The sequence below is a fragment of the Apis cerana genome, linkage group LG5 (genome assembly GCF_029169275.1).
Source record: "Apis cerana isolate GH-2021 linkage group LG5, AcerK_1.0, whole genome shotgun sequence".
NCBI classification, from domain to species: Eukaryota; Metazoa; Arthropoda; class Insecta; order Hymenoptera; family Apidae; genus Apis; species Apis cerana.
In genome coordinates, this window is record NC_083856.1 from 1,943,744 (window position 1) to 3,097,176 (window position 1,153,433).

Here is a 1,153,433-nt window from a genome sequence, read left to right on the forward strand (position 1 = left end):
TCAATATATAAGTATTAATTCAAATGTTATTTTTTATTTGAAAAGTAGTAATCTGTAAATACATTTATTTTGTATAAGTTCAATTTCATTTTATTTTTACTAATAAGTAAACACAGAAAAGATGGGAGACAACAATCAAAAGTAGAGAAGGTTCGTTGTGGATCCGGCTATGCCTGACGATGAGGTAATGTTTGCTACACGAGTCAAAGCTATCTAGTCAGCCAAAGAACGAACACACACGAAGTCATCGGAGCCCCGTAGATAAAACCAGTTAGTGTGTGGCGTCGTACATTCCTAAGCTACATATATATGTGTGTATGCTAGCTTGCGCGAATACATTGAAACGATGAAACTATAAGATTGAATATTCAAATCCATTTTTGAATTCAAATGCTCCAGAATACTCGGTGCAGCTTTACATATTTAGTAACGAAAAATATTCAAAAGCGTTGCTTCTTTAGAGGTTAGATCATTAATTCAGTTATACCAACATAATAATATATAATCGTTTTAATAATAATTTCATGAAAGCATAAAATAATAAAATATATCTTCATATATGTATATTAAAAGTGAATGCAAAAACAAAAAATAGATAAAAGAGAAGAGAGAGATAATATAAAAAAATCAATATATAAAAAATAAATTTCTAATATTCGTTTTATATTTTATTTTATAGTATTAACTGAAAAAACAATCGATGCAATATTAAACGATGCATCATAAAGTTTATGAAATTTTAATTTATCTCGAATTCAAAACTGTATAGCAGATAAATGTAATCAATTCATGTTGGTGCAAATTTTCTGCGCTGTTCAGGCACTAGAAGAACGACATCGAGTCAATGTTGGTGCCGGCGGTCGGCAGTCATGACAACATGACGTCAACCGGCCGTGTGTTATTTTCGAAAGGGGACTCGATCGGTGCGGCGCCTGCCGGCGAGATCGCCAACTACGAAAAACAGCTCGACAACGACGTCGCGCACCACGCTATCGGGCCAAGAAATAACAACGCGCACAATATAGCCTGCCGTGTTATGATTATCGAGCGTAATTCCGTCGGGAATATTTAAATAAATGAGAAACCAACAAGTATTCCCTTATATAAAAAATTTTCGTTCTTTGTACAAAATTAATCTTAAATATTTAATATTTCTTTAACAGATAATATGTTTATTCGATATCTAATTTTTATCCGTTCATTTATCAATGACGTGCTATATTATTTATAGGTATGATGTTCTGGATAATTTTCCACTACTACAGCCAAATAAATTAAAATAATTCAAATTAAATTAAAAATTATACAATATTATTTCAATATTATATTACTCATTTAGGAAATTATTTTTATTTTAAACATTGAAAATTACTAAATAACAATAGTAATAAAAAGAAAAAAAAATAATCAATATCTTTTCTTTGAAATTAATCAATTCTATATAAATAATGAATAATTTCAAATATCCAATCTAATTAGATCTAATTAGATCGCATCGAGAAATTTTTTTAAATCGTCAATTTATCTTATAGCATAAATTATGCAATCGATGAATTTCGTTTCGCGATGTGACGCAAGATCGTTACCAAGCGGTGACATTTCTTTGAATTCGACTTCGAGTTTCGCGCGTACGATCCTGGAAGCTGTTTGAATGCTAGCTTTAACAGTGTAAAGTCCGTGACAGATTAGTGGTACGCTATCTCGTCGAATGGATAAGATTGTCGGGGAGCAAGCCAGTTAGACTTAGATTTCAAGGACTTGCAAATCGCGCTCATCATAGTGAACTTCGAAAAACTTAATGTCAATAGATCTTTACTATTTTTTAAATTAAAAAGTTTTTATTTTCAATAAATTATTTATTTTAGATAAAATTATATTATATTGTTAATATAAAAGATGGAAAATCATGACAAAATGGAAATTTTTTGTTCTTTTTTTTCAAATTTTTTAGTATACAATAAATATTTAAGAAATCTTTACACAACTGTAAAAATAATTTAAAATTCTAATACTTTATATATTCAAAGTTAACTTTTATGTATTGTATATGCTACATATATGTGAATATATGTATATGTGTATACATGCTAATTTTATTTTTATGTTCTTGCCTCTGTACTTTAAACAGAATAGTACATTCAAACTTGTAGTAGAGAAATGTTTTTAGCAAATCCAATATATAATATAAGATTAAAGAAATAAATTTACTTATAACTTATAATTAAAGTAATAATTTTTTTATATATAGAAATAATATTAAATTTATAAAATTATATTTTAATTATTAAAGTAATTATTGAACTTTTTTTACATAATGAGATAAAAAAATATATAAAATGAAAAAATTACTTGAAATAAAAATGAGTAAATTATACAAACAACTTCGAAAAAATATTATATTATATATTATATTGTTATATTATTATATTATTAATTATAATTATATATATTAATATTAATATTGTGTATACATATAATTTATATAATATATATAATTTTATATTAGTTTAAGTATTAAAATTAAAAAACTAAATTTTAAACTAATGACATATTTAATAAAGACGATTGAAAATTAAACAATTATTGAAATTATATAATCATTTATATTGAGAATTGAAAAATTGAAAATCAGTATCACGTCTAAAGTGAGAACAAACTATGCAAGGAATTAGTTTACGATATTTAAACGAAAAAAGAAATACAAAAGCAGCAATCTACAGAACTTTATTGTAGACCACCAAAAAAGAATGATGAATAAGCATTATCCTTCGTGATCATGATCGTGCAGGATAACATTTTATATTTTAGCCACGTGCTCAATTAATCAATAATAGGGAGAGGAGAGGAGAGAGCAGAAAGTTTTATAAAAGAATAAGGGGTGAAAACTACCTTTGATGTATGTTTGCATTAATGGATAATAATCTAAGTCATTCATGTGATCATCTATTATCCTCTAAATGTAAATAATAATATAATTGAATATTATACTTAAAATATAATTTATTATGCATAATTTTAAGAAAATATAAATCTGAATTGAAAAGAAAATATAAAAATTTTATATATTTAATTTTATATATAAATATAAAAATCTAATTGAAATAAAAATCTAATTTTATTTTATAAAATTAAATCATACATCAATTTAATCTTTCCGTTAACTAATTTTCAATGATTATTTTTCCAAAAAAAAAGAAAAAATAACGAATAAAGTAGAGAATTATAAAAATTTCCAAAATAAAATAATTTCACAATAATTCTTTCAAAAGAATAATAAATAACACAAGTTAAATATTACTAGCTCCCTCATTTCCTATTAAAACTACTCCAAGTTCTAATTTAAATTTCATTCGATCATATTTTTTTTTCAAAAACTTCTCGCAAGAAATAAACCCAGCATCACAACTACGCGAAAAACGTCGTCCCCGAAGAATAGCCCCACGATTGTTGACCCAGTTCCACGGCACGCGATGCAACATTTGCAACCGCGAAAATACGAGCGGCCGTACGCCCATAGGTGTTTATATGCCACGCACAAGCGTGCAATAAATGCATCCGTGCACTTAAACGTACCGCAACATACACACATAAACCGAGGAATCCTGCGAATCGTATACTCTGCATATCCTTTATACAAAACATATATATTATTACATATATATATATATATATATATGTATCGCCCATGTACAAGTTTCACGATAAATACACTAGCCTATATACTATCGTTGTGCAGGGGAGAAGGTACGCTGGTCGGTCCTACATTAGGGGATGAATAAAGGAAGGTCTCCGAAAAGGGAGGGTTGTTTCCCCTTGCAAGCGGTTCTCATTGGCTGATTTTACGTAATACGATGGAAACACACTTATAGAGGAATCAGGATATATTTATACCTTAGGGAGATAGATAATGAATGGTTGGATAAGATCGAGGTTGAGAACCATTGGCACGTAATCTAGTAGGGCACGCGGCATCTGCGGTACCCTAAACGAAAGGTCCAGCATCCTGAGCACTCAGAATCGTCGGGAGGAAAAAGGGAGAATGAACCGATGTGGGGTGGAAAATTAGAAGAAAGGAGGGAGAAAGGAACGAATGGAGAAGTGGAAAATGTAGTTGGCTTCTTAGCGTCACCCCCTCTGACGTTAAAAATAAAGAGATCGAAAACGAAGATGTTACTATTTCAATCTCTTGCTGATTCTTGAATCTAGCTTAATTGATTCGGAAGAGAATGAAGTAATTTAAATTGAGAAGAATAGATTATGATTTTCTTGTTTCTTGAGATTCTTAACTCGCAAGATAAATACATTTGTCTGTCGAATAAACAAATAAAGAGTTTTAATTAGACAATTATAACGTCTCGTTTTAAATGACTTTTTCTATATGGAACATATCATATACTTGAATTGTATACTTCAGTAAACAAAGAAAATCATTCATTTTCGATTTCACACGAAACAAGTTTCGATAAATCTGTGGAAACCAAGCTCAACTCGATAAACTTCATTTAAATCGGTAAAACTATTCCATTGCATACCTATCCTCCTCTCCGTTGCCCCGCGGAAACCGCACAATCCGTCGACTGGCAAAAATAGAAATCGAAGCATTGAACCCGGTGTCTAAAAGCAGAAATTGCAATTTTCAACGAAATCCTCCGATTGAAATTACTAAAAAAAAAAAAAAAAAAGAAAAAAAGGAAAAAACTAAATTATTTCATTCTTTTCATCAATGGCATATATATCGAGAGAATATTATTTATATTCCTAAATGAAAATCCACAATGAAAACGTATAAAAATTTCCACCTGATACGAAACTGGTTGCTCATTTTTGTTATAAGTTATAACAAAAAAGATTGTTCACTTTCAAGGAAGCCAGCACGGAACCCATGTACAGCTGTAAACACACACGTGCACGCACACGTGAGTGGTTACCTTTGTCATGTGGGAAGAAAGCCGTACAGAGGTGGGTAAAAAAAGAGGGGCCATATGGCAGACAACGGACAGCACCCTTATGTGTGGGAGAACTCTCCCTTTCTCATGCATTTTTTTCCACCCCTTCGAGCTTTTTACGCGCAGCATCTTCCTGCTTACACGTACACACAATGGGACGTAACATTCGGCGTATTTTCATTGCATTTTCGCGTATGAATAGTTCTCATTGTTAATCGAAAAATCGAATCGAAAAAAATAAAATGGTAATATTCCTTTCGTGGACGAATGTTTTTATTCATAAAATTATTTTTATCAATTTCGATTTGGTGTTTTTGACCGATTACCAATTATAGTCCATTGTTATCAATTTTTCAAATGAAAACGGATATGTTATGCTTATGCTATTTCGGTTATACGATGTGCATGTTCATATTTATTGATCACATATATGTTCGTATTTTTTTCTATGGAGAATTCGATCTCTGAATCTCTATTACGAATTGAAAGGGAAAAAATATGACTTTTATTTCATTTTTGAATGACTCTCGAAACAATTAAAAGACCATTTATTCTAAACGTCTGTTTCTGACGCTTTAAAATATAAAGCGATTAAAGAAAATTGCCACATTACAAGTTTTTCTTTTATCCTTATTACTGATTGCATTCCTCAGATTCGTGATTTCATAACTATAAAAACTATAGATTAAAAATAGAAATCTGAACTGACATATATATATTTTTAATATCCATTAATCTATTTTCATCTAATAATGAATATATAATATTAAATGCATAATCGTACAAACAAATAAAATTCAAGAAAAAAATTTGTTTTTCCATTCTACTCTATGGATTAAAGAGTCTTATAAGAAATAAATATTTAACAATAATTATTAATAACAATTAATATTATTTTTTTATAAATATAATAAATAAAAATATATTATAATCAAGAGTATTTTGTATATTTTAAAACTTTAATATCTTTAAATTCATTTCATTTTTTTTCAATATTTTAAATCTTCAAAAATTTCATTTCAAATTTTTCTATTGGCTCATCAATAATTTCGTTTCCTCTTGGGAAAATTAATGATCAAACATTTTAAAAATATCGAACAACTTCAATTGTTCAATTGAAATTAAATCTTATATAAAAGTACGCGATGATAATTGATGATAATTAAACAAGGTAAAAGAAGGGTCAGGTATGTAAGTGTCGTGAAAGAGGAAGCGCAAAGGCACGGGTGGAACCTGTTCACAGTGACGAGTGGGCGCGTTGGTTGAACTTTACGAGGTAGTCATTGCAGGACAGCCAAAGGAGAGAATAAGATAGTTGTAGCGTCGCAGGTGCCTTCACCGACCATGCTAAATAATACACATACGACTCTTGTGTCGTACATTCGTAAGCACAGTACGCTGACGAGTGGAACAGTCACAAGATGTATTCGACTCGAGTGACAAACAGGTAGGTTTTGCGTGACGAATCTTGCATATAGAGATATGTATACATAATTTCACCGTGGACAGAAGAAGGATGTAAATCATGAGTATATTAAGATTAAAGGGTGGAAAGAACTCGTTGAAGAAATGAAAGATGCCCTTTGGAAATTGTTTGAATCTATCAAGATAACATTTTCTTAAACTTTATAAATTCTTTCATACGACGATTTCTAATTATTTATTCTTGCGCTTATATGAGCAGTAGTGAAAGATTAATCAAAATTGTATAATAATAATTTTATTATATTTTTTTGCAATAATAAAATCCTTTTTGCAATAATAAAAAATGTTATTAATTTGTATGTAAACATAGTGTTTTATAGTGCAAATTATTTTATTATTCTAATCTTTGAACAAAAATCGCAAAAAGTTGATGTTTATATTGTAAGAAAATGGCTAATAGATTAGTACACAGAAGGCTCGGTTATTTTTCATTGCTCACCGACATATGATGTTATATCTTATTTGTAAACGTGATATTTTCGATCAATATGCATGTCTATTTTTTACGCATTTTATGTCTGCCACAATACGTCTCAAAGATATACAATTATTTGTTGAATCAAATTTTTGAAAACTTTTTAATTTTGATATCATTGACATTGAAAATAATTGCAACATTTGATCAAACAATTAATTTTCAAACTAAAAAATTAAATATAGATAGTGTATTTTTAAATCAAATATATAAATCAAATCTATCTTTCGGCAAATAAGTTCATCAAAAGTTTAAAAAAAAAAAAAGATGACAGCAAACACACTCATTAGCATTTTACCAAACTAGGTTATCAGCAAGAATTGAAAGCAGGTATCGGTGTGCACCGTCAATGTTTCACGCTAGGAAACACCGTATAGACCGAGGAGAATTCCATTTACGACGATCAAGGAGCACCTGATCCCTCGATCGATTCACCTTGCTTTGCCAAGCGGCGAGAACACATCGATGATCGCGTTGCAACGCCATTGTTCCGATCTTCCGACCATCGCGAGCACGCGACTAACCCCCTTCGTCCCCTTTCCAAGCACGAAAGAGAGAGAAAGCGCGATTCGTACATGCAAAAGGCAAGTGACGAAAGTCAACGAATATCCGTCCAGCTGATAAGATACGCTTCTTAATTCATTTTGAGTCATATCACTTATCTATTCGAAATCGTATATCTCGGTTACCTAAACTAAGATCGATAAAGACGCGTTATACAACACTACGCTAAACGAGAAATCCCGGTATATAAGTTTAACGAGGTCTCCCTGGCCTAACGATTGGACCTGTTGCTGACCACCGACGTTTAATATTAATGGAGTGCATCGCCAACACCATATCGTCCCCTTCTTTGTCAACTTCTTAATCTCGAAAACTTTATAACAAAAATTCATTCACCGCGTTACAATTTACGATTTTACTATTGATTTTAGAAAACTTCTTAAATTGCTCCCTATTCACCTTATATTGCGATTCATTCAAAAATCTTGAGAATAACTATGCCATAACCATTGCCAAAGGAATTTACTCTGTTTGCGAGAGAGCCTTTCGGATACCTGGGCCCAGGTAGAGAAACGTCCAATCGTCTTTCTGCAACAGGGCTATGCGTTGTTCCTTGACGAGGGTCGGACATTAGGCCACATCGAACGAATCTTCTTTCTCTTTCTCTTTTTTAAAGGTAGACCCTTTGATCTGGACGAGGACAGTGACTCTCAAAGTAAACACGATAGCCTATCTATTGGAATATAGAGGAGTAAATGATCAATAATTTGAGAACATAGTTTTGTTTCCTTTTCGATTCTCGTCGACAATCTAACCAGATTGATCGGAGTTCTTTAACCTTTCGTATGAAACGAGGAAGAGAATTTTTTTTTTTTTTTTTCAAAACTAGGTGCAAATAATGATTGAAGGAAAAGTAATTAAATTCAAATATTGATAAATATTAATATTACTGTGGATTCTTTTTGTCTTATATGAATAATCGAGGCGGAATTTTTGAAAGAATAACTTACTAATTGCTATGGTTTACAAGATCATTATTCTGGATAAGGTCAATTTTGCGGAAGGAAGTGGTGCAAGATGTGATACGATATAAAAATAATTCTGACAACAAATGAATTTTAGTGATATCACATTGTAGATTTGTTTCGTTTGTGTTAGTATTTATTATCGAATTATTATAGAATTGTTACAGAAAGTATAGCGAAGGAGTAAGAATAGCGAACAATCGTTGGGACTCTAAGAATCGGGGACCATGACCAGTCACGTATTCGTCATGCGGTAACGAAGAATTGAACTGGACGCGTCATCGGGATCCAAACAATGACTTTATCTTCGCGGAATCTGACGAAAGTGAAACTTCTCTAACATCAACAATTCACTTCCAATTTTTTAGACATTCTCTCGAAATATTCATATCTATAACAACACTTCTTCTTTCAAAAAACAGAAAAAAATAGAAAACTTCTCTGTAAATATGGAAAATTAAAAAAAAATTTCCATTCATTGATCTTATCTCTTTGAAAAAGTTATTGTTTGAATTTGAAGAAGAAGAATAAGAAAAAGGAAACATTGATAGCGATAGTTATAATTTCGGCAATAAAATAAAAGCTCCATCGTGTTGGAGCTTCGGGGCCCCAATCCTACTTCGAAAAGTCCCGCAGACAAGCTTTTGGACCCTATTGTTGGATTCGGGGTAGGACAACCCGTATATATACCCTCGCAGGCAGGCAAACGAGGGTTGCAACCTTTTATACGGCGAAGGGTCGCCAGTCGGCTATCGGCCCCCGGTTCTTTTTGTCTGGTTCGTCGAAGCGACAACGGAGAAATCCCCCTTGTCAGGCAGCCGGGCGACTGTACCATGCCTGCCTGTTTGCCTGTCGTTCTATGACTGACGACAGCAGGCCAACGCGTATTTCTTTGCCTCGACGAACGGAAACGAACTTTTACCAATCTTGCTACTAGGAAATGACTGGTGATAGAGGAGAATGGAACGACTTGAATAGAAATACTGTAACCGTGACAATTTGGGGAATTTCTGATTTAAAGAATCATGGGGGGTAGAGAGGTTGATTAAAAATTTTGAGATCAATCTTTCTCGATGGCTGAATTATGAAAAGAAAATTGTATAATAGGGATAAAAAAACAATGATAAATAATAATTAATAAATAACAAATTTCTTATAAATATTTTAAAAAGTAAATATTTGATATACAGCATATGCGTAGAAATTGTATTGAGTTGACCTCTTTCCTATGATTATCATCTTTAATCAAGAAATGCAAATGATCATGAAAAAACTACAATTAAGAGTTTATGTTTATGCTCTTACGATACCATCATTTCACATCACTATTTGCATCTATTTATTTAAATTTCGATTTGACGATGAACATTTTGTTTTTATAAATAATTTATCATATTTAATAATATAGATAAATTATTTAAAAAATAAATATTGATTATTTATAAAAATATAAACATTGCGCTTATTATTTTTACATAAAACAATTAATATATCACAGAAATTAAATCAATTTGGAAGAGATTTAAAGGAAGTTCGATAATCAGACATTTCTTCCATCATATTTTCATTTTTATCACAACAGCGATTCTACAACCAAACGAAAAAGTTTTTCGATAATGAAAGGGAATCGATTCCCTTTAGGGACAGACCTTTAGAATACAATTTTCTCTACTTCGTTGCTAGCTGGCGATCTTCGACTTTACTAATGACAGTGACTTACACATCTCTTCTCATATATCTAACCCTATTCAAATCAAACTTTGCTAGAATTTTTAAAAATTTTAATAAAAATATATATATATATACAAACTTTCAAGATTTACACATCATAATGCAACTTCTCAACTCAGCATCTCGCGATTACGTAAGCATCGCAAGAGCGCGAAGAACAGCATGCCGCGTGACGGCTTTGAAACAGGAAAAGATCCTAGAAAATGGCGGAATATAGCGAGGCGCGAACCGCGCCTGCGGCTCATCAACGCCACTGCGTTCTCGTCGCGTCTCTCACCGATGCTGGAGGAGCCAAGTGGAAGAGTTTACTGTTAGCCGGAGTACACGTAGTATACACAACTAGTGTGTCTAAGCGCAAAAGCTACGGGATGTATATCGGGGAGCTAGCTGGTCGTACGACCAACCGACCAGCCAACCAAGCATCACACAGCAGCAGCCATTGCGTTCACCAGACTAGAGAGCCAGCTAGGCCAACGACAGCCGGTTGGGTGTTGGTGAAAGGTGTGGCTGCGTTGGCTACACAAGAAAACGAGAATGCAATATTCCGGCTGCTTACACGATATTCACCGTCAAATACGTAGTCAGTAGAGAAGCATGGAGAGAATCGACTGACTCTGGGCATAATCCTCAGGTTCTCATCCTGCTGCTTGATTACTTCTTATTCTTGCGATGTCGATGAATATCCATCGAACGAAAGAAAAAAGAAAAAGAATACGGAAATAACAAAAGAAAGAAATAGAGAAAGATATCGATCGAAAAGAACTTTGATGACTTTCAGGATCGAGAGTGATCCAAAAAGCACCGCTTAATGCGATTCAACGATCTCTTATGCCTATGTTTTCGAACGCCAAGTATTATTCTGTTGATCCTTACGGAGGATACTTGGCCTACCTTTTTCAGATATTCACTGATTCATTGTCGGATGCTACACTGTTCTCTATATTTACATATACGGAACCGGAAGATTGTTGCGTCGTACCTGATACCTATAAACTTCCGGTTTTGTTGTGAAATGAAAAATAATGGAACAAGTTTTTTTAAAGCCAACAAATTTTTTGGGAGAAAAAGTTTTTGTTGTATGAATTACATAATCGATAATATATTGTTGCCTTAAGTATACATACACTCTTATCCTTTAAGTATATTTAATGACGTATTTATAATTTATTTAAATAATTTATTTAATAATACATTTTTATGTCAACACTTCTTTGTTAGATTATTTTGGTAAAGATAGATTTTTCGCGCGATAAATTCCCGCGAAAGAAGAAAGAATGGCAATGGAAGATATTCGCCTGTAGCGGTACTGTCCTTGCACGATCGCCTCGAGCAATACCGGCCCGGGTCGTAACTGTTCCCGTATCCTGCCTCGGCTATTCCTAGCTCGGTGTCGAGCAAAGTGCAACTACATTAAGGAGATTATGAGATATTGAAAATGATGATGAATACGCGGGATACAATCCTCGTTTCGCCATCCAATATTATTTTATTACACTAATATAGTTAAAATTACCAAAATGCATATAAATTTATAATTATAGGCTTTCTTAATATCCACAGATATACTACTATGAAATATTTATAATACCATTTTTTGAATTTTTAAATTGTAATATTTAATTTCATAAAAACTATAAATGAAGATGATAGATTTTCATAAGCATTTTCATAACTAGTTACCCTCATGTATATTAAGATTGATTATCACAGACCAATCATAGTTGAAGATTGATTTGCGTCAATGTAAAGTCTGTTTCTTTTGTTTATATATGTATATATATATATATATATATGTATATATATATATATATATATATACACACAACATCTCAGATATTGCACGAAGACCGTCTAGAATCATGGAGAATAGATAACACATACATGTTAATAATGCGAAGTTTGATGAAGTTATATCAAATTCGAAACGAAATATCTTGGTCATATTTCTATTTATATATTAGTACGTTATATTTTTTAATTCTCAAAAATTCTACATTACAAATATTGATATATAGCAACAAAATTGAAGACAGAATGTTGCAGTTTTTTTCCTATACATTTTGCCGCGAATAATAACCGACGTTGCAAAATTGACTGATATAATGAAGCTCCAGCGAAAATCGCTTGCATAAGGCAGCCGCTCGACACGAGCGGGCTGAAGAACACGATACCGAGTGTACGTTGTCAGCACGTCTACGATAGCTGGTGGATGTAAAAAGAAAAAAAAAATAAATCGATTATGTGAGAATTAAAGAATGATTGTGTAGTGTGAAACTCCAAATTACATGATCAACGTAACACATTAATTGATCAATAATTGTATGAAAATAAATTTCAAAAATTTCGTTTTTAATTCTTTTAAATTGAATCCTCCTTTTTTACATATAAAAATATTATAAATAGATAATTTCATAATAAAATATAATAGTAGTAATGTAATAGTATAATAGTAAATTATTAATCAATTTATAAAATGTATGTTGCATAGTATTAAAAAATATGTAAAAAATTTAATTAATTTCATAAAATAAAAAATTAATTCGTAATAATAATTATTCTTTTCCTTTAAAAGACGAATTTCGATATTGTCTTTTAAAAAATTTATTCGAAATAAAAGATACTTTTTTTTTTTAATATTATCTATATGATAATATCCTATCTTTCTACATAAATTTTTATAATATTATTTTTCGTAATTAATGATTTGTATTTATGTGAAATGAAATGTATAAAATTTAGTTACGTAATATTACATAAGTATAATTTCAATTTAATATGCGATAAATATAATATTATGAATTTAAAGGGGTTAAAGAGCGTTTCTATCTGATATTACCCTCCCGATTGCTTTCACCGAAGTAATGACGTCGAATGCATTCGAGAAACCGATTTTGCTAATTTTACAAAATGATTCGTGCACCGTTCGCCACTCATATTGGTATCGTTTCACAGGAGAAGTAAGTCGAACCCATCATCGAAAAATCATTGAAACGTTCAAGAACGTTAAAGGAGATCGTACGAGTCGAATTTACGAGCGTGTCAGCCACGCGCGCTGGTGAAACCAGAGGCAAGCAAAACAACGAGACGACGACGACGATACGAAAATAAAATCCGTCCCGTCGTTGCACGATGTTCGCGGCCCGTTCCGACGACGCAGCCAAGGTTACGTGCGACGACGAACCAACGAGTCTCCTCGTGAAAGTCAAATTTGTAAAGAGCGTACATGAGAGAGCGCATACATGAAAGAACGTGTGAGAGCATTCGCGCGCGCGCGTCTTTTCTCGAAGCGAGCGCGCGTTCAAGCGAATGCAACGCCAACTGGCGGCATACAAGCGCGATGTCGTTTTTTCGACGCCGCGACGAAGCAACGCGTCGCCACTGCTGTTCTTTCAAGGCTGCGCCGTTACGGCTGACGTCTCTTGCTACTGCTTACCGATTGCTCGATCCCGTCGTTGGTTGGTAATTAGCGATGGGAAGTTTGTACGAGTAACACCGGCAATGTAAATCTTCCAATTCCTGCGTAGAAAAATCATCACGTCGAAATTTTGTTGGTTATTAAGATTATTGCAGAAATGTCTAATTATTTTTTGCGATCAACTAATAGTTCTAGACATTTGTTGATAGATGATCAATACTTAGATGCAACTGATAATGATAAACGTGCGTTAAAAATGTGGGATGAAACTATTTTCAATAACGGACTCCAATGGTAAGATCGATCTATTACAGCATTTATGTGATAGATTCCTTTATGGTACAATGTTCCAGTTAAACGAAACTATTTAATTCTGCATTTTTTTCTAATTTTTTTAATAAAGATTCAGATTATATGTGTTATATATATATATATATATATATACACAATTTTCATTTGCAGAAGTAGTTTTATAGATGGCAGATGCAAGGATAAAGTTAAATACGATAAATGCGACGAATACTGGTCTTCTCTTTATCGTTCTCGTCTCGATAATATACAATATAGATATGGTAAGAACATCACGCGATATGGTATTAGCAAGATATGAATGTATCAACGCAAATCTAGTATGATTGCAATGATTCTTACTAGGAAATAATATAGTAAAAAAATCATTTTAATTGTAAAAATAGCACAAATATAATTGCATTTTCTTTAGTTTTTAATAATAGTATCTATGTTCAAGGTTATATCGAAACAGTTCTACGCCATTGTCAATATCGTTGATGTAGCTTACTACTAGATGATACGAGTAATGCTAGAACAGTAACGAGAAAGAGCTAGCAGTAAACGCAGACGACGTAGACGCTGAGAACTGGCTCTGTCCCGCTGCTGCTGTTACTGTTATTTTTAACTCGACGCCGACGCGTCGAGTCCGTAGTCTAAAACCGTCTACCCTCCTTCCTCCCTGTACTCCACCAGATCGAGCTTCTCTTCTCTACTTCTTCGTTTTCTTCTATATGACCCGAACGATAGGAAAGACGATTAGTGAAGTAATCACTTTGAATGGTATTTCCAAAATGAGGAATTTTCTACTTTTAAAAATGAAGAGCGATAAGTTAAATTTTAATGGAAAAATCCATTATTGAAATCTATGATAATTAGTTCTCGTAACTATGCAATTAGGAATTTTTAAAACTTTTATCAATAATTATTATAAATTCGACTTCAATTAAAAATTTTTTCTTCATTTTGTGTATTTTTTTTATAATTACATATTAAACAATGATAAAATTATAAAGATTTTATTTTATACAATAATTTTCTAAAAATTATTCGTTACTGATTTTACTTAATTTTTTAATTTCCTAAGAATAAAATGTAAATGTAATAACAGGAATTACCATATAAAATTGCCGCGAGAAAGGTATTTATTAAAAAAGTTTTAGCAATGTCCATCACAAAAGAGTGCCGTGAGCGAAGGAAAATTTGTTTCGAAACCCAGTTTTCCCGCCAGTCGAATTGGCAACGCTGCGTAACCAGAGAAAATCAAGAAAGAACGAGACAATGCAATACTGGCAACGTGGAAAAAAGAGAGGGGACGAAAAAGAGAGACCTCGAAACGTGGCAACGCAGCGCCAATGCGTTGTAGACTCGGTTCCGTACTGATACCCACGCTCTGAGGTCTCGCACGATGTCGCTCTTGCGCCGAACAAAATATCTCTACACGAACTTTCTACTCGCAAGAATGGGGTTGTCGGCGCAATAATCATACAACATTTGAGGGTGGAATTTTCTTATTTAACATAAAATTCTTTATCTATTTTTTAATTTAGTATCTATAATATAATAAGATTAAAGAAAGAAATGTTCCATACTTAATATAATATTAAAAATATTTGAATTGTAAAATTAAGTTCTTTATTTCTAACATGATAAATATAATCAAAAATATTATATTTTTCTTTTTTCATACTTGACATAAATATTTTAACTGATATATTATTAAAATTTTCTGAAAAATGATTATAAATTTTTATTTATTTTTTTTTTAAGTTTTTTTATATACTTCAAATAAAGATATATATTTTTATTTATTATAAAATGAAATATTTTTCTTTTTGAAAAAGAATTGAAATTTGAAAGGCTCTAGCCCATCATGTACCGCTGTTTCTTCAACGTTGGCTGAGGCAACTTTCTAGTTTAGCGTATACGTGTACGTAGCACGTACGCGTGTGCTCTGGCTCATATATAGCAACGTATGCGTTAATTGTGTGCGTACAGAAAGTATGTATGCGTGTCCGTCATATTAGTATATGTTTCTTTTTCTATCCTTCGCGCACGCGCGCGCGCGCGCTCACGCTCTCTCGAGCGTGTGGAGGAAAACTGGTTCCAGGAGAATAGAGCAACTGCGCCTTACCAGCAACAGCAGAAGGAACGAAAACCTCGACACCCTCGCGCGTGAATTTAATCTCGTACCCGTATATATTATGATCCTTTCCACTCGTGAATATTTGGAACGTCTGCAAGGACGTACCGCAAGGTGCCTTTCAACAACAAATCATAACTGAACTTCTTAACAGCAACTACTATTAGATTTTTCTCTTTAAGTTCTCCATCTCATAGAAGCATGTTATATAATTGTTTATTGTATGTAGTAAATATTCTAGACTCTAAAACGATAAATTTAAAACAAAATATTTAAGTTTCATTTCCGGTATTGTTGATTCAAATGATTAACAATAGTAACTAAATTACAAATACAATATGATTTTTTTTCTTTATATTTTGCAATTGAATATTAATTTTTGTTTTTTTTAAATTTAGATTCATAAAGATTTTTAAATTTAAATTAAAAATTAATATATATTTTATGACATTTTATACATCTATAAATTAAATACACGCCTTAGCAACGAAAATTTTAATAGACATGTCTGTTTTACCGACAGAGTTTTCTATTAAGAATTTAATAGCAAAGCATTCCTTTTTTACATACTATCATTTTATAGCTCTTCTATTTCTTTATATCTTTCCTCGTTGCATGTGTAGATATGTATACACATACATGTTGCTATATATATTTTATATATATATATATATATATATATATATATAGCGTCGCACAGCGATGGTGCTCTCTCTGTAATATACGTATCCTCGTTTGACTTTGGGGTAGTTTTACCCTCGCGGGCGGGCAACGGGTTGATTGCACTGACGGCCCCGCATTTGGCAGCTTTCTCACTCGCTCTTTTTTTCTGTCCCTATCTTCGTGCTCTGTCTTTCTCTAACCATCACCCTCTCACTTCCCCACCTTATTCCTTCCTGTTTTACTCTCGTGTTCCAGCACCGTTTTCTCTCTCCCTCTTTACGTCGCACTCCTAGTTATTCTTTCCTTGTCTCTCTTTTTTCAATCTCTCTCTCTCTCTCTCTCTCTCTCTCTCTCTCTCTCTCTCTCTCTCTCTCTCTCTCTCTCTCTCTCTCGATCGTCCTTTCACTCCCTCTATTTCTGTCGTTTCTTCTCTCTTGCTAACTCTCTCCTACTGGGTTGTCTTTCACCTCCCTTTTTCACTCTATCCTCTCGTTTCCACCAACGATGTGGTAAGGGGGTGGAACGAGCTAAGGTTTCCATGGCAACGCCCCATGCGCGCGAATAACGTGTCTCTCTTTATCCCACACGTTCCACCTTCCCCTCCAAAACCATACTTTTCTTTCTTTCTCACACTCTCTTTGCGTTACTCATGGTCTCTCTTTCTAGCTTCTTTCCTTCTTGTTTCACTCGTTTTCTTTCTTCTATGCGCACGCACGCGTACAGCATATATGCACACCCATACATACTGTTTCACTATCTCTGTTGCTCCAATAGTGTTCAACGTACAGGCTCGTCCAATATGACCGGCGAGTCCGTACGATATCGAGGCTTCTCGAGGAGGACGAATAACGGGCGCTCTCGAAACGAGGATTCCGCGATGGGCGAAATCGTCATTGGTGCCGTATGCAAAATTGCAGAAAATGATGGAACCACATAATAGATTCAACAACGAATTTAAACGCAATAATAAAATCGGAAAAGATTTTTGTTCCTATTTTCTTTTTCATTGATATAATGGGCGTGGCAATATATAATATATATAATTTTAAAATAATTTAATTAAAATTGATTATCCTTAAGTTTCCAATTTTAATCCTAGATTTATTTATTATTTCTTATTCCGGCTTTTATTAAATAATCACAACAAATATTTAAATTTTTTCTTATTAATATTATTATATTAAAAAAATTTTCTTGTATTACAATTTCATAAACTATGTAATTGAAAAAATGGAAAACTTTTTGAATTTACAATACAGCGTTGTGTTCTCTCTTCAATGTATTAATTTTTCGTTATAGCTGAAGCTATAGTTAGATTTTCAGACAGCTTCAAGTTAAAAAAAGGGAAAAGAGCCTTGAAAAATGTATTTTTCTGAGATTATCAAAACGCATCATGATAGAAAATGAGAGACGATTGATAACAAGCATCATGAAGGAGAATGAGTATGGCGCGGTCGGTGCTCGTCATGTAACGCGTTGCGTAGGTGTGTTTCGCAAAAGTTTGCTTTACCCGTAGGGTAAAAGCAGAATGAACCTCGTTAAAGAACTCTTTCCGGAAAGTTGCTAATTCCAGCTTTAATTTATTTTATAATATAACGTTAATAGCCATGCGTCCTTTCATCGGTCTGAATATGTATAAAGGGCAAGTGGCAAATCCGCGCCGCTTTTAAACTTCTCTCCGCGTAATAAACTAGGAGAAACTCGTATTTCATTTTCGCGAACTGTGTTTTTGAGTAATCTTTTCCCTCCAGTATTCACGTTGTTTCAGTTCGAAAACGATTTTAGATCAAAAGAAACAACATTGATGTTCGAATGAATGACACCATACGATATCTTCAGGGTAATTATTATTGGTGAGTGTAGGAATCATGTCGGCAATTAGAAGATCGCCTCTAGTCACGGTGAATCCAACAGCAAGCACCATTAAGCAAATAACCGCGAGGCTACTACTACTACCCGTTATTTGCTGAATTCGGCTGTCAAGAGCCCTTCTCTTCCTAGGAAACTTCATTGGCTCTTTCTTATACTAACTGTGTATGTCTTAAATTATTGTTCAATAGTTACCTGGTATATAAAATTTGTGCGTATTTAAAAAATTTTTAAATAATATTTTCTAATAATATTATAATCAATTTTTATTATGCTTGATTAATTAAAAATGATAAAACATTTTGTTACAGTATTGATTTGCTTCATATATATATTATATATTCTTCATCAACACAATACTGAATTATTGAATATATTAAATTCGAAAAGATCAGAAAGTGATTTCGTCCCTCTCGTTCGAGGTGACCAAGTCAATTCCACGATAATTTGCGCCAGTCGGGACTTCAAAAATGGCCTTAGAATATAAGAGAGTTGCGACGTATCCTTGCGTGGTAAGGGAAGTAAGAAAGGGATAGGGCTCAAAAGAGAAAGAGGTTAATGGATGAGAAAACGAGAGAGACAGAGAGTAAAGCGAGAGATCGTCCAATCCACAAGGAAGACGAAAGTATCAGTTACGTCCGTGTGAAACTGGTTTGGAAGGATGTGACGCGCGTGCACGCATGGACGCACGTATGCATACTTGTGGACGATTGGTACACCTTGAAAATTCCTTTGATGCGAAGAATATCCACCAAAGATCTTATTATAGAGGGGATTCATTTTCAGAAGAAGAAATTTATCCTCGATCTCGTGAAATTTAACGAGTATTTTCGATAATGTTGAAGATCAAAAGTCGTATATGAAAGTAACCAAAAAATTCTTTAATATTATTCTTGAAATATACATATTCTAGACACATAATCAAAGTGCCGACGGCGAATAAAAATTTTGTTAGATGTTACTGCCAGATTTTTTACTCAAATACATTGTTATCTTGCATTAAATACGTGACATATTGTATATATCGTTCGAAGAATTCGAATCGTAAAACGCACATGATACCGACCGCAACCAGGTCGCGAAAGATATACGTGCAAACGAGTTACCGACTTCAGTCTAGGACCGACCTAGAGACGAGGCGAACTAATGATGAAAATTAAAGAACGTCAAATTAAATGTTTACCGAAGGAAAACACAGTGACAAGATAAATCGCGCACATTGTCCAATGATAATTCAAAAGAGAGCTCCCGTTGTTCTCCAACTGGTCGAAAAATTCGAAAACACAATACGATACCCGAATAACGGAGTGAGACATATCAGCATCTACCGGCGACCTTCCTATCAGATTATCCTGTCGTCTGAAAAGAGACTGAAATTCGTTGAAGCGTCGGTAATGGCATAAACTGTATACTTCATGTTCAGCGACTTCTCTCGCGCGATATATCTAGCTCATTCTGAAATACAGCTGTACGACCGCACGTATTCACCCACACACAGAGAACCATCTAGTCTACTCTTATACATGTACATATATGCATGGTATATAGAGCGCACACGAGAATCTGTCGTACATGCAGTGCAATATACTTATGTATATATATATATACATAATATATATATATATATATACATATTATATATATAGACGCTATGTATGTATATATGTAGAGACACCTATATATACGTAGCACGTAGCCATAGTTCGGTACGGTATAAGGGTAGGGGTGTGGTGGTATGAGAAACGAAATGATGGGGATAGCGGAGGCAAGAGGGTGGATTTCGAGGGAGGGAAGGGTATAGAGGGTTGTGACGGATAAGGGAGAAGTAGGGGAGAGGTATAGAAAGGGTGGATGAGGTTGGGTGGACGGGCGGATTGGGGATGGCGCCCGTTCGATAGTGAACGCACGTGGCCGTGCTTCTCGCAGCCGCCGTCGTGGCGCCAACGTCCTATTAACCCTCCACCCATCCGCCCACGCGCCCTTTTGTCGCCTTCCATCCCCACCACTGCGGCATCCAACTACCACCACCACTTTCCACCCTCACCACTGCCAGCCGAGGATTTCCATCGTCGATTCGCGCAGGCGTCTAACTTACTTAAAGGACACTGACTCTCTTTCTGGGGTGACCGGTGGTGGGGGATCGTTTTTTGGGGGGAGATCAGCGAAAATAACGTTGAACAATTTCGGGAGGTACTACGGGAAAGTTTCAGCCACCAGGGGAGAGAGAATGTCTGGTCATTTTCAAGGTGGATGAACATATTTTGATGATTTTATGTTTTGCGAAGAGCCGGAGAGCAATTTTTCGAGCGGAATCAGTGGTATATGCGGCATGCGTATATTGTATGAGTGATCGAAGAGAGCATATTAATAATTGGCAATTGATAATATTGATAATTTTTCGAGAAAAGGAAGTAAAATTGAGAGCCACGTGATTCGAACGAGTGAAATAAATCGTTGGCAGTAAAAGGAAGCAGCATCGATTTGCGACTGCAGACATTATGTAATTTTACTACGTTTTCCTACATGACGTACCATGTAAGAAAAAACAGCTAAAGATTACATAAAATTGTACGTCTAAGTTTTACAGAATTTTTTATGATTTAAATAATTAGATATAAAAATAAAACTAACTATCTACATACTAACTATCAAAGCAACTTTTTGCATAAATAAAATATTTTGAAAAATAAAAATAAAAACAGGTATTTTTAAAATATATATTATTAAAAAGAAATTAATTTTTGGAAAAATTATTCAATTCATCCGTAGAATTATTTATCATTAACTATATTCTTTGTATATTCTTTATATCAAAAATCTTGAAACACTTGTACATCGGACGGCATTACGTAATCTCAATTTCCCCGTATCCCTCTCCTCTCCTACTATGCCACGTAACTGCTCACGCTACTTGAACTTCGAAAAAAGACTGTTCTGCGTGGTAGCAGGTTTTGCTCGAGGATCGATGTCGACTATTCGCTAAGCGTTATCGAACGAGTGACCTGCGACAGCGTCGAGCGCCCTTTCGAAAACGACATTGACGGAGACGACTACGTTGACGTCGACGTACAGTCGGCAACGTCAACGCTGAAGTGGAAAGCATGATTGCGTAACCTAGAGCACACAGCTGAAAGCATGTTGCTCGTGATAGTCTCCCACCAGAGCACCTCGGCGCAAACTACGTTGGATGTAGCCTCGTTACGCGATAAGGCGTTCTTCGTGTGGGTGAAACGACGAGCAATATACGCGATTACATTTTGTGTCTCGGCAGAAGCCGCACGAGGTTAGATTCGCGATATATCCAATGGAATGTTCCACAGTTCATTTTTGAGTTTCGTTGTTTTGGAAAATTTTCTACATACATGATAACGTTTATTTTAATTAATGCTTTATTAATATTGATTGAAGATAAATATAAATTAATTTGATAGTTATTGATTCACAAAATTTTATTTCGATAATGATGAATATTTTACGATAATCAAAAATCAAATTGTATATTATACGATAGATTTTTGATATTTTTTTTCTTTACAAAAGCATAGAATAATAAAAAAAAATTATAGATAAGCATGTATACGGGAGACAAAAAGAGAGTATGAGCGCATGAGTTGTGCGTCGAGAAGAATTCTTGCGCAAGTATCCGGGTATTTACGCGTGAGACAAGAGTTCGTAATGCTGCATTGGTAGTCGACTTCGTAATTGTATATGTGTTCGCGTGTGTGAGTGACGAAGCGCCGTACTGTGCTGCCACCTACAAGAGAGTGCGTGAACTAACGAATATAGCTAGCTTTTGTACGCGATAGCGATCCAGTTGCATGTACTTATTACAACACGAAAGAAGTTTATTTCGAATTCTGCTAATATTTTAAAATCTTTGGATACGGAATTTAGAAGTAATAAAATTACACATCGCAAAAAATTAATATATATAATTAACATATATTACTGTTAAATGTTAAGAAATATAATTTTCATAGGAATAAAGTACCAAGAAAAATTAGCAATAATATTATTTATATTGTTATAATTATTACTATAATAATTCTGATTCTGATATTTATCGATAAAAATTTCTAATTCTTTCTTTATATCATAAAATTAAATATTTTCATACAAATTATTTTATCAAACAAATTTTTTATTTTAAAGTAATTTCATTCAAAAAAATCTAATTTTGAGCCAGACATTGACAAAGTAAATAATTTATTAAAGAGAAAAACAATAAAAATAAATCACGTAAAGACTCGGAGCCACGCGGAGACTCGTTGCTGCCGGCACAACGGTCCCCGTTGGAATGCATTTATTGCTGAATGGAGAGTTCCTATCTTCTCCGTTCATACAGTCTCTTTTTACCATCTTCGTCTCACCCACACAGTTACCTCAAATTTACATATGATAAACAGACAGAATCACTATCTCTTTCTCTCTCGGCCACGTTTATCCCCCCTACAACGTCGCCTAGCGTACAGAGAGACACGTATCCATACCTCCAAAGGGAGTACTCGTTCCAGTTCGTATATGCACTTGGCAAGAGGGCGGTGCCACCTGTGTGTAGGCGCGTGAATTTACAGTTGGCTAGAATGTTGAGGGGGGAAGCTGGGGTGGTGAGAGATGCGCAGGGGGAAACGAGGGATAACCTGAACCACGTGGCGATCTATTTGTCACGCGAAAGCGGCTACCGTCGAATCAAGTTAGCTTCCTGATGCGTCTTCGTTAGCTCATCAAGCTAATGGCATTTTTTACAGTGAAACTTAAAATGATATTATCTATCATCGAATATTTTCAAACAACTATAAATCGAGAACAATAAAATTTAACACATACATACATATACATATTTAGTAAAAAATTTTTATATTTTATATACGCAATTTTACAAAATCTAGTTTTGTTCGATTCGTTTTGAGGAAGCGTAATAACAAGTCCGTCGGTGCGGCGTCACGGGAGGCGACTGACTGTCTAAGATCGTTTACCATTCGATTGAACCGAATCGCGGAATCAAACGCGACGGGGGGAACACCGGGGAGGAGAGGGCACGTTGAAAAGTGAGACAGAGATACGAGCAGATAGAGAGATATATAGAGAGAGAATCGTGGAGGCACGTGCTACCGAAAGGAGTGGTGGGAATGTAAGTTATGCGCAGCACGTGATCTTCGGAGATCCGTCCGAGCATTTCTTCGTTGGGGGGACGTTCGCACATCCCCTGCACGTTTCTCTACGTGCGCGCGCGTACGTATGTGTAAGCTTCGCGAAAGAGACAAAGAGAAACGCACACTAGCAAATACGATTAAACGAATCGTAAATCGCGTGAGTGTATTGGTACCAGACGAAAATGTGTACGTATTTGTAAATCTATCGCACTCGTCCCACGTATATCAGTATATACATGTTTTACGAGATGTTTTTGTACCAATGATACGTGCCATTCTACGCGATCAGAAGAACATACGCAAACTTTGCGTCTACGTGAGAAAGCGTGATATATTTTGATTATTCTTTACAATTTTAAGAATTATTTTGAAAAGCTGTTTATAACTTTGTTTACATATTATATTTTCATTCTATGTTAATATTGAAAATTCATGTTGATTGAAAAGTTTTATTTTTGATATGGATTGATTTGAAGTATTTCCTTAGAGAATATAATCTTCCTTATACAAGTATAATTCTTAGAGACTTAAATATGTTTATATCTATAGTTTCAAGAGTTTCCAATCATGAAGATTATCTTAGATATTAGTATCTATTTCTTTTCTTTCAATTAGATTTTCAAAACAATTAATTGTTATATCCAAAATTCTAAATGAATATATTGAAAAAAGTAAACGCTTCTCTTGTAAAAATTTCGCAATAAACATTGTGTAACGAATGAATGAAATAATTATAAATATATACATAAGCACACGTAAACATTCATTAATCAGAACAATGTAATTTCTTCTAGTATATGCATATACATACATATTCGTTTATAAATCAAAGGAATTAAACATATATGATACATTTAGGCAATCAATGGAGTTAATAACTACGAGAAACAACTACCAATAAGCAAATCAGTCGTGTGTACATGATGTCATTTATTTTTTATGGTAGTACAATGATCGAAAGTCGATCACACACGATGTGCATATACAAATTCATTGAAAGCTCACATATGACTGCTCGTCGTTCTTTAAAATACGACACGCCACGTGGTTCCTCCTGTCTCTCTGTTTCCCTCTCATGTTCCGTCCCTCTTTTAACCGTTCCCTCACCCCCGCGGATTTCCACGTCCGGCTTTTTGCCGATAGGGAAGGTAAACAACCGTGGAGAGTGTCACCTGTTATTGCTCGTACGCAAATAGGCTTCATTCACGGTCAACCTCCATACATCGTCGCGTGCTTGTTGTATACCGAGTTCAAGCAATACTACCTCTGTACTTACACACTTTCAAAGTTTCTCTCTACGACATTGAGAGTCTTCCATGTGGTCGAGAGAAGTATTAACGAGTTCAACGTATATATGTAACAAGTTTTCTTCTCTATATTCTGAATCGCCAAGAAATCGTTGAGTAATCGTTATTTCGATGGCATTAAGTGCATCGATTTTAGAAATCGTTTTCACAAAAATTCATTTCTCTTAAAATATAAAAAATATTATTTTATAAAGGGAGTAGTCGATTTCATTTAAAGTTTAATGAATAATTAAATTTTATTACTCTATTTACAAAAGTAATCTATTATATGATCAGAAACTTAATATTTATATTTAGATTTTCATATCTAACTCTATTAAAAGTATTTCAAAATATTAATTCGTTCTTTAACGTAAGTATATATTATTTAATCATTTAAAAAAGTTAAAGCGTCAAGAAAAGAATTTTCAAAGGATTCAAAGTCCATCAAGAATTCAAAAGTTAAAAATCGAAACGATTTAGAAAAAAACAGACATTTCTTCCATCATCAACGATTGATCAAAATCAATTGAGAAGTACATGAAATGGTAACAACTAGTCGACGAGGACAAAGCGTATTGCTACTTGCAGGACAAGAAAGATGCTTAGGTTCGAAAGACATGGAACGAAATGCACAATCGTGTCTATGTAGTCGAAAGGTATGGAAAGGTATAGAAAAGTATGGTAGGAAAAAGAGGAGGTATTACACAACGTATGTAACTCGATGTATAGAGGGAGATACGACGGCTAGTAGAAGAGAGCATCACAATGCATCGACGCACACTCCGACGATTCCTATATGTCGCTACGCTGCTCGCTATCTCGCTCTTCTTCCATCTCTCTCACTTTACCCTTTCTCTCGTTCATCCACGTGTGTTTACATCGTACTTTACGCTATATACGAACCGGTGTGCCCCCTGTAACGCGAGAACCTCTCACGCATACACGTGGATCATCCTCCTCCTCCCACTCTCCCACGTAGAAAGTACATAAAGTGTCCTCGTTCACGTCGATATCGTCAGCTGTTGCTTCCTCTGTTGCGTCCTGTAGATTCTCCTACGCGCGTGTATTTGTATCACGTCGGTTTCAGGTATATCATCATGCCGACTTTTATCGAGTTGAGAAAACTGTCCAAGAGAGACTTTCATTATGATTTTATATAGTAAAACAATATCGCTTATGTAGATGTGATATTAAGATGTTGGTATTTCCATAGATACGATAATTCGAAGATTTAATTTATACTTTGGGTGAGATTATATGTACTAAAGTGTAATATCGATATTAGAAATATTGCTGGCTGTGTCAATAAGACATAATTATTGGTTATGTGAATGAAATAAACCTTTGAAAAACTTGCGTTCCTTGGGTAAAAAAAAGCGATCTATAACCATTCATTGATCCGTTGGATTCAAATTTATTCAAGTAATCAACCTCATTATCGACAATAAATCAACTGATTCAAAAATATGAAGGTTAATAAGACGTTTGTATAAATTAACAGTGTGCAAGTTTCAGGTATAAGTTTTTAATGATTTAATGAAATATGAAGTTATCAAATCGCTAAGTCCTTTTAAAAATACCATCTAAAGTTGACATATATTATACTACTAAAAATACAAATTTCACAGTTACAAGATTACTCGTGATCTATATTGGATGTACTTAACGTACAGTTCACTATTTTCGACGCAAGAACACGTTCGTGGTTCCTGTCCTCGTGTAAATGCCCCCCATGTCCTCATTGTCTCGCGTAGTACACAAGCCATTTCACGTGAGAACGTACACGCTTGGTCGCGGCTCGCGATTGTCAATGTCACGGGGACGCGCGCGACTGCTTCTATTAAACGCGTGTGTACCAGAGCACACACGCCGTCACACTACTTGTTTCGACCACTTGGCGGGAAGAAAGAGGGCCGAGAGCGTATTGCATATGCGGAGACACGTGTTCGCGAGACGCTCTTTTGCGGTCTGCACTACTACTACCGGTAATTGTACATGCTCATTCGATTCGTGTTGTACTGGCCATAGTATATTCTCGGCAAGGATGGGTGAATGTTTGGAGAAAGAAAGAGAGAGAGAGAGAGAGAGAGATTGTTTTTAAAAAAAGGAAAAAAGAATGCTTGGAGAAAATTGGAGAAAATCAGAGAATTTTGGTTTTATTATTTTTAAATATATTATCAATGGACAAAATTAAAAATAAGAAATAACATTATAAGTAGAAAGAATGTGTATGTTGAACAATTTTGTTTTCATATAAACATTTATTAAATTAAATTAAATATTATTTAGTAAAATTGAACTATTCATCGTTATTGGAAACTGTTCTCCAAAACGAATTTATTGTTCGAGATACATCAGAAGCTCAAAGGAGCTATATAAAGTAAATTTAAATGAAGATATATAGCGTGTAATAATTGAACTATTAGCTCGAAAGAGCTTTTATTGCCCGTTGGAGTATCTGATATTTTGAAAACTCGATACGTGAGATTTTACTGCTAAATAAAAAACAAGAATATAATAAATGCCGTTTGTAATAATTTTTAATTTTATTTGTTAAATTTTTTTCATTTTCCCCAACGTAAAATAATAATATTAAATAATACCAAACAAAAGATTATATCATTGTTAAAAAGTCTATAAATAAATTAATAATCTACTAAAAATATTTTAACAAAAAGAAAAAAGGAAAAGAAATATTGAATCAAAAACGAGGAAAAAGGAAATCAATATCAAACATTTGCAATCGTAAAAAATACAATTGCTGCAAACGGGTTTCATTCATCTAGAAAACAATAAAGGAGGCACGAGCCACTGATATAATTTCGAACGGCGAGTGAACAATGCTAGTACCAGTAAAGACTAATAAAAGTACAATATAAGGGTCCTGGTAAAGTGAAAAGGAGCATATAGAGAAAGAGAGGAAAAGAAAAGAGAAACATAGTGGAGGGTTATGCTACTAAGGATTAAAGGTTCAAGGTCGAATAACAGCGGGGTAGAGGAAGAGAAAGAGGGAAAGATCATTCGCCATAACAACATTCTAAACATAAAAGAGTCAGAGCTATTGGTAAAACAAGGATCGAAGAATGACAAGGTGGCACGAAACACCTGTTTTCATGATAAAAGAAGATTCTATGAGAAAACCGCAATGAGTAGACTATTGGTAGACAGGTGCCATTATTCCTGTTTCATTATATCAGTGTAGGAATCTAAATACATAGAAAAAGGGACTGGCATGAAAAAGGCATTTTTCACTGGTCGTTAACCTTCTTTGGGTGGGTTATTCACTTTAACTCTTGACTGAGAGCGATCGCATTTTTTTTACCTTTCGGTGTTTTGCTAAAAATTTATAATTCTATCATGATAAATTAATAATTGTACGTAATTCTCCTTTATTTCTTGATTTAAATTTCATTGAAAAAATTTTACATAAATTACATGGAAAATTCAGAGTTTGCATACATATAAATTTAATTCTTGTGTCATTTACAACAATTTCTGAAACAAAATAATGATAAATATGACAGAAACACATGTTATGAATGATCCATACAACTGAGAAAAGAACTTAAATTTTTAAATAATAATTTTTAGAAGTTTTAATTTCTTAATAATTCTTCTAATCATTAGTTTTTTAAGAATCTAAATTTAATTAACTTAAATACACGAAGAAATTTGGATTGTTTAATTGGAAAAAAGATTTCCCAAATACATTTGTTTTTCAACCACTATTTCTATAAAGTCAGAATGATCGATTGACGCAATGATGGAATATCAGACGATTGATTAGAAATAAAAATCTTCACGCAAAAACTGCTTTTCTTCCTGCTTTTCTCTCGGTATTCCCTTTGTAATTACCATCCATGAAACCATCAATGTGATGGGTGTGATAGTTGCGTACAAAAGCTTCATCATCGTCGAAAGACCAAAAAGGACGAGAGAAAAGTGCAGATTGAGAGACAAAGAGATCGAAAGAAAGGCATTCTCGTGTTAACCTTAACCTACCCCAAGGCTGTCTCACCCTGACATGCACTCTAATAGAACGATACACATATAGACACATATAGACATTTTTATCGATAGATTTTCGTAAAGAACCGATTCGCCAAGAAGATTACCAAATACGTGTCATCCTTCTGTAACAGTTATTTTTCGTGAATATATAGTGGTGTATGATATATATGTGGCTGTTTTTAACTATTCAATACTAGTTAATAGCACGTGATTGGAATCCATGAAAGTTAAACACCCATTGGGAACCTCCATTTTTTTCCGATTTTTTCCATTTATGTTGATGTCGGGATGTTATATAGCCACAGAGAAATTGAGATTTATTTCGATAATTCGCAATCAAATTAAACACATGAGTTATAGCCCCATTTCTTCGGTTAATCATAATTTTGTCTCTCGTGATTTCGATAGCTTTTGTTTTATTTGTGAGAGAATATAAAGAGAAAATGGTATAAATAGTAATAAAATGGAGAATAAATGAGGAATATATATGTATATTTAGAAAACAAACTATAAGTTATTTTTAAACATATTAGAATCTCTTCTCTAATTGAGGATCATTAATAATTTCTTTTTTAAGCCTCATCATTACGATTGAATTATTTTGAAGTAATAAACGAAACAAAAAAGATCATTTTTATCATCTTCACGGCAGAAAATATATTTTAAATAATAGAATTCAATTTTTTAATTTTCGTATTCTTACTTGTACTTGAAGACATTTGTCGTCTATATTCTAACTAAAAATAAATTTAAAAGTTGCACATTACCTGAATTAGAGTATCAACATAAATAATAAATATGTAAAACCGAAAAGAGAGCTTTTTAACTGTCAACGAAACCGTAAAAAAATTTCCAATGCTTCCTCAAAAAAATTTCTGCAAAAAAGATTCTTCTAAAACTATTATTTTAGTGATACATCATCAATTCATCAAATTCATTTTAATTTTTATTCGTAAAAAAAGATAGAGAAAGAGAAGAAGAATAAAAAGAAAATAAAACCGCATAAACTTTCGTTTTCATTTATAACCGCGCAAAGCATGACGTTGGACGCTCCGAGTTCGTCACGTCGATGCGTGAATTACGACACACAAGTGCGCGCGGGCGCACACGGGTGGCTGCGAATTTTTCAATCGGCCGGAGGCATGCCGGTAAAACGTAAACAAAACGGGACACACAGAGAATGCAACACGAGCTTGTCGTCTCTCTGCGCGTGTACACACACGATCGACGACACGCAACCACGTGCTACGGTTGTCTTTGCATCGAAAGGGGGACAGTGGGAGATGCCAGACGCAACGTAACATTCGTAATTCGTGATTCACCGATGTTATCAGGGGCCGCCAAACAGTGGCGTAGGTCGTAGCTTTTACCTCGCGATTTTTTTTCTGCAAAGTTACTATTGTACGAAAATTCGTTCCAATCTCGAATTGCCATTTTAACGTTTTTAAATATTCACAAAGCTTTCTTTAAGGATATCGAAATTGGTCATAGCGATGATGATCAATTAATTGTTTTTTAAAAGATTTGCATAAAATGTTCATAGTGATCCGAAGATGACATTTATGTTTGAATTATATGAATAATTTACAATACAACTTTAATGATTTTTGTTTAAAATTTTGTGGTTATAATAAATATTACAAATTTAGATCAATGAATAAATAAAATATCTTTATCGTAATATTCAATAATCATTCGAGTAACTCATTAAGTACTTTCATCATATACTTATAATTCGAAACATTATCCTATTGATCATGTAAAAAGTATTTCGTATCAGATAAAGATCAATTAATAAAATATAACTTAAAATAACATGAATCTAGTCCTCATATTTATTAGCCTATATATATAGTCTTTAGTCTATATATAGTTATTAGCATGTTTTATCTGCCCACTTTGTAACTTTAATCTAAAAATTCATTAAACTTGAATTAATTCGATATTTTATAGTTCACATCAAACGATTGTCCACTTCCCACGAATCTTTATTTAAAACTTATTTCTTTCTACGAATTATCTATTATAAACTTAGTATCAAACTTAAATGTCGAAATAAATATATATAACTAAACTTTATTTATTCGATTCATAATTATTAATTTACATAATAATATGATATAATAAAGTTTAATGATATAATACAGTTTATAAAAATATATTTCTTACTATTGATAATTTTTCGCTTAAATAATAGAAATATTCGTTAATGTAATTGGATTCAATGTTCAGTTAAATAGATATGAATTAAAATTTTGTATTAATGGAATCATATTGTACTAATTTTGACCACTAACAAATATCTCTAAGAAATATTTAACCTCAAAATCTATTCCTCGAGTATCGCGCCCTCATTTCTAATATTATACAGTATTATATATGCACATTATATATATGCGTATAAATATATATTATATTCTCATATACAATGGTATTCGATTAATTCAAAGGTCTGCAATCTTATCGCGAACACTATTCGGAACGGATAATAGAAGGATAGAATTTCAGGAATTAATGATTGTTTTCTTTTTTTCAGATTGCTCGGCTCTGATTGGATTGAAGTGAAAATATTGAGAATAAGTGAGACGACCGATGTGAGATTACGATGAATGATTGGTAGTCAAGTGTCCCATCACAGATCAAGAGTATTATATTATGTTTATTTATCTTACTGCGTAACGCGGAATCTCATACCAGACCAATACTAAGAACCGATAAGATGCATTCGTTAGTCGAGGTGGAAATGCAAATGTTCAACAGATGTTATTTATGATTGAAAATAAGTTTTTATTTCAGTTGTTCTATTATTTTAACTCAAATAATTATTATATTCGTACTTCATCTGATATTATATTATATTCATTTTGCTTCACTAAGTAAATGTAAAGTTCTTCAAAATCATTTTTTTAAAGTCTATATATAAATATATTTCCTTTTAAATTTATTAATTTTTACGCTCTTGATAAGATGAAATGTGTTTTATATACAAAAAAAATTATTTTATTATTGAAATATTTGAAATAATAATTAACAAATAAATTATTCTAAAATAATATAGGTATGTAATTTGCTGATATTATAATCTCCGAATAATTAAAAGAAAAAATCATCACAGTTAAAAAATTAGTATATCATACAGAGATGAGAAATTAGCGGAAAAAATATAAATCTAATTAATTACAATATAGTAAATCCAGAATCATTAAATTGAATATGCGAAATTTTATTATTGACAGAAATTATCATAATTTAAATCGATTATACAGCTTGACCTAAGGAAGAAAACAAACATGTATTAAGACAGAGAGGGATATGAAATTCAAAACATTGCATGGACTTTGAATCATATTCAGAGTTGTTACGACTTCATAATATAGAAATTGTGACAACACTACTGTCTATATCTATTCATCTAATATTTAATAATAAAAATTTTGAAAAAATATCAAAGATAAAGATAAAGCAAGCAGGATATAAAATTAGAATATAAAATTAATTAATTTGATTATATTTGAAATGAAGTTTGAACACATAATATTGAATTTATAAATGTATAGAAACATAATACTTAGAACCTGACATTCTCATATGTTTGTTTATGTCATATATAAGTTGTTATGAAAGACTTCGAAGAAACAGCAAAAATGACATCAACTTGTTGAAAAAACAAAATTTTAGCCAATTAAAATCATTTTTTAATTTTTATATAATACAGCAATGCTCACTTAGCATTTGTAATTCTGAATTTTCTCACATATATACATATTAAAAAGATAAAATTCTAAGAATCACTGAATCCATATTAAAAATTAAAATGAAAAAAAAATCAACTGCAAATATATATTAAAAGTTTATTCAATAAGTAATATGATACGATATCCTATTATTAAGAGAGTAATTCTATAAGAATTCTAAGAATTAATAGACATAAAATGCAAGAACTAAAATTATATAAAAATATAATAGAAATAATATGTATATTATATAAATGTCATAGTAACAGAATAAACATCCTTTTTATTAATTTCCTGATTATCATATTTTTATATAATCTGATTGATTGTATGACATTTTTCATCTAATATACGTGCTTATTTTTAAGGATTATGTCATATCTTGAATTGAAAATAACCCATTATATCGATTTCTTCCACGTGTCTTCATTTCTCAAGTAAAACAACAATACCAAAGGACAAACCGCATTATATCTATTAAAAGATATTTACTTCGCACTCACACCGAAAAAGCGCGAGCAACTGGGTTCTCCGGAGGTATTCGACTCCTACGTTGCATGTACACAAACCCATACGAAGGAACTAACAGATCGCATGAGATGAAATGAGAGAAACAGAGATGAGAAGGTGGCACACACCGGCACTTGTACAGAATGAGAGAGAAGGACGTGCACACGCACGGTTGCTCTGCATGCATTTAAAACGGGGACGCGGCCCGTAAATCACGTAGTAGAGCCTCGGCTCGGCTCGTTGCGGTGCAACTCCACGGAGAGGACGTTGCGCGCTACCGCTGCCACGTGGTTTTCGCGGCAAAACTATGCAGCCGCCACACGCCGGGCGAATTTATGAATGGGAGAAGCCTATTGACAGATCGCGCGTCGATAACTCTCTCGTTAATGGCCCGTGATGGTGGGTGAGCGGCTCGATGCGCCGCAGGAGGACGACGAGACGGAGGAGGAGGAACTGCTGGAGGCCAGACCGACCAAGGAGGGTTACACCGCCACTGTTCGCGGCACACGCCGTTCTTCAACTTACAACCACCATCAGTTTTTGTCCTTTATCCGATGAAAAATGTTACACGAAGATATGGATCTGCCTGCCTCTCAGAATTGCTTACATCTGGATGAACTTTTCTTGAATGCTGAGAAGTTTCCTAACAAATATTGTCTGCAGGTATTCTGACGAATAGTATCTTTCAAAATAGATTCTAATAGATATGCAGAAGAGAATTTGATATACCTATAACTATGGATGAAGGAAGAAGTGATTGTTAATCATTATATGTTGATCATTTAAGAATGTATATTCATTTGATTTGATAAAGATCATTGAAAATATTTCACAGAATATAAAAATTTTAGTTAATAGTTAATCTCAATATTCAATATGTGCATATTGCAGGTTTGTTTAAGGAAAATAAACAATTTTCTTTTTTTGGACTTTGTAAAGTGATCTTGAAAATCATTACTTTTATCTTGAATTGGTTTGTAGAAATATAATCAAAATCTTTGTTCAAAATCTCTAAAAAAAATAAACATAAATAATAGCGTAAAATGATTTAAAATTTTGAAATCTTTTTTAAAATTATTACGATTGATCTAATTATAATACAAAAAGTTTTTTTTGCAAAAAAACATAAAAATAGATTGAATAAATTTCATTTCCATATTAAAAATAGATAAATAACAAAAAGCATTTTACTATAAATAAATAATTAATTTTTTGATCACGTCTATCAATAAGATTATGCGGATCGATCGATCAACCGTATCGGAAGAAAATATCCTACTTATATAAATAATAGTACCAAGCACTATCTGTCACTTGCAGAACATCTACTATTCTATTGAAAACCGACTTTCTTTTCTACTATTAAAAATTCGTTGTGAATATTTATGAAAATACAAAAAAAATTGATATGTAAAATCATCATTTCAATTCAATTGGTTAGCAATGCTGCCGCTTAATACTATCCGTCGGATACGTTCGAACTATTCTTAATTCAGTATGTTGTAAATTATACTTATCACCAGTGAATAATATGAAAAATAAATAAATTATAGTATATTACGAGATATTCTTATATTTTCTCATAGTAAGTTCATTATCGAAACTTGATAGAGAAATATCTTAAGTATAAGATAAAGAAATTATTCTTTAGATATGAAAAAAATAAATTTGCCAAGATGTCTAATCGTATACTAGATTCAAAACGTAGAAAGTCTTGCAACACATTTTCTTTCATATAAGGATATTTTGTAAAACGATAAATGTATTGGAAATATTCGAGTCACAGATTCGATTGGTTCTGTCACCGTCGGATACAATCATCACGCGAATGCTGCTATTTCTCGAAATATGCCTATCATATATTTCACTGATATAAAACATTTTGAGCATATTCATATAATCTGAAGAATAAACGAATTTATCACTGGGATATATATTGTATAACTATATATATATATTGCTATATTTTTAATTTATACTGACGAAAAGATTAAACTATAAGTTTTACACAATTACGATTATATTATATTCTTTAAATTTCTGTTTCATTAAACATAGATGTATATAGTCACAAAACACAGTTGCAACTGGTTGATCTAATAAAATGGGGCCATCATTCGGCGAATGGAAAATAGAAAAAAAGTCGTTCCTATCGCCTCCACGCGATCGGCGAGAAAAAAAAAAGAGCAAAGGCAAATATATGCTTTTAAAAACATCCCTTAGAACAGAATCGGGTTGTTGTCGTCGTGGTAACCATGACGACGTTGCCCCCTTGATGGTTGGTCATAACTATGCCCCCTCCCCGTCACTTAGTGAACATCGTACCCTTCTCCTCATGGCGCACAGGCGATGCTAGGTTTCCTCTACAGCGTTGGCCAAGTAAAGAAGAAGCAGCCTCGGAGCCTCCGGTCACCTTTCTCTATCTCGTTCTCTCTTTATCGAGAATTCTTTCCTCGTCTTTCATATCGTACATATATTCTCATCTCTCTCTTTCGTGTTCTTATTCCTTCTCTATCGCTTCTTCTTCCTCTATCTCGTTCCTTCTCTCTCGCTCGTTATGCTCCCCTCCCTCTCCAACCAGCGACCCACGACCCACCTTCGTTACCACAGCCACCTCGACCATCTCCTCGCCACTCCACAACGCCACCCAGCCGCGGCCGCCGTCCTACCTCCTCCTCCACCTCTGCTGCTGCTGCCGCCTCTACCCTCTCCCTCCCTCCACCCCTCGTCCCCAAGCCCAAGGAAACGCGGGATCGCTTCGAATTCAAACTACTGAACACGAGGTTACCACGCGTCAAATCTGACACTTCGGCACGACGTTGATACGACGCTATATCATTTTCTACGCGGTATTGAAAATATCGTCGATGATGTAAAAATTCGCCAACTTTCACGTATAGATCGTGGTTATCGTTTCCTAAAAATTCGCTTATCGAAAGAGACGATGGAACATGATACGAAAAATCCATGACACTCTTTTGCCCTAAGTTTCAAGATCGATAGATGAAAAAGAATAAACGAGCTTTTGTTTATGATTCTTTTTTAGCACTTTTGAATAAACTTGAACAAATACTCATAAGATTCAGCGATTCTTAACCGACGGATGTGTTTAAAATTCTGAGATACGAGTTTAGTTAATCCATGCAATATTCGAATTATATCATACGATCACCAATTCGATGGCATAAGAAGATCATAAAAATGTCTCCACGAGATTCATTGCCTTTTCTATCGTTCATGCGAGCCAGCCTTTCAAGGCGTTATAAGAGGTTAATTTTCAAGCAAATTGCGTTTGTTGCTTCAAAATAGAACAATCTCTTCGGTACTTCGAAGTGATACATATAATCGTACATTCCAGGTATCCATTGACGATAAAAAAATCCACACACTGAAACACTTGTACTAGCACGATCGAGACACAAGATTATTCGATGGCTGAAAAACGTCGCAAAAAACGAGGAAAGTCCTTTCGCGTATGAACACCGAACTCAAGAACCGAAACAAAGTTTGAAATTTTCACAGCGAATGACACACAACCACCTCGTACCGTGGTGTCGTGATCACATAACGCTCTCTTGGCTGGCCATACAAGAACGTTAGAGATAGGCAAACACAGACTGGACACAGTTTTCGAAAAGAAAAAAAAATTGTAGAGAAAAAGAAACTGACGTAGCACTTTTCACTCACCTGACTAACGTCGCACCACATTATTATTTCGCTGGCACTGACGACAGCATCTTGGATCGCTCGTGTACCATACACAGTGTAGCGCTATGGTTTTTTGTTTTCAGTGAAAAAACAGTACGTGAAATCGAAGCTCCACCGTCGGTGTGCGCTCCGTGAAACGCTCTGTTCGTTTTCTTTCTCACAGTCTCACGAAATGCACTCACGTTTGTAGCTGTATTTGTCGCTGTTTGCTTGTACGTCGTGTTTTAGAATACCGCCTGACTATCTCGTCAAGTAACACCACACGATCACTTCGAGTAAACGACACGACTCTCACCAACAAGCCCACTACTGACTGGCTGGTCATGCAAAGCATTACTGAATACTCTGACAACAGTACTCGTCGAGTGCCGCCGCTCGGTTTTCCCCCGAGCGTTCGCTCGGCTGTTTCCGTTGGACGTCGGCCCACCTGCACTCTAGCACGACGGCACGGCACCCAGTGCTGTAGCTTTGCTGTACTGGACCTATTCCTCATATTTATGTCTATTTTCAAATAGCATTATAATCTTTCATAAAATTTTTATTTTTTATTAGAAAATTAATATACAATTTTTTTTTATAAATTTTATTAAAATAAAAAAAACTAAAGGTGTAAAATATGATTACAGTTACTAATATTTACTGTTACTATATCTCTTGAGAAAGAATTAAAAATTTTTTTATTCATATCGATCGTTATATAATGTATACATATACTACGTATATAAATTTACGTTATTTATTCGAATTATTTGTAAATAAATATTTCCTAAGGAAACAAAAGAAAAATACTTCCTTAATGAACTTAAATTAAAAGATTCTCTATTTTCCAGCTTGTAAAGTTGCAATAACGTGAGTGTCGTGGATACTTTAATGTTCATGAAGAAAGTTTCAGAATTTATTTTTACACGCTACCGGTTGTCCGCGCGTAGCCGAACTATGTAACATGCGCATTGTGTGTATTTTGTTCATACAAAATCATGCAGAATGAATTTCATGAATATCGGTATGCGATCATGCCGATGATTTAAATGTTCGATCGAATTAATTTTTTTATCCAAAGATAGTACCTTCGACAATACGAATCCATTAGAGCGTTAGCAAAATTGTTTCGATATATCTATCAAAATACGCGCGAGAAAATTAAAATAGTTCTGCGCGTTTCAATAATTTACTACGTCGACCGATTGGATTTCGAATTCAATAAATTATTTTTAAAAGCCATTGTACACCGAAAAGCGAACAGCATATTGTCGACATTCGACCGGTGGTAGATTTCGTACGGGCGGAAGGGTGCGTTCTATTCACGCCACGTAAATTAATTATATAATTGATATTGAATATCCTCGGATTGTTTATGCCATTCAGGTTGCTCATAGAAAGGAAATTCATTGTTTGAATGTATGATTTTGAAATGTAATCAATGCTTTTATATAATCTGATTTATATCCTGATTTATGATACGTGTAATTTTAAATAACCACAAAACAAAAAAAAATAGTTAGTAAAGATAGAACTTACTTGTTCAAGTTACAAAGGACAAGGAAAATGGAAAGAGTACGTGTCCTTAAAGCACGTCAAGAAAAAAACAAATCAAAGATTAAAATATTTAACATTTTCACTAGTAACTTTATTTTAAATAAATATTATATAAATAAAATTTTTCATAAATATAATATATCCAATATATATCTAATATATTTAATATTATATATTATATATATATTTATTTATTTATAGAATATATATATATATATATAAAATATGTTTAATAAATATATATTTATAAATTTAAAATAATATATATTTATAAATTTGCTTTCTTTTTTTTAAATTTTTTATTTTATTATAAGGTTGGTTTATAATATGAAATATTATTGTTTCAACATTTTTCATAGAAATATTTGCACTAACATCGATGAGAAAAATTGTTCTGCGCGAGAAAGTGTAGCCTGTTCTCGCTCGATGAAAGTTACGGGAGAATGGATTGAACTACGATGAAAAATTTGATCCAACATAAAAACTCAAAATGACTTAAACCATTCAATAGGTTCACCAAGAATTATTTCGCGAACTTCGCATTTCTCTCGTACCATTTATCAGCAAGTTTCTTATATCGTGCGCCCGAATTATATTATCGAATGATATAAAATCATAACTGAAACTATTATATAGATATCGCACATAATTATATATTATAATATTTTATAATAAAATTTTTCAATTTTTCAAAATTTCAAATTTATCAATATTGATAAAAATCTTTTTCTTCATTTTATTTAATTTGTTTAATTTTTAAAATATAATCAGAAATATAAATAGAAATATAAAAATTATATATAAAAAAATATTTTATAAAATACAAATTAAATAAAAATAATTATAAAAAAAAATTTTTAATATCTTCAACGTAATATAATAATAATTTAAACGTTCGACGTATGATTTTGAGGCTATAAAACGGGGAACTCGTAGACATCGGGGCCCCCGAGTTCGAGGGAGTTTGCCCAACGCCGTTAGCTTCGAAACCCGCCACTGACTGTCAGCCTTTATACGGCAAGCAGCATAAGAGTGCTCGAAGGCCTCGGCTCTTGCGAGCCAGCAACGAACGGCAGACAACGTCGTACGGATACCGCGCGCCACCTTCCATACGGCATGCAGCCTAAGAAAATTCACTGCGAACATTTTTATTCGGTATCGGGTAAACGAGCTGCATCATCGGAACGCTTCGATCGCGAAACAAGAGCGTGCAAATTGACGCATCGATCGTTGATCGTCAGTACTCAACAGGCCGGTTAATTTCGCGAATTTTGCGTGACATTCCGTAGGCAGCCCGAGGGGAGAGCGTGCTTGAGGCTCTGAGAAGCGTATCGCGCGACGGCCACAGCCGTCGGCGAGGCAGTTCTAAGCGAAGTCGTTTTCTCCGTGAAGGCGCGGTGAAAATGTCTTCCTCTTCTTCGCGATGAGGAACAAACTTCTTTCTCCCTTTATTATTGCTTGGTATCTACTTATATACATGTATCTTAGTGTTTGTAACGCTTTTAACATAAAAAGAAAGAATTTCAACTTCTCGTTACGTTCATATGTGAAAGTTTCTATCTCTATAACTTAAATTTCGATCGATTTTCTCGTTGTACGATGAGGATCAAGATAACGCGGAATTTTTGAAGCAAAAATTTAAAAGAAATATTTCAAGATATTCGTTCCCGTTGTTTGTGCTGCGCAAATGATGACGATGTGACTAGTCGGTCAGGCAGAGATCGTTGTTTTCAAAGAGATCGAACTGCAGACCGTGACGAGTCAAAATGTATTTTATTTGATGCATTGGGATTCATGATTATTGATAATTAAATGTTTTCGTTAAACTGGTGCATATCTCAACTTTGTTATTATTATTCATATTGTTATTGGCCGCAAATTTTGATGCCGTAAAACGAACAGCGCCGAAAAAAAGAGAAGAGAAGAATGAGACAGTGGGAGTTTTAACTGGCGGTTTATTGCCGGCGCGAGAATGTGCCAATGATTCTGACCGCGGAAACGAGCGCGTACTAAGCGTTTAAATCTGCTCGCGAGTACAACCGTATGCAGTGAATATATAAGCATATAATACCTGTGCCGTGACAACGAAACCAGTGTACGCGAGGACAGACGAACGCGTGGCTTCGCGACGGAAGTAAAGCGCTAGTCAAGTTTACGATTGGTTAAGCATTGCGCGACAGATGAATTGTGGCCAATGAATGTCCTTGCTCTCTGGACGAGGCCGCGACGACGTAAGCAAGACTTATTCGAACATTATGAATTGCTTACGTTTCTACGACATCGCGTTGCCTGATTGTATATATAATTGCTTTTGAGAAATATTTGTAATACTAACTATTTTTATTTTAGAATATTCTAACAGATTTATTTCAATTTAAAATTGGATGAAAATTATATATCTTATCATTATTTTATTATAATCAATTTCTTAAATAATTATAATTATAATTATAAATATTGAAATTAAAAATATTGATTTTTATTTTTTTATTATTATCTATAAAATTATGTGAAAATGATTTGGATTTTTCTTTAATATAATTATTAACTTTCTCATCTAGTAACGGAATAAGAAATAAGTAGATATCAAAGGTACTCGCAGTGGGGATCGAGGAACTCGCGAGGCGTTTTACGATCGTCTTCGAAAGCTGCGACTCCTGTGCACTTCCGGCCTGAATTCTACATAGAAGCATCTCCAGGCGGTTTTCTTTTCGCGGAAGGGAAAAGATAATTTAGTAATCATCTGAAAATATCCCTATATATTTGTTAAATATATGTATAATCCATTCTGCATTGATTTTTTTATTGATAGAAATTAAAAATAATTTTTATTTAATTATTATTTATTATTTCTATTATTTTTTTATATAATTTTATTTATTACCAATTATTACTATAATGGAATTTTCATAATCTATACATAATTATAAAAAATAAATTAATTTGTTTAAAATCATATATCTAATAATTATGTCAATATTGTATTTTTGAAATATCATATATAAATATCAATCCCTCAGATTATGTATATTTTTACATTTTATTGCATAATATTAACTAAAATTCAAATTTAAGATGTTTACCTTATAAATCCAAATATAGATTCGAAAAACTATTTGGGAAAATCGTGTTTCATTAGTTGTTATATTGGTGCAGCAACTGAAGATACTTGGAAAGTCGAGTCAGTTTTTCTGCTATTCCTCTGCAACCGGAAGTTACTCTTCGGCTGCATTTTCCTCATCCTTAAATCTCTTTTTCTCTGTTTCTTGATTTTTCTCTCAATGATTTTTATCATTTATTTTCCAAACGTTATTTGTACACATTGACAAAATAAAATACGAGATATTCATTTACAAATATTTTTTATAATAATATTTTTTTTTCAATTATATCTTTTCTATGGAAAATTATTATGATATTAATTTATTATGATATAAATTTATATATATTAACAGATTTAGATTTTATATATTATTGAATATTTCTTAAATTTTATTTTGCATATTTTTTTAATTTTTTATTTCTTGTATATATAAATTTATTATCTATTAATTATTACACGAATCAAATATTATTTTTAGAAAATGTTTATATATATCTATAGACTGCATATTTATATTTGAAATAAGTTCAAATAGTGATATAAATAATATAAATAATATTCACAACACAGATACAAGAATTCTTAATAAATCAGGAAGTAAGGTTTCTAGTAAATAAATTTAGTAAATAATTTAACGTTAAAATTATTCAATCATATAAATATACATAAAAATATAATTATAATTGATTTTTATTTATTATTACTTATTAATTATGTATTATTATATTATTTTTATTAATTATATTTATTTTTACTTTCTAAATTACTGTATTATTAACTAAATTATTAACTAAATAAATATAAATATATAAAATATAATTTATAATACATAATTTTTTATTATATATTTTATTTTATTTTCAAGTTATTAAAATATCCTATTAAAATAATAGTTTATTAAAAGTAGATTTCAAATTAAATTCTTATAATTTTACATAAAATTATATACATTTAATTATATTTACATAATATCATACTAATATATTAATCTACGTTCCTAATCCATTAATATAAGTATATCAACGCTATCTATTGGAAAAGCGACAAAATTATTTTAAGAAATATAACATTAACAAATTATATTTATAATTATTTCGTAATGAAAATGTATTTGTATTATTTTTATTATTATTTCTTTTTTCGTATTTTTATATTTTGTATTTTTATACGTATATCATTTATATATAATCTACGTATAATATATTATTTAATATCTTATATTACCTGTTAAATCAAATTTATATGTAACAGAAATTTTTCTTGATAGCTGCATACCGAAGAATTATACATAGATATATATTAATTTGTATGTTCCTTTTGTAAATCTTATTCTTCCTTGTTTGATCAACTGAGACTGTCAGTCACTATTTATCGATAATCCTTCAAATTCACGTTGTTATAGCAGGCCCCAGCAGCTGGAAGTGCTTTGCACGACCGAATTAAAAGCACCTGTTAACACACGTTCGGTTCTACAGTGACATCCGGACGACATCGACAGGTGCTCTAAGTTAATCAACTAATTTGACAACTCGTGCGTGCACGTGACTTTCATGTATCTCGCACCCGCGCTAATTATTGATGGTTTCAAGTATATCTTGAGAGATGAAAGCCTCGAGATGATACGATTGAATAATCTTAAGCTTACTACTGATAAATATGATATTTCTCGAATAAAGATCCACAGGAATCTTTTCCCAAAATCCTAACATTTTTAAAAAAATAAAATACATAAAATATTTATTACAAATTTTTTTATTTGTTTAATTAATAAAAAGTAATATTTTTCATTATTATAATAAAATAAAATGTAAAAAATTTTTAAGAGTTCAATTGAATTGGACAAACTTGTAGTTACAATAGTTAAATATATCAGTAAAATTTCAAAATTTTTTTTATTTTTCAAATCAAGATTCCCAACGAATTAAATTCTTAATAGTTTACAATACGTCGATCGAGAAATCAAAAATTTTATGCAATATCATGCTCAAGAGGATTAAAACGAAAGGATGAACCGGAAATAAAAAAAAAACAAAATGTACCGCGGTAGCCGTTCAAAGGGCGGTCACGCTAATAGCGACGATCGGTTCCTCATTATGGATTCCGATCGTGGGCATCGATAAAGATCGGCAATAAGATCCCGGTTCCACTCCAAGGGGATCCCTTCCGTTTTACAGGCAAGTGCCACGAATTAATTCGGATCGAATCGTTTCGGATTAGCTTGGTAAGAAGCCTGCCAATTTCAATTCGGTTACTGACCGACTGAACACCGTGTTTACATAATAGGCCTGATCCTGGCTCTTGTGTTTTCGTTTAATGAATGATATACAATTACTAGATTAGTAATTAGATATTATATTAGAGTTTATTTATTAGAGTGAATTTTTAGATAATGATAGAATTAATTATAGATTAATTCGTAAATTAAATATTTTTTTATGTTAATAATGAGCTTATATGTTCCCTAATAATGAACTGATTATATTTTCATGTTTAAAAATGAGCTTCTATTATTTAAATTCTTTGAGATCCACATTTTTTTAAGTCGTGATAAAAGTTTTATGATGATTAATTATCGATAAATCGATAAATTTTTCTTTTCCTTTAAGTATTTCAACTTTAAATATTTAAAAAGATCTGATCAGAATGGCTACTAATAGAGCGAATCCCTATTAAATTGTCAATGAATTTGTTTTTTTTAATGTCTCAAATCTAAATATTTTAAAAGTTTTGTAATCCTATATTGGCTCCGTTATATTGAACTTATTAATAAATAATAGAGCTCTTTTTAAAGTGATAAAGTGAACAATTATTACAATATATTTATATATAATATCGATAACTTAAAAAAAATTACATAAGTTATATATAGTAATTATTTTACGACAATAGAAAATTAAAATAAATATCCTTGTAATAAAATCCTTTACGTGCCATTACAGTATTAATATCTATCTGAATTATTCCACGCGTATCCCTATTTATCCTCCAATGTATTCATATAAACAAACATCTATTATTATTCTCGGAATCATTCTCGCAATTGTATTAGATTTATGCAAATCAATAAACAGTTTCTCACGTGTGTAGTCATTACTCATTAGTGCGCGATTATGTGACAAATGAAAAATAAAAAGGAGATAAAATAACGGAAACGATACACACCCGTCCGTGTCATTGATCGCAAACGAGCCGACATCGTGTACATAATTATAAGAGACATTTATTAATTCTTTACGATCGACGTAACACGAATTCAAAGCGATCGCATGACGGAACCGAAGGTCTGCATCCGCGAGACGAGCGCGCGTATGCACGCTCGGCCATTCATTCATGCGTTTCGCGAAGTAACATGTATCGATAAAAGCGATGAAACTTATTATTCATTAATTGCTCATTGTCACGGACGACCGCGTAATACCGCGGTGATCCCGCTTCTGTAACCTTGTCAACGACCCCGCGGTTTCGCGATTAATTAATTCTTAACAGTTCATGAGAGACTGCGACCACGAATGGGATAAAAGAAGCATTGGTATGCGTAGTTGATGTAGAAAATGATGTAGAGAAATCGTATTAAGTAATTGCAGATAATTCTTAATCCCGGATTCTTAATCCTTTCGATGGCATATTGGAATCATATTATTGACCAGATCAGAGCATTTTCAGGAATTTTTAAATTATATTATTTTAATCTTACTCTTTAAATACGAAGATTCGTGAACATTTTTGAAAAAATTAGGTGTCTTTTTTGTTTTATATATTTGTAATAATAATAAACACGTAAATAAATTATTGCTTAAATTTTTTATTCTAAACTAAATTTAAAATGTTTAAAGATGTTATATGAATTTTTTCAGAATTTCGTCGAACCTTTTATCTATCGAAAAACGTTTTGGATATAAACGATGTCCGTTTATGGTTTGAAATAATCATAAAAACATTCACGAAATAAGAATTAAAATTATTTTTTAAAAAATAATTCTTTGAAAAATAATCTATTTTTGAAGTAACATAAATATTTCATGAAGTACACGAATGAATTTACAATTAAATAATTTATTCATATAATAAATTATTTGCTGTTTGCTATTATCATTTGATATTTAATTTTAATAATTTGATATCTTAATACATACTGTCAAATTTTTATATTATTATTATGATATAATAATGTAAGTATAAAAATTTACATTTTTTTATTTTTTTTTGTTAGAAATTTACAGAAATTTGAGAATTTAGAGCTCAAAAAACTTCTGAGAATCAGAACTGTATAAGATATGACGATAGTCTTGGACGTACAGAGTAAGAAAGGTGAATATTGCATATGACCTTGGTGCTGTTGCATCAATCGGTGCCGCTATTTAACGCTTTAATTCAAGACTTCGTTATATCTTTGCTGACTATACCGAGCAAGAACTAGCACGATCATTTCTTATCATCGCAACAAGGATGATAAGGAAATCTTTATCGGAGATAAGATTATTCACAAGCCTTTGAGTTGAAAATTATCTTCCAATATGCGAACTTATATCGTATCAAATGATTACCGATATGAAGTATATTGAAAAGATCGATAAAAGTCCGCATAAAATTCTGTAAGAAGAGAAATTTATATAGAAATGTATCAAATTATATTACTATTAAAATAACGAATTTATAATAATTATTCGAAATAATACTATAAGATTAATATTACTTAATATTACTTAGATACTAGTATATGAATATAAATATATTAGCTTGTGTAACTATAGAGATTAAAATTATCATGAATATTGTTTTGTATCTATGATGCAGCGAAATATTTTTTTATTTTGTGTAAAAATTATACATAGGAAATTTCAGCGTGTATATTATAAGTACACATAATAATTGACAAGCTTAAAATAACTAAACATAGTAGCTTGTATTTATCAATTCATCTAAAGATTTTTATAATCGATCATTTACGATTATTTAACGATTACCTTTTCAAATATTATTCAATCATAAACGGAAACACAACAAAAGTGATGCAAGTGATAATTTTAAAATTTTTAATTTGAGAAATTGTGAGTAATATTAAACTTTATCTAATAGAAAAATCTATACAATTGTTATAAATTCTTCCGCAGACTTGAAAACAAAATTTTATCAATTATATGCATTTATTTTCATACTTACTTCGCTTTTTGAAAAAAGATTTTTTTTTTCTTTATTGATCTTTGAATTTAATTATAATTTTAAACTACACGACATTTTAAACTAATCTATGAAAGAAGAATTTTTGAATATATTTATATTATCCGTTTTCGTTTGATATATAGAATTCTCAGCTAAAATTTTAATCAATTTTTCTGAATAATCTATCTAGATATATAATACATATTAGACGAGGCAGCTATAGCATAAAACAATTTTAGCATAACTTCTTTTTAAATGGTTAACGATCTATGAGCGTTATACATGTATATCTACATTATCTTTATTTTCAGTGACGTTCAACAAGCTCTTTCAAGTACTTTCTGCATCAAATCAGTCTAAATATTTTTTTCATTTAAGATGTGTTAAATCAATTGAATTGCAATTAAAATTATTTCATATGAAAATACATATTTATAACATTTATTTTTTACATTTTTTATCTATATTGTGAACAAGTAATATACGCCATCACAAATTTGAAGTACGTGTGTGAAGAAATGACACCAATGACAATTTTTTTGAATTACTTGTTGTCATGTTACAACATTTCAAACTAACAACCGTTCATTTTCGTTAGAGTCTTGCTACACAATTAATGTCTTTTATTAGTGCTGTAGTGAACAATTTATGCACGTTTTTATCCAACAATGATTAACGATAATTTATTTTACGATTTACAAAAAAATGAAAAGAATAAAATATTTCATAAGAGATGTAGTTTCGGTTATCAATCACAATTTACAATACATTGGAGAGTGAAGAAATGTCAAAAAATAAATTAATAGAAGAAGAAATAAAATATATATAATAATATAAAAATATATCGTTAAAATATAATATGATTGGAATATAGAGTATTTTATAACTCTGTAATAATGATAACAATTGTAAAAGTAACTAAAATTGCAATAAATAATGAAAATTCACAATTTATTTTAAAATAATATAACTCATTACTATCATCTTTTCTTGCAAGAATTTAAAAAAAATAAAATTTTTATTAAGACCTACAATATTTTAATTTATGCGATATATTTTATATGAAAATCCCTTTATTTCTTCTTTTTTAAATTTTGAAATTCTGAAATTTTATGCATTTTATTTCGTTATCATATTTCACTGTATTTAAATCACAAATTTCTACAATTGCATAAATTCATAAGTCCAAGATTTTTCCTCAACTTCGAAAGGATAACAAGCAGGAAAGTGAAAATTCACGAGGTGAGGGAATGCAGCTGGAGCGAGAGATGGATCAGGTTCACCTAAATGCCGCTACCAATTAATTCTCAGCCGGCAAAAGGGTCGACGTACCGCGGAAGGAGAGAATCGTAGCCCCATAAAACAGAGTCTCGGTTCGCCTCTTCCTACTCCACCTACTCCTCCTCGTTCCTCTTTCCGCCTCTTTAACCCTGACCTCCCGTAAAATACACGGAGAAAAAGACTTTTCCAACGTATACGCACGAGCGAGCTACCGAGCTGGCCGAACTCATGAATGGACCCGCGGCTCTATTTACGAGCGCGCGACCTGCTGCTTTTATCGTCGTCTCGAGCCACTCTTTTGCCGGCTTTGCCGCATTTGGACCCTGCCACAGATGCGCCACGGGCCGACGCTTTTATCCCACCGAATGTGACATTGGAGGACGATGTCTTCGGCCGGTGATTCACCCTTCTTCCGGGAGGGACAATTTTGGATTGGATTTCGTTTAAGCGTTTGGAAAGATACAGTTTGAAATGCTTTTCATTTCATTTTTTTCTTTTTTTTTTTTTTTAGTATCGGGATAACTATGATATACGTATTGTACGTATTAAGAATGTTTATTCAAATTTATATATTTATGGACAGATAAAATCTAAATAGAGATTTGTTTCGTCCATTAAATGTTACCAATATTTTACTTTGAATCTTTTATGTGTATATTGTAGAATTTTGCATTTTTAAATATAGTAAGTAAATAAAAACATAAAAATTATACTTTTAAATTTTTTATAACGTATAAACATATAGACAAATATTTTTACTATAGTGATATTTTTATAACTAATTTGAAATTTATCTTGATATTGTACAAAATACAATTTTATATTTTTATTGGATCTTTTATAAACAGGATATTAAAAATACAAAAATCGATATGCAAAAATATCAATTGGACCTTATTAAGTTATAAATAATTTTAAGTTTGCGTTAAATAAAGTGGGATATTAAGATTTTATTAAATAAATGCAGACATATTATTATCAAAATGTAATAGAAACATTTTATAGATGAGAAGGAATATAAAAATTTATATTTTGAAAAATAAAAATTTGAATAAATATTTACTTGCTATCCGTGAAACACATCTTGAAGTTCCAAGCTTTTAAAAAAAATCACGTAGCATTGAAAAGAAATTCGCATCAAATATCGAAATTTCGTATAGAATTATCATATTTTGCACAGATTTCATCATTATCTCATAAATATTTTAAAAGACGCGTCAAATATCATTTACCTTCTTACTATAAGAGTTACTATAGGACACAGAGACTTATCCAACAAACTTGCAAGTTTCCCGCCGTGTTGTACTTTCTACTCGAACGGTCCTCTAATGTACGTACAAACCAGAAACCGCATCCACCTCAACAATATATATTCCGGCCACATGGTACATTGTCACGAAAGTGGGCTAAAGGAAGCGACGTTAACGGTGCAAGATATCGTTTCCCATGAACTTCGATTTCCATAATGTCGTCTCGTCACTTTCCAACCAGACAAAATATCTGTAAACACACGTAAGCACGTGGTACAGCCCTTCCATAGTAACAAAACTCTCCATCCGCGTTTCTCATCATCTCTTTCCGTTTCTGCAATGTTGGCGCGAAATTTAAATTCTTTTCCCCCTCATACTTCATTCCACTCTCTTGCACACGTTCCGCGCCTGTTGGCGGGAAATTTAAATTGCAGAAAAGAGAAATAATAAGAAGAAAAAAAAATAGGAAAAGAAACAGTTTCCACACTTTCCGACCTCTATCCATTCTTCCTTGGCGCGAAGTTTAAATTCCAACAGAAAGAGAAATGAAAACAAAAGGGAAGAGAAAAGAAAAAAAGGAGAGATCGCGTGGTGGGCAGCAAGAAGCCGAGTTGTTGCGTTCCAAGTAGTATTCCGAGTCCTGCGAAATACCGTCACGTGCAGGTTATAATTCAATCCGGGAGGGAAGAGCGTGTTTTTCAACCGCGTCACCGCGCAAGGATCAGCCATGACCTACGTCAAATTTCACGGCTCTCACGCGGCGAGACCAAAGTTCATTCACGCACCACTATCACTCGGAATCGTCATGCCGGGAGGGAACAATGGGTTGACGGGCGCATACAGGACCGGTCGATCCGCTAGAAAACTCCAATGGCACAAGTTGGCCCCGATTATGCGAGCCGCGTCGTTACCATCGGATTCTTCGGATTCTTTTCACGGCCGGTGTGTGAATGCGCGCGCACCTCTCCCATGGCGTCTCCCATGGAACTCTCTCGCGTGTAACGCGTGAATTTTAATTGCTTCCCATAAAATTCGGCGTAAATCTTGAGCCGCGATTAGAATTCAAATGTTTAAGAATTGCTGGAAGAATTTTTTTCCTGTTTTGATTATAGAAGTAGAAATAAGTTGTGGGAGAAGGGAAAAGCTATGATGTTTAAGGAAAAATGTTGCGTGCAATTAAGCGTGGCTATTTTCGCGGGGAATCCCGAGTTTCTCATTGTATGATAATGTTGTCTGAAAGTAAAAGAAGGGGAAAATATCTTATTTATAGATATACGTGGTTAAAAAGTTGAGATGTTAATAATAAGGAAAGATTATAAAGATTAATTGTAAAGATACAAAGCTATATTTCAAAATTATTGGTAAATTTATATAGTTAACTATAATATTTTTTAATTCATGTCTAATTCCGCAAATATCGTTCGTATATAGTAGTTATTTAATATAATTATAGACATATTTGAACATATCGTACGCGCTCATCATGATCACTTTCAGTATGCAACAAGTTTTTAATGTTGTACGAGTATAATCATTTGTAGTGTACAGCAAATATTGGCACAATAAAGTGTTAGTGTTAAGCAACTATAAGTCACCTTTTATGTAAGTACAATAACCTCTCAACATTGAATGATTATAGATAAATTCTCAACATTGAATGACTATGATAATAATAATAATCTTTTGCATAATAAACTTTCTACGATTAAATTATAATTATCTTTAATATATGGACATAACGAATATTTAATATCAAGTTATTATAATTATAATTTATTGTATACAATAAACGCTAATATTAGATATCTATATTAATCTTTGCTATACAAGTTTTCAATGTTAAATAACTCTACTTTTTTCGTAGCGAACTTTTCTCGACTTGCTTCGTGAGGAGGTGTTGTAATCTACGATGACGTAACTTGCATGTATTATTTGCACGCACAGTTTGAACACGCGTGGTCCTATTACATCATCGTAAAATAAAACTACGCATAATTCTGTTAACTTTTGAAATATAATCCCAAAAGGTATTAATTAGTATGTACCCAAATTATAGCTTTTAGAGTAGATGAAAAAATTAATTGCGATATCTATTTTTTATTTCTCCGGTTACAAATACACAATCTTTTTTTCCGGATTAAATATACAACTTAATATAAATTGTTATTTAAATTTAAATTTATTTGTCAAGAATTTATGCAAATATATCAATATAATTTTATAATTTATTCTTAGATCTCATCAAATCTCATTTTACTCGGCACGATACTTTATTTTATTTTAAGAATATAATACTTACATGTTCTTTTTTTCAGGAATAACTGCACGTCTTCTTTAAATCTATTACATAACATAGCTTGTTATTTTCTAACAACTTATTTAACAGACATAATTTTCATTTGCTTAAACAAGAATAATCGTGAAATGAAATTTATCGATAAACGATGATGCGTTCATTCGAGATTGTTTATCTTATCGGAATCAAAAACCATATATAACTTTCCTATCGATGCAATGATACACAAATATTTTCAGAATCCGAATATTATTCCCACTATTTAATATCATGATGCATACATGATGCGCATGTACCAGAAATCGTTTAAATCGGTTAACAACAAAAAGATTAGCTCATTCGCAAAACTCGTGGTACTCCAATTTTACAACGATCCGAGTATCGAAAAAGAAATTCCAGGCACGCGCGGAATTCGAAGCGGTTTGAAACAACGGTGTCAGAATCCGTGCACTGACCTACGCCAGTAAATTCGACAACATTCGAGGCGCCTCTTTACCCGTAGTACGCCTATCAGTCTGGATCATTTAATATATTCTGACGAACAATGATTCACGTCGCGTGCCCACGCAACAGTACGTACAACCGGCTGGTGGGGACACAGTCCGGTAACAGGAACCGAAGTGTCGTAAAACTAATCTACCAGATACAAATTACATAATCCTCGTCTGGTCGTTCCTCTTTCCCTCTCACTCTCTTTCCCCAATAAATATCTCTCTGCGGACGTATGAATGGGCGTTCGTGCGCGACGTCCGACACATCATCGTTGATTCGTTTTCTTTTCACTTTCCTCTCCTCCTCCTCCCCTCGTCGAGCGGTGTCGAACGCTTGCCAACACGGATATTCGAAAACACGAGCTTTCTTTTTCTTTTTTCCTTTCCGACTAAAAGAATTTCAGCCGAAATCGTACGTCTTTGTACACGTTGCGAATTAACTTCGATGTTTTAATTTATCCGTAAATGGTCAAAAAAAAAAAGAAAAAAAAGAGAATTTGGTATTGAAAATAATAGTAATTCCTCTTAAAAGTACGTTTTTTCCTTGAAAAGTTAAATTTTCGATCAAACTCGAACCTAAATGTGCGTATCAACACATTTAACTTGGCCTCTAATTGAGATTACCAGTTTATCCACGACTGGAACACAATGCAGAATGGTATAAGCAATTAATCGAAATGCATTAGCACCTTCCTAAAACGGCGATTACCAAATCGGCCGTACAATGGCCCATCCCTTATTTATTACCTGCTCGATCGATTCACGGTCAACGTTATACACAAAACGTTTAGAAACACGCACGATATAGGAAAACGAGCAATGAGAGCGATCTTAAAAAAGCAAAATCTCCAAGATGTTGTACACGTCGTGTTCGATACAAATCGCCTAATCTCTATCTCGCCATTTCTCATTCCCTATTCACCTCGTCCCTTCGCCAACCCATTCTTTCGGCATCTTCGTTCCCCAAACGGTTTCCACGCGTTTTCTCCGTCTCTATCTTCGTATATCGTTTCTCCTCCTCACCTTGCAAGCTTCCGTGGCGGCACGTTTGTGCACGACCTGCCCCAATGTCTCTCCGGTTCGCCTTTCCCCAGTGATCCCAACGAAACCCGCCAGCCGACCATTCGATCCTCCGTTCATCGGGTATTTCTCTCTTTCTAACCGATGTCGCACGCGTCCATGCATTATAAATATCTCCAAATATCTCGTGTGTGTTCCTTATTCAATCGGCGACGACGGAGACCGGAGGATGTAGACACGAGGTCGCGGGTGCGACAGAGAGACAAAGAGTCGAGGACTGTTATTCGGTCGATGCCTTCCACGCGTATACGATTTCACATGTGTGCGTGCACACGCGGTCGTTGCAGTGACAGAATGTTATCGATGCACCACGTGGCCGCACCATCCCACGAATGGATCTTGGAATGATCCTGAAAGATGAGGTACTATTACAAGCAATTGTTCGACACGTGTTTTACTTATTTTTCAATTCTCTTATTAGATTAATTTGGAATTATTGTTATATTGGAATATTAATAATAGTTTTCATTCATTTCGATCATTCGAATGAAAAACTGTTCGATTTCATGTTTATAAAATTTTTTAAATAGAAGTGGTATTTGGATTTTTGTGGAATAAATATAAAATGATTTGTTTGTTATATTAAAATATTCTTGTTTTATAGTAAGATGAAAATAAATATGAATGATATTCTTATTTTGTGTGTGAATTTTTTAATAATTTGAAAGATAATAGGTAATCAATGAAAATGGACAGAATGGAATTTATAAAAGATGTAGATTTCGATTGTTATCATCTTTTTTTTTTTAAAAATAATATTCTTTCATAGAATATATGCAAAAAATCGAAAAGTTCTTTTGAAATAAAAAAATCATCCGAAACTGAGAGAGATGATATTGATCAAAGAGAATTTATTTTAAAAACATTCGTTTGATATATTTGATATCAATGATGTTTGATTAATGTCATTTTTTCAAATATTATTTTATTTAACACATGTGAAGTGCGAAAGATTAAAAGTTTATTTGAAACGAGCAGGGAATAATCGTGATCGAAGAGAATTTGTTTTGGAAACTTTCGTCTATATAATATATTTTTGATATTAATGGTATTTGATTTTATTTAACCTTTTTAAATGTCATAAAATATTTAAATAGATATTATATATTATGTGAAAAATCGGGAAATTTACTTAAAATATAAAAATATTTATATTATATATATTTCATTTACATCTATATGATTAAATAAAATTAAAAAACTACTTTCTATTTTTTAATATATAGTTTAAAGTCAGATTAAATTAATTCGTAAAATTTTTAAAGTTATATAATTTTTCGTCAATTTAAAAATATTAAAGATTAAAAAAAAAAAATTAAAATCCAATATATCATAGTAACTCTATATCCTATTATCCTATATTCTATTATTCTCTTTTTCATTTGAATATATAAAATTTAAAAACTCTAATTGAAATCTAGTTCCAATAGTTTTATATTATTCCATAATAAAAATGTCGCGCTTTTCGTAAAAATACATCTTAGGAGAGAAACTAATTAAAATAATTAAAACAAAAATATTTTTATCGTATAATAAACAATAATTTGTACATTTTATATTTGCGTTCATCATTTGCATCACTAATGTAACAGCTCGAACGTTAAAATACTTGCTCGCGAATAACACGCCGCGCACAGTCACGGATCAAAGGACGCGATAGATTTTTCTGGCCGCGTGATCAATCGACAAGAGTCGTCGAGATCAATTTATATTTGCATCGAATTAGCGCAACACGATGCAACTGCAGTCACGTGTGCGCGTCTGACCACACACCGAACCGTTACTACTGTCGACATTACCTACTTGTTTACCCGTTTATCAGGGTCGAAGTGATCGTATCGAGAGCCTCCTTTGGGTTGTTTAGCAGAACCATTAACACGCGCATGGGATTGCCACGAACACCCCTATGAACGTTAATTGCACAATCATTTTCAGCTTGGGGAAGAAGCTCATTAATCTAGAAGATATATAATGTTTTAATAGCGCGATTAGTTTTTATTAGAGTTTCAACTGTTTTTCTTTTTGCTTTTTCACGTGATTGACGGATAAATGAAAGAAACTGAGTAATAAAATAATTATTACATTTATTATGAATATGTAAGTTGATAAGAAAAGAATTTTTATCGTTATATATAATTTTCTAACATTAATGATAATTAAAATAATTAAAATAAATTGAAAGATTTTAAAAAATCGTAATTGTCTAATTAATTTGTAATTCACTATCTATTGAAAATTATTTTACATTTATACGATCTTTTTATTTTAAATAATTTATTCTTGATAAGGAATTACATTATTAAAATATCGACTACAACGGTTTTCCTTTTATATGACCACGAAAAATGTTATTTTTCAGAAGATAAAGAAAATCGATTTTATTTGAACAAATAATAAATGTATAAAATGTATAACAAAAAATAAACATATAATATGAAATAAATATTGGACAAGTGTTTGATAATATTGAAAATGATACAATTGACAATTCAAAAATGATTCTTAATCAATCATAACTTTAATTCTTCATTAATTCTTCTATACTATAAATAAATAACATTATATAATATTATTTATGCTTTAATAAATATTTTACAAAAATTGATTTTATTTATTATTAAAATATTTATTATTATTATTAAAATATCGTGAATTAACATTTCTATTTATATCAATATAATATTATAATAAATTATTGCTGAAATATTATAATTAAAATTTTATTACATTACTAATAATATATTAACATATATTATAAAATATTATTAATTATAATAGCATGTATAAATAAGACATTTTCTTATAATACTTTATAATACCTTATAATATCTAATTGATAAATTAAAAGGATTAAATATTCCTAATTTAAAATCCGATTAAAAAATTGTAATTGCAAATTTCAATTGCAAAATTATAAAATTAACCAAAGATTTAATTAGATATCTTTATTATAAAATAATATTTTTCGAGACTTAAAACCAAAATTGTGAAAAATGCATGTATGTTTTATTTATGAATTGTGGAATATTTTATCATCTTTAAAATAGATTCTTTAAAAAATATATGGAGTTGACATTTTCTTCAATATCACATAACATATTACACAACCGTGCTTTGTTGATAATTTGTTTTTATTTAAAGAAATATACAGATTAAATTCTTCAAAACGATATCGATTCCCTCTCTTTTTCTTTTCGACAAAGATAATGATGGCACGCTTCAAGATACACTGATTAGGTTAATTTTTATATTTATTGCTTGGATTTTATATATTTGTCACTCGATACACCACGTGGTAAAAATTATAATCAATATCCGGTGAACTGAATAAAAATAAAATAAGTTAACGATTAATATCATTTCAATTTTTGTGTAAGAAATTGTTTGATTACATAATTTTGTTTGAAAATTATGGGAAAATATCATAGAATAACGGATAAAAAAATATAAATAAAATAAAAAATAATATAGAAAACGTATAAGGAAATATATATAGAATAATTAAACATGAAAATATAAAAAAAAAAAAATAAAAAATTTAAAATAGAATAATAAAATTAATGGATGCAAACGATAAAATAATATTTATAGAAAATAATATAAAAGATATATGGAATTTAAAAAGTAGAAAATATAATATAATATAACCATGTAAAGGATATGTATAAAAAAAATAGAGAATGGTTTCATCTCGATACAAACACTAGCATGTAAAATATCATTACACAAACACGAGTATGCGAAATATCATTTTCCCCGTTTTTCCTGTGTGTTACAACAAGCACGTAGGATTTTTGCAAATCCTGCTGGGACAGCTGATGCCAGCAAACCACAAAAATAAACGGAATGGACTTAATACTATTAAATTCATGCATCGCCTAGAATATAATTCCACTGTACACATCTAGTCTCAGGAGAGAAGACTATATTTTCGAATCTACATGAAGGTTTCACATGCAGAATACCAGCAAGAAAATAGTAAGTTTGTCCACTAGACTTGGAAACACGTAATTATTTTGTATGTCTATTACGCTTATTCAAGACACCAGACTTTTCTAATGTTGAGCGAATATGACACTATTGCAATTTTAATTGTTAACATTTGTTGAATTACAGTTAATTGAAATCATCATATAAAATTCGAGTTGCGTGTATTTTGTCTTAATTTTATTTCTTCCAATTTGTAACTAATGTTAAATTAAATTTATAATGATAATATTAATTCTTTGATTGTCAATTTATGATATTTTATTTATTTATTTGTTTCTTATCTTGTTTTGATATTTTATTTTAAATATGTAAAAAGATTGCAATTATTTAAAGCTTCGATTTGAATAAAATTATTGTAGAAAAAGAAACCTACCTATTGGATTTATAAATTTTGAAGATGAAACTAACGATAAAATGATTTTTCAAAAGAAACTGTATAATTATATTTGAGCAAGTTTGATAAAGAAAGAAATATTAAACATTAAGAAAAACATTAATTTCGAAATTATTTTTGGATAACACTGTTTCTATTGATTTGTTTTATTATCTAAATACAGTGTTATGTCAGAAATGACAAATGAGTTTTAAAGGAAAAAAAAGTATAGTCACGCGAGCAAAAATCTCATGATGCAAAAGATTAAAAAACTTCTGACTTGAAAAAAGGAAGGAAAAGAAGAAAGTTAAATATAAGTAAAAAAAAAAAAAAAATGAAAGAATATAATGATTTCTTAAAAAGAAGTTTTATATGCAAAGATCATGGAATATTTTCAATAACGCTTAATTATTATTTAACGTTCTATGAATGAGGAAATTCATATTTAAAACCGATGAAAACGATATGAATACTAAAAGCCCAGTGTTTAATCATTTTTGAGCTGATTTACTTCCTCGATTCATTTAAAACTTTGTTACACGTGTATATGTAGTATATGAATGAAAGAGAATTCGGAACATTAAATATAATTGATAGAAATTATAAATATTTATTCAACTTGAAATTATTAATATTTATCCAACTTTTAACGTATAAAATTTTAATATTTTCCAATCGAAAGTTCGTTCCAATCCTTTATATATATACATATATATGTATATACACACATACGAATTAACATAATTTTACATCATCTAATTTATTATCCAAATATATTTCATTGTCAAAGAAATATCCCCGAAAATTACACAATATGATTAAATGATATTATTAATTAACGAACAGTATCGAAAAATTAAATAACACCAAGTATAATGTATTTGCATACATTTATCCATTTTGGAAGACGTGTCACTCGTAGCTTATTCTAGAACCGGAAGTCGCCGGCCGAACAACGAAACGCGCGCGCTTTTTTTTTCTGGCCGGCCGCGTGATTGACGGATGAGGAGGAGGACTTCAAAACGATCGACCGACAGAGTATCGATCGAACTTAAGAGCCCTCGATTGGCGTACCTGCCGACAGAGGGCATGTCGCGAAAATACAACCGCGTTATTCGCGGTCGTTGCGTTTTCACCTGACAAGTGAATCGATCAAATTCGCCTCCCCCTGCCCCTTCCCATTTCCCCTACTCCGCAATCTCTTTCCGTCGCCGCTACGAAGAGAGAGGAGACTTCGATCGCGCCGCGACGGCGACATCAGCGCTTCGCGTGTTTCGAGCGAATAAAAAGAAATTTCTTTCTTTTTATTTTTTTTTTTTCTTCCTTCCCTTCCCCCCCCTCCCTTTTTTTTCTTCTTCTTTTTGCAATAAATAACATTTATTATAACGTACACGTACACGTTTTCGTCACGCTACGATGTTTTTTCGAGATTGAATCCGCGGACATGAGAATAAATAATCGAGTTACGAATTTACGAGCAACGTTATCTTCTGAGGCTTTCGTATTGTTTTGTGAAGATGAAATGGAAATTATGATACGAAAGAAAAAAGCAAATGTATGAAAACAATGTTGCGTACAACGAGATGTTTTAATTGAAGAATTTATTTTGCAACTTCGTTGGTCGTTGCATGTTATTTTGAGTAGTTTTGGTAACAATTGTTTCGGTAATGAAGTTGAATCGAATTAATATCATTTTAAATTAAATGTAATACGATGATTTTAATTATCCCATATATTTCATCTATCGAGATATACTCGTGATATGGATTAAAAATTAATTAAAATGAAAATAGATTGTAATAGCATCAAACTTTGATTTTAGTATCGACTATAATTCTAAATTTTGAAATGACGAATTTCTGATTTATTTTAAATTTCTATGAAATTTTACATGTATAATTTTATATATCAGTTATTTGTGATTATTGTATATTGCTCGAAGATCTAATAAAAGCAATAAAAATTCAAATTTCAACCGAAGAATTTTCGGATAAATTTTTGTAGATGTCAAAAAAAATAAAATCTTTCAAATAAACTTTCAATAAAATAAAAAAAATTTATTTCGATTGAAAAGGAAACTCATTCGTTTTAAATATTCATATTAAGTACAATATTTTCATATCATCTTTAAATTTATTACATAATTACTATAACTAAGTTGAACATTTTTCCAGTTAATAAATTCCAGCAAAATTAACGAAGACAATGCAAAATTTGTTAACAAATTTATTAACAAAAGAAAATAATGATTGAGTCGAAAATAAAATTCATAGTAGAAAAATATTAAAAAAATGATCTTAGAAATATCTCTATCACGCAACTTAAACGTTGATCCTTCAAAGAGAAATGTTTCCCTCAGTGTGCATGCATGACCGCAATTTCTTAAGGGACCGCGTTTCGAGTACGTGTGAACCCGGCTTGAGGCACACGGGAGGTTGACTCGCACTACTGGGCAGCTCAAGGCTGCCCGCTCGGTCGCATTCCAACTTTTCCATCGGCGTCACTTCTCTTCTATGCACCGTGCACGCCGTTCCTATACGTCTGCGTATACACACGATGCAACAAAGTTCAGCTACGCCTCCTTGTTGCATTATGTCGTCGCGTATAATCGGCGCATGCACCATCAGTTGCGTTGTCCTTCCACGTGTGCAACCGTGTGCAACCACGGCAACGCAAGTAAACCTATGTTGCTACGTTCTTTCAGGTTTTCACTTGTTTTTGAAGCGTGTCGTGAGAGGGCGCCGTTTATCGGCCCAGTCAAGGTGATTCAGGTTGTTTCGATGATACTTTTTATTTTTTAAGTCGAGACGAAGGAAAATAAAAATGTGATACTTGAATATTAACGAATTGTTTCTTTTTTTTTTTTAAATTTCTTCCCTCGACTTTAATTTTTTTTTTTTGTATGTGTTATTATACGTATCACGAAATATGCTCAGGCACGCTCGGAATTAATTTAATTTGAAGATAACAGAAGATAAGAAATTTCATTGTTTCTATTTTAAAAGTAACATAAAAAAGATAATTTTATAATTTTAATATCAACTTAATTTTAAAATAACTGTTTAGACAATTCAATAAATTTCGTCTACACTTAATATGTAACAAGTGTGGGTTCACCTTTAAGGTTCCCTTAATACTGAAACATGTCGATTCACGTATCGATTCAAGTGATGGGTTTAAACCAATAACTCATGCGATACTGGAAATGATATAGTAATGATAGCATTGCGTGAATTTGACTTAAACTCATCACTTGAATCGATGCATTCATCGCAACATATTTCAAGCGGTGTGTAGAGATCTGTGAGAATCGAATCAAGAAAATAAAATACATTATTGTCTACAAAAATATCGATTAAAAAATATATTATTGAAATCGATCTATTATTTATCGATTCTTTGGTCGATAACCAAATATAGATAAGTAAATTTTGCAGTAATTCTTACAATAGTAGGTTAGAAAGTATCGTATGTTATCGTGTATTCTGAGAATGCCAACATTCGTAGAATTAAGATGATCAGAGAAGTAATTAACACTTTTCAAATTTGATACCATCGATATGGTGAACTCTTATCGCTGTTACACGTGTCTTCATGAAACAAGATTAAAAAGGTGGCGACACATGGAATTGAATATATGGCTATATGCATGCATGAGCGAGTAATCAATATAAGCGGAATAAAGATTTAATGAAACGTAATATCTTTAATCTGGAAAAAAATTACATGGAAAAATAAAGTTTTCGTCATTATCAGCTTCGATTCCATTTATTCAAATAAGTAATTTAGTTTAGATAAAAGACACCTTATTTCTATTATAGAAGGAATTTATGTCTTCGCCGAGATGTATTCCCTATCTCGATATGGATACGCAGTATGATGATATGACATATTATATATCGTTGCGCTATATCGCGACTCTCTGGATGATATTCAACAATGATATGACACGAAGATACGTAACAAACCTATTTTAACACTTTCATGCTCGATATTGCGTGTAAGTAATATAATACTTATTCAATAAATGACTAAATAATAAATACTCCCTACCGTTCCAAAAATTTGGAAACTGAAAAATTTTAAATAAAACCATCGCGTATCAAACTTATTTATCAAAACTTGCATCACGATCAATCTTTACCTCTGAACAAATTTTTTCCAAGAATTCTACAAATTAATTAATTTTCTTACTCGTGAAAAAACTTAGATCTCGAAAGGGTTAGCACTCTTCGACGAATAGTCCAATTTAACTAACAATAAGAATGTGATCCAAGTTCGTCCTGCTCGGTCTAGTCGAATAACACATCTACATACACATATGTACATATATCCTTATACACACACCTGTGCACGATTATATTCATCCTAGGTATATTATATCGCTCGCGTATATCCTGTGACGCGTGTCTAGGTGGATTAAACGCGATCGCGCGCGCATGCTGTCTCACGTTCACCCCCCCAATAATCGTGGATATACGGCATACGTGAATGTGAACCCCTGCACACGTGGTATCCAGGCTATGTTATATTATGTACGTGTGTATCCATGGCGTATGCCCGGATGGATTACCGATGGACATGTGTGCGGGTGGAATATAGTCGTAAGTGGGAACAGAACACGCGTGGTTGTGTGTACACCCGTGCATATTCATGCCCTCTGTATCGGATCATGTCATGAGTAATGTGTTTCTTGCGGATTCTCGAAGAAGTTAATGCGAGGTGTCTGTGGATATGATCCTCTGCCGCTGCTTATTTTCCACTTTCAATTCCTATTGTCATCTTCACCGTAGCCGTTTCTTTGATGCATGATAATTATCGCTTTGTTTTGCCTAATGAAGAATCGATGGATTTACATTTTTCCGGATCTAAGATTGGTGCGTTTTAAATTAAATCGACTGAGGATGGTATATGAATTGTTATACCATGATACATGAAGTTTATATCGTAAGTATATTAAGAATGTGAAGGCATCGTATTTAAAGATATTATAATGTTTCTGAATACTTTAGCAGAAACAAAACAGAACCAATTACTAATTCTCACAAATTATCATGTAATTTATGGATCCACTAATGATTGCACTATATTCACACACGTATATGCAAGGCAAATAACCCTCAATAACTAATCTAAACCTATATCTTTACCCTATATCATCGTACACGTTTCATTACTCCCGATTCAAGCTCCTCAATTCTTTTCACCACCCACACCTCCATTCACCCGAACCTCCCACAATCTCGACACAATTCGCCCGCCTAACGGTCAAAAATCAAACAATAAACCGACACAGATACACCTTCTAATCGCCTCCTAATTCCAATACACGCTCGCGCATGCGAATGCACACGCATACGTACGCCGTGTCACCGTCGCACACCCACGCGCTTGCAGTCCACTAGATTATATTACGAACGCCAAGGTGGGAGGATGTGAGAGCGTACACAACACACGCATACATACCTACGTAAACAAACGCGGGCACACACGTATGCACAGAAACTCACGTACACGCGAAATGAGGAGATAAAAGTCTGGCCACTCTCGGCCGCTCTCATCAGCAGCTGTCGCCTCTACTTGTTGAATCTGCTTTTCCTCGCCCTCATCCCATCCCTCCACGGGGTACAACCGCGAGCCAACCCCCGCTCCTCGCCTCATCCACCGTCGCGACATTCAACTGTCCGTTGTTTTGCTTTTCGTACGCCCACGCGCTTTGTTTCTTTTTCCTCGCGCGATCGACGCGCCCGAGGTATCGCCCGCTCTGCCCGTCCAACAGGATCGGAAACTGGATCCAACGGCCAAGTGACAGAGGATCGATCCGAGTGTATTTCTCCGTTCCTCTTCATCGACTCGAGCCCCGCGCGAGTCTCGACCGTGGAGTTTCCGAGCCGAGAAGAAAGGGGCATGTGCGCCTATCCGGATAATTGTTGCACGGATTCCGGGACGCCTGTGGCTTTTGGTAACATTGGACGTAAGCCGCTTCCGGAACTGGGCCAACGGAAGATGAGGATTAGAAGAGATTATTCGGCCGCCGTGCGTATTTCTTCGAGTTCATTGGATGATGGAGATACACACAAGGATCTAACACAGGGATTATTTTTTCCTTTTCTTTTTTTCGATCGTTTATTTATTTAAATGATCAGTTTTTTTGAACTGTGACTAAAGAAACGGAGATTTCGTTCTGTTCGTTTCCTCAAATGTAATAATAACACGTTGTAGTTTGAATATATTTTTTTTTTTGCACATCGTATCGTTTTTGTACATTTTGTGTATATTCAAATTTTGCTTAAATATTTGTAGCTTTATGCAGCATGCAGCATTATACGGTATTTACGTGGTGGTTGATTTTATAAATTTATTATAAATACTGAAGCAATATAGTGACTATTTTTATGCAGATGATATTACAATATATATTTTTTAAGTAATTATTTATCTGTTTAATTGTATGATTAAAACTATTTATTAATAATATACACACTAATTTCGAGAGTTTAAAAAAATATCAAGATTTAATAAGAATTTTCAAGTTTTTTGATATTTTAATAATTTTTCCAAGTTGATTCTCTCTCTTGATAATGCAATATATTTTCAACTTATTTGATTTCGCAATAATGGTCAGAATGTAGTTTAGATACATCATGTTCTCGAATTCGAGTTTGGAAACTCCAGATGTGCGCCGTTTCTTAAGCACATTTTCTGAAGTTTAAGTTACTCTTTCCAAAGTACATTATTCAAGTGACCTTAGTACGCTAAAATAGTTTTGCGGTATAAAATATCTTTCTCGCTAATTTAATCTTAAATTTCTTTGATTGTTATATGCAATAATTTTTATATTTCTAATAAGTAATAATTGCATAAAATTAATAAGAAATAGAAGAAGTCAAATTACTTATTCTTCGTTCCAACTTTTACGATATTTTATAAGAAAACAATAGAAATGCATTATCAAAATAATGAAATTTAATTTTATTTTATTTTTTAAAAATTATAACTTTATTTAATTACTTTTGTTTGTTCAAATTAATTCAAGAAATACTACTTAATCAAAACGTTCTATTGTTCAGTGTGAACCTCGTTTAACAACCAACCACAGAACGTTAACGCTTCTATTGTATGCCTGTATAACCTAGAATAAAATTGTGGGATGGTCACTTTCTCACAATTTTATGGAGGACATTGTGACTTAGAATAAAAGAGGTGATTTATAAGGAAACTTTGAAAATTCAAAAAATTTTAAATCCTAAAAATTTATGTCACATTAAAACTATTATAGATTGCATTTTAAAAACTTTTCACAATATATATATATATATATTAAAAAACAGAAATCAAATTTGCAGTATCTTAGCAACGACAGATCCCTCACAATTTGTTTATAATCACATGGACATGATCGAACGATACGTGCAAAGAAGATAGTATCCCTATCATTATTCAACCACGATTCCTGGCTTGTCTCGAAGTAGGGCATCCCGTAGAAGCGAAGCATATCCGACATGTTCGTCGTCGCGCCACGTTAGACCGAGCTAAAGTGGCTCATGTTATTTGGAAGATCTTGGCGCAAGCGTGCCTCGTCTCTTCTCGAACCGCTTTCGACGCATGTGCATCGATTATGCACGCGTGAAAAATTGCTCGCGCGGAGTTGGTGCCCCGCGGCCTTCTTTTGATGCCCACGCGCCGGATGGAGCGAGTGATTTTTAATAAATACCTGGGTAACTTGATGATGATGCTCCTGCCAGAGGTTCGTGCTCGTGACAAATTGTTTCTGTCGGCGAGTAACGTTTATTCTCATATAGGAGGAGTTATATTATTATTTTTATTATCGGGACGTCTTTATTATGCGGTTCCTTTTTTTCCTTTCTTTCTTTCTTTTTTTTTTTTTTTGGAGATATTTTGGTTTTAATTTCGATCGAATTTATTGGCGCAATAAGAGGATGAGGTGTAATTCGTTTCTTGCAAATTATGATAATATTTGTATTATATGATTCGTATTATTATGTAGAAAAGAATTATATAAAGAAAATGGAGAATGGATTTTATTCTAATCTTAAATTTGTTTCGAATAAAATCAAATTCGTACGTAGCGATAAATAAGTCGTAAATTTTTTAATGAAAGTTTTAACTATAAAATTGGATAGACGAATAATTGATCGGTCAAATAAACATCAGTTATAAAATTATAAATAAAATAAAAATATATAAAAGTACTTTCGTATAATATTTATATAATATTTAATAATATAAAGAAATAGTAACTACTGTAAAAATCCATGATCTATTTTTATGGTGATCTGCTAAAGTAGTAATAAATAAGGAGATTGTACTTTTTAAAATGTTTTTCGAATATTTTATGATATAGCTATAAATCAAAATACTTGAAATTTAATTGCTTATCTTGTTTCACTGAATAGAATAATTAATAATAATTATTTATAAAATGAGGAAAAATACACATTTTCTTCTGAAAAAAATCCAGATTATATTATTTAGCGAAGATCAATCAATTACAGGAATTCGAATTATTTTGAGTCATATTCTTTATTTTATCCTCTGTAAACTTTTATTTTTTCGAATCTTTAAATCCCCTGAAATTTTTCAAACAGATTTTTTCGATTCGAACGAACAATCATTAACCATTGTATATAATGTAATAATTATTATTAAGTTTCCGATAAAATGTCAAAGTTCTCTGAATAGTCTGTTTATTTTTCAACGAATCATCAAAAATTAATTCAGAGTTTCTAAAAATAAGATATGTTTTAAGATACAATTAAGTTATATCGAAAAATATACAATTGTACATAAAGTTATTGATATAAAAAAGTCAAATAGAAGAGATAAGACATATTATGCGGATTTTTACACAATGTTAAAAGTAGTGAGACAAAGGATTAATGATAGTAGATGTAAAGCGTTTTGTTTTTAAATAAGAGGATCTTAAATAATGTTGAAACAAAGTTATATGTATAAAATGTTCTGATATTTTCCAGCTAAAGCTCATCAATATGCTTTATGGACATAAAAAAACAAGAATAAATATAGATCTTAAAGAGATTTATAAAAAAAGTAAGGAAAAGGGGAAAAATGAAAGGAAGCAACAAAGAACTTGTAATTACTATAATATAAGACAAAAATAGATTGACAACTATTAATATTTCAAAGAATATTTCATCGCTATTAACTTCATTTATTGCTTACATATGTATTATTTTCCTTTATATTAAATCCTATTACGTCATAATATTCGTTATGATTTTGTTATCTTAACTCTTTGAGTATTTAGTCTATCGACGAGTAATCCGAGGCTTGAAATAAACAGTTTAAACAGATATTACGGTAATATAAACAGTTTATAAGAGGTTCAGATATTAGAACGATATATGACCCTTTCAAAACTTTAACTTGATCAGCTTTACTTTTTTTTAATTATCTTAATCTTATTTGCATATACAATATCTATAGTTCAGCTTAGATGATCTGAATTTCTTGCACTACTTCAAAACAAATCTTTGAGTTTTTAGAAAAAGTTATTGGATCCGAGCAATTTAGATTTTTTTTTAATTTAGATTTAATTTAGATATTTTTATTCAAGATATAACTGAATATCATAAATAATTAGATAGATTTAAATATTTATAATAACGAGGAATTACAATTTAGAACGTGTTGTGTAATTCACAGATGGTGTACAAGTTTTTTCAGATTTAAAAAAAAATATATATTACCCACGAAGAAACATGCATGAAACACGGAAAACTCGCGAAAACTTACGCTCTCAAAGATGGATTAGTCGAGGTTTAAAAATAAACGAAATAAACAAAGGAAAAATCTACGTAATCCGAATACAAGAATTTATATTTCCCAAGAGACGCAATTTTCATACATCCCATCCTCCCAACTAGAATTAATCTCACCCAATCATTCATCGCTCCCATAAAAATATACTCTTCGCGCCTTCCAAAAGAAGAAAAAAAAAAAAAATAACATTTACCAAAAAAAACGAGGAAGAAAAAGTTAATTCGTTGACGAGTAGCAAGAAATTAGCGAGAAAATCCAATTAGAGGCATCGACCTCAACCTTGCGAGAGTCGTCGCGTAATTCCTTAATATCCGGCGTCCATTAAAAAGAGCACGAACCGTGCTCGCCCGTTCAAACACAGGGGAATTCCCTCTGTGCTGAAGCATACAGAGGCTCTCGGTCGGCGGGATGGGGGGGTGGGAGAGAGAGAGCCGAAAACAAAGAGCGGCACGGCGGGATAAGGGAGGCGGAAAAAGGACGAAAGAGGGCCGATGCCGGAGGTGGCCGCGCGACGTAGCGCACGAGGAAGTACACACTGGAAGTGGAAAGTTGATTTACGTACTCGGCCGATCTTGACCCAGAGCTCGCTTTTTGCGTGTACGTGGCAGAACGGCGGTGTCGGTGCACGCGGTTGCCGCGCGTGTGTGCGACACCGGGGGATTCCAACAACGCGCCATCTATCAAGCGGCCCACCTGCTGCCGGTGGCATTGAATCGGCAAACAGACAAAGGAGATCTCGCGGTGGAAAAAAGAAGGAAGAGAGGAAAGGAGGAAGCGCGCCAGAAGAAAAATAGGAGAATATGCCCGGCGGTGAGGGAGGGGGCGGAAGAAAGTTTGCGACAGGTTAGTAGTCGGATCTAGGGAAAGGGGAAGCGAGAGGAAAATTAGCGGGAAAATCGAGGAATTTTGTTCGATCCGCAATTGGTGTTAATGATTTTACCGATAAGATTTTTATGATTCGTTATTACATACGTATTGTATGGAATTTATTTCTATTGTAAATTTGTAATGTAAAAGTTTTTCGTGTAAATTTTATAAATTTTTATTTGCATTATCTTGTAGATTAATCCGTATTAAAAAGTGAATTTATTTTATTTAATTTAAAACTCAATGTTAGTGATTGCATTATTATAATAAGTCTAATGCAAATAAAACGAATTTTCTAAAGGGAATTGAAATAATTTTATGTACGATGCAAATTAAATTACTTGATATATAAAAATATATAGATCTCGAGTTCAAAATCGATACGCATAAATTCTCAAAGATTATCAACGGATGATTTTACAACTTTTATGATTATTTCAGATTATTTTTTACATTTATTAATCAAACAATAACGTGAAATCACTCCGTTTGGTCGTTATTATTTAAAAAGAAGATACACAAAGTACAAAGTAATAATATAAAAATAAATCAACATTCGAAAGAATATTTATATTCTTCCTTCGAAATCGATATTATATCTTTTCAAAACTATCAATCCATCCTCCAGAGACCTCCTATCTTCCGTACACTTCGTATTCTCATTCCAAGACCATTCCAAACTTCCCTCCGCATTTATCAATCAAACAACGACCCGAAACACCGAGTCACCCGTCTCAACTTCTCCGATCAAATTCCATTCTAACGGTATTCACACCCCTCCCCATCTATTTCCATCCGCATCCGATACAAATAGACCTCCGGACGATGATCAGCGCGTCGATCCTCGTGGAGAAAATTCAAGGAGCGGCGACGGCCGAAAGAAACCTGGTTGAAAACTGGCCGACTCACTGGAGCAGTACGCGAAATTGAAAAAAAAGAAAAAAATGAAGAAAAAAGAAAAAAGAAAAAGAGGAGAGGAGAGGAGAGGCAAAGATAGAGCGTGTTTTACGATGGGAGTGCCTTATGGCCGCGCGCTGTTGCTCTCTCGGCGAAGTATGTCGACCGCCTCTCTCGTTCCTTTCTGGCCCGCCGATTCAACACTCTGTGTGTGACTCACAGTGGCCGGCTAAGTGTGCCAGCCGTCGTTCTCCACCTCTGTCCCTCGTGCCAACTCTGTGGCGGTCCTTTTCTTTATCCTCGTTTTTCGAGCCGGCCAATCGCGGCCCCCATTGGGAGACCGGCGCGATATTTTGAAAGAAAAAAAGAAAAAAGACGAAACGGAAAGGAAGAGAGAAAAAAGAAGAGGGAAAAGAAGGAGGGAAAAGATAGGAAGAGAGAGAGAAAGAGAGTGAGAAGGGGAAAAAAGGTGGCAGCGACACGGTTCGCTAAGCCGCGAACGAACAGAGAGAGATCGGAGGTGTGGCTGTGCATCGGTAGGCAGATATGTATCGACGATTAATATCTTGCTTCGTGAGTTTCTGTCAATTCACAGTTTCTGGTCCGATGTTTTCAATAAAATTAGGATTGAGATCAGTATTGTTATTGGTGACTCTTTTCTTTGGACCCAAAAGATTACAGCTAGTGGATTTATTTGTAATTGTATTCTTTTGATACGATTAAAAACAATAAAAAATAATAATTGCTATTGATTTTTTCCCTTTTATGTACGTTGTATATATAATAATTTAAAAAATGTGAAAAGTGGATCTACATGTTTCTTGCTACAACATTCTCAATTTTTTCCATTCATCTTGTTAGGAATTTCATATGAGACTAGAATTTTTGGAATTTCGTATAAATTTTGTGATTGATCGTATTCGAAATTCTTAAAACATGAATTTATATGAAATAAATAGGTGAAATTGATTTTTACAATGTACGAGTATTTTGGCTATAATTGAAAATATTATTTATATTAAATATCTCAATTGGATGAATAGATATTGTCAAAATAAATTATCAATGGAAATATTTGATATTTCAAAATAAATGCAAGATTCAAATAACATAGAAACGTTTTATAAATGTTATAATAATAAATATTTTTTAAATGGTTTATAAGAATTGAATAATAAATTATTGAATTTGAATATGAATTTTTTTTGGATTCTTTATTCTTGTAAATTGTAGATTATATTTTATTATTTTATATCGATTATTAGACTTTAATGATTTCAGAGTTTTATAGTATAGAGAAGATTATTTTTGCAAAAAAAAATTATATACTTACATTTATAAGAGCTTCTCGAAGTGCTGTCCATTGCCAATGCAATTGCAGTTATTGCATTTCTGAAGATCGTTAATAAACTTCTTTTTATTTCCGGATTAACAGTAACGCACACTGTAATAAATCTTTTTTTTAATATTATTTTTGTAAATATTATTTGTTCATTACACGAATATAATTATACATTTATATATCAATAGAAAAAGAATTTAAAAGAAAACATATACGAAAAGAGTTTTAAAATATTGAAATTTAATTACAACAAATTATAAATATAGAATCAGCAACTATATTAAAAAATTGATAAAAGTATCTTAAGTCATCAGAAATATATATTAGAGAATTTTTCAAAAAGCAAAAGTGATATAGCATAAAATATAATTAAAACAAATAATTTTTCCTTAAAAATTTTTATTATCCCAGTAGGATATTCATTTTTCTTACCATATAAAATATGTTATATAATTTTCTTTTAAATATAATCAATTAATTTTTTCAAAATCTTTATTCTTTGTATTTATATTTATATGTTATAATTTGAACTTTTTTCATAGCTCTATTACCATCAATTTTTATAAATTATGTTGAATTTCAAATTCACATTAAAAAAAATTCGCAATTTCTATATTAAAATATAGTTTTATAACAATTTCCATTTTTAAAATAAAATAAATTATAAAATACACCATTCAAATCATATTTAACGAGCTTTAACTTTTAAATCGATAAATGCAAACATTATTAACAAATATTATTTACAATGATACCGCTTAATCCCAAATAATTTTACACATTTCCAATATCGAATATTTCACGTGCAACAATCTAATGATAAATATTTAGAATGTGAAAAAAAATCGAAAGTTTCATTGATTATGAGATTTAAATTCCTTTACGCAACGCGCACGAGGCGTTTAATCGTTTAAAATCACGAAAGCGTAATCTTCGTCTTGATCCAAGCGCGTTACGAGTTACTTCGGTTGAAGGGATGGGAAAATCGCGGGAAATTCGAGCGTGGCACCTCCGGAATTCGATCGCAGACAGGGCTAGGGCGATCGTGGAATCGACGTGACATACCTAGGATCCCAGAAACACCGAGCCACTGCCGACAACTTTGCCCGACCTTGACTCTTGAAGAACTTAGCCTGGTCAGAGCGAGGTCGGGGGTCGCACCGAGCCACGATTGCAATTTTGAGATTCGTTCATCGGAATCGGCCTATCCGCGATATAAAATCGTATCTCGGAAATACAGATTTCCTGCATACTTGCAACGATCACGGCGATTCTTCACGTTCGAATGTCTCTATCGAAGCGCGTCCTACATGTTTCGCGCGAGATAAATTTTTTAAGTAGTGGTAGAATTTAGAAATTTGTTAATATCGTGGCCTGATTTGATTTTTAATTCGAGGAAATTGAACGATTACTTTTTAACAATTTGATTTGCAAAATATAATTTTGGTTGGAATACATATATAATACTTTCAAAATTTTTTTTCAATTATTATGAGAACATTTTTTTCGAAATTTTTGTAGAAAAATATATAGGATGTTAGTATATTCGTGGGTTATAGAGGATCGATTCTAGAGACGAAAATAAATACAAAAGTTGGTATAAAAATATAGGTTAAGTTATTAAATTATAAATTGATAATTGAAATTTGCGTTGGACGATCCGAGATGGAAATAAAATCGCTCTCTTTTCTTTATATCATCTTATCATTTATTTCCACCAAATGGCTTCATCCAATTTAAATTGTTTATAATTTAATAAATAATTCTTAACTGACATTTTTGTAACTTTTGTGTTTTAATCTTTAGAATCAATTCTCTAAAAGAAGATGTCCTGAACGAATACGTTAAAAGAAATTGAATATGAAAATGTTAAAATATAATGAAATATATGTACATATCATACAATATATTTATATAATATATCTATAGATGTTAAAAATATAAAGAGTTATTTAAATATGTAAAAAAAGATATGAATATGAAATAAAATAATATGGCAAAAAAAAAATCAGACGTTTTACAAATTCAAATTACAAAGTAAATTAGAATAACAGGTTCTTGAAAACAAATTTTCTTATTAATACAATCATTTATTATGCGAAAAATCTATTATTGAAATAGTATCTTCACTTTTTCATAGTATAAATAGATATTATCATATGAAAAAATTAACACGTACGGAAAAATTAAAAAAATAAAAAAAATATTACAGTTTCCACAATTTTATACTTTGTATTTTAATAATTGCATTATGATCAGCCAACATTGTTTCATGTATATTAACAATAGAGATATGAATATATAACGTACGTGTAGGTATTTTTTTTTTTTCGACGAGAAATGCGGAAGAGCTCAATGAAATTCTGCGCGAATATTTTAACCTTGGCTAGAGGCTCTCCCTTTCTCTCTTAGCCTCTTTCTACACAGTGACCTATTTAGGCATGGGCAAGGTCGTTTAGTCTCCCAACGCATTCACCGCGAACGGAACTTACCTGCTGAATTATCATTCGAAGTTGCATAACTACGGTGCTGGTAAACAAAGCCGTTTCAAAATTATATGTTACGGATATAATTTCTGTTAAAGGTGCTTTTACTAATACCACGTTCACTTGAACCAATCAATTTTCGTGATAATAAAAAGCAATCGTTCGTGCTTGAAGTAAGATGTTGTATTCTATTGTAAAATTGAAATCGCTTGAGATACGTTGAGAAGAAGGAGACTGGTTTCTTTATAGATAAAAATTTGTATAATTTAACAAATAACGAGATTATTTCTAGCAATATTCAAAAAGAAATAATAGATATAATATAATATAATTATATTGCGATTTTTTATAATTAAAAAAGAATACTTTTATATGTAATTAATTACCATTTTCTCAATTTATATTTTTAAAATTCAAAATAATTTTTAAAATAAAAATGAAAATATATTTCTAAATAATTAAGAAATAAACATGAAAAATTCTAATGATTCAGTTTTATTTCCATAAACAAGTTAGTTATAATATATCTAAAAAGATTAAAATATTCATTTAATTAGCATTAATTAGCATAATTAGTACATATAATTTTTTATAGCTAGGTTTCATATAATAAAATATTGATAATTTCTTTTTTTCTTGTTTTTCTAAATTTTTTACAAAACGATTAATTTTAATTTTTATATTTCATTTATCCTACTATATACTGTATCAATATTGTTTTATTTCTAGTCTTTTTACTAAATATTTGTAAATGTTTTTGAAAAACCGCTTATCGAAACAAATTTGATTCCCTATTACTTCGGATAACCTATTATATTTTCTATCAAAATTGTAGCAGCTGTTCCTAAATAAATGTTATATTTGTTTTATTGCATTGATAATATAGTTGTTATTGATTATTTGATTAAATTCTATAATTTTAGAGTTAAATTACTATATACGATATCTTTTAGACAAATTTTATTTATCTCGTTTGATTATTATTTAGGTTATTCTAAATAAAATTCCTAAATTAAAAGAAAAAATAAAATACAACGAAATATAACAAATTATACAATATTACTACAACTAAAAATCAAAATGTTTACAATTAAATGAATTTACAAAAAAAAATAAAAAATTTTAAATTTCTATTAAGTTTACAATATTGAGAAAATCGTTCCATCATTTTTCCATGCCTAATATTTTAATCGATCGAAACAATTTGAATAAATTTCCAATAAAATTTATAATATCGCTTATTTTATCGTCATCAAAATACACAACGTATATTTACACGAAAAAGCCAACCAATTTCGTTCCATTCATTCCATAAAGATCGATTTTTAAAAGATCAAAATGGATATGACCGAAATTTACGTCGTTTCCCGCGCGTTTCACCGCCCCGAACGCAGGACAAAGGGATCCCGATGATTCATCCCCGTTCTCCCTTTCCACAGCCACGAGTTTCACCCATTGATCTTCGTCGCCGTCTCCGATCCAACGTCGGGGTCGAAATTTTTTCGCTGAACGATCGCGACCGCGATCCTCCTTGCGTATTCGCACGGCATTCTCGCGTGTCAGGAGGTTTCAGAGGCTCTTAGCATTGGCGTCATGTAATCCTGCAACCTTCGTCGGCCTCAAGGACCGTCACGAGTCCCGACGTCGTGCACGACGAAGCCAAGGACGGCTGGCGCGCCCGAAATCTCGAGACCATGCCACCAGTACTTGTCCAACTCGACTGTTCTCGCCACGACTGTATCTTCCAAAGAACATTGGTTAAATGGGATCTTTGGAGAAGTGGAAAGTAGGATTTTGAAAGAAATTAGTGAAGGAGGATGAACGTATTTTGGTTATTGGGTGATGAGCGATGATTATGAATAAATTTTAATAAAGAATTCGTGTGAATTCAGGTAGCTAAAGTAATTAATGATATTGCATACAAATTTATGAAAATGTTTGAAAAATAAAATAATAACATTAGAGGTAAAAAATAATACAATGGAAGTGAATATAAAAGAATATAAAAAAATTACTGGTTTATATTGAATGGATAAGTGAATATATATAGATAGATAGAGAGATAGATATTAAGACTGTTGTAATTGTAGAAAATGAATAGGATGATGAGGAAAAAGTGTATACAATTTAATTTGACTTTTTACAATAAAGAAATTCTATATTGCTAAATCTTTTGTAGTGATACACTTGAAAAGTATGAATTGTTGAAAAAGTTCAATCAAAAAATATCTATGAATAATAAAGATATTTTAAATATATTTTTTCTATTAAGAAAAATCTTTAATGGAATAATATTGATTTTGTAATATTAATATCTCAATTGAAAAATTTTAACGATTGTTCAGCTATGATAAGATAATCTTAACATTTTTTATTATATAGCTAACAGTTATTGAATACTATGGCTTCTTATATACATTCCATAAGTTGAATTGATATTTTAATTATGATAAATCAATTGCTCGTGGAAAAATTATTGAAATGAAAATATGATGAAAATGAATGTTATCAATAATTTTATTTTCGAAGGAGAGAATCAATTTGACAAAGAATAATATTTGTAATAATATATACAAAAGTTTTAATAATTCAACGATTAAGAATTATGATTTTAAAAACAACATATAATAAACATTATTGTCTTGAAAATAATTATTATTCAAAAAATAATGAAATTAAAGTTCTCTGTATCATATCATATATTTTATCATATTTCAAATCGCACAATTTATAAGTGTGCGATTTCCGTATTTATTTGTATTATTTCAGTATTCTGAATCGAATATAAAAGTATAATATCAATTTACTTTTTTTCTATCGTTAAACGTAAAAATATCAATAATAGGAACAATAAGAAATACAACTGTCACAACTAAATTATAATGCAACAATGTAAAAATAAAATTAAAACTTTTAATAATATAAAACTCTAAATGTTACATTATTAAAAACTTCAATTTATTTCCAAACAATCATCAATTTACAAAAAACTGCATAAAATAATAAATACAAAAATTTAAAAAGAAATAACAATTTGGAACATTTTAACATTTAAAATTATTTAACAGAAATCATTCTAGTTCCATAAAAACAGTTGGTATAAACTACATGCACAAATCTATAACTGTCATGTTGTTGCAAGAGTCGTCTCTCTTTTTGTTTTCGTATCCTTTTTTTCCTTTCTTTTTTTTTTAATCCAACTGGACACGTAAACTGAAACACTCATATATCACAAGAAAAAGGGAATAGTCGAGCTGTGAATCTATGTAGACGTTCGATTAGCTAGAAACGTACATACTAACTCGAGGCAGGGCTGACCACCGGCGGAATCGTTCTACTGACCGCGCTACAGCTCCCACTAATCAAACGAGTTCCAAGCCGTGGAAGCTTTGCGCGGGAAACTCGTGGAAATTCTGCGATTCATCGTTGGTCGGCTTGCGCGCGGATACTAATACTCTATGAAATGGAACAGCTTTTACGGAGCGTAAAAGTAACGTTTTCGATTTTCTTCTAAGATATTCCGTTATTTTACTTTGAAACGCGATGTTTTCGAAATTTAATTGATGCAAAATTACATCGTCTTTTCACGAACTATAACTAATTGTAATAAAATTATATTCTTTGATAAAGATAATATAGAAAAACCCGAGGAAAAAAGTATGACAATAACTTAAATGAATTTTAAAAATTTTACTTGTTATATTATTATTTTTTTTTTTTTCTCTCTTCTTTTTTTCAAATTTAAAACAGCGAGTTCCCTATAAATGATGTTTTAAATTTTATAATTCATATAGTTCTGTTGATAAGAAAAGTTTGCGGTAACTAGGATCGGCCTTATTTCTTTCCGAGCGGTTTTTAATTTTGTAAGAGTGTAGAAATTATCAAGTAGAAAGTTAGGAGATTTTTAAATAAATAAGAAATAGGATAAAGTTAGTAGAAAGTATTAATAATTTAATAAATTAATAATTTTATTTTTATTTTGATTAAATAAGTTTGAATCACGATTAATTTCTGAATAAATTTTACAGAATTTTTCAGATTTATTTCTTGTATTTTTTTTTATTCGTAGATATTCGTGAATTGATAGGTCGAGAGGTTAGAAATTTTGCAAATTTGTTTTACCTACAGATATCGGGTGATCGAGCATCAATGAGATATCACAATGGATCTGTATTGTCTTTCTCGCAATCTGTTCGGCCTATCGATACTACGCGGTCTGATAATTAAATAACGGGGCTGACGCTATGCCAAGCAAATTAATGTCCCTAGTCAGCACGGCGAGCATTGTACTGTTGATTTTGGACCCCTTCCTGACGCAAATATCGCTTTAATCTCTTCAATCATTGTGTACAAGTGATTTATCTTATGTTCTTTTTTAATATCAATGCATCGAACAATTGAATATTTATAAAGTGTACGTAGAAAAATATGCTAAATGATAGTTTGTTTTGAAATATTTTATTTTATTGTTAATCAAAGTCAAATTTAAAGTTTTTAAATTTCTTTCATGAAATTTATTACCAAAATGATAACATATAATATATATAAGAAATAACATATAATATATATAATTCATCGAAAGTTTGAACTTTTTATCCATATTAAGATAAGTAAAAATTAAAAAAAGAAAAAAAAACACGTAAAAATCATCAAGTTAAAATTAATAACTATTTATATTTTGAATAATTACTTATTGTAACATATCATTAATTATTTTTGTATTACTATTGATTACTATAATTTAGCTTGATTTTTCTGGATTTTTAAATTATTAAAAAAATATAAGTTATTTTTTGTCATGAAGAAAAAAACAGCAACTTTTCCATTCATGATATTTACAAAAAAATAAAATAATCGTATGCAATCTATAATTCTTGGAACAAAGTCCAATAATCGACATTGATAAGCATTTTGTCGGAAAGAGAAGCATAATTATACGCGCGAAACCAGCTTCAGAAGCCACTTCAGGACAAAAATGTTGCTTTCAGCCAGCCACAACGCACCGGTTAAGGGGTTAACGTGCCAGTAATTGATAAGTAGTCAAGTATATTCGATCGCGTGATGCAAAGAAGCGAGGTAGGTATCTTTCACAGTATTAACAAGTCCCTTTGCCTTCCACTTGAGAGGATCTCGATAAATTACGAGACGTCTTGTTGATTGGCCGCGATTATATCAGAGAAAAGTCTGCAAGAAACATCATGATCGAGGACAATTATCCGGAATGATCGGTAAAATGGTCGCGTGGATACCTTCAACTATGTACACACTCTGTTGCCAACCAATGAAACACAATTATTTCTACGGCGCGAACGTTCCGCGTGCATAAACACAGATCATGTTTTATATTATCGTGGAAAAGTTATAATTTATATTAATTAATAAAGAATTAATATTTTTTAATAGAATATATTTTCTTATAATCTTTTGTTCTATATAAATAATAAGGAATATTTATAGAAAAGGAAAAATGTTGTATAAATTTTCAAATCTTATTGATTCTGTGAATTTTTAAATTTATTTTTTTTTAATATAAATATTGTGTCTTAAAACATAATTTTTATTAACAAATATATGATACATAATATATATATAAATATATGATATATAATTTTGATAGACGAATATTCAATTTGACTCAATTGTTTCAATCTTGCGTTTATAAGTCATTAAAAATTATAGAATCTACTTATTCCTTTATTTCATGAAAGAATATTTAATAAAAATCAATATAATATAATTTCAATGATTCAATAATAAATATTAACATCTAAAACATAAATAAATCTTAAAGTATATAACACACTAAAATACATGAAAAACACCAACATAACTATTCAAATGCACAAAACTGCTATATAACCATATTTAACATCCACCTGCGCCATATCGCGAATCTTGCACGGGCTGTTATCCACGCGAGCGCACCCGCACAGCGAACAAGCCACGTGATCGCAACGTCGCATTGAAAGAGCAAAAGAAAATGAAGATAAGAACAAAGATTAAAAAAATAGAAAAATAAATAAAAAATTAAAGAATCTAAAATAAAGAAAAAGAAAAGGAAAAACGCAGCCGCCAGGAGAACGTTGGAACACAGGGTACTATTAATCCGTTCTCCCTTGGCTCGGTCGCGTCGCATGTTTTCAGGTATAAACTCGTCGGGCGCCGCTCCGCGGAAGAGCGTGTGCACCGCGAGAATGCATCGACGAGAAACGTGCACCGGCACGCTGCAACTGCAGTGCGGGACTGCGGCGTTGCATCTGGCGACGGTGGCGTCGGAGGCTTTGGCAGCCGCAGAGGCCTGAAAGCTGTGTGCGAGCGGGAGGTGCTTTTCACAGCGACAGAGAGACAGAGGAACGCGTATCACGAGGACCGAGGAAACTATGGGGAGAGACGAAGAGGGAGAGAAAAGTCCAGAGGAAGAAGACAGACATAGAGAGGGAACAAAGAAAGAGAAAGGAGAGCCACGTGGTTGCCGGTTCACGTCAACGTCGTCACGCAGAGGAAAGAGAAACACTCCTCCATTCGTCTCCCTTTACCTCTTTTCTTCCCCTTTTTATCCTTGTTCGGTCTTCCTCTTGTTTCCATCTCCCTCACACTCGTACAATCTCTCGCCCGACTGTCTTTCTCTAGCGACTATGTAGGAGCGCACACGCCCTCTCTGTCTCGCTTCCAACAATTTCTTTCCTCGTCTCATAGTCGTTTTTCTTCCTTTCGCTGATGTAATTGTCCGGTTACTCGTCTCTGTCCCACCGTCCACCGGTTTCTGCCATCGCTTTTTTCATCATACTTCTCTTTCTTTCTCAATCTTTATTCATCTCATTTCAACTTTCATAAATTTCTCATTTCTCTTTCTCTCGATATTCTGCTTTTTTATCTCTCTCTCTCTCTCTTTTTCTCTCCCTTTCTCTCTTCCTTTCTCTGTCCTTTTTTTCAACGTGTCGTCATTTCTCTCGCGTAACGCGCGATCTGGCCCGAAACAAAACTTTTTGACGTTTTTCGCGCACCCACCCTAGGAATATGGACATACGTCAACTACGTGTGTGGGGAATGCGCCAAGTCCGTAACGGGAGCACGGGATTGGTGGAACGTCTAGCCAATCCCATTCCTAGCCGGCGCCGAAGCGGGGAACATAGTCAGAGGGATGCTGCGTGGAAAGCGGTGGTTTGGAGGGGAGGAAATCCAGCGGGATGAGGGAAAAGCAGGGAGAGAGCGATGAAGCGCAGGGCCGTAAGATATTGGGGGGGTTTTGCGATCGAAGAAAAAACGGCTGGCCTCGGATGGATCCGGAAGTTGATTAGGAGACCGTCGATACTGGAGGATATATTTTTATCTCGAGTGAAACGTAAATGGCGTGAAAGTTATTGAGCGCCGAATGAAATTGTCGTTTCTCGATGGGCAGCTTCGTTAACAATTATTATCAACCATTCGAGAATTCTCGATAGAATTTTGTCATTCGTATTCATTGTGATAACGATTATTTTCACACGATAAAATTCATTCTCACTGATTGGCAATAAATGTATTATCACAGTAAAAAAAAATTATTACTTTTAAAATATACATGACTTTATGGTAAATTAGTTTTAGGGAAAATTGTTTCATGTGAAAAAGAATTTAGTTCGGTCGTAACGAAGCTTGACGTACGGCACTGGCTAGAAGGAAACGCGTTGGACGCGGGGTCCCGGGGGACCATGAACAAGCGAACAAAGGATGCTTTGAAGGGAGAAGAGGAAGACTCGAGGAGAGAGCTTCGCCTCATTCCCTTTCCCTGATGGCTGGCAGAGAGGGATCTCCGCTCATCTGTTCTTGCCCTGCGGTAGGTAGGTTAGGTGGATACATTTGGCTCTCTTTTCGTCTCTCTCTTTCTCACCATCAATGCTCCCCTGCCGGTCCATTCCTCGTGGTGGTGCACTCGGTGCTTCTAACGTATCCTACGAAAACCGACCCCCACAGGAACCACGAAACAGAAGTATCCACGCGTTTTCGTTAGCTCTCTCATACACGATATTCCCCTCGATTCTCATAAACGTTCGTGTTTTCAATCGGTTCGATACGAGAAATCTTTTTCATCAAAAAATCATTAATTTCCTGATTTTTTTTTTAACAGTGTGCATTATATTTAACAAAGATATCTTTTTGATAATTTATCATAAACGTTATTTTTGCGGTATAATATACGATGTTTTAAATAATCGTTTTAAAACGAAGGAAAATCATTCCGTGTATATGTTGTATTTGATATTATGTTATGATTATTTTCATCGCGTGTGTATCTCGTGCTATAAAGTTCTACGTAATAACTATTTCGACGTTTCTTTAGTACGTTTTCAAACTTTAAAGAAAAATTAAAGAAACGCGATTATTGCGTATGAGGTGTCCGTTACATCATAGGAAAAAAAACCCTAGAAAGGCACTAGACGCGCTAGCGACGATGTAACGTGGCACGAAAAAAAGTTTTATAGTTGGCATATGTATACGTAATACAATAATCCACAAGCACGATGGTAGAGCATCGTTTTCGAGAAGTCCAGACAGCATCGCCATCGCCGTCTCTATAATATTCTCGGAGAGATATTTCAGAGAGAGGGACTTCGGTGAAGTCTGTCTAACGATGCTGGAAGATCAGAGAAAGAGAGAAATATAGGTGCGCGGGCGCACACACGACCAAGCTGCGCGTTGTTCACATCGAATATGCAACAAGAAAGAGAAGGAAGCAAAGAAGAAGAAGAAGAGAACGATCTCGATCCTCGTCCAACCAGTTCTTTCATTTCCTATCTCTATCTATCTCGTTTTATTCAGCCTTTCTCTATCTCTGTTATATTACCTCTCACTCGTTTATTTATTTTCCTTGTCTCTCTTCATTTTACCTCTGTCATTTCTCTTTGTTCTCTCTCGCTCAACCGGTTTTCTCGATGTCTCCATCTTTGTTCATCACTAACCACGTTGCCGTTTCCTCTCTATCTTCATTGCTCGTCCCGTCTCTCTTACACCGCCATTCGTGCTTCGAATACCTCCTCTCTCCCTAACTCTATCCTTATCCTACTCACGTATCGAACATCGTTCTTTCTCCGTTCCCAGCCCCATTCCCTCGACTCTGGCACTAACACACTCGCTCGATCCGTCCATTACTCGCTCATCTCGCTCTCTGTCCTTCCCCCTCTGCGTCTCCTGTCCCGGCTGGCCGTAATACTTCTCATCCCTCTCGCTTACTCTGTTATTTCTCTCCGACCTCCGTGCATGGCAGATACGCGCGCGCGCGGCAATAGCTGGTTTCAGGAGACAGAAAAACGGCGGACAGAGAGGGAGGAGGATCGAGGGAGGGAGGGAGGGAGGGAGGGAGGAGAAGAGTGACAGGAGAGAAGCAGAGAGAGCGGGAGAGAGAACCGGGAGTACGATATTCTCGAGTCTAAGATAGGAGGAACGAACGAACAAGCGAGGAGAAAAAGAGACAGAAAGAAAAGAGAGTGCAAGACGCAAAATCGTGTCCAAGCATTAACGCTACTCTCTCCCTTCCACTTACTACTAGCTTCGTCCGTTTCTCACCGATTCCTCCGTTCTTCTACGTCGCACCGCTCCGTGCGGCTGCTGCGGCGGCAGAGAAGGATTTTAATTTTACCGGATAAGTATTTATCTCGAAACGCGCGGAGGTTCCGTAATGGACAAGGTGTATTTTCGGCGCGATGTAAATCAACGGACTTACGGGGAACTATACGTGCGCGCGCACATATATTCCCATAAATCTATTTAAATATATGGCCGTGCGTGGCGCTCGCGTGCTTCGGGAAGCTGTACAGCGTAGTAGAGCATTCTATATCGTATACAGCTATACGAACACAGCTGGTAAACGTGAATCTGTAGATACACGTGGGAGCCTCTTCTCGCTTTGACATCGGGGGAAGCGTGTCTAAATTGGGAGTTAAAGGTGGGGCAAGCTCCGGAGAGAGAAGATACACGATGCGGCAGAGGGAAGTTCGACGAGGAAAAAGAGGCGGGGAATTATACCTTCCATTTCGTTCTTCTCTTCTCATCGGCGTCCTTATAGAAAGCGCTTCTAAACGCGCGACTACACCCACGCTTGAAATCTTGTCCCTCGTGTGCGTCGAGGACGAACGAAGGACAAAGGGAAGGAATACTGTTAGGATCCATAGAAAGAAACGCAGGAACGATGAAAAAATAGACGAGAGGAGGGAATATTTTGGTGGAGTAGAACAACGATGAGAGGGAACGTATAAAGGGACGCGCGAAATATGGAGGATGGGAAGAGCAGAATGATAGGGGCCTACGATGTCGAAAGGCCGTGGCGGAAAAAGACACGAGAATCAAAGAGAAGCGGCTAGAAAAACTGTACGGCAGAAAACTGACGCGTGAGAGCAAGCGAGAGAAATCGATGGAGGAAAGATTAAAGCGAGAACGAGAATGGAGAACCGGAAGGACGAACGGAGCGCCGGGCAAAAAGTTTGTCCGAAGGAGAGTAGGTAAAGGGAGAGAAAAAAGAAGCGCGTCCGAGAGGGAACATGTAAAATTCAGCAAAGTGGCGGAGCATCGGGATAAACGGAAGGTCGGAAGACGAGGAAAGAGAGGGAGAACGAGGTGGACGGGATTAGGGGAACAATGGAATCCGATGAAAAGGGGGGAAAAAAAAGATCAAGAAGAATCTTGCAAAGAGAATACAATACGGAGCACCGTACGTACACGATAGAAAGGAATGATGAAAAATTCGCGGCGACGGAACGAGCGAGTCGCGATGAAAGAACTAGAGTAAAGAGGAAAAGAGGGAAGGAAAAGAGGAGGGGATAGCTGTGGCGAGGCCTTCGGCTGTTACGATTCACCATGGGACGACGAACGATCGGAATAAGATCGAGAGGATTGATGATTCCAATGGACGTGTTCGAAAGACCTTGCGTAGGTCGTGCTGGCTTCGTCCTTTAGCACCTACCATGCGACTGAGCACCAACTATCGATCGAACCAACGATATATACGTGACACGCTCGAACCACCGTGCATACATGTACATATACATACGCACACGCACATGCCACGTTTCTGACCCGTAGACGTCGTGTGTAGTCGCGTATATATATGCACGTATACGTCGGGTTATATATACATGTATATATATAGATCGATCGATTGCTGGCCATGGATCGATACGTGCGCGCGCAACCCACCCTCGTTTGCTCGCTCGCTCGCTCGAGGCTGTACGGTAAGGGTTGCTGCTGCCTAAGGTGTTCTAAGGGATGGAAGGGGGTGGTGGTGCCTATTGGATTTCTACGGACTTTTTTATCCTTCTCTCCTGTTTTTCTACTCTTTTTTCTCGATATTTCTTCTTTTTGAAAAACTGTAGTCTCGACCCCAGATAAGGTCTCTCTCTGGAATGATTCTATGTACACGACAAACTCGCGTGGTATCAATTATTATTTTTAGAAAGAAATTGCATCCCATGGAAATAACGATTAGAAATACAGCGAGATATTATTTGATTGAGATTAAAGGATTGTGAAGATAAAATTTTTAAAAATACAATACTCGACGAGATCGGAGATTCTACATTAAATTCTACGAATAATTGCATTATTTTTGGAAAGCATTTATTTCAAAGTTCAACGCGATATTCTTTGAATTATATTGAATTGTTGAATCCCCCTGTTCAATCGAATTTTTATTTTTGATCAGAGCTGCGCCATTGATAAAATCGTACGCGTTTATTTATCTAAGAAAAAAAAAAAAAGAAGAAAGCGAACGATAAAGTGTTCGTAAACGCATCATCTTAAAATACTTATCGATCCGCGCTTCCAAAACGCGGCATCGCATTTTTTTGAAAATTCTATGTGCGTGAAAGTTTTTCATAATCAGCCCATTGACGAAGCGCGTAAAGTGTCGACGATCTACGCTGGCCGACATAATTAAAACTTCCAGAAAACATAATAACTACACAATTAAAGCGCGTCCCTCCGACTACTCTCTCTTGTCAGGGACATCGTGGAACAGGGGTGGGAGGGTGAGAAGGACGGAGAAAAGGGGTCTGAAAAGCGACGGAGACGCGGCGATTGTCGGGAGAGAAAAACAGAGAAAGATAGTGGGGTGTGTGCGCAAGGGTGGAAACCGAGAAAAAGAGACAGAGATCGAAATAGAAAGAGAGGGAGGGAGTGAAACGAAGTGAAACGAAAGAGAGATGGACGAAAAGAGAAGATTCCGAGCCGAGGGGGTGGCTGGTGGTCTATGGTTAGGAAGGGAGGAGAGGGGGAGGATAAAATGATGTAAAAATAACAAATTGAAACTGCTGGCCAGGAGGGTTGGATAACGCGGGGAGCGACGAGGACGACGTTCCCCGATATTCCCCGAGCTAGACGAGAACGACCGATCTATATAGTTACCGGTGAACAGGGACAGGAATAGCAGGATGAACGAGACAGCGAGCAGCAGCAGAGAAGGGTGGGCCAAAGGGGTGGCACAAGTACATTTCAAGCTGGTGGGGATGCTCGCAGAGCTCCCCTCTTCGGGGGAAAATAGGGGAGGGTTGTCGTACGTGTTAACTTGGCTACTATATATATATATATATATATATATATATAATACATATATAATGTATATACACATACCACCTATATATACATACAATATACGTATATACATTATATACGTGCTCGAATTATACATATACACGTAGAACCAGTACAAGTCCGCAAACCGACACACCCATACGTAACCCCTATATACGCGCACCCCTTTTCCTCCGCCTTCACCCTCTCCAAACGTCCTCTCTCTCTCTCTGTCCTCGTCCCGCTCCCTGTTTCACGGCGCGAGTGTATGTGACGCGAGGGGCAATGCTCCATCGTGCAACGTGGAAATTTAGTTCCCTTCGTGTACACACACGTACGTACGTGGAAGGGGCGCGTGTGCGCGGATCGGTGCCCGCGGGTGTGTGGGGTGCTTTACGACTCGATCGTAGCGTTAATGGCACCGCTCGTCCCGCGCGCGCGCGCGCGCGTGTGTGTGTAGGTGGTGGTGCACACCGGGGAACGTGTTGGTGGCCGTCAGAGAACGCTTTCGACGTATACCATCCACCAGGTACTAGGCCAGCCGACTATATTTCGCGCGACCGAGCAGATTTCACTAATACGGGCCGCGTGGAAATACGTACGCGCGCCCAACGGAGGGCCGCCCTTGCGATCCACACACGTGGTGGATCGCGAGGAGGGGGTTGCGCCGGACCCCCTTTTCCTCCCTCCCCCCGCCCCCTCCCGCGATCCACAACGTTCGGACAGTTTCTTTTTATCGTCTCTCCGTTACGTTCGTTTAATTCACGCTTTTCCTGGTGGTCAAGCCTGGTGATTGCCGTTGAATCGAGCGTGAACCAGGGAACCGCGTGTAAACGCCTCGATCGGGGAGAGAGATATTGTGATGGGATCTGGATTGATTTCGCGAAAAGATTCACTGGAACAACTTTGGTGGAAAGGGGATGATACCGATTTCGTTTGGATATCGATCGAGGTTTCAACATTTTGAAAAATTACTGTACTGCGAGGATGCGTGTAATTAGGGTGAATTTAATGCGATCGTTAAAACGAGTTTTTAGCAAGATGTAACAGAGAGACTGAAAATAATTCGTTCTTTTTTTTATATAACAATCAGAACGTAAAAAATTTATTGTTCTTCATCGATTGTGAAATAACTCTTAAACGATGAGATATAATTATAATTCTTTGTATATCGTTTAATGAATATTAAAACATATAAAATCACAACATTTTTCAAGAATTACAGAATTTTCGTAAGAATAATAATATAAATGCAACATCGGAGTACCACTGAAGTTCTCACTACCTTCTCTTCAAAACTGATTTTATTCTTAATCACAACACGGGAACGATCTTACCCTCTCTTCCTCCCCCCAAAGCTTCATCATCGAACAATATTACCTTCCGTAATTCCGTATCGCGGGAAAGATTCTCCCGTCAATCTCTGCATTACCGCAAATCGACGAATATGTAAATTTCTACGCAACGTTTGATTCCATTTCATCCCTCCGTTTCCAAAGGTTGAAATCCCGCGAGTCGATGAAAGGGATCCGTTATCACAGATGGAAGAAGAAAGAAGAATACGATTCGTGGTATATATATATATATATTCATCATCGAAACAGGGCGCTGTCGAAAGCGAGAGGAGCGAGATCTGAAATGCTGGAAGGGGAAAGAAAAAAAAATGAATTTACGTTCGTCTTTCGGGTTTCATCGAGCGTCGACAGACACGATCTCTCATTAATTACCCTTTCTCCATAATTCTCCATGCGTTACGTTACCCGTAAACGCATATTTATTCGCGGACTGTGGCGCGACCGTTTATAACGCGTCGAATGGAAAGCTCGAGCATCTTGTCTGATATTTCGCGGCAGGGAGGGCTCGGTTTTCGATTCATCACCAGGCCACTCGGCCTCGAGTGCTCGCGCGGGAGTATCGTTGTTAATTCTTCCGCGTATATGGGTATATACGTATAGCGTTGATAATCGCTTTCGCGATTCCGCCAACGGGACCGGGATCTGCTCCAGTTTCGCCTTTGTTCCGTCCCGACCCGAGATCGAGCGTTGTTCTAAGCGCGTATCTTCTCGTGTTGGCGTTTTTTTGTGGATAGGTTAGCGTGAATGGATTGAGAGACACAAAGCTGTGGGGGTGGTTGTTTCGAAACTGAAGTGCGGGGTTGAGCGATGAGGGATGTGACTCGTCGATATTGAAAGCGACGCTTTTGGATTGGGAGTTTGATCGTGAAAGTGGGTTTCCGTTTTTTTTTTTTTTTTTAACTCTTCGCACGTCTTCGATCGTGCGAGATTTACAGTATCGATATTTTTTTTTTCTTTTTATTTCGTTTCTATTATCTTTATTGGAAGAAGAGTCTTCGTTGCTTTTAATGTTAAATGGATTATTATGACTTTTGTTGAAATATTTTTTCGTTTTATATTTAATATAATTATAATTATGTTATGTAATGTTTACAAATATGTAATTTTTATATAATACTATGATTGCTGCTTATTATCAAAATTCTTATCGATTTAAATATTTCAATTAATAAAATAACTCTCAAAATTGAATTTAAAAATGAAGAAATAGTAGATTGAAAACAGTTTTTCTAATTAACGGAAAGCAATTGAAAATCTTAATTTTCTTTTTTTTAATCAGTCCAACAGGCACGCAATTTTGATTTCAAATTCATTACCTTTCATATTTCACGAATGGCGGATTCTATTTCTACGGTCGAAAAAATAACATAAGATAAAGAAAGAAAGAAAAAAAATATCAAAAATTTGAAGATATTTATTCGAGAAATTCCTATTACCCATTTCGACCAGAGAAACACGAGGAAATATTCAAAAACGGAAATCAGACCGGAAGATAGTGCGACAGCAGCGCCACAGTATACGACCTAATATCCATTTTCACAGGAGGAGCATTATTTAAATAGCCAGACGTCGGAGGCGACGGAGATATTTTTTTAAATAAAAACTCATTTACTAGACATCGAGATCGTAGCCATTTTTTGCGAAACCGGAAAATTCATTATGCCGAAAGTAGCAAAGCTCTTTGTACAATTAAGCGAGAATTTTCGCGAATCAACCCCGAATTAGTATTAATTAACTCGCAATTCCAACGGAATTCCGGTATAATGAACGAAACAATTTGGTATAATAAAGCTCGCCTAAAATTACGAACAATTTCAATCACAATTTTCTATTCCTTTTTTTTCAATTATAGATTTTTCTTCTGGTATCTTATCATCGTCATCGTAAAAAGAGACGCAATTCTTTTTCTATTGTGATACATATTATTCCATTTCCATTAATCATCCATATAACAGATGGCGAGGTTGACCACTTTTATTTTCTTTTCGCAATTTAAACGTTAAGTCACTTATATCAATTTCGCGGATTCAAATCAATGATTTCATCTTCAACTTCATTTTTGTTTCGTAAAAAGAATCGTGAAATTTGGAATTAACGGACCTTGAAAAAAGAAAAAAAAATTCTTTTAAGTGAAATTTATTTACAACATAGAAATAATATGAGAAATAATTTTATGAATTTTATTAACTCGCTTTATTCACCGATTTTTGCTTAAATTACAGCTATTGAAACTTTAAAAATAATCTTAAATAACGGTGTAATCAGGAAAATAGTAGATCACGATATTTCCTTTTTTCTTCTTTCGTCTATGATGTTTTGTATTCGTTGTATTGAGAAATAGGAAATTTTACCTTCCTTCGGTTTGGATATATTTGATTTTTCGTTTAATTCGCTTCAAGGAAAGGTGCCTCGACCGTTTTCACTCACCAGTTTTCTTTTTTTCCCCATTGAATTTCAACTTTTGAAAAATCCGCCTCCGATGTTTTGTACTTTTGCTCGAAGGAAAAATAAATGAAAAGAAGAAAAAAAAATTTATCGTATCCGTTGCAATCAAAGAGTTGAATTATAACGAGAGACTCGTTTACATCTCGTTAAAAATAATTAACACTTATTACATGTAATGAGATTGAAGGGAATATTATTAGCAATTCTTCCTGGAAATACTGAAACCTTCACTTCCGCTCTGTGCTCCGTTCTATGAGCATTAAGTGACGTGTGATAAATAGAAAGAATAATAAATCCTCGTTTGAATTAGAAATTATTATTTCCATCCATATGAAATTAAATTACAATAGTAATAATAATTTCAATTCTTCTTCAAAAGCCTTAGAATATCTCAATCTCGATCCATAGGTTCTCCAAACAAGATAATTTGTGTTTTTCGTAAATCGAATATCTTACTTTATTTTTTACGAAATTCCTCCATCTATGTAGAGAAAATAAATTGAGAGAATAAATCTTTTTTCGCTAAATAAATTGTTTTAATATTGGAAAATATTTAATAAAATTGTTCGTTATTGATCTTAATATTTTATATTCTAAATATATTGGATTCAAACAAAATGCTAAATTATATTAATAATAAGAAAATTCTAGTGAGGGATCCTAACGTAACTCCGTTTGATCTTTACGTAGTTACGTTAAGATGTTCAAAGTTTGGGATTGAAGAGTTAAACAAAAAGTTTAAAATACGTTATAAATTATAAACTTTAAATTGCATGAAACAATTAATGAAATTAAATACATTAAATTATCTTAATAATAATAAATCAAATTAAAAATAATATTTCTTTTAATAATTACTTAACGATTCTAATATCGTATTCAATGTAATAATTATCTTAAAATTTATGAATAAAAGTGCATAAACATTGAATTTGATTATTCTTTCTCTTTTCTGATTATTGATCTGTATCACACAGTCGGTGTTGTCAATTACAATATAATATAATCAATATTATTACTATCGTTGTTACGTGTGGTTGTTATTAGTAAATACAAGGGGTCCAAGTAGCCACAAAAATGCTCGACGATACTCGAATGCCTGGATTGGACCATTTTGCGAATTGAATCGATCATTTTAATCGAGAATGGGCAAACAGTTAGCAAATACATATTCAGAAATCATTTGTGCTTGTTAATTATAACATACACGTTCATTAAGTATTCAAGTGATAACGATGTATCGATTTTTAATACAGATAATAGAAGCATTGTCGATCAAGGTAAAATAGGCACTGTTATTATTATCAGTACCAATTATAACAGACACAAGAAATAAACGTGTACTCGTGTAACCGCATCGAGATTATTCAAACACTTCTGATGCGTTTGGCGGAATTATAATTGATAGAAATGAAATAATTATTGCTATCATTATTACTAGTATCTATCTATACTATCGTTAGTTGAGAAATATAAAAAAATTAATACATGAAAACGAATGTGAAAAATGTTTAAATTGTAAAAAAAAATATATATATATTTAAATTCAAGAATAATAAATAAAGATGACATTTTTTTTATTAAAAATAGAAAATATATCTTAAGGACTTTGATATATATTTATGGATATTGACTATACTATATTATATATTTCGAAATTTTTAAGAAAATACACATATCAATATTATTATCTGTCAATTTATGAATATTATTTTTAATTAAATAAAATTTAAAAATGAGAAAATAATGATCCTTTTATGATTTTAATGAATCTATTTCTTAATGAAAATATAATATTTGCTGAAATTTGTGTAATAATCTGTTGAATTAATTCGACATTTAATCATTAATCAAAGAAAAATTAAATCTATTGATAATTAATTTCATTTTAATAAATTTACATTAAAAATAGTAAGTAGAATTATGATTATTATAAATAAAATAAATAATTTTTATTATATAATTATGTATTAATATTAAATTAATTGAGATAATGATATTATTGAATATATAAAAAATATACATCTATTCAAAATAAGTTTTAACTATTATATTAATATTCGAATAACAAAAAAATCGTTCGTATGTGTGTATATTAATTAATAAAAAAAAATGGTATTCTCGTTTCTCTTGGTAAATTAAAAAATTCGATATCGCCAAAATGAGTATTAAAATTCTTTCCCTTCTTATTTTTTAAATCAAATTAAATTTCATAGATATGATATAAATCGATCATTCAACACGTTTATTAATACTTCTGATTTTTATGGGACACATACGTCTCTGTGAATATTTATGATACTTAATCTAACTCGTACGTATAGTATTTTATACTTCTACAATCTATTATTATGCATATATTACTGTCATTGATTGGCAATGATAACATTCATCATTTACATTGGATAATCATACATTTTTATCTAGACAAACATGATGTAATTTCAGATTAATAGAAATCTTAACAGAAATCTCAAGAAAATTTTCTATCCCGTAATCGAAAGATTTTTTTATCTTAATCTTTCAGTTTCTAATATAATATATTATTAATTTAAATTAATCTTATTTTTTTATTATACTTCTGTGTTCAAATTATACTTCTGTGTTCAAATTATATATATGTCTTGTTCAAAAAAAAAAATTATTGAGATACACATACACATTCTAGTTTTAAAATTTTTAATCGACAAATTTTACATTCGATATACATCTCAGTATTATCAATTTCTAAAATAAAATAAAATGATAAGGAAATAAAGATGAAACGAAAAAACGTCGAAAGAGTTAAGAGTCAATAGTGTATCGATTTCTGACGCAATGAATCTTAGAAAAAAAAAAGAGAAAGAAAGAAAGAAAGAAAGAAAGAAACAAGACAAGCGGAAGAGTTGCGTGCATATACGAAAGTATGGGATCGAGAAGTGCACGCCTTCACTCGCTTTACTTTCACCACGCACGGGAAGGAGAGAAGAAAAAAAAAAGAGCATACCGCGGAGGAAGTCGGTTCCCACGGCGTCTCCGAGCTGGCGCGTACGCGCCTTCAAGAACCGGAAGTCGCGACCGCGACCGCGACCTCGGTACCCTCCTCGAGCGTCGTCCCTACTCTTGTTAGCTCAACGTCCAGTCCAGACCCTCGGTGATAATAGTCGTTACAGAAGTCACCGGTTTCCCTGTGCCATTAAACCGAAACATTTATAGAAACAGTCTTTTTTTTCTTCAAAGACGAGTTGAAATTCTCAAAAATCCTCGTTTTCTTCTCGAAATACTTACTTTATCAAGAATTTAAAATGAATTTTTTGGATTGAAATTTGTATAATAATTGATCAATAGTAAAATGATAATGATTCTTTTGATTTATATAAGATTAAATATATTTATCTTTTATTTTTTAAATGCATTGATGGAATCTTATCGTATTAAAGTTCAAACACGTTGGTTTATTTTTAGTTAAATTGAAAATTATTTGCACAAGTTACAATTCTTTAATTAATTGTATATTTCAAATTCTAAAAATCGAGATCTCGAATCTTTTTGAATTTTAACGAGTCTCTACGTTTCGAAATTTCTAGTGAACTATCTTTAATTTTTTTTACAATTATAAAAGTGAATATATTTGAGGGAAAAAATCAGATTTTAACGTAGATTTATGTGGCACGTATAATAATAATAATCATTTTAATATTGCAAATGATTATCATCCATACTTTTCAATAGGAATTAAAAAAAAGAATTAACTAAAAATTAATAAAGTTTATTTGATTTAAAGATTAGTTAATTTTTATTAAGTTTCTTTTTTTAATAACGAAGAACATGGCGAGTAAATTTTAAATTATGAAGAAAATTAATTTCACGCTTTATTACTTTAAATTTTCACAGGTCGAGCCAAATCGAGATTATAAAGTCTATAGACAGAATGTGTAATTACGTTTATCTTAGGTATAGAGGCCATCAACATGCAAGAGTTTATAGTATACTAAAGGTTATCATTAAGAGGTTAACAACGATGTTGAATTAACCTGGATAAGTTTATAAAAAATTTGATATATATCTTACATAGAATATATATGGTATAGAATTGCCATGTGTAATGAACAGTATTATTTATTTATAGTATGCTATATACTAATCAATTAATTACTATTAATGTATTCCTAATTGAATCCAAGATTATCAGTTTGTCAGATATTAAAGTTCAGCAATTAAAATTCCTTCGTATTCATTTCATGTATAAAAGGAAAAATAATGCAACAATTCAATATGTTATAAAATTATTTATCTAATCATATAAATTGAATTAACCATTTCGTTCTAAATGCAACGATACAAAAATAATTAGTAATTATTCCCGATTAACTATTAAAATTATATTGTTATTGAACATAATGTATTATATTCATTTTTTCTTTTATACGCAATGTTTGATTTTAATTTATTAATACAAATATTTATGCAAAAAATTGCTTTGAGGAAATCACTATTTTTCAACTTCTTTTTCAATCAAACACCCGATCGAATAACTCCATTTAATTTCCACTTTCTCTAACAATTTCAAAAATATCTACAATACAATGTAAATTTGTACCAATTATAATACTTCTTCTCTAATATTATAAACGAAATGATATAATTAATAAGATGATATTTTTCAATATTCTTTAAGCCTAGATGCTAAGATAATTTTATTCCTTTCGATATAATCATCCTCATCCACTGCTTCAAGCATTTGCACTTCAAATTTCTGTTTAAATAGATGCGCTTACATATTAAACTCTTAAACTTATTTAAAGACGGACGTGAAGACAGAGACAGACACGAATAGCCCGCAAAGAGTTAATCGAATCGATCCACGCCGGGGATTATTCCATTCCCGATCGTCGTATAATTCTCGATACCGCGTCGAGATAAAAAATGATACGTCGACCGGTCGGCTCGATGACTCGGAAGCGGTTGTCGGGGTGAAAAGAGGGGGCGAGGCATTCCCAACGTCGAAACGTCAAGAGTCACGAGCGCGACTTAACCCCTCGCGCCCCCTTCCATCCCCCATCCTTTTTGCTTTGACAGCACTTGCTCGTTTTCTCCCTCCTTCTTCTCGCCAGGCACCTCCATTCCGCCTGGCGACTTCCACCTCCAGAGCGTCACCTCCATCGAGGCTACGTCGACGGCCACCTCCTCCTAGACCGGCGCACCACCACCTCTTCCACAGGCTGCCTCACACCACCCACACCGTAAAATTATAATCTGTCATATTCATCAGTACACTGTCCTCTCCATCCCTCCATCTCTTTCTTCCTTCACCACTTTCCATCCTCCCTTTCCCTCCTCCATTTCACCTGCCTCCCCTCCGTTTTTCTCTCCGATTTTTCTCTCGTTCCCAAAGGCTTGGATACCACTCGCCCGTTCCAACCCTCTCTCTCTCTCTCTTCTTTTCTTCCTTTCGCGTGTCCTACGTTCACCCTTCGATTCCTTTTATCTATTCCTCTCCCTGTTCGCTTCTGTATTCTCGTTTCGCTTTTTCGAACCAACATGGGGGCGCTCGTTCGTTTTGCAGATGCCTCTTTTTCTGGCGTTGTCCTTTATTGCACACTTTGTTTGCTCCTCTTTCTATGCTAGTCCATTGCCCGCCGCTTTTCTCCATACTTTCGTCGCGGATGTGGCATCGGTTTTGCTAATATCCGCGCTTATTTCGGCCTTAGGCCGCGTTCACGCAAAAATATCCGATGAATGATTTGTCGCAATGGATGGCAGGGCGCAATGGATGGTTTATTAACGCGAGAGATGTGAGGAATAATTTTATCTTTGTTCCAGTTTTCTTCATTAAATGTTATTTTGTTGGAAGAGTATGTTTAAATTCTTAAAATTTATTGTTATATTTACAAGTACAATCTGGTACACTAGTTTTTAATAGAATTAATATTTTCATATTTATTTGTACATTTTTGATAATGAAAATGATATTTATCTATTATCGAGGTAACATAAATTAAAAAGCATTCTTTAAGCGAAAATTGTATATTAATACATGTAACGTAGATCGTAGATTAGTAGATACATTAAAAATTGTAATTTCCCCCCTTTCTTTTATTTGAATTTATACAAAGTAGAGAACTCAAAGATAATAAAGTTATTAAATAAAATTTGTTATACTGTATCTCTGATAAAATTTTCAATTAATTTGACTATATAAACGCTATTTTATATTCTGTAACATTCTGTTTTGCAGTTTATTAAACTTAATTAATTTACTTTATAATTCTTTTTAAAATTTGCGAGAATGATGTTTTAAAAATCTAAAATAATAAATGTAATTATATTAGTATTATTGGCAATAATTACATTATCTTTACGATAATTTTAAATTCGTATAATTGTACAAGTAAAAATGTCTTCTCTTATATTCAAATAATAATATTATAGAAGCTTCACTCGTAAGTAAAATAAATTTCTTTTTTCTGCCACGTGTCGTCTGTTGTTTTGCAAGTGAGTTGGGAAAACACGAAAGTCATATTAGATCTCTTGATCTCTTCCGAACTCTGTTTTTCCGATAACTATATGTTGAAGGGGATAAAACTGCCAAAGTAAGGTAAAAATAAGATCAAAGTGTTAAGAATTTAGCACGAGTGCTATTCATTTCTAATTAAATATTCTAATCAAACTTTAAATCAATCGAATTTTGTATCGTACAAACTTGATGCACAAGCTTTGATATATTTTCTTTGAAGCAAAGATAAAAAACAAAAATAAATAATTTGATATAAAATTATTTAAGAAATTATTTCAGGAAACATTTATTCATTTAATATTTAACATTTGTTAAATGGCAAATAAAAATTTTAAAAATTAATATTCACATTATGAAATAATCAATATCAATATTATTAAAAAATACTATTTACTTTTTATAAAGATAAAATATTTATTTCTCATTTAATTGAAACACGATATAATCTTCAAACATGATTAACGTTCTATTTTTCTCTTCTTATTCTTTAAACATTGAAAACGTATTTTTTTACACGTATATATATATACAATTTTAATATATCATATTATTATAATTTTAACATTCTAAATTGCCTATTTATAAAATACTATTTCTTGTATTTCGATTAAATATTCATTTCAAACTATCTAAGAGAAACAAATTTATCCATTGTCTAAGAAATTTTTCCCCAGCTTCTCCTGTTTTCAAACGAGGCCATAAGTGTCCATCAGAAAATGCTTAATCACTTGAGAGATATCCCGTTTTATGCAAACCATCGGCCAAGTTCTTTCCACCAGCGTGCACGGGGCTTTATTTTCTTTGCTCCTCCCCGTCCGATACTCACCCCTTCTTTATTACTCGTTCGTTTATTTCTCTCTCGCTCCTCCATACCGGTCTCTTCGTCGGGCCCTCTTCTTGTCTGCGACTCTTCGCCGATCGCACCCTCCCCCTCTCCTCCCCTCTCGTTCTACTTCCCTCCTCCCTCCCCCTTGATCGCGCCCCTCTACCCCTGTCCCATAGATAGAGGGCAACCTCGTTGAACTGGCTGACGGAGCAGGTAGAAACGAAGGTAAGGTGCCTTCATTTATATTATAATCCCCTCTTTCCCTGTCTCGTTCTTATGCATCGAATCCAAGCGACGTGGCCTGCCGCTCACAGATCCTCTCGCATCTTCCCGTAGCCGCAACTCCTCTCTTTGACGTTCCATTTCTGACGTTTATTGGTCCTGCTTTTGTTTCCCCGTTCCCCCGTTCGTATATCTCCCTCTCCACCAGTTCTCCTCCCTTCCTCTTCCCTCCAATTGCTCAACTTCCGCCTATACTCTCCCTCTTAATAAGATGGTACAAAGCTATCCCGCGGACCAGCTATTCTTTTTGCATATCTTTTTTCGTCACGGATTGGAATTGGAATTTGCTTTGCTAGTTTAGTAATTGGGCAACGATGGTTGACGGTGTGATGGATTGAAATTGTCAAACATGATGATTAATGATCTGGATGAAAATATGGATATTTTGGGAAAATATGGACGGAGTGGTTAGAGATAATTTCAAAAATTTGATTTTATGGATTATGAAAGTTTGGATAATTTTATTCCGTAATTATAGATTGTTAAAATTAATCTTTTCGTATTTTGATATATGTATGTGCAATTCGATATTTTAGTTTTTAAATAATGTATTAAACATTAATTTATTTGACCTTGAAAAAAGTTGAATAGCTAAATGGTTTAATTAAGTCCAATCAAAATATTATCGCACATAAAAATTAAAGAGTTTATTTTAATTAAGAAATTATTGCATTTTACAATTTTCATTTTGAGAATAATGTCCTGCTTATTGTCTTTAATTATTGTTCCATTTTCATTCGCGATATTGTGCTTTGTATTCAAAATGAAAATTCATTCATAAGAAGAGTTTTGCAAGTGTATTGCATTTACCTGTGATTTATTTAAACCACATATATGTGCATTACATATAAAAGGAAAAATAAATCGAATTAATTTCGTTCCATCTCTCACTCGTTCTAAACACATTCTCATTCACAATCTCAACCATAACTTCACAAACATTAACATTTCTACAAACAAATATTTCTTTCAAATTTTTCCCGCGCAAATTGAAAAACCCGATATTTCCACTTCGCGGCAATCGACAGTTGATCGAGCAACGTTCAAAGCCCATTATCTCGCCGAGAAAAATCTATCAATTAAAAACGTTCCATCTTCCTCCCTCCCTTGATAAGTAATTCTTTTATCAAATACTTACGCACTCGTTCGTCCATGCGCGGAGAACGTGAATCCCTGGAATAATTATAATTCGCTCGGAAATCCGCATCGGTCCAGACGCAAACAGTTTCGAACGCAAGTTTCCACGATTTTTCGCTCCTCCCCTCCCTCCTCTGCCCGTCTCCCTCCGCAGATCGCCATAACGCCGCAACGTCATCACGATAATATGTACGCGGTAAACACTGACAATCGCAGACATCGGGGACGGAGACGGAACGAGAGAGGGACGGGGCGGGGAGGGTTGTCGCGAGGGGTAAACGCGTGTGAGGGAGAGGAGGATGCGCCGCGGAGGGATGGCCGGAAAGAGGGTGAATGGAGAATGGAACGAGAGAGGTGGAAAGGGGTTGCGAGGTGCACGCGATAGAACGCGTAAATGGAAGCCAGTGGTGGAAAGCAGGTATTCTCGTTGACGAACCAATTCATTATTATCCGGGATAAATAATGCGCTGTGTGCCTTGCGGTAACGGGAATTGTTCAATTTCCACATCGATGTGGTGCTCGCATAAACTGTGCACGGACATCGTTGCTCGGCTATCCCTCCGATATCGGGCGCGCCCCAACCTTTAAATAGATCCCGGCGCGTAATTATTGCCGCGCCGCGCACTTCCAAAAATGTAAAACGCTGCCGGATACATGGGTCGAGGGGGAGGAGGGGCAGTGGATGCACGACCGAGTGACGAGCATTGTCGATGAAAACGAGATTAATTAGCGACGCGCCGCATTTTCTAGCCCCGGATCTAATTTCTGGAGGGGGCCGGACATTTTTGCCGGCCGATGTTGCTCGATTTCGTTCCGATTTCGAGACAGGAAGCGTGACTTGGAAGAAGAAAGATCGGAAGGAATGATAAAGAAAAGAATAGATGTTGAGAAGAAAGTGATGTATAATAATATGCGTGAAGAATATTTTGATTATAATCATATAAAATTGAACTTTTCAATGGGCCAATATGTTCTTTTTAATTTATTTATTATTATTTACAGACTGACTATTCAAACACTTTTAATATCACTTTTGTCTTAAAATAATCTTAATTCTGTATAATTAAAATTAAAAATAAAATATTCGCTTTTATAATTAGGAAATATATTTATGAAAACGTAATAAAAATTTATAACTCCGCATTATTAATATACAAGTTTCGACTTGTCCCATTTAAATGGGGAGAATAACGGGTAAAAGTGAAAAAAAAAAAGAAAAAAAGAAGGAAAAAAAAAAGAAAATCCAGCCACGTTAATGATAATACGGTTAGAATCGATCGAAACACAATACGAGAACGACTAATTGCCCGCAGACCCGTTCTTTTTTATTTTAATTCAACCTATTACGCGCACCAAGTTAAAAGAATCACCTCGTTAATTATAACTCGTTACGGTAACCGACTTTGTTGCTCGAGCTCCACGCGTTTATCCCAGCGGCGTACTGTCGCATTAATTCTTCAAAAATAATCCACGTTTTTGACATGAGACCAATTATGTGCACAACCGGGTTCGCGTAATTGGCGAAATCTCGCATTATCGGAAAAATGGAAGCATGTACACCTACACACAGACGGAACTATACGCGTAGGTATACATATGTTTTGTGTACATTACGTTCCATGTTGTATCTCGTTTAACAGGACTCGCTTTCGGTTCCATTTCAGAGTTTTGCTAGCTCTGTGCCGTTAAATCTGTAAAGGATCAAACGAAAATTCGTATTATGTGGAGTTTTTAATGAAAAATCGGAATTTTTTGGGGACGTAATTAGAGACCTTGAAAATTGCAAATATTTGTTTTTCACTTTTTGTAATTGTTTGGTTTCTTTTTAAATAGATTTATCGATTAATTGTTTGTAAAAGAAGTGTCAATTTTTATCTTTTTAGGAAAGTGAAAAAAATATTCTTTCATAAAACAATATTATACAATTAAAAATTAGTAAGAAAAGTATGTGATAAATCATCTAGAATATATTTACTTTTAGAAGCAGACGTAATATATTCTTAGAATTAAGAAAATTACCAAAAAATGTAACCGTGTAAAATAAAAATATAAATTTGAACAAAAATCTACCTATTAAAAATTTTATTTTATATCGGAGAAAATATAAGAAAGTAAAAATTTTTGCTCGAATTTTGTATTAGGGGAATATAATTGGACAGGAGATGGCACGTGAAAATTTTCCAGAAATTCCAATCGACTTTGTATCAGGAGAATATAATTGGACAAGAGGTTATTACACGAAATCCTTTTACTATTTCTGAAAACAAAAATTTTTATGTATTTATCTCTCTCTTATTTCTATACATATCTGTTGCATTCTATATTCTAATTTCTAATTTTAATTCTAAAGAAAACGATAATTTAAAATAAATTAAAATTATTCATTCCTCATATATTCGTTTATATTCGTATTGAAATATCGATAAATTCACAACATAAAAAATAAAGAGATAAACATTATCATTAATTTTACACAAACTATCTATTATTAAATCTAAAAGACTAAACAAACATTCTTCCATCCTATTAAAAAATAATCACGCGAATTTTTTCGTTCCACAATGAACGCATTCACGCACCGTACAACAACAATTACTATTTCTAATCGTTACAAAAAAAATCATCAGAAAAAAATGTCGCGACGAATATTCTCGAAAATGAAATATCATCCTCCACATCCAAAAACCAAGCGCAACACGCACGCGATATCATTGCCACACGTTCCAAGTGTTAACGATACGCGTGTCCACGCCAGGTAGACACAGAAGGGACACCTCATTCGAAACGGCCCTCGTCCGTCTCTGTTCCTCGTCGATCTCACTGTACAATGCCCTCCCGTCATTTTCTCGTGGTACACGTCCATGTCTCGCCGGGGGACGTCCGTTCGATCAACGATTCCGCCGATGTCCCTCGTGGTCCTGTCAAAACGAATGTAATCCATAAACGGAAAAAATTTGCGACGCATCCGCGCGGAACCGTCCGATTTCGATGGGGGCGGGCATGACCCAGGGGCGCTTCGATAAAAATCTGCCGCGGGATAAAAGGGAGCGCGATACTATCGCTTTCGTTCAATGTCGTTCACCGTATTTAATCAGTCGACGACGGGAATTTTTTTCTTTCTCTCTTTCTTTCCTTTCCCCTCCCCCCCCTTTTTTTTCTTTCGTTTCGAATCGAAACGCGCGCGTTTGAAGTTGAATAATTAACCGGGTAATGGAGATGGTGATTTCAATTCTGGAGTTAGATGGATTTTTGTTTGAAACGGAGATTCTTTTCTTTTTTTATGCGTGCGAAGGGTGTTGGTGAGATAAGTCGATATTTTCGGAGAAAATTTAGTGGTATTTCAATTTGTTTTACACGTAATAGTATACATAGATATTAAATGTAATAATATTTTTTAAATATTAGCTTTGAGTTCAAATTCTTTGTAGCATTCTTAGCCCGTTTTAAATTTTCTCAATATTTTTTCTCTTTTAAAAATTCGGAAAAATTTCGAGGCTAAACTAAGGGATTTTAACTAATTAAAAGATTCTTTTCAACGAATATCGTTAATATACATAAATTTATTATTATTTTGTGTTATATAAATGTGTTTTATAATTTTAGAGTGATATTTAATGGCATTTTATTTTAATAAATATTGGTCTCGTTCACAAAAACTTTCAGTAAGTAACGAGTAACTAGTTGGAAAATTGACATTAATGTGTTAACGACAAAGTATTTTCTCATTATCGGAAAAGTACGAAACATTAAAATATAATATTACATAATTATATTTAACAGATATTGCTGTCGACATATAAACATGTTAAGGAACAAATTTAATTGTATGCTGTTATCTTGAATCTGACTGACTAACTGTACATGTCTTCAAATTTATAACATATTACAAAGTATGTTATTAGTTATAATTAAAACTCATGTCTTGCACTTCAATTAAAATATCTATGATTGATAAGTTATGATACTTATCTATTTGGAACTTCATTTACTCTTTCCTCACTTTACTAATATTATAGTTACAAATATTTAATTTCATATTTACTAATAATTATTAATATTATTTAATTATTGTAAATAATATCATTTACAATATTTTAAACTATTTTTATAATTAATAATGAAGTTTATACCAAAAATAATAATTATTAAATGTATATTATAAAAATATATTAATATTTTAAAATTTAAAAGATTTTTTTATATTTTATTTTCCTTTTATATTTTCTTACAAAAGCATTCTTTTTTAGGAATTTTCTAGAAAATAAAAAAATTTTATTTAATTAATGAAAAATATATGTTGATAGAAGTAAAAATTGACGGATATATCTTTAATATATGACAGTTTTAATATATCATTAATAATTAATTAGGAAAAATTTAAACCACTATAACTCCAAACATAGTGATTTCCGGTTAATGAACGAACGATCATTAAAAATGTGGAATCTTATCCTTCAAAACGTTTTCTCATTTATTCTGATACGACTTCCGGTGTAAAGAAAAAGGTAATTTTTAATCAATTATTTCCATCTTATCCCTTATTCGGATTTCTCATTCGCAACTCATCTCACTGAATTATTCCAAACTCCAAACGCGATTCCTAGAAAAACATAGTATACGATTCCCAGAAAAAAATTTAATACGAGTTTCCAGGAAAAATATAAGTCGCGGGTCCGTTCATATTTCTCCAATGTCTTAAACAGCATGAATACTCGTATTTTAGCAACGGATTGAGATATCGAGATGAAACAAAAAGAGATTTTAATGACATGGTTTCTTCTAATTCCCGAATGAATTTTACTGAGAAAATTTTTAATTTTTTCCCCCTATTTTTTACAATTACAAAACCAAAGCAATTCAATAATCTGTTTCTATAATATAAAAGATACAATTTAACGGATACGTTTTATGATATATTTTTTTATCTATCTAATCTATGAATATTTGAACACTTTTTAATTAAATAAATTTACTTACGTAAAATAAGTTGAAGAGTTTACATTCATAATTCTTTATAGTTTCAATTTTCATTCATTAAAGATCGAATGGTCAACCGCGAATTAATCCCATAAAGACTAGAAGAGAGCAGACACGAGATTCCCTGTTATGGCTATCGTAATTTTTCGCCCGGAAGTCGCGCGAAACTTTGATCCACGTGGATTGCCGGGTCATGTTTTCAGGATCCAGTTTACTGGGGTAGAATGAATTACGCGACGGTGACACGTGTTTATTTAGCGTGGGTCACATGGGCGGGTAAGATGAATGGTTGCATTTGGGTGTAATTGTCTACGATGCACTTGTACTATGAAACGGAGCCGATTGTGTAAAATCACCGGGAATGACCTCGTATATAACAATCGATACGCTTTCCTTGAACTTGAATCTTGAACTTCGTATTTGAGGTACATAAATTTGTTTTGAAAGGGGAACTACTTCTTTTTTTTTTTTTAAAGAAATATTTCATCAATAGGTAAAGAAAATAAAATGTCAAATTGAATTTTGAATGTTTGCGACCTAAGTTTTTTTTAAGGAAGTTATACGATGCAATTTTGGATTTTTAAAAATGAAACGTGCGATTTTCTTTTAAATGAAATTCAATTTGCAATTTCAAGTGTTGCAATACATTAAACTAAATTATAAAAGATGAAAGAAAAATTATCAATAAATTAACGTTGCTAATTCAATTTGTAACTTGAAAAATTATTCTATGAAACGACGAAAGAATTTTTCAATTATGAAAAATTTCAATATATATATATTCACTTGCTTAAATCTACTTGCTTTTGTACTCATGATTATTTTCTCTCTTAAAAACTACTCAAAAATTTTAATTCATTTCTTGCGAGAAATATGTTCGTCTTGATACTTTTTACTTGACTATTTATCAATAAGTATACCAGCTATATGTTTAGAAATGCCAGTTGCCAGTCAGAGAAAGATTTAGAGAGAAAGAGAGAGAAGATAGATAGGATTGGGTGGGAATGCAATAGTTGTTTTCGAACATAGCTGGACAACATAGCTGGACCAGTCACGAACATAATGAATCTGTTCCAACACGGGACGATGCGGAGGATTGCTGGCAACCCATTGCTGGTACCGTTGCTGGCGCTCGTGTCCTCGAAAATCGCCTCCCCATCGAACCACGTTGTTTCACGATGTACAATGTTCTCGACAAAACGTGGAAGCTTGGTGACTAAATTATTGTTCAATGTATTATATCGGCTTTCAGCGAAGATGATCCATTGCTTGTATTCATATCCTAAAGATCGTTCTTTGAAAAAAATCTATTGTTAAAATAAGATATATTGCAAATTTTTCATAATTTTTACGAATTTTCCATTCATCGCAAGTGTGTTTACTTATTAACCATTAATAATGTGTTAAATTATTAACAAAAAAAATTTAAACTTTAATTTATAAACTTATTAATTAATAAACTTTAATTTTCGTTATATATATATATATTTATATATATATATATATTTATATACTATACTTAATAATAATTTAACTATTTCTTTTCTAAATATATTTGGTTTTATGTAATTCTTGATTTTACTTTTCATTTTCCTTTTTTATTAAATTTTACTTTACTTTAAATTTGTGAAAATTTATAAACAACTTATATAAAATTCTAAAAAATGTTTCTTCCGCTAGATTGATAAAATATTACACCATCCATAAATATAATTTATAACGTATAAGAAGGTTTATTCAATCAAATATAATTCTCCACAAGGCAAATAAGCAAGATCAAAATTTGAAGGAAAAAAGGAAGACGGAGAAAGAGGGAATAAAAAGAAGAATTGATCGAGTTCGAATCGCGCCTCATCGATAACTAAATTACGGCCATGATCTCCCCCGCTCCGTCGAAGCTCCGATAAAATTCCGCGACGCGACCGAGCGCAAGAAGGAAGCTGCCAACCGGAAGAGAAATGGGGCGTCGCGGTGGTGAAAAAATTCAGGCCATCGAACGGATAGGCCGGCGGCGACAGCTGAGAGAAAGAGAAGCCGAAAGAGAGCTTTACTTTCGTTCTCGTCCACCCGTGTAATTCGTCAAACACGCGTGCCACCAACCACCTCCGGCTTCGATGTCGTCGCTTTAAAACTAACTGCCATTTACCCCTCCCCCTCCGCCTCTCCACGGGCATAATGGCCGTGCCGCGGACAATGTAACCATGCTCACCGGTAGGATTTATTCAGATGCACCTCCGACCGACCCTCCCTCTCTCCCCCTCCCTCTCTGCAACGTAACCGTGGCCCTCTTCTGTTCTTCGAGCGGAGAGCCAAGGTGAGAAAGGGTGCTTTCACTTTTTACGATTTCGGTCTTGTTTTTAGGGGTGGTTGCGGTGCCGTGATTAAAGTGAAAAAGAAAATGGGTTCTTCGCTTTCTTTTTTTTTTTTTTTCAATTGGTTCACGATTGAGAGAAAGTTTTTATATTTTTATTTAGTATATTTTTTTGTTACGAGTTAATTATTAATTGCATTCGGATGATTGAAATTATTTTGAGAAAATTTAAACACGAAAGTAATGTAATTTTATTTTTTGATTGTTTAATTAGGATTTTACCCGTTAATATTTATATTATTATTAAGTATGTCCAAGTTTTTGTCCAATATTTTGTTTATTTTGTTTGTAATAGATTGTAAAAGATATTCAAGAGATTGAGAATAATGAACGTATCTTCATAAATATAATAGTAAAATGCTTTAAAATATATCTTTAAAAATATTTCACATTTTTAATAAAAATTATGTAATAAGTGAATTGATATTTAATATATTTTTTAGATACATTATTGAATATTATTATACATATATTAAAAATAAAATTCTATATTATAAAATTGAATGTTATATGTGTTACGACACTCGTAAAGATTAATTTCATTTATTATATCGTGTTATATCATTATTTATCTTATTCACGAAAAGCGAAAAATATAAAAAATTTCTACAGTATCACTCTCCCAATTATCAAAAATAAAATTTTACATAGAAAATTAAATGTAATATTATATACATTATAACGTTCATAAAGATTCCATTTATCCAGGAAAAATGCACAAATAAAACATTTTTAAAGTCCATAAAATATTTCTTTTATTAAATTATCAAATCCATTATATACCATTCATTTTTTTCTGTTAATATATCATTCAAATTTAACAATGTATCTCGTGATCGGTTCGTATCAGTCATCGAAAATGAGATTGAGCTCAACTCTTTGCATCTTCCAGCTGCATTTTGAGTGGTCACAAAGTCGAAAGATGCGTATTAAGTGAGGCATTGAAATTTCGAATGAGAGTGAAATCAAGATGTTAATTTATGTAGCAATCTCGATGAATCTAGAATTAAAAAAAAAAAAAGAAAGAAAGAGAGAGATTGGTCTTTTTCAGACAATTGTCAATTAAATTTTAGCGTTTTTTTGCATAGATTTTAAGAGTATTCTCATTTTTAAAATACCATTGAGTACTGAACAATTTCTTTTTTTTTTTTTGAAGAAATTCTTTCATTTTTCAGTGGTTATCAGACTGATAAATGTTTGCTAATTTTTTTCTCTCTTTTCTCGAAACTCTTGCAAAAATATAGTAGATTTTTAAAAAGTTCTTATATCTGACAAGTGACGGAAAGTCCGTGAATTCTTTTCTTTTTTCTAGCTGTCTCGTGAGCGATGCATCCTTTAGAATTGTTACGAAATAAAGTTTCTTATCTTCCTTTAGTTTTTATTAAGAGAAACATAAATTTTTCGAACGTTTATTTCCTTCATGATTTTTCATATTTTTTTGATTTATCGATTTTAATTTATTAGTCAAATTATCTTATCAATAAAATTATTATAATAAAAATAAATTTTTTTTGCATACCAGTAAATTGCAGCCTAATCAAAAATAAAAATGAGAAAAATGATCTCAATTTGTGTTATTATAAAAATATTGCAAATATAATTTTTACACATTTCTAAAAGAATTAGAAAAAATAATTTATTTCGTTATAATTTTATAATAGAAATAGAAATCATATGATAATAAATATTAAAGAAATCATATAATAATAATTATAAAAGTGAATATAATATTTTGATTTTTATATGTAATAATAAATTTCAAAGTTTAATAAATGAATCACAATCACATTCAATCAAGGATTAAAATCAAAATACATGAGATCTCCATTTTTTTCGTTTCTGTTAACTGTAGTTTCTTTATGGTTCTTTCCATACAATCCTATCCCTTCCCTCCCTTTAATCCTTTGTTAAAACAACGAAACCCAAGCCCTAAAAAAAAAAAAAGAATCTTTCTAATTCTTTATTTGCCTACTCCTATTTACAATGATTCATCAGTTAAGAATTTCAAAATCCTCAAAAATCTTTACTTTCAACGTTATATTTTTTCCTTTTTCTTCTTCTTTCTTTCTTTTTTTTTTCGTAGGAACAAATTTTCGATTATTCATTTTTTCTTTTCTCTTTTTTCACTCACGATCGCGCGAAATCTGTGCGAGACGACAATGCTCGCGCAACCACCCCCGGGGGTGGTAATTTCATAATTCAGCCGTCGCGGCCGAAATTATTCCGCGGACCATGGATAAATTACGTCGCGAGGAATCACGTCGGCGCACGCGCCACGTTACGCAAACATTTGCTATCGGCTTAATATCGCATCGAAAATGTCTGATGAATGGACCGAGCAGCGGGTCGAGCCGGACGCGCTCGTGAAAATCCGCCTTTTCTTCTTGCCTCGAATTTCGTATCGTCGAATGGCCGGTTTTTTCCACGAATATTCCTAGTTTCGCCAAACTGAATTGTATCATTCGATTTTGGAATTGTTTCGCAAAAGAACTTTGGCAAACTACCGCGAATATTTGTTTGAAATTTTCCAAATCTGTAGATAAATCGTCCGTAGAGTGATATAGGAATAATTTTTCGTGTTCATTCGAGCGAGAAAGAACTTCCGTCAAAATATTAAAATGCAACTCTTGAACATTACGATACTTTTATTTATTATTTCATTCTTATAACTTTTAATGCTCTAAAATCTACTTCAATTTGTAATTAATCTTGTTTTGTCTTTAATTTCATTTCTTTCGATTTTGATTTAAGTATATAAATTTTATTTAAGCGTTACATCAGAAATGATTATGGACTAAAGAATATTTAGACATGAAAAGTAAAATTGGAAGAAAAATCATATAGTCATTTTTAATTTTGATATCATTATTAAAAATGTTCGTAAAAAATAATAATAAATAATAAATAAATAATAAATATATATATTTCAAAGAAATATATCTTTATAAGAACATCGCAAAAGAAGTCTGTTTTTATTATAAATTTTATTAAAAAAACATTTTTTCCTCCTATCCTTGAAAAATTTGATTCTGAAAGTATTTAAAAAATTAAAAAGAAAAAAAACGAAGAACCTAGAGAGAACGATAGAATTCGCACAAGAATATATTTCTGTCTGAATAACAAACGAAAAAAAAAAAGAAAAAAGTAAAAATTTTTCTCTCTACTAAAAAAATTCGATCAAAATGAAGAAATTTAAAAAAGAGTAGAAACAGCGAAATGATACTAAAGAAGGAAAGGAAACTTAGCCAGTTACTATTATTGAACGTTATCGATTAATCGGTCGGGATGCACCGGCGTCCGCCGAAAATTAATATTCCAGGTGATAAATAATGCGGGTGGAAACCGCGTGAGCGCAACGCAAACGTCGCGCATTAATAACGCATCGAGAACGTTTCGCGTCGTCCAGATAACAGAAGCTTTATTTCAATTACCGCCGCGATTACCGACCGACTTTCCACCCCTGTTAATCTTCCCCTGATTTTTCAACGTTCTGCGAGTTTTAATTTTTCTTACCGCGCCATCATTTTTCCGGCGTTTTTAACCTTTTCAGAAGATACGTATCGTTATGTCACGTGTTGAATTTACCATCGCTGTTTATAAAAGATTATACCGTGTGAAACATTCAAAATTAAAAATTTCAATAAAAATTGCAGAATTTCGAGTGGGATATTTACTTATCTAATTTAATGTCCATAGATGTTTTTTCATGTAAACACCCAGATTAGTTTCCTCTTTATATGAATTAGAGAGATATTTTTATTATCTGTACACCTTTGGTAATATCAAAGGTTAAATTTTTAATGGTTAAATCATTTAAATTTTTTTAATTCGGTAAGAAAGGATGATCATAGAAAGTATGTAATTATTTTTCAATGGAGAAAAATAATGCATGTATTTTTGTTTCTTTTATGCTTGCATTAAAGGAAATTTAAATATATTTATATATTTATGTGTGCCAATATTTTTTAAAAGGTTAATAAATTTTTTTTTATATATATAAATATCTCTTTAAATAATACAAATATTGTACAAATGAATAATAATTTCAAAAAGTGATAGTGTACACCATACAACTGTACCTACAGAAAATCAATAATATTTGCAGAATATTTTTATTACCAAAGTATTCTTTGAAATTGATCAACTATTAACAAACTATTAGCAATGAAAAAACTTTTAACAAAATTTTTCTTCTCTTCCGGATAACAAGAACTCTCATTTCACTTTTTTTACGACGTTAATCATTTCCCTAACACTAATCTCATTTCATCCTTTTATTTCTCTTTTCAGAGCATATATCTACGGTCAATGTCCTGAAAACACGAAACTCCCGTGACGATCGATGGGCGAAAGTAAACGCCTCGAGAGGGTCATGGTCGACCTTGATGGTGTTTCGTGGCACCTGTCACTTCGACGTGTCTCTTTTCAGGGGAAAATTCGGGACAGCCACGCGATCCGCTCGTTTTTTCGCCCGATAGTCGCCACGCGTCCACTTTTTATCCTTGCAAATCCGTTTTGCACCACGTCGAGGATGATCGATGAACAACGTCGTTTATTAGACCGTTCGATGGATTCGGTTCACGCTCTTTCTCGATCGGTTCGCGCAAGTGTAACATCGTTGTCACGTTCCAGCGTGTATGGTACTTTATTGAATATTTTTCTTTTTTCTTTTTTTTTTTTTTTTCCAATGAATTTTGCGACGAAATCTACCGTATCTTGTTTGATATTATCTTTTGCGTGGAAATTATGTGATTTAAAATTGCGATGTTTGAAAAAGATAAATCTATTAATTATAATTGATACAGTGAAATTTGAGATTATAATCATTTTTTTTACCCACTATATTTAAATGTAAAATTCTAATTTTAGTATTGAAATTAATTTACATTAATAGCAATATGAATTATTTTTCGATAGATTTTCGATGAAAGAGCATTTCGAAATAATGAAATTGTAGTTTAATATTTTTTAAATTCTTGGATTTTATGGAACTCGTTAATGAGATTAAATTTTTGATCGGCAATATAAATGAATAAGGGTTGACAGTAATATTGTGAGAAAAGGACACTTTTATTATTAGTGTTTAATTGATAAAATATAAAAGAAGGAAGAGGGAGAAATTCCTTTTTTAATTTAAAAAATCATCTATTTTAAAAGAATTATAATACAATATACTTTATTGAGGATTAATAAATTTATCAATTGATGGACCTCCAGAAAAATTTCTTTTCTATTATCATTTACTATTATTAAAATAAATAGATATATTTTTTTTTTGTAAAATAATGAATTTTAAGAATATTTTTACTGGAGATACAAATAGATTCGATCTATTATTTCCTTTAACAAAATTGTTAAGAGTTGAATAGAATTATCGCTACCACTAGAAAAGAGAAAACACGATCATTATATGGCGTTAAATCGAAGCTCTAATTAAATACATTCATCAAAAATTCAACTAACGATAAATTGAATCACGAAATAGTTCATAAAACACGAATTTTGTCTGAACACGAGCTCAAGTAAAATGACCATCGTAAAACAAGCATTCAGAATGAAATTAAACGCTTATATTTAACCTTCGTGTAATTTAGAATAATACATAATAGAGTTCAACCATCATGATATTTAATTAGTCATACAATTTCCAGAAATTTAAAGCGTGGTTAATAAATCAGCCTATTCGGAACATTTGTGTCATATTATATAATTAAGAGAATCGTTACGGAGGAAACGGTTTTTCACGGATGGTAGAGCCGGGTAAAAATTTTAAGCTTCCCTCTTTTTTATCTTTAAATGACCTGCCACACTTTTTTCCAACCCCTGACGCGATAACCGTCGAGACGCGTACAATAAACCGCAATAAATGCTGATTTGAGATTAGTGGAAATTGTAAATGGACCTATAGTGTTATCGTCGAAGCCTGAATTGCAACGAGAGGAACGATTCGAAAGTAAAAATGAATCGAATTTGTATAAGTAACTAGGGTACGTATATTTAAGTGAATATTTCTATGTATTTTTATTATAAAGTTTCATGAGAGATTTGAATTTAATAAAAAGTATATTATCCATTGATTGTAATAAAAATATTAAAATTACTTTATTAATTTTGACGATTAATCGTATAAAATATTCTTATAGCTTTTTCACGTTGAGCATTCATTTCTTAGATATTTTTGTCATTATTTTCTAAATATATTTCCCAATAATTATTTTTTGATATTAAAGTTTATAGTTTGGAATATTTTATCGCTTGTGGTCTTCTGGTCATAGATTTTGCACAAAATAGAGACATAATATAATATCGTTCGTGGCCTGCAAACATTTATTATTAATTTCAAAAGTTAAAAATTTTTCTTGTATAAATATATTTTTATAATAGACTTTTTTTTAAATATTTAGATTTATTGATATTATATCTATCAATATTGAAAATTTCAAATATTAATATTATACATTCAACAATTTCTGAAAGATCTGCGTTAATAACATTTACAATTTCATTTATTTTATCAATTATTAATTATAAATTACAATTATTAATAAAAATTATAAATATCGATTTTATAAAAATCACGATTTTGGAAAATAGAACATTTTTTTTCAAAAAGCTTTTTCTAATTTCTAATTTTGCAAATAATTATCCAGCTCCAACAAAGAATAACGAGAATTCAATAGGAAATTTTATCTTCTGAACTTTTTTCAAAATATTTCTCATAATTAAACACATGGATATTCGCGTATAAAGCATAATTCCAACAATAATCCATCCATTTCTACATTTTAACTATTATGCAGCTTTAATTATACATTTCTCTTCTCACGAAATTTTCTTGATTAAACAACATTTCCATATTTTGCGCATACACAATATAATATACAACGAATAACCTTAACGCTCGTTAGAAAGATCAGAAGAACTAAGATTAATACGCAAGAACCAATAATCAACCCCCTATCTCTGCATCCTTTCCTCAATCCACGGTACAATCGTGTTACACCTGGCATATATCTAGACTATATTATACAGGTTTATTATACATATAGACGCGTTCTATGTACACGTCTAGCTATGTGCCCGATGGCCTCGGGTTTATTGCGACGAGCGTTATCGCGGCCAGACGGAACGAACATCTCGCAGCAAGTGGGCAGTAACGTTTGACGAGCGGTCTAACCCTTTAATTGAGTGCAGTTTTACGATTTCAGACGTCGTTTCGGACAAAGGAGTCAAGAATTCTGGTACTTTATGCGCCACGCCGGAATAATTTCGGCCGGCTACCAGGAATAAATTTAATCCACCGCCTCGTTTTCGTCCATCGATCGCCAGTAATGGACTCTCTTATGTTGTTTCTTGTTAATTTAGCCGAGAGGCTAGTGCCGCGATCATCGATCCATTCCAGGGATTAGAACTGTGCCACTTCTCCAATTTTCTAATTTGACGCTGTAATTCAAGCCTTGTTATTAGCGAGTTCTTATTTCGCGTTGATTGTAAATTGATTCCGGATAATATAAATTAATTTGGAAACAACGAAGAATTAATTATTACCAATATCATATTTTTTTATCAATTGCTTGATTTATAGAAGACAGAGCATGTTTGGAATTATTTTCTATTACACGAGATCTTTCTGATGAAATGATTTTTCGCCATTTTTGTTTCTTTTTATACCTACACGTTATCCACGAGAAAAATCTGTAGATAATTAATTGGCTCATGAAAAAAATTTGCATTAATTACTGATCAACCTTGGTTGTATATCATCGTTCCATTAATGTTGAAGAACTACCATTTCCTAATTGATATAACGAATAATTAATAAATCCAATCACATGTTACAAAAACCTGTTCTGTAAAAATCATTACCCGTATTTTTAAATCTCCATATGAATATATTCATAGAAAAATTGAAGAACAAGGTTTTTATCCTTATTAAAAAATTTCTTATTTTTCCTCCAACAAATTTAATCAAGTTATCGTTATTTAATTCGATTTAAGCTGGTAGTTTTTTTCAAAAATTTGCAACGTTAATACATAAGATACACATATAATCTTCGAGCACCGGAGTACAAAGCGTCCAAAGATCATCGACGTTCCTCGAATAATTTTCGTCCACACGCGTGACCGCTCGAGAGGATAGGAAATCTCTAAAAAGAAAGCCGAGAGGAAGGAGAAAACGGAGAAAGGGGAAGATCTTCGACCCGTACGCACGCATACACCCAACCAACCCCCATCTCATTCCCGATGCTCTCCTTTCCTCGCCCGTGCCATCATCTCTACCCCGAAACTTCGTTCTCCATATTCTCCCTCTCGTTCCCTCTCACCCTCATCTCCTTTCCTTCGATTCTCTCCCGAATGAAGGGTGCTTCGTCACTGTCGAGTATGTATCGCGTCTCTCTTTCGAGCACGTGTACCTCGCCTTCTTTTCCCGCGTTTGCCACACCGCCTCCTTCTTCGCCGTGTCCTTCCTTCCTCCTCTCTTTTCCCTCCGTTTTATTCCCACCATTTTCGATGTGGCCGTCTCGTCGTATCCACTCGCGAGACACCCCCTTCCTTTTTTTCCTCTTCCTTTCCCTTTTCCCACCATTCCTCTCCCTTTCTCCCTCTTCCTCTTCCGTTTCACTTTATCCCCTTCTCTGCCGGGCGCACATACACAGACATACAGCACGACGTCCCGTTTTACTTCATTAGGGGATATGAGTTTTTCCACCCTCGTCGCACGACGAGCTAGGGTGTCTCCCTCGCACCAACCGCCCCCTCGTCACGGGGCGAATCTCAAGATAGAACGACGGGGTTGGCTTCGTCTTTGTCGACGAAGGACAAGGCGCGACGGATGGCTGATGGACAGAGTATCTTTTTTTATTTCGTTTCTTCTCTTTTTTTTTTTTTTGAAAATCTCTTTTATCGTTAATTGAGGATTGCTTTTCCTGTAAATCGATCTTTGCGAGCGAGTGTGGCGATCGTGGGATTCTAGTGGGTGGTATTTTAATTGGTATTATGGAAAATTGAAGAGGGAACTCTTGTCATATTCGATATATAATGTAATACTTTTAATTTATTAATTAATTAATGTAAGTAAACGCATTATATTTTCTTCGGTAAAATATTTATGCAAATTTTGGTATGTCGCGTCTTTTTTTTTATGTAAATTTTTATTAAAAATGTTTTTCCATTGTTATTAATTGGTAGAAAATAATTTTTTTCACGGTCTCTAGAAAAATGGGTTACGAAGGGATTAACGTTGATACGACCGTGATTTTATTGGAATTTTTAACACGAAATTTTTAAAGTTTTATTACAATATTATTTATTTTACATCGTTCTAAAAAATCATTAATTAATTTATATTATTGTAAAGAATAAGGGGATTAAAAATGATTAATAAAACATAAATTTTTTAAAAGACATCATCGAAATTTGTAAGATTATTCCATTTCTAATCAAATCTTCCTTTCTTTTTTTTTTCCTTCTTTTGATAAAGATTTATTAAACAGATACTTGAACAACAACGTTTGATAGATGATTATAATTAAAGCAATATTATAATAAAAATAATTAAAACCCACGAATAACAACTTCGATGATTCTAATAATTATCTGTTAATAATATTCAATCGATAAATTGATTATTAATATTACTCTCGTTAAATCGTTCGATTTTTCTCGAATAAATTCTCAACAATTCTTTTTGAGATGTCATTTGAAAAATCATTCCATTTTTCAAATTATATTTAATTTCGATAAAGCGTACGAATAGCTACATCTTCGATATTATATTTCTGAAAAGGGCGATACTTTATGGACGCGCGTAATTGCGTAAAATGCGAATGGTAAACGGCGAGAATTAATGCAGAATGCGGTTAAAATGCGCGCCAGTGATATATAAGCTTTTTAAATCTTACCGTTCGGAATATTTAAACGCGCGATATTTAAAAGCGACGCGGGTCGTGCATCACCTGAATCCTGGAGGATACGAGCGCGCTTAACGCTGCCCCGGTTGATAATGGTAATCGGTCCCGTATACCCCGAACGAAAACGAAAATTTAAATAAACAACCTCGTTTTTTATCAAACGTTGAAATTACATCGCGTGAAATGCGCCGCATTTAAAAACCTACGAGTTGCGCGGATTATTATTATTTAAATTTTGATCAATGTAGGCGGGATTAATCCTCGAGGTAAAAAAAAAAAAAAAAAAAATTACAGAAAAATTTCAGACAACGAAATTTTTCATTTTCGACGTGAAAGTGAATTTTGCCTTTTAGAATGGAAAAATTTTTTAGGTTAAGGCTAAATATTTTGCGATAACGCATCGAGGAAAAGTGATTTCCTTTTCAATTATAGAGAATTGAAATAGAACAAAGATGAAAATATAAAATTCTTTAAATTTCTTATAAAAAATTGATATGAAACTAAAAATATATAATTAATTTATCAAAATAAATGGAAAAATAAGAAAGAAATTATTTAAATTATAAATTTTATATTATATATCGCCGTAAATTAATAGGTATATGTAAAATCACGTGGTTCAACTTGATTTGTAGGTGTCACCTTGAGGAGATCTCCTTGAAATCCAGCTAGTTACCTTAAATGTATTATAATGTATTTTTCAGTCTATATGGTGACAAGGAGAATTCAAGCTTTCAAGGAGAGTTCGATGATCCATGGTAAAGAGTTATTCAAGGTTATGTATGTAAAGTAAAATGATTTCGAAAGTATAGCTGTTCGACGAGGTGAAGGTTGAAAGTTTGAGAACCTATTATAAGGAATGATAATAGGTAATGATTCTTTGAGATTATACTATTGGATCTTATGATCACCTGTAGTCAGGTTCTTGAACTCGTTTCGAGAACCGGTTAATGCATGAGAGACTAAAAAACGCAGGATGTTTTATTTAAAGGAAGAAGGTTGATTTTTATATGTTTCAAGAAATTTTTCATTTTGTAAAAATTATCTTGTATAGCTAAGGATATAATCTAGAACGTTATATGCTTGTTGATAAAATTTTAATAAAATTTGATAAAATTTAAATTGTTTATCTGAATTTACATATATATGTGTGCATACCTTTATATGGAAAGAGGAATTAATTGTAAAAATAAAAGAAACATTTTATATTTTATCTCAAGCAAAATAATGTTGAATAATATTAGAATTAATGATTGATTGAAAAATTTGGTTATATCTATTATTGTAGTATTGTATGTATGATTTGAAATTATATAAATCTTGAGTTATAAAATATAATACTAGATATAATATTTAATATTAAAATATAAATTTTGTAAATCACATATTACATTATATTTGTTTTTTATCTCAATCTCATTTTTAATTTAAAACAATTTATATTTTTTTCAAATGTTTTACACTTTCCAATCATATCAATTTTATAATAATTATAATTTCTATTAAATTTAACAATCTTTATAATATTTCTATATCATCATCGTAGATCATCAGCAGAGAAGAGATCAACGAATCATATTAACCAATTCAAAATCAATTAATTCGATTCATTCTCAAAAGCTAACTGTTTCATTAGATGAAAAAAAAAAAAAAGAAAGGAAATAATCGATCGAGCTGCTGGTCACGAATTTATTTAAAAACGCAGACTAGTATTTATCTTCGGGATTTCAATATTCCTTTCGTTTTCATTCCCCTCTTATTCTCTCTCTTTTTTTTTCAAATACACGAATGCACTCTTGCTCAAATATTGTTTTACTACATTCACAAAGTCGAAGTCAAATATTCTATTACGGTTCGAGCTCGATTATCCGGATATCGAACATCCAATTATCCGTATACTTTTTGATCGATATATTTTGGTTATTGAAGTAGTCAGTTATAGTCGATATAACTGAGAATTTATAATATAATACATAAAAATATAAACAATATTTTTGTACATTTTTTTAATATTTATCAATTAATGAAAATATAGAAAATATAGATGAATTAAGAAGATCGATAATAAAATTTCGATAATAAAAATCCTCAGTTTGTAAAAAAATTACGTGTAAATGTTTAAAAAAATAGAAGAAGTTGTATATTTGTTATCTTCTTTCAACGAAATCAAATTATATTTGATCCATGTTTTTGATTTATATGTGATATTTAATATCTACGATTCAATACATGAGCCAATAGTGATGGCCGCTTTTTGATTTGAAGCTTAAAGTGCGAATACGTTTGAGAATAAATGTTTCAAAGATTTGTTTTTTATTGGTTTTTACTCATTTTAAAAATGAACTTTCGAAAGCAGTTCTCAAAAGTATTATATTTTCATTCTTATATCAATTTCGAATAAGATCGATCTTATTAATTTCGTAATAAATTTGATTTGTCAATTTTTACGAAATCTTCAAATCCGTTGCCACGTTTACTTTCCTCTTGTCACAACGAGAGCGAAAGGGAAACAAAAGTGACGAAAGAGGGTGGAGAAGAGACGAGAGGAAGAAAAAAATACCAGTTGTGTTGTCCTGGGTTTTGCAGGGTGCAGTTTCACTTTGGTCAAATATTTTTCGGTTTTTCGTTCGCGGTGCACGATGCGCAGGGTTGAAGGGCCACGGTCAAGGGGTGGTCGAAGGGGTGGATTACCGCTGAGTAGTACACGATGTTTCGAGCTGCGCAATTTGACCGAATAGAGACGCGTTACGTGATTTTTTTTTTTTATAAAAAAGAGAAAGTTCTAACTGTTTCATTGCTCCAAGTAACATTTAAATGGACACTTATTTTCTTTTTTAAATTCCTCACGTGGAATCTGGTAAATAGCCGTTTTATGTTATTTTTCTGAGAGTATGCTTTTTTAAACTTGTTTTGATCTCTTCTTTTTTCATCGATCTTTTTCTCCTTTCCTTTTTAATTTAAAATGGAATGGTAGTATCTTTTGATGTTTTGTCGAGAAAGAGAAAGAGGGATGAAAGTAATCGTTTGGGAATATTTTTTTTTATTACAATAATACTTTCTAACAGTAATATTCGATTTTAATTCTTTTCCTCTTTTTTTTTCAGTTTAAACTTCGAATTTAAAAAATTTATAATTTTTCGTCTTGTAACATTTAATGTGATTAATGTAACTCAACAATGTATGAATAAAATAAGAAAAATAAATCATCATTAAATACATGATGATACAAATATTTAAATATTCCAAAACAATTTTATATTGAAAACAATTTAAAAAAAAAATAAATTTTTTAAAATAATAATATTTTTTCAAGAAAAATATTGAAAGAAAATTCACGTGCTTTTAAAAATTATTTCTCTGTATAAAAATAGCGCTTTTTTCGTTGGAATTAGGCTTTTTATAAAAGATAATTGGCATAGTAAAACTTTCAATGAATATAGGTGTATTCTATTATAGATATATATAAAATAGTATAAAACACATATATTGAACACAATAAATGTATTCATAAATTTGAGAGTAAAATGGTTCTGTATTCTAAATACATAAACTCACACACGAGAGAGGGTACATGACCCGCACGTACAATTTTGCAGTTAGAATATATTGAAGAGAATAATTCATTCACCAATAGCAGCGCTTTCGAAATAGCGGTTTGCTGAGCTTTGTCCATTGTATTTTCTGTCATCGATTTTTGTATCTATTCGAATTTATCTTGATAAAAAGTTATGATTACGAGGTCTTAAAATTTTTCGTTCTTAAAACTTTGAATTAATAACGCTTGTGAATTAATAACATTTTAAAAATAATGGCAAATAAGTACTTTTTTATATAATGCAAAAAGACAATGAATAAAATATGGGATTGTTACAAAAAAAAAATGTAAAATATATCAGAAATCTCAGATATTTTAAAAATTAATTCTAGTTATTCTGGAAAATATATTAAAAGAGGTAAAATTTAAATCTAATTACTTTAAAAATAAATCGCAATTATTTTAAAAAAATAACTTTAAAAAACGTACGAGAATCAATATTAAAAATTAAACATTATGAATACAAAAATCATAATAATATAATAAAATTACATTATTCGAAAAGAATAAATTTCACAATTTTAAATAATAAATATTATTTATTTAATTAATATTGCATTAGGAATGTTAAAAATTCAAAGATTATAAAATAAATAATTTTCCATAATTAAAAATTCAAATTTAATTCTTTTTTTTTTTAAGGAAAATGAAATTTACATTCAAAACTTTTATTGAAAATTTATTTCTGTTTTTAAAATTTTTTTTCCTTCGATAATTCGTTTAATGTTTGTAAAAGAAAAAAAAAAGCAAGAGTAACTATATCGAGAATATATTTTCCTCTCTGATCTTTACATACATATATAAAATTATAATAATCATATTAAACGTATGTTTATATAATAAATTTTCATGCAATTAAAAAACAACGAAGAATTAAAAAATTCCATCCCTCTAAAAATATAGCTTCTACATTTCTCTTGCTATTAAGCGTACATGTATGGTTACTTTTCTCCTCTACATTGATTATCACACCACTGTATAACACGCATATAAATTAAAGATACGCACATATATCTGCAATGGCATAATTGCATTTACATGCAACACTCCGAAATGGATCCGCGAATACACACGCATATCATACATGCACAGACACGATTCAGACGGAATGATGAGTGTATGTAGATGCACTCTATCTGTAGATTGATAGGTATGTATATACCGGTAGATATGTACATTTACGTAATCGGATCCACATTGTACATGTGATTCGAAGCAAACGTGTGTACACAACACGACATTGCGGTGATGTACGATCGTTTCTTATATAGTTTTCAAGGATTTCTCATGACATATATTATTATAATAGCTCATCGTTAATATTTTCTTACGAGGATAAAGGGTAAAAGACGTGATAATTAATTCAGATTAACAAGTGAACATTTACTGAGAATTTCGTATGAATGCGAATGAATATCTATTATATAAAGATCACAGGAGATAAATTATATTTCGTACAGAAGAATATTTTTAAAATTTAATACGTTGTAAACTAAATGTGTCGAAATTGTTTTTTTTTCATTCAGTTTTGGAATTAAACGTGTATTTTTTCCATTCTTTTAGATATGATACATAAAGAGTGAAATGTTACACAGTGTTAATCTTTTTGCAATGAATCCCGTTAAATAAATTTTATATTTTAAATTATATAATTGTTAAATTTTATTAACTATGAAAAATTGAAAATATAATATTTTTTGTGTCTGTTAAAACTTTTAAAAATTTCAACGATGAAAGAATATCTAATTACTTTTTAAGCGAATCTTCTTGTAATTTTATAAACTTTATAAATTTTTATCAACTTTAACATTTCTAATTCATTTAAAATTAATCAATATTTTGATTCTTATTTGTAAGAATGTTTAATTCATACCATAATATTATAACTTTTTCAGATTTCTAAATTCAGATTTTTTAAATCATTTAAATAAAATTCCATTCATATAAAAAAATAAATTTATATCAAAACAATATTTACAAAATAAATTTCAAAATTCCAAAATAAATCTAATAAATAGAATAAATTCTTATATTGTTGTATCAAGATGCAAAAAATATATAATATATAATATATAATCCATTACAAAATTCTAGATTGTTATATTTGAAAAAATTAACTTGCTTCAAGAAAAGAATATAGTGCTATAATATTTTCATAATTATATAATTTTTCAAAATCTTTGAAATCTTTAAGTAGGATTTACAATTAGATGGAATCGTTACGTATACATATATTAAACAAATACTTACAACTTTATATTTCTCTTTTAACAAAACAAATTATCACGAAGCTAATTGAAATTCTTCCGTATTATCACAGATATCAAAAACGGATAATCACACTGGGATCTATAGCGAAAGCTCTTTTCATGTGGAAACACAAACCATCGATTTAAAGAACAAAGAACGATCGAACGCTTCGCGCGCAATTCTATTCCTATTACGTGCAACTGCAATCGCATAATGGAACCGCGACAGACGCGAATTCGGAAAATTCGAATTTTCGAAAATACATCAATTGAACGGGTAGAGGTTTCCAATTCGTTGCACACCGAAATAGAACTATTTTCTATGGCCCTCTAGCAAACGCCGAATACCTGCACCATCTGTGTATGTAATTACGGTATTTGACTTCGATACAGTTGAAATTCCATTTATTTGGATCTGTGGTTTATATGATAGAAGTTCATTGATTTTCCCCGCTGTCTGTGATTTTTATCTGTGTTTAATATGATCATGCAGCAGGTGGAAGAGTCACAGGTAAATTTTTGTGGATGTTGAATGGATAGATACGTAACATGATATAATACATATGTATAATATATTTTTACATTATTTTTGTTACGAATATTTATAGGAAATTTCCATTCAACTATTAAAAACTTCGATGAAAATTAATAATTTTTGTTTGTTCACTGATAAAATTTAAAATAAAGTTATAATAGATTGGATATTTTTTAACTTTTCCGATGAAATTAAATGTTATGAACTAATTTTAGTGACTAATTAACGATGTATAATACTCGTGAACAGATAAAGAAAGAAGATTGTATAAATCAATTTTATGTTGCAACATTTTCACTTATCTTTAATTATTTTGAGATTGACGTGATTAAAAAATAAATCAGGATTTCCTCGCATAATTAAAGATATATTATCAACGAAATTTTACAAGTAAAAAACTAAAAATAACTAAAGTTATAAATAATAAAACGAACGAAGTTTTATAAGTAAATTTTAAAATTTATAATAAACAATAATAATGTAAAAATAATAAAATTGTAATCTATCAAATTATTTGTATTATTAATTGATAGATTATTGTACAAGAGGTTCAAGAATTATTTTTGGAATAAAGATTCAACTCTTTATTTATTAAGAAAACAAAATGATAGAAATATTATACTCAATATATAAGTGTATAATATTTCTAATTAATAATTTTTTATTAAATTTTACAGTTTCATTCACATGCTGTTCCCATAAATTTGCCCACAAAGTGTTCAACATACTTATGAGCAGTGGTGTAAATGGAGTATTGAGCTTTCAAGAGGATTGGACAATCTCTAAAACATGGAAGGATGAAAGTAGCTCGGAGATAAAATTATTCATGATAAATCTTCAGAATTTTCCAAGTTCGAATTGTCGTGAGTATAATCTGTTAGGGACAAGGAAGAAGGGGCTGATCACCCTTCAGATTAAACTGATACCGGATAGATCGATGATACTTTTTGTTTCGATAAAGTCGAAAGTTTTGGAAAGATTATTATTAACTTTTGCATTTGTAATAATTCTAATGAAATATATTTTGATTTTATAACGATTTATAATAGATAATCTAATTTCTTAAAAGAAAAAAATATCTCATCTCAAAGTCGATATGATTTCAATGATTATAGATTGTTAAAAGTGTATTTTTTTAATTGAAAAAAAGTTCCAAGTATATTTTCCATTTTATGTAATAATAAAAGATTTGGATATTTTTAAAAACAAAGGATAAAAATTTCTATTTTTTATAGATATAGTTTTCATATTGAACGGAGAATAATTTTCAAATTTTTAAATTATTATAGAGAGATACTTTTTATGTGCTGTTCACATATATACATATATATGTATACATATATGTATTTAGTAAAAGTGATTGTACGATTCGAAAGCTGACGAGTGAAAGTATCTTATTTTTAAGATTCTTAGGAAAATATTATATGTACTACGTATATTATTAATCAGTTAATCTAACAAAATATACATTTTACATAATAAATTTTATAGTATTAATAAATTTTCATAATATCAAATAATTCGTCACAACAATAGTTTCAAATTACGTATAGAAAAAAAAATATATATATATATACGCACGTATATGCAAATATACATATATAATATTTAAAATTCAAAGGTTTAATAGTAAAAAAAAAAAATATATATATAATAGAACTTCATGTATTTTGACAAAATTTTAAATAACGTTCAATTAATTGAATTCCTGCTGATTGAATTTATTTATCTGAACTCTTTCATTACTTGAATGGAAAATTTAATAGTAAGAATAATAAGAAAAAATGGTTAATAAAAATAGATAGTAAAAAAGAATCGAGCTTCTTTTACGTGAATTAAATATGAGTTTTATTCTTGGAATAAAAGTTTTATTCTAATGGAATTTTTTTTTCTTTCTACTTTCTGAAAAAAAAAGAGACAAGCGAATAAAGAAGAGGTGGAAATTTTGGAACCTCTTTCCCACTTCCGGTCTCACCAGCCCTCGCTATCCCGTATTCGTACGTGTACCAAGGGACTTCACCGATCAATTGCAATCAATTTGTGAGCGGCGAGAGTGTCCCAGCCGGAGAACACGATTCAACTTCTACACCAATCCCGAACCGACCAATTTTTTTTTATTTTTCATTTTTATCTTTTTTCCACTGGCCTAGCGTCGTTTTGTTTGCTTTCATTTCCATCGTATTTAACAACATGCAATATTTGATAACGCTCGATGATCGTTCGAGAGTAGCATCCGTGTTCTCGACGATAAAAAATTAAACATCGTGTCGTGGGATAATTTCGAAATATCTGTCTGTGAAAAAAATATAGAAGTTAGATAGTACAAATACACTTTTCAAATGTAAATCTTGATAGATTGAGAATTCAGTTAATCGTATTTTTTCTTTTTTTTTTTTGTTACTATTACAAGCTTCCCCAATAAAAATAAATTGCTTTCTTTTTCTCTTTATGCATACCTGGAAGTACAATTTCGAAATAATATTTTCTTAGTTTCTTCTTTTTTCTTGCATATCAACGTATTCAAATTTGCAAATACTTTTTCTCAGATTTTCCTTTGAATTTCCTATCTTGTCTTTTTTTTTTCTCTTCTTCTCTTCACGTATCGAATTCGATCGTTATCAATCCTTCAAACAATACGCAACAATACGGAAGAAGAATATTCAAGATCCCGCCGATTTCCATGAAAAGCAAAATTCATCGCGGTGTACAGTGTTTACCGAACGGTCGGCCGTCATAATGCGAGTGACCGTTGAAATTTTCCAAACCGAAGCGCAAACAGCCCCCGAGTTTGACTTCATTTTGCCAGGCGTTCGGTAGAAGGGAGGCGAATAATAAGGTCGTCGGTGCATGCATCCTGCTGCACTTCCTGGGGGTGCACTGCAACCGTGTGGCGCGCATGCGCGCTCAAAATTTGCAATTTTCGACGACGGAACGCTTTCCCAACGAATTCCATTTTTCAAAGCTTTGGTCTTTCAAATTGCTGCAAATTATCCCGTATTTATTCGATATGAATAAGACATATAGAGCGGAAGTCGAAAGTCTCCTTTCACGTGTGTTTGATCTCATTATAAACGTTGTTTCGTGTCTTTCGTGGTCGAGGATCGATTTCACACAGATTGTTTTTTTGATGGATTAATCTATCTTAACACTATCAATAGTATATTCAGTCATAAAAATCATCATATATTTTAAGTTATAATTATATTATATGTAATAATTATTAATTAAATGTAATTATATATATATACATTTTATATTTTGAGGGGATAAAATTAATTCTGAAAATTATTTAAAAAAAAATAAATAAATAAAAAAAAGAATATAAAAATTTTATCACTTAAATAACACGCATAATCGACAAATTTAATTAAAATTTGATTTTCTCTAATTTTCTTTGATATTAAAAATGGAAAAAATTTAATCCATATACCATTTCGAGAATATTTTAAATTATTATAGTCTACTGAATTTTATTGATTAATCAATAGTTATCGATGAAAGCCAGTAATTTAAAGCCAATATTCAGGCGATCCAATTGATTTCCGGAATGGAGAATTCGGTTTTGGGAAATCTTCCAAAAGAGGGTTATCTTTTTTTGATTTTTCAGCGGTTTCCCTTCCGTTCACTCGATTCGTTCGTTTAACTGTCTGCACGGCAAATGTGTTAGGTAATTGGATTATCAAGTGGCAGAAGGTAATTAGCCTGGCTTTCAAGAGATATGGTTTTTCCTAGACTTTCGGAAATAAGTTTCCAAAGAAACGGTTCGAGTAATTTTTTTTACCTAGAATTCAATTTCTCCGTGGAAATTAGTTGATTCGTCTAGACGTACTATGTGCTTGATTGTACATATTACTTTCTGCTCTTTGTACATACAATAATATTATTGTTATAACCCGTATAATAAAAGATTTTAAAACGTGAAGAGTAATCGTCAATTTTTTCATTTAAAAAGTCTCTTTGTCGTATAATAAATTTATTTATTGAAAATTATAAAGCAAATTTAAAAGTTCTGTTAGAGTAGAGCGTTAAATTTTTTATCTTTTAATTAATAAAGTTATATACATATATATATATATTTTTTTTTATTGAGCATTTGAAACTTCAATTGAATTTTATATTTTAACTAAACGTAGATATATCAAACACGTAAATACGTAAAAATATTTATGTCTTCGTTTTATACAATTCTTTTTTATTAAATATGTAAAAATAAGAAGAAATTATTTTACGTTATGTCTAAAAATGTTTTCATGAGATATTTCTTTTTTAATATAAAAATATTTACAATAAAAAAAACATAAAATTAACCACAAATTCCATAATGCATCAAGAGAAAATTTTTTAAAAAATAAGAGAATAAAACAAAAGAATAAATAGAACATCGATTATTCGAGTTAATTGAGACATAAATCCGATCGGATAAGGGGTTCTTTGAATCGACAAAAAAAAACTTTATCATAAAATAATTGAAAATTAAACGATTTTCAAACATGGATATTTATTATAAAAATAAGATAAATAATAAGAGAAATAATATATAGGAATTAATATTTAAAAATAAGAATAATTTTCGAATTATAATTAATTAATACGTTAAAATAATATATATCAGATAGTTTAAAACAACATAAAATTATAGCTTATACTTCCATTTTCTATCTTATATCGAATTTACATCATCATTCTCATCTTTTCGTATATACATACCTAATAATATAGAAATAATAGAAATAATATTTTTAGCATCTAACCAGAGAAATGCGCTATAAAAAAAAAATAAATTAATTATTTTCAAATAGCCTTAACAACATAGATCTTGTTGCACTGATTCGAATATCATTATTATTATTATTATTATAAATTTTCCTATTCATTCATTATTTTTATTAAACCAAAGCAAAATTTTCTTTGCGATAATTTCACCCTCCGACATGTTCCTCCGACGCAACAATTTCACCGATCGATTTTTCGCGCCAGTCTCGATTCCATGCCCGTTGATGGACAATTATGAACGATATAGTGGCCGAAGCAATGGAGCAGGGAATATCGAAACAGAGGTCAAACCGTCGGTGTCATGTTCGAAGCGTAATTAGAATCGCATTACACTTGACCCCGCGGAACGCTAATAATTGTCGATCCACCGCTAATAAACGGCTTACTCAATGAGGGAACCAGCCCTCGGCCGAATATTTCGAGACGCGTGTGCACCACGGGACATTTCGTTTATGATCGTGTTAATTAGCTTTGTCCGCGAGTTGCTTCTGTTCCACGATGATTAATAACGTGCCCTCGACCCGTCCACGACGACGACGACGGCGACGACGATGATGATGATGACGAGTGATTCCCGACCACGATGATCATTAGTTCGTCTGGTTACGACCGTGTCTCTTGGTTACGCGGTTTCACGAGCCCTCTTTCAATCGTGAAATTGCGGTATAATTGCGTTCACTTTCTTTCGTTTCTGTGTCTTTGGCCAATAACGGTGAAATAATTTTTTTTTTTTTAGAAAATTTATGTGGAGAGAGAAATTTTTTTGGAAATTAGTGTTGAAATAAGAACCTATTTCAATCGTTTTGTATTTTGTATTTTTTTTTAAATTCTATTTTAATTTTCGTTGCGTGATTTTTTAAAATTTTATTTTGATTATTATATTGCGATTTTGCAAATTTTATTGTATAATTCCTATTATACGATTTTTCGAATTTTTAAATTTTTCAATTTTTATTTTTCATTCCCATCATGTAATATTTTATTTTAATTATTCTGTTTATTTTAAAAAATTTATTTTCACACGCTTTTTAAAATTTCTCGCATTTTACTTTGGTCCTTTTGTTTGTAATTTTTTTAGTTTTTATTTTTGATCATTTCCGAATTCCTTTTTGAATGATCGAATCGCGTGTTTTGTACAACGGTTTAATATTTAATCTATGGAAATTTTATAGTTATTTTTTACTGTCAATATTTATGGAAAATCGCATGACTTTGATTTATTGCATTATTTTTATAAAATGTTTTTATAATATACATTCGCTATTGAACTTTGTAACGCTCCATAATTAATTTGTTATACGTATCCTAAATAAACTTCAATACGAAATAAATAAATGTAACATATATATCCAAAAGTGAACTTTATTTTAAATCAGTTATTTATTCTACGTCTAAAATCTAATTCGTAACTATTTCTCAATATTAAATGAAAAACTGGTCTGCAGTTTTCTCGCATACAAAAGTTATTTTTCATCGAATGAATTTTTTAAGTGCTGCAAGATATTAAAATTCGTTTAAAAAATATGCTCGAAATTTATAGTTTGAATATTTGTTTGAATATGCATATCTGTATCTTGTAAATATAAAAAATAAAAAGCTGATTTCTTCAATAAAAATTTTTTGTCATTCTTTAGAACGAATTAATCTTTTCCAGTTATACTTACTTAGATATAATATATTTATTAAAAATTTCTGATATTTTCTTATTTTTGAAATATATTTTGAATTAAGTTTTTAATTTTAAAAAGCATTTTTCTCGTTACTTGGCATGATTCTTTAAAAAATATCTAAATAAATAAGCTATCAAGATGAGCATATTTTTTTACATAATTCGTATTATTCTCTATAAAAAATATCAAATCACACAAATAAAAGGATTACAATTTTAGAATATTAGATTAAATTAATAATATTTTTATTATAAAAGGGGATGACATTTAGGAAAATCTATTGTTTAAAAAAATAACTTGACCTTATATATGATCTCTATGAAAAAAATAATTATATTATATATTGTATACCACCCTTTCGAAATCATTCATTTCTTATCTACGGATAGTACGTTTTTCGCTACGGATAATAATAGTGACGTAAATCAAGATGATAATATCAGGTGAGACATATATTTCATATAGCCTTACACCATCGGTATATACGCGCATATATAAATGTACATACACATAAATATATAAATATACGTGAAATAGAGATATTTATTATTTAATATAGATAAGGCTACGTGATATTACTAATTCTATTTTTACATTTCCTTAATATCGACCTACACTCTTCTATGTCCCTATATTTCTTAACATCAATAATCATTCCGATATTACCAATTTCTCCATACCTTTATTAATTTCCCTCAATATTAACCATTATCCCAATCATTGTAACATAATTTCATTCCAATCTTATTTCGACAACACATATATTTATATATTCCTCTACGAAATACGCACAATCCTTGATCTAATTGACGAACAGACCAAACAACAGATAATCGTAACCACGAGGTCGCCTCGCCATTTCCTCCTCTTAAAGGTTTCCTTTCATTTTCATTAGGTACATTGCTCCTTCGAATTCCCAACTAAGGATTCGGATTTACGTAGTACACGCCGTGGTAGAACCGTTGCGCACCAAACGGATCGATCCCCCTCGAGCAAAAAGGGGGTTGCGACTGAGTCGCCCTCTTCGTCGACCGGGAACCCCAACATTTTCACCCCCGAAAACTACGCCAGGAACCCCTGCGGGCCGTACGTTCGAGCCAGTACCCGAGGGGAATGTACTTTCATTGTGGAGACAATCTACACCCGGATTTAGCCCCTTTCTCGTCACATAAACCGCGTAAAAATATCGCGAAACTGGCAAGTTATTGGGTCATCGAACGATTCGTCCGATATTATTCAAGATCCGTATTTCGAGATCGATTTTATCCGGGAAGAGTTGGTTTCGGGGGTCGTGGGATTTTTCTTTTCTTCCTTCTCTTTCTAACGCGATGTATTTTTTTTCCTATGCTAGGATCGTAGAGGCGAATATTGTGTGATATTTAGATTTATGTTTAGATTTTTTTTCTAGAAATTTATTTTCCTTCCTTCGAAGGAATTATATGATTCTTTAGGTAATGGGAACTTTCTTGTGAATGAGAATTAAGTTTCGAAGAATGAAAGGAGATGAGATAGAAATTTTATAGAAAAGAATTTTCCTTTTTTTTTTTAAGGAACGAATAATTCGTTGTACTATTAAATTAGCTTGGAAAGAATTTTTTTAATAATAACGGTTAAATTTAATAAAACAATAGAGAAGATTTTGTAAAAGTAACGTTAAAAATTTAATAAATTTTTATAAAAATAATGGAAAATATATTATTAATTAATTACTAGATTGAAAATATTTATATATTTAAAAATGCATAAGAATGTATAGTATATATTACAATATAGAAAGAAAGGCATTTTCATTCAAGTTTTCACTATTTTAATAGAAATAAGTCAACGTGTACACGAAGTACATTAATCATTTGAAGAGTGGATATCTTTTTGCAGATATAAGAGTGGAGATATTTTTGTCTCCAGATTAATTTATCGATGTCCTTTCCATCCTTTCATTTAATTTTGTCTGCCTTGAAATTGCATTATGTATAAGAAAGTTCCATTTGGAAAATGATAATGACAAAGAAGTAATAGTAATTCTTTTTTCATAAAAATCTTTCATCTTTTATTACAAATATAAGTGTATTTTAATCTCACTGACCTCTAATACTCTTGACAATATATTTGGAGATAAATTTAAACTGATTGTAGCAAGTTAAATTTATCGTTGTATCCAAAAATTGTCAAAGTTGCCTTTGACCAGATTTAAACGTATTTTTCTTATCGTGAAAGTTATTACTGGGAAGACTGATTGCCAAAAGTTTCGTTTTTGAGAATATATACGGAATCATTTAGTGAAGTTAGTTTAGAAATGGCAGTAACGTTTAGTTGCTAAGTGAATAAACAAAACTACATATGAATTCAAATATTCAAGAAACTAAATGTATCGTTGAATAATTCATGACAAAATAGTTACTAAAGAGAAATTATCAACAGAATACTAGTTGAAGCACGATTAAGCAACTATTGGTATGTTTATTAACGTCTCTGAAGTAGTAATGATTACCACATAACATTCTTTGCAAAATATTTTAACCTTTGTCTTAAGTTTCTCCTAGTGTAATTCCATAAATTTCATACAATTCTAAATTTTAATTTCGACGCTTTAAAATTATAATCTTATAAAATTGTAGCGATTATTTTTAATACAAATTTATCAGTTTTTTGTACATTATGTATGTCATCTTTGATGTACAATCGTAATCTTATCGTAGATATGTCTCATTAAACGTGACGAAACTAAATCTTATGTGAATTTTCAGATACATATGCCTTTTTATTTTATATCAGTGCTCATTTTAATTATGTTTAAGATCTTATGATACATCAAACAATAATGATTTACATAGAAATAAGTGAACAATATATATATATATGTATGATACAATAAATAAACAACATAATAAAAGATATAATAAATATATAAATTAGATGAATTTGTTGATCACAATTATTAATTAATAACAATTCACCTTTCATTTCTCCCAATTATAATTTCTTGCTTAATTTATACTGATATGAGAAGATTTCATAAAATATTTTCTCTGATATCTAATATTATAAAATTTAATTAAATATAAATTAAATATTATTTTTGTTAAAGTACAATAATTAATCTAACGCTTTGGATTAGTTATTTATTTATTATATATCAGAGATATCTAATTATATTATATTGTATAAAGAAATATTATATAAGAACAGATAGCGTTATATTAATATAACAGTAATAGGCTCTAGATCAAACTTCTGTTCATATAAATGGAATTCCACTGTAATACGTATCAAGTAACGTAAATACATCACTTTTCACATACGAGTTCTAAGTAAAGCAATAATTTAACAGTAAATCATACATAAAATGCTATTTTTTGTATTACGAGTTAATCCAAGATAATTTTATGATATTTTTAAATGAAAGAAATTGTAGAAGAAATAAAATTTACATTCCTTAGATTATAAACTACTATCTTCTATTTGAAAAAAAAGAAAATTTCAATTAATTTTACAATTATTGTCAACAATATTTTTAAACTCAAAAAATTATATTCTAAAATTTCAAATTCCAAGAATAAAATTTGTCTTCGAATCAACAAAAAAAAAATAATATGAAATCGCAAAAATTCTTTCAGATTTCAATATCTGATACGATCATGGTAGGAAGCTCGTCTTCATCAACGTGCAGCAATCTCGTTCACCTTCGAAAAAACGTTTCCAGTTCCTTCTAAACGAGTAACTTGCACGACGACCACGTTGTTCCTTCTTCTGCTGGTGATGCTCGCGATTTATCGCAATAAATCCTCTCTGTTCATGAATGAAACAGATCGTGAATTAATCCGTGATCAAGGAACTCGTCAAAGAGGAACCGATTCTTCCGTTGTTGCCCGTACACAGGAAATTCGAGTCGCGATTATTTACAAATTCCCTGGTTGGCGATACGCTCGCGGTATTTACGATATTTGGCGGATCTCCAACGCCGCTATTTCCGGACGAACGATGCCTTAATTCTCTTGGTTCGTCAGCGCACCTTTGTATTTTTAGATCTCTTCGATACCGAGAATAAACGTTCGAGGATCGAACGCATCGTTCAATTTTCTTCGTTCGAATATTTAACGCGGTGGCTCCAGCCCCGTTTCATAATTCCTGGCCCATCTCCAATCTGCTGTTGCGTTATACAATTAGCGTTTCGCACCTCTCGCTGTGTTTATTCCGTCTAAACATAGGATAAAGTATAATATACTTGGTATATTATAAGCAGATTCGAATTTAACTGGTCTAGTTTCGAATATTTCATGTGGATTCTTCGAATAAAGAAAGTAAAGCCTTTCCAGATATATGGAAATTCCGTCATATAATAGGAGTCCACTTTATTGTTCACGTAATAAGATTTCACTCTCGCGTAAAGGGATTTCATGGAATTGTATATGTTTATGTGGGTAGATCGATTAACGATACTAATGTAATAAGAACTCGGATAAAATTCAGATAATCAGACATCAGAAAAATTTCGATCATACAAGTGGAACTTATGTAAATGAAATTTTACTGTATTTTGAGAAACGTAAAACGCATTAGCGTTATTAAGTATACTCGAATTCTGGTGATGTAGATTCGAATTTTCTATATATAGTAATATAATAATTTTTCTTACATCTTAGAAATATGAACAAATTAAAGAAGATACGATTTTTTAAAAAATTTGTCATTATCCTTATTTTATAAATATTTATTTTAAAGTTTGAAATTATATGGAATGATTATTTTGTAAGTATAATCATTGATTGCACACTCTTTTTGAATTCTTGAAACTGACACAAATTTGTTGAATTACATGTAGATTTCAACGTGCGTAAAATTTTTACAATTTATAAGAGAATTTTATTGGATATTGAAATACTTCAATCATTTTAAGTGTATAAAGAAATAAATCTCTTAATGTATTCTATAGCGATTGACGTGGAATTCCTTTTGCATACGCATTCAGTAGAAGTGTTGTCATCAATATGCGTAGCCATTTTGGATCTCGTTGCATTTTTTGCCGTTTTATAATTTTTGCTTTTTCTATTTATCGAAAATCAATATTGGATATCCTTTTCAATTTTTAGTGCCGCATTAAATGTGTTAAAGTATTATAACATGCATAATAAAACTAACTAGGAAAAATTACATACACGAACATGATGTGAAATATGTGAGTATATGAAGCAGATAGGTCCGCATACAACATTATTATAAAGCTTTCTATATTGCTACTCATAATATGGATATCATATGTATAGTGTGCGAATTTACTCTTTAAATTATAATAATGTTTTGGACAATTGTTATAAGTGGATCGATATAAAAATTTTACAATATTTATTTTATTTTTTCATTTTAAAGGATAAATTATTTTATATCTCTATTTTATATTTTATTCAGACGCTTGATAAAAAAAATTTATTATTTCTTTTCAATTACAAAAATTATATAAATTAAAAGAATCATCTTCTGTTTAAAAAAAATTAAAACATAAAAAAAATTTTTAATTAATTTTATAATCAAGAATATTTTTAAACTGATCTCCAAATATTAAACTTTACCTATTTTCAAATCTCAAAAGATCATAAGAAAAAACTTAACATGTCTATTTTTTATTTTTTTCTTTTTTATTCTAACTAATAATTATAAAGGTGGATTTTAACACTTATAATTAAAAAGATCGATTTGTCTTAAGACACAATTATTGCGGTCATAAATTTACAAAGGAAAAAAAAATCGATAAGTTTTAAAATTATTTTATTGTAAAAATTAAAAAGCATGATTTATTAAATTCATTCTCTATGATCTTCAATTGTAAACGATAAAAGATACGAAAAAATGACTTTACATGGTATAAAAATTTTTAAAAACTCATAAAATTGTGCGAAAAAGTTTTGAAAAAAGCAAAAATTAAATTTCTATTTAATAATAAAATAAAAAAATAATAGCATAATAATAATATAAGTAAATAATAAATATGACTGCAAAATATATAAATATAAATATACATATATATAGATAATTATAGATGTTAATGACCTTTATAATTTTGTATTTTTTAAGATTTATGGATTGAAGTTTATGATAGAAATTTCCATTAAAAATTACAAAGTACTATTATCTTTTTTTGATGAAGCTATTGATTTTTCTTACGTAAATTGAATTGCGTGAAGATAGTGGTTCGAGTAACAATTAGAAAGTCAATGCTATTGTTAGAACTGAGTTCAAACTCAATATGAGTTTAGTTATATACGTAGCTGGACAAAATACAAAAGCAGTAGTAATATTGATACTAAAGTTATTGTTATCATTACATACTTCGTTTTTTGCATAGAATATCTATTATTAAATTTAATTATTCAATTCTCTAAAAAATGATAAAACACTTTTTCTTGGAAAACAAGAATTATCGTTAATTAAATTATCTCTTTTATATATATTCTTCAAAGAAAGAAGAATTCTCATAAAATATTACCACAACTTTGCCACTTTATTTTTATGAAATAATATTATGAATTAATATATACATAGTTATTTTTAAACTGTTAATTTTTAAAACTTCACTTAAAAATTAATTTAATATTTTCGAAGATAAATTTATTAATTTCAAACAAGAATATTTATTTTTTTTGTACTTTTATCTCAAGTACGCGTATCTTTAAATATTAAATAAGATAAATAACTTAGGAAAGTAATCTAATAGTAGAAATGCAGTACAGGATATTAATATTCATGGGATACTTTCGGAGATTAGATTTTAGAGGCCAAAAGTAAATACAAAAGTTGATACATAAAAATGTTGAAGTTTATCTATTAACTAATGCCAGCTTCAATCATTTATAATTCAAGTTTCGAACGATATTTTTATACTAACTCTTGCATTTTTTTTTAACTTCTAGAATTAATTTTTCAAATATATTTCCATTTTTATAATTTCTCTTTTTGTAGACCAAATAAAAATTAATTATTACATTTTTTAATCTCAATAATTAATCCCTTAATAAATATCTCTTTACTCTTGCCATTACTAATTTTTTACCAGTAACGCGATAGCACAACAATTCAAGGAAAAAGTATATTACACACAGAAATTTTTAACCGGCAAGTTCGACTAATATTTACAGAAACAAAATTAACCAATATTTACAATCCTTAAAAAATATATCCTCCATATACGATTACAAATTGCTCTCCGCTGTAAGCTCCAAAATACATAACCTCAAATTGCCGAAACGCCAACGAGGATTCAGCCTCGGAAGACACATCGTTTACCCGTGGCGGAAACACGAAAACAACTCTCCCACTTCCCGTCTTCGATTGCAAAACGCACTTTGGCTCGTGCATCAGAGACACGCGTTAATTGTCCATTTAAACATTCACGGTGGCGTTTCGCGATATTTGGCTGATTTCCAATACCGAGTAGTTTTCCGGAAGAGCAACGTGACCGAAAAAGTGCGCTCCTCCGTGCGCTTTGGACCCCATTCCCCTTTTCTCTCTCTCCTCGCGTTGGGGGTAGACCGATGGAAATGCCCTCTTTGTCGAGGGGGCGAACTTACCCCTGCCAACTACCCCGATATTCGAGTAAAAAGAACGCCTCTTCTTTTTCCTCTTTCTCTCCCTATGCAACCACCCCTTCCTAAATTACGAATACGCAAGCAACGGTGGTCCCAAAGCAAACAGGAACGCGCTGTGCACGGCTAAACGACACGTATTTGATTCGATATCGTGAAACGATAACACCCATTATTTTTTAGCGGGCCGTATTTTCGTCGAAGATTGCGAGGCACGGGGTTCAATTGCTGATTGGCTCAGGCTTCGAAATGAGTTCGAATCGAGCGTTTGCTTGGGCGAAGAGGATATATGTTTGCGGATCGAATTATGCTTTGGCGTATGATTATTGAGGGAATTTTGTTTTTTAAATGTTTTTTGAAAATCACAGACACATCCTTGGTAATATTTTATCAGTATTTTAATAATATAATATAATGTTTTTTGGAAGACATTGTTCAGATTTTATGGTTTTTAGCAAATGTTCCTCACCTGTGGATTTCTAGCCACGAGCCGAGATTTCTGCTGTCGTTATTAAATTTTTGGTACATATTTATTTTAATAGAATTACATTGTTATATATTCTATAAAAATATCAGAAGGATTCTTTCGTTAATTAATTTAAAGAAAACGTTGATAGTTGTTTCATGTCTATAAAATTGTGTTAATTTTTTAATATTTGTTATATTTGTAATATTCATTTGGAGAAAGTAGTATATTATTTGAAAAGGAAATTACATCTCAAAGAAGATTAATTGGAAATGAAAACGTGTCACTCATATTTTCGAAGGAAATTATATTATATTATATTAATATTAAATATTTCATAAACAATTAATTATCTATTCTGAAAACCAGGTATAAAAAAAACTTAGTTTGTGAAAATCGATACAAGTTCATAAAAAAGTTAGCATCACACTTCGAGCATTTATCTTCTTGATGTATCAAAGAAAGTTTTTAAGAGACTGAACTGGTATGATTATTTATTTAAAGAATTTCATTTTTAACTATTAATCAAAAATAAAGTTGTGATAAAATATCTTATTATAAATAAAAATAAAAAATTGAATTATTTCTTAAATTTATATTTGTCCATTTAATTTTTTTAGCAACGTAATACATTAATTAAAGAAATGCATATTATTCGTTACAATGTTATCTATTTTTACATTTTTATAATATCTTTGATTCTTATTCTTTGATTTTTCTTTAATTTATATCCTTCTGTACATGTACAGAAAATGAAGTTTTCCTGGATGTATTTATATACTCCATTTTTATAATTAAAGGTATATGAGAATCCACAGCACAAGTTTCATTCATAAAACTCCGCGAATTCTAGGAAATAAAAACTCCAGTATGAGTTTTCTCATTTTTTAGATGATAAAAATATGTATCATGTTCTTTGTCTAATTGCTTTAATTTACAGTGTTTAAAATCTTTAAAATTGTTGTACCACTTATTAAATTAATGCTAAACAATTAAGAACACATTGAATATTCACACATGAATTTTTTTTTCATAAAATTTAACATAATTTCTGCCAAAGGGAAAAAGCAAGTATATACATATATTTTAAAATATGTAATGTCAAATGTTAATTGATAAAATATTTAGAAAGTATATACCTATATACCTAACGAGAAATGTTTGATTCTTCATCACTTTTATATTTAGAAAGGCCAGATTAAAAATTAGAAAAAAGAAAAACTAACTATTATTAACATCACAATATTTATATCAATTTCAAAGCAGTAGAAGAAATTATCTTAAAAAAAAATATAATGATTTTTTATTTGTCTATTGCATACTCCTAAAACAATTTACTTTAATTACTTAATTTTCCATTATATATTCAAAATTTGCAATTACAACGATGCTTTTTGAGTTATTTAACAATTTACAATGAGAATAAGAAATATATGTATGTATATACGTATATATAAGTTTTTTATCAATAAACAATTTAAAAAAAAATAATTTAAAAAATATCAAATCCTCTCTCCTCAACTTTCTTAAAAATTCAACATTCAAAACATTTGTCTGTAGCAATTTCTGTCTAAAAAATATACAACGATTCATAATAAACAAAAAGAAAAAGAAATCTCATTCATAAAATTTCCTCACCGAGGAAAACTAACGTCAAAACAAATACACCTCTCGCGGTTCGCAAAAGTCATTCCGTAACATAAATTTCGAAGACTCCGTGATTCATCGTTTATCTGTTTCACGGCGTTAAACGCGTCTCCAGTTGAAAGCATCTTTCTTTCTCGCGAGGGGGAGCAGGGGAGGGGATACGAGTGAGACAGATAGGCCGGAAGCGACCGGCTGAAAAAGACGTCCGGCACTTCTTTCATTGACTCGTTGCCGAGATCTTAAATGTGAAAACTCCGTCGTCTTACTCTTTCCCCCTTTTTTCTTCCTTTCTTTCCTTATTTTCAGAATTGCGTGAATGAAAGGGATGAAGCTGGCGGAATGGAAATGAAAACACGACACGTCTCGTTCTCTTGTAATTCGTGATTAATTCGCGACGATGAAGCTTTGTTTTAAATAAAATGGAGATTCGGCTGCGTTTGAATGAGGGCAGCATTAATGACGAGGGGGTGAAAAGGTGGTGAAGGAAGTTCAATTCGTGGCAAGGAAGAAGGCAAGATGCTTGAATAATATTTTTTTTCTTTTCTGTTTAGTTATTTTCGCTTTGTAAATATTTTGTTCGCCTCTTTCTTTTTTTTTTTGTTTAGTTGAGCGCCAAAAAAAAAAAAAAATAAAAAAAAATAAAAAAATAAAAAATAAAATATATTAGACAGAATGAAATGCTAAAAGTATATTTTACATTGTATAGAAAAAGTGTGATACATTTGATACATAAGAGATCGCCATTTTTTCAATTAAGATATTACTTTGAATTTCTCTCTACCGGTTTTTAAATAATATTTTTCGCTTTTGTCCGTGATAAATTGCTATTCCCAGGATAATTAAAAAATTAATTAATTTGAAACGTTAAATTACTACATTAAAATATCCCGAGTTAGATTTATTTTTGTTAAATGGATGGAGTAGTGGTAAAAAAAAAAAAACTCTCGCGATAATTAAAAATTAATTAACATCAAACGATAAATTACTATATTAAAATATCCTCAATTACATGTATTTTTATCGAGACATTGTCTCAAATTTTAAAATCAATGAAAAAATCGATGAATTAATGACATCGAATGATCAAATATAATTTAAAATAACTAGCACGAGTAAATATAATGTTAAGTACAATTCTGTTAATGAAAGAGACTTGTTACGTCAAATAATCAATATTCTGAATAATTGAAACGAGTTATTTCATCGAGAAAGAATTAAAAAAAACGATTGACTTAGGAGGAACGAGAAATGAATACAGATATCAAACAGGTAAGTATCTATCGGGAGTGGTGCCATTCAGTCCTCCCACCCAGCATCTTATTCAAGAATCATCGAATTGCGGTGTAATAAACTGACTAAACCTGGATTGCCCTCCTCGATTTTTTATAATTTTATTTATTTATTTATGATCCATAGTTGTTTAATTTTTATATTTTACTCAATACGTCATTCTATAAATTCTATAAATTTATACGGTAAAAAATATTATAATTTAACTCTTTAAATGATTATATCGCATATATATACATATATACATATATGGATCATAAGCGAAGTCACATATCATTACACAAGGGAGAATGTTTGATATGATTTGCATATGAATTGTTACTATATAGGTATTACAGTATATACTGTGTCTACAACATAATATAGTTTATATAGAGTGTATAAACTAATTTGTGAAATATTGAATCTAAAAGAAAAGTAAGGAGAATATTCTGAAAAAGTCAGAATGATAATAACATGTATATTATAATAAATATAATAATATAACGAGATAATAATAATAAAAATTTTTCATAAAAAATAACAAATTTTATAAAAGAAAAAATATTTCAACATTTTTTTTTAAAAGAATCATGAGAAAATTTTCTATTCATAATATAACCGAGTAAATAATTCGGAAATATTTGATTCCTTAAATAATTCATCAAACTCGATATGTCTAGTTTGTCATCTTGCTTCAAATATCATTTCAAATCTATCCCACTTTTAAAAATACTAACTTTCCATCATAAATGTACGTCTGAAACCGATAGTACCTGGCAAGATCGCACATCAATCGTTCTTAAAACAAGAAGAAAGAAGCTCGAATCTTTTCTCGCGTGCTCTCTTCCTTCGTACCATCGAACGATCGCTAAAATAATCCGACGAAATGGTTCAAAAAGAACTCTTTACACTCTAATTCCTTTGAAAATTGATAACTTTCATAAAATGTAACTAAACATTGAAAATTAAAAAAAGATTAAGACGAAAAGAAAAAAAAATCGAATTCAAAGTATAAGAAAGTATAATATATTTCTAATTTAATATCTAATATTATCATAATATATTATTTCAAAAAGAATAGTGAAAACTATTAGATATCAAGTAAGAAAAGAAAGAAGCAAAGGAAAATCTTGGATCATTATTATCTCATCAATTCAATTTACCGAAGAAACAAAACATTTTCTTAATACTAATTTTCTTAATTTAACATTTTCTTAATTCCAATCCTTCCAAAATACGTATTTTAATCATCATAGAAGATTTAACTCCATTGTCTTTGAACTTTCCATAATTGGATTTTTCTTTACTATTAAAACCGAAAATTATTATTTATTACAATTTCATTCCAATAAAAAGAATGAGATCTTTGTCAGAAATAAATTACTTGACATAGATCGTGGATATTTATGCATTTATGAGAAATTATAAAAATGTACGAGAGGTAGAAAAATTTTGTATGCAAAAACATATAAAATGTTCAAACTACTAGTTATAATATTTAATGGATAAAATAATGGATAAAATAAATCTCAGTTTACATTCCATTTCGTAATTCCATTCATAAAAATATACATCTATAGGATATATCCACCTTCTATTAATAATAATCCGCTTTTTAAAATAATAAAGCTGACCAACCAGTTCCGTGCAAAATAATAAACTAACAAATATATCTAGCTTCCAGAATCGCACGCAAAATTATACGAAATTAGCCTCTCTCTCCTGCCCCGAGAAAACGAGAAATCAAACAAAGCTTCGAAGAAAACTCCTTTTTTTTTTCCAACAAACATAGGAAAAATCAGAGGAAAATAAAAAACAGAATAAAGCCACGGAAAATGTTCGACCTGCACGTCCTACATTCCTACAAGAAGAAGCGAATCGCGTGATCGATTCACGGATCGACGGGAGGAAAATTCCCAGTAGCGAGGCATCGATGCTACGTCATCGACGACGACTCGCCTCGTCGTCGTCGTCGTCGTCGTCGTCGTCATGGGTGCACGCCGGACTCGCCACGGACTCCGATGTTCCCTCGCGATCGATACGGCCGACCCGAGCGCCCCCTCTCCGCCGTAGCTGAGCCGATTTTTTTCCGTTCGAGCGCGGCGCATGCGCGCCACCCGGGCTTCCCCTTTTCCGACCACGAGGCCAGGAGAGCCGTGGAGTGGCGACGAGGGGAGGACTACGCCGCTGCTGGTGCCGCTCTCGTTATATCTATACGGTGCGGGCTATACCGTGGCCCAGGCCCTCGAACCGGAGACTACGCGGGGGTCGCCGCCACCAATTTCGAAACGTTGAAACGTTTCGGGGACGAGGTGCCCGCGAACACCACGCTGATCTAGCTTTTGGCAGGCAACCGGGGACGCTGAATCGATCTCGAGGAACGACCAAGACCGAGGGGGGTATCGAGGGGACAATGACGTCGTGTGACGTTTGCAGAGAGATCGGTCGTTGTTTTTTTGATCGCTTGATGCTTTTCTTTTTTATTATTTCTGTTTGGGGTAGCTTTGGTTCGATGCAAAATTTTTAATTCGATGTTCTCGTAATTGAAATTATCAGGTTTAGGAATCGTTGCAGTGTGGAATTTGTTCAAGGCGAGGTTTGATAAAAAGAATTTTTGTCTTACGGTTTATCGTTTTTATTATATTTCGGATGCGGATGAGTCGATTGATTTTTGTATTATTTTTTAGTATATTCTCTATTGGAGTATTAACTCTTTTGTAATTTTTGTGCGATATTATTATATTTTAGTTTATTATATTACTATAATAAATTGATAGTAAAAATATTTAAGAATTTTTTATCGATTTTTAAATAATTCTAAAGGTTAATTTTGCATTTATTGTATGGTTATAATAATAAGTAAGATCTATAATAAATTTTTGATGAAGCTCCGTTATTATGATATCGATTATTTATTAAATATTTATTAAAGGAGAACGGCATTTTCTCGAGTTTTGTAGATGATTCACAATACTTTTAGGATAAATTACTTTTATATAACATTTATTTCGTGAATAAAAGTTTAAAATATTTCAAAGTTAAGTATCTTATCTATTTCAATTTAATTCAAAATTTGATGTTCATTTATGAGAAATAAAAGGGATGAAGGAATTTTTATGGACAAGAAGAATAAAATTTTGAAACTCGATGATGTGTTACAATAATGGTAATTTAAAATGGTACCATGAAATAAAATATATATATTTTTTTCAATAATAAAGAAGAATTTAGAATTATTATGATGAATTAACGATTTTGTTGTTTTTTTTCATAAATAAGTTTATTGAGTATTCTGCCTGATATTGATTTGACGAATTCTTAAAGAATAACTTAAAATTTTTAAGTTGTCAAAATTTCATTTTAAGATTCGCAATAATTTGTCTATTGATATTTTGCAGATTTAATATATTTCTTATTAAAATAATTGAGCAATAGATTAATAAAAAATTTCTTAAAAATAACAAGTTAGTTTTCCAATAATTTTATTTTAATATAATCAAGATGATCGATGTTAAAATTCTTATAAAGGGTTGAAATTTGATCCATTTCGAAATGAAGAGATCCTTTGACATTTATAAGATTTTTAAGCAGTTTTATGTATCGTTGATAGTAGAGAAAAGATTGATCGCTATTATATTGGTTGGTATGCATTGCTCACACGTAACAAGGTATCAGCCCGAGGTTCTATATGATGGTAATGGAAACAGTAGGGGAGCTCCCTAAGCTCGGGAGCTTTGCTTGGACTAGATTTAATACATGTATCTACGATGAATAGTGCGAGGCACAGAATGACGAGTACATGCTTGAGAGTATTATATGTCCCATATGGGTTTGGAATAATAAAGATATCCCTTAATGATTCAAAATTCAAACGAATAATTTTTCATTAAAAAATCATTGATGATAAAAGAATTTTTATTAGATTTTATTAGAGCTTATATTAGATCAAAATTATCGGATATCTTCAGGTATTATACCGAAGAATATTAAAATATATCAAATGTATATGTCGTATTTTAGAATTCACGGAAATAATTTCAATATATTTTCCAGAATTTTTTATATTCTGACAAGAATAACTTTAATAAAAATTCATCAAGTAGAAAAAAATCTTTTATTGGTGTATTGAAATTCGATCCAAATTTCATTTCATCTGAAATTTTATTTCAAATATACTCATTTAAAATGAGCATGAAACACTTTGTATATAAATGATTAAAAAAAAAAAATAGATAGTGGAAATCTTTAATAATTAATTCAAAAAATTACGAGCAAGATTAAAATATCACATTTCCAAATATAAAAATTCATTAATACAAAATATTAAAATTTTAGAAATTTCTACAAGAATAGATCTTATACATATCTTATATACATTTATTTTGTAAAAAATATAATAATATTTTTTTCTCGTATAATAATCAAAGTTTTCAAAGATAATTTAAAATCATCAATCAATATTTTCAAATTAATTCTAAAGGAAGTAAATCAAAAAAACGATAGTGGTATTAAAAGTTCTCAAACACGATTCTGACTAAGAGCTACGAGCGAGAAGAAACCTTTCGTTCCAGGATTATTTTCCGGACGAGACTCGATTTCGTCGCGACGTCACTGCCGACTCTTTGATTATTCATCGAGTGGCCGATTTTTTGCCCATTGTATGAATATTCATTGATCTTTATCACGACGATACCTCTAGGCGACGACGTCCCAGAATACAGACGAATGGACGGGACATTGCGTAAGGTTTCGTGAGGAGTCGTATCGTAAGGGTGATTGGTTTCGATGTAACCGGAAGTCCATCGAGCACGTGGATCATAAAATGTGTAAATGATAAATAATAAATCAGACTAACCATTTGATGTTAATCTCGCATAATTTCATTTTTTTTGCCATTTATGGAAAATAGTTTACTATATAGTTAGAAAAAAAAAATTGAATTCAAAATTATCTATACCGTTTCCGTATAATAAGAACTGTGATATACGATTATCGCATAGCATTATATTAACATAATTTCTATAGCGAAATCATAAACTTCACAAATCATAAGCTTCAATAAAGATTTTTCAAGAATATAAAATATATTTGAATATTAATAATGTTATTAATGTAAAGATATTAATAATACAAATATTTAATATGCAATAATATACACTGATACAATTATATACTTTACAATAATTTTTATAATTTAGTTTTAAAGAAACAGAAATTTTGGTATGTATATATATGGTATGTATGTATATATATATATATATACAGTGAAAATTTTTCTTTTAAATGAATACCTAAAGAAAAAAATTTGTGTAATTTTTAAGAATATTCCTCTTGGTAGCTAAAAAATTTTTAAAAGAAAAATTTTCGTTTTACGATTATGTGAAGTTCACTTAAAACTTTTAGTGCTACCTAGAGTTTTCTTCCCCCTTGATTTTTTTATTAGCATTAAATATATTATATATACTTCACTTTACTTTACTTTTTTCTTTCTTCGCTATAGTGAAATTGTAATCACTAACATTGGAAAAGGATATTTAAAGAGTAGCAAAGAACATACGGTGTTTTAATTGAATCTTACAATCTTGCTACGCGCGGTTAATGTACGCCTGTGTTAAATATGAAGCAATTAGGTTTTAAACGAGGCTTTGTTGAAGATTATCCTGGATTAAGACACTTTACATGACGCCTGGATTTCGGTGGGTTAAACTTTGAATTCCTGTACGATGTGGCTTTTGTTGTGATGAAATTTAGTTTTTAATTAAATTTAATTTAATGATTTAAACAATTGAGCATGTGAAATTAGATGACATTATGCGAGTTTTCTTACTAATTTTTTTTTTTTTTTTTTAGCATTAAAGAAACGATTGTTGAGGAATAATCGACATTAACGATTGTATTAAAATAATAACTCGTCGAGACGTTGCTAATAGGATTAGTTTTTAGTTTTATCAAGAATATCTAATAAGTAATAATTTCGAATTATAAATGTTACTTTTAACAAGAAATAAAAAAAAATTAAAAATATTAGACATTTATATCGATAAATGGTTGTCATCGACATTTACAGTAGCCACTATTTTTCATATGCGGAGCCACGTTTCAAACTTCCAATATTACTTCATCGGCAAAAATTCCATTAACGGAACACCCAAATACGATTTAAAAAATAAAAGATCGATAAACGTCCAACTTACGTATCGCGAAAACTCGACGAAGGCAATTTTCAACAAAAACAAGAGAGAGAGAGAGAGAGAGAGAAAGGAAAAAGAAAAAAGATCCCAACTCTTCGGATTAAAAAAAAAAAAAATTAAAAAACCAAAAAAAAAAGGAAAAGAAAAAAATACAAAAGGCAAAAAACAAAAAGAAAATATCTAAACTTTTTCTCCATGGCAATCCATTTGAAAGCAATTATCCGGCATTCCAATGAAACAAACAAACCCTCTCCAAAAACCAATCATCCGTCAATGGATTTACTCGCGTGTCACGGATTGATTACCAACCTTTCTTTCACCGATTTCTTCTCAAAACGCACTCATTTAACCTCCCCTTATCGTGCCCACTCTCGATGCAGGATGCAAGGATCGGGAATAAAAAGCGACGACCGGTAAAAAAAAAAGGGAAGGTTTCTCAATTCTCCCCCCGTCGATGATGTCGTGGATCCACGGATCGACCTAATGATTTGAGTAAGAGTATATACAGAGTCATTAACAAGTAATGAAGGTACAATTGCCAGTATACGGTTAGCCACGTGTATTCACTCATCCGCGCCACTTACACGCGCGAGTCGGCAAACAGACTCGCGGAACCGAGAGATAGAATGAACCTTCCTCCAAAGCTCTGTTTCTCCGTTGCTTCGAGCGTGTCCTGTTTCATTGACCCCCCGACCCCTGCCCGTGTTACGTGTATAACACGCACGCATACCAATAACGCTATCGGATAACGGTGCCACGCGAATTTCGAAACTGGACGCGATCGAACATGTGCCGAATCACTGATGTATTTTCGGTATCCATCGTTTCCATGGATTTTCGATCACGCGCCATTGTTTCGTTCACGATTTATTTTCTCGATTTCTGGCGATCTTGAAAGGCTGGCTCTTGATCGGCTTGATATTAACCTTAAACACGAGGAAGATTGAATCTTTTTGTTGATGTTATATTATTGCTATATGTGTACAAATAATGTAATTAGATTTGTGGATTCTTTGTCGTCAAAACGACAAATTATTTTATGCGAGTTACAGCGAATGTTCGAAGGTGTTGAAGAGGTGTTGAAAGTTTGGCAACCGTGGATGTAATATTTAAGATGTAATTCATATGTAAGATATTGACCCTTTCATATGAATGAGATTCGTATACGTGTCAGTGAATATTTCTGATCCTCTGTAAGAGAATGTATAATTCATGTAGGATGTGTATATTATGTTATATTATGTATATTATGATTGATTGTGATTAAAAGCTGATTATTGATATTTAGTTAGGCAAATGTACGTACATGGTTGTATATTGTATGATACAATATTAAAAATCTTGTTTTTTTTTCATTTTTGTTGGCAAACACGCCCCAAAAATCTCCTACTGAGATACATATGTTCCAATTCTCAAAATTGGCAAACAAGTTTCAAATTTGATCTATACACATTCCTAGTTTAAAAGAAAACAAGAATAGAAATTAAAAATAGTCATGAAAAGTATTAAAAAGAATAATTTATTAACAAATTTTTCTTTTGAATTTAAATGATCCATTTGAATTTCTAATTGTTTGGAGATTAATTAGAAAATATTGTGAAAAATTAATTTTCTTTAATCTTCAAATAATCTCCAAGTGATGAAGATTATAAATATTTCTTCCAATTTAAGTCAAATATTTTTTACTATATGATAATTTGGTATAAAATAATTACTGTAAAAAAACATGTATCGTTTTTGTTTTATTCTTATCCATCAATCTTTGAATTGCATAAAGAAAATCTACACAAACTGTTACAAAAACAGAATTATTTTCTTTCTATTGAATATTCATTTTCAGTTTTTATTTAATAATTATAAACTATGTATTCATATATTTTAATAAATCTTCGCTTGACATAATTTGATAGTATGTTTTAATATAATCGTTAAAAAAAATAAAATAAAAACTAACAAATATTCCTTTAATTAGATAAAATAATTATTTTGTGTTTGGAAAATTTCTTCAATGTAATAAATTTACAAAAAATACAACAAATAACACATAATAATATTAAAATAATTACATGAAATATAATTCCTACATTTATACATACCAACGTTATATCGACGTTATTATATATTTCAAAGTTAATATAATTTCAAATAAAAAGGAACATATAAACAAGTATATTTTAAATTTCTAATCTATTTTCGAAAATCTATTGATCCCCTACATTAAACTCTAAATATTAACAATATTACGAATGATACTCTGATTTTATCCAAAATTATAAATAAAAATAACAACAACTATATAAAAGTTTTCTCTCCATTACATAAATTATATTACACTCTTGACCCATACTAAAACATACAATTATCACCGTAACTGAAATTTCTAAAAATAGACGGTCAAATCTCTTTATCTAATCTACCCAAAAATACTCTATTTCTCTTTTGTCGGAATTATTGCGAGAAGAGCTGGTGCGAACGGTTAATACAATGTATCATACTGATGTTTCTCCATAAATAGATAGGAGGGTAGGCGTCAGGATATCACAAGGATATCGGGCACGAGAGAACGCTGAGAGGTGTGTACTCGGGCAGAGATACGGGCTGCCGGACAATTAAACAAATCCGTGTAGGCGCGCCACGCGAGTGTATCTTTACTAATTACAGGAGGCGCAGAAAGTTACAGGTTCACAGTGGCTTCGTAATTGTTGCTAATGAACGACGTACGACCGTGTCCATGCGAATGGCTCCCCTTGAACGCAAACGCTCGACAAACACCGATGTTTCCGCGCCTCCGAATTGAATCTCCGATTTTTATTCGCTCCATATAAATTATGTTTCTTGCGACTGTGACTTGAATCAGGAAAGGACTAAATCAGTTATTTTGTCTTACATATATAATTTCGAACGAGCGAAAATATTGGTATTGATTTGAATCGATAAATCTTTTATAATTGATTCTTTTTTCTTTTTTTTTTTTTTTAGTAGCTTACTCTTCCAATTTTTTTTATATTTTATTTTATTATGGATAAATAATTTATTCTATTATATAAAACGATAATTTTAAATGAAAGGATAAAGGATAAAGATTAAAATTTGAATGCAGAAGAGTTATGACATAATTGGGTCGTACAGATTCGTACAGAATACGGCAGAAGGGTTAAAATGAAACGAAAAATGAAAATCCTTGTAGTCTGTATGAAATTTATTTAACAAAATATAATATTTGTACGTTTAATAATAGAAAATAATTATAGAATTTTAAAATCTTTTTATCATATTATTTTTACAAATAAATATATATAATAAATTATACAATTGTATCATTAAATATGAATTTTGATTTAGAATAAAATAATATTTTTATATAAAGCGACGCGTGCTGCGTTCTATTCAGTTTTGATTTTGTCTAAATTTGTTTACCATTGTTCCTAAAATAATATATTCAAGTTGAAACTCGAGGGCGGGTAAACGCTCGATATTCCTATGAGATGCTAACACCTGTTCTTACGTGCACGTGCAATATTACTTTTGAGCATGTACTGCTCTCTTATCCGATGAATTCAATTTCACTTCGATTAATTTATTGATGAAATTGAATAACGTTCCGTAAAAGACAAATTATTAAATATAATAGGCATAACGTTATAGCATTGATTACAAAATATAATAAAAAATGTAGCTAAATTTAAGCTAGTTGTTTGCAATATTTATTGAAATTTCATTTCTTCTATAAAAAATATTTTTGTGAAATAATGATAGAAAAAAAATAATTAATATGCAACTGGAAATTATTTCATCTTAAATAAAACTAAATAAATAATTACAAAATATTATTGTAATTCACTTATAGATGTAAGGTGTTTCTAATATTTTATGAATTATAATTGCATTTTTTTTCTATATAAAACTAAAAAACTCTTTGTATAAATTCCTCATAAATCAAAGATATTATGCAAATAAAATTCGATACTTTTTCATATTTCATTTTTCTAAATTATAAATATTAATAAATATTCATCCTACTATTACAAAAATTTAATAAAACAGTATTATATAATATACTATATTTGTTATAAATAATTGCATGATATACCAATTGATAAATGTCAAGTATTAAAAATATTGAGTGTCATATTTAAATATTAAAATAATCTACTTTCCGAATTTTTTACTACATTTCATAATAATCTTCGTTACATCGCGTTATTTATAATATAAAGCACAACATATTACACATATCATATTTCACAATTTACAAAAGGATATAATATAATAGCTCTCACTTTTGTTCAAATCATTTTACATTGTACGCACTAAAGCATCGAAGTGCACTAGATATTGGTTTCACAAATGTGTGGTGAAGATAGGCGTTCGAACGCTAGCTTCGTTACTTCGATTATCGATCATTATTCCACGTATGACGAGCACGAGCTTTCCTCAAACACGACCTAGTCACGTTCTCCGTGTGATTTTCGCCACGATAACGCAAAGGGGCTTTAACGCGTAATCCTCTGAGTTCGAACTCCCGAAATGTAAACCAATCGCTGGTTGCAAACCAGTAAGTTACCGTGAGTGCGTACCTACCATTATTGATCTCTAATTATTTCATCTTTTGCATAATAGGTAAAGGGGAAAGTGAAATATTGTGATCATTGGATATTTATGCATAAAAATGCAAAAATGTTTAGAAATATGTTGCATAAAATATACGAAGTAAAATATCGGTTATAATTTAATAGATAAAATAAATATTAATTTCTTCAGCTATATTCACTGAGTTGAATTGTAATTAGATATTTATTATTGGAACAATTGATGAATACCAGTTATATGATATAATATATATATATATATATATGTTTTATATTTTATTACATTTTATGATATAATATAATAGATTATAATTTATGATGTAATATACTGTGATGTTATATTATAAATTACATAATTCAATAATTATTATGACTAAAAATATAATATTCGCAATATTTTATATATATAATATTTAAAAGTTTACATATTTATATCAGTATTTATAATTAATTATTGTAATTATTATAATTCTACTGTTATATTATATAGAAGAAAAATTTTATTTAAATATTTAAATATTAAAAATATTAGATATTAAAAATATATAAAATAATGTCTCCTCAAGAAAAGACATCTTTCCTATTATAATTGCTTATAATAATGTCAATTTGAATATATAAAATTCAATTGAAAGTGAAAATATCAATCCAAATTACTTGAGGCATATTTATCATTAATTTCTTAATCAATCTAAAATTATTTTTGGATAATTTTAAAAATAATTTCTTTGAATGATTCAAAAGTTAGAATAATATTATAAATAACTATAATTTTCATTTTCAGAAAACGCTTATTTCTAAAAGCGCAGTAACATATTTCTCGATCAAAGGATTCAACTGCAACTGACATATATACACATATGTATATGGTTGAATGGACTTTTGTTAGTCATCAGTCACGAAAGTGTTCAACTGATAACTTCTCTGTGGCAGTTGTTTTCCAAAGCATCATTCATCAATGCGCTCACTTTCTATTTCATGGTTCAGTAATAAATTCCTATAAAGAGTTATGGTCATTTCTGCTGTATTGGAAACTTTTAATACGTATCTCAAAGAACAGATTTGTTTTCAGACAATTTTATATGCATAATAATTTATAAAAAAATCAGTTTTAAAGTTTAAAAATATCAAAATTTGACATTTTTAAATTTATAAATCTTCAAAGATTCAAGATTTTAATTTTTAAAATTGAAATATTTAAAATCTTAAAATTTTAATTTTTTAAATCTGTTTTGTTTAAATAATAAATCTCTTCACTGAAATTATCAATCTTTTAATTTCTAATATCTTTATGTTCAAATTGTTTAAAGCTTATAATATCCTATAGCTTATAATAAATAATAATTAATACTTGTCTATAAAAATTAGAACAGCCAATACAAAATACTAAAGTATTGATGAATATATCTTTCCAAAGAGAAAAATACCTCCTCTCAAAAAAAGAAAAAAAAATATTAGAGTTCTATTAGAATTCTTAATGAAGAATTATCTTTTCAATAAAAACAAAAGATTAAACAGCATTATCAAGATTCAAGTATCTCAACTCGTTTCCAATCTTTGCCCCTATTACAACTTTCTTTCTCTCAACCCCTCTTTTTATTTTTTCCACCGTTCCGCTCGATCTTTCTCTCCAAGCTTATACCTTTTGACACTTGCCACTTGGTCGCTGAATAAAACCGAGATCACGAAAGGTTAAAAGATAGGGTAAATCGAGGGGGGTTGGTTCGCAAGAAGCAACAGAGGAAGGCGATGGATGCGTCAACGTGACCGAGCAAGTGTCCCGTGAGCCTTGAAACCGCCGATCGGACCGCTTTATCGGTGGTATTTGCATCGCTTAACAGAAACCAAATTCAGGGAACGGTTCGTGGTCGAGATTTCGGCGACGTTAACCGGCTTTCCTACTACGGTATGTATTAAACCACGTGCAAAATAATGCATCGCCGCGGTGATGTCTGCTGCAGCTGCAGCTGCTTCTCCCTTTCCTCTTTTCATCTAACGTCCTGTGCTTCCCTCCCTCCATTACTCTTTCATTGCATGTTCCTCTTCTTTTTCTGTTTCCCATACCGAGGTTTTGTTTCTACTTACGAAAGAGTTTTGCTTCTTTTCTTTCTTTATTTCATTTATTTCGTTTTGTATAGTAGGTATAACTTCTATTTATTTCCACTATTGATCATTGAATTTTCTTCCTTTTCTCTTTTTTTTATTTTTCCTTCCTTTTCGACAATCTTTCTCTGCTTCGTTTTATTGTAGATTCCTTTTCTAAATTTTTTATTATTGTTTGTTTTCGTTTCTTTGCCTTACGATATCCTTTTTCATCCTTTTTACATACAATCATTATGGTCTTTTACATCTTTTTACTCTACTTTTTATTGTAGAGTTTGAATATTCTTTTTTCTGTTTCTCTTTTCTTTTCAGTTTTTCAATTACGTTCTATTTTATTCTTTTTTTCTACCTCACTTTTTCCTTTCTCTCTTTCTATGTTTTTTTTTCCTCTTTTTTTTTTAACACCAGCCCTTTAACCTTTTTTTCTTCCCTTTTCTTTTTCTACATTTTTCTTTAATGCTTTCATTTCTGCGTTTCATTCTCTTTGTATCTTTACATTCTCCTTTTATTCTATTTAATATATTCTACTTTTTAACACCTCTTCCCTACTTCTTTTCGTTTTTGACTCTCCCTTTTCTTCCTTATTAAACGTTTCTTCTATTTTTATTAATTACATCTTCCACATCTTTTAATTATTATTCTTTCTTCTCCCTTTCTTATCTTCTTCTTCTTCTAGATATTTGTCATTTCTTTTGCTATTTTATCATCTCATTTATTTCAATTACTCTTACTCTTTATCTTCACTCCTATTTATTTTTTTATTTTCCATTTCTGTTCTCATAATTTCTTCATTTCCCTTACTCATCTTTTCCACATCTCTCTCTCTCTCTCTCTACTTCTTCTATCATCGCCTCAATTTTCCACATTCTTTCCTTTTTTCCATTCCCTCCCCTATCTTTCTTCGCATATCTCAACCTCTCCTCATATTTACCCAACCCTCTTCCTTCTCTCCCTCTCTTTCTCCCCGTAACTCAGTACCAACCGCCTGTTATATTTAGGTGAACTCTGGCATTATCCGTCGAAGTGACGGACGTGCCAGCGGATGGACGTATGTACGAACGGATGTAGGAACGGACCCGGTCCCACAGACTAGAACCAGAGGGCTTTTACTATCCTGTCCGTTACGTCTGACGGGCCGCTAGCCTGCGGGTTCGACCTCGATGAATCGATATACGTCCATCCGGTCGCGCGCCAAATTCACGGGCCTATTTCGACGGCGCGCTAAAAAATTTCGAAAATGCCTCCTAGGACGGCTTAATTTTCAAAAACTTTGCCACTTTTCTACGCCCCCAAGCATAAAAGCTACCGCGAATAATTCGTTCCGGTTCCAAGTAGATTGCGCCTCTTCGATAATTTTGGAATTATTTGAAATTTTAGTTTGATTTGAAAAATTAAAAAAGATTGGAGGATTGTAAGTTTATTGCAAAAAAATTAAAGGTTTCATGATAGATGTATGTGTAATCTATTTTATAATATGATATTTTAAGATAGTAAATAAATAAATGATAAATATTAGATGGAAATAAATCCTGAATAGATCAAGTATTTTTATCGCGAGTGGACTAAAATTAATTCGATCGATCCAATCGATCCTGACAATCTTTTCAATCCTACATGTATTTAAAGTTGAATTAATATTAAAAAAGCTCTCAAGTATACATATTCCTTAAAAGTTAAAATAATATTTTAACCCCATTTTTTTTTTAATAAAACTATGAATCTTTTCTCTTCTCTTTTTCTTCCACAAATATAGATTTTATTATAAACTTTTGTTAATTTCTTTGAATTGAATCTCTTTCATTACATTCTTCAATAATTTCCATCGATATTGATTTTAATGTAAGTTAAAAATAGAGTTTAGAATTTCCATCGATATTGATTTTAATGTAAGTTAAAAATAGAGTTTAGAATTAAATAAAGAATTAAGAATTAATAGCCTCGAAAAACAAGTCCGGCGAGCTTTCGTGTTGTCTGTTTTATACTTCAAACTTGCTGACTCTGTATACTTCGCTGATATAGCGTGCGATCGTGACAGAGAGAAAAGTTTTGTGAGTTGTGCTTGAATTTTTTGCTTCGTACGATGTTCCCGGCATGGTGAGTGCGTTTAAGGTAGGATCGAGTGAGTTTTCGGGCACGGAGCGGAGCTTGTGAAAATGCGTAGGTACACCTACGAGACTAGCTGACGTCTCTTACAGTTTGGGGGGTACGCAATGACGAGAGCCCTTAAGAATGGATGGCACTTGGAGAAAAAGTTCAAAGTTTTGGGAAATGATTTAACATACGTTTATCATTGGAATTTTATCTAGAATGTTGTTACTTTGACTAATTTTCATTTAATTCCCTGGTAAATTAATTATTTTTTGTTCCAAAAATAAAAGATATATCACTTACATTATCAAAGGCTGTAATAATTAATTTATTTTTTTTAATTATATCCCTCTTTGCTACATTTCATTCCAAAATTACGAAATCAAGAGATAGATATTCTAGTGTAATCTGATATAATTGCATCACAAGATAAAATTTATTACTATTTTGACATACAAATTAGACTTCTTATATATTTAGTTTCCCTTAATTTTTATTTTATTTTACTTAATTATCATTATTAATTTCAATCTTTATTAGAAAATATTCCATCATTAATATGAAATAATTTATCGGTAAAATAGCTTATATAATAATAATTTATCAATGAAAATGTTTTAAAGCAACTTTCTGCATACATCATATTAAAATCTATCTATTTATTTCGTAAAATTCTATATATATATATATATCAATTTTTCTACAAAATCATCCCCTATTTCATTCAATCCAACCTCTTTCGAGGACCAGACGGCCGACGACGATTTAATAGCAACAAAAATACTCGCCGCGGGGCAAACAGTTTACTCAGTAATTTTATACATTATTTCACCGGTACTCGGACAGCGGCGGCAACCGTGTGGACCGGGGATTATTTTGGATGGATCGATGGAAACGCAACTGTACCAATCTCCGATTCTCCGATTTATTCTGGTTTTATCGTGGTTTTCGATTGCCTTTTTCATGATGAATTTCTAATTATTCGATATTTCTTTTTTTCACATTATAAACATATTAATAATATATTAATATTATCATGCAGAAATATTCATATACAATATGCCATTCATGATTATTTGTATTAATATATATTTAATATATCTCTCTTTTTATACAAAAATATATTTTCCAACGTACGTGAAAAAAATGAAAAAAAACGACTTTTCATCTTGCCAAATCTCACCTACGACAACTTTGTGATTAAATAAAATATAATTCTGCGATATATCTAATTATAAATAATATCCACAGAAATTGTGTAACACGCATATGCATATTTTGTTATATAATAATTTGGATCTTAAATTAAACAAAAATCGAATCGTTCTTTTTACAAAGAATCCCTGTGCACACGTATAATGAACTTACAATTAAATTCAATTCCTCTTTTCGTTTCATACCATCTACCCACATTTCCAAAAAGAATCTCCAAAAAAAGAAATCAAAACGAAACACCAAACACAACCCACGACAACCATCAAATAATCCATCTTTCCATTTTTAAACACCCATCAAAATTCTTAACACCATCGCCGGCAAATATTATTTGCGCCAAAAAGAGAAATGTATCTTGTCTCGCAACAGCCAAAGCAGAGGCTTCCCACGCCAACCCACGAAACAAGAGTCATGATTAACCACTAAATCCGACTAATTTTTCCATTTCGACAAGTGGATGGATTTAACACCGCCGCGTATCGTAGACGCGAGTTGGTCGCAAGTTGGATGTATTATTTGTTGTCGGCTGCGTATGATGGTCAACGAGAGACCCGCGGTGTCAGCGTCGGGTCCATCTCGATGGATCGATACGTCCATCCGGTCACCGCGGAATTTCACCGAGTTGGAAATTTTCCATCGCTCCCGTGCTATTCCGCGACTTGATTGCTTTGTTATAAATGTATATGCGCCGCGTATTACTGTTTCATGTTGTTTTGCGCCGTGTTATTTTGTTATTCGCCGCGACGTCTGCGCGCCTACTTAAATTTTCTTCCGGTTACCTCCTCCTCCGCGTTTCGCTTCCCTTTCGGTTTTTCGCGTTAATGTGACAGACGAGAGATCAGTGAGCTCTCAGGTTATAAAGGGGATTCTGGTATTTGCTCCTATTTATTTTTTACGAATATTTATGAAATTTATGTAAATAGAAGTGACTTTGTATTTAGTTATTAAAAAAAATGCAATTGAAAGATTCTTACCTTAATACTTTGATTTAAACATTTTTATGTAAATTTATAAATTTATAAATATACTTTCTCTTCCATTAAATCAAAACCAGAAAATAAATTCATCCTCTATATTCTTTAAATATTATTTTCAAATAACACGAAATTTCACTTTTCCTCAATTGACAATCAACTCTCAATTAATTTGAATTTCACCGAAAATAAATCCTTTTCAATCACTTTTAAAATTTGAAGATACACGAAGACATGCATCTACGATTTATTTACACAAATTTTCGTATAAAAGCGAGAGATTGTCAAATTGGAGAGAAAAAAAAGAATAAGAGAATATGTTAAAACGCTCCTCCAAGATTGGCGTGCATTGTCATCAATCGATGCACCAAAAATACAACACCCAATCTTCGAATAATGTCACATCGAAAATAGAGCCTTCGTTCGATCCATCGATCTACGAAGCGCCACGAATCCAACCCCTTCACTGTCCCCCCTCCTCTCCCCACTTTATCTCCCCACGAAACGCGGGCCGGATCGATGCAAATCATATTTTTAGCCAACAATCAACAGTCGGACGAATTTCTAATCGGCGACCAATCGATTCCTCCCCAGGCGATTGCCGTTAGCCGCGGATTCATTATTTTCCCCTCGATTTTTTCGAGTTTAAAGGGCATCCATCCCCCTTTCTTCCCCTCTATCGCTCCGTGTCGAGCAAAGGGGAAATATTTCATGGAATTTCTCGTTGCCGGTACATTGTGAGCGCGAGTAACAACGCTTTAAACCCGGCGAGAGAGAGGGAGAGTTGTTCTTTGTGCGAGCCGCCCGCGGCGGACGACTCTGGTGTGTATATAAAAAAAAAAGAAAGAAAAAAAATTCATTATTCTTGCTTTTTTTCTTTCCCCTTTTCGCCCTAATCACCCACCCTCGTCAAAAGACCGATTATCGTTTCCCATTGGAGAAGGAAATCGCGGTCGTATAAGGATCACGCCCTTCGAGATGGGCCAACCTAATTCTTTCGTCCAACTGGGAAATGCGCTTTTCTTTTTTTTCTTTTTCTGGTATATTAACCCTTTGTTGAAATTAACATGGGAGAAGATCGTAGGAAAATATGGAGGTTTTTTTTTTTCCCCCTCCTTTGTTTTTAACACTTTGCTACGAGAAGAATAGCTCCTGCTTTGTTTTCATGGGTACGTTTTAGGGTACGTTTGTAGGATCAGTGGATTGGGGTGAGAAAAGTTGACTTTTGAATGAATGAATGAGTAAAAACGTGGGGGATAAGATTTATTACGTTTGAATTGTATAATTATAGTGGATTCTTTTCTTGAAAATATTATGGTTTATATATTTATATAGGTATTTTTAATACAATTTATCACCTTTTTCTTTTATTATTCTTTAAAAAAATATACAAATACAAATATTTTATATTTTAAACGGTGAATTGTTTGTCGCATTAATACAAGGAATTATACTTCAAAATTGATCAAGTACGAATTGCTTTACAGGGTATTTATGACTCATCATTTGTTAGATTCAATACATTATACGACGATGAAGGTTTTTAACGGATTAATCCTTACAATATCCAGATACTTGAATACTTTCTCCTATATTTATTATTCAATTATAATTTTTCATTTCTAGCACAAAAATATAATTTGATTAAAAATGATCAAAAAAAAAAACGCATCACAATAATATGGAGCATCGAACAATTGCTTTTATGAATGAATTTACACACAAACAATAAAACAATAAATAAAAAAAATTCTATATAAACACATAAACTCTATTTGACCTTGTTTTCGTTTAATTGCAATGAATTTTATAACGAAAATAATATCATCGAAACAGTGTCCAAACACTTTTGTTTAAAAAATTAAACAAAGCTTCCAATAAAAAATACAATACCTGATCCAAAAATAAGGTCCAAAAATAAAACGATCGACGAAAATCATTTTGGACAAACCTCTGCGAGGATAATGAAGCGCCGCCTGTCGAACAAGCGATTCATTAATAAACTCGAAAGCAAAATCAAATACTTGCGCGCGTTTCCTTTTTCCTTCTTCTTCTTCTTTTTTAATCATTTTCACGTAGCAGATACAGACTTCTATCCACCAGATGCAACAGGACACTCTGTATAATCAAACTACGCGCGCCACGCGTACGAGGGGAAAAAAAAAAAGAAAAAAGAAGAAAGAAAAAAACCGCGGCTGTCCGAATCCTCTATACGCGCGCGCGCGCGCAAATATTTTAATCGTCCCCTTCCAACCATATCGCTCCGCTCTTCCTCCCCCCTCCCTCCCCTTGCGCCGTGTCCAAAAACACGGACACGTATGTCGCGCCGGTGAAACGGAGCCCGAATTCACGCACCGGCGGATACTTTCGAAAATGCGTAGCCGCTCAATCAAATCTCGCGAAATTCCTCGGCCGTGCCATAAAGGGATTGCCTCCATTCGCTCCATACCACGATGTGTCCCCGGCAGCCGGCGTTTTGCGAATCGTTCGACCATCCCTCGCGCGCGTCTGCTCGCTTTTCGCTTGTTCGGCGAAGAATCGTAGCCGGTTTCTGTCATCAACCATCGTCGCGCGACGGAAACAGAGATGAAAAGGGGATTGACGAATGTGGGGAGGGGGAAAGAGGGAGAAGGAAGAAAGGAAGAAAGAAAGGAAATGGATGGGAAGAGTAAGAGCGGTATACGGGGATGGTGATAGTCATTACGATTGATCAGGGACCAATTACGTGTATTGAAAGTATTCAATCCTTGGTTTCGCGTTTTTCATCCTTTCTGTTTCGATCGGTTTTCTTCCTCCTTTTTTTTGTTTTATTACATTTTTCTTTCTTCTTTCTTTCTTTTTGTTTTATTTTTTCTCTTTCTTTTTTTTTTTCTTTTTGTATGTTTTGTTTATTTCCGATCGATCGAGTTTGTTGGCTTTATTCGAGGGTGAGTGACACGCGATTCTGGCGAGACTTTTTGGAAGTGATTTTTTTAAAAAGTCGTTATTCGGCGGATTCGAAGGGATGGTTTGTACGATCGTGAATATTTTTGCTCGTCTTTCGCGTCCGCTTTTATGCTTAACGGTTGAACAGACTGGTTGTAGGAAGTATGTGTAACGAGATAAATGCGTGGAATGGATGTGAAAATATATGTATATTGAATTTTGATTAACTATTATCGGATATATAGCTGTTCGTTTTGTTCGTCGTTCATTTAATTTATATCTTCGTTAAGATAAACTTCATTAAAATGATTTATTGTGTATTAAATATCTATGCACTGTATATTGAAGGTTTTATCTATTAATTAGTTATCTATTAATCTGTATTTATTATTTCTTATTATATATTTTTCTATTTAATGATACAAAAGTATGCGTTTTGTCGAAAGATTCGTACAATTGAAAGAAATAAGCAATGTTAATAATTTTATTGATATATATTGTGGAAAATAATACACAAATCGAATCGCAAAAAATTATAAAGTAGAAACTTTCAAATAAAAAAATCTCTCAAAGATTTAACGTATTAATTAGAAACAAAAAATATTCTCTAATGGAAACAAGTAATATTTTCACTTTTTTTACTTTCACTATTTTTAATTGGTATAAGTTTGCATTACGTTAAAAATAATAAGTCTTAATGGACAAATGTGTAAACATAAAGATATCTAAATAAATTTTAAATCATCGTTATTCGTATTATATGTTTAACGTTTAAAAATCTAAATCAGACACGTTTTAAACGATATAATTCATTTTGTTTTATCCAATTTCTGTAATAAATTCTTTAATAAATTTAAAAATAAAGGGTAAAAATTGATTTTCTCAGTGAAGTAGTTTTGTGACGAATCCTTCGAGTAATAATTATATAACATAATTGAAACGTTTAACGTAATCAGCACTTTATCTTAGCGTAATATATTACTTTTTGCATCGAGATGGAAACTGTATAAATCAGAAGAGTCGAGCTTTCAAAAGATAACGCTGTCGCTTAAGAATAGATCTCTGTTTAACAAGACGATTAATGAACTTCCTTTCACTCAATGATCTAGCTTCAAATATTTACTTATTCTACGTTAACAGAAAACCATTAGGTTTCATTGCCGGAAAGATAGCAATTTTCTTTTCTTCATTTATGCGATAAATCGAAGAAAAAAAAAAAAAAAAAGAGAGAGATAGTATTTTCTCAATATTTCGAGTGAAAATTGAAATGCTATGATTTAGAATCGTGGAATGTCCTGTACATCCCCATTTATAGATCGTTTCCAGGAAATTCTGGTCGAATACACGATTTTTCTATTTTTGTTCGATTCAACATATTTCCCGAAACATATCCTTTTACGGATTAAAATAGAATTGCTTCTAAATTGATTGTATTTCTATTTTTTTCATCTCTTTCTTTTCATCTCTCTCTCTCTCTCTCTCTCTCTCTCTCTCTTCCTCTCTCTTATTAAACAGAATATTGTCTATTTTCGATTTATTTTTTGGTATTTATCTCAACTTATTATATTCTATTGTAAATTTTTATCTCAAATATAATAATTCAAATACATATCAATATCATCAAAAACTCAAACAAATAAGTTTACGAATTTTTTACAGTTTGTTTTTTTTTTTTGTACAAATACATAACTTTATTTCATATTTTTTATTCCTTTTTTTCGTATTAATATTAATTTTGAAAAAAAATATAAAAAAAGTAACATAAAAATAAATAAAACTTTTTCTAAGTATACAATAAAATATAATAAACATAAAATAAAGATATAATATTATAATTTTGATTTTTCCTAAAAATTATACAAAAATAATAACTTGGAAAATCTCGTTAAAATCAAGGAATCACGAAGTTAAATCATGAATGAGTAGCTTTAGTTCCATATATGAATTTTTAATTCTTCGATAAATTATGGACAAATACGTTAAAAGGACCAAAAAATTTCAAGAGAAAAATATTTAATTTCCTCAATTTGATACAGTGTTTCTAAATTTTTTTAAGTTAATATTTATTAATTAACATAATTATTAATTAACATTTTAATACCAATCAAAAGTTTTTACAATTTTTTTAATTTTAACTTTTCACTATAACTTTTGGATGAATTTAAAAAATATATTCCATTTAATATAAAAATATCCGTAATATTGATTAAAAATCAACATTTCGATCCTAATCCATACATTCTAATAGAGACATTCTAATTTTTTTCAAATTTTCAATGCAATTAATTAACTTGTTTATGAACGTCATATCTGAGATGATACATCACACAAAATTTAGAGAATACTAATTAATATTGTCATTGTTCAGTTCAATTGTGTAATTAATCCTCATGTTAGAATATCTCAATATCTCTTCTTTGGATTACGCTCAACGTCACGAAGATTTTGATAACGAATTAATATCATTTCCCGTTTCAATAAAAACATCTTTTTAATTCCGCCATCATATTCAAATAGCTGCCCCGCGTGGAATGTGCCTCATGCTGGGAACATTAACGTTAAATCCACCATATTTTGTACATCCACATATCCCATATCATTGTATTCAAATTACGATTAGCGAAGCATTCAAGCGCCTGAAATCACAAAGTAGAATCGTCGATTTTCAATCGCCTCCGATTTCGCGTTCAATCACTTTTATTTACGACCCATCATCCATGCGGTGGAAGCAACGTACACTTTGCACGCGTTCTCGGTATAGGACGCGCAATACATAATTATGAAACTAATCAGACTTAATGCGACTGATCGCGTGACGCAAGTCAAGTTATGCGATGCTTCGACGAATCGACGATTTCCATCGCATCATGCGACAGCGAAATATCGTTTTCCATGGTGTTTTATAATTGATTAATGAATTATCATAATTGTGACGATATTCCATTAAAAAATTAAAGGTTTCTCTTATCTTTTCTTCTTTAATAAAAAAAAAAAAAAATTGATAAATTTCTCCATCACAAATGTTGTCGATCATAAATTACAAAATTGATTGTTTATTCTTGCGACGTTTAATAAATTATTGCGACTGATTAATGAATTTTCATTCGGTTATATAATATTCCACTGATAGATTAAAAGAGTTCTCCGTTTTTTTTTCATCTGATTAAAAAGAATTTGTCATCGATCTTAAATTTTGAAATTGATTATTATATATTTCCAGCGATTGTTATTAATTAAAATGAAACATGATGAATTCATATGATTCCAGTTGTAAGATATTCTATTTAAAAATTAATGTTTTCTTTTTTCTTTCTCTTTTTTCCTCCAATTAAAGATATTGGCAAATTATCGATTCTAAATCTTAAAATTGATCGTTCATTTCTTCAGTCTTAAATATTGATTGAATTCTTATAATTCTAAGATATTTGTCTTTTTTTTTTGGAAATTAATATTTTTACTTTCTTAAAAAAAAAATTGATAAATTTTCATGCCATCGATCTTAAATCGCGAAATTGATCGTGTAATTAATTAGATGCAATTTAAATTTTACAATTAGTATTATTGATTTGTTTACTAGATTTTCTCCAAAGTTAATTTTATATCACGAATCGATTTGGTTAATGAAATTTACATTAATTATATTCGTTTTAGAGTATACTGAATTACATATTATAGTACAGAGAAACGAAGAATAGGAAAACGAGAGAACGAATATATGCATAGTTCTAGACAATTGGAATGATCAAATTTATTTTAAATCGAACACGAAGATCGTTAACTGAATGGTTTTCATTGATATTACGTATCGATTTTGGCAATGAATAGATATAATTAAATTGCATGTAATACCGTTCCATTTTATTTTTCAATTTTGCGTCATGATTTTGGTCCAGACATTTATCTGAAAAAGAAACGGTTTATTTTTTGTTTCGTTTATCGTAAGAATTTGATACGGCAAATATTTTCTTTTTGTTTTTTTACACACACAATTTTATAAGATACTTTTGTTTTTCAATTTAAAATTAACTTTTTTAAATATAAGTTAATTTTTAAAATATATTTTTTATTTTATGATCCGTTAATTTGAACGAAAAATTTTATCAAAAAAAATTATATGTGAATAATTTTTCTTTCTTTTTATATTTACCTGAATTTTTGAAGAAATAAGAATAATAAAATTATATGATTTCAAAATCAATATCTGGAATAATAACTTAATTTAATAGTTGGAACTTTTGAGAGAAAACTACGAATTTTAAATTCCACGAAAAAGATTAAAATGAAAAATTGGAAAATCTTATTCTGAATAAAATGAAAAGAATAGAATTAATGCTTGAAAGGATCAAGAAAGATTTCCTTTCAACAGATAGTTCAATAAACAACAAAATTCCAAAACGTGAACAGCAAACGATATCGTTTACTTGATTGCAAGTTTTATTTTCTTTCTCTAATTGCATAATATAAAAATAAAATAAATAAATAAAAATAAATAAAAATAGAGATATATTGTGACATAATATTGTTAAAAATTAGTGACTTTATATTTTCAACGAATTTTTTTTTTTAAAGTGAATTATTTATCAATAAAACGTCTCGATAATATTTCAAATTATTTCGAATATTTGTTCGATTAATAAAGATATTAGAAGGGATGATCTTTTAATCATATTGTCTAAATAACGCGTTGTATATTTTACAACAGAAACATCCGTGAAAGTATTGCGAAATATGTGACAGTTTGTAAATGGTATGCAATTAAAAAGTATGACCTTTGTATGCGTATTGCATGGATTACTATGTGCATTGCATAGACGTAATAAACGTTGGCAGATATTAATAAAAATATGATCTTTGTACATAGACTATATCCACCATTCTGCTGTATATCGCAGGTATTTGCAAGTATGTATTCAAAAATATCATCATGAACGCGATATATCATATCATTTTTTTTTTCTGAATAATCTACTGTTTATCTATTTTATTATGATGTTACGTAATTATCTCATTATAAAAAAAAAACATCATAGAAGAAAATTTCAGAAAGAAAGATTTTTATAAATTAAAAGAAATAGATTGTAAGGATTGAAAGAAAGTTATAAAATTAAGAAAAATTTCAAACGTTATACACCGTATACTATTTCATCGTATTTTGAATTGTTTTTACATCCTTTATCAAAAAAAACAAAAGAAGAAGAAGAAAGTAATAAATAAATAATTGCTAAGTAATAAGAAAAAAAAAGAAGAAAGAAAAATAAATTTTTGACACACCCTATCTCAACGTTCGAATCAGATGATCCTCTAAATATTTTCATTCTTTCGGACATACATTTCCAAACAGTATCAAGATGAATGTCTCTCATAGCCTTTGCTCGATGACAGTCTCCTGTCATCAAAAGATAAGAGCGCAGGGACGAAGAATAAATAATATCAAGCCGCGGTTGGCGTTAATGAAACGCTTTCAATAGAACTTCCGCGTGCAGGCCGGGTTCCTTACACATATTTCTTCAACCAATACTTCATCAACGACTATTTATTCCGTTCTAAACAAACCTGGACGTGTCTTAAGACCAGAATCATTATGTACGGGCCGACAGACAATGTGCACACTGTGTTGTTAATACCGTGAAGAACCATAGTTCTTATCTATTATTAAGCGTGATTATATAATGTTACATTAAAAAAAAAAAATATTATACCATATATATTTCGTTTCTAAATATTATTTAAAAGGAATAAACACCTAGTGAGTTTTTAATTGAATTGTATGAATCATTCAAGTTAATTAAGTTAATTTCTTTTTGAAAACTTTACATTCAAAGTGCAAGCTATAATGATTATGAATTTCTCAAAAATAATTTCCACGTGACTCACGCCACTATGATTCTCTCCATATATTGCAAAAAAAAAGGAACGCAATCTTTCTTTCTTTTTTCTTCATTCTTTTATAAAAAAAATGTGCAATGAAAAGATAATCATAAAATTACAGATGCGATCGATCGAAAATTTCCAAATATACGTGATATCTGGCAATGACAACGTACAATGATAATAGACTTCTATTTTTCATGAGTTTTCATGCAGTAAGTATTAATAATTTAATAATGGGAAACAAAATTTCAAAATTGTCGAGTCCAAGTAATCCAAAATCCCTGAAGATTTTTACATTCGAATTCTCGCAGTGCATATAGATGCACGCAGGATTCCACGTTAACAAACGATCGCGAAAAATCGCAGGGCAAACATATACATACAGACGTAGAGCAAATATTACGAAAATTTATTTTTGACGTAAACACCTTTCACGCAAACATTTCAGGAATTTGTTTTCGATACCGGCCCACGACCCCTTTTCCGAGAGTTCCATATATACGGGGAATTCATTTGCCCGCGATAAACTGAATAACTCGATATTTTATTGGGTTCCGTGTAAATTTGTCGAGTGGATCGAGCTGAATGAGACCTTGCCACTCGTTTTGGAAAACGATGATAAATCCCATTTTTCGTGGAAATATTAGACGATTGAATTAAATGTTTCTTTGATCGTAACGATACAATCACTTTTTAACTCTATTACATTCTTTCAGCCATTGTATACAACATCGTGCAGTTACAAAATGTTAAGCTTGATAAAATTATTTTAAGAGGGTGTTGATCTCTCTCTCTTTCTCTCTCTCTTACGCGAATATTTTTAGTTCAGAAGCGGAAATGAGGAGATAAGGAATCTTTTAACTATGGACAGTTAGACTGGCATAAAAGATCAAATAATAATAGTGAAAAAATGATTACTCCAATTTTTCAGATTAGATAAGAATAAAAAAATAGAGTAATTTTTTTGAAAGTCAATTTTTTAAACACATCGAACATATTTTTGACTTTTTAATTCTTACTTTTATCGTAATTATAATTTTTTCTTTGACTTATTGATATTTTAAAATGAACATATAAAATGACATGTACAATATTAAAATTAAAGTTAAGAATATTTGTGATTTTTCTTTAATCTATTCCTAATTTAATTCGAATATTACATATTTTACACATTAGTAAGAAACATTATTTGCTAGGAGCAAATATTAAATTAGAAAAAATTTATAAAATAAATGAGAATAATGATTTTTTACCATTGGATTTCTTAAGAAATTTTTCGATCATGAATTCAGATTATTAGCAGATTAAACATCAAGTTTTATTCACTATTAAAAATCATGAATAGCAAAAAAGAATTTTGCTTCGATATTTCGTTCAATTTTAGAATCTTAGAATCTCGAAATTGAATCTCGACCTTTCATTCTTTCCTCTACTCCTACGGTAGGAAAGTGAAAATAAAAATTGATATGATTCCCTTGGTAATTCTATTTGATTTATTTTCTGGAAAAGCAGTGACGGCTAGTTCTAGAAAACTTTCTATCGGCTAAACTATTAATTATAATGAAAAAGAGAATTAAAGGATATATATATATAATAGGTGAAATCCGGCTTAGTTAACGCGGTTGATTGAACTTGTTTTAAGAACTTTAAACAATGAATATTTCTGATCACGAATGTGCTGACGTCATTCATGATCTTGTCTCTTAACAAATAATGTTACATTAAACGTTGTGCTGCAACCTTGCTATAAAATATTATATTTTCTATGCATTTATCGATCGCATTAACATCGACGATTTTGCAACAAGTATACTCTACGTCGCAAAATATTTTGATATTATTTAGCTTACAATAAATACTTCTCTTATAGACGTCATCATTGACATCTAGATCATTCCCTCTTAGATCATAATTGATCTTCGACCTGATGATTCGAGTCAAAAAGAAACACTGCTAATTTTTTTTTCAATAGGTATAACATAAATATCCTAAGATATATAAAGGAACATTCACAATTATTAACACGTTTTTTTTCTTTTTTTTTTTTTGTGTGTGAGAAAAAATCTCTTTACACGAGCATAACACGATGATTTTTAAGAATCAAAGAAGAAAAATATATATGTTTTTGCGTTATATCATTTTTCTAGAATTAAAACACCTTGTATAATACAGATCTCTCATTATTACGTTTACTAGCGATGCGTTTAAAATCGCGAAAACTTTCTCATACTATAAATACGCTTCGTAAGAGAAACGGAAGAATCGAAACTGCGAGGTAAATATCGATTAATATACACAATCTGCAAGGGTTTCTGCGCGGAAAGCAAATTTATCATTCAGTTGTTACTTACATGGGATTATCAATAGTTTTATCGTTGTACATGCTTGCACATGAAACTGTATGATATTTTCGAAACGATATTAATCCAGGAACATCGTCTGGGTCAATTCTTATCCACACGAATACACTCGTTTCGTTTAATCTCGTTGCTTTATCTCTATACATTTAAACATTCGATGCTCCGATTAAAAATGACCTAACCATCATTAAAGTCAATTATTATAAGTCACGGGATTTATTTCGATAGTCAATATTATTATCTTTGTATTTTATGTTATAAAACCGAAAAATCTACAACGTTAGAAATTTATTTATCAATACGTATATGATAGGTATATTATAATATATATGATTTATTAATATTTGATAGACGATAGCTCGTCGTTTGTCGAATTGACCAAGCCATGCGATAGAACGCGATCATGAAAAATTTTTCTGTTAAACGATGACCTGATGTCGAGCTCCAACGGCGGCCATTTTATTAAAAGACCGCGATATGACGTCACGTGGCCTACATGATAACCTTCACTTTTACATTCGAACGATATGCTTGTTTCTTCAAGCTCTGATGATGGTTTTTTATTACACAGTGAGTATAATTATTTGGAAAATATTTCGTATGTATATATATATATAATCGATCGTATATAATCGATAAAAATAAAAAAAAAGTTTCTTTCGCAATATTAATATGACAATGATACTATTGGCGGGAAATTTGAAAGTAAATCCTCAAAGTTTCTTCGTGATTTTAAAAAGCTTCGATGAATTTGGATAAATATCGTTTTTTAATTAATAGTTATTGAATTATAATGCAATGGAAATTGTTAATTAAATAAATAAGAGAATGTCGAAGCTATTTTTATATCGTCCTTTCTCGAACGAACAGGAACTAGATGGCGAGAAAAGGAAAATCGATTCTGTAGCGTTATAAGTGACTATACATACAATCATTAGTATTCTAAGATAACTGGTAAAACTAGTCTAGATATCATGAATTTATATAAATATTTTTTTAAATATTATAAACATTTGTAATTAAATAAATTCTTTTATAGATAAATTATTATTAAAAAAATAACTTATAAAAATGCGTAAAGTGTTTGGAAAGACCAATAAAAAGATAATATCGCGATCCTCAACAGACTTTGAAGCGTGCAAAACGAAGCAAATAGAAGCGAAATAGAAAAACCAATAAGCTTGTAACTCGAACTAACTATTATTGACGATTCGCCTGGGAAACTACTCGAAAACTATCCAATTTCGTTTCACCAATTTCCGTCGTTTCTGATCAAATATTAAAATGCGCTAAAATCCTGGGAGTGCGCACTATGAGATGTGATTCTGCGAATAAGAAATTATCTAAGGAAAATAGATAAAAGATCGATTGATCCACATTAATAATTATCCGAAAAATTCTAATTAATTTAAGTATACAAAAATTTAATTTTATCTAATTTTTTATTGGTCATTGTTATTTGCGAATTAATTTTTATAAAATTCTCCAACCTAATTTTATTTTTGACAATTTGTTTCTGTTCTTATATAAAGGTTAGATCATAAAAATGTTTCAAGAGTGGTATTCTGATTTTTAAGAAAAGAAAGTAATCACTGAATCATTAATCATTTAAAAAATTTTATTCGATACTTGTACATATTTTAATTTTAATATAATATACTGTTTTATGATACAAAAATTCCTATGTTGTTATACTATAATTCATCAATAAAAACAACTCTTCAATCTCTCTTTTTCATACATTCCGTCAAAATGAAAGAAAATCTTTATTTTTAACTTTTAATCAATATCTTCTTAATTATCAATATATCTTAATATTTATTGAATTTGATATCTGCAATTAAAATATCATAAAAAATTGAAACTTCATTTATATAAATTTCATTATTAATCTACATTACACATAATTATCTAATTATATGAAATTTGAATTATCATTAAATTTCGCTCAATTTATACGAATTCCTTTAAAATATAATATATTTGAAAATATATTTCGTATAATTTCTTATATGTATCGGTATTTTAATAAAAAACCTTTAATACGAATATATATTTCTATATTTAAATAAACAATTTCTTCAAAACATTTCGAATCAAAATCTAACCGAAAAACACGAATTTATCGTTACTCAAATCTAATTATAAACACTTCCTTCGTCTTAACCATTAATGCATGCGTGGCCGTAAAGTCTTCTTACGATTTTTTGCAAAACGTTCCTTCCGGGAAGTCGGCGAGAAGAACTATGAAAATCGATGAGCGGCCCGTAGATAACTTCGAGTGACTATTCGCGGAATCATCGTTCGCTCTAGGAGGAAGGAAGACGGGTGCAGGGAGCAGCCGAAGAATCGAGACCGCTGCGCAGAAACCGCGGTGGCGGCATCGTCGTGGTCTCATCGACCTAACCTACTTTAAGCCGAGAGACGCCTGCACGAGGACGACGGTGGCGCCGTCGCCCGAGGACGTCCGACGGCGACGCCACCAACTATATCTAACTGCCGTTCTCCAACGTCCTCGTACCAAGCTCCACCTCTTCCTCCCCTTTCTCTCCTCTCCTCCGCGGCGTGTCTCCTTCTCCTTTTTCTTTTCTCTTTTATTCTCTTTCTCTCTTCTTGCTCTCCCTCTCCCTCCTTCCCTCTTGCTCTTCCTTTCTACTTTTCCATGGCATTCTATATCGCGATATCCTCTCGCCGCTTTTTCACCCTAATCGCGACAATCGAAAGCAAAAGAAGAACACTTTTCCAACGGTTCATGGAAAGTGGTAACGATTTTCGAAAGACCGAAGAAACGAAAAGTTGGGCCGACCGACGATCGACCGACCTCGATGTATATTTCATCCAGTTGGCGGCCACCGCGAAAACAGTTCGATCGTGGCCATGGAACATCTCCTCCAGAGCGAAGGTTTTCATATTATTAATGTATCGCCTTTATGGATATGCATTTCGCGATATGCAATATGCGAGGTTGAGAGAATTTACTCTGGTGGATTTGAGAGATTGTGTTAAGCAAAATGTGGTACGAAAGTAATATTTATACTCAATGGGGTTAGAAAGATATCGTTAGGTCTTTGACTATAAAATATTCGAGAGGTGGACGCTTACTCGTACGTATCACGCGAGCTAGTATGAAGGAGCACGTAATAGTCGTTCTTACATTGTGTATAATTCCAGAAATACTGACTAAATACGTGATATTTTTGTTGATTTAAAAAAAATTCGAAGTGTAATTTTATTTTTATTATTGAACACATTTTTAATTCATTTATAATAAGGAAAATAAGATGAATCTATGTGATATATTATTATTAGATAATAATTACAATTATTATACAAAATTCTCATTAATCAATCATTTCAAAAAATACAGATTAAATCATCACATGTAAAGGTACTAGTATTCATGGATAAAGATCGACAGTATCATATTATGAGTATAAATTTTTTTCTTCCTTTTTTATGTAGTACAAAAATAGAATCTTACTTTTCAATCTTTTCCTCTATATCAATCTTTTTTCAAATACAAAATTAAATTACATATAATTTGAAAACCAATTTTTGTACTTATTTCTAACTTTAAAATTATTATCCTTTAAAATTTCAATTTATTCAAACACTCTTTACAAAAATCTTAATCTATTTTTAATATCTAAAAAATAAAAAATAAGAAATAATCATCTTCCATACTTATTATATTTCAATTATTAAAAGAAAATTCATCTTTATATTTATCTTTAAATGATGAAATAATAAATAATAGTTAACCATGATTTAATATTAAATATAGAACGCAATAGATAATTTATTTATAGAAATGGTAGATTAAACTTTATTTCAAATGTAATCTTATTCTTAATAAAGCTTCATATCTTATTAATATCTTATTGACAATAAAATTAGAAATTCTAATATTTCAAAAGATTAAATAATATTTGCTCATAAAAATATTCAATTTTCCCAATATTTTTTCAATTTCATTCCAAATTTTCCTTTTATCGTACAATTCCTTCCAGCTTCCAATTTTTTTCTCGAGACTAGAATCGTATAAGTAGAATGGCGTCGCTTCGGTCTCCAATGATCCGTATTACGCAACACCGTCTGTTCGGGTGAAAAATCTTTGCCAAGAACAAAGGGGAACATCGACTTGTTCCCGTTTTCTTTCGTTGCTCTTGCGCCAATCTGTATCGAGCAGATTCTCATTCGGTTATTTAGACGTCGAATAGCTATACAAGTTCGCGGAAGTTTTGCTCCATGACGCGAAGAATATCGCGACTGACCAACCCGCGGCGTTCGTACTTTTGCCGCGCATGATTCTCCGCTTCCAGGACATTAAATACGACGAAACGAACCGCTGAGTCAGAGTGAATCACCGATTCTGAGCCTGGTGGTCGCGAGGGGGATGATACGAAGGCATTCCACGCGCGGAATTAACAGATTTGTATAGCCGATAAATGCGATAAGATGGAACGAATCTCGCGAAATAAGATACGACACGTCGATAAGATTTGTTTCCTGTATGCTCGCCTTGATGATTCCCCGATGCCTTGACATGGGAACTAAAATGGATAATTTATGGAGATTAAGAAATTCATATTGTTTGAGCATTAGCAGTAAGTGAATTTTGATTGGATTACTCTGGGAAGATCGTGTATTGAAATTTTAATTATATTGAAATTTTAATAGTTCCTATAAACGTAATAATGTATTTAATATTGAAATAACAAGTGGACTCTTTTTAAGGCACAACTTAAATAATTTTAATTTTTAAAGATTCATTTCAAATAAAAATATTCGATTTGAATAATTTTTTTCGTAGATATATTGTGTCTTTTTTCCCATATATTTTAAATGTATTGATCATTTCACGTGTGTGTGTGTGTTTTTTTTATAAGAAAAAGATCATGTATTTTCAACAGAAGACTTAATTTAAGATTTAAATTTTAAATTAAATTTCGTAAAATATTGATAAATGCTTTTTGTTCACTTGTCCAATATATTTACTATATTTCATTATAACGACATCTTAATTATTTAAAAAGAAAGTAGAACGCATAATGAAAAACCATTCATTAGATTCTAGAAGTATGATAATATTCCGGATAGTTCTAACTGTACATTGTACTACAAAATAATCTCTTCACAAAGGCTTGAATCGATCTCGCTAAGAAAGGAAGAAAATAATAAAATAATAAAATAAAAAAATAAATAAATAAATAAAAAGTCATAACACATAACTTACTTCCCAATAACATAACTTTTCTCCGCAAATCGTCAAGAAAACCATCCTAATTACCCAACTTATCTCTATGCTATGTACCAATAACAAATACTCGAACAGGTAACTGCACCGAGAAATCGAGATTCCAGAACACCGATCTCGGTCAGCCCCTTCCGATCTTTCGCATTTAAGTTGCGTTCGAAGTGGCCAGTTAGAAAACGCGCGGTTCAGGCGCGCCTTCTCCTGCAGGCTTGACTCATATCGTGAATCACATGCTCTTCAATCTACATACATACGTGGTGTACCATACGATTCCAACTATTTCTCGTCGAGTTTAATTTCAATCGTCGTATTGCGTCGAGAATATTTCATAGAGAGTTAACTCTTTCAAATAACAACGATGTTCGACTTTGCTTTGGAGTGAACGTTACTACTATCGGTCCCGTTACCGCCATCTTTTTTTAGGGCGGTTTCGAGGAAGCGTTCGGTCACGATCGAAAGTTGAGGAACGTTCAGAGAAACGAATTTCTACGTTTCAAGTCGAGTTGAAAGTTTTATTTTATCGAATTTATTGAAATGTTTTGATAAGATTTCATGGATTGAAATGATAAAGATAGTTTGTAATATATAATGAAATTATCGTTATTTATTCGTTGAATCTATGATTAAAGTAAAATTGAAATTTTTAATTAATAATTGATAATTTATTCATTTTCTACGCTTTTTATTTAAATTTTTGTACCAGTAATTTAATAATTATTTTTCTATTTTTCACTTTGTATTTACATATTAAGATTATATTTTGATATAAATATCAAACGAGACAAAAAATATTGAAATATTATATAAACGTATAGGATCGTGTCTTTTGAAATCATGTTTTAATTAAAAAAAGAATGTTTTCAGGAAAGAAATCTATTGGAAAATTGAAATCGTTCTCTATAAAATTTCGTTATGTATATGGCTCTTGTCGACTATCAGAATTTCGACAATATTTTTCATTTTTTATCTAACAAGTCGTTAAGTGCAATTAAACGCAAACATAAATCGTTGTTAGTCGTCTGGATTTAACAGTGAAACATCGTTTACAACGCGTAAAAGCGGGAAATTGATGAACTGTTTTTGTACGCGGCTCGATTAACGTTATTGGCCGATACGGTATCGAGAATGATGACCGTGTGTACCCCTAGATGTTACGTGATTTCGTCCAGAAATTCGGCTCGTGAAAGCAACACCGCCTAAATTTAGAAAGTAGCCAGACCAGGCTCTAGCCGGCTGGTTAGCTAGAGCAACTTTCATCCTAGAGTCAGAGTCACCAACTGTGTTAGAATGAATTTTGTCTTGCAAAAATTATAAAGATTTTAAATAAACATTAAAATAGATATTTTTGATAGATGTTTTGTTGAAAAAAAGGATATATATATTTTTTTAATGCATTAATCTTTAGTTTTCATGATTGAAGAAAGAAGAAATGAAAGTTATCAATTTATATTATTTAATAAAACATGAAATTTGTGGATAATAATATAATTAGTAGATATAAAAATAATATAAAAAGTAAAGAATAATGTAAGTAATAAAATTCACTTATTTTTGTAATTATTATTAAATATGTTAGATTGTTTAAGAAAATTTGAAAGTATTTAATTATTTTTAAAATGTTAGTATATAGAATGTTCAATAATTGATGGTATAATTAGAAATAAGATGAATGAATTTTGAAGGAATAAGTGAAAGACATAAAATATAAATTGGAAAATATAACGACATCTTAAAAACGAAATGAAAGATAATGAAAAATCATTAGCCAAATATATATGTTTAATTGTAATTTAAATTATACGGTTCAATAGCATGAAATTTGTAGTATGAAATGAAAGTAATAATATGATAGGGAAGAATAATAAGCAGAATCATAAATTGCTTTTATAATTATTATGAAGTATTAATGTTAGATAGTTTAGGTAAATCTAATTTTAATTTTTAAAATAATATATTTCACTTATATTATCATAAAAATCTATTTTTCATTTTAAAATAGACATCGTATTAATAGTTTATCTCTTTGTATATATTAAAAATAAAAACGCTTCATATTATTATTTGCATTTAACATGGTTACTAGAAACAAGCAACCTCAAATTGTTATGCAATACGTTTGTTAAAGATGCAATAAGATTGACATCAGAAATACCTATAAAAAATTTATACTTCTTTCTATCTTTCTTTCTCGAACTTCATAAAATAATAAAAATAAAAAAATTCACTATACTTTAAACGATTATGTTTGAAAATTTCAAACGATATAACAGTTGTATATTCTAGCAATTTCACTTGGTAAGAATAAAAAATCGACAATAAATCATCTCTACTTTTCTGGCATTGTATTCGATCTTCAATATATATTTTCAAATTTATTTATATTTATTATAAAAATCTATCGTTAAAATTTATTATAAATATATTTAAAATAATACACAATATATATTATTAATATAATCGTGTCATAAGTTCTACCTTCCAAAATAATTCTGTTCAATAACTCAAAAAGTAGTTAAAAGGATTGAAAAACACTAGCTCAAAACTTTAAAAAAAATTTTTTAAAATGATCAAAATGGATTCAATAGTATATAGAACTGACTCGTTCCAATATATTTTTAAATAATATTTCAAAACAAAATTCTTTTAAAATTAAATATGTAAAGTCAGTGGTGCACTAAACGACCTACTGGTGGACAAATAATAAATTATTAATCATGCGGTGACGCAAGAGAATCGTGTCGCTTTGTTTCTGACAGATTGGCAATATTAAAATCCTCCTCAAGTGTCTTTTTCATCATATTAAATTTCCATCAATGCTTCGTGCTTGAAAACCTGCTCGCGCGACACGCTCATTTATTATATTCGAATAGAGTTTGCTAAAGGAAGAGAAACAAAGCTCGTTTCATTCATTATGCAGAGAATCGGGGAAGGGATGTTTATTGTCTGATATTATCAATCTTTATATATTGATACGTTATCAGAATCATGTAGTGAAAATAAATTTAACAAAGGTGCTGATTTTATATTGAAAATGTAATGAGATCTAACTTTTGTCAATCTAGGAGTGAATTAATTTATTGTTCCAACGATTTTGCTTGTATCTTTTTGTAATCATTTTTTTTTTTTTACGTTTTTTGAAAGTTACGATTTTATTTATATATTTTGTACGATCGCTTGTTCTTATTTCATATTGAATTTTATAAAAAGTTTTATTTATTTATAATATATGAATTGATGAAATCAAAAAACGAAAGAATGAAAAAAAATAGTATTTAAAGTTTTATAAAATTTAGTATTGATTATTATTTATATTAGAATCACGTGTATAAAAGAAAAGAAGTTATTTGTTTCAAGGAATATAACATAAAATTCACATTATTAAATCTCAATAAATTAATAAATATAAATTATGAAAGAGAAATATTTTAAAATTAATTCAGAATCGAGTTACGGATAAAATGAGAAAAATCATCAGATATTTATTCTTTTAATTTTCAGATGAAAAAAGGTGAACAAGGCTACGTATTTATATATTATTCACTTATATGCTTCATAATAAAGAATAATATATAATATATTTAACTAAATAAATAAATATATCTTGAATATGACTCATGGATATTCATTATTTATATCGTTTACACGTTCGATTCATTATAAGAATCGTAATTTCCCATAATTAGTTCATTTATTTCCACGATCTATAACAGATACGTAAATAAAACGAATATATAATCTAAAAAATAATAAGAATAAGAAAATAAGAAAAATACATATAATATTAAGTAGCAAGTATAAATATATTAACAATGTATTTTCTTGTGAACTAAATAAATATTAAATAAAGGATATAAATTAAAATAAAGATCTTTCAACCAATAATTGAATTTTTAAATCAATCTTTTATGAACTGCTTTCAATAATAATGTCATTTCTTTATTTTCAGATTTATAATCTAATTGTATAAAATTCTTTATTTCCATCAAATATAATTTCTAATTTTTTTGTAATAACATGTAAATAATTTAATTCCAGCAGAAAATATTCTATTAAAATTCTTTATCCACTAATATACCTTTTACCCTTACTTTTCATTAAATACAATACCCATGCTTGGATCCATATTATCCATTAATATTTTTTAATTTCTACTAGATACAATATCCATGCTTGGATTTATATTTCCTTAATTTTTATTCTCCTTATTATCTACTAACATTTTTTATTTTTCATTAGTGTAACAAAAATGATTCAATTGATATTTAAAAGTTTCCATTTTTATTCGAATAATTTATTTTATACCTTAAGTCTTAATTAATATTATGTTAAAATCTTTTATCTACTAACATTCTTTAACTTTCATTATAATTCTTAATTATTTTATTCTCGTATTATTTAATGCGATAAACATAATCAAATTAATATTTAATGAGATTTTTATTATTAAAATAAAAGAAGACAGAAAATAAGAAAAAACGTAAAATAAATAGCTGATGTACACATCTATAGTGTTGTTCTCGTCATGTGAGGAAGCTAAATAGACTATCAGTACAGCACATCATTCGCGAATAGAGATGCTACATGATAACGTAACCAACAGTGGCACTAACGGTAATGGTAATTTATCGATAACGTTGCCACCCCATTGTTATTCGACACGTAGATGCGTGTGTATGTGTATAGTACGCGCGAGGACACATATATGTCGATTCACATGTACGAACATCTACCAACGCATACATAGTCATCAATATTAATACTGTTTGTTAACGTGTTTTCTATCTTATCAATTACAGGAGTTACAAACAATTTTCATTCTCTGTCTGCTCGTTCTTTACTCACTGTTACGGTCTTTACAAGTCTTGATAAACTTTAATAATTAGAAATTCTTTAATAATTACAATAGATTGAAATTGTTTAAAATTAAAATAGAAATTGAAAATATTTAATAGTAGGTGAAGAAAAGTATTATATTTGAATATTTATATTTTTTTTATAAATATATTTTAAAATATTTTAATAATTTATTTCTGATTATTAAAGAATTAAATATTATAATTTATTTATTATATAATAAATAATTTTATTAATTGCTAGTGGATAATACAACATTAAAATATAATATTAAAATATTATAATTTGTATAATAGTTTAAACTTAAAAAAAATCGTGCTATATTTGAGACTTCAATGTGCCATTCCAAAATTAATTTTTAAAATGTTTCTGAAAATGATATCTTCTCTTATATTTTATAATATCCTATATTGAGAAAAAGTTGTTCTAAAATATGCTATTAGAAATAATTAACCAATATTCAATTGTAATGACAAACAGTATATTATGATTATAAAAACAAATTCGAATTCAAAAACTAATAAACTAAATAAATTATTTACCTAAAAATATTCTTAGATTTATCATAGTTGACAAAGATTTTGAATTTTGAATTGTTTGATTTATTAATTATCATCTTTGTTATATCTATTGTAATTAAAATATTTTTTCAGTTTTATATTACAAATTTAGTGATATTATAAAATGAATATGTAAAATAAGGTTCGCAATATACATATGCAAATTAGGTTTCTGAAATAATATTTTTTTTTAACCTATTTCGTACCTAATCCGAAATTTTTTACCCAAAATTATTTTTACAAAAAGTATTGTCTACTAAAATCAAAAACTAAAACTAAATAAAAATTTATAATACATGTTGGACATACATATTAAAATATTTATTAATCAAAATTTTAAATAGTTCGAATGTTAGAAAATAACTTTTATCCACTATTGCCAATCATAAATAAAAAAGAATTTTGTTCCTATATTTCATTTCATCCTAATCCACGATCTATATCACAATGATAAGACTCAGCAAATGCGCATATTCATATATTTGCTTTAAAGGATTAATCTCTTCGACAAATTCCTATCAACGTCTTTCGTCCTAGCTCACGTGTAAGCAGTTAGTCCAACGGTTCGTTTACCAGTAGCGTGCTTTCCATCATCAATTCCGCTCATTTGCGCGGATTCAAAGTGGCTACCGAAGTCTACCATCCAACTGCCACGAGCGGGATCACGAAGAAAACGAGTGGACTCGTTCCTTTTTACGGGGGCACTTCGTACCGCCGTGTATCGATTCGAACCCTCGAGGATCGTTTCTCTCTGTTAGCCGATAGAGGCTCGTAATGATCGTGGTATGCCAGCCTGAGGACTTCTTGATGCGGTTTGCAAGGTCGGGACCTTGCACGACGAAGAAGAAAATGATGAGAGAAGCTCGTGGCGGCTATGCCTCGTGGCAGCTCGAGGAATAGCTAGAGGAATCGATCGTCCGTGAAAAGGATCCCCTTTCGAGAAGGGGAGTGCTCGGCAAACGAACCGGCACGGTGAGTTTCCCATGGCACTTTCTCGACGCGAAGATGGCGCTGCTCTTTTATTAAAAATAAATTATCAAGACGAAGATCGAGGGGAATGGGAAGGAAGAGGGACGAAGCTGTTAGTTGAGCATCGTGCGTGCGGAGAGAACGATGAAGCAAAGGACAACGACGAAGAAGAAGAAGAAGAAGAAGAAGAGGATTGAGAAGGAAAAAGGAGAATCGCGAGGATAGAGGGCAATGATGAAGAAAAGGTGGTGGAGGAAGAAGCAGAAGGAGAAGAACGAGTGAGCACAGCAACTGCGAAGGACGAAAGAGCATCCTTTGGAACCGGTCCTTCTTCTTCGATGCTCACCAACGTTCTCTCTGTTACGACACACACAAGAAATGTTCGATGAGAGATGTTCGAAGTCCACGAAGTCCGAAGATATTTGAAAAGTTTGACAGGAGAGAAGAGAAAGAGAATGCACGATTTTCGTAATAGTCAACTGTTTAAGAGAAAATTCAATTCGTGAAACGATTTAGTAATTAGACAAGTTAGTAATTAGACAAGTAACTAAATCAAAATAATTGGATTGAAAAAGACTGGAAAAGAATGAAAAAGATTTCACAGAATTCTGGAGCAATATCTAGTGTTTCTTATATTTGCTTGTTAACTTATGCAAAAATATAATAAAGATATAATAAAATCTTTTTCTTCCACAATTGCAAGATCCAAGTTGCATTCCTATCCAACACGATTATATTCATAAATCGTTAAACCATTTACCTCTTGGAATAACCCCCCCCCCCATTTTCATTCTGTACACTGATCAAGCTGCACCTTCTTCTGGAATTTAACGAACCTGGCTACGCCCTGCAGTGGTGTTCGAATAATAATCTCGGTCCCATGTGAAATAACAATATATAACGCTCGTCAGACAGAGAATTGTCGTTTCGAGAAACGGAGACGCTATTTCCAGCGCTCATATTCTCGAGGGCTCCCTATCGGCGGAGAATTTCAGAATCTTCCCAGTATGCGGCGTTACGATCGTCCTTCGCGCGGAGAACCAACGTTGGCGCGTTGCGCCGTAGTCTCGCCGCCTCTCTCGATGGCCTTTTTCCCGTCTTTGTCATGCAAACGCTTGCCGAGGCAAGCTGGAGGGACCCGATAAAAGCCGCGCGCGAACCGACGCGAACGGACGAGCGGACAAAATCGAGAAGAAGAGAAAGAACCGGCGAGGAGAAACAGCCAAGCCAACCAGCCAAGCATCTTTGGTTCTTTTGCTTTTTCTCATCGTACAGCGAAGGTTCTCCTTCTCTTTCTCGTTACCTCTATATGCGTCGTCTCTTTTCCATCTCTCTTCTCATATCTATATGCACGCGCGCGCCTTCTCTTCCCTAGTGTGCTCACGGAATCACAGTGCAAGAGAGTGTCTCTCGCGTACATTTCTCACGTCTCACTTGCTCCCACGAAGCAATGAGAGGGGAGCGGGAAGAGGTGAGTAGTATGCCTGGGAGCCTTCTTTCTCATGGCCTGATGCCAGTGTCGGTCGTCTCCGTCCCACCAAACAACCGATGACCTCCCAACCTTGTCTCGTTATAGAGTCCGTGTCTCTTCTCTCTCCCTTCACCACGCCGACTTTTTCCTCCCCCGCCACACCAACTCCTTCCTTCTGTTACCACCACCGTTGTGCTGCGCCTCAACCCCGCTCTCTTCCACGGCGATGATTGCGCGTTTCTCTCGTCTTCGTCGTTTTTTCCCTTCCTCCTTTTCTTTCCTCGCTGTCCTTCCCCCACTATTGGCCATAGTGATCACGCGTCGCAGCTTTTCTTTCTCTTCTCCCGCGCCGTCACGTTCCATCCGCTCGGACGGCGTGCTCTCCCACCTCTCCTTCTCGCTCCAAAGACCAGCCAGTGTGTTTTTAAAGTGGCTAACTGTAAACTTCGCTTCGTGGCGCGCGTGCACACGCAGCCACCAGGCCGAGGATCACGTAGAGCCGCTTAGTTATGCCTTTGCCCCTGACCAATGCACCGGCGACCTTAACGAGTACAAAGTGCGAGAGGGAATAACGCGGTACCACAGCGACTGATCCGCTCTTCGATGGCTATTGCGCCGCTACATGGCCGCGATGCAGTTCCATGGAACTTTCTGACCTTGTTTATGGTACCACTAGCGCCACTTGTTTCCTAGTTATGCTTCATTCCAATGAATAGTTTTAAACTACTCGATGAATAAATAATACAAAGTTTAGATTTGAGAAATTTTATTAAATCTAAATCAAACTTCAATTAATCTGATTGAAATTTAATTTGAAAAATTTAACTTAAAAGTCTAATATTTATTATTTAATTTATTATTTCAAGAATTTCCGCGAATTTTCTTTAGAGTGCTTAAAAATCATGGAGAAAATTATTCCAATAAACAAAGCAAAGAACAAACAATAAATAAAAGAAAGAAAAAAGATTTTCTACAATCACGATTTCTTATAAATAAAAGAAAAGAGTTAAACAAGTTCTCATATAAGTTTAGATTATACAATTTTCGAACAAATTTAAAACGAAATTAATGATAGGACTATCTACAAATCGTGAATTAATTCGTATTTAAACTAAAGGCGCGATCGAAGGATAAGCTTTGCCCGAGTAATTGTTTCGTTCCTTTCAATTAACCCGTTCCGCAGAATAAAAACGTTAGTCAAACTGCGATACCGTTCTTTCTCTATGGGAGAAAAAAATGTGCGATCGTTTTGTGAAATCGTATGATAGATTGACATTCAGACATATGATAAAAGCTTAAAAAAAACCTATAAAAAAAAGGAAAAGAAAGGGATCGATGAGAAAAGAATTAAACGGCATTCGAAGGAGACGCGAAAGAAGTAGACAGAGGGTGGGGAAAGCAACAAGCCGCATGCGCAGTTGCGCAGATAACGTTCTTTCGTTCAGGATATAAGCGTACAACGCGCAGCCTACGGATATAACAAGGTTAACCTCAAAAAATAATAAAGATGACAAGATCATGCAGATGAAGAATCTATAGAATTCTCTTTTTTTTAATTTTAAAATAATTAATTTCATAAAATAAACATGTTGAATAATAAAATTATAGACAGATTTGCTTTTATTTATTCATTTATTTATTCGTATTATCCATATCATTAAGATATGAATAAGATGAATAAGATGTGAATAGAAATGAAGTAATCATTTATCGCGTAATAAATTATTTAAACATATACAAAACATATACAAAACACGTTTATATGATTTTCTTCTATCTTGTTTCTTTATATTCTATATATTGGTATATAAAATATACCAATTAATAGCGATACATATAAACCTTGACATAATTATATCTTCCAAGTATTTCACTGTTAGATCAATTTTATCTATATTTTTAAAAGAGTATATAACGATTTAAAATTATTTGATTTATGGTTAATTTTTCACGAAAATGAAGAAAAATTTCTAGAAAAATTTTGAAAAAGATTTATCCATTATAAAGCAAAAAGAAGGAAAAAGAAAATCCTAAGAGTACGCTAAAAGTTTCTCCTTTTTCTTCTATCTTTTTCTATCGAGCTCTTCATGTTTTCCTCGTCAGTCGCGTGGCATACCATCATCTCTCTCCAATAGCGGGTAAATTGCCTTCCATCTCAATGAGTCTGTCCTTCGGTACCACGCTTCTGTCGATTCTCTTTCTTTCTCCTTCAGCTGCCTCATTGCCTACCGCTACACGGAGAACACGCTCGTCCCCCGTTCGCGTGCGTCTCAACCGTTGCCTCGCCGATTTGCTCGGCGTGCACACGGCCTCCGGAGTATACACGAGCTCTCCGTATTTACGCACGCATGCATGCATTCCCGTGTGTAGCTACTCGAGCAATTCGAACCATTCGAGCAGGAAAATGGCAAGATTCGAAAACAATAAGCAATCTCGTTCATCTCGACATCTATAGGGAAATGAATTATCTATACGAACATCATAAGCAGTCGATCTCGATGATTTTCTTCTTCATATTGATAAAAAAAAAATTCACTGTGTACATATCATCACAGTTCAACGAAGTTGCGAATAAATATTCGATTCGAAAATTCTTGTATGCGTGTGTCGAGTAATCAACGATATTGATTCTGGGAATGGAGCAATGAGAAGATTCTGGCACCAGAAAAATCGGCGATGCAACCGGAACCGTTTATACCATGCCTATTCATTTGCACTCCTAAATATAATAACTTAATGCCGTATTGCATCCTGTTATAATTCACATGAGTTATTGTAGTTATTGTATCAGCGCATCGTAGTCACGCCGAAACTTTTCACACGAACAAAACGTGGAACGCTTATCACCGATTAGTGTTGGAACCTCTCTTTCACACGACGATTCGTAAATCGCGATTTATGCATGATGGATATCAATTGTATATATTATCAGTGAGATTTAGATTTCAATTTCAATTTTGTGTATTTTTGGATATTTATTTTCATTAGTAACTTTCTTCAAATCGAAGCAACTGACGAAATATAGAAATAAATGATAACGATAGTTACAAAAATCGATGTCTGAACGCTTCTATAGGCGTACATTGATTTATAAATCATAGTGTGAAAAAGAAATAATAACTATTTTGAATAAATACAATTTTTTTAATTTTATTTATATTTTTTAGCAAATATTATTGTTAAATAATATTTTCTTGGATATTACAGTTGTGTATTTTGTTGATTTATTATAAAGATATTTATTATAAAATTATTAAAATTCTGCAATTTGTATCAAATTTTTGTTGTGAATTAAAATTCAATTGAAATTTAGAATTCAAGTATTATAAAATTATATATTTTATAATATTTCATATATTTCAAATGGTGATACATGTCTAATTTGACTATTAACAAAGAGGAAATCTGAATCATATAAACGTGTATTCAATATTTTTTGAATTTATATTATAATTTATATTATTCAATTTTTAAAAATATTTTTCTTTATTTCTTTTTTTAGATAACAATTTTTTAGATTCTGCACAAATGATTAATGACAATATAATAAAAAATTCAAATATTATAGTTTTTATAAAATATATGTAATAAATATAAAATATTGTAACAAAATATTTTTTTAATGAAAAAAATTAAAATTATTTTCCACATTATTATATCATATATATTTTTCCATTAACTATTGTAAGCAACATTGAGATAATTTCAATGATATAATAAATAATTTAATTCCTTTTCTTATTAAACGATAAATAATTTTATAATTTTTTTTTTATTCACGAGATATTTGAAATTCATTTTGATTCTGTGAGCATTTGGCTTCATGTTAATTATTGGATTTGTTTATTCGATCGTGGGATTGCTATGTTATATTATATTTGGATAAATCGGTGATTGACGTTTTGGTTGTATTATAATATCAGGCTTAATCGAAATTTTCGATGGTTGATGGACAACTGCGAAGTTTCAATGTAATTAACAAAATATAAATTTTATCATTAGAAAGCAAATATAAATTATATTTTTTTTTAAGTATAAAATATTAAAAATTTCAAAATATTATAGAATAATTGATAACAATTACATTTATAATTAATTATATTATAATATGTTGTAATATAATTATAAACAATAAATTATTATCAATAAAAAATAAAAATTAAAATCATTTTTAGAATTTAAATAGGTTTCAAATCATAGTTGAATAATCGTATATAGAGTTAAAATTAATTTGTACACATACAGTACGTCGCGCAGTATATTAAAACATTTCATTTAATCCAATTTTTGTTACTACTAAGTTGAAAGCTTTTGTTTGAGAAATGTATATCATGCAAATTTTGTGCGCCGCCTTTTGCAATTTGTTTCAGGGATTACCGCATGTACTCTTTTCACTTTAATATATAAAAGTGGTAGGGCACAGACGCTGCTTTGTAAAATTTTACATTTTTATTATAGAATTACATATCACAGGACAACTGACTTAACTAGCTAAAATATTTCTCCTCTTTTGTTACTGAAATATCATGCAATGCAGTTTTTATTTATCATTCAGTTATATTCGAAACAAAGTGCTTCACACTTTGTATTTTTGGAAAACTTATAGAAATACGTTTTTTTTTCGTACACACATATATAAACACATATTTTTCTAGAGTATTTTTCGCTTTATTCAATGAAATTTTTCGTTCAATGATAAAGACATCATGCGAAATGTTTGTTTCTGAGAGAAATTATTTTTAAAATACTTAATTATATAAATAAATACTTAATTGTATAAATAAAAAATATATCTACTAATATTTTTATTCTTTATCTTGTTTTTATTTTTATAAAGAAATTGATTATAGAATTTTTTAATTATAATTTCAAAATGATTATACAATTTTTTTATGATATAGTTACAATGATTAATTTCTGCATAGAAACCAAAAAATTATTTTACACAATTGAAAATATTGTCGACATCTCTCGTTCAATGCTCTAATCTTTTCCTATATCTATTATATAATATTAAAAAATTGCATCAAATAAATAAGTAAATAACAGAGCAATGCGCAACAAGGGACACGCCAGCAACCTGTTAGAAGCAACCTGATGACGCTCGGCAACGACGTCCATCGACATTTCCTATCTCGCACGAAAATTCTAACGGGCCGATAGGACTAAAAGTTTCGTGTAACGGCGCGGCTGGAAACAGTAAAATCGTGGACGAGAGTGTGGATCTCCTCTCGGCAGCGCGGCGCCAACAGATAAATTTACCCTCTCCTCCCTCCTCCCTCCACCGCGGCCCGACGTACACGCATATACACAGATCAACCACCCCGTTCACCCCCTTCCACCTCTTTTCTAGCTGCTCCTCTCGACTCGTTTTGTTCCCTCTTCCACGACCCGAAAGCGACTCTATCCTCGTCCACGTCTCCTCGAGGTTCTCGCTCCGTTCGGTCGCGCGACCGCCTCTCCTTATCTCCCTCTTTCGAAACGTTCTTTCCTTCTCGCGCGTGCTAGAAGGAAATATCTGCCGACTCTCCTTTCACATACCACCGCCAGCAGTCGAAGGCCTCCACAAGCGTTTATATGCTCTTTGTGGGACTGAAACGCCGCCTCGTCGCCGCGGCGGGAAAAGCGCGACGCGGTTGCTACTTTGAATCTTCGTGCCGGATGGTACGGTGATTGGCGCGAAATTTGAATATTGGTTTTATCGTTTTTGGATGTTATGGGTTATTTATAAAAAGGAAAATGACGAAGTCAATTCATTTTATGAGAGATTTTCATAAATTGAATTTTTTAAAACGGAAAGGTAGATATAATTGGTGTAATTTTTTTTGAAACTAAATAATTTATATTAGAAAAGATTTAGGTTTTGTTAGTTTGTACAGTGGGTATTAAGAAAATTTTGGGATTAATCGAAAATATATGAGAATTTTATTGAAAAAAGGCTTGTTAATTATTTTGATTCGATATTTGGTGAAAATGAACATAAATCGAGTTAAATCAAGATAAGTTGGAATAAATTGTATTAAATCTTGATAATTTTCAACTTTCTGACAATTTCTATTTACAAAAGTGATAAAAACATTTCTTTTTTCTTTGAAAAATATATAAGTATCTTTTACATAAATTTTGAATTTTTAAGTCCATTTATTTTTAATTCTATTTTTCTTAAAATTTATGAATGGATTTTAATAAACAATAAATAAGTAGAAATATTAATAGGTATTTATATTGCATTTTGATAATTATCACCAGACATTTTTCTCATTTTCATGTTTGTAAGTTATATTCTAAGGTATAACCATAAAAATTGATCATATAAATCACATGAATATATAATAATAAATAAATTATAAATAGAATTTATTTGTTATAAATTTTCATATGAAGATTACAAAAATTTAGATAAACATTCAGATAAATGAAATTATTTTTAATAAGTTTAAAAACAAGTTGTGAGAAAATTGCACTTCATTACACAGAAAGATGAATATGTACAAGGAATAAAAGTTGTAATCAAATAACGCTCTCAAGTAACGGTATGTAGTTAGTATATGTAGTTAGGGAATGGTTTCGTTTTGTTGTCTGAAGCAAAGCATTCACGCGAATAATATAGAGAATTAATTATTGTATTCACGAAACATAATCCTCAACATTGGTAGCATGCGGAAGTAACGTCTTGATGGAACAATAGTTGAGATCAAAGTGCTGATTCTAATCAAGTCCTATTCTAAATTCATTCAACCTTTCAATAGAAATCGAGCTAGCGAACATTGATCAAATTTCATTTGATTCGTCATCTCCTTACTATGATATTAATTACACATGTCAATAAACTTTGGTACATTTACATTCTTTGATAAGAAATATATAAGATAATTTAATGAAAAAATTGAAAATTATAAGATTAGAAGCACAATATAAAACGATTGAAGAGCTCTCATTGAAAATATTCAATAAAAAAAAAATATATGTATATATATTTCTTTGAAACAAGAATAAAAAAGAAATTTACTAAACTTACAGATGCAATAATATATTTTACATATAGCTAAACACATTCTTGATGAAAATTTATTATAATTTATTATAATTCTATAATTTTCTCATATTAAATATTTTATCACCATGCTTCTTCTGAATACAGTTACAGTTCAGATATATCTGTTTAAGATAAAATATTCAATATCATAATTATAAATATTCAATACATCATTGATTTTAATTACAAAAAACAAATATTATTTTACTGCTCGCATTATTAATATTTATCATATATTAATATATCTTGTTAACATCTATGATTTGATAACTTGATCCCTGAAACGGTTCGCGCAGGATCGTGGAAAAAGCAGTCAGTAGTAACTTATATTCCCTATCGAATGTCAACTAATTAATACCGTCGTTTACGCGGATAAAACGCGTGTTTTATTTGATCACGTTGACACAACAAATCGATGCTGTCCGTATACTTTATGTAATTTATCGAGAATCAGCTTCGAACCTTTGTTTGGATTTATTATATCGTGAACGTGGTCAAATAGTAGATGATAATTTCTACATCGAACAATTTATCGCTTCTGTATATATCAATTTTCGATCCAATTTTTATTTCATGCTATTTATTTAATTAAAATATAAAAAATGTAAAAGAGAAAAAAAATTTAATATTTGAATAAATTTCTACAATTTATTAGATAAGAATTTGTACAAAAATTTCTTCTTTTTATTTAGTGAAAATTCTTTAATAATTTATTCAATATTTCAACAAAAAATAAATTTGTTAATTTTTTATAAAAAAAATTTCAAATAATTAAAGAAATTCAAAGAAGATAATATAATTTCTTAATTTAGGAGATTAAAAATAATTAATATTTCAATTCAATATAAGATAAAAATCTGATTTATAAAAAAAAAGAATTAATTTTATCTAATTCTAATTTAAAAAAATCTAAACAAATAAATAAAATCCGAAAAAAATAATAAAATTTCCTAATTTAACAGCTAATATTTTATTTTCTTAAATAATACTTAAATTATAAAAAAGGAAATTAATTTCTTCTGATCCTAATCTAAAAATATTCGAAGAAATCGACGAAATACGAATAAAATGCAAAGATTTTAGGATGTTTAAAAATTGCACTTGCGTGAAACTATGCCAGCTAGAGAGAAAAGTGAAAAAGACCGACGTTTTCTCATTCCCACGAGGCAGACTCGGGTTGAATCGAAAAGAAATCGAGCAGAACTGGACCGCGCAGGGAGAAGACAATATTTAATTGCATCGCGGCACAATGTATCATACACCTCGCGATATCTTTCGTCCTTATCAGATTAGATGTTCCCATCGCGTATTTAAATAATCAAATCTCGATCCACATCTCTTACGCAATCTTGCCGATTTTTTGATAACTTCTCTGAATTTCTAACACGGAAATTAATCAAATTAATTTTTTAAATAAATTTTGCTTAATAGATGTTACATATTCAATTATAGATATCTTTTTGTTTCTCATATTCCATAATAATTCTATTTCCATTACATTGAATAATTCTTATTTATAATAGTTTTGGTAAAATCAAACCATAATGTACTCAATAAACTGAAAGTCGCGCTAATTTTCCCTACAAATGAAAGTGGAACGGTCGCAACTGGCACTATTTTCAGAGGGCTCACTTTCTGGCTCGTTCGACCTCAAATGGTACTGATTTTTATACGATCATAAATGATATCAACTTTTCTGCGACCGCAAATAGAAGAACCACAAGTGGAGCAATGCATCTCTCCGTATACAGCTCACAGTTATATACCTCCGATGAGGATATTCTAAACTTTGCTTTTCAAAAACTGCGATGAACATAAAGAGAGACTGATTGATTCGATTACTTTAATTTTCAACATTTTGCTCAAACATTTTGAAAAAATTAGGAAATAAGAATGAAACTCGAAATGAATAATTGAAGAGACGAAAAACATACTTTAATATTTAATTTTGTTTTTATATGATTTTAAATTCTCTTTGTAAATTCTTCATTTTGTTTTGTGAAATTTAGAGAAAGAAGATTCATAAAGAAGTTTGTATTCATCCAAAATATATGCAATTGAAGAAAGAAATTTTGTAAGTAGAATTTATTATTTTCAAAATATTAATTTCAGTTTCTTAAATATAATAAAAAAAAAAAGAAGAAATAATATGTTAATAATTATAATAATATGCTGGATATATTATACATATAATAATTGATTAAAAATGTTTTAGAAATTTAAGAATTTTATAAGTTTATTAAAAAAGTTTATTAAAATTTCACAATTTTAATAATTTAAATAAATAATTTTGTTATTATTTAAATGTTATTTAACATATATGTATATAAAAAAATTTATACATGACATTATAGATATTTATCAATATTTATCATTTTAATTAAATAATTCAATTATTAATTAACTCTATCTTTCAAAAAAGAATATATTATAAATAAAGATAGAAACCTATGATAGTTTATTAATTTAAAATCTTTCCTATAATAAATCTTTAATTTGTCATTATTCAAAAAAAAATAATAAAGAATAAGAACTTTCAAAAAATACATTTAATACACAAAGTGTATTATTGTTGATCAATTTTTGGCACAAAAATGGCGAAAAGAAAGTGGGAAGAATTATTACTGAGTAACTAGAGAAAGAAAAGATTTATTGAAAAAGTTTAATGGGTTAATGAAGACCGTGTTTCTAGATTAAACTTCTTTATTAAATTTAACGATGTATGCGCGTAACTTATACATACATACCGTTGATTTAAGATGAATAATTTAAGAGAAATTTATCTCTGCCTTCAGTATCACTTCTATAATAGGATGGAATGAAAAAATCAAAATCGCATGATTACTTTATAAAATTAAAAAAAGTTTGCCTCTAATTTTCTATATATAATATACACAAAAGATATTTTTTGTAAGATTAAGTTAAGGTAATATAAAAGCTTTGAAGTTTACATTCTTTTTTTTGTTTCTTTTTTAAGCAGTTATTTTTAAAAATATTTCTTTTTTAACTTTTATTTTCGTTATATGATAAATTATAATATTATAAATTTATTAATATTTTAAAAATGATATTTTACGAATACTATAAAACGATAATTTTTTTTAATTTATATCAAATCTAATTTGAATTTCTTTATTCTTATCTTATTTTATAGTAAAAGCAATTATTTGCTAAAAATAAAAAAAATTAAATTACATTATTATAAATTACTGAATAAAAATTCATAAAATAAATATAAATAATAAATTTTCAAATGATTTAAAAAATTTCAACAATTTTTATTTGCTAAGAATCATGAATAAAAAAAAGAATTTTATTTTTATTTTATTTTTCATTTGGACTTTATATTTTATTAATCATTTTCCAATTATTATTCGATAAAATATATATCGATTATGGATATTATATCCATATTTCAAATCATTTATTTAATATTGTGGAAACAAACGTGATAAATTATAAATCTGTATAATAATCAGAAACATTTTCTATCATGAATTTCTTTAAAAAATAATTTCTCAGAAACTCAACTCTGCCTACAAATATATATAATAATAAATAACGGCACAGTCATACAATTGATTGGTATATTTACACACTGCTCAGTTATTTTACAATCGAATTAATTAATTATTATATCGCAAGAATAATTCGCATAATGATAATTCCTGCACGAAACAAAACAAGTCGATGCTTAAACCCTTTTGATTTCAACATTTATCGTAACCAGTCATCGATGTATCATTAAATCAAATGATAAAATCCCACTCTAAATCTGGCTAATTCAGAAATTGTTCATTCTCTTTCGTTCCATTTATGCCGCCAAAAGTTTCAGCGGTATTTATTATATTTATTCGATAATTGAGAGAAATTAGATGATCAAAAACAAATTATCAAAATGTTATTTATTGACAAAATATATTAAAATTTATTTTTCCAATTTATCATATTTCCAAATTTTTATTTCGAATAATTAATTAATTTAAAATATATTCGGTAATTTAAAATATCATTATTTAACAAAATATTTTAATATTTGGTTTTTTATTATTATTTCATCGAATTGTATATTTTTCAACATTGTTTATAAATATCAATAAGAACTGAATGTTTTTATATTTTATAAAAATAAGGAATTTTTGCGATATACGATTACACGTCCTGATACATAATTAAAATATATCAGTATTATACATCAATCCTACAGATACTTAAAAATTTAAATAATCACATTAAATATTATTTCAATTAATACAAAGAAAAATTATTATTTCACGTTGATTTAACACATTTAAAAAAAATACTATAATATAACAATATCGTATTCTACCATTTTAGAAAGTCAATTACGTTGAATATTAAAGAAGAATGAAGTCAACACATCAAAAAGAACTAAAATTTAAAGCATTAACTTTTTTATTCTATTCCACAATAATATAAATAGAAAGGAGAAAGTAATAATATTTAAATTGAGAAGTGGTCATAACAAAATCATGCATACATTTAGTGTACAAAGAGATTAGTGTATGAAGACAGAAATTGAATATTTATATTCCAAATACTCCATTTCACAAGATCATAAAAAAAAGAAAAAAAATAGTTAACTAACTATTTAAAAAAAATATAATTATTTCGCATTTTATAATCTCATTACTTTTAGTTTCATTATTTTGTTTCACATTATTTCAAATAAACTATTTTACACATTTTACATATTTCATATTTCTCATCATTTCATTTTACTTAGATCTGCCTTCAGTCAAGTATACCTAACCTAACCTATCTTTGTCTTCTTCTTCCATTCTCTCCATCCTTCTTTCCCTATTCCGGTGAACGGTGAAATCAGAAATATTTTTACGCGCTTCTAGATAAATAAAGAACGAAAAAAAAAAAAAAAGATGAAAAAAGCGAATATCCATGCAGAAATGAATCCACGCTCTAGCAAAGGTTATCTACCATGAAGGCGTAGTAACAGAATTTCTACCCGCGTGGGTGTCGAATCTGCGTCACAGGTCTCGAATCAGCGTTGCAATGTTACCTCGTTACATCGAAAGACGGATAAACGGGACCGTTATATCCAATCAGAATCACGACGACGAGAGCAGGCGAGCGTGCAAAGGATCGACCAACTCGAAAACGTAGCTACGAGAACCGGAAACCGAACGATTCCTCCGGGGAGAGGTGGAGGAAAGTCGTCATGTTAAAATATAATGGAACGAATATAATAGAACGCATATCGAAGCGTGAGAATCTGATGGAGGAAAGAAGTTTACACTTAGAATCGAGAGAATGAAGAAGAAGAAGTATACACGTTAAATCGATTTCTCCATCTCGATTAATCCATCGAGTTCTGTAGCCATTTTATAAAGATCTCTTCGCAAATATGTTTATTATATCTTAAATTTTGTAATAGGAGCTTCTTTTATTAATTATATTTTGAGTTGAATAATAGAGAAATATGTAGATGATTGCAAAAATATTCGATATCACGTTAGGATGTATGAAAGAAAAATCTGTTTTCGGAAATATTTATTAATTTATTCCATATTCTAATAATTTTATTTTGAAGAGTAGTGATAAATATGCGAAGAAAAGAAAATTTAGAAATCGCATACTTTTGTGATATTTTATACCATTGATTTTAAATTATCCAATTAATTCATGAATCCAATGTTAATGTATTAAAATATTTTTTATAGACTGAGAAATATTTCTTGAACTATTACATCGTTATATATCATATTCTTTATAAAAATATTAGATACTTTTAATAGTTGGTTAAAAAATAAACGATTCTTTATAGTTATTCTACTTTTATGTCGTAACTGACTTGTTATATAAATTATACGACGTTAGTACATATTATTTAATGGTTTAATAAAATGACTGACGCTTGTTATCGGAGGAAAATTATTTGTTCAACGGGAATTATACATTAAACGCTGAAAGGAATAATTCTACAAAGCGGATGGTATCGTGTGAATAATTGTAAATAACGAAAGTGTTGTGAATTTAATTTAATCTCTCAATACCCAATTCTATTGTATTTTATTGAACTTCTACGTTTTTCCCAATGTTTTCGTATGCTCACATTTCGAGTGAAAAATAATCCAATATATAAACAATTACTAGAACAATTAAATTGATACTCGAATAATTAAATATTTGCTCGTTTATTCTCGTTATTCAAATAAATATATATTGCTCCTTTTTTTAGAATAAAAGAAGATATTAAGTTCTCAAAAAAATTATATTATAGATATAATTTCTTTTTTATCTTAAAGTATACAAAATTTTAATAACAAATATGAAATTTTGAAATATAACTCCATTGTATTTTTTATAAAGACTATAATTCTAAAAAGATTCCATATTGCTTATCAACATTTTTATCCAAATATCCAATAATTTATTAATTTATAAATTTCTTCAATATAAGTTTGTTCAATAACAATCAATGTATTAAAAATTGAAATTTTACTCATATATATATAATAAATTCGATTATTTATATTAAATACAAACAAATGTTTATCCATGTGTCAAACTTGTGTCAATTGTTAACGAACTCCTGTGAATTTTTTCCAAAATTCACTTAAAAAACTAGCCTTGTTCGGAACAATAGGTGAAACCGAATTGAAAAAATAAAAAAATGAAAAAGAAAAAAAAAAGAAATGATAAATTCAGATACACGAAGCAATGTTTCGTGCGATTGAAAAGTGGAAGGACAAATAAAAAAAAAAAAAGAAAGAACGGACGGATCGTTAAAATTTTCGATGCGAATCCTGTTATTTTACACATTGTGCGTTAATTTTCTATTAGCTCGACGTTCTGATAAAGATAATTATAATCTAATTCGTGAGGAATTTCGTTACAGTTAAATAATTATTTGCTTTACGAGAAACGACATGTTCTACTCGATATTGTTGCAGAAACGTGTTATCGTGTTATAATGGGAGGAGGAAAAAAAAAAAAAAAAAACAATGTGTATAAAATAATATTTCGAACGTTTTTACACAAGTTCACACTCCGCTGGATATTATATTCTACTCAAAAAACTTGGCGATACACATTACGATTTTTTGACCATGTGCATCCGACGTGATATCGATGCGTGCTGCGTGTTGTTTCATACAAATATAGCATACCTTAAAACAGATATAAAACAGATAGCATCTATATATACTACAGTTCAAAAGTTTGAAAACAATCATATTGCATGAAACCAAAAATCTTTTTTAAACGATGTAAAAATAATCGCTCATAATAAATGTTTATTGATATTGAAATCTATTTTTTTTATCAAAAAAAGATTAATGGATTTGTTTAGAGATAATTAAAAAAAAATTTGCTTAATTTATTTTATTATTTAATAAAAAATATAAAATATTTCGATTATAATAAATTAATGTTTCAAAATTCATTTTTAATTTGAAATTTTTTTGTTTTCAAACTTGTGAACGATAGTGTACGTGGATAAAAAGAAAGAGGATTTCGCATGAGAGAATAAATATTGTAAAATAAGTTGAATAAAATAAAAGAGAAAGCAAAAAAGTGTTGTTAAAATGAGAAAAAAAAGAAGTTGATTTTGCATGAAAAAAAAATTGTATTTGAAATTTATAAAATAAATTAAAATAAAGGGGAAAAAAATTATTTTGATAAATATATTTGAATAACAAATAGGAATATCTAACAAAAATTCTGCTTGCAATTTTAAAAATATGATTTTAGATTTTTTATTTTATTATAAGGAGAAATTATATTATATTTAATTAAAACATTGAAATAATTTTTTATATCAATTGTATATAAATAACTTTTGATACTTTTACTAAGAAAATAATATTTTTCGAAACAAATCACTATTTTTCTACCTCTACAGCGATGTTCAGTGAACCGAATTTAATAGAATATGCGTGCACCCTACGCACTTTGAAAATCAATTTTACTCGAAACAAAGCCCCATGAAAAAAAAACTTTTTTTTTCATACTTTTAAATTTTTTACCAGAGAAGATAGAAAATAGAATGCATTGATTTCGTATAAGAAATGAACTTATGAAAAATCCTATATAAATATCATTAAATATACAATTAAATCACGTAACAAATATTAAAATTCTTTCAAATTTTATTTTCATAATTTGGATAAATTTTTCCCTATCGACATCCAATCTATTTTAATAAAAGAGAATTAAAAGTTATAGCAAACACAGGAATTTTTATCTTACATGTAATTTTTATCTTTGTTAATTTTATGCTCCAATCACAAAGAATTGATAAACTGATTAAAAAAAGAAATAAAATGTATATTCATTTTTTTTATTATACGAATTCTTTTAGATGATGTGAGTCATCAATTATCATTAATTATATTCGACAGGTATAATATGTAAATAGCGTTTTATTAAATAGAAAGAATATATCATTCATATTATACAATACAATATGATATTTATGAAGAATAAGACAAATCTCCGTTTAAATTCTATTTCTTTGATCACATTTATAAAAATTTTATAAATATCCATAATTTGCATGTAACTACAATCTAATATGCTGATATTATAATATTAATTATTGAAAAATCACTCGTTAGCATTGTTCTCGAGGCATCGTGTGCATGTGCTTGCGCTGGTCAGCAGGATTGTCTGCGATGCCAGGTGAACGGTGCAATGATCGTCGAGAAAGTAACTGGTGATTCTGGCCCTTGCGTAACAAGTTTCATGGAGTGCAAACTCGAGCTTTTTCAAAAAGCTTGCGTAACGCCATGCCGAACAGCGCCTCTAAGAAAACGTTACCCAATCGTCGAGAATTCCTATCTTCAGTTACTCACGATTGAAATACAGCTTGAAATCGATTTTCTCGGAACGATTTTGCCAATCGAATGTATTAGGACCAACCGATGCACTTTATTTGATAAGTAATTTATTTTATAAATCACATAACGCTCAAAGATAATTTGTGAATCAATTTGGTAAATATGTTTTGTATTTTATTTTTGAAAAATGATTTATTTTATAAAAGAAAAGATAAATGTTCCGTTTTATGTAGTTATTTTATGTAATCTATGTAAGTTGAAATTGATTAAATATTATAATTAAATTGAGAAAAGATTGCTTCAAATAATTATTTTATAAATATACTTTCATGAGATTGTTATTTTTTATTTCAGATCTTTGCAGCCATGAAAGTTTAACTTTCTTTTATTATCATATATATAATATTCATTATTATTTATTCATATGAAATTTTAATTCTATATCTATATTAAATAATTGTATAATACGATCCAATTCTTATTTAATCAATTGTTCAATCTTCTCCAGATAAGTAAAGATATATTTAATTAAATCAACTATGAATGATTATTACATAAAAATCGAATTAAACTTTAAGTATCTATTTGTACATAAATATTTTGAAAATCATAAAAAAATTTTTTAAATAAGAATTTTATAACAGTTCATATAAATCCCTGTGCAATCTTTTTCTCGATCTATCGTAAATTGTTATATAAATATATATAAATTTATAATTATTTTCATGTTAAATAATTATACGATTTCACGTCGTATGTCAAAATCGTAATAAAACCAAAAGGAATTTGAGGTAAGACAAATTCGATACATGTATCGAGCCAGATGTAAAGCACGGTTCATTCGATCTGACCAATGAAGCGTATTGTCGTCGCGTTTCGCTTTCTCGCCAAGAATCCGACGATCTTGTCGAGCCACACGAGTACACGTATCTCGTGCACCTGTATCGCGTTATATACTGTATAGTTCATCAACTACTTCAGCATATTACTATGTAACGTTGTTACGTAGTTGGTCCTAAATAAAGAAAGCTAATTGTTCTCTCTCTAACAAGAGTTACATTTATTATAGATATAAAAAGGGTATCTAAAATATAAGATAAATAATCTTTTTAACAAATATTTAGGAACTTGAAAGATTTTGAATTAATTTAAATATATTTTTTAATATATGAACAGTTGATTATTAACTATTTTTGAACATTCATTATTTCTTTTTTCTTTGTTAAATTATGATAGAGATATTAATCAAAAAAATAAAAAGAAACACTGTTTCATGCGTTTTCAAACTTTATTTATAAAAAAGGAAATTTTAATTGTTGTTATCGTAATATTTTTTTGTAATAATTAATTTATTTATTTATTTATTATTTATCAATTAATTTATAATAGGGATAAAACAATTATAAAATTAAAACTTTAATAAAGAATACTTTATAGTTAATACTTAATACTTGATACTTTAATAAAGAATATTTTAATTTTATGAATAATAGAACTTGGAATAAAATATTAAGTAGAACTTTTCATCAGATAATCTGATCGACTATCATTAGAATAAAACCATCAAATTAATACTTTTATTCCCATCATATTATCGTGTGACATTGACATTGATATCCTTTTAAATTATATTTTTACTGATAACTTAGCTATTCACGCAAATTCATATTTTTATGAACACAAATAAAGGAATAGAAATTAAACAGAAATTCCATTATTGATCCATTATTGATCCATTAAATATCATAAAGAATATTTTATTTTATATAAATATAGTATATTTTTTTTTTATATTACGTATATTTTCTATATTTTTACATTTTTAAATTATATCATGATTTTTTTAATCATACTACTATAGCTACTACAAATATTTGTAATTTTTATGAATAATTTATTATGAATAATATAATTGATTATCAATTATTTTAACCAAATAATATATCAAACTATTATTGATCATCTTAAAACATTGCAACACGAGATTGAAATTATGAATATGAATATTATTCGATAAAAATTTTGCAATTTATCTAAACTAAATTCAAAAAAAAAATATATTCAATGTAATGATATAATATCATGTAATTAATATTATCAACTTATCCAAGATTCATCCCCAAGAAGGAATAAAAAGCAACAAGGTGCATAAAGGGATGGATCATTCATGTTTTTCAGTTGAACAAAACACACAAGATTCTCGAAAGAATTATTCTCAATATAATAAACACAAATAACTGCATACATACATATGCAGCGATAACAAATGTATACTCACGTAATGTATTAATTATGTATTAATTTATACAATTATATTAATGTATAATGTATTGAATGTATTAATCTCCATGCCGTGACACTGAAACCGTGTTATCGAAACCGAAGGTAAAGCACGACTGATACGTGTCCTAGAGCAGGACGTTTGCTTCAATTTTACTGTCGGAGTTCGAGGACGGTAAACACATGGCACGTATTGTTTGATTTCGTTTCAACCGCTGCCGGAGGCAACTCAGGTGTTTACATTCGCCATTGAGAACTTATACTTTACTTTGGAAAATTTTCATTCTCTATTATGTATGAATTATTTTGAGTTATCTTTTATCTAGAAAAGTAAAAGCGTTAAAGGATCGAAAGTATTTTACAATCATTTATTAATGTGGAAATTACAAAAAACTCTCAGAAATTTTCATTTATCGCGAAAATATGTTTCAAAGCATTGAAAGTATATTAGAAGATTTTTCAGAAAGTGTTAATAATATATAAAATATTATAAAAGGATTAATTTAAAGTATTTATAAATTTATTTAATAATATTACATTAATGTTAAAAATAATTTGATTATATGTTTAACATTATTTTTAAAAAAAACATATTTAAAAATTCGAATTTATAAATAATTGTTGAAAAGAAATAGCCAAGTGATATAATATTTGTTTGTACGTATATACTTAAATTTGAAATGAAACTTTTTAATGAGATTTAACGTTATCATGAAAAAAAATCACGTTAAAACAACATTGGTTCGAGATGGGTGATTTTTATAAGTTAAAAAAAAATTCGAATCTTTAATTGAATAAATGTATAATATCTAAGATATGTATTATACATTTCACAAAATTTATAGGAAAACATAAAAATAATTCACTGTTCACTGCATCAATTAAGAAACCAGCTAGTGTAACGCTCTTCTTTCATTATGAAAGAAAAATTTCTTGAAAAATACGTTACACCAATTGCTTCTTTAATTGCTAATGAGGAGTGAATTATTTTTCCTGTAAATTTTTATGGAAATGTAACATCATACACCCTTCTTCCAGATATCCATTCCATCCTTTATAAATCACACACAATATTTATTATTTTACTCTTTATAATCTAACTCGTATATTTTATTAACACATTACTATTAACCAACGTTGGATCACTTACAAATTTCTATTAAAATTAAATGAAATTCTTCATAGATAATACACAAATACTTTCACTGTATAAATCCCAAAAATGAAAAAAAAAACTGCAATAAATCATTTTTCCTTCTCATAGCCAAACATTCCTCCGAGGGAGTAAATTCGAACAAGCCTCTCCATCATCCCCTCGACTTGAATCCATAAAACGACCAACACGCTTTCACGATACACACCCCCATGGACCAAAGTGAAAGCGAGCGTGCACGATGTAACGGGCATTGGGTCGCATAAATCCCAACAGACAGCATGTAGAAAACAATCGGCGGTACCGAACAAACCGCAGTGTGGGGGTCCAACTGGGAACCCACTGAAATCTGTTTCCAAAAAATGATTGCAGCCCTGACCACGGACAACAATGTGTCGTTCATCTCCCCCCGTAACGTGACGGATCTACGCACGCGACCCTTTCATTTCAACCGCGTTATCGCCTGTGGTTATGTTTTCTGATCGTTCCAGTCTTGCCCCATCTCGATTGAAAAAAGATGGTGCAAATAAAAAAAAAGGGAGGGGAGGGGAGAGAAAGAAAGAAAAGAAACGAATAATCGCGATGATGAACGATAGATCTTTGATGGAAGGACAGAAGAGATTTCTAACTACAGATTGTGGCAATTGGATATAGGCTATTGGGCATGCACCTGTGTCTATAGCTATATTTGTGTTCATGCATTGTAACACCGTTCTACCGTAATAATCTGATTCCATACGTAAGCTTTGGTATATAGTGTTGGTTACGCAACAGTGTAAATATGAGAATAACGCAACAGAACAAAGCTATTCTCTTTAAAATTCATCCTTGCATGTGATATATACAGGATGCTCTTCTTATTTGCAGAGGTGTGTGGATGATAAATTCGATGTTTAACCTGTTTATTCCATTGTTGTTTATATACATATGTACATATATGTGTTATTTAGTAGAAGATATGTAGAAACAAATAACAATGTATATTATATTATATTATATTATAGGGATGTCTTTAAAATATGAAAGTATACTATAAGATATATATTATCTCTTATATATCTTTTTAATTATAATAATTACTTAAAAAAAATTGTAAAATTATTTGTGAATTCCACAAAATTTTATGTATTTATTTTATTTATTAACTGTATTAGAAAATATTTAATCAATAATAGTAAAAAATAATTAAGTTTTCTTTTTTTTAATATATATATATCCAATGTAAATTATTATAATTGTTTTAACTAGCTTTTATCGAGACTGTTTAATCTTTTTAAGTTCTATCTACTAATATTTTTCTAATTTTTATATCTTATTAAATAATATCATAAATAAGTAATTTAAATAATATCATAATTCAATATAGATACATTATATCTAGAAACTTTTAATTATTCAAGAGGTTTAAGAGTTACATTCTATTTTCATAATATCATATTAGATGTTATCATATATCGATAAGAATTCAGTAACAAATATTATTTTATAATAATGGTTTACATTACATCTTAAATTACATTATATCTTTCATTAAAAGCTACAAATGTACTTAAGGATGAGAAATATATTGTCTTATTGATAATTTTAATTTAATAGTCAGAGTGATTATAAATTTTAATATGATTAATTATATAATTGATTATGAAGATAGGATTTAAACGATAGAAAACAATATTTTTTAAATGTTTAAATTCATAAAAGTGCTTATGATAAAACAGTATTCAAAGAATAGAAGATAATATTATTTTAATATCTGAGAGAACCAAAAGAATTAGCTAATTGTAAGAAAATGGTATTCAAAGCGTGAAAAATTATATTATTTAAATGGATATTTAAGAGAAATAAAGGAAAAAAATGATAAAAAGAAACAATATAATTTTCGAAGTGAGAGATAAATATAATAAGTTACGAAGAAGTTATATTCAAACGGTAAAAGATAATATTATTTAAATGAGAAAAACTCGGTTTATGAAACTTTTTTGAATGAAAGAATATACGTTTTAATTTCTAGTTTCATTTTTATGAAATATACGTAAGAGTATTGTTACGCATCATAGTAATAATATCAAATAAAAAAATTTAAAAACTGCAACTAAATGCTCTCTCTTTGCATGTAATTATTTTTCTTACAGGAGAATCATGCATTACATGCATTATCCATTCTTATCATTAAATAATAGCATTAAGATAATTAATAACTGCAATTAATTTTTATCGTAATAATAATAATAAAATGTTGCAATGAAAATATAATTCTTATTAATAACAACATAAATTTGTAATGACAATAATAACAATAATAAAAAATAAAAAAAAATAATAAAAATAAGAAGAAAATAATAATTGAACATATTATAATTTAATGTTTATTTAAAATAGTAAACTTATCTCAAAAATATTTTAGATTTCAGATTAGTTCATAAGTTAATTTACAAGACAGAATTAGACGTACCAATATATCTATTTTATCAATTTCTGTAATAATATCAGATATGAGATTAAATTTATGACATATTATATCAGTGCATATATTAAAAGCAATTATTTAATATTACAATCGTTATTTATCGTTGTTTAAATGTTTGAAATTGGTCGTTTGTAAAATAATTTCTGAAGCATAAAGATAATCCATATTGTTTCTGTACAGGATGATTGACATTATTCGTAACAATTCACGAATATCTATATACATATATATTAAAAATAAAAAAATAACTGAAAATATAACTATTATTTACATGTTCAAAATCGGATTTGATTTCATGGAAATGCGTGTAATATAAAATAGTCTAATTTGAGAGATATAGGTATTGAGAATTATAAATTGCCTTTTAATCGATAAGTTTCACGAAACATTTTGGATGAAATATGGATTGCCATTTAATTTATATCATTTTAATGAGTTATAAAGCTTTATGTATTTGCTTTGGTTGATTTAAAAATAATAATAAAATAAAACTCGGAAATGAATGGCTCCATCTGCTTTATTCTGTAGTTAAATAAAATTATTGACAATAACGAATAAACTTCGTAATATATATGTTTTTTTTTTAAATATATTTTATTTTTATCGAAAAATATTTAAAATTTATGACAGAAAAAGTTTAACGCTTTGAATTTTAAATGAAGCTTAAATAAAAATGACATAAACATTTTTCATTGTTAAAATATTAATAAGTTTCTTATCTAATTTCAAATAAATACAAATTAATTTCAAATATTTGAATAATATTTAAGATTTACACTTTGAGATAATTATATACTTACTATAATCTTTTCAAAAGTACTAATTTTACCATTATATAAATATTTCTAAATAAAATCGGATCTGTAAATAATCCTATTATAAGAACAAGTTATCAATTAATTGAATAATTTTATTTTTATATTTTCATCAATATTATTTTTTGCAAAAATGTAAAAAAATATAAATAATAAGATAAAATTAAATACTTCATTATATAATCAATTTCAAAACCATACAAATTTTATTACTTGTTGATTAGCTTCTTTTGTATACTTCATATTTTCCAGTTTCATAGATTCTTATTTCAGCAGACTTTACAGAAATTTCAAATTTCTCTATCCAGTATCCAGGAAATTTAGTAACGTAATTTAAAACACATTTTCATTTTCTACAACTGCTTGAACAATACTATAATCCTTAACAATACTACAATTCTCTCTTCTTCTTATCATTATCACTACAGATTACAATACTTTAAATTAAATAAAACAAAAAAATACAATAGAAATACATACAGCTGTATAAATTCACACACATAAACATACACCCAAACACTTCTCACAAATTCTTTCACAAACTTCTACTCGTACTTAATACTTAGACAATTTAAAACGCATTTTCATTTTCAATGATTGGACGAACATCGCTATGACTCACATCGCTCTCTATATACTATTGCTACCGATTACAACTCTTCAAACCAGAGCAAACAGAAAGCCAACAATAAAACCATCCAGTTGAACTCGTTTAACCAGAGACCCTTATACCACAGACCAACACTTCCCACAAATTCCAAGCTACTTACTTGGTACCCTTCCATTCAGACACTCCGCGAAACATTTACTTTCTCCCCTGGTGCACACATTGGCTTCTGTACACAAAGCATCGTGTACTCTTACACACGGTGCACACGTAAAACTACGGTATGTATTCATGTAAGCGGGCAAGGTCGCGAGTAGAGTATGCCACAAGTGCTAGACACGTGGTTTATCGTACACCTTAATCAATGAACGCGAAAGGGAAGAGAAGTGAATGAACCGAATCGTGGCTAAAGTATATGCACGATGTTCGACAATAACGATGCTTGTGAACGAGGATGGAAGATAGGTGAACGTTGCTTGCTCGCTTGCTGGCATTTATCGGATCAGGGAATCTGGACAAATCGAACATGGAACGAGGGAGGCGGATAACTCGATGACGCTCGGATTGTGAATTACGATGAAGAAAAAAAGCTCGTCGGTGTGCTTCTGCTAAATTGAATTGGTTTGTGGATGAATATGGGAGTTGTGGATTGTTTTTGTGAGGTGAATAAAATAAATTTTTTACCGTTTGATAAATTTTTGATGCGTTGGAAGATTGATTAAAGCAGGATTTGCAGTTTTCGATATGTGGGATCGATAAATATTTTTCTAGATGATAGTTATTTTTTTCTTTTAATGATAATTTTATTTATTTTATTCTATTGGTAATTATGATAATTACGTTATATGTATTCTAGAAATATTAAATTTATTAGTAATAGTAATAAAACTGTGTTAATTTTTTCGTCTTCGTTATAAAATTTATTTCTTTAAATTGAAAATTATTTTAATTAACTCGAAATATTATATTGTCCTTTTCTTTATTATTTTAAAATAAATTAATTTAATTATACACTTATTTGTAGATTAAGAAAAAATTTTCATTTTAAATTTTAAGTGTTTAAGTGATTTTGCATGTAAAACAAATTCTATATATTTGTTAGATTTGAAATAATTTTTGCCTGACACTAACCTCACGTAATATTATCCCCATTGATCCATTGACATTATCTGCATACGATTTGATAAGATAAAAATTAATGAGTCATCATTTTAATCAATAAAATGAGAAATTCTTGCTATCTTTGTTTTATTACAATGTAGACATTGCTACTTGATTTGTGAGATCATTCTAAAAATGAATGCAAATATGATATGATTTTAGATAAATATCTATCTATTTTTAGAATTATGTTTCATAAAAATGATAATAATGTAAATATTTCATATTTACTTGAATTAAAAAAGAAATTCCACTTAATTTCTTGATAATAACAAATGCAATATAAAAATCTGATAAAACAAAAAATGTTTGAAAAATCAGAACATATGCAAATATTTTTTGTGACCATTGTTCATGTATTTTTTTCTTTAATTCGTATGTTTGATATTTTATAATTTTGCTCAAAAATGAAATAAGCTTATACGTACATAGAAATTATGATTTTTAAAAATTTTAAAAATTATTTTCCACATTTAATATTTCAATTAAACAACAAAAAGAAACTTATTCTTTCCAGATTTCAATTAATTCATCTCCTAACAATTAAAATACATAAAACTAATGAATGAAACTTCCGCATATACCCTCTTTCGATTTCACTGAACCCGGATTACGAAAAAAAGAGGATTACAAAAAGCTTCGAAATAAAAAAAAACTTAAAAAAAAATAAAAATACAAGGTCAAGCGTAACGATATACATCAATCCATCTATATCTATATCTATATATATATATACATCCATCCACGTGAATCAGGGAAAAAACACAACCTCGACACGAAAATAAAAGTTGAACCGTATCCATGGAAGCTTCCTATCGCTCGAGAAATCAATCAAACGAGTGCAATCGAACGATTTCTCTCTTTCTCTCTCTCTCTCTCTCTCTCTCTCTCTCTCTTTTTCTTTCTCGCTCTACTTCGCTGTTTTTCCTTTAAAAAAAAAAAGGACTGGTACGTCTCTATTTGTTTCACGTTGATTGATCGAGGGATCGACAGCTCGATTCTCGGACGAGGTCGTCGAGACGAGGCGGCACGTGGCGCGTTAAATATGGTAAACGAGCGACGTGACAGTTGCCGCGAGGTCCAGTTTCCTTCTTTCTTTTTCACCTTTTTTTTTCCCCTTCCATTTTACACGAGAAATGTCGCCGCAAAACGCATACACCAACTCGCGGATATACACAGTGTTAACATATTCCTGGAACACCTTTGAAAGATTTCTGGATAAGCCAAAACAAACGTAAAAGTTGTTATGTATAAAAATATCGAGGTATACGAGGCTTATTTGTTGAATTACTTAAGCAATTTAAGTTCACTTTAGATGAAGTGAGATAAAAATAAAGATGTTAATCTCGTCTAACGAAGGGTCTCAAACGACTGCTTATACTTTGATACTTCTTTAAATGAATATTAAAACGAAATTTAAAAAAATATATATATATAATTCTACTTTAGACAAATGATTGAAGTGAATTTAACGTACTCCTGATTTAATCCAAACTTCGATTGCAACTTAATAAATAAGACTCGATAACTGATTTTTTATATATACAACTTTAGTGTTTGCTTTGGTTTTTAGAATCGATTCAATTTTAAACGTGTTCCATAAATATATCAACACCCTATACATATATACATATTCCATCTCTGTGTGACTACGCTTCTTACCATCGCGCGACTCTTTCAAGGGCAATCATCGATCCATCGATCGAATCGCCCCGTGCATCGATCAGGCGGATCAATCAAGTCACGTGTCGTCACAAACGTGATTGACCGAGTCTCGATGGAATTGCACCGATGTAACTTTCCGTTTCATTCTCGAATCGCTTATCCGTGTCTCCCACGAGTGTTCGATAAACAACGATCGTTCGTTTTACGTTATGTAATATTGTGTTTGTTTCCAACTTTTATCTTTATTAAACGTATCCAGGATTACCGTGTAATCATCTATAGTTTAGTAAACATAAAATCGATCACACGGATACCATCTTACAAAGAAATTTAGCTAATTCGATTAATGATTCTAATTTTAATGAAAGTTTATTATAAGATATTTTTTCTTTTTTTTTAGTAATGAGATACTTATGAATTAATCCCAAAAATTTCAGCATTTTTTCGTGTTTTTACTTTTATTTGCTCTATCTCGTACCATTAGAAAGTTAAATTTAGAAAGCGAAAGAAAAAAAAATTTTTATTTTTAAAACGAAAACTTTTTGAATATGAAGAGAATAGTGCATTGTATTTGAAACGATCTTCTTTCAACGAATATCATTTGAATTTGAATGAGCTAAATTAAATGCTCTGACTTTCAGTTTTTTCATTTGTAAAATATAACTTTATAATGGTCAAAGATAGAACAGAATTTAAATATCTTTTAATTTTTAATTTTAATTCCATCATCTTTTTGTAAAAAATATTCCTAGACAAAATTGCATTCAAAAAAATTCTGAAACTTTTGGGGGTTGATTAGTAACATTAATAAATAATATAATTCCTATATCATTGATTTTCATTGAATAAAAGTTTTTAACAAAAAAATTCATATAATATTTCTAAATCGTTTAAACTGAGATTCAAGAATGAAAGATTTTAAAAATAAATTATTACATTGTTACATTATTATTGTAAAGACTCTAATTCGTGAAATAAGTTATTAATATTCATTCATAAAATGTAATAATTAATTCGTGAAAAATCATTAATGTATTAAATTAAGAATGCGTTTATTTTTAAGAGAAATCGAAAACAGATAACCCGACATTGTTTCGATTAATTTATGACAGGGGATGAATAGACTTTTCATGAATAACATGTTTTCTATCAGATAAACTCCAGACAATCTCTGATTCAAAATAGTATAGGCATTAGATGTTAAATGTTAGTTGTATGTGATACAAGCATATAACATACTATTTAGAAAGTTTAGAATCTTTAAATATGGCAGACGTACCATTTGCTTAAAGAATAGAAATATTATTTTTAAAGGCTACAAAATGAGAAAGTATTTTCTGATAAGAAGACTTTTCAACATTTACTTCAAAACTGTCAAGGGATAGATAGATTAGCGAAAATTCAAAATTTCTAATGTATGTGTTTCCTTAAATAATTTTATTTTAAAAATTAAATATTAATTTTTATTTACATTTCCTATTTTTCAAAAGGCAAAGCTAATAAAATATCAGAAGATTGAAATATTCCTATAAATTAATACTATTTAAAAATTTTATTTTAATATGTTTCACGAGCAAATATATTTATTATTATTATTTTAATTTGACTCGAATAAAATTTTTATTTTTGTTTGTAACACAGTATTAAACATAACTACGTTCCATTCCCGTTTGAATCATATTATTTATTACATTACTACAGCCATTATTTGCAACAGAAATTTATTTATAGCATTTCATATCGGATTAAGAAAATGAAAATGATTTATTTGTAATTATCTATTTCAAAAATCTATCTTCCCCAACTCCTCGACAGAATTCCCCGTAGAATAGAAAAGGAAAAGAAAAAGACTCGCAGAGGTTACCAACACATTTGTATTGGGTCGAGCTATTCAGTCGTTGTTCCTTTTACCCGTTGGAAGTCCTTCCGCGTGATTACGGAATCTCACCTGTTGCCGGCTATTACTTCTGCCGTGGATTACGCAACAATTATTACGACAATCGATTACCATTTTATCGAGGTCATGGATTGATTCTGAAATCGATATACTAGATAGCAGTAGAATACCACACGTGGATTAACCTTCCAGTCTTCCATCGATTGTTTCTATGCCCGTGTTTAGCAATGATGAATTATGTAAGTTTCACGGTAAATTAATATCATGATTATGGAATATTATTAAATCATTTTTATATATGGTAGATTCTCTATTTTAGACACTTCATAATGGATATAATTGTTTCGATAGTTTTCAGAATGATTAAAAAATTATAAAAAGAAATTAGAGTTATTTACATTAATATGCTTAATTTGTTGATCGATAATTATTTAAAACGATTGTTTAAATTTTTCTCCAATAAAAATATAGAGATAATGAAAAGTGAAATGCTCCTGCTTAAATGGAGCCAAGAGATAGTATGAAGCCTCAAAATAGATGTATTTTAAATAATCTGTTCAAAAAATCCTGTGTAATAATTAAATATTTAAAATTACAAAAGACTTTTATCAAAAGATAATTATATGAGTTTTTTGTTTCATTTGCAATTAAGTCGTATACATTTTTAAATAAAGAAATATATATTCGTACAATTCACATAATTTTTAGAGATAGTTATATATAAAGGATACGTAAGACCTATTTTATAAGTTTCTTTTATTTTTTAAATTAATTTCTTTTTATTTGTATATCTAATAAAGTATTTTAATATTTGACTTACAATCAATGTTTTCATTAAAGATTAACTTTATTAAAGCTTTTTCAAATTTTAAGTCACTTGTGTTACTTTTTCACTGAACTTCAAGTTATATTTATTAAATTGAATAATTATGTGTATGAAATCATATTTATAAAATTAATTAATATTTATTTAATATTAAAATTTCCACTACCATTCATCAACAAAAATTACCTTCGATATTATTTATTCTACAAATTTATTACCTATTTACATGTATATTGTTATATACTGTCGATATCATTTATTCTATAAATTTATTACGTGTATATCGTTTAACAAATAATAACTTCCTCGATTGATTACTTTTAATCGATCTTCATATTATACAAGCATTATACAACAGCCATATCGACGAAAATTATTGATACGGAAAATTCTCAAGTATTTGTTTATTTGTGAAAATCAATGCATTATAAATAGAGGTGAGAAAAATACATTTTTAGAATAGATAAATACTAGAAATAAATATTTTTATTTATTCGAATGAAATATTGCAAATAAACTTTCCTAAAAAAATAGTAATTATATGAAGAAATAATTGTTTAAATATTTACATGTATATATATATAAATCTATAAAAATACTATTTTGAATATTTTAATAAGATATAACAAATAAATGAGAATTTTTAATTTTTTTGGAATATATATTTTATGATATTTAAAAATTAATTTATTTTTTACTTCTCTTATTAAATAATATTTTTATGTAATATTTGAAAATTGTTTAACTGTTTTTATAATAAATTTGCTTCTTTCTGATTGAAATAACTTTATAGGAGTTTATGGTAAACTTGTTCGCCATTTAATTTGAATGTTCTATCGTAGTATATTAATTATGTATTTTTACATATGAAAAAGAGAATATAATCATTTATTGTATTTCAAATAAAAAATATGTATAAATAAATATTTTATCATACATCAAATTCGAGTATAAATATTTTATTTGAATGAAAATACAATCTCAATTTTCTGATACATATATTATTTCAAACTATTTTAAATTTATCTCTATCTATTATCTTTGTGTATTATCTTTATCTTTATCTATTATCAGATAAACGCACGGCTAATGCATCGAAATGTAATTATTGATACAGAAAAAGTACTATGAATAATATTATACGATACACATATGTCGGGAATCTGAATGAAAAGATATTCATAAAAATGTTTCGATTACATATTATGATTCCATCGACCGCGAGATTTCTCACTACGATAAGCATAATGACTACTATCCATCATTCTGTAAGATGCAGCTATCATCGGATATTCTATCGATAAACATGTCATTAATCTGATTCGATTGATCGATACAGTGAAGAGGCAACAACACGTGCTACGATGAATACACATATTTAGAATAAGAAAGATCACCATAATTTATTTACTTGCATAATTTCAAAGAGAATTAAATATTATATAATTAAATAATTCAATGAATAAATTTTTGTAATTATATAATATTATAATTATATAAATTATGTATATTACATGTATAATTTTATTTGGTAATTTTATGCAAATATGATGCTATACGTTAGGATTTAATATACGTTTAAAATTGATAATTTTAAGTAGGATAAATATATTTGTGTATTTTGATATTTTATTATTTTAAGATTAAAACGTTAATAAAGAATATATTAGTTTATTAATAACAATAATATAGTAATTTTTGAATAATAGATATAAGATAATTTTTATAAATTTATTTTTATATGTTTATTTAATTTAAAATTTGCAAATTTTTTGGTCCCATATTAAAGAATTTTTTTTCTTATAAAATATCCTATTAAATAATAACAGAAAATTATACTTGATACACATCATCCTTTCACCAATTCATTCCATATAAATACATATAAATAATTTTTGATACAATTTCATATTATCTAAATAAATTAATCTAAATAAATCATCTAAATTATCTAAAATTCTAAAAAAAAATTTTTTAAATAAAAATTCCAACCCATTCCATTGGAATAATTCAATCAAAAAAAAAAAAAAAGTATAAATCCATATATTTTAATCTTCTTAATCTATGTCTACTTTATTTAAGCATCGTCTATCTATAATAAAAAAAAATGTCGTCCATCTGTTCTGATGAAAGTTTCACTCCCGCCAGATATCATAAATCATTAACGAGCCATGGCAACGAAAATCAAAGAGTACCGCCTCTCGATTATCTTAAATTAATCCAACACCACAATGTCGAGTCATCCATAGTTTAAGATTCGAAATAACTATCTATTTCTGCCAACAATTAACATTATTCCCATACCAAGAGCGCTTAATCGTCAATTAAGTATCCCGTTGAACCAAGATCAAACTTGCTCGATTGTTTCTCCATGTCCCCCCTCGATACGTACGCTATTAATCCGGTTTACGATCGATCGATCCGGATCGAGATAGTCGGTAGGAGCGGCACGTGCCACGGTAAATATGGCAAATGACTCAATTGGAGCTACAGGTCGCGATGTTTGCCACGCTTTTTTATCATTGCCCAGCATGCCGTATATATCGTGCAATGGGTGAGTCACAGCAGACGTCGGTTTATACCTGGAATATTTCGTATCTACTATTTTCAGGTGTTTCGCAATACGAGAAACGTGAGATTTTACATTTTTATATCCATGTTTTTTTAATAATTGTTTTTTTTATATTCGTTTGAAAATAATTTCAGTTTTATATTTTTATTAATTGCGTCTTTTTTTTTTTTGTTTGACAAGTTACAGCTATGAAAATGTGTATAAATATCTCTATTGTAAGTTACTTTTTACGGAATATTTTTTTTTTATTTTACTTTTTTACACACATTGCTGCAAATACAAATATAATATTTGAGAATGAAGTACTACTGGGAATTATTCTTGAAAGTATTGTTTATAAATGGATATTATTGAGAATGATTATCTGATTGTAACTCTCAAAATTATATTCACAATAGAAATAGATCTCGATAATAATTCTCGATAGTTTTGTTCTCAAATGTATCCATATCCTAATATATTTTTAAATTTTTATTTGATGCAATAATTTATTTTATGTTTCAATAGTTGAAAGGATTAAACGATTAAGTGTTATAATAATACGTATTCATTTGAAACAATTTCATAAATTTTAAATATTTTGAAATGATAGTTTTAATAAATTTAAATAAAAATCAATGAAAATAATTATTTCAAAACATAGAAAGAATTTGCAATAAAAATGAAAATCTTTACTTCAACGTTCTACATTTGATAGATTTGAAGTATATTGAAGATTCCATGACGTAGCTGTTTCGCAGACAAAATTTCGATTTATTAATCATTCCATCTAAAACATCTTCTGTTTACTACACCTTCTACTTTCTGAATAATGAATATATATAAAAAAAAAACTGTTAATTACACTTTCCACTTTCTAAAGAATGAATATGTATATATCAAAACATTATTGAACTACATGTTATTTAACTTCAGAACTATCAAATTTCGTCAAAAATAAATTAATATAAATTAGGGGAAAAAATATCATAGCAATGATTATATACACAATAATATACAATAAATATTTTGTTAAACAAATTCATCCAAAAATTAAGAATATTGTTCTATTTTTCATAAAAAAGATAAAGAACGATAGGGGTTGCTTTCCTTCCAAATCGTTCGATTCGTCAATCCTTAAAAATTTATTTTAATCCCTAAAAAAATACACTGAAAGAAAAACATCTTCGAAGAAAATTCAACAACAAAGTGAAATTTCACCAGCTATTTAAAGATCACGATTCATCGAATATCTCACCCTAATTCCCATCCCCTCACTGCGAATCAAAGATTATCCTCACATATTCTCCTTTTTTGTCATTTCGCGACAATTCCATTCCCAGATTAAAGTGTGTTACCCTCTATAAACGGCACCGTCCAGCACGTGCGTCTCGCATTCCCGAACTGGACTGGATTCTATAAGGTTACGCCCTTTTTGCGACGATTTGCTCGGCTTGTTGGCACGTGAACACACTTCTTGTCGCAGGCTTAGACGAGCTACCCGGTGTTGCAAGGCGCCGGATTAAACGGCTCGTTCTTTCCACCCGAGATGAAAACGTTTCACCGAACTCGATCGTAAGACTTGACGTTGAAACGTGCTCTAGGAATGCTTTCAACGCGAACCAACTAGTTGAAAATTTAATGATGGAGGAATGAATGACCGAAAGGAAACTTTTATTTCTTCATTGTTTTTTTTTTAGACAAATTTGTTTATATGTAATTACAAATAGATGTAATGCAAAAATATGAAATAGAGATAATTTCTTTATATATATATATATAATATGTAGAGTAATTTATTGAAGCAGGATTTTTAGAATTGAATCTAAATTTTATTCAATTTAAAGTCTGTTTTAAAGTCTAAAATTATAATTTTATTATTAGAGAATTTATTATTGAAATCAAAAGTTGATGATGTCAATTTGTAAAGATATAATGTAATTAATGATAGTTGAGGATATTTTTAGTTTATTTGTTTTTTATGATATATACTATATCTATAAAATATTACAATTATTTCATTAATTATTGTGAAAAAAAATATTGCAAAGAATAAACATGATTTAATTATCTTGTGATCAAACTCGTTGAACGAGTTCCAAAATAAAAATTTTATTTCATTCGAATTTCACATTTTCCAAACATACATTTGAATTCTATTCTACTTTCTTGCAAAACGAATAAATCTATCAGCCAATAATTTACAAAATTCAGATAATTCTCCCAATTTTTCATTTTACCATTAGAAAAATAATAGAACAAATACACATCACATTCGCATCAATTCAAAAATTGATCTCGAGCACGCTTGAAACATGATCCAAACCTTGCGAAACGAGCCGAAACAGTGGCCAACGATTACTAAGCACCGTTACAACCAAAGAGTAACCATCTAGGGAATCCGCGAATCCGAGACAGAGCTAATTAGAGCACCCTCAACAGGCAGCCTGCACGCCCTCTACGATATATGGGCGTAACGTGAAACTGATACAGCGCGTATTCGTGATAAATTGCGCGTAATTACAGCCGTTTATGTAAACAGACGGTAAATCGCGTGAAATCGGCACGCATTAAGGCCTGAAAGCGTGGAAAGTTGGAACGGCGAGTAGAGGAGGAAAGGAAGAAAAAAATAGGGGGGATGGGGTGGGCGCGGACACGCGGTCTGATGCTTCTTCCCCTTTAATTGATGCCGGAGGCTGGAACAGGAGCGAGGGCGGGGGAGGAGTGAGAAAGAGGGAATGGCCGGCTTGAAATTGAAACGCTGAACGCTGAGCCAGCTATAATTCACGGCTACGGCTATAATAATGTTTGCACCGTTCTTTGCCCCAAAGCGTGTCCCTATGTGTATGCGCGGCTTTTTCCCGTGCACTCGGCCTCGGACCTCGCGTTTACACGTACACACGAGGAAAAAGCCGGCCAAGCTTCGTTATCCATTCATAAATCCCATTAAAACCATTCAGAACACCGCGCCCGACCTTTCTCTTCCCACCTACGCAACCCTCAACAACGGGGGGGTTCAACACGCCTCTCCCCTCCCCCCTTGTCGTACCGACACGCTTAACACCTCGCGATCCGCGCCAGGACATAATTAAGTCATTACACGTCCGTTTTACGCTTTTATGCCCCATTTCTCTTCCGAAAGACGGGCGAAATCGCCGATTTTATTCACGAGATACGGTACATTTCTTTTTTTTTTTTCCAGGTGTTTGACGTTTCTCGCTCTTTTTTCTTTCGTGTACAGTTCGTTTTATAATTTCGTGTACAGTACTTTTATAATTATGGGATTAAATTTTAATTAAAAAGGATTTTTAACGTGAATGTTAAGCGATTTTTCAGATTTTTCTCCCGGCATTTCTGGTTTAAGAACAAGTTTAGTCGTAGCGAAAGATCGACACAATCGAAAATAGATACTGCGTGTATGAAAATTAGATAAAAATCTATGTTTACATCGATCATAAATATTTTGTACGTACGTGCAGAATAATCTTATATTAAACATTATTTGTTTTCTGAATATAGAAATAATAATCGCGTGTCAAAACGATCGTGAACGAGTGAAAAAGAAAGGGGTGTAGAAACTCGTGAATCAAACTAATATATATATATATATATATATATAGAAGCATTGCACGTGTCTTGCGGAAGTAGCAACAATAATGGGTCGAATAATCGGTGGTCGTCATAGTATTCGGTCAAATGCGCTTGAGCCTGGTTAAACATAGTATCAATTCGCATGGCACGCGGGCACAATTATGTCATTATCCAATGTCGATGTTTAATCTTGCCAGTTAATCGAATCGATCCGTAATCGAGTCTTTCCTCGCCCGCTGCACGACACCTCGTTTCCGGTTCGAGTCAAACATTCTGCGAGAAGTTCCTGTGAGTTCCATCGATGAATCTCTCGCCTAATTAAAGCCATCATTGACGGGTATTAAAAGAGGAATCGAAGAAGAGGGAAGTGGGTCGGATTACGAAAGGACAAAAAGAGGTAATTTTGATACGAAAGAATTTTTTCACTACTTCTGGATTTGTTATTTGATTATCATCGAGAAAATGACCATTCGAAATTCCTTTCTTATATAGATGAGAGAACAGTGTCATTTTTTTTTTGACTAGAATTAACGAAGAAATCAAATGAATAATATAATCATGATACAATCGAATGAAACTTAAAATATTTGTTGTTGCTTTTTTTACAAAAAGATTATACAAGAACGTTATTATTATAAAACGTTGATTAAAATTAAGCCAAAAGAATCATCGTCTTCTATCAAAAATCCACCGTGTAATAAAACTAATCGATATGATACAAAATTTTATCCTAACCTTAAATATACCGTCTGAAATGTTGTGAGTGTGACGTGCCTTCCACCAATCACGCGACAATCAAATTTATATCGTGAACACGAAAGAACTAAAAATAGGTGAGCTGATTTCGCCATTCGATTCGTTATAAAACATTCACTCGGAAATTCCCACATTACGGAGGCGCCGGTGATTCATCGGGACGAGTCAATAACACATGCGCCACGCCAAATATTTATGTTGATTCGTTACGCAATGGAACGCGATCGAACCCACGTGGTTTTCATACGATCGTGGAAAGGAGCGAGGAATAATAACGAGAGGAATAAAACGGAGGAGGAAAGGGGGGAGGAGAGGAGGGAGAGGGCCAAACGACGGGACGGTTATTAATCACGCGGGCCAGCAATCAAATGTATGTAAATATAATCAAACAATGTAATGGCTGTTTCGCTCATGAAATATTTATTACGTTCGACGCGCAACACCTGTGGCAAACGGCGTGTAATTAAGTTGTCGAACGTTCGCCAAGCGTCACCGGCTTTTTCATTTCCGCCCGAGAAACTGATCCCCTTCCTCTCCGCGATATCTCGCGGCTCGGCGATTTTGCGGCCAAGAATCCTCTGTGTGTGCTAATGATCGGTATCGTTGTCACGGTGCCGATGAAATTTTATTAATCGTCCAAGTAATTAAACATTGGAAAGATTGATGCCGAAGAATATTAAAATCTTTCCACTTGGAATGTTAATTGTATGTAAATGTATCGGCGTTGTGGCACGTTTCTGTAGATCGATGAAATACTTTACGTTGTATATAAATCTGGGATAATTATGGAAATAATTCTTGCTATTTTTGTTATATGGATGAGATTATTTGTCTATTAATATACATACGACGAAACAACGAAATATTCAATTTGATATAATCGATCATTACAAGCGTGTTGTTATTTTTCTACTATAAGAAAATTAGTCTCACGAATGTCAAGGTCGCTCGGCCGAATTTATAAGAGATAAACTAGAATGAACTAGAATCAATTGGAGTCGCCACGCATTACAATAAATCTCAATAATCAATTAATAAACGTCAACATCATCTCGTAAACACGACGCCCATTCATCCTAATCTTGAATGTACTATATAAATATCTCGAGATATATGTACTTTAAATACAAACTAGAATTCTAATTAAAACTTTGAGAAACTCATTTAACAATGTTCCACCCTAAATAATTCATAAACCACTTACGTATACAAGAGTTTCGGAATACCAATAGCGCGTACTCGTCCAAAAACAACACTCTTTCTATCTCGAACCATCTCGAAACTATATCCACCTAACTCCACTTGAATCCCTCCCACTAATCAAAAAAAACGTAACATCCTTTCCAATATTCGAATAGCCATCTCACGTGTTCCAAGATTCATCACCCACGTCATTCTTTCGATCCAGCAAACAACCGAATTTCACATATTTCCATCCGAGCTATGCACACACGCGACATTCGACACATTCGATCGAATAATAATCCTCAGAGGGCATACACGACATAGTGTTCACGTATGCAGACTATTCACATAGCACACACACACACACACGCACGAGTCCAATTCTCAAGGACACGAGGCAAGGGCGTAGGGGCGCGCAGAGAGAGAGAGAGAGAGAGAGAGAGACAAAGAGAAAGCAGGACTTTTACTAGAAAAAGGGGGAGGAGGGTGAACCGTCGAACTGCAGGTGTGTCCTGGCGTTGACGTACTCGCAAAGCTCGTCTGTATACAAAAGTCGACCCATTTTACATCCTTTCTCCTCTCGAGCCTTCCGTCCTCCTCTTCGCGGCTGATGCAACGTCTCTCTTTCTCGCTCTCTACCCTCCCTCTAAACCGTTCTCTCTTCTCTCTCTTCCTCCCTCTCTCTTTTTTTTCGTTGGTTCATTCGCCTACCTACCCGCCGCTACGAGCCGTCACACTTGTTGCACGACAGAAAGGGAGAGGAAGGGGGTTGAGGGTAACGGAGAAACCGGGTGGAAGGTGTGTAAGGGCACGTATATAAACGACATCCGCTACACCGCGATTGATATCGAACTGATACGCTTCTAAATTGTTGGATGACTGTTTATTGTTCGATTGAATAAGTATTCATTTTATCAAATATTATACAAATTCAAACGATTGATTCTAAGTAAATCAATTAATAATTACTACGTATTGCATTTATAATATTTGATCGATCGATCAAAACAAAAAACGTACAATATACACCGAAACCACATGTCTTTAATTAATTAGGCAATCGATTTAAATGAGAGAAACCATTAAGAGTTACCAATTCGGGGATGAGGGATAAAGGCAGCCACGTTTGATACGTGTACTGGCACACTCACCGGAGAAGAAACGTCCCTCGTTTGACGGTCAAATCGAGCAACAAGAGATGCAGCACGTGCCTCTCCCGCATTACGAACCGACCAAAGGAATGCGGTCTGCAAACATACAGGTTAAGGGACTCGTGCGAGCCGGCGAGCTCGTAAATCACTCAACGATCGTAATCGCCGGGTTCCGCGTATACACACCGCTCGCTAAACACCGTCTACCTTTCGATGGGTGTGTGTGCGCACACTACGTTCCGTTTGCCGGTGTAAGAAATCACTCGGGGACCGCGCGCACGTCCGTCTGCTCGGAATTGCGGAAGGTAATGGACTACGGCGTCATCGTGGAGTCACGTCGAGGGATTCTCTCTACTTTCTCGATCACCACGTGAAACCGGTGGCTCGTTTGTCCGTTCGCGCCACGAGGTTTACATTACGGTGACTCATGGCTCGATTTTATTATGTATGCGTTAACCGTCGGGGTCCGGTGGAGACGATCGGAAGCAATTTGCTTTGAGGACTCTCTCTTGCGAGGGGAGATCTTCTTGGAATTTTTGCAAGATTTCGCGGACCTCGTGATATATTGATTTAGATCGCGTGCGGAATTTATTTGAGAAGTTAGACGAGACGAAATGATTACTTTAACTTTGTTTAATTGTTCGTAATTTAATAAACAAATCTCAATTATATTTTTGGATAGTAACTTTCGCGTATTATTTCAACGGTATTCTATTAATTCTTCTAATAGAAACGGATAAGACACATAGATATGTTAACTTCTTTGCATTAACTTTACAACAAAGGAATTATAAACGTAATTCAAACAAGAGAGTGAGAAATCAACCGTCACATAATCATCTATCTAAAATAATCTCTAACAAGAAAATGAACAAGAAAAGAAACTTTCCTTTTTTCTCAATTCTCCATAATCCTACATAATCTTAAACACTTACACCGATAGCGATCTCCTGAATCTCAAAAATCCCACTCCTCTTCTCTAAACCATCCCACTAAACTAAACATATATATATATATATATACCATGTACCAACATCCTCGAGAGTATTCCGTCCTTGAACTTGAGATTCCCAAAGCGGGAGAGCACGTCACGATAAAACGATCCGCTAGATGATCCCTGAACACTCTCCCTCGCCTCCCCGTATTCTCGTTCCAAGATCGCGAACCATTCCATCCGGATGGATTCGTGATGTTTACAAACGCGAGGCGGAAGGAGGACGAAGCCGAGACGGGTCTGGAGGGATGAACGTTGCTAGACAAAGAGGGGGAGAAAGAGGAATGTCGAGCAGGAGAGGAGGGATCCGTGGAACGGGAAGAGTATATACACCGGGTCTAAAGCTAAAGGAGGAGGAGGAGGAGGAGAATATCGTGGGGGAGGATGGGGCGAAGGAGCGGAAAGGCGTGCAGTTAGACGCGGAACGGAACTGGAACGGAGCAGAAATGTTATCATAAGCGTAGTGAACTTGACCCACTCCATGGAGTGGGCTCCTACAACCACCACCACCACCACCATCACCACCACGATGATATGAAGTTACGGGCCGCTCGTGCGAACCCGTAACACGATAACAGCTGTTGCATACCTCTCGATTCGCGGGACAGCAAAAGTTTCGACGATCGCGTGCCACACGCGTGTATGTACATATATATATATAAATATATATATTGTGTGTGTGTGTACGCACACATAGATGTCGTTTCTACTCTCCCTCTCGACCCATTTCCCTCTCTTGCTCTCGTTTCCCCGGTCTCTCTATTTTTCTTCCTTTTTTTCGTTCCACTCTTTCTCTTCCTCCGTCACGCTTTCTCCGGCCTTTTTCTCTACCGACACGTTCACGAGACACTTGGTGGATCTGCGCTGGATGGTAGCGAATATGTAACAGGGGCTGTGTATTCCATCCACGTCGATCACACGAGAAATCGCACGTGCCGACTTCGAGGGATCGTTTCGATGGGGGAGGGGAGAAAAAGTTGAACAGACCTGAACCCAAGATCTTGACATGCCTAACCTGGAGACACGTGGAGAACGTTTGTTGTCTCCAGTGTGTTGGTGATCGCGCCGAGCAAACGTGGTATCGGTGTTTCGATTTGTCTTAATTTATTTCGACGTTTTTTATTGTTGATTTTTTTTTTAATAATATATTGATGGCAGTTTGAATTTTTGTTTGACTTTTGGCGATTGACGACGGATACGTAAAAAGGCATTCGAGGTTTTTATAAAAATTATAAAATTTTATTTCGATCGTTTAAAAGGATGTCTTAATATATATATGTAACGATTTTTGTTTCGATATAGTTTGTCGAAAAAAAAATATCCATATCTATGAAATTATAATTATTATCAATCTCAGAGAGGGAAAAAATATAAAAGCTTGGGGAAAACTTGGAATACAAAAGTGAAAAAGTTACATCATAGTTAATTAAAAAGTTTCCTCCCCAGCATCTGACTTACTTAAACAGTTACAGCGAGAAACTTTTCTTTTCTCAATGAAAGTTTCGCTTCTATCTTAGACCACCGATGACCCACAAGTTCGAAAACTGGTCCAAGCTATCGAGCACAATTATTTATTGCCGCCATCGTAACTTCGATCATCCATTTATTCCGCTCGGAACTATTCACGCTTGCTTGAGAAGAATTCTTCCGATCCATCACACCACTTACACAATTCTCCAACGATTCTTCGTTTTGATTCTTCCATCTCGAGTAATACTCGATAAAAGAAGAGAAGAAAAATGTGCTGGAATTCCACGATAAAGTGCAACAACCTGTTCGAACAGACTGAGGCCAACGTCAGCAACATGACTCATTCCACGATCCCCCACGAGAGGGAAAGAAAGCGAAAGGTGGAAGACGGATTAAGATCGTCGAACGGGTAAAAAAGTAAAAGTGAAACTGGTGGACCCAACCGGAGACCTCCAGGGGGGTCTGAGACAAGACAAGACTCGAGATCTTCCTTTAAAGAGGAAGGGCAACAAAAAATAAAATAAAATTGAAAAAAAGGTATTACCAGGGAAAAGGACGATATCTCAATAAAACATCGATCGGTCATTAGTAACACGAGAACGATTCCCTCCGGTGTTCCTTTTCCTCTCTATTTGCCGCGCAAAGAGTCGGGAAACTACTTTATCGTGCAGCGTGGCTTGACACCCATTCCTTTCGTCTTATCTTTTCCCTTTCGACTACGATAAACTTGACCCAGTCGAGCAAAGCGATCCGAATGAATAAGAGCCACGTTTCTCGTGCTTCGTGAGCAATTCACCTGCATTTATAAGCATTCGGATTTCGTCGATACCACGAGGAGAAGAAATCTTCCTGATCTTTGAGATGACGTTGCAAGAAGAGGAATAATAATAGGGAATAGATTTGAATTCAAAGATGACAGGTTTATGCACAGATTACGAATAATTCATGAATGAATGTAATTCGATAATTGAATAATTCGATTGTTTCGATTAATTATATGTACGAAAAACAAATTTTATTTCATAATCAAACCTTATTTAAATAAAATAATTAAATAGATAAAATTACTATCGATATGTAGTATAGTATTTCGAAGCAAAATTAAGAAAACCAAATTCCTTTTAAACCTAAAAGGTTGAGTTTTGAGAGAACATATCTACTTGCCCATTCCAGCAATCCTTAGAATCCGTTTTAAAAAAATCCCTCGATACAATCGAAGATGAGCATCGATCGTAACATAAAAAGGAAAGAAATAAAGATCACGGGCACGGTAGTAGAACATCGAAGAATCGACGTGGAAGATCGCCATCGATGTTTACAGGCTGGTAGTGGCGATAAGCGGACCGGATTCCTGCAATGTAGTGGCATCGCGATAAGCCCTTTACCTTCTCTCCGTCCCCCTGCCCCTCGCTCTTTTTCCACGGACGTCCTCCCTGTCTGGTTGTCGTGGCACGGTCGTGCCACGAATCTGGAGCACCAGGTATCCGCTAACGAACCGTGCAAACGTGTCAGCCCGTGCACGTGCTCCCTGTGCACGTACGTGTATACGGACAAGAACGGCACACAGTATCGCGTGCGCACGGAAGTGCATATAAAGCATACATATATATATATATATATTATGTACACACACGTATATATACATGTATATATATATATATATATACAGGCCAGTAGTTTACCTCGAACCAGGCAAGTTCACCTACATTCGCGTGGGGTGCTGGTGGTGCAGAGGGAGAGAAGATTAAAGAGGGACACTCTCGTCCGGAGGTAGAAAGAGAACGATGCACCGAGGTGAATGAGCGGCCGACAGTGGGAACGGGAGGAAGTGAGAGGCTAGAAAGAGGGTAGAAGAGGTGGAGGTTGGGGGAAGGGGGAATTTAAACCGGCATTCGAAACTTCGCAAACCCCTTATAGCGACCTCGCCTACCTGTTATCTCGATCAAGCATCGATCGGTGGTTACTAACGAAAGAACGACTTAGCCTCCTTCTCCTCCCACCCCTTCCCAACGTGTTCCTCCTCTCTCTCCCCGTTTCTGTTCAACGTGCTCGACGCCGAGGCCTTCCGGACCCCTTTCCGTCTTACCAACGGGTTTGAACTTGACCCAGTGAACGAAGGAGAGCCCGGAGGAGAGGACGACCGGAATATTTCACTTCCACCGAGCTGTAGTGCCGCCGCCACCCTCCTTCTATGCTATGCCCTTAGGAGATATGCTCGAGGTTTATGCGCGTGGACGTGGTGGATGAATTGGGTAAGGGAATTGGTTTGTCGTCGGGAATTGATGGAATTGTTGTAGATGTTTGGTTGCTAGAGGGAATTTTTTTTTTAATTAAAAGGTGAAATTTAAGTAGAATTGAAATTGGCGAATTGTTTGTTCCCGAATTGTTAAAGATTCTTATATTTTATTATTAAAACGTTTCTTTAAAATTACCCGTTGGAAAAAATATTTTTTCGAAGGAATGTAGGGCATAACTAGGATGAGTGGTGAAAAAGGTTTAAGCATTGAAGTACAATGAGTTAGTTTTTAACTGTGAAGAATGCTACAGTCTGTAACAGGCTGGACTATACTACTGCAAGATTTAAGAAAACTGTTTCGAGTATTTGAGTACTCGGTTTACTTTTTCTATTGTGTTCTAACTGCGCAAAAAGACTATAATAAAACTGTAATAAAAGCTATAGGATTTTAATAACAATAATCTCTCATAACACATTCCGTTGAGTAATTTTTATGAGATTTAACAAGAACTATTTATAAAATGGAATAAATATTGCTTATAAATAAGCAAATAAATAGAAAAACATGGATATAAAAGGTGTATAAGACAATGTTAATGAAAGTAATAAAGAATACTTTAGAACGTTCAACCTAATTCATTCATTACGCATGTAACAATGTTTGACAATAATTTATTTTGTTTTTTATAAATCTTTTTTTCCTTTTTTTAACACAAGAAATTAAATACTTTAAAAGTCTTTAGAAGGAATTTCTTTTACTCTACAGAATTCATTGCCGAAGAGGACAAGCTTTTCAAGAAAATATCATGAAATTAAATGCTCAATAAATAGTAAAGCGAAAGAAATGTGCATTTCTTTTAAATTTGTCGCTGCTAATTTAAAAAAAAAATGTGAAAATAAATTTCTTAAATTTGTTTTTTTTTTTTTGATTCAAATAGAAAAAAATAACAGGCAGATAATGTGTCTAATTAAGAAAATAAATTACACAATAATAAGAAAAATCGATATTGACATTTCATATTTTATTTTATTAATTATAGAACTTAGTTATTTTCAATAACAAAAAAGTTATATCTTTTTCAATTTCTTCAGAATTATTCTTAAACGCAATAAAAGCAAAAGAAAAATTTAGTCTCTAACATTTTAATCATTTGGAAAATAACATTGGAGGCATTTCTTTTTCTTCTTCTTTAAAATAAGTGTTAGACTTTGACACTTTTCGTTTATTCTTTATAGAAAAAAAATTAATAATAATCGATAAGAATCACTAATCAAAAACAAAATATTCACTGAAATTTCCAAAGCGCATTCCTCTTTCTATTCATACCGAAACCTCATCTCCCGTTGCACTGCGATGATTACGATCTCACGTGGCATCGTTTTCCTTATTCCAGCATCCTTATTCCACGAAGAGAATCCTCCGCATCCTCCTCGTCCATTCGCATTCCCGGCCGTCGTTTCTTCCGTCCTTCTTCCGCGAGCTACCTGCCGGCCACGTTGTTCGCGGCGATAAACAAAGGAAAATAGCGGGGCACGTGGAGGAATGAAGAGAGGGAATGTACGAAAGACGAAGAAAAATAGCACGGTGAGCCAGAGGGATGGCACGTGGAGGTCGGTGAACGAGCGCACCGGGCGAGGGGGAAAGGAAAAGGGTATTTGTGTTGGGGGAGAAAGGGGGTGGGTCGAGGAGGAGAAGCTTCGTGGATATCCATGCTTTCTTGGTGGTCGTGATCGCGATGGTCGTAGTGGTATTACCACAAGAGGACGTTAGGAGAGAAAGATGCCGAGGGAGGAGGAGACAGACAGAGAGAGAGAAAGAGAGAGGGTATAATCGGCCGACATAACGGGCAACCGCGGTGGTTAGACCGAGAGGGAACGAGGAAGAGAGAAAATAGAGGCACGTCAATGGGCGAACACGAGAGGGACCCGCGTGAATGTGTGAATGAAGAAAGAGAAGCTGAGGGATCAGACGGGGATGAATGGATGCATCTTAGGAGAGGCGCCAGTCAGCTGATATGCCACCCTGACGATCTCTTTTAAAGAATCCCGCCACCAGCCGAATCTTGAATTTCAAATTAGCGAAAAGTTACGCTACACACGCTATAGAATATATACGTGGCTACTAAGATAATCATATGGAAGCAACGGATAAAGATCTAATCTAATTCTTACTTTATTCTTGGAAAATACTAATTGATTCCAAAACTTCATTGAGATCATCTTCATCGAGTAACATTTAGATTAGAAAATTATGTTCATATAATGTTTTATCATCTTGATGATACCTTTTGAAAATGTATCAAAAAAGAGAAATATTGGCTATATTCATTTTCACGAGAAACTATATCGAAATCCTAAAACTTTTTCCATTAAGGGTTAAAAAGACACGATAAATTCTTTGCGAGAGAAACAATTCGTCGAAACCACCGTTCATCCCCAACTTTTGACGACAACATAAAGTCAATCTTAAAACAATCGTAAAACTTCACGAGCTACAAACACACTTAAAAGAAATTGAGAAAAAGAGAGAGAAAGAGAGCAGCTCATCCTTCGCAAAACGATCACGCCTCGTGACGTAGTGGAACGATCGTGGCAGCCTCCTTTAAACAGGGCCATTGACCCTTAGGACTACGCGAGGAAAGGTCGTAGTAGCGATCCGTTCCATTCACGAACGCTCTAAGAGAGGCATTATCTCCCTACGACCCTGAAATTCCCGGTACCCTCTCTCGTTCCTCATCCTTCCTGGCCTGTACACTGATACAACCAACCCCCTTCCTCTCTTCACCTCGCACCAGATGAGTGGCGGCGCTTCATGCCTGGCATCCACCTTACTTTATCGCCTCTAGGCGCCTGCCCGCTTCTTTACGCCATCGTGTGAAGCGTTAATAGCAGCTATGAACCTGACCTGGTCCGACCAACCACCATCGTCCGCCGCCACCGATACACAGTCTCTGCAAACCACTACACCTCTTCCACAAGTCGCATCATTACGGGCCGTGCGTCGTTACTGACGCCAGCCACTTCATTAACGAGTTGAAACTCGTGCAATTGGCGTTTGTGAAACTGGAGGCAACCCTGTTACGAGCCACGGCCGAGAGAACGTTTTCCCTTTCTACTTAGCTCCCCTCGAATCGACGGAAGGGGTTAATTGTCCGATGGAAATGGGTCTGTTAATTAATTGACAAAATTAGAGAGATCTTTTTTTTCCTTTCTTTTCTTTTATTTTTCTGGTATCGTTTGTTCGAAGCAAAGGTTGAATTAGCGTTTGGAATTGGAGCAAAAATGAGTGATTATTTTCGATCTTTTTAGAGATAAATTTATAGCAAGTTGGAGGAAGATCCGTAAGACAAAAATTTGAACGTTCATTTTACTTTTCTTCCATCCCCAAAAGGGATTCCATAAATTCATTTCAATTTAATTATTCAACGAATTATTATAAATAAGGAATATTAGCAATAAGAAGAATCATAAAGGATCAATAAACACAAGTTAAACAATTTAAATACTTATAATAATAATCGTAATTTAATATGCACCTTTGTCTCAGAACCAGGTCGTCTCCTCTTCCCAATTGCCTCTCACTCTTCCTCTCTTCCTCTCCCTCCCTCTCTTTCTCTTTCTGTCTACATTATAACACGAAAGCTTACCTAAATCCCTTTCTGAATGCGGCGGCAACCCAGTTTATCGGTCGTAGGCGCCAGCCGCTTCTTTATGTCGGCGTGCGAAGCGTGAATGGCTTCCGTGAACCTGAACCCGACCGACAAACCACCGTTGCCGCCAATGTCAACGGGACAGGCCGCCGTTAACCAATGTCAACACACAGGCGACGTGTGTCACCAACATCGACGAATCGGCACACGGATTGCGACGAGGTAGCGGCAACGCTCGTGGATTTGTTTAGCTTATACGGTGGTGGCCTCGCTCACGAGATCACGGAGCGCAATACACCTGTGTGTAATACATACTTACACACGGCCTCTGTCGCCCGACAGAGGGCAAAAGGCTTCTGTTTAATGCACGAGCGGTTGGGCGCGTGCCAGTTCTTTCTAGGGTCGATCCGTGGCAAAAGGAGGGAAAGAGAGGGAGAGAGGAAGAGAGAGACAGGTAGATTCCAAGTGAGACGGGAGGAAGCCCGACGGAGAGAAGCATGGGACACGTAGCTAACGACCAGACCTGTTTTCTTTGACGCGCAATCTGTCACGCTTGATTACGATCGTAAATCCCGCGCTCTCATTACGAGAGCTGGCTCCACCACGCCATATCTACCCACAGAGATCCACAGACACGACGTTCGACGTGGACGCAGAGATGCTGCCTTCAGATTGCGATGGAATACATTTGAAAAGGGGGAAGGGAACCGCGCGATGAGCCTTGTCGTTGGTTCCTTCTTTGGTTTGGACCGGTCTGACGCGCACGTTTGAAGGGATATCATGCCGGTCTTGTAATTTTCATTAGTGTGCATTGATGTAGATATTATGGTAATGAATGTGTTTCGAATAGAAAGACGGGTCTTTTATGTCGTTTATTTTTTCCAACGTGAGGGTGAGTTGAATCCTATCTACGCGATGTAAATATGTATTATTGGTAGAAATCTATAATATCAATATTATAGAACGTCGAAATTGGATCCTTTTCTTTTTTTCAAAACTGAAACTTCTCAAGAACAATTACAGAACGATTGTACAGCTTAAATATATGCAGATAATTGAAAATTATACAATACGAAGAGTATAAGTGTTTGGAAACTGCTTGGAACGATTTATCGATACAGTTTATGAAATTTCTTCCCACACATACGCGATAACATCCTATTTGAATCTATGGGAACGAATCATGGACAATATTCCACTTGTCCCGTGTGCAGGTTTCAACCACAGCTAAATAGAAGAATCCGTCCGCGAATCGTGGCGGAGAAGGTTTTGTCCTGCGGCACAACTCTCTCGCTCCCTCTAGCGGCCGCGTTGCCCGTGTTCACCGGTCAAAGAACCAACCTTGCGTCTGGTTCCGTGGCATGACCGCCGGTGGAGGGAACGAGAGATTTCATTGGGGAACAATAGGCACATGACATCTGAAGTGAGGGCAAGACCAAGACCGCCTAGACCTAGATTACGACAATAATGCCAGGGTCTACCGTCGAGCGGATGGAACACGAACGAAAGAAAGAGAGAGAGAGAGAGGGGGGGGGGGGAGAGAGAGGCACGATGAAGCAAAAGGGGAGTGTGTGTGAAGATGGACGAAGAAGCAGCCGGGTAAGAAGAACGGAAAGAGACAGGAAACCGCCTGGCACGAGTCTAGGCACTGGGGCAATGTCACACCTAAGCTATTATTCTCATTCACCGCGGCCAGACTTACGGCAGACTAATAACCTGTCACCAACTGCCGCCACGGTTGCGACCAGCCTCCTTCCGTTCTCTGTCCTCCTTTCCGCCATACCTTCTCCTCCTTCGTTATTCCATCTCGCTCTGATGGGTTCGTGTTGGTCGTGTATATATATATATGTGTGTATGCATACACGCCACAACACCCTCCCCCGCAGGCGCCAAACCGTTCTCTTTTACAACGGCACGAGCCACGGGTCCCGGCTATTTATGTAAACGTCAACTAACCTGAGGCAACCCTGAACGGGCTATTAACTCGGCCGCGTGCCGACGCGTGGTTTCCCTGCTGATGAGGTGGTCGGTGGTCGAGCTCGGTTTTCGTGCCGGAAAAATGAGATTTCGTTTTGCATCCTATGCTCCTCGTTCCTTTTTATGTACGTGCCACATTGAATTCTTTCGGGTTCTTTTTCGGTATATATGAAAATGATATAGATATTTTAGATTTCTAATTTGTGAAATAGGAATAAATGTAAGATTTGTTAAATAAATTCTTTGGTTTCAAGATACATTCATCTTTGGTATTCATTCATTGTAGTTAAGGATTATATAGGACATTCATTTCGGGATTTTTGTTGGTATAAAGATGTACAAAATGTAAAAAAATGATATATAAAATTCGGTAAATAATGGTACTGATAGTTTGAGAGAAATGAGAAGATGGAAAGAAAAAAAGAAGATGCTATAGAAAGGAAGGTTGAAAGCTTGAAAAGTTAAATTGCTTTAAGTTCAGCTCGTTTTATTCAAAGATCAATCTCACCCTCTGGAAAATGCTTCCAGAAAAGATAAGAATTCTTCAAGATTCCTATATAACCATTAGCAACGAAATTCTAATGGTTAAGCATTAAAATCCTAATTAAATTCTTTAATGAATCAATCAAAAACTTTTTTGAAAAAAACGAGATCTTTTCATTTGTAAAATGGGATATCTTTGTATGGACAATAAAATACGATTGATTCATTCGTATGAAATTAAGAATAAATGAATCATCAAAGTATATTAATACCTTCAATATTTTGAATTCAATATTTTATGCAACTCATTCCCAATAACATAAATTATATATAATATAAATTAAATAGGAAAGAATTTATACATTTTATACATTAGAATTGAAAAAATCAAGTAAAGAATTAATTAAAAGGACCGAAAGAGTGTAACGAAATCGAAAGTTAAAAAATAAACCAAGATAGACCGTATCTACCAAACGCTACAAAGCCAAACATCTCTTTCTAGATAGGATAGATCGAGCGTGATCCTTGCCTGGCCCATTCACCGCGCTATTCAGTCATCAATTTAGCTAACGTGTCAACGTGTTCACGCTCGAAATCTCTCTAACGTATACGTATTAGCCAGGCCAAAAAAGAAGACAGGTGACGGTCGTGCGAGTTATAACGGGGCATCGGGCCGGTTAAAAGCGAACTGACCTCGCACAACCCTGAAGCGAGAACAAGCTATTAACACGGCGTATGCCATTCATTCTTGCCTGGTCCCTCGATCGTCCGCCTCTGTCGCGCAGTTTACACGTTCTCGTTTACTCCTTTGCCCTGTTACGGCCACGTATATATGTAGTATACACACGGAAAACAGGCTATGTCGACCTGCTGACGGTCTAATAGTACATAGCTCGAATCCATTCACCAACAGAGGTTACAGGGGAATTGTACCTTTTGTGGAACTGCTTTCCATACATTATCCTGTCATCATAGATATGGAGGATGGTATAGTCAGTGGCGAAAATATTGCAAGATATCGTAAAGTCATTCGTTAAGGGCAGGATTAATACTGATCCTTGCTCTGATAAATCAATTTTCGAGATATCTCGTCCGTGACGAATGATGTATTTTATATAGCAGTATATATCTCAGTTATTATTGAAGAAAAGAAAGAGATGGTCACGAGATAAATTTGTGTATGTGACAAAATTATATTGGAGCGAAAGAGAAGGAAGATTCAATAATTTTAAGGGGAAACACGGGGAGGAGAGAGTGAGATCGTGATAAAGCGAAGGCCGAGCATCCTCGTGGCGTGGGAGAATCTGTGTAATTCGCCACGTGGTCGACCACCCTGAATTGAGCCGATGTTACGGCTGCTTGATCGTCTATAATATGGGTGTAATCACTGCACGCCCTCACGATCGATATTTTTACCGTAGTTGATTTATGGCTGTTACAATGTTTGATGAGAACTTAAATAGTGGAACAATTGGAATAAATGGCAATGACGATTAAAATATTTGATTAAGTAATATTGATTCTTAACAGCATATATTTTTTTTAAAACAAGTTGTATTTTCAATAATTGTTAGATATTTAGAATGATATTAACCAGTTATTTATAGACAAATAAGACGATATAATTATTTATATTTATTTCTCCATAAATGAATAAATAAATTGGCAATTTCAATTTATTGTTACATTCATATATATACGTATGAACTTACGAAATATTCCATATTTTTCAAATCTCAAAAATTCCATTGTTCCAAATACTATTTCGAGATCAATATTATTAACTATAACGGATAATTCTTTATCGTGCGCTTTCCTCTTTTATTGGCCTATATTCTCAATGCGCACGTTTATAACCATGATCAAAAACATATCTGATCAACACTATTGGATCCACATACACTACCTCACAACGCATAAATCTCAATTACATTCATAATCTCCCTCTCGATCAATCAAATCACCTTCACCCTATTCTCCAACACGGGCCGCTTAACAGAGCGCACCGGTGTGCGAAACTCCCATTCCCCAAAAAAACCCCATTCCCATTTTCCCTCGACCCATTTCTATCCAAACAATCTCGTAAATCCAAATAAAACATCCTGAACAAGAGAGAAAAAAAGGTCGGAATCCACTGCCACGTTGGCCCAATTCAACCTTGTCCCCCGACTCTCTCCTCCCCTCCTCCTCCCCCCAAAAAAAAGAAATCGCAACGAGATCCTCGACTTCGTCTTAAAAAACAGGTGGCGCGTGGCTGTTGGGCTCCTCCTGAGATCAATCTTCGGATTAGATCGAGCGGCAGGAGGAGTGGTGGTACAAGACGATGGCCAAACGAGGAAACCAAGAAAAGGAAGAGGAAGAAGAAGAGGAGAAAGAATAAGAGAAGGGAGAAGAAAGAGAGAGTAGGGTCGTGGACGTGTTCCTCCGCGTATCTCCCTTGTCCCTCTCCCTCCCACCCCTCTCTCTCTCTCTCTCTCTCTCTTCGTTCTTCGGCGTGATATAAAGTGGCAGAGAGGAAACGTCGTGGCGCCAGAGGCAGCCGACGACTAAAGGGAAACGAGTCGGGATGGGGTGGATGGGCGGACGTGGGAGGGTAAGGGGATGGAAAGGGAGGGATCGGGAAACTATTGACCACGTTGGGAAGCCGTTTAACCCCCCACGAGAGGACGTGCACACGCTTACATGCACGGAATAGGAGAGAGAGAGAGTGAGAAGCACAATGCTCACACGCACACGCAGCTCGCGTACACGTGTGCGCAACGAACGACGAGAGGCAGGAAGGGAAAGCATAAACGGTTCCACACAAGGAAGTTCATTCATGAGTACGGGAACTTTGGGTAGGTGTGAGGTGTGCACGGACACGACCTAAAGCCCAGTCACATAGCGTTCGAGAGTAGTACGCGCGTAGTACGCCGCCCTTTTCTCTCTCTCTCTCTCTTTCTCTGCTCTCTGTCTGCCTTTCGTTTCTGTCTCTTGCTCCTTGTGCAAGCGTGTGCTCGAACAGCGTCTGGATAAAGAAAGAAGGGAAGAGGGAGCGTGGGAGGGAGAGGGATGGATCGAGCACGGCGACATTGTTGTAAAGCGATAAGATAGGGAGGAAGGTAACAGGTAAGGGGGCTCGTATACCTGCATGCGAGCAAATCGGCGATCGGTATCGCCGATCGAAAGTGAAATTCGCGTGTGCAATTATCGTACGCGACACGCGACCCGCTGAGAGAGTTGACAAGACGAGGGTCGAGCTTGTTGGTTCCTTCGGGTTTAAGGGATAAGATAATGTGCGTATATAGGGGACAGGTATGCGTGTATTTCGATCTTCTGTGTTTGTAACGTTTTTTTGTATAGCGTTTCGTTAGAACAAGTAGGTAATATTATCTTAAGAAATATAGATGACTTCTTCGAAGAGAGAAAGAGTAATACAAGATAAGTGGATATTTTAATTTTAAACGAAAACGTATAATAATAATTCTTTTAATAATTTTGACTAAGATTTTTCTATCACTTATAAGAAATAAAGTTTATTAATTATTGAAACGGAACGAGATGAATTTCTGACCGGAAGTTCTAAGCTTAATGTTCGAAAATGGTTTCCATACATTAGAATAAATAGCCAGAACACAATGGAAATTATAATTGCTGTTAAATCGTGGGGCTCTGTTGGATTCCACGATAATATAATTTACATGATATTGCAGTGCGTTGAGGTAAACCATCGGGCGGAGATGAATTAATCGATTTATTTTAATTTACACGCTTTGTTCATTGAAATGTTACGCAAGATGCCGTATATGTATAACACGTATTGAATGGATATCGTAAAAATTGGAATCAAAAGTGACGATAAACATCACGTAAAATTATATCGAGTTAAATTTTATATTACGTTTTATATTTAATATTATAAATAATTTCGTTCATATAAATACCCGTTTGATTAATCGAATTGTTAAGATAATAAACCATAAAAATAATCTAATGTAAATTTCGCAGAATCAGTTGGATAAAAAACACACGATCAACGAATTAAATATCAAACGATCCATAAAACCGTAAAAAGACCGGTATAAAAATATTGATGACATCTCGCGCAAATTGTTTCAAGTACAACGCCTTTTTTATAAAACGATCCGGTGAAGCCATTATACACCTCTGTCAGCTGAACGCATCCCTGTCACACTTTCCATTTTGTCACGGTCACCTATCTAACGCCCTGTTACGATTCCTCGATTAACGATAATTGTGCCGTTACAGTGTTTCAGTGGCTCAAAGCCACTGTGCACGCGTTCTGCCTCCCCACGCTCCATCTCTGTTCCACTCTTGACTTTATCGTTCACCAGAAGCACGCGGCCCAGGCGTTGATTACTGGGCGGCACAGCGACGTCGGCTAATAGCCCCACTAACTACCCAGAGCCCTGATTGTTAGGTTACGATCACGGTCTTTGAAACTCGCCCCACGCATAATAACTACCAGCTAGCGACGGGGATGAACCGCCGTCGTTCTTCTTCCATCCCTGAGTAACACGAAAGGTGAGAATATTTTTTTGGTAAGTGTGTATATCTTTTGTAAATCTGATTTCCGCGAATATTTACGAATGAATTCTATAATCTTATATTTTAATTATATATTAAAATACATTTCTGGTAAATAAATATAATCTTTTCAGTAGCTACAATATATGTGCATTTTTACACAATTTTTTGAGTAAAAGATGTAGATATCTGAAACGACAATTTAATCTAAGAATAATTTTGCACGATATTCTTGAAATCTGTCTCATATTTTACATTTTAAAAATTTTAAAAATAAACTTTGGACTTATATCGTAATGATAAGATAATCTAAAAGAAATTAACTTCTTATTATAAATATTAAGTATTATTTTATTAAATATATTATATTCTTAAAATAGTTGACAATAACACAGAGTCTTCATAAAGTATCGAAAAGGGAAATAACAAAATAGCTGCTTACATACACATCAAACACGCGAAACATCATAAACTCAAACATTTCCCTCGAAGAACAGCGGCCACGAGAATCAATGGCCTTATTATTTGCTCAAGAAACACGGTGAGCAGTACTCGAAAAGGTTAACCAATACACCAGACTCGTTTGTTTTGTTCTGCAGTGCTTGCAAGCGGTTCGAGAGCCTTCACTGGCCATCGAGAGTTTGTATCCAGGCGAACAACCGTTTAAACTCCGCTTGGATATCACTGACCTGCCCCCATATCGTAGCGACGTCACCTCGACAAACTGTTGGCCCACATGTACCGCCGGCCAGTTACAGGGTTCGTTCTCGCCCTTTCATCTACGTTGGTTATCGACGTTTTACGCGGGTATTTCCTCCGTTTATTTCGCGCCCTTGCCACCGTTCCAACGATGGTCAACGCTTGTTTCGCTACGAATCGCTTGTTCTTTGCGAGGGAACGACCATCGCTTTTATCGTCGAACGTGAAACGACTCTTCCACTCGGCCTTGCCTCTCGCGTGGACGCGAGCGAATCGACGAGATTCCGCGAATTTATATCGTACACTTGACGTTTGATCCACGAACAAAAGACGAGAAGAGAAGAGAAGAGAATGGAATTTTAATATCAATATTTGCAAGGGGCCGTGTTGTTGTTCGAGATATGTTGATGCGTGACCAAATAATTGCGGATGGAATGGAACTAAAATATTTGGGACGTTTAAACGTGATTGTTGAAACGTTTGTTTATCGTATATTGGCGAACGAATGAAAATTCAAATGCTTTCAATCGTGTGTTTGAAAATTCTCCTTTTAACGTGTTCGTTTAAATTTAATCGTTTTGTTATTTCTTTTTTTTTAACAATGCACCACATGCACCGTGTTACTTTGTGTTACTTGTTTAACGTTTATAATATAATAAGCTTGTAAAATTTCAGAATTTACTCGTTCGAAGTGTTTAAAGTCGAGTGAAATATCAGTTATAATAATAGTTGTGAGCTTGATACATTAATTCTACATTATCTCAAATACTTAAATTAATAATAATTATTAATTTAGAGTATCACTTACTGGAAAACTTTAGAAAACTTTAGATATTAACAAAAAAACTTATCGTTGTAAGAAGAAAGAACCATTAATCTTGTCATCAAAAATTTAATGAAATCAGGAAATGAATAGGAAAATTTACAATTTATCAACTTTATAAACTTTCTTTTTTTCATAATGAATAAACTACAATCGCTTTCTGAAATCCTCGTATCGCAGAACAACCGTTTCGAAAATGTTAAGACGTTGAAACGCGTTTTAAGATATTCCACAAATAAAGTTTACACGAAAACAACGTATCCGAGTGGAGAAATTCGAGAGAAAGTTGGCGAAGAAACGGAGACGATCGACATTTCGGGGAACAATGAAGGATATAGAACGGAAGGGGGAGAGAGAGAAAGAGAGAAAGAGGTAAATGCCCCGGAAGCTCGTACGTCGCAGAATCCGACGGGAGTTTCCGCGAATCCTTTATTTCTCGGAAGTTTATGATTCAAGTTACGTGGGGGGAGGGAAGAAGAATGACTGGCGAAGTTATATGGTCGAAACCACGGGCGTCGGGAAAGGGGACAAGTTCAAGTGGCAAGGTCAAGTTCCTCGCCACCCACGGGGAAGATTTATAGTTTCCATGCGGCGTCACACAATGACCCAGTTTAAAAAAAAATAAAAGAGAGAGAGAGAGAGAGAGGAGAAAAAAGAACATATCCCTCCACGACTGTGTCGAACAGCGTGGCTCGTGGATCCAACGATTTATTTCTGGTCGCGTGCGTTTCGAATGCGATGGATTGCCTTCAGGATTTCTCGTTTTACGACCAGCTCGCGAATTTGCAAACTCTTGTATGCGTGCACGGAAATTTGTATTATACCGATTTTTGATGGATAAATTTTTGGAAATGGTTTTTAATCGAAACGTAAATGTTAAGATCGTTTTAAAATTTAAGTCGATAATAATAAATTGGTTGGTCCTTTTTTAATATTAAAATATTAATTACGATTAAAATATTTTTAAAGTATCGTTTGGACGTGTAAAAGGGATGCGCGTGATTAAAGTTGAAACGAGAGATTTTTTTTAATGAAGACGAGAAATCGTTTTCAATGAAAGCGAAATTGTTAATGCACGTTATTTTTCATTCATTGAAGCTAGAAATGATTTTTCAAATACTACAACTCGACCACCTGTTACGTATGAATAAAAATCAATGAAGTAATTTTATTTTATTTTTAAATGATAATTTTGTAACAATTTATTCCTACGTAATAATACATTTTAATTAAAACGAACGGGGAATAATATTGACAATCAAGTTTAAACTACCGAAAATATAATTTTTAACGTATTTAATGAAAATGAAATTAAATCCGTATCGTATGATCTGATCTTTGTCACGATTAAAACACAAAATATCAAAACGAAAACGAAATAATCGATATATATATATATCTTAAGAAAATAATCTTAAACGATTTAAATCCTTATTACATATGATTCATTTCGTATTATCTTCAACTCGTCCTTCGTCATCGACCAAACAACGCAACAAACGTTACAAATCGTCCAATAAAATATATCTCACCACGCGTGCAGCTACTCTCCTCGCGAGAGATAGAACGAAACATCAATATCCGACCATTATCCCCGAAACTCTCATAAGATATCCGTGCGCTCGAGATCGAATCTCCGCCTCCTCCCCCAAGGGACACGATATATCCCTCGCAGACGCATAGAAAGTGGGCGGAAGTGTCGCGAACGTGCGATTGCAGATCCTGAAGGACCTGTTGCTCGAACCGGTGCGGAGAGAACGTGCTCGCCTCGCAGTTAGAAACAAATGGCCTGGTGCACAACAGGGAACGCCATAAAGCCGCGTGGGCGGGGGTCGAGGTGGAAAGGAGATCGGGAAGGTCAAAGGGAAGAGAAAATGGGCGGGGGTGGAATCGCAGGGGTCGTGGACGCGGAGTATATCTACCCCTTTGTTAATTCGGGCTTAATGCTGGCCCGGAGGGGGCTCGAAGGAAGGAAAGGCGTGTTTTGTCGGCAGACAATGGGGTCACTAGGATGTTCCGTGCCAAGTTTTCATAGCCGGACAAGTTTAGACCGACGGTGTACCGCAACCGCGGCCTTCAACTCGTGCTCCTTATTCGACTGGACGTGCACGAGGAAAGAGAGAAAAGAGAAGAGAGAGAGAGGGAGTAAAGTAAGGGAACAAGATAGCCGGAACGAGATCGAGCAGATAGGATTGTAAGACTTCGAACGCACACCTTGATATCCGCGAGAAGTGGTAGTGCTTTAGCAGAAACCCGCTCGTACATTATGGATGCGGCATCGAGCGTGTTTTACGTAATCGGCGCGTGCCACCTGTGCACGCGGTTAATCCCGCATAGAATGCGGACGTAATCGTATATGCGTGGAAAAAGGAAGGTCGAAAAGAAGTGTGACGGTATCTTTTAAACGGATAAAACGACGTTTCGTAATGTTTACGCGTGATCAAAGCGTTCTTGACCCAAGGCCATTAAATTTCTTTGGAAATCTTGAGAAATCGAGATAGGTAACCGCGTTTGAACTCATCTGACTCATCGTCGGGGATCGAACAATGAAACGATCCGACGAATATTTTGACGACATTCGAGAGTATTTTTATATCCTGGCTCCTTTTCTAGATCTTGAGATTTTGATTTTTTTCAAATAATACACACCTGCGTTATTTTTACGCGTTTGCACAATTTAAAAAATATACACGTAACAAATGGAATCAAATATATGATTCCAACAAAAGAATAATCAATCCCTGTGACGTACTCTCGCGAGACAGGATAATATCCTCGAGAAGTAAATGTATTCAACCCTAGGTCGGAATCCTATGAATCAAACTGTGAATATCAAACAACGCGGACTCGTTTTCACTCGAAAGCCGGAATCGTCGGAACTCGCGTCACGGACGATTCGCACGTATGTATTGACTAGGAAATCCGACGTAGCACGAGGAGGAGTAGTCGGAGGCGAGGGATGAGAGCCAGTAAACCGGGACTCGACCTCGCTCCGCATCTATCCCGCATACATCGAACCGAATGGTGCATGGCTGTGCATGCACCGGGTGCAATATACATCGAGCAAGAGAACACACTAGAACCGGGGAGGGAGGGAGAAAGAGAGAGAGGAAACGATAACGTAGAAGGAAGAGGAGGGTTGGGGGGGCGGAGGAGCAGGAGGAGGCCCTCCAACCCCGTTTTCACTTTCATTCGCTCGCTAGCTCGCGTGGCACATATTCACATATTCATCTCTACACCCTTCCTTCATCCCCTTGGTGGATATACACGGATATGTTCGCGTCACGGGGGCAGTGTGCGCTGGTATACGTGTGTACGTGTGAAACGCACACCGAGGAGCAACGTGACGGTATTTCACGTGGATGCAAGAGGCTCAGCTGTGCCGTGACGTATGATCCCCGACGTTGGCCCTAGCGAAACTTATTCGGCCACGTGCTTTCGAAACTTCGGCCGCGCGCACCATGTGCGTACGACCTCAGGCCCGGTTCCCACGCGATCCCGCTCTGTCTCTCTCTCTCTCTCTCTCTCCCCCGTCACGAAATCGGGATATACCGTTGACCTTGGGGTTATTCCTGGCCCACGATTTACGATTTGCCAGACTACTGCTCGAGCTTGAAATAGATTGCAGGATAACGGTTTCTGACGATTCTGAAGGGGGATTGATTTGAATTTGTGCGTATGTAACGTAGAGCAGTATTAAGTGGAAAATGAAATACAAAGTATCGAGTTCAAATTTAATATATATTTAAATTGAATCAAAGGATATGTTTTATATCCGCAAAATATTTGCGAATTTCGAAAGCCTACTGTGCACTTTGGCTTTTTTTTAAATGTATAGTTGCTATGAAGTATTGCACGAAGATCGAGTTCGTAAATAGTATTGATTGTGTATACATAGATATATCATGGGCGTTTTTATGATAAGTTGTTAAACTAGTATTAAAATAGTATCAAGTAATGATATTGCTTTGAATAAATAGATATGCATTGAATTGGTGAGTATGTTATTGATGCCAATATGTAATCGATAATTGCTCAGTTTTTATTATTATATAATTATTTATTACAATATAATATTATGATATATACCAAATATTTCAAAGATTGAATTTTAGCGAATATAACTTCAGAAATTATAGAACGATTAATTATATAGTATGCGATAAAATTTAAAATTAAAATAAAATTCACTAATAATTCTCTTCAATCTCATTCTTAAAAAAAGAAATATACTTGTACCAGTTTAAATTCTTCAAGATATTATAAAACTGACATATTGGTTTCTATAGATCAGGAAAAGTTTCCACAAAAGAAACGATTCCACTGTGTTCCAATATTCACCCAATGCCATCGAACCTTCCTGCAAAATGGCAAAACAGCCGTTTCGCGAAAATCCCTGAAGCGTGTCATTCGAGCTTTAGAGAACCTGTTGCTCACCTCTCTCTGCATCCTCTCTCACCTACCACCCTACTTTCCTTTTACACTACCCACCCCTGTCTTCGGTCCTGTATATGTGTATACGTGAGTACACGCGGTGGCAACCACTTTCGAAATACCCAATCTGACCTAGAGAAGCCGGGAGGAGAAGAAAGAAGGATGGAATATACGCTATCTTATGCTAAACTTCGCGGGTTCCAACAAGGGACGAGGAGGGATTAAACGAGGGGGCGCCACTTGTCAGACTGCCCGCCATTCTTCCACCTATATTCCCTTATGCACGGTATTAAGTCTCTTCTCTCGATTCGTTTTAATTGTCCCTTTCGGAATTTTTTATATTCAAATTTTCTAATTATTAATATCACTAATCGTGACTGACAAATGACAGGTATAACATTTTTATTGCGGTTTCTTATAGAACCCTTGTATATTGAATGAGTCGATTAATTTGTAGAATTTTATTATTAACAAGCTTTTGCTTTCGTTATGCCAGAGAATTTATTTGCAATTTATAACTTTTGTAATTTTATTAATAATATGATTTAATTGTGTAAAATTGTTATTATATTTTTATTTGAATTTAAAAATGCTTTTTTAAGACAATTTTTATATAACATCTTAATATATTAAAATAACTGTTAAGATATTAAAAATTTTTATTTTTTTAATTATCCAAATTTAAAAACTTAAGATGTTTATGTCATAGGAACGAATCTATTATAAATTGTCAACATGAAAATTTCATCTTATGACATAAAAAAAAGGAAAAAACGAGATAAAGATTGCTTAATATAAGTAGACTGAAATAAAATTTCATCGGAGCATACTCATCATGAAATAAGAGAGAAACGTATAATTTAAGCAAATCAAGCTGTGGCAAAATGTTAACCGGGCCAAACACAAACGGTGCTCGTCCCAGTAGTACTCCTTTTCATCCGCAAATGCCGAGTACCATGTAGACGTTCACAATAGAAGTTGGCGCACAAAGGCCACCGTTCAACCAGAAAACTTCTTTCATCCTCCTCGAAATCAGCGAGCGTTGAATCGCAAATCGTCCCATTAACACGAGCCGCGACTTTTCTGCAAGAGCAATCTTCGTGTTCCACGCGGCCGTGTGAAGGGTTCAATTTGTGCCATGGGCAAAGATACGATTCACCTCGGCTCCTCTTCCCCTCCTACATCCTCGAACTAACATGTCGTACGCTTTTAAAGAACGGATAAAACGAGAATCAAAGAGATCAACTGTATTGGATTCTCTCTTTTCTCGAGATCGGTCGTTAGGAAATGACTTTAAATTACGGAAGAATGTCGAGCAATTGAGTATACATATAAAAAATTTTCAAGAAAATAATTTCAAAGTTGCTCTATTTCGACGTTACTTTTTATTAACGTATCTAATGATATCAAACGTTATCTCAATGGTAATTATCGAATACCAATTGATGCATAAAAATATAAAAGCGTCAATTTAGAACGTTACAATTTGTTTTATGAAATGATTATTTAAACAGAACTTATGAAGGCTTCAATATTGATTAGATATGCATTTACTTTATATTATCAGCCATGCTACGTACAACCCTGAACAACGTTCAAGGCTTATTTATCGCTTTTAAAAGGACGGACAATAATTTTTCTTCGTTTCTCCATAGTAATTCACATGTTATCACCGACCGTGTGAACTATTCGCACACTCGTGACCCCGATTGACACCCGAAATCAGCGATCCCATCGAGGGGTTAAATAAATATTCGAAACGATAATAACCGGAATAAACTCGCGGACGACTCTCATTAGATCTTCCCCCTCCCCCAGGAGGAAGAGGCACGAGAATGACAAGACTGGAACGCAGATCCCAGTGACCTTGAGATCCTACCCACAGACACGGATAACCAATACTGAGAGCTTGCGGGAAGGGGAACGAACGCAAACAACGATGCAACACGGGAGTCGTCACAGGCGGTAACCTACATTTACTATCGAAGAGAGAAGAGAGAGCCGCGTATACATGCACGGGCAACAGCCCGAAGGCGGTCGAAGGGGGACCGACCATTGCTCTCCACCTCCACGGTTATGAATGGAGAAACTTCTGCTCTCGTGGGCTCGCGTAAACGTTAACACGCCGGCCGTACACGTAAGGGTCGGCCCGCTACGAAGAAAGGGATTCGGTTTATATTCTTCCCTCCTTTTTCACTCCTCGGGAATCGGTACGCGGAGGAGCGGAGGAAGAAAAAGGACAGCGCGAATGCCGAGCGGTTTAACCCGCAAGATCTGCGGCCAGTGGTGTACTGCTCTTCTACACGAATTCTCTTTCTCTCTCTTTCGCTCTTTCTTCACTCGTTTATCCGACTCATACATAAATATCCGGGCTGCACGGGTTCGTGTGCACGAAGAGCGTCTAGCGTCCGTCCTGCGTCGTCTTCCTCGTGGCAGAGCCCCGTGTACATGCATAAGTATGTGGTCGAAGTAGGAGGCCAACCGTGTACCTACGTTCCTCCGTAAATATACTTTGCTTACATTCGTGTGTTCATGCGGATCAGAGGCGAACTCTCCGGGGTCTCTGTGAGAGTGGCCGGTAGCTACGAGTACGTAGTACATACCGCAACAACCGGGGAAGAGAGAAAAGAGGCAAGAGAGGGGTGGTAGATGAGGAACGTATATATGTATATATATATTATATATATATACGTGTGTATATATATATATATATACACACGTACATGAAACGACCGACACGAGAACAATGGAGTGAGCAACAGGTACGTGTATACATACAGACGCACCTGGCTGGATGTTAGGTTGCTGTACATACGATATATTCGTACGTAAGCCAGGTTCACCCTACGTTAGGTATCAAAGCACCTCGATGCACCTCCTCTTTTTCTTTTCTTTCGGCTCCTCGGATCCCTCCCACCACCTCACCCTCCCTCCCTCTTTCTCCACAATCTTTCACCCCTTTTATCACTCGACCTTCCCCCCTCTCTCTTTCTCTTTCTCTCTCCACCCTTGTTCTCTGTCTATTCTCCTCCTGGAGGCCGTCCTTCCTTTGCCCCACACGTGGATGAATCGCAAACGCGGCCGACCGTCACTGGACGTGCATTAAATTGAGCGGAAGAAGCGAGGCCCCAATGCCAAGGTTCTTCCGCGTTTCTCTCCACCGACTCGGAAGGGAAACGACCCGTTGTTTGCGGGAAAGAGAGGGGAAGCGAATGGAGGGAGGAGGAAGAGGAGCAATCCGTCGACCGGTCAACAGCTGAGTTTACGTGACGTGTTACGGCCACGGGTCGGTGGTGAGATGGCTCGATGAAGGAGGATGGACGTATAACGTGTATCGTGGCACGGCATAAAGATGATAGAACCGAATAGAACCGCATACCGCCAGTTTGACGTCTGTCTGCAAGCATAACCATCACGGAATTCCGCCTGCTGTTCTTGACCTATTAGCAACTCGACCGTTTCACTTTCTCTCGCTACTCTCGCGGTTCGAACTGAATGGAAAATTCGAGATTGAATGAGAACGATAGGTGAGCGGATTTATCATTTATGGATCAGGATGTTTGGAAAATTATCGAAATTTCTCCATTTATAGAAACGAATATCTGTTTTAAACGGGCAATTTTACTTGCTGGTAAAATTTTTGACTGGATATTGAAAAGTGAAAATTGTAATAACTATTATTTTCATTTTGATTATCTTTTCATGGAAAGATTTTTTATTTCTTAAAAAATTAGAGAAATTTAAAATTACTAAAAGACTATGTGCTATTTCTCATTTGTATCCAATACGTCAATCAATTGAAATATTAAATTATCAACTCTAGCTATCTGTAACACTTATATCTTTCTATTATCTCTTATCCTTCACATTTAGATCTCGATCAGAATTTTCTATTTTAATCCATTCCAAATTTCTTCAATGGAATTTGAATTTTAAGAGTGCACAATTTGCATATTTAAATACAAAATTCCGATTAATCGTATCTCTCCGATAATCTAGGTCAATTAACACTGATTTTACACGAAACCAGAGAATATCCTAATATTTATGAACATCGTATGCACACATCGGTATGCACCAATCATTCCTCGCTCGAGTGGACACACGTAGCTATAAATAAAATAATCAATCCCACCCACTTACGTACATCTTCACGTACGAATCACGCTGCACAATCGGACCATTGAACCAGAAAGCTCTCAAAGCTCAAACTTCGCCGATAATAATTCCTATAATAACCGAGAATAATCAAAAAGACATCGATAAAAGGGTTGCTGTTGTATACTTTCGGTATTTCGTGGCCGGCCAAAAGCATTTCATTCGGAGCAACGCGTACATAGGAAATAACACTCTCTGTGCCCCCTATAGCCTATACGCTATAACTCGAATATGATATAAGCCATTTCGTTCGTTTCCCTCGGCTATATTATGCGCAGGTCTATAGGTCGTCGTAATATCATTGTTTATGGATTGGCCGCATTTTACCATTCGGGTAATTAATTCCATTAACTTGCGGCGAGCTCAAATAAAAGCTTGCATCGGGGGAACCCAGGGTGGCGGAATTGTAACCGTGGCGTAACTATACTATTCTGTATATGTATCGAATTAATGAAGTTGGTAATCAGCGTTCCCAGATTCTGACTTTCGTTCGTTTCGGGCCCTCTCTCCCCCTCCCTCACCCTCTTCCCCGACAAAAGTTAATTACCGCGGCCAGATACATGGGCGTGGGCGTGATTAATTATCGCGGCGGAGCGACGAACTCGCACCTTTACCGGCATACGCAGAAATTTATGGAACATGTGCTTTGCGCTGTTTGGGAAATAATACCTGGTTTAATTACGAAACCTGCTCGTGCACGCGCGTGTCTCCAATTATGGGGAAATAAAATGGCGATAACGAACGAGGGAAGATCGTTTCACAATGGACACCTCGCGATTCTTTTTCACCTCCTCGCAATCAGTTTTTTTTCCCTCCCCCGCGATTTTGTTTTTTTGCACGCGGAGGAGTTTACGCGTTAATAACGTTAATAACCGCGCATTGAAACGCGTGATAAAAATCGGGTGATAACGTTAAAAAAACGTCGCGAATGATTAACGCTATTTTCACGGCGGTTTTATCGGCGGAATTCGATAATCCGGAGTAATTGTGGTGATTAATATCTTGTGCAATTTTGGAAAACTCTTGGAACGGGTTTCTTTTCCTCTCTTTTTTCTGAGAAAAAAGATTTGCCTCGTTAATTATTGGGATTTGACGATTCGTGACATATTCGTCGTTGAAACTTTATATCTACTTAGGAGGAGCAGCACAATGTAACTGATACACTTGAGTCTCGATATAAATTTGAGAAAAAATATCTGGAAAATGATATGAATTATCATGATAATATATTTGTGTCAAAGAAAATACGCAAAGATAAATACAATTATGGTATAAGTAATAAATTTTTAAAGATATTATAATACTTATTGAGAAATCATAGTTTAATCAATATTTTAATAAATGAATTGAAAAGTTTAAATATTTCGTAAAATGCAGGAAAAAAGGAACTACATAGAATTATCAATTATTTAATAATTGTATATTACATCGATTTAAATATGTGACATTTATTGCGTATTAAAAACAACATTGAAAACTGTGACATATTTTGAAGAAGTATTTTAATAAATAAGCTAAAAAATGACATTTTAATACAAGCGTTTTAATAAATAAGCTAAAAATAGTATTTTAATACAAGTATTTTAATCAATAAGTTAAAAAAGCATTTTCACAAAAAAGTTAATAAATGTTTCGTTATACATAATATAATATAAAAATGAAAGGGAAAATCATCATGTACATGAACGTATCGATAATTTTGCAATCCAATAATGTTAAACATATCATTGAAATGTAAAAAAAAAAGCTGTTTCAATAATGGTAATAATAATAATAAGAAGTACATTAAATAATAACATATAATTGAATAACATTCAAATTAAAAAAAAAAAAATTACCATCTACATTAAATATCAATTAATAATTTCAATCAAGAAACATTAGAGACATCTATTGAAATAAACAGATAAATAAAAATCACACGTTCCCATCCTTTGAGATTTCCAAAGATTTTCCTTTCATCCTAGTACATTTCAATTTTTCACAGCCAATAAATTTAAAGTATATTCAACGGCTTAATATCTTCCCAAGTTGATGAAAAGATTAACAACCTACCCACCTCTTCCCTCCTAAGATCAATTACCACTTATACTATATCGCAACCAAACAATCCTGAACTATTCATTATTCGCTTCTTACCGGAGAGAACAAAGAGACATATCGCATCACGAAGATGCACGCGCATTAAATCATGCAAGATCGGTGATCCCTAACCCAGACGCTCCTATCCGGCCAACGTAATGCAACGTAGGTGTATCGGCGACATTCTGAAACGGCCACGCGTTTGTGGAGCCACAGGCAGACCGTACGTTGTACTGTTATGCGTCGGCATGCGTGACGCAACAGGAAAGTGCGATGCGGCCTGGACTTCCCTCTGCCGTGTTCAAATTATTTGGAGCATCGTATCGCCCGTGTGCATCGCGAACCGAGATAAGCAAACGCATTTTAAAAGACATTTTCGCGTTCCCTGCGCCCGTTACGCAGGTGGCATTCGTTCCGGTGAAGAATGCGTTTTAGTTAAGGGAGGAGGGACAACGCTGCAAAGCGCGTAATTTTATGAAATATACCATGGCAGAGTTTGCGGATGAATGGTATTATTTGGTTGGGAATGTTACGAACATTCTTACAATTCTGTGCAACGAACGTTTACTATAAGAATAGTAAAGGGATGATTGTAAATTCTTATATTAAGTTATATTAAGTTATAATTTTGTTTGATTCCGAGTAAATTGAGAGTAATTTTTACGCGATACATTTTTGAAGGTGAGATTAGTGAAACGACGAATGATATGCGAGATGTGTTCGTTGGTTAAATTTTATGAAATGAGTTTTTTAATCTCGAAAATTTTGAAAATTTTACAAACGACGGAAAAAGTGAGTGATCCTGATCGGAAATAAGTTAAAAGAAGAAAAAGAGGTTAAAGATGATTTTTTATTCAGATATACGTAATTAATATTAAACGTTATTTCAATAATTATATATGATAAAACTATTTCGACTTTTAAAATATATTTTATTTGTATTATTGATAGGGTTCGATAAAAGTAGTTGAATTTACAATCCATAATGATGAATTGTATAATGGAATATATAGACAGTGTATAGTTCTATGTATAAATATTTATTATATGTAAATATTTATTTATGGGAGTGTTATCACTATGGTCACGGTTTTAACCCCGTTACGGTGCTCAATTTTGCTTTGCGCGTGAAAATAATTCACGTGCATGTAAATTTTATCTTTGGGCTGTTCATTGCAGTGAATAAGGTTCTAGCATCATAAATAGTAATAATAAAGAAATAAAAAATATTGTATCTTCCGAAAATAACTAAAATTAATTAATTTTATTCTTAATCTTATAAAAAAATTGGAGCAATTGTATATCGAAATATAATAATATATTTGTTAATATATTAATAGCGATGAAATAACGATAAAATATCTCAGATGCTTATTATTTTATATTTATTATTTATCTAACGAATCTAATTAATTATTTATTTTCTTTACTTATCTAATTAACTTACCGAGTAATTAAATATTTCAGGAGAATAATATTTTTTTTATCTTTAGAAGGATCTGATTTTAAATTAAACCTTCCATTTCAACTTGGACAACGCTCCAATCTTCGTATGTCTCATTAAAATAAATAACATAATAGCATAAAATTGCAGTAATAGTATAATAGACTCTTCTTCTTACCTTCAACCATATATCCTCTTTATACATTTAAATGCGTTGAAATTATGAATCGAATGGATGGTTTTCGTCATTTCACGTCATTTTTTACCATAGTTTTTTGACTAATATGCATGAAAATTCAACGTCACTTTGAAATCAACTTTCAAATAACTATTAGCAATACTTGTGCACCTGCAACTATAAATACAAATTAAATTAAATATATGTTAAAGAATTGATTATTAATTGATTATGAAAATTTTATTTCTCGCATATATGTCAATAATTACAAATTTCATTTGCAAATTCAATGTTTAATGAAACAAGAAAAATTCATTACGAAATTAAAAAATATTTATTTACAACAATTTTTGTTACAATTTTTAAATTAAACAAATACATACAAAAAATAAAAATGTCAAAAATTCATAAATATTATTTTTATTCGTTAAATATATATTTATTACTAAATGAAAATTTTCCATAAGAAATTAATTATTCAATTTGTTCCTTTAGATTTGCTTAAAATTTAAGAAATCATTAATAGCTAATTTAATTTTTTTTTGTAACAAAAATTATTTATTACATTTATTAATTTTTCACGAAGAATTTATCAATAAAACACCAATTACGAAATAAAAAATTTTTCACAAGAAATTTCTTTTCCTAAAAAAAAATCATTAATTCTTCAAAAAATTAAAAATAGAAATATTCATTTCTGTTGCGTTAAAAAATATTAACATTCAAAAATATCCCACAAAGGAACCTTCTATTATCTCGCTACTTCTCCCAAGATCACCGAGAAATTCGATGTAATTAAAATAATAATTTTTAATTAAAGCAAAGCATCAAACAATAAAATTAATCATTGCTTTATCTCCTTACGAGCATACGTAATTATATTAACGCAATTAACGAACCCCTCGCGTTCCTCGAGCGAGACGTGCGCTTATGCGTGTTCGACGTCCGAGGGAGCGTCGCCGTCAGATCGAGCAGCTGCGTGAAACACCCGGCTGGACGGAGAAACCCGTGTATACTCTTCAGGTATAAATGCATTAATGCTCTTCCTCCCGGACTTCATTTTTACCCACCGCCTTTCGTCCGCCGTGGATCAATCGAAAATTGATTGGAAGAAGAGATAAGAATCTGCAATTTGGCCGTACAAGAAGCAGCAGACTCGCGAACCGGAGAGGAGAGCGAAGGTTACTCGAGTGTCGAATAATTATCGAGCGACGTGATATAGAATATATGTATATATATATATATATGTTTATATGTACAAGGGAGCATCGACGCTCGTTGGTTTGAAATAATTGACGGGCTGAGAGTCATAGTGATCGGTATAAGACGGATTATTGTCATTTTTTTGTAAGTTGATTCATCATGGCCGCCTCGAGTTTGTTATTTTAAATCGAGACTTGCATTTTTTCGATATTATGAAAATACACTTTAACTGAGACAAGATGTAAGTTGAAATTATGTATAAGGTAGTGAAATTATAAGGATGATAGTTTTCTAGATGTTTGAAGGTATATGATTAACTCAAGTTAACAATTTTAGCTTACACTTATTTGATCAGAAAAGATAATTGAACAGCGATACGTTTAAAATTATAATACATAAAAGAATTGTTAATGCGTATAATGATTCATTGCATAAATTTTTATGTGTATATATCAGTTATCTATTTTTTTTTTGTAGACACAAACATAAAATCTCCATTCTTTCCAAATTTCTCCAAATCTTTCCAAATTTCTCAATACAAAACACTTTGTTTTTTAATTACAAAAAATATTTTAGTCTTGAATTGTAAGCTAAAACAATATTAATTTAAATTAGGACAATTAAGCTAATATTTTATTTAAATTTCGTATTCCTTTCTGTTTTTCTTCTCTAAATTATCTCTAGTAATTAATCTCTAAATATTATCTTCATAATTATGAATATAACATAGATAAAAATAACTTATATAAAATACATAATTATAAAATAAAACATAATAAATATGATATAATGAATAAAAACATAAACTGTACAAGAGCATTTTAGACTTTCATGTAATAATTTCAAATTTTTAGGTCGTATCAGAAATTCGAATATAAATAAGTACGAGTTGTTTTCTGTCGAAGCAGTCGCACGAAAGCGTACGAAGGACGAGCATACCGGAAACAGCTATAGTGTCGTGCCATCCCTACTATAGCCTCGACACTAAGCAGAGTGGGGCCTGATGTTCAAAGAGACCCACAGTACGTGGCACAGCTGTCCCTTCGTATGATTTCGCATCCAATATTGCGTTCCAAAGCTAGATTCTCGGTATAAAGAATAAAATTTGTAATTAGAATAAATATATAGTGTGAGAACATTTATACAATTAAAATTTCTCTTATTTCTTTTTAAGAAAAATATATATATATATCATTTTTTCAATAATTTTATAGGTTTCAATTATATTAATAAGTATACATATATATAATATAATTTTTACTTAAAGTTATTAAAATTTAATATTCAAATTAATATTAGATTAATAGTTTATATTAATAATTAATATTATAATTAATTGTTTATAACGTTAATTGTTTATTCTAGAAAAAGTTATAATACCAATACATTATATTGTTATTTGATTTTGTATCTTTTCTATTTCATCTTATCATTATATATCATTGTATGCTTGTATTCCTTTAGCTTTATCTTTCTATTTCAAAATTATGATATAGATTCAACATGAATAAGTATTTTCTATATTATAGAATGTATATTTTATACTATAAGCAATATACTTATGTATGTATTTGAAATTTTAATTAGATACGAACAAAAAATTGTTATACACATTTAAGCAAATCCATTTTTTATTCAAGTAATTAAATGACTCTTCTACCACTATCAGAAATCTATGCATAAAAAGCGAACTTCTTGCTTTTGCCTCATGCAATGTAAAAAAGTATGTAACAGCTATACTTATTTTCTGATAAAGAGATCTGATAAAGTAAGAATTTTAATATATACTTCATAAGGTAAGGAAAAAAAATTAAGTGGTTTATAATTTTTACAGAGAAAAGTAAAAAATATTTAATTATAGATTTTAAAACCAATTTTATAATAAATTAAAGTTTACTTTTTTTGAACATTGAAACTATGCAGTTACTTGTAGTACATAGCTGAATATATTAATTATATATAAGCAATAAAAAATTAAATACATATATTTTATATAATTAAACTATAGTTTGAATATTATGAATATTATTAATGAAAATTCCAAAAAAAGATTAATTCTGATTTTTTATCATATAAAATTAGAATAATAGATGCATTCTTAATGAAAATTTAAAAAGAAAGAAAAACTTCGCAACGCAGCATCTAGTTCGGCTAGAGATCAAGGCAAAGTGAAAGAGACAACTTGTGCACCGGCAACTCGTATGTGGAGCACATAACCGTGGACGAATAAAAAGAACGATCGAAAAAGGAACTGTATATGTATTAAACTTCGCCAAGTTTCCATGTATCGCAACATGACTAAAAGACATCCTTGTCACTTTCTTCCCTTTCGTATACTTTCTCCCCGCAAAATTCAACCCAAGTGCATTCCATTTCGAGCTGGAACGTTCATATTTATATACTGGTAGTTATTATTGTTATAGAATTTTAATTTCATAATTACGAACGTGAACATTTTTGTGTTTAGATCAACGCATATCATCTTACTACAAATAACGAGGTCATGGTAAAAAATACAAAACTGAAATAGGATTAATAGTACATCATAATGGATAATAAATTATGAAAAATTTATAGTCTAAAGAAGCAATATATCAACATGACAAGTTATGATATATAAGAAGAAATTATTTTAAAAACGATGGAACAAATGAATTCATTACGTTTTAACGATCATGTCAAAGTTATCCACGTCAATTGTTTCATCGTCGATTATTTTTAAATCATTTTCTCTGATTAGATACCGTTTATTGTCTGATAATCGATGAATACTGTACTCATGTATCGCAATCTAGAAAAAAATTGATAAGAATGAAAATTTTATCGGTTAAAAATAAAAAAAGAGAAAAGTTTAAGGAATCGATCATAACTTCGAACAATTTTCGTAATCGAAATCAAAAATAAATTTCTAGAAACATCTCGAAAGTGTTTCTTTTATTTTTATATATGTAATTTATGTCAGAGTTCCAAAGAAATCATTTCAAAAATATGTTTTTTCTTGTCAAAAACATAATTAACATGTCAGTGGCAAATGCCAACGTGCCATGTTTCGCGCAGCGCCTCGCACTATTTTCGTATTCTCATCTACATCAAGTTCAGGCGCCTTACAACGGTCCTCTTTGGGGAACTTTCCGCGTTCATCGAATCGCGGTCGGTAACCAGTTCCCTTCACGGATGCATATGCGCGCACTATGAGCCCAATTCCACCAGAAACGATTGGTTCTCTCTTCGACATCCTGACGTATCGCCGATAGTGCAGCTACCTTCTATTCCCAGCTTTTCTCGCGATCCCGCGATTTTGTTTGTAGTATAGATTACTTCTGTGCAAGTGAAACAGAACATATAAATACACAAAGGTCATCTTTCTCACTTTTCATTTTTCCCGCGCCAGAGCTCCATCTATACATATATTTCTATCCTTTTCTATCATTACGCTGTTTCTCTCTTCAATTTCTCTATATACTTCTATTTTCACCACTGCTTTATTCTTCGCGTTTTATCATGTGCACCGTGTTTGCAGCGCTAATAAAGTTTTATTTGTGCGTGGAATCGAGAAATATTAACCAATAGACATTAATGGTTAATTCATTGTTCTCTTCGATTATACTCTTGAAATTACTTTTAATGATAATAAAGATATCAAATGCTCTTCAATTCTTAATGATTTTAAAAATATGCAAGAAATAATAAAGATTTTGAAATCTTAAATTATTTGACCTAATATATTCTTTTTAAAATTTCGTAATCATTAAAAAAAAAACTTTTGGAATGAATAGAAATCGGAATATAAAAATAGGAATACTGGAGTGTGCTATTGAGAACAATCGCTAGATATTCCAAATCATTTGAAAATTTAATGTGCGAACTATAATTATATTTAGCACGGCTTACATCGATTTCTAGAAAAACTACAGGAAATTCGTTGCATCTATTGAAATTGATAGAACGATACTATTATATTTTTCTAGTAGATTTCAATAAAAAATTTATATTTTAATAATTTATTTAAATATATATTATTTAAATATGTATATCTATATTACGTATTAAATATAAAATGGCATTAAAATATAAAACTTTCAACGATACTAAAATAGCACGAAATTTCATGTCTCTTCCGCCATATTTATCATAATTTATACAAATTCTAAATACATTAAAATCTTAGTACAAACTTACTATATATTATACATTATATACTTACTGTTATATATACATATATACAAGTTTAATTTATTGTTAAGTACGTTCTCACGAAACCATAATGATTGCATAGAAATATTACGCAAAATTATGGAAGCAGAAAAAATATCGTAAACATAAAAGAAAAGTTGCTTAATCGAACCATGAGTAACGCCGAAATTTCGTCGTAGGCGTTCCGGAGTCCGGTATGTTCGTTGTTACAAAACGCCGGCCTTCAGCCGCTCCCACCAAGTCAGACTTCAGTCCAGAGTTCTCTCCTCGTATGCCTTGGTTTCGTCATCGATGCAGGCAAGGAGTTCTCGGGCTCGCTTGCACGAAATTCTAAACACCGGCACGATATAACAAAACCACTGGCCACGAGGACGTCTCCATGTAATACTACTCTCGAGTCTCTGCTTTATCGGCTGCTGATATGACATTGTCGTACTTTGGCACTTAAGCTCCACTTTTCAACGGTATTATTTCCAAGTACTAAAAATAGAATGAACATAAATTTTCGTTTAAAGTTTTTATAGTATTAAATTAGAATATTCGTTCAAGGTATTGCAATTATAATAAAATCAAAAATAGTTAGATATCATATAACTTAATTTATAATGTATTCAAATATTTCAGGTTATATGTGCGTCATTAATATTCATGAAAAAAAATTTCTTTAAAAAACTATTTCTAATAATTAGCATCAATGATATATGATCATATCATCATTAAATTAAAGAATGCAATTTCCAACCAGACTAATGCTAAATCTATAATTCGAATTGATTTCGGTACGCGTTGTTTTCGACACGTGTTCCATGAAAGTGGACTCAGTTGGCAAACATGTCGCCGTCAGCGTATCTCCGACGTCGCGGCGTGACACCATGAGCAAACGACGTCTGGTCGGGTATTCATACAGAATCGAGTTACAAAACCGAGTTGTAAAAGGTCTACATTGACGTTGTCTTATATCACGTAGCCAACGCAGAGCGTAGCGCACCAGTACCATCAGCAGCAACAGCGCTGCTACCCGGTGCTGAGTCACTGCTGCGTTGCCGATATACATATCTACGCCATTGCTGGTGGCACGGTCGTGTGGCGTTGCCACGTTTCGTGCTTTCCCTCCCTTCACACCACGCCCCTTCGTCCGACACGATAGGCGTCTATCCCCACTCTTTCCGCCCGAACGAAAAGGAGGAAAACAGGAATAAAACAAAGATAGAGAGATTGTGACGATGGAACCACTGCAGGAAAAGGATAAGAATAGCGAGCACGGCACAACTAAGAATGAGATAGATATAGAGAGAGAGGATATACAAGAAGAGAAAAGGACAGAAGAGGCGTCGCACCGCGCGTTCAAATTTCATTGCGTCAAGCTCACGGTGCTCTCGCGTCTGCTTAGCGCGGAATTCAGAGAAAACGTCGGTAATGGAGTTTCATGAGATAAACGGCAGCAGCGACGCCAGCGCGGTACAATGTTGGCCCTGGTATCAGATAGGGTTACCAACGGGGCAACCAAAACATTTTCGAATAAATGCATCTAGAAAATCCACCCTTCTCTGATATCCGTTAAATGCATATTAGTTTTGTATATAATATTACATAACAATGTTATATAGATAAGAACGTTCGATTTGTTCGCTGTTTTTGCTGTCTAGTTCAAGTCGAAGTTTGGTGAGTCAACAATTCTGGAAAGGCGCGAAAACAATCCATCTATCAGTGATGTTTACGGCATCGTGTTGGTCTTCTTTGGTGAAGGTTGGCTGGCAAAAGCGACTTCGGCAAGTCCACTTTGCGCTCTGATTGCTAACCCCGTGGTTCTTAAATCACTGGTGATCCCGATTTAAGCTCCGACTGCTTGAATTATTTTTCGCGTTCAAAGGAAGAACGAAGCTCCACTGTATATACATCAACTTGCGCATGTGTAGTATCGCAATTCGTAATATAAAATGGCATTAAACAATGTGCTTCCTTTCTTCTATTACTTTAAATTGATTATGTAACGGTAATTGTAATGATCTTTTACGTGCATGAGAAAACATACACGAATTCATGGAATCGTTTAATGTAGAAATTTAATCGAGCATTCGATCGCAGTTATCAGATAGCGCATAGTAGTAATGGATGGAGTTTAGTAAGCCATGAGAATGTCAGTATCGAACAAAAACGTTCATTGTGGTTATAATCATCGTTCATTCTCCGATATTTTATTTTTTCCTTTAAAAAAGAAAGGATATTTTGATAATTACAATAATTAATCTTTAACGTAACACAAGAATTAATAATACACATATTTTGTATCATTGTCAATTTCAATCATTAGAAATAAGAAAAATTTTGAAATGAAATATTAATGTTTAGCAATTAATATTTTGACACAAATATGTTATCATTATCTTCGTATTCTGTATTTAACAATTAACGTTTTAACAATTCATTTACATAACATTTTTTTATATATCTATATATCTATGTTCATATAACATTAACAAAATTTTTATCTAAAAAAATCGAAATATTTTGTATAAATATTAAAAAATTCAATATAGATCGAAGATAATTCAAAAAACAAAAATCTTGTATCCTTTCAAGTTCTAACAAAATTTTCCAAAGAACACAAAAATAATAAGAACAATGATAAGCGATATTTCTTTGAATTAAAAGAGAATAGCCGATTTTCCAGGCAAACGGTCCATCGGAGCACGTTGCACGGACAGGAACGTGGATGGAAAGAGGAAACTAACGTGGATGGAAAAGAGGAAACTAACGTGAAAATAAAAAGGACGATAGACGAAAAGGGGAAACGAGTGAAAAGCAAGGACGGCACGACAGCCGAGAGAGAAGGAGGGAAAATACGTGAGAGAGTTGTGAAACGGGAACGCCGTGCGCATCGCAATGCAAATGCAACTGACCCGATAAAGCTGCATTGGGTCATAGAAAGGGAAAATACAACCTACAAACGTGGGTCTCCCGCCAAAATACGATTTTTATAGCCCCTCAGAGCCACGCTGTTCTCGACTCTTGTGTCTCACAATGACGTTCGTCGACTAACCTTCGAAATTCTTTACACACCCCCGCATTTATGTTGATCATTTACGTTCATCTTCATTTCCTCTGCTGACTTTCTTGCCCGATCTCCGCTTTTTCGACACTTCTCGAACAAGAATGGAAAACTCAAAGATCTTTCTCTTTTCTCTCTATTCTGTTCCAATTGAACGTCGCTACTTTAAAATCTACTTTCGAATTAATAAAAACAAAGGGAAAGTTTAGATTTGTCGCATTGAATGATTCCTTGAAGAATCTTTTGCTGTTTTGTTCCGCGACTAATTGCTAATTGTTCTTTAACCGCGAAAAAAACACTTCTTCGGACGTACCCGCCTTTGATGTGGTCCAAGAATTCTTAAATGTTCGTAGAAATGCTAACTGTTGCACATTTTCCTTCTTCTTCTTTGGTTAAATTCTACAATTTTACCGATTGTTATTCCTTAGAGACGAGTTTAACATTCTTTAATCTTTTGCTATTTTACTTTCAGTTTTATTTGTATTTTCATTTGATATTTTAGTAAGTATATGAGTATATATTATTACAAGCTTACTTTACTTAATAAGAAAAGAAAAAAGATTATTATTATTCTAGAATTCTAAGGTCCATGAATATGCGAAAAGACTAATTGTAAGATAATATATTTAACTTCAATTTAACTTTAAGTTAATTCTTATGAACCTATCATACTTCGTTGGTTTATGGAATTACAATTAAATAGAAACATATTAAATTTGTATTACTCAATGTTAATAATAATTAATAATTTGTAATTTTCTCTTATATAGAAAACTTATTCGTAGATGTAAAAAGAATATTTGAACGTAGTATGTAATCCTTGTCGATAAACGAACGAGAAAACAAGCAAGAAAGAAAACAAAAAAAAAAAAAAAAGAAAAAAACAACAAAATAAATAAATGGAAAACATTATTACAAGGGAAATTAATAAACAATTCAGAAGTTCAATTTCATGGAAAACCAAACGTTTCATTACGGTGAAATTTTGAATGGCACAAAGTCAAAACAGGTAATGGCGGTAACATACCACGGTTCCACAGCGGCAAGTGGGGCATAATAAATTTAGGTATCGATCGAGCGGGAAGAGCGCGCGATCTCTCGACCGGCGCACACCAACGCGGAATATTGTTCCACGTGAAAATAACAAGACCGCGTTTTCAAATTATGGACAATCTCGCGGAATTCACTTTTATGAGTTAGACATGATCAATATCTAGTTTATACAGATGCGTTGGGAACAACAACTAGTCGCACAACAACTATACGCTTATGATTTATGATTGATTATATCTATTACTATTATCACTTGCTGGTGAAAGAAGAAGCAAAAACTCGAAAAAGTAATTAGATATCTTTTTTTTTTTGTTGTAAAAATATTATAAATGGTATATACAAAACATTATTATTATAGTGTTATTATTTAAATAATAGATTTAATATCTAGATAGTAGATAGATTTAATAGATAATAGTAGATGCAGATCTATTTTTTATAATTTTTTATCGTTTGAAGCATATACCATAAAAAACGAGTGATTTACTGCAGATTTTTCTCCCTTCTATTTCGCACAAATATGTACTTCGAATTTATAAAATCGCAAAAAATTGATATATTCAATTGAATAACTATTGTCCGAAAAGTATATAATTGTTTTATACATTCTTTTTCTAATATTAAATCAAATCAATAATCTCATAACAAGTTTTTTAATTTCTTTAAAATCGGTAGATACAGATCTGCATCCCTGTTTCTGACATCTTTATCCAAACATCTAGACACGTGCTAACCATAGATTTCTTGTTTCATCCTTTCATAGCGCAAGTCGTAGATAAATTGGGAAAAATTTTCACTCTTTATATCACGTGACAAAATCTAAATTATTCAATCTTCTTTCGCACCGAAATCAGTGTATGAACACGTGGCTCACTCGGTCGAGGTAGAAAGTGCTTACTAGGGGAGACTACAGGATGAGTGGAGAATGGGGTGCATGGACATTGGCCGGACATCGGAATGGGAAACGGGTTAGCCGAATGACCGGCGGTCAGAATTATGGGGGTGGTGAATTGCGAATCCGCCGCGTCTCCATGCCAAAAACAATGCACGCAGTAAAACGATAAATGGTGAGACAGCCTTATAAATGTCTACTCGACTACACTATTGTCGCGAGAGACTTTACAAGACTCTGGGATATAAGTATAAATTTTGGCAGAAAGGAAGAAATTCCATCTATATTTCGTGTGTGAATACCAAAATTAATGGTAAAATTAAAAGAATAATGTTGTAGGAATAAATATAATTGATAATGAAAAAAGTTCTATATAATATCTTTATAATTTCTCGTACGATTTCTTGTATAATTTTTGATAATACTCGTAGAAAAAGTAGAAATCACTTTCTACTTTTTCGCTTAAAATAAAATTGAAATAAGAATATTATTTTTGTAGAATATAAAAAAGTATAGAGAATTATAGAGAATTATAAGAGTAATATCGTAAAAGTATAGATGATTAATATAAAAATAATGTAATAAATTTCATATAAAAAAAAACATCAGTAAAGTAAAAGGATATTAGAGTCTTATTAAAGAAAAAAAAAAAAGATAATAATAACGAAAGAAATGCATCTTGTTGGCGCGCTTCTCGAATCGCGCATTTCGGTAATCGATATATACGAAACGTGCGCGCGGGCGGCCGAATCGCTTTTAGACTCATTTAAAATGCATCGGAGTATACCACCCTCCTCATCCCTTCCTGTTCATGTATGTACACCAGTGCACGTTTTCCTTACACTCGCGCAGATATTTAAAATTATTATCATTGATGCATTTGAAAAAATTAAAATTATTAATAAAAATTTGTTACGACTCAGACAGCCGAATAATCTTTGAAAATATTCATAGAATTTGAAATTATTACATTTATTCTTTTTGATTCATTTTAATAATGATATTTTACGCTTATTTATTATCAATATATTTCTCTTGTATAGGAATATAATTTATTTATGTATTATAAAAAAATTTTCTAACCTCACATTTATTATTTCTCTCGGTCTGAAACAATCATTATGGAATTATTAATAAATAGAATAATTTAAACTTTCGGAAAATTGTTTCAATATTTAAAACAAAATTTAACCTTCTAATGAATAAAAATTTAAAATTATTGTAAATTTATAAAATAAAACTTTAAACAGAGTAATCTGTTAAATTTAAATCCACTAATATTTAAACGAAGAATCAAAATTAAAGTAATAAAACAAAGTTCGAAGTTAAATTAGATTTAACTGATTAATTTCCACTAATTTTATTAACAATATAAATCATTTATTAGATCATATAATTATTTCAAAATTTCATTTCTCTAAATTCTCAGTCGAAAGATTAAAATAATAATAAAAACATATTATTTTTTTACGACTTTTGCAAATTTTATATTTAATATAGTCGATATTTATTCAATAAATACCAACAAACTGTCATTCAATGTACAATCATGATTACGAATCATCTTAGACAAGATGAAGTATTTAATAGCGACATCTTTATAAGCCAGCATTTACGAAGCAGCAATGTCAGCTTACGTAAGGTAAGAAGAGTATAATTACAAAGGGTCAAAGGGCTAATAATACATAGAATTAATTTTAGCCTTCCACGACGACGAACAGAGAGAGAGAGAGAGAGAGAGAGAGAATCGCATTGTTAATTTTCAGCGAACTTGAAGAGATTTTCATTAATCAAGGATCCATTCAAGATATAACCAATGAAATATCGACGAGACACCATAAATCGTTACATCTAGCGACAGAAAAAGTAGGACTGGTCGTGCACGAGTTCGAGTAAAATCTCAAAATACACGAAAGTCGAAATAGAACCGGCGTATCGATCGACGAGTACTCGAGCGAATCTACAAAATGTCGAAGGTCGCAGCCGACTCGTTCACGAAGCTGTTTTGCTTGAAAAAAATCGTTGAAAAAGGGCGAAATGCAACTATTTTGATCCACGACCACGTATCCGCCGATTTCATCGGTATATCCAACGATGTTTACGGTTTCCACGTGGCGCCACGCCCCAACCCCCGCGCGACTTCACAAAGTCCATGGAGTCTCGGCAAAGTTTCCTAATCGTAGGCTGGGGAATCCCCGACCCAACCACCACTCCACTGTCCCTGTCCTTGCAGATCAACCGAGACGCCGACGGAAGAATCGTTGACCAAATTCTCGCTCCCGAAACTCTGGCCTCTCCCCTTTAAAGGCGTCTCTGCTTTAGATCGTTCTACCCTTTCAAGAGTAGACTTTTCGAAAGCTTTCTTTGTTCGATGGCGTGTTCCTGATACAGTTTCCACGGGATAGAGAAAATTTCGAGGAGAGTGACAATACCGGGTAAATTGGGGCTCTCGTGATAATCCTATGGGCTTTACGGCTTCTTTCTATGTAAATAATATTCTAATTTCTCGAAGAGGAGAGCCATTCGCAAAACTTAGCATTGTGACATCGATGCATCGTTCTTGCCGTTCAACCAGATGATTATTGAACAAACTGACTTGCCCATAAAATCATTCGGCGATACATAGCTGAAAGTAGCATTCATAACTGTCATAACTGCGATTATAGGAGCGACGTGTCGAAATACGAATGTAAAAAAAAAAAAAACGAAAAAGAAAACGTGGAGTATGAGAAAACCCTTGAAAACCGCGAGAAATCATGGCAGTTCGTCGCATAGCGATGCAAAACGAAACGGGTCTCCTCTTGCCGCTAATCTCACGACCGATCCGATCGGAGATGAGCACGTATCTCTAGAAAAAAATGAAGGAAAAACCCGTGGAGGGTGAGGGCACACGGGGAACCAGAGACGAATTCGAAACGTGGAAGGGATGGGGGAGGGAAAAAAAAAAAAAAAAGACAACGAATGGAAGCAGTAACTCCGTGTACATTCGGCGAGACAAACTTGATCAATGGCCCCGGCCGAGCACAGTCGCAAGGAGGATACGTGTACGCGAGGAGAGAGCGTGCGGGCACACAGAAGCATCGCGCATTGTACGGAGAAGCAAGCGTGGTATTAATAACAATTCTCACATCTGGCCGAACAAACGTGTATGTATACACGAAAGGGGTTGATCGGGTGTACGTGCGTATAAAATATACATAGAATTTCGTCTGTAAACGTATATACAGGGACACCGGCGATATACGAAGAGGGAGAGAAGAGGGAAAGAAAGAAAGGAAAAAAAAAAGAGAGAAGAAGGGCAGAAAAGAGGGAGGAAAAGAGGAAGAGGTAGAAAGGAGAGGAAAAAAACGCAACGAAGCGCGTGATCGTCGGAGTTTTCTCCTGGTGGAGGCGTGGGAGGGAGGGACCTACCGAAAGAGGGGAAAGGACAGGGGTGGAAAAAACAAGGGGAGAATACAGCGCCACCACCGGCAACTATTCCCTTCTTTCTCTATCGTTTCACCACGAGGAGAGGCACCGGTGGCACCAGCGCGTACGTACATTTATTCGAAAGTTCACAAACACGCGGCCAACTTGCACTCTGCTAATAAGTCATCGGTGTTCGTTCGTTCGTTCGTCGTCAACCACCACCCAGCAGCGCGCCGCAGCCCCCACCATAGAGGTCGCTTCGTTCGCTCACGTTGCCTCGCACCGACCCATCCCCGCCGCCGCCCAGTTCCACCGCTTCCCCTCGTTCCTCCACCACCTCCTTCCGCTTCCCCTCGTTCCACTTCGGCTTGGTTCTACTTCGGTCCATCCCCTACCCCACCTCTCTACATATAGAACCTTCTATCGTGTTCGTCCGTGTCCCATGCTTATGCTCGTGCGCCTGTGTACGTCTATATACGTGAGCATCGCGTTTTACGCGAGTTGCGCCCATCCCCTGTCGAATTCAAACTGACTCTCACACATACACGCGTACATACACGCACACCATGAACGAGCACGTTTTCAAGTACATACTAAACTACGCTCTCGTGCATTTGTGACCAATGCGCCAGTGTATAGCAAGTTAGCCCCGTATCTCGCCTATATGTGCAAGTGTATTACGTTTGTATGCGAGATGCTTGCACATCCCCACTTCGAAATCCCATTTAACCGTGTACGTCGCTCCTTGCACACATTTACACGGGCACGTGGGTGTAGAGGTAAGTTTTTGTAGGTACACTTAAACGAAAAAGCTTCACCACTATGAGAAGGAGGGCGTATATGCGCGCGCGTGGGCGCGATAAAGCTTCACGAAAGCGTATATGGTGGCGCAGTGAAGTTTCACCAATACCAGGGAATGGTACAGCAAAACACGTATACACGGACAGATACGGTCATGGTCTGGTGGACTGTTCATCCTCCTTCAGGCAATGGTACTTTTCTCTCCCTCGCTCTGACCGGGTTACGCTTGCAAGCTCTCGATCTGCTTCTCTCTTTCTCTCCGTCTCCTTCCTTTCTGCCTCTCAATTTCTGTCTATTCCCGTCTTCGTCGGTCTTTATGCCGTTTTTTGCCCATCTCTGTCGAGTGGTCGAGTCCGTCGAAAACTGGGAAATTGTAGGTGTAACACGAATAGAAAGGAAGAGGGGAAGGGTCCACCTTTGGTGACGCGTGGACACCACGAGGCTCGGCGCACGTTGCGTCTGTACCTAAATTACATGATTAAAAGTGCTTTAATTAGTTATTTGACGAGACCTAAATTTATTCGAAGTATGATATTAGTTTCGTCCAGCTTGTTTAATTTCGTTTCGGGATAATTAAGTAGCCCTGGATGGATATAATTCCACAAGATAAGTGGATTAAACAGCGATATTTATTTCCGCGTACCTACACGCTACCGAATCCTCTTAAAAATCGATAAAGAAATTTCACCGAAAATTTCGTCCAGTTGCTCGGTTCGTATTTATTTATGAAGCGAGAGCCAACGAGAAACTTTCGAAACGAAACGTGGAAAATCGATTTACCAGGCCGATCGAAACTGCGACGACAGCGCCACCAATGAGAAGAAAGATTATACATCGGATACGAGAGTTTTAAGAATCGGAAGATGAAGCTAGAGGAAAAACGAATCGCGGAAAAGTTAATCAGACGCGTCACGATGCGCGAGACGAACGGATCGGGGAACAGGACATTTTCCGTTGCGTATGCGTGGATACGCGGCGAGAAAGGAGAGGCTCTCCTTTCCATATCGTGTGCTCGCACGGTCCACGGTCGCGTATTAAAGCGGCAAGAAACGCCTCGTTCTCCCACGCGGAGCAAAGGATCGAGCGGACGGAGGGTGAACAGGAAGGGGAGAAAAGAACGGAGAAAAAAGATGATCACGTTCGTTTCTCGCGGTGTGCACGCGCGGTGCCTTTCGCGGAGCGACTTTCGAAGCTACTCGACAGTTGCATACACACGTAACCACCAGGTGTATCTCTCTTTCTCCTTCTCTTTCCTCTCGCTACTGCTGCCTTCTCTTTCCCTCCTCGTAACCACTTCACGGTGAAAGCAGTCACGGTGAAAGGTGATTGTAGCACATCCCGCGTTTCTTTCCCCGTTTCTTTTAATATCAGAATAGATTCAAGTGTTTTTTCTCTATTTGTTATTTAACTAGAACGATCGTATTTTTCTTCATTATCGCTCGATAAATTCAGTAAGCAAGCGCAGACGATCGATCGAAATTTTATTTTTCTCAAACCTATATTCCATTATAGAGAGAGAGAACGATATTCGTAATTCCGTTCCGTAGGAAACAAAATAACGCGAAGTAAAATCTAACATCGTCCTACAACGTCATCGTCATCGTCGTCGTCGTCGTCGTCGTCGAGGGGTTGCTCGTTGTCCAGAGTCCAGGGTAGCGTAATCCGGCCTGCATCAGTTTCTCCCTACCCCCTTGCCACCCACATCCACACCCTTCCCGTCTGCGTCGCACCCGATCGTTCTCTTGCTCCGTCTCGTTCCATAATTCAACTCGTGCTGCGATTGGTCGACGTTGGCCGCTGACGTCACGTGAAAACCGGCAGGATAACAAGGAACGAGGGGAGGCCAGGCGGGAGCCACTGGAGGAGATACGAAAAGGGATGCGGGACGAGAGGAAGAAAGAGAGGGAACTAGTATGAGAGATGGAAACGCGAGGGGTTGGAAAACGGGGGTAGTCAAGCTCCCACAAAAATACCCTGTCAGATAGAAACTGGCGCCCAAGCCTGGCGGACGCTACCAGCGCCGCTGCTACCAACTACGTTACTTGCACGATACCATCACGTTGATACCTCCTTCGTATCTCTTCACCCTCCACCACCACGACCGTCCCCGTTTTCTTTCTCTTGGACGATACCCTGTTCTGGTATATTTCCTATATTTAATCAATTTTCTTGCTGCTAACCATGGTCAACGTTTCTCCCTTCCCATCTCTTTCTTCCTTTTGCCATACCATCCATACTGTTCTCCGCTAACTAAATTTCTGTCTCTGGTTGAAGTCGCTTCAGTCCGTGTAACGTTGTAAGGAAGATCGAAAAGCACGATCTCTTCCTCTCGTAATTTCCGCGATACACGTTTGATGAAAATTAAATGGGAGAGATTCGAGGTGGAGGCGGGAAAGCAGGTCGTTGGGTGTCGAAAATGTCGCAAAGGGAAAACGTAAGCTACGATGGAAACGCCGCGAAGGAGCTAGTAGTGTCAGGATCGATTTTCAAGGAAGATGGCGTCCTATCGTCCCCTCTACTCCAACTACCCTCACCCTGTCTCCTCACCACCGTCCACGCGCACACACACACGTATGCGCGTACACGTAGAGAGGCACACTTACACAACCCCTGCTCTTCGTCACTACCCCTCGTCCTCGTGGAACTCACGGTCGATGAAGTGGAGTTCTCTCCTCCCTTCCCTTCTCACTCTCTCTCTCTCTCTCTTTCTCTTCCCCTATCTTTCTCTATCTGCCGTTTTCACTCTGTCTTCGTTGCACACACGCTCTCCGTTACTGTTTCTGCTCACTCGCCTAGTCGGTACTTTCGAAAAATAAAGGGAGATAAGGGAGAGAGATAGGAAAACGTACGGTTGTTAAAGAAGCCCGGAGATAGGCGATGGAAGACAGCGGGGGTTCATTATGCTTCTTGAATCGTAAACAAACAAACAACCGCGACCGGCAGGATCCTCTCTTTCCATGAGTAATCCAGATTTGCGAGAAAGGATCGTGAAGACTGCAATCAGTCGCGATTCTACGAATGCGAGCGCCCTCGAGAGGAGAAAAGGAGATGGCACACGTTCGAAATTATACGCGGCTGAAATATCCATCGCGATGGAAAACAATCCAAAATGAAGTTGACCCGGAAATTTACTCAAATAGCAACTCGGTATCTTTAGTTTGAACAGCGCTCATTCTATTCTCTCCACTGAGTTATATATACATATATACGTATGTATACACTATATAATCGGCCAAGCCAGAATCTCCTAAAGGTTTTCAAAGGTATACCGGCAATTAAAGCTTTCCGTCCATGGATCGGTGGTGGAGATCAAGCCGTAGCTATGAAACTAGAACGATATTATACGCGATATTCGCGCTAGTATAGCTTTCGGCTATATAATCATCAACATGAAACCAACACCGGTGTTAGATCGATCGAATTTGTTTATTAAACTATACCGATCTTCCTCTATTGAATTATTACAGTTTATAGGTGAACATCGTGCGTAGGGAGGAACATTACACGGAGATAAATTTGTGGGTTAGCGGTTACGCCGAGAGATATAACTTTTTCCCGTCGAAAAGGTCGTGCACGAGACGAGAAATATGCTCGAGACGGGGGGAGGGAAACCAGAAGTTATTCTTCGATAATGGTGATCAACCATCAGGATTGGGAGGTTATGTTGTGGCGAGTAGCGTCGATGCGCATGCGCGCACGCTCTATGCGCAGGAAGGACGCTATCCACCGTGCCGCCCGAAACTTCAAATGTCCCACGTCGACGCCGAAATTGGAGCATTATTACGAAGTTGAATTCGACCGCAGGAATAATTACGCGCGGCCGCCGCCGCACAGATTAATATTTCCATTCGATTTAGAGGCGATTCGCGATATATTTCAATTCACGATTAATGACTTTTGCTATCCTGCTTTGGTCGCGGGTGATTACGAGTAATCACTCTGTGCACGGCCATCCCTACGGTTCGTTAGCGGTTCGAGGATTCTTTCAGAGAATAACTTCGCATGGCCGCTCTGTAGGAAACTGTTTCGTGAAACGCAAACAACGATGAAGCAGTAACAACGTTTGAAATTTTATGAAAATATGTATGAAATTGCGCCGGGTGATTCGATGAATTTTATATAATTCGCATTTGAAGATAAAATTTCATCCGCCGAAAATATATGAAATATAGGATGCATTTCGAAAGATGTTTCTACTTGTTGAGTTTTGATATAATTCTTGCACGCTGTGACTAATTAGAATCGACGATGGAAATGCAACTCGATTTTGTATTTCGATTTTACGGTGAAAAATAGCAGTATATAAAAAAATCAGTAATCATGAATCGAATTATAAATGCAAATTGAACAATCTAAGTTTTAAGTAATGCGATAATTTAACACAAAGGACGAGAGCACGATGGTTACGAATCGATGTAATTAAATCATAGCTGGCAAAAATAGAAAAAGAGGGGAGAAGAGCAAGGGGTGAGAATGCAGGTCGAAATATTGGAGGGAATATCGCGCAGCAAAATTCTAGCCGCAGCTAGGCAACCATTTTCATCGATCGCGACCGGGTGAGGGGGGTCTGAAAAGGGGTCGGCCATTTTGTTTATCGTGCGCTAATGTCGAATGACCGCTAAAAGTGAATAACAGTTGCTTTTCCTACCCTTCCATCAACTATTAATGCCACTGCTTTGCTTGAAAACACGTTCGGATCTAATCTATCTCAGAAAATCTTATCGACAACTTTTCATAAAAAAAAAAAAAAAATTTAATAATGAAAATATTTATTTCAAAATCACGTCATATAAAAAACATAACATAATCATTAATATATCGAACGATGAATTAGTTTCCAAGATGATTTTTGATTTTGATTTTGATTTCATAAAATATAACCATCTTAACCATTCGAACAATTTATTAATTCTTCTTTGATCTGATAAAAATTATTTATACGTACATTAAACGTACATTATTACAATATTTAAATATATGAAAATATTAATTTTTATAAAAAGGTAACTACACAATGATTCCGATTTTCTTGTTTCTTTTTGTTCTTTCGAAAAAATATATATTATCGATTTCAATTGTTTAAATGTACGGAATACATCAAGTACTTTATTCGTTTTATTAATTTTTTCCTATAGAATCTCTATTTTCGATAAAGCGAAATAATTAATACCAAAATATCGATCTTTAATAATCGAAATAAAGCACTACGTAAAAGGACTTTTCGTTCGTTACGTCATAAAGTAACGTCATCTCTCAATTAACGTTAGTGCTTCGTTACGAGGAATCGTGTAGGAGGAAGGGTCGTGGGAGGGTAGAGAAATAACTTCGTCACAGCGTTACGCGACGAATTACAGGAAAAGAAATAAAGGAAAACGGTCGAGTACCTTTTAAGGGACGTCACTCGACCACTGTCACTTTCCTCGGAATCAAACAAGTTTGAAAGCGTGGTAAGAATTCCACGCGAGGTGCGTCGATGATCAATGCGAAGTTCGTCGATGGGCATCCAGAAGCGACGGCAGTCCATTAATCACTGATTAAAGTTAACGAGCTGTGCTCCACGCTGTGGACATAGGAAAATTTGACGAATTACGAAGATCAATATGCACCATCTCTGATCAATTGTCGGATTAACTTCGACGCAACATGGTCGAAACAACATCAAACGTTGCTTTGCAATCCTTTTTTAAATTCGATTTTAAATTCGTTTAATGTCAATTTCGTGCGGAATCGCATCGAAAAGAAGAAAAGTTTAACCCGATAAAGGAAGAGAGAGAGAAAGAGATACACAAATCGAACGAAGAATTCCAATTCGAAGAAATGGAAGTCGTGGTATCAGTCAACTCGAGCAGCAGCAGCAGCGGTATAGTATTCCTAATTAATTTTAATACCGCACATTTCGGCGCGATGCATTGTCCAGGAAAACACGTCGACGAGCAGCCAACCAAACGGTCAGGAACGGAACAAAAGTACAGTTCGGATTGTTAGTCCGTAGTTTCGAGAGCGGGAGCCTCGCGATTGGTCGGCTTTTTGCGCGGGAATCGATCCCGTATTTTCGGGGGATGCCCCGCCTGTGTGACAAGGGAGAGGAGCACCGAACTTCCGGCGCAAAGCCGCTCCTATTGGACGGTTCCGCGCTGTACTCGCGTCCAATTGGTCGGTTCCGGAACAGCGCCAGTTCGAATGTGACGGCCAAGGATAAACCTTTTCGTGACGGACGCCGGATCCATGTCGGCTTCTAATACGACGAAAACAGATCCACCAACTGGGACGAATATCGAGCATTCAAACCGAAATAATATAATTATTTCATCATTGTTGGGTAATAAGTATTAAGGATAAAAATAATATTAAAATAAATTAAACGTAAAATGTATTAAGTAACATGTTCTAATTTTTCTAATTGTGCGTTGAATCTTATCTAAGCAAGTAGTTTAATGAAATAGAAAAGGAGATTTTAAAAAAATTTTTTATCTTTATCCCTTAATTTTTTTTTTCTTTAAACAAGTCTATCGTATAAAAAAATCATTCAATTGGAATAAAATTTAAAAATTTATATTATTAATATTACATTATTTATTCAGTTTTATTAATTTCTCGAGAATTGGCGCATATATTTAATTTTTATTTAGCACAAGACCAAGAAGAATATTTAATAACTTGTAATAATTTGTTCGTTATTATACTGTTACATAATTTGATTTATATTATATTATATATATTTCTTAGAAAAATTAAAAGTAGACTGAAAATCAATAATAACGTAAAATATACCAATACAAATAACTCTGAAAAACTTAAATTAAATAAAAACACACGAGTAATAAAATTTTTACCATTCCTTGATTCTTTTTAAATCAAATTTTTTCAAGGATATTCTTTTTTTATGAATTATTTGTCATAGAAACATATAACTTATACTTTTTTTTCCTAAAAAAATGAATATCTATTATTACACAAGATCGATCGTGCGAGGATTAACACACAAAAATCGTGTATTCGCACATTATGAAACACTTACCTAAAATTTATCCTAAACATTTATCCTTTATTTTAAAAATAGGATAAACGCAGCATATAAAAGGATCACGATTCAAAAAGCTACAGAAACATAAAATACGTATATCTTCCTCTCGGGGAATGTCTATATACATTTCACGATGCATCTTATGATTTCACGTTGTTCGACTCAACGACCCTTCTCCATTAATGTCACATACATCGACGGGGAGAAAACGTCGGGTTGAAGAAGAGGGTTGCGAGAATTCCCTTCTTTCGAGCCGATCGTTCCGTTTACTGACGTCACGGGCAAAGATGACCCCGTTGCCACTTTAAATACCACTCCTTAGGAATCACCTGTTGACTGCATTTCCTGCCGCAAGGAAATTACAGACATCGTGCAAGCCACCGAAACTCTCCTCAGAAAAACTTTTTCAACGATCGTCGATCCGACCACGGGCTACACGAATTCTCCCCAATCCCGTTTCCCTCTCAAACCCACCCTTTAAAGCCCCCTTTTCCTTTCGCTCATCCACCAAAATCCGAGAAGCCATCCCCTTCCCAGCCTTTCCTTTATCCTTCCGTTCGAACGAAGAAAGCCTCATGTAAACCGGGCATGTAATTAACTTCCCGTTGCGACTTCTTAATTGCGGAGGAAAAGTTCAAGGATCGGCCATCGCGTGTATTTTGCACCGAATTGCGCGAAAATCCAGGACGAGGAGGGCGGCGAGGGAGATGGAATTCCTCGAAGGCAGGGATGGCCAATGAAAATCGCGTCAACAACGCGATGATTAATACTAACGGAACGAGGGAGGGAATAAAGGGATGTTTACCGGCGAACGGCGCGCCAACTTCTCGTCCGGTTTTTAACTCGAACGTTAAATGTAATTACGCGAATTAACGTAAAACCGAGATTTCACGATTTTCTGACCCCGTCTTTAACAGCTTTCTGGAAGACACGACTCCTGGAAGAAAACGATACGGTGTTACACGCGCTGCTTTTCCGCCAATTAACCCTTTCACGAAACGTTCCGGGTTTTGGTTTTTCGTCGAGGACGTATTATAAATTTATATCTCGATAGTCCATTCGTTCGGCTTAGTTTATACAGCATATTGTCCAAACATCACATTATTTTAAAAGCCACAAGTTATACAAGTTGTTATTAAAAGTTTTCTTGGTGGAACGATAAGTAAAGTAATTAAAACAATGTTTTTTTCCCTTTTTTTATTATCTTATGCTATTAGTAATGGGAGTGAAATTTTATACGACCGCAAAACGCGAACGATATATAGTTATCGATTAACCAACTCGCGACGTCCAGTTACAAATCACTCACGCGACCGCGTGTGTAATGAGTCTCGTGAGGGGAAACTATGCGTGTCGATCAACTTATGTTTATGTCGATTAACTTATTCCGTTACTTGAAACGGTTACAAGTCTACGTGGGGCGAGGAAGAATGATTGTAAATTCTAATTTACAACTCTCTAATTTCATCTTTGAATTTATTTAGGTGCTAGTTACGCGCATAAATAACTTTCGACTCGTACGTATATATCAGATAAAATTCGAATTTTTTTTTCGAATCTAAAAATCAGATGATTTCACCAGGAAGAGAAATCACCAGGAAACTTAATTCGTTCGAAATACACAGAGTTAGGGAATCGCCGGTGGATTGAATCCACAACCCCCGGATAATACGACCGCGTCACCGTATAAATTCACCTCCATCTCGCGCATCTCGAGAGTCAGCAATACCCTCGGCTCGATTGCCACGAAGCGAATAAGAAAACCGGCGATTAGGTGCCGCGGGGTCGGGAATTTTGCAGTCTGTGTTGTTTCGTAATCGAACTCCCTCGCGATTCTGATCGAATTCCCGATTTTTCGAGCCTAATCCTTCCGCAGGAAATGGGACGTGGTTGACGACGAAGAAGAGGGGTTCAGGACGCTTAATCCTCTTGCGGAGGAGAACAAAATGACACGAGAGTGTTCGCGTCTGTGTTCGTACGTTTCATGTACGTACGCTTTCAAAAGAGTTTTCGTATCGATGAATCGTTATAAATAATTTAATTCAAGTGATTATTATATTATCAGCGTTTCTATTGAATTTGACTTAATTCCTGTTACAGAGGAATGTTAGGAATATTTATAATAATTCTTCTTTGGGAGTAAAAGATAAAGAATGGATGTCTAATTGTGTGAACAGACGTGTAAACCTAGTTTCTGCGTTAAATGATCCGTGGAGAGAAATTTTTACATTTATCAAAATAATATTTTGCTAAAAGAATATTTCGTTTGTTAACAGAATTGATATTTTTGTTTTTCAATGGGAATAAAACATGTCTATTTTTTGTTTCTTTTTTTTTAATTTTTTCTCTTTTATCGTAAGAATAATTGTAAAGACTTGCGAGTTCGTTAAAGTTTGAAAGCTCATTATGCTAAGGCAGTGTTAATGGTAAATGTAATATAAGAATTTAATTACCAAGTATTGCAAGAAAAAATTGAAAAATTTAAGGATGTAAACGTTCAATGTCCAATTTTAATTATTTGTTCGCAATTTCGTGATTTGATTTCTAATATGTTTGTAAATTTTTATTGTACAAAATTCTTCGGATAAAATAAGTGAATGTGGAGAAGCCATAAGATTGTTCCCTTCAGCGTGTTATATCTAAAAATGAACCAACTTGTCCTGCAACGTCTGAAATAGGCCGATTTCTAGGACAGTTAGCAACGAGACAAGAATGCAAAGAGAGACAGAATAGAGGAAGAATCGAGAAGAGAAATGATGATATAGAAAAGAGAGGGGAACGATAGAGAAGGAGGTAAGAATGCACCGTTAACCTCGAAACGATCCACGATCGTGGTATCGAAAGATACTACTTGATTCAGGATTTTAGAAACAATTTCATATGCTTTTCGAATGTGATATTACGCTAATAAACGTGTATCATGCGATATTTTCATATTTTCTCGCATAGAATGATTTTTGTTATTAATTAAAGAGGAAGCATTATAAAGTAAACGTAATTATAAAGTATCGAATAACTATAAAACACAAAATGCATGTGTTAAACTTATAATTTAAAAAAAATTTGTTAGTAATTTTTATTGACAAAACATGAAATAGTGAAAATGAAATAATGTATTTAGTTTGCGTCACTAAATAATTCAAAAATAATTTCGTTAATATAATTATTTAGAAATTAGTTTAATTTAGAAAATTAAAATCATTAATATTAAAATCTATTAACGCAGATCCATGTCGATTAGTTCTGCACGATTATTTATTAATTTATCTTGGAAAAGTAACTTTTATTTAATTATTTAATTTATCACATAGCAATTTTTTAAGTATTAATATTTCAACAATATATTTGCTATGTTGTGTTATATTAGATTAATCATTACAATTATCATAAATCAACATATGTTATTATATTTTTAAATAAATTATATTATTATATTTTAAATAGTTTTAAAATTATTTAAAGATTTATTTGAGATTTATATGTGCATGATTCTTTAATTTTCTAAATTAAAAAAAAAATAAAGTTTTAATGTTTTATGTAGAAATATAAATGAATTTGTAGATGTAGTTTCATTTCAAATCTCTTCTTTGTTCGAATACAATTTAAAAATCATGAAATTAAAAAAAATATTCATAATACTTCATAAACATTCATCATAAAAGTTTTATAATATAATAGATTTAGCATGAAAATTATTCATTAGAATAAATCATGAAAATCTAATCAGCTATGTACAATTTAAAACTAATGAAAATAAAAATTAATGAAGAAATTAATTTTTCAATTTTTAATTTCAAAACTTTGAAATCTCAAATGATCTCACAAGAAATAATCAAATTAAACGAACACGTAATAAAGCAATTCTTATTTCCTATTCTAAAACAACACAACTCATTAAACATATAAATTAAAATTACCTCAAAAAAAAGAAACGAGAAAATGAAAAACACATATTGAAGATACAAAAAGGAACGTCATCTGCGCTAAAAACAGTGCTGACCTCTGTGTACAGCCTGTCATCCTCAACTTTTCTACTTCCACAACGACGAGATGCACGTGCAAACATCGCTCCTGGTTCACGGTCAAGTCGCAAAGTGGCCGGTTTAACTTTTAAATCGAGTCCAGGGCGAGGTAGGGGTAGACAGAGCGAAGGAGGCGCAGGGAAAACTGTGCAACTCGAACTCGGTGCAAGTAGGCATGGCTTCCTGTTGGGTGCTGATGCGTGACGCCCACACCAGCCACCTAGCCCCGAGCTTCTTGCCACGTTGAAACCGCTGTTCTCTCGTTTTACCCGGGATCATCCGTACACTGTCATGTCATAAAATCGCCTCGTCCACTCGTAATATATCTAACGGTCATTCTTTTCTCTCTCTCTCTCTCTCTCTCTCTCTCTCTCTCTCTCTCGCTCTCTCTCTCGAGCCTACATCCTCGTGAAATAATATCGACCGTTAACGGTGCATCATTTCCGTACAACAGAAGCGGTCCACTAGTCACCGTGTGGAACCGTTTTACTGTTAGAAGAGGCCACGGTGTAATTATCAATCGTTCGCGTTTATTTTTCACGAGCGTAGCAAAAACTGTTTCCTCGATACAACGGCCGGCTGACGAGGCAGTCGGGAATTATTTCGAACGCGATCCACCGAGCAGATAATGTTTAATTTTAATTTTTAATTCTCGACCGCGAGGTTCAGCGATGCTGCGCTTCCTCGAGTGGAACGCGGGAAGATGGGAAAAAATTAGAAACGAATATTTTCGTTAAAGAATCCATTGGAAGCTATGTTCGAGGATTATTGTGTCTTTGTTGTTCGAACAAAGATTTGAACGGATATTTGTTATTGCTTTTATTGTTATAGTTCAAATATAAGAACGTGATATAAGAAGTTTTAGAGAGAAATAAACGATGTAATATTTTTTCAATTGAAGAAAAATAATTAATGAGAAGAAAAATGTACGCAATTTGATCTGATCTTCTGATCTTTGACAATAATTGACAAATCTTTAAACGAAAAGATATCAATAATATTTCTAATTAAATGTTCGTAGATGTACAAACTTCTGAGAATATATTCAAAAGTTTAACTCGATCCAAGACTTAAATATCATATGGAACAGTTAGCTGCGTGTTTTCGAAATTGGCCGGAAGTCGTGGCGCCTCGGCATCTTCGCTCGAAAGAGCATAAACGAGGGGAGAGACCGTGGGAAAAGATAGGACGAAACGAGTAGCCGACCTTGAAATGTATCGTACGAGTATATACGTAAATTCATGATACTCCCTTGGCCGAGCCAAATGAGCGGTTTCACGAAGTATCGATTTTAATTTAATATTAACGAGCTCGTTCATTAAACTTTTGATAATGCATTGGTTCATAAATTTCGGCTTCTGAACTCACCTCCCGCAACGAATACACGGGTCACTTAAATGGAAATAAACTATAATTTATAAATATTTCTCGTAATATAGAGAATAGAGAGAATATTTCCGATACAAATTTTTTCCACATTTACGTTGAACAACGAAATGAAATTTTTGTTCAACCCCGTTGATATAACTAGATCAATTAATTTCGATGGAAAAAATAAAAATGTATAAATAAAGTGCGTGTTATTCGATAAATTTAATTGGTAAAAATTAACGATGAAAAATATAGAGATGATCGATTGATGCAATGCCTCGAAAAGGAATTGTAGATCATTCAATTATAAAATTGATTTTCATTAATTAGAAATTTAATAATAATATAGAATGAAATTAAGAATATATAGTAAATTTTTTGAATAACATGTTCTACTCGATAAATTCAGTTCATAAAAATTAAAATAATAAATTTTTTCGACTCGTTTTAAATTTTATAAATTACTCAATAAAAATCATTTTTGGAATCATTTTTCTTTTCTTCTAATATATACTTTTCCCATGTTCATTATTAATTTAAAATTATTACGACAGATATCTATAATCATTTCGCTTAATTCGATAGATTTTTAATGAATTTTTTGAAGTATAATGGGATTCAATTTTTCTTATTTGTGTATTCTATGAAACATGTTAGTAATTCCAAATTTGCGATCAAGTTTCATGTACGTATTGTAATAATATGTTTATAACAATAAAAAAATAAAATTAACTATTATAATTAAAATAAAATAAGGAAGGATACGAAGATAGTTTCAATGATCCGTAAAATAAAAAATTAGCAATGGATAATAGATATGTAATAAAATGGATAGACTAACGATCAAATCACTGAACCGTTTTGCACCTCGTATTCACGCGCAATGGCCCGTTCGTGAGACCGACGACACCGGAAGTCGTCGACCATTCGTACGACAAGGTGGAGACTCGCAGAAAGTTAACGAGCGTGCCACGAGATCGCTCGATCTCTTAGTAGATTTATTCCAATTTACAACACGATTCACGCAGTCACGCATCGTAATAATAAACATATTGTTTTATCCATAATGATAATAGAAATATAGAATAACATTGAGAATCATTTGTAATAATCTGTCGATAATCTTTAAAATCTTTTATTGTTATTATTTTGAAAATAAAAATTATATCTAGTTATTTCCAGGCTATTCACAATAAATAATACCAATGAATCATAAATTATCAATACTATAGTTATTGAAAAAATATTTATACGTATAACGATTTTTAATTTTAATTCCATAAAGAAAATAAATTTTATAAATTAAATGTTATCTATTGATGAAGAATTATGAAATTGTAAAAGAAAAATCTTCATACAATTAGTTATCAAACCACTGATATATATTGTTGATAAATTATTGTTCAAGTTCAAGAAAATTCAGATTTTTGTTTAACAGATTACCTACTTTAATAAATGTAAAGAAATATAAAAATAATGAATTCAACGTGTCATGTATTCACCCTTCTGATGTAGGTTATGATATAATGACAGAATAATTTAATTCTAATCATCGCTTAATCTATCATAAGAAAATTTTAATAATAAATTGTTTCAAATTAATAATATAATAATGAATATAATAATATATTTATTCAAATATATTATATATTCATTTTTTTTTAGTTGAATCGTTTCAACTTTATATTATCATCATTAACATATACAGATTTTGATATTTAATTGATATAAAATTTAAAGTTAACTAATTAATATATAATAATATTGATTAATAAAATGTAATCTTGAAGAATACTAAAATATAATTAAAAATATAATAAAAAATATATTGTATTACAAAAAAAATATGTTTAATATAAAAAGTGGTCATAATAAGAGAAAATTAAACTTATTTCCTTTTCTTTTTTACATGCATACAGATTTTCTATTTATTCTTATTCAATTCTATTACATTATTCATTATTCATTATAAAATAAAAAAATACAAATTTTATGATCATTCTTTAATATTAAACTTTGTCTGTAATTTTCCAGATTTAATGTGTAATGAAATATAGTTTCTGTAAAATTAATTTTTCGAATGTCATAAAAAAGATTTCAAGATTTTAATTTTAAAAATTTATAAAATCAACATTATTAATTTTTAAATGATTATATGAAAAAAATTTATTAATCAAATTCAGATTTTATCAGTTTAAATATTACAATAGAAAAGAATTTTTGTTCTGTTCATATTAAAATTCATGAAAACCAAAAAGGATTTTTATCTTTATATTTCATGCTGCCCTATTAATCACCATGTGCAAATAAATTAAATCTATTAATTATATTAAATTCTATCTTATACCAAACTTATTTCAAGTTTCAGCATCTTCTGTGTAATTGTTTCACTCTAATAGTTGAATGTTGCGGCGAAAATGCGTAATGGAATGCGTAAAGCGCAACATGCCCTCGAATGCCCAATAAACTGTACATAGAAATGCGCGATTACTCAGCACCGAGTACATTATTCTTTCCGAATAATTATGGATGTAATTATACGGTACTGTTACGAGGACTTGTTGAAAAAGCAAAGCGAAAGTGGTTGCGCGGTTCGGCACGAGAGAAAAAAATACGATACTTAACAATCACTTTGAGAGAAAACCTTGAAAAGTGATTCAAAGAAAGCACTTCAAAAGTGACGAGAATACAGGGTTAATGATGGAGAATGAAAAAAAAAATATTGCAAAGATGCGAAAACAACAATTATTGTTTCAATGGATAAATCTTTGGCCTTAAGAAATGTGCTCAATGAGAATTTTGGCGGACTAAAGCATTGTCGAACGAAAAGAAATGATACTTCAAAGTAATATTGAGCATCATCCATTGTTCCCCGTGAAACAAAGCAGTCACAAAGATTATTTCACTCGTCTCTAAAGAAATGTCAAACACGTATATAATAGAAACAAAAGAATAAGATAGACAAAAATCGCAATGGTTAACATCTGTGTATTCATAAATGTGGTTCGAAAGAAACGGTGGCAGAGGGAAAAAAGGGGGGCAAGACTCGTTGGAGAGGAGGGGAGGATTGTTTGGATGGAACATCAAAGCGAAGGAAAAGGGAAAGCGAAGGAAATGAAATAATCTTGAGGCACAAAGAGGACGAGGAGAAGAATCACTTGAGGTGACTTACTCTCGAAAAGTTTGAACTTCGAACAAAACCCTTTAACCAAGTTAAAACGGTTGTGTGTAAAAACAGAGAATCAAATTTCCATCCCCATCGCGATGGTATTACATTCTCGAATATATTACAGGAGAGCTACGAGAATTCCGCGAACGTTTAATAGAATCAAAGCATTATCGCATTTCGCGAAAACAAACGAAAAGGAGAAAAAAAAGGAGAGAGAGGGAAAAAAGAAGAAATAAACCGACGTGGCGTTTCACCTCGCCTTTCTCCGCTAATTACAAAATTAAAGGAGCAAAGAGAACTGCTTGTGCCGCATGAATGAAACCCCTAATTTACCGGGGAACAGTCGCTTCAAGGTTACAAACGCTTGAAACAGAAACGCGTCGGTAAAAACGGTGGTGAATGCTCGGTGCATCGGGGAGGAAAGCGTAAAAAGCGCGGCGACACCGCGTCGTCGGTCGGGCATAAGAAGAGAAAAAACCAGGGGAACAGAGAAATAAAATAGTGGTGGTGCTGTACCCGCCACCAAAGAACAAGATACAAAAACCGCGGAGATGAAGGGAGCAAAAGGGGTGAAAAGAGTGGAATAGCGGGAAAGAGAAACAGAGAGAAGAAACGAACGTGATACGCGACTAGCGGAAAGGTTGATATGAGCGAGAGAGGGAAAACAGAGGCAACGAACGGGGAGGGACAGAGATAGCGGGGGAGGCGAAGAGGGCGAAGCAAAGAAAGAAAAAGAGAGATGTAGATTGAAGAGTGAAAAATAAAAACGTCCTTCAGCCGCCTAATTATCTTAATTTGCATCGGATAATGAACACTGCAATTAAAACTAATAAAAAAAAAAAAATCCTCCTCACCCTTTTCGCCCCACGTTCCATGCTCACATTGTGCAAAGAGACTGTAAACACGGATGAACGAAGGTTGGCGCGCGACTACCAGCCAAAGAAGAGAAAAAAAAAAGGGAAAAAAAAAGAAAAAACGAGAGAAAAAGGTCAAACGAAACGAGGCGAAAATCGGGGTGACATCGGGTCTGTACAGGCTCTGCGTGATAAGGTTAATGAGTCAGCGGGTCAATTACACGACATCGGTTGAAGTATGTTCGAAATAAAAAAAAAAAAAGAAGAAGGGAGGAGAACACGTTACACATCGTCGAAAATCAATTTGTCCAATTATTCTCGATCGTTCTAGAATATCATTATTCGCAAGTATCTTGGAAAACAATCACGTAGAAAGGATTTTCTTCTTTTAATTTCAATATAAGCTTTCCTCGCGAGCTACGATAGCGCGATAATGGCGAAACGAAAGAAACGTTAATTCCATTGCCCTAATCCGATGTTATCGATGAGAATAAAAAGTCCGCCTCTCAGAGTGACTCTCCCGCGGTAAAAGTTCTCGCGGTGAACCAACCCTCCTCCCAACCATTTTAACCCACCCTCGGCAAACCCCCATGTCCAACGACCTGATCCTAGAATAATTGTGATTCTAAAATGTAGTCAGTCTTTCGCGAATATCCTCGAAGAAAATGCGCGCTTTCTCATATTCTATTAAGAATATTATTTCCTTCCGTAGAATCGTTCTCCCGCAGCGCCCGAGGACGCGAAAGACCAGAGTGGAAGAAGCATCCCCTCTCCTCCTCCTCCTCCTCCTTCTCCCCGATTCAACTTCTATCTGCCTCTTCCTCCTTCCTTCTCCTCGAACACCGCCACTTTCTATCTCCCTCTTTCTCTCGTTTCGTCTCGTTTCCCCCCCTCTTATAACCCCGTCTCCCTCGCACTCCTCGGCACCACCAGAGCCTCGATCTTTTCCTTTTCTGCTTCTGTTCCGTTCCTTGCCACCCCCGTCTCTTCTTCCCTCTCCCTCTCTCGCTCTTGATTTTTCTCCCTTCGTCTCTTTCTCTTTGGCTCGCCCTCTGCCTGGTGTGCACGGGGAGGGAGGGGGAATTTTCTCTCCTCTCGAGTTTTCTCCTCTCCTCGCTAAGCTTGGCTGATATTACCCGAGGAGGAAATTTCGCGATATTCCTTGGCGAGAGATTTATAGAAAAATTAATTATGCAACTTCGGAATCATCCCTCCCTTCTGTCGGCGAAAGAAGAATCGAAAGTCGCCGCGTATACGATGAATTCTACTGGTGAAAGTCGAACTATTACACGAATCCCCCGGTGTGGCCACGTGTATACGTTTCGAATCACTGATCGCATTTGTATCGATTTTCGTATATTTAAGCCGTTGACCGGTCTCCGTGGAACACGGCGACAAAACGCTTCCGCGTCACGAATCCTTTTTTTCGTGGGCACGTCGGGCGCCCGTATCGATTTCTTGGAAAAATAAAAAGGGGTGGCGCGTTGTCTAATGCTTTAAGTCTTACGTGTATTAACCCCGTTGATGATGGATGGTTTTGTTGAAAAGAGAAAATGAAAGTAACGTCAAAAGAAATGTTTTGTAAGTAATAATCCTATAAAAAAAAAAGAAAAAAATATGGATTATATTTGCATCTCTGAGGGATCACAGGATATCATCGTATATTTCTTTTTATAGTTATATATAATTTTATATCGTGTTAAATTCTAAGTAATAATTTTTCATTTATGTATAAGTACAAATCGTGAGATCAAAGAAATTTAATATTTTTCAATATGCATCCCTTAATAAAGAATAATAACTTTCGTTCATTTTTTTCATCCATATATTAAGCGACGTAGTTTTAGAAATTTTTAATAATTGTATTTTTTCAATTTTGTTTTTCCTTATACGAATATATTGCAAAATATTTCATATTGTATAAATAAAAACGAAAATAAAATATTTATAAAATCTACAATTGTGATCATATTATTAAAATTATTAAATTATCCTGCTTATAAAATAGAGCTTAACTTTTCGTTTCAATTTTATACTAAAGCTCTTTCTGAAATATAAGAAATTTTTTTCTTCGTTGAAATAAGATCGAAAATGAGACATAAAAATTCAAAGACTATAACAGAGTTAAAACGAAACACCTAGGACTAAATATTTCATTGGTATTAATAAATCCATATTAGAAGTTGTTATTAATAATCTATAATGAAATCTTTTTTTATTCGAATTCATAAAAAAATATGATAAGAAAATTTTTTAATAAATAAGAGAACATTTATCTTCCCTTACAATGATATAAATTAATAAGTTTTATATCTTTTTGGCTAATTTAATTAAATTTTACATATTAGATTAAAAGCCCAAATCTATAAAAATATATTCTATAATAATATATTTATTTTTTAAAATATAAATAAAATGGTAAATAAACTCTTTCAGACGTTTTAGTATAAAATACATTAACTTTGCAATAAAATCTCGTAAAACTTTATTTTAATAAAAAAGAGCCTTATTATAAAGCTTACAAAGATTTTTGAAGCTAATGTAAATATTCTTTACGTAATATCTTCCATAAATGCTTATAATATCGCACATTTCTACTACTTATGCGGTACTCGTACCATTTCCTATCTTCTAAAATACATATTTCCCGTTTCCTTATAATATTATCGCAATATCATCACAATATTATTAACACGCATAAATACTAATCCGTGCAATCTTATACCAAAGTAATAAGAAAAAAATCCTATTTGAAAACGATTCGAATAACATTCAACAGCCTCTGCCTAACAAGTTACGTATTCAAATAACATTCCATCTAAAAAAAAAATCTATTCCACGGTGATCCACAAACTACGACGCATTAACAGATTCTTCCTAAGGGAATATTAGCGAGGAATACACGTGTAAAACGGCAGATCAATGTGGACCAAGATTCCAAGATCCCCTCCAGATAATGAGATAAACGAACGCGAGAATCTCAAGAAAGATACAGGATAAACCTCGACAGTGGCGAAAATTACAAGGAGCCTCGTGGATAACAATGCCGTCGGTGGATCCCTAAATGCAAGGCCCTTCTACTGACGTTGCCTAGTTATTGCCCCGGAGAAGATGCGCCGATGCATAGATTACACGCGGCATGCGATGCGCTCTCGTACGTGATGCGGCGCAATTTCGGGAAAACAGGTTTATTCTAATACGGCGTCGTTGCGCCACACCAGACAAAATTAGTCCAACGTGAACGCTGGCCCCAGAGAATTTACAAGAGTTACAAGGCTCGATCTCTGTTACAGTTAATAAGGAAATTTATCCTTACACTTTCGTTATCATATGCGTAGGAAATAATATTGTTCCGATTTGTTTATAAAAAAAAAGAATTGCAAGTTTTTTATCAGTGACAAGTGTTCGCACAGCTATTGTTAGGAGTAATTATTCAAATCTAATTGAAAATTCATTTTTTAGAATAAAATTTGAAAATCTAAACGAATGGATTATGTAACAGGAGATATTGTTATAATTTTGTTATAATTGTTATTAATAGAGTCACATGGTTAATTAAAATATAGAGAAGAAGGTATGTTAAAATAAATAACGATAAAATTAAGTATGATAATATTTTTTTTTAATTCGATAATATTTTGACTTGTTGAAACTTTTGAACTTTTGACTTCAGTATTTATTCTTACGATTGAAAAATATATAAGACACGTATATTTCAACCTAATGTAATGAAAAATTCTTATTTAAAATTTAAGATTTTGTAACACTTAATAAGAAATACTTCATAAATATATTAAACACATTAAATACACTAAAGCCAGGCAATAACGGATAATAATGATACTGGCTTTATTACACTTCGCGTAAAAGAAATACGTATATTCAATAGAGAAAAATGACACGAATATGGCACAAATTATTGAGTACCAATTCAGTACAAATTGCTATCATAAATGTGAACCTTAATATTTCATTTACAACATTTGCGTCAAATAAACGAACAAGAAAGACATTTCAAATATGTGTCAGGTTCAACGACAAAAGTACATTACACACATGGGAAGTTATAGTCTTCCAAAGAGAAAGGTAAATAAGTAAATACTTAATTCTATCCGTATTTCCATAATTCCTTAACATTTAACGCTTGAATCCCTGAAATTTAATTTTAGATAGCTAGAATTCCACTAGCAGTTAGTTTAATTTTATACATACACGTTTCTTTAATTTTCTTTATTTTATATATATTTTTAACAAAAGAAAATCAGTGTTAAATAATCTTTATTAATATAATCATCACAGTTTATTTTTATTAAACATATTATACAAACATATAGAAGCATAAAGAATTAATGAAACTAATACCTATAAATTGTTAATATGATTAAAACTGTAAAGCGTATGAAATTACATTTAGATATATAATTAAAAATTTTGCTCGAAACATGGAAAAATATACTTTACATTTCATGAACATTTCGTTTAACCGTTAAATAAAGATTTAATTTAATTCATTAAATATTTTTATCCTTTATTTCTGTTTTACATCCCGCAATTAATGTCTAATCTGAATAGATGAAGAAATAACCCATAAAATAATCATTTTTATAATAAATCTCTTAATCTCCTTTTCAATTATCGATAGGTATATAATTAAAAAGAAATGGATCGAAAAAATAATCAAAATAACTAAAATAAAGAAATATATACCAACAATAATCAAAATGATCAAATCTACCTTTATAATATTAATCACTGAAAAGTCATGGAAAAAGAATTACGCGAAAAAGCTATCTTCGCAATAGACAAAAATTATTATTTAGTATCAACAGATTAAAGGCGAATATTGGGATCCTCGTGCTCGTAGTCCTACCACGTTGTCGACTATGCTTAAAAAGCGCCCCCTCGGCGCCGCGCGAGAATACAGACGCGACAAAAAACTCCCCCTTCGAAAGAGAAGCTCCTCCGGATTCCCAACAGCCGCCCTAAAACCGACCTCCCCGAAAAGGGGAGCCCCTCCGTCCTTATAACTTTCTGCCTGTTCGCCACTGCTGCTTTACCGACGTAGGGGTCGTGATCGAGAAAACTTTTCGCAGAACTGGCTACCTCGTGACGTCATCCTCCTCGAGGGATAGATAGGGCTTCTTGCAAAAATTATATTCCCCTTTCTTTCGTCCGTTTTCCTTTATTTTAATCTCAAGCTAGTTTCCAGGTTAGTTTCAGCGTCTTTACAGTCTTTTGAAATTAATTCGAAGGAGGAATATCGTTATCTTTCGTTATCACGATGAGAAAAGTTCCACGGGGTAGAATAACGCGAGGGAAAAGAGGTTTGACGATATTATTGGCAGAAAATTGAGGAATTAAAACGGCCTCTATGAAAATTTAAAGTTTCTTTTCTTTTTTTTCCAAAGCGATATCGCGCTCTCGTCGCCTTACATCAACCATCTCGTTGTTCCTTAATTAAATTGACTTTTTGACTACGATGCAATTACCGCGTCGTGAATAAAGCCGGAAAGAAAATTCTCTGACCCAGAAAGTGTTCCTGAAAAATTGCCGCGGTTAAGCATGACGAAGAACCGCGTTTCTTTCTTTTCTCTAATTTTTTCCTCTTTTTCTTTTTTTTTTCCCTTCTCTTTTTTCTTTCTCTTTTATTTATTTTATTTATCTCGCGGATTAGAAGTAAATTTCTGGTTTACGCATGCCGAGTTGCATTCGGAGAATGCTTGATCCGAATATTACAATCAGATTAATAAAAATTTACGATAAGAAATTTACTCGTAAAATCAAACAAAGTTTGGCTTAAGATGCAGACGAATACGAATTTTGAAAAAGAAAAAAAATTAATGTTATATATAACATTTTCTTTGATGAATTATATTCTTAACAAATTATAGATCTCATAAATTTCTTTTTTAATTTAACTTATTATTGAAATTATTTTTGACCAGACGTATCAATTTTCGAAATACTGGTATTAATTTTTAAAATTTAACAAATTAATTAATAATCTCATTGAAAAAATAAAAGGAAAAAAGGAAAAAAGGAAAAATATTATATTAATAACTTGTAATTATTTGCTTTATTTTTTTTTTTTTTTCTAATTCAATATGATGATTATCGAAATTTTTTAAGCAGAAATATTCCATATAATGCTTAATAGATTATTTCAATACACGTGTATATTTCGAATCGAGTCGGGCATATTTCATATTCATTACGTTAAATGTCGGAATAAGCATTAATGGAAAAAAAATAATAATTCATCAAAAGTGCGGACAGGTTTTCGTGCTAACGACCTCCAGTCACGAATCGGAGATTCCTGCGTAATGAATCAAGATGGTGACACAAAGTGGTGCACCCTACTGACCCTAATGCGTATGATCGCGTTGAAAAGAATAAAACATTAACGAGAAGAAAACGAAGAAGAAATAAATTTTACAGTTATTATTACATTAAACAAAATATTATATTACAGACAAGATACTAGAGACAAAATACTAAGAAAATTTTTTCAAGTTTTTTATTGAAATAAATATACCTTTTAATATCTATTTATTTTAATAAAAAAAATAATAGACATAGTATTATGTAAATCTTATTCCTACGTTCTTCAATGTGCATGTCATTATACTAAATATAATAATTCTCATTTTATATAATTTTATTTCATCTTTTTTTATATGTAAAAAAAAATGTTTAAAATGTCAGTCTATAAGAGTTAAAAAAAAATAATAAATAAAAAATTTTGTGATGGTCTATATATACTATTTTCTGATTTAAAATCTATTAAAAAAATTTAAATGAATTAAGTAAAAAATTGCGACAAGCGCAAGTCTGAAGTATTTAATTTATAACAAAATAAAATAATAAATAAAATTCATAATATAATATAATATAAAAAAATATAATATTTTATAATATAAAGATAATATAAAAATCAAAATTATTTAAGATAAATCATTTAAGATCAAGATTTACTAACTAAAAGAGAAAAACTTGAATTTTAGTTAATAATATGAATAAATTTCAAATAAAGTTTCTTTAAAAAAGTAACGAAAAAACATTTTTTTTAAATAAAACATCTCTTTTCTTAAATTCATAAGCGCGTTATTCCTTCGTTTCTTGAAAAGAAACGTGTCCAGCAGTTTCTTTTAGATTCTTGGAACATAACTACTACGGTAACATATTACGTAAAGAACAGGTAGTCACTACGTAATACGGTGACACGCGTGATTTTTTTACTACGAGCCACGTCCTAGTTCTCACTTCGCGTGCAAACGTTTGCACAATGATAAGCAAACCTGTCTTTGTATCATCGTTAACCGTTTTAAGTTTTCGATAATATGATAGAGTATTATTTAATATAACAATATAAACATATTTTATTTGCATTAATTTACATGCATTAATTGCACGTGTGAATCGATGGAATAAAATAATTATTATATAATACCTATATATTATATAACATGCTTACATATTTTATATATATATATATATGAAACTATAGATACTATTAAAATAATATTTTTATTTTAAAAAATGAGTTCTTTAGTAATGATGCAATAATTTTATATTGATTTAAAAATAATATTTTTATAAAATTAGAAAATATTGTTGCATATAATCAAAGAATGAAATGTTGATTTAATAATAAATTTTAATATTAAGAAAATATAATTAGTAAATTGTAAAATAATTATTATTATCAAAATCTTTAATTATACATAATAATATGGATGTTGTTAAAATTAATATTTCAAATTATTAGATTTCAATCATGATGAAATAATTTTATTTTTTCTTAAATAAATTTTTTTTTTCTTAAATAAAAACGAAATTTTTATTTAAAAAAAAATGATTGTAACGATTTAAAAAAAATAATTTAATATACTTCAAAATTTGAGTTCATTATACATGACTTTAAATTATAACAAAATTTTTACTATTCAAAGATCAAAATTTTATGTTATGAAGGTTTAGAAAAGATAAAGTTTCAGATACCTGCATCTATAATTTCTATAATCATTCAAAGAAATAATAATTTGATTGCGATCAAAGATTAATTAATTGTATATCTAATATATAAATTATATTTTTATATAATATATATATTATAATTATTTATATTATTTTATATAATATTAATTATATTATTATAATTATATTTTATATAATATATAAAAAAAACAAATCTACAATTTTTGTAACTATGACAAAAAAAATTAATCAAAAATTAGAAAATATTAACATTTATTTCTATCTATATTCTCCTTTCAATAACTCCAATCCATTCTTTTCATTCATGATTCCAAGACGAAGAAAAAGAAAAAAGGACTTAAATATAGCTCAATGTATACACGTACATCTTTTGAATCGAAACTTAGGTTCGAGCACGACCACATCGGATACAGAGACACAAAGTTTCTACCCATCAATTCCACAGGCTAAAGGAATTTCCAAGGCCCTTTCGGGATAATGGGCCATGGGACCGAGGGTTCAGACCTGTTTGAACTCGATTCTGAACTTAGACTATATAAATGCCAGTGAATATCGATTTTCGAAATAAACTCGATTCTGCATTTTAGATAAAGAACACAATTTTGGCCAATTTTAGACCAATTCAATTACAAAATCGATTTTATGAATTCATTTTAGAAAAAAAACATTTTAAAAGTGTAATTAAAGAATGACTACAATATATAATAGAGAATATATAATAAAATAAAATTTTAATTTGAGGAAAGAATATAGAAAATATTTTTCATAATTTTAATAAAATCATCAAAATCAATTTTTGTTTCATTTGATTGATAATCGATGAAAATAACATAATGATTGTAATGTAACAAGAGAATTTGTTAATCATTTTAGAAATAATAATAAAAAATGATTTTAGTAAATTTCCACTATTTTTCTTAAATATTTCCTTATATTTGGAACATGTCTTTATCATTCTATCAACTCTACTATATACATGTAGACATATCATATTAAACCAAAACTGAAATCTTAACATACAATATATTCAAATATACATCAAGCGTTTCATTTGTTAAAAATAGTTATGACACAATGAATCAGCTACTTAATTAAAATAATCGTGACATTAGCTCTTTAATATACATCCATACCATTATCGAGTACAAGATTAACGCAATACATGAGATGATTAAACTCTTGAATCGAGTAGCTCTATCGGTGAATCGAGAATCGTACGGGGCAAAGCATTGTACTTGAAAGAAAAAGAGTTGGCTTTTTAGCTAGTTACGAAAGCCTTTGTCCCTCGTTTTGTAGGTGCAAGGTGGTTTAACTGCGGTTTTAAAGGATTCTATTATTGTCGAGGGTTGCACTTGTTTGCAGAACTCGACCTTATTCCAACTCGTCCGCCTTTTTCAAGGTATATGTGCGTAGACAGGATGAGAAGAGACTGCGTAACACGAGCTCGACTTTAATGTGACCTCATGACCCTTTAAAAGGAGACAACCTCTTCTCTGGAACTGAACTTTGATTTCTCATTGTAATAGCAAATATAGATTCACATGATTTTTTTTTGTTGAATAATAAGTAATCAGTTATTAAAAATGTATTTATCTTATTTTTCTTTCTACATATATATGCATAATAATCAATTATAATGTTAATATGAATTAATATGAATTTTTTGATGCTATTTGGATTTAAATAAGAGAGTACAAACTTTTTTCTGCTAATTTTTTGTATTAATCATTATTTATCAAAAAGTAAACTATTAAAAATTTTTTCTTTTAAAAATTAGAAATTTATAAAAAATAGAGATTTCTTATTTTATGTAGAGAAACAAGGTTCGTAATTTTATTAGAAGATAAAAGATATAATTATTTAAATTAATTAAACGGTCATCGCTTTATATCATGAATATATACGTATTCAAAAGAATGCATATTCAACAAAATACTTTAACATAAATATTATTTCGTTAATTAAATGAAGTAATCTAATGTTTTGCAAATGACAACAATAATAAAAAAACTATTCAACTACTAATTTAAAAAAAGTCTGAATTTGATGTACTCCTAGATTAAAAAATTATATAATTTTTACAAAAAAATTTTTTGAAAAAGTTTTAATTTCATCTTTGATACAAACAAAAAAAGCATAGAATTAACTCCTTAAAAGATAAATTTCTTTGGTCGAATAATAAATTCTTTTATATTCAACATGTAAACTCGACAGAGAAATACACGTAGAAAGAGGCACAATTAGCAATTAACATCGCGATATAGTGCTCGAAGAAGATACAAGCTTTTGGGTTAATTAAGTGAATATCGAATTCAGCTACATACGTCTGTCGAAATTTCTCTTATATAAATTACATTTTCAACACGATAGAAATTCTGCGCCTTCGGAAGCTCTATCTGAATAGCGCAAACACCAGAGTTAAGATTTAACTCGCCTCAAGTAAGTAGACAAATAATTAATGTAATCATAAAATTATTCGTATATTTCTGCTTAATCTTTCGAGTTGTAAAATTCTCACATTCATCGACGTAATGCCATAATACAAACAGTATAGACAGAATATTCCAAATTTGTATAATTCTCGATATTCCATACTAGAAACGAAGATGAAAATTCGCTCGTTGCCCGATGCGTCACAACGTTTAAGCAAAAATAGAACGCGCGGTCTTGATTCAATTTCGGAAGACCGAATTATATCTGTCGGGATATATTTACAGTGAATCTGTTCTCGAAATCAATTAATAATGATCCCACTAAGTCATCATTCAAAATATATATATTATATTATGATTAGCATTATTTAATAATTAATAGATATTAATCCATTGATGAAAATAATTCAAAAAATTATTAACTCATATATTTTAAATATTACAATATAATTTAATAAATGCAATATTATATTTAACTCTTTATATATAATAGATATATACTAAGTCAGTACACGATATTCATTTATGTTCATTTTGCGTTTGAATGTTTCATAATTTGACCTGAGTATTTAAAAGACAATTTATATTTGGTATAATAAATTTGGATGGCTTCATTATTAATTTCAATTTATAAATAAATCTTTATAATATAATTATTAATAACAACATAAATATTTTAAATATTTCAACACATGCATAAATTTGAAAAATTTATTATGCTTTTCTAAAATGTTCAATAATAAAACAAAAGTTAATCTTATAAAAATAAAACAAAATTTATTTTATTTATATTCATATGTTATATATAATAATATAATAATTTCTAAATGAAATATATTTTAATACTTTTTTATTATAATATTGTATTTATAGAATTTGAAATATAAGAACCATATGACGAAATTTTAATTCTTTATGAAATAAGACATATATGAATTTCTTATGAATTTAAAGTTTCAAAAAATATTATTAATTTTTATTTCCTTTTGTTACATTTATCCAAATAAACAAATAATATTTTTAACTATATCATTAATTAATTTTAAAAAAAAATAATCGATTTTAAAGATCAAAATAAATACAAAAAATTATATACAAAAGGATTAGTTGAATCTTATTTATTAAACTTATTTATTAAATTACAAGCAATTTAAGTTAGATGAAACGAGACAGATATAGAATGTAATCAAGACAGAGTGATCTCATTCTACTATCTCGTTTTTATTTAATGCAAATTTAAATTGCTTGTAACTTAATAAATAAGTCTCAATTGACGTTTTTATGTATCAACTTTTATATTAATTTTATACCTATTTTGATTTCTAGAATGGACTGTCCAAATATTCCACGAATATATTAATATATATATATATATATATATATATATATATATATAATATATATAATTATTATATTGTTTTCTAAATAACGTAGAATTTTTAAAACAAATTGTATGGATATCAATAATTTTTTCAATAAAATTATTTCTATTTCATAATTCTGCTTGTTCCTAAAAATGTGCATCGGTATTTATATTGAGACCCAAGTTTACTAGGCGTATAACACCTCAGACAAACGGAGACGAGAAATGTGCGCGGCTGCAACGAAAAACATTGCAAGGACGCACACCGGATGCTCATCCGTACATGCTGGCCGACATTCAACAAGTGACTGACACTGATGTCGCGCGAACGATATCCTACATTCTCTACCCTACGAACTAAAAGGGTTGAACTGACAAGAACGCTAGTGGGAAGGAAAGGAGGAGTCAATCATTTTGTTGAAAGGTCAAGAACATATGAAAAAAAGTTGTATCATTCGCTATTTCTATGTGCGTTCACCAAACAGAATAACAAGCGCACTAAAATACTTGGAATAATTGCGTTTCAGGTAACCTCAATAGCAATAATAAAACAACTTTAGATGTTGATCGTAAAATGTAATAGGGCAATTTGAAATCGTTTAATATCACTTCTCGTTGTATATTTGATTTGATATTCGTAAAAAAGATAAAAAATCTGATAAAATCGATTTTGGGATTAATTAGAAACATGAAAAGAACGTTTTCAAATATTTGAAAAAAAAAATTAAATTTAAACACGTTATTGTTGTTGTTTCATTGATTAATCCAATCAATATAGAAATATTAAAAAAAAAATGAAAAAGACTGAAACTCATAGTATTTCAATAACAGAGTAAAAACGCAGTTGTAACAAACGGGATGCAATAGGTTTAATAATTTACCAATTGAAAGTGCAATTACTCACCGCGCTCGTCGATAATTTCAAGTGACTGAAGGGCCCGTGAGACACACGAAGAGTATCTCAAGAGTTAATTTTGCCTGATATCGTTGCAGAGATTTCCAGCCGATCGATCATTGACTGGTTACGCCAATGCAGCCATCTATAAAGCTATCAAAAATTAATGCGAAACGATAATTGTTACATCTATTCTACGAAATATATATGATCATACATCTCTATCGCGATCTTTGCATTTATAAACATACATATTGATATGATTATCATGAAATTACATCATTATTTTCTTGTTACAGTTCAAATATTAAATTAATAAAACTAAATTTTCATTTTACCTAATTAAATTCAAATTTTATCATGTTAAAAGTTAAAAGTTCATTTAAATATGACCAATGTATTTTAATAAAAAAGTTATATTGTTATATTTTTTTATTGATTAGTTCATAAAAAATTATTTTTTGTGTTTTCTCACATATGTTTCATGATATATAAATTTCCTTGCAATGAATATATATATATATCAATTACATTAGAGATGCAGAGTGATATTGATAGAAATCATATAATAAACATGAATATAATGTGATAAAGAAGAGAGATCTAATGATCCTAAACAAAATAAGTATAGAATATCTTGATAAATTTAAATTCATTATGAAAGAACATTCTTTAATAATCTTGTAAAAAATTTTTTTCACAAGAAATTAGATTTATATATTAATGAAAATATTATAATGTATTATTATAAATACATAATAATGTAATAGAAACAAATATTAATAAATTATTATCTATAATAAATACTTATGTACATTTCTTTTGTATACATAATTGATATATATATTTTTATTAATTATTATTAATAATTATTATTATTAATAATTTATAATGATTTCGTATAACATTAATATAATAAAATAAATTAATATAAAACACATAATTGATTTAATCTTTAGTTTTCTGTAGTAACATGTATTATAACAGTATAATACATAATATTTATTATTAATTATATATCGAATAGCGCATTCGTCATCAATTCGTTAATGTTCGTTAATTTCTGCTATAGCTTTTTCATCTAATCTACAAACCGATTGGTTATCATTCATCATTATCGAAATACTAATTATACTATATACTAATTAAAGAAAAAAATGAAGTTTTTATGAAAATGACAAGTTCTTTAATTATTCAATTGAAAATATCGAACTCTGCAAGAACCTAACCTCAAAGCATCTATTCACTCATGCGCACTATCGTCAAATGATGGCGCTTTCCTTAATTCTTGAATATTTCTGTTACTTCACTTCAATTTTAAAATTATATCTTTTACCATATTAAATTATTATTGAATGTATTACTTATTCTATAAATTGAAAATGTTCAAATAATTTTTAAAAATATCTTTTCATATTATATATGTGATAATCTTTGGTTTGCTTCTATATCAAAGAATATCATGAAGTTTTCGTAATGGCGGCGCTGGCTATGCGGGGCTCATAGGCGCGTAAATATCAGCATAGATGAGCACCAACGACTAAAGTAAAGAAGTACTTTATTCTCTTCTCATCTCGAAGCAAGAGAGAAAGAAAGATAGAAAAGGAAACTAGTGACAAAGAACGAAAAAGAGGGGCTAGCAAATAGAAAAAGAGAAAATCGAGGGGCCGTCATAATTCCTTGAATTGAACGGCGGGTTATTCTCTACCAAGGTTACCGACATAGAGGTTGAACGAAGCAAGCGGGCCAAGCAAGCAGGCTAGCAACCTAGCAGGCAGACTAGCATGCAAGCAAGTAAGTAAACGAGCAAGGCAGTCAGGCAAGCCAGGCAAGCAGACAGGCAAGTTGGCTGCCCAGTGAGACGCAGAGAGAAAAGCAAAAGAGGGGGCACATGACGAGTAGGATGAGAAGAGGTTGGATGAGAGAGGAAAGAGGAAGGGAGGGAATCGATAGAATGACAAGGACGGTGCGCGAGTATATACCGCAGCACGGCAGCATCAGGCGTCGTCGGCAGTATATGGACTTGGATCAGACGGGTGAAGAGAGGAGGGTAAAAACGTTTCGAAGCGTCCCTGTCTGGCGGCGCCACCGTTGCGTCGCTGTAGAAACGTGCTATCAATGTGGTAGTATATGTGTGAGTAGCAGTAACGATGTAGAATAAGGCAATGTTGGTAGTAGTAGGATATAGTGGGGGAAACGTCAGGCTGGCAGGCTTGTGGGAGAGAGAAGTGAACGGCGGACAACGAGCTCATGGGGCGACAAGGAAGGGGATTGGTCGGAGCATCGGTACGGGTGGAGGGAGGAAGGAGGGCAACACGATCAGGTCGGCAGGCTGGTGAGAGAAGGAAGAATAGAGAGAGAAAGGGAAGAGAGAGAGAGAGATAGAGGAAGAAACGTTGATGTTGAGCAGTGAGGTGAGCGAAATAGAAGAGGGGAGGGGAGTGGACGGGCGGTTGGTCGACAGCTATGGTGAGGGTCAGAGGGGTAAGAGGAGGCAGAGCCGACTTTATGCAGCTGCGGGACGATAACAACGATGGGCTACAGGACCGCCGCTATAGCTGGGGAAATGCCAAATGGGCTACAGGACTGTGCCGGCCTAGCTGTACGTTCGCTCGCTCGTAGTGGCATGGCGGGCGGGCGGTAGAGAGAAGCAGGCAGGAAAGGCGGGAAGGAGAAAGGGATTTCAAGCGGTCGTCTCTTCTCGTCTGCCTCTGCGCTCTACCTACCTATGTATACCTACCTACCCGGCCCGGGTGCTCTCTCCGGGTACACTTCTCTCCACTGCCTGGAACATACCGTCCTGGCCATACCTAACCTCTACTGCTTTCTGCGGCTAGCGCCCTTGCTGATGTTCCTCAACATCGGAGCACGTAGCCGCTTACGCAGACTTCGATGTCATTCATCTTGAGCGAGGTCGATTATTGTTCTCTTTTGGAAAATCTTATGTCCTTACAAATATGATATCACGCAATAGTTAGTATCATAACAGCCTCTGTAACCGTAAAAATCATAAAAAAAATATAAAATATTTTTGTGATAAAAATTTATAAATGTTTAGTTTAAAAATGATTTCTATATTAAATTACTTATTATCAATTTTATCAGTTATAAAATATTAAGTTTTATAAAAAACGAACAATCTTTTTAAAACATTATATATGATTAATATTAATGTTTTTTTATTATTTTAAATAAAATTTCTCTTAATAATATAAATAAAATAAATATAATAAATAAAATATTAGAATTATATAGTAAATGTTATACTATATTATTATCAATAAATAATAAGAGAAGTTGAATCTATGATTTTATAAACCATGTTATGACTTCTATGTAGTTCAAAGAATATAAACAATAAGATAAATGATAAATGAAGAAAATGAAGAAATATATAAATAAATAAATGAAGAAAAATGTATATATACAAAAGAAATAAAAAATATATATATATATAAAATAAATATGTATATAAAATCCATATTTAAAATACCAGGACTTCGTTTTCATAACCAAAATTAATAATTCATCTTTTTTTTCTTTACTTTCTATTTTTGTATTAGTCTGTTCTCTTGAGTTCTATTTGGAAAATTTAAATTTCAAACTGAAATTTTAAAAGAACATATGAATCGATAATCTTTTATTAAAAATGAGAAATTAATTTTTTTAATAGATCACAAATTTATAATGAACATACATAAAAAAAAAATAACATTTGATTAATGCAATACAAGAGAAATTTAACTTTATCATGTATTTGAATTTGCCGCTGATTACTGTAGATATATAGAAGGGCGAAAACAGCATGCTTTCGACAATCGTCGACGAGATACGTCGGTCCACGCAATGACGTCAGAGACTGGTCCAATCCTGTCGAATACGTCCATGGCCCGATCTCACCCTATTGAGACAGAGAGAGAGAAAGAGATGCAATATATATATAATACGTAAAGCGTGGTAGAAAAAGACAGCATATCTCATATATATATATATATATATTAACAGAAAGGAAAGAGACAGAGAAAGAGAATCGCACAGGGACGCAAGAGCCAGCAAATGAGAGCACAGTTCGACAAATAGAAGGAGAAGACAGTTCGAGTTCCGCTCTCCTGCTCTTACGAGACGTGCATGCCGAGTTTTACAATATTGTTGCCAGATTATTTGTTATAATGTTTAGAATATTTCCAATGTTATTATTGAAATAAATCTCGATTTTGTATCACGTATAATATTTCTATGTTTATATTTTGTATTTCAAAAAAATTATTTTTTTTAAGAATGGAAGAGGTTATGATTCATAAAAAAAATATTGAAACTTCTATATTATATATTTTTTATTATATTCAAACTATATTAAAATTTCATTAAATGTTATAATTAATGTATACTATGTGTACTATAATAATGTATATATAATCGATACAATCGATAACATAAAGTAATCGAATTATAATTTTATATTTAAAATTTGTTTTAAAATATCTTATATTTATTTTATTTTGTTTATAAATCATGAAATAAACTCGTTAGAATTTAAAAAATCATTTTTCAAACATCGTTGCATATTTATCAATTAAAGACAATAATAAATTGTTTTTATGTATAAAATTATATTGCTATAAATTAAAACTAATCATTGAAAAATCAAATGCAATGTATATATTTATAAAAAAAATAAATATTATATATATAAATTATTAATAATGAATCATAATAATAAAATAAAATTATTATTAAATATATATATTTAATATATTAATATAACATATTGTGGAAAGTTATATATACATTTTTATATATCACTTTTGAATTTATTATTTTTAATTTACAAAATAAAAAAATTAAAATTTAATTTAATATTATTTATCTTGCTAATGAAAATTATCGCAATTTTGAATATCATTTTTTGGATTATTAATAAATGATCAAGTATATTATTTAAATTGTGACTAATATAATAAAATATGAAATATATTTAATACATGTAAAATAATTTTATATTACTAAAATTTTTATATCAACTGATATTTTTATATCAACATTTAGAGAATAATATATTAAAATTCATTTAAAAATAACATTAAAAATTAAAATTTATTATTTATCTATTTATTTATTAAATATATTTTATAATCATAAAACTCATATTTAGTTTGTTTTTTGTAGTTTATTTGTTTAATTTATTTGTAATTAATCAGAAAAATACGTTAAAAACCTGATATTATTTTTAAAAGAATACATTTTATTTAAAAGTAGCAATTATTTTTTTTTTAGTAGTAATTTAGTGAATGTTTTATAATATGAAAAAAAAAATTTTTATGATATATTTATATATTTATGATCAAATATTTATTTAAAAAAAATATATATATATATAATTTATATTTTTAAAGAAAATTAATTTAATGAGAGGAAATTTTATAGTATTATATATAATATGATTTATTTCACACATGATCAATATGATCAATGTAATGATTTATTTACAATAGCTATATAGCTAAATAATATTATTTAATGATATTAAATTTATAAAGTCATATTTATTAAATTTCTATTAAAAACTAACTTTATTATTTTATATAATAAAATTTTATTATATGAATTTTTAGTTAAATTTTTAATATAAACTTAATTAATAAATATTATATAATTTCTAAATATTACAAAAAATTCATATTATCATATAAAATGAATTAGATTTTATTTATGTAAATAACTGAATGAAAGTTACATATGTAAGTTAGTAAAATCATAAATAGTTTATATTGTAATTTATAATGTTATAATCATTCATCATTTAAACTATATATATATATATTTATTATTTTTAAAAATTAATGTAAGAATAATATTTTTTGAAATAAGAATAAGTTATTGAGATTTTTTTGCTTACATCATTAATTTACATTATATTTAAATTATATTTTCTATAAAAATTTATTTTTGAATGATAATTTTTTTTTTGTATTAGATTTCCAACATATATCAAATATTCTAAGTAAATATATATAAGAAAATATAATATATTTTCTTCTGCATATTTAAAAGAAATTTATATAAATATTAAAATAAAAAAAAATATTATTCTAAGTAATATCTTGAGTTAAAAAAAAATATAGTCAAATAATAATTAAATGCATTAAAAGTACAATAATGAAAGTAAATATTATTTTACATAACAGTTTAAATTCCCATTATAAGCTTAGTTCGAATTTCAGTCGCTAGGCAGCGCATGCGCATATATAACTTCTCTTCACACTAAAATTTTTAATACAAAGAAAAAAAATGAAATTTCATAAAAAAAAAAGTATTCTACTGTAGGATACAGATATTGATATCAATTATATGTAACAAAATTCATCATATACTATACTTAAAAAATAATTAAAAGTGTAGTAATATTTATAAATTAAAAGTAATATTTATAAATTAATATAATATTTTAATATAAAAACACAATTGTATTATATTATTACAATTTTTTATTATTTATTTTCCTAGAAATAAAAAATATTTTTATTTTCCTTACTGTTATGATTCATATATTTATTAAAATAAATATTGATGAAATTAATTTGTTTAAATTTCTATTTAAATTATAAATATTCTATAATATTTAAACAATTTATATGAAATTAAATTATATAAATAGTTATTTTAATATTTATTTATATCTATTATTTTTAATTAATTTAAAACTTAATGTATCATAAAATATTATATACAAATTTATAATATAAAAAATTATTAATTAAATTACTATCTAAATTATATTTATAACTTATTAATCTTCTTACAATTAAAATATGATGTTAATTTTATATAAACACTAAAATAGTGATGACTGCGCCATCTAGTGATATTATATAGAAATTTAATGTTCATAAACTTAGTCGATAATATCTTTTTATAATATATATATATATATATATATATTTATTTATTTATTTATTGAATTGAATTTATATATGTATATATATATTCAATATATATATTCAAAACTGTATAATTTTTTGAATATTACAATTATATATAATTAGAAATAATACTAATAATATAAAATATAAAAAAAATATAAATTATTATTAATAATAATTATAAATGCATTATTTTTAAATTTTCTATTTAAATATTAATAAAACTATTAATAATTTTTCTTAATTTAAAAAAATATTTATTTTATTTCATAAATATAATTGTAAAACATAACAAAAGAAATAGTAAAATAAATATTTTCATTAACAAAATATATTTTTTTAAATTTCAATATAATATGATTATAAATATTATAGCTTATAACGTTTAATATTTTGATTCGAAAATAAATGAAAGGGACATATAAAAATATTGGAAAAAATATTCCTAATATTTTATTTAAAGAAGTATCACAATATATAATTATTCATCTTTGGTTTTTATCTATTAAAACGCATAAAAGCATGCTAATTTTAATTAATGTTTTCATTAATAAAATATATACAAAAATGTTTTCTCTTATAAAGTTGCTTAAAAATATATTTCACCATATTTGAGATTTATAAAACTTTTCAACTTTCATTTAAAATAGAACCAGTTTCATCGATGTAACTATCCTCGATGTAACTAAAACATAAAAAGAAATAATAATTTTTAATACATTTATATTTTTAAATAATTGAAAAAAATTTTAAGAAACTATTACAATTTTTATTGGTATTGTAAAGGTATTGTAAAATGATCTTAAAATAATTCTTATAATTGTACCAAGATTAAATTTTGTGTTCTCTTGATATTTATTAGCTATATAAACTAGAATAATAGAAATATAAATATAAAAAAGCATAGCACAACAAGATTTAAGAAAAAAAGAAGAATATAAACTAATTATATTTGCATAAAAAAAATTGTAAATTTTTGTTAATATGTTAAATATTATTTAACATATTAATAATAAATTATAATAATGTTAAATATTATTTATTAAAATATAATATTAAAAAGGAATATAACCATATAAGAAAAGGATTTTAAAATAAACACTTAGTTGAGATTAGATGAGCGAACTTTTTTACAAGTGAAAGACCTTACACTTTCTTCACGTGAAGTAAAAGCTTCCAGACTAAACTATGAAACAATACTTTTTTATTCCCTTTGCACAGTTTATTCTATGTTCTGTAAGAGAAAGTTTAAATGCTTGCATCTTTTAATTCTAGTGTGTGTACATATATATATATATTAATGAATGAATCTTTGTATTTGACGCATTATATCCATACATTTTATATATATATATTATTTCACATATTATTCACATCTTTTTTTCTATATATATATGTATATATAGAAAAAAAGAAAAAGAAATAGAATGCATATATTGTATAATAAAAATTTATATAAAAATAAAATAATGAAGAAAAGATAAGATTCAAGTTTAATAGAAATTACGAATGAAAATATGTTATTTAAAAATGAAATATAAAAATATATAAAAAAAAAAATATATTAAAAAAATAGGAAAAAATAAATATGATACATAATTTAAAATAAATTAAAATTCATTCATACTATAAAATATAAAATAAATTAAAAAGTTAATTCAATTATTATAAAAAATGTATATATATAAAAGATTAATATATATTTTTTTTATAGAATTCATATATATTTTTTTAATACAAGTAAAAAAGATAGCATAATATATTAGGAAACATTAAGAAATGATTATAAATTATTATTTAAAAAAAAATTTATCATTAATATAAATATTATTTTAGTTTTCTAATTTTTTTAATTATAAGTGTCTTTTAATTCTTGTATATTTAATTTTTTTTAATATAAAACGCTTTACATGGGCAATATTAATACATTTTATATTTTTACATGAAACATGTACACAAATAATTTTTAAATAAAATTTCATATTTTTATTTTTCGATTCTAGATATTTCAATATCATAAGTAGAAAAAGAAATTTGTCACATATTTGAACAATATATATTTTAAGTACCAAATATGCAATACATCTTAACATTACGGCGGGAAAAAGAATTATTTCCAGATAATATTATTGCTTTAATGTAAATTAAAATGAGATAAAATTTTTTATATCTCGGTTTATTGAATTGGCTGCTTGAAAATTAATGCTCTAGTGCGCATAGTAGAATGACTAGCATTCCAGAATCGATCGGATGAAAATGCTGCTACACCTAACATTATCGACTAGCTGAGAATAACAGTAGCACGAATCAATTCAAGAAAACAATACCGAGAGTAGATTTATTTTCAATCATTTTAATTATTTTCAATATTTCAATATATTTTAATTACATTTTTTTACCTCTTTATACTATTTTTTTTAATTCCAAATTGTGGGAAAGGAGAAAGAGAGAAAGAGAAAGTGAAAAAAACACTAATTATTTTCTTACTTCCATTACATTTAATTTAATATTATCATAAGAATATATACATCTAAATAAAATTTAATATGAAGAAGAAGATGAGTATACTCGCTTCATTTTCAAGGATCCTTTCTCTCTTTCTCTCAAAAACAAATCTTGTTCACGCATTCAAAACCTTCTTTAGGAATAATGAAATAAAAGGTGAATTCTCAGATTCTAATTGCAAAATTCATTTATTTTGCTCTACGAATGCAGTCAAAAGTTCAAAGGGAACAGAACCGTCAATGTTTTCCTGTACATACCATTCTGGAGCCAATAATATGTTATTTCATCCAATAAAGTTGTATTTAAGATCTGATGATCATTAAAATTGATACCATGAAATAGAACTCAGCTTTGTGCCCTCACGTGTAACACGCACACATACACACAAACACAAACACACACACGCGCGCGTTAATCATTTAGAGAACACTGGGAAATAGTAACTACGAATGGTTTCATGTAACAAAAGAAAAGAAAAAAACATGTAAAATACTTGGCTGAGAAAAAAAAAGCAACAGAGCAGTCTCTTATAGGATACGAGTCTTTGTTTCAGGAATCTCCATCGAAGGTTATCGTTAAAAAGTATCAATTAAGTCCGTACATTCTCTCCTACACTTATATTGACATGTTACATAAAATAGCCAATGAATTACAAATAATAATCGCTAATCGATACGAAGCTATTGTTTATTAATATTTCCTATCTTCTGTACTTAATGTATTTCAGTATCTAATGTATTCTGAAAGGACGACAAATCTTACGCATATAATTTAAGTAGCTGTTCGACTTGTAAGCTGTGAAAAAACGTTTTGAGAAATTATGTTACGTTTTAATTCGCTTACAAAATCTACAACTATTATACGTACGAGTTTAAATGATGAAATGTGTCACGAATGAAAAAATTATATTATATGCGACACACTCATTTAATTTTCAACAAAATACAAAGCATTGATGTTTTATTAATGATTCATGACTAATGAAGATTTTGATCGGTCAATATCCGGTACATCATATAAGATAATAAATAACAAGGCAGTGTACGATGGCCAGGCGACCTCATGTGAGAATATAACACAATAAAACTGCATTCATACATATTTCAGAGTATGGTCGCATCACACCGGGTATCAAACGTTGATTCGAATCTTTAAGTTGACACGTCACAGTCAAAAATTTAAACATTAAACTTACAAACACTTTTCATTTTAACACTTTGCGGTTCACATTATTGAAAAATTAATAATTCATTCTGTTAAATTTTATACGACCAATCATAAATTTATATTTGTTTCATTTCGTATTAATTCTAGTAATATTTAAACCTTACAAAACCGCAAAGAGTTAACGATCCCTAAACTTAGTACATTAACGACGCTATTTTATGTATAATTAAACACGATCGTGTATGTTTGAAGAAAAAAGACTAAGGTTCGTTAAAATTGAGCACTAGCAAAAAGAAAAAAAAAGAAATTACAAGACGCAAATTACCAATATGTACTTCGATTCTTTCGACTATTGACACAAGAATAATAATGAATGATATGGAGATGATATCTGATGATGCCATGAAAGTCAGTCGAGAAAAATTTTATACATATTGCTAGCTAACGTCTGAAAGTTTAAATTTATTATACTGATGGCAGTCAGTAGTTAAAATATTACTGAAAAAACAATTAAAAAAATTCATTATGGCAAAAAATCGGCAGTTTACAATCGTTAACGCTTCGAGGCTGTTAACATAATGTTTTCTTTGTCAATTATTGTTAAGAATTTTTAATGAAACCATTTAATTTTTTCAATTGAGCATTTTTGAATATACTTATTTAATTGAGTATACATTCAATGAATTTGCAACTGTTTTATAATATTAATTGGAAAATGTTTTTTTATTTATTTGATTTAAGGATAAGGATAAGTTATCATATAGGATCAAATCGAACATCAGTAATGTATCTTATCCTTTATAATATCTTCGAATATTTTTCATTATTAAACACAAAATTTAAATTCCGTTTCAGGTAACGAATGAAGATCATTTTAATCTTTTCATTTTTTCATTCATAATGAATTATGCAACGTCAAAAAAAATTAATGAGTATTTAAATGGTTTTCATCACCGTAAGAATATCTTATAAATAAATGCGAGGTCTGTCAAGTGTCTTGTAAAAAATATGCATTTGTTTGAAATCTCGTAATATAATCGTTACTGACTATACATATACTTATAAGATAATAGCTGACGTTGCATTTTATTTCGTTTACTCGACTTTATGCATTGTTGAATTTTTTTAGCATAGCCGCTGACAAAAAACAATTGTAATTTAAAAAAAAAGAAGAAATATAGAAACTTTGATTGTTTACAGACTATATCATCTACAGTCTTCACAGTGATTTCAATCAGACAGGATGTATATTAATTTCGTTATATATATATATATAAAAAAAAAAAAAAAAATATTAATATAATAACCTGCCAAACAAAATACTAAATGTGAATAATAAATGAATTGGTTTAAATTCCCTATGTCTATTATTATATCGTTAAATCACAGTCAATTTTGCAGGAATGGATAATAAATAAATAATTGAGTTCTTCTTTCAAATTTTGTTGAAAATAATTTACGAATCTTAAAAAAACAGGAAAAAAATTATCACTATCGGGAAACGGTTATTTTAAAATAAATTTTCATATATTAATCCGTAGAAATGAAAAAATAAATTTCCAAACCGAAGTATTTTTCCTTCTAATCGGATTATTCTATATTAAATATATTTTATAAAACTAACAAAATAATGTTTGCATGTAATATATACCGTATTATAGTCGCGTCATTGACAATAAATGAATATTATAATTTTTATAGAATACTAATAAATGCAACACAAAATTTTAAATTGCTCAAAATTAAGTTAATATCGATAAATGTTAATTGTAATACGAAATATAAAAAACAGAAACGCGTAATGCATATAGGCCAACATTATTCAAAATGTTCTAAATTAGAAATATACATTTCAATAAAAAAATGTCGAAAAGAAAAAGAAAATAGGAATATAATGTCAGACACATTACAATAAGTCGCACAGCATTCTTTGAAATTTGAAAAATATATCTAATATAGTCAAATAAAATTCATTGTAAAACACAGTTGTTCGACAGTAAGTTTGGACTTATGATTCCAAGATCACTGTGTTATTAACAATTTAAGTACTCAAGAGTATGCAAAAAATCATATCGTTAATCTAAAGCCAGCGACTTTTGGAGGCATTACCAATTCAGTCTTAAAATATATAATTAAAGTTCCCTGATTGTTGTAAGAAACTAAAATATGATCAGATCTTTAAACTTAGAATGCTAATATATCCATATGACATTTTTAGAGGATCAATTTTAATACAGAAACAAAAACAAAAGTATATAAAAAAGTTGATTTATTTATCAAGTTATAAAAAATTTAAATTTACGTTAGATGAAATAAAATAAAATAAGATAGTAATGTGACAGAGATAGATCGAGCTTATTTTATCTAACATAAGCTTAAATTCCTTATAAAATTCAAACATTTTTATATTTTATACTTCTGTGTTTGTTTAGCTTTTAAAATTAATTTTCCAAAAGTATCTCATGAATATATTAATATCCTATATAATCATAAAAATCTTCAAACTGACGAATTAATTCATTTGGCACAAAGTACATTCAATATTTTAGCATACTCCAACTATGATGAATTTGCTATTCTATAAATTTTCATAGTATAACATTCCATTTAGACAATATAAAAGAAAAATCTTAATACACATTATAAAATGTAATAAAAAAAGAAAAATTAAAAATACTTATTGACTACAGCGAATGACATTTTCGATTATCCTCGAGTCAATTTGAATTATAAATGTCAATTATAAAAAATACATTTGTATAAACAAACTAAAAAATGTAGATAAAGTATAATAAAATAAATTAAGCAATGTAAAGTAGGAAGTATAGGAACTGAGTGTTTATGATCTTTCTTAAATTTTCTATTAAGCATAATCGACAAATATGAGATATATATATGTATGTATGTATGTATATATATATATATATCAAACTGTGACATGTAAAAGATAATCGAATCTGAGACACGCTGTATATGTCATTACTATCATTTCCCTTCACATTTGTCGAAGAAATAGAAATCTTATGAACTGTATCTTAAATTAACGTATTACATCTTTAACGTCGTACGATTTATGTAAGGTGTAGGGAGCCAACTTTTCAGTTTATATCTGCGGATAAGTATTGTGGGTTGGGGTTATGTATGAAGGACTTCTTAAAATGTATAAGAACAAGATTAAGACGTCGCAGCTACAACTACAGGGGGAACAACGTCAGGTTCGCCGGCACCATCGGCTACAGCAGAATCAACGACTTTTTTGACTTTTATAGAGTCTGCACTAGCTTCAGAGGAACTCTCTGGTTCACCATTTTGCGCAGATGTACTTTCGCTCGTAGACGAATTAATATTTTCGTTCGATGATCCTTCATTTAGTCCATTTCTTTGTAATTTATCATCTGACACTGGCACATCTGTATCTCCGTTTTGTGTTGTACTATTTAATTTTTTCTTTTCGGAATCCACTATATTTGTTTCTTTTATTTCATCCACTACAGTTTCTTCTTTTATTGGTTTCTCTGTTAATTCCTGTTTTGATATTTCTACATTTACTTGTTTTTCTGCATCAATTTTAGATATTGATGTTTCTTCTATTTCTTTTGTTTTAGAAGATTTTACATTAGTCAATTCTGTTTCTTTTTCAGATTTTATTTCTTTAACTGTTTCTGTGATATTTTTTATTTCAGTATTTGTATCTACTTTGCTACTAGTAGCTTCTAATTCTGTTATCGTTGGTGCAATAATTTTTTCTACATTTGTTAATGGAACATCACCATTTTCTGCAGGTTTTTCTTCTGTTTTTGTCGGTTCTTGTGCAGATTTTATCGAAGATGTATCATTTTCTGATGTTTGAGTTTCTATTATACTAGAATTAATTACAATTTTTTCAGTGGACTCCTCTTTCATCTCTTTTTGTGATTTATTGGAACATTCTTCTGATTTTTCATTTATACTGTTAATATTCTTTTCTTGTGATACGTTTTCAATAGTTTTTACATCTGATATTTTTATATCATCAGATTTTATTTCTTTATCAATGTTTGAAAATTCTTCAGTCTTATTCTCTATAATAGAAACTTGATCAGACTTTGATTTAGACTCACTTGTCCCAACATTCAAGGTATCATTGGCAGTAAGAGTTTCTGATATAGACTCTATAGTTTTTTCTGTTATAGATTTTTCTATTTTTTCAGAAACAGCAGATTTGTCAATATCATCTTTCGAAGATTTTATCGTTGATTCAGTGCTACCGCTCATAGTAACTTGCACATTTTCAGAAGTGTCTAATTTTGTACTCACCTCAGATGGTTGAAGTTCTATTTTTTCAGATTTATTTTCCATTAGTTTTTCAGCGTTTGCTGCATCTTTCATATCAGTAACCATAGGCTCTTCCATTTTCACATCTGAAATTTGTACTTCTTTTTGTAGCTGATCTTTAGCACATTCTTTTACTTCTTCTTGGATAACTTCTTTTACATCTATTTTATCAATCTTCTTTTCTTTATTATTAATATCAGACATTTCAACATCTTCAGAAGTATCCATTGGTTCATTAACATCAGATGTGGATTTGTTTGTATCTTTTTGAACTTCTATAGCTTCCAATTTTTGTCGTTTTGTAGAAGTTTGAAATGTTAAGTCTAAAAATGACTTAATAGTTGTAGAAGCCACTCTTTCTTCATCTGTAAGAGCAGCATTGCCTTCGCGTAGTACTATAACTGTTGATAAACCAGCTTCTTTTGCAGCAGTAGCCTCTATTATAAGAAAATATAAAAATTGATATTAATAAAATATAAGAATTGATTTAACTACAACTATGCTTTGAAAATATTAAAATATTATAAAATAAATAACTAACCTTTTACAACATCAGTTAAGAAAATTACATCTGATGATTCAGCTCCAATTTTACTTAATATATTTTTGTAACTATTTGATTCTTGTTTTGGACCTACTTCAGTATCAAAATAACCACTGAAATGCTAAAACAATAATATATACAATCTATTATATTTAATCTCTCATATATTTATAAATACTATCATTCATTACAAGTAAAATATAATAAAATACCTTAAGTAAGTCACCATATATTGAATGTTCAAATAGAAGTTTTTGTGCTTCAACACTACCACTCGAATAAACATAGACCTTTTTACCATCACTCGTCCATGATTCTAGTGCTTTTGGTACATCTTCATAAACACTATATAAATAATTTATTTATCATTTTCTTGATTATTTTTAATTTATTATATTGTAAATTGTTTATAATAATTGTTATGACATATTTATGTCAAATTGAAGTGAGCCCTTACACAAAATGTTCACCTCAGAATGGTGTATACTAAAATGTATGGTGTATACTAAAATGTATGGTGTATACTAAAGTTGTATATTGTTATTTATTTATTATTAAATAACTTTTTAAAAACATATTTCTTTTTAATATTAATTTATATATAAATTTGAATATTGAGAAATGTTTTATATTATATTATAATTTTACTATTATACTATATTATTATATTATAATTATATAAATTTACATAAAAATATAAGATTTTATATGTTATATAAGATATATTGTTTATATTTATATAACATATTATTGAAAAATATATATTTATATTATTTGTATATAAAAATTTTAAACATTGAATTTCCAAAACCTAAAAATCTTTTACAATAAATAAATTGCAAAAGACTCACTGTGCTTTAATTGATCCAGAATTATAAGCTTCACGCCACATATGCCCTTGTAATTGTTTTAATGCACTGGTTTTTCGATCACAATCCATTTGCCATAATATATTTTTTACAAGTGATTCTCTTTCTTCTTCTGTATTAATATCAGTAATTGGTATAAAACCATCAATTTTATCTTCTTCATCTTTCTTTGCCTATGATTAAAATATTAAATGTCTATAAATGAATTTGCAAATATCTATAATACTTCTTTTAATAAAATACATATATATATAATATATATAACATATAAAATATATTTTAACAATTAAAATTCAAATTTATATTTATTTTAATAAACAAATAATATTACATATTATATCATACTTTATATTTTTAAAAATACTAATATTTTTAAGAAAATTTTTAAAATAATTATAAAAAACAAATATCAATTTTGATTAATATTAAAAAAAATTTTTTTTTATAAATAAGATATATAATTTTTATCTTTAGTTTAATCAAATAATATTATGTTCAATAGTTGTTCAATGATAGAAATAATAATAATTCATAATTTAAATTATGTAAAATAACATAAGATAATATACATAAGATAATATACATAAGATAATATAAATTGATTCATATTAAATAGTAAACTAAAATATGATGATTTATTTCAAATAAAAATTATATTTATTTATTAATTGTATTTATATATAATTATATTTATTTATTTATAATAATGAATACTTAAAAATATTTGAATACTCAAATGAATACTCAAAAATATTTAAAAAATAATTAATAATTTAAATTTTAGGTTTTATAATGTATAGTTTAAATAAAAAAACTTTAGAAAAAAATATTTCCAAATCACAGTTTAATAATTTTTATCTAACAAATTATTGGTCACTTTAAAATTCATTATTAAAATAATACTAATTTATTATTTTAAATTACAATTTTAAAAAAAGTTGTTTAAAACATAATGTTTAAAATATAAATAAAAAAATAATATATTATAAACATATATATATATACATTTTATATATATATATATATAATAAATAATATAATTTTTTCAAGAATTATAATTATAATTTTTAATATATTTTTAATATCAATAAATAAAATAAAAATTTTTTATATATATATTTATATTGTAATATAATATTCCATTATTCCATTTAATGTTGTTTATAATGTTTACTTGTAATTTTTACCTGTTCCTTTAATTTTTCAAAGTCTTGTTTGAATTCTTCATCTTCCCATTTAGTTTCAATATATTTCTTTAAATTCTCTCGCACGTAAGGAAAAAGTGTGTCCTGAAAGTAAGGTAAACGTGAATGTAGTGCGTTCGTCGATCGAATTAACAGTGCGATGCGCCGTTATGGTTTCCGTTATTTTGAAAAATATGTGCAATAATATTATAGTGCGCTATATGATAATTCAATGTATTTTATGTTTTTATAAATAAGCTAAGTTTTCTAAATATTCGTTTAGTTTGTTTTCATTATCACATCTTAGAAAACAATACCAAAAATTTGCAAAAAACATTAACGAGTAAACAATGTACTATCTTAAAATTATAAATAAAAAATTCGATACAATGTAAATAATATTTTATTCGCTTTAGATTTGACGAAACAGCATCTACTGCCTTCCATGAAACTTCGCTGTATTGCGAATAGGGAACTTGAAACTGGATTTCAACCGGCATAGTAAATGTTAAGAGAACACACACAATACGCGCGAAAGTATAATCTACAAATTTTTTTCAGTACAAAAAGTCTTTACTAAGATTCAGTATTTTGTGTGAAAGAAACTCTCTGTATAAAAAATTATGATCATTAGGTACTGTCAGAAAATAAATCAGAAAACCGGTGAAATGCGAGAACCGTAGGGTGCGTTCTGCCTCACGGCCATGGTCTTTGTTACCTTCACGAAGCTTATGCTCGTCGTAGTGCCTTCGATGTCAACTAAGATCACCGTTTCTGACAATAAGGTTTCCTCTTGATCCTGAGTACGCTTTTCCCCGGCCATTTTTACGATTGACTCGCCTTCGACCGTAGGATAAATAAGAAATATATCACCTCAGTACGTTCAAGCACGGTGTATATGTCGACGCGTTCTTGTTGAGAGCCGGCGAGTGAATTCGCTCCTCGTTCTGCGCCGGTGTGTGTGCGAACCTGCCTCTCCCTTCACCCCTACTTGTTCTGAGCAACCAGGATCGTATTTATCTCTCTTGTTTTCAATTGGATCATTAATAAATTCCCTATAATTTTTTACATTAAAAAAATATAATTCATATAGGTATATCTAAATTTTAATAATATTTTGATAATTTAAATATTAAGACATTATTTTTATTATTTTTGTGTTCATTTATGTTACATTAATTTTATAAAATTATTATTTCATTTTATGACACGTAATTTAATATATGACATTAAAATTGACAATTTTAAAAATATAATAATAAAGCAATTTATAAATATATGATTTGTATTTAATAGTGTAATAATAGAATTTAATTTTTCATGTTTTCATGAAAACTAAAGATTGTATTTCATAATATTAGTTTTATCTAAATAAAAAATTATTATTAATATATAAAAAATAATTTCAATAAAAAATAAATGTTTAAAAATATAATTTTAAACAACGAATTTTGCTAAAAATAAACAAATATATTTTAAAATTTAAAGGGTATCTTATATAATAGATACATTCCTGAATCTTGTGTGAAAATTTTACGTCAGTGTTAGTGAATATGTATTTACAGAAAAGAGTATATGGGTGAATCGCTCGCTTCCTTTAGCCAATGAACGGAGCTGGTTTGCGTCTGTGCGATCGTAGCACGACATTATTGCTCCGCAAAAATTGTTTTGATAAATAACCATTTAAAAAATAAAGACTTTCAACAAAATTGATTATAAAAGTTTTCTAAAATTTAAGAACTTTCTTTTTCATTTATTTTTCAAGTAAAATAAAGTATAATTACATTAAAAAAACGAGATAAATATTGACTCGCTCGAACGGTTTCCGATATTACTCCGCGGAAAAGTAGTTCCTCATATGTTATTTTTGTTGATTTTTTAAAAAAATTGAGAAAATTTGAATAATATTTATTAGTAATTAAAAATATTAAGTATAATTCTTTTACATTTGCTAAAAATACTAATTTTCTCATAATAAGAAGTTAAAAGTTTCGTTATGTGTGATTATAAGATAAAGTAACACAGCTGGTAAATTCGACCACCTGATTTTTGCTAAGTAGCGCCGCATCAGATGCAAAGGCGCACCATTTAAATTTTGACATTTGTCCCAGATGCACGTGTTTTGACTGTATCTACATATGAGAATAATATATATACATTGCAGTTAAGAATCGTTATATTTTCTATTGCTACAAAAAAAATATTCATATTAATTTTATTTAATTATAAATTTTGTATTATGTATTGTAAATAATATATTTTGTTAAAATAAATATTTATAAAAATTAATAAATATAAATATTTAAAATAATTATAATATTTGAGAAAATATTTTTTTCTAATGTGAAAATAAAAGTAACAATGTCTAAAAGTTAATATTTTTTTAGTTTTATGATTTTAGATTACTATTAAACATTTTTCGAAAAATAAAAATTGTTTGTAATATATAATGGTTTAATAATTTCTTGAAAAATATTTCATTATAAAAGAGTAAATATAAGTACCTTTTTTTTTATTAAAAACTTTTTTTAACAATTTTAATATAACAATTAAAAATAATTATATATTATATATACAATATATTTAAAAAAAAATAATTGTATATGATACAATGTATAATATAAATTACATTATATATTCAATCTAATATAATTACATTGTTATAAAATTTATATATGTATTTGTAAAATCTTATATTAATATTAAATTAAAGAAATAAATATGATAAAATAATAACATAATAAAATTTACTTTAAAATAAAACATTTTGATTTTATAATATTGTTTGTAATAATAAAAAATTTTCTTTAATACATATATAAAGTATATATGTAAAGTACATTATTCTGTTGAAATAAAATAGAATATTTTTGTACTCCAAAATACATATTGTACTCCAAAATTGAATACATATAAAAATAAATTATTAAATAAATTATTAGATGACTAAATCTTTTTAATTGTTAAAAATTTCGAAATTCACTAATAAAGTAACTTAGTAAATAATCATACTTTACATACAGTGAAACTTCGAATAATTGGAATATATTTATTTTAAAAATTTCATATTTAAAGTTCAACATATAAGTTTCAACATATATTTTAATTTCAAATATTAAAATTTAATTAATTTTCAATATCATTATAAATTATTTCAGGTACTATATTTATGATCAATTACAACGTTTTATTACATTTATATGTTATAGTCTTTTATTTCTATTATATTATAAATATGATATATAATGTAAATATAAAAATTGATTTCAAAAAATATAAGCAAAATGTTATACTTATAAACAATTTAATTAAATTAAAAAAATATAATTCTTAAAAATCTAAACTATAAATAAATTATATATTTATTTTATTCATTAAATATGAACAAGTACAAAAATTATACAATTATCTATTAACTAAAAAATTTATACAAAAATTAAAAAATATCTCTAAAGACATATTTTTGCACAAATACAAACAAAAAATAATTAATATTATTATATAATAATTGTGTAAAAAAATGTGTAAAAAATGAACAAAAAATACATAAAGATATAAATATATAAACAAAAAAATGTTTTTATATTATATAAATTTTTATATTAAAATATTTAATATAAAAGAATTTAAAATATTAAATTTAAAATTCAATTAATTAATTTATGTAATTTTAAAAACTAATAATTATTTATTATGTAATTATATATTTTGTGTTATATTTATTCAAATATATTTATTCAATAAAATAATTTGATAATTAAAATATATAAAAAAATATTTGAAATATTGTTGAATGAATTTTATACATTTTTATTAAAGAAAAATAAAAAATTTTATTTTTAATTGGATTAAATATAAAATAATAATTAGTAAATATCTACATAATAATGACACAATAAAAAATTAAAATATTAAGTCTTTGAATTCTTTTTTAATTTTTAATTATACTTTTTTATTAAGTAATCAATGAAATGCGATATAACAAAGAATCGCTCATGCATTAAGTAGCTACAATAAATAAATTTTAATTAATAATTAATAAATATAATTTATTATTTTAATTAATAAATATGAAAAATAATAAATAAGATTTTCCTACATTATATTATATTAATTAATTTTAATTTAGATTATCAATTGCGTAATCGAAGTTTCACTGTATTTTTTTTTTACTCTTGAAATATATAAATTATATTTCCTCAGATTTTATATTTTGTAATTTTTTTAATTTTTCTCCCAAATGTTTATTTAAATGTATTCTAATTTCTTGTTGATTACTGCATTTTTCTCCACATTCAGGACATTCAGAATCTCCTTCTCCATGTTCTCGTTTTCTATGTTTAGATCGATTATTATAGGTAGAAAATGATTCACCACAATCAGGACATTGATAAGGTTGTTCACCAGTATGTTTTCTACGATGATGATCTCTAGAATCTTTTCTTCTGAAACTCATATTACAATATTCACAAATAAATGGTTTTTTGCCAGTATGTAATAATACATGATTATATAAAGACTTAGTATCATTAAATCCTTTTTCACATTGTGCACATTTATAACGTCTTTCACCATTATGTTTACTTTTAATGTGGTTTACTAAAAGTTGTTTTACTCTATATGTAGCATTACATATGTCACACTGATAGATGGGATCTATTCTTCCCTCATGTATTCTTTCTTTATGGGCTTTTAAAGACATTTGATGTTTAAACTTTTCATGACATTCTGTGCATTCATACCATGGTTTTTGTTTTGTTAAAAGTGGATCTTGATTATTAATTTCATGAATTTCTATCATGTGGTATTTTAACATACGATATGTTGGAAAATCTTCTATACAAATTGGACATGTAAATAATTGTGGTAATATTACATTTTTATCATTTTTCCAATGTTTTTCTAAATGTTCATTCATATTCTGCTTCTTACTAAATGATTTATTACATATATTACAAGTATATCTATTATGAGAAAAATGAATTTTTCTATGAAGTTTTAAAGCATTTGTAGTTCTACATCGTTGACCACAGATGTCACATTGATATGGTCTTTCACCTGTATGAATTCGATGATGTTCTTTTAATCTAGCTTTCAATTGAAATGATTTACCACATAATTCACAGATATGAGGTCTTGCTCCTTTATGAACAAAAAGATAATGCTCATATAAAGAATTTTCTGCTCTAAAATCTTTTCCACAAGTACTACAAATAAATTCATTCATATTTTCATTATGCCTCATTTCATGAAATTCTAGTCTTTCTTTTCGTACAAAATGCTTTGGACATTTAGAGCAGTGATATTGGCGTGGAGAAATTACTTTTGTTTCATTTCCATCTATCACTAAAGAAAGTGTAGAATCTTCACAAGTAGCACATGTAACTAAATCATTAATAGCATCTGGATCTAAGTCAGAAATTAATTTACCACAAAGATTACAATTTATTGCTATTTTTTCTTGTTTTGTTGCTATAGCATTTTGTATAACATCTTCACTAACAATATCTTCACTAGTATCAACTTGAATTTGTTTTACACCAGAATGTTTATAATTTTTTTGATGTCCATTTAATCTAGATCGTTTTGTAAATAATTTTCCACATTCTATACAAATATAACGTTGTAAACTTTTGTGTGTATGAAAATAATGATCCCATAATAAATTTTCATTACTTGTTTCTTTATCACATAATGTACATTCATATTTATCTATTTTACCAGATTTGTGTCTTTCCATATGAAATTCATATTTTAAATGTGAAAGATAACGTGTTCCACATAATTTGCATATATATTTTAAACAAGATTTATATACATCATTTTCATTTATATACATCATTTCTTGTGCATCATTTTTTTCTAATATATTTTGTGATTTAGTTATACATATATCTTTTTCACTTTTATAATCAGTTTCACTATCTAACCAATATGTATCACTTTCAGGCTCATTTTTTATTAATGGATTAATAGAATCATAATCACAGTTCAATAAATTCTCGTTAGATACATGAGATATTTCTTCCTCTTGTGATATTTTAAATAAATGAATAGAAGAATTATGAGTATTACATTCTTTTTTTTTTAACTTTTTTTGTATTTCAATTTTTGAATTTTGTTTGTTATATAATATATCTCTACAATTTAAATTTTCTTCTTCTAATATAGGTAATATTAAATTTACTTGATTAGGTATGTTTTCAATATCTTTTGTTGTTTTGTTTTCATTTTTTAAATGTATATTATTTTTTGCATTATTAAAATGTAATATATTTTTATGTATTTCTATATTTTTTTCTTTTATAATATGTTTTTTTTCAGAATGATTTACCATAGCTAATGAGATTTGGAAGTTATAATCACAGCCTTGGGGATTATTGACCAATAAAATTATTAAATCAACATTACAATTTGGACATGTATATACAGCATCACTATGAATTTGTGAAAAATCTGTTATTTCTTTAGATAGATTAAAGATAGATTTAATTTGTGATGCATTGTGTAATCTTTGTGAATATTCCAATACCTCTTGAATAAATTTGTAATAAAAAATAATTTTGTCATAACATAATAAACACATATATTTTGAACCATTATCATCAATAGATATCTGCAAATAATAATTTTCATTATATCAAAAATATACAAATTATTAAATTAATATTTTAATAATTGCTTGATTTAAAATGTTTAAATTTTAAAATTAATTTTTTAAATTTTATTCAATATATTAACATACTGAAATTGGTAATGTTTCCTTTATTTTATGTATTAAATCTGTTGATCCTTCAAAGATATTTTTATACTTTCCTTCTGTAAGATTTACACCACATAAACGACATATCAATGTATCCTTTAAAACATCCATAATTATATATCTCTAAAAATTTTATTATTAAAAATGATTTATATTGCTATATAATATTATATTGGTTTTATTATGATTTATTATGACTTTAATAAATCATTGAATGATTATTTAATAAAAATAATCAATTTAATTAATATTATACTTACACATAGTTTTAATAATTTGTTTGAGGTTATTATATTTCTATGTAAATATAATTATCTACATTAATTAAAACAAAACTCTCTGAATATAAATATTACACAACTTATTTATTAAATTTTTTTGACATAATTTAAAATTACAAAACAATTCATTAATTTTGTTATTTATTTTACAATACTATAATATTGAATGTTTTCCACAGTAAAATAATATAATTTTGTATTTCATGAAAGACGTGTAGCAAATTGTTTATTCTTAATTTTATTATGCTATATAATCTTCTTCATATAAACTAATAATTATATTTATGTTCTAAAATAAAAGTTCACATGAGAAGATAGTCTTTAAATTATGATTTCCATACATAGAGTATCTAGTATATACATAATATGAAACTAAATTTCAAAGAAAAAAACATGTAGTAATTTAAAAAAAAAATTAATTTTGTGATAAAATTTTTAACAAAAACAAATGATAAATAAAAATAATAAACAAAATAAAGTATAAATAATCAAAAAAGTATAAATTTTTCTATTTGGAATATATTAAAGAAAGAATTAAATAAATTAAAGAATAATATGTTTGTTTAAATATTTTTACATGATAATTGATTATAATTTAATTTATATAATTTTGTTATACTAAATTAATTAAATAAATTAAACTTAATTACATATATTTATAATTACAATAAGTGATTTATTGAAAATTTGTATATATAATTATGAATAATTTTTAATATTTCTGTAAATTGTGATCACGTTTTATTTATATTCAATGAATAAATTCGTTTTGTAAAATATAGAATATAGAATCAGAATCAAATACTATATTAATGTTCAAATATTATCGTTATTCATTATATATATATATATATATATATATATATATATATCACAAAAAATAAATTTTGACAATTGAATTATAGGTTATTTAGTTTTCAGTTTATAGGGTTTTTACTACTTTTCTTATTTATGTGCAACATAATTTGAAGTGAAAAAATATTTTATCAAATTAAAATGTTGCACGAAGTATTATTGTCATTATGGGGATGTTCAACTAATGCTTTAAAAATATTGGAATCAGATGTGATTATAAAATAATATTTATTACAATTACTTTTAAGTTTTACATCTTATTTATGTTTCTTTAAATTTTTTGCTTTTAGACTGTAGATCTTGAAAAATATTTACATCCTGGTGAACGTGTATTACTTAAAGAAATATTAGATATAGTTGAACAATGCAATGTTATTAGAAATTTTATTCAGGAATGTACTACTGATAATTTAAAATCTACTCAAGGTATTAAAAATTGCTATTAAACTTAATTATATATTTTATTATATTAATTTATATTATATTATATTATATTATATATCATATATGTATTACAGATTTACAAAATATATCTCAAGGTTTATATTTACAAGCTCTTTGCGAAGGAATGGATCAAGCTTTAGAACCCTTTCGTAAAGAGATTGTTAATTTGGAAGATATAGTTCTTCGTGATAGTTATACTCCATTATCATTAATACTTTGTCGTATTCAAAAATATATATGTCTATTTTCTGTTTTGAATTCTATCATAAGAGAAGTAAATTAATATGATATAATTAATATTTAAAATGATATTTATATAAAATATTATATGAAATATTTATATAAAAAATTTTTATACAATTTATTAATTTATTTTAGATTCGCACACAAAAAATTCATGGTTGTAAATTATTGCAATGTTTGCATCAAAATATGTATACCGGTATTCCTGATGTAAAGACTGCAATAGAAAAGTAAGTATATGTTACAGTTGTATGTAGCATATGTTATTATATATGTATAATAATATTATAATATAAATATAATATAAATATTATATATTATTAATAAATAATTACACATTATTTTATTTTCACATTTACATTTTTGCTAATTCTTTCATTTTATTTAGAATGTCTCATTGTGTACATATAGTCTTTTATAAACATTTAACTAATTGGCTTTTATATGGTCATTTAGAAGATATGTATAATGAGTTTTTCATTCAAAAAATATCTGAGAAACAAAACAATTTAATGTTAGTACACAATAAAGATAATTTTGCTGATAAAATGAATACAAAATTTAATGCAGATATGTGGAATTATGATGTTCAAATAGATATGCTTCCTTCTTACATTAGACCATCTTTAGCAACTAAAATCTTAACTATAGGACAAACTATTATAATGTTTGGAAATGATCCAAGACAGAAAAAAGGTAATTTATATTTCAAAAATTTTAAATTACATAAGATAATAAATAAATTTATTTTATTTGTTTATAGATTTTGCTATAGTTGATCAAACTGAAACTTCCATTTGGGGAGAAAAAGAATATGAATATTTTCTTAAACTTCAGAATCTCCAAAAAAAACATATTTTTAATATTGTTGAATTTGAACATATAATTGATGAATTAAAACAATGTATAACAGAACTTTTATGGCGAGTTGCTGTTGAAGAAGCACATCTTGTACAGCAACTTAAATTAGTAAAAGATTTCTTTCTCATGGGACGAGGTGATTTGTTTCTTGAGTTTATTAGACTCACAGCTCATATATTGAATAAACAACCAACACAGCATACATCCAGAGATATTAATTTAGCTTTTCAAATGGCTTTAAGAAAAATGCACTTAAATGATGAAAACGCTATGGATAATTTTAATTTTATAGTACCAGTTCCAGCAAATGAAAGTGAAGATATTGAAATAGAAGGTGCAGAATTTACTGAGAAAGAACGTGAAGATCCTATTGGTAAAATATATTTTTTATTTAGCATGATATATTTTAAATAATAAAATTTTCAATAATTTAATATATGTATATATATTATTATAGAAAGACGTGGATGGGGTATGATTATTTTGAAATATAAAGTCATATGGCCATTACATTTACTATTTAGTCCATCTGCTTTAAATAATTACAATATATTATTCAAATTTTTACTAAGAGTTAAAAAAACACAAATTGATCTATGGAATCTATGGAGTGAGCATATGTATTATAAAAATATGTAAGATGTGATTATATAATTTCTTCAATATCAATTTAACATTTTTATTTCTTTATCAATTTCAAAATCATCACTCATATATAATATATGAATAGTTAAATCAATATTGAAATATTTACATTTTCAATGTTGTTACTTAACATTATATATTAAAACATCAATCATTAGATGTTTACAGATATAAACAACATGATATGCATATTTTTCGTAAAAAAATATCTATTTTTAAAAATATTTTACTATATATTATGCAATTGCATATTAATCAGCAAAGTTTTCATATCACTATAGAAATTGAATTATTATAGAAACCATATTTAAAAGTATCAATGCTGTTATTATTAAATAAACTAAAATACATATAAAATTAATATGATGATACTAGAATGATATCTTATATTATTGAATGAGTAACATTTTCTTATATTTCTTATCTCATTACTTTTCAAAGCATTTTTATTCAGTGACAATTATTAATATTGATCTGGAAAACATGATAATAATTTTTCTGTAGGATTATAAGTTCTTGATTTTGTAAAATGTTAAATTGATTCAAAGAATATTGTTTTATTTTATGTAAAAATAGTTTAATTTAATATTAAATATTAACTATTTTTATTATTATAGTGATATTGGTGTAATTCAATTAAGAAATAATTTAATTTTCATTATTGATAATCTACAATACTATTTACAAGTTGATGTATTAGAAAGTCAATATACTATAATGGAAACAAATATAAAAAATACTCGAAATTTTGAAGATGTACAAAGAGCACACTGTATTTTTTTAGCTAATGTTATGTCACAAACATTTTTATTGGGGAGTTCAACAGAGAGAAAAAATCCTGTATGTTATTTAAATATGAATCATCATAATTTTTATCTTATTTATTAATGAATATTTTTATAGGTGAATAAATTAATAAAACTTTTATTACGACTTTGTGATGATTTTATTTTACAAGCATCAATGTGGGAAGTAGGTGATTTACTTTTAACAGAACAAGAAGAACTTAATACATTATCTGATACTCTTAGAAGTTTAATGGGTTGGTTAACTAAAACTTTGAATAGAGTACGTGCACAACCAAGTGGAGAACATTTAGCACAATTATTATTAAGATTGGATTTCAATAGATGGTTCAGCAAAAAAATGTAAATTATTTGATTATAAATAAATAACAAGAAAATACATAATATATATATAATATTTTTTCTTAAAATTATTTGCTACTATAAATTTATTTACTATATATTAAATTCATTTTTTTACCTTATAAATTAATAACTTTTTAATTCTAACTAATTTAATATAAATTGTTTTGAAAAATATAATATAAATTATTTTAATTTTAATTTAATAATAAATTTATCAATATGATAAAATCTCCATATTATAGAAAGATTTCAAGATTCTCAACAAATAACTGAAATTACGAATAATATTATAAATCGATATATAATATATATTGTATAATAATAAAATGAATATATATGTATGTATATTATATATTATGATAATAATAAATAATAACTATATAATAAAACTATCATAATAAACATAATGATACAATGTTAATACAATAAAATGAAATAAAAAGTGATATTATTATACGATATATACAATATAATATTTATATACAATATAATTGCAAAGTACAAAAATTCAAGTACAAATATTTGAAATGATGGATATAGATGGGAGTTTTATTTTCAATTTCATTTTATTAATTTAATTTTATATAAATTACTATAAATTAATTTCATATAAATGTATTATTTACATTTATATACAATCTTATTCGTTTTAATTAATTATATATTTACATATTTGTTAATTATATAATTACATATTTGTTAATTATTTATTAATTCAAATTTAAACTCTTTTTTTTGCAACTTTTATAAATAATACCATATCTAAAACAAAATATAAAAATAATTTTACATATTGTATAAACATATTTTAAAAAAATTAATAACAATAAATTGTATCATAATAATATTACAATTCATAATGTAAATATATTTACATTATGCAATAGTACTTACTAAAAAATATAACTAAAACAAATGCAATCATTACCCACATCCAACATCGCCAATAAGATTGTGTATGCTCTTGTAGTTTTAATGATTCTGTTTTTAATTTATTTGTATTAATATCTGTTAATTTATCGGATTTTTCAAGTAAACCAATATCCTTTTTTATAATAGCATTTGCTGCTAAAGCATGTTCTTTTATACTACTAGTCATTGAAAGCATATTTTCAGCAATTTTTTCTTGAATATTTCTATTATATTTTAAAAGTGCATCTAAATCATCATCTTGCATATTCATAGATGATCTTTGTCTTATACCATCTTCTGATGTTCCTAAAAAATAATAAATGACAAATTTTATTATATATTATAAATAATTTAATTATTTATTATATTAAATATAATTTATATACCTTTATCATTATGAAATAACTCAGCTCGTAATTCTTTGTTATATTTTGCCGAAGTTTTTTGATGTATTTGAGTTGTTATATTTGGACCAATTGAATCATTAAAAGTTGTAGAATTTTTTGGCAACATTTGTACTGCTACAACTCTATCTACTGGACTTGTAAGTTTAGATGTATTTACTAAACCTTTTAGAAAATCTATTCGTTTAATATAACTCATCATAGTATCTTTAGATGGTTTACTAAAAAGTTATTAATTTCACTAATTTCATTATAATTTAAAAAAAGTTATTGTTTATAATTAAAATTTAAATTTTTATCAATAAATATTTTTTCTTTTTTAAAGGATAATAGAAGTATACCTTGATAATGTTTGTAAATGTTTAATCATATCATCCAAAGTAAAAATATACTGAAATAATTGATATCTTTATTTTAAATAAATTATTATTATAATTAATATTATAATTAAAATTAAATTAACATAATTAAATATAATTTGAAAATTATTATATTAATTTCTTAATGTATTTTTTAAACCTTTTCAAGTTTCCAATCTTTATGAGGATCATCTTTTGCCATTAATTCACATCTTGTTAAAAGTCGTCTGATATTTATTTCTTCTCTAGATATTTGATTCATTTCTAACACAATCAATAAATATTTATAAAAAAATTTATAAATAAATATTATATATAAATATACGTACAACTTTCTTCAAATTGATTCTTATGTATGATAGTTGATTATTATAATGTATATAAAAATAATATATAATATATATTATATGACATTATACAAAAATGCTATATGAAAGTACGTATATTTTATGATATATATATATGTATTGAGTGAACCATAGATTTGTATAATTCTCTTAGAAATATGTATTTATTTATATTATTAATTATATTGAAGTATTTGTATTAGAAATTTTTAAATTACAAATTTTTAATCTTCGATTTTCAAAAGTATAATAATATTATTTAGAAAATAATTAGATATAATAAAATCATTCTTTCTTTTATTATTTTTAAATATGCCGCTACAAATTCATCACTAGACGATAACAATTTATTGTGAATGAAACAGTACATAATGCATTTTTTCATCCAACCGCAACTAACCGACTTCATCAGTAGACGCTTTTATAATAACGTAATTATTAATTTATTGTTTATATATTATATTTTATAATTTATGCAACTTTTATATTAATATGTGAATGTATAGAAAACATAAATTAGAAAGTTTATAAAGCACAAATATAGATTCTGTGAAAAATACGATAGCTTAGATAGCAATTGACGTTGGCATATAATACTTAGGGGGCCGATCCCAGTATATACTTATATTTCTCAGTAAATTGACAGAATTGTTAAGATGGCTGATATAAAAGAATCTCCGCCACTATTTGATACTAACGAAACAAAAGTTGATGATTTAGATGATGATGATGAAGATATTTTTGCATCAGCAGTACAGGTATTTTTTATATTGTTTTTAAACATGTGTATACAAAATTTCACAACCTATAAATTAGTTTTATAAAAAACTAAACAAAAATTTATTTATGTTATAATAAATATAATATATATTTGTTATCAATATTGACTTAAAAAAAATTGTTTTATATTTGTTTACGTTTTTTAAAATAAAATTTAATATTTTTGAAATGTATAGGATCAAAGTCAATTGGAAGATTCACCTCCATATAACGGAGTATCTACTATCCAAACAGAGTTACCAAAATTGACTTTGCGAGATGTACCAGAAGAAAATTCATTTTCATCAGTATCAAGTCCTGCACCAGGACCATTAAATTCACCATTGGGACCAATGAGTACTGATATAGGAGATCTTCATGATGTTCCCATAAATGATAATACAGATATATTATCAACAAATGTTATGCAAACTCAATCAACTGATATGGTATATTTTAAATTATTAATTATTAATAACAAAATCTTAAAAAAATATATATATATCATATATATATTTTATAGGTATCCACAGATTCTTCCGATGTTTTTTTAAAAATTACAGTTACTTCTCCTCAAAAAATAGGAGATGGAATGGGTGCTTATGTTGCTTATAAAGTTGAAACAAAAACAAATATGCCAATATTTAGAAAAAGAAATTTTAGTGTTATTAGACGTTTTAGTGATTTTCTTGGACTTCATGACAAATTAACAGATAAATATCTTAGAAATGGCAGAATAATTCCACCTGCTCCAGAAAAAAGTGTCATTGGTAAAAGATATTTTTATAATAAATAATATTATATCATTTTATTATATTATTTAATAAAATATTTAATAAAATTATTTAATAAAATATTTTATATTTAGGAACAACTAAAATTAAAATGTCTGGTGATAAGAATCAGGAACAAAATTCTAGTTCTACAGAATTTATTGAAAAACGCAGAGCAGCACTTGAAAGATATTTGAATAGAACTGCAGCTCATCCAGTACTTAGTGTTGATCCTGATTTTAGAGAATTTTTAGAAGCTGGTAAGTTATAGTGTAAAATAAAACAATTTTCTTAAATATTATCATATATTTGATTTTATATATATTTCAAACAGATATGGAATTACCTAAAGCTACTAATACATCTGCACTTAGTGGTAAAGGCGTAATGAGGCTTTTTAACAAAGTTGGAGAAACTGTTAATAAGATAACATATAAAATGGATGAAACTGATAAAGTAAAATTAAAAAATTTTATAACTATTATTTTGCATTGCATATATATATATTTTTTAATTATTTATTTAATTAATTATAATATAAACATTTTTTAATGCAGAAGAAATAAAAAAAGGCGATTGTAGAAACTAAAATATTCATAAAAATTGATATGCAAAAATATCAATTAAAACTTCAAATTAATTTTTTAATTTCAAGTTGATTTTAGATGAAATGAAAAAATAGTAAAATGAGATTCTATTTCCATCATATCAATATTTGCGTTTATTATTTAAAATCGCTTTAATTTTTTTTTTATTTTACCTGAATATCCTGTATCTTTATATATTTGTGTATTTTTAATTTTTTTTTTAGTGGTTTGAAGAAAAGACATCACAAATTGATTCTCTCGATGTTCAACTACGTGCATTACATTCTGCTGTAGATACTTTAACTAATCAAAGAAGAGAATTAGCAACATGTACTGGTGCAACAGCAAGATCTATTGCAGTTCTTGGTCATGGTGAACCAGGAGCATCTTTGGGAAGGGCATTAGCTCAACTAGCTGAAACTTTAGAAAAAGTAGAAGTAATCAGAAGAGCACAAAGTAACAGTGATCTTTATCAATTTGGAGAGATGTTAAGAGATTATGTTGCACTCATTGGAGCAATAAAGGTTGATGATTAATTTACATTTTTCAATTTAGTTTTTAAATTTTAATTATTATACAGTTTAAACTCTTATTAATTTTAGGATGTATTTCATGAAAGAGTAAAAGTTTTTCAAAATTGGCAACATGCTCAAATGATGCTAAATAAAAAACGAGAACAAAAAGCAAGATTAGAACAATCTGGAAGAACTGACAAAACAAGTCAAGCTGCTACTGAAGTAATAGAATGGGAAGCAAAAGTTGATAGAGGGCAAGAAGAATTTGATAATATTTCAAAAATGATTAAAAAAGAACTCGAGCGATTTGAATTAGTAAGAGTAGAAGACTTTAAAAAACAATTAACGGAATATTTGGAATCTATGTTACAATATCAAAATCAACTTATTAAATATTGGGAAAGCTTTTTGCCTGAAGCACGAGCAGTTGCATGAACATTTCCTAATAATATTGAAATCTTTTTTTATCATAAGAAAAAGAAAAATCTATAAATGAAAAATTTCGTGCAATTTTTAAAATAAACTTCTAATAAATGATAAATGACGTTTTGTGGAAAACGTATGTTTATCGATTTGCGGTACAATTATAATGTTTATGTAATACAGTAAAAAAAATATTTTATGCCAATAATCAGAAAATTTATATACAATGATTTTGAAATACTGCCAATGCTTTTATACATTAAAAAGCAACAAAAAAAGTGGCATATTTCATTCTTAAAAAAACATTCTTAAACATTTTATGTTGATTATTTCTGAGTATCATGCGTCTTCTTATTATTAGTTTACATTAGAAATATAAAGCGCATAATACTGTTTGTTAAAAAATGTTATATAATAATAAAAATTGATTAAGATTGTATAAATAGAGAACATTAAATATCTATTTGTTAAAACAAAGTCTATAATCATATAGTTAACATTAAACTTTATGATTTTTTATATTATTTTCAGATTAGCAAACAGACATTCCAATAAAATTTTTATTATACTTAATATACTTATATACCTTGATAAGCGTGGGATAAAAATACCATATTTTTCTATATGTTAAAAAGTTGATTATAAATTACAATAAAATTAAATCGTTAAATAAATATATTACTATTTTTATTATTGAAAAAGTTTTATTAAAAATTTAGTGTAAGTACACATATATAAAATATTTCGTTGTTTTTATATAAAATACATACATAAATAGAATTCTATAATCATAAAATAATCAAACTCTATGTTTTATTAAGTTGGTCAGCTTGTTTAGTATGTAAAATTGACACAGTGTCACACAAATACATTAACTCTTGCATGTCGTGTAGTATGTAAGTTATCATGAATTATCAATCATTTACCGTGGTTAATTGTCATTGACAATTAACGAAATTCGTAGATGAATTTTGTTCTCGTTTGTACCAATGTTTTGCATACGTGGCAGAAGCTGCCACCAATCAGAAAACGGGTGTTTTGATAGGCGTGGCTTCGAACACGTATACTTATCTGTACGTCCGGCCGCCATAATCTTGAGAAGTCGTGTGTGAATTCTTGTCGTGATTCTCTGTAGACAAACATTACGTTGTTCATTTCACATTCCTTAGTGGAAGCAATCGACTGATTTTTGGTGAGAAGTGTAAGTTTATTAAGTTTGCTAATTCTATTGTTTTAATGAAACGTTAGTACAATATAAATCATTTTGCCGGTTCTATCAATTAGTGATTTAATATTAAGAAACTTGACTCATCTTCAGTGATTATGTCGATGACCCATTTGTCACCCATATGTCATTTTCATTATATTTTTTTTTAAAACTTTTAGTTAATAAATAACCTTATTATAAAACACTGTGTGTATATATATATATATATATATATATGTACATACATACATACATACATATATATGTATCATATGTATTATATATACATATATGTATACACATTATATACATATATATATACACGTGTATATATAATATATATATATATATATATATATATATATATACACACATATTATGTTATATACTACATTATTGATATATAAATTTTAAAAATATATACACAAAAAATATATTTATAGAATTAATTAATAATATAAATTGAATTAAAAATATACATAAATACATATTGTATATATTGTCAATAATGCGTATATTTTTAAAAAAAAAGCAACTAAAATATAACACAAATATAACAAATATATCATAATTAAATTGTGATAAAAATTATATAATGTTATCAAAAAAATCAATGATATTATATTTATATAGTATATTATTCAATTAATTTTTTTTATTATAAAATAAATTTAAAAAATTTTAAATAATCTTTATCATATAATAAATTTATTTAATTTTTGCAGACAGAAGTATATATGTAAAATGGATGTTCAAACAGGATTGGTATATGTAGCAGTAGTAGTTATCTCTGCAGCAGTTATTGTTTTAGTATCAATGTTTGGTATAAAAGAAAAGTCTTATGAAGAGGCAATAGCAGAGCAAAGAAAACTTCCTGATGATCTTTTATTAAGTATGTATTATCAAGTATTTTAAATAAATTTAATTTGTAAAGTAATTTGTAAATATATTAAAGATATTTATATTTATATTAAAGATAATTCTGATTTAAAATTATATTTATTATATTATATTATATTATATTTATTAATAAAAAATTATATTTATTAATATAACATAATATAATTTAATACGAATAATATTAAATTAATTATTTAAAATTTTTTTATATTTTATTAAGATTTAATTTTTATTATTAATTATTAATTATAAAATTAATTTATATTATTATAATTATTTAAATTAAATATGAGATTAATAAATATAGCACTTATAATAATATTATAGGTAAAAAGGATAAAAGTAAAGAAAAAAAACATAAAAATAAGGCAGGAAAAAAAGTAAAAGAAAAGAAAGAAGAAAAGGAAGAAAAGGAGGATAAAGAAGAAAAAGAACATGTTCAGTTTGAAGAAAATCCTCAAATATTACCATTAGAACCATTAATACGAGTAAGTACTTATTAAATATTTGATTATATTCATATTTTCATTTTATGTAAATAATTATCATATCACACAAATTTTTATTTGTGTATATTATTTTCATGTTAGATATGTAAAATAATTAGAATCAATTAAGATCATAATCTGTATTTTTTAAAAATAAATTTAAAATTATATTTATAAATAAAAAAATTATTCATTTTATATTATATTTTATAAAAAAATTGGATTATATTAATTTTTTTTTATTTAAAAAGTTAAAAAAAAATTTTAAAGTGTATTAAATTTTGATTAAAAATTTATAGCAAAATTATTTAATTTTTACATATTTATATTTTTCATATTTATATGAATAATTATTACATATTCTACATATATATTCATATATATATATTTATAAAAATGAAAATATACACATGCGCTTTTTCAATCTTGCGTTTTCATACATTTTCATGCATGAAATATGGTATGCTTACATATTGTATGTCAAACCTGTATGTCATTTAAGGTCTTATTATACATGATGTATTATATTTCTAGATGTTATCCAAACCATAAAACTAATTATAATATTTTACTGTTTAATAACATGCAAAATTTTTTATACAATATTTAAATATTAACTAATATTATATTATTAATATAATAAATTATGTATTCTTGATTATTTCTATGCTATAACCTAATAACCTATAAAATAATAACCTACAATTCATTTATAAAAATATTAATTATTTAATAATAATTACACATATAATAATTATTTATCATTTTATTTCTCAATATAATTTTTCTTTCTAATTTTTAATTTCTATAATAGTTGAAAATAAATTAAAATAATTGCACACTCCTATATCAATGTAAAAATTCAAATAATGTTTTCCCTATGAAATCAAATGAACTTTATACATATTAAATTTTATATACCTTATATTGAAATGGACATTTATTCTATTGAAAAAATTTTTTTTTATTTTTAATTATATAAAATTAAATTTGTTTAATTTTTGTAAGAACAACTCTTGTTAGTCAAAAAAAAAACAAAAATTTGGAAGCAAATTATATTGTAAGGTTTTACATAAACAAATATACATACACACACAATATTTAAAAGTGATTAGCACTTGTTACATATATACATATATATATACATATTTATGTATATACTAAAAAACATTTTTAAATATATTTATATAATTAAATTTTTTACATAGTATGTTTTAATTATATAATTTTCTAATTTTTAAAATCTATTTAACATAATTAAAATTATGCCATGGTAAGTTATTTTAAATTATAGTTTTGAAATAATAAAATATCAATATATAATCATTAATAATAAAGTATTAATAATATCAATAACCTCAATAAATATTTAGAAAATGAAAAGCAATAAAAAATTTGTGAATTAAATGAATTTTTAATGGAATAGTGATTTAACAATATAAATTAATTAAAACAAAAGTTCATTTTTTATATATTGCTCATTAATAAATAATTCTAACTTTAATTTTTATAAATAACTGTTTTATATATTATAATATTTTATATTTTATTTTTATTGCTATTTTTTTTTTATTTTATATGAAGTAAAATAAAAAAAGAATATAGACTTGAATTTCATTAAAAAAATGTTTCTTTTGCAAATATATTTATATTTTTAAAATTATGTATTTTTAAATCATTAATGTTTAATGTCTAATAATCTTTATGTACTTTAGATTTAGTTAGATATAAAGATATTGCTATTTTTATAATTATTACATGAAATTTAATATAATGTTAAAAAATAATGATTAAATTATTTTTTCCTTTTTATTTTTTCGTATGAAATAAAATATAGTATTATTAATAATACAATGGATTTATTAATTTCAGGTACATTTGTTTGGCAAGAAATCAAAATAAATACAATTTTAAGGTGAAATCTATGAATTATATTTATTATGTTTAATATTATGCATATTAATTATTTTGATTTTTTTTCAAAATACAAATATTTTATATAATATGGATGTGTTAATATATATATATACATATATATATATATATATATATATATACATATACACACACGCATATATACACACACACACACACACACACACACATACAAAATATATTTTTCTGGTATGATAGTATTAAAAAACATTAACATCTATGTTTACGCATAAAATATATGCCTCAAGATATACCACACATGCGCATACATACACAAATTAAAATATATAATCTAAATGTCCATTTTAATATAATGTAAAATAATATATAAATTTTCTATTGTAAAAATTTTTTATTTATATTATTTTTACTTCAATGTTTGGGAAACATTTTATATATGCATTGAAATCATAGGAGGGTAGCAAAGGAAGTAAGAAGAAAAGCAAGCATGAAAAGGTAAAGCCAATTCTTGTAAATAAAGATGAGCCATTGGTCATTGTGACTGAATTAAGTTCTTCACAACCTCTTTCGGCTGAGGCTAATCATTTTGACCTCATTCAACCAAAGGATGACCTCGAACTCATACGGAGTCATAGTGTGAGTGAACTGCTTTTGGTAGAATATTTTATCTCATGTACATTTCATTCATTTTTCATATTTTGCAAAGCTTGCTGCTTTTATAACACAAAAGCTATATAGGTTTGTGTAATGCTTATTTTATATTATTAAAACATTTTTAAATTTATCTTATATTATATTTTTAGCCAATTTTTTAATGTTATAAATTAATGTATTATAGATTAATTCTAGATATTTTTATACTTATAATCAAAGAGGAGTTTAAATATTAATTTAAAATTGATACATTATATATTTATTTACTAAAATATTTAATATAATACCAAATTATTTTAATTTTTTATCTTTTTTGTTATTTTATGTGTATATTGTTTATAAAATTTTATTAATAAATAATTTAATATATAGTTATTATATGTTTGTTTTCAAAATAATTATAATAAAATTTAAATATTTTTGTCAATTTAAAGTATATATATATATATATATTTTTGTTGAACAGAAAGAGAATTTGCAACAAATTGGTCAATCTGAATCAGTTGTAAATAAATCTCCAAAGGAAACTCCAACAAAATCAAAAAAAAGTATAAGAGAATCAATAAAAAAAAAGGATGAAAATATTAAAGAAGAAAAAAAAGAAACAATTACTAATATTAATATACCACCAGTTCTTAATAAAGATTCTATAAAAGACATTAAAGAACAAAAAGAAATTTCAATTAAAGAAGCAAAAGAATTCATGAAAGATGTTATACCCTTTACTCAATCAATGAACAAGGAATCTAAAAAAGCAAAGAAAAAAAATGATATTTTAGCACAAATTGGTAAATTGATTATTTTATTCATTTTTTGCAATTAATTAATTAATTTAAAAAATTTATACATAAGACTAGTATTAATTTTTTTTCATTTAATTCTTATTATTCCTATATATTTTAAATAATATATTTTTAAATAATTTATATCATTACATATACTCATTACATATATTGAAATAAATCTATTATTATTATATATAACTCAAAACTTGTAAATTTTTTTAAAATGGATTTGAAAAATAGATAAGAAATTGTTTTAAAAAAAGAAGGAACTATGTTTTGAATTAATATTTAAAAATTTATATAATAAGATAATAATAAAACTTTTTGAAACCAAAAATAATGGATTTCTTTTCCGATCCTTCTAATATATAGAATTTTTTAAATTTTAAACTTTTTTCATTTTATTTTAGGTGGAGATAAAGATGCTGTTAATGTTTCTTTATTAATGCCTTTGGTTCAAAAAGCTGAACTTAGTCGTTCTGAAATACAAATTCTCATTGATCAACTTTTAAATAAGCAAATGGATAATCCTTCAGAACATTCAGAATGGACAGAAGGTCGTGCAGATCCAGTTATTAAATTAAAAAAACAATTGGCAGAAAAAGAAAAGGCTTTAGCTGATGAACACGAAGCAAATATTGCATTTCAAAATAAACTGAAAGAATTAAGAGCTGAATTGAATTCTGAAAGGTCTAGATTATCAGCTAATGTAAGACAATTAGAAGAAGCATTAAATGCTAAATGTACAGAAACTCAAACATTGCACACTCGTATGCAACATATTTTGGAAAGTCATGCTGCTGAAAAGCAAGGATTTACTAGACAGATCGAACAATTGCAAACAAAAGTAAATGAAAATGCTGCAATTATTCATAAAATGCAAGAAGATCAAGGACAAACTCAAGGTCATTTACAACAAGAATTGATAGCACAACGTAAACAAATGGAAGTTCAGTTTGCACAAATGCGTGAAAATGAAAATGCATTAAAAGCACAATTAGCTCAAAAGCATGTAGAAGTACAAGAATTACAAAGTGAGTTACAAGCAACTTGTGAGAGTAGTACTGCTGAAATAGAAATGTTACGACAACAATTAGGGCTTATGCAAGGTCAATTAATGCATTCAGAAGGACAACTGCAACATTTTAAAGAAGCTGGAGATAGATTGCAAGATGTTGCTAGACAACTTGAGGTGAGAAAAAATTGTATTTGTAATTGAGTTCAAAAGTTTTAATTAAAATTTTATTTAATAAATAAAAATATATTTATAAATATAATTATAAATATATTTAAATAATATGTTTAAATAAATATATTTATAAATATAATTATAAATATATTTAAATAATATGTTTAAATAAATATATTTATAAATATGATATATAAATAAAAATAAATTTTTACAATTATTAAATTTTTATTTATTTTTGTTTAGGAATCCCATCGTGCACATGCTGATTTAGATCATAGATTAAAGAATGCTCATCGTCATGAACAAGAACTTCAGAAACAAGTAAACTCATTACAAAGCGAATTAAATGCTGTAAAAGCAGAAGCTAATGATGCTTCAGTATTAAAAACAGAATTAAATAAAACTCAATCTGAATTAATGAAATTAAAATCTGAGTTATCACATTCAATGAATGAAGCGAAATTTGAGGCAGCTGAAATTACAGCTCTTAAAATGACACTTGTTAACAAAGAAGAGGAGTTAAAAATATCTCAAGAAGAACTTGTTAACAAAGAAGAAGAGTTGAAAACATCTCAAGAACAACTTAACAATGTACAAACTGAATTAAAACAATCAACAGAAAATATAACACAGTTGGAAATACAACTAGATACAGTACAGAAGAATTTAGATACTGTAAAAGACAAATTTGACAAGACCACAGAAAATTTGAAAAAAGCTCAAAGTGACATTAATACTTATCAATTAAATATGGAAAAGTTAGAGGAAGAATTAAAACAAACTCGAAATGAATTAGAAAAAACACATGGTGAACTCAAAACTGTAAATGAAACAATGCATGAAATGAAAACATTGAAAGTTGAGGTAAATAGATTACAAAATAATGAAAAGCAATTAAATGAAACGCAATTGCAACTTACACGATTGCAAGAAGAAAATAATACACTTTCTATGCAGGTATTATTCATTTAAATAATAATATGTATGTAAAATATTGAATTGGAAATATATATAATATTTTTCCAGCTCACAAATCTTGCAGACTTACAAAAACAACTTAAACAATTACAAGAAGAAAATGAATCATTAGCTTCTCAATTAGCAGCAACTACTGAACGTCCAGCTGCAGAAGGCCGAGAAAATGGAATTGATGATAATGTTCAAAAAAGCATACAATTTGTAGAACAAACTAATTTGTATGTTTATTATTTTATAATAATTATTTAAATTATTTTATAATAATTTAACATATATTTTTTGATTAGATGATATATGAATTATTTATATTTATATTTTAAAGGTTGGCCCAAAAAGAAAGTCAATTAAATGAATTAAGGACTGAATTAACACATAAAGAAACAGAACTCAATCAATTAAATGCACAAGTTGATGCATTACGAAGTGATATAAATAATCAATATAGTCTTGTGGCAAGTTTAAATAATGATTTAGAAACACAAAGATCCAAAAATAATGTAAGTTATAATATATAAATCACAATATATATGTATATATCACAATCAATATGTAAATAGTTAAATTGTTATATAAATATCGAATTAAATTATTAATTTTTTTTATATGTTCGTGTGAATTTATTTTTATTGTTTCTTCATAAATATTATTTTGTATGTAACACTTCCATCACTTTGCCAATCTTTTTTGTATTTTTAAATTTTAAAAAATGTTATTTAAATATTTGTAATTTATTCATATGAAATATTTATCTCATAACTTATTTCATTTGTTTATGATTGAAACAGGAATTGCGTATTAAAAACTGGAAAGTGATGGAAGCTCTTTCTGCTGCTGAATTGCGTGTTAAATGTAATAATGGGAGTAACTTTGATGTAAGTCCCCATTTTACTTATGCTAATTTTTATTTTTTTTTTTTTCAAAATTTAAAATTCTTATTTTTTTTATTTTTTATATAAAATTGAATAAATTGTAATATTTAATCGTTATAAATTTATTTCTTTTATTTAATAAAATATTAAAATTTTTTTATAACAATTATTTATTTATTTTTAGGAAATTACACAAAAATTAAAAATTGAACAAGAAGAATTAACAAAAACTTTATTACAAAGGATATTTCCTGAAATAAAAATATCTGAAAAGTCATATGATCAATGGATCAAAATTTATGAACAAAAAGTGAATATAGTTTTAACTGAATTGAAAAAGAAAAGTACAGTTGATACTTATTCAGAATTAGAAAAACAAAATAAAAATTTGCAAGATATGGTTTCACATTACAAACAAATTATTGATGATACAGTAAGTTTTTTTCATATTTTTTTCATATTTATGATACATTTTTATTAAATTTAAATTATAAATATATTCAAAATTTTATAGGAAGGTATGCTCAATAAGCTTCAAAGTCATGTAGAATCAGAAGAAACAAGATGGATGTCTCAACTTCGACAAAAAGAAAATGAGATAACAAGTCTTAGGATTAAATTGAATGATCTTTTGAATAAATTAAATATACACGAAAATGTAAGTTAAAAAAATATATTAAAAATATGTTATGTCTAATACTATTTTTTATTTGTAAAAAATATAAATATATAAAATAATAATAAAATAATAATAAAATATATAAAATAATGGTAAAGAAATGATTATTTTATATTTATATAGTTACAAGATAAAGTAGTAGAATTGGAAACCAGATTAAAAGATGCTGAATTTTTTAAAGAACAAACTAATGCCGAATTATTGGCACTTAGATCTACACCAAAATTGAATGAAACAAACACTCAGGATCTAGGTACATTAGAAAAACTTCAAGAGGTAAATAAATATAAAATTATATTTATCTGGAGTATATTGAAAAATATATGATAAATCTGATGTTATAGGAAAAAGCACGATTATCAGAAGAACTTCTAATAGAATGTAATAAAAGAGCAACAGTAGAAGTAGAATTGGAGAAATTACAGTGTGTCATTACACAACTTCATCAAAAAATGTCACAACTTAAGGTATTATATATATGTATATGGATAATTGTCAGAGATTTCTTTTTTGTTTTGAATGATTTATTCATTCTTTTCATTATATGCGAGTCTAATATAAGATGTTTGAATAAATTAGAAGAGTAAAATAAAGATTTTTAAATTATAAAAAATATATAAAGTGATATTTATACATCTATCAATATAATATTGAAATCGTCAAATTACATAATATATTATACAGAAAAAATCTTTTAAACAAATAGATATGATTTTAAAATTAATAATTTCCTATATATAAAAGAAAATGTCAGAGAAATTTAAAATAATCAAAGTTATTGTTGTATTTTAAAAATGAATATATATTTTAAAATTAAAATATTTAAAATGATTTAAAATATTTTATAATTGTAAATATATCATTAAAATGCTCTATTAATTTTAGAGTGAAGTTCATGGTGGTTGTAGCAGTTCAGAACAACCAACATTAAATGGGCCACCTACTTCTGAATGCTCTAATTCTGAGGTTAGTATACATTGATTTTAAATGTTTTGTAAGTGTTTTAATTAATTTATCCAGTGCCTTTTGTATAAAAAAATTAAAAACTTATGTTATAGCTATAATAATAAAAGTTATGGCTATAATGCGAAAATGTAAAAAATTAAATAATGCTGCAAAATTCTGAATGTATTAATTATAATTTGTGAAAATAATTATTAACAATAGATTTTTGCGTTTTATTGTTATTATTGTACTATATGTAATAATTATATAGTATAACAGTTCATATATAGATATTATTTTGTGAAAGTTACTTAAGTATTTAAATACTTTGACAAAATAAAGTTTGATAATGTATGTATCTTGTGTCATAAAATTTTATTATTTTTTTCAGTTTTTTTCAAATTAAATTTATTTAATGAAATACAGTTTTAATATTTACATTGATTATCTTTTACAAAGTATTATCTATAAATAATTATATTTATTAAATAAATTTCATTAATATCAGCAAAACAAAAGAAATCAAAGAAATCTAATTTTAATTCTTTATAAATATTTATCTAATGAATATTATAAATTTAACAGATGTAGTATTATTGCTTGAATATCTTGGTTTAATTCATATTTATATATACAATTTCATTTAAATTTCAATATAATTCAATATTTCAATTATTCATATTTAATATTTTTGACATAGTTCATTTATAGTAATTACATTTGATTTAAAAAACAAATCTTAACTAAATCTTTTAATAATTAAAATAAATCTGCTAATAAAACTATAATTTAACAATATATTATTACCACTATTTTATGGATATTTTGTATATAATTTTATATTTAGAAAAATGATATACTAAGAATTTATTTTCTTGTCATTAATTTTTAAAAAATAATATAGATAATACTCTTTATATATATTATTATTACTGTTTGAAAAACTTAAATTATTTAAAAAAAAATACTTGTAAATAATACATGTTTTTATTATATTTATTTATACGTCAAAAATGTAAATCTTTTAATAATATAAGAATAATAGTATAATTTTTCTTTTTTAAATATAAAGAAATTTTATAGATCATATATTATTTTGGTACAAAGGTATGTGGATTATTTTAATAAAATATAAAAAAATGAAAAAATGTTTTTATGAAATGTATATATATCAATAATTTGATTGTGATTATCATTTCATTTTTAATCAATTTCTGAAACGACAATTTTGAAAATTTTTTTTTGATTTTTAATTGAAAAATTTGATAAATTGTCGTCATCTAATATATTGTGTGGTGAGTTAAAATAATAATATATCTGAAATGCAGCCCCCACTAGCAACACAGACTCTGATAGCTGCATTAGAAAATATTCTTCTCAAGAATACAGAGTTCGCAAATTGTTCCATAATCAAGCCCATCAATTTGGTTCAGTCTCAACAAGAAATTGACAACAGCCCCCTTACTACAAAATACTCCTCCAAATCTTGTCATATGACAGATCACAACACACAGGCTAGCTGGAATCCATTGATGAGCCAGCAGCATAAAAAGCACAAGAAAAAAAGGAAGGTAAACTCTAAAATTGTGAAAAGAGGAACAAATCTTATTGGCTCTGTTACTGTATAGGTGCACTTCATTTAATTATTAAAATGTGATATTTTTGTTTGGACTCAATATTACAATGAACGTTATTTTAGATAATATCATAAGTATTTTATTTTATTAATTTCAATTATGAATAATTAATTGCTTTGTATATTGATTTTAAATATTTTATAATATAATTGTATATGTATATTTTTTAATTTACATAATATTAATATATATATAATACATAATATTGGTGAAAATTTCCAATTATTCTTAATTTTTAAATTTATAATATATCTAAAATATATAAAAAAATATAAAAAAATATATTTAAAATAAGATTACTTTTTTTATTTCTCTATATAAAATAATAATAATTCCTTGTGATAATTTGGAGTCCTCTTTTATTATTTTCTTACAATATTACAGAATATTATTTAGTAGTCCATTTGAACAGTATTTTGTAGTAGACCTTGGTACTTTTGTTGGTTTCAATAATTTAATTATGTAATTTAATTATAATTTAATATTATTTATTGTGGCTGTCTATAAAAATATTAAGAATATTTATAAATGATATGTAGTTATATGAGACAATAAATTATATATATATATATATTATATAATAATTTATATAATATATATAATTATTAATTATGTTTTATAATTATATATTTATACATTTTTTATATTATTTTATGTATATTAATATGGTATTTTTATAATTTATTAAAAAATTATTTAAATACGATTTATATATATATATATATATATATATATATATATATATATATTATTAGCTTTCAATGTTTCATTTTTAAATCAAAAATCAAATTAACAGTGCTAATAATAATATTTTTTAATATTTCAGTACATTTTTATATTGAATTTATTTATATAAAACTTATAATATTTAGAATATTTTATAAATGAATCGCGATATATATAATAAAAATATATGCTAGCACTTTATATATTATGTGTGCATTTTATTTTATTTTGTTTTTAAAAAAATATATATTGCAGTAAGCATTCTTTCTAATATTGCATAATATTTAAAAAAAAAATAAATTATTTTTTTCTAAAAAAATTGTTATGAAATTATTTATTATTACGAAGTAAGGTTGTGTCATTGATAATCTTATTTTGGAAAATTTGGTGCAAATTATAATAATGTATTTATTACATATAATAATATATTTATAATTCCCATTATCCCAGTGTTTGTTTCATAAAATATAAAAAAATATTTAAGATTTACTTAAAATAATAGATATTATTAAAAACAGCGATTCATCATGATTCGATTGTTAAAAACATTTGCTTTGACATATGAAATCTCATACCATAACGATGAATAACAATTTTGTTATTTTGATTGTTCTGACAGTCCACTAAGAAATCCATGGCAAAACGGCGCAGATTCGCAGGTATGCAAATCAAAGTATGAGATTCTGGAACTTTTCTTCCTTTAAAAGGATTGATAGTAGACTGCTAATAGCAGTTCATGCCAGGTCATACTATAATTTATAATCTTATTTAATAGTTAATTTTAAAATAATAATTTACGCACACATTGTTTTTCGTAGTATTAAACATTTATATTTTTATTTTAATGGGCACTATTTTATTATTTGCTTACAATAGTAACATTTCTTTAGCAAAGAAATAACAAATGTAATTATTCAATATTCAAATTGTACATAATGGTATGTTAAAAAATATTATGAATATTAAATATTTTATGATTATAATTTTTTTTCAAAAATAGTAAATATAATACAAAATATTGATTATATAATTTATAAATTTGAATAAAAATTGTTTATTTTTATTAAGAATAATAATTAATTTTTAATATAATTTTATTAAGATATTTTATTAAAATATTAGATTTAATATTAGATATATTAATATTTATTTATGAATAAAGAATTAATTACAATATTTTTATATAATATTTTTTATATAATATTTTTTATATTATTTTTGTACATATTTCATTGACAAATTTTTTAATTTTTTAAAAATATGTTCATTAATTTTTTATTTTTAGCTATTTTAAGTTCTGGCCTATAATATATATGTTCAAATATGTTGCACAGTGTTTAGATCTCATTAGTTTTATACTTTATTTAATCATCATAATGCATTTTGTATGTCTTGCATCTTGTCTGTCCCTACACATTATTAAGGGAAATAAATTTTACATATTTTCTAAATTATATCAAATTATATATATATATGTATATATATATAGTGGAATTTATATCATTATATCATTTATATCATTTATATCAATATAAAATATAATTATCTATCATAAAATTTTATAAATCATAATATTTTGTTATCAGTAATAATATTTTGTTTATAGAAAATACAATATATGCAATACCTTATATAAATATAAAAAATTCATACAAAAATAAACAAAAATTTATAATATTGTCAATGAATGAAGTGATGATGTGTAGATGATGAATATCAAAGAATATGCATAACTACATATGAATCAATTTTTATAAACACAAACACTGGGGTAAAGGCACATTATTATATAAAAAAATTTTGTTTGCTCTATCAAATTGAATATGTGATTTTCCATTGATTTTAATCATAATTTTTCATTATAGTTTTTCATCAGTGCTATTTTTTTATTTTTGTACATTTGTATTGCTTTTGCTCTTATATGTTTAATTAACTTTCTTTACAGATGGTAAATATATTGTTGGACATAACATAGTGTATTTTTTTTAACAGCCACAATATTTAGAAGAAATGTGCTTATGTAAAAAATTTTATTATTATTTATTATTATTTTATTATTTTGCTATATAATTAAGTTTATGCTGTTTGCTTTTAAATTTTGTTATATTAAAAATAGAGAATGATAAAAGATTAGTATTTTAAACACCATATATTGTTTAAAATTTTTTTCTTTTTTAAAAATTCAAACAGCATGAATGTTATGTAAGCTTTTTAAGTGATTATTTAAGCTTTATAAGATATTTATTAAATATTTTTAGTTTTTATTTCCAGTAGATATATTCTAATTATTTATATTTTTAATATACAAAGTTTATGTAAATTATAGAATATTAAAATCAATAATTAATGAAATAAAAAATGAATTATTTATTTTATATCTGCTGGAGCGAATGTATAAATAATTATTTTTTTTTTGCACATATTGTTTTTTGCACATATTAGATAATACAATAAAATTTTTTTTATGTATTTTTCAGGGTGGTTCAAGAAAAAAATAACTTCAAAGAACAAGCTGCGTTAATGCAGCATAATTGATCGAGACAATTGATAAAGGAAATATATGTAAAATTAAAAACTTCAACATTACATAAATATCAATGGAAAACTTGACCATTGAGAAGACTAACATAATAATGAAAATATGAATAATGAAAAATATATTATTTTATTATATGAGGAAAAATATAAATAATTTTGTAGTTAGACATTAAGAAGAAATAGAGCTGGTGTTTGTTACAATTACACAATTAATAGATATGAGAAAAAAGCATAATTCAACAATTATTAAAATTATATTGTAAATTACTGAATAATAGTTATTTAATTATTATTTTTGTTATGTAAAACACTCAGATGTGTTTAAAATCTTTATAGTTTATTTAAAATTTATTATTCATAAAATCATTCATAGAACAAAATATACATATATTACACTTAATGAAACACATAATATTCTAATATTGAATGATATTTCAAATATCTTTATTATTATTATTTTTTAATCAATAACAGACAGAATCTTAGATGATTTTCATATTGTTAAAAAATTTGTATACAAAGCTGAAATCATTAATGAATTAATGTGCAATAAATGAGTACATTCGTATGATTATTATACAAAAATAATATATGAAAATTTTAATAGATATTTTAAAGCATTTTAAATTATGCGAACAAATAATTAATTTTATAAAATATAAAGAAAATTTGACAAATTAATTTTAATAAATATATTCTGGATAGGGCAATAACTTCAATAACTATGAATATTTTTATTATTTTTAATAGATATAAAAAAATATTATATAAAAGTAATAATTATTTTTGTGTAAAAAGTTATTTAAATGATATTTATTTTATTTGAAACAAAAACGATAAACATTTAAAAAAATAGAAAATATTTAAAAATCTTTTCTATTTACAAAAAATTATTATTTATTTTCTCTAAATCATATAACTTATAAAGTTTATAAAGTGTCTCTAAAGATAGTAAATAAAATAATTAAAATTATTGTCTTATCCGGTATATTTCTTCAAAATTAAATCTATGATTTTTAATAATAATAAATATTAAATATAAAATTTAAATAAGATTGAGTAATCAGTATATAAATGGGGCATTTAAGAACGTTTGTTAAAGTTTTTATTTGTTAGTTTATTTTTACAAAACAGTTATAATTTTTACTATAATATAAACAGGCAATAATACTCTATTTATAATATATTAAATGTTTATTTCGTAAAATATCATTGTTTCGTTTATTTACAAAATCATGTAAGTTTTAGCGCAGTACTTATTTATATTTTACATTAAAATTAGAGTTAGATTAAAAAGATTATTGTTTTATTTCACGTTATTATATTATATACAAGTTTCAATAATAATTTGTAACTACAATGAACGATGTAAGTTATTTACCCATATTTTATACGTCTTAAATTTTAAGATTATTTATTCAAAGTACATTGATGATTTCAATGTACTGAATTTGAATGAAATTGAAATTGATAATTTTTGAAAAATTTATATCTGGCAAAATTTAGATATCGAAATAAATATGAAAATGGAAATATAAAAATATTAATTAAATCTATTTATTAAGATATAACTAATTTAATTTTGCATTAGATGAATCGGAAATAGAATAAAACGGCTTGATTAGTTGGAAATTATTTAGTATTTATTGGTTTTGACTGGTCCTTCAATAAAAGTTTCAAAAATTCATAATCGATTCATATTTACACTATTTTAAATAAACAATTAAATAAATATACATATCGTTAAAAAAAATAAGTTTCATAGAATATGAATTTTATATTCCATAATAAAAAATATTAAGTATTATAACTATTTTTTTTATAATAATATACATACATATTCTTATATATTGTTCATAGTTTTGTATTCTGTCAGATTTTGATTTCTTGATATAAAATTGAAATTTTTGGCAGTAAAATGGTCTAAATTTATTTTATTATATATTTTATTTTCATTATGTAGAAGAATATAATGAAATAACATGTGAAATTTTTCAGTATTTGAGATATTTTCTTTCTTTGAGGAAATGAAAAATATTCAGGATGTTAATATATTTATAGAATATTTTTGAAATATTAAAAACGAAAAATTATATTGTTTATATATAAAATATGTATGGTATAAAAATAAAAATATATACGCGTATAATACTTATACACATAAAAATTGGATTGAATATATTTTATTAATTTTTCAGTTAGACAAAGAAAACAATATAATTAACTAGAATCATTTCTAGTTATTAAACTCATTTTTTCTCTTGAGGTATAAATTTTGTAGAGCGAATAAAAACAAAGAGAACAAATGCAAAAGAAAAATGAAAATAAAGTATAAATTGGAAAAACATTTCTAGAATGCTTCAAGTAAAACAAATGTAAAGAAAGATTGAATATAAAAAAATAAAATTTAAAAAAAGATAAGAATTGATTGTTAACACCATCATATTTTTAGAAAGATGTTTTGGTATTCTTTAGATATCTTTAATGCTCAATAGTTGGTACTAACAATTCTATCTTTATTTTATTTTTATTATTTGTTTTCCTTATTTATATTTGTTTCATATAAAATATCTCAAATGTTTCATATAATATATCTAGAAAGTTCTTATCAATACTTGCTTTCAGTGTACTTAAGATTCAATTGAACATTATTTTATCATTTTTTTTAAAAATATAAATGTATTTATATATTAATTTTATTAAAAAATGTAGATATTATATATTCAGCTTTATAATGTATCTCTAGAATAATGATCTTATAAAATATAATATATTTTAATATATGAATGTTTAATGGAATAAAAAAAAATAAAATTTAAATAAATGAAAGTATAATTTAATAAAAAAGAATTTTACTGAAAAATAAAGTTATCAAAGATTCATTTATTGAATTCTTTCACTATTTGTAATCTATAAAATATTTGTGAAACATTTCTACATATTATTAGCATTACAATTTTATTTTCAATTAAATTAGTAATGTTAAGAATGACATTAAAGAAAGATAAAAGGGAATTGACAAATGTATAAATATTATATAAGAATAAAAATTCTAATACTTTCAAGGCTTGAAATAAAAAAGTGCATTGAATATTAGATTTATTTTCATTTCATGAAAATATTTCATTTATATGAATATTCATAATGTAAATGAGAAAACATAAGATTAGGAAAACTGTAATATAAAATAATGTGAAATAATTTAATTTAAAAAAATATAAAATGTATATGTAATTTCAATTCATAATTTTAAAAAGTATAAAATTGTATTATGCAAATTTATTATATTATATTCATATTATTAAAAGAATTATATTTTAAATATTCATATAAAAAAAAAATAAGAAAAGAAATAAACAATTAATTTGTTACTATAAATTATCAAATTTATTTTTACTAAAAATTATAAAACAATTTACTTATTATTATATAATGATGATTTTTGATCATTAATAAATAATATAATATTTATAATAAAAAAATTTTTATTACAATAAATTTATAATCTATATATAACGTCTATTGTAGCAATATCATTATATAAAATTCTATGTATCATTTATCAATTAAATGAATATTATTTTTATTTTTAATATAGTTTGTCATTTTTTAATTCAACATTGTTTGTAAAAATCCTAAAATATAACTACCCAAATCTTCATCTTGATTTGTCCATGATACATACACACTTTTTTGATCATCTTCATCACCTTCTACTTTTACTAAAACAGATTCAACAGATATCGATCCATCTGTTAATTGAACTGTCCAACCTGATAATCTTTCTTTCAATGGTTGCAATAATTTCAAAGTTGTTGAATGTGCAGGACCAGGATCTCTTACTTGTACAGTGGATGTAAATCGTACTATATGTTTTGTTATTCCTGCAGCTTTTGTTACCTTAAAAAAGTTTTAAATCATTATATTTTAATAAATTATATTTTTAATAATATATATTAATTAAATAAAATAATTTAATTACTTCATCTGCATCTACAAGACATACTCCATCTTCTCGTAACATTAAAACACTATGGAGTAATCTTCGTCGCTTAGGATCTGGTGGCAAAGCTGAATATTTTTTTGCTTCAGCCTTTAATAATGCTAAAGAGGCATCTACTGGCACTTTGGAAATAGTTGTGATAACACAAGTTTCACCATTTGCAGGATTATAACAATTAGTTCCAAATTCTTGTTTTATTTTTTCTTTTAGAAATTCCATTTTAGCAAATTCACCATGTACAAGCATAACATTTTTCGGTTCACAATATTGTATTAATTGCATAATACCTTTTGCATCTGCATGAGCAGAGAAAGACATATATTCTACTGCCATTTTAACTTCTACAATCTGTCGGTTTTCAAATTCGATTCTTCTAGAACCATTTAAAACTTTATGTCCAACAGTGCCTTGCACACAAAATCCAGGCATAATAACCATATTTGCTTCATTTGGAGCCCATTTTTTAAAAATTTGTAAAGATAGTCCTGCATGCAACATACCTGGAGTAGCAAATACTACCATGGCTCCAGGATTATCAATATATGCTTTATCAAATGGCTTTATGTGTTTAAAATCAAACATATTTCTTTGTACAAAAGTTTTCTTGATTTTTTGATTTGTCCAAGTAATAAACATTTTATAATAATTATTAGCTTTTTCAGTTAACCCTAAAGCAAAATATACAGGAACTTTTAGATTCATTCGTTCCCAATATGTTTCCAACAATATACATAATTCTTGTGCACGTCCAAGAGCAAATACAGGGATTAATACTTTGCCACCTCTATCTATACATTCATGAACCTAAAAAATAACTTTATGTAAAATTTGATACTAATATACAATATTAATTATTACATACTTTTTTTAAGAAGTCTCTTTCTCTACATCTCTTAGAATCTCTAATAGTTGTTGCATATGTTGATTCTGATATTAATAAATCTGGTCTACATTTATCTATCCATGCAGCACCTAAATGTCTATCAGGTGTCATGTTATAATCTCCTGTATATACAATTGATTGTGAACCAACACGAATCCAGAACATTGCAGCACCAAGTACATGTCCTGCATAATATGCTTTTATTTCTAGTTCTGAATCAACCATTACAGATTGATGTAATGTAACAGCAATGACTTTTTTCATACAGTCTTTTATCATTTGTGATGTAAAGAAATTGCTTTCTCCTTTACGTTCTACTGCAACTTTTCTCATATCTTCAAGTAAAATTGGTGCAATTGCTTTTGTTGGATGTGTCATATAAATTGGTCCAGTATAACCTACCTACAAGTAAAATTATTTCTTAAAAAAACATATTTCAATATATTATTTATATAATTTATGTTACCATTTCTGTAAAATATGGAAGAGCACCACAATGATCTAAATGAAAGTGTGAAATAATCACACAATCTATGTAATTAGTTGCTGGACCTTCAGGGATTATGTATGAAAAATCTGGGAATCTCCTTTCGTCATTAAAGCCCATGTGCATGCCACAATCTAACATAATATTCTTTCCACCCATTGATACAAGAATGCAACTTCTTCCAACATCTTGACCAGCTCCTAAAGGTGTAACTTTAATATCCGGCATTTTCCTAAATAATATATCAATTAAAGTAATTTACTTATTTTATTTATTTATATAATATCATGTTATTATAGAAATATAATATCATGTTATAATATTCATTATAATATTCATTATAATAATCAAAATTAATTTTGCAAATTAATTTTCGTAAATAATATATTAATTAAAATGACTTGTTCATTATATTTATTTATGCACTATCATTATAAAACAGCACATTAATTATAATAATTAAATTGAAATTAATTTTGCAAAAATATGGAAAATATTATAATTAAATTTTCAACAAAAAATAAAATTTACCTATATCTATCAGTCTTTTGACTGATAAACAATTTAAAAGTGTTTTTCGATATATATTATTAAATATATAGTTAATGCATAAATATCGATCAATGATCTTTCATTTTGTTATTTTTCTATAATTAAAAGTAAACTAAATCCAAACATTAATTCTTGTTGGATCATGTTATTAACGTGTGCTTTCTGGCAATTGTTCTTATACATAACCTCTAAATTTTTTGATGTTAAAGATGTATATTCGAAATCATTCTATATATATATATATATATTCGAATTTTTATTATAAATTTATATCTCATATTATTTTAAAATATTTAATCAATATATAATATTTTTATATATAATAATATTTTTTTTATTCGAATAATTGCTCATCAATTACATTAAAATAATTTATAACATGTTATAATAATTTATAATAATTTATAACAAAAAATTTATAATATTTAAGTAAAAAATTATTCTTTTAAGGTCTATATAACTTATGTTTATATGCATAATATAAATATTTATAATATCATTTAGAAACAAGATATTGTAAGAATTAATTTTTTTATTTACATTTCTGAAAAAAAATATGATTCATGGATGTTTCTTATTATTAAATTTATTAAATCTTATTATTAAATTTTATATATTAAGCTTACATATATTATAAAGAAATTATTATAAAGAAATTTCTAAAATTATTTTTAATTAAGATTATATTTTTGTTTAAGTTAAGAAATATTAAATATAGAAATGTTAAGAAACAATAATAATTTAAATATATATATATATAATGCATTTAAATTTTTTTGTTATATATATATCTTTCTAGAGATATTAGAATAATTTCGAATGTATTGAAACATTCGTGATTGAATAATTAATAATTATTAAAGTAAATAATCTTTTTGAATAGAACAATAAATTAAAGAAATATATAAAATGAAAATAATAAAGAGCAAATAAATTTTAAATATTTGATGTCTTTTATCTAATATTTAAAAATCATAAAATGTAATTATTTTATATCCAATTAAATTATTATTAATATCAATTAATAATAATTAATTTATATTTAATTATTATTATTATTAAATTTATATTTAAATGTGAGAACTTAAATTTATATTTAAATATGAGAACTTCATCTTAGTGATTTTTCTTCTTATAGCAAATATAAATATATAAATTAATAAACGATTATAATTGATGATAATGATAAATTATAAATTATAATTATAATTATAATTTAATTAATATAATTTATGGAATTTCTTCGTTCAGTTATTATATATATATATATATATATTTCAAATTTGCCATATCTGAATTTAAATTAAACATAGTCACAAAAATATAATGTATAATATAAGTAAATTTAAATTTAAATATAATAATCTTATTTGCTTTATAAAAATTCATTTTATTATAAAAAATTTTGTTATAATTTGAAGATATGACAATAATATAAATAAAATTAATAGTAAATTAATATAAATAAAATTAATAAACTGAAAAATTAATAATCTATAATATTTCGAGTATAGCTATATTTGATAATTCACTAATTAATAGTTAATTACTAAATTATCATGTAATTTAGCAAAAATATTTTAATAGCTGAACTTATAACTTAATTTAAATTTTTTCAATTTTTACAATAATTTTACAATAAATTGTTAAAAATTACATTACATAGAAATTGGAAAGGTAAGGAATTAAATTCATACTTAGTTTCAATACTTTATTCATATAATTTCGTAGTTACGGCATTATTTCTATATATTTACATGTCTCCAATTTTCCACGAGAATTCGTAATGCGTGTATATACGCGCGCTAGTATATTACTCGAGTGTCGTGTACATGTATCTGTATATGTGTTATGTGTATTTATATTTGTTTCCTTGTATTAATAAGTTGTAAAACATATTATTAATAGTATTTCTTTTTTTTTGCTTACATTTTGTTTTTGTCCTTTTCATCCATGATTTGTAAAACATAAAATGCTACGGCGAAAGAAAAAAAACTGCGAATTGATTACGTGATTATCGTGTTGTATTGTGATGTCGAAGATCTGCGCGTTTATAAATTGGGAGAATTCTAACGAAACGGCACAGGAGGCTTCGTATTGACATGTAAAAAATCTAAATGCATTTACGCTACAGCTCATATTTTATATATTTTGCTTGTATCCACATTAAATTCCCGAAAACGAAAGAGTCAGCTCAATTGTGTTTAAAAACACGTCAAGCTGTAATTGACTCGATCGCTTTTTCGTCGCAGAATACACGTGTAAACGCATGCGCATACGATGCATATATATACATACATGTGTATATATATATATATATATATATATATATATATATACACACACATACATACATACATACATATATATATATACTCTTTCCTGTCCAAATGGACCGATTTCTGATGTAAATTATATACGCACTCAAATCCTACTACATACACACATATAATAGTATACGTGTAAAAATTTGGAGTTTCAGCTTAATAAAAAACAAAAATATTCTGTAATCGCTATTGATTTTTTGTGTTTTGCGAATTTACCATTTTATCACTTTAATATCATCTGTTTATTTTATTATTAATTTCCTGTTTCACACTGTTTGCATCTTTTCGATCATGTTTACAGCATTATTTTCACTATCTATAAATTGAACCAGTTTAGTGCGTCCGAATATTTAACTGTACAATTGTAAAATATAATTCCATCTAGCTATAGCAATTCTAGATACACTTGTGTGTGAGCTTATTATTTTTTTTTCTTTTCTCTTTTTGCTTGCATACTATCCAACAATTTTCGGTTCGCGATATACATACGTCACGCTATTATTTTTTTTGCGTGCGGACATGTGTGATTTTTTCATTTTTTTTTCATGCACATACACAAACACATACATACACGCACATATTCTTTGCACATAATATTCGTTTCATTTTTCCCTTTCGCTCTTTCATTTTTTTCTTTTATCTTACATTCTTTGTTTCTTTGTTTCTTTATTTTTTCTTTCTTCTCATATATTTTCTTTGTTACCATACATGGTAATAATTAAGTGTAAATATGACGTCACATTTATCGTCATATTTGCGACACACTTAAATTCAAGATTTTAGTGTTTTAAGTAAGTTAGAGTAACATTTTGCTCGATAAGATATCTTATTAGAAGTTAATTAGTTTATTAGAAGTTAATTAGTATAAATATTAATCGTCAGTACACTGAAGGATATGCAGATAGAGAGTTTGGAGGGCAGTGATAACAATATGTTCGCGTTTTACAATACTTGGTGAACACATATTCTTGATTAATGATATGGTTTGTCATTTTCTGGCACGCGATATGCCAGAGCGAGATAATAAATCGGCTTCACATTTTTTCTTTCAGAAAAAAACAATAAAATTCACTAAGGTACTTTCATATTAACGAAAAATTTATATATCAATGAAAAATTTATGATCGCAAAAACTGATGAGGTGAATTAATCTGATAAATCATTCGATTTACATTTAAAAGATATTTATGAATTTCTGGTCATGTGAAGATAAATGACTTATTGTTAGAAAAAATTATTTTTGTACTTAATATTGTTTTGAATTTTTTTTATATATATATATGTTATAAAACGCGTATTTAATCGCACTTATATGATATAGGATGGGTCATTTTATATGGAATATAATACAATTCGTGAGATATAGATGTCTAATTGAAATAATTTCATATATGTGTATTGTTATATGTTTTTAAATGAGATTTTTAAATGGAGAAATAATATGATTGAAGATTTAATATTATATTTTAATAAAGTTAAAATTCTTTTATTTTTCATAAATTAGTGAAATAAATTATTCTCAATAAATAATTTAAAAAATTCATATATTTTCAATTATCAATTACGCATCAATCAATTCAATATGAAAAGATAGCAAATAATTTTGAACAAAATTTCATAATCTAATGCAAAAAAATTAATATTAATTCTTAACAATAGAAAATATTTTATTTAAATAAACATTATTATATTACCATTTGTTTCCCGTTAATACGAAAGTGCCAAGACATTTCGTTAATTATGACAAACAAATTATTTTATTATATAATTATATTTTATATATTATTTTATATATTGCGTTTTCTATAATTTTTATCAATCATTCGTTTCAGTTTGCAAAAATTTTCATGACTGAGAATAACATCATAACAATTATGATATTTTATGTTGAAAATTTATTATTTGTAAATGTGTCAACGATGCAACGGCGATATCGTTAAGACTGCCCACTCAACTTTAGCCACGTAAATATACAAAATCCGCATCGACTTATCGTTTTCTATAACCTACGAATGATTTCGAGGATGAAGATCGATAAAGTCGAGAGAATAGAGATTATTGTGCCATTTTAAGCGTCGTGTATAATTGTAATCATTTTTTTATTCAATCGAATCAATTGAACGAAGTATCGCAAGAATAATGAAAAATTAATGATGAAAAAATTAAAAAAAAAAGAAGCGAAGAATTAGACTTGTGATTTTCATTTTTTCAATAATTAATAAAAATCGTGCTATATTTAGATTTTAAGTTTATCAAGCTCTTGTATAATTAAGATATGAAACGGTATTACTCGAAAATTGTACATGTTTGTTCGTCTTTTTTTTTTATTTGCATTTTTCATTTTTTTTTCTTTTTTTCAATTTTTAAAGAATCTAATGCAAATGTTGATTGTGTTTCTAGAAATATTCTTTTGCAAACAATTATTTCATTCTTAAATTTTTTCTCCATTCATCAATTGATAATGATTTCCGTATATTCGATATACAGAAAATGTGACTGCACTATCTTTACATTAGATGACAATTCGAAACGCGTTAGATACTTACAAACACATTTCTGATTTATATTTGCATAAGTATTTGTCGATGTTGTATGAATCTTTCCTTTTCAAGAGAAAACAGAAAATCAGCATTGTAACGATAAACTATTGAAAGTGATATTTTTCTTTGTGATATTCTGGATTCGCCGTTTCATCGATTTTCTTTTTTTGTATCGAGCGGACAATCTATTAAAAAGTTTTTGATATGCGTTAGTTCGTAAATTGATTTGATTTAATTTAGTTTCGGAATTTCTTCTAATTAAAAATGAATTGTGCTTCCCTGAGAGCTTATATTCTGATATTATCAAAAGCGATGCTTCATGCTAATAATATTTTTATTTATTTTTATTTTGTTTAAAAAATTTGATTTTTTAACTAATTATAACTTTCATAGTTTCATTTTACAATTTCGTATAGAAGCATTCGAAAAATCTTTAAAGCGTGTATTAAAAAAGAGAATTCATTAAATTTCCTAATAAAGAAATTGAAACGATAGACATGGTATCAATCAGAATCGACGATTAATCAAATAAAAATTAAATATTTAGAAAAAATAATGTAACGATATTACAAAAATGACGACCTGTCTGATATTCAGCCGTAAAAACCAATAAAAGCATATTTACCATTGATAATTAGAGAAGTACTCGAGCTGTAAATTTTGTAAAGTCATAGGGACATGAGTCAAAGCGCGTTAAACGCGAATCGTAACGATAACGAGACTAATGAGTTCATTCGTTAGCAAATACATTTCGAGTTGGACTTCATTGATAATTAACAAGAATAAGTAAATTTGATACAAGAAGTTTCTCTAGAAGTTGTTTAGAGAATGGCACAAAGTCGAGTCGCGAACAAAAAACAAATTTTTCGGCGTTCCTCGAATCTTTAATCTCCATGGAATCCTTTTAAAATCCCAAACATTTAATTAACAATATTAAAATTATACTTATATTTTTTGAAAATCATAAAAGAATAGATAACGAAGAATATGAGAAATTTTATATTTTTTCTTCCTTTCATTTTATTCTTTCGACATTTTTTTTAATTTTCATCTTTTATTTTATTTTATTTTATCGGACTTTAGGATTTCATGATGTTCAAGGTACGTCGTTTTTAGAAAAAATGGCGAGTTATTAGCTCGTACTGAGCAGTTTACAAAGCTATACCTTATAAACCATTCAACAATCGGACGTTTTGCATCTCGTTTTTAGTCAAGGATTAAGGAGATCCCTTTTATTACCGTACCTAAACATTACTTTTTCACATTCTCTCTCTCCCTTTCGTTCATCCGCGAGTGTATATCACACCGTCTTTTCGACAACAAAATTGATCGATTTAGAAGTGCACGTCAACAGTTTGAAAATCAATCAATCAAGTTTGATAATCATTATTGCTTTTTTGCAAAATCGACCAATTTTATGGTTTTTGTGTTTTCTAGATAATAATTTTTTGAAAAACGACAAATTCTTGACGAATTGGAATAATTTGGAATAATTTAGTAGACAATAACAAGATTAATCGAATTATATAAAAAATTTTAGCAATCTATTTAAGTTATATTAATAAGGACTTAATAAATATATAATTTTTGCGAAGATTTTTACGTCAATTTTTAAATCAACTGAGTAGTTTACAATCTAGACTGGTGTTATTTTTAATTAATAATTCATTTAAAAATTAAATAACTATGAAATATTATTTTTAATAATATTAGAATTATTTCTTTAAGATAATATGTATTAAAACATCAAAAATTTAGATATCTATTTACACGTTTCAAATTTATTATCCATAATAAAAGTATCTATATTTATATTTCTAATCTTAACTTGCAAATTTAACTAGCAAACACCAGTCTTAACCAGATATCTATTGAAAAATAAGATTGAGCAATATGATACGAAAATATAGAATATTTTGCCCACTATTATACTTTCGCCGCATTTAAGGAAAACTATGTTGTTGAGTGAAAGATTATTCGTGCGTTCATCATAAGACTTCGACGATAGAAAACTGGAAGAGAAGCCTCTGGAAAGTGTTTATAGAGGCGAAAGAGCTCAATAGTAACAAGTTTGAATATCCACAACAATTTGTGTGATGTACCAGTACAAATAACCCTTTGCGGCCCGTTTTCTAAAAATCCATAGTGGAATTTATATTTCTATAGAAAACTTTATTTAAATTGACGAAATTCGGTATACAGGTGTATACATCGAAATATCTAGTAGAGTAGAAAAGATTAAAGAAATTACAAAAAAGAAAAAAAAAGAAAGATGTAAAATATAAAAAGTACTTATAATTGACGAGAAAAATATATCATACAAACGTTGAAAGAAAGAGAGTATTAAGAAGTAACACATGATGATAGTTCAACCAAATCAATATTGGACATCAAAGGGTTAAACACTGGTTAAACTCGATTTATATTCTTTGGCAATGCATTCACACCCTGTGTATACGTATAAGCATCGATCTGCGCGTAGCTATGTGTCATTTACTACTACGACAGTGTTCTCCGAGCATTTTTGCGCGCGATCATAAAGTTTACATCCTCGCAATGATGCATTTAATTATGGTTAATACATCGACGTTACTTCGAACCGCTTCATCATATTCAAACAAAACAACGCGGACTATCTCTCCCCCTTTCATATCGTTCCCATGCATACATACATGCACTCTTTCTTCCACTGTTGTATTAATAAAATCTATAATTTAATAAACAATTTACACGCATAACATAATCGATAAATATCGTATATATATATATATATATATATATTTTTTTTTTTCTTCTATACAACAATAAGTTCATTAATCGCTAGATAGGATCGTTTGTATTGATACTTTCGTTCTTACGCGTTAGTTCCAACACTTTCTCATGTACATACGTATCATGGACTATGGCAAACGTTTAAACAAAAGCAAAATTGTTTTTCTTCTATTTTTTTCCATCCTCGAAATACTTCACAGACATAATATCTATCTCCGAATTATTTTTTTTCTCCGAGATTTTCTTGAAAATGGAGAAAAAAAGGAGGATCACGCACATGTAAATAGTATGTAATAATTTTTCCATATATAATGAATATAATACACAACTAACAATACGTAGCAACAAGGAAGAAGTTTGATTTTACGTTGAGTTTGAGTCTATAACGAGAATTCACAATCTCTTTCTATTTTTTTTTTCTTTCTTGTTTGTGTGATTGCAATCGTATTTCAAGGATTCAATCCTATAAATTTCGTTGCCTGTGCTTGATGTCATTCAGCAATGGAAAATACTGGGAAAGTATTGGAATCAAAGCCGAGCATCGCTCTAACGAAGAGTAATAACGCCGTGCTCTACGTCCGCCATCGCTCTTTTCGATCGACACAATTATCATGCCTCTATCTCTTCCTTTCTTCTTTCTTTCTGATCAGCATTTCTTCTTCTTCTGAATTTCCGATCGGCGCGATTGACCTTGGTTTTTTTTGATGCGCGGTGACATCTGCGACACCAACTGACGTTCCTAACCTCAAACAATGTCTGTCGTACAAGATGCGGTCTTGTATTTTGAATGCATGAAATTTCAAATAGCATAATCATCGAACAGGTTCGATCACCATCGATACACGTAACATTATAGATATGCTTATGGTTAATTCACCTAACGTTGACCCGCTTTGAGGAGATCTGATCTTTTGAATACGATCGATGATCGTCGAACCTCGTTTAAATCGCATTTAACGATTTAACTAAATCACGACGTTTAAATTAGTTCGTGACTTATTAAATTGAAATCGAACACTATTTTCTTCTCATTTTCATTCGTTCGCCCACAACGAACACACTATTTTATGCTGATCAATGTGTTCAAAATTATATTTAATAGTTCTCCTAGCACCAATGAAGGACCTAAGAAGAGGCTTACACGTTCCTCGTCAAGTTCTCAGAGTTCCCTATTATTCATCTTGCCACGAGATGAAGAAGCACGTGTGCAATTCAAGCGGACGCATGAATCTTGAAGACGAGCCATCTCTACACATACCACTCTTTGATATCTATCAGTTCTCGTTTCTTGTTAGTTTTGCTGCCATTGGCGCCATTTTTCAAGGGACCATTGAACGGTTGACCGGAGCCAGCGGCGCCCAGCAGTGCCGCATTTGGATCCTGGCAGAAGGTTTTCGTCTCGTCAACCTTGTAACTGGTCTCTGGACGATTTTTGAACTTGAGGATGATCAGTATGATCAGAACAATGGCGATCAACGCCGCGGCTATGATGCCGATTATTAAGGCAGCGTTCTCCGCCGCCTCGGACGTTATCCTCTTGTTATTGTTGTTCTTTGGCGGCGTTGGCATCGGCGGGAACATCGGGGGTGGTTGTCGTGGAGGTGGGTCCGTCATCTCTGTGGTAGGCGTTTGGGGCATCACAGTGGTCGATCTTTGCGTCACAACGCTACTGCAATGTTTAAAACGGAATCGGTAAGAACATTTGTAAATTGTACGTTCGAAAAGAAATTTTTAGACGAAGAAAGTACAATGAAATTGAAATATTTAGATTTATAGTTAAGTATGTATTTTACCGAGAATATGGAATGTTTGATTGAAGTGAAAGATTATAATGTTATTACGATATTTTGAGATATAGAATATCAATGGATATTAATTTATGTTATCGTATTACTTAAATGGAACACGATTCAAAATATCGATTGTGAATATTTGTTTTCGAATATGTAGTTCCGGATTTATGACGAGATATATTTGCAAATAATCTGTTAATGTTTATTCAGATTAATATCAGCTATCTATAAAGATAACGATCTATAGTTGGAAAGCTGTAATAAAATGACGTAGTAAAATGGATGTGAGTGTATTTTTAAGAAAATTCATAATAAAATCATTAGGTACATCAATCAAGTAATTAGCTATTAATTTTAAATATTTGATCCAATGAATTATTTCAAATTTGATTAATTTTTAAATTTAATTTTTTGATTATTTAATGATATTCATTTGTTTTATTTTGGATCTTACAATTTTATTTTTAAATTTATGAAAAATTTAATTATATCATGATTATTATTATTTATATTGAAAAATTTAATATTTTCTTTAAATATTATTTTAAAAAACGTTTTTTTTGATTTTGAAATATGCTTTCGATATAGTTGTTATTTCATTTAATTATGATAATTTAATTACGATAATACTAACAATACTAATTTGTCGAATATTAGTAATGTCCTAATGAACTATCGAAATTATCTTTCTGCATGGTTACTTCACATTAAATTGTCCTAAAATCAAATGCTTTGATGTCAAAGTAGTTGATTACAGTGAATTATTAGATCATTAGATCACATTATGCATCATTTAATATTAGTTTAATATCACAAAACTCTGTAGGTAATCTTATTAAAAAACGTATTAAAAAAATAATCCTTAAATTTGTTCAAAGATTCTTAAAATGATTATAATCTCTACTAACATTTTGTAAAACAATAGCAATTATTATATTGAGTAAGAACATCCTTATAAAATTTTTTTAAAACAAATTAAATATAAAGAAAAAAATAATGCGAGATTTTTAATATTTATAATTCTTGTAGTTTTTTCTTTATTTTATCAATTCATTATATTTTTTGAAATTTATTTCTATCTCTTTTAATGTTAATTAAATTTTCATTTGTTTAATCTATTTTAATCGATACAAAAATTATTATAACAAAATTCTGTATTTTCGTGTTATTTCTAAATAATATTTATATATGAGATTTTAATTTAAATTAATGTATTCGTTGTTTAAATTTTCTTCATTAAAAAAAATAAATAAAAGAAAAATGAGTTTTTAAAATTTTATATATACTATATATACGAATTGTTTCGTAATTAAATAATAAAATCTTTTTAATTTCTAATTTTAAATATTTGCATATTAAAAACAATTTGCAATAAAAATAGTTTTATCAAATTAATAATAAATCAATGACTAAAAATTCTGTTCAGTTAATAATCATTCAATCATAAATTTGAATTAAAAAGTTTATCAAAATTTAATATTGAAATTAAATAAATTAAAGAAAAGTAACTTATAAATGTAGTCATCAATTGTAGAAATCGTTATTTGAATTCTAGCACTTTCTATGCTAGAAGAATCTTAGAAAAACTTATTTTATTTAGAAATTAAATAACGAAGATAAAGATTTTCTTAAATAACAAACAAATTTTATCTTAAATTAAACTATTATCATAGAATGAAATAATAAATATAAAATCAAAAATTTATATCAACTTACTCTTTTATAACATTCAATTATTCATAAAATTATATTATAATATCCAATGTAGCCAGATACTTTTGTAATCAATTATAGATTAAGATCCACTCCACTTAAAGATACTAAATCAACAGCACATCGGAAAAGAACAAGGCATCAAGAAAGAAGAAAAATATTTTCCACGAGCACTATATAAAAGAGAGGGAAAAAAAAAAAAAAAAAAGAACAGAAAAAAAACTCTCTCTACAAAAGATACAATTAACAATGGTAAAGTAGAGATACCGGATCCAACGTGTCACCGGAAATACACACAGCGTGCACGTTCTATTTCTCGTCACTCTATCGTTTTCAACGTCGCCGCGGGATGCGGGAAACTGGCAACTCACCTGGCGTGGCTGGTTTCGAGGTCTGTGGTTGACACATTGTACTGGACGGAGACGGTGACGATGTCCCGGGTCGATGTCGTCGGCGAGGCTGGAGACGTTTGCGTGCTGATGTGGCTGGTCGTGTACTCGCGTTCCGTCGTGTACACCTCCGAGCTCGAGTCTGCTTTGGAAAATGGAAACGAGAAGAGAAACGTCAGCCGGTTGCTGCAATTACGCGTATCCGATTGGCCCGAACAGGGGTATGGGATAGTAACGTGCTACCGACAATATTTACGCGTGCGTAGGCCGGCGATATTCACGCGTGCGTGGCCAGCAGCCACGTTGCGAGCACCCCAAAGGAGGGATTCGTGTTTCGCGGCTTCCAGGGACAATCGTTCAATCATCCACACGCGTAACGAGTGTGAGCACGCGTGTTGAACGATGGCTCCTCCCCCGCTGTTAATTTCCTTTTTCAATTTCGCAACGGTGCAGAAGTGCAGAAATAAAATATAAGGGTTTAGAAAGGATTAGAAAGAAGTCTGATAAATATGGATGGTTATTTGTAGATTGAAGAGACAATGCTTGATTATAGATATCATATCTCGCCAAGAATGTATTTGATTGGAGATACAGAAATGGGATATGGAAAGGGATTTATAGAAAGAGATATAGAAGGAAAATAGATTAATTATAGGTGCCATATTATTAAATATATGTGACTTTAGAGAAGATAAAATATATAGAAATTTATAAAGAAATTTTTTAGGAAAATACTTGAAGTGAAGTTTAAATATCTGTGTTGTTTATGTAATTTATGTAATAGTATAAGATTAGAATTAATTAAAGATATCATTTTGCCAATATAAATAAAAGTTTAAAATGATAAATTCTAAATACGTTATTTGTTTTATTGAAGATTAATAATAATGCATTTAATTTTAAAAGAGATATACAGAAAAAAGAAAAAAAATTTTAGATGTGTATGAGACTTAATTACAGGTATCATGTTGCTAAGAACATATATTTGATTTGGAAGGAAAATGAATAGGGGTTTAAAGTAAATTTTAGATTATCATATTGAAACTTAACGAGATGATCATTAATTATAGGTTTCATGTTACGAAGAATATATTCAACTTTAGGGGAAGTATAAAAGGGTTCGTTGTATGACGATGTTGCACGAAAGTTCAGAGAAAAGCTTTTAAAAAATTTTATGTAGTTTAAGATTATGATATATGGTAGTTAATTACACATTTCACGTTAAAATTATAATTATATGATCGTTAATTACAATATCATGTTAAAAAGGAATCGATTTTAGGAAAAGTGTATATACACATTCTATATGTTTGTAAATAAAGGCCATATTATTTAATTTTGAAGAAATGCATTAGAGATACTGTTAGAAAATTTAGAAAATTCGTATTTCAAAATACGTATTCAATTTTAGAGCAAGTTAAACAGAGAAGCAGGCTTATATTCGTTCGCAAGTTTATAAGGGGTTGAAGTAGATTTGATAGTGGTTGATAATGAAGTAGCGAGATTAAGCTGAGTCGAGAAATTACCAAGTTGTGTTAATTTTGAGTAATACTGGAGAACTTGTGAGAACTGTTGTCAGTGGAAAGTTAGATACGAAGTTTACGAGAATGCTTGTAAGATTTATGAAAATAAAAAAGGCAGGATACGTTCTTATGATATTTAATTCTTAAATATTTCTCGATCAAAAATATTTCTCTAAATTAATTCATTGATTATTTTCAAATATTTGTTTCATCCCCTAAATTAAATCTGTTTTACCGTCAAAGCGAATTGCAGAATTATTACAATTGAAATTTCTATAGTATCAATGATCTCCAAGGAACTATCTTGACTAATCGTGAGTTAGTGCACACACGAAGCGTAGCATGCCAGATAGAAAGCTCGTTTTACGACTTTCGCCATCGATTCGCGGTTGAACTAGTTACAATATGTCTACCAGGTAAGTTCGTTAACCGCTTAGAATTCGTCGTTCGATCGAAGCGTCTGCTGTCCTCAAAAATAATCTCTGAGAAAAAAACAATGAAACGACACTGTTAAAATTCACATCCATCTTTTGAATAGAAATTTATTAATCAAAATTCAATTCAATTTAATTATCGATTATCCAAATCAAATTATTCTATTATTTTCCAATAAATTATATAACTATAGTTACTTCAAAATTTCTCGAATATGAATTCGTCAAAAAATGGACGATCCTTCGTATCCTATCAGAAGAAGAATTTCAAATTGTTTAAAGTCAATCTGTTTAATGAAGATCAAAGAACAGTAATAAAAAGGAAGGATGATCGTACCAGTCGGAAATTCTTACGATTTATTCGACGTGAAATTGCTTTAACCGCGATAAACGAGCGACAAGCGAACGATGAAGAGGAGAGGCTATTCCACGATGAAGAGCGGCGCACTGAAAAGATGTCGCATCAACGTCGCGTCGAACAGGGTAGTGCTATTTTCGTGACGGTCAACTTAACCGATAGCAGTGGGGATTGGCGGAGTTTTCAATGCATCAAGTTGAGGGATATGCAAATGAAGAGGACACCAACGGGCTAAGTATTTCCATACGTTTTCCATATGTTTTTTAGATTATTCGCTGCGTTCACTGACATAGAAGATCGGGCAACCCCTTTCTTCAATTACGAATCCTATAATGGAGGAGAGATGGTCCTAGAGCAAATCAATTTCGCTTGTAATAAATATTAATGTGGTGCTTTCTATTCCACGAATTTCACTTCGAAAGTTGCTTCGTATTTTTGAGGGTGTTTTTCATTATTGTGAAGCATATGAAAATTTGGATGGAAATATTTTTAATGCATGTTTTAGATCATTTTTATTCAATTGCGATCTTTGCGTTGTTAGATAATTGAAGAATTAAGGAAAAAATATAAATGATATATAATATATTGTTAATACGATGATTTTGTCAAAATATTTTTTAAACATTAAGACGAGATTTGGATATAAAAATTCATTCAGTTAAATTCTCTCTTTGAATTTTTGTAAGATTTATATTTTAGGATTTCGATTATATATGTACAAAAAGTTAATGTTAATTAAAAAAAATTGAGCGATAAAAAATTTAAATCAAATATTTTTTAGAAAATAAAAATAACTTCAATAATTACAAAATTTGTAATATATCAAGTTATCACAATAGAAGAATTTTATATTTTATTTTATATTTTATTGTAGATTAAAATAAAAATTTTATCAAGATTTTTAGGGAAGAGTTCAAATAGATTAGTCACAATTTCACTCTTATCTGTAATATTCTAGCTTTGGAAAAGGAGCGAAAAAAGAATAGAAGATAAGAAGGATCGATATAACGATTACAAGAAAAAGAGAGAGAGTACTTTGACCCAACGACAAAATCGTGACTAGAAAATATTCCTGAAACTATGTAGATATACGAATTCCTCGTAGATATATTCGCTACGAATTCCTTTCAACAACTAAGCAAGCAGACACTCTTTCAATAATATTTCCACAGGCCCCGTTCGAATGGAATGCTAAAACCATTCCACCTCAGAACCTCCACTTCAAAGAGGCCATCGAACAAATTTCCGATGCATACTCGGTCAATAAAAATCTATCGAAAACCGCACAGACAAATGTCTTGGAAATACTTCGTCTGCATGTGGTAGTACATAGAAAGTGAACGAAAGGAAACCATGCGTGGAAGATCAATACTGATAGTGTGATAGTGTGTTTCGTTCGGGAGTTTAAATCAAGTGTTCTGAAAACAAGAGTCGATGGAAAAGAAGAAATAAAATAAAAAAAGAGAGAGAGAGAGAGAAGAGAAAAAGAAAGAGATCAATAACGAGAGAATTAAAAGAAAAATAAGATAAAACGGACCAGTGGTCGATGTGACAAATATCTCCTCGGTGGTGACCGGTTCTCCGGAACCTTCCTCACAATCTTCCTCGTCGTCGCAGGAAGGACGCTCCTGAATATTCTCTTTATGGTGCTTCGGCCTAAATGTCGTCGGCGACCTCGTTGGCGCGACGTACACCGGTGTTATTATGTCGTCTGCGAACAGAGAAGGGGTTTCATCATTGAAATTGCGTAGGATGGAATGCGACTCTCCTGCATAATTCCTATATGATTGCGTGGTTTGCGTCATCGGCATAACGGAAAACGAAAATGTGGTTAAAAGGGGAGAAGTGGGTGCGGGATGGGCGATAATGGAGATAGAATGCGCGTTTGATTGCAACATTTTGTTCCCGATATCAGGCTCGTTTCAGCTTTCAATTCGGTTTCCATAGGAAACTTGACTGGTTTTCGATTTTCAACCGATCATTTGGGATATAACGGATGTATACATATACGTATAATGATCGCATGATGGAGGACGCGCATTGATGCATTTCGTATTGAAATATTGATATTATTAACTCCATAATAGGGATCATATATTATAGTTGTATTAACATGAATGAGAAGAAGATTTTTTTCAAATTAATGAGAATGAACTGGATTCAATGTTTCGTATGAACAGTGAAATTGGCACAGATCGTAATTGACGTAATTCGTGCTATTGTTAGAATAAAAAATAGATGGAGTATAGATATAGCGAGATAATAGGTAGATTTCGTGATTGATAATACATAGATTTCGAAAAAAAAAGTTAATATTGGGCTATAAATAAGTAAAAAAAGGAATTATTTTAACATTTTACATATTTTTTTAATTATTTCAGTATTTTTAGAAAATATAATTTGAATATTTAAGGAATTAAAAATTTTGAAAAGTTATGATAGTTTCATTCGGATATATTTGTTATAAAGAATATTGAAATTATTATATTATCTTTTTAAAACATAGAACAGAAAATTGTAAAGATATTTGTCTCATTTGGTATTAATTTTAGATAAAGTGTAAAGGAAAGTTTTATAATTACAACCTTAACCTTTAAACTTTATTGTATTAACCATTAATTACATGATTTTTTTTTTGATTTCTATATCCTAAAAAAGAGAAATTTTATAAAGCAAGATAAAAGTAAGTATTTTAAATTAAAGAATGTTTTTTGAAAACATAAAAAAAAATGTTTATGAAAAATTATTTTCATTGAAAATTATATTTTAATAAATTATATAATTTTCACGATATTTCTTCTTGTTTTCAAAAATATAGTGTTACACTGTATTAAATTTATCATTATTACATTTAATAATGTCATATAGCATTTTACAGTATTGTTTAATAAATTTTTACAACCATATAATCATATAAATTATGTGAATCTTTTTCAAAGTATAGTTTAAATTTCTTTTTTAAGATAAGAAAATTACAAAAGTTCTTCATAAAAATGACACAGACTGATATACACTGACTCACACTGACACATTAAAGTGAGAATATAAAGTTGTACATGTAAAATTAACACAAAACAACAATTAATAAAATTTATACAAGGCAAAAACTAATAAACTTTATACAATTAATATGAATTTAATATAAATAAGATAACGAATAAAAAAACGAATATATTATTATTATTTTATTAGCATATACATTTCTTGAAATTCTCCACTATGATTTTTTTATCGTTTAAAATGTCACGCGTCTAAAATTACTCGGCGCCAGCTGTTTGCTGCATTTATAATCACTGGTCGTGCATCATCTTATCCTCTTAAAGGGATCGTATTAATTTAGTTTTTAGTCAGTCGGAGAAGATTCCCGAGCCGGGTGGCAGAGAAACTGAGGAGGTCGACAGGAAGGAGAAAGGTGGGGTGCCAGTCAAGGATTCTAAATATGCAAATGAATCGAAGATACAATCGGGCAAGCATGAAGACGAAAAGGTAGCATGCCATGCGATATGCGAACCCGATCGTGCGTGCACATATCCTCCTCTTAACTCTCGCCATTTCCGTCTAGAAATGTTATTTTTGTTTTATCGATTATTAAAATATAAATATAAATGGTGGATTTTGTTTACATTATGTTTTACTTGATTAGACAATTTTATAATGTTATTTGTTATAGAAGCTAAAAATGTAAAATTATTTTCAATAAGGATATAAATAAAAATGATTTTAAGAAGAAAAATAGATTAAATTATTTTTAGGTTTTATAATCAGCTTCATGATTTTTCATTTTATATATAAGATAATAATATAATGATTAAATAGAATAGAATGGAAAAAAATATTTATAATTATAAAATAAAGAAAAATATAAAATATAAATTATATTGAATACAGGAATATATTTGGTAGATTTGATAAAATATTTAAATCCATAAATTATATCATAAGTATAAGAAGAATATGTTTAATTTTCATTAAGTTTTATATTTGAAATCAATAACGAAATTATATAACGTGATTATATTTAACTTTAAAACAAGTAATTTATTTTTACCAATTTATCCTAGGCTAAAGATAATTATAATTCCTAATTTAATGAGATTTTCAAATTATGTGAAAGATTTAATATATATTTTTAAAATAATAACATAAACATGATACTTGAATTATTTATTATCGTTACATAGATATAAAGAGAATAATAATAAAATAAAGAAAAAAATTATAATAAAAATAATAAAAAATAATATAAAGAGAATAATAATAAAATAAAGAAAAAAATTATTTATAATTATTTAATCTTGATCACGAAAAATCATTTCAATATTATCAATATATTATGTAAAATATTATATAAAATTGTGTATTTTTCAACAATTTATCGATATTATTTTAATGATGAAAAATTATATGAGGGAATGTGAGAATTATGCAAAGTTTCAAAATAATTTCTTCTTATTATTATAATATTTTTATAGTTATTTTATATTTTATTTTTAAAATTATTATCAATGAAATATATAATCATATTTTTGTTATTTATTAATATTTATTTTATTTTAGTATAATTGATAACATTCTGGTAAATTAAATAACAAATAATACATTTCATTTTCAAATTATATTCAAATATTCTTTCAATTTTTAAATATTTTTCAATATAAATATCACTTCCTATTTGTATTAAATAATTTAATTTATTATATTTTAATTAATTATAGTTAAAAAAAAATTTGGTAAGTGTCGCCAAAGGACGACAGTGCCTTACCATTTATATGTGTATTCCATCCTTGTCTAGGGGAGTGCTAAACGTCTCTCCTTTCATACTACACGTTGAGATGGCGCTTTTCACGCTCTTATATAGAAACGTACTGTTAAGCGACCACTTGCGAGAAAGCAGTTTTTTGTGAATAATTCGAAAACGACAAATCAAATTTAAAAATTATAAGAATAAATTTTACTTGGCATTACATAATCTATCGATTGATATAATATTTTAATCAATCGACTTGATTTCAAAATTTAATTATATCTATATGTATCATATATCATATATCTATACAAATATATATATATATATATACAGATACTATTTATATCATATTCAAGATAAATCATTTCCAATAAACAATAAAAAAACTTACGATATTACAATTTCAACTATCGATTAGTCAATTATCAATTTTTGCTGATAACAATTATTTATTTTTTTAAAAATAAATGTTATTTATGAAATTTATTTCGAAATATTATATTATTCATGGAATTGAGTTTATCGACTATTTTGATATAGAATATTTGACATATTTTTATTAATATTTTTTTTATAGCATTGTAAATATTATTTTTAATATTTTTAATATTAAAAATTTGAATATCATTAATAGATTTAATATTTTAAAGAAGTTTGCAAATTGAATATTTTTTATATTAATAGTGATCACATTAAGATCAAATATATTTTACAATAAACATGCAATTGTTTACACATATTTCGTCAATAAAATCTCTATGAATTATTATACTCGATGTAACTGATTTATCGACTCTTAAAGATTGATTTATGTCGAATAATTTTTCTTCCTATACAAAATATTGTGTAATCAATTTTAGATAATTTTTAAAAAATTCATATAACGTGCACGTATATAAAATATCGACACGTGCGAGGTAAAAGAATAAATGTGTACAAGAAATTCCTCCGCAAGAAAATGTGCAGGAGGAATTACTTACACTTTTTGGAAATATTACTTACACTTACCGGAACCAGGCTCATAAATTGGCGTACATTCTTCGTCCTCGTCATCAGCGGCACAACCACTTCCGGCGCCAGAAAATATTAAATCATCCATGACTCCCGGAAAACCGGAAGCTGGTGTCTAGAATAAAAAAAAGATATGAGAATTTATTGTATATAGTTGAAAATAAAAATAATTCTTTTGAGATTTGAATGTGAGATGAATATAAAACAGAAATTATTACATCTCTAATATTGTGGAAAATTATTAATTTTATTAAAATTAAGAAAACTATTTGATATATATTTAATATTAGATAATTATTTTAAATTTCTATTAAAATTTCTGTATATTATTTAAGATTTAATTTTGATATTTCAACAAACTGTATTTGAAAAGATTGCATATTAAATCTTGATTATTCATATCTATATCCCATATTATCTATTCTAATGTTCGTATCTAATATCGAATCGTGTTATTATTAATAAGCCATTTATGAACATAATTAAATTCTGAATTTCAAATTAAAATTATATGCAATAATTTACAAGATATACCTATGCAGATTATTAATTAGAATTATATAACACAGTAAAATCTCATATTAGAATAATATTCTTGTATGAATCACATATAAATAGCTTTAAAATTGTTATATATATATATATTTATTACATATATTTATCTAAATAAAAATTTACAATGAAATAGATGTTTTTTATGGAATTGAAATGGATTTGAAACGAATCATGTTATTTAAAATTAATTAAAAATTTAACTTTTAAATATGTATCTATTACTTCTTTTTTATTTTATTAGTTATAGTTTATTAATGATATATAGAATAATTATGTATCAATTATGTATCAATTATGTACATTGAAATTTCATTACCTGTTGCATTCTCTGTAATGGGGCTGCGCGATCCAGAAGACTTCCAGGAGGTAATAATTGAACATCTCCTCTGGTGACGACTCTTCCATCTTTCGAAGCAGCAAGTTCTAAAATTCGTGCACCATTTACAACAAGACCGGCAATTATACCCAAGAATGGTCTTTCCACTCTGCCTTTGTTGCGATTCCATCGGCCGCCAATTTGAATGGTCGATTGACTATTGAATACAGTCAATTGACGACCTGCAAATAGAAGTAAACATTATTATTAGACAAAGACCTTTTCAATTGATTTCCCTTTAATGAGAAATCATCTTTAAATATAAAAGTTTAAAATTACATGTATATATACATAGTTTATGATATGATCACAAAATGAATTATATTAATTAAATTAGAATTTTCAGGAGAATAAGGAATTATTACAAAATAATGTATTTATTAATATTTTATTTTAAATAAAGAATTACATATTTTTAAATCTTAGATAAGATTAAAGGAGTTACATAAAAGAATATATTTATCATTAAAAATTTATCATTAATGAAGAAATTACATAAGATTTTTTCAAAAATTTCATAAAATACTCTAAAAATAATAAAAAATTTGTTAACTGATCATAATAAGTATTTTTATTACGTGTGTAATGGTAAAAATCGAAGGGATAATTTATTCTGATTTACCGGCTGACAAATGTTTTCGTTTGACCACTTAACAGGCGAACAGAAGCTATTGGGTATAGCATGAGTAACCATTGACCGGTCCACTTGGTCTACAAGTAGTGTATCTTATAATTAAAGGAAGATGGAAGTGTACGTATACCCTTCAATATCTCCTACTCTTTCGCATGGGTTTGCTTCGAGCCCTTTCCCTTTGTAGGGTCTAAATTTGGTTGGTTTTGAGAACAGGCTAACATGATACGCGTGGAACTCTTTAGGGTTCGATCTGCCCTTTGTGGTCAACACATATACATTGCTTGCATTACCAGCGGATATATGTATATCATTGTATATCATAAAAAGACGTTCTCTAGCGAATTAAATTATATTTAATACTTAAACAAAATTCGTATAAATTGTAATTTTGCATAAAATTTTGCATTATATTTTTAATGTTCATTTTTTTGATTTCTTAAATTAAGCATTTTCTTTATTTTGTGTTCTTGTGTAAAATTATAATAATTATATATTAGCTAAATAATTAGAAGATATATAAACTTTTTTAAATATTTAAAAATAATTTTATGCAAACTAAATAATAAGCTCTACTTATTATGTATTATCTGAAAGATATTATACTTAAAGTATTTAAGTATATTTATTTAAATATTTAAATTCTTAAATATAATAATTCTAATTATTTAAATTTTTAATATATTTTATATTATAAATAACATGTCAATCAAATTATAGAAGAAAAATTAATGTAAATAATTTTAATCGAGTTTGTCTTAAATGCCATTTTGAACTTAATTTGCATTTAATGATATATTATAATCGCAATTCTTATATAATGTTATATTGTTATAATGTTATATTTTCAACCAAAATGATTTATATATTCATTTTAGATATGTATATAGACAGGAGACACCAATCAGGCCAGTATAGTAGTCTCGGAGGTTCCCACGCTCATCATCTCGAACCATGACGATAAAGTCGATCGGCAGAGATCGATAATGTGGCTATTTTTTTATTAGGCGACTAGAAACCGAGAACGCAACAGGGACCGGATACCGTTCGAGTAGCTTCCACCCACGTGACCTGCCATGGGCGAGTTAAATACCACCTTGTACTAGGAAAGCAACAAACTGAACGAGCTTCCTCTGGGCTGATTCAGGTGGAGGAAATGGAGCCATTATCAGGGCTTGACTATGGATAATAATTTTCGGTGAGCCGAGAAAAAATGAGCCTGGCTGACAGGCTTACCAGGATTGCAGAATCTGATAGGAGGATGTTCCGATGTGTGTACCGTTTTAGGCACCGTAAAGATGGCCTCTCTCAGCTGCCCTTCCCTTATCTTTTGTTGGGATACAATGTATCTTGTGTCAAGTTCTATATTTCTTAGATTATTTATTAGCATTGAGGTTAAAAGAGAGAATTCTTTCTGAATAAGATATAAATTAATGAAAAAAACTTTTTATTATGAATTTAATAATATTATTATAATAAATTTTATATTTTTAATTTTATATATCTGATATTAAGATATTTTATTTATTTATAAATATATATAAAAATCATCAAAAAGTTTCTTTATTATTTATGAGATTATTACATAATTTTTTTATATCATTATGAATTATTACGTGATAATTAGGCATTTTCAGAAAAGAATTATTTGAAGAATATAAATTTTCTTTAATAAAAACAGAAAATATTAATAAATGATACGACTAAAGAAATTCTGAAATGTTTATGAATATTTTTATATGTGACGTCAATCAAGTTGATATCATTTTTAAATTCATTCCCATTCGACGTTAGATAAGATAAATGTACGAGATAAATGTTCATTTACTAGAAATTTCTTTACTAGAAATAATGGCTAACTTCCTGCGTTTGATTAAAACGTTTTATTTTTTTATATTCATTTAATTTATTAAAATTTTATTTCATTAAAATTTATATATTATATTTATAATATTAATCAATTTTATCTTTTTAGTTTTGTTCAATGCATTTCTTAAGATATAATAATATAAAACGATATTAAACAAAATTATTATATTTTATTAAAATAATTTTTATAATTATTTATATAAATATATAATTATAGATATTATTAAAAATTAATAAAATGAATTTTGAATAAAATTTTATATTTTATATTTTATATTTTATATAGGATATTTTTTTAAAGTACCTTTCACATATCATATACGTTTATTATATTTATTTTATGAAATCCGATATTATTTATTGAATTCTCGAGCAAAATGAGTTTATTAAAAGTAAAAATGTATTAAATATCAACTATTTACATGTGATCAATATTAACCAATTAAATACAATTATTCAAATATGAATATGATATGGAAAAAATTTAATGATGATAACTTAATATTTAAAAAAAGAAAAGATTTCAAACAATAATTATACTATTAATATAATATATCTATATATAATTTCAATATATCTTCTATGAGTTTCTAGTATGTTAATCGATATTTGAATATAAAAAATTTAATACTAAAATTAATATTTCTAAGATATTTTTTAATTTTTATTGATATTTCGATATTTTTATTTTAATATTTTACAATCTTATTTGTAAAAGATAAAAAATTTTATTACAATTCATGAAATTTGTATTACAATATGAAAATCTACAATACAATTTATTATAATACAATTATAACTTTTCCTATTTCCAATTTCAAATTATTCTATTCTCAGTATAGAATATACCTAATTTGTATTATTATTTCATTTATGATCACAAACACGATAGTTAATATTTTCAGAGAAATTATTCTACACTCATATCATAGATAACATAGAAATAAAATTATACAATCATCCATATTCATTCATACAGAACTCAACTCGAGTTCCACGATACATTTTTTTCCATCCACTTAACTAGCACTTGCCGACCAAGCATAGTGAATCTATCAGCGTAGTATAAAAATACAGCTGGTTGATCGCAGTTTGACGTCATATTTAAGTGTATATCGAGAATTATTACACCAGAAGAAACGCACGTGCCAGCACGCGTTCCCCATTACCACTTTGCTTCCTCAGTGATTTCTTGTCAATGATAATGGAACAAGTGGGTGGACAGATGGAAATAAACGTGTCACTCACACCGCATTCCGATTTGAAGAAGTCCAATAAACTGTATCACTTTATTAGGGGAGCAGAAGGGCTATAGGTGTGTTCGGGTTCCTTACTCAACCCGATCGTGAAATTTTAGGCAACTGGAGATGTCGAATGCATGACTTTTTGGCATCCTTTTTCAATCAATAAGGAACGATTCACGAATTTCTTTTTTTCCGTTTCTGATACAGAGTCTTGTGTAATAAGATTGAGTATTATTTATCATATTATAATATCGAAATATATTTTGATCATTTATTTTATTATTAATACATATGTTTAAATTTTATATTTTCCAATCATAGAGAACATAGAATTGTAATATTTTTTATAAATTCAGAGAAATAATATTTATTTTATTATTAGAATTTTATAGTATTCGAATTTATAAATTATAAATCACGAATATTTTATTTTAATTGTATTGTTATTACACTGTATGTTTTGTTAACAAAAATCCGTAATGTTTCATTTTATTTATTTTATTTTATATTTTCTATATTTTATAAAAAATGAATTAAAATAAATCTAATTTGTTTTTTAATATTTAACATTTTTATAAACACACGAAAAGAGAATATGATCTTTTAAATATAAAAGTTTGATCATAATCAGATTATTGGAAATCATTTTAATATATTTGTTGTATTTTTGATCGAAGGAGTAAAAATCTCGATTGTCTAACGTTTCGTGGCAATTAGCTCTTGCGCGACATAATCTAAATTAATAAGTAAACTGACAGGAAAGTATGATTAACGTAGAGGTGGTGAACCCGAAAGTGGGTTAAGGAGTCGCCTTCGGTCGCTTAGATAAGTGGCGCATTCGGTTAAAATGGATCAGGAGAGAAGAACCAGAATGTGGATCGGATTGCCTAATATTTGGCGTCGCCTTCGAGGAATTACTAAATCGACAATTCCGTAGCAATGGCGCTTGTCGAGAAAAGAAAATGAAGAAAAGGAAAAAGTTGGATTGATAGAAAATTTCATTAATAATAAAAATACAATTGTAAAAATTTCAAATAATGATATAACAAAGATATATTATTTGAATCCCGTTATTATTTTTATTTATAAATAAGAAATTATTAATTGTTTTGCGAGATTTATTATAATAATTTAAGCAATAATAAATTACAATATACGTTAAATGAAATAAATAAGATTTAAAAAATATAAATATAAATATACTTATTTACTTAGATAATAACTTTTAAGTAATATTATTTTTTACATCTATATTTATTATTAGCTATATAGTTTAATATTCAAATAAAGATGTATAATTTAATCTATTTTTAGAAAATATTAATTTAAAAATTAGAACTTTAATAATAATAATTTATTAAAAATTTTAATAATATACCGATAGAAATAAGGATAAGTATCTGGTGTAATAATAAAAATAATTAAATGATAAATATAATACTTATATACAATAATAAAATCTTACAAGTATTTTATATAGCTAGATATTAATATATTTATTTTTGTAAAGAACAAATCTTGTTATATAATCATCACAAACTTACGTGTAACGCAACAATTTACCAGTTTCACATGAATGTTGCATTATTCAAATCCCTTTTATAGCTTGTTTGCTTGACCACGTGTAGTTATACTTGGTAAGAACACGTGCTACATTTCACATTGAAATAGTTGCTTCATTGCTCGTTTATGTAAGAGTAATTGAACTGTTTGCGTATTCAAAACTAGTTTTCAATAATTCATATACTTCATCTTATGTTAATATAGATAGCATGAAATTTAGATTCACTTATAAATAGAAAAGAAAATTAAATATAATCGTGTTAAAAGAAGATTAGATATAAATTGTATCATATTAAATATCTGTAGATAATTTTATAAGAAGAATATTATAGAAATAATATTATAAATAATCTTATTTCTTTTGAATTCTCTATTTATAATAAGATTTAATTTATTCTAATATCTATTGATAATTCTTAAGATTTAAAATGTATAAGTAAAATATGATATGTAAAATTTCAGATTGAAATTTTTTTAAGAAAAAGAGATTAGTATTTCAAACTATTTTTATGAATTAATATTCAATATAATAATTCATTGTTACATATTTGATAAGATATTCTTAGAGATATTCTTTCTCTCTTATTCTTGATGTTAAAATATTTTTTACTTCATCTATTGATAATATTACATTGCTATATTTATCCAAATATATTTTAAAGATTAAAACATAGAATGTTACAAGATAGAATGGTAATTTCGTAATCTATCATGTTTGAACAAATTATTGAGATTCAACTTACAATCGATCGACAAATAAAGCCAGATAGATCAATAGATCTACACGTGTTTAGTTCGATTCTACACAATGCTCGAAACAAACGAATAATAATCGAAATCGAAACGTGGCCATCGAACATTGATCCCACGGACTTTGGGAACCGTTTAATTTCGCAACGCTTTTACGGTGGGAACGAGGAATGCCATGGGTATACGCTGGGTATGGGAAACATCGATGATTCCCAGGCGATGGGAGCAGAACATTTCGTACGTATGAAACGTGAACGCGACACGTAAACGCACTTCGTGCGCCATGTAATCGTGTTTATCGCGATAAGCGTTGCCTTTTAAACGATTGTTCTTTGTCTTTCTTCTTTCTTTCTTCTTTTTTTTACAAAAACTCATGCTATGCAAAATAACCTGGGATAAAACAAAATATCAATCACGTCTCTTAAATGCAAAGAATGCAAATGAGATCGTTGTATATTGATATAAATACGATATCGAATATATGACCATTTTGTGATTGATTATAGTCTCGTTTTTTTTTATAATACGTTTTTTGCGTGTGCCAAAAGGAAATGTAGAAATTTCGATGTATCAGTGGCGTAATAATTATTCTTTCAACTTAATTATTGAAGAAAAATATGTAATATAAACTTTTGTTCATATTGTCATTCGTACATTCGCGCGGAATTTATCAATGGAACAGCAACAGACGTCATAGTAGGCGCTGACTAAGTAGTAAATGAGCGGAGAACCCGTTAATACCACTATAGCGGCAGGTAGTAGGCTTGTCTGGTAGGTTCCGAACAACCTTGAGGATTCAAGGCCATTCCTAGTACGAGCTCGACTGGTTTAGGAGAACTACCACTTCAACATGTTCGCCGGATGCTTCTAAACACTCCGCTTAGATCAATCCTAACCTACCTTACATTCTATACACGCGTATCGTGCGTGTGTATCATACGAAGTAAATTTCCGTGCCTCGTTTCTTTGCCAATTTTACTTAGATTGAATTTTTTTCTCTTCTAATTTCGTTCCTTTAATCGTCTAATAATATTTAATTTTCATCTATCTGTTATCATGTATCTGTATCATTTGGTAATTTATGATATTTATTGTTAACGTCAAATTTGAATCATTTGATTTTTGTCTATCATTGAGTTTGATTAAGTAAATTCAAGAAATTGTAAGAAATTTTATAAATTAGTTTTTTATTAGTTATTAACAATTTATATATTATCATGACAATTTTCCTGATATGAATCCAACAGAATGTTCGGAATTTACTTAAAATACTTGTATAGAAATCACCACATTAGCTGATTTAAAAGAAAAAAAATTCTGGATATTTGATAATATCATTCGAAAATGAAACATAAATTATTAATGTGTATAAATATTTTAATATTTATATATATATTTTTAATAATAGTTTAGGATAATAGTTAATAATAATTGATAAAAATTATTGTTATTTTAAACTAAAAGTACAACTAGAAATGAATTAATCTACATCGATTTTTAAATTCAAATAAGAATAAAATATTTTGTAAATAAAATAAAATGTATAATATTATATGTATCCCGATATTTAAACTTTAATCAGAAATATGCATCTCGAAATATAGATTGTTTTTCACGAAATAGAACACGGTCCAAGTAAAGATCCATAAAACCGAAATTAGATACAGCCTAGCAAGAGATTTCTTCTGTCAGGGATATTTCAAAAACGTGAGAAGATTACGATGCCACATTTGGAACAGTTTGGGCATTCGATAACCGCGACTTTCCCATGGCACGCTTTCTCATGCTGTTGCCACAAAAAATAATGAGATTTCGGGCGGGTTGAGAGCTGTTGTGAGAACGAACCGTGAGAAGATGTTGAACTTGGGGCTGAATTTGGTGATTCTTGTATCAGGTGACTATCAGAGGGATGAAAGTCGTCTTATGATATCGTTAGTAACCTTTCTTTTTTAATGTATAACTGTGCTTTAAGGAATTTGTGATACGTAATACCATCATCTATTTTTCTTTTTAATTGAGAATGATTAAGACAATTTTTCTTTCATAAAAAATGTAAAATGTTATAATTATTGAAACTTGGTATATTTTTTAATTTTTATATGCTTATAAATTATAAAAAAAAATTAAGAAAGGAATTGTAACTAAAGTTTGTTGTTTGTATAACTTATAGTTGTAATAAATTAGAAAAAATTAATTGTAATAAAATTAATCAAAGAAATTTATAATATATTGTTTGGATATTAATTCCAATAATGAAATTAAAAAGTATGCTATATTGTATAAAATATAATAATAAATAGTAGTATATAATAATAAATATTGTATAATAAAGTAAAGATACTGATCATATCATATATGAATCAAATAAACTCGAAAGATATATGATCGAAGTAATACCAACAATAATATATTACAAAATTCCAGATATAACTAATATTTATTAAGACAAATCTTGATACACATAAATTAAAAATATTGATCATTAACATTATTTCCATTTAAATTTAAATCTTTTCCAATTTAGTACATATATAAATTCTCAATGATTCTCAATGATTCAATCTTTATATGTTAAATTTTCATTTCAATATGAATATTTTTTCTAATAAAATATTCGTAGAAAAATAATTTCGACAAAATATATAAAACTAAACGAGATTTAGTTTTTAGTATTAATTAATTAACAATCTCAATCGAAAATCAATATTAAAATTATTGTTCTATAATATATATTAAATAATCAAAAAAATTCTATCTTTTTTTATGATGTTGCGATTTAAAATTGAATATAATGGATGTAGTGGATTACATATAGAATTACGATTTTCTCTACATATTTATTATGTTTAATCAGATTAATAAACAATTCTCCTAAAGTTCTTCTTTCGAATCCTTAAATCTAAATATTTCATCTTCAAAATTAAAAATAAAATGTTGAAGAAAACGTAAAATCTTTTCCCCTTTGAAATGAAATAAGAATAAAAACTTGTTTTCTACGTTCCTTCCCTTTTCGCTACAATTTTCCTTTTTCGATAGAATTTTTTTCCTACTTAATAAACATATTAAAATAAAAGTGCATAAATATAATAACATATTGCGTAAATAATTAAATACCTGTACATATCATAATATATTTCTATCCAAAATCCAATATTAATTTTACCTATATATTCATACTACTTAATTAAAAATAAAACAAAAATCCAAAAACTTTTAATCGAACAATTTCAATAATTCTTAAGCATAATCCAGAAATCAAACTATCTTTCTTGAACACGAACCGCCATTTCGAACGAGGAAAGCGCGCAAGGGGTAAATCGGTAGGGCATACAACCAGCTTTGCCACTCTGCTCTCCTAGTCGATCTGGGAATCTGTTTCCCCTGAAGTCGCTTGAATTCTCACGATCATGGGAATAGGTGTTCCTCCCAGATTGGAACTGCTGGGAACGGTGTCCCGTGGGAAGCTTTCGAGATCGTGGAAGACATGGAAGAAAGAAGACGGCGGGCTGAAACTCTTTTCCAGGGCTGAACGCCTACTACCGAAGCAGATCGGTTCGATGCTTCCAGGGACGAGCTCTCTCACGCTTTCGACCAGCCTGTGGGAATCGTCTGTGTTCCTCGGGAACCATGCTTGGGTACGTGAGAAAGTATGTGAAACGCGCCGGCGACGAGATCATCCTTGACATTTTTGTCACGCGCCGAGCGTGATCGTCCTCTCGAGTGCGAATACTCTTCGGTTCAAAGGGCGCGCCTTAGATTAGCACGATGACAAGGTGGAACGAACGGAAATTTTTTAGACGACGTTGGAATTTAAGATTATGAGTTGGACAGATGTGCATTTTTTGCGTATGAGTGTTGTGGAAAATGAGATAAACTTGGAATATTAATTCTATGCACGCTATAATATCACGAGTCAATTCACATTGTATCTCTTTTATTTATTATTTATTCCAAATTATTTCAAAGGAAAATCAATTATTGAATTTAATGATAAATTTATGATTATTAATAAGCTTATCTATTATATATTTAAATTAAATAAATGTATAAATATCTGCAGTTTATATTAAAAACTTTTCTAATATCTAAGATTTGCAAATGATTTAATATATATGAACAAATATAATTCTTTCGTCAAAAGATTATTTTGGATTAGTTTTGTTGATTGAATTATAATTACTTATATTATAAATAGGTATTAATTCAAAACTCTTTTAAATAATTTAATTAATACATGGAATTTAAATAAATGAAAGTTAAAGTTAAAGATGCTTCTTGCAGAATAATTTATCAATTAATATATATATATTTTTTATTATCAATATCTATTAAATATCAAATATCTATTTATTTGAGTATAAGTTTAATAAATTATAGTCTTTTTTCTTACAATAATCGGATTATGCAAAACAATCATTCAGTATATACTGTTAACTTATAAAGTCTTAAATAAATAGCTTCAATATTGTTAATATCTCGTTTATATATCGATTTTTTCTCTCTCCAACATTAAGTTCTAATTAATCTTCCTACATCGATTCACAAAATATATTCCACACGCACTTTTTCGATCAATGCAGAATTCTCGACTTCTCGTTCCAATTATCGAACATAAAAAGAAATCACGATAAGGGTCGAAGTTTACGACCACGCGTACTTCATTCTCAACACCATCCAATTCCCGCTACGGAGGGTTAAACGATTTAAAGCCTACTATAATAGTTAACGTGGCTAGTCTCGAAAGGGCAGAGGAGATGAACGAAAAACGACAAGAGGAAAAGAAGAGGAGGAGAAGAAGATAAGAACGTATCCTCTCCGGGAACGAGGTCGCTTCTTCGGCCAATTAAATCGTTCCCACGGGATCGCACCGTGGGAGAGTCTGTTCAGGAACGCGAGAATCGAAGCACCAAGCCTGCCAGGATCTCATGCGACTTCAGCAAGTCGTCACGAAGGGCGATGACGATCGAGGGAGTACGACGAGTACTCTCATCCCATTTCGTTTTCGTCTATCTGCATTCTGGCTCGTCTGGCCGGATCGTTTTCCTCTTTTTCGTTTTTGACACGGGTTCCATGGATACGTACGTAGATAGGGAGAGGAAGCACGGCCGTGCTCGCGTGAGAACTCGACAAGGGCTCGTGGGAAAACGGCGAAGGCGCGTGGCGCTTGTTACACCAGGATCACATGAGGTCGTAGCAGGTCGATGGTCGATGGCCGGAGTTTCTGGCGGGAATCCACCCCCGCATGAATTCCCCTTCTAGTCTGATTCGATGTCGTCGCGGTAGTTTTTTTATCGGTGAGATATTTGGTTGTAGAATTTAATTACAATATGTATATACTTTATTTAAATTGTGTTGTCAAAACTGATAATAATTGTTTTATACGAAAGTTTGTGAGTATATAAACTATAATGGGTTATATGTGGAGAAATTTTTTTATTAATGAAATATCATTTCGAGGGGATCAAAGAAATCAGTTAAAGTTTCAATATTATTTTTGCTTTTCTAAATACAATTTTCTAATAGTATAAAATGGAATAGAATTTTAAATTATAAAATAATGAAATTTTAATTCTATATTGTGAAAAAATATTTTTAGATGAAATTGTATATAAAAATGATAAAATTTGAGGATTGATTTTGCATTCAAAGAGATTTATTAATAAGTCGAGAAATAAATTGCTTGATAAAGAATCTATTATGTTTTACACATACATAAATGTTTATTAAGAATAGATTTTTTAAAATAAATGAATTTTCTTTTAAGATAGCATAATGAAGATATGATTGATTATAATAGCAAAAAATTATTAATAATAGAATCTTTCTATTCGATTTTCTGTTTTTCGAATAGATTTAAATATTGCTCCATTATTTGAATATAAGTAGGGATATAAAATAAATATAATGTGTGTTGTTTTTTTATAACTTCAGTTCACAATAATAAAATAATATTTTATAGTCAAAGTAAACACTGAATTAAATATTTTTCTTAAAAATATTGATCTCGATAATCGTTTTCCTATATTTTATATTTAAAATATAAGTATTTATCGAATTGTACATTCGTGTCTCTGGCATAAAGAAAATGTAGTATGTAATTAAATTTTTATAATAAAATTTTATAGAATACATTAAATATTTTAAATTACGATAATTTGCGACCAAAAATAAACATTTTTCAAAAATAATTAGAAAATAAATGTTCTCGAGCAAGTTTATGTATTAAATAATGCAGCTATGGAAGAATTTACTTTGCTCTTCGTATATATTTCAAGAAAGACGACATAATCATGAGATGATCTTTACTTTAAAGATACAAACAAAGGATGGAGGGAAGAGAAAAAGAAGAAAAGATTTAAATCCTTGGCATCCTCCCTCGACCAATGAATAGTTGGTGGAAAAAATCTTAGTCGTGTAGGAAGTCAAGCTATGGCGTGAGAACGTGTCTTTTCAGATGCATCAATGTTGAATACTTTCAATAGGGTTGTATAGTAGTAAAGAAGGTTTCCTTCTTAAGGGTTTCTAAAATGGAGGATTTTATTTACGTGTCCTTCAAAAGAAATAACGATATAATTGATATATTGATAAAAAACAATATTATTGATTGCTTTTATTTATAAAAAATATAGTATCTTAAAGATTGTAGAAATTCTAATTTTCTTCAAATAAAGATTTCTTCTTGTATTTATTCACTTGTTAATTATTGATAAAATAAAATAAAATTACATAAAATTTTTATATATCTATTTTCTATAAATAATCATAATAAAACTTAGCAGATTATAAATAAATTTAAAAATTATTAAATAAATAAAATAGATTTAAATAAAGCGTATTTATAACTTTTTTGTAAATGTTCATAAAATGTTTATATATTGTTTACGATATATTTTAAATAAATATTTAAATAAATATTTAAATGTATATATATATATTTCAAAGAAAAAAAATATATATATATTATATATATATTAAAAATTTGTCTTATATTTCTAACAAAAGATCATAATGAAAAAAGAATTCTTTCGTTTAAGAATTTCAGGGTCGATCCTAATGATGTCTAATTTCATGCTCAATCATCGTTTTCCATTCTTGGAGCTACCCTATGTAAACAAGATTCCTAGGAGAGCAGAAAATTAAAGAAAGTTATTTTCCAGAGGAACGAATAAAAAGTTCCTTCAAGGCTATTACGATATCCCTCGATGTTATTAATTACTTTGATGCTTACGTATTTATTCTTAATGATATTATTAATAGAAGTTAAAAGAATACGTAAGGAAGGGTTAAAGATTGAAGATACTTGATCTCCTTTCCTATCAGGAAAGTATATTCTGAAGTTTCTTAAACTTTTCCAGAGGGATCTGACCTGGGTTATAATTGTATAGGATTTTCAAAGGACCTTTTATTTTCGTTCAATTGAACCCACTAAAGCTTATTCATCTTAATATTTTGTGTCAATAAATATATCAGATTAATATGAAATAATAAATAATTTATTGTCATCTTCACAATAATAAAATTTCTTAAAATTAAACTTTTTTTCAAAATCAAATTTTTTTTAAATAAAAATTAATAATAGTTAAAAAAAACTATAATAATATAATATGTTACTGATAAATTTTAGAAAAATATTAAAAGATTGTAGAAGTCATTTTTAAGAAATAATTATATAGTAAATTTAAGAAATAATTATAATAAGTAAATAAATATAAATTATTTAAATGAAATAAATAAAAAAATAAAATATTTAAAAATATTTTTAAAAGAACAAAATTGTATTAATAACTTTTATTTTTTTAGTTTTATTTTTCAAATTAAATTTAAAATTATAAAAATTAATTAATAATTAAATTATATAGTTATATAATAATCATAAGTAATAACAGATATCTATTACAAATTATGCAAAATAATTAATAATGATTTTATTTAATCCAATTTTCTTCTTTAATAGAAAAAAATGCCAGAATATTTTGATGCAATGTGAAATAATGAGTATTTGAAATATTTATAAAAAATTCAAGTTAAAATATATGTAAATATACTTTTTATTACATGGAATTTATTTTCATTCAAAATATGGAGCATTCTATTATATGCAAAATAGATTGCGAATTGATGCAGACACCTGCTTCTCTTGCAATAGCTGCTCAGGAATGTAAACAGAAAACCGGTTTGCATTGAGCATGTTTGCAAGGACCCTTAAAGGGGTTGAGGGACGTCTCACTGCTTCGTTAGTCTATAGGAATAGGGAATCATGCGGGAAAGGGTTTGTGTCTAGGCGTTTGAATCCCTCTTTGAACATCGAGGACTCTTCGTGTAGTTCATCTCCATTTAAGGAAATCAGTTTGGTAAACAGAATTCGTAGGGTAGCATGACGTAGTTGGAAGTTTTAACATTTAGATATAATGCAAGTTCAATATCTTTATATGATAATTGCAATTAATAAATATATCAATTTTCTAATATAGAAATAAATACATTTATCTTAATTTAATTATTACTTCTTGTATAATTGAATAAATATAATAAATTTTTACTATATTTTTATTCATAATTCATATATTAATAATAATAATATATATTAGTATTATCATATTATAATATTGCATAACAAGTTTGTTAATAAAATAAAAAAAATTTTATCAAGAAATGAATTATATTTCATGAATTATAAATTATTTGATCATATTATTTGATTATAAAAACATAAAAAATAAATCTATAATCAATTCTTATTGATTGATAAATTATTATTAAAATTATCTTAAAAATAATAAAAAATATTGTAAACAGTTTTATAGAAAATATTACAAATCATGTGAATCTAGTGTTATAATTAGTGTTAATAATAGTGTTTTGTAATTTGCAATTTATAATTTATGTTAAAAATTTAATTATGTTTTTATGTTTTGTTCATTCATTCTGTTCATTCTATCACATAAACAAACGATTCATAATTTCATTAATAAATTGATTATTTTTATATAATGAAAAACATTTGAAATATATGTATGTGGCGAACTCTGTTGAGAAATTCAAGTAAACAAATTATTGATTTTCGAGAGAAATATAATTATTTATACATTTAATACATAATAAATTCATAATAAATATATAATAAAATTAAAAAAAAAAATCGTCTCTCTTTTGAATAAAAAAATAAAAAAATAAATAAAATACTCTGTAATCTCTAAAAAATTTGTTAAATTTTATTAAATTTTGAATTATATCAATTAAATCAATATAATAAAATATTGATTAAAAATTTATAAAAATTTTAGTTAATACCTATCTTAATTTTATTTTATAATTAATCTATTTTCTTTTTTTGTTTGCCGATTAAAAATAATACATTTGTTAATAAATAGAAATAAATTAAAATTTGAATTATTATAAAAAATTTATAAAATTACATAAATATTACTATAAAATAAATATAAATTAAAAATAAATGTAATAATGCCTGTATGACACATATATTTTATCTAAATAAAAAAGTGATATTTCTTTTGAATATTGATACATGAGCCATATAAATATATCAAGAGGATTTCGCAAAGCCTCACTACTTGCAACATTGTCAGAACAGGAGATGATAATAGAAGAAAGCAAAAGTCAAGCTGTTTTATAAGGATCTGACAAATAGCTAACCTTTATAATTTGTGGTTTCATGTCCATTTAAGGAAACGAAACTAGTAAACAGATTTTATAGGGTAGTATAAGATGTTTGGAAGTTATGCTTTGAAATAAAGGGCGTATATATGGCTTCTATGATTTGTGAGATATTAAAATACGTATCTTTAAATCTTCAATTAAAAATAAAATTTATTATTGTGACAAATTTTATATATTAACAAATTATGAATTAATTATATTAAATGTAAAATACATTATAGATATAAAAATAATTTTTATGATAAAATTAATATTTAAAAATCTATATTTTTATAAGATTTCTCTGATTAAAATATTCTTCATTTTTTATTCATATTTTGTGATATTGATGAAGATTAAAGAAATTAAATAAAATAAAGATAAATTTTTAAATATAAATTAAAATAGAACAAATAGAACTCATTAATATATTTTTTTTTCAAAGAAAATTTAGAGAAAAAAAATTTAAAAATAACCATATAATCAATATCTTATATATATTATTATAAAAAACAAAATATATAAATGAATATTCTAAAAAATGATTCTGTCTGTTTAAACCAATCTCACTATCAATGGTTTCTCATTATTAGGCATCCATGCATATGTGGAAGAATAAAATACTTAATATTCAAGTATAAGCAATCCTTCCTCTTTCCCTTCGTTTGCTCCTATTTGATCTTTGTGAGGAAAGAAACCAATTTAGTAAACAAGTCTGCTAGGATACCATAAAACATGTAGAGCTATATCTTGGTTCATCCTGATCCTTATAAAAGTCCTTAAAATTTAGTCCTCAAAATATATACTGTCAATCTATATTTTCTATATTTATTTTTATTATATACTAAATTATTAAATAATTTTTAAATATTAAAAATTAATCTTGAATATGTATAATTATCTTATAATTACTTATTTGAAAGTATAATAATTCAGAAAAATTTTTATATTTTTATATTTTTATGTTTATATTATAAAATAATCTATATACATTATGTGTATAAAAAAATAAATAGCGTGGATTATAAATAATTTTTGGATTATAAAATAAAATTGAAAAACAAATTTTGATATTTTTTAATTGAATTTCATCATAAATATAGAAATTAAATACGATTCAATCTCAATAATTTTATTATTCTGTTTTCTTTCAATTTAACGCTTATATTAAATATATATAGCAATAATTTGAGAATCATTATTCTTTATCATTATTATATAAGTATAACTTATACTTATGTATATATCATTTATTATAAATTTTTTTTATAATATTTGATTTAAAGAAGGCATAAATAAAAAATTGTGTCTTAATCATAATTCCATATTTATTTATAAAGAGATTATATAATATTTCTGGTGAATGCCTTTTATCATGATAAGATTTGATTACTACAAACATATACAAAGAATAGAAGAAAGAAATATTGAAGAATATCTCACTACCTAGATACGCTTCGAGACTAGGAGATCATATAATTCAGAATCCTAGACAAGTTACTAGATAACTTGTAGACTATATTTTTCAAATACATATGTGGCATCGATAAATTATCGTTATGATTTATAGTACACGTACAAATTTTTCAATAAAAATTTAAGAAAAAAATCATCATTATTTATTGTCAATCATTATTTTAGAAAAAATTAATTATATATTTAATAAGTTTTAATATTGTTGAAAAAATTTATTGCAACAAAGAATTATTATAATTATTCATTATCATATTATCTCTAGATTAAAGAATATCAGTTTTATTAGTATTATAATTATTTTGTAAATATTTATGTAAACATTTAAAATATTTTTCAGCGGATATCTGACGAACCTCAATTATTAGGATAGGATGAAAGGAAAGAAGTCTGCAATTTTTTATAGAAACTGGAAGCATTTAATAAATAATTTGTCTCTAATGTTTCGTTACAAATGATATAGGAGGATTTATTAAAAAGTTTATCGTTCATTCCTAATTCATTTCAGCTTTCAAAAATATTCTAAATATAAATTAAGAAAAGATTTTATATCAGGGTTTTAGAAACATTTAAGAAGCGCTTGAAATTCGTCCTAGATCTCTAAATCTTAATCTTAACATTCCTCTATATCTAATCTACTTATCTATAAGAAGCCTATGTTTTCTATGACTTCTGCTCATAATGATATTACTTTTTTCTAATATCTTATCTTTGCATTTAACAATTTAATATTCTGAAATTAATCTGAATAATATTATTAGATAATATTAAAAAAATTAAACAAAAATAAATAGTAACTAGATATATTTTTATCTTTTTATCTATATAATTTTTAAATAATTGATCTTTACAGATATTTTATGATGTTGAAATCTTTTTTAATTCCAGAATACAAGCATTCATAACTTTTAACAAAAATTTGATTTATTATAAATATTATATCTAATTATAAATTATGAATCAAAGAATGATTTATGAATTATATGTATATATCTTATTTTTGCATTTAATATTTCCAAATTAATCTATATATAGTAATATTATACAAATATCGTTAGAAAATAAATAAAAATGGAATAGCACTTAAAGTAATTTAAATAATTTATTTAAATAATTTTTAAACAATTGTGCTTTGAAACACTCAAATTTGTCTTATCTTTTAAATATAATAAATTTATTTTTAAATAATATTTTTAAACAATAATTTCATTCACCATAAAATATATCAAATTATTAATTAAATAATACCTATTATCAAATAAAATTAAAATTAACAATACGGTATCAAGAAGAAAATTACAAACTCTTCGAATCAAGTCTTAAACATATAGCTCTCATATCTAACAATATTCTAAAGTTATCCACCATCTCAAATTTCTTTGATTGATTATTGCCAATCATAATAACGAACTTACAGGGATACAATAACCAGAAATCCTTTAGACAGTCTCGTTTATCCACTACTTTGTCTTTGAAAATCACGCTAACGGAAATTTTATATCCTCCAAGTAGCAGGATCCCATGAATCCGAGGAAACCAAGCCAAGCTGTCGCATCAATTTGTCTCACTGAGTGAAAAGACGAAAGTGATGTCCCCTTTCTCTGATACCACGAATGAAGACGCAACGTGGAAGCAAAGAAGAACGACAAGCGTCACGTGGCGTTAGGAAACGTCGATACCCGTGCGTTAATGGACCGTTAAAGTTTGCGGGAAGGCGTGAAGAACGTTGTAAACACGAATTAATCGAAGACCCGGCATCAGGCTCGCAGAATCCGACAGAAAGCTCGCACAGACACCGTCCGTGGCGCGGTTTCCGCATCAGAGAAAGGGTTAATTTTCGACGACTCTCGACCAGGCTCTCATGAAGTCTTCGGGATATGTCGACTACGGGCGTCATTGACTTTCCTCGCCGCGGTTAACTATCTAACCGAACACCCTCGACTCTTGACCGTCCATACCTTTTTCACTTTCGCACAGGTACGAGAAAGTCACGGTTGCACCTGTCATAAATCGACCTTCTGGGTTCGTCGATTGGGGAAAGGGTTAACACTTGTGGAGAACCTGGTACCATTTCGATCAGGCGAACAGGTAAGGCTGGGAGGTCCATCGTGAAACGGAGTCTCTTGATTTTTACCTGTTGGAAGGTGGGTCTACCTGCCGCGGTCACTACCTGTCCGTGGCTCCGCCCATGAATTCCAATTGCCCCTAGGCGGACTGCCTTTGTGAGGTAGTTGCTTGCTTTAATAATATCTTCGAATTTCCGAGTGGATACCGAGATATTTCTTTTTTTAAGTACGTTTAACAAGATTATTGGATAATCTTAATGGATTTTAGTTGTTTGGGGATATAGAATTATAAGTATTTTACAAAGATATTACGTAGATATTATGTAGAAAAGTGAGATGTACAAGTTTTTAGGATGTAGAGGGAAAGTTTTCCCCCTTCGAAGATTGATCGTAAGCAAGAATTCCGTGTCACCAAGTCGAGTGGCCATCGATTAGTTGATGATGATCGGTGTCATTGACAGTCAAAAGTCAATATTCTATAGCGCGAGGATTAGGGGAGCAGGGAAGTGGAGAAAGTTACTTTGGGCCCGGTTTCTATAATGAGGACCCCGAAAAAGAAGGCGGGATCTTATCGAACGTGACCGATTCGCTTTAAGGATTTCCCCGAAATCATTCGAGCGTGTCGAAGCAGCAGGGGATTAGAATAGAGATGGAAGTGTCCGGAAAAGGCGGTTAGGTCTTCAACTTTCACCCGCCTCGTGTAAATTCTGAATCGAATTCTGAATAGATTTATATTGTAACTATATGTATCTGTTCCTGGCCACTTGTAACAATTGTAAATGGTCTATGGTAACTGACATTACTGTACAAAATTGGGATTCGCTGTAAACAAGAATCAGGGAAGCAGGTGGTTGCAGATGGTAAATTTGCGAACTAAATGTATATAGATCTTGAAAGAAGGATGTCACGAATGAAACGTAAAATGATATATTAATATATATTGATATATATAAGTGGAAAATGGTTGATAGAATTATAATATGAAAATAATTTGATGTCTATATTATGTTTTCGATCATAAACCTGCCAGGAGGTTAGGACTATGCAAGAGGCGTTTCTAAGTCATTCTATTACGTGATCTATCTATGCATTCTTGCGTAATACGAAGCATTCTCCAATGTTTTTTTAAATATTCATTAATTGGATTTAATGAATAAAATTTTCTTATTAAGACAGAATTTCTTCATTAATGAAAGCGAATGTATTTGAATAAAATTAACTTCAATTTTTCGCAAATAATTTTATAATATAAAATGATATATTTTTGATACAAATATAATGATAAATTTAAAAAATTAATAATATATTATTAATAATATGTAGAAAGAGTTTCGATGTTTTATGAAAAAACAGAAAATGTTTTCTCATTTAAGTAATTGTATTGTTATCTATAGCTTAGATAGTAAAGTTGTGTATAATCAGTGAATTGATTTTATTGTAATCAATTTTCAGATAATTCTATTTCATAAAGAACAATTTAATTTCTTTCCTTATTAATTCATATTAAATAATTTACTTTAAATGTATGTTAATAAATGTATAGTTAAAATTAAATGTATAGTCTTTCTAAAGGAAAGAACTTTTAATTCTTTAATTCTTAAGTTCAAACTTATTAATGCATATATTTTGAAAATCAAATTCATTCCATTTCCATATTTTTTCTATTAATAGTTGTAGACCGTACATAGTAGTTTTTTTTATTTCTAATAATTTTCTTTTATATTATCCATTAAGATTGTAAGCAACTTACAATCAATACAGGTCAAGTTGCTCGTTTTCGATCATTTATTTTATGTTGTGAAAATTTAATTTCTGAATAATTTTGAATAATTTTGAAATCGATCAAAGATTGCGTAATACAAACAAATGAATAACTAGGCAACGTGTTAAAATGCTAAATAACAATTTATAGATTAATTTAATCTCAATTATCTATCTATTGAATGTCTTTGCCTTTAACATAACGAAATAAGACATTATATCTTATTGATTTCATAATCTCCAGACAATGATTTAAAGATAATGATTTTTCGATGACCTCAAAAGATTAAAACCCCAATGATTTTCTAATAATTTTCTAATTTTACCTCATATCATCATGAATAATATTTTCGTGAATGAAATTTTAAGAAATATATCGTTGAAGATTCGAATTTCGCGTCGATCTCGTCTCATCCATGTCTCTTTGATGAACGTGAGAATAATGTTGATCGGAGTTGTGCATTTTCGTTCTCACGCTTCGTTTGGAGCGTGACAATCTTTGGGAATGATTTGTCCAGACCCGGCCACCAATGCATTCCATCCTTTATTGGCCCTGGCATTCCTCGCGTTTGTTGCGCGACAGAGCAGCACGTGCCGCCACGCAGGAAAAAAACTGACTTCAAAAGATCCCGACATCCCGTTTCGATCACAGCTTCATGATCCTCACTTTCAATATACTTTCTCGTCGCACATAGTTCTCCGATAATCGTGAGAAGGAATATTGCGTCCGTGGTGTTACGAGAACGACCCGACATTTTGCACGATGTGAATTTCGGGTTTTAAAGGCAATTGAATCCTTTCTATATGCGCGAACTTATTCGAGAGTAAAATTCACGGAAATCTTGTTCTCGAGATGTATGTATTTTTCTTCCATATGGATTTTCCGGTGTCGAAAGTTACTCTTCGATAAAGTAATTCTCGACAGTTTTATTTTTATATGGATTCATTTCTTAATATTAATATTGGAAATTATGTTCTTTATTTTATTTGATTTTTCCTTATTATTATTATTGCCTTATTTTTATGAATTCGAATTTATTTATGGTAATTATTAGAATATGATTTTCTCTTTGGATTTGAAATATAAATAATGTAATTCATTGGAGGAATAAGACAATATGTTTAACTTGAGGAAAATGAAGATTGGCTCTGGTGCTTTAATACTAAAGTAAGGATCGTTGAATGTAAAACATGTATAATTTAAACATTTTATAAATAGCAACAAATATTTAATGTATTTAATATTATTATATTTTTGAATTAAATATCAATAGAAATAAAACTAATTTTAGCAGTTTTATATTTCGTACGATTTCCAATATTTTATTTCCATTTTCTTTTACATTAATCTACTTAAAAATTAATAATAAAATTGAAAAGTGCTTATATCTGTAAGATTTGGAGATCAATTTTTGATCTAATCCCAATTAGACTTACACGAAACAATAATTCCTCATGATCATTATCAAAATTTTCTTATCGATACAAGATCACACAATTCAAAACGCCCATCTTTCATTTATGAGATAACATTCCATCTGCTGAAATTTTGCCAAATTTTGAATTCGATCTTAATTCTGAATAGCTGAACGCAGGTTCTATCGCGAATCCCACTTTCCTGCGAATCTTTTCTCCCCCGCCAAACATTTATATATCGTTATTCCTCTCTCGTGCGATGATCGCGTTCGAACCCTTTCCCAAACGAATCGTATCAAGATAGCCGAACGTTTCACGCGTGATCACCGTGGCCAGAAGAAGGCTCTTTTTCGCTCATGTTCCTCTATCACGCGCGGGAAGAACGCACGGACCACGGAATCGTCGTTCTCACGGCTCGTGGGAATCGAGCATGCAGAACGATTCCGATCTTCCAGCGACGATCTTTCTCGAAAGGAACCCCGCTGGAATATTCATCAACGGATTCTTGTGCACAGCGACACAGGCCATACCTAAGTGGTGGAATACACGAGAAATAACGAGCCCGTTTTTCTCTCTTGCATTCTTCTCGAAGCGTCGTGTTTCACAAGAATCTGGGGGTTCACGGTCAACCGAGAGGAAACTCGGATCAAAGGCAGATGAAAAGCCGCGAATTCCGTGTGGGCATCTGAGAATTTCGAAGACCACACACCCTTCTCGAGAAGTTCGAGAAAGAAAAAAGGAAAGAAAAAAACGAAGCCAGATGTCCTGGTGGAGATTACTCACAAGGAGGACTTCTACCTGAAGAGAGAGCCTCGAGATAAGGCGAGACGAGCGTGAGAAGCAAGGTTCGAAGGGCGAGTACGTTTTCTCAGGGATAACAAGCTCGCAGGAGGATCGAGGAGATACGTTGAACACTAGGAATGTGGGTAAACTCGGTGTTCGAGTATGGCCATTTTGTTTTATAGTAGCGATGGAGAGACATTTCATTGGTGGAAGATTGATTTTTTGATATAAGTTTGAAAAATGATGAATTTGATATTCTAGGATCTAAAGCTAGAAATAGGAAAGAGAGGAATTGACGAAACGATTAAAATGTGTAGATTCGTTGCTCCTTTTTTGGAAGATCTGGATTGAAAAATATCTATCTTTAATTAGATACCTTAACTTAAAATGTTAGAATTTATTTTAGTAGATATAAAAATTTGGATTTTAAGTATTGGAACTTATATTGTATTATGGAAAGCTTAGCCATTGAAAATATATTGTTCTAAATGTAAATTAGATTTGTTAAAATTTATTAATAATTACATCCTGAAATAATTTATTAATAATATGATATTTTAATATTTTTTTTAATCTTCGAAATTAATATTGAAATTACAATATCTTACTTTTGGAATAACATAAATAATAATAGTTATGTTCGAAAGAAAGATATTATAAAAAGATTAAATATCAGCTGTGTTATACAATTTTACTATTTTATTTTAGTTAAATTTTGTCTCGATTTCCGCATCGTTTTTCACTTTACAAGATTTCCAAGTTTTCACGTCGTTACATTTGAATTATATTTTCGTTATATCATTGAAGCATCATTTCTTTTTTGATGTACAATTGATCGATCCTTTATTGTATTATATTGTATGTATTCGATTGGTATTATATCATATTTATGGGACAGTCTTGGATCAAATTTATACGAGTTTATTGTGCTGTGTGAATGATTCTCTCGTGAATTATTATCTCGAAGGAATGATCAATGCATTATGAATAATTTTATCATATTACATTATTATGAAAAGATACCACGCTTTTTCCTTTTCTTTTTCTTCCAAATTTATAGATACGTATAAATATCAAAATTAAATTAACAAAAGTTATTTTCTCTGGAAAATTGTATAATCGGAATTATTATAGTCTAGAAAATGTCCAAGATTGAAAGATAAACTCAAGACAACGTATCATTGTCGTAAAAAATAAAAATTGCAAAATACAATTAAAAATAAACCAATAAATTATCAACGACGATTAATTCAAAATTTTTAACATCTTCTTGTACTTGTTTTATACATACAGTCAAAATATATTGACTCCATTGATTTAATATTACTTTCAATAATAATTAAAAATTTCGTTAACAATTCAATTATTCCACCTGCAATAATATTTTTATCCACTGAAGGGTGAATAATTTCCGTAATCCTACAAATCTAAACCTACGAATCTAAAACGAATCTCAAAGATTAATCTTCAAAGATTCAAAGATTCCTCCCAGATTCCACCCGACATTAGAACTATCTCCACCACCCTCGTTCACCACCCATCCTGTTTTCCTCCACCACTCCTCCTTCAAGAAACTTTCTCCTATCGACTGATTCCCTAGTAACCCTGAGAAGGAACAATCTCTCTTCGTAGCCGTTTTCTCACGGAGCTCGTCCCGGAATTCCCACGAGCCGCCCCGTGGTACCAGCCTCCTCAAGAATCTGCCTCCTCTTTCCAAGAACCAAGTAAAAAGGAGCAAGAAGAGGAAGTTGTGCACAGAGAATAATCTTCTTCGAGTAAAGGGAACAAATTCGTGTGAGATCTACCCTTAGCCAGTCCACGTGGCTTTTCCATCGGCACGTCTACGTATCTGGCAGTTGTAAAAAGGAGAGAAATTATAGCATCCCCGGGTCGGGTTACACCAGGACTGTCCGCCACGTGGTGCCGTCGTGGCGTCGTCCATTGGAAATTATCAACGAGCCGCAGCCAGACGCGAAATTCCACAGGTTCAAAGGTCCCTCGACTGTTGCTACAAGGGGGAAAGATAGGCGGGAAGGACCAAAGGTTCGAACCCTCCCACGACCCCTGGGGGCCTTCGACTTCGACTGGTTCCTCCTCGAGGAATCGAGCGTGAGAACGATCTTTGCCCACGGTCAAATTCAACCACCTCGGTATTAGGGCCTTAGGCGATGGTAAGAAGCAAAACGGAGGGCCGTGGATGGAAGCAAAATGGCGCATCTAGAAGGACGCCATTGTGGCGCGAAGGCGTTACAATGGACATCGAGGAAATCGAGATTAATTTTGAGTAGGTGTAGATTTGGAATTTGGAGAAAGGGCTAGTCGCGAGATGGATTGGAAAATGTGAATTGGTTATAAAGGGTTATAATTGGTTTAAATGTTTTGTTGTTTTTAAAATTTTTATGGTTATTAGATAATTAAAAAAGTTTTATTGTTTCTTTATGATGAAAAGGGAAGATGCAAGAAATATAGAAAAATCGTCGTTGAATTCAAAATTTTTCAAGTCGTTCAAGTAATTTTCTTTATTCTGTTGAACGAAAGGAGAAAAGTTATAAAAAGTTATAAAAGCTAAATATTATAAATACACACATTATAAAAGTCTCATAAACTTTTCTATTTACACTTTTAATTTTTTTGTCTCTTAATGAGACACTCTTCCAATCTTAATCCTTAATCACGTGATTTGAAGATGAAGAATTCTTTAATATTCTTTATTTTTAGTTACCAAGATACTTAGTTAAGTTTAATAAAAGTTATGTATGTAATAAATTGAAAGGAGAACCTTAGAAGAATGAAAATTGACGACATTTAAAAATTTTATGACGCTTTCTTTTTAAAAAATTTTTCTAGAATTCATTGCAATAGATATTCATTAGGATAAATTAAGATTGAATGTGAAATTTAAGCTGATGTTTCTACTAGGATATTCCAATTAAAGTGATCAAAACTACCTTCAATTCAATAATTAAATAAAATTATATATATGTTTTATATATATAAACAAACAAATTATTAAAAAGATGATAAAGAATTATAAATTATAAAAAATCAATTATATTAAAGAATAAAGAAATAAATTTATATTTTATGAATATTGATGAATTTATTTCACTCTAATATTGTAATGACACATACTTTTTAATTTCTGTATAATTTTGCATATTTAAATTTCTCATACAGATAGGTATATTATTATACATATGTATTGAAAGAAATCAAAATCACATTACACGAAGAAAGAACTTAAATTAGCATCATAGAATTGCGTCAATCGTTATAAAAGTAAACACCATCAAAAAACTTCTTTGAAGGTATAGTTGCAATTACTTGCAACAAGCGCCATTCTCAATGACCTAAATTTCACGATATTGAAATTCACCCAAGCACCGCTCTCATCTTCTGTTTTATTATTTTTGTTGGTAATAAAACGACGCTGGCCGCTTCATGACATATTCATGAACCGGCCGTGCACAGCCATTCGAGGAACGACTATTATTCCGGTCCTATTAGAATGCATAGAAAGTTCCCGTTGGGACGTAAGGCGCCACCCCAAGGGGGACAACTGAATAGAGTTCCCTAATTAGTAGCCAGGCTAGTATACGACTCGAGGAAGCTTTTTCAAATACCGGGCGTGGCCGACAAATGGTCCTCTAATGTTTAAGCTATTTACTGCTCTAAGGGGAAGCACCCATCCAGGTAAAATTATTCATTATTCCACAAAATTAGCCAATTTTCTTAAATCTCTTCATTTCATATGATTAAGAATTAAGATTAGAAGAGTGTCTCATTAAGAGACAAAAAAATTAAAAGTGTAAATGGTAAAATTTATGAGACGTGGTATTTAGTAATTTGGAGAAAGGGAGGGTATTTTGCAGGTATTTAAACTTCTGTTTAGTTCGATTGATCTACTTAGGTAGCCAGGGAACAGAAAGTAAGAGGAGGTAAAATGGAAGAAATGTCCTGGTAAATAGGACACTGGCTGCTCCTTTTCCTTGGCTTACATTTATTTATAAAATTCAGTTTATTTCAAAGATATAAATAGTTGATTAATAATAAAAATCAAATTTAAAATTAATTTTTGTGAAAGATATATACGTGATTAAATTTAAAAATGTTATATTAGAAATGTGTAAAATGTATCTTCAAAATAATGTTTAAAAATGTATCTTTTTGTATTTAACGTTTATTATGTAACTTTTTTTTTTATTATATATATATATTTTATGATTTACGATGGGAAAGAGATACTCTAGTTGAATGTTGAGTGTCTACGTGCTGTTCGAGATATTTCAGGAGCAGAGGAGCAGCAAGGATAGGGAGTAACTTATCCTGGGGTTGTTTTGCAGGGGTGTGATGGCAAAAAATTGGTTGAATAGGCTTAGGTACGGAAAAAGACCTTCCACGTGACCTTTTTCATCAGAGTTTCATCCGAACAAGGAGGATTTCGAAGGATTGCCTTATTAGGCAATAATTTCCTAGGAATATCACATCTACTACATCAGTTTTAGATTAATGATTTGAAATTCTGTTCGAAATTATTTATATGTTTCATAATTAGTACATTTTATCATTTGTAGAATGATAAAAAATTATTTACATACATATATTTTTCGAATGATACAAATATACTTCTATGAAAAAATTCTATTATTTTAGTAGAAAAATTTTTATTGATTTCCTATTAAAAATGAAAAGAATTAATTAATTAATTCTAATTTGACAAATTAATTTGACAAAATTAAATCTTTATTATAATATTAAAAATAAAATATTAATATATGAAGTAAACAATCAACAATAGAAAAAAGAATTTTTCTAAGAAAAGGAACTTTTCAATTCACAAAGAAAAAGTTGTTTTGTTAACCAATTTCTTTACATTAAAACTTTTATTAAATCTTCCAAGACTAAATTCATTTTGACATAATAAAATTCTTTTTTATTAATTATTAATGAAACATTTTTTGTGACTCTATTTAAAAAAAAATGAATTTTATTAAGATCTAACAATTATTCCATCAAAAAGAAATATATTTTTAATTAATTGAAAATATACTATGCTACACAAAGTTAAGAAGGAAAGAATTAATATAATATAAAAACAATAAAAATCTCATCTCTTTTTTATTTCAATGGCAATAATTAATTTAAATTATTTTCTATCATTTTATAATTTTAACAATATTCTTAATTTTTTTTTTAAATCCTTAATGAAGGGATTATAATCTCTGCTCTAAGAATTTTTCATTATTGCCATATTATAATAAAACAGAACATAGACTGAATCTAATTTTCAACATGGAATATATCTAATTTTTTTTTTAATAAAATTTTATTTGAACATGCATTGTATCAATAATAATTATAATAATTCTATAACCTCATAAAAGTTATTTTGAAATATATTAATTCTATTGTAGAAAGAAGATACAGAATGAAAGATCAAGATTTCAATGTGATTTCAACACTGAGGGAATTGTAAAAAAGTGGAAGGACATCGCGATGGCGTCTCACTCGTCGAGGACACGCGTGTGTGACACGCACGAGAGAGAATATGTGACTTGGGGACACGCAGCCCTCCACATATGAAGCAGAGAAGCAGGAAGCACGAAGAGGAAGTCTTTCAATATGACGTCGTCGTTGGGATGTGTGGAAAAGGGGTGATGAGACAGGTTTCAAATGGAGCATGGTGGACATGCCACGAAGTTCCTGCATCGATGTGGGAAAAGGGACGAGATTTCTAAGCTGCCTCGAATTTCTAGGGAACAAGGTATCAGGACCACGAGGAAGGATTCCTCCTTTACTGGGTATTCGAGTTTGGGGAATATTGATTTTCTCTGCACATTGAATTTCATTTGTTTGTATATTGAATTGTATTAGATTATATACATATGAAAGAATAATAATGAGAAATTTATTTTAAATTTATATAATGAGTTTATTTGAAAGAAGTTTGAAATTTGAAGGTAATATGGATATATATTCAAATTAAAGTTATCTAAAGGATATATTGATAATAAATTCATCAGTTTTCTTATTTATATGCAATTATTATAATAAATTATATATTAAATTATATTATTATTATTTTAAATATATTTATATTTATATGTATATTATCATTTTTGCAAATATTTTCTATTAAAAAATACTTAAGTTAAGAAATAAGATATAAATTGTTTATTACAATTAAAATATTATAATATTTAATGGAAATATTATTTTTGTAATCAATTTTTTTTAATTTTTGATATTAAAAAAAGATTTTCATTACATTAATGTCTTCTTACAAATAGAATTGTCTGCAATTTGTCTGCAAGTATTTATATTTATAATATACGAATTTGTATTGTTTATATTTTTATCTTTAGATTGATTAGAAAAACATAAAAAAAAATTTTCCCAAAGAGTTAAATAATTTAGATACATATTAAGTTAATAAGGATATTAAAAGTTCGAGTCTGATTCATTAAATGCGATTGAAAAATGTCTTGGAAACGACGAAATTAAATCATAATGGTTTTGTTTGGTATTGTTAACTCAAAGGGTTAATGCGACAAAGCCAAGAGTTCTCTGTGATTAGGGCGCCAGAAATAGAAAGAAGCTCCTTCTGTGGAGGGAGCCCTTATCTGAAACCCTTTTATGGTTATGGAAATTCGAGACACAAGTTGTTGTAATTTCTTAACAAATTTAAAATATTTACTATAAATACTCTATTTAGATTCTAATCTCATTTTATGTTTTAATATATTCTTTGATATAATTCTTATTCGTTAAATAAATTTAATTTATTATATAATCCATTTTACATCAAATTTTAGATTTAAAACAAAAATTACAATAAATAATAATCAATTTACACATATGAATATAAATTTTAATGTATAAGATGTTTTAAATAAGGCACAAAATTGAAAGTTTCAATTGAAAGTGTATCATTATTATAATAATAATTTTTATTTTTGATTTGTAAAATATTAATAATATTAGTTTGATTAATTCTCAAAATGTTATAATATGTAAATGAAATAGAATAAAGAATATCTTAAATCATAATCAATCTTTTTGAAGATATTTATCTATACTTTTTACTGTGCTTATTATTATATATGCATATGAGTTGATAAAAAAATGAGTTTGATTCATTAATTTAAATTATATAAGTACATGTATTGACTAAAAGTATCATATTTATATTTAAAATTATACAACATTGTTGATAAGCTGATATAGTTATGATAAGTTATTATATCATTTTGACAATCATTTTATCAGCAACGTACTTACTGTATATGTATTTAATGAATATCATTTTGGACTAGGTCAGGACACGAACAAAAGCTATGTGGCTTCATCTACCAGGAAATCATGTGCGTTGAGAAATGTTCCATGGCCACCATGGATATTTTTCTGCGCTCCATCCTCACTTTTGATCTCCTTTGTGGTGACTTTAACGCAAGAACGCTGTTGTACACGTGTCAACTGTGTCCCAATATAATTAGGAATCTACAGTAATGGTGTTAATTAGTTCGAATCGAAAGGGTTAAGGGTCTACGTCGAAGGTCGTACTACTTAAGGGTGAGGAGAACATGAAGAAGTAGGAGCAGTAACCTGTTTTTCGATGGTGACCACCGAAACTCTTTCACCACGCCCAGGGAGCATGTTTGGGGCACAGTATGGCGTCTCGAATCCATTTTAAATTTCCATAGAACACTTAGAATTTAACAGATATTAGATTTATTAATTAATACTTTCTTTGTATTTAGATATCGATTGTACAAAATTTGCTGGATTTAAAAAGATATTTGATATTGAATTTATATTTTTTCTTCAGTTATTATTATAGAAATATGAATATTAAATTTTAAATTTTTGAGAGAAAATATTTTCTGGCAAATGTTTGTCCTTTTTGTAATAAAATCTAGTAAAATAAATTAAATGCACATTTCATTAGAGTTGAAACATTTACAAAAATTAAAAAACAAGAAATATTGACTATATATTGTTACTTTTTATGTATATTTAATATAATTACAAGTCAACATTAGATGTAATATAAAGTTTTGAAGTTTTTAGAAAGAGAATTTTAAAATATCTTTATATATTAATTTTACGTGAAGATGTACAGAATGATATTTACTAATGTATTTTAAAATAAAATTACAGATATAATTTAATTTAAATAGGATCTTGTTTTTGAATAATATATTCTTAGTTTAAAGTTTAATTTAATGTTTTAACATAATTCTTATATTACAGAAAGTATGAAAGAATTAAGAGGTATCAAAGAATAATAAAAGAATAATAAAAAGAAAAATGGCAATAAACTTAATGGATTTATGGCAATTGATCGGCATTCATAATGAACTTAAGTTGATACGAATCGGACGAGCTACGCATAATTTGATAAATTTAGCTACCAGGCTAATATACTTCACGTGGAGCATGCCCCGCCCTGTTGCCTTTTATGCAAGCAAATTTATTCTAATTAAATCAAATTAGATGCATCCCTCTTCTCTCTCTTACATCTCTTTCTCCATTGCCTTTTTTTTCTTATTCATTTCGTTTCTCTTTCTTCTTAACATGAAGATTCTTTAATTATTTTCAGATATCTTTTGTTACTTTTAATTTTGTTTCGATGATTTATAAAATTGAAAAAATAAAGAAAATTAGAAAAATATAAAATTGACTATATGAAATATTTTACAAAAAGAATTTTCATATTTTAATTTTAAATTAAAATAAATTTTATTAAACAAATAATTTGATTTTGAGATATAATCTAAAATATAAAATTTCTAACAGTTAATTTTAGAAAGATTTTAATAAACTTTATAGATATAAAGGTAAAATATGCTTTACAGAAATTTTTAAGTATATGATATTAAATGATAAATAATTTAATTTAAGATTAGAATAAACTATTCAGTAAATTTAAATATAGCTAAATTTAAACACATATTATGCATAAGTGATTTGAAATTAATTTTATAAAATATTTCATTTTTTATTTAATATGTATTTATATATTTCAGAAAGATTGCCATATAATATTGCATTTATTATTTTTAAAAAGTTTATACTTTTTTTTATATGATAAAAATAGAAATTTAAAGAAATTTTAATAAATAGCAAAAATAATATAATAAATAATAAAAAATTAGAGATTGTAGATATAAAATTTTAAAATTAATTTCTAATATTAATGTATTTCACAATCAAATTTATTTTACTTTGCTTTTGTTTAAGATACTAATGCATAAGTCTATTATGTATTTACATTTAATAAATTATAAAAGACTCAATATTATTAATTATTACATAATAAATATTAACCAAATTCCATTGAAATTTCTTTAATAATAAACAGAACTTAGAAAATTTTAAAGTGGAACTATGTGTCATTTCTTATTTAACGCTCATATATTTATTATAAAGTATAATCTTCTGAATTTATATTGTTAATCATGAAATTAAAAGAAAAATCGTAATTTTCTTATTTTCATTAAATCAAAAGAAAGAATATCCATAATTTATTTTATCATATAAACTAAATATTTAAAATTATATTCAGATTTTTATAAAATTTCTTATATAAGTACATATTTTATGAATAAAAAGATATTTGTTTAATTAATTATAATGATTAAAACAATTACTTAAACAATTTTCTGAAGTGAAATCTTCAATAAAATTGAACAATTTTTCCACCAATTATTTATATTTAAAATTTAATAAAATATTTTCTAATAGTATTTTTTTATGATATTTAAATATTTTTATTTTATTCTATAAATTTTCTGTATTTCATTATTAAAATTCAATATATAAATATCTTTACCCTTTTTCACCTATGGTGGAGAAACACCATAGACGTTGCCATGATTGCCAGGATATCATGAACGTGAAGGAAGCATCGTTATGGTGGCCATAGGAAACTCTACTGATCCGCCATTCATTCGCTTTTCAGACGATTTAATTTAAACGCAATTTAAACTGATATACATAATCATATGCGTATATTTAATGAAATAGATTGAAATAGTTTTCCAAATTATAATGTTTGAACAATTGCATACTTATCTGAATGCTTATTATAGCAGATATTTATTTTAACGAGAATTCAAGTGATTAAAAAATATAAAATAACAAATATAAGAAAGAATAATTATACTTGGTATCGATGATACTCGGTTATTGAAGATATTGATATTTTTATGAACAAAAATAAAAAATCTAGACGTACTCGAGGATTATTATTGTATTAGAATATTAACACAGAAAAATTTTTGACTCGCTTTTGGGGATGTTTCATTAGGAAACTATGAATCAGGAAAATTAGAAAAGTATAAATATATTTAAAAAGTTTGATTGGTCCAAGGAAACAGTCTACTTTTTTGACGAACTAATATCAGGATATTATGGAATGAGAAGGTGAAATCGATGGAAAAGGACACTTCAGTCGAATTTAATTATCGTATTTATTTTTTTTTTCACGAAGCTTTTTAATAGGATACCATAAGATTATCGAAGAGAGAATACCTGGGAAAATCTTTTCGATGGTGCACGTGTCTTTTACTTCCAATTTCATTAAATAGTGTTCTCCGAATTGTTTGCCTTACGAACAGGATTTCAGAAAAGCGTGAAGGTTTCAACAGCTGCGTGGAAATATGGAAAATCGTGGAAAATTGGCAGGCGGAAAGTCACCGATCGGGAAAGCATAAACGGCGGAAAACGTGAACGATTTTCCTTCGTGAATAGATGCATAGATTCGTTATTTCTTCGAACGAAAGCGCTCGTGCTAAGAAAATACCTACGATTTCAATTCTAGTACATAGAATATCGAAATGATTTTATTACAATAGAATAGTTCTCGAATAAAACTCTCCACGATTATTTTATTTCGTTAGAATTATTGTGTATTTACCGAATGTTATTTACTTTGCAATCAGGATACCATACGTTTAGAGAAACTCTAGGAATTTGGGAACAAAGAAGGACATTTTCAGGAATCTATCGATCCTATAGCTTGCAAGGACAGGATAGTATGAAGTGTAAAATATGTAGAGGTTGGAAATGTATTTTCCGGAAAATTGGTCAAGTATACATACAAATGAAATAGAAGTATACGTTGATATAATGTTCGTGAAAATAGTATAAAGAATTATTAGATATTAGATTGAATGTGAAAAGTGAGTGAAGAGAAAGTTCAATTGTTTGTTCTGTAAAAAGATGAATAAAATATCAAAGATATTTAAAAATTAAATAAATATATAATTATAATATAATATATGATATATAAAGCTTCTAAAGTTAATGAGAAATAATGTAAATAAGTCTTTATATTAATCTAGTTTGATTTCAGTAAGATAAACAATTTTAAATGATTTCATTATCGTTTATGACAAATACATTTTATGAAAATTGCATTTCATGTCAATAAGATATTTTATATTTGTGTTGTCTGAGTTTAGACTTAGTATCTAATTAATCAAACAATTATCATACAATTAGTATTACAGATTCATAAATATACATATAAATATTAAATCATACAAATGTTTCAATTACATCTATAATGTATTGTGTTAAATTTCTCATAAATTTTACATTATTATTTAATTTTTCATTCTTCATAATAGACTTTAAGAGATTTTTCCATTTTAATGAAATTTCTTTTCCCTCAGATTTTTCCATTTAAAAAATGAACATTCCTTAAATAAAAGGAAAAAATAATATAAAACAAAGAATAAACGGCAAGCAAAGATTTTTATAATGGATTATTCATTAATCTTTTAATTATTCGAAGGAAGCCATCTTCGTGATTTCTCAACAAGAAAATTCACAGGTGACCAATGAGTGAAATTCCAGATATTACTGGAATTTAGACGGCATACCCTCGAGAAATTTAATTGCCTCGAAGAATTTACGGTCGACAGAAGAAACTAAGGAGGAAAAAGGTCATCGTGAAATTAAGTGAGAAGTGACCGTTTAATGAGTGCGCCAATTATCTCCGTCTCGGCTATTGGGACCACAGTAAAAGATAGAGGTGAACTTTTCTTGATGAATCTCCGTTCGATATCTATTTGTTTAATGAAGTTCTTACAATTTATCGAGAAAGAATGTGAAATATTCAAGCCATTAATAAATGTACAAAACGTTTTGTAATCGAAGAATTAAAAATAAATTAAGAATAAATCTATTTGAAAAAATGGAAAATTTCATCTTTGAGAAAATTTAGTGAATTATATTTCAATTTTATGGATCTCGATGTAGATTAATATCTTGATTTAGATTAAGTTAATGTTTCATTATATCCAATTTCTTTATAGTAGTAGAAATTTAAAACGAAGAAATTCTTTTGTAAATTTATGTATAATTCTATTTTTATGAGTGTAATTAAACATTATATTTCTACGAAATAGAATTTAATTTTTATTTATTTTGCATATAATATTTTTTTTTCGAACGATAATCTAATCCATATTTTCTACAGTAAAATTTATAATAAAATATAATTTAAAAGATTTTAAATTAATACGAAAATGTTGCTTAAATTAATACTTAAAATAAATTTAAATTGTTTAATATTTGTTAATAGTTGATAAGATAAATAATAGAAAGATAAGAAAATTAATTTGCGAAATTAAAATTAAAGTACAAAATAAACTGTTTAATAAGAAAGAGAAATAATAATAAATTCCATGTAATTGTGTAATTTATTTTTACAAAAATTTGAATTTCAAAGAGTCTAAAAAATTCTATGTAATTTATATTTATAAAAATTTCGAAGAAGAAGAAAAATTTAAAATTAAAAAATAATTTTCTTTTAATTATTTTATCGAATTACATATTCCTTTTTATTCGAACTACATTCCATTCTTTCGTATAAAAATAAAAAGAACTCTTTCAAGAATAATTTATTAGGATTCTATACCTTCCTAAGATATTCCAGATCCTTTCTAAACTATCTGATCGTTCGATAAGATATAATTCGAGCAGATTGTAAAAGGGAAAACAGAAATTTCGAGAAGTATTACCAACGAGAGTCAAATTCTATTTACTATATAAACTCGTTTTTGTGTCAAAACTTTCACACAGCTAAATATTTACCAGAAAAAGAATGAAACACAAAACCACCGAGTAACAGAGTAGCAGGAAAACGAGAAATTAGGTAAAGTTCAAAAGGTGTCTCAGAAAAAAGTGAAACCAAATTAACTGTCCTTCTCTGCCAGGATTTCAGAAAATAAAAGAAGACACGTTTCACTAAAAATTCTAGATCGTACGATTTTCTAATAGCCAGGAAAATAATTTAAGAGAAAATAAATTTTTGAATGCTATGTAGATTTACTATAAAGTTCTATTATATGAATACAGTTAATTACTGGTAATTTATTATCCTTGATAGTTTTCCAAAAGATTAAGATATTAGGGGACAACATTATTTATTCATTAATTCGATGAGCATAAAAAATTGGGTCTATTCGTAGATAAAAAAAGCTTCGTTAGGGAACAGGAATGGAGTAGGTTGTTAGAAAACGCCAGCAAGTTAACGGACGAACTGTTGAAATTCCAGTGACAACGATTTATGTGGGCAAGGGTTAAAAACTCACAAGCCAATTAACATGCCCTCAAGAGATAGGAAAGCAGAAAAGTTTCGTAGGTATGTTTCTGAAGGAACTTTGGAGGAACCATGCTGTAGATTTCTTCCGTTTCAATGGCTACTGACTCAACTTGTAGTTGAGTAGTTAAAACAAATTTCTAATCTTTATTATATATATAATACTTGGATTCTGAATTTATATTCAGAAATATGCATCATTGAATTACATTTTTACATTTTTCTAATGATATTATCAGATTTTTCTTTTTAAATGATTATTTTTTATTGTTTAATACAAAATAAAATTGAAATTATTTTTGTTGATTATTTTAGCATTTATTATTATAATAAATTATTAAGTTCTTAAGTTTTATAATTCTATGAAAAAACTGATTAGTTTTAAAGATTTTGTTTGATTTAAATTTGTTAAGCTTTTATATTTTAATATTAGTGTTAAAATATGATTTAATAAAAAAATTGTTGTAGTTATAATTTTATATAAAATTCTTAAAATAATTTTTTTTTATACAATCATATAAGTCTTTTCAGAAATCAAACTCATTTCAACTGCATTTTTCACTCTCCAAATTGAAATGTAAAAAATCTAAATTATATATGTAATCAATACATATAATATATTATAATTCTTCAGAAAATAAATAATTTTAATGAAATTTCTCATTATTTATTAATTTTTATAAGATTCATATAAGTATATATATATTTAATTTTTTAAATGTATAATATTAAAAAATTGATTTTTTAAATTTTAAATAAATATTAAAATATTGTACAATGAAGCAGAACAATAGAAATTCATATTATAATATACCATTCTTGCAATGACGAGCATCAGAAAAAAGTGAAAGCTAATTATTGAGTCCTAAGAAGCAGGGCAACAGAAATATGATAGAGGTACTTTCCAAAAGTGGTCTGGTCCCACCGGTAAGGGCTTATCCTTTAATTGATTTACCTTTCTTAATACCTATTAAATTTTTCTGAAAACATGAAACTGTTTACTCTTTACTTTTATATTTTCCTCATGATTAATATAATATAATATTATTGGTAATATTAATAAATTAATTATTTTTAACTTAAGATTTTTCAAAATATACCATAAAGTTTTTTCATTAAGATTAATACACTTTTAAAATAAATAAAAAGAAATTTTTTACTTAATTTTTTATTACCAAACATTTAATTTTCATTTTATTATTAAATAAATATTATATAAAAATATTTTATTATTATTTTATTATATTATTAATATGATTATTAATTACAAAATTTAATTTATTATTATTGTGCAATTATTGAAAATGTTATTGACAATTAATTGACTATTAAATTATATATTTGCTAAATTATACTATAAATTCAAGAAAGAGCAAATATTTAAATCTAATTGTTGCTCTATGTAATTAATTATACTTAATTCTATATAATTTCAATGTTTCTAACAAATGCTTCAATCATTCATTCTTTAAATAAATGCAATAAGTTCTTAACAAATTATTCCAACAATTACAATTTATTAAATGCTTCTCGTCTATTCTCAGCAATCATAATCAATTTCCCACGACAAGAACGTTCAGCATACCAATGCCCACGAAAACAGTGAGAACTCATGGGATCGTTCACCCTATCTACGTCATCAGTTTCCCACGGTTCTCGGATCATGAATCGTAAGAGGGAACTTTATAAAAGGGTCCCAGAAACTTCAGTTCCATTCAGTTGCTCTTCGGCAACCGTATCGTTAATATACTTCATAGTGTGTACTATTACTCTTTTTAAAATATTTTATCTAAAATTTTGAAATCTAAAGTTTTATCATTTTTATTGTGTCATTTTTTGTAGGATAAATAAGTTAGATTGTGTTTATGATAAATTTTTAAAAATTTGTGTGAAATTTTTCGTTTTAAAAAATAAAAGATGTGTGGAATTTCAAAAGTGTACATATTATATATCTTAAAAAATATTATATAATAAGAAAATATTTTATTTAAGAAGAATAAAATTTTTTTTCGAATATATTTTAAAATTGCAAGAAGAAATTTAACTTATAATTTTTTTATATTTAAATTTGATCATTTTAACACGATAAATTTTATTCTTAGTTATTATATGTTATTCTTAGTATTTTACCTGTCATTAAAAATACAAGTTTTGTGTATTATTATTACATGTAAGATTTAACTTTTTATTTATTGTATATATACTATCGTATATAGATATTTGACTATTTATATATTTTATTGGAAATTTGTGTAATAATATATAGAATATAAGTACTAAAAGTACAAAACTGACATAAAAAATTAAAGTAAATGTAGATATTATATAATAAATATAAGATAAATAAAAAGTAAACAGAAAATATCAAGTAAGATAAATTTGAGATAAAAGATAATGTTCTAAGTATAATATAATTATTTAATTGCAAGATATTATATAATATAGTTATAATACACTTAAAATTGTGCAATGATTTCCACAATTATTAGATTAAAATTGATTAAAAAAATTATGAAAAGAAATTGATAAAGAAGCAAAAGTGTAAATCAAATCAAAAATTTAATTATAAATCATTTAGAAGATTTATAATTTAAATCCAAAAAGATATCCATATTGTTATATTACTCATCCAATAATGGACTTAAATTTGAATTATGAATTAAATTTATTAAAAATTAAATCTCTGTAATTAAAAACTTTGGTACAAAAACTAAACAAGTTCTCAATTGTATTTGTTTTATATATTTTTATATATTTTTTATATATATTTTATTATATAGTTTTATATATTTTTATATAATCGATTGATTATTGCAAGAATTAGAACAAGAATTTAAATCTAATACATTTATAATAATTTTTGAATACAATATAATTTTTGAAGAGAAGAATCAGAATATGTTCATAGGATTTAATTTAATTTTATTCAATTTCTTACAATTTTCAAAATCTGTGATTTGTTTGATTTTTTTCACCAAAATCTTTAATTAAACGATATGCAATCATTATCATTGTTTCAACGTAAAAATATAATATATAAATAAAGATAATTATCACTTACCGGATGGATGATTGGATTGCAAGTTGTAATCGTCGACTTGTAGCGTGCTGTTCGGCCCTGTTCTTGTGAATCTTACTACGTGATATTGATTGTCATTCACTTTTACACCGACTTCACCGATTGGATGATCGTTTGTGCCCATATTGTAAAAGGCGAACACATTTCCCTCCAACTAAAAATATTTTGTAAAATTTTTTTATGAAATCAATTGACGTAATTGAATTAATAGTATAATATATTAAATTCAAGAATTGAAGTGATAAATTTTATTAAAAGTATTTGTCAAAAAATATCTAATTGAAATTGCAAAAATCAATAAAAATATCGTAAAATTTTATATGTGATAAAATATTTTGTGTTTTTGATTTGATTGATTCCATCAAATCAAAATCTGGTTCAAAATTAAATATTTTCATCAGTTTGTATTTGTTTAATTGATAATTGGAGCAATGGATATACTTTCTAATATAATAAATAGATATATAATTATTTCTATTTTTTATTTAATATTTTTTACTTAAAAAATTATTGTAATAAGTAATGAAAATTTATATAATGTATATTTTGAATTAAAATTCTGAATAGTTTGTTTTAAATTCATAATGAGTTATCAATTTCTTACAAAAAATTTAAATATAAATGTATTTTAGATTTTAAATTATTTTACATATATCTTTTTTTACTTTTTTTATCATCTTTATAATATTTTTTTATAAACTTTATTATGTTTATAAAATAAATTTTTTGTATATTTTCATTTAATTTTTTTAATTTAATTTAATCTATTTTTGATATAATATAATATTTAAGAAAAATAATATTAATTATTTTGATAAAAATTATATGATTCTAAATTTAATAATTAATTGATTAAATAACATTCAATATATAAATAATTGAATTATACTTGTTTAAATAAATAAAATAATTCATTTAATATTCAATTAATTTGTTTAATATTATTTCCATATATTATATATGTTTTGTAAAATAATCTATAATTAAAAAAGTTTTTTTTTACTTAGTAATAATTTAAAATTGTCAATAACGATTTAAATTTACTCGATAATTTAAATTTTATAATATTCAAATGCATTAAGTATCTTCCATATTGCTTTGTTGTTAATAATCTTCATAAAATATTTCCACATATAAAATTATACATATAACATCTCATTTGAGCTATTTTTATATTTAAATATTATACTATAATAATATAATATAAGAAATTGCATAATATATTCCAGATGAATATTCAACATGAAATAATATATTCAAGCAGAACTTGGAATTTTACATAGTATAATTAACATATAATCGATAGAATTTACATGTAAAATTTTAAATTTTCATCTTTAATGAAAAACAACGTGACAAAATTATAATTAGCTTATAAACTACGATCCAAATTATCCTACTAACAATTTCAATCTCAAGATAGTCGTCGCTCGAAGCAGATTCTATTCTGACGAGTACAGCATCGTTTACGCTTGTTACAAAACCCAAAGCCACGGTGTCTTTCTTCATTTCCGGTCTTTGATTCGGCGGAAAGGTGTATGTAATGATTCCTTTTCCTGGTCCGAATTCATAAGCCGCCGCTTCTGCAAAAGAACAATTGCACGTGTTAAATAAAAAAAGCTTAGAATTAAATCAATCAAAAAAAAACTTTAGAAACTTTAAAAGCTTAAAATGTTTTTTTTCTTTTTTCTATTTTTATAATATTAATGCAAAAAATTGATGCATTTAAAAGTTATCGAACATTTAATATATTAAAATATTTATTGCATTGAATATTTTTTTAATTAATAATTTTTGCTAATAAATAATTAAAAATCAAATTATTTAATCTTTATAATATTCAATTGGAAATAATACAATCTGAATATAATCTTTATATGTATAATATGATTAAAAATCTCTGATCTAATAAATTAAACTGAATTAATTTAAAGTAATCTGAAAACAATTTATTAAACAATATTTTTAAGAACAAAAAAGATATTTCAAAAGGAAAAGAAGAAATTTTATTTATAATGCATTAGTATCCTATTATAAGGATTGCTTTAATTAAACAAATTTTTCAAATATGTTATTTTTTCTTAAAATATTCAGTACGTAACATATATTTTTACAGTAATAGCATTGAATCATACTCAACTTGAGTGCTCTAGATTTAAATAATCAGATATAGAGTATTTCACAAAATAGATAACTATATTTCGTTTCGTCACGCAATCTTGAATGAAATAGTTTTTATACAACAATTTTTTATAATAAAATAGAACATCGAAAAAGCTATTAATTTCAAAAACTTTTGAGACATAAAATATATTTATAGAAATCGAGTTAGTTTTAAAATTGATTTATTATTTTACTTTTGCCAGTATGATATAAATTTAATATATTTTAAAAAGATGAATTAATCTATTCATTTTTATGAAAAAAGCACAGATGCAGCGCACCTGCTGTGCGTAACAACAAAACAAGTTATATCATAAAATATAAGTATAATATAATCGTAAAATTTCAATATTACATTATTATATCAAAAATATTTTTAATAAAATAAATAGAAAATTGAAAAATTTAAGTTTAGAAATTGAACTTTTTGATATTTTTTAAATTAAAGATATAATAATTAATAAAATACTTAAATATCTTAACAAGTAATTTTGAATTTTTAAAAAATATATTTAAAATATTAAAAAAAGTTAAAGTGGATGATATTTGTACTTACTATAATATATAAAATAAATAAGATAACAATAATTTCTATCTATAAGAATAAATTAAAAAACTTTCATCATATATGTATATTTGATAAGTAAACAAATAGAATAAATGTATCTCCACTCTATAAACAAGAGATAGAATAAAAAATGAGTTAAAACTCTTGAATAAAAACAAAAACAAATATAAATATATGTTTGCAGTAGGATTATTCGTTTTTCTATTCATGGCAATGATTTTTCCATTCATAAAAATACAATCATAAAAACTTTTATATAATATTTTATAACAAAAACTCATCTAATTTGAAAAGTTTTATTTCAAAATTTATGTATACATAAAACATAATAGGAATTTTTATGGAGAATTCTTAATTTTCAACTTCAATTCAAAAGTTTTAGCACTTTTCATTATTAATGAATCATAGATTGAAATCTGAATATTTTATATATTAAAAATTTTGCTTTATTTTACAATATTACAAATTTCCATTTAAAAAATAATAAGAACAAACTTTTTCATGTTCTTAAAATAATATTTTCTTAAAAAAAAATTGCTTCGGCTATTATTTGTTCTATTCACGAAATTTTATTTTAATTCAAAATCTTTCTTCATTTCAATAGTATAACTCAATACAATTCGCATCAGAATATCATATGGACATTTATAATTGATTATATAATTTATTACAAGCTCACAAAATTTCATAAGAAATCAAATTTTCTTTGATCTCAAAAACACGATTTCTTGGTTGATCTCACAAGATATACAAAGTATACAAAAAGATATATATCTTTGTAATTGATTGTACTCTAACTAATCGTACTGTAATCAATCAAAGATAATCGATCTAAGCATGAAATATGCATTTTGTTTTTTACCTTCGTTACACGTCGGTCCTGTGAAACTGGTCATGTCACAATCGCATGTATAACTGTTCCATTGTTGGACGCACGTGCCATGATTCGAGCATACGTCGTGTGTACACTTTTTGCCAGGATGCAGATTGGCGTACATATCGCAACCGGATTCTACTAAAGAGCTAGGGACCACCGCGTCGGAAATCAGATTGGTACTCTCGCCACTAAGATCCAACGATGCGAGACATCCCTCGAAACCATGTTTGCTGAGTATTTGTTTCGGTAGCTGACCATACTGTGATTTCTCCACACCACCTGGAATTGGATAAATATTGTGTCAGTTGGATGGAAATTGCGATTTTCTTTTTTTCTTTATTTTAATAATATGATATAATATAATATAAAATAAATGGTAGATTATATAAATAATTTTTTAACGATTAAATTTTTTTATAATAAAGTATAACATTTATAATAAAGTATAAGAATAAAAATATATAGAATATATTTTTATAGCTAAGCTATTCAATTAAAATTTAAAAAAATAAATTTAATAATTAATCATGGGAATATTTGTTATAAGATATATTTGCATTTAAGATAAGATATGAAATTGAAAGATTCAATGTTAATTGCTGAATGTATAGAATTATATGGAAATTAATTATTAATAATTATGTAATAATGATATGATAGAATAAAAATAATGTAAATATTTGAAATAAATTAAATATAAAAATACTTGAAATAGTTGGCACTTATATTCAATAAAATCAATAAAATAATATCTATATATATTATTATTTATAATATATTTGGATAAGGCCTTTATTCTATAGATAAATATATTCTATATATTTCTAATAGATATATTTGATTTTTATAAAATTATTATTACAGAGATTATGTTTTGATTCTTTGATTTCTTTTTTATTTTCATTCTATTAATAACTTCAGATTTATTTTTTCTAAAAAAAAGATATTAGATGAAAGTTATTTTTAATGACTAATTTAATAATCGATGTCCAATTTATCTTTTATTTATAATAATTTTAAACAATAAATAAATCTGTTGCTAATCGCTTAAAATTTAAATAATTTTATTAATTCAAATTTTTTTCATTCTTCACATTCTTCTAATCTATTTGTCATAAACAGAAATAATAAAATAAAAAACGTGTTCATAAACTATTCTAAGTAATCAAAATTCTAAGTGATCAAAATTTATAGTTTCGTGTACATTTTTGCAAATAGTTTTTTTTATAGTCATGTATTAGTTTACAAAATGATAATTTAATCTATTAAATAATTTATTCTTTCTAACTATACAATAAAAGAATCTTTTTTCTAGATATTGTTTTTTCAATATGCATCAATAAAAAGATATATGGAAATATTTTAATTACTTTAGCTGATCGAAACATAGAGCATTTTAAAATTTCTATATTTAATTACAGTATAACGCAGTTCGAAATAATTTTCATTAAACGAACGAGCTATCTCGAATTTATGGCAATGAAAAACAATGCGAATAATCGGATCATCTCAGTTCGTCGAATCTTATGATTTTCGAATTTAATTCGCGTCATGGATGCCATTTTTCAGTCACGAAATAATTTAAAAATCATTATATGATAGTTACAGATTTTTTGTTTTTTTATTTATCCACAACAAAATTTATTTATTTCCGCTATTAAATTTTGAATATTAAAAAATCATAAATTTAGTTCATGACAAAAAATGAATTTATTACCAATTGTTTGATTATTTTTATGTATATTTTTATGTTCTATTGATTAATGCCAAGCTATATAAGAACCAAAACAAATAAATAATGAAAAAGTTAATATAAAATATTTAAGAGTTATACACATTGTATTTACAAATCGAAAATTATTTGCAGAAATATGTACAATTATTATTCCAATTTGTATATATTTAATAATCAAAAATTTTATTGATAGATAAATAATTATATACAGATATATAATATATATAAAGTCCTAAAAATATGGAAACGTAGATTTTAGAAACAAAAATTTTTGAATTGAGTTTTATTAATAGTTAAAAATTATTAAAAACATTGGCTAACTACCTAGAATCTACCAGAGTACAGATAATTTTATATTATTCTAAGTTAGATTTTATTTTTATTATGCTTTTGAAATTAATCTAATTAATTATATAAATAATTATAGAAATCATAGTCAGCATTTTTGTTCCCGTTTTATTCTTTATTAACATTTATTATAGGAAATACATAAGAAAAATACAAATTGGAATTAATATTTAGAAAAAATTATGAAGAATTGCTTAAGAGCTTTTGCTTGTATTTTTTATATCTTTGTTTTTTTAAATTATGATTCTTTTGTTGAATTCTGAATCAGAGACATGGATAGATAATTCGATTTCACTATTCGAATTGAGACAAATTAATTCAGAAATCCCAAAGATCATTGATTAATTTGGGAAATATAAAAAAATTATATAATCATTAACATTTTGTACATATTTACTATTTAACATTTAGTTTTGTTTATGTTTTATCGATATTTATCGATAAATATTTTAAGGATTAATTTTCTTTCTTGATTCTATGAATTGTGAAAGAAAATATATAAAAAAATATATAAAAAAAAAAATAAAAAAAATAAAAAATAAAAAAAGAAATAATAAAAGAAATAAAATTAAATATATATTTTAACGCAATAAAGATTTTTTTTTATTTTGTAACTTATCCATATATATATAAGTGTAATAAAATATATATAATGGAGGATTCTCTTGTAACATCATAAAAATATAACTTAATAATAAAAATTATCATTCGTCAAACTCCATCGTGACTAAACAATTCTTTATCACGTTTTATTTTACTATATAGACTAGTATAAAATGTCAAAAAATCGAAATTCATATTCAAAAAAATATAACTAATTATCTTGGATCTTTTGAATCAAGGTTCGTTTCTTTTAACTATTTTTTAATGTTTATTGCAAATTTATTAATCTCTTATATAGTTCAATTATGAAGAAAGTTAGTAACTATTAAATAGTAAATATTAAAATAAATTTTTGTATCATTTTGTAATTTGCTTTGCTAATAAATTAAACACTAAAATATAATATTTTGCTACAAAAATTGATAAAATTATTTATTTATTATTATTTATTATTCTATTTTTTAATGTAAATAGTTTTTAAATATAAATACAAATGAAAAAAAGCATTAATTATAATATAAAATATTTTTTTTAAAATGCTAATATATTACTTTGATATTTTTAAAGTACAGATCAAAATTTAATCGAATTGCCATGAATGAATTCTTTAGAAAAAAATTCTTCACAATTGGACATTAAAATTTTCTATTTTCTATTATTTTATTATTTAAAGTTAATTGTCAATTGTATATATTAAAACAAAAATAAATATTTAACAATATTTTAATCATATCAATCTTTTTTAGAAAGAATTACGAGAAATTGAAATTAAATATTAAGGAGTTAAAGAACAATTATGAAGAACTATTCAAAAAATGCAACATATTTAATTACTGTTCTGCTATTCAGTTTTGTTACTATGCTTTTAATTATTCCATCAAAATGTGAAGCCGTTAGCAATGATATGCAACCATTGGAAGCTCGAACTGCTGATTTAGTCCAGCAGCCAAGATACATTATTGATGTTCCTCCTAGATGTCCTCCAGGTTCTAAATTCGTTCATAAGAGATGTAGAGTCATAGTGCCTTAAATTCGCATGAACTTACAAAAAGTATATATTTTAAATTGATATTTTAAATTGAAGAGTTGCATGACTTAAAAATAATTATTATTAAATAAATATATATATAAATATGGAATTTATTTCTTATAAATGAAATTTATTATTAAATACAAAGAAATTTATAATAATTATGTGTAAAAAATATGATAATAAATAAATAAAAAAAAAATTTAAATGATTTAAGTGTACAAGATTAATTTTTCTTTGATATCTACTGTTTTTTAATTTCAGATTGTATCATTAATAATTATTTGTCCGAAATATATATGCAAAATATATAAAAGAAATTAATAAAATTAGGTATCGATATTTTATATCGATATCGATTAGATATTTATATCTAATTCTATTTTTTAGAAAATGGAATCATTTGATAAGTGTTTCTGATTAATTGTTTATAATTAGTTACTGAATATAGATATTTAAAATGTATTTTAAAATAATTAAATTTCAGCATAGAATATATTTTAAATTTATATTATATCGTTTCCAATATATTCTTATTATTTTATATAAATTTTTCATCTTATTCAATCATTAATTATTTCAGAATTTTAGAAATTCAATGTATAATAAAAAATCAAATGATACAAAGTAGAATCAGATATATAATATCATTACATGTTTCAGTTTCTTAAAAAGTTAGATTATTGACAGAGAGATGGCGCTGACTGTTACTAAGAGAGAATATACTTTTAAAATATAAATTAAATATTAAGTTTTTAATATAGTAATTTAGTTTAAATAAAATTAAAATATTCAATATTAATTGATACATGTATAAAATTATTCATATCAATATATAATAAAATAATTATATAATATATAGACGATAATACATAAAATAGAAATAACACAGATATTTGAAATAAATTAAAAATAAAAATAGTTGGCACCTGTATTCAGAAATAATACTATAATAAATGTAATAATTATAATAAAAAAAGATACAAAATAATTTTTCAAATAATAAATATATTTCTGTGAAGATTATTGTTATGATATCTATGATATATTTGGATAAGGCCTTTATTATATAGATAAATATATTCTATATACTTCTATATATTTTTAGCATTTATATTTGATTTTTATAAAATTATTATTACAAAGATTATGTTTTGATTCTTTGATTTCTTTTTTATTTTCATTTTATTAATGACTTCAGATTTATCTTTTCTAAAAAAGAGATATTAGATGAGAGCTATTTTTTAATTTAATAATCAATGTCTAATTTATCTTTTATTTATAACAATTTTAAACAATAAATAAATCTGCTGCTTGTTATAATCAAATTTAGATAATTTTATCAATTCAAATTTATGTAGCAATGATAGAAGTATTTTAATAAGAATTCGATAATTATTTATATTTAAATAAGAAGTAAATTTGTCCAAAAATTTTTTTCATTACATTCTTTTAATTTGTCATAAACAGAAATAATAAAATAAAAAACATATTGACAAACTGTAATCGTGACTGAAATTTATAGATTCATGTACGATTTTTGCAAATTTTTTTTTTATAGTCATGTATTAATTTTACAAGAAGATAATATATATTTAATACATACCGATTATCAATAAATTTAATCTACTAAACAATTACCTTTTTTAAGTATATAATAAGTAGAAAAAAATTTTTTTTTCTAAGAGATATCTTATTTTTTCAATATCAATAAAAAAAGAAATAAGAAAAAGATGGAAATATTTTAATTATTTGATTAACTGATCGAAGCAGAGACCATTATTTTAAAATTTCTATACTTAATTATGCTATAACGTAGTTCAAAATAATTTTCATCGAACGAATGAGATATCTCGAATTTATGGTAATGGAAAGCAATGCAAGTAGTCGGACGTGTGATCGTCTCGGTTCGTCGAATCCTATGATTCAAATTTAATTTGCATCATGAATGCCATTTTTCAGATTTATTCGACTTCATTATTCGAATCGAGTCAAATCAATTCAGATAATCATCCTGAAAATCATTGATTAATTTCGAGGAAATATAAGAAAATTATACTTTTTTTTAACATTTCGTATATTTTTATCATTTAATATTTAATTTTGTTTATATATTTTTTTTTATATCGACATATTTTAGAGATTAATTTCTTTCTTGATTTTATGTATTATAAAAGACAAAATATATAAAAAAAATGAAACATGAAATGATAAAAAAATAAAATTAAAATGTATTCTAACATAATAAAGATTTTTTTTTATCTTGAAATTTATTCAATATAAGTAATAATATGTGTATATATAATGGAGAATTCTCACATGACTACTAAATGACTGATAAAAATTATCATTCGTGAAACTCAATCGTGATTAAAAAATTCTTTATTACGTTTTGTTTCACTACATATAAATTCACTATATAAATTCACTACATATATAAAATATCAAGGAAATCATTTATAAATTGAAATTCGTATATAAGGAAAATACAACTAATTCTTTTGAATTGAATCAAGGTTTGTTTCTTTAACTATTTTTTAATGTTTATTGCAAATAATATCTTATATAGTCCAATTGTGAAGAAAGTTAGTAACTGTTAAAACAAGATTTTGTATTATTTTGCTTTGTTATTAAATTAAACATTAAAATATAATATTTTGGTACAAAAAATGATAAAAATATTTATTTATTATTATATTATTAAATACAAATATTGTTTTTAAATATAAATACAAATAAAAAAAATTTAATTAACTATATTACAAAATATTATTTCTTCAAATTTTTTATAATTGATGTTTTTAAAATACATCAATTAAGATTAAAATTTAATCAAATTGCTACGAATGAATTTAATGAATCTTTAGAAAAAAATTTTCCATAATTGAAATTTTTAAATTTTTAAATTATAAATCCAAGGAGAATAAAATATTTTGTTTGTGATGTTTTATGATTAGAATGTATTTTTCAAAGATGATTAAATGAAGGTCTCAATTGAAAATAATCGATATCAAACATTTCGAGTCATCGTCGAGATATTTAAGATATTTAAGATATTTAAAGAATATTTTTTATAGGAAAACACTTGTGGAAATTATGAAGATTAAAAGAAAGAATAAAAAAAAAATTATATAATTGTTTCTAAATCTAATAAGAAATTAATGTTTCTTACTTAATACGAATATTTCATATTATAATTATTTTTGATTATGATATAATTATAATATAACTAACTAATTATAATATTTATAAAAAATACTATTTATAACAGATGATAAAATCATATAGTTTTTTTCATTTTAAATTGAATGTAACTATTCCGTAAAAATTCAAAAAAAGGAAAAAGAAAGATAATGGAAAAGAGAGAAAAGAAAAAAAATCGTTTATTATACAAAATTATTTTTATTATATAAGAATAAATTATGTAACGAATAATAAAAAATTTAACAAAAAATAAAAATTAGAAAATAATTAGTTTGAAATGATATTTTTAATTTATATTTTTTTTTCAATCAATTTTACAATATATGTTTTTGATTTACATGAAAATCTGTGCAATTTCATTATCAATTGATAATTTTACGTTAATTTCTTTTCTGTATTTGAATTCATCATATTAATCAATTCGAAAAGATAACAAAAATTCCAACATAAAAATTGTAAATAATAATGTCATAATTCCAAAAATTATTGAATCAAATATTGTATTTAGATTGATGGGAATTGCGAATTTTTGACCCTTTTATAATCTGCATTTATCACTGTATTATCGCATTATCATCTTAGTCATATCATTGAAATGACGACACGATGGAAAACGTATAAATCTAATCTGTAGCGGAATACTGTGGTTATTCACGCCGGATATGTTCGTTAAATTGCCAGGAAGCAGATCGTTCGTTATTTGACGGTGATCAGAAAGATTTATTTTATTTTTATTTCAATCTCTATCAATCAGTGTTTCGTCGATATTTTACTTGTTTACACGCGATTTTAAATAATTGAAATAATCATATTAATAATTTTATAATTTGTTATAAAAGTAATTCGAATAATTGGTGAAGATATCGAATTTAGATATTAGAATTGATCGAGCAATATGTTACTTTTAACAAGTGGTTTCTTTGTTATTCTCATTGTTCAATTGCCAATAACGTTGGCAAGATTTATGGTCAACGATGAGTTGGACAAATTACCTGATAAGTGGAGGGTCGTGTCACCAGAGTTGAAACCTCCGCAAATTGAGCTCAAATTGTTAAAAGACTCGAAGAATAAAAAATATACGAGTAGCATAGAATACATAATTACGCATGACAACGTAGAGTTGAAGAATGAAAACATTGATAAGAACATAGAAAAAAATAAAGTTGATATCGATTCGAAAAAAAACATCAAGGATGGGAGTAAAAACGAAAAAAATAAACCATTTATTTCTAGAAGGATTATTGGCGTCAATATATGTCCTAAGAATCAAAAATTAGATTACTTGGGAAGGTGTAGAAAGATCGTTCAGTGAGTTTTCTGCATTTAATATTTTTTTTATCTTTATATTATTTTTATATTATTCACATCGAAAGTTTCTATAAAAAATTTCTTTTTATTTTTTGCAATGTGATATAATTTCTTTTTAAATTATTAAATGTCACAATGAAATAATATGTGTACAGTATTCGAATACTGTATTCATTATTTCATTGAACTCAATTCAATCATAAAAATATAGAATAAATATTTCTTTCTTTAAAATAATAATTTTATTTATTTTCGTTTCTTTACGCAAATATTGAAACTGCTTGTTATCACTACATTTTTATCACATTTCAGTTTAACATGAATTGGAGAACAGCTGCAATTGATCAGAGTTTCAAGAATCTAGAATTGAATGCGATCATCACTTTACGAAAGTATGAAAGTTTTTTAAAAAAATCTCTCATATATTCTTTTAAAATTAGTGTAAAAAATAGTATAAAAATATACTTCCTATTTGTTTCCAATGATATAAAAAATCTTATACATGAATGTACTCAGAAATTCTTTCAGTTTCAATAATTTATGAATTTAAATTAGATAATCAAGAAACTTTTGTTTTTTTTATAATATAAAAATATATGATAAAATAAAGAATTATTTGTAAAATCCGAGGAATACTATTCTACAGATAGCTAAATGATTATTGAGATTTAAAATTAAGTGTGTAATGAAAACTATAATTAAAATTATGTAATTTTTATGTAAATCTTTTATATAATAAATTTAAGAACTTTCTAAAAGATTATTATAAAATTTGTAAATGAAGTTTTTTCAATTGTTATTTTTATTGAAATTCTGCTTTTAAATTATTGTATATATATCCTTGTTAAATTTAAACAATCATCTTTAAAATTGAAAGTAAGAAAATTATTCATTTTCTTGAGTAAAACTTGGATATTATAAATTATAAATTTTTTTAATATTTATACTTCTATAGTATTATTCTTGTATAGTATTATTTTATATCAGTCAAAAATTGTTTTTGTTGTTATGAATATTTCTGAATGCCTATGGAATATGAAAATTATATGAAAATAGTTTATGAAAACATGATTATTATCCGAATCATCGCTATTTTCGTTAAATCTGTTTCGTTAATTCTTTCAATGACGCTTGTTATCATTTATCATATTTTCAATTAAATCTATATTCATCATTTTCGATTCTATGTAATTAAATCTATGTAATCTATTTTTTTTTTCGTATATATAGAATATATTAAGCATTTGTTTTTTATCGATCTAGATAACAGATATTCGAATAATCTATTTATATTTTCCTTATTAAAGACATATAAAAATATTTTAATTTTCTATTTTAAAGTAATGATTTCTTTTCTATTACATGCATTTTTCTTTTTCACCACAAGAAAAACCATAAATTCTTCGTAATTACCCGATTATTTATATATTTTAATTAAAATATGATACCGATACAGGCCAAGACAGGAGGTTAAATTTCATCTTTCCTTCTTTCTTTTAATTCTCTGCAAAAATAGACAGTCCTGAAAGGAACAATATGTTCGAACACATTTCTTTCCCTTTTAAAACTCATATTGATAAATTTGCTACGCGCGATTTAGATTCAATATTTCCAAATTTGATTCCAAAAATCAATGCCAATCACTGACGCAATGAGACGCGATAAAGCGATTTTTTTTTCGAAAATATCACTAATTTGTATCACTATCGGTATCACTATTTTTATAAACCGATATATATCTGATCGATGTTTTCATTCTTGCGTGATATTACGGGGGAGAGGAAGGGGAGGGGTGTGCTCATCGATTTTCAACTTTCGGTTTTTATCTTGCTGCCCGAATGTATCGCCCCTCTCCCCCAATCTCTCCACGCTTCTGGTTGGCCGCGATTTATCGTTCCCGGGGATTTTCGAAATTCATAAAGTAATATCTCGCCTTCGAAGAAGTATCGTGATACGCTTTTACCCTCGTCGAAGGTTAAAGATATTTCACGGAACAACGTTCCTTGGCTCGAATAAATGTATCGACCGTTTTATATTTGAAGCGAATAGCTATAGATTAAATTCCTGTTTTATGACGTAATATCGCGCCAGTTTTTCTTTACTTTTCCCTGTTATTTTATGCACGTGGCATAAAAATAAAGTAAATATTGTTCAAGTGTGTGAATAATACGCATTAGTCTGATATATAAAAATCCGATACATTGAAGATAGACGTTTCGTTTATAAGTATCGGGATGTTTGTTGTTTTCATGAGAAAATGAACTGAATCAGATAAATCGATTGAAATTGTTTACATTACGTAAGAACGTATGATAAAATTTCTTAAGATTATATTGCAAGAATCATTGGAAAGTAATAGATTAGAGCGATTCTAATAAGTAATTATAATAAGTAAAATTTTTTATTTTGATTTAAAATCGATTGGAGGTGACGTTAAAGAATATATTTTAAACTTTATTTTAATTTAAATTAAAATTGAAGAAATCTGTGGGAAATAGTTGGTCGAAATATAAATTTGCTTTGTTGAATAATTTATAATATGTACAGAACCAAATGATATTATAGGAAAATCACGTAATATGAATTATTAATTAAAATTGATCATGAAGCATTTATTTATGTTTATAAATTATAAAAAGTATCTGCATGTATATTTATTTTTATTTACCAATTTATTTTCCAGAGTATTCAATTTATATAATTAAAGAAAACTTACTTTTAATACTAAACTATATCGTTATATGAAAGTCAGTCATATGAAAGTGCTATTAAATCATGATGTATATTAAATTAATTATTATTTAAATGCTATGATAAATATAATGATGTGCAAATATTTTCTGTACTTACTGTATTCATGATACTAATACACTGGTAAATATTACTAGTATTACACGAGAATATAGAAACCCTTGTACAAACTAATAAATTGCTATTTCATTGTGTAAAATTAATTACGGTTTTCATGCTCGTGTTTAGTTCAACTTGTTTAATCTTGTTCGCTTAGCGTTGTATAATTTGCAAAATTCATGATAGTTGTCGAAGAATTCAATATCTATAATAAAACTATTGGAACGAAGCAAAATATAATTTTAGCCACATTATTCTTTCCATCATTGATCCCATAATCTTAAATACCAAAGTATTTTTGTGATATTGGAATACTTGAATTCGATGCATGCATTTATGAAAAGAGAATCTTTATTACAAACGATTCACTCACCGATATATAAAATTCCATCCAGGTCAAGATTCTCGTTGCTACCCTGACTATTCACAGCGGTGACGTGGTCGTCAACTGCGAGAGTATGTCTTTTTGGAGCTGGCCTTCCGATGCTGACGGCGTGCCACTTTCCATCGTTCAGCTTGGATCTCGAAGTGTCTCTGATCCTGACCGGGCCATCACCGAGGTCGAACACATAGTGAATATGCCCGTTTACTAACTCGACCGCGATGAAATCACGTTCACGACCGGCGTTGTACAGAATTAAACCATTTGCCTCGCGTGTTTTGAACTGGAAGATGAAAGAAACGTATTAATGGCAAAAGAAAACATATAAATTTGTAACCTTATTTATGTATTTAAATGTATTCGTCGATGAAATATAGAATTCATAAATTTTACTTCATACTAGTTTTATAGAAATTATCTACAATCATTTTTCACCAATCGATTTATTAAATTTTTTCAAAAGCTTGTAGATAATTATATAATTTTTTTTTTATAAAACTGATAGAGAATCTTAAAAATAAACTTATCTTAAGTATTTTACAAGTCAATTTTTACTTGTATACAATTTTAAATATCGATAACTGTTATTAGTATAACTGGATAAATAAAATTTTATCACTTTCCATATTATTGTGCGTCAATGATAATAAAGTATCAATAAATAAATACGAATCAATAAATATATGTATTAATAAAATTCAATCGATAAAAAAATGTATCGATCAATTCAATGTTCATAATTCATATATAAATAAAAGATCAATTCACAATCTTTCAATCATCTTTGAGGTACAATTTTACTTTCGATTATACTCAAGACACATATAGTTTTATCGTGATTATATGCCACTTAACTTCGCTTCGATTACGAAAACTGATCACGCTCTTTCCACGAGAATCAAAGGACGAGAGAGGAAGTGTGGTCTGGGATAGGCGACCGGAAGTCCTATGAAAGGCAGCGGAAAAAGCAGAAATCCGTCAATTACTGGCCGGTGTAATTAGGAAGGTGACAGGCAGAGAAGGTTGTCTGTCACTTGGCATGGAAGAACGAGGCATGATTGGGTTTTTACGTGCGGCACCGTGACACGTGCCGCGATTAATCCGTAGTTTGGGCATCGAGTCGTGAGCAAGGGTGGGGAAGGTCTAATTGGGCTAACCTTTTGTGGGGACGCGTCACCGTTGACATTTCATTTCCTCTGTGGCCCCTGTGATGCGAATTTTCCGATGTGGACCGAATCGACTTTGTGGAATATTTATAGGGCACTTCACAGAACGTTTGAATTTTCCAAAGATCGAGATTCGAGATCGAGCGTTTGAACGTGTATCTCTGTTTATGAGTCACAAGAAACTTGCCAACTTTTCATTAATATATTAATAGTTAATGTTAATTTATAAATTTTTTTTTAACATTGAAATTATAAACTACTTAAGTATTTCTTTTTTGTAACGGTTCCTTTATTTATTTGATTGCAAATCATATATGATTTTATAAAATTCAGAAGAAATGAAAATAATACTAATACATAAATTTTTCTTTAAAAGTTGAGAAAATTTGTTTAATATTTATATGCTGAATTAAAATTGTATACTATATTTTAATATAATACATTTTGCTTTTTTATTTTTCCCAATATCATTATAACTGTTGTTTCTTGCTTAATAGATTCATATCAAGATATTTTAAACTACAGTTTGTATATTTATAATTACGTATATCATATTATATCAACGTTTATTCATAATCTATTTAAATAATTTATAAATAGGAAATGCATATATTATATTTATTATTGTAAAACTGATCAATCAAATGAAAAAAGTTAAATACTTATCGATTGATAACACGTATCTATTCCACGATGTCTACATTGGTAGAATATTTTTACATCGAAAGTGTGCTTGTTTTACGATTGTGGGAAAAGTTGTGTGAATTTAGTATGAAGCAGTTGTTTCTAGTTTCTATTCGAAGCTTCCGGGTGTAAGCCCTGTCCAACAAGAATTATACCCCGATGTTCCGTTTCCTATGTACGAGTATATCGTCACATGTTTCTACCAAGTGATTTAATGTACAATAGACTCCCTCTCGACTGGCCTTTATAGAACTGACTGTTGATTAAATAAATGATTGGCCGGTTAATTCAACGATACGTATACGAGAATTGTTCTTCATACAAAATTAAATTTGCATAAACATATATAACTATTACATTAGAAAAATAGAGATTCTGTTTCATTTTCTTAACATTTCCTATCTCTTTTATATTATGCAGATTTTCATATATTTATATTTTTCATAAATACTAGCAATCTAAGAAAAATATATATATAAAAAAATCACGGTTTGTTTCTAAGATTACAAACCAGATAAGAAATATCTATTGTATAACATTTTATTTATATATATATATATATTTCTATTATATAACTAATTCTATTTACGATACGCAAAATAAGTTTCATTAAAATATTATTATAAAAATCTTTTGAAACTATCCAAACAATTTTTCCTATATCAAAGATTTCACGTAATTAAATTTTAACTTTTTTTTTTTACAAAAATTTTACCTGGAAATAGATGTTCGTTTCCACGTACGCTTTCAACACAGGTAAACCGACGAACGTGTGCTTTGACGTGAAAGTCACAGGATGATGCACTGGATGGTTCCGCTTCCCGAATTTCCCTGTGACTCTAATAATCGGCGTTACACCTTGATGAGATGCCTGATGATTTCCGGAGCTACGCGCTATTTCCAGGTACGGATAACCGTTGAACCAGATTTGCTGGAGCTGGCCGACGAAATGCGGGATTTCCTCCCCTGCGTGCAAGTAGCCACCGACGTGGAGCGTCCGAAATTCCAAAATGCTCTGTTTGCCAAGCTGCGTTTCGGCTGTTGAAGAGAGCGGAGGATTTTTTTAGAATTTATCGGAAATTACGATAGGACGAGCTGCTTTTATTCGAAATTAAATCGAAAATAATTTTGAATAAAAAAAAATGGAATAAAACACGAAGACAATTGGATTCACAAATTCCAAATTTCATTTTCGAATAATGATAATCGAAATATTCGTATGACGAAGTTTCACACGAGAGAAAGAATTGTTATTTTGATCTTTTTTATTTGATCATAATTCTTCGCAATATAAACTTTTGTGTTATTAAATATTAAATTGCCTTGAACATTTTTTGAATTTATTATGTGCAGGAATGATAAATTAGAATTGATCGTAGGTGAGCGAATGTAAATATGATGTGCAATATGTGGTTGAATGCGATGGATGAAAAGCGGATAAACAATTATCATACGGTGCTTGAATACTGAGTTAAATCGTGTACTTATTTGATTTAATTATATTAATAAACGTTCTCCATAAATTGCAATTATTTCAATAATAATATATGAATTTGCACTTCGTTATTTTCCAGGTATATATACTGTTATATTATTTTGGAGAGAGAGAATTGAATTTCATAATAAAGATCATTACTGTATATGAAGAAAAATTTGTTTTTTTTATAAGAATATAAGATATTAGAATATAATAAGTAAATTTTTTTAAAAATATCTAAATTGATTAGAATAACAATATTGGAAAACAATAAATACATAAAAATGAAAACTATATACATGGATAAATAAGTATAGATATAAAAAGTTTCATTTCTATTTGTTCTTTTTCAATGTTCTTTTCAATTATACTAAAGACACGTTTCTAATAATATTTAACATATTTTTCTTAATAATAAATTTAATATAGAATTTACCTATCCTTTCTTAATTGAAATTTTAATATTATAAATTATAATCTAGAAGTATTGATCTAGAATCCAAACTTATTTCTATCCAATTTTAAAAAAGACACTGATTAAGTAAACTATTTCACAATTTTTTATTATAATAAGAATCAATTGTTTGATAAATATTTTCAATTTCAATATTCTCTTCAATTCTCTCATCCTTACTTTCTTGCCAGACTTTTTAATCACCGTTAAATAAAAAGGGATCGAGATTAAGACAAAGTCATTAATAAGAATCCAGCCTTGTAAAACGGAAGAGTGTACTTGTGAAAGTCGAACGAAACTTGGTCTGAAAGTTACACGGGAACTATTTTAATTATTAGTTGGCCCTGGGATTGTTCTCATCCAGGGACAATGAAAGCTCGATATCGGCGCATTGTTCTTTGCGACTATCTTACCGGACTCAAAGCCATTAAGCTTAATTGTCCTCGCGCACAATGCACTGAACTTTGTAAATTAGTAGTGCGATGTAAGTATCGACAGCAGTTGCTAATAAATCTACCAAATTGCCTTCAAAGGATGCTCTTTGTTGAGAGGTGAGAAAAGAGAATCGTTTTATTATAAAGATTTGCACGGATATTCATTTATTGTGAGATTTTATTCTTTTTTTTTTTTATAATTTTTGAAGAATATTTTCAAAAAATTTTAATATTTGAATTCTTCGAAATATTTCTCACGAAAGAAAAATTAAATTAAAAAGTTATCAAAAATTATGATTTAGCAACGAGATGTTTATTGGTAATACAAAAGATAAGATACAATGAAATGTACCTCTCCTTGAAGAGATTAACGAATAATTCGTTTTATATCTTTTTTTCCATATTTACAGATTTAATTTCATATTATTTTCATATTATATACGAGAAGAAAATTGAAAATTATAGAAAATAAAATGTATTTTCATCGATAATGTAAAAATATCGAAACTTGAATTTTATAACACAAATTTATTTTAAAATAACTTATAACACTTCTTAATTCTTCTATCTTGATTCTATTTAAACACAAAATATTGTTTGCTTGTAATATTTTTGATATAATGATGATAATAATTTCGCGATAAATTATGAAGGATTTTGAAATTTTTAATAAATTTCATTCAAGATGACAGTGCTTCATTTTTTAAAACAATATTATCGAAACAATATAAACTTTTATTTCAGACAAACTAATCGATCATTATATTTTTTTTACTTTCAATAACAGTTACTCTATTATTTTATTACTTTATCTATACTAATTCTAATTCTCTTACAATCATATAACCTAAATAAAACAAAGAATTCATAAATGATTCGAATCGTATTATTCTTTTTCCTACAGTCTCATTAAAAAATCTATCATATCACCAATAAATCGAAGCAACCAACTCTTTCTCTTCAACTTCCTTGGGATTGGGATCACAATCACAAATGTTTTTTCACTGTGTTGTGCAAATTTATTCATTTTGTACAGGGCCATCCCTGCAAATTCGAACCCAAATCGAATCGCGATACAGAGAATTCAATTTTCGAATAATTTCCAAGTTGTTTCAGTTTCGATTCGATCAAACGATAAGCATTCTCCGAGTTATAATCAAATTCTCGCCCCGAAGCGGGATGTAACTCGGCCGAATCGGCCGTACCCCGTTGAAATTTGCCAGCGGCGCGTGTAAGTTCACCGAAATTTCGCCAAACGTTGCCACGGAACTGCGGGCATCGTGATTAAAGCTCCGTGTGCACGTGTCTTCCGAAGGAACTCTTCCAATTTGCCGATAAACACGGATAAACGTTGCCCGATGAATTCCACGGCATCGTTGTTTGATGTCAATTTACGATTCAATTAAACTGGCTGACCCAATGGCCGGTCCAGGATAGGTCTCTATCGGCCGTTAGTCAACGCGACCCCTTCACAGATCACGGCCATATGGCTGGCATTGTAATTTCGAACATGAACTATGCCCTGTTTATCCCTCGTCAACGCATATGCGCAGGGTGTATCGAAAATCAAGGATGAAACGAGTCGAAAGAGAATGATTTCTTGCGTGAAAATAAATCAAAAGTGTGGAATTTTTTGTACAGGATTTTTTTCTCTCTTCGAGAAAATTGAATATGAAATTATTCGTTATTAAGTGAAATAAAAAGTTAGATATTTAGTTAAGATATTTCATTGATAAACAAAATATATAATTTTATACAAAATAGATAAATTATATATATATATATATATGCATAGAAGTTTACAATCTCAAGTCATGATTTGCTATGAATTGAATTAATATACTATGTTTATTAGATAAAAACACATTTATATACTATAATATATTAACTATAAATTTTTTAAATATTTTTCTTTTATCTCAAAGAAAATAAATTAATTTTATCTTATCATAATAGTTTCATAGTTATCAATAATAATACAAATTTTAAAGATAAAAATAGTAAGAATAATAAAAGATAAATCATTGTTATACTTCATAACATTCTCATTTTTATATCCTTGTATATTTCAATTATGTGGATCAATAAAGGTGTTTTAATATTTTGCAGTTTCGTTTAATCCAATTTGAAAAATGTATTTGTATAATCATAATAATTTATAAAATTTGGTATATTAAGCACAGATTTGAATAAATATTGCAAATATATAATCATTTTATTTAAAAAATTTTAAAAATCGTAATGTTTCTAAACAATAATTACGGCAATATTTTTTCTCTTTAAAATATCTTGTCGTGAAAATAATTACAAGATTCATAAATTAGTTTTCCAGAGAGCAGAAACATTGAGGACACAAACTTTTTTAGAGTTCATCCATTATATTAAAAATGTCTTTGATATCTTTAATAGAAAACAAGGATTGAATATTAAAATTTTATTAATCCTATAATATTTATCTTCAAATAAATAATAAGTAAAAGTTATTATCGCTAAAGTTTCTGATATTCATTATTTCACGAAGAAAATAAACTTTATTTGATTAATTCTTTTCATCTTTCTATGCCGATATTTTTCTCACATCTTAAAAGTTATTAAATTTCCCTAGTCAAAGTAAATGTAATCCACATCGTTCAAAACTGAAATTATCTTTCGAGATGAACTAGAATTTGTATCTCGGTTAATGAAGTAATTTGTGGCGTTCAAAGAACGTCGACTGGAAGTTTAGAAGATATATCGTTGCAACGATCTCAAAGCCTTTCAAACATTATTGATTAAATATATTTCACATGTTCCACGTGTATCACGATAATCTTTTCAATTAACACTCTTTAATTAGATTAATTTTAGTTTTTAGTTTTACTAATTGGAAAATTATGATATGTAAATATATAAGAAATACATATTTTTTTCTTTAAAAAAAATATAGAAAAATTCAATAATCAGATTTAAGTTAATCAAATTAAAAAATAAGAATTCATTTATCTATTTCTTTAATCCAAGATGGCGTATATCTTAATCGTATTTGAATATCGGACAATAAATTAAAAAACAATATTACAAAAATTAATTCTTTTACTAATCAAACAATATTAAAACTTCAAGCAATGTTCAAACAAAATGGTATAAAACATTTCTTCTCAATAAGGATTGTTGGTCGCCGATTCAACGTTTTATTGCACACCGTCATCAATTTGCCGTCAAAGTCCGCCAATTCAAGAGCGCCATCTATGCACCCCACGCTTCGAAAAGCGAAGTTGGAACAAAGACGAATCTCGACAAAACAGAAATTATCGCCATAAATTTCCATTACGCGTTACCTCCTTCGATCCTACGCGAATTTCCACTGTGGACCGATTCATGCCCCAAGGCAAAGATCTTTGTCAGTTACAGTTTCTCGCGGGCAACAACCGAAGGATGTCATGCACTCAGTAGCGTAGTAATTATCGTGCGATCGATGCCAGAGACAAGCAACCAAGTGAAGGCCGTGTGGAGGTTATGGCGGTGCTGGTCGGTCAAGCAATTTAGGGTATTGCCACGTAACTCAATATTGCTGGCACTCGCCATCCATTTAATAGGCTGATCTGAGGAGCAAGTATGGGTATTCTGCTTTATTGGAGGACCATGATGCTTTCGAACGGACGTGCTCTCACTTGACAATAACCAAAAGTGCTGCTTTAGACGCTACCTTACTCCCTTATTCCCTTTGCTACGCGTTCGATATACCTACATCTGATCCAGTTTTGATGAAGTTGTGCAACGTCTGGCATTTCAATTTTGTTAATTGAAATTGTCCGAGTAAATGGCAAGATTGAATGACCTTTATACGATTCGAATGGTAAAAAATTCGATGGTATAATTATATGTAGATATATATATATAAATATTATTAGATTGGTGTTATTTGCTATATATAATTCCTTGTTACGATTTTTATACAGTGTGATAACTCGTTCTGAAACTGTTTTTAATATTTAACCAAATCATTATAGATCTATTAGATAGCGTTAGTTCACTTAGTTTTCTTCTTCTTCTCTCTTTTTCTCCATTTTTAATAAGTGTATTTAAACTTAACTTCTGATCACTCAGAATTAATATTATAATTCCAATGTCTAATCATTTCTGATCGTGAATTTTTCTTAATCCTACATCCCAAAATATCCCAAGAAATCGTCCTTTCTTCGTTACAACAAAAGAACAAACGAATTAGAAAAACAATTAATATTAATAAGCCATCGTAAACTGCGTAGTGGGTGAAGTAGAATGCAAATGACCGTTCGATAGATAGAGTAGTACGCGCAGCATTCGCACGCGAAACACAATTAGGCATAGTGTGCATATATATACGCGTGTATATGCGCACAGAAACGAAGGGAGAGAGATGCATAGTGTTGGTTATCGGTTATAGGCAACGATACACTGGCGGCCTAAATACGCTGCAAAGCGCATACATTACGGCCAGCTTTACAAGAGATTGGACGAGGCGGCATTGAAACTTTATGCACGACCCGGACAGGCCGATTGGATTTTCCGGCCTAGTCAGGCTACCATGTCCGATAAATATAGGAATACACGCATGCTTCCAATCGATTCGAATATTATTCGAAACTGTTCCAATCTTTTCTGGATATTCTAATTAAAATTTGAAGGTAGAAGGATTAATAAACGACTTCTTATTGATTTTATTTTTATAGAGAAGAAAAAGTGTATATTCTATTCACGTTTGATTTTTCTTCAGAAGAATTTAGTCTTTTCTTTTTTCTTGATAAAGTATTTATATTTGTATAATTAGCGTTCTATATGTTATTTGTTAATATATATTAATTTAGGATCAAATGTAAGAATTTCATTATTTTAAATTATGATTACAAAATTATGATTAATGAATGAAAAATTGTTCAAATTAAGTTTATAGATGTACATGATAATCTATAATAATTAATTTATTATTATATCTGTACTACACTTATCTAATCTATCTAATGTTAGGTGAAACATTTACTCCTTAGGGATTAATTATTCATTAATCAAATATAACTGTACCAGATATTATCTATATTAACCTCACTATATTATATATTTCATTAAATTAAAAATATATAAAGATATAAATGAAAATATCCTGAATTATGTAAAATTTAATTAATAAAATAATTTTTCTTTTTAAATAAATCAATAAATCATTCTTCATAATATTAGTGTAATTATAAATATTAAAAAAAAATAATATAGTAATGAAGTAATTTATTATTTTATTTATTTTTTTCAAATGAAAAATGCCCAAATTTAGATTAATTTTAAATGGTAACTTAATATTCAAATTTTTTATAATTTTGAATTTTTTTTTATTGAGAAAATTAAATTAAGATTTTTTAGATTTCAATATTTTAAAAAGTTTGTAAAGATCACAGATTTGCGATTGAATTTTGATATTCCAAAATTGCGTAAAAATTTAATTGCTGTAACTTTTTATTTGAATAGAAAAGTTTAATAGTACGTTTCAATATGGTTGAAAACAAGTAAACTTATAACAGGATAACAATTTAAACTTTTAATTCATTAAAATTGTATGTGACTTTAGCCATTATTGAATTTGTTTTTTTATTTTTTCCAATAGATAATAATATTATCTAATATAATTGAAATAAAAGAAGAAATGTATAAAATATAATAAATATAATAAAAAATTCTATATATTTTTTATTTTTTCATTTTTTTCTTTAAATTGATACAATAATATAATGAAAATTTATAATATTTTAATTGTAATTTTAATTGTATTTTTCCAATTCGCTAATAATAATAATAAATTGATAAGTAATAAAGAATCGTGTTAAATTTTTGGAAAATAATTTTCATAATTTTGAAATATTAAATTTAACAAAATTTAATTAACTTTGCAATTTGTGTTTCATTTAGGTTTTAGAATTTTATTATCGAATTTGTTATGCAAGAATATATTATAGTAATTTGTAATTTATTTATAAGACTTTGATATAAGAGTTTATCTGACTTTGAATAAAAGTATATTTGAAAAATATTATTTTTACAGATAAGAGAAATATTCCACAATTTTACAATTTTCATTTTCTATTATTTATCAATCAAACATAATAACAAGTAATATTTTTTATATAAAAATATTATCAATATTACAGTAATTCAATAAAATGAATCATTATTTGAAGAAATATTTTTACAAATATTATTCAACAATTCTGCATAATTTCCTTTTCCTATTAGTTATTTATCAATCAAACTTATTTACTATTATATCATATTTATTATAAAAAAAAAAGAAATATTTCACAATTTTATAATTTTCTTATTAATTATTTATCAATCGAACTTAATAACAACTATTATTTATCATATAAGGATATTATCAATATTACATTAAATCAATGAAATATCCATGAATCACTATTTGAAGAAATATTTTTACAAATATTATTCAACAAATTCTATATAATTTCCTTATTAGTTGTTTATCAATCAAACTTGCTAATATTTGTTGTAAAATATGATCAATATTACGTCAATTCAGTGAAATATTCATGAATCATTAAGCATATGGGAAAAAGTCTATATTTATTATTTTTATCGTTTATTTTCTTCTCACGTCATATTTACATATTTAAATTCGCAATATCGGTGATTCCACATTTGCTTGGAAATTTTATCACTGGTAAATATAGTGGTAAATCGATGCTGATGCTTTAATTCGCGAAAAGTAGTCGTTATCTTATTACGTTTATCCTTTAATGTACTTTCACGTGCTTTTCTACCCTATAGAGATTATTTTTATGGAGCTCGTAAAGACTGAAGTGTATAACGAGAACCCCGTAAAATGAATAAAATGAAAGTAGAATCTTGTATTAATGAAAGGATGGAGATAAACGATTTTTTCACGATAACGAGATTAATTTCAACGCGAACAATTTATTTATTTTGGTAGATGACGACATGTAGCGTTTGATTAAATAAAATTCTATAATATTATAGAATTATTTTTGAATTTTATTTTATATTTTGAAAGAAATAAGAAAGATATAATGAACAAGCATTATATTCTTTATCTACAATTTACATTTCTTATAATATACAATAATAGAACAATCTATTTCCAAATCAAACTTTTATTATTAGAAAAATTAATATATATAATATAGATATGATTAAAGAATGATTCTGTAAATCAAGATAAAATGAAAATTAAAATGAAAACAATTGCGTTTTTATTTTTGTTTAATTAATAACAATTAAAAATCAATTTCTTTTATTATTCTGTAACATTGAAAAATCGTAGCTTATCGATCTAAAACATCCAACTATTTACAGTTTCCCATTTTTAATACAACTTTCTTTTTCGTACAATGCAAAATAATTCCATTGTAGATGAAAATTGCTCAAATTTAAGGAAAAAAAAAACTAATAAAAGAATTCGTTCGCCAACTGATCAATATGTTCCTCGAATATAAGAACTATTCCATAAACGTCGAATTTCTGTTAAAGGAACACCCTGCGATCTCTCTTCCGATTATTTATGAAAAAGAAAAAAAACACTTCGCAGGCAGAAGGCGTACGAGGAGACGACAAATGGGGAGGGGGGGAAGTGAAATGAAAATGGAAGTTTCGAACGACGTCAGAAATTCTCTGGTGTGGATCGATCCTTGCCGCGATTTCGAATGCACCTCTTGGAAAGCGCGGTTGCATCTATTTCAACGAGTAGGCGGCCGTAAAGGGTGCATTTGCATGCTGCCGATTTGCGATTCGAGATCCTTGGAAAAAGTCGATAGGTCGTTGGGAAGGCTAAGTTTTTAAGCGGCGAATTCCTCGAGGAAATATTTTTACCGTTTTTACTATTTTTTTATGGTTTGAGTCTTGTGATAAAATTGAAACGCGATTCGTTTTATTTTATTTTTTATTTACATATTTAAATTCGCATAAGCTGGAATCAATTGTTAAGATTTTTAATTAATTAGGAATGTTAAAAATTAATTATGTTACAAAGATTTAAGATAAATTGAAAAAGAAAATTTAAATCTCCATCTTTCTCTGTCTCCACTTTACTTGTCCCAAATTTAAATCGTATATAATTATATAAATAAAATAAATAACATTCGCGTTTGTATTGATTTGTAGAAACTTCTGTTTAAATATATTCCACAAATATATTAATACTCCATATATATCACATTTCACACAATAATTATTAAATATCGATTTATAAATACGCCCAAATATCCCGTAAATAAAATTTACGAAAACAATATATCGAAATAAATCTTGTCCTACAAAATGGAGATAAATTTAATAGAATGCAACAGATACAACAGATAAATAAATTCCTCCGATACCCGGCCAGTGAAAACTCTTCGTTCGATTACATTTCCATAGAAACTTATACCCATGATGATATTTCTGATAGGGGTCGTCGACGAACACCAGAAGCCTCGATGCACTTCGGGAAAATCTTCAATTAGCATTCATAAGAGCGCCTCGATTCGAAGAGTCGCCGGTTGAATGCAAACGGCCGCGCATTTGGAATTTGTGATTTCATCCGGCGACCGCTTTGGGAAATTTGTAATTTACCCGAGTATGCTCGCCTTTGGCCCCCTTTCATGGCCGACCGAGGGAATTCTGGGAGCTGAGATACGATCAGAAGAAACGCGCGCTTTTTACAAAGTTCCGAATTCGAGACGCGAACGGGATGCATCAGCATCCATTCTTACAGCTCCCGTGGGACGCGCGATCTTGTCCCTCCGTTCCCTGTAGGTGATTTAGACGTACATTGTCTGGTGGAGAGGTTGGAGGTAAGGTTTTATTGAAACTGATCGTGAGAAAGAAATTTTGGAAACGATATTTTATTATAAGGTTTTTGCTTTCGAGAGGAAAAAATTAATAACGCTGCGTCCTTGGCTTCTGTTGGATTTATGAAATAATGGAGAATATGGATTTTTAAAATATTGATGATGATTTTGATCTCTGGGATCGATACAAGATTCTTTTGAATTGTAAAGAATGATATTTCAAATCTGTATTTTAATATCGATTTATCCAAATATGTTAACGAAGGTAATATTTCGAATAGTATATACAAATATACAGTATTTAATTTTAACAAAATTCGAATGTAAATAATATATATCCACGATTTAAATATTAAATAAAATAGTATTTATTTATGGAAATATTTCAGTTTCCTGAATATAACACAATTTTTAAGATTTTGATAATTTTCTTACAATTTCTTGAAGAATAAATAAATTTTTTATTAATTAATAAGATTCTTAAAACTAAAATACAAATTGTTGGAGAAATAAATTAAATCCATTTAACAAAAATCACATTTAAATTATCGTTCTGATTGGTCATTTGAGGAATATTCAAGATTGCTAAGATATTTCATCGAGAATAATTTCGAATGCGTTCTACTAATGCACGACGAACGAACGAAAAGTGCTTGCGAAGTTACTTTCTTTCTCGCTCGAATCTCGTTACGATCTCGATCTGTCGATAATTTACAAACGTCGAACTTAATACTCGGCGAACCTGTCAAAGCGTAAATTATTATCGAAAATATCGGTAGGTCGAAGGCGTTTTCGTTGTACTTTCTTCTGAGAAAATTTTCCGGGAGTTGGCTATTTCTCAAGTATTGGGTCTTTGAATAATTAACGAAAATCGTGGAGAAGAAAGTTTCGAGAAGAATCGATGCGATGATATTCACGATGGAAATTCGAAATTAAAAATCTCTTCAAGTAATTTCTTGCCGTAACTTTTGCGGTCTATTCCATCGTTAAGACAAAGTAAAACAAGTTTCTTTATAAACAAAGAACTTTTCTATTTCGAAAAGATTTTTTGTCATTAACCTGTCAAATGGTAAAGATAAGTTAACTCGATGTGGTAATAAATAAACATTTTGTGATAATGATAAATTTGTTTAAAAATTGCTTGCTTTTTTCCTATATTTTATCATAAAAAACATTAATGTATTTTTAATATTTCTATCAATATTTTCTTTGTTATTGAATATAGGACAATTTTTCTATTTTGAAAAGATTTTGTGCAATTATATTATCAATATGATAAATTATGTTTATTTATTTTGTTTTTTTAGATATTTAATAACTAATTGAAAGTTATATGTACTTTATATGCAATTACATTTTAATCATTTATATTTCAATTTTAATTAATAACCACATTATTATTAAAATTATTCGATGCAATGAATTTCTCTTTCAGTACAATATCAGAAAATATATAAATAAATAAGTTTTGTTCATTTTTTTTCATAAAAAAATTATTTGTTTAATGATTTTTTATTTAAATAAAAAATGAACAGCTGTAAAAATTATCTAGCTTAAAAATTCTAGCTTAAGAATCTAATAAAATTTATTTCAAGAATTAATTTATTTCAAAAATATAAAACATTAATCGTTAATTGTAAATAATTTCGCGATATGATTAATTTTAATTATACGAAATCCGTTTAACAATGATCATTAATGTAATTCGCATATGAAAATTAATTGGACTAGCAATTAATTCCTACTATTCCGAACGCGTGGAACGTTAATTTAACGATTTGTGGTATGAACGGAAGGAAATAATTTATCGTTTGTACATATAAATACCACGTTTCACCGGAAATTCTCTGGAAGAACGCTCAAGAACGGATGTTCCTATTTGAACTGTAGTAATGACGTTGGTACTCGGCGACGATGATCGTTGCTCTTACGTTAAAAAATTAAAAGTCTCGAGTGCTTTCGTGTTTAGAGACGCGTTAAACACGCGCGAAGGGTATAAAAAAAAAAAAAAAAGAAAAAAGAAAAAGGAGAAAAATACAGAACGCGTGTGAGGGACGGAAGTGAAACGGAATAGAACCGACTTTCGCGACACGAAACTGAAAGAATATCGAGATTTTAAAGCTAGGTTAGAATTGATATACAGCGGCAATGGAAATGAAAAATATTGTTTGTTATTTATTTTGAATTATTCAATATTTTTTTAAATAAATAGTATCGATAATATATTTTGATAATGCAATTTTATTTATATGTATAATGAGTTTAGAAAATAAATAAATATTTTAGCAAGATTGAAATTACATTTTTTTCTAAAAAAAAATGTATTTTTTTAGAAAACTTTAATGACAAAAGCAAAAAAATGATATTGAATTGAATTGTCCAAATCTTAAACTTTTTCTAAATTGATTCAAAAAATATTTGAATTTATAACAAAAAATATATTTTTATAAATATTGTAAAATGTTACAAAATGTGTTATAGTTGTATTAATATTATTTAGAAATTAATTTTTTTTCATAAAGATTAGTGATATTATTCTTGATTATTTAATCTTATTTATAAATCTATAAAATCACTCATCCACAATTCAGAATGGTTAAAAATAAATAATAAAAAATATATAAAAATATAGAGAAGATATACGATGTTTTGAACAATATTCATATTATCTCCTACTAAAAATAAAAAATAGCGAACTAGATTATTCTTTTTTACAAACTATGAATATTAAAAGAAGCTTCAAATATGTTTACGGTTTTATTGCATTTCCATACAGATTGAATGACTGATTCTTTAGTATTTGAATTTTCAACAGGAAAGCGATTGTTCACAATTCGCATTGTTACAAAATAGTGGATTCCTTTTTGAAGTTGGTTCAATTGGGACTTCATATATGATTGATGGAAATGGAACTATCGATAATTTCAGAAAAATATGATATATTCACGATGATATAGATGATAATAGATGATATAGTTAGTTTTTTGTTTGTTTGTAAAGATTATAAATTATAATGAATATTTTCTTTTTAAAAGTAAAGTAATTATAAAACAGAAAAAAATCCTAACAAAGAAATATAATTGTAAAATATTTAAGAAATTATTTTGTACAGTAGAACAATATTAATAGATATAGAAGATCATAAAAATCATTAATTTTAATAAAAGTTATTGCACGAAATATGTATGCACCTTTATTTAACACAAATGTATTTATAAACTTGTCTTTTTTCTACAATAAGAAAAATTTTCTTGGTTAATGAAATTTTTCTTGAAGATTTGACCAACTGACAAAAATATCGACATAGAAATTGATCATTGGAAGAGAAACATTTATGGCGGATCTCCTGCTGTGTACATGACTTCTAGCCATATTTATACGTCTAGAGGAAATTCAATCGGACACAAAGCTGTTCCTCATCGTTTCCGTTTCATTTCTTCGTACCATTTTTCATTAATAAAAGTGTTCAATTCACGAAACAATATTGATTTCTTTCTTTTTCTTGACATCCAGTAAAGAAAAATTTTTAAACGTAATAAGAGATTATTTTTGAAATTTTATAAATATTTTTCAATCTCTAGAATTTGAAAATAATAATGCTATTTTGTTATATTGAATATTTCATGCAATGTAACAATTCTTTATATCTTTTTATATTTATTATTCTTAAACAAAAATTTTTTTTCACTTTATGTTAATTTTAAATTAATTTTTCTTTTTTAAATCATATATATATGTATATAAATATTCAACTATTCACTGATACAACAGTCACTGATAATATCAGTCAGCTCATCATTTTATATTCTTTCCATAACTTTACTATTATTTTATATCTTCCTTATCTTTCTATACTTTTGACGTAAATTATGATTGAAATATAACCAGCATAAAACTTCCCCTACAAAATTTATGGCAACGGCTATTACCACACCCATAGACAGATAGTTAATTTTCTTAAAAAGCCTTCTTCTCACGTGGAAAATATCACGATAAACAAAATAAATAAATAAGAAAGAAATATTTGAAAACATATTCGATATAACGAACAGTAATTATTTTAAAATAGAACGAGATAACGACAGTGTAACCGGAATATATGTGTTTCATTTTTCCAAGTCTTAATAAAATTCCTCCCGCATTTTCTTTTTCCATCTTCTATTTCGTTCCCAGAGATTTACTTTCCATTTTTTATTCCCCTTTATTCTACCATTCCTTCGATATTTCCCTCACCGTATTGTCCTTCCATCGCCTAGGGTTTGAACGTGCAATTCCCGAAGGAATTGCCGCTCTCGCCTTGGCCGTTGCTCCGATATTTATGCTAAATAGGGATTTTGAAATACGATATTGCTTTGGGGGAGGGCAGTCTTGAAGGATGCAACGCCCCTGCCACGAGTTGTGAACGATGTTCGAGGGTGAATTTTCGCGTTGAAAGGAACACTAGAGACCAATGAAATCGATATAGTTGCTGCTACGCTCAGTTTTATTTTATCTGGATTTTGGTGATAAAATATGTTTATACGGAGGAATAAAAAAAGATCGATAAAATTATCATTATATTTTTCGATTTCTTGATGAAGAGGGTGTTTGTAACAAATAGGAAATAACGATTTATTTAATAATACGTAAAAAGATATATATTTTAGTGCCAATATATTCATGGAACATCTTTTGAAGATTAGATGATTCTAAATACTTGATTCTAGAAAACAAAAAATGTCGATTCAATTTTATTCATTAAATTATACCTTTCTCTCATTTCAATGGCACAAAATAATTATAAATAAGCTTAAACCGATATTTTTATGTATCATTCTTTCTCCAAAGATTTTTATATATTATTGTTTCATAAATATATTAATATACTACATATGCATTTGATTAATTTGCGAAAAGATAATCGAGCAACGAAAATAAATTGAAAATAAAATTTATTCATTTAAGGCTCTATTTCTGAGAAGAAATTGAATTTGAGAGGGAGGTTATCGACATTTCGTTAGCAGATATGGTGAAAAAATTCGATTGGAAGCTAACACCAAATGCAACGTGTACTAGAAAAATTTTCAAACTCGATTTTCTCGAAAACGAAGCCCGAAAATGAAAAAATTGTATTTTTTTTCTTTTGACTTCTTTTTCCTCATAGAATCACCTCATGCTCGATTCTACCACACAATAACGCAATAGTACCATCATTTTTTTTTTTCGTGTTCGAATCAAAATTATTTTAATTTCTTTATATTGTAAAATATTGTTATAATTTTCGTTCGTTTTATAGAAAAACAATAGCCAATAAGTTAAATATATAATTTTTAATTTATAATAAAACATTTAAAAAAATATTAATTTATATGTGAATTATATGTGAATAATTTTAAAAATCCATCTTATTGTTTTGCATTTTTTATTTCAAAAAATTTATTAAGCTAATAATTATAAAAATAGTAATTAGGGATATAAATCGTGGAAATTTGAGTTGTCAAATTACCTGTTTCATTTTCAAATCTGTGGAAACAAGGAGAACAAATTGGCTGAAAATTTGAGAAAATTAGCATCAGACTTGTTAAATACGACATTCCCTGTTCTTCGTCAGTTTTAATTAGCGTTAATTAATCCCTCATAATTAATACCGCGCGCGCGCAATTAAAGATTCTAACGAGAAAGGTGACTAAATCTGTGCATAATACACTCGCAATTTCACGATATGTCAACCGAGAATTTAAATCGGACGTGTCGATTGGTCGCGCGATTCGATCGAGAAACTTTCCTCGTCTTTTCATCTCTCTCTCTTCCTTACAAGATTGACTTCTCGATCGCTTATTCGTGACAGTTCGAGCATAAAGGAAAGATACGAGGATCAAAGGAGTCGTTGATGCGAAATGGATTGTCGAGAATATCTTGGCTCGCACGATTTTCGTGATTTGATTCGTCTCGAGATATAAATTTAAACTTCGTTCGTCCATTCCGATACAATAACCTTTTGAAGATATATTTCTTTTCAATGAATACGATATTCTGATAAATTGATTGAAATAGATCGATTATTATTTTCAAAATAATAATTACATTATTCTAACTGGATATATTATGTTTCAATAATTTTTGAGATTGATAAATTAACGATTAAGAAGATACAGTTTTATTTGAAACTTTATCATTTCTTTCTCTTTTGAAGATTAAATTACATCTAATATCTAATATCTAAATAGTTGAAGAAGTTTATTTGCACTATCTTCAACGTGTCCGTTTTTATCCTTAAAATAAATTAATACGAAGCCACTCGTAAGAGAAACGTAATTTTATACTTCTTCTCGTGAATCTCATTTCGTGCACATTACAATTCTATATCCACTATGCATCACGTATTTTTTTTTCTTAAAGGTATTTGTTATAGTTATAAATTGAATTTAACACGAAATAAATTTCTGCATCGAATATTTTCAGAAATCTCGAATATTTATGTTCCTCTAAATTTTTGCTCACGACAGCGGAAGAATATTTCGAAAAATTTCGGGGACAAACACGGCCCGTTTCTACAAATTCTGTTTCTGACAGAGCAATAACAGTTTTGCAAATTTCACTACGTCGTCGGAGAAAACGCATTTTCTACTTTCTATCCAAAAAAAAAAAAAAAAAACGTAATATCTCAGGTAATTCTATCATGCATAAAGCGAGGAATATCTTTTGGAAATGTTCCACTCGACAGAGACGTTGAAAATTTGGTCTGTCGTTAAAAATTTTTGTGCAATAGAAAATGGGACGAAACGGTGCAGCGCGTCCAATATTAAAATCGATATAAAATGTTACGTGGAGTGTAAAAATATTTTTCTATTCCGAGGATTAAATTGTTTAATATTCGATGATTGAAATATAATGCAACGTGTATCCTATGATGATTAAAAATTGTTAATTGAGAAAATTGGAAATTTATTAATTTTTTAAATTACCAATACGATTTTCTCTTTTCGATTTTATGTTTTGTAAATATTTTAACATAATAATATTAGATTATATCAGTTTTTTGATATTTTTCAATTTTTGAAATTTAATGTCGAAAGTCAAATACTTGATTTAAATCGATTTAAATATAAAAATCTTTTCATTGATGATCTTAATGATTTATTTAGTATACGTGTTTATTTATGATATTAAAAAACATATTTCAAATATTTTTCACAATATAATGTAATATTATGATATTAAAAGTACAAATATCTGGAAAAATAGGAAAGGTAAAATAATAATATGAATGTTGAAAGAGAAAAAATTAAAATATCATTTACGTAATTAAAATATATAAATAATATAATCGAAAATTCAGTTTCTATAACCACAAACTGCTGATTTTGACATAAAAATAAGTATATACATATTTAAATATATAATAAGTATACATATTTATATAAAATTCTATAACACTATCATTACAAGTTATCTAATCATTGTATCACAATAAAATAATTTCTAAAAATTTATTATCTCAAACAACCACTCAACCACAAATTTGAATATCAACAATAGGTAAAAATCGACATATTCAAAATATTTCCATAAAATTTCTCGACTTCCGTCAAATATTTCGCATTGAAAACACGAAGCAAAATACCAGACGTTAAAAACGAATTCGAGCATGAAGCCGAGTCTAAAGCCGCGTTTCGATGCGGAACCGAGTTGGAAATGGCGAGATGCCCCTGCAGTTTCCGTTACAAAAGTGTATCGATGCAAATGAAACGAAACATCGGTGATGTCTGTGATAAGGAGGCGCGGGGATAGAGTAAATTGCGTGTCTGTTCCAGATGTAAAACGGTTGATTGCCTTTCGAAACGTTACGTACCGACGACAATTCTGCAAACCGGATGGAGAGGGAGGGGTAAATGGTAACAAAGGGGCCAGAGTTGTAGCGCCAACGTTTCAGAGTCGAGTACCTATTGCCTGAGCAATGAGAGACAATCCGATTAGGTTCGAGGCGATAAAGAACAAGCGATAGATTGGAACCTAGTGCTAACTGTTACGAGCCACTTACTCCACGGTGTTACGAGGCGTTTGACGATTGTAAAACTTTGGATGCAAGTTTTGTCGGTCGTAAAATGGTTTTCTTAATCGTTGTAAATTTTCGTTGTTTGCCAGTGTGTCGTGTCGGTGATTTAAAAAGATAGAATCTTTTTAAATCGTTTTATTAGAATAAGTGACGAGAATGTAAATTGAAAAATTTTTAATATCTGTTATGCAAATTTGACCTCAAAAATATCCTTCTGTGTATTTCGTAATTATTAGTTTAAATTTCTTTCTTTGAACAATTAAGCTGTTATTGCTTTTAATTTGTTCATTATTGAAATAATAAATAATGTATCTGTATTTGTTAAAATTGATATCGAATTGCTTTTTTTATAACGCGTTATTGAATTTTTTATAGATTTAATTTCGTTGAAATTATCCGTAGTAAGTATAACAAGTATTTGCACATGGTACCCTTATTTTTTTAATCATATTTCATCTTTTATTTCGTAATACTAATAACTAATATAATTACTTGGATATAATTTATTAATGTCATAGAAATTCTATAGTAAAATTCAAAAATATTATTTTGATTTTTTAAAAAAATTGTCTTGAAATGATTTAAAAAGAAAAGAAAAAGAAAAAAAGAAGAAGAATATGAATGCGAAAAGAAAAAGATCGTAAAATGTTTTAAATGAATATTACATAAACTTCGAATCCAATTTTGTACTCTCAACGAGAGTTTACAATACCGTGAGCTATTCAATGAAAAATGAATGACACTCGATAGAAAACGAAAAAAAAAAAATTGATCTAAAAGTTATCTCTGTGTAACTCCCTATTGACACTGAAAAAAAAAAGTATCATGATTTTTTAACGCGATTACAGCTTCCAGGTGCGCCGATGGCATCTTGTGTTCGAATAACTTTCATAAATATCTAGCTTTCTACGCAAATTATGTAGCTATACAAGTCTGATGCAGCTGCAAAATAGTTGATGCAAATGGCGTTGTCGAGGCTGACAATTTGAAAAAAAGAATGACGTGTTCTATTTTGAACTGTTTTTTTTCCCCATTTTTTCCTCTTTTCTTTATATTCTTTATATTTTTTATATTTCTCATAGAGAAATAATAGGATTTGTAATATTTTTCATTTATTATTTATTTTATAAAGTATCGATATTTAATATAAGAAAGAAATTAATATTTTATTTCTCGATAAGACATTTTATAATTATTTTACTAAATTAATTTGAAATAATAATAGAAATTAAAAGATTTATTAAAAATTATAAATAAAAATGAAATATTAATTATTAATTTAATTTTGGAAAAAAATTTTATATATTTTTTTTTCAATCGAATTATATCCTTAATTATGGATCATAATCTATGTATATAATAAAAGCCAAAGTATTTGTAAGATGAAAATGGATATAGTTGTCTTTTTTTGAAAAATTTTCATTTCTATTCTAATTTTTAACATTGAAGTACAAATAGAATATCTATAATTAGCATCATCGACAATTTCAAAATCGAATATCCAATTTAGTTTTTCCAAATATTCGATTTACCATCTATTGATAAATGTGTGCGTACGAAAAACCGGTAGAATCGATCCGGATAGAAATATTTTCCCTATTCGAGCTGGCTCGTTGCAGACGAGCGAATTCGAATTCAAATACGAACGAGCCCCTTTTTGTATTCGTTCCTCGAAAAGCGCGAACGAGATCACCGATGTGTGACTAAATACTTCACACGAAACCCAAAAAGGGAATCATATAATGCCACGATGAACAAGGGAGAGCTGATACGAATTCACGGTGCTCTTGTCAGTTTCGTTGTAATAGCGGGACAGAAGCAATTCGACAATTTAAAAGATGATTGAATCTGTCCTATAACTTTCAATTTTTTATCTATTTTTTTGGACTAAACAATTTCCTAATTTATATTTTTTGCAGACACACATTTGAATTCTATGTGAAAATATCGTTAATTAATTTGATATTTAAAGCTATAGCTGAAATGATTAATAAAAATAATAAAATGATAAATTTTTTAAAAATAATCTAAAATATATAAACAGTTTTAGCAAAATTAATTTTTAATATAATTGGAGTATTTTTCTATTAAACTTTTCTATGATTTATTATAAATTAAATAATTCATTCATGCAATAAATAGAAATTTATATAATATTTTTGACTTACCCCGTACAGCAGCTTCGTCATCGATTTGGAATTTCAAAGAGCTTGCTCTTCTGGAGAACCTCAATGTGTGCCACATGTCGTCATTTAAACCTTGTCCTGCAACTAATGTCTGAAAATAAAACAAAATTGTGCTATTAAGAAAACGATAAATATAATTTTATGAATCTTTTTTTCTTGGTATTTCTTAAAAAAATGAAAAATTAAATTGTTTAAATTAAATATTTTTTAATTAAAATTATATAATTTTTGTCGAGTTTTTAAATTTATATTTCATTGAAATATTTTTTATAATTTATTTTATTCAGTATCGTATTTCAAAATAAAATACCATTGTAAACATTTTTTAATTTAACTTTTCACGCAAAAAACTTAACAAAAAAAAATAATTATATCATTAAAAATTACCCAGAGAATAGAGAAAACCGTGCCAATGAAATCCCTTTTTGTTTTATCCCGATATCTCAATTGGTTGCCGAGATATAAGGATTCAAAGTTTTAGACGGTGCTTTAGACGGTGCGGAGATTATGAATGGGTCCGTGACCTACATTTTTCCTGGAAATGCGTACTACGTTCTTCCAAGAATTGCGTCTGCCGCTTGTCTGGAGTTTGGGATAGGTCAGTGAGACGAAGTACGAGCGAGAGTCCGAATAAGAGACAAGGACGGAAATAGTAAACGATTAAAAATTACCCTTTTCTTTACACGACGATATCTCCGGAACCGGAAGTCGTATCGGGATAAATAAAAAAGCGTTTTAAAGGGTAAGGTTCCGCGCTTCCATCGATTTCTCATTCGTTAATAAGAAATCATTATCTTCGGAGTTGTAGCGATTTAAATTTTTCCGAATTTTAATAGGATTTAATAGGATTTCGATGAATGATTAAAAACTACCTTTTCTTTACACGATGATATCTCGGGAACCGGAAGTCGTATCGGGATGAATGAAAAAGCATTTTAAAGAGCAAGGTTTCATGCTCCTAATGATCTTTTATTCATTGATTGAAAATCATTATCCTTAGAGTTACACCGGTTTAAAGTTTTCCTAATTTTAATAGAGTTTAATCGCGTTTTAAGCTAATAAAATTGTTGTGTACATTTGTTTATTTTTGGAAAAATATAATTAGTAATTATATATTGAAAATTTTAAATTGATTTAAAAATAATTTTAAGTCCTTTGCTTGAAATAAATTGGATCTTTGTTTAATCGATCTTGTTCGAGTTTAATTATTTTAATTAATCAAAAGAAGCTTACTTCATCGTCATAATTATATTAATTAACCAATAAAATCTTTAAACATAGTTCTTGACTTGCATGAATTCTATCCGCTGTTGGATTTTAAAATCACAATGATCCCGTTCCTTTATCTATATTTTTGATCGTGAAAGGAAATTTGCTTTCGCCTATGGACTGTTAAAAAGTTATTTATCATAAAATCGAGTAAATACAAATTCTTTTGAGAAAAAGAAATCGTTAAACATCAAATAAAAATTTCTGAAATTCTATCAATAGTCGAAATAAAATTATATTGTCGAGAATTAATTATAAATTACAAAAACCATGACCTAAAATCTTTTATGATCAAACTCGACACATTGTGTATAATAACCAGGCCACAACACTAGAATTCCTGTTTCGATTTTGAGCTTATACGGTTCCTTGCAACGAGATTGATTGCGTGTAGCAGGATGAAACCGCTCAAATACCGAGGAAATTCGCGCCATGGCGCAATAGAAACATCTCGAGCGGAAACGCCGATTGAATTACACCGCACGAATGCAATAATGCTTGAGCGTGAATGATTAGCGCTAAGCTTTAATCTTTAAGAAAACGGAAAGAAAATTATTTTTTTAAACTCGTTCCTTAATTATCATGACTTTTCTCAATTTTAAAATACTGGATTTTTGAATTTCTTTTTTAAATATTTAAAAGGTTTAATTTATTAAAAATTTCTAATCGGTCAAACAACTTTGTAAGCATATGTATTAACAAATTTTGAATTATCTTATCTGTAATCCATTGAAATTTCACATTTTCGTTTATCGAACAATCTATCGTCCATGTGAGATCAATTATAATTTACACATTTGCAAATAAATAGTAAATGTGATATAATCTTCCACATTTTATTTCATAACTGTCTGAATTTGACAAGCGTTAAAAACGATCCAATCATCCTTCGTCCAATTGTTAATATAAATCAAAAACTTAATATTATTAAAAATATTTCTCTCCGAATTTAAAATTTAATTTGCACAAATCCAAATCGAAACGAGAGAAATAAATAATTTAACTTGTATTTCAAATATTTTCAATTCATCGAAAAAAAAATCTCGATTTTCATTTTACCAACGAAAATTTAATTTGATGGAAAATTAACGCCCCCGAAGAAACGAAGAATTTCCATCGCGGAAGCAGCTCATTTGCAGATTATTCAAGATCCATTTTCGGATCTGTGTATATTTTCATAACAGGAAAGGAGATGCAAAATGTATGCGCAACCCTGTTATTCAGGGATGGCGGAACGATCCTGATACACGTACAGTTAACCATAGCAGTATGGTAGCATCGATAAACTAACAACACACGGCACCTCTCGTTTGGTTAAACCACCATAAATCCGGGCAACTCGTCACTATCTGCTAACTGGTTTGGTCCACGCTGCCAGTCGCGATATTCATCTATCACATGGCACCTGACACACGTTTGTCACCTGACGTCACCTTTGCGCCACCAGATATCGTTCGTGCCCATCTCCCTGATATTTAAGCGTTATTTTCAATCGTTCACCGTGATGAGCTTTCAATCAAGAAACTGTTACACGTCAATGAAATTTGTTATGATTTTGACAAGAATGTCTCATAGATATTGTTATCTTTTCTTTGAAACGAAGTCATTTCGAGATTATTATATTATTATTTGATGATTATGTTATAAATGTCGTGTTTTAAAAAAATTTTTAGATGAAGATTATTATACCGATTACTAATTATGATTTTATTTCTTTGAATATTAATTGTTATTTATTATTTTTTATATATCACTTTATTATTTATACTTTATTGTTTGGTGATTAGATTATGGATATTGATGTACTTTTGAGTGATTTTTAAGATAAAGAATATAGCATGTATAGATGTATAGAAATATTTTGAATGAAAAGCTAGTATATATCTAATAAATATACATCTTCAACTCCTAAAAATATCTATTTTCTTATCCTTTTTTTACTTTTTATTCAATCAATCTCTTTCTGTATACATATTTATAAATAACACACATTTGTCTATAATTTATACAATAAATAAAATTTACTTCAAATTTTACAAGACAGGTATCTATACTTCTATAATCAACTTTCAACCAAGCTTCACATTCACACAAAAATAATCTAATCATTCTGATCTCTCCTCGAACGACCAGAAGATCTTTCCAACTTGAACGGAAGGATCAAAATTCGTGGTGACAAACGTTCGAAATCTAATGTCGTCAGCCGAACTGGTTAGGAAGGTTGACGCGTAAAAGCGCACCAAGGGAAGGCGAAGTGAAATTACATAGAAAGTCTATCAGTAAACGGATATTACGGTTTCTCTCCCTCGGGTAACTTTATCGCCGACTCACGCTCGGGTAATCGCGCGTCTCCGCCACCACCTACGAATCAATCCGGCAATTAAGGGACGTTTTGTCGCGGTGCTCAAGCTCGATCGAGCTTTATCGAATTCATCGGCTCCGCTCGGCTCGCCGCAGGAAATCGCAGCTGCATAAAGCATTCAATCATGTCGAGCCCCGCGATAGCGTTTATCGATTGGCAAACGGCGTGTGTCTTTTTGCGCTTCTCTATTGGGGAGTGGATGCCGCGTTATTAAAACTATCATTGGAAATTCAACGTCGCGGCTCGATAAATAATTTTGTTGAGTCAGGGTTAGAACGAGGTTCTTTAAATCAGGAAATCGTTGTATTACGTATTGGATGCGTTAATTATTATTCATTGGTTAACATAGGGAATTGTTATAAGTGAGTATTTAGAGGCAAAAGTAATAATTTTTCATGTCTTTTGCTATTTTATGCTATTTAAGAAAAAAATCGTTGTTAATAGTCCAAGCCCGAAATCTATAACTTAATAATACAATAATTTTTGTCAATCAAGAGGAAAGTTTTCAAATAATCAAAGCAATATATTGCAGTGGGATAATTTGTCGTTATTTATAATGTATAAGAGTATCTCTAAGATATGATGCATTTATTTCAACAATTTTAACAATTAGTTGTTTCATCTTTATAGAGATGCTTCACAAAACATGTATCAAGATTTTAATGAAATAAAAAAGTATATTAATATTATAATCCTCATAATAAATATATTTTAAAAACACTCTAACTGCAAGTGGTTAATATGTTCAGATGTTAAATGCTTGAAGTGAGAATTTTCTCAAGAATTTAATCACAATTTAATCACAAGACAGTGTAGATGATATTAATTTATGCTACTTATTTTATTTTTGTTTTAATTTTGTTTTCATAATTACCATGTACATTTTTGTATCATTTTTTTTTATTACAATACGTTTTTAATATTGGGCCATTGATAAAAATTAATAGAAATTTCATAACTTTAAAATTAAGGATAATTATAGTATAAAATAGATTTATAAATGTTGAAAATTAAATCTGCTGCAAATTAATATTCTATCTTAATAAATTATCATTAAAGTATTAAAGATTCATTCTGTGTAAATTGAAAATTTGTTTTCAGTATAAAACATACAATTGAAAATGAATTTCTAATAAATTTTAAAATGATTTATTCTACAAACATTAGATTATTCTTGCGTAATATTTCATTCTTTTTAAAAAAAAGATTATTTTATATATTTTCTATATGCAAAGAGATTGTCTTGCTTCTATTCCGTTGTTTTATCACATCTGTTACTATTATTAATCACGGTGTATAACGTACAATCGTACATATGACATTACAATTTATAATGTAGAAAATACAATTCGCTTTATATTCACATTTCTATTGTATATGTATTTCCCCATTGTAATTGGAAAATATATTTTTCGCGATCGAATAAATTTAACAATCCGATTCGTGATTGTATCGGCGTACAATTCGATGAGACCTTATTTTTCTGAAAAATATCTCAACATTGCGTTTGATTTATAGCGTTTCGAATGCATTTCAAACCGTGATTTGTGTTTAATTATAACGCATTGTGCATCGAGAACAGTGTTTCGCCGATATAATTGCGATCAATCAATAAAACAGATCGCGAAAGTAAACTTAATACGATTATTCAACGTTCCTCGATTGCAGTTATACGATCATCCAACAATGCGATCAACTGCGCGATCGATCAGAAATATAATCCATTTTTACCCCATGTATCTGAATCGCGTATCTTTTGTGAAAGAGGAATAGAACAATTGCTTAAAACATTTTTGTTAACGAAATAAAAGTGAAAATAAAAATGAAAATCTAATATATTTTTTTCACAGTGTTTTCATAATTTTATAATTTTCACTGTTTATATCCTGTTAATCAATTAATTTATCATACACATATAAATTGATAACTTTTTTTTTATCAAAGAATCTATATATTTTATGTTTTCATAGAGAAATCATTATAGATGCATATAAAAATTATTATGAATTTATTCAGATAGTTCATTAGTTGCAATAATGACACAAATGTAATATAAAAATCATAATTTTTGAGGATCTTAATGTTTCTAATAAAATTATATATTACAAAATTAATTAAAATTGAAGGCTTGGTATTTGAAACTTACTTATACTTCATTCATTTTTATTAATTATTCAAATTTCGATATTATTCAAATCATCTCATATATATCTAACAGAAGATTCAAACGAAATCATTCTTTAGATATAATAAATGAATATATTCCTTCAATATCTCTCCGTTACATATTACTTACACATTAATAGTCAATGCTAAAAGAATCTTAAAACATGCACAATTTTTATTGTAAAAATCCAATCGACTTATTAAAATTCTTAAAAAAGATTCTTCCTAATAAATGAGCACACAAATCCAAGCAAACTTTCCTTCGTAACAAATCTAGTCTTCAATCTCATCAATACACTAGTCAAAATCCGCCATCAAGATTTCCAATTGCGCAGTTCCACAGAGAATTAACGTTGTTCAAGACGAGGAAATATCTCTATCTAAGTCTTTCACGAGCTTCGTGAAGCAAACGTCTTATCGCGTTCATTCTCCGATTGCTTCTCCCTCTCGTTCGACCACGATCCATCGGCGGTAAAATTCTTCCTCCTTTCTCGAGCCGAAACTAATCGAAAGGGAGGGGGGAGGAAGGCGAAAAAAGCGTTCACAGGGAACGCGGCAACGTGGTTGGCTCGCTCCACTTCTCCTCGAGGAAAGAAATAAACTCGCGCCCCTTTCTCCGCGAAAGAATTATTTCCAAGGACGATTCCGAAGGCATTACTTCCGATCCGTTTGTTCCCGACTGGATAAAACTAACGTGGGGCCGTGGAGACGAAAGAAAATAAATAGAGATGATGCAGAGCGTGACGATCGACGAGAAATGGAAGAGAAAGAAAGAAAGGAAAAAGAAAAAAAAAATGAGGATTGGAGGAGGGAGGGTGGAAGGGCGGAAGGAAAATCCTCCCGGAAATTGATCAGGGGATCGTAAATATTTGACGAACCGGGGCAAACTTTAATTAAAATTCGCTATTTGAATATTCGGCAGGCTACAAAGAAATTTCTCCGCGGGAAATCAGCTTTAGCCACTGTTCTCCATGCGTTAATTTGTACTGCCTCTGTAGGTCAACTAATCATTTTTTTTTTCTCGCTTTTCTTTTATTCTCCCTCTCTTTTGTTCTCCCACTTTTTCTTTCTTTTTGATTTTTTTCCCTATTTTTATTTTTGTTTTTCCTTTTTTCTATTTTTTCTATTTCTATGATTATAAGAGAAATCGATGAAATTCTAATGAAATTCTAGCGAGACGTTTGGAATTATTGGGAATATTTTACGAGAGTTTAAAATATTTCATTAATTATTTGCAAATGGATGAATTTGTTTATATTTGTTTTAATTAGAACATCTATCTATGATATGATATGATGAAATATTTTTGTAATATTTTTTAAATATTTGTATATATTTGTCAAAGAAATATCAAAATAAATGAAAATTTTTTCCAGATATAAAAGTTTTTCACATCAATTTTATACGTAAAAAATTTCAAGATAAATAAAAAATTACAATCAACTATGAAATTTACACTTTAAACTTTTTAAGTTGCATTTTATTGATTACTATCATATCATAAAAAGGCATAAGAAATAAAAATATTAATGATTACCCGAATTATTAATTGATTAATTGGTAATCAAAATCATAGTGATTTGTTTATTATCTAGATAATGGAGTTTGATAATTAACCTGAATAACTCTACATACATCATTTGTGACACGTGTATACACGTGCATACGCGTGTAATTGGGATAATGGAAGTTCTGTTCATGATTTGATCTATTTACAACTCTAACTTGTTCACACTATTACCATCACTTGTTCGATTTTACAATACGTATATCTATTCACTCTATTTCGATCCTATAGAATCGTATCGATTTCTATTTCGTGCAAATGCATGCAACTGTATTTTGGGGATATACGATCTTCTCACTTAATCTCCTTTTATTATAGTATGTTGCATAATAAATGTCAATGAGTAAGTGAATGAGTTTTGTACTACAACGCTTTGATTAAATGAATAAATTATTTTCAATTAAGGCATTCAATAGTAGAATGGTACAAATGATTACATGTGATTGGTTACATGCAGAATTTTTACAAAAATTTTAATTTTGAAATATTTAAGTATTAATTTTTTCTTCAAAATCATTATGTAACGTAAAAAAGAAAAAGTTTCAATATCGATCAAAGCGTGATTGAAAACTCATGTATATATAAATATATTTTTGTAATCAACATGTGTAATTTTCGTATGTGTATATGGAAGATTTAGAAATTTACGATAAACCTTGTTTTACAAATCAAATCTTGATTTTGAAAGAAAATATACTTCTCTACTAATCAATTATTAAAAAAAAGAAATCTTTTTTAAATTTCAGTAACTTGAATACATTTTTTAAATATAGAACATTCTATTTGTATCAAACACGTACACCTTTCGTTACAAAATTTAAAGTCATGAATTTTTGATTTCATGCTCGAAATTTCTAGAGAATTTTGCAGGAAAATTATATTTTCTAGAAAATCACGTTCTAGGTGTTATCTATGTCGATTGTTCCACGTGGATCGAATGAATTTCTGAACGCATCCCCCAGAGTTCTCACCCTCTTTGTTTACTTTCGATCATCTAGAGCATTCCATCTGTATGCAAGGTGTATCTGTATGAATTGTACGTGTAACCAATTTTGCAATCGCGGTGCTTTCGGTCGGTTGAACAATAAATCGTTGAGCGATTTCGTGGCCGGATCGACGATTCGTTTATTAATCGGTGCATAATGCAAATTCGTTAACTCTCCATTCCTATCCTATCGCATACCTTGGTCGACTTTCATTTATTATTTTAATTACGCCCCATTTTTGTGGTCACACATAAAATTTCAATCGTGTGAAAATATTTCTCGTTTCAATTTCAAGATGAATATTATAATATTTAATCGTAATGGAAATTGTCGAATGAATAAATTTTATTGTACGAATGAGAATGTATTTACTTCTTATTGAAGATAAAATTCAATTTCTTTATCACTTATTTAACGTAGTTTAAAATGGAGAATTAAAATTAGAATTAAATTCTGTTTTAAAATTTAAGTATTTAAATTGCTTTAAAGTATTTAGATTGTAGTATGAATAATTGTTGTATGAATGAATTGTGATTATAAAAGCGAACTTCTTTTTTAAATTCGTAGAATTCGATTTCTTATTATTTAAAATATTTCAAATATAAAGAATGGATTATTAGATATTTGGTAATTCTATTAGTTTTTGTTTTATAAATAGAAATTCACTGTTGTTTTTTTTTAATTTAACAATAATATAATAGTATCATTTATATCTTGGAATTTTAATTTATCTTTTCAAAATGAAAAAATGAAATAAATTACTTTTTTAAGAAAAAGTACGTAGAAAATTCAATCAATTTTGTTTTTTTATCAGTAATACTATAATATTCGTGATTAAAATAAATCCAATGATTGAGAATTTTCAATCAAAACAAGATCCAATGATTAGTTGAATTCGAAATTCTTGGAGAATTGAACTTTGGACTTTAATATATTCGTGTTGGCAATTTCAACGTTTCCTTTCCTAATTTCGTTTTCCAATTTATAATACAAATGTGAGTAGGTAATTTCGTGCACCGCTAATTAATTCGACCCATTTAATCGGCACACAAATGTTCACTTACTGACCCAATTCTTGTTCCACCTGTTTAGCAGTCAGACAGATGTTTCATATATTATAGTTCTATTCATATCTATATATCTAACAATTTATAACCGCTGTATACCGCTTATTTAATCGATAAATATTGCCATCTATCGATAATTTTCATTATTATTAATTGATCAATATCTTTTCACATCAATTGCATTTAACGAATAAGAGATTATTTCTGAGAAAAAAAATTTAACAACTAAATCAATTAAGAATTTATAATTGAGAAAATCATAATAAATATTAAATTATTATTAAAATGTATTACTTATGATTTTAATATAATTATATTTTAATATAAGTAATTAGAGAATGATTGATAAAGACTAAAGTTTTTTAAAAAAAACATAACATAACATAAGAAATCGTGTAAGAATGTTATATAAAAATTAGAAATTGCTTTAAAGGAACAATAATATATGAGATAATCAAAAGAAAGTATATAAGTATATGTAATAAACATTTACTTGATAAAATATATCACTGAATAAATAGAAAGAATTTTAATAACATGGAATTAGTTTGCAGAATAATAATTAAAAAAAAAACGAAAAATATGATTTCTTCTCCATATTTTTTAATCCAGAATATCTCGAAATATTCCAATAATTAAATTGATTCTTCTTTTTGGAAACCATAAAATTGGATATCCAAATTTTTATGAGCACATAGTCAGTTAAAAGGAAATTCATGTTTGCCCGGGTTAATTGAAATGTTCATTACCGTATCAATTATTCTGTTCAATTATCGAGACCGTGTAGAGGCCGAGATTGAAACATAAACGTAAATTACAGCCTTCTCTAATCGTACGCGGTTGTATTCTAGAGGTTCAACTAGTTTCCATTCGAAATAGGGGTGTGAGTGCTTGCGACTATGTTCCAAACTCAATTTTCACCAACCAATTTGTTCGTTAATGACACTGAAAACATCTAACATCTATAATTATTGAAGAAGATTTGTTAAAACTAATCTTAAGAAAAATAAAAATATTAAATAAAAACGATAAAAATAATTATATAAAAGAATTTTAATTTATTATTTGTGTTATATTATATATTGTATATTTATTATATATCGTTAGAGGAAAAGTATTTAATGCCAAATTCAATATTCCATAATTTACCAACATTAAAGAAAGAAGATCTCATTTCTGGAGTTATCAACATAACAGGAAGTTTTATCATTTATATCCAAAAGTATAAATAACATAAATCTGTGCAATTAATTAGCTATTTAAATTATTATTGTGATAATTATTAATATAAAAGATAAATAAATTATTTTATAAAAATATATTTAATCAAGACTTCTTCAATTTAAAAATTATCATAAAGATATAAAAATATTAAGATTAAAATTTATTTATTAATTGTTACAATTGTTTTTATTTATTATAAACAATTGAAATTTGTGATTATAAATATTAAATGAAAAGAGAGTAATAGTTTTATCTTTTATCATATTTTTGTTTATCTATTTCACTTTATCTTATTTTATATTATGCAGATTCAACATTTTTGTATACCAACATTTGTTTTGATCTGTGTTTGGTGATAACATCTAGTATATTTTCATATTTTTTTTTATATAAAATGAATATGAAATTATTTAAAAAAAAGTGATAAAATTCATAATTGTTTAACACATATTACGTACGTTTGAATCGAAACATTTCACCATGTAACCATGTAACCGCATTCAAAGCACATTTGTTTGAATTGAACATTTCGACTACACTCGAAATTAAGTTGGAATTAAATTGGAAATTATTCGTTTCGATTTCTAGGGATATTTCTACGTTCAATTAGGTAAAATTTACTTCGAGAAATTGTATAATTACTTTCATTGGTTCAAATTATATTGATAGCTGTATGTAATAAAATTTATTTATAATTTTGTTTTACTGAATTTTGATATAAATTAATGTGATTAAATATTAATGAAATATATAATTGAAAATTATATTTTCTTGCATTTTAAAGCACCACTGTTTAAAATAAAAAATAAAATAAAAAATAATAGCAATTTTTAAACTACTCATTTCTAATTTAAAAATTGAATATAAAATGAATAATATAATTACGATATTATTAAAGAATTATGAATTATGACTGAATATATTTTAGTAAATATATTAATATTTAAAATATTTATCTAACTGTTACAATTAACTTTAACTTCATTTATTTTGACTTGGGTAATTAATAAGCTTATAAATATTATTTTAACCAATAATAATATAAAGACAGCAATGTAGAATTAGATATGCAACAATAAGATGAATATTCAGAACGAAGATGTTATATCTTAAAATAACAGACATAGGCACTTGTAAAGACAAAGTTATAAGGAAGAGAAATAGCGATTGATAATCATAACAAGACTTACTGTGAATTGTTATTTTAGATAATAGGTATTTCTTAGTTTTTTTAACATTTGTTTTAGACAAATCTAAAAAAAATTATTATTTAATAATCTCATTTTTCTATATATTTTGCATTTTGATATTTGATTTAATATTTAAAACAATATAAACGTTTAATTACTGAATTTTATTTTTTATCTATTATAAATATCATTATTTATTGTTATTAAAATCAATTATTATATTCAATTATTAATTAATATTGTTAAATTAATATTAGTAAATGTACAGCAAATATTCAGAAGAGCATTTAATTAAGGGAAGAGCAATTAATTAAAACATTTTTATTAATGTCTAAAACCTATTAGAATTATCAACATATTCTGAAACAAAAATTTCCCGAAAAATTTTACTTAAATCAAAGACTAATTTAAATTACAATTTCCTTTATCAAATAAAAATTTCAATTAAAATCTTCTTTGCAATTTTAGAAATCAGAACAATGACTGAAATTATGATAAATCAAATTTATGCCTTAATTATTTCCCATTCGATTTCATTTTTTGAATAATAGGCCAGCTAACTTTTGATGCCTATATTTCAAATTTGAGAGGTATTGCAATTGAAAACAATTCGCTCGCAACTTGCGAGTATATAGCGTTCCACACCAATGTTGTTTCAGTGTACATAAGTTGTTCGTATTCGCGGTTCCAATTTGCAGAAGGGCGGAACGTCTGGCGACACACATTGGACCGGGATAAAATGAAGCGAATAGGCAACTGCATTGATTAAATAACGAAGCCTGAGCATTTCGACTTTCCCCCGACACGACCGTAGCGGAAACTGCATGCTCATTGCCATATCATGCGCGAATAAATGTCAAAACTTATAAAGACAAAACTATGATAATTGTGATGACTGCACGTATTTGTTTTTGTGTATATACATTTTTATACTTTTGTTCTTAACAGCATTTATAATTTTTTTTATTGTATAATTTCTTTTTCCAATTATTATATTCATTAAGTCATTAAATTTGTTTCTGTACAATAATTAAAAACAATTTCAACTATTTTTATCTTATAAAAACTCATTATTAAAATTCTAAGGTAAACTAAAAAATATAATGTTATATTTTTGATTCGATAAAAAAGTATTGAATAATGAAAAAATTTCTTTTTGACAAAGTTTTTTAAAATTTCATTTATTTGCGATATTTTATAATTAAAAAAAAAGAAATAAATATAATTTAACTTAAAATTATTTAAATGTCAAAACATTACTAAATTATTCTCTCATTAAAACTTTGTTCAATTTATCAAATATCTTGAAAGGAAAGAAGTTAATTTTTTTAATATTTAAAATTAAAATATTATTTTGTTAATGTTGAACAGCAATATCCACAGCCTTTTTCACCACTATCTTCCACCAAAGAACCTTCAACCTTCGGCCGAACCATGAATTATGAATACACGTCGCTCTATCGGCCGCGTCTATTTTCGTTCGATTTGAATTTTTACAGTCAATTTATTCTGTCGTGGAAAAACGGGTCGAATGAATCGATGAATTATGATCGCGGATGAGCAAGATTCGTTCGAATTTTCATGCGTTATCGCGTTCCTTGGAGACTGCGGATTTCAATTTACCCATGGCGCCAATGCTTCTAAGGATGCACACGAATAATTTTCATCCACTGAGTTTATGACTGTGTAACCACTTCAAACTGCAAAGTTTTATCCATCGTGTAATTTTCCAATTCCACGTGTACATTTTTCAAGTAACAAGTTTATTGAGGTTTATAATTTTTTTAAAGTTGGTTGTAAAAGTCATGTGTCATAAGATTGCACTATATCATTGTGAAACATCGTATTACAAAATTTTATTCCTGTGCTACTACGACATCTAGAGAAAAATTCTTAGAAGGTATAAAGATATAAATTGTATCATAAAATTTAATATTTCGTACATTAGGTCTAATAAATAATATAATGAAAAAATTATAATTCTAGGAAAAATTATAATAATAATTTCTATAGTTCGTATTGCTTGTAAAAAAGCATAACACCAGATCAAAATTGAAAATTAAAATTAAAATTGAAAATTAAATTAAAATTAAAATTGAAAATTAAAATTAAAAGTTCATGATTTAAATACTTCTAGTAAAAAATACGAGTTGCTTTCTTTGTATTAATAATTAAAAAATTGCAAATTTTGAGAAAATAAAATATATTGAAAAAATATATTGAAAAAATGTAAAATAATTATATATATAGATATTTGAAATGAAATTACTTAGAACATTTATTTTAATACATATTAAAGTCATTAAAATCAATGATATATACTTCAATGTATGTATTGTAATTATTAAAATATTTTAGAAAAATAGAAATATAAATTTGCATAAATATTCTCAATTCTTCTTCATTCTTCTATTTAAAATTCAATAAAAATACAGTTTGATATCTATTAATATCTATTATTACACATTATCCTTTAGAAATTAATCTTATCACATTATAGTAATAGATAATAATAGATAATATAAATATAATATATAATAATAATAAAAATGATCGGATAATTTTGTAATTATATTTCTTATAACGAAATATTATGTTAACATACAATATTAATATTTATCAAATCCAAAAATAAATTATAAATCCTAAGCAAGTCTTTTTTATCTTTTATTTTTTCTAATTATAAACTTCATAATCATACAAATTAGAATTTTTATATTTTCCATAACTAAAAGATAAGAAAAGCGTTGAAAGGCTTTTGGTTTTATATCCACATTTCTTAACAGCTTCTTCAGCGTCTCTTTTCCACGAATATTACGCCATTGGTCAGAATTGCGGTCAGCGAAACAAATAAACTTTCTCCCCGTGAAAAAAGGCTCTATGTAACGTAATATTCTTTTACAGTATTCTACTTTGTTACTTCTGTATATCACCGTGAAATTACGATATTCTCTAATGAAGCTGGCTAGCGAATACTGACAAAACGTGGCGATGTTTCATCAAAACGTAACATTATTAAATAAAAATTTTATAAGTATTTAGAACTTGTTTGAAAAAAAAAGTTTAACCTCACATTCTGTTTTATTCAATTTTATTCTAATTATTTTTTTACCTTTTCGAGAATCTAAAATATTCATAAATTACTAATTAAAGCGAAATTTAATAAAATTTGAAAGAATTCTCAACTCACTTTTTCTTTGTCCCCGATATGGATCAGCATCTTCGCTTTGCCCTCTTCGAGGTAGAGTTGTAATCGATCCGAACTGTTTTCTAAACTCGTGGCTAGAAGAAGACCACGTGGCCTAGTAGTTTTGAAGCGAACTACTATTTCTTCAGTCTGCGTTTTCGAATCCTCTGGCATCAATGCTGTCATTTGCTGTGTTCCGTTCAGATGCAACGTTGATGCATCTGAATAAAGATTTTTGAATATTCTTCTTAAAACAAATATATTATAAAATAATGATGTAATATTATAAGAAATAAAATAACCATAAAAAAAGAAATAATTAAGTTAATTAATTTTAAAAGTAAGATTATTTAAATATTTAGCTATTATTTCAGTAATTATATTATAATATATAATAAAATTGCACTCTTATTTATTTTCAAGATTATTATATTATTGATAATTGAGTATACTAATAATTTAAATTAATATATATAACTACAATTATATTAAATACAATCCTATTAAACCTACATAAACCTTAAAATTTTAATTCAATTATGAAATGTATCGGTAAATAAGCATAATTGTATCTATATCTTAGCAAGAAATTTATTATTATTGCGATTATTATTTCAATGGAGATATCATAAACTCAAATTAAAGAAAAATTTTTTTACCTTTCCCACAAGTAGGACCAGTGTATTGTGTTCCAGTGCAGTCACAATGAAATCTGTTCCATCCCTCGATACAATGGCTACCGTGCATGCAAGGTTGTGAGGGACAGTGGGATTGTTGAAAATGACAAGCTGGTTTGACAGCACCTACAAAATTGTAGATGTGAAGAGAAATGAAATTAGAGAAAGTAGTTAGTAACAAATGCTCTCAGTTTTAGTATTTAATTATCGTTGAAATGATATAGTGATTATATCAATGAAATATTATTTAATGTAAATTCATTCTTATAGATTCATTCTTGAAAATATATTCATAAAATAGAATTTATAAAAATTTGTTTAAATAGTTTAATATTACTTTTTAATAATATTATTCATTTGTTATTTACTTATTGGTAAAAATATTCATCTATTTGATATTAAAAAATTATATATTTAATTTTTAAATATTTTTTTATAAATTTCTTAAAATTCATTTAATATTATAAATATTTAATAAATTAAACATTTTAATAATAGTCTAATTTTTATTTAAAATTAGGAATATATATTTTTTAATTATTTGGTTAAAAAATAAATGAATATATAATACATAATATTTATATAAAAATATTATTAAAAATATTAATGTACAGTATAAGTTTCAATAAGAAGAATACTCTGGTAGGAGCTGTGGTGTCCGAGTGGTTAAGGAGTCAGACTCGAAATCTGATGGGCTATGCCCGCACAGGTTCGAATCCTGTCCGCAGCGAAAACTTTTTTGTTGTTAAAAATTAATTTTTTTGTACCGATTTTTAACATTTTACCTTTTTTAAATATATTTAATGATATAAAACGATATTTTTATTAAAATAAAATATTTAAAGACGCATTAATATGTCATTATTATTCTTATGCATATAATCGTATATTCTTTCAACACTTTATCATTATTTTTTAATATTTATATTTTAGTTGTATAAATAATTGATTAACAATATTTTTATATAAATTGAATAAATTTAATTGTATAGATATATTAATTATTATGCATTATTATATGTTTCATCTAAATATTTATATTTTTCTATAACTCAATAACAGTATAAAAATAAAATAGCATTTAAATTTTCTACATTAATTTTATTGTTTTCGCAAATTGAAAATACCATGGAACTAAATATATTTCTTGTACATATACATAACACATAATAAGACGCGAATAATATTATAACTTATACTTCAATTTACATTTATATTTGCAATCATTGTGTAATTCTTATAAAAATATTCTATAGTTCTTAAAAAAAACTTATATATTAAAAAGTAATTTTTAAAAATGATAAATTTTTTTTATAATATTCAATCATTAATTATCTCAATATAACTGCTAGATCTAATATTCAAATTTTTAAAAAATTTTATTCATAAAATATTTTTAAAGAAAGAAAAATAATAAAGAAATATTTCTTGTATTTTAATGCTCAAGATATTTTGTACGATTTTTATAAAATCCGTTATTTGTATGCTGACAAGCTGAGTTATTCTCGACGAAATGGAATCTTGATGTTCATATTTTATTTGAACACCGCTATAAAATGCAAAACATTATCTTACCAGAGTCCTGTTGTTGAGCATATCCAGCGATATCGATTTGTTGCCCGTTTATGACAAGATCCCTTATGCAACCAACGTAACCTTGTCTCAAGGCACCTGTCCACAGTACCGGAGGAACCGTAAGGGGTGCAAATGGAGCACCCACACCACCGATATACAGTAATCCATCTAGATCTAGTTGCGTTGAATCACCTGAAACGCGTTATGTTATCCTACTATTTAAATTACTGTATAGAAATTCTAATAATAATTAATATGATTTTATTTATTTCATATTTAAGGTATTTTTATTTTTAGGGGTAATGACAATTATTTATTATTAATAATAATGGCGATGAATATTGAATGTTTAATATAGTATTTAATATTTGTTATGATTATAATTTATCATTGAATATAATAATAAAGAAATTTAAAAAAATTCTTAATTCTTAGTGTTTTTTGAAATTTTGCACAATTATTCAAATTTTCATGGTTTCAATAAAGTTTTCTACATCGACCATAGAGAGTTCTATTTTATTCAAACACTTAAAATTTTGTGGTTCCAATCCATCCATGAATACATTGGCTAGTTGAAGTACTATTTTACTCGATCACTTAAAACTTTGTAATTCCAATGCATTTTCAACAAGCATATATTTGCAAACTATATACCATTTCTATGATTATTTAAAACTTTATTTCACTTCAAATTCAGCAAGTTTTGTTTTTAAAAATCAAATTATAGGATTTTATATCATATTTCAGAAAAATTTCAAGATCTAACATTATAAATTGACTAATATTATTTTACTATATTAATTATTTTAACAATAATAATATTAGAAATTAATTCCTAAGCATCTAAACAAAGTTTATAGAATTAAATCATTATACATATAACATTAAAATTAGCTGTAAGAAATTTTTAAAAATGCTGTACAATATAAATTTTAATTTTAAAAATTTTATTATATCGTTTGCATTTTTGCAACTTAAAGTTCATGATCTATATAAAATAAATCTTTAAGGTATGATATCAATATACGTACAACTCTATATTATTTAATTTAATTTCTAATCAAATTTCGTAAGTGATACAGGTAAAAATAACAAAATGGTATATGGCGTATCGACGTTTCCATAGTGCGTTCGTAATTCATGTTCTTTCGTGATCGATATCAATGCATGATACGTGAAATTCGTTATTAAAATTTATATGATGTATATGACAGCTTATCATTCTCGCAATTTTTCATTTAGCTACTCTTTTTCTTTCAAAGATATAAAAAAATTCTTTGATATAATATTCGTAACAATTATATAATACAAAATTATAAAGTTTATCGTTCTTTTTTGCTGCAACCATTTCACATGTATATACATAGATTAAATTCGAGTAGGAATTTTATATTTTTAATTATTTTAATCTCTCTAGATTAAACGTCACCTATTCATCAATTTCATGTTTTATATCTGAATTTTAAAATTTTATCACGAATAAAAAATATTTCAAATCCTTTTGTGTAAAAATATTATATTTTTATCATTTTCACGTATTATACTATGAAATATTTCATATTAAAATTTATATATTTACATTAAATTCGTTAAAAAATTTTGCAAAAGATTTTCTCCCCAAGTAGGAGCGCGAGCAGATATATTCTTATTATCCTAATCACGTCCCTATAGAATTCTTGGTACCACTTTCCACTTACATTTCATTCGAAAATTTCGCCTTAATCCAGACTATCTCGCACAACTTTATCACGCATTATCTCCCCTACGAAACATTTACATCTATGTTCCGCTAACTATCCTCATTATCTCCCATTCACGACCCACCCATTACATACTTTAAGCAGCGAGAACGCACCATCTTCTCAAGACGGAGCTTGTTCGAAATGACTCGAACTATGCCCAATTATTCGGACCGATGCTCTCGAGTCTCGTTAATTCGACGTTAATTAAAAACTCACGAGACCCGCTTAAAGTCCATTATCCTCCGCCCGACTATTTTTCTTTCCCTTCTTTCCGGCTCAAAAACGAAAGTTTCCCGCTTACGAGCGCTGGAGAACCGGAGGGAAAAAGTTCACCGACTCTACGAATTAGCACTAGGACACGGCGCGACGTGCTTTGTGAAAATAATAGTCGTCTCTTGCATAACCTCGAGCTTAATCGTTCTGTAATCTTAAAATTAAACTCTGCGACTGGTGGTCCTCTTTTCTTTTCTTTTTTTTTTTTTTTTTTAAAAAAGAGAGTTCATTGTCCGTGTTTAAGAATCGGAATTTTCTTTGATTAATTTATAAACGAATTGGACAAGAATAATCGCAAATTAATTTATGAAATATAGTCTATTTCTTTCTTTCTTTTTTTAAATTGTAGTTAGGAGGACAAGTAATTAAACAGAGGATAATGAAAATAGAAGTAGTTATTGATTTTTAATTTTTTAATTCTTAAATTCTTTAAGAATTAAAATAGAAATTACAACGTTCTTAACGTTACAATCGTGGAAGGGAATATATTATAAATTTGTACAATACTTCTTGCATCAAATTTTTAACTAATTTTGCAATTTCATATCATCTTTTCATTTCTCAATTTGATATCTTATATCATTTCAAAATATGATTATTTATTAAATTAATTATTTTTTAAAATTATATGGGTTTTTGGAATTTGGAAAACATATTTCTAAGATTTCTGTAAGATTAATACTTGCATTTGCGATTAAAAAATTTATGCACGTTAAATGTGGAATGCTGTGGAAATCATAAATAGAACACTGTAAAGCCAGTTAGAAGGACATTCTAATTATCTTATTTCTGATTCATGAATATTTTATAATGAAATTTATAATTCTATTATCGCTACAGCGCTAATAGACCAATGTATATGCAAACGTCGTAACGTTATCTTTGTCCTTGAATTTCTGCGTATAAAAATTAATTTTTTCCATGTTCTAAGATTAAATTTTTTTTTATCAATCATTAACATTTTATTAACCATATAATTTAACTTTATGCAAATTTTATAACATGTGATAATTTAGTTGTTATAATGAGCAGTACAATTATAAAAAAAGAGGGAAAAACAAAGAAAGAGAATAAAATTTTATAAGAAAATTTCATTAATCTTACAAATTATAATAATATATTCAAATATAAATTACCAATCATGAAAACAATTACACGTGTCTATCATTAATCATCTTTTCAATCATCAAATTTGGCGATTTATGAAAAGTAATTCCTTAAATATTTTCTTTACATAAAAATTCTTTACACACTTAATGATTAAAATTAATAGAATTGAAATAAATAATATATTTTATACACTATATAGTTTCAAAAGAATAAAAAATAAAAAATAAAAAATAAAAAGACATTATAGAAATTATTTTTGAATACGAGAAGACAGCAAGAAAAAAAATATCGAAAGGGGCGAGTTGAAAAGGAAATTATAATCGACAAAGGAAAATGATTAGCTCGTCCCTTGAAAATTCTTATCACAAGCGTGGCGAGTTGACCTTGCAAAGTATTCAAGATTATAATCATAATTTGATAGATAAAATTTGTCCCTCACTATTTTATTGTATGCAGTATCGTGTCTTCTAATTGCAGGTTACGTTAATTGGATGTCTGATTTTATTATCATACATATTGCTATTGCAAAATAAAACAATGGAGATTTTTCATTCCGATCTCTTTGGGATCTGGAAAAAATATTCTAGAAATTTGTAATGTTTTATATATATTGTTGCGTTTGAGCAATTTTATAATGTTTAATACTTATATCATGTTATATTATCCCTGCATATCTTCATTCATCTTTGAGCTATGCACAACTTCCTTTTTCAGTAGTATTCTATAATTTACACATCTATTAACCATTCTGCTGTACAACGCTCATAAAATTTTAATGTTCAATATTTGAAGGAGGTTACGAAAGGAGGATTATTTGCTCGAAACTTGTGATCTTTTTATTGCTACGTGATTCCGGCAAACGTGGTTACATCATATTTGTAACCACGTTAAGCGGGCCCTGGAAAATGGGCATTTGCTTGGAAATTCGCTGATCAAGCCGGAAGCATTTCAGACGAAACTCGGATGCAATGCTCTGCACGTGACGCTTATTTACATAGATCTGCAATATTATAATGCGCACCAGGCTACGATAATTGAATGTGCGAGAAAGTTTGATATTTCGAACATGTCTCTCCGCATTTTTTTCCTGCTAAATGCTACGTGCTATCTTTCTTTCCTCTTTCGTTCTATCGTTTGATCGTGCAAAATTTTGGAGGAAAAGAAAAAAAAATTATCCTCTTCCATCCTTTCGTGTCTCTATTTTTTTAAAAATAACAGAGGATTCTGTTTCTCTTTTTATCGACAGATTATAAAAGTACAAAGGTTTCGATCAAGATAAATAAGATGTGGAAAATTTGATAAATTTTTAATTTATCGTGTAATTATAATATTATGATGTTATAATTTAATGTATATTATTTTTATGAAAATGCTATAAAGTTAATAATAAAATTTTCATTCAAATAATTCTTTTTAAATGTGATAAAATAATATATAAGATAATTATTAAAATTATTTCTTAGAATGGAATTTCTTTCTATATATTATATAATAATAATAAAATAATTTCAATATATTGTACTGTTAACATTGTAACAATGTTAAAATGAAAAATTGCATATTCGAAGTACCATTATTTCAAAAATCATTCTCCTATATTTCATAAAATATTCAATAAAATAACATCCACAAGAAAATAGTATCTTTTTACATAACTGCTGTTATTTCAAATACAGAAGAAACAGATTTTATTTATAAAATCTTGCATCATTCGAGAAAGTAATATTTTCTATTACTTATCTATTTTAAAAATCCGAAATTCCCACTACAATATTTTCTCAAGATAAGAAAACCAAACAGACCAATTACGTCATTAACCATTTCCGAAAATAGGAAATTGCATGAACACAGATGTCAACATGTTAACTCATCGATATGTATTTCTATTTTTATATCATAATATTTCAACGTGCAGATATATTCTCGCTTATCATCTCTGCAGTGATTCTCCGAATGCCAATAGTTTTTTTTTTCCTCCCAAGAAGATTATTCTATTGGTTTAACCAGTAATCGCGCTTAAAACCTCGATGATTCATGTTTGACAGATTACGCTCTTCCTATCGTGAATAACCGCCACCAACGATTTAATTCAGTCGTTCGTCTTTGAGGTTTTAGCAAGTAATGTTGGCAGAACGTTGTTTCATCAGAAGAACGAGATAAAACATTTTCAAGTGTTCCATTCATCTGACAGAAATTATTTCACAGTTAAGTGAGGGTTTTTTTTTTTATCTTTTTGTAATCTTCAAAGAGATTTTATCGAGATTATTAATTGTATTATCTCGTCGTCTCAACTTAAAAATGTTTCTCTTAATTCAAAATTATTTTTCTTTCGTCAAGGAGAAATATTGAACGAAGATATCCTATGTATTTTAAATATCTGATATTATTTATATTACATTTCGTCAATTATTGATTTATTTTTGAATTGGTTTTAAATCTTCTTAATAAATTATTTTTAATTTTAAAAAGTATAGAATTTCAATCTTTCATAAATGTATCTTGATTCGATTTAAACATAAATTCAATTTCTTAATTAAATACATTTCTAAAATATTTATCAATTACTCAATAATAATAGAATTTAACATAAGAAATTAAATATTAGATTGATTGAAAATTTTATTTGTCAGATATCACTTGTAAATTAACAATTTCATTTTAGGATTTCTAAGGAATTATTTTGAAATTCAGATAAATCAAACGAAAATATATTTTTATCTATCTTTGAAATATAAGTTATAAATGTTTCTGTAATGTTATATTATACAATTAGCTTTTATCAAATATTTGATACAAATGTTACATTATTCTTGGAACATTCGAATAATTTCATTAAATTGAACAGATAAAACTTTTTCAACTTCGTTCAAGTTTCAAATATTAATAGAAGCTTATTTCAAATAAAATGTCGTAAAGTTTATTTTATTAAGTTATAATTAAAATTTGCATTAAGCAAAACGAGATAAGCTGAGATCGTCTGTCTTCGTTATTCTGTATTCTTCATTTAACTAAGGCGAAATTAAATTGCTTGTAAGTTAATAAATGAGTCTTAAGCGACATTTTTGTATATTAATTTTTAAATTTTAGAATCGAAATATTCCACGAATATAATAATAATAATATCCTACACTCAACAAATTTTCAAATTCAATTATTTCAAAAACTAATTTTTAAATGATAAAAATTTCTATAATTCTATAACTTTCGTTTATTTTTAGAACTATTTTTTATCGATGATTTATTTATATCAAATACTCTCAATATTAAAAATCAAGCAGCAATATAATATTAAAGATAGAGAGGTCTAGAAAGAAAGTTTTTAGCGTATATATTAATTAGAATCATATATTAAATCTAATTACGAATGCTTGAATCGTATTGGTCTCTTTCACGTGTTACGAGGGCAATTGGCCTGCAGAAAGCGTTCACACTCGAAAAATTTCGCACAAACTCGTCCCAGTGAAGCGGCGAAGCACAGTTTTGAGGCTGAAATTGCTAAAAGCTCGGATTTCAAAGGCGAGTTTCATGGACAAATTAACTGGCTGTGTAATTCAGGTGACCATCAAGGGTTTCGTGGAAACTTGTGGAATAGTGAATAAGTACACGATTCGACTGTAGTTGTGAATTTCTTTCATTTAATCCTGACACCATTAACGTTTTCGGCCATTCACTTGAATTCGTGTCCAAGATTAATAACTGATTGACTTTCATAGTTTCGTTGCATAAAATAGTATAGGATTTATTGTAACATTCGTAATTAAATTTCAAGTAGACAATCAACGTTGAAAATATTTCCTATATTAATTAAATTAAATTGAAAACATGATATTCATACTAATTATTTTTCTTAAGAGATATATTATAAGAATTATTTCAAGAATTTATTTCTCTAAAGAAGAAAAATATTTAATCAACATAAAATAACAAAACAAATTAGAGTCAATTGTCATTTAAATATTCAATATATAACAACTATTATACTACGAAGAACTATTATAGTTTTATATTTATTAATTACTTGATTTTAAAATTCCCTTAACTCAAGTACGCCATCTATGAAAGCCATAAGCGGCGAAGAAGAAGCCTAATTCACCGATTTGTCGCCCCATATAACGTCGTTCTATGAACGAGGCGATCGCAGAAATAGAATCCCAAACATATAAAGCCCACCACAAGAGTATTTTTCGAGCAATCGTAAATCCGACTATCGCAAATGGCCAGGGGATAAAAGACGTCCCCGGAAATCGTTCGCGGCTAGAATTTAACGCCACGCCGCCTTCCATGTACACACAACGTGAAAAATCGAAGGAAACAGAATTCGTGGGGAGAATGCCGCAAGAGTTGGAAGTAACCAAGACGGAAGTACACGGGGGAGAGGCAGGAAGGACGTGATTTCTGCGGTGAGACCGGGTTCCGTTATTTGAACTGGGCGACAGAGAAGCCGATGAAGGATCCACAACCGGGGAACTCCTCCACTTTCTGTTTATTTATCGGTTTAATAAAGCCTTACCGTACATCTTAAACTGTATCAACTCTCTTTTCTACCCTTGTTTGACTTTTTATTCTGTCTTAGTGTAGAGTTTCAGAGTTATGAATAAATTCACGATTAAATCTGGAAGAAGTTTTTGATTGTCTTTCAAATAATTTGGGAAGGTCTTCTATAATTTTCTATGATAAGAGTTATGAAAACGTGTTTGTAAAATGAAAAGTTTTGACTTTGATAATATTAGAATTTGGTACTGTTAACATAGAATAGATTCATGAGATTTTGAAGATTATAAAATTCAAAATTATTTTTTGCTTATAAATGTTTGTTACCTTATTAATAAACTCAAATTAAGATTTAAGATTTATTTATGATAACTATTTCTATGTATAAATAATTAAAATTAAAAAACTTAATACTAATCAAGTTTTATATATATAAGAAAAAATGTTAATATAAAATATACTTATACTACCTTTTTTTTTAAATTTTCAATTATAATTGGATTGTGGATATTAATACCAATATGTATTTTAATAAAAAATAGATAAAAAAATAGCACCAAAATAAAAATTTATTTCTTCATTAAATCTTGTATAAAATTCCAAAAAAGATGTTTTATTTTGCATATTTTGCATGTTGTATATTTTTTTGCATATTGCATATTATTTGCATATTGTGCATGTATATTGGATGCATATTTGTTGCATGTTTCCTGCATATTCGACTATTAACTATCCACCAAATTCGGATCAATAAAGTAGTCCCTATATATAATATACGTATATGTATGTAAATATCTTACATCATCTTTATAAAATAGAAAGTTTTAAATTTTAAATGGTATATATATTATGCAATAAAAATTCATGACATAAAATGTTATACAATTGTTCTTTATTTTGCACATTATATTTGCATCTAAAAGGATCTCATTCTTTGCAAAATTTCTTCCTTATTATAAAACAATTCAAATAACCTATATCACAACCTATATTTAAAAAATAATAACAATAATAACAAGCTGCTATAAAAATTTCTATTCGACATATAAAAATAAATTAATCAGCAATCCAAATTGTAAATTATATTTTATTAAATTACCATCATCGTTGCAAACGAAGAAAGTTAGTGAACAAATTCCTAAAGAAACGGATCTAAACGGAACAAACTAAGCGGTAATAAAACTGGAGGATCGTAGAAAAAGTAAAGGTGGAAGATTTATTACGTTCCACGCATGGAACGGTTAGCTGCACCTGCAGATAAGTGTCCTCGAGCATGTAACTCTGAATTATGAGTGGCCCTTCTTCGTCGTTTATGCCGTCTACCAACCGGATCCAGAACTTTTCCTTGTGTAGATTAAACGATAAACACCTTACATCCTACCAAACTGTCGCAAAATTAAACGAAAAAAGAAGAAAAAGTAATGGAAAAGAATGATTTGTAATTGAAAGAGCACGGAAAATGATACAATTTCGTGAAGGAAATTTAATTAAAATATGTTGACATTTTGTGAAATATTTATCAATATAAAATATATGAAACATTTATACATAGATCGCGTATTTTTTTTATTTATATTTTAAGAAAAATATGAATAAAAGATACATTAAACTATTATTAGGGCATAATAATAAAATAATTGAAATAAGCTGCATTAATATGTATTAATATATTATATCTATTAATGAATTAAATTTATATTCGAATTAATTCAAAGTTTGCTATCAGATTGAGAACATATGGCATTAACATGACATAGATGAAGGAACAGAGGAAGATGGTGTCACGTTACAAGAAATTACGACAGCGCTATATAACACCTCTTCTTGTTAATTTGTACGCGCACGAAAATTAAATTAGAATAAATACATACATAAACGCGAATATTAATTAAATCTTCCAGTAGAAATAATCTTTTTTATCTATAATAATTTAGACAGAGGAAGAAAACTTATAGCAATAATGAAATTAATATTCATCAAAAAGGACAAGAAATTTTATTTCTTATTTAAAATAGTTCAATAGCAGTGATTTGGTTTCGATTATTTGAATTTTAAAATGTACTCCTTTTTTCTCTTAACAATCTATTGCTTTTACGAAAAAATCAATACCATTTTAATTATCATTTATAGAAATAATTTAATTAATGAAAATATTTAGGTTTAAAAATAAAACTTTTATTTCTTACCTGGTGTGCGAAATTCAACTATTGAATCGTCTACGGTGACACGTCCGTCTCGTTCAACACGACGAAGTGCCACATCGTGCCAGATTCCATTGTCGATTCGTTGTTTTGATGACTTTACTTTTACGGGTCCGCTTCCGAGGTCGATATGTAGATATAAATGGCCTCCAAAGATTTCGAATGCGAAAAGATCTTGCTGCAAAAATAAATTTTATTTTATCTTTTTAAATAGTTTAAAAAAATTTCATAAAATTATATCCTAATCTTATCTAGATTTTCATATTTATATGTAAATTTATAGCGTTATATTTTAAGAAACAGATGATTTTTAAGATAAAAATTTACGTTATAAAGATGTTGTTCATATATTTATGGAAAATGTATAAGAATATATACAATACACATTAAGAATATATAATTTTCTCATTTCTAATTAAGATTTTCCTATTGGTATTGATTCAATTTTGCCAAAAGATTCGCATCCTTTAAAATCCTTTACAACTCGAATTTAGCTTTGGAATATTGTCCATTTTTTTTTATTAGTAAAAAATTGACTGTACATACTTCTTTTATTCAAGCTTTCAAAAGATTTTACGAAAAAACATTGCAACAAACAATTTATAATTAAATCTTCCATTCTTCCATTCGTCTGAAAGTTTGAAGGCACTTATATTTTTTCAAAATCTCCCTTCATCGATTTCTCTACTGTCCAATTTCCCCCCATAAAATTCTCACCCTCTTTACGAAACTTCCAATAATAATTCCAAAAAAACTTAATCCTCGATTTCTCAGTGGCTTCCCAAAATGGCACAGTGACGCGTCACTGGCCACTTGCTGTTATTTCACGACTAATAGCCATGTAATAATACATATATACATACAATATATATATACACATTTACAAACACCAAAACAGAGACATTCTGCTTTACAGACACGAACGGTAACGGAGGAAGCATTTGTTCGGTGGAACCGGTGATTCTGCTAATGAGCAAGCCGCACGAATTCGCGGCCTTAACGAGAACCCGGTTTTCGCAACTTTCCGATTTATTTCACGCCGTTCCACGCCACGCAACTGTGATTATTCGCGATGCTAGCGGCCCTCTCCACCTATACCTGTTTCAACGTTGAAATATAATTGTGGGAATTACGAGGCGGTATTGTTAAATCGAGATAACTGCAGGCAAGCAGCGAGCGAAACGCGACTCGAGTGGTGAAAATGCATTTCCTACCCGTTGTCGCTTACCCACCTCGTGCCCCAGATATCTCACCTGTCTACCTGCACGCTGCGTGCAAGTAACTGTGCGCAGGGTGTATTTCTGGAGTGATGGTGCAGTTGGAAAAGGCGCAGTTGAATTTATTGAATCGAGTCCATTCATCTTCCTCTTTCGAGGAATTTTTATATAAATTGTACTTATGCTTGAAGAGAATACACACAGTGTACAGGCCATGTAATTTTTTCAGATTATTCTTAACTTCGTTAACACTGCTTGTTGTAAGAAGAAAGTTTTTTGAGAGCGTTGAAAGGAATTCTTACTTTTTTTCTGTAGGTTTGATTGCTTTTAAAATTTTATGTTAAGAAATATTAGGATATAATGATAAAGAAAAAAATGTAAAATTTGTATGAAAGATAAGAAAAGTATAAGGAGATTGTTTCTTTATTTTTCATGTAATGAATTTTACAGAATTCATTTTTTTGATTCTTTTATTTTAATAATTTTATGCAATGGCATAAATTTATTTCTTTATTTCTATAATATAGTTTTATATTTATTAGCAATTAAATATTTGACGCAAAATCTCTGATTCTATTCCATTATTTAATTGTTTAAAGTAATTGATATAGAAAGCGAATTATTAATACGAAAATTAATTAGTTTAAAATTAATTTTTTTAAATCTTTAATCTGATTACAATATTTTAAAACTCATTAAATTTATTATCATTAACTAATTACTTAAAATAATTTTGTATACAATTACAATTAATGTATAATGCAACAATTTATGTAATGTTTAGTTACAAATGATATTATATTTGTTTTTATTAATTAAATTTTCACCTCTAATTTTACAAATAAATCATAAAACGATACACCTGATGTTTTGCATATTTAAATCATAAGGGATTAATTATACTTTTATTCAAATTCCATATAATTGAATTAAATTTAATTTACAATACCTTAAGCAACAATCATTGAAAATATCCGTGCAATTTTTCAAACGAAAAATATTACTTTTGTTTTATTTATATTCATGTTGCCGTACAGATTATATTAAAGAGGAAAGCGTTTTAAAACAGCGTATTCGATTTATGTATCAATAAATGCATTATTAACAATTTCAAAGCGCATGTCTCCTCTGCAAATAAAAATCCATTAATGGAAAAATTCCTTTTTCTATTCTATAATATCACATATTTTTCAACGTGCGACAATAAAATTCGATTACATTCCTGTATCAGTTCGATAACAGTTTTCCAGGGACAATTTTTGAAACAGTATCCATGATTTTATCAAACAAAAAACGCATCACGTGATCGATAATTTAATTGCCATCACCCCACTTCGTGTAATCTCTTCCTTTTTCGCTCGAATAAACATCGATTTTTTAATCAGTCGTAGCTCCCAACTTTCATTTATCAATTCTTCCTTTTATTAAATAATCTTTTCTATCCTCTTTCCAAATTCTCGCTTCTTCGTTTCTTTCTTGAACTTTCTTTTACATTTACATTTTCATTTTTGTTCGATATATAATTTTTATTATACATTTTTATTTGACAATGTGAAATTGATTATAAAGCTAGATTTAAGATTAATAGTGTTAATATGTACGAGTAATTTTCTCAGGCAAGAGAAAATTAATTTAATTAAAAAAAGTTTTTAATAAATTATTAAAGTTAGAAAAGATTGTGATTTTTCATTCTTTTGGATGGATATTAAGATTAAATATTTGTGAAATAATTTTTTTATTCAAAAATTTTTATCTAGCAATATTAGTATTAAATGATCGAAAAATTAATTGTAGTTTTTGATAGTGTAATATTTAAAATTGTAGCTTTATTTAAACTGAATTTATTTAATTAAAATATTTATGCATTTTCTTTATTCTAGAATTTAATTTTTTATAAATTCTTTTAGATAGATATTTAAATATATATTACATAAAGGTGTATTTGTCATTTCTGTCTTGCCAAATTAAGAAAGAAAATAAGATTAAGTGTTCAATAAATGCATTTTTACACTTGATATATCACATACTAAATGTAAAATGTGAAACATTTGCAATGCATAAAATTCTAAATACAATTAAAAACCATAATTTATTTTCTTCAACTATTCTTCAATTTTGAATTTTGATTTCAATAATCAATTTTCACAATTTTTTAGATCACGTGAAAATGATATTATTCAACGATTTTATCGATCGTAAAATAATAAAATGGAAAGTCTTTGGTACTTTAACGAAATTTTTATAACATTTTTTCAACAATTTACGTAAAAGCAGTAAAGTTATTATATCAGTGTGACAACATTGGAAAAAAGCTCATGATCATAATTCGTAAAACTTTAATCGCATTAAAAAGAAGTTGAAAAAAAAAAAAGAAAGGAAAGAAAGAAGAGGCAAATCCCATGATGCCATGAATACAGACGGAAATAGTATTCACAGAGGGGCTATCAACAAAATCCGAGGCGAATGGATGGCGAACGTGCAACGAATATCAAGCAGTGAACCACTAATGAACAACTTCATTAACCGAGCTCTTGAAAATTCCACGGTTTATCGAGGCTTTTTCATTTTTCGAAATATTTCAACCCACAATTCACTTGATAGTTTCGATTAATCGCTGTGTAACCGGAAATATTCGCGAAACGATTCCGTTTTAAATTCATTAAAAATCGCTTTCACAATTCTGTCAACTCATTCAAAAAAAGAAAAAAAGATTGAAGGGAAATTGGAAATAGTAATTGTCGTATTATTCTTCTGTAATTCCTATTTTATTGTATCATTAATTTCTGTCAATATCGTACAATCCCTGATCAAAAAATTACTTTTAGTAAAATTCAATTACCTGAGTGCTTTAATAGTAATTTTTATTTACTAACTTCTATTACTATTTTCATTAAAGATTACACGTATCAACTAATGTGGTAATTTGTTTACAATTATTTTAAATAAATCTCTCAAATATTCTCAATTGGATTTATATGGTGACATCTGTCTAGTCATTCAAGTATAACAAAAAATAATAAGATATTATAATATACAAATTATTAATATGTATACGTGAAATATTTATAAAAATTGATAAAATTTTCGATTAAATTTATCTTTAAGTCTCTCAACTTTTAAAAATATTGATAAAATTGCCTCTAATTTTTTGGCCTGTGCAATTTTTAAGACTTACAAAAATAATTATCGGACAGTAGAATTTAAGAGAAGGAAAATAAATGTATCGAACGAAATTCACATACCCTCGTATGAGCTCCGCTACGACTGTACATAATCAATCCGTTAGGTTCGTTGGTACGGATTTTGAAGGATATACTACCGGACTTGGCCGCCCTCCAAGGTGGCAGCACCTGAAACACAGGAGATATACGTCTTTTAATATTTTTCCACTTCTTGGCCGTCACTTCTAAAAGACGTAAAATAATAATAATAATAATAGAAAAGAAAGACAGAAAAGAAAATAAGAAAAAGAAGAAAAGAGAGTAAACGGAAGGAAGGAAGAGAAATCCCTCGATGTCCTGAAGAAGAATGGAGAACGGACAGGGTTGGCGGTCCAGCGTGTTCGGAATCCAAAATTTCCTGTTCTCCGCCCTGGACGAGTCCATTCATCATGCATGACGGCTTAAATAATCACGTGTCTCGTGCCCGTGGAATTTTTACTTCAATTTCGTTGCGGGACCCGAGTCTCTCTGCGGCTGACTGATTTACGTTTCACCATCGAGAAATTCGCCGCAGTTCTGTCTCCACGCGTACCCAATCGTGAAATATTCCCGTCTGACCAATCTGCTACTTGTTTGTCGGATAAAAGAAGAGAAGCGGGGCAAGGAAAGTCTTGTGACGCGTCGTGAAAATGTGTCGATTATATTCGAGATATTGTTTGTTTTGAAATCAGAGTTGGGCAATGAAATTCTTAGTATTGATGATGATTGTACTGTTGGTTGTAAAAAAGATTTGATAATGATCAGTTTTTTTAAATTTTTAAAGGAATTTCGTTAGATCAACGTTGATTTATTAAACATGTAATTATTAATTTAATTTAATTTTGAAAATAGAATAATTTAAGGGTTATCTATAAAAAAAAGACGTAGAATTTATATAATTAATATATTTTATTCAAATAAGTAATTTTAACGAAAGGATGAGTAAATAATCGTGCAGAGGATTTATTAATTTGTAATCACGAATATAATTAATTTAATGTCATTAATTTAAAGCTTTCAAATCTGATAAAATATGTATTGGATATTTATGATCTATATTATTTTATACTTTCATAATCTATACTAATGTATTACTATTATTATTGATTAATCCAAAAATCTATTTCTAAAAGGAAAAAAAAATGGAATAGAAATCAAAAAGAAAAGTAAAAATTTTCTTTAAAAATAATTTGCTTATATGACATTATATGACATAATTAAAATATTGAATCATATATTTAATTACTTCTGTTAATAATAAAAGTCTCATATTTTTCCCCATAATTTTTAATAATTAATCATATTACATTTCACCCAACTCTGATTGATTTAGTATCGTTTATAGAAAAATTGTGTATCAAGAACACCTTAGATATTGTTTGAGTTTGAAAAAAGTCGAATGGTTAGTTGAATAGAAAGTTTGTTTGACCGTATTATGATGTGCGGTATTTGATATTTTGTTCGAGTATAATGATTTGTGCGCGACGGAGAGTTTCTGGGTAAGATACATAAAGATTTGAAAGAAATATGGAACAAGAAGTTATCGTTTCAAAAGTTGGAAGATTGTCAAAAGCAGTGATTGTCAAGAGCAGACATTCGAGAGAAATTCTTCTAGACAAGTATTTAGCTTGAACTTTTTTTTTTGAAGAGCTATTCAATTTTATCTGTTGTGAAAAAAAAGAAATATATTTTTTACAAATAATTCAAAAATATTACTAATCGTTCTTGAATAAATTGTATAAAAATTTTTTAAAATATTGGAAAATCAATTTTTTCTTATTTTTAATAATTTTAAGAAGCGTACTATTTGATAATAAATCGCTATTGCAGTATTTGAATATTTATCAAGACTTAATCGCCATATTCATTTATAATTTTTTATAAAATAAGGGATATTTTTAAAAATTAAATTATTTTTAAAGCTTATTTTTAAATATATAATTTTACATATATATTTTTAAATATATAAATTACTAATATAACTTATTACTAATATAATGTTCATCTTGTTCAAATAATTAGAACCAATTTTTTTCTTCTTCATAGATATTCAAATATCATAAGTGCAAATATTTATGCAAATTCATGTTTCTACGAATACAATTTACAAAAATGGAAAATTTAGATTTCATCCTTTAAATATATTGTAACGAGAATTTAGGTAAATCTTTTGTATATTTTTCCATATTACACTCATTTTGTAAATTTTTGTAAATTTAAATCTGAATAAATACATAAATATCTGCAGTCTAGTCATAATTTTTGCTTCAGTAAATTCCATAGATCCTAAAATCTCTCTGGGAAACAAATCCTTTTTGTTTTCCCCAATTGTCTTTCGAAGAACAGTAGCTTGTAATTTTGAAATCAGAGCGGTTTCAGGGAGAAAGACTCGACGTGAACTGCACCAAGTGTAATTGCACCTCAATGACAGTGGGGCCAATTTTCGCGATGAAGAGTCAACTCGAAAACTTACGGTTACGAGATTCATTATTTATTCTTCTTACTTTTGTTTGCCCTAAATTTTCCATCCCTTTCTCGCAATTGAGAATAAATTTCATTCCTTGGAACTTTCCTTATGAAATGTTCCTTTTTGTTAGATATGATCTCAATTTGTATAAGTTGATTGCAATTTAATGTTTTTCTATTAAATCTTGAAATTGAATATTTGAAAAATTCTGAAAAATATTAATTAATTATATTATTATATTAATATTATATTATATTATAATATAATATAATATAATATTATATTAATATTATATTAATATAATATTATAATATTTTAATATTATAATATTATAATATTATAATATAATATAATATTATAATATAATATTATATTAATATATATTAATTAATGAATAATTTTGTTAAAAATAATATTATTTAGGATAATAATAGAAGATTTTTAAATATAAGATATTATGTTAGAGTAATTTTAATGAAGTCAATGAAGAAAACAATTTATCATATAATATATATATATTTTATTTAATAGAACATAATTTAAATAATTTTCTTTCTTTCAATGTCAATATTCTTTTTATTATTAACATTTTTATTATTTTTTCAATAATATAAAAACACGACTTTATCTTTTTTTTTCTACTTGTTAATAATAATTATTAACAAAAGATTATTTCCTTTTAAATTTTAATTATAAATTAAATAATTATAAAAGTACGAAATATATAAATTTTTTTTATTATTTATTTTTTTATTTTTTGGTTCTTTTTCCTACAAATCGAAAGTCAATTTCCTATACGAGACAATCTACTATAAAGAAACGCAAAGATTTGTCTAAGAAAATTACTTGAACAGTTCTATCAGAACGTTAACGAAACGAACCTCCTATGAGAATATCGGTATAAGTTACTTCTTTATCTTGCTCAGTCAATTTTCTGAACTTCTTTAAAACCAAGAATTTCCTCTAAAGTTTCTTTGAAGCCAAGAAGTCCTTAATTGAGTTAATTCAGTATCTTAAAAATAATTTAACATGAGTTATTACATCTTTAATACAATATTATTTTCATTCATTTTAAATGAGATCAAATATATAAAATACAGATATAAAATGTTAAAGTGTATTGTATAAATTGTACAATGAAGATATATGTTAAAGCAAAATAATGTATGTTTAAATAAATAATTCATAAATAAAAAAAGTAAAAAAGAAAAATAATCAAAATTAAATAAGTTGCAATATTTAATTGATCATAAAAATAAACTTCTGATTTAAATTTCTCGCATTTTTAAGTTTTTTCTTTCATTCAAACAAAAATATAGTCAATTAAAAAAGAGGATTTTACTACTTGTTGTTACTGTGTGTTGTGAAAATTTTTGTAAGAAGGAAAGTGTTTCAGTCATCAAACAATGTTACATATAAAAAGATGTTATAGAATAAAAAAGAAAAAATGTATAAGATTGTAAAATAATTTTTAATCAAATATATTCAATTATAACAGGAAATTCTGATTAGATTGAAATTTTATTTTGAGCTTGATTATTAAAATAAATAAATATTTTAATATAACAATAAATAATGAAACTAATTTCTAAAATTATAGATTATTCAAATATATCAATATTTTTAATTATAGAATTATCATCTTTTTTTCAATAATATATTTGAAATTCGATAATATATTTGAAAAATAACTAGAAATTAAATATAATTAAAAATTGTAAATGTTCATGTTTCAAGATATCATCGATCAAATAGCTCTTTCAAAGTGAACGAACTGTCAGGGATAATTTCATCGTGCGTGATACACGAACATTTTATAATGCAAATAGATGTACATCTAACGACGAGATAAATATGAAGGTGAATAAGAAATTAAATTCTGAATGTGTTTTTCAAATGCAATATCAAGTAATATATTATCATCACTTTTTACGTTAGTTTTAATAAATTATATAGTGTTCAAAATTCAATATGTATTCTATTTTTTAAATAAAAATATAATTATTCGTTGATCACAATGTTTTATTTTTTGTCAAATATAAAATATTTATTATTTGTCATTATATATTCGATTCCTTATAGATATAAGATGTCTAAAATTATTATTATAAGGGATGATTTTTCAAATTAAAATATGAATCGAGAAAAATATCAAGAATAAAAAATTATTTTTAAGTTTAATTATTCATAAATATAGAGAAATTTATTCAGAAATCGATCATCATTTTTATAAAAATACAAGCCATTCGAAGTTCCCATATTAAATATTTAACTTTTAAACTTAACTTTTAAAAATAAAACAGTCTTAAAACACAGATCTGTATACTGTCTTGTAAAAATGAATATTGTTATTCAAGAAATAAATCCAAAGCGACGTAAAAGGATGGATCAAGAATCTCTTCAATTTTCTTTTGTCGTCTCTTCATCTATTTCGAATAGAATCGATTTCTTCAGCTTTTCGTTCGTTGAATATCAAAACCCTTCCAAACTCGTGCTCCTTCGTTTCAATGCCGTTCGATAAAATCAATCTATAAAATATGTTTATTGAAACCGAATATTCTGACTCAAGAAAGGAAAATACGAGATCGAACGATCAAGTTGACTTGTTTCCTTTATTTCACGTTTCTCGAGAAATTCCAGGACGAGGAATCGTTGCCTGAAGTGTCGCTCGAGGGATCAAGGGAAAAAGAAGATGGAGGAATGGTAAAAGGCGAAGGCAAACATGAAACTCGAGAACGATTCAATTTCTATCGTTAACAAGAATATTCGTAATGAGCTCGTTATCTCTTTCAAAATGCTTATTAATTGATTAATTAGAAAAAAATTGAGTAAAAAAAATTCCCTTGAAATTCTGATGCAGATATCGCGGTAAATTTGAAATTTGAATGAAATTTCATAGTATATAAATGAAAATTTGTTAGTTATAGTATATATAAATGAGAAAATTAAAGTCCATTTAATTTGAACAGAAATAAAATTTTTAAATATTAACTATTTCCAAATCATCTTGCTAATTATATTATATCTATATTTTACAAATATCTAAAATATGCTTATTGCACAACTTATTGTTAAATATTCTGAACCTTTAAAATTAATAACATTAATATTCTATATTTTATATCTCGTAGCTTGTTAACAAGATAACATCAACAAAATTAATATTACATCATTATTTCATACTTCGTACAAATATCTTATTATCATTAATTTTCAAATATTATTTCTCTAATTAATTGTCTCATTACAATTTCAAAGTTAAAAAGATAAAACAACGTGAAACATCTCTTGTTTTATATTTTTTCTTTCCCAAACGTTCCACCAAATCTCAAACACAATTGTCCAATGTACAACTTAAATAACCATCCAATTTCGTGATAATCCAATTGGAACGAAAAGATTGCCGAGAAATCGGCAAAGTACCATGACCAACGAGAATTCTCCCGTGAAACAAATGTCCACTATTCCGTCAGAAATAAACTGGCGGCTGCGCAATTGGCCAGACCTGTGCCATTTTTTCGAATCCTCCCAAGGATCATCACGATGAATCATGGAACTCGTTCCACGGTGAAATCTCTCGAATTAGCCGGGAATGAGAAATCTCGTTTAGACTAGGTGCCCATTCTCTTCTACGCCTCTTCCATCCCTCCACTGGCTACCTCAGCAACCGCCAACCCCTTCCTTTCGCGGTGTCCCTCCTCCTCCCTCCCACTCCTCCTCAGAAATTCGTCTGGAAAGTCAGAACCGCAAAGTGGTGCTTCGTCGTGGCTCGAAAGGAGGATATTTCATCGGAGGAAATCGGCTCTTTCACCCTTTGCCCTTCGACTTTCCAGTCACCGATCCTTCATCCCGTCTGGTTCGGGTTTGGAAAATCAGAGGACGAAACGACAGGGATGGGGCGATCAATTAGAAAAGTTAAATTACTTGGCGAAATAAATAATTTACTAATCCGTGCTTCCTAATCTAAGATCGTTGAAGTACGAAGGGATGAAGGATTCGACGAAGTTGTATTTCGTTCTCGATTTTCGAAATATATCTTTAATTTTGTTTTAATAAGTACATTTTAGAGAAGACGATAGATTTGACGAAGTTGTATTTCGTTCGTCTATTTCGGTTTTTATATAAATATATCGAATTTTATTTTAAGGAATGAGGATTAAAGGCCAATCAAAGGCTAATAAATCAATATTTTCTGAAAATAACTTTTGTCGCTTTAAATTAGTGAAGAAGAATTTCTTTATAAATATTCAATCACAAACAAATTAATCTAAATTATTCGAGTAATTGCTTAATTGATTTTTTAATTGAAAGTTTTAAAAATGAAGAGATTCTTGAATTGATTGATTCTTATATAAGTTATATTGAAAAAATTAATTTTTCAATGCATATATTGTCAATTAATTTTTAGAATAAATTTTTAGACATTTTAATAGATTTATATATTGATTATTGTAAGATTATATCTTTTTTTTTATTTTTTTAAAATTTTGTGTATTTCTTGGATTAGGATGATTTTTATTTATTATTAAGCATATTTAAAAATTGCTTAAAATTGATCTACATTATCATTTTTTTATTTCTTCTCTAATCGTCTTTTCTAACATATATTTTTCGATTTTAAAATTTATTATGCGATTTTACAATTTACAAGAGTTATTAAATTTTTAGTAAAATATTGAATTTTCATTATTAAAATTTAATGATATCAAATTATCATTTATGATTCATAAAATTTAAAATTAATAATAATTAATTTAATTATATAAGAAAAAATTCAAAATGTGATTTCATCATTAATTCTTTGAATTATATTATATATATAACTTACAAAATTAAAAATAAACTTCAAATTAATAAAACAGTAAAGAATTTATTTCCAATGTAAAATTAAGAAAATTTAATCTTTCTAAATTTATAAATTTCTTCAATATCTCAAAAAAAGTGTAATATTACAATTTCCAGGAATTTCTTCAATATTAAAAAATTTAATAAAAATGACGAAAAAAAAGCAATGTACGATAAAATTGATAAACACTTTTTTAGATTGTATCGGAAATTTAGCCTCTATCCTTCCATTCTGAACAAGATATTTGAATAGTTGCGGTTTCTATCGAGGACTTTGTTTAATTAAAGCAATAAAAGCATGTGACAAGAATTATCGTTGTGCTTTCGAAGAATTCCAAGTATTTGTAGCTTAAAATTAAAATCTTCCGAATTGTAGGATGTCGTGGAAAAGGATCGATGGAAAATTTCGTAGGGAAATTCCTTCGAAATTCAGTGGATCGTATGCAACTAGCAATTTAAAAATTTCTATTGAAAATCAAGAGAAAGATCAATATTAAAAAGAAGAAAACATAATTCCAAATTTTTAACTTCCAAATGATAAAATCAAAGTGATAAAAATTTGAAGAAATACTATTTAGATAAATAGATAAATTACTCATTTGTTCGAAAAACTTATTAATCTAATGAGTCTAGAAAATTTCGCGGTATTTATGTTAAAATGTACATTAAAACTTCCATTATTATAAAATATTCAAATTATATAGTGGATTGCGAGTTCTGAGCAGAATATGGCGTTTCTTATCGTTGCATTATCGGGCTAGTTTCCACTGGAAGAATCATGTAATCGCATAATGACAAAAATCACCGAGATTGCTTAAAATAAGAAAATTAGACGTGAATGTATTTTGTGAATCCAGGTGGACTAGTTATAGAGATTTTCGTACAATTGGTGATAGAAATGTATTCTGAAATAAGGATAAAAGGTCATATTCTATCTTTACTTTTTCTTTTATTTAGATTTAATAGTTGTGTCTGATGGAAAAATTGATATGCTTTTTTTTAAATTTCAAAATGTAATAATTTTAAAAAGATAGAAATATTTATTTATTTTAAGAGATTGAAATCAAACTTTTAACATTTTTTATTTTGAACACAATTCAAAATAATATAAATCCTTATATTATTATTTTTTAACATGTATTTAAAGGATTATAAAACATTGAAAAAAAAATTCAGTTCCATTGAAAAAGAAACAAACATAAAAATAAAATTAGATAATTATAATTATATTACATTAAAAGTGAAAATACTCACAGTTAAATTTTCAAAAATTGTAACATATAAAAGATATATGTTCAACAAAAACAATAAATTATATAAAAGTCTCACGAAATGGTCACTTCAAAAAAATTATTCAACATAATTAGGAAAACCTCGAAGAATCGACCGACCACGAACAAAAGCAGAGGTGAAGTGTCGATGTTCAATCAACTTACTCGGTAGTTAAGTGCTCTAATTACAGCAGAAAATCAAATACCTCTCTTAATTACCGTACGGGCCAAGTTACCAGTCAAATTGGGGAACAGTCAATGTTCGTGTTTGATGTCGAATTTGCTCGAAAGAGACCCGATTTAGGTTTGCTTATGGGAAGGAGAAATTCTTCTTAGTAGTGGTAATGGAGGTGGAACCCGTGGCGAACCACAAGGACCTCTATCCCTATAGAATACGTTTAATCCGTGAAAAGGATGACAGGAGACGGATAATTCAAAGAACGAGTTTCCAGAGTAGTGAATAAAGGATCACTTTGAAGCGGTTGTAAACACACTGGTCTCTGAGGATAGTTTAGCAAGGGTGCTGTAAACTATTGCTAGACACTCGTTTCCTTTTAATTCTCTTCACTTTTCTGTTACGTAGTATTTTATTTTACTTTAAAATTATTTCATTTATAATATGTTTGATATTATACTTGATTCATTGTTTAAAGAAAAATCTTTATCATTTTTTCATTTTGTTTCTCTTTATAGGTATTAAAAAGCTTTTAGTTAATTATTGAATATTCAATGTGTATTTTTATATTGAATATTTATATATTTCTTATTAATGTACAGTTGTCATCATAATTATAATATACATTATTGTGTATATTTTTTTATATATGTGAATTTTTTGTTATATTTAAAATCTTACTTTGAGGATATTTAATCTAGAAGTGCACATTTAATTTACAATTAATTTTGCAAATGAATTCTTTTATTTCTAGATTAAATTAGAATTGTTATAAATTTTTAATTTTTATCGTATTTCGAATAATACTATTCACTTGAATACACGATCATTTGTAACTTAAAATGAATTTTTACTCACGTATATTTCGTATCATGAATGATTTATCAATCACAGATTATAATCCTTCTTCAATTTTTCAATATTTGAATAATTCATTTTTTATTTATCGTAGATCAAAACGAATCATTATATCTCTTGTAATACAAACGTTTGCTTTACTCTTACAGTCGTAGCCATTAAAAAGATAATCCTTTCTCACGAGTGCAACCGATCTATGGTAAACATTTTACTTTTTACGGATACGAACATAGTATTTGCACGATTTACAAAAAGAACAGATTCAAGGATCGTTTACAGTAGAGATTTCATTAGCTTGCATTTCAAGTTTAAACTCTACAAAAGAATGATCAAGTGTATCTTAGTGTATATTATACACTATGATATATTATATGTGACTGAGAGATTGTTTGGATGTTAACTTAGCATTGCAAAATAAATTGCTAAGAAATCTATAAAATCGAAGGAAAATAAAAATTTTTTACACAGATTGGCTTAACGAAATCATTTTCAGATGATCAATTAATAAAAACTTTAAATAAATTTTATATTCATGTTTTTAAGAAATGATAATATAATAAATTTTAATTTGAAATTGATTTTAATGAATTTGGAATATTTTGAGGATTGAAATGAATCATCAAGACAAACAATAGTTTAAAAAAAAATATAAGAAGTATATACATCTTCATTTCTCAGTTAAGATAATCTTTTATTAAGTTCTCATAATATTAAATTTTTGAATCATATGAAATTATTAAACGACTTTAATAAATTTGTATATATATTTGTATTTAATGTATTTGACTTTAATATATAAATGGTATAATAATTGATGTTATAATATTATATATAATAAATGATATGCAAATATCTTTTATACCATTATTGTACCATTTCACATTTGAAATTCTAATTTGCTGGTCGTTGTATTATTAATTTGGTAACATGAATTATTTTCACAGTTAAAAATTACTTTTCAGAATCTTATTTAAAATGACATAAAACAATAAACAAATCATTTAATTGTGAATCGAACAAATGCAAATAATTTGAAAGTTTTCATTCAGCTCAAAAGAAATTAAAAACTCTTTTATTTCCATATTCATCCATCCATTCATTTATTCATACATAAACAAAAAAAATCTATATCTTAAGTATTATATTTTCATTTATATACATCCATTATATTTTATATTCATTCATTAAATTTTGCTAGACAAATTTCCATTCAAATAAAACAAAAAAAAAAAAAGAAAAAAATAAAAGTCATCCCCAAAATATCAACACGCTCAAAAACATCCTATTTCTGGAATTTTCGTTTACACAGTTATTTACCACGATGCATCCTAATTTCACCCGAGATTTGACCCCATATTATATCGGTCATGTTTGTTACCAGCCGCTTGTTAAATATTCATGTAACGTTTTCGGTGAATATCCATCGAACAATTTCTATACAGGAATCCGGGGATGTTCGTAGCGCAAATATCCGCACGACATAACAACGAAAACATGTCCTGAGCCTCGTGTCAACTCGCATGTACCGTGTATCGAAGATTATAGGCAGTATACGATATTATTGTTTACTACTGAGCCAATGAAATGGTAACATCTTTTGTCTAAAGAGTTTTGAGGAGAAATAAAGAGACAAAGTTTATCCTCTGTTACAATAATTTCGACGTGATATGGCCAGAAAGTGTTATTGAACCATTTTAACCAGGATTAAAATAAATAGTCTGTTCAATCTTTTAAATGGCTTAGAAGAATATCAATGTATTTGTGGAACACATTTGGAGAGTCGATTCTAGAGGCTAAAATAAAAATAAATGTGTGCAGAAATATCGATTGAGAATTATTTATTAAATTATTAGTGATTTAGTTTACATTAGATAAAGTATATAAGTTTATATTAGATAAAGAGAAGAGGAGAAAGAAATAGAGCGAAATGGTGGCGTGACAAAGATAATCTACGTCTTCATTAAGTTATAAGTAATTTGTTGTATAAATAGTTTTTAAATGAAGCGAGACAAAAATAAGAATCCATTTCAATTTATATAAATTAATTTTTATATCTATTTTTTATATATTTCTTTTTATATTTGTTTTTATCTCTACAATCAATCCTCTAATGGCATTGTACGAATATATTAACATATATTAATATATTTCATTTGAGGGAATATCTATTCTTGTGGAATTTTTATGAAAAAAAACATTATCATTAGGAATATTCTTATGGAATAAATAAAAGAGAAATAAGTTATTTTAGAAAAGATTCCATGAGATAAACAAAACTATCAAATTATTAGATGGATACTAGATAGGATCAAAGATATGATAGATATTTAATATTATTTAATATTTGTTACAATGATGACCTTGTTTAATATTCACGAATAAAATTTTTATTTTTATGTTTCTGTTTAAAGTAAAACTTTTATCTTCAACAACTTTTGTTTATGTGTTTTTATTGAAATTTATAATGCGAGAATATTTTTAAAAGATATTTATGGCTTGTGTTATAAATATAATGAAAAAATTATATTATTCCGAACTTTGATTTTAATCCTTTGCATTCGAAATGCCAAATATAATTTCAATAATTGAAGATACAGAATAAACTTTCTCTTGGAATTTATAATGGAAATATCTATTACGAATACTTGATTTTTATAAAGAACATACAATAAAAATTATTTATTAATGCAGCTGATAATAAAATTTTGGAATTATAAATATCTGTCAGCGATAATAAAAAATGTTTAGATAATAAATCATATTTTATTTTTCAATTTTTATTAGTTTATTATCGAATAATAATAAGCTTAACTTGCATCGTAAATTTCAAATATAATAAGTTAGAAGAAAAGAAAGAAAGTGAACATTTGTCATGCTCATGATAATAAATCTCACTTCATGAATATAAATTATGCAAAGATATTTCTATATTTGTGCAAGAATTAAATACAAAATAACATTTGACTGTCGATATTCATCAAATTAATTTGTATCATAATAGGAAAACAAATAATTAAATTTATCAGATGAAGTTGATCATTTGATTTGCATTATTTCAATCATATTTAATTGTTAATTGAAACGAAGAGTATTAAATTTTGTGCAAGAAAACAAATGTCTGAATTTTCTTTTTTACGTCTCGTGATCTGTACAACTTTGTTATCCAATTATAAATCTTACGATATAACATATAAAATCACTTATAACAATTGATCGAATTTAATTTCAAATTTTATTTCATTATTTATTGACATTTATTAGTCAGTCACAATAACAATTGTATTGTGAAAAATGATAGCAATTAAAAATGAAAGTTAATATATATTACCGTTTATTTCACTTTAATTGTTAAACGATTTTATCGAATTAATTCAGACGAAAAAATCTGATAAAATGCGCATAGAGATTTCTTCAGGTATATGGAAAATGATTGCTCACACTAGTTGTTGCCGATGAAATATTGTTTGACTGTTGCAATAAAAAATAAAGGGTCAGTGTATCAGTTAGAAATGATAGATTTACTGCCGCGTATTTAAACACGTCGAGTTATTTTACGTGGGAAAGAGAATCTGATAAACGTAGCGTGCGATAAAAATTTCCTTTTACCGGGTGGAAAATAATTGCTCGAATTGGATATAACTGGCGAAATATTGCTTCGTTCTTGCAAACAATGAAAAATGAAAAATTTAAAAAATTCCCTATATTTTTCAATTTTGAAATTAATAAAAAAAAAATTATTATTGCGGTATTTGATTCATACATGTATTATTTATTATTTATAATAAAAATTAATCCTAACAAATGTGTAATTCAAATGTTCATCGATCTATTAATCCAAAAAAAAAAATGTTTTATTCAATAAGAATCTTTGCAGTACTTCAAATGTATTGCTTCGTAATTTGTAGTTTAATAAATAATCTATATTTCGCCTAGGGAAAACCTGACAGTTACCAACTTTGCAATATCGATTTGAGTAATTTCTGCCACAGGAGTCTCTGTCTCCGGTAGGAATTAGTAATCAAGTATCATCACGCAAATTAGAAATTAATATTAATATAAAAATATTTTTTGATTATTTATGTTAAGTAAATATTTCAAAAGAAAATTATTTTAAAATTATATCATATTCAAATTTTCTTACAATAAATCAAATCTCATTAGTTGTTGAAAAATATTATTTTTAATTATATCAACGATTATGAATTGTATCTAAAATTTGTCACATCATTTCCTCATTCATTCTTTATTCTTTTTTTCTTATTTTAAAATCAGCATATCATTCAATTTAATCCTTATTTAACTATTTTTTTCATCATGAAATTACATTTCTTAATATTTCTTGAATTTCTTTCGATTCATCATATACCATGTTCGAAAAAATTTCCATTAACTAGGCCAAATTTGCAATATTGATCAGATGAACCTCTGGACCGTGATACAAGGCGCTAGATCCTTGGATCGAGATCAATTTCATTCGAGACGATGGGACCAGGCAGTTACACAACTCAAGGGATATGGAGACTGCCTGGGGCCGCAAGTTAGTTAGGTTGTTAGGAAATGCAGGGGGCGATACGTGTCGGAAGCCAAGGTTGGACAACCTGCTCCTCCGAGAATTGCATTGGTCGAGGATTCAGCCTGAAACCGCATTCCTTGCAGTCCCTAGACGAATCGGTCACCAAGGTTCATTGGACTAAGAGAATCATTTATATCGCGAAATTATTTAAGTCTTTGCCGATGAAATAGCCGAATTTATAGTGAAATATTCAATTGTTACTAAATAATAAATTTAATAAATTAATAAATTTGTTAATATAAAGTGAATTCAAATTATAATTATAATTAAATAGTGAAATCTTTGATCGATCGTTATTGATAATTTATTGGAATTTTCTATTTTAACTTTATCACATCGTAAGATATATCAATTTATTTAATGAAAACTTTTTCAATAATTATTTCCAACAGATTTTGCTTAAGATATATCCAGCATTGGAATTTTTTCACAGGCAAGAAAATTTTGAAAATAAATGAATAGATTACGTATCGTTAAGAAATAGGTATTCCATTTTATGTGTCGGCACATAATTCATGATCACGAGGGAGTATCTGTCAGAAAGCTTATCGTGTTATTCGATCTATATGAATTTCTACTAAATGGAGACATGTCGGCGTATCGTTAATATCGGGAACAGTTGGCTGTCATGGTGGAACATCTCCTTCTCAGAGGACTCACGATATTAAGGTCGAAGGGATATGTAGAATCGTGGATTGATTAATCGATCAAAATAGAAATTAGCAGAAGTTATACAGAAGTTGTACAGATGTACAACAATGCTAGTCGAAATTAATAATAATAAATTGAAATCTTGTATAAAATAAATTTATATGTATATTTTATATTTTAAAAATAACTATTAAATATTAAATATGTATAATGCAGATTAAAAAGGATAGAAAGAGATGTATATAATTTTGCAACTTGTGTTCATTTTTACAAAAATAAACTATATGTACGAATTTAAATAATATTTTTTCTTATACAAAGAGATTATTTTTTTAATACAAAAAATTTGAAACAAATTTTCATTTTGTAAATTTCTCTTTGAAAATTCAAATTTTAAATTTAATCTTTTTCACATAATGTACAATTTTCTATTTGATATAAATGATATCTATTTTTTTATATTAATGACAATCTTTTATCATAATAGGATAATTTTTTCACCCTCGTCTAATTATCATTTCTCATTGTTTACATTTAGTATCTTGCCAACAAACATATAAGTGGGTACTCACGTTATTCGAAACTTGATCCTTCAAAGTATCGCCACGTAAACTCTTCAACCACTGCCGAATAATCTTTCGCACGGTTGAAATTTAAAAGGGGAATGCACAGTCTTCCCCTTAACCCTGTCACGATGCATCCTTTGTGCGGGTTTCAATGTACTTGCCTGTGCTTTGCATTCGCCCTAGAGCTGTCGAAGTAAAGTTCGCCCGAGTTGGGAGAACCGCAAGTTGCTCGGTGCAAGCTACAAGTTTCCAGCTTGATGTGCAACGTTATAGGTCGATGCATAACCACAAGGAACTATGTCACGGCCTATAACGTAGTGGCCTTTTGTTAAAAGCACTCTGACCGTGGTAAGCGAGATTTATATCTTTGCCAAACTTCATCATCGATTCGAATATCGATCATCTTGGGTTCTGGCAATAATTTTTGCCAGACAAAATTAGATCTATCTGTCGAATAAGTTTTTTATGATTATGAATGTACGATGAGAAACGAGAATGAGAAGATAAAGACAGTTGTTGAGTGAGAGAGAGGATAACGAAATAAGATTGTTAAGTAAGATTGAGATAATAGGGAATAAAAAAAATATGTATAATGGGAATTTTATGAAATGAGATTTTTAAAGGATAATTTGATGTTGAGATTAGGAATAGATGCGATGAAAGAGAGTTTTTGAAGATTTAAATATTGATGAAAATTCAATTTAAGATTGGATATATGGAATGATAATTATATTACAATTTAATTATTTGTTTCGAGAATGTTGTATTTGAAAATCTAGATATGCGATTTGAATATAATTGAATATAAATGAAATCAAAATTTATTTGTAATATTAAGATTGTAATATAAGATAATAAGATACGTGACAACAATATGTGAAATAAAAAAGAAACTATTTTGAATTCCAATTTTCCTATTAATTTATCTCTTAGGATATTATTGTTGTATGTTTTAATTAAAACATCATTTTCACAACAGAATTTTTTTAATTGGTGTATAATTAGAATGCAATACTTTATTTAGATAACTTTAGAACATTCGTTATTAGTAAAAAAACTAATTCACAAGTTAAGAATAGTTTCAATCCATTAAAATAATTTGATAGAAATTAAAAGATTCTTGCAATTTGATTTTAATTGATATATTTGAAAGAAAAAAACTTGACATTATCATTATCAACACAATTCCTATAATTCTATATCTTTGAAATTTTCATAAGAAATCAATAAAAATTTATAAGATGCTTCTCTGCTATCAATATCAATATAATCAAATCCGTATAAAAATATATGAATATTATATTCACTCGTACCAAAAGAAACTTCAACTTAATCATTCTAAATTTCGTCTATAGTTAATCTATTCCTGCTTTCCCCATTGTCGTCTGACTGGAAGGCATTTTCAGGTTCGTTGGACAACTTGGCACACAGATAGCCGAAGTAATCGAGAAATATATATTCAAAGTTATTTCGTGTTTTCTTACCCAGAGCCCCACCGTGCTGCAGCTGTGCAAGAGTTACGATATTGGTGTCGTGGTTACACGAGCTATTGCTTTACCTCGAGCTTCGTAGACGAGAATTTAGAGAGAAAAAGAGAGAGAGAGAGAGACAGAGAGAGAGGGAGAGAGAGAGAAAAAGAGAGAGAGAGAGAGACAGAGAGAGAGGGAGAGAGAGGAAGGACGAAAGAGAAAGAAAAATAGAGAGAATTAGAAAGAGGTAGAGAGATAGAGTTAGACAGACAGATAGAGAAAAAGATAGAAAGAGATAGAAGTAAGTTATCCGCGAGGTGAGGGAAATAAAAGGAAGAGATCCGTGTAAGATAAATCTTTCCATGTAACATATTGTGTATGTATATGTGTGTATGTATATATATATATATATATGAATGTGTGATACACGATATGTATAGTAGATATGGTGGATAGAGGGCGAAACGATCATGAGACGAGCTGAACTGATCTCCTGTGTGCTAGTGTTGGAGGGGCCGGAAGTCCAAATTTCTTTGATGTTCTCGCGCTGGTCGCCGATGCACAGATAACCTTATGCGCTCCTCTCCCATCTCTGGAAAACGATGATGACCCAGCTTTTCGTGCTTTATTATTCCGGTTAACTAGGTTACCGGAATCGGTTTCAACGCCGGTCGTTGCGATGGAAACGGGTCTAAACTGGACCGAGTTACACATGTATGCATTATATATGCGTGTGTTTCGCGTCATTGAATAAAAAAATTTTGATCATTGGAACGTTTAAAATGTTTCGAAATGAAAAAAAAATTTTTTTTGAAATTTTAATTTTAATATTTTTGAATCATACGGTTGAAAGCTGCCTCGAATTTCATATTTCAGTACGGAAATTCTCGATTAATCAATCGGAAATAGACTCGTTGAATTAGATTTAATCCTCTGACGACATTACATTTGTTGTTTTGAATATATATATAAATGGATTGAAATACATAAAATCTAGAAGATAATGGAAATATCAGGACGGAGTAGATATTTCCGTGGAGTATTTTGATAATTTGAATAATTAGTTAATTGATTATAAAATTTTAATAGATCGAGAAATTGACAATGTATTCAAGACTTCGAGAGTACTTTAAGATATTTCGTATGTAAAAATGAATATGTCGAAATAACTTAATTAATGACTAAACAGAAACTCAAAGTTTTGGGTTCGACTTTAGCCAATTAATTCTTTCTCCTTGCAGTTCCAAAGCCGGGTTTATCTTAGTTTCCATGCTGTTTCGAATTCTCGATCCGTGGCTAATCCCGATAGCTTAATTAATTGCGAAACGAACATCCAGATTCTAAAGTTTTGCTTTGTGTCGGTAAATTTCTCCTTCGAGTAATTTCGAAATGGAATTTTCTCTTCACCGATTCAATTGTTTGGATAACAAATATCGTGGAAAAATATCAAAAAGAGAGACATGTAAACCAATAAATAGAAAAATTATTCGCGATTTTAAGATATCAAATATTAAGAGAAATATAAAAAAAGAAATAATATAGAATAATTAAATTCCTTTTAAATTTCTTATCTATTCTTAAATTTCTCCTCCAAATAAAATTTTCTCCCGGATTTAATTATTCAGATATCAAATATTTGAGAAAAAAAAAAATTAAAAAAAGAACGATTGGAATTAATTAATATAAATTGGTATAAATTGAATTCCTACATATATCATTATTTTACTTTCTACATAAAACTGTACATAATTATACATGTATGATACGGATATTAAAAGATTAAAAGATCAAAATCTTCTCGATTCTGATTTACTTGCTTATGCATAAAACATTAGGAAAAATATCAGAAAGAAAATAAATTAAATTTTTACTGAATGTTTTAAAAATAAAATTTCATTCAATATCAAAGAAAAAAAATTTACAAAACATAAATACAAAACATCAAAGGATTAAACTCGAGCCAAATTCCATCTATTTATGCTTTCAACGAGCCTACTTTCAACGGATATTCAACTTCGAATGGAAATTACTCTCCACATCTCATATTTGACCAACTACCGCGAATGTCTCTGTTCCAATCCATATTTCGAAATCAATCGTCCTCGATCACGAAGGCGGCCGGTCACGAAGGACAGGCAATGTCGCGTTCACACATGGAACGCGTTCCATTTTCGTCCTGAAAGAACAATTAGACGTAGATTTTGTTGCGTCAACATGCAGGCGGTGCGATTCGTTCCGTTTCTCTTTTCTCATGCATTTTCAAGTGCATCGAGCTAAAGGCAATTCTCAGACGCTTATTAGTCGCTCATTCCACGAGGCACAGAGGATGGATTCGATGAAATGAGTACATATTTATATATTCGCGTCACGTTTAATCAAAACCATTGAACGAAACGGTGTGTCGCGAGCAAATTAATTTCGAGTCGAGAAATCGGCGAATTATCGCGGATAGGTGTTTATTTTTCGACTTGAATTGTTCCGTATTGAATAGCTTGGAAATAAACGCGTTTTATATAACGTGTCGCGACGATTTTACGAATTATGGATATTTTATCTTTAATTATTAAACGGCGGATAATTGTGAACCGATTTGACCCGTGAAATGAACATTTTTTCTCGAATCTAGTTAGAGATAAGGTTACAGAAAACGCGAGAATCGCGTATATGAGACGAGATATGAGTGACAGTGATGACAATAATGAGAGGAGCGAAGATTATTGCGTGCATGTGCAGTGACCAGTGGTGTATACCTATAGAGGCTAGGCTTTAAGATCGTGAGCAAAGAATCCCACGCGTGAACTATTTATATATATTTATATATATATATATATACAAATCGTGACATGACTTCCTAACCATTCCACAAGAAAGCCTGCGGGGAATCGACGAAAAATCGGCACGACAAAAATATGGAAAAAATTTCGAAAGATGTAAATATTATTATCATGATATGCTTCTTTCGTGGTATCTTCGTTTATCAAAATATTAATCCTCTTTTTATGAATATACATTTTGAACGCGAGAAATAGAAATTATGAATATATTGTAAATAGATTCCTCGATTAAAAAAATAAGATGCTATTTTAAATTTTAGGAGAAAAGTTAAATAAGGATTAAAAAAAGATATATGGATATTTTTTTTTTTTTGTTAAAGTTGGTAAAGTTCAAGTTTTAGAAATCAAGATATATATGTATTTACGTACTTGATAATAAGATTTTTTAGCGAATTGATTCTTTTCGTCGAAGTTTCCCGAATGTAAGTCACGTATATTCGAGAAAGCATCTCAATGTTTTACAAATATTGCAGCTAGCTCCGAGTTTGAATAATATACTGAACAGGAAGCTGAAATTTTTGCGAAACGTCGAAATACTTTTTGCAAAAGATATCAGGTTACATTTGAAAACATCAACTTGGATTTTTTATAGACTGACTGAGAGTGAATCTTAATAAAGATAAAGAATTTTCATAAACTTTTAAATAAATCATCAGAGAATCAGTTATTGATTATATACTATTATGCGAGTGTCTCATCAAAATCATCCAATTCAGATAAAGCTTTTTAAAAATTAACAATTAATAATTCGTAATCAATCAACAAATAAAATTCATATTGAACAACAAACATTTAATGCTTCTATTATATATCCATAGAAATTTAAATTAATTAATGATTTCATAATAAAACTAATTTGATTTAATTTTTAAATCAATTATCGAAAAAATAAAAAAAGTATAATGAACTAACACGAGAAAAGACATTAATCTGAAATCATACGAATCCGAATGCGATCTCGAAAGGGTTGAAAATCGTTACAGTAAAACATTACTCGAGGCGTTCTACCTTCCACAAAAAAAAAAAAGAAAAAGAAGAAGAAGAAAAAAAAATTCGATCAGAACCAGGAAAAATTCCATCTGCTCGAGTGTACTCTCTGTGCCGAAGCTAACCCAGTTCCTGCTGCTTGATCATTCAAGTCGTCGAGAAGCACGCTAGAGGGAGTTAGAGGGGGTGGTTCCGGGTTGAAGGCCATAATCGAGAAACTGGATGGCAGTCTGCGAAAAATACTCGAAACTTTTCATCGTCGTGCCGATTTCCCCCCGTTTCGACCCGCGTCGCGAGTCTCTCTCGACAAAAAAGACAAAGAAAAGAAACCAAATCGAAAGGTGGAAAGAGAAAGAAAGAGAGAGAGAGAAAGAGAAAGAGAGATAGACAGAGAGAGAGAGAGAGAGAGATAAAGATAGAGAGTGGAGTACGTGAGTGGTTGGTGAAGAAAAGTTGGTGCTCTGGTGATCGCTCCTCGCTAAAAAGCTAAGTTTCGCGTGAGATTTTTAGCCAATTATATATATATATATATAGAATAATTATACAGGTGCGTATCAAATGGCGGGCGAATCAGCTTCAAAGAGAGCGAGCTTTACGAGCTTGCTCTGTGTTGTGCTTCATTCAATCAATCTTTCTTGCTTTCTATTCGTTCTATTCTTTTTTTTCTCTCTCTTTATCTTTAATTTTTTTTTCTTTTGCTAAATTTTGTTTCACTTTATTTTATTTATTTATATATAATATCTTTTTTTTTTTTTGGTTGTTGATTCGTTTGAAAGCTTTGGATACTGAGGCTTACCAGGTGGGACTCTGGGCTGGTGAAGGAGACCACGGTGCCGTGAAGTCGCCCCGCACTTATCGTAGCCGCAGACTTCTTAACACACGTTGCGTGGATCCAATTGCACGTGTTCGGGCCCGATTTTCAACCACGACCACGAGGGCGAGAGGCAACAACATTGAGAATCGAACTTTAGAAATTTTTTTTTTATTTTTTTAATTTTTTTTTTTTTACGAATTTCGCATTACGGACGTAAATCATCGTTGGATACTGGATGCTTCTCCGAAACGTGCCGTTTCTCTGTTTTCTTTTATTTTATTATTTATTTCGTGGTTCGTTACCTTCCTCCACGTGATTCGATTCGAGTTTGAGGATTCAATTCATTCGATTAAATGACAGGGATTGGATTGTCGTCGATGGAACGCGTCGCGATTCGTTTATCGATTTATACGGAGGATAATCGCGTGGAGAAATTTCTAAAAATCCTGCCCTGGAAAAGAAGATCGATTAGTTGATGTTAAATCTGTTGGTGGGATTCGGATTTTTCTCCCTCCGACGATTCCTGGTAAAATTGCGTTAGAATTATAATTAATTGTGAACTTATATCTAATCTCAACACTAGAACAATCAAACTTGTCGAAATGATGGATTTTATATTTCTCGTTTTGTTATTATTAAGAACATGTTTGTATATTTTTACATTATTTTTATAATTGTTATAATTGTTTCAATTACATGTAAAATAGATATTTAGATATTACAGCTTGCTAGTTCTAGTGTTAATATTTTAAAGTTGAATAAAAAGGAGAATTTGTGAATTTAAAAAATTTCAATTTAAATTAAGAATATATCTAACATAATAAGAAGGGTAAAACGAAATTTCTTCAAGATTAACTGATATTGTTAAATTTGAAAGATTTTCAAATTCATCTCGATCGTTCTTATTTCTTATAATTTTTATAGATATTGTACAATAAGCTTACAATTTTGTTATTAAAAAAATTAAATTTGATTATTGATGCACGATTAAATATAATCAGATTCTTTCTACTTTATGAATAGATAAATGGAAAGCTTAGTAAAAAAGAAAAACTGATAACTGTAACGAAGTAATTGAGCAAACGAAAGAAGAAATCACCTTAAAAGGATAAAATTCCTAATTCCATTACAGGTCATGGAATTTTTCAAAATTTCTCAATCGACTTTCCAACCAATCCAATGCAATACCGAACAATATCTATCTTTCTTAATCGAGCTTCGATTATTCTCTGTATCGAAACACGTTGTGTTCATCCTTTTCTGGTTCAGAATCGTGGAACAACAATTATCATCGCACGACTGGCTAACTTCGAATCGGTTTGAACGAGATCGTTATTCTCGTACCTGTGATCAACAACAAATTCGTAAAAGAGTGGGGTGCGCACGAATTTCATGGTATCTCGAATTTATTGGCCCCGATTATTTCCAGATCCGCGCGTTTGATTATCGGCCGACATTTACACGGTTCCGCGTGGCTTACATTGTCTGACATATGCACGTCGAACAAGGAATAAATTATCGCGACTTTATGGCTTTAAAACGATCCCATTCCTGAAATTTAGCTCATTGAATTTCCCGCGCGCGTTAATTCTTAATTAACGGCCCCTCTTCAATTCGAATACTATGGTAATTTATCGTTTAATTTATAAGCTTTAGTTTAAATTCTCTATTTTATTCTTTTTTTATTTTTTCTTTTGTGATGTTTTCAACGAGTGATCATTATAATTGGTCACTTGATGCACGTGTACAAACGTTTTTATAACCAAGATTTATGGATTTGTTTTATCCATGGCAATTTGCAATAGATTTTTTTTTTTTAGTCGACGAACGTTTTTATTTATTTATTCATTTTATCAATAATACCATTTCTGTGTATTTTTTCGTGTTGAATCATTTATCAATAGATGCGTAGATACATATGTAAATTTTTAATTTATTTTAAACGTCAAATTGATTATATTTTGTGTAATTTGGAAGTTTCGTATTTTTTAAATACGAAGAATGTCGAAATATTTTTATTCAATTAATAATTACAACAGGAAATTCTTTTTTTACTATATTCTAAAAAACTTAATAGAAATGATGACGATAACAACACGTATCTTATTAAATTATACTAATTATAGTAATAAAAAAAAAAATATTTTCTCGCAAAGAAACAAGTACATATGTTTCATTTTAATGATTACAATACGAAATTTCTTTGATGGATTTTAAAATACAATGTCGAATCAAATTTTTTTATTGATTCATAATATTTCTCAAATTTTCAAAGATATATATCTCGTAAAAAGGTACGTACATAATCGCAAACAACTAATAAATAAATTTCTGACATACATACGTTCGAACGTTTTCAACCGTGAAAAATATCATAATACACGGATACGTTTGTACCATAAGTCTTTTTTAAAAGGCAATATTTACCAATTAAAAGTTAAAACGCGTCACCGGAATGAAATTAATTCGCAAATTGGACGCGGTCTTGTGTCTCACTGAATTTTGAAAATTTACACGCTAATTAAAAGCAAATTATATACAACAATTACTTCGCATTTGCACGCGCGTTACGTTTTAATGTTATGCATATCATGCTAATGCAATGTTCGAGATTTTAATTCTTATTGTACTGGCTACCGTGCATATTATTATAATGATACGGCGCGATTACTTTAATAATAAATAAAATCTTCGATATGGAAAATCGTTCGTCAAATAAATATATATATATAATAATGTGTGAATATCTGATTATAATATAAAATTCAGAAAGTATTATTGTAATAATGCGTTGGATCATTTCCTTGTGAGCAAATAAATAAATGTCTGCAGCAAATAATTTTCGATGATCACGTTATATGCGTGATTAAATATTAAAAATCCGAGTGATATGAAATTTATTTTGAAAATAATAAAAATTTATAGTGATACAGTGATGCAGTTTTAATTGTTGAATATTAATATATTAGATTATTCTGTTGCAATTATCTATTTTTCACTTTCACATAAGATAGTTATAAATAATTTATGAATAATTACCAATCATTTGTGTTATTTGTCTACGGTTACATTTATGACTATTCATCAAAAGCATAGATCGATAAATATATTCATATATCAAAATTTTATTCTCAATTAACCAAAACTTATCCAAAAGCGTCATTTTAAAATACCATCACAAAATACAAAATCCACGATTTTACGATATTTATATATATTATGAAATACAATAATATTTATATTTACATAATAGCTCTCTGCGATATTGTTTTTTCTCCTCGTTTCATTATTGATACAATTAAAAAAAAAAAAAAGAAAAAAGGAGAAATGAAAGAGAAAAAAATTTCAATTCAAAGATTTACGACACTCGATTCGAATAATAAATGCTCCTTCTACAACATCCTCCTACATCCCCTCTCACTCACCCCTCTCCGCCACTATTTTTTGATTTCCCATTAAATCCCTGGAGCGCACGCATTACAGAACAATTTCGTCGAGACATTAATTCACTTTAATACCGCCGCCGGGTTTGTGATACGATTTCCATTGTCGGCGCTCGAACGATCTCCTGCCAGAATTTCGCCAATTATCGATTCGTTGGCTCGCGGTTATTATTTCTCGGTGTAATTCGATTTTCGCTCGTGTATAATACGGCCCATCCCTCCTACCCCCTCCCCGCCCAATGGCTGGGCACGCGAGCGTTTTAACACGTCTCCCCATTGATTTATCGCCAACCGGCTCGATGATTGACGAACATTCATCTTCGTTCGTGGCGAACCAAACTGATTTATGCCTTGGTTGCGAGGAGAGAAACACTTTCAAATTAGCCGGGATTCGACTTTTCGAGACTCGATCACGGACCGATAAGCGACACGCGAGACGAGATCGTTGTGTGTGCGAGATTAGGGGAGGGGAGGGGAGGAGAGGGAACTTTGTCGAGAGAAAGGATCGAGTGCTTGTGCACGGCGTATGGAGGTTGATTCGAATCTTTTATGAGAAGGGAAGTTCTTTTTTTGAAGCTCTTTTAAAGCTTTCTGCGATTACGTGTTCTTTGATTGATACATTTGCAGCTGTTGAATCTGTGTTAGTGCGTGTGTGAGTATTAATCTTATTATTTAATTTGTTATTTGTTAATTTTAGTCATTTTAATTAAGATTATTAATGGTTGATATTAATTTCTTTTTTTACAATATTGCCGTTCTTGACTTTCTAGAATTCCGATGACTCAGGACATTAATGAGATGAACATAATAAGATGTAATAATATTGGATTATCAAATATATTGAATTATCGAATTGTGTTTTAATACGATAATATGAAAAAAGCAATATGAATGATTACAGTTAATAGTAATTCGTTACAAAAAATTCAAACACGTATAATAATTTTTAAATATAAACATCGATAAAAAAATTATTTTACGTATGATCCATTATGCTTTTATACAGAAATTTTTATTAAAATTAGAATTTTTGAGTCAAATAAATTTCCTTATAGAATAATAGACGAAAATTTGATGTTACTTTACATATTTCTCTTTCTATAGAAAATTCCTTTTTCTTTTTTTAAAATTTATCCTTATTCTCAATCTTTGATTAATCTAAACGCGAGCATATCATTCTGTAAACACAAATGTAATTACTTAAACGCCATTAACTAAATGTTAATTACATTATCTATTACGGAGAACGCTAATTAAATTCGGTCGAACGATAAATATACCATGTATCGTAAACATCGTGACTAATCGACCATGATAAATGAACGATCAATGCTGAAATCAATTAATCTTTAATTTCTCTTTCGTTTCAAGGGAATTCGCTACGAATCTCTGTCACATCTAACGCGATTAATTATTACGCTAACCCTTATATCAATATCCAAAATATTCGTTCATCTTTTGATTTCAAGTAATTTTCTATAACTTGATAATAAAATTTTAAATTTGGAACATATGTAGTGTACATACAAGTGTTTCGAGTAACGATTAATGATGGGATCAAATTCATTTGATTGAATTTAAATTAAATCTAATTCAATTTATTTTATAAGATTTATATTGGTCGAAATTTATTTCAATAATTTTGAATAAAACTATTTATTATTTAATAAGTATTTTATGTAATTCAATTGAGGTTATGTTTATTTTATTTTATCAATTAAAGAAATTAAGATAAAGTTAAAGATGAAGTTATATATTTTAATATTTGTAACTGATTGAAAATAATATTTTCTCGAATCTTATTTTCTCTTTAATAACAATGATATTTACTTAGATCGAGAAAAATCTTTCGAAAATAAAGAGGTTTGAATTTTATGATCAAATTAAGTCAAAAAAGAATTAAACCGGAACAAAAACGAATCGTTTAAAAAGTCATATGAAGATAATTAAATTTCAATTTCTACAATAATATTTATCTTTAGCTTAAAATCATAAAAGATTCTCGAAAACCACATTGCTTTATTATCATCAAGCGTTTCATCCTCGAAAAGAGAATAATAAATGGACAAATAAAAGAATCGATTAACAGAAACGATTAATTAACATTGTCTGTTGCATTTATTAATAGATATTCGCGATAGGGAAAATAGAGAAATTCGAGAAAATAAGTTTTCCTGGATCAATGGAAATGTTCGATGCGCGATAAAGAGCCATAAGTCGTTTCATTACTCGATTCATATTGCTCAGATAAGAAAAGCGTGCAAAAACTAGGCGTATTATTGATTAATAAAATACCAAGAATTGTTCCGGGCATAGATTTGCCTTCGTAATACCGTATATCTAACATTTCCTCCCTCTTTCTTTCATATGCACCCTTTTTTCTTTCTACGATTGCTTTATCGTTTCTTTATTTTTCCCTCGCGTGTCTTACGAGTCTTTTCTGTTCTCCCATTTTTCCATTTGTACGACTTTACGCAATTTTTCCACGATTTGTTTTTGCTTCGCATCGCAAGTGTATAGAAATTTTCGTTTGTGCAAGTGAATAGAAGCATTTTTGATCATATTTATATGCTGGAACTGATATCTTTCGATTCTTTTTATCATTTTGGAAAATTTAGGAACAAAGAAGTAATATATGGAGTATATGTATTATAAAAGTATACATGATACTTTTCTTTTTGTGAATACAGAATATGGCCAAAATGATCTATATCAAGTTAATATTTTAAATTACTTTGTATATCTTTTATACGAAATATCCTATATAATTGTTTTGTCAAATTAAAAATTTAAAATTAATGTATATTATTTATAAAAGAAATTTTAAAACAAAAGAATATTTAAAAACTTGTTTAACTTCTCTTCTATAGATTTAAATTTCTCGAATAAAATAAAATTTTCTTTAAAACAAAATATTTATTATATTCTATACTTTTATAATATTATTATCTATAATTATACTGTTACAGAAGAACAATACCTAATCAAATGATGATATTATAATGGATCTTGTGATTGAAATTGGATAAGTTTTCATTATGAAACTTTCCAAAATATTATCATTCCCTTTTCCTAAAATATTTTCCTTCCTACCCACTCGAAAGTCATCCTTAACGTTCACCAAGTGCTAAGCCAACGAAAAAACACGCGACTATTGATTAAGACATTTCTTCGAAAAGCAAGCACATGGAAGAAAATTCATTTCTTTCATTTTAAGAATACCATGGCAGAAATTCTTTCGTTTATCCACCGTATCCATCTAATTTCGTATTCGTTCGAAATCACCGTAGCCATTTGCACATTTCGTTTACATCGAGATTCTATTTCTCCAGGAAGGATTCATCCTGGAAAAGATTTTACTGCTCCCGAAAGGGAAAGAAACGATGTGGCTGCAGGGGTGTCGAGGAAAGGGGAGACAAAACAGAGGCCGTATAACGAATCGCTGTTGATTCTACAGTCCTTCCTCGCCAATAAGGTACCATTGCGAATGAATTAGCGTCATCAAGATAGTAAAGTCTCTTTAGAGTGAATTCAGGCTAGCAATTTAGCGAGCTACATTGTCGAGCACGTCCCAGACGAATAAATCCACCTGAGATCCTTCTATAGGATAACTTTCACTCCTTTCTTTATAAGATTTTATAGGATACTTTTGTAAGATAAGTTTAACGAGCTATGCCATGGAACTGTGCCTCTTGAACGAGATACCAAGAGTTTGGCATTAAAAATAAAAATGGTTGCATTTGTTGTAATCATCCGTGTAATAGGGATGAAGAGGAGAAAAGTATGAAATTAGATATTTTATGAGTTAAATTTGGTTTTTAATTAATGAGGCAATAAAGAAAAGATAAATAATTAGATGACAATGCTAATTCTGAAAATTCGTAATTATAAATCGTGATTAAATGTTAATATGAATATTGTAGGAATATGAATAATTTTTAATATTTTGAGTAAAAGCATCTTAGTTTCAATAGTTTAAATCTTTTATGTACTAATTAGTTAAATTTACGAGTTTTTTAATGATATATTTTAAATTAATAGCATTTTTTAACTTATATATTTTACACATAATTTTCATTTCATTTATTTTTACGAATAAAAATGGTATCTTGAAAAAACATGAATTTTTATTTTTTTTACGAATAGAATTAATTTCATTAGTAAAGAAGCTTATAAGGAGCATTATTTAAATAATTTTAATGAATTTTAATGAAATTTACATATATGAAATAATTTTTACATACAAGTTCATTTCAGAATTAACCCATTACAGGATAAATTTTTTCTTAACAAATTAGATAATCTCTAAATTTTTAACAATAATTTTTCATAATCATTACTTTTGATTCCACATATTCTCAACTTGCACTTTTTAAAATACATATATAATATTTCAAATTTAATGTTCCAATTGTACGATGTCCTTTTCTAAAAATTTTATTTCCAAATCAATTATCGTAAAACAAATCACAAAAATAATATTAAACAAAATCACAAGCTTCTTAATTAATTAACGACAAAAATTAAACGAAGTTTAATCCTCATTTCGAATAGATCCGAACATAATAGGGTTAAAATTATTGCTCGAAACTAATCTTCCACAATTTTACGAAATAAAATCTAATCGGCTTAAACGAACGATTATATTATCGTTATTACTCGAATAATAACGTTCCAAGAAAATGGACGAGTTCGTCTTGAGTTTGTTCTCGTACGTTTAAAAACGTCGAATTATTAAACATGCATCGAACGATGCTGCGTAATGGAGTCTGTACGAGATCTTGAGAAAATTCTCGCCGAGGTTTTAAAATTATTCCAGTACGATATTTTTCGCGAACGTTTTTCAAGATGTCACGTAAGCCTCGCTCGTTGGGACAACTCGAAGCTTCCACGATTTCGTGACTGATTGTGTCGGAGTCTATGCGAAACGCGTGCACAGAAATATGAATAGAAATATGCGCGCCGCATACATCGGCCTCGTCTTCCACTGGGAATTCCAATTATGGTGAATATTATCTGCGTGTCGTGGAATTATTTAAAACTCTGTGTCTCGAACTGTATCGTTAGAATAATAGAGAGTGCACACAAGGAATAAAATATACGTTTAAATAATTTTTTTTTTCTGTATGCGCGTGGAATTAATAAAATGAAGAGTCTCATTGAATGTTAGTATTCAAGTGAAGTAGGATGTGTTTAATAAAAATTATAGGATCGTATTTTTTCATAATCATTTGAATACTGATTTTCTTTCATATTTGATTCTTCTTAAAATTTGTTTAAAAAATAAAAGACAATTTTACTTCTGTTTCTTACATATATTTAATCCACAAATTCTTATGTACTTTTGGTTTCTTCATATATTCACACATTGTATGATTCTTTCATTCTAAAAAGAAGAAATCGATTTATTTCGTGTAAGCTGCTCACGATTCTTCAAAGCTACGAAATAGCCAATTAGAAATGTTATTTTCAAAAGAACAAAACCTTGCTCGCTAAAGAATAAAGAGAGAATGGATTTTTTGAAACATCTGGAAATTCAAATAAAATATTCGAATTTATTAAATTAATAATACAACTAATAAATTGAAATTTCCTTTCGAACCTCTGTACGCATATATCAAGATTCTCATCTCGAAGCTCATGGCTGATATTCAAACTGGAGCACGAGGAGAAGGTGTACAAAAAGCCCGTAAAAATGGCGAACAGGGACAACCGGATGCATCGGTATCGTACAATATTTCGTATCACGTATGTCACGAGTTCGAGCCCGTTCGTTACGTAACAGCTGCAGTCTGATAATGAATGTGAAGTACAGACGGCGTGAATTACGAGCCGTTATTTCGGGGCCCGCAAAAACGAACTTCTGTTCACGCGAGAAACATCGAGACGACTGGAAATAACATATCGGTTATTCGGAGGACATAATCTATTGCTATCGAGAGAAACGATAATCGTTATTTCCAAAGGATCTTAATATCGATATGGAACTTTTATATTAAATTTAACAAAAAAAGGAAAGGATTTTTAATTTTATAATTAGAAATTATAGTTTATAATTTTAAATTTATGCTAGCTATTTTAGAAATTTCACATGAAAATGTATGTTGCAAAAATATACCAGAAAAGTTGATTAAAAAGAGTGACTTTAAGTTCCAATATTAATTTAATATCATCTTACACATCATATTTAATATACTTATAAAATATATATTAAAATAAATATTCCTTAAAGATTTATCATTATATAATTTCTAAAAAGAATGCAACATCTCCTTTAACCTATTATATTTTCAAATTAAAACAATCCCATAAATATTTAAGAATAGCTCCATATATCCATCAAAAAATAAAAATCTCAAATTCTTCTACCAACATCCTTAAATAATACTAATCTAAGAAATTTCAAGTCAAATCTAGCTATATAACAAAGTAAAAGTTTCCTCCAAAATCCACTCGTTTCCCATAAAATTACTGTCATATATATTTTCCCCATAACATACTTTACTGTCTTAACAGCTGTCAGCCCTTTTCGCCATAAACCACGTTTCAGCCGGAGATCATGAACAGAGATGAAGCTTGCACCTTGTCATGGGAACCAACGACCATGGCTGTTACTCAAACCTCAACAGCCGCCCTTATATTTCTTTCTCCCTACGTCGAGCTTTCATCCTTTTAAGGATGTCTGGACGTGGTCAAGAAGATATAGAATCTGGGTTAAATAAAATTATCGTCGACGAAATATAAATGTATCTTCGCAATTAATCTTGCAAATGTAGCATGTGAGAGAGAATGTGGATAACAATATAATGGCGTTGCTATCTTCTTTGTGAAGCATGTGCAATTCCTTTTTGTTTAAATTTTTCTTTAAATATGTAAATTTAATAATTTAATTATTTTAAATAATTTAATATTTTTTATTCATACAAACAATTGCAAAAAATACGATGATTTCTTCTTTTATATTGTTTAATAATTGTATAATAATTTTGTTCTTTCGAAATCTTTCTTCAAATATTTATTCATTCATCATTAAAAATTTTCATTGAATTTTTATACGAAGTTGAAATGTGTTATAATATTTAATTAATATATAGGAAATATTCAATCGAAATTATTAATAGAATTATTCGTTACAATGAAATAAAAAATTAATTTATTATTTTTAATACTATATATCTCATAAATTTTTCTAATAATAATTTTTTTTTTTGTTTTTCATGTGTGAACATCTGTATAACACGTAGAAATCGTATAAATAATATCTCCGTTTCTGTTATTTTGTTTTTATTTTCACGCAGAAAAGTGGCGTCCGACCAGTCTGACTAGTGACATATCTATTCTACTTTCAACGAGCTACGTTGGGTTATAAATATTTGTGACAGACTTTTCCGATATAATTTTTACCACATGGCGTGGCAATAAATATAAAATAACTTGACTGAATGTACATATAAATTGTTTGTTTACTCTGTATTCATTTCGCGTTCTTTTTCAACACGGCTATTGTATAGCGGCTATAATAATTTATATCGTATGTAAATTAATAAACAATATAAAAAAAATTGTGTAGAAAAATTATTTCTTAATAATTTATTCAGCTAACTGAAAATTAATTAAGAAATAACGTCTGGTTATGCCATTTTATGAAAATAATTTTAATTTTTATACAATGAGAATTTGTAAGCACAAATACACTTTTAACACAGTAGGGAATTAAATTAATTTTTAGAGAGTTTTTTTTAATTCAAAGAAACAAAGAATCATGGTTGCAATTTTTCTCTCTAATTTCTTTTTTCCGTTTCAGTGAATTTGAAAAGAAATTTTCGAAGAAGACGCTGTCCAGTTTTTTAACACTTTTACATTGTCCTTTCCGCTTGGCAATCATGATTCGTCATAAAGCTCAAACGTGTCTCTTCTTCTTTTAATTAACGCCACTGGTTTCTTATTTCTTCTGCGTGTGGCTTCCTTAATTAACTCGTGCACCCACTTTTAGAGAGACAGGCTTAATTGCACAGAATAGAATTGCAAAATATAATTCACTCAAAAATTTATCTACATGTCTCACCTCTTTTTTCAAAGGACAAAGTTTTTATAAGATGAAGTTTTATATTATTTTTATAAGAAATTTCTGTTATTTCTAGTATAATATATTAATTTTTTTCCTTCTAAAAAATGTTGTAATTTCGTAGAAAAGGCTTTGTTATATTATTATTTATTGAAGATAATTGAAATAATTGAATCAAATCAAAGATCAAAATATTATATTATATCAATTATTTTGTTATATAATATAAATTCACTTAAATTAAGGTCATTGAGAGCTGAATGAAATATTGATTTTCTCTTCTAGAAAAAAATATTGAATTCAATCCCTTAAAAAATTAATGTTAGTTTCGAAACTTGTATCGAATACAAAGTGATGACAATTCCATTTGTTTCAGTAAATTGAGATGGCGTTATAACGATGTTATCACGATGGTCCTAAATTGTCAAATTTCCATTTTCCGTTGTTTCGACATTATTGAATTTCTGAAGACATCGCGTTAAACTTCTCTCGAATTATTATGGAAGATCGTTAACATAATGTGATTGACTGATTATATAATAAGGCAGAAAATTTCTTATTGAACTATAATAGTAAAAAATATTATTAAAATTGTATTAAAATACAAAATGTTTCGTTTCTTAATAAAACATCATAACGTTAATTCTTAAACTTCAACCGTCGTGTCAATAACACGTTGTTAAATGAGCGATAGCTGTGAATATGTCGATCCTAGTCTGAGCAAGAGTAGACAGTCGATAACCACGCGTTGAAACATATGTAACTAAATGATTTATAGGCATTGAAACACATCCCATGCATCGATTCAAATAAGTTTAACTCAATAGCTCACACTTTGAAACCAGTATAATAACAGCGTTGAATTCCATGAATTCTTCAATGTCAATGACTTTCATGGGTTTAAATCGTTATTGTAATTACTATACTATTTTCATCATTTGCGCGAGTGACTTAAACCCATCACTCGAATCGATGCATCGTAATGTATTTTAGCATTTCGTAGAGCGCTATATACCGAGTGAAATATTGGAGAAACAACGATACGAAATAAACAAAACGATACGTCCGAGGAGGCAAGGGAAATTAATGGAAACGAGTATTAACGCGAATAAATATAAAGAAAATCCAGGGCATCGTTGAGGAAACCGTTGCAAGAGCACGCAAATAGATGTAGACAGCTGAAAAGGAATGGAATAGGAGATAGGAAAGAGATGGTAAAACGAAAAGGGGAGAACAGAGACGAAGTGGCGCGTTGAAATAGCAAATGTTTACTATACCGGCGCTTCACGAATTACGCTAATTCTACCCACATAGCAAGATCTCATTGTGGCCTGTGGGAAGGAGACCAAGAAATACATATACGTACACTTGTCGTGTTAGCATAACACATCAAGCTGCTCCATTCGAGGGTACTATTAAAAACCGTGAACGTTAATTGAAACCACACTGTAATTAGATGTTAAACTCCATTAAGGTTAGAGTTAATTTTAACTACTTTAGAGCTGTGAAGCGATGTGTATGTGGTGAACGCGAGGAATTTCATTTTTGTTGATTTTTTCTAGCTGTTTTACGCTATTCATCTAGAAAGGAATTAATAAATAAACGAACTTGTTTCGATAATTTTTAGACAATTGATCTCGAAGAGTCAAATTTGTAAATACCTAGCGATACATAGCTAAGAAAAATATGAACATAGTTTTAATGTGTTGATTAGTTTGATATAAGTGTCTGATATAAGTTAATAAATTATGCCTAATAATTGTTCACCTTAAATTTTTAAAACTTGTAAATTTATGATTTGCAAAAGACGTAACATTAATATTGGCTATTCCTTATATATATAGGACATAGTATTGTCTTTTCCTTTCTTATCGTTGAAAGTTCTTCTATAAGAAAATCAGGTAAATATTAAATAACAAAGCGAAAGAAATAAATATCCTCGTTTCTTTTATCCACGGAATATTCATCGAACGCGGTCTTTGCCCTCTTAATTGAACGTTTCAACCGCTTTGAATAAATTCCAATTCAAGCTGACGTTTTAATATTCAAACCAACGCGTTTCTGCAATGCTTCGCAAAATTATAGGTCTTGCAAAGAAAATACTTGAATTATTGAGATGGATGAATGCCTTGAAAAATAAATATAATAAATAAATATGATTGTTTTAAGAATGATCGATGAAACAAGAAGAGATTTTTATTTCTTTATTGAATAAATCAGATTTGAAGAGTTAGAAATTTTTTTTAGGTATTAAATTATATTGAAAAATTGTATCAAAATTACTTCTACTTTTAAAGACTTCTACTTTTAAATTTTTTCTTTGTTCCATAAAACGAAAAGCAAATCGTTTTTTTCAATCATTAAAAGTAAAATTTTTATAATGAATTATGAACATTTTTTTTATTAATAATTTTCTACAATAACTTCTAGATAACTTCTATAATTTTGCAATTTTGTAATTTTTTTTAGAATTTAATTAAAAAATATGAAAAATTAATACCAACAAATTCAATTATGAAAATATTCGAGAAACATTGCTTAAAATTATTAAACTTTGCCGTAATAACATTCGTTATTTTCTTAATTAGTTACCACGAAACCAATTAGAGAGAAATTAATAACTTACGAATGAAATCGATGCAAATGAAGAAAGTTATAGAACGATCGTATATCCAGATTAATTTTTGAACTGCTTTGGTCGTTAATCCCGCGGCAGATGTCAAAACAACCATGAAAACACGACTATAAATATGAACGTGGCGCTTAATTATTATAAATCACCGGAGAGGATCGGTAGCAGAGATAACGATTTTTTAAATCCACCAACGTAGCTACGTTCTTTAATGGAAATTATCGGTGGATGGATTGATAGTCGTTTCCATCCCTTTACTCCAAAAGAAAATGTATTTCAATTTACTATGTGTATTTATTCAAAGAGATCATTGGGAATTATAATCGTGGAGAGTTGAAATTGGAGATTTAATACAAAAAAAATTGAGTTATTATTTATTAAATCAGAGTTTGTTATTTTTCTGAATTACAAATTACCGTGTATTTATTCAGAGAGATCGTTGGAAATCGTAATTGTGAAGAATTGAAATTGAAAATTTAATAAAAAAAATTGAGTTATTATTTATTAAGAATTTGTTATTTTTTTGAATTATATTTTTCTGTATTACTTTTCTGTGTTAAAAATTACTGTGTATTTATTCAGAGAATATTATTTGGGAAAAAACTTATTATTAAAAATGAAAATTAGAGTTTGCTATTTTTCTATATATAAAATCAGCAAAAAGTAAACAATTAATAATAATAGAAACAAAATCTTACAAATAAAAATATAATTTAAATTCGTGTCATAGCATTTTACAACTCAAAAAATAGAATATTTTTAAAAAATTTTATATTATTGCATTTGATCAAAAACTGAAGATAGTACTTTAAATAGTACTTTGCAGGTGAACTGTAGATGTATAATTGTAATCATTATAATAGGTGACATAAAGAAGAAAGGAAAGAAATTTAATCAGAACTTTAATAGAAAAAAAAATTTAGAACGGAAAATACAAAAATACAAAAAAAAGATTCTATATTAGATTATATTAACAAAATGTCAGTTATTTGAATGGATAAAATCAAAAAATGAAATTGGTATTAGAAAGTTAGAAGATTAAACTTTAGCTATTAAAAGATTGAAATCAAAAATTCTGAAATTAGGATAAAAGCTTAAAATTGAAGGTGAAATCTCAAAAAATTAGAATCAGAAGACTGAAAACCCAGAGCCAGAAAGCCATTGGAGAATCATTATTGAAGAGTGAATTAGAAGATCAAAGATATTAAACCTGGTAGAAATATCAGAATTAAAGAAAGAAAACTAAACAATGGAAAAGAATAGAGCTATTAAATTACAATGAAATAAAAATGTATAAATATTGATTTAGCTTAATATTTTATTTATTAGTATAAATGATTAGAATTTTTGTTTATACTAACTACAATCGTTCTTTTCTTTAAATTAATTTCCAAATTTAATATTTCTATTCTATCTTCAATCTATAATAGAAAATTATAACATTATAATATTTATTCGTTCGTAATATTTTTCACTTTGTCATCGAAATAGAAGATTCTTCTGTTCAATTTTAAAATTCCATATAAGATTCCATTAATTTCTAATCACATAAAGTATCCTGTCTGAAGTTTCTGTCTTACATTCTTTTCCACGTTTCATCGTAAACTTTATTTTCCAACATATAGAATCGATCCTTTATCGTAAAGGATATCCGCATTGTTCAGTTAAATTTCCTAAACGAGATTCGTTTCGGAAGAGAAACTCGATTCGCTCAGAGGAGATCCTGGTCAGAAGGTGTCTCGTTATCGTTTCGTGATTACGGCAATAATGCCGGAATTTCGCTTTATGGCGAGGAATTTGTATGGCAAAATTGCAGGCCCGATTTGCGGTTTAATTCCAGAGAAAGAGGAAAGGGGGTCTAACGAGGCCTTTGATTATTGTTGGAGAAGGGTTCGTCGTTGCATCGTGTCTTAATTAAAGCATTAACGTAACAAGATTTCGAAAGAACGAAGGCCATCTTAATGGCCGTGCTTTTTTCATAACGCCAATGACAAAGTTTCCCCCATGAAACGCATAAACTGTACGAATTGTGAACGTGGTTGAATGAGAAGTGTAACCTGTTTGCAAATATATTCATAGATGTATTCAATCAGGAATCTTCGCATATTGTTTTATAAAGAAATTCACCTATCTCGAAAAATTTAATTTTAATGAAAATTCGTGATAATTTAATATCGAATTTTTAAAAGATTTTTCTCTTTTATTGCTTAGTTCTAATTATAGATATTTTTATAATATTTTACATCTAAATTTGAATTGTAAAAATTCGATTAAAGAAATAAAGATAATTTTAATTTTGTTGAGATTCTTCATTTTTTATTTTTGGTATCAATAGTAAAATGACTTGTAAACTATTGATATTACGATTATTATAATTTTTTAATAATAATTTTTCATTTTTCAGTTTTGTTCGATAAATTGTATCTATCATTCTTTATCTTTATTGCAAATTTAATTTAAAGAAATTATTCATCGATGTCAGAAATGAAACAGAGATGAAATGACGAAGCAGAGAGAGAGAGAGAAATTAGCATGCACGAAAAAATAAAGTTTCATGGAAAATGATGGTTCTCGAGTGGCTAACGCTATGTCTGGTTGCAACTTTCATTTGCAATACTTTTCACGAATAATTATGACATACTGGGTCGAAAGTAAGTAGCCGCTGAAATTTGAACTGTCGAGAAGGAGCTAATAACAAAGTAACCAGCTTCCTGCTTGGTTTTTGCCAGTTTTTTACTTTAAATGAAATTAACTGCTACACATTGGAGTTTTCGACATGGCGATAAACGCATTACGAAAATAAATTAATAATATTTGTAATATTGATATAATATTTCGTATAATAAAAATTTAATTTATAATAATAATTAAAAATTTTTTTGATAATTCAATTGCTTACACAAAAATAGAATATCAATTTTCTTCAAGATTATTAATGGAAGATTTTTATTATTTGAAAATTATTATTTATAATCTTTAGATTTAATATAAACTCATAATTGTATATATTTATATTCATTTAACCAATATATTCTTTCAGATATTTTATCTTCTTTGAAATATAATACTTTCCAAATTCATTGATATCAGAATATCAAGATTTATTTTTCACTAATTTTACACGAACATCAAAGAACATAGAGAGTTATGTGTTCACTATTTTTTCATCATATTGTGAACATGAATCCCGTTACAGTTAAACAATTGGTAAATCAACTCTATGAAGCTACTACATCCCCGATTATACGTATGATCTCTTCCTATTCACGTATGAAATAAAATCACCGGGGGTTTCAATTAAATTTCTGTCGGAATCGACGAACGTTTGTCGCGATGAAAGCGTTTTATCGTTGTGTTACATTGTTACGATGAAACAAAGGTAGGTATAGTTTTTCCTCTATGCCTCGAGCTTGACACAAGCGGCACAATCGATTGGTCGCTGACATTTTTTTCTTTTTTTTGCTATTTTTTATCTATTTTTTATTACTTTTATTTTATTTTCTTCTATTTTTGTTTAGCTTTTTTTTCTGACAAAAAAAAAAGATGAAAAGGATAAAACATGAATATGTCGACAAAAAATCAGAATTTCAACAAATATTTCCAGTAACGGGGGGATTTGTTACGGTTATTTATTTTGATCTCGTTGAGTTAACATACGCACATACTTTCACGCTTCTGCGTATCTTTGATTTTTACACGAATGGCGTATACAGGGAACGTAGAAGAACGATTGATTTGTCTCTTTTTCTTAATTAAAAAAAAAAAGAAAATGTATCCAAAGCCACGTTGCATTAAAACTCATGTAATTTAATAATTTTTTTGATTTATAGACACAGTTACATGTTTCTTTACAACAAGCAACGGCCTACAGTTCATTCAAAATAACTAAAGATCAACTGCAATAATTCACATTTTATATCATAGAACTATTTCTCAACTCCTCTGATCGTTGACATCATAAAATATGAAATTTCCATAACACGTACGTTTACATCATCCTCGTTAATTCCATCTATTTAAAAGTAAATGTGAACGAATGAAAAATTTCTGTCCATCGATCTATCGTCCAAGCCATTCACAGATAAACTTCGACTTCCGATTTTCTTCTGTTCGGTTAGCGTTCGTTAGTTAGATAATAAATACACGGGACAGCACACACTGGCGTGTGTCAACGCGCGAAACGAGCGAGCACGGGAAATCCGGTAGATAAATCAGAAGCCTTCCGGGAGGAGGGCATGTCGTAAAACAAATCAGTTTTTGGTTCACCTCGATTTTTTCTCTCTGCTGAGAAGTGTTGCCAAGTTAAATGAAATTCGCGAAATTATGGATTACGATTACAAAACTCGGCAACGATTCCGTTGTTAATTATTTATCAAAGTAAATGACGTAATTTCTATTCGATATCATATTACATTGTGTCATTAAGTCTTAATGGAGAGAGAATTGAAGAGAAGAGTCTTTCGAAGCCATCTTTCACGGAAAGTAATAAATCGCGCTTATTAACTTCCGGGCGAAGTCGTAAAAATGAATTACGATTGCGTGGAACGAGATTTTTCTTTGAATTTAGCCTGGCCAAGTGTTTGCAATTCTAAACTATATTCATAAGAAGGTTACTTTATTCTAAATCTGCTGAAATTTTTTTTTTAAAATTAACTGAGAAAATATTTTGCTGGAATAATTCATCAATATTGTAAATAGTTCAATTTATTGTTACTGAATCAATACATTAGTGTAAATTATAACTTTCCATATGTTGAAATTAAATTTTTTTATAAAGTACGTCTGAACAAGACATAATACTATTAATAAAATTACAAAAATAAAGTATAATTGTTACAATTAATATAACTAACATTGCATAAATAGCTCATTTATTATTAAATCAATAATATAATAATATAATATAATATTATACTCCGTTGACAAAAGTACCAAAGTCTCATAAAATGCGATTATTCAAAAAACTCAAAATCAAATAGCAGTTAGGCGAATAAGTTTTCCACTCGGGCTGAATTCAAGGAGTTTCACGGTTTTCTTCGATCCAGGGAAGAAAATTTCGCGTCTTCCCGCATCCGGCCGATAAATAATTCAATAGTTTCAATGGTTGCGGCCACGGGTACGATCGGGAATGGTAAAATTGAGATGCATAATTCGGGGCCTTCTCCACAGGTTACGTGGATAATACGCGTATGTATGCGTAAATTCACGCTTCGATGCTGTTCATATTACGATAAATAACGTGGCCGGTGCTGGATGATAATTCGATTCGTATTCACGAGATTTACACGAGTTCGCGTGTAACAGGCGATGCATCAAATAATTATGCATTTAATAAATGGATCAACGTAATTGCGAAGTGTTAACGATGGATATCGAATGGCCATATGCGTGTGTTTATATACGTATATCTGTTGTGGATTACGGTTTGAAGTTTTGATTTTGAGTTACGTGGCAAAAACGATAATGGGTTTAACCTCCCTCCGAATTTGGACGGGGAATAAATCGAGCAACGTTTGATATATTACTTTAGCGAAGGTTTGAAACAAAAATTTTAGTTCCATTCAAAAATGCTAGTTGAAGCTTATTATTAATCATAAGTTGCAAGTTATTTTGTTCTGCATTTAATTGAAACAAGCACGAATTGCGGTAGAACGGATCTATCTTTATCGCACAATTGTCTTTCTCGTTTTTTATCTAAATTGATTGTAAATAAATATATTTCTTAACTGACATTTATGTATATTAACTGTTGTTTCAGCCTCTAGAATCGAGGCTTTCAAAGCTACCCCATGAATAATGTAAATGCGTATATACATTAGTATTACTGCATATTGATATTACAATAATAAATTATACATATATGTAGAATATTAAAGTATCAGGAATATTATTTAATGGTTGTTTAATGAATTCCCGTGCGAGGTAAAAATGAAAAACGAAGGAAAAAAGAATTTAAATAAATGAAACTCTTTATGAACTTTTGGATAACAAGAAATTATACGTAAGATTGATATTTATTTAGAAAAAAAAAATAAATTCATATATTTCTATTCGATCATAAAAACTCTGAAATAATCCATTGATCCATAATTAAAAATACGTTTTCATTTTCATGCAAAATTCCTGCCTGCAAGAGAAACAGAACTTGAAACTTTTTCTTGCCATTTAAATATCATAATGTGTTCTTTACTGTTTCTTCTTCTATATCACATAAATTTTATTATAGATTTTTTTTCAGTCTACATTTTCAACCAATGATCATCCAACCACGAATGAATCGCGACTGGAAACAAAAAATAGAAAAAAAATGCACGTACGATGATCTGGAATAAGACGAAATGAAAGGAGTATTAAGATAAAAGCTCAAAACCGCGAAATTCGTTCGCTAAATCGAAGATAGATCGCACGACAATGGGATTAGCTCGGTTGGTTAAAAAGCTTAGCCCGGCAAATGAACGGAATGCGAACATTAAATCGGTAATGCGATAATGCGAATCCCGCGCAATGGGAGTAATTCGGAATATAACGAGTTTCAATTAGAGTGGCCGGTGTGCAAATGACAACGAGTCGAGAGTATGCAAATATGGGGTTTGTTCGGTTGCGAAAATATTCAGAGGTTGAAATTGTTCAACCGATATTAATGACGAGGCGGGTGATGATTCACGCGTTCCTAACGTGTAAATTAAATTTAGGTGAAAAGGAATGGGCGAAAAGACGACAATTATCTTGGGAAAATTCTTTTCTTTCTTGTTTTCTAAATTTTCTGTGATTTATAAATGGATATTTAATTTGAACGTACGTTATAGAAAAGTATAGAATACATATGTAAAACTTTATTTTTAACGTAAGCAATTCTATTCTATTAAGGATTCTATAAGATATTATTTAGAGTACTACAGAGAATTAACTTTGTTTCAATCCATTTGTCTTATTCCGAGTTTCTCGTTTTACTTGCTTGATTTTATCTCATTTCATTTGTCTAACTATGACTGTATTAAGATGAGTTTATATTGTATAAAATGTGAAAAGTGTATATAAAAGCTGCGTATTTAAATTTATTCTACTAGTCTGACTATCTTATCTAACTTAACTTGAATGCTTCACTTCGTTCATTACATATGAAGTAAAATTTGTTTAAGAGACAAGCAACTCTTAATATTTATTATTTCAATTGCTATCGCACGCGAAATCCTCTTTTGATTTAAAGAAGAACCGTTTCCCAACCGTTTATCGTTAATAATTTCCCCATCATCGGTCTACGTTTAGAGATGGATCGAAATTCGATCGACAGGACACGTCGCCATGTTGTCGAGTCCGGGCGAATAACAAAATGGACGCGGCAAAGGGTTTCCATCGGCGCATAGGGGGCGCGCGATAATTAGTTTTTGCGCGATCACGAAATTCCCCGAAGGACCTTTCGACCCGGTGGCCAATTCTCTCGGCTGGCAAATACTCGATATTGCGCCGCGGCCAAAGGGTGTTGCGATTTAATTGAACTCAGTGTCTAGCGCGCGACAAAAGTGGTGGACGACCCTCTTTTTTTTTTTTTTTTTTTTTTACTAAACCTCGTTCGTTGCCAGAGATTGGCCGATTCCAAGTGCTGGCTTGTTAGAGTGTTAGCTGGTTATTTGATGCACGAATATTTTAGAACTTATTGGTCGACATGCTGGGGCCCAACGTTGCGTTAATTGTTATTTGTAATTCGTGTTCGGCTAATACGTATAGACAGAATGTTATATTTTTTTAATTATGGAAGAAAATTTCCTTTCGATTAGAGTTTTCGATTAAGAATAGCAACAAACTTGTATAAATTTGAATTATTTGTGACGCTGTTAAGATAAAATAAGATTTCGATGAAGCTTGAAATATTAGATTGGAAAGAATATGATTGAGATTCAACGAATATCTTTTTTATTTTATGGATAGATAATAATTACATAATAATACCAATTTCAATTTCAATTTTATTTACTAATATTTATGTGATTTAAATATGAGATATCCTTTGATTTAAATACATGGGATGTATATGGAACATGTAAAGATATAGATTCTAACAAATATTGTTTATTAACATATTATCTAGTAGAGGATTAGCAAGAAATTAAATACCTATTACATTTAGCACGATTTGGAATATACTTTCAAAATGTAGTTTTAGTTTATAAGCAGATCAAATATAACGAAATGCTTGTTTATGCAAGTATTATCTGACTATTTAGCGTTAGAGGATCCTATTTTATGATCGTATTGTGTTTTATGTTTAATAATCATTGTTAATCGACTTAAAATATTGACTCGTGCCAGGAATAATATTATAATAGCGTAATATTAGTAAAATATAAAACATTTATTTTGCATTTAATTAAAATTTTCAACTAATTATTATCTTTGATGAATATCTAAAGGAAGAAATAAGTTTTGATATATTTTGGCAATTAAAAAATAATTTTTTTGGAAATTTTAATTAATTAATTAAATTATTATAACACACGAAATATTTTATAATTTTAAACCAAATTTATAATAAAATTATTTTCAATATTGATATTAACGAATTACTGTTACATTTTTAATCATAAAATTTATCAAAATTTGTCATTTTGAAATCCGAAAATTTGTCTAATTAGACAGATTCGCGTGTAATTTCGTAATTATAAATGACTTTTAACATGATTGGCTAATTAGTCGATGCCTATTAATTACACGCAGGTTGAAAAACCCAATAATAACCGATATTATCGGTTCACCGTTCTCATTAATTAAAATTTAACCTATTTACCATTTGATTGTTTTAATCAACGATTATCCAAAGTGTCTCAGAAAAGTTCGATCAAACTTTACCGAAATTCTTGAGAACAAATCTCGACATAATTAAAAATTGTAGAAGTCAATAAAGTTTAAATATTAATAAAAATATAAAATAACAAGATAACGAGATTTGAAATGTATAAATCTTTAATCGAATCATATTTAATTTCTATATTTATATTTTTTTTAAAGATAAACTGTCACATTATCTTTTCTTAATCCATCTACTATTATCACAGATAATCAACGTTCTGTTCTACTTTGCGTTTAATAATTAACAAATTCACGAAATCCCTATAAAATTTATCTCTTTCGTATCTTTTCTTCTTTTTTTAAATTTTTTCCTTTATTCAACGTCTTCATTCCACCTCTTTTCTTTCTTCTTCGAGGCACACGACAAATTTCTCGACAACATTTCATTCCACGAAGAAGCAATTAACCGCGTTAATATTTCATGACTCGTGCGAATAGCAATTACTTCGACTTTTATCGATACCGATTTTTACTTGTCGCGCACCTCGTCGTCATTTATTGTCGAGTTCGGAAGGTGTAATTATCGCCCTCGAGCCGGCTGTAACGATCGCACTATTCAATTAATTAAATGGGTCTCTTTCACCAAGCTGAAAATTTCCTTAAACTTCTCTCGCTGATAGAAAAGTTTCGAGCCGTGGAAATAACGAGATTGAGTAATCGAAAGGATCTTTTTCGGGTATAATCGACGCAATTATGATAGAGGCAATTACAACCAGTCCTTGGGAAAGATATTTGTTTAATATAATAGTCGATTGTTGGATAAATTTTGGTAACAGGATACTTTTATTTGTTTTTCAATATTATATGGAATATGATGAATTATTAAATCGTAATATCGTATTATATCCATTGAAAATTTTATGAATGCGAATTTTATATTATATTTGAACAGGATAATTCATGGTTATTTGGGCATAATTATTTATGGATTTATTAGTTTTATATATTAATCACTTATTTTTCTTTGTTGCTTTTATTAATTTCTTTTTAAATATTTGTTAAACATTTCGACAAATGTTGTTTTATTAAATTATGATATACTCATCGAAAAAAATTACTTTATATAATAAAGAAAGATGATACAATAAATATATAATTGTATTGATGTGATTTAGATAAAAATTTTTAATATCATTTATACATTACGTAGTCCAAAAGAAATACTTTTTATTTTTATAACAAATAGCAATCGATGATGAAAAATCTTATTTTTCAAATAATCATGAACTATTAAAATTAATCCAACAAATTTTATCAATTTCAAAGATTCCATCCTTGATATCCTCCACACAAATATCATATTCGAATAAAACTTCCACGAGTCGAAAGGATTCTAATTGAAAAGCAGGTTGAGCCGGAGAATTACATCGAACGAAATGAATTTAAAATCGGTCGCGTGACTCAACAATGGCCGTTGATCTTTCAATGAAACAGCGTCCCTATTTCGAGCGTGGAACAGCTGTCCTTCATTTTCCCGAGAAAATGAGCGCGGATAATTCGTTACACGATTGGTTCCAAAACAAGCGCGACACAATATCTCCGGAAATTGGATATAATTTATAGGATCAATTTACAATGGAAACGGGCAATTATTAATCGAAACGAAAACATTCGTTCGCGCTAATGCGCGAAATCTCGCAATTTATTCCGTATTTTCTTTTCTCTTTTATGTATTTTTCATAAAATTTGTTTCGTTTCTTCTCTTGTCCAATTTAATTCCACGTTGTTTCTCGTTCGAAGAAACAATTGCAACAATCGTTATACCGAAATATAAATATTAAGAGATCAAGTACAGATATTTATGTATTTTAATAAGGAATAAATAATTATTGGATATAATTTAAAATAATTATTTTGTTACGTAAGTCTAGTCTAGCTCGCAGTTGAAACAATACGCTTTTAAAAATTGACAATTTTTATTTTATAAAAATTGAGAATTTATATGAAGCTCGTACAAAGAATTTTATTATACGCTTATATTCCTTAAAAATTGTAATCCTGCCACAAAAGGATTAAGATATCTATATGACGTATAGATATAATAAAATCATGTGTTATTTTGTGTTACATGGGAAGAATAAATATAAATTTATTCTGTCAATTATTAAAATATATTATAAAAGTAGATCATAATGCATAGATATTTTTGCCCATACAAATAATAATAAAATATATTCCCATTCATTTCTTTTTTAAAACTTTGAATCCCCACATTTTGCAATAATTCGAAACCATAAAGCTTTCAAAATCGCCTATCGATCAACCGCCTAAAGTATATATGCTGCCATTTTGCCATAGCGTCACCAGCCTGTTATGGCGATTGTCATTCCACTCACAATCTTTCACATAGCCACGAAAGGGCTCGTTCGAAAGGTTGGAACGTCGTCAAGTTTCATCAGAGCGTCCTTTATTTATGGCGCGATGAAGGCCATAAAAGCGTCCTGGCCGGCCGGAAGTATGATTCAATTACCAAAATGTCAGGCAGCCGGGCCTGAAAATACGGCGTTTACGTTGCCGTTCAATTCGGTGGCCGAAACTCGGTTTATAGATATTTTATGAGCCGTGCCAGGGATGCCGTGCGTTTTCATTGCCGCGTACATCACAGAGCCGGAATTACGTCGATCGTAGGAATTTCCATGGCCGGGGATCGCTCGGAATTCGTTCCAATCCCTGACAATTTTTTCACGGGAAAAGATTGTCGTAACGTGACAAAAATTTGCTCGCATTCACGCTCCTGTCGATCGTTCCTCGTGTGTCATACTGAAGTGTGGAATTATGTCGTGTTCAAATTTCTTTACTTTACTTTGGAAAGGAGGAAAAAAAAATGCCGATAAAGAAATGATGAACGAGTCGCGTGCGGAAAAAATATAAATTTGGTAGAAATCGATCGAAATTGTTTTATTTTTATAATTTATTTACAGTGATTCGTATTTTGAAAAATATGAATTTATGAATTGCGTTGTTTCAATTGTAGAATTCAAATTTCCCGCCTTATTTTCGAGAGATTAAAAAAGAATACTTGTTATATCTGAATAAAAATCGATAAAAATTGTTTTTGTAATCTTTCTAGTTTGTAGATATTTTTACAATGATTTAAAATATTTTGTAATTCATATTCATAATTCTTTCCATAGTAATTATGCAATTTTAATTTGTTTTTTAATTGAGAATTAAAATGAAAATTAAAAATTGAAATTGAAATTTTTTACACATCAACATGATTGCACAACGTCGATTTTTGATGTCATTTGTTAAAAAAATTGGAATTAAAGTCAAAATTAAATTTTGTAATTCAACATACGGAGTATATTTATATTTATAACATCATATTTGTTGACTTCTCAATAGTTTTCATTACGACATTTTAATAGCGCGTTAATTTATAATTAATTATTATAAAACATTTGTGAAGTTTAATTCATAATTTCATCTCTCGTACAAAATTCATTTCAATTTTTCACAAGGCCTTAGATATTTTATATTCTACTAGAATATCTTAAATTCCATGGAAGAATATGCAAAAACAAAAGAAAAAGAACACATTGGATATTTTAAGAAAGGGATAAGGATTCATCCAATTTAATATTTCAACAATTTCCTCTTCTAAAGCTAAATGAAATTTTAACTAGCGAAAATTTCTCTCTCAAATTATCAATTTAGAAAGAGTCTAATGAGAATCTGCGTCCCTACGACGCGGAGGAACAAACCTATTCCCATTTTTTTTCCCTTAAATCTCAAGAGTCGGGAAGGTTCTCCGGAACAGGAGATTACGAATCCAGCACTTTTACCCAGACTTCCTAATTGAAACAAAAATCGATCGATGGTACTTAAATCGAATCGCTCCTCCGCCAAATCCGAAAAAGCGCCGATGAGATGTGGAGGCGAACACGAACGGAGGAGGAGGGGGATGCGTTTTAATTATCGGTAACTACTGGCTGGGTCTGATCAGAGACAAAGAACGATGGAAACAAAGGGAAGAACGAGAAAAACTGTTCGAGTTCCTGGGTGGACGAAGCCCAGGAAAAATTTACGACTCTTAAGACGAGTTTTTCTCTCTTGTAAGCCACGGTTTCGATTACCTTAATATTCCTCCTTTTGTGAGATATTAGGTAACCAAGAAAGTTTTATCATCATTTTGCAGATAAAGGGTTGGAGAAATATAGAGAAGAAATCTTAATTCGTTAAAATAAATATTTTTACTTAATATTCTTAATCAATGAATAAATATTTTAATCTAATTGAAGAATGGATTTCGTAAATATTACGATTTTAGAAACGAGGCGAAAATGTGTTTTTTAATACTCTATTTTAGGTATCATACGTATATTTTATTCCATACTTTTCTATTATTAAAGGAATGATAGAATATTCTTGATTATTTGATAAAATTTTCATTTCAAAAAAAATAAGTGAAATTTAAAAGATTGATATATACATTCAAATATTTTAAAATAATAAATAAGTTAAAAAAAATTTTTGAATCGTTTTAAATATTTTACAATTAATTTATACGTTTGGAAAATTAAACTTGGAAAATTAACACGCGATAAAGTTGCCGTATAGTTGAATAACGTGATTTCGTGTTAAATGAAAAACGAGAACTAGGAAAATTTTCTTCTATACATGCAATGTATTTAAATATTTTATTTGTTTAATTTCACAGGGATAAAAAAAAGTAAAGGAGTTATTGTGAGATTCTAAACACGAAAAGATAAAAATAAAAATTGATATTATTTAATATCTTATATTTTTATTATGAAAAGTTCCTCAATATTTCTGAGTTTCTAAATATTTATTTATGAAAAGAAATTTGAATTTTTTCTATATTCAAAGTATCTATTCAAATCGAAAGAAGGAATCGTGATTAATATTTTCCATATTCTATTGAAATTCCTTAAACTCTATCGTAAATTAAGTTTGGCAAACGGATCGAATTAACTTTATAATTCATGAGAAAATTTTTCACAGCTTTGAAAGTTATTTGAACACGGTTTTAGTGGCGTCCCTAGTTTAATTATAAGATTCATAAATTTCCATCACTTATCAAGCTCGTGAATATAATCATCTTATGTATTTAAATATGTTACGTTATTATTACTTTTTTAATTAAAAAATCATCACAAGATTAGAAAGTGAAAAATTGATAAAATTAAGATGCGAATATATACAAAAATAAATATATCTTCCGTAAAGAACTTACTATTTCACGTACAAAATACATTTTCAATAAATCTCTCTAAGTTTCTTTAATGTAACTAAACATTCATAACGAAAATATTATGATTTTTAAAAAGAGGAAGCAGATGGCGTTGATGGCGCGTAACGTTCGACGAATTCGTATCGCAAATTCGCAAAACAAGCCCGGCTAAATGACAAACGCTAATGCGAAACGATGCCTCAATTAAACGGCTCTATGCAAATCGCATTTTCCTAGTGAACGGCCCTCGCGTGTCCCACGTGCGCTTATGCACGTATGTGGCCCACGAACAACCGATGAATCTCGCGTGAACTCCCATCGACCAACAAATGGATATGCAGATTTCCTCGATTAATCGAATGATCATTTTTTCCCGCCTCCAAATTTGTGTGTCCCTAGAAAATACGCATACGATCCGGCGGGAATATTAATGGTTCTTTTGTTTCACGCTGTCTGAAATTTGACTATAATTGCGAATTGAATTGCTGGTTTTTAAAATTTTTGCTTTCATGTTAATCAATCTCAATTTATTTCGTAGCCCAATATTTTTAAGTGTTTTGAGGTTAGGAAATATTTGAGATTAAAGAAATTTAAATTGATTTTGAAATTTTAACTTTCTAAATTATAAGTTTGAGGTTAGGAAATGTATATAATGATATAATTATATACATTTAATAAATAATTATATAATTTAATATGATGATATAATATAATAATAAGAAAATAATTGAAAATATTTGTAGAATAATTGTGACATACTTTCTTGTTATATTCTTTGCGAGCTATAAGTTTTCGTAATATTTGTGAAAATAAGAAGAAATAATATAAGATTACTGAGCATCTTTTAATTTCTCGAATTCCACGCTGTAGAGTATATCACGTAAAATATGCAAGTTATGCAAAATGGAAACCTTGTACTTACATGAGTTTAACTTAAGAGACTGGCAATTCCAGAATTTTAATCCAACATTCGACACTCTCAAGGAATTAATATGCATCTACTAAAAGCGAGAAATTTTAACTTGAATTTCAATTGAATTTCTTCATTTAAATCTTTTATTATTTTTTTGTAAACCAAAAAAATAAAGTAAGTTGTCTAATTAATATGAATAAAGTATGAATATGGAAATTTTATAACACTTTTTGCATAAAACAAAGATTTTTTTCAAATATTTTCCAAATATATTCACTGCAATATTCTTAGATTTCTCAACGTATAATGAAATTAGTATTATAATGTTAGAACAAATTGATATTTAATTGGAACCTATGATAATTTAATTTTTTTTTGTACAACGCGATAAAAAATTGTAAAATTTCATAATTAAAATTTTCAATAGCCCGTACTATCTGACATAAATCTTTCAAACGTAAATTGTGGTGAAAAGACTATCATTTATTAGAAAATCCGGAACAATACGTTCTCTCAAAAATCCTCTCTTAATCATTCCTTTGTCTAGCATTCCAACTTCTTACTGCTCATAAATCTTTGCCCGTCTTTTCTACAATATCATACCATCTAAGAATATTACGTCAAATGAAATTTTAGATATAAATATCTTTTCTTAGCAACTAAATTTTGTCTTCGAATCTAATTAATTTTCAAATTTAGATTCATTTAATGAAATATATAACACGTATGAAACTTCGATGAATTGTGCATGAATTATGTAATACAATTAAATGTCTGGAAAGCGTATATTTAATCAAAACTTAACTGTTTTACTAAAACTCAAATAAGCTGAATTTAATAACGAGTAATTCTCGGAAATTCCACTTATCAAGTAATGTTGGTTTACGTTGTATGGATTTACTGTTGCGTAGTTGCGTTAAAAATGCAACTTATTAAAAATTAATATCATTAAAAATTGTTTTAAGAAAACTTCACGAGTTTCTATTCTCTCATTTTTCAATATTTCTCTTATTTTTACGAAATTTATATAAAATTACGTTTTATAAAAACATATGATATTTCAATATCAGAAATGGAATTTTATTTTTTTTATGAGATATTAAAATAAATAATTTCGATACGTAGAAATATTATTTGTTAAATTATAAGCAATTTAAGTTTTTTACTCTATTTATATATGAAAATACTCATATAAAATACGACGAAGATTGCGAAAGGAAATACAGTATTCATAAAAAATAATTAACGGAAATGTTTAATCATAAATTATGAAAGATAGAAATTATTATTTGTTATTGCCGAATTTCGAAGTATACGTGATATTTTCGTGGTGAATAACGATTTTTCGATTTCGCTTCCATTGGGCGCATAGTCTTTCAATTGGATAGCAATGGTGGATGACCACGTCGCGTCGTTTCCTCTTCATTCGTGGATTTTCATTCTGTCGGTTTCAATTTCGATATTGGGGAATGTTGGATTGGTTTTACGAACGATCCACGTAATCCTTTAAAACCTTTCGATTGTTACACGCCATTAGTACCTATCTAATTTATTTAATTCCTTTTTGAGCAAGAGAGTAAAATTTATCGCTCGATTATTTTATCTTCAACGAATCGTTTCAACATTATTAAATTTGTAATTATAAATTTATATTGACTTTGTATTAATCATTTACAAAACTTTTATGAAAAAATTTTTAATTTTATTGCATAAGTAAACAGATATTATATATGTATGTATCTTATATATGTATGAAATTTTCTCTCAAAAAATTCCAATTCAAATTATTTAATTATTATAAAATTATTATAGATTCTAAGAAAATTTCTTCGTTCATTTCTTTAACGTCATTTATGAAATTAATTTAAAGATAAATTACTGCGTAAATGAATTCAAATAACTTGAATAAATTATCGATGTGGATGAATCTTAAAAAATAAGGAAAACTTAAGTTTAGAGTATTAAGCAAAAATGTGTGGCTATTCAAGATTTTGATGATTTGTTTCGTGATTTAATTTTCGTGATTTGTTTCAGAATTTAAAAATAAAAAAAAAAGAATATTGCATAAAAGAAAATTTAATAAGAATTTCCAAAAGAAAAAGAACTTCAAAAGAATCAGAATTAAATAAATAATTTTAATTTGCATGACTTTTAAAGAAGCTTCGCAATTCACTGCAACATAGTAAATATGCACAGAAATATGCAAAACTCTTATAATCCATTACATCCAATTTTAAATCTTAACTATTTGCATTAATATTTCGTTCTAACATCTGTTTTATAATTGAAGGCTAAATTTTAAATAATTTTACTTAATTTAATACTATTATAGATCTTTTAAAGACTTTTAAAGACCTACAATCTAATAATGATATCTAATATCATTTATAAAATTTGTAAATTAATATTAATTATATTTAATTATAATTATCCTTTTCCCGATCAAAAAAGTTAATTATTAACAGCCATATATTGCACAAATTTAGCAAACGATTCTTTATCTCTCGTTACTTTCCTATAATAAAAAAAAAATAACAAAATTTTCTTGATAATTCACTTAATAATAAAATAACGACTAATTAAAAATAGGCCTTTATACGTCGATCGATGCGCCCTCGCGTTGACACGAATAACTAACCTCACCATGTTTCTTCGTAATCCTTTGACTTTTGTATTCCATGCATCCTACGAGCATTAACCTTTGCCGTATTAAAATATTTAAAATAAACGAATAATCAATTCTTACATCCCGCGATACAAGGAGAAAGAAAAGAAACGAGGAAGAAATCGAAATCAACCAGTCAAATCCACATCCGACGTTGTCGAATTCAATCTCGATCTCATCGTGTGACGGATTCCGCTTGTATCTACCGTCAGCATGAACACGAGAGACGTATGATCCGCTTAGGGAGATGACACCGCATTTTCATGTCTCGCAGGATTCGCGCGCGATTCAGTGCGAGCAGCGCGCACGTGCATAGTGGCATCCATCCATTGCACCGGATGCGCTGGACTTTTCCCACTTTCTCCCGGATGTATCCAGGTCGCCGCGAAATTGAATTTGTGCCCAAACCCTCGGATAGTTTTTTTTTGGCTCATGCGCGTGAAAGGATCGCGGTGGATAATGAGAATAGGAATCTTGTAGGTGATGTTATGGAAGACAGCAATTTGTTTGGTTATCCGTGATTAAAGTTGTTGGGGAGAAATATGTTATAAATTTAAATTGGAATTTGGAATTTGGGATTTGATGGTGATATTGTTGGAATTCGATATATGTTCCTATGAGAGCGTGGATGAGAAAATTTTGTGGATTTTGTCGAAGTTTGATCGAAGTTTATTGTTAGTTGTTCATTATTATTTAAATTTGTAATTTGATCAAATTTCGCGGTGATTGTGATATCGATACAGAGGAACTTCACAGTTGGATTGATTAAAATTAATTAAGTTTTGTTTGTATTTGTATTATAATTAGGATTAATTCGTGGAAACGAATAATTAGATATTAACAGTCAATAATTGTATGAACGAGTTATATAATAATTAATATATTTAATTCAACAATAATTGGATAATTAATATTTTATCATCATTATTTTGTAAAGCTTTTTTAATTTACTATTTACTTCTTTCTATGTTATTATAAAGAAATATTTCTTCTTTCTTGTTACTTTATGTATTAACATGTATTAAAATTAAAAAATTTTTATCTCTATAAATGAACAAATAAATCTTTAAAAAATCTGTACTATATTTTATGAAATTAAAAAAACTCTATAATAAAATAAGATATTTAAAGTCAAGTGAAAAGTAAAGTGTTGCAAGCTTTTGCCCAAAAATAAATTTTCTCCAATGTCATTATTCATCAAATTCCTTTTTAAGAATTTTACCAAAAGTCCCAAATGCATTCCCAACAAATTATTTTTATCACTAATCTTTCTATCCCTAAAACTTTTATCATTTCAAGAAGCATCACGTTAAAAAGAATTATAGTATTCTATATTATTATATAAAAGCAAAAGAGTTAACTTCTTCATCTCCTGTCAAAACACCATCTATTTATCGTGTTACTTAATCACCGATAGATACCAAGCAATTATTCATGGTCACCATGATTCACTACGAACGATCATTCGTAAACAAACACGAGAGGGGTGCGAAATGTTCTCTCAAAGAAAGTTTAGAATCCGTTTAGGCTATTCTAGTTCGTTGCACGACCTCGTTTTCATCTCCTTTCATCGGCCACCTTCGCGATAAATGGGATAACAAGGATTTGCAATGGTAACGACGACGTTTCGCGGCTCTTAAAAAGCGCCACTACGTGACTCTCGCCCTCAGAGTCTCTCAAACTTTTTTCATCGAAATTCTATAAAGCCCCACCAAAGATTTCCCTCCCTTTTCAACGATCCTTCGTTACTCGACCTTGTTTCCTTTGTTTCCGCTCCCTGGCCATGTTTAGCTGAGCGTGATTCATCGTTATGATGGTAATTGGTCGGATTTCGAGTTTTCGAGTCTTTTAGGCCGTGATTGAGTTCGGTTTGAAATGGAAGAGGGATTGAATAGATTTGTTCTTCGAACGGATTGCTGAATTTTTCGAACGAGATATGAAAATTTATGTATTGGTGAATTATTCATTATTCAGTGGTATCAGAACTTGATTGATATTTTTCTTTATTTTGAAACGTATTTGTTGAAGTCTTTAATTTTCTCAATTATACCAGTAGTTATTCGAGAAACTTGATAAATTCATTTTTGATGCTTAAATTAATTTTTGTTTCTTTTTATTATTATTATTATTATTCAATTAGAAAAGTATAAATCAACTTATTTATCGTATCAAGATTCTCATATGATCTCCATTTTATACTTTCTCAAACTTTAATTCAAATTCTATAATTTTAAAATTGTACATAAAATGCTCTCAACCTTTCAATTCTTACACATCCAATACTAGATTAAAATTGCTAATTATTTGAAAAACCAGCATCAAATATTTTCCAATTATCGAACTCCACACCAAACTCCAGATATTGTTACCCCGCAGTGATCATAGCTTATGTTCGAACGATATTCAAATAAAATAATAATATTTGAAACTTCGAAACAGTGAAGCTGATATCGAATATCATTGCAAGTCATACGAAGCGAATTTAATAGCTAACGAGGGTAATAATCGTGCAATCCACGTGAAAAACGTTTGAGAAACCCTGGGACCAGAGAATGGGTCCGACCGCCATGAAACGACAATCATTGCATACAGAGAATCATGAGCACCGTTTGCAGAGGTGCTAAAGGCAAAATGGCGTTTCAACTGCTTTCCCGTCTTTGCCATTCGAACCACGATTCAGGTTCCGTTTAAATTTCCGCGCTGGTAACGCGTCATTCGATAAGACCACCCGTTACAATCCACCTTTTCTTCGAGTATACGACTTTTATATTTCCCTATGCAACTGTAAAACTTTCACGAATTGTTTTCGAAACCGTTTCCATTTCTTTAAGATCTTTTAATAGTTTCCTCTAGATATTCGTATTCGAACAATATTTTTATTTCGTGTTGTTATTCGTTATAATTATTGCTAATTTATTTTTTGATTTTGTATAAAATTATAATTGATTTCCTGTTAATTTTTAACTCTTTGAATTTGAGGCAATATCTGTGTCACGAAAAAATGTGAATTAACAAAGAAGAACAAGGATATCTTTCGCCTGAGATTGAAATGATGATAATTTATTTGAATAATGCTAAATTGTAGAAATTAATTTTTAAGAAATTAAAAAAAGAATTATTTATATTATCCTTATTGATCTAATTAAGTTAAATAGTTAATTTTATTTATCTTTATTAAATTGTAACATGTATATAAGATATATAAAATCTATTATTAGAATAATTTTATTTATTATATATTATATTTATAATACATTTTAAAATCTCATGAATATAATATTTTGAAAATATATTTTCTACATTCTTTTTAATTAAAAAGTAATATTTTTTATAAATTAAAATTGAACTAATACAATAACTACGACAGATTTTCCAGTTAAAAAAATTGATTTTATAATTTATCACGTATTCACGTCAAAGATATAAATTGGTTTTTGATTAATCCCAACGCTATTCAGATTTTTGCACAAAAATTGAAAAACTAAGTGAAAATAAATATTTTATGCATTAAAAATTGTCAGATTAATTTATTATTATCGACGAAAATGTTTTTGATTCATAAATTGGATTACTTTTTAAACAAGTAAGCATGAGGAAAACATTGAGAAATTATTAACACATTTTTAACTGTTCTAATCTAATAGTTAAACACAATAAAGAAAAGACTAATGTTACGATTTAAAATTGAAAACGTGACAGGAATACAAGTGAAACAACAATGAATACATTGACTAGAGTGATCCATCGTATAAAGGAAACCGATTCTGTTTACGTGTGGCGTGTACTGATTTCGAAATATAAATAGATTTAAACGAGATTTGCGACGTGGCAAATATACAGTTTGACTCACCTCTTTTTTCAATTCATTAACTAATATTTGTATAATCAATATCCAATATTCCATTATGTTGATAAACACTTGTGTGCTTTGATCTTCATTATTCATATTGTACATATAGATTTATTATAGATTTATATCCTCTAAATTCTATTCATAACTTAGTACTTTTAACTTTTATCAAATTAATAACATTTTGAATTAAAAAAAACGAAATCATTGAATCAAATCTCCTTTTTTCTCCTAATATCCAACACACAACAATATCCAATACTAAGAATAATAATAAAAATCTTTCCTTTATCAATTTTCTTACTACTTTTCTTAATATCCAAAAAATTTCATATTGCAGAAATTAACACTCAAAACTAAAGATAACAAGTAACAATTTTATAATCGAATATATTAAAAAAAAACTTGCAAAAAATAGTTACTAGAATTTTCTATTTTAACAAAAATTATTAAATTTTAATTGATAAATTAATTCAGAAGTAAAAACGATTGTACCAGAGAATCGTCGATAGCCTCAAGCGCAAAGAGTTAAAATACACGAGGGATTATACGCGCTATTCGTTCGTTGACACCGTCAAAGGGGCTAATTTTCTCCCTTAACCGTTACCCCTTTCCATTCAAACAGACGTCCAAGCTTATCGAGAATTGTTCGAGGGAATTTCATATTTTTCATAATGGAATAATACAAGAGGGAATACTCACGAGATGAGAGTCCCTCGTGGTGAAGGTGATTGGGTCCGAGGATCTCGGCTCCCGACAGTGGAAATCCATTTTGCCCCAGGCGGCAGCACCGGCGGCTCCACTCCTGGCCGCCTCGATCAACTCCATTTTCACCCCCTCCGCGACGAATTCGACCTGGAAAAAAAAAGGATGGAAAAACATTTTCATTACATCGGCTATCTCGATCGTGGCCGGATGCGGTGTAACCGGATTTTAATATCGCGATGCAAACCCTTCGGGGAACAAAGTGTGAATTTGGGAAACTCTACTGTTCGCCCACGATTATCGATCACGAGATGAGAGGTGTACGTAATGTTTGCAGAGAAGTGATTGATATTAAACAGGCGAGAATGATTTTATTAGATTCTCGTTATTTTTTCCTAGTGAAGTGAATTTCCATTGACCGATGAATTTTCGAAATTTTGCTTCAAAGGATTGTCGATCTCGGTGTTTGAAGAGGTGGTTGATATTATTATTATTATTGATCGACGATCATTCTGAAAATGTTTTACGTATTTACATATTGTATTATTATTAATTATACATTATGTATTATTATATTATTATTATTATATTATTATTTTTAGACTGTTTCAATTTATATGTTATGATATTTCATTTAAATCTAATAAAAGACACAAATCAAAAAATACACTAAATAAAGGATCATATCATATTGCAGAAATATTTGAACATTTCTCCAGCCATCGAATATCGTTGAAAAATCAAATGAAATAAAATTTTATCGTAACGAAAAACGATAACCGTGAAAGTAATAAAGGTACCATCGAAAATTGACATAACAATAAGTGCACGAACAAAATCCAACCGATATTTTTGTTCCTCTATGAATTGCCCGACAAATGAAACAAGGCTAATTGAAAGATAAATCCAGTTGTGAGATTATTAACGTACGCATTAACATAGTAATTACATATTAGCTACGATTTATATCTTTTATCGATTTTGGACGATCGAGATTTACCATCCACCAGGGAGAGAAACGTTATTTATCAGGATGGTTGAAACCGCAGAGAATAGTTAAAATTCGGTCGTTTTTCCTGTGGATTTTTCATACGATTCATCTTTTTCCATCCTTATAAATGTAATATTTTAATTTAATCAAACGATCGATGGCTTATTGGATTTTGGATTTAATTTTTTCATAAAAACATCGATTGAACAGCATTGAGAGGAATAATTATTTTGTAAAATAACAAATGTGTTGGTTATATCGATTTATTGAGTGATTTGATAAATGTTTTTTTTTTTAAAAATTAACATTTGCGTGAAATCATCGAGGAAAATCTTGATAAAATTCTGAATTATATATAATTTTAATAATGTATAAATATAATATATTATTGATGTCGACTTTGGAACATGAGAATTTAATAATTCTTTTTATTTGTAGCTATTTAATTATTTAAATTAGAATAAATTATCTTGAAAATAATAACATATATACCAATGAATTTAGAAATAAAATTTTTTTCCCTCGTCATAAGAAGTTTTGCCATTGTAGGAGAAATGAATGATGAAAATGACGAAGAATATATTCGATAAACGTGATTTTAAATTTTAAATTTAATAGACAATTTGATATTCGATGCTAATAATAGAATTTCTGAACCGATCTCCATCTATAAGCTTTGATTATAAAATTATTAAGGATATGTTCCAATAGAAAATAACAAAAGAAACAAGTTCTTGAATTTTAGTTTTTGATACGAGAAACGAATTAATTTGAAATTACTTTGGAAATCGCAAAATTTATAGATTCACACAAACTTTGCAAATTACTGATTCTTCACACAGAAAGGTAATAAATTACGATAAGGAAACAAATCGTGATTCACGCTTAAGTAATTTTGAATAGCGCAAGTTTATCCTTGGTTCGAAAGATTTTCGTGAATATAAGAATAATAAAACGTTGTCCGTTTTATTTTCAAATAATAATTAAAAAAAAAGAAATTTCTTGTTTGCAAAGAGAAAATATTTACTCGACTATTTATAGAGACAAATATAAGTAAAATTAACTCTCCAATTGGAACAATTTTATTATATTTATTATTTTAACATTTTATTAAATATATAGTTTAACTCACGAATTGAGTGTATATAAAATTTCATTTTCGAAAAAAATTTAAATGATCTCGTTACACAATCTACACAACTTTCATTCAATATTTTCCATTCCATCTTTACATTGTAAAACATCTTGTAAAGTTTATCTCACATTATTTGCACACGAGAAATATCGTCGTCTCGAGACCAGTCTCGAGCTGGACTTGTAAACAGTCCCGTACAAATACCCATCTAATTTTGCGGAAGCGCGAGCTTTCGCCGATTCTTCGACCGTTTCCTAGGCAAAGTATCGATCGTTCTCTCTCGTATTCCTATCATTAAACAAACAATACCATCCACGGGGAGAACGATAGAGGTTGGATATTTCCCCTGAGGATCGACTCCACCTGGTCAAAAATCCAGGGACGTACGCGTAAAATGAACCTTCCTCGCCATTGTTCGAAACAGGAAATGTTGAATTTCTTTGAGCTGTCGTGTATCGAACAGGTTCTTTATTTCAGTTATTTCCATAGAAAAAGGGAAAAGATGGAGACGTATGCTGGTCGCCGTATAAATTTCCTTGACAAATGCACGCGCGCTTTAATATTTCACCGTATTTCCTTTTTTTTCTTTATTTCTTTCTTTCGTCCTTTCTTTTCTTTCTTTCGTGACATTTTTCGTTATCCCTGTTTTTTTGCGAATTCATGCGGACGGATACTCGAAACGAACACATGTCTATTGGAGAGAGGGATTTGTACAGATTTAGAAAGTAATCGAAATGTTAATTTTTATTGGATTTGGATGAAAATGGAAATTCTGATACTCGTGAAAAATTATTTTTAATTTTTAGAAAAAATAGCCTTTAACTTTTTTCTAAATTTAATATAGAATTTTTTTTATTAATAATATTCATTAATTCAATAATTATAATAACTTATTATTATTATTATTAGCAATAATTAATCGATTGAAATAATTAAAAATTTCAAAAAATCGCTTATTTCTCGAAGAAGATTATGATCTATATTTTCATTTTACTTATCATTCCATTCGAATTAATCGAATCATCTGTTCATCTTCTATTCATTATCTTCATTTCAAATAAGAAATATTCAATTTTGCATCTTGTACACGTTTCAAAATGTTCTACAATCACTTCTTTATTCATTATTCTATCTGATAATACGATTTTTAAATGCACGCACGTTATTCTGTAAGCAAGAAAGAAAGCAAGAAAGCTAAATTGTTTTTACAATTTTAATAAAGACGTTGATAAATAAATTTTCTCACGGTGGTATCGCGAGATCCCAGCACTTCCGGGTCGGACGTATAATTATTCCATTCCCATAATTATTTCCGACGAGACTCACGGTGAGTAATTGGCGTAGGAGGAAGCCTGTGGCGATTTCTATTTGCATAGCACGCCAACGCTTCGTGCAACGTTCGAGGCTACTTAAAGGACAATATCCAGTGAACGATGACGGTAGTTAACCTTTCGACTTTTTTACCTTTCCGTTTCTTACATCTAGTTTATCGTTTCGTTATGCTTCTTTATTAGATTCCACCATTGGTTCGCTTTTTCGTGAAACTTTTCGAGTCTCCATGAATATTTCATTCGCGTCGCAATTTCAACTTGAATATACTTTTGTTTTTAATAATAAAAAAAAGAACTAGACACAAATTGAAACAAATGTTCTTTTCTTAAGTGAATTGGAATAATGATTAAAATTTTTTCGCTTGAGTAGTGGAGAAATCAAACATAACCTATAAAATTTTCATGTCTCTTTGTTTGAGGTTAGGAAAATAGTGCGTACGATTTTAATTTTATTTCAGTTTTAGATTGTAATGATCTAGCAGTTTGGTAGTAGAATTTTATTTCATGTTCTAATTTATTATTTAAATCTCGATCTATGTAATTTTAATTTATTAATTGTAAAATTAATTTATTAAATATAAATGATTATATAAATAAGATAGATTGATTATAATTGGACATCTGTAATAGGATTCTAACGATATGACAAGTGAAAAAAGTCGTTTATAATCAGACACAGTGAAATTTTCTTCTACAAATTAATCACCTTTTTTTAAATTATCCTTCTTGTTTTATATCATGAAAAAATATAGCAAAATAATTTCTTTATTCCATTAAAACGGAAATCATGAAGTCGAGACGTTTATGTCGGATATTTGGCTCCAATTGGACAATGCTAGATGCGGTTTTATCTTTTAATGAAACGAGGAGTCGTAGAGCAAAACGACGACTGACAGACGTGGCCAACGAATTAAAAATGCAGACTCGTGGTCGCAATCGGTGCGCCAATCGGATCGTTTCCGTTAATTCTTGGGGATTAGTTTGTTTCATCGTGACAAATATCAAGAAGAAATGCAAGAAAACAAAACATTTAATTTTTTTTAAATGGATAGTAAATAAACAAAGGTAAGAAATAAGATAAAATTTTAATTACGATATACATGATATTTCTTTTGCTTATAATTTAGTTACGTAAATTTAAGTTGAAAAAGATAATTGTTTTGTAAACTTGTTACAAAAATTGATTAAAATTGATTGATTTAAAACTCCATTTTGACATTATTACATCATGAATGTTTTGAAATATTAACTTTATCTTTGTAGTAATTTATAGTGAAATAAAATTTCTAGTTGAATCACTATAAAATTCGAATGCATATATATATATATATATAATTATAACTAATTCCAGAAAGATTGGAAGCAAAATTAAACTTCATTGATTTACTTAACAAACTTCTTTAATCTAAGAAACTCATTTACTTGAATTCGAAGTTTTGCCATCCAAAAATCTACATTTTATCTTTAAGAGCTGGAGACACTAAGATATTAATTATTCGAATAAAACTTTTATCATTTAACTTTATTGATTCTTTCTAAGAATCATGTCCTTTTGTAATTCGATACTTTGTTCTTACTGATTATCAATTATTCAATATTTAATTACGATCACAATTATGGTAATCGATTGAAAAGAAAACTAATCTTATATTCCGTTATTAAAATTTTTAATATGATTTAACGATTAACAAAAGAAAAGTTTCTTGTAGGATGATTTTACACTTTCTAAGTAACAAAAGTATCATTACAAGTTTATTAAATCGTATATTATATTGAAATCGTGTTTTCAGAAACTATGTTGATTGCATATAAATTTCGAAGAAAGTGATTGAGTGATCAAATTAAAAATAAACTATATTTGATTGGACGATCGGAAAGTTTCTTTCAACTTGATTAAATTATTAATTTATTTACAATTACTGATTTAACAATACTTAATATAACAGAGACAATCTAAGAAATCCAGTTTGACAGTGAAAAAAAATTTTCTCATGTTCTACACTTCATCAAACACTTTCAAGTATTCGTGGAAAAATAGAAGCCAAAAGGAATCTCTTATTTAATCTAATAATAAACTCGAATCGCCTACAACTTAATAAATAAGCCTCCACTTCCAGAATCCTCAAACGTTCAACAAACCATCATATTTAAAAAAGAGGCACGCCGAATTGGACAAACCAACGCTTCCACCTCTGCGTCTCTCTGTAGGCCATTAGACTAGCTAAATAAATCGCGAGAGGTAAAGTGGATCACGGAATCTCGCTTACCTTCCTCAGGCATCCGTTGAAGTTGTTGATCCCCTTGGCGCCCTGGAGGGATCTCGCGTCGGCGCCTCCGCCCACCAGCAGTCGATCGCTCGCCAAATGTGTGAACGAGCCCGCAGTGTGGCCGTGTTCCGCGTAAATCCCATCGACGATGGCGGACAGCTGCAACAAGCAACGGAGCCAAAGTTCGTCAGGAGTTTCTGGAAAGTTACGCTGTGTGTCGAAAGCTTAAAAGGCTTCCCTCCTCTCTCTCTCTCTCTCTCTTTCTCTATCTGCCCTTCTCTCAATAGATCACGATTTGGGATTAAAGGGAGCTGAAACGATTCCGCGCGAAGGATCGAATCTCAGTCAGTCGTTGATTCGAAAGAATTCGGTTGGACACGTGTACAAGCTTTATTCTGACCGAAGCTTGTCGGGCTCGTGACATTTGCTCGCCTCGGGTCAAATGGGGGTGTATGCGCGTTCGTTGTACGTGTTGTTTTCAATAGAAGGGAATTTTCTTTTTTTCTCTTTTTTTTTTTTCGTTGTTGATTCGAGTTACGAGAGAGGCTGATCGTTACACAGAGTGATTTTAGAATCGTTGCGCGATAGAAGCTCGTTCATTCGCACCTCGGTTGTATGAATAAGTTAATTCTCGTTGAGTCGTATACTGAATTCGATTTCGTTTCCTCATGTTTCCGAGAAATACGAGGTTTTAAAAAATGGCTTGGTACATTTGAAGTTTTTCATCGCGCACGAGATACGAATATATCGTATATTGAATCGAAAACTCTTATATTTCTGATACAATTTTAATAAGATAAATTTTCTTGTTGTTATTTAACGTTTGTTAAGTAATTTTGTTTCCACGGAACGATTCAGATGCTTTTTTTTGGCATCGTCCAAGATTACACTATAAAATTCACTGATATTGCTTAATTTCATTCGTAATATAAACATTAAACCATCAAGAGAAAGCCACTTGAAGAGGATCAGTAAATGCCAAGTAACGAGAATATAATTTGCCATTAAGGAGGGTCAATCTTCTTCCTCTGACAGAGATGAATATATTCCAAAGTAAAATGAATCGTGTTCTTTTCTATTACGTATAATTCTTTTCTTTTCGTTAATTAATGATTATTAATCAAGGAATTGTAATTTTGAAACCATCTTCCATTTCAATTATTATTAATAATGTAAACGGTGAAGAATGACGAGATTGTGTTATACAAATTTTTGACAGATTTCGGAGAAGATGACAAAAATAAAACCACTTGAGTGATGCTAATTGATAGGAAAGAGATAAAGAGCTAATTTGATAAAATGATTTAAACAATCGATCCTGAAATTTCTACATAATTATAAATCATACCATTATTTTATTATTCACAATATTTCGATTCGAAGTGCAAAATTGTATATCAATGTTAAATTATAAAATCTACTTTGTTTACCAAGAGGAAATTAACGATAATAAAAACTTTCATAAGTTAGAATCCTCCAATTTTCCAAGCGTTTGGAAGTTTCCAAGTTTGAAATCGCGTCTCATGAGGGATACGAGCCATAAAGTATATTGATCACACAATTATCATCATGTCTTGTGACTCTTGGTTAAAGTTAGCTGCAATGCTGGCGAAACATCGGTGCACGTCTGCAGTACGACACGGTTTTAACCCATCCCGTTGCCAAGGGTGATTATGATCGTTTGTCACGAAGCACCGGCGACGTGCCACGTGTGCACCAGCGACTATGCTCGCTTGACGTACCATATTTTTCATGACGGTTGTGCAAGAAGTATGTAGCTTCCCGATACACTGTTGCGCACGAGAGTACAACCCAGATTATCCCACAAAGTCACCTCATAAATCAAGCTGATGACGAAGCTTACCCCTTAACAAGCAACAATTTACCTATTCTTCTTCGAATCGAATTAGCAAAAATCACTGACTGACTCACAATAGAAAAGAATCTGTATTTATCAAACTCTTACTTCTATACACGAATTTTATAGAAATGAATAATCCTTTCAACGAAGAATATTAAATGGAAATCCCTTTGAATCGCGGATCAATCAACTCCTGATGTACAAGAAACTCGACACGTGTCTACATTCCATCCTCTCGCGAGAGATCTCCAGCCTCGAGGCAAGGAATAGGCGGGGGAGGGGTTTGAAGTGGTTGGAAAGCGCACAATATCCAGCATCGAGGAACTGTAAACATCGTAATGCACCACTCGAGGCTGGCAGCCGCCTTTCGAGGAAGCATCGCGCGCCGCGGAATGGCTCCCGCGAGCCCCTTAACGAACCCTCTCCCTCCCCTCCTCTCCCTTAATTTTATCACGCCAGGGTGCTTCTCGCCATCTCACGAGAGATTTGTTTGCTCGTGGAGGAAACGGGCGCGGAGATAAGATACCCTGGCGGGAATTATGAGGAAGATTGCTCGGCCGGTGGTCGAAGGGAAAAGCGGTCCTCGAGAGAGGTCTAATTACGGGAACGAGAAGCCGAGGAGTAAGGATGTAGAGGGAGTCGCTTTCGGAGGAGTGCGCTTGGAGATTTTTCGGTGTTCTTCCCCATTTTCAGGGAGGGGGGAGGGTTGAGAGAACGGAATAACCGGCAGATAACGACTATCGACGCCTTCCCTTCCACCTCTCGTAATGGACCACTCGACGTTTGCGCTCCGCGAGAAGAGACTCTTGTCTAAATGCTAAACTTTATGGCGGAGAGGGAGAAGGGGAGGGCATCGCAGTTTTCCCCTTTCTACGGGGATGAGGATGTTACGGGACATATAAACTAGAAATGATGTTTTCTGAGATATAAATTGTTTATTTCTTACTCGTATATTATTCTGATTAATTCTTTTTTAGAAAGGAACAAGAATTAAATTGCTGAGATTTGAAGGTTTCAATCGACGTTTCAAAATTTTAACGATGAGCAAGATATTTTTATATTTTGTTTCATAAATACAATTTAACATTCTATATCAATCGTTGTTCGATTACTTTTACATGCTCAATACATGCTTGCCGATATTCGTCTTGAGGATATTCTGCAAGTGCACTGCAGAGAATTCCCGTTCTCGCCAGATCTCAAGGATTACCGTACATTCAAACCGGATTGATTGGCTTAATTAAAAAGTTCCGCACTGGTTTCACCACGAGCCTGGATTTCGCGCTGGTTCTAACCCGATATTACTCGCCACACTCACCGCTAACCTTCGACGCGATTAACCCCGTTGTTTAATTCCTCTCCGCGCGGAAAATAGTTAGCCCACGCGAAGCTGGTAGAAGGACCTTTCGTACATATTGGAACAACATTGTTTCAATGGATTTGGGGAAAATCTGTAAGTGGAAAACGTACAACGATCTGGAAAATTTGAATCTTTCGAAAATCCTTTACCATTTTACCAATATATATATATATATTATAGAAATTTAAACGAGTATATCTGCGAATGCAATTTTTGAGAAATTTACAGTGTAATAAAATAAATAAATTATTGATACGAGTATGTATCAGTTTTCCGTATATTTATATTTTTATGACAGAGATACGTATGGATTTAAAAAATTGTTTGAACTTGCATCGAGAATAAAGTGAGAAAAGAAGAAAATTCAAAAGAAGAAATCTATGGAGACATTTCCTCTCTTATTTCGTTTGTATCGTTAGTCGAAACTGTTATATTCCTCGTGGATAATAACAGACATCCGTAACGATGAGCCCAATGAATGACAATTCCATATTGGCGAAAGTTACGTAGGAACTTGCGGCGAAAGTTTCCCGAAAACAGGCAGTGGCACGCGAATGTTAGAATATTGAAGTTTATTTTAGAGGCCAATCGAAATTCGTTGGCGAAGGAACGGCGTGGGAGTCGTACTATTCCAGGGTCGCAGCTTTCAAACTGCGGCACAATTAAAACTTACACGTGGCACAATCAAGGGAACGGCATGGAAGGCACGCCTTGTCTCGAAACTTGCGAATATTATAGCCGTACAGACGACCAGAGATCTTCCAAGCGGAAGTTCAGAGCGAGATAAGCGCAATCAACGAGGCTGTCCCACTCATAATTACATGTTACTTTAATGAGTTTGATCTTCGAGGAATTTTCTAAGAATTTTCAGACATCTGTTCGATAAGAAAAGGAAAAAGGATTTATCGATCTTTCCTTCCCCGCCTGTGATTTCATTATCGTTTGCTTCTTTTACATTGTCAGTTAACTCGATCGAAAAGTCTCGACTTCAATGTTTCTATGTATTATATACGTTGTGTATGTAATGATATATTTTATACTCTTTGTTCAATGGTTTAGTCATATAAAATAAAATTATTTTTGGCTCTGGTAATATAATTTGTTAATGAAAACTTTTGGCATTGACTGTTGTACGTTATTAGTCAAAAATAAATTATCTAAATGAACAATAAAATTGTGCACACCTTATATTTCAAATTATTAAGTTTTCTTTAACAACGTTTTTAATCGTACTTACTTTGTAAGATTAGTGCCTTTACAATAATTGTTTACTTCGATTGGAAATACTTAACTCGTGAACGATAAATTAAGATGTTTTATACAGGTAATTGTTTTCCAATTTTTCGAATGTAATTCGATTTCTTTTCAGAGAAACGAACTAATGCTCGTTAAATAAGAAATTTTTCGAACGACTTGGAGAAATAATTTTTTAAAATTCGATTCATCTTTTATTCGTACAAATCATTAAAAAAAAATTCACTCGCATATATGCTATTTTTAGATTACACGTTTAAAGAAAAATATATAAGTTTTGCCGATTTTGCGATACATTTTCATCAACGAGAATAAATATCCTAGGGGCGTAATGAAAGACCCCATACCATTGCAGAATTAATTTTAACTCGATACAATCCACTCGTAATTTAGCCTGTGCCAAAGAGAAAACATTGAATTCCTCGAATGAGATCATTAAAAATTAAATTATCACAAATTCTACAGCTATTTCCCAGTAAAGAATTTTTCGTCTCCGATTCCTTTCACCTAATTATAACGTAAATTCGACATGCACGGGAAATTCCATGAAAATTTGGGATACGAGTTGAAATGGAATTGCCATGGCTCTTTGTCGTTCTGCTAAATTGCTCCAAATTGTTAGGGCCATTTTTTTATTTCAGTTTGCCGCGGAATGTATCGTCGAAATGAAAATGGCCGCCGAGTGCGAGGTCCTCGTTAAATCGGTAAAATTACACGGGACAAGAGGATCGTTCAGAGTGATTTTACACGGTGGCCGGGCCATTTTAAATACCGTGCAATTTGTATAAAATCTCGATTTCTCCCTACATTCAACTTTTATTCGAAAAGGGGACAAATTTTTGGAGCAATTTTATCCATTTCGTTTTAATTTCTGTATTTTCTTTTATTATTTTTTTTTTTTTGAATTGATACTCCCCCTTTTCAATTATTATTATTTTTTTTTTGTTATATTTGAAAATTTCGTTGGCAATACTTTTCTTTTAAATAAATTTTCTAAATGCAAAATTTATTGGATGTTCTCCCTAAAAGAAAATCTAATTAAATTTTCTAGAAATTCTTTTTATTAATTTGTATCTTTTTATTAATAGTGATCTTCGCATTCGAATTGTTCGATAGAACTAAAATAAAATATGTAAAGAATTTACACATTTTTAAATTTCTTTTAATAATTTTACTTGAAAAAATTAAATTAATTTTCATTTAAAATAAAATCATGATATACATATCTACAATAGAACTATCTAAAATGTCTCAGTAAAAATTAAAAAAGTATATATACAAAGATAAGAAACTATACAATAATTCCAATTAAATTCAAAATAATTGTAGGAAAGGAATTTTCGATAGACTGATTTTCTTCTCCACTCAAAAAAAAGAGAATGCAACAATACCGAATATTATTAATATTAAAACAAGCTAATAGAAATCGCGGAGTAAGATCAACGAGGCGGAAAACAAACCCATATTTTATACGATACCATCAGTGGAGAACGATCCTCGAAAGTTTTTTACGCGATTTTCATCCAAGCAAGGTTCACTGTCGTCTCGACAGTGTGGTAGAAAGGGAAAAAACAGGTCTGGAAAAATTTTCCCCGGGCTTTGCTCGCATTAAGCTTGTTTACAAAAACCGTAAGAAAGCCGTTTTGTATACAACCGACTTGACACATGATCCAATTTCACAGCTGTAAAAATGTCTCCTGTGAAACTTCTGACAACAGTCTTTTTTTTTTTATTTTATATCTTTTATTTTTTTTCTGAATTTTATGAAATTTAGAGATTGGATTGAAGATTAAAGATATATCTTGAAGTGATTGGTTTGTTTAAATCTCTCTCGATTACTGAATCTTTTTCAACGTGAGTCAAATTGATATAATATGCAAATTAATGTAAATATATATAATATTATGGATATGTTTTATTATATTAATCTCAGTTGATCAAATTATACGTTGTATTTAATTTCTCGAAAATATATTATATAATAGCACGAATTTTCTACCCATAATATTATTATTTATTTTTTATTATATTTGACTTGTATGTTGAATGAAATAATATATTGTAGGAATCTTTGTAAACTTCTAAAGTAGTATTTCAGAAATATAATAGCAATGAAATTTTTAGTAATGAGTTTCTCCAAGAAACTGATTAATGCTATATGTCTCATTTTTGATTGACTTTTACTACTAGTTGTACATAACATATATATGATTCTGTTTGTACATTCTTTTGTTATATTTCAGATATTAATTATATTATATTTATTAAACACACAATTTCATTATGCATTAGTGTATTTCATTATATATCGAAAGTCGTTTCTTAAAAATAAATTTCTCTTTTTTATTTTTAGTTCAATATTATATTAACTTTTTTCTAACTTGAACAATTCATATATATATATATATTTTTTAAGACAATATATTTTTCCTTATTTACTTTATTTACTTTTTTTTATTTGATGTGGAATTTTCTATGAATCTCAATTGATTTTGAATTGATAGATCAATTTTATTTGATCAATATGTACATATTTTTTAATAAATTATTCTTCATTTTCGATGGTGAATCAGATTAGAGTTGACTGTGATCCGTTATTGCGTATACGTTTCAGACAACGCCAGCTTTCACGTGTCACATTAGCTTTGGGGAAATCTTGCTCGACAAGTAAATTGTGTTAATCAATTTCCCAGAAACCATGCTGAACGTTTCTCCAGAATATTTTTGAAATATAAAAATATAAACTCTTACATTTTTATAAAATTCATGGTACATTAACTTTTTAATTTACTTGTTCTTTCAAGATTTCATATACAGTATAATTAATATTCCAATTTTATCTTTTTACATACTAAAATTAAATCATATAACCAGCATAAATATAAAAATTATGATTTACTATTAAATTTCTGAGTAAATTTATTGTCTGATAATAAATGTATAGAAAATAAGTTTCGTAAAATAAATTAAGTATATTTTTTAATATACATTTTTACTCTCATCGTATCATTCATTTTCTTCTTTATATTTTCTTCCTTTATGATTAATCTCATATTACATCAGAGAGAGATCCTCAAGTCGGTTTCTTTCCTTTTCAAAGAATCTATCTTTGAATATTTTTTTTTCCCCCTAAGCAATCGTTTGGCGAAAGAAATGTCAGCCGCAAGTGGAATTAATCGCGTTAAGTAATTTTCCAGGGCGTGGAGTCGTCGCCGCAGGATCGTAAGTCCGATTTCGTGGACTGCTGAATACGAATTTAGCGGACTCGAATGGAAACTGCGCCGATGGAAAACAGGTTGGAAGACAGGGTTGAGAGGAAGGGGTTGGAAACGTATGGGTTTGCGGACCAAGTAAATTACAGCGTTGGGCTTGCAGCGTGGCGCAGTTTACTTGTTTCATTAATTCTCCCTCTTTCCGCCTCGTGTTGCTGTTTTCCTTGCGTCCTTTATCCTTTTTTTTCCATCCCCTTGTTTCTTTATTAGTTACGCTTTTCCCTTATTACCCTGTCGCCTTTTTACCGACCTCTTCTTTTTCTTTGTCTGTACAACTCCTCCTTTCTCTCTTCTCTTTCTTTCAGCTTGAACGCTCTTCGAGCTTCGTTTCTTTTTTTCTTTTTTTTCTTGTTTTAATTCTAGTTCCGTTCCTCGATGAGAAAATTTTACGGGAAACTCTTTTGAAATTTTGAGATTACCTCCGAGTAAAGAAGTTAGAAAAATAGATTTGAAGTCGGATTCGAATGATAAATAAGTGAAATATATCGATGAATATTTTGATGAATATTTATAGAATTTACGAAATTTGTTTTTTTTTTAAATAAATAATATAGAAAATTACACGAAGAAATATTTAACATGCTATTATAATATATTATTACGATATGAATATTGAATAAAATATCCGTCATTTTAGTCATGAGTATACATGAATATAATCATCAAATTATAAATTAATTTTTGTTTATTCCAATCTGATTATAATTTAAATTTCGTTGGATGTCAATTGCACGACAATAAATCTAAATAATTACAAAATATATAAATATAATTTATAAATTAAGTAATACACATATAATTATATTGTATAATCTATAAGTATAAATAAATAAAAATAATTACAATCACACCCCAAAAACGATATAAACTTCGATACTTATCACTTATACAACGTAAAAATAAGTATAATATCGGATCATTTTTCTCTTGAAATTTTGCTCAACATACATCTATAATTTTCAACATACTTTCAACATCGAGTTCCCTCTATTTTTGCTCATCCGCTCATTCCTTTCCATTCGTGTCACTCATTTTCATGCTTCTGCGACACTCATGGACACCTTTCCTCCATTTTTATCCATCTCTTATTTATCTCCATTTTCCATTTCATCCACCAACGTGCCATCGCTACAACGCCTCCTTCCCATTTCTCTTTCGTTCCCCTTTGACTCGTTCGAGCCTTTCGTTTCCCGCCTATCTCTTTCACTCTCCCACGGCTTGTTTTTCGCCATTTCCAATTTCCAACTACATTTTCCATTATTTAGCTCGATCACATAATTCCCTCAACCCCTGAATCTGTTATTCTCTAATTTTTCTAAATCTCTCGTGTTTCGAGTATTTTTCCTGATATTTTTTATTTTTTATTTCCTTTATTATTTTGCTTTTCGAAACTTAAGAAAGTCTCGGTATTCCGAAAATTTTTATCGATGTTTCCTAATTTCTTTATTTTTTTTTTCTTTCCATTCTTTTTTCCCCTTTCCGTATTTTATTTTTCTCAATATTCAATATTTATATTTTTGTTTTATTTTTATTCTAGAATTTTGAGATTCGTTATGCTACGTTTCTTTTTCGCGACTCTCGTTTTTTTGTTTCGCCATATCCAGACGTTCTTATCCTCTAACTCCATTACCCTCCTATTGTCAAACTTTTCCATTCTGTAATCCTTCAACCTCCTTTAGTTTCATCACATTCAATCTTGTCGTCGCCTCTATCTGTCATTCCTTAACTGTCTTATCCTCCAACTCTATCACCTAGTCTAGTTTTTCATCCCTTTCTGCTAACTAGTCCCTAACTTCTTTATCCTCTTATCCTTTAATCCTATCACCCTTTGGCTGTTTCATTTTTCTTAATCTCTTTATTTTGCTCATCCCCTCTTCTATTCTTTTTATTTATTTTGAAATTTTCCAATTAATTCATTGAATGAATTGTTTCATATTTTGAACTCTGAAACGAATTACAATTATAATTACAACTGTAAACATTAAAATTATTATATGCATATATTGATCAAATTTTATATTCTAAAAAAAAAGAAATCTATCAATTAGTCTCTAATTTACTGTACAAACTGTATTAACTTTTCAAGGAATATATCATCATCATATTTCAATATCCTCAACAACCCCCTTTTTCGAGCGACACTGTCTCTCGTTTCGCCATCTCCCTTTCATCTCTTTTTCCTTCACCTCCCCCGTCTTTGTTAACGACGAGAAACGTCGCGGCCATCTTCGGTTCCGTGCGTTTCCGCTCGCGACCATATTGAACGCGCCGCTGGCCAGAAAAGCGGAGCAGAAATTCGCGAGCTCGGCCCAGACGAAATTTCTCGCCACCGAGAGAGAGAGCTCTCCACTTCGTTCCACGATTGTGCTCGCGGTCTGGGATTATTTGTTGCGCCTCGAAACGAGCACCGGTGAAAATACGCCGGAACCAGATTGTGCACGTGTGCATGTGCGCGTAGAGACGGGTAAGCGGATGGATGGGGCAACAACGAGGGAGGGAAGAATTCGAGCGAGATGGAGAGAACTCTGCGTGCGCGGGTTGAGGATGGACGTGGTAGTTTTTAATCTTGGTAAGGTTTCCTTGTTGAAATTCTTTTAAATTTTAGATCGTTCCCGACGTTGATGAAAGTCTCTTAAAATTCCTCTCTGGTATTTCTTGATTGCATCCTCCCTCCTCTCGTTGTTATTGTTGTCGAGAACTGTAATTAACTCACGCGTTTATTTCGTTATTTAAAAAATATTCGTCCTGTTGTGCGAGATTAAATTCGTCCATCCCCTTTCTCGTTAGATCCTTGTTTTTTTTTATGTTTATATCATCGTACTGTTTCGTGATTATTACTTTTTGTAACATTGATTGAAATGTAATTTTTCTTTATTTCTCGCTACGTTTTTAAATCGATGGAAATTTGTTCACTCAAATGTTTATAACTGTTCGAAGTTAAATCGTACTTATTTTAGTTTAGAAACGGATATATATTTATATTATTTCCATTTAAAATGAATCGAAGAAAAGAATTACATATTTCTCTCTTTGTAGAAGATTCGTGAATTTCTACATTTTTAATTATGATCGTGTAAAAAAGTACTCTTTATTCGTTAGGATCGTTCCAATTCCCCACGATTTCCATTTTAACATCGTATTTTAATTTTATATGTGATTCTGACTCGAGCCTGACCTTCAGAACAGATATCCTCCTACGACCATGAACGGGATATCTCATATCACAATGTTGCAAATTATGAATGGAGATATCTTGCGTCGTAATAATATTTTTACCACGAAAGTTTTGTCTTGCATATCGTTTATCAGAATATATTTGAAAATTTGATTTGAAAATATTCCATTTAAATTACCAACAAAAATTCAACTTTTAAATTTTTAACAAAAAGAAACAACATTCCATTCTCTCATACGTTATTTGCAATACCATAAGTCAATTTTCAATTCTAACAATACCATTCTATTTTCCTATTTTTCTTCTGACAAAAATTTATTATCGCCTCTAAATATTAACAATCGAACGGAGAAAAAAAAGTAAAGAGGAACAACCAGTTGCACGAGGAGGGATCCATCAATCCAAACCCCATCGTTCCTTCGAAATTTAAATTACGATGCTAAATTACCATTACCATTTATTCCATCCAAGGACGTAGCACAGTGAATACAACGCGTGCTCTCGTCTCATTTAATTCTTCCGAATCATTAATACACCGCGAAAACGGCGAAGGGATTAACGATGTAACCGGATTTCACGGTTTTAACGAACCCGACGTCGTCGTTCCGCGGTGGAAAAGCGGTCGATCGGCGCTCATTACGCAATAAAGTTGTGACACGGCACACTCGCAAAATGATCTATTCCCATGGCTCGTCTTTCCCCCGGCTGAAAATCCACCTCTTTTCCCCGCCATTTCCATCCAACCCCCTCCCCCAAGGCTTTCTTCTCGAGAGCCTTCGTAGATCATGTCGCGCGAAAATAAATGATTCCCCCGTTTTTAACGAGATCGTAAATTACGGCGATGCTCCAAGTGTCTGGAAAGCGGCTCGCGAAAGAATCTTGGGGGGAGGAAATGGTTGATGGGCCATCGGTCCAACTTGTTCGAACGAAAAGTTAATGAAAATTAAAAATAAATTTGAGTTTTCCTGAGGGAAAATGAGAAATTGTTTGAGAATATTTCGCGAAGAATCCTCTTTTTTTTAGAAAGATATTCAAAATATTCGTCGATGAATGCTTTTATCGTATCGTGTAAATGTTGCTTATGCGAAATGAGGGAAACAAAGTTAAAAATCGAGGAAAGTTGTTTTTGTTATTCGTGAAACTCTGCAATTGGAATTCGAAAAAGCAGTCAAGTGCAGGCAAGGGCTTGTCAACCAAGATTCTTTTCCATTTCCTCAAGAACGATAGTTTGAACGGTTTTCTTTGCCTGTTGAAATTGTCGTGACGCTGTTATTCGAAGTTGTCGAAAAATTGACGACCAGTTTTTCTCGATTTTATTATTTTCAAACAATTAATAGATTCTTAAAAATTACATTCTTTCAAAACAACTTCGATAATAAGAATAATATAAACTTTTCTATTCTTTATAAGCTTCAGATATCGATACAAATTCTGGGAATGAAATTGCCAAAGGAATGATATTTTCAACGAACAAAAGTTAATTTAATTAATCTCGATTTAAAACATCAATAAATAAATTCATATTCAAATAGATATTTATTCCTTACTGACAAAATAAAAGCTTACCCTCTACTCGAACAAAAACTTGGTTTTATTTTCTAATTAGAGAAAATCAATAAGAGTTATTTAAATATTTTTGAAAGAGAATATCGTCGTAAATAATCGGAACAGCAACAAAATTATATCAAAGATGGAAGCTTTGGTCCATATATATTCCACATTTTCATCGCTCTTTTGTCCTCGCGTCGGTTTCTGAACCATTTCCTCTCTTGTTTTCGACTTCTGGCCAAACACGGTTCAACGGAGAACCGATTTACATTTTGATTTAATTTATTCCATCGTAAACTCATACTGTTCGCCCCACACGTGTACGTGTATACACGCGCGCGCGCTCTTATCACACCAACAAGGCATCCACCCTTTTTGCGGTGAAATTAAAAACGTTTACCTAGTCGAAATTGAAAGCTTTCGTTCCACGAGTTCCGAAGAATACACACGGGCGAAGTTTGTGTACGCTTTTGTGTATGGAATAGACGATAAACTAATAAAATGAATTTGAGTAAAGATTTTGAAATACTACCGATTTTATGGAACTTTTATATCGAGGGTAAGGAAAATTGGATGAAATATCGTTCTTTTTGCCGATCTAATGATTGATGAGATTAAACTTTCGATGACTTTTTGTTCTTTTGAGCACGCATCTCTGTAACGATGCGAAATTTTAAAGCATAAAATTAGTAGAAAAATATTGCCATGAGAAAATTATATTCAAAAGATGATACAGAGGATAAATTTCATTTCAAAAAATAATCAATTCATTTTTAAACTATCGTGGAACAATTATTTTTCTCTCATATTCTCATTCTCTTCATCACGAATTTTGAATTTCCTAGTAAGATAATATTCGAATAAAATATAGAAAGTTGTTTTAAAGATACAAAGTGTATAAATATATATGTGACTATTATTGTTATATCCTTGCTAGAATAATATGAATGATAAATGTGCAATAAATATTCGATTAAACAATAAAGAAATAAAGGAATAAACAAATATTATAGTACAGATAAAGGACGAAGGAATAAAATTTCATTCATTACACTTTTTTAAACGAAAGTTTTAAGTATAAAAATAAGTGTATTCCCACGGGAATGTACTTTTTAGGAGAATTTTGCGCGAAACAATTCATCCACGTCAAATGAATGTCAGGTTGTGTCATGTTGATACGCGCAAATGTGTAAATTTAATTTTCACGAGTTACAAATACGTGGCTCACTAAATTAACCATTATGACATCGCATCGCAAGCTTCTAACGCAAACTACACGAAAATTCGTTATCATTTTCGTTTACCTGTATAACATATACATATATATAATATCTGTCACATGCAATTAATTTCTGTTAATTAAGATTGTTTATCGAAAAACATTATCCATTATAAATTTAAACATTTCTGCGTGTTTGGTCTACCCTCAAATATTCCTGCTTGGAAATATTTCTATTCTATATTCGTTTCGATCGATTTCCTTTGATAAAATAAACGAAACGTTGGAAAATTTTGAACTTTATTGCTCGATCGAACAACGAAAGAAACGTAATTCCTGCATTTTCCATTTCTCTTGGACAAAATTATCAGCAAAATAAAATAGAAAATCATCGACGTTATTCGCAAATTTACTTTTCTAAATCTTTCTTGGTCGAAATAGCTATCATAAATTTTATCCGAACTAAAATTAGAAGATGAATCCTTTCCAAAACACCAAATTTGCAAATATTTCTCACATTTATCGCATTATAATATAAAAAAAGAAGACATAAATTAACCATTTCAATTCTCATATTCCGAATTCTTAGCTTAAATCGTATCCTATTATTCGAAACCTGATCGAAATAATTCAAATAACTAATTGATTCTGCTATTGTTACATCGTTTATTTCACGGAACCGATACATTCTCGCCACGATATGATATCTCTTCGTACGCGTTCATTCTCTCGAATCTATGAAACGTGATTTAAGAGTGCCGTCAAATCATGGGCTGTCGAAAGAAGAAGGGGAGCGATGAAAGACGAGAGACGTTTCTACCTCGGCTGATCCAGGAAAGCCAAAGAGGAAAAGCAATTCCGTACGAGATCTTAAAAGCAGAGCAGCGAGATTTCCACGACGAGGGGAGTTTCTTTGGGCACGGTCCAACTTCCGGCGAAAAATTAATAATGAAATACTATTGGATACGGTCAGGGTCGAGTACTCTGGGGAAACTTCTCGGCTCGATTTAATAAATGATGACCATTTTTAGCCAGATTCGCGCCACGTAGTTCCGCTCTGTCCTCTTCTCGTGTCCCGCGATTCATCTTCCGCTGCAGGTTCTAGCGCGCTTCCGTTACGTATTTTTATCAAGGAAAGAAAAGAACCGGCCGAAGTTGTTTCATAAATTTGAATCTCTTCCTCCTTCGTTTCAATAAGATAAAATCGTCGTGAAAATTTGAGAGAAAAAAGAAAGGAAGGAAGAGATTAATTCGCGAGAGAAAGATTTTAAAGATTAAGTAAATCGAGTAATTAATGATCGAAATTAATGGGGATCAGATTTTTAGATTTTGCACGTCGATATACATCGAAGCGATACACAATGAGGACATTGTCTGTAATCGTGAATGCAACGTTTGAATCGTGAATTCAGGCTCCGATGCAATCTCACGAGCAGCGAACCGTGTATTTTCTCCGACTAATCTGATCATTTCGTCACTATCAGTTTCCATTGTATATTCTCGAATATTATCTTGGAAACTAGCATAGAATTCCAGTGGACAACTGATGTTTGATGTAAGCCACACTTACTTATCGTCTTCTACTTTAACTGATATTCTAATGTTCCTGTGGAATCGAATTTTAAATTTGTAAAATTTATTTTTTCTATCTCGTATAAAATATCATTTGTAGAGATTTTAAATATTTAAACAGTTAGAATCACTTAAGTTAGTTGAAAATTTTTAGAACAAGATATTGATTTGTGTGTGTGAACACTTGAATTAACACTTGAATACGAAATATTGAAATATTTTTGCAAAATTAATATTTCATTAAATTAATCAAATTTCTTCGAATGCAAAGATCAATCCTTAAATCAATTATTTTCTCATTCGACATTTTTTAATCCATACACTTTGCAAGAAGACAAGCAGCATTTCTCGAAGAGAGATTAAGAGGGGAGGAAAAAATATATATCTATCTAGAGACATATACAATAGTCATTTTGTTTTCTCTTTTTGGAGAGAAATCCTGTTAAGATAAGAGATCAAGGATCGGGTTATTGCTCAAAGGAAACCGAACGATTTAATGGCATCGTCTGGGTTCTCATCATCTGGCTCCAGGCACCAAAGGTATCGTTTTTATCGACGTTTCGGGGAAATATGTCAAACCGATATTCCAAACTACGTAGAAACCGATGCTTTTAACTCTCGATTAATTTTTAAATTTATGTCAAGACACCGAGGAGGTTGCGATCGATCAACGTGGTCGAAAGCTTTTATTCAACGTGCTCTTTCTCTCTCTTTCTCCCGTATTTATGATTACCAGATCGTGAATTCGTTAATGAAAACACACGAATCTCATCATTTTATGCATTTCTTCCGCTCGCTAAATCTGGATACAGATGTAATTAAATACGTGTGCAGATTACTCGACGTGATATTCGTTCATTTACGAATTTCTAGAATGATATAATTATTATAATTGGATGAAAATGATTTTATAAATAAAATTAATGATACGATGAGAATATATATATTTTCCTATTATTTTTAATCATGAAAATAAGTGTCTCTTATTGTAATTTTTATAGCAACGATTCCTTTATAGAACAAAATTGTTCGAGAAGTTGATAGAAATTATTTAAATAATTAATTTTGAAATAATTGAACAAAAATAGTAATTTCCTCGTGATACGTTATACTATAGTTTTCTATAATACTTTATTGTGATACCACGCATATCACATTTTGCAAATTAAATTAAAAAGAAAAATCAATATCCAATAAATTGGCAAACGAGTTAGTTACTCACCCTGCAAAAGCTGGTGATGGAGGATATCTGAAATAAAAAACAGAAAGGATTGATTAATTTAATGGAATCAAATAGCACAAAGATAAATACATCGATTCGATCATTTATCTTACTTATGCCACATTCTAATATTATGAAGTTAAAAGTATCTCTTAAACTAATGATCTTCTGGTTGTATAAATTGATTTGCTGGTATTTTCGATCAAGGTTCCATCATTAACTCAACATTATATTTATAAAAATTAAAATATTCCTGGAATATCTTTAAAGAATCGATTCTAGAATCCAAAATAAACTCTCTTCATATAATATACAAACTTAAATTACACGTAAGTTAATAATTCAGCTTCAATCAACATTTTCACCTTTTATTTTTTTTCTAAAATCAATGTGTGATTTTAAATGAATATATAAACACAAGATTTACATTTATTATATTTATATGAATTTCAATTCAGATTTTAAGATTCGTCCAACAATTTTGCAACATCCCTTATATTTCGATTCAACAAAAGAGGGAGCATTGAGATTCAAAAGTCATTCTCTTGCAGACGCATCGACGAAGATGGCTTTCGAGAATCCGATCGTGGGAAGCTACGAAAAAGTTTCGTGATTATCATAAGAAGTTTTGCGATGTTGGAACGGTTCTCGACATGCTCGAAAGGGAGAGAGAGAGAAAGGAAAAAACAGGGACATTTTACGTATTCCTCGACGTTACGATGGCCGAACTTCTGTGTACACCGGAATTAGATACCCAGGCTGAGTTGTCTTCTGAGCTTCCACATCGTGCTTTCTGCTAATGGCCGCGCTTTTTTACATTCACCGCGATTCCCTGTTTTGTAACTTTCGTCCATGATTTCCGGACGGAAGGTGGGATGGGGGAAAATGGAGGGCGGCTTCAAAATTGTTCCGTCTCTTTGGTTCAGCTGGAATTTTTTTATCGTTCGAAAAATATAAAATTGATAAAAGTATGGGATGATGTATCGATAATGGAATAATTTTTGGTCGATTTAACGTGGCAAATATTTTTGCGATAGGAGAAAGATATTTAATTGTTAAATGATAATTTAAAGAATTTATTTTATTTTATTTGTTTAATTCGTTTTCATTAGTAGAGTTTGAAAGTATTTATATTATTATAATGTAAAAATATTTAAATTGTTATAATTTTTAATATTGAATCATTAGATCTACATTATATTTTATACAATTTAGAAGTACTTTCATATATCGGATATAAAAATATGATAATAAAAAATAAAATATAAAATATAATAAAAAAAACACTTCAAAATATATAATATATTACGATATGACGTATTTATCTTTTATAATAAATATTTAAAATATTTTATATATTTTCATGGAGTTGTTGTTTAATATTCTTTTAAATATCTCCAATAATTTTCTTTATTTTTTCCTTAATTTTCCATGATATAGAAATTCATTGACTGAAAAATAAAAATGAATGAAATATATATATATATATTTCATTCATAAAAATAGTTTTTAGAAAATTGTGGCAAATAAAAAAAAATAATGTAATTTACATATTGATCTTAATAAATTGGTACTACTACTCGTTGACCCAATTTTCGAATAATAACGTTTCCTCTTGAAACGAATTGTCCTCGTTTCAGCACAAAATCTTTTTCTTTCGCAATTGTAAAAAATACGGAACAGTTGAGCCAGTTCGTTGAATATTAATGTAAAATTTGTTAAATTAAATATCAAAAAGAAATTTTGATTAATGTTGGCGAATTTTTTTGCGATAAATTCAAAGAAAAACAGTGTAAAAATATAAAGTAGTAACAATAATTAAATAATACTCTTCTACTCCGTTTCTTTTTCCTTTTGTTTTGTTTTAATGTTTTACTTTAAATGTTTTATTTTATCCCTAGAACGACTTTATCTTAAATTTAAAGAAAGTGGAAAATTTTGTTTTATTCTTTTTATTTTCATACTTTTAGTCATTTAATTTTCTAGTTTAAATTTACAAATTTTAAGTTTTTTCCCCCTTTTTTCTTATAATTTCTCCTACGACAAAACAGGTTCTATTTTCACAAATATACTTTGTCCTTCTATCTTTGTGTCTTGAATTTATTCGTTCGAATTTATACTATTGCTTTAACGTAGGAAAATAAATGTTATCAAAAAAGAAAAAAGAAACTTAAAAAAGAGAAATAGATATATCTTTCCAACTTCATTTACAATCGGATATTTATCTTATATCAGATAATCGAAGACTAGAACATAAATAAAAAGATATACATACAAAGATTAAAATATTCAAGAATATATCGTCCTTCCTTAATCAAAATGTCACGATGTATAACGTTGTTTATACAATGTATAATTATTTTTTGAACATTCATCAAATCTCTTTGTTGTCTTTTAAGGATAAATAAAATAAAATATTAACATGATTTTGAATCCAAATGATTAGAAAGTTGATCAAAAAAAAATCATTGCTAATATCAACAAATGTTAATTAAAGTTTTAATAAAAAAAAATTAATTATACATCTCACTGACATATTGTTAACGCGAGAAATTTTCTAGATAAAAAAAATTTCAGCTTCGAACTTAGGTGATTTTCTTACGTATATACATCAGATAGAATTTGATATGGCGTAACACTAACATCACGATAAGATATTGTCGACTCTCAACTTGGCAACTCCATTGTTCACTTCTGATCGGTTATCCGCTTCGCTGGTTTGCGATGAAATTCGCTGATGAAGTCGCTGTGATGAAGTTCGATCAAATTCATTACGTTTTGGCAAGGGAATTTTCGTTAAAATGTGGAATTCTAGGAATACAAAAGAGATTTTCACTGGCAAGTTTTAATAAGAAGATTCTGTCTTTATTTTTATTCTCTTCGAGAAAATGAAGTTGATGTTATACGGTATGATCGATGATTCAATTATATTTATTAAAATAAGAAATTCTGTTATAGAAATATATATATACATATAAATTGTAACGAATTATAAACTCAAATAAATTATGATAAATAAAAATAAGAAGATAATTTAGATAAATGAATAATTAAAATTGTTTTTTTTTATCGTACGTGAAATTTGTAAGAACTATGCGTTTCAGATATTTTTAGCACATTTATGGATTCTAGATAACCGATAATATACGTGATGTTTGACATTAATCAAATATCATTACCTGATATGAATATCGGTGATCGTATACTAATTTCGTTGATTTATTACATTTACAAACATTATAGCATAACGTAATTGTATATTCATCAATATTTTATCGTTATATGTAATTAATCATTATTGATACACATGCAATAGTAAATTACAGCTTATGTACAAAGACATACATTTAGTTTAATTATATCAGATGATAAGCGCGATTTCAATAAGAGATTAAAGTCAGATTTCCCTGTTAATATTCTTCGATATTAATTAAATTACTTCAATATGTATATAACTAATACATTTTTAATTTCATTTTACAAGAAACACGAAGAGATTTAACCTTAATTCTGGCCAAATTAAACATTAATTGACTATTTGCGAGAAAAGTAAAAGAAAATTTCAAGAACATCATTCCAAATAAAACAATTTCCTTAAAATACAACCAGAAATCTCCTTTATTTCATCTCTGACATCTCTAAATTTCTCGTCACTCGATAAAAAAAAAAGAAAAGAAAACTTCGTTCAAATCCAACCTTTAGATCGTTCCATATTCTTCCATCCCCAAAAAATAACCCTTTGATACCCAAGTTACAAGTTAAAGCCTCGCCATGAGAAAGATTGTGCGATCTCTCACGTGTCCAAGCGAGTATTCCATCGGCGTGAATACCAATCTCCATTCCCCCCCTCCCTCTCTCTCTCTCTTTCTCCTTCTTTACATCGAAGGAAAAGCGCGGCGACCGGAAGCAACGACTCAGAGCCACGCTCGGTGACACATTCATCCGAACGGGGACCGGAAAGGGATATTTCGTGTGTATATCCTGTCGACCAAGCTCGGCCAGCTATAAATCAACGAAAGGCGAATCGGTTTCAACTTATGCATCGATACCGATCCCTCGTCGCCGCCGAGGAAACTTGGAAATGCCTTGAATTTTCGTATCGAATTGTGCCATCTCCGCTCGGTTTCACCCGAAGGGGGTGAGTGGGGGTGGGCAGATGAAAATCCATACCCAGGCGAAATACCGACGTCTTCCTCGCGTATTGGGTACGCTTTTTTTTCGTTCGAGTAATTATGTGAGAACGTATGTGTGGAGGGGGAAGGAAAAACGGAAGAGGGGAGCAGCGAAATTCTCGATCGAATTCGAGAATGGAAGAATAAAAAGATGAAGGGAATTCGCTTGGATATCGATTTAAATTGAAGAAATTTTTTTGGTTTTTATATTTGGGCAGAGGAATTTATTTCTGAAATTTTCCGAGGTTTTTTTTACGAGTACGCGCTAAAATGTATTCCATTATTTAAAAGCATGCAAATGCATTTTTTCCCAATGGGTTGAATTTTGAGGATACGCCGTGTAACGAAAGAGGCAATCTTTTCCGATTTTAACTCGCAAATTATAGAGGTAGAAAAGAAATTTTAAGATAAATATTACTTCTTTTAATTAGATTCTAATGCAATTCTAATTACAATTTACGCGAAATCTTAATCGACTATCGAATAATCCATTTGCTTTCGATATAAATAAAATATTTATCGCCTGAAATTTCTCAATAATTCTTGATCGCACCTCAAAGTATTAATCTTTTAATCGCTTATGAATATACTTCGAAAAGAGATACTCATCTAAACACGCTCCTCCACGCGTCTTCCAAGTTTCGTAATCCTCTCCACACATCGTAAAACTTTCTTAATCCATCTACTACAACACATGCTAAACAATTACAAAATAAATCAACAAAGCAACTCGCTCGACGCAACCCAGAAGAAAGCAAGGTATCCATTCCCAACGTATCCTCGATCCTATTCTCTCTGAAAACAATCTCCTAGACGCGCCTTCACGCTTCGCCTGCGAGTGACACGCGCGTGCCCCTACTCCACCCCCGATCTCCAGCGCTGTTCTCACCTTTAACGAGTACAGCTTGTCTCGAATTCACCTGCAACAGTGGTGGTGGGGGTGTCTAGACACCCAATCTCTCTGTCGCGCGCCGTGCGACTGCATTAGCCCGGAGCGGAAACTGTAGCCACCTGGGGCGTACACACGCGATCGACGGCTAAGATTCGGGCGAGTTTTCCTCGTGGGGAAAGCATGAATGCCAAGGGTCGCGAAGGAAACTTGCTGAAACTTCGTCTCTCGTACGAGAAAGAAAAAAAAGAGGGACGAGATCATCGATACGGCGGAGAAAAGAAATTGGGGTGGTTTTAACGCGTCGAGGGAGGATGAAAGGGAGAGAGAATATTGGGGGAGATTGAACTCTTGTCTGTCAAAAGTGAAAATTGGACGTATTTTGACGACGGTGGAATATTGTTGATATTCTGGAAGGTTTTTTATTTTATTTTGAGTTTATGGAGACTCGTAGGTGAAGATTATATATAATTAGAAATATTGTCAACAATATTCTCTGTAATTCTGATATTATTCAATTGTATTTCAATTTAAAGGCAAATTTAAATTTTATTATTTTTCAATCAAAAGATTTTTAAATCTAGTCGAATCACCAATATTTAACATTATTGTTACTAATTTTCAAGATCAGAATTTTAGAATGAGAAAATTATTGAAATCATTAACTGAATGAAAATCTTGAGTGCTGATTTGAAATCTGATTGCTAATTTTTCTTTACAAATGATTTTCTGAATAAGAAATAAATTTTGTGTGTCCTCTGTATATATTTCATAAAAGCGAAAATATGCATTTTTTCTTTTACATAAATGTATTTTGGTCAACAAGTCAATCTATTGTCATGAATGGTATATCAAAGAACAATTTTTATGAAAATGATATATTGTGAATTAAAATAAATCTCATTAGTATGCTATTTCTGCAGCGGAATTTCACTTGTTGACTTACTGGTGGAATAAATTATAATGCAATTTCCATAAAATTGTTCTTTTGTATATTCAGTACCGTATTATTTAAAATATGCATTAATATGAAAACCAAATCGACCCAGTTTCAAAAAAATATACGATTTGCTTCTTACATTACATTATGATATCCAAATTAAAATATAGACATTTATCCTTCTTTAAGAGTAACTCATTTGCAACAAATACTATCGTATATTGCAAAACATTTAAAAGTATCCGAAAAATTTTCTATTATATGATTGAATTTATGAATATTCAAATGATAAATTATTTAGTCTATGAATTATTTATCATTAAAGATATTGTTTTAATACAAATAACATGATAATTTAGTTTAAGAATGTTTATATGTTTGTAGTTTTATTGATGAGTATAAATATTTTTTAACATATCTTTCGATCATCAATATTTTTGAACACGTTCCAATTATACAAGAATTCTACCGACGAAATGCATTCACAAGAAATTTAGAAAAATCAACACGAATGTTTTACACGAAACTCTCCATATCTCAAGAGGCTATCTCTTGCAATCTTGCTTAAAGTATTCGCTCGATGGAAATTCCAGTTACTCAGACGAGTTTTTATACATAAGACGATGATACCGTCTTTTAATCGTTTCACGTTGCACTCCTTTAATCGTTTCCTCCATTCATCGAGCTTAAGACGCGTCTCGCGAGATTAATAAAAGACACGAAAAAACGACTATGAAAAGCGTCTATGAAATATCCACTCGAAAACGTTCAGACGGATACAGAGAGCGTCGACTATTTTGCGAATCTTTCCCAGGGACGAAGCCAAGAAACGCGAGTCCTGAATAACGAATGAAAGAGACCTGCCTTCCCCTCTGTGCCACAATTAATTCTACAACGACGGAATTTCCGCTGCAAATATACTTTACACACGATGCAGTTTTTTCTAAATGAAACATACCAGTAGTGCTAACACCCAGACTTTTGTCCGTTCTTTAGGATTTTTTTCTACAACAACAATCTTATTACAATTTTATACTTTATCTTTTACGTAACATATTGAAAAAAGTATATTTTAAGTAATAGTTTCATATTTGATCTTATTAGCATACGTTCGATCCTTAAGAACTTATTACAAATGACAAACTTCAATTATGATAAGCTTAATTGATAAGCTTATCTGCTTTAGCTTCTCGAATTATCAATATATTAATAGACATTCTTTACGTTGAACAGAAATATCGGAAGTATTCCCTTTCGCAGAACAGGAGAAATTTTCTTTTTCCGTCGATATTTATACGATATTTCTATCTGGCGCGTAGAGCCGTGGTATAATCGTTCGATGTCAGGGGATCTGGTTCATCAATCATGAAGAGGCGACTCGCAGATGGCGCGAAAGACGTCCCCGTTATTGACATACCCGGGCTGGAGATATGCGCGTCTCTTTGATCGAAAGATCGACTGCCAATCGACAAGTATGCCGCGTATTCCATAATTTCCCTGGGAAATATTCGTAATACGAGGGGAAAATGAGATATTCGACGCGATAAGAGTGTTCAATGAAGCGAGATGTAGGGATGAAATGATAATATTGATGGAAAGTTGAGAAATTCGAAGATAAAACTTTGATTCTGGTTCTCTGGTTGGGATTCAATATTGCGCTCGTGGCGAATTTTGTCTTTCAAATTTGTAAAAGTTCTGGTGGGGAATAGAAGAAGAAAATTTGTAAATAAATAATATAACGTTTGATATTGAAACTCGATATTATTGCTCTGGAAATATTACAAGCTTTTGAAATACTTTATCAATAATTCATTGATATCTTTTTAAATTATATTATTATTAAATAATAAAAATACTCGAATATTTTATTTATTATTATTTATTATTATTATTATTTTATTATTACTTTTTTCTTTAAATACACCTTAAACAATTAATCGGATTCTTAGCTATAATAATAAAAATATATTTCATTCATTTAAGTGGTAAAAAGTTATGACCAGAGGCACGAACGTAATAAATTAAGTATACAATGTCTAAAAAACGGAATATTTAATTATTTTCTTTATTTACACTTTTCGCAGAACGCGTCATAAAAATAAAACTTTCCAAAGTTTCCAAAGTTTGCAAAGTTTTTATGCACTAGTCGAAGTTTCGAATGGCCGGACTGAGAAAACGCTTTAATGTCCTTTAAAGTGCACCCAATGATCTTTTATTCAACAACCGCGCATTTCATGAAAATTTATTGTACAATTATGGACCAAGTTTACACATTCGACTTCACACATATTTTTTATTAATACACATTTGATACTTCATTTAGATATCTTTACTAATTCTTCATTGAACGATTTAACTCAAAATAAAATAAGCGAAATTATTTAAAATTATTAGAAATAGAAAAATGTTGACGCAAAATAGAAATTCCTAATTAAATCAAACGTGAAATTATTGTCAGCACGTAACGTGTTAATTCAAAGAAAAGGAAACACATTGGCGTACGAATCCTTTTGACGAGAAAGAACGATAATTTTCCCACTTTGTTTCACAATACCACTTTGATAGTGGTCAGCAATGAAAAAGGAAACAAGAGCAATTATCGAGTGAAACACGAACATTGCCACCATTTCGATATCATATATACGCCATAAGTTCGCGTAAATACAGGTTGTTTCAACGTGTCAGTTCGCATAAACGTGAAATTATCGATAATCAAAGGGTCAGTATTACGCGATATCAATTGACAACCAACAATTATATAACACTTTAGAAGCAAACTTTGACGCGAACTTTTCTCTCGCGTTATTAAAAAAAAATTTCACGACGAGAATGAATATTTTATATGCGAAGAACGAACGAAATATTCTTTCCTTTTCATTTCGATCGTCAAATAAATTTCGACTCTCTTTGAATACGTAATTGTTTAAAAAAAAAAATAATTCTTAAACTAAAATTCTAAAACTCTCATCGCGTAGAAAAGAATCACTAATCCTTTCTTTAATTAATTCACGAATATATATCGAATTGCGAAGAACGAACGAATATACGAATAAAATTTTATATTATAAAATATCTCGTTCCCCGGAAAAATCAATCCGGAATCCATGTTTCATGCATCATCGTCCCCTTTCCGTTCCACGCGTCTCAAGATTCGCGAGAACTCGTATACAGGAATATTGTTCTGTGCAACGATATTCACGATATTCCTCGCCACTTCGTAATGGAAAAGACGGCACAGGTCGAGGAGGAAGCGGTGAACTAGTTATCAAGGAAGGTGAACTTGGCTGCGTACCATTCAGAGGCCGACCGGTTAGATTGAAACTGTCAAACTTTACCCCTCGAGTTCCAAGTTTCTTGCCGTGGCTTCCGGCCACGCTGGTGGTCTGTCCGACAGACAGTTTGCGGTGATGTAGAAATTCGTTCTTCGAGTATATGCTTTTGTTTCCGCTATTATTTACGATCGAAGTTGGGTATGCCAACGGAAGACGTGGAACTTTGGTATATTCGAAAATTTCGACCCGTTCGGATCGAGCTCGTTTCTGTTCGTTATAATTCGACCGTTTGGAACGAAGTTTTCTTTATATTATATTATAGAAAAATTTAAATAATAATAATTTTAATAGAAAAATGAGTAATTTAAATATCCATCGAGAAAGTTTTGTCTTTTTTTTGTGAAAAGAAAGAAAAAAGAATTGTTATTATATTTCTTGATGTAACTCTATTTATTTTGGCTTTGGTTTTGGAGATGTAAAAATCTATAATATATGGAAATTATATCGATCAATTCATATATATATATGTACCACGAATTTATATTTAATTCCAAAAGATTTTTAAACATTTTACGTATATCATTGCTTTTAATATCTTAATGCTAATTTTACTGGAAACTCGCATAGATAAAGTGGCATGAATCCATAAAATGGCTCGCATTATGCGACAGAATCCGGAATCCTTAAATCGTGATTGTGTATCGTGACAGTGTCTGCATTCCCCGCGCTATCGCCGATACAAGATAACAGATAACCCCAGAGAAATGTGTATTCTCGTTTCTCGCGCGATAAACAAAGCTCCAAAGTCTAAAAATAGGCAAATTTCCTTTTTCCACTATCAAATAACAAGTTTTGTTGAAAGCCAAGTTAATCGACACAATCCATCTATTATTTGATCGATGAGTGATTCACCCTCGAGCCCAAAGTTAAGTCGAACGTGACCGCCATATATTCGTTATAAAAGATAAGATTCTGGCCGGTAAGAAAATCAAACAAAACCTAGGAAATAAAACACAAAGAAACGTGAAAAGCGTCTTCTCGCGCCCGTGACACTCGTTCGCCGTCCAACTTGGGACATAATCGCGTTTCATTTGCCGCGAAGAGGATCTTGGAAGGCCTATCTATTTCTGGCCGGCTATCCGTTATCTTGTATCGGAGATAGCCGCGCGGGGAATGCATCGCGGCTGCTTGCACGCCAACGATTTAAGGGGTGCGGATGCGGAAGGAGCTATCCCCCGCATGAATCAGGTCACCAATGCCATGCAGAAACCCGCACTAATGCTCCCGGCAAACTGCACTCCGGTTAATTTCCCCAACGTCCCCCTCGATCGTTCGACCGTTCCTACGTAATCGGCCGCGATCGATGCGTTTAAGGATTTCTTGAACGGGGGGGATGACCGTGACGGAAAGCTCGAGTTTGCCGAATCGTGAAACGAGATGAAAAATGTCATTCCCGTTCTTGTGCTTGGGAAATTATTCAATTTATTGCGCGCATTTAATGGAATTTTGTAATAAGAAGGGTCGAAATCATTCTGACGATTATTTTCTTCTTTTTATGATGGAATATTATGTCCAAGATCAGTAGTTTGGAATCATAAGCTATTGTTTCTAATTTAATGAATATACGGAGAGTTTCGCCTCGTCTTCGTGGCAAGGTTACGTTTAAAAATATGAAAAGAAATATATTATAAGCGTATCGAACTTTATATACGTAGATTTTCATGAAACTTACTCTAATTTGCCGAAAATTAATTGTTCAAATTCGAATTTTTAATAATGTCTCTTAAAAAGACAATGAACAAATTTGCCTCGAAAATGAAAAATTGGCCATTGCGAATAAAATCGATTCGACGATCACGAATACACGATGGCGTTAAATCGACAAACCGGCACTGGGCTCTCCTCCCCTCCCGCGCCATGTTAACGCGTAAATAATTGCATTACCGACCCTATGGCGCGTAATACACGATGAATGTCGGTGTATACCCAGGACACACTAACGATATTGCTCTCACATCCGTTCGCCGATCTATTTGCTTCGGGACATCAACGCTGGACAACGAAATCGACCCGAGTACGCCGTGTTTCCGCTTTTAACGAGGTTAATACGAGGGCTCGTGGAGATCGTTTAGAGTGTCGATGGGGGGAAAGTTGATTCTTTCGTAGCCGCATAACGGAGACACAACGTGACTTCCTTCTTTCTATTTTTTTTTATTATCTTCGATCTCAAATATTAGCGATTATTTACTTTAATAAATAGTTTAAAGGAACTATTTCTTGTCAATCTCAATTTTTGTCCAACGAATTATTTTTAATCGTAAAGTATTTTAAATATAAATGAAAGGTAAAAGGAAATTGTTCTTTCTATTGTGATTTGATAATGTGGTCTAAATAATTAATAAATTTAATAAACATAAATAGAAAATATGTTTTATTGTAAGATTTAGAGGTAGAAGTCAGTCTCATTACGTTTATTCATTTTATATATTTTGTGTTCTTGAAAGTTTAATAAAAATGTACTTTTTTATTGAGATGAATATAGGAAACGATATATAAAATTTGTATTTAGAGAAAAAATACACGTTCGTGTGATAAGATTAGTTTTAATGTTCTAAATATAAAAATCTTTTTATAGAATAATTAAACTTAAACAATTATATCATAAATATTCTTTGTGCCTCTAAATTTAAAATCATTACAAGTAGGAGTTGTTAACATTTTTATACACTATTTTATATAAAGAATATAAAAATGAAAAATTCATACTATCATGAATCGTAATAATAGCTATAATAAACTTTCGAGAAATAAATCTATCCAGAAATTTTTCCAAATTATTCGAAGAAAAATAATTTAAAACTTACCACTTATTCAAAAAAAAGAAATTTCTTTATCTCTCATCGACCAAGAAACAATTCAAAAACGATGGATATGATTTCAATATTCTTCCATTTATAAAATATCACGTCTTCAATGTATCATCTTGTTTAATATCGAAACAAAAAGATTAAACATCGTTAAACGTAGAAAATGAACGTATAACCCTGTTATGATATAAAATTCCTCGATGTCGATAAAGTCTCAGCCAAGGAGAGCAGATATACACACAATAAAATTTAACGAACCGGCTCGACAATAACACGTATCGACGTGTTTTCAATTGAGAACGCGACATCTATTGGAAAACAGGCTTTCGATCCACATGGTTGGAGGGAGGGCCATCTACTAATATCTCCGTGTGTCTGCTGACAATTCTCCCTCGTTCACGCTCGAACGGGGAAGAATTTTGCGGGGTCCACGAAATTCTAAAGGAATATCGAAGAGATCAAAGGGAAAGTCGGGGAGCGAGGATGCTTTCATTAATATTTCATGAAATATCCCTTGTTTGGCAGTTCGAGCTTCGATGCAACCAATACTCGAGGAACAGAAACCATCTTTGCGTACTGTTGTCAATTTTTTGAATGTGAGCGCACTGAACTGTATATATATATGAGTTTAATTTCGTGTCTAGGAGTATTGGAAAAGTTGGAAAGGTTGACTTGTTAAAAAATGATTTGTGACTTTGAGATAAAAATATTTTACAAGGATGGAATTTAAAATATCGAAACTAAATATAAATTTGGATTGTGTCAATTTTTGGACGATGAATGAAATATATATTGAATCTGGTTTTTATATTGAGATGGGAAAATTGATTTGTGATTCACAATATATCTTTGGAAAAACGTATTGAAATATAAATATTTTAAATATTAATTGAGTATTTTGGAATTCTATCAAAATTATCACGGAATTTTATTAAAATGACTGAAAAGATAGTGTATGATGATAAAATATAATTGAGAAAAATTTATTAATATAAATTAATATATTTTCTGTTTTGATATATCTTTGCAATAAATATTTTATAGCTTTTATATATATGTATGATATAATAATTATAATATTATCTTTTTAAAACATTAACAATTTTATGAAAATATATTAATTACATATTAATAATTAATTTATTTAAGTTTAAAAAGTAAAGAATATGTAATATAGAATATAATGAGAATTAATTGACATCATCATCATAAATTCTTTTAACTATACAATTTTATAAGTATATAATTTTTTATTATATTTTATATTTGTATAATTTTTTTGGAATATTGTTCAAATATTTTCAGAAATACCATATCTTGTTTTAAAGATTATTAAATTCATTGTGCTGTGTGTACAGTATTGTACAGAATTGCGTTAATTCAACAAATAAAAGAGCAAACAAATTGTTAAAAAGATAAATTTACGCGAGAAAAACACGCAATCCAGAGGAAAATCTCGTTTATGAATCCAGAAAAACTGAACCACTCTTTAAATATCTTTGCAAACTTGTTAAGCGTTACTCCTTCTTCCTCGATATTCATTATTAAAAAACCTCAATCGAGAAACGATGCGCACAAGAAGCTTATTACTCAGTTTCGGTGCTGAATAAAACATCGAGCAAACGGTAGCACGTGCACGGGCGAACGATTTAAAATATTCAATTCAACGTAAAGAGAAAAAGCTCTTCTAAAAGTGAAGAATCGTATAAATTCATGATTTCGATTACTAAATCAATGCAATATAAAATTAGTCAAACGAATCATTGTTATCATTATAAAATATCTTCATAAGAGATCAATTTTTGTATTTAATGTAGAGATTTGTCGAATGTTTTCTATGTCTCTAAAACTATAATAATTTTTAGACTGTTTTTCTAACTATAACTGTCTAGTATTTAAAATTATATCGTTTCCAATTACAGTCACAAGTGAATCGAATAAATTAATATCGGATTAAAAAGATGTTCATAAACAAATATAAATAAATATTCTAATAATAATAATAAATCAATAAATTTTTCATAAATTACTTGCTGTATAAAAAATAATTCAGAATTAGAATTATTTTAAGGGAAGCATTGTACAACGAATGTCATTTCGAAGAAAATACGAAGATAATTCGTATTAAATCATTCGATTCCAAATATATAGATATTCAAACTTGAAATTTATAAAACGTAACAATGTGAAAGGCAAGTGTCAGTAAATAACAATAAATGATCAGGATGATGATATCTTTCTTTCTTTCTTTTTTTTTCCGTCTTTTAAATTTAGCAAATTCACGAAAATCAGACGAATGAATTTTCTCACCTCTTGAACTTTTCTGTGAACGATGATCCTGTGCCATTGATTATCGTCGAACCGGACTCGAACAGGCTTTATGTGCAGATCTAATCTCCCTTTGGCCAAAGTCATGCCCACGGCCACCCCTCCGTCTCTTAGAGATATGGTCAGATAATCATCTCCTTCCCCTGAAATGATACGGGGGAAAAAAAGGAAGGTTACTTTGACGTGAATTAACCGGTTTTTTGGATAGACTCGTGGTATCGTGAGAAATAGATTAAAAACTGAAACGTGATTGAAATCTTTCTTAAAATTTTGATCTTTTAAAATTGAAGGAATTGAATGGAAAGGTGAGCAAAGTACGAAGCATGAAATTTCTATTAAAAAGAATTTGAGAATCTTTGAGATTAATTGATTAAAACTTTAAAAAATAATTCTGAAAAAGAATTGCACATATTATAATTTAATAAAACGATTACAAAATATATCCGTCATACCTGTTGTGAAATGGATTTCCACGATACGTATATAAACAAAAATAATTCATGCAACGGTAACAAAGTAAATGTTTTTTTTTTTAATCAAAGATACTTTAATAAAAATCTACTTTATCTCAAACCATTCGTGTTCTAATCTAATCTTTTCTTTCTCAACCAAAAAAAAAAAAGATATAATTGTATGTTTATATACATATGAATCATCCTATATGATAATGACATAATTACACATTTCAGAAATAGAACAATTGCATTACGTTTTTTTCCCCCTTTTACAAAGAAGGGCTTCCCTTTTAAAATTTCAAATTTCACGGGCAATCAACCACGAATCATCGACGAAACCACCACGCGAACTTCCGATAATCCACGCGCAAATAAATGATAATCGCGCAAACAACTCTCCCCCGATCTCTGATTTCTCATTACACGTAACTTCGTTAAACCTCGCAAAGGGCAAAAGTCGCGAATGAGATTATAATTCGCGTTAATCCCCTGTAAATGTAAGATACACAGGTTCGAACGTGGATTTAATCCTCTCCCGAGCATAATTATACGGGGTCGCAGGTTCCACCCCCGAAAATAATAAAAATAAAGTGTCGTTTGTCGCGTCTTAATCCCTCGGCTCGTAACGAGCTCTCCCCGATATACCGGTATAATCCGCGGGCTTTTCAGTTCGTTCGCCACGATAATTATTAACGACTAACTCTCTCATCCTTCTCTCTCTCTCTCTCTCTTTTGGCCATGGATAACCATGGCGAACCGGAAACGAAAAGGGGCGAAACTAATGGTAAGCGGATACAAACGATTTATACGCGTCGTTTCGAGTTCTAATCCAGTACGAGGTCGATTGCCAGAGAAATCGTGGAAAAGAGGCTGACGAAGCTTTCTTTTTTTTTTTCTTTTCTCTTTTTCCTGCTTTTTCCCTTTTTATTTCATCCCCCCTTTACTCATGCGTCCTTTGGACCGTGGATTGTCGGGCGGGATTGGAAAATGGTATTACTACCGTTTGTTTTGCTGCGGTTGATGTTAATACTGTTTTATTATTATTGCGCGTGGGGATATTTGTAACCGTGTAAAATAGACGGTATAAATTTTATCAATTTATCCCGAAGCTTTGTGCTCGATATTGGTTTACTCCATGTTCTCATATCGTTCGGGCTTTTGTTATAGTGGGGGTATGGATTTTATTTGCCGATTCTGGATTTCTGCAATTCGTCCATTATTAACCGTTGTAGAAACGAAATTTGGAATGAACGTTGAACATTTGGATAGCGTTTGGATTAAGAGAAGTGAAATAAAAGTGTTACAACTATTCACACACATTTCGCAGTTCGAATCATTTGAACATTTATACGAACAACAGAATTATTGTTGATTTTGATAATTTTGGTTAGTTAGTTAGTCAATCTGAAAGTAAAACAAATTGGAATGGAAATGTCTTGATTAAACAATTATATGCAAGGCTCGATTTCAAAAACAGATATGCAATAATTTAATTGTAAGACATGTCAGTGTAATAACATTACGAATAAATCAAATATTCGTCACACGTTTGTACATATTTATTGGAACAATTAATATTCGTTATTCGTGTTTCACGATATAGAAATTAATAATTACCATTGTAATTTGGGTATAAACATTTATTAAACAATTTAAAATTAAATTTACGATAGTTTACAATTGAATATTACGATAAGATTAACAAGTATTTTGTTGCATTATTAACAATTACACGTATTATTACATTTATTATTATTTTTATATTATTTGAATGTTATATAAATCATTCATTGAAAAGAATATTCAAATATTCTGCGAACTATTGTAAATATATAACGTAATTTTGTTCTACGGAATTATTGTATCATGTTCAAAAAGAAAAAAATGTGTCACACATTTTTAGAATTCCACTTCACCGAGCATCTTGTAACCACTTCTAAAAGTCTCTTTTTTACTACGGTATTTGCATTTAGACCGCACGCTAATTATTCCGAAGTTAAGGCATGTAAAAAATGCAGACTGCACCGTAGACTTAATTGCACCCGGCAATTTGCATATGCCTAACTGCATGACGCGTGCATCGTCCTTTTTAATTGTGTCAAAACAAGAATTTTGTCTAAGATCCAAAATTTTCGAAAACGAGATATTTCGAGAACAATAAAAATATCGAATTTCGTTGTATTTATAAATATTATAAATATATTATAGCACATGGATAAATTATAATTATAATTATTTAGATTATAAATAATCAATTTGAGAGAAAAAATTTGCAATTGGAGAATAAAAATTTTCATACGAAATTTTATTTTATAACGATATCGTCTCTAGAAGACTTAATAAATATGAAAAACATGCAATTGAACAAGAATAATGCACTTGAATCGAAATGACGAGTGAAATTTCTTTTCAAATGAATGAAATAATTATTATCTATGAATAGTTTTATCAATAAAATAATATTTCATGTTTGAAAATGTCTTGTAAAATAAAATCAAGTATAAAAATATTCAATTCAATTTATATTTTATATAAAAATACATTTTTTCATTTTTATCATTTCAAATGTTAAATTATTGAAATTGTACCCGTTTAGTGCGACTATTTTATTATTATTTTATATCCATTACATTCTTCTATTTATTTTTATAAATAAATAAAAGAAATTATACATGTATATTATACAATCAATAGGACTGCCTTTTTTGTTAAATATAAATAAATCTTTATTCGTCATGTCATCCATTATTGTTGTCAATAAAAATCTGAATATTTCAATACTAAATTGAATAAGTGAGTTCCCCATATTGGGGAAACTGAAAATTAAAAAAACATAGATAACAGAATTTCAAAGTATTCGAAATTGGATGTTGGATACAGTAGAATGAAAATAAAATATTGGAATAAACAAACCGATACAGGAATTTGATTTAATTTCATTTACAAAAATAATATTTTGTATTTATTCTTTACAATTCTCTTTTAACATGCACATAGCTCGAAATTTTGTAAAACTTTATATTGAACTTCAAAATAATTGAAACCTTTAACATGGTTACAATTTTCTTTATTTTGTACACATTGTACGCAACATTGAAAAGCTATAAAGCTATAAATAATGTAAAATTGACGGTACAAATCTCTTCAATAAATATCTGTTGATCTTAATAGCAAATAAAATTAAAAAAATAATAAATATATTAACTTGGATATCTCATAATGTAATGTAAATTGAATTATTGTTATGTGACTATGTATAAATTATTATTTATTATTATTTATATCATTATCAGAAATAAGTTTCGGTATAAAAGTTAAAAATTGTGTTCAAATGAGAAAGAGAAAGTGTTTACAAATATATTTTAGAAAAAAGTGAAAATCGTAAAAGTGTAAAAAAGCAAGTAAATTTATCGTTAAATGATTATCGAAGGAAATTCGAAATTGAGATGAAGCAATGGAACAGAAACCATTGGTATGAAACATTTACAGCTAATAAAATAGAAACTTTTAATTACCGGTTGGGCAGGAAGCGCGATTACGTCCATTGGCTGTTTGAAAAGAAAAGCGTTCATAAATATATAATTTTAGAAACACTTTGTTTTATGAGGTATGAATGAAGATGAATCTAAACACTGAAAACTGCCTTCTAAGAAATGCATGAAAATAAAGAAAAATTAAGTTCTATCAGCCTATTTTAATATTCTTTTTGTCATACAATTTCATATCTCTCTCCTTTTCACCTCTCAGTTCATTTTATTTCAAAATGCAACGTTGCGATGTTCTCAGAATAAAATGTTTACTGGTGAACTAAATTGTACATTGCCTGCGTTTGTAACTTGCAAAATTGAAAATTATTGTTTCCAGAAAAGTTGTGTGTATTAAGGGATCACGTATTTTAAGTCTGACTTCCTGCCAGAAGATTTTTACCTGTGTAAATGTAACTTACTGTCCATATGAAAAATACCATATGGTAAACAACATATCATAAAAAAGATTTTAAGAGAATCTCATAAAGAAATCTTCTACAAAATTTTTAATTAAAACAACAATATTAAATGAAATCTTCAAGTTTTTAGAAATCCAAACTATATCTTACTTTTTACAGTTTATTTTGGAAAGCGAAAATTTAAAAAAAAACAAAAAGAAACTGTACACTCTTCATCTCTCTCTCTCTCTCTCAAAACAAATCCGATAAAAATCGCCATTTGAAAATGCTCCTACGTGTGCTCTCTATATAATCCAACCTCGTATGGATAAATTAGTCAAACATCCCTTAGCCACAGATTAATACAAAAGATATTAAGCAGAAGTAGAATTGGCTGATAAGTATCTCGAGGATACATACTATCTGGTGCAGCCGCATCGCAATGGAAACAGGATGGGGGGAGGGGTAGGAGGAGGCTGCGGCACCGTGAACTCGAAAACCTGTACACGTACACACGCAACCACTTTCCGCAATGCTGTAACACACGCATCCACACACACAGATTCACGTGCACACCTATACACAGATGAATTCGTCCATGCACAGGGCACGTTCTACTTTCGCCACGGCGCATCTCCACCGAACTCTCCGCAGTATCCGGCCCCAGCACGCTCATTTGTTCTCCAGATAAGCTATACCGATGGTCAACCAGGTTTAAATTATGCACATTTTTGTCGGTACGATGTCAAGAGTTTCGTGTTTAGAGATCGAAAGGAATGACGTCTTGGGGAGGAGAGGAATAATTCGTGGTGAATTATTATCGAACTTAGCAAAATGTTTAGATAATGCTGGAATTGATAATATCGTTGGTTTGATCGAATGCAATAAATATTCAACGTCAGAAATAAAGTTTTGGAAGATAAATCACATTAAATCCTCGTCGAACGAATTTGGACAATTTAAGATTCTGTGTGTGCTCTTTTGTATTTCAAGTATTTCCAATTTAAAACAATACGCTATAAATATCGAGGCACGCGCAACTCTAAAGCAATCCTCGCATTCGTTATGATTCTCTTTTCAGTTTCAGTCATAGGAATATTTCTATGTAAACCTCTGATATCTCGTAACGCCACTTCAAATGCTCCATCGAGTCGCATAAATTCTCGACGAGAGCACTTCTTCGTTTCTTTCATGCGAGTACGGTGCTCGTCCCTCTTTTGCTATTTTTCGTCTGTCCTACTTGCGTTTCTCATCTCTCGCTACGTTCCACCAAGTTTCGCCAATTTAAGCTCGTGACCTCGTCGCGGCTATTCCTCCGCATTGTTTCACGTTCGTTAAATTATGCGTTGAAATTACTTCTCCAATTTTTAGATATTTTTTTTTCTCTTTTTGATTGCATGCACTCTTCGTATGGGGATGAATCTTTAATAACTTTTAGATTTCTAATTATTTGAATATCTAAGTTGGCAAATATATGCATCGCGTGAATTAAAATGATACGATATTTATATTTATATTTTTTTGTTTAACGAGATTAAATTATATAATTATAGAGGGGAATTAAAAAATTTTATATTTGTAATAAATATAAATATAAAGAAGATTTAACAGAGAATGAAAAAAATTGTACGTAGAGAGATATGAAATTATCTCATCAATGGGATAATTTGTTCAAGAAGTAACATGGACAAGAACGGTAAATTAAATTTTCATTTTCATCATTTCATTTATGTGTATTAAATTTCGTTCCCCCGAATAAAATTTTAATCATACGTAGCTTTTTAAAAAACTCAATATATTGAAGCGAAATAAATTTCAGACGATTTTACGTATTTTTATCAATGATTAATTAGTTTCGGATACTCAGATTCATCAATTTTAGAAATACCAAAAATATCTTCGAATGCAATTGTAATTTCATTTGAAACAATTTATTAAATAGAAACTATTCGATGAATTAGTAAGAAGAAAAGTAACTAATCCTACCTAAACTAAACAGTTTAAATGTTATAATAAACTAAACAGTTAATATCAATTTGAAAAGAAAATAAATTTTCTCAAAAATTTACATACACTCGGAATAAAATCATTTCGAATACTCGTGTTAGAGAAAAAAGAATAATGGATAAATAAACACGTGTCACATTATTATAAATATTATATGTAATCACACACAAATTCTAAAGACAATAAAATCTAACGAACTTCGAAAATCGAGGGAATCGAACAATAAAAATTCTATCAACAGAAAATAATCTCGTTAATCTATCCTAAAAACCTCACTCTCTTAATACCCTTATATTTCTCTAATTCCTTCCCCATCCATCAAACCGCGAAATACCGATACCAATCCCACCCCCCTAACTAAGAAAACCACTCGTAATACCGCACAACGTATCGCCCAATCCTCCAAAGCAACTACTCGAAGCTCGATAATCGTTGCAATATCGATACACAACAACCGGTGTAAAAGTGGCAGAGCAGCATCAGGCTCGACCTTAATTGCAATTATCGTCATCCACTACTTCTTCCAATTCTCCGATGCCCGCGATTATCCGGTGCTATTTGCAGAAACGGAGGGAGGGGAGAAGGGGGTGGAAGATCACGTGTGAGATATTGCATTGGCCACATCCACAGGAACGAAATCCAACTGGCAGAGGGTATGATATGTTATCGGAAAGGGGGAGGATTCCTTTGGGGAATTTTGACGTCAATAAGAAGCCAACTTACGGTTCTGTAATTATCGAGACTGAAAGCCGTGATATTAGCCGCGAGATCTATGTGACATTGGCGAGATCCTTCTTGGTTGTCCTTGGATCATCCCCTTTGTGAGAGAAGATAAATCGGTTTGTACGGTGTCTTTGGAAACGTTGTTGTCGAATACAATGGTGGAATCAAGAATTGAATTCCAGGGAATGAAGAAAGAGAAATAGAATAATTTGTAATTATTTGAAAATCGCGTTGCGATTGAAGGTGTTTGCTTCGAATGGAAGAAAATGGTTAATCCGTTTGTCTGGTGTTTTTGGAAACTATTGATTACAATGGTGGATTATATTTATTGAAGAATTGAGAGGTTATTGGAATGGTCATTCTAAGAATGAAAAAAGAGTTTGTGATTTTAGAATCTGTCGTGATTGTCTGTTCAAAGTGAAAAAGAAGAAATATTGTTGATTATAATATATCATAAAACAGAGTTGGGTTTTCGAAATCAATTTGAAAAATCGTGATGATTAATCAGTGACTAATTAGGTTTGTTGTTATAATTAATTAGTTTAGAAAAGAATTTTTGTAATTATGATTACTCTGAGGAAAGAAATTTCGAAACGAAAATAATCCAAAACAAATTTGTAAATAAAATGAATTATGTATAGTATATAAACCTCTTCTGTCATCTAATCAAATTGTTTTTACTTGATATCCTGCATTAATGATTATGAATCTATTATGAGTTAATAAGAAGATTTTAAATAAACAATTTGAAATAAAGAGATTTAACAAATTATTATTTAATAGAAAATTCTTAAATAATACAGGATTACTTTTTTCAAATTTTAAGAAACAGGAGCCAATAGAAATCAAAATTTCTTATTGAATTTAATAGAATGCAAGATAACAAAATGTTTTTTCGGTGAATGAGCAATATTATAATTACAAATTTGATTACTCGCTTTCCATAATTTTCATCGCATGAATAAATTCATATAATAATACGATCACACGGAAATAAACGGAAATTGAACTTATTAAGAGAAAATTATGTACAGCTAGAACTAATGCGTGTGAATGATAAAAATAAATGAAAAATGACGAAACGATATTTAACAAAAAGAGTAAACAAATTTCCTTAATTAAGTTAAAAATTAAGAATATTTCTTTTTCTCCAATCGATACAATTTTTTCATCCATACAACCCTCTTCCACGTCGACGAGACGTTTAAAAAATTTAACTTCCTTCTCAAGAACATAATTCGTCGCAGACGAGGCATCGACAAGTTTGAAGCAATTTACGAAGCACGAAGCTAGGGACATTTACTTTTTTCTTCTCTTTATTTCTAGTGCCTTCAGTCGCAATAGAGATCTGAGAGCTAGTAAGAAGCAGTGACTGCAATGCGAATATTTTGTCGGTTCCATGTATATTTAATTCATGTGAGAGCCGCAAGAGGTTTCGACAGAGAGGGAACGAAATTCACAGGATGTGTTTAAAATTTAGAGGGATTTCATAAAACGACTTTGCCTATCAAAGGTTAGTTCATCAATCCATTTGAGAATCTTCTTGAGAATGCTTAATCCTGATTTCGCGTTTGTAAATGCGATTGTAAGTACTGTAGCTACTATAAGATTCAAATAATCTCTCATCTCAATTCAATCACATTGTTAAGATCAAGATATCTTGTGTGATAATATTATTTATAGGAATATTATTTATAGAAACAGATGAAAATAGCGCTTCCAGAAGTATATAATTATTATTATTATATTATATTATGTGTTATATTTCAATCAAATTTTTCAATCAATCGTGATAAGATGAAAATTGTTATTTATTTGAAGATTATTTGAAGATTTTCCTAATCTAATCTACAAACTATAAAATTCTAATCTAGATAGATTTTCAACAAAAAATTATTCTTTAAAATTAGCAATCTAAAAGCAATGAATTAAAATTTTTTAAATGTTGCTACTTCTTATGGTATTTAAACAATTTTAAAAAACTAAATGGTATAGATGAAATCTTAAATAATATAATAATATAGTTTTATTGATTTTAAAAAGATCCTATTATTTTAATGCTTGTTATCTACGAGTAACAGAATAAAAAAGATGAAGATATCACTACGTTTTATAAGAAATACCATGGATCAAACTAATAAGCTCTAATGAACTCTATATTGAAATTCAATGAAAATAAAAAAAGAATCTTTTCGATGAAAATTCTCTAAATAAAACATTTATATGTATAAAATAGAAATATTTTCTTGATATATAATTTAATCTAATGAACTTGATGTTTGAACTGAAAAGTATCGAATATTCCAAGTAAATTTATCAGAATAACTTACCGGAATAAAATAAAAGGCCATTCGGTTGCTTTGTTTTAAATTGCAAATTAACGGTTTCCTGTGTGCTCAAAATTGGATCTCCTTTGCTCAAATCTATCGTGAGATACTCCGTTCCTTTGAAAGAGGCTTCGGAAGGCGCTTTATCTGTAACAAAATGGAATGCACGGATAAGTGAAATGTATTATATTGGTGGAAAAAAATTATAAATGCAAAGTGCAGAACAAATGTATGTGATAATATCTTAAAAGATCAAATCACATAGAAAAATATAGTGAGGATTAAAAACAATGAATAAAACAAACATAGTGGATAATAATTGGAAAATTGCAATGCATATTGTCAAAGATTTGTTGCATTTACATTAGTAATAGATTAAATGTATATATTTTACATGATTAATGTGCTAAAAATAAAAAAAATAATTTATAACATTTAGATGACGTTATATACATTTTCTTTATATGATTATATATTTTTTTAAAATTATATTTACTGATTTATAATTAAATTGATATAATTGAATAATATACGATACTTTAAAAAACTTTTAAGTTGTATTATTTAATAAAGAACATTGATAATTGTTATTACATGTTAAAAAATATATAAAGCATTTACAATTAAATATTTATTATATGAACATAAGGTTGTTTCAGAGAAAAATAATTTTAACTGAAAAATATAATTATGTTATTGTTTTCATCTAGATCAAATAGCTTTATAATTATAATAAATTAAAAATAATTCATTTAATACATAATTTTATAAAATGTAACGCAATGTTATCGTATTCTATTGAAAAATAAAAAAAGGAAATGTTAAATTTCTGAACACATGAAAGTTCCATTAAGAAAATAATCCAATTTTATGGATTATGCTTGTACCTAGAATTTCTACCATGGTAACTGATTAAATTTTATCCTCAACGACTGAGAAGTTTTTTTTTCGTAATAATGAACATTCTACTGAAATAATTTAAATATAATTTAAAACAATACTTTCTATACTTCTTATGTAAAATTGAAAAGAGAAGCAAATATTGAATTTAATAACGTATGCATGGTTTATTTAAAAGAAATACAAATTATAATTATTGGAAATGTTTATTTCGAATAATTAATATCATTAGAAGACGATAATAGAGAATAAAAATTACTTTAAATGACAAATTAATAAAATATATTTATATTTTAAATACAAGACTATTCAAATAATATGAAAAATAACACAATAAATCAGAAATAAAATAAAAAACTTTATTTACATAATTATTTAAGTAAGAGTTTATTTCGATAATGGAAAATTCTGGTTTAAAATAATAAATTATAGATTTATTTGTACGGATGAGATACATAAGATAAAATACCTTTTATATACGTTATCTCTGATATAAATATTACAGAGTAATTTTGTATTTTGAATAATAATAATCCTGATCTTGACGATTGTTAGCATGCAGAAAATCAGATAAATCTACTAGAGAGTTGTTCTAAAATTCCTAACTCCTGATTTTAAGTTTAAAGGGTATATTTCTCAGATTTTTATAAATGGATAAATTGTTAATTATTATTTATAACCATTATCAAACGTTAACTGCTTTATTACTTATGTAAAAGATATCACGTCACAGGTAAAATCCATCAAATATTAAGATATAAATCTACGATTGATTCTGGTATTATGTAATTTATGACAGCTCTCCTTATACTTGCCATATACGATGAATATCAAATAGCAACCTCGAAAGTCTTCATCTAAATACAAATTCACGTAATCCTCTGCCCTGACTTCTATTATCCCATCATCTAAGACTCAAATCTGGAAGGAAGCCTTACTGATGAATCTAGCGAGCTCCAAGCGGAACATACTTCCTCTTCCTTTCATTATAACGATATTATACTCCTTATTGGTGGACATGCATTTGGACGGAGGTTAAGGTAGACTCGATATTTTAGAAGATGATTTATGAGCATAGTTAAGACTTTAATCACGGAAGGAACTCTTATTAACGATAATAACACAATACCCAATGTAATACAACTTGCATACATATTCCAGATACGTTTATAATATTAAATCCTATAATTTTTTTTTAGAGACGATGAATTCCATATAATAAATATTCCATATAGAAATATTTAGAAATTATTCAAGTTTATCCTCTTTGATTCGCTATTTAAAAATTTTAACCAAATTTTAATCTCATTGTTTTATTAAAAATAAATGAATGTAATTATTATTAGAAAATATAAATTTTTACCATATCGTCGAACATCAATACGTTCAGTTAAAATTGCCATACAGATTAAAATTCGTTTACTCCTAACGATTATTTCCATAATTTTTATCGCCAATAATCCAACAAAGATAAATTTCATCCCTTTACTCAATTTTCAATCGAAACATCCCTCACCAAGGGTATCTTAAACGCCATAAAGACACCCCTTTTTCTCGAGATCCACAAAGGGCCAACGAAGATAGATCCGTTTCAAGTTGAGCTTAATTAAAAGCAACGAGCGTGGCACAAGAGCGCGCTTCTTCCCTTATTCCTCCTTTTTATTCCTCTCCCAATACGCTCGAGCTTTTTAATTCAGTCTCAAGACATCTGATCTCGCCGCGGATACGCGTCCTTGCGAGACCTCTTCTTTCTCTCTTTCATTATTTTCCATCTTGCCATTGTGATGGCGCGACCAAACAAAAGTTCAGCGACGCAAGGCCAGACCAAAAAGGTCGCAAGACGGGCTTTTAATGACCCTGGCTTAGCGCCAAATCGCGTCTCTTCAGGCTTGAATGCGCCGAGCCACCGATTGAAATGTTCATTACCACCGCAAATCATCCTACGATACTCGAGCGACACTGCCCTCTATGGGATGCAGCTCGTCGAGGAATCTCGAATGCAATGGGATACGTATGATTTACAATTAGTCGAGGAGCATTGCGCGTTCCATGGAGAATTTGTGTTTCGATAGAATTTGTTTCTGTTTTAAAATTATTCGTTGCCAATCTCTTCAGAAGTTATAGGTAGTTTAAGAAAATTGTTAAGAAAATTATCCTTTTATTTTATGAGAATTTTTGATTTTTAAATAATATTTATTGAGACTTCTAAAGTATTTAATAATTATTATATCATTTAATTCTAATTTCAAGATAATGAAAGACTTCCTTATCAGAACAATTACAATATTCATCGACTCATATAAAATTCATCGTATAAAATTATTCCTTCTATTTATATGTTCTTGGAAAACTGCACACCTCCCCTCGTTTCGAAATTCTTCGCTAAAGCCCGTGCACCACGTCAGAAATATACGTCCTCCATCCGAAGTATTCCACTTAATAGCACGACATTGTTCACTTGCACGTTCCTTGACCCTGCTCGTTTCAATCTCCACGAGAGGGTGGCTCGCACGAGTATCAAGAGGATCGTCGAGCTGTTTGCGATTGTCTACCTACCGAAGAAAGACACTTTCACGGATGGGGAAGCTTGGCGGAAGATCGCCACCCCCACGGCTTCCTGTCCTCTGCCTTCACAACGAAGAAACGTGGACAGCGACGCGAACACGATTTTTCTCCTCTTCCTCCTCTTTTATCGTCGAAAAGAAGAAGACACGCGTGGAAGTGTCATTAGCCACGTCGAAGGATAAAATCCTCGAGGATTCTCTTCTCGTCTCTCTCCGTCTCTCTTTCGTTTTTTAACCGTTATTCACGAAAGAAAAGTGGCGAGAGGGTAAATGAAACGACGCCTGGGATCTAATCCTGTTAAACGAAAACGGTTTGCATCGGCTTCGTTGAACGGGAGGAGAGGTTGCGGGGAGGAAAAAAGGAAGACGCTTTGATGTCGTCCCGATGCGACCTCGCTTCTCCTTTTGTTTGGATTTTTCGTGGAGAGAATAGTGGATGAGTTTGAGGTCGATTTCTTGGTCTTTTTTTAGCGAACCTCGTTCCGTCGAGCATTTAGCGGAAAGATAATAATCTCGGTTTGTTTTAAAAATATGAATTGTTTGCATTTGAATGCGATTATTGCTTCTCTTTTTTTTGGAGCAAAATGATGTAATTTCGAAGAATTTAATGAATTGAATTGTTATATTAACGTAAATGAAAATTCGTCGAGGCAATTTTTGGAAAATTTTATATTAATTTTTGATTAATTTTTTCCTTACCTAGCTACATAATGATTCAATCCTTTGATTATAATCAGAAAAATTTTTCAGATGTAAAATTTTAATGAATAAGAATAAATTAATCTATTTTACTGAATCACAAATATATCAAAACTAATTCGTGATACGCTATGATTATTAGAATAAATATTTTTACTTATTTGAAATAACAATTTAAATGATTTATTCAAAGAAATAATAAAAAAAAACATAATAGTGATTTTTCTCATTTCTCAGCATTATATCTATAAATCACATATTTAAATGTTTGATAAAATTTTAATAATTAAAATATTCACAACACGATCAATAATATTGACAATAACGTTGAAAATATTAGCAAAAACATTAACATTTTTAACACAACATTTATAATCCATCCATTGTTTTCAAGGATCATTTGTTTCAATCGACCAAAATTATCATCGATAATAATAATAATAATAATAATTATAATAATCCTCTTTAAGCAAACTCTGACCTAATTAAAGGAGAATTATACGTATCGTCGAACAAACCAATACATTAAAAACAGCCTCTTATGCATCAAGATAAGTGATTTATCCTTTCACCCTTCTTGAAGCTTCCGGCAGACGAGGAAAAGAAAGGAAAGGAGGAAGAAGGGAAATAAATTTCAAACGGAAGAGCAGCCAATTTACCACAAGGCATGGCAGGCCCCCTTTTAAACACGGTTCACGCTAACTCGGCTTACTCCAACACGCTTCTTCATTCATTAGACAGCGGTACGGTACGCAGGAGAAGTGGCTGAAGGAGAACTTTTCAGCACGCGATTTCAGCTTCGAGAAGAGAGTGGAAAGTCGAGCAACGCAAAACTGCTCCCCGCGAAAGGAGGTTGCTCGAGGATCGAAGTCCTCACCGGCTTCGACTAATTGTGGAACACGCGCCTCCAACCGCGACTCGTTCAATTGATGAAGAAACTTCGACATTCGTTCCCCGGCAAATTTCTTACTGGGATTTATGGGATACCATTCGATCATATTGGGCAGGGAGGGGGTTAATTGCGCTCGAGATAAATTTCGATTTTGAAAAGAGGAGGGAGAAAGTTTTTTCACTCAATTGGAATTTTTAAATGAAGGATCTAGATTTTTCAATTTCGATAGCGAGAGAACGATGAAATAAACACCGTTCGACTTTATCATCCCAACCACCAACAAAAACCTGCACACACACACACACATATATCAACTTTCTACTCGAACAGTTCTACATCATCCCAGAGTCGGAGTGAAATCGTAAATTCAAAGGGGCAAAATCTAAATTCTCCCGAAACTCGTAAACTCATAAACCAAAACGTGATGGAAGACGCACCCGCCAAATAACGCTTCCTCCGGTAATCACCATAAAATGCCGGATCTTCTGGTCTACTCTCCGTATCCCCGAGTCGTGATAATTACGCGATATCCGGCAGATTGGTGTGTCGCTTAGCACCACGATTTTGCCCCATTGGGGCCCATTTGCCGCCCCATCTCGCGATTCCCTAAATCGACCATTCGATTCCGCCGTAATTTCCAACGGAGAACGTAAGTATCGTGTAATTAACGTGGCCTGCTTTGCTACTAATTGGGCCGGCTCCTCGGCTATTGAATAATTTTCCCGCCGTACCACCTTCAATCGATGCGACCCTTCGAGAAAATATCCCTCTCGGATAATTGTTTGGTAATCGGATTGGCGCTCATTAGATCACGATGCGGATCTAATGCGTCGTGGAATAACATTACGTACAGTGTTGATGCAGTATTGGGCTGTCAAAGTATTTCGTTTATCGACAAAAATGGTTTTTAGCAAGGTTTATTATTAAGGAGTTATTAAGAAGGGATATGGAATATGGATTAAGATGATCATCGTAATGAATTTGGAATTTTGTCACTTGTTAGAGAAATATTGAGAATTGTGATTGAACGAAAAGGATTGGTATTAATTTGATGTGTAATTGACTCTGTTTTATTAATCTGATAATGAAGTTTTACGAATAGTGAAACGACACTATGAGGTTAAACTGTTTTCATTGAAATTACAGTCTGTGCAATTTGTTGCATTAAACTTTGTCAAGTGAAAATATCTCTCCTTGTACAATAGAGATGGATTATTTATACATCACGAGCTTTGTACAATTATTTAAAAAATAGAAATTGAAGATTGAAAATAATACTTTCTTGTCGGTTCGATTTAGATGTTTAAGTTTCACTATTTAAGATTTCTTTTTTTTGTAATTCTTTTCACAATGTATATTAATACCTCCCTTAGCGTATTGTTTCTTTAGAAAAGGAACTGTTATGAAGATGAATACCAACTATTCTATAGGGAGTTTTACAGATTGTGACTCGCATAATAGTAGTAGTAAGGAATGTTTAGAAGTTTAGTCATTATTATATTAAACTTCCAAAACTATGAGATTTATAAGAAAGCAAATGAAAATATTAAAATTAAACGCATGTCTAAACAAAGATATAGTATCATTCGCATGTGAACACTTGAAGAATGTAAAATCTCAAGTTTTAAAAAATGTATTGTTAAAATATACACGTTGTAGTTTCGACAAAAGTTTTTTTCTGAATTAATACAGAGTATAATAGAAAGAATTTAATTTGAGTTTGCCAAGATCATGCGAATTATATCAATCAAATTATTATATATTTCAGGGTTGTGTATGAGAACAGATTTTAAAACTAGATTAACAAAAATATATATATAAAAGTATAAAATATACAAAATACGAAAAAAGACTCAATTTACTTTTAAAAAATAAAGAATAAAACATAAGTTTTTCTCTCTAAAGATATTTCAATTTCTTATTAAAACGAATAATAACTTTGCTCTAAATTTTTCCGGATAAAACACAAGATACGACTTCCTACTTTCATACTCCACAACCTTCAACGTTCATATTCCCCAATTTATAGGAAGCGCACTCGGCAAACGGATCTATAACGAACGTTCCAAAGACACGGAGTCCTTTATGCGAGGCAACGAACGATACACATGCCGTTACTAATCCGTATTAATCGCCCACCATTCATTAGGAAGTCAGCGATGGGTGGCCCTTCCCCAGAGGGGTATGCTCTCGCAGTTTCGCACCTGGCGCACTCTCACGATCAATCGTACCAACGCCCACAACCCGTTTTACCGTAAATCTCTCGGCTAAACTCCGTCGATGCGCGTGCAAGACAATGGCCAAGTAAGCTCGAACGCTAACGAAATGGCACGTATACGTTCGGAGAAAGCAATTAACAAAATCGTTTATGATCTTGAATCTTGGAAATTTGTCCCCATAGATTTAAGAAATCGATTTTTTAAGAAAATCGTTTTGAATTCTTTCGATTGGAAATGTTCGGGAATCAAATAATCAGATTTGAAGAGCCAATTCTGAGAGAAGGCAGATATATCTTCGATGGATTTTCAAGAAGTGGTTGTCAGAAAATTATTGTAGATAAAATTTCGTATTGTTTAACGAAGTCTATTATTAGAATCTGATTGAATTACTAAAATCATCTTCTTTAGAAAGAAATAAGAAAGAAATGGTAAAAATTTTAAGTATTATTCATTGGAATTAAAAGAATTTATAGATATACTAGTATGAATAAATGAAAAGAAACATTTTCAAACAAAAATAAAGATTAGTTTGCAAGAAGAATATAAAATTGTTAAAATATTTTTGAAACGTATTTCGTTTTCGAATCGTTATCACAATCCGTTCCAGAATAGACGTCTTGAAGAGGTCTATTTCAATGGCCCAGGACATTGAATGGCATTCGAAATTCCTGAAAACGGCACGACCTACTTTTTTTTTCCTACGGAAATACGCACGTAGTAAAAAGACGCTGACCTCAGCATTCTATTCTGACCAGTGCAGACATTGCGACAGGTCAGTGAGCGCGGGAGTGAGAGAAGTGCGAGAGCAGGAAAGAGATAGTTAAATTATTCGAAATTAAATGACAGTATTTCAGAGACAGAGGTGAAAGGAAAAAAAAATTGGATAAATTAAAGAATTAATTAATTTCGCCTGAGAATATTTTTCGTAACATATTTTAGAGTATTAAAATATACACGGTTTATTACGTATAGTTTTTAAAATTGTCAAGATTAAAAAGTTTAACACGCATGTTTTTATTATTATACATTAATTAATAGAGATTTATCTTTTATTTTATTTGAATATTTTTATGTGCCACATTTTAAATATGAAAAAAAAAATAAATAAATAAATATCATTTATCCTTACATCGAATTAAATATAAATCCGTTATCACTTTCTTTGCTTTTCGTATTCCAAGCGTGATTTTTTAATGAAGTATTTAAACACGATATCTATATAATATTTCATCTTATTTTCAAGCTGTAAATAAATAAATAAATCGAAAAAGGAAAAATTAAAATTATAATACTCGATATTGAATACTTGCATTTATAGATAATTGTATTTTATTATATAAATAAACACATGAAAAGTAAAATTTTAATCAATACATTTTTTATTCATTCATAATCTCTCGTCTACTCTCATTTAAATAAATGACAAGTTATCATTTTAAATTCATTTCATCTTGCTTGCATTTAATCTTGCTTTATTGAAAAGAAAATGAAAAGAAAAAGAAATTGCAAATGAATTTAATGAAAAATTGTCTTTTGTAAATATTATTAAAAAAAAAACATTAATCTTGATAATCAATGTTTAATGTGATATACAACAGATTTTAAATTCTTATTTTTTTCATAATGGAATTTTTTTGTTTTCTGCAGCATCTTGAAAAACAAATGTACTTCTTTTTGTTCAGTCATAAAAGTATCCTTTTGAATAAAGATGAATTTAATGTCATATAAAAATTACAAAGAAAAATAAAAGATTGATTCTTTTTCTAAAAACTTTTACAATCTTGTATCATATGGAGAAAACTCAATTGTAATATTCTGGATTTTTGTTACAGAAATGCATTTATAAGTTACCAACTTATAAATATAAAAAAAAAAAAATAGAAATCTAACCAACATTTTAAAATTATTTCTTAAGATTATCATGCACTTAAATCTTTCAATATATGTTAATTAAAAATAATTATCACAGTTCAATGTGAAAGTTATACGATAAAACAATTATCTAGCCAGATATTAAAATCTGATATTTTTCTTATTTTTACAGAATAACGATATTAAAATTTATTCAACTGTATAAAATCACACCGTTCTCGAAAATACAATCTGTCCTCTCTCTGTTTTACTTTTTTTTTTAAATTGCACAGATGTCATTTTTTTTTTTTTTTTGCAAACTAATACATCTCATCTTGATACACGTGAAAAAGCACATTTCAATTCTGATAAAAAAAACGATACGATAAATTTTGCCACCCGGCTTAAAATAACGTATTACCTCTTCCAATCCATTTTCCCTCACTTTATTAATAACCAATTTCATATAAACAATATAAATAATTTAAATAATAGCATCTATCTTAAAATAAATATATATATATATATGAAAGAGAATTAATAACAACAAAAATATAATTCCACAATTCACGAGAGCACCTACTGTCAAAACTCAAAACATCTCCGCATTCATGAAAATTCCCGTTCACGCTTGACACATGAAAATCCAACTAAAAATCCTCGGGAGGGAACCGCATAAAAATTAAATAAAAAACTCTCTACCTCTCTTTCTCTCTTTCTCTCTCTCTCCCCTCACGTCACAGTGTTATCACAGCTCGCTAAAATATTCATGCACCGGTGCAGAATAAACCGCGTTATAAAACGCGTTTACGAAGCCGGAAGTTACGCTCTTGATCGCGAGCAAAAGCCCTCCCTCTTTTTATTCGAGTGAAATAACTAGTCGAGAGAGAGAGAGGGAGAGAGAGAGAGAGAGAGAAAGGAAGTTACGAATGAGAGAAGAGAGAGAGAGAGAACGAGAGAGATTTTAATAAATTCCGATGACTCTGGGAGACGATAAAAGTGGCATTAACGGTGTCGTTCGATCTCATCTCACGATGTCCTCGTTGTCCCCCGCCCTCGTCCACGCGGGATTAGCCGAGTAATCTCTGGAAGAGCTTCGAGGACGGGAGTAACGAGATCCCGGAGGAACGAAGACTTTTTCTCATCTTGGAAGTCGAAAGCTTCCACCCACTGCTACTCTCTTGCATTTTTCTCCCTTCCTTTCCTTTTTTATTTTTTTTATTTTTTTTCCCCCTGTCTTCCTGTTGCTCCTCCTTCTCTCACCCTTTTTTTCACCATCGTTCTTCTTCATCGCGTGTGAAAAAGTTTTCGATACCTCTTCTCATTCCCCTTCCTCCTTTGTTTCCTTTTTCTCCGTTCTCTTTGCTTCGGCTTTTTGCCCTCCCTTTTATTTCTCTCTTTGTTTTCTTTATTTTGTCCTGTTTTAAAAAGATGGATGGCGGCCTTGGACGTCGAGGAGGGAATAGGAAGAAAGAGAAAGCATTTTCCTTGATGGAAATCTCGATTCTGACGTTAACCAAGATGGGCTAGCTTCTGTCTCGTGATCTTGGACGATGCGAATGATGTTTGATATATATAATTCGTGTTTCATTTATATCTCGAGTGAAAATTTATCCATTTGGATCATTGATTCATTCTTGAGCTTGTAGTTAAGCGTCGTTTATACGTAGATGATCTAAAAAGTCTCTTTTTGAGGATGGGAATTTTAAGTTCGAGGATTGAACCACATTAACCAATAATCCTGAGTTTCGATAAACATTTAAAGCCTCTTTAAAGTTTTATTTTCAACTTGCCACGAGAATCCGGTAAATTATAATACGAACATCTGACCTTTTCAGCTTCGTAAGATTCTAACCAATATTTCCTGACCTTTTCACCAGTTGAAAACAGTTTTAAATAACTTGAGAAGTTTCTTTTTCGTGCAATTTTAAGCTGTTTCCCGTTTTTTCATTTTAGTTTCTTGCTTATCGACTTTCCATTTCTTAAATGTATTTTATTCTGAATAAGTTTCAAATAAGAATGTGAAATTATGCATTTCATATTAATAATTATCAATATTCTAATAATATAATTAGAATTGTTTTTATTTCAACATAAAATTCTATATAGTTTACAATATTATTATAATATTACATAATTTAGAATTATCCAAAAATGCAAATATAAAGAAGATAAAAAATTGATAATTTTGTTTAATAATTGAAGAATTACTATTTATAAATTTTATTCAAAAATATTCGAAAATATTACTTCCACAGACAGTTATGAACATATTGATCCCAATAAAAAAATAAAGTCATTGTATCAAGATATTTTGACCGATGAATTGCCATATCGAACAACTATACCGATTCCCAAATCTAGGATCAATTAAATTCCTTCCAATAATCGGATCAAGGCAATTTCCTTAATAAGAGAATTAAAAATTATAAGAAAGCCGCGATGCACCCCGCTTTAATCCCCGTTCCACGATGTTGCTTTGGGCCACTTTGACCGGCCAATAAAGTAAATTATCTCGGGGGGAGCTTTTAATCGAGGGAAGGGAGAGGGATCGACGCGATCGACGCGCGAATAAAAGTGTATCGAGTCCGGATCCGGCTCGTTTAATAAATCTCGATGGATCACCAGGATAAAAGTGTACTAAAGACGTCGTTCGATTTATTTCCTTCCCGTTGTATCCTCCATACATCCGCAGGATTATCGAGTTAATCCCGGCTACGTCCTCCGACGAAAGGAGGCCGGAATAGCGGGGAGGGTACGAGGGCAATTTTCAATAAAGCCGATTTCCACCGTGTCCCAGCCAACCAAAGACGGGATATTCGATCTATCCCGCAATAGGAATTACGGATTCGATCGGAAATTAATGGGATACGTGTCAAAGTAGAATTTTTTACCCTATCCTCTTTTAATTTCTTTTTTTTTTTTTTGAGAGGGGTCATTCGTTCTTTTCGTTCGTTTCGTTCCATTTTTTCTTTTATTCTTCTTCTTCCTCTTTCTTTTTTTTTTTTTTTTTTTTGGATATAGCGATATAGCACCGATAGCTACATGTCGCTTGATCTCGTCGGTTTCGTAGGGATCTTGTTACCGGAAGGAAGTTTGCGCGGAGAACTCGTTAAGCAAGTAAGAAGTTGAACGAAATTCCGGGAAAATAAGATGCGATCCACGCCGGATCAAAGTTTCATCCCCATGAAATATTACGTATTTCCGTCGTTAAAAGTTCGATTCACCGGCGTGGAACCGTCGAGGGGGGACATTAAATCACGGGTGGATGGCGGGAAATTAAGGATAAGGCCCGGGGATCCAATTAAAAGCGGCCAATTTGAGGGTTGCAAAATGGATTCGAAGAGCTACTTGTATTTCCCTCCTTTGTCGATTAATTTTAACGTGTATTTTTTTATATCATAGTTTTTTTACTGTGTATGTGTATAGGGTCTTAAAAAACGATCTTAATAAACAATCCAATATTTTACATAAATTTTTTATTATTCGAATGAATTCTATCGAATTTTATTCGATACGATTATTTATCGTTCAATATCAATTAAATAAAAATTGAAAAATAATAATGAAGAAATTCTTCTTCAAATCAACAATCTCTAAAGAAAATTTAATTTGCATCCTATTATTCTCTGTAACAATTACATCTGCTATATATAATTCTCAACACGATCCAATGCCCATCTCCGAATATTGCGAAACAATAAATAAATCGGATTTTTCAAATACTCTAAAGAAAGAGGGACAAGCTCTTTCAAAAAAAGGGGATCCAAAGTTATCACCCCTAGCACTTTATCAACCAGTATTCTGCAAACGACGGTCATCATGCACAACCGACGAGCGCAATATCGCCGCCGATTTCGATAGAAATGTTTACTCGTGATCGCTCTTATCTATACGTGCACACCAACTCGTAAACAGGCTCTCGCTATCAGCTTTGCCAGAGGGAGGGAAGAGCGAGGGAGGAGAGTCCTTCCTCCTCTTCCTGAAGAGCTATTCGCTCGTATCTATCGACCTGCACCTCCCTCTCGAGAAACGACCCGCTTCTCCCGTCTGAACGTCTCAAATACGCGAAATGATATTTCTGCCCGCCCAATGTCGCGTGTGGTTCGACCAAACGAAGCTTGAAAAAGACACGGCCGCGAGGTCGACGAAAACGAGTTGGGGAGGCGTTGGATTTCAAGATGGTGTAAATGGCTCGAGTTGATGACGTGGAGGGAAGGAGGGGGTGGTTTTTGAGGTGTATCGTAACGTTTCGACGATTGGAAAGAAGGATTTATAGGGAGAATGTTTTATGTAAGGGGGAATGATGGATGAATGGATAGATGGATCTTTGTGAATCTGCTATTTGATGAGATGAGAATGTGTGATACTGATTTTGAAAGATGAAGCTTGAGAAATTTGAAGATGTTATATATTATTTGTGCAATAATTTCGGTAGAATTCTTTGTTTAGAATTCTTTGCATCTTGTCAAATTTCACTAATGGTATATCTAAGAGAGATAATTTATAAATAAGGGAATGAAATGTTTACGATGTCAAAGAATAGTTTTTAAATATATATTTTTCATGGTGTGATTTAATATGAGTGTGTTAATTATTTAAGTATCACTAAGTTCTAAAAAATGGATTAATAATAATATTCTTTTCAGGATGGTGAAACGAATATTGGTATATAATTGAAATATTATCATTTCTGAAATAAAGAATAATTAATTAAAGAGGAACGAAATATCTCGAAACGAAAATTTTGTTCGAAATTTGTTACTAATTTAAATTGCAAATTTAACGTGTTGTTAATTGTGTGCTAGTTAACCGACATTAATGTTTTCGAAGTAAATTTTATGGGATGAAATAAAAATGAAGAATAAAAATAACAAAAGGTCCCATGACCACTCAATTTTAATTTTATGTAAAATGGAAATTTTATATATGATTATTCGTTAAAATAATATATTCATATTTATATGTACATTTTCGTTTCATTTTCTTTTGCATAATAAATACAATTATAACGATCTTTTATCTTTATTATTAATTTAATACATCAAATAAAGAGGCTATTATATGCAACAATTCTTTATGACTCCTTATTATTTATGCAATAAAGTAATACTTTTTAGACATTTAATTGCAGGCATTAAATTGCTATAGCCACCATTACTCTCAATATATATTTTCATATTCATTAATAGAATAATTTTCTTATTGCGTAAAGATATTTCTATTGCATAATAATTAATCTAATAAATCTAATTAATTCTCTAGATTTAAAGAAAGTTATTCATAAAATGAAAGCGTATTATAATATTTGAAAAATAAGACAAATCTCTATTCAAATATATTTTCAATTACATTTATAAAAATTTTCCATACGAAATCATAATCTAGTTATCCTATCCTCTCTGAAATCTCATCTCACACCTTCCAGTATCAAGGGTTTAATAATTATTTCAAACTACAATAATCCATAAACGCTCTATACACTAATCAAGATTACTATTACGAACAAATTTCATTTCACACGATCATTTGCCCATGATTAAGATCAATTCGTTCAATATTCGACGTACACCAGTTTCATTAGTCGCGAACCCAAGTATCGAACGTCACACTGTGTGTATAATGTTCTCAGTCGACTCACTGATTTGCTCTGATTCATCGACGATTCGAAATTTGATATTGCACAGTACAGTACGGTATATACATGTTCGCTATTTCACCCCCTCTTAACCAACACTCGTGCCACGCCAACATAGACACACACACACACACACACACACATATACACCGATTTCATTGTCGACCCTCTATTACACGATGGCAATCGTAGCTTTCCAAGTTTCCCGCTAACTTATCCTCAAGTTTCCCCGCTAAACAACAAAAGTGAATAGTTGTTTGCAACTCAATTGTTATTATCCAAAACCTTTCCATTGGTTTGGTCTGTTGGTTCCCACGAATTTCCATGGAATCGATTCTCAATGAAACGATACCTCGTTTGCAAATAGATTAATTGCTGGATTCAAATGAGAAGAAATAGTTTGGAATTTTCTTGAAGATAAATCATTCGACTTTTGTTTCGTATCGTAGATATGACAGAGATTATTTGAAAAATGATATAGAAGTCATATTAAGTAAGGGGATTTGTGTTTCGTTAATTAATTTGTATTTTCTTTTTATTTTTCTTGTGCTACTTTCTCTTTGAGCTCTTCATTTATTGAGTGATATTGTAAGAAGCAAGTGGTGACTTGTCTAAATAAAGTTTCTGTTTTATTAAATTATCTAAAAATCGTTATTTTTACTTGTTCGTAATAATAATAAGTTCGATCCATTTGTGAGAGGAATCAAGCTCCAAAGGAATATACTGATCAAACTGAATATGTATGTCCTGATCGATATGAATCAGGGAAGATCTTGATCCCATCGCATGAATGGGAATCATCATTGATCAAGCTTCCCCATATGGTCAAAGATTGGTTCTCAGAGATCAATGCTCGAAAGTCTATCTGTTCTCTGCCTCTATGCATCATGAGCTCTCGCCCATTCATATTTCGAGAAATTACCATTGCATTGCGATCTAACAAAGCTTTGAATCTGAATGATGTACATCAGGATCATGCGTACAATGCACAATGTTTGGTATAATGGAAAAGAGCAAGACAGCTTAATGAATCAAACTTTAGTTATTTAAGAATAAGTCAACCAACATTTTTGTATACCAAGAAGTTTTTGTATTTATTTTGCCCCCTAGAATCGACCAACTATACCAATAATTATTATATACTACTACCAATCTGTGTATACTCTCAAAAATCATCGAAACAATTATCATCTGTTCAACCTCCAAGTAAAAACTGAATCAAGTTTTCATTTGAAAAAATACCAGCACTTGAAAAACAAACTCCTTGCAACAAAAGAATCCTGACAAAATTTAATAAAGAAACCCCCTCTAGGATACATCCCAATTCATCTCTGAAAGCCTTAAGAATCAATTAACATCCGTTCACGATAAAAAACAAATCCAAATAATCCAGTTCACGACAAAAGAATCTTTTCACCATTAAAATAACCACAAATTTCTCCACAAAATGCCAAATCCCCCTCGTATCTCCGGAGAGGAAGAATAAACACCGAGCAATTCACCCTCCGGTGGCGTATAAGCCCTCAAGATCGGAATTCATGGGAGGAAACGAGCGGAAGCTTTTCCAGGGAACAAAGGAAGTCCCTTTTCAGTTAGACGGTCCGCAGAAAGTGTCCGAGCTCGCGCCGGCCGGCAACCGGGTGTGGACTAGTGAAACGGAAGCCGCGATAGCCTGGTCCACCCGTGGCTTCCGGCCGAGCCATGTCCTCACGTGTCGCGTCGACGTGACGCAATATACATGCTAATGCCGGCCAGCTTTGGCCGGTGTACGAGCCGCAGGGACGTCAGGAAGTGTCCTTTGAGATAGTTTCGAGGAGCAATGAGAGGCATCGTACGGTCTTTCGTCCTCTCCCCACTTAACGATTAACGACGCACGATTGCTGATGATTCTGGATAATTTGGAGGGGAGTAGATGAAGATTTGGATAAATTAATTGAATGAGATTAATTTTGATTTTTAATTTATTGTTATAGAAAATTCTTAGGTCAGAGTATATGGTAGAAATTTAATTTCGAAAAAAGAAAAAAGAAAAATAAATGACTTACTTTATATAAGTACATTTGACGAAGATGATATAAATCATAGGAAATTTTAGGATATATTTAAAGAATAATTTAAAAAAAATTATTTTTCATGTTCTTGCCAAGAATTTTTATATAATTAAATATTTCTTATAATGACACTATTATCTGATTATAAATCAATTCTTCAATTATAATTTTATAAATACATTTTGTAAAATCAAGTTATTTATGAATATTTTATTAAAAGATTTTATATAATTTGTAAATATTGTTTTGAATCAATTTTTATTTTATTATGACTTTTCTCATTCTTATGAAATAAATACTTTTTTAAAATAATTATCGATATTTATTATTTTATTATCAATAGATTTGCAACTAATTTATCCGATGGAAATCCTCATGATAGAGATTAGCGCTATAATTTATTAACACAATTATGCATTATTTGTTGTTTAAATTTAAGCTCGATTTGTTTGGCGATTAATTTCACCAGCTTGTCTGCTTCTCGCTACTTTATATTGATTTGTACGATAATGATTCGACAGTTTAATGATGAGCTTATGAATAATTGAAGTTATCGAACTATATAAATAACATTAATCCTCAAATTATATCGTGGATCAAGCGACCATGACAATTATTCAATTTTAATTTTATGTTTAATCTTATTTTATATTTTCCTTCATTTAATATTGAGCAATCTTGATTCAAATTGTTACAAATTATCTCTAATTCGATATAAATTGAAAATTTTTATTTTTCTGAAAAAAGACAAAAAATGAATTAAATTTGAATTTTAAAATTTAAATAATAATATTAAAAAGCTTAGAAGAGTTCACTGAATCAAATAATGAAATAATTAATGAATCTAAGATAGGAAATTCTTTAATTATATATGTTTCTCCAAACTTATTTCTATAGTTTTTAAAATAAAGAATTAAAGTGAGATTATTCTAATGCCCTTCTTAAACCATATTTTAAATCATTATTATTACTTTTCTTGTGTTTAATAAGTTTTAACAAGTTTTCTCACTTTATATTTTTATATTTATTTATAATTATCTTATATATCCATTATGTATAATTATATAGGAAAATATACAATTTTAAGAAAATGTAAATGACGTTTTCTCTGATGAGATCGATGTGTACATGGCATGCGTAAAATAAGCAAATACTAACGTGCGTGTAATTAAACGTAACTAGTCGTAATTTTGTTTACCGATTCCCTCTCTCGTATTTCGCTTGTAATTACAGTCCGTATGTAACCATTATTTTTCCATATATGATAAAAAATTGGAATAAATTGGGTATAAATTAAACAAATCCAAGAAGTCCAAGAATAAAAAATAAAAATAGAAGAGTCTTATTTAATATTACAAAAATAAAACAACAAATTTTATTTTCAAAAAATTGAATATAAAATTGATTCAATTCTAATCATATTTCATTACATTGCTTTGTAAAAATGTAAAAAGCTCATCCAATTGTCCTACAAAATTTTTACTTTTTACCAGGGAAAATATTTAGCTGATAGTTTTAGAGCAAAAGTGTATTATATAAAATTAAAATTCATAGATCTACATGGATAAGAAACAAATTAATTATTTACAACTTTTATTTTTATTATACTCAATCTTCGTATTCACCAATTATTTCTTATCATCGAATATATTTTCCTATCATCAGTCAAACTCAATTTCTCTTATCTCATAAAAAAAAAGCACCCATACCATTATTTCCTTACACGCACGACACTCGAAAAAAACTGCCCAGTAACCCTTCTCTTCAACCATCCACTATTCGCACTTTCTTATCGCGCTGTGCAATCAGATTGCAATCTAATAAATCGATCAATAAGACTCCCTACCTAGCACGGTTCGTTTCACGATAGCATTATGCATCACCACTTCCACCCTTGCCCCCTAATTCGAGCCATTCCAGTCGACGAATGGAACACACCCCTTGACAGAAAGTGTCGGTCGGCCAGGGTGTCGAGTGTCGACACTCGTCACCCTGTTCTCGCGCCACCGTTGGCCAGCCATGGATGCCATAACATCCATCGTTAAATCGTTGGGCCGCGAGTCTTTTCGCGGGGATAGGGGTTTATAGAGGCGATAATCTCGCGTGCGAAATGCGCCACTTGTACCACCCGTGGTGGTCTTTGGAATTTATGATTTCTCTGTTCTGCCCGCGATATCGAGACAAAAGGGACCGGTTAAAATGTATGAATAGATTCATCGTTCCGTGCAAGTTTCTTCCGCTTGTGATTTATGATAGGTGCTTAGCTACGATTTGCTGTGCTGGGATCTCCGTTGACACGTGAGATCATTTCGCGATATACTTTTGATATGTAATATTTGATATGTACAATGAGGGAGCTTGGGATATTTTATCGAGAACGAATGTAATTTGTAATATTATTTCGGTGAAGCGTTAAATTAAAGTATTTTGAAGGATTTTTAGAAAATAATGTAATTGTTTGATAGAAGATAATAGAATTTAATTGATTGATTTTATATCTTGCGTGAGCTTTCCAATTTAATTTCTATCGAAACGAGCTATTTTAATTTGTAATTCGAGAAGATTTTCGTGAAGAAATTCGGCGTGTGAAAACAATAATGCTTGACCAATTATTGATCGATTCACGATAAAGTTAAACAGTATTCGTTTATTCTTTGATCTTTCATCTTTTAATAATTTAAGTCCATTAAATTTTATATTATACAAGTTTAATAACTAAACGGCGGACATTTATAAGAGACTTTTATTTTTATATTGAGTTTCATTTTAAAAAGTTATTTTAACCTACAGAGACGAATAATAAGTCATTATATCACAAAAATTAATTCGAGAATAAAGAATTTTCCAACGTGTTATTTTATTGTATAATTTGAAATAAAACCTAGAAAATTAATATTCAAATATTTTTATTATTAAGAACAGATTACTGTTGAATATTATATGTGTGGTTCAAAATACTTTAGAATATATTAATAAAAAATTTCATGTAGCAATTCATCAAAGTAAAATGGATAATTGGCGAGTTACTATTGTAAATTAAATGTATAGCTATTTAGACAAGACTAGGTCAACCCTTGGACCTTCGTATCAATAGCAATTGTACATCGACGCAGTTAGACGTTAATTTGCATATCTCTTGAGATATTAGTGTATTTCGAACGAGTATCGGTTACACAATAGACTTACGTCAAATAGTTTCTGTGCTCAATCCATCAAATTACATGGCAATTTGTTAAAAAATTAAAATTATTCGATGTATGATATGGAATGTATAATTATTCGTTAAAAAGAATTAAAAAATTGATGGATTATGCAAGAGAAAAAATATGAATACAAACAATTTATAAAATATATTTATAAAATATGTATCTCGAATAAATATTAAACTACGAAATAAATAATTGCGGGTTGTATTAAATTTTTAATAAATTCGCATAAAGAATGTTTCTAACAGAAGATTTAATAGAAAATAAAAAGAAAAGAATAGAACCAAACATTCAAGGAAATGTACTAACATCGATGATTAACTCGATAGAAACTATTAAAAAATAATCATACATTTTGATCTTATTTTTCTATATTTTGACAACGAATGACGATATTATATCACAGTAATATAATATAACGTGGACAAATTTTCCACCCTATAAAAGCTCCAATAAATAAACTCCCAAATAATCCCACTTTAAACAACACTCCATCTCTTTCTAATTACCATAAAAAGCGGGCGTGTTTACGTAAGGGGAACGATTTTAATTATCCGCAGTTAACATCAGCGGGGTAGCTCGCGGGGGTTGATACCGTGTCGCGAAAACAGCTGGCCATTTTCGTCGATTTTTCATCGAGCCCCCTACAGCCACGAATCCCACCGAGGCCCCCAGCCCCACGAATTTCTGCGTGAAAAACTTAATTAGTGACCGCCCCATCCCTAAAGGACACCCTCCCCCCTTCACGCCGCGTCAGACATCTGCTAACAACGCAACAAAACGACCGTTTATAATCTACGGCCAACCCTCCTCTGGCGTGGTTCACAGAGCGACCTCTCCTCCCCTCGCCTCCCCCACAACCCTCGTCAACCACCCCACGCCGCAATTTCTCCCATCGTGCACGCCACCACTGCGGCATAAATCCCGAGCAGAGAGAATATTACGTTCTACCACGTTCTGGAAAGAACTTTAAACCCTCCCCAGGCTAACCTCCCTGCACTCCGCGTTTTCGACTGTTTCATTGGATATTCTCCAGTAAAGATATTCTTTTTTTTCTTTTTGAATATATATTTTCTTATTTGCTCCGGTACGCTTCCTCGAGTATTCTATTTTCGAGCGTGGTTCGTTTCTTTTCTTTTCTCGATTTTGTTTATTTTCGATTCGTTGAGGATCACGTGTTAAATATTTTCCACGTGAAACTTTTCCGGTTTTTAGTTTTATTTTTCTGTTTGCTTCTTTGATTGAATCGAAACGAAGTTCTCTAAAATTTAGTCCGTTAAACTAGTTAGTCCTTTTAAATATTTTGCTATAAATAAATTTTTGGTATCACGATAATTTGGTATCACAGTAATAAGTAGTTTATTTTGAATACTTTATTATTTAATAGTATTCTGTTATGCTGTTATCATTTGTTGAAATTTTTTTTATTCATATCTCTATCATTTAAGTGATTTTAAATTTATTATTATCAATATAAATACTCATTATTTTATATAACTTATTTATTTCATCATTCTATAACGTTTTGCTTTAAAACTTATTGGAAAAGAAATTTTTCTTTAACTTTAATTCAAAATTAAATAAGATCCAATAAATATTTTGTTAATATCATATATCATAAATTGAAATTAAATGATAGCGACATATGAATACTTAACTCAATAAATTCTAAAAAATAATATTTTTTCTTTCTTTTTATTCGTCAATATTTCAAAATATATGTTCAACTATCATTTTTTTAATAATTACAAGTATTTAATATGAATAATTATCTCGAATTTAAATACTTTTTAAAAAAATATGAACGTAAAATATAATTTCTCATGTGCGTGATTCATTTTAAATGTAATAAATGATTTCTTACTTATTAACTAATCGATAAAACTTGTTTAAAACCGTACTCAAGGAAAGAAATATCAAAAGAGACCTTTCGTTCTATTTCAGGAAGTGGACGTTTCATTCATCATTTATTCTACGATATGAAAACGAGTTATGTTAAATGAATATTTTTAAATTTCACTTTACAAATTCTTCAAACACTATATATCTCTATTCTGCACGAACATTTCTCGGGGGCACGCGAAGGATTTTTGCAAATCATCTGAGAGATTTGCAATCTGGAAAGCAATTGAAAAGATAATTATTCGCTGCTTTAATTATTTTTAATCAATTGAACACATGCCTATGCTCATAATTTAAATTATGCATTAATAATTTACAATCTATTCATTTAAAACTTTATAAGACATCCCTTGTATTATCTTATAAATGTAAAAATATAATAAAATAAATACTTGAAACTCCCTAATGCTATACAAATTATCCAATTAAATCATCAATAATACTATTTTATTTCAATAAAAAGAAATCTTAAGTAAAAAATTTCTTAATTTAATAGAACAGAAAAAAATCATTGAATTTTAATTCTAAGGGGAATAATTGATTTCCAAGCCTATTTTAATTTATCCTTTATTAAAAAAAAATTGTTTTTCTTAATAGCTTCTTATAATTTAAAAAAACGTTAGATTAAAATCTACATTGAGTAGGATCTGCTTTCTACAGAATCTCTAGTATAGCTCAAGATTAATCAGAGCAGCAAGATACGATTTATCTTACTCCATTCTCGTTTTCCATAGAAGAAACAAAGATTAGAAAGAACGGAAGAGATTCATCGTTCCGATTAATCTCTCCGTCTGCGTTTACTTTAAATTTCTCGCATTATTTATCGACTCCAATTTCACTCTTAAATCTTTGTCCACGATGTAGCCATTGTAATTGCAACATTAAAGCGTGTTGTAATGAATACCTTGAAGAAATTGGGAAAACCTTGTTAACCTTCCGCAATATATAATATAAAATTCTATGTATTTTTTATTTTTCACTTTTGAACAATATATCACCACAATTTCTATCTGTTTTGTACTATTTTCCTCGAGATTCTAGTTCGAATTATTGAAAGATAACAGAATTTATATAAACATTCGTGAAAGTAGATAGGAAAATAAGAAAATAGAGAGAATCTGTACAAAATTGTGAGTTCAACTCTTTCGACTCGATTTCTTTCCTTTTTGGAATAAATAGTATTAAATTGAAGATGTATATAAATCAAATTTGTATCAATCGATGATAATATTGTATGGAAAATTGGAAATATTGAGACATGTATATCTCATCAAAGTCGAAAGGGTTAAGTTTCTGGATTGATAATTTTTAATTTATGAAGAAAATAGTGCAATTGAAATTATATTTGTTATGTAAGTGCTCTATAATAAAATATTATCAAAAAGTTGAAATATTTCTCATTACATCTTCACAATATTCTTTTTTGGAAAGAACATAAAACTATTTCACTCAATTTAATTCCGATATTTATCTAAATACTAAATTTCTAAAAATTCGTAAACAATTTTACCAGCAATCTTAACGTTAAACCAATTTAAGTTATCTCCATATATAACCATTAATCCTACTTTTAAATTAATCACACATCTACCGACAAAATTTCAAAACATCTAAAAATTGAGGGATAAAATCAATATATACTTGCATCTAATTCTATCATCGCTAACCAAAAAAGATTAATCAACATCTTTGACAAACATTCTAAACTAAATGTGACGCGTTCGTGACACGACCGATTGATTAGCTATCATCACTGTTTTCACGAACAAAGAAATCGAGTTCGTTCGATCGTGTCACGAAAATTGTACCTTATCGAAGATACAATCGTACAAAGATACGATGTTCTTTATAAAAGTAGGAGAGGAGAAAGAGATTAATAGGGAAATGTAGGTGACGATGGTCCAGGTGCACAAGAATAATGCATCGACATCGGACTATATGCACATCAACCCAGAGCTACGATCTACTGATCAACACTAACTGATACCTCTACCTAGGCCAGGACCACGTTATCGTGGACCTTCTAGCTTAGTAATTAGCGTGACTCACTGTAATCCCACGCCCAGTAATCACCAGCACCCGCCGTAGGCAGCACCGTGCTCCATGCTTCTATGTGTAAACAGAAAGAAGGAAAGAAAGAAAGTAAAAAACTGAACCATGCTTTTTATAAACTATTGAACGAAATTATCGATAGTCCCTTCCACCTGGATCGAGATATTTTCTTTTACTAATTTACCAAGGACTGTGACCACTATGAGAGAGAACGGTGAAAGATACGACGATAGATATTGTAGAGATATTGCGTGATAACAGAATGTTTCTTGAAACGAGGCACGTGTACGTGTGAAAATTGCTCGTGTTTGTTTTTAAAATTAAAAGTTTTAGTTTAATGTAATATTCTTTAAATCGCACCTCGTTTCAAATTATATTCTATGAATGTAACGTAATGATTCTTTAAAGTAAAATTATTATATAAAGAACAATATATATATATATATTTCTATTTCTATATTTTTAAATAAACTATAATGAAACTTCATAACAAGTTCCTTTTTACAAAATATCCTTTTTATACTTTTTTCAATTATTCTCCTCTTGCACTTTCATCAAACTGTTATAAAAACGATAATATTCGATAATATTTAGTAATAAAGTTTCGGTTAAAATTAATATTGCTATTATTATTGTCTTATTATATCCTATTAATGTTACTCATGTTGATTATTAACTAATTATAAAAAGAGAATAATTATATTTCATATTATTGTACATAAAATTTAACTTTTCGAGACGAATTTTTATTTTTGAAATGAATAAGATATTGCAATAGCACAAAATATAATAAATTAATGAAAAAATGAGTAAGTTTGAAATAAAATAAGAATAATCTAAATTCTAATAGAATTAAACTAAACTAAACTAAATTTCAATTACTTTTATAAATAGTATCAGAACGATTAACGATCTATGTGAAAGTTAAGGTTAGAAGAAAAAAACTCGCATTTAAAGAATGTTAAACTAATTTAAAATAACATCTCTTACGTATAATTTATGATTTAACACAAAATATAATATAAAATAACTTTTTCACTACTCTCGTTACAAATCAGATTCTTGTCCAATCAAACTCAATCAAATAATATCATATCTCCAAATTATTATTTTTTCACATCCTCAAACCCATCACTATCATAGAAAAAGAAGACAATAAAAAATTGCACATCAAACACTCACCTTCCACGAGCGCATCTTCAACGCAATTTCTTCCATGTTCCTTCGAATCGCGGAAGAGAAAGCCTCGGATAAATCGCGAATCGACTCGTTCACCGCGTAAAACATCACCAACTACGGTCGACGCACAATCGAAAATACATTTTTCGCCTCTTCTTCCCAGTTATCTCGTCCTTGCGCCTCGTAAACACCATAATCCGCTCCCCGCGCCGCACAAACGGATACACGCGACTGATCTCTCCTTCCAATTTCCACGAAAATGTTTTCCCCTTCGATAGCCCGGAGCAGCATATATCGTTAATAATATCCAGAGGAATCGTCGTGTTACGATTTCAACTATCGACGATCAAGGACTAATAGAAACGTGTAAACTTTCTATGGTGGAATTTTAAATAATTAATAGATAACGGGTGACGCGAACGTAACGCCATCATGGGTATTCTATGGCTCGGGTCATTAGTAATGTAATTAAATTATATGTGTATCTCATTAGTAGTATGATTAAATTATAGTACGTGGTACAGTAATGTAATGTGTATATTATAGATATATTATGTGTATATTGTATACAGTATATAGCATACGATGTATATTGTACATGTAATATGATACAGTTAATGACTATTAAAAATAAGATTATTTTATAAATATATTTGCATAAGCATTGATAAAAAGATTTAAATAAGTAATCGATTTTTCCTGCCAGTTTAAATAAATCCATTGTTAATTAAACGTAGCTTCTTCTTGGTTTATGATTCATTTTGTATTTTATGTGCAATCACAGGAAACAGAAGCAGATCGATGTTTAAACAATGGTATACTATCACCGTTGGTAAAATCCGGCAATGAAACGTGACTATTTTACATGAATTAATCGAATGTTTACGGCCACGAATTACAAGCAGATCATGATCGGATTGGCGAACCATGACTAAACACTGCTATTAACTAAGTGATCTATTCAACTTCGATATGGCTAACCTATAATGGATCGTTCGAAAGAATTTTATTATGCAATCGAGTAGTTTAATTAATGAAATATATCTCTTTCGAGTTCTATTGAAACGTTATTGAAATAAATTGGCGGTGCGGAATATTTTGGAAAAATTGAAAGGATGATTCTTCGAACCAAATAAAATATAAGAGGATAATATCTGTGACGATTAACTTTATGCAAAATTAATTATTTGAATTATTTTTTTCTTAGAAATCCTTAAATTTCTATCGAATCGATTAAATGTGTAATAAATAATATTTTTCTGGAAATGTATCATATAATTTATCTTAAAACTTGATTAAATAAATTAAAATTTTCAGATATCAAGAGATCATCTTTAATGTTTGTAATCAAAATTCAATTTTGTGAAAGCGTATCTTATGGCATTATATTTTACTTTATTTTTATTATTTTAATATATTAAGAGGAATCAGGATTTAGTGAATTCTCGATTACTATTGCTCGAGTATTCGCATTACACAACTTTTAAATATGCGTATATAGGAAAATACGGGCGTTCATCGCTATTAATAGAAATAGGTCAATAGGAAATAGCCTGGAGTGGATCTGGTTTGTACGTACAACTGTATTTGATTATAATAGCAGAGTCGATAATTGCATTTCTCATTAATATGTGTCTAACGATTTATATACGTCACCTTGTATACTGTGTCTACTATTTGTGTTATACTTGTCAGTTTATTACTTCCTGCTGGACGCAAGTATATTTATATCATATAATCTTATGATACATTGACTGGGTTCATAAACCGAGGTAACCACGTTCACGATGATTAATATGCTTACGCTTCTTTGATCTTAATTAAAAATCTGTCCAAAAATATGAACCTTTTATTAGAATTAAATAATAAAAGAAATATTGATTTAACGTTCTTCTGATATCGATGCAAAAATTTCTGATAAAAACAGATTTTCGTATTTAAGATCTAAATGGAAAATTTACTAGATTTATTACATTCTTATCTTTCTATGAACCTTTAAAAATTGATTCCTTGTAATAACTTAATTAGAATTATATAAGGACAATAAGTAAATCACAGATGAAGATATTTAATTTTACTTTTCTAAGATCAAATTTGTACAACTCTTCTATTCCTTATTCTTCTTTAATTGACTTTTATTGTACGATCTTCCATTCATTTACAATGTTATTCAATTATAATATGAGATTATACATCACATCACTGTCGAATTAAATTATAACCTTTACTGAGATTGTACTAAATTGAAACGAAGGACGCTAATATTATAATTCGCTAATAATTTCTAGAATTAAAAACCGAAAATCTAGAATTAGAAAGACTAGATTTCCAGCAATCCAAACCGTTCCATGACGCTCGACAAAGACTTTCATTCTCCCACTCATATCCGAAAAGGAAGATTGTCAAAGGTAAATTCATTTAAAAGACTCGGGGAACTTGTAGAATAGATGGAAGGCGGCCTGGTATTTGTACGTAGCGTTCGTGAACGCAGAAGTGGGCCAACAATCAACGGTCTTAAGGAGGAAATACCACCTCGGCAATTTAGCGAGGCCGGTGTTCGCGTTTCTCATTTGCCAGCATCCACTAATTCGTCTATCTCATTTAACTATTTCATTACGCTGACAAATGTTTTGTTAATTTACCGTATAACGCGTATTCGCCACGCCGCGCGAAATTCATCCTCGTTCTTGATAAAATAATAAACCGATAATTAAACTATTCGATGCGTTCTCCGATTGTGGAAAGGTAAAAGTAGATTTTGTCGAAAACAGCAATCTGATAGAAGATAGAATCTTTTCGTTCCTCTGTCAAGTTTTCAAGTTTTATCATTTAATCGTAATTTCGCACGAATTATTCGACATGTTTTATGTTTCACGATGCAACAACGAGTCTCCGGATTAAATAAGATTTTTTTTTTTTCACTGATCCATGCAAGAGCAGTGTTTACGTTGGCTTAAAGGATAGAAGAGCTACATCGAGACGTTAATCAAACAGAGATCGATCGATTATGATCATCGAGTAAGATAATCAGGATTGAATCGTTCGACGAATGTGTGGGTGTATGTAGGTCGGTAATCAACAGCCTTGAGGAAAGGTTAAGCCACCCCATTGGTAACAAAACAGATGGTAGCACACCTTATACGCCGTTTATCGTCGATATCACGCTTCCACTCCACTTCACGAGACAATCGATCAACATTGAGATTCCATCGACTGATACCCACGTACAATTGCAAAATGACGGGGGAAAATTCTGGAACTGGAAACCTGATTTTTGAAAGGAAGTCGGAAAAGAAATTAAATTTTTAATGAGAATTTTTCAACAATCTAACAAAATTGGCAAGATCGAAACTATTGGAATTAAAGTTTTTAATCGATCGTTATTGACTCTTTGATCCGTTTCTAATATTTTTATTTTCTAGCTTAAATTTTGTATATCAATGATAGAATACTTTTCCCTGTTTCAAACTCGCGTATCGTGAAATGATAAAATTAATATTCAAGTAGATTCGCATTGACATTACGGGATTATTATTGAAGGAAAATTATTATTCTAAGTAAGATAATTCAAGATATTCTTTGCAGACGTGTAAAAGAAGTAAAAATGAAAAGAGAGTCGTTAAATGATTAAAAATAGAGAAGGTATTAAAAGGGAAAAGTTGAAAATGTGTAAAGTTGTAAAAAAGATAACGTGGTAGAAAAAGAGATGCTTATTTAACTAGATAAACGAGATTTTCATATTCCTCCCTGAGGACATTAATGTCGTAAAAGACATTAGTAAAAGTGCGAATATTGTAACTGCTACTAAGAGGATAGCATTAAGAACATTATACAAATCTTCTTATTTCGCAAGATCGCATAATTTTTAATAAATTACACGAGGAATAAAAAATTTTTTTATTCTCTTTCAAAATTTATTCGATAAATCTGTATCTTTATGCCTCTTTTTTTAATGCAAATTGCATCAACACTGTCACACCTTTCGAATCATCCTACATTTTGGTAATCATTTTTTTGAAATTTCATTCCAATATAATAAAGTGTAAAAAATATTCAACGATATTACTTAAAATTCAATTTTTTACGATCTTCCTCCGGACAAGGAAGCATTAAGATCATAAAAATCTATGAAAGTCTCAAAGTAGCCGTGCTACATTCTACGTACAAGGTGTTATAAAAACTTGTGACAATATTGAAGAATGGATAATCGATAAGCGAAGACAAATGGAGCAGGACGACGAGGAATAACGAAAACAGAGCGATCCCTTATCTATGTACATTCCTGTATTTTCCTCTATTTTCTATTTGATAATTTATAACGAAACGATGTTTTCTGTGCAATAACAATTTCCGATTCAACACTTGTCCAATGTTTCATTACTCAATTCCTCGAAGCATTATTGGTTAAAAATTTGTTGAGTAATAATTCCAATTAATAACTCTCGTCACATTGAAATTAAATCAACAAGAATAAATTCTGGAATCGGGCAGAATTCGTCGTGAAATTTTTTTCAACCTTACCCTCAACGTCCAGGTTTTTACTTAGATACGATTGCCTGTTCCAACAGGATAGGAGGGCGGCCGTTACGCGCGATATAACGTAATTTCCACGATTTAATGACCGTGTTGAAGCTCCACCGTCGGATCTTTCGCGGGAGGGAAAAGAAACGGACGATGAAATAGCGATGGAGAGCCGCTGGTGCGGTGGGAACAGGGGAAGAAAAACGAACTGGAGGATTTATTAGGGTCAGAATAATCAGCCCGCCGGGATCTCTTGCAAATAGCGCAGAGAAAGCGACGATTTCCCCGCTATACAAAAGCTTGAAAGGGATTGAAGAGCGGGAAAAATGCGTGGAAATTTTCGAAATTGAAAAATTTTGTCACTAATCCGTTTAAGAAGAGAATGGATCAAAAAAAAAATTGTTCGAATAAGGATATGTAAAAATTGGAACGAGAGAAATACGCGTTAAATTTAAATTTTGAAGATACTTATCGGAATATTCAAATTTCCAATCGAAGCCTTTATTGCACAGGTGTACTGTGACCTATTTTCCATACTGTGACCTATTTATGTACAAAGTGTTTCAAAAAACTATTTTCAGTTGATTGGAAATTCCTGAAGAAGAAACTTATATAGCGTTTCAATTTTCTTTAGAATCGATATTATGTTATTATTTATCTTTTATTACAAATGCTTCTCTACAATCTGATCATTTTAAAAAACTTTCTCCTTTCTTTTCCCTAAACAATGGAAGTGAAAGGATTGCTTTTTAATACAATTTAATTAACACCGTTTAAAAAGTAGAATTTATTTCGTAATAATTAATTGAAAAGATGTCACATTATCCATTCATATTTCCCTGGTTTTCCTAACGTAATTTCTAACGTAACCAATTTACATTGAGATTATTATTTAACATTAAATAGATCAGATATAATTACAAATTTTCCAATAAATAACATAATAAAAACGATACAATTCGTTTAAACGAAATTGCCATATTTATTGCGAATCTCTCAATTCCCTGATACACAGTGCATCCTCAATTAGATTACAACGAGCACTATATATATATATATATATATATATATACACACCTATTGAATTAATTATAGAATAACACCAATCGTTCTCGACACGTATCACTCCCCCTCGCCCATTATAAACCGATCAAACAGACGTACAACTACACAGTGTGCAACTCCTCTCTAATCCCAACGTTGTACATTTTATACGTTTTATCGAATTTTCGAACCCAAGCTGAAAACCCCTCCCCCATTCGGCTTTCGAAAAAGCCAAGTGAAAATGAAAAAAAAAAAAAAAAAGAAAGAAAAAAAAGGAGGGAAAAATCAATTCGACCAAAGCCACCTCTTCCCATCCCGTCCTCATCGATACCTCCTATCCGCGCGTAATTTCATTTACGCCTCACCACGCTTCGAGACACTCGCAACCAAGGCAAGCGTGAATTAAGAATGATTTACACTGGGAGCGTGCATTACATCCCGGTAATCGCGCTATAAATTCGCGGCACGGGCGGCCACGTATTTTATGCAACAATGAGCTCCGGCGCCGAGATGGGATTAATTTAAAGCATCGATACAGCCGTGAATAACAAGGAAGGCGATAAAAGGAGGCGAGTAGATGGTGGCGTCGATAGGTTGCGACGAGTAGCGGAAATCGAACGTTTCGAAAGAGAAATTTTTTCATTAATGAATTCTCTTCGTTTATCTCTTTATTTTGCTCAGGATTTGAATCTTTGCTTTTGGTTCCTTTTTTCTATCCCCTTCCTTTTTTTTTAATTTAGGTGTCGAGAATTGTGATTTTTTTTATTATTGTTATTAAGGGATTTGTTTTTTGGGGGGAAGATCTTTCGAGCAGGATTTATTCTGATTTAATCGTTACTGTTTTATTTGTTGGCTTAGTTTGGTTAATAATTTTAATAAAATTTAATCGATCTGAATGATATTTATTAATAATTTCTATTTTAATATGGGATACACATATGACAATTTATCTGGAATGTTTTTCTTTAAATTCAATTAATGTGATAACTATGTACATACAAATATTTTAAGTAAACTCTACGTACTCTCAATTGGATGATTGTATTTGACGAATTAGGCATGAGAATTAAAAAATATTAAGATATTATTTATTAATATGTATATGTATAAAATACATCAATAATTAATAATCGTTTAAATTTTATTAAAAATATTTTCAATATTTGATAACTCACAGATCAATTTATACACGTTACTTTAATCAAACGAAATAAAACAGCCAATAAAATCCTTATTTTCTTGAAATCACATTGAAATATCAACGTAAGAGCATGATAATCAAAAATCGTTCTCTTTGACTCTTAACCTTACTTCAAGAAGAATTTTCGTGAATTTCCTCTTTTCTTTCCCTCGAATTTCTGAAACGTATTGATTCTTATGATACAAAGGATTCGGCATAAAATTCTATTTCGCTTTTATTTCATCGCTCTTTCTACTTTTTATTATTCTATACAGATTTGAAAACACGTCTTTGAATCTCGATGAAATATTTTGCCCTTGGAGAAAGAGAATTTTTTATTCGAGAGAAATGCTCCTCACCCATTTTATTAAGTTCAGAAGATATTCCGTTTTATTTAAATCCAGAAAAAATTTTATTAATCACCGTGGAAGATACGATTGTGAATAATCGATGAATCAATACGTTCTTTGTGACTCGAGTATTGTTTGAATTAAATGGCCCTTTGTAATGTTACTTCGCAAGTTGAAAGAAATACTTGTTCGAAAGTTAAGAGCACGTTTAAATGCATGAGCTTTCGAACGAGATTTGGAACGAGGTTTTTACTATCAAAATGGTTGAAACACACGCGATCCTAAAGTTTGAAACGAATACACGATTGTTTAACAATTTCCTGTGAAGATAATGGATGAAGAAGGAACTGGATGAAGAAGATCGAAAGTTACAATATCGAAGGAAGAAAAGTTTCTTCTTTAAAATGATTCGATGATACGTGTAATTGCGTTAAGAGAATCTATAGAGGCCATCTTCCTTTAAAACGATTCTAAAAATAACTGAGAGTATTTAATCGTAATAAATAAAATTATATAATAAATGAATTAATATTAACCAAACAAGATGATATATGCTCATTTTCTAAATTCAAAATAGAAATAAAATATAAAATATGGAATATAATTCTTATCATAAGAAATTCAAAATAAAAACATCTAACAGAATAGTATATTTGAAAATAAAATCTTAATTTAATTCTTCTAAAATAATGCAAATAAAACAAATACGAGAGATTTAAAAAAGAAAAATATTTAATTGTAAATATTTATTTAATTTTCCAAATGATTTTCCAAATTCTCAAAGCCCATTGCATTGAACATCCCAACAGAAATAATCGAATGAACAAATTAATTTATATTCCAAATAAAACTTCCAGTTATACATCTACGAATCTACGCAATAAAATTAAAACTATTGTTCAAAACAATATCATTTCCCATCCCCTAACAAATCATCTTTCCTCAAGCTCACAATTTCAGTTCAGATCGATTACATCAGAAAAATTCGACAATCCACCAACGTAACTAATTTATTCATACGATCCAGATTCAACCTCGAGCGAGTTAGAACGAAATCCAGCTCTTCATACCCATAGCTCTCCATAATACAAACTACACCGCTAATTTCGCAAATCCTCCCTCCAACGTGGGAAAAAATCCTCCCTCCTGGGAGTAAAAATTCGAGGCTTATTCAAATGTATTATAATGAGAGGAGTCGGAGGGCGCGTCGGTTCGAATTCATTGGCGGCCACCCTTTTTCGGGATGGAAACAAACGTCCAACAAAGTGGCGGGCGTTCGATTCAGGAACGTCTGACAGCATTAGCACGGCTGGCGTAAGTGCATCCTGAGCCACGGAGTTTTACTTCGCATAGTAAATCGCAATTAAAGTAAATCCCCTTCTCGTCCCCTGAGAAACATGAAATTTCGCTCACGACGATTTTAAATTTGCCCGGACGTGATCCCGCATTCCTCGTGGGAGGATTTTTCGTGGGAGAGGGGAGAAAAAAGTGCGTGCTTCCCTCGATTCAAACGGTTCGTTTTCTAGGGTCGAGGTGGACGTTTCAAAATCGTTCTATCCAAATTTATTTCGAAAGATTTTTTTCGATAATTGGTGGATGTATTAGGGCAATTGATAATTTTATGCTAAAGATGATGATTGGCGTGAATTATGAAAGGATCCTTTTGCATGGAGTTTTGCAGAAAATATCCAGACCAATCTAAAACTATACAGTTCTGTTTTAAGAATCGTATTAATTTTAAGTTTCTTCTTATTATTTCTTTATCAATTTGTACATATAAAAACACGTAATAATTTCTTTAAAATTTTTAATTTTTCTAGATCTAAATTGAATTAAAAAAGCATAAACGATCTTGTTCAATTTAAAAAAGGAAATATCAACTGCTCGGTTCGATTATTTCCAAATCTCCTCGCAAAACACTTTTATACCCTTCGGGCATCAAACTCTTTATCTTTCCTTGATATGCTTCCTAAAATTTTACTCTGAATTTTATCGTTGCGCGATAGAACGCTTGTGATATTTTATCGGTCTACAATGAACGAAACACCCTATGCTTCACCTAGTTAATAGCGTGCACGGCAAAAGTCAAAGTTCACTCGGGATATCGCGTAGAACAAAATTATTCCGGACGTGGTTAAACGATTACAGGTAAAACGAAACCCATTTTGTCAAATGATTCACGATACTTGATTCTGTTTATAATTTAAGTTTCTAATTAATGTTTGAACAATCATTAAAACGTTAATAAAATATAGAGTGAAATTCATAATAAAGTTAGTTATAAAAATTTATGATGTAGATAATTAATTCTATTCCATCTTCGTCAAATAATTATTTAGAGAGACACTTCTCGTATACGCGATAAGAAATTAAGAAGAATTGTTAGGAAGGATGATTGTTATTGAAATATAATTGAAACGAGATTTAATTGAGTGGTTAATTAAGATTTAATTAATCACTTTGTGTAAACTTATACACGTATAATATCATATTGAAAATGAATATTAATTGATTTCTCTATTATTACATCATATTTTACATTATTTGTCCGATAGAATTTCAATTGCCTCTATATGGTTAATTACAATCAAAATTTACTAATTGAATTTTATCTAATTATCATGTGTATTGAAACATTTAATATAGCGTGATTTTTTTTTAATTATTCAATATTGATAATACAATGATCTATGATATATTACAAATTTCAAAAGCTTAATAGAGAAAAAAGAATTTAAATTATAAACATATTTATTTATTAAAAAGAAAAGAAAGATCGTCTTATGTACACGTATCTGTTCCGTATCTTTTACACAAAACGCTATTAAATAACATAATTGAATTTGATTAATACAGAACCGTTATAATTAAACCAGTAATGTAACGTAGCTTGAGCTACATGGCGACAAGTCAGGTAAGTAGAATAAACCAGTCACAGTTAAGCGAGTAAAATAGTATGGTCATTCTCGGACAACTGCAATCAAACAATTGAGGTCAAACGAGTAGAACGAGTTACGTAATTGTCAAGCTAGTAATGTAGAACCGTTACAGTCAGCCAACTATTATATATATTGATCTGCGTATCGATCGTATAAATCCACCAAATGAATTATTTATCGTTAAACAAAGGGAATATCTATCGAAAAAAACTATAATAGAACGCATATTGCAATCTCCTAAATTGTTAAATTGACAAAAACCCATGGAACCCGACTAATTCCACTAATAGCAATGAAATTTCCATTCGTGACTATTATCATTATCTGCAGCTTCGCGCCAGAGAGTAAAGATTAAGGATCGAAATCGAGGGCAAACACCGGGGGAGGGTTCTGTCCATCCGTTCCCGGAAACGGCAACGACAACAACAACGATCGTAAACAACAAAGCTAGCGGATGTAAAACAACCTACCTTTCTCACAATAGGCACCCTCATAATCGCCTGACCGACACTCGCAGATGGGTCCACTGTCGGTGGATATGCAGATTCCTCCGTGTTGACAGGGATCACGCGTTTCACAGGCGTCCGTCGTATTGGCTGTCATCATGTTGCGTAAACTCTGCGACAAACAATGGAAAGTAACGTTTACGTATCTGTGGACATCAAAGCGAACTCTTGATACAGGGGAAACCGATATCAAGAGTCTCTCTTTTCTGGGAATATGTATATGTACGAAAGGATCATTTTTAAGGAGGATTGTGTATTCTTGATTTTATTAAAATATATTAAAATATATATCGCGAGTAACGAAAGTATATATATCGTTTTTTATTTCAAGTTATAAATTTGCGATTCTTAAAAAAATGAATAAAATCGTAGCCTTCTTTCTGGAAGTGTATATAAATTTAATATTTCGTTGAAATAAATTTTCTATTTGTCGAATAATTTTTATACTGGATAATGATTCATCTTTTCTACAAATATTAGAAATAATTTTAATAATAAATTTTAATAATTATTCGATTAACTTGCTATATAATATGATACGCGTAATATAACGTTTTCAAACTATGCGTTTTGTTCCACAATCTAAATAGAAACGAATTAAAATACGAATAAATTTTTAATAATATTTTCAACTATTAATTTCTCTATTCTTTTCAATTTCTTTTCAAGATTACGTCTCGTTCTTGATCAGCAAAATCCTTCAAATACTTTTCTCGATAAAATTTTTCAGAACGGGCAAAATCTTACAGTCTATAAATTCTAGAGATTTCCTACTTTTATATATATATATATACGTAAAAGTTCGATAGTTGCATCTTTGTTCAGAAAATCGTCTCTTACACTAAGTCACCGTGTATCAAATTGTCGCAATAATACGAGAACGGTGTCTCGCTTCGATCGGAATCGATACGGTTTCTAGAAAATCCTTTTCCATCTTTCGTCATCCGTAAATGGCCACGTGCCAGCAACGAAACGATCGACAGGATTCACAGGAACTAGTAATGGACTAGACCAACGCGGTTGACCCCATAACCTAATACGTGCGCCCGTGTTCGCGAAAGTTCGCCTTCCGGTTTTTGGGAACCACTTCGGAAAGAAATCGTGAGTATCCAGCTATATCTCGTGATACATATATAAATAACATGTTCGTGATCACGTTTCAGAGAATAGAAATTTAAAATACATCAAAATTAATTTTTTCTGTCGATTATTAATGTTTTCTGCTTGTTAAAAATCTGTTTTAAAATATTCGTTTCAATATAAAATGCACTTTATATAGAAGAATTAGGTGGATTCTTCAACGGGATTCACATTGAAAGGGATCAAAACCAGTTGGGATTTTATGCAAAAAGAATTCGATTTTCTTGTGATAGTCCTAAAGAGAGCTAGCATAGAGATTAATACCAATTCTTTCGCTTCAATTCCTTTTTATAGCCAGAAAATTGTACGTGTTTTCAACGATTTGAGAACTCGTGACTCGTTTCGACGATCGTGCGTTTGCAAAGTTATTAAAGGAGGAAAGGAACGAAACGTTTAAACGAAAAGTGAAAGATGCGAACATACTGACCATAACATCCGGACTAATTAAAGAGCTTTTCGTTTACACTCATAAAGATTGCGTCCACGCCACTTGTACATTTCCGCTTTTTATTCCGCTGGAATTTGCACAAACGCAGTGGTTCGCTTAAGAAAGCTTGAGGAACGAGGAAATACGTCTGTAAGGAATTTTTCAACTTTCGTGCCAATCTAAATATACGATAATACTATCGTTTGATTTCTGCTTTTTATTAATTTACATACTTGTACATTATATTATTCGTACAACGATATTATATTAGGTCGATTCAAAATTTCAACTCGATTCTAAATATCTATTTATTTCTGCCCACTGATGTAACAACGAATAAAACGAAAAGAAATACCAAATTGTAATATTTAAATATTCCTTGATCACTTCCAATTGCGAGTATAAAATTATAACTACAATAGAAAGTGATAATGGAAAGAAATAAAAAAATTGAAAAATAAGGAGATATCTGGCGAATAATATAATGATGAAAATCGTGAACGAGAATTGAAGATATCCGGGGATGGATGGGTCATTTTATACTTTCGACCTCTGCAGTACTCGTTGCAGTTGTCGGGGTAAATAAGTTGGCCGCCAGATTTCGTGGTAGTTTATTAATTCAATTATACTTTTCCCAGGGCGCTCTGTTACCGGATCACGTACAGCCACTTGTATCAGCTGACGGTGTAACCGTGTTTTCAAGACTATTGCGGATTCAGGGCGCGGGCCAGAGTCGTGAGACGAGAAACGATACGGGGGCACAAAATCAAATTTCAGTTCCCGGTCTGTAATAGCTGTTGCAGCACTCGTAATCGTCTCCGGTTACAATTGACGTTTTCCACGTTTTGAAGATATGGTGTTATTCCTCTTAACGGGACAAATTTCGTTTGATACGATACACGATTGTCTCTCTCTCTCTTTTTTTCTTCATCTTTCTTTTTAATTTTTTCCTTTCTTTTCTGAGGAGTCTTTCTTCAGTTTAGTTTTCTTAGAACTTTCAAATTCGAATATTTATTAATACTTTATATATTTCTTATCTATAATTAAATATTTTTGAAAAATCTTCAAACTTATGATTAAATATAATTAAAATATTCGAATAGTCTTTTCTGAAGAGTCTTTCTTCAGTTTAGTTTTCTTAGAACTTTCAAATTCGAATATTTATTAATATTTCTTATCTATAATTAAGTATTTTTGAAAAGTCTTCAAACTTATGATTAAATATAATTAAAATATTCGAATATATTATTCGCGGAATATGGAAAATCTTTTATATCGTCGAGGAAACGTTGATTCCAAGTCGTTTATTTTTAATTTCTTCAATAAGGATTTTTACACGATCGTGCGACTGGTTGTAATACTTTGCCACTTTCGAGATAAATGTGCTCGATGCTCCAGGAGACATACTTATGTAACTATGCGGCGCATACTTTGCGAAAGCGATGCACTTTCCGCCCTGTTGGAATTTCTTGATGCGTAATCGAGTAACCGTAATTCCCCGCATAACTTTCGCGTGCTCGTTAATAATTGCGAGGGATTCACGCGTTTGAAATTTAACTATGCGTGCATTAATTTGTCTACGGTGACGTGACGATAATAAGAAATAATAAGAAAGGATAATTCGAACGAATAAATAACTCGATTCGATTGATTGGTATATTCAAATATATTCAAATAAAAGTTTCTGAACGGATGAGTTACCTTTTTTTAAATACAATCTCTGGATAAAAAAATTAGGATCATTTGCAATTTTCAATATTTTTTATTATACCGTTTATTCAATCAATATTTCGAATTATATATTTTTTTTAACGATTTTACCAAATATCAAGAACCAGTCGATGATGCCAATAATTTAACACGTGTATTGATAAATATAATTAAACGTATAATTAAAGCGTATCGATCGTTCAACTCATCGATTTCCAAAAAAAAAAAAGATCAAAGAACCAAATACAATTTACTCCTGCCTCCTTTAAAAGTACAGTTACAACAAATTAAACCTGGGAAGCCTTGCGTTTACATTTATTTTCTGCTAAAAAAGAGAAACTGTCCCACTTTCACAACCATACTGTCGAATCGTAACCATTTTTCATTTCAGCTCGATAAGAAGAGAAAAGAAAAGAGAAAGAAAACCACCCTCGCCAGAAGAGTACAAGCATATTTCACCGGGAGGAATGATCTCATTGCGGCGCAAAATCGTTGCCCAACGTTATTCACTTTTCGCATTCGGATGTACGGGTTTTATTTCACACGGTAATTTCCTTACCGATCCGCGGGGAAACATTAGCCATTGGCGCGGTATCGGGTTCCGGCCTCGTATTCGGGGCACGAGGCGAGAGCCAGGAAACGTAAGAAAAGGGGTGGCAAATGCCCTCCTCTCCCCCCCGGTATGCGAACGCTCGGATTCCACTCACGTCACGATAATCAATAGCGACTGTTCCATGGGAATGTATATATTCGCGTGCAAACGGGAGAAGTGTGTTCGCCAACGCGTGTTACGCCTCTCCCGCTGACAGATACAAATAACGTCCACGAAGACGCCGCTTCCTGTTTATTCGAAGCCGCATCTGGGAACCGGCGATGAAAATTCGCCCAAACGATTCCTTATATATATGTATATACACGTGTATGTATCCCCGACAAATCGCAATTCGCTCGAGGATACCCGCCCTTTTAAATTGAAAATCGCGTAAAGAGATAGATTGTGGTTGGTACGCAAGGATACGTAAGATTCGTGGATTCGTTTCAGAAATGTTTTATCGAAGTTTTGTGTAATTTGACGAGGGCGATTGGATGCGGTTTCTTTTTTCTTTTTCAATGATGAAGATGATTTTTTCGTAATATCGATTCGATAGGTTCGATGTTGAAATTGGTGAAAAAGAAACGAATTATTTTTTATTTCTTTTTTCTTTTCTCGCTACGGATTTTAAAATATTCTATGACTTTATCCTTAATATTATATATAGCATAATGAAAATTTTTTAATAAACATTACGTATTAATATAATTTGTACGCTCAGATTTCAATATTTTATTAAACTTTAACAGAGGATCGGCATGTTACTGTTACCGTTTCTGCTTATTACAAAATAAATAATGCGAAAAATTTATGCAAGTTAAATCTGACTAATTAGTAGATACTTGAAACATTATAACGAGTGCAGCTCTGTATACTTTTTAATTATCATAATGAACTAAAGTATTCATTTCAGAACAAGAGGATCATAAAATATATTCGAAATTATCGAAAAAAGTTTATCAAGTTTATCGTTCGTTGAATTAAATTTTTCCAAAAATTCGAGAAATTTTTATTATTTTGAAATTTTCTCAAAACTTCTGTATTCTATTCCTATAATCGTATTTTACTAGAAATTGTATACTTCTCTAAACAATAATTATATAAATATATAAATATCATGCAATTACGTATGATATATTCATCTAATATATCTTAAAATTAAAAAGGGATACTTCAAATAGAAACAACTGAAATGACTTTCTTCCTCTTTAATTCCAATATCACTTCGATCTTTCCATTATCATCAAAACGTCATGGAAAAATACACGTACACATTTTTACATATTAAACTAAAACATCAAAAATAACGAATTATCAAACAATCTGATTCCAGAAAAATTACGCTTCGTTCTCGATGTGCGATTCTTCTCTGTCCCAGTGAATGTTAGGCTGTAATCTCACTATGGAGGAGGCAACTGGGTTATGAAACAATGTAGTTATGTAGAGTATAAAGTGAAAGTGGAATGATTCGACCTTAAGTGTATATTGAGAAAAGAAGGTTTTCATAAAATATTCTCGTTAACGAGAAAGAAGAACGTTGATATTCACTCTGCTCATTTCTCGTGAAACGTTATCTTTCCTTGTTTCTATCTTTTTATGTTCATCGTCGTAATTTTATATGGAAACGCTTCGGAATAAAATGGATATATAAAAATGTAATAAACGTGGAGTTGGAGTATCTCATTTATACAGTCAAATTTATACAGAAAATAATTTATATTTTAGATCAAATTATCGATAAGCCATCGATATTTTGAAATAAATATTATTGGCATACATTTGTGTTAAGCTTCCTTTAATTTAAATGTTTTAGTTATTGTATTATTTGTATTATGCATATAGTTACAAAATATTTTTTAACATTACCTATATCGATATATAAATAATAAGATACTTTTAAAAAGATTAAAAAATTAATGACGATAACAAAAGAAATAGTAAAGGAATATTAATGAAATATTAAAAATAGTAATTCATTAGATTAAAATTACAAATAATTTGTTTATTCATAAAATTAATTGTTTTAATATATCATATAAAATTACTTTTAACTAAAACTTTTGAAAACTTTGAAGAACACAAGTATGTTATCTTGCAAAAGTTCAAACAAATTATCAATGGAAAGAAAAAAATTGCATCCAAAAGCAAGCCAAGTAGAATATAGACACTAACTGTAAGAGGATTGAGCAAATTCAAGGACGTGTCGACGTGTTAAGAGCAGGGACAAGCATTGTTTGCATAACGTGAATTGTAACGTAACATGAATTAACTGTATGGAATGAGAATCTCGTGTTAATGAGACAACCGTTCATTAAGATGGCAATTCGGTAGATGCCAGGAATTGAATCTACCTGCTACGTAGAATGCAGAAATTGTGGGGTGGATAGATTGTTTATAATATATATAAACAACTTTTCAAAGAACAAGAACTTCATATAAAGAGATACTTAAACGTACTTGGCTTATATATTATCAATTTAACAACTCTAATCTCTCCAATCTAACTTTCAACCTATGGTTTATAATAAAAAAATCATATGTAACACGAAAGTAAATAACAATAATTATAGTGTAAATATTATATATATATATATTCAATAATTTTTCAAATATATAATAAACTACAAAATATCAAAACATATTATCCTTCTAAACAGGTAATTTACCAATCATTACATTAAACATAACTTATATCTAAAAAAATCCTCAAGAAAAGAATTGAGAAACACTGTCCAAAGACCGGAGACCACGATGCAAATTCCATAATCCTCGAATATTTGCCCCTCGATTTCTTGCCGGCACGCCAGGAACGTTGGAATTACAAGGGGAACTGGCTTACCATCCCATGACAATGTCTAGGGGATAATTTGGAGAATCCCCTAGACTGGTTTCTGGTATTCGATTCCGTCCGTGGGGCGAACCATCCACACGGGATCGTGACTGTCAACCAAATTTTGTCACTGGAAAGGAGAAAGGCTACGTCTATGCCCCGTTGGTACACAGAAATTGGATGGGAACTCGGCGAAGAGGCGAGAATATATATTGTAAACTCTGTGACAAGTCTCGAAATCGGTTCGCAGTCTACAAACTTTCGTCATATCTCGTATGCGAGCACAGGTACGGCCTGTGCAACGGGGGGTGAGATGGGTGAAAGGGGGAGAGGAGGGAGGGGATAGCGAAGGATTTACGAGAGCCTCGTTCCTCCTACGTGACGATAAGTGTGCCTAACATTAAGCCCATAAATTTCAAACACCTATCTCGTTTCGTTTGGACAAAGCCTCGTGTCTGCTCGCTTTTCCTGGACGTATTTTTCTTTCTTCCCTTTTCTTTTTATTTCTTTTTTTTCCCGATATTCTTCTTCGTGTATCGATGTTTGTCAATGTTTATGAATATTCTTGGATTTCTTTTATTTCCCCCTCCTCGTTATTGGGGAATACAGAGTGTTATGATATATCTCGATTCTTTGAAATCGAAACAACAATCGAACAAGTTGCAAAATATCAAAATAAAATAAAACTGTGACGGAGATAGAACCGTCTCATTCATCTTCGTGATCGAGAAATTTATAGATTCTTTTTTATTTTCTGTTTTTATGAGGTTAAATCTTAAATTAGAAGGCAATCTCCGAACTATTTGAAATTGAAATTAAAGAAACGAGAAAGTTGCGAGTTATTGCCGCATTTTCGATCGAATATACTCAAGTTGCAGGACCAATGCGAAGATAAACTGACAAGATTTCGAGGATGCACGTCTCAAACTTAACAATTTCACGAAACGTCCGCTAAACACCAAACTTTCATCATATCCTTACTTTGCAAAGGATCGTAGCCAAGGATTTAACGTATGTACTTTACGTGACGACGCGACTGATAACACAATTTGAATAAAATTACATCTCACGAGTTTCGAAACGAACCAAGCGTAAATGTAATCGCGTTTCGGTATATCTCGTGGCCAACGTATGCCATGAACGACAATATTTCTTGCCGGTTAGAAGCTACGACGAAACATGTTATTAGTGACAACATAATTTAATATGCAGCCAACGCTCCGCTTGCTGGGCACACAGTTTATACATGCGGGAGTTTGTCATCCTATCGAGAAAAGATTGTCGCAGTCAAAATAATCGCGTGAACGTATCACTCGTTTCCTTTTCCTTTTATAATAATCGTGTTATTAAGATCGGTGCATTTTAGATTTATCTTAAAACTCGATTAAACCTTATTAAAATTCGGGAAAATTTGAATCGCTATAACTCGGATGATAATGATTTTCAATCGACGAATCGAAGATCATTAGAAGCGCGGAACCTTGCCCTTTGAAACGCTTTTTCATTTATCTCGATACCACTTCCGGTGCCTGAGATATCATCGTATAAAGAAAAGGATAATTTTTAATCGTTCATCGAAACCCTACTAAGTCCTATTAAAATTCGGAAAAATTTGAATCGCTATAACTCGGATGATAATGATTTTCAATCGACGAATCGAAGATCATTAGAAGCGCGGAACCTTGCCCTTTGAAACGCTTTTTCATTTATCTCGATACCACTTCCGGTCCCTGAGATATCGTCGTGTAAAGAAAAGAGTAATTTTTGATCCTTCGTTATCTCCGTCCTTGTTGCTTACTCGGATCTCTCGTATTTCGTCTCACTGACCTATCCCAAACTCCAGACAAGCGGCAGACGCGATTCCTGGAAGAACGTAGTACGCATTTCCAGGAAAAATGAAAGTCGCCAGCTCATTCATAATTTCAGCACTGTCTTAAATGGATACTGAGTCTTTATATCTCGGCAACCGATCGAGGCATCGGGATAAAATAAAAACTGACTTCAACTGGTATATCTTTCTTTATTTTCTAAATGGATTTTGATGATAAAATATTTTTAATTCGTTTTCATACGAAATATCCAAGTTTCGTTTGAAATCATTTTACAATTTAGTTTATGATAATTAATCATTATATACTTATCTTTGTGTAGAAATATCATATCAAATATTATATCAAATATTGCGAAGCATTTGTTCAAATTAGATGATACAACATTATACACGTATCGTTTCGAGATCTTTCCTCTTCTCCCCCATTGTCGCCATTAATCTCACCATACCACTTTCCCCAGTTTTATCTATTCACCATCTCTCGAACGGTCTAGAAAACCGTGCAAATCCCTCGTCACGAGTGCATAACAAAGGATTGAAAAGGTAAAAAAAAAAAAAAAAAAAGGAAAAAAGGTAACCCAAGAAGGAAGAATAGAGATTACACGAACGGTATCAGTATTTGCAGAGCTGTCAGCCATGTTCATTCACTTCCTCAAACTTTCACAATTTACAAACTCTCGTCAAACATTTATCAAAGGTGCACGGCCCCGCCGTCCCGTTTAGCTTTCATTTTCTGGTGCGCGACAACGAGGCCAGCTAAAGGAACGGTGAATTCAGAATTCTCTTTCGTAAGTTGCGACGGTGAATCGTCTTGAAACAAGGAAGAGCAATACGGATAAAATTATTCGCGATTCCACCGACCGACCCGCTTCTCAACTCTCCTCGGATCCGCTTGGCCCGTTTCGTGCCTCGAAGAGGAACCCGAGGAATCTGAATCGATAAAACCTGGTGTGCTCACTGCGAAATTTTCAGGGTGAAGAACTGCACGTTTGATGAATCCACATTTTCGCGAGGAAAAACGGTTCCTCGTTTTATTTTTCGAACGTCATTCAGAACCCTCTTCTTGCCTTCTTCTGCACACATTTTGACACTCGTGAATTGCGACAGATATTCTATTTCTTCTAGTTTCTTTTGAAAGTTATCGATTTGTTTGTTTAATTGTAAATCGAGCAAAAAATGACTTTTACACACATGCATATTCATACTAAGATGGAACACAAGACAGGATAAATTCTTTTCTGTTTTGACTTTGATAAAAATTTTTCGAGGTGCTGCAAATCACTTAAAAACTATCACTATTGTTTTTGTACAACTCCTGTTCAAAAAAATAATTTTGAACAATGAAATTTGAACTAGATAAAAGAAAGTGAGCATTCAATTTGCTCGTTTTCGATAATACTTCTTATTAATATTCTACGAGCTTTGAATATAATTCCAATACAATTAAACTTTTTTCACAAAACCAATCTTTCCACCAATTCTTCTCCGAATATGTCAATGTTTCATAACTCTGCCGACGAAATTACTTTAAGTTCTCGAAAGCGCCTCTGCTCTAGACAACACGCAATCGGTGTAAGGTAACGCGAAAAGTTAAACACATCCGACACAATTTACCGTGAACCGTGAAACTTTTGCTGGATTACACGTGCCGCAATTCAGAACTGATTTTATCCCTTTTTCACCGATTTCGAAAAGCAGCTTGCGACCCCCGAAAGCAGATTGCGATCGTCGAGTTTGTCTCGATTCAATTATATCGTATGGTTTCCAAGGGGGGGGGAGGAGGGGGTGATTGAAGGGATTAGCAGGGTTTCGAGTGGCGAACGAATCGTAAAACGATTCGATCGATCGATTATTCCACGATATACGCGGGCATCTCTGTCAATCCATGTCAGAGGCGCCCCTTTTCAAAAAAAAATCAAACGCTCCCGATGAAATATGCAGGTTAACGAGGCTCTAAAATCGCGGAACGAGTATGGACGCACGTGCGGTTTAACCGGGTGAAATATAAATGCAGAAGCTAAGCAGCATTTTTAGTTAACGGGACGATGATCGATAGTCAATTTTTTCGTTTCGTTGTTAAGGCTTTTCAAGAGTTTCAATCTTGAATATTTAATGAATCGTTTAACAGCTATTTGGAGGTATTTTATTGGTTTTATGAGAAATTATGAAATAAATGAGATGGAAAGGGAAATAATAGGGAGGGTTGAAAAGGGTTTATTTTTGGAATTTCTTTCATCTCATTATCCATAGAGAAACGAATATTCCTTTTCAAAGTATGAAAAAAATCATGGAGTGATGAATTAAGCAAAGAGTGGATATAGAATTGGTCGGACTGCATCAAATGCAGCCGTTCAATGTTGTAATTTTTTTCTTTGGCAATGTTTGTTATATAGAATGATGGATCGTGAAATCGAACAAAAATGAAATTTTCTGTTCGTTTTACAGAAATATAATTTACAATATTTGTTTGTCACTACGTGATCGTACGGTTTTATTTCGATAATGTTTTACGATTGTATTATTCTCGTGTATCAACGTATCGATATTTTTATGGTAAGTCAATGAAAATCTGAGAAAAATGTTATTCAAGATCTGTATAAAGCATTGAGATATTTTTTAAAACACTTGTTAAAAAGTTATTCTTTTAAAAATTATTCGATCCTTTAATATATATAAGTATAAAATCATAAGTTAATTATTTAAAAAAGGCTCTCTATAAATATCCAAATGTTTTGAAAAATATACATATATATATTTATTAAACATATATTTATCAAAAATCAATGAAATAAATTAATGATACAATACAAATAAAATTACTCCATTTGAAATATTTTATTGAAAGAAAGAGAAAACAAGTGTATAATAAAAAACTGTAATACCACAGAACAAACTTCAAACTTTTTCCACAACTTCACTCCAATTCGATAAAACGTAAAATAAAAAGAAAGGGGGCAAAAATTATTCTCCAACGGAACTGGAATATCACTTATCGTTTAGGAAGCTTTAAAACAAATTCATCTTTAAAAAATACGGTAGCTTTTACAAATACCCGAAACATATGTTTTATAATACGCGATATATCCGACATTCGTTTCAGTATTTCAATACTTCGTATATACCGATACTAAACGAAATCGTTTTTCCTATATTTTCAGCTTAACTCTGTAACCTAGATAGCGTGTGTTCACGGTGGAGAAAGTACAACACCGATATTTTCGTCGATAAATTATATCATCCGTGTATTATCATATGCAACCTCGGTCGTACACGAACAGACGACGATGGAAAAAAAAAAATAATAATAAAAAAGAGTTAATACCCAACCGAGCGACTCGCGAGCGTAAAATCGTCGTCTGTGTTGAGAAGATCGATGACCCAGAACAGTTGTTCAGCTCCATGGACGTTTAGAAAATGTGATGAGCATCGTATGCACGTGGAATATTCTATGAAAATTACATATCACGACCATGTCTTGGATTAACAAGTATTTTGTAATACAAATCGCCAGCATTATTATACGATTTAAGTAAAATTCGTTTTAATCGCATATTTTTCACGGGATTTATTTATCAGTTATTTTCTGATTTAAGTAAACTATTTTTTTTTCTTCGATCATACGTAAATAAATAACGAATGAATTTAATATGTAATAAAACTCGATATCTCTTTTTTTGAATACACAATATTATTAATTCATGTCACGAGGGAGAAATGATTTAATTTAAATTATCTTTATTTATAGTTAATTTAAAATATTTCGCGTTTCTCGATTATTAAATAACACGGTACGTAAAATTAAACAGAATTAGAAGAATAGTTTCAAATAAGTAAATAAAAGGACAAATTGGAGTATTTTAAGAATTCCAATCGCGCGTTTATTTAATCACTTTGCACTTTGATATTTCAATTTCAACGTGATAATTAGTTACGCCATTGTTAAATGAAATCTGTCATCCACCAATCCAATGTTTCAAAACTATTTCATTCATTAATCACTGAATGTAGACCGTTATAATTGCTCTTTTAGCCCCGCCTAATTAAGACCAGCCTCGTTACAATCCTCGATCGAATCATTCGTATGAACGGAATACATCCAACTATTATCCTCCTTTTCTCCCTTTCTCTCTTATCGATTCCATCAAATCAATCTCAATCGATACTCGAATAATTCTCTTTCATGAAATACAGATAATTGAAAATTATAAATCTCACACGATATTATAATTTATAATTACATCGTATCTCACTTTTTACCTTTTTTTTTTTTTTGCTTTCAATTTTACTTTCTTTTATCTGATATTCCACTCCTTTCTACTTCTATTTACATTCATTATTAACTCTTCTCCGTCCAGATTTACAATTTTATTACGATTTTTCATTAATCTTCATATCTTGTAATCTATACTGAATCATTTTTTCCACGTATTATGACGTAGAATTCAAATTGTTTGAGCAAAAGCGAAATGAATCAGCGAGAAAAATAGATAGAAAAGATATTCGCTCGCCAGTTCTCAGATAATCCAAATTGTAACCAAAAAACATGGACGGCAAGACACTAATTCTCCAAAGCAAAGCTTCGAAAAAGAATGCATACGTATGTATGATAAATGTAACAGAATTCTCGATACGTGTGATATTTTCGTAATATTATATCAATTTAAATTAAAATAAATTTATTAATTTATTCAATAAGCATCATATCGAATTTCAACGCGTCGATTCTTTGTTTACCAACCTTTTTAATTATCCTTGTTATTTCCATTCGATAAATTTACCTAAATAACTTAAAATCTTTGCATTCGATACCTTTACTTCCTCGTTCATTTATTATATCTAGAACTCGTCGCATACGAAACATCGTCTACAATATTTTCATTATAATTCGTTATTAATGAAGCAGATCAACTTGACAACAATCCAAATTCCCATCTCCAATTTCTATTTACACGAAAAAGAAGGATAGGAGATGTAATGCTCGAGAATTACCAACTTCATCCCTTCATCCCTTCACAATTTAAAATCCACGGTTCGAAAGTACAGCTATTAACATTTCAATCGGGCCACATTTCCCCCCTCCTTGAAAAAAAAAAAAGAAAAGAAAAAGAATTAAATACCCTCCGATGATCGGATCCATCCAATCCAACTAAAATCTCTAATTATACGCGCTTTTTAGCAAATCGTCGCATCGTTATTCAGCGAATAGCCGCCGGAAGGCTCGTTCAACTTCAGCCTACACGCGATTCGACCGTATTACGAGCGTGATTACGAAAGTTGTCAACTTGATTAAACGTTCTGCTTCGGCAGAAGTTGCCTCAAAGGGGTAATCGCGCGAGGTGTCCGCCCAGAGGCATGGTCGAAACTTTCTTAAACTGTCACGCGGCGAGATTGGAAGAGTCGTTCATCACAAAGGGGGATGAAGATAAAAGAAAAAAAAAAGGGATTCGATTGTCTCCCTTTTCTGTCCCTATATTGTGTATGGTGTAAGAGAATGACAATTGCAGAAGATCAAATCACGTAAGAAATTTCTAAAGTAGAATATGAATATCCTGTTCGTTAATTAATGGAACAATAAATTGCGAAACTAAAATTTGTCTAAAAGGAACGAGATTTTATGTGAGAATACTTATACACTCGTTTTTATTATACACATTGAAATCAATTTCAAGTTTAAGATAATTAAATTTCAAAATTTTGATGCGAATCGATATATAATTTAACGTTATATTATTATTAACAAACTCTACAAAATCTCACAAAACATTGCCAACATTCTTCGCGAAGGATTCGCAATACCAAAATAACCTAACCAATTACTCCCTCTCCTCGTTCGAGGAGACACGTTCTCTCCCCCGATTCAAGGGAAACATCTATCACTCCACATAATCGTCTCGAAGCAAAAACCGATTAACTAAATCCAGGCCCCCCAAAAAAGAAAAGAAACCGAGAAAAAACGATACTCTCGAAGTCTCGTAAACGATTTCATTTACTGTGGAATCGCGTGTCGAGCGGCATTGAACGATCGATCGCTCCACGCACGGCCACGTAAGAAAGGAAGAGGAAACGAGGAGTGGCGCGCTTTGGACGCATCTGCAGCCCGATGGATTAAAGCACGATTCGAGGTATTCGCACGTAAATACGTGTCGGAGGCGCGTGTAAACGTTCACGCTACTGGAAATTGACTAAGTTTCAGCCGATGCAGGGGAATTGCGCGGTTAAGGCGAATTGCTCGGCAATTTATAGCCAAGCTATTTAATAACCACCCCGACGTCGTCGACGTCGCCCAAATCGGCCACCCGCGCCAACACACGCCCGGAATCGTTACCAGCTCATTTTCCGATTTCATTTCCGCCCCCGTCTAAACTCTATGAAGCGCTTATAATCCTGTATCAGATCTGCCGCGAATTCACAAGTCGAAAGTTCCAAGTTTCTTTTTTTCTCTCGTTCTTTTTCCAAGGGGAAGAATTCAAATTGCCTCGATTCAGGGAATGGATTTAGCGATACGTGGGATGGGTAATGTGAAGCGGAAGTCACTTTTCTCGTTGAAAGAAAAAAAGAAAAATTTCTGATTTAGGGGTTGTAGTTTAAAGTTTATTGTTGCTTAATAATTATAGTGTGGCTTGTTAATTGTTATTTAAAAATATTTTACTAATTATACGTGTAATTATATTATTATATATAAATTGTAAGTAAAATCTGATTAGATTTGAACGTATCGTTAGATTTAAACGTATTAATTCGAAAAGGGGGGGGAAAAAGGAAATAACGTTACAATAACAAATAATGATTGAATAAGACGAATATTGACATTTTTATGTATAACCGACATTTTGTGTTTTGTTTTGAACATTCTGTATTATTACGATGTATACATAATACAATGGTGTGTTTAACAAGGAGAGAAATATAACGGAGGAAGTTTCTCAAACTTTTTCAAAAGCGAAACTCTCTCGTAATTCAACGACGATCTTCCCCGAAACAATTTCCAACTCAATTACACATCCTCGTTATCACCTCCTCATCGTTTATTTCCCAAACCTTTATCTCTGATAAAAAAAAAAAAAAAAAGGAAAGAAAAAACGAAAGCAATTAAACTCTTATCATTCGAACTTTCTAAACACTCTAAATTTGCATTTAAAACAAATGAAACAATTCAAAGTCCCCGAATAACTATCGCATAGTTTAAAACCTGCTGCCAGCCCATTCGTAAGAGTTAAATGAAAACTGGAGAACGTTCTGACCATCGTTGTCCACCCATTGCTTTCCAATTTAAACGTAGCTACCGGAAAGGACAGGTCAATTTGTCCCGAATAAACGAAAACTCGCCAGCGTGTCACGCAATCAGCTCGCTGTTTTGAACTCGACTTCCTGATCGAAAAATTCGAATTTTGCGTTGTTCAATAACGAAGGAGTCTTTAAACTAGTATATCTATATGGAATGGAAAAGATGTTTAAGGATAAAATCGAATTTTGAGAATGCAGTTCGAAAAGAAAGATATTATTTTCTTATACACAATTCGTTAAAGGTCCAAGTTATGAAAAGATTTTAACAATTTTTTAATTATCTCTTTTGAGTTTACTTGATAAATGCCTCGATGTTAAAATGGAAATTTTTATATGATTATTCTAATACTTGTACAGAAATGGATACTAAATATTTCCTTTCTCTTCACTCCATATATTGTACTCTGGTTCAATTATTTATTCTAATTAATAAATTGGATGGATAATGATGCTAAAAGAGGATAGACCTAAATTTTATAGAATACATATAGACCAATGAAATGGAAGAAATCGAAAAATCGAAACTAGCTTTACAAAATACTAAAAAGAGAATGGTAAAAAATGTGAAGTGAATTCACTTATAAGTTATTCAACAAAATCCTTCAAAAGATTATTCTTCCTATTAAAAAAATAAATAGTGGCTAGAACAAATTATTTATTTAACATTTTGATTAACATTTTGCAATATCATTGTTCAACAAAACTATCTCAAAGATATTTATTTGAATGAGATGTATTTACAAATCTCAATACAAAGTATTTTCACTCAAATAAATATTAAAAGATAAAGTTTCTTTTATTTAAATAATTTAATTTATTAAATCGATGATATTATAATTTTAATTGTGTTTCATAATTTTCATATAATTTAATGCAATACGATGTAATATGTATAAATTTTTAATTCTTATTTCTTAATTTGAAATAAAATTGATAATTTCAATGTACATGTTATATAAACACATATATCGATATGTAATACGATAATTCGAATTTGTATTCCTTTCACAAAATGTTTACAACAGTTTAAATGTCATAAACATCTCTCAACCGTTACACTCTAAAATACAATTTATAAACAAAATTAATCCCGTTTTCGTTATATGATTTTATCTAGCAATTTAAACATGAGACAGAGATTCATAATGAAATTAAAACGTAATTAGAGTAAGTGACTGAAATACAAGCACTATAATACTAATTATGCAGCAATTAGTGACATTAACAATTCCTTCATAATTTAATGTGATAATTATCTGCTTACTTACATTTACCGAATAAATTTCATACGATATTTTTTGAAATCCTGTTGCATGTTTATTCTACGATCTTTATACGAGTATCTTCTGACAAAAAGACGTACATTTATCGTGCGATCTGAGAAAATTTTAACATTACTTTTAATATAATTTAATATAAATTTATAATGTACGTGTACGAGCACTTTAATATTTAATATTTCAATATCATAAAATATACGCTCCGTGCATATGAATAAATTGTTAATTCGTAATTTAATAACCGTGTTAGAGTTTATTAATTTTAATATACTTTTAAGACGATGGATCTCCATATTCAAATTTTGTATTCAAACAATACAAATTAACCGACCACAATTGATCGATGGTGCTCATTTCGCGTTTCTCTGAATCACTTTCTAAATTTCATGAGACGCATATACACATATAAATATTTACGATGATCTCCAATTAATTTGACAAATTTAAAATGGAGAATCTTGATACATAAGATACAAAAATTCAATCAATTCGAAACGAATTACTCGATTTCATACGTTTCGCGTTCTCATACGTTTCTTCTCATTGTTGGAGAACCACTTTGAACCGCGGTTATCTCTCGTAATATAAACATACATACGTCATTAAAATTTCGACGATTTAACGATTTCACGATACAAAAACCAATGACAAAGTACGAAATAAAAACAAATAATATTTGGAAATAGCTCAAGTCACGTGACTCGCAAATCCAATATTATACTCGTATGTCTCCTCGATTCGTTAGTGTACTATTGAAATTGCTGAAATTGTGGTCTCTGATATTTCTTAACCTTCAGGCCCAAAGTAAGTCTCTGATATTTAATTATTTTACTATTTAATAAATTATATTAAATATATTTATCGAAACATTGAAAAATTTATCCATCAAATTTATCGAGCGTGTCACAATTCATTTATAATAATAATTTATTAAATTTTATATATATCTCAGAGATAAATTTTATAAAATTTTTTCATCGTTATTACGTATATATATATATATTTACGAATAATTTTTCATTTTTTGTTGTCAGCATGCCTGGACATTACGAGAACTGGCTTGTGGTACACATTGTTTTAGAGGAAATAGAATTCGCTCCTTTAATACAAGTTGCTTACGTAACATCTAAAATCATGTCGTGCAAATTCCACGACGAGGCTAGTAGAAACGAAGTTTTGAAACTTATAAACGAGCTGGGTAGCACTGAAGTTGTGACGCGGACTAAACGATTCCCTGACGCTTTCCTGGTTAATCTAACACACGGCGAATTCGCCGAACAACTAAATAGCGTACGTTTGATATTGGAATTCGACGAACAAGACCTTAGCGAAGAAAAGAAGATGCAAAGAAGAAATTCATATTATTCATCATCTCAACGTTTGCGTACGATGCTGTGCAACTTAAAACTTTATCAAGATCTTTATGATAGAGCTTCTTTCGAAAGAAGAAGCCAATTGGTGTGGCGAGAACTATTGATGGATGATGAAACCTGGTAAGCAATATCTTCGATACATTTTAATGATGATTTTTATTTTCGAAAAGAACAAAACGTGGAATTATAATTGACTTTGATCCTCAACTTTTCGTGTTATTATCTGATTTATTATCTCCAGAATTGAACCGTTGTTTTCGAATTTGTTGACGGATATAATTTTTTTTTTTTTTTTGATTGCAAAAGATCTATCGATCAAACGATTGATAAACAAATATTTGTTGCTTTTAATGAATTAATATTTTTTTAGGGAACGTATAGTAGCTGCTAATCTCGGAATCAATTATGACCAGGCTCGAGCATTAAATTAAACAAATGAAGTTAAATTTTGGTAAGCATGCTTAACTTTTCAACTTATGAAAACAAAAGTTGCTCGTGCAAAGTTTTCCCGAGAAATATTTTTACATAAAGAGAAGGGATACAATTTTAAAGTTTTAAAGTATTTTACGTTCCTTCGAAAAAAAAACCTTTGGATAAATTTTCTTTAAAAATTAAATCGTTCTATACGTGTTCGACGTGATACGTGATTTACAAAAAAAAAAAGAAAATATCCTTACGAAAATTTAATACAACCAATAATTTGAATCGCGAGGGATCTTAATAATAAAGTTTGCTCGAAACGTGTCTCGGAAGCTTTTAAAATCCTGGGACAGCCCCTCGAACCGCAGTGACAACACCGATAACGATATGCAAAGCTGTCGATGTGAAACTAGACCACGATCGTGGAAGCGTTACTCTGCCGTGTAATAATTTCCTCAAGGGTTTGCCGGTTGGATGTAACTGCGGGGATTGGGGAATCCGCCGACGAGTTTCCGTTGTGGTAATCCGTGCTGGCTGACGATGTAGCCGGGAAGATGGCGGGACAAACATGATGAAAACTCGTCGTGGAGAACAGTCCAATGAACCGTAGCTTCGTCTTTATTCGAGCTGCACGAGTCGATTTTTGATTTCATTTATAATCGTGTGTAGAGATAATTTGTTTTTTTTTTTATTGTTCTAAATGGATGAAATGCAATTTATATAAATTCTTTTGAAAAAAGTTGTTCCAGACACTCACAACTCATGACTCCGTCAATTATTTACTGCTGCAAACCATGGTAGAAGTTCGAAACTACAGCGTAGCTGAGAAGAATTTTTCGTGTTCGAGTTTGTATTGTGACATACGCCGAATTAGAATGAAGAATTAATTAAGCTAGATTTAGGTAGATACAAATTTTAAACAATCATCATCGATCATTGAAATAGTCGTAAAAATATTTGAATTCCCGATTATACATGGAGTTCTACTAAATTTCTCAATTTCTTTCTTCGAGTTTTGTTTTTTTTTTTTTCTCTAAGAATATGCATTCTTGAATTTGTTTCGATCTCTATATTCACTTTTCTATCTCACCCCATTGCATTTACATTACGTTTACATTACGTTATGAAATAGGACGCAGACAGGACAAAATAGGAAATGAGGATAACAATCATCAAAATTGAATTAGCAAAAAAAATGACCTGATGCATATTTTTATTTTTATTTTTATTTTAGTATATTTTATTTTATTTTTGCGTTTTATTTTGTTTAATTTTGTGGAAAAGGAATGAATATTTACAATCGTTCACAACGATTCGATATATTTTTTTAATCTATTGACGATTTATTAAAGTAGAAGATTGTGCGAGAATGATATTATTAATTGATTAAACGATATAAAGATTACGCGAGAATTTTCAAAAGAATTAGTCTAAAACGTAGTTAAGACGAATTGAAATATATTAGCTATTCGGACATACGAATTGGAATGTGTTAGCTATTGGACATACGATTTTCAATTTTTCAATTTTAGTTTGCCGTGGAACATCGTCGATTGTGAGTTCTTTACGTGTCGAGAAAGTTTTAAAAACTCAATCGTTACACGAAACTTGCAATTTTATTATTAAAAGGATTGTTGCGAGACAATCAGATCAGATTATTTATGTGTCGATGAAGATTTTCGACATAAATTTTTTGAAATTTATTTTACGATACCCTTAATATTATTTGCATTAAAAAATTACCATTTATTTATAAGTTATTTATAAGGTTTGCAATTCAATTATAATATGAGCAAGTATGACAGGACACGTCATTTACGAACTATTTGTATTTTCTTCTCTTTAATTTTAAATAGTTATTTAAGTTTTTATTATCACTATTTATTAAGCATCTATATATCCATAAATTATAAGCTATGATATATTAGGATTGTAAATATTTGCATAAGCGTCTGCGCCGCGTCCACGAAAAAATATTGATACAACGTTGATGCAAACGTATATAATATATAATTAGTTTATATATAAGTTATAAGTAATTTTACACAATTTTACATAATTTTAACAATACTTTACAATTTCGTTTGAACTGTATGTGCAAACTGGGGTGTATTTTGAGACTTTTAGAATTTAGAGATTTTTAGAATGTAGAGATTTTTAGAATCTAGAGATTTTTAGAATGTAGAGATTTTTAGAATGTAGAGATTTTTAGAATCTAGAGATTTTTAGAATTTAGAGATTTTTAGAATTTAGAGATTTTTAGATTTAGTTCAAGAATAATTGTAATTCAACATTTATTATCTTAAGTTATTATTAAGTAATTGTATAACACTTCATCTTTCTAATTTTAAAAATTATGTAGCCCTTTTTACTCTACACAAGATCTTACAATCTAACATGACATAGTATAACATAACATAACAATATTGAAGAACATAACCGAAGAAGGAACAGAAACAAAAATAAAACCGCCGGCCCAAACACATTTCATTTTTTTTAATTACACACCTTCCCCCGTACACAATTTTATCTTACATCCCCAACAAGAAAGCGAATTAAACAGCTAAACCCATTCAGATCCCTATCCCCAGACCACACATCCTTTATACGATTCGTTAAATCTTCCCGCTCTATCGCCACCCTTAAAAACAAGGGCAAAGAGAAGAAAAGGAAATCCATTCGAGAACCGAATCAATCCCAAATAAAAAAAAAAAAGGCGAAACAAGGCGAAAAACCAGAGTCGCAACCAGAACGATCATTACGAAAGCTTCGATCGCAACAGGTGTGCGGCGAATCTTTGTAGATAAAGAGCAAACCAGAGACAGGACGACAGAGTAAACGCGTTTTAAAATGCAACAGGAATGGGATTAATATAAATGTGTAATGGAACGTGTAAATCGAAACAGTTTCTCAAACCGTGTTATATTTTTTCCTGATAAAGATATTATAATTCTTTATCATTATTAACAATTTCAAAGTAATTTCTGTGTGAAAAAGAATCTCGTGTAACGTTGATTAACTCGATAACTCTCGACACTTGTCGTGATATATACGTTTTCAAACTAACTGCTTTTATTTATAAATCTTTGAATATAAATAGTTGGAATACAGGATTTGTTCAACGTGCTATGAGAAACACAGGTAACACATCGCTAGATCGAGATTAAACTTTGTTTGGGATCTGTTCGTAAGAATGGAGCATATTTCATTTCTTATCGGCTCGTGGATACCTGATAAATCGAACTGGCTTCGTGCGAGCGCATAATACGAGGGCACGAGAGGGAATGAGAAAAATTTAAGCGAAATGGGTTCCGACTGCTCGTGAACGACACGCGATAACGCTTTGAATTGAATACACGAGGTTGGTTAATATCGCATTTATGTATTCGCTCGTCCATGCAACTTTTCTGCTATGTTTGAACCGATGGAATTTAGGAATCCATCGAATTTTGATTCGTTTTCTTTTAAGAAGCTAGCATAACGATGGGTATTTGAAGTTCTTTCTTTTTTATAAAATATAGATTCGAATTAAATTTCGAATTTTTTTCAATTTGAATTTTTCAAGTCGTAAGAAATATAATAAATAAATTGATTTTTTTGTGATCTTCGAAATATGATACGAAATATGTTGTAACGAATTGATACGAGTATAAATTTATGCATAATTTATAGATTTCTTGTGATTTCGCAAAATTTCTTTGTGACTTTATTTCTTTTTGAAGATAGGAACTTGAAATAACGAGGAAAGTATGCATTGTTCTTAAAAAGAAAAGGAAAACTATTTCAGAAAATGTGGAAAATATGTTATAAATATGCCATATACAAAACTCAATATCGATATATTGAAGTTCCGACATAAACGATGTTCCTTTTGGCCTTTGCATTCCTATTTTCACCTCGCATTGCGAGCAATACAATTTTCTTTGGCGTTTTCCTTAGGAAAGAGTTTTTTCCTACACGAACAATTTATATTATAACGAACATTTTATTTCCTTTTTCCTTTTCCAAATCATTCTCATTATTTTTCCTATGCATATTGGAATCTTCTTTCTAAACATATCGCATAATTTAATATATAATTTATTAAATTAAAATTAAAAAAGCAAATAAATTGTATTATATAATTCACAGTATCTTCATATTAAGTTTATTGAGAGGAAAATCGAATAAAATAAATTCCCTATAATTATATCATCAACACTTTCTTTTTCTTTCTACAAAGTTTAATTTCTACAGTATTATTTACGCTGAAGTAATTTCTTGTCTATAAAAACATGTTTACGAAGTGTGTTTTATGTAAGGTCATTCATCTGATACGAAAATAGATTACACCGATATTTGATTTCATTTTAAAATTCAATGTTAACTTTTCTATCGAATTTTGTTCGATAATATTTCCCACAAAATGAATATCTTTCTGAAAAATTATTCGAAATTAAAGACTAGTTGACTATCGTAAAATAAAAATTTCCAGATTGATAATACCTAATCATAACCTCTCGTATCAAATTATTTATTTAATTTATTTATTTGAAAATTGACTCGTGAAATAAAATATTAATTATTTCTAACTACTATTTCATTTTAAACGAAAGTCTGTCTAATTTTGAATAATAATACACCGATCCCTCTATTGACGACAGGCAGGTCGTTTCAGTTTGTTCCCTGGTATCGCTCGTGATTACAACAGCAACCGCTCGACCTATGGCATTTATTTCCTTCCAGTACACAAACACACATTCATACATACATTCAAGCCGAGAACCGAGTAGCGCAAGCTTTTACGAGCGTCTCCAGACAGCTTGGTATTGTTCCTTTCCTAGCCTCTTTCGAGCTTTTCTTCATCCCCTGTGCTCGCTTCTCGCTTCGGTGAGATCAAGCAGATTCCTCTCAGGGTTTACAACAACTTGGCGAATGCTGATTCGCTTGATCTCTTGCGAAAAGTGCAACTCGAGAACAACGAGTCAACGTTTATTTACGTATAACTGATGTCGAAAAGGTTATATCATTGTTTCCTATTGCGAAAATTTTTTAGGTTAGTTTCGATATATTTGATTAATCTTTGTTCTTGTTTGGTCTTGTCTTGCTGTTGGATTTTGATGGAAATAATTATTATTGTTTTCTTTGTTTCATTTCTATTTTCTTTTTTTTATAATGTTTCATTGCTGTTAGAAACCTAACCTCAACTAACCTTTGCTGTTTTTTTTGTTCTTCCTTCTTCTTACCTATCTCGATCGTTATTTTCTTCGAATATTTTCAAACATCTGCATCTTTCGTAGCATGTATATTCGATTCCATTGGTGTACAATATTGTAATGTTAAAATTATGCACGCAATTATTATTATTAGTATTATTCTCGTTATGTGTTTCTATAAGATATAGTATGTAGTTAATCGGGAGAAATAGAGATTGCAATAATATCGAGCGAAATAAATTAATAAATAAACAGATATTAAAATAATTTATCTTTCACTTTATTATTAGTATTATTAGCCAAATAATCATTCGAACAAGAATTTATTTCGTTAATTCTGCTATTACATTTACAATAAAACATGGTGTTTAATTAAATTTAACATTATGATAGAAGTTTATTACAATAATCCTCTTTTATTTGATTTACATATATATACAAAAGAATCGTTGGACGAAAACAAAAACAACTTTCTAAATAATTCAATGGAATTGAATTCCTTTCAATTAAAAATTAAATTACGAACCTTATATTCGATATCGTATCTACAATAAAAATATATTCTGAATTTAAGAAAATATTCTGAAACCACTTTTTCTACGTTAAAAAATGTTTTTGTAATAGGTGCTTTGATTAAATCACATTTTCTTCTTTCTTTTCTCTTCTTATTTCATTAAACAATAGCCACAAGTATGCTTTGCTCGAAATTGTTTCAAACAGAATTAAAAAATGCGGCGAGAAAATGCATTTTACGAGTAAAGAAAATGGATCAATTGATGGAAAGAAATGTTGGTTTCTGTGTAAAAGATGTATAGAGTTTCTAAAGAGTAGATTCACGTTTTTTGTTGTGCGAAGGAAGTGCAAGGAAGAGCGGAAAGTTGGTTGATTGGCGTTTAAGCTTTCCGTGAAATAGTTGCTCCGTAAATATTTAATAGCAAACATGTAATAATGTAATAATTCAATAATGTAATAATAACTGGACATGATTTAAGAAAAAAAAAAGTATAAATTTTCATTTAATCATTGGAATAAAAAGATTAAGAGGAATAAAAAAAATTTCTATTTGGATTTTTATAAAATAAAGAAAATATAAACTTATTTTACCAAGAAACAAAAATCCAATTCTTTCTTTTCTTTGTTTCAAAGAAAATAATATTGAAAAGAATCGTAAATAAACGATTCCTAGAACATCATTCCAAGATAAACATTATTATATTATTGATAAAAAACATTCAAATCAAAGAAAATCATCTAAAAATGATATATTAATGAAAAATTACCTCTTTAACCATCTATTTTACAAAGAAATGAAATAAAGGAAATGACAAGTGAATAAATCTTAGCAGAAATACTTATTACAATAATCTGAAGCATAAAACATTCCACCATCTCTCTTCGCAATTCGTTATTATATCATCTCTCTTGTGGAGTAACTCTTTCGATTAATGATTCTGTTTATAAGATAAGACCAACGTTAACAATCCTCGAAACAATATAGGGTATATTGGGGTACATTTTCATGCGCCACGCGTATACGACTTTCCATTTGGAATTCAATGAACCGCTCAACCGATCCAAAGCGTGGCTCGTTCTACCCGCGACTTTATTACCAACCCCTTTTCAGGAAATTCAGCCTGCAACCCGGATGAATAAATTGCGATAGATTTGTTGCGTCGTGAGCGAGGGAAGAAATGTGGAATAAGCGAGGAACGATGTACGGATTCGACCACCCTCGAGAGTAAATGAGATACGTGAATTCGAAAGAAAAATGTGGAAACAAAGCTATCCATTGAAGCTTGAGAAATTTTGTGGAAATTTTAGAGAGGAGAAAAATCTATTGTCGAGATTCGGGAATGCGTTTAAAAATTAGGTAGGGAAAGATTGGATAGGAAATTTGAGATTTGTTCCGTTTTCGTGTATTTTAATTGATTTCGATTTAACAAAATTTTGATCGGAGAAATGTAATGATCGCGATTGATTTAGAGATAGAATAGATTCTTTTGATTTTTTCCTCGATTCTTTAAAAATTCATGCCTCTAGGAATATTCGTAGAAATTAGAATATTAATTCTACGATGATATCCTTCATCTTTGTATAAAATTTATTCAAATTTAATTCTTTATCAATCGATAAATGGAACCCATTTATGTTTTCGCGATTCGAAATTTTATAGAAAATTAAAGCTCGATTAAAATATGCGGAGAAAATGGGCAAAGAGAAAAAATGGAACGACAAATATTGATATAAATATTTCCCTTTGTATAATATGATGTGCAATTATTAAAAATATTATTTATATTATTGTCAATTACATTGCTTCGAAAGCAGAATAAAATTTTTATGGAATTTTGAATGAATTTATGAAAACGCAAACGCAAAGAAATGGAATTTAAATTAGAGATTTATTCTTCGAATATCATAATGCACGCTATACTTTGAATATTTTGTGCCTTTCTGCGTATATACATTCTGTAGATTTTTGCGCATTTAAACTTTCCATAAATATATATAAACAATTTAATAATTGTACCTCCCTATCAAAACAGAATACAATATTAATTTTGTCGAAAGCATTTTCAGCTTTCTCGATATAAAAAATGAATTCGTCATTTTCCTTTGGTTATTCGAGTATTAATTAATCACTGTCATTATTTCTACGATATTAATATTAATGAACGGAGGGGCACAAAGTCGAAAATTCATAACTGCTCTAAATCGTTCTTTGTACGGGTACGCGTTTGAAAATCTGTGTTTATGAGATGCAAATTAGCGATTCCCTCTCCCCCCTCCTTCCTAACGACGAGGGTGACCTAAAAAACGTAACGAGTGGTAAGCCGGCTTTAAAAGTGAACCATCTTTCTTCCGACACTCGTTCCTTGAAAATTACGAAAACTTCTATCGTTGGGAGAAGAAACAATTTTTCTTTTCGAAAAAGAAAATCACCAGTGTGTTCTTAACTCTATTTTATACTGTATAATGGATTCACTTTGATTTAGAATCACGATGATAATAAATCGTTGCGATTTTGTATTGTTATCGGAACAAGTATTATTTTTTTTTTATTGATATTACATTTGCTTAACATTACACACAATACGATACATTTTGTCTAAATTTCCAATATAATAATAATAATAATTTTTTAATAATAATGTTTCAATGACAATATATGCTTTGATATTATTATTTTATTTTACTGTATTATTATTATTATTTGAATTATTATATGGATATATTATGCGATATGTGAATGTGCACAATGTGAGATTGAGAAACACGATGTGTGCTCGAGAATACGAGCGCAAAATGCGTGGCCATCCAAGTTTCTCAGTGGACGAGCATGAATATTTTACAGATATGTCTGAAGCGTTTTCTTGAATTTCATGAGGGAGACTGTGATATAGAAAGTGAAAGAGAAGAATGAAAGAGCAAATATGAATGATACTCGCACTGTTTAGTCTTCCATTCTGAGAAAAATTTGAAGAAATGAAAATGAGAGTTAATTAAATCGTACCATCAATATATTTTAGATTACATGAAATGCCAGAGACGAGACAAAAATTTGCTGTTGGCATATCCACAAGTGATTCATAAAATTAGATGGAAATTTTTCTTGATAAGTATTACAAATTCCATACACATTATGCAAATTAACGTAACGTAGATATATGATAAAAAAATTACATGATAAAATTAATCAACCTCGATATTTTTTCAAAAAATATATCTCTCTACGTATTTTATATTTTTTTACATATTAATCCACAACAAAAATAAAAAAATTCAACTATCATTTTTTTTTAGAGCCTCTTTCTTTTGTATTCGATACTTTTCTCAAAATTGATGCTATATGAAAATTTAAAATACTTTTCAACTTCGCATTTCCACTTACCAAACACAAAATAAATAAAGTCAGAAACAAGAAAACAATCATTGACAATCGGCCAAAGATAAACTCGACAAAGGTATCATTACGATTTCACGATGGTTAGTAAGCAACGTTATTATTTCCAGAGACGAGACAAGTACAGTATTCTCCCAAAAACAGAGGCCAGCCTCTCATAGTTGTACGAAACTCGGTCGAGACGTAACACCGTGTTACATAACAAATCCGTGTAACCCAGATTACTTTTCTTGCCGCTCGAATAGCCTGGGGTGATTTCTACAAGAGGGCGACTCTTACTTTCAATGATGTTAGGCCTTCTCGTGGTCGTGTCTCATTCGAAAGAAAAGAAACACGAGGAAAATAGAATAAAGGAAGCAGAAAGAAGAAAAAGAACGAGGCATTTCTCCTCTCTCTGATTATTTATGCATTTATGAAAAATTTAAATATACAAAAATGCACATTCCGTGCAAAATAATACAAAATATTCAAATTGCAGCGATATTCGAAGAATAAGACAGATATATATTTAAATAATTCATTTATTTATTCGCGTTTTATTTTGGCATAAATAATAGCATTCCATTTATTTCAAAAATAAAAATGTAAAGCTTGAATAACATAAATTAATATAATTGAATATCGCTATTCTTAAACTTCGATTGTTGAAATTTCACCATCTTTGCACTCTGCGCCCTCTCGTGAGAATAACGAGAAAAACGCAGAGATCGCGCCCTCTCTCTTGCCTTTTATTTCTTTTTCTTTCTTTTTTCTTCTGGTTTGGCGTCGACAAACACGTAGCAGATTGTTGAAAAAAAGAGGAGAAAGAAAGAGCAATGGAAATACTTTTTGATTGGCGGTGATTCGACGCCTATGTTGATGTATCTCGAATCAAAAGACTTTTCAAGTTTCTCTGTTTCTCTCTCTCTCTCTCTGCCTCTTCTTTTTTGTCCCTTTTCTCTCTATTTTTCTCCCTTTTCTTTTCTTTTCTTTTTTTTTTTTTTTTGTGTAAACAGAGGGATTCCGCAATGGAACCAGCTGAAAAATATATAGTCTTCGAACCGTGGCAGGATGATTCAATCGAAGTTACGAAACCGCTGACCAACTGGTGATTTTTCGATGGAAATTGAATGCCTTTCATTGAATGACGGGCAAAAATCAGCCGAGCTTTGTACATACGGTGGTTACTTTATACATATGAAGTAACGTGCGATTCGAGAGAATGTTGCAATTCGAGTAACGAAAAGCTGGAATTTAATGTACGATATAGATGAGGAGGAAAAGATTGTATTATAATCCATCGATGATAAATTGGCCTTGGTTTTTAATATTTTTAACGAAGATATTTATTTTTCGTTTCGATAAATGATGGTAGTATCATTTTCAAGATAAAAATTTAGGATAATTTAAATTAAATTTGAAAAAGAAATATGTGGCTCATTGTAATATATGTAAATTAATGAACAAACAATAAAAAAATATTAATTACTTTAAATAGATTAAAAAGAGAATGTAATGTACACATAATACAGTTAATACAGTTCCTTTATCCATAACTTAATAAAAAGAATGATTGATTATAAAAATACTATAGAAATCTGAAATGAAATGAATTAATCAATATTTCGTAAATAAAATTATACACATTTATAAAATTAAATCTAGATATTACGTAAAAATAGTATCAACGTGTTTCATTCGTTTCAAACTTTTTTCATTCACATTGTTCATTTCGTAGCGAAAAATCTATAATTTTGCAGCAAGTGATAGAGGACAAGGCAGAATCGGGCGCTCCATTACTAGTGAACAAACCTACAATAAGATATCGAAAGGCAAGAGAGCACATTTGAGTCTGGTTTCGCTGAAATTAGAAACGAAATCTGGCAAATATGAGGTGGTTATTTCGGGGGATAACCGTAATTCTAAGCTTTTCGAGTAAGACCGTGGAATGAACGAAGGAAAAGAAAGAAAACGTCGAAATGATAGTGGTTCTGTTATTGGCGATATCGGTGGGTAATATCAGATTCCTAACTGTTTCGTTTCAGAAATTAAAACGATATTCTCATATATATATATTTTTAGTAACAAATCCATACGATATTTATAATGATTAATAATTAAGAATCTACATAAACCTGTCAAAAAGAAAGAAAGAAAGAAATATTTCGACGATAACATTATTCGACAAAAGCGTTAAAGAAAAATCAATTAGGAAAACAAAAGTATTGTTTGTAAACTTTTTGACATCGAAACGATAAATTACAGGGTATGAATGACAGGAATCTTTGGATAATAAATACATTATCGATAAAAATTTTGATACAGGAGGAAAATACAACGTGTAAATAATGTTTTAATGTATTAAGAGATATTACTGCAAACTTTGTGACACGAACAATAAATTACAACAAATGACAGCAATCTTTAGAGTGAACACAATAACGTAAATACATTATCGATAAACATTTTAAACCGAGAAAAATACAATGGCACGTTTATCTGACACATAAATTACACAGATCTCCAGCTTGACAATTTTAGCTCAACAACAAACAACCGCAGGACAAACTATTGCAGATTAAAGCAACAAATGAATCATTGAAGATGAACATTCGTAACGCCTCTGATATTTTCATCTACGTTAACGTCGTGATAAATCCTTCTTCCCTCCACCCGATTAGATCACTCGACTCTCTTAAATGCAAGTGCAAGCAAAATGGCGTCTTCATCGTTTTCGAGTTACGACGCTTTTAATATTTGATCGACCCGATAAAGATCGACATCGATCGGGCGACAAAAAAATATAAATTTGTCCTCGAGAAGGAGGGACGAACAAACGCGCATCGTAGATTTTCCTTTTTCTCCCTTCTTTTTTCTTTCCTCCTCTCCTTCGTTTCACCCTCGTTTTTTTTATTGCCCGTCGACAAATGGACGCGCGTCCGAGCCGTTGATAACAATCAGAGAGAAGCAAAATATAGGAGAACGCCAGTATTCCCGACCCGGCTTTATTTTAATCGTAAATCTTTACAATCCAGTGGAAAACAGATTAATGTGTCCATGTCGTCTCCTGTCTGCATAACGTCTCCCACGTTTATGCATATTGCGCCCACGAAAGGTTATATCGTAACTTGGAGCCGTAAACTCGTAATGTCTTTGAGAACGCCCATGCGATTTCGTTCTTATGCCCTCGTTATATGTATTTATCGTGAACGAAATAAACGTATGGCAGTATGCTTCGATTAAACTGGGTTACGACACGAATATAACTCGAAGAAATTTTTCTTTTTTTTCTTTTTTTAATTAAGGATTTTTAAAGTAATTTTTACGAAACAATCAGTCGGTCGTGGAAGTGTTCGTATATTTTATGAAGATTCGATTAGTAAATCGTGTTATCAACGATGGTTTCGTTAATGGAATATCACTTTGAGAGGGTGAAATCGACTCTTAAGTTGTTTACGTCTTTTTTTTAGTATTATTTCGTAATGGTACGAGATACAAAATAAAATTTTTAAATGATTAGCCTGTTGTAAATTAATGTTTCGAGAAGAAGTCGAATATATGATATATGGGAAAATGATGAAAATTTGGAAGTTGATTTCAAAGAAATTTATCATCGAAAAATAAATTGCTTTTCGTTCATATTTTATGTATACTACATATCAATCACTTGTCTTATAACAACAAAGTAAGTTTTCGAGAAATTGAGAGATTTTGGAAATTGTAAATTTTATTGTACTTTATAAAAATTTCTCAATATTTCGATGTAGAATTTTATTTTTTAATTGATTGGACATTTACATGGAGTTTCGAGCAAAATTAAATATTGATTCAACATCTCTCCATTAAATTATAAGAGGTTAATTCTAATATCACGTAAAAGAGGAATTTTTACAGAAAATTTATCGTTCCGATCCAGTTTTATGTTTTATCTTGGATATCTTGGTTATTTTGAATATTTTTGAAACGAATAAAAAAACTTTTCGAAATTTTTCTACATGATATATAATATTTTAAAAATGTAGTGAAAGGAATTTTGACCCAAATTATGTGGATACTTGAAAAGAAGATTCCGGCAAAAAAAAGAACAAATTTTTGAAATACTGAAAAGAGAGTAACGAAAAATGTGAAATTTGTTTAAACATTTTCCAAAAATGTCTCAAAAATGCTACGAGAAAGCTGTGTAAGAATGACAAGAAAAAATTTTTAATCGTTTTAAAATTCTAATTAATTCTTTAATTATAATCAAATATCGTTGTATAATCTCAAACTTTTCGAAAGAAGTTTCACGATATGATTCGCGTTTTGAATAAATCAATTCGATTTTAATTCCTTAATAATATTAAATCCAATAGAAAAAATATTTCAAACTTATATCTTATAAATCTACTTTTCACTTCAATTTCATATTAATAAATTATTATATCACATACAGGCATCAAATAATTAATAGAATATTATCGATCAACGACACTATCTCATTGTATTAACCTCCATCGAGCAGCAAAATAATATTTCAAAAATAAAGTAATATCACAAGTGGAGTGGCAATTCATGAATGGATGGTAATCAGATCCTATAATTTCGAAAAATAAAATTTCAACAATGTCGCAGTTATCGCATTCGTAAATATCATAAATTTGCATAATTCTTGCGCGAAAGTGAATTCCACGTATGCAACAATTATGATCGGCGGCGATTGCACGCCGCGCTTTACACCGAGCGTACCACTTGAAAATAATTTAACCACGGCGATTTTCCTGCACCGTTAATTACAAAGCGGTATACTACGTAGCCATGCCTCGTTAATACGATTGCAATTATCTCGACAAGTGTCATTACTAAGAGCAATGAAAATAATTAACAATGGCGTAACAACGGGGAACACACATTGATGCTCTCTCGTATACCATTGTCGATTTTTAAACAAGTTTGTATATATTTTTTTAAAAGTGAAATATAATATAAAAATCTGATTCTAATATATAAATGAGCGAATATTTAACTTGGTTTTGAAATGTTACTAGATATTATTACAACTTTTGTCAAAAAATGGAATTTCGAGAATTATTCGTACCATTGAAAATTTATAAAAATGTATAAAAAATGAAAATTTGAATAAATTTTCGTGCAGATATATATATATATATATATTTTATATCATATGTTTGCACATTTTACAAAATACAAAATAAATACAAAATCGACGATCAAAAACTTCGAAATCTAACTAAAGAACTTTTCGAATCAATTTAAAAGTCTAATGTATCATTAGTAAGATCATTGTAAGCAATATTCTTGTTGAAACAAACATATTACTCTGATAATTGACTTTGAAACTCGATTAAACTCTATTAAAATTACTAAAACTTTAAACCGCTATAATTCAGAAGATAATTTTCTATCAAAGTGAATCAAAGATCATTAAAAACACGAAATTATCCCCCTTCATCTATCCGAATACTATTTCTGAATAATACTTTCCTAAAATATCGTCATGTAAAGAAAAAAATAATTTCTTAATTCTAATCCTTTAAAAATTAGTGCAACTTTAAACCGCTATAATTCAGAAGAAAATGATTTTCGATCAACGAATCAGGGATCGTTAAAAGCACAAAGCTTTAATCTTTAAAATGCATTTTCATTTATCGCGATATCGGTTCCCGAGATATCCTTATGTAAAGGAAAAGGATCAATTTTTAATCTTTATTATCTCCGTCTTTGTCACTTGTTCCGATCTCTCACTCACTCACTGAGCTAAAGACACGATTCCTGGAAGAACGTATTTCCAAGAAAAAATATAGATCGTGGATTCTCATTCATAATTTCTTAAATAATCTCAAATGTTGTGAACGCTTCGAATTTTGATAAAAGTTTCGTTCAAATCATTTCCTTAAAATCAATACTTTTTCTTAATTATCATACAATTGAATCATATTTGTACAAACTTATCAATACTCGAATACGAAGAAAAAGATCAAACACATTGAATTTTCAAGCAAAAGATATTTTTTACTTCTCAACGAAAATCCAATAAGTTCCCGACTAATATCGATTCGAACGAAATGATAACAATTCCCATTCTTCCCATTCTCAAGTAACAAAAAAGATAGCAGAATCCGACCTCTTCCGACCCGGTATCAATTCCCTTCCCAATGTTAAAAGCTTTAATTCTCGAATGAACGTAGATATACACTATACACACACACATCTGATTGAATCGTTTCTATCTTGATGCGCATATTCTTCTCCGTGCGCGTGTATGGGCGCACAGGAAGGCGAGTATAAACCGTGAATAAAAGTGGGCACATCCGTGGTTGTTCGACGAGTAAACGCGATCCATTGCGGGCTTCCGGCATCCTTGTGTGTACACACCGTCTCGTACGCGCCGTCATACATACACCCGAGCGTCTCTGTGTGCGTTGGTAAATACATTCGATTTATTGGAGAACGCGATAGGGCAGCTCGAAAGGGCCATACGCTTCCTACTCTCCAATGATACCTAAAGCCTCTTTTTCCAAAGGGCTCGTTCGCGTTTTGTTGTTGTGCTTTTCGCTATCGATCGATTCTTTTTCCTTTTTTTTCTTTTCGCCCCTCGTACCGCGAGAAAGAAACTGCGAAGAGAGTTTATAAAAATTTTTATTCGCAAATTAACGTATAATAGGTTCGGCCTTCTTCTTTCGTTTCTCTCTTCAATACGCATCGATACGAGACTAGCTGTTTCTCCTCGTAATCTCATATTGTATAAAATTGATACTATTACGATTCTTTTATACTTCGTAGAAGTTTTCTGTGTAATATTTTTTTCCAAGATTAATAATAAACTCGCAAGATGATACCATATGTTACATCAAAAAAAGGGAACTACAGTGAAGAAAAAAAAAAAAAAAGTTGAACGCCTCTCACGAGGAGAGGAGAGATATATTCGCCGCGTAAATCATGCAATTTAATTTTGTCGGATATTTCTCCCTCCGCGAGATATACGATAAAATAAAATATGAAATGAAAGTAATATTCTATAGTCCCCATTAATGAAATAGAATTATGTAAAAATGCATTAGAAAATTAAGTAAAATAATTCGTGAAAGAAAAGGGAAAAAAACGGGGCAATTTGAATAATATTCGCGATTAAAGTAGATTAAAATAATTAATAAATTAAAATAAAGAAACCTCGTGTGTCTCAAATAGTTCACAGCCTCGATTTGAGGATGAACGAGCCCGTTTCTAATAATTTTCTGATAATCTGACTAAAAATTGCACGGCATACATCACGCATTTGGCCGCTAGTTAAGTTTGCTTTAGAGAAAAGTTTCCTCCCCCCTGAACGAGAACCATATTGTAAATTGGACGTTGCCACGTGAACTTTATCCACCAACTTCGCGTTGTTTTCAACTTTGACAAACGCGTTACACCCACCATAGAATATTCTCACGGCATTGTTTTCGCAGGGGGAGGGGAGAGCGCGGTCGAACGAGCAATAAGCATTTTTCTCCTCAACGCCCTATCCTCCCCTTTCTTCTCGCGCCTATTTCCTCCTCCACTTCCCCTTTATTAAAGGATCCCTTATATATATATCTTCCCTCGACTCGATACCCTCTTTCACGCGATTTTCACGCTGTTCTCCGTTCCGTCTTTCGCTTTGCGACATTCACAGATATCCAGATATCCCCTCCTCGAGGTATCCCTTTGTGAGTGGGCTGTTCATCCATTGAAATGATTTTTTGCAACAACCTTTGCACGGGATTCGTATTATTCTCGTCCTCTCGTTGCGAGAGATCGATTTATCCAAGTGATAATGTAAAGCAGAGGAGGATGAAATGTTAAGTTGATATCGACGAAGTTGCAGGAATTTTGGAACGATATATCATTGTATATTTTCACTATTTGAAGTGCGCAGGATGTATAGGAAGAAAGAAAATTTCTTTGAAATTTTTATGTATTCGAAGAAGGGGTTAGAGAAGCGAGGAAATTCAAGGAAATTTTAATACAGTTTTGTCGTATATTTGAATGTTATGTGAAAAATGTTCTATATCCTTAATTTTGTGCAACAGAAGAAAGTATTGATAAAGATTGTTGGTGAATTTATAATTGGAAATTAAATTATTATCTTCACTTTCTGAAAAATATTTGTTGTTCCTTTTTTCAGAGAATAACTCGCAATGTTTTAAACTGTTTTGTTAACATTTTATATAAATTCGAAATAAAATATTTTTTAAATAGACTTGAACGAATTTTAAAGTAATCCTCGATCCGTATTATCATAACATTTCTGGTTTTTCGTATTTATCTTTCATCTATTTATTCTTTTCATTACACACGTATATTTACTATATTTACCGGTTCAATTGCATCCAAACATAATCTGATTAATACGATGATTAAACTTGTATAAAAAAAATACACGGATCTTTTATTAAATGACAGTAGAAAACCGATATTTTTTTAATAAAAGCAAAGGAAAGAATAACAAATCGATATCTTCAATAATAATAAATATAATAGTTATAAATTTTTATGCAAGATCTAAAAAGCGTTTAACGTGAAAAATGAAAGTAATTCTTGTTTCTCGCAAAATCAAACAAAATTTAAATGAATATAAACAAATAAATGTAAATATACGCATTTAAAATGGCTGTTAACCGAAAAATATAGGGGAAAATAATCTCTGATTCGCCGCGATTAATACACAAATTTCAATTTACAGTGTAAATGTTTTTGCTTCGATTTTTAATCTCCACTTTTTTTCTTTTTTTTTTCTATAATCTGTTTCGCTGCGGCATTCAACAGTAGTCCAACAAATACGACCTACATTAATTCCGGAACATTGAAGGGGAATTAACATTTCATCCATTTGAACTGAAAACACGTCGCCTCTGTTTTCTTGTTACTCCATTAACTGGCGTCATTAGTTCGTTAACAGCCATGCTCTCGTTTGTTCGTAAGTTTCAATTTTAATCTTCGGTTTTTCGATTTACCAATTTATAAGTTTCGCCATAAATTTCGCTGTATTTTTAAAAAAATTTTTAAATTGAAGTACAATAATTTTTTTCTTATACAAAGTTTTATACATTTATGAAAATATTCGATGTACGATTACGAATTTAAAAGTAAAATCTCGATTTCTTTTTTTCTCGTGCCAATCCTATTGAAATACGTCGAAGATCTGAATAAGAGATTAAAAATAAGCTGTCTTTCCGAAAGGATTATTATTGAATTCTTTTCATTGTCGAAGCAAAGTTCTTCTTCTTTTTCTTCTTCTTTTCTGTTACCAATCACTAGTAATTAGAAAAAAATGATTCAATGATTCATTCGAGTTCTTTTTATGTTACTTCGACAAAACGTACTTCAATCTTTTGTGAAAATGTTAAAATTTTCTTTTTGTTATTTTTCAACTTTGAATTTTTATTAAAACATATTTTTAAAATTTCGCATTGCATTTAAATTTATTTTTGTCATCGTGTCATTCTAATTACATCGTCCAAAAATCAAAGATATCAATAGTGGATACAAAATAGAAAACCACGAAACGAAAACTTGTTACGTTTGATAGAGAAGGGAGACAGGGGATGATATTCTCTTTCGAGAACATGAAATTGTTAGGAAGACGTAACGTAAATGGAATTGGAACTCGATTAAATTGCATCATGCTGTATTCTTCAAAGGATGGAAATATAGGCACCATAGAGCGTATTTCATGAGAATTGGAATCATTTTGCCTGGAAACAAAAGATTTGCTAGTCCCTATAAATAATATTTATAAAAAACAAACGTTCTGCCAATTATTCTTAATTTAATTTCGTTATAAAAAAAAAAAAATCCAAACAAAGAAAGATTCGAATTAAAATTTTCCATGTTACAGTTATTAAATGAAATTATTTTTTTATAAATATTTAATTTATTTATATAAATTCAAAAATAAAACGAAATAAAATTAAATTTTAAGTTGTAAAAATCCTACGTAAATTGAATATTGAACGAAACAATGTGTTGTACACATTATAAACTGAAATTTTAATGATCATTTTGCTTTACTATGCATGTATATGATATGGAAACACCAAGATATATTATCTTTCTATGAACCATATTAATATACTATATTGGATATGAAAGAACGTATACATAGAATGCATGGAATTTAGCCCAATAAAAATTCTTCCTTAATTTCTATCAAGGGAACATATCTTGAATACAAGAGATATATTCACATAAATCTCACAACAAACATAATCCAAACGTAATTTCTCTTCGAGCTTCGATTAATCCCCCACAATCAAGATCCCATTTCTTCACGAGTAATTCCACATTTTGAAAAATATCATCTGGAAAAAGACGCGATATTCCTTCGCCCCGTAATTGCACGGATTAATTTGAACCGAGCGCTCACGGAGGGACGATGGAGGGGGTGGTTTCCTCTGACAACGACCAGTTCCGGTTGTCTGGTTCTCCGGCATGTAACCAGCCGTGGGTGGCAATCGCGGTGCGAGGGAAGAAGTTAATTGAAAATAAGATAACGCCTGGTATCGAGGATCGTACCAGCCTGGCTGGAACAGAGTTTCGAGAAACTGGACGAGCGGACTTGAAGGGGTGGATAGGTTATAGGAAGGGTGGATAGGTTGAAATACAATCCTTTAATTAAGTCTTGCTGCTGAAACTGCAGCGTGGAAAACACAGACGGAATTATTGGCCCGCTGATGAGAATATCAAGGGAATGGACGTCTACAGAAGTAATTGCTCATTGGGACTCCGGTTTTGGGGTGGGGAATTTCATGGGACCGTAAACGTGGTTTGATAGAATATAAAGCAGGGAATTTTGGAATATGAAGGATATTCCTTTTTTTTAAATACGGAGGATATTCCTTTTTTTTAAATCAATGATATTAATTTTGTATAATTCAAGTATTTTACATTCGCAGGATTGGGAAAGTGTAGTGAATTTCAGTATCGAATTTGAAATTTATATACGTTTCGAGCTTTCCAAATTGAAAATTAACAGACTTCCTATTATTTATAAATGAAACTGTTTTATAATTTTAAAATATAAAGAGATACAGTGTTTCGTTATATTTCCAGTATTTGAATAAACAACTTTTATAATTTCTCTTTGAAGAATCGTAATATTATTTTCAACTAAATTCAATAAAATTTTAAGTTTGTATTTATATAAAATATATCCATTCTAAAACTCAAAAAACAGATATAAAGTTAATCATTTATACTAGACACGTTTGCATATTAACTTTTGTGCTTGCTTTAAAAATATTTCACGAATTAACGAACGTAAATTAATAAACAACCGAATACTTAACCTCACTTTCGCCATCTTCTCCAGAAAAAATTTAGATTCGTCCCAGACTCACGTTTCAACGCTCACGTATTGATAGATTCCCGGCCAATCCCCCTCCAAACATCAGACAGATGGATCGGATTAAAGATTCACAGTCAGACATATGTCGATCCTTGCGCGGCCCATTATGCGCGTCGTATCGTAAAGTTCATGCGGCGCTACCAACGAAACGGAAGAAAATAACTAGGGAACTTGACGTACGGCATGAACCGATGTAACACCGGTTCCATTGAAATATTCACGAGGCCCTGTGTGTGTTATCGATCTGGCCGCGTGCACAACCGAACGATTCGAAACATACGTGGGATGCTGCTATCAATAAAATATCACGCGAACAATGTATGCTCGCCTTCTTCCGACTGGTAGCAGCCGGCTTTTACCTTTCGCATCGTATTCTTTTTCCAAACCGATTGTCGTTGCGTTTCGCCTCGCTGGAGGGAAACGATTTTGCGCGTTCTTCGTCAAATTTTTAAACGAACGATTCGATCGTTTGGCGGCTAGATATGTTTATCATTAACCGTCTACGATTTTTTATTCCATCGAATGACTTTAAGTGAGATTTTCTTTCGTTAAGATTCTTCCTGATATATCTCTATTGTGGGAAATGTTTATTTTAGTTTGTGTATAATTGGAGTTAAAGGAAAAGAGTCTCTTCGAGGTAGCGAAGGAAACCAAGATTAGTAAGTAAGAGGATTAATTTATTGTTATTATTTGGAAACAATAATTTTGATTCGTCTTTTGAACGAATAATCCTATTAACGATAATTAGGAAGAAGTAGTTGGTAGAATAAGAGTAAGATAATTTTGCAACAATAATTTCTATCGAATTTTGATATAATAGTTTTAAGATTAAAAATTGAAATACCTCGTGCTAGTAACATTTTGTGAGTGTTGTTATTCTCGTTTGCCGCTTGGCGGACAACAGGCAAAGTCCATTTAAACGGAATTTACACGGATAGAGATACAATAAGATTTCCACGAGGATGATTTTCCATGAGGAAGCTTAATCAGTTTTAATTATCTTAAACTTCAAATCCAATAACCATCAGTCACAAAGCCGATAAACAAGATTATTTCGGCGCGATTCACACGGCGCAAAATTAATTCTCTAATGGGACACATTGATCTACTATTATCACGAAACTATTTGAATATATCTAATATGTGCGGGTTCAATTTCAAACGCGATTCACGATTCATTTAAATCTATCGATGTTCCTGTTTAAATTTATTATTTTAAATTACGTATCGTTCTTCGTGATCCACCAGGCAAATTTAATTCAGACGTTATATTAATCTAGGAAGAATAAAGATTGGAAATTATCGTAATTCATTTTATTCACTTGAATAATTTGACATTGGCCAGAAAAATGATGCTAATAATTCCTTTTTATTATCATTATACGAGAAATTTTTTACAAATAATTTCTTTACGTATTTTCCTAAAGTTCAATTTTATTCGTTTCTTGATATTTACTCGCTCTCCTTCTTCTCTTCGTCTCCCTGAACTTCATTCATTAAACTGACCAATGTCTAACCATCCATCCCCAACTTTTTTTTTTAAATCAATCCTTTCCATGAATTGAAAATCGTTTCCAGAGTCTTTAAAATTCTCGTTCAAAGTTAATCTTCTTGACCTTCTTATTCAACTTAAATCTTCTTCCCAGTTTTCGAATTCGTGACCTAACAACTTATACGTTGTTTTCCTCGAATAAAGTTAATATTAAATCTCACCAATTTACGGTTATCTTTCTTCCTTTTTTTTTTTTTTTTTTAATAATTTCTTGCACAATCACGCAGCCTTCATTAATCAGACACGTGAAAAATTGCTCACAAATTACAACTACAATGCTCTCTATCGATATCCACCACCCTCCATCATTAAGCTCGAGTTGAAAGAGCAAGCAAACGAAGCTTCTTCCTCTTAAAAGCGGTCGCGATCGGTGCCCGAAGGCACATTTAATAGTAGAGACTTAACAGAAGAGCAGTTCGTTTTGCTATTTCATCCCCTGTTCACTCACGTGAAGGTTTTCGTGAACGAATTATGCTGCAGAATGGTTCAAATATTACTATCTTTTAGATTTTCATTATTATCCGTAAATATATATTTTGATGTTTCTAATTTTTCTTTGTAGATGGATCTGCGTCTAATTATGTCCACAAAATTAGTTTAGGAGAATTTTTAAAGTTGAAATTTACGGTGTAATTCTCGAAAGATAAGGAGAATGAGCATTAAAGTAGTGTTTCGCGTGTTCTTAACATTTTTACGAGAGCATACATGTAATATATTTTTAAAAATTATGTACAAGATGGGTGATTTAGTTAAATACTGTGAAATATGTTTTAAGGAAAGGAGAATGTTATGAAAAAAATAATTCTTACGAAAATTGTTCGATTTGTAAAAAGATACATCATGTATAACAATATATGAACAAGATAAATTAATAATTTTTCTACAGATCATACGGGAGCCCAATTTTAATCTTTTAACACCGATCGATGTTACAAAAATACATTATTTAAGTCGTTTCAACTTTCTTAGATTAAAAATATGAAATAAGAAAGACGAGAATAAAGCATCGATTGGCGTTCCCTCCTTATCTTTCAAACTTTCAAACCGTAAATTGATGATTTTTGCACGTAATCAATTTTTCAAAAAAAAAGCACTGATATATATCCCTAAGAAAAATGCTCCCATTTGGACTCCATCTGGAAAAATTTTTTGCCATCAATAATATACCGTAAAACGAGATCCGATGAACCTTGCACCCCCGTATACGGCGTAAAGTTGGAGGCGAAAAAGAGGGGGTGTAAAAAGTGTAAACGACGACGAAGATTAAGAGAAAGGAGGAAGAGAGGAGATAGAGGAGACGACTTGATAGATGATCTAGGTAATTATTTGCGGGCCTTCGTCTACAGCTTTTTCTTTTTTTTCATCCATTCCGTTCTTTCGCCTCCTCCCTCCCCCGCGTATCGCCCTATTGCCCGGAACGAGGCATCGTCTTTCATCCACCACCACTTCTTTGCCCCCGATCCCCACCCTCTTTCACGAGGTGTTCGCCTGTTCCACGAGATCGTAGCGCACACACACATGCTTTTTCGCGCCATTTTCTTTTATCACCTCCCCCACCTGGCCGCATCACCTCTGCTGGCAGTATTTTCTCGAATGGATGGACGAGCAGCCACGTCCACTCGCCCGTAACCACCGGCCCGTGCTCTCTGATAAAGAACAATAGACAGGCGACTAGGGAGCTCTTCCTCGTTGTCGCCATTCGATCCACCGTATTATTTCTTGTCTCGAATCGATGGCGACCGAATTGTTGAATTAAAAGAAAAGGATTAGACGAGGTGGCGAATGACGCTTCTTGCGGTGGAACGAGTGGACGTGGTCGAAGGATAAAACGCGGTTGATCGAAGTTATTATACGTTTGTAGGTTGTGATTGGATTGAAAACTGAAAGGGTATATAAAGAATAATGAAATTGAGATCAGGAAAATATGGAAATGGCAAGACTGAAGGATCACACTTTTTATTTAAGTTATTTCTGTATGTGAACGATATTGTTATATGGGCAGGTCTTTTAGGAAGAAAGAATAAATTTTTCTGGACTATTCTAAGACTGATTCTAGATATAATCCGATATGCTTTTCATTAATCTCACAAAAGACAAATAGTTATAGTAAGTTAAAGTATAATAATAATTTTATAATATATTCAATAAGTAGACATGTCTAGTTTTCTAGTTTGCTTACAAATATTTTATACTGTGATTGATAAATCAGTATAATTAATGATCTACAATATAATAATAGCTTTCTGGCAATCTGATATATAATGACACGGTGAAAACACGAAGGAGGTATTTTACAAAGAATAGTGATAATAAGAAAAAGTTAAATATATTCAATTGAACGTATTTTTTCGTTTCTCTAAGAAGAGACACCATGCAAAGACACCAAGAAAAAGATTTCTAGAGGCAGAAAGGATAGCTTAAGGGCGGGAAAAGAAAAGATTTCAGCAATAAAAGATAGCATGCGGACATTTGAATAAAAGATATCGTAAAAGGAGCAAGAAAAAATAAGAATAAAAGAGCATAAAACAAAAGTTATCTCGAACAAATGAAAAAGCTATATAGAATGGTATGCACCAATTTAATCTATATAATTTGTAATTTTTCGATGATTGTTCTTCCCCTGCAATAATCGATTATTTATTATTTAATCATAATCGAACCGTTATTGAAATTAGTAATTGTACGCTAATCGAAAATTTCCATAGAAAATATTCGTAATTATGTTTGAAGACATCGACTTTTCTGCCATCCGAAAATGCTTTTACCTTTATTTTCAAATATTTCAGAGCGTGAAATATGCGTCGATTTCAATATGTACTCAATATCTGCTTTTAATATTTTCATGATTGAAATAAACAAGAAAGCTCAAAGGGAATTTGAAATATTTCTTTTACAACACGCCAATCCAATTTCCAATGAACAGAGGAACGAGTGCTGAATGTTTCACTCGATAAAGTCAAATAAACTCTCAATTCCCGACCAATTTCAATTTACAAGGAGTCGGGGAAAATGTACTCCACTTAACCGTGCAGGCTACATTTTCTCTATCTGTTCGACAAAGAAAAATATAACGTAATTTAATAATTCGTGTAACAATCGAGCGAGTGAGATGATTTCTGACTCTGAAATGAAACAAAGCAATTGAATAAATTTCTTTCTTTCGTTCGTGGGAGCGATAAATATTTTGCTGCAACATGTAAATTCATATCTATCTCATTTTTGAGAATTTAAATAGTATAATGGAACAAAATTTATAAAATAAGGGAATGTCAATGAACGATATTAATTCTTTTAGAGAGATCATAAAGCGGAACGAAAAGCCCTTGTTTTGACTGAAATAGCATCGTCGGTGCATCAAATTGGGATTTTTCAAATATAATAATTGGGGGGGAAAATGTAGCCTCTACTTTCAAAAATATCTTTTAAATTTTGCAATGCACGATGCAATGAAAACGAGTGTAAATCCTTCCAAGTGCGTCATTGGCCGATTATTTTATCAACCTTTCGATTAATTTAAGATATTTCCCCCTAAAAAATGAAAAATTGCATAAATTAATATTTAGAAAATATATAAAAATTTCATGAGAAATCGTATACGAATGTCGTCTTAATTTTTCATATTTTCATCGAATAAAGTTCACACTTTATTTCCAACGAAAAAAAAAAAAAATCCAAATTTCAGTGGTGTCTCTCGAACAAAATCCATATTTCACCGCAAAGGTTACTTTTCAGTTTCATATTTTAACGAGCAACTGCTTTCGTTTGGATCATAAATCACTCATGCGAGCAGACAATTCTGGTGTGGAGTGTCTTGAAAAACGGGACAGTTTAACAGAACAGTGGGAAACGTTATTAAAATAAACGCTGTGTCTCTATCGTGCGACAGGGGTGGAATATTCCCTCCTTTCCATCGCGGATATGAAAATGGAAGCGCGTGGAATAAGCGAGCAGGGTGGTTTTCCTTTTCGTGGACGAGTTTCCAATGGTCCAACGGGGAGAATCTACGGAGTGGATTATTAAAATTCCATCCGGATCGTGATCACGCAGCAAGGAAAATAATCTCAGGGAGACAAGACTTTCCTTGCATTTTCCTCGAATTAGAATTTTTGTGTTGCGGAAAGCCAGGATTACGACACCGCTGTTTGATCAACCATGCACCTTTGAGCATTCGTTAAAATCGTTTCGACCATTTGAATATCCTCCAGATCCCATTAAGGAGGATTATTATCGCGCGAATATTGGCACCAATTGTTTGTTATTTTTTGTTATTGATTCCATGTGAACCTAATGCATTCTATGCGAGTTTCAGAATAAATGAATAAACTATATCCATTAAAAAGTATTCATTTTATCTACTATTATTATATTTATTATTCCCGAAGCAATAGTTCCTAATCGATGCGATCTAGCATCGACACGAAGCTGGACCCAGTTTTAACGAAGATTCGTGATCGAGTAGATAAAAATTCGCATCTTCGCAAACTATAACAAAAAAAAAAGTGCAAAGGAACGATAGATTCGGGGGATTCATTAGTGAAATGGAAGGGTGGCGGCGCTATTGTCGCGATAGGGGGCCACACGCACGGCAAACCGTGTAATAATTCAGCGTGGCGGAATTGGTAATGGCGTACGAGGACGAAGACCATACCGAATTTCCGTGGTGGCGATGCGCCACGATTGAACGTGACCCAGTTTCCCCAGTTTCCACTCTTCCATCCCTACACGCGAAACATTAATGAGTCTGGCAACTCGTATTGCGTTGTATCACCGAGAAAGGATCAACGCCGGATGCTTTAATTATCCTAATACGCTCGTTATCCGTCGAAGAATCGAGGACGGCTCGAGATTTTAAGTTAAGATCGTAATATCCGCTCGGCGGATTAGCTGAGAGGGGGCGTTTCTAATTGACCAGTCGCGAGAGATATTAGTAATTTTACCGTTTCGAGGAAATTAGCGTTTCGTATCAAGTAAGTGGCTTCAATGGGGAAGTTATCGCGGGATTACGCGGTAAAAATTAGCTACGATAGCTGTTCAAGCTCGTGAAAGTGGTTGAACATTATCTTATAAGGGAATATAGTTGAAACGTGAAACGAATGAAAATTCTTATTTTAATGAAAATTTGTATGTATGGGACAATCTTTTTCAGCAGGAAAATCTCTTTCCACGAGATGAAGCCCATTCTCATTTTCTTTTTAATGCTTTCGATATAAATTTCCAGAATTTTGAGAATATCTTTTAACAAGATGATGGAGCAAAGGTTGAATATTTTTGTATAAGTTTAAATTTCCATCTTCTACTATCGTAATCTTACATTTTGAAAAATTAACATTTAAATACATTTCTTATTTACTAATAATAATTAATAATTTTATTTATATATATTTGTAGAAGAGATAATTTTGACTGCCAATTTATTACATTTTAAGTTTCGAATATACGATTCTAATTTAAATATAAATTTCGTATCGGACGAATTGAACGATGAATAAATATATAACGGGGAGGAATCACGTGTGGAATGATTAGAAATACATGGAGCCACTAAATTTCGGGAGAAAACAGAGGAATTCGACGTGTCAAGGGGTTTCTGGCAATTTGTCGCGAGTGCCGCATGCGCCACTACAAAATTGCAGGCCCAGCGCGTTATTATGAACTTTCGCGTGTCGCGAACAGTTGCCTCGAAACAAATGCCGCTAGGCTAAGGAGAAATTCGGTACATAGAGCGCAAATGTGGTGGGGATTGCCATACGTAACACGACCACGAAACGTGATCGTTCGACCGCCTTGGTGTACCAGAACTGAAATTCCCATTCATTCACGGTCATGACACCGTGGAGTCTGTTTTAAATGCTTGGGAAGATGCATAATCGATTCTTTTATTGGTTGGTAAATTATTTCCATTTGCAAAATATCTTTGTTTGGAAAAATGACACGATTACGATTTTAATGGAAATGATTTTGAATAAATTTCACGATACAAGAAAATATAAAATTTATTTATATCCACAGGCGAGTTATAAAGAAACTTTTCCAATTTTTGGATTATAATAGTTAGAAATAGACAATATGCTAGAGAAATCTGTATCTTTATCCAAGTTTTCAACTTGGGAAATTATACAAGTTTGAAAGCGTAAGCCACAGAGGATTATTAAATTTTCAATACTTTATCAAATATCATGATCTGGGCAAAATTTCAATTATAGTTGCCATCAAGACGAAAATTTGTAACAGAAACTATTTCGAGTTACGAAAATCAACTATGATGGACATTTTAATTCTAACCTAAAATCAATAGTCATGTTTCTTAGAAACTTTCAGGAACTTTTGTTGAAAATATATTATATTAAATGTTATGTTTGAATAATTACACGACAAAATTCAAAATAATCCAATATTCGTATTATTTTTCTAAAGTGTAATCTCAAAATTGATTTAATTATCTTATAAAAATTTACACGATGATATTAAGATCCTCGATTTTCCACGATTACCGCAATCTACATTTATGAATGCAACAGATAATTAAAAAATATTTCATACGAAGTGAATACCTCGAAGAAAAAATTTATTTACAAAGAGTATCGATGTTTGCAAAATTTTCAAACATTTCCAAAAATTGCTGCAATATTCTGTATCATCAGAGGGAAGATCATTCGTATCGAGCAAAATAACGTCGCAGAAACAGACAGGCAAGCATATTAATTTGACAGGGGCCGTGGAGCATCCCCTTGTGGCTCGTTACATACTCTGAAGATGCCGTTATCTCTATTTTCTCCATGAATTCCTCTTTTCTCGCCCATTTCTGTGATTCTCTCTCTCTCTCTCACACACATCGCTAGATCGTTTGCCCAGAAACACGTGTAATCGACTTACTGTCAATTAGATCACCATTTAATTGGTTCAATCTCTGCAAGATTTTCGTGCTCCGTTTTGCATCGACGAAGATTTCATTTTACCTTGATTGTCAAAAATATGAGTGCCATCGATTCAAGTATTTTACACGTCTTAATAACATTATAATTATATTATTAGTATGATACTTTTAAATAAGAGAGAACAAAAATTTATAGTTTCTAATATGATTGAATAAAATTGAAAAAAAAAAAAAGAAAATATGCTTCACTTAATATACTAATCATCCCATAAACTCGTTTATCAATCTTGTTGATGATAAAAATTCGTGTATTATTATCGAAGCCTACTTTCTTGATCATCTAATCGTTCCTTATTAATGTTTCTTTGAAGAGGAAGCTAAAGAATGAGAGACTGAAATCTTTTTCTCATGAGAAAAATAACAGAGAAAGGAGAATTGGAATTAGCATTGGAGGATGCCAAGTACGATACAACTCGCACTGTAATATCCTCAATATTCTAATCTTCTTCCAAATCCTTACTAAGAATTAATAATTTCTCATCGTTTCTCGTGCAATCTCTTCCTTGAAAAGATTTTCCATGTTTATAAATGGAGAAACAACCGAAACAGAAGTAGAATTAAGAATCAAATCGACAGAGTTACGCTCCTTTTGAAATTACCTGTACAAATAATCCTATCGCATTCTATGCATTCATTCCTTTATCTTTTCGATTGGACGATGAAACAAAGAGGATAAGGAAAAATGAAAAGGAGAGGAAATGGCACTCCGTTCGCGGAATAAAGAAGGAACGATCGTTAAAGACGAGAAATTAGTAGTAATAATCGATGGAGGGTGGCGTGGAAAGTTTCGAAACGATACCACGTGACCGATATTATCAGAGAATTAAATTTTTCCGAGTAATTTAGCCCTGTTTCCGGAGTGGTTCGCGCTACTTTCTTAATTACTTGGCGTGTTTTTTTCGCCGAGTAATCCGGCGAAAAATTCCAAGTGGATCGAAGAAAGTTCCCAATAGGGGCGTGTACCATTTTTCCATCGATGAAACGAACGAATGATCAATTAAGCACGGACGATTTAATTGGTTTCGCGCCTTTTAAAAAAAAATCTTGACCCGATATCCAGTGGATGGAAATTGCCGATTACTCGCGGATCATTCGCGAAATTTCATCAGGAGGGGGAGGGGGAGAGAGAAGGAGAGTCAAAGATATCTCGGATGGCAATTTGAACGTGATTCGAATCATGACGAAGAAATGTTAATTGGAAACGAATATTATACCTATTTTCTCGTAATTATCAACAAGAAACGAGAATAGTTTGGAAACTGGTTTTTCTTTGACTCGAAATCTATTTCTTTGTTTTAGAAAAGTATTTTTCTGATAATAAAAATCGGATTGGCAATAGAGTAATGGAATATAATGTTGTGACTCTGCAAAATTATCGATGATATTTTAACAGGAAAGTTGTGATATCATTTATAGAAGACGATTAATTGATCAATGAGAATAACTTGCGATGTCCACAGCGACGAGTCAATTTGTGTTTGAAGTTCATTCCCAAAATGTGTTGAACGTTCGAAATTCGAAGAAGTGCAACTATTTGTGCAGCTGCGACTGTTTCGAGGGGTGTTTGCACGCGTTAGAGGTATTTGACACATGGTAAAGTACATCCACACACGTACGATTTGTACATTTATACAGATACAGTGTGTACGAATGGCACTGTGAATCGAGAGATTTGAAATTTTACTCGAAAATCCGATATTCCAATTTGCACAGAATATTATTTCATATTGTTTCAGGCTTGGATAAGACGTGTGAAATTGATGGATAATCGAAGGATTAAAAGCAAGGATGGCTCGTTAGTTTATTTGTTACCAATTTTTAATATATTATTGTCGAATATTAACAATGATCTGTACAGTGATTATGAAATTTTTCAATTTAGAAAAATAAATAATGTGGAAAATCTTTGTTTAACTATAATATTATTTATTACAATTATATCATATTAATTTGACATTTACTTATAATATGTATAATTCAATACAGTTTTAAGATAGATATATCTTAAAATTATTATTAATATATGAAAATATTATATATATGATGAATGATAAAATTGTACGATAATTTCTTAAAGCTATTTTATTTAAAATTATCTACGTAATTGAAAGAAACATTATCGAAAGATGAAATAAACAATGTATGATCTATGATCCTGTTTATTCTGTATCAAAGAAAAGCAAATCCGAGAAGAAACTATTTTCCCTCGACGAAGATAAGTTGAAAATGCGAAGAACAAATCGAACGTGTTACCTAGTGTATTGCGTCAAGCTGAAAAGAAAGGACACAAAGGTTCAAAGAAAAGAGGATCATTGGGATAGTATTTTCAACTTCTACAGAGATATCGCATCGGAGCAAACACGGTGAGGATACACTTTTACGAAACTTTATATTGATTCCTCAAGGTTATAAAAATTCTGTCCTTTTTTTTCGATATATTTATGAGATAAATACGTCAAAGATGACAAAAAAGAGTATTTTACTTCTCGATAAGTAAATCAACCAATCCATTGAAAATCGAACATGCTCATAAATAAAGAATGGAGACACAATATACGTCACCCAATCGTTCCAAAAAATTAATTCGTCGAATGAATTCGAAAAGTCGGCTCTACATTTAACCCACGCCATTAAACGAAAATGAAACTTCATTGTCACTGATAAAAAATCAGCAAGAATCGTTTAAAAATTCAACGTGCCCGATTCTCCGTTAACCCGTTGAGGTTAAATAAAAATAGCGATCTCTCTCGATCTGCCCTATTTTCCTGAACAAAAAAAAAAAAATTGTAAAGCGAGGGTGAGATGATTTCGAATGGATCGAGAAAAAGGAACGAACTCTATACCTTGAGGGAGGAGGGAGGGGTGTAAAGCTTTGCCCGTATCGATCGGGGATATAAAGCTTTGAAGTGCATGCAAACATAGGTCTCAGGAAACGGGGAAAATACGCGAACAATTCCGTATATCGCGCCGTTAACTGCATCAGCCTTGTCCCTGCAAAGCCTCTTACGTATAATTAGCCTCGAGTATCGTTACATCGTGTCTAGTTAACGTACGGTGATACACAATGGTTATTAATAACTTAATCCCTCTTTTGAGATCGCATCGGTCGATGAAAAAGATTTCGTGGCTGTTTTATCCGTCCGTTTAATCTAACGAACGATTCTTTTTCCTTTTCGTTTATCAATGAGAAAATTAACTTTGCGTAAAATACGTGAAAATAACGTTTTCATTTGGAAACATTATATTCTTTCTCGTTAAAATCGTTTCATTCGTGTGTTTGCGATGAATGAGCGATGCATATGGAGGATTTAATTCGTTTTTAGACCATTCGTGTTAAAGATAAGATTTTTTTTTATTATTGGTTAGGTCGTATGAAGTCCTTTCGTACAAATAATTTTAATTTTATTATAGATAGAAACCAATCTGACTTACGTCGATTTGAACTCAAATCATGTAAGATTTTAAAAGTCGAACAGACTTAAAATTTTAAACTCCTGCGTTTAACTTTTCTCTTAATTCAACATCGAGGTCGCAAACATCTTTATCAATGTGGTCTATCAAAAGATATTACGCTGTTATCCCTAAGGTAATTTATTCTTTTAATCATAAATTATAAATAAATCTTTTCATCAAAATTAATTTTTAGATAAAGTTATTTTTATTTACCAATCCTCCCAATCAAATTTAAATTAATTATATATTCACAAATAATTTTTAAATAAATAATTATATTAAATAAAATTCTATAGGGTCTTATCGTCCCATAATTAAATTGATAATAGGCTTCAGAAGAAACTTACTTTTGTTCGAAAAGGGGAGATGTTGGTGGATTTGTACGATATAGCAAGAAGTTCTTTTGCAAGAAAATAAATAAATGATAATTTAATTATTCCAATCTTCGAATAATATATAATACAACTGTAGAAAAATTGTATTCCTTAAGGAAAAATCTTTACTCTTAAACTTAATCCAAATGAATTTAAATGATTAATGGGATAAAGTGAGATATTTATTTAAACTTTCTATTCAAAAAGTAACATAAATTCCCATCAAAATATTATTTTATTGCCAAGAAATAAACAAGGTTCATAAGCTCAGCTTATTATTAAATAATTCTATTGGAGGGATCAAATATTCCCAAGATAAATGATTAAACGTTCGCTTCGCAATTTAACGCCTGTGAATATACAAAGTTCGAATAATTAATGCTCGAAAACTTGGACGAAGGATACGAATTTTTTCGCGATATGATATCGACGATGCATAAATAACTTTATCACGTTCCTAGGTTACAAAATTATGATCTTCGATCGCGACTATGGTATTTTTTACATTCCACGCAAAAATATAAAACGCGCGAGAATGAACATTTTTCCCAGAAAAATGCATTATGTCACGAGAAAGCCACACTTACTCGCGCGCACTCTCGATATTCACGTATACCACGATCTGATACCGTAATCGCCTCCAACTCACGCGATGCTGAATCCATCCGCGCAATTTGCAACGATCGTTTTTCACAACAATTTAATCCGTACCCTTCGTTTCCGATGCAAAAATTACTCGTAAAGGATAAAACTCGCGTCCGCCGATCGGTAATCAATCAATTATCTATTCCACGATACGTTGCGAAGCAAAACTTTCGTTCGATCGGGATAGATTCATAAATTCCCTTTTTTACCATCCTCGAGGACGCCGTGAAACACGAAATATCTACAACTATCTGTCGACAACGATTGCCGCTTGAAATACAATTTTCACATCGCCTCACGACGCTATTAATTTTGAATTAAATCGACGATAAGCGCAACATTTCTTTGGGGACAAGCCCTCCTCCGTTTTTTCAACGAGATAAACCCGTCCCGGGCCGTGACATTTTCCCGGTTTCGGGATTTTCTTAATTCTCGGGCGGCCGACCCTTGGGTTGGACAGCTTACGAGCGGACTGCGGACTTTTATGCAAATTTGGATAGCGCATCGAAATACGTCAAAATATGCAAAATGTATGCAAAGTATAAATATATGCAAAACGGAGATAAATTGCGCGATATTTTATGTTACGAGCGGGATTTTTTTGTTATTTCGCCGATTCTACAAAAGTGAAATAAATGACGTAATTGGAAATTTGGAAATTTTTAGATAGAGAATTTCTAGAACTCAGTGTTGCAGTGGAGTCGCGGGAACGTGTGCGAAAGTTTTTCGTAATTTTTCGAATATCTACTAGCTTTGTCGAATTGATTTCGTTCGTTTTCTGAAAAATAGACGACTATTTTTTATGGTTGTATTCGTCTGAAAACTTGGAATTTTCGTCCATTGTTCGAAGAAGTGATACGCATATTTATACAGTTTTATTTGGACACGTTGAATATCTCAGAGAGAATTAAATACATAAAAAAAAATAATAACGTTCTCAAGATTATCTCCATATTTTAAATACTATTAACAAAAAGCTACATGCTTTTGTTAATATAATCCTTCGAGCTCAAAATTTAGCTTAATGTGAAAATTAAAATACGACTTGTTGTTGAATTATTTACAGCTCGAAAAATTTGTCATATAGGTCGTGAATCGATATATCGATCGCGAAAGAAGCGAAATACGATTCGCATCCTTCCTCGATTCGTGACACAACATCAACAAATAAAGGAAAATTGACGTATTGGTTGGAAGGCGAATAGAGATGTCGAAGCCTGCGAAATGTCGGCTGGTCTCTCAAATCGAATCACCTCCCTTGTGTATCTCGGAGAAGAGTTGTTTTTGCGGGAAAAGGATGGAGAGATAACAATGTTCGATCGCGTTACAAAGGAAATTTGGTTATACTCGTCGATCTAATCACGAGCGAGGCGTGAAGAAAAACAAAGTCGAAGAACAGAAGTATTTGTTGATAAATACGTAAGAGAGATTTCTTTTTTCGTCTCCCCTGAGAAGAGATACAATTTAATTTTGTCGTGTTTATTTTGATAGTTGGAACACTTGTAGCTCTCCCGATATTACTCGATATCGCGTATCTGATTCAAAGAACGAAAATTAAACCGTCAAAGTTCGATCTAAGAATGACAAGACGATAAACTTATTCCTTCCAAACAATTTTGTAATTGAAACGAATTAAACATCAAGCCGAGGATTTTTCGCTTAACAATTATTTTTTAATACGCGCAAATTGCAGTAAGATAAGAAAAACCACCGGCCAATCCCCTTTTCTAATTAATTTATAAAATCCTGAACTCTTTGAGTATAATTTGTCGCGTAATTTAAACCATGTTCAACACGTTAAAATAGAAAAATTCATTTTTCTCCCCCCTCCCGTTTCAAAGGGAACATAACCTAGCAGGCGATAAATTTTCTCTCGCGTTCCCCTGTTTTAATCTCCTTTCCAACCACTATTAATATCCTGTAAGAACGTCGTGCGCGCGCAAAAAAAGGAAAAAATTGCCCGTTGTTTATTAATTCCGCGAAATGGAACTCTCTCTGCTCGAGGAATATTCGACGAAGAAACTGTAAACAAAGGCGTAAGGTATTCGTCTCGATATGAAGAAGCAACGATTGAGGGATGAATTCTCTTTTTCGCGAAAGAAAGAGGGGAGGGGGGAAGAATGAGAGGAAGAGGAAGAAAATAGAAAAAAAGGGGAAAAAAGTAGAGATAATACCTCGTTTTCGTAGAATAAGCCAGCTGGTAGGAAATGGAACAACGTAATCCCATTTCGACTTTCTTCCTTTCTATTCTACCGCGAGGAAAGAGTTACTAATGAGTAGAATGGGGAAACCGCGACGAGAGAATATGCAATTCCCTCCGCCATTGCCTCTTAATTGCACCGGTAGAACGAAGAGCAGGAGTGTCTTGAATTTTTATCTCGTACACAGGAGTTCTTTATCGATTGCGAATTATAGATACGTCGAAATAACGGATAAATAAATTTATTTATTTATTTTTTAATTATTATTTAAAGATCATTTTCCAATTATCAAGATTCGTTAATCAGTTCGGAGTGATTCGTTCTTTTATTTGTCCATGCACATAAGTATTATCACGCGTGTTAAATTACGTGTTTTATACGAGTTTGAATAGGGTGGTAATTTTGTGAACTGAATTTCACGAAATTGAACCTGATTTGATATTCAATGGTTTTCTGAGTAAATAAAAAGCTTGTTTCTCTGTCTGTAAATACATCTCTGGTATGAGTTTATTAAACTTTACATTTTTCATTTTTTAACGATTCTTTTACCCTCTTTTGTGATAATTGCATAGTCTTGATTTTTGCGTGATAAGCACGGCACGACGAGAGAATCAACGATGGATTGGCGCAACTAATGGCAAAGTGGAAGTATTTGAATTGATTGCATCGATTAAAAAGTATGAATTTAGAACACAACTCTCGAGACATGATAATTACAACTGTTCTAATTTAATTTTTTATTCTCCTATACAATTTCAAGCAATGATGGACCAATGAACGAGTGTCACTTCGAAAATAAACCTTCACGTATTAAAGATAAGAATCTAGTACTCGAATTTTTAAACATATCTTCCTTCGTTCGCTCAACTTGGATAATTCATCTGTCCCGATCTATTAATCCTGCAAACGTGACAATTTGAAACAATATTTCATCCAACTGCGTTAAAATTAGAATCGTAGTAGTGTCGTAGCTATAAGAATCGTTAAATCTTCTTTCATTCAACTTACATAATTCACCTTCCCTAATCTATTAATCCTCCAGACGTGACAATTCGAAATAATTCCGTCAAAGATGGAAAATTGTGGAATCGTCATTACGAGAATCATTAAATATATATTTCTTTCATTCGTCGACTTGAATAATTTAATTTCAAAAGGGTCCAAAGATTTTTTGAAACGAACCAACGTACGAGATGAATGTTATAAGCATCGAAACGAAACGTTAACGCTTTGCTGAAAGTTTGATCGAGATATGCCGTGAAAAGGAGATGACAGATCGTGAAAACTATTTCAGGATGAATTTATCGGGACGTAAAATACGTCATTGATTAATTCTGAATGTGGAAAGAGCGGTTCTCTTGTCGGAAAGGCATCGAAAGATCGTGGAATTTGTTGCAATGCTTGATTGAGAGTCCAACATCTGATAGACACTGCTTTGTATATTTATCTTCGTTGCTTTTAATTTGGGAAAAAAGTGGAATTTACGAGGAAAGTATTGTAAGTAATTCTATCTATTTATTTTATTTTAATATAAGATTCTTTTATTTATAGTAGAATATCGATTATCCGAGTTAATTGGGAGATAAGTCCTCCTGATATAAATGGTTCTTCTTCGTATAATTGGATCAAGAAGAATCGAATTTATTAATACATCTTGGCATTATTAACTGAAAATCAAATAATTTTCAAATGTGTTTATCTACAAAAGAAGTATAACAGTGTTGAAAGGATCTATTTCTAATTAGAAGAAATAATTATTAATCATTTATCTTTCGAATAACCAAACTTGGAACAATCGAATTGTACTATTACTATTCATACTATTCAATATGATACGAGATAATGTAAATTGTAATATTAATTTAATTCTTTACAATATTTATCAAATTGTTTAATTATTACTTGAACATTATAATAGACTTAACAGATATTACATATTATACTTAAACGTGCTAAGAATAATTTCGAATTAAATTCAAAGATACGAGTTGTAAACATGTACAATGCGAATCCTTGTAAGATCCTTTGGTGCGTTACATTATTATCCTTTGTACGAAATCCTGTTTCAAGAAGAATCCTAACAAATGTACATAGCATGATGCGTTTGCAATAATTAACGAGCTTCGCTCTGATTTCTATTTCACATTTTCGATTTGTACATTTGGTTTTTATTGAATGAGAATTTTGTATTTTATAATTTTTTATTTTATAATTCTTATAAAAGTTTTATTGTAGCTTCATTGAGATGTAGGAATGAAATGACACGTAAAATGTCGATGTGAAGAGAGAAAAAGATAAGAAATGGGATACGGTTAATTTTTTCAAATACGAAGAATGAGGGATATGAGGGATATTTGCTTGAAAGATCCTTATCTCGAAGCCATCTGCAGAAAATCATTATCATAATAATCGTTCTTTCGATACAGTTTATTATAATATGACCTAGTTTCACAAGTTTTCCCCTTAATTGTTGCAATTCGAGATGAATGTAGCATTGATGCTTAAATAAGCTAGACAATGCAATAATTTTATTATACATAAATTTATATATAAATCATATATCCAGCAAAAATATCGTCGAATCATGAAAATGTGGTCTAAATTTTTTATCCAACCAGAAATACTATCTAGCATAAATATAAGTAAGAGAATCTCAATATATAATTATTTGTATTCCGTAAGTTTAACAAATGGACGAAAAAGTATAAAACAGGAAGAGGAGAAATAAATTGATACATCTTTGGAAAGATAATTTCAATCGTACAACCGCATAAAGTAATCTCTACGATTAATTTGGTTATCCATTTTTCAGATGAGTCGCTTTTTCAAATGAAAATAATGGAAAACAGATAATTCAATTAAATCATCTTAATCGACATTATACACCGGGCCACGAAAATGTGTGGCACTGTATCTAAACAATGTTTAATAACGCTATATGCATATACATTTTGCATCGCGATATCAGTTCCACTGTAAACGTGACCCACTCGAAGGCATTCGTTATAATTAGCGTCACGAGCATGCTCTGTCGTCCGCAAACCACAGGATGGAATTATCCGAATGTCTCAGCCAGAATTACACACGCGTTGTTGCACGATCTTGTTTGTATTGTACCATAGATCATTTGCATGCTACTGATAGTCGCCCCCTTCTTTTTTCTCAACCTTATCTCGTGACTTGTTGTTCGATGTTACTTCTAATCCGGAATTGAAAAAATCCAGAGTTTCATTTTTCCATCGTCCCTCAAATTAAATTATCCCCAAGTTCAGAGAAAGATCGAAGCGTGGTAAAATTATCGAGATATCTTGAAACGAGAGAATTATTAAAAACTGTATTAAGATCAACGACGAACAATTTTGTCCAATTTTATTTTTCCATACTGAAATAGATTTGAATATATCAAGATATCCAAGTTTATAAATAGTCAATGCAATTTTGTCAACTTACTCGAAAAATAATTATTCACGTTTCTCTATAAATCATCGTGATTCTTATTCATGTTCAATCCCATCAACTCGTCGAGATCCAAAATCGTCCGAAAATTTCCTACTTGATCCACCATAACATTTGATGAACAAAACGAGTGAATAATTAATTTAAGATATTTACAAGCCAATTCAGGTTTCTGAAGATAACGGATCGGATGATTTATAATTGGAGACAGGTTGTGAGCCGACGACGCGTAGCATTCATACTCGGCGATGCAAATGGCCATCGATGCGCCCCATCGAAGTCAAATACGTGATAGTGACAGCCAGAAATACGAAGGCGGGCGTGTTGTGGCTGTTTCGTCGTTTGACAGATGTGTTTCTGTTCCCCGGAACAGAGTGGATTAAACGAAACTAACATCGATTGTCCTTGAATGCCAGTCCGTAAAGGCGCAGTCGCCGTTAAAACCAAACGATCCGGTTTACACGCGTCTCTTCCACGTGTATCGGCCATTGATTTCTGAACAATTGGCTCGTGATAATTAAAATCAACCTCTAAGCAGCTAAGTAATTCGATTAAAACGTACTTCTTTGACACTTTATCTCATTTATGACGCTTAATCAAGAAATCTTGAATCGATGCTTCCTCGGCCATCATTCGATATCTTTATAGATGATTTCAACGAAACTGTACGATTGTTGTTTCGATTGAAATTAAGGAACTTATCGTTTTAAAATTAAGAAATCGAGAGGGGTAAGCAGAGATCGAATAAGTAAGACGTGATTATTCCGTATCCTTGACTCCACGATTAGCCTCTCTACACGTGGTTAGATTACAGGCGCGGTAACACGATTTCAATTACCCGAAATTCGTCGATCGACCGATTACTTCTCGCTCTCTCGGATAATATGCAAATCAAATTTCAGATTAAATTCAATTGGCGTCGTGTCTATCAACGGGCCACGTTCTAATTCGCGTGACTAATCTGTTGTATCTGTGGATACGTGTTATCGGGGCGAAAAGGATTTTGCATGAATTAAGAAGTTGAAACGAATAAAGTGGATCGATGGTTCCCAAAATGGCCTCGATCCGAATTATCCCTCGCTCAAAGAAGATGAAAAAGATGAAATGATTTATACGTATTTCAACTGCGTCAACGGCCTTCACCCGTTTTTCAATCGATAAACCTGGAAACGGTTCTAGGTCTCTGTTGCATCGAACAAGCGCTACGAATCGAACCACTTTGTCGGAATGTAAGCGTTTGTACGAAGAAAAGAGGGAAAGTGCAGTGTGTTTCTGGGATGTTGCTGTCCAGTGAAATGTAAATTTCGAAATAGAGAAAGGCAACACGGGAAACACAGTGGCGTGTAATACTTCTTTTTTTTTTCTTGTGAATATTTACTTTTTATATTATTACAAAGAATGAGATATGTGTTTTTATCTGGTAGAAAGGTTTGGAAATTGGAATTATGAGTGAAATAACTTTGCGATGTATAAATATTGTAAACTTTTTATTTTTCTTTCTCGAATTGGATAGAGAAATTTGAATGGTGATACGAGACAATATGGTGTTTGCGAAAGTATAAGTTATGAAACTATATTAAAGTGTAAATAAGCAAGTTTGATAACGATACACGGGTATCGAATAATCAAAATTTAGTTTGTTTCACGATAATCATATATGCATATAGAAATTGCATTTTGTACAATGACAGTATGTTATGACAAGCATTGAATTCACGTGCGTATTATTATTAATACACCTCAAATGTTTCATATCGTGAATAGAATAACGATCAAAAACGCAATATGGATAATTCTCCCTTGTTATTCGCGATCGTTGCAGGATAATTTATGTTAAAAAAAGAAATAACATGATATTTTTTCAACGAAAATTAATTATCCGAATAATTAATCCGTTTCGTTTCTTCGACCGCAATAAACTTTTAATAAGAAAAAAAGTTTCGCTAGGAAAATAAGGGAGATAGGAACGAAACCTTTCGACGAGATTAGTCATCCGTTTGAAAAAGCTCGGTGTTCATCCCTCGTTTAACAGAAACTCCAGAGCTAGCCGGATTCCATTCTTACGGAGCAAACACTTTCAGAAGGATGGATTTAGATGCAAACTACTTTTTGAAGTACTAACTCTTCTCCGACTCTCTTGAAAGGACGTGAGATAAGCCTTCGATCTGTTTAATCCCCGAGGCAGTGTTTCAGCTCTCCCTTTAGCACGTTTTCTATGGCCGATCGATTTTTGTTAACAACACGTTCGTATCGCCGTCTTAATGGAATCAAAATGAACACACGTGCATCTCGTTCGAACACTATTTAAAAAAGCTTCGAAACTCGATTCGAATATGTAATATTTCTACAACAACTGTTATATAACGAATATAATTAATAAAAATTGAATAAAACTATATTAAACTCTCTTTATTTGGACAACTACGCACTTTTTGAAACAGTTACGGACAATGTGGATCAAGTTTCATATATGTATAATCATCTAAAACGTGTTAAATATCAATAATTCAAACTTATCATAAATGAGACACAACTGGATAACTTATGCCTAAATATTGGAAACAATTTTCTCAGAAATCGGCAAACTTATTGGCTTCTTTTCAATTTCAAACAAGATCGATACTGGTACGCATCTCTAAAAAAAGGAAAAAGAGAAAAGGAAAGAAAACGGTTAAACGCGATTTCGCAATGGGTTGTTGGTGAGCAGTGCGAGAATGCGTCAACCGGGTCGAATCCAATCTAGTTAAACGAAAGAAACAAGCCAGTCGGTAAAAAGATTTTATAACTTCGCAATAGACACGGAGCAATCCTGTTCTTGGCGAAACACGGGAGCGACTTAAACTTTTCGTATTCTCTAAATCCGGATACGGAGCAGATCTTCTCGCGGCCTCGATCAAACGCTCCAACGCTTCTCTCGATAAGTTGTATCCCCTCCTCTCTCCTTCTCCCTCCGCATCGAGCGACATCGCTCCGTCCCCCTCCATCATTTCACCTCTCTCCTCGCGTTGTCGCGGGAGAAACTTAAAGCCGTCCCTCTGATTATGTTTTTACCGTGAAGTCGGCTTCTTTTAGCCCGGAAATTACTTTCATCTCGCCCTCTTTCCAACCCCTTCCTCGAGATCTCTCTCTCTCTCGCTCGCTCCATAGCAGATTTTCCGGAAAGCAATACCGTTTTATGTCCCCTAAAGGTCCTCCTCCACGAGCTACTATATAAGCACGGATAATCGAGTTGCTTCAAATAACTCGTTGGAAAGGGAAAACTCGTGTCGCCTAATCGTGGAGACGCGTATTCGCACTTGAAACAATGACGGTTCGAGGAGATAGAATAGAGGAAATGGGGAGAGGAGTTTTTGATAAAGAGAGAGTGTGGGAAGAAGGTGGTTTTAGGTGTAATGGATTAAATTCAAAAATTCGTGGAATGATTCGAGGGCTAGTTTTTGTTGAATCTTGTTGTAAAATAATTATTCGAACGATATATCTGAATTTAATTACATATTGGTCCATCGGAGAAAAAGTAAATTTGGTAAATTTTAATATCAATTTAATTATTTTATACGTATAATGAAAAGATTGAGGGTAATTTATCATAAAATTAAATAGATATTCAATCACGAAGAAAAATCGAAATTTTTTGGAGATTACGGAATTAATTGTTAATTGATTCGTGGAATTAAATATTAAATAATTTGAAATACAGTATCCTAAACTTTACGTATGTTTCCAAAATTTGATATGAAAATATGATATCATTTGATATGAATAGAATATAGTTTGCAATCTTTGAGTAATCTTATTTCTCTGAATTCTATGTTCTTCGCAAAATGCGATATATCTCTCATAATAACTTTAAATTTCACATTAGTTATTTGTTCTGCGATTTCTTTCTATTTATTAATCTCGAGGGAAAACATCTAATTAAGAGAATGAATAATTTCACGAGAAATTTCACGAAAGACACTGTTAATTTTCGACAATAACGACTTCCTTGTGTATAACGAAAAAAAAAAATTCTTCGTTAATAAATAATTTCAAATTTAATAATTATAAATTATAATTAAATCGTGATTACTTTTAAAAATTTACGTTTCTTTCTTCGATAAAAATAAAAAGAGAAAAGAAATTAACTAGAGATATCCTTTAATTTTTAAATAATCTTTTGATTTTGAAAACAATGATTTGAAGTATTATTTAAAAATTAAAAGAGAAAATACACGTAAACCAATTAGATTTGAATTAATAACTTTTTAAGACGAAAAAAATTTCTATTCGATCGATAATATATTTCGATAATTGTTATAATTTATTATTTATTGTTTAAAAGAAAAAAATATTTTAATATTTTATATTTTATCGGTATAAATAAATATTAATAAAAAATTAGTATTCCGATAAAAAAAAATATTATTTAATTAATAGCGATTATTTATTCCCACGATTGATTATTAAATTATAAATACGAACGTTCACAGCTACGATGTAAAATGTCGAATGAATCGCGGCACGGGAAACGAAAACATTGGTTGTCATTCGTATTCGAAACATTGATTTAACAAAGTCGCTTTCCGGACACGGAGCGGAACGGTCGTGTTTCTCTCTGCTCCTCGAATTATTATATCGTTCAATAGATAAATTAGTATCGTGTGAGTAATTATAAATAAATCGAACGATCGTTTTAAAAAATTTGTAAGTAAAAAACATCGTGAACGATGCAACGTAACGATATCGATAAATATTGAATATTTTTGCAAAATTTCCGCAATACACAATCTTTTTAATGCGCTGTAACGCATCTATTGGCAATCGCTACTTTAAATAACAATATTATTCTATCCAAATGATACTACATAGCCAAAAAATTAAATTAAATTAATTAACATTTCATTTTCGCGTATTTTCCACAAATCTTTAAATATCCGCAATCCGATTATAAATAAACTAATGGAAAGGAATTAAAAAGAATCATTACCTCGATCTCTTTAACGAGCTTCACCTCTAAATCAATCCTTTAAATCCAAAACAATTTTCTCGAAAGAAATAATCCAAAATCCTCCTCCTTTCTTCCTTCCTTTGAAAACCTGGTCCATATCGAACTATCCTCTCGAAAACACGCGTAACGAACACTCTTACGTAGGGAAGAACGATGGAGAAATGACCGTAAAAATTGTCAGAATTCGGACAGATTGATAGAAACAATTTCAAGGATCGTTAAGTACGTCACGTCAGCAAATTGGCCGAGATTTCTCCCCAATAACCGAAGAATCCGCGACGTGGGATGGCTTCCGCCCCCCCAATGGAAGGGGATGTTTCGAGGAATCAAGCGTTGGAAGATACAAGATACTTTCCTGGAAAATCCTCGCTGCGAGACCGTGGACGATTCTCGCGCGAGATAACGTCGCTCGTTTGTCCTCGACAGCGTCCTGCGATACCGTGTCTTTCAACGGGACAAGGACAACGAGGAGAGGGACAATCGAAGGTTGAGGGGACATCCTTGGAACCGCCCCCCTTCCTCCCTCCGTTGTCATTGTCTCTTGAAGCCCCGTCGACAAAGCGCGTCCGATTATTTTCACGTTTCTGTCGAGACAGCTCGGACCCTTTTGTTCGTTTTCAATGCCTCGCCTTCGAGCTCGATTCATCCTTTCCTTCCTGCCCCACCCCGAATGTCCTTGCCCCCGAAACCGAGGGAAGATATATCGCGCGGGGGGAATTGTAGGTAGATAACGAATTAAGAGTGTTGTCGAATCTCTGGGAGTATCGTTTGGTTTCATTATCGGTGATATATCGTGCGTAATTCAGTTTGAAAGTGATTGAAGAATCGGGGTGGAAGGTGAAGTGACTTGAGAAAAATTTTAGAAATTTTTCCGTGCTTATTTCTTCCGAATGATGAGATAATTTCGAAAAGACTTTATTTATTTTTGTATTTTCCTATATATGAAAGATATTGTTTCACGAATAACGTAAATATTTTATACTGCAATTAATGATTAAAAATCAAGTGGAACGAAATATCATTTCGAAAGAGAGAAAAAAAATGTTGGAAGGAATTCTGGAAATCGATAGAAAAAGCAGCAACTTGGTGATCAAAGGATACGAGTTTTTCATGATTGAAAGGATTCGTTCCAAGGTCCGAAGAGCTATCATTTCCACCCTGGTTGGGATCAGAGATGGTGGAATCGGGGGTGGAATCTTGCGTGAAGAATGTCAAAGCTTACGAGGAAGTTAACTGCAGGGAAAAGACGGAGAGGAGCAAAGGAGGAGGATACTCCAAACGTGTTCCTCTTTTATTCTTCCTTTTACTCCACCCTTATACTTTTTCGTATTTAAATGTAAAATGTAAAACATCACAGATTTGATCGATTAAAAATATTGTTGATAATACAAAAAGAAAAATCGTATCGATATTGTGTTAGTAATATTAATGATTCTCTAACAACAAACGTTATAAACGCTTCTATATCTTAATAACGAGACGTAATTTGGTTAGGAATAATTGAAATTGTCTTAGAATTTGCAGAAATCGAAATTTTTTATCAGAGATATAAGGGGGAAGGAAATGAAGAATGTGCGCGACAGTTACACAACTATCCGTTCAAACAAAATAGATAGGGGGCGTTCTAAGATCAAAGATACCGAAAGGAGAAATGGCCTGCTCCTCGAAGAGAAAAGGATTTGATACATTTGCCGACTAGGATTGTAGAAAAGAAAGTTCTTCGAGCGCGACTCATCCTTTCTTCCTCCTCGTTTCCTCGTGCTATTCTTCATCGAAATCTAGATCCCCCGTGTCAGCGGGGGAAAGTCGAACATCCAGTTCTTGATCTCTTTACTTCATATTCCCTTTGTCGAGAAAATGAACGGTTCTTCCTCATAATTTCGCAAAGTCTTATCCTCGAAAAGTGGAAAATTCTTTTAAAAAAACGAAAATTACTTTATCGAGTGATATTATACGTGGATCTTATCGATTAAAAAGCGGTGATCACTTTGTAAATATAGATTATACGCCTTAAAATTACGCTCGTCGATTTGGCTTTGGTTAGTTTCGATACAATAATTAAAATAATCATAATATTCGATAATATTCGTTTTGATGGATTTTCAATTTTCTAATGAAAAGGAAAGAATAGGAAGAGCCAATATTTATCAAAATTAATGCCACATAATGTCGAAAAGATTGCGTGCGTTTAAATAATTATAAGCTTGTGGCCAATTTCGTGGCTTAATTGCGAATATTGATGAGCGAAAAATTGGAACGAATCGTAAAAGTAAAATGTTGGGGGAAAATATCGAGGATATTTAATTACGGAGAAGAATTGAAAACAAAATTATTACGTTATTGAAAATTGATTAATAGTGGATATTAAAAGATAAATTGCATTATAGGTCGAGAAAAAGGCAAACATTTCCTTAGAAAACATTTATCCGCAGCATTTATAACGAGCACAGGGTTCACGATGGTATAGTTATTAGCAAACGTGGATTATTGATCCTCCATTTATTTTCCTCAGGAACTGAAATTGAGGCGCAGCGCTTCGGTGAATCGCATTATTGGCAGATGCATAATGGAGCTGCTCGATAAATAAACGACACGGATTCGCGTCACTGCTCTACGTCCTGCCTTAGATAAACCGGCTCAATTTTCAATCTTAACGTTCAATCACTGACAGAAACTTGATGATTCTGTCGTTTAATTTTTTTCTAATTAAACGGGTTAAATATCGATGTGTAACATCTTTTGAAAAATTACACTCATGTTCATCATTTGAGCGAAATAATAAACATCGAGGAAAGGAAAATAAAGGGGATAAAGTCACTTTTCTTTTTTTTTATGATTCTGATCAACATTATGACGTATATCAATTTTTCATGCAACTTATACGGCTGTATATTTTTTTTCCTATATCACATATGAAAATATATGGGAAGGAAAATTTATTCGTGTATTATTACAGAATGATTTGAATATTTCAATCGAATTTTTATTTCGTATTCAGATTTTATGAATAACGCAAAAATATTTTATGAAAGGAAAATAAAAGCGTAGTAATAAATTATTACAATAAGTTATGAAATATTTATTAGAATGAATATGAATCCTCGAATAAATTTAATACAAGAAAACTATGAAAAAATAGTTTCTTTTTTCTCGCAAAAACTATCATTTATCAAATTTTTAAAAATTTATCAAATACCAGAACATTTAATCAAAAATCTTTTTGCAAAGCTTCCAAGCATTAAATTATTAAATTATTAATCCAAAACCCCATGAAAACTCCCACATATTTGATTTCTTTTAAACGCGTGATTCATTTATACATATTCCAAAAAAATAATGATAAAAATTCTCATTCATTTCTCGATTCACATTAGAAACAAACTTACTGCTCGAAAAATGTATCTTCCACGAACATACTGCTCACGAAGCATCAGATACGAAACAATACGAGCGCCTACTATAGCAAACTCCATCCCAGTTTAATAATTTCGTACGCCTCTGGTAGTCGTGTTTACGCGTGAAACCTGGCGCGCGATGTTAGACTCGTGCACGTGGAAACGTAATCACCGCAATCCACCAGTCGTTCCGCCAGACATGAACGCGCGTCGTGCGAGGAAATGGTGGGAGGAAGAAGGTCGGGAACGTCGATAACATACGATCCCTCGAATTTTCGCTCCTCGGAATGGCTCGAGGGTCGAAAAGAAGGATATTCACGGTCGATCGAGCGAATATAAACGCGAGACCCGCGAATATCGAATTCTTCTTGACGACAGTGAGGGCGAGAGAGGAGGACTTGGGCGAGGAAGAGAGAACGAAGCGAATACGGATAGAAACGTTGGAGGAGAGGAGAGATGGGAAGTTTTCTAAGCGTATGAGACGGTTGACAGGTTGAACAGTGAAGGAATGAATGTGTAAAGTGAAAGAGAGAGAGGTATAGGAAGTTCTGAGAGAAGGAGACGTTTTCGAGAAAAACCAGTCGATAAAATGGTTTGATAAAACGAACGGTTCTCGTTTACTGAGAATCCTCCACGAAATTATCGGAGGATATATACCTCGAAATAAAAAAAGTTTTCTTGGTTCACGCAATGATATGACGTACTTGGTTGGTAAGCTTCCGGTGGATATTATCCCGCTTTTATCGCGATATATAGAACGGAAAGAAATAATTTCTATCTCTTGGAAAAACGCCCTTCGAACCGTCCGAGTGCATTTTATACGAAGAAACGAAAGAAAAATCGTATATACACTGTACAACAGTGTGATTGCGAAAAGATATTTCTTGATGGAAGATGTATAATGTAAACTCTTGAAAAGATTTCATTTGTTGTAGTATAATATCTTAAAGTTCTTGAAATTCATTTATTAAATTCGTCAAATAAATTTCTTTTCTTTTTTTTTTTTGCGTATTAATCGCGTTAATATTTGGATATATATCAGTTTATTTATTTTCGATTTATTTGAACGTGTTGATTTCGAAAATACAATATACTTGGTGTTATTTTTACCTCGTAAAATATACACAAAATTTTTTTGAAAGTACGATACTATTTGCATAATTAAATTTAAATGAAGAATATTATATTTTCATATTTTCATTGATATGTGGATATTTTATGAAAAATGGAATATTTTATGTATAAAATTTGGAAGGAAAGTATGAGTTTAATATTTTCCAGCGTTTTTATTTTTAATCTTTTTAGTTGTTTCAAAACTTTTCAAATTATTTATTCAACGTAAAATTCTTTTATTTAAAACACACTAAGTAATATCATGTAGATAATATTATGTAAATGATATTACGAAAAATTGTGTAATTTATTTACGAATTATAATTATTATTTTATATTTTCGTATGTTATAAGCAACGAAATATTTAAATAATAATCCTTTCATGTTTAAAAAATAAAAAATTCATAGATAGACGCGTCTGAATGTAATTATACATTTATACGTAATTTCTTTCACAACACCTGTTCTTTTTTAAATTCTAAAACATTGAAAATTATCAACATGATAGACAACGAATTTCTAATTTCTACAAATCATAATCTGTAAACTGTCAAAATATTAAGATTTTATTTCATGCGTATTTCCCGAGGAGCATACGTTCGAAATAATTATATTAACCGCTTCAGAAAATTATGTAACACGGGGATGCAATTGTTTCATTAAGAAATGTATCGTTCTGATTAGCTTGAGTGCTGGTGATGAGAGCGTTGCAAAGGAGGATTTGCTGCCAGGGTGATTTTGCATTGTTGGGTTGAGTGTCACTCATGCAATTGCACTCAAACCCGTAGACAATGCATCCATCTAACCGATAATTCATTTAATATAAACAAAGAAGATTTGAATTTAATGGAACACAATAAAACCATTATGCTTTCAAGACAAACATCATGATAAATTGTATCATGATATATCCAGTTACAATCAACTTTAAACTTACACTTTAAATAATCATACCTTTATATATATTCTTTTTCAAGCACACGATCCATAATAAAAATAATCCTTCTCACAAATCGATTTCCCTCCATTAACAGAATAAATTCTCTACGGAAACTTATAATTTTAAGCATTTTATTAAATCCCCCCCCCTAAAATTTCCTAGCCCGTACCTTTGCTAGTCAACTGTATAATCGTCGACAGATGAAACAATGCCTATCATCGTTTCGATCAATCGACCCCGGCCAAATCCGAGATCATAGAATTTCACGGCATCAGATTCCCGGTAGAGATGTTCCCATCTCCGCTAAGAATCTTTAATCAACCAGAAACCCGAACCGCATCTCCCTCCCAACCCATTTCGATTCGGCAACCTAATCCGATCAATTTTCCATCCCCGAATAAACACGTGCTCTCGCGTTGTACGCGAAGAATCGAGCAAGGAGGCCGCCACGAAAATCGGCAGCCATTTGGTTCACGCTTCGAGTTACGAGATATTTCGAGGATGCGTTACACGGGTGATACACCTCCCCCTCCCCCCTTGCGGCGCGCGGAACAGGACGAGGGAGGAGATGATCGGGCGCGAGCCGCTTTTTCCTGCGGGGGTGGAAAAAGCTCAAGGTCGCAGAGGCGCGATAGAATCGCGGTGGACGTACCACCACCCCCTCGAAACTACCCTTACTGCCTCTGCCACACCCTCCCCTGCCGCCATATTGATCGGTGCGCCCCCCACCAGTCGGGCCTCCCCCTTCCTCCCCCAACATACCAACGTCGCTCCGCAGCGTTGCCGCGTCTTTTCGCGGTTCCTTTTGCCTGGACGCCTTTCAGGGATCATCCGGACTTTGATGGAATTCGTGGGAAAAGGGAATGATTTGGACAAATTTTCTCCTAAAATTCTCCTCCCCTCCCCCGTGAATTGCTTAAATTAATTGGGATTCTATCGTTGCTTCGACGAGGTGTTCGTTGATTCTTGGTTCTTTTCTTGTTTTTTTCTTCTTTTAAAACGCTTTGGGAAATTTTTTAAAACTGTGATAATTTAATTATTCGATACAAATAGATGATTTTTTTCTAATATATTATTGTATACTTATATTTTTAAAATGAGCACGAAAATTCTAAATTTTATCTGCATATATGTATGCAGCAATTTATAAGGAAAGGAAAAAAGGAAGAAGAAAAATGAATGGAGAAAGAATCAGGTCGAAAAACCATATCCATCGATGAATAAATATTAAATTAGTACGGTAAATATCTAGGAAATATGGATCGTATATTGTTACAGCGGAGGTACGTGCAAAATGTGAATTCGAAGGTTCACCGATGGGTGAGCATGTTGGTTCCAAAATGTCAAGGCCAAAGTTCAAACAGCATGATTTGCGAGGCCTTAGAGCAACGAAACTTTATAATTAATCATCTGTTTCGTCCATATTCCCTATTCCAAATATGCAAATCGCATCTATCATTTTTCATCCCTTCCTTCAATTCCAATTAAACGCTTCTTATTGCCCCGTTCCCGTTTTTAAGAACAAACGTCACTTTAAATTAATTGTGTAATTTTTGTTACTTTTTACACGAGCGGAAAATTTTGTACGTTATAAAAAACACAAAGAATTCGTTATATTCTACGAATATATTATAGCGAGGGATGTTATAACTTGGTTTAATACTTTGCAGTTGGTTTAATTCGCGTTTTTACCCAACGCGTATCACTTTTTGTTGCATCCTTTCCTTTGTAAGTTTTTAAAACGGAACGGCTTCAATCCGCCTAATACGAAATAAAAGAAATTATTTCGATCGTAACAATTTTATTTATTTGGAAGCTCGATACACCATGAGCTTTATATCGATTATTAAACTTTTTAAACCGTTTATATCAATTTTCTTCCTTTGATTGTTTCTTTTAAACTTTTATTCGAATTGATCATTTCCACATTGCGATGCAAATATTCGTGTACATTTTTTTAAATTAAAAATTAAAGTCTCTTTTATATTTTTCATAATGAAAAAGAGAACATTTAAACTGTTTGATCTACTTAAACATTCTTTCTTATTTTTCTGTTGATAAATAAAATAGATAAATACATATTTTGAAATTGAACATATTATCAAACAATAATTTAGACAATTATTGATTAATTTTCAAATATTTTGTCTTTTCTATTCACTTTTTTCTATAATTACACAACTAATTAACTATAATAATAAGCTAGGAAACTTTACGAAATAATGTATTTGTAATTGAAATTTATAAAAAATATGATTAAACGTGTAAAAATTCTGTCTTTAATTCAATCATCGTTTCCTTTACGCACGAGTATGTAAACCGAGTGAATAAATAATAAATTATTATAAATCAATAGTAACTTTTTAATTATTTGACAATATTTTTTTGAATCAACATGAACTTTGAATAAATACAGACATCTAAAAAAAAACGATCTCGATAATTGTCTTCTTATAGACACAAGTTACACATTGACGTAAAGGGGATGAAATATTTTCTTTCTACGTAACCGAGTTTCGAATATAATATAACACGGGATATGAAGAAGCTTTCGAATTCAAAAGAATACGAAAGATCGTGTTCAAACGTAGCTGTTGGCCTTCGTTTTCCATAATTGTACGTCAAATACAAAGAACAGCTTTAAAACATTCGTTACGAACGTGAAAATATTGCATGTACGACAGCCCTGTAAGGATTTTATTACTCGTCTCTGCTGCTTTTAGGTCACATAAAGCACGTCATAATTCGAGAACGAACCAAAATTGGAATTTCCACTTTTTCGTTTGGACATTTTGGACACTTGAACTTATCGTTATTGATATTGATTGAAACAACGATACATAATAAACTTGAACGTACAATAATTAAAATTATAGTTCGAGTTAAGTGAAATTTAAAACTTTGGGAAAATAATTTCTTTATTATTTCTATAACGAGCTTAAGAATTATTATTGAATATACAAATAAGTAGTCAATTTAATATTATTAGTTTCGATACTAGTTTCATATTAACAATCCATTTCGTATTTTTAACAAAACATTTATGAATCTCTCATAGAATAAATTTTGCATAGTTTTAATTGCGTGTAAAAGGCGTGCAAATTTTAATAATTCCTGTATATAATATTTACCATTATACACAGAATTTATAGAGAGAATAATTTATAGTATGTAACGAGCTTATAAAATATGGAATAAAATTCAAGAAACGTTTCATGCATCAGCATTCTTTTACAAGCAAAACTATTTCATAGAGTTATCAGTCCATTAAACGATCATCTTGGACTGCATCCATCGCTCTTATTCGATCACACCCCATCTGATAACTAAAATAATTCCAAAGTCAATTCCATTATATCTGTACTTATATAATTTTTCATCATTAATCTTTGATTTTTTTCTCTTCCTTACTCCATCTCTTTTATTTTTAAATAACATGGAAAGTTCTTACGTTTCTTCTCCCACGTATCCCTTTATTCCTTTTTATCAATTTTTCGTCAAATATCAATACACTGTTCTTCTATGCATTATTTCTTCTCGTCTCTTTTCGTATCTTCAATCATCCCTAAAATATTCAACCACCGTCCACGTTACGCAAATTCTCTTCGTTCTTTATTGCGCGTACATTCCACTCTGTTTCCAGACGTTTCTGTACGTAGTACGCTTTTTTGACAGCCGAGGAATTTAGCATGGAGGATGGTAAAAATCGGGTATTTTTATAGTCGAAGGCAACACCGCGATGCAATAAAATATTTCTCGTTTCCTTGAACAAAATCCTCGTTCAAGATTCTTTTGTTTCTCTCATTGCGTTTCGAATTCATCGTGATTCAAAAGGTTAGAGAAATGAGAAAAATTATTTAAGAATCCAGAAAAAAAGAGATAGAAAATTCCCTGTCAACAATTCTATTAAGAGGTTATGTTCATCGCTCTTGCTTCACTCTATTAACGATCGATACGATCCATTCTGCTTTGATTCATGCCGGATGGAACGGTTCGATGCATCTTATGCTTGCATGATCCCCGTGCATATTAATATGCACGGAGGAGGAAGGTGTGCAGGGACGCGTCGATGAGGTGCACTTATGACATCGCTTAATCGATGAATCGTGAGGATTGATGGATCGTTTGGTGATGCTACGATATGAAAATATGAAAAAGGAAGCGAGACGAAGCGAAAAGGTTATGAACTCGTGAAGTTTTCACGGAAGAAGGTGAGATAAAATAGGAGGCAAAAAGGTAATGGAAATAGAATGGCAAAGAACTTCTATTCGCGAAATCTATCGAAAGTCTTATTTTGAAAAAATAAGTTCAGTTTTGTCCTCCATTCAGATTTCGTTTAAACTACGCGTAATATTATGAATATATCGTAGCTTAACGAATTGTTTATCGAAATTATCAATTGGATTAATCCCTGTTTCCCCGCAAGCAATGAGTGGAGGTCGATCTGTATCTACGTTACAAGGTTGTGTAATGAAAAATTGGTAATTATATCGAAACAAATGAGAGGAAATGAAATTATGGCGATGCAAGTTATAATTGAGACGTGGAGGAAAATATGGAAAAATTGTGAGAGTTTGTAGTCTTATTACGAAAAATTCAACGAAATATCTGGGCTTTAATTAAACACGAAAGCGTAATGCTTCAAAATAAATGGCTAATGATGTGACCCACGCGAACTGGGTCACTGGTAAATGAAGATATAAATCATGCCGTGAATACGGATTAAACAGAAACAGTTGGAAAAATGTACCTTCAAAGTTTAGGTTGTACACGATTAATCATTCGCACACGACATCGAACTCGCGTTCGAGAAGAATTTACAGTTATGTATTCGAAGTATATGCATACTCGATTTATAGTCCTTTTCCTTCTTTCTTTTCAAAGTACGACGCAACCTTTCTCTCTCAGGCGCGAGATATCTCTGTAACATTTTACGAACGATTGTTCCAAGTTTGTAACAAACAAAAGAATTTGCGATATAATAATTTTGATTAAAAAGTTACCAAGATATTATTTAACTTTTATTTCAAGAGAAATTGAAATTTTTCACACACCTTCTATATTTTGCAATATTAAATATTTGTTTCCACAGACATCGCGTTTGTTACAAATTTCGTTCCTTCGTTTCCAGGTCATTTTCATTCCAGCTTGATAACACACTTTTCGGACTTCGATCTATGCAAATCCGAATCAAGATTATCAAGATTTCGAGTTATCAAAGAGAGTTGAAAGAAGTTGAGTCTCAACGATAGAACCACGAATAAAGAAGTTTCAATTTAACAGGACCAATCTAATTGACGATGGAAAAAGCGTGGAAGCTTGAAAATAACGTAAGTTCGTTTATCAAATATCGAAGAGCGATTAAATATTCCCTCCTGATCGATCATGAAAGAATTCGATCCATTCTTCCAAAGTTATTTCACATTAAATAGCCCAGCTCTTCTTTGCCAAGAAGAAAGGGATGCAGGATAGGATGTAACCGAAATTATCTGCTGACCCCAAAAGCTGGAGGGTGGTTTCTTTCACCGTGCAATTCCCACGTTACTTCGTCTTACTAAAATTTCCGGGCCACGAAGCTTTTTATATGAAACTCGGGGCGACCTTTTGAACGGCGGCCACGCGATCCACGCGACACACACGGATAGATATAAGGAGGAAACCGGATGTGTCCTTTGAAAAATCGTCGGAAATCTCACTCCACCGCCCGCTCCTTCTCGAGTAATTTTTCTGACGAATGTACTACACCGGTTTCAAGAATGGCCATTGGAGAAGAACACTGCGGGGCCCCAGTGTTCGAGCTAAAAGTTGAATCACTATTATTCCATTTCTTCTTCTTCCTCCTCCCCGCCATTTTGTTCCCCGAGTTTCTTTCCTCTCGAATTTTTTTAGTAGCGCGCTGTAGAATTGAAAATCCTTGGAATAAAATTTCTTTCGTTCCGAAGTTTCAATCTTGCGAGAGGAAATAAATAGACGATTCGTTTAATCTATGCACAATTTGTTAATCTTCAAGCGGTTGTAAAACAACAATATAAAATTATCTTAATTTCTTAGAAGTTGGATGAGACTGTTAAAATTTTCAATTAACGACTATGATTTCGAATGAATTTGTAAAACAAGGATTACGAAGCTACACGGCGCGGCAAACTGTGTCAAAGTAAAATTCTTCACGTGCGGCCAATTCGAGTCACGAAGCTGATAAATTCAATGACACAATACGAGCAGGAGGAAGCGAAATTCAATGTCTCATAAAGCATTCCCACCTTGCTTGCCACGCGAGCATCCCCGAAGGAAAAGGATGTCGCGATCCCCGTCGATGGGCGGACATTTTCTCGACGTCAAAGGTTTTTTAAACCAGGTTTCCAACCCTCTCCTTATTCTTTCTCGCGCGCTTTTCCAGTCACGAACATCATCGTGACAGAGAGAGAGAGAGAGAGAGAGAGAGAAAAGAAAGGTATTAAAACGAAGAAGAACGAGGAGGAGCTCGATTTCCAGAATCCTGAACGAGGTCGAAAAAACGTCCGATCAAATTGTTCGATTTCCTTTTTTTCAGCCGAAGGGGGGTGTTCCCTTCCCCTGTGTCAATGCCCTTCTCAACCCTTTCCCTCGGTATCCTAGCTCATAGTTATCCCTCTACATTTTACAGCCGCAAAACGTGTTTCAGGCTTTCAACTTCAGGCGGCATCGTTTGTTTCACGCTCGAAGGGAACCCGTTCAATGCCGCTTTTTCATCCGTTACTTCACCACTTTCCGTCCCCGATGAAACAAAGAGGAACCGCGAGGCGATCTCGCGACCCTTCACCCAGTTTCGATTATTTCTCGTCATAATTTGCCGAGATAAGTCTTAATCTCGGTAATTGAATTACGCCATTCATTTATCACTCTTCGGATCATTCAGATGCAAAAGATTTTTTCCTTTGTTATTATTATTCACTCGTGAGAACGGGGGATGAGATTCAAACATTTATAAAATTATTATTCTAATGGTACGTTTGGAAAAGTTTGATGAATTATATTATGAATATTTTTTTTTATTGAATATATTTATATCGAGGGCAAAGGAAGGTAATACGAAAATTCGATTTAATTCGCTTTTCTATTCGGTTCATCAGATTTCTCGGGAAGTGTTAATTCACAATTTATGTGTTGTGACGACAGAGCATGCAGAAAGTTGTAATTCGTGGTAGGAAATGGCATGGAGGGTGAGCGGAGGGGAGAGATTGTTCAAGACCGAGTGTACCTTTACCTTTACCGGTGACCTTTACGTATCTGAAACGGTTTCCAACATCGATCCAGGTATCCTTCGAGCATGTAAAACGAGTTTGTTCGGCTACGATAATAATCAACTATGTCAAAGAGCATTGTGAGCATTCCGTTCGTCGAAACAATTACTCTCGCACAAACGATTCCCGGTAAACAATTATCTATGCTGTTTACACGACAGGCCGACCAATTTATGGCCTTTTTCTATCATTAGGCTACATTGTTATCCTTGTTCTGTTTCCATTCCGTGTTCATGAAGTTTTAACCAGCAGGACAAGAGTTTTGTCACGTTGTGATGAAATTTCTGGAAATTTGAAATTATTTTTCAAGTTTATGTTATGTTGTGGAATGGAAGACGAGTAAAAGCTTGAATGATGAAGATAAGAGATTTTAATTTCTTCTTAGAATTTTGCAGGTAAGTTAGATAAGTTGTTTTATTATAGTTACAGTTTTTGAATAAATATTGGCACATAATGAAAAACTAACAAAATTGTATAAAAATTATAAAATTATACACGATTGAAAATGATTTTGAAAACTTTGAATTTTGAAAAGAAACATAGGAAAAAAGAAACACCAGTTTAAAAATGTTTTATTCTATTATTCGTTCAAGAATAAATGAAAAAGTTTGATTATTTGTTGACAAGAATGATTAAAATGTTCTTTTATTAAGTAGTGATCAAAAATACATACGATTATAATGTGAATACATAAGAGAGTATCTTAAATAAATTATAAAACTTTTCTCGATCGAAATTGCTACTAATTGCTGCAGTTATAAGGAACAGATCGTTTGATTTATGTATAACTCTTCCGACCACGACAAAGAATAACATGTATCCGCTAAAAGCAAGGATAATTGCAACTCGATATTTGCGATGCAAATTAATTCCAGATCGAAAGAAACATTCAATCAACATTGCTCATAATTTTCTTTTTCTTTCCCTTTTTTCTTTTCTTTTTCTTTCTTTTTTTTTTCGCTTATGAATAGATAATCGAGAGCACTTCAAGGCAGACCGTCTGATCAATAACGAACTTTTCTACTTGGAAATCTGATACAAAAATAGTTGCCTCGAATTTTTTTGTGCCACGCCATGTGCTAAATCCTTGTTGCAATTTGATAAATCTTACGTAAGTTCAGATACGATTTTTCATTTAAAATAATAAAAAGATTCTCTTGTTCTTCAAAAAATGAAATATTTCTTTAATTATTCATAGATTCTATATTTCTCTCGTGTTTGAAATATTTGAATATATAATTTTTGAAACATCTCTTGTTTTATTTCAACGCTTACAGTTAATACGATAAGCTTTTCCAACATGCGCCAATACAAGAGAGAATACATTTACTCATAGAATACAGACAAGAGAATAAAATGCTCGAATAGGTATTCTTCAGATATTAGATTGCAATCAGCAGAGGTATTTCTCACCAGGCAATCTTTGAGAAATTAAAAACGATTTCTTGTCCGCTGGATATCTAAAATTGTTCTCTGTAGTCGATGAATAAGACTAAAAAATAGACGGAAGGGACGCGAAACAATTTCGTTCCCTGGCGAATCGTGAAAGGTGCGAGGACCACGAATCAAGAACCGCGTTTTCTCCTTAACAACGTTCCTTTCTTATCTCGGTTTCCCACGGAAATGGTATTACTGGGCAAAATATTTCTCTATGGAGGACGTTCAATTTTTTGGTATCTTCCTTTTTTTATTTTTTCTTTAATTTCTCTTTGCAATTGCTCCTCGTTCTTTTATCAAGAAAAACACAATTATCCTTTCTGCCTCTTTAATTCAAATATGTTTAAACAAATTTTCGAGAAAACTCTATTTATTCTCATTTTTATTGATATTCAATATCTTTAGCAAGTAGACTAATAGTTTTCTCTTGCTTTACAGTGAATTAAAAATATTTGAAAAGATTACACAGTGTAACAGAATAGATAGTTGAATCGATTTATAACTATATTCACGTTTGATTAAGCATGAAATAATTAGAATTAGAGAAATCGAAGGATAGTTAGAATCGTTTGCGTTTGCAACGATGTTAAAGCGATTTTTTACTTTTATTCCGAAATATTACGCGTTCCAATTAGAGGGATTACAGGATTAATAATACATTGCTTGCGTTTACAACATTCGCTGAGAACAAGTTTTTCTCTCTGCTTCTTCTTTTTTTCTTTCTTTTTTTTATCCTGAAACGCCGCGCATTACGCGTGCATTTCAACTACAAAAATCGTCGATACTTTCGCACAAAAGAAGTGAATTACAGCCAAGTTTTGACACGTATAAATGGAATGTCAAAGGAATAGAATTCACGGATAGAAACATTAACAATATTTCAATGTCAGCCTTTTCGCCTTCAGATAAACACTATATTTCTTCCCCGTGCATAAGAATAATAGAACGAATGACCCATTCGTTGGTGGTTATCCGCATATAAGTATTCAGTAAAACTTTCAGGAATATAAATCGAAAAGTATATTGTCATTCAAACGGCGGCATTTAAATCGATCCTTTGTATTTTTATTGGGAACTCGCAATGAATATAAAATGGCATTACGCGTCGGTTATTTTTGAATACAGCCATACTTTTTCCATTTTTTTTTTCCTTTTTAGAAAATATTCCAAACATATTCAATTACAATCCTTTGTGTCTTTAACGATACTTAAAATAACAGTTCTTAAATGCATGTTTTCTTAAAAAGAGAATCAAAAAATTAGAATTGTTGGATGAAAGAGAATAAATTTTAAAATTTTCGAAATAAATCAGTACAACTATTCTACTACTTTATAGATTTTTTTATATAATTATAAATATAATTATTTGCACGAATTGTTTTCCCTTCGACAGATTCGTGCCTTCCGATTCAATTCCTTTCTTCTAATATAATTTTAATCAATTTAATCAGGTTATTTTTACAACTTAAAAAATCAAACTCTAGTTGCGTAAAACTTTAAAAAAAGGAGGAAGAACAAATCGAAATAAATCGAGACGCAATAAAAAGGAAAGCCCCGTTTTCCCGTTCCCAAAGAAAAGAAAGAAGAAAAAAGGGATCACGACCGTGCGGTCGTGTAACAAAGCGTCTCATTGTGCGCAACAGTATTCGCGATAACATCGTTTACTCTCAATCTCAAAAGCAAGAAGTATCCAACCAGAATCGAAGAAAACCAACGAAACGAGAAACAGCGAACGGAGAGGAAGCCGAGCATGGATGAAAAGACGAAAGAGAGAGAGAGAGAGAGAATAGAGCCGATGAAAGTGCTTCCACCGATGTAAAAGCAGTCGATAGCACTCGGCTCGCATGACCTTTACCTTTGCCGCATATCCACCACCCCAGTCTCTCCTCCCCATCCTTGCCTCGTCTCCGTCTCTGTCTCGGGGGATTGGTTCGTTTGTGCGATGTAAATGTAGGTTAGAACCTTAAAATCGACCTACATACACCTTTGGGGCCAGCCTTCGATCCCTTTGCGCGGAGTGGAAATGGCGGTTCAAAGAAAGGAAGGTCAGGAGGGGTAGTTGCAGAAATACGCCATCAAGCGTGCAGCTCTATCGTTTTTCTGCGCGAACGCGCCCGTTTGGATGTTGTGACGCGAGAGAGACACACAGAGAGAGAGAAAGGGAGCCTGATTAAAGGGAGCTTGCCGATGTATCGCTTTGTACACACGTGCTCGGGTAACGCGTCGAATTTTTCTTCCTCTTTCTTCTATTTTTGCCTTTTTCTTTTTTTTTTAGGCCCCGTTTGAACGATGAGGACGACGCGTCGATGGTCAATCGGGACGTGGTGGGTGGAAAAATGGAGAGTCGAGAACACAAGGGATGGGTTAATGCTTCTATGACAAAATGACGACTCGCGGGTTTAATAGGCGGAAGAGAAAAATTGCCGCGCCCGGCAGGCAGAGAATCTCGTTACGTAGCGAGATTTAATGCGTCGGATGGGGGTTTCGATGCGGGGGAGGTGGAGAGGGATAGAAACACGGATGGATGGAATTTAACGGCGGATAAATTCGCCTCGTATAGGAACGAAATTTTCATATTTGTGTCTCGAGTCGTGAAATATTTCGGTTTTATCCTTTGATTAGGATAAATGCTCTTTCGCTTTCTTTTTTTATTTATTTCATAAATCGGGTGAATTTTTCTTACAGACACGATATACTTTTTCGACGTTATTTCCTGGAAATCTTGTTTTTTCCTGAAAATTTACAAAGGACGAATAATACAAAGACTCCGAACAAAGAGATCGACGTTCAAATTTTGTGCAACTTTTTCCGCAACTCCGAGCAATCCGATATCCTTTATACCGATATACAATAATCCACGTGGATAAAAAGAAATGTGCAGCTTTCAAAAAACTGCCTCTAATTTTCGATCAGAAATTTCATCGCGAATCGAGTGAAGGAAAAACGAAATGTTTCACAAATTCTCGATCGATTATCGATTAAACAACGATTGAAATGGATCTCCTCGACCAGAGCGACACTAATTTATATCGAAACTCCGATCATTCGAAAATAAAGCGAGTCGAGTGGGGGAGAAAAAAGATATAAAATCTTCCCGAACATTATTCTTCCATGTAAAGGAGGACGAGAACTTTCGAATTTCGCCAAATTGACGAGCTATTATGCGCCGAGATCCGGAATCATTGATCGAGAAGCGCGCGCGGCATAGCGGAAAAAATCGCGTCCTAGAAATTTCGATCAAGGGAGAAGGAAAAAGCGATAACGTTGCTCGATTTAGGTACAATGGCGCATCAACGAATCTGCCGCAAAATAATACCTCTCTTCGGGATAGAGTGCAAGCCTGATTGCACTTGACGCAAGAGTGGAGAATCGAACGAGTCGACCAAATTTTTCAGATAGAATCCCTGGCCATCGTCCCTGTTTCGGTGGAATTTGGTTTATTGAAACGCCTGATTAATCGAACTCTGCTTGAACATTTTTTGTAATATAACAATATACGATGATACGATTTTTGGAACATCTTTGATTTGCAATTTGAACTTATTCTTTTGGCCAGAGATGTTTCAGGAATACTCTATGTATAATAATAACATTCTGTTGTTAGTTTCAATTTTATCATCGATAATATATCTCTATCCTTCAGAACAGATATTTTGATATTACTTTTGTTTCAAGTTTCAAGCTATAAAATCTAACGATTTTTATAAATAAATAAAGGATTCGGCTTACGCAGCTTCGAATTTCCCAGCAATTAAAACGATTTATCGTAATTAAGCAAGTATTCGATAGATTCCACTCGATACGAACTCGAACTACCTATTAACCGAACAGAATATCATAGATAATGGAAGAATTAAGCGAAGTGGTATTTATGCATGAAGGAGCCGGTTACAGGCAAACATTCGTACAAACAAACTCCAACGTCCATACGAATAATCTATACACAAATTGGGGAAGGGAAGACAAATGAAGCAGGTATATCGCCCCGAATGGTTTTAAATGGGGAATTTCAATTTCGCCAGTAGAGTTTTACGTTTTACTCCTCGACCACCCCCGGTTGTAAATCAAACTGCTAAGTAATAGAGGGGACTGTTAAACCGTGCAACTGTTCTAGAGATGACATTGGGAGGGGAGGCAGGGAAGGAAGGATCGTTAGTTGCAACCGCAGCAGCACGAGGGACAACCGATCCTGTAGGATTCCCAGGATAACCGCCGGCTTTCCAACTATGCCGATTAGTTTCTCGTGGACACAGTTCGGGGTATCGATCGCCCGGCTGTGATGACCATTCGTGGCTACAATTTCTTACCGAGCTGGTCTAAATAGAATGTTTCGAATCGCGCCAGCCTTGGGCCATCCGTCCAGAGAATAGTTGCTTCGAAACATTGAATCAAAAATAATCCGAACGATATTCCATCGATCGTGTGGAATCGTTCGTTGCGAAAATGATGAATAAACGTTCAGTGGAAGATAATTCAAGATGAAAGTTTCAAAAATTTAAATACGTATCTTTGTTCCGAATAAATTTTTAACTTTTCGTCAGAAAATTTCTAAATCCACCAAACGTTTCAAAATAATTATGGTTCTTCCGAGAGCCTCGTTGCTTGGGCAAATATCCTGGGAAGAAATAATTTGCAGACGGAAAAGGCGTTCACCGTTAAGTGTGATACACGGCTCGGAAACGCGAGGGTGGCGTTTGTCAAAATGCCTAAACACGGCCTGGCCACCGTAATCCTATCCATCAGCTTATAATTCCACGTCGCCGGTGATGCAACTACCCGACGTTGCTTTCACCGCCGCTATCCTTTAATGACACCCTCCCTCTGGCTTTTCCAGATCACCCTCGCCGTGCATGGATAGTTTCAAAGCGGCCCCTCTCTTCGCACACCGATGCGGCTTTGATACCCGCTCAGTGTGAACGCGGCGATTAACCCCGCATCACCCTCTTATCAACCGAACCCGTATCCGTGCTTCTTCCACCTCGTCTCGCTCCAACCCCATTTGGTAACCGATTGTTCGTTACCTTTTTCCCTCCTCCTCGCGCTTCCTCTCTCTCTCTTCTTCCCTCGAGGCTGTGCTCAAAGCCCAGGGGGTGAGTTTCGAATATTTAACGGTGCTTGATAATTCTTACGTCGAATGGAGAAACGGGAAAGCGAGTCGTGGTTGGAAAGCATTTTGGTAAACTTTGATGAGGTGGGGGAAAAGTTATATTTCTCGAAGGGTAATTGAAAAAATTACCAGTGAAAAATGGCGATGGAGTAGGACACATTGCGCAATTTTGGGAATTGTAATTTTGGATTTCGAATATCAAAATGGAAATTTATAGAGAATGAAGAGGATAATAATTTAAAAGGTTTTAGAATCGACTGTAAACTTCACGAGTTTCGAAACGATTCAACGGGTTGAAAAGATCCGAAAACGGGGATTATCGTGAACACAAATTTATAATGCACGAAATAAAATATTTACCGATTTGAAATTGGTTGTTATCCGTTATTTGCCATCAATTATTTCCCCGCATTATTCGGAAGAAGTGAATATTTTTAAAATGGTCAACGTTCGATATTAATGACCGGAGAATTGTTTTTACAGCCAGATATCGAGGATCGAAGGGCGTCGCGGTGGCTGGGAAGGCAACAATTTCTTGGCACGACCATCGTCTAGCCGTGTAATCATTTTTGGCAGTGAGGTGCATCGAACGTAAAAAGCAGCTGGAATTTCGCCAGTTGCAGAGGCAACATTGCATCACCTGTTACTGGCTTTATATACGATATACAAGTCGAAAGGAAAGACCATGGTGTTCATCTCGCTTTTTCATCGTGTGAAAATGAATAAAATATAAAGTATGACTATCTATCTGATTATCGAGAGAAGTAAGTAAATAAGCGACAATTTCACGAACTCTTCTAAAGAAGATGAAAAGACGAAACAAGTATCTTCAAAGAAAGAATGCTTGAGAAAATTTCCGTACATTTGACAATTTCTTAAGCGTTTTATCAAAAACTTTTTGTATTAAACGAAAAAAAGGAAAAATAAATAAATAAATGAAATGTGTATAATGGTACGTGTAGTTGAAGAGAAGGTTTGTCAAGATTCGTCATTTGGACAATTTCGCAGGCTTCTAAAAAAGATAAAAGCGTGAAAGAAGTATCTTCCAGAGAGAAGATGCGCAAGGAAACTTCCGTGTACAGTTGGCAACCTCTTAACAAGTCTTAAGAACAAATGCGACTACTCCGCGTAACCTTAATGGCGAACAACACCTTGCAGCACACTGCAATTTCGCTGTTGAGTAAAATGTATGTACGACTTCATTTTTAACTTATCCGGTGGAATATTAAAACGCTTCTTTAGCATCCTTGCACTCGTTTCGAGCCAAGTTGTTTTAAACTTTCGCGAGCGAAATTACTAATTAAATTAGAATTTTGAAATATCAGTATAATTGTTTCAACTTGTTTCAAAACGTCGAGATTCTCTATTTTCCCCCTTTCTCCTCGTCATTTTCATTTCCATCGATAAGAGCGCAAACAAAACTTGTTACTTATAAGATTTTTGATCCTCTCTCTCTATTCTTGAGTGAAAGGAAAAGAAAGAAGGGAAGAAAGAAGACGAATGAGCAGCGTCTTGGGAAGCAAGTCTTCGACAAGATTTCTTACTTGGCCAGCAACCTCTTACCCCGATCTAAGAACTAAAGTGACCTCAAAGATATACGTGTTTCCCACGTGCGATGCCATTTCTTTCAGGTAGTGGCGAATACTTGAAATGTTTGTACTACCTGTTAAGAAACGGTTGGAAACCTTCCTCCATGGAATCGTAGCGCTACACGTAACGAGGACAGAGGCCGCTCGAGCATCCCCTTTCTAGGCGGCAGCTCCCTACATTCTCATTGAGCCACTCTCCGCCAATCCTGTATATGTCAAGCACTCACCACACTTTCGTGCATTCTAAATAATACTGGCTGGAATTCACGCCACGATTCCATGGAAATAATAAATTCAAAGACTAGCCACATTGTCATTTTGTGCTTTGGAACAGGGAGGAAAGCTCCAAAAAATTCGAAACATTTTTGACTATTAATTTTATAATTAATGGAGTTTCTCGTGGAATTTATCAAAATCTAATTCCTAGATTCACGAAGTAAATACATTCTCGAAATCTACTCTCCTATCACGTTTCACAGATCCACACAAAAATAATATTTAGAAACGAGGGCAAAAAAATGTCCCCTCTCATCCCCTGAATAATCGCCACGCCGACTAACGAACAGTTTCGTTTTTTTCGTACAAATAAATAGATAAATAAATTTTCATAGCGTGCACTTTTTCGCCTGTTTCAAGAGTGCTCCAATGCGTGTTGCGAGGGTGGTCAGCCACCGGTCGAGGTTGTCGACAGTTAGGGCAACACGTAGCTGCATAATCGTATGCAGATACACGACTGGCCGTACACTCATCCGCCAAACTCCATTCGTACTCCACATGCAAATCGTGCACTTGCCAGAGGACCCGCCGGCAGTAGTTAGTGGTGTATGATCGAGCGCCTGGCCCGTTTCCCTATTGGTGCATCAGTTATGTTTCGTGCATTAACGTGCATCGCCTGAATTCGGAACCACACACGATTCCTTCGTTAGACTAACCTGGGTGAATTATATAGGTAAGTAAGTAACATCTCGCGTATATTTGCCAAGTGCTCGATTACGCTCATCCGAGATATTTATTCGTGTTCGAGGCTGTGATAAGAATTATCGATTTGACGAAAAATGGCGGGAATTTGAAATGGAGAACTACGAAGAGTTTTTTGATGCAACCATATTGGAAATTCTTCCGACTTCGAATGCGTTAATATCGCGTTTTGAAATTAACAACCGTGGTTGGGATTATGGATTCGATTTAATAATTTTAATAAAGTTCGATTTGAATGTTGATTAAACGTTACTAATTATAAATTATGCATAATTTAATATTCTAGTTTCGACTGAAATGATTCGAAGGAAAGGAATTGAAAATGATTTAATAAACGCTTAGCTCTATATCTGAAGTATGTTCGAGGCACGATAGAGAATTTCGAAAAATTAAAACTATATTTTGGAAAAAAATATAATGTATTACGAAAAAAAGATTTCAAAAAAGAATGTCAAATGATAATTATAATTTATGACAATAATGTTTATTTCATGTTAAATTTCGTGGCAAATATACTGTGACAAACTCGATAAAATCTATAAAAGAATAACAGAGTTCCGATAACGGTAATAATCTGAAAACCGTCACAAGCTATTTGTATTCGTAACGATATAATGAACGATGTTATTGCAAAACAAGCGTTCGTCCAAAGTACAAATGCGTGTAGCCGAACAAGTACATTCAATTTTAATAACCAACACAACGCCAAGACCATTTCACTTCGAAAACGTGCGCATTTGTCCGAATAAGTATGAAAACAGGATTTCATCATAGTGTCATCGATTCGCCAACCATTCTTAGACCTTCCTTCTCTTCCCATAAAATATCTATTTCCAGCTAATGATGTAAACAACTTGTTACATCACGTTACAACTGAATCTTTATAACAGCCTATCACACGTTATAACCATATTATCGTATTCCTATTTCGTTCATCTTAAAAAAAAAAAACATAAGAAGAAAGAAGATAAAGAAAGTGAAATCAGCTGGTGACGGAGATCGAGAGAAAAAGTTTCGAATAATACAAACGTTTATCGAGAAGTCTTACTCGTAAAATCCTATTAAATTATTCACCTGAGCAGCGCAATCAATTATACGATTCGGTGGAAAAAATAATGGCCACTCGCCGCCATTAACCACGAATATTCCATTCTGACACGTAGCTATATTACGCACTGCTTTCGCGTTCCGCGCTACAGAATGTAAATATGAATGAGCGCGAGAGAGCCGAGGTTGTAGAAGGTTCTTCAGTCTTTATGCAGATGCACGGTATGAAGTTTTAATTAAAGGAATTTATGGGTCGCGGCGCGACGTTTAACGGTATCATGGAACTTCCCCTCTCGTTTGCTTTGCGTGCTTTGTTCTTCCTGTTCAATCTCGCTTCTCTCTCTCTCTCTCTCTACTCTTGCCAGCCGGTATTTCTTTCACTTTTAGTGTACGCCACAGGGCAAATACGCGTTGAAAAGTGCATACACATGGATTCTAAAGAGGACAGCCACTCTTTCCCTACAGGACAATTTGATCGTGAATCGAGCTCGTTCGTTCCAACGCACTTTCTTCTTCTTCCTCCTCTTCGTTTGGATTTCAGCTTGAATGCTTTTCATTCTTTCCCTCGGTTGTACGTGACGTGGCATGAAAATGAGACTTTTTTTTTTTTTTTTGATACTACGTTCAACTGAAATAACTTTCTGCGTATACTTGCAGAAATATTTCCTTTTCTCTTATTATTATTATTATTTTTTTTTAATGTTTCTTTTTTTTTGCTTGAAAGAGTTCATAGCGAAAATTGTAAAAGCTGTATCGCGAAATAGAACACGGATGAAAATAATTTTTTTCTGTAATTTAAACAGACGTAACTTCAAAAGTGAGCTCGATATTTGTATATTTTCGGTCCTTTGATGAAGCTGGTTGCATCATCGCTGCGGAATAATATAATTCTTCTGATAAATTTTCTTTTATAATTTTCTAAATGTTAGAAACGATAAATATCTATCGAAATTAATTTCCATAAGAAACTTTCTTTTTTTATAATCGTTCTAATCTAATTCCAAGTAAAAATGTCGAGAATAAAACTAAAAATTCACGAATATTTATTCACGAAACGATAAACAAATCTTCGCATTTTTATTATAGCGTAAAAGTGTCAATGCACACGTGCACCTGTTTCTTTGTACCGTTTATCTCTGTCTCTTTCAAAGTTTTCTTATGTGGCCGCAGAGAGAGAGAAAGAGAGAGGATTGCGATTATTCACGTTCCATCAACCTCAACCACAAAATCCTTCCTTTTTACATCAAAGTCTGTTTCACGCCCAGTTTCCTTCGCGTCTGCATCTGTTCCCTACCCTTGTTGCGGCTCACAGACAACTGTACATGTCCGCAAAATGTCCGTATAAAGGCTGAATTGGACACGTGATACATTTACACGGGCAAACAGGGTCAAAGATGCCGAAATAAATTCAATTTATTTGATATCGCGACAAGCGGTTGAACAATTTTAACGAGGAACGTGTTCTCATTTCGACCTCTTCAAATACATCATTACAACTCGAGTAGAAATTGAATGAAGATAAGTTACAAAATCTACGGAACGTGAAAAATTCTCCCTAGATCGTACACAATTTTTTTTTTTTAATTACAATGGTATTTGCGTTCAGATGGAATAAAGTTAATTATCAAACGTGAATGATGTGTTATATTCTTCAATTGCGAAAGTTATCGCTAGAAATCTAAGGATTTTGTCACGTAAATACAGAGATACAAAGAATTCTGATCAAATTAAGGGGAGAGAGAAATAGAAGGATCGAATAGAAATTAAATAATCAATCAAAGATTCGATTAAAAGGAAATACAAATTTTAAAAAATTTTAACGGTATATGCTGCATTTTTTTATTTCTGTTTAATTCCTCCACATCCTCCATCCCATTATTCCCGTTCGTCGATTTCAATTTCAAAATAATTATAATCGATCCGTTACAAATCAAAGCAATTATCAACAAGAATATCACATCCAAATTTTAAAACAATTAAAGAAAGATTGAATTGACACGGATCACTCGGGTGGGGGAGGAAGAAAAAAGCGAGAGAATTTCATAAATATGGATGAATACAGAGGGGCGAAAAGTTTCCCCCTTCTGTTTGCAGGAGATCCACAACACCCGCAATTACGTGTGCCAAATCGATGCATGCCCTTACATACATGGACACAGGGCATGGCTCGTATTCGACGATTTTCATGGCTGTCCAACGAAAGGGAGGGGTGGAGGGAGAGGGAGAATCGGAGGAAAAATTCATCGCCCCTTGGGAGAAGGGGGCAGAAAGAGAAACGTCACGAAATTTCAACCATGTCACGTTCAAGCTGACATTGTACAAGCGGAAAAGTTAAAACGAAGGGAAAACACGGTTGGAAATACGTGTACCGTCCGAATTAAGCGGAACGTTTAAGCGTTTGTTGGTAAATGTGTGAGAAATCGAAGGAAAGCTTCGATCGAGGTACTTTTTCCAAAATGGTAGATAAATATAACTGCTTGCAATCGAGGGCAGAGATAAATTTAGGATTAATAAATCGAGGAGATTGGAGAAACTGGCTCCAATTATCTTTGAAATTTGATAAACAAAGTTTTCAGGAAAGTTTTTATTCTTAATTTTTAAAACATCGTGAAACTTTGATTTCATTCTTAACGAAGAAGAAGAAGAAGAACGATTGTTGAGAAGAGAAGAAATTTATCAAGAACGCAATCAACTTGGAACAAATCAAAAAATCGTGGAAAATTCCCAAACTCACGAAGAAAAGAGAAAGAGAGAAAACATCTTTTTTACGTCCCCTCCAACTTTCAGTCCCCCCCTCCCTCTCCCCATCCTCTCTTTATAGAAAAAAGATTACGAGAGCAATCTAAGTTTGCCCGCTTTCAAATTTAGTCTGGATTAGTATTGAGAATGAGCGAGTATTCATAAAGAGGAAACCGGGATTGAGAGGTAGGACAGGAGAGGCGCGCGAGATAGGGGGTGGGAGGAGGGGAGGGCAGAGAGTACAAAAGGACACGGAAAAGGCTGGGCGCCAGTACCAACCAACTTTCCACGATTCCTTCGTGGAAACTTATTCCATAAAGATTCTTGTCAAAACTTTCTTATTGCCGAATAAAAAGTCGAAACTGCACGGAGAGAGAAGAAGAAGAAGAAGAAGAAGAAGAATCTAGCGCAGGATGCGCGATGGTTAATATAGGCGGACTGGTTTGATTCGACGGATACCAATATCCTTGCTGCTGCTCCGTCGCATGCTCGACAATATTGAAATCGGTTCACGATATATCTATATTTCAACCGTGTATGGACGATCTGTGCTTAACCATCGGGAAGAAAATGTTATCAACGTTATTATTAAATTACAGATCTCCTCTGAAGAGATCGATGATTGAACCATGTCGAGAATGTTTCGAATTATCCTTGTAAATCGTTGGATAAATTTTCTTATTGGAGATGTGTTTATGAGAAAAGAATTAGGTAAATGCTCGAATTTGTCGCTTCCTTTAGAAGTAACGATCACGATTCACAATTTTTCTTTTCTGTCCACGCGTTTTCTATAATCCTTCCTTCTCGATTTACGGCGTTCAACTTTCGACGGGATAAATAATAGATGAATAATAGATAAAAAGTGGATTAGCTTCGTTTTCATTTCCACGCCGTTTTATATAATTCGTATATTTTCAATTTTCGACGCGTCCCCGTCTTCAATTTCAATTTCCTTTCTCCGGTTACGGATCATCCGTGAAACGAAACTCAACGAGCCGCTATTTTGCGAAACCTTCGTCCAAGTTCAAGTCGAGTGACATACATTTTGAAAATTTCAATTTCCTCCGCGATGAATAATTTCCTGCGCGAAACACGGGCAAGAGCGGAACCCGGTTATTCGTTTCGAATCACGATCATCTCCCCCTCGTTAATTTATACCCGATATCAACGATATCTCGCGCTTGAAATCACGAAACACTCGCCGTTCGAAAACTTCGATTCGTTTGTCTCGCCTTTTCAAGTCCATTTCAATTTCAACGGATGCTTTTTTTATCGCGCACAACCTTCGGCTTGCTTCTTCGAAAGTTAAGCTTCCTCGATCCGACTCCTCGTTTCTTTCTCCCAGACTTTGAGCCCGGAAGTCCGCGAAAGGATTTGCAACTTTTAAAGTGGCGAAATCTTGGGGAGGCAGGGTACGTTCGCGTGTACGTTGGAGCAATTGCAATTTCGCGACTCTGGAAACACGAAACCGGCATTTCTTCGTGACATTCGTCTTCGAGGTAATATAAATTGAAGATTGATTTTCAACTTTTTTCGTTCGATCGATGATTGGATCGATATTCGTTTCGTTAAATGCGGGGAAATGAATATTTAACGATTTCGTTTGAGCCATGCGTGAAAGAAGACGCGTGTTTGGAATAGATTTTAAAATTAGATTTCAAAATTCCAGATTTGGGACGGAGCTCAATTTAACTTATCGAGAATGGTGGCCACGCGAGGATTTGAACGTGATTTGAACTTTTAATTTCTCGAATTTTATTTTCGCAAATCAGAATTCTCATAAATTGAAACTTAAATTTAAATAACGAGGATAACGCGTATCCTTCAATGCCTAACAAATTTGTTTTTTCTTCTTATATGAAATACAAATGAAAATCATTATTTAATGTGTTCTTTTTCAAAGTTTTTCGAACGTTCAATTTATAATATTCCTCGATATTTCAGTTTTTTTATATAAATTACGAAAGCTGAGAGGGAACGAATTTCATAAAACACGTATTATATAATAATACCTTTCATAATTTCTTACAGCTCGAATTATTACAGCTCACTTTCATCGTGAAAACAGCATTAAAAGATCTTCTTTCACCGAGTCTCTAAGTTTCGACGTCTTTAATGGCCAAAAAGCTCGAGGGGATCGAATAAATTCCCGGGAATATCATGCTGAAAAGTGCGGAAAATGGAAATTCCTAACAGCGAATGTATACAGTCATTCGTGCCATTTGCTACTGAGAAAGGAACGAAAGAAATTTCGTTTATTAAATTCTGAACCCGAATGTACACTAATTGAAACAACGAATCAAATTTCGACTCAACTGATACTATAATAATTTGTATATTTACATCAAAGTGAAGCTATTTTACATATGAACAAGAAAATTATTCATATTGTCCAACAAAATAGTCCACACAGCTTCTCAACTGTCTTTTATCTGCCGTCTCTTTCATCATCTCCAGCCATTTAAAATTAAGTGCAGAGAAATCAAAAGACTCAAAACTTGCTATAACGTTACTACAACGAAAATTGGGATCAATAATTCTAAATCATCCCTCTCGTTTCGAAACGAAAGACTCGAGAAGAACGCGTAAACGTGGAATCGGATAAGAGATTAGGTCTAGGTTAAACTGGTATAACTGCATGTTATACCAGTCACCTGGCAGAAGCCGGAAACCAATTATTTTCGTGCTCCAAATCCTATTCCCAATTACCCCGTGTGCGCCGTGAGTCTCGTATCGGCGATCCGCCGACGTTCGCCAAAAACTTCGAGGTCGGTTGGATGCCGGGGCCGAGTCACCAATAAATAAACAAGTTTTCAATTAATTTCATCGACACGGCGCTCGCACGGTTACTCGATCGCAGGGCCCATTCATTCACGTCAAAGTTTCTCTCGTATAAATTAATGCTATCACCTACCCCTCCCACACAAACGCGGCGCCTGTGTCCGTTCATCCCTCCTCTTCTTCGCACTCGTGTGTGTGCCCGCCCTTTTTTCTATCAGATGCAACCCAATTTCGCGGTTGTCAAACAGAGGAACGACGAACGTAATTATTCATCAATTACAAGTGCAAGTGGAAGCACGAAAATCCGTATAATTTTCTTGGCGGTGAAATCTCATGGCCCCGCCACTAGGAGACCGTCGAATTAATTATGTTAATTGAAACGGATATAATGGATATTTTAATCCGTGATTCGTAATTTTAAAAATCTGGATATGCTAAAAATTTACAGAAAATTTAAATCTACGCGGATTGTTCCCGATTTAACGTGGATATATCAATTTGTGGATATTATGAAATTACGTTTTAAGAATAACAGTCTGTATGCTCGTGTGTATCTCGGATGATTCGTTTAATGAAACCATAATACTCGATGTTAATACAAGAGACACGCATGAAATGAGAAAATAATTTTAAAAGTAACAATAAAAATAAATCGATAATCACCGATGAAATATGTTACGTGCTGCGACTGAGGTAGTTCCATTAGTTGGTCCATCGATTTTTATATTACTTGCGCGAGGCTACCCTCGATGAATGTAGCAGCATTTCTGAACCGACGAGTGTGTAACGCGAGAAGTGTATCCGGCTCGAGAGTAAATTTCAGGAATAAAGCGTGCGCGATAGGAAAAGATAGAATGGAAAATATAAAACTGGGATGTAGGTCGTGAAAAAAAAAAGAAAGGAAAAATTCCCTCTCGTTTTAGCCAACGATTTATCATTGGAACGCAAACAGCGAGGGCAATCAAAAAGAATCACGACTTGGCCGGTGAAATCGAACTATGCTTCGAATTCAAATAAATCGACGAACTTCCACCGTGTGTAACAAGAAAATTTAATTTTCTTCCGTGTTTGGACAGGTATTATCAAAGTTTCGAAAATAACGTACAGCTTGAATTGAAATCGAGTAAGCATTAGAATAATAATTAACTGTAAAGATCTATCCAACAGAACGATCAGAAAAAGAGAAACGATTCCAAATTTTTGCATTTATTATTAAAAATCAACACGACTGCTTACACACTACTTGCATTCGATTAGACGCAAAATTTCTATGATATAAATACGTACAACACCCATTAAAATTTAATTGAACACTTTTAAATCGCGATTCACATCTGCGAAAAGCAAGAGGAATCAAACCGAACAACTCTTCCAAAAATTTCTTAATTTTGACCCTATATTCATGCAAAAGGAACTCCAACTTCCACGTGGTTCGTACGAAGGGTTCCATTATCCCCCTCCTTCCCATCGAACCCCTCGAATAAACGATATTTCATATTTACCAAACCTGTAATTCAAACGTTCGATCGTGGAAATATTGGAGGAGATTTAACTAGTGGTAAGGGAAACAGGATTGAAACACAACTCTATTACCAGTAATCAGATGGATTTGATCCCCTTGGAATAGGAGCTCGAAAGGTTCAATTCTAGGCAGAAAGGGATATCGGGATATACCGACACGCTACGTGAGCGTAATTGAAAGTTTCCGGCAGCAGCAATGGCGTTGTTCGCTCCCAGTTTCCCTTCTTCTTCGAAACTTGGCCAAATACGGGGGAGGGAGGGGGTGGGGCAAAAGGAAAGGCGGGAGTAACTGGATGAATGAAGCTTACCATGCCGTGGAAAAGTAAAAGTAGTGGTGGATGCTCTCTTGGTTGAACGAGGGAAACGAGGCCTTTTTTCATGGTTGGGATAGGTTGGTCCAGCAGGGTCTCTTTAGAAACTACGAAAAACACTCGACGAAAACACGGTTGAAAATTCCTTTGACTATCGGCACGAGTGCTTCCGTTTTTCTTTTTCTCCTTCCCCAACAAATGCCTTCGAAACCACGTTCGACCGGACATTTCGTTTCGTTTTAATGCGTTTCTATCCTCGTTGTTTGCCCAAACAATCCCATCGTGTCTTTTCGGTAATGAAAACCGATATGAAACTATCTTCGATCAATTACACGGACAATGATGAGCGTGAGTTCAGATTTGAAAGGAAATTTAACAAATGAAGATTCGAGATTTGATCGACGATTCGAACTGTATTCCATTAAAACCGCCTCAAGAACACGTGTCAAAGCGAGACCAATCACGTTGATTAAGCGGTCGCGGGTTGGAAAGGTAATACATCAAACGTGTACAACCAACGATATCGATGGTTGTCAACGGAAGATCATGAACCGCATCAAAGTAAAAATTTTAACGTGAAATAATTAACAACGTCTTTGCGCTCGAAGAATGATGAAAAAAGGGGGAAAAGCAACCGATTATGAGCGACAATACCTGCATCATTAATATTTCCTTCTGACTCTACGTAAACTATTGTAACTAATAAGTACAAGTGTTGTAAAAAGTATAGGGAAATTTAAATAGAAGTTAATATTGTAAAATATAATAAAAAAAAAGTACAAATCTTTTAAATAAATCGAATAAAATTATTATAAAATATCTAACGTTTCAAAGAATGTAACGAATAACCTTTTTCTCGGAAAGAATCATTCTATTTCTGCATTATACTTTCCTGCTTTTAACCTCTCGTTCTTATAATCTATATATATATATACATCCGGATGAAAAGTTGAACGAGAAATATTCTCTGATAAAAGTGCAGCTTCCGGGAAGAATATATACACGTGTCTTTTATACGGAAGAGATGCATTTCCTTGTTTCCACAAAGTTTTCATAGTATATAGCAGCCCGGAAACTTTCAAACTGCGAATTGAACCTTTCTCGTCGATGGTACGAAGCCAAGATCTCGTCGTTAAGATTCTTTAAAAATTATCGAAGTGTCGAAACCACTATTTTACGATCATCATTTTTCCAACCACCTGTCGATACGAAAAAACGAGAAGCATGCATCGTGCTTCTTTTTTTCTTTTTTTGGAGAAGCGTACATAAAAAACGAAATTTGACGCGGTTATTTTTCATGCGAGGGGAAAGAAAGAAATTCAAAAGAAATAAAAAAAAAAAATTGAATATTAAGACTCGTTGAATACTCGTTGGACTCAATAATCGATAAATCAAATGAATTACGAACGACAAACATGCAGAAATAAATGTAAAATGTAATGAATACAATGTTATTGTCTAAGATTTTTCCGTCTTTGTGAAAATCGAATTTGAAAATTTATCATCCTTTCCCTCAACAAATAAATAATACGTTCATCGAGCTCATAAAAATAATAAATAATAAATTAATCCAACTAATGATATTACAAAAATAATAATATCCCCGAAAGAAATCCTGAAAAAAAAGAGAGAACCAACCAGGTATATATATATAACCAAAAAATCAGTGTACTATGAAATGCATGAAAAAGCGAGTTTCACTCGAGCGTGACGAATGTCCGATATCGAGAGCGTGGCTCTGACAGGGAGCTTGAAACCGCAAAATTTCACACGGCCGAAAGAGTAAATGAGAGAGAGAGAGGGCGAGAAAGTGGACGCGATGCGAAGAGGATTTTCACAGAGGAACACAGGTTGGTCGTGAGCGTAACACGGAAGAGTAACACGAGAATAAGCAAGCATGAGAATACAATACCCGGTGCGCGAAGTAGCTTAAAAGGTAACCCGGCGGTGGAGTGAAAAGAGCAGGTGGAAAATTGAGAGGAAGAGGAGGAAGCGAAAGGAAGAAAGGGTGGAGCGAACGAATCCTCTTGGCTGGCACGGTTTGCTTTATACCATCCAACTCGTCTTCTGTTTCCACCAGCCTCGCCCGCCCCTCTCTCGCTCGCGCCATTGTCTTCGCTCTTGGCTACGTAGCGGGCCGCAAAAGGGTTCCCAAACACGCCTCCACCCCCATACGCCGCCTTTCCACGGCCTCCTTCGCTCCGGAACGGATCCAAGATGAGAGAGATCGAGGTTGAGGCCTCGGGATGTGGGCTTTTGAGGAGGTGGCCGCGAGGAGAGGAGGACGCGCGCGATGTTTCATTATCGGGTAAATTGAATTCGGAAAATGGGGGGTTCGAAGGGGAATCGGTCCGTCCGCTCGAGCAAGGATATGAGTTACTGACCCGTGGATAAATGAACGTTATGAATTCACCGGCGGAGGGAATATTCATCCGTAAGTCTAGCTTTTTTCCCCCTCTTTCGAAGGGGATCGAAGGAATCGAAGTACCGGGATACAGAGGAAATCGAGGATGAGTGGAGAGGCAGAGGGCAAAATAGAAGAGGTAAAGTGGAAACGATGGTTCCCTGAAACGTTTGCCGTGGCGAGGAGAGGGAAAGAGAGGCGAAATTTCTATCTTGCCGTGAGATCGAGAGGAAATCTTCGGATCGTCGAAGACGAGGAAAGGATGACGACAGGGCCACGACGAGGGCGACGGGGAAAGGAAAAGGAATCGCCCCTCTACATAGCCGATGAAACTGGCGCGATTTACTTCCACCATTGCCACGTATCTTTGAAATAATGGATAACGCTTCGAACCCTTCTCATATTCCTCCTGCCCTTTTTCCATTCGGATGGATTCATGATTTTGGAAGTAATGGAAGGTATAATACTCGGTATGTAGGTAGAGATTTCGATTATGATAGCCCCTGATAGAGTTGGAAGTTTGCTTCTTAGAAATTAAAACGCTTCGGTGATTCTTATTATGAGATTTGGCTTCGTATCTACGCTCCATCTCATTAGGAACTAATCTGTGATGATTCGAAGGAAGATGGAATATATTTTTTGACAGAGCTTCTCGAAACTGTCGCGACGATTTCGAATTTCGACAAAAATTCTGCGTGATATCGCTACACAATTTTTCTAAAAATCCTATCTGATATCGTCACAATGTATTCCGTAAAAAGAAATGTTAATGCTTTTATCAAACAGTCCTAAATCAATTCTCTGTTCCATATTAAAATTACAATCATTTTCACTTCAAATCAATCGTTCGTTGAGATCGAATCTCATCTTCGAGCATCTCGCGAACAAGTGTACAAGTATGATCCGACGCAATGAATTTCCATCCAATCTGGAAGCTTCCTTAACGTAAGCGAGAAGAATTCTCCAAAAGTAGAGAGACAGAATTACAAGAGGTACGAGAGGTGACAAGGGAGGGAGAAAGAGAAAGACGAGTCGAGTGGCTATTCCACTTGGTAGGTTAAGGACATTGAAACGAAGATCTAAGGAGGCGAACCCGCGACAATAGAACCGTCAACCAATTGTTCAACTACTCGGGCCCTTCGTGATTGCTCGACAAAATCGATAGACGCTATGGATGGAACGTTCATTGAAAGGAAGTTTAATTTGAAGAACATTCCTCGTCTAATGGTATACAATTTACGGTGTATCAGGATGGTTTTGATGTATATTCCGAATTCGCTGTAATAATATAAATAAGAGAGAGTCTATGATATCCGAAAAATATTAATAATAAGAGCGAATCTCTTAACAATCATTGTCATCACGGTTAGTGATTCAAAAAAAATGTAATTTTACTCTGAATATAAAGTGTATAGAGTTAAAACGGTATCTGTAAGAAGCGATTTCGTTGCACGTATTAAACGAAGAGAATAAAGTCACACAAGATTAGAACGGTATCCTCTTAGAGAGAGTTGTATCTTATATCTAAATAGATACGACGGAAAATCCGAAGCTAATACGCCATAAATTTAGTCTTTTCAGTAGTAATCCCTCGACTTTACTTTAATCCCGTATCACGTTTCTTACTTGTACGTATATAAATGGAAACTCAAGAACATTTGACACACGATTAAACGCATAAACGTTTGTCTCACACGCGCGTGCTCCAATCGAAGCTTCGTTTGAAATTTGTCGAGGCGCGTGTTAACGTCTTCTTCGCAGTTTCACAAGACCATTTAGTTCGTTATCTCGTGGTTGCTCGAAGACAGACAGAAATATACGTATCGATCAATTCCCAGGAAGAGGGGGGAGGAGGGTTCAATTCCGTGGCGAGCAATCAGACGTCGCCATCATTCCATATAGCAAACGTTCCGATAAGACTGCATTATTATATTATACCTCGAAATTATGCATTCGCCCCGATAAGTTCCATCACGCGAAATTTCAACGATTGTAGAACCGAGTGTCTCTCCTCCTCCCTCCCTCCCCACCCTGCTCCCTATTCTATCTTCTCTTTCACCATTCATCTTATAATCAGCCAACTGTCTCTCTATCCCTCTTCCCACCGAATCAACAGCATGAACCAGCTTTATGCAAATCACCAAATCTCCGCATAATATGCCTCGTAAGCCTGTCTACGGTTGTCTTAGCTCTTATGGCGAGATGGTGGCCAAACGTCCTATTCCTTGTATAATTTAAGCATATCTTGCATTTCTGATATTCCCTATTCTTGAAACGTTACACACGTGGATAAATTCGTTTTCCATTGAAAAGTATCGTCGCGAACTTGATTATCCGCGTGTAAATGTTTCGACACGAACGAGAGACAATTAGGAATATCGTTAACGCGCGTTTTAATAGGTTAATTTTAACTAGTTGGAATAAATTTTGATCTAGTAGCTAAAGGAAATGTGATTTTAAAATGAATAATGTCAAAAGAATGCATGATTAATATATAATCTTTATATTTAAAATATTATGCTTTAATCTTTATTTATTATTTCGTTTGATTATATTATATACCATATAATATAGTATATTAATAATTTTTACTATATTAATTATTTATCGCTACGTTAATGTAATAATTTTTCTTTCAAATTTATGAAAAAAATTTAAATTATCGGAATATACATATATATTCGAATGATATTATTAAAAATAATGAAAATCTTATAAATATATTCAATAATCTTTCGTATAATTATAAAATTATTTTCAATTTTGTGATCATTTTTAATTATGTAATAATTAATATAGTAAATGTAACCTATGTTCTTATGATTCGTTTCAAATTTTATATAATACTATCATATATGGCGCGAAAAGTACGCCACCTACCTTCCATAAAATTGTTGCAAGAACGATTCAAAAATTGCACACGTTTTACGCATTATGAAATGCTTCGAATATAACGTCACCGATATGTTATATGAAACGACTTTTAACGATAATTCATATATTTGATTCATAAATTGAATTAAGAAAGACGAGAGAACGATATTTTTTGTGAATATACGAATTTAAAGCGGTGTTAAATATAATCTAATTGGTCGGAATAAGGTAGCATCGCATGTGCTAAAAAATAATGACTTACCGCGTTGAAAATACCATGCTACGAAATTCTGCTGGACAATAGACGTTCTGCTACAGTCTAGGATTCCTTTTGCTTCCGTATTTTTCTGTTTTCCATGGTTTTTGTCACACACTCACGACACTTTCATTCAAACGAACACGTAACACACAAAACGCGGAGAAACAAAAGCGGAAATGACGCCACGGATTTAGTGGCGCTACATTACGCCGGAAACAGGAGCGGAACTAGCATGGGTGCAAGGCCCTGTGAAATATGAATCATATGTATAATATAAATTTTTTATCTCTATTATTTTCTCTTAAATTGTGATAATATTAATATTATAAAATTAAAATTAGTTATTTAAATGATATTAATGTTATTTAATATTAATACTACTAATAATAAAATATATGTATATATTATATAATTTCAATATATTATTAATATAATATATATGAAAATATTTATAAAATATATCCTTCAAATAAAATTTTAAGAGCATGATTTTTTGATCAATAATTTCAATTACGATAGCTAAATTTTTATTCAAATGTTTTAAACACATATTTGACACTAAATTTTTATTCAAATATTTTAAACATATATTTGACTCACGTAGTTTAAAAAAATTTTTAAATTTTTAATTGATTTAATATCGATAGTAATAATGTCCATATTTATTAAAATAATAACCGAAGAATACTAATATTTATAACTTTTACGATATAATTAATAAAATAATTAAATAGATTAAATAATTTTTTTACAAACGTGGCAGTTTAAAAAACTGAATATGGTAACATTTGCAATCGACCAATCACAGTGCGCGAAAGAATTGCAATGTATAGCTTCTATTGAAACTGATTCTCAATATAAGAGTTTAGATAGTCGTTTCGTGAAGTTTTCTCTAATAAAGAAATATTTGAGAGAAATGTGATTGAACGAAATTTATTGAAATATTTTGTGTGAAAAACATTTCGTTGTGACATAATATATAATATCGTTTTCTTACAAGATATAGTGTAATAATTAAGTGGTTAGATAAAAATTCGACGACAAATATAACCTTGCAATAATGTGTAAGTTCAAAAAGTGATTGTTATCTAAATAACTGACAAATGTTTTACTTTTTGTTTGATCGTAATATATTTTATGTTCTAGAGAGTTCTAAGACTTGAAATCTTGAATAAACAAACATCAAACATCAGTACAGTCAAAAGGATTTCCAATCATCATGTTTGGGTGAGTTAATATAATATTCTTTTTGTTTTTTTTTGAATTTTTAATTGATAAAGTAAGTTTATTTTAAAATTGATTAAAAAAAGTTTAGAATATTTCATAATATAGTATTTCAAAGAATAATATTTTGAAAAATAGTCATAATTTAAAAAATTTTCTTTAATATCAAATATATATATATATATATTTATATATATATATAATATGCTTAATGTTTTCTATAATTTATATTTGTTGTATTTAATTTAATATTAATTATTAATATATTTAAAATTAAAATATAATGTAACAAGTAAAACTTCATAATTAACTTCATAATAAATGAAGTAAAGATGTATAATTATCCTAACCTTAAATTATATAATTAATAAATTATATAAAAATATAACTATTTCTTAATTAATAACAAGGAAAAAGGTAAGCAGAAACTTTGTTAAACTATAATTTATACTATTATTATACTATTATACTATTATTTAAATATCAAATTTCATTTATTACTTTATATAATTTAAACATTATATTATTATTTAAATATCTTATTTTACTTATTATTTTCTATAATTTCTTGCATTATATTCATAATGCATGTAATATTAAAGTATGTTATTATTATATAATTATAATAATTTAATTATATATTTAATATTATAATTATAATATTATATAATATTATATGAGATATTATATAAGAATAATATTATATAAGATTATATATAATATAATATTATATAATAGTAATTATATAAAAGAATCAAAAAAGATAACTATTTTAAATTATACATTATAGCTTAATAAAAAAAGAAAAGAAAAGCAAAATTTATACATTTTTATATAGTTCTTACTTTTCCATCTATATTTTGATGAAATTTAGATTTATCACATATAGTTAATATTAATAATAGATAATAATAATAATAAATTGATAGTATGTCTTTAATATAAAGTATTACAAAGTATAAATTTTCAATATCTTTTTATTTTACAAATATTATATATTATTTTAATATTCAATTAATTTAATATAGAATTTAAATCTTAATTCAAAGAGAGCTTTTGCAGAAATTATCAAAATTACAAACAAATTGCAATTCATTCAATATATTTTTACAAAATTTTTAAAAAATTCGTTTGCACATTGTATCAACCAGAATTGAATGAATCAGATTTTAGATATGATTAAAATATATTTACAATTTAATTTATAATTTAACTTTAATATATCGTAACGATGTTTTTATATTAATTTTACATTTTATTTTAATTTTACTAGAAATCATAAAATACATAAGAAATTTCGACTTTGATGATGATTGTTAAAAATATTTAACCGAGTGTCGTCGTTTAGGAAATATGAATATAAATATAAATTCAGTTGATACTCTGTGCATTTTTTATACTTTTAATGGATATCTCACAATATGGGTGGAAAAGATTTTCGCATTTTCATTTATGAATTTACCAAATTAATTTCGTTAGCAATTGCCTGTAATACAAGAGTGTTAATTTTCTTTTTGCAATATATATTTATTATTAATATTAGGTTCTATTTTATCTATTTATCAAATAGGATTCGAAGAAATTTTATTGTACGTGTTGTAGAAAAAAACCAAGGTATTGATATATTTGTGAATTACTTTTGGAGGATAGATTTTAAAGATCAAAACAAATATACACACAAATATCACTTAGGCTTATTTGTTAAGTTATAAAAGCAATTTATCAGAGAGAAAAAATTATATGTAACATACATTGAATAACATATATATATTTCTTTGTTAATGTTCAATTCATCTATTCCATTCATTGTAGTTAAACTTCATTTTCTTGTTTTAATATCATTTGTCGATTTTCTTATTTATATTACATCGGAATTGTTAATTTTTCGTTGATTAAAAAGCGATTGTACGCTCTATAGTAGATAAAGATATTCGACAACTACGAGATATAAAAGATAGTCAAGGGAATCTTCATCCACTTTATAGGACGACCGATATTACGCGATCGGTCGATGGATTAAATTCACTTCCCTCTTTAAAATGCTGTGTACCGTTAATCGATCCAACGGAAATTACGTGTCCACTTTGGTGCGCAGTGCCATATTAAAACTCGTGCGATTCCAGTCTGCAAATTGAATTCCAAAGTCGTTCTGCTATATTGGTTAACTAACAGTCGATACTTGCGACATGCCATACTGCACGGACTGTTACTATGCATGGGAAAGAGAGCATGTTGGAAAGAAAAAAAAAAATATTTTAAGAGAACAGACACGAATTCTCGATTCAAAGTTGTAATTTCTCTGTGAAAGAAAATGGAACTCGTACATATAGGGTAGTTCTTGTTCATTTTAGTTAATTGAAACTGTAATAGGAATGCTTTCAAGTCTATTGTTTCATGTATTCAAGCGTTCTCAAGTTTTAGATCACATACCTTGGATATCTCTAGGAGAAATAACATTTAAAAAAGATTGCTTTTTGAATATTTTTAACTTTAATCAGTAGTTTTTAATTTGTACATATTGTGAAGTAATAATTTTTTATTTTTTTAATGGTTTTGTATACCATTATTAAAAATTTTTTTAATAAATAGTCTCCAATACTTGAATAATATTTTAAAGAAAGGAAAATAAGAATGATTAAAAATTAAACAGTTATCTTGTTTTATTATATTTTTATCATAATTATCATAATATGATAATTATGATGTTTAATAGATTAATATTATTAATTGAAACAAATAGATATTGCTCTATACAATTTTAAGGCGCTTATATGCACAAGTATCGGAGACTTTAATCCAATAATGACCTATATTTCTCCAAATTCAGATAAAATGATATTAAATTTCTACAAATATAATCATATTAATATTCACATCAATATTTTATTCATATCCATTATTGTTACTAGATATATTATCTAGTAAAAAGAAAATAAATGTCTGTGCTTTTAATATAGAAATTTATTTTTAAGTTTGACACGATTTTTTTTTGATATTAATAAAAATACGTGATTCATTTATAATTAAAAAATTAGTAAAAAAAATATATTTACTTTTTTCTCAAATAGTACTATCATAAAAGATAGATTTTTAAAAATATTTTTCAAAAAAGAGAGCCGTTTCCATTTTCTTTTGTCGAAGCAAAGTCTTCGACACGCGTTTTCAAGTTCTTTTGAAATTCTAGTTGAAGGAGCCTCGAGTTGTCAAGATCCTTTTCTCAGTTTCGCTAAATGTTCTCGACATCGTCAAGGAGATTATATCGTCAAGTAAGATAGGGTAGTATTGAGTATCAAATAGCTTAGACTTTAGCATTTAACTGACTTCAAATGGGAGTAGTTCCGATTTTATCAAAATACCCAATTGTTGCGAATATTTCGATATTTTTTCGATGAAATTTAATTAGTTTTCGATTTCAAAATTATTTCATTTGGGACTCAAGGGAAGAGAAATATCTATTAAACGATCTCTTTGTAATCTACCAACATTTATAGATAAAAGATGGAAAGATATCTTTGTAAAGAAAATTTTAGGGCAATTCAAAGTCAGATAAAAGTATCTAATAATATCTTAAAGATTTTTAAAATAGAATTGAATACTTTTATAAAAAAGTTGTAAAAGGGAATAAATAAAATTTTCAATCGTGGTATATTTTTTTTTATATTGATGCAATTATGAACTTTTCTTCAAAAAAATAATTCTGATAGGAAAGTAAAGTGTCGTTGCTTTTTCTTCTAATAATTTAACTCAATTCGAGTTATTCTATACGCAAGATAATCCTAATCTTTAGAAAATTAATTCCAATAGCTCTTAGGTGTATTTATAAAGCTGAAAAAGATAAAGATATAAATAAATAAGCCTCAATTAACATTTCTGCATATCAATTTTTCACAATTCTTTTGCATATTTTATAAAATTCTTCTCCGTTTCAACGAAAATTTTCTTCCCTTCATTTCCTCCCCCTTATCATTCAACCATTCAAAACGAATTAATTAAAATCCATCCCCTTGAATACCGACCGAGCTTCGCTTACAAAACTTTCAAGAAATTGATGTCATAATCGTGTAAGGCAACAAAATATCTGAATAATTTAAGATTTTACACGCGGGGCAAGGGGTATTCGGTTCACCTAGCAAACTTTTCCCTCGCTGACGAGTGGACGGGAAATTTGAAATCTTAGCATTGAAAAGGGTTAAAAGCGTGCTTTAACCCGGAGGACGTAAAGTTGGAAAAGCATCATTGACGTATGAAGCTGTAACGGCTCGCGTGGAACATATATATATATATCCTATCCTAAACGTGTTTACAATGCATCAGTTTTATGATCGAAGTTACATTACCCAGGACCATTTCCCTTAATGAACGTTGCACGCTTTTATCACACGCCATTTGTCAAATCGCACTTTTACTCGACCGGGTTTTCGCCTCTCTCTCTCTCTCTCTTACACGAACCCACCCACCCGGGCAATTTGTTTTCATTTCTCCTTCCAACAATTCGCCCTCCATCCCCCCCACGGCCCACTTTCACATGCAGCCCACAACGAATCCTTTCGAACGAGTGCAATCCTTTCTGGACGATCGATCTTCGCCCACCTCGTTTCTTCCTTGTTTCGCCCAAGGAAACGTTTCCGCGCGGGATTTATGATACGCATCGGTGTAAATTTCGGTTAAATCGGGATGGATGAAGATAGATAAGGCCCTGATATCGCCGATTATCGAAAGAGGGGAAAGGGAGCGTGTCAGGATATGGAATGAATCGATTATGTTTTAAGCTTTAGGCTTTGTTAAATTCCGATTTATCGCTCTTGGAGTTTTTCTTTAAATTTGACGATTAAATTTTGATCAAAATTTCGATAATTTCGCGTTCTCTTCCATCGTTTGTTGCACAAAATTGTTGAAAAGATCAAGGCAAGTGTCGAAAATAATTAGCGATCCTTTCTTAAATTCTCTTTGAACCCCTTTCCGTTGATCCAAGCTTCGGTCCGTATATTTGAAGGGTATTATCCGGAACAAGATTCGATCAATTCATCCGCGATGCAGCTAAGTACTTAACTGTAACGAGAGTTTCATAACGCTTTGACCGCGTACAGTTTCATCCTATGCATTATCGTTACACCATTAGACTTAAAACCGACTATATACTATCTCTCTCTCTCTCTCTTTCTCTAAAAATATTTCAAATCACCACAATTTCCACTAGCAACACTTGGGTCGATCTTGAACTCCTCTAACACTCTCTTGATCGAATGGAACGATATAAATCGACGTGCAGAAAAAAAATAACGAATTGTCCCCGTCGATTCGTCAAAGGGACAGAAATAAGGCGTAGAAATCTCGAGTTGCGGATACAATTTTCTGGGGGGTCGCGAAATTTCGTTTCGTCGGTTCAAATAATTCCGCGGCAGCAGTTTGGTGTCAGCCAGAAAATAGACGAGAGAGCGTGTAATATTATTGCACCGTGGCAAATCACAACGACGCGAAGAGCGTATCGTTATTCCGGATAGCGATCTGACAATGCAGCTGTGCAGTGTGCGTGTGTGCGCGCGATATACAATACGGCGCATTGTTTTGAGATTTTCCACTTTTCCTTCCCACATTTTCGACTTTATCCACCACCCACGTATACTTTAGCATATACGTTGATTTTTCTTCCATATATATATATACTTTTTTCCTTCCTACTTTTCGCCGATTTTATTTCGAAAGAGCGCGCGTGCCCCACCGATTTCATTCGTATTTTTATATTCTATCCATGAGTTTATTTGACGCTCGCTCGTACGATTGTTGAAATTATTGTTTCCCGATTCGAACTTCACCGCTTTTGGAACAACTTGTTGGAACCAGCTTTCTGGAATTAGACTCAGTTTTCTCATCTTATTAATTTCAAATTATATCGACATTGAAGTAAAAAAATTAATTTAATCGACTACTTAGTTCTACAAAAATTATTTCTTGGAATATAAGAGGATCATTTAATTATTGATAAAATTGCGAAATCCTTTTAAAAATATATCACGAAGAGAGATGATCAACTTTTACCATTTTTAATTTACAATAACGTAAAAAAAAATTGTCCAATATTATCATTGACCCTGTTCGAATGAAAACTGACCCAAAGAATCCGGATTAAAACGGAATAATAGACAATCCCCTATCGTCACAGGCAGCCAATCGTACTGTTCAAATCTTGCTCATTTTCGTAATCACTCATTGGACCAATCCTACGGCAACTGAGGCCAAGTCTGGGGTAATAGTCCCGTAAGACGAGGGCCGTGCGTGTGTTGTACGCGTGTTACGTTCAATCCACCGAATTGCTACTCGCAAACAACGCGCCGTTTCTGCATACATGCATCGCGGTTAATTACGCGCCTGTCCGTGTTGTAACACGCCCCTGCATACACGAGAAGTTGGAGAGGTGCGTGTCGTCGCGTTATCGAGACTCTATTAATTGGATTCGAGTAATTTGATTACATAAGACGTCTGAATACCCACAAATTCAGGCTTCTTTCCCTGGCGCGAGCGCGAGAGAAATGGAATAAGAAGAATAGGTTCGTTGCGTACGACGCCACCTTTGAAATCTAATTTCCATACGCTAAGAAGTTTTCTATCTTTCGAAAGCTTCTCTTCCACTTACCCTCGCCGATTTGCGCTTCATGTTCTCCACGCATGGAAATCCACCGCACTGAAAGAAGAGAAACGGATGTGTATTAGTGCGATTCGAAGGGGGATTCTGGGGGAGGAATAAATATAAAATGTTACGTGAAATAAATATTCTTGGATTTATAGCAGAGAACGATAGATTCTGTAAAAGTTATGAAGCACAACTTTTTTAAATACTGATAAAAGTGAAAATATTAAATATCGAGAGGGAACGAAAAAGAAGAATTTACTATCGTCAAAAATTTCGTTAAAAACCTGTAATTTTATAGCATAGATGTTGAAAATGATTGAGATATAGACGATATAAATTCATTTGATCGTAACGAATACTATTCCTTTTCCATTTTGGTTTAAAAAGAAGGTAACTTTAATATTTGAATTGTATCTATTAGAAGAACAAAAATTACAAGTTTTCAAATTATTAGCTTATAAAAGCTTATTGTTACGAATAATAATTAACGTATAACGCAATAATTTCCATAACTGTACGATCAAAATAACTTATATAACTTTGTCTCGCAAAAAAATTCCAAGAGCAGTTCCTCTCGGAAAGAGTCCAAAGAATTTTTCATGTCAATGCCCCAACCATATTTTGTATCACGCTATAGCTATTACCCGGCAAAGATATACGATCCCATGAAAAAAGATTATCCGATCTTCCACGCTTCGCATCTTGAGATAGAAGGAGGGATAACTTCAAAGAGCTTACAATGCGATTTTGGCGAATCCTTTTCCACCTCAACCGTTTTCGTTCTTCCGTGTTATCATCGTGTACATGTCTATCACGTCATATCTGGTGTACGTGATAATATAAGCCGTATTCCTCCAGGCTAAATCATCGTGTGCGAAAGTATTAAGAGATCGGTTTCATTTTCGTATAAATGTCCTTCTTTTTTTTTTTTATCAATAACAGATTTTTTAATGTAACAATATATTTTAAAATTCCAAATCGACAAATTTCGATTCAATATCTTATTTTTGTTTTCACACCAATAATAATTGAGAATGTAATACATCCATTACAAAAGTACTACCTGGATTATCCCTACCCCTATAATGTTCCACGTTATGGGAGGCAAGTCACGTCACAAAGACGAGCTTCAGCTGCTGTAAACTAGTCCAATGTTATCAAGAGTTGTACATTAAGATATGCAGGAGCACAGACATTTTTAAAAAGCAATAATAAAAACCGTGATCTCGAAAGAGTTATCCTTTGGTCAAAATTCCAAAATATCTTTATGTCGATACGAAACTTTTAATTTTGTACTCGATCTATATCTCGTGTCTCGGATGAAGATGTATTATATAACGAAAATGAATTATAAAGAGCCTTATATATAGAGTGCATCGTAAATTAGAACATCGATTTTTATAATGCATCCTATATGTATACGAAAATTTAATCATAATTTTCTCGAAATCTTCGATCGAAAATTATCACTCTACTTACAAACGAGGAATCATCCCTTCTTATATCCCCTAAAAAAAAAAAGAAAAAATATCTCTTTATCCTAATTTTACTTTACCTTAAACTCTTTCGGATCAAAAGTACGATCTTCTCATTCGCCACGACGAATCGAATAAATCGATACGAGATAAGCGAACTGCGTTGCTCAACGGTCAACTATTACGATTCGTTTGATCGCTGCATGACGGGGGAGGAGGAGGAGGCCAAGGCTTCCGGAAGCATAATCCGTGCACAGTCAATTTCATGGTCCCCTCCCCTCCGCGAAAGGATTATTTAAAATAACAGCGCGGTGTCGAGAGCTTATCAGAAACTTTCATCTTCGTACCAATTTAATTCCTCCCCTCCCTGCGGGAAAAAATGTCCAATTTCAATTTTCCCCTTTACGTGGACGGATTTCCGGGGAAATCCGCTTACAACATCCGGGCTCGCTCGTATCTTTTTGTTTTGGAAATTCGTCCCGTAACCCGACAATCCCAAAAACCTAGTAGCAGGTTTCGTAGTGGTAGTAGACGAAGGAGAGGAGTTGGCCGTATTCCATCCATCGGAGTCAAATGTCGGATTAAGGCCAATTGGATATATCGTGGAAAATTTTCGACGAAAATATTATACAAATTTTAATGCGAATCTCGTTTATTTATTTCTCGTCGTCGTGACTATTTCAACTTTTTTTTTTTTCAAAAGAATCGAGTCAAAATACAATATAAAGGAATTTACGCTCGATCGATTTTTAAGCCGGCTCATTTTCCGGCTGATCCGGTTTTTCCTTAATAATCTTGTTTTTCCATGCAATTTCTGATAAATTGCGCGAAATGGGATTATACTAATTTACCGATTCCCAAACGCAATACTTTGGAAAAAAAGAAATTATACGTAGCCACGTAATAATTTGCAAATAAATTTGATCTGATTCTGAGAGAAATTTATTTCCCTTGTAATATCAACGTTTGATTTATAAGACGATTGAGCCTATTGAGAATTGTTCTATCCCTTTCGTTGCGTTTATTGAATTTCTTTTTTTTTTTCGAACGTTTTCCAATTTCGAAAAGAAAAAGTAAATCTTCGATGGATAAGATAGGATATTTATATTTATTTGTTCGTTCTTCGATTATTTAGATCGTTTAATTGATTATCTCGTTATAAAAAAGAATTTCAGAGATTTTGTTAATATTTTTTCTTTCGTTGATCCTGAAATTCTATGAGAATTTATTTCGTCATTAACAAACGGCCTTTTTTCTTTATATTATGATCGCGTGCACACAGTAAGCTTTTGTATCATCTATTGTTTAAATATTCTTTTGTGCTTTGACATGATATGTAAATTTTTTTCTTTCATTTTGTATACACCCAGTTTTTGTGCATACAAATTACACCTTATTTTCATTCTTATATATATATATTTAAATAATCGTAATCAGAAACGAATAATCGTAATCATATCAAAATAAATATTTAAGAATCTATAAATGGTTAGCACGATCCAGCAATTATTGAAAATTCAGGGTAATTTAATTGATTTACGATTGATGATAAAATCCATACAATATGCTTAAACTTCACCAGAAAATGTAGCGAGAAAATTGCTTTGGAGAAAAAAATCGTCTAAGGAAATCCGAAGGATGAACGTGGTAATCTTGGCTACGTACGATAAAATATTTACGACTGATCTTTATTGTCGCGAAAACGAAGCCATTTCAAACATCTTCTTTAGAACATTATCGAGTTATAACTTTGCCAGATTCCACTATTTTTAGGATTTAGATAGATCGTCGACTTTTTATTTACTATCACTATTTATTCTGGTATCGCAAAACAGATTCCAAGATGGATAAATCCGCTTTCGAATTATACTTATTTAAAAATTTTAAAAAATTATTATTTTGAAAATTAGAATAGATGTAATGTGTTCACGATGCTTTAAGGATTCGTAGAAGGGAAGTTGCAAAGAGAATTAATTCTTTATTAATTCTTGGAATAAGAATATTAATTAGAAGATATTAATTATCTGTATTAATACACATTTATCAAATGATTTTGTTAATAATTCTTTGATACTGTCACAATTCGATATCTTCTTCGACCCAAATGCAAGAGTTAAATCAAATAACAGATGCTTACCGAACATCTTGTCGCATTTATCCTTGCATTCACCAAGAATTTGAAATTGTTGCACCGAGCTATAACCCGACTGATACGAAAACACTCCACTATTGTTGACTCGAAATGTCAAGGATTTGCGAAACGTGACCCGTACTCCAATAAGAGGATTACTCATCCTGACCAGTGCAAAACTTAGGAAAAAAAAAAACTGTATCAAATTTTCAAGAAAACCGCAAAGTCTATTTAAAATCATTTATTCCAATTAAACAAAAAAAAAAAAAGAAGAAGAAAAACAGGAATTGCTCTTTTGGAATCATCGATTTCCAAGTTCCAACCAAGCCAAGCGTTTTATAAACTATTTTATAACGACGTCCCTCTATCGAGTTTCCCCTCTCCGGATGCTTTCGAAAGGCATTCCATTCGAAGGAGCGGAACGAGTCAAGTACTTATATAAATCAAACGTGGAGATCGCGTGTATACGTGTTTAAGAGCTTTATATTGCACGGAAAAGGAGGATGCATGGTACTTAAACCGAATAGTGTATTTCGAATCGTTGGAAACTCAGGAGGAGAGGGAGGGGGCTTTAATACTTGGTGGTTTATGGCGGACGTCGAATACGAACCTCGAAATTGCGAAATGTTTCGAAATGTCCTTTCGACCACTACTCCTAGCTTTTCCATTATTAGGTTTACGTTTCGACGAAGAGTCAAGCGTGCAATTTTGCGCCCCTCCCCCTCCTTCTTCTTTTTCTTCTCCTGGAAACTTTTATCCCTTATAGGTAAAATCCTCGATACGAGAATATAATTGAAAAGAAATATTGGGAAGGAGATTTTTTGATCACTTTTATAGATGGATTTTTTTCAGAATCTTTTCTTGTTTGTATAAAGAATATACAAGCAAATAAAGATTTGCACGTTTGCAAAACGTAGAAGCCGTTTGAAGCAAAGGGCGAGATGTTTCAGCGCGAAAATTTATGGTTCGTGCTCCAGGCTTGATATTTATGATTCGTTGTCTAATACGAATTGCTCCGGATTGAAGGATGAACGAGCATCGTGGAAAATCTTAAAAATTATTTACACTTTCCCTTTACGTCCGATTTTTCTCAATCGTGCACACTTTCGCGTGAATCCAAGTATATTTTAAATTCATTCCTTAAAAAATTAAGATCATGTAACATACGTATCTTCTAGAAAGCGATTGGTATAAAATTAAAATTACAATACTTGGAAACAATTGCTAAATAAAACGCTACGACATCGATCGTTCGAATTACCGATATACACTTTAAAAATTTCCTTTTCAAGAATCATGTATAGAAAAAAAGAAAGAAAATGGATTTCTTTCTTTCGGATTATCGAATCCAGGAAATGGTAAGAAACGGATGGACAAACAAGAGATCGGAAGACGCAAGTGGCTCGATAAAAGGAATCGTTTGGAGAAGGTATAAAGGAGAGGGTTGAAAGAAAGAAAGAAAGGAAGAAATAGCATCTCGCCACCGGTCCAGGTGGCGAGAGTAGACGAAGACGTATCGATTATCTCGCTCGACTTTGCGCAAACGAGACCGCAGCGGCGCGAAAGTACGATCGAAGATAAAGCCAGCCTCTCTGTGAGCTCGAGAAGGAGAAGGACAGAAGAGGGGAAGGACGGTTCGAGCGTGCTCGGCCACCCTTCGAGGATAAAACTCGGGGGACGACTTAATCATCGATGGGCAAGCTCTTTTTCCTTCGTATCCAAGAAAAGAGCGAGGGAGTGCTCGCATCTTCCAACGATCCTTTGTAAGAAAAAACCGAGGAACTTTGCGGTGGACTGGTCTTCTAATGAACCGCGTCGAGCGATGATCCACGATGATTTGTCAAAATCGATATTTTCCAATTTCTTATTGAATAATTTGTTTCTATATATTTTATATATTTGCATATCGAACAGCGGAGAAATAAATTCGTTCAGATAATTATAGAATTTAGAAAAAAGAAGTTGATGAAATAGTAATACGTGATCGATGCATGACAGTTCGAATTAAATTTTATTCACTTTGGAAGAACATACATATACAGAGTTACAGTCGAGATTCGCATAAATGTCATGTAAAATTGAGTATCCACTTGTTTCTTATCCGCGTATCGTTTTCGATACACAAGTTGGTGAAGATGGTTTACACTTGTTATACATCCTCGTGTCTTCGATCTATCATTGTTGAGTATCAATATGGACAGGAAGCGTCGCGTCAAAACATTGCGATGACTCATGCTTCATAAATATCAATCTGTCAATTTGTTAATTCTTTTGTCGCCATATCAAAAAGAGACGATGCACGATGATCCAACTAAGTCGGTCTTTTGAACAAGATCTTTTACACTGCCCTCATCTTAAATAGCTGGATAACAAGCACGATGCGAAATACGTTATTTAAAATTTAATTCTAACAAAACCCGTTCGTTCAACTTTCCCTGTACTTTTCTAAATTCCAAAATTATACGAATTAGAAGAATGAGAAGAGCAGTAACAAGAAATCATCGACGCGCGAGTTATATCTCGAAAATTTAAAAACACGAAGTTGCACCGTATTTCGAAATTTACAGCAGTAATATCTAGCTATCCCACCCGCACACACACACATCCTCAGCCAGGTCGATATCAGCATCGCTCCTCATTTTTCCTACCCCGTTGCCTTTCTCACGTCGAATTACGCGATCGAGTAGCAAGAGAGAGAGAAGGAGCCCCGGGCACCGAATTTATCGAATTTCTCCAGGGACTTCTCCGGCCACTGGAGCTGCTTTAACGTTCGAGATTCTCGACGGCTGCTTCTGCTCGGTGCACAACATCCGACGAGGGATAAAAAGAAAAGAAGAGGAGGGAAAAGAAGTTGAGTATAAAGAGAAACGCGTAAAAGGGGGAGGTGTCAGAGGAAAATGCGTGTATCGAGAGAAATCAATGGTTTTATAAATAATCTCGTCGCTTGCCTTTCGCTCGCTTCGTTTCATCGGCGAGGCTACCGGTATTAAATTCCTATTATGTCGGCGGTGAGTGGAAGCCATGTCGCCGGAGGCAAGACGGGAGGGGGGCTCGAGTTGAGGGTGTAAGGAAGGGAGGGAGGGGTATAAGGTATCGTTTGAAAGGGGACTCGATGGCAGACTTCCACTTCTGGACATTTTTCTTCGAACCCCCTTCGTTCGAACGCGCCCTCGCTTCCGCCTTCTCTTCTCCTCCTCCCTCGAAAAGAAAAAAGCGGCGGAACTATGGTCGCTTCTCCTCGAACAACCTGGACGTCATCTCGACATTTGATCGGACACTGGAGATTCCTCTTTCATCTCGAAACGACGAGAGTAATGGGAGGGAAGAGAAATATTCGGGTAATTTATTCAGTTTTAGCTTCTTCTCGCCGGAGAAAGGATTGGAGGATCCTCGAGGGGAATCGATTCTTTCTTTCGTTCGAAGAAAGAAATGGCAGAGGCTTATTGAACGAGCGAAGTGAAAAGAAATCTAATTCCGTCTAATTCTTCGATTCGGGAACGCGTCCCTTTGCGTCGATTCGAGTAAGAGAAACGTGCGAAATCACGACGCAAAAGGAACAACGGAAGGAGGAAAGGTGTTATTAAAGAGAATCAAGCAAAGCTATCGTCCAGGAATAACAGTGGCTCTGCTGCAAACTTGTCCAAACTTGGCTGGAGAAGATCTCGTTCCCCTGCAGAAGTCGCGACGATAACGACGATAAGGCTGCATTCTCGTTCGATAAAAACCTGTCCCCGTTCCAAGGGATAGTTTCCTAGTCATAAATATTCTAAAACCTCGAGGCTCGAGCTTATCCGCGTCTTTTTCCACCTTTTCATCCCTCGCGCTCCTTGGAACCCGACAGGGGAGACAGCCTCCTCGAAACTTGAAGAACGTGAACTTTGGCAGGGGTAAATAGTTCCGCTCTGTAAACATTGTTGAATTATTCATCGATTCGGATAATTCATAAAAGAGCACACGCCGCTCTGTTGGACGTTTATTCTCTTGATAAAACCGCGAGCAGGAAGGGGCAACAACGTGGTTGCACGGCAAGGGATTCGAAGGAAATCTTTGGTATTATTTTTTTTAAATTCGTTCCTTCGTTCTTTTTCAGTCGAATCTCCTCTTCGAGAGACGAAAAAGTAAAAGGTTATACGTAATAGCAAGAAAAATTTGAAGATGAGGATTGTTAATAATTCGACACGATCGATCTCGAGATACAGGGTGAAATCGGGGTAAAAGTATCGCAGGGAAACATTAACCCCAAAAACTGTGGGCAGAATACTCGTGACACGGGGTTAAGAGGCGAGAGAAAGGGGTGGATAAGTGTAATATGGATCACGTGAAAGAAAGAAAGCGTTTCTGTTGAACGATCTCTCGAGGAAGGCACGAGAGGGATCGATATCTAAAGCGCGTCCGTTTCCACGTGCGCGTTTCGGCGCAAACGTTTCTGTTTTTGAAGATGAGAAAATATTTCCCTTCTGATTGTATTTTATCCGTGAAATTGGTATTCGAAGCACGAGACGAAGATGTCGTAAAAAAAAGAAAAAGAGTTTTAGTTTCTCGCATGAAACATCGATTGTCTGTACTTCTTGCAACGAGAATTTTCCTCCTCCTCCTCCTTCTCTGGATTTTACGATCACGACACGTGTTCTGGGATTATTTACAGACGTGCTGCTAGAACGTTGAAAATTTTTCACACAGTCTTTCTTTGGAGACTTTATCTGATTTTCCTTCTCGATTGAAAATAAATGGTAATTGATTATCGAATTTTCTTGAATTTCTATTTTATAGATAATGGTATACAAAAATTTTTATAAATATATCTATTTTAATGATTATGTGTGTTTCAATTCATGTGGAATATAATCTCTTTAATCATTCGTAATGTTGCATGTAAAAATTATCTTGAGATATTTATTCTCTTGTCAGTTTCTAAAAAGTTAAATTGTGTTTTATTCTTTTCTCGAGTATCTTTTACAAAGTAATTTAATTAATATTTGACATTATATTATTAAATATATATTGTATAAAGTGAAAATTTGAAATTGTTTTTTTAAAATTAAATGTAGATCGTCTTTGAATTTATCGTTTCGTAATTTCGTACTCTTGCGAGCAGCTCTCGTGAAATTTTTTTAATAATCACGCAAAAAATTTCTTAGGAAATGTTGAAAACTGCTTCTGCCTTTGCACATTTCATTTTAACAAACAACAAGGAAGGTATATTACAATTAATTAACATTTGCCCAAATGTTGAAAGTTTTGAATTTAATTGCCAGCTGGCTAAAGTCGACTGTGCTTTAGAAGCTGAGCGAACTAAGTTGAGAATATTCAAAGCTTGATTGCTTCTAAGACGGACTTTGGAAGTGTAATGATTCTATTTCACGATTGACTGCTAACCAAGTGTTAATTGACCACTAACTTTGGAAAGTGCCAAGACTTCTCTTCTTCTTCTTCCTCCACCTCTTCCTACAGGATTTTCATTTTCATAGAACGAATCTTTCCTCGTCGAATAAAATCGAGAAAGGAAACTAATTGTCGTATTGCTAACATTTCCAAAATTCTGCTCTCCTAACAATTCCTATATGCATAAAATAGAAAAGTGTAAAACTTGACTGATCTGCAGCTGTAGGAGGGAAACAGTATCCTTGTTTCACCGTGTTTGAATCGTTTCTCGAAGGGTGCAGGAGGCGATAGTGAATTACACCGATCCGGAAGCGCGCTTTGGGAATATGGCGGGAATTTCGCCGGAAGCGGAAAGCGTTTCCACTCTTCCGCGCAGTGACCGCGGCCTGGTCTGTTCGGGGAACCGCCGACAAAACCGAGCATCGTTTCTCCAATGCTCGTAATTCGTCCGCCTCTGTGTATTCAAAATTCCCGCCCTTTTTACGTTCGAAAATCGCTGCGAGTGATTCAAGCTCCTCTTAAATACAATGTTTTTTGGGAGCAGGTATCTTGTTAAATTTCCTTTTTCATAGAAATTTATTTTGTTAGCGACGAATCAAAACCTTTTCTTACCAAGATGTAACTATACATTTTCCTAACTCTTAAAAAAGATGAATCTCGTGAAGGGAGTGTTCAGAAATGTTTACAACTATGAACTCTTTAATTAATCGATTAAAAAGTGCATTGGCGTTTCTTGATCTCCCTTGTGAACCGCCACTGCAGGCAAGCCAATGGAAATCGAGGACGATCCACGCATTAAAACGCAAATACATAGCTCTGCGAGCAACCGCGATGTCTGGGTCGTAATTACATTGGCATGAAATTGCTTTTCATAATGACAAACCGTTTCAACCTCCTTCTCGCCGTGGTGGAAACTTGGGCTGGAGTTGGCCGAGGTATTTGACTCGAAGGGAGCACTTTCATCGACTGGTAAACGTTCTCTTCCCTCCGCTGAATTTAATTAGTTTTTCGTGATAGAACGCCTTTTCGACGACGGAAAAGATGTTTCTCCTCGCGTTATAATTGAGCTCGATTACAGACGATTATTATGTTCTCCGTTGCGAAAATTTTAAGACGATTTTCTTTCGTGTGACGATTTCGCGTTCCCGAATAATGGACTGTAAAATAATATCTATTCTCCATCGAGATGCGTATAAAGTTAAAAATGAAATGTTATTGCTACCCCAGCGGATATTTCTTCATTGCAAATATTCTTTAACGTGTAGTCGATCTTGTGTACTCGCTGTAGCACGTAGTAACATGACCTGTTTCACATATATTGCTCGGGAAACATCATATTCTCTGACCCCAAAAAAATTGACGTCAGAGCAGCACTCTATCATGAACATTTTAAAAGTACTGTTGCAAGCATTGACCTAAAATATTCAAGGAAAGATTTTATTTACATACACAGCCACCCCCTCTCTGTCGAAAATAACCGACACGTAAAATAGTTTACCCTTTCCTATCATCAATTCGAGTGATAATTATTGGAAACAATGGGCGCGTGAAAGGTGGAATAAAAATTTCAATGGCGTAATAATTTATTTCGATAAGGTCCAATTCGAGAGCGGACCACTCGTGAAAATATTGAATCGGGCCGATGACGAAGTTCATCAACGAAAAACGCGTAACAATGAACCGGATATTAATCATCGTGCTCCATTATACAAGCTTGGCTTTCGACAAACGATGAACACTTTAAAGTTGTAAAGTTATAAAGGTTTCGCTCCCCCATTATCTCGTTGGAAACAATGGAAACGCACGTGTAAAATATTCACCAACGGCGTTAATAGCCGCGTATCCAGGAAAGTGTCACAAGGGTAAATAGATTTTATCGAAAAGCTGCTGCGTGGACCTGAGGAAATATTGAAGTGGCTCAAAAGACTAAATATACTTTCGCTTCGGGAATTTCGTGGGGAAATTTCGAGCGCTCTTCAACGCGGAGGATTACGCGTATCGATCACGCGATATTGCGTTCGTTTCAAGCTCGCGATAAATTATTATTACGATACGAAAGCGAGAAAATAAAAAGATTGATTCGACAGGGAAATAATGATTTCCATCACGAATAGTCTCTTACTGCTGTCATTGCTGTTCGTTGATTTTCTTATCTATATGTAATTTATATACAAATAAATACCGTGACGAACCTCTCCAGAGGAAAAGACTTTTCTTACGCGTGCAAATATCGTCGTCGCAACTGTTTCGAATTTCGTTGCATACAGAACTGTTTTCCGTACTTATCAAAAACCGATATCCACCGCCACCGGGGACCTCCTTCAATTTTTGGCGTCGCATTTTCAACGTGTTAACGAAGCAGATTACCCGTGACGATATTGTTGCTCGTTTTAAGTACACAGGATTCATTTGGATCGTCAATTTTATTTTATGAAAAACCGATAATTGAATAGAATGAAAAGAAAAAAGAGATTAAGAGAGAAACACGTTTTATTCTCTTATATTTTTATTTAACTCAAAACTGCTTGCTTTTTCAACGGGATAATTTACGATTAATAATCTTTTTTGTATAATAAAACGATTTTATCTTATTCCTTTTTTGGTTTGTTATTACGTAAATACGATTGACATTCCGCAATTTCGACAAACTAATTTCAAAGTGTTTATTTTGTTTTTGGATTCTTTGATTTCCAGATGATACAAAGTAAGAAAAATTGCTTAATATAATTGCTTTCACAGTGACACGAAATATTTGCATGCCGAATCTGTATGCTAATAATTAATAAATATGCAAGAGTCGAATAAATTGTATTCCAAATTAAAATAAGACGTATCGGCATCGAAACAACAATTTGGACTTCCCTTTGCATCGATAATATTTCCATTAAAAACTGAATATCAATCCTCTTGAAATAACTGTTATCGTGCTTTAAATATTCACAAGAACATTCGTTCCATCCGTATATTATCTTAAAAGTAAGAATATTATTATTTTAAACTATAAAAGTTTCTCGACGGGATGGGAGGAGTATGGAATATAATTAAAGCCAAATGTTCTCGAGCAAAAATAATCCCTCGTACGGTGTTGTACGAATTAAACGAAACTATGCACCTACTTACTTAGCATATCGCGCCGTTTTTACGCATCAACGAAGCACGCAATGCGTGTCGCGCACCCTCCATCGTACTTTGTCCAACTTGAGAAAAAGTTTGCCCCCTTTTCGAATGATCAATATATTACGTTGTTGTTCATTTCAAAATATTTAAAATATTGTCGATTCCGCTTTAATCCTTTTAGAGCGGACGACAACACCCGTTGTATAAACGCCTTCTATTTTCTATCTCATATTCCGTGTATTTCCTCATTAAAAATTCAGTAAATAAAGAATATTCATGATCGTCGTACAACCACATCATCATGCAAAGCACCCTCAAAAAGCTAATTTATCTTGAGGGGATCAAGGATTTAGGAAATTCAAGCATTAACGATAATCCACTTACTTGCACCGGTAGGACACTTACGCTCCTGTGCACACTCGTTAATTATCGATCTACCAGTTACTTTAAATTCTACTTAAAATTATCACGTGCTTAAAAGCATGTACATGTATCTAAATTTGAGTTTTTACACTTATTTTCCAAATATCTTACAAGTACTTGGATAGGAACCAAGCATCTGTTCTACATTCGTTATCGCAAGTGAAATTTTATCCATTTTTTGATTCGTGTGGAAGAGTTAAAATTAACAATCATAGATGAATCGTTTATTCTGTGAATAAGGCAGCCACAACGATCGCATTGCGAATCTGATCGATATTATAAACCCCGATTCGAGGGAGTTTCAATTACTGGTTTGTATCCGAACGTATTACTGGGGGAATTAACAGTATGTGCCCTACATAACTATCCCATAAATGTATATAAGAAATGCAAACACATTTATCAATCGCTTCAAAGGTAAATTTCGTGCATCCCACGATACACAGATACGTTCCACGCGCTTGCTTATTATTGATCGACACATAATCTACAAATCCATCCATCATAGTCCGCTCGTTGATAGATCATGGACGCGTTATACGCTACGAGCGACAGTGATAGTACGTACCTATTACCCTTGCAACTTTTAATATATAGATATTTTCAGATTGTTTTTCGTGATATAAGTATACGTAAACAATTGTTTATAATACATAAATCCAACCAAGCACATCAATAATTGTAACTTTCTTAAGACTGGCGATCCCTGGACGTATAAAATTCCTCGGGAAAATCGATCGTTCCAATTGTCACCAATGTTACAAATAAATCCGGTTCATCAAGTTTATTACTCGATAGTAGATAATTGCTCGTGATTGATTATAACTCGTGCTCTTTCGGATGGTCGGATTCCAATAACGCTGTTAGACGCAACGTGGCTCTAATTGCATCGCATCGGATTAAGAAAATTAATCAAAGCTCTACTCCTCCACTGGATAATTACATCGCGAACCGCTAATTGCCGCGTCGAAAAATGGAATAAGTTTCGCGAGTTATTGGGAGTGGCGATTAATCTGGGGCGATCAGTCAACGTCGAAACCGGTGGAGGGGACTTATCTTTCCGGGCAACGATATCCTTTCCTCGTCTATTAATCACGTTTATCGTCTTTTTCCCTCCCTTTCGATCCCGCGAATGAAACATCGGCCGTTCAATAACGTTGGGGGATCCGAAAAAAAAAGGAAACATTGTTGAAATACGGGGATAATTGATAGCCTGTCTCGCGCGTTGCATACATTAACTTTATCCCCCGTCGCGGCTTATCACGTCGCATTTACGTCACGTTAGGAACAATTATCACCTGGTATACACGTATACACGCACAGTGATGGAGTTATTTATCAATTCTCGCGGAAGTGGAAGGGAATTCATCTTCCTTTAGATCAGCGTTTCTACGAGTCGTGAATACACGATCATCCTGCACTTTCTTATAAAAAAATCTGGCCATGATTGAAACGGGAATAGAAATTGACATAATTAGAAATGACAGGTATTATTGTTTGTGAATTTTTCTTTTTCTTTGAAATATTAGAGGGGATATCAGGATCGAAGATCGGCTCGATCCGCGCTTAGAATCGACTTTTGTTATTAAGATGTGTTACGGGCTCCGGATATTAAAGCTAAGGATAAGCTATAGCTTAAGATTTTTATCAGGCTGAAAGATTTATTACTCGAGAGACCAGTCTAAAATTCGCGTTTAAGGTTAAGTCGCATATATTACTTTTGCTGCTTATATATCCTACGTGTACGCCACTTATTCTTTCACAGATCGTTGTCGAGATTTATCAACGTTCTCCTAAAAGTTGCCGATAAATCAAATATCGTTAACAGATTGGCTTCATCAAGATTTGAAAAATAAACCGATTAACAACGAGAAGTTTGATTGAAAATGGAGGATTCCTTCCAAGCCCCGATTCGATATTTCCTCGAGGTGGCCGCGCGCCAAGAACGCATCCACGCTTGTCCGTCATTAATGGCCGAAATTTTAACGATGCTGCTCGTTTGCTAGCGTTTCCCAAGCATAAAGCGCGTATCTGCGATTAGATAAGGAGACAAATCGGGAATATCCGTCAGTTGGCGCGCTGGGTCGTTGGCCTGGTCGACGGTAGTATAATTCGGGCGACGTTATCGCTCCTCCTAGATCACCTCTCCGCGCAACAAACCTCCCCCGATGCGCGTGGATACGACTTGGATTTATCGACGCCAAGGAAATTGTGCTCCTCCCGAAGGAAGGAACGTCGTCTGTTTCGTTCTCGGGGGTGGAAGTTGCAACGCGCATTGAACGAAATGGAATGATTGTTGAAATGATACTTTTATGGGGGGAATTATTATCGCGGAAGAGGTTGCAATGGAAAAAGAAAGAGAGGTTCTTGTTTCATATTCGTATTCGAAGGTGGCTTTTCATTGGAAATAGCTACCGTTAAATTAATATCCGTTGAATGGAAAGTGAGTATTTCTATGAGGAAATTATTATAGGTGGGAGATATAAATCTTTCCTTTTTTTTTTTTTTTAACAAAGAAGTTTTAGAATAGTAGCTGCGAATAATAGAAGGATTAACTGAAAAGAGATTGAGATTAGTATTCAGAGGGGTAAATTTCTGTGGAGGGGGCGGAGTTTGCTACGAGCTTCCCCCGAACGAAATAGCAACTGCTAAATTAATATCGTTGAATGGAAAGTCACGGTATGGAATTATAGAAGCAAAAGAGACGCGAAAAATGAATAAGTTACTGCGTAAGGTTAGATAAACAAACTTTAACGATATCGCCACTTCTTTCTACCTTTTATAATAATCAATTTCAATTTTTTTGTCGATGTTCTTTCTCCAAAGAAATCCATCATTCTGCGATCAATAAAAGTGAATAAAAGTGAATATTTTTTTTTAGAGAAGAATTAATCGGGAGCACGATTTGGATTTAATTGTTATCCAATTTTCGAAGAAAATTGCAATTATTCCAAGGGGAGGGAAAATTTCGAGCATTTCCCCGTGAACGTCTGCATTTAAATGTTTTAAAATCCGTTATATAAATCCTTTGAAATATACTCGCCCTCTCACTTCCACGTCCAAGTAGTTACAGCACGTGCGGTTCAGACAGGTGCGCTTGGGAAATCCAGTTAAACGTTAAATTACTTTTGGAGTTTATCGTTGATTTACGCAGCCGGTTGCGTCCGAAAGAGTAAGAAGAAAAACAACCCTTGCCTTTTTGATTAATGTAACGACCGGGCTAACAACCCTTCCCACCCTCGTTCTTCTCTATTATTAAACAAGAGCCCGTTTCTGAAAGCAAAGAAGGGCGGAAGAGAATTTTTAGTTTTACCTCTTGCAAAAAGAAAAAAAACCCGTCTGCTTTCTTTTTCTGTTTTCTACAATTTTTTTCTCTTTTTCTCTCTTCCCCTCCCTTCTTTTTTTTTGAAACGAGCCTCGCGTTATGAAGCACCGAAATGGTGTCAGCAGCGTGCGTAACAATACGTCTGTGCGATGGCTGGCCCAGATTAACGTGGACGAAAGAAATTCTTGGGTGTAACGTGGATATCGTGCAGATACCAGAGTTATGAAATTTCTCTCTCTCTCTCTCTCTCTCTCGAGTACACACGATTTATACATTTAGCACTTTCACAGGAGATATAATTTACAACACGACGTACACACGAGTTTGAGAAATTCTTCGCGATTCTTAATAATATTGTCTTAACGAGGATACGAATATATATAATTTTACTCGAAGCCAGAATATATTATTGGAAGAATCTCATCGTCAGATTCCATTTTGCAAATCGAATGGCGTATTTAAAAAAATCGATTCGATTTATAGTATAAACAATTGAATATACAAACTCTGTTCTACGTCAGCTGATAATAATCCACCCTTTTTCTGACGCACCGCCGATCGAAACGGAAACTTTCCCCTCCCCCTAAATCGCAAATACTTGGAAGAAGCCAAAAATAAACTGGCCATTAAGGGAGTCAGTCACTGCACCACTCTTTCTATCGATCGCTCCGTTTCCTGCCATATTCGACGTGTTATTCGAGGGATGGTCGAGAGTTTGTCGAGTCATCCCCAACAACTAGACAATAACACGCAAATTACAATCTCTCAGCCCCGTTGCTATACGAGATTTGAAATTAAAAGAAGCCAAATCCTCGCTTCTCAAAAAATTCATAATCCCGATCCTCCTCATAAGATAATAATTTCACCGATTAATGTTACATCTCGATGAGAGTTCTTCTTCCTCGATTCTTCAAATCGTAATTTGAATGAAAACGAGACAAGAAAAATTTCTACTACTTTTAATTTCCTTAAAATCTTCCTTATTTTTTCCATCGACAATTTCACGCACGATAAGATACGATCCGCAAAGCGGGATATCTTTTCATCTTCCGCGTCACCATTATTGAAGCCCATTACGCAACGGCTATTAATACACACCAGTCGGTTCGACGAATCGTTGCATCGTCCACCGACGTTTCACCCTTTTTCCCCTCCTCTTTCTACTCGCGCGCAAGTAAATATACACCCCTTATTCGCCCTCTCTCTAAATTCACTCATCACACCTTACGATACAAGGGGTCCGTTTACCTTGGCGTCCCGGCTCTTCATCTCCTGCCTCCTCGGCACCGTGTTCTCGCCATCGGCGTACACCAGGTTCCTGATCAACCCGTTGAACCTCGGCTCGAAGATGACGCTCGGCAACGCGAGCAACGTGAGCTTGCTGTTGTACCAGCTGGGCATACCGCCCACGTAAACGTCAGAATTGCCGGCCAGCTTGCCGAACTCGAACTCCTTGCCGCGGGAGGTGGAGACCGCGCTGACACCGTCCACGGTCAACGTGGTGTTCTCCGCGCACCTGGTGATCTGCACCTTGTGCCAGTGGCCGTCCCCGAGATCGTGGCCGACCGTCACGATCTGAGCACCGCCGCCCAGGTTGTACCTCAACCTGAGCGCGCTCTCGACGAGCTTCGCCTCGAAGAAGTCGTACGTGCCCCCGTCGTCCGTGTACAGCAACAGACCGTTCCCCTGCTCGGTCTTGAACTCGAACTCCAACGTGCCGTTCAACCCCGCGTTCCATTTCCTGAACTGGGCGTAACTCGTGGCCGAGCCCTCGAGCACGAACGACATGGCGACCTGGCTCAACAGCACGACCAGGAACGGCAGCAACGTGCCTACGTTTCTGATAGAGGGATGCATGGTTTCTTCTCCTGGCTTAGGCAGCTCGGGGATCATCTGCTAGATCATCAGATTCCTTCCTTCCTTCCTCTTCTCCTCCTCGCGACGCGTCACATATCAAAACGTCTTCGTCCGAGGGTGATCAGATCGGGTCTCGACATTCGATCGACGAGCGGATCGCGAGCGGTTGCGAGATTGCAAGTGGCAGCAGTGTGCTAGCCAGCCAGCCAGCCAGTTAGCCACGTTGTACCGGCTGTGATCGCACGTGAGCACGCACGCGCGGGTGGCCTCGACTGCGTGGGTGGCGGATACGGAAAGAGAGAGTGACCGTGCACACACGTCTGTCTGTCTGCGGGATCTTTTCCTCGACTCGTGTGGTGCGTTCGTTTTTGTCCGTCTCTCTCTCTCGTTGGAGGGATATTCGGGGGATATACTCGGTCGAGAGTGAAGGAAAATTTTTGGAAAGTTTCGTTCGAAATTGGCCGAGTATAATCGTGATATGTTTTGATTTTTCTTATTTATTTATCTACTTTTTCCTTTCCAATGATTTGATCAACGCGACACGCCTCGAGAACACCTTTATCACCTTTATCACTCAACACACGTCCGTGTCACACACTCGTAACCGCCGAGAGTATCGCACTTCACAATCACGTTATACACAATTTGAACTCGGATCTTTCCACTCGTACGTGGGCAGAAATCGTGCACTAGATTAACCTCGTCGATGAATCCACATTTCCAACAATCGGATCGATCAAATCGACCGAGTACGACAACGGGTGCTTGCTCGTCGAAATCATCTTCTTGTCATGCATATATATATATATATGGCAAAGTATGGACGATTATATCTTCCTCCATTAAACGAAGCACGAGTATCAAGGCTAAACGGTTGTCGACCCTTTCGAGCGATATTACGACTCTTACGATCGGAGAGGTTTATCGTCAGGTTTCGATTATTTCGCTCGGCATCGTTCCCTCCCTCCCTCGAAATCGAGCACCCTTCGCTTCACCCCTCGAATTCGATAATTAACGCGCGGGTTTGTTATCCTATCGTCGCTTCGCATCAAGACACTCTAGCAGCGACCTAACCTAAGGCGCCTCTCGCACCACGTCGGTGACACACTTTCCCCGTCTCTTCAAACCACTTCTCAACCTCCACTTGGTCGATTCCTGTCGGTCCCACCACCGTTTCTTTTTCCTTCCTCTGCTGTCTCGCGACGATCCCGAAAGAGAGGAAAAGAGAGAGGGAGAGATTAATCGTAATTTTCAACGAGGATCCGAAAACGAATCGTTGGAAGCATCCACCAGTATTCCACGACCTCGACCCCTTTCCTTTTCTCCTTCTCTCCTTCCTCTCCCCTTTTCAATACACACGACCACTTTCACCACGCACTCTGCATCCGCGAACTCGTCGTGAATCCATTCACACGCTTCCTCGATCACGCGCAGGACCGTACACGAGGAATGGAATGAACGCACAATCCACCACTATCCACCACTATCCGGCGCGAGTATTTCTTTTACATATACTCGTATATTCCACTCTCGGCAGAGGGACTTACTCCACGTCCACCCGGCGTACGTTTATTTCGCGATCGATCCGGCTCTCGTGGCTCGGCGTACGCCCCATTTTTCTCGTCCGACCCGTGAGTTGGTGAGCAGCCAGAGCCCACCGTGCACAGCTCTGGCCACGGCGGTGACACCCGCGCGCGAGGTGACGGGGACGTGCGTCGTTGGTTGCGTTCGATGCGTTGTGCACGGGGATGGGAAGAGCGTAGCATGAGCGCCGACTGCGGAAGGTGGAACAACCCTCTCGACGGCTCCCGGCTTGATACTGGCCTGGCTGAGAGGAGAACGCTCGGTCGGGACGGTCGGTCGGTCGGTTGGCCGACGACGTTGGTGCGACGCCCCCGGCACGACGCCGACGCCTCGCGCCGTTTCCGCGCGCAGGCGCCCCTCCTCGACGCGCAAAAGGAAAAGGGGGGCGATGCTCGACGGCCGAGGTTGGACGAGGACGAACCGAGCTGCGAGGAGATGGCGAGGGAGGGAGAGAGAGAGAGAAGAGGGTGGTATAGGCGATGTATGGGAACGAGATTGCTCGCGGCTGGAAAAATTGCCATTGGACGGAGCGGTGGGTATTTCGAACGATCGAGAAGACCGTTTCCTTTCTTTCTTTTTGCGCGGACTGTGACTGCTCCCGCCCGGACACTGACTTTCTTTGTTTAGCTGGGAGATGAACGCGATGACGATGGGTTTATTTCGCGCGTTGCCACGTGTTCGAGGGGGCTCGTAACGTTCCTCGTCCGTCGGTCGAAGTTGATTCCGCGAGATTCGAGCGTGGAATGTTTGATCGTCGATTATTGAAGCGTAGAAATTGGAAGGATTTTATTGATAAAGAAACGAATGTATTGGGATCGTTGATAGGAAAATGCTAATCTCGCGTGTAACGATTTTGCAAGAAACTTTTGACGCAAATATGACGAAATTGGCAGAAACGACGATGGTAATTGAAATCGAATCGTGCTTGAAGAAGAAGGAATAATTGAAGAATGGTTGACGCGTCAGCTGAAAGAAAGGGATATCAAATTTCACGTGCCAATAATTGGTGAAATGGCATTGTCTTTCAGAAGAAATTCAACATTTCGAATTTCCAGGAGAGCAAACCAACGCGTTATTATGCAATTTGTACATTTTCATCCGGATGTGTATCTACATGAATAAAATAGAACGTTCAGAAATTCGTCATAATAAATTGAAACCCGAAAATGTAATAGAAATCCAGATACGATTTCGTTAATTAATTACAATTGTTACGATTCATGCGGAAAATTTGACGTGTATGATTCGACGCAATTATAAAACATGTAAAAATATTTATTCACAACCGCGATATCATTCACGTCATAAATATTTTAATCGAGAATAATTTCCCTCGTCAAAGTTTCTTTCGAGTTTATATTCTTGAATATTTCGAGCACGATTTTGAATCCCTTCCAAAACTTGATTAACAAGAGAACAAGACACTACCCGTAACGCATCTCGATGATTGTTGAAAAACTTTCAAGAATTAAATCGCCTCGCGTTTATTATTATTCAATATCCGACTTCTTTCGCAGAAACGAGAGGCATCTAAATAAAAAAAAAATAAAACAAATGATACGAAGAGATATTTTAATCGAACTCGATTAATTCGTGCAAGATCGAAATAAACAATCCTCGTGAAACCGAGGAAACCACAATACTCGAGTTCTGAAACGAGGTGGAAAAACGTCGGGGGTGGGAGGAAACGTGATTGAAGAGAGGCGGTGGAAGAGAGCCAGACCCGACCAAGTGTCCGAATAAGAGTGGTTAGACAGGGGAGGGAAAAGCCGCAGAGGCGCTGTACAAAGGTGGAAGGATGGTGGAAGGTGGAAACCGAGGTCCGCCACCACCATCGCCATCACCAGAGGCAACAGAGGGCGGCGATGCTGAGAAAGCATGGCACGAGCCCGTGAAAGGCAGCGATCCGCGAGAACGATACAACACGAACGGGCAAGATGGCCAACGTCGTTCTTCCCGTCCTTCTTCTTATCCCTCCCTTCCCTTCTCTCGAGTCTTTTGAGTTCGTTGTCGTCGGGATCGAGTGTCAATTAGAGGAATCTAGGGGGCTATTAATTAAGCGGGGGAGGTGGAGGGTCGGTGGATTCGGAGGGTGGTTTTTCGAACGTGGAACAATGGAAGTTTGACAATCGTTATCCGGGGCAAGGTGAGAATTTATACAGGATATAATTTTGGGATTATTCGAGTTTCCACGGGAAATGAAAGAGTTTAAAGAATTTGGATGATTTAAATATTGGAAAGATTGGCATCTCGTGAAAAATTAATTTTCATTCAACGTGAGATTCTCTCGCGTGTTGATTAAAGCTTTCCACGATACAGTTATTTCAGTTTCGCATAGATTCTAAAGAAAATCCCCTCGTAAACACCTGTCTCTCGACTTTCTCAACAGTTTCGACCGAGCCTCTCCCAATAGACTAGCCAACATCGACTATCTTCGTCATCAGCTTTCAACCATCTTCAATGGACCATCGCCAACTTTAACAGGCTTTAACAAACTCTAACTCTAACTCCTTCACGTTGCACTTTTGATCCGTACATTGTTATTATGCCGTCTCTCATTAGTCAAAAATATTATAGTTTAATTATAGTTTAATAATCGAGTCGAAAGATGTCTCTTGCCAATTTTAGATTCTTTTTAGATCCTTACAGTTATTATTAATTAGACAAGCTTTATGAAGTTGAAGAATTGTGGAAATTAAATTTCCAAGTATAAAAAAAGTAACATTTCTGAATTGAAAAACATTACTCTTATTATTCTCAACAACGATTATCTTTCAGTATTTAATTATAAAGAGACGGCGATTAAATTTTCCACTCTTTGGCCTGTTTCCACGCTCACCTTTTCGTACCTTGCCAAAGAAACTTTTACTCACCCCTTCTAATTACTATGGACCATTAGCAACTCGCGTGATACTTTCACTTCTATTCCATTCTCCTCTAAACAATCATCGTCCCAGCCGGGAACTTCCGAAAACTCCTCCACTCTTTCTTCCACGCGATGAAAACTTTCATCGTTGCACGGAAGTGCGGTAAAACGCGCGTCCGTGTTCGCATATCCGCGCGTATAATTTCCATCCTTCGCGACCGGGGACCGAATCGTTTCGAAGACGATTTAAATATTAATGGAATGTCGGTATTCTCCCCAAACCGGATTATCAAGCAGCGAAAACTTATGAAATGAAAATTTCTAGACCAAAGTTTTCTCCTTCCCCGCGAAAATGATTCCTTTAATCATTTATTACCCGACGCTACTTTCTAATTCCTTTGCTTATTTATTCTGGTACGATGCTTGCATTGGAACGAATAAAATATTCTTAAATAACGAATATCTCTGAGATATTTTAAGGATATATGTTAGCCTCTTAATAGAAGAAACAGATCTATCTTCAGCATCTATAATTGTGATATTTTCTCTTTTAGATTAATTTTACATTATATCTTTTGCGTTTATCTTGGCCTCCAATTTCCAGTTATAAAAATTCAGGGATCAGAATATTGAAAACTTGATCCGTGGTATTATTATGGTACCACTTGCTCAGTCGTCCAAAGAAAGTTCGTTCTACAAGCACAGTTTCATATATTTCGGATATATATATAGCGGTGGAATTATTTGCAGCTCGTGCGACCAATCCGCGTGTACAATCGGATAGGAATTTCGCCCTGAAGACCGAATTTCGTTATCTAAATGGCTTTTGGAGAGAGAGAGAGATCTCACATTGTTTCCAAATTAAAATGTTGTTTACGTTGCATTATTGTCTTCGTGAATAAAATATATCAAGATACGACTCGTTGATTAAAGATTAAATGTGTCTTAAATATGTTTTCTCCGATATCGAAATATCCATCATCATCATTGAAATCATTAAAATATACGTGAAATTTAAAGAAACTGAATATAAATTAATTCTCTTTTAAGAATTTGTATTTTATCTTTTTCATGTATCACAAATAAAGGATGAATATCGTATCAAATACTAAAATATCCTTCTTTCGCTAATTTCTCATCGTAATTCGTTAAAACAAAATTCAGAAATAAAACGTTTATCAATATTGAAAGTATAATAAAATATGATAAATATAAAAATTATTTTATAAAATTATTTAAACGTGGTACTGTTGCTGGAGAGACCTAAATTGCCCCAATAAAATCAAAGGACAGCTTTGTTTTTCGTCAAACCCCTCCCCACGAATACATAATACTCATAAGAAAATAACATTACACGGGGAGATGAAACGGGGAGAGAAAGTAATCCCTTAAGGGGTGAGACTTGACAAAAGAGGACGTAAAGAGAAAGGGCAGACGCGGCCAAATAGCAAAGAGTGACATGGTGAAACGAATGCTATTCAATCTTGCTGAATGAATCCACTTTCCATATTCGTCTCTGATTTACATTCGAACGATCGAGGAGATCGGGAAATAAGTAAAACACCAGTTGAAATATTTGCTTGTAGTCTTACAATTCTTTTTTCGATTGTAAGGAAGAAGAAAAAAATAAACATAATTGTGGAAATGAAATTTTGAAATTAAGAAGCAAGAATCAAATCAAAAAATGCAAGTAACGAAGTAGATTTTTCCATTGAAATTAAATATATTGCTACACGAAATACTTGTCTTTCTTTAAACTGATTTAAATTCAAGATGAATCAAGATCGAGAGTGGATGAGATAATATTTCCAAGGAAGAAATGTTCGAGTTTCAGAATTGAATTAAAAATATAATCTCCAATTCAAGATACATTTTATAATTAATAATATGAAAAGAAATACGAAATATTTTTAATCTTCGTACCTTCTTTTTTTCAATAAAACGATCTAAAAACAAAAAAGAAAAAAAGTTTGAAAAAAGCTGTATCAATATTATCGAATTCACTTTAAGAGTTAATTCCATTCGATGACTTTATCGAGGTTATATAATTCTATCGAAGAAGAAGTTACGGCCGCGGTTGTAATTAAAAATTTAAAAAATGATGGTTCCACGGGATAGGGGGAGGGGGGGAAATTAATTAACTGAAATGAGGAAATGGCGGTATCGATGCTGGTGACTTTTCACGGGCGCTGTGCAATAATTATAAAGTCCATCGGGCCTTACGTTGGCGTGTAATTAACCTACAACAGACGACGCCATTTATTTGAAATGGAAGAAATTTAAATACCAATAACCAAGCCCGGAGGGTGTCTTAGCGAGGGGCCAGAGTGGCGAGCGCCACTTCAGAATCCTGGAGCAATCTAACGAGAGGACCAGATGCTGTGGAAAGCTTTATCAACTCGTTTCTGGGAATATATAGTGTTCAAAAGTGGATACTTTATTTCCTTTATATACGTGGATCGAAGAGAGCGTGACGGGAATGTTGTTTAAAAGCTAATCCTGCTTTTTAATTTTTGAACATTCGATTCTTTTATGTTTAATACGTTGTACGTTTGATTTGTAAATTGAATCGTCGAGTTAAAATTCAAAGGGAAAAATAATCGTCAAAAGAATATCGATTTTTTATTATATGTTTTATTTATAATGAATAAGAAGATACGAAGTTGTTGAAGAAGATTGTAATTTGTAATACGATCTATCTGCCATGATCTATTACATTTGATCTTTTTCGAGATATTTTTCTTCATTTCCACTGTACTTGGAAATTCACTTGATTATAAGGATCTTTTTTAAATTATTCCCTCTTTCGTTATTCTTGAATTATTGCATAATATATATATATACATATTTATTTAAGACATCAGAAAAATATATTGATCGTATTTATCATAAAAAAAACAATCTTAATTTTTAGCTTGATAATTTTATAAAACAACCAATCATATCGTAAATTGTTCAAAAATATTATCACCTCGTATTTCGATTTTTATTTTATTCCGTTGTTGGGGAAATTTCATAATAATCAATCTAGAAATCCATAACAATTTTAAATCGTAAGCATTGATCTAAAAAAAATAAAAAAAAAAGAAAGATCCGAATACTGTTTATTAACCGATTGATTTTTCTCTTTTCATTCGAAACGACGGGAAACTGAATATTCAGATATACGTGGTGCTCCAACGATTGAAATGTAAAGTATCACGTTTGAAAGCTCGTCAATTCCTTTCTTTCTTTGATATTTTTAAATGAATAGAAACGACAATTGAGAGAAACAGAAGTACGCACCTATAAAATATCGAGGTCGAGGTGAAACGGACAGTTAAAACTGATACCACTGCGCCTGCAAAATCGGGACGTGCATGTATTTAATATAAATTTCACGTTTCAAGAGGAAATTATACCCTCCACCGGTTTAACCGGTATCGGACGATAAATTATTCCAAGTATAAAGAATTAGCAGGTGGGAGTAATTATTTCGTCGAAGAATTTTATCATTGTGTTAAATGTATAAATATATATAATTGTATCGGATCGTGCAATAGTAATTAAAATTGAAAATACTAACCTCCGACACGAGAATAATTTAACATGTTATTGCTTTATAGATTGTAATTCATTTGGATGCGTAATAATCATGAGAGAGACATCGAGATTTATTATATCGATTAATAATAGTGCAACAACTTGAAGTTTTGTATACAGGAGATTATGTCATTTTTGAATCATAATTTGATTAAATATCAAATCCAATGATCAATTCGATGATCATTTTCAAATTATATTTTCAGAATTGAGAAGTATATCTTGTACATCAGAATAATTTACATCACATCGTGTAAAGACTAATTAATTAACACCAATTCCGTGTTATTTATTTTAACAAGATAACCTGTTTACAAAACATAATAATCCATATTACTATATATATATCTCTAAATTCGACAAATTCTCTCCACGATCGATACGAATATTCGACCAAATGGCGGAACACTTACACAGAGTCTGACCCATGAGCCACTCGTGCCACTCGAGAACGTCCTCGCGGACAAAAGAACGTTCCTCGAACGTTCAGCAAACGCCGAAAGCGTTATTAAAGGACACGATATATCTATCGTGGAGCCGATTGTTCCGATCTAAGAACGGAAACGGACGAATCTCCCGTTAAATCCATTTACTATAAGCATCCTTCCTTCTTAATTTTTTCCACGAGAAATCGCGTGTAATTTAAAGAACGGAAACGGAACGTTAACCAGCGATGATATAACGTGGCGGGCCGTTCAAATATCGAGAAATAAATGGAGGCGGAAAGGCGCGATGATCGAGCCGCGCGATGCAGATGAGAAGGGACGCGAGTGGTGGAGACACGAGGGAGGGGAGAAAATAGTTCCTGTCGAAGCCACGTGACAGGGGCGCATATCATTGGCTCGATCCTTTCAATTTCTCATTTCCTCGTGGAGGAATCGTGAGAGGAATCGATAACACGATTCGTTTGTGTATTGCGAAAATACGGTTACAACGATGCGATACTTAAAAATTCTAAGGAAAATTATAATTTTCCGCGATTGAAATTGAAAGATCGATTGTAATTAATAAATCTGTTGTTTCTTAAAATTCAATTTCTCAAGTTTTATGGCGAAATATCGAGTTTCGCGATTTATCTTTTACAGAGATTGCTCGTCGTTACTTCGATGCAAATCACCCGCAAGTTTGATTTAATTAATAATGATGACGTGGTAGGTAATATCCATCGCGGTCGTGGAGGCTTGTTGCGGTTAGTCCGTCGATTTGAATTAATTCTGTTAATGGCCGTTCGTAGATAGTGTTACGAATCGTTCGAATATTGACTTTCACCGAGTAAACAGCATTTTTCTTTTTTTTTTCAGAAGACTTTTCCTTTTGATTTCACGATGTTGAAATAATTCTTGCTTGGAGATAACAATATCAGTTTCAGTAATTATACAAAATTCAATAATTATTATTTAAAACAACGACGAATACAAAGCCTGTTTCTTTATTAATTGAAACGATATTATAAACTGATTTGATTATTGCAAAAAACATACATATTACAATGTTTGTATAATCTGATTAATTAGATTCGTTATAAAAATTAAATTCTACAAAAATGGATGTAAATGTATTTCCTTCGCAAAACGCGCGTTTATTTCCATGTTTATCTCGACGAAAGAAATTACCCAAATTGGTTGCATCGATCAAAACTTGTCGTACAACGGCATTTATAAATATATTCGGAAGAAGAAATGAGAATTTGTGCGCGGAGGTCATTCCACTTTAGAAATTCAATAATTACGGGTGGACGGGATACGAAGAATTCGTAGAATACGTAGAAATTCGTAGGAAGAGGATGGGGGAGAGGATCGATTTTATTAGTTTTCGATGGTGGCATCCGGAGGGGGAAGAAACGAGCAGGGCCATAATAATATTGTTCTCGATCCTGGAAATGCGGCCTAAGGAATTCCGCGGTCTGTCGAACTGCGAAATGAGCCGAGACACTTCATCCCTCTTTCCGCTACCATGGCCACGAATCGAGAAACGAAAAAGCTTCTCGAGCTTTATCAATGAAAATATTCGCAATTTCTGTTTATCTGCAAAAATTGATACCGCATTTTGCCGACGATATTCCTCTTTCTCGATCCCATCGATCGGCTTCTCGTTATTCTCCATCCAATTCGCCCCTCGTATCGATTTCTAGAAATATTCAAGTGTATATCATATATCGGTGAGTTTCCAATTCTTTTTTTTTTTTTTTGGAAATACGATATTTAATTGTTTGGTCGATACATTACTTTTTTAACGAAATATTAATTACGTAGTAACATCAAAACGAAGTATGCGATATCTAATGGAATTTCGATCGTCAACAGTGATTTTAGAAAAGTGATTTAAACGATAAATTTCATTAGCTCTCGTTTTCGATCTGTTCTTTTAGATTTAGACTTTTCTTAGACGCGATAATTATTCATAGGATACAAAATCAACATGTAAATGATGGTGAAATATCGAAATTTAAATTTAAAAAGAAGAAAAAATACGTACAATTATAAGACTCGTTTATAATAACGTGCAATATTATTTGCTTCGTTTTTCAATCGTGTATAATATAGAATATGGAAATTCATTTTCATTCAGGGAGGAATTATTATCGAGAATCAGTTGTTGAACGAGAATTATATCCAGATTTCATTTTGTTATAACTCTTCGCATTATGATAATCGTAGTGCTAATATAATAATAATAATCCAAACTAAAATTATATTATTCCATACAATACCTTTAATAATAATTTCTTAAATTTAAGAAGACCCTCTAAATTCTATTACAACACTAATTATCGATCTTTAAAAATCTTCGTCCTCGAATAATCGTCGAATCGTACATACAAAAAGAAAATCCTAAAATCCCCGCCCCCACTTGACCAAATTTAGATTGGTTGAAACAGCATCCCTCTCGGAAAGAAACCCAAATCCCTCGCAAACTTTTTAATTCAATCTCTCGCCTTTAATCAATTTTAATTCGGCGGGAGGTCGGATCGAATTTGAACAGCGACGAGAGGGGGAAAGGGGGCGGGAGCTCGGCCAGAAAATTTCCATCCCCCTTCTTCTTGCCGCCGTATTCTTATTCCGCGTGGTACACGCGATAACGAGCCGGCGGCCACCACGACTTTTCCCCTCGAATCGAGCCACGAATCTCGACCCAGTTTTCCGGTTACAAAGGGCCGACACAGAATATATCCCTCGTTTAATTTCAGGCGCGCGCATGTGTGTGTGTCTGTGCGCGCGCGACCCTACGGGAAACCGGAAGGATCGAATCGATGAAAGTTTATAGAGGCGAGCCGCAGGATCTGCCGTTTCTTGCCCCGCTTTCTCGGAAACAATGGAGTTTCTCAGGTGAGTACGTGATCCGGTTGAAATTTGATAAACAGGTGGAAGATACATTTTGGAGGATGAGGAAGGAAGGGCTTTTTCATTTTCATCTTTCTGATTTTGTAAAAATTGATTGCATATCTATGCATCGTTAGTTTTCTTCCTCGAATTAACATTAACAGCGATCCAGCTCGCCTCGGTCAGGTTTTTCCGCCATTGTTACAAACTTTCGTTCACGAATTTAAAAAAAAAGAAAAGGATGGGAAGAGATTACGAGATGGAAAAGAAATGTTACATTTAGCGTGGGAAACGTGCTCGTGGAGATGACGCAAAAGGCAATTCGGCACATTCACGATCGGATCCATGGCTGGTTAAGTGTGGTAATATCGGTAGTAGATTGTTAAGCCCGGTGAAACTCGATCGTCAATCCGATCCTGCGTAATTCAATTGAAACTGCGGCTCGATCGAACTCGATCGGAGTTGCCTGGTTGTCGATTAAAAAAGAGAGAGAGAAAAGAGCAGCCGGAAGGGAAAATGGACCGCAGCGATCAGTGTTTATCAGGCTATGATGATTTATTTTCTTTGATTTTGATTTTTCTTGTTAATCCAAAAAAATTAATGTGAAATACTTTTCTTTCTATTCGTATATTTTAAGAAATTTATGAATTTTTTACTTTTTATTTTTTGAGACACATGAAAAGATGCGTTGAGATGTCGTTAAACTAATTATAAATAGTTTATTTTATTTCATAATAACTAAATTCCATTCGTAATAAATAAGAAACTTCCACAATGGAAACGAAAATCATTTTACTCAAATTCATTGCAAAAGATCTCATCTTATTCAATCATCGAGAATAACAAAAGAAAAAAAATATCTCAACAAGATACGAAAATTTCATCATGATCCATCTACAAGAAGTACAAAGAAGATAAAATCGAAATCCAAATAAAGTATATTATAACGAATTTAAACGTCACGATATTATCCCAGAATACTCGAATCGAATCCAAAATATATATATACATCCCCCGTTATTCACGATAAATTTCTCAAATCCTCTTCCATATCCCTTGCACCCCCTCAAGCAACTTGGCCAATTGTCTTTTTTTAGGAATGAAGATAAATCCCTGGACCTCTTTAAAATCCTATCGAATCTCCCCCTCCCCAGATCATCGTCGAGAATCCACGGTTCGTTGAAGCATCGAGACAAAACTGGAGGGGGAGGATTATCTGCGTTTTGAATATTTCAATCGGATAAATAATTCGAGTCTGCCCCGTATCGAAACTTCGTAAACTCGGTTGTCGGAACGATAGGCCGGATCAAACGATTTGAATCCGGTCGATCCGTCCGAAGAGGTATGTGGAGACGGATGGGAAAAGATGCAGGGAGGAGGAGAGGGGGGAGAATGTAAAATTTATCCCGGGTGGAAAGTTCGTCGCGTACTACTGAAATATCTGATCCATTTAAGTTTCTGAAAACGATCGTGAAAACTGGGTGACGCGGGGATCTATGGAGATTGTTGGCATGTCGACCACGGGTTTTCGAATCGCACGGAATATTCGAATCAATCACCTTGCGACGCCTCTCCATCTTATTAAAATTTGTTTCTCATCTCGAGTGGCTTTTACTTATTTTCTTTTTCTTACTTTAGAAGAAATTTTCGGGACCGTTTTGATAAGCGAGAGAATGGTGATTTTGAAAAAATCGAACGTTATTAATCCCGATTCCTTTTTTCAGAAAAATAATCAATGAGGATAATCTTTTGAAATTGATCCATTAGAAGCAATTTTCTCGCTAAAAAAGATAGATATATCTTTTAATTAACGTATATATATACACAAGTAACGTGAAATTATTAGGAAAGGTTCGAGTTTCCGGAATAAGCAAACATTTCCTTTGAACTTCGATCTATATAACGTGCATATAGACGTTCGAGACGTGACCACGAGCATCGGAACTTGCGAAAGTATCTCTGTTAATAGACGTCGGCCACGATGAACTTTTGATATATGTAAATGGATGAGTAATGGGCGGAGTGAATATGTCGGATGACAGATGGAAGTTTGCTCGCATCGGTTTTAATGATTTATGACCGGCTATTATCCCGAGAACCCTTGTCTTACGTAATTTCTTCGTACGATCGTTATGAAATCTCACGTAAAGTCACGTAAATTCTCGATGATCGATTTCAATTTTTAAATTTAGAAGATGCGTGAAAAATTATAAAGCTTTTATCTTTATACCAAGTGTAATTCTTATTGGAAGATCACTTTCTCCGATCAATTTTTTTAATATTTCTTTCCACTTGAAGCGTTGTGTCAAATAACTTATTAACAATACTATGAATATTCGTTGAATTAATAATCGAATCAAGAGGATTGATGATAAATAAACGCATTAAAATAAACGAAAAATAAGGCGGTTAAAAAGAGGTTTCCAGAGGTAAAATTTCAAAAAGCAGCATAATATCGCGCTCACGAATATATATATATACTTATTATACGTTGGCATAGAAAGATAAGTATGCGTGTACGTGTGACCACTTTTAAAGCGAAACAGAGTATTGCACACCATTGAACGTATAATCCGCAATATTCACCGTGTACCATCACCGAAACAGTGACCATTCACGTGTATCCACGAGGATAGTGACTGCTGTGTAGATTGTTAATATTTAATACAGCTGGTGGGACATAATACGGGACACATATTTACTTTTGAAGAGCTTTGAGGGTAGTTTTAGTTCTACTTCCCATAGATTTACGACGCGTTGTTATAAGCAAACATTTTGCCAGATCGTTTGAATTATTATCCTCTCTTGGACGAGAACGAGAATATTATATAAAAATGAACTCATTTATGTCAAAACCTCGAAACCTCTTTCGTACAAATATATAACCATCACTCTTTTACGAGTATCAAAGTCATACGGTTAATCACGTGGAATTATAATCTGGAAATGACTTGGAAAATCGAATTGTTTAATCTGAAATGCAAGATATACGATTTATGCAATAACCTAAACCAATTGGACAATTCGACCGCCCTCTAAAATTCAAGATCCTCAAGATAATAAAGAAGAGTCAAAAAGTAGCAATACTTTTGAAGATTGCACTTTCGCCATCCCAATCGATTCACGGAGCCAAGAGCGTAAGACACGGCGATTATCCACGTCGCAGGAATTTCCCTGCACCTTTCTTGGTCAAACTGGATTGCGGAAATTGGATTAACGAAGCGGTTAGCCGCACACCGGCGCTCGTCTGATTATTTCCAATGACAAATGACCCGCAGAGGCTTGGCTAGTGTGTGGAGTACGGATGGGCACATTTGCCACTGATAGCACGTACCATTCCTCGATTCTAAGTCACCTGCGGATAAAGACGATGTTATACTGTGTGTGTGTATTTCGTTTTAAACCGCGACCTCCCTCCTCCTATTGCGGCTACTTTGCGAGTGCGAAACTGGAACAATATTTCCTAGATAAATTTTAGGGGTCCCGAAGCGGAGAAAGAAAATAGTTGGGCTATTGAAACTTGGTGGAAGGTTGATTCAACGAATTTGTGCTATGGTATTTCAGAAATATTCCACAAAATGTAATAATTTAATTGTGGAACCAGTGATGGGAATATCTATGATAATTATAGTTCTTGTTGTTGTATGCATTATGGTTATTATGATGTGAAGAGCTAGTTTCAGAGTTGAATATCGTCGATGATATTTCATTTCGTATTTTTGCTAATTTATTCATTTGTAACAATGAGTTTTTTTATTTTCCATTTAACGATGAAAGAATAAATTGACGATCTTTGCCAAGATTCCAATAAAAGGAATCACTTTGCTAAGAATTATTCTGTAAAATAATTTTATATCTCTAATTATTGAAAGAAAGTGACATGTGCACATTTATACTTATAGTTCTCCATACAGATATCTTATAAAAATTGAACGTTATTTAAAATTGTGAAATTATTTTCGAAAATTCACGATTCCAAATGTTGTTTAAATCGCGTAATTAAATCGTACAAAATATCTTTTGATTCAATAACCACGAATAATTATCAAACTGCGATTATTTGTAATACTGCATGAAACTGCCTCACGTTAAACGTAATCACGGAAAATAATTCCACTCGAAGAAGCAAAGAAAGAAAAAGTAAAATTCCATTTCCTTTCCTCTTCTTATCAATTAAAAACGCAAACGCTTTGTCTTCACCGAAGAAACGAAAGAGTTGAACGAAGAGGGACAATTGTCCGTTTGAAATAAATGGCGGATGGAGTGGAGATACGCCGTGTAAAGAAAACACCAAAGGGCTATTTCTTCCTCGATGTTTACCCCCGTACCGTGAATATATCGCGGTAGGAACGTGAATTTATCTAGTGGAATAATACCGGTCGTTCCTCGGATGGCTGGAGTCACGACAGTGGCTCCACCTAGTTCTTAGCCTTCGTGTCACTTTGGTAATTCGGCGATGCACATTGGTCGTGTCGTTTCGTCGAGAGGCAAAACCTTGCAAGATGTTGCATTTCTTCCTTCGTCCAGCCAATTTTCGCCCTATGAGACACTGTTCCCGTGTGATAATTGCATTCACCCCGGATCCTTCGGGTGTAGCTATTGGGAGAAAGGTGTCTTAATACGGAGTATTACGACGAGATAAATTCTAAGATAGTATTGGTTGTATTTATAAGCACAAAGATTTTCAAGAAATTTTCAACGTTTCCTTTTGTGATGTCAGATTATTGCGATAGGAAGAAAATTTTTAGCGAATGTTGGGTATTTTATTACGTATAAAGTATGAAAGGTAGGTTTTTCCGTTGATCCGTTTACAATGATAATACCAAAGTTGATAATTAAACGAATGCAAGTCTGTTGTGCATTTGTAATTTCGTTTTTAACGTCTGCACAGTCGTTTTAATAGCGAATTATCAAAGATATTTATACTTTGGACTGGCGGCGAGTTGGCAAAAGCGAGAAACAGTTTGAAAAATTGAAGTGCTCGAACGCATTTGGCGGTCGTTGACTAAAATCGACACTTGGCCGATACGAATGCATTTGGCTATCGTTTACCAGAATCGACGATTAAACGAAAGAGGTTAAAGGTCGTTGTCCATTTAACACATATCCTAACGCGTATTCACAAATTTCAAAATTTAAAATTTAAAAGATATTTGGAATACTTGGTAGCGATACATTTTCATCTAAACTTGCTCTGCTTTGAAAAGATGCTTGGAAAAAATAATATACGAGCAAAACTGTTAATTTCTCAACTGGATAACAGGGAATCGTACGAGACTGCGATAATTTATTATAAATTACGGGAATTGGGGGAGGAAGGGGGAAAAATGGGGATCAAAATTTGTTGAAAAGGGCCTCGTGAAACGGTTAATTAGCGAGGATTGGCCAAGTTGAAAAATAAATAGCTCGCGATCCGCGTGGAATGGATAAAGCAATAATGGAAGATAAATTTAACGGGGAAATCTGGGGTGGCGAGCCGTTTCCCCGGTTATGTGTTGCGAAGATTTGGTGGAACACGGGGAGCGTAAGCGAATAATAACTAGAATTTCTCGAATAATAACCAGATTTCGTAGACTTTCAACGATGGAACGAACCTACGCCACAATTATTCCACGTGCGAGCATCCTCATCGATCTTCGTCTCGGGACAACAATAGCGGGATCGGGCAAATAGGATGCGAACGAATGTATTGAGCTGAAGCATGGAATATGCTGGAAGTATAAACAGTGTCCTGTAGTTTTAAAAAATAATCGGATATATTTAAATATGCAGAAACGTTTCTTGCCTATAATCGAAGAATTAACGATTTTTTATATAATTATATAATTATAAAATTAAAAATTATATAATTTTTATATAATTAGGATTTTATTGATTAATATATTCTTTAATCCGTTTGATGTATAATAATATTTTTTTCAATTACAAGAATACATATTCAATTTTTAAATAGATATCATATTTGACGAATAAGTGGTTAAAGTTTAACGCATATTATTAGTTATTTATTAACCAGAATATTGAATATTTCTATTTAATTTCTGCTGTTTAGCATCCAACTCAGAAGCAATATACGTTATTATATCATATAAGTTTATTATAAATAATCCTTTTTCATTTCAGTTAAATACTTATTAAAATTCATTATGAACGGATAGTATGTAATAAATGTTGCAAACTTTTTGAACAATGCAATAAATCCTTGCATAATTATTTTTGGTCAAAAGTTCATCGAAAAATTAACTTTTCTCCAAACGATCGATTTTAATTGAGAGGAAGAATATTCTTCACATCATGTATTATTATTATTATTTTTCATCATATTTTTCATTTACATTTTTTCAAAATTTGTATTCTTTTTTTTTTTTTGAAAAAAAAAATTAATAAAATGGGGAAATATACACGTATATATACGTGTTACGATTATTGATACGCAAAATTTTTAACATTTATTAGAATATTAAAATGCAACGTAATATTTAAAAAGATATATTACGATCTATATGCAAATTTTAAATATCCATGATTTTAGTAATTTAAATTAACGTCCATATTATATTATAAAAAGATATAAACATCCTGTTGAAAACTAATAATATTAATTTAGGAATTTATTAAATTAGAATAATTAAAACGTACAAATTTAACAACTAACATAAAATTTTCTGAAAAAATTTTCTACGTTTCCTCTACGAATATTCCAAGCTCGATCACTCATTATACCTCCCAAACTCCTCCCCAAATTCTCATTCCTCTAGAAATTAAATAATCTCTCGAATCACGAATATCTGGCAAATGTTTAATCGATTTCAACCGCTGGTTCGTAGTCAACCGATCGGATTTCACGCTGGAAAAACCAGTCACGTCGCGTGCAAGTATGAACAAAATTAAACGAAAGTTTTTAAGCGAGACAGCATTGACCGTTGTACGACTAGTATTAATTAAAATTGTTTGTTCGACGTGTATAGTGGCGATTATTCGCCTGTCTGACAAGGGTCCACGGGCCGAAGAAAAGCGAGGGAGGGGGTTGAAAAAGAACGGGGAATAATTGGAACGTGGCCGCGTGTAAAAATGACACGAGAGCCGAGTGAAATTCGTTGCGTACAACTTTCCTGCTTTTAATGAACGAAAGTAAATGGGGAAATGTTTAATTGGAAAAATTAAAAATCGCGGATAGTAACTATCGAAATATCGCAGACATTGTGCAATTTGTTTCCTGACGTTTGTTAATATCGTTTCAATGTATTTTAATTTGCTTAAGGAGAGAAAAGTTTTCCCATCGTGTTTTTCGATAAGTTATCCTTCATTTTGATAGGTATAATATATCTCTCATTTCCGTGATTAAAAATTTTTTAATTATCGATATAGAAATGTTTGTGAAGCGTTTTTTCCTAAAATCGTGATTTTTTCGTGTTTATATTATATCGTTGCAACAAAATATAGTAGGATATAACGCATGATAATGGATATTTTATTGATAATTTTTACAGTAATTCGAAGAGTGATAATAATTAATTAATCAAATTGAATAATGGAAAACTTTTGAGAAATCGCATTATCTTTAAACTTAACCGAATCCAATCTTTAAAATTCTACAAAAGTAACGATATTATTTCCATATATCTGCACGTTTGATTTCAAATCAGAAAGTAATTTCCTCGGAAAATGGAATTTACGAACTCGTTTCCCGACGACCCCTAATACTAATCCACCCTATCTAGATATAAAAAGAAAATTCAATAACGTGTTCAATATAAAACTATCACGCGAGATATTATTGCAAAAAAAAAAATATCACGTTCACAAAGAGAGAAAAGATAAGAAATAGGAAATCGGTGTCATTTCTTTCAGAATTTTATCAAAGACGGATGATTCGAGACGAATACCAGATGAAATAAAATTATTTCTTTTAACTTTTAAAAAACAAACCTGCCTAATTATTTCACTAAAAATATTAACGACATATGCAACAGATATATAATAAATATATCGTACGCAACAAAAATTAATATTAAAAAAAGGAAGAAGAATTCTGATGATTTCTCATCTCCATCGGGAATTAATTATTTCTGAGAATCATTTCGTGAAAATTATCCACCAAGTAAAATAATCAACCGAGTATTGTCAGTCGTTGGAACCATGATTTTCTCGCTATATCCAAAATGGCGAGCGGCAATTTTTGAATTAAGGAAAGCTAAGTGTATCCCCTGAAACGAGGATAATTAGAAAGTTTATCTGGAGAGAGATCCCTCCGTCTCGTAATCTTATTCGCATTAATTATTTTCCCTCCGGATCTGATTAAGGTTGGTCGCCCCTCTCTTTCGTCGAAAAATGTCGAGGGGAAGAAGAGGGAGGGAGAAAGCGAGAAAAGCTCGAGGGAGACAGTGATAAAAAGTCTGGATAAAAAGAAGGATGAAAGTTGGGAAGAGTTCAAGGGGCGTGAAGATAAAATGTGAAGGAGAGGAGTAAAGAAGAGAGAAAAGTAGAAAAAGGGATGAAAAGAGGGGGAGGAGAAAGAAGGATTGAAATAAAGGGATCGCGGAGGGGAAAGTTTTGCGGGGAAAAAAGGCTGCACGGAAATTATCCGTGATAATGGAGGATGAGAACAAAATACTGAATGAGAGAGAAAGGGAGGCAAGGACAAGGTCGATGAGAAAATTTACGAGATCCACCGATGAAAAACGAATTTTTAACGGAGGCTTTTAACGATGGAAATTTTGTGGAGAGGGATTCGCGTTCGTTTCGTTACTTTTTGTTATCGAGATAGATTTTAATTGTACAAAAAAAATTGATAGTACGAAGATAAATTTATTTCCTTTCGTTCCAATTTTTTTTTTCTTCCGAATTAATAGCGACAATTAATGTGGAATTTTTTATTTATCCGTAAAATAGAAAATTTTTAATATCTCTTTCAATATATCATATCTTGTAATTTCCAATCTTATATTAAGAAACCGTTCAATTATTTAGAAAATTTAATAATCTCTTCATTTCGAACTTAGTATTAGTCGATAGTATTTACGTTAATTTTCTGATTTTACTCATAATCAGGTTATCGGTTTTCATTTCAGCGTTTTGTTAGCGCAACTGGAAACGTTGAATTTTCGATGAAACTCGAAGCTTCGAGTTTGCGCTGGTTAAAAGTAGACTACGCAAATTGATTGTTTTGCTTATATCGACTACAATGCACTAATGCCAACAAAGTGATACGAAATTTTATTGTTTTATTGAAAATTCCAAATGGAAATATTCCTCTTGAGAGGAATTTCCATTTTAATTTATCTTTATCGACAATTTTGTTCCCTGCGACGATTTTAAATAATTTACTTTTATTCATTATTTTTCCTCCCCTCCCCCCGCCAATTCTTTCCCCGAATCTAAAAACAACACCGACGAATCGGACAAAATTATCCGTAACGGAACAAACGGAGATCGATAGAGTTTCCATAATCGGGGAAAATCGAACGAATAAGTTCGATTAATGAAACGAAATTGAAGAGAAATTGTGGCAGGGACGAAAGATGGCCGTGCAGAAGAATAGCGCGACAAGGGGCTGGAAATTGATAAAAACGAGGGAGGAGGGTATAACAATGAGGAAAAGAAGAAAAAAAGGGGGAGGAAAAATGAAGAAAGGAACTGGGGAGGAAGGGGGAAAGAAACTTGTTCCCAACTTTTCACTTTCAGTTCTCGGCTCGTCGACAGGAACTGACGTCGTTTCGTTTATTAATCGCCTCGATTCTACAACAGACGAACGTAAAACTTGCAGTTACGCAATTTGTCACGGAGACGGGATTCTATTAAAATTGACGAAGCGTTGACTGACTCTCAGAGGAGCTAACTTTTCAATTAAATCGCGGAAAATCGAGAAGTTGGCAAATAATCCGAATGAAACTGGCTGGGTGTACTGCCATTAATTCGATCGATTTCTGAAAAAAAGAAAATAATTAATAATTAACGAATAAATATATTAAAAGAATTATCATGGGAATTTTTGCATGAATAAATTTCATGTTGTCAATGAAATTTTTAAAGGAACAAATTTGCAAATGTATATTTTATCGTCAGAAATAATTCGTCGATTATTTATTTATAATCGATATCTTTGATTATCATTTTCAAAATGATACGTGAAGTAGTTTCATTTCTTTCTCTCTCTCTCTGTTTTTCTGGGCCTCGAAACGTTAACACGACTTTGAGACACATCTATCGAAAGGGATGATCGATTGTCCACTAATTTCGATTTCTTGAAATCACTTTTAATATCTTATAATCAATCAAGATTACCTTTACATTTTCTTAGTGCGCTAAGAAACGATATCTCTTATTAAACTTTTTTCGAGAGAAGATTTCAAAATTATTGAAAGTATCCTAAAATTCAAATAATATAACCTAATTCTTACGATTACGATAACAATTCATTTACAATATTTTTGAAAAATTCAACATATACTGAAGCAGTATTGTGATCGTTGAGAATTTAATTAAAAATATACAAATATTCGGAGAAACGAGTCGTGAATAAATACATTAAAATAATAATTGAGAAGCAGTAAAGAGACCCAAGGAAAGAAAATGTGTAATCATAAAATTCATAAATCACAAAGCAACCATAAACCCTTAAACGCATTCGTTTCATTTGGCATCCTCGGCATCCGATCCAGAAAGCTTGGAGAGGCAAAAAGGAGGGGGACAAAAAGAAATAAACGGGTTGATAATTTAAAAAAAGATGTCGTTCTTTCATCCAGTGGACGAGAAGAATTTGCGACGAAAGGGGGTTGGAATCGGTGAAATTCCAGCTGGGAAATGCAAAGGTAGAAAAACACGTGTCCTTGGTCGTGTCTCTGGAAGCCTTGAAACGCCCGCATTCCAGCTCGCGTGAGAACGAACGTTAAAGCTTAAGTGCACCGGATTTCGTCTCGCTCGTAGAACAGGCGATGCTTTGAAATAGCGAAATATAGGGGATGCGCTCTAAAAATACGTCGAAACGCGACCCTGTGACCGTGGACCGATTCCCTTTGTCCTTTCCCGTTCCTTCTGCACACTTTTCTTCGATCTCTCTCTCTATCTTTCGTTCTCGCTAATGGTCGTCTTCGTCCCCTTTTACTTTGACGTGAATTAAGCCTTTATCGTTTCGTCTCTTTCGCGATGTCTCTCTCTTTTTTGTTGAACAACTTTTTCCATTTGTGGGATAAGTGGACGTGATGAGTCGATTATTCGAGATAATTTCTGGAATTTTAATGCCCTTTCTTAAAGGTTATAGTGGAATAATTTTTATCATTTCGAGTAGATAGAAATTGGAAGAAAATAATTACGTACGTACGTAGTTTAGTCTGATCATTCCAATCTAATACTACTTACGCTCGCTAATTCTGATAAATTCCATTCGCAATTCTCAACATTTCTAGCGTGGCATTTGATATTAATTTTTGTTAGATATTAAATTCTATTAATTCTCATTTTTATTGTTAATAATTTGTGCTTCGATTACAAACGTGTTATTTTTCCAGTGTTTCATATAAATTATAAATAAATTGTGTTATAAATAATTAATAAAATTTGCAGTTTAAACCTTTGAATTTCTCTAGAAATATGAAAAAAAATATTAAAAAATTAGGATTCACGAAATCTCGTTGTATATTTCATCACCTGGACGTTTTCTTTAAAAACAGATTTTACTACGACGGCGATAGGATTCGAATCCTCGTTAATTTTATTTCATTCTCGACGACTTTTTGAATTTCGAAGGAATAATTCTAATACTTTGTCCGGCTGAATCATCATCGAGGCGCCCTCTTCATCGTCATTGTTTCACCGATCGCGCTCTAATTTCCAACCAATTCTTCCCTCGTTTCGACTTATTTCGCGCTTATTCAAAGAGAGAAGGCGAGTTATTTAAGTTGAAAAAGAGAGAAAATAAATGGAGGATTTGATCGCTGTTTGTTCTGTTCTCAAAGATAGGCGGAATATTCTCGAATTTCGAGATATTGCTTTCGCTCAGCCGTGTTAAGATTTTCGATCAAATATATTGAATTGGGGATTCTTACGAATAGAGGATACTTATGCAAATATATATTTTTCTTCCGATTATTAATCTTATTCGCGTAATAATTGAATATCATTGAAGAAATTTAATCAGATTGTGAATAAAAATTTTGAATTACGATTTCTTTTTTAATTCAATATTTTCGGATAAACAATAAGAATATATCACGGTGAAAAGCTTTAAATTATTATTTATTAGAGTCAATTCCACCCTATTGAAAATTTCAAATGAATAATTTCGAAGTGAATTTAAAAAAAATTGTATTAATTAATTAGTTAATCGTAGGAAAAGTTAAATATAAAGAACGATAGTATTGAAACAACTTGATCTATCTAAAAAAAAGAAAAACGAGATATTTCTTCGCATTTACACAGTTTATGAGCTCAATATTTCGTAAAAAGTCTACAAATGATTTTCCAATACTGCAAACGATTCTATGAGGAAAATATCTACAGTTGATCGGGAAAAATATACGAACAGAATGGCTTTTAAGTGATAAACGGCAAGGCCGATCGCATAATCAGGCGAAAGTAGAACAAGGATGAACATGGTCAGACATCATCGCGTACCGCCATCTGAAACAGAATCGAAGAACTATAAAGATTGCATTTCAGAATCAGAGATTCTCTTTATCTGTCCTATCGACTTTGTACAAAACTGTGATTTCTTTTTTTTTACTGTTAATTCCTTTTTTACAATATCAAAAATTTCTATAAATTTATATACTTATACAAAAATTACAAAAATATTTGTTACACTTATTATCTCTTGCTAAATAAATACATTTATTCGTGGAAAATATGCACGAGATAATCGTGTACGTGTAATTCATAATAACGTTATATATAGTTTTTATTTTTAAATCGATCATGAAATACGCTTCTCCGTTCGTGTTTGTAATGCAAATATCGATGATTTTATGTCGAGTTTTTTGCGTGGGCCGTTGTTTTTCACGCGAATTTTAATTTATTTCAATAATTCCCCGTCCACGATAATTGCTTGCGTCTATATGAAAAGAATTTAATCGCAATAGATATAAAAAAAAATTTTTTTTAAAAATGTACTCGTTTAATCCTTGGACCAGGAAAGGCGAATCGACTCTTGAATTACCTTTTCCATTTCATAAATTCCTCGTTCATTTTATCATACACCACTGAAATTGATTTATTTAAAACAACTTTTAATACGAAAGAAAAAAAGGATTATTCTCACCCAAATTATCCCGATTACTACTTTCCCGATTTTCAAAAAATTTCAAACAAACCTTATCGATTAATAAAATATTACACTGTACGTATTTCCCCCATATATATATATCACCCCGTTAAATAAAATAACTCCCATTACACATCATTAAAATTCCACCTCTTCCACCAGCCTCTTCCACAAATCCTCATTTCTCCCGCGTACAAAATTCCATCCCCCGTTCCAACATCCACTTATCGGGGAGAGATCGAGTGAGGCAGCCAGCTTCTCAGCCGCATAACGTTATCGCGTGCAACGCCGTGATATCGCGAAACACGGCCGGCTAAGCCGAAGGAAATTTCGGAACAATGCATCGGGGAGGGGAGGGAGACCCGATCGAGCAACGATTTCCCCGATTCCCCCTTGTCCTCACCCTTGGCCCGCCCCGACAAAGGGGCTTCGTGCCCCGACTTCTCGTCCCGGCTGGGCGAGAGGATCGAACGTGTGGCGCGACGTGACTCCCAAAATTGCATTTTCGCGAGATGGAAACTGGTGGGAGGGGATAAGCGGAGGGGGTCGCTCGTGCGAATAAACCTTCGGGGCGTGCGTGGATTCAAATAAACCTAGAAAGCGATATGACTCGTTCGAGCGGAGCCTCGATGATATTACCGTGGTGGTGGCTCTTGGAAACGATTGGAAATCTTGGGGAGCGTTTCCAAAGTTGAATTAAGAGACGATACTCGAGGTACTCGATGAATTTAAAGGATTTGGTTCGTGGAAAATTGGGGTGGCAAGGGGGTGGTTGCTTTTTGGAATATTTTATATTTTGCCAGAGGTTGGATTTTAATTTATCTTTAAAATGTTTAAATTGTAAATATCGCTATCGAAATAGGTGATTTTACGGGAGGAGAGGTTATTTAGATGTTACGAGAGGGAGAGATTACGTTATAAAAGGAAGATTTCGTTCGGGAGGTATTCGTCTGTTAAATGTTAAAGAATAAATAACACGGGATAATCCTTAATCCTTTCCAAAGTATTCTTCTTTCGTTTTTTAAAAGTGAATTTGTGAATGTGCTCTTCTAAAATAAATTATCTCATCGCCAGCTTGAAATTTCCAAAGGCGATCCCATTTTTCAAAAAGCCGAAAATCAAAGGAGCTGATAAATCTAAAAAAAAAAATTGAAAATTATATTTTCAACGTTATCATAAATATTTTTCGATAATATCTTAAATAATAAAAAAGATATGCTTATTATTAAGCACAATTTATGTAATTGAAGAATAAAGAAAAAATTCATAAATAAGCTTGTGCATAATATTTAATTTGATTAGTTTCACAGTAGTAGTAGAATATTTTAATACAATATGGTTTCTGGAACGGAAATAGGAAATATATTCTGATCACACAATTCCTTATCACTCTTAAAGCAGCTTTAAAATTTTGATAGCAACTGCTTCTTTCCCATCGAATATGAAAAGCATGTATCTTAAATAAAATCAGACACAGAATTTTAACATATTTCATTCTGATTCTAAAATTTATGGTGTTTGGTGAATGATATGAAATAAAATTAATAAAAATATATACACATATCAAATGATTTGTCTGTGGTGTTATAAATTGGCATTCCTCTTGTTCTATTTTTTATTTTATCGTATTTGGATAAACGTGTTTGTTGATATAGGAAAGGATTTGATATTGAACTATTATTTATAATAATTTTATGTATATTATGTATCTGAGAATGTGAGAGATGGACGTAAAAGCAAGAATGTTTGTCGAGTTTCAAGCTAGTTATTTTAGCATGGTTCTGTGTTAAAAGGACTAGTTACAGGTAAAAGCGTAGAAATTTCACATTAAATTGAATTTAACAAAGTTTCGTAATAAATTTCAACAATTTTTCTAATAATGAATCAATCAAACAGTAGTTAGTAATAATTCCTTAATTTTAATATTATCAAAAACCTCGTATGAGAAACCACTGTATTTTCTCACTTACGTTCATTCTATTAAAATTATATTACAAAAATTTCAATTAACATTTTTTTCTCTCTATATTTTATTTGGAATTTATCCCAAGCTTTTATTATAAATATTCCCTTTCCTTCTCTCGCATCACTGTTTATCCTTAATTAATCAATTAATCGCTTTTATGTGCAAACATTTTTTCCTTCGAGAGAAAAGAAACTCTTGAAGATAAATTACCACTGTCGTTATCGTATAAATGCCATTCATATTTCTCTAATTTACATCCGACCAAAATTATATTGCGAAAATTTCGCATTAAAGTTAGACTGCAACTTCTATGGTTCCAGCGAAACCCCATTTCAAGGGGGTATCACGTTCTATAAAAGTTAATTGCACCTGTTCAACGATTTCCATACCATAGTTACGCGCGGCACAACTTCATTTCATTCAAGCTGCTTAAGTGTCGCCGAGTTTCGAAAGTAACACGATGTAAATAATTCGTGGTATCTCGCCACACAGGCTAACTCTTTGACGGTCAATTTGTGGCTAATCACTGCTCGGGTAAAATAGTGGCAAAAGAAGTCCAATTAACGTGCATTTGCATATCTGTTCCAATTCAGAACACGGCCGAGTATAAAATCGTCTTTTTTATCAACTTGGAGGAACGAATGTAATATTCAGCCTGCAATTTGGAATCACTAATAAGAAATAGTGTGAGTAACTTTTATCAATTTTTTTAGATCCTTTGGATCGAGATGAACGTAGCGAAATTCTTGATTCATCGTTGAATAAAAATTGACCAACTTTGCACGTTAATCTTCGACCCAGGAAAATTGTGATGTAATAAATATTTTGTTGAACGAAATAAAAATATATAAAAAAATATACGAAAGAAAAAAGAGAAATGTCATTGAATAGAAGTTGAAAAATTATATTTTTTGTATAAGCATTCTCATCCACTGCAAATAATGGATAAGAGAAATATATGAAAAGATGTAATTAAAAAAAATATTTTTCAATCTTATTTAAATCCTTCGCTCGGTTGGAAGAAATGGCGCGTTACTTCATTACATAAATCCATAACAATTACATAAGACGTCGAAACGAAACAGGTGAGTCACTTTTCACGTGTTTCCTGCTACCCACGATAGTCGATAAATTATAATTTTATGAGGAATCCATTGAAATAAACTCATTTGTTATTACAATTTTATTAGAATCTCACTAAAGACACTTGTTAAAAATATTATGCTAAATGATTGTCACAAGAGAACTTGAGAAAATATATTTTTCTACGTAAGTGTTAAATGTCTTTATGTTTGACTATTTAAAATGTGTATTTAAAATGTTTATAAGACGTAGGTACATATATATATGGAAGCTAAATCTCGTAACGATTTATTGTTGAAGTTCTTAGAAATAAATATCGATGTATTATTTCTTAGATGGATGATATCACGCAGTGGAAAATTCTATTGATAGAAAAGATATGATATCAATTTTTCATATCACTAATTTTTGGAATAATAAAATCTTAAGCTTGGAAAATTTGAATAATTTTTTTAAAGGGAAGAAGATAAATTTTTAATTACTAAGAAAAGATAAGAAATAAAAGGAATATGAATGAATACGTATATTTATTTTGTATCGTGTATTATTAATTAATAAGCACAGAGTTTCGAGAGATAGAAAGTTTAATACACGTAATTTCACGACCGAGCTTTTTCTTCTCGATATCCAAAATAGAAATTCGATGTGCGTACTTCCATCTCAGTGTGTAACTTTTCCACCAATTCGAGAAAAAAAAAACCAATATTGGAAGATCTCGGAAAACAGGAATATTGTAATTAGGAAATGGACTTTTCTCTTGTTTCTTCTCCAAATTGATTCTTCGATTTAATAAAAGAGAAAAGGAAATAGTCACAGGCTTCCTAGTAAATAGATATTAACAATGTTACACGTATTAATATCAAAAACATAAGATGATGAGATTTAACTTAGCAGATATTCAGTCAATTATGAGAAAAGTTCATTGAAAATGTGGTAAGATAATAAAAATCCCTTTTCTCAACTGATTATTTATTCTGGATTTATATTTCAGCTTAATTCAAAGTGTACATACATATATTCTTTAAATTATTATAAATTATTCTTTATATTATTAAATTATTATATTAGTCGGCAATTAGTCGTTTTGCAACGTGATATTTTATCGATAAAAAGAATTATTACAATATTACAAATTTTACACTTAAAAACGAAGTGCTAAAATTTTCTCTTGCACGTAAAGAGATACAAAGATACTATACGCAAATACAATTAACACAAAGATGGTGGTTTCAACGACGAACCATAAACGATACGTGTGCGAGATCTAAGGCGCAATGCAGTTACAGAATCTGCTCGATTCCTCTTAAATAGAGCGTTGAAACTCTTACCACAGGGGCATTAATTCGATCCTCTTTAATTAACGGCTTACTTACCACAAACCTTTCTGTCCAGAGATGTTTCGAATCCGAGAGGATATTATATTCAACGTCGTATTATCCGAGGCTCTCTTTTCTACGTCCTTCGAGCAAAGTGAATGAACATCCGTGAGAGAAAATTCTCTGTCGGTGTATTGATTATGCATCAGAGATCTTTTCTCGACGGATTAGGATTATCGATGGCCTCGATTGGATTGGAAGAGATAGATTTGATGGTCAATTTGTGGGATTAATTAACAAAAGAAACGTTTGTAATGGAAAAGATTCACGTGAGAAATTTCATCGACAATAGTTTGATATTTAATATTTCAATAGTTAATGATAAACTAATACATATTTATTACAACAAGATCACTATTCGTTATACATGTATATATATCTACTCCATTAAAACATCAAATACATCAAAATTATCGATCAACCGTTAAATCTACCATTTTCAAAGAAGAGGAGGAAAAAGAAGAATAAAGTTACAAGAAGGAAGAAGCGCGCAGAATTTTTAACCATTTCCCTCTCGTTTCGGAATTAATCTGAAATTTCACCACTTGGACCTTTATGAAATTATCGGGGGACAGATATCTCGGGCGGATTAAAGCGTAATCCTCCATCGAGCGGCGCGTGGGTGGACAAGCGCGTGGAAAGTAGCTTATTTCACCGAACTCGAGAAAGATTATCTCGAGCCCGTCCTCGAAGCGGAAACCTCCGGTTTCCTGATTCATAGGCCGCCTCGTGTTACACGTCCCTTCCATCTTCACCAGCGTCTTCACTCGCGAACGGCTAATTAAAATTACGCCCGGGTGAGTCCCGGCCTCGCACACCTATGGCTATCGCCACGGCGAAAGGAAATCGTAATTGGCTCGTTATCCGCCACGCTAAATGTATCACTGTGCTTTGGAGCCGTGGCCTGTTTACGTGTGGCGGAGAGAAAGTATCCCCTAACTCGTCAACAGTTGGCTGGATAATGGAATATATCTGTAATTGGTGATGGCGAGTTGCAAGGAGTGGGAAAAAAAAAAAAAGTCGTGAGAAAGACAAACGGGAAATGAATTTTTAGAAATTATTTTTAGAAAAGACGAGGAGAAAATTTTATTTGCCTTTTCATTATTTGGAAAAAATTAATCTAAAAATAAGTAAGTGAATTTTCGAATTTAAGGGAATATGTAGACAGAATGTAGAGTATTATTTCGATATACGTCTAAAAATAAGAGAGAGTTATGTAATTAATTGCGATTCGAAAATGGATTCGAAATGAAAAAGGTATCGCGTTTCTAAAGTCATCGTATATAATTGTCAATTAAAGATAATGAGCATCTCCGATATTGGTTTTATGGACGATTGAAAGATGGTGGGTGTACGTAGAGCGAATTAGAATTGGAAGCTCGGTGACTCGCATGCTTAGTCACCTGATGAATATTATTATTATAGCTGAATGTTAAAACGACATCGGCACAAGTAACAACGAAACGATTGTCGCCTTTTTTCCCCTTTTCGTCAAACTTCTTTATCGTTTCTATTTTTATTTGTGAGCAATGGTTATAATAGTTATAAATAGTCTTTTAAATCATTTCTACTAGCCATTGTATTCGAGTTATTATTTTACGTAATAATAATTGTTATATTCTATATTATAATTTAAATTGCAATATAATAAAATGTATCTATAAAATACTCGTGTCGCGCAATATGGCGACAAAATACTCGAATGTTAACCAACAATTAAATTCTGAAATGTATCATTATTTCAATAAGATAATTGATCATATGTACGTATAAATTAAAATTGAAAATCCAAATATCTGAAATTCATTTTGATATATTACTTTGATATATTACTTCTGGCACTGTTTTAAATTTTCCAAAATGAAGCCATATCGTTTTCCAGTTTCTCAAAAAAAGAAAGAAATACAATTTAAATCTCAAATATACAATAAATGAAAAGCAGAATAACATAAAATTATATATCTTGAAAAATATCCGAAGCATAATCGATAAAGCCTCCTTTGACTCTGCCAATTTCTATATATTTAACAGGATAAGATTTTGAGAATCATTGGTGCTTCTGAATATTTCAACACTGTGAATAAAAGTAAGATCGTTCGTACCGGTTCTAAACGTACGCACATACATCTTGTTTATATCTGTCTAACTGGTTGTGCCGCACAACAGCGGAAAGAATGAACGAGTCGAAAACATTGCCGGTATGAATCACGGCCCACAATAACAGAAAATTTGACTGTTCCCAATTTAGTCGAGTGGTAGGCAGCCTGTCTCGCTCGAGTCTGAGAGGTCCGGAATAACTCATCTGCGTCTTCAAATTAACTATTGTCCAGCTTTAAAAACTAGTTTGGTTTATTTCTAGAACGTATATAGTTCTCGCGTGCTCCTAACGATACAATGAAGTTGCAAGCGTGTAAAAATAACTCGACATAAAATATTGCCAAGCAACACGTTTCTGATGATAAGTTTTATTTACATAATTTGTATACATATACGAGAGAAAAGCTTAAACAACAGGATGTTTCAAGAGTCAAATATTGGCAAATATTGTATTCTATGATTCAAATAAGAGAAAAATATCGCATAGTTTATTAAGAATTTATGATAAAATACAGGCTAAATAGGTGGATAAGGAACGAAGAGAGAATAAATATGAGGATAAATGAGTAAGCAATTGAGGAATCAGACTTCAAAATATAAGGGAGGGGATCGACCCGACTTTGAACGATTGTAAGTTACCGTTGAGAGGGTCAGAGTTTAAATCGAACAATCGCAAGAATTCCAAGTAAGAATCATCGTAATTAAATTTTTATCAATCTCCGTCATCGAGCTCGGAGAGATTCAGAGAACCGATTTCACTGCCGATTTTACTTGCAGAAAATACCTGTTTTCGAATCCTCGGAGGAAAGTCTCTCCCAAATAAATCAAAGTTTTAACATACTTAAGCGCGCAATCGGTTTTACAGTTAACTTAACAGCGAGTTAAAACGTCGCTTCAAAGAGCCGATAAATCATTTCCCTTCGGGCGGAAGATGTTTCCGTCGTAAACGATCCCGAAAACGTTCCTCGATGTAAAAATGCCCATTCGTCGAATCCTCCTCCTCCTCCTCCTCCTCCTCCGCGTTTCAAAAAGACCAAGTATCGCCATTTACAGTTTATAGAGAAAACTCGTTGCACGCACGATCCATCGCAATGGATTCGCAATCGATCATTTCGACGTTTAACCTGTCCGTCTGTTCCACACGAGTTCCTAGACGAAGCCTTATAGGGATAAAGGTGTGAGCCTCGCCTGGGGACTTAAAGTAAGCTCCCCAGACTGCAATTTCGATCCTGTCCTGTCCATAAATTACTTTATCGCCGTACGATTATTAATTTAAACGGGAGGTTTCGCGTAATCTATTTCTTGGAGCATATTTCTGGAGTCGTAAGTAAATATCCACTAAACGTTTATTATTACATATATATATATATAAAATTTAATTTAGAATTGTTTAATTATAAATCATCGATTAATTAATCAAATTAATTTCCATCCAATCGAAACGAATGGGAAAAAAATGTTGGATCGCAGAAACGAAAGAGAAGCCGAGATGAAGAAGAAGCTTATTGTCGTCGATCGAAATGCATGTATAGTTAACCAAGTAATTCGAAACTTGCGGCGTGCCTTCACCCCGTCCCGTGAGGAGCGTACTTTCTGTTTTCATCCGCAGACGTTCGCTCCGTCCTTGTCTGGACGGTGGGGCGACGCGTCTGGTGGGAGAAGGACGGAGAGGGAGTAGTCGTAGGGCCAAGCAGAGTGGGATTTGGCGCGAGCGAGGAGAGAGGGATGGCGGAACTGTCAGTGCTACATCGGTTCTCTTCACGTAAGGACGAGCCACAGGGATCACCTGCGAATCGCCTCTCGTCGGGACACCAACTTCCTCAGCCAGGTGAGCCTTCGTTCCTCCCTTTTCTTCTTTTTCCGCCCGAAAGATTAATCGTCGCGGATTCGGTAGCAGAGTAATTTATGGCGTCTCGTGGATCGCTCGCTTTGTAAACACGGGTATTTTGTCCCCCGGTTGGGAGATTAATCGTTCGAAACGGTTGCGAATGAAGTTTTGTCGGGGAGGAGGTAAGGGGTTCCAAGGAGGAGAGCGAGATGGGTTTTCTCGGATCGAGGGGGGATAGGGGGAGGGGAGGGGGAGGTGTGAAATTCCGCCGATCTATTTGTTAACGAATATCGTGATTGGGCAGAAATTGGTTTATCGAAAGGTTGACTCGATTTCGCTTTAAATTTCGTTTCGAAGGTAAACTCGATTTTAAGATCGTGTTTTTGTATATATATTCCGATATATTCCGGATGTTTTGGTTAACTTGTGTGCAAAAACTTTGTTTACCTTCTACGTTTGTCAATGTATGTCAGAGAATCGAGAATTATTTCCACAAGATACGAATTTTAATTATTTTCTTAATTGCGTATACAAATGTGCAGAGTAAATCGTCGAAGCGAACATAATTACAAGTGAAAATAAGAATAAAAATTGATTTTATTCGAAAGAGGGAACAGCATGTTTTATCGTTATTTGGATTAAAATATCTTATCGCAGCGGTTTTTGTAAGTAAATATCCATTGCGCGTGGAAGAGAATCTGTGAATCACTGTGCAATGCACCGATCGTGTTCCTGCACTCCAATTCGCTCAAACGATCCTCGTCAACGAGCACGTCGTAATAAATGCACTTACGCTGTTCTTAGATACAAACCTCGGTTTATTTTCCTGCAAATTATCGTACATAACGTGATAAATGGTATCGCTAGTCGCTGTTGATTTTAACGGGACGATTGAAATAGAATTTTTATCCGAGAAAAATATCACTTGCTCGATTGAAATTTCTTCGAGAAAATGTTAATTAATTTAATCCGAAATTTCAAAATTATACAGCTCGTCTAATTTATTTCCTAGAGAAACTTTTTAAAAGAAAGAAAAAAAAAAGAAAAACGTTTCCTCCTGCATAAAATGAATACGTATTATCTTTCGTGATCACTTATTATTCCAAAGTGTACACGAACGAATTTGCGAGCCATCAATGCGCTCCAATTCTCTCGAACAATTCTTTTCGACTATGCATCGTTTTTTCTCAGTGACAATTGCCGCTTTGGTTTCTTACTAATCGTTGCATAAAAGATAAGAGAAAAAAAAATAGTTATATCTTTGACTCTGTAGAATAAAATCTTTCTACTTTTGATTCGACAACTAAAAGTTTTTAATTAATTAGCTATTGTATTCAAGCGTTGCGATACAATTTTGAAATTCAAAATTTATATTCTGTGAATGGAAATAGGAAAGAAATGTTTCTTAAACGGAGTCGTAAATAATTTATTAAAATAATATAATAAAAATTCGAAACGTGTAATTTCATTCATTTTCGTTATAACATTTTAATAAAGTATTTAAGTATACACGTTAATTGGATTAGAATTAATTAATTTGACTTTTCAAAGAAAACATAAAAATCTCTTAAAATTAAATTATAAATTATAATTCGATATATATCGTGATACATGTTTTTTTATTTTTATTTACATCACGTAATATTATTATGTGAAATTAATTATTACATTATGTAACGAAACAAGCATTATTCGGATAAAAACCACATTACTTTCGTTATCAGTCCCTTTACTTTACAATCTTCTCAATGGCTGCACATGTTGACTAGTCACTGCATTAACGCGGTGTCGTTATTAGATATAATCTACGATAACAATCAGCCTTGCAAATTGGAATTTAAATTTTAATTGAAATAAGATTTTTATTTTATTATTCGTTTAAATCCTACTTTGTGGAATAAAAAGGTGATCGTGTTGTTACGTGTTATAATCTTATTACACAAAGTTATAAATCTCTAATTCATTATTCGGATTGAATATCGGAACTTTAATATTGAATTTACATTTCGTACAAATGGCCTAATCTCTTTACATTTTATATCCCAGACAAATTAGTCAGAATTAATTTATTCAATTAGTAAAAAGTATATGTTAATTCCTAAATTTTGTATATAATTTTCTCTTTCATTTCTCGTCCTTCTTTAAAAAATATTATTTTGAAATCAATGCAAAACTTTCTTTAAGTTCAGCTACAATATTTCAGGCAAGGTTTCCAACGGATAATTCTTTTCCAATCTGATTGAATATACGATAGAAATTTCCGAACAATCCAATACAGCAAATCACAGGTATTCGACCGGGCAAACAGTAAACACGTCACGTGCCATCCTTCACCCTTGCACAGAAACGCATCAAAGAAGCCAAATGACTCACACTCGTCCCAACGATCCTCTTGAACACGCTCGCGCGATTAACGCACGCCCCGATGTATATTCACGTACGTATATACAGGATGTCACCAAATTATTGCCATGTATATAATCTCAAACGGAATGAAATAATTTCAACCTCGAATAATCTCCCTTCGTTTAATCAAAACATCCGAGCTTACTTTTCTTCGAAAACGAGCCGAATTATTCCAATTCGAGGATATTTACGTGGCCAGAAGACGAAACATTCTTCCCCAAAGTTAAGAAAACGTTACTTGAAATTATCTCAGGGATCGATCCGTAAACTCTCGCATACCCTGTACATTCCCTGTCGAAAATACCTGCGAATCGGCTCCTGAGCGCGCCATATATCAAGCCGTGACCACGTTTAATCGGCGACAAAGCGGGCCGCCCAAGTATCGCATCGCGGTTAATTAAAGACGATCCCACGAGGGGCGGAGAGAATCGCGTCTGCTGCACGTCTGCCGGCCGCAAAGAATCGCAGCAAACGATCTCGAGGCTGAGGCTGCTACTGGTAAAGCAATCGCGGTGGATTAAATCGTCGTGGAGGAAGATTCTTTCGATTTATCGATACATCGAGGCGAGTAATTGGAACACGTTCGACGTGGTTTCGACTGATTATTCCAATTCGGGCAGGATTAGAAATCGATTAGAGGGGGGAGGGCACCGTATCAATTAGCGGCAGGAAAATAGGATTAACGCTCGTGCGTGGGCGGGGGTTCAACTACGCTGTTCCCCGCCCGCTTCGAGCAAACACGTGCGTGCCATGTGCGAATGCGTGGCTAATTGTACACGCGGAGCACGGGTGCTGCGTTTACGTTGTACGTGCTTTCGCTAGCCGAACGCTGTAAATCATGGTTTTTACCCGCTTCTGTCTCGAAGTCTTGTTTGGTTAACGTTAATCGTCGTCGTTTAATAGTACAGGAGCGGCGTGTTGTAAAATAATCCGATGCGTCGATTAGGCTCGATTTCCATATTTTCTATCCGATCTTAAAATTTGTACGTAATTTGTATAGATTTGATTTATACAGGATATTTATGAATTTAACTTTTTAATATATGTACATATACTTTAAAAGACGTGTGAGAAAATAAGGAGAAGGATAAAAACTCGTGTATTCGCAGAGAGAAAAAAGAATTGGAGGAAAATATCGTAAGCGCACCATGTGCACTTTTAAGCGGCCAATTTAGAAGTGACGTGTTAATATCTCGGGCACACCTGAGAAACGGATTCAAAGAGGCATCGAATTCCATCGGAAGCGGCCTCGCGTTCGCGCGAGCCGTTTAATTATAGAAATGAAGCCGTGTACCTGAGCTGACCATGCTCATGGGAGCACCGTATGGTAATCCTAGTGGAAGTAAGTTTTAGTAAAACTATAAATAATCCGGGCAATAAGAGGAGTCGAACATCGTCGAATACCTGGGTCAGCAGACGTTCTGGTTTAGACGGATTTAAAGGCACTTGGTGCCACTCTCTTCTCCTTATTCTTCGATCTTCCTTCGATTCACCTACTGCGATGGCGTGGAGGGAGGGAAAAAAGGAGCTAGGAATAAGCCCACGCTGATTATTCATATCGACAATATTCGAACCGATCCTTACCTAAAATTGTCTCTCCCAGTCTCTTTCTCTGAATTCAAATATAGCTCTTCCTGTTATGGTAACGTGGTAAATTAATCAGCGATCGAATTAAACGCGAAATCGATTCGATTCTTTTCCTTTTTCTTCGCTCGAAACGCAGATTCTTTTTAACTAACGGTTTATAACTGAATATTAAGAAGAAATCAGAGCGGCTATCTGGTTCTATCTACCTTGCATTTTTTTAATTAGAAAGATCTAAAATATTCGATCTAGATTTTTTATATAGTCACCTTTCCAATCATCTTGGAATCTCAATCACGTAAGTGTATCTCGATTTTTCGACAGAGATAATTCTTCTGAAAAGAACGAACGAAAGACTCCCATCTTAAGCCCGGCAAAGCCGAGATCTTACGTCCCAGTTTCGGTTAAAACTTGGCAGAAGAAGATTCATCGTCGATCCAACGTATAACGTTATCCTTCGATCTTGATCCGACGAGAGAGGCACGTGGTCGATCGTCAGGATTCGCTCCTCTCCCTAAACGAGCGATCGAGTTCTAATTCCAGCCACCGACGGGTTTTCCATCGTTCGAGGAATAATCGAAAACGGACGGCGACGAAGTGGACGACGTGCGTCGAGCTCGTTTCTTAACCATAAAAAGACTGTCCGGATTACGTCATGAGACGTGAGTCACGATAGCTGCTGGCCTAAAAACACTATTGCGACGACAAACGACATCGTGTCGATATAATTTCCTGCGGGGAGCATCGCCAAGGCTCTCGGATTCCAATCTAAACCAATTCCACCTTTCTTGGAACGGAGAGAGAGCGGATCACCCTTCGATCGATCAGGTTTTTTTTTTTTTTAGAAACGATGAGAGGAAAGATCGTCTGAAATATTCCAGTTTCCAATTTTATTCGAATCGTGATTGGTTAGCAAAGGATCTCTAGTTAGCAAAATCTCTAATAGCTGTGTCTAAAGGTGCGATTATATTCGAGACGACTCGTGCAATCATTAAGGAGGTATAATTTTTTGATTTTTGAAATTGGTTTTAATCGTATTGAAAATTGTTCTAATTACTTTTTTAATTGGGAATGGATCAGATTATAATATACACTTTATATATATATAGTTATATTTTTACTGTATTATTATGTGCATAATAATATAGTTCAATTTTATAAGTTCTGAATTATATATTACTTTACTGATACATTTTGTGCACGTTCTACCTAAGATTTCAACAAGTTTCTGTCATAAAGTGAATTGAGCTAATATTGTCAGACAAGGATCTTCGTGTAACGAGAATCTTGGAGATGAATTCTATTTCACGAGAGATGGATTTAACGCTTGAAAGCGACACAAAGTATTCGCACGGATATATATTCCGTTTGGCCTTGTTTTCACATCATGCGTTAAAAATTACTGTCTTTCCTCTTTCTTGGTGTAAACTCATGGACGTTTGATCATTAACCTGTAACTAATCATGATTGAAGTGTTCAGCATTTTATTAAACGCGTAATAAAATTTGATAGAAGTGGTGAGGAAAATATAAAAATGTAACGCGAATATATCTTTTTCCAAATTTCCAACATTTCCTCTTGATTCGATACAAATATTCATTTGAATAAGTAATACACAATTTTTATCGCATCGCGAAATAAAGAAATCAAATTCATTCTTGCAATTGAATTAGAATAACGTCTTCTATTCATTCGAATTCAACAACAATTTCATATTTATGAAATTATATATTTTATAGTCTCGAAGCACTCTATACATATTAATATAGGAAGAACGGCCACAATTGATAATTTATTTATTATTTACCTAAACTATTACATTGACGTGAAATTCCAAAGGAATACAAAAAGAGCCATAATTTCTAATAATATTCTTAATCATTTTAAAAAGAACACAAGTCGATCTATATTTCTACACATTCCATAACTGGCCAGCAACGATACGAATGTGATTTCTCCGTTTAAACAGTTGTGCCAAATGTAATTTTCGAGTCTCAATGGGGAAAGGTCGAAGTTCTCTCTCTCTCTCTCTCCGCCACGTTTACTTCTATATAAAGATCGAAAGGTTTTCAAGCGTGGGTGGATCCGCGGAACGAGTGGGCGCATTCAGCCCAGCCGCAATTACGTTTCCTCGCGCGATCGTTTTCGTGCTTCCTTCGTCCACGATCGTTCGAGTACTTGACCCCCTCTGGAGCCGCCTCTGAGTGTCGTCGATGCGGCCAGAGGTGGTCAGGATCGATATGCTCCAAGAGCTCGATCAAGGTGTAGGTGTTATTATCGTTCTTTCTTTTCTCTTCGAACATCCGCGGTTTCATGCGATTTTCCACGCTCGATTCGATGCGGACAGGTGCGTGTTTCGTACTTTCAGTATTCGAGCATTCTTGTTATCCTGCTCTCCTACTCGATCGTTTTATTAATCCAGAATCTATCGTCGCTGCTCGAAAATGTCGTTCTCAATTAAGATCGATGATTATTTATTTTAAAATTTGTTCGTTCCCTCCCCTCCTTTCTAAATTGTGGCTTTCTTTTTAATAAAGGAGTTATCCGTTGTTATCCATTGGTGATATTCGTTTCCGCTTCGTAACAACCATTCGTCGTGTAATTTTTATTTATGCTGTGGCTTTGAGTTAAGGGCATCGTTGCTCGCGATGGGAAACCACCTCGTACAATATGGCCGAGGATAAATCATTTAGATTGCGGGATATAACTGCGTAAGTTAAACGATTCTCAAATTTATATAAATGTATCTGTAAATTTTCCACGGTGGGGAAAGATTAGAAGACTGTTACAAAGTACGAGGTTTCTTCCTTCGTTTCACTCGAAATGGAAAAATTTAAAAACGTGAAAAACGATTTAGAAAAAAAGAAATCCACTTGCTTTCCACTCGCTTCTTCTGCGGTTTTATTTATTTATTTATTTATTTTTCCTGGTGCATTTCATCGTGAAATTTGCACGAGAGAGAGAGAAACACGAGGGCAAATTTAAACAAAAGAGCCGTTCGATCGCGTGAGTCTTCTGCGTCCGGATTTGCGTGCAACCGGATGCATCAGACTGCGTCCAAGCTAATAATCAACGTTCAGGTACACGTACGATATCAGAAACTTTGCCCAGAGTCTGTTGAAAAAGGCTCCAAAAGGCTGGAATCGTTCTTTCTTCCTCGAAACGCGCATAACTTTTTATCAGAAGGTTTAAAAATCCTGAGGCCAATGATATATTTCGTTCATTTTCATCGGTATGTATGTTATAGGGTGTTTTATTGTAATTTTTTAAGAAAGGAAATAAGCTGAAAATTCGTTCTAATATATGAGTCTAATGTACGAGTTTGAAATATCGGTTTTGAATTTAGATTCGATTACTGGAACCGTCCACGTGTGAAATTTAGTTTTCTAAGTTATCCTTGGTTTTAACGTACGATTGAGAGGATTCGTATTTATCGAAGCAAGGGCTATTGATTGTTCAAAGGATCCTTGGTTGAAATTCTTTTAATCAAGCTCAACTAAATTTATCCTTTTGTTTTTCTCCATTGACGAATATTTCAAGTATTCGTTTATTCGTCATGAATTTTAACTTTTATAATTATAAGCCTGATATCTATTGAAAAATTCAATTTTACATTTGACAGTCGTTAGTGGATTAATTTTAAATCGAAAATAATATGATTTTTCTTACTTGCGACAAAAAATATATTTCTTACTTATCGTTATTTTCTTTAATTTCAAAACATATAAAAGATCAGTCTGCAACGCAGTCATTTAATTTTCGCCTGAAAAACTTTCGATTCTGATCTTTTCTCCTTTTTTTTAATATTTCTGTACTAATATATCTCTTGATTTGTTTCAGAAAACACGGATCACCCGTCGAGTGGTCGCAGAACGATCGTCTCTTAAATTATCATGGCTGCACCACAGGCCTCATCGCGATTAGAATTGCTGCAGGTACGAATGTTTATCCTTCTTTTCAAAAATATTTCGATGGATTGTTAAAAAAGTCTTCCACAAAGATTTGTGGTATAAATTTTAATTATTTTCTCTCTGTTCCATTTTTTTTAAACGAACTCTCCGACGAATTAACGCGAAAATAATTAATATAATATTAATATAAAAGCAGATTTTTTTTTTAATCGTTCATAAATTGACTGTAAACGTTTATATAGAAAAAATACATTCGTGAGAAAGTAAAAAAAAATAATCATTAAAGTATTTAAAAGATAAAATAAATCGTTATTTATATTTTTCGTTATATATTTCACAAAATATAAATTTACATATAAATCCATAATTTATTCATAAAATTAATTAACGCGTATAAACATATCATGCATAAAATGCAAAGTAATATTTTAGCGTTCGATTCACATCAAAGATTACAACATTAATCATTAAACATTAACGAAAGTATGAATATAATACCTTGACATGAACGATATATAATGCATCACGTGTAACGTAGCTCGTTTTATGAAAAAAAGAAATTCACGCATACTTAATACGAAACGAAATCACAATGCATTCCTCACGATTTATTCAAAACTGCATGAACTTACAATTAGCCTCTAATTATGTGGGAACAAAATTTTTCCCAAACATCCGTTTTATGCTGTTGTATAAAACATGAAATTAAAGTGGCAAACATCCTTCTGACAACTTTTATTAACACAACTCGGGAATTGCAAATTTTTCAATCGTCAATATAAAAATAATCTACCCTTTTTTCGAAGTTTTACTCTTAAAACTTTCAATGTAAAATTTCAATATCCTCATAATTTGGAAAACATACTTCATACTCGTTCTTCCCCTAATCGTGCCATCATGTCACAGCGAAGAATATCTATGAAATCTCGTAGAAATCCATCCTTCTGAAACTCTCGTTCCAGCGTTTCGTTCCGATTACCTAACCGTGTCCACGATCGTAAGAGTCCTTGCCAATCCCGTAATCTTGAAATACCCGCGAGCTGGTTAAGGCGGGCACGCGTTCTCCTTTGGCCCACGTAGAGCGCACCGTGGCCGGACGCATATATGGCATCTTGTTCTTGGCTCGTGTACACATAGCTGACGACCCACGTACAGATGTAGCCGAAATCGACGATGGGCACGCTGTCTAACGGTGGCCTCTTGCGATCTGGTGATTCGTCACGAAGTACGTGCTGGGATATTTCCAACAATTGGAATCGGAGAGATGGAGAAGAAGAATGGAATTAACATAAATAAATGGGAAATTTCTCTATCCAGGTTCGGAATAGTTATGAATAAAGAAGAAAGGATCGATGGAGCGATTTTGGATTAGAAAGAATATTTTATAACGCGTAATTGATCTTCGTGCGTCGAAAAGTAAAACCGCAAGGCCAAGGATCGATGATTGGCCGGAATCGCAGTCTCGAGTTCCGAGTTCTCTCGAGTAACAGGAGTCGAGGGACGAAAGGGCGGGCCCTTCTCGAGGGAGAGAAAGGAGCGGCGGGCAAAGAGTATCAAAGGGATCGAAAAGAAACACTGTGGACGCTTGGCTTGTCAACCGCGACCAGTGGCAACAGCCGTAACTATATTAATGTGACGTCACTTCCTCCGTCTTTCGAGCCATCGTTCGACACACAGGGCCGTCCTAAGATAGCCATCGTGTCTGACCTCTTCATCTTCTCCTACAAAGGAACGTAGCTTTGTTTCGACGTTTCGCACTTGGAATATTTGCGGAAGTTCAATTCATTGGTGGACACATTGTCGATTAAAAATAATTATTTAAGCAGAGAATTAAAAATGTAGAAAAAGATCAATTTGCAATAAATCGCATAAATGTATCGTGAACGTCGATCGTTACATCTTCTCGATATTTGTTTTCTCGAAGCATAAATAAATGTTTCGAGAAACGCGTTTGCTAACTTTCGTCGTATTTTTTCCTCTTTTCGTTGGAAAATTTAAATCGATACAGAAATTCTAATATTACGTCTTCGATGGAATGATTCGCACGAGGATTTGAGAGGTGGGGGTGAAATGATTTCCAGTAGGTGGGGACAAGGAGCAGGAAAGGATTTTCACGATTGCTTTCGATACATAAATAATGCACAAAACGTGTGCATATCGCTGGCGTAGGTCGATTCTTGGCCGTTGCTCGGCTACCCACGTTGGCCTAAATCCCGTGACACGTTCCTTTTATCCTTTAATCCTTGTCGTCGACCTCTTCTCAGATTTTCCGATGCGAAATCAACCCGGTTGACGTCACTCTGTGAGAGAGAAAAAAAAATAAATTACCAATGCTTTGCATAATTGCACGTTTCGGCCGCGGAAACTAATGTTCTTTTTTCACGAGACACTATAACTAAATCCACCGGTTGATATTAACCCCGTGTTATTCATTAAGTTGTCATCGTGTAAACGAATCTGCTATGAAGCGGCGAGTTAATTACGGTGAAATTGCAATTGGCCCTGAATGAATATTTTGAAGGTGAGTTTAAATGATGTTGCCACGGTAAACGATGTAATGTTGAGACGTTTAAGAAGAAAAGAAAGAAAGAAAGAAAAAGACTTTTATGCGCGTGATAAAATCGGGATTAAATCTCCGGGGAGATTAGATACGAGGGAAATTTGATACACAAATACAGCAATAATTTAGAAATTGTTTTAAGAACGTGATAGATCGGTGTACATATCTGCGTGATATGCATCGTTTAAGTTGGACGTTAATGCTGGACGTAATTAATGACGTTGATGTTATAAGTCTACGTTAACGTCTGATAACGTAACAACAACTTCAACCCCGATTGTTTACCGATTGTAAAATACTTATACAACGGTAAAAACTTGAGATAACCTATATAGAAGGGAATTAAATTATCACAAAGATCGTATTGCGTAGGAATAAAGGTATACATTTATCGAATTATGCAACGGGGAAGTTATTCAAAAAAGAAGGTCCATTTTCATTAAAAACAAAAAGAAAAATAGCCATCTAAAAAATAAATTACACCCAGATTAAATTTTATTTTCACGGCCAATGTAATATTAAGAAATTTAATTATAAAAGAATGATTAAAATAGTAACAAAAATTTCCGAGGTAATTTAATTTCAAAATTTCTATCAATCTATCGATCTATCGGAACAAAACCATTCCAACAAACTACCATAAATACGTCGAGAATATCGCGTAAACGAAAAAAGCAAATGATTCATTCGAACAAAACATCGTGTCGTTGTTGTCAAAGCGGAAAATGTAATTTTCTCGCTGGTGGACAGGTGCGATGAATCGTTACGTCACGTGTCTCCGATTCGACGGCCCCATCCTTAAAAAGAGAATTCCATCCGGGGGATAGACAGCTAAGTCGGCTGAGAGCAACGAGCTGCCAACGATAACGAGTCCGCTTGGTAATTACGTTGCTTAACTGGCCAAGTATCCCGCGAAATTACAATTACAAATCGCCTCGAGTCCCCTCATCAATTATTTATACAGCAGGATCACCGTTACCAACGCAGTTGGTACACAGCTCGAAAACCCAGATTTTCAGATTCATCCGCGTCTCTCATCGCGGATAACACATTTCGCGCCCTGTTTCTTTATTTTATTTTTCTTCTTCTTCTTCTTTTCTCCCTCCCCTGTCGTCACGCATCGAGAAAATTGTGAAATTCGTTGCGTAGATACAGGATGGAAAAAATTGTGATGGATCGATGCGACCATCGTTGAGAAATTTCTTTTAATTCGAGATTATGTGTGTGTGTGTCTCGAGATTGGATGGATGGTTGCAAGATCGGAAGAGATTGGGATGGTTTGGTGTACGTGATGATCGTCGAATTAATTCGAAAGGAAAAGAACAATAGTTTTAAATAAGTAGACTGGTAAGAAGATCGGTTCAGATCGGTTTGGAAATATTGTGAAACCTGTTTGTTTTATTTCGAAACGTATAAAGAAATCTCAAGTTTTATTACGTTTTCTTTGCGCCTTAATAGGACGGATAAAGTAGACTGTTTCTAGATTCTCGATTGCACACGTTGACTTTCTAACTTTTTTTTTAAAAGAATTCGTTGAATTTGTTATTTTTACGATGCTATAAAAGAAAATATAGATTTCCATTTATTTAATTACGTGCTCGCGTTAAATTTCTACTTGGATTTGAATTTTATTTAAAAGGGATCAGAGAAGAGGATATTGAATCGAAAGATGAGCGCATAATTATTTATTTGGAAGTTGAATCGAATACTTTTGAATATAGAATTTCTCGATCAAAAATATACAAATTCAGAAAGATGTTTAGTAGAAAATCTTAAAGATTTATAGAAGAATGGAAAAATAAATACTCTGCTTTTTACTAAAAAAAACTTGAAAAATCTAACTACTAATCTAAATTCTCCATTATATTATGAATTCAATATAGGATGAAAGATTTCAAAGATAAATCAAAAATTCAAGTGCATGTGTCGAAAAATATGTTCGATCGTAAATATTCCGAGGGAAAATCTAATTCTAATAAAAAAGATACTATCCGGAGAAACGGTAAAATCGGCGTGAAATCGAACAACACGAGAGAACTTAATCGCGGTTTCGAGGCGTCTCGGACAGTGGGGAGGTTCGAGAAGAACAGCTTCTTCTGGGCCAGTCTGTACAAATGGTGGATGTGTCAGGATCCTCTTAGGAAACGCGAGAGAGCATAGACGAAGGAAAACATCTTTGCTTTTCTCGCTCGTTTTGTCGGGCAGCAAAGAAAGACAGCAATTGCTTTTCTCCGGATCGTTAGTGGCCAGTGAACCGCGATCCAACGATTAAACGAGGTGTTTGTATCAATTTTTTCCCCCATAACTTTTTCCTCTCCTCTCGTTCTCCCCTTGATAAAAATGTTAATTCGAAGAGGAATTATATTGTTCGCCCCCGGATTCGATTAATCTTGTTTTATATTGTAGAGGAGAAATTGTAGGAGCCTGATGTTTTAATAATTGGAAATTTCGAAGCGAGAGGAATCGTATTTATTTAAAATTATTTAAAATCCTTCGCATTTTGCTTAATCGTCCAAGAATTTTAATCGTTGATATATAAATGTATAATGATAATATGATAATTTAACATTACGATACGTTATAATATTGGAAATACGACAATCATACTTTCAATGATTATTAAAAAAGAAAGAAGATCGAGAAAGAAAAATAGAATCTACGTTATTGAGTTTCAAAAATAGTTATCTAACACTCGATTCAAATATTCAACGAGAGGATAAGTTTAATTAATCGTAAAAGAATGATAGGTTCTTCGAAGATCATCGAGCAATATTTCACATCTGATTCGTAGCCAAGTGTCATAAGCATAATTGTGAATATATAATGACGTAACGAGTCCTCTAAGAGGATTTTTTTTTTTTTTTTGCCCAGTCACACCTTCCAACTTGGAAAGGTCAAGCGTGGGCATCTGGAAACGTATCTTAGTTATGGTCAAGCAATTTTACGCGTTAATGTCGCCGTTCTACGAGAAAATGCGCATATCCGACTTCCTAGAATCGAATCACCTACTCAAGTCAGACTCGAAGAACGATCTACTCGATAAGTAAATTCTTCTACGTGAAAAAACGTGTAAAGTGTGTTAATATATTCGTACAACACCTTTGAAGGATCGATTCTAGATCAAAGCAAATACGAAAGTTGGTATATAAAAATGTCAGATAAGATTTATCTGTTGAAATGAAATAATCGAATTTTCCGATGCAAATTTAAATTGTTTATAATAATTGAAGAAAGATTGATATTCCATTTTAAATTTAATCGTTGTTGATGAAAAAGAAATGAAAAATTATTCGTTCTGCTTACGATTGAAAATTTTAAGCTTTTTATAAAACTCGTAAAAATTGACATTTCGCGATATTTCCTTGTTTCACGATACGTAAATGTAATACAATTCTTTCATTATTTGATTTATAATCTTTTTTAATTTACGTGATAAACGACGAGGAAAATTTGAACGATAAAAAAATTATGCTACGTATTTTTTTTTCTATTTTATAAAACAAATTAATGCCGGTTCAGCACGGTAAAATAAATATAAATATAAAATTAATGATATTTGTAATTATTTGTAATTTTTTTATCTTTTTTATAATCAAAATGTTTGTAACGTTTAAAAAAAATTGTTACTATTACTCTATTAAAATGTTACTATTACTGTATCAATATTAATAATTGACGAAAGTCACGATACGATACGCAAATCGCGCCACGAGGAATGACAACAAATCGATTGTATACATTTCCGAAATATTTCGAAGTCGCTTTCCGGACACGGAGAGGAACGGTCGTGTTTCTCTCTGCTCTCGTCGAACGAATATTATATCGCTTCTCGTCAATTTTAAATGAATTAACAATCGTGAAAATAATTATAAATAAATTAAGCGATCGAAAGAAATAAGGAAATACGTTATCGATACATTTACATTTTCCATTTGCGTATTTGACAAATAATATGGAAAAAATTCTCGAGCAAGACATTCAAAAATTATCGAAATGAAATCCTGCAGGGGTCTCGCAAAACTTAACCCAGAACCGTCAATTTCTTTAAACTTAATTTGATCGTTCATCGATTTTCTTTCCGTTCGCGTGACAACGTATTAAACCACCCGCTTTATGGAATCTTCGTCCAAGGCGCGGTCTCAACGTCGTAAAACTTTTTACATACGAGGCACTTTGTTCACGTGCGCTCGATAATCGCGTCCAATAATGCCTCGCAACTGTGCTCGCGAATTATTCGTGAACAGATCTTTTGATGTATAGATAATGAAATCGTATATTAAAATGTGACGTCAATTTTGTCGATCTACGTGCATTCTTCTTCTTAATTTTTCGCTGTTCCATCTTGGAATCTTGGTTTAAGCAATTCTTTTTGAAATAATTATTTGAGTATAATTTTTAAACGATGTTATTTGATTTAATTAGGAGAAAGAAAAATTATTTTACCTTGATATTTCTTATTTCATGTACAAAAATATGAAAACGTTTTCCTAGAATCAAGTGATTTATTTGATTATTTTAGATAATAATAAAAGATAACAAGTAGTGAGTTATTTGCAAAAAAGTAGATTTTATTATCAAAAGATAAAATAATTATTTCAAAGAGATTTACCTCTTCCACCAAAAGTATATTTTCTCACTCATTTTGTTCACTGCTTAATAACGATATAAATTATTCTTACGTATTTTTACGCGGATTTACGAATAAATAGCAGCAGAGAACGTAATGGAGAGACCATATGGCGGGTTCCTTAGATAAGAGGATCCCTTTTTCGCAGTGATAAACGGAACTCCGTTTTATGAGGTGCGTTGTCTCTGTGTTCCTTACGCGATGCCTATCTCAAAGCGTTTAGTTTGTTTCATAAACACTTTGCGTGCACGATAATGAAAATCGATAAAATTGGCCCGTGTCATGGTTGCAACGATATCATGTTAATAAACCATAAGTTTAGAAGTCGTTGATATTAAGTAGATGCACGTGAAATGATGTTTTTGTACGCGATAAAACTGTAACCCTTTACAACCGAGAACCGTGATTAAGTAATTTATACGGGGTGAACAATTTTCGTATTAATTATTCTTATGAAATTCAAAGAATAATTAAAGGGCAAAGGGTCTGTCTGTACTTTTTATTGCGAGCGATTTCAACTTATTTCCTATCTTTATTCGTTTATTTATTTATTATACCCAATTATAGAGAAATTTATTAAGAATATGGGAGGGGATGAAAAGTCTATGTTCGTTTCATTAATAAAAAAAAAGTAAATTGCTTACATAACTATATAACATATCACTTTTCACATGTCAGTGTTTAGAATCGCGTCATAAATTTTTTATATCGTCAGAACAAAAATTAAACGCACGAAAGAGAAAAGGGAAATATTGCGACATAAATAAAATAGAAAAAAAAAGAAGAAAAAAAGAATAGAATATAATCCTTTTCAAATTTTTTAATTGGAATTTATTGTAAATTCAGGGATGATTAATCGAGTTGAAATTATTAGAGAGATGTGTGCTGGAACAGTGTTACACGAGCATGCCATCACTGGGACAAATTGTTTCCTTTATGACATTGTTTAATTACTTGCCTACGGCCATACACTTTCTGAAACGCTTCAGTTACACGCGACCACAGTTGACTTCCAGGAAATTCTGTAAAAAAATTAATTAGGGCGCGAGTGCATTAGTGAATGCGCCCACTGGATTCCTCGGCCAGGAATTGTCATTTATTTTATTGCTTGATGTTTTCGAGTATGAGTTGGAAAAATTGCGATATCGAGATCGTTATATTTATTTCGTTATTTAATATTGGAGAGTAGAATGTTGTGTCGTATCGTGCTCGTATCTGATAACCTTTTTCTGTTACTTTTCTTAATTATATTAACGATCCACGATAACATTAAAGATACTTGGTCGAATCGAAAACCAAGTGTTTTATTTTCTCGATTGCAATATTGACAAACGAATCATTTGGTAGGCAAATTGTTATTAATTCCATATATTATTGAACGTGTCTTAAACGTTTTTTAAACAAGCTAACATTAACGTTATTAGGTTATCAAAAATTTTCTAACTCATAATTTTATAATCGTATATTATAGATCGTTATCTTATAACGAAAAATTATGCTATTCTCGTAATTTGGATCGATCATCACCCATTTCGTGGTGAAAACCAACAAGTGTCCTCATTCACGATAAGAGATCATTTAAAACATCTGACTAGTTAGTATTAAGCGATACAATGAAATTTTAAATTAGTTTATTTATTTATTAATTATTATTAATCAATAATAAGTATGTTTAAGTAAATCAGAAAACGGAAAGTTTTATTTCTAGTCTCTAGAATCCAATTCTTTTGTTCGTATACTAGATTTGTTTGATTATCGAAGATTATCGAAAGAATTGGGGGGAAAAATGAAGAGAGTGAGGAGCTGTTTAATAACTAGAAACGATATTAGTCGTAGTCTATTTATCCTCCAGCAAGTTGCACGCTAAATCGTATCTATCTTTCATCTTAATCGACCCACGCGTGGATTCATTATCGTGTATGCACACGTACGTATACAGGGTGCACCCATGATTTTCGTATAAATTTTTCTACCTTGTTCGAAATAATAAAAAATGATTGTACAGATAAAATGTCTTAAATGATTTATTAAGCAATTATAAGGAAGATGTGGGACGTGAGAAAACTTGGTACGATACATGTATAAAAATACGAAACGTGAAAATACTTAATTTTATATACACATAAATATCTACACTCCCACTCAAAAATTGTTATCAAAGTTTATTTTTAATGCTCTATAAACTTTTAATAAAATATTTTATTAAAATCATTAATGTATCTTTTATACGTGGTTTAAATTTAATATTAACATTTATGAGGTTAATTAATATTTGCAATTTTTGCAAAAACATATATATATTTGAAGCATTTATGTAAATATCGAAAGATAAAATATATTAATAATTATAATATATATTTCTTTCTTTAATTCTTCAAGTACATTTTTAGTTTTTATAACAATTATTAATTACAATATAATTATGCTCTCGTCTTATTTTTACACAAGGTGCCTCTAGTAGAAATTATAATGACACCTTGTACATACAGATGTCCTCTGGATGAATTATAGCAACGATTCAGGATACTTTTTAATCGAAATATAACCGGATGAAATGTTCGTTCAACTTTCTATGTGTCGCGCTTTGAAGAGAGGCCATCAATTGAAGCACCAGAATCGCAAATCTACGCGTGCAATCGTACGTCGATGTTAACGAGCGAATTAATTAGCTTTGATTTGGAAGTATTCGATTGATCGGATCGATGAAACGCATGCCTTGAATTAGTTATACAGAACCTTGAATCGAAAGGGATTTTTACGGATTTTCTGAAAAATATTTTCAATCAAACCACGTATATCTTATGGATTTTAATTCGTGGAAAATTAATGACTGAAACGAGTAACGGGAAATCGACGAGCTTTCTCCAACGTTATTTACGCTCTTTAAACGATTATTGGATCGGTTACATCGAAAATCAATCGGACAAAAAGTTACCAGTTTCTTGTTTCGAGTTCGGTTCGAACCCATCGCTCTTTTCCGATTAATCGAGAAAAATTAGAAGAATAAGTTTCGCATGGTCGATCGGTTAGATCGCATTGTCTGTCACGAGCTGGGAATGCAGAAATCCATGTGTGCGCACACGCGGTGCAACGAGAAAGCAAGGCTCGACGGAGTCGTTAGGATGGTCGACAGAGCGAAAACCAATCATCTCGCACGAGCGACGATGCTCTCGAGGAACCTTGAACTCTGCACTCGACCAAGTTGGAATTTCTACACGGATCGAGGGGGGTGACACGGATCTCCTGTTCATTCGCAAACTGCATATCGCGGGGAATAAAAGCGCGCTCCGTCGAAATTGATCGAGACTGGGTCACGGAAGTATTCGAGCGCCCGGCAATCGAAAGCATTAATCGAACAAGATACAACCGATGAAACGTGCAATGTGTATCGGGCATTGGTGGCTTTCGAAAAAATTGATAGAATTAGCAAATGTATTTTTCTTCTGGTTTAAGAATAATTTGTGATGGAATAAAAATAGAAGATTAGTGATAACAAATAGAATATCGTCAAAGTATTTTGTTAATTTATTGTTGAACGCTGTATTCTAATCTGCTGCATCATAGCCTAGTTTAAATTCATATAGGATTTCAAATTTCTTTGGAAACATCATATTTTAAAATAGTTAAACTACGAAAAACAATTTAATAAATATTATAGATGAAATAAAAATACGATCGATATGATATTTATCTAATTTTTATAACAATACATAAGTTTAATGGATATGATGTTTCATTAAAAAAAAAAATTGCATCGACTTGGCGTAAAAAAAACTTTTTCAAGTGGAACTGTTCGATCATTTCCTAGCTTAGAACGCGATTTAAACGTAAAGCTAGGTACATACATCAACGTAACTCTTCTATTCTTTTTTATGAAAAATATCTGAAATTTCGACAACAAATAGGTGGAGATCAGACACTTTCTGCTCGGAAACACTCATTACTTTTAACGTAATGGCACGATATATCTTGGAACTCATAAGATCCCGTAATGTACTGGCGATTCTGACGAAGTTTGCCTGTATGAATTTATAAGAGAAATGACGATAATACGGGAAATATTTCATTCTGGAAAATATTATCCATTAAAGTTGAGAATAGAGTGGATAGCATGGAAAAATCCTTTTTTTTTTTATTTTCGCAAAATTATTATTCCAATATACATGAATTATGATTTTTAAAGATGTTTGTATAAACTTTAGATTTTCGTAATTACAGTATCCGTATAATTAATAAAAAAAAAAAGTAGGATGCACAAAGAAAAGCAACGAAAATCTCTGTGAAAACGTGAAATATGTTTCCTTGTTTTTCAATCTTTCGCTTGTATTAAAAATATATAAGAGAAAAACATTTTATATTACATCATGTTACGTAACGCCTTCGGTAATTTTAATTTCGCAAAAAATCTCTTGTTCGCGTACAAAATTTCCTCTACTACTCTAAGCTAAATGAAATTACAAAAAGTTTTATACGAATAAAAGTTCATCCCCGCCATTCGAGAGATGAAATTTAAAAATTCGAGGTGCGTATTATTTGTGCGCAAGATCGTCTTTTTAAATCCTCGTTTGGTGGAAACCTTGAACTTAGAAATTTCATTGTGGGGTAAACTGGTTCTAAATAATCTGGTTAACAACCTGCGACGAAACACGCGGCTTCTTTGAATTTTTAGCGGATTCGAGCATGTTTTTCCTCGAAAACTTTAGCTGAAAATTCAAATTATTATTCATTGAACCTATCGTATTTCGTGTATCACGTAAAAAGAATATCGGTGATAAATTAAGCAAAGGATATCGAATGGGGATGATGAATATTAAAATACGAAATTTTTAAATATTGAAAATATCGATGATTTAAATGAGAAAAATCTAAAAGTAATAAAAATTTATAAATGGTATAAAGAACCATGTCATTTAACGATTGATGCTTTTCGTGATCAAATAACCTTGAACTTTTTCACTGTTCGTCTCTTTGAAATATTTCTGAGAAAGTTGTTCTTGTTAAGCGTAGTTAACAATGAGCAAGTAAAATTGTTCCATCGATAATTTATAATTTATAAATAACTTATAATGCAGCGATAAGACTTATAATCACAAATGGCACGTGAAAGTTGTATTAAACGATGACCTTTGTTATGTCCAATTTTTAATCAAATTAATTATTTTAAAATAGATTAGAAAATATTCTAAAAAATGCTACATTTGTCAATGATAAATTTTAATTTTAAATTACTCGTCTATATCTTAAAAAGAAAAACAATCAATCGATTATTTCGTGTTTGATAATCAATAATAGAATATCTAAATTTAAATCGAAACTTGAAATTAACTTTAAAATTCACCGAAAGATAAGGCCGCTTTTTTTCGAAACGGTGATCGAAAAACGAACGAATAACGAATTCAAATGACGTCACAATTGATTATCGACTTTTAAAAAATTTATATTTCGTTCACTGTATTAACCCTGTTTACGGATAAACGGGAATGTAAAATGTGGAAAATCGAAGGTGAAAGAGTCGCTTCCGATAAAAACGGAAGGATCGAAACGAAGACGAAATTACCTTTTCAAAATAAATTTTTATTCGAATAAATAAAATGATTTATACGATCAAACGTTCGAATCGTTTTAAATAATAATAAAAAAGGATGAGTAATAATAAAATTATTCTTCAAACTTTCGTTTAATTCTCATCATAGTACAAAAAATTGTACATTTATATCAAATCCAAACCAAAGAAATATGGATGTAGAGAATATAAGCTTCACCTAAATAAATTGGACTACGAAGAAATGTCTTATTATCAAGATACTACATAAAATCAACATTAAAACAATTGATTATGTCGACCAAATTATTATTCAAATGATGATTGCCTCTTCCTCTTTCCTTTATATCGAATTTTGTTTCTTCGTTAAAATAAATAATCGCACGATCGTTGTCATCAACAACTTAAGGGTAGGAAAGCCGCACATGCGCGCCTACAGGGACGCAACCAAACCAGACTTGGTAACAACGCAATTGTTAGTATTATCGTAGTGTCGTTCAGCTCTATCGCGAGTTTATAATTCATCCCCGACTAAAATTTATTCATCGAAAGTCGGAAATCCAGCAGAAATTCGTTCGTTTGGAATTTTCTATGTCGACCAATCTCGATAAATGGAGACCAAGTGAGAATGTTTCGTGTCGAACGATGTCTTGATCAAATTCAAGAAGAAGAAGTTGGCGTGATTATCTTGTATGATTTGTATTTAATTCTTCTCCATGAGATCTCTTTTTCCAATTTCATATTAAAGAAATTAAGAAATTGGGGGGTAAATTAGAGATTAAATAGAATTTTGAATAGATCGAAGGAAAAAGAGAGAATTCGCAGCTTTTTCAACTTGGTAATTAAGATTGTTAAAGAATGTTTCTAAAAATATCGAGAGAAAAGTGACAAGAAACTTGAAAAGACTGTCTATACAGTTTAAAAAGTTTTCACTGTCTGTATCTAGTTTGACGAAGTTTCTTTCAGAAACCCTTTACTCTGAATTTAATATTTATCATGGGCAAAGGTTTACGTCAAAAATTATAACACGTTTTTAACATCGCTGTCTCGATAGATTGTTTTAAGAAGAAAGAGGACAGGGAAAACGTATTAACAAAGTATTTCAAGTTTTCGTTCTAAATTGACTCGACCAGAGTCAAAATGGATAAGAGGCAAGAATTATTTAAATAACGAAATGGCCACTTCGTTAACAACCAATATTTGAAACAAATGAAACACGAACCTCCAAGTGCACAATACTTACGTGTATAATAATCGTTGATTCATCGATCACGAAATAATTAAATTAATGAACGAAATCACAACTGGTTCATCGAAACTTCTCGTGAAATTGCACGGCATGAAATATATTAAACTGGATATTCAGAAAATCGATTAAAACCATCATATCGCACGATTCTTCATTCGTTATAAAAACATTGACGTAAATAATCTATTATCATTCCAATCGTTGATTCAACTTGCAAGAGATGAGGACGTATAGATAATAAAAAGTTAAACTCCATGCACGATCGTAATCAAGGAATAATTAATTTAAATCGATATCAATAACGATGAAACGTATCAATCGAACAAATTTGAAATCGATTCATCGATTCCAAGAAATAAATATGAAATAATCCATCGAGTAAATCTCAAGATCTCTTAATATATAAGATAATTCAATTCGACTAGAAAGGATACAAACACCACGTTGAAAATCGATTTTTGAAACTCGTAATGCGATATCAAGCGATTCTTGCCCATCGTTAGAACCGAGCTTAGAGTTTGTAATTTCGAGAATGAGAATTCGAATCGATGCACGGTGTTAAGTATCGGGAGAGAGCGACGAACAATGGATCGTAAAGTAGAAGGGTGGCAATTTGGACGTTGATTCCTCCAATGATAAATGGAACGTGATAAATGGTAAGATGGGCAATGTAACGTCGTGTATCTTCGATTGCAAGTTTAGGAAGAAAAGGATGTTCACGGCAAGGATGTTATTGAAGACAAAAAAGAAGACGATGAAGTCCAAGGAACGAAAGAAACAAGGGAGATATGTCCAATCGAAACAACTTGCTTGTGATGTTTCCATGGACATGAAAACATCCAGGATGGCACGAGAATTGACCTATTCCAATCTGAATAATATGGTATTGTCTGTGATAATATTGCTTTACAAACTGCACGTTTTATTACACGCAATTCATAAAGAATATACACGGAATCGATAAATTATACATGCAGCACGTAGAAAATTTACTAGGGAGCCTCGTGATAGGTGATACTTTGACACGATGATTGGTTTCTTTCAAGTATTACGTAATATTATTTTTGCACAGGATATTTTGCATATTGTAATTATCGAGGATGAAAAAAATATTTTTAAAAAAGGAAATTAATAGTAAGGAGGAATCGTGCAAGAGATTTTTCACGAAAAAATTTCTATCCAATTAAGAAAGAAAATCGAGAAAATAAAGGATAAATAAGAGTCTTAATTACTTTGTCTCTTACATACTTACTCCATCTTTTTCCTTTTCTTTTTATATATACCTTATAAAAATGTTGGGAAGAGAATTTACCAACGGACTCTCGTAGAGAAAGGAAGAAATATCTGTTCCCATGTCAAGATATGTTAATAAAATCAAATTCAACTGCGAAACGAAGAGGCAAAAAATGGTATAAGGGGAAAAGTCCATCGATGTCAACGATCTCTCTGATCCAAAAAGGATCGCGCATATCACACTTGAACCAGGCGTGGAAGACGCCAGGGTATCGTGGCTCTGACACACATGACCATGTATAGAGTATCAAGGCACGCTGCGTTCCCCTGCTTTGCTCCTTTTGCTTTCCAAAACGATGTTCGAGTGTCGTTCATGTGTCATTCATGCGGCGCGGCCAGTTTCTCCAATTCCATTCCTCGATATTTGCAATCCGGTATATATATATATATACCGTTGACCGATGTTTTCGAGACAACAAGCCACGATTCCCCATTTGCCTTTTCCGTACCATCCGAAGAAACGAGCATTCGTGTTCACTGTCTTGTTCTTGATTTACGATTTCCCTGCAACCGTGTTGCGAAAACCTTTCGTTCGTTATTTGGAACCTTTCGTTCCCTGCGAAGAGCAGGGAAGAGCCGATAATGATAAATTTTTTTAATGAATTACAGTCGGTTAATTAACTTGATCTAACGTAACAATGGGATTATAAAAAATTCAAGAGCGAATGTAGGAAATTTTTGAACGTTTTAACGAATAATTAGCCAGATTTTTAGCATGGAATTTCAATCACGTTAATTGTTCCTGGGTTATCGGTTCATCGATTATAATTTTGCGTAGTTCGTGTTTTGATTAGAATAGTTTGTAATTATTTAATATAAACTTACGTTCTTCTACATCTATCTAATCTGTGTTATTGTTTAGTATTCAGGAAAATTCAATATAACGTGGTGGTAATTAATATTTACAATATTTTATATGGTGTTTCAAAGAAACGTTTTTTAAAGAATTTTATAGAATTTTAAAAATAAGAAAATAGGAAATTTTTCGCGAGAAATGCGCTCTATTTTTCTATTAAGCTCTCCAAATCATCTTCATTCGTCTTGTCGCTACGCCTCTTCATCTCGCTTTTTCACGTTTGGTTTGCTTTCTTTATCTTTGTTTCCTTCATTGAACCACGATAAAAGCCACTTTGCAGGTTTCTCGCAAAGCATTCGACCTCCTTTCCTCCGTTGATCTTCGTTTCTTTAATGTACCTGTGATCCTTCCTCTTAGCCCACCTGTCCTCCTCCTCTCTCTCTCTTCCTCTCTTCCTTTCTCGCATCCTCTCCCCCTCGTTTGTTTCGATGGGCCGGCACACGATGATCCAGAGTCTTATTTAAGGGCAAGGTGAACGTACTCGTCTTGCCGGGTCAGATTTTCCGCTCCACCCACGCGCAAGCTGTTCCATATCAGGTTTATTTTCAAAAATGAAAATTCTCACAAATGTTTCTAAACGTTTTGTCGAGGCTCTCCTCGTTGTTCGATGAAAAATTGTGAAAATAACGAAAAAGATTAGACAGATTTTTAAAAGGTATAACGAATCGGTGATGGTAATATTTTGGATTTTGGAAATATGTATTTACGAGAAAGGAATGTAGTGATAGGAAAGAATGATTTAAAGGAATCTATCTTGTACCGATTCCTTAAGTGTTCCGGATGTGACTGCCACGTGCATGCACGTTATATTGCAATAATGTGTTATTTGCATAATTCTAAAATTAGATTTACTCGTTTGTATTAATAAAAGATTCTCATTTACTTACTATTGTTTTCGCTCTTTTTCCATCGAAACTTTACATCTCGTCTAATTTAATTTCGATAATTGCTTTTTTTTCTTCTATTATTTTACGCTGATGAATAAATCCTGCATGCTTTACTTCCAATTAATCGATTCGAGTTATGTGGAGTTATATCGTTAACACTGCAATTATAGCGTACATATAATTTAAATATATCTTAGACACTAATTATTTGGATTTGTTAGTCGAGTCAATAAATCTCAGCGTTATTTGATATCGTTATTTATCTTTGCTCACCGTCCTATCGATCAAAATCGATAGACTTAATTCTCTTTCTACAATCTCAGAATATTTTACGAGCTCCAAGTTTATTTACAACTACGTAGAAAATTATACGAAACGTACGTTCGATCGAACGTTATTGTGCAACGAATGTATCTTCAATAGCTGATTAATTGAAAATATTGGAACGAAGCAAATTAAAAATACGTGCAGCAATTTTGTGACAGAAAAAATAATCGATATCTTGAACAAACGTTTGCCTCGAGATATTAAAATTCTCTCAACACACAATATGAATATAATTACACGATATTCTAGCTCGTTGAAAGAAACGATCCTTCGCGAAAATGTTTTATCCATTCGAACGCTAATCGACGTCCAATCAACGTCTCGTTATCATTACGAATTACACGTTGACGGCCGATCGGGTCAGGAATTTGCACGTGTACAAAGCGAGACGACCGGCGAGTCAGGCTCATTAGGAATAAATCAATTAGCAGGCCTGTTGATTGCCGGCCCAACGATTCGACGGCTATCCAATTAACAGTTTCCTCTTGATTATCAAACAATGCCCGATCTTTCGACGAAGACGAATCCCGACGGTTGACTTATACGACGTTGCATAAAACTAAACGCGATTATACTCGATCGCTGTCAACTTCCGGAACCGGTTATTTGCCTTTCACCTTTGATCGATGAACGCAAAGGATATTTTGACGGGGTGTTTTGTCGAGGTGCATGAAATTAAGGGATTTGAAAATTTCAAATTAAAGAAAAATTATCCTCCCTTCTGTAATCAATACCATCGATCATAACACAAGGAAACAAATTCGCGTATTAATCGGTGAAATAATATAACGATACGACACTGCGTGATGGCGAAAACCATATCGCACGAGGGGAAAAACTCTCGTCAGCTTTGGCTAGGTAGCGGGTTTACTAACCTCTTCACATGTAGGTTAAAAGGAATCGATGAGATTGCACGTAGAGTGCAAACGCCGCGTATGCATCGGTCGCGCTGTGCAACTATCGCTGCAGGAACCGCGGTTAACCAAGAGTCGTGGGTCGACCAGTGTGTTAAACTCTCCTCGCGGGCCACGCTTGATTATATTTTTTAGTGGGGAAAGATCGAATCGAAAAGGGGAATCGTGTGCATCGTTGGTGGGAAGATTTTTCCAAATCAATGAATTTTCTAAATCTAAAGGGATTTTTAATTAGAGACGTTGCGAAGGGGAGATTTGATGGATTGAAATGTAAAAGAAATGGATTATTAAATGAATGACACGTTATCTGCAACATGAAAAGTGTGAAATTAATATCGATCTGATCGTTGGATCGTTTTAAGTTATATCTGTTAAAACGTAGAATAGGAATAATGCAATAATACTTTCTTTAAAAAGAAGAATTTAATTCAATTCGCGATCGATAATTTCTTCTATTTCTTTAAAAAAAATTCAGCAAATATAATTTCAATCGTTCGTCCCAGCGGTATGATAAAATTGAGAGAGAAAAATATGCGGTTGTCGCAGGCCCGCTTCCAACAGAAGCAACTGCAGGAGAAGGAGCAAAAGTTGCTGCAGATTTACGACCAGCAACAGCAACGAGCTTATCACGTGGTGCATCGAGGCAACGCAAGTTCGAATCACGCCATCAGCCAGCCCACCGTCACAAAGACCTCGAGCAGCAGCCATGCAACCTCGACCTCGCAAGGTGGAAAGGTGAGCGATTCCCCTCGCGTGGAAACGCGTTGTCGTAACGCGGTTTCACGCTACGCTTTCTTGAATGGGCTAATGGCCGGTGTTTCTGGGAACGAGTCGTTCGTTCCTCGTTCTTTTCGTGAACCACGCTTTTCCACGCCCGCCTATTCGATTTCTTCTCGTAGGTATTTCGTAGAACGCTTTTTAAATCGTTTCTTCGATTTCTTTTCTTCATTTCGTCAGATTGCAAAGAGAAAATTAAAAAATCTTTGAATTATTTGTAACTTAGCTTAAGTTTTCGGAAAAGATTCAGGGTGCAAAGAGATTTTGTGCAAGAATGGATATATTTTTCAATCGTAAAGATGGGAAGAAAGAAAAACTCGAGTGATATAATTAAAACAGGTCTGGTCTTAAGTCAAAGTACGTCTGATACTTTTAAACGTTAATGTATATCGATTGATAGAACGAAGGTAAATTTTTATATTTATTATTGAAGAAGAAACGTAAGAAGATTAAAGGTTTGCCGAACCTTGACCGCAATCTTGAGAATTCGTAAGTGAGTGGAACCAGTTTGTCGGGAAGTGAAATTATGTCAGCAAGTAAGGTAAATTTGCAAGCAGAATTGAACGAACTTGTCCTGAAAATTTGTTATATGAAATTAAGAAATATTTTCATAAAAAAGAAATATACACATATAAATCGATATTATAAAAACGACATTTCTCTAAAATAAAATTCTGAATTATTAATTCCAAATTCAATCTTACTTTCCTTTTAAATCTATCCGACGAGATATTTCATTCGAACCCGATTAATATTGTATTGTATCCAATTTCTGTCACGCGTATTTGATCGTGAAAAATTACACTCATTTACACTTGTTCCCGCGATTTTAAGGTGAGGCAGATGTTCGACGAAAGACGACAAACGACCGTGAAGGGGATCGACAGAAGTTATCCGTTGGAGCCGCTGGAGAACAAACCGCGGAAACAGACTAACGGAAACGGTGTGCAGAAGAACGGAAATTTGACGGTGAGCCGGCAATCCGTGACTGTAAAACGGGTTGCAAGGGGTGACGTGAACAGCAATTTGAACGGTGGCAAACCGGTCGTCTCGTATCACGAGGAAATCGCTCGAGAATCGTTCGGCCTCTCTGCACGCCAGAACGATGATGAGTTTGGGATCGAGAACCACGTCGCGCAATATTCGAATGGCAACCACAGGGACGAGGTAACGCGCCATTTTGAAAGCGAGGAAATTTTTATTATCGAAATATGGCACATTCCTCGCGCACGTTTTCAACGTAGGATAGGATGTGACGGGATGTGAATTGAATATTGCGAAATTTCGAGAAATATTTTTCCTATGATTTATATTTGTAGAAATTTCCCCATTTAAAATGATTTTAATTCAAATGTGTGTTATGGCATCGATTTAAACAAGTTTTAAACCGTTTTAAATCCTTTCGAAGGAAAATATAACGCTTTTGGATAATCTAATGGTAGTTTTTATGTTCGTTAAATATTTATAGAAGAATTATTCGCAATATTCTCAATTTTGAAAACTCGACTTTTATTTAAAATATAATTTTAAATTATGTTTCATTTCTTATAGACTTTTTTTCTTTCGATTGAGAATAATTTATCTGGTCGTTAAAAGATATGTGAAACAATTTTTTCATACGTTTTTTATTGTCCAGGAATCCTGCTGCAAAGATTATAAGCATCGTTTGGTGTAATTTCGAGTAAACAGTTATATCTTAATCATTCCATTCAAGCAGAATTTTCATTCATTCGATATTTCGTTTAAACAGACGCGCGTCGAGGAAGTGGACCAAGATACGATAGAAAGGAATCGTATGATGGCGAAACTTCATCTGATGGAATACGACGAGACCCTGAAGCATCGTGTTAAAAACGATCTCGAGAGCGAAGAATTCCCGGAGGATTTCATGGTGGATGTTCCTGACAAGCTTCCAAAACAAAGTGTTATCAAGAAGTTATCTCAAGCGGAGGCAAGGTTGAAACGTTTTAAAAACGCCAACGCGAAACGTGGTAACAACGTTACGAAGAGCCAAACTATCGCCCTGAAGAAACGAACTGACCCAATATTTCCAGCAAAATTTAACCCCAGGTACGTAGAAATAAGAGATAAACGAGATGAGAGAATTGTGAAACGTTCTGCGAAAATGATACATACGTTGGACAATTTACGAAAGCTTTCCATTCCGTATTTTATATTCAAACGAGAGTGGTGTATTATTTTATTTAAATATCGAAGATAATTCGTTTGACATTCATTTGACTAGTATTCTTTTCATATTAATAAAATTAAAATTTCTACTTCTTTTCAATTCAGTATCGAGCAATGAATCAAGACGTTCACAAAATTTTTCCATTTCAATCTCATGCGAAACGTAAAGTTAAAACTTTAAAAGATTTTTATCCATGCGATAAAAAAAAGAATATATCAGGATTAATTTGCAACGAGATTATCTAGATTATGTAAGTAACGCTTCTTAAAAAATCGTCGTACAACACTAAACTACGAAACAAATGCCTCTAATTAAATAACTAACGTTACAACCTTAACACTTTTATAATCATTCTGTAGAATTTACATCGCGATGATAAAAATAACTATCGTTTTAAGATAATTACCTTCTTCCAACTTTCTTCACCGCTCTCGTCCTCAACTTTTTAAAAACTATTTAGAACAGAATTCAAAAAAAGAACGTACAACTGAAACTTATCTCGAAAAAGAAAAAAGGAGAGACATCCGCATTGCGTTCATGTTACATTGCAAGACAAATTGTTATAAAAAATTGTACCCATAAAAAAAGATAAAAGTATTATTCACGATCCAAAGTGTCTTAACACGCAAGCAGATCATGTTTCTCGGACAAATCGAACCTTGGCAAATGCGAATTCCCCGGCCGCTAATTGGCAATCAGTGCTAACAATCCGTCGCTGCTTTCGCCCTCTTCCCCCTTCTCTATCGCCGATTAATTTCTCGTTGCATAATTGCGATCGCTGGCTAGACTCGATTCGTTTAAACCCACGCAACCGTAGTAGCCTAACAATACATCCTCCCTGGAAGTGATCATCCTCGAAAGAGCGGCTAAATGGCGCGCTTCCGGCAAATTTAAAGGCGCAGCAAGAAGGAAGATGCCCACTCTAATTTATACATGTCCGCCCTAACATTTAAAAAGCCTGTTTGGAGAAAGGAGTCGAAGGACATTTAAAAAAACGCTCCATCATCGCCGTAACAATTATTCGCCAGGCTATATCGATCAAGCGCAAACGTGGAAAACGTGGGGAAAAGCCCTCCTCAAAGAAAAAGAACATAAAGTGATAATTAGTCGTTTGATAAGATACGAATTTTTCGTGCATAATTCCATGTGTTTCCAAATGGAAATGGCGAGTGTGGCTTCTTCACGCCGCTTTTCTCTCGTTTAACAAAGCATCGAATTAAATCGTAAATAAAAGATAGTTGAGGGGCGAGACACGGCCACAAGTCGTCGCTTTATCCCGCTATAAGGAAGAGAATCACGCGAAATCATGTCTCATTTTTTCCTCCCTTCCTCTTCTCTTTGTCTTGGCTAACATCTTGGCGAGGATTAACACGAGTTGAACGAGCCGTTTGTTGGGAGGCGCAGATTAGAGCGCGGGAAAATAAGGATTTTTCGAAGCTCGCGTTATATTGATTGTAATTTCGTAGAGAGTGTCGAGTGGTCAAGGATGGAACAAGAAAGGTTTCGGATGGAAGATCGAACGAGGGAAGGAAAAATGTCGGAATGGTCGTCGAGGCTGTGATCTCTGAGACGGTGTCCTCGAATTCTGAGAGGAATACGAGGCGAAGAGACGACCGTCCACGATTCTTTCGCGAGGAATCTGAAAAGTCTGGGACGATGGACTCGAATACTGGAACGAAATCGTCCGAATTGAAAGAGAAAAATTCGAAATTCTTCTGCGAAGAAATGTCTGCGTATGCAATCGAACCAAAGCCTGCGAGAAAATTATCTTCCGAATCTTTTAAGAATCGAGTACAGAGAGGCGAGGGTTCAAAGTTGTTCGACGAAGAATTTGAAAACTCCGATTCTCCGAAAACTGCGAGAAAATTATCGCCCGAATTGTCGAGAGGCAGAATAAAAAGCGGACAAAGCCCCAAATTCTTTCGCAAGGAATCTGAAAACTCTTCCACTGCTCGTGCAATCGATTCGAAAACTGCAAGAAAATTATCTCTGCCCCGATCTTCTAGAGATGAGCCGCGAAGAAATGGTGATCCGACGAGATTCAAAGAGTTCGAAAGATTTGCAATCGATTCGAAAACTGTGAGCAGAATAAGAAGCGAAAGTCCAAAATCCGACGAATCGAACGAGAAATTAACCACCGATCACGCGGTCGATTCGACTGCTGAAAAATTCTCCTCCGATTTTTCGAATGATCGGCGCGACGACGCGAGTCCTAAATTCTATTGCGAAGAAAATGAAAAATCGGCCACCACTTTCGCGATAGACTCGAAGAGTCGTTCGTCTGATTCACCCGATTATATGAGAAACACGGAAAGTTTCGTGTTGAAAATAGAACCGAAAAACAGAAAGGGCGCAATTGACAGTACGATGAAGAAATCTACGAATGATGGACGAGTAAGACGAGGTGCAATCGGAAAATCTTCCTCGCCGGAGTATTTGAAATCTATCAAAGCTGAGTCATCCGACGTTTCCAAACGTTTAACGAGAGAGAAAAGTGGTGGCTCGAGTCCTCAGTTGTTCGAGAGAAGAAAATCGGCCAAATCTCTAAACCTCAGCGACATGGACGTGAACAAACACAGTAGTGAAAGTCATAGAAGGAAACCACGAGATTTTACAAGAAAGAGATCCAACACCAGTCCACAATTTTTCAGTTCGGATTCGGACAGATCTGCCACGATCATGATAGTGACGCCAGAAACGATTACAAAACCGAAAATGGAGATCGCAGATCGCTCGAAAAGAGAGGAGCAAAGTTCCGAGAAGGCTGCTTTAAGAGAATCGTTAAATAGGAGCGAAACAAATTCGAAACATTTCGTATCGCGATTTTTCTCCGAGAAAACTTTGAGAAACGAGGAGGAAATTGACGAGAAGAAGCATCGTTCGTCTCGCGACTCCTCTCCGTTGTCTTCGAAAGGCAAGAGAACGCCCGATCCGCTCGCGAAACCGCGATTCTATCGCGAGAAAAGTACAAAAACCGATAGAAAGAGCGTCGATGGAGCATCCAGCAGTCGCGACTCTTCGCCAAGATCCCAAAGAATGGACAGCAGAGAGGAAACACCTGAATTGTTTCGTTGCGAATCGCCAAGATCTTCCAAACATACGGTGGATGTACGATCGAAGGGTCGAAAATCGATTGAACGAGAGACGAAGTGGAAAACTCCGAAGAATAGATCATCGAACACCCCCACTTTTAGGGATACGCTCGATCGTAGAGGGTCTGACCATACTCTGCGCTCGACGAAACTGATTCGTGACACGATGAGGAGTCAGAATCGAGTCGAGTACATTTCGATAAAGCCAGAGAAAGGATCCATCGCGGATGGAATATCGAAGATGAGAGAGATTCCAACTATGGAATCGAGTCCAAAAAGCTGCACGTCCGTGGAGGTGGACATGGAGATACAGGAAATCACGATGCCCGATCAATACGTAAAGCAGTCTCGAGACACTTGCTCGAAATCTGGTAAAACATTGGCGGGTAGCGAGAAACCGTGTTCCGCGCCGGTGAAACAGAGGAGATCCTCGTTCGAGGGGAACGTTTTCGAGCGAGAAAAATCGAATAAGGAGAAACGGATTAGCCAGAAAGACTTAGGAACGTCGAGCAAGCTTTCGTCCAAGAAGAAAACCGTCTATGACGCCTTGAAACAACGCGGAGCAAAGGAGAATAGAAGGATATGCGAGCGAGAAAATATTTTCGAACAAGCACCGAGTCCGGTCCGAAAGGGGATCGCTCGTAACGCGAAACGAAAAACGGACGTGGTGCGAGCGACGAATCGAAAGAACGAAGCTAAAACTTCGAGATGCGGGCAAGACGAAATTTTGAAGTCGATGGAGCTGGTTCGCCGAGCCATGAGGGGCTCGAGTTTTGAATCACGCGAGACCGCGAGTAGTGCACCGTCCGCTACGAATTACGTGAGAACCGACTCCGTAGAATCGGCTCTCAGGCGTTTCGATTCGATCGGCACGGAGACCGGCTCGATTCGAAGCGTGTTGGAACGTAGCGAGGAAACGAAGATACAAACGGAATCGTATGACTCAAACACGATTTCCCCGGAAGCGCTCGATCGATCGAATTTAAGCCCGTTCGGTCCTTCCTCGAGAAAAATTTCGAGCGAGGAGGGGGATTTCGCCGAGGAAAACGGGAGGAGCGCGAGAAAATCGACGGCCGTAAGACCGGCCGCGTGCAAGCGGAAGCTTTTCCACGACGATTCCGGCGAGGAGACCGGGAGCACGAGATCCAGGTGCAGCCTCGACTCGGTGAGAACCGTGGAATGGCTGTCCAATGAGAAGAAAACGCGGGAACGTTCGGTGAAGATCGCGGCGACACGCCTCGAATTCGACTCTAGCGGCGAGACGTCGAGGGGAGCGGCGACAGACAAAGGAGAAACGGGTGAAACGTCAACAGGTGCGGATCGTTCACTGTCTGTGAAGCGGTTGAGATCGATCGAGGATATACGTAAGTCGATCGAGGGCGAAAGTAAGCCGGTGATCGAGTCGGGGCGAGGGACGGGGCGGTCGGAGGCCCGTCGAATAAATATCGATGATCGTGCTGGAAATAGAGAAGGGATGTTTTTGCCCGGGCGGTCGGGGAACGTTGCCGCGAGGAGCAAGGGTATGGGGGATACGAGCCGTTCGGCTGTAAAGTGTGCGATGCGTTTCCCCAGGGTCGTGAAAAGTCCGAGCCCGGAAACGATGAAGACGACGGAAACGAGCAACCGTGCGAGGAGAAACGTACCACCGTCGCCGTCCAAGAGCCCGGATGCGATGCCAAGGGTAAGCAAAGATTGCGTGAAGGATTCTTCTTCCTTTATAAATAGCTGGCTCTTTTTGCGTCTGAGGGGAAGGGATTCGTTCGAAAGTGTACAGTTTCTTGAACGTTTGTGTGGATCAAAGTAATGGAATTGTGCGTAAAATTGATGGAGGTTATTGTATGGTGCGAAGATAGGAGATATAATTTTGAACAAGATTGAGTGGAAATGAGATATATTTTTCTATGTTTTTATCAATTTTTATTTTTAATTCGGTTTTTAATTCCAGAAATTCAGATAATCGTATGATAATTCACGACGATTCATTTTACGATATATTATTCGGGATTAATAAAAGAGAAGATAGAGAACGTATTTTTACCTGTTTTGTAACGCGCATTATTATCAATCTCTTGATGAAATTATAATCAAACGGCCTATTAAAATAAGACAAAACGACACTTTTTTTGAAATCGGATAATATCCGCATTTCTACGATAAAGAATAATGTATGTTTTATTTTCAACGAGTTTTATATAAACGTGTTTCTTCTTCAGCGTGCGTCCACCGAGTTGAAAGTTCAAGACACGAAATCGACGAAACGGGGAACACCTATGAAAGGCGCGGAGCCAATTGGAAACAGGAAGACGATGACAACGACGACATCGACGGCGAGCACGAGAAAATCGACGGATGTCGTCGATGGCGCTATTCTCGAGAATGGTCTGCATTTACGAGACCAAACTGCCGAAACGAAATACGATAACGACTCAGCCACGATGAAGAAAAGCGACGCTTTTGTCATCGACTTCGACGAGCAACCGCCGAAGGAAAACGATGGGCCACTTCCGCGGAAACCGTTTTCACGAAAACAATCCACCGAAGTAAGTAGCTGTTAAGATTAAAAAAAAAAACGGATATCTTGTAAACAGAAATAAATTAATAATTTTTAAATGGCACATTTTAAACTATGGTTTTAATTTAAAATTCTCTCGCATTGGATTATTAAGCTAAAATCACATATTGTCAGATTAATCAAGTTACTTGAATTTAAGGGAATCGTATAAGTTGAAGCTATTTTATTAATATGAACCTGTTATTTGCTTCAGACATTCTTCGAAGTTTCTATATTCATTAATCCTCAATCATCAATTGGCTTGACATTAAATTTCAAATTGCTTTTATTTAAATAACTTGAAACCAATTTCAACACAACCTGTTATTTCAATTCTTGATTTGAAAAATCTTTTTTATACTGTTATATTATATTATACAATTATCTTTTATTATAAAGTAAAATTAAGATACTTTCAACTTTCCTTTAAAATTACACGTCTTGGATTTGTATAAAAGAAAGTTTCGTAAATGTTATTTCCAACAATTATACGATAATGTAACAAAAATGGATATCATGTTGAGATAACGAAGAACTTCGGTGCACCGAATTATTATAAGGTTAATTTAGAATTTAATCACACGTATTAAGGAAAGCAAACGAAATAAACAATTTTAAGTGGGAAATATTATAACAATTCAGATAAAATAATATTTCATTTTTAATTTCCAAGCGATTTTAGATAATATCAGAAAAGAAACGATTTTATTTTTATATTTACTACATGATTTGTAAATACATTCCATCTCTGAATTATCCATTCTTCATATCGAAATAATATCTATCGAATATCGTAATTTTTCCGCTACGACTTGAAGATAGATATTTGAGAAATGAGTAAAAATACAGTAAAATGTCTGCCGCCCTTTGATACAATTTAACCCGGGAAATTCAAGTTTTGCTGCATATGGATTCCTCCTTTCTATTTTTGAAGTGAAATTATTTAGTTCGATAAATTTCCAGTTAAAAATTAAACAGTAATATTAACAGGTGTTTTACTTATATAATCTTGTAATATTCAATTTATAATATTCAATCATATCACAATTCTTTGATATTAAACGTCGAATAATTATTGAATTATTTACTATCGTCATTTTATTTATTTATTTATTTTTTCTTTTCATATATTATTTTCAATTACGATTAATATTCATTTAACGTTTATATTTATTAATTAGAAACAGATTACACCCACGCAATCACTTCGAACTCCTATGTCAATTTCGTCCACCTCTAGTGGTATTTCCACGCAGAATCAGACTTCCGTTTATAGAAGCAAAATGGCTTCGAGAGCAAAGACGCCAATTTCCTCTACAACATCGTACAAAGGGTCGGCATCTAGCAAAAACGGAGGAGCAGCAGGAGGAGTAGCGACGTAAGAATTTTTAGAGTAATTGATTTTCCTGTTGTGAAATTAAAAAACTTTTGATACTTATAAAACGCAAAAATATTTCATAAAAACATTTTATCATGGAATTTATATTATTTGAGATAATTCATGTTTTTAAGTTTTAATTTTTTCAATGCTAATGTAAAAGTAATATTTCATTAAATAAAAATTGTCCAATTTTCATTATGTCTTAAGAAATTCGTGATTTAATTTCATATATATATAATGTATAACAATTATGTAATAATATAGTGATTATTTTGTAAAAATTTTAATCTGTTAAAGAAAAATAAAGGAATACAATTTTTCTGTTCTTCTAAGGAAAGATAAAAATTGACAAGATTTATTTTTATTATAAATCAATCAATTATTAAAATTTAAAGTTTAAATAAGTAATAAAGTTTTTAAAAAAGTAATTTCTATCATTATCAATATATATTTATTTCATTTTTTAATTAATCTCTTTAATAAATTATTAAAATAAAAAAAATGCTTTTTATAGATACATCAAAGAAATTAATAAAGATATTCTGTGTCTCAGAAATTAAATCAGAAAATTTATTTATAAGAAAAAGTAGTTAGAATACTTTCAAAAATTTTCAATAAAAATTCATAGCTTAATATTATCCATTTAATTATAGAAGATAAAGATTATCTAAAAATTATAAATATCTATAATTGAAACATTGAAAAGATAAAATTTAAAAAATTTTAATTCTTCCATCACTTTGAAATATTAATCTGAATCTTCTACATATGAAATATTTTATATTTCCTTTAAATTTTTTTCAAAAGATATAATTTTATTACAGGGAAACTTTGGTGCCTTGTAAAGCGTGTGGTCGTCGATTCGCCCCAGATCGAGTTGCTCTTCATGAGCAAATCTGCATAAAAACAGGCCAAAAGAAGAGAAAACAATTCGATACGATGATGTATCGAGTAAAGGGTACTGATATCGAGCCATTTGTTAAGAAAGGGCTCGTTAAAAAACAGATGGAGGTCAGTGTTCCAATCCTTCATTCTAATTCCAAATCATTATCCCTCCTCCTTTTCCAATTCCTTTATAACTTCTATCTCGAGTCACTTTGTAATTCTACATAGTTCTAAATAAAATACTAATAAAAATTATAATATTGCAAAGTAACAAATTAAAGAAGAATTAAAGAAAAATGATACTATAAATAGATTACATTTAAATACTAATAAATGTTTAATAAATTAAAGAATATATCAATGATAATCTAGCAATAATTCCAAAATATTGAAATCTATTGTTCAAATTCTAAGTTCAAATCAATCAATTTTGTGAATCATAAAATATTATCACTTTTTATAAATGAGAGAAAAAAGAAATTCAATATTTAAAAAAGAAAAGATCATTTATATTATTAAAAAATCTTTGCAAAAATCAAATTTCTTTGAAAAAGGATGAGGGATATTGATCGTTTTAAAAGGATGGGATGGTTGTTGTTTTACATGTTTCAGAAATCGAAGAAACCTGAAGTAAAGTCGAATTGGCGGCGTAAACACGAGGATTTCATTAACGCCATACGTTCGGCCAAGCAAGTGCAAGCACATCTGGCCGCAGGAGGCAAGCTCAGCGATTTGCCACCGCCGCCAGTTAGCGATAACTGCGATTACATTCAGTGTCCCCATTGCGGAAGAAAATTCAATAAAGCCGCCGCCGACCGTCACATTCCCAAATGCGAGCACATGTTGCACAATAAGCCGATACATTCGCGAGCACCGAAACCGAAACGTTAATTTCTCAGACAAATTAAACGCTTTTTTTTACATCGAACTGGAACAAGATAGATTGCCTTTGTATATTAAAGAAAAAAGATTGAAATAAAGATTTACGAAAAAAAAAAAAAAAAAAAATTAAAACGGAAGAATAAATAAAATTTTATTGTAATAATATATTATCATTGTACATTGCGAAAAAAAATTGTGCGAAATTGTGACAATTTTAATATAACACTTTGTCTCTATCTTGTTCGTGATCGATATTATATTATATGAATATTTCGTTGATTATGAAAAATTTTATATAAGATCTTATATAAATTATAAAAGTTCGCAAAAAAATATATTTTTTCGGAGACGTATGAAAAAACTAATTTTTATCTACTGTATTGATTCTATAGGTTTTATTACGTATATTTGCGACAAATGTATTTTCTGATTATACGAAAATAAAATATAAATTTTCCTTACATTGTATATATGTACGTAACAAAATGAACTTATTCGATCATGATGTTTTGAAAGAAATTTACAAAAATAGTAAATAGTACTCTATACTTTTTCAAAAATATTTAGTCTTTTTATTTTTTAAAAATAATTATTAATTGATAAAAATTGATGAAATAAAGTAAAAATCTATGACGTCTCATTGTGAAAAATATTAAATCTTGGAACGCTTACTTTATACGTATTTGTATCTTTTTATATCATAGTACTAGTAAAACATTGTCTATTTGTGATTATTATAATCGATCGTCCCAAAACGTATCATCTTCATATACTAATTATATGTAATTAGTTATTTAGAGATGAAAAATTAATTATTAAATTGTTTTAATTAATATTAAAAATATTGTGATTTAATTTGTAAATGTATTTTCATCGAAATAGATTGTCTTACAAAACAAAAAAATACATAACAATTTTTATAGCGTTTAATCTTTTTAATAAATAAAAATATTGTAATATTATTGTTATGATTGATCATTGGGGGCTAATAAACTAACTTTTTAATAAAAAATTTTCTGTTTGAAGTATCACAAGTTAAATATTATTCGTTAAATCCACTAAAGTTCAAATTTATAAAGATAAAATTATAATTATTTATAAAATTTTTAATGTAATGACAAAAAATTATAATAAATTAATATCAAATATTAAGAAATATTAAATTTGAAATATTGAAAAAATTTGTAATGCATTCTCAATTTAATTATGATACGAGCACAAAAAAAATACAAATACGAGAGTTACACATAACGTTACACAAACAAAAATAGCAGATTTGGATATTATAGGAGAAAAATAGAAATACAATAAAAATTTAAGGATTAGAATCATTTGTAAAAAGCTTTATATGAAATAAAGGTAAAAAAAAAAGTTAACAATAAAGAAAAAACACAAATTAAGAAAAACATCTTAATCTTTAATGCTATTTTTTAAATATCAAAGATATTTCAAGTTCAAATATTTTTCAATCGATTTGTATTTGTATCAAACAAAATAACATAATACACAATCAAAAATAAATGTAACATGCAATTCTTTTTTATATTTTAGAAAACATGGAAATTATGAAATTCGAAAATCATCTTATTTATCACATCACATGCAACATCGATTCACTGTAGAGAAAACAATATTATATATTTTATAGAAAATAATATGAATTAATTCATTATGATTACAATTATATTTTTGGCATAAAAATATTAATAAATTTAATGATAATATTAAAGTGATAGTATTAAAGTGAATATTCTCGTTTCAATTCCAAAAATTATAAACTATATATAGATTTTTATTTTGAACTTTTTAAATGAATTAATTTTATATACGTAGACAATATTGTAAATATTGATAGAATATTGTAAATATTGTACCTGAACTATATTATATTAGATGATATAAAAAACATTTTAATCTTTTTTGAAGTTAAAACATTTGAGAACATGTAATATAAAATCCCATAAACTATCACATCTATTCTATTTTTTGTCTATGACAATAATGCACGATCGGTAATTCAGATAATAGATATAAATTCCATAAAATGATATATCTATTTCGAATTTTGTCTATGGTGATACATCATAGCAGACGACGTGTATTCCCGGTGGATAGAAAAAAATATTTAAAAAGTCAACTATATTGGTTAGGCTTGTTATGATTAAAACGCGCATTCTTACAATGCTTCTGAGTCCGTTTTTTGCATAAAATAAAATTATGGATCATTTAATTATACTGGTGGCTATATTACATTTATTATATTGTCCGTTTACAAAAGTAGAAGAAAGTTTTAATCTACAAGCTATGCACGACATCTTATACCATGGTTTTAACCTATCAGAGGTAATTATTAGAATATTTATTAAAAATATATTATATAAATTACAATATAATTAAAATAAAAAAATAAAAACAATAAATAATGAAAACAAAGGACAAGGATATATTTATCTTCCTTGACAGGTTGCTGACATGCAATCAAAAAGATATTACGCAAAATCTTCGATATTATATTTAGAAGCAAATACATATATTTATAAATTTATGATCAGCTGATATAGTTTCTGTATGTCTATGTACGTTTGATAATGACTAATTTCAATTTTCCTTAAACCGAAAATATAGAAAGAGAATTTGTTTGTTAATATAAATATAAATATAAATTGTTAATATAATAATATAATATAAATCAATCAAAGATTGAATTTAATAATTGAAAATATTTAAAATTATTATAAAAATGCATATTAAAAGGAATTAATATAAACATATAAACATTAATTATTTATTACACATGTATATTTTAATAGTATGATCACCATGAATTTCCTGGAGTTGTGCCACGATCATTTGTGGGGTCAATTATAGTCTCAGGCTTGGCATCACCTTTAATAGCAACTATTAATTATATGCAAATTAATAAATTTTTTGCTCAATATGTTGGTAAGTTAATCAATAAAATATATTAGCATTATTATTTTATTTAATTTATATTTAAAAAAAATGATTAATATTATATTTTTTCAGTAAGAGCAACATTGGGCTTATTAGTAATAGGTACATTAAAACTATATAGAGATGCTTTACAAAGCATTTTTGGTCTGCAATTTACTAAATGGTTTGTTGCAATTACTGTAACACAATATCATTTTATGTATTACTTAAGTCGTACATTACCAAATATAATGACTATGCCATTAGGTAATTTAAATTCAAGTTATTATATATATTTCATTTAGTATTGTATGAAAATTATTACTTATATATATTATTATTATTATTATTATATATATATTATTTCTATGTCTATAGTACTACTGGCTTTATATGGATGGTTGAAACAAAGTCACATCATATTTATTTGGTCATCTGCAGCAGCAATAATAATATTCAGAGCAGAACTTGCCATGCTACTGGGGTTATTCCTTTTGTACGATATAGCCAACAAGAAACTAACCATACTAAGGTATTTACATATTATATTGCGGACCATTGATTCCTAGTATGGCTATAACATTGCATACAGAAGTGATTAGAATCATCAAGGAACCTTCTGCAAAACTGCACTGATTTGTAAGCTTTGTTTGCTTATAAAACTTATTAACATAATAAAATCCTTCCATAAAAAATAACTAAATCAAATATAAATCCCTTGTTTGATAAATTGCAGTACAACTTGTGCTCTTGTTAAAAATAGAAAAAAAATAATTAAAAATAATTGTATAACATAGGAAACCTTTTTTATTAGAATTATATAAACTATATATGCTGTTAGAATAATAAAATTAATTTTTCATAAAATTAATAATTTTTTTAGACTGTTTAAAATTGCGGTTCCAGCTGGTATATTTTTTCTAACACTAACAATCGCAATAGATTCTATATTTTGGAAACGATTATTATGGCCTGAAGGTGAAGTATTTTACTTCAATACTATTCTTAATAAAAGCAGTGAATGGGGTGTATCCTTTGTCAAAATCATTTTTAAATTTTTTTAAAGTAATGAATTTAAAATATACTTATTGAACTTAATATAAAAATAGACATCACCATTCCTATGGTATTTTTATTCAGCTCTTCCACGTGGATTGGCTTTTTCTTATTTTTTGATACCTTTAGGAATGCTATGGGATGCTCGAGTTCGAACATTAACAATTCCTGGTATTGCATTTGTTACATTATTCTCATTTTTACCTCACAAAGAATTGAGATTTATCATATATGTTTTTCCATTATTAAATGTTAGTGCTGCAGTTGTTTGCCATAGAATGTAAGTAAATTAATAATTTAATTCTATTTTCTAAATTATTTTTAATTTTTAAATGTTTAATATTATATTTTTCTTTTATTTTTTAAATTAGATGGGAAAACAGAGCAAAAAGTCCATGGAATGGGTTTTTGGCATTGATCATTTTAGGTCACTTAATTTTAAATGCCTTATTTTCTATGTTTCTTTTATGTATTGCTGGTTCTAATTATCCTGGTGGTTTAGCAATTGCTAAATTACATAGACTTGAAAAAGATTCTCTCAATCCAGTGCACGTACATATTGATGTTCTCACTGCACAAACAGGAGTTTCAAGATTTACACAAACAAATAGTTCTTGGATGTAAGTTTTATAAATAACTATTTAAAATAAAAAAAATTATTAATCTATTTAGAATAAAAAAATATTTTCGATATATTTTTTTTATTTAGTCAAAAATAATGCAATTTAATTTATCATTAACTATTTTTCTAGTTATTCAAAACAAGAAAATTTAACTATTGGCAGTCCAGAAATGCTTCAATTTACACATCTTTTAATGGAAGCCAAAAGTAAATATTCACCCAATATAAAACCATATCTTAAAACACACGATATTTTGGATTCTGTGGATGGTTTTTCTCATATAGCATTAAATTATAATATATTACCACCAATAAGAATAAAAACCAGACCAATTATATTTATCATGAAAAGAAAACCATATATACAATATAATCCCAAAAAAGCAATTTATTTAAAAAAGCCAACTGAAAATTCTACAGAAATAAATGTAGAAAGCGAAAAAATAAATGATACCGTAAAGAATATGGAACCAATATTGGATGAAATAATGGAATCATTAGAACAATTTGAAAAACCATTAAATATTAAAGATATAAATATATTAGATACAGAAATATCATCAGAAATCAAATTAAATGATACAACAAACGATTCTATTGAATTCGCTAAATCATTAAATACAAAAAAAACATTTAATAATTTATCTGAAAATAATTTATCACAATTAGAAACATCAAATAATAAAGAAAAATCAGAGATTGCAGTAAATTTAGAAAAAAATATTGAAACTGAGAATAATATTAACTTACAATCTCATATTAAAAAAGATTCTATTATTAAAGAAAAAGAAAAATTAGATATAAAGAAAGAAGAAAATGAAAAATCAGAAATAGATAAAGAAGAATTAAAATTTAAAGTACAAAATAACAATACAACTCTAAAAGAAGTTGTCAAAAAAATTATTCAAGAAAAAGTGGAAGCAGTTAAATTTAGAAAAGATACAATGGAGGAAAAATCAGAAATTTCACAGAAAATTAATGCTAAAATAAAAAGAGTTCCAATAAAGATAGAATCATCACAAAAAATAAAAATAACAAAACAAGATTTAAAAGAAAAATTATTAGAAGTTCAAGAATTAAAAGAAAAACCAACAATAGTTCAAGAATTAAAAGAAAAACCAACAATAGTTCAAGAATTAAAAGAAAAACCAACAATAATTCAAGAAATCAAAGAAAAACCTATAGAAGTTCAAGAAGCAACAATTGAACATAAATCAGTTAACATAAAAGAAAGCATTAGAAATATAATTAACCAATTTAAAGAATTTGAAAAAGATTTTATATATGAAGATTTGGAAATGGATAAAAATGAATTAGATATTGAATATAATAAACAATCTATAGAAATAAATACAAAAACAAATGCAAAAGACTTATCAAATATAGATATTGTGATAGAAGATAAAGATGCAAAAAGAATTAAAGATATCAAAGAAAGTTTAAAGGATATAATATATCAATTTAAACAAATAAAAAATGAATTAACTTCAGAAGAAGATGATCAATTTGAAAAAATTGAAGCCACATATATGGAACGACCAATTGCAGAAACATTAATGCAGTTTAGTGAAGTATTAAAAAATTTAGTACAACATAGGAAAAAAAATAAAGTATACAATATAAACATTCTTGAACATAAAAATGATGTACCTAAAGTACAAATGTTGTCGAAAATACCTCTAGAAAATCAAATTCCATCTCAATTTTCAAAGAATTCAAAAAATCATAATAATGAAGAAAATACACATACAATAGAAAAAGTTATTCAAAATATTAATGAAAAAAAAAGTTCAAATCCAGGTACAAATAAAGTTTTACAAGAAAAATATCTTACCTCATATAATAATAACAGAAATATCTTATTAAATGCTCAAAAATCTAATAGTATCTCAAATAATGTAGAAAATAATGCTTTCAATGAAAAGAATAAAATAATACCAAAAAATATTGGAAATAACTCAAACAATTAAATATATCAATCAAAATATTAATTCATTCTTTTATGTTTTTAATACAGTTATATAATTATAATAATATGTAAATATGTTATTCTGTGATAACAAAAATGTATATCTTTAATGCTCATGCATTACCAACACGGAAAAACAAATTTTATTTTTTAAAATATTAAAAAATATTAGAAAATGATAAAAAATTTTTTTTTTTTTATATAATATAAAAGTGCCAATTTTATATGTATACTTTTGTAAAAGGACAAATTGAAATAGTGGAATTATGTATTAAATATTAATTTAATGTGTAATAATTATTTCACATATTATAAAAATGTCTTAATAATTTTTTATATATTTAGATGTTGAAATATTTATCTAGATATTATTTGATATAAAATTATTATTTATCATGTTTTTAAAAAAACAATTTTATTATTCACCCTTGATTATTTGAATTTTAATAAACTGTTTTATGATAATTTCTTGATATTCTTTTTTGCATTTACATTCTGCTTTTTTATGTTTTATTTGTTTTTTTCTAAATTATAACATTATTATCTTATATTTATATTTTTTTATTTGATTTATATTCTCATCACAAAAACAACACAAAAACTTTATACACTTATACACTTTATACATTTTATTATAAAAAAAATATATTATTTCCATATTGGTATTTGCAGAGCATCAAGTGCCTTAAAATTTCTTCATAATTTTACATATCATAAAAATTGATATATATATCATTATTTTACAATAAATAAAAATAATTTAATATGAAAAATTGTAAATCTAATATTATTAATTCAATAATTGATAATAATAAGATATGTCAAATTACAAATAAAAATCGTATTAAATAACATTAATCGATATTTAGTTAATAATTAATCAATATTCAATTTATTTTTGATTATGAAAAATTTTTACAATCACTGAAATTTTTCACTTAATAATAACAATTGTCTAAATGTCATTACTGTATTATATAAAGTAAATGCTAAAATTATCCAATATACTATTTTATCTCGCCAACCGCATTTCAGAAATACAGGAACATTATCTTCACACTAAATAAATGAAAAATAATTTATATAAATTATATAACGCGACTATTTATTTTTCATAAATCACATTATTTCGTATTAAAATTATTTGACCTGCATTTTTGCTTGTTTTAATTTCAAATTTCTTAACGCTTTGTTTTCAATTAAAGATGGACGTCCCAAACAAATTGATCGATTTAATAAGATAATATTTTTATGGAAAAATTTTAATCGAGTAATCTAAATATAAATATAATTTATGTATAAAATTATAATATAAAGTCATATTAAAAAATGATTACATAGATATTTATTAATATGAATTCATAATATATTTATTAATACAATGTAATAAGAAAAAAAATTAATTCTTATTATAAATAAAACAAATATTTATAAAAATATACTTACACAAAACATTTTACAAGATTTCCAAGATTAGATTAATTTGTATCACTTTATTTAATATCTTATATCATTTCAATTGATGTTCAACTCTATAACTTCATATAAACAAAAAAAAATGAATGTTAAAATATAATTGCTTATTTAAATTCGCGCCGATACAAAAATGCAACTTTCTTTTATTATTACACAGTTGGCGAACCTGAAATATAGTTCATAAATGGTAGGAGAGGAACGCATGCGTACTCGTTTCGCGACGCAACAGTCGTAAACAACATTTTTTCCATAGAGATTTTTAACGAATTTACGCACGATAATTAGAGCGTCCAAAGGGACGCATCACGATTTTTCCGCGTTTTCATACGATTTCGCGGAAAAAATGGGGTCAAGCTTACACGTTCAGTGTACGTGATAAACTTATGGGTTTCTGGCATGCGGTGACGTCATCCGGATCGTTCTGGAAGAACCCTGCAGGACAATAATGGCGGGTATGTATTTACATCGACAAAGGGAATACCGATTGCCACTCGACAAGCTACAATCAGAGGTAAAATGTATTACGAATCGTCGATTTCAGATTTGTATGCTAAATACAACTGCACCTATTGTCAAGAGGACATTTCGGGTTTACGTGTAAGATGTGTAGAATGCCCGGATTTCGACCTCTGTTTGCAGGTGAGACGAGCGAATGCTTGTTCTTGATCACGTGTTCACGTCTCCTTTTCCCCCTCTTTGTCCTCATACTGATCTCTGTCACATCTTCGTCTATCCTTCTAACTTTACTGGATTTTGCGTGTTGAGATTCCTTTTTTAATCCCCACCCTTTTTTTGTCGACAAGTTGTTCTGAAATTATTATATTGTACTACTCCTCGAGCTGAATGAAACTTCTAATCACGTGGTGATACATGCAATGTATATCAATTCTATTTGATATAAAAATGTCAAAATTTTAAAACAAATAAAATAAAAAAGAAAAAATATTATTTTAAAAATATTATGATTCTTTATAAAATAAATGAAATACTATTTTAAAATAAATTATTTATAAACATATAAAGATATTTTTTATTAGAAAAAATTATTCATAAATATCTTTTATTAAAAAAAGAATAATATTTTTTATTTAATATTTTATATTTTAAATTTAACAGTGTTTTTCCGCTGGAGCTGAAATTGGACCACATAAAAATGACCACTCTTATCAGTTTATGGTATGTATTGAATTGTTTTTAAATATGAAAAAGTTATTCTTTTGATTAAAAAATGAATTTTTATATTTTATAGGATTCTGGTACCATTAGCATATTTAATGGTAGGGGAAACTGGACTGCTAGAGAACAACTTAGACTTTTGGATGCCATTGAACAATTTGGTTTTGGAAATTGGGAAGATATTAGTAAACATATTGAAACACGTACGCCAGAAGGTACATTTGTTGTATTGTAACTTTTTGCATTAAATAACATTATATAATTTTAGCAGAAAGAAATAATTTTACAAAATTATGATTGTTTAATAAATAAATTTAAAAAAATTAATATATAAAAAATTATTTTCTATGTATACATAATTTACTTTTATCTTATAGAAGCAAAAGAAGAATATATTGCTAGGTATCTTGATGGAAATATTGGAAAACATACATGGCCTCCTACAGAAAGCTACAAACCAAATATTACAGATCAAACTAAGTCAGATCATGGACCTCTATCACCTGATCTCACATCTCGATTACCACCTTTGGATATCACTCCAGAAGAAGCTGCACAACTGGGATACATGCCACAACGAGATGATTTTGAAAGGGTATGTTTTAAATTAAAAATATTTGTTTGACAATATTTTGTTATATTATTGAAATCTTTTCTACAGGATTATAATCATGAAGCAGAATCACTTGTTTCTTCTTTATTTTTAAATCCAGCAGAAGATGATGATTTGGATATAGCACTTAAACTTGCACAAGTTGACATGTATACTAATAATTTAAGAGAGAGAGCACGACGAAAAAGAGTTGTACGCGATTATCAGCTTGTTTCTGCATTTTTTGCTTCATCTAGGAAAGATAAAACAATAAAGAAAAAACAATCAAAAGAGGAAAAGTATGTTTAATTAATATTGAATAAAAATATTTTGTTTTGTACAATGTTTTGATAATAAATCTGTTAAATATATTATAGGGAGTTTAGAGATAGAACACGAGTATTTGCACAGTTTTACACGGCACAGGAATATGAACAATTTTTAACAAATCTTGAAAGGGAAAGAGAATTACGATTACGTCTTTCAGAATTATTTCGTTATCGAGAACATGGTATTACAAGACATGAAGAATGCGCTCATTTCGAACAAGTGATGGCACAAACTCAGGGACAAAATGATACCGTAGATCATTGGAATGAAAAAAAATCTGTAAGTATTGGTATTCATGTATTTGTTAACTTTTTCCACATTGCAATGGCAATTAAATTTTTTTTTCTTTTTTTTTCTTTTTTTTCTTTTCTTTTTTTTTTTTTTTTTTTTAGTGATATACCTTTTATTTTATACTTTATTGTATAAAATATATATTAGGTATATCTACTTAACTTCAAAATATATTTTAATACATAATACATTCGTAAAAGCTAGTAGAACTTTTGGACTTATTAAGTGTTATTTAAAATATATTTTTTTTTACAATTTTATGTTTGTAATTTTAAATATATTCTAAAATATTGAAAATAAATATTGAAATAATTATTATTTTAAAATAAAATGAATTTTCTTAATATATTTATTTGTTATAATATTATTTCATATTTACATTGATTATTTTATAACAAATATGTTATTCAAAAATTAATATAAATAATAAATTATTTTGCTATTGATATAAGAATTCATTAATAATTATGATCATTTGAATATCAGAGTATATTATACTGTATACACTAGCTTTTGCTTCTCATTTAACTAATTCCATTGTTTGTGGTGCGTGTTGCCAGGCATTTGTGAACAGATTGTATCAGTTTGCATTTCACTTAGGGCAGCAGTGGGCCGTCCACACCAATACACCGCCACACCTCAAAAAAAAGGTACAGAATTATTCTAAAATTTATTATTGCAATAAACTTAATTTAATATAATTATATATATATATATATATAACTATATTATATATATAATATATATTAAAATAGATGATTTAAAGAAAAATTTATTTTTTATTATAGAGAAGAAGAAAAAAGTTACTCTTCCACCGACCGAAAGTACATTGCAAAAGACTTACCCAGCAGCAGCTTCTCAATCAATCAAACCAATCCCAATCGGATGACGACTCTAGCCAATCAGTGGGCGGAGCCGGATAACAATCCAAATTCTTCCAGCCAGCATTCTACCAGCTCCAGTTCTGCCGCAGAAAAAAATTATACTGCGACAACTTCTGGAAAATCTTGCACAACAGCGGGAGACTCAGAGGAACGAGATATAGAAATGGAAGCAGCAGCTCATCTATTGACAAAACAAGAAAAATCTTTATGTCTTCAACTTGATCTGAAGCCAACACAGTATTTAACACAAAAGACATTGTTGTTGCAAGTAAGTTTCTATATAAATAAATTATTTTAAATAATAAATAATAATAAATAATAAATAAGATTTTCTGTTTAAGTAAATACCATATTCTTGCAAAAAAATGATATATTTAATTATATATGATTACTACAAATATTAAAGAAATTTTTATATTTTTTTCTAGCAATTTTATTTTTAGGAATTTCATTTAAGAGACATCAAATACTAAATTTTATTTGATATCAAAAAAAATTTTTATGGATAGATTTTAGAAAATAATATTTATCATGTTCTGGATATTATATAAATAAAAATTGTATGTTTGCAGGAATATCTAAATGGTAATAGAAGATCAGGCGTTGTACCTCAATCGGAACCAGAGAGTAAGATATTACATTATCTGGTAGCAAATGGCTGGATCGCGGCCAATTGATTAAACATGTAAAAAATTAACGACCATTTCCATTCTAAGTCACCTTTTATTTTGCAAACTAAGTCCTAGATATAATTAAAGTTTGAGTCTGATTTAATTAACATATATAGGGCAGGTAGAGAGAGAATGCGTGTGTATATAATTTAATATGCAAAGACATTCTTTACTTTTTTGTTTAAATGATAAATATTTAAATGAATGTATTGGCGGATAAATTGTTAAGAACGATAAAAAGTGTTTTTGATTGACTTTTTTTATTTCGTTATAAATTGACAAAGCACTAATTTAGATTATCCGAAAAATAATTATTTGAAAAAATTTTTATTAAGTTTTATTGTTTTTATTAAATTATTACGTCGTTTATAACAATGATGACCGTCAATTATCAATATTGTTGATTACTTTTTAAAAATTCAAATATTAAATTATTATCACCGTATCGTGCAAAATACTTCCGTGCGCTTCTGTACTTTATTTTAATATTGTTATCTTAAACTTCTGTTTGACTTTTAATGTTATATTAGGAATTATTTAACACTTCTTATCGAGAAAATATATCTCTTACACTGCCTTTATAGAGCCATGAACATATTGCTCAATTAATTCTTCCACTATAATATTTTCTTGTAGACTATTAATTGCACATGCTCTTTTCTATCTGTTTCAAATGTGATTTGTTACCATACTTGACAATAAGGAAACGAAACGAAGGAAGAAGTCACGTTGTAGTCGAGATTTATAGATCGTTGTTTAATACAACATTTAAATGATTGAAACGTATCCATCCGGGAACTTATCATCAATTGATATTTTATGTAATAGTATTTGAAAGTTTCTGGCAGAATACGTGTTAAAATATTTAAATAAAAGGCACTTTAAAATATTTATATAGCTGAGATTTTCTCATGAAAGTATTGAATATTTCTAGTTTAATAATAAGTATAATGTCCTTAAACTGTACACATGTATACATACACACGCGTAATGACACAGATATTTCTTCGTATTCTTAAAAATTTGTCCATTAAAAAGAAATCCTAAACGTTTTTCGCATGCATGATTTTACGCGCAAACAAATACATTTTACTCCATAGATTCTTTAAATAATTTAAAGAATATTCCTTATTGATAAAGGATGGTACAAAGAGCAGGTTATAAGAGGACATTTGTTATTACCATGAAGATAATATGATATTAGGTAATTTATCTGTTGCCTGTGTAATATTTGTAAATATGAACGAAAAATAGTACCTTCTTAGTGATACTACTTTTAAAGCACAAAAGTAATGGCGGCATAACCTAATGATGCGTTAAGCATATTGTGTGATATTGGTGGTGTTCTGAGCCAAACATGTATTGCAGAAAAAGACACTTTAACGTTTTAGGAAAATCAATTATTTTCCATTGCTTCTAATAATAATTATCTATAATTTTAAAACTATTAGAAAATAAAAAAAAAAGAGGAGTAATATTTATATTAAATTTGTGCATTCTTAATGCACATCTAAGAAAACTCTTTGATGTAGGCTAACAGCTTTTATTTAAGTATAAGCTGAAAGCTTCGAAAAATAGCAGAGTTAATTTGATTATAAGTTTTCAAATATTTGAAAAATTAAAAGAAAGAAAAAAAAGATTAATCTTTTGCTTTAATATAATTCAGTATTTCCAATAATCCCCGCTTATTATTAAATTTCGAAAATGGCTTACATTCGTGCGAGAGATTAAAATAAAAATTTTATCTAGTATCATTATATAGATATAAAAAAAATGTGGAAAAAATATATATATATGTATGTATATATATATATGTGTGTGTTTATATATATACATATATATATATACATATATATATGTATATACATATATATATATATATATAAATATATATGTATATAAATAAAAAAAGAAACTGCTTACAATTGTAAGTAATTATAAAAAAAATCATATGTATAAAAAGGAAAAAGAAGTCTTAAAAAATACGTTTCATTTTTAAATAATTAATAACTTGTGGTATATTGCTTAAGCACTAGTTAAATAACAAAATAGGGAAATAGCTGCTCATATTTTTTACGGAGAGTAGAAGACTATTATCCCTTTTGTTCGATGTAATTCTATTTTCTGCCCTAAATTTCCACGAAAGGGTATAATCATTCTTCGATAGAAAACGATAGCTTTTTTGAAAACTTATTCTAATCACTTTTTTTTTTTTTTTATTTACTTATTTGGGGAACAACTTAAAAAAATTAATTCTATGTTCTGTTTTTCATTGCGTGATTATATTCTTTGTTCATAATAGTTTGAATTTTATTTGTTGCTTCATGGGACTTCCATACTTTTAAGACACTTTCAATGCATATTTTTTATAAATCAAATATTTTGAAAATTTTTTAAGTTAATTTTTTCTTCGGCTTTCTTTTTTTTTTTTTTTATGATTTCTAATCGTTGGTGATAATTTGCACGGATCGATTTATCCGTCGTTTGACTGTAATATTTCTATAAGAAATGGTCCATTAAGAATAGAGACTGTTCAAATGAATGAACATAAACAATGTTATCTCGAACGAAGAGAACGATACGCCTTCCTGTAGTTACTTAAAGATATAGTAATTTAAAAAGTTCAAGAAAATAAAGTTCAATATAAAAACATTTCGGTGACCTTTATAACAAATTCACAAGCGTACTGTCGTTTATAAAATTTAGGGGATAAATTTGCACTGTTTTTTTTTATTCCGTATCGAAAAATGATGAAATGTGAAAGTTTTTGGTTAAAAAAAAAATGAGTGTGATCATTAATTGAAGAGTGAGTGTAATGGTTATAAGGATTCGAAATGTTTTGAAGAATTCAATAGGATTTCTATTCTGGGATGTATTTGTATAACAAACAACGAGTTTGTTACTCCTCATTGTTCTAGAAGTAATGGAAGAATTAATATTTCAAAGCGAAATGCTTTCTTGTACTTGAATCAAACAGTCGTTGAATGTATAAAATAAACTGTACAATAGGTATTTTCCCTTAAAATTATGTTTCTATTAATTTCGTACCATTTTTTAAATTATTCCTTAAATTATCCTTTTTCTCGTGTGTCATAATCTTGAAATGATTAATTTTTTTCAAATTTTGAATAATATTTATTGATAAATTATCTCTTTCATCAAATTTTATTTTACTATAATAATATTATAATAATACTATAATAAATATTTAAAATAATATTAAAAATGATTAAATATGCGGTTATTTTATTTAATATATTGATATATATATTTTTATCATTTTCTTAGATTTCTTTAACAAGATAGCAAATATATATATATATATATATATATATATATCTATCTATCTTATGTTATTATATATAAATATTACCAGAACATTTTTAATTTCTATAATATATTTTTTTGTATAATAAACTAATTATTTTTTGCGTATTTTTTTTATTACGAAGATTATAATATGAATATATTTGAAGATGAATATTGTTTAAATAATATTTAGTAAGTGCTAGGATGAGTCAGAATTACACAGAAAACATCTTTTTCTTCGCTTCAAGCAAACATTTACTCCGGTCAATTCTTAGACTTATGAACGTTTCTTTTAATTTTAATGTAAATCTTATCTTTTAAATTTTCTAAAAAAAAACATCGTTATACAATGTTTCTTTTACAATTTAAAAATTTAGTCTCTTAGTTTTTCACGTATCTTCAATTTTTAATATTTGAAACGTTTATCATATAAGTAGAATACAAATTATAATAGTAACAAATTATTAACTCTTATCATTTATCGAAAATTTCATATTGATACATTTGAATATTAAATTAATTAAAATTCACAAATATTACAACTTTGTAATATATTATGTATACTTTGGATAATTTTATATTTTTAATTATCAAATTATCAATTGTTATGTAATAGAAATCTTGATTGATTTCGAAAACATTTCTTTTATAACTTCTAAGCAGTTTTCCTTTTTATTATACTATTCAATTCAACTATATTAACATAAAAATTAAATTTTAAAATTTCAACCTTATACGTATTATTCACACGATCTTCGGTACGTGATATGTAAAGTTAATATCGCAATTAGAATAATTTATTATTATAATTGCCAGTGTAACCTATGTTTCGCATAAAGGATCACGATCGAACGAGTGTCGTATAATGCGTCATGTTAGAAATCGTGAACTTCCTTGAATTAAAGTTTCTGACGTCTTTGTAACTTCTTTTTTTTCATTTTATACGTCCTTCGTTGATAATTTAAATACTTTTTTTGCATTTTTTAATCTTTTTATCTACGTTATAATTCTATAAATACCGTAATTTTTTCATCTTTCATGAAAATAGTTTAAATCTTATTCTTTTTTTTTTTTTTTTTTTTAATCACTTGAGAACAATATTCGTATTTGTATATTGAAAAATATATTTTCTTTTTTCGTTTTTTTAACTGACACTATTTTCGGTTAATTATTCGAATTTATCAAATCATTAATATTAATAAATATTTTATGGTTATAATTTTTATGGAAATAAAAAAAAATGTATTATATAATTTTAAAAAACGAAATATCAATTCAAAATAAATACATATAAATTTTTTATTAAAATTGAAAAAGAAAAATTCAAGAAGAAAATAAGAAAAATATATCACTGATTCATAAGTATATTTTATATTGCTTTTTTTTATTTTTTCATACGAAAATAAATGACATCATTTTATATTCTTTAAGAAAAATAAAAAATACATTAATTATGGTGATCTATATGGATAAAAATGATGATTCATGAAATAAAAATCAATCAATTAAAAATTTTTTACTTATAATCGTTATTACCATTAATTATAATTATTATACTTGTTCATCCTCATGAAAATTTATATCATAATATATATTCTTCAAGAATATTTTTCATTAAAGACATTCTTTTCAATAATTATTTTTAAATGAATCACTGTTGATTCAAATCCAGAATTACAGAATACATTCCATGTTTTATAAATTTATTCTGATATTATTTCCTTCAAATTGTTTCAATATCACGTTACTTTTATTTAGTAACTAATAATTTTAATTTATTGTTTAATATAATATTTTTTTCATTTATTCCATGAAATTCTGACAATAAATTCCTCTCTCTGAGAGCGAATAAAATATTCTAATATTACTATCATATACAAGATCTCGTGTTTATCTGTTTATTCAATTTCTGACAGTGTTCGTTGAATGAAAGTTCTAGAAATAAATACATAAAGACATTTATGACAGAATTATTTAAATGATTGAATTAACATAGGATAAGATTATCGAATAGATAAAATAATTTTCATAGCAACGGAATTTAAAGTAAATAAATATTTATAGAAAAATAAAATATAATTTATCTTGTTTTTTTAGAAATGAAATCTGTTTTTCTAACTCTATGAACGAACAAAATAAAAAAGATTGGTTTATATAGTTTATTTTCAGTTTATTTGTTGAAGAGAAAAATAACTTCGACTCGCAATTAGATTAGCAAGTTTTTAAATACAAATTATTTTTATAACGCGTGTTTTTATGTGTTATGATATTTTTATATTAACAGTTTAATATTTTTATTAAATTCATAATATTTTGATTTTATATTTGATGTTTTCAAATTAATTTTTAATGTTTTATTCTAACAGAAAATTATTTTAAGATATTACATAACATTCATTATACATTATATATTGTACGAATATTCTAAGATATAACTAATAATTTTAATAACAAATTTTTTAAACAGTTATAATTAATTTAATTATTCACACTTAGTTTAAAATACAACATAAAAAATAAAGCTAAGGAAGCAATATACCTTTCAATTTAATGCGTAATCACATAAAATCATGGTTTTTATTTTCAAATCTAGTTTTAAGCATAATAAACAGATTAACTAGAAGTTGAAGAGCAAGTTTTTATGAATACTTTTTACTCGCGGTTATTATACCGTGAATAAAATATAAATAAAAAAAATATATCTAATAAAAATATCATAATGTGAATTAATATTAAAATTATAATTTTTTAAACATATTTAAATTTATCTAATTGAAATTGTGTTACATTAGATATTACGTAATTAATCATAATTTTCATAATATAATCTTACTCAGTGATATAAGAAAAAATATAAAATTTCTTACCTTTTTTTGTTCATTCTTGTTAAAGATTTAATTAAGTAAAAAACTGAACGCAATATCGAAATCAAATTAACATATTATTCGAATATTTTGTTTCTCAATGTGACGGAAGAAAATAGAAATAAAAGACTTTTAATGTTCTTCTTACGTTCTCTTACATTCTTTCGTTATGTTAAGTATACACTTTTAATTATTATGATCTTCCAACAATCGTCATAAAAAAAAATAGTAGAATATATAAGTTTAAAATTAAATATTAAATATGTTAAAAAAAGAATAAATTATTATAAATTATTAATACATTGCAAAAAACAAATAAATCTTAATATTCTTAATAAAATAAAATTCTCTTACATCTTATTATTTAAGAGAATTTTTTATAACTAATTAATTAATTAATATCTCACATTTAAATAAAAATAAAAAAAAGTAAAAAAATTCATACATTCATATTCTATTCCCATTTATTATTTGCCTTTTTATTTGTTCAAATTTTGGATATTAAGTTCAATAATAAAAAACAAAATATTATTATTTCACGTTATTTAATCTTTCATCTAATTATGTATCAATTTCCTATGAGAAAAAAAAGGAACACTGATATATTTTTCGCATGAATGGAAACTAGAAGTAAATACACAGCTACACTGTTACATTGATTAATCAAGTACGATAAAAATTCATTAAAATGCATAATAATAAAAAATCAAATATTTCCAGAAGTTCGAATAAAACGTAGGTAAAAGTACAGTATGAGTATTCCAGGTAGAGTTCGGTCGTCATTGTTCCCACCTTCGACCATTATGGACCTCTACGATTAATCCTACCACCAGTAAGCGGACATATATAAGTGCCATGAGCCAGAGGACTTTTACAATCGTACAACTAATAGCAGCTAACACGTCCAGGTGAGTGTTTCGCGCGTCTACAAAGTATGAATTACTTCATAAATTGTTTAATTGTCTTTGAATATCGATTAATTATATATCGATAAATATCGTATTATATATCAAATGTAAGGATTCATCATTTAATACTAGATTATCGTAACGAATCTAATTACGTTAATAAATTTATTTTAATCTTGTGTTAGATTTTTCAAGAATTAATTTTAAAATATAAATTTAGTTTAATCTCGAATTTATTATGCTTTTTTTTTATATTAAATTTTCAAATGGTGTTTCAGGAAAAAATAGTTTTTATTTTTTAATGTTTGGATGCCTTGATTTGGATTTATAAATGTATTTAATTGTAACTCTTAATTTCTTAATAGCAATCATGAAGGTCTCAATAGTTTGTTTGGTCCTTATGGCGGCCATTGTCCTTGTGGCTGCTCGTCCAGATGAATCTTCATATACATCTAAATTTGACAATATTAATGTGGATGAAATTCTGCATAGTGAACGTTTGTTGAACAATTACTTCAAGTGTTTGATGGATGAAGGAAGATGCACAGCAGAAGGAAATGAACTTAAACGTACGTATAATAAAATCTTATTTATTTTATAAGAAAGGACGAGAAACAAAAGAAAAAAAGGAAAAAATTGTATTTAACAAAATATGTATAAGAAGTTTGATAAATTTTGAGATTTCTTAGAAATTTATATTATTTTTTTTAACTTTTTTAATTTACAATTTTATTTAATTACTTTTATCGATATTACTTATTTGATTGATTCGAATTTTTTAATGTTTGTACGTTTCCTAATATAATATTTCAAATAATTATCGATTATTGCAAATAAATCATTTGGTATTAGCTTGACGATGTAATAACAAATAATATAACATACAATGATAAATTGAATAAAATTTAGAAAAAAGATACGAACGTGTCAATTTTTAAGTCATATATAGTGTAAAATTATACAGGATTAAGACACAACAGAGTTTTTTGTATAAGAACATAGTAGAGTATAATATAGCTTATTAATACGTGTTAATCTCACGTATATCACGTTTGATATTTCGTTTTGATATTACTTTTAATTTTATTTTTCTCTAATTAATAATTCCATCTTTCAGGAGTCTTGCCTGATGCTCTGGCCACCGATTGCAAAAAATGCTCTGAGAAGCAACGAGAGGTGATCAAGAAAGTGATCAAGTTCTTGGTCGAGAATAAGCCAGAATTGTGGGATTCCCTTGCCAACAAATACGACCCAGACAAGAAGTACAGAGTCAAATTCGAGGAAGAAGCGAAGAAGCTCGGCATTAATGTTTAATTCAATAAATTGAGAATCATCATTGAAGATTCATTTATAAAATTATTCGAAATCTTGATATATATGTAGACGATATAATAAGCAGTTGTAGTAAATATGAAAGAAGCGGAAAACAATCTCGACGTGACAATTAGTGTAAGTTTATAACAGGAATAAAATCGTCTTTTGTGAATTAATGAACTGTTTGTTTTTGAAAAAAAAAAAAAAAAAAATTCCAACGAGGGGATCAGTTGACCAGACGTGATAAAATTTTAAATTCGTTTTCCTGTTTTCAATTTCATGCACGAAAAAAAAAAGCATTATTTCGTACGATTTCGTATTCATCGTGCGATATATGGTCATCCATCGTATCATTTTAGAACCGGTAAGAAATATCGAACGACGACTGATTATATAATTTTGAAAGCGATCTTTGTAATTTTAATAATTCAATCTCGATATGAAGTTCTCTATAATTTTCCTCGTGTAATGTTTATTGACAGAAGAAGTCTCATTACAAAGTATTTACAAAGTAAGTTATCATAGCATTAAAATGCATAAGTAATTAAATTTTTTAGCCGTGATTTTTTTCAAATGATCGGATAATTTTTTATTAAAATATTTTTTATCGTATAATTAAATGATTGGAATTTTGATTTAGATACAGATGATATTTTGAATAAAATTAAGGTAATTATATTTTACAGTGGTATTAACTGATTATTGATGAAACCATAAAAAATATTCTTAAAAATAGTAATATGTTGTAATTTAAATGTAGAGAGAAATCTTCATTTTTTGTATCTCATTTTCAATATTCATATTTTTTTTTTTATCAATTTTATTTTCTACAAAAACTTTCCCTTATAAATCGTTAATCGTATTATGCAATACTATATTTGAATAGTATACACGAATATCGTGTATTTCCTTTTCAAAGTTTAAACTTTCTCCCGTAGCCAAAGCAAAGTTCAATATTTCATTATTCAGCGATAAATTTAATCTCCATAATTCTCAATTGCCATAATTAACCGCTATTGGAAATCAAAAATTTTTATCAAAATGGAAATTGAAAATAGAAGAAGAATAATAGAGGATCGTTAATTCGTTTGTCAAAAAAAAAAAAAGAAAAAACAGCAATTTATTTCTGAAATAAGATTATCCAATAGAAAATTTCTTCCCTCCTACACCACGCTAAAAGTTACGAAATACGAATTTTTTCTCCTCGATATTTGTCAAAAATACATATCGAAAATCCTATTGAAATCCTCGAAACAAGACATTTGACTTTAGAAACAGACATTTGACTCTGATAATTAACAAGAACTTTGGAGAAGGTGAAAGTAAAGTAAGGACTTGAAAATATATGTCAAGGATTTCTTCTCTAACCAATAAGACGACCATACGTCGTGTCGCACATAAGTTGCACAAATTGATTACGCAGAATATTGGAAGTTGAACTTTTCCACGCAAAATAAAAAAAACAAAAAAAAAAAAATACCAAGAATGGAGAATGTAACGATTATCGGTCTCCGAGTGGAGAAATTCAAGAAGGATTTTTTCAAGTATTACCAAGAGCATTTCCCAACATTGTTTGACATTACTTTCGACCCGATAGGCACACACAAGACGTCACGTGCCATAATCGGCTTCTTTCTTGGCTTTTTTATGGGTGTTCTTTTGTACGAACTCATTATCGTTGATTTACAATTCGACGCATATACCACCGTGTGTCTCGGTGGTATTCTAATTTTGATGCTATCGATTGGATGTGCTGTTTCGATTCAGGTGATTATTAACATGTTCAGTATTCAATGAAAAATAATTTGATCAATGTTCTAACATAAAACTAAAAGATATTAAAATATTTAATTTAAGAAGAGGGAAATTTTAATAAGGAATTAATTAAATTTTATTTTTATTTTCATTACAAACGCGTGAAAGCTCTAATGTGGAAATAAAATTTTTAATTTTTGTTATTGAATTTAAATATCAATTTAGATAATTATTAATTACAATTTATTTATATTTATTTACTAAAGTGAAATACTTATAAAAATGACTTATATAATAATTATTTCGTGCCTTAACTCTTTTCTTATTATTATTAGATGACAAAAAAAATACTTTATATGGGGAAAAAGATTAACGGAAAAGATAAATGGAGAAAGTGCATACAAGGTATTATAATATTCTTGAGACAACTTTAGAGGATTCGAAACAAACTAAAAATTTTTAAAAATATCAGATAAACGATTTAATTTTGCATTAAAAATTTTTTGTAATTAAAGATCGTTTCGTGTATTATGCGTTTAAACACTTTAAATTAAATTAATTAGAAAATTCTGAATGCAAAAATAACACATTTTTTTTGTTTTCCTAATAAATATTTTTTTTGTTAAACACATGATTAATTTATGTAAAGCAAAATAACATTAAAATTAAAATAGTGAATTCAATTTCATTTTCGAAATTAACAATCACAATTATTTTTCATAATTATTTTTCTCTTTTTCCTTTTTTTTTTTTGCATAAAAGATACAAACTTTTGTATCTTTGTATCATTTTGTATTTTTATAAAGAAAAATTCAAATTAGAAAATTAAATTAAATTATATTAAAAATATAATTAAATTTCAAAGAAATTTTCAAAATTTCACCCCTGTAATATTATAATTTTATATGTTAATCATGGATAAAGTTTTGTCGCGAAAATATTTATTTCTTATGCAATTGTGATTAATGTATATAGTTCTATGAAATTGATATTGTAAGTGTTGCAATAACGTGTTTTATAAGATATTCTAATGATTTGCTCGCTTATTTTATTATTAGCACGCATTAAAATGTGTTAAATACAATAACAAAGATTTAGCAATGTTGTTATATAATTTGCAATAATCATATTATTCGGTTGAGTCGATTACGATTAAATGTATCACATGTATTTTTAATATTTGATCGATGACTGATATTTATATAATATTTTTCCATCGACTATTTTATATATTATTCTCTGCATATAATTTTATGCATGATAAATAAAAAGAAATTTATAATAAACGAATGAAATAGAAATTAAAAATTTATTTCAATTCATTTTTAATGATTTTATTCGATCAAATTATAAATTTTATAAGAATATTTCGTTGAAAATATAATGCAATAGTATATATTTAAAATATATATATGTACATAAAAAGTATTATTTTTTATTATAATAGGTGAGGTGTATTTGCATTTTAACGATTCCAACATTTTTTGGCCGAGCTGGACGAAGTGTATTACGAGCATTGATTTTTGGATACGTAATTGCTGGACCATTGTTTAATTTATTGTTTAACACTAAGGAAGTAATAAGAACATTTGGATGCACGTCACAACTGACATACAATCTTACCAAGACAAGATTCGATTTAATGTTTAAACCATTTCAACAGGTATATTACGTATACTTATATAACATGTTTACTCACATTTATAATTATTCTAAATACTCTGATTTAACGATATAAATAATATACAATTTTTATGATTATTAGAGATAGTAAACAACAACAAATTAATAACTAAAAATAACATTTTTATTATTATATTTTACAATATACAATGTTAATTAATTTAATTAATTTTATAATACAAATATATTGATAAAATATAATACAAGATGTCGTATTACAAAGTTTGAATAACATTGAATGTCTTTATTTGATAATATCTTTATTTGATAATAATTAGTATATTTGATAAATAACACTTTATTAATATTAACAATGTCTAATCAGATCATATATTTTTGTAATGAAATTTATTAATTATTATTATCTTTGTTTAAAAGGCAATCCATGCTATGAAAGCGGATGCAAACGAGATAAAAGACACCCTCTCTTCGATCAGGGATTTGATGAGTCCAGTTGTCGAAGAAATAGAAGGGGAAGAAGAAATGATACGGTTAAAAGAGGAGAACGATTACCTAGACGAATTGCAAGGTGACACAAAAAGAAGCAAAGAAATGGAGGAAAAGCACGAGAAGAAAGTTGAAAGTGCCAAATCGGAAGGTGAGGTGTACGAAGCTAAGTATAAGAAGAAAATTGAAGCTCGATGCGAGGAGCAACTTAGCCGAGGTGCACAAAGATGTAGGTGTGTTTAAAAATTACTATAATTGTTATATTTGATTATTATACTTGAAAAATTCTCTTCTATTATTTCCAACTGTATATCTAAATTTATAAATATAGTTAATTAGAATTTACATTTGTATAAAATTTATATTTTTTAGGGACATGTTTGGCACCGCTTATGACAAATGTTACGAGAAAGTGTCTATATTTGTTGCTTGGCTCATATGTTGGCCAATGAAGCTGACTTTCGTTTGTAATCTGGTCCAAGCATTGGGTGGTTCTAGTATCTGTGATCCTGAGGGAAAAGTCGATAGTGGTATCGGCGAGGGATACGTCGCTTTAAAAAGTACGTATTTAAATCTTTTAACTATATCTCATAAAAATTAATCGAAAAATTGAATACATTAATTTTAATACGTTAATTTTTTTTTAACGTTTCAATATAATTAGATTATTTCGAAAATGAACAAAATTTAAAGAAAAATTTGAAACTTTTTTTTCATAGGATTAAAATTCCATCGAATAATATATGTTCAAAATTCGAAAATAACTAATGTGCAAAATAAATTGCTTTCCGGCTTTTAAAAATGTTCTGTCCATTTTTGAAAAAGATATCTCATTCATTGTTTTCTTCAAAAATTTTTCATCTTTTCTAAGACATTCCAATTCTTCGATCATTTCTCAGCATGTCTCTAAGATAGATTGTTAGATATTGGCGTTAAAAGAGATTTATAAAAACCATAATGAATAACGACAGTGTCTGACAGTGATTATAAATGGATATGAACCTCGGATCTAAATTCAACAATTAATCAATAGTTGTCAAAAAATTATGCACGCGGAATTAAATAAAAGATTGAGCCCAATTTGATCAAACAACGAATGATGAAGAAGAAAATTTTTATTTTTTTCTTTTTCTTTTTTTTGTTAAGAAAGATTTCTTTTCTTCCTTTACTCGTTGCGCGTGTCAATCGCACTTGAATCACAGCTTGTGAATCTCGATTTCCTATGTTAAAGTTCAACGGGACGATCATTCTTCAAAGGTGCCCGAGACGAATTCAGCAGGAGCCTGAAAGATGCGAAACTTCAATACAAAGTGAAAGTGCCACCGGTGATTTTGGATCTTCAAGATACCGAGGACGCTGCCAAAGCTGTGGTGCACGAGTTCTCCGTACGAAGGAAACTTTTCAAATCCGTGATGACCCTCATAAAGAGATGCTTGTCGTTTATATTCCTGAAGATCATTCTCGACGCTCTGAGTTACAATGACAAATATTTATCAGATATCGAATTCGACAACGTCTACGTGACGTCTTATTTCCGGAGAATAGACGCGAGGAGGAAAGTTCGTGGCAGTTTGACCTTGCTGCCGTTCAAGAAACTCGAAAAGAGGAAGTTCATCGATCCCTACCATCCGATACCGGCCAAAATCGAAGGATTTCACTTGATAGGTCAGCTGGTTAAACTTCTTCTTGAATTCATCATCGTGACCATTTTCGTAATCCTCGATTGGCTGTTCTACGAAGTGTTGGATATAATCAGAAGGCACGCTTACATGGAATATACCCAGGTAAAATACAGAAATTGAAATAAGAAACAATATCCACCGAATATTTCCATGATCTCAAGAAGTAATAGTCTTTGATCCATTATAAATCCGATTTATTACGAGGAGATGCTTTTATTGGTGAGTTAATCGAAGAGATCAAATTAAAGTTTCGAACGTGAAACTCGATGAATAAACTTGGTCCAACATTTTCGTGTATCTTGAAACAAATGTTTATCCTGTGCGAATTAGAAATAACGTAATTTCTCTAACGTGCCTTTTCCTCTTTCCTTTCAGAGAGGCCACCACGATCTGAACCTAGAGATCCGAGGTACTGGAGTGATCGCGTCGTTGATCAGAAGCGCGGTCCGCGGTTTCAACGTGAAGAAACGGGTGAAAACCGTAGTAACGAACAAGGCTTGCCTACCACAGCCCACCAAGCTTCCAGGCTACGTGATATTCAAGATATACGGCACCTTCTTCTTGGTCTTCCTTCTCATCTTCGGTTCCATCTACACGCAGAGGATGCGTCGCGGCATTTGCTCGTTCTTTTATCGAAGAAGGGAGAAGAGGCGGGTATTGTACCTGTACAACGAGACGCTACGGCGAAGGCTTATGCACGCCAAGTTCATGAAGGCCAAGGTGAGGAACATGGCCAGAACACGCCGTTTGGAGTACGAGATTGATTTCTGGTTGGCGCTCAGGCTCAAGTGGCCGAAACGTTTTGGATGGTTGAGATACTTCGAATGCGCAAGGGAGAGGTGTTTGATTTGCGAGGATCCGGAGCCCAGGAAAGGGCCGAGGTATCGGCCATGCCCCAATCCGAGTTGTCCATTCTTGTATTGCGAAGAATGTTGGAGGGACGTAGGGAGGATTTGCTACGCTTGCGCAGATTTCTCTGACACGGAGACGGAAGAATACGACACTCAACGCAGTGATTTCTAGATTTGCATATAATGGATTTGTTTGATTGATCATAAAAGTGGATACTAGTTGTTTTATAACACGATATTAATTGTTATTCACACTTGAAGTTATTCACATCTTCAAGGATATAGTATATGTGTATTGTTGAGTATATTAATTTAAGTTTCTTGAAAAAAATGATAGAGATAAAGCAAAGAAAGTTGGAGATGGAGTATATACGTCGATGCAGTGATTTTTTTTAATTGAACGTCAGATATACATTAAGTTGAGTACAATTCTGGAAGATGGAAAAGAAAAATGATTCTTGAGAATGAGAAATATGAAAAATGAAAAGATGCTACGATTCGATTTATACTTAAATAAATTTGAATACAAAGAAAATCTTATCGATAAATTTATATAAATCTCGATTATCAACAATACGTATTATATTAAAAATACATTTTTTTCTCTCAAGGCTCTAACGATACTAATCAAGAATCTATTCACTGGTTATTCTTAGATAAATTACATATCATTGGAAATAGCAAGGTCATCTCTACTATTGGTCATTCTACTCATAAATCTCGCAACATCGTAGCAACAAGAAATCTCAGATTCCATGAAAAAGAAACGAGAATTTAAAACGTACATTTTACCATATTGAATTTACGCTGCATCCTGGGATGGAATACAAAATGTCTCGAAGTAGAATCATTTCTGGTTTAACAATACAATGACTTTGTCGATTCCTGGCAGTTATGCGCCTCTTTATTAAATTTCCATGAAATCAACGTTGCATCAAGATAACGTTAGCTCAAGTATAACGAACGATTTACATCCATTTCACGTAATTGAAGGAAAGATTGCGATTATACGATGAATACACGAGGACACGAGATTTCACAAATTGGTTAAATTCTGTTCACATATGTACGATAAAAATAATGCATCTCCTCCTTGGAAGAAGGATACTGAATTTAATCATCGTTTCTATCCATATTCTATCACTCTCTCTATGTTTCATAATTTTTAATAATTTAATGCAACCATTATTATTTCGTCTGATATTACTATTTTAATATTATGACATTACAAAAATTTATAAAACATTCAAAAGTATAATAAATGGATTATTATAATCCGTTCCAAGTTCAAGTCAAATCCTATATTTACGTAAATGAATCGGTTGATTCATCAAAACTCGGCGTTCAAGAGGAAATGATCCTTTCGTGCGCATTTTTCCTAACGAATTACGCGGCAGATACAATTTCCTTTGAATGGTATGATAAGTAATTCGTGCAACTAACGAGCCGTGCAACGAAATATACGTATATATAAGATCTCCACGCTAACGAGCTCAACGTTCAGTAATCGAAAAAGTCAACAACGGTGAATCTCTCTCCCCAAGATGAAGACTATACTGATGGCTCTCGTGGCTGTTTGCTTCCTGCTCGGTGAAGTATTCTCAGAAGACAAATACACGACGAAGTACGACAACGTCGACATCGATGTTGTCCTCAACACCGAGAGACTTTTGAACGGGTACGTGAACTGTTTGCTGGAGCAAGGCCCGTGCACCCCCGACGCTGCTGAACTTAAGAGTAAGCAAGAAATTTTACTTAACTCGTATCGTTAATTTAACCAAATTATTATATCGTTATTATTTTTTAACAGACATTAAGCGATACAAAAATGAAAATAGTATATAAAACAAAGTGTGGCGCTAATAACATCTCTAACAGATATTTCGTTATACGTCTTTTATTCTTTCCCCCTCGAATATTTTGACAACCGTGTATAATAATATTAATTACGATCGTAATTTTGTTAAAACCGCAAAACACCAAAAGAGGGAGAAAAGGAGTAAAGATGGGGGTTCGCCGTATCGAGAAAAGAGAAAAACCGCAGCAGTGTCGTTTCAGAGCATCATCGCGAAAGTCGTTACCTACGCTCGGATGTAATGTTGAACGAGTCAATTACGATATACTCGTATGCATATTCTACTGATGTTCAGAACAGCCGTCGTTTCACGGTCGACCGCAATTTTATGAGCGTAGTTACTATTCCCGAGAAGCAAGGCCGCCACATTAAATCGGTGTTCTTTCCTAGCCGGAAAAAATGATCCTCGCGTGTTACAATTATTCGTGGATAGAATTTATAGCTCCCTTCATTCTTTGCCACGAAGATTTTTGATTGGAAGGAAGCGATCGACTTGAAAAAGGGATCGACGATACGTTCGATCGATTTTCATATTGTTTTCTTTTTTATTGTTTTCACATTTCCACAAAATTTTCCTCATTTTGCACTGATTTGTGTCCATTGTGGAACGGAAAAAGTAAAAAATATCAATTTATCAAACAAGTTTATTTATCGAATTATCTTATTAACGTGTATATTATTCTGATTAAAATTACAGAAAATTTGCCCGATGCTTTGGAGAACGAGTGTTCACCTTGCAGTGAAAAACAGAAAGAAATTGCCGACAAAGTTGTGCAATTCTTGATCGATAATAAACCAGAAATATGGGTTGTTCTCGAAGCAAAATATGATCCAACAGGAGCCTACAGGCAACATTATCTTCAGAATCGAGTTAAAGAAGAATCTGATTAAATTGACCTCGTAATTCAATGGTATTTTCTCTTAATTTTTACTAATAATTAGATTGTTGCGTACGAAATAATCAATTTTATCTAAGTAAGTCCATTCCAAAAATGATTAAATTTAAAGTTTATAGCTAGCTGAATACAATCTTCGATATAATTTTACTAATATATTTTGTAATATAACTATATTCCAATATCGAATTCGAATAACTGTATAAGGAATTGATAAATATGTAAAAAATTATTGATAACATTAAAAGGATTTTCCAAGGAAAAGATTGCATGAAAGGAACAAACAGTCTTTTATTGACAAATATTATTTTATTCAAGAAATCACTAATTAAGGTAACTTTAAAAAGTCTTTCAAAACAAATTTTAGAGAGACTTTCGCAGATTTATTAGTCACAGTTAAGCGAAAAACTGTTCGCTCGCGATCCAAAATTTCGAATTCACTAATTTGCATACGATTAGCAAATACAATGTGTTACAAGTCAGAAACAGCAATTAATTCGAGACCGATTAAACAAAGTGATTAATGAATCCCCAACTAATTTATCAACTTGGAATAGGAAGACAGGATCCAATTCCAGTTAAAAATGGAATCAACTATAATAATAATAATGAGTTGGAGAAATGAGTTCGAAAGAAGGAAACGAATGCATGAATTTTTCATTCCTTGAAATTCATCATATGATCTTTGACACGACGAATAACATTTCTTTTTGGCATGAAAGAAACAACCAAGTTGTAACTTGATTGCGATCCTTGACAAGAGATTTTATCCAAGAAATTGCAATTGCATTGTGTTCCTTATCACACAGTTATGTACACAGCTTTGTATTACTCAAATTGATTAATAATAGGTAGAGCATGACCAAGCTATAATTTGCGATCAATCGCACGCCTGTTACGATAATGAAAACGATCGATTCAATTGCCTACGTGATTTTTCCTGTCTCGTTACTTTATCGATCACTGGACCGTGAAAAGAAGAAAAATCTATCTTTGTTGAAGTTGAGCCTTTATGTAACTTCCATCCTCGATTTCTACGCTGGATGGAAAATTTTTAAAAATCGTTCTCGCGAGAAAGATTATTTTCAGACTTTTTTTTTGAAAGATGAAAGAAATCAAGAAATATTTGAGATAAATTTCATTGTTTCGTATATCAAATAGCGTAAAGAAATAGCGTTCTTATTTACTTGAAAAAATTTATATATTATATAAAATTATGTACAACGTACTTTACTATGTTATGACAACGACACATTTCTAGATTTTACTTTTTGTAGGTTCGATTTTCTCGAGAACTCGTCGCAAAAGGGAGGCTATTAAAATTTTACGTAATTCTTTTAATTAGGAGAAAAAAAGAAAGAAAAATTATCTTATCCAATTCTCCTTTCTCCCTCTTCTCTCTCTCTCTCTCCCGTATCGAATACGTAATCCGTAACAGCTTCCTGCTGCTACCGTTTACCCTATCACTGGCCGCGCGTCTTTCGAACCAAAAGAAAAGGCGAAAAGAAAAGGAGAACATTGTAGTATAATCTCGTGCTACATTTTGTGGTTTAAAGTTACCGAAAATATCCCGTATCCGGACATTCAAGGAGGCTGTAAAGCCTCCGTAACCACGTGGGTGGTCAAATCCCTAGGACTCACAATCCTTTGCTGCTTTCTTAGAAGTCCAAGATTTCCAAACGGGACAAAGGGAAAAGAAAACGAGAATAATAATAAGAGAAAAGAAAAAGAAAAGAAAGGGGAAAAAGAAAGAAAGAAAGAAAAAAAAAGGAAAAGGAAAAAACGGAGAAGAGGAAGACAAAAAGGGACAAGTGTGTAACGGACGCGTGACTAGAAACAAAGAAGTTAAAAAAAAAAAAAAAAAAAGGAAGAAGAAAAAAGAGAGAGAGGGTACATACTGGAAATTGCGTTCACGACACACAGTCGATGGATCGCGTGTAGGTAAAAGTTAATGGCCTCGCGGTGGCTGTTGTCGAATAGACAAGAGAGCGCGTTTTCAGTGAAAGCGGCGACTTTTATGAACTCTTCGGGACACTTTATTGCCGGCTCCAGCTTTTTTAGATGCATGATACCTGAATTCCACATAGATAGACCCGTCATCCGTGAAACGTCTTTGAGGTAATAAAAAGGATTATGGGCTCCTTTGGAAAGCTGGCTTGGGAACCATCGTGAAACTATTAGGCCGATATAAATCATGTTTCGTGAACGTGTCTAATCCGTGAGTACGAGAGGGTTGAATTTCGTTGAAGAAAAAAGGGGGAAGTCGAACTGTTCACCATTAGGCCGATGGTGAACCGAATATTTCTTCTCGTAGATTTTAAACTTTTTAAACTTGGGAGGTGACGAAGATTAATGATCCGGAATTTAATAATTGGAATTGCTTTTGTACAGTGAGTAGATGAATTTGACTTTTGCGTCGATGATCGATCTCGATAAAAAAATCGTTTTATAATTATAATTATAGAAAGTAAGTAGAGTGAAAAGGTTTGAAATAGAAAATGTTTAATAAATTTAAAGAAAATAAATTACTTTCGAAAAATTGAAAATTGAGTTGTATGAAAGATTGTACAAGCAGAAACTCGTCAAAAAGAGATGTCTGTTGTCGAGAAATAGAAATAGAAAAGTTTCGGTCTAAAGGTCGTAAAAAGAAAAAAATGATTTTCGTCAGAGTTTCGAGAAGAGAATCATATATCATCGGAAGAATTGGAACAACAATTAATATTTCGGGATATGACATGTTAACAAAAATTTGAACCAAGATATATAGAAGAGGATATCTTTAATATAAATTCGTATCATTCGTCGAGAAAAATATTAATATATTAATATATCGCGGAAGAATGAAACAATCTTTTATTGAATTGGTATTGATTGATCTGAATTAAAATAACAACGTATAATTATAATATTCACATACACAAATATATCTTGATTAAACTTTAATCGATTGTATATAGGTGTGAAGGGATTCGATTCCAAAGATAAAAAGAAACACGATTAAAAATTTGAGCTGGATACGTCCCGCCCTATTTAATAACCGACCTAATAAATAAACCTTAAACCGATGCATCAATTTTTATCTTGGGATCTTTTATTGAATCGGATTCTTCGAAAATGCATTAACATTCGAATGTGGGAAAAAATGTTGATCTTGATAAAAAACGATTTCATAAAAATCGTCGAGGTGTTTCTTAATCTGGATAATTATCCTCCGTCCCTTATCTCGTTCCACGTATATTATATTTCGCGTATACATGTGTACGTCCAATCTTATTTTCCGCCACTCTTTGCCCGTGTCTTCCGATATAAATCGTACTGGACGCTGTCACCGTATTCGATAGGCAAAAGGCCGATGAACAAGCATCGTTACTCCGCTAAAGTAGCTTTTGACTGTCATTATCTCCTCTCAAGAGTCAATCTGACGCGGTATTATAACCCAAGACGGGCCTGTGAGAAAGCGCACACGTGTCGGGTTGAAGACAGGTAGCCAGTTTCCCACACGTGGTTTTGATCGTCGTCCATAATTAATGCACGTGACACGGTACAACCGGATATACAAAATCATTCGGTTTATCTACCCGGGAATTGTAAAATATCACGTCACTCTTCTACAACCATTTACGCTTGTGTATCTGTGTGTATCTGTTGCGTTAAGGCTTGAATTTTAACTCGACGGTAAATCAATTTTGTAATGGCTTTTTAAAAATATTCGTCGAATTAACAGTAATTTTATTAAATTTGCTTATCGCGAACAGGGGAGCCGAGTGTTCAGTTTTGAATTTATCGTGATAGCTTGTTCGAATTTATCCGGCTTCCTCGTTTATTTCGTTGTAAATTTTGAGAAATGGAATAGACTCGAGTTTCTGTTATACAAATTTTTTCTATACGAAAATTAAAATTAATTTTATAACGAGAGCTTCGTTAACATCGTATTGAATTTAAATATTGTTCTTCTGTGAGTAAAAAAAGAGATATACGAATTATCCAAAATTCAATTTCAAAAGGGTACAAATTTTCACGGAGATCTTTTATTATTTATATCATTTATCGTTGTGAAATCAGATCGTGTATTCACGAATATGTCCAAAGCTATCGTATGAACTTAATGCCACAGGTCGTTCGCTATCTATTACAGATTCCATTCCGGGGTGATCAGCAACGTGACAAACGTTGTCGAAACAGGCGACGCGAGGAAATCCGGCCGGGTCGAATTCGAAAACGGGTCGGCAACACGCGAACTCCATAAACCAGTACAAGCTTTACTATCCCAGCCTCGGACATACCATTTTCTTTTCGCGCATTTGATCAAACCACGATCGAGATTAATCAATGGAAAATTAATCTAATCGATCCTTTTTCCCCCATAATCATTATTCAAATTCCAATCTAATTAAAAAGTCATAAAGTTCCTTTTCTCTTACAATTCGCAAAGTCAAAAACTTGCTCGAATTTTGAAGAATTAATTTAAACTTCTTGAACCCTTTTCTACTCTGAATAGGAAATATTCCTTATTTATTTCTTGCACAGAGACACGCTTCTTCTCTCGATCAATCTTTATTTCGATGTGCATTCGATGTTTACAAAATTATGAATCGTTACATATCTCTATGCAATGACACGTGCAGGTCCAGTTTTACGCGTTCGGTCTCGCGAACTGTCGCGCGTATGCACGGGTTTCTCGCGGTGGAACAGGCAAAAGGGTATCGTGGTTATTAAGGAAACAGACGAAGGAACGAAACGAAGGAACAGACGCGTTGGGTGGTCCCGCCCCGCTGTTTATGGGGCACTGCATCTGCTGGCCCCGTATAACCCTCCAACGTCGACCTGTGTGGTCCCACCTTACGTCCGACTTTACATTCGATTCACTACTTGCTAATGGTAGTTGCATTAGCATTAGGTGGCCGGCTCTGTCTCGGTATTATGAGCCGTACAGCATCCGCTGTTACGCGTTTTCAACCGCGATTATCGATCCTCGTTCATTTCCCTTATTCGATTCGTTTGCTAATTGGAGGCGGGCAGGATGAGACGATCTTGGAGGAGATTGAGAAACGTTCAGGTTATTTATCCAGGGCAGGTTGGAATTATTTCTCTTAACGCGTTTATCAGACTTGAGTTTTTTGTACCCTCGTTCAATTAGCTTCGATTCGAATCGCTTCTATTTAAATAAGTTGAAACTTTATCGGTACGAATCTGTCATCAGTTTTGATTTGATAGTGTTCTGTCGAAGGTTTCAAGTCGAAGCTCTTGGAACTTTTCTTTGAATTGATACGTTTTAATTACGTACTGAGAGGTGAAAATGAATTAAAAGATAAGAAAGATTGGTTTGGGATGATGGAAAGATTTTTTTTATGGAAAATATGGATATATCACGGAGTAAAAATAAAGGTTATCGAAACGCGTGAGTACAATAATATATCATTTTTAATGTACAACGATAAATTTTATTGCTTCGAGTCAAGTTACTTTAAAAAGCTTGATTTCGAGAAGATATATTTGACTGATTCCAAGTCAAGATATTGAATTGCAGCCGTTTCAAATAGCTTGGCTATTAAATCCAAACGACTCTTTTCGGTCTTATGAATCATCCTTTGAATCGAGATGAAAGTAACAGATAACGAAGAACGTAGAAACAGATCTTTGTAAATGATTGCGTAAACAATTGAAATAATTAGATCTAAAAAGGAAAAATTAACATCGATCGCGCCCCATCCAAAATTCCTGCGAAAAAGAAAAGAGAGAGAGAAAAAAGGAAAATAAAGGATATCGCCTACGATATACCAGTTCTTGAAGCGGTTCAGATGCACGTGATCGCCGCCTGCAGGGTGAAAAATACTTGTGCGCCCGAGCATGCCACGTACTCGATCGGTCTGCTCCGAGAAGGCATCGATCTCGCCATTGATCGATCGATCCGGAGGTCTTGGATAAGATGCTGTCGTCGTCCTGGTCTCGACCTGCTCGTCGTCCAGCACGGGGTGGACCACACGCGTTGTGTCGCCTCTCTGACCTCCCCTCTCTATCACTCCTTCGTATCCCTCTCCCCCTTCGATCCTTCCACTCCCTCTCCTTTCTCTCCTTTCTCTCTGGCTGGTTTTCAGCCCTCTCTGGCTGGTTCCCCGAGAAGGCCCACTCTCACTTCGATTCCTCCTCCTCGACTCTCTCGTTGCTCTCTTTCCTCCCTTTCGCTACCACGACCTATCGCCCGATCTTTTTCTTTTTTTTTTTTCCAGTTTCGTGCACGCGTGTCCAAGAAGGAAAGGTGAAAAGTAAGAGGGGTGAAAGAAAGGGGGAAGAGCGAATAAAATACTGGATATTATTGTTGGCCGTGTCGTATCTTTTTTTCTTGTTTTTCGACCTATGCAACTTTGTTCCTCTCCGAGTTACACGAGTTTCGACTTTGCCGGTTCTCCTCCTCCTTCTCTCCCTCCCCCTGGTTTTGTTTCCACTTCTTCTCTTTGTTGTTCTCGTTGTCGAGGAGGCGCGTAAAAATGCCCCCTTCCTACGAATCTCGCTGGGGATGTTATTTATACGAATCCGTGTCTTTTTCTGCCCGTTCTTCCCGTCCATCTTCTTATTATGATCTCTCGAAGGAATCTCGATCTCGAGAGTCCGTGGAGAGTTGCGCGAGATCGAGCTCGGAAGTAGCAATCCTTTGACGCATTCCTCCGCGTGCCTCTTTTCGAGGGTGCTAATTGATTCTGCAAACTATTCACTCGAGCATCCGACCCCTTTTGGACTTTGGATCCGTGTGAATTTTCGATGGAATTGTTATTTTTCACAATGTGTCGGATTCATCGGTATAGAATTACGATTGATTTGTTCTCAATAATGAAAATCACGGGAACGATTATCATTTAAAATTATATCAAACTATTAAAAAAAAGAATCCCTAAAACGTCCCCTTCCTCCTATTTTAATCGATCTTAATTCCCCCGTGAAGCACTAAATCTACCCTCAAACGGGTCGCCTTCGATAAACCGAGGAATCAGCCTCGAAACACCGATCATTATTTCTCTCCCCCTTTCTCGCTCCCTGACTCCGTTCAGCCCCTCCCTCGGATATTCCGCTTACTATTTATTACAGCGTAACAATATCTTTCATTACCTTTACCTATAATAACACCCATTCATCGCGTCCGAGCCGATCTCCTTTCCCTTCGAACCGTTTCCCGTTTCCCGAGAGTGGAATCCTCGGCCGCGATCGAATATCATACCCGTACACATAGAGAAATACGGAGGCAAGTGAAGGTGGGGGCGGGGCGGGAGGGGAGGGAGGGAGGACAGGAGACAACAACGGTTGCTCCTGGGCGAAGGAGGGCAGAGCAGCGGCAACGAGGAGGACGAGGATTCCCCTCGCAGGCGAAAGGCCTGAGAGGGAGGGGGAGAGAGAGAGGGCCACCCACGTCGAGGGCGCAAAGGCGATATTTAGCGGAAGGCAAATCTCTCCGGGGCCACCCACGTCGCCTCCTTCGTTCGTCGTCGGGGCTACCTTATTTCAGGGTGCAACCAAGAAAGGTTGTGTGTTGCTCGCTCTCCACTCACGGTGCGTGAGCCACTACCGAGCGGCGGATACCCCAGGGACGAATGATCCACCGACAGTGCCCCCGATTCCTCTTCTTTCTCATCAGTTCTTGCTCTGCCTCTCTCTCCCCCCGCCTCTTTCTTCGAGTTCGCTAATGGGACGAGCGAGGGAATTCGTTTAATGATCGACCGGCTGACAAATTTGCGATGAAGCGGGCTAATCTAAAGGGCATCCGCAAGATGTATCGCGCCTGGTCAACCTTCGACGTTCGACGATATTCGTTTCTCGGAAATCTGGACGAACGAATCTCTCAGCGATTCAAGTTTTTGAACTATATATATATTTATGAATTCTTCCATTGAAACTTCCCTATAAAAACTTCTTTTGTAGTAAAATTGAAGTTGTGTGAATTTACAAATGAAGAGGGAGATTGAATGTCTGTGAATAAGTAAGATAATTTTGAGTTTACGAGAAACCATAAATTGGTAAATAGTTTTTATTTATGTATTTTAACGATTTTAAATGACGAAATTCAGGATTTTTTCACCTTCGTAAATAAAAAAAGTCATTTAGACAAATACCAGAGCGTTGATAAGAAGATAAGGAATAAGGATAATGGATAAGATAATTAATAGAGTAAGAGTAGGATAGTGTTGTTACATATATTACTGTACATTAAGCGCTGATGCATCGTTACGCGCTTGCAAAAAGGAAGTGCATTATTAGAGGAAGAATAAATCCCGCTGCACCATTTATCTTTTTCCACTGCGCATTCTTTTTTATCCGTGCCAAGCAGGAGACAGAACTCGTCTTAATTGCTAATTGCGTGATTCCCTCCATCCATCGAGCTCGTAACTCTAAATCATCGGTAACAAAATCAGTCACAGTAAAATCAGCGCGGCACGAACCACATTATCCTAACCCAATCATTGCTCGGAATAATATATCAATCGATTAATTTGCTTGATTTATTTCACGCGAGAAAGTAGATTAAAAATTTATCCTCATACATCTTTTCGAATTTTTATTTTTTTAAAATTAATTCGACATTCTTTTGCATTTCTTTATGGAGACACATCTTTCATCGACTCAACCCTTCAAATATCGGTCTTCGAAAGCAACAGGAAGTACGATCGAGTTTGAATGGCCAATGATCGGATAATTCAAGAAATGGGACAGGACACGATCTAACCAGAAACGCTTTCATAAAATTCTCCTGGGATTTTATAAGGGGGGGTTTACGGTTGATCCCCCATGAGACGATCCTCCAGAAATGTTTACTCGCCACGAGAGTAAAAAAAAAACACCTCGACGAGATGGACGAATCCCGTCCTCTCTCTCTCTCTCTTTCTTCCCTTCTCGTGCGCGTTTTTCGAGTCGAGGGGAACAGGATCGAAAGGAAGTATGTGATTTACGACAATTTGCGAAAAGTCGAGATGCACAGGTTCTAGAAATGGAATGGGTTAATTATCGTGCACCACGACGCACGTGTAATTGAATGAAATTGGCCCGGAAAATCATTTAATAATCTTTAATGAGCTCGACCGGCTGTCTGGCTCCACTGGAACACGGAACGGGGTATCATTCGGATCTGCAATAAATTCTGCGTTCATTCGCTCTTGTAAGTGCATGTTAAATGATTGAGGAGTATGATAGAAAGACGAGAGAGAGAGAGAGATGTATGTTTGATTATAAGGTAGTGGAAAGTGGACGTGTTTGTGAATTGATGCGTTTCTAATAATTCGAAGAGGGAGAGGGGAGAGAGGGAGGGATAAAGCAATGTTCAAATATATCGGGAAATATGTAATTAGATGGGAAGATAAATGGGGACGCGCATTGGCGTGTTATTAATGGAAAACGGTTGGAAAAGAAATATTTTCTGGGCTATTTTCTTGGATAGAAAAAAAACTTAAAACGACGCCTCATTTCACCGAAGATAAATTTTAATGGATGTTATTCCTGACACAAATACACAAGTTTACAGCAATTTTGATCCATTTATTATACCATTCTTACGTCTCGTTTTATTGATAAATTGATATTTATGAAACGATAATATCCATCATCCATATATATATATATGTGTATATAGAAATTAATTAGAACGTTTATTATTATAAATTTATCACTCACTCAGACGCTGAAGCTAATCGTCAAAGTAAAATCATCATCTTCCAGCGTCGTCGTTCTTCTCTTTCATCGAACGCGCGTTATTTAAAAAGAAACGAAGAAATGGAAACTTCATTTTCCGCACGACATCCGGTGCCGAGAAAAACCGATCTCTTCTTGCGTTCGGCCCGAGGGCAACCACGTGGGCCCGCTTAATACCGTCGAAAACGAGCGAAGGTAGGGAAGAAGATAGGCAAGATCGCCGTGATTACGCGCGGCAAGCGGAATAACACGTCTTTGCACTCGTCTACAGCGAGCGAGGTAAATTAATAATTGGAGCATTTAGTGGAGATACTCAACGACATGACGTACATTCGAAATTACAATGCAGAAAAGGAGAGGAACGTGGAATGGAAGGGGAAAAATGGCTGAAAGATGAAGATGGGGGGAGAGAGAGGAGGATGAAATTGATACGGGGAGGAACTTCTTCTTCTCGTTTATTCTTTCATGTGGAGCAGAGGGGTGATTGAAATTAATTCCTGCTTTCCGACGGACTCTTATCTACGATAATGGGATTGTGACGTTAACGGGGAGGGGGAGGGCTCGCGTGTTTGTCTCTTCTTTGTCGTGCATGCGAGCAACGCAGATTTTTCTTCGACCTGAACGCCCTGTCTCGTAAAATAGCCCGAGGCTATCGCTTTCGTTCTTCGTTTTTGCGAGAGAGAGGGAAAGGGAGCTCGTTTGAATGGCTGGTTCAACGTGTAAGATATCGATTTTGAACGAATTTATCTAAACACCTTGACCTTTGATACGATTTAAATTTAAATCTTAGTTTTATCTTGCTCTATATACTGCAATAAGCACGTTGAATAACTGCACGTTGCCCGAGATGCGTTGAATTTATAGCTATGTAACCCAAGCTGTACGAGAAAAAGAGCTTATCTATCCAACACGATACGGCACTAAGAAGATTAATCGCACCCGCGAGAACGTGTCCTTTGCCGAGTTCGTTGTTTCGAATTTGCCTAATTCGATCGTTTCTACGCCGATTGGACGTTCCGCGAGGGAGATGTAAAAATAAAGAAAAAGGGGGGGAATTGGGTGGCCGTTCCATTCCAGGATTCGGGACGTGTGTTATCAAGGGTTATACATTTTCACCGGCTCGTAACCGCGGCTCGAAAATTTGCGAAAAGGACGTACGCAAGGATGTGTCGCGCGCGTTAAAACGCGGACCACCCGGCCGGCCGACGGCGGAAGTGGTGGCACGGCCGATGCCCGCAGCGAGAAATTTGCAGTCGACGAGCGTGTTCGCGGCAAAATTTGCCTAATACGCTCGTATCTAAGCAAGGCATGCGTCGATGCTGCGCGCCGCGTCAACCCCTCCCCCCGCGCGATAAAATTGATTTACGAGGTGAGGGGAGAGCGTTTGTTGAAAATGTATGAGGGACGTAAAATGTATAAGGTATAAGGTACATAACCTGGTCATTTGCGATGACATAATTGCAAAATTGTGAATACGTTGCAGCGTGCAAGGGAGTCTTGCTTGGAACGTTTCAGTTTCATTTCAAGCGCGAGATAATTTCCCGTGAAATCGGTCCAGAGGATGGATTTTTTTTTACTACTACGATCGTAGTAAGAAAAACTTACAAATATAAATTTCGAATTTACATTTGGATTTATCCGTTTAATCGTTTCGTCGATTAAGAAAAATATTTTCCGTTGTCAGAAATAATTGTTCGAAATTATTCGAAGCGCAGATTGCCCGGCACACGCGACATCTCTAGCGTTAATTTAATCCCAGGCATCGTCTTCCCGGATCGAAAACACGCGCTATAAAATTTTCAGAATGATTAATCGCCCGCTGGAAGGAATTACGCCACGAAGAAATACGACAGAAGCGTCGCGGCGTTTACACAGCGGTTCCGAACACTCGGATCCGGCCGCGAGATAAAATTTCAATTATATAATTTCTGGCCGTTCCCTCCGCCGAGCGAGGCTCACAATTCATCGTTAGTACTGTATTTCCATCAGCCCGAACCTAACGATTTCAAGCGCAGGCTAACGTAACCGCGACGGGGTGTGCGTACAAATGCGTGTACGTCTTATCGAGCTATCTAATCCCCGTATTCCCCGATCGTGGACCACCCAGGCTGTTATACACCGCGGAAGTTGGCACGCACGATTTGCACACGCACACGTATCACCCCGGCGTGTCGCCGTTCATGTACACGGTGTATCACTGTGAGCTGGCTTGTGCAAGTTTCTTGTTAAGTCCTGTTTCCAACCGGCAAGAATACAGTGTTACATTATTTCGCAATTACCGGCCACTTTTTCCGATTATCCGCTCACTTTAATCACGCGTTTAATTAAAATTATCATCCGTTGGTACGGAATATAAGGAATAATTGTATTTAATTCGCTGTTATAAATAAAAATATCAGAACGGAGAGAGACGCGGATCGAAAGAAGTCGGTGAGGGAGATAAGGAAACTTTAAACCATTTTTCCTTTCCTCCAATTCAGAGTTCTCGAAAGCTAGCACTTACCCGGATTAGATCAGATCGGAAGAAGATAATTTTAACATATCCGATCGGCATACGTAACTTGATCTCGGACTTGAGATATTAGGAGCACGACTTTCGAACACCCCGTATAATCCGGCGGCAAGTCGCAAGGCCATATACGTTGCACGTGCCAGCCTTCGAAGGAAAGAAAGTGTCGACGATCGTGGCGAATAAACGATCGTAACGCAACATTTATTAATGACCGTTCGATAATTACTCCTTGTACCCGATCGATCGTCAACGTTCCCCGCACCTTTCCCCCCTCCCCTGTTATTATTCCCCTTCGAAATCGCACGAAACAAGCACACGCACGAGCCGTATCCTTCTAATCTCTCGCGAAAGAGAGGCCTCGAGTTTAAATTAATGGATAACGACACCGTTCGAAGAAAGGGAAGAAAGAAAGAAGAAAAAGTTGTCCGATTCGGCTCTCGAGCAATGTGTCAGTCCCGGTGAAGGGGTTAAAGGGGAGCAACCAAGTATCGGATCGAGGTAAAGTGCGAAGTAGAGACGGCCCCTTATAATAGCGCGGCTCATTGGGTGGTCCAGCGGGGCCACCGTGGGTGGCCCACTCACCAACACCGTCTCGATATTAAGCACGGCCACGTGTAACGTGTGCACGTATATCGGCGGTGATACAGGCACGCACACGCGGCCGCGGGCCGCGTTTAACCGCGATATATCATTTTACTTAGCACCGAAGCGGAGAGGCTGCAGCCGGTGGCTGAGCCGGGGCCAGGAACGTAACAAGTATGTTCCGTGTCGACTTTACAACGACAACGTTCCAGTATTTATTCACGGGGCCAGATAACTTTGCTTTCTCCTCCAACTTATTCCACGTGTGCCAACTTCCACACCCCGGCGGACAGGAGAAATTACCGTCCCGTGTCTTATCGTTCCCTGCCTCTTTCAAACTGCGGCCAGACCCCTTCTCGCTTCCTTTCCTCCTCCCGACCTTCCCTCTCGATACTCTCTGAGTACTCCTGACGACGATGTAACCGTTTTTTAACGAGGATGCGAATCTGTAAAGAGAGAGAGAGGGAGAGAGAGGTTAGTGTTTACGAACTCGTTCGCTCTCGAAGTGAGGCATTCTCGTTAGATCGATCAGAGAGATCCTCGTTCGTGAATCGAGGCCAGAGAGAGCGCCCTTTTCAAGAATCGAGCAAAATGTATCGAATCGAAGTTAGGAAACCGGCGCCCCACATCGGCTCTCGAATGGCCAACGTGGGGAGTCGACGATCCTGTCGACGGACAATGAGATGAAAAATAACGTGCTGGACCAGGTCGGGTTAAAGGCTTCGTTGCTTACGTACAAACCGGCCCCCCCCTCTCCCTTTTCTATCCCTCTCCTCCTCCTCTCCGCCTCTCCTTTTCGTTGTCCCTCGTCCCTCCCCCTCTCGCCCCGGATTCCGCTAAGTCAATTCCACGTTGAGGATACGGCAGAGGCGTCAGACGACCTGGGTGGTCCCCGTCCTACGCAAACAGAGTATACAAGCGGATACACGCTGGTTGAACAGGTAGTGCGCGCGAAAATTTACTGACTTTCTGGATTTCGACCGCGTTGCGTGTGGACGAGGGTTGGAACGACTCCCCTTCTCTCCCTTTTTCTGCCTCTCAAAAAATATCACGAAGGAAACACTTCGTGGAACCGACATTTTGTTCGATAAATGTTGCTCGAATGGATGAACCGGGACTTGTTCTCGGGATCTGGTTCTCGAAGTCGCGAGGTTTATTTTATGGGGGTGCGTCTTCCTTCGCGGAAAACGGGGGTACCGTTATTTTTATTAGCGCTCAAATCTACGCTTTGTGGATCATAAAGGATACACTCTTCTTTTTTCAGGATTTGCTCGGCGACGATGGGTGGATCGTGTAATATCGTGTGTCTAGGAAGTTTGTGTCAATTTCACGTGACGCGACACACGCTGGAATTAATCCGAAATGTATGATTTGTAGGTAGTAGGTACACGGTTGGAATTGTCAAGTAGAACGTTCTTTGTCTTTAGACGTAACTAGAATATCAAGTAAGACTTTATTCTAGTAGACAAACTCGATATTCCGACGTTGAAATGATTGAAGTTAGATAACGCAAAAAGAGAAGAAATCGTACGAAGCACGAGTATCTATCATTTTAATGCTAAAATGTCCGATAATATTCTTGCTGTTTTAAGGAAACACCAAGAAATTCGAGGAATTTCTTCCCACGAACGTTCGGTGCCGATTTATCTAATCACAACATGCGATGCACGTCTCAATATCGTTACAAAACAATTGCTAGAAGCGCGATATCGCCGAATCGAATAAGAATAACGAAGGAACGATTCGCAAAACTTCTCGCGGGTATCACGTCTCGGGACCACCATCGAGCTCACCCGCGACGAGCACGTGAACCCATACATAAGCGTGCAACAGTCGTATCTTCGACACGGCCCAACACTTATAAAAGCAGGTAATGCTAATTCAAACAAAGTTATCGTCCTATAGATGTATATATATATATATATACACATTTAATTCTTTTCTCATTTGCATAGGAGCGCGATGGCGGCGCGCCACCGTCACAATGACCCATTGTCGAGAAGTCCTCTACTTGAATGGAGACCATCCAGGTCGCCAGGTTTCCAGTTGGTGATAATTCTCTTAGGTGAAATTAGAAACGCCCTTTAACTTTCTTGGGCTACCAACGTTTCGTACGATGACCGAGAAACATCTTTCTTTCCGGATATTCTGGAAATCGGCGAAGAATGGTTGCCCCGCTGCGTGAACGATTTCGAGTTTAGCGCGAAAAGAATTTCCTTGGTAGAATTTCTGGAAACTCTCTTCGGAGAATTGTTCCTCGGATTCTCAATTTGATACGAGTTAAAATGGTTATGGGGATCACTTTGGCTACTTTGGTAATTCAAAGTAAATTGTGAGGTAATAACATGAATTATTTGTATAAATAGATTAAGTACCCGAGCAACTTCACGAAAAGAAAGAAAAAGGAATATAGAAAATTTTATGATTGTACAAGATGGAACGAAATAGCCGTGAAGTTTGGATTATCTGCTATACCCTCGTCAAAGTAGACTTCAAGATTCAATCCGATAAGAGTTTCCATGCTACGATAAGTATCTTGTGAATACAAGGTTTGCACCTCTGAAGGAGCAGTGAAGTGTACTTACAGGAAGGTGAGGAAAGTTCTTGGACTTCGTGATGGAATTATTTCAATGTAAAAATCATTAACTCTTATTATTTCTCAAGAGTGATTTTATTATTAAAACGTGCTCAATTATGACGTTGAGAATTTTTTTATAAAATATATGCGCTCGATAATAAATTAATAATATGTACTTAGTGTCGTAAGTGAATTACGAAAAACCAACGTTACCATCTGTCTCTTTGTACAATGCACATGCGTGTACTTCGATGCATTGTGATTCCGAAAAAGAAAGAAGAAAAATCAAAGATCTCTACTTTATTATCCCATTGCAAGCCACCTTTATGCACGTTTCATGCGCCATAAATAACGCCTTTAATGCTACTTTATTTGTACGCGCGATGCGATCCATTGTCATGAGGGACTCGTGCAAAAGCATGAATAACGGTACAAAGTTTCGTGTCCTTGCTACCGAATCGTATTAACTTGGTGTTCGGCGAACAAGCGCAACTCTCTATGCAGACTGCCTTGAACGAAACGCAACAAATCGTCCGTAGTTGGATTTACGACTTCGATCCGTATTATTCGGGTTAACCACGGAGATGTATCGCGACGTGCCCTTGGTCGGTTCCTGGCCCTGACCATATCGCTTTTCGTCATGGCCCGAGGTGTGTCTACGGACCACCGACGTCGTCGCAATTAGTAAGTCGGATATCCTTTTTTTCCCCCTTGCTCTCTCGCTCCTATTCACCTTTACATTGTACACCCCTTCCCTCGCTCTATTTTTCTCTTCATCTTCATTTTATATCGTGCTTCTTTCTCCCTCCTTATTTGGTCCATGAATCGATTCGATTCCATATGCGGTGGCTGTAGGCCAATTTGTGAAACGTTTAATGCTCGAAGTAAATGGTACGTGTTAGGTGAATATTTTAAACTTTCTTGTTTTTTTTTTTTTTGTTATCATGTATTTGTTCTATGGTGTAATTCGAAGAAACCAAGAATCAACGAAAAACTTCATAATTTGTTCGTTCAAGAATTTATCGTTCCTAGAAATTTTCAATTTTCAATTCGCTTAGTATCGTTAAAAAAATTCTCTCTTTAGCTTTATCAAATTTCTAGAGAATCTACGCTGTTAATTTATAAGTAATTGATCGCAAATTTTTCGTATAAAATAATACAAATATATTTATTTCCACGATAAAAGGTGGAATGCGATATATCGGTGAAGTAAAATTTATATTACATGCGTAAGACCACAATGTAATAAATACCGATCGCGGAAGCGGAATCGAAGAAGAAATAGAAGTAATAATGTTTGATTTTTATGGTGTAATATTCAATTGTAAAAAAGAAACGGAGTTACGTCAATTCGATATATTTGATTTTATGTTCCACGCCATTGCAGAAATATTCAGTTTTTATTAAAGGATTTTTCTATAAATGTTTTACGATATGGAAGGTAATTAAACGCTTCTTTACATGGCTTAGAAATAAAAACTAACATTATTTCCGTTACAAATGTTAGTTATATATGAAATGAACACTAAAAAGCCTAAAATTATCAAATATTATAAATCGTTGATCGTTCTTATACGCAATTACGTATTCACATTAATTTAAAAAAAAAATAATAGATTCCATCCAATTTTAAGTATCCTTTATTTCCTTACTCTTCAAAAGAATTGCTTATTATATTATATAACTAATTTTCCATTATTATTTTTTAGGATTATTATCTTCGGAAGATTTTCAATCATATAAAAACAAACTTGTCACTTGTTTCTCCTCTCGAACAAAGAAACTCTTGTTGAAACGCACGAGAAAGAAATGAGCATTCACGTTCTACACGTTCGCTCGAAAAAAAGAAAAAAGAATTATCTCTTTAATAAAAGAGACGTTCAAGAAGTTAATCCTAGCGTGGAAACGTTGCTGAAACATTTTCGGCTCCAATTTTCACCGCGACCATTTAATTAACGCTCCGTGTAATCAACCGATAATTACCATTCACGGTATCGAACGGTCGCCACGTAGATCGTATCTCTAACAGGCACGTAGCAAGAAAGGAAACGAGGAAGAGGGACAAAGAATCCGCCGAGTCAACGAAGATAATGACAATTCACCGTCCGGAACGGAATTTCTTGGAGGGTCGTTCGGCCAACACCGGAAGTCGATGTCCCCGCGGTGTTTCGGCGCCGTGCATCCAACTACGCGGCCGTATCGTGGATAATCTATCGACGAGAAGCACCGGTAGCGGTCGTAGATGCAGATAGCCAAGGGTTACGATCCTCCTCTCACTGTCTCCTTTCCACGTGGAAAGGAACAGGTCTGCGTCCACGATGAAGAGTAACGATTCCTCTTGTTACAGCGGCAAAGGACGATCCTCTGCTCATCCTTGGCATTAGTCATCACTGGATAGAAATTAACGACGTTGTACAATACCGCAAGATGGAAAATCGAAATGTGATCAAGAAGATAGAAATTCGAATATCAGATTTGTACGATTTTCACGTGAATATAATTATATTACAGAGGTGAGAGATTTAATGTCGATGGATGCTTTGAAAAATGAGATGTAAATGTGTTGTTGGAAAGTTTCGGTGAAAAATCGATAACGTTTTATTTACATTTATCATTTCGTTTAATGGGTGCATTACGGGCTATAAATTCTCAACTGACGTTTATAACTTTAATTCGCATTTGAACAAACATAATAAAGGCGATAATCGAGAAAGAAAAGAAAATGTGCAATTCAATTACACAAAAGTAATATTAATAACATGCGTTACTTTTACACCTCTATTCTCAACATTTATAACCTATTCTGAACAATTTTATTCTCGACAATTATTGATACTTTCTCCTGAAATACCATTACGAATTATATTTCCCATTCTCGATATGGATACATGTATTACGTATCGAGAAAACTTTCAACGGTAAACGACTCTGTTTTAATCCGATAATTGCAATTTTGAACCACATATCATTAAAAAAAAAAAAAAGAAAGAAGGAATTAAGAGGATCGAGTAAAACATACAATATTTTTAAATTCGATTCGAGATCTATCGATACCTCGAATAATCCAGCTTTACACCAATCGACAACAATATTTAACTCAGCCATCGATCGCTCGAGTCTTAAGATTAAGATGTTGGGATCACTGTCACGTCTCCATTTTCCATCCAACAATATTCATCAACCCCTTATTACAGGTAAAGAGATCAAGCATCGAACGAGCCTGTACGACGGTAGTGGTTCACCTCGAATTTACCAGATTATTCCATCACGAGGCAACAATAGGGGATAAGGATATAGTAGTATCGGTGATGGCCAGCTGCGGTATCGACGGGAGACCTTATTTTCGATGGTATCTGCAAAATAGAAACAAACGAATGGAGGGACGGATGGATAGACGGACGTGTATGCCGCATTCCGTGTTTATTATTTTGCCGGTGGGTGGTCTGGAGAAGTCCAGAGCCGTCTTGGTGGCCGATAGCATCTCTCGTGTCTCTCATGTGCACGCACCGTTGAACGCGGCCAACGCAGTGAACGAACGTGGCGCATCGAGTCGTCTTGCGTAAGGGAAGTAGTCGACTTCTCTTCTTCCCCCACGCTCCATTCTCTCCATTCTCTCATTTCCACAGTTTCTCCTTCTTCCATCTTTCGCCGGCTGCCTCCGCTTCTTCCCCTTCTCTCTTCTTCCTTCTGGTTACGCCGTTCCCTTACTTCATCGGGATCTATCTTTCTCGGGATGTTAGTTCTTTTTATCCTTATTTTTTTTCTCTTCACTCGTATGTCGCTGCTTATTTTTTCGCCTTATTGTCGCTTATTGTTCCCAATGCGCCCTCTCTCTCTTCCCCCTTCTTTATTTCCTTCGTATATGACATTGCTGCCTCCTTTTGTCCTCCTCCGGTGGTTCGAACGTTTTCTGCTTTTAAATCGATGAGTTTTTATCAGTGTTCTTCGTGTTCTTCTGGAAGGGAAGAAGAAAAAGATTTTGGATTGTCGTGCGTTGTCGATTTTTTTCTCTTTCTTCCTTTTCTTGATAAATTAAATGTTATTATTATTTCGATCTTTTTGCTCGCAGTTTTCGATTGGTGAAAACGATATGAGAGATATGAAGAGGATACGAGAGAAATGAGAGGTATGATAATGAAATAAGAGTATTTGGAAATCGAGGAGCAATAATAATTATTTCTGTAAAAAAATATTAGTGAACAAATTAATGTGTAATATAAAATTAAAAAGTTTGATTTTATTGTTGCCCATATGTGTTATAATTATAAAATTTATATTTGTACAAATTATTTGGTTCTTTCGTAATATTATTGAAATTATTTAATTATATATTATTTATTTAATTATTTAACAGTTTGACCATATTGAGAAATTACGATAAAATATGTTATTAAAGAATGAAAAATTGCTCTATTTTGAATATTTATTGGAATATTTAACTTGTTAATTGTGCTATATCATTATATTATTTACAAGAAACAAAAATAAATTTCCAACGAAAGAACGAAATATTCAATATAATTTAATACATTAATATATTTATGTATTATTCGATAGAAGAATTGAAAGCACAATACGGAAGCCTATAGAGCTGCAACCCGAGCAACAGAGGTGTATATTATGGAAAATAGATCTACAGTGCGTCAGTCGTGCACTCTGTTTCAGCCTAACTCAACTATCTCGCTCTCGCACTCATTAAGTCGATGCAGCGTCGGCAAAGATCAAAGCTCGTCTTCTACAGAGGACCGCTTAATACTGGGTGGCGAGTTAAGAGTGTCGTAAAAATTATTAACGGTCCCTCCGCACGTTGTGCCTTATCGCCAGATCAGCAACTGCAATAAGGTGTATTCATCGAAGCCGCCACCACAATATGCAATGACATTTCTTTTTCACTTTCGTTTTGCTTTATTTATTAGTTGAAATTTTATAATGAGAGATCTTAGAAATAATGGAAAAAAGAAGAGACCAATATAAATAGTATAATTTGAATAAAATTAAAGCGAAAATCCAATTATTTATCTTCACGATATATTAATTTATGATTATCGATCGAAGAAAAAAAATAAATAGCTGTTTAAAAACTTGTAAAATTTCGGTACAAACGATAATTTTGCAAGAATCAAAAATAGATCACCCGTTTTACTTGCGACATCGCTTGTATCATGCTTGGATATTACGTTACGCAAACAAATGTCGATGTTTGCACGCTTAACACGAAATAATATACTTTTAATTTTAACGTCATATAAAATTATATCTTTTATTCGAGGACCATTAGATTTTTCATTATCGATCTGAATGATTAATCTGGAAAAGAGCATTGTTTTATTAATTTCAAAAATTCAAGACAATCAATGAAAACAAGATCCCTGGAATCGAAGAGCAAAATAAAAATATAACTGTCCGAATCGGAATCGAAAATCGTCTCGTATTTGGTAGAACAGTGTCGGGCTTAGTATCGCAGTGGGTGGTCGCGTATTTATACATTACCTTTTTCGATCTGCTAGTTTGTTTCGTTCTCTCTTTCTCCCTTTTATTTAATTTTCTCTATCTGTTATCTCTTTCTCACTTCTACAGTTTTATTTCTCTTTTTTTTTCATACGCTGGTCTTTCATTACATACGCGATCCCTATACATGTGTATTAATCTTGGAGCCGGTGTGAGACTATCCAACGAACGTTTTGGCATGCACACACATGGGAATGGTGTACGATGCCTAATGAAGTCGCATCGTTATGCAGATATTATGAAGACAGGTTAATAAGTTAATCATTCGTTATTCGTTTTTTCCTGTGGCTTAATGAACATATTCAAAACAGTTATCTTTTCTTTTTTCTATGCAAATGATATTTATAGAATTTCGTTTGTAGGTGATGAGAATAAAAAAAATTTTATTTAATACGTTTAATGTTTGAGAAAGATTTTATTTTATTACGGCATGAATCATAATTCAAAATATAATAGAATATGAGCGAAAGAATTATTAAAATCTTATGTATCGTTCACAAGAAATGTTTGATTCGATTATACATGAAGCAGATAACAATAATAATAAGAGAGAATGAAGTCGAAGTCGAACCCTATAGTTACAGCCGCCAATCAAATCATAACCAGTGGCAGGAGAGACACATATAATCAATTATGCAGATTTGCTTTAGTGGCGATGGTCAAGAAACGATTGCTGGTGAAGTAATAAACTGTTGTATTTCCGGCCCCGATTAATATTGCTGAGAGTAGCAGCGATTCCGATCTCTAGAGATCCGTAAAGAAGTCATGTTTACGTTCGGTACACATCGGTGGCTCTCTTCCGCTCGTCTTCAACTCTCTACCGCACGTCGACCGCGTTCACTGCTCTTCATGAATCGTTCGAGTCTTCTCTACTAACACAGAATGCAACAAGCGTATACAAAACTTCTTAAGACCGTGTAGAAGCAATGACGAGGAGAGAACATCGAGAGAGAAACTGGAGAAGAAAGAAAAGAAGATGCTGCGGCGATCTGTAAGCGACGTTGTGTGCCTCGTGCGTGTCACGTAGTTCTTCTCGTGTGTGGGTAATGTTTTTGCTCGAGGGGAAATGGTACCGCGTGTGTGGTCCTGCGTCGTACTCCCTGCACCCCTTGTGATGGCACATCGCCGTATCCTAGCAACGTAGAACGCCACGCCGAATCGGCCAATCACGAATAAGTTCCGATCACTTCGGTTGAAATCGGCTTATTTCGGTTCCGACGTCATCGGTACCTGCAGTAACGTATCGTTCTACCGCGAAAATCAGGATATGCAGTAAGTTTCTCACAAAAAATTAATTTATTTGAAGATTTTAATGTTATTTATTTACGATAGTGTAAACGAAAGATTTAATAGATATTAATATTTAGATTATTAAATAAAATTAATGTACAGATTTGAGTAAAGAAATACAAATAAAAATATGATTTTAAAGTTTTATATTAATCAGAAACATGCATAATACATACAATTATATTAAAGTATTAAATACAAATTCTTGTTATTATTTAGAAATTTATAAATAATAATAATATATATGCATGCAGTATGCATACACATATATATGATATATACTTATAAAATATTATATTCTATATAAACAATTTATTATAAGAAAGAATTGTTTTTGCAATTTAAATTAATTAAATTAATTATTATTTAGAAATTTGTTTAATTTTATAAATCGTTATTACGAGAATTATAAATTTTCTCGATCAAACGAAATGTATTTAAGCGTGCCCATAGAATTACGGTCCTGAATGTTTGTGCAGCACCGATCTCGGCGAGTGGCGCCGTTGGAGGGGGGCCGTCAACTATGGCCGGCGCAGAAGGCAGGCCACGAAAGAAATGTGGCACCGCATTTCGCTTAGTACGGACTTAGACTGCTCTAAGTGGCGGTCGTGTACGCCGGTGTCCGATCACGACAACGACGACGACAACGACGACGTCGTCGTTTCAGAACGCGTGACAGAGAGACTACCAGACTTTAACGAGAATTTCCAGCTGCCTCTGCTGGACTGTGGAACACTCTCGTTCTCTCACGTCGCCTACGCCTTCTTGCGTAAACCGGATGCTCGTCATTGCCGCGCTTATACGAATTCGGTAGTCGTGGCGAATTTCTTCGAACGCAATGTGAATATTCGAACGAGATCTAACTGTGTCAAGTGACAACGATCGTGACAGTGACACTGAAGTGTGCGTAGTTACATGCCACGCTATTATCGTGCGAATAGAAAGACAGTGAATTCAATCATCGTCAAGGCTGAAACTTATGTGTTTATTTTGTTCTTGTGACATAAAAAAAAGGCGCATGTATGCAAGAGCGTGGCTGTTTCCCGCGAAAACATCGTAAGATCGACGACAATCTTCTCTCGATTGTCGCGTGATATTTCAAAACAAGCAAACTCGCGTGTGCGCCCTCGTGCTTGTCGGCGATACTGTGAATCCCGCGAGAGGGAGATACAGAAGAGAGAGGGAGTACGAAAGATCCCGCATCCAAGTAGAAAAAGCAAAAGAGAGGGATAGAGAAAGAGACAGAACGAAGAGACGAATCGGTGAAGAAGGAGCAGTCACGTATTTACTCTTCTACGGTGGTACGAAGCTAACCTAAAAACCGATACTCGGTCCGTTTTGTGCGTATACCATCGATGGGCACAATACAGCCGCGCATGCGCAGAAGAAATTGTGTGTACCTCGTGCGCGAATTTCGATTACTGTGCTCATCGCGTGTATACGCTATCGACAAATTGCGCGGTAAACAAGATTTACCAATTGAACGTGTGCTGTGACAAGTGTTTCTAGAAAGATTCGTGTAAAAATTACGTGCAACCACGATAACAAGTGTACAGAGTGATATCGATATTTTTTTTTTCCTTTTCTTTCGTGTTCGTGCCTTGTTCGTGCTTTTTAAAGTCCGTGTCGCGTCGTACGGTAACGTTACGAGTAAAACGAGAGGGGAAGAAAAAATCGAGAGAAGTCAAAAAGAAACGTCACGTTGGAGGGGAGTAATATAAAAATAATCATACTGCGAATTGTGCCAGGGCGAATGTATGACGGATCATGGTTTCTGCGTCCGGCCCCACAGGGATCCTAGCGGGACGCCCTTCCGGTTCTCAGTGCTTTCAAGGTTCGCAATCATCACAGAATGGAAGTGTTACGAAAAATCATAACGAGAAGAATATTAAAAACGTCGATAACGCGAAGCAACGACACGAATCGGACCTTTATATTAGGCCAAGTTGGACCGATGCAGCGATAGCGTTGGATCAACTCGAAAAGGTGAGTTTCTTTCATTTTTAATTTTTTTATAGCTATCATTATATTTAAAGCGATATTAAGAGAATGGGAAGAAATAAAGAAATAACTTATTCGAATTATTTATAAAAATAGAATACGAATAGCATAAAAGTTCTTTTTTTGGAACAATCTTAGTTCCACACACATTTCTTTACTTTGTTTGCCTGGTTTGTCTGAAATGCTTTTCAACCATTCTATTATGTTCTATTTCATTATATCTTCCTAGTTCTAGTCGTTAAAATAGAAACGATGAATGTAGGCATCTATATTCAATTCTTTTTGTCAAAAATTATTTTTAGTTACCAATAACATGTTATAAAAAGAAACTCTATATTTTTCTTTCATATTTCTTATATTTTAAAAAACCATGTTTTTTATTCATAAACTACTCAACTCAAAAATTCAAAAAACATAATAATTATTACTTATAGAATACCCTAAACATCATGTCGTAACACCATTATAATTTAGTAAACGATTTATCGATAATATATAGAGTTGACGCGTACGTATAGATTACTAGAATAATTTCACGAATTTAAAAAAAAGAAACAAGGAAAGAGTAGTAAGTCTCGCGCATAGGCCCGACATTTCTTAGATCGAGGACGCATGTGTATTATCGCATCAGATCAATGAGATGCTTCGAAGACCTCTTTTGAAGATCTAAAACCGAGAAAAGTGTCGAAAACGTGGCTTATCGTGCATTCTCCCTCGCGTCTATCATTTCACTTCACTTCACCGGCTACTTCACTCCGCGTTTATCTCAAGAGCTAGCATAATCGCGTTGTTCGTTTCCGCATAAAGATATCGGAGACGAGGAAGGGGCAGAGAGCATTGTAGCCATCGATGTTATCGTCAGGCTGTACGAGAGGTCCAGAAGAGTTTATCTGGAACAATGCTTCATAGCGACACGAAGTTTCGTTCGTAAAGGAGTATATACCTTTTCCACGAATGGATATGCTCTCTCGAGCAGCTAGCTGTAAACTTTCACACACGCGGGTGGTCCGTAGACATGTTTTCGAAGAGCTAGGTGGGGGATGACGAAAGAAAGATAGAAAAACGAACTTGTGGAAGCGTAGATCGACGAAGGATCGATTTCTTACCGAATGGGATACGCATCAACCCCTCTTGTTTTCTTCTCCTCTGCTGGCTCTCTTAAAAAAAAAAATCCTCGTCAAACGACGAAGACGATCTCTCGAACGGTCTTGCGACACCGAGATCGTCCCTTGAGATCTTTCCATCTCGAATGCCAGCCAGAAATGTGCATGGCACGTGAACCAGGTCCTCCTATCACCTTTCGAAACAGACCTCGAACACATAAAGCCCTACGAGCTTTCGTAGATAGACTTTTTCTTGACAGTTTTCCAAGAACATACCTCCCTGAAAGCTGCTCGAACACCTTCTGTCGTTTGCTCCATCTTTTCTAGTTTCATTTCCCATTCTGGAAATCTTTTGTTTCATCTGATTTAGAGGAAAATGTATGGTGGGACGAGAAGTTATGTAGAGATGCTACTTAATGGAAATTAAGGTAGATAGTAGCTTGGATAATTCATTTAGTGATCCCGCGAAATATTGATATTAAATTTTTTTATAAAATTTGTTTTTTTGTAGGTTAAATTTCTTCGAAGAATATAATTTACGAACAAAATTATAAATATACATACGTGGTAACATATTTCACGCCTAATTCGACGAAAATACGAATTATATTTATATCATAGCATTCATTCCGAGTAGTATCGTTTACGATATCGAGAATTAAACTCTCCAAATGAAATACAATGTTAATGTAATCTGAAATGAAATAAGTATTTAGAAGATAAGCCTTTCGTTTCGTAAGCAACTATTACGTTGGTTTCTCTTATCGTTAGTATATCAAACATGTATAAATACATTCAATATTGTAACATTGTCTGTTTTGTAAACTGTTTTCTTTCGTTATATTCTCATTCTGTATACCAGTCTTCTATTCTTTTTTTGTTTATACATTTTTGTTACGATTATCTTTCAATGAGATCCAGCAGTTCACTTTTATTGATAGATTTAATATTCCTTTTTTTTACTTTTATTACTAATTATTTATTTCTCAAAGGGAAAATTTTCTAAGTATAATTTAAATTATTCAAGATAATTTTTGACATAATTACGCATCGGCATTTCGAAGAACTGGAATATAACGTTCGCATGTATGAATCACGATTTTTTATTTTATTGAAGAAACGAGTTCTATCAAATCACCGTATACGCGACGAGATTATCTGGAACTATCGTAAAATAAGAAACACCTTTTCTATGTATTTTCATGTTTCTTCCAAGGATTCCAATTAACAATTTCTTCTGCCTCTGGAAACAAGTTTTCTCAATAGCTCCCACATATTCACGACAACTTAAAAATAAACCAATTTCACGGTAGTGTTTTGCTCTATCGTTCAGAGTTTTCTTAATTTCTCTTTTCGATGTATCGAAGGCTGTTACTTTCTTCCATTTTAATGTTCAATTAGTAGAATGAAATAAAACGTTTGTTCGAAAAAATTATTATAGGAGAAAGTGTGATAATTTTGTATATATCATTTTAGTATAATATTTTATTGTGAATAGCTTATTTGCTTTCTTTATGTACGTGGCATTACGATTTAACATGTATATATTTTTTTTTTCTTTAAAAAATGAAAATCTCGAATAATTATATGAATATCGTTCAATTTATATATTCATATATCATTTCTGTTTTTATTTTACATAAATAAAAAATTTTCTTCAGCGATTTGTTCTAAAAATACAAGTAACGAAACTTGAATAATCATAAGAATGTCATAATTTATACATATTTTTTTCATTTATATTTATATATTTTATGTAACATTTTTACACGTAATTATACGATAGGAATTATTTAGGAATTTTCACGCATCCGTGTTAATCTACCGTGAAAAGGAATGTCAGTAAATTTTCTTAAGTGCTTATAAGACATTGCAATTTAGTTTTATTTTTTCTTTTCTTCGTTTTCGTTTCAATTCTCAATGCAGCTGTACATGAATATATATATATTGCTATACGTAATATAGAATTACATCCTTGTTAATGATATCTTTGAATGCTTGTAGGGTTGTTATAAATTTCTCGTTTTATTTCAAAATTTCATTCATTTCGTTTACTAGAATCATAATAATTGTATAATAATGGTATTTTCAGATGGTATGTTATTAATACCAGCATAATATTTATCAAATAATTTTACAATTATCACGTAGTGTTTGGAAAACGAGCAATCAATTTATCACTGGTATTTCATCGTGCTTACCTCGTAATGGCTATTTAACACTAATATTTATATGATATTCACTAAATTGTATTCGTGTATTACACAATATTTATTCGGTAAAGAAAAATAATACAACAATGGAACAAACGAGAACGAGTGAATCGGTATAAAGCTCATTCAAGAAATATGCTTAATGCATAAACTCTGATTCATTCAAACAACCCGTACATCTGTGACGTGAAAACTGCTCGTGTGACCACCCAGAGAGACCAGCTTGAGCAAAACGCTCTTGAAAACTGACACTCGGTTCTCTTGTTATTATAGGTATACGTATCTCAGACCGTTCTTCATTGAGTTAAGTGCTATTGAAAGTAATGTATACGTTTTATCATAATCATTGTAAATTTTTTCTCGAGAATCGTATACATATACTACCAGCACGATTATTGGCTGGTGTTCATTAAAGGTGGTCATTAAAACGAGTCTCAATAACGATATTTTAAAATAAATCATAAATAACTATAGTTTTAAAATTAGACACTTAATAAATACACGCACATTTCACATTAAGAGTAGAAATTAGAATCTATGGTCATTTTATAGTTTAAAAGGATTTTGTTGTTTAAAAAAAAAGTATATCTTACGTAATACTTATTATTCGTCACGATCCGTCGTATTGAAATAGCTATTGCATTAAATTTCAAACTTAAGATTTCTCGACGAGAGAATCATCGTTTCAAAACCGAAATAACCCTGATTCAAGAACTTTCCTTTCGCCGAAGCGAAGGAAGAAAAAAAGTATCTACACAATTCTCGAAACCACGATCGAAACCGCGACAGGGAAGATAGATATATCGCCGCGCGGGCGGACAAACTCTGTGCACGCCCGCCACCCAGGGTGCGAGCGGCGCGAATAAAGAGCCGAACGCGCCGCTGTTTTATCGTTTACGCGGTTGCACAATCGCGCTTGTGTCAGCGAGTGTGGTATCGGCGGGGCGGTGACAGTGGCGGCCGGCGTTATCGGGACAAGAGAGAAAAAAGAGGCGCATTCTTCGGGGTCGACGCTCCACTTTTCTCGTCGGCCTGAAAAGGGAGAGCCGCCTCGCCGTGCACTGCGCCCCGCGTTCATGCCGGATGAGTCAGTCAGTCACGGCCACTGCCCTTACGATTCTCAGCGTGCATACGCGCACGCATCCACACACATCCCGCGAACGGAACGGCGGGACACCCTTGGAATCGTGTTGCGGGTGCTTTTCGTTGTCCTTTTACTTCGTCGAAACCGATCGACTGATTCCTTCTTAAGATTTCAATTTTATTGGGATTCTTTGATATTCTTCGAATTTTTGGAAATTCTTCGAATAAGCGGGCTCGATCACTTGGATTTTTGGACAGCTCGTATAAAATTTAATCTATATTTTGTACGAAAAGTACAGAAAATACGGAAGTAATGTCCATTGTAATTAGTAATATCTATTTAACAGATATTCAAAACATTGACTGTCAACCATCGATTCATAACCTCAAAATTACTAATGGTAAATGGAAAGCATCGTAAACGCTTCTTCGCTCTCGTGTTCTTTTATTTCGTAATCCTATTTTCTTAATGGTACGATACCATTTTTAAAGATGAGCTCGATCGAGGGGCGCAAACCGGAAGCGCGGTGCGCAAATACGCGTCGATTACTACGCGCGATCGTACGTACACCTGTGCGCAAGCGCGCACGTGTGCATGCATCATCGCGGGACTCCACTTACTCCAATTTGTTTACCGTCCTCGAGGATGATTCAGTTACAGGCAACGACCTCGACCTCCTGCACCACCTCCTATACACAATCGTTCGCTTATGCACGGCCACGTGATCATATTTCCTATAAGCAGCGACCGAGCGGCACGGCGTTTCTTCATGCGACCTGTTTGCTTATTATAAAATACGTTCTTGATTCTCCAATAAGGAAGAATTAACTGTTCGTTATGTAATTGTGATGATGTAACGATTCGAGGCTGGTCGAAGAAAATCGATAACGTGTTTGTCAAAACTTTGGTGAAAACGTTTCTTAATTATTTGTACAGCGGAGTTGTTTTAAATTGATATGAATTGATATGATGAATTAAAATGAAATACTATACCGCATGATCTTTTTATCGTATTAATTGTATAAATTAAATTTGCACAAGTTTTATTTTCTATACTAAATTCAAAGAATTTAATTCACTAATTGAAAATTAATTCTATTTTTCTTTATTATCGTAAATGACTATATATGCCAGAAAAGAGGAAATTAGATATTTTTAGCGCGAGATTAAAATCGAGAAATAATAGCCTCTTGCATCTATTTGGAGATACTTCGTACACAAGTTTTCTTCGTTTTTCGAAGCCAAGCAGAAATCCGTCGGGAAACGAGACTTGAAAGATAGCATCGAGCAAGAGAGAGATCATCGCACTATTTTATAATCGCGTCTTAATTTGTGGCAGCTGAAATCCCCCTTTCCGAGGCGCACAATGCTGTACATTCACGCGCATTGCGTCGGCCCCGTTCGTCGAGTGAGATTAAAGGGTGCCGACACTACGTGTGAGGCTTTTACACTAATAATACCTACGAAAGAGGCCCTCGTAAGCGCGGAGGAGATGCAGGCCGAAAGAGCACCTTTTCCATGGCGACGGTTGCTTAGAAACTTGTCGCGAGCTGATTCCGTGATCGGCCACCTCGCCTCTTTTCCTCTCGATGGAAATTGACGATGTCCCATATGCAAATTCGAGAAAGGCGAATTTTGTCGGATTCTCGTTTCAGGCGTGTGCCTTTTAATATTTATGAAAGTTAATATTCATCAACGAGAGGGGGCTCGGGTGGTTGCATCCGAACTCTCTTTGGCGAAATCGATTTTGAGGATTATATCGTTATTGCTTTCCTATTGAATACTTATATGGGGATTGGAATGGATTAAGAGGTAAAGAGAGAGAGAGAGGGAATTGTGAAAAAATATGGAAATTTAGTAGAAATGGAAGACGATGCGTAAAGAAATGGATCTATTTAAATTTATTATTTTCAAAATTTCACGAAAAGATTTATTCCATTAAAGTATGATTATTGCATACCAAGTTGTTGATTCTACGTGTAAAAATTAAATTGACGTTAAAGAGGGAAACCAAAATGCAAATCGATTTAAAAACGATGCGATGTAAAAATAAACATCTTGTGCATAAGTAGAAAGTATTTACTTACAGAATTATAATAATTTCAACATTGTTGCACTAATTTTCTCAGAATCGGACAAATATTTCTCTGTCGATTCCAGAAAGCAGAGACAGACTTTCATTGTGCTTTCGATACGCGACGTTTTTCGCTTTTCATCCGTCCGGCTTCAGGATCACTCGTTGATCGTGTACGAGGATAAAAGGGAGAGGATTTTCGCGTGGAAAATCTGGAGAGACGCAGGAGACGAAAGAGATCTCGGCCTCTATTCCGTTTCTAATGGCGCAAATCCGCCATAAAGGTCGACAGAACAAGTCAAAGCGAAATGGATGGAACTGGAGGAACAGTCGGCCTGTTCCTTTCATCCTTGGTGAAGGATACACGCCCCTTGCTTGCTCGAAACCCTCTTCAGCCCGCTGGCTCCTTTGCGTAGGGTCAGTACCCATCGCTCAAACGCTGCAACGTGTAGATTTTGTTCGAGCAGGGGCTAACAATTATGAAATTAGCAACGAGCCGGCCTATTTTCTCTTTTCTTTTTTTTTTCGGTTTAGTTAGAAAAAGAATAGAAGGTAATTTAGTAGGTGGTGGTAGTTAATTGCCAGGTCTGAAATAATTACTAGATATATTTTGCTAAATATCTGTAGTATCAAAGATAAGATTAAGCGTAATTTCTTTTGGTTTTGTTTAACGGCTAATATTTACAACAGAAAATGTATAATGATTTATTTCAATGATAATTCTTTTAATATGATGATATTTATATATATAGTGGTTTTGATAGGATTAGTGAAATAAGTTAATTTTAAATATTAGAATGTTTTGTACTATGTGTCACTACTATTCTGTGAGATTTGTTTAACTAAGAATCTAAATTTATACAATATTCTATTAGGACACGTATGTCGAATAAATCAAATTATTAATTATATTTGCAGAGACAGTTACAACTCCTCCCTTATTACAGCATATTAACCTGACTGAAACGAACGATGCCATAATTGCAATTACATTTACGAGTAAGTCATCTTTTATGACCGCATATTAATCTGACTGAAATAAACACAATCTAGCACTTTAATTGCAATTACATTTATGAATCGAAATGAACTCAATTACTATTAACCCTTTCGTTCTTAAGTCTGCATGTTGAAAAATATAGACAGTTAAAACCGACGACGTATGAGCAATGAAGAGAACCTCTCTAGACCTTAAGAGACTGGTTTCAAGAGTCTTTATACCTTCTTTATCTGTAATATGCATAATATTTAAGCTTTTAAAATCTGAATAATGTTACTTGTCTTCTTTCTTTTTTAAATACTCAGAAACTATTTAAATAACGAATCTTCCAAGTGGATAGATTCATATCATTTTTAACAACAATAAAGGAAACGAGATAATAAAAAATGCAGCATCTAAAAATGATACTTTTAAATTCGAAGCAGTTTCCCTCCAATCTCTTATCGTTGCAGAAATAGTTTCTAAACAAAAATAGTGTGAAGATCATCCCTGATATCCCTATAAGATTCGAGGCACTTATTAGGAGATGCGTCATTTAATATCGATTCAATGTCGACAATTCGATCGGGAATTGATTTCATAACGTAATCACAAGGGGATGCTGATTAAAGTATCGAATAGGAGGAGCGCAGACTTGGATCGTAGCTGGCGATATACGGTCGTTTAAGGAAGCTCGTTACCGGAATCCAACCGAGGATTTTCCTTTCGAATAGGCACTCGCCGGTTGGAATTCTTCGGCCGATTAGAGCGCCAGTTGGATCGAGTTTCTTGTGGACACTTTCGAGTCGTACCTACCGCAAGAACCTATTCGTTTATCTGGCAACTCGCATGTCGTATCCGTGAGCGAGTACGCGGATAAGCTCACACGCGTGCATTACCTGTGCGCAACGATTCGAAATATTTTTTCTCCTCCCCATTTTCACCTTGGAAATAATTCCGAATACGAATCTTGACGCGGATTTCTTGACGCAACGCTTGGACGAGAGACGACAGAGTGTGACACAGAGGAGGTGCGCGTTTGAAGGATTTAAGTTCGCTTAAGTTGGATGAAGCGAGGCGGAAATAAAATGCAATGAACGAGTAAGGGAGATGGAACGATCTCTATTTCCGTTTCATATGGGAATTCCTTGCCAAGTGGAACACGTGTATTTATACGAGTTCCCTGGTGTGGAGATTTGAGAAACTGTTCTATTTTATAATCGGTATACACGTATTTGAGAAGCTGGAGGGTGCTGGTTGAGAAGAAAAACTATCAAACTACCCATTAAAATATAAAACTCACGTCCTTTTTACTTCTGACGATATCATTTCTGAATGGTAATTTTCTACTTAATTGTCAAAAGCGCGTTATAAATTGTTATCGAATCCGTGGACAGAGATCGAAAGGAAGAAGGGAAGGAGAGAAGGAGAAGAGGTGAAGCGAAGGAGAAAAAGAAAGCGCAGACGCCACGAGTCGAGACGTCTATATAGGCCTCGTATACCTCGTGGTGCAGGAGGGAAGGAGAGCAAAGCGGTGGAATTCCCCCTTTTTCCCGTAAGTGGTCCCCGCGGGCCTTATGGGGTTTCTCGTGGTGGGCAATATCTACATATTACAACCTCGTGGCGCGGGGACCACCGTCGTTGACATAAGATCCTGTTATGCTGTCTGCTATCTCCTCGCGAACCTCGTGTCGCGCTGTAAGAAAAACATTAAAAGTACGAATAACATAAATTCGTTAAACGTTTAACCAACATCCTCTCCTGCCTCGTCGAATTTCCTTCTCCGTCCAAAGGCTTTCGTGTTACTCCCGCTCGCAATAAAGATCCTGTCAGGTGGTTCTGTTTCTCCAACTCGACGACAGTGATGCGACTGTTCTTGTTGCTTGTTGCCCGATCGTAATCGCTGTTTAATTCTTTGACAAGGATGGACGTAAAATAAGAATTCAATTGTGAGGCTGTTGGATGATTCTCGCTTTTTGCGCGTGTATACGTGTCGTGAAAGAAACCGAGGGAAGAAGCGCAATAATAAGTTGGTTAGCCAAGAGCGATTTTGAATGAAAATTTTTATACATTGGCAATTTTTATATCTTTGATAAATTTCTATGTACGCGGGAACGAATTTGAAATTCAATTTTTTTCAAATTTTATTTATCGTGTTACATACGTATTTCACTTACTTATGGTCTTTCAATTGTGCTTTGTATGCAAATAAAGACGGATATCGTGTTAAACGGATAAGTATCACGTTTCGAAAAAGCCACGTGATCCGTGTGTAAAGACAAGAAGACAATTATTCATATTTACACTTTACATTAATCATTAACCATGTAAGAGATGAAAGCATTCATATATCAAAGTTAAGATTAATATCATAATTACTTCCAAGATTGAGTCATCAATGAACTCCTCTCACGATTTTCCTAATATGGCAGCTACAAGAGAAACGATACGTACACTCTTTTATACCATAAAAGTTCACTTTAGCTGAAAGCAACTTAGGATTAATAATCAAGAGTCAAAACATCACTTAAATCAATTGCAAATAAAAAACGACATCATCGATATAATTACACCAGAAAGGCTACATCTCATCGACTCCTCGAATCCTTTAATCGATCGAGGCAATTCGATAAAAAAAGGGGGAGGGGAAAAATGAGAAAAAGCCAACTCGGTTCACAGAGAGTGGAAACGTAAACACTCGTGGTCGGCGCATGTTCCACGGAGGCCTGCAAAGCCGTGGTTTCCCGGGGACCATGTGGCCGACGAGGATTGTCCGCACGTCTAGAGTTACCCGAGTCTGGCGGGCCGCGAGGCCGCGGTACCGGGGTTAATTGGCTGGAAAACCTTGCTATCCGATACTCGACGCCCGGCTACTGCCCCGAGATACGTAAGCGTGTGTAATCTGTATTTTCATCTGCACGCCTATCGTGCTCTGCCTTCGTTCGCCTTTCCTCTTTTTCTGTCTTTCCATTCCTCTCTTACGATGCTCTCTAACTGTACACCAAGTGAACCGAATGAAGGGGAAAGAGAAAGAGAGAGGGAGAGAGAGAGAGAGAGAAAAAGAGAAAAGCGTTCGTTCCTTTTCTCCTGCGAGCTCGATTCCCTTCTGATCCGTGTGCCTCTCTTCTCGGCCTTCCTTCTCCGTCTTTCTTTCCCTGTCGGCCAGGAAAGATAGGTATTGTTGCGGGTGGTCTGTGGTGCACATTGTCAGACCGGCCACCAGGTAGTGTGCAACGTTGCCGTTCGCAATGTTGCGAACGTTGCTCTCCCTTCCATCTTTATTTCTTTCTTCATTTTTTCCACCTTTCTCTCCTTTTCTTTTTTTCTCTTCTCTTTTTTTTACGCGTCTTTTTGCACAGTTTCTTTCATTTCGATGTTTCATTACGGGGGATGCTTCGTTTTCGTCTCGTTTTAGGGTGCGTATAAGATGTTGCACAGGTATGATAGATGTTTCTTTTATTAGTAGAGGTAATTAGAGGTTCGACGTGTATTTGTACACAGAAATTTATGTTATCAGAATTATTCTTTATCGGTATGTATGACTGTCGTGTTTGCACGATATCGCACTATTTCATTGGAGATTAAAGAAAAATTATTCCTGTCTGACTGAATAATTCCAATGCAACGTTTTCCACGCCGATTTACATTTCAGCCAATATATTTATCTTTCACGAGAAACGTTAACAACCCTCGGTCATTTTTCTCTTCCCTTTTTTTCACCCTGTAATTGCCATTAACATTTCTCCCAAATTTTCTCCACGCTCGTCCACCTTACTCATCGCCATCTTCGTTCAATCTTCATCCCATCGTCCACTCTCTTCTCCTACCTTCTCCGTCTCTTTCTGCCACGTTCTCATCAAAGAGGTAAGAGTACAACCCGCGGCCAGCTACTTATCATCGTCAAAGCCCACGCGGCCAATTTAAAGCGCTTCGGCTGCCGTTCCAGCCTCGCCGCCCTTTAACCGCTGGAATCTGTTCTTTTTCTTGAAAATCGTAGGCGGTACCGTGCGTGGCGGCTCGTAAACCTTCCACGAATGAATTGGGAACTCGAACGTGTGGCGTGGAAGGTTGCTGCGCCCTGTTGGAGTTGCGGAGGAACGCCACGGGTAACCACTTCAATTTAGATGCTAATGTATGAAATTGTAACTACTATTCATGGAGTACGAACGAAGTACGAAGGATCGCGTTCGATAAGATATTTTAGGCTAGTTTTTTCGGTCTTTCAAATCGAAAATGTGGGATAAAATATATACTTGATTGTGACAGGTTTCTTTGCAAGTTTTTTTGTTTAATTTTTTAATCCTTGATAAGCTTTAATCATTGAATTAATAAATAATGGATGTATATACTTTCTAAAATATCGAATTGGTAAAAGAAAATTTTTGAAAGAGTAATGACAAATTTTAACGATATTTCCAGCCAACGAATATGTATATATATACAAATCTAAAATCTAAATTTAGAAATAAAATTTTCATCGAGTGACGATGGTCGACTAAAATTTCAGATCCCTTATTTTTTCAGGGCAAAGCGGAAGGTCAAAGGTCTGCGGTGTGGATCAGGGCAAGGCTGCAGGATCAGCTGAGTCAGCTGGGCTACTTCCTGCAGAGGCACGCAGGCAAGGTTCTCTTTCTTGCGATCGTCGCATTGGCTACATTCTGTGTCGCTCTCAAATCCGCTCAAATTCACAGCAAGGTCGAACAACTCTGGGTGCAAGGTGAGTACGTTTTCTGAAATATTTTTCGCAAATACAAAATGTATTATGATATTTTCATTTAATTCAGCGAACAAGATTCAAAAAATATTTTTATTTTTTTTATTATTTGACAAGTTCAATCGTATATTTGAAAAACATTTATTTTCGTTCGTTTAAATTTATAAATTTTTTTTTTATTAAAGTTAAAAGAATGAAGTAATCGCTACTTTTGGAGTTTTATTTTAAAATGTTTTTAAAATATACGAGATAATCTGACAATTGCATCAATGATAATGTACGATAATGTACGAGAGAGATATTACTTATTTCTTTATTTAATTAAAGTAGACGTATAAGAAGTAACGAGTTTTAACGCAAGTGTTAATGTTATCCAATTAAAATTTTCACAAAAAACAATCTATATATATATCTTCTCTCAAGTACCAAATGTGTTAATAATCCATTTCAAATCACGAACGTTAAAAAGATAAAATAATTCAATGATCAGGCACATAAATAAACCATTTTAATAAACCTCAAAGGAATTAAGAGATTTGACGAATGACTAAGGGACTTTGTATTACCACGATGTCTCGTCACAAAACACTAAAGCGCATCTGTGAAGCGAATTTTCTGCAAATCGTACACGGTACACCTTACAAAATGTACAACGCAGTTTATGTGTTTCTCGTGACAAGAACATTACTCTCTTACTCTCAGCATTTTCTACATCCCTCCTAATCACTCGGAGGAATAAAATTTCGTTCCTACAAACGACGTTCCACATCATGTTACCAAAGATTAAGATTTATCTCGCATGAAAATATTTTATTCCATTCATTTTAACGTATTATCGTTCCTCGAAATTAAAAAATTTCGGATCACCACTCGGTTAAAACTCTCTAAAGAAATGTTTATCGCGATATAAATAAACATTTGTATTCGGAATACAAATACTTTCAGCTAGCAATGCCCGTTAATGAAAAATTACTCCGAGAGAGAGAGTTTCTATTCTCAAATGGATTCTCGTGTGACTCGAAAAGAGGGCAATGGAAATATATGCATAGAATGACACGAGGGATAAGAAGAGAGAGAGAGAGAATCAGAATGGAGTGACAAAAGGAGAATAGAGAGAGCGAAACTCCGTTTTACCCCCACGCTTACAACACACGGTACATTAGTTTGCTCGCTGGGTGGCCTTCTATATTTATCCGTGGTCCGAAACGCTAATTCGAACACCCCGTCGCTAACTTTGACTTGAAGCGTTGCGCTGACGAAACGAAAAGATTTCGAGCAACTTTCGAATGGAAAGTGAGCAGCGCGTAATGGACGAGAAAGGTATTGGGAAATGGAGATCTCTTGGTCGTAAAATTCGATAAAGGTATTAACGATTTCTTTATAAGGGGAACGATTTATTGTCGAGATCCTCCGATTAGGTGGTACTTATATACTCTTGTTACGATAGTTGCATTAGTTTAAATTTATGTTCGTGAAAGAATCATCACGTGAAACTTGTAGTATAATAAAAAGATAGTAAGTTCATCAGATCTGTTTATATCTTTACATAATCTGAATATATAATTCAAACAGCAATTAAGATTTGATGAAACGAAACATGTTCGGATAACAACATAAATTAATTAAAGAAAATGCTTTACATCCGTTACATAATTTTCAAATTTGTAAGAGAAAAAGAAATATTTTGCTATTTAAAATCGTTCATCTTACCTATTACGCAATCAAGAGGAGAAAAAGAATGCTCACCTTCCAATTCGATCCATTACCTAAACAACTCCATAGTTCAACGACCGGACAGAGTTTCTTTGGCAAGAACACAGGGAACAATGAAAAGTGCTGTACCGTATCGAGGACAAATATTACTTTCCAACAGAGGTATAAGAAGCTGTGCAGCATACCGGGACTAACTGTTCCAAAGATTCTTTCGTCTCGGTCCGCTTGCCACGGAGGAGAGCCGACCGTGATCGTCTAGGATCAAAGTTAAGGCCACGCTCTCGGGGGAAGGGGATTTCCTCGAGCGCGGGAAACGGACGGCAGATTAAAGACGTATCAGCGTTTTATGAGATTTTAATGAGCAAACGAGTTTCTGCCGACCACTTCTGCCTCCCCAATGGCGGCCGCTCGGATCACCGATGCGTGAGGACGCGTTTTACAAAGACGTAATACGCCGGGCAAAAATTTGCATCCGCGATAATCACCCTGGAAAATCGTTAAAAAGTCATCCATCTCGAACGAGAGTCTCATGGGCCGGCTGGTAACGGTGACTCGACCGAGGATTTTTAAAGCGCGGGCCCCGATGCCGCCTTAATGCCTTTTTGAACGTTTTAGAGAGAACGATTTACCTTACCCGCTTATTGTGGTGAAAGGTTTCGGACGGCATGCGATAATTCGCGTTGAAATTTTGTAGAAGTTTCCTGTAAGTGATTTTTTTTTCCTTTTTCTTTCTTTTTTTTTCTTTCAGTATCTGTCGAATCATCTCAAACGTAATGTTGTGAAAAGGGTAAATACTCAATTCGTGACGATAACACTGATTTCTTATATTTTAAATAAAATATAAATAATTCCATTCAAATATCAATAATACTTTTAATACGTTCAAACCGAATATTTATTTAAATAGTAATATTATTAGTGATATTATTTATTTTTAAAACGCGAAAGCGCAATAAGTTAGTCTTAAATAACTGCCGGTAGTACACATTTTACACACTTCCACCAAACAAAACGTCCCTTTCTTCTCTCCGACCAACTCTAACACCGCGTATAAGGAGTAACGACCCATTGAAAAACTTTCGAGCAATTTACACCACGGCATTCGCGGGTTTTTGCAACGATGATCGGTGGCATAAGGGTTGCCAGTGTCCACGTGAGAGGCGGCGGCGATACGGAGAAGGGGGGAGAGGTTTTTTTCGAGATGGTGATTCGAGATGTACCTTATGCGTGCGCCACGCGGATCAGTACCGGATATCCGTGAGGTGACTGCAGTCGGAGTCGGGATATGCGGGCGCAGTGTTGTCCGAGTATGGGCCAAGTGGAGAAAGAGGAGAAGAAGGAGGCGAGGGCTTCGTGAGACGGGGGGAGAGGAGGGGGAGGAAGTTTACGACTGTGCCGCGCGATTTGACGATATTCCGGTAAAGGGTATAAATTTCACCGGCAACAGATCGATAAACGCTTGCTTTATGGCTCCCTCGATTCTTTCTCTCTGCCCACTTGGCTGTGGCGAGAACGCAATCGAGAGGCTTTTATCGGCGACACAGGGGTCCCGTTTATTGTTTAATTGTTCGCGTCCTACTCGCGCGGATTCTCCGGCTGGTTTAAATCAATATACAAACGAGGAAAGTTTCGATTATATACGGCCATCCGTCGCCTGACAATTTGCTACTTAGTTGATCGAAAAGTTTATATTTGATTTTATTATGGAGTGGGATTTCGGATCTCTTGATAGAGAGATTTTTATTTTACGATGTATTGTTAAATCTTTGATGAATTTCGAAGAGACGAGGGAAAATACCGTCTTGGAGTTTTTTCATTGCTACGAAATTTAATAAATCTTCCGCCAATAAAATTCTAAATTTGAAATTTAAATCGAATAACGACGATTCGAAATTTTAAGTAAAAGGATACGTAATTGCTCGAGTTTCTTGTTCAGTGGAACGGAAATTTTAAATTGGAATAAAAAAAAATGTCGAACGACGTGATAAAGCCGATTACATTTCATCCACGAACTGATACTTCCGTTACCCTTGCCTATCATCTCAACTCGAACGGATCGTTCCAAGGATCGTGCATTTTCCAATAATTTATAGATGGATCGACGTTATCGCCCGGATGAGCGTAATATCAGCTTCAGTTTTGCACGATTATTTTTCCTTCCGTTTGCATCCGCCGTTCGATTGATCGAGCGTGGAAGAGAAGAGCCATGCCACTGCCAAACGGGTGTTGCTTTTCAATCACCTGCACCCATACCTGTTTTCCTGTTTATTTTACGAGCTGAATCCTCCTTCTGAGCTTCTTCCTCCAAGCATCTTCTCTATATCGTTTCTTTTTATTTTACAAACGATCAAACCGAAAAGGAGAAAAAGATCCCGATGCAATCTTTAATACGTCAGAGAGAATGATTCGATGATTTCTCTCTTTCTCTCTCTCTCTCATCTCGCAGTTACAATCAAAAGTTAAATTAAAAGCTCTACATCGAGATCTCGATATATATACATGTACGTATGTATCGAGAAAAGGAAGAAAGGAAGGTGATGCGATCAAAACGCGCGTAATTATTCGAGATTACGCGGGAATATTCCGAGTCGAATGACACGCAGGTGGTGGCGTGGCCCCAGCTTTTGTGAATCGAACATCGAGAGCGCATCCACTTAATTCAATCCGTTTTGCTCTTATTTTCTCGTACACACCGGCGCGGTAGGCTCGCTAAAGAGAGAAGACCTGGCACACGCGCCGATATATCCCTCTCTCGTTCCCTCCTACTCCCTTCCTTTCTCTTTCTCTTCGCTGAACGTACGGAGGAGGCGGTTTCGTTTCGAATCTAGAGAGGAAAAGATCGAGGCCCGAGCGAAGGAAGATCGGAAGAGTGGCTCCTTTACCTTTGCCAGATAATACGTTGCTATAGCTCATTCCAAGAAACGAGAACCCTTCTTCGATCACGATTCGTGATATAATTGTTGTCCTGATTCTTTCATCTAAATTAATTTAATCGTGATTACAGGATCGCTTCGGAAGAAAGTTCGGGTTCAATTTCTCGTTTGATCTCGATGTTTTTCTTTTTAAACAGAGAACATTTCTTCCTCGACGATATCACTTCGATGGAAGTTTAAGTTATCGTTGGGGAATTAATCCCCAAATTAATTCCCCAAAAAGATCTATCTCGCAACAAGGACGTATCCAATCTTTCACAGATTTCCAATAAAGAAATAATAATAAAAATCCAAGGGAAAACGAGGGGGAAAAAGAAATAGGAAAAAGCGTGATAATCTAGGAGTCGGAAGTAGTGTCTAAGCTGCGTCTTCCTGGAACGACCTGTACCGAGGGCCAAAGCGGCGCAAGGAGGCCGTGGCGTTAGTGTGACAAGGACAGGCAGAGGACGAAGGCACGACCGTGCACGAGGGCCGGCCGACTGCTTACATCTTCATTAGGCCCCCATGCCTTGGAGTGCGAGGGAGAGGGCGCAGTCGGACGGAGACCGAGCAGAGAAGAAGAAACGATGATGAGGAGGAAGAGGAGGAGCGAGATAGGGCGTACCGCATGGCCACGTGAAAGAGCGAAACAGAGTGATTCCGTAAGGCCGCAACGGGGATAAGAAAGTCAGAAGACCGTCGTCCAAAGACCCACCGGGAATCTGTTGTTGTTGCACCGACGGACGGACGGACGAACGGCCGCGTAAACAGAGGATCTCATCTTCTGTTTACCACGCGTGACGCGGAATCGTGGAATTCGGTCGGCGGAACGGCTTTTACGGAGATCGGTACCTGGAACGGGCGTGGATGGATGATATAATTTCGCGAGAAGGGATTGGAACGCGTGGAACTACGACTAGACCTGTTTAAATCGCTCTGGAATTTGGAGTTCACTGACATTTGATCTCGCTGATACGCTTCAGTCAATGGACTTTCTCTCTCTCTCTCTCTCTCTCTCTCTTTCTCCCTGGCATGCGATGTCAACACGCCGTGTCAAGTATTTGATCGGTATTCTCGTCTTCAATGAACAAGATAATCTTGTGGGTTAGGATTTTGTCAATTTGTATTTAAGAAGTTAATCGGAGGTGATACTCGTCTTCTTTGAAAAGGAATTATTCGATAGTCGAAAGAAGAAATTAAGATCCTCAAGAAGCAATCGAACAGGCCAATCAATGAAAATTTCGTGGATGGTGTTCAGATTCAATCCGTCATAAACGAGACTATGCTCGAGCAGCGTCGGGGAAGCTGCAGTTATCAATGAAAATTCGCGCGATATCCGTGACGAGGATAATTTCTACCGGTAATAAGTTGCGTGGCAGCAGAAAATGAGAACCGCTGGGATTGGATGGGGCTCGGTTCCGGTGAATGGTCGCGGTGGGTGGCCCGGTAGGCTCTCTGTGTGCGCCAAGCCAACCCAGCCAGCCAACCAGCGGTGGGCCTGCGTGCCTGAGCGATTGAGCCAAGTCTCAGCTCCTCCGTGAGCCTCAGAGAGCTAAGCCTGCTTCGAAGCTGGGCCCCTTCGTTTTCTTCTCTCGTCTTCCTTCTTCTCTCTCTACCACCGCCCTCTTCGACTCTCCGTGAAGGAACATAGAGAGTGCCGGGAAAGGGGCTACGAGGGTTTCTACTCTACGCCAAGTAGCCTTAGCCCGGGCCCTCTCCTCATCCGGGCCCCGACTCTCTCCCTCCCCCTTTTTCCAGCTTTGCGTCACATTGGCTCTTTCTACTAACCATTCGATGGGCATCAATCCTCCTCCTCCTCCTCTCTCCTCCTCCTCGAAATTTTATCTGTACGACCTACGATAATGAAGCCATCGTGGGATATCGTTCTAAAGAAGGGACGTTAATTAGATGTATCGGCGCGTAGCGGGATCCACGTTCTCCTCCGACTTCTGTTAAGTCAATTTTTATTGAGAACTTCGAAGAGAGAACGTTTTTCTGTTCACCATTTCGAGCTCATCGAAATCGAAACGTCTTTGAATTTATGAAGCGGTTATATTGGATTTTAAACTTAATGTCCGATTACTTTTATCCATTAATGAGAAGAGGCGCAAAGTTAAAATTAGCTTTCTCGGTAAATAAGTAAGAAGGAAAGGGAGGGGGGTTTTTCGTTCGCTCGAGCAACGCGGGAAAGGCGTTAAGACGTTCCGAAGGGAGGGGAATTTTCGGGAGCACGTGGTTCATATATTTTCACACGCTGTAAAGCTGTCCACACGTGCGTTTCCACGACACGTTGACAGACGTTCGATCTTGTTACTCCCGTACAGGATCATCTTCCAGAACGGAAGAATCCACTTTCCGGAACTTATTCGTTAAGGCGTCAAGGGAGAGATTTTCGTGGAACGTTTATTCAACGACAGATGGTGAGAGCATTCATTCCACGAGCAATGTCGTCACAGATGTCGTCCATATTCGTGCGGATCGGTTTCCCGGATGATCATGATTCGCGTGTTTTCACGAGCGAAACACAAATCCCGTAAACGAGGCAGGCGGGGCCGGTTTCTAGGAAAGAAGGGCGGAAATCGTTACGAAAGAGAAAGAAAGAGGCAGAAGGTAAATCCTATTGAGCTCGTCCGAAGAGGATCGTTGCAGCATTCGGACAAACGTTTCGTGGTTGGTTCAAAGAGAGTCTTTCGGCTAGTAATATCGCGAAATTAACGTATAACCGGTAATTGGACGGAATATCCTTTTAACGATTCGATGTTCGTCGTGTCCTGCCTTGTCCGGCTTAACAGCCTCCTCGTTTGAAATTTAAGGAGGAGAACTTAAGGAAGGCTGCCACCGTGGTTGCTCCTGCTCCTGCCGAGGCATTTAAGGACGAGGAACCACGAAAGGGTGGAGGGGGGTGGGAGTGATCCGTCTGTTCCTCTCCATTCCTCTCCTCCCGTTTTCACCCGTGGCTCTCGCCCGTTTCTGTTGCCCGTCCAAAGGGCCACTCGTTGCACCTGTTCTCTCCCTCGTAGCGGTGCCTTCCAGTGCCTCGTTCGTCCCTCCTCTTCTCGATCCACCGTCGATTCGAGCCTCTCCTCTCCTCCCCCGGGGCGAGCATCGAATTATCGTTAAACGGCGAAAGGGGATGAGGGAGGGAGTCGTTGGTGTCGCATGTGGGAGAACGAGGCCGTTTCACTCCCGAGGGAGATCGGCCGCGTAATTATTTTGCGGTACGTGCAATTTGGAAGGTGGTCGTTAAACAGAAAAGGATTCGTCCGATTCCCGCGAAAGCAATCGTCACGCTGATACACGCCGTCCACTTTCCAAACTGCCTCACGAAACCTGAATAAACCATAGTAACCGCAATCAGGTACTGTTACTTCTAACGACGCCTGTAATGATGGCCCGCTACGCGTGGTATAGACTTGTTCGTACGTACGCTTCGAGAATCGACGAATTATCCGTGCTTTCATTCTGCCCACATTTTTTTTCCTGCGCATCTACTCCTCTAACCCTCGCTTTAAGGGATTCCTAAACTCGATCTCTCTATCCGGCCACGCGATCGAGCCCCGATCAGCAAAACAAACAGGAGAGGGAGAAGGAGAGAAGGTTGAATGAGACGGGAGGGTGGACAAAGGTGAAACGCGCGGCCATTCAATGGTGCCCCGGAGGGACAGAGAGCAAAGTAGATTCTTACACGGTGCGATCACGGTAGCCGGAAGGGTGCGGATAGAACGGGAACTCGATCTTGCCCCCGTGTGCAGTAGACAGGGACGGAGAAATAATTACAGAGACGCCCCGCCGATAAATCAAGATGCGCATCTCCCCTTCCTCTTCTCGCTCGAATCGCAGGGACTTTGTATCCTCCTTTCCCCCCCGATTCTCTCTCTCTCTCGCGCGCCTCACCTCCGTTAAGATACATGTTTCTCGCTACGCAGAGCGTAGAGAGAGAGTAGTGTCTTTATTACGCTCGATGCTCCACGCCGCATTCTACAGGTTGATTCATCTTTCGGGGGAGGGGAGGGGGAGCGAGAAGGTTGGAGGCGCGCGACGAGATGTTGGTGTCTCGCTTGACGTGGGCGGTAACGGGTACACGGGGAGGATGAAGAGAGTAAAGGAGAGAGAGAAAGAGAGAAGGTTGAGAAACTCGTTGTAAGTGATTCCATTCGTAAGGAAACGTTCCGTTGGCTGGCGCAAACTCGCGCGATCTCGAGCGAGCCACTTTTACGCTCGATGCCTGCCGAGCACGCGTTTTGTAGCGTTTTAATCGCAGCCGCCCCCCCTCTCGTTTCAGCCCATTTCTCTCGGCCCAACGTGATCCTCCACCAGTGGCACGGAATAATTAACGCGATCGTTTTCTTTTTTGAGAATAGGTATTTTGATTCCGAGAAGACGTTTCTCCGTTTTCTCGTTTCACGGAGGGATAATACGGGATAAATGTTTATCGGGAAGTGATTGAAATAAAATACAGATCTCGTTTCGTTTGAAGTAACATTGATTTTTCTTCGCTGAGCAAGGAAGTAATTGGTTTCGAATTTTAAACTCCGTCAAAAGTCGTCGTACTTATTTTTGGTAATTAAATTAAATATGTACGTTGACGTTTGCAACGATCAACTTTTTACTCGACGAAAGTGAAACTCAAAGACACGCGTAACGATTCCAAATATTAATCGAGATAAGGAAAATATATATATATATATACATCCATGTGTACATAGAAACAGCCTAACCAACAATGTGCATTGTTGAACACCTTACAGAGCGATAAAGTCATTCCTGTAAACGATACCCCCGCTATATGTATCCTTCTATGTATCAATAACGCGTGTATAGTTTACGAGCGTGCGCGTGCCACAGCGGAACAATAAAAATCGCGTATAAGTATTACCCGAGTCGGAGTTCAAAGACTGGGTTGATAGATTCCGTGGAACGGCTGCTATTGTTAACCGTGAACAAATACGTAGCGGTTTTCGACATTCCACCGGCTGAAGCACGGTAGGTAGAAAAGAGGCGAAGGGGGAGGGAAAAGGTCGAACGTGCGCAATCAGGTTCCCTTCTTCTTCACGCCACCTTCATTACCGGTGTTCGTCCCCCCGAGGTTTACGGTCAGAGTGGTATCTGTCCCTGTTACCCAGGTCGGTCACGATGACCCTTTATTCCGCCTTGGAACACCTCGCCTCTCTTTTCCTCTTTGCCGTACGAAACGTGTTCTTTCCCCTTCTGGAATCGTATTACATAATGCCTCGTAACGACTTTCATTAACTCGCGTCACGATACGCGTATATTATACAAACAGTCCATAGATTCGAGCGCAGATAAATATGGGCAATTATTTCTGATTAATTAGCCAACATTCGTTAGCCGGCTATAATTCAAACGGAGCCGGATCGAGGGGACATTTGCCCCGTCGAGGATTTTATTGGGCGTGGAAAAAGAATCTTGTGAATTTATAAATGGCTTCGATTGTCCGAGCGTTCTCCATCTTCCGTATCGATGGATACTTGGTCACGGGATCAAGTTCAATGTTTTTGAGTAAATTTTAATAGTGTTGGCAAATGTAATAACGATCGTTAATAGCGAAACTAATACGGTATACGAATATTTGTCAATTTATTACACTTAAAGGTAAATACTTTTTTTATTTTGAATACTTAAATAATAAATGAAAATATTTTAATTTAAAATATCGTAATAAACATCTATAATTTACTCACTAATAGAAGACAATCAGGTTTCATAAATCATATTTTTATTTTTCTTAGCTTACCAATTAAGATATTTAGAAAAAGGAAGCATTTCGTCTAATAAGAATTAATAATAGGCTAAAAGAATCGCGAAATAATCAATTTCACTTCAATCCTCAAATCAAACCTATCGATGTTAAAATTATCACCAAACATGTAATCATTTTACCAAAGAAAATCGTCTCGAACCTACTCTTGCGACCCTCGTCATCCCTCCATCAATGATAATCGATCGATGTTCAATAAAAGAATTCAACCCAACGAAACGCTTTGATCCAAAAGACAATGCAAACTACAAAAAAAATCCATCCGTCGAAAGCGTAAAGACGCGTACGAAATTCCGTGGCAAGGGAAGCCCGTGACGGGTTTGCACAGTAACCCAGGTCGTTTCTTCACGCCGCCCTCATTATTGTTCGACCTTCGAGCTTTACGATCACGTGGTACACCCTGTCCCTCAGATTGGTCACGATGAGGCCCCGGCATACGTTCGTTTCCACTCGCGTACATCCCTGAATATCGACTCGAAAGACCGCCCGTCGACTCTCGCCAGCTAGGTTCTCCGCGTCTAACCTCCGTGGACGAGACGTGTAACGTGTTCCACGATTGTAGACGGTTGAGAACCGTCTCTTGATAGCGGGCGACACGGGTGGTCTCCAGAGGCCGCGCCGTGGCGGAACGAGCAAATACGCCGTCGGCATTTTTGACGGTGAAATCCGACTAGGTGGGGTCCCGACGTACCCCGTGTCAGACGTCATTCTCGTGCCCTTCCCGCGTTGCTTTTCGATGAATACGCGTATCCTTGCTTCGCGCTCCATGTGCCACTCTGGACACCCTCGTTTGGGCCGGATTCTCCGGATCGTTTCGCGAAACATCAGGCGTGGAGCCTAAGCTTGACGTTTCGAGGATTGATTGATATAGGGGGATCCTGAAAATTGGCAATTTTTAAAAAATAGTGGACCTATGACGACACGTGTATAAAATATTTCTATTTGTTTGGGTAATATTGTATTTCGTATTGTAAAAATAGTCACGCGGAAAAAGTGAATGTTGATTGTCAATTAGTTTGCCTCTATTGGAGGAATTAATTACAGTAGCTCTTTGAGAAATTAATTGTATACGTATCATAATATTAAAATAGAGATAAGATAATTTGACAAATTATTCGCTCGATTGATTGGTTGGAACCAACGCTTCGATTAATACGTTTATTCGAACAGTGAACGTCTAATGACTCGTTCAGACAAGATCGATGGGGTTGTGTTCGTGATGGCGAGGGCGACGGTTTCGACCCATAACAGAGTGCTATTTCCATGTCTCCTTCTGGGAACGCTTTCATTGGTACCTTGCCAGAAATTTTTCCCGGTATATATCCGTAAAGCTATAGAAACGTGTGTTACGACACCGGGTCGCTCTCGATGTTTCTCTTCGGGGAATCGTCCCGAGCATAAACATTACCAGCCCGTCGAAAGCTTAAAGTGGCACGAGTCGCGAATAAAGCGACCGGCCAATCCCGATGGAAGCCTCGTGACTTTGCCCAACCACGATTCCAGCCGGTTGAAAGGGTCCAGGTAGTGCGTTTCCCCTTTGAAGAAAGACAACTGCGATCCAAACCTGTATTTTAGACGCCAGCTCTTTTGACGAATTACCAGAAATTACCAGAAACTATCCTGCCGTCCAGGCTTAAAAAAAAAAAGACAGTGATACAAGTTCTTTTTGGAAATACGAAAAAATTTATTAAGGTTCGGAGAAACCTTAGTGAAATTTTTAAGGAAGGAGATTCATCCTCAAAAATTCTTTGCTTGATTTTTTAACGGGAAAGGATCTCAAGATTTCGAACTTTCTTCTTAAATGTAATTTAGAGTTCAATCTTTGAATTAAATTTTGAAAGGATGAAAAATTATTCTCTCCAAGTTATTCAAAGATAAACTGGATGCAAAAGGGAAACGTATACGTTGCTGGACCAGATTCTTTTATCGAAATTCACGCAACGTGTGGTATTTTTTGATCGTAGAAGGCGGAAGGTTGCAAAAAGAGTTGAGCTACGCTTCGGAAGCATTGGGTGAAGCAGCTGCCTCGACGCATCAACTCGTGATTCAGACACCGAAGGATCCTGGAGCGAATATCTTGCACCCTGCCGCACTCAAGGAACATTTAGCGATCCTGAAGGCGGCGACGCAGGTCACCGTACGCTTATTCGATACGTAAGTACCTTTTTCTTCCTCCTTTTTCATTCTATTGTCTCCCCCAAGTATGAAATGTCTAACGAAGCCTAAGTGAGAAAGAGGTACACGTGTTGATAGAATTTGCACGATTTTTAATTAGATTTTAATAGAATCATGTGATAATTATATATTTACGTAGTTTATTATTTCTTCTCAAATAGCACAGCTATTGTTTCAAAAGTTTACAGTTGAAAGAATTTGAGTTTCAAAAAAGTTATGCAAGTCCTAAATTTTCATTTATTTTGCAATATATATATATAAAATTCAATTGAAGACCATAGTATAGCATCGTAGAATTAAATAAGATAATATTCGAATATAATGGAATAAATCTTATTTAACTTATAAACGATTCTTCAGAAAAAATATTTTATTTAAAATAAGATCAATTAATATCGATAAAAAAGAAAAACGTTAAACACTGTACGCCTATTTTCTTGCAAACTTCGTGGACACCCTGTGAATGCCGAAGAGCGGCTAAGCACGAGAAACGATTGCCGTCGTTCCGAGTTTTTCTCGGCCGCTCTCTTTCCTAGCCGCTGTTATCGGCGAGACGGGGGTTAAAGGGATGCAAAACTTGTATTCATGAATGCATGTGTTCCGTGTCGCTTGCAGCACGTGGAAGCTGAAAGACATGTGTTACGCGCTCAACATACCCAACTTCGACATGCACTACATCGACCAGGTAATTTAGAACTACCACCACTTTACGTAGATGTAAGTAGATACGCGGTGTCACGTATTCGTGTATGTCGACTGTTCACGTATTCGACGCGTGAAGTACGATATCGACGTTATTGTGCTCGCACTGTGACTCCTCGATTTCCATTAGGAAATCTCGAAACTAGCGATGGCTACGATAACCGCTCTGATCACGCTATGCAAGGATAGACGTTTGCAATAAGACAGTTTATTTATCTATTTAGGATTAGGCATCGAAGGCGATTTAACTTTTATCCATTAGAAGATATCTACAATTTTTCACGTTGGAAGGAAATTGGTGAAATTATTTCGCGATATATTCGTCTTTATTATATATGTAATTTGGCGAGGAAATGGTAGTTTTATATAAAAAAAAGAAAAGATGGATTTTTTTTATTCGTTTATACACACATATAAATATTACTCTGTTTATGTGCATTACGAAGACGATCATATATCCCAAGTGACACTTGGCAGTTGTTCAAATAGTAGGAGCTTAGCCAGAGTTCAGTTAACCCTTATGTCAACACCCTTTTATGCATTCAGCTTAAAATTTCGTATCTTCCTGTCATAATATTTTCAAATCCAGCCAAATTAGCATCCCTTCAAACCTCGCTGTTTACAATTTAAAATTCTGTTACTAGAAAATCATCGATCTTGAAATTAGAAATCTCGAAGTATTGACAAATATATTCGTACTCCAAAAGTATTCAATTCTCAATCCATCTATTATATTTCGTATATTTCGTTCACCGCTAGAAATTTCGTCTCTTTGAAATCAGGCGCCAAACTAAACTTCGTTCGAATATATAAACATGGATTCACCATCGATCGAAAACAAAATAAGCGAAATAGTAATAACAACGGGGAAAGATTCTGAGAAATGTTTTCGGAAAATCGTGGCCATCGCTAGTGTGGTAGCAGCACGGTGTCCTCTTCGTTTGTCTCTCAACATCCAGTTACCGGATCGTAGCCGACCGGCTCACGTACAGTCGTAAACGTCGAAAATTGAATACGACGGTTGAAAAGGCAAACGAACACCGGTTTGCGTATAAGTCGTATCACGCGTGCTACATCGTTTCTTGTGCGCCACTAACGAGCAAACGCGTTAGACGAGAGATTGGAGGAAAAGAGGAAACCACGAAATTAACCGCGTGAGAGATGCTTGTATCGAACTGCGTTTCCGCGAGTTTCTCCATTCTGCTCTCAATTTAGTGCTCCAATTTTCTTTTACCCGGAGAAACTACCGATTTTCGTTCTGATTTTCGCTTTATGAAAGATCAACGTCGATTCAGTGAGCTCGATTCTTTTTTTTTCCTGCGAAATATTTCTTGGAACAATCCCAATATTTAATATTTAATTCCTAAAATATGACGTATTGGTTTCGTTCTGATTCAATTGGTGATACAAATTGTTTTAAATTATATATATTTATATTTTATTAGAAATAATCGCATTGGGATTCCTTGTTTGACAATCTCCAGGAACCAGAAATTTGAAGAAACAGGTTGTACTTATGAATAATAAAATACAAATGTAACAATTTGCATACAATTTCGTAAAATATGTAGAATGTAATTTAAAAGAAGGAAGATTTAAAAAGGAACTATGTGATTCATCAAATTTCAATTCCGTAGTTCCTGTTCAATGATAGATGTTCCAGTATGCAGGAATTGCCCGAAGCGTCCGACTAAATCACATGGCGGTGTCTTGTATCTCAGGCAAGCAGGAATATTATTATGCTAAGACTAGGTATAGGGTGCTTTATTTTTAACGCGATCGCGTCTTTGGTCTTTAATAACTAAAATTGCTGTTTACATGAATGTACAATTGAAATAGATTATAATATACATTTCATCTCGATGAGAAAAATAACGTTTCATAAATCAAAAAGTAATTATAAATCTATCGTACGAGTAAAATATTTCATTAGTGGAAGTTTAACAATAAAATAATATCAACGAATAACGACCAATAGTAAAATTGATGTCATATAAATTTCAAGCGAAATCATTTCAATATTATTCTCCTATTCGTTGAAACGTCTATCTTTTTTTAGCATATTTTTGAGTAAGAATCTTTTACGTGTAATTTTTTATTTAAAACAAGGTCCATGAAAACCAGTGTTTACGGATCTTGAATATGCATGCGAAAAAGATAATAGAGGGGCAACAACACGGATTGCATGTGATGCAATTTAGTACAGTTCTCGTTGAAGCCCCGTTATTATGCAAAGCTAATTCCACTTTTATACATTCAAACTCTCGATCATTCCACGTCTTTCCTTTTTTTTATTATTTCCACAGTCTTATACATTACTCGTCATAATTTCAATATTAACCAAAATGTGTTTACATAATGTATGTAATAACAATACATTTATACATGCCTTACTTTTACTTTCTTTCTCCCCCTTATTTATTTTTTACATCTACTTTCAATCTCTCAGACCCAAGGAAAAATTTCACGAGAATAATGAATAATAATCAAAAATAGATATTATCTTAAACAATAAAAGGTAAAGTTACCTCTAATTATGAATTAAACAACATCCTGTTAAATACATTTGAAAATACTTGGAACCCGATAATATAATTATTTCGAATCAAATCTATCAATTGATCGCTCTATTAAGTTTCTTCACCTTCTCTTCTTGCAATCTTTAAACGTTATCTGTTTCGAATCAATCAATCTTTCCTGCGAGCTCAAAATAAAAACATTCCACCCCCTGCAAATTAGATTAAAATATCCTTTCTTCCTTTCAAAAACTTAACCATTGACGAATTTAGAAAAAAAAAAAAGCTTAACGCGTTCTCGATTAAATTTTCGTCGCGGAAATTCGGGGACGACAATGTAACGAATCGTCGCTATCCTATTCCTCGAATCCTATCCAAATTCGTAAATCAAGAGGGCCGAAAAAACGGAACGCTTCGTTGGAGAGACCGCCCTATTCGAGTTTCTGAGAACACGCAGGTGGCCTTCCATAATGCCTCGCTACCAAGAAAAACCTTATGGCGATCGTTAGTGTCCACTATCGAAGAAAAGGAGAAATAATCGTAAATTGGTGCCAGGGAACGATTCGTCATCGAATAATCCATTAAATACATCGGACCGTGACAATTTCTTTCATCTATCGGTGTCTAGGAGGGGAAATTGCGCTGACCGAGTTGCGTTCATCAAGTAGAACGATTTGTCGAACGAGAAATCACTGAATCGATCGTTTCCACGATGTGTTTCTTTTTCATTTAATCGTATCCATCCTTTGAACGCGTATTTTTAAATATTGGAAAAGTGTAAGAGAATTATTGCGCCTTAATATTTTTGATTCTGTCTTTTGAACATATGGATCGTTGGTGAAGAAATTTTCCAATTGTTATTTGAGAAATCTATCGAATGATAGAATTAGAGAATTAGAGAATCAAGAATATTAAGAAGGGTTGATATATATATTTTTTTATTCAAATAGAAGTAGAATAGATTGTAACGAATGTGGTTTAATTTTAGATCTTCGATAGTATTATGCCGTGCGCAATCATTACACCCCTCGATTGTTTCTGGGAAGGTAGTAAGCTGCTGGGACCAGAATATCCTGTGCACATACCGTAAGTATAAGAAAAGTAATTCTGACAAACTTTTATTTGAGATATATTAGCCCTTATAATTCCCTAAATTACATTAATTTCTCTCACAATTTTTTCATTTTCATTATCAGAATCTCTTTATATCAAAATTTAGGCTCAATGACGAAATTATTCACTTTTTCTTTCAATTATTGTTCCATGGTAGCCGGACGCAGACGCATAAGCCTGTCCAGTGGACGAATCTCAATCCATCGGGGATGCTGGACGAGATGAAGAAACTCCAGTTCATGTTTCCCTTCAAAACTTTGGAGGACTACATGAAGAGGGCCGGGATAACGAACGGCTACCAAAGCAAGCCTTGCCTCGACCCAACGGACCCGGAGTGTCCGGAAACCGCGCCCAACAAAAAATCCCAGCAGGTAAGCAAGCAAGCAACCCGGCCAAACGCACCTTGTCTCCAAGATTGTAGTACGAGCCCACCGATTAAGGTGAAAGTCTTCGCGTGTAATTGTTGATACACGGGTAGCCCGCGTTTCGTGGCTTCGTCTTTTGATACCGACAAATTCGGATTAAATTGCGCAAAAAGGATAACCTCGTAACCGTTGCTGTAAATTAGCTTGGTAAAAAGCTGCTTGGAATCTACGGGCTTTTCTTGCCTTCCCTCCATCCTTTTTTTTCTTTCTTTCTATTCGTATCTCAGGCTTTTCCCCCCTCCCACGTCACGTTCCTCCATGATATAAAATATTCTATTGAAGGAAGAAGAGGTGTTGCTCGAGGAAAGAGAATTAAAATATTGTCATTTTCTTTCACCCTTTTTTAAATTATCTCGATCGTTTAAACATTTTGTTTTATCCAACGAAAGATATAGAACCCATATTTAATTCTTTTAATTGTCATCTTCCCTTTTCTTACAAATTCTCGTATTGGACATGTGCGCGCATAGATCACCGTTGATTCATGTTTCATTGGTAACCCATTGTATCCCAAGTAGCAAGTTCGTGACACGCGTATTACACGGCGTGACTATTGGTAACGTTTGCGCCGGAGCGCAGCAAGGCAAAAAGCTCGGGAACCACTTATTAACACGGTTGTTCGTACGTCGGAAGGATTGATGTTATTACTCATAGGGCTACGTGCAATTATGCCGGCTCCGTTTATTAGCTTTAATTCTGTCTCGGTCTCTTTAGCAGAGCGAGATTTATGACCCCGATATCGGCATTGCGGAAGGCCAGTGCACCAGAGATTGATGCACGTGAATAATCGTCGCGTAATCAATGTTACAACACGACGGAGAACGTTAAATTAGAAAGCGATCGAGAAGTTTATAGAGCGTATATATATATATATAGGGTCATTGGCTGGATGATTTAACGATCGCGGTGACGAAATATCATGGAAATCGAAATACTGTATATAATTATCGGTAGGGTAGCCAAGTATAGATTCGATTCCCTTTTATTACCAATGCAATGCATTAATCTTCTACCGTATAATATTTATCGATATAATATATCCAACCGTGTATTCCCTTCTCAGCAATCTCCCTTCGAACAAAATTCAATTAAAAAAGCAACTACTCGATCCTTGCCCAGAGTGATAAAAGGAGGTCGGCTAAAAATTTCCATCGATACCGTCTCGTAGAGGCGGAATTATCGGCGCAATGTAGGGGAAGGCTGCGGACGTCTAAGATTCGTTTCATAGGATCGATGTCCGGAATAACAATTGGCCACTTGGAATTCCGCGGCCGGTGACGACCGCGGTTGCGTGCACGTACCGAGCCCGGTAGGTCCTGGACAGCGACTCGTCGATTCCGCTTTGATGTCCGCGAAGTATTCCGTGGCCGGAGCCGGCAACCGCAGTAATGAATATTTAATTGACCATGCCTGCTTCGTCTATGCCCGTATGCGCACGCATGCGTGTACACCGCAATCAAAATCGAAAATTTTTCACCGCGTGAAACGCCGATAAGGAGTGGCACGACTTTGTGCGCGCCGCGAGGGTTTACGCCGCCTTTGCAGGGAGGTGGAAGTAGGGGGAAGAGGAAGGAAACACGGTAGATATTCGGAGTTTTATGATATTCGGCTGCGGATCGTTGGGATATTCACCGATTACGTTCCTTCATCTCAAGGAAAAATTAAAATTCACGTCAATTTTGCTCGTGAAAAATCGTAAAGGATACGAGCTTAAAGTCCATAATCTTCAGCTCGAATATCCGATTGTTGATCCGAAATACTGAAATATCGATAATTTTGTTAAGAACGGTGGAGGGTGTTGTATGACTTTTAGCCTGAGCGTAGGAATTTCGCAAGGGGCCCATAAGGTGCCCGCGAAACGATCAATTTTCGGTCGTAAACTCGCGAACGAGGATAGAGAGAGAGAAAGAGGCGGAGAGCGGCGGTGAATGAAACGATTCCCATGCGAGGATCGGTGAATGTGTATGCGAGTCGCGTGGGCCGCGGCGGTCGGGGCCGGCATTAAAATAATAAAATCGAGAGATGCGCGCCATTATTGAGCCACGCCGGTGGTCGTCGACATTACGCACGCTTTTTCGTCGCCGACGCATTACGCGCCCCTCTCCTTTTCCCGCCATTAACATACACGCTTTCTCGCGTGTACGCGCGGAAATCGCGCTTCTCGGAACGTCCCTGCACAGGAAGCGGAGAGATTGCACGACAGGTTGAAATTCTGGTACTATAATGATCTTTTGCGCACATTTCTTCGATGCTGAAAAATCATGATTTTTCTTATTGGACAATGTGGAATTCAGCTCGATGTTATTCGTTATTGATATTAGGTCGATTTCTTTCCAATAATTCAAAAAAGTGAAAAGCAACGATGCAATTTATACACGAAGAAACCTATAAGTAAGCGGTTGCTCCACGTGAACTTGAAGCGAGCGAGAAAGGGAGTAGGATGAAGGAAGAGGGGAAAAAGAGAAGGGAAGGAGAAATTGCAGGGGGAAGATACAAGGTGCGGTCAATTAATTTCGCATAATTGAAAGCATGGATTTATGTCATCCGATCTCGAAAGGGTGGAGAAATCGTACCTCTCCCCTCCTCTTTTTGCTCAGCTTCACGCTCGTTTTTCCACCCTTCTTCGGATCTCCCTTGTTCTTACCTCGACTTTACGTCCCTCTTCTCTTCCTCGAGCGTGATCTCCCTCATTTCTACTTCTATTTCCATACGTGTACTTAAGATAATTACATTTAATGAGCACGTGGTGCGGTCAGCCCTCTCTGAAGCAATTCGAATGTTGCTGCAGGCATACACAATGAATCTTGTGCACATACCATATTGGATATTGTTTATTGCGCAAGAAGAAATATGTAAATGGCCCAATTACCGTGCATTCGGTCGTTCTTTTTTTTTTAATTTAGGAAAGGAGCGATTAAATTACTATATTTTTTACGATAGAATCTTAAATCTTTATTTATTGTTTATCTTCGAGATATCGAAGGTTACATTATTTTATTTTATTGATAAAATATGGTTTATCCACTTTTATATACGATTTGAAATTGTGTGTTTCACGATATATATGTGACATCAATTTAGATTTAAAATCGAGAAATCTTTGAAAATCTCCCGTGATATTTCATAGGAGGAGCATATATGTAGATTAAGTTTTTAGAATAAATAAATAGGTGGAATAAAGTTTAGTTTTAACATTCTATAATAGCTTCTGACGACGGGAATATTTCATTTCGTAGCATTAAATATGCGTCATTAAAGACACTGATGACGGAAATATTTTATTTCGTAGCATTAATAGTCATATATTGGTCATAGTGGAAACAAGAGGATTAATCGAATGGCTGGGTTTTCTTAACTGATCCGTTTTTTATTTAACATCAGATAAAAGAAATTCGACATTTAATATTCATAGCTTAGCATTTTAATGTGAGATAGAAGATAGAAGAAATTTTTAATATTCCAACGACATGACACGAAATGTGCTTCGAGATTTAGAGAATCACTTAAACCGCCCATTAATAAATTATTGCAATACTCGAATATTCCGATAATCCAAAATTTATTGACTTTTTTTAAAAAAATCATACGGAAGAAAAACTTTTACAGTAATTTGGCTACAAATCTTTCATATAAATCGAAAAGATTTAGATCGATCAAATATTATTCCAACACAATACGAAACAATGTTTCAAATAAAACAAATAACTAGCTCGTACCTTGTAAAATAGCTTCGAGTAAAATTCAACCAATTAATCCTTACGAGGCTTAAAGCTTTCATCGCTTCAAAATCAATTTCACCGAAAACAAAAAGCACATTCAACGAAACCATTCTCTCGAACTTCCATTAAAACTAATCTCCACTTTTCAACCTTCACACCGCATCGCGTACTCATCATGAAGAACGTACTTCATCACCTTCAAGCATTCCTCAAAACCTCTTTCTCTCTCTCTCTCTCTCTCGATCCTCTCCAACGCTCGAGACTCAAAGTAAACGGACACGCGTGCCCCGTTACATGAAGGATCTACGACCGATTAAGCTCTTAACGTGAAGCCGTTGCTCGGCTTAATTGCGGCCGCGGATCAATTAAAATCTAGTTGGCCGGGGTGGCACGACGAAGCGAGTCGTGCACGGACGAACCTGGCTCGTTAAGGCGCTTCCACGAGATCCAAGCAAGATGCGGCACTGGAATGGAAGACAAGGATGCGCATCTCTAGCCCCGGGTCTTTTTTAAAGATTCCTGCTTTTCACGAGTGGTTAATGGAATTATTATCCGATCCGTGCCGATCGTATAATTAATGAACTGGCCCGTCCTCCTAGGAGTTGGGTGGATCGATAAGATCGTCGATCCGGAACAGATACGTGATCTTCTAATGGAACGGATACCGCTTCCTGGGAAAATCGTTAAATACGGGGAACAGCTGCTCTCTATATTCGGTGAGCAGGCATGGTTAATCCGTTTCGTCGAAGGGAGTAACGAATTGGATTTATGACTCGTCGAGTAAAACGAAAGGGTAAAATGATCGTGATTGGTGACGTGATATTATGCATCAGGATGCGTATTATATTTTGATATAAAAGATAAAATGTTTAATTCTGTGGCAGAGCGTACAAATGTTTAAGCTGCCTCGAAATGTTTATCCTAATTGATTTTCCTTAAACTCGTGTGACGTGTTACGTTAAAATTGAAGATATAATTAAATTCTATACACTCTACTTTCCATTGTTCGATAGATTTTCAACTAAAGATTATTAAATTGTTAATCTCGGTTAAATTTCCCGAAATGGTAGGCGCAAAATGCGTCAATCTAACGGAAGCAAATGCTTGATATCGACAAAAATGGCGCAACGTTACGAGAAGGGAGGAAGAGGAAGAGCATCCAGGTGCGATTCAAGTGGAATATAAGACGGCTACCGGTTCGCCGTTAGCGACTAGCGGTCGAACACGCGGAGAAAAACAAGAAAAGCGTGCCAGTAGTACGCCTCGCGTTTTGTGACACGCGTAGTATGCCCGTTCGTGGAATTACATAACACGGACGTCCACGTGCAACACGTCCGCCGTCCGAATCACAGGTAGAATCACGTTCAGCCGGGCTTTATTTGGTATGCCGGCCCGACATCCGGTAGCATCCGTCGACCAGCCCTCTATATTTTATACTCAACGCGAAACGAGGGCCGGCCTTTATGCAGGTGATCGCCTGATATAAAAACCACACGGACGAGAGAAAGTCTTGGCCGTGTGTTTTGAAGAGGGAAAAGACGAGGAATAAGAGTCCTTGACGATGGCGGTTTCAAATCGGATTAAAAAGAAAAAATTGAACGAAATATTTTGTCAGTACGATGCAACGCATCACTGTAAAAAATAACAGTGCCAAGATGAGCCTTTGAAATTGCAAAAGTAAAAAATTTATTCACTGGGTTATTTCCACGACATGTTTCATGCGGGTTAACTTTACAGTGAATCAACTGTGGGTAACATTTTTTTATTGTTGAACATTTACAGTAATATTATTATATACCATATATATATATTATAATATAATAATAATAATAATAATATACTATAATAATAAATATGGTGTACGGTTAGAAGAAAAGTTCGTAAAATGCTTTTTTCTATATATCGGAAATACCGCAGCAATTTTTTCTTTTTAGAGACGTGTAATTGATAGCGTTCTCTACTATTATTCAAATTTTACGATCGTATCACTTTTGTGGTCCGCGTGCAACCAGAAGTTATATGATCGTAAAATTTCAAATAATAGTAGAAGAACATTTATCAGTTACAAGGCCCATTAGCGAAATTGCTACAGTGTTGCCGATATCGGGAAACGAAGGAGAGCATTCCACGGTCTCCGTTTCCAAGAATATATCAAACGAAAGAAAATAGAAAAAAAAATATTTCGCCATGCCGTTAAAATCACACGTTATCCTATCCCACGTTAATCGTCACCTACGTTGTTCCACGGTGAAACCAAATCCATTTGCAGATTCGCAAAAAAACAAACGAATCCATTGAACACGATATCGCGCGTGCAATTCGATCAGAATCACCCATCATGATCGCAATCTGGTCGCGGCGCACGGCCAACAAATTGTCGGCGTTCACGGAACGCTTTTCAAAAATCAACGGACAAGATATCGTGACGGATCACAGCATTGTGTATCGATATCTGAGACACGCGATAAGCACCCTGGGTGGCCTCTAGTATTACCCTCCGTCTCGTGTACTGGTACCGCGTCGCGAGGTCCTCGACCCTTCTTCGTTGCATCAGCTAATGAAAGATGGATGTTTAGCCATCGCAAGTTTACATCAAATTCAGCTCCTCTCCCCCTCTCCTTTTGGAATTCAATAAATAAATAAGTCGAGCATAATTGTGGTAAAATAATACTTGATTTATAATGATTTATAATATAGAAGTAATTGGAATTCATTTTTAACGAGTATTTGACGAGTGAAAATGATTACGGATCAAGTAAGATTGGAAGAAAATTATATATCTTTTGACTGGAATGAATTTGCAAATTATTCAAATTGCGAGAAAAAACAAATGTAAACGATATTCCATTATTATTTATTTAATATAATATATAGAGAATTACCAAGCAGACTTCTATGCTCGATTTGATCGCGTCAAAAATCTTTTTGAAATCAAATATTCTCGTAATCGGTGAAAGATTTTTAATATTACATGACATAATCAAACGTTGATAAGGTAAAGTGCATTGGTCAACCTCTTCGCCATTCAGTCGTTTGCTTAATTACTGTGCGATAATCGACGAATTAATTGCTGGTAATTAATACTGGGTCGTTAGTATGCGATTAACGTCCCACGGTATCTCGCGTTTTTGCTGCCTTCGTTTTTGTTCTCTCCCCCTTTCAACGACCATTTCCTCGAACTCGAAATTTCTCGGTTCTGGGATAATTAATTGGTGATTATCGATCATACGTATATACATTATTAGTTTAATTTGTGGAGAATGATATATGATTTATCTGAAAAGTAAAATTAGTAAGGAAAATATCGATCTTGATTGATTGATCTTCGAGGAAAGATATATTACAATGGAAGCAAGAAATTCACTTTATTTACATATTTTTCTATTTAAATCACATTTCAATAAAATTTTCTCTATTTCGAACGAAATGTCGATAAATTCAATAAACTGTAATATGATTCAAAAACGTGTATAATATTAACAAGTGAATTAAAAAATATTATGTTTTTACATGCCATGGTAATCTCTTGTTTGCTTGCACTATTTCAATTATCAAACATTCGTCGCATACTCGTATCGAATGACGTGTTGTTATGCTCGAAATTCTACGTTCGTTCGTAGAATCCATTCACACTCGACCTCCTGTGTATCGTTCCAACGTGTTTAAGTTCATTCATCCCTACTGTTATCAAGTACACAATACATATGTATATAGAATAAATGTATCAACGATTTCAAATGTAAAAATATTATTAGCTCTTTTACTATAAGTGGATTCATATTAGTATTTCGAAGTAAAATAATTTTCATTAATAAAAAATATAAGAATTATATTTATTAATTTATTTGCTTGTTACACTTATCGATACACCGATTAATTTAATTCGTTCTTATCTTTATCTCTAACAAGTTTCACATTATCATGTCAGTAGTCTTTTAAACATCGAATAAAACATTTTGATCTAATTAAGAGCTCGTTCGCCTTGTCGAAAGAATTTCGAATTCTCGAAGAAAGATTTCGAACTGAATGTTTTTTTCGTGGGTCAGGAAGTGATAAAAACGCGATCGTAAGTGAGACAGAGGATAGCATAGGATACTACGGACCTCACAGCAAGATTTTATGAGACCTATAAAAGGAGCATACCAGTGAGGACTTTAAACGATCGTTGTTTAGCTGTTTGGACGTTGTCCAATGGTTCTCTATATCATGCCAAGATAAATAACGCGGACAGGATGAACTATGGATGAGACTTATGCTCTGAAACGAATGCATTGTGATAGTCTAATTCATTAATGTCCATGTAACAAGACTTGCGAGAGAATAATGTCGGAATATATGTATACTCCATGTGAAATATCGCGTTTACTGAACTATGCGTCTGAAAATCTTTGTAAAATCCAGGCCATCTTCAAAATTATCCTACGAATACTTGGTATATAATTTTCCAGGAATCAAATAATTAGATGGAGCTGATCAATTTGATTTGTATACAATTTTATCGTGTTATTTGTTAAATGGAAGCTTATCGATTGTAAAAATTACCAACTCTTAGATTCTAGGGGTAACTAGGAATGGAGTAACTGGAGCCTTATTTTACACAAGATATTAATCTGTACAATTCGTTCGATTCCAGGTACCGGATATAGGAGCCGAATTAACGGGTGGGTGTTACGGTTTCGCGGCGAAATACATGCACTGGCCCGAGGAGTTGCTCGTCGGTGGTGCTAAGCACAATAAGACTGGTCACTTGACCCGCGCAGCTGCGCTTCAAACCGTCGTGCAGCTGATGGGAGAGCGAGAGCTTTACGATTTCTTCCACCGCACGTACAAGGTACATCATATCGATTGGTCCCAGGAGAAGGCTGCCCAAGTGCTCAAGACCTGGCAACGGGCTTTCAGCAATCAAGTGAAGAAGCACCTGGACGCGAATGACTCGACGCCGTACAGTTTGTACGCGTTCAGCACGACCACCATGAACGACATTCTTGGAAAGTATAGCGAGGTGTGCGTCACGAAAATCGCTATTGGATGCGCACTAATGGTTAGTACAAAGTTTAGAGATAAAGTGATACTTCCTCGAGAAATTTCAATTTATTCTCAACCCCATAAATTATCGAGTTCTTTATTTATTATCATCTACCCTCTCGCGTGATAAAAATAACCATTTCCTTTCAGATATTGTACGCAGGTATAGTCCTTCTTCGATGGAAGGATCCAGTGCGTTCCCAAGCTGGGGTCGGTATAGCCGGTGTGATGCTAATCTGCGCGACCGTGGCGGCAGGTTTGGGGTTCTGCGCCCTTCTGGGGATCCCCTTCAACGCGGCGACCACTCAGATCGTCCCGTTCCTAGCTCTGGGACTCGGTGTTCACGACATGTTCCTACTGACGCACACGTACGCCGAGCTTTCAGTGAACGAAGTACCTAGCGGAGAGCAGACAGGGGTAGTGTTGAAACGAACCGGCCTATCCGTACTTCTCGCAGGAATCAGCAACGTGTCAGCGTTCTTTGCCGCGGCGATCATCCCGATTCCCGCGCTCAGAGTGTTCTGTTTGCAAGCTGGTATATTGCTGCTCTTCAATCTGGCCGCCATGCTGCTCGTTTTCCCGGCTATGGTCAGTTTGGACTTGAGAAGACGCCGTTCCGGCCGTTCAGACATACTTTGCTGCTGTTTGCCCTCGAACACAGGCAGGAACAAGTACGCCCACCGTGCTTGCAACGGCACGGCGAAACAAACGGTGACGAGGGCGATTCCACCCGAGCGTCGCGAGACCTGCACGCAAATTTTAACCTCGCAAAACGTGCAGAATGAATCCTGGGTTGGGGGAAACATCGAGGTGGATTTGGACAAACAGTGCAGCGAGGAGGACACTCTGACTGGGTGCAGCCAGGACGATTGTCTCAGCTTCTCCCTGACGCAACTGGCTGCGAGGCACTATGCCCCATTCGTTACCAGACCGGCGACCAAAGTGTTTGGAATGATGATTTTAGTCGCAGTGCTGGTTGGCAGTGTTTGGCAAGCTATAAGGGTAAACGATGGCCTCGAGTTAACGGATCTTGTTCCACGGAACTCCAATGAACACGCTTTCCTAGCTGCCCAAGCGAAGTATTTTGGATTCTACAACATGTATGCTGTTACTCAGAGGGAATTTGAGTATCCTAATAATCAAAGGTTGCTGTACGAATATCACGATGCCTTTATGAGGATAAAGAACGTGATCAAGAACGATAACGGTGGCCTGCCCGAGTTCTGGTTAAGTTTATTCAGAGACTGGTTGAAGGGATTGCAAAGTGCGTTCGACAAGGATTACAGCAGTGGTTGCATTACGCAGGAAAGATGGTACAAGAATGCGAGCGACGATGCAATTCTGGCGTATAAATTGTTGGTGCAAACTGGTCACGTAGACAATCCTATAGACAAATCGTTAGTCACTCAGGTCAGGCTAGTCGATTCTGAGGGAATTATCAATCCACGTGCCTTTTATAATTATCTAAGCGCATGGGTATCGAACGACGTTTTGGCTTATGGTGCTTCCCAGGCGAATTTAAGGCCGGAGCCCAGACAATGGATTTATACCAACGACCACGAGTTGAAAATTCCAAAGAGCATGCCTTTGACTTATGCACAAATGCCGTTTTATCTGCATAAACTTACAGACACACAGGAAATCACTGAATTAATCAGTAGTGTAAGAAAATTGTGCAAAAAATTCGAGGAACGAGGCCTACCGAATTTTCCCTCTGGTATACCATTCCTTTTTTGGGAACAGTACATGGATTTAAGAAATTGTTTGGGCATTGCACTGTTGGCTGCTTTAACCGCCAGCGTTGTTGTTGTTGGAATACTGTTGCTGAATTTTTGGGCAGCTTTGTTAGTTGGTTCTTCTCTTGCTGCTGTGGTTCTGCAACTCCTTGGAATTATGGGTCTCTGCGACATAAAATTGAGCGCTGTTCCTGCTGTCCTGTTGGTTGTTAGCGTTGGAATTGCCGTACACTTCACAGTACATATTTGTCTGGTCAGTATAAATGAAAACAATGCAATACGCGATACGAATTTTTTTTATTATCTCCTATAATCTTAAATTTGCCGTTACAGAGTTTTGTCACGAGCATTGGAAGCAGGGACAGAAGAGTCCGTTTAGCTCTGGAACACATGTCCGCACCTGTAATTCACGGGGCATTGACAATTTTATTAGCAGTCGTGATGTTGGCCTTTTCCGAGTTCGATTTCATCATCGTTCGATATTTTTTCTTGGTGTTATTGTGCCTTATTGGGATCGGTTTAGTGAATGGATTATTCTTTTTCCCTATCTTGTTGTCTTTCATTGGACCATCTCCAGAAGTGATACCCAATGATCATCCGGATCGTATTTCCACGCCGACTCCACCTGCCTCGCCAATCGTCAGAAGATCAAAGCCGCCTGCGCCTCCCAGAAGATCGTACAAAATTGATAACGCTAGGCTACACGCTGAACCTTCTCTCACAACTATCACCGAGGAACCAAATTCATGGCACAGTACGCAGGAATCTTGTATTATTGTTCAGCCAGAATTGAAAGTTGAAACGACGTCAACTTGTGGTAATCAGGTACGTTATGATTTATCAATGTTATATTGTTTTGAAATATATCCTCTTTCATTTGATATTTTTTTGTTATTATTTGAATTGAGAATGCTTTTGAACATTTACCATTTGCTTTCTATTTTTATAACCGCTTACATTTAAATTATTTTTTCAAATTATTTACACGCGACGTGAATGATGCCAATACTCTAAATCCACAAAGCATGATTAACGTGTGTGCTTTTGTTTTTGACTAACAGAACTGTAGCGGATCAGATACAAGTGGATCTAGTCGAATGTCACCAGTGACATCAACATCTCACATCACAACTAAGGTCACTGCGACGGCTAATATAAAAGTTGAAGTTCATACACCGCTAACTAGTGAGTATTTATTGTAATGTTTGACTAAAAATACATCCTTCCATGCAATTATATTATTTATATACATTGAAATATGATGTACAAAAATTATGTTTCTTTTTTTTGTACAATTTTTTTCACAAAAGATATTGATTTCAATGTAAAATTATTGTAGGTACAGTGGATCGTAGCGAAAAATGCAGGCACACGACTTCCAATAGCCGAAGGAGCTCGCGCTGCAGTGCGAACGTTAATGGTGGGGAGTCTTCCGGTTCCGGTTCTGAACCGGATTCAGACTCTAATCCAAATAAACACTAATAATAAGTACCGGGACGACCGGCAGCTACTGCTCAAATACCATGCAAAGCGGGAACATACAGAAGGCTGACTAGGATAGATTTATAATTCTTTTTCTTCTATCTCTTTTAGTAGAACGTATAATGATGTGCGGGTACCCAAAATTTAAATAATAATGGCTCTATTCGAGATAGGTTCGCGTAAAGTTTCTACTTAAACACGATGTGTGTCAACTTTCTCAATTATTCGTAAATTAAATACATGAAAGAATTTCTTCATTGTTTTAATTTTAAGAAAATATCGCGGACAAATTTCGAACAACGTGAAAAGCCAATAATAATTAAAGTTTACCAGGTACTCTCACATCGTTAATAACACAACGTGCTTATCTTCTTCGAAAAAAACAAAAGTATTATAACTCAGAAGTACTGAATCGATACGCACAGTGATACGTGTATATAAATGTTCTCAAAGATGCATTTATATTTGTATCATACATTCAATGCGGGCCATATGTACGAATGTTTGTCACTTTATTTTAACGTATTGAATGTTTGATAATTTATTGAAATAAATAAAACAATATTTTTAATAAATCGACCACGTCAAAGAAAATGCTTTACTACGCTCTGTGGTATACGACAGTTTCCGTGAAACTATAAGGATATTATTTTACTAGAAAAATTTTAATGTCTGTTCCATAATTATTAAAATAATATAACGATGATTAAAGATGATTAAAGAAAAAAAGATTTTGAATATCTATAAAACTTTTTCTAATAATTTCTTCTAAACTGTTATAACAAATATAATATTTTTGGAAAGGTTTATTCATCAGAAATACATATCAGAATGTTTTCTTTTTTAGAAGATACGACTAGTATTATACGCATAATATGTAGTTTGAGATTTTTACGGACAATGACACATAACTTTCTTTGAAATAAATAAATTAAACAATTATCAAATCGTTTGTACCTTTTTGGGTATGTAGATGTCCGAAAATTTACAGATTACGTTTATGTAATAATGTTAAGTATAACTTCTAATTTAGAAGTAATTACGACGAGATGTAGCTCTTTTGCGACGTTTTTTGCAACGACTACAATGTGGTGCCTTGAAAAAGATTATAAAATTTCGAATAACTATTTATTTTGTACGCTAACATTTATATAGTGCAGTGTGTATATGACTTCGAGCGATATTAAATCTAAAATCTATTTATTATTTATTTTTACGTCCTCACTTTGATATCACGACTATTTAAAGCGATTCGTTTTGTACAATGTCTATTTCGTATGATAATTTGTAAAAATACTTCATTATTTATGTCGCCCTATATATTTTTATATAAAATCGTTACTTAATTTAATAAAATAAGTCAATTTATCCGATTCGTACCTCTAATGTAAAAAAGTGTAATATATTATTCCACAGCTTATGTTTATGTTAGGTGTTACAGAATTATGTACAATAAAAGAAGTATTTTTATGTGAAGTCATCTTGTAAACATACAGAATACAAATAAGGTATTTAATGAAAAAGATGTTTTATTGTAGATGTAGAATCTTTACTATGCATAAAACATTTTCATAAAAAAAAAAAAAAAAGAAAAAAGAAAAAAGAAAAAAGAAAAAAGTAGTCAATATACCTCCATTTTATATCCTAAATTCTATCACGAATTCCTAGTTAAATACAAAGTCAAATATTTTGATTTTGCAATTCAATTGGAGGAACAATTAACTTACTATTATTTTTAATATTATAGAAGCTAATTATTTTTATATATTACATGCAAAAACAGTTAATTGTATGACTTATAATCTTCAATTGTACATAAATATAATTTAAAATATAATTAATTACTATTTTTAATTCCTCTTTCCCTCTTCCATTTCCTTTTTCTATTATATTATATTCTTATATTTTAATATTATTTTACAAGATTACAAATGATAACAAATCATGACAAATCTTCAATTATTTTTTATAGAATGTTTAAAAATTCTTTCTTACTAAAACTCTTCATTTGCCAGGCTTTCATTTGTTTAATACTTTTATTATTATCACTATTTTTTGTCAAAACATTACATCACATATTAAAATATACTACATTTTGTGAAATTGTTTTAAAAGTACACTGTACACTGTGAATATAATATTTATTTAGTATTTGGACTAAATATCACGATACGTTATAGTTTTAAAATATTATTCTTATACTTCTGATCATGCGCAAGTATAATAAAGAAAGACAATTAATCAGAAAAAGATAGAAATAGAATAAAAATATAGAAATCAACGCCATCTTTAGAGTGCCGCAAATGAAACTAACATAGACAAGGAGAAAAAATAATAAAAGAAGGACAGATATAAAATAAGAATTGACATTTAACGCCATCTTAAGAATTTCAAAGATATTTCTTTTAAACAACCTTTGTAAAGAACTTAAGAGATGGCGATAGTTTTTAATTCTTATCCTACTTTATCCTACTTTTAAAAAGATACCATAAATACACACAAGATGATGTTGATAGTTAATTCCTATTCTATCTCTATCTCTATTCTCTGGCAATTTGCTCTTTCTATTTTATTCGCGGCATTCTAAAGATGGCACAAATTTAACTTTTTTCCTTTTTAATTACATAAATTTTTTAACTTTATCCCTTCCCATATCCATATTTGTTTGAAAATTTGAAGCTTTACTTTCTATTCTCTATACTCTCTATTATACTTTTTCCATCTTTTTTAAAAAATATCTTTAATTCTTAAAAGATGGCATTAATGATTAATTCTTACTTTATTTCTATCTTTTTCCCATTATTTTTTTTCTTCATTTATATAGTTTCATTTACGGCACTCAATAGCACTGAATTTCCAATTTTTATATTATCTCTGTCTTTATTTTTTCTCATTATTTTCTTTTTTTATCTATATTTATTCCATAAAATTCATGAAAAAAAATTCATTCAAGAGAAAAATTTTTGATTAACTTTATTGTCTTCGTTGTTTAAATTATTAATTATAAATCTTAATAATAAAAATTTACTTGATCCTATTTTTATCTATGTATTATATACAAAATATATTGTATTATTGATCTATCTTAAATATATTCTGATTTTTGACTTTGATATTCTATATAATTAGTATTTTAGAATATAAGACACAAAATTTCATAAGATATGTAAGTCTATTCTGTATTTTGTTTGTGGTCTTCGGTTTCGATCCTTTTGTAAGACGGTACGTTCAATATATATGCAGCATTTCAGTGTACTGAGCTATTCTGTGTTTCTGATCATTCTATGGTACTAGTCAATGATTGGTTTATTTGAAATGCCTCAACCAATCAATTTTCGTAACACTATCAAAACCGTACGAAAGGCTTTATCTATGATAGTAGTATAAAGTATGGTCTCATGCGATACATACCGAAATCCCCGCACCTGTTTCAGTAGAGTCGAAGTAAAAAGAGATAAACAATATATTTCCCGAGGCTAGGGTTCTTGCAAACAATGCACTTGCCCAAACTGGTGAATCATCTTTAGAACTGCAGCATCAACGAGAAATTTCTTATCAGACTGTATATCGTGATAGAAGCCTACGAATAAAGGCACAGTGCGCTATGCCAACCTGAGATTTTTCTCATAGAGGATTTAATTTGCAATCGTATTGAGAGAATAATTGTTATTCGTTCGAGAATTATCGTGCATTCGAACGTACTCTAAATATCATCACGTCAACGTACTTGAGTGTTAATTCTAATTTTTACTAAAGAATTACATAATATATGTGCATGAGTCACAGGGTGAATAGGGGGGACGTGCAAACGTCAAAATCGTGCTGCAGCGATTTTCTTGCAGTTTAGGTACGGTAAACAAATACTGATACGATTGATTGATTGTTTGATCTAAATTAGATCATACAACATATAATATTGAATTGGTAATCATTACTTGACATGTATATTATCGTTAACTGCTATACTGTTCGATGTCGATCGTATGATGTGCTGCCATTAGAAATTTTGCAGCGAGTACATTCTCATATTAAAGTTCGTAAGAAGTATTAAATATATCATGGAATGAAGTAAAGATATTACTGCTGGTTATCGCGCAACATAATCGATTTTGTAAAAACAATTACTCTTGATGGTATTCTTCGAAATTTGTGCAATTCACGTTTATTGAGTTATGACAGATATAGTATAGCAAGATATCTCAAGGTTAAATGATTTATGGATAAAAGCAATTATAATAATACGGTGTTCACAGTTTTACTTTTTTTTTGTTGTGTTATATTTTTTTCATAAGAAAGTGACGAAAAAAAAATATTCCGTTACCGCAAGAAAACTATTGATATTGATATATTTCATTTGAATAAAAAGTCTTATTTAAAATTTTTAAAATATCAAAAGTATATATATATGTATAATTTATCTTGATGTTAAATTATGTTTGTTAATATTTATGATATTAATTCTATGTTACAAATTGCATGCTGTTTCTTCACTAATATTTCAGCTTGAATCTGGGCAAGAACCTATAATAAGGTTGCAATGAACAAGAAGCATTATGCAACTTTCCAGTGAGCAGGAAGAATACTACTAAGAAATGGCAATATCCAAATTGAAAATACTAAAGTGTAGGTGCATGATTTTATAGCTGTGGAAACTATCATCGTCTTATTTATAACTTACAACCAGGTATTTGTTAATCGAACAAAGTAGCTGTTCGTATATATTTATTACTAAAAAATGCCAGCACCACCTCCACCTCTCTCAAGTTTGCCAGAGGCACCTATGTGTGAAAAAACTGAAGTCAGTGATGCAGATTCCCTGCCTCCTTGGGCCAAAATTACCCTTACATCTGCCGAGGCAGAAATTGAAAAGCTGATAGCTCGAAATGAGTTGAAAGATGCAGAAGTCACATATTTTTGTCAAGTTGAGCCCATTTTGCAAGATGGACCACAGTAAGTTTTTTTAATTTATTTGTAAGCATTAGATATTTGTGTAAATATGAATATAATATAAATAGTTATAATAATAATAATATGATTATTCAATAGATGTGGTTTAGTTGCACTTGCTATGGCATCACAAGAATATACAAAGCCAGTTTCAGTGAGTCAACTTTTAGCTGAAGCTCGTGTAAGAGGTTTCACTCAACATGGAGAAGTATACAGTGTTGATTTCATGGGTACACTGGCAGCTGAATATTTACCTGATCATAGACCAGATATTTTAGTAGATTTACAGCAATGCCCAGATACATTGACACATGCTTTAGCTCATGGTGCAATGGTATTAATTCCATATGATTCTGATTTCAATCATGCTCCATGTTTAAAAAGAGGTCATAAAGCTCATTGGGCACTACTTGTGGGTCTAATTTCATCAAGGTACGTAATATTTTTTTTATTATTTTTACAATTTAAATAATTAAAATAATTTGATATATGTATATGTGTATTCCAGACAAGGATATCATGTCTTAGCACGTCACGGAAAATCACGTCATTTAGCTTGTTGGCCCTTGCGTGATTTAATCGAAAGCAATGGTAATTTAGAAGAGGAAGGAACAGCTAGACATGCTGGAGGATATGTAATACCAAAAGGAGGAGTCGGAGGTCAGAGAGGTTTACGCGGTAGGGCACTGGCGTTGCATCCATACATATAAGATCATGTACAAGAATTGTAGGTAATTAATATCACAGCGAAAGACAGAAATTATTATTATAATATTACCGTATCCACGTTACAGTATATGGTAAATATTCAAAAGCATAACGTTTGCACAGCTGCTATGAAATTTAATTATTTGTAAAATCGTGATGCTTTTAAGTAACATATGTTTCAACTTGCGATGCATTTTCGGTCAACATTCGATGAGGAATAATAAAATCCTCAAATTCGGCATTAGGTGTAAAATGGGCGATATATCATTCGTTGACACAGTGTAAATAATGATTTATTATGTATGTTTGATTTATATGCACTTGAATGGTATGAAAGGTTTTTCTTTCGTTATTTTGACGTATCGAGCTTTTCCTGTGGTACTATATGTGCTGAGCGTAAATTGAGAAAAAAAACGAGCATGTACACGTGCATGAAAGAAACAAACGTGAAAAAGAAAAGTCGATAAAGAATATTTGCATAAAATAAATATCTACGTGTATTAGCTAGGATTTATCGTAATACTAGCCGAAACAAAAAGATCTAAGTATATTTATTTAGCGAAAAAATAGATTTTCAATTAATAATTATGGATCTTTGTTTTATGTTAACATTGTGAATAAAGACTAAATCTGTAGCAAGATTCTCGCAATTGCATTTGAGGCAATACAACTTAATAATCGTGTATTATATTAAATTGTTGGGCGCATTGCTTTTAAGATGCGGAGTAAATTATTATATTAAATATAGATAATATAATAATTTAAATATAATAGAGAAAATGACAAGTTTCGCATGTTTCGAAAAAACTAAGAAATTTTTTATTATTTAATATAAAAAAAGCAATTTACTTTGAAATTTATTACATATCATTTTTATATTTATACGAAACAGTTTTTCAAGTTTTATTCATAAGTACTGATTTACAATTTATAAATTGCCTAATAGCGATAATTAATTATATATATATATATAAATTACCACAGATATTCATTATCTTTGAAATTATATATTAAAATTCAAATTAAAATTGTATCGCTTTTGTGATACATTAAATTTTAAAGTTAAATTTGGCAGCTATACTATTTTTTTATCAATTATATACATATATATGCAAATTTACTCTTAAAATTAACATTTTATATTAATTTTATATATATATATATATTATTCAGTTATTCCAGAAGTCTTGGAAGCAACGCGCTTTAAAGGAATGATTCTTACTATGTAGAATTCTACAATATGTTTGTTTTACTATGTATTTATCGGTATGTAAAGTACGAATGTAATCTTTATTAATATCGATACGTAACGATCTAAAAAAAACTATGAAAACCTGGAGATACCTTATAACTGACTGATTCTCTTCAGTTGTGTGGTATCTTAAGTGTTTTTTATCAAATTCGTCGGATAAAAAAAGCGTAAAACAAGTTTGAAAGAGATATATTATTTGTAGACTTCCTTGAGTGGTTTCGAATCGAATACAAACAACAAAAAGCAAAAAAGGTTTAAAATGAAATGAAAATAATAAAATAACTGTACCCAAGTGCCGCAAAATAATGAGGTTCATTCATTAAACATGAGAATAATTGTATACCGTGCCTATTCTCACATCATGATGCTTCTTCGATTTGTTAACCGGTCGCAATCAAAAATACTCTTGTAAAGAAACGAATGCTATTTATTGGTGCACGCATGTAAGTGATTCTTTTCGTTTCCGTAATGTTTCTAACGATAATCAAAAAGAAAAAAAAAAATACGTATTTTTCTTGCTCTAACTTTATGAAGTCGTACGAATCTCATAATAGAAAATAGGAGAAGTTTCAAGCGTATAAAAATATAAATACGTCTTCCGTTACTTACCACGATACAGTGTTTTCATAGAATCGGAGGAAAATCAAGTTGAACTTTTATTTTAAAGCATTTAACAAAACTTATTATTATATTTGTATACTTCTAATCAATAGAAAAATTAATTTTGATTAATGAAAGCTTTTTAGTTTTTTCGGAAATTTTTTAGTTGTACCGATATGTATTATCATCGATATATTGAATCATTTCGATGTATCAAATTTATGTGATTTGACAACTGCAAAAAATCAACGCAACAGAGCCAAGAGAAAAGAGCGGTACGTGTATCGTGTTACGTTATAAGAGATTAATAATTGTGATCATTGTTAACACACTTGTTTCTTTTTTCTGTAACTCGCGTATTTTACTTGATTTGTTGTCGGTATTTAGCTTTAAACGTGATACAAATATAAAGAGATGTTATCATTTAAAGGCATGTTTTCATTAAGATTATAATTTCTATATTCCGTATATTATATGCTATACTTTCTTTCTCTATCTCTCTATCTCTTTCTTCCGATGCGATTCTTAAAAAATGATATCGAAATGTTGACTGTATCGGGTATGGTTGGTGCTAAGAATTTTCTGAATTAGCGAAAGAAATGTGTGCCAATCTATATCTTTCAATCACGAAATTCTACGCGATGAAAGTTGTTTCACTTCTTCCCTGTTACGAATTTAAAAATTCTTAGTGATATTTGAAAAGAAAAAAAAAAAAATGAAGAATAATATAGGAAAAAGAATAATATAGGAAGAAGATATTAAATTCTTCGGATGGTACAGGTGCACTGGGATTTGTAATAGAATATCGAAAACTGCGTTACATTTATATTTCAAGCTTACAAACATCAACAACATAGTTTTTTCCACTTTTATCTTTTAAAATTGTAACTTCTCCTTATTGTTGCTTTCGTTTTTCTAAGCATACAGAATTATTACCACAAGTCTTCACTATTTTCTAATTATATCCACTTGTGTCCTGAGATGCGACTGCGAATTATCAACGCCTTTCTTGTTTCTCGTCTTCTGTAAATATAAAGGGATCTTTAAACGATTCACTCGCACGACGAGAATTTATCAGTTTCATCGCTGGAACAACGATCTTTATACACGCTTCCTTTTTATATTTTCACTTTGATCATGAAAAATCATATAAATCATATAAAAATCATATAAATATATTCACGCGGATGCCACTAGATAAATAATTATATATATATATATATTTCTCTATAAAACGAAGCTATACAAACTATTTTGCCGTTTTATATTGTATTCTGCATAGATATATATACATATACATACAATCATGTATATATGTATATGTATAAAAAGAAAAGAATATTCTGTACAACGATACACAGCGATTCACAGTATAAAACGACTACGTGTTACGCCCAGGACACAAGCCGTCTCTAATTATTCTATAGATTAATAACAATGATATCCTGTATCCGAACATTACGTTTATAATAATATGTATCACATATAGGTATTTCATGTTCATTATATCAACAATAGGGGAGTTGAATTAAAAAAAAGGCTACCGTTCACTTATTAGAAATTTATTTTCAACTTCTCTCATTCTCTCTCTCTATCGCTCTCTCTCTCTCTCTCTCTCTCTCTCTCTCTCTCTCTCTCTCTCTCTTTCTCTCTCTCTCTTGTTTCTTGATTTAATGGTGATCTTATGCGTGTGTATTATTCACGTTTGAAAAAAAAGAGATTATTTTTTAAATCCTTTTTCATTTTTCTTAAACAATGTAATATTTTTTTTATCCTTTTTCAGGGCGATTAACAAAAAGACCTCGTGGTGATACAATATTTATATATTTTTGTTATTTTTTTGTTATTTTCTTTAAGTATTTTCTGAAGTTCTCTTTTAACCCTTTCATTCTCGTAATAGTTTTAATAAATATTTAGTCTAATTAAAAGTTATAGATAGATTTTTCTTTATTTTTTTTAAACAATCTCTATTCTGTTTCTAAATATTAAAATGTATAAATTGTTTGTTTGTTTAATAGATATAATTAAATTTTTGGCTATTATTTAGGAATGAAAGAATTAAAGAGAAAGAAATATCAAACATTCACATATGTCATTAAAGATTTAAACGAAATTATTCGTTTAAACCGTGAATGAAATTTATTAGATAACAAGATCCGCATATTTAATATATGTATTTATGTCTTTGATATATAACACGTACAGAAATTATGTACTTCGTTTTCTCACATTCCAAGAGGAAACATAAAATAGCATCGCGTAAAACGCGTAATTTTGAACTATATTGTAATGATTCTTAACATCATGTTAATCAACATGAGTATCAAATCTTAACAAATTTACATAATTTCTATTTATCTCTTTTATCTCTGTTTGTTGATAATATTCATTATGCGTAAAAAAAAAAAATGAAATAATGCTTTCTTTTTACTTCATTTTCGCATATTTTCCAGAGCTTCCTGTGATTTGTAATTTGTTGTAATTAAAAAAGAAAAAAGGAAAAAATAGGAAAATATATTAATTTCCTATTCAAAGAATAGGAAAGACCTCATAACGATGTAGAATCAAATGAAATAAATGATTTTCAAACAGATACACACGGAAGTTCTGTTCAAACTTTCCCTTATTTCTCTCGTTCTTTCTCAATCTTTTTTTCCCTCTAAATCTCGAGACTCGTTTTACAGCCCTTTTAATTGAACTCTCTAATATTATTGATAACAAGTTAATCATATGTACATATATAGTTTAGACATCGGTCGTCGTAAGCGCAATAAAGACGTCTAAAGAACGCTCGTGAAAATTAAACGGCACATTTAAAAACTGATCCATTTTTCTTCTCTTATTTTCACTTATTATTATTATTTTTTTTTTAATCGTTTTCTTTTTTCTTTTTTTCTCTTTTAATCGCTGGTACCAAAAAACACGCGTTCAATATATATTTATACATATGTATATATATTAATTACCTCTTTTTTTTTCTCCATTTAATTATTGTAAGCTTTGAGCTTGGGCCTGACTGCCCACACGTGTTAAAACTTATTATATTATACACAGACGAAAACAATATTACATATCATAGCAGAACGCTTTTACAAAATACGTGCTCACGGTCCTTGGAATCATAATGATTCGCATCTTCACTTTCAGAAGGATGATAGGACAGAGAAAATTCTAATTTGATGCTTATTATACAGTGATGATTGATCACTGTTGTTCGTTCTTTCAATTCGATCCCTATTGAGAATCACGTATCACGTTGGTATCGAAACTTATTCGAAAGAAAATCGGCACGATTCTCTTTCGAGTTTTTTGACTAGAATCGAGAGCAATCTTTAATCGTCTTATTAGTCTTCGACTCGACGCTTGTTCGCACTAATCCTTTAGGAAAATGAATTCTTCAATGAACTCTGTTTCCTTTATTCGATATGCAACATGATGCAAATTGATGTTAGAATTAAGAAGATAAAGATGAAGATAGAGAATAAGAAGAGTCAAAGAGGAGAAGAACGGAGACCGTGAGCACGTGTCACGAATCGTGTCACACGTTTTCTCTTTCTTAAGTTTCTAAGGAGGTTAAAAACCTCGTTTTACAAAGCTTATCGATTACACAACTTCGACGAGACATCAGCTAAGGAAAAGAAAAACGCAAGCGTTTATTGGCGAATGAATAAAATAACGGTAAAAAGAAAAAAAAGGAAGGAGCGAAGTGAAACGAAGAGGAAAAAGGATCGAGGAACATTACGACATATAAAATCGTTTACAAGTTATCGTGGATTGAAAGAAATACCAGTTTGTCAACATGCTTTGCTTCAATAGTAAATACGTTCGTAAGATATTATGTACAATAGATGGAAGTAATATAGTGAGATTGTAATTTAAAGAATTAATTGATAACGCAGTATTTTAGAAAGCATTTTATAAAAATGTCACAGAATATAAGTTATTTATAAATTATTAATTTAAAATTATGATGATTATAATGAAAAATAAAATTTTACTCGCGCATTTAATTTGTAAAAAAAAAAATTACAATCAATTATAATGGCAATCTAAAATCTTGAAATAAATGTTATAATACAATGACAAATATGTTATTAAAATATTATTATTTCCGATTATTGTCCAAGTCAACAATATGTCAAATTACTCTTTTGACTTTTTTAAAATATTATGTTTGATTAACTTTTATAATCTCACTATATCATACAACCATACCACTATATAAACATTTAGTCTGCGTTTATAGTCACATTTCCGGTATGTTGTTCCGGAAGTGTTCTTTCCGCGCTTAATTCGTAACTGAATTTTCAATCATAGTCTCCACCAATACGTCTCAATTAATTCGGTGTTCAATCATTCGCTGTTTTATTAGCTTTAGTACGTTAGTACGTTATTATTTTTGGCATTTGATCAAAACTATTGAAACTATCGAAACAGCAAGGAACATTAATAAGAGACATCGTTTGAAGCGCTTGTGATAGAGAAATAACGATGCAAAACTATGAAGCAACATTCTTAAATGCTTTTTTCAAATTGTGGGACGATACATATATAAGATGTTCCAATTTTTTTTTTTTGCAAAATGTGCTAATATGTTCCATGAGTAAAAATTAATAAAAAAGAAAGATATCTAAACATGAATTGATGAAATATTTTATTAAAAAATTATAAATAGATATACATTTATTTAATCATAACATCTTGATATCTTTTTTAATTAGAAGTTTAAAAAACAAATTTATGTTATCGTATTTCAATATCTATTTTTTGTCATTTTAATAAATAAATGTATTTAAAAAAAAATCAGTTCTTTGTTATTTAATATTTCTTGTTATAACCGTTTAACAAAACATTTATGAGTCTACATTTACATGACATCTTTTTATTTTTACTCATAGAATATTCTATTTTTGAGAAAGAAATATAGGATATCTTGTATATACATACATGATATTTATATATACATAAACATTTATATGTATACGTATAGAAATATATACATACATCGTATGGCAGGTTCAATTACTGAATAACGATTCAGCATATGCTCTATGAAGCTGAGGCAGTTAATATCGTGTATACGTGTGCGCGTAACAACGTCTCTTTGTTGGCTTTTCATCGTCGCGTGCCCTGATAGCACAGTTTCTTTCGTTCAAACTTCTCACGTTTACCGCATTCTTATTTTTCCATGATAATGCGTATTCTGTACTAGAAAACTAGAACAGGTTGAAAAGTCTTTTTTGAGAATTGCGGATAAATGTTGTTGATTACCAGAGATCTCTTTTTGCTTGATTAATTTGCCTGTGTTCGATTATACAGTTAATTTTCCATCTTTATTTTTCATGACACAATTCAGAAATATTGATTTCTTTTTATTAAATAGAAAGAACTGTCATAATATAACAATTATTATTCTAAAATTATACAAAAGTTACAAAAATATTGCAAAAAATAAACAAATATTCAATTAATCTAAACAATGTACATGCAATATAACATTTTAATAACAATTTTATTGATATATACATGTTTTAATTAAATCAATCAAACATTAATTAAAATTTATAAAAATATATATACAAATATAAAAAAAATAATAATAATTTATATTACCACAATTTCAAAGTTCAAAGTTTTGTCAAATTGGAAATTTTATAATTTTTGCCATTTTTTTTCTTTAAATTCTTTAACTTTTTTAATCATATCTTATATAATATAATATAATTGTTGCTAGCAATTTCTTTCTTTATCGCCCCCATTTTCATCTTTGATTTCATTCTTCTTAAAACAATTTAATCCGCCTTGCGTTAAACAATTAAATGAAAGCAATTCGGTCCAAACTCTATCTAGAACATCGTCACGTACACACGTTATCTCACAATATAACGCAAAATACCTCACGCTACTTTTTAAGTTAACTATCTCACGAGGAGTTTGCACAAAATGGGATATTGCTATCAGGCATTTAAAGATGTAGGACTACGAGTTGTACAGTTCGATACTCGTTACAAACTAATTGCAGACTAGCAAAGAACAGGGATAAGGAAATATGTGTACTATGATTTGTATATGCAAATATGTATGCACGTGTGTATATGAATACAGGAAAAATTTTACTGTTTTTACATTGGCAAAACGTAAAATCGCCACTGTTTGCTAAGGCGTTATTATCATATTTTTTTTTTCTTTTTTTATATATATATTACATAGAATGCCTGCGTTCTAGAGTCTTTTTTCTTTTTTAATTTATTAAAACAAATAATCGAGTAAACGATTCTTTCCTTTTTTTTTCTATTTCTTCTTTTTGTATTTCTTTTTTTGTTTTTTCGATTTGGCATTAGGCAGTCAACGCGACGCATTTACATATATGTCGCTGGAAATGATGAATTACAAATTGTTCTGTTGTTTCTTGTTTTTTCTTCATTTCCTTTGCAATTAAATTAGAAAAAAGGAAGAAATCGAAAAGTACATTACGTGCAAATTATATTTAGTCACATATTTTCTTTTCAATTTTCCTAAGACAATATTAATTATTCGTTAGTTTCTATCGTTTCTCATGATATGATTCTTTTTTCTTTTTTTTTTTTTTTTTTTAAGAACAAGAAGTATTATAAAATAATCGATTCATAACTCGCTTAATGGAGAGAAGAAATAATTAATAAAAATAATAATAAAAAGAAAGAGGAAAACGCACCACGAATGTTTTGATTCTGTTTTTTCACATACTTCTTCAGTTGTGTTCATCTTGATATTACGGGAGGGAAACATAGTCATTCGATATTTTTCTTTTTAATATCTTTGTTTATGTCTTTTTGAATAATTTCTATTATTTATTCACTTTCTCACACTTTCTCTTTCCCTAACTTCTAAATAATAATACGTAAATGAGTATATTACTGTATATTACATCGAAGAGTTAGGAGTCAGAAAATTGTCTCTAACGGGAATAAAATATTTAAATGATAAAGTCTGAAAATAGAGTATTTAAACTAGAGCAGCCTGGGGCTAAAAATCTATAAAATGGAATACAAAAAATATTTCGAAATCTTAAACGAGAAAAGGAGTATAATAACTATGAGCTATTCATCATCGTATATTATCATCGTCATCGTGTTATCTTTTTTTTTTTCTTTTCCACTTCTCTTTTATTTCCCTTTATTTATTTTTAAAGAAGATATTTCCCTTCGATTATTCTCGTTTAAATCAGCGAAATTATACACAGTCATCTTTCTCTAAACAACATGTTTGTGCGCTAAGAGAAATGTTTGCCTGTATCACAGACTTTTTTTCAATAACGTCGCTCTATGCTCCATTGCTATATGCGATCGTATATATAATATATATATAGAATACACGTTAATTAAATAAATACATAATTTAACGCTTAATCTCTGCTCGCTACCTTGCGATTCAGACGAAGATCTATCTTAGCAAATATGTATATATCAGTACGACTTGCAACGAAACCGATCGATTTTTCTATTCTCGTCCTTTATAAAATCCTATATGTACACGCGTCGACGGCAGAGAATTGGGAGAGGTGGATCTGATTCGAACGAATCCTTTATATTAATCGCTACAATACGATTCATACATGTTTTCCCCTTTTAGAAAAATCGATTATTGTATCAGACGTGTATGATGCTTCTGCATTCTTTAAATATCATGTTCAAAAAGACATGTTTCCATTACTACGTTTGTGGCATTCCCATAACCAACGAAATCCATCATCGAATTATCTATATTAATTCTAATACGATATGTGTTAACCATGCCTACCATTGTTTCAATACACTTCAGTTTGAAGTAACAATTGCTACTCGCGTACTCTTGGCAATTTTTACGCAAGAAGAATTTTTTTTCTTTCTTTTTTCGTTTGGAGATTAAAACAAAGATTTTTTTTTTTAGAAAAATAAATTCCAGATAATAAAAAAAAACAATAGTTAGAGTGTAATTAAAGAATAAAGAGAAACAATGTTAATTGAGGTAATTAAATTGAAACGAAAGGCAGCATTCAAATACTTGCCTGAATTAGCTCCAACGACTTCCGGTTTTAAAGTAGCAGATTGTCCACAGTATAAACTTGCATTCTATCGCGTACTATGTTTCTTTATTGTGATTTTTTTTTTTTTTCAATTTCGAGGATTTGATGGTTATCGGGTATTGCACGATAAGCTAAGCTGATGATCCTAATTGGCAATATCCATGAACACAAACGAAATCTGGCAAAACGTCTGGCCTCTGACGGAAACGAGGAAAATATTTACGTGGTGTTGGGGGTTTGCTGCTGAGGACTGTACTCCAACATGGCTATCGGGAACGTCTTGATGTGCGTTTGCCACTGCGCCGACAGTTGGAAGAATTTCACACCGTACCATTCAGTACCATCGATACTCACTAAAAAAAAATAAAAATTATTCATTTGATTTGAATGTTAAATACATTTTTTTACGAATATTTTACAAAATTTTCAAATTTTTGTATTGATTAAAAAAAGAAAAAAGGAAATAAAAATTTAGAATATTTAAAATAGAGAATTAATAAATATATATTATAAATTAATAATATTCGTTGTAAATATTTGTGAATATTTAATTAGAATTTGTATTATTATTTATATAAATAAAATTGACAATTAAAAAAGAGGAACATTTCAATTTATTTCATAATTTTTCACAATATGAAATTTTCAAACATTTTATACAATCGTAATAGCCTTAGAGAATTAGAATATCTTATTACCTCTTAATGGAATGTTGTGAGTCTTCGCAGAGCATATAAGTCGTGTCACGCCTTCGACCGTTTGACTCTTTGGCTCATTTTCTTTTTCTTTTTCTTTCTTTTTACCCAATCTCATTACTGTAAATTAAATAGACAACATTTGTTAATAAATATCGTAATAATTATCAGAAAAGATTAAATATAATATATACAATTTAAATACTTTAATAAAGTTGAAAAATCATAACGATAAGTTCATTTCTTTAACACAGTACTAATGTGGATCATAAAACAAGAAAAAATTTCATTAAAAATAATTTTAAAACACATAAATTATGTGCAATTATAAATTCAGATTTAATTTTTTTATATGAAATATAATATTTATCTAAATATGATATAACAAAATTTCAATACAACAAAATTGCAAAAAATATGTATTATGCTATTATATTATATATTAGAAATAATAAAAAAGAATATATTAGAACATAACAATATAAATGATTTATTTTAATAAAATTGATTTTTTATAAAGTACACTAATATTTTTGTGAGTGACTGTATTTTCATTTCGAGTAAAAAGTTAACATATTCCTTTTTACCATACAGTCAAATGTTAAAACTTTAAGCCAATACAAAGTAACTTTGAAAGGCTTCGTTGAAATAAAGATTAAAGATAACTTTCCACATACTTTTTTGTTTTTTCTCCTTTGTTGTGTAATTCATGGATAAATAATGACCAGGAGTCTCTCCATGAGGCGGAAGTCTTTGAACGTGCAACGCCCTGAACGCCTGTCTCAATGTATTCTTGCCCTTTTCACCCTGTGTATGTTTGCTCCAATAATCGAGTTGTAACTCAACTGGTTCCCAACCTTCCCTCGTTGGTTGACCAACGTTCGGGCTACTGGGTGGTGTTAACCTGCCCGGAAGTGGAATAGGTAATCCAGGAGGTGGCAGAGAAGGCGGTGAGCCAGACATGGTCACATTGCTCTCTTCTAGATCGACCGATGCGGAGGAACTACTATCCGGACATCCTACGCGAACATCGTTTATGAATGGGATGAAGATTTGGCTGCTATCATCTGTTTCTCTGTGAAATTAAAGCGAAACGCCGTTTATTAACGTAACGAAACTGCGTCTCTTGTTTAAAATTAAAGCTTCCTGTTTCCTGTTTACACTATTTTGGTTTATTCTGGTCTTTTATGATGGCTATTAATGAAAAATAGAATTGCTGTTTTAGAACAAAGAAAGAAGTTTCTTATTTTTTCCTTGTAAAAAAATTTTCTTTTCTATCCCTTAATTTAAAATTTTAAAAATCAACACAATTTTGATACGATAAAATGGATAATTTATTAATATACAAATGACAATTATTACTTTATCATTATATGACTGTGTTATATTAATTATTATATTAAATTGTTTTAATCGTATTTTGTGTAATTATTATATTGGAAATTTATTAGATAATAAAATCAAAAAACATATTATAAGAAATATCGTACCTGTATGTAACCATGGCTTCTGCAATAGGTAGCAACAAGGTTGTACCAGCCGTTGCCAAATACTCCGAAACCCTAGCCGCACCCTCGCTTGCGCCACCACCCTCTCTTTCCAACAATTCTTTCCACTCATCGCCAAATAGCATCGAGTATTTTGCGTCTATCGAGCTAAGGTACTTAGACAATGTATTCGAGCCAAGAGGTACGACGAAGAATTTCAGATAATTTTGCGGTCGAAAACTTAACTGATCCACGTAATGGCGAAGCACTGCGTTTACGAAACTGTCTCCACCAGCGATCACCACTTTGATCGGTGCTGGTGGCTTAGCGGAACTGTTACAACTAAAAATAAAAGGATATTTTTTGGTTAATTTAAAAAAATGACGAAACTGCATGAAAATAAAGAGATTAAATAATTAAAATAATTTTTCATGATTCTACATTAAAAAGAAATTTAAATTGTTGTCGGTTAAAAAGTTTGTAACTCTACAGTAACATCTATAACGAATATAAACTATGATTCAATTGATTAGTTAAGATTTTCCTACAATTTCAAGTAATTTTCTTTTTAAATAGAAATTATAATTATAATTACAATTTTTGTATTCGCGTGACTAAACACGTGAATGTGGCACGAATGTCTGCTGGAGAAGCAGTCGTCAGAACTCTGTGATTTCTTTCTTGAAGTCTTGTAGCTAAGACAGCCGCACCTGGATCAGCTAACGATACCAACGACACAGCATCCGGCAAACTGTCATCCGGTAAAACCCGGCTTAATTGCTCAACTAACGCTTTTCTTGGCTAGAAATGATACGTGTTCCAGTTTAATATCCATCTTGATGTACAAGCGATATGTTTCAAGATCACATTCCATTGTTTTCATATCGATGGAATATGAATTTAATATCGAAAAAAATAAAGTTAATAAATTGACTATTGTATATCAGTTATATTAAAATTATAATGAAATTCACATATATTCAAATTAGATTAAATTATTATACAGAATTAAGTTAGATCTAATAATATAAACGAAATGAAATATTCATGTTATATACACAGGATATTAATATATTCATGAGACATCTTTGATCGGTTGATTTTGAGAGGCGAAAATAAACAAAATGTTGATTGAAGTTCATTTATTAAGTTACGAGCAATTAAAATTTGCATTAAATGAAGAAAAACATGCTTTATCTAACGCAAATTTAAATATAACTTTCAATGAATATATTAACATCTTGTATATTATAAATTCATCTAAAAAGATAGAATTATATATTATAAAATCAGAAACTCTATCCAAACATAAATTTATCTTAAGAAGACGCTATCAAAAAATGATGAAGACTAGCCAAAGCAAAATTTCATTAAATTTGCAAAACTATCATACCTCGGAACTATTCAAGTCAGCAGGAGGTTTCAGATCCACGCTGAGGCTATGCTTTTTAGACTTGTTGGTGCCCGGTGCACCTCTGTCGCGAGTAAAAAGCCTGCTCCTTTTATCGGAACTTTCGGTCTTGTTGTGCTGCTCTGATTTCGGTGGCGAACCCGTCACGTAATTCGGAGGATCGTTCGCCTCGTGATCTGTCCAATTCTCCGGATGTGAATCGCTGTCCGCTCTTCGTGAACTATCGTCGCTTTGCCTATCCACTCCGCGCTCTGCAACGAAATTTCATTACTTCTCGTGTCATTGTGTACCACATCTGGAGATCGAATGTATTACCGAGCGTAAATTTGAGACCATATATTTTGATGAATTTCGTTTTTCATTTTAAAGAGCAATGAGTGTTGCTCGTAAGAAGAAATATTATAGAAATAAATCTTATTTTATATAATAAAATAATAGCAACATGTAAGTAAACCAATAATTAATAATTTGACTTCGATTAATCTTCAAATTCAATATTCAGATTAAATATGTTAGGATATGTGTATATGTATACATGTATACATATATATATTTTTAGGAATTTCCAGAAATCGAATGTTATCGAAACGGTATATTACAAATCAAAAGTTTGAAATCACTTTGTTTCAGATATAATGAATTTAATTTTGTTATTAATTTGCAATATCAATTTTGATATTCGCAAAAATTTTCCTTAGATGATAAAGAATTTTAATTTTTCTTTTTCTTCTTTAATTATTGTATTGTAATGAATGCACAATGATCCCAAACTTTTGACTGGCAGTATACATTCCAACTACCTGCGATTTCGGGAAATCCCGAAATAAATATACATCTTAATGCTAGGAAGGATCGATGAGATTTTGAGAGTTAAGTCACTTAATCTTAAAGTATTTATATTCTTTTTATGAAATATAAACTAAAGTAAGCAGTGTAATATAATATGATTAATCGATTGAATTTAAGGATTATCATCGTAATCAAAATAAAATCATTAATTAAATTAAATATGTTGTTATTATAAATGCAATTAATTAATATTTGAATGATTGAACGATTTACTTTCCAATTATAAAGTAATGTATCAGAAAGAAATATGTTAATTATTAATTTTAATATTGATAAAATTTTATTTAAATTTTAATAATATTCTTCATGAAAATTCTGTTTCATGTTTGAGAAACAATATAATAATTTAAATAAACCGATAATATAAGCATAAAAGTGAACAAATTATTAAAAGAATAATTTCTCTATAAAAAAGAAATAAATTGAAATAAAATTTAATTTTGTTATTTCAAAAAGAATAAAGTAAACATAGTAATGAAATACGCAGTAGAAACTTCTACAGTTAAAACTAGTGTTATTAAAAAGAAAAAATTGAAAAATGTAATTATCTTAATGTTTCTCTTTTTTATCGTCAAATCTATTTAACAGGACATTAAAAAAGAAATTTATTCTCTTCTTTAAAATAAAAAAATGGCAGATAGATGTGTTAAGTATGATAGAAGCCATCGTTTATAAAACATTTTATGTGATTACGCTTTGTATTTTAATTATGTTTCATTCATAAATTATGACGATGATGATATCTCTATTATTATTTTTGTGATAAAATATTAGAATTTGTAAATATCTATTAATTGTAAGAAATATATTTTAAATTTTAAATAATTATGTTTTTCGTTCCTTTAATATCTATGATGATTATAATTCTTCATTACTTTTTAAATACATATACCTATGAGCATATATCTAATGATGATATGAAGTTATGGATCTTTTGATTAAAATTTAACAAAGTCATTTTTGTTATAAATTATCAATTGAAAAAAATATATCACATTATCCATTATAAAATTCTATTCTGAAATTCTTTAATAAAATTATTATTTTTATCTTTAATACAGTATTCTTTAAACATATATCATAATCTTACAAATTATAAATAAAAGAAAAAAAAATTATCTTCAATCCATATTTTCTACCACTAACAAATGAATTTAAACAAATCAATTTGCTCTCAATTCAACAATTACGGTCTCAACTTTACAATCGATAATGTACGCAGCAATCGGATGATCGATTAACTCGCAGAGAAATAAAGACACACAGAAAAAAAGATAGAGTGATAGAAAGAAAGAGAAAAAGAGATAGAGAAACGAAGTCTATAACGCGTTCAAATGAACGGTTATACATTAATGTACTCTATGCATTTAATTGATCGACGCAATGGTTCGATTGGATACATTATATTATATGTATATAGGGTGTTCTAAAAGAAAATCAGATAGTTTTATCAAAATATTTTTTAAATCATTCAGAAAGATTATATGATATTTTGATTTATTATTTTTTAATCTAAAAAAATAGAAATTCTATGTATAAATACATATCAATAAATAATATAATTAGAATAATTGAAATCATAATAAACAAAAAGAAATAAAAAAATGAATTGAAAATATAAAATAAGATTTCTAAAAAAGACTAGAAAAAGACTAAAAAAAAATCAACCAAAACCTATAATATATATAAACTTTGTGATTCAGATGATAAAATTATAAAACATTTTAATAAATTTATTCGATTCTTTTCATGGAATATATGCAGGTACATGTAAGAATATATGAAAGAATTTATTAAAATGTACTAACATCAAAGAATACATCATATTGCGCGCAAAATGCAATGGATAACAGATATTTGTGATCATGAGTATGTTTTTATATTTTCATTTTTATATTAATAATATTAAAAGTCTCGAGAATAACTCGTATTCGCACTGATTAATCGCTACAGCGATCAGAGAAAATAAAAATAAAGACTTATTAAAAAGACAAATATATGTATTATAAAGTTTATAGTATAAAAAAGATAGATACGTACGTATAGGTAGATAGAGAGAGGCAGAAAGAGAGAGGCCAGCGGATTTTGATGTTAAGTTGCTTTTGATTTTGTTCGAGTTTACTACGTATAAAAAGGCATATAACAGGCACACAAACACACGATATATATATATATAATTCTTCTATAAATGTAGAACGATCGAGAGAAACTGAATTCCGTTTGAAAGTGTTGCAGAAGCAAAAATAAATACAAAAGAAATCAGATGCCAGATAAATATTTATTTTTATTGAATTTTCTTATAAATATATTTCATCTTATTTATTTTAACATTTATATGAGATAGAAAGTGTATTTTTTTCTTTAATTTGAGAGCTACATAAGGATAATAGAAATTTATAAAAATAGACAATTAAAAATTTTATTTCAAAATTCATAATTATTCAAATCTTTTGTTTTTTTCATTTATCAATTATAATTTTTTATTGAAGTTCACATTTGAAATATATTACTATAAATCAAAAATTTGACGAATAACTTGTTCAGCAATAATTTATTTTTCTATTAAATTTCTTCATTTTGGAATCTATTTCCAAATATCTTTATTTTCAAATATTTGTAATTTTATTTGAAATAATTATTTGTTTTTTTTATTCTCTTTGTCTCTTTTTTTCTGTATTTATTTTTTTTAAAAATTATTTATTCCTTTTCAAATAAAAATTCTACTAAAAAATAATTTTAATGTATTTTATCCAACAAAATTTATTAAAAAATAAAAGAAAAATATAAAATACAATACAAAAATTAAAAGATGTCTCAACTTCGATTATCCTTAGATAGCTCAAGTTTATTAGTGTTATAAAGAAATCATGAAAGATGATCTATTCTTGATCATACTTACAATGAGAAATACATGAAATTGAACATCAAATTGAATTGAAAATTCATATTAAGAACAATCTATCATAAAACTATGAGGCATCTAATTACCAATTTTTATATCTTTGATCTCGAAACACCAAGCTTCTGCTGATTAGCAAGAGGTCATTCATGCGCAGGAGTTCCTTCTCCAATCTACAAAATTGCGTACATCGCGATATGTATTTCAGTCTCTTTCCTGGCTAAATTATTTAGTTAAATACTCGAGTGATTATCTAATTATTGTAATTATAAGTGAACTTTTTTATTTTCTTTTATCTTCAAAACTCACGATATTAAGAAAAATGAATTTTCTGTTAGAATATTTCAAGTGAATTTCTTGATGCTTGGAAACTCGTTAGATATATTAAATAACAAAAATCTAATATATATTTTAATAAGATTTTATTGAAGAAATATCAATTAATGTTTATAATTGAATAAAAATAAAAAAAAGATAAAATATTTCAATTAAAATAAGTATATTTATTAATTATTATTTAAAATTCTAAAATATTCAAAAGAAAAAAAGTACATATATTAATAAAATTCAAAAAAATTTAATATTTAAAAAAAAATAAAAATTAAATATTTAGTCAAAAATAAAAAGTATATATGTATATATATAAACATATAAAATAGAGTAAATAGAAAATATTTATAATTATAAATATCAATTATTTAAGTATATTATTATATAAAAATTCTCAATTAATTTCATCTTATTATAGAAATTATAAAAAATATTCTTATACATTTATTTCAATTTCCAAGCATCATTTTTAAAATCTTTTACAATACAAAGTATAAAAAAAAAGAAATAAAATAAATAAAAAATACGATACAATTAATTATTTTGAATCTATGTATTTTTATCCAACAAGCAAAAAACCGTCATAAGGAAGGGAAATCTCGATAAAAGAATAAAATATATCATGCTATAAATTCACGCAGCCATGCTTGTTTAGCGAAGAAGCAGATTCTTAAAAAAAAAAATAAAATAAATAAATAGAAAAAAATAGAAAAAAAAATAGAAAAAAAGAAGTAAAAGAGAAAAAAAAATTATCTAAAATTAACTTATCCTTTTGAATCATGATGATCTGGTAGTGTGCTTTTACATACCTGGAGTAGTGTGTCCGATACGATGTTTCTCTTTAGTTGGCTGACCTGCGCTCTGTTGACCTATGGCTGTCGCAGGAGTACTTCCGGTCTCCTCGTTGGTTACTACTACCGAATCGTAACATGCAACAATGCAAAGCCAACGCACCAGACTTTCACTTAGTTAAACAGATCTGAATCCATATTGGCAACGAAACGTTTATGTCTATATTTTATTTAACAGCTTATGTTATATTCTTTTATTTTCATTATTATCGTGTTATATTATTACTATTGTGTTATCTATATGAAAAGAATTGCGAAGCATCGCAAATTTGTAATAAATTTATAATAATGTTAATAAAAATCCTTTAACATTCAAATTTGAATTCAAATGCTCAAAGAGAAAAATTTATGAAAGTTTTGATATGTCTTTTATTTTCATCTCTAAATTGTAATCATAATTCTAAGATATATTTAAAGTTGTAATGTATAATATATAATAAATTCTCATGTATTTGATGTATATATATATATATATATATATATTATAAATTGAGATTTATAATATAAATATATATAAATTTTTAATTGAGATTTTTAAATAACTTCATTATATATTTGATTGTGCCAATATTTATATAATTACTATAATAAAGAAATGAGAAACGTAAATTAAATAAAATTAAATAAATATTGAAAATTTGGTAATATCGATTGTACAATATCGAAGCAAATATTTAAATTTATTTGTAGATTAAATTAAATTTTATAAATTTTATAAATAATATAATTAATATAATGAAATTTTCCATTACAACTTTTACATCATGACATATATTTATTTTTATTCATATTTAGAATTTATTTCGTTAGTATAAAAAAAAAGGTTCAGATTAAATTATGAAAGGAACTTTATTTTCTTCGAACAATACTTGGTCACTAGCTTTCATTTAATTCTACAAAAACTGGATGAGCTCAAGTGTAAAATCCTATTATATTCAACGGATTTATCTCCATATTCTCTACATTTTCCACTTTAACAATTTTCCATATAACCATATTTTTCTTTAATAAGCAAATCGATATTTCAGATATTCAAGTTTTATAATTGCAGAAATTATAATAAAAAAAAATAAATATAGATATAAATTTTGTTAATATTATATATAAAGTAAAATTATTATTATTATAAATTCTTATTTCAAAACTTTCAAACCAATCCTCTTAATAAAAGAAAATTATCTAAAAAAATAGTGAATTGTATTACAATAAAATTTTTACTAGTCGTTCAAAAATGTGAAAATTTCGTGATATCTTGAAATAAATTCAATCATTAATCTTGAAAAAAATTGACGTACATAGAAAGTATAATAGAAATCAGAACGCATAAGAATAAATATTTCTGAGATATTTCTAGAAAACAAAGAGACTCAATATAACAGAAGAGTAGGATTAAATCGTTTTAATCTTGAATCATTGTATACAGAACTAATCCAGATCAATACAAGATAAAAAATTTTTCTTTTTACTTTGTTCATTTTTTTTTAATATAATATAATATAGTTTCAATAGCGTGATATTCTTATATTGAAAAAGAGGAAGATATATAACTTAAAATGCCATAAATATACATATAACAAAATAGCAAACGGCTATACAATGCTGCAAAATGTCAAATATGGCCAAATTATAAATGAAAAAAAAGAAAATTTTTCAAACACACTTTCTACAAGTATCGAAAATATTTAATTTAGTTTAACTCTCGTAATGTTGGCAAGTCTCATTATATTAAATTAATGATTACATATTAATATATAATACTAATATATAATAAAAATGATTATTATAAAAGTTAAATACAATATTTCTATTCTTTAATTCTATAATATACAAGCAATGAATATCTAAATCTTGTGATAACTATGATATTAATTAAAAGTTTCTAATTTCACTAAAATATTTTCTACAAATTTTTCTATTTATTTCAAACTAATATTACATATATTAACAGTGATATATTCTAAAAATAAAATTAAAATAAAAATAATGGTATATCTTTTATGCAGATATCGTTCTTATAAAAATTCTGAAAATACAAACTTAATATGTATAACAATAAAAAATCTACAAAGATATTTAAATTATATATCAACAACTACAGTATTCTCGATGAAAAATATTAAATTTTTACTTTTGATTTGTAGAAAGTGTTTACTTTTTTCAATTGCACAAAATACCTCTTTTTCTTTCTAGCAAAAGCAAATTAAAAGATAATATTTGTCAAATGACATGATATAACATTCCTTACCGTATGCAATTTATTTCGACAGAAGGAATAATTAGACTGATTTCTAAAATGGTCATAATGTTATTACACTTCTTTTGTTCTTTCTTCCTCTTCGTTACATCGTTACATCGTTAATAGTTACATCGTACGAAGCATTGCAAACATTCGTATTTGCCAATCAAGATTCACGTGTTACAAAATCTACGATACTCAACGATATAATAGAAGCAAGTTCACTTACCGGAATGAGGAGGAGCGAGGAGAGATCGACTAGAACTGAAGAAAGGTCGAAGGGATGGCTTGGGTGTGCTACTGACCGACATGGTGTCCAATTCTGGACCACTGTCGGACAAATCTTCCAGTTCATCGAACAGTTCTTCGATTTCCATCTCTGCGCCTTTAACAAATCCAGTTAACGACTCTATAAAATAATGAATAAGATGTTCGTGAAATGTGTGTATTATTTCTCTAGAATTTTTATATTTTTGGTGAAAGGATAATACGTGGATAATTACCTGAAAGCTTCTGCCCGATTTCCTCTTGATCTTGATCCAAATCCTCGGATACCCTGAACCGTCTTTTCAGCAGAGCTATGAATTTTTGCTTCAAATTTCTTTGCTGCAACGATAAACACGAATTTATTGAAATTATTACAATTTTAATTTTAATATAATAGTTAAGTAATCATTGCAAACTTGTATTTCCAATAATACATTTAAATTTCTTTTTTCTCATTATACATACTAATAAATTCTATGTTTGGACTATAACAGCAATGATGAAACCTTATATTTTATCTTGTCATAAAAATGTATGTCAATAAAAATATATATTATCTCTTGTTAAATTTTTCAAAATTCTTCTCTTTTTTATTTTGAGACAGTAATGAAAATTACAATAAATAATATACGATATGAGCTGCAATTTTTGAACGCTTTCTAAACATTACAAATCAAAAACTAGTTATCCTATCTTATCTCAATTTCTCAATCTGCTTGATTCATATTTTTATTAACCTCTCATCCAAAACTGATAATTATTAAAAAAAAAAAATCTTCAAAAACAAATAGAATTAGCGACTCATCAATTAGCCAGTAAATAAAGTACTACTATTGTACGTGGTCTTTGCAACAATCAGATATGAAAAGAAGCCACTCAATACAATAGGCAGTTACACTTAGCAAAGCGGAACTAATTCCTTTCACATACCCTGGCATTCGTCGGAATCTTTCCCCGACTCTTCCGCCTGTGCATCTCAAGAGTTGGCTCGCTGTCGCTGCCTTCCGCCTCGCCTTCTGAACTGAACTCTTCCTCCTCGTCGCTATATTCGGGACAGAGCCTCTCATTCGGGTCGTTCAGTCTTTTGTCCTGGTCGACCGGCTGAGAGCTGAGCGCGACGACGCTCACGCGAGCCAGCGCGACCGAATGTCCGCCATATTTTTCAGCCTTGTCCGACACCAGCTCCAACTCCAGGTCCATCTGCTTCTGGAGAACCTGTAAATACACGCAGGTGCAACAGAACGATGAGAAATGATTCGTTTCTTTTCTTTTTTTTTTTGCAAAGTGGTAGGGTGCCGAAAATTTTGATTAAGGTGAACGAATGTTCGTGTAAAAGATTAGATGAGAAGGAAATAGGGATGCTGCAGAAATGAAGATTGAACGATTGATCTTCTTAAACTTGAAAAATAAATCTGTATTTATGACATTGTTAAGTTATTAAATTAAAAAACTCTTCTGGTTATTTCTTTTGTTCTTATTATTAGTTTTTTAGAATATATTATTAAAAATATGTTTATGTAAATGAATAAATAATAAATAATTAAATTATATAATATATAATGAATCAAATGCATATAAAATAAGACTGTTTTTAATGCATTTTTATAAATTTTAATAATGAAACATATTAAACAAGAATTTTAAATTAGATGCAACTCTTCTTTAACTCAAAATATTCATTCGTATATGGTTTCTGTATGTCACAAGATATCCTGATTTAATCTAATGCATTGCATTTGCAATCCAATCTCTGGAGATTCAAACACAGGTATAATAATGTTATGCTATATATGTACATCTCAAATTAAACGATAGCCTTGTAGTAATGAATTGGAATCAATAAATCATTCTATCACATATCATATTATTCTGTCATCAATTTTGATTAATTATTATAATTTAATTTTTTATAATGAAAAAAAAATCTAACGTATTTATTCTTATTCAACAATTTTTATTTTCCACTTATTTCTAATATAATTTATTCCAAATTATTATTCACAGTATCTATTTTAACAAATTCATTAAATTGATTATACTTGGATAAAGAATATTTATTTTGAAGAATAAAACATACAAGTTATTTAATTTTATTATTAAAATTGAAAAATTAATATCAGTATGAACTTTATATAACATTAACACAAAAAATTATTATACTATACAGTTCCTTGAATTTAATTGAAAGTTTTTATTGCATCATAAAAATATAATGCATAAAAGAAAGTAAAAAAATATGAAAAAGTCATATAATAATAATTTTTTTTACTATCATTAAATAATGCAATTCCATTAAATAATGTATAATTCAAATATAAACTTTTACTATCAAATTTTAAACAAAAAATTCTTCAATTCCACTAAATTGAAAGACAAGTTTCACAAGTTCTTCTTTTTTCTCTCCGTTATCACCTCACCAAACAAGCAGAATCCGACAGGACCGCTGTGAGACTAACGACTAAGCTAAATGTCAAGACCAACGACCAAATTGAGCGTTAACGATACATAATCTGGTTTTAATCCTCATTTGCTAAGAGGAAATGCATCCCTATATCGAACCCTATATCGAACAGTATACTCGATCCACTTACCTGAGCCATGTTGATCACTCCCTCAGCTAGAGTCTTGTATCCGAGCATGGTGCGATTTTTATAGCGTTTTCTCCTCTGAAGCTGTATCAGCAGTTTGTTACCGTCCCTCTTGAGAAAATGTGGATACTGAAGGGCGAATTGGAGCTCGAGTTCAGTGTCCAGCATGCCACCGCTGGGAATGGCCATCTCGTTTGAACGTAGGGTTCTCTTCGAGCTCTGCATTTTCACCGCGATGCTGATCGAGGTTAAATCAGAGCCTAATGGCCGTAAAATCACCAGACGGGTCAAAGTCAAGGAGCACAGCCTGAAGAAAATTTCGAAGATTTTTTTATTTTTATCTTTGGTTTAGATGATATATATATTATCGATATATGTGCTTCTTTGAAACTGTTTTTTAAATATATCAATTGTATAATTTTCAAGACAAAAGTGCAATATGTATTTTTAAAATACAGAGATAGATTTCTCATGTAAAAATTATTTATAGAATAGATAAGGAAAATTTAATCAATGAATGTTTTGAGTTGAAAGATTGATTACAAGAAAATTAGAAATTCTATTGAATTTTATGTATTTTTAGCTTTTCTGCATAAGAAATATCAAAGTTTAGTTAATTATATCTTTATCTGTGGCAATTAATTATTGCAAGCTATAAATGATGGAACTTATTAGAAATATACGATGAATCATTACTTTATCTTAATAATTAATTTTTTATTATTAACATTTTTTTAGAATAGATATAATTATTTAATGGATATAAAATAAAATTAAAAATCTTAAAAATATAAATACATCTTTTTTCCTCATCTGAATCATTCTCATCAATTATTTATTTAATATCAGTAATTTCATGCATATTTTTCTATTTTTATTATTTTATTTACTTTTTATTATTTTTAATATCATGCTTTTATTTAAATTTGATTATACATGCTATAAGTAAATTTTTAAATTGTAAATTGTTATCATTTGAAATATAAATTATATCTATACAAATATAGTTTTATATTACAAATTTATGACAATATTTTATATTATTAATTTGAAAAACAGAATTACTTTTGAATATTCTAAATTCTATTCTATTCTTAATTCTAATTTATATTCATTTTGTGTAACAAAAATCATAAAAAAATCTTCATCATTAAAATAGGAAATAAGGATACGAAATAATATTAAATACTTCAAAATGAAATAATTCAAACTTGCAGTTGTAGTGACTAATCATTCAGTGATACAATAAACAAAGAGATGGAATGAATCATCAGAATTTATCGACTAACAAAGACATTCATCATGACGACAATGAGCCAAATCAGCAATACTTTATTGGAATATCGCATTGGACGCGGGTTTGACGCTATTTGACGAGATTTATGGCGATTGACGGTGCTCGTTTTGAAGTGTTACAAGTGGACGTTTTATTGCCATTGGTAATCGAGGTCGTGCAGGATATTTAGAATGATTGATGCAAATTATGAGATTTGAACAGAAAATGTAGGAAAAGAGGTTCTTTGTGAAATGAAAGTTTCACTGAACTTGTTCCTCTTTGCGACCGCGGGAACACACGAAATAATTGAAGTGTAAGATTTTAGTGAGACATTATTATCGCAGCAGTACGTATATGAACTGGAGTTTTCATTTGACTTGGAAAAAATATTATAAAATTAAAAAGTTGCAGACAATTGTAATTTTTTGGTTAAAAAATATTAAAGTTTCTACATTTTCTAATTTAATTTTTTACTAAACTACTGTTAATTCAGAATTATATTATCTACAATTTATTTATACTATATTTTGTACTTGTAAAATATACATCATATTATAATCAATCAGGCTTAATACCTTAAATAAAATCAATTTTAATTTTAATTTATTTTGATTTGCGAGAATATTTATATTGAAAGTTTTTTTGAGTTTTAAATAAAAGTTATTTTCTCAAATAAAATTGCAGATATTTTATATCATTCAATGTATCTTCTTATTGTCTAGAATTTAATTTTGCCAAATGAAATTTTTGTCAATCTCCTATCGTTTTAAAGAAATAGCTTGACCCAGTTATGTGAAACACCTCGTATACTGCGCAACTCCATTTATCTGAATCCGCCAGGGAACAAAGAGTAACACATAACACTGGAGTTCACATAACAAGAATTAACTGACTCTTCTAACCTTTGATTTCTCGTTTAACCTTTTCAGAGACAAATTAAGATCTTCAAAGAAAAAAAATGAGAAAATAAACATTCTTTCAAGACCATTCTTTCGAAACCACATAAAATTTCGAATTCAAATTTTTCGAATCTGAAAAAAAAAATTAAATTTTAACTTATCTCTATCAATTACATTTCCTTAAAACAAATATTCAACATCAATAAACGTGTTCTGTTTCGATACATTTAAAATGAAGTTTATTTTCTTTCTCAACTTTCATCCATTTTATTTTCACAATTGTTCAAAACCTCAATTGATCGATCGTCGAAAATTTATCGATAATTCCAAACCACATAATTTGGTGGTGGAACGAAGGTCCGTCTAAAATTTCGCGAGTCGCTTGTGCTTTTCAGAAACAAGGACGTTCCGTTTCTGAAACAAGGTCGAATCGAAACTCAAAGCAAAAATGGTGGCGCACAATGGTATCGATCAGACTGTACGTAGACAACGATAATAATCATGTCCGTTTAAAGACGTCACCGCGTGTTGCCGTGTACTATGAAATATAGATCCAACGTATATACACACGAGCGTGCATCGTATCCTTGTCATCAAAGACACGTTAGTCGTTACCCTTTGACACGAGCACGCCAGAGAACCGCGTTTTAATCGCTTTTACTGCCAAGAATCAGGTTAAAGCAAAAACATTTGCGTTAACGAGAGCAACGTTTCGATTAGGACAAACGAGAAGTTGCGAGTCCTTGGATGGAATATTCTTGATGAAAGAAGACGCGTTGGATTGTGCTGTCCATCAATTCGTATCAGTTAAATTAAATTGAAAGTGACTATTAATAGATATGTAATATGATTTAAATAAGAAATTATATGCATAAGGATTTTTGTTTTTTAAAAATTATTTTATGAATAAAATAATAGGATTTCTTAACAATTGTACATATATATGATATAATGCGTCTTACATTTCAATAAATTTAATAAGAAAATTTTAATAAAATTTTACTTAACACAAAAATATTTGATATTTATTAATATTTATAAATAATATTGTGAAATTTATAAAATTTAAACGAGTTATTTGTAGGATCTGTGTAATAAAATATTTATAAAATCTTTTTTATTAATTTGATAATAACTCCAAATAAAATAATTAATATAACATTTTTTCATTAAAAGTGCACATAGATTTTTTTTGTAAAACGCAGTAAAAAGAAATATTCGTGGTATAAAACAACGATTAATGTGCAGTTCACGAAGGAATTTACTTAGATAATGTATGCATACATAAAAAGTCTAAAATAGTATCATTTACTCGGACGTAATAGTACAGTTATAGCTAAAAACTACCGGTTAATCGATATTCCATTTCTTGGCTTACCATTTGCAATTCTTTACTATTTTTCCTCGTATTATGCGAATGCTTGATCTCTTCGTTTCTTCCATAATTCTGCAAATCAATAGCACTTCAAAACATCTATTCACTTCTCTTGTTACACTAAGTAAAACTTTATTTTTCTTTTATGTTTTCACAATATGAATTATATTGAATAATTACGGTTGAAAATAATGAAAAATAATCTGAATATTTATCAAAATAAAGAAAAATTCATCACTTATGAAAACGTACGATAAAACTCACGATTATTTTTTTAAAAAAAGCATCATCCGAAAAAATAGATTAAATTGATATAAACTTTAACAAAGTAACCCACTTTCTATATTAAAATAAAAAATACAAAAAAAATTTATTTTAAAACCAAAGTCGAATCACTTTATCTTGCGTATTATATGTATTATAATTATTTTTTTCGATTCATATATACATATTTAATTCAAATCGAATTCCATCTTCACTCCCTATTCCCTCTACACAAGAAACATTTATTTCTTCTCACAATTTCAATCCACTGAATAATAATCTCACTCGATCCAAAATAAAATCACTTCTTAATGCCTCGATATTCTTTATTCCCCGAGAATATGTACGAAAATAACAATCGAAAACACGATTAAATCTTCCACACGATATTTCAAATCGGACGCAACAACCTTAGTCGACTCGATTAGCCGCAGCTGACTGTGCAAACGACGAAAACCATAGGAAACGGGAGCGTAATTCTCGAGGAACCCCTTTGCTACACGCGAGGGAGGAAGGTAGTTATTTTTATTTATGGAAAGCTTCCCTCCACGGTTCGGGGGCGAAAGCGCTAACTATAGATCCACGGGTTTATAACTACAGGTGGTGTTTCAGTTTCTCTTTACGTCTTCGCCTAGCACGACCACTATACGAACATGATTGTCGGTGAGTTGGACAGAGACACTGCGAACGATTTCTTCTTTTTTTCTTTTCTTTTTTTTTTTTATCTATCGACCAATCACGAATCGACGGGGGTGGAATAAATAGAAAGCAGACGTGGAACGACTGATGTGTGGAGAGGATCGATAAAGGAATGGCAATACTGAAGGTAAGAAGGTAAAATGATTGGAAAAAGGAAAAATTCCGTTCAACCGATGGGTATCGCCCATTGAATTTTTATTATATTTATTATAATTTTTGAGATATGCGTCTAGGATATCTAAAAAGTGAAAAAAGAATATTATTATTCTGATATATCTATCTTTAGAAAGTTATTTATTTTTTTTATTTTTAATTTTTATGAATTATTGTAAATCTTTTTGAATTTTTCAAGAATATAAATCAACATTTTTAGAAAGCTATTGTGAATTGCTGGTAATTTTTTACAATTTTTTATTCTCTTCTATTGTGAGAGATAAGAATGCATTGAATAAAAGAGAAATGTGAAGATTGAGAAACAGATACGCTACTAAGGGATGTAGACAATAAAGTGACGTCGAAATGAAATCGTTTGCTGTACTTTTTTTCCTCCCTCCTTTTGAAATATGTACATTTGTACGATAAAATATTACGAACAAATTGTTGATGATGAGAGATATTATTTTTAAGATATAATTTTGAAACATGAAACTAACTTACGAAGGAAATAATATGTGTAATTTATAAGTTCTTTGTTCTTAATAGAAAATACAAAAAATATATATGTAAATTATAAATAAACTGTAAATTATACTCGATTAATTTTAATTAATAGAAATCATTGCATCCAAAAATAATTACTCCCAAATTTAATTAAGGATTTTTATCACCTATATCGAAATCTAATTTCGAAAGGTCAAAAGTTTGTACAGAAATAGTTTTAAACTCCAGACAATACGCCTTCGTGCTCCACAATAGACAAATATAGAATAAGTGAAAATTAATTTTCGAACGTATAATAACAAATTTATGGTGATAGATTAACACGGTGTTCTATTGCAAAGGGGGTGCAATTCTACGAATCATGTCGTAGCACGAATGCATTAAATTCACCCTCTTTTGTCGCACGATGTCATTCATTATGCAATACACTTTCTTACCGCCGTTGGTAATTTTGTATTATTAACGCGAATTATTGATCCTGATCGCCTATCGCAACTCTGATGGAAAAAAAACGACGTATTCGTGCGGTATCAAGCGTTTTCTGTCGAAGGGATATGTAAATGCACTTATTGTTCATAAGCATTTGGATATATTTCATGGATAAAAGAATTAAAAGATTTATATCGTGCTCTGATCTAAATATTCTTAAATAAAATGATTTTCAATTTATATTATTGATATATAGTACAATTTCTCGAGCTTATTTAAAGTTGAAAATTGATTATTTTGCATTCACTTTCAGGATAAAATAAAAGTGATAAAATATTTATAAACAGTACTGCATAGTTGTTACTACTGATTCTTATCATACGATTTTTCACGTACATTCTTCTTGTTTTTAAACTTTTAAAATCTAAGTTTTTTAATCTATAACCTGATTTTAAATAAATGTTTAACATAATCAAAGTTTTGTTGATATTTCCATGTTATAATTTAGTTATAATTTAGTATTATTACATTCCGTAAAAAATTTTGTATTCAATTTAAATATTTATTTAACATTATGTATTATTCTAACTGATCATTTACATTATATTAAATTAATATTATATTTCAAGGTTTTTTTTTTATTGATAATAGTGCATGTCAAAGTATACTTGTTTCTTTAAAAAATTACTCTTGATAAAACTACCATGAATCATCGATGATTCATAGTAACATGAAACAACATTGGTTGGAGTATGTATCCTGCCGAGTGAGGAAAAAAATGCGATAAAAAATCGAAGGAAAAATATTGAAGTATATTATTAATATATTTTAAAATTGTTTGAATATTATTATCGAATATAACACAATAAAAATATCCCAATACTCTAATGACATGCTAAAAATATAGTATAACAAATTAAATTATACTCAAATTTAGTTTTACAAAATATAAATAAAAAATATTTTAATTTTATATTATACTTTTTTGTTCATTTTATAATATCATTTAAAATACAATATAATTACTTAAAAAAAGAATAAAAAATACATCTAATAAAATGCAGAAATTAAAACTTCAAAATTCATCACTTATATAAACGAATATTATCACTAACTATTTATATTATTTTTTTTAATTAAAATATCTGATGGTTTGGAAAAGTTTGAGAAAACTAAAGTTTTATATTTGAGTTATGCACAAATAAATTAAACTTGATCTAGATCTTTACACATCTATAATCACAAGAGTCTGAATCCAATCCAGTTTTATTATTATTATTTTCACAAAGATAATCGAAAATGAGAAAGTGAAACTTTCTTCATTATTTTTCTTTTCTAGCAATATTTCTTTGAAGTATCAAGAATCATAAGCATACTATTGAACGACATATCGCATCTATCTTACTTTCTCTAAACTCTAAACATGTATTTATTTTCCCCTTTTCGACTGTATAAAATAAATTCAACTCAATCCTCGAAATATCCATAACAAAAAATCGAAATTATTATTAAAATCTTCATCTAAAAACCTGTAACAAGCTCAAAAAAAAAAAATACAAAGAGCGTTCGAACGTGTGTACACGCGGAGAGAGGTCAGGCTTCCGCCAATATCTCGGTCGTACGACAACTTTATGGAGGATCGATCGTGTGGGATCGATTTGGAGCGCGTTGGCGTGCATCATTGCGGCGAAATCGGGCGTAAAACACGTTTCTCGTGGGCATCGACCGACGAGAGAAGCCGTGTATACACACACGCGGCTCGCGTGTGTCGCATGAATCACCGAACGTTGTCGACTGATGAATGAGCTCCACGTTAAGTGCCTCCGTGCACCCCTCCGCCCACCTTCGCTCGGCCATCCACCCCCGCCGCCTCCGAGCCAGAGGCGGACAGCCACGCGATTCGCGTACGCATCTTGACCTCGCTGCACCCTTCCTTTCTCAACGACGTCTCTAATCCCCGGGATTAACGATACTACACTTTTCCTCTCTCTTCCTCTTTGAAGATTTTTCGGTGTCTGCGGCATTGCGAATAATGTGGAGGATTATGAGGGGAACGTTTCTGGAATGTTTTTAGCAAATGTTTAAGATAAGGTGACGCACTATTTTTGATTTTATTGTGATTGTGTGATTTGTTGTTTGCCAGGTGTTTGATTTTATGTTTTATATATATATATATATATATATATATATTGAATCTGCTGTAACAAGAATAAGAATATTATATACCAATTTTTTTTGTAATTCTAATTCAAGATACATGTGACGACATGGTTTTCTCGGAATCAATTCTATTTTTGTATTTTATTACTTTAACAATCATTATTTCACTTTACTCGGATACATCTCAAAGTCCATCTTTTGCTTCTCTTTCAAATAAATTCAATTCAATTCCTTGTTTCTGTATTAGGATTATTAGGATTATTAGAATTTATTTTTCTATTTTAAAAGTTTTCTTCCTCTATTATATAAATTCCAATAATATTTATATTTAAAAATAATTTTTTACAATTTTTTTCTTGATAAAAAATAAGTTTATTTGTTCTTCAATATGTGCATATGTATACTTTGAAACGATGCGTGAGATGATTAAAGTCTAATGCAGTTTATTATTTTCTCTGAAAGTTTATTTATTGCTTGTTTGCTTATTTTCCATTATGAACGCAATTTCAAAACTGTTTTAACATAATACATTTTCAAATCAAAATGTATTTTAACAAAAAGTAATAACATAATATAATATTTGCATAAAACTGATGAACTCGTTTTCATTAGAATAATAAATAAAATAAATTTTTAAAAAATGAATAAACTATATATTATTCCATAAAATGATAGAAAATAAATAAAAGTTATTTAAATAAAAGTTAGTCAATAAAAAAAATATTCTATATCTCTTCTATTTAACATTTTCTAATCAATCTGCTAATCAATATATATTTGCTTTTGAAAGAGTCAGTCAATAGCGTTTTATGTAAGTATTATAATATCTTTGCATGAATATTTATTATTCGTGACAAACAATGAACATTGTTAAGACTAATGAATATTTTAAAATTTGAATATCGATATTAAAGAGCAAATACTTATATTTAAACTATGTTCGACGAATTTAATTATGCATAAATATTCGATAATAAATATTCATGAAAATTAACAACTATTCATGACAGGTATGGAGTTGGCGTGAAGAGAGTTGAAATAAAATTTATAATTTGGCGACCTGATTTTTGAGGGAAAAGCTAGAAATTAACATCGACACGATCTGATTCAAATATTAAGAATTATATTTATTCTTAATATAATTATTCTTCGTGTTAAAAATAAATGTATTATATAAAATTCGACTTTGTAATAAGTATCTGTTTGTCTATAATATACTATATATCCTCTATGATATATATGTATATCTCATAACATTGTACACATATAAACATACGTTTATTATATATATTTACATATATATTTTCTTTCAATAATAATTTTCAAAGAAGCTTTTAAGAAGCTTCATTATAGAAACTTTATTATTTATATAATATATTTATATAATATAATTTAAGATAAAGCGATAGTGCAAATAAGAAATGGAATAAAAATAATTATTTTTGCCTCGAGTGTTCATAGCAAATTCAAATATAATACGACATTTAAATATTAATATACATAACTGTACATCAAAGCAAAAGAAAATTTCAAATAAGTTGAGAGAGATATCAAAATGAAATATTTGTATAAGCAAAAAATATTTGTACAAGTTATAAATTTAAAATATCTGTATATTTGAAAAAGTATTTTTTTATTATTTAAATTTTGAAAAAAATTTATTTGCAAAGTCCAATATGGAATTAAAGAAAAGAAAATAAACATGTGTGAATAATGAACTTAGTAATCTAGTAATGTTATGGTACATTGAAATAAATGGATAGAGGGAGGAATACTTAAAAATGCATACAAAATGGATACACAGAGATAATCTCGGATATGTGATATACTTGGAAGAAAGGATTTCTGTTGATCATTGTTTCGCCTATAATTTAATTACGAAATGGTAATCAAATGCAGTGTTGACACAATTCTATTAGAATTGATCATTGTTCCGTGCATGCAAAATTCGATTATGACGTGGATAGTGATCTTTTGCACGCTAGACAGAGTTCTATGAATTCTGGCAAATTCTGATATAATAATCATATTCTCGTGTAGAATTCTATCGTGAAATTATAATAATATTTGTCACACAGCTATTCTATCTGCTCCATCGATATTGTATTAACCAGTCGGAAATAAATTTACTTTGAATTTTAATAAAGCTGAAAGAATTTTCGTAAGTATTAAAATTTAACATATTTTACGATTTCAAAAGTTTCTTCGAACAAATTAAAATTAAATATGATAAATCAAGTTTAAATTTTGTCTGTTGAATAAAACTGAAATAAATTTTACAAATATTAAAATTTAGGAAATTTTATGATTTCAAATATGTAAATTTTGTCTGTTATTATTTTTATGATCAAGTATAATCATAATCTGATATAGTTCATAATTAATCTTAATATGTAAATAAATAGAGAAATAGAAAAATCAATATTATATTAACTATTTTAGCTAATATATTTTACTTTTACTATGTAATAAAAAAAATAATAATAATGTGTGGCATACGTTATCTCATTCTTTCATTTAATATCTTTAATATCTAAACTTGGCAAGTTTCGCAAAAAAAACTGTGGATAAACTACTTACTTACGTTCAATATCAAGAAAAAAAAGAGCAAAGTAATAATTTTAGACTGCACGAGGATTTTCGTTAACGAAGTTCGTGTCCTATCTTTTTTATCGCCATATTCTGTTGATCGATGTTCTATAGAAACTCATAGTGCAACTTCGACGATAAATTTATCATTATTGGTTTTTCGTGCAAAGAAAAATGGAACTGCGAAAAAACTCGTCGACGCAATAGTTTTGTTTTAAACGAACAGAACAATTTTAAATTTCCACATGATTCATAATTTTGATATCGTTCAGATTCCAATATCATCTATCTATACCTGTATTCATTATCTACTTGTCACAAAAGCATAATATTGGACTAGCATATTTTTTTTTAAATTATTGTACAATTAATGCAATTAAATATTTATTCATTTTTTATAATTAAAATATGAAAGAACATGTATAAATTTTCTCCTTAATCTACTTAACATAAACTTTATAACACTGTATCCATCCACAGAACCACAGAACCACGAAACATTTCACTCATTAGTATTCATTAATTTATCACAAAGTTTAAATTGAATACTGCAATTTTAATTGACAAACGATTTTAATTAACAAATGATGATTGACAAATATGTATTTTTATGAATCATAGAATATAAGAAAAAAAAATGTTTCGCAGCAAATTGATGATTTCATACACGTTTGATCTACCTTAATACCGTTACATTGGTAGGACCATGTTCCTATCTCGGTTGCATGTTCCACTAATCTGCTTTGATATTGTCACAGATATTCCATGTACTTTTTAGTACCAGTAAAGATAACATAATTCTTTTATCGATTTCTCTTGACATTTTTATAATAGAATGTACTTCTAGGCAAATAACATAGGGAAAAACTTATTTTTAAATTAAATAGAAAATAATTCTATGTTAGTAATTATTTTAATTTTAATTTCTTTGTACGAATTTATAAATTTATAAAATTATTTTAATTAGTTTTCATAAAGTTGTTACTTTTTAAGAAATAGATTCTGTAATGCCAGATCAATTAATTAATATTTATCATTTTTAAATAAAATATAAATAATTCGTAAAATAAATAATATTAAATAAATGAAGAAATTGTTATTTCTACGTGTCTAGTTTAATCAGATAATTATATTTTTACACACCAATCTTAAATCAATAATTACTTCCTCGCATATACGATAAAATTCAACTACCTACTACTATCTTATTACGACATAACATAAAATTTTTAATATAACTTCTTAGTTATATTAAATAAATCTCCAATTTTCAATTTTCCAACTTTCTTCCATTTTCCCAAATGCTACATCTCTTATTTTTCTTCCTCTCAATTCCTTCCTTCCAATCTGTTCAAAAATTCATACTTAATCCATGTTAATTACCTCAAATAATTCATGCAAATCCCAAATCACATATCCTCAAATCCATCGTATATCGCCAATTACCGGTCTAACGTGTTAAACTATTGGCCACTGATTTCCGTTTAATCAAAGGACAAAGTGCACAGGGAGTGTGGATTTTCCTTGAATATCGAACAAGTTTAAACGATATAGGCTCGGTTAGGCGATATGCCAACGAGATAATTATTAAGAGTAATGTAAATGCCTACTTCTACAAGTGACGAGGTTAGACTTAAACCGCGAACCCTGTTATTAAGGGGCCATTTACTGTGCGCGTGTTATGTAAATCGTTAATATAATTAAGGGATTTGGAAGCAAATTACTGTGAGTCATAGATTGTGTGGGCAGCATTATCAGATACGTCAGATACAGGCGCAATCAAACACATCGAATAGATAACGACGCATCGTGGAATGGAATCATACACTGGTCCGGGCAATACTTGTTTGATTGACAAATGTTTTAGCGCAGGAAAATCGTTTAAACGAGTAACAGATTCCAACATTCTTGAGGAAGTACGAAATTTTGACGATAAAATAAAATTGAATAAAATTTGGACAAAATTTGATTTGTAATTGTTACTATTATTATTTGATATAAATTTCTTATTCATTTCAAATGAAGCGAAAAAATTCCTATTTTCGATTAACTTTATCTGATTTGATTTGATTCAAATATCTTATCCTAAATCTCGTGGGAAAGAAATAAGGAGCAATGATGGATCAAGTGTAACAATATAGAAAAAAAATTTCTTGACGTGAAATATGAGAGATATCACGATTGTGATTTTATATGTAGATACCAATTTTATTATATTATAGTATTTGGTTAGATATTTCAGGCTAAGTGTTCTGATCCGATAGATTTTATATTTTTTATTCCATCATCAATGAATAAAGAAATAAAAAAAAATAAAGGCACAAAAAATTGAAATTAAATAACAAGTAATAAATAATAATAAATAAAATATATTTCATTTAAACATCATAATTAAGTTAAATATTATCTATGTGATAACGAATAAATTTATTTGTTACAATCGAATATTTCTAACCTTTCTGTTTAATCTTTTGTAGGTTTAATTGTTAACAAATCAAAATACGAACGTATTTTAACTCAACTTATTTATCACATATTTAATTTTATTTCTGTCGTACGAATTCAAAATAGTTCGGCCTTCACGCGTGAAGTTTATCTGCTAATATAAGCCAAACTACTATCGTACTACAACTCGAACTAATTATATGTCGTGACCTGTTGGTAATCAACCATTTCATCCTACATGTTTCCTTTCCTTAAAATCGTATCGAATGTTCGAAAACAAAATACGATACATAAATCATTCGTTTCTTCGTTCATTAAACTTTCTTACTGGGAACAAGACTATTTATAATTCTAAAATAAACGATTATAAATAACTTTGCTTGAACTATGTAATGTATAATTTCGTTGCAAATATAATTCAGCATCCGTGTATTTCATCTTCGAAAATATATCGATCCTCTTCAAGGCTATCTGTACATTGGCATCTTTCCTCGAGAAAATTTATGCCAAAATATCGCTTAAAAGGAATTGCAAAGTTGACATTGGTGTCACCCGTTTCTACTATCAGAAATAAACCAAATTTTCGTTATTAAATTGCGCAATGCACTAATTTAATTAATTAAATTTCGACGAACTAACAAACTAAACCAAACAACTTCAATCTTTGCCATATATTCTGTGTAACATTTTTCATTATTCTCTCATTATTCGCATCCAAATTGCACTCGAAATAATTATTGTTCTCTTCTATTGTTTTCCCTCGTTTGATAATGTTGCTCATTCGCGTTAATTTCTCTGTTACGAAACAAGTAATTACCTCGGTTCGAAGGCGGTTTCTATTATCTGTGTTCGCATGTAATTTTCGTTTAAACAGGAAATATAATTCCTTTGCACAAAAATACGAATTATCAATATTCAGAAAATTTCCATAAATTCTATATAATAATACAGTAATTGATAATAAATAAAATAAATTCGTGTAAACTCAATTTTCTAAAGCAATATTCGATAAATTATGAATTTTGAAAATTATAAAATATAACTTGTTCAAATCTTCTTCATTTAAACCCTTTTGCTAATATTTTGTTGTCAAATTTGATTGATTTAATTTGAAACAAATAAGATTTCAATTTTTTTTTAAGGACGACTTTATAAGAAAAAGAATCACAAGAATCTTGTAATAACCAAATATATATACACGTACCACAATTTGCACGTAGCATGATTTCAAAAGCGACTTCCACGCCTTCACACATACTTATCAGATCCATATTCTTTGACACCGTATACGTGACAGTAATGGCGAACGTGTCGCGCTACTCGTATATCTTCTGTTCGATCTCAAAGCTTTCAACCCTCGCGACACGCTAATACGCCATCTTCCTTTTCGTCTCGTTTTCGAGAGTCGTACGTGTCGTCTTTTGTTCCCTCGTCCTGGCGTGCAATCCACTCGTTAAAATAATCTACACAAGGATGCAAAGTCTGGAATCCGTGTCTCCCATTATGTCTCACGTGAACGTTAAATCTACGAACATTGAATTAATTCGAGCCGCGTACACGAGTCATCGACGATCGAAATTGCAAAACCGTGCAAATTATCGTGAAAAAGATTGCCAACAGGACGGAAGTTTATATGCGATTGATTGAGTGGATGTACATACTGTACTCTGTCATTTATCGTTCACCAGATAAAGGGAAAAAGAAAAAGAGAAACAAAGAAAAATAAATGATGATGTTAATAACATAATGGTAATAACATAATAAGTTAATTTCGTGATGTCGCTCGTTGTCTTGTTATTGATTTCCTTGATCAATATAATTTTAATAAAAGAGATTGTATTTTTTTTATTTTTTAAACAGTTTAAATGAAATTCTATGTAATCGAAGAAAATTTCATCAATTTTTTTCTCCGTTATCTAGATTATACATATATTATTAGATAAATTATATAATTTAAGACAAATATTAATATTGGAATAATAAGAGTCTCATTATTTTCTTTCGTTTGAATTATCGATTGCTTCTTGTTATAATTTGTATCTTCTTTTTCTGTATGATATTCTATAATGAAAAGTACATTTTTTTATTCACAAAAAATATTACAATTGAGATTAATTTTTGATCATTGTAATAATTTTATATAAAATATTAATTATTAGGATGATGAAATTTATTTGTTCTTTGATTTCTCTGAAAAATAAAATTTTTCTGATAGAATTATTTTCAAAAATCTTTGCTGATTAATAAATTTCATCATGCGATAACAATCTTAATATCATATACTTATAAAAGTTCGTGATTCCATGTTTTATTCTCTGCTAGCCTCGTAACCAATCTCGTGAAATATATTAACGTATATTTTCCTCAAACGACTTTGCTCCGTGTAACGAGTCAATCCCATCGAGAATTAATTAAAACGGAAGATTTTTCAATTCTATATTCAGAGTTAATGCCCTCGATTTATCTTTTCCACTTTGCCTTCCGGTTTTTAAAACGCAGATTTACGAGATTAATAACAAGTTCAGCTTCGTCAAATAAATTCAACTGAATGCAAATCGCGATTAAGCATTTTTATTAAACGCGTTTTTTATCCTCTTTTATCCTCGGGAATAATAATCGAAATAATAATATAAATAATTCACGTTTACGCTCAAGCGTTCAACTGCTTTGATTGAATTCGTGTAACTGAATAGGTTTCGATACACAAATTGAAATTAAGATTTAAATTACAATATTGAATATTGTTTCTCTCGTTGCGTTTTATCGTTAACAGATGAAAATTTTACGTTTAATTGAGAAACACGCTTTTTTTTTTGTTAGACGTGAAGAGTTTGTGAAAATATGTTGAGATACAATCGAGAAATATTTATTCCCTTTATAATCAATACTGGTATGTATGATTAAATATAAATCATAATTAAGCAATTTTATTTCTGCCGCTAATTATTTCAAGTGTTTTATTTTCAATCAAGAATCTTGATTGAATGATCAAACTTTACGTTTCAATTTACTCTGTTTATTTCTCCCTACAGCGATGATACTTATATCAGAGTGTAGATATTTTCTCGAATAATTTCAATTCAAGATTAATGTTTGTATTGAAATCGTGAAATATATATTTAAAATTTAAAGAAGAATTATTTCAAATAATTACATTGCAATTTGATCATTTTATTTCCTTAAGATTAAAATTTAAATGTATAACATATATTTTTAGAAAATATTTTTACTCTGAATTGAAATTTACAATAATTTTAATATGAATTAAGTTTCATAATATAGTTATTTTTAAGAATCTCATCTTTATTTCATGTTTTATCTCTAAAAAATAGAAATCTAAAGAATAGTATTGTTATAAAGAATGTATCTTGCTCATAAATTCACAATGCAAAGATTCTTATATTTGTATCTATTATTATTTAAAAATTATCTCTGTATCTACTTTTATATATAATAATAAAAGTTGATAGTAAATTACAATTTCAATACCTGTATAAATAGAATTCATTTAATCACTCACATTTGCAACTATATAATTTCTTTCTCCTTTGTTCTCTTCTTTTTCTTTCTTTCTATTCCACATCAAACAAATTGAAATTAATTTCCGATTACTCGCACAACGAATCTATATTCCATTCTCAAAAACACGCTTATTTAAGCACGAAACAAAATACTATGTGGTATTATGTAGTAGTACACGTTGTGAAAGAGAATGAGACTCGTGTCGCAACAACGAATTTTCACAATGCACGTCGAAATGCTCGAGGTATGCAACGATGCACCTGTACATTCACGAAGCATATCACGAGGCATTGTGCATGCTCGTAAACAATACGCGGTTCGTTTCGTATAAAAGGTACGAAAATAGCGGCTTCATTGATGATTTCTGTCTATTTTTATTTTTTCAGTTCTTACTTTTTTAAAGGCTAAATTATTTAAAGAATCCTATGAAAAATAATATATTAAATATAAAATATAAAAAATATATTAAATGTAAAATATAAATTTATATTAATAGAATACTTTGTTTTTTTATTTATCATTTTCAAAAGTTAGAAACATTATGTCAGATCATAAACAATGAAAAATTAAAGAATAGTATCAACTTTTTTTCTTTATTTTTCTTCTTTTTTTTTTTATCTCCATTTTTGTTAAGGAATAAAAAAATTCTATGAAAATTATATTATTTATGAAATATAAAAGATCATATGCTATGAGCAAAAAATATATTTTATACATATTTTATTTAAATGTTATTCCATTTATTTTCCTTTTTTCTTTTAGACGTCTGAAATTATGAAACTTCATATTTGTTTAAATCCATAAAATTAGAATAATGAAATGAAATTTCTTTTAAATAAAACATTAACGATGAATAGTATCGAAGAATCTCAACAATTCAGTACGGAAAAGAAAATATACAAATGGGAAAAAATAGTAACATATTAACATATTAAATACAACGTACGTTACACCTACAAGTCACATGCGTAATATATAACGTAAAAATACCTGTTCATTCATGGCTTCTGTTTATTTTAGTTTGCAAAGCCAGCAAAAATCCCTTTTACAAATTAATGTCTACAAATTAATAAGGTTTCTTACACTATATAAATATAGTAGTTATTTTAAGCAGAAAAAAATTAATATATGAAAGTTCATTCTTTATATATAAAACTGACACAATTCTCTTTCTTTCTGCTATATATAATTTCAATTTTCTCAAATCGAAATATTAATTTATTTTAAATTAAATTATTTATAAAATCACCCAAATTAGTTCTAAAAAAAAAATAATAATAATGCTTGAAAGTTATTGTATTATGTCTCTAATTCTAACAAAGTGTCTTTAAACAAAGAAAGATAAATCAGAAAAATAAATTTGTGCAAATTAAAATACAAAAATGAAGTTACGAAACTATTTTAATCAAAAGAAATTACATTGTTTGCAGAAGCCAAGTAAACAAAGGTTTGATAACATATATAAAGCTAAGATATTATGCAAAAAAGCATTTTTGCATATAGCTTTTACTCTAAAACAGAATTTCGTTCTCATATAGAATCTGCATAAATGAGTCATCTCGTTCATCCTCAACCTCTTTGTACGGAAGTACGATATACTTTTCCGATTCGCGTTCTCGTTTGATTTGTTCTCGTTACATAAAGCAACGTATGCATGTATGGAAGCGTTAATATTGCGCAATGCTTTGTTCATGTGACACCTTGTTATACTGCGTTCTTCGATTTATCGTTGATTCAACTTTGGCTTTTGTCGTTTCTTTCTTTACAGCCTTTGTGCTGGTAACAGAATTTATTGCGCCGTATTAAGATTTCGAAATTCTCATATTTAATTGAGAAATAATTATAAATGTGGAAATATAAAAATAAAAAGTAAATCGGATAAATTACATTTAAATATTAATCAATTTAAGAAAAGGGGATGACATGATGTTTAAACGTTAATTAAAAAAAAATCCTATTAGCAATTTATATATTAAAGAAGAATAAATATATGTGCAGTATTTATTTTTAATATTTATGATTTTTAATAACAAACAAAAATTATCTTCTATAGTAACAGCATAGTATAGCACAATTATTTCATTTCGATCGACAATATCTGTTATGCTTCATAACATAGTATATCAATGAAATGCATTCTTTAATGCATTAAAGCAGATCATGTTTCAACGGTATAAAATGATACCATGATCGATTTGCAAGTATGATTAACTCGCGTTTATATAAAAGATTTGTTAATTTATTATTGATTATTGCGGATGTTAACATAGAAATTATTTTCTAACATAGAATATTTTCCTTTTTTTTTACATACAAATAAAGAAAAAAACAAATCGATCCTAAAAAATTTTCAAAAACCGCGAAATATTTCATTTCCACATCCCCCTTTCACACAGAAACTTTCATTAAACTTTCACGAAATTTTGCACGCGATTTTGCGAATTACTTAGTTGAAAGGAATTCAAATTCACGCGAGTGGATTGAAAAGAGGTGTACTTGAAAAACCGTGAACAGAGGGAAATAAAGATAGAATACCGTGTAATGAGAATCGAGTTACGCCGGTTCCTTCTTCCGTAAAATGTCGAGGAAGGGAAAAAATAAAAAAAATTCGTGTCCGACAAGAGGCCAGCGTGTCTGAACTGTAATTACATCCATTTACAGCTACGAGTTTAAAACGGCGGCGAGGACGCGCAGCGTTTGGTTACTGTCACGCTTTCCGGATTGCGACATTTTAAAGCGTCGACCGCGAACGACATTTCCGTCAGGATTCGCGTGCAAGCTTGAGCGAACACGTGTGCCGCTTCAAGATATGTTTTCCACATCCCGGTGAATGTTCTTTCGCTAATTTATTTTGCTGAATGTTGATGGGCTTTCACGGAAATTTGTATATGCGAAATGGGAGCCGAAAGAACAGAGGACATACAGATAACTTGAAATCTGAAAGAGTATAATATAGTAATGTTACTTCCAATTCTTGTGTTTCATCGCTTCGAAGAATGAGAAGGATGGGTATCTCAAATCTTAAAAGTTTATAAATTTAATATAATGTAATAAATAATGTAATGAATTTATTAAAGAATATTTCAAGATACGTATCAAATTATAATATATAACACGTAATTTATATCCTTTATACAAACGTATGTAATATAAAAAAACCATGTATTTTTATAAAAATCCATAGTTTAAATATTAATAATATTTTATCATATCCCAAAAATTAGTTTATTAGGTAAACGGTGTAGCATAGTGATAGAAATCGATGAACTTTAAACTTCATCTTGATTTCTTTCATTATACACTGTAATTATGCCACGTCAAACGGATTCATGGTCTAAACAGGGATCTACGATGGTAGAAAGTTTCAGGGCCATCGCGGTGAATCTGACTATACCGGAACGTCGATTTCACTTTCTGCTTCCGTTTCACCCCGATGGAACGGAATTCATTACTGGATAAAACTTTGAATAAATGTTCATGTTCGATTTAGCGAATCAACAAATTGATCCATCTTATTTAAAAAAATATAAAAAGTCTATCCTTATTATCCTAACATTCTTTTTATTATATTATATATTATATGCATCTATAAGAAAATAATGGAATCATTATTGATTTAATTTGAAATATTAACGTATATTTACTTTGTTTATAAAAAAATCTATGGCATTATGACATCACGATTTAATTAATTTATATTTTTTCATATTTAGAGTATCAATGCATTTTAATCAGTAATTTACTTTATAAAATAGAATTTAATGTATAAGATTTTAAGATGGTCTACTTTGAAATCTCATGTTAAAGAGACATTAGCATCAGGATATTGAACTCGTACGATCTTTTGTCAATTGAGGATTATACACTACGTGAGCAGAATATTAGATCGCTCGAGAATAAACGATATTCAGCAATACCATTCCTCTTTCATTTATCGTACAAAAAACTTGCTTGGTAATAGAAAAAAGAAAATTAATTTTATTCATATGGAATAAATCATGTGAAATATCCAAAAATATATTTTAAATAAAAATTACTGAAATAATTAGGTTTTTATCTTTCTAGATTTAATGATATTTCGATTAAAATAGAATTTTACTACTTTTTGTACATTTACAAATATTTCGATAATTATTAACTTCAGAATAAATAGTAATATTATTTAATAAAAATGTAACTGGATTATGTAAAAAAAATTATTTAAATGCTTTGTCCAACACTGCTCAATTTCCCAAATAAAAATTTCCTCGTACAATTTAAACTTGAAAGTTGTTCAAAATAAAAAAATTATACGAGTCATCATCGTGTTCTTTTAATTTTCGATAAACTGTGACAAATCGAGTATTTGCATATCGAAAAGAATGATCGATAACACCGTTGTTTACATGAAGTCAGAGCAAAATAAAATTCGATTTGAAAATTCGTTTTCATACGTCATCGTTTTTCAATGCTGTTTAGACAACTAGAATGTGCGATTATGGATCGATGCGGAAGGTTTAATGGATTGCAACGATGCGCGTTCGATATTTGCATTGCAAATGATGTACGCATTAATGCGGCTCGGAAATAGGACATCGACTGATTTCTACGACTTCGTTAGATATCGATTTCTCTGCAAATGTCGGAATCAAACGCGAAGAAAGTCGTCGTATGATAATTACATGATAATTACAATGTGAAATACATTTTCCATTTAATTTCATTATCCTTACAAAAAAAAAAAGAATGCCATTTTCCTTTTAATTTTTTATGAGAAAAGAAGATATTTTAATTGCAATTTTATGAAACTTCTTTGTTTTTCATATAAGTTTTACGAATAATAATTTTCTAAATTAATAGTTTCTTTTATTACAAATAGATTATTATTTTTCCATGAATGCATTGATTAAGACATTAAAAATTACATGATTTTATTTAAAAAATAATCAAGTTATTTCACTTTATATATTATAATTAATGTGAAATTAAAATACGTATTAAAATATTAATTTTCTAGTTTTCTAGTAGTAGTCAGATAAAATTACTATGAAAATTAATTTCCTAATTGACTAATTAGTTATTAAATATTTTTAGTTATTCGTTTTGACAATTTTCTTATCGCTTTTAAATGTGTTAATATATATAATTAATATTTTTGTAATAATTATTTCAATTTTTCCTTGAAACTTATGCAAATTTTTCATTATCTATATATACAATTTTACATAGTGTAGCATAACCTGTTTGTACCTGCGATACTTTCCTTTCTTCCTAAAAATTAGAAGCGATATATAATACACGTTTTGAAAGTTGTTAGTAACACCGTTGATGTATAAAAGGTTTTCATATATTTCATATTTATATGTATTTTAAAATTGTTATATTTTAAAGATCATAAATATATATTATTAAACGTAAAATTTAATGCATGTAATTTATTAATACATAAAAAAAAATAATTTTTTTCTATCTTAATTTAAAAAAATTTGTATATCTTTTTGAAGAATTCTCATAAATAAAATTTTTTCCTAATTGATTCTTAATTATTATTAGTTTCTAACTTCCTATTAGAAAGATGGCCTATTGTGATATCAAAGATATTAATAACACTTTTAAAGATATTTATAATATTTACAATATTATTTAGAAAATAATTTATTAAAATACTTATTAAAAAAAGAAAAAAAATGACTTTTCTATTGATTCACGTATAACACACAAATCTTGCAAACAAATGTTACCTTCTTAGAAAGGAAAATAGGCCATATTCAACGAAGCAATCTGTAAAAATAGCGGTAACGGTCACTAATTCTATTCACAAATGTATCTCAAAAAAATGGGAGAGCCAACTGTTAAACGTTTCAAACAGCATCTCCTCTATTGTAATTTCATTCTACGCAAATGTATTACAACGTGGTGAAAGGAAATATAATTATAGTACATGAAATAATCGCGATTTCCTCGTAAATATTGATACACATGCGATACACACAGAAATTATTACGTATAATCGACGTTAGATATCATAGATTAAAGGATTTTTACGATAGATTTAGATATTTATACAGTAGGATTAGATATTTATGTAATACAATATATTATTCATAGATAAATTTCAAAAATAATATTGGAAAATTTTCATCGTAATATACCGAAGAAAAAAAAAGAAAAGAAAGAAGAAAAATGGAAAAGAAACGATGTTAAATTACAGTAATTATAGTTTCCAAACCCACGCGGAACAGGGACGTGCGTCTTTAAGTTTAAAGATGGTTTTCATCGGTTTGCGAACGGCGCAAGATTAAAGGATTACGAAACGAGCAACGCCGGTCGTGAACAGAACGTGCGATGCACACACAAGGCACGACGCATTTTAATAAAGGCCAGCTGGCGACGAGTTGATGAAGGCGGGAAAGCAAACGGTGAACCATCTTCGAGACATTCGTGTTTTTTTGCATATTTTTTTTTTTTTTTTAATAGATCGCAACGTGTCACATTGAGTAATCGACGATTACGTAATGATCATGATTCACCGTGCAATTATTACAGAAATGGATTATGTTCAATTCCCATTCACGCTTTTTATAATTTGATTTTTCCCCCCCTTCTTTTTAATTCTTTTAAATTATGCACCGTATCGAATAATTTAATCTTTCTTTAAATGAGCGTGTTGAAAGAGGATTGAAAATTTTTTCGTTAAATTTTTTGTTAGATATTGATCGTGTTTCTCTTCGTTCGTTGTATAAATAATTAATTTTTTATTTAAATAAATGATGAAGAAAGAAAAAAATTCTTAATTATATATTATGTTCCTTTTCTCTTCGTTGCTCGCATAAAACACTTTTTTTATAGGAATTTATATTTATGAAAAACAACGTAAAAGTTATTATAAATATAAATTCATCTTCCTAAAAAAATATTGATGATCTTTCTTACGAATCAAAAAGAAAGTAGAAAATGTTACTATAAAAATGTTATTACTACGTTTATTATAATAATAATTTAAAATAAAATAATACTATAATAAAATATAGAGAAAGAACTACTTTTAAGTGAAAATTATACTATTTTTCGAAGAAAAAAATGAAGAAAATAAACAAATGAAATCGATATGATTAAAGTGATGTATAAAAGTTTACACAGCAATTTACAATAATGTATGCAAACCACATGTGTTATACGTCTACACTTCACACTTGGAGCTTCACAAACTGTTCATGATATCCACAGCTATTGCTTAAAATAGAATAATTCTTATTTAAAATGGTATTTAAAATATTTTTCCACTAAATTTTAGCCTGATTTTCTCAAACTTTATGAATAAGCATCGATTCGATTCAAAATACGATGATTTGATTCGAAATCGTCTTATCAAGAGCACGTTCGACTCAACGAAATTGCGGTTTATTTTCATCGCGTGAATGGAGACAGGTGAAATCGATTGCAAGTTACGTCAGCATCGATTTTGCGGGATAAATACATTTATTCTATGTGACGAGGAAAAGGAAGTTTATATATTGCTTCATAATAAATAATTTAATAATAAATTTATTTCTTAATAATTTAATTTCATATGGTGACATTTATGATACCATAATAACTTTCATCATTTTGAATTTACAATCCTAATGATAACGTTCCTCTTGTAACAAGAATGTAATTAATTTCAAGAGAAAAGCGTACATTATATATTTTGCATGTATTCAATTTCTTTTCTAATTTTTTTTTCTACCTATTTTTATTATGATAAATAACACATTGCTTTCGTAAATTTTATTTGACTTATTCGTATAATTTTTATGATATAGACATCTTTTATACTGAATAAACAATATACAACGAGAAACAAGTTTCTAGAAAAAATATCTATGTACAAATTATCTATAAAAATTACAATTAAGTTAACACATGAATTTTAAAAGCATTATTTGCATTAAGTGATTAAAATAATCATCAAATCACGCATCAAAACTTATCAGATGCATCAACAAAAGCATTAAAATATTTAAAATTTCTTTCAGAACGATAATCATCGACAGAAAAATTTTTCTGGCATATGATAATATCTACGTACACATATATTAAATATTAATTTAAAAAACTTTCATTTCGTTGCGACAAGAATGATAAATGAACCCACTGTAATTGTACGTCTTTCTTGAAAACGTGCTATGCCACTTTTTCGTGATGAAAATTCCATCTTTTCACTTTCGAAATCTTTTAATAAATGCTTCTGCTCGCGGAGCAACGATCTTTAAAACTGAAATAAACGTTTATCATGGATCGTGAAGAATATCTGAAGAAATAGTCACTGTCAAGGACAACTGTTGATCACATACTACGCTACTACGTCTTTCCTGAGGAATTTCACGCTAATGCAAGTAATGGATTATCGGATTATCTAATAAAGTAAATTAATGATAAATTAATAAGCATAGAAGATAAATTGCTTTTTGCATTATATAATATAAATAGTTTGTAATGTTTTAAATTACAATTAAAATTGTAATTTATTTTTGAAAGAAATAAAACAAAGACAAACAATAATTAATAATTTTAATCTCTAAAAAATATATATATATATATGTTTCCAGTTTTTAAAATTATTTAATTTTCTTATTTATATTTTTGTTATACTAATCATATTTACACAAAGAGAAACGGAAATTTGTAAAACCAATCATCCCCTTTCTAATTGTACCACTATTGCAGAGGCATCCTCCCTCTAATCGATCGGAAGTGATATTACTATCGAACTTAGGAGAAGTGGAGAACTGGATGACACAAATACACAGGATAGGAGAGAACTTTAGGAACATTGATTGCTATTCTGATGATTCAGCAACGAAATTCACTTGTTTCTCTTGTTCCAATAACAAAGAATCTTCAAAGAAAGTTCTACTATTAAAAAAAATATATTGCCAGAAAAACATGGAAATTTTATGCATAACTGAATTCAAACTGCTCTAACAATTTATATTCTAATTTTTCTGAATTAATAAATTTTAATAAAGCCAAATAAGAGATTGAAATTGATCGATAAATAATATATTATGCAATAAATAATAGTTATTATTATATTTAATTAAACGAACACAGACAATATCGAAGAAAAAGAATATTAAATACACAAACTTTCACAGACTTCATTAACGATCGTAACGAACAAAAATTTTGTCAAGAATATGAAAAAGACTTTTTATTTCGAACTGAGAAGTATTTTGAGCGAGAAGCAATAAAAAATTTCCGACAAAAACGAAACAGGAATGGAAAAAGATGGTTCCGCGCGAGTAAGCGCGGTAAAGCGAGTAAACTTCCGAACGAGACCATGAAAAGTGTCTGTACCCGAGCAAGAGTTAGTATGCACATGCACATGGTGACTACAAACTGACTTGCGGCACATGGAAACTGGGGGATAAAGAATGTCCGACTCTTCCGTCGTTTATGACTCATCGTTTGACTATTTGGTTCGTCTAACGCCGACCAAGGAAGAAAACCAGACTGGATAAACGACGAGCGAACCAGTCTTTTCCACGTTTCTTTTAAACTTTCCTTTTTCCCATGAAAATTGAATGGTTTGCTAGTGATAAAGAAAGTTCGAATATTCAAGGTGTCGATATATTTGTGACTTCTTTTAGATATAACGAAAGAAATATAAAAATTGATGTTGACATGTTGTTTATTAAGTTATAAATAATTGAAAGCTCGAATAAATTCTAGTTAAGAAGAATAAAAGTGATTTCTAAATCTTCTTTATACTTTCATTTATAAAGCTATTATATTATATTTAATGTGTAATTGTAATACTTATGGCTAATCCTTCGTGTATTTTTATTTGTCGAATCTATATGGAAATAATTAATAAGAATTTTGCAAGTGATTTTTCAAATTAAAATTTAATTACATATATATGAATATATTTTCTGATCTCGTATGATCAAAAATAGAGAATTAAGAGTCCTCAAATTCATAAAACTTCCCCTATAGGTATAAACTCTACAAATATCATACGTAACATTTTTGTTTCTTATTTGAAATATTCTAAGCAGACAGAGTTATATATCATGAATTTATAAGCCATTTTATGAAAGGTCTTTACGAAGTCTAGGCTCAACAGCGAGACGTGTAAATTAAATTGTCGAGACGGAAAAAGAGGAATGCATGGCACGTGAGTAACTCACGTGACACGGTTTCACATCTTTCAAAGACACGGTAAAATTCATTTCTTTCGAATATTTCACGGTTGAACACGAGTAACACTTAGTAAAAGCTTACAAAGAAATTTGCTGTTTAACTCTTTTAGACAATTTAGTGATTTACAAAGACATTTCACACGTTTTTATTTCAATATTTCGCGCCAGAAATACTTTCGTATAATTTTCACAGGTGAAAATATTCATATACATTATACATAATTATATTACATACTATTATTTTACTTTTAAAATTATAGAAAAACTATTATTTCATTATCTAAATTTTTTTTTATATTAAAATTTAAAATTTTTTAAATTTATTATCTCATTTTGTAATAAAAATTATAAAACTTATTTAATAATATATTAAAATAAAAATATGAAATTCATTTGTATGAAACGAAAATATTTTGTTAAAAATGAGATTTTTGACGAGATAATAAATCTCTTATCTTGAACACGCGTTAAAATTTGATGTATTTGATACATCAAAATGCATAATAATAAGTTAAAAAAAAATATCAATCTCTATAAACCATTTAAATCGAAGATGAGATTCACAAATATGTAGAAAAAATATATTTTTTTAAAACAATATGTGATAATATACCCCCTTTAACTTATTACGAATCCATATTAAATATATCATGAATAATTTGACAAACATTTGTTAGCAATATGATAATAAATATGTGTACTTTTGGTACACATTTACTCTCAAAAAAGTTTTAATAATTCAAATATTAACACATTTTTCTGCTGATTAAATAAAATTATATTAGTAACACCAAATATACTAATATAAATCGAAAATATGTATTAGAATGATTGAATAATTTTTTACAAATGTTCTTGAAATCTTAAGTAAAAAGGTGATAAATATTTGATTAATACAGCTTGTTATAATTATTAATCATTATTTAGATAAGCACACTCTTCTAATACATAATTATCTCGAATCAATACACTCGTTAAAATATTTAAAAAATAGTAACAAAAAAATTTTTTTTTTAATTTACTTACCTAATAATCAAATACATTTAATTTTATTTACTAAAAACTAAACTGAAACTGAAAATATATTATTATATTATATTAGAAAATGGATTTTTATAATTCTTTGATTTATATGGATGTAAATGGATAATTTATTTTAGCTCACTGATGTTGAATACTATCATGTCAGTTTCTAAAATTGATCATTCAATCTTATCTATCTAAAATGGGTTAAAAAATAAGTATCAATATATCTTTTACATCAAGATAAGTGATAGTTAGAAGTGATTATTTATAAATTGAAAAGATATTATACAATTATGGTTAAAAAGAATGTCAAAAATTAACTGTAACATTTATAGTATTTTTGTAATTTGAGATATTTATCATATTTTTTTTTTTTTTTTTTTTTGCTACTTCGCATTTAAGTTGTGATAATAAAGAATGCTAATTTTAGAAAATGTGCAAAGTAAATTTATGATAGATTTAATTTCATGTGTTTGTTCAGGTGTTCTATAATGCGTATTTTTTTATTTATCTTTTTAAGGCAATTTTATCTTTTTGTGTATCTTAAACCACAATTTCATGTAACTACCTACATATTTTTTTTTTTTCGTTTAAAGAAATTAAGATTCAAAAAAAAGAAACAAAATAAAATTATTTTTTAAAAACATTTTCGTATTTCTATTAGATTCTACATCCAACAAATTAAATTAATAATAATTTCCAAACATACCTAATATTGTATATTTTATGCCGCTTATTAAGCTGATGTCTGAAGCATATAAATACCTGCAACAATACAAACAAAAAATAATAAACATTAATATAAATAAAAAAAATGACAGAAAAATATATCAAATAAAATATACATATCCCTATTCTATTAACCAACTTCACACAAGTATTTAAATATATAAACATTCGAATTCCCTTCAAAATCAAATAATCCAATTCGATTACTCTTAATTTTTTAGAACTTTCTTAATCCCATTTCATAATCCAATTATGAATTACAATCCTTACACGAATACACTCTGTATAACATTCGGCCACATCTCATAACGATTCAAATTGACTTTACGTATGAGTAGCCAAGTACATAAGTACATTAACAACGAGAACAATGCAAGTGCACAGAGACGAGCGTGATAGGAAGCGGAGGAGCAAGTACAAGGTGAAATATTCAATGCAAATTACAGTGACCGTAGTGGAAGGAACGAGTCTATGTCGAAAGTCGATGGGCGGTCCTCGGCACTTGACCTTTCTGCTCCCACCTTTAAAGCCTTTCATCTTGAGAGAATGATCTTGATTACTTTCAACCCACTCAGACCTGGTGGTATCTCTCATCCAAAGATCTCTCTGCCAACACCATAGATCGATCTCTCTTACGAGTTTAATAGGGAAAACAATGGAAATATATATATATATATATATATATATATATATATATATATATACACTGTAATACGCTATCGACATTTCCACAGGTATAACAGATCACGCGTATATTTATCATTTCGTACTACCCTTATTTTCTGATACGACGTAACGATCGTGTTCGCGCCCTTCATCTTTTGTGGTTTCGGAATGAAGGTATCATCGAACACTGGCTTCGCGCCTTTTATTCCCCCTCGACAATGATAGGGCTCTATGAATCAGGCTTGCTTTTGTTGAGGTCTTCTCCTTTTTCTCTCCTTCTTTTTTTTTTTTGTTACACGAAAGAATAGCGAGTTGGTTGGTGGAACGTGATAAGTCGGAATCAAGAGTGTTCGGTGATAATGAAAGAACATTGTGACGGGAAATTGAAATGTTTCATGCTTGTTTACCTTCTATTCCCTCTTTTAGGAACGTGTGAAACATTTCGTTTCGTTTGTGAGATGGTAGTTCTTTTTTAACTTTTCAATTGTCGAACATCTCCGTTTGGGAGAAATGCAAAGAAATGTATATTTATATTAATTTGAATTGCGTTTAAATAGAAAATATTTTTCTTTTAATTAGATTATAGTATATATATGTATCTATATTTGAGCTAACACGAGAATTGCTAATTTATAATACGTATTTCTTTTTATTTTTCATGGAAAAACTTCTTTCGTAACAACGTATCATCGATTTTCATTGTGTTACACTTTCTTCCTCAGTTCTCGCATATTCGTCCAAACGAATCCTTCCGGTTTATCGATTTTTCCGGATCGTTTATTTCCTCTCTACGTACCAAGTCCACGTTGAATTTCCCACAAATTCCCTGCCCGCTCCATCCATTCGCAATTCCTTATTACGTGAAATTTCCTTGAAATGAAATTCTTCTCTTGCTATGGAGCACAGGTGTGAAAACTTCTTTACTTGTAAGTGTAACGAGTGTGGCTTAATTGCGCGGGAACCTGCATTCTCTGACTTTCTTGAAAGATTATTAAATGTCGAAAAATGCGGATTTTTAATTTTCAAAAAGAGAGAGAAATGTAAATTTCGTTTAGATTTCGCATAACAATGATTCAAGGTGTGATATATTTCCGTTTTTTAATTAGCTTTAAAAATAATTTTTTACAAGATTCTCTATTTAAACATTTATAAATGTTTCAATTATTATTAAGAAAATCTTTTATAATTGATTTAAAAAAGTTGATAATTGATTTGATAATCTAATGATGTTTTCAATGTGTTAAAGTTTATAACATATTTGTATATGATAATTGTATAAATTAATTTTCAAGATACTTCAATCAAAATTTTCAATTATAAAATGAGACGAAGTAAAACAGGGCAATAGTGACAATTAAATCTCGCTCTTTATTACAAAGTATAATTTTTAATAAAAGTCGAAAACCTTGTAAATAGTTACGCGCGGAAACGCATTTTAGAAATAATAAAATTAGAATCAACAGCGGAGCCAGTTCTTAAATAAATTTCGCACGCTAAAATTAAACCGAAATGTATCGAAGAGGAAACAACAACAGTTATCTGCTGAAAGTTAAATACTCATTACTATGTTTGGCCATTTGCAAGGAGTAATTTTGATGTTTGGATATCTTGTAATTTTAAATCATTGCATAATTGTATCTCTGTTGTGCATAAACGAGATATTGATTTACATATTATGCTGATACGTGAATTTAACTCAAATATGAAATTCTGTTAATTGAGTCATTACTGTTTGTACTCTGAAGATCAATATTAATTTTGATCAATGTTATACGATAGATATTCAAATGTTTAATCAATATGCTCAATCTAGTAATATTAATTTATATTTACAAGTAATAATAAGAGGTTAATTTTAACTCCTTGGGCAATTTAAAAGAATGATATTAAAATATTATATTATTTCCAAAGTGCTTATCAGATATTAGTAAATATTTTATTTCATTCACAATTACATTTTAATTTAAATTCCATATCATTTTATACTTAAATCAATCATTCTTCATCCTCGATAAAAGAGCAAATACAATTAAACAATTTTCCTCTATCGTATAAATTCTTTATAAATATGCATTTAGATAACTCTATAGTTTACACGTAATTACAAGTTCCATAAATTTCATATTCAACATGACAAATTTCCATATTCAATATCCCGCATATCCCTAACGCTCTAACGAATCATTAAACGTGGTTTCATTATCGCTAAACGTTCATAAGCCAGCAATTTGCATCGTGTAAGCAATCTCATCTGTCGAAAGCGACAATTGTCTACGCGATATGCGAAGCTCCTAATTATACAATAGCGCTTACAGTTGATGGCATTCGCCCCGTTCGTTCTTTTTATTTGAGTGTGCAAATCTAGATGCAACGATAACAAAAAGAAAACTCGTCATCCGCATACAAAGAATCGTACAAAAGTTTCAGATGTGTTCGAATCGAAAGTATATTTATTGTAAAAAAAATTCTTGAAATATTTCAATTGTTTATAAATATTAATCAAAATGTCTAATATGGAATTAGGAATCTAATACGTCTAATATGGAACTATTAATAATTAACTATATTAATATAATATAATAATATCTACATATATATGTTTACTTTAGTTTGCTTTGAATTTCATTTCTTGAGTTTTGAAGAATCGCGTTGGTCAATGAAAGAATTTTCATCGAGAAAGGAAAGGAAATGGAAGAAATAGAAGAATTTGATTTTAAAATCCAAGAGAGATCAAAGATGCTAGACATACATAAGACAAGGGAAAATGGAATAGACTAAAATTTAATAAATCTTTATCTATATAAGAGAAAATAAAATCTCAAAAAGAAATAAATAATAAAATAATCTGATTTAAAGTTCTATTAGCTTTATATAAATAAAATAAATATATCTTTATTTTCATAAAAACAATCTTAAATTTTTATATATTTAAGTTTCATACGTGATATTTAAAAAAAAAAGATTCACATTGAATGTTAATAATTTATTGAATTTACTATACGGGCATGTTCTTTTTATAATATCTTTAATAACTTTTTTAAGTAAACAATTGGTCATATAAATATCGCTCGTTGAAAGAGAGGAATGTACATGCCATTAGGATCAACGACCTGTCGTATACGACCATTCAAGATCTCAATGATGTAACAGAGTGAACTTGAAAATATATCCCATAGACACTATAAAGGTCTATTGAAATCTTTTATTCAGATCTTCCCTGTACAAAATACAAATACAATATTTCAGAACATATTTTTCCTATTATTTTTCCCTATATAATTCTTATTCTTATTTTTTTCTTATTTTAATCTTATTTTAATAATGTTATTATACAATAAAATTATTCAAATACTTCAAATATATCTTTAAATTATAATAATTATCTATCATTAATAGATACAAAATCGTTCCATATATCAAAAATAAAATACGATGTCTATTTAAATCATTCTTAAAAAAATTTTATTTATCCAATCTTCAATTGGCAATTACGATTAAGTTTCAATAAATAAAAGAAATTTTAGAACAAATTTCTGATCTCATTGTTAACAATCCTTATGTATCTGCTCGTCATTCTGTAAAAAGTGCTCTATAATCTCATGTTTCAACTCTATTAGTATAGATGACACTTCAAAGGAAGTGTCCTTCAAAGAATCGTGTACCAAGACCTTCCCTTATTATTAGAAATTTCATCGATTTACCACGGTTCACAAGTTGTTTAATTTCCCGTTACCGGGGTCTTTGTACATACTTTGAGTGGGCTTTTTAAAAGTAAAACATCGATTGAAAATTTAGAGCGTTATCTATACTTCTCTTAAGATCACATTTTTTAGGATACAGTTAAAAGTTTTGATAAGAATCGTTATCATGGATTACAACATGAATATGAATCGCTGAGTTGAAAAGATTATATTGTAATGTACTTAGGACAGCAAATGCTAGATCACTATATCTTAGGTGTGCCTTTATCTAGGATTTTGAACTTTCTGTTTGCAGTATCGTTTTCGATTTACATAATATACCTGAATACTTGAATAATTCAAGTTTCGAAATTCGATTATATATATTATTTTATTGCTATTTTTTTTATTTTATCAAATTAAATAATAATAAGGAAAAAGAAGTTCACTGCAATCATTGCGGCTTTCAGATACATACATATTTTATTTTAATTTTATAATAATGAACTTCAATTATAAATTATATAATGAATAATATTCGATATTCGATATTCATTTTGGTATTAAATTTTTTTGGAACATGAAATTGTATTTATTTCGAAAGATAATAGTAATATTAATAATTTAAGTAAAATTAAATTAATTTTCAAATTAACAAAATATATTTTATAAATTTTGAAGCTTGATTTTTTAAACGACAATGAACAAATTTTATTTTATTATTTTTGATACGTAAAATAACATTTTTCATAATTATATGACAACAATCGAAATAATCATTATTATCATATAAAAACATCTACAGAAAAATAAATATTATAATAGCAGAAAATATAATTTTTAATATCACGTAAATGACATATAATTTTATATCTGTTCTCATAGATATATTGAAAAAGTATCAATAATTAATTCATAGATTCATTATTTAAATAAAATGCAAAGTTTATTAGTTAAAGTTTTTTGATATTAATTTGCAATTTTAATAAATTTTATTTGTTCATTTAACAGTGAACAAATTCAAAGATTTCACATTTCTTTATAAATACCTATATAATTCTAAAATTAAATATCAATGGTAAAAATAAATTTTAATATTGTGAAAAATTAAAATTTCTTTAATGTTATATATTTTTGTTTACATATTAGATAGAAATTAATTATTTTTTTTTTGTAATATTTTTCAAGATTTTGAATACCAAAGACAACTTATGAATTATGATTCTTCAAAAATAGAGATTTACGAATCAACTTGTGTTTTCTATGTATACTATTTTCAATTCCAGGAAATTCGTGTGTGCAGCATATCTGGAGAAGTTCTGAGAAAAATAACAAACAGCAAGCAATTTCGGAATATGAATATTTTAACAGCTTTCAATCGTTATATCTTTACTTTCAACATGGAATACACGAAGAATTTAAAAAAAAAAATAAATTACTATATGTGACTTACATTTTTAATAATGTTATTATATATTTTTTTCTTTCTATCATAATTTAAATTTTAAAAGTTAAATATGAATTTTTAAAAATTGAAAAAGATATAAAAAAGTTAAAGAAAAAATTAATTTCTGCAAAGTAAAATACAACAAAAATATCGAGCTAAAATTTGACGAAAAACGAATATTTCAAGATCCACTTGACTTTATTTCCTTATCTAAAATTCATCAGAAAAATAACTCAATTTTTGATGAAATATTCTATATATAGAGATAGAAATGGGAAGTAAAGATATCTGGTGGATTCAAAAATATATATTTGTATAACAGATTCTTGGAATGTAAAATGATATCATTTGGCGGGAAAATCTTAGAACATCTATGTATCTTATTTCGTCTATTTAATATGTAAAATGTTGAAAAATAAATCTATGATTTTTATGATTAAAATATAATAAAATATTTTTAAACGGTTAATTTTACCTTCTAACTTTACTTAAAAATCAATTTTCTAAAAAGTCTCTAAAAATTTCATTATAAAAAGAAAAAAAAAGATTAATACGCTAAATTTGTCATTAAATCACAATTTAATATCAATTCTTTATAATTCATTAAAAAATTCTAATTGAGCATTACAATTACTAAAATAAAATGAAAAATTATTGAAAAATTATAGAATTTAACCTATGAAAAACTAAAAAAAATTTTTAAAATTTATTCATTTAATCAATTCCAATTACACAGCACTGTAATATTATGTCTCATTTCCCAACATTTGCATTTGTACTTATGTATAATTTCGCGATGGAAGGGTACGAAACGAGGCGACGTAGTGTCTCATTGGCTCGAAACGCATACAATTGTATCCGCACGCAAAGCCTTTCAATGACTTTTTGCACACATCCTCCGGCAGTGCCAGATTAGGCATATTACGATAGAGATAGGTGAACGGTAGGCGTATCAGAGTCATTTGCATAATAACGACGCAGCTGGGCGAGAGTCCGCAAACTGTGTCTCGTTATTACTTGATCGAATGATAAGGCAAAACCACTATCAAAATTTAGCGGATGGACACGATTCGGAATGATTCTCAGGCACGAATAAACGTTGACAATCTCCGATTGTTAGAGCGGATCGTCAAACTCGTTAACGCGAAGACATTACCCTTTGAAACGACGAGCTTATGCGCTATGAGAATAGTTGATTGAAAGCACGAGGAACGATTTCTTTTCTTATTGAAAAATATAATATTTATTTTGATTTCTGTTACTTCTGAAATTAATTTCATTTGTTTTATCTCAAAATTTTTTTTTTATTTTAATTATCATACAACTTATGTATACCGCATTAAAGACTAAGCAGTGAGATAAGATAAATATATAGGAACAAATATAAATTTTATTAAATTTTTAAAATTATTACAGTGTCGTTGTAGTAAAAAGTGTTTTAGAATAGTTTAATTAATAATGCATCGAACAGTGGAATTTGTTTTGCGTAAAAATTACGAGAAAATTATAATAATAAATACATGCACATGAGAATCCATTGCACAAAATTTGTTATTTTGTCACGAATAACTTTTGCATTAGATATATAATAATTAATTAAAAATAAATTGACCGAATAATTATTCTATTTATAGGCCCTTTTTTCCAAAAATTTTGTAAGTAATTTCCATTACGTGTTTTTAACAAAAGAAGATATCCACGTTCGCAGCCACCGCATTGCACCAGATCGGCGTTACGTCACTGTTTCACCCTTGCCAGCTAAGCTCGATTCTCCTCTTTAAAACCGAATTTCCCAACACTGCATCGCCGGCAACAGTTGCACGCCACGATTAAGAAAAACCTTAATTGCATCGAGCGGATAATTTTTTCGTCAATGTAAATGCAAAACGAAAATTAACGAGAACGAAATGTAATTTTGTGGATCGATGGAACCCGAATTATGACGAATTTTCGCAAATTCTAGTAAATTTCGCTCGTAGATTTCGAATGCCATTACGAAAAGATAAAAATCGATGATAAAACTTGGCAATATGTTAGATAATTATCAAGAATGGCACGTCATTGCGTGTGGCGCGCCATTATTATTACAATTTATTAGATTGATAAGATGATAATAACGTTGATTTTGTGTATATAAAAATAAATCAATCCATAACATATCAGTTTTTACATCATTTGTATTTTATATTTTGTATTTTCATATTATATTTTGTAATAAATAATTCTCTTTAAATTTTTTTTAAATTCCCCTAAAATATTAACTACGAAAAATGTTGCAATATTTTCGTATAACATATCGATCCAATTAAATATAATTATACATTAGTTATTTTTAAAAAACATGCTCACTCTTCTGAAAGAATGGACAGCTTCGTGCCAGTAGAAATCACAAAATAAAATTATTTCGCAACTGTTCTTCTGGAAGAACGATAGCGTATATCTAGATTAAAATTAAAATCCATAAAATACAAGATAAGTCTATCTTTTTTGTTATTTCTTTTATTTTTATGTCAGTTGATAGTTAAAAAATTAAATATTTCAATAAAAATATTAAAAAAAAAAGAGTAACTTATTCCAAAGATTTTGCATAAAAAATCATGCACATTTTAGTAAAAAGAAATAAATTTTTTGAGATTTTATATAATTTATTAAAAATGATAAATTTTAAAACTAATTAAAATCTCAATAGAACAAATAAATTAAAAACTTTACTTTATAAATAAATTTCATATTTATACTTACTTTTCAATTATATAAGATAGAATACATATTATAAAATGTGTATATAATATCATTTTTATAAAGCGAAGTGTATAAAGATATTTCAGACTATTCAATTTGCATATCATAATTATAAATTGATATAAAAAAATTATAAAATATATAATTTAATATTCTACGTAATATATTTAATTTATTAAAAGTATCGTTTCAAGGGTCTCAAGTTATTGAAAGTGGCGTTTTCAATGGTCTTTAAAATCTTTAAAATATAATTTCCACTCGGAAACAATTATTTCGTATCTTTGTCAGAAATATACCAGGCAAAACGATAAAAAATGCTTTAACCAGTATAATACGACCTTGCATGTCCAAACGATTCGTGATTATCACGCTAATGTACTTTTTGCTAACAATGCGCATAATTCTTAATAACATGGAAATTTTCGTTTTATATTATTCGTCAATTATTATGCAAGAGATTTCTCGTTATTCTATTTCATAGAAAATTATAAAATTTCAAAAGAAAAATTTCAATTTTAAAGATGAATTTCAATTGTACAGACTTCATTCACGGAATTATAAAGTTTCAGATTTATTATTACAAATTAAAAATTTTTATATTTCCTCAAAATAAAACATATAATGTTTTTATTCTAAAGAAAGAATTACGAATTAATTGGAAATTTAATTTTATATTCTTTTCACATATTTCTATCTTCAAATGATCTTTTAAAAGTATAAAAATATACAAAAAAATATCTCTTCGATTATTTAAACGATTAATGTAATAATGAATTCGTGTATTCTTTACACAATATTGATGAATAATAGATAATAGCATATTTTGGAAAGAAATCAAGAATGAAACGACGAATAACAAGTAGCAAAATTGACTATGAATCAAGCGTGACATAACTTAGATATTCAAATTTTTTGTTCAACTTCTACAAGTATTAATCAATACGCATACATATAAATACATGACATATCATAGAATAATTGAAAAAAATGATTGCCAGAGCATCTGTGACTATTTTTCTTTCTTATTTATTAATTAATAATGTGAGAAAATATGTGGAAAATGATAAATTAACGAAACAAAATATAGATCTTCAGCAACTTTCGAAATTTAGGGATGAAGATTAATTTCTTTGAAAAAATTTCCAAAACGTTTTACATATTTACATAGAATCGACTGAAATTTATTGTAGGATTTATTTCACTTAAAATAGAATAAAAAAATAATCGTATTTTTAAAACAATAATATGCATTCGTTAACCTTATGGTATTAAATGATATTTACCGAAAGTACACACGTAATAAATATTTTTTTCGTATGTAAAATAATTAAATGTATATAAAATGAAATATAATAAAAAAAATCGTAAATACTAATGAAAATTATCATTTTTAAGTATTTTATATATACATATAAACAAAATATATACTGCTTTTCGTGAGTTGTACATTCCCGCTTCAGTCTATATTCTAAAATTCTTTCAAAAGAATAGAACTGATTCACGGTTGTCAGGAATATCTGTGTGAAGAAAAATTTCAACGTTTCGTGCAGTTCATCGAGATTGACTAAAATGAACGTTTTGTGATACTTTCTATATCTGCATTCACGTGCTTCAAGAACAAAGAACGAAGCAAAATTCAGAGTTTTGTAAAATACCTTTGTAAAATATTCCATTGTTTCAATGCGTGGTATGAATCTCGTAAAAGTGTCCGAGCTTCCGTTAATATCGTACACTTTGCTCGATAAAAAGAAAAATGCGTGTAATATCTATTTCTTTGTGACTATTAATTCCACTTTAATAATAACGTTTGATCAATCCTTCCCATTCATATCTTCATTATTACGACAATGGAATAATGAAAGATAAAATTTTTTCGAAGAAAACTACAAAGGAAATTTGACGAATTTTTATAGGAAAAGATTTTTATATAAAATGAAACGCTATAAAGTGAAAAATTTACAAAAATATGTGTTATATGTCTCTCTTTGGATGTGAGTTTATATTAATTTGGAATTTTTTATAATTTCAAATTTGAATTAACAAACAAAAAAAAATAATGAAAAAGAATTTAGGTAAAAAAAATAATAAAAATGAATAATATTACTGTTTCGAAATCTTTTCTTGTTATTACAAATTATATAATTATTACTAAATATAGATGATAAATTCAGAAATACTTAGAAACTTATCTTATCGAGCTTATTGAATGAAATGATTCACGAAACATCATAAAAATATTTATATATAAAGTCAAAGAGATATTAAAAAAGATTCTAAATATTTCTAAATGATATAAAACGAAATAATTGATCAATAAAATCATTTTACTCAATCTCAACATCATCTCATTATAAAAATCATGTTTTAAATACGATTACAACAATGATAAAAGAAAAGAAAAAAAAAAATTTTATTTTTCAAGAGAATTTTTGTTCATGATTAATCGTTTGTTAAAATCGTCATTAAATTATTACACCATAATTGTATAATTATATTAATTATATTTACATTTTATTTTGCGTATTTTATATTTTTTTATTGATGAAACATTACCTATTGGAAGCATGAAATTGTCCACAAGATTATGTGATTTTTTTATCTTTTTATCAGTAAAAAAAAAGATAGCCTGAAGCTAGAATATATATACAAACCGTTATGTTGATCTTACACAAACTGTTTTCAGAAAAAATAAAAAAGATTAAATATTTGGACAAGCAAAGTGTCCGATTATCAATAAAAATGGATATTATTTACTACGTTCAATTTCAAAAGAAACTAAAACAAATTGAAAATATCATTATAAAATTATCAATATTTTTAACAATATTAGTAATCCGTGTAATTAATACAATCCATACCTACTTGCTAACAAATTGATTCAAAATTTATAATTTTTTATTTGTGCTTTTTACAATTTAATTTCTATAACGAATATTTATGCATGATTCAAATTATTCAAAGTCGTTTCTTTATAATTGTAATTTTTAAGTGATGTTATTGCAACAAGTATATTCTGTTAAACATATAAATCATCTCGTTCATTCTATTATTCGTGGATAATTCATGAAAAACCATACGTGGAAAAATCGAATATTCTGGATAAAGAATATCTTCTATTTCCATGTACAATGTTTTTTTCATTTCGTTAACGATTGGATAACGAGCACTTTAAAAGGAAACCAAGTGAGGAAACTTCTGCAAAATCTTATCCGTTTGGATCGATATTATTACGGAAATTCAAGTTTTGAGTTACTTCCGAGCTTCTTTTTGAAACGCGATCGATACACTGTTTATAAATACTTTGAATAAAAGCGTCTTAGAGGAAGAAATTTTACCTACTTGAAAAGTTTCCAACGTTGCTACGAAAAAATGACAAAACTTTTCAAGAGTTTTGAATGAGAACTTCCGTTGGGATAATTATTGGGTGAGATATAAATAGAAGATGGAAAATTTTGATCAAGAAAATAATTTGATTAAGAGAGAATAATAAAGATTAAAAGAGGTAAAATAAGATTGATAATTAAAAAGAAATAAATCTGAAATGCAAATTAGGAAGTAAAATTTGGGATTGAAAAAAATTGGATTTTGAAGACATTAAAGATTTCAGATTTATAGAGAAACTAACAATAGCAATTATTATAATTTTGACAGAATTTTTACAAACTGTTACAATGTTTCAATATTTAACAAAAACAATCGTTCATAAGAAAAAAAATAAAAGAAAACACCGATGGAATTAATTTATTTACAAATATTATATTTTATTACTTTATTATATAACAAATATATATTCAATATCATAAGATAAATAATAATTGAAACTTCAAATCGTACAATTATCATGTTTGCTCACTAGCAAACAACGTATCAACTGAAAAATACATTTCCTTAGTTCTTTTTCGCTTAAATTACAGCACGCAATTACTTGTTCACGAAATACGAAAACCGGAACAAGAGAAAAAGCGAAAAAAAAAAGAACGGAAGGAAAAAAGAAACAAAAAGAACGAACGTTCGCTTAGTACGTTTTCACGATGAAATCAACGGGATGGACTTGTTAAAGCTGACAAAACTAATTTACCTCCACGAAGTGAGATTTTTAGTATCGCGCCCATCAACCGGAAATTCACTTTTGCCTCGGCGATAAAAATTTTTCTCTCGATTGTTTATCGGTCCATTCGTTCGACGAGAGATTTGGGTACGTTTTTTTACACGAATAACTTCACAGATCAAATGGCGAAATGCATCATTCCTGTAACGAACTGCGCTAACATGTACTGTAAATTCCAATACATGTGAATTTTGTATTAAGCGAATGTGTATTGAACATCATATGTATTCTAGCTTTATTAAAAATAAAAATCAACAAGGATAACCTGGTATAGATTATCTTGAAAATTTTTTCAAAAATGTATCAGATAAAAAAAAGATATGGAAAAAGCAAAAATTTGGTATAGCAAAAATTTTTTAAATTAGAATCGATCGATGGATTTTGTCGAGTAAAATATTACTTTTAACTTTAATATAGTATATTAAAAAATATACATCTTTAAAAATAAATGAAACGAGTCCACGGTTATACAGATGAATATGAATCGTTTATAATAACAATAAAAAAAACATCATTAAAAAATGTATATTATTGATGCACATGCTAATGGAATGAATCTGTGAATATTCCTATCGTTTATATGATAACTCTTTACCAATTCATTGATAGAATCGTAGACAAAGGTTTCTAATTTCTGATATATTTTAAATGAGACATCAATTGTTAATTAAATTTATATTTGTTGAAGTCTTTGATATTTCTCTTAATAACAATAAATCTTATTCTTGCAATAATCTCTACTTTTAAAGATTTGAGATATTTATGGATTGAATAGTAAATTATGAAAATATAAAAAAAGATAGCTTGATTGACCCACAGAGGCTTTTTGCCTGATAAAACGCGGACAACTGAACATAAACGAGAAAAATACACTCCGCAGACTCAGACTCTTCCCTTAAGACTGAATTTTCTCTAACAGAGAGAGAATTTGATTGAACATGACACTAAAAGTTATAAAATACAATTCATTACAAATCAAAACAAAGATTCACAGAAAACATTAAATATAACGAATTCTCAATTATTCATATTGTTTTAGTTTCATTAAAAATCTATCAATTGACAAAAAAATAGATAAAAAATTTTTAATTAAAAGAAGCAAAAATATTTATATTTCCATGATTTTAATGAAAAATTAATTTTCTCCTATCTATAATCCTTTTATCTATAATCCTCTAAAAAATTAAATTTTTTTAAAGAATATGAAAAAAATTCTTCTTTGTTAATTATCAATAGTGGAAAAAGATTTTTTTTTATTTTTTTTATAAAGAACATACCTTTTGAAATATTCGTTTAACTTTTTAATAACTTCAATAAATTTAACTCTCTCCTTCAAGTATTAAATAATTTTCATAATAACTTAATAACTAAATAAACTCTATATGCAACTTCGAAGTTAAAATCTTTCTAGTCAACGTTCTTTTTTCTCAAAAAAAAAAAAAAAAAAAGAAAGAAACTTATCTAATCAGAGATTTTTCTACAATATATACAGAGGAGTATATGTCAAACAAAAACTCATGTGGCTCATTCATTCTGACTCACAGTCATCCACTACGCGTAATCCAGACGCTCGTACCATGGTTCGACGACTTCAACTATCGCCGCGAGATAAAGAAACCATTCATTCGGGCGGAAAAAACTAAGCAAGTAAATCGACGGGATTAATCGATAAATCGGTGACCCGAATCGATCCCATTGGCGACGCGTTGATTTTTCGTCGCTCGAGAACCCGATGCGCAACGATATTGCTCTTCCGCTCGAAAACTTTCGATCCTCGTCGTTTTTCCTTTACTCGATATACTCGACTTCGCCTGTACAGTGACTAATGAGAATTTTTCCCAAAAAGTTTCTTAAAATACGCGTTGCTAACAAGAATAAGAATATTTATAAGCTAGTTTACTGATGACGGAATATAAATTGGAATTCGCTTCACGGCTGCGATAAAATTTATGGGGAAAGTAAAGTTTCTATTTTTCGTGATAAATTGGAGAAAAAAAAGAATTGTTTAATACAATTCTTGAAATGATAAATATGAAGAGATGAGGAGATATTAATATGCTGATTGAATGTTGAAATTTTACGATTTATGATTAATGGAAATTAATGGAGATAGACTATATTATATGAAGTTTAATTTAAATACGATATATAATATGATTGGATAGTTCTTTGAATTACTAATTGATATTATGAATAGGAAGATAATTCAGAAATTGTTTAAATATAAATTTTATTAGAATATTTTATTGATTAAAAATATGAAAATATTTATTAGCAGATAAATTTTCTAGATGTTTACTTTTAATTTCGCCAACATAATCTTTCGCTTCACACAATGTAGCGCGCAATTTTTTTAATTAAAAAAAAAAATAAAATTATTAATATGCCCGCACAAGAATCTTAATCTACTATTAAATTTAAAAAAAAATAAAAAAATAATTAAATTATTTAAGGCAGATTTTAATTTAGCATTATAATTAAAAGTAACGAGATTTTCACAAAATTCTACTGAATTGAAAAATTAATTCTCTAAAAGTAATTAATCGTAAATCACTATGATGATAATTCTATCATATCATATCGATTCGAATCACAGAAATTTATGTCAAAAAATATAATTAACATCAATATTTAATGTACTAAGCTATATCCACAATATCGTTTATAAAAATAATTTTTTAAAATTATCTTCAAACGACCCTGATCACCCATCCGTCAATGTTCTCCTATTCTCATCTTATCGTTTTATCCTCATCGATTGTAAAATATACGATCATCCTATTCATTTATTGTTTTAACATAGATTTTAATTCAACATCAAATAACTGGGTGTTTATTCGTTTTTATTATCTATAAATAACCATTACTTTTTTAACATAATATACTATGTGTCAATTGAAAAATTGATGAAATTCCTAATTCAAATTTTGAAAAATTGTGATGTTGTAATATCTAACGCAAAATGAAATTTCTTTCAATAATTGAAAAACCTGAATTATATTAATCGAAGTATAATTATTTACTATATTTTATAGAAAAGTTATTTTTATTAAAATAAATTATAAATATTATTGTATATATATATATATCTAATGCCTAATAATAAAATATCTATTAATTTTTTTTGGCATGAAATACAACAATAACAGTTTATAGCACTTTATTTTAATAAAATAATGTTAATAATATTTTTAAAAAATTTTAATAATACATTATTGATAAAATATTAATATCTTAATTCCCTTTTATAAAGCTATTAAGTTATTAAATATGTATTGGTCACCTTGAAAATTTCTGCAATTTTTAATGCGTTTGCTATTTATACTATGTGTTTAAAATTAATAGAATAATAATTAACATTTAAATAATTTTCACGAAAAATAATTTTCATTGAATCTCTCATTAAATTTTCCTACTATTGTTAAGATTTATCGAAGCATAAGATTTTATTATGAATGAAATTATTTTAATTACTTTATAAATTACATTTATTAATTTATTTTACTTTTTGAATTTTATTTTATTATAATCTATAAAATTATTGTGTAAGAAGAAATTTAATAACTTCGATATCTATCTTATATTTTCAATATTAGTTTCGAATAGTTTTTACTTTATTCAATTATTGGATCAAGAAATTCTTCTTCGGATTATTCCCTTCCCTAAGTTGATTTTATTTAACTATCATTTAAATCCTTTCAATATTATTTGGCAGATATCCATTTTCAAACATTGAAAAAATGAAAAAAATCACCGACGACTTTATTGCATTAAAATTTTTTTCTTGTTTGAAAGATTGGAACAAAATATAGATCGATATTTCAAAAAATAAAACATGTATGATAACTTTATTTTTAAAGAAAACACTGATCTAATTTCTAAATTTAATATTTTTAAAATAAATTAATACAAAATTATAGATATTGTTGGAAATTCAACAAATTTCATTCGTAACGATCCAATTGTAATAATCGTTCGAAAATTTCCACGAGACATATAATGCAACAGAAGAATATAAAACATAGATCTACGTATGGACCGATACTTTTTAATGCTTGTTTTGAACGACAGCCAATACAATTCGATTATTGATTCTAGCAAAACCACAGGCTGTCACGTGCAAGAAGGCTCGAACACGCCAAAAACAAACGAGTTTACAATGTTCATCTATTGGTGTTATACTATGGTTTATTATTAGTATTTATCGTGTATCTCAGTTTGGCCTGCGTTTTAATGCAAATTCGAAAGCGGCTTAAGATCCGACGTATTAGCCTTCGTTTGATCATTTGCCAGGCTATCGAAAGAAATTGTTTCATCCTCTAAGAGACGTTATCTGACGACTCGAAACAATAAATCTCCTAGAAACGATTATAAACGCGCGACAGGCCGATAGTCTTTTTATGAAATATTGGCTATAAACGTTGCTATCAGGGGACCACATTTTCAAGGAATATCATAGTGGTAGGTATTTATTACTATCGATAACGAGCATTTATCTCGTTAGTGGTTTCTATATGAGAATCTAAAAATCTCCTAGATTTTTCATATAATGAAATATAATACAAAGAAAAAAGTAATAATTATATGAATGATTAGTCAATATAAAAATATTATTGAATCAATTACCTGACGTACATTTATACTTATCGATACGAGTGTATCGAATGTATGAATTTCTCCCGGATTTAATTACACATGAAGAATCCATACATAATAATGAATAAATTACATTCTATATATATATACAATAATAGATTCGTTTATACCAATACAAATATCCAAAAATTTAAGGGATATTTCTTCAAATTAAAATAAAATGAAAATGAAAAGAAATTAAGTTTTCGATATTATTTGTTTCGTATTAATATTTTTAATTTTTAAAAAATTTTACGTGGATTCAAATTGATGTCGAATTTGATGTCAACTGTATATTATAAATAATTTAAACGATGACGAAATTTATAAGTAACCTGGCGCCAAGCTATACATAAATATATTTCCTTTGAAATTTATATATATAGGGATATTGCACACAAACACACACACACACACACACAAACACACACACACACACATATATATATATATGTATATATCAAAAATTAGCAACGATGATATACCGTTGAGATAAATTATAAAAATAAACCGCGCAGAAATTCGTTTAAGCATACTGTTCCACTGATATAAAGACTTTCGGCAATGTTATTAAAAAACGAATTGATGAAAATATAATTACTTTTGTTGTAATTGCATTTTTATTGGGATCTGAATCATTTTATGATCAATTTATGCAAAAGAAAGAAATTTAAATTGAATATAATGTATATGAAATAAGTATCGATATTAATTTTGTGATTTTCACAAGATGTAAAAAATTATGACAAAAATTAATCGATGTACTTTTAAATATTTACTTACTTATTATTTATATAATATATTTCCAATATAGTTTTCGAATTTTTCAATGAAATTTTCAATTAATATTTCAAAAAAAGAATAACTATAAATATGTATAACAAAATATAATATCTTAGATATCATGTGTACATGTACTACATTATAATTATTACTAAAATTTATAATATTCTGAAAGAATAATAGAGAAAATGAAAATTTCATTCATAAAATTCTTGAAAACTTTTTTGAGAATGGTTCGTGAAAACAAAATGCACAGAAATTTCATAATTTTAAGTGTGATCCACGGCAAACTCGATATTTCATGTTTCAATTTATGCAATTGTTTATTCTAGACATCGGATTAGATTTGATTAATTTTAACACAGCTTTCATTATTATAAAATTGATCCGATTAATCCCTCGTTTCATCTCTCGTAAATCAATAAACAGATACATCCCATTCACCCCATGCAAACAACAAATAACATCCAATTCTCTAATCCAAACACCCTAAGAGTACTTCCTCCTCAATTTCCTCCATCCAGTTTCTAAAAAAAAGACTCAACTATTCTCCACGACTCACACTTATTTAAAAGCTACCACCCCTTTGCGCTCTTCCCATCCATCTTAATTCAGTTAGCACTGTGCTTCCGCGTTTTCCTTCCAACTTCCTTCCAGGGGCAAAAACCTGTCATTCGCATGAAGAAGGGATTCGTGTCGCGAGTATTGACGTCAACCACGAGCAGGGAACAATAGAGGAAAGACGGAACGAGTCTGCACGCTTGCCGCCACAACGATGGCGAATCGATTCGGTCGCATCGAATCGTATCAAGCTGTTCCCATCGAAAAGGTCAAGTCACGTGTCTATTCGAGTAAAAGTATCGCCGATCGCTCTCGAAAGTGTTCCTCGAGAGTGGACATTGCGTCTGAGAATGACTGAGGGCCGCTCTCAGACGTTGCTCTCTCCACTTGTGAGAAATATCATTGAGAGGAACTTTGAATAGTTTTACTAGTCGATATATTGAAAGAGTTTCGCGCTTTAAATAAAGTTTAAATAAGAAATAAGAGCGACATGATAGCGGAAGATTATGTGATCTTATTATTAAATTATCCTATATATTAAAAAAGAAAAAATAGCTGTGAAAGAAAGAAAAGTTACTAGATCAAATCTTGTGAAATAGAAAAGAATTAGTATAATGGACTATTTTAGAAAATTTTGTCAAAAATGGAAAAATTGTAGTAAAAATCGGACAATACAAATATTTATTCCCCTACAATTAATTCCCTAAATAAAATAAAAGATTGAAATTTCGTGTAAAATGTTTTCTTTTGGCAAGCTTTCATTTGGTTCATTATATCAGGTAAATTCAGTTCAAGTGCACTTTTGGCTCTCTTATCCGATTATATCCTTTTACAAAAAATGGAGATATATAATATTTGTGCAAAATAAATTTAGAAATCTAATTTATAATAAACACAATTGAATTAATAATTGTTTAAAAAGAAATTAAAAACAGCTATTTTTACTTTTAATAATTCTGTAAATACGAGATTAATCACGTTAATTGCTTTATCCAAATAAAAAATTATTACTTATTTTTGTCTACCGTGTTCAATAGCAGCAAATTATAAACTCGATATTTTATCTGATTATTATACATACGAAATCTCGTGCCGATCCAGGTGTTCATCCTATTATAATATGCTACGAATATATAAAAGAGTATCAACGATATCTTAGAAGAATGGCAGTTGGAACATTTCTATACCCAATAGAAACCTGTATATAAAGAATCATTGAAAGAGCTGTGATCTTTTCCTTTAGAATCGTTTTAAAATCACTAGAGTTATTGTTATTAATTTTAAAGAAAATCCTCAATATCATTTTCGAATTATTCAAACAAGAATATTCTCGTGATAGTTGGAAAATATTTAGAGATAGAAAAATTTGTGAATCTATCCATCCAAGAGCAATTTAAAAAAACATTTAAAGACTACTTTGTAAGATTCTTTCATTCTGAAAAACGCAATATATCCATTTACGAAAAACACCATTGAGAATAACTTGCGATACTTATACTCTCAAATGGACATCGTGGTCAGAAAGCAAGAAACAGGCCGTGCACTGATATTTCACAGGCGATCTGCATAACGGATATCGCATATCCCCTATATCGTTGGGTGGCGATTTGCGATTAGTACACTCGTCCGGTCTGGGTAAACGTAATCCAGAGGCGAGGTCGTAATGTATTCAATACGAATTGCTCTGTGCTCCGAATCGACACTGAGTTAGGGGGAAAAAGAGAGGGCGAAAAAGTTCCCAGGATGAAAGAAAACGCGCGATGCTTTATTATTTAAATGAACGAAGATGTAGACTAAGGGTTGAACGTTTTTTCTTTTCTTTTTTTAAACCTTCTATTATATATGTAAAAATTTATGTACACTCTCGTATCGAAGAATTACAAAACAATGTATTGGTTGATTAGAATTCAGATGGAACATCAGATCCTAATAGCGCCGTTCGATCACGAAGAAGACGACCACGATATATAAGCTTTTTAAAATTTCCATTAGAATTGTAAATATTTTTCAGAAGAACGCGTGTATGTGCCGCGTGAAAGCTGAAATCCGTGAATAATTCAATGAAAAAAACGACACAGAAGATCGATCTCACGAGGTTAAACGCGAGAAACTCGACGCGTGCACTTTCATGTTGGAAATCTTCAATCTTCCAAGTTTATACGCGACATTTATACGCGTGATTTCACGAATCTTTCACGGAGATACATCTCTGCCATGAAAGTGCAACTATTTGCAAGATAAGTTTAAGAGCAAATACATCGTTTCGTCGTTTAAACACCCGCATCTGTTGTTGGAGAACAACAGGTGGACTCACATTCATTACGCCATTGGATACGGAAATGGAACGATGTTTCACGAGTCTTGCAAAATGTTCATGAAACTTTGTATATCGGTAATTCATTTGAACGAAGATAATTGTAGTGGACGTTCTCGAGTAATTTGCACCGCTATTAATTAAGACAAGACTTAGAAACATGTTTAAAACGCATTATTCTGTTATATAGTAACTTGAGAATTGTCTATCCACTTGAATAGGTTAATCAATATACTTGAAAATTTTATGCATAGTTACACGAGACGTAAATGTAGCAAATGAAACAATAAATTAGTCATCCATTAAATAAAATCACTAAGAATAGATGAGATATCATTGCTATCGTGTCGCAATTTTTATTTTCTTATATATGGATGAGATTTCTTTTATTATAACACGAAATGAAATATTATAACTCAATTTCAACAATGTAATTTCTATTGGTTATCCATTATTTTCGAAAATTATATGTACTATTTATTGAATCAGAGATTTTTTATTTTTGTTATAGATGATGTTTTATTATATTTGATAATTTCTTTAAAAATTTAATTTTAATTGGAAAAGAATGTTGAAGAATTATATTTCATTTATTACATATTACGTATTACATTTATTTATCAATCTTAATTTCCAACCAACCATTCTCCAACCATTCTCTACCAACAATGAAATATCTTATATATCTATAAATAAATTCTTTATTTCAAGTTTTCAGATGAAACATTTCTAATAAAAGATCTGAAATATCTCGTTTAATAACATTGGCATCATAGAAGAGATATTTCGTGCATAGCATTGCATTTACGACATCGAGATATCTTGTCTTCGATAAAGAAATGAATAATAATGAAATAATTATAGAATAATACTAATATTAATTATTATTAATTCGTTTTAATTATTTTATATATTTAACATCAGGATGAAAATAATCGATTTTAGCGGTTAAACAAAGAGTAGTAATATATATATTATATGAAAGATTGTAAGTTTTATAAATATGAAGATACTTTGAAGAAATATAATAATATTTATACATTTTTCAAGATATAATAGAATTTATAACAATAATTATACAATTGAATCTTACCTCAAATCCTCTCAATGAATTGCTCAAATTCATAATGAATAAAATTTAATGCAAGAATATCACACTTGAGAAATATATTTGGCAAAGTCTTCTATTAGAATAACAACAAATAAAGGTAGAATTAAGACGAAGTTTGTAAGAATCGTGGATCACATTCGAGAAACAAGCACGGATTATCTATAGGCGATATTTGGAATAACAACAGGGGATCAAATAATTCCCAATAAACGTAAGAATAATAAATAGAAATAATTCGAATGATTTCTAAAAATATGTTTTTAATTAGTTAAACTAGAATTTATATTGAAGTTTTTATTAATTTTGTACTTTTTTTGATAATAATTAATTTCTTTATAAAATATTTTATTTTGAAAAAATCTATTTATATTCTATTAAATCGAAAAGAAACTTAAATTGAAGATTTTTATACATTATTATATATTTTTTTTAAAAAATATTTTTTAATAAAAATTCAAGTAAAATATATAAAAGAAAAATATTTTTGTAACAATAATTTCTTTTTTTAATTAAATTTTTTTTCTCTCTGGAATATAATAATTTTCTCTTGCTATACAAATATTAATAACTTGAACTCAATATGCAATTTCCTTGCAAAAATTTATTTTTTCTTCTAAAAACGTGACGAAACTGACATCTATTTTAAAGATTATAAAATAATTTCAAAATAGTTTTTTTCAGTAAATAGACTAAAAAGTTTTATCTGTAAACATTAGTAAATTTATTCAAAAAATAAAGCAGAATAGTAGCAGAATAGAAAAAAAAGATCAAAGAATATCACTTATCGATATGTGAATTCGCTTTAACATTGAATGAAAAAATAAACTCGACGCAATTACGCAGATATAAATTACGTCTTAGCGAATTGCATATCTTACTAGTACGATATAATGATTGATACGCAATAAGAACTTTATTGGAAAGGGTTGGCAATAAGATCCGGAATAGTAGAATGTCGCGTAGTTAAATTACTAAGTTATTGGATATCTTCGATCGATTACCTTCACGTCCAAAATATTGGATAACTATCTTTAAGATATATAGTATATTGGTTAGCATATAAGATATATAGTATAGTACATATAATATATCTTGTAATTTTCGAAGAGAATTTTTATAATTAAGAAATTTAAAGTACATTTGTAATTGATCGTTGATTATAAAAAAAAATATTTAATTACAATTAATAAAAATTTTTAATGAATACTCCTACACGAAATATTTAATTACGTAATATATAAAAAATATATATATATATGTACGTTTTTAGTAATTAAGAGTAATTAGTATGTCATTATATCAAATTAATTAAATTATTGATAAAATATCATCAAAATATTCAAATGTAAATTATGTAATTGTAATTACATAACAATTAAAATCCGAAAAAAATTGATTTGAAATTTTAACTATTTCATATTATAATAATTTATATTTTGATATATTTATAAAATTATATTTTAATAAATTATATTTTGATTTATATTTTGAATACTTTCTTTTCGTTATAAATATTTCCACGTATATTAAAAATTCGAATTGTTAAATTTTTAACAATTTTGGAAAAAATAAAATTAATATATAAATATTCTTATAAGTAAAATATCTAAATAAAGATTTTTATTTAAAGAAAAATATACTAAAAAATTGTTTCTAAAATGAAATGAAATTCTTAAATTAAAAAATAAATTTAACTTTTTTTCAAATAAATTTATTCTAACAAAATCTTTCTTTAAATTATTAAGATAATTATTAAATTATCTTAAATAAATTAATCTACATAAAAATGTATTTTCCATTGTCATAATTAAGATGCATTTTTTAAAATAAAATGTTTTTTCGAAAGAATTAGACCGAATAAATGAATTTCCTCAGAATTAAACATTTTTGGAAACAGAATGAAGGATTCATAATAAAATTTCTCTATATCGCGATAATTAAATTTTAATTAAAACCTCAACGCCAGGTGGAGCAAATAGAAAATTAAATTTCAAAGATAATAGTTTAAATTATATGTCACTGTAGAACGAATTAGATTAATATAAATATATTACATATATCATTAATGAAAATTTCTGTTTACTTTCGAATATTATGAAACAAACAAAAAATACATAATGAAGAAAGAAGTGATTCAACGCGATGTTATATTGCGATGTATAAAACACAAGCTAAGGTCGAATTAACGCGCCCATGAAAACGGACAACCATGACATTCGAACATGATACCCTATTGCACGAAAGCGAGAACTTCGGCGAAACGTATTCTAACCTAACGAACGTACACGCACAATCGACATACGATGTTTGACTTGTCGTTTTTTCGTTCGCGCCTAACCATCTACTATTATAACGTCGCAATAATTTTTTCATGATACAATATCGTTAAATCCAGACCAAAATTTTTAATTATTCTTTCATCCTTCTCTATCGAATTGTTTCTATTTACACATCAAGTTAAATTATCGAACATAAACAAATGAGAAAAAAGAGAAAATCGCAAGGATTAGAATGATATCGATTGAATACCGGCGAGATAAAACTACTGTGAACATTGAAATCAAGATTATGATGCACGTTCCGTGATCTGTCACATCCGATTGACAGGTAGCATCCTACAATAGACAGTGCGCGCCACGCAGCCCCAACCTGACACGCATCTCGAATAACCTATGATGCGTATGTTATAAAAGAAACACGTTAATCCGATACAAGGTCAAAACAGTATGCGAAGATTGATGACCTTGAGGCAAGGGTGCGAAGAGAAAAATGCGAGTGATTGTGGAAAAAAGGGCGTGTGAATGTCCGTCGAGTGTCTGGCGTCCACAATGACACGAAGTAACAACGCCAATATCGTATGTAATACGAAAGTTGTTCAAGAATCTAATATTATTTATTGGTTACCTGGGTATACAGTTTGGTGCAGTACAATCCACTTCCCAAGTGGCAAACAGCTTCATAGGAACGGGCCGGGTGGCCGGGGCTGTCGTCTTCGTACGCTCCGCCATTTTTGGCCCGTCGGCCCACAGAAACACTCACCACACCTTCAGTTCACCGCGGCTCGCGGCTGACTGACTGAGTAATCCCGCTCGTGGCGCCATACGAAGACAGTTTTGTGAGTCGACGAAGAATTACGGAAAAGTATAAAGACACCTTTCGGAAAGTAACGGAAGTAAACGAGCACGGATTATGTATCTGCTATGGAATCACATTCGCGAAGCAATGTGAATACGGTCGGTAATGTTTTTCGAATGCATTCTATAATTCTATATTTTAATCAATATAAAATTGTATAAAATTGGTAAAAAACTAGCAAAAAAATCTTAACACAACTTACGATTATTATAGATTTTTTTTGTTTGTACAAATAAAAGTATATATACTGTTACAGTATAGTAATAAAAATATATATACTTTATATAGACAATATAAAGTATATACAATATAGTAAATACAAGAAAAAATAATAGGTTCATTTAATGAATAATGAATAATCTTTTGAAGAAATTTTTATTACAAAAATGCACATATGATGTGAATAATCAAATAAATATACACATTTCGTTTTCTTCAAACGTATTTCAATTTATATAATTAAAGCAAATGATATGATAACCACCACATTAGTATAGGTTGAATACCTGCTACAAATAGTATAAAATAGAGTCTCCTTTTATTACCAGAAGCTGTGTATGCACCCTGGTTTTGTGGAATGACCTTTAATTTTAATGACCGTATAAGAAAAAATGCTAAAGATACACTGGTATATAGCCAAACTATATAATAACCAAATTTTCGAAATAATAATGAAACCAAAAGAGCTGCATTAATACCAACATACTTATAACCACAATAAGCTAATATATCTAAAGTTGAAAGACTTGTTTCGAGATTCATCACATAAAGGCTTACAATGTGTACAACTAATTCTATGACATCCCACGCAAGAGCAGAACTAGCCAAAATACTTAACTGTTCTGGATTAAAACGTTGCTGAGTTCCTGAAACTATTCCAGCCAGAACTATATATGTTAAGAATGCCATAGTTGGAATATATAGATCTGGTGCATTCTTTTCATAACGTGGTTGTTGTGGTACTTCTTGTTCGTACTTCACAGACCAGTCCTATTAAAAATAATTAATTATTTATATTTGTTTAACAATAATTAAATTCATTTCCTATTTAACAAAAACTTACTTTATGAGTAAAAGGAAAAAATAATAAAGACAGCTTTGACATAACATAATCTGTATCAACAGCAAAATAATATTTCAAAGCTGTAACTGGCACATATCTTTCAAAATGTTGTTTTCCAGAACCAACTAAAGTATTTCCATATTGTACAGCCATATTTGTAACTATTGGTTGTGTTAATAATTGTGTTGCAAATTGTGATGATGAATAATCATCACCATGACCTTCAGGAGATGGATAATGTTGCATTGGTACTGTATTAAATCCATATGGCGGAGGCTGTTGTTCTGGTACATTGAAACCATATTCTGGTATCATACCATTATCCATAGAAATCTATAAAATTCATAAAAATACTGATTTCTCATAACATATATTAATTTATGTTTGTTTTTTTTTATATTTATTAAATTTTACCTGTTGATTATACATATATGGATTCTGAGGTATTGATGGTGGTGGAGATAAACCAGCAGATGGATCAAGTAATCTTTTTGGTTTTCCTATTAAATGTTTTTCATTTAAATCATTTTATATAACAATATATTATAATAAAATATTATAATTTATATTACATTCAATATGGAAATTAGAAATAATATATTAGATAAATTAATTTGTAACCTTAGGAATCATAACCTCTATATAATATTGCACGATATTACATGCACGATATATTTTAATATATACCAATAAGTACAAAATATGTTAACAAATATATGTATAATTTCTTATCAAAATAAATATCAAATCTAATCTAAGCTATAATTGAGAAAGAAATTAAAAAATTATATTCATGGATTAACTTACCTCGTCGTGAACTGGAATTATTATAATTCATGATTTTCTAATTAAATTTCTTAAACTGTTTATTAGAAAACACAAAATAACAAAGGAAGTTTTATTGCTTTCGGGTTCAAACCCAATTATTTTCAACAAAAAGAATATCAAAAACAATTCATGTTACACGTCGCCATAGCCCATCAATCGTTGCGAATTCTCCCACTCCAAGAACTTACAATGAAATATGTTATGATGTTGTCATTTGCTCATACATCAAATTATCATAATTAATTTTTTTATCTATTACATTGATAATTATAATTTAATTATTTATTTACATTTTAAATTTTTATTTAATTTAAACTTGTTATTTAAAAATTTTATATAAAAATTCCTACTTTGAATTATTTAATTAATTCATTAATTGTATTTATTATGAAAATAAATTAAATAAAAAATATATAATGATATATATTATATTTTATAAAATATATAATAAAAATATTTATAAAATAAATATATACGTTTATATATGTATATGTACATTTTTAATATGTATTCTCAAAAATAATTTCTGTAAATTAAAAAAACAATATACAGGATATTCATATATTGATAAAATATTTTTGGAAAATTGATATTAAACAATTTTAATAAAAATAATATATAAAATAATTTTAATAAAATAATATATAAAAATATTGATTGAAATTTATTTATTAAGTTATTAAGTTATAACCAATTTAAATTCACATTAGACATAAAAATAAAATAAATTTGCTCTATTTGTATCTTACTAACTTAATAAATAAGCTTTTTTGTATATCTTTCATTTTTTTGTTGTACAAAATAGATTCTTTTCTAAAATAAATCTTCCAAAAATATTCCATAAATATATTATTAACATTTGTATATATATATATATATTATAATATATTTATAGTTACATATAGTGCAATAATATTAAAACATATTTATTATATTTATGTTCAACAAAATATAAAAATCAAATATATTTGTATTATATAAATATTAATATTTAAAAAAAATTATATTTTGAATAAGAAAAAAAATTATGGTCAGGGGGCACCCGGGTTTGAACCGGGGACCTCTCGATCTGCAGTCGAATGCTCTACCACTGAGCTATACCCCCTGTTGAAATCTACTCTTTAACAATAAAATTTAAGTTAAATATTATATAGATATTTTTTATTTATTTATAAAATTTTTTAATAAATAAATTTTCTAAATACAATATTAAATTATTTCTTATTAAATGCTTTAAAAATAAATTTATTTTTAATTTATGTGTTTATTTTATATTTTATTTATATTACGTTTATATGTTTCCATCATTAAAAATGTTAATCAAAAATTAAAATAAGAAAAGTATATTAAAACTAAAAAAATACTAAGAATTACCATTTAATTACTCGTGAAAAAAATATTTCTACTTTTGTTGATACGTTACTGAGAAAATGGTAACTAAGCAACACTTACATTAACTAGTTGCGGCATCAAAGAGATGTCAGTGCGCGTCCCACCCTCGTGTGGTACGCTTCATAATCTTTTACATGTAAATATAAACCTCGTGCACAAGATTAGTAATAAATTTAGTAATATATTTCAAGAATATATCTCGCGATGGAAGATATTCAAAAACTAGCAGCACAATTTGTCAGAAAGTAAGCTTCAAATCAAATAACATTTTTCCATGTTATACACTTTTTCAGCACTATGTATCGAATTCAAATAATTAAAACTTATATGAAACGCACGTGTAATACTTGCATTAAATATAATTATCTCCTTTCTTGTTTTAATATATTATTTTAATAGGATAATTATATAAATTTTCTCATACTCATTATGAAAATATCTTTTTTTATATATTAAGAAATAAAGTAAAGACAATATATATAATTTGTAATAAAACAGTTGATATTATATCAACAGATATAATTATTAATCTAAGAGACAACCATTCATTGTTTAATAAATATATTTTTTTTAACAATATAAAATAACATTATAAAATTATGTAAATGATATTTAATGTAAAATAAGAATTTATATTAAAAAATTAACACAAAAACAATTATTTAATTATATCCAATTATAATATATAACAATTATAATATACAATTATAATATAGTTATATTTAAGTCATTTTTAATTTCATTAAATCACATATTACACGAAAAAATGTCAATTTTCTTAAATATTTTTTTCATAAATAATATTTCATTAATTATATAAATTAAAAATAATCAGATTTTCCTTCAAATCACAATATATGTTAACCAAAACTTGAATAACATATATATTCATCAATGAAACACACGCTTATCTCAAGAAGAGCTATTCGATTTACTTCAAACACGCTAATACTATTCATTGTCTAGTAATTCACTTTCATTAAATTTTCTTAATTGAGCATGAATATATGATGCACACAACGAAGGGAACGACCAGCATCATCAAAAGATAATTCATTTCGATCATAGATTTTATTTCTTATTCCAACTCGATTTTTACAGTTATTCGAATCACTGCGATTTTTTTCACGCTCTGCTTCTGATCGACAATCCCGAATGATCGACTCGATCATCAATAAACATATAACAAATCAAACGTTCTCGCGTTGTTACTGCGCAGCACACGTAATCTCACGTGAAACCGGAGATGTTATCATTAAATATTAACGACGTGCCATCACGAAGGAACGAAGGCCTCCGCGAATTATTAACGGAGCAATAACGATCGACGTGCAGCACGGTGAATCAACGAAATAACGATTTTCAGTCATTGCGTTACGGCAACACGTGCACGTGGGTTCGTTGTACGTGTGCATTGTGCATAGATATCATTAAACGTTCGCCACTTCATTAGATCATCATCGTCACGTTGATTTATGAGTAGAAACATTCTTGGAATTTAATTTAGAATGTACTTTCTTTCAAATCTCAGTTATTATCGTTGTAAGAATGTCATGTTTCTTATATCTAGTTCCTACATTTGCAACGATGATGGCTATACTTCCGATAAGACGATGCTTTGTGGCGATTTACTTTTTATAGATAGGAGAATGAATCGTGTCGTGAAAAGCGAAGGAATTATTCTACATCATGAACAATTATTATCATCGTTACGATTTAATTAAAAAGTTCGAGATGCTACGATTAAAGCATTATCGATGTGTTTTTTTTATTTTCAGGAATGGTTATAGATAGTTAGTTATATATCAATTTAAATAGAAATACATTTTTATCACTTTTTTCGTTATTTTGAAAAATTAGTATATTGCGATTTATTCAATGTTAAATATTCAGGAGAGTAAAAAATCGTGACGATAATTATTCCAAGTTACAAGTTCTTACAGTGCTATAAAGAATTACATACATTAAAGAATACATACATTATAATGTACGATATGATATCCTATGGTATTTTTTCAAATATATCAAGTAAGAAAAGTTTTCTCGTAAATACTCAATCTTAAATTATCGGATTAATTCAAATTACATTAGAATTGCATAATTTTAAGAAAAGATCTTTAAAATGGTTTGAAAACCTCTATCGATTTTTCCATACTGTTACATACATTATAAACTGGCTAGTTCCACGATAGCGTGACACGTGACGGGAAACAGTCTAAGAACATAGACACTGCTGTTTAAGAACGATAGTAACACCGTTCACAGGTACAAAGAAAATTGTTTCAATAATGCATACATTATGGAACAATTTTCTGCATTTCAATAGATTTCAATTTGATCAAATGTGAGAGAGCAAATCTATCATAGCTAAAAATAATTTGACGAAAGTAAATAAGAGAGAATGTTAAAAACAAAGTTAAGAAATTTAAAATCTCATATATCATATATATCATATATCATAAACTATGTGTTAAAATTTCGATTTTCAATGATTCATGTTTTACAAGAGTTAGGTTATTAAGCCTGTGATTCTAATCACAAGTTCTGTATCGGTAATTCGATCGCAATTTGTAATTTTCATAGTCCACTCGAATTAGACTCCCTTATTTCATGGTAAGCTTCAAGGACACTTGTCGACACGGCCGATAGAAGTAATTTGGTTTGGTGCTACTGTGCCAGTGGCGTGCACATAGCTGTCCGCCTCTAATTTCTTATCAAACTTCTTTTCCCTTGAAAATCAATCGATTCATATCGTTCTATTTTCCGTGAGCACATATTCTCCCTCACCTGTGCACCAAACTTTCAAACTCGTCATCTCTTATTCATTGCTTCTTCGAATCTTATATCATTAAGAAAGAATTTCTTGTATCACACATTATTTACGTCGTTGGATATTGAAAAATTCCAAAAAACACAAATTAAAATTTTTAATTTTAATATTGATTATAATATTAATTTCTCATGGAAAATGTGATTACCATACAATAAAGTGAGAGAAATTAAATTACTTTTCTTTTCTCCTCTCTATATTTCTATATAATTTCACAAAAAATATTACGCTATAAATCTTATAAAAAATAAAAACAAGATTATTTGAATTTTTCTTCATAGTTTATTATAAATAATATGTTTCATCAAATTAATTTTTGATTATTTTTAGACTAGTTGTACAATTATCATAAATTTCGATTACATTAATCTTAAAGACAATGATACATGATAAAAACGAAAATTAAAGATAAGTCGACCTTGCCATGAAACCCGGCATAATAGTTCTCGAAGAATGATAGGTGTTGTGGCGTTAGGTTTCTATGGCAGCGAGTGACCTGGTCAGTCCACCACGTGGTCAGTAACCGAGCTTTAAATTCGGGTCGAGTTTAGTGATAAACTTCTGATGGTATCTGCAATCGTATCAGTTCTTTCTCGTGGGAATGAGATCTCTGTATCGATCAATTAATCATTATCCAAACTACACTCTATTTTTACTTATAATATAAAATACGGAAGTTTGTCCATGGTGATCGACATCGATGCAGTTTTAGAAATAATAGAAAGAAAAATATATATACGTGTACAAATTTGCACGGCTTTATCCTTTGTCACGTAGCTTCATTATCGAATTAGCGCATTTGCTGCATTGCTGCGGATGTGTCTAGACATTTCTGTAACAATTATTATTGAAATTCTTTTCTAAGGTATTTATTTCGAGTCACGTAGTGGCTGTGTTTACTATTGGCGCGCAGTGGTTAAAACCGTTTTAGTCAGACATGTAATGAACAGTGGTGAAATTACAGTGGTAAAAAATGCTTGAGGGACAATTGAAGAAACTTTCATTTTATCTTCATTCACAATTAGTTCTTATTCACGATCTATTATTAGAGATATACATTATTTGTAACTATTGAATAGATATTTCTTATTTTACTTATATGAAATAAAATAGAAATAATTGTTGATTTTTTTTTAACTTTCATTATTATAATTTTGTAAATATTTGCTTCTTATTTTAATTAAAACTTTTTTATTTTTCTTGTTAATAATTTATACAAATTTTAAAATAAAGCAAATTGTAATGAAATTTAATCATTTACTTTCAATTAATAAATTAGAATAAATTAGAAACAAATTAGGAAAAGAAATCCCTGATTGAAGATAACTCTGTAAAAATCAAAACTTTGAACATAAAGCATTGAATCTCCATAAATTATATCTATACACATCAAAAATCTTTAAATATTAACAGTATTATATTCCCAGCCTCGTTTCTTCTATTCCATATTCTATCCTATATTGTATTAAAATTTTTTGAAAAAAAAAGAAGATAAGAACGAAAAAGACTTATCGTATTCTTTTAAAATTAATATTTACGCCAACGAATAAAGTTTACATATAATCTTTTTCGAAGGGGTGACCCAGTTCGCTGGTAAAGGAACCGGACATTCTCTTCGGCGCGATGAATTCGATCCGCCGAGAGGGCGAAAGATGTTTCCACGCGAGGTCAGGCCAGTTGTGAACCGGTGCCAGAGACGGGCATGGACACTAAGACTCCACCGATCCCGTTGAAGGTCCAGGAGAAGCCAAAACCGAAGCATCAAGAAAGTGTGGCCGATGTGTCCTTGCCCCCGCTGACACCGTACAGGAATCATCGTCAGAAACAAAAAATCCCTGGAACACAATGGTCGCGTGATGTACCAAGTGGTATACGGTATCAGGATCATCAGAAAAAAAGGCCTTACAGGTAACACTTTCTGGCTCGATCGATCCACGCATTCGTTTAACCGTTGTTTATAGTAGGGTCTTACTTCTTACGCGCAAGCTTTAGAAAATTACAACACGTTCATATAAAATGTATCGTGAAATCGAAGTTCTGTCGTAAAGTATCGAGAAAAAAAGAAAGTCGTCTTCGAAGAAAGTGTGATAAATTTTAATTAGTGAATTATGAAATAATATTATAAAATGTTTTTTTCAAAGTTAGTGAAAATTTTGTCTCGAGATCTGTAAAATATTGTTTCACTCTTCCAGAGTGCTTCAAATCGGCGCGACGCCTTTGATGCACGCTTGCCAACAGGGTGACAGAGCAAGAGTTTTGAGATTATTGAAAGAGCAAGAGGAGACTATTGGCTATAGGGATCGCACTCTAAGGAGCGCTTTACATTATTGCATGGATGCTGGAACCGGAGGTGCCGTCGCTGCGGCGGCACCGGAACTAGTGAATGCACCAGACGCAGAAGGACACACGCCTCTTCATCTGGCTGTCATCGCGGGTGACACTCAATTAGTGGCTGTCCTATTGGCGAATGGTGCCGATGTAAACGCCAAGGATCTGGAGGGACACAGTGTTCTTCATTGGGCTACCGGTATCTTTTTTATTATTTCTAATTAATGAAAAATATTCATAAATATAATATACATATTTGTAATAGTTTAAATTAAGTATTCAAATATTACTTATTCAAGTTTCTAAAATGAAAATTATATTTTTTAACAACGTTGTATTCTGTATAAGTCGGATTTAGTCTAATCGGTTACTTTATCTTTTTCGTTTTTATTTTTGAATATTTGTAATTTACATTTAATGTACTTATTGCATGTTTTTCTCTACATGAAGATATTCTATATACAAAGTATTTCATTTTTATCGTCTAATAAAACATTTTATCATTTAATGAATCTAATAATCAAAATTTTATAAAAATATTTTCTAGAATAAAAGAACAATTGCATGATTTATATAAAGATCAATGGCAATAATTAATTATTATTCATATCATTACAAAAGTATAGATGAGTTATAATTATAGTATGATATATAATGTTATAACTATATAAATATATAAATACAATTTTTAAATAATTAAAAATTAAAAACTCAAAACGTTAATAAGAAATAGGAATAAATATCTGAAAATGTCAAATTGTTTCTAAAGGTAATACTTAATAATTTCTTGTTGCTGTTGATTTTAACGCTGATGACATACTCTGCATGTAAATTCACTTTACAATAACTGCATTTCACGTGAACGGTAATTTTACGGTTAGAGAATACCGCCCACAATCAAGATTAAATAAAGTATCGTTTAAGATCGCAAGAAAGAAAAGTGAGCGTAAATGGACTACTTATAAAAAAAGAAAAAAACCAGTTTTCCTGGATGAAAGGTCAAACCGAGCTCATAACGATTCCTTAGAACCTGCGGAAACTGTGAATTAACGACCGTATCTTTTCTACCGATCTCCGATAAAATAAAGATGTATTGGTCAGGTAAGGTTAGTGGGTCAGTTCTGATGACGTCATTCCGGTTCGTCAAGTAACACGCGATACCCATACCGAGATAATCCACAAGATTGACCATAGTCGTCCTTGGTATATTCAAATGACCGTAAATTTATTGCCGTGCACTGGCAATTGCCCGGTTCTTACATTCGTAAGTCGGATTTGTAGTATGAAAAAGAAAGTTCCTTATCTACGAATCGCATTTAAAGCAAACGAGAAAAGACGAGAAAAGATGCGATTCGACGAAGATCACTTGCCATCAAATAATATTTCGACCTACTTGTTCGATATACTGATCACGATGATATCTGTCAATTATTCGAGACAATCAAAACTTCGTTCGTGGGATATCTTTATTAAATCTGGATTTACGTGACGACATTTAAATAAAAAAATAAAAAAAGGGAATTTTTATATTTAGATTTTTCTTTTAATTATTATTGTTGGAGATTTTAATATTAATTTATTTTTAGTAATAGAACTTGTGTTTTTTATTACTAATTTATTTACGAATTTTAAACAGCGTTCTTTATGAATATTAATAGCTAAGTGTGTAATAAATTTAAATATAAATATATGAATATGTATAACTTTCCAATTATATGGCTTGAAAGATTAATAGTATCTGATTAATATTATTCTTTCCTCTCAACAAAATGTTGTTAATTAATCATAACTTAAGAAGTAAAAGTATCTGCACATGAATATTAAATATATATAAACAATAATTTAAAAATCTATAAGTATGTAGATATAAGAATAACGATTTGTAATTTACATTTAGTGTGTGGGGAAGCAGAATGTGTTCGTCTGGTATTAGCAGCGGGTGCTCATCCATCGACACCCGATCTACGCGGAGGATCTCCTCTTCATTATGCCGCTCAATGTTGCGGTGCAGCTGCAACTGCAGAGCTTGCTGTACCTAAGAAAGTTGGTTTAAAAGTTCTTCAGACTCTCCTGGAATTCGGTGCCGATGTAAACGCGAAAGACGAGGATGGAAGGCAGCCAATTCTATGGGCAGCAAGTGCTGGAAGTGTGGAAGCTGTGTTGGCGTTAGCTAGGTAAAGTTTGATTTTCGTTCGAATACATGTTCTTGACTGTTAATACGGAAAAGTAATTTTGTTCGGAATAACTTTTGTAGTATAAGTATCAATAAGTACTTTAGAGAAGTAAAGGATATTTAAAAAAATCAAAAGATAAAGAAATTTTCTTTTAAAATGGAATATTATAGTAAACTTGAGAAAAGTTTTAATATTTTCTTTTCATTATTTATAGATATTGCATATTATAGATATATTTAGGAGTTAATTTTTGCATTCAAGATTTATTCTTCTGAAACAGAAAGATTTCTAGAAGAAAAATGAATGAAAAACAATAATTAAAATACAGAGCCGGTGGTTCAGCTGCCGCAGGAGCTGCAGACAAAGATGGCCTAACAGCTCTTCATTGCGCTGCTTCAAGAGGTCATGCCAGATGCGTCGAGGCGTTGGTTAATCTCTGCGGTGCTCATCCTGATCACGTAGATGATAATGGATGTTCGGCTCTACATTATGCTGCCACTCTTGGCCACGCTGATGCTACAGCATTAATTTTAAAGCTAGGAGCCGATCCAAATCGTCAAGATCGAAAGGGTAGAACGTAAGTAAAGTAAAAAGTTGGACTGTAAACTCTATCGATTGGAATAACATTAAAATTATTTGATAGCAATATTCTTTTCCTGTTCTTTGTGAAAACAGATTCGATTTTATGTCGTTCAAACTTCTTCTAGATATTGATATTAATTATTAATTATTCATAACTATAAATATTCAATATATGATTCTTAGAGATGATTTATTTCTTATTTATCTTCATATTATGTGATAAAAATAATGATATAAATATTTTTATTTCTAAAGCATCTTTGATAATACTACATGTGTTATGTCTAACATTGATTTTATCATGTCAATAATAGAATTTGGAATCCATAGGTCAAGACGTACATTGACACTATTATCTCCATGTATATACAGTGTCCATATATAGCTATATGATACTAGATATTTCATGTAGATGCTATAGACAGACTATCATTATCAATAATAATATGCATTTCTGATACAATGTAGATGTTGCCTGTTCAAAGTTGAAGAACAATGGTACAAATAATTAAAATGTTAAAATAAATTCCAATATAATTTTTAAATTAACAGTCTAAATAACTTAATTTTTTAAGAACAATTGAAAATAAAATATTCGTATTAAAATAACATTATGAATATGCATATATAGAGAAACTTGAAGTAGATAATAAATTGACAACTCATAATTCTTAAAATTCATGCCAGATATATAATTCCATTCATTTTTTCTACATAAAAATCTTATGCAAAATTTCCATTTCCACGAATATATGCATATAAAATACGAAATTTAAATTAAATGAAAATATTTCAGACCAGCACTTTGCGCAGCAGCCAAGGGCCAATTGGAGACTCTGAAGATACTTGCTCAACACGGTGGCTCTCTTTACGCAAGGACGGTACGTGGTACTGGTGTTGCCCACGAAGCCGTCGCTTCCGGTAGAATCGAGTTGATCAAGTGGTTGGCGAAAAAACGTCCAAGCACTTTGGACGTGGCCACACACGATGGCAAAACACCGTTGCATGTGGCAGCTCTCCATGGACATTTGGACGTGTGCAAGGTCCTTCTGGACAATGGAGCGCGAATCAATGCCCTGCTTCGAACAAGCAAAGGCAATTTGATGACAGCCCTGGACGCGGCACTTTACAGAGGACACAGGGATTGCGCGAAATTGATCCAAATGCACGGTGGTACCACGGCACAGAAACTGAGGATGCAGAAAACTGTACCGAATAAAGGTCAGGTTAGGTATATACATATTTACAAAAATTTCTTTAAAACCTATAGTTTGATAGTGGAGAATGACAGGGAAGTAAATCTTTTGATTTTAAATTCCCATTTTTCATTACTTACTCTTTACAAATAGTTAATCTTATAAATGTGTTGTCCAATTAAAATAAATATAAAATATTTTGAAATTGATACTTTATCCATCATTTATCAAATAATGAAACTGTATAATGAAATAATGTATAATATTAAATCTATTTCGTCCATGCTATTTTTTTATTTTTGGAGAAAGGAATTTAGATAGAATTAGAATTTGTAAATGACGAGTAAAAATAATATAATAAAATTAAAATAATTCTTTATATCATATAGTGAAAATTCATCAATTTTTAATATCTATCGAAATAATTTCAGTGTTTGCACAAAAATTACGAATGAGGCATATGGATAGCAGTACCGATACAGAAAGCAGTCCTTGTAGACGAAGTCGTAGTTATAAACTTCCGGAATTATACTACGAGGAGCAGTGGATCGAGAAAAGAACACGACGAAGAGGAAATTTGAGGAAATTGGCACGTCAGGATAGCCGGAGTTTCAGCGAAGAGGAAGTTCGATCCTCGAAAAAAGATCATCAAAGAAGAACTCGTAGCGAATCAGCACGGTGATCATATTTAAAATTTAATCATGGAACTAAAATTTTAAGTTTTACGAAAAGAATCTCTATATCATTTTATCTATAATCAATTATAATTTATTTTTCGATTCATTTGCATTATATTCTAAATATCCTTAGAGACATAAATTAAATAAGTAACTGAGACGATATTGCAGGTACGAGGAAGACGGTACTAATGAAAAATTGAGAAGAAAAAAGAGTAAGAAACGATCGACAAAGTCCAAACACGATTCGAGCGAATCTTCTATAGAATCGGAGGATAATTCGAAAAAGAAATTTGATTCTCGAAAGGAAGAGAGTAAACTGGATAAGAGTAACGGAACTGAGAGCCGAGAAAACTTGAAAGGGGACGAGGATGACGAAAGTGTGAGTGACGACAGTCTAGAGGTGGTGGTGGTACGAAAATCTTTGGAGAAGAAATGCGAGAAGGTGATATCTGGAAGGAGATCAAAGACGCCGAGGGAAAGTTCGAAAGAGATGAAGTTGACGAAGACTCGCAGAAGCACCAGAAGAAGATTGAAATCCAACAGGTCAAGAGCGTCTGATAACGGTGAGAGTACAACGGACAGGATGCACTCGTTCGAAAAAGAGCAAAAATCGAAAGAGGCCACGGTTCACAGCCGACAAACTCCTAGAACATCGATAGATGAAGATAAAGAGAATAATGGGGAGAATGTTATTGAATGTCGATATCGGAGGGACGTAACCGATAGCACTAGCCAAGAAACGGTTGAACGTGTCGTCGTGACAGCGATGGTCCACAAAGATCAAGGTCCAGACACGCCAAAATCCGTGGTCGAAACGTCGAAGGAAGTTACGTTTGACGATAGATTAAGAACAGAGGTGATCGAAATAGAGGAAGCTGGGGAAGTGGGAAGGGAAGCTGGTTCGAGTAAAGTCGATATTTTAGAGCAGAGCGATGAATCGCGCAATAATCTCGTGCAAAAGGCTGCCAATTTGAAGAAAGATGTGGAAGAAATGAGACAGCAAGGCGCGCAGGAGAAGATCCAACAAGAGGACTTGAAACAAAGCCAAGAAGGGAAAAAGGAAGATGAAAAGGGCATTGTTCGAGATGCGAATGAAGAAGATGTAAAATTAGATCAAGATAAAGAAAGTTTGAAAGATGAGGAAAAAATTGTGACCTCTTTAACCGAAGGAAATCAAGAGGAAGATGAAAGTGAAAGAGGTAAAACTTTAAACGAAATAATAATTAGTGAATAATTTAAATAGAGAATTTAAAATTTTGATATACACGAGGTAGATACACATAGTTTCGGGATGTTAATTTTTACAGCATTTCTAAATATTCATTTAACGAAGTGATTCATATTTTCTGAGAAATATCAAAACACATTTAATTTCTCAAAAATTAAATGATTATCTTCTGACACCAGGAATATAAATTACAATACAAACTTTAAAATTTGTAATTTTTTAATTAGTCTGAGATAAAAACAAAAGATTGTAAGGCAAAATTGTCACATAGCAATAATTCTACACAATTCTTAATTAAACACATTGGTGAAATTATGCGCGTCTACCTTACATTAAAGAATGTTTTTTGTCAATTTTCTGCAGAGACCTCTTTCCAGGCAGGTTAGACGCACACGAGACGACAGAATCTGAAAATTCTGCAGATTCTCAGAAGCAGCGTGAACAGGAAAGCGAGTTCGTTTCCAAATCCGACGGAACATCAGAAGGGAAATCTGGCGAGAATCTCGATAAAGAAACTCATAGTGAGAAAACGGATGTATCTGAACGCACTTTGGAAAAAGATCACGAAGAATCCGACAAGACGAGCAAATCTGAGAGTCCAGTCAGTCAAAAGGATGTACGAAAGGAGATCACGCCGAGAACAGCTGTAGAAGATGTTTTGTTGTCAGAAGAGGAAGAGAAAAAGTCAACATCGGAGGAAATCAAAAGTAAATCTAAAACCAAATCTGGAACCGTAAAGAGAAGACCATCATTCGACGACAGAAGATCGAAATCCTCATCTTCGAAGTCGGACGAAAGTCCTAAAAAGAGTGGAGGAAGCCATAGAAGGAAAGAGTTCGTGAAAAAACGCGAATTATCCGCTAAAAAAGTTTCCATGAAAATTACGGAAAAAATGGACAAAGAAGTTGCAAAGGAAACGTCAGAAGTGGGGAAAAAAGCCGAGGAAACGGACGTACAAACGAAAGAAACGTCGAGCACGTTGATAAAGACTGGAAGCAAAGAATCGCCGGATCGAAAGGGACAAACTCGTAGAAAATCGGTCGAGTTTTCATCGTCCAAAGATTCTGCGTTAATGGAGGATTCTGAGGATAGGTCATTAAGCGCGGACACGTCGACTGCCGTGAAAAGAAAGATGTCCGACGAGGGAGAAACCGTTCGAGATTTGTCTCCGACGAAATCTAATTTGGAAGTTGAAAAGGAGGAGGATGAGACTAAGAAAGTGAAGAAACATTCTGGCCAGAGCGATCTGGGGACAGGTGAGTATTAAAATCGGTGCACGAGTGTCTTTATGTTGTTTCACATGGTTTTAGAAGAGGAGAGCTTTCGATATATCGATGAAAGTTCGTCGAGCTCTCCGAAATCGTCGCATACCAGACGCTCGAGACCGTCGACGGGAAAAATTAGGAAAAGTGGGCGATCGTCGATGAGAAAATGTTTGTTCGAAAGTTCAGAAGAGCGTTCTCCAGACAGGAGCGCCATAGTTGCGGTGATCGAGAGTCCGGAATGGGATGAAGAGGACGAAGAGGAGATCGACAAAGAGATCAGGAATGCTATCGGTGAAGACGCGGAGCACGAGACGGAACCTGATGACGACAATGAAATGGGTGTCGTGAGGGTGTTGCCAAGTACGAGCGAGGAAGAGACGTCTCGAATTGGCCACGAAGTTTGCAGAACTTCGGCGACTGACTCGTTACCTCAAGTGAGTAGAAGTTTCAAGAATGAAGTATGAAGATGAAAGATAATAGATTAGAAAAAAATCTTATATTTTTTTTGCTTTCTTATGTTATAATGTTAAATAATAAATAATGTTAATAATGTTATATATTTATATCATTTGTTTTCAAATTATTGTTTAAATAATATTCTTCTTACCTAGGTACCTAGTACGCGAACTCGTTTGACACGAGTTCAAAGTCCTCAGGAAAGTAAAAGCAATCGATTGCAGGGGAAACAACGTCGCGACAGTGGAGGCAGAGATAGTGGGATAGAGCCTAGTCCTCGAGTATCAAGGATACCAAGAAGAAGGATTATGAAGTGCTGTCCGAATACCGATAAACAACAAACTCTTAACATGGACACCATAACCAGGGATGTACAGATCACGCTACGACGATATCATCTAGAAAGGAAGATATTTTTTCAATTGATGGAATTGAAAAGATTGCAAATACGCCATGGCAGAGCTAACGAACAAGTTTTGATTAAAAGACAAGTAATAATATTGGAAAATAATATTATAAAATATAATTATATTATTTATCTATTATTTGATTTATATTGCATTAATTACGTTATAATAATATGATTTTCCTTTAGGTGGATGCCTTCCATAAAGCGGGAATGTCTGGTCCAACGCTTGGCGTGGCAAAATACGATCAACCTTTAACATTCAGGTTATTGTTTTTTAAGTTTTGAAAAATATTTCTTGCCAGAAAAGAAAATAATTAATGTTTCTTACTAGACATTTTGAGGCTTTCTTGTACGATCAACTCAGGAAGCTTCAAAAAAGGCCAGCAACCCCAGATTTCTGCACGGAAGCGAAACAATGCACCCAAAAAACTCATCGCTGTCATCACGCTACAAGCGCTTACACCTCCTTTCCTGTGTACACATATCGTACGTTATTATAGTGCATTGCTGTATAGAAAGTAAGTTTCAGAATTCCATTTCAATAAATTAAATTTATTTTACCCAGTGATGGCCTATATTGAATTGAGAGATATTAAAAAATGATATGGATAAATTTTTCATAAGAAATTTTTAAATTTATGTATCTATATTGAATGAAAATGAAAGCCAAAAAAGTTTAATGAATAAAAATTATGAAATGGTATCTGAAAATAAGAAAATTCAATCCAAAAGATTTTCAAAAGGAATCAGTTTCCCTATTGTGATTGTAGATTATAATTGCAGTAGGTGGAGGCGGCCAAGAACAAACAGATCTTCTTCCGAAGATAGAGAGTCGTGGAAAAGGACAGATGACGGTAAAATGAAATTGTTTATATACGAATGGATTTAAATATAAATATAAAATAAAATTTTTGAAGTATTTATTTATTCAAAAATGTAATGATGTAATTAATTCCGTATTGCAAAAATATACGTCTCTATAATTTTTACTTTAATTGCAGGTGGAGGTAACGCATGGAGAGGAAAAACAGATAATAGCTCTTCCAGCTGAAAGACTAGATCGTTCCAAAAAATATTATGTAACGTTTACTGTCAGGGGGGAGGCACAACAGGAAACCGAAAAGCCTAAATCATCGGTTGGTGTCCAAAGGAATGCCAAAAGTGTTTAGAAAGTCTTCGAATCAAATTTGTTACATCTTTCCATTTTAGCAATTCCGGCTACAATTTTCTATTTGGCGCAATATCAAAAATGTTTCTATACTTTTATATCTTCTATCGATCATATTTCAGAGATACAATTGTTTTACACGTGGGGTTTTCTACATATTAAAAATGTATAATATGTTTTCTATATATTAATTGTATAAATTAACTTCACGAAGAAGCAATGATATATATCGAATTAATAATTTTATGAGTAAAAACTGCCAGAGGAAACTGTTTACGTGTACGAAAAAAATATATTCTGTACAAATTCCATTAATGTCACTGTAAAAATTAAATTATATTATATTATAAAACTGTAAAATTGTATAATGAGTTGAATCAGAATGTATTTTATGTATAAAATCTAAATTTTATGATATATAAATTGATTTAATTGATATATTTAATTGATTTAATTATAAAATCAGGTAAAAAAAATAATCTTTTATTAAATCTAATCTATTAAATCTAATTTTATCTGATTCATTAAAAATCTTTTAATCTTATTTGAATATTGATAAATTGTATTTATAAATTAAATTTTAAAAAAACACAAATTTAACCATGTGTATAATAAAATATATTATGTTCTTGCAAAAGCAGGGACCACAATGCATAAATGTTCTGTATATTTGTGTAAAGAAAGCTAATATGTAATTCTGTGTAAAATAAAAAACCTTGAATCATATTATCCAGATTATATTGAGCCTAATTTAATGTATTCAAAATGCTATTATGTTAATCATAACAAACTTGAAAGTTGAAAGAATAATTCTTATTATATTTTTTAAACAATATTTATATAAAAAGTTATATAAAAAGTTATAGGAAATTACTCTTTTGCACATTTATTTTTTTTTTCAATTATACTATATCAAATGTTCCATCAGTGCAAACAATACTTTATATTTCTTTATATTTCGTTATATTATTAAAAAAAACTGAATCACTATTTTAAAACAACTAAATATATGTATTCACTGCATATTTAAATACACACAAGAAATTAACATCAATTTATAATAATTCGAAAATAATTATACTTAAATAAAAATCCTAAGATGATATCGTAGTAAATAACAATTATCAAATAAAAATTCTTCTCGAATATACTTCAGTTTCTATATAAATGGAAATATCGCGTTCAAGTATCGTTATTATGATGTCATATAATAAACAAATAGATAAACGTAAGTAAAGTAGTTACAACAGATTCAACTAGCAACTCGTAGGAATTATCGATCAGGTATAGTGACGTAGTTAAACAAATGGTAGTTGAACGTTTAATCGGTTCCGTTTACTGGTGAAACATACCGCTGCCAGTAAATACGGCTGCCATACGGTGTTTTTGTCAATAATGCCGACAATAAGAATCAGACCGACGACAATGTATCTTGAATATTCTATGGAACAAACGAGATTTCTTTGAGAAGCTTTCGCATGGACAAATGGCTCCAAGATAGGAAGCTTTGGCTTTTCGGTAGCACGCTACCTTTGCTACCAAGGAGGTAAATATGTATGTGTATATTATCTTTTTATAAGTTTCTATGAAGATTTTTAAAATATAATCACGAAACGTAAGAAAGTATTTTTTAATATGGAAAAAAATTTATTTTTTTCATGTAAAAGTTTTAAAAATTGTGTTTTATCGTTTCGTGATGAAAACTTTATTTGTTAGGAATTAAATAAAATTTCTTTTCCTTCCTTTAATAATTAATATTTTACTTTTTTCAATAAAAGAATAAAGAATAACAAATTTATTTAAAAATTATAAGAAAAATATTAGTTTGCAATATTTCTTTTTCTAATTTGTATTCTAATATATTTTTATCTTCTTTTTCATTTTGAATATATTTTAATATAACTTTATAATAATATTTTTAATCAAAAAAAGAACTTTTTCGATCAAAATTATATGTAGAAGAGGTAAATTATGTTTGTTTTTATTCTTCAATTTTTGGTATTAAATTATTTTCTTCTCTTGAGAATGAGATTAAAATGAGTAAGAATATGTAGAATACCTAAGAAATACCGTAACCGGAAGATTCTTTTCAGAATACGTGACTTTGACATTGAATTGAATCGATCAATATTTCTTACATAGTTTAAGCACGCAAGATATATTATATGCATGATATCATAGACAAAATATAGATCAGATTTAATATTTATACTTTTTTTCGAAAACTAGAATTTTAATGTTATTCTCAACAAAGAAATAAAATTATAAATAAAAAAAAATAAATATTCTACTATTGAATATTTAGATGTATATAAAATATTATATTTTATACATAATTATATATATTAATTATTATGAAACAGTTATTATATTTTATTATTATTATATTTATATTACATAGTATCGTTTTTCGATAAAATCAGTTCTTTAAAATTATTTCTTAATCCTTTTATTACATTAGACTTCTGACTTTATTTAAATTTTTTTATTTATATTTTTTATATTTAAAATTAAAATATATCGCAGTTTTGAAAGAAATGATGGAAGTATATTGAATTGAAATCCTGTATTTCATCTGTGATCATGTGCTAAAAGCAGTATTAGTATTATAAATATGAAAAATATGAAATATAAAACTCAAAAATATAGATAAAAAGAGCAAATAATAAAAGAAAGACAGAAATATGGTAAAAATTGAACAACTAACGTCATCTTTTTATTATAAATGAAACTAACTAGATAAGGAGAGCAAATAATAAGAAAAGGATAAAGATAATGAAAAGAGTATTGGTGGCGCCATCTCTTCATCGTAAATGAAACTAACTAGAGAAGGAGAGCAAATAATAAAAAAAGATAAAGATAATGAAAAGAGTATTGGTGGCGCCATCTCTTCATTATAAATGAAACTAATTAGATAAGGAGAACAAATAATAAGAGAAAGATAAAGATAATGTAAAGAGTATCGGTGGCGCCATCTCTTCATCGTAAATGAAACTAACTAGAGAAGGAAAGCAAATAATAAAAAAGGATAAAGATAATGAAAAGAGTATTGGTGGCGCCATCTCTTCATTATAAATGAAACTAATTAGATAAGGAGAGCAAATAATAAGAGAAAGATAAAGATAATGTAAAGAGTATTGGTGGCGCCATCTCTCGAGTATTATAAATATTTCTTGAAAAATAAGATAACATAAAGTAAGAATTGAATATGAACGCCATCTCTTTTAAAAATTTTTAAAGAAATGTCTTTGATATTCAAGAGATGACGCTAATGTTTAATTCTTATTCTATCTCTATCCTTCTTTTATTATTTTCTTTCCTTGTTTATATAGTTTCATTTGCGGCACTCTGAAGATGGCGCTGATTTCCATATTTTTACTTTGTTTCTGTCCTTGTCTCTTATATATTTTGCATATTACATGTTTCCTTCTCTTTCTTCTAACTCATTCTTTTTCTTAACCAGTATCTTACAAGTAATCTAATCATGTGACATCATAGGTCCGAAATTTCTATCATATTAATAACTCTTAATAATCATTTGATTTATCAATCACGCTAAATTCCATTCCTATAAAATCACTCTTAGATTTATTAGAAAAACTTTTCAATCCATAATTATTATAGATTTATTAATTCTTTCATTTCGAGGTAAGTTTCTTATAAAAATTCTGTTAGATATGTTTGAATTATCAAGTAATGTCATATATACGAAATATTTTATAGTTGATTGAATAAAACAATTAGAATAAATATTTATAAATTTTTTATCATTTTTATATTAATTCTGTGTAAGTTTTATTCTATCTTTTAAAACTAAAAATATGATATACATAATTTTAATTAATGTTAACCATGCAATTATATATAATTACAATAAACAGGATATTTTCAATGAAATTCTAATAGATATATTAAATTCTAATAAAAGTTTGTCTCAATATAAATATGAAACCAGTTTTGCAATGTTCTTAACAATTACATTTTCAATGTAAGAAACAAACATATGAGCGTTCGTATAGCTATTCATTTATAATATAACAAAAATTACAATCAGAAAAAAATAAAAGTAACATTTGCGACTTTCATATGATTTAAATAATAAAATATTTTTTTTTTTTTTTTTTTTAGTCAAACATTTTCTATTGCTTGTTATTGCATTTATAATTAAATCATCAATTTATTTAAAATTCTTTTTTTCATGAATAAACTATTCATCATCAAAAATGTATCATCCTGTTATTAATTATAAATATCTTATCTATTTTATAGATCTTTTTCTTGTATATATGTACAGCCAATCAATAGACGAAATTTCATTTAACTATAAATTCTCTTTTCAACGAAATTGTTAAAGTTCACTACACTCGAAAGAATATTACATAACTTTCATTTTGTTATTATACTAAAAACAATCCAACTTGGTTCATGGTCATTATTTAAACATAGACAATGTAGCAGTTTAATATCGATTGTCAATAATCAAGAGTTCAACAACAACGCAAAGTAGTCTTTCATCAAGTTTAGTAGCGCTCGGTATGTTCAACGACAAAGGTGCTTTGCCATCGAAATCTCATGAATGCTATTCTCGGATTCTTGTACGTATATAAAAATTAAAAAAAAAAATAATATAATAAAATAATATAGAAAAAACATTACACAATTATAAATAACTCTTTATAATTTTATTCTTCACAATTATGTATTTTATTTTCACAATTATGTATTATCAATTAATCAATCAATTAATTTTTATTTTATTACAGTTATTGCACAATTATTGCATTTAATTATTCTAATTGTTATACCAATTTTCTGCACAAGAATTTGTTTCACATCAAATTCATTAATGTTCATTTCATTGTTAGAACACTTAATTATTATAAAGTTTAAATTATCAAATTATTAATTAGTTAATAATTTGAATTTCATTTTCATTATAATATTATTATAATGAATGTTATTTTTAATAGAAAAAATACATATTATTTTCTATGAATTATTTTCATTGATTTTGAGAATGTTGGGATTATAGATCCATATTGTAATAACAAACATTTAATATATAGAATTCAAAATAATAAAATTTGTGTTTTATGTGGAAAAAATATGATTGGAAAATAAATGCGACACAAAAGAAAAGGTCAAAACAATCATGCAATTTTTTTGAGGACTTAATTTTCAAATATTCTAGGCATTCTAAATCAATTCAATTATTTTTCACTCAACAATAACACGCAATTCATTTGATGAGAATAATGGCAATACTATTTACTTTATTTAAGTAGGCCATAGTTGACATCATTGATATCGACGTAATTTGAAGGTAAAAATACTTCTTTGAAATAGAAGTTTGAAATAATTTTGAAAATTATATTTAATAAAATTATTTGAAATAATTATAAAATCTAAAATTCTTATTAATTATAATTGCAAAATAAAATTTTTCCTGATTCAAAAGAAATATTTCTTACGATTCTTCAATTTTTCGAATTTTATAAAATAATCTATAATACATATAATTAATAAATATAGTTATATTCCATTGATTTGAAGTTGATAGATATTCGATTCGTGAATTCAGTTGCAGATGCAACTGAATGGATGCAATTGCAGAGCCGTTGAAACGTTTTTAATTAACACCTTAACCTTTCAATGGTAGCGATGCATTTTCTGCCGATTTAAAGTTGATACCGTTTTAAATGTTTAATGATAACGCTGCTAAATTAACAAATACCTGAAACCATTGATTTTGGTTATATTAAAAAGACACGAATATGCTGATGAAGTGCTTCCACTTGTCTCGATATGGTCAACGATTTAAGATTCGCAAATTATCGGCAGCATGTGCCACTTTGGTAAGTCGCTTTACAAAATTTTAAAATTCTATCAATTTCAATTCTATAGTTTCAAATTCCTATCAAGAATAAAGATATAAAGTGAAAAATCTTCATTGAAAATTTATAGGACATATATACAATATGTACAAAAATAATAACATAAATAATGATTCTATCTAGTATAAAAATGAATTAAAAAAACAAAAATAAAATTTTTTCATTTTGAAATTTCATTTTCGAATAAATTAGATTTTATAATTTTTCAAATGAATTTGATTAATTCTCAATTGAATATAAATAAATTATCGGTAGAATGTTATTCAACATATGAAAATAAATGTAAAATAAAATATTTTTATTTAAAATTTATTTTTATACGAAATTAAATTTGAAAATTCTTTTGAATATACTTCTTGACTATTTAAATTCGATCTTAATTGTCTTAAAAATAAAACTTTTTATATAAATATCAATGTAATTAACATAAAAATAAAAATATCAATTATTGTATAATATATGTATATAAGAAAGTAGAAAAATTTATTGAAATATTTATTTACTTTAAGAAATAATGTGAAGCTTTGAATATAAATACTGGGATTATAAAATTTATACGCAAACATAAGCCGACATAAGATATTCTTTCTATTCTAAGAGCGCTTGCGCTGCAAGTTCCGATTCAAATAAAGACGAAATAGGGGAGCTTGACCCTTGGTCATCGTCGAGAATACAGTGTGGTTTGCAACCTTTATAGTGATAGCATGCTCTTTACGCAGCAGTTCACCTCTTTACCATGCCTTGCCAAATATAAAAAGTGGGTACGAGCCTAAAATTTCGTTAGAAATTTTGGTTTTATTTACTTTCCTTTTCAGAAGATCTCAAGTATATATATATATCCATTGACAATTATATAAAGTTATACATATCTTAGATTACTTTTGTTTCTTTAAATTCAATCATATTTATAATTGATTATTTTTTTTTATTTGAAAAATTATTTTTATCTTTTTTTTTTCAATTTAAAGCAATATTACTGAATACTAAATAAACAACTTGCGCTTTTTTCTAAAAATTTATTTTACTTTATTCTACGACATCAATGAAATTATCATTAATATCACCTTTAGTCTCAATGAATTATGAATTATTGAAATTAAAAATTAGCAATTATATTAATCTATATTAATCCATGTGAAGGATGCATCCTATGAATTGCGATTGTCATTACATTTCAATGGGAACACGCGTGCATTCACGTGTCATAGTATATGAAGATAACATCCGTATCATACTTATAACTGTGTCACATATCATAATATAGAGCTGTTGATTTTTCGGTATAAAAAATATCCACGATGTTTCAACACTTTTTGCTATTTCATAATTCTTTCGATAATGACGCATCGTGCAGTACGCAGTGTCTATACAATCTATATAATTAGTGACACATATGTACATCAAGTGAAATGTGTATTATGACAAAAAAAATGTGGATTTATGTACATTGTTTTTTAAAAATCGGTTTTGAATAGATGTAATGAAAAAATTACCTCATATCATATGTATAAATATATAGTCAGCAATTCTATTTGTTGCCTAATGTGACCAACATCATTATTGTAATTAATATTTAAGTACGATGTCATATTGAGTTATATATTTATGTGTCTATAAGATTATATTTCGTGATCAATTTCACAGAGTGATTATTATTTATAAAAGAAATTATTTTTCTCATAGGTCACGCGCGCCGAGCAAGGCGATGGAACGATACGAACGATTAGCGCGTCTTGGAGAGGGTAGCTATGGTGTAGTCTTCCAGTGTAGAGATCGGCAAACTGGAAAATTGGTAGCTGTAAAAAAGTTCCAACAAACAGAAGATGATCCTCTTATACGCAAAATTGCGCTACGTGAAATAAGACTCCTTAAGGTCAGTGGTTACGTCATAAATAAAAAAAAATAAATTTGCCCTTTATATAAATATTTATAATTGAAAAAATCTAATTATATTTTGATAAGAATATATATTTATTATCACATTAAATATTTTCTTCTTGCAATCATTGCATGTTAATACTTATTATAATCACTATCGTTATTATAATAAGTAGATAGGAAATAATTGAAAATTATGTAATACATAAATATAATACAATAAAAATTTCAATATTTAACATTAAATTAGAAAAAAAGAGATTTCTTTTTTATCAAAATATATATATATATATATGTTTGATAAAAAAAAATAAATAGAAAAAAATAAGAATAATAAGAAGAAAAGTTAGGCATCATAAAGCTTTCTCATCTTATTCTAAGAAACATGTCTTTAATTCCTTCTTTCTTTAGCATAACTCTAGCCCTCTCCATATACTTCCAGGTGAATGACCTTTTGCAGCTTAAAGATACTAAAGCTTCTATTCGCTATTCGTCTAAAATTAAAAAAATTTTACTTTAAAAATATCAAGAATATATCGTATCGTTGATCTTAATCATGAAATTGATGTTTCTTAAATTTTTTAGACAAATAATTAACCAGTTCATAGAAAGAAAATTTATAATTTTATATAACAAAGTAAAAGCATAAATTCCTTGGCGACTGCAAGAAATGGCCAACGGTCAATACCGTGGCGGTCAATATCTTAGCGTGTTCTGAGTAACCTAGCCTTATCGAAATAATCGGAAGGTTCTCTCCCAACATATGCACATTCAAACGAGCCTCCATTCTGCTTTGACATTTCGTTTCAAGGATATTTCGTGTACACAATAAATTCAGGACGTGATATTAATGATTTTCTTTTCAAGCAACTTCTAATAGCAAAATCTACTCTGATAAGTCGAAAAGAAAAATTACAGATATAAATTTTATTTTTATTAAAGTTACAGAATCATATTTATCTTTATAGAATTGCCTTCTAAAAACAATATTTTAACAAATAGCATTTTTGCAATTTTACAAAAAATAGCTATTCTTATTTTAATTTTTAACGTTATATTATTATTTGATAATAATATATATATATTATCTTTTCGTATTATATATCAAATATTTCAATCTTTATAATTTATAATTTTTTATATTTTAAATATTATTATATTAAAATATTTTAAAAATACTACATAATCGAATGAAATTGATTATATTTCTAAAATAATAATTTTGTGATTTATTTATATTTCTTACATTTTATAATCATTTAATATATCATTTTTTAATAATGATTTTTTATTAAACTTATTAATTATTCAATAATTTGATAATTCTATTTTCCAAGTTTTTTATATACTTTATAAACCTAAATTCTTTGATTGTAAAGATAAATATTTTTTTGCAGAATCTTAAACATCCAAATCTGGTCAATCTTCTGGAGGTCTTTAGGCGGAAACGGAAATTACACCTAGTCTTTGAATATTGCGAATATACATTATTAAATGAGATGGAGAGATATCCGAGTGGGTGTCCGGAAATCACTACAAAACAGCTCACATGGCAAATACTGCAGGGCATCGCATATTGTCATCGATTGGGTTGCGTTCATAGAGATGTAAAGCCGGAAAACATTTTAATCACAGGCGATGGCGTGGTAAAATTGTGCGACTTCGGTTTCGCTCGAATGCTCAGTCCTGGTGAAAATTACACAGAATATGTCGCAACTAGATGGTACAGAGCACCTGAACTATTGGTAATTTTTTTTATATAATATTTCTACATTTACTTGTTAATTAAATTCATTAATTTTAACTGTTAAATTTATTTGATTATATTTTATGTGTAATAGCTATGAATTAATTAAAATAAAATAAAATTAATATAGATATTAATTTAATAAAACACATTAATAAAATTATTATTCTACTCTTAAATTATTTTTCTTATATTTTATATAGAGCATATTTTTGTTTAAATTTCATATATTTTTACATTTTAATAATAAATCATTTTTAATTAAAATAATAAGACAATAGTAAATATTTAATATTATATATTAAAAAGATATTTTTCAATAGGTTGGAGATACTCAATACGGTACACCAGTCGATGTATGGGCAATCGGTTGTGTTTTCGCAGAATTAATACGTGGAGAAGCACTATGGCCAGGAAAATCAGATGTGGATCAATTATACTTAATTCGAAGAACTATCGGTGATTTATTACCAAGACATTTAGCCATTTTTCAGCAAAACGAATTTTTCGCTGGTATCATTTTACCAACTCCTCAAACTCTTATCCCTCTCGAAATTGTTCTACCAAAGAGAGGCAATACAATTTTACAAGTAAATTTTAAAATTTTTTTTACTTTAAGAATATTTTTTTATTTATAATAATTATATAAAATGATTAAAAGTTTGAAATAACAAATTTTACTTATTGAATTTAACAGCTTGACTTTCTCAAAAAGTGCTTGGATAAAGATCCTGATGAAAGATGGTCCTGTGAACAACTTTTACAACATCTTTATTTTGAGAATTTTCACTTTAAAATGCCTGAAGCAGAAATGGAGGAATTTGAAAAACTTAAAAAAAATCGGGATCGATCACAAGTATGTACAATTGCAAAATTATAATGATTAATTAATTAATTATGATTAAGTTATATATGTATTTATATAATATAATAAAAATATTTTAAATATTATGATATACTAAAAAATATAGTAAATTATCAAAATTATTAAAGAAAAATTATTTTAATATATCTATCTTATTATAGAATAGTAATAGCAATGAAATGGTATTACCACAACTTCCTAAGGCTGGTGCTTCGGTACACAGTCAAAATGAAAATCGGCCGAAAAGCTCCTCCATGAATTATCAACAGAATTTTGATCACCTGCCTACTATTAAAAGGTTCTAATTAAGCTCCTCTGTGATTGTAATATATTTATATGTATATATATACATATATATTTATTTATCTATTTATTTAAACTTTATAAACTTTCATTATAAATTAATAATTGTTAATATATTTTATTTTTATTTTGCACATTTGTCTTTCTAATTTCTGAAAAGATTTTATTTAATTAATATGATTTCCATATATACATATTTATTGTATGTATGTTATATATTATACATCTTAAAATAAAATTTTGTACAAAATGAATGTTGTATTATCATATTTAATATATATATATGTTGTAATAGTGTTATAAAATAATTTAATAATTAATGTAATTAGAAAGTACATATATTTATAACAAATGATTAATTTTATTAATTATTATTATTTGTAATTATTACTACAAAAAATATTGATTTCAATTTCAAAAATATAAATTCTTCAATATTTATAACATTTATTATATACTGTTACATTAATAAATATTTAATTACAATAATGTTTTATTTATTGTCATTTGAATTTGTGAAACCATTGTATAATTCTGTAAAAGGATGTTTACGTTGATCCTTTTCTGGTCTAAATTTCTGTACTATATTCCAACCCATATGAATAGCAGTAATACCAGTAAGACATATTATTACATGAATAGTATAATTCATTTTTGTAATAATTTTACGTAAAATTTTAGGTACTTTATTTATGTAAAAAATACAATTGTCCACTAATCGTTTGTATGTGACAAACGTGTTATTATTTTCTTAAAAAAATTATATAAAAAAGTTAAATAAATTATATATTTTATATTTTATGAAAGTATATATCATTATCACTTACAAAATTTAATATCAATATATAATTGATTACAAACACCACACTAGTTGCAGATTACGAATCTATTACTTGGTTATGTTGTTTATGTAGTATTTAATTTTGTATCAATAAATGTACTTTAAATTGATTGGTTAATCATATTTTATATAATATATTTGAATTTTCTATGAATTTAACTTATTATTGCATAATATTCTATTACACATTAACTCTATATCACTTTATAATTAAATAATTATATTTATAATATAATTAAAATAAAAAAATTAATTTTCACAAATAGAATTTTTGGATGATTTTAAGAAAACGTAAGTTAGCTATATATAAGTAAACTATATAAATAATAAGAAGGCGGGAGATTTTTATGATAATGTTCTTTAATAGTAAATATTAATATCAAGAAATGCGATTATATAATTATATTATATTTTTATTTTTATAACATTATTATATATTTTTATATATTATAATATCTTATGATCTGAAGTCAAAAAAATTTTTTTCTGTCTAGAATATATAATACGTGTGTACATAATATAAATATCTATATATAATTATGTCTGATGAAAAATTAATAAAAACAATACAAAGTACCTTCTCATTATATGGACTTGTACTTTCAAGGTATATTGAATTTTTATATATTAGACTTATAATATTATATATAATATTTTATCGTTTAATTTCATAAAAAAAATTTGTTATATAGAAAACTCAGTCTTGCACTTGCTAAAGAACTTTTAAGTATAGAAGAAAATGAACAGGAAAATTGGCTTACACAAATAATAGAACATGTTTTGACTCAAAATTTAACTGATCCAAATGTAACTATTGAAACTCTAAAGCTAGCAATACAAGAATATATAAGACCAAATACATTAAAGGATACAGAAACAGTTTTAAATGTTATAGATGTATTTGATGTACCTAAAATCAAATATGACTTGTCTAAAAAAAAATTTATTTTGGAAAATATTTCACCAGATTTATATCCTGAAGCACAATATAAATCTACAATTTTTAAAGACAGATTTGAATTACTTTGGTATAGAACTTTAAGACATGAATTATTTATACCACCAAAACTTGGTGAAAAAAAAGAAAATTGGATTGAATTAACATCAATTGAATATCTATTGAGTGAAAGTAAAAAAGGAAATGTTTATGTCATGGGTCTTTTAACTGAATTAACAGAGGGACAATATTATTTAGAAGATACAGGAGGTTTTATAAAACTTGATCTAAAAGAAGCAATATCCTTTTAAAACTTATAAAATAATAATTATAAGTATAATTTTTATCATATCATATATATTTATTATCATATGAGCATAATAAATATTAATCCTTAATATTTTTATACAATTTTCAAGATGGTTTAATTATGGAGGCTTCTATTGTAATAGTTAATGGAAATTTCCAAGAAGGTGTTTTACATGTAGAAAATATAGGTTTGCCACCAGCAGAATCATCTAACAATGCACGTGTAGATTTTGGTAATTCTAATACATTTGGTGGTTCTCATAATTTATCTTTGAAGTTTTCAGAAAAATTAAAAATTTTTGAAGAAAGTAATAAAGATGGAATGATTGTTTTTGTATCTGAAATATGGTTAGATGATGTAACTGTTTTACGCAAATTTAAAACTATGATAGAAGGATATTCTGAATGTCCTCCTATAGCTTTTGTATTGTGTGGACATTTTTTAAGTTTTTCTACAAATATATCAAGCAAACATAAATTGAAAAAAGGACTTAAAAATCTTGCTGATATAATAATACAATACCCAGATATAAAACAAACTTCCAAATTTATTTTTGTACCTGCATCAGATGATATTGGATCACCAAAAATTTTACCAAGATCACCACTTCCAAGAGATCTTACAGAAGATTTTAGAAAAAATATACCTGGTGCAATCTTTACTACTAATCCATGTAGAATTCAGTATTGCACAAAAGAAATTGTGGTATTAAGAGAAGATATATTAACAAAAATGTGTAGAAATGCACTCCATTTTCCAAGTCAAGGCAATATCTGTGATCATGTAAATTTTATTATATTATATTATATTATTAATTGTTTATATATGTTATTTATAAATTATATAATTTTATTTTTTATAAATGTTTCAGTATGCTAAATCAATCATCTGTCAATCTCATTTGTCTCCTTTAAGTTTATCAGTAATACCAATATATTGGAAATACAATCATTCTTTACAAATATATCCTACTCCAGATCTTATTGTGGCTGCAGATAGATTTGCAGAATATGAAACTAATTATTCTAATTGTCATGTAATTAATCCTGGATTGTTTCCAAAAAATGATTATTCGTTTAAAGTATATGTTCCAGCATTAAATTTAATTGAGCATTGTGCTATTCCCAAAGATAAGGATGATGTCTAATTATAAATTGTTTTTAATCTTTGAAAATAAATAAAATATTAACAAATAAAACATTATTCTAAAATATTTTACAATGTAAATATTTACAAATCCATCCCTTTATGAATATTTATATGTTTATTTTATTTATAATATTTATTTATTTATAAATATTAATATAATATTTATTTTCACACTTTAATTTTCATCAATTTTATATAGTAATTTTTTATAATATTTCAAAATATGCATTTTTAGTTCGTAATTTAATCCATAAAAATGTTTATTATTAAAATAAAAACATGTTAAATTAAGTTTGATTATTAAAAAATAATTTAATAACTCATGAAAATATTAGGTAATTTCTTGACTTTTTATATTCAATATAACAAAAGAGAATTGAAAAATAATTTAATAACAACATCCTTATGAATATGTTTAATATTATCAACATAATATATCTCTGAGAAATTTAACACTTTTTTTACTTTTTTCTCAGATTAACTAACAAAGTTGATCGGATTTTCTATGTAGGACATAGGAAATACATGTTTATTTCACTTTTTTCGTGTTTTTTTTTTTTTCTTATCGATTTATATAAATAGATACATACAATATTAAACACATGTGTTTCTACCTCTTCGTAATGTACATAACAATATTACAGGTACAGACTGGGCCCCGGCATATCTCAATTCACTGCGCTGGAAGCATAAGTCAATTACTGGCCGTTTAATCAAACATCAATATAAGGATTATAACTTTATAGAACAACGCGTAATATATGAGATGCAATAATAAAACGTAATAGTACGATTCACAAATATTACAATTTTTGATATTAATAACAAGCTGAATTGTTACTAACAATATCAGCTATACAGAAGTTAAAGGGAACATATGTAGTTAATAATAAGACAGAATTTTTGTTTAGCAAATTTTAAGATAGAAACATTAATTTCATTATTTAAATCTTTCTTTAGCATACAAACTTTCACTCTCATCCTACACATACATTTTATGCTCTTTCGTCCTTTCTGTACACTATATAACTTTAGCAGTCGTATACGAATTACGAATGCTGCAAAAAATTTTAATGCTTCAAATATTGAAGCTAAATATTATATTGATATAACGAACAAACTTACAATCGTGGCAAGCGAATGCTAAACTTTTACAAACGTTCGATTACAGTGTGAGCATTAAAGTGTTAGAAAAAACAGAGATTAATGATTAATATGTATAATAATGAACTGTAAAGGCTACGCGCATTTACTCATCGAAATATATTACAATGCCATCATATAAAAAAAGAACGCGCTTATATATTTATTGCACATCCTTAAATTTTTATATACTCCGATGTCCGTACCTCCTACAATCTCAACTATATCATAATACAGAATAATACATAATAGTTTATATACCAGTGCTTTCTTCGTATAACTATGTACAGGTGTATAACTTTAACTAATAGAGTTACAATTTCAGTCGACGGACGGTGTAATGGTCCTTCAGACTCCATGTCTCACGAACTTTCATTCTTCACATGTAATTCTTCTGGAAAATAAATAATTAAATCAACTATTGTTCAAAATTATTAAAATTATTTCTCCAATATTTTAAACCTCATCATACTATATTTAATCATTTTTATTATTTGAAATATTAAAAAAGCTAATATACAAAAAATAAAATTTTAATAATACGATTTATAAATTTAGATTTACATATATATAAGATTGTAAATTGAAAAAATTCAAAATCACAATCAATATCTTTTATTTTGTATATTATTTAATTTAATAATTTTTTTATTCAAAATTTCTTTATTTTTTGACTATTTTAACTATATGCTGCATTTTTTAATAATAATATTAAAATATGTTTTAATTGAACAATTTGCTATTAACTAAAACATTAATTTTTTTGAATATTACTTACTTATAATTTTTTTATTCAAAATTTCTTTGTTTTTTGAGTAACTATATGCTACATTTTTTAATAATAATATTAAAATATGTTTTAATTGAACTATTTGCTATTAAACAAACATTCAAAAACATTAATTTTTTTGAATGTTACTTACTTTCTTTTTGATATCTTCGGCAAGCTTGATTTCTTTCTTCTGCATCAAAATACCATAGAGTGATTGCATATCTTGTTTTATATGCTGGCTGAACCTCATGCGGATTTCTCCTGTCTGACCAGAAGAACAGTATTCTGTCGAAAAGAGGCTCAATATCTGCTACTTGATCACGCCAGCCTTCTGGAAATATCCTCAAGAGACCACCGTTTTTCTAAAAATATCGAAATTAAATATAAATTATTATTAGAAATAAAAACTCATAGTTTAAAATAGCATTAAATTATTTTCTTAATCAAATATAATGAATAGTGAAAAATAATGAATAGAAATTTTATAAAAAATTTTATTTTAATAATATAAATATTGAATATACAAATTTTTGATCTTTTAAGTCTTTAAGATTCTTAAGCTTGTCTTTTATTTCTATTGATTTTCTATTAAATTTTCTATTTATCTAAAAAATTTTCCAACTTTAAAAAAAATATGTAAGAATTAACATATATAACTTTTTAATATTTAATTGTAATTTTAAGATATTCTTTTTAAAATATTAAAAACTTTATTTAAATTGTTTATTGAAACAATGATGAGGTTTAAAACAATAGTTGAAAGAATCGTAAATAGTAATATTAAGTCTTCAATGATATTCGAATGTATTTAAAGATAAAACAGTTCCAACTTAAAACTTGTTCAAAAAGAGGTCAATGAACGTAAATGTTATACAAGTTCTCTCATCAAATCTCTCTCTCTCTCTTATCAAGTCAAGGATATATTAATGCATGATTAAAAATAATAGACATAATGTATTTTATATTTTACTGCTTTTATATTATAAATATAAGACAACACGTGTTTAAACAAGTCTATTTTTTTATGTAAATTAATGTAAATATTACTTAACGATATTTCCAAGCATATATGGGACAGAAGCATCGTTACATGAGACAACTCACGTAGGCTCTGAATGCCCTTCGTGTTCGTATGCCCTTTATGATACAATATCTTTACTTTTAAAATTCAAGCATTTATGGTTGCATATGCAGGATGAATGAGAGATAACAAGATAACTATGAGAAAAATTTACGATGAACATAGATAACGTAGAAATTTAATGTTTTATATATTTTATAATTAATAAGTGTAATAATATGCATCTAAAATTTAAAGATATTAGAATAAAAAATCATTAACAATAATTTAATAATAAATTAAAATGAAAAATTTATCTTTAAATGAATTTATAAACAAAATTTTGCTAATAACTTAATTTTAATGTCAAATAATCACTTTCTCACTAATCACTAAATCCTTGTTTAGCAAATAAATATAATATGTACAGCAAATATAATTTAATATATCGTTAGAATAATCATTAAAGCAGAATGACCCTGTAATGCGATTATATCAAGAAACCAAGTTTCAAAGTATTACACGTGTAATATGTATATGCGTAGTGAAACTATTAATAAGTATCATGAATTTAAAATAAATACTCAGGTTCAAAAAATTTTCATATATTAAAATTATAAAATTTTTTAATAAAAGAATTTAATAATTAAATAAAATTTTAATATTAAAATTAAAAGTCATTCTCAAATTAATTCTCAATTTAGATAAAAGAATAGAATAAAAGTTTAATGAAAAAAAATTGGAATGGAATATTGAAATGGGATGATTAAACTAATCCTTACCTTGATATCCCAATTTTGATTAAGATAATATATAGCTGTGATGCATCGTCCATCTCGATTAGGATTATCCACGTGTTTCACATAATGCGAACCGTGACCAGGATAACAAGCTACCATCGCCTGAAAAATAATACATCGTACTTTTAATCAAGAAATCAAATGTATTTGCAAACTGGTTTATTATGAATTCGTGATTTGTAAACAATCATCAATAATATTGATTTCATCGTACATATATCATATCAGAATTTTTAATATAATTCATTCATTTTTTTTTTCAAATAAAAAAGATAATATAATATAATCCAATATAATATAATATAATATGTATGATAAGTATTTTAAATAGATTTCTGTTCTTAAATATAAATTAATTTTTAACTATTTATCAACGATGGACATTTTTTTTTTAAATTAACAACGAAAGTGAAAAAGATAAATAATCTTGGAAACGTAATAAAACAAATGTATGACATTGTAGATAATAATCTTATATTATCGCAAGTTAAATAAGTCGGTACCGTATTTATAAGTGTTCAATATGTACAAAATATTTGTTTCCGGTGTGTTATAATAAACGGAAATGATTACAATATGGTCAAATACCTTAAAATAATATTTTTTTCATCTTATATATTAATTGATTAAAAAATCAATTCTATTAAATATTTAATTAATCAAGTTTTTCAAATTTTCAAATTAATGAATTAATAATCGATTAATTTGAAAATTCTACAATTTTGTTTATATTTCTATATTGTACAATAATATATATAGAATAAATCCTATAATGTATTTTTCTGATGATAAGATTATTATACTAAGGATATCATAATCAAAATATAATAATACTTTAAGAATTTTAATCAGAATTGATTAACTAGACATAGATAATAATGGTTTAAAAATATCATAATCGAAATCACATTATAATATTTACTATAATTCTAATCAGCTTTTCAATCATGCAGGTTTCAGCTGAATTCATTTATTGATAGAAAATTTAGAATTAATTTTTATAATAATCGATTACATATATCGATTACTCAATAATTCAATTATCTTATTAAAATTTAATAATTTTTTAAAAAAATATTTTCAATACTTAAAATTTTTTACTTTCAATAACATATTTAAAATTTATATTTCAAGATTTTAAATTATATGTTTATACATATTTCTCAATATTAATTTCTTTTATTATTGTTAAAATTGATTATATAATTATTTTTCATATTTAATTTTAAAACATATAGAAGAATTAATCGATGCATAATATTTATAAAGATTAATATAAAAAGATTATCAACTTTATTTGATAACTTAGAATTGTCTAAATGTTAATTGCTTCTTGTCTCTCAGAATATAATGTTAAAGATAACGTAAAATTTATGACATATATATAGTTCAATGGAACATACTTTGAATACTATATGTATTAAGTCATATTGAATGAAACTAAAAAATGATTTCGTGAGATATGTAACGAAAGGTAGTAGTGGACTTACATTAATTCCTTTGTTTTCAATTGGCAATTATAAATTTACGATACGTTATTTTTAATACTTATATCATTTTATTATTTGTTTTTAATTAATAATGTATGTGAAAAAACGAGTAATTTATTTTTTAATATAAAAAAATTATAAAATATTTTGCTTAAATTATTTTTTAGTTTGTTTCTAAATAAATTGCATTTGATATTTTTATTTTAATAATTTAAAATTTTCTTAATTAACAATTTAAAAAGTTTTGTATTATAAAAATAAAGAAAATCATATGATGCAGTTTATCATAGTACTTATAATCTTTTTTATTTCCAATTATTAAACGTACCATGAAATCGTTGGTCTGAATACTTACTCAGCGTAATAACTTAAGACAATAATCAACATGACATTAAATCAAAACGAAATGTTCATTCATTTTTACACATAAAATGTATGATTCATAAGTTGCATGCAATATTATCTATTCTTTCTGCGTAGATTCATATCTATCAACTAAAAAATTTTATATTTTCATATATGCGGAATTTTATTAATTATTGTGATAAAAATTAGGAATAATTTAAAATGTTTTATTTATTAATAATAATTGTCAATGAGAATAAAAAAGAATAAATATATAAAATTTTAATAAAATTATATATAAAATTTTATAATAATATATAATATATAAATATATCAATTTTATATTTATATAAATTTTAAAATTTGATATGTAATTTTGTGCAAAAAAAATGTATATTACACATATCAATTTATGAAAGCCAATATATAATACCATTAAAGATATTAACTCAAGATTAAATCTTTTTTTGCAAAATTTCATTTTCAATTTCTAAGGAAGAAAGAAATTGGAAATGCTTTCTTGTATAAAATTTTATAGACATATATCAAATCTCAAGAGGGTGAACAAGATTAAGACTTGAAGAATTCTAAGAATTCTGTGACTCAATATTTTGTTTTATTGTGTGTTATCATATAAAAATTATTTCAACAAGAGTTTTAGAAAATTATTATGGGATATATTATTATGATATATACTGACTTTTTCTTAAATTTTGTTGAATGACTCTATATCAATTTTTCACTAAAATTGTTAAATATAAATATCTTACATATTTCATCTTCTATAATATTTTATTTTATTCTTCTTTTCGAATTATGTAATAAAGAACTGGAATCATAATATTTATATTATTTATAATATAATAATAATATAAGAAAATTTAATTTTATAAACTATTTCAGAGTTTAATAATACTATTTTTAGTATACACATTAACTATAGCTCACATTTTATAATATTCTTCAAAAGATAACATAAATCAAATAATAAATAGAATTGTTAATAGATTACAATTATAATATATTTCTTTTTTAAGTACTGTTGTATTCGTTAAATTTTCATGATACAATTATAATAATAAAAAATTTATTACATTTATTCAACTTAAAACATGTCCACTATAAGATATATAAGGTAATTATAAAGTATATATAAATTATAAAGAAGAAGATAGGAATATGAGATAAGACAGACTAAAAATATGAGCATCAAGATTTTAATCTGTATATAGTGAGAGTTTTTGACAATGATTAAAACATAAGTATAATAACTTTAATAATAATTATTCGTTATAAATTAATTTTTTTTATTTAATGAACATCTATTATTTCCGTTACAAGCAAAATAATCATAGTTTCAGAATATAGATATATTTAAAATATATTGTATCTAATAATAAAAATAATATAATATGAAACATTTACTTGAAATTTATTGATAAATAATAAAATTTATTAATTTTCATTTTCACTCATTTCAACAAAAAAGAAATTTGATAAAAGAATAAAAAATTGAAATTTGTAATTATAAATCCAAACTTTTATCGTGTTTATTATAAATCTATTATACAAAATGAAATTTATTTTTATAATTATTAAAAAAAAATTTTTTCTTAACATTTAATCAAACTAAATATTATTTTTATTAAGATATTATCAGTATAATTAAACAGTAACGGAGTCAAAAATTTTCGATTATGCGCACATGTACAAGAAGAGTTCAGATATGCGCAAAGATTCCAGCGGTAGAATGAATAGGGATCACATTTTAGCCTTGACCCAATAGATCTCTAACCTTGGTACTACTTTCGGCAGCGTGTGTATTATCATGTAATCCGAAATATATACTGAATGATTTCTTTTTTTTTTTTTTTTTTTTATTTTGTAAATATCGATATAAAAAGGCTTTATGAGAAGCCTTTATTAAGAAATTCATACAGAAAAAATATATAATATTCTATATAAGAATATATATATATTCATAAAGAAATATATAATTCTATTATAAATTTGAAAACTGAAAAAAAAATATTTTTATTTGTTCATATCTCTGAAATGTATCGACATATTCATAAATTTTTTGAATTTATAGCTTTTTTATTTTTATATTTATATAAAAAAGCTATAATAGTTAAAAAAAATTTTATGAAATTTTTATTAAGAACTTATTAAATTATTAAATTCTTATTAAAAGTATTGAGTCTGATAAATAATTGAAAGTAAATTAAGTAAATTATATTTTTAAGAATTGGAAATACTGTTAAAATTGTAACTATAATTTTTAATTTGTCAAACAAGCATAACTATGAAATCGTTAATACATTTTATAACAATTAAAATTTCTTATTTTTTTTCATTTGCAAAATTGTCAAAAAATACAACTAACAAACGATACAAATCATTTGATAATTAATTAAAAATAGTAAATTATAAAATAAAATTTTTTATAAACTATAACTTTTGCACACTACATCAATTGAGAGATCTGTCTCAAATTATACAAAAATATGCGTTCTAATTCAAGTAAGACACTCGTGTTACAAGTTCTCTAACAACGATCCAGAATGGCAAATGCCTTTCACTGTGCCAGCTAAAAAGTAAATGATATCAATGAAAAACTATCTAATAAGGAGGAACAAGTTCCTACTATGTACATAATATGGTCCGAATAGAAATATTTTTTTTTCCTCAAAGCATATCGTACGATTTTACCACGTTCAATATTGATATCGATAATATTCAATAACTATTGTGCACTATCGAATCAGCTTGAGAGACGGACAATTGATACTGAGCTCGACACCGAGCACGTCGTTTTGTTTTAACGCTAGACCAGCGAAGAAACATTCTGTATAATCAGTTAACTATTATCTTTCTTGATTTCCGTCGCGCCATACGACGACAGAAATTGTTCGAGCAAATTAAACGCGAAACATACTATTCTTTTCATTAAATCAATCACAACCGCATTATTCATTGCTTACAATTGTCCGATCTCTCGGGCGTGTAAATCTTGAAAGGTATTTCATATCTTGTTTAAATCTGCTTTTCTTTTTATTATTTTCCTGTGTGCTTATTTATCTTTAAAGATAATTGAATTTATTATAACTGGCATCTACTGATACGATATAGATAAAGTGCAACATCGAGACAAAACGTTCGATATCATACACATTACGTGCAGCTTGTCACGTTGCTAAGATAACAGATACGACTTGCCAAAAGTACATTATTAAAATAATAAGTATAAGAATCATTACCACTGATTACGAACAGTCAAATAAAAAAAATTGCTTTTTTCGACGCGGAAAAAGATAAAATTCTTTGATATGGTGAAATTCATATATGAATATTATCGTACCTATTAAGCCGGAAGTCGAGTAGCTATACGCAATTGATGTTCTTTTATTTAATATAAGATTGAAAGGAGAGAAAATGATATTTTTTCTGAGAAAATAAACTTTATGTGACTGGTTAACAAATTTTGATTGAAAGAGATTTCTTTCTTAGGGTTTAAAATATTTTTTATCATTTTTTGTTGATGAATTATTATTTGCCCTGTGAGATAAAATAAATATTTTGCTGAAATTTTTTAGATCTTTTAAATAGTGATTAACATATTTCATTTCAGTTCATTCATATTTTTTTGTTTCGTGTCTGTTTTTTAATAAATTAATTTTGCTTTTTGTGATCAACTAGCAACTATTAATATTCAATATACAATAATTATATTCAAATATTTTTGATCATTTTCGTAATATTTATAAGTGAATCAAAACATCAGAAATAGAGAAATATACTTTCCAATATTTTTTTTTTAATTATTGAATTATCTTGTTTTTAATTTGAGTTAGTAGTAATATAATAATGTAATAATCATAAATAAATTATTAAAAAATCTTATGTACATATGTTTATATAATTTAATAAATGTACTGGAAATATATATATTTATTTTTCATTTAATTTTTAAATATGAATTGTATATAAACGCGTATATAAACGAATTGTATATATATAAACGAATGAAAAAAATTATAGAATTGAATTGTGAAGAATGGATTATCGATCGTTGCCAAATACATAAATCTGCCAAAGCCATATTATGAATGACGTAGCTCATATTTCTTGTAGATTAGTCATTGGAAGAGTCTTCTCTCAGACTCAATCAGTTTGTAATATAATATTTTTACACTTCTAAAAATATTGTATCGTATCTTTCATTATGATTTGATTATAAAATTAAGAAATATTATATAAAATTAATAGAAATCAGCTAAATCAAAAATTGAAAAAATGTTAAAATTATCTTTTAAAATTACAAATATCAATTGTTGACATCTCAAATATTAATAGCTATTTATTTGAAAATAATCTAAGTTATATTATTTCTAAATCGTGCATTAATATTATTACAAGTGCAAATTCGAAACATGTAAAAACTACATATAAACGAAATATGCATATATAAATATGATAGTTGAACAGTTTGTATTACTCTTTTAGTAGATATTTCATATTTTTTTACATTACTCATTGTAATATTTATAGCTGATTTCGAATCTTTAATTATCCACTATCTATATGCAAATTTCAATTTATGAATTGTTATGTATATGAAATCTACAAAGTATTAATTTATAAAAGACAATTTTTAAATATTTTAAATTAATTTCACAACTATTTATACATGCTATGAGCATTGAGCAACATTTTACAGTTGTTATATCTAAGTGACGATTCAGTGAAAGAAGCATAGCAATATCCAATCCTCCTCTGAATTCGCATTACTCACAATATACAGAGACTGCGTCACAATCGGATTTTTAGCATTTGAACAACGTCCAAGAATTATTTCAAAATCGTATTTTATCAACGACTTATGCGTAATTCAATTAATTAACGACAAACGATGCAATGATAGAGAGAATGAGAAAACATCAGTACATTGATTACCTAAATGCAATAAGCGAGAATTACGCGATATTTCCGGGGGAAAACCGTTCTGCTAATGTTATTGCACGTGTTTCATAGAACGAAAAGCAAAACATATGCGTTTGTTACAATTGTTCGAATCTGAAAAATATTTCTGCAATATGAGTCATTGATTGGAACTATACAGTTGTTGTATATTAGATATTGGTACTTTGTTTTACAAATAAGTTATTGTATTTAATATAAATATTCGAAAAAAAGTTCTTTGACAATTCTCGAAATTGAAAAAAATGTAAAATTTATATTTTTTCGTGGAAACTATTTAATTTGAAAGATACATCGCATATTAAACAAGGAAAATTATTCTTATCTACGTTGAATTTATTTCATTCTCTTTCCTCTTTCTGTATTAGCATTTTCACATATGTTAATGCATAAAATTTTTTAATTTTTCTAATAATTTTATGTATTAAATTTCCTTATTACAACGCTATTATAAACATAATAATCTTTTATGCTATGATCAATGATCATTTGTTTCAAAAGTGGCAATAAAATGTTCACTAATTCTATTGTTTGAAAGCAATAAATCGTGTAGTGAGGAAGCGATACTTTATTACATCATTTAAAGATAAGTATATTTATTGCAAAATTTTCTCATTTTTTTTACACTAAAATTTATATAAAAATGTATAAATTCGCTTTTTTGAATTTACATCTACAATCTATATATATAATTCCTTTAAAATAAACATTTTTAATTAATATAACAATCAAATTTTGAAATATAAAGGAAAATTTAATAAAACATTATATGATCATTACAAATCGCACAAAAGATGTATCGAACCGATCAGAAAGTCAACAAGTCCTGGTAAATACCCTTATGGAAACATCACTATAAAATCGTCCCCAGACATGATTGGCACGCTCTCAGCCATCTAACTATATGCGTAAATGCATATGCATATGTATATATCGTACCTCGTCGATTCTTTCACCTTCACGAAGGTTAAAGAGCGAGATGCAGTTAGCCGTATGTAAGGATTTAATCGAAAGTGAACGGTCTGACATGAACACATAGGCCACAATTATCAAAACATTTACTATATAAATGCATAATTTATCTTAAAAAAAAAAAAAAAAGAGATAGTTTGTTGTATTTCTTCATACATATCCCTATAATATTTAATATTATTCCTCAATTGAAAAATTTCTCAATTTTATAAAAAATTATTGTATAATTTATGAATCTTTTAAATATCTTTAAATAATCATTATCATTGAATAAAAATATGTGATTAAGTCTCAGTTAGTTTTCAGTTAGGTCATCTTATTATGTCAATAACTTAAAAACATAAATAAAATTTAATTTCTATTAAATATATTTATATTTTGCACAAGAAAAATAATAATGATTATGTTTAACTTGCAGATATCATATTTCTTTTATATTTCATAAAATATTATATTCACTATTAAATAATTTTAATTAAATCAAAATATTCTTAAAATATTAATTGAAATATATATTATTTCTGAATTTAAGTAAAAGATATTACAAATTTTTTTATAAATATGAAAATAAGTTATTATATGATATTCATACAATATTTTTTATAAAATTTTATAAAAGAACTTCCTTTTCTAATTTTTACTCTTTGTATTAAGAATTTAATAAAAATGAGTTCATATTATATATAAATGTTTTCAATAATATAATATTCCAAATAATAAATAAACAATTTGGTAATATTATTTAATAAAACAAATATATTGTAAGATATATTATTTTAAAAGCTTTGATTTAAAATTTATACAACCTAAAAGAATAAAACTATTTCTGTATATTTAATTTTAAATTAATTTAGTTCAAACAAAAGGTTTAAGTTATATCAATTTTAAATTTTGTTATATAACGTCACATAATTTTAACTACACATAATTATCTAACGAAATTCCTCTTAAGATATGAAACTTTCTCATTTTATAGATAAAATATTAATAATAATCACATCTTCTACGATATATTTAAAAAAATATTATTTTACCATGAACCAACATATAATTGTACATTTATTATCAATAAGTCAGAATTCACCACAAATGTATGTGTTAAGAATGTATTTGACCATGTATTTGTATGTATTTGTCATAGTTTTTTTGTTTGTAGTTTACTTAGAAAAATATAAATATATATTGGAATATAATGAAATTATATTGAAATTACATTGAAATAATGTAAAAATATGATTTAAGAAATTAAATTTTTTGTTATCAAATATCTTTTTCTTTTTTTTTCATTTTATTTTTAATATAATTTTTGGTAATTTCAATTTTGCTAAAGAGATACAATATAATATATAATAAACAATAATATATATTTTTTAGAATTAGGAAGAAAGATGAAAAAGAAATTTTAAACAGAACATTACGTGAACATTGTTAATTGAACGTTCTAATTAGACAATGAATGTTGGTACGGGACAATAAAAGAATTCGAAGCGTACTGAATATCTTTTCGCGAACTATAAATGGCAGCAGTAATAGAACTGTGTGAGGTTTGGTTCAAAAATATAGTTACAATTCGATTCATTTCAGTTTTTTTTTTATTTAGTTACAGTTCTTTCATTTATCGAAGAAATGAAAATGTTGTTTAATCTAGCAAAGGAATTGAGATCAAACTATGATGAGATTAAACTTTTTCTCATAAATCTTATATAAGTTGTAAATTGTATAATTCACAAAATCACATTCTTCACTTTTTTTTCAGTTCTTTTAATACATATGTAAATTTTTATTATATTTCAATCTAAAAAATAATTCACTTCAAATGATATTTTATGAAATATTACAATATATATAATAATGATAAATTAATTTAAATAAATACTTAGAATATTTAATATATTTGTATATTAAAAAAGATCAATGAAAAAAATGAAAACCACTGTCACATTTTGAAAAAAACAATATGTATGTATGTATTTAGGTGTGTATGTATATATATATATATCATCAATATAATCATTCAAGAGTATTAAATTAAAATAATTTATTTTAAAAATATCTTTAAGAGTTATTCTTCAAGATTAATTCACTAAGTTGCATAATTTTATTAGAATAAAAAACAGGTTAAGATAACCTTAAAATCTTTATAACTAATAATCGTAAAAAAAACCAATTCTATCATCTTATTTCTTTTGTAAGATTAAATTTATACAAATAAGATTATACAAATAACTTTGTATTCTTTATTTAGCAAATTATTAAATATTTGAACTAAATACAATACGAATAAAATTTTTTCAATAGTTACACTTTTCAGTTGCAACTGATCATTGATACTAAATAAATAGTTTTCCTAACACATTGCTCTGTTTCACTCCGTGGTTTATACAAATTTGTTTACGAGAGACGGGATACGTAATCGAGAAGAATACTTACATGCTGCCTACTTTCTGGCATAAGAGACGAAAGGGAGAGTCAGTGAAAGACAAGGAAAAAAAGATAACTAACAGCGCGCCAGCTATACGGCGTACGTGACCGACTGCACTTCGTGGGTTACCACTCTCGTTTTGGTTCTTAGTTTGGCGCCTGAGCCGAAAGATCGTTGCAATTTCGGGATCCTGACCTTCTCTGCCTACCATCACTTCTCTCTCTCTTTTGACCGCCTACGAGATTAAACACCGATGCTTGGAAAGATACAAGAAATCTTTTTTTTCACAACGTATATCATTGATTTATAATTTACAATTATTATTTATACATTTGAACTTTTATAATAACTCAGAAAAACTAACATACTTGCAACTCGATAATAAATTCGATTAAATATTTGATTATAAATATTCGATTATAATTCGATTATGAATATCACGCGAGAAATCGATTTTCAATATTATCGATATTTATATATATATACATATTTTTTGACAATATTCAAGAATAATTGATTAATTTTTTTATAATAGTAAGTCACTTTTCATAATATATAGATTATAATTTATTTCGACATTTGTTTAAAATTAGAAAAGATTTACTATAATAATACTGTTACTTGATAATTTGAAAACTTAATTTAATAAATATATAAATACACAACAAATATAATGTTATGTATTTATTATATAAATAAAGTGTATATATTTATAAAATACATAATGTAAATATAATTTTTTAACAAAATTCTTAATTATATTATATTACTATGTAAATTATTAAATTATTAAAAAACGAAGTATTTGTTTAAATATTTTAAATTACTAAAATATTCCATCAATATATATAGATATATTTGCATATACCATTGCAATTGAAAATGATTTAATTCTAATATTTTATTAATTTGATTTTATGAATTATATTCAACATAAAATAATTCTATTGTCTAATCTATTCTAAATTAATAAACATTCAATTATGCGTCCGACAATTTAATATTTTACGCATAATTGCCAAATATTAAATAAATTTATCAAATTAAATAAATAAAAAAAAAACTTTTGTTCAAAAAATATTCTGGGATTAATTAATATCTTATTTCATGCATAAAAATAAAATATAAAAAAGAACATACAAAATTAATACAATCTTCAATATATGTACATACATATATGTATATTAAAAAGATATTATATATCTATATAATTTTATTAAGTCTTATTCCCTTATTATTATAATATATTAACAAAATTTAATATATTAAATAATGAGATGTTAATATAATTTTTATTAATTTATAAATATATATTATAATTTATAAAAAAATATATATATATAATCAAATGAAATAAACATAAATTTTCATAAAATTAAATTAAATTAAAGAATAAATTGAATTAAATAAATATGATATATTTTTATGTAATAATTAATAATAAATAAATAATATTATATAAAATATATAAATATATTTCAATAAAAATATATATGCTTACCTTTGTCCTTCCATTGATTGTGTACTTTCCCATTTTTCCATTATTACACATTTTATTTGCCCTCATAATGACTGCATCAACTTGAGATATGAGCATCCCAATATTTTGACATTGTTTTTCTTTACCATCAAGCCACGTTATTTGATCACCACGAATTGTCTTTAAGTCATTTGCACCTGCTTTATTAGAAACCAATTGTCCATCCTTAAATAATCCAGCACTGTACATATTTAAAACTTCTTTTAACACTGCACCACCTTTTTCCGTTCCTAGAAAATTATCTACCACACACATACCATATTCATCCATGTCTCTAATCACATTTCTGCTTATATCGTCTATTAATTTTTCGAGATTATTTTTATTTTTATGGAGAAAAGGTGGTAGAAGTTCTTCTTCACGAGTTAAATGAACCTCTGGAAAGTTCTTCATACCGTTATGATGTTGAGTAGGCATATCTAGTTCATTGTCTTGTAGATTATCAAGAATTCTTGAATCTTGTAAAGCAGGATTCAATGATTCTGTTCTGGCACCTAAGATTGTATCTTCAGAACTTCCTTCATATGTTATTGGAGAAGTCCATCCATCTACTCTGTTAGTACGAGTACCTTTTGTTTTAATGTTATTAGATTTTCTTTTGGAATTTTGGCTTTCCTTGTGATCTAATTGTCCTTTTATTTTTTCTGTCTGTTTGTTGATTCCTGTAAACAGTAGAATCATATAACAATCTTTAATTATGATAAAATGAAAGTTATATTTATTTTATGCTATTTACAGTATATAATGAATTATTCATTACTAAAAATAATTTAATGATAAAATATTCCACTTTTTGTAGAATAAAATATATATTATTAAATGTTTACAGGAATATTCTAATATTAAAGAGTTTTGTAAAAAAATCTGACGAAAACGAGATTTAGTTTCATGTACCTTCAAGATGTTTCACGTTATTATGTACATCTGGAACAACGTTTGATCCTCGCGTTCTTCCTAACACTGATTTCTCGCTTAGGTTAGAAACCACTGGTGCAGTTGAAATCTGGCAGTTCTTTAAAGATGATTCCTTTTTATTAGATTTTAGAATGGAATTTTGACTAGTAGCCGAAACTGTATCTGATACGATCGATTCCATAGAATGAATCGCACAAAATTCTTTGTGACGTTTCCAGTCTCGTTTCTGGTGTTCTTTAGTACAATAAAAGACGGCCTTGCACCGTGAACATCTTAACAACTTGTCAGTCCTATTACAGATAACACAACCCACTGTTATACCTATTTGAACATCACCGCCGGGTGTCTGCGCACGACTGACTATCGGTCCGGACATGTTTCGTCGTTTATTTAGCAGCCACGAGTGCCGACGACATTTCTCCAATGAGGGAAGTCACACACGCACTCGATCTGCGTATGGTACTAGCGTGCTATTGAGACTTTGCAGTGCTTATACGTACGTTCGTCTTTAGATTACATACTACATATATGTTATCGAATCTGCAAAACACCTATTGGTGAAACGACGATCAAAACACCGATGCTTAATGTCCATTAGTCTTACTATACATATATGTAATTGCGCATACGTACACTTATGCATCGATATATCAAATCGCACTGCATCGAGTTCTTTCTTTGAAAATTCATTTAAAAGTAAGGTATACAATTACTATCTTGATTGTTCATCGCCCTTAAGAGAGCGCCACTTTATAACCATATTTTTGCAATCATAAAAATAATTCATTACATTTTGTAATTCAAAAAAATACTTTTTAATTGTATATTTATGTTTTAAATATTCTTTTATTACATTATTCAATAACTATAATAAATATAATTATTTATAGTACAGGAGAAATTCAATTATATATAAATGAAAAATTATTAATATAATTTTATGCTAAGTTCGATTGCATAGAAATGATTATGATACGATAATTTGGTAGATTATTTTGACACAAATAAATATAATGTGATTATACAATGTGATATTGTAATATAATATAAATTCAATGTACATGTAAAATGTAATAAAATGTTTTCAAAACAGCAAATAAATTTCTAAAATTTTATTTATTGAAAAAAAGCATATTATAAATAATGTTGATTTTTGTATTTCATATCAAATATAGGAAATTTTGTTTCTCTTCATAAAAAAGCAATGTTTCCATAGTTACGATATTCCTTTTGTATCATAACATTACATACTGTATGTATTGTATAGTTAAGTAATTCAAATTTCAACAAAATATTTTAGATTTTATGAACAGAAAGAAACTTATTCTAAAAAAATGACTACTTTTATACCAAATGTGCACATTAAAGATGGAGAATATACAAAGACTATTTACTTAATGGTAGAATATATTTATATATTACAAATTATATTTTATCAATTAATGTTTAAATATAATTAATTTAATTATTATAAAGAATTTTTTAAATTATATTAATATTAAATATTAATATTTACATAGTATATATATATTGAAATTTTTTCTTAATTTTAAAGATATATGTAAAAATTATATTTTAATATAAAAATCGATTTTTCAGATTAAAGAACAACGATATACAGAAACAATAAAAATATTACTTACACTTTTAGATTTTTATCCCGTTGTACGTATGATTATATGACATAAAATATCAATTTTTTTTATCAATAAATAATTTTATGATAATAAATTATTTTACAGTCTAGACCCTGTTTGTCTCTTCTTGCTCATTGTTATTTTTATACACAAGATTTTATAGCTTCTGCACATTGCTATGAAAAATTAATTCAATTATGTCCTAATGAAAACATATATAAATTATATCATGCTCAATCTTTGCATCAAGCATGTATGTATCAAGAAGCTTGGACAATATGTTCAAATATTATTAGTCAAAGCAATTTAGAATATAAAGTAAAGAAACTACAAGCAGCCATAAAATATGGGCAAGAAGATATTGTTGCTGCAAAAAATTTAATTGATCAATGTTCAATAGATGATATTGATACAGAGATTAATTTAGGATGTCTTTTATATAAGGTATGAAAAATATTAAAGAAATGTATATATAAAGAAGTATATATTTATATGTTTTCCTTTTTAGGAGGAACAATATGAACAAGCTTTAAAAAAATTTGCAAATGCATTACAAATTATAGGTTTTAAGCCTCATTTATCATATAATGTAGCACTTTGTTACTTTAAATTAAAAGAATATGCTGCATCATTAAAACATATTGGTAAAAATAATATTTATACTGAACTTTATAATATTTATTTTATATAATATTTTATATTTTATATTTTATATTTTATATAATATTTTAATTTATCATTTTAGCTGATATTATTGAGCAAGGAATAAGAGAACATCCAGAATTAGGAGTGGGTATGACAACAGAAGGTATAGAAGTACGTAGTGTTGGAAATACATTAACACTTCATGAAACAGCTTTAACAGAAGCATTTAACTTGAAAGCAGCTATAGAATATCAATTACAAAATTGTAATTATATTGTATTATATTTATATATTGTAATTTTAATTTTTCATAATTTATCTAATATATTTTATATTCTTTATTTATTCAGATGAATCAGCAAAAGAAGCATTAACAGATATGCCTCCTAGATCTGAGGAAGAACTTGATGCTGTTACTTTGCATAATCAAGCTTTAATAAATATGGATACAAAGCCAAGTGAAGGATTTGAGAAACTTCAATTTTTATTACAACAAAATCCATTTCCACCTGAAACTTTTGCAAATTTATTGTTACTATATTGTAAATATCAATATTATGATTTAGCTGCTGATGTTCTTGCTGAAAATGTACATTTAACTTATAAATATTTAACACCAGTAAGTATGATTTTTATTATTATATTTTTATATATATCTTTTGCAAATTGTGCATTAAAAATATTTTAATATTTTAATTATTTAAAAAAATATAAAATTAACACAAAAAATAATTTTGAATTTTAAAGCTTTTATATTTTATATTTTCACTTATCAGCATATTTAGTTTTTGAATGTTTACATTTCTTAGTACGTTTTTCTAAATTTTCTGAATGCCATCGTTTATGAGCTTTCATATCATGACTAGAAACACTATCACTAGAACTTTCATCACTAGAAGAACTGTCATATTTTTTCTTTTTTTTCTTTTGATCTTTAAAATATTTCTTCTTTTTCTTTTTAATTACACTTTCATCAGAATCACTATCAAGAATATCTTGTCTGATTCTTTTAGATTTTTTTTTCTTTTTTAATTTCTTTTGTTTATGTTTTTTTTCTTTCTTACTTATATTAGTTTCTGTTTGAACATCTTTTTGTTCTTCTTCTTTCTGTTCTTCTATTTCTGGAATTAGTTCATACTTTTTTCCATCAGGACTCATAAAACAATCATTAGATAAATGACCAGCAGTTCCACACTTTTTACATGTAGTATTAAGAACTGCTTCTAAATGTATAGTTTTGTGTTCGTGCTTTTCAATAATCTTTTTCTTTTGTATATCTCTTTGTAATTGTACTCCATTTGGATCTAAATCTGTACCATTTCCCTGATTTACATATTTCATAGATAATCCTATTTTTCCATCATCTCCAATAGAAATAACTTTACACCAAACACGTTCCCCTTTTTGCAAAACTTCTGTAACATTATCAACATGAACACAACTAATCTAGAATTATAAAAATTAAAATTAATTGCATCATAAAATATAAATAAATAATTTGTCATGGATGTATTTTCTTAATACTTGTGATCTATGTATTAATCCTTGTACAGAACAACCTGGGATTCTGATAAAAGCACCATAATTTTGTACAGATGCAATTTCTCCAAGAAATATTTGATTTAACTCACAATTAGCCATTTTTAAAACTTAACAAGACTATTTTATTATAAATTATATGATTAACATATGTAAGCAGAAAATAACAATAAACAAACGTCAATCAAATTTCATATGAAGGTTAGGTTTATTCATGATATTAAATATAGGACTGTAGTAAGCAAATTAATTTAAGGGTGCAAGTAGTGAAAAATGAAAATTTATATATTTATAAATTTATATTTTATTTAATAAAAATTTTAATCTATTAAAATTAAAAAAAATAAAATATAAAGAATTTTATTTTAATTATAATAATATTTATTTCTCAGTATTTATATGACTTTTTGGATGCATTAATCACACAACAAACTTCACCGGAAGAAGCATATCGCAAATTTGATGATCTTGGTAATAAACACATGGAAATATTACGAAAAGCAACAAAACGAGTTCAAGAAGCACGATTAAATCATGATGATGGTGCTGTTAAAAAGGCTGTAAATGATTACGAAGAAGCCTTAGAAAGATATGTACCGGTTTTAATGGCACAAGCTAAAATTTATTGGGAACTTGGAAATTATACACAAGTTGAGAAAATTTTTAGAAAAAGCGTAGAATTTTGTAATGAACATGATATATGGAAATTAAATGTAGCACATACTCTTTTTATGCAAGAAAATAAATTCAAAGAAGCAACAGGATTTTACGAACCAATTGTTAGAAAAAAATATGATAATGTTAGTTGTTTCATCTTTAATTTACATCTTCATTTCATCTCATTTATTTTGATCTGAATATCTCAATTATTAAATATTAAAAATTTCAGATCTTAGATGTAAGCGCTATAGTACTCGCTAATTTATGTGTAAGTTATATCATGACATCGCAAAATGCGGAAGCTGAAGGATTAATGAAAAAAATAGAAAAAGAAGAGCAAGTAGTTTCACGCGAAGATCAAGATAAAAAATTATTTCATTTATGCATAGTAAATCTAGTAATTGGAACATTATATTGTTCTAAGGGAAATTACGAGTTTGGTATATCTAGAGTCATGAAAAGTTTGGAACCTTATAATAAAAAATTGGGAACAGATACTTGGTTTTATGCGAAAAGATGTTTTCTTTCTCTTTTAGAACAATTGGCTAAACAATTAGTAGTTTTAAAAGATACTACTCTTCAGGAATGTATACAATTTTTAGAACATTGTGAAGGTATATATTTTATTTTTATAAATACTAATATTTGTACACAATTATTAAAATATTTATATTATTTTTTATTCTATTAGTTTATGGAAGAGACGTAATAACAGTAGTAGAACAATCTTTTGATATGCAAGATATGCTTGCTATTTCTCCACAAGGCAAGCAAACAGTTGTTTATGAAGCGCGATATTTAAAAGCTTTATTTTTGAAATTGCAAATGTCTTAATATCTATTAATATATGTACATTTCCTTTATTTTACATATATTCATATATGAATATTGTATATAAAACATAAAAAATATTTATGAATATTAATTAAAAAAATTTAAATGTATATTATTTTTAAGCAATTAAATATATTTTTTATATGTATGAGTATGTAATTTCATAATATTTTTAAAAATACATTGGAAATTTAAAAAAAATTTCTTTAATTATGATTTAATATATAAGTACATATTTTACGATTTACTATGTACGTCACTGTAGTGAAAATGGTGGTCGACATGGAGTTACAGGAAGCTAAAGATTATGTTCTTCAACTTATGAAAGATAAAGATAAAATTGAATCAGATTTGAAAGCTTTAAAAGAAATCTTAGATATTGTATGTATGTTAATATTTTAGACTTGTACAAAAAGTCTATTTAATTATATTATCCAGAATAAATATATTTACATAGAATGAGCTGTCAAATTTTCGAAAAAATTATTCAATATTTACATATATAAATTGTAGAATCATGTCGGCATGGATGATCCGCTGGTGGACTGTGAAGGATATCCACGAAGTGATATTGATGTTTATCAAGTGAGACATGTGAGACATAAAATAATATGTGCGTTTAATTACTATGCAATTTTCTCTATGTAATTTTATTAACTTTAACTTATTAGTAAATTATTAAGTGATTAGGTCTTAGAAATGATCATAAAGCATTGATGAATAAAATAGAAGAAGGTTTGCACAGAGTGCATGCCTTAGCAGGAAACCAAGCAGAATGTTCTAATACAACTGCAACTATTATTCAAGACAATGCACAATTAGATCCTTTCTTAAAGGTGAATTTAGTATCTCCAGGTTCTCCAGCAGAAATAGCAGTAAGAATTTCTTTGAATTTCCATAAATTATTATGAACTCACAATATAATTTATTTATTTTGAATGTTAAATTGTATAGGGAATTCAAGTTGATGATCTTATCTTAGAATTTGGGTCTATTGATTGTCGGAATTTTAAATCATTAAAAGATATTGGAACTCTGGTACAAAATAGTAGATATAAGACAATAAATATAAAAATTAAACGTGGATCTAATATCATTGCTTTGACTTTAATTCCACGTCCTTGGATTGGTAATGGTCTTCTGGGTTGCAATGTAATACCTATAGAGACAGTTGAAAGATAAAGTTTTTGAAATAAATTTTTATTTATATGTTGATTTTGTGTGTATACTATCAATAAAGGAATATTTATAAAAATATTATGTTTATAATTATTGTATTTATAATATATATATTTTTTATGTAATATACATATTTTTATGTAATAACCTTGAAATTGGCTTTAAATAAATATTAAAAAGTATAATCCTAAGACTCTTAGATCTTGAAATTCAATACATATAATCTTTCAATGTAAATTCTCATTTGAGTATTTAAAGTGGTAGAGTTATTATAAATTCAAGCACATTCTAAGAAGCAGCAGTTAGTGCTGGAAAACAGTAACAAGATGCATTTCCCATTGATTGTAAGTTATAATTTATATTATATTTATATTTCATATATTTTATATATATATATATATATTTATTTGTTAGTAAAAATATTCTTTATGCAGATATTATTCAGCTTAATTATTTGTGGATGTCAAGTACTAAGTCAAACTAATACTTATGAATATTCTGATCAACATCCATGGTCACTTGTTTATACCTTATATCCATTTTATAATTCTGAAACATTACTGGAAGTGTGGAAGGGAGACAAAACTGTTGATATTTCAACCAATGTAGTAACTCTAGCTCCACATGAACAAGAAGAAACAGTTTTATTTTCTGATGATATTCAACATAATGGTACAAATATAAAATCACAAAACAATTTATCTTATTTTTTAAGCGAAACCAAAAATATAAATAATGAACAATTATCAAAAAATAGACTTTCCAATTATGTAAGTTTATTAAATCAACTCTTAAATTTTATTACAATAAGTGTATGTTTATATTATTGCTTATAATATTTATTTTATAATTTAATATATAGAGAAACAGACATAAAGATACAAATCTTCAAAATGAGTAACAAAGTATATGGATTTCAACTGGATTTTATGATTTAAAGGATTCATATATTATATTTATAAAAGTATAATTTTAGATATTAGTATTGCTATATCTTGCATTACATTGTGAAACATGTGCTTGTAGAAAATTGTATTAAAATAATTTATATGCAGAATTTGAATATTTTTATTTCTACTTCTTCTTAAATAATAACTTAAAGAATAACTTATTCTTATATTCTTCTAAAGAATAACTTATTCGATTTTTGAAATTTATATTTTTTTAAATATCTTATTTATCTAACCTATAAAAGATTAAATAATAAGATTAAATAATATATTATTTACGAAATTTTATACCAAATATGCATTAACTTCTATTATATTATTTTAATATGTATTTTATAAATTTAATAAATTCTGTGTAAAGAAATTACAATAAATTAAATAATAACTATAGTAACTTATGAAATAATAATAATGATTTAGTGACTAAAAGTTTTGTAAATTGGTATTTTTACATACTATTATCATGGGTACATATAAAAACTATATGAAATTATTGGAATCTTGGCCTTTGGATAATACAAAACCTGGCAGGTAATTTTATTAAATAAATCAAATTTAAATTTTTTTATATTTTAATATTTTTTTGTAAATATAATCATATTTATGCTAATATTTTTTAATTTTGCTTATAATCAACATTGAGGTTAAATTTAACGTTTTAAATATCTATATTTTTAAATATTTTTATATTGTATGAAATTAATTATATATTTTATTATATTATATTATTATATCAATTTAATAATAATTTTATGCCTAATAATAATTATTATTAATTAATATGAAATATAATTTATAAAATAATTTATATGTATTTCAGAGATTTGGCTCAACATATTCGTGACCAAATAAAACTTGCATTTGCAAAGGGTGAAGCTAGTGAAATAAATCGTGAACAATGTGATCGTTATTATACGAGTTTGAAAAGAATTTGTTCTAATCATTATGGACAAATTTATATTCGAAAATTTCCAAGTACAGCTAGTGGATTAACAAAAGAACAGTGCAATTTAATTCTTACACCAGAAGCATTACAATTTTTTGAAGAAAAACAGGAAGGAATCTTTTCACGTACATTTTCAAGATTATTCAAGAATGTTGTTAAAAAAAATGAATAATATGATTCATATACATAGATATTATGGCATGAAATATTTGAGTAGAAATATATATTATTTATTTTGGAAACAAAATGATATAATATACTTAAAAAATAGTAGAAAATATAGTAAAATAATAAACGAAAATGATAATATTAAAAATACATCTCACATACCAGTAATGGTTAATGAAGTATTACATTATTTAGAACCATCACCAGGAAAAATTTTTGTGGATATGACATTTGGTGCTGGTGGACACTCTATGAAAATTTTAGAATCCTCACCTAATATAAAAATATTTGCATTGGATAGAGATCCTATTGCACATCAATATGCATTAAAATTATCAGAAAAATATCCTGAACAAATAATACCACTATTAGGAAGATTTTCTGAATTACCACAGCTGCTTTGTAAATATAAGGTAAATGTAAATAGCATAGATGGTTTTTTATTTGATTTTGGTTGTTCATCTATGCAACTTGATGTTGGTGAAAGAGGATTTTCTTTGTCAGAAGATGGACCTTTGGATATGAGAATGGATGGATTCAGATATCCACAAGAACCTACAGCAGCTGAAGTTTTAAAAGAAATAACAGAAGAAGATTTAGCTTTTATTTTAAAAATTTATGGTAATGAAAAACACGCTAAAAAAATTGCACGTGCCATTATAGAAACTCGATATACTTTTAGAAATTTAAAAACTACACAAGAATTAGCTCAGCTTGTTGAATCTGTGATTTCAGAAAAAAGATTTGATCAACTTGGTAGATCTACTCATTGTGCAACAAAAACATTTCAAGCATTAAGAATTTTTGTAAATAATGAATTAAATGAGATTAATTATGGTATTGTTATTGCTGGATTTTATTTAAAAACCAATGGTCGTTTAGTAACAATATCTTTTCATTCTCTGGAAGATACTATTGTTAAAAGACATATGTCTGCAAATATAACAGAAACTGTAGCTAATAAAATACCATTAAAATTTTCAGACTATGGCAAACAATATACTCTAACTGAAATGAAAGCTTTTAATCGAATTCCATGGAAAATGTTACATAAACATGTAATAACACCTACACAAGAAGAAATAAATAGAAATCCAAGATCACGTTCTGCAAAATTACGAGCAATTACTAAAGTAATTTAATTATTAATCAAATTATTAATCAAATTATCAAAGTTTATAAATATAAAATATAAACATTTTTTATTTCAAACATTTTTTTTTAATTCTAATTTTTAATATGAAACAATATTTATTATATCTGAAGGTATGTGTCTCCATATATATATATATATATGTACATTTATTACATATAGAAGGAAATTAAAATTATTATAATGATTAATACTATGTAATTTAAATGTAGATAACATAGTATTATAAATATTTATAACATTTGATGTTTAATATATTCAAAATAAGCCTTCTATTTCATTTGTTTCATTATTCCAATCCATGTCATAAATGCTTGGTCTTGTAGATAAACCTGGCATCATCATTATCTATAAATATAATATTATGATTACAAATTATATATATATATAATTCTATAATTTAAAATACTTACCTCTCCTACCATAGGTACTATAAAACCTGCTCCTACAGATACAAATATATCAGTAATATTAAGTGTGAAACCAATAGGTGCACCTTTAATGGATGGATCACCAGTTAAAGAGTTTGATGTTTTTGCCATGCAAAGAGGTAATGTATCATAACCTAATTTATTATATTTTTCAATTTTTTTCTGAACCTACAATATATAATTGTTAATTTTAATTTTATACATAATTATGCAAATTATATATATATTATAAACTTATTGAAAGTTTACTTTGTCTGCAAGAATAACTTGTCCAGCTCCATATATTTCTTTAGCAATGATATTTATTTTTTCTTCAATATTAATATTAAGATCATATAATACTTTAAAATTATAATGCTTATTTGTGGCAGCTATAACTGCATCTGCAAGTGCCGTAGCACCTGCACCACCTTTTGTCCAGTGATCACATACAATTGCATCAATTGCACCACTTTCCATTGCAGCTTTTTTTATTAATTCTAATTCAGATTGGGTATCAGTACTAAAATAATTTATTTTTTTTTATATAGTAGTTTAAAAAGTTAGAGTTTGCTACAATTACAAGTTATATTTTATATAAAACTTACGTATGAACGTTAATGGCAACAATTACTGGAATGCCAAATTTAATTCCATTACTAATATGCTTCTGAAGATTTGGAAGACCTTTTCTAATTAAATCAAGATTTTCTTCGAGATATTCTTTTTTTAATGGAGCACCAGTTGTTACGGGAGGTCCACCACCATGCATTTTTAATGCTCTAACAGTTGCAACGAGCACAATAGCATTTGGTATATGTCTAGATGTCCGACATTTAATATTAAAAAATTTTTCCATTCCAATATCAGAACCGAATCCAGCTTCGGTTACTACGATACCTTCGGGACCAACTAATTTTAATGCAATAGCATCCGCAATGATAGAACTACAACCGTGTGCGATATTTGCAAATGGCCCAGTATGAACCATTACTGGTGTTCCTTCTAAAGTTTGCATAAGTGTCGGTTCAATGGCATCTTTTAATAGAATTGCCATTGCTCCAGTCATACCCTAAATATATATTTAATATATTACTGAACAATAAAATAAAATATTTGCGATTTCATAATTACTTAATATACTAACAAAATCTTCGGCGGTTAAAGGTTCTCCATTTTTGTTGAAAGCAACTACTATATTACCAAGTCTCTGTTTCATGTCATCGACACTAGTTGATAATGCAAGTATTGCCATTATTTCTGAACCAACAGAAATGCAAAATGATGTTTGTCGTGTTTTACCTTTCTCAGTTGGATTTTCACCAATTGTAATTTTGCGTAAAAATCGATCATTTATATCAACCACTAAAATAAATATATTTTATTAATAAAGAAGATTTCTTTTATAAATTTTATTACATGATTTTTACATGATAATTTTTATATTACCTCGAGTCCAAGTGATATTTTCTGGATCGATATCTAATCTTGCAAATTTTCTTTTTTCTTCTTCAGTTAAACTATTTGGATCAGTTTTTGCAATACCTAGTTTTTTTAAACGTTTCAATTGTATTTTTGAAAATTTTCTTTCATTTTTAATTGTTGGTACAAGACGATTATAAAGAGCTTCATCAGTTTGAGTACATTCGTGAAAATATCGAGCATCGATTTGTGCTGCTAATAAATTATTGGCTGCAGTTACAGCATGAATATCACCAGTTAAATGTAAATTAAATTCTTCCATAGGAATGACCTAAACATATTATATATGTTTTTTCTACATTTAATAACATATTTTAATATAATAAAAAACTTATATAAACAAAAAGATGTCATACGTTAATATAAGTTAATGTAATTTCTGTCATAAATAATATGTCATAGTTTAGTTTTTTGTATTTTAATAATTTATGTAAATGATATTATGATTAAGCTTGTATATCTTTGAAATATTTTTTATAATAATTTCAATACATGATACCTGTGAGTATCCTCCACCTGCAGCTCCACCTTTCACTCCAAACGTAGGTCCTTGACTAGGTTGCCGTAAAGTTACAAATGAATTTTTATCTCTATGTGCAGTTAATGCTTGCACTAAACCTACTGATGTCGTACTTTTACCTTCACCGAAAGGTGTTGGTGTGATACCAGCAACCACTACGAGTTTTCCATTTGGTTGATGTTTTAATCGTTTTAAAACATTCAAGCTAATCTTTGCTTTTTTACTTCCATAAGGACTGATTTCATTAGGGAGCAAACCAATTTCTTCAGCTAAAGTCGTGATTGGTTTAGGTTCTTGATTTCTTGAAATTATTATGTCATTAGGTACCGGGTTTTGAGGATTGATTTTTAAAATTCTCAGTTTCCATTTTTTATTTAATATTTTTTCAGCTGCTCTTTGTGCAGATATTACTGTATTTTTCATCAACATAGCTACAGTCATTGGACCAACGCCTCCAGGTACAGGCGTAATATATGAAGCTATTTTCACAGCTTCTTCGTAATCAACATCGCCCACTAAACGTTGTCCACTATTCTTTGTAGAGTCTAAAGAAATTTAGATTATAATACTACTTTTAGATTATAATAGAGATTATAATACATATATAATTATAATACACATATAATTATAATATATAATAATTAGATTATAATACTATTATTGACTATTATTATATAAATTTATTATGTTTTTTTATAATGAATTTTTTATTTATTACGCTAAATATTTTTTAAAATTCTATTAAAAATTAAAAATAAAATTTGTGAGCTTGAAATTAGAAAATAATTGAAAGTAAAATTTTGCTAATCAAAATGAAAACATTTAATAGATCATTTATCTTTTGTTTGTTGTTTGTCTTATATTTATTATTTCGAAACTTTAGTTTTATATAATGAAAGAAAGAGCATATTAAACATAAATATTGATAACGAATGATATGAAACTAGTATTTTTCAGTTTTTCCAGTTGGAGAATCATAACATTAAGTTTAATAATTATTTTAACTGTTTAACTGTTTATTTCAAATTGATAATGCATAATTTAAGAGCTAAAAGCAAAAAATTGATACATAAAATTAGGATTACCTGGAATAGAATTGATTCCACAATCAATTACAACTGCGCCCGGTTTAATCCAATTTCCTTTAACCATCTGAGGTTGCCCTATACCAACTACTAAGATATCAGCTTGTGAGACCTTTAATTACAAATAGTTACATTTATTTTATAATATTTTATATTTTATACGTAATTTCATAATATTTCAGTCATAATTTTAATAATACTCACAATTTGTGGAAGATTTTTTGTTTTTGAATGGCACACTGTTACAGTTGCGTTATGCCATTTCAAAAGTTCAGATATAGGTGTACCAACGATTTTACTTCTACCTAAAACTACAGCTTGAGCTCCTGCGATTGATACACCGCTCCTGGAAAATTTGATTTCAATTATTACGTATATATTACATGTTATTATATATTTTATATAAATTATTCATTATTCAAAATATTCAATTAAGAATTAATGGTTTGATTTTAAAAATTATTTTTTTTTAAACATATCCTATTTTGCATATTAATTTTCCAAGAATAATAAATTATATTATTATCCGAAAAATGTAAAAACATTTTCAATTACTTTTTGATTAATTCAATACACCCATTTGGTGTGCATGGTAAAAATCCCGACATATCACCAATTGCTACTCTTCCTTCATTGATTGTATTCAATCTAGAAAGATAATAGAATTTTATTTTAATATTTTATTTATATGCTATATAAATGCTTTAATTTATTCTTAAATATTTATTTTAAAAATAATTAGTAAAATAAATATTAATGTTAATTTTTGTGTAATTTTAAAATTTTTTAATAATGCTAATAATAGAGACGTCATTTTAATGAAAATATCAAGATGTTTCAATAAAGAAATAAATAAAAAATGATTATCATCAACTTTGCAAGTATTAATCGAAAAATGTTTAACTATATTCTTATCAGTTAATTTGAGACATTTTGCGTTAAAGGTCAATTCTATATGTTAATAAAGAATTTTACATTATATTAATTTAAACAAAATTTTTAGAATTATATTATTTCTTAATTAATTTTTATAAAACAATTCAATTAAACATATTTTTACTATTTGTATATTTTTATTTATTTTATATTTATGAAGATATATATATATTATATATCTATATATAATAATGTAGAAAAATAATATATATATATTATATTTATTTCGAAAAACTTACCCATCTACATCTTTTTCGGGTAATACTAAATCAGTAATCATATTTGAATTAATTTTATTGATAGAATCAAGTGGCATTTGTACAATAATACCATGTATATTTGGATCTTGATTTAATTTATTCACTTTGTTTATTAATTCTATTTCTGTGATAGTGTTTGGTAATTTCACATGATCTACAACAATTCCAATATCATTTGCTGCTTTTATTTTCATTCTTATATAAACATTTGAATCTTCTCGACCGCCTACTTGAACGATCGCTAAATTAGGTACAAAGTTTGATATTTTTTCTTTCAATGCCTTCACATCTTTTGTTATGTTTTCACGAATTTCCCTAAGGAAAATAAATATATAAAGAAAATAATAATAGAAAATTCATTATATCGCTTTTTTTCAAAAAATATTTTCTAAATTTAAAATATTTTCATTATAAAATTATTTGTTTTAAAAAAATATATTAAGTATTAAATTTATTGAATTTATTGCATTGTTAATTACATTACATTAATTACATTAATTACATGATATATTTATTTTCATATTTTAAAAAATTGTTTATTTATTCTAATATTTTTTTTTAATATTTTATATAAATATTTATGTCAATATATATACATATATTTCTGATATCGTATCTTTTGAACATTTGAAATTGGCGCATTGTAACGAATATGTCATATGTTTTTTAAAAAGTAAGTACATGAGTAAGTAAATACATATATTTAATCTTTTTAGTAATCAAAAATTTTATTTTTAGGATATATTTGTACATTAACAAGTGTTCATGATTATATAATTTTAAAAAGTATACATAACCTCACTTAAAAAAAAAAATACTTTTATGATGATTTATAAGAATTTATGAAAAAATGAAATCTTAAAAATTAAGTTTGATTATAATAGATACTATCGACCTCTATAACTTTTAATCACAAATTTGAATTGTAATTGATATTTGAAAAGTTTTAATTTTAAAATTTACTCCATGAAATAAATATTGATCAAAAATCAATAATTTATTTTAAAGATTCGTTTTAAAAAATTTAATATATTTGAAATCAATCAAAATAGTTTAATTATTGAAATAGTTTGAATTATATATTAAATTTGTTTCTTTTATATTTAAAAAAAAATATAACTTACTTCGCTAATTCAGTGCCGGATAATATAATTCCTCGTACATCTGTCGACATAATTCTATGAAAATATCTAGAAACACAAGAAAAATAAATGATGTGTTTTTACTATTTTTATTAAATTTTTTAAGACAATCAATTTCGAAGAATATAAATTACAACGTATAAATCGATACGATCAATATGAATGAACAGTCTTAAGTGAAGCATCCAGTTTTCAGGCGAGTTACTTGTAATATATATGCATGTATGTATATATGTATATTTATTGAGATAGAATTATGTGAACTGTTATTATAGAGAATATATATCCATCATTTAAACACGCTTATATAGCTTATACTTTTTCTTTGATCAATATCTGAAACTTGTACAAAATATTAATAAACAATGAATATTAATAAATAAATATATATTTCTAACTTATTTATATGTAATTTATCTTTTGATAAATTTTTTTCATGTTTTAAAAATTATATAATTAGAAAATATCTTTAATGTTATAAATTATAAAAAATTTATATTACATGGAATATAATAATAATAATTGAAATATAACATATATATAATATATATATATTACAATAATTTGCAATGTTTTCTTTAATTTTTTTTATTTTATTGATATATCTCTGATAATTTTCAATTGTTGAATAAATATTTCAATTATCAATAGAAACAATAAAATTTTGAATGAATATTACAAGAAATATATCTTACTTGAAAGTTTGCAATATTCGTGTCATTTATATTATAAACTAAGTTTCTTTCTAATCTTTTTGTAAAAACGAACAGTTCATTAACAAAGTTAATCTTTATGGGGGGTATACAAAAAAAATAACAAGAAAAATCTTTATCGACAATTTATGATGACATTAAGATTGATAACCTTTGATATTTTAATTATTATGAATTTATTATGAAAATATTATTATACACAATACAAAGCGCAAAATATTTGTGAATAAAATAAATAACAATAAATAAGTGCAAATATTTATGCATATATTTGTTATAAATAATAATAAATTAATAATTATTTTTATATAAAAATTGAATATTTAAATAAAATTAATTGAATTGCAATATTTAAAAATTTAAATTAAATATGATTAAGATAAAAGTAAGAATAGTTTCGTTATCTATTACGACATTTCTTTTTTTGATGAATAAATAAGTTTAAATATAATACAAATATTGCTATGCTTATTTTCAGTGAATAACAGAGAAAGTGATTAATTTTTGAATAATGAGACTTAAGTATATGAAAAATGAAAAAAAAAATAATTTATCTTATCAAATTTTATCTTATGTATGTCAAAACTTCGCAATTAGTTTTTCTAATATATTTTTTGGACAAACTACATAATAATTAATTTTTGTGACATAAAAATTTATTAAACAAAATGCACTTTGTGTAAAATCGAAAATTTTATAACAAAAAACTTTAGAATATATTAATGATTAATTATATAATTTTAATTAATGATTTATGCTTTATTTATAATTTAATAGACAATTTTATAAATATGAAATAATTTTGTGAATTTATATAAATTTTATAGAAAACATTACATATTTATTTATATGATAATACTTTAAGGATTCAATGAATATCTTTCTTAAAATTAGAAAAAAATAAGATTAATTATTTAATATGAATACAGTTTAATTTTAAATTTATATTTTAAATATTATGGTAAATATTATTTATTATTGATATTTATTATTAAAATAAAATAAATAATTTTAGTAATTTAATTTTTATAAAATGATATACAACATAATTTTGTAATAGAATGATTTTTATAATATATACTCTAAAGTATTATATTTTATGATATTATATTTTATATGTATTTTATAGAAATAATAATGCTTTTTAAAAAATATATAATTAACAATTCAATATATCGAAAAAAGAAAAAAAATATTAAAGTTATCTCTTAAGCATATAAATTTATAAAGCAAATATAAACAAGGAGAACAAATAGTGAGAAAAAGATAGAAAAGAATAAAAATATTGAAATCAACGCCATCTTCAGAGTGCCGTAAATGAAACTATATAGATAAGGAGAGTAAATAGAAAAAAAAAAGGATAGAGATTTCTTTATCCTTTTTTATTATTTGCTCTCCTTCTCTAGTTAGTTTCATTTACGATGAAGAGATGGCGCCACCGATACCCTTTTCATTACCTTTATCCTTCTTTTATTATTTACTCTCCTTCTCTAGTTAGTTTCATTTACGATGAAGAGATGGCGCCACCGATACCCTTTTCATTACCTTTATCCTTCTTTTATTATTTACTCTCCTTCTCTAGTTAGTTTCATTTATGAAGAAGAGATGGCGCCACCGATACCCTTTTCATTATCTTTATCCTTCTTTTATTATTTGCTCTCCTTCTCTAGTTAGTTTCATTTATGAAGAAGAGATGGCGCCACCGATACTCTTTTCATTATCTTTATCCTTCTTTTACTATTTGCTCTCCTTCTCTAGTTAGTTTCATTTACGATGAAGAGATGGCGCCACCGATACCCTTTTCATGATCTTTATTCTTTTTTTATTATTTGCTCTCCTTCTCTAGTTAGTTTCATTTACGATGAAGAGATGGCGCCACCGATACCCTTTTCATGATCTTTATCCTTCTTTTATTATTTGCTCTCCTTCTCTAGTTAGTTTCATTTACGATGAAGAGATGGCGCCACCGATACTCTTTTCGTTATCTTTATCCTTCTTTTATTATTTGCTTTCCTTTTTTAGTTAGTTTTATTTACGATGAAGAGATGGCGCCACCGATACTCTTTTCGTTATCTTTATCCTTCTTTTATTATTTGCTTTCCTTTTTTAGTTAGTTTTATTTACGATGAAGAGATGGCGCCACCGATACTCTTTTCGTTATCTTTATCCTTCTTTTATTATTTGTTTTCCTTTTTTAGTTAGTTTTATTTATGATGAAGAGATGGCGCCACCGATACTCTTTTCGTTATCTTTATCCTTCTTTTATTATTTGCTTTCCTTTTTTAGTTAGTTTTATTTATGATGAAGAGATGGCGCCACCGATACTCTTTTCGTTATCTTTATCCTTCTTTTATTATTTGCTCTCTTTGTTAGTTTTATTTACAATGAAGAGATGATATTAAGTGTTCAATTTTTATCATATTTCTATCTTTCTCCTATTTTTTGCTTTTATTTTCTTTTCTTTTGTATTTTTGCGTTTTATATTTCATATATATTTTTGTTTTTTCATATTTTATGCATATTTCGTATATATTTTAATATTTTTTTATAGATTTCTTGGATTTCTTAGTTTTATTTATCACAAGATTAAAGCGATATATATATAAAAAGTATTGAATTAAGATAAGTAATTAAATACTAAGTAATTAAATATAAGTGATTAAATACGAAGTAATTAAATATAAAATAATGAAAAATTAATTAAATATTTTCAAAATTATTAACTATGAAGTATATACGTATATATTTGAAATATTTTTCACTCATCGGAGAAAAATAATAAATTAATCTAATAATACGGGAAGAAATATAAAATATATATGACACGCAGAATCTTTAAGAAAAGCTTCTTAGAGATTCTTTTAGAAAACAACGACATTATTCTCTAAACAATTAAAGTGATACAAAATGATACAACAAACACATTTAACATCATTCTCAGTGAATAAATTTCTAATATTCCGATAACTCGAAAAGACTTTACGTCCGCTTCAAACGGCTCAATGAAATTAAGCATAGCATGTTCCATGTCCTTTATCCGGTCTTCGCGCTGATTGGGGGATCTGTAATATCGTTAGATCGTGGTTTTCAACCGGCCGTTCTGCCGTTTCGGCATTCGAGGTCGGAGCAACCGGCGAAGATTAGTAAGATTAACCAAGATCCTCCTTCTACGTGGCTTTCCGCGTTCTCAGAAGGGCGGAAGTCTGACAAAGGAGCGCGATTCGTGGTCACATCTCTGATGCTCCAGATTCCCTCCCGTGTTCCGACCAAACCTGTTTTGCTCCCTCTTTATTCCCCCCTTCTTATCGAGTTCAATTACGTTTCCTCCAAACCTAATTTCTATTGTGAGCTATTATGATATATCGTTAATTTTCTTAAATCTAGTGAGAAAATATCACTAGCAAAAAGTTTGCTTGAATTTTTAATTTAAAATATTCGCGATTTATGAAAGATTTGTGAATGAAAAGAAAAAAAAGTAGTTGACTATTATTTTTCACTTTTATAATACATTTATTAAAGTATCTTTATTCTGTATTACGTGAGCAATTTTACAGAATTTTCTAATTATGAATTATCATCATATAATATTCTTTGAGTTGAAATTAATTTAATTTTTATTATTAATCAAAATAATTATATATTGGCAATATATTTCGTAGATTTTCACGTATATAAATTGAACAATTTATGTCAAGAAATAGAAATGATTTTGAATTCGCTTAACACTTTCCTTTCCTTTCCTCCCAAATATCAGTTGAAAGAATGAAGATCCATAAAATGACCCACTATTCTCATTTTAACAGGAACAGAAATACTACTTCTTCCCGTTAGTCGACAATATTCCATGAAACTTAGAAGCACGTAAACGTTCGGATCGCTAACTGTTTAAGTACACTTTCAAGGCAACTCCCGAAGGACCTATGCCCGCGCAAGGTCCAGAATCTCGCGGGTCTTCGTAGCTTAAAGTTAATTAATATTTGACCGACGGTAGCAAGGTCGAAGATCACGTGGAAATTGGCGGTCTCCGTGAAATTGTTGGATCGATGCAGCAATCGGCATCTATAATTTCTCATCGAGAAATTATAGTAGATTTCCGCAATCCAAAATGCCCTTCCCATAAACTGCTCACTATCTTCGTCCATTCAATCAACTCCTCTTCTTCTTTCATAACCTAATCCGTTTCCCTTTTCAAATACTATTTCTACAAATCAATCTTCGATTCGCAAGATTTGCCTCGGGCAATCTTATGCCGAATCGATATTATCCCAACTTTCATTTCACCCTTCATAAGATAAGAAAATACATTTCGTCTTATGACGTTTAATTTTATTTTTCGAGTTTCAAGTTTAAATATTAATTATTTATTAAAGTATTTTAGAATCCCGTCAAAATTAACGACAAACAGTCAATTTTTATTTAAATATTCAAACTTTCTCTTCTCTTCTTTTCTCGAATTAAAGATTCATCTTTAAATCATCGACAAAATAATAATAAATAGCGACAAGCATTATCTCTGAGAATCGATGAATCTAGAATGAAACGATCCATTTCAATCTCTGTTCGGCAATCTGTGCCGTGGTAAGTAAACGTTGTCGATGGATATGAGGTATCGATTAACCACCTCGCCCCTTCTTTCTCCAACAGTTAATACAGCTGGAACCGGTGCCGATCGAGTTTTCAAGTCGAAACGAAGGGTGCCCGTTGATGGGAGTGGAGTGGAGGGGATGAGTTTGTAGCGCTCCGTCGTGGAATAGGTACGTACAGATTCCAACTTCTGCGGATAGTTAAGCTTAAGGGTTCTACGGAGAAACTAGCCTTGGGGGTGACTGGGGCCACGGATGATCAGGGCTGAAGTAAACTGGCGCGGGAGAGGAGGAGGGGAGAGGGAGAAAGGAGCGAGGCCGAAGGAAAGGGGGCTGGATTGGGTGTTATAGGGTGGAAGATTTCTCCATCTCGGATAGCAAAGCAACTTGGACCGCAAATTCCTTTACGCGGTTCGGCTTCGAAGTGCATCCACTGTTACAGTAGTCAAGGAACGAACTCGATTTCGTTAATAGGTCGCGTTTAACTTGTGCATTTTATATGTCGGGGATAGTTGGGGAGCTTTTGGCTTGTTTCTCGGATAGAGACTCTTGGGGCGTAATTGAGAGAAAGAATGAAGTAAATTTGGTTTTTTTTTTATATAATCTCGCGCGTGATGATCTGTTGTGAATTTTTTAGTTTTTATAGTTTTTATTTTTGTAGTTAGATAGGTATATTTGATTATAAGATAATTTAGGTAATTGAATGTACTTATGTGGGAAACATATGTCATTTTAATATGAGCTTCGTGCATTTCTTTATAGAAATTAATTAGATTCTATCGGATTATATTCAATTTTATAAAAATTATTCAATTCTTATTTATAACATTGTTTTATATTCAACAAATAATCTTTGAGTAATAATAATTGTAGATTAAAATTAAATTGCGTATTTATTACAAGTATTATATATATAATTGATAAAATAATATAATATATAATAACTTATTTGTATTTATTCAATTTTTGAAGATTTTAATTTTGAAGATGTTACGCATGCATAATATAAATCTTATAAATTTTAAAAATAATTTAAAATAATTTGATAAAAGACTAGATAAAATAATAGAAAATTCTTGAAAGATGATTATAATTTTATTCAGAACGTAGGAAGTAATAAATTTATCGAAGGAAATCGCAGCTAAGATAGCGTTTAGGCATCCCTTAAAATGCAAACCAGTCAGAGACACAAATTACCCGATGAATCAAGTGACTTCGGGAGCCACTTGTAAACTGCCGCGGTCGTAAACCTACCATTACCTGCACTCTACATTTAGTGTCCCTCCATAAACATTTACATTTACATTTATATTACGCTATCCGAATGAACATGACTAAATTTCACCCAGTGTGTATCAAGTGTGTAATTGCATTTTTCTATCGACATATCATAATTTTCATATTTATTAAAAATTCACGTTTTATATACCCGCAACGTTTTGATATTTGAAATTTTTTTAATATTTTGAAGTTATATCAAATTGGGAAAAAAGTTCTATATATAAAGTATATAGAGCAAGATTAGTTTAATTTATATTCTGATAAGAGTGTAATGAATATGTAGGAATATGTATCATGGAATATGGAATTTCATTTGTATTATCTATTTAATTTTTTTTAAATGTAATTTTGAGATAAATATTTAATACAAAATTTCGTTGATATAGCAATATTATATATATTTGCAAAATTTTTCGTCCAATAAACATTTTTCAAATTAATTTTAACATCTGTTACAAGGCAAAATAGAAAAAAGTAGAGTCTATAGTATATTTTTTGTGTTAATAAAAATCAAAGAGCAAAAAGAATTCTAGAAAACACTTTTAACTGAATTTTATAATCATGGAATAAAAGTTTTTCTTTTAAGAAATCATTTAATTACAAAAAAACATAGTCACTTCACTTTTATTTTAATTTATTTCGATTCATTTAATTTATTCTAAACTATTTCAATCGAACTTAATTTAATTTAACTCATTCTCATTTACATCAAATCATTTTAATTTATTCAGAAAATAAAAATATAAATAAAAGTACACCTTCCTTTCAGTACAATAGTGTCTCTTCTATATCCAAAATTCCTCATTTTGCCCCATTGAATTTATTTCACTTACTAAACAATAAATATTTATATTTCTCAATATATTTATCCAGATAAAAATTTCTACTCTATTAAACAATCTCTATAATTACAACATTATTGATTTCCAAATCACATAAATCGTTTGTACCATCTTATCTCGTGTTTTGCTTTGATTGAAAATCCTTTTTCAATCAAACAGAAGATATTGCTAATCCTGAGCTATCGTGTGATTCGAGTACTTTCGCGTGTAAAGCTGGAGTACGTGTTCTAATACAGGTGTAGAGAGCAATCCTGCTTCCAATCAAGGATCCTTAGAAGAGACTAATCAAAATTAATAGCCAGTTGCCACTCCTTCGCATCTAGGCGATACCTCGTGGAGACGGCACGAGATTGGATATGTCGGCAATAAATAGACGATTGAACGTAGTCGTTCGTGTTGGATGGCGGAAGGGATATGAAATTAATACAACTCCATCCTGCAGGCCTGTCATGGAAGGCGCTTCTGCTTTCACATAGGTATTTCTGGCATCCTTAGGCTCCTCGACCGTAAGGACCCTTCGACGTGAATATCAAGGAAATTAGAGACGCTAGTAGATAGGCCTGAATTATCGACGGTCCAACGAATCACCGTTCCTTGGTCATCAAGATTTGGCCGTTCCAATGATTATATACGGTATTAGTGTCGTGTGATTTAGAGAAGGACTAATCTTCTGATTGAAATCTGAATTTTGTTAATTATAATTATTTTAGTTAAAAAAAACGATGAAACAATTTAATTTTTACTTTCCAATTATAGTATTTTGTTATGATTAGATAAGTAATTGTGAAAAATAATATAAAAAAGATCATTGGTATACATCATTCTAAAATTGAAAGGATGTTTTTCATTTTTCATCATTTCTTTAGTTAAAGTTGTATCGTTCGATACAAATTTCGTTTACATTGAAAATCAATATATTGATGATGATTTTTTACTTTAAAATTATGTAAGATATTAATTTGAAATTATATCTTTTAAATACAGATTATTTTTAAATTTTTAAGATGATCATTTAATCAATAATATGTATATATTTTTTTTTAGTTTGGCAATATAAGATAGAAAACTTTACTTTGGGAACAAATAGTACAACAAAAGTTTTAAAGTTTAACGAGATTAATAAAATGTAGCATGGGTACATGGGAGTGAGGTAGAAGTTTATATGAGATAACTTTGCATTCGACTTCTGGAATGGGACCGGTATTATCGTTTCGAGCTTAGGTACTCTTGTTGATTAGCCGTGGAAATTCGACAGCTTCGTAATCGAAAGCATTACTCTAAAATTATAAAAACGTGTATTATATAAAAATATATAATACACGTAGCACACTTCATATTTGGATATTCATTTTTCCTATTTTGATATATTTAAATTCTACTTTTTAAACAGTTCAAAATATTTGACGTAAATTCTATTTTGAAAAATTTTTAAAATATCGAACATCGTATATATGCTCCTCTGTTCCACGTTTGGACGACTAAAATCTCTTGCTTCCCCCCTCCAGGAATAAATATCTCATCGGTAATTCTGATCGGCGAAGAAGACTCAATCGAAACATGAAATTCATATTGCGCCTTTCTTAGCAGACCAAGTGCCGATTGATCGTGGCAATGGTCTCGAGTGGTTCGGTCAATAGTTGGGAATTTCGAGGGTGCTCTAACTCTGCTCAGGGCAGGGACAAGAAAGATAACTTTGTAGAGAGGGTAAGACGCGGCTTGCTGGGGGTTGATTGGGTGACCCCTCACCATCTCTGCTCACCGTTTCTAGCATCACCCTCCCTTCCCAGCATCTTGCTTTCTCTGCGATCAAAACGATTTCACCCCCTCTCCACCACCATAAAAATATGGCCGACCAGACGCGGTTTCGAGGGGTCTCAAATCCATCGTCCTAAGAGATTTGACGAGTTGACGGAAGGGTGGTTGGCTTCTCTTATATGGAAAATCCGTGTTTACCATTTTGTAAAAAATTTTTGTGAAACATCTTTTTGATCTAATTGATAACAAGGAAATAATGAAGTATTATTTTGCGTGAAAATATTATATTTGAAGAGAGAATTGAAAATTACCCGATTTCTGCATGCTTCGTTATCATGAATGATGATAAATGATATTTATTAGTGTAATCAAGGTTTTTAAATTAATGTGAAACACGGAGAAAATACATGTAATTTGATCGATTCATATTTATGTACAATGTAAAGAAATTGGTATGGGAATAGTGTGTTCAACAGACATTGATTGCTTTTGAATGAAAAAAATGAGGGAAAGGATTGACTACTTATTACGAGTTAAGAATTATAAAAGAGACTTGACGAGGTTTAACGATCCGTAAGTGGAGAATTCATTGATTGGTACGCATCTCCGGTCTGTCGTTGAGAAAAGTATCAAGCTGTGCATTGGTTTTTTTTCATGAATTTTTTGTAATATTATAAATATATAGCTGATATAATTTTATTTACTTAATAATTCTTTATATTGTTTTTTATATTTATATTATTTTTAATTAAAAATGATTTTTATTACTTTTATATAGATATAGATATTTCATAAGTAAATTTTAAGAATTTAATTTTAATAAAAATATGATAAACTTATGTTTATTATTAACCTATATTTTTCATTTTCAAAACAGATGTTTAATTTCCTTAAAAAAATATTGTATCTCAATTAAGAATATTAATTTCTTAAAGTTTATCATTTAAAAAATTTCTTATTGAACAAATTATGTAGATGATAATTCAGTGATATTGAATTAAACATTAATATTAGAAAATTATAATAATAATTTATTCTTTTCTATCATTGATTTTACTACAATTGTTTGTTTATTAAAATTGCATGCTATCTATTTAATTTTTCATCATAAATTGTAACTTTGATAATTTTACATTAAAATACATTACAATATAATTACAATAAATCATTATACTTCTTTGCAAACGATTCTAAGATTCTAAGAAGACATTATTTATAAAGAATAAAGAATTAATATTGTTTAAAAATCCTATTAATAAATAAATTATTTTTTTTACATTATTGTATTAAACAATTATAAAGTAAGCAATCCTTTTTTAAAATCTTCAAATATGTAAAATCAATTTATATTCTTCTAAAAAAATGAGATGCGTACAAAAGAATCATTCGATACACAATTCATTGTAACAAGTGGTCGGGTAAAGTTTGTCCAAAGTTTAAGGAATATCGGTGCATTGAGGCTGAAGCATCGAGATCTCTTGGCAGAGAACAATGGTACACCCCGGATTCTCTTCTTAGATAGCATCTGTATCGTAGACGCGGGGTACAGAAGAGAATGAGTAGGTCTTGCAACCCATTCCCAACCCCATAGAACTCCGCAGCCCAGACCGTTTCGAAGTGCCTACCATCTTAACAGCCATATTGAATTATGGTTATTACGACGTCCTGTCCTTACGATATTTCCTACCCTTTGAAGTTCACGGAAATTGGACCTTCGAGAGTTATATGTTCTTTTTATTTGAGATTCGATACTTATTGGCGAAGGCTGTCGTCAATAACATGCAAGTTGTAATAGATAATGTTCGATAATATTAATTTAGATTTAATCTGATGCAGTTGTAAAATAAATTGATTTGTCAAATCAATCAAAACTTCGAATGTAAGTTGAAATTATTGTGTTATATGAAGTATTTAATAATGTATTGTAAGATTGCATTAATGAAGTAATAATTCTAAAATTTTTGAAAGGATCTTGTAATTAGATGTAAAATTTTTTCAGAATTTTTGCGTGCCTTGGACAAGAAAAAATAATAAGATTGAAAATTGTGAGATGTTTTCTTTTGGTAAGCTATCGTAGTTTGGACAAAGTTCTAGCTCCCTTATTAAATAAAAACAGGTTTTAGAAAAACCTGTTTTATTTGCAAAAGAAGAAAAAAAATTAATCGTTATCCTATAAAACAGTATTTGTATAACTTTGATATTTTATATTATTCAAAATTTACTGACATCTCTCTTTTCGACAATTTCCATTTTCTAAACAACATCTTTCTTTTAACAAATACTGAAATCTGTATACATGACCAGCCAACAACGCGTTAACACAAAGGATTAACGAGCAAAAGGGCGATCGTGCATCTCCTTCGCGGTTCCAATTTATGAAAATCTCGGAGTGGGGGAGGGCTCGCCTTGATCAGGAGGAATCTCGTGGGCACGATCACTCAACTGAGGATATCTTGATGCAGACGCCCACGATATCGACAGTGCATCCCTTAGGCCCGGAACTCTCTCCTTATCCACCTTCCTGCGTACCTCCGAATAACCTTAGTTACTTTGCTCGACTGTTAGGTTGCTGAAGCCAGCGCGCGCCCCGAAGTACGAAACTCTCGGCTCCTAGGAGAGTCCTAGGTAATCACCGAACTTCGTCTCTCCCTCAGGAACGGGCCACGCCGTATCACCCCTCCCTTCGTTCTCACCCCTCTCGCTTCACCCCACGCCGCTAGTATGGAGCCGATATAACTTTGTTCCTGGGGGTGCAGTACCGTTCCACGAGCCAACGCTGCCTCGTAGTTATCGCATGACGTTGGCTTTCCTCGGCATGGAAACATTTGCGTTCTTGCGATGACCACGGTTCTCGTATAAGTATTTAAATTTATTTTTTATATTGCTTTGTTCGTTATTGAAGAGGGGGTTGATAACGTGTTGGATCGAGGTTTTTTTTCGTGTTTTTTAGGGTGATGGATATAGGGACGATATTTTTTTGGGATTCGTCGTTTTAACGAAGAAATAGAATGAAATTTTTATTTCTAACTATGAAGAATAATAGCTCTGTTCTAGTGAATCTATCTGGCTTTTCATTTATTCAATAAACGATTTTTTATGTTACGAAAATTATATAATTATTATATTGTAAAGCATTTGATTAAACGATTGTGGAATAATTCATTGATAAAACAGAAATATAGAAATAAGGAAATAAATATAAATGGAATAAATATCTATACGTTTATTTTGAAGATTATTCTATTTTGAAGATTATACGAATCCTCCTTAATTATTTTCTTCGCGATTTCAAAATTTGACATAGAATTTTATTCCATTACCTAAACTCCTCGCTATTGTTAGACATTTACAAGATTTAACGAGATCTCTTCGATGCGAGTTGATGCACGTTTAGTGCTTAATGTATAGCTCGCAAATCCACCTGGTCCTGAAAATCCTAAACAAGCCGCCCTCTGTCCGGCTTAATTGGGTTCCTAGAAAATCCTGTAATTGTACGTTAGTACGCGTTCAAGTCTATTGTCTCTGCGCTTCGGCGATGCTTGTACATGGATAATCGTGTCACTGTGTTACCATCTATTGTATTGAGATACAAAAAAATATTAAGATGTATAAAAAAAACATTGATTTTTAAAGATATCGCTTTCTTCTTTCAAATTTAAAATTATATCATTTAAGGGAAAAAGTTCTTAAAAAGAGTTTTTTTTCTTTCGTTTTTTATTTTCTTTTTTAATCTATAATTTTATCGTTTAATTTTTTTTCTAATTTTAATATAATTTTCCTTTGTAATATAAAATTATATTTATTTTAACAAATTTGGATAGTTGCATTTTTGAATTTATATTTCTAGCTATTTTTAATTTGATCAATTAAATATCATCAATTAAATTTGATCAATAAATAATTTCTCATTTCTTAGACTAACTAAGAAATACACATTCTATTTTATATCTTTATTTTATACTCAAGACATGTTCATTTAAGTCTAATGTTTCTTTAATTGTCAATAAAAGAATCTTTTAATCAGTTTTAAAAATTAATCAACTAATAATCCATATCATTATTATAATTCTAATCTTTCAAAAGCAACATAATTTTGAATGTATATATCAAAAGCAACATATTTCAAATATAATTGCAAAGACAATAGAACAAAGATATTATCCATATCGTTCATCATTTTTCTACCAATCGATCAATGGTGAATGATCAGTTGACCTATAACTAAAATTTTTATACTCGACGTGCTGGATAACAGCTTGAAAAACAATGGTCAGATCGAAGAGGACCGTTGGTCCACGATTCTGCGAGAATTTGACTCTTATCGCGAATATTCGAAGCAAAGCGGGTCGATGGACAATAAGGTCGTTGGACGGATCCACCTATCTCAACAATGGTGGCTTATTATCTCGAACAAAAGCAGAGTTCTAGCAGTGTCGAGGGGGTGGTGATGGCCACCCTAGGAAAGATGCCGACGCCATAAGCCTACTAATGGATTCCTTCAACAGCAGCTGTCGCCTTAAGATTGACCGACTTCAACTAAATTAATCTCGACGTCTATGCCATGCCACTTTCCCTGAATCAGAAGCCGAAGAAAACTTTCGCAGCGCAGAAGACAATAACCGATATTCGTCCCACGATTTTAAGTACGTGGATTACAAATATATTTTTCTAGAATTTAGAAGATTTAAGAATTTTAAGACACCGATGATCTTACGTTAATGAGTTTAGTAAATCCTAATTTTTGAAACGAGATAAATTTTATTTTAGATTTATTAAAAATCACAAATGGATTTATGAATCATGAATTGTGTAAAGTCGATAATGATAATATAATGGAATGATTTTTGTCAAATTTTGAAATATATTTTATGTATGAATATTATTTATATTAAGAATTCATAAATAAATAATAAATAGATCATTAAGAAAAGATAAAATTATAAATTGTAAATTATAAATTATAAAGTATAAATTTTATTTTACTAAATCATTTATAAAAAATATAAAATTGAAATATTATTTTTAACTATAATATCTGATAAATAATGAAATAATTGATAATGAAATAAAATTTTCATAGTTTAAAAATTAACAAATGAGTATTTTCGTATTATTTAGTTCTATTAATTACTTTCAAACGAGAATATTAAATTTTTTAAAGTAGATATTCGAAAAATAATTTTTATTGTCGAAAAAATTTTTGTTATAATTTGTATAAAATGCAGTTGTTGGTTAAACTAGAGTAACGGTGTACACTGTCCAACGATTTTCTAAGAGATGGCGTACGCTGCCATTTTGTCAGTATATTCCACGTGGGGGTGAGTAAATTATTGATCAAACCAACCCCATGACTTACTAGAGCCACCTACGCGAGAACAGAGCAAGTTACTACGTTTATTATTCCCAAAGGGATTGATCAATGAAGAAATTTGTCGGTAATTGATTCATACCTCTCTTATTAGAAATTAATTGTTAATTAATTGCTTCGAACTATTCAAAAATTTTCTATTTCAATTATTCGATATAATCGATACGTTAAATTTAACGTGTATTTTATAAATATTTAATTAATATTTAATATTAATATCATTACTGTAAATACACTGTGCTTCCTATATTCATAAATGAATTTCATCACTCTTTGCAATCGTACAAATATGCAATTTAATCAATACATATTAATCAATACACATATACTATTTCATTTATACAAATACTTCGTATATTTTAATTCTTTAATTTCTAATCTAAAGCTTTAATAATTTATCAATCAATCTTCTAAACAATAAATTCTAAATTATCTTTTCCCCATTTTATTATAACATTTACACAAATTTAAATTTTACATGAATAATATCTAAATATAAATCTTCATTCTTCAAGTATATATAATGTATATCTATGTGTCTTATTATCTCATGCAAGTACATTCGGCAGATAAATAATTAAATACCTAATATAAACATTCACAGTCTATTTCTCACGATGTAATATCTAATACAAACATTCACAGTCTATCTTTCACGATATCAACAAACATACGTAAATCACTCAGAATGGAAGAAAGAAATAAAATTTTCTAATTCTTTCACGCCAAGATAAAAAAACAATGAGATTACTTACCTTATCCGACAATGTTCATCACCGTTCCCATTCACGACCACAATGCAGACTGTTCACGTGGATCATGCGAAGACGCGATGACACTCAAAGGAGACACGGTTTTTGAAAACCAGTCTTCTCCCTTTGTCGAAGAATGGTTGGACACGATCGAACCGGTACTGGACGAACTGGTCAGAGAACGAATTCTTCCAGCATCCTGGACCAGTCGTGGACCGGTCGTTGGCGAGCAAAAAGGAGAAAAAGAGATAGGCGATATTCCAAACTGGACATTACGCAAGATGACCAACCGGTCCAGCAGATGTTGGTCCAGCTGCAGTAGCTCGATTATCGAGTTTTTTAGAGAAAGAATACTATAGTTGGGAGGGTCGAATCTTGTAGATTCTTTGTGTTAAAATCAGTTAGATTATTTTTATGCGTCTTGTAGTTATACTACAAGTTAGATATTAGAAGTTTTATTATTTAATTTGTGGAAAAAAAGAGTGGAATATTGAATGAGAAAGGTTGTTGATCTTTCATGTTTTTACATATATTAATATGTAAAATAGCAAATGATGCTTCATCTGCGTATTTTATTGTTTTTTATTTATATCTTATTCTTCAGAACTGAGATATCATAAATTTATATATTGATAGATTTATTCAAAAAGTTTATACATACATTTGAATTTAATATTTAAAATCTTATTTATAATAGTGTACCTATAAAAAATGCAGACAAAAATTTTTTTCTATATTAATAACTAAAGAATTTTTTAAGTTCTGTCATTATTGCATTGAATAACCAATATGTTTTCTGTATAAAATATGTTTTGTACAAAGTTTTTGTAAAGATTCGAAATTATTATATTGATTTTTTAAAAATTATATTACTTCATGAACAAAACATTTTTATAATTTGATATTTAATCATTAGACAATTTTTAGAATATATGCTGCAACAATAGACAATAAAAAGTTGCTTTTTAATTTCAAGAAAAATAATTAAGCATTAAAAAATTATTGATATAAAAGGTTGAAAATGAATAAATATTTCTTGTTTCCAAAAATCTTTATTCAATTTTTCTTCTTTGCTTCCAGTTATTCCAATTTCGTTCGACAATGTGTTATTTTTATTGATTAATATTTGCCAAAATGTTATCGAAAATTCATATTTCGTAAAATATTAGAAAGCAAACCGAAACAATGCGATTAATTTGTGCAAATTGTGCTCGTATAACGAATATTACAAAAATATCTGGAAATAGCGCATCGATATATAAAAGGTGTTGAAATGAAACCAAAAGATTGTTGCACAAATAATTAGTTGCGCGTATGATCGGAAATAAATATTAATTTTTAATCAAATAATTTCTGTACAACGATACGGGTTTAACGCGTACGCCGCAAAATTTCACGTTTATTCGCAGCCACGAAATATTTTACCTTCCACTGAGGAGAACGACACGCTCATTAATGCTATTGAGTTTGTTTGAATGAACGAGATATTCGCGCTTCATAAAATTATTAAAACCGTCCCATCAATTAAAGCATTAATTTCCCTTTCGTTGACACAGCCACTTTTAATTATTTCCACTTTCATTCAATTGCCTCCCGCATCAAATTATCGAAAATAACAGCTCAGCGAATAATTTACATTCTTACCTTCAATTTTCCGATAGATTCACATGGTATTAATATTCCGCTATATATTAATATCTACATCAAACAATTATTTAATAACAGTAATTATTTTATTAATAACGGACGGATTTAATTCTCTCTTCTTTTTCACCGATTATTGTAACCTTGGCCGTGAAATTTGATTTCCACATTAATGAAATTATTTTTGGATAATTGATTCTTTATCGGCGAATATAATAATACCAATTTTAACTGATGGGCATGAGCATTGACAAAAATGTTTCGAATACACTGTTCCAACCGTCAAATGTAACAAATGTTTGCAAGATTTTTATGACAAAAATTGTACTAACCAACGGAGTCCACACTTCATATTCAAGTTATAAAATGGAATTATATAATTTCGCAACTTTTTTTTCACATCTATTTTACGATAAAAATTAAAATTTCCAAAATATCAAAATTTTTAATCATAGTTAATAACATATGACAAAATAAAAATTATTCCAAAAATACAATATATTTCAGTCGAAAGGTCTTAAACTGAAACCCAGAAAACTATAGTGATATTCAAAGTTGGAAATTAACATTGGATCGTAGTCGAACGTCGGCACAAAGCGAATAGGGCGCAGTGGTTTACAGAAATGTGGCGAATAGTCTGCGCATGAATAAAGTATGGCCGCGTGTCGCGGTGTCGTTTAAACTCGGCGGAAGTTGTTTAAAACCGTGGGTCCGCTGATTAGCGCGAAAAGGTCGGGCAGCAAAGGGCCGCTTAGTAAACAATTAGTCGGCCAGGTAGCCGGGCAATAGGTGGCTGGTTGCATGCTAATAGGGCCGCGATAAAGAATGAAACTTGCCGTGGGGGAGGGGAGGGGAGAAGTATAATCCGGCGGAATGAACTCGGTAAATAAATAATTAAATAATTAGCGGGCCGCATGCCGGAATTGTCGACGACTCCGCGCGTTTTCTCGGTTTCTCGCCGCTTAAGAGTCGCCGCCGTTGAAGAAAAGGGGAGAAAAACGAACTGGCTGCTGCGGGGGTGGCGGCCGCGAAACTTTTGACCGGCCAGCTATCCCTCCTGCGAACCGTGAGCCGAGACACTGCTTTTTCGACGTCTTCGTGGCGTGAATTTCTCGCGAAGGGTTAAAAATACCGAGCTCCTCCACCGCCGTGACTCTCAACTCTTCATTTTCAAGGAAGAGAATGCGAATCTTTCGTTTCGAATTGATTTTTGCGAATAGTCTTTTTGAGTTGCCTTTCTTCACGAGATGAGACGAGATAATGAAAAAACGATTATGTGAATCGATCTATGGATATTTTGAAATTTGTTTTTCTGTTCTTTGGTTTGAATGGTGTTGCGTTTGAATGAGTTAAAGTGATGATTGAATGTTTTTTGAATGGTTCTAAGAGAGAATGAGAACGATGCACGATTTTTGTGTGATTTCTTGTGAGAATTCTTTGAATTTTGATCGTGGTTCGTTTGATATCCAATTGTTTGATATCATATTGTAATTTGTAATATTGAGATTTCATTATTTTCGTTTCTTGAAATTTCTTCTTTTTTAGAATTGTAAATTTATTAAATATATATTATTAGATTACGATATAACATCTCCAGTTGCATCAATTTTCCTGATCAAATCAAAAGTTCAACGATATCTCTACTACATTTTTAGATTACACAATTGTATCACTTTTGCATTCTAAAAATATATATATCGTTTCATTCTTTCTCCTATCTTCGTCTTATCGCATCAACGAGATACAAGCTCTCCAAATAATGAATTCGATATTGCGGATCGAAGATGTCATCATAAGTCGAAGGAAGCATATTGTGAAACGGGAGAGAAATTTTGAGAACCACCTGCAGTTAGTCGGCGAAGTGGCAGAGTGTCGGAGCAGCGCGAGGAGAGCATTATAAACTCTTCTTGGCCGTGTTTCTGCCGTTTCTACTTTACCGCTTTCTACCCTGCCGTGCGAGAAACTAAAATGAAAAAGAAGTGGCTGTATGTGTGGGTGATATACACGTGCCAGCGGCGTTTTATCGCGCGGTTTATGTTGCACACTCGCCACCCCCTAAAGCCGACATTTGCCTGCAGCGGCAGGAGTAAGAATGCTAATTGGAAAGCCGGGGCCATTTCTTTCTTTCGTCTTGCCTAGGGAAAGATATTTCCTTCTGCCGCCTTTTTTACACCGGAAATTTATAGCGTGTGCCTTTTCAAATCCTGCCAGAGATGAATTTCGATGCTTCCAACTGTAAACTCCTTCGCCGTGTTTAGAATTTTAATTGGGATCGTTTTTTAACTTTAGATTATGCAAAATGAATTACTTTTTGCAATGTGTTTGCGTTGTCGAATTTCTAGCTTTTTCGCACTCTCTTTTTATTTGCGTTTCGATTGAAATTTTTAGCATGCTTGTTTTTGTTCCCTGACTATGTTCAAAATTTTGTGTTGGTAATTTTGTTTGTTAGTTAGTTAGAGTTTGATTTCTTATTGAATATTTTATAGTAATTGATGTTTAATAATTCTTTTCTTCGAAACATGTTATTATTTTTATATATTTTCATTAATTGTTACTTAATGAATTATTTATTGTCTAATAAATTTTCAATGTGAACGTACTTCTTCATCCTCAGTGAATCAATTCTTCTTATCTTTATCTAAAATAACAAGATTTTATAATTTTGATACGATTGGTCGATCGATTGAAAATTTTGATATCGAATATTGATACTTCTATTAAAAAATTTGTATCGCTTTCTACTATCGCTCTTCTTTTCTTGTTTGAGCTGCGAATAAATTCCAATTTATTCAACGAGTGTCTTCAAAAATTTATTCTCCAAAGTGTCGATTTTGTTGCGAAAAACTTGGGAAAATTTAATGGAGAAGGCCGCGATGTGGTAATTTCGAGATGGCTCTGTTCCACGAAAGAAACTTTGTCAGGGATTGTACCAGAGCCAGTTTATGAAACGGAAAAAGTTCTGACCGTCAAAAGAACTTTGAACTTTGGACGACCCTGGATATAGGGGACGGGGAAAAGGAGGAGTATGCGATGCACATGGGAGCTTAAAGGGTTTATTATAGGTGGTGTCGGAAGTTAAGGTTGCAGCACAGGGGCGTGGCAATGCTGAAAGTAGCACAACCACATTTATGTAATGGCGTTGCGTCAAATAAAATTTTTGTCTTTCCAATAAATATCATCATGAATTTTGCGAAAAGTTTTACAAGTTGTTGTTTCTTATTGTTTCGAAATGAAAATTTCAAGTTTTTCCTGAAATTCTTTTGTATATTTTATAATTCGAATCGCGTTTTGTAATTTAGAATAATATTATTTCATTATTTGTTTCAATGATTGATAATGTTCGATATAAAAAATCGTTTGTTAAGATTTTTCCTTAATTTTTATTCGAAGATAGATTTATTTTTCTTTGTTTCTTTATAAAAACTGCAACGGTACGATGTAACACGTGTCTCTTTCAATCTTTTTGAATTTTATCATTTTCCAGTTTTATCCACAATTTAAAAGCTTTTGCTTCCTCTTCTATTTACTCGCATATCTTCTCTATTTTTCCTTTTTTGAATTTTGTACGAAGTTTTGTGCTGACGAAATACGAAATGTATTATTTTCTTTCTATTACAATTGAGATCTTCTTTTTTTAAAGAAAATATTTTCAGAAGATAAAATATTTTTCCTATTAAAATGGAAGACAAATTTTGTCACCACTTTTTTTTTTCCTTCATATTCTTAGCTCGAAATATTTTCAAAAGCAGATAATATCGATGAAGAATGTCCAATGGAACACGAATTATCTTATTTTCTCGTTACTATAATTTCTGTATCTTTTAAAGAAAATTTTTTCTCCACTATATCGAAACTAAAGAAACGTTTAATCGTTCCTCTCTTTACGAATCTATCTTTTTGATTTGATAAAATTTTTTCAAGAGTATAATATCGACAAAGAATGCTCCTCATCCCGTGTTAGGGTAGGACGTGTCTGGCCAGGTCGCCGTGGATAATTTTCGGAAGGGTTGGGCCGCAGAAAACGCTTGAAGTGGCTTCCACTTTTGCGCGGGTTTATGCTTTCCGGTTCCTCCGTCGCTATTATCCAGCCTCCTCTGTTCTCCGCTCGCGTTGTGCCTGAAACAATAAAACACGTTCATGAATGAAACCCTTCTCTGCACCCTCCCTCACTCCTTCTGACACCCGCCTACAATTCCACACCCTCGCCGGCCTTCAGGAGTAGACTACCACCCTCTTTTAACGCGCTTTATCATCCTCCTTCCATTCATTCGTAGCTTCAGGTAATAAACTTGGGGTACGCTGAGGGAAGAACGGCGGAAGATCTTTGCTCGGTCACTTCGCCACGCGTACAAGCGTACCAGGAAGAGTTGCTTCCTCGTTTATTTTTAAAAACGGAAGGGTGGATATATCGTTATAATTACCGTGGGGAGTTCCTGTTTCGAAGGTCAGCCGTGATTTTCAAGGGCGAGTCCGTGAAACGATTCGAAGGGAAAAGGGAGGAGGCATTAATTCAGAGATTTGCATTACGTGTGATTTCGAAGTAGTCGAAGAATGTGGAGGTGAATTTTTTTTCTTTTTTAAGTTTCCTTCAGTGAGTTTTCAAAAAGTATATTTTATCGAATAAATAATTTGATCAATTATATAAGAAATAAAAGTAATTTTTAAAAACGATCTTGAAGAAGATAGGGGGAAAAAATCAAATATCATCTTGATGGTTCAATTTTATAATAATGTTAGCTACGTAGATGACCGGTATAACGCGGTTATTTGCTAGTTGCTTACGTGTAGTTATAGCACGTTGTTTTGTTGTTATTTTGCCAAGCATTTTCCTATGTTTTCTTGTTCTACTTGCCGCTTCCTATAATAAACTCCTAGATGTAACGCAAACGGGAGCGTGAAGAAGTCTCTTGCTTGATTTTTTATGCACATGAACGCCCGATCAAAGCTTACATAATCTGTTATTTATAACGAAGGCTGGCTACCTAGGATAAATAGAATGCCCGATCTAAAGGTCACTTTAGATCTTCTCCTTTCTCCTGTACACCATGGAACCGTGAGACGCTATCTAGTTTGTTTGGAGTATCTCTTTATTCTCTTGTGATAACATCGAATTAAAAATAGAAAATTTTCAAAGAAACATTCAATCGTGAAATTATTGCAGAGTATTTGCCTGTGTTTAATTAATGTGAAAAGTCATCCAGAAATTTGCTCGTAATCTCGTTTCTAATGAAGACTCGTGAAAATGATATCTAATGAAGAAATTATGATATACAGCAAGTATAAACGTTATAGCAATCAGATTTTCGATTTGTTATCATCAAATTGCGAAACGATGTTTAAATTTTAAACATTCGTATCGAATTGGACAAAGAAGAAACATTCGAAAAAGGAAGAGAAGAAGAAGACAGATTATCTTTCTCGATTCAAATTAAAATCGTATAAAAAGGAATGGTATCTCGGAGGAAACGTGTAAATGCATTTAATTGTTAAGTCAGTCTCGAGACGAGACGAGAGAGACCGAGTGAAATGGATCGGAGAAAGATGGAGAGTACATGCAGACAGATAGAAGAGACAGACTGAGAAGGCTCCTCATTCGTAGCACAGAGCTAGAGATCGCAGTGGGCATCCATTGGCCGGAACTATGGGGTGGGTTGGCAGCGCTATGGGCTACTATCGGCTCCTTGGGGATGTTTCCACCCCTATTTCTACCAACTACCCCCCTTACAGTGTACACCGAATACACTGGTATAGTTATACAGACTCGTACATGCCGGGCTGTTGGGGTATTGATCGTCGTTGGCTCCAGAACACCACGTTCTACCTACTTCTCCTTCACCTGCAATAGCACGTCCTTACACATCCTTGCCGCTCCTTCTATGACCGGAGGTGCATCCCCCTTGGTCCACGTCCGATTTCTATCTCGTTGCTGGCCACGGAGTTCGGACTGAACTCGGTATCAGGATTCGTTGAGGGATGATGCTGGTATATTCTCGTTATCACGAAACACTCTTTCGTCGAAGTAAAGTAAAAGTGGATCATTCGTTCGAAATGTATCTCTGGAGGAATTTTTTTTCGTTTGTGAAAAATAAAAAGATTTAAAAGCATCGAAAGTAGACGCTTTTTGTTTTAGTCTCAATGTCTTAATAGTATTTTTTATATAGATATTTAATAAAAGAAGCTCGTTCAATTTGTTGTCTTTCTTATTAAGATGAGGAATTTAAAATATGTTAATATAAATTGAAGAGTTTTCTTTAAACTCTTAATTATATGTAGATAATATACAAAGAGATGAATAATAATAATATATCACATGGAATTTTAAAAATAATTTACCATAGAAAAAAATCTTTAATTGGTTTGTCAAAATAGACGAATATTTAAAAAAAAAACTTATTTCTTAGGATCGATTCAACGTATAACATTTTATAAATCAGATATTTACTTAATTGCGATTTCAAACTTTATATGTATCTGTAACAAAAGATTCATTAAATTCTCGTAGACTTATCTGCGGTGAATACCTGTGGAATACAGAAAAACTGGAAAGAGACGGAGCCACGAAGGAGAAAGAGAAAACCAATGGAGAAACGGAGAGCGCGAAAACCTCTGGTAATCGAAGACTCTTATCTTTATTGCTGAAATTCCACGTATCTTTGGGAGCGAAAGGACCGATGGAAATGAGGACATTCCGTTCCCCGGCCGGATTGGGTTTCGACGATTAAGGATCCTTCTAATCCTTCCAACCTGACATTGTATTCCGCTACCACTATTCCTCCACTTTTCCTCTCTCACTCTGCCCTGTCCGTGATCTTTCTTCATTCATTCGTGCACATGGGAAAGTTGCTTACATTCGCAAATAAATTCAAATATGTGGTCGACACTGACGAGTTGCGAAACTATTTCGAACTGTTCTTCGCGTATCCAAATGTAACTGATGAAGTTAATGTTTTTATTAAATTACAGACGTATTATTAACGTATATAAACTTGGAACCGCTATTGGAATTGTAATCGACACCGCTATTTTAGAGTTTGAAAACGATTAATATTTATTTTTCTTTTCTATTCTGCAATTTCGAACGAATAGAACATATATAAAGTATAATATTAATATTTTTCTTTGTTTGTTATTTTTATTTAGAGATCAATTTGAATCGAATTTATTACTCATGACTAACGAAGGGAAACTCAAATCAGGTTAATCATAAAAACTTTTAAAGAATAAATAAATGATAAATAATCAGATAATTATAAATAAAATGCATGTAAAGTTTTAAAAATTAAGTATATTTTTTTTCAAATTTTAAATGTATTTTACTTATAAATTGGCTGATAATTTATACATATCATTATTATTAATATGTGTAAATTTATTAACGTATTAAATTTCATTTTCATTAAAAGTAATTTAATTGTCAAAAAGTCATAAAAATATTGCATCCATTAAATATTATATTCAAACAATATATCTTTTGAAAGAAGCTTTTATTGTAAATAGCTTAAGTAAAATTACGACATTTCGTATGGTATGAACGAAGCAACGGGAAAACTAAAAACGGAGAAACAGTACAACAACTAAAACGAACGCGAAGCTTTTAACGTAACATTCGAGAAAAGTTTCCGATACGGTACTGTTTACATTGAGCAGAGCGTATCGCGATTCGGTCGCCGGATCAGCTGCAGACCTTTTTCTACTTATTCGATTTTCGAGGCAAGCGATCGATCAGCACGACAATGCACGTGAGATTTTATTGCCGTAGGTGATTTCAACGATGTCCGTATTTCCACGAGAGATTTTCTCAGAAAGGAAAATCCACTTTGCGATAAGTGTATGAAAAGTAATCAAAGGGAAGAGAGTTCATTTCTAGTAATCGAGATACGAGACTTTACGAGAGTTAAATGATAAAAGCTCGTTAACCTGTTGAAAGACGAATTATTATTTTTTCCTTTTCGACAGAATTTTTATTTAATATTATATTTATGAATATTAAATTTGAACAGATTCCAAATATATCCTTATATAATAGTTGCGCAATAATCTTGCATTTTTCGAGAAATAAAATTTTATTATTTTTCCTGTGTCCATTAATATTAAAATAAATAAATTAAATTGTTTTTTTATAAATATATTTTTGCTATTATTAGAACTTTTATTTGAAAGATAAAAGATACGAAGAATTTTAAACATTTTATTATATCTTAAAAAATAAACTAATCAAGAAAAGTATATGGTTAATTAATAATTAAGATTAATAATTAAGATATATTTTAATTAAATTATACACATGCATTAGTGTATAAAAATTAAAAAAATACTTTCAATCCTCTAAGTAGTTAAGAAATAACTTATTAATTTATAATTATTAAATTTAAGAGAAAGAAGTTAATTACTTTTCCACTTTTTTCAATGATCAAGCGCTTCCTTTTCAACTTTACTACCTTTTTAAATACTTAGCGCGTTTCTAATTCCTCTTTTAGCCGATTACGTTTGATTCAAGACTCGTTTACGGAAAGTGCATTTCTTATCCTTAAGAAAGAAAGAAATTTACGAAGTGGTGATAATGCTTTTCCTTTGAATGGAGGGGATAAGTCAGAATGGTGGATGCAGAGGGTGGGGCGAATGGTATGGGGAACCACGTTTTCCAGAGAGGGTAAGACGGGGCTAGCAGTGGTGGCGGTGATGGTGGTGGTAGTCTAACATTTGCAGGGGAATATGAAAGGGGTTTTGCAAGGAAAGGCGGGGTAACAAGATGGCCGCGACCACCGACGTAGGGGAAGTAAGACATTTATCCATAAACAAAACTGTGCTAGCTTTTGCTTCCACTATGCTGGAAAAGTAACTAACAAACATCGCTTAAGGGTTTATATCATCTTTCTTACTAATGATGAAGTATATTTCGCGAGTTATATTAATTTAATTCGTTTAATTGTATCGCTACTTGTATACTGTAAAATGAAATTTTATTATTTCAAGTTAATGGATTAATCACGTATCATTATAATTAAGAATTTTTAAGAAGATAAATAAAATTATTTTCTTAATATTTTTTAATAATTTCAAGAAGAAAAATCTTAAAAATTTCAAACTATCTCAAAACAAATATATATCATTGTTTTAATTATTTATAAGTCAATTTTGAAATATCCTATAGATATATAGGACGCATCCCAGTTGTAAGTAACTCTGTGGTCAACCCGACACACGCTTCTGAATTAACTCCGGGGTCTATTCTATTAATTAATCTCATTACTTTAATATCTCTACGGATCTGTGCTCTGAAATTTATATCTTTTCCCTCCGAAATATCGAAAAATATCAAACAATTTATGACTAATCAGAAATGGAATTCCAGTCTTTTAAATATAACTCGTATATAATAAAATTGATTAGAGTTATCAGATTTTAAATTTAAATTCTAAACATATATATGTAGAAATATAATCTTGGTCAAAATTAAACGTCAAATCGATAGTATTATATTTATTTTCAGACTGTTTAAAGATTTATATTATATCAACGTGTATTACAAAAAAATAGCACATTTCTTGTATTTGTCAGAAATATCTGTTATTATGTAAGAAATCATGAAGCAATCTTTCAAATATTTGACCAAGTTTCCTTCAATTATTACCAATATATTAACCATGTTATATCAAATTGTAGTTAATGTCTAACTTCGAAAATCCTTTATTATGGAAGAACAATGCTAAAAAACTAGCATAATAATTATATTATGCGTTGGAATACATTATTTGTAATATTGTAAAGAAACTTCATATATCATAAGCTCTTTGTTACTTTATAAAGTTGTTTCTCATTATATTTTCGAATCTCTTTTGATTTTATTATCTGCAGCTAGATTAATTCGAAATATCATTTATAATCAATAATTTATTTCTATTAAGATAAATATAGATATTGATATAGAAATATATTAATCAATAAATTAATTATCTGTCTTTTCTACCAGATAAATAAACCAATCCCATTAACACTTCCCTATAAAAATAAAAAATACGATAAATAACCATCGCCGTGATTCTTCCACGATGATCACGATGAGTACTCTCGCAGTACCGGTATCGTGACGGCATTCAATTTGCGTCGGCGCGAAGATTACGCGGTTCATTAGGCGATTACCGAGGCGACGAAAAGTCTGCTTAGAAGGTAACGAAAAGGAATCGGTCGGTCTCTCGCCTTCTTTTTTTTTCACCTTCGAAGCGAGCGATCGCAAAAGAGGCGGCTGGTCGGCATCACCGATCGATCGATCCAGTAGTAAAGTGCCACCCGGTACTCGGGCGGAAAATAGCGTTCGGTGGATGTTGACTACCACCGCTCCTACCCCTTCGACAACTCGAACGAGAATGCCCGTTGGTTGGATGTATATAGCTTTACAGGAAGTCACTCTGTACCTTCGTTGAATGACCAGTACACACGCTTTACGTACTGCTACAACCGTTCGCGAGCCATAAGTATATAGCCCGATGTCGCTATGTCTTTTGCGTGTACCCGTTGTCCCTGTGTACCCGAGGCCTGTGCTCGCGAGAATACGCGTGTGTATGTATGTGTATGCGTATGATACGGACGTACGTAGGTACGGATGGACGGGCAGGCTGGACAGAGAGGGTGGTAGCTGCCCGGACAGAGAAATGAGAATAGTGTCGGTCTACGAGCTGAGTGGAGTTGGTGAGCAAATTGCTCAAAGTAATTAATCGCTTTTGCCGGGTTGGCTTGCCACGCTGCCGGCTGAAGCTCATCCAAGGGGTGGCACCAGGTACCCTAGGAAAAGCTATCGAGGGACTCGGCTAAAATGGCTGACTTAACGAGCCTGCTGTCTAGGTACACCTACAAAATTTTCGAATTACGATTATAGGTCCAAGGTGTTTGTTGGCTGATACCCTCGAACGCTTCGTTTCCGGGATGAGTTCTTGTCGACTATCTTTTCTAAAATCGAGACTATCTTTTCTAAAATCGTTACTTTGTTTCCGTTCGATGGAATTTCCTCTTTGAACGATAAGAACATTTTTTACGTGAAATTATTTCAAGAGTTCAAGAGATAATTCAAGAGTTTCGTTCGTATCTTTTGTTTGTAAAAGAGAGAAGGCTTCGATATTAATTTGTTTCACTTTAGTTTTCTTTTTAATTCAGAAAAGTGGTTTTCAATGTTTCAAGATGAGATTATTTTAATAATTTTTAATATAGATATACATTAGTTTACGCTGATATATCGAATATGTTATTTGTTATGTATTTATTTTAAGAGCATCGCGCTATTGCGAATGTTACGCGCAAATATTGAATCGTTATAATGTAAAATTGGTCGAACGTTATTACAAATTCACCGGAAAAGCGATTACACGCGACTGTGGAAATAAATTATGCGGCACGATTATTAAATCTATATACCGCGGGCGCACTGTACCGTACTTATAAACCATGTACTCGACAGAATACCATATTAAAATATTTCGCTTTCAAATGGTACTTCCGATCCGTACATTTTACACACTACTGTAGTTCGGTAATTGTTCGTTTTAATAAACTTCTGGATCATTGATTATTCTCTTTCGAAAATTTGTTACAAGAGAATTACGTTAGTCGCGCTCTTCCATCCTTGAATAATTTTTCGAACGTAGCTAAAAGATTTTTCGTCGATTAAATTCATTTTCATTTTCGTATCTCTCAAATCAAAAATTTCCACGAGAGGACGATACTTTTCAGCAAACAAATATCGACAAATATCTTCGAGGAAACATTCCATGAAACTACGTGCGTTCTCTGAATTACCATATCTCACGAGATTGTTTCTCCTTCTCGCGAGAGATTTTCGACGTTATATATGTGTATATTGCACCAGAAACTCAAAGAAATTGCAACTAGCGGCGCTTGCGCTCCGTTGCAACGAGAGAGAACTAGTGGAAAGGGAATGAAAGGCTTGAAAGAGAGGAGTGTAGTGGTACGGCGCGAACGGAATATAAGACAGGTTGCTTGGATGGGGAGAGGGGGGGCGACGAGGAGGAGAATAGCTCGAACGAAGATACGAATTCGTTGTGTGAGGAGAGGGAAGGACAAAACCGTCTCGAAGGAAGAGGACAAGGACGGGTTTTTAAAACAGAAGCGTTGATGAAAGATGGATGGGCAGAGTCTGTCGAACAAAGACGTGGCGCAGGCAGTGCGGAAAGATACGAATGGGGATAATAAGAGACAGACAAATTTGAAGGAGGAGCGCAAAAGAAGAGGACTGGGAAGGACAAGGACGAATTGTCGGGGGGAAGATAGTGGAAAGCATGAACGGGGGAAAACAAAAGACGAAGGAGGAAGAGATGAAGCGATAGGGTGAGGCAGGGACGCAAGAAGGATAGGGGAGCATTTAACGAGGACGATGCTGTTCTCGAGAGCAAGTGGTAGCAAAAGAGGAAGACGCTTTGGTGGAAGGGAGAAAGGTGGAGAGGATAAGACGCAGATAGATAGTCGAGACTAAAGGGCGAGGGTGGTCGATGAAAGGAAGACGCAAAATAGGTGCACGAGGGGGTGAGCGGGTTGAAATGGGACGCGAATAGCCAGGCTTAACGCGAAGACGAAGGGTAGGGAGACGGTGGAGAGGGGATGAGTACGGTGTTTACGGCGAAAACGAGGAAAAGAGGACCGAAAAGCTCCCCACCACTGGTGGAAAATCTCGGCCGTTCAGAAGGCAGCAGTCAGGAGTCGACGCCGCGAGCTTTTACGGCTGCCTCGAAGAAGAAGAAGAAGAAGGAGACGAAGAAACGACTTTCCACCTCCAGAAGGCGACCGCCTCGGGTCACCACTACCACCACCATCCTGCCTAGAGCCTAGAAAAGGGGTGGGTGCCTTCATCCGCGGAACTGGGCGCGACTAACCTCTATTGATCGTAAGAAGACTTGCACACCTACGATCCTCACACTTTCATGCAGCGGTCTATACCGGGTGGCCCGTGTCCAAACAACTCGTTAATATTTTAAGACGTTAACGATTGTACAACTTTTTCACAAATGTATCATGTATCCAATCTTTATATACGTTTATCCTTTTTTTTATATCACTTCATTAGATCATTGAATCTTATTGATATATCACATATATATATCAACATATCAATTTTCCAATCAGAGATAAAATTGAATTGAATTGAATCGTCTTTTTTTATTAAATTACACGCTCAATTTCTTTCAATCAACCACATTTCTCTTCGTCAAATTCCAAATTTTCTATATTATCGTTACTGCAAAGCCACCCGTTAGGTTCCGGATTCAGCCCGGCGGGGTTTTGCAGGCCCGTGGCTTCGTAAGAAGCGCAGCTTCGGCCGCGACATAAGAACATCGTTGGTGGTGGTGGTGGTGGTGGTGGTGATACAAAGGGGTTTCGTCGGAGGTTGCCAGAGGGAGTGCAAGGAGGGGGCGAGACGGGAAACTAAGTTGTATTGATCCTAGGCTCCAGGGGTGGAAAACCAGGCAGGGTTAGTACGTGTTCTTAATCGCCAAGTGACCACCCTCGCGCTTTCTCTCTCTCTCTCTCTCTCTCTCCGTTCCACTCTCTTCCACCGTGGCTCCGTCTCCTCTTCCTGTTTCTCCACCTTCCAACTGCCCCACTCCCCCTGGAGCAGCACTAACATCCGACCAGCTAAAGGGGTCTCGGTTCTCACCCTCGAGAACCGTACCGTCCAACCACCTTCCGAAATCGCCGACGCCATTCGGCCGAGGCATTGTTTCAGGATTAGGTAAGGAACTGCGGCATTGTTCCCTCTTGTGTGATGCATTGTTGCCGACGATGAAAAATCATCCTCTTATCGGATCGTTCCGCCTTTCCGCGTCTTTGTCCCCGGCTTCCTTAAATACGGAAATTGCTTAAGCGATTTGGGGTAATCGTGGAGGGTTCCTTCTTCTCTTTTCTTTTTGTCACCTCTTATCTTCGTTGGTTTTAAATTGATTTCACACTGTTCTTGTATTCGTTAAATTGTATTTATTTATTTATTTAGATTTTTGTTTCTTTTGGTCTGACAAATAATATTTTGGATAAGATAAAACCGGCATTCCCTTAACGTCTTTATCAACAGAATCCGTTCACAACCTTTCGACAATTATCGTCTGTTCCATTCTATTTATATCACTTCGAGCTTGAAATTCTTGTGCGGGGGTGTGACGGGTAAGAAATTCGACGGCTAGTAGACAATTTCATTACAGTATCCCGAAACGATGCTCGCTTTTCCGTTTAAGGGTGGAAATAGTCGGTAGTTCGAGAGGCTGACAGAGCGTGTCTGGCAGCATATTATGTCGCTTAAAATTCAAAATGGTGAAAGACATCCAGTGAGGTGTCAGCATTAATTGGATTCTCTTGAAACTCGTATGTTACTGTCCGTGTCGACTGGAAACGTATGAAAGGAATGATGTGTACGGCCGAGGGTGACCAGTAGTGTCCGAACTACGGAGGGGGAAGGAGGGGGAGGGGGAGGAGGCATGGGGGTGGCGGAGAGGGGGCCGAAAACACGATTAACGAATACGCTGGCCGCTTTGCTTAAATTTCAAATTGGCGAGGTCAGATCGTAGGTGAAATTGTGTACAACCGCGGTCCGTTCGGTCGCCAGTCGGAGTTAATTATAGAATGAAAATTTGAATTATGGAACGTAATTAAGCTCCGCTTTTATTCGTACACCGGGGGGAACACCGTGGACGATATCGTTATGGGCATTCATATTAATGGACACCGAAAATGAAACGATTGTGTTCGACCGAATAATCGTCGGGACAAAGACATTTCTAATGCCGAAACAGGGAATATTATTCATTTTATCTTGTTAATATATAAATAATATTCAATCGGTATTGCGAAATGTGCCGAATTTTCGAACGAATTCGCGAACGAATGTCCCAAGATATTCAAGACATTGGATGGACCAGTTCCCCGAGAAGGAATTCGTCCCACGACCTTCGAACCCTATGAAATTCTTCCCCTCTCGCTAAGAGGAGTTACCCTCTTCGAAATCCGGATTCTGCGGTCCAGGGATTCCGGTAGCAGAAGGTGTCCCGTGGGATTTTCGGATGCGCGCGGGTAAGACCCGTCGATTTCTAGTTTTTGTGCACGCTCCTCGAGGATTCTGGTTTCTGGCATTTATCCATGAGTTGGAATCTTTGCCTGAAGCACGAGAGCCAAAGTATGCTCCATGTCGAACAATTCTTAGTGTCGTAGCTTGTCTTTATGAAATTATAATGAAATTATATTTCATTATAATTTTTTTTTACTAGAATCAATGATTCCAGATATTAGACAAAAAATTCATTGATTTTAACGGAAGAATGAAAGTAAGGAAAAATTAAGCGATATTTGATATTTGCTTCGGGATTCAATAAATTTATCATTTTGCAATAATTAATATTTTTAAATTGTCAGGATATATTGCTAAATATATTAACGGAGAATTAATTAATTCTCTCCTGTCAAAGTAGAGAGAGAGACTATTCCAGATACTCATTTCATTAATTAAGCTTTCATTCTAAAGTTCTCTGTGATTATTGTTTCTGATTCCTCTGATGGCTTTACCGGGTAAACGAATCGTGTGTATTGTGCTTGTCTTGTCATTATATATGTTGCTTCAAGTTGGCATTTCTAAACTTGTATTATATTAATTAATTAGATTTCTAATTTTAATAAAGATTTTTGAAAGTATATGTATATGTATATGCATTAATTTGATGATATACTGTAGATTTCTTCAATAATAATTTCATTTAGACACTTTCATTTATCAATAATATTGTATAAAGAATAAAATTTGTCAAATTTTATTGTAATATTAAATCTTTCTTAAGTCAAGTTCTTGAATATGTACACAATATTGTATCATAGAGTTTGAAACAAAAATTGAGACAGACAAATACACTTAAAAAATCACGAGTGCTCTTAAAAATAGAAAAATTTAAAAAATAGGACGAAATACGTTGCAAACACTTATTGGATCAATTATTAAATTCCTAATCAAATTTCAATTCTTCAGCTCCTCTCTCGAAAGTAATTCTCAAAAATTCTTGACGCTCTCGAATAGACTTCTCGCATCTTTGAAAACCACGCGATAGTTGGAATTTTTGATTTGAGGAAGCTATGCATCACCACGAGGCACCCTCCGCGTCGTTGGATTCGCAATTCGGTTCAACGTTACACGATCCGGCGGCGTTACAGTTACGCTGATTGTGTAATTTCTCGCGTTGCTGCGGTAATATTTCCGCGCTGGTTCATTGGGAGGCGCGGCCCAGCCGCAAACAAACCCCGAAACAACAATTGATTCCGGCAAACACGTCGCGTCGAGGACGCGTGCAAAACAGCGAACAAGGGATTTTCTTGCTCGGTATTGGACAGGGGGTTGGCCCGGCCGCGAAATTTACGGGATTGTATCCGTGCGAGAGGCTTTTTGCCCTGCCACGACACGACTTTGCTTCGTCGTTAATTACGCGCTGATAAGTTTCCGACCAGTGGCGACAAGTTTTTGCCGGAGATCGCAGGGCAAACGGGTTCTTTGGTAAACTTGTTGACCTCGTATCAACTACGAGTCTTTTCTCTTCGCTTTTCTTAGTTTTACGATTCACGAGGATATTGAATATTCGAGAATATTCAAATGAGACGAATTTTTGGACGCTGAAATTATTTTAGGAATTTGAATTAATACTTTACGTGACCGGATTTTAACTCGTGCACGAGTATGGTATGATTCATTCTAATTACGTATTTTGAAGGAAGAAGAAAGATAGGACGAAAGAATTATTAGAGAGAATTATATGTGAATTCACTTTCTAGATGACAAATGAATTTTTTAAGAAGAGATTTATATAATCAAATATTAAATAAATCTAATTTTATAATTGTAATCTCTCTTTTATTTTTTTGTTAAAAGAAGATTTTACAATAATAATTTTTTATTTTCTAAATTAAATTACTTAACGAATCTATGAAAAAAAGAAAAAGCGATAAACATAATTCTTTGCACAATTTCTAACATTTTGATCGAGATGATGTTTTTAATTTTAATGATTGAAAGATTCCCTTCAATTAATCTTCAGCAATTTCTTCTTTCTTTTAAGATGATCGTATTATTATTTTTATTGGAGTATTCCTTTTGCGCAATCTAGAAAGACTACAGTGTAGTAATCCGATGGTCGTTTCGCAGGTAATAGGTTGAAAGAAAGCTTGCTCCGTTCGAGGATCGTTGAGCGTTAAGTAAAAGTGCAAATGTGCTCGTCGGAAACCAAGTAAAACGAATTCCCCAGTAGGAAATCTTTTCTTCGCCGCGAGAAATTTTCTCTTTTCGCGATATTTAAACATTTATCATCTTTAAAAAGCATTTGGACATAAATTCACTTTTAATTTTACGACGGTGCTCAAAATTAATTAGCAGTTATTTATTTACCAAATCATTTTGAATAAATAAACAATAATAATATTTTATATTCAATAAAAATATATAAGTACATAATTGATTTCGAATATTTTTTTTAAATTTTTTCTATTTTCTAAATAGTTTTGATGTAATAAAAAATACTCAGAAAGTTTCGAATGTTATCGATATTAATGAAAAGGAATTTTGATAATAAATATTTAAAAGGAAACTTTAAAAGTGTTCGATACAAATTGCTTTCGAATCGTGCAATAGTCATCTCGCATTATATGAGCAATTGCCACTGTATCAAATAGAAAGGGACATGGCAATTCGCCTTTTACGTACCCATAACAATAAAAGCATTGCATTCACCGTTTAGATTGCAAATTGTACGAATGTACGTTTATGTGGTTCTTAATGTTAACACCAAGTACGAAATAGTTGCTTGAAAAAGACTATTTCCATGTAATATGTTTCCTGATTGTTATGTAATTTATGAAAAGCTGAAGAACTTTCGCTTTAACGATGTGGTATCTGCATTTATGCGTTTGAAATTCTTCGAATTCATTTTCTCTAATAAATTCTTCCTACAATTTCATGCTTAAACGGCATGAAAGAGTTTTTAAATAGTCAAATACCTTCTTTCTCTTAAGCGAACAAAACTATTTCTATATAATTTACCGTAACATATTTGTATAATATCTTAAAATAGATAGAAAAAAGAAGATTTTTGATGGAGATTTATTTGCTACTACAAATTAATATTTCAAGACAAATTTAATAAAATTCTAATAAATTTTTATAGCTTCAAGCAATTAAACTATCCATCGCTATAATGAATCCACTTCCTTCGCTCCTAATCTCGACACACGTAAATCTCTGTCACCCCCTTACACCCTCTCCATTCCATTATCCCATCTAATTACAATTCGTCAAATTTACCCATTTTTTCTCCCCTCCTCCTTCTATTTCCCATCTCGTGTTCGACACTCGAAACCATGAGTGGGCTCCGGATTTCCAGAAAATCTCATTTTCCATCCGAACGTCGGCCGAATCTTAATCGGTCGACGGAAATATGCTGCGAGATGTATAATGCTCCGTAGGAAATGACGTCATCACTCAGGGCAACGTTAGAGAGAGACAGGAAGAGGTGGACAGCGCGGAGGTGGAGAGGAACGGAGGGGGCGCGAGGAACCGAAGGGGTTCGGCACCACGAGGGAGAACGGCCACCGCCAAGGGGAGGAATGGGAGGGGGGAGGGGGAGGGAGTGTGCGGAGAATGAAATAGACAGAGATAAATAGAGGTGGAGATACGTGTACACACGTATTGCGCGAGGAGAGTGTACTGGAGATCAGGCGGAGGAGAGGGAGAGAAAATGCGTGATGCGTGTCATAAGAGAGAGAGAGAGAAAGGGGCGGGGGTAGTAGTCGGAGGAACTACTAGCGTAGCTCCGACAGAGAGGGAGATTTTCGCGAAATCCCGGCAGGTAGCCTTGGTTGAGTTATGCTCGTATTTCCCGTCAACACATCCGATGATGTCTACGGTAATGTAACCGAAATGTATGAACGTTTCGTACTGCCACATTTGCACGTGTAAATGCCTATCGTTGCACGGACCCCTCCCCCCTCCGCGACTCCCTCTCGCTCTCTCTTCGCCCTCTTTCTCTCGCGCACGACACAACACGTACGCGCAACGCCACGCACGATCAGAAGTCCGTGTCACGAATCGTACGATTTACATGTCGATAAGCTCGTTGATTACCTTCGTTGTACTAAAGTTTCCATAGGGGAACCGCGTGCGCTCTATGCTCGTTCGTATACCTTTTTTCCCCTGTTTGACGGGATCCGAGAGGCAATCAACGCGGATTCCTGTTTGCCAAGCGGTTTGGTCTCGTTGTTTGTGATCCATTTGTTCAACGGCACGGCACCGCCGTTATAAACGGAGTTTTGTGGAACGATTTCGACTTGTCGGGGGAGAAGGGGGAAGAGGGAGGAAGGGGGGAGGGAGGATTTTAGCGATTAACAGTATGAAATGTTTATGACGGTATTTGAAAATAAACTAGGATCTGCTTGGAAAAATAGCTCGAGAACGAGAAGTTACCTCGTTTCTTTTAAGATATTTTCAGATTTAGGATGAATTGTTTTATCGTTTCGAATTAAAAAATTGTTGTAATGATCGTTGTATCTTGATAGGTATTTGTATTTTATAATTTCGTTATGAATAAAAAAAAAAAGAAATCCTTCGATATCGGCGGAAAATTTTCTATAAAAATCCATTATCTTGGATCATTTAAAAGCACACGATTTAAATTCACTCTTATTCGATACTTTCACGTGGTTCAGGAAACGTGAAACTTCGTTTAACGTGATTCTAGGTCACGTTATTATTCCCTTTTTCCATGATTTAACGGCGGATCGATAACCGATCCGCGCCCTCGGAGTTCCTCGAAATAAAACCCGAATCGAGGCCGCGGGACGAAGGGTGGAAAACAAGCGGCTCTAGTTCGATTCTCTTTTCACCCCCACTTCGTTCCTGCTGAAACGCCCGCATGCGCCGTAAAAAAGCACGGCTGCCACGGGTTTTACTCTTCGAGCTTCGTCTACCGGTTAGCCGATAAAAAAGCTCCGCCGCGAGACTCGTCGTTGGACGGTGTTCCAGGCGCGTTGCCGTGTTGGTTTCTGTTCGTGCTGAATTTCATCGTGACCGCGTTTCTCTTGGTGCGAGAAAATCCAGTTCAGTGGATGTACGAGAAGAGTCGGACGAGGGGTCGAAGGTTGGAAAGGTTGGAGAAAGAAAGGAAGGATGAAGGGGAAAGAAGAAGAATTTCGACCGTCCGAAGAAGAGGCAACAAGACGAAGGGGAGAAAGAAAATTTTAAGGATATTGCCGCGGTTATCTTCCACGATCTCAGCATCTGTTCTCGTGATCGTTCTAGTTGACGTCCATGGCCTCCAACGGTCGGCTATAAGGGTTGCTTCTCCGTGGAAACCCGGGGGTGAGAATAGGAACAGACCACGCCTCTTGTCTAAGGTTACCCCCACCTTGATCCTCGAGCAGTCTCCCTCCGCCACCGTGCGGGAAACCTAAGATTTTTCCACTTCACCCCCTTCCATGCCACTTGCCGCCAGTATCCTCTTGGCTGCTACCCCCTCCTTCGCTACTCATTCACCCCTTACACCCGCCCCTCTCCTCTAGGAGAGAACCAACCCCCCTTCTTCTATTGATCCAGGTCTAAGGTCGTTTCTTGCGCTCCAGGAGCTGGCTACGCGAATCCCGCTGGACCGAAGGAAACCCCCGCCTTTCAACCCTTTCTTTTCTTTTTTCTTCTTTTCCCTCCTTTCTTTTTCTCTTTTTCTCGCGTAACCTTGAAAACTTCTTTTTTACTCGACCGCGAGATTTATGCCGGCCTTCAATGGAATTCCTCGCACACATTCGTTCCATGTGTACGCGTGCTATGCATGTGTAAGCAGGCACGCACGCCTCTTTGATAATTATCCTTAATCGTTTTTTTTCCAATTAAGAATGATTCGTTCATTTCGTTTGATATCGATGTTGCTTCTATTTTTATTTATTTTTAATTGTCCTTTTTTTATTATTTGCTCTTCATTGTGAAATCTTATTAAAGCTTACTTAAAGTTAAATTAAATACGTCTCTTTAATTACCGCGGAACAGAAAATTTTACATTCATCGGGATTCTTTTTACAACACAGTGAAAAAGCACGAGAAATCTCGCGTTTTCTACCTAAACGAGAGAACTTTCACCGTTAAACCGCGACTATGTCGGTCGTTTCTGACGTCATAGCTGGAACAGTTTTATAGAATCTCCTTTAGTAGTTCTGTGCGTGTATAGAATGTAACACCCAGTCCACGTCCCATGGTGAATGAACGTGGTGGTTAAGAGAGCGCGGGGGTGGAGGAGCGGCGCTTTAGCCGGCGGCTGTTAAACACGCCGGGTCTTATCGGTAAAACTGTTCTGTACAGGGCTACCACGTTCAGCCATTGGCCACGAGAGTATCTGTAGCCTTATACTCGTTGTCTGCCAGGTATGCATGTCAGTACATTATACAACATTAATGCCGGCTCGCTAAAATCGTTCATGCAAGAAATCCATGGCGAATCGTTAGCGAATCGTTAACGACGTACACTTTACTTACTCGCTTCTCCACTATTCAGATCTCGTTAATTCCTAAAAATATAATCGATTTAATTTCGCGTGAAATTACGATCATTTCTCTCTCTCTCTCTTTTTTTTATATATATCACTACTTTATATCGCAACTTTCAGTTATCTTCAGCCGCTGTTTCTAATTTTATCGTTCTACTTCAATTATTCCAACTTCGTGTCGTCCATTGTCTGCCGCATCTATTCGATACTCGTTCGGTACATTCGACTTCGAGGGGAGTCTCTCGTCGAGGAGAATACAGTGCACGCGTTGAAGAAAGTTCAACAAGTTTCCGACGAATTGTTCCAGTTCGCTCGATTGTGTTTCACTTCGACCATCCGATGCTCGATACTTTGCCCAGTCCTGCACCCATTGTTCCCCCCTTACCAACGAGTAATAAATTTTTAAATTTTATCTCCTTTGTTAAATTCTCTTATCTCATGAAATTTCAATTCTCTTTCCGATATTATACTTAGATACTTTACAAAATTCTTTACAAAGAGAAGACAGAATTCTCTGTAAAATGTTAACAGTTTATTGTGAGATCTTTAGAGCATAGCATCTCTAGAGAATAGAGAGATCATTTAATTTGCATCGATATTTGCTGCTTCCCGGTTCTGCCCGATAGATAGGCTGCACCGTATGAACAGATACATAGGGAGGATCACTTATAAGCCCGAAGTACATATATATTCGCGGCAGCCTTTCTCGGCATTAGGTAGCAAGGGCCTTAGAGGTCTCCTGGCAACCAAGCCTATCAAACTATCTTACGGTCTAACCCTTACCAAAACCTTCCTCAACCCCTGGAATCTCACTTAGAGCCCTTAACGACTGACCCCGCGGGAGACACTGCGAAATTGAGAAAATTATCCCGGCTCCTCGCTATGTTGTGCGGAGACGATGATTGTACGGTTCTCACGTCCCCTGATTGTAACCCCGTGCGACGCCACCCTCGAGTCCAGAACTTGTACGCATATAAGAAATCCTGAAGGGGCGGTGAAATTAAATGGCCGACCGACAGGCTGCCATCTTACTTGCGAATTAAGGAAAGGGTGGCTTCGACCCTAGCGAAAAGACCCCTGCGAACTGTCCATTGTAGGGGGATGTTGCGTTTCATTATGCTTAGCTTGGAGGCTTCGCCATGATGAAAGTTATGGTAACTTGGCGTATTTTTTTTTTTTTATATTTAATGATATATAATGTGTTCCTTTTTTTTAGTATTCTTTTTTTTCCTGCTCGATTATTCGCGTAAGGATTTTGTTCTTTCTTCCTTTTCGCATGTTTGTTGATTCATTGGATTATTTTAAATGCAGAAAAGATTCTTATCCGAGATTCGATAATAATTTAGATATTTGTTATTCTATCGTTATAAATATATATTTAACTTCAAAAATTTTATAAGATTCATCAACGTACGATTGCATTAATACATTAAAACTTCTTCTTCGTAAGAAATTTACCATTTTGAACTTCAGCTAATCTTCAAACAATTTAATATGTCTTCAATCATTCTGTATTTCCTTTCTCAACTTAGAATCTTCTCTTCATTGAACGTTTTCGACTAGAATAGCCTAAGGTTACATTGTTCATCAATGATTCACGCAATTTGAGGTTTTCAATCGCAAATCGTTCATTTTGTCGATCCAAAATTGTTCCTCGTATGCATACAAGCACGTAAGTAAAGGTGCAGTGTGAGTTGACATAAGTGTGCGGATCGTAGAGGGACACCGACGACCAAAGGGTCGGTCTGTCGTCATTCTAGTACGGTTACAGCGGCCACGGAGCTTGACAGAAGTTGTAAACTTTATGGTAAACCGTGGCGGCGGCGCCGGCCACGGCCAGTAAATGGGGAAGGTGCCGGTGCAGCCGTGTGCTTAATCCAATCCGGAGTTTGTTCTTTCGACGATCGACGTAATCACCGGCCGCACGTAGTTTCCAACCTGGCTTGACCGACCTAACACTTCGTCTAAGGTTCAACCCCTCTCCACGTATGTATCTAATTTGTCGGTGTTTGTCGATGCTCGCGCTTCCCGCGCGGCCTAATTGCTTCTGATTCACGACTTTTCCAAAGTGTCGATTCAAGTTTCTTTCGTCGATGCGTCTTATTTAGCGGAGACTTACTCTCTTAAAGAGGATTATTCGTAGATAAGGATGAAGCGTTATTAGATTTTTTATAATAATTGAAATATTTGTTATAATATTTTATGTAAAGTGAAACATAAGAATTATGATAGTAAGGATTAATAATTTGTTGTAGTATTTTTGCAGAGAATTAGATATTATCGTGTAAAAGAATAATTATTTATTATATTATCTAATATAATTATTAAATGGTTCAAACTTGAAGATACTATTCTATATTCGGAAAAAACAGTAAGCATAAGATATTCATTTTAAGATATTAATATATCTATAAATTGCTACAAAATTCTTGAGAATTAATTTATATATTTTTAACATAAATCTTTCATTATATCTATGCACCTGTAATTATTAGAAAGATATATCCAAAAAGAAAAAGAAACAATATATTATAAAATTGAATTTAACTTTTTCTAACAACTTCCTTTATCAGACAGCAAGAAGAAAAAAGAATTTCTATCGTTTCTCATCATTCTATTTCTCTCTTTCTCTCCAAAAAAGATAAATGTCAAGAAACTTAAATGTATTTCAAGCGTTTCAAAGAAACTGACAATCATATTTCAAAGAAATATGATTTGATATATACGGTTTAACTATATATATGGGGAATCTATTTAACATGTAGTGACAGGCTACGTCTATTCGAGGGTGTTTCGCTTGGGACGCGATTAATTATTGGGTTCCTTTTGGGGTTGCGAAGCTCGAGGCTTTGAGCTCAGTTGGGGGTGGTCGATGGTATGGGAAATATAAGATACGTTCACGGCCGACGTAGACACTCGGCTTAGCTTCCTCAGAGTATTAGATCAATAATTCTAACCTTAAACTGGCTCGGTCACGAGCATCGAACACGGTACTGCATGTAACGCGATATTGCTTTGCGTCGAATATTACTCTGAAGCACCTTTGCTCCGTTGGAATATAATGTTTCGATGGAAATTTCGATATTTCGTTTCAATGAAGTTTCCCAGCCAATTTCTATGCCAAAGTGGCGAATTCAATTCCCTGCAATTCCATTTCTTTCTTTTTTTTTTCTTTCTTTTTATCTTTCTTTTAATTTCGTTCGATGGCTAACCTATATGGCTAAAGTTATTTCATTAGGATAAGTTATTTCATTTCGTGAAAAAAGTTTGCGGAGAAGGTCCTTAAATTATACGCCTCAATTATGGTTTTTGCGGCTAATTACATTATCGGCCAAAAGTATGAGATTGTTTCAATTTGGTTAGTGGATTCAAAGTTATTCCTGTTTTATGAGAAAAGGAAGTTTCGATCGAAATTTAATCAGATTTGAAAAAATTAAATAATAAGCGTGATTATACGGATAATCGTCATATTACATAAATTAAAAAAATATTTTATTAAATGTTTAACTTAGCGAGAAAAAAAATTATAATTAAAGAATATAATGAAATTTTATATTACTTTACTGCGATATGAATGTTTTCATAAATTCTATTATTAATAATAACAAAAGCAACAGCTTTTTTTATTAATTCATTCTAATAAAAATTAAATCTCATAATTTAAATCGATAATAGTTATATAATTTTTTAAATCACTTAAAAGAAGAATTTAAAGAATACTCACCGAATACAAGAACGAAGACGTGGAATGATCATTGAAGTCACTATTTTTCTACGAAAACGAACAGAGCCGTAAAATTTTATTACACGTTATTTTACGACCGAACACGTTTGAGAAACGACTGATTTTTAACACGAGACACATCGAGACGCAATAAAATTATTTTACTGGCCGAGAAGGATACTTTGAAGCACGACGGTCGAGAACTATTTCATTGGATCGTGAAAAATTACTTTACGAGATGAAGGGATGCTGCATGGAGCGCAGCATCCCCGATACTGACCGACAAACCCAGATTTTCGTCTCTTGAAATACGCGAAACCAGTTCTTTGCCGTTAAACGCGAACAATTAAGAAGTGGAATTTTCTTTTTCAAATTCTAAACATTCCCCACCACGTGGAGACTCGCTTCTTTATTTCTCCGGTGCACGGAGGATGACCATTGGTCCACGACATCGTGAGAACACAGGGTGGTCCAGCTCTTAGTTACCCTTAGTGGCAAGAACAGGTTATTTTCTATCTTGAAATCTGGTGTATCTGGTGTATAGTGGTATAGTATCAATGCTTCCTTTTCGAATTTCCGAAACAAATTGTGCGTTTTTATCTTTCTCTCTTCCATCTTCTTCTTTTTTGGTGGGTAACGGGTAACGTAATTCGTTCAGCTGTTCATGCGGACAAATGATCGAGAAATTTTGCAATGTTTGTGGTGGAGTTTTTGGTAGAGATCGTTTTTTTGCGAATTTATGAAAGCAGTTTTGTCCATGTTTTATTCATATGGACGAGTAATTTCAGTTATAATTTTGGGATCATAAATCATAAGAGATTTATAATATCTGTTAGTCAATATTGGATTTTATATTTATTTAATTATTAATTTATTTTTAATAAAGTTTTATTATACATTGATTTTATTTCTTATTATAATTCTTTTCTTATTATTTATGTTTGAAATAAATATTTAATGTATAAATTTTATTATTATTATAATAGTAATAATAATAAAGTATAAGATGATTCTCATAATTTTTATATTTTATTAATTATCAAAGATCTTAATTATTCATTTTATACCTTGTATTTTTTATTGTAATTTTTTATACAAGCATTTCTATCAAATAACATTTTTAAATTATATAATAATTAATATCTCATTTAAATTAAATAAAATTATTCTAGTAGAGTTTTTTTATACATATAGTATATTTCATTTTTTATGTATGCTTATATATTTATAGATATTTAATAATTAATAATTATTGAAATAATTGTTTTAAAAAATAATACAAATCAGCATGACATAAGAAAAATATATATACTATCATATGCAAAATTTTCTGAAGCTACTTAAATCTGCCCTGGCCAGTTTCATCCTTTCTAACTCGTCTAAGGGTAGATGTATTTCATCTCTCGCATAAGATGACCAGTGGTCAAATGCCGTGAGAAAACAGCGCGGTCCAGAGCAGCTTTTCGATAGAACAGGTTTTCATCAAATCAGTTGCTCTGTGAACAGATCTGTAGCTGATTTCTCATCTTCTCACGAACTTGTTTTATAAAATTTTTTTTATTTTATATGCAATATATATAAATATTTTTGAATAATTTACATTTATAATAATTTAGCATCACGTTTGTTAATTTTCCACTTATTTCTTTTAATTTATATCGAATCTTCTATTTTTAAAATCTTAGAAATTATTTATTATATTTATATTATATTATATTATATTTATATATTCATATTTATTATAAAGAATGAGATAGAATAAAAATAATTTTTAATTTAATTTCGAACGATTTAAATAATTGAAATAATAATTTATAAATGAAAATTGATTCATAAAAGATATTTTTATTTTTTCTCTTCTAAATTCGTATCTTTCATATTTAAAAGACTATCAATTAAATTATTTTCACGTGCAAACGATTACGATAATTAAGATAAACAGCGTTTCTTCTGTAGATTCATCGATTAAACGATTACACGAAACACAAGGGGTTGCTTTGTCTTTCTCAACTTTTCACCTCCACCACCCTCTCTCTTGGTCACGATCCTTACGGATTATGCGGATCTATCGTTCGCAAAATCGCATAATACCACGATGGTGCTTAGGCATGTAAGGGTTGAGACATGGGTTTAGGGTGGGTGTGTGCCGTAATGTTCGTATCATTAATCGAGCGTCAAATAACTTCGTACAAAATGGACCCCTATATTCCATGGAATTTTCCCTACAGACGAGTAATTCTGTAGAAATGTTATTGAAATAGAGTCCTCCTCTTCATGTATACTTTATCTGATTGAATAAATTTCTTCTATGTCGCGTTACGTAAAATTTCAACGTTGATAATGAATTTAAGAATATTAAAAATAAAAAAAAAATCGCAAAAATTTTCCGCAATCATACACATGTTGTAGAAAAAGTTTAATTTAATATAAATATGCGTAGTTTATTCGTTTAAGTAAGTAGGTACTACCAATTTGAAGTTAGATTTCTATTTCAATATCAGGAGGTAAAAACACGTGCGTGTAATTGAATCCATCGCGACCCTTGAATTTCATTTTAAAATTAATTTCGACTTCGCTACCAATTGCCCGGTGGTCTGCGCGCTTAGCTTTTCATTAAATGTCTTATTCCACGATTATGGCGGTCTTCGTGATTGCATAACTTCAACTACGATTGCACACGAATTCCATTTCGAGTCGATTGCAGTCACGACGCAGTAGCAGCCATATTTGCATGGGTTAGGAATGGTAGTAGCAGAGTTCGTTGATTTTCCGAGAAATTCGCGCAGAGAGGGGATTGGTTGAAGACACAAACCGCAATTCCGTTTGTCGATATACGTTGTTTGACTTGAAGAATTCGATATCAATAACACGCTCTGTGTTTCTTCTTTCGACAAACGGAAGTATGGTTCGTTGTTAAAGGAATTCTTTGCAAGAATATTTTGATGTTTATTTTTATTTTCAAGAATTTGAATTATCGATTGAATTTGGTTATAATTATTTCAGAGGGAAGAATTTTACTAGAAATATTTTTACATTTTACGAAAGACAGCGTACGAAACATTTAATTTTACATTACATAACTTGTTTAATTGTTTTGTAATTTTATTTTTTATCCTTCCATACTTATAAAAGAATCTAAACGATATTAGACATTTTACTTAACAATCCAATACTTAAAAATCTTTAGAATTTAGTGATACTCAACTTTTTTTCAATCATCATAATTCTCTTACATCTTATATATTATACAATTATATATATTTAAAATATATTTAACAAAATTAAAATTTTTTTTAAAACAAAGATAACCAAAGTATTAGTCTTATAAGTACAAATTAACTTAAAAAATGAAAAAAAATATCAAAATAAAAAAAAATATACATTTACTTGTTGACTTTCCTTTCGAATCTGAAAAATTTCAAAAATGTTATTGCTACAGGAGTTCTCTTCCCCCTAATTTCTTCCAAATCGACATCGTTAACATATCGATCTTGAAAATCATCGAAGTTCACAAAGAAGGTTCGATAATGTCATAGAAGGTGGCTCAGAGGTCAGAGGGGGAGTAACAAAGTGGGGGCAACGATGTCGGCAGGGAAGACGGGAATGGAGGTGGTGTTGGAGGCCGTGGTGTTTGGAGGTTAGACCGCAGTTACAATATCGCTTGATTAGAAATGTACATAGCGTATATGCGCGCGGGCCGCATATCCAGATGGTAGGGTTGGGTCGATGCCTGGGCAACTCCATAGTTTAATGCACGAACCGTAGAACTTGCAATAAGGAAGGGTTGAACGGTGGAAGGGGGCTGAGGCGGAGGTGAATAAAGGGGGGAGGTAACTCCTGGGGGTGTAGGGGGTCTCTGCATGCACACGTACACACACGGTTAACGGGAGTTCCAGTCTGCAACATAACGCGATCGCACTACTTGCTCCTTGCTTGTTGGCCCTCCAGAGAGAATGCTCGTGGTCTCGTATACCTTCGTATACCTTCAAATTCCCACGAAATGCTTCCGTGGTACCGTTCTGACGTCAAACTCCCAGGGACGTTTCCTTCGAATGCGTTTGGGTCAACAATCTCTCTATCTCTCTCTTTCGCGATGTTTGATTGCATTCGATGGAATCGTTCTAACTGGAATTGATCTAGAATGCGAATTCACTCTTCCGTAGTTCTTCTCTCTCTTCTCTCTTTGTTTTGAAACGGATTTATTTAATTAGATAGAGAGATGTTTTAATCTAAGATCTAATGTTGATATATTTTTGAGTTAATATTTTTTTTATCGTTGTTTCCTTTTTTTGCAATTAACAATATTGCAAAGTTTTTTTAAAGAATCATTTATATATAGTGAATGGTAGATTTTGTTAAAAGCTTTTTATGCTTTTATCTTATGTATTATGAATTATAAATGTAGAAACAAATTCTTAGAAATATTTTAAAATCCAAAATCAGGTAAATGCAAGACAAATTTATATTTATTTTTACGTATATATATATATATACCTTAGCAAATGTCAAATAATATGTATAAAAATTGTTTAAATATGTTTTATGGATAATTATTTTTGTAATGTATTTATTTAATACAATGGCGCTTTTAAATTTTTGAAAGCAATACATATTTTTTTTCTTTTATTTGCAAAATATGATGTTCAAAATATTTAGTAAAATTTTCATCATCATGCAAGAAAAATTAACTTTTTGTGTGAATATACTTTACTCATTATGTATAAAATTAAAAAAAACACCATACTTCTTTTATTACAATTGTTATTTATTTCTTCCTGTTAAATAAACATCTTACATAAAATATAGTCAGAACTTATTATAAGCGCCAAAGAGACATAAATAATTTCAATAAATACTCGCGTGTATATTCTGCGAAAGGCGCATTTATTACGTTTGTGTATATACTCTATGTGTTTGTGTGTGTATGTACGTAGCAAGATAGCTCTATATTAGCGTTATACCTTAGTTCCTAAATCAGCGTACGCTTAGACGTCCGTGTTACCAGCCACTGCAACTCCGTCCTCGAGGAATATTCAGCCATTCCTCCTGCTTTGCCCTCAGCTTTCTCGTTGCTCTCGTTTCTCTTCGGTTGCCGGTTCTCTTCGTCTGTTGCTCTATCCTCGATTCGCCCAAAGTTTGGAGAGCTCGCGCTTGAGAGGAAACGCTGAACGTCACTGCAATATCGTCTAATGTTCTCGAAGAAGATGGCGGTTGTAACGTTTGATACGTTCCCCACGTACATGGAATAGACATGATTTTCCTTTTGATGACGGTTGGCTAAATTGAAACTGAACATCAGCCGCGCTCAACGGGAAAGATCGGAAAGATTTCCTTTAATTTTCTAATTTTCGAATTATATATGCTCAAGCCAACACTGATTTTCAGCCAAATAGTAATTAACCGACGCTTGGTTTACTCGAATCCTTGTAATTTGTACCAGGAAACATCAAAGCATCGATCAACTATCTTTCATCATATATTTACTTATCGATATTAGTTTGCACAAAACTTTACCGAAAATTTCCACTAACAAACTTTTGCATTTAGATTATAATACAGACGATATGTGATCATTATTTTGAAAAATATTATTACAACAGAATTTTGCATACAAGATTAAATTTTACGTAAGAATACATTATTAAAGAAAGTGATAAATATTTGATTCGTAATATATCCTCGATAAAATTTAAAGCGTGCAAATATCCTCGACAATAGTAGTGCAAAATTAAAATTAATATCGCATAGATTTAAATTATACAAGAACGTTATAAACGAAATATTAATGGAAACAAAAGTAAAAATCAATAAAAAGTAAATAAAAAAAAAATGAACAAGTTCACGATCTTAATATTTTTTTTCTTCATCTTACTAAAAATTCCACGAGCAAAAATCCCATTTACGACTCAACATATATTAAATATTAAACTTAAAGCAACACAATTACAATTTCCCGCAACTTAAACATTTTACTCGTGCACGCGTTTCCCACGCGAAAGTTATTTCATTTGATACGCGAAACTTCAATATCAGTGAACAGCAGTAACGCGGGCAAGTTGAATCGTGTAGATTCAACCGTGAAAGCTCTCCTCTTCGTTCTTACTGGCATCTAACTTATATACGCGGGCAACTGGAATAAGCCAGCCTTGAGCCTACAGATCCGGCAGACCGTAACGACGGCACAGTGTCTCAGAGCGGAGGCGCAAGACAAACGACGTTGTTTTCAGGGAGATACCGAAAACACCGGGAGAAGCGGTTCCTAGTAGTTAATTAGCTGAATAATGCAGCGTTAATCTAGTCAAAATTGCATGCATCCAGACCACGCACGTAGTTTCGTTCTGGCAAACTCACTGGGAGGGGGAGGGGGGGCTTCGCTGTTCGCACGCCAAAGTACACGTATGCACGTGTGCGAATGCACACCGACAGGTTGAGGGGGATGAGGGAGGGAGGAAAGGACGAGTACACCAAGTTGGATTCGCTCTGGCCGGGTGCGAACAGCATCTTCCGGTGTATTGAATATTTTAAGGATACCATTTGCCGGCTATCTCGCCGGTTGTTTCAAGACACAACCGGCTCGATACATCAACCCCTACCCCCTCTACCTATCTCACCTCCCCTCCGTTCGGGATACAATATTTTGCTGTAGTTTGCATAGTCTTCATTATTCAAGTTCGGAGATTAGTGGACCGTTACCAGCAGGTGTTTGCCAGCTTTTGCATGCCGTGGTTAGTCTCTCGTTGTTGGAACGAAGTTTAAGGGAATTCGTGTTGTAACGTTGAAGACGTGTTGGAGAGTTGTTATTTTTTTATTATATGTTTCGTTAGTTTCCGGATTCGGTTTAGATATCGATAGGTTTGCACAGTTTCGTGCAAGTGTATGAGTGTATAAATAGTTTCATCTTGTAACGTTTATTTTATATTTATTATAATTTATATTTTTCGAAACAAAATATCAAGAAATATACAAGGAATATTAGAAATCTTCAAAGAAAAATGTAAATTTGTAGAAAATTGTTTTAAATGAAAGTTAAGTTATAAATACTTTTTTATTAAAAAATGTAATACATATATATAAATATATGTACATATGATATGTACAAATAGAATAATTCTTAAATTAAATTCAATCTTTTGTCATTAATTTAATTTTGTATACAAAATAAGATTCTATGTGACGATAAAAATTGTATATCAATAATAATCTTTTTGTAATTAAAAATAATTTTCTAATTAAAAATAAATAGATATTGTAGTTTGATGGGAAATAGAGGGAGGTCAGGGGTTCTATGCAATCTCCTTTATTCCATAGTCTCGAAATTCGTGGTAGGAGTAAAGCAGCTGCACTGTGATCGAAAGTAATTATATTAATTGCATTGCACATCCCCGCTGTTGCATGAGGTATTGGTTCATCGCCTCATCGGTTAACGCGCTTTCGTGTGCGTGTACCACCCACAATATTTGTGTGTCGAGGCTTGCGTGTCGGGCAAGTGTCGAAGGAAGCTAAGTGCGCAATTAAATGTTAACGAATTAACGTCTGCTCGAGACGTCGTTGGGGAGAAATGACTTGTTAAATAAATGCGTCCTCTCTCCTCGAGTGAAATTCGAAGACTGAAAGCAAAACAAATTTATACGAATCGAGTCAACGAAATGAATTAACCTTTTCGAAATTAATATACATTTAGAAATAATAGGACGTTACGTTTCAAAACAAATTTTACGTGAATTTTAAAATTGATTTATCGAGACGGTATTAAAAGTGAGATTATTAATTTTATTTTCAAATTCAGACTTAATTTATTTTTAATTAATTGTTTATTATATTTCGTGTTTTATTACAATATTTATAATTTATTATTACATTTATTTATTGCAAAAGATTTAAACAATTTTTGAATAATTTATTATTTATTATCTTTATTGTAATTTGTTGATGACATTATTGATTATTGCATTATTGATTAAAAATTTTAAAAAATATATAGCGTATGATATTTTAATATATTTCTAAAATTATTCGATTGATAATTCGTACGTATTTATTTCTTAGAAAAAGTTTTGTTTAAAATGTTTTTATAAAATTTTAATTTTTATTAATTATTAAAAAAAAAATTTCTCTCGATATTTCTATATTGTTCATTTAACATTTTGTTTCTCCATAATTGGTATAGGAGTTTCTCCCACGTTCCCGATGCTCCGTACGATATTGCAGTATTTCGATTCGCAAACAATAGGAAGGGAAACCGTGACCAAAGAGAACACGAATCCACGCACGGATCTCAATGTTGGCTACCACACAGGCAACGCCCGTCATTTCCTTATAATTACTCTATTTCCTCCTGCGCCTATAGTTATGTCGTAGCAGCCAGTAGGGCGGAATCGATGGTAGAAAACGGCAGATATTGGAACGCAACGTACGATCGTGTGGGCGAAACCCGTAGGAGGGGCACGGCTCGTTCGTTTCAAGATATCGAGGAAATGAATGGGATTGGCTGCTGGGCAAAATTGCACTCTGATAATTACCTATTAGCTGCACTGTCCCTGGCATCGTTCTCTATCCTGAAGAACAATGCCTGTCATCCAATCGTGCGAATAATCACCGAGATCTTTCGTCCAATGGATAAGACCTGATTCCAAATACTTACTAGATATTCATACATGTAGATATTTTACATGAGATAACGTAATTGCTTAGAACGTGCATAAGATAATCCGAGGTAATATAGATTCGATATAAGATTCGTTTTAAACGATTATCGTAAAATTATTACTTATTAATTTATGTTTAGAAATTATATACAATTTTTCATTTAAACGAAATAAATATCGTTTCATATATTCATTTACAAAATATCTATAAATCGATATCAAAGAACAATTTCTTCTCGATTATATTTTAAATTCTAACTTCAATAACAATTTCTCCTTTAATCAAATAAATCAAACTGTTTCTTGTAATTGACACAGAAATTTACCTCCGTGTCTAGCATAAAAATTATCGTATATACACCTAATAACTTCTCTTCGTATGCCAAAAATTCGATCGTCCGAAAGATACATCATTGCGACAAAATAAATGGTCACGACCGATTCAAAAATCTCTGGAAAATCTCTCTCTCTCTCTCTCTACCCATTTTCTCTCTCTACTCCATTTGCAAAGAGTAACGGAGAACTGGGTCGTGGACAGCGAGCCATCCTTTCCTCCTTTCCATCTTCCATCCCGTGCGATGGAGATTCCGGTCGGTGGTCGATGTTTATGCGGCCCATCGGTGGGATGAGTGTGTGCAGCAACAGGGTTAGTTGGCGGCCGTTCGAGCCCGAGTCTTTCCAGATAGAGAGACGTCTCTCTGAGGAGAGACTGGAAAGCCGCGATCCCTGGTGCGGACCGGTCGAAATGCCTGGGGGTTGATTGATTAGAGGGTACGTACGAGAGAGAGGCCGAGTCGAGGCAGAGTTATACGGTGCGGGTTAGTTCGGCAGGGAGCGTAGGTTATTTGGGGGCGGTGTGGAAACGCGGCGTTGGTTCGAGCCGGTTGGGCGAGGAGAGGGCGAGGGGAGGAGGGCGAGGAGGAAAAGTAGGTGGAGGAAACTGGTGGGCACCCCAGGGGGAGGAGGTCAGAGGAGAGGAAGAGAAGGAAGGAAGGCTGGAGGCGGTAGTTCGAGGTGCTACAGTTTATAATAGTTGCCACCGCCCTCGGGCCAACCGACCCTGTCCGCAACTTTCACAGAGTTGCTTAAACCTAACCTCCCCTCGGCCGCTGGACGATCAAGTCTCGTCCACCCACGATCCCAAAGAATCGAGGTTATTCGAGTTGCTTGCTGCTAACTCGTCCCCCATTTGCGAAGATCCGTTTCGATTGTTCGGATGGGTTTCTTGTTTGCCCAGGTACGGCCGCGGATGGGGGTGTCTTCGCGCGATATTGGGGGCGCAAGTGTTTGGTTACAGCCAATAGCATAGCGGCCGGGCCGGGCACGTGTGCCGTAGATTAGTTTGTAGTTCGTGGTCGAAGAAAAAGCGGAGTTATTAGCTGCGGTTAAGGGTCACCTGGCGGAAAGATGACGAGGTCAGGTGGGCGAGGGTCTGACTCTTGTTTCTCCACTTTAACGTCTGTTTTTGATCCTTGTTCTTTTGTGCTGTTAATAGGTAGATGGGAATTTTCTTGGTTTTTATTGGAGGAGGATTGATGAGATGAGTTTATTACACGTAATTCTTTTAGCTATTATATAAAAATAGTATTTGTACGAATTTATTAAAATTCAGAATATTGTTGTATAATTCATGTTTCAAGATTTTGCACATTATTTTATTTTATTCTTTTATATTTTTGTACATGAATGAATTTTCATACAAATATTTGAAATAAGACATTTAAATATTTAATAAACGAGAAACAAATTCATTTACGTTATCTGCTTTTTAAAACGTTAATATTATTCAGAAATAATATACATATATATTTATTAGATAGATATTTGAAAAAGAATATATTATTTCTCAATAAATAATTTTTCAATAATTTTGTGGTAGTTTTCAATCGATTTTCTTCTTTAAGATAAACCCACTCAAGTTGATCGTTTGCTTCTTCTTCTTCTTTGCGATACAATTACGGCGAAAGAAGCAATTTATATGTTCGCATACTCGAAGCTGTATACCGTGCAGTTTCTCGGTCCCGTGACAGCGGCCTCCGTTATAATTCTCCGTTATCTATGGAAATTCTAAACCGTACTAAACAACAATATATATCCCAAAACTATGTAATTCTCCGTACGTGTATACACAATATGCAATATGCGCTAGCAAGAGCTGCGATCTCGTTCGCTTTCTTTTCCTCATTTCGCTTCTTTTCGATTTGTCGATGATTAATTTTTTTTTCCCTTATGAAATATAATTTTTTCCACCGCAATTTCTCAATGACACTTTTTAATTTTCGTATATTTTTATATCAATTGTAAGAATAGAATACGTAAGTTAATTATCGATGAAAATTTAAATCTAGATTATTTTTCTTATTATCGGTGAAGATTTCGTTTTATAAAAGAAAAGAAAACTCCTAGAAAATCCCATCTCCTAAAATATTCTCACCGTTCTTTCATGGACTACTTTCGCGAAATCTTCCCGTCCATTAAGGTTATCAATTTTCCAAGTCGGTTTCCTTCAAACGGTCGAAAGATTCATCGTGGATTTCTATTTATGCTGGAACGATGACGTTATCGAATACACGATCTCTAATTAAATAGGTATCTAGAAACGGCGCATCGTGCATGCGCTAATCAGCCGTCCCGAAGAGTTTTCACGGTAACTGGAGCACGGTCGGTCGATCCGGCGCGAAGAGGGGCAAAAGAGGCGAAGCTCGTGACTGCAGAGACAGGAAGATGGATCGTTGCTCAGGTCCCGCAGCAATGTCCTTGGACGCTGTCTGTGCCTTAGGACAGCACGTAATCATACCAGTCCGCTATTACTTCCTATAACGCTATCTACGCCAGGAAACGCCATTGCTCGCTCGTTCCTACGTAGGTACGTGGTCCAGGGACGCCGAGGATGATGAGATCTGCAGGCTTGCATCCTGATGAGACTATTAGGATGGCTTGATAAGTCCATAATATTCTGGTCGATGCCGGGCAGCGCCGTCGAGTCCACCCGGTGTCCTCGCCAAACCGCTGCACTCTCCCCCCCCAAACTCCTGACAGCCCTGTACCACCGACACCCCACACTACAACCCTCCCCCACCCCTCACCTTTGAACCCCTCCTCCTTCTCCACCCCTTTTACGCGGAGATATATACGTGGACTACCTTCGGTCAGATTGACGACGAGATAACTGATGTTTCCCATCGACTTTGTTAACCTCAAACTCCGATCATTCCTCGACCCAGGAATCGTAGCTTTTGGTCGATGAAGGATTTTCCGCCAGATTTCACGCCAATCGTTCCTTTGCTCCGATTCCACCTTAACCCCTGTGACATTCTACCTCTGCACACGTTCTATTTGTGGTCCTTTGAGCTTTGGGGGATCAATGTATCTTGTTAACGATACGTGTTTTTTTCTTTTTTCTTTTTCATCGTTCTCGCATCGACGATCTCTAATAATCTCTGAGGTCGAGGTATTTTCCCAGCGAGGCGAAAATAGGTGACTGAGAAATTTGGAAGAGAAATTGGTATCTCTTGCCTGAGTGAAGCATTTTTAAAATTTGTTTAACAATGATAATAGGAGATAATTCGTTTTATCGATGGTTTTCTCATATTATTAAGCTTTGTCTTTTTTTTCATCTATATTAAATTTGTATATGTCAAATTATTCGTTTATTAAATAATTTCGAATTTATCCAAGAAATAATGGTAACTATTTTTAATGAAAAATTGTCTTTTTGAATTTTTAGATTAATAAGTTAATACTCTTCTAGTATGAATAAATAAGTATACTTAAAAATTCCTTGGGTGATGTTCTCGATGAAGTACGATCTTTCAAGATGTATACGATCTTTCCAATGTGTGGGAACAATTTTTTAATTAAAATAAAATTTACTTTGACGATAATTTCTTGAAAAATTGTTTCAGAAGGATGAAACTTGAGGAACTCTCTGTCGGACTCTCTGTTCTATCCGTTGCGGACGAATGGTCTGTGTCACCCTCTCGAAGCGGTTGGAAATTAACTTTGAGTATTACAGATGTCGAGGCGCACCGCGGCGAGAAGCTAGCACCTTGTTAGTCTGACAAATTCGGTCCGCTTCCCCTTCCTTCTGTCCTCCACTTTGCCGTATAAGCAGTTAGTTCCATCCGCGGAGAAACACCGAGCCGATTACTTACGGGACTATCTATTTGTAAATTATATTTTCCTTCTTTGATACAAGCACAGGGATCTTTGCTTGATCCGTTTAAACGAAGTCCTTATCTTGTCCTGTACAAATTCTGCTCCACGCTGAGTAAATTAGTTGGCAGCTTGATTAAATGTAAACTCGACTTAATATACTCTTTCTCCTCCTCCTTTTTTTCCTCGTTTCGCGTTAAACGCGAAGGGGAAAGTAATTTTAAAAAGAGTTTAATCTAAAAGAATGTATTAAATGCTTTTTCATAATTTAATATAATATATACTCGGTTTTTAATTCTCGGGATTAATATAATTTTATTGAGTTAAAAAAGGATAAAACTAAGAGTAGAATATAACAGAACTTTCTTTTACTACAAAAATTAGATTTATAAAGATGTATTATATCACTATAAAGTTTTCAATTTTCTTAATGAATTCGTTTCAATACATTCCATGCTGAATTTGTCTTGAGATAAAGAAAAGAAAAAAGAAATATTTCAATCTCAACTCTCCATGATCAACGAACGATTATTCGTTAATTCAAACATGTAGGGATCATCCCCTCGAAGGAAAAATCCCCTAATTTATTCGAATTGATGCGTTGGAGGTAGGTGTCGGAATGCCACAGGCAGCTGGTGTCCCGGCCGCCCGTTCGAAATTGGCGAGAATGGAATCTCGAGCAGTTCCAGAAGTCACCATCCTTGCGAAGGGTGTCGATGGTTGGCGGGACGGTGTTTGCTCGCTTAATCGGCCGACCCAGGGCGCCACCCCCTCCCACAGCCTATCCCTTTCCTTCCACGCTTTCCTGTCACGCCGAATGACTATCGGAAAGTGATATCGAGGATTTCCACGGGTACACTTCGGGTATTGCACGATTCCATGCCACTTGCTTTGTTTCGTGCCCACCTCGAAATCGAGCCTTTGCCACCCTGCCGCGAAAATGGGGTGACTGAGGAGCGGGATGAGGAACGGCCGACGACTCGATACCCCTCACCCTCACTCTCCCCCTCCCCTCAGTGAGGGTAATAGAATTGCATGGCCGAGGAGTGCCAATATCCGGCACGGTCTTGTCGGCGGCGTTTAATTGCGTTAGTATTTCATCGCGGAACTCGACAGGAGCCGACCAGACTTTTCGATTTCGACGTATTTGGATGGATGGATCTTTGGATTCTGGATGGAATTTCTCGTTGCCAGCAGGGATGAGGAGATGTCGATCTTGGATTGTTGTATTTTTCTTAATTTGTTAATAGTGAAATATTTAATGGTGAAATGTTTTGGAAAATTAGTGGTTGGATTGGTATCTTTTTGGTGAGTGTAAAATTCACGATTTTGATTATATTTATATATTTTATTGCAACAGGATGGTTAGGTAACACGTCATTGTTACAGGGTTTTTCAACTTGATTTCAAAATATTGAGACAAGGTTTATTTTATCATTAAATTATTTTAATTCTATTTTTGCTTTTTTAAAAATGTTTAATATATATTCGAGATGATTTTGTAATAATTAATTTTTTAGAATATAGCGAGATATAATATTATAACTAAATTTAATAAATAATTCGATCATTTTGCAGTTAATGTAAAATTGTATGAACTTTATATTTATATTTTAATAAAAATATATTTCCAACAATTATTAAGATACAAAGTACAATAGAAATAAATTTATTGAAAAACTTCCATCGACGTTTAAATATACATATATATCCAAGCGATCGCAACGCTTGATTCACGTTCATCTTATTCGATCGGAAAATCAAGTTACGTTAGGCGAGATTCAAGGCTGTGCAGAAAGCATCAGCCGAGGGTTACAATCCAGAGAAAATGATGTGAAAGCTTATGAAATGGCGGTCTAGTCTGTCGAGATACCGATGTACACTGTGTTCCCAGCTAGCGTAGAGATAATAATAACCAGGGGGTAGTAACAGTCGGAGGTTTATCTTCTCAGAACCATAAAACTAACCCGTTCTCTACACTTGATGACCAGCGTACTGTAGATGCTCAAGTCTACAGCTTGTTTCAAATCTCGTACAGAATTCTCTCTTTTCTAATAATAGAAAATAGAGAGATCTTTAATGTTATTCCGATTACCGCGCTTTTACGCGTTGCAATTGCCTTGCAATCTGTTGAAGATTTTAATTCTCATGAAGGAAAACCCAGATGTTAAATGGTAAAATGTTAGATGATGATATATAAAGTAAGTATTTGAGGTAAGGATTTAATTTTTTTAAGTGATTCGCTTGAAATTTGTATGTATATAATGATGATTCGATCCTTTATTATTCGAATAATTTGTTTGAAAAATATAATTTTAGAAATTTCAATATGTATGTTTAAGTTATACTGCTACGTTAAATTAGTTGTTATTAATTTGTAATTAATTATTGTTATATTATTAATTTGCATAAATTAAATTAAATTCATATTTATGTAAGAAAATAACGTTTTACATTTATTATCGTAGAATGTTCAATATACAATATGTATCTATATGTTTCGTGTTATGAAAACATGTCTCGGCAGAGAGCAAAGTTATAACGTAGTTAACTATGAAATTAAACGGATGATATGTTTAGAAGTTGAAAAACACATCTGTTATGTTATAATTATAATATATTAATGAAATATAATTATGTAATATAAAATTATTGGATTGTAATTAAAATTTTAATTTTTAACTCGTCCAATGTATTATTTCATTCTTCGCATCAAAATTATTTTATTCTCATAAAACGTTAAAATTCTTCTTCGTTTCCTAAAAATTTCCAAAAATGTTCATTTCACTTGTCATTTCACTTGTTGATCAAATTATAAAAAAATATATTCTTTTACACAAAATTGATATTAAACAATCATAATATTATTACATTTATGATTACATTTAAATACAGTTGAGGATACTTATGTATAACAGATTGGATCGATTGATTCTAAAACCGACAATAAGACGTTCAACAAGACAGGGTTCTATTCCTATTGTCAATGATGACTGGCGAACCTTAGACAAGGTATCGAGTATCCTTTCGAGGCAGGTTGATATTTCAGGGGTGCGTGTACAGGGCGATCGTAAATTGTAAAATCTATCAAGACCAACGCGGTCGACATAACTCAGGGGGTTGCTATCCTAGTGGTATGAAGCATGGCGGCCAGACTCGGCATAAATACCCGGTAGCAGAACAGAGCAGGAGCAGAGAGCAAGCCCAGACCCGTTGTGGCGTGGCAACATCATCTATCTCGAATAATTTATTATCGCGCGACTACCGCATCCTCGAAATCCGGACAAGAACGCAACTATAGGAACTGCGAACCGGAAACGAGTGTCGTGCATCGGGATCCTGGACGCGGCTGGCTTCGAGATCCACGAGATCCCTGTGGAAAACCTTGACGGATTCTCTTGGATGTTCTATTATCAACCAAGTGTTCCATTATTGTGAATAAGATGTTTCAAAGAGATTATTGTCAGGTAGAAGAAAAGGAAAATTTGAAAGGAAGAATTTGAGAATTTGTTGAGAATTATTATTTTAATTCAATGCAAGACTTAATTGTTTTGTATCTTAAAATTAATATTTGTATTTTACAATTATTAGTTCGAGTTATATCTATGAAATTAAATTTATTAATTTGCTTGATATATGTTTTTTATAAAGATGATGTTTAGGTTTTTAGTAAAGGATTTAAATAATAAAGAAATATTATACAATTATGTATATATTTATATATTTATAAATTATGGCGAAAAAGAAGGGAAGAAATTTTATAGATTTCTCGAAACCGTATAATAATATCTTTGTACTGTTTGTCCTTTTTTTGTCTTTGTTGCATAAATGAAGAATATTTGTAAATATTAGAATTATATAAACATATAAACAAAATGTAATTTGCACAATGAAAAAGTTCAATTATAATTTAAGATTAATCTACCTCTTAGAATTTAAATTATCCATAAATTGAAAAATACTTATTTTGATCAGGTATATTTAATAATTCAAGAGATTATCAGGTCCTTCTTCCTCTTTCCCTCTCTTCCTCTGTTTAAGCCATGAAATTGGGTATTAAACGGTGTTAGGAACCGAACAAGACCGAAATTTAGTAGGATTATAACCGACGCGAAAGATTGTGCAATAGCTTGGCCAGAGGAGCATCGGGATTTCGAGACGTTCATCGAATGTAAATTAATGGCAAAGGTCGTAGAGTTTCACGTGTAAGTAAAGAGGCCATTGATAGTGCATCGAAACTCAATTTCATGAATGTAGATAAAAAAGAAAAATTATATTTTATTTAAAAAACTTTGGAATATTAAATAAAGGAGATAAGATATTGTACAATTTTTGTACGAGATATTAAAATTTATGTAAATGATATAATGTGTTTTAAATTACTATCCCAATCTCTTAATTATAGAAATTTTTTATTATTTTATAAATAAATAGTAAGTTATAAATAAGAATTGAAACATGATTAAAAACGAAATCAATATTGTTAAAGATTAATAGTATTTTTTGTTTAAAATGAATATTTATGATTATTTTATGATTACATTTGAAAAATGAAAAAATGTAATAGAAATATAAAGTATTCTCAAAGATTAAAATCTAAAAATAATCTTGTCGTTATTTAAAGTTGTTCTTTAATTCTTTTATTTTTAATTTCCTTAAAGAAGATTATTATTTATTATTCATCGATATAATTATCTAAAAATTTTGCAAAAAATAAGAAAAAATTTGAAAAACAATTCCCAATTTTAAGATACAATTATTCGAATTCTCTTTAAAAAAAATATATATAAAATTTCAGAATATTTTTAAAACATTTGCTATATCAGATGTTTTATAGTTAGAAAATTTGAGTTTTTCGTATTGAAATTTCATTTAAAGTTACTTTTAGCGTCAATTTCATTTTTTTCGAGTTTTATTATTTATAAATTTTAATTTCAATGGTATATCATACGATCTGTCTGATCGTTTACCGTCCCATACTACTGCCGTTTAATACCGTGTAGCATTGGAACAGCGTCACCATCTAGGAAATTCACAGAAGAGCAAGGGGCCGCACTAAAGTCCATCGTTACACGTTCATCGTAAAAGTTAGTTAAATGCCTTTCTCATTAAAACTTTGTTAATTTCGTTCGACATCGGTGCACAAAGCGTATCTAAACGACGACGTATAATTTTCGATAAAAAGTTATCTGTACGAAATTTAAATAGGCGGAACTTTTAAATATTTTTTCGAAAATATTTAAAAAAAAATATGTATTCAAGAAGATATTCAAATCTCGGGAATTTCAGGCTTTTATCATTTTTTCTCACGTCCGTGCTAAGTGCTGCCATCGCGCGGAAAATCTCGGAACCTTTATACACTTTTAGGGGTTGAAGAATGTCTCGTATGAAAAAATGTCGACAGATGGCGGTAACTTCCCTTTTCAAAGCCAAAGTTATATCTTTTTCTTTTTTCTTTTCGTTTCTTCCAGCAGCCATGTTTTTTTCGCGGGGCGCGTAACTTTTAACTTTTCAAACTTTCCCACTCTATTTCCCCCTTTTATCAGATCGCATCGTCAATCTGCTCTTTTTTAAAATTCACTTACTTATTCCACATTCTTTCTAAAAGTTGTATATCCGCGATTTCGTATATTTTTTTCAAAATTTGATACATTGATCGTGGATAGGTTGCCCTCATTAGCTCAAAACTCACGGGGATTCATTGATTCGAGGAAAATGGCGTTGGCCGGGCTGGATCGAACGAATCCAGAGCAAAATGGTATATACATAGAGCATCGTTCCCCATCTTGGTATGCGGTTCAGGTGTAGATACGGCGTGCGAGGGGGTAGGAAGGAAGGGGCAGTGCCACGTTGGCGGGCAGATTTTCAAAAAACTGTAGGGGCTGCGCGCGCTTCGCCTTCATTGATCGGAGGGTTGTGTCCGGCGGCCATCCTCTCCGCTGCGCCACGAATGCAAACTACCCTCTTGGTCGGCTAGCGGCCGAAGAGGGACTCGTTCGGCGTCGACTTTCAGGGCGGAGCCCAGGAATCTCCGAGGACCTCATTTTCAGTGGCAAAAAAAAAAAAAAAAAAAAAAAGGGAAAAATCTCCTTTTTTTTAAAAATCACGAAAAAATTTTAAAGATAAAAAAAATAAACGAAGGAAAAAAAGAAGGGAGCAAAAAAAAAGCGGAAAAATTCATAAAATTTGAAAAACTCCGCCATTTTCTCCGCGATCCGCGGGATTTCGATTTTTATTCTCGACAAATTCCCTCATCGAATAAATAATGATCAACCGCGAAAGAATATTGATCTTCTCTTAAACCCACGATTATTTTTCATTCGATCGTAAAGACGTTTAGAAAACACATTATAACGAATCATTTCATCCTCGTCGATTAACGTTCAACGAACGACATCGTTCAACCATTATTATTATCTTTTTTTGTCCCCTACCCCCTTCCCCTCCTCCATCCCCATTCGCGGAGACAAACGAACAAAGGAAAAATAAACGGTCGCCGAGATCGCGCATGCTTGAAGACACTTGAAAAAAAATTGAAGCCTATTGAAGTCTCTGCCTCGAGCGGGACGTCGAGCTTCTCTCTACGCGTTTCACCCGTTGAACACAAACGACCCCATTGTTTTTCCTCGCCGCGCCGCCACCGTACATTTTTCAGTCTTCCTCCTGCAGGCAGGGAACCGTCAGGAAAATATCCTGCATAGAGCGAGGTGCCCGCGTTCGTCCAAATGGAATTACACGCGAGGCCCTTCAGAGAAGACGAATAAGGACGTTCCCCACGTTCCAACAACGCGTTGGAACACGTTGTACATCCACGTACACACAAGTTGTTGTCGCGTGAGTTGGCGGCGTCGAGCGAGATCGGCCATCGAGTTTCTCATTACAGTTTCGGTAGGATTTCGAAAAGGACTCCCTCGTCCGGTAACGGAGCGGGTATACCGCAGCATTTTTCAGTCTAGGGGACCAAACCCTGACAGGTTCTCTGGGTTCACTCGAGGGAGAGGATCGTCCGGGAGAATGGATATGCCAAGGATCGAGTAAAAGAGAGAGGGGTGTGAGGAGCGGTGGTACACGTGGAACGAGACAGAGGTTGTGGAAGAACGAGGGAAGAAAGAGGAGGAACGATCGAAGCGGGAATATTTGAGACGAAGAGAAAGAGAGAGAGAAAGTGAGAGAGTGAGAGAGGCAGGGAGGGAGGGATGGAGAGAGAAGAGCTCTAAAGAGAGGAATAGGAGGAGAAAGAGGGAGCAAGTGGAGGGAGGGAGACGGTGAACGCATTAGAGAGGGAAAGAGGGTTAGGAGAGGGAGAGAGGGCGAGTTAACCTAACCTCAAAATTCCAGCATCAATTCTGGAGCCCCTCTAGTGTCCCACCCAGCCGGTGCAATTAGGAACTACCCCTTCTATCCTATTCTGCCTCTATCCTCACTTCCCTTCGACCTCCCACCCTGGAGAGTGGCGGGACCACGTGATCCGGCAACTACACTCTTGTTTTTAGGGTGGCGGCCCGGGTGTCGGGGGGGTGGTGGAGGGGTGCCACAGTGCCGAGGAGGAGGTGGAGGTTTGGAGGAAGGGGACGAGTTGCCGGGTAGGAATACCACGTCCGCGTCGCTATGGCTACCGTAGGGGGTGGTTTATACTTGAAGGGTTACCCCCGCGGTACAGTCTCTGCAAAATCGTGAAAACTAACGATAAACGGCGGGCCTCAGAACCGGAAAAAGTGCCGGCTGCGGTCGCCGTACTTTTGCTCATGCTTTCACCCAAGGGCTTTCCCTTTCGCGACCTCCGCTGTTTACATCGCTTAAACGTCTAAGACAATTAATGACCGGGTTTTCGGGGCTTTCCCCTGGTTTTTCATCCCACCATCGTCATCTCTTCCTCTTTCTCTTACTTATCCTCGATGTCTGAGGTTCGGCATGGCGTACAAACAAGCATAGTAACTTTCTTAATTTTTCTCAATTATAATTGCAATTCTTTTTGAAAAGTTTGCGCGTATTTAAACGATTCTTAAAAAATTCGTGTAGGAGAAAGGATTTGAGAAATGTTGGTGAAATGTTCGTTCGTTTTTTTATTTATTTATTTTTTTTCTCTTTTCGTCCCTCTCTTTTTGTTTTCGAAACGATTCAATTCCTCCTCGGAGAATTTCGCGGCATATCTTTCCAGAACAAAACCCTGGTTTTCCGCTTGATACGATTACGAAAACGATTATGTTTATTGCCCACGAAAGTAATAGTAAAAATGAATGATATCGCCCTCGGTGTCGACATTCGCGCGGAAATCGTGCACACTGTGACGCCAATATTCATTCGAGATAAGGAAAAGATTGCTGAACAGAGAATAAAACGTGTCTCTCATTTTTTTTTTTCTTTTCTTGACGTCCAAATATTACGACTGTGAACGAGCGTGGATCACATCTGTCTTTTATATCGTCGACGATATAAAGAAAATGAAGTGGCGGTAAAAATTTATTGCAGAATTGCTTGTTGTATATTATAAGAGATATTGTACACATATGAATATTTGATATGGACAAAGGAAAATCGTTTTTTTTTCTTTCGTTGAGAAACACAGCATTCCAATTGAATTTTTAATCGAATCACATGATCAAGTTTCTTTTGCAATTATTATGAATCCATATTATTTGAGAAAATTCATATTAAGAATATTTATATTTACAGATTTCCCCATTTGAAAATTAAAAATAAAAGGAAAATAAAATTAAAAATGAAAAGTAATATTGTAAAAAAAAGAAGTTGATAATCTTTATCCTACTTATTAACATTTACTTGATAAATTATTCTACAAGAAAAATCAGAAATAATCAATTATCGAAACAAAATAATTTCAGGACAGGAAAATTTCAATTCTCAATTTTATCTTCCAAAAAGGACATCGATCCATTGCTGCGATGAGACGTCATCAATAATTTACTCTCCTTCCATTAGGAACGCACTAATTATTCTAAAACTGACGACGAGTCGTCTGTTTTAGTCTGTCGGACTGTAATTGCAACTTGCTTTTTTCCTACTTGCCTCTTTTACACGCTGGAAATTGGCAAAATTTATCGATCCAATGTGAATTTCAAAGAAAAAAAAAGAAAAAGAAGAAGAAGAAGAGATGCACAGGCAAAGTGCTCGATATATTCTCCTGGGTAATCTCAACTGCTTCTAACAGTCGTCAATTATTAGCGAAGTCGGACTCTTGGTCCGCCCGCGTTTTTTAATCAAACTTTCGCGCCACGCTCCACCTCGTCTCTAATCGATTTTCATCGAACTTTTGGAAAGAGCTTTTTAAATACCCACTACCAATTACGGCTAAGTCGCCTGCTTAACTGAATTATCGATCGATTCGTTTGCCTCTGGCATTTTCTTCGTATCTAGCTCGTAAACGTATGTTGAAAAGTTCTTAATTTGATTTAATTTTTTGTTTCGTTTTCATCCTCCACAGAGAATGTAATTGTTAATCGTTAATTAATGAAATCGAATCGAAGAAAGATTTAACATTTGTTAATTTTATTTCTTTTTTGCGCGAAGAATAATTTTTTAAGATTTTGCGTACGATTGTTTTAGAAATTGTCAATTTACTGTATATTCTTTTTTATTTATTTATTTTTATTTATTCAATTTGTTTAATTGTTCATTTCAAAAGGATAAACTAAACTTTCCAGATATTCTGTGAAACAAATTGCCCGTGTCATCGCTGGAATTAATTTGAGTATTTTTTATGCATTGCTATATAATATATTTTTTTAAATTTTCGATCTTTTTTTTCCCCGTTTATTTATATGTCAATTTAACGGTGAAACATGATGCTATTGATACATGATCGATATCGATATTTATCAAATGGTAATAAAAGAAACAGGATTAGATTTATTCTCAGAAAATTTTTCATCAATTTAATTTTAATGAAAAACAAAGATACATAATTTTAATCATAAGTAAACCTATGTAATAATGTAATTTTCATAGTTATTCTTTTTATACACATATGTTTTAAAATCAATCATTCATTACAATTCAATAGTAAATTGTAAATTCTTAATCATATTCTACATAAAATTTAAATATTCTATAATAGTTTATGAAATAAAATTTAATTTTTAAAAGCAGAAAATTTTTAATCTAGAGCATAAAAAATATTGATTTTCATTTATGTATTTTAATCCTCGTAATAGAATGTTTTTACAAACTTTTTTGATGTTGTTAAACTGCGCGGTACACTTTTTTTTAAATTTTGCACATATATTCAAAAAATATCTCTTTATATCTGGAACTGGAATTATGTCACTAGATATTTTTATTTTTATTTTTTTAGGATTAGTAATCAATGAAAAATGTAATAAAAATTGAATATTTATATTTGAACTGTTGTTATTCGCCTATTTTTAATAATAATAAATAAATAATTATATAATTCCAATTCCTATTATCATATTTACAAATATTTCAATAAAAGTAACATTGAATTTTGTAAAATCAATAAGAACAGGGAAATCATTATTCAAACAAAATATTATATGCCACATATATACATTTTCTTTAAACTAAATAACAAAATACTCCTATCTAAATTATTATATACAATTTCTTAAAAACAAACATTTAAATTAAAAATCCTCTTCTAAATATTTCACTTTAAAGATTTCTCATCGAATATGAAAAATAAAGAACTCTTACAAACTGAATTAATACATATTTTAATCAATCCTTTAATTTATCCTTACATCAACACTGTACAATTCCGCTCTCACTGCATTTCTCATTAACCACACCATCTCACATCGAAACGAGCCCTATCCCCCTCCCATACACACGCACACATACATACACACATGCACGCACACTTGCGAAACAAAAGAAACCCATGTATCCACAATTGAGTCGAGCGACAAAACGATTCAACCATCGATAATTCCACGCTTTAATCCCCACCGATCAATCCAACCGATTTTTCCATCCTCTTTTTTCCACCGTTAAACATACTTATATCCCTGGTATCAATCAACCAACCCCCAACCCATCTCGATCATCCCCAAAAGTAACGAAGGAAGAGAAAACGAAAAAAAAGAAGGAAGAAAGAAAAAAAAAGAAAAACACAAGCTGGCAAAACGTGACGTGGTATAATCGGGCCGAGATCACAGGCCAATAATTCAATCTTCTCCCCCCTCCCTCCCTCTCTCTCTCTGTCCTGTCGCAAAATTCTAAACCGGCCATGATACGGGGTCGTATCGTTTACGCGCGTACCAGGTGCGCCAAATGGAAATCCATCGACGGTTCTGCTTGTTCCACCTACGCGGCGGGGCACTTCGGGTTTCGTATCGGCATTGGGAAACGTATACACACACCCGGGCCAAGAACGCCTCGCGGTTTCAGATAATGCAACCGGAGCGGAGAGGCTGCCCTAAGCTCGTTAGAGTTACACGGGCAACGCTAAAGGCGGGCCGGAGAGCAGGATGCGGACTTGTCAACACTCAACGGACCGAATTCGCTAACGTGCTGAACCTAGTCGGACGCCTCGAGCACAAGCCACAATCTAATCATGGCTCGCCGCATTCGCATCCCCCCATTTTGCCTACGGAATACCTTGTACAGCTTATTCCTTCCGCGTTTTATCCGCGGATCGGTCGGAGGGGGAGGGGGAGGAGGAAGGGAGGGTAGGCATCGAATGTCGTCGGTTTTATTATCGATCGGTGATCTTGGTTGGACAAGTAGAGATCCAGCTTTGAATTTTTTTCAATTTCATCGATTTGGGTATCGATGGAGGGATTGGATTTCTTGAGATTTTTGGGATGGATTTATTGCTCGTATTGCTAGTATTTTAGAAAGATGAAGAAGTAGGTGAAGAGTTGGTTGTTTACATTTTAAAATTAAGTTATATTGTATAAAATAAGTTATATTAAATTGATAGTTATATGGATCTCGTTATGGATCTCGTTATTCTAGTAATTTCCTGACGCGCGACAGATTAAGGACATTTTGACATTTATAGCTTGATCTTTTTAAAAAAATTGATTGATTAGTTATAAAGTAATGTTCTTTTGTAAATTATTGGGGCATCGTAGATATATTTCTCTTTTAATCTCATTATTCTATTAGTATTCGACTTATAAATTGATAAATGTAAATTTTACTGTGACAGATCAAGACACTTTGATTTTTATATCTTTTCGAAAAATCATGGATTAGTTACAAAGTGATGTTCTTTCATAAAATATTAAAATCTCGTAGGCATATATTTTTTTTTTATTAATTCTGTTAATAATAAATAAATTTGACGAATGTGACATTGACTGTGATCAATACACTTCGACATTTACATGGCTTGAATTTATAAAAAAAAAAGTCTGTTTGACTAATTACAGAGTGATATAGTTTCACAAATTATCAAAGCTATCTCACAGACGTATTTCTTCTTTAATCTCGTTATTCTAATAGTATTCGTGAGTTATGAATGTAAATGATAGGTTGATAATGTAACAAACACGTAATTATCAATGCTTTGCAAATCTCTCATGTGTAATCAATATTTACCGTCAATAAATGGTGCCAATTTGTTCTTTCCTCTCAATGGATATTTATAGCCTATCAAAAGTTGTTGGTCCAACTGTACGTAACAATACTAATGGATGGATGTGATCTACGATGCTCCTCATTATAAATTTGTAATCATTGTTATTGGAACAAGTTTCAATACTGTTCTTTTAAATTGTAAGAAACCTTCAGATTGATAATGTATTCTAAATCTATAATGACACGAATCAGATTTGATACATGATGATGATAATATAAATATAATATAAGAAATTTTTCAATTATAGATTAAAATGTATAATGTGATTACAGTACGTTAATTCTTAACATATTGAATATTATTTATTCGATCAATTTTTTTAATTTAAGAAAGATAAATTATATTTTTCTAACGAAATTTATATTACATCCTAATTCTAATTTTAATTTTATGGACTGAAAGTTTCTAATTACATATGATATATTACTTGTTCATATTTTACATTTAGTTATATTTTATATAATAGTTTTGCATGAGTAAATAGTTACTACAACTAATTTAAATATCTACCATCTATATCGTAAAATCAGAATTAAAAAATATGTTTGAATTATTCTTTGAATTAATCTTTTCCAAATTGATTTATATTACTTAATTAATTATCATTATTTATTCTCATATTCTCATTTTTCATATAATATCCCTAAGTATTATGAGAGACTTCATTATAATCTTCGTGCTTCCTTTGACAGAAACAAATCAATTTATCTGATATTTATCAATACACTTGATATATATTCTCTACAAGAAAATTCTACTAATTTCACGTATAAATATTTCAATGATAAAAGACTGAATATCGAATCTCCATTGTAGGTCAGATTACGATCAGAATAGAGAAAAGTAAAAATAAGAAAAGGAAAAGAAAGAAACCCGGGAAACACGCAATAAGAAACAAAAGAATAAATAAATAGGATAACAATTGTCTAGAATCGTTGAAACGGTATTTCTATAGGGCGATACCCGCTTTACTCTCGATAGGAAGGCAGAAATGATGCACCCTGGCCGTGCACGCCGGCGAGGCCGTCATCTACAGATGATCATCTGGCCGAGTGGAGCGTTGGTATCTAGGCGGCGATCAACCACCACTATAGCTAGTAGATGAAGGCGGAGTCTACCCCCGTAGTAACATAGCATTAGGTAAGCTTTTCGTTTTATTGATTTTTCGAAAAAGCGCGTGCGCGGCCGGAGCTGCCCTCCGCACTATCGCCTACTACGAGCTGCACCGTGCTCGTGAAAACCGCTCTATTCCCCTCTTTCCTACTCGAAGAGTCCTATCCGGTTGCGCAGCGCTCCCTTCTCCCCTTCCCGCTTTCTCGCCTTCTGTCCTCTCCCACCCCCGCGTTCCCGCCGCGTGTCTACGATTTTTGAATCCGGAATCCGCGGAAAAAACTCGTGGACGACTTTGGACAGGAAGCAACAGTTTCTTCTGAGGTGGATGAGTGAACCGACGAGACTGGACACGTTTCGAAGGATAACGTCCCTCGAAAAGAAGGGGTTGCGAGGAGTTTGGATCTCTCCTTCTCTTCTGGAAATTTTCGCCCGAGATGAAAAGATTATTGATCCAAAGGATTATGACGTCGATTTAAGGGAGAATTTTCCGAGAATGTCAGGACGAATGAAACGAAAATTTCTCGGCGCAAGGATGAGAGGGATTCGTTAATTAGGGCGCGACTGATGACGATCGTTTAAATCCAAGGTGATACATGTAACTTTTTCTCTTTTACAGACTGATTTGAAAATTTGGGATTCTTAGATAACGGATTAGACGGAAGAATCTTAAGAATAATCTATTTTCATTTATCGAGATCGGGCAAAGTGGATAAGAAACTGGTCAAAACAATATCCAAGAAACGAGGAATACTAGAAACTCGTATTACGCGATTCGAGGATGCGTAGAACGATCATCGAAATAAAAAGCAAAGAAGTACAGGCGGGATACTAGCGGCACAAACGAAAGCACTGGGAACGCAAGTAAATACTGAATTAACGAAAGTAGGATGCATAATGGAGAAGGAGATAGAGGATGGTTCTATTGGACGGGGCAGACGAAGATCCATCCGCAGGTTGAAGCAGCGAAAATGAAGGCTTAGCCGCCGGCAACAAACATTCATTATTACTCGACGCAAACCCTGTCCGTTCTCTTCTCCACCCCCGTCATCCCACCCGGTCATTCTCTCGGCTCGTGTTCTCTCTCTTCCACCGATTTCGTCATCGCGTATTGCTGGTTGCCCGGCCGGCGAGTCGGCGTGCTGCCATTGGTCGACGCGGGCTGCCGTGTTTTCCGAAATCATCGCCTCTCTCGCGCGCGTACACACAGCCGGGCGCACGCATAAGCTCGCAAGTACGTGTGCCCACCTACGATGAGTATGCATAAGGCGTTGTTCCACGGACACGGGACCAACACATCCGGATCCCGGGTCTCAGTCCCCCACACTGACGCGCGCTCTCACGCATACACTCGTCCCGGCTCGTAGTTTGCCGTCGTCATCAATCATCGAATGCCACCGGCAGCGCTGACATTTTCCGCAAAAAGCACACGCACGCACGCAGCCACCGAACGCACACCGTGTCCTGCCGCCAGACGTTTCCTCGCCTCTCCGCCGTCAAGGGCCTCTCCTCTCCACCAAGGATTTCCACCACCTCTCTCTCTCTCTCTCTTTCTCTTTCTCTCTTTCTCTCTCTCCTTCTCTTTCTCTATCATCTTCCTTCCGTCGTCGTAGTCGTTGGAGAACTCGCGCGGCAACGACACGTCCACGTCAAATCAGGGCCTGGATTATTGGGCGATCAAGCGTGTTCAAGAACTGTCCGAGACCCGTCTGAAGGATGACGATACATGATCGATAATTATTTTTCGCGAGATTTCATGCGAAAACGCGTGGACCGGCGATGTGGACGAAGAAAGAACGGGAACGCTGGTTACCGCGCCGCGTAAAAACGCAGAACTGAATCCGCGGCCTGGCCACGGGCACAGAGGGGTACGCCGTGGCAACGTATGATTGGCAACAATCGGCACTCTGATCGAACGTTTGTTTCAGAACACATATGCATTCGTCTCGCTCTCTTCGCCGTCCGTCCCTGTTCGCTCTCTCCCTCTCTATCACCCTCTCTTTTTCTCCTTCCATTTCTTCCCTCTCTTTCTCGCTTCCGCCAACCTTCCTCGTCTCGTCCTCCTGTATCTCGCTTCCGCTTTCCCCCTCCTTCTTTCTCTTTCAACGTTCGTGCATCTGTTTCTCTCCTCCTCTTGGAATCACCCTCTTTCTCTCTCTTTCTCTCTCTCGCGATCCCTCTTTCCTCCTCCATCGAATCCATCTTCCTCGTCGAACCAACGATCCGGTCAGCTTCTCTCGCTACGTGCATCCCCTCGTTCCTTCTCTCTTCTTTTCATTCTCTCTCTCTCTCTCTCTCTCTCTCTCTTTCATTCTCTCTCTCTCTCTCTGTTCCATCCCATTCCGTCTCTCTTTCCCCGGGCTGGTCCACGCTCTTTTTTCATCCCTCTGCCCGGATGGCCTATCGTTCCGTCTCTATCGCTCTCTCCTCCCCCTACCCCCTCGCGGATTCTCTTTCGCCGATGTTTATATATCGCGACAGGTTGGTATGCAGGGGCGTACATCATACGCGGCCACGTGTGAGTGTGTACGTGCAAGAGTTGGCGCGCGGAACACACCAATTCCGCCCACGATGTATCTCTCTCTGTGGAGCCGCGTCCTTCCCTGGCTCGTCCCTCTTGGGAGTGCATACATTGGTAACATTGTGTGCACGTGTCAGGTTTGAGAGAGTGTGAGGTCGGTTCCGCTACGCGTGTACGAAGGAAATGCGAAAAAATGGGCGGATGTATCGCTGGGAGATGTCAGTGTGGCGGGACACCCACGTGTGCACCCCTGTGTGTCGGCCATGTATCAAGCGTGCGCACGCGTGTGTAACACATACTGGGTCAGTGGAGGATCCTTCCTTCCTTTCTTCGTGCTTTCTTTTCGTATCGGTCACCGTTAAAATATACCCCGATCGATTTTTATTTCGAACGCATCGGTCGCGCTCTGTTGCGTTGCCCATTCACGACTCATATCCTCGACTTTCTGGGCGGTAGATCTTGAGATCTCAACAGGGGATGTGTTATCATTATCGTGTTTGGTTAACTTTTTTTGTTTTCTCTTTGATTCTAGCAGATTTTTAATCTATCGAGATTTATTAGTTATATTTTTATGCTCGAGGATAAAATAATTACGATGATCGCTTCTAAAAATTTCGTAACAATTGTAATAATTTGTGTGTTTTTCTATCGTGAAATTTATCGTTAGTTGATAGAAAATTTGATATAACGAATTAAATTTGTTCCTTGAAGTATAATATCATAAAGATGTTTCTTAATATCTATTAAATTCACGTACGTGAAATTCTATATTATAATTAGAAAGAAATAGCTTAATTTACTTTGAAAAATTAAATAGTTCACCATTCCAAAACTTAAACTTATATCACGATTAATATTCTAATTGCTTCGTTAACCCTATAATTATAATTTAATCATAACTCGATTTAACTAACTCTTTCACGTACTTTCCCAAACCTACAAAACACGTTTTCTACTTTCCCCGTTATTTTAAAAATTTTATATTTCGTAACAAAAAAAAAAAAAAAAAGAAAACAAAAAAAACCATCTCAATTATTCGTTTCACGACCCTTAAAACGCGTCCGTCGATGGTGGCGACCCTTACGAAACCACGGCGAATCAGTATCCAACCCCCGTGGATTCCGGTAAGCCAGTTTTCTGCCCCTCCGTGGAAGCGGTCGGTAAGGATACACGCGAAAAAGGGGCGGAATCGGGCAGTGCGGTGATCGGGAAAACGAGATTTATCGCGGCCGCCAATTTATTGGGTTTTAAACGTTTAATTGCCGGATCGCGTATAGCCGCGGTTACCTTCCTCCGACCGAGTCATGTAACGCCGCAAAAATATTAGGTGTTGGCGGAAACAAGGACGGATAAAACACCGGTCAGGTCTTTTTCCGGGTGCCGGCCGGATCCTATTAAAGCTTCCGCGTCGAGACAAACCGCACGTCGATTATAAAATCGTTCAACGTTGTTCCGTCGGCTGAATTTCCACGCCGCGCCCGTTTTTTCCCTACTTTTTAACCATGAGGTTAGCGGAAACCGTATAGTCAGCCGCGGAGAGCCATCATCATCAAATTTCGCTTCTCCCGCATTTTATGATTATGCGCCGCGGTCGGTGCATTAGCATCGTTCATGATCGCTGAAATAACGATTCGAGCCAGTTTCGATCACGTCATCGACATTGGCTCGACATGGTTCGATGGGAGAGAGAAAAAAAAAAAAAAAATAGACGTGGAAATAGAGGAAGGAAGCAGCATCGATTGGAGGAAATGGAGGGTCCTCGTCTTATTACCTTGGCAATCGTACATCGTGATCGACAAGAGGCTTTTTCTTGTTTCTTTTATCTCTGTTCTCTCTTTGAGCTTTTTGTTCTTTTTTCCTTTTTTTTCCTTTTTTTTTTGTTAGTCACGGTTCTGTCAATGGACGGTACAAATTTTATCGATTCTCGAATGTCACACGTTGTCGCTTTCATTGTTGAAGTTGAACGTTGCGTCGATAGCTGTAACAAAAAGCAAAACGAGTGCAATGAGACACTGTCACGGAAGCTTTTAATGTAATTTTATACGACGAAATTTGACCACTAGTTCGAAATATTGAAATATTGATTTATTTATCTATAAGTTTGGGTTAGATAATATAATCATTGGAATTGCAGTAATAACGTCGTTCAAGTATGATGAATTATCATTTTCTTCCTTATAAATAATAGATATACTCATTGTCAAATTACATTTTCAAAATTTAACAAATTCTGCCTCTTAAAATTCCTCGTCTCCAATTCCAGAGCGCCACTTTAAGAGATTTTCGATTATTCGCGCCGTTCAAAACGCGGACAAGGGATCCTAAACCCTGAGATACGAAGCATGGCTTGGATCCAATGCTCTTTCCTGCGAAATAGGCACTCAGCCATCTCGGTGTATGCCTCATAAAGCCGCACGGCAAAATCATCCCTTAACGACGCGTGGGTAAAACATAAAATGTTAGGATGTAAAATCGTCTCCCCTTTTTCTCCTTCCACGGACCGCCATCTCGTGGGCTTTTCAGGTTGAATAGGATGCTGCAACTCCGGCCAAATCGTTCTTTTGGCGTAGGAATGCCGCGGGACCTTAATGTTCTCACTTCTCATTCGGCGCACCAGGCAAATCCTCCGCGTTTCGGCCCAAAGTAATCACGAAATACGACGCCATTTTTGCCTTCGCTGTTTTTAATTATGAATAGAGAGGGAGAGAGGGATAGGGCTGTTACGGTTCTGCATTATTACGCGATATTCGAATGGATGGAAGATTTTAACGATGGGTAGGAGAATCGGGTTGAATGGAGGCAAATCTACGAATAGCTTCTGGTAAACTTCTGATTTCAAGTTTGTGGTTTTCTTGATGAAATATTGTAGATAGATTATTGTACTCGTTTTATTGTATCATTTTAATTTAATAATTTTTCCCTCTTATCATAAGAACAGTGTATCTATTCTATCTTCGAATTATAAAGAAAACAAGTAAAATAGAAGATTTAATTTGTTTGGGTATACAACTAAATATTTCCTATTCCTAATTTTTCTCATTTTTCAAACAACTCGTTTAATCAATTAGAAAAAAAAAAAAAAAGAAATACTCTACAAAATTTAGTAAATTTAGTAGATTAATCGAATTGTTTTCAACGTATTTAAAAAAAGAAAAAGTATCTTCTTCAAGAGACCACTCCAATCTTCGTTCCCGCGTGATACGATTTACTTGATCGCGAATTATTTGCACGGTCTCGCGCGCCACATGATCCCATCGCTAATCGATTTCCTCGATGTAGTCGCGTGCGACACAGAATTGCACTTTTTAGATCGGGTGTCGCGCGTAGCCGCGAACGTTATTTTTTTCTGTTTTTTTTTTTCCGTTTTTTTCCCCTCTTTTTTTTTTCTGTTTCATCGGTTGGAACAAACAGTGGACGAGACACAGTGGAGCGACAGAACGGGAGAAAGAGCAAGAGGAGGCCGGAGAGTGTAGCTGCAGAGGAAGAGAGAGACCGTCCAAAAAAAAAAAAAAAATGCTGATGTCCATGATGGACGCGTGATCGCGGGGCCACTTTCTGAAATTATTCAAAAATCGCGTGTTTCGGGCTAACAATGCTCGAATGGAGTAAGCCCAGGCCCGGCCGTCATTGGTTCTCGATATTTCAACACCGGGCCACGGACATTGGAAGGACACAATCCTCGCGCCTGATTAAACAGCACGCTAATTCGGCAAACTCATACATCCTGAAGCGAACGCACGGTAAACTGACATCGTGTAAACAGGACACCCGTTGAATCCTACGAAAATATTGATTGGCGGTGCGGAGTTCCGCGGATATGCCTACGATTCCTTTGTACGTGTGACAAATACACCGTACGGTCCCGCCTATTTAGGATCGTTTCCTAGATTAATCGAAAATTCGCGTCAGATACAGGGGCGTAGTAGCAGGCAAAGTGGTTGGGATTTAAATGTGGGCGGGAACGAAAATTTCTGTGATCGATCAGGAGTCAGGAGCTGAAAGAAAGAAAGAGAGGGGGATCGATGCGCGCTTTAATCAGCTGATGCTTTGCAAAATCGAAATTTAAGATTAAATCAATGCACCGATCGGATCGCGTAAAAAGGCTTCCATACAACTCTTCCGGCCGGCTTCCTTTTGCACGATCGCGTTCCATTAATCCGAAAACATTCTGGGATTGGTAATGATTTTGGATTTTTGAACGAATCGGCCGGCGAACGATGATGAATAAATCTGGAAATCTGATCGGGCATCAATGGAAAATCTTTGCTTTATAATGATGTAGAAAATTAATTTTCAAACGATTTTGAAAGATTTTTGAAAAAGTTTTTTTTAATTGATCGTAGGCATCGTGTGAAGGAAAAATATTATAATAACAAAATATACAACACTTTATTCCAGTGCACTAACGAAATATTTCAAATCGAATGCTTGTATTTGCACTACAACACAATTTCGAAAGTCAATAATACATAAATACTTTCACAACTTGCACAAGCATGCGCCACCCCCTAAAATTACATGAAATCTACTAAGTATTAACCAATGACGAAGCCTCGAAGTATGAAAAGCCAAAAAGCAAATTGTACGGTTTGACACGTACCCTCTATAACGCGAAATTTCAAAGTTCTTTTGCAATTCGATTTCAGCCGCACGCGTACGTGGAAATGAAAATTTAAATGGAACCAGGCTCGCGTGGCTCCCGCTGGCCGGGCATGATTAAAACGCGAAATCACGTTGCTGTAACGTTAGCAATCATAATCGTTATTCAGGTTGATATAAACGTCATTTGGTCTACAATTATCTGATGGATATGGTCCATTCTGTGGTTTACAACATCCGAGAACTCAACGCTATCCCTATCCTATGACAAAGCGGAACTTACACGTTCCATCTTTTGTCCTCTGGGGAACAACGGAATTTCGATCCTCCGTTTCCGTCTGTCTCCGTCCGTGTGCATGTAGCACTGAAGCAAACACTGGTATTTCTTTGGTACTTTAGGAATTTCGATGGGTAAATAGATATAAATTTTCTAATCGGTTCAGAATAATGGAAACGGAAATAAAAAAGATCGTACACGATGATACGATGGAAACACGTTCCTTTGGAATTTTTAAGAATTTCGATTGATAGAAAATTTTTTAAACGTTTTATATCAACTGGAACACGTTGTTTACGTAATTCGTAGCGCGTTAGGAATTGGGAAACAACCCCTTGTCCAACTAGGGCTAGACTGTCACGTCACAATTTTTAGTTACGTTGCTGTTCGATTGTTTCCCGCCTCTGCTAAACTTGTTTTCCATGTGCTTAAGTCTATACAAATATTTGCGATCGTTCGATTACTCGATATATGGCCCGTGGATCGCCTCTATACCGCAAGCCACGTAATTTTCTATGAAAATATTATCAAGCTTTCCTAACGTCGAAAATTTAATAAAGCAAATCCGGTCGGGTTGCGTGCTGCTCTTTTGTTTCAGGCGATAACCACTGATTCAATTAATAATAATTGTTCATTACAAAATTTCCAGTTTGACGTGACATATTTTTTAGTTAACTTAGCTCTCAGGAATTATTTCTATATCCATATTTCGTTTCTTCTTGATAGAATGTATATAATTTTAATTATTTCGGATAAAGTTATTTGTATGAAAGAATATTAATTGTTAATTTTATATAATATTTATTTAATCTAAATAATTTTATATAATTTTAGAAAATAGAACACCAAAATTAATTTTTGATTTCTTGATGTAAAGATGTCATGTTATAATACCCTGTTGATTTACGACGTTAAAAATTCGACATTAATATTTTTCAATATTGTAAAAACATTATTCGTGAATCACTTTATTTAATAGTTATTTAAATTCAAAGTTCAACATGAAAAATTGAAAAATATTCTATTAAAAAATTTCTATTTCTAAAAAAAAACTTTAAAACTAAAAATAGTACTTCATCAAATAACCAGATGCTCATCTGGACTCATCTTACGAACTGCGAGCGAAATGGACTCATTGAGTGAAATCAAGCCGAGCAGGCGGTAAATATACCCCGAAAAAGGGGGACCTGCTCGTCGGTAAGAATCGACTGAAGCAGCAGAGTCTGGCCGCTTTGACGTTTCAGCAGAGGTCGGCGTTGCAAAGTGAAACTTGCTCGTCCCATTTCGAAAAGTCCTCTTGCACCGACGTGAGTCAGGGCTTTCTCTCTTTCCCTACCGCCCGTTCGTCGGCCCCGTCCGCATACATGTTTGAGCAAACTGCAAACTGTCGGAACATTCTGCGCGAGGAGGGGCGGGAGGGAAGGTTGGTCGAGTGTGTTCCACCGTTGGACGTTCTTCAGCTTTGACTTTTGCATGGGAATGTTTTTCATTTCCATGTAACGTACAAGAACGCGGTACCACGCATACGAAAAAGTTGCCGCAGCACCCCCGCACTGTGAACAGTCGCAACCGTTATGCAAAGCGTGGCTCTGTGTGTGCATGTGCTAGCTGCAGTCCTCTGACCCCCCCTCCCCCCTCTTCAGGGCCAATGTGTTCTCCAAATTAAAAAAATTGCAATTCCTTCTATTCATTATGAGTCTGGTTAAATGTACACATTTAATAGCCGAAAGAAAAAAAAAGAAAAAGACAGGAAGAAAGAAAGAAAGAATGAGGGAAAGAAAGAAAAAAGAGGGAGCATAAAAAAAAAGGAAAAATAGAGAAGAGAAAAATAGTAGAAATAGCAGAACGATTCAACGAGTTGTGTGGCTCTGTGACACGCGAGGAAGTCGCGTCGAGGGTTGATACGTGCATTCCAGCCGGTTCGAAAGCGTATCGATACGCCCCACGTACTCCGTGACCTACAAGTGGCGAGTTCTCGATGTATCAATGGACAAAACAGAGCGGCTCGCATCGCTCATCCCCCGATCCGCATCCCCTTCCATCTCACTCTCACCCCCGGCCCGAACGGGGTGCGTGTGTGAACCCACCTAACAGGCTAACAGGCGCTGTTCCAACTGGGGAAAAAAATTCCATCGTAACACACCGAAACATCCCACCGAATTCTGTCCTGCTCCCTGGCCAGAGGGGGAGGGGAAGGGACGCCATTTTTCCTTCCGTCACGTGGAAGCGTGAGTGGTGTTACTACGGGGGTGAGGAAGAAAAAGCGTGTTAAGCGAGAAGAGAAGAGGAAAGATAGGTAGGGAGCGCTAAATGGAAGGAAAAAGGGTGAGAGAAGTGGAGGAGAATGGAGAATATGGAGAGGGATGGAGAGAAGAGAGGGTCGGTGGTTGGTGTACACGTGAGAAAAGAAGGATAGTGTGAGCATGTGCGAACGAAACGGAAAAAGAAAGAGAGAGAGAAAAGAGAGAGAGAGAAGGACATTGAAGAGGCGCGGGAAGAGAACGGAATAGAGCAGGACGCGAAGGGTGAAACGAAAAATACTCACGGAAGAATAAGACAATTATAAGATAAAAAAGCGTATAAATATATCTACACAAACTGAAAAAAAAAAGAATACAGAGAGAAATTAAGAAAAGACGATGGACGAAGGAGAAAAAGGAGGGGAAGGATACAAAAAGAGGGTGAAAAAGATCAAAAGACAATCAGGGGAAAAGGGGGAATGAAAGGAGGAACACGACAACGGTGGGAAAAGCGAGAAGCAGCGAGGGAGGCTTAAGGCGGTTGGTGGAAAGGAGAAGGGCAACGAATTAGGGTTGTCTCCCCCAGCGAGGGAAAGAGCGTGGTGGTTTCCTTCGAATTCGGTCGGATCGACTCGGTTTTCCCTGCCTCTATATATTCGTGATACGTAACCTAGCATAATACCAACGCGGCTGGCGGCGCGTCGGCCGTGTCGGCGGCAGCGTCGGTGTCAGCAGGCGACGGGGGTGCGGCAGGCGTCGTCGTGGACGGGTTGCCGGTCGGTCGGCCGTCGCTGGCCCAGGCGTCTCTCATTGATTACGCGAGAAAGAGGGAAAATTCCGGCCGTTGCGTGCCTGGAAAGGTGGCGTAGGCGTGGCAACGCGTCGGCGTCACGGCGCCTTATTCGTTGAAAACTTCGCGCAAAAGCACCGCCCTCGCGCGCGCGGACGCCGCGTCCTCGGCACGTGTGCGTAGCCCCAGCTGGGGCTTTTCGAGGACCTCGTCTATCGTACGTACGGCTCGTACGCGTACGTATTGGAGGAAAGAAGAACAGCCAGGATGGATGCCACCCAACGACACCCTCTCGCGCGCTCCACCACCCTTCGCCGTGCCACGAAACTCTTCCACCCCTTGCCATCGAGCTTCTCTCGTCGACGGCGACGGCGCCATCATTCCCCGCCAATTTTTTTCAGATCCTGGCTCCCTCTGCGCGGCAAGCCCTCGAAACTTCCATCTCTTTCTCTCTTCTTCCTTCCACAACCACCCTTCCCACTCTTTCTCGTTCCTCTCGTTCGCGCGCTGGTTCCCGCTCCTCGTCCCGCTCACGTGCTTCTCCGTTCCGCTTTGCCACCTCGAGGAGGACGAAACGGAAACAGAGAGAAGGGGTCGCCGTCTCCTCCGTTGGACAAGGATCGCGAGAGGGAAGCGCGACAAAGAGGGAAGAACCCTCGAACGGCACGATAAGCGACGAGAGGAGTCTCCGCGTCGAGACGCGGGGTCGATTTCCTGCTGGTGGGAGTTTTTTCGGTGAGACAGAGGAACAGGGGGTGCCGGGGGTATGCCATCGTGTCGTCTCTGCTTTTGCCCGCTTTTTCTTTTTGTTGCTCTGCAATTGACGACTCTATTACTTCTGCGAAAGAGAGCCGCGCAGGGGAGGAGAAAGAGAGGAGGTGAACGCGAGGAGAGGGAGAATTCGAGAGATAAAACGGCTTCGTCTTGCTGGTAACTGAGGACAGGGGTGAATGTCGAGGATGGAGGGAAATATTTTTCTTTCTTGTAAACGAGGGAACGCTACGTATAGACGATTACCAGGTTGGTTTTTCAGGTGTTTCTTTTACAGCTTTTCCTATATACCGATCGATGCCGCTTAAGAAGTTGATTAAATCGCCGTTCTTACTTTTTTCTCTCCCCCTTCTTCGGTCTATTATCGATGTATCAACGTTATTAAAAGTCCATTCGAGTTTCTGGGACGAAACGTGCTCCGAGTTTCCTCGATCCTGATCATATTATGTCTCCTAATCACGTCCCCGGTTAATTCTCTTTCTTTTTTCGAATTTGAATTTCGTGACAACCCCTTTCAGCCCGAATCAACGCGATTTAGCAAAAGCCTGGCTTCATATTTTTCCCTTATTTTTATTTATTTATTTTTTCCATAAAACTCTCTGTGACGCAAAACGAATGAAAGATATTTCTGGCACGAGATTTCGTCAACCATCCTCCTCCCGTTCGTCCCAATTATGCAATGAAACGCATATTATGAACGGATTTCACTCTTCCGAGAAAAGCTCGTTCCTCGAATTCTTTCGACTCGTCGACTTATCAATGGCGGGCGAACGTCTTGGCGGCAAAACGGAATCGAGTTACGTGCACCGCGGGGGGGCCACGCACGTGCTCGGATCCCGGAGAACGCGTGCGCGTATTGACACGCGCGAATCGAACACACACTGACACTGTCCATCACGCGAATAGCAGGGGAGCCAATACGACGGAATCCAGCTGTACGGGACCACGTGTACGGGCTGGTCCGGTATTCAGCCGACGAGAGAGAGCCGGAACTTTGGCCGAGGGGGAGGAGGAGGTTAATAAGTGGTCTCGGCGGTACGTGGTTCTCCGGTCTCGTGCTTCGAGCAGTTGAAAAATTAGCCTTCTTACAAAAAGCACGTCGAAAAGGGGGATTTTTCCAGGGGCGACGGCCTCGGAACGAGACAGCCTCGCCGCTTTTGCGCCCGTTGGACGAACGAAGGAACGGCGGTCGCCGGGTCGCTGGGTGTGGGGCAAACGGAATGAAAAAGTTAGCCGGGGACGAGGCGGGAAATCGAGCAACGTAAATACGAAGCACGTTGCTATGCGCCGTAAGCATCCCGCCCAGCCGGCCTTTTTACAAAGGGTGCCCTGAAAGTACGGTGTACGTGTTAGCCGGCGGAGTAAAAAAGGAACGAATGAATAAATTAGCCTCCGTCCAGCTTGGTGACGACGAAGAAGGTGGTGGAGCAAGGGAGGATATGCGAGCCGGGCGAAAGGAAGGGTCGGCGCAGGGTGGCGCCATTTTGGAGAACCATACCTGAGGATCCCCCTCGCCGAAAACGAGGGAAAGGGACAAGGGTGGCCGAGCGAAGGTTTTTCTGCTCGTGCGTTGCATTTCACCTAGGTCACCCGTGTTTTTAATCGTTTTACATATCTTCCCTGGAATTATTGCGCGCGTACCCGTTGTTCCACGGGCCTGTTTAATTTCCGGTGACTCGTGTCGCACCCGGGGCGGGAATGGGAGGTGGGAGGGGAAGGGTGAATGGTCATTCAACTCGAATCTTGAGATTAATTTGGGAAACGGATCTGGTGGAGTTTTAATCCTCTGGGGAGAATATCCTTTCGGCTATTTTCGACTGAATTATCGAATATTCTATGTCCCGTTCCTCTATTCCTCCTCTCTCCCGGTTTTTATCCTTTTCTTGTCCTCCTCCTCATCCTCCTTTTGTGTTACTCGAATACGATCCGTTCGAACAGATTTAATAACAGTGTTCTTTCACAGGTGTTTCCGCGCACGTAGCCCGATATCACGGAATTCGCATAAGCAATTCGCGCGGAACATGGATGAATATCCGTAATCTTCACGTTCCTGTGGCCTGTTAAATATTACCGATTCGATCACCAGTAATGGCTCATCGTGAATTCGAAATGGTAAATAGCAATAATTAAATCGGAAGTTGAGCGAATTCTGCACGTTGCGCCGATGAATTCGACATAATCGCCGACAGATTAACCAATAGCGTCGCTAATCAGTGTCGGCCAGGACGAGCTGTGTTAGTTAGTTGCGTTTTAGCAATAAATCGTACCCTTCGCGCATACCCGTCCCCAGTTTTCTTCTCACCCCCCTTTGTTCTCTCTAAGAAGGGTCGAATCGTCGTTGTTTCGGGGGAAAAAAAAGAAAAAAAAGTATTCTCTAGTATTCCATCCTTGGAGAATAGAGAATTCCGATGCGAATTCGCGAATCCGAGATACAAAGGCCGATCTTTATGCATTTATAGTCGGGTATGGAATTATTGGTGATTAAACGGATTTTATCTGGTTCCATTTAATCCTTTTATTAGATTGCGGATGTATCTTCGTTTATTTCAATCCGTTAATCTAATTTGATGGGGGACAAATATTGGACGAGTTGTTTGTTTCGACGTGTACTTATCGTAATATAATAATTCATTATTCAAATGTAATTTTGTACAAATGTTTATCAAGGGCGGTCTAGTAATTATTGCTATTTTGCGATGATATATTATATTCGAGGAAATGAAAATAATCTTTGTACATTGAATATTAATAGGATATTTTTATTATGGAATAATCCTGTTTACGATTATTTTATAATTCAAACTATTATATGTTGATAATTATATGTTGATAATTATAAGTAAATAAGTGATATTGATTTTAGCTAAAATTTGATATATTACGACTTGATTTCGATAACGTGGCTATCGACCCCGTGAAAAAACAATTCTAAATTGAAATAGACCGAAATATTTCGATTACGTGACAAGTAGAATTTATATTGACTGTGTAGCTGTTAATCCTATAAAAAAAAAATATTTCCAATTTAACTATAACTAAAATACCTGTCCTATTGAAGACAAACGTAATTCTTTTTTTATGATATATGGCAACAAATTAATAATTATCTTTAAAAAAATCCAAATTATTTAATCTTAGGTAATACATACTCAAATTAATAAAAAGTATATACTTTCAAAATTTATATTGTCATACTTTTTCAACTATGAAATTCATCAATTGTCGAAGATACATATAATAATAATAATAATAATAATTTTCATAAACATAGTCGCACCAAAAGAAAAAAAAGATTAAAAATAAAATTCGCACGTAACATCTAATATATACATATACATATTACAAATTAATTCTATCTCAAAAAAGTTTAAACAAAATTCAAACGAATAGTCGCACGATCATTATTTCAAGAAAACCCTTCAAAAAGCAATCACGGCAACGAATCGTTAGAAAACAATAAGGATCAATTGGTCGGAAATCGAGCCTGTATCAGCTGATTTAACGTGGCCAATTACAAAAACGTGCCTGACATGGGCCGCAAACAACAGGCGGGCATTACATAAAGTAATTATAAAACGCTCCGTTATTAATATAATCGATCGGTTACCGGACTCCATTAAATAATTGTGTAGAATTGCAGCTGCGACGCGATTAATGCTGGCCCACCGTATAAGCTGGCCGCCGATAAATAACGCTAATTACGTAACCGAGACAATTAACGTAACGCAGAATTCAAAATGCGACTCGACCAATCTTTTCTCTTCTCTTTCAAATCCTTTTTTCCCCTCTTTTCCCTCTTTCTCTTTTCTTCTTCTTCTTCTTCTTCTTCTTTTTCCTCCTCCACTTCCTCTTTTTTTCTCAATGGAAGGCCGAAAAGGATACCGAATCGGTAGCTGGCAATTGCTCTCCCCGCAACGGCAGGGGATGGAACTATAGCGATGACAAGAGCCGGAAGAGAAGAAGACCTCGCGTACATGTGTGTGTGTATGTTTAATATCCAATTTCCGAGACGTCAATCCCTTAACAAATTACCGGTCATCTCTACCGTGTTCCAACATGGAGCCCATCTCATTTCCCGTCTTTTCCACACGGCCGCGAGGAAACGTGCGCTGTTGTCCGTCGTGCGTACACGCGTGCCCAAAATTCCGTGATACCGATCCGTTTCGGTGTACGCTACATTCTATGAATATCTTGTTACATAGATGTGTTTAGTCGAAGAATATGTGTATATAGAGGGAATAGTTGGAACGTAAAGTGATATTTTTGAACCGTTTGATTATTTTCGCGGAAAATTTTTGAAATTTTATAGGCTTTCTTTCCGATCAGCTAAGAGACTATATTGATTATATTTAAAGCTTACACGAGTTCATGTAAACTATCATAAAAATCTTTTAATAAGACACTTCTTGATACGCGTATAATAGTCTCTAATAGTTTAAGAATCTTATTATTAATTTTCTTCGATCGTTTCTTTTTTAAATAATCGAAAAACATATCAAGCTTTATGAACGACTTCTTTTTTTTTTTTGGGTAAAAATTAAGGGTAATAATAGACACATTCTGTCCGCTGACGGTTGACGTTTCGTCGGTTTGGAGGCAGCCGATGAAAATTGCTTACTTAATGGAAGCTCGGCTCTGCCTTTATGGTCTCCCTTCGTCCCGTTCAAAATGATTTAATGAATCATTAATGCAGAATCGATATTATAATAACCGTAGGTGATGGATGCTTTTCGTTTAATATAATTTCTTTCCGCATAATTATCCGCTCGGTTGTATCGATCGATCGCCTCGTCGAGATCAGAGATCGCCTTTTTTCCCCTTTGAACCAGGTCCACACACTCTCTTGAACAGGTCACTTCGAGGGAACTGTGATAATCGACAACTTTGTAACCAAAGATCCCGCTAATTATCTCGAATTTTTCCCGTCCCTTTGTGTATTTCTCTGAACCATGGGCCACACCCATAGACAGATCAGTGAGAAAGGTTGTAGTGGATGACGTGAATGGTAGGGGATGAAAATCGCCCCGAGATAGTGAGCTCATTTATACCAGGCTACGTGCTTGCGAAGTAAAACTGTTGAAAAATGATATCTGAATGCCCTCAGACTCGACCGTCTACCTTCCACCATAACGCTTACCGCGTTACCATAGCCATCACCATCGTCCATGTCCTCTTTCTCCCTCTCTCTCTCTCTTTCATCCGCTCGATTCTTCCATTTCAATCCTTTCGCTCTTTCTTCTTCTCTTTCACCTCTTTCGCGACCTGGCCTCATACCGCATATAGGAAATTCTATCCACGCGTCCTTCTCACCGCGGTACCAACTATTAAAATCTGGAATTCCATTTAACGGGCTATGACAAAGACCAAGGTATTTTAGCAGATGCGCTTGGACGGCATATTGAAATTGAACTTCAATTACGGCTAAACGTCGTTATTATGCGTTGCCCCATCCGATTGCTTCGCAATCGAAATTTTCTTACCAGAATCTCATCATCCCTGAATGATAATGGACAAGGTTTTTTTAAAATTCTGGAAAAATCTAGTCGATTTCTTGAAATTTCAATAGATCTCGTTAAAATTAAAAATTAGAAATTTTGTTTCAATTTGTCTTGTGATTTTTGTTAATTTGTACACATTTAAAGTTTTGTTAAATCGAATAGGAAATAAGTATGGTAGAATTATTTGCATAGCAGATTCTAAGTTTTAGATTTTCAGAACTTGCGTGTATTCCATTTTAATTTATTTTTACTTTACTTTCTTGGAAATAAAAAAAGATTGATCTCAGATTAAAAGATCGAAATGTGAATCTTGGAATTATCTTCGGAATTATTAATGCTCAAAGCAAATTAATTATATCAAAATTATTTACGATCAATCGATATATTATTTATAATATATTATTATAATTAGGAGGGTAAAATTTTTGTATATGGATCTAATCCATTAGTTTAATAATATTAGCAATTTAATAATAATAAAATAATTAAAAATAATATTTATAGAATTGCAAAATCGTTAAGAAGAAATATCAATAAATAAATAATTTACGGAGATTTCAGATTCCAGTATGATTTTTGATTCGTTACAGTAGTTAAAAACAAATTTCGTGTTAATGCATGTAAAGCAATTATTTCTCATTAAATTCATTATCCAGATTTACGCAAGAAATAATTCTATTTTCCGTAATTCATATCTCGTTTTGCGCTGTCATGCAACACACCTAACCCTTTACGACTCTCCAAAACGGATTCCTCTATGAATACCTTTGATGTCAAGTTCACCGCAGTATGATACTTTGTCCCGGCCTCATAAAAGATTAATGGATAACTTCCTCTTTGAATTATCTTTCGTTTGAACTGACACGAGTCCGACATACGAGTCCGAGAAATTATATCTCAACTTACAAATATTTCCCCGTGTCAACAGGTTAGATACCACCCCCCATCTCATTCATCTCTTAAAACGTCCAAAGTCGAGTATTAAAATATCGTGCACAAAAGTATCTGTACCAACTTGCAGCAACAACAATAATAATAACAATAAAAAAAAATTCTTTCAAACTCTATCGTCTATCCATTACCCTCCTTTGGAAACACTCCACAGCTTCCGATTTTTCTAGCACGCGGGGCTAGAGACAAGGAGCCCTCTCGAACGTAAGGCCAGTCGGACTGTCCGCAAAAAAAGAGGCGGACGAAGGTTAGATTAATGGTTGAGAAATGCAAATTGTCCGGTAACCCCCTAGAGCGGGCCAGTCGGCCCTCCGGTGGGTGGATGGCGGAGCGTCTCACCCGCTTACCAACCAGCAAAAACCCCTTAGAAATATATCGTAGGTCATTTCCCTTGCTAAACTCGGAGGAAAAAAAATTACCAGCGAACCCCGGTGCCGAGCGTGCTACATCCACCCGTACCCACCGAGCAACCCCCTCCTCCTCGTTGTTCAGGCCCCCATCCACCCACGTGTGCAACCACCCACCTGACCAGCCGCCCGCACACACATACATAGTCCAGAGGTTGTCCAGAAAGCAGAACCAACCGAGCACGCCACGGCTGCCTCCCGGCGCCTTTTTCGCGGCGTGGAACACGCGCCTCCGCGGAGTAGAAGCGTGGAATATATATATATATACATACATATATATATAAAATACATATACATATATACGTATATATACATATATATATGCAGGCCACGGAACAGAAAAATGGCCGCGAATTTGTTTTGCAAGAGGGGAGTCGGAGGGTTGAAGTGGGGGATGAAGAGGGCGGGTGCCAGGGATGAGGGTGAAGGCGACCAGGGCGAGCCGTCCACCGGGCGGAGGGGCGATGGGGGAGAAACGGGGAGGAGGGTGTGGGGAATCCGAGGGGAGGCGAGGAAGAGGCGCGTGTGTGCGGAATTCGTATCGCGCGTTGACCGAAGCCGGGTAATCGGCCATAGTTTATTTTTGCGGAGGGATTACGCGCGCTCGATTTATCGACTATATTCGATTGATTATACAAATCTCTCCGCTGCCGTCCTCCTTTCGCCCGCTCCATTTTTCCCACGTCGTCCCACGCGCCTGTCTTCGATCCCACCCGCTCGAGATGGTCAGGGTGTTGAGCGTTCGGGAATTTTGCTCTCCCGATTTGGGGGAGGGAGGCGGAGGGGGAATAGTTGTATTTTTGATACACCGCGCCGATGGATCGATGCGGTAACGATCGAGCGGCGATAAAATTCACGCGATGGGCGGTTAATGCGAGCAATTTAAATTCCGGAGCGATCAATTTGACGCGTTTTATTCGCTCGGGCCCGGGTGCGACCGCATCCGGATTATTCGCGGATCCGCGACGCGGGATCGTTTATACTTGTAGCAATTTATTTTGAGAATTAATTAATAGGCTTCCCCGATTTCCTTTCCGTGGCCGTTTCTGAATGTGGTATTCGATTTTAATTGGAAATCGACACGGCGGAGTATCACCGTGCATGGATATTTCGATGGATCGAGATCTTGGATTGGGGATTGTGAAGGGTGTCGTCGTTTTTTAATTTCTTTGTACGTATGTATATCGTATTAAAAAAATACATTCAGAATTAGTGATATTTTATGAGTACAATAGGCACTGTTTATTATCCATTGTAAATAACTATTTTCGATAACTTTATTATATTATTAAAATTAAGAATAATAATTAGAAACACTTTAATAATATATTTTTATAATAATAGATATAAATAATAAAAATTTCTTTCGTTTCGCGTAAAATGTTATTTTTCATTGTGTGACATGATAAAATGCACTGTCTCGTGTAATAAAAATTTTAAAAAAGTTACAAATAATATAATTAATTAATTGTTTGTTTTTCTTTAAAAAGCAGTTCTTTATAAATATTTTTTAGTGCCATTAAATATCCTCTTTGTATTATGAACTTAAAAATATACTTGAGCAAATATTTATATTCGCGTTAATCTTAAAATAATATTATTAATGATATATACTTATTTATATTTATACCGATAATCATCGAATCTCCGATTTGACGTTTCATTTGTATCTGACAAATAAGAAATAAACCAAACAAACTACACAATTGACAAAGTACAAAGTTTTATATTTAATAACATCGTTTATGAATTACAATTTTCAAAGTACAATTTAAATTATCGGTGACAAAATTTAAAAAATGCTTCAGAAAAAAGAAACGAAACGAGAAAAAAAATCATACAATTATTATAATCGAATGAATTGCTACGATTCCTTTCAATCTACTACACTGTCGCGTTCGAATACACGGATCGAGGTCTCTGTATCGGGCTCAGAGACCGCGAGACCGATTTTCCCCCGGCGTCAACCTGTGGCATTCTTTCGCAGGACCGTCGACACAAATTCATTCCTCTCGATAGTTCGTGTCGCATCAATCGCACATCGGTCGCTCGTATACACACGCTCGTCTTCTTTCTTTTACACTTGTACACGCGCTCCTCGGCCCCCCGCTCGCGCATGCACGCTGGCGGGCGGAAGCCACGCTTTCGTCCAATCAACAAAAGCCGACCACCACGTTCTACAGGCTTGCCCTGTTTCCCGCATAATAATGAAAAAAAAAAAAAAAAAAGGAAAGAAAAAAAAGAAAGACGCAGTATTTTGCAGTTACTGGACTTCTTAATCCCTGGTAATAATCGAGAAAATATTTCCTCGCCGCCGTGTTCTTCTTTTGTTCCTCTTCCGCGAAGGACCCCCCGCTGCCTCGCAACTGTTTACCAATTAGCCGTGTCGAGATTTTCATTTTAGACTTTTTTTTTTCTGAAACAACGTTGCTCGCTGCTTACATTATTATACCGTTCCCTTCCAGCAGTTTTATTCATTATTTTATCGTTGATCGAGACCGCTTCTCTTGTAGGGGTGGTTTTGCCAAGGGGTTTCTTGATTTTGATTAATAATTGTTAAATTTTTGTCGAAAAATTAAAATACATTGACCATAAAATGTAGTTTTTAAATGTTTCTTTTTTTTCTAGATATTTTTGGATCTCATTTTCGTACTTATAAAAGATTATCAGATGATATGAAATGTAATGTATTTAAATTTAATTAATTAACATTTAAATTTTATAATAAATACAATGGCGTGCAAGTTTTTGCAGAGGCAGTAGATAAAATATTTTGAGATAGTTGAAGATTTGAATAAATTTAAATTGATAGATATAAATTATTCCTTTTAAATAATTCTTTTTTGAATCGTGATCGAAATAACTTCCATATGATTCTATGCATTTTCTTTTTAACTTATTAAAATTTATTCTAAAATAGAGTTCTTAAATTTTCTTTATTTATTGATTTTAAAATAATTTAAATACAGAACATTTCTAATCTTTTTGTTGTCCCATTCTTATATGTGTTTCCAGTAATCTTTGTGATATTTTTTTTTATTATATTTGAATATTCCGATTATTAACTTAATGTAATGCGCAGAAAAGTTTTCTTTTAATGCTATAAAATTTAAGTATTAGCACTCTGATGAACAATACTTCGTACGATACAATTTATAAATTTTTGTAAAAATTATTATATATATGTGTTATCGATAATTTTCAACATGAACTTTTTAAATTGCCAAACATTTAAATTTCTATTCTTTAAATAAAATATCCAATTTGCAATTTGTTTAAACCAATAGAAAAATGATCTCGAATTTGTAACTTTCGAATCTACATCTTATACATTTTATCTCACCTAACTATAAATTATCTGTATATAGAAACAATACAAACATCATTCAAATCATCAACAAATCGTTCAGACAGTGAACACACGTGAAACAATTTCGAACGCAATTACAATATTTAATAAAGTCAAATATCGAACCGATGATAACGCATAGATAATTTTCACGATCAAAATGATTTTATACGCAAAGATAGATAGATCGTGCTAACTAACAAGCCCACCTCTTTCCTATTCCCTTTTTACTACGTAACGACGTAAGTTCCGATTAATCAAGAGCGAGATTAAGGGATCGGCGTTGAGCAATTAAGCGGGGAAAATTACATTTCTGCTTAATAGACCGAAGCAGCCCAGTATTTCGTAATTAACGCATTCCTTAATCCTGGCTAACTGCTAAATATTTCCACGTGGCCCCACGTTGTGTGCAGCTGGCGACACGCCACCTCGGTTCAGCGCTTGGAGACGATGCCTCCACGATGAAGGTTCTCCACACGCGCGCACTAAATCTCCGTCACGGTTTCTCGGCTAAGCGGTGGCTCGTTTAAAAAACGAGTCAACCTAAGGGAGGAGGGAAGGGAGGTTGGAAAAAGAAGATGGGCCAGAAGTGCGTGGGACAGAGGGAAAGGGGGAGTGGTCGAGTTGAAGAAGCGAAAGAGAGGGTCGGTCATGCGAGGGAACGAAGAAAAAAAGGTATCTATGAGGCACACTTATTTTCATTCCACCTCAGTCGTAGGAAAGGTGTCCTACGGGAGGACCAGCCAGCCTCATTTGTTACCCTTAATGTCCTGCAGCCTGCGCTGCTGTGCAGGCGCCGCCATCTCCATCCCTCGCTTCGGGGATCTTAGGGGGATACGTATATTACGTGCCGCTCGTAACCGCTCCTCTTCACGAATAATTCACGAATTATGGGGAATTCTATCGGCACGATGGCCGGCTGCCCGTGTGATTTATGGCGTGAAAGTCGTAATGGAAGAACGTATCGTTTCTTCCTCGTCCTGCTGGGGATGCCCTGTGGACGATGGAAATTATCGCGAACCCTCCTTTTCCTTTTCCTCCTTTTCTTCCGATCTTTTTTTTTTTCTTTTTTTTTCTTTTTTTCCCCACGGATCCTCTCCTCGCGGTCCTTACCGCTCCCCGCTATTATCGGGTATTCTGACGGTTTCAATCGGCACTGGATGGTGTGAGAGAGGATCGCTTGACCGTTGGAGAACGTATCCTTCTTTTTCCGCTCCTCTTGCCTTCTTCGTTTTTCAAACTACATTTGCTATGCGGGTTTCTCGTTTTCTGCTCGATTTTCTCGCGGTTGTTGGAGCGATTGTTTCGATCGGATTTCTTTCTTCGATTTTTCTATCGATGAAAGTAAGTAAATAATCAATGAAATGTATTTTTGTTCCACGTTTATCAATAATTTATTCAATTCAATTCGATATATTTAAAATTTTTTTTATTTTTTTATCCATTTGATGATGTTCCAAAAATTATCAATTTTTAAGGTTCGTTTAGTATATATATATATATATTCAAATCGTCGATCTCGAAACCAGCAAAAGTATAAATTCTTCAGTTTTTAAGAGAACCATTTACAGCACGGATAGTAAAAATTCCAATCAATTTAGCGGCCAGTTTTTTTTTTAGAAAGAATAGAGCAGTTTAAAAGTCAGTAACCCTCAAAGTGGCTCAGAACTTTGATCGCGAATAGGAGAGCGAGTAAAATATTCAGAGCCGATCGAAACATCTAATTAGCAAGCGTCGAGAAACTTCCTGCCCGAACTTTCCGCCCGTTTTAAATTCAGCCTCCAGATTTCTCATTAACTCCTTTTCAATTTTATCTTCTTACTTCTCTAATGAATCGTCGGAATCGCTCGAAACGAACCAATTCAAACACCCTTTCCCCCAGACTTTCGATCCATTAATTTAGCACCTTGTGCAAAAAGCAATCTCGATCGAAGATCAATATATATATATATACTTATATATGTATTCATATATATATACCACTTTCAGGGGCGATTAAGCCAGATCAAGGCATATATCCACGCGTTACATGTACATACACGTCCATTAGCAAGGGATTCGTTTCGATGGGAACCTTCGGTCGCCATTCTTGCTCCAAATTCACCCTTCGTGCCTCTCATTGGCTCCCATCAGCCTCTCTGGATAGAGCCTCTCGAGCCCCTGAAGACTATAACTCGATCAATACGTTCTTGTCCACGATCCTCTCTCCCTCCCTTTTGACACCACTGACTGCTTTCCCTTCTTCCTCTCCCCCTGTTGGCGCGGTCACCGGCCAGAGAATGGTGATATTTTGTAATCGTCGAAACAGAGGAAGGGTTCCTTCCTCGAGGAAATTGTCTATGGGGTAATTAACGATTACCAATCAATGGGTTCCACGTTCAGAAGTGCGGAAAAGGATGGCTCGCTACCGTTTTCATTGTGGCGGAAAAGAAAGAACGGATGGCGTGTGGTCGTTCTCTAATATGAATGCCCTGTCAATAGCAGCAGCTCCTTGCCAAGAACGTGCCGCTTGCTAATATACCCGCTTCAAGAGAATATTTACGAGATTGGGAAGAAAAAAAAAGGGATAAAAATATATCATGGCCGTTCCCCCTCTTCGAAAGTTTCTTCTGGTCCTCATAGGAGCGCTGGCTTCGCGTGGATCGTCCGCCATGTTGATCCATCGTAATTTCCTTCCGTTTTATCCTTCCTTGGTAATCCTTGGTAATCAAAAGATATTCATTTCTTTATTTTTCTTTGAAAAGGTTGATGATCTTCTTTTTGTTCCGATATTCCTGTTTTTTTGATTATTTAGAATTGTTCTTTCGCTAGGAATCTGAAAAAAAAAGAGGAAAAGTCAGTACGAGTACTGGTACCATTGAAATGATTAAATCAATTGATTTTAGATTTTTTGAAATTTGTTAAAAATATTGTTTTTTGTTTAAAGATTTAATTATTTTTATATTAATTACGTATGGTACATTTGGCAAGTTTAAAATTGATATTGTTCATGTATGTTTAATTTAAGATTTAAAAAGAATGTTATGTAATGAAATTGTATATTAACAAAATAATATGACAGGTATATATATTAGAATAATTTTTTGTATGATTAGTATGATATGACTGTAAATAATTTCGTGATTTAGATGATTCTAAATCTAATCTATGATTCTGGTTTCTTTGATTTAGCGAAATATTAATTTTAGAGCTGATATTAGAGTATTTAATTAAGGCATTTTATTAACAAGACAAAAATTTAAAAAAATTAGTAGGTACCTGTAATAAATTAATGCCTTCTCTTCTCATAAAATCGTTTCATTTATACAACAAAAGACGTGATGCTTATTATTTTTACTTATATAGTAATAGTTATATATCTATCTTTGGTTTCACGCGTGTATTCGTTTTTATTTCGATGAGCAATCCATAACTCCAATTTCGTGCCATTCTCGCTTCAAGTAAATTTGTCAATAATATATCGGCAAAATGGATATAAAAATTGTTTGCAAGCGTTTCTTCGCCTGGAATATCACGTTACGTTTAAAACTGAAAAATTTTCTCGAAAATTTTGTTGAATAAATTTTTACGCTCAAACTACTCGCGATGATGTAATTAAAAAAGAAAAAAAAAATTAATCGAACAGTTTCGGTGCGTGTTCTCGCTAAAAAGAAAAAAGAAAAAAGAGAAAAAGAGGGTAATGCTTTGCAATTAAAGCGTCAGAGACGCTGGGAAACAGTTGATACATCCACTGTGCCGTTTCAGAACACCCTGTATAACACGCTTCACCAGCGCCGTTTGCACAAGGGGTAGTTAAGGTATTAAAATTTCAAATTTTCTCAAATGAGAAACAACAGAAAAAAGCGTTTCGAATTCCGCTCTTCCTTCTATTAATTTTCATTTGCGACAATTTGCACGACAGACGGCGTGGATCGATTCTTTAATCTTTCCAATGGGAAATTCCTCTTCTCCTTATAATCCATTATAAAATCATGTTGAGAGAATCGTGCTTCTCGTGCAACCTCGAAAGTTAATATTTACCTGTATAAACAAATTAATCATTATTGCATTATGAACGTTTCGAAACGAAACAACAACGGAATACATACTTTACCTGAATCAGTGGAAATTAAGAAATCAAAATCGATAAACCGTTCCCAACAACAGTGTGACAAGAAACAAAATATTTATATCACGATTAAAAAGACGTGACGAGAGACAAATTTTCAGAAATGGATCATATTCTCCTGGAATGTGATAAAAGAAAAAAAAGGGGAGGAGGAAAAAAAAAAGAAGTAAACAGGGAAGGCATCAATATTGGCAAGATCCTGACGGTATATTGGCGCTAAAGACAAATACATTCTCGGCTGATAATGCCCGGGTCCGTATTTTACGACGGATATTAAGATTCTAATCGTTTTTAAAGTCCACCGGCGAACGTGACCTTTTACCATATTTTTTCCATTTCCTACACATAAATTACAGGTATTTCCCCGGCAGCGGGGAACTCCCTTCGATTTACCCATTAAAAAACACGGGGGAAAAAAGGAAGGCGGGGAGGGGGGAGGAAAAAAAAGAAAAAAGATGAAAAAAGAAAGGAAAGAAAAGGGGGAAGCGGAGGAAGGAGGGAAAAAAGAAGGAGAAACGCGGGTGGAAGGGAAAAGGAGGGAAATAGAAGGAGAGAACGATTCGCATTGTCGAAGCTTCGTTTCCCGAAAGCCACTGGGCGTTCCTTTTTTTCATGTAAATTTTACTGCGCAGCGGAAGGAGGCCTAATTTTTTTCGCAAGGGCGGTTCCCGCCGCCATTTTGTGCGGCTGGAAGGGTCGGCCGGGAGCCCCTGAATTTACTCTAATTACTTTCCCGGGATATTACGGCCTCTGCAAAAATGTTATTGATAACAACGGCTTGTCGAGGCTGAATTATACTTTTCCCTCCCTCTCATCCCTTCTTGTAAGGCCTACCATCGTTTCCGGATTATCCTTAAATCAGTTATTTATTCCTGATTTCACAGAAATTAGATAAATTAAAAGTCTCTTTGGTAAGTGGCGGCTAACGAGACAATTTTACTCGTGGACCGTTCATTCGTTGTTTAAATTTCTGTTCAATTATTTGATTCATCGTGTTGCGATGTATGATTATTCTTTTTTAGCGATCGATATTTCTTTTCTTTTCTTTTTTTTTATCTGGGATAGATAGATTTTTAGACGGTTAGGATGATAATGATCTCGGAGGAAATTTTCTCTCGGAGGATCGGACATTGTTCGGAGACTTTTGTTTTAGATTCTTTGTAGAAATTTTATCATAGTTTCGACCGATGTCCATTGAAGATTTATTTATTCAAAATGACGCGGAAGGACAAAGGGTGCATTCGCGTTTTGTGTGCACAGGCGTGCAAGCAATATGCTAAATTCGCCGTGTGATTATTGTTAATAATAAACATACTGTTTGTTCGAGTATTGTGGTGAAAAAAAAAGCGATTCATATTTTTGGCCGATTGGAAAATTTGTTATGCTATATAGGAACGTTGTATAGATTATGAAAAAACATGTAAAAATCTTCTTTTTGTAAATTACCAATGAGAGATCGATATATGATTAATTTCTTTAATTTATTTCGAATTTTTGTAATAGATTAGTTTTGCGAATTTTTCGAGCTAATTCCTGAGAATATTATTTATTATGTTTATGAAATATTTGATGTTTATTTAAATAGTAAATAAATCTTTCATTTTTTGTTATTTCTCTAGATTAAATACATATTGCTTTGTATTTTTTATATCTACAGATCGAATTATTTTATATATTTTTTTAAAGGATCAAATTCTTTAAAGAAATAAGAATTGGTAAGTAATTAATAATCATACTGACCTTATATTATATATTTTTTGACAAATGAGCGCAATAATATTGAATTGAACGCTGGAAAAACGCGTGCCGTCGGATCGACGCCATTGATGCACATTTCCGTTCTTATTCTTTCCAAGATATCTCATAAAGTTGAATCTTATTTTAAATTTGCATAAAATTATATCGAAAAAAGTAAGATAAAATATACATTCGAATAAAAAATAATTATTTCTTCGGTCCTTTTGAATCGTCATGGCGATAATCCCTTCCTAAATAATCCTTTCCTAAAAGATATTCTTACATAGATCATATACAGCATATATACACAGCTTTTCCACGTGAAAATCGATCCAACATTCCTCCATATTCATAATCTAAAAATACAATTATTTCCCCAACAGGAATATTTTTGAACCTATCGAATAAAGTTCTCCATTCCAACGCAGAAACATCAAATTTCTTCACGCTACAATGAAGTCAAAAAAAAAAACAGAAAAAAAACAAAAAAAAATTTTACATATAAAATTTCGTATCGTTTTCCATTTTATCAACGATATATGAATGTTCATAAACTTTTATTTATTTCTTTATGTTTTTTTTTTTTTTGCCATAACAAGAAGTGTGTTCCACTTTCGCGTAACTTTTCGATTTTTTGTGTTTCAATCGGACTTCATGAACCCTTCTCCCGATGCGAGGTACGAGTTAAAAAAAAACCAAACAAAACAAAAAGAGGAGAAAAAAAAATAAAAAAAGAAAAAAAGAAAAAATAAAAGAAAAAAAAACACAGAGGAGGAAAAAACAGAAAAATCCCCGCGATATTTTATCGGCAGATTAATACACACGCGATCTCAAAGCCAGTGCATCGCGTTTATCCCGGGGAAGTTATTGGTCGTGCAATCCATTGACCGGCTGTTCGCGAGAATTCAAGGTCCCTTCTGCTAGGATTTCGCAGGTCTAGTAGAAATTGCCAGGAACTGGATATATCTTCATTAGGCCATCGATTGGTACATTAATATCGTCACACGTGCACCGATCTGATTCAATTCAGCTCTATTTGCCCGTGACTACGGTTCTCCGATCGATTTCCATCGAGCAATCGTGTTTCGAATCCTTTTGCCTCGATCAACAGATTCTCAGACAGGTTATTTTTCTTTTCCTCGAATATTGTTTCGTCATTTGTTCTCTCAGTGTCGTTAATTGCGTACATTTGAGACGTATTTGAGATTGGTTTTTGATTCTTTATTGTTGTAAATGACGACTGTGAGTGGTAAATTATTTCTATTCTTTATTCTTTCCTTGCTCTCCTTTGGTGCTTGAAATATATGTTATTTGAAATTGTGTAAGATGAAATTTAGATTATTTAATTGTACCAGTAATTGAAAATTATATTTAAGTATTTAAAGTTTTATCTTATGTGATGATTTTTCTTGTTCGGGTTTATTCATATTGTTGCTGTATTTTTATTTTTTAAGAAGTTTACTGTTATTATTAGATGTAATAAATTGAATTTTTAGATATTGCGTTTATGTTTTAATTATAAGTAATAAAATATAATATTTGAAATTATAATTTTCAATTTTTTATGATCTTATACTTTATTATATAATAATAATTGTAAATTTTTTTATTCGATTTAATTTGTCAAGATTAATGAACTTATATCAGTGTTTTTTTTTTGAAAATTGATTTATCATTGAATTGTAAGAAATTTTAATAATTTGTAAAATATATGATATAATGGAAAAATGTATCTGTATGAAAATGATCCATGTATAAATGTTTTTTATACCGAATAAGAGACATTAAATCTGTTAATGATTTTTACTAATGCGATTTGTTGGTCTTTTGAAGCAATTTCCAAATGAACTCATTGTTTTCCTTACGACCGAGTTTTCCTTATCGTGTGTGTCGTATTCATGCACCAGGGTTGTATAATTCTGGAATTCATTAAAATGCAACAGCCACGTACGACATAGCGGAAAATACTACATCCTCTGATTCGTTTAACATAATAGTTTTAAAAAACTCATACCAATGGGTGACGAAGAATTCTTAATTAAATTTCATTGTTAATTCTTTTGCTTTTTAGTAACGAAATATTGAAATATTAATATATAAATATTGAAATATTATAACAAGTACAAACTAACTTAATTTCAAAAGTAGAAACTTTTCGATGTTCAAGAGCGATTTATTATTAGATTATTAGAACTACGAAAGTAATAGAAAAACGATTATTTTATTAAATCGTTTTGAATGAAAATTTATCTTCTTAACTGATTTTTAAACGAGAAATATTTGAAATACTTGTTTTAATTAATTTTTATTTCGAATAAAAATTATTCGAACGATAATTTATGCCAATAATTCTAATTTCAATTCATCAATTCACAAAATGATCAATTTTTTGAACAATTTTCATATTTCTTGTTTGCCAAAAATATTATTTTCACGAATTATGTTTAACATAATAATTTTATCACTTATCTTTAAAATATAAAGTATTTTGTGAAAAAAATTACTATTTCTAAAATTTTTTTCCCTTTTTTTCAGAATATTCAAGAATTCTTCGAAGAAAAATCGTAATAAAAGATTTACGAGAATTTTATACATGCCAGGAAGACTCGTTTATAAATATAAAGTATAAATTTTTTTGTATTATTTCTAACCAATTTATAGCTTCGTTGATAGATACATGTTAACGCTGTATGCGAGGGAGAACAAATGAAATCGGCTTGTTACTTGTAACTGCGATATTCTGATCATACGTATCGAATAAACGCCAGAGGCTGCGGGTAGTTCAAGCTAATTCGAAAATAGCAATCGTTCGTAAAAGGAAATTATTCATCGAACGTATTTCGTGTCGACGGAAGAAAAATGAAAAAAAAAGAAGAAGAAGAAGGAAAAAAAAAAAGAAAGAACGAAAAAAAGAAGAGGAAAAAAAGAAAAAAAATAGGATAATTGTCGAAAGGAATCGATACTGGCTCTCGCGCCTTTCGTCCTTTCTCCAATTAATATTTCAATAATGATTATTACTCGTTGTATTTGATTAAAAAAGAGAGGAAAAAAAGAGATCGAAGAAGAAATAATAGCATTTGTACGCAAGCATTTCACGTGCCGATATTCTTTAAATAAATCGATGCACTTTATTGGTCTTTTATAATGTTGTTAAATTGTTTTTTTTTCTTTCCCTTAACGATCACTTTATAATTGATCTAATACTGAATCCCTTTTGTTTTCAGTAACCGCATACGGTTTTCGAGCAATGAATGAAACGTAGTGGTTTGTGGACGTTTCCTTGTCCCCCTTTTTTTTCCCATTCTCTTTTCCTTTTTTTTCTTTTTTATCCCTCTCTCTCTCTCTCTTTCTCTCTCTCTCTTTTTTTTTAATTCGGTCAATGTACCAGGAATTCGAGGACACAAAACGTCTGACACCAAAAGATCGAAAAAAAAGTTTTCCGATCGATCGGTCCGTGTGTGTCGACACGTGTCACGTATGTAACGGGTTGAGTTAATCCGAGCCATTGTTCGTAACCAGAGTTCTCCAATCATACGGCGTAGAACTTGCTCGTAACGGTGCATCGCGAAACGTTGAGTTAATTCACTGGCGATCATGATCAAAGTTGACCCAAAAATTTGACGAATTTTCATTTTTTTTCTTCTTTTTTCTTTTTTTTTTTTTTTTTGTATGAAAAATTATGATCAATTCTACAAATTTGATGAATCCATACTGTTATTTATCTATTTATTCATGAACGGAAAGGCGAGAAGTATCGATGTCTATTTTGAACGATAAGAAGAAAATATTTAGAAGCCGATGATTTTGATATTTCAAAAAAATTTTTACAAGCTATTTAATCGTGAAATATTTCATATCCATTTTGTTCCACTACAATTTTTTATTTATCATTTTTGCTATTATATAATTTTCACTCAATATAAAATAATTAGAATCCAAACGAAAGTCTTATTAATTGATTTTTTAAATTTATATTTCCGTCCAATCCAAAAAATATCCACATCCGAAATTAGATTATAATAATTTCACCCTCGCCGTTCGGAGAAAACAAATTTATCATCGTGAAAATAAAATCGGAAAAGTCTTCGACTTTCGCACAGGCGGCGAAATGGTCACAAGGGTCACCAAGAAATTGAACGGAAATCCTGTCCACGATCGATTCGCGCCTCAGCATTTTTGAAGATGACGAAAGAAAGCGAAAGGAGCGCGGCGGTGATCGATGAAAAAAGGGGGAAAATAAAGCGAGAAAGCGGAGGGAGAATGTAGAGCGAAGAAAAACCATTTAAAACCGAGAGGAGGAAGTAGAAGGGGGCGTGCAATAATCGGTTTATACTCGAGGAGACCGCGTATTGTTCGCGGGGAGTATTCATATTGGCGGAAGTACCGGAACCGTTTATACTGCATCGGCGGATAATACACATTATCCCTCCCGTTGTAATCATACGATCGGTTGGCTATCTGAGCCAGGGTTGTCACGAACATCGGTCCTTTGTTCACGGAGATTCGATTCCTCCGAGGAGAAATAGGCGGACGCCTGTTTACGAAACGGTGCGTCACCGGTTGGGTGTCGATCTTGAAAAGCAGAAAGCGGAATATTCTCGTTAAATCTCGTCCAATTATTTAGAACAAAGCGTGGCAAGGATTCAATCTACGTAGCA

General features: G+C 31.2%; 31 protein-coding genes, 23 long non-coding RNA genes and 3 other non-coding genes across 128 annotated transcripts in view; 34 read left to right on the top strand and 23 right to left on the bottom strand.

Annotated features, from left to right (window-relative positions):
- The window catches only part of LOC108001363 (uncharacterized), a 45,737-nt gene extending 8,389 nt beyond the window's left edge, over positions 1 to 37,348 (bottom strand). Inside the window, exons 1-2 of one of the 5 annotated variants that reach the window (XR_009829911.1) lie at positions 36,929 to 37,071; positions 4,533 to 4,614 (exon numbers count right to left, since the gene is read on the bottom strand). Coding sequence is in view for 1 of the 5 variants with exons in the window: in XM_062075780.1 (XP_061931764.1) it covers positions 36,929 to 36,949 (21 nt within the window). In the remaining 4 variants the exon portion in view is untranslated. Of the gene's footprint in view, positions 1 to 4,532; positions 4,615 to 13,599; positions 13,683 to 36,928 lie in introns of all 5 variants that reach the window. The other 4 variants (XR_009829910.1, XR_009829908.1, XR_009829909.1 and 1 more) reach the window with 4 other exon arrangements.
- Positions 216 to 2,091, top strand: LOC133666174 (uncharacterized). The gene is made up of 2 exons (XR_009829924.1): positions 216 to 463; positions 820 to 2,091. It is a non-coding gene; the product is annotated as an uncharacterized LOC133666174 (long non-coding RNA).
- On the top strand, positions 6,356 to 9,627 carry LOC133666175 (uncharacterized). The gene is made up of 2 exons (XR_009829925.1): positions 6,356 to 6,393; positions 8,592 to 9,627. It is a non-coding gene; the product is annotated as an uncharacterized LOC133666175 (long non-coding RNA).
- On the top strand, positions 13,676 to 15,616 carry LOC108001365 (uncharacterized). The gene is made up of 3 exons (XR_001766684.3): positions 13,676 to 13,875; positions 14,044 to 14,153; positions 14,330 to 15,616. It is a non-coding gene; the product is annotated as an uncharacterized LOC108001365 (long non-coding RNA).
- Positions 37,349 to 38,782: 1,434 nt separating the features above from the next.
- LOC133666166 (uncharacterized) lies at positions 38,783 to 42,897 on the top strand. Its single transcript, XR_009829916.1, has 2 exons — positions 38,783 to 40,716; positions 41,047 to 42,897. It is a non-coding gene; the product is annotated as an uncharacterized LOC133666166 (long non-coding RNA).
- Positions 42,898 to 48,736: 5,839 nt separating this feature from the next.
- Positions 48,737 to 56,647, bottom strand: LOC133666168 (uncharacterized). The gene is made up of 3 exons (XR_009829918.1): positions 54,697 to 56,647; positions 51,579 to 53,496; positions 48,737 to 49,529 (listed from the first exon to the last, which is right to left on the bottom strand). It is a non-coding gene; the product is annotated as an uncharacterized LOC133666168 (long non-coding RNA).
- LOC133666173 (uncharacterized) lies at positions 50,774 to 51,699 on the top strand. The gene is made up of 3 exons (XR_009829923.1): positions 50,774 to 50,881; positions 51,144 to 51,306; positions 51,595 to 51,699. It is a non-coding gene; the product is annotated as an uncharacterized LOC133666173 (long non-coding RNA).
- A 43,537-nt stretch (positions 56,648 to 100,184) lies between the features above and the next one.
- LOC133666172 (uncharacterized) lies at positions 100,185 to 198,776 on the bottom strand. Its single transcript, XR_009829922.1, has 2 exons — positions 198,587 to 198,776; positions 100,185 to 100,904 (listed from the first exon to the last, which is right to left on the bottom strand). It is a non-coding gene; the product is annotated as an uncharacterized LOC133666172 (long non-coding RNA).
- Positions 168,943 to 173,211, bottom strand: LOC133666156 (uncharacterized). The gene is made up of 2 exons (XR_009829885.1): positions 169,544 to 173,211; positions 168,943 to 169,176 (listed from the first exon to the last, which is right to left on the bottom strand). It is a non-coding gene; the product is annotated as an uncharacterized LOC133666156 (long non-coding RNA).
- A 34,415-nt stretch (positions 198,777 to 233,191) lies between the features above and the next one.
- LOC133666063 (uncharacterized) lies at positions 233,192 to 239,261 on the top strand. The gene is made up of 2 exons (XR_009829609.1): positions 233,192 to 233,747; positions 234,350 to 239,261. It is a non-coding gene; the product is annotated as an uncharacterized LOC133666063 (long non-coding RNA).
- Positions 239,262 to 249,529: 10,268 nt separating this feature from the next.
- LOC114577987 (uncharacterized) lies at positions 249,530 to 291,457 on the bottom strand. Of its 2 annotated transcripts, XR_009829913.1 has the most exons (3): positions 291,306 to 291,457; positions 253,117 to 253,445; positions 249,530 to 252,091 (listed from the first exon to the last, which is right to left on the bottom strand). It is a non-coding gene; the product is annotated as an uncharacterized LOC114577987 (long non-coding RNA). The 2 variants fall into 2 exon arrangements; XR_009829912.1 differs by lacking the exon at positions 291,306 to 291,457 and having other exon boundaries at positions 253,117 to 257,314.
- A 1,328-nt stretch (positions 291,458 to 292,785) lies between these two features.
- LOC133666169 (uncharacterized) lies at positions 292,786 to 294,760 on the top strand. The gene is made up of 2 exons (XR_009829919.1): positions 292,786 to 293,430; positions 293,508 to 294,760. It is a non-coding gene; the product is annotated as an uncharacterized LOC133666169 (long non-coding RNA).
- A 3,884-nt stretch (positions 294,761 to 298,644) lies between these two features.
- On the bottom strand, positions 298,645 to 299,637 carry LOC133666170 (uncharacterized). The gene is made up of 2 exons (XR_009829920.1): positions 299,367 to 299,637; positions 298,645 to 298,901 (listed from the first exon to the last, which is right to left on the bottom strand). It is a non-coding gene; the product is annotated as an uncharacterized LOC133666170 (long non-coding RNA).
- A 1,054-nt stretch (positions 299,638 to 300,691) lies between these two features.
- LOC108001281 (enolase-phosphatase E1) lies at positions 300,692 to 309,763 on the bottom strand. The gene is made up of 6 exons (XM_062075773.1): positions 309,518 to 309,763; positions 308,803 to 308,904; positions 307,598 to 307,788; positions 306,959 to 307,091; positions 306,744 to 306,867; positions 300,692 to 306,639 (listed from the first exon to the last, which is right to left on the bottom strand). Exons 1-6 carry the CDS (start codon positions 309,620 to 309,622, stop codon positions 305,063 to 305,065), a joined length of 2,232 nt encoding a protein of 743 aa, XP_061931757.1. The 5' UTR covers positions 309,623 to 309,763; the 3' UTR covers positions 300,692 to 305,062.
- Positions 309,764 to 312,621: 2,858 nt separating this feature from the next.
- On the bottom strand, positions 312,622 to 316,186 carry LOC108001304 (zinc finger protein 420). Its single transcript, XM_017062254.3, has 3 exons — positions 315,823 to 316,186; positions 315,545 to 315,685; positions 312,622 to 315,415 (listed from the first exon to the last, which is right to left on the bottom strand). The coding sequence occupies exons 2-3, from the start codon at positions 315,671 to 315,673 to the stop codon at positions 312,989 to 312,991; spliced, it is 2,556 nt and encodes an 851-aa protein (XP_016917743.2). The 5' UTR covers positions 315,674 to 315,685; positions 315,823 to 316,186; the 3' UTR covers positions 312,622 to 312,988.
- Positions 316,187 to 320,083, top strand: LOC108001291 (gamma-tubulin complex component 4). 3 transcript variants are annotated; one of them, XM_062075793.1, is made up of 10 exons: positions 316,187 to 316,339; positions 316,758 to 316,908; positions 316,989 to 317,124; positions 317,217 to 317,416; positions 317,521 to 317,615; positions 317,774 to 318,081; positions 318,149 to 318,619; positions 318,704 to 318,881; positions 319,509 to 319,731; positions 319,795 to 320,083. In XM_062075793.1, exons 2-10 carry the CDS (start codon positions 316,840 to 316,842, stop codon positions 320,041 to 320,043), a joined length of 1,929 nt encoding a protein of 642 aa, XP_061931777.1. In that variant the 5' UTR covers positions 316,187 to 316,339; positions 316,758 to 316,839; the 3' UTR covers positions 320,044 to 320,083. The 3 variants fall into 3 exon arrangements, with proteins under 3 accessions (XP_061931777.1, XP_016917720.1, XP_061931778.1); XM_017062231.3 differs by having other exon boundaries at positions 316,190 to 316,339; positions 316,749 to 316,908; XM_062075794.1 differs by having other exon boundaries at positions 316,200 to 316,339; positions 316,765 to 316,908.
- Positions 320,084 to 320,589: 506 nt separating this feature from the next.
- On the bottom strand, positions 320,590 to 322,203 carry LOC108001282 (vesicle transport protein USE1). Of its 3 annotated transcripts, XM_028668427.2 has the most exons (6): positions 322,047 to 322,203; positions 321,878 to 321,981; positions 321,700 to 321,749; positions 321,341 to 321,579; positions 320,937 to 321,260; positions 320,590 to 320,804 (listed from the first exon to the last, which is right to left on the bottom strand). In XM_028668427.2, exons 2-6 carry the CDS (start codon positions 321,977 to 321,979, stop codon positions 320,764 to 320,766), a joined length of 756 nt encoding a protein of 251 aa, XP_028524228.1. In that variant the 5' UTR covers positions 321,980 to 321,981; positions 322,047 to 322,203; the 3' UTR covers positions 320,590 to 320,763. The 3 variants fall into 3 exon arrangements, with proteins under 3 accessions (XP_028524228.1, XP_028524229.1, XP_061931782.1); XM_028668428.2 differs by having other exon boundaries at positions 321,878 to 322,203; XM_062075798.1 differs by lacking the exon at positions 321,878 to 321,981 and having other exon boundaries at positions 322,047 to 322,070.
- Positions 322,204 to 322,680: 477 nt separating this feature from the next.
- On the top strand, positions 322,681 to 325,796 carry LOC108001708 (sorting nexin-2). Its single transcript, XM_062075797.1, has 7 exons — positions 322,681 to 322,822; positions 323,021 to 323,272; positions 323,347 to 323,593; positions 323,692 to 323,856; positions 323,931 to 324,052; positions 324,408 to 324,707; positions 324,786 to 325,796. Exons 1-7 carry the CDS (start codon positions 322,721 to 322,723, stop codon positions 325,131 to 325,133), a joined length of 1,536 nt encoding a protein of 511 aa, XP_061931781.1. The 5' UTR covers positions 322,681 to 322,720; the 3' UTR covers positions 325,134 to 325,796.
- Positions 325,797 to 325,938: 142 nt separating this feature from the next.
- Positions 325,939 to 340,717, top strand: LOC108001331 (kinectin). Of its 9 annotated transcripts, XM_062075783.1 has the most exons (18): positions 325,939 to 326,322; positions 327,054 to 327,220; positions 327,556 to 327,716; positions 330,066 to 330,248; positions 330,733 to 331,054; positions 331,462 to 332,243; positions 332,487 to 333,200; positions 333,270 to 333,439; positions 333,544 to 333,718; positions 334,007 to 334,093; positions 334,275 to 334,523; positions 334,605 to 334,748; positions 334,893 to 335,045; positions 335,114 to 335,236; positions 335,655 to 335,735; positions 337,043 to 337,285; positions 338,697 to 338,736; positions 340,555 to 340,717. In XM_062075783.1, exons 2-18 carry the CDS (start codon positions 327,073 to 327,075, stop codon positions 340,596 to 340,598), a joined length of 3,819 nt encoding a protein of 1,272 aa, XP_061931767.1. In that variant the 5' UTR covers positions 325,939 to 326,322; positions 327,054 to 327,072; the 3' UTR covers positions 340,599 to 340,717. The 9 variants fall into 9 exon arrangements, with proteins under 9 accessions (XP_061931767.1, XP_061931768.1, XP_061931771.1 ...); XM_062075784.1 differs by lacking the exon at positions 338,697 to 338,736; XM_062075787.1 differs by lacking the exon at positions 337,043 to 337,285.
- Positions 340,718 to 342,236: 1,519 nt separating this feature from the next.
- LOC108001293 (integrator complex subunit 11) lies at positions 342,237 to 346,740 on the bottom strand. Its single transcript, XM_017062236.3, has 5 exons — positions 346,520 to 346,740; positions 345,968 to 346,220; positions 345,481 to 345,903; positions 344,598 to 345,422; positions 342,237 to 344,515 (listed from the first exon to the last, which is right to left on the bottom strand). The coding sequence occupies exons 2-5, from the start codon at positions 346,214 to 346,216 to the stop codon at positions 344,225 to 344,227; spliced, it is 1,788 nt and encodes a 595-aa protein (XP_016917725.1). The 5' UTR covers positions 346,217 to 346,220; positions 346,520 to 346,740; the 3' UTR covers positions 342,237 to 344,224.
- Positions 346,741 to 348,237: 1,497 nt separating this feature from the next.
- LOC108001332 (neurexin 1) lies at positions 348,238 to 742,582 on the bottom strand. Of its 14 annotated transcripts, none has more exons than XM_062075801.1 (27): positions 740,094 to 742,582; positions 722,996 to 723,043; positions 616,397 to 616,544; positions 604,711 to 604,770; positions 580,743 to 580,886; positions 575,273 to 575,305; positions 571,285 to 571,445; positions 556,835 to 556,861; positions 540,352 to 540,510; positions 534,625 to 534,777; positions 498,296 to 498,367; positions 476,846 to 476,953; positions 472,372 to 472,564; positions 462,570 to 462,761; positions 460,977 to 461,120; positions 460,321 to 460,538; positions 445,282 to 445,390; positions 424,619 to 424,941; positions 422,045 to 422,336; positions 410,579 to 410,872; positions 408,390 to 408,568; positions 406,968 to 407,139; positions 367,019 to 367,260; positions 366,139 to 366,262; positions 361,927 to 362,100; positions 358,057 to 358,219; positions 348,238 to 355,848 (listed from the first exon to the last, which is right to left on the bottom strand). In XM_062075801.1, the coding sequence occupies exons 1-27, from the start codon at positions 740,736 to 740,738 to the stop codon at positions 355,428 to 355,430; spliced, it is 4,998 nt and encodes a 1,665-aa protein (XP_061931785.1). In that variant the 5' UTR covers positions 740,739 to 742,582; the 3' UTR covers positions 348,238 to 355,427. The 14 variants fall into 14 exon arrangements, with proteins under 14 accessions (XP_061931785.1, XP_061931783.1, XP_061931786.1 ...); XM_062075799.1 differs by having other exon boundaries at positions 498,296 to 498,370; XM_062075802.1 differs by having other exon boundaries at positions 366,145 to 366,262; positions 498,296 to 498,370; positions 740,094 to 742,581.
- LOC133666177 (uncharacterized) lies at positions 355,745 to 358,922 on the top strand. The gene is made up of 2 exons (XR_009829927.1): positions 355,745 to 355,871; positions 357,767 to 358,922. It is a non-coding gene; the product is annotated as an uncharacterized LOC133666177 (long non-coding RNA).
- On the bottom strand, positions 365,108 to 365,215 carry LOC114577989 (U6atac minor spliceosomal RNA). The gene has a single exon (XR_003698519.1). It is a non-coding gene; the product is annotated as a U6atac minor spliceosomal RNA (small nuclear RNA).
- Positions 413,359 to 414,520, top strand: LOC108001335 (secapin-2). Its single transcript, XM_017062282.2, has 2 exons — positions 413,359 to 413,518; positions 414,026 to 414,520. Exon 2 carries the CDS (start codon positions 414,076 to 414,078, stop codon positions 414,307 to 414,309), a length of 234 nt encoding a protein of 77 aa, XP_016917771.1. The 5' UTR covers positions 413,359 to 413,518; positions 414,026 to 414,075; the 3' UTR covers positions 414,310 to 414,520.
- LOC133666176 (uncharacterized) lies at positions 417,245 to 422,445 on the top strand. The gene is made up of 2 exons (XR_009829926.1): positions 417,245 to 418,219; positions 422,067 to 422,445. It is a non-coding gene; the product is annotated as an uncharacterized LOC133666176 (long non-coding RNA).
- Positions 461,643 to 461,724, top strand: Trnas-cga (transfer RNA serine (anticodon CGA)). Its single transcript has one exon. It is a non-coding gene; the product is annotated as a tRNA-Ser (tRNA).
- Positions 468,375 to 470,217, top strand: LOC114577971 (uncharacterized). The gene is made up of 2 exons (XR_003698497.2): positions 468,375 to 469,249; positions 469,740 to 470,217. It is a non-coding gene; the product is annotated as an uncharacterized LOC114577971 (long non-coding RNA).
- On the top strand, positions 634,171 to 637,804 carry LOC108001333 (uncharacterized). The gene is made up of 4 exons (XR_009829883.1): positions 634,171 to 634,330; positions 634,561 to 635,019; positions 635,270 to 635,350; positions 636,060 to 637,804. It is a non-coding gene; the product is annotated as an uncharacterized LOC108001333 (long non-coding RNA).
- A 30,762-nt stretch (positions 742,583 to 773,344) lies between the features above and the next one.
- LOC108001388 (uncharacterized) lies at positions 773,345 to 812,589 on the top strand. Of its 2 annotated transcripts, none has more exons than XM_017062374.3 (10): positions 773,345 to 773,662; positions 781,493 to 781,587; positions 800,365 to 800,553; positions 801,430 to 801,762; positions 802,346 to 802,665; positions 804,253 to 807,559; positions 808,092 to 808,418; positions 809,611 to 809,807; positions 810,635 to 810,821; positions 811,308 to 812,589. In XM_017062374.3, the coding sequence occupies exons 2-10, from the start codon at positions 781,546 to 781,548 to the stop codon at positions 811,584 to 811,586; spliced, it is 5,181 nt and encodes a 1,726-aa protein (XP_016917863.2). In that variant the 5' UTR covers positions 773,345 to 773,662; positions 781,493 to 781,545; the 3' UTR covers positions 811,587 to 812,589. The 2 variants fall into 2 exon arrangements, with proteins under 2 accessions (XP_016917863.2, XP_016917864.2); XM_017062375.3 differs by having other exon boundaries at positions 811,317 to 812,589.
- A 1,055-nt stretch (positions 812,590 to 813,644) lies between these two features.
- LOC108001285 (probable Dol-P-Man:Man(7)GlcNAc(2)-PP-Dol alpha-1,6-mannosyltransferase) lies at positions 813,645 to 818,623 on the top strand. 2 transcript variants are annotated; one of them, XM_028668439.2, is made up of 8 exons: positions 813,645 to 813,920; positions 814,388 to 814,520; positions 814,605 to 814,778; positions 814,890 to 815,043; positions 815,395 to 815,539; positions 815,621 to 815,847; positions 815,939 to 816,187; positions 816,320 to 818,623. In XM_028668439.2, the coding sequence occupies exons 1-8, from the start codon at positions 813,795 to 813,797 to the stop codon at positions 818,157 to 818,159; spliced, it is 3,048 nt and encodes a 1,015-aa protein (XP_028524240.2). In that variant the 5' UTR covers positions 813,645 to 813,794; the 3' UTR covers positions 818,160 to 818,623. The 2 variants fall into 2 exon arrangements, with proteins under 2 accessions (XP_028524240.2, XP_028524241.2); XM_028668440.2 differs by having other exon boundaries at positions 813,657 to 813,920; positions 815,395 to 815,489; positions 815,697 to 815,847.
- Positions 818,624 to 819,022: 399 nt separating this feature from the next.
- On the bottom strand, positions 819,023 to 819,822 carry LOC114577984 (uncharacterized). The gene is made up of 2 exons (XR_003698516.2): positions 819,605 to 819,822; positions 819,023 to 819,433 (listed from the first exon to the last, which is right to left on the bottom strand). It is a non-coding gene; the product is annotated as an uncharacterized LOC114577984 (long non-coding RNA).
- LOC108001338 (transcriptional adapter 2B) lies at positions 819,808 to 826,603 on the top strand. Of its 2 annotated transcripts, XM_017062284.3 has the most exons (10): positions 819,808 to 820,086; positions 820,176 to 820,273; positions 820,751 to 820,810; positions 820,884 to 821,025; positions 821,188 to 821,405; positions 821,472 to 821,701; positions 821,780 to 822,011; positions 822,624 to 822,673; positions 822,812 to 823,175; positions 823,480 to 826,603. In XM_017062284.3, the coding sequence occupies exons 1-10, from the start codon at positions 820,080 to 820,082 to the stop codon at positions 823,582 to 823,584; spliced, it is 1,506 nt and encodes a 501-aa protein (XP_016917773.1). In that variant the 5' UTR covers positions 819,808 to 820,079; the 3' UTR covers positions 823,585 to 826,603. The 2 variants fall into 2 exon arrangements, with proteins under 2 accessions (XP_016917773.1, XP_061931797.1); XM_062075813.1 differs by lacking the exon at positions 823,480 to 826,603 and having other exon boundaries at positions 822,584 to 822,673; positions 822,812 to 822,975.
- A 3,365-nt stretch (positions 826,604 to 829,968) lies between these two features.
- LOC108001339 (ejaculatory bulb-specific protein 3) lies at positions 829,969 to 832,651 on the top strand. 3 transcript variants are annotated; one of them, XM_062075814.1, is made up of 4 exons: positions 829,969 to 830,418; positions 830,517 to 830,659; positions 831,025 to 831,228; positions 831,777 to 832,651. In XM_062075814.1, the coding sequence occupies exons 3-4, from the start codon at positions 831,030 to 831,032 to the stop codon at positions 831,971 to 831,973; spliced, it is 396 nt and encodes a 131-aa protein (XP_061931798.1). In that variant the 5' UTR covers positions 829,969 to 830,418; positions 830,517 to 830,659; positions 831,025 to 831,029; the 3' UTR covers positions 831,974 to 832,651. The 3 variants fall into 3 exon arrangements, with proteins under 3 accessions (XP_061931798.1, XP_016917774.1, XP_061931799.1); XM_017062285.3 differs by lacking the exon at positions 829,969 to 830,418 and having other exon boundaries at positions 830,500 to 830,659; XM_062075815.1 differs by lacking the exon at positions 829,969 to 830,418 and having other exon boundaries at positions 830,632 to 830,766.
- A 280-nt stretch (positions 832,652 to 832,931) lies between these two features.
- On the top strand, positions 832,932 to 840,242 carry LOC108001337 (protein sneaky). Its single transcript, XM_017062283.3, has 6 exons — positions 832,932 to 833,740; positions 835,176 to 835,391; positions 835,790 to 836,091; positions 836,231 to 836,418; positions 837,116 to 837,642; positions 837,916 to 840,242. Exons 1-6 carry the CDS (start codon positions 833,459 to 833,461, stop codon positions 838,561 to 838,563), a joined length of 2,163 nt encoding a protein of 720 aa, XP_016917772.1. The 5' UTR covers positions 832,932 to 833,458; the 3' UTR covers positions 838,564 to 840,242.
- On the top strand, positions 838,414 to 841,426 carry LOC108001340 (ejaculatory bulb-specific protein 3). The gene is made up of 2 exons (XM_017062287.3): positions 838,414 to 840,128; positions 840,944 to 841,426. Exons 1-2 carry the CDS (start codon positions 839,936 to 839,938, stop codon positions 841,135 to 841,137), a joined length of 387 nt encoding a protein of 128 aa, XP_016917776.1. The 5' UTR covers positions 838,414 to 839,935; the 3' UTR covers positions 841,138 to 841,426.
- A 10,431-nt stretch (positions 841,427 to 851,857) lies between these two features.
- LOC133666178 (uncharacterized) lies at positions 851,858 to 860,698 on the top strand. Its single transcript, XR_009829928.1, has 3 exons — positions 851,858 to 855,775; positions 855,861 to 857,167; positions 858,193 to 860,698. It is a non-coding gene; the product is annotated as an uncharacterized LOC133666178 (long non-coding RNA).
- Positions 860,699 to 863,432: 2,734 nt separating this feature from the next.
- Positions 863,433 to 908,269, top strand: LOC108001413 (protein patched). Of its 3 annotated transcripts, none has more exons than XM_017062409.3 (11): positions 863,433 to 865,267; positions 877,260 to 877,452; positions 889,818 to 890,007; positions 890,644 to 890,713; positions 894,235 to 894,332; positions 894,517 to 894,730; positions 903,137 to 903,544; positions 903,679 to 905,517; positions 905,598 to 906,089; positions 906,326 to 906,449; positions 906,601 to 908,269. In XM_017062409.3, exons 1-11 carry the CDS (start codon positions 865,049 to 865,051, stop codon positions 906,744 to 906,746), a joined length of 3,993 nt encoding a protein of 1,330 aa, XP_016917898.1. In that variant the 5' UTR covers positions 863,433 to 865,048; the 3' UTR covers positions 906,747 to 908,269. The 3 variants fall into 3 exon arrangements, with proteins under 3 accessions (XP_016917898.1, XP_016917899.1, XP_061931801.1); XM_017062410.3 differs by having other exon boundaries at positions 906,604 to 908,269; XM_062075817.1 differs by lacking the exon at positions 906,326 to 906,449 and having other exon boundaries at positions 906,604 to 908,269.
- A 505-nt stretch (positions 908,270 to 908,774) lies between these two features.
- LOC108001350 (actin maturation protease) lies at positions 908,775 to 915,803 on the top strand. Of its 11 annotated transcripts, none has more exons than XM_062075825.1 (5): positions 908,775 to 910,879; positions 911,249 to 911,430; positions 911,511 to 911,696; positions 911,793 to 912,125; positions 912,202 to 915,803. In XM_062075825.1, exons 3-5 carry the CDS (start codon positions 911,527 to 911,529, stop codon positions 912,401 to 912,403), a joined length of 705 nt encoding a protein of 234 aa, XP_061931809.1. In that variant the 5' UTR covers positions 908,775 to 910,879; positions 911,249 to 911,430; positions 911,511 to 911,526; the 3' UTR covers positions 912,404 to 915,803. The 11 variants fall into 11 exon arrangements, with proteins under 11 accessions (XP_061931809.1, XP_016917798.1, XP_016917799.1 ...); XM_017062309.3 differs by having other exon boundaries at positions 908,775 to 910,593; positions 911,489 to 911,696; XM_017062310.3 differs by having other exon boundaries at positions 908,775 to 910,593.
- Positions 915,064 to 989,303, bottom strand: LOC108001349 (phosphofurin acidic cluster sorting protein 2). Of its 10 annotated transcripts, XM_017062301.3 has the most exons (13): positions 986,182 to 986,229; positions 964,133 to 964,188; positions 935,914 to 936,217; positions 934,253 to 934,537; positions 933,559 to 933,661; positions 933,285 to 933,464; positions 930,778 to 930,882; positions 925,873 to 926,141; positions 925,075 to 925,280; positions 924,483 to 924,821; positions 923,670 to 924,067; positions 922,996 to 923,112; positions 915,064 to 922,650 (listed from the first exon to the last, which is right to left on the bottom strand). In XM_017062301.3, the coding sequence occupies exons 1-13, from the start codon at positions 986,212 to 986,214 to the stop codon at positions 922,517 to 922,519; spliced, it is 2,529 nt and encodes an 842-aa protein (XP_016917790.2). In that variant the 5' UTR covers positions 986,215 to 986,229; the 3' UTR covers positions 915,064 to 922,516. The 10 variants fall into 10 exon arrangements, with proteins under 10 accessions (XP_016917790.2, XP_016917792.2, XP_016917791.2 ...); XM_017062303.3 differs by lacking the exons at positions 964,133 to 964,188; positions 986,182 to 986,229 and adding an exon at positions 989,104 to 989,287 and having other exon boundaries at positions 930,778 to 930,879; positions 933,285 to 933,440; XM_017062302.3 differs by lacking the exons at positions 964,133 to 964,188; positions 986,182 to 986,229 and adding an exon at positions 989,104 to 989,287 and having other exon boundaries at positions 933,285 to 933,440.
- Positions 989,304 to 989,695: 392 nt separating this feature from the next.
- On the bottom strand, positions 989,696 to 991,571 carry LOC108001376 (protein YIF1B-A). Its single transcript, XM_017062350.3, has 4 exons — positions 991,205 to 991,571; positions 990,812 to 990,897; positions 990,398 to 990,730; positions 989,696 to 990,324 (listed from the first exon to the last, which is right to left on the bottom strand). Exons 1-4 carry the CDS (start codon positions 991,233 to 991,235, stop codon positions 989,794 to 989,796), a joined length of 981 nt encoding a protein of 326 aa, XP_016917839.1. The 5' UTR covers positions 991,236 to 991,571; the 3' UTR covers positions 989,696 to 989,793.
- A 687-nt stretch (positions 991,572 to 992,258) lies between these two features.
- Trnac-gca (transfer RNA cysteine (anticodon GCA)) lies at positions 992,259 to 992,330 on the bottom strand. The gene has a single exon. It is a non-coding gene; the product is annotated as a tRNA-Cys (tRNA).
- A 252-nt stretch (positions 992,331 to 992,582) lies between these two features.
- LOC108001377 (ankycorbin) lies at positions 992,583 to 1,007,667 on the top strand. 5 transcript variants are annotated; one of them, XM_062075829.1, is made up of 15 exons: positions 992,583 to 992,862; positions 997,023 to 997,355; positions 997,640 to 997,974; positions 999,673 to 999,949; positions 1,000,278 to 1,000,526; positions 1,001,328 to 1,001,752; positions 1,002,159 to 1,002,405; positions 1,002,576 to 1,003,606; positions 1,004,013 to 1,004,891; positions 1,004,949 to 1,005,334; positions 1,005,512 to 1,005,847; positions 1,005,952 to 1,006,028; positions 1,006,097 to 1,006,251; positions 1,006,536 to 1,006,619; positions 1,006,767 to 1,007,667. In XM_062075829.1, the coding sequence occupies exons 2-15, from the start codon at positions 997,150 to 997,152 to the stop codon at positions 1,006,814 to 1,006,816; spliced, it is 4,737 nt and encodes a 1,578-aa protein (XP_061931813.1). In that variant the 5' UTR covers positions 992,583 to 992,862; positions 997,023 to 997,149; the 3' UTR covers positions 1,006,817 to 1,007,667. The 5 variants fall into 5 exon arrangements, with proteins under 5 accessions (XP_061931813.1, XP_016917843.1, XP_016917840.1 ...); XM_017062354.3 differs by having other exon boundaries at positions 992,584 to 992,862; positions 1,004,946 to 1,005,334; XM_017062351.3 differs by having other exon boundaries at positions 992,587 to 992,862; positions 1,004,946 to 1,005,334; positions 1,006,549 to 1,006,619.
- On the bottom strand, positions 1,005,868 to 1,006,229 carry LOC133666179 (uncharacterized). Its single transcript, XR_009829929.1, has 2 exons — positions 1,006,094 to 1,006,229; positions 1,005,868 to 1,006,015 (listed from the first exon to the last, which is right to left on the bottom strand). It is a non-coding gene; the product is annotated as an uncharacterized LOC133666179 (long non-coding RNA).
- Positions 1,007,668 to 1,008,129: 462 nt separating the features above from the next.
- LOC108001379 (cyclin-dependent kinase-like 4) lies at positions 1,008,130 to 1,017,874 on the top strand. 7 transcript variants are annotated; one of them, XM_017062361.3, is made up of 7 exons: positions 1,010,410 to 1,010,581; positions 1,011,203 to 1,011,528; positions 1,014,511 to 1,014,700; positions 1,016,103 to 1,016,450; positions 1,016,776 to 1,017,042; positions 1,017,150 to 1,017,308; positions 1,017,479 to 1,017,874. In XM_017062361.3, exons 2-7 carry the CDS (start codon positions 1,011,506 to 1,011,508, stop codon positions 1,017,620 to 1,017,622), a joined length of 1,131 nt encoding a protein of 376 aa, XP_016917850.1. In that variant the 5' UTR covers positions 1,010,410 to 1,010,581; positions 1,011,203 to 1,011,505; the 3' UTR covers positions 1,017,623 to 1,017,874. The 7 variants fall into 7 exon arrangements, with proteins under 7 accessions (XP_016917846.1, XP_061931819.1, XP_016917850.1 ...); XM_017062357.3 differs by lacking the exons at positions 1,010,410 to 1,010,581; positions 1,011,203 to 1,011,528 and adding an exon at positions 1,008,130 to 1,008,479; XM_062075835.1 differs by lacking the exons at positions 1,010,410 to 1,010,581; positions 1,011,203 to 1,011,528 and adding an exon at positions 1,008,163 to 1,008,487.
- On the bottom strand, positions 1,015,058 to 1,018,638 carry LOC108001380 (uncharacterized). Its single transcript, XR_001766689.3, has 3 exons — positions 1,018,448 to 1,018,638; positions 1,017,507 to 1,018,370; positions 1,015,058 to 1,015,199 (listed from the first exon to the last, which is right to left on the bottom strand). It is a non-coding gene; the product is annotated as an uncharacterized LOC108001380 (long non-coding RNA).
- Positions 1,018,639 to 1,018,671: 33 nt separating this feature from the next.
- LOC108001302 (DNA polymerase epsilon subunit 2) lies at positions 1,018,672 to 1,020,921 on the top strand. Of its 2 annotated transcripts, none has more exons than XM_062075833.1 (5): positions 1,018,672 to 1,018,752; positions 1,018,956 to 1,019,068; positions 1,019,154 to 1,019,697; positions 1,019,808 to 1,020,491; positions 1,020,580 to 1,020,921. In XM_062075833.1, the coding sequence occupies exons 2-5, from the start codon at positions 1,019,001 to 1,019,003 to the stop codon at positions 1,020,853 to 1,020,855; spliced, it is 1,572 nt and encodes a 523-aa protein (XP_061931817.1). In that variant the 5' UTR covers positions 1,018,672 to 1,018,752; positions 1,018,956 to 1,019,000; the 3' UTR covers positions 1,020,856 to 1,020,921. The 2 variants fall into 2 exon arrangements, with proteins under 2 accessions (XP_061931817.1, XP_028524254.1); XM_028668453.2 differs by lacking the exon at positions 1,018,672 to 1,018,752 and adding an exon at positions 1,018,757 to 1,018,827.
- Positions 1,020,922 to 1,021,230: 309 nt separating this feature from the next.
- On the bottom strand, positions 1,021,231 to 1,037,672 carry LOC108001374 (egl nine homolog 1). Of its 3 annotated transcripts, none has more exons than XM_017062347.3 (5): positions 1,037,276 to 1,037,672; positions 1,036,343 to 1,037,043; positions 1,024,615 to 1,024,734; positions 1,022,924 to 1,023,134; positions 1,021,231 to 1,022,391 (listed from the first exon to the last, which is right to left on the bottom strand). In XM_017062347.3, the coding sequence occupies exons 1-5, from the start codon at positions 1,037,670 to 1,037,672 to the stop codon at positions 1,022,363 to 1,022,365; spliced, it is 1,458 nt and encodes a 485-aa protein (XP_016917836.1). In that variant the 3' UTR covers positions 1,021,231 to 1,022,362. The 3 variants fall into 3 exon arrangements, with proteins under 3 accessions (XP_016917836.1, XP_016917834.1, XP_016917837.1); XM_017062345.3 differs by having other exon boundaries at positions 1,021,231 to 1,022,394; XM_017062348.3 differs by lacking the exons at positions 1,021,231 to 1,022,391; positions 1,022,924 to 1,023,134 and adding an exon at positions 1,034,850 to 1,035,076.
- A 193-nt stretch (positions 1,037,673 to 1,037,865) lies between these two features.
- LOC108001373 (intraflagellar transport protein 70A) lies at positions 1,037,866 to 1,042,765 on the top strand. Of its 2 annotated transcripts, none has more exons than XM_062075831.1 (9): positions 1,037,866 to 1,037,997; positions 1,038,896 to 1,038,961; positions 1,039,039 to 1,039,377; positions 1,039,442 to 1,039,577; positions 1,039,679 to 1,039,843; positions 1,039,929 to 1,040,197; positions 1,041,510 to 1,041,917; positions 1,042,007 to 1,042,391; positions 1,042,469 to 1,042,765. In XM_062075831.1, the coding sequence occupies exons 1-9, from the start codon at positions 1,037,884 to 1,037,886 to the stop codon at positions 1,042,609 to 1,042,611; spliced, it is 2,025 nt and encodes a 674-aa protein (XP_061931815.1). In that variant the 5' UTR covers positions 1,037,866 to 1,037,883; the 3' UTR covers positions 1,042,612 to 1,042,765. The 2 variants fall into 2 exon arrangements, with proteins under 2 accessions (XP_061931815.1, XP_016917833.1); XM_017062344.3 differs by lacking the exon at positions 1,037,866 to 1,037,997 and adding an exon at positions 1,038,598 to 1,038,696.
- LOC108001375 (zinc finger CCHC domain-containing protein 17) lies at positions 1,039,401 to 1,041,355 on the bottom strand. The gene is made up of 2 exons (XM_017062349.3): positions 1,041,103 to 1,041,355; positions 1,039,401 to 1,041,024 (listed from the first exon to the last, which is right to left on the bottom strand). The coding sequence occupies exons 1-2, from the start codon at positions 1,041,217 to 1,041,219 to the stop codon at positions 1,040,344 to 1,040,346; spliced, it is 798 nt and encodes a 265-aa protein (XP_016917838.1). The 5' UTR covers positions 1,041,220 to 1,041,355; the 3' UTR covers positions 1,039,401 to 1,040,343.
- An 80-nt stretch (positions 1,042,766 to 1,042,845) lies between the features above and the next one.
- Positions 1,042,846 to 1,043,866, top strand: LOC108001353 (26S proteasome non-ATPase regulatory subunit 9). Its single transcript, XM_017062313.2, has 4 exons — positions 1,042,846 to 1,042,992; positions 1,043,125 to 1,043,224; positions 1,043,302 to 1,043,486; positions 1,043,566 to 1,043,866. Exons 1-4 carry the CDS (start codon positions 1,042,861 to 1,042,863, stop codon positions 1,043,791 to 1,043,793), a joined length of 645 nt encoding a protein of 214 aa, XP_016917802.1. The 5' UTR covers positions 1,042,846 to 1,042,860; the 3' UTR covers positions 1,043,794 to 1,043,866.
- A 128-nt stretch (positions 1,043,867 to 1,043,994) lies between these two features.
- LOC108001356 (uncharacterized) lies at positions 1,043,995 to 1,044,847 on the top strand. Its single transcript, XM_017062317.3, has 3 exons — positions 1,043,995 to 1,044,134; positions 1,044,225 to 1,044,560; positions 1,044,653 to 1,044,847. The coding sequence occupies exons 1-3, from the start codon at positions 1,044,117 to 1,044,119 to the stop codon at positions 1,044,689 to 1,044,691; spliced, it is 393 nt and encodes a 130-aa protein (XP_016917806.1). The 5' UTR covers positions 1,043,995 to 1,044,116; the 3' UTR covers positions 1,044,692 to 1,044,847.
- A 281-nt stretch (positions 1,044,848 to 1,045,128) lies between these two features.
- Positions 1,045,129 to 1,047,282, top strand: LOC108001355 (ubiquinol-cytochrome-c reductase complex assembly factor 2). The gene is made up of 2 exons (XM_017062316.3): positions 1,045,129 to 1,045,271; positions 1,045,561 to 1,047,282. Exons 1-2 carry the CDS (start codon positions 1,045,204 to 1,045,206, stop codon positions 1,045,856 to 1,045,858), a joined length of 366 nt encoding a protein of 121 aa, XP_016917805.2. The 5' UTR covers positions 1,045,129 to 1,045,203; the 3' UTR covers positions 1,045,859 to 1,047,282.
- Positions 1,045,836 to 1,047,282, top strand: LOC133665602 (probable methyltransferase-like protein 15 homolog). Its single transcript, XM_062075837.1, has one exon. It carries the CDS (start codon positions 1,045,836 to 1,045,838, stop codon positions 1,046,994 to 1,046,996), a length of 1,161 nt encoding a protein of 386 aa, XP_061931821.1. The 3' UTR covers positions 1,046,997 to 1,047,282.
- Positions 1,047,209 to 1,053,584, bottom strand: LOC108001354 (C-1-tetrahydrofolate synthase, cytoplasmic). 2 transcript variants are annotated; one of them, XM_017062314.3, is made up of 13 exons: positions 1,053,538 to 1,053,584; positions 1,052,825 to 1,052,890; positions 1,051,680 to 1,052,015; positions 1,051,060 to 1,051,152; positions 1,050,709 to 1,050,850; positions 1,050,505 to 1,050,616; positions 1,049,399 to 1,049,964; positions 1,048,867 to 1,049,170; positions 1,048,565 to 1,048,782; positions 1,048,026 to 1,048,489; positions 1,047,688 to 1,047,940; positions 1,047,421 to 1,047,606; positions 1,047,209 to 1,047,355 (listed from the first exon to the last, which is right to left on the bottom strand). In XM_017062314.3, the coding sequence occupies exons 1-13, from the start codon at positions 1,053,561 to 1,053,563 to the stop codon at positions 1,047,266 to 1,047,268; spliced, it is 2,856 nt and encodes a 951-aa protein (XP_016917803.1). In that variant the 5' UTR covers positions 1,053,564 to 1,053,584; the 3' UTR covers positions 1,047,209 to 1,047,265. The 2 variants fall into 2 exon arrangements, with proteins under 2 accessions (XP_016917803.1, XP_061931814.1); XM_062075830.1 differs by having other exon boundaries at positions 1,052,825 to 1,053,178; positions 1,053,345 to 1,053,539.
- A 15,584-nt stretch (positions 1,053,585 to 1,069,168) lies between these two features.
- On the bottom strand, positions 1,069,169 to 1,095,366 carry LOC133666180 (uncharacterized). The gene is made up of 2 exons (XR_009829931.1): positions 1,095,050 to 1,095,366; positions 1,069,169 to 1,073,896 (listed from the first exon to the last, which is right to left on the bottom strand). It is a non-coding gene; the product is annotated as an uncharacterized LOC133666180 (long non-coding RNA).
- Positions 1,095,367 to 1,099,626: 4,260 nt separating this feature from the next.
- Positions 1,099,627 to 1,112,209, top strand: LOC114577972 (uncharacterized). The gene is made up of 2 exons (XR_009829930.1): positions 1,099,627 to 1,107,531; positions 1,107,600 to 1,112,209. It is a non-coding gene; the product is annotated as an uncharacterized LOC114577972 (long non-coding RNA).
- Positions 1,112,210 to 1,141,287: 29,078 nt separating this feature from the next.
- Positions 1,141,288 to 1,151,063, bottom strand: LOC114577979 (uncharacterized). The gene is made up of 3 exons (XR_003698509.2): positions 1,147,024 to 1,151,063; positions 1,146,189 to 1,146,950; positions 1,141,288 to 1,145,745 (listed from the first exon to the last, which is right to left on the bottom strand). It is a non-coding gene; the product is annotated as an uncharacterized LOC114577979 (long non-coding RNA).
- Positions 1,151,064 to 1,153,433: the final 2,370 nt, after the last annotated feature.

What these genes read in the sequence shown, in the direction of transcription:
- LOC108001281 (XM_062075773.1), bottom strand. Translation starts at nt 309,622, where the DNA reads ATGGCCGGGGAAAAGCGTACTCAGGATCAAGAGGAAACCTTATTGTCA. An exon ending in TATATGGTGACTTACTTAAG is followed by an intron (nt 306,868 to 306,958) that starts GTATTTTATTAT and finishes TTATTGTTTTAG; the next exon opens with CATTTCAGTGGTTATTTTGA. An exon ending in CTTAACTGATGTTGTAAAAG is followed by an intron (nt 306,640 to 306,743) that starts GTTAGTTATTTA and finishes TTCTTATAATAG; the next exon opens with AGGCTACTGCTGCAAAAGAA.
- LOC108001375 (XM_017062349.3), bottom strand. Translation starts at nt 1,041,219, where the DNA reads ATGGCTAATTGTGAGTTAAATCAAATATTTCTTGGAGAAATTGCATCT. An exon ending in GATTAATACATAGATCACAA is followed by an intron (nt 1,041,025 to 1,041,102) that starts GTATTAAGAAAA and finishes TTATAATTCTAG; the next exon opens with ATTAGTTGTGTTCATGTTGA.
- LOC108001302 (XM_062075833.1), top strand. Translation starts at nt 1,019,001, where the DNA reads ATGTCTGATGAAAAATTAATAAAAACAATACAAAGTACCTTCTCATTA. An exon ending in AACTTGATCTAAAAGAAGCA is followed by an intron (nt 1,019,698 to 1,019,807) that starts ATATCCTTTTAA and finishes ATATTTTTATAC; the next exon opens with AATTTTCAAGATGGTTTAAT. An exon ending in AAGGCAATATCTGTGATCAT is followed by an intron (nt 1,020,492 to 1,020,579) that starts GTAAATTTTATT and finishes TAAATGTTTCAG; the next exon opens with TATGCTAAATCAATCATCTG.
- LOC108001338 (XM_017062284.3), top strand. An exon ending in ATTTCGACCTCTGTTTGCAG is followed by an intron (nt 820,274 to 820,750) that starts GTGAGACGAGCG and finishes TAAATTTAACAG; the next exon opens with TGTTTTTCCGCTGGAGCTGA. An exon ending in AACGAGATGATTTTGAAAGG is followed by an intron (nt 821,406 to 821,471) that starts GTATGTTTTAAA and finishes TCTTTTCTACAG; the next exon opens with GATTATAATCATGAAGCAGA.
- LOC108001374 (XM_017062345.3), bottom strand. Translation starts at nt 1,037,672, where the DNA reads ATGTCCGGACCGATAGTCAGTCGTGCGCAGACACCCGGCGGTGATGTT. An exon ending in ATCAAAATTGGGATATCAAG is followed by an intron (nt 1,023,135 to 1,024,614) that starts GTAAGGATTAGT and finishes CGATATTTTTAG; the next exon opens with AAAAACGGTGGTCTCTTGAG. An exon ending in CCGAAGATATCAAAAAGAAA is followed by an intron (nt 1,022,395 to 1,022,923) that starts GTAAGTAACATT and finishes TTTATTTTCCAG; the next exon opens with AAGAATTACATGTGAAGAAT.
- LOC108001355 (XM_017062316.3), top strand. Translation starts at nt 1,045,204, where the DNA reads ATGGGTACATATAAAAACTATATGAAATTATTGGAATCTTGGCCTTTG. An exon ending in GATAATACAAAACCTGGCAG is followed by an intron (nt 1,045,272 to 1,045,560) that starts GTAATTTTATTA and finishes TATGTATTTCAG; the next exon opens with AGATTTGGCTCAACATATTC.
- LOC108001304 (XM_017062254.3), bottom strand. Translation starts at nt 315,673, where the DNA reads ATGGATGTTTTAAAGGATACATTGATATGTCGTTTATGTGGTGTAAAT. An exon ending in AGGAAACATTACCAATTTCA is followed by an intron (nt 315,416 to 315,544) that starts GTATGTTAATAT and finishes TATTATTTGCAG; the next exon opens with ATATCTATTGATGATAATGG.
- LOC108001413 (XM_017062409.3), top strand. Translation starts at nt 865,049, where the DNA reads ATGGTTTCTGCGTCCGGCCCCACAGGGATCCTAGCGGGACGCCCTTCC. An exon ending in ACCGTACGCTTATTCGATAC is followed by an intron (nt 890,008 to 890,643) that starts GTAAGTACCTTT and finishes TGTCGCTTGCAG; the next exon opens with CACGTGGAAGCTGAAAGACA. An exon ending in GAATATCCTGTGCACATACC is followed by an intron (nt 894,333 to 894,516) that starts GTAAGTATAAGA and finishes GTTCCATGGTAG; the next exon opens with CCGGACGCAGACGCATAAGC.
- LOC108001353 (XM_017062313.2), top strand. Translation starts at nt 1,042,861, where the DNA reads ATGTACGTCACTGTAGTGAAAATGGTGGTCGACATGGAGTTACAGGAA. An exon ending in TAAAAGAAATCTTAGATATT is followed by an intron (nt 1,042,993 to 1,043,124) that starts GTATGTATGTTA and finishes TATAAATTGTAG; the next exon opens with AATCATGTCGGCATGGATGA. An exon ending in TGTGAGACATAAAATAATAT is followed by an intron (nt 1,043,225 to 1,043,301) that starts GTGCGTTTAATT and finishes TTAAGTGATTAG; the next exon opens with GTCTTAGAAATGATCATAAA.
- LOC108001708 (XM_062075797.1), top strand. Translation starts at nt 322,721, where the DNA reads ATGGCTGATATAAAAGAATCTCCGCCACTATTTGATACTAACGAAACA. An exon ending in TTTTTGCATCAGCAGTACAG is followed by an intron (nt 322,823 to 323,020) that starts GTATTTTTTATA and finishes TGAAATGTATAG; the next exon opens with GATCAAAGTCAATTGGAAGA. An exon ending in CACTCATTGGAGCAATAAAG is followed by an intron (nt 324,708 to 324,785) that starts GTTGATGATTAA and finishes TATTAATTTTAG; the next exon opens with GATGTATTTCATGAAAGAGT.
- LOC108001388 (XM_017062374.3), top strand. Translation starts at nt 781,546, where the DNA reads ATGGCTGCACCACAGGCCTCATCGCGATTAGAATTGCTGCAG. An exon ending in CGCGATTAGAATTGCTGCAG is followed by an intron (nt 781,588 to 800,364) that starts GTACGAATGTTT and finishes CGGTTGTCGCAG; the next exon opens with GCCCGCTTCCAACAGAAGCA. An exon ending in GCCCGGATGCGATGCCAAGG is followed by an intron (nt 807,560 to 808,091) that starts GTAAGCAAAGAT and finishes TTTCTTCTTCAG; the next exon opens with CGTGCGTCCACCGAGTTGAA.
- LOC108001349 (XM_017062299.3), bottom strand. Translation starts at nt 989,207, where the DNA reads ATGGCGGAGCGTACGAAGACGACAGCCCCGGCCACCCGGCCCGTTCCT. An exon ending in GAGTGATCAACATGGCTCAG is followed by an intron (nt 934,538 to 935,913) that starts GTAAGTGGATCG and finishes GTGTATTTACAG; the next exon opens with GTTCTCCAGAAGCAGATGGA. An exon ending in CCTCGCTCCTCCTCATTCCG is followed by an intron (nt 930,883 to 933,284) that starts GTAAGTGAACTT and finishes ACGATTCGGTAG; the next exon opens with TAGTAACCAACGAGGAGACC.
- LOC133665602 (XM_062075837.1), top strand. Translation starts at nt 1,045,836, where the DNA reads ATGTTGTTAAAAAAAATGAATAATATGATTCATATACATAGATATTAT.
- LOC108001379 (XM_017062357.3), top strand. Translation starts at nt 1,008,412, where the DNA reads ATGGACAAATGGCTCCAAGATAGGAAGCTTTGGCTTTTCGGTAGCACG. An exon ending in GTGAAATAAGACTCCTTAAG is followed by an intron (nt 1,014,701 to 1,016,102) that starts GTCAGTGGTTAC and finishes ATTTTTTTGCAG; the next exon opens with AATCTTAAACATCCAAATCT. An exon ending in AAAATCGGGATCGATCACAA is followed by an intron (nt 1,017,309 to 1,017,478) that starts GTATGTACAATT and finishes ATCTTATTATAG; the next exon opens with AATAGTAATAGCAATGAAAT.
- LOC108001356 (XM_017062317.3), top strand. An exon ending in AAAATAGACTTTCCAATTAT is followed by an intron (nt 1,044,561 to 1,044,652) that starts GTAAGTTTATTA and finishes TTTAATATATAG; the next exon opens with AGAAACAGACATAAAGATAC.
- LOC108001377 (XM_017062351.3), top strand. Translation starts at nt 997,150, where the DNA reads ATGGACACTAAGACTCCACCGATCCCGTTGAAGGTCCAGGAGAAGCCA. An exon ending in GCTGTGTTGGCGTTAGCTAG is followed by an intron (nt 999,950 to 1,000,277) that starts GTAAAGTTTGAT and finishes ATTAAAATACAG; the next exon opens with AGCCGGTGGTTCAGCTGCCG. An exon ending in GAAAACTGTACCGAATAAAG is followed by an intron (nt 1,001,753 to 1,002,158) that starts GTCAGGTTAGGT and finishes AAATAATTTCAG; the next exon opens with TGTTTGCACAAAAATTACGA.
- LOC108001332 (XM_062075799.1), bottom strand. Translation starts at nt 740,738, where the DNA reads ATGATCCCCGAGCTGCCTAAGCCAGGAGAAGAAACCATGCATCCCTCT. An exon ending in TGAAGCGCAAATCGGCGAGG is followed by an intron (nt 616,545 to 722,995) that starts GTAAGTGGAAGA and finishes TGTTTGTCGCAG; the next exon opens with AGTTTACGCAACATGATGAC. An exon ending in TTACTGGGCGTGGGATTACA is followed by an intron (nt 580,887 to 604,710) that starts GTGAGTCACGCT and finishes ATTTTGTTACAG; the next exon opens with ATAAAGCGCCTTCCGAAGCC.
- LOC108001339 (XM_062075814.1), top strand. Translation starts at nt 831,030, where the DNA reads ATGAAGGTCTCAATAGTTTGTTTGGTCCTTATGGCGGCCATTGTCCTT. An exon ending in AGAAGGAAATGAACTTAAAC is followed by an intron (nt 831,229 to 831,776) that starts GTACGTATAATA and finishes TCCATCTTTCAG; the next exon opens with GAGTCTTGCCTGATGCTCTG.
- LOC108001282 (XM_028668427.2), bottom strand. Translation starts at nt 321,979, where the DNA reads ATGAATCAAATATCTAGAGAAGAAATAAATATCAGACGACTTTTAACA. An exon ending in GTTATTTCATAATGATAAAG is followed by an intron (nt 321,261 to 321,340) that starts GTATATAAATTA and finishes ATTATTTTTTAG; the next exon opens with GAACATCAGAAGATGGTATA. An exon ending in TGTTTTAGTTATATTTTTTA is followed by an intron (nt 320,805 to 320,936) that starts GTAAGTACTATT and finishes ATTTTGTTTTAG; the next exon opens with ATATGGTATTATTTATAAAA.
- LOC108001376 (XM_017062350.3), bottom strand. Translation starts at nt 991,235, where the DNA reads ATGAATTATAATAATTCCAGTTCACGACGAG. An exon ending in TAATTCCAGTTCACGACGAG is followed by an intron (nt 990,898 to 991,204) that starts GTAAGTTAATCC and finishes AACATTTAATAG; the next exon opens with GAAAACCAAAAAGATTACTT. An exon ending in TTTTTCCTTTTACTCATAAA is followed by an intron (nt 990,325 to 990,397) that starts GTAAGTTTTTGT and finishes TATTTTTAATAG; the next exon opens with GACTGGTCTGTGAAGTACGA.
- LOC108001335 (XM_017062282.2), top strand. Translation starts at nt 414,076, where the DNA reads ATGAAGAACTATTCAAAAAATGCAACATATTTAATTACTGTTCTGCTA.
- LOC108001293 (XM_017062236.3), bottom strand. Translation starts at nt 346,216, where the DNA reads ATGCCGGATATTAAAGTTACACCTTTAGGAGCTGGTCAAGATGTTGGA. An exon ending in TTCCATATTTTACAGAAATG is followed by an intron (nt 345,904 to 345,967) that starts GTAACATAAATT and finishes TTTTACTTGTAG; the next exon opens with GTAGGTTATACTGGACCAAT. An exon ending in GTCTTGTAGATGCAGATGAA is followed by an intron (nt 344,516 to 344,597) that starts GTAATTAAATTA and finishes AACTTTTTTAAG; the next exon opens with GTAACAAAAGCTGCAGGAAT.
- LOC108001350 (XM_028668446.2), top strand. Translation starts at nt 911,339, where the DNA reads ATGGCAATATCCAAATTGAAAATACTAAAGT. An exon ending in CAAATTGAAAATACTAAAGT is followed by an intron (nt 911,370 to 911,488) that starts GTAGGTGCATGA and finishes AAAAAATGCCAG; the next exon opens with CACCACCTCCACCTCTCTCA. An exon ending in ATTTTGCAAGATGGACCACA is followed by an intron (nt 911,697 to 911,792) that starts GTAAGTTTTTTT and finishes ATTATTCAATAG; the next exon opens with ATGTGGTTTAGTTGCACTTG.
- LOC108001354 (XM_017062314.3), bottom strand. Translation starts at nt 1,053,563, where the DNA reads ATGACACGAATATTGCAAACTTTCAA. An exon ending in CCCGAAAAAGATGTAGATGG is followed by an intron (nt 1,051,153 to 1,051,679) that starts GTAAGTTTTTCG and finishes TTATCTTTCTAG; the next exon opens with ATTGAATACAATCAATGAAG. An exon ending in AAGTTATTCTTGCAGACAAA is followed by an intron (nt 1,047,607 to 1,047,687) that starts GTAAACTTTCAA and finishes TATATATTGTAG; the next exon opens with GTTCAGAAAAAAATTGAAAA.
- LOC108001331 (XM_062075783.1), top strand. Translation starts at nt 327,073, where the DNA reads ATGGATGTTCAAACAGGATTGGTATATGTAGCAGTAGTAGTTATCTCT. An exon ending in CACAAAGATCCAAAAATAAT is followed by an intron (nt 333,719 to 334,006) that starts GTAAGTTATAAT and finishes TGATTGAAACAG; the next exon opens with GAATTGCGTATTAAAAACTG. An exon ending in CATTAGAAAAACTTCAAGAG is followed by an intron (nt 335,046 to 335,113) that starts GTAAATAAATAT and finishes CTGATGTTATAG; the next exon opens with GAAAAAGCACGATTATCAGA.
- LOC108001373 (XM_062075831.1), top strand. Translation starts at nt 1,037,884, where the DNA reads ATGTCCATTAGTCTTACTATACATATATGTAATTGCGCATACGTACAC. An exon ending in AGAATATCAATTACAAAATT is followed by an intron (nt 1,039,844 to 1,039,928) that starts GTAATTATATTG and finishes TTATTTATTCAG; the next exon opens with ATGAATCAGCAAAAGAAGCA. An exon ending in ATTTTTAGAACATTGTGAAG is followed by an intron (nt 1,042,392 to 1,042,468) that starts GTATATATTTTA and finishes TTATTCTATTAG; the next exon opens with TTTATGGAAGAGACGTAATA.
- LOC108001337 (XM_017062283.3), top strand. Translation starts at nt 833,459, where the DNA reads ATGGAGAATGTAACGATTATCGGTCTCCGAGTGGAGAAATTCAAGAAG. An exon ending in TGTTTAAACCATTTCAACAG is followed by an intron (nt 835,392 to 835,789) that starts GTATATTACGTA and finishes TTTGTTTAAAAG; the next exon opens with GCAATCCATGCTATGAAAGC. An exon ending in GGGATACGTCGCTTTAAAAA is followed by an intron (nt 836,419 to 837,115) that starts GTACGTATTTAA and finishes CATTCTTCAAAG; the next exon opens with GTGCCCGAGACGAATTCAGC.
- LOC108001340 (XM_017062287.3), top strand. Translation starts at nt 839,936, where the DNA reads ATGAAGACTATACTGATGGCTCTCGTGGCTGTTTGCTTCCTGCTCGGT. An exon ending in CGACGCTGCTGAACTTAAGA is followed by an intron (nt 840,129 to 840,943) that starts GTAAGCAAGAAA and finishes TTAAAATTACAG; the next exon opens with AAAATTTGCCCGATGCTTTG.
- LOC108001291 (XM_062075793.1), top strand. Translation starts at nt 316,840, where the DNA reads ATGTTGCACGAAGTATTATTGTCATTATGGGGATGTTCAACTAATGCT. An exon ending in TAATTTAAAATCTACTCAAG is followed by an intron (nt 317,125 to 317,216) that starts GTATTAAAAATT and finishes TATGTATTACAG; the next exon opens with ATTTACAAAATATATCTCAA. An exon ending in AGAACGTGAAGATCCTATTG is followed by an intron (nt 318,620 to 318,703) that starts GTAAAATATATT and finishes ATATTATTATAG; the next exon opens with AAAGACGTGGATGGGGTATG.
- LOC108001285 (XM_028668439.2), top strand. Translation starts at nt 813,795, where the DNA reads ATGGATCATTTAATTATACTGGTGGCTATATTACATTTATTATATTGT. An exon ending in GCAGTTGTTTGCCATAGAAT is followed by an intron (nt 815,848 to 815,938) that starts GTAAGTAAATTA and finishes TTTTTAAATTAG; the next exon opens with ATGGGAAAACAGAGCAAAAA. An exon ending in CAAACAAATAGTTCTTGGAT is followed by an intron (nt 816,188 to 816,319) that starts GTAAGTTTTATA and finishes CTATTTTTCTAG; the next exon opens with TTATTCAAAACAAGAAAATT.